General features: G+C 42.7%; 1 protein-coding gene across 1 annotated transcript; it reads left to right on the top strand.

Moving 5' to 3' along the window:
* The first annotated feature begins 203023 nt into the window (after positions 1–203023).
* On the top strand, positions 203024–1135459 carry CPNE4 (copine 4). Its single transcript, XM_030206477.1, has 17 exons — positions 203024–203263; positions 301256–301322; positions 333819–334010; positions 645371–645550; positions 704784–704855; positions 708505–708579; positions 740986–741069; positions 750743–750832; positions 909999–910097; positions 960441–960527; positions 964967–965026; positions 1000048–1000181; positions 1072900–1072954; positions 1076381–1076432; positions 1097774–1097907; positions 1105752–1105988; positions 1134946–1135459. Exons 3-17 carry the CDS (start codon positions 333831–333833, stop codon positions 1135075–1135077), a joined length of 1671 nt encoding a protein of 556 aa, XP_030062337.1. The 5' UTR covers positions 203024–203263; positions 301256–301322; positions 333819–333830; the 3' UTR covers positions 1135078–1135459.
* The last annotated feature ends 17974 nt before the right edge of the window (positions 1135460–1153433 follow it).

The following is a 1153433-nucleotide window of genomic DNA, read 5'->3' as shown; positions in this document are numbered from 1 at the left end:
AAACCTCTGTGAATGCTTTTTCCTTAGGCAATTTAAAAAGTGAAAGTGTATGGTTTCACTTTGTAATTCGATGCAAAATATTTTATCCTAGTTGTTTTAAAAGTATTAACATGTAATTTCATGCAATGTCCCCTAGTCTTTGTACTTCTTGAAAGAAAAAACAATCGATTCATGATAACCTGTTCCACTTCCTTCAGAATTTTGTAGACCTCTATCATATCCCGTCTGAGCTGCTGCCTCTTTTCCAACATAAAGAGACCTAGTTTCTTTAGCCTTTCCTCATATGAGAGGAGTTCCATCCCCTTAACCATTTTGGTAGCTCTTTGAACCTTTTCTAATTCCACTTTTTTGAGAAGTGGAGGGGCATTTTCGAAAGGGATGTCCAAGTTGCGATTTGGACGTCCTTTCAAAACGGCGAAATCTAGGGGCAGGGAAACCCATATTTTCAAAACAAGATGGACGTCCATCTTTCATTTCGAAAATACCATCAGGGACGTCCAAATCCTTAAATTTTGCCATCCCCAGATTTGGACGTCCCTAGACATGGTCGTTTCTGATTTTCGGCGATTTTCGAAAACAAAGACGTCCATGTCAGAAACAACCAAATGCAAGCCATTTGGTCATGGGAGGAGTCAGTACTTGTAGTGCACTGGTCCCCCTGACATGCCAGGACACCAGCTGGGCACCCTAGGGGGCATTGTAGTGGACTTCTTAAATTGCTCCCAGGTACATAGCTCCGTTACCTTGTGTGCTGAGCTCCCCAAAGCCCACTACCCACAACTGTACACCAGTACCATAGCCCTTACGGGTGAAGGGGGACACCTATATACGGGTACAGTGGGTTTGTGGTGGGTTTTGGAGAGCTTGCTACTTCCTCCACAAATGTAACAGGTGGTGGGGGGGGGGGGGGGGGTTGTGCATGGGTCCGCCTGTCTGAAGTGCACTGCAGTACCCACTAAAACTGCTCCAGGGACCTGCATGTGCTGTCATGGACTTATGACATCTGAGGCTGGCATAGAGACTGGCACGACATATTTTTAAAGATGTTTTTTGAGGGTGGGAGGGGGTTAGTGACACTGGGGAAGTAACGGGAGGTCATCCCCGATTCTCTGTGGTGGTCATCTGGTCATTTCAGGCACCTTTTTGTGCCTTAGTCGTAAGAAAAACAGGTCCGGGTAAAACGTCCATGTGCTTGTCAGGGACATCCTTGTTTTTTTCGATTATGGGTCAAGCACATCCAAGTGTTAGGCATGCCCAAGTCCTGCCTTCGCTATGCCTCCTACACACCCCCTTGAACTTTGGTCGTCCTTGCGATGGAGTGCAGTTGGGGACATCCTAAATTGGGTTTCGATTATACCAATTTGGACGTCCCTGGGAGAAGGATGTCCATCTTCCGATTTATGTCGAAGGATGGATGTCCTTCTCTTTCGAAAGTGAGCCCAATGGTGACCAGAATTGCACACAATACACAAGGTAAGTTTGCTCCATGGAGTGATGCAGAGGCATCATAATATTCTTTATCTTATTGTTTATCCCTTTCCTAATAATTCCTAGTATTCTATTGCTTTTTGGCTGCTGCCACACATTCAGCAAAATGCATGCATTTGTGCAGCAACTTGTGACCCTGGAGTGAAATCGACAAGTTAGAAAGTGATAAATCACCTGGACTGGATGGCATACACCCCAGGATACTGAAAGAACTCAAACATGAAATTGCTGATCAGTTGTTAATGATTTGTAACCTGTAGTTAAAATTATTCGTAGTACCTGAAGATTGGAGGGTGGTCAATATAATGCCAAGTTTTAAAAAGGGTTCTAGGGATGATCTGGGAAATTAAAGACAGTGCCAGGGAAAATAGTGGAAACTAAAGAGTAAAATTATAGAACAAATAGACAAACATGGTTTAATGGGACAGAGTCAGCATTGGTTCAGCCAAAGGAAGTCTTGCCTCACCAATTTTGCTCATTTCTTTGAAGGTGTAAATAAACATGTGGTAAAGGTGAGCTGGCTGATGTAGTGTATCTGGATTTTCAGAAAGCTGTTGACAAAGTTCCTCATAAGAGACTCCTGAGAAAATTTAAAAGTCATGGGATAGAAAGCAGTGCTTTTCTATGGATTAAGAATTGGTTATTGGATAGAGGGTAGCATTAAATGGCCATTTTTCTCAATGGGGGAGGATGAATAGTGGAGTGCCAAATGAATCTGTACTGGGACTGGTGCTATTTAGCATATTTATAAATGATCTGGAAAATGGAATGACGAGTGAGGTGATTACATTTTTCAGATGATACAAAACTATTCAAAGTTGTCAAAACACATGTGGATTGTGAAAAATTGCAGGAAGATCTTAGGAAACTGGAAGGCTGAGTATCCAAATGGCAGATGAAATTTAATGTGGACAAATGCAAAATGATGCATATTGTGAAGAATAATCTGAATCATAGTTACCTCATGCTAGTGTCCACCTTAGGACTCAGCACCCAAGAAAAGGATCTAGGTGTCATTGCAGACTATACGCTGAAATCTAATGCCTAGTATGCGGAGGTGGCCAAAAAAAGCAAATAGAATGCTAGGAATTATTAGAAAGGGATGCAAAATTAGACCAAGAATATTATAATGCTTCTGTATCGCTCCATGATGTGACCCCCATCTTGAATATTATGCTCAGTTCTGATCGCCGTATCTCAAAAAAGATATAGCGGAATTAGAAAAGGTTCAAAGAAGAGTGACCAAAATGATAAAGGGGATGGAACTCCTCTTATATGAGGAAAGGCTATAGAGGTTAGGTCTCTTTAGTTTGTAAAAGAGATGGCTGAGGGGGATATGATTGAGGTCTACGAAATCCTCAGTAGTGTAGAACGGGTAGAAGTGAATCGAGTTTTCACTCTTTCAAAAAGTACAAAGACCAGGGGACACTCAATGAAATTACATGGAAATACTTCCAAAACAAATCAGAAGCAATTTTTATTCACTCAAAGACTAGTTAAGCTCTGGAGGAACTCGCTGCCAGAGGATGTGGTAACAGCAGTTAGTGTACCTGGGTTTAAAAAAGGTTGGACAATTCCTGGAGGAAAAGTCCACAGTCTGTTATTGAGATGGCTTTCCCCAGGATTGGTAGCATGGAACGTTACTACTAATTGGGTTTCTGCCAGGTACTTGTGACTTGTATTGGCCATTGTTAGAAACAGGATACTGGGCTAGATGGACCATTGGTCTGACCCAGTATGGTTATTCTTATGTTCTTATGGTGTGTGTTGCAGGTGCAATGCTGTTTGAGTCCCTACCAGAGACCGACCAGTGGGGTTTCCCAGCTTGGAGATTTCACTTAACCTGAATCCCTGAGTTCCTTCCACACACCCACAAGTATTTTCTCCAAGTTTTGTCACTGCTGGCCAAACACAGACCAGAGATATTTGTGTGCAGATCTAAGCAAGCTTTTCTTAAAGCTTTGAATGTTACAACTTGGTGTACTGTTTTTTTTCTTAAATTTCCATGTAAATGTGTGATCCAATATTAATAAGTTAAATATGTTTTTTTAAAAAAAATCCTTCACACCTTACTGCCTTTGTATTGGTGAGAACTGTACTAGTTCTTCCTTCAGCAGACTCTTGGTCTGTTACCAGAATTTAAGAATAATTTAGACCTGATGTTATTTTCACTTATTTTCTAGAATTCTTTTTTTTTTTTCGTGTGTGTGTGTGTGTGTGTTATTTGATTTTTCCATTTTCCTTGGATCAGATTTTTTGTTATCACTGATATGCTTTCCTGTATAAGTGGTATTGCATGGTTAATACTGTAAATGTAATAAAAATAATAAAAAAAGAACAAAGGTTGTGAAGGAGAGGGAACCAGTTCTATCAAAGCCAGTAGGATGTTTTGAGAATCCTTGCTCAATGGTTTTACTGGAAATTGTGCAGTACTTTTTGTGTGGGTGGATTTGGAGGGTAAGTGTAAAGAACTGACCTAGTCCATACAATTTTCAGGGAATCTATAGTGAGACATAGGGGAAAAGGAAGAATGGAGCAATAAATAGGAAAGCACATTCTCTTCACTGGCAAAAAGATCAATTTGAGGCTTTCTTCGATTTCGAAAGGTGGAGATCAGAATATCCATAGTGAGGGACCAATTGTGGGTTGAAATATCCTACTGAGCTTGTTGGCTAACTGATTCTGTTTTACAGGTATGTAAGTGGCTTGTATCTGGATGGAGCTGGCTATTGTAAAGTTCAGAATTCAGGCTGCTTCTTGGCAGACATGAAGGGAGCCCAAGTTCCATTGTTTGCTGTTGGAAAGAGAATTCTGCTTTTACAATTCGACATGTCAAGTGTTTTTGACATGGTGAACCATAACAACCTTCTTCAGCTCCTTGATTACTTCAGTGCCAGTGGAAATGTATTAGCATGGTTGAAAGGTTTTTTAACCACAAGAACCTACCAAGTTTGCTCTAACTCAAGCCTATCGCCTCACTGGAAAGAAGCCTGTGGAGTGCCTCAGGGCTCACCGCTTTCCCCGACTCTCTTTAACATAATGCTGATTCCTCTGGCCACAGCCCTTTCCAAACTTGGTCTCCACCCATTTATCTATGCGGATGACATCACGATTTCTATTCCTTTTAAAAAAGACTTAAGTGAAATAGCCACTGAAATACACCTTGGATTGCACACCATGCTGGATTGCGCCAACACTTTTAAATTCAAATTCAATGCTGAGAAAACACATTGCCTTATCCGCTCCTCTCCCTACAACAAGTTCACGACCTCTACATTAATCACACCTGAGCTTGTCTTACCGATCTCTGAGATTCTAAAAATATTAGGCGTCATTGTTGATAGACATTTAACTCTGGAGCAACAAATGAACTCTACCACCAGACAAATGTTCTTCTCACTTTGGAAGATAAAATGCATTAAACCTTATTTCCATAGGGGTGTATTTTGTAGTCTCATTCAGTCACTAGTCCTTAGCCGCCTTGACTCCTGTAATGGGATATATGCAGGGTGCAAAGACATGCTTCTGAAGAAACTACAAACTGCCCAGAACACAGCAGCCAGGCTTATCTATGGCAAATCGAGGTTTGAAAGTTCGAGACCACTACGTGAGAAACTGCAATGGCTCCCGGTCAAGGACCAAATCACATTTTAAATTTGCGCTCTGGTGCATAAGATCCTCTATGGTGAAGCCCCTGCGTATATGGACACTTGTCAGCTTACCACCTCGAAACTCACACAGATCTGCTCGCTTGTACTTAAATCTGCATTACCCAGTCTATAGAAACTACACTGGCTCCCACTTAAAGAACGCATCATGTTTAAGGTATGCACCCTGGTTCATAAAATCATCCATGGTGATGCCCCAGCCCACATGTCAGACCTAATAGACCTACCATCCAGGAATGCAAAAATATCTTCTCGCACATTCCTTAATCTTCATTTTCCTAACCGTAAAGGTCTAAAATACAAATTAATGCATGCATCTACCTTCTCCTATATGAGCACGCAACTCTGGGATGCTTTGCCACTCAACCTGAAAGTGACCTATGAAAGGACCAGCTTCCGCAAATTACTGAAGACTTATCTCTTTGACAAGATATACCACAAAGATCAATACATGTAAAAATCCCCAAATATATCCAGCAATGTCTTATAACTTCTTCTGCTATACCAATATCATGTATTTCCTTCTGTAAACCAAATGTATATTCTCTTCCTATTTCCATTATCCATGACGTATTGTAAGCCACATTGAGCCTGCAAAGAGGTGGGAAAACGTGGAATACAAATGCAATAAATACATTAATAAATAAAATAGTGGCCTCAAGTATAAAACCACCTACGCCTCCACCTTTTCTGATATTAGCGCACAAATGTGGAATGGTCTACCTAAATTTGTAAAAATTGCCCCTGATCATCCGACCTTCAAAAAATATCTTAAGACCTTCTTATTTGGAAAAGCTTACGCTCCAGACCCGCCCCGCATCTCTACCTATTGAATTAACTTACTGTTTCCACATTTCCCCACCTTTGCTATTACTCCCTTGTCTCTTTCACTTCCAAGTTGTTGATTGTTTGTTGTAGAACTGTTGTATGATTTCTGTAGATCACTGTTAGCCACATTGGGCCTACCCATGGGTGGGAAAATGTGGGATATAAATGTTTTTAAATAAATAAATAAATAAATAAACAATGCTACTTGAGTACTCATTCAAATCAGTACAAAGGAGATGGGAAGACAGTGAAAAAATATTCGTAGGGCATAGAAGATTGCCTTGTGTTTCAAGTGGTTGATGTGGAGAGTTGATTCATACTGTATTTTGACCACATTTCTTTTGAATGCTGGTTATTTGGGTAATCTCCCCATCCTCATGTCAAGGTATCTATAGTGAGGACTAACTGATGTTGCCATGTGCAAAAGGTACACCCACCGCTAGTCTTGGTCTGTGCATTCCCCAAATTAGGAGAAGGTAAAGCTCAGAAGGTGGGTACAGTATGGTAAATTTCACCAAATGGTTGTGCTATTTTGCTTGTGTACTTAGTTACTAGGTCCACAGTTTAAGGCTCTAGAAACCCAATTCAACATTTTGGTGATTATTACTAACAGAGCTAGACCCAGATGGCATGGTTACAGGATTTATCAAGATTCTATACCTGACCAGTCTAGGTACCTGCAACAAGTTGGTTCCCCAGAACTTATCCACTCATTCCCATCTAAATCCAGTTTTTCTCTTGGTAAGAGTGTCCGCCACTCACTACTATCTTGTCAAATTAATTCACCTAACAGCACTTACTTATCATATCTGCCTACTCCAGTAGGATCTATTAATGCCAGATCAGCAGTAAACAAAACAGGAATTATTAAAGGATGGATAGAGGAAGAACACCTTGGACTAGCTTTAATATCAGAAACTTGGTTATATTCTAAGGACAATCCAATATTGCTTGATATCTGTCCACCAGGCTATAAGATTCTCCATCCAACTAGACCTAAGAAAAAAAGGTTGTGGAATTGCTATCATTTATAAATCCTTTTTCAAAGTTGAACTAATTTCGCACCTTAACTCCCCAGGTCTTGAAATTATTGCTTGCAAAATAAGTGATGCTTCTTTGTGTGAATCTATTTGCCTCACTCTTTTCTATCGTCCACCTGGAAACTGGCAGTCCACTGAATTTGATTTCTCAGAGTTTATTTCCAACATTTGTGTTAAATCTGCTAATGTGTTACTAGTGGGTGACATCAATGTACGTTTAGATAATACATATGACTCTATTATAAAAAGTCTTCATGACTTCCTAACTTCCTGACAAATTTACTCAATCTCATACTACATCTTCTCATAACAATGGACACCTATTAGACTTACTGGCACACAGGTTCACTGATCCTGACAGTTTCTTTATAAATAGCACTTCTTGGGTTCCAGTGCCCTGGTCAGACCATAAAAAGTTAGTGTTCACCCTATATTGGAAGGAAGCAGTAAACGTCTTAGTAGCTCCGGATAACTCTAAGCCGTATAAAACCAGAGGCAAGATTGATACCATTCAGTTCTGGTCTAATGTTTACAATAGTCAGCATCGCCCCCAAGCAGATATGAAAGACTTCATATCAAAATGGGATGAAATAAGCAAATGCATTCTTTTTTTTTTACATTTGTACCCTGTGCTTTCCTACTCATAGCAGGTTCAATGTGGCTTACATATTATATACAGGTACTTATTTGTACCTGGGGCAATGGAGGGTTAAGTGACTTGCCCAGAGTCACAAGGAGCTGCCTGTGCCTGAAGTGGGAATCGAACCCAGTTCCACAGGACCAAAGTTCACCACTCTAACTACTAGGCCACTCCTTGATGATTTGGCTCCTCTAAAGACTAAAACTAAACCAATTCAAAGAGTTTTGCCCCAGTGGCGTAGCCACAGGTGTGGGCCAGGGTCCACCCACTTAGGGTTCAGGCCCACCCAACACTAGCACACATTTAGTGGTAGCTGGTGGAGATCCCAAGCTATATCAGCTGAAGACTTCTCCCTGATGGTAAGCCAAGATGGAAAGAAGTGTTTTCTCACCAGCTGAGATATTTATTTGGTGCTGGTGGGGGAGAATACTTGGTGCCCACCCACTTCTTGCCTAGGCCCACCCAAAATCTGTTGTCTGGCTATGCCCCTGTTTTGCCCTGGTTCAATTACCCTTCTCATGAAAAGACAGTGCTGAAAACTAGGGAGGAAATGGTCAAAAACAAATTGGATGATGATAAATTACTTTGGAAGTAGGCTATCAGTTTATAAATCTGAAATAAAAGAAGCTAAAATTCTTTATTATAATGAACAAGTAGGAGGCATCTCTTTGAATACCAAAAAGCTATACAACCTAATAAATAGTCTCCTAAACACCAAGACTATCACTAAAGCCAACGAGGCTGCTCCCACTGCTGAACAGCTTGCCACTTACTACGAACAAGAAACACTAAAGATTACGAACGGTGTCCTGCATCTTAATGTTAGTCCTCCTTCATATTACCTTCTCAGGAAAAGTTCATTCTTATTAAAATATTCCTCCTCACATTGTACCTTAGATGCCTGCCCAAGTTATCTCTTAAAAGCTGCCCCTAATTCATTCATCGAACTGGGCCTTTAAAGCCCACTCCAGCCTATCCAAATCCATCTTGTCATTTGCAGGACATAGACTGTAAAAGTCTGCCCGGCACTGTCCTCATGTGCCAAATTACTAGAGTTTCCGACAAGGCTCTCTTCAGCCCATCTGCTCTGACCTGGTTTTACAGCCTGCTTTACTGACACAGACTACTCAGTAATTACTGTGGATTCTTTTGGATTCGTATTAGGTAAATGAGACTTTTATTAGAGGTTCTAAAATACACAATGTTTAAGATATATACAATGATTAAGCTATATACACAATGATTATAACTGAAAAGAAACAATACCTATAAACAATCATTACATCACTGGTCTCTACATCCAAGCAATGCTAGGAGTTTCTAGACCAGGAAAAGAAGCAATAAACAATCATTATACACATATCCATCACTGGTCCTTACATCATTCAGGCTTTTTACATCAGCTGAGAGAAGCCCCTTTTTCAGCGAAGCCAGAGTCTGACCAGGAGTCTGGTTCTATGCGATGCATCCATCCATAGATGAGCTTCCAGCTTCACTATAAAAGGCCCCCCCTTTTTTTAATAGGCTTAGAACTCATGTTCAGAGCTAAGGAAAATTACAGAATGCTTGAGAATTTCTCTGTTTTGGTAAACAAGCCATACTGTGGGAATGTGGTCACATGTTTCTCAGTCCAGGTGGCCAGTCTGAACTCGAAACAGGCTCCACCTCTCCCTTCACATACCAAATTAATTAGAGCTGTGTCTTATCTTCTTCTACATTGCAAATCATTTTCATACAAATAGAATTACTTCTAATCAAAAATACAGACCCCGAGTGCACTTGTCGGTCAAGGCAAAATTGAAAAACAATCTTTAAAATGCACTTCCACTACACCATCCTACACTGAATTGCTATATGTGGGACTCAGACCGTACAAGCTAGCCCAGCACCGGCCTTAGTTGATATAGCCAGAGTTGCCATCTAAGCACTACTTGACATGCAAACATATATTGTAAAGAATATGTGGAGAATAGTAGAGAGCAGGAAGAAAAGGGGGGAGAACGACCCTGCAAATCCCAAAAAGCCCCAGAGGAGTCTCGCCCCTACAGGCAGATTTTCCCCAGGAGAAGACTTCAAATTAGAAACTACAACTCCCAGCATCCACCTTGGGTACAAGGGAGACAAACCAGGGCGTACTCCCATGAGGCGCCAGAAGGGGGCTGCCAGGGAAGGAGAAATACTAATTCTACAAACTGGGGGAGGGGAGGGGGGAACAGGTGGGAAAAGGTTAATGAGGAAAAGGAGGAGCAGCTGGGAGAAAAAGGGTGGGGCGAAGAGAGCATGGACTGGGCTCCTGAGAAGGAGGAGAGGGAAGGGGGGCCTTGGGAGATGGAGGTAACCGCCCAGGAGCAGGCCCTGGAGGAGCCCATGGACATTTCTGCCCTGGCCCAGAGGAGCGCATAGAAGTAAGAAGGGCCCTGGAAAAGAGAGGATCCGGGCCAAAGAAAGAGGGGTCAAAGCGGGAGGAGGTCAGGTGAGAAAGAGAGACTGACCAAGAGGGAGGGACCCCAGGCTTTGAGTCCACACTTGGCTACATGAACTGTGGATTTAAAAGCCAAGTTATATTGAACTGTTTTGAGAGCTTGGCTACATGAACTGTGGATTTAAAAGCCAAGTTATATTGAACTGTTTTGGGAGCTTGGCTACATGAACTGTGGATTTAAAAGCCAAGTTATATTGAATTGTTTTGAGAGCTTGGCTACATGAACTGTGGATTTAAAAGCCAAGTTATATTGAACTGTTTTGGGAGCTTGGCTACATGAACTGTGGATTTAAAAGCCAAGTTATATTGAACTGTTTTGAGAGCTTGGCTACATGAACTGTGGATTTAAAGCCAAGTTATATTGAGCTGTTTTGGGCCAGCCGTACTTGCCGGAACTAGGCTTAGGGGAACCCGGCTGTAGGGGGGGCAGTGTTCTGATAAACCTGACCGGCCCGAAAAGGGTTTCTTGTCGGGTCCGCTGCTTCTCCCAAGACTAAGGGGGAAGAGGGGAATCAGCGGCGGAAGCCCGGGCTGTGTTCTACCAAGCTGAAGGATAAAAATAAAAGGAAAAAGTTATTGTTTGATCCTGTGGTTTTCCTGTTTTTTTTGGTTGGAGAAGAAGTGTATGATAGAGGAGGCTGAGAAAGGCGAATAGTCCCAGAGGCGGAGAGACGCTCAGCACCTTTACAAGTGGTGTCAGAAGTGGGATCAAATCTAAAAAAATTTCTTTTTCTGCTTCGGACCTGTCGCTCGAGGAGGTTGGGACCAGCCCAGCTGAGAAGCCCGACGGAGGGGCCAACGCTGATAAAGGCGCAGACCCGTCTTGGGTTCCGGTAAGCGGGGCCTAGATTGGGGGGGGCGGACCAGAGAGATCTTAAAAAAACCCAAGAGAAGTGGGGGAATCGCACTTGGAGGGTCCTCTGTGTTTTTTTTGTCTTCCAGGAAACGGTTCCGTCGCCCGGGATGGATCCCAAGGAAATCTTCGCGTGGATGACCATGCAGTTCCAAAAACAGCAGGAGCTGACCGCGAAGATGGTAGAGGACTCCTTAACGGCTGCGAGAGATCAACAGCAGCCAGTGCTAAAAATGCTCCAGGAGTTCTTTCAGAGAGGGATCCCAGCTCCAAGGGACGTGGAAACCAGAGCAGTAGGACAAGGGCCCGGAGGCAGCGGTGCGGTAGGATCTTTATCCATGAACACACTTGCATGGGGGAAGTTAACAGAGCAGGACAATGTGGATGATTTCCTAACAGCATTTGAAAGGGTGGCCGTGGCGGCTAATTGGCCTCACGAGCAGTGGGCCGTGCGGTTAGTCCCTTCCCTATCAGGGGAGGCCCTGGCCGCATTTCGGGACTTGTCTCCTGACGATGCTGCCCACTATGGAAGATTAAAAGAAGCCATTAAGGACAGATATGGGCTTAGTACCCAGGCATATAGGAGGAAATTTCGGGCCACTAAATGGGAAATGGGGGAAACCCCTAAAGCCGTGGCCAATAAACTAATGGACTTATTAAAAAGATGGTTAGAGCCTGACCACCACACCATCGCGGAGATTCTCCAAGAATTGGTGGTGGAGCAATTCCTCCAGGGCCTGCCCGGAGAAATAAGAGCAGAATTGGTAAAAAGGGGCTGTAAGACAGTTGAGGGAGTGACTGCTGGGTTGGAGTGGTATCTGGAAGCCCAACATTGGGGAGGAACCGAGAGGTTCTGACAGATAGGGGGTACAACTTTATGTCCAGTACCCTAAAGCAAGTGTGGGAGGCTTTTGGAATACAACATGTCCGTACGGCGGCCTACCATCCGCAAACTAATGGGATGGTAGAACGTTTTAATAAAACCTTAAAGGGCATGTTAAAAAGAGCTTTAGGGGAAGATAGGACAGGTTGGGACCAACTGCTGCCTTTTGTGTTATATGCTTACCGAGAAAAGGTACACGACTCCTTAGGAGTGTCACCTTTTGAACTAATGTTTGGCAGGAGGCCCCGGGGCATTTTGGACATACTGCAAGAACAGTGGGTAACCCCGGAAGCCACTGATCAATCAGTCGTCGAATACTTGCAGGATCTGAGGGCCAGACTAGGTAGGATACAGGAATATTCCCAGGAGAGGCTAGAAGAGAGCCAAACGCTACAAAAAGAATATTATGATAAAGGTACGAGAGAAAGGGAGTTTCAATCCGGAGATAGGGTTCTCATCCTAATCTCAGAGGACCCGCATAAGTTTGCCTCCAGGTGGAAGGGACCCTGGGTGGTGAAGAAGCGACTAGGACCCCTCTCGTATGAGGTGGAGAACGAGAAAGGAAGGGTCCAAACCTTCCATGTAAACCTTATAAAACCCTGGATAGCGAGAGTAGGCTTTCAGGCTAGGGTGGAAGAGAAGGAGGAAGAGGAGTTGGGGCCCCAAATAAGGGATATCTTCAAACCCGGGGAGCCCGGGGTTAATCCCCGTTTGACACTGTTACAAAAAAAGGAGCTAGGAAGCCTACTGAGAAGATTTAAGGATGTCCTGACAGCTTGCCCAGGGAATACCCGGCTAGTGCAGCATGACATAATAACGGAGAGGGGAAAGATAGGCAAAAGCCCTACAGGCTTTCCCCCGTGAAAAGGCAAGAGGTGATAAAACAGGTGCAGGAAATGTTAAACTTTGGGGTGATTGAAGAATCAAATAGCCCCTGGTCCAGCCCCGTGGTGCTAGTACCCAAACCCGAGGGGGAGTAGAGGTTCTGTATAGATTTCCGCCAGCTGAATACCCTGTCGCAGGCAGATGCCTATCCTATGCCCTATATTGAAGAGCTGGTGGATAGGTTAGGGGCCGCCCAATATCTCACTACCCTGGACTTAACAAAAGGGTATTGGCAAATTCCACTTACTCCAGGGGCGCGGGCAAAGACAGCTTTTAGCACACCAATGGGCCTGTACCAGTTCAAAAGGTTGCCTTTCGGCCTTAATTCAGCAGCTGCGAGTTGCCAGAGATTACTAGACCGGGTGCTTAGACCCCATCAGGCATACGCAGCAGCCTATATGGATGATGTGGTCATACATAGCGGGGAATGGGATACTCATTTGACCCAGGTAGGGGCGGTTCTACAGGCTTTTAGGGCGGCAGGACTCACCCTGAACCCAAAAAAGTGTTATTTTGCACAATACAGGGTGAAGTATTTGGGCTACAATGTGGGCCGAGGGGAGGTACGACCATTGTTAAATAAGGTTAAAAGCATACAGGAGTTTCCCCAGCCGAGCACCAAAAAGCAATTGCGTAGATTCCTGGGGATGGTAGGGTATTACCGCCGTTTCATCCCTCAATTCTCCACTATTGCCACCCCCTTAACGGACATGCTAAGAGGGAAGAACCCTGATCCCTTAAGGTGGGGGGAAGAGGAGAGGACGGCTTTTGCACAGATGCAGAAGGCCCTGTGTCAAGAGCCGGTCTTGAAGGCAGTGGATTTCGGGAAACCCTTTATCCTGCAAACAGATGCTTCGGGAAGGGGGTTGGGGGCTGTACTATCCCAGGAGCATAACAGGGAAGAGCATCCAGTGCTGTATTTGAGCCGGAAGCTATTACCCCATGAAGAACATTACTCCACTATAGAGAAGGAGTGTCTAGCCATATGGTGGGCAGTACAGGAATGTAATGTCTATTTGGAGGGGAGAAAATTTAAACTAGTAACGGACCATGCTCCATTGAAATGGCTGAGCATGATGAAAAATAATAATGGTAGATTAATGAGATGGTATCTAGCTTTACAGCCATTCCAATATGAGGTGGAGCATCGTCCCGGGAGGTGTTTGGGTAATGTGGACGCCCTATCGCGTGTAGAGGAAGGAAAAGGGGACAATGAGAGAAAAGGGAGAGAGACAAGTTTAAGGGGGGGGTATGTAAAGAATATGTGGAGAATAGTAGAGAGCAGGAAGAAAAGGGGGGAGAACGACCCTGCAAATCCCAAAAAGCCCCAGAGGAGTCTCGCCCCTACAGGCAGATTTTCCCCAGGAGAAGACTTCAAATTAGAAACTACAACTCCCAGCATCCACCTTGGGTACAAGGGAGACAAACCAGGGCGTACTCCCATGAGGCGCCAGAAGGGGGCTGCCAGGGAAGGAGAAATACTAATTCTACAACCTGGGGGAGGGGGGGGGGAACAGGTGGGAAAAGGTTAATGAGGAAAAGGAGGAGCAGCTGGGAGAAAAAGGGTGGGGCGAAGAGAGCATGGACTGGGCTCCTGAGAAGGAGGAGAGGGAAGGGGGGCCTTGGGAGATGGAGGTAACCGCCCAGGAGCAGGCCCTGGAGGAGCCCATGGACATTTCTGCCCTGGCCCAGAGGAGCGCATAGAAGTAAGAAGGGCCCTGGAAAAGAGAGGATCCGGGCCAAAGAAAGAGGGGTCAAAGCGGGAGGAGGTCAGGTGAGAAAGAGAGACTGACCAAGAGGGAGGGACCCCAGGCTTTGAGTCCACACTTGGCTACATGAACTGTGGATTTAAAAGCCAAGTTATATTGAACTGTTTTGAGAGCTTGGCTACATGAACTGTGGATTTAAAAGCCAAGTTATATTGAATTGTTTTGAGAGCTTGGCTACATGAACTGTGGATTTAAAAGCCAAGTTATATTGAACTGTTTTGAGAGCTTGGCTACATGAACTGTGGATTTAAAAGCCAAAGTATATTGAACTGTTTTGAGAGCTTGGTTACAGGAACTGTGGATTTAAAGCCAAGTTATATTGAGCTGTTTTGGGCCAGCCGTACTTGCCGGAACTAGGCTTAGGGGAACCCGGCTGTAGGGGGGGCAGTGTTCTGATAAACCTGACCGGCCCGAAAAGGGTTTCTTGTCGGGTCCGCTGCTTCTCCCAAGACTAAGGGGGAAGAGGGGAATCAGCGGCGGAAGCCCGGGCTGTGTTCTACCAAGCTGAAGGATAAAAATAAAAGGAAAAAGTTATTGTTTGATCCTGTGGTTTTCCTGTTTTTTTTGGTTGGAGAAGTGTATGATAGAGGAGGCTGAGAAAGGCGAATAGTCCCAGAGGCGGAGAGACGCTCAGCACCTTTACAATATGCAACCCTTTAAGTTTTGTTTTTTTTGCACAGGAGTTACAGTCAGCTTCCAAAGAAAAGACTGCTGCTAGAGGTGAAGACTTCTTCGATCTTCTGTCCACTGCAAAAAACAACCTTCCAGCAGCCGAACCTGGAGCAAAGGAAGAGGTTGAGCGTTACCTGGAATGTTCAGACAGTTCCAGAAAGTTTGCTTGCCTTTCCAAAATTGGCAATAGCTTTTATCAAGTTCAATGCTGCACTTCCTAGCAGAGTTGCAGTAGAATGATTATTTAGTTACTCAGGACCATGTGACGATAACTCTGAGAATCTGGATTTTCTGCGGCATAAACTGAGCCACTTTCTATATTTGTTGATTTATTTCTAAGGCTGTTAATCCCCCTCCATTGCATCATACACACATGATTCCTCACATATCATTAATGTACTTGATGAGTTGACAATTGCAGGTGACATCACACTTGCGACCATGGATATTGAATTCTTGTATACCAATATACTCCAAACAGAGGCAATTGAAATAATTAGACATTGTTTACAAGATAGAAAGGTGCACACACAGAGTTTATAGCAGAATTTGCCACATTAGCTTTAAAAGAAAGGGCACAGCAATAGATGCAACATCATCTGATTTTGAAAACAAATTCTTGAGTGAACATATGTATAAAGATGAGATAGTACTCTGGCATAGGTACATAGACGATGTACTTATGATTTGTTAGGGAGAAAGTTTTGTCTCTTGAGTTTAACGATTCAAAGAAATTCAACAATTCTGGCTCAATTTCTTTGAATAGTTGAACTCAAGAGACAAAAATGTAAAATTTCTTTGGGTATTTGATAAGAAGGAAGTTATACTCTTAGATATCAGCAACAGATATGTCAATAATGTTTTTTCTACCACATTGTATCTAAAACCTACAGACATCAATTAGATGCTACATTATTCAAGTTACCATAGCAAAGCATTGAAGAGAACATAAGAACATAAAAATAGCCATACTGGGTTAGACCAATGGTTCATCTAGCCCAGTGTCCTGTTTCCAACAGTGGCCAATCCAGGTCACAAGTACCTCACAGAAACCCAAACAGTAGCAACATTCCATACTACCAATCCCAGGACAAGCAGTGGCTTCCCCCATGTCTATCTTGACAACAGACTATGGATGTTTTCTCCAGGAACTTGTCCAAACCTTTTTTAAACCCAGATACATTAGCCACTGTTACCACATCCTCAGGCAATGAGTTTCAGAGCTTAACCATTGAGTGAAAACATATTTCCTCCTATTTGTTTTAAAAGTATTTCCATGTAACTTCATTGACTGTCCCTTAGTCTTTGTACTTTTTGAAAGAGTATAAAATCAATTCACTTCTACATCATTTAGACCTCAATCATATTTCCTCTCAGCCGTCTCTTTTCCAAGCTGAAGAGCTCTAACCTCTTTAGCCTTTACTCATATGGGAGAAGTTCCATTTCCTTTATTATTTTGATTGCTCTTCTTTGAACCTTTTCTAATTCCGCTATATCTTTTTTGAGATACGGCGACCAGAACTGAACTCAGTACTCAAGGTGAGGTTGCATCAAGGAGCTCTACAGAGGCATTTATAGTACTCTTGGTCTTATTTACCATCCCTTTCTTAATAATTCCTAGCATTCTGTTTACTGATTTTGGTTGCCAGCACACACTGGGCAGAAGATTTCAGTGTATTGTCTACAATGACCCCTAGTGTTGACTTCCAAGGTGGACCCTAGCATCAGGCAACTATGATTTGCATTATTCTTCCCAATGTGCATCACTTTGCATTCGTCCACATTGTTTCATCTGTCATTTGAATTCCTAGTCTTCCAATTTCCTAAGGTCTCCCTGCAATTTTTCACAGTCCACATGTGTTTTAATAAGTTTGAATAGTTTTATGTTATCTGCAAATTTAGGGGTCTTTTAGGAAAGTGCAGCAAGCCCACCATGGGCTGATCTGACAATACCACTGGGCTACCACAGGAGCCTGCAGTGCTTGCCTCCACTGCACACTATTTCCAGCATGTCATAATATTTTTAGGGGGCTTGGTGCCAGGGGCTTACTTGGTGTTAATCAGGCAGTACTGATGCTGCCCGGTTACCACTGAGTTAGCGTGGGAGCCCTTACGGCCTCCTAAATTGGTGGTGGTAAGGATCCCCTAGAAATGGACATGTGGCAAGTGGTTAACTTACTTCAGGGCCATTTCCTTTTTTTTTTTTTAAAGCCTTTTACCCGCTGCGATAAAAGGGGGCTAATGCCACTGCAGGCCCCCTTTTACCACAGCATGGTAACAGGAGCCCTTAATCACCTCACAAGTCACCAGGCGATCCTCACGTCCACCAGCCACCCAGCTATCTATATGCCTAATGATCGAATCACCAACTACAACAGCTGTCCTAACCTTTCCCTCCCGGGCAGCACTTGGAGACATATCCTCAGTGCGAGAGGATAGTACATCCCCAGGACCTGCCCTCCAGGGGATGTACAATCCTCTCGCACTGAGGATATGTCTCCAAGTGCTGCCCGGGAGGGGAAGGTTAGGACAGCTGTTGTAGTTGGTGATTCGATCATTAGGCATATAGATAGCTGGGTGGCTGGTGGACGTGAGGATCGCCTGGTGACTTGCCTGCCTGGTGCGAAGGTGGCGGACCTCACGCGTCACCTAGATAGGATTTTAGATAGTGCTGGGGAGGAGTCCGCTGTCTTGGTACATGTGGGTACCAATGACATAGGAAAATGTGGGAGAGAGGTTCTGGAAGCCAAATTTAGGTTCTTAGGTAGAAAGCTCAAATCCAGATCCTCTAGGGTAGCATTTTCTGAAATGCTACCTGTTCCACGTGCAGGGCCCAAGAGACAGGCAGAGCTCCAGAGTCTCAATGCGTGGATGAGACGATGGTGCAGGGAGGAGGGTTTTAGATTTGTTAGGAACTGGGCAACATTCTGGGGAAGGGGGAGCCTATTCCGAAAGGATGGGCTCCACCTTAACCAGGGTGGGACCAGGCTGCTGGCGTCGGCATTTAAAAAGGAGATAGAGCAGCTTTTGAACTAGAAATGGGGGGAAGGCCGACAGTCGCTCAAAAGCGCATGGTTCGGGAAAAGGTATCTTGCAAAGATACCTCACAAACAGGGAAGATAGGGTTTCTGGATAGTGAGGTTGCACAACAGACCGTGGTAGACCAGGTGCCCTTAAATACAACTAAAGATCAGACAAAAGATGTCAAATCAATAGTGTCAGGTACTAAGCATCATGCAAATAAGAACAACAAACATACTCTGAAATGCCTATATGCAAATGCTAGGAGTCTAAGAAATAAGATGGGAGAGTTGGAATATATTGTACTAAATGAAAAATTGGATATAATAGGCATTACTGAGACCTGGTGGAAGGAGGCTAACCAGTGGGACACTGTCATACCGGGGTACAAAGTATATCGTAATGATAGGGTAGACCAGACTGGTGGAGGGGTAGCATTGTATATTAAAGAGAGCCTTGACTCAGATAGATTACAAATTCAGCAGGTCACAAATCACACCTTTGAATCACTGTGGGTTGAAATTCCATGTATAAAAGGGAAAAAAATGGTGATAGGAGTGTACTACTGTCCGCCTCGCCAGGATGAGCAGGTAGACACAGAAATGATAAAAGAAATCAGAGACGAGAACAAAATGGGCAATGTGATAATAATGGGTGACTTCAATTATCCAAATATAGACTGGGTAAATGTAACATCGGGACACGCTACAGAGATACAATTCCTTGATGAAATCAAGGACAGCTTTATGGAGCAACTGGTGCAGGAGCCGCTGAGAGAAGGAAAAATTCTAGACTTGGTCCTTAGTGGAGCGCATGATCTGGTGAGGGACGTTATGGTACTGGGGCCGCTTGATAACAGTGACCATAATATGATCAGTTTTGACATCAACCTTGAAGTAACTGTACACAGAAAGTCAAATACGTTAGCGTTTAACTTTAAAAAAGGAGACTATGATAAAATGAGAAGAACGGTAAAAAAAAAACTTAGGGGGGCAACTGAGAGAGTAAAAACTGTACAACAGGCGTGGACGCTGTTCAAAAATACCATCCTGGAGGCCCAGGCCATACATATTCCGCGAATTAGAAAAGAAAGACGGAAGTCCAAAAGACACTCGGCCTGGTTGAAAAGTGAGGTGAAGGAAGCTATTAGGGCTAAAAGAAACGCCTTCAGAAAATGGAAGAAGGAACCGTCTGAAAATAACAAGAAACAGCATAAGGAGTGTCGAAGCAAATGCAAGGCGCAGATTAAGAAGGCCAAGAGGGAGTATGAAAAAAAGATAGCATTAGAGGCAAAAAAACATAGTAAAATTTTTTTTTCGGTATATTAAAAGCAGGAAGCCGGCAAAAGAATCGGTTGGGCTGCTGGATGACCGAGGGGTAAAAGGGGCGATCAAGGAAGACAAAGACGTAGCGGAGAGACTGAATAAATTCTTTGCTTCGGTCTTCACCGAGGAAGATTTGGGTGGGATACCGGTGTCAGAAATGGTATTTCAAGCGGACGAGTCGGAGAAACTTACTGACTTCACGGTAAACCTGGAGGACGTAATGGGGCAGTTCGGCAAACTGAAGAGTAGCAAATCTCCTGGACCGGATGGTATTCATCCTAGAGTACTGATAGAACTGAAAAACGAGCTTGCGGAGCTACTGCTAGTGATATGCAACTTATCCTTAAAATCGAGCGTGGTACCGGAAGATTGGAGGGTGGCCAATGTAACGCCCATTTTTAAAAAAGGCTCCAGGGGAGATCCGGGAAATTATAGACCGGTGAGTCTGACGTCGGTGCCAGGGAAAATGGTAGAGGCTATTATCAAAAACAAAATTACAGAGCACATCCGAGGACATGGATTACTGAGACCAAGTCAGCATGGCTTTTGTGTGGGGAAATCTTGCCTGACCAATTTACTTCAATTCTTTGAAGGAGTGAACAAACATGTGCACAAAGGGGAGTCAGTTGATATTGTGTATCTGGATTTTCAAAAGGCGTTTGACAAGGTACCTCATGAAAGGCTACAGAGGAAATTGGAGGGTCATGGGATAGGAGGAAATGTCCTATTGTGGATTAAAAACTGGTTGAAGGATAGGAAACAGAGAGTGGGGTTAAATGGGCAGTATTCACAATGGAGAAGGGTAGTTAGTGGGGTTCCTCAGGGGTCCGTGCTAGGACCGCTGCTTTTTAATATATTTATAAATGATTTAGAGATGGGAGTAACTAGCGAGGTAATTAAATTTGCTGATGACACAAAGTTATTCAAAGTCGTTAAATCGCGACAGGATTGTGAAAAATTACAAGAGGACCTTACGAGACTGGGAGACTGGGCGGCTAAATGGCAGATGATGTTTAATGTGAGCAAGTGCAAGGTGATGCATGTGGGAAAAAAGAACCCGAATTATAGCTATGTCATGCAAGGTTCCACGTTAGGAGTTACGGACCAAGAAAGGGATCTGGGTGTCGTCGTCGATAACACACTGAAACCTTCTGCTCAGTGTGCTGCTGCGGCTAAGAAAGCGAATAGAATGTTGGGTATTATCAGGAAAGGTATGGAAAACAGGTGTGAGGATGTTATAATGCCGTTGTATCGCTCCATGGTGCGACCGCACCTTGAGTATTGTGTTCAATTCTGGTCGCCGCATCTCAAGAAAGATATAGTAGAATTGGAAAAGGTGCAGCGAAGGGCGACTAAAATGATAGCGGGGATGGGACGACTTCCCTATGAAGAAAGACTAAGGAGGCTAGGGCTATACAGCTTGGAGAAGAGACGGTTGAGGGGAGACATGATAGAGGTATATAAAATAATGAGTGGAGTGGAACAGGTGGATGTGAAGCGTCTGTTCACGCTTTCCAAAAATACTAGGACTAGGGGGCATGCGATGAAACTACAGTGTAGTAAATTTAAAACAAATCGGAGAAAATGTTTCTTCACCCAACGTGTAATTAAACTCTGGAATTCGTTGCCGGAGAAAGTGCTGAAGGCGGTTAGCTTAGCAGAGTTTAAAAAGGGGTTGGACGGTTTCCTAAAGGACAAGTCCATAAACCGCTACTAAACGGAAAACTCCAAAATTCCAGGAATAACATGTATAGAATGTTTGTACGTTTGGGAAGCTTGCCAGGTGCCCTTGGCCTGGATTGGCCGCTGTCGTGGACAGGATGCTGGGCTCGATGGGCCCTTGGTCTTTTCCCAGTATGGCATTACTTATGTACTTATGTACTTATGTACCTCACTCATCATTCTGATTTCCAGATCATTTATAAATATGTTAAATAGCACCAGTCCCAGTACAGATCTCTGCGGCATGCCACTGTTCATCCTCCTCCATTGAGAGAAATGGCCATTCAACTCTACCCTTTGTTTTCTGTCCAATAACAAATTCCTAATCCACAACAGAACATTGCCTCCTATCCAATGACTCTAATTTTTTCAGGAGTCTCTCATGAGGGACTTTGTCAAAAGCTTTCTGAAAATCTAGATACACTACATCAACTGGCTCACAATCAAAAATGTTTACTCACACCTTCAAAAAAATGAAGCAAATTGGTGAGGCAAGACTTCCCTTTGCTAAATCCATGCTGACTCTTCCATTAAACCATGTTTATCTACGTGTTCTGTAATTTTATTCTTTAAAATAGTTTCTACCATTTTGTTTGGCACTGACATCAGGCTTACTAGTCTGTGGCTAGGGTCATCCCCTAGAACCGTTTAAAAAAAATCAGCGTTACATTGGCCACCCTCCAATTTTCAGGTACTATGGACTTTTTAATCACAGGTTACAGATCACTAACAGCAGATCAACAATTTCATGTTTGAGTTTTTTCAGTGCCATAGGGTGCATGCCATCTAGTCCAGGTGATTAAAGAGCTGCTGTTTCTTTTGATACCAGCCATCCACATTTAAGAAGGCATAAGTCCCAGAACCCTGATTCGAGGTGTAGGAGAGCTTATTTCCACAAAATCTCAATCCAAAAACCTGAAGGTGTCCTGGTGCCTGCCTCCTGTAGTGCATAATCAGCTGCGGGGCCTAACGGGGGTCCCAGAGGTTGTAGATATTTTAAAGTGTGGCAGATTTTGATGGATAGTCTGACATTTCAGATTAAGGTTAAGGATTTACTTTTTTTGACTAGTTCTCTGGCTCAAGCTTTAGCACTGGTCACTATAGCATAAGAATTTGGATGTGGTTATTGTTTTCTGTTAGTACTGGTGAGGCATTGTCATATGATTAAGGCAGTCCACTTGGATCTGGGGCAGGAAGGAAGATGGTTAATCTTGATGTCCAAAGAGTGATACTGAAAGTCTACCTCAGAAAATGTACCCCCCACTCCCAGTCCTACAGAGCCAACCAGATGTGCATTTTGTGAAGAGCGTTACAAAATGGAATGCAAAAACAGGGGAGGACTGTTCTATGCATTATGCTGATAATCACGTTTTTTGCTTTTAAATGGGTCTCACTGGCTCCTTTTATCTTCATTTAGGGTGGGTGGCATTGAACTGTTCTTATTGTATTGTTTGTTCTTTTGTTACATCATTATGAGCCTGATTTATTAATGTCTCTGATAAAGAAAAGCATTGTAAATTAGGGCCATAAGCTTGGTCTTTGTTTGCAAATGTATTGATGCAGAAATTAACTTAAGGCCTTTGTTCTGATTGGTTGCTCATGTCTGAATATGCAAATACAGTATATTGTACCCATGTGTTGCTAGTAATATAAAAGATAATAAAAGCATAGTTTGATAGAACTGCACCCCAAGTCGCTATATTTCGGCCGTCCCTTCTTTAAGTAACAGGAATGGAAATCTAACCTATTTAAAACATAGTACCATAGTTGGTAGGATACACTGCCAACCTACAAGTATACCAGGTGTCAAAATACTCCTTAACTAACCTTCTTAACTTGTTCCATTCATTCAACATTCTGAACATTTGATTGGCAAGATAATTGCATTTTTTGAGAAGTGTAACTGAATTCATTAGTTCAAATATAATCATAGCTTCAGTATCTGCCGTTTTAGCAATTAGATAGCATTTTGATTTAGGACTGATGAATTTCTTAACTTTTCTTGATGGGAATATGAGTCAGATTTTCCTAGTCTCATCAAAGTATTTTGCCTATGTTTATCTATTCAAAAATGTTTTTTTTTAGTTTATATTTCTACTTTAGCATATTTTTGCATCTAAAGTCACATATCTTGTGAAGTACATGGTTTAATCAGAGTCTTTAGAAATGCACCTTTTTTAAAACTTTTTTTGATTTTTCTTAAATTATTCAGCTTTGATCTTGAAGTACATTCTTGCTCTGGGGTGCTGTGATGCTGTGAACTTCAGTCTGATGGTCCAGTGAGCACACTTTAGCTTCTGCTTTAGGTTTATGGCCGACTGTTAAAAAAAATTATTCTAGCCATGTGAAATTAAGGAAGTATCCTGTGTCCTTCAGACTTCTCTTCCAGAGCAGCCAGCAGTACTCCCTGTGGTTTGTATTATATTATTAATAAGCAGCTTAAGACCTTTTTTTGCTCACTGGGGGGTTCCTACTGCTAACAGAGGGAAATGAAAAGCTATATTTCCCAGATATTGTACTGGGGCTTAAGCACAATGAGAAGGCAGTATTGCTGTGCTCTCAGTGGCTCAGGCTAAAAATAAACCAGTGCAGCAGTATTTGCAGGAATTAGGGCTGATTTATCACAGTCCTGCTTCAGTCCAAAACTCGCTCCATATTTATCAGTGGTAATAACCTACAGACTAATCGTCATCCACGACGGTGCTGAATATACATAGAGAATGTTCACCACTGGAAGCCAGGAGGTTGATATTCAAAGCAATTTAACTGGCTAGAAATGGCTCCTGACTGATTATTTATTTATTTATGAAATTTATATCCTGCCTAAACCTAAGTGAGTAACAATGTAACATTCACAAAGTCACATATAACACAATGACGATACCCACTGTTTCCCAACCAACCAGAAACTTTAAAAAGTCTTATCAGAAGATATTAAAAGGTCTGTAGAAATAAGTGGGTATTCAAAAACTTCTTAAAATGTCTGCATTAGTACAGTAGCGTAGATAACTAGGCAGTACATTCCACAATCCAGGATCTGCAACCAAGAAGGCTGCTACCCGTGTCCAAGCATAGTGCTTGCTTATCAATGAAACAGTTGCCAGTTTTTTTTTTTTTTGTGAAGTCAGATCTCAACCCCCTTGCAGATACAAACCACTTGATCATAGACCAAAAATAAGTTTCGGGCTAACTAATTCAGTGGCACGTAACTGGTTAGTGCCTAATTCAGAACTGGCTAGTTTGGGGGTGTTCTGAGGTGGGGTTGGCATTTGGCTGGTTAAGTGCTGGTATTCACCACTTGACTGGTCAAGGTAGCCGCATAAATAGGACCATATAAATGTCAGTCCTGCCTTTATGCAGTGCCTCATAGCTGGTTAAGTGGTGAATATTGCACTTAGGGGTCTTTTTACTAAGGTGCGCTAATGGATTTAGCGCACACTAACAAATTAGGATGCACAAAATGATGACACCCATTATATTCCTATGGGCACCTTATCATTTAGTGTGCCCTAATTGTGAGTGCATGCTAAGGGCCCTGTTTACTAAGGCACTTTAGCATTTTTAATGCGCCTACAATTAGCACATGCGCTAACCGTGTAGGCGCCTATAGGGATATTGTAGGTGCATACTTGGTTAACGCACATACATGGTTAACGCATGTTAAAAATGCTAACGCACCTATAACACGGCTTAGCAAACAGGGCCCTAAATCTGTTAGCGCACTTAGTAAAAGGACCCCTTAACCAGCTTTGGTTTAGCCAGCTCCAGAAACCCAGAAATTCAGGGGGGTCTTTTACAAAGGCACACTAGCGTTTTTAGCACACGCTAATGATTAGCACATGCTAAGTGCTAGAGACACCCATAGGAATATATGGGCATTTCTAGCATTTAGCGCATGCTTACTTTTAGCGTGCGCTAAAATTGCTAGCGCACCTTTGTAAAAGGGGCCTTCAATGCTAAAGCCCGGATATGGCCTGTCATTGAATTGCCGAGGCATAACACCAGTGGTGGTCAGCAAAACACTAAGCACTACTGGCTGAATATTAACCCCTATCCCCCAGATTCTATATAGCGAGCCTAGAGATCTGTGTCGAAATCCAGACGGATTCCATAACAACATGCATAACTTAACAAGCTTAACAAGCTAATTAGAGCAATAATGAGCACTAATTGGCAATAACTAGAATGTACATGCACAACTAGCCATAGCGCATTCTGTAACGCACTGTGCCTAACTTCTAACAAGTGCAGACAAAAAGGGGCATGGTTATGGGCGGGGAAATGGGCATTTCATGGGCATTCTGAAATTTACATGTATAGGTATAGAATATGGCCCTCTGCACCTAAATCTGCGTGCCGGTTTTCATTGGTGTAAATGGATGCGCATAGTTTTGGGCACTGGGATATCAACTAAGCGTATTCTATATACTGCACTAAATAAAGGCACCGCTTATAGAATATGCTTAGGTGAAAATGTTTTCCGTGTGGATTTTTTAGGTGCCATATATAGAATCCCCCCATAATAAAAAGCACCTACAATGTTCTGAAGCTGATTCCGTAAAAGTGAAGCCTTGAAGCATTCGTGCTCTCTGTAAGGCTGTATCCATCTCCTGAATTGACATCACATACTTCCGGGTTCATCACAAAAAGCAGCGATCAATCACTGGAAGTGAACGCTGCAAAGTTGCCAGGCAACGGAAAGCGATGTCACACACGTGAGGGTGTCATCGTTCCTCCCTTCCTCCCTTCCAATTCCAGGCCCCCTCCCTCCAAATTTTAAAAGTCATCTTCACTTACCAAGTCGGGTTTATGGCGGCCGGCAGCAGCGGTAAAAGGCGTGCAGGCTCGGCCCTTCTCTCTCTCTCAGCTCTGGTCCCGCCCACCCCTCCACCAATTCAATCCACCCTATCACTACGATATAATTTGTACACTGGTATGACAGTGTCCCACTGGTTATCCTCCTTCTACCAGGTCTCAGAGATGCCTATTATATCTAATTTTTTTTTTAGTTCAATATATTCTAACTCTCCCATCTTATTTCTTAGGCTCCTGGCATTCGCATATAGACATTTCAAAGTATGTTTGTTGTTCCTATTTACATCATGCTTAGTACTTGAACTATTAATTTGCAATCTTTTGTCTGATTTTTATTTTTATTTAAGGACACCTACATAAGTACATAAGTACATAAGTAGTGCCATACTGGGAAAGACCAAAGGTCCATCTAGCCCAGCATCCTGTCACCGACAGTGGCCAATCCAGGTCAAGGGCACCTGGCACGCTCCCCAAACGTAAAAACATTCCAGACAAGTTATACCTAAAAATGCGGAATTTTTCCAAGTCCATTTAATAGCGGTCTATGGACTTGTCCTTTAGGAATCTATCTAACCCCTTTTTAAACTCCGTCAAGCTAACCGCCCGTACCACGTTCTCCGGCAACGAATTCCAGAGTCTAATTACACGTTGGGTGAAGAAAAATTTTCTCCGATTCGTTTTAAATTTACCACACTGTAGCTTCAACTCATGCCCTCTAGTCCTAGTATTTTTGGATAGCGTGAACAGTCGCTTCACATCCACCCGATCCATTCCACTCATTATTTTATACACTTCTATCATATCTCCCCTCAGCCGTCTCTTCTCCAAGCTGAAAAGCCCTAGCCTTCTCAGCCTCTCTTCATAGGAAAGTCGTCCCATCCCCACTATCATTTTCGTCACCCTTCGCTGTACCTTTTCCAATTCTACTGTATCTTTTTTGAGATACGGAGACCAGTACTGAACACAATACTCCAGGTGCGGTCGCACCATGGAGCGATACAACGGCATTATAACATCCGCACACCTGGACTCCATACCCTTCCTAATAACACCCAACATTCTATTCGCTTTCCTAGCCGCAGCAGCACACTGAGCAGAAGGTTTCAGCGTATCATCGACGACGACACCCAGATCCCTTTCTTGATCCGTAACTCCTAACGCGGAACCTTGCAAGACGTAGCTATAATTCGGGTTCCTCTTACCCACATGCATCACTTTGCACTTGTCAACATTGAACTTCATCTGCCACTTGCACGCCCATTCTCCCAGTCTCGCAAGGTCCTCCTGTAATCGTTCACATTCCTCCTGCGACTTGACGACCCTGAATAATTTTGTGTCATCGGCGAATTTAATTACCTCACTAGTTATTCCCATCTCTAGGTCATTTATAAATACATTAAAAAGCAACGGACCCAGCACAGACCCCATGCGGGACCCCACTAACTACCCTCCTCCACTGAGAATACTGGCCACGCAATCCTACTCTCTGCTTCCTATCTTTCAACCAGTTCTTAATCCATAATAATACCCTACCTCCGATTCCATGACTCTGCAATTTCTTCAGGAGTCTTTCGTGCGGCACTTTGTCAAACGCCTTCTGAAAATCCAGATATACAATATCAACCGGCTCCCCATTGTCCACATGTTTGCTTACCCCCTCAAAAAAATGCATTAGATTGGTGAGGCAAGACTTCCCTTCACTAAATCCGTGCTGACTTTGTCTCATCAGTCCATGTTTTTGTATATGCTCTGCAATTTTATTCTTAATAATAGCCTCCACCATCTTGCCCGGCACCGACGTCAGACTCACCGGTCTATAATTTCCCGGATCTCCTCTGGAACCCTTCTTAAAAATCGGAGTAACATTGGCTACCCTCCAGTCTTCCGGTACTACACTCGATTTTAGGGACAGATTGCATATTTCTAACAGTAGCTCCGCAAGTTCATTTTTTTTTTAGTTCTATTAATACACCTGCCAGCTTATAATCGAACAAGAATAACGCCCAAGTTCCGACCTAAATCGGGAGATGGGCGTTCTTCTCACAAAAACAAATAAAGCGGCATAATCGAAAGCCGAACTTTGGACGCTTTCAACTGCACTCCGTCGCGGATGCGGACAAAGTTGACGGGGGAGTGTCGGAGGCGTGGTGAAGGCGGAACTGGGGCGTGGTTATCACCCGAACAGAGATGGGCGCCCTTCGCCGATAATGGATGCGTTTGTAGCTAGAATTTAGGGCACTTTTCCTGGACCCTGTTTTTTGACGAATAAGGCCCCAAAAAGTGCCCTAAATGACCAGATGACCCCCAGAGGGAGTCGGGGATGACCTCCCCTGACTCCCCCAGTGGTCACTAACCCCCTCCCACCACAACAAATGATGTTTCACAACTTTTTACTTTCACCCTCAAATGTCATATCCTCCTCCCAAGCAGCAGTATGCAGGTCCCTGGAGCAGTTGTTAGGGGGTGCAGTGGACGTCAGGCAGGTGGACCCAGGCCCATCCCCCCCCCCCCGTACCTGTTACAATTGTGCTGCTTAATGCTACTAGTCGTCCAACCCCCCCAAACCCACTGTACCCACATATAGGTGCCCCCCTTCACCTCTTAGGGCTATAGTAATGGTGTAGACTTGTGGGCAGTGGGTTTTGAGGGGGATTTGGGGGGCTCAACACCCAAGGGAAGGGTGATATGCACCTGGGAGCTCTTTTACCTTTTTTTTTGTTTTTGTAAAAGTGCCCCCTAGGGTGCCCGGTTGGTGTCCTGGCATGTGAGGGGGACCAGTGCACTATGAATCCTGGCCCCTCCCACGAACAAATGCCTTGCATTTATTCGTTTTTGAGCTGGGCGATTTCATTTTCCATTATCGGTGAAAAGCAAAAACGCCCAGCTCACACCTTGGCGAATAAAACATGGGCGTCTATTTTTTTTTAAAAATACGGTACACTCCGCCCCTTCACGGACCCGTTCTCGGAGATTAACGCCCATGGAGATAGGCGTTTCTGGTCGATTATGCCCCTCCTGATCTACTACGGTCTATTTTGCAACCTCACTATCAGGATACCCTATCTTCCCTGTTTTGGTGATATCTTTGAAAGATACCTTATCCCGAACCATGCGCTTTTGAGCGACTGTCGGCCTTCCCCCCGTTTCTAGTTTAAAAGCTGCTCTATCTCCTTTTTAAATGCCGATGCCAGCAGCCTGGTCCCACCCTGGTTAAAGTGGAACCCATCCTTTCGGAATAGGCTCCCCCTTCCCTAGAATGTTGCCCAATTCCTAACAAATCTAAAACCCTCCTCCCTGCACCATCGTCTCATCCACGCATTGAGAATCCGGAGCTCTGCCTGTCTCTTGGGCCCTGCGTGTGCTTGCTAGATTCTATCTGTTAATGCTGTGGTACAAAGTTTTTAAAACTAAGTGAAAAAGACTATGAAGATTAGTTGATAAAATTTGCTTTTTATATTTTTATTTTGCCTATCACTAACTACAATTCCTCCTTTAAACCCCAATCTTTAAGTTCCCAAAGCACAAAGCAAAATAGTGTTCACTTACCAGAGAAATGTCCTCTTCTCTCAGAACTTCTCAGAAAGAAAGTTCAGTGGGACCTTTCCTCTTTATATAGATTTGAATCTAAGGGGCCCTTTTAAAGCAGGCTCTTTGAAGCTGACTCAGCAACCTATGCAAGTATTCTACTTCCCCACATCTTAATTAACACTTAATTGAGGTCGCTGGATGTGCTACCTCTCCAGCAGCCAAGGAACAGAAAATACCTGCCAGAGAAATGTCCTCTTCTCTCTGAACTTCTGGTCATTTCCATGCATTCTTTACACCAAATGTTGGCATTCTTCTTACAGAATTGCCCTTTAAACATGTAAGTCCCTTTGAATATTGGCACACTAGGATTTTCAATGTGAAAATAATTTGAGGAAAACTATAATGAATCTGTTCAATATTACTTATTTTAGCAATAAATTACAGATTAAGGTGTTTTCTTGCACTGACACATGCTGGCATTGGTTTATGCCTGTGAGTCACTGCAGAATATCCTGATAATGATAATATTTATTATCCTGCTGTCTGAAGGAAAAAAGGTTTACAAGATCATTCTGTCCACACATGTGTTGTTTATCGTTAATTTGGATTTAGTATACTGCCTTGTTTATAATATATGTCAAAGCAGTTTACAATTAAAATGATAAATCCAAGATAAAAAGAAAAGAACTCCAATAAACCATAGAAAATACACAATCGTAAAGGAGGAGAGTCCATTCAAGTGCTGACATTAAGAACACAGTATCCTATCTAAATTATGGATAATTCAGATTTACTAAGAGGAACAGTCATATTTGTCATGCTTATCTCCTGTCTAGGGCCCCGCTGATCTTCTGAAGGCAGCATTGAAAAAGTGTGGTTTCAAAGGTATTCTAAAATTTTCATAGGAAAATTCAGAGCATAAGGACGAGGGGAAAATCATTCCAGAGAGAAGGAGCCAAAATGAGAATGGTGCTATTCCTTGTAGGTTCTTAGCCCGCTCGAGGACTGGGAAGAATCAATCTGTGGTCTTTCATAGATTGAAGAAATCGATAGGAATGTAAAGAGTGATAAGAGAAGCCAGATAGTTGGGGATATCAGTAAGAAGTGCTTTAAAAGCCAGGGCTAATATTTTAAACTTGATCCTGAATGCAGTAGGTAACCAATGCCATGAACATGTCAGAAGGGACATGAGTATAATAGTGTGTGCAAGCTTACCGGGGTGTGTGTGTGTGTGTGTGTGTGAGTGTGTGTGTGTGTGTGTGTGTGTGTGTGTGGGGGGGGGGGGGTTCTTGCCTTTCATTCAGCCACTGCACCTCTCAGTAAGGGGACCAGAATTTGGCTCTGAGTCCTTCGCCATACTCTTAACACCAATGCAAGGGGACAGATTCTAATTATTAAACTCCTGGCTGCAGCATCTACTTATCCAATAAAAGAAAGGTCTCTGACTAGCACAGTCTCTGACCTAAAGTACTGGAAGTGGTAATCGGCCACAGAATCTAGAAAGATGCTGGACTGCTTTAAGTGAACACCAGAATGAGGAACCGGTCACCGCCACCTCCAACAGAGAGGAGCAAAGGATAACAGAGAAGAGGCGCTACACAACCCAGGAGAAAGCAGGGATTAGGGAGAGTCCCAGAAGATCAGCCAAAGTAAAGCCTCCAATGCCAGAGAACTAGGGAGAACCAGCTGGGTGACCAGAGAACCAACTGGTGGAACCAGCAGTACCCTAAGATGGTATCTTAAGAACAGAGGATTAGAGAGGAGAATATACAAGACTGTATCTATTATTATTTAACTTGCCTATACCTGTCTGATGATGTAAATAGTTGGTCTGAAGCATTGTCCCAGTTATTTGATCTATTCCAAGTTTGAGTAAACACTTCATGGTTTGGAACAGATATGGACTGCTTTATTGACTGATAGTAAATGATGGCAGATAAATACCGAACAGAAGGGGAGAAGAACAAAATGTTCTACAGAAAGAATAACAAGCGGAGATGGCCAAGGGGATAAGTATGTCACTGAGGGGTCCTAAGCTGCAGGAAAAATGGCCCTGCGGTAGCAGCGGGGGCCGTTTTTCCCATGTGCCAGGGCCATTTTTATCGCAGTGGGTGAAAAGCCCCTAAAGAAATGACCATGTGTAAGAGTACTCTTACCGCGTGGCCATGTGGGGGGATCACTTACCACCACCCATTGAAGTGGCGGTAAGGGCTCCCATGGTAACTTGGCAATAACTGGGCAGCATGCGGCGATGCCCGATTACTGCCTGGTTAGTGCCGTGCTATAAAATAAAAAGATTTTTCTGGCACACCAGAAATGGCACACACTCAAGGTGGAACTACCACTGGTGGCCTTGTTAGGCCGGCAGTAGTTCCGGGTTAGTGTGCAGTAAGCCCACATTGGGCTTACCGCTGTTTTGTAAAAGGGCCCTTCAGTGCAGCACCATTGACATCCTTATCCCCTTGGTTGTCTCGGCAGATAAATACCACCATGGCCTATCCAGTCTGCCCAGTAAGGTGGTACAGGTTGGACCCATGACTCCATGCAGGCCACCCCCTTTATCTTTAGGGTTCTAATTGATGCCCGGTATAGTCTACCCCTTCTATGCTTTAAAAAAATTTTTTTTAAGTGTGAAAATTGTTTAAGTTTTTCTGAGGAGTGGCCTAGTGGTTAGGGTGGTAGACTTTGGTCCTGGGGAACTGAGGAACTGAGTCCAATTCCCACTTCAGGCACAGGCAGCTCCTTGTGACTCTGGGCAAGTCACTTAACCCTCCATTGCCCCAGGTACAAATAAGTACCTGTATACAATATGTAAGCCGCATTGAGCCTGCCATGAGTGGGAAAGCGCGGGGTACAGGGGCGTAGCCAGACAACAGATTTTGGGTGGGCCTAGGCAAGAATTGGGTGGGCACCAAGTGTTCTCCCCCCCCCCCCCAAAAAAAATGATCTCAGCTAGTGGGAAAACGCTGCTTTCCACCTTGACAGCAGGAATGCACTGAAAACTAAGCATGTGCAGGTGCCGGTGTCATGGAGAGTAGCGTTTTCGTTACCATCGGGGGAAAATCTTCAGCTGGCGGAGCTTGGGATTACCACCAGTTACCACTAAACATGTGCTACTGTTGGGTGGGCCTGAGCCATAAATGGGTGGGCCCTGGCCCACCCAAGCCCACCTCTGGCGGGGTACAAATGTAACAAAAAACAAATCTACTATGCTCTCCATGAAAAAGTATCTCCTGATGTTGCTTCCAAGATTCCCTCCCTGCAACCTTATTTTACGTTCACTAGTTCCATACCTCTCTGTTTTTGGAAATGTTGTTTTGTTCCTTACTATATTTCAAGAATTTAAATATCTGTATCACACCTCCCCTGCGTGTACTGAGTGTATGGATTAAAGTGCCAACTGGCCTCCTAACTTTTGCTAGTCCCAGGCCTGACCTTCAAAAACCAATTAGAATATAGTAACTTGCCCTGATGCTCAGTGGGCAACCTAGGGTTACACTTGCTAAATAATGCAACTGTAGTAAACCTGTTAGCAAACGGTTTACTACTATAATTTGCAGTACCTAAATTCTGTACGGTAGTATAACCTGTGCTAATTTCTGCCATATTACTGCAGCCCAGAATGTTGTGCCTTCCTAGCCACATTAAATTGGCATCATGAGTCTAACAAAGTAGCTCAAGGTAGGACCATACCAAGCCAGAATCATGCCCTGTGTGATATGCTCACTAGTACCCTCATCTTGCCCACTGGGTGTCTTTCTAGAATATGCTCCTATCACACATTATTGAGGTACCTAAATAGAATTGCCCCCTATATGGGAAGTCATTGTGGATTTTGGTAAACCTCAAATCCCACATTAATTTTTTGGTTCAAAACTTTCAACAGTTTGAAGCCAGGGTGGAAAAAATGCCTCAGATATTGCACATTTTATAACAATCTCAATGTTCAGGTTCCAGTCATTAATCCTCTATCATCAGGAGTATCTTTGCCCATTGAAGATAGTTCAAAGATCTTGGGCATTATTGTAGATTATTTTCTCATCTTTGACCTTCAAGTTAACATATAGGGGGATAATCGAATGGGGCGCCCATCTCTAAGGGCGGCCCTGTAAAGGGGCGGGGCAACCCGTATTATCAAAACAAGATGGACGTCCATCTTTTGTTTCGATAATACGGTTGGGGATGTCCAAATCATGAAATTTAGGTCGACCTTAGAGATGGTCGTCCCTGTTTTTCGGCGATAATGGAAAGCGAGGACACCCATCTCAGAAACGACCAAATCCAAGCATTTGGTCATGGGAGGAGCCAGCATTCGTAGTGTTGGAGTTCTTAAAATGGAGGACTATATTAGATCCAGGGTTAATTTGTACCATTTTTTCCTGGGTTTTGAATACTTTGTGCATGAATCTGGTCCTACTTTTCTGTACAAGTACTTGGTTGTTAGTTATATGTGAAAAATTACTATAAATAAAACATTTATTTAAATCTATGACTTTAAAATACCTCTCTATTTCCTAAACATTCATTAATATTGACTACTCTAGTCTTGCTATAGGGGAAACGGTTCTTTGCTCAGATTAAAGTCTGCCTTCTTAGTCTGAACCCATGTCCTCTCTAAGTTTTGTCAGTCAGTTGTACAAAAATATGTAGAAAAGATTCTCAGAGGGAAAAAAATTAGCAATTTCAAAGGATAAGGATGTATTAAGTATTTATGGGTGACATTTATGCTCTTTTAATTGAGTGCTTTGCTTGCCTTTATCAGCACACATTGTAAAACCCAGTCTGGTGAAGTGCATTGTGACATATTAGGATAAAAAAAGGGAGCTTAGATTCATTAACTGATTGATGATTTGCTCTGGTGAGTACCTTCGTTGTTGATCCACTGTGTAAAACACTAGATGAGATCACTAATGCTATATCACGGTTCCTGCTGCTATGAAAGCTGTCCACTCTCTTCATCTCACATATGTACCTGGTTCTTTTTCACATTCCACAATTTGCAAAGGTTTTCAACTGACAGAAGAACTTCCATCTATTGGTTTAGAATACACCTATAGAATCAATCCTATTCAGTGATGCAGTATGTCAGAATAGTCATGAATACTCTATGTTAGTGGTTCCCAAACCTGTCCTGGGGGAACTCCAGTCAGTCAAAATTTCAGGATATCTGCAATGAACATTCTTGAGATTGATTTGCATGCACTGCTTCCACTGCATGCAGCTTTCTCTCATGCATATTCGGTGTGGATATCCAGAAAACCTGAATGGCTGGGGTTCCTTCGGACAAGATTGGGAACCACTGCTCTTTGTTCTTATAATATTTATCCTGTTTTCTCTAAACTGATCTGAAAGAGAAAAAAAAAAAGCAAATAAACAAATATGCATGTGCTAAAGTTAGTTTGGGGGGGGGGGGTTGGAGGGGGGGCTCAGCACACAAGATAAGGGAGCTATGTACCTGGGAGCAATTTATGAAGTCCACTGCAGTGCCCCCTAGGATGCCCGATTGGTGTCCTGGCATGTCAGGGGGATCAGTGCACTACGAATGCTGGCTCCTCCCACGACCAAAGGGGCTTGCATTTGGTTGTTTCCGAGATGGGTGTCCTTGGTTTCCATTATCTCTGAAAATCAGAAATGACCAAGTCTAAGGATGACCTAAATTTCAAGATTTGGGCGTCCCCGTCCGTATTATCAAAACGAAAGATGGACGTCCATCTTTTTCGATAATACGGGTTTCCCCTCCATCGGGATGTTTTGCGAGGACATCCTCAGCAAAACTTGGGCGTCCCTTTCGATTATGCCCCTCCATGTGAGCACATGCTTATAGAGGCAACACATTTGGAAGGAAGGGGGTTTTGTCTGTGATTATAATAGTCACGAAAAGGGTTTCACCCACATCGTGGGTGCAAATTGCAAAATATCCCTGTAACAGTATGAGGCTTTCCCCTTAACACACTAGTTGCATATGTGAGTGGGATCTGTCTACTATTTTTTGCAAAGGAATATAATGGGCATCTCAGCGTTTATTTATTTATTTGTTACATTTGTATCCCACATTTTCACACCTATTTGTAGGCTCAATGTGGCTTACATAGTGCCGGAGAGACGTTTGCAGACTCCGGTGTAAACTAGTACAAAATGATGTTGTGGTAAGATAAATTTCAAACAACTACAGAGTGATGTTGTGGCAAGATAAAGTTCATGTGGTAAAGATAAAGTTTACCGCCAGCTGATTCTTACTGCGAGCTAAAAATGCTAGTCTGCCTTTATAAAAGACCCCCTAGATTATTTGCTTATTTCTTTGTTGTATTTTGATGCACCATTCTTGGATTAACGCTGAGGAGGGGAAGGAATTGAGGTTGGAGTGGTTTGAGGGGATATGGGGATATTTTAGTTTATCTAAATGTATATACTAAACTGTTTAGATGTTTTACTTCTTTCATCCAATAAAAATGTTGAAAATTAAAAAAAAAAATAGAAAATGGAAATAAGGTGTTATCTTTTTATTGGACTAATTTTATTACCTTTTTGACTAACTTTCAAAGGCCCAAACCTCCTCCTTCAGTTCAGCATAGGATACCATAACAGCAGTATATTATACTGACTTGAGAAAGGAGGTTTCAGCCTCTGAAAGTTAATTGAAATATATATTTAGTGCAATAAAAAGTTATCATATTTTCCATTTTTTAAAATTTGTATTTGTTCATTTGTAATGTAGTGATTGGAATACGTCAGTTTTTGAAATTTACATCTGCTATCTTTTTGTTTTGCACAGTACAGGGGCACATGTATTACTGTTTCTCTTTCTCAGGAGTTGTACTTTATGCAGACTCTGGCTTCTTGGGGGTTCAGTTTAATTTGCATTTCTGTTTTTACTTCCTGGTTATTTATTCTATACTGGGCGAAGGTCTGTGTTCCGTGTGAGTGAAAGATGTAGTTTTCTGTTAGCATTGACTGCAGGATCATAAGAACATAAGAATAGCCATACTGGGTGAGACCAATAGTCCAATAGTGGCCAATCCAGGTCACAAATACCTGGCAGAAACCCAAATAGTAGCAACATTCCATGCTACCAATCCCAGGGCAAGCAGTGGCTTCCCATTGTCTGTCTCAATAGCAGACTATGGACTTTTCCTCCAGGAACTTGTCCAAACCTTTTTTAAACCCAGATATGCTAACTGCTGTTACCACATCCTCCAGCAAATAGTTGCACACTATTTGAGTGAAAACATATTTCCTCCTATTTGTTTTTGAAAGTATTTCCATTTAACTTCATTGAGTGTCCCCTAGTCTTTGTACATTTTGAAAGAGTAAAAAAATCGATTCACTTCTCCTCATTCTATTATCTGTATTAGCTGTACCTAAAGTTTGGCAACTCAACAGCAAATTAAAAGGCTAGCAGAGCTAAAGCCTGGTGGCCAGTTGGCAACCTACTACAAACATTGATAGGTAAATTATTTTATGGTTTCCAGTAACCTCAGATTTTCTGTTACAGTACTGCTGAACATAACTGTTCACATGGCCAACATGAAGACTGAGAGTGAAGTGTTAAAGTATCTGCATATATTTCCAGAATACTGTAAACACTATTCTGTTTAATATGTTTTATCATTTTGTCATGAATTATTTTGATTTTTAGGAACATAATTCCCTGGCATGCATACAGTGTGTATATTACCATCAGTAACAGAGGTACTAGGGGAGGCAGCTGGTAAACAGTAAAGGGGTTCTGTCCTGCAGTGTTCAAAAGTGCCCCAACTGTCACCCTCCTTTTTTTTTAAAGACTGGTGCTCATACAGGGGGAGCAGTGTTCTCTTTTAAGCTCTGCTAAATATCTAGTATCCGAGTAAAATTCAGAGTAGCTGTAAACTACAGGTGAACAAGTAGGGAAAATATGCAGAGTATGGCTCATGGCAATTTCCAACCTCCCTGCGAGTGTTTATGTGTGTGTGTGTGTATGTATCTAAGAAGTTCTCACAAGATAATGTAATGGAACATTTTTGCTCATGCCAACTACGCCACTGATAAGCACTACATCTAGTTAAAAATTATCTGTAGCCAGAGAGAGAGCCCGGTTTACTAAGCAGCGTTATAGGCGTGTTAACATTTTTAACGTGCGTTAACCATGTATGTGCCTACAATATCCCTATATGCGCCTACATGGTTAGCGCACGCGCCAAATATAGGGATGCTAAAAACACAAACAGGCTCATTTTCGAAAGAAAAGGACGCCCATCTTTCGACATAAATCGGAAGATAGACGTCCTTTTCACAGGGTCATCCAAATTGGTATAATCGAAAGCCGATTTTGGGCGTCCTCAACTGCTTTCCGTCGCAGGGATGACCAAAGTTCAAGGTGGCGTATCGGAAGCGTAGCAAAGGCGGGACTTGGGCATGCCTAACACTTGGACGTCCTCGACCCATAATGGAAAAAAAAAGGGTGTCCCTGATGAGCACTTGGATGACTTTACCTGGTCCTGTTTTTCTTATGACCAAGCCACAAAAAGGTGCCCAAACTGACCAGATGACCACCAGAGAGAATCGGTGATGACCTCCCCTTACTCCCCCAGTGGTCACTAACCCCCTCCCACCCTCAAAAAATATCTTTCAAAATATTTTTTGCCAGCCTTTATGCCAGCCTCAGATGTCATACTCAGGTCCGTGACAGCAGGATGCAGGTCCCTGGAGCAGTTTTAGTGGGTGCAGTGCACCTCAGGCAGGCGGACCCAGGTCCATCCCCCCACCTGTTACGTTTGTGGAGGAAACAGCGAGCCCTCCAAAACCCACCAGAAACCCATTGTACCCACATCCAGGTGCCCCCCTTCACCCGTAAGGGCTATGGTAGTGGTGTACAGTTGTGGGTAGTGGGTTTCGGGGGGCTCAGCACACAAGGTAAGGGAGCTATGTACCTGGGAGCAATTTATGAAGTCCACTGCAGTGCCCCCTAGGGTGCCCGGTTGGTGTCCTGGCATGTCAGGGGGACCAGTGCACTACGAATGCTGGTTCCTCCCATGACCAAAGGGCTTGCATTTGGTCATTTCTGAGATGGGCGTCCTTGGTTTCCATTATCGACGAAAATCTGAAACGACCAAGTCTAGGGACGACCTAAATTTCATTTGGGTGTCCCCGACCGTATTATCGAAACAAAAGATGGACGTCCATCTTTTTTGATAATACGGGTTTCCCCACCCCTCCATTGGGACATTTTGTGAGGACATCCGCAGCAAAACTTGGGCGTTCCTTTTGATTATGCCCCTCCACCTCACCTTAGTAAACAGGGCCCTTACAGAGATATACAGTTAAGTGAAGCTAACTGGATGTGTTTTTCAAGTTAAAATAATAGCAGTCTGACTTGGGATGTGTACAGGAACAAATATTTTGGTTCTTTTTTTTGAATTCTATATTTTTCAGTTTGTTTTACATATTAGTTCTAATAAAATCTTTTTAACACGTTAGAAAATTTTAACACATGCATATTGAATTAACATGTTAATTTGTGGGTTAATGGACATTACAGTATACTGATTTTGCACGTACTAATTTTTTAAAGGTACACTATCAAATTGATGCACATCTCTAATGGATAGCTGTAATTGAATAACAGTGTTATCTTGGTAGCATTCCTCTTTCCTTACCTACATTTAACCAGTTAAATTTTAACTGGACATAATTGTTTGGTTAAAATTTGCTAGTCACAAGCCCCCAAATTAGGCAATGTGGCACATAACCAGTTAATTTCCAAAGTTTGTCAGATACATCCATTTGCATATTGGCCCCAAAGATGATTTTGGAAGATAAAGACCATTTGGCCTATTCATTACTCCATCTCTGGTCTCCTCGCTTCCTTATCCTGCCTTCTGTATCTCTGTATCTGTCTCTAGCATGTTAAAATTCTGCCACTCTTTTGGTTCCCACCACCTCTGTTTGGACGGTTTTCTAGGTAGCCATAAACAGTAAACTAATATTTATTTCCTAGCGCTGCTTCTCTGGCCCTATTCCTCCCTCTCAGGATAGTCATAATCCTTCACAGATCTTCTTTTACCATTCACTATATAACACACTGTGAGTGGGTTACCAGAAGAATGTGTGACTCCCAAAACTGAAATGCCATTATATAACGACATATTGATATTTCATGACAGTCTTTACTGGCATACACTCAACTTTTTTTCATCCAAGCTCAAGGACTTGTGATGGATTGTTATATATTTGTTAAAATGATAATTGAACTATGAACAGAAAAACATAGAACCAGAGAAAAATATAGGGTCCCTTTTACTAAGCACACCCAAGAGTCTAAGCACACCCAACGTGCACCAAAATGGAGTTACCATCCGATTACTGCGTGGCTCTTGTGGTAATTTTATTTTTGGTGTGCGTCCGATATGTGCATCTGCAAAATATTTTTTCTTTTCGGGACGCGTGCCAAGTGGCATTTGGCGCATGTAGGCCATTATCACCCGATTACCGTGTGAGTCTTGACCACTAATTCAATGGCTGGCAGTAAGGTCTCAGACCTAAAATGGATGCGCGGCAATTTTCATTTTGCTGCACGTCCATTTTCAACAAAAAAAGAGGCCTTTTTTACAGGCGAGCTAAAAAATGGATCGGCGCACGCCTAAAACCTGCGCCTACATAACCGCAAGCCATTTTTCAGAGTGCCTTAGTAAAAGGACCCCATGGAGGGGCATAATCGAACGAAAACGGCTATCTCCATGGGCGTTTATCTCCGAGAACGGGTCCGTGAAGGGGCGGACCGAACTGTATTTTCGAAAAAAATACACGTCCATGTTTTATTCGACAATGTGTGAGCTGGGCGTTTTTGTTTTTCAGTGATAATGGAAAATGAAAGCGCCCAGCTCAAAAACGAATAAATCCAAGGCATTTGTTCGTGGGAGGGGCCAGGAGTCGTAGTGCACTGGTCCCCCTCACATGCCAGGACACCAACCGGGCACCCTAGGGGGCACTTTTACAAAAACAAAACAAAAGGTAAAAGAGCTCCCAGGTGCATAGCACCCTTCCCTTGTGTGTTGAGCCCCCCAAATCCCCCTCAAAACTCACCGCCCACAAGTCTACACCATTACTATAGCCCTAAGGGGTGAAGGGGGGCACCTATATGTGGGTACAGTGGGTTTGGGGGGGTTGGACGACTAATAAGCATTAAGCAGCACAATTGTAACAGGTAGGGGGGATGGGCCTGGGTCCACCTGCCTGAAGTCCACTGCACCCCCTAACAACTGCTCCAGGGACCTGCATACTGCTGCCAGGGAGGTGGGTATGACATATGAGGGTGAAAATAAAAAGTTGTGAAACTTCATTTTTTGTGGTGGGAGGGGGTTAGTGACCACTGGGGGAGTCAGGGGAGGTCATCCCCGATTCCCTCCAGTGGTCATCTGGTCATTTAGGGCACTTTTTGGGGCCTTATTCGTGAAAAAACAGGGTCCAGGAAAAGTGTCCTAAATTCTAGCTAAAAACGCATACTTTTTTCCCATTATCGGTGAAATGCGCCCATCTCTGTTCGGCAGATAACCACGCCCCAGTTCCGCCTTCGCCACACCTCTGACACGCCCCCATCAACTTTGTCCGCATCCGCGACGGAGTGCAGTTGAAAACGTCCAAAATCAGCTTTCGATTATACCGCTTTATTCGTTTTTGTGAGATAAACGTCCATCTCCCGATTTAGGTCGGAACTTGGGCGTTTTTCTCGTTCGATTATAAGCAGGATAGTCAGATAAAGACCATATGGCCTATCCAGTCTGCCCAACCATGCCATCTACTCTCCCTATCACCCCCTTAGAGATCCTATATACTAGTCCCAAACTTTCTCTCTTTTTTTTTTTTGAAAGATATGCAAATAAACAATAATGAGGATTGGCACCTTAACTATTGGTACTAATGCTCACAGGATGAAAACTTATGCTAATATGACTCCTTGATACATTTATTTCCCTAAAACTCTGATTAATTAGAAGAGCATTGCATTGTCCACGCAGAAATTGATGTATAGCTTCTCTGGTATTTTTTGTTTTAATTTTGCTTGTGTAATCATTAACTTGGATAGAGAGAAACACATTTATCAGCTCGTGCTTACTAATTTGCATCTTGCAGTAATGCAGGTTATAAGTGAATAGGTCCCATTGCTAATAATGGGAGCCATGGTAAATAACACACATTAATGTGCATTAACACACATCACTAACCATTGCAGGTTAGTAAATATACCCCATTGTTTGTAGGGAGTCTCAGGGATTAAAGTACAGAAGCTAAAGCCTACCATGCAAATGTATATCAGCAAGGCTGAACAAGAGTACACATTTTGCTGTATCTATTTTGATAGAACTTATATGTAATAACCATAACATATAGTTGTAATATTAGCTTTTGTAAACATCCTTATTTCTAATGAGCAATTAGATGAAGCTGTAAGTGGTGCAGCATTCTGCTAAGCTTCCCAGTGTGTTATGCCATTTCAGTGGCGTAGCCAGACCTGAGATTTTGGGTGGGCCCAGAGCTAATATGGGTGGGCATGCACTGTCTATATAAGTTTGAGCAGTGTCTCTTGGGATCCTACAAAATAATGCCTTAGAATTCACTTGATGCCCAACAGTTGCCCTGCATCAGTATAACCACATACATACTTAATGGAAAAATTGATATTTTTAAATATAATTACATTATCCCACAATCTCTCCACTGCAAAATGCTATACACAAACTTGTGCAAAAACACACTCATATCTTTAAAACCATAACAGCACTAATTCCAAGGACAGGATGAGCTACAACCTTATGCTTGAAAGGGCAGAACTATAATTACACTAGGCTCTAAAACACCAATACACTACCTCGTGAAAAAAAGCAAAACAAAAAGGGCTGCGAATACTACATGCTAGCAGAATACTGCACCTTGATCACACTTGAAAAACACATGACACAACAGACATGACACAAGGAACTAGAAATCAAAAAATATGAAGGCAAAATACTGAACTGGAAAGTTAACTCAAGAAGTCAGACTCAGCATGCAGCAATACCAGAAAAATTTAAATTTACATGCAAAATATCACAGATGCACATTTCCAAAAGATGACATATTCAAATTAATAAATTCTGAATAAAATACTTTTTTCTACCTTTGTTGTCTGATCTATTCGCTTTGGTCCCAGTGTCTTCTGTTTTACGCAGTGTCTTCTTTCTATTTGATATTTTTTCATTCACCATGTCCACCATCCTCCTGTGTCATTATGCGTCCTGTCTACCATCTGTAGCCCTGTCCCTATCCTTCCTCGAGTTTCAGTATCTGCACTCAACGTGTTCCAAACCAGCCCTTAAACTCAGCAGTTTTCCCTCCATCCATATCCAGCATTTCTCCTCACTCCCCTCCATCCATGTGCATCTACTTCCACTGTCTTCCCTTCCCTCCATCCATGTCCAGCATTTCTCCTCTCTCCCTTCCCTTCAGTGTTGCCAGCAGGGGCGTATCTGCGTGGGGCCACAGGGGCCTGGGCCCCCGCAGATTTCGCCCTGGCCCCCCTCCCCGCCGTCAACCCTCCCCCGCTGCTTACTTTTGCTGGCGCCGAGGTCCGACCCGCAATCTCCGTTTTTCGTCTTCCTCCGTGGCCATGCTTCCAGGAAGTAACGCTGCAGTGCTGATTCGTTGAATCCAGTTCGGCGTCTGACGTCAGACGTTGAACTGGATTCAACGAATCAGCACTGCAGCGTTACTTCCTGGAAGCATGGCCACGGAGGAAGACGAAAAACGGAGATTGCGGGTCGGACCTCGGCGCCAGCAAAAGTAAGCAGCGGGGGAGGGTTGACGGCGGGGAGGGGGTGGAGAGAGGCGGCGGCGGCGGCGGCGGGGGTGGGGGGGGGGGAGGGAGGCAAAAATGTGCCCCCCCTCTCTGGCTGTGGCCCCCCCTACCGCCGGATTCCAGATACGCCCCTGGTTGCCAGGTGGGCAGTTTTCCGCGACCCGCCGCAGGAAATATTTGCCCGCGGCGGGTTGCGTTTTTTTGGGCTTCTTTTTTGTTTTTTGGGCGGTTTTTTTGGCGGTTTTTTCGGCCGCGGGGGGCGGGGTTAGTGACGTTTTGGGCAGGGCCGATGACGTTCTGGGCGGGGCCGATGATGGGGGAGGTGGGGCCTATGACATGGGAGGCGGGGTTGATGACGGCGGGGACGAGAGGTGATGACGCGGGGGTGGGGGTGTTGGGGACGGGGTTTGAGTTTGGGTGGGTTTTGGGCTGGATTTAGGCTGGTTTGGGTGGGAAAAAAATTTTCCACCTGGCAACATTGCTTCCCTTCCATGTGCATCTCCTTCCTTTGTCTTTCCTTACCTCCATCCTTGTCCAACATTTCTCCTCTCTTCCCTGCCCTCCACTCCATCCATGTCCAGCATTTCTCCTCTCTTCCATCCCCTCTATCCATGTGCACCTCCTTCCTGACTTCTCTCCCCTCCCTCCATCCATTCGTCCAGCAACTCTCCATTCTCCCCTGCCCTCTCCTCCAGCCATCCATCTCCAGCAAATTTCCACTCTCCCCTTTCCGCTCCATCCATTCATGTCCAGCAATTTTCTTCTTTCCCCTGCCCTTCGCTCCATGTCCAGCAACTCTCCATTCTCCCCTGCCCTCTCCTCCAGCCATCCATCTCCAGCAAATTTCCTCTCCCCTTTTTCCTCCATCCATCCCTGTTGTCCAGCAATTCTCCTCTCTCCCCTGCCCATCCTGTTTCTGTCCATCCCCTTCCCCCTTCTATTCAGCGTGTCCCCCCTCCCCCTTCACAGCATCTCCAAGGCAAGCCAACTTCCGTTCCAGTCTACTTCCGAAGTCGCAGCGACGAACGGGCAGGCAGCGCTGCGGTAGTAAAAGCAGCAAGGAGACTGGTTCGACTCTCCGTCCTTCACTTCCCTCCCTCTGCGTCCCGCCTTCCTCTGACGTCATTTCCTTTCGGGCGGGACGCAGAGGGAGGGAAGTGAAGGACGGGGAGTCGAACCAGTCTCCTTGCTGCTGCAATACTCTATTAAGCTGCTTTTTCCAGCTGTATGGCAGAACAGGGGCACAACTTCAGGGATATAATAATGGCTTACAGGTATAATTCTCTGGGAAGTTGTTCTGGGTTCCAGGTCAGGAGGACCAGTAAAACTGGTAAATCATTGGCGCCAAAATTCACTTTCTTTACACCTTCCCCTTCCCAATTAATTAGTTCTAAACCAATGATTTACTGAGAGTCTTAAGAGGTTGCTGACAAAAATCAAATAGAGGTGGAGGAGAACAGTATTAAACAGTTGCAGTCACATAGGTCATGCTTGTACTATTTCAGATGGAGAACCCTTTCTCTTTAACTCCTTCACCAGAATACCTCTTAGACCTTGCGTGAACACAGATGTGGTCACCAGTGCAGTACCATTGCAACTCCTAATCAGAGATCCATGGGACATCCTCTTCTTCTTTTCTAGGATCAGGGGCTTCCTGCTGTTCCACAGATCTTACCTTGTCTCACTTCTTCACTGTTTTATTAGTATTGCACTGGCTTATCCAGCCACAGACTCCCTTTTTTTCTAAGGTGCTAGTTTGGACAAATCCAGATGTACACCTTAGTGGTACAATGGCTTTAGCCAGCCAAAGAATCAGAAAAACGTTATGTCTGGTGTTTTATACCAGTCCCAGTTTCCCTTCCAAGAATGGTCTTCTCCTGCCATTATGTCACTGGTCAGGAGAGCCCTTCCCACGTTCTAGAAACTGCAAAGGTATGAACAGGTCACAGTACAATGTTCTAGTAAAGCCACTAGAGGTCTCTGCCATCTAAACAGGGCACAATCAGGGGCCCATTTACAGGTTGGCGGTGAGCCCAACGTGGGCTTACCAAATGCTTATCTGGCACCAGCGTTCCAGCCCCGGCGTGTGCTATTTACCAAGCTATGGAAAATAGATATTTTCCAGCGCGGTGCTAACCCGGCGGTAATCGGGCAGCGCCACGCATTACCTGGTTACCGCCAGGTTAGCGTAGGAGCCCTTAATGCCACCTCAATAGGTGGCGTTAAGTACTCCCCCCCGCATGGCCTGGTAAGTGAAATCGTACTTTTTGGGCCTTTTTACCTGCTGTGGTAGAAGGGCCGCAGCGTGCAGCAAAAAGGCGCCCACCGCTAGTGCAGGGTTCTTTTTACCACAGCTTGGTAAAAGGACACCTTGGAGTCTTTACATTCTCCCCCTTCATTTTAAAAAGCACAGTGAAGCAATTTTTCCCCTGAGCCGAAGGTGAGGGAGTCCAGGCCCCTGAGGCTACGCCACTGTTATATACACAATAGATTGAAATTATTTCAATCTATTCTTTTCCTGCACTTTGTTCGTTTCTGTTTAGTAAGACTTCAAAAATGGCTATTCAATTCCTGCAACCTTAAGATTATAAAATCAAAGGACAGAGTAGGATGTCTAGTATACAATTTGCTAAAACATTTCTCTGCCTTTTGTAGCCCTACCTATAGACAGCTATTGTAATAATCTGAAACTGTCCATATAAGGAACTTGTATAATTATTCTGTTTAAATTTGAAAAGGAATTATATGAACAGCCTAGTAGATGTGGGGGCTCGTTTTCAAAGCATATAGACTTACAAAGTTCAATAGGTTACTATAAGGCTCATTTTCAAAAGAGAAATATGTCCAAAAACTGGCATAAATCTGTATTTGTACATTTTTCTCACAAACCGGCCAAATTTGTATTTTTGAAAACAATTTTTAGACGTTTTTCAATGAAGTTCGTTAGAAGTGCATTGACATCACAAGGGAGTGTGTCAAGGGTGTATTAAGGGTGGGATCTGGGAATTCCTAACACTTGGACTTTTTATGCCAAAATGGAACAAAACAAAAACATCCAGGGCTATACGTTGAACATTTTAGTCTGGACCTGTTTTATTAACAAGCCACAAAAAATGTCCTAAATGACCAGATGACCACTGCAGGAATAAAGGCATGATACCCCCTTACTCCTTCAGTAGTCATTTACTCCCTCCCACCCCACAAAGATGTAAATGAAACAGTACATACCAGCCTCTATGACAGCTTCAGATGTTATGGCCAATCCTATAAGAGCAGCAAGCGAGTACTTTTTTTTTTTTTTAATTATTCTTTATTAATTTCAAATTATACACCAAGTATTACACTGGTAAAGAAAAGGTACATTTGTCCATAATTTTAAAAAGCAATATTCAAAAAAATAGAAAATCCTGACTAAGTACACACTAGTCCTCAAAATTAGATCCAAGATTTAACAATAACCGGAGAATATAGTAACAATTTTAAAGAAAACAAAAACCGGTCAGGGGTTTTTTCTTTTTCTATTCAAGCATGTTCTTTTCACTTCAAAGATCTTTTAGCAGTTATAAATTCACTAAGTTGTACAGATTCAGAAAAAACATATTTGACCGATTGATAACAGACAATGCACTTACAAGGGTAACGTAAGAAAAATGTTGCACCTAGCTGAAGAACTCCTGGTTTCAATAATAAAAACTGTCTGCATCTTTTTTGACTCTCCTTAGAGACATCAGGAAATATACATATCTTAAGGCCCATAAATTCTTTTTCTCTATTTTTAACGTATTTCTTCATAACCATAATTTTGTCAATAGGAATAGCTAGGGTTACTAACAATGTAGCCGCGGCTACTAAGTCCTCTGTTGGTGTCTCCAAAATCCCTGATACGTCAAGTGGTTCCTCTTGTTGTTGTATAGAGGGCCCAGATTTTGATTGTGGTAAATAATAAACTTGACTCATAGGTGGAAAATTTTCATCTGTAAATCCTAAGATTTCTTTCATATATCTGGCTAACATCTCTCTTGGAGCAATAGTTACAGCTCTCGGAAAATTCAAAAGTCTTAAATTGTTTGCTCTTTGAGAGTTTTCCAGATTTTCAATTTTTTTCCTCATATTAGTAAAGTCTCTTATCATATTAATTTGTACCTCCTGCGTTTTTTCCACTTGTTGTACCGAGGTCTTAGATTTTCCCATTAACTCTTTATTCTCTCTTTCTATTGATTCAACATTTTTATCTAAGTTTTTAACTCGTGACTCCAAGTCCAATATTTGTGGGCACAGTACTTTCCCTAAATTTTCCCCCATAAACTTTCCCCCATAAACTTTCCAGGGTAATCTCCGCTGGTTTATCTTGAAGGAAAATCAAAGTACCTTGTCTTTGTGTCTCCTCGGCCAATGTCTTCTCTGCTTCTGTATTAGCAATAACCGCCAATCTTCCTCCTGCAAGCTGAACATTATCTTCCAGGCTTAAACGAGGGCTCTCAAATCCTTCCTCCCCTCGACTCTCCGTCGAAAGGTCTTTTCCCCCCAGAGGCTCCGCCGTTAACCCAATTCCTGGGGCAAGCGAGTACTTTGAATAGCCTAGTGGTTGGTGTACTGCACTATAGAGAAGGTGACCAAGGCTCACAATCCTCTCTAAATATTAAACTTGTGGTTTCCCCCCGCCCAAAAAAACTCCCTAAACCTACCATACCCACATATAGGTGACACCTGCAGCCATAAGGGCTAATGTGGTGTATAGTTGGGTACAGTAGGTTTTTTGGAGGTTTGAAGGGCTCACCATACAATATAAGGGGGTAATGGTGAGGTGTGTACCTAGGACCTTTTATTTGAAGTCCACTGCAGTTCCCCCTACATAAGTACATAAGTATTGCCATGCTGGGACAGACTGAAGGTCCATTAAGTCCAGCATCCTGCTTCCAGCTGTGGCCAATCCAGGTCACAAGTACCTGGCAAGATCCCAAAACAGTACAATACATTTCATGCTGTTTACCTTAGAAATAAACAGTGGATTTTCCCCATGTCCATTTTAATAATGGTCAATTGACTTTTTCTTTAGGTAGCCATCCAAACCTTTTTAAAACCCTGCTAAGCTAACTGCTTTTAATACATTCTCATTTTCACTGCTTGATTTTTGAACATTTTGAGTAAAATATCCAAAGTTGGGCCTCCATGTAACTTTATAAGCCTAAGTGCTTTGAAAATACGCCTACATGTAACTTTGTAAGTTTATGTACTTTGAAAATGAGCACCCTAGATGTTTTTGGTTCTAAGTTGTCTGTTTAGATACACAAACATAATATCTCTCTCTGTATCTGGATCCATTTCTCTCTCTTCCTTTTTGCTACTTAGATGCACAAGATTATTTTTCCCCTTGGGAAATTTCAAATTCAAGGAATTTCCTTCAGCTTGGAAAAGAGACGGCTGAGAGGGAGATATGAATGAGGTCTACCAAATCCTGAGTAGAAGCAGGGCTTTTTTTGAGAGGGTACTTGGGGGTACTGAGTACCGGCACCTTTTCCACTGTCTGCTAAACTTGACCCATGGTTCTTGTATTTTAACGAAAGAGCTCAGGTTCTACATACAAATTCTGCCTTGTCATCGATTCTATGACTGGTTGCAGGGGTCCTGGCTATTGTAGGGTGGGTCCCTCAATGATCACTCCACCCCTGAAGGGTGGCCTGGCATTTGAGTACCAGCACCTTTTTTGCTAGACAAAATGCACTGAGTAGACGAGAATTGATTTTTACTCTTTCAAAAAGTACAAAGACTAGGGGAAACTCAATGAAGTTACATAGAAATACTTTAAAAACAAATAGGAGGAAATATGTTTCACTCAATGAATAGTTAAGCTCTGGAACTCTTTGCTGGAGGATATGGTAACAATGCTTAGTGTATCTGGGTTTAAAAAAAGGTTTGGACAGGTTCCTGGAAGAAACGTCCATAGTCTGCTATTGAGAAAGACATGGGGAATCCATGACTTGCCTTGGGATTGGTTGCATGGAATGTTGCTACTATTTAGGTTTTCTTCTAGGTACTTGTGACCTGGTTTGGCCACTGTTGGAAACAGGATACTGGGCTAGATGGACCATTGGTCTGACCTAGTATGGCTATTCTAATGTTCTTATGTTCATGTGGACCTTACATATTCACCAGTGTGCATAGGTTAAACATATAGGGAATCTTTTGGCTTGAAGGGCATCAAGTTGAAGACACAGTAGTTCTGTTATCAGGTGGAAACTATTTGTCCGAAGTTCAGCTTTGGTGGTCAGCATATTTTAAAAACACTGGCTGCCATGGTTAAAATATTTCCAGATATCCAGCACCTCTATCTGGATAGTGATTGGTACCGAATATCCTGATTCAGAGGTGACCAGTGCCGCTATCCAGAATGCAGTGATATTGAAAACACTATCTAGATAGCAAATAAGGACAGCATTTTTGTTGTCTTAATTTTATCCAAATAGTGTACCACAAATATGGCAAAAGAGAGGTGTGGATTAGGGAAATAAGGCCAATGTCAGACAGACTTCTACAGTCTGTGTCCCACAAATGGCAAAAGATAGATGAAGATCTAGTCTGCATATTGTATATCACTTTATTATCATATACTACGAGTGAGGGTGCTGTGTATCTCAAGTGGGAGGGGAAAAATCTTAATGTTGAGATTAGCAAGTTAGATACTATTAGCAATACTTTTGGATATAAAAGATTGTCCCAAGACTGCATCATATTTAACTACCTACATGTGTTTATGTTTATGTTTATTTACAATACACAATATTTATTGCCAAAATTTGGGCTGGCCAAGACTAGGTGATGTACAATTTAAAAATTCATAAAAGTGAAAAGAACTCCAATTAAAACAGGAAAGGCTCAGCAATCATACCAACAGCAAGGGCCAGGGAAGAGGAAAAGACTGGGGGGACGGAGAGGAAAAGATACAATGATTGCCACTCTCAATAACTGCTGAAGAACTGAGGCTTGAAAGCTGTTGAAAATCGATAGGTTTTTAGGCCAACTTTAAACTGGGGCAATCTATTCTACAAGGCAGAGGCAAAAAAAACTGGTTCAGGTGGATTCCCAGTGGGCTTTAGAGAGGGAAGGGAGAACCAGATGATGGTTGTTGAGTGAACATAACAGTCAATGTAGGGTACAGTAAAATTAGAGAGATACTCTGGAATCTCCTTTCTAAGTGCCCTGATTTAAGAGCAGTACTTTGAACTGTATCCTAGAAGATACTGGAAGCCCATGTAAGCCCCAAAACAGAGGTGTGATGTGATCTTGATGCTTAGCATTACATAGAAATCATGCTGCTATGTTTTGAATCGACTGTACTTGTTTTATAGCTGACTGGGGAAGTCCTGCATAAGTTATGTTACAGTAGTCCAAGCGTGAAGTAACAAAAACATGATAGAGTGTGAAGTATTTCTGAAGTAAGAAAAGCCTGACAGTATAGAGTTGACGCAACACCAGAAAGCCAGATCTTAACATGGCAGAGATTTGTTCCCTAAAGTTGAGACGTGAGTCAATAATGACTCCTAGATATTCAAAGAAGCTTACAGGCGGCTGAAGTTACACCAAAGAGAATGGGCATAATGGATGGAGGAGGCAGATGTTTATAAATCCAACAAGTAAGTTCTCTGTATTAAGAACCAGCCAGTTGGCCTTAAGCAACTCCACGACAGCTTGAAGACAGGATTGTAGAGGCTGAAGGTTAGGAATTATACTATCTGTATCATATACCAACAAGTTATCATCTGCATAGATATACATAGAAATATTGAATGTATGAATAAGGACAACCAAGGGACTCAACAAAATGTTGAACAACAAAGAAGATAAAATAGAACCCTGAAGTACCCTACACTCTAGAGGAAAAGAAGAGGAAGTTGCACCCGCGAGTGTTACCACAAAAGAACAGTCCTGAAGAAAAGAGGCAAACCAAGCTACTACTGTACCTGATAACCCTAAAGAAAAGAGTCATTGAAGCAGCTGAGAATGATTAAATCAGGTCAAACACCTCACCACCATTAAGTCCAAAGAGACCAACTGTGTCATTGAACCTTTGTTCAAATTATCATGTAGCTCACTTAGGTGAGAATGATCTCTGTACTATGAGCTGCGCGGAACCCTGATTGCCTTGGATGTAAGGCATGGGTGACCTTGACATGGCCAAGGAACTGTTGAAAAACTAGTTTTTCTGTAAGTTTAGAAAGAAAGGGAATAGTGGAAACCAGGCGATAGTTAGCCAGCAATGAAGTATCCAAAGTGGTTGGCATGATGGCAAATTGCCAACCAGTGTTTAAGCATGAATGACAATAACCTGTACAGAGTGGTGGGTGCAGATTCACCTTTGTTGGGCAGACTGGATGGACCATGTGGGTCTATAGCTGCCGTCACTTACTGTGTTACTATTTTAGCAGATCAAATATTGGTGTTAACAGGAGAAATCCTAACTCAGATCCTAACTCTACCTAAGCTCTGCCCCTAGATTGCTCCAGTACTGCCTGGATAGTGCTAAGGCAGTCTGCATGGCTATTCAACCTGGATAGTGTAATTGAATATCCATGGATAATCCCAGCCAATGCAAATATTCAGATAACTTTATCCTGATATTTGCATTTGAATATTAGGCCCTGTATGGCTGGGGCTAGCTTAGTGGCTCAGGTGGCAAATTTTGTATAATAACATAAGAACGTAAGAATAGCCACGCTGAGTCAGACCAATGGTCTATCTAGCCCAGGATCCTGCTTCCAACAGTGGCCAATCCAGGTCACAAATACCAGGCAGAAACCCAATTAGTAGCAACATTCCATGCTACAAATCCTGGGGCAAGCAGTGGCTTTCCCAATGTCCATCTCAATAACAGACTATGGACTTTTCCTCCAGGAACTTGTCCAAACCTTTTTTAAACTCAGATATGCTAACCGCTGTTACCACATTCTTTGGCAGCAAGTTTCAGAGCTTAACTATTCTTTGAATATAATACAGTGTGGAAAGTCTCTGGCTCATATCCTGAGTTAAGTTTTCCAACCACTAGGTTAATTGGGGCCAGAGATGCCACAAGACAATATTCACACACCCCCAAGCCTGGCAATTGCTTCAGGGTAACACCAGGTGGCAGGATTAGAGCCCATAATTGCAATCTCAGTCCAATTCATCTTAGGTACGTTAGGGGCAGGGGTAGCTATAAAAGAGGGAAAAGTCCATGGGTATTTGCACAAGAAGGTTTTTGGTGCCAGCTCCAGGTCCTGGTTCTGATTGAGCTGGAAGTAGAAAAGAGAAGAAAGAAACTGACAGGTTAACCCCCCCCCCAAAATAAAACATGATTACTATAGAATCTAGATGCCACACAATCTGAGTCTATTATTAGTATCCTGGTGCTGTCAGAAGTCCAAAGTGGACGTCCCATTGTCCAATTACCATATGAATGTTTATGGAATAAGAAAGACCCTTGGCACTAGATGCTAAGTTCAAATAACAGTGCATCTGGCACTAGAGCGTTCACTTCAAAAGCCTTTTGTAAGAACCAGGAATAACATCTAATTTTGAAAATAAAAAAGGTCTTTTCCTTGAACTAAAGCTCATCTTTTACCTGTGGCAGTTTCTAATCAAGATACTGAAATAGTTATCTTTAATTATGTTAAATCTTTTCCTTAGTTCTTCTATGTCATACCAGTAGCCGAGCCAAGTTTACATCCATTTCTTACAGTATGTTTGTTAAAACAGGGCTTCTTCTGACAAAGAAATAGCAGGTTGAAGGGTGTTTCTCTTTGTTCTGTTCCTATAACTATTCTTCATTTTGACATTAGAACACTGAGGCTAGATGTAATTTGAATATCTATGGTCTAAATTACCACTTTTCTTCTTTACTATTAGCTTGACAAATTAATTACCATAGAATTATCTCGCAATAAGATCTTCTGTTTTGCTTGGCAAAGCGATGTGTCAGGTGGTACTAATTAAATTTTTTTTTTTTTTGGTTTTGGTGCCCATGTGTACAAGTTCTTGTTGCACATAAGAGCTACTGATAACGCTATTGTTATTATGGATAACCAGCTGCGCCCTACTGTTTAACTGGTACAAAAGTCACAAAGAGCCAAATTTAAGACTTGGAGAAAAGAAGGGTAAAACACCTGCAAGTCTTTGCTTGAACAATTGCTTGCATTAAAATTTCCTATAATATTAGGAAGAAGATATTCCAGAATTTCACGGAACCAAAATGTGTGCGAACAGGAACAGTGAACCTTTTGCCTGGACTCCTATCACTTCTGGGTGAAGTCCCACAGAATTTTTGCAGAAGATTTTGCTTGCATAGCTTATATCAAGCATGTTTTTATTTCTTTTTAGAGGGTGAAGGAATGTAAATCCTTGGGTAAAGGGTGTATTGCTTCCAAACAGCTTGCTGTAGTTTCTTGCTCCTCCTTTTTCCCAGTCTTTAAATTTGACTTGAAGGGGCTCTGGAATGCAGCTCTGGTACTAACAATGCATTAAGCACTTACTCCTGGATTCTATATAGGTCGCCCAGTGTTGGGTACCCAAATCTGAGCATGGATCCCACATGTGCAAATAAATTAATTAGTCAGATGCTAACAATCAATTATGGGGTGTGAGACCCCGAGCGAGGGTTGGAAGTGAGCCGGAGACAAAAGGGATGAACACAGAATGAGTATTTATTTACAGAACTTCCTGGGCCTGTTCCTTCACAGGGCCCAAGACATAGTGTGGGTAAACATCTGTGGGTTAGGAAACACAGACATTATGCAGGCCTTTAGTGGCGGGCCTAATACAAGTTGTGACTGATGGGTTTGTCAAGCCCCAAGCACAGCCTATAGATCTTGCTTTCCCTCAGAGGTCCAGGTCTGGCTTCAGCCAGACCTCAGCAAAGCTTGCGAGTCTCAACCCAAAGCACAAGGTTGGCTTACCTCAGTCAAGTCACAGCAGCTAGACGTATTCCATAAGAGCATAGACTGGGGCTTCTGTTCTTCCTTCCCTGGGCTTCCTTAACCTCAGCCTGGCTCTGTCTTCTATACTCCCAGGTATGGGCTCCGCACCTCCCAGCTCACCTCCACCTGGGCCGGGTTTTGTGCTCTTAAGGTGGTCCAGGCTATTGGAGGGATTGTTTTTATGGTGGTCCAGGCTGTAGGAGAGACTTTTCTTAAGGGAGTGGGGCAGTGCTCTGTAGAATCCCATCACAGGGATAATAGGAGTTAAATGGCACTGATTTGGATTTGCACTCACATCTGCCTTGGTTGCTATTCTATAACAGCTGTGGCTAAATTTCATTGCGCGCAACTCAAAAGAGGCGTGGCTATGGGAGGGGTATGGGAGGGTGAGGGGCACTCCCAGAACTTAGGCATGATATTACAGACTACTTGGTTTGCATGCCCAACTGCCCAACTACTGAATCTGGCCTTTAGAGTGGCATTTTAGAAAGGATGCACAAATCAGAATTGAGACATCCAGATCAGGACATTTCAAGTTCTGCTAGTATTAGAAATGAACATTCACCTGCCATGTGATGTGGGCATGAACAGGCATTTTTTCTAACTTTAATTTTTATTTAATTGCAACCAATAGTACAGCACAAGTATTCTTAAAACATATACAATGTCTAGAATATTGATGGGTCAAAACTGGTAAATATTGTGGAATAGGAACATAAAGGTTTATGTGACTGAACATGAAAGGGAAAGGGGGTGGGACTTGATATACCCGCCTTTCTGTGGTTTCAAAACAGTTTACATATTATATACAGGTATTTATTTTGTACCTGGGGCAATGGAGGGTTAAGTAACTTTCCCAGAGTCACAAGGAGCTGCAGTGGGAATTGAACCTGTCACAAAGCCCAGTATCCCTTTTTTGCTTTTGGGGGGGGGGGGGGGGGGTAGGAGGATATCAACCATTGGGGAATTAGGAGGACAATCTCCCCCCCCCCCTGATCTCTCTAGTGCATGGGCTCTTAACCCAGTCCTTGGGACACTCCTAGCCAGTCAGGGTTTCAGGATACTCACAATGACTATGCATGAGATACATTTAAGTGCCCTATCTCCATTGTATACAAATCTATGTCATGCATAGTCATTGTGAGTATCCTGAAACCCTGACTGGCTCGGTGTGTCTTGAGGACTGGGTTGAGAACCCCTCCTGTAGTGGAATATTGCTGATTAGAAGCGTTTATCTGAAACCTAAACTTCCCAGGTAACAGGTGTAAATCCTTATATTACTTTATTAGGACATAGACATTCATTCCCTTTCTGAAATGGGAAATGTTAATTTTTTTAGGCCTACTCTAGTCCTGTCCAAAACATGCCCGGTCCACTTCTTATTGCTATTTGCATGTTCTTCAGTATTAGACACGTATATCCCGGCTTGGTAAAATCAGGACTTAGACACTTACGGATTATGAACGTCTAAGTGCTGATTTATGCACATGTAAAACATGAATGGTACTTCTAAAAAAATGCCTTAATGTGAGAATTAGCATATGCTGTTAGTCAATGACCTTGCTATCAGCTAATGTGGTGGCTTGACACTTTGTACAGTGGTGGAAATAAGTATTTGATCCCTTGCTGATTTTGTAAGTTTGCCCACTGACAAAGACATGAGCAGCCCATAATTGAAGGGTAGGTTATTGGTAACAGTGAGAGATAGCACATCACAAATTAAATCCGGAAAATCACATTGTGGAAAGTATATGAATTTATTTGCATTCTGCAGAGGGAAATAAGTATTTAATCCCTCTGGCAAACAAGACCTAATACTTGGTGGCAAAACCCTTGTTGGCAAGCACAGCGGTCAGACGTCTTCTGTAGTTGATGATGAGGTTTGCACACATGTCAGGAGGAATTTTGGTCCACTCCTCTTTGCAGATCATCTCTAAATCATTAAGAGTTCTGGGCTGTCGCTTGGCAACTCGCAGCTTCAGCTCCCTCCATAAGTTTTCAATGGGATTAAGGTCTGGTGACTGGCTAGGCCACTCCATGACCCTAATGTGCTTCTTCCTGAGCCACTCCTTTGTTGCCTTGGCTGTATGTTTTGGGTCATTGTCGTGCTGGAAGACCCAGCCACGACCCATTTTTAAGGCCCTGGCGGAGGGAAGGAGGTTGTCACTCAGAATTGTACGGTACATGGCCCCATCCATTCTCCCATTGATGCGGTGAAGTAGTCCTGTGCCCTTAGCAGAGAAACACCCCCAAAACATAACATTTCCACCTCCATGCTTGACAGTGGGGACGGTGTTCTTTGGGTCATAGGCAGCATTTCTCTTCCTCCAAACACGGCGAGTTGAGTTCATGCCAAAGAGCTCAATTTTTGTCTCATCTGACCACAGCACCTTCTCCCAATCACTCTCGGCATCATCCAGGTGTTCACTGGCAAACTTCAGACGGGCCGTCACATGTGCCTTCCGGAGCGGGGGGACCTTGCGGGCACTGCAGGATTGCAATCCGTTATGTCGTAATGTGTTACCAATGGTTTTCGTGGTGACAGTGGTCCCAGCTGCCTTGAGATCATTGACAAGTTCCCCCCTTGTAGTTGTAGGCTGATTTCTAACCTTCCTCATGATCAAGGATACCCCACGAGGTGAGATTTTGCGTGGAGCCCCAGATCTTTGTCGATTGACAGTCATTTTGTACTTCTTCCATTTTCTTACTATGGCACCAACAGTTGTCTCCTTCTCGCCCAGCGTCTTACTGATGGTTTTGTAGCCCATTCCAGCCTTGTGCAGGTGTATGATCTTGTCCCTGACATCCTTAGACAGCTCCTTGCTCTTGGCCATTTTGTAGAGGTTAGAGTCTGACTGATTCACTGAGTCTGTGGACAGGTGTCTTTCATACAGGTGACCATTGCCGACAGCTGTCTGTCATGCAGGTAACGAGTTGATTTGGAGCATCTACCTGGTCTGTAGGGGCCAGATCTCTTACTGGTTGGTGGGGGATCAAATACTTATTTCCCTCTGCAGAATGCAAATAAATTCATATACTTTCCACAATGTGATTTTCCGGATTTAATTTGTGATGTGCTATCTCTCACTGTTACCAATAACCTACCCTTCAATTATGGGCTGCTCATGTCTTTGTCAGTGGGCAAACTTACAAAATCAGCAAGGGATCAAATACTTATTTCCACCACTGTATGTGCTAATTCCCTAATGCAGAGAAAATACATTTCTCTGCGGTAACTGCATAGGCATATGATGAACAATTAATAAAGAAGCTTTGTAGTTATCATGCCATAATCTGGATAATTTCCATGTGGTAATTGCAAACCTTTACTGTAGTTCAGTAAAAGTTTTGATATAGCTCAAGCCACTTCAGTAGTAGTTCAAGGTGACTTACATTCCGGTACTGTAGGTATTTCCCTTTCAGGCAACAGAGGGTTAGTTGACTGTCCAAGATTAAAAGGCATTTCCATGGGATTTGAAACCTGGCTCCCAGGATGCTCATCCCACTGATCTAACCTCTAGGCAATTCTTCCATACCATATCAGGATTAGAACAGAAAAATATATTCTTTGAGAACAAGCAGGCCTATGATTCTCACATGTGGGTAACGTGATCTGCGTTGCCGGTCTGGAACCTGTGACAAGCTTTTACAGAACTCTTTGGAGCACAAGTCGTACTCCATCGCACATGCATGAGTGTCTTTCTGCCTGCCGCGAGAGCACGGGACCATCAGTTCTGTTTTTTTCTGTGATGATGAGTTTTTTTTCCGTCCTCACTGCTGCTGGTTCGGTTTTCTAACTGTCTTCTGTGTCTTTCTGTGAAGAAAATAACATAGTTAGCCAGAGATGCTCAAAGAGAGAAACTTTTTGAAGCCAGGCCCGAAACCTCAAAGTCAGTGTTGGCATTGGCATCGGGTGTGTAGGCCCTTATGGCTGTGAGACCTTTAGACACTAGGAGTGATCGTGCATTGAGTGGGTCTCCACCTGCCTTGACGCCAGCTGCTATGCAGGCCCCCCTGGGACCGACTGAACATCATCCTTGTTGACACCGAGGAGAGTCGATGCCAGCCGCTATGCAGGCCCCCCTGGGACCGACTGAACATCGTCCTTGTTGACACCGAGGAGAGTCGATGCCAAGCATCAGGAGAAGCATGAGCATTGATCATCCTCAGCACCGAGGGATTCCCCAGCACCCAAGAAGCATTGACGCTGAGAGGACATGCAAGTGTCTAAGGGCAGTTAGGTGTGGGTGGAGGTGTAGGGGAGTCACGGTTCATGGAGGAGGAGGGGAGGGAAATGGGGTGGGTCACATGGAGTGGTGGGGGTGAGGATGGAGCAGGGAGTTCACTGTTTTCTTATCTGCCCTTTTGTTTTATCCCCTGTGTTTTTTGTTACTTCCCCACACACTTTTTTTCACCTAAAACACTTCTCTTATCAATCTCTGCCTGGTTGCATCAGCTGCAGCATTGGCTGCTGGTCTCCCGATGGGCGCAGGTGGATCCTGGTAGAAGGTGGCACCTCTGTCATGGTCTTCAGTGACCTCTTATTCTGGCAAAGCTATTCCCTGTTGGTGGCTATGTTGTGTAATATGTACAGACCTTTTCAGGGCTGTACAGGAGGTCACCACTTGTCCTATCCAGGCAATGAAATCTGCTTTTGAGTAGGCCAAAGGTGCACTCTACTATGTAGTGCTCCTCCTGGGGTGTCTGAGGATGTCACACAGATGTTAACAGTCACCTTTTCAGGGGTACCTCCTATCACCTAGCGTGGAGAATTTAGATAAGGAACATTGCAAAGATTCAGAGCAGGGTAAAGTTCTGTGGGGCACAACCAGGGCATTTTTTCAGTCCGTATGCACTAGTACATTGGCACCTTTTTTCCTGCTTTTAAAAAAATTCCTCTCCATGCCATTTGATTTCAGAGGCAAAGTATTTCACTCCCCCCACCCCGACCCACTGAGCTGACCAGCCAGCCAACCTTGAACAGGTGACTCTTGAATTCAGTGGCACCCAGAGGTGTAGCTAGGTGGGGCCATGGGGGCATGGGTCCCCACAGATTTAGCCCTGCCCCCTCTACTTTTGACCCCCTCCACCGCCGCCACCAGGTACCTTTGTTGGCGGGGGCCCCTAACCCCCGCCAGCAGAAGTCTTCTTCAGTGCCGGTCTCTGGCGCTTCGCTGATCTGTTTCTGTGAGTCCTGACTCCTGACGTCCTGTGTGCACACGTCCTGTGGTAACCTTCACAGCCACTGGCAACGCATGGCTCCTCAGGGTGGAGGCCTCACGATCGTTTCTCAACAACTCACAGAGATCAGTAATGGTAGCCTTATTGAATCTGGTCCCTGACATGCTCTTTTCTCTGTGAGCTGGAGATAATTCACACTGAGCCTGTACATCATATGGGCCTTGTACCTATGCCTCTGATGCTGGGGCTGTGCTGGGGCTTGTCCTTGGACCTGTGCTGGGGCTTGTCCTTGGGGCTGTGCCTGGAGAGATGCCATGAACAGCTGCTGTCTCCTCTTCCACTTCCGCTCCGCCACCCTTGCAATTTAGTCTAGCTGGTTGTAATGCCACCAGAGAAAAGGCATGGCTGATAGTGCAAACTGGGTATCTCAGATATAGCAGGCTAAAAATGAAAACTGGGAATGGTACATACGGCAGGTTATCAGAGAAACTGGTTATTGTAAAATGGTGGATTTTTTTTCCTCATATCACTTTGTCTTGGTATTATAATCTTTTGCCTAACAGAATCAATAGTTACACACTAATGGAATACAACACAACAGTAACAAACCAGTGAGCCACAGTCTCAACATTCCTCATATATCCAACCCCTCCACCCCCTCCTGATGCCTACCATAGCCCACCAAATGAATAGCTCTCTGAAAAGTTACTGACAGAGAAGCATAATGGCAGAAAGTATAACATGAAATTAAAGTAAGTGAGAGAGCATTGGAACATGAATTATAGCAGCTTCAAATACCTATTGCCGGGTTTAACCACTAAGAATGAGATTGGATATTCAAAACCAGAAAAGGGTTATTTGCTGGAAAAGCATTTCCTCAATATAAGTGGCCATATGACAGATGCTGAATGGACACACCATGCTGAATATTAGCTTTAACCGTCAAACTCGTAAACATGCCCCCGGCATGCCCCATCACACCTCCAATTTTAGCTGGCTTGCAGATGCCGGTCTCCACAAATATCCAGTTGTTCATTGCCTTCTGAATATTGGCTTTGTCTGGCCATGGCAGTTATAACCATTTTTGGCCGCTGACCTGCCAGCTAACCTTTTTGAATATTGGGCCTATTGGGCCTAATATTCCAAAAATGCAGACCCATAAGTTAGGCTTCTAAATTTGTGCTCTGTTTTCAGCTTAAAATTAAAATTCAGGCTAATTTAAGAGCTCAAAATTTATGCTTATAAATTCAAGCTTGCTATTCATTTTCATAGATTTATGAGCCTAGTACTGAAAATCACTGCTAAGCTCATAGCTTTTTTTCCCCCTGTCCTACATCAGTCCTCTTTCCACCCACTTTTTATGCTCCTAAATTTAGGAGTTTTGTGAAATTATGAATATAAATTTAAGTGATCAGCTCAAGTAAATTTTCAAAGATGCAAATGTAGGAACATAACTTTCAAAGTCAGGAGTATAAATCCTTTGAATATTGAGCCCATTAATATCTACAGGAGGATATCTTTAGAGCTCTTGCCCTCTTATCTTCCCATTGTACTTCTTAATCCACATATGACATCTTTACAGCAATGAGGACCCCTTTTACAAAGGTGCACTACTGTTTTTTTAATTTCCATTTTGCTCACACCTTTTTCAGTAGTAGCTCAAGGTGAGTTACATTCAGGTACTCTGGATATATCTCTGTCCCAGGAGGGCTCACAATCTAAGGTTGTACCTGAGGCAATGGAGGGTTAAGTGACTTGCCCAAGACCACAAGGAGCAGCAGTGGGATTTGAACCAGTCACCTCTGGATTGCAAGACCGGTGCTCTAACTACTAGGCCACTCCTCCACTCCACATGCTAAAAATAAGCGAGTTCTAAATGTTAGAGACACCATATATTCCAATGGGTGCCTCTAGCATTTAGCGCACGCTAATCATTAGCACTCACTAAAAACTCTAGCGCGCCTTTGTAAAGGACCCCCTGAATTTCACTTGTCTGTTAGATTGTAAGCTCTTTGAGCAGGGACTGTCTCTCTTTGTTAAATTGTACAGCGCTGCGTAATCCTAGTAGCGCTCTAGAAATGTTAAGTAGTAGTAGTAGTAATTTCCTGTGATCCCTGTCTCGTTCTGCTACTTTAGTCATTGGATCCACTCCCAATACTCTGCATGCAGAGTTGCTACAAAAACAATACTGAAGAAAAAAAGTAACACAGTATCATAGTAAATGACGGCAGATAAAGGCCTGTACGGTCCATCCAGTCTGCCCAACAAGATAAACTCATTTTACATGGTATGTGATACTTTATATGTATACCCGAGTTTGATTTGTCCTTGCCTTTCTCAGGGCACAGACCATAGAAGTCTGCCCAGTACTGTTCTTGTACTAAAAGTTCTGAAGCTAACATTGAAGCCCCTTAAAATTTACACTTCAGCCCATCCATATCTATTCAGTCATGATCGGGGCTGGTTTTGCTTCCCAATTACTGGTGTTTCCACCCAATCTCTGCTAAAATTCCATGGATCCATTCCTTCTGAACAGGATTCCTTTGTGTTTGATCGTCTTGTAGATGTTCTGGCCTATAAGTAATGGGGCTGATATTCAAAGCCATTTAACCAGACAGAAACGGCTCCTGGCTGGTTAAATTGCTTAATCAGGGCTATCTGATGGAGGAGTGGCCTAGTGGTTAGGGTGGTGGACTTTGGTCCTGGGAAACAGAGGAACTGAGTTCAATTCCCACTTCAGGCACTGGCAGCTCCTTGTGACTCTGGGCAAGTCACTTAACCCTCCATTGCCCCATTTAAGCCACATTGAGCCTGCCATGAGTGGGAAAGCACGGGGTACAAATATAAAAAAAATAATCAGTGGCACTTAACTGGTTAGTGCTGCTGAATATCACCACAGACTGCTAAACTCAAAGCCAGCTATTTTGTGGGCGGTCTGGGGGAAGTGTCAGCACTCATGTGTTTAAGTGCCGATATTCAGAACTTAACTGCCTAAGTTTAGTGGTTAAATCGGACTACACAAAAGTCAGTCCTGCCTTTGGGGTCCTTTTACTAAGGCATGCTAACAGATTTAGCATACACTAACAATTAGCATGCGCTAGATGATAAGATGCCCATAGGAATATAATGAGCATCTTACCATTTAGCGAGCGCTAATCATTAGCATGTACTAAATTTGTTAGCGTGCCTTAGTAAAAGGACCCCTTACTATGATGTTCCTTAGGTAGTTAAGTGCTGAATATCATACTTAATTGAATAAGAGATAGCCGGCCACATAAACCCAGGTATTCAATGCTGGTGCCTGGACATGGCATTGAATATTTGTCAATAGCACTGACGGTGGCTAAAAAAATGCTCGCCGCCGGCGTCTGAATATTGACTCCAGTATGTTACTATTGAATATTTTGTGTTTACTCATAGTAAGATGAATGTTGAAATTCTTTCTTTGTGGGTTTGCTTTCAGTGAGTCAGTGGATACTTGGATTAGACTTTGGGAATCAACAGGCACCACAGAAGTTGTAGTGAAACCTGGTAAAGAAACTTTAATCTTATTCTCTTTTGTCTGAGTCAAATGCTTGTTGGCCTACCTTTGAGAATCATTTCCATAATCTGTCTTATAGCATATTCAGGAAAAAAGAAAATATGTAAAAAAAAAAATACAGAAATGCTCACAAGCTAACAGAAGAGGAGGTGTGGGTTGGTTATGCAGAACTTAATGAAAGTCATAGATATAGAGCTGCACACTTGATTAAAGGCAGCTCCTTGTGACTCTGGGCAAGTCACTTAACCCTCCATTACCCCAGGTACAAATAAGTACCTGTATACAATATGTAAGCCGCATTGAGCCTGCCATGAGTGGGAAAGCGCGGGGTACAAATATAACAAAAAAAATTAACTGTGTAACATTATTGCATAGGCATTGCAATAGGTAGATATGTATAGCATCTATCTCTTTTCTTAAAACGTGTTCTGCATTTTCACTACTTAAGATAGAACCAGCTCTTTAATGATGTAAGCTATTGTTTTCTCCAATATTCCCAAACATCTATGAGCTAAGTATTACAATGACATAAAGGCTACTACCAGACTTAAATTTACTGGACATTTTGAATAAGAATATCTGGGGCCAGATGTAAGGGAATGCAACATGTGCTTTTTTTTTTGCTGGCTCAGGGCTACTGTCTCGGTGGTAGCCACAGTAGTAGTACTAGAGAACATGATGCTGCTTCTTCAGGGCTTCAGCTACAGCTGTAGCTATAAAGGGGTGCCATTGACCACATCGGGCCAAGAGGACTGCACTTACCCCAGCCATGGAAGGTGCTGCTCTTCCTATTTGCACAGTTCAAACTCCTCTTATTGACTTACAAGTGCATTCACTCTGCAGCTCCTCAGTACCTCTCCACTCTCATCCCTCCCCACACTCCTCCCCGGGAACTCCGTTCAGTGGGTAAATCTCTCTTACCTGCACCCTTCTCCTCCACTGCTAACGCCAGACTCTGTTCCTTTTATCTTGCTGCACCATATGCCTGGAATAGACTTCCCGAGCCGGTACATCAAGCTCCATCTCTGGCCGTCTTCAAATCTAAGCTAAAAGCCCACCTTTTTGATGCTGCTTTTAACTCCTAACCCTTATTCACTTGTTCAGAACCCTTATTTTATCATCCTCACTTTAATATTCCCTTATCTCCTGTTTGTCCTGTTTGTCTGTCCTAATTAGATTGTAAGCTCTGTCGAGCAGGGACTGTCTCTTCATGTTCAAGTGTACAGCGCTGCGTACATCTACTAGCGCTTTAGAAATCAGTCTTGAGATGCTAAACTTAGTCTTGAGAATACCACAGCACAGTAGGGGTTTCAAGTAGCAAAGGAACAGCAAACCTGAAGTACATCACAATTCACTCTGAAAGAATGATGATGACCTACAGTGTGTCCATGGTAAAAAATAAACGATAAGTTATAGTGATAGGATTGATCTGAAGTTCCTATGCAGAGAAGGGCTTCAGTTGTCAGGAATGGATTCTCCTCTCTCTAGGGGCTATTAGGGGCCCTGCACAAATCATCAGCTTGAATAATCAAATAGACAAATTCTTGAGTTTATCTTGGATAGCATTAGAGGCTCATTGTAGCAGAAAATAACTCATAACAAGCACTAATTATGTTAGAAGCGGCTGTCAGTCTATAGAACTGTGTTTTCTACATGAAACTCTTTAACAGTCTTAGAATACCATTAGATTACATTCGTCACAACTTGCACATGACTGATAATTTGGATTGCATGGCTAACCCACTATAAAGAATGAAATAACTCAGGGGTTCCTTGGTCACTTAGGGGTCCTTTTAGTAAGTTGTAGTAAATGTTAGTGCACTTACCGCAGCTTAAAAGGGTTTACTGCTCTTGCACACTGAGCCATCCTGCGGTAAGCTCCCATTTGGTGCATTTCACCCATGCACTAAAAAGATTTTTACATTTTATCTTGGGGGTGGGGGGCATTTCTGTACTAATCAGTTAGCACATCTACAGGACCGTACACTCACTGATTAGCACAGGATTAACACATGAACCCTTACCACCTACAAAATAGGCAGGGGCGGACTGACCATTTGGGCAACTTGGCAGTGCCTGAGGGCCTAGAGGTTTTAGAGGGCCCAGAGGCTCTGCCAAAATGTCCGGATGTCCGACATGCCACTGGTGATTTATTGGCCTCGGTGGGGGGGAGCATGTTCTTTCCTGCCCGGCCCGCTGGGCTGCCGCTATTCCCCCCCTATCCAGCACCACCATATTTTTAAAATGGTTGCCAAGAGTCCCTGCAGAACCCTTGCGAGACTGTCGACCCGTGAGACTACCATGGGAAGTCTCAGCCACCATTTTGAAAACACGGCAGTGCCGGCAGGCAGGGGAATAGCGGCAGCGCAGCAGGCAGGAAAGAATTTTCCTCCCGCAGAGGCCACCAGACTACTAGGACCCTTCAGGTAGGACCAGGGCAATGGAGGTGTTGGCTGTAGCAGCAGGGGCAGCAGGGGGGGTTGTTGGGCAGTGGCAGGGCGGGGGGCCCAGACCAATCTCAGTATGCTCCTAAGAACAGGTGTCAGTAAATTCTCATGTGCTAATAATTTTAATGGCCGGCACTAATGGCAACATTACTGCATGAATCAAAATATAACAGAGAAAGCAGGTTTAAATCACCAAAACCAAAATAAGACCTTCCTGTAACAACCCAAAACCAAAGGAGGAAATGGCTACAAAATATGACCACTATGAAGGTGCTTCAGTTCTAAACACCCCCACAAGAAACTCAAAAGTTCCTAATCAGGGGCTACAGACAAAATAATCATAAACAACCTTCAAATAGCCCTGCTGTGGAGAAAAAAGCTGTGAGGCATAAAAAAAAACTTCACTTAGCTTAACAATAATTTGCTACCTTCACTCTTGGTTTCAAATAAATAGTCCAAAAAGCAAAAGGTCAACAGTCATACTAGGATAAAGACACACTTGAAAGAGAAAGGGGAAGGTAGAGGAAAGGAGGGACAGTAGATACAGGATAAGAGGACCAGGGCAGGAGAACAGGATAGGAAAGGGGAAGGGGCACAAATAGAGAAACAGTGTCCAGCCTCAATAGCTATGCTCCAGGATGAATGGAAGGCCTGGGTGAAAAGCCAGGCTTTTAGTCTGTCTTTAAAGGTCTTAACTTAATAGTTAAGCTCTGGAACTTGTTGCTGGAGGATGTAGTGGTAACAGTGGTTAGTATCTGGGTTTAAAAGGGTAGGACAAGTTCCTGGAGGAAAGGTCCATAGTCTGCTATTGAGATAGACATAGGGAAGCTACTGTTTGCACTTGGATTGGTAGCATAGAATGTTGCTACTAATTGGGTTTCTGCCAGGTACTTGTGACCTGGACTGACCACTGTTGAAAACAGGATACTGGGCTAGATGGACTATTGTTCTTACCCAGTATGGTTATTCTTATGTTCTTATGGATGTTCTTAAGACTGGTGTTTAATAGTTATAGGTAAAATATTCCAAATTTGTACAGCCTGATATAAGAAGGAGCGTTCAAAGACCTTTTCATAACACACACCCTTACAGGAAGGAAAAGATAAAAGAAAACAACTATATATGAGAGGAAACAGTTAGTGAAGTAAGCATTAAATTTGTTACATACATTGGTACTATACTGGAATAAATCTATAAACAAAGCAAGAGATCTTAAATATGACTCTTGCTCAAGCAGGGAGCCAATGAAGGGATTTAAAGAATTGGGAGACATGTTCAGAACCAGCTGATCTGTAAATCATAAGATTAGTCGTATTTTAAAGAAGCTGTACCACCTTCTGCAGTCTAACTGAAATCCCAGTATAAATGTGATTGCAATAATCCAATTGTAGCAAAAGAAAGGGTCCAAAAGCACACAAGCAGAAGCAGCACAAACAGGAAGCACAAATGGCCCTTCAAGAATGGAACAATCAAGAGTCCTTTAATAAACAGACCTATTTATCAAAGGACTCTCGATTGTTCCATTCTTGAAGGCCCATTTCTGCTGCAATATCACAATCAGACTATTAACCAATGCATCATGTTGATCTCTTACAAAAAATGATCAAATAGACCTAAGTCGACAAAGTCTTAAGAAATTTGTTTTATACAGATTATTCACCTGAGCTTTGAATGTAAGAAAGGAATCTAAAATGATGCCCAAAACTTCAAAGTTTGATCTATATTCAAAGAACCATCCATTCCCAGAGGTATTTTGTCCAGTAGTAATTCAGAGTTCAAGTCAAACCAGAAAACGCTGGTCTTATTTGTATTTAATCTCAACAAACAAGAATCTGCCCAGTTTTTTATTTTGTTAATATAATTTGAATCCCAATCCTGAAGGACAGGCCTTAGCATTTGGGAAAAACAAGCATAAAGGAGTGCTAAGTCTACTTTCTACCACAGGTTTGTAAAAGAACCTCTTATGTATATCTCTGAGTTATTGTCTCTTTCTAGATGGGCAGTTGGACTCGCCATTTCAAGGCCTTGCTTCTTTAAAAGGAAGCCAATAAAGCATCTTGTGGTTTACACAGCTCACAGTGAACCAATGGCAGAATGCTAGAAAGTGGCTTAACTTCTTTCAGTGACGGCATAGAAGACAGGATATGCATCAAGAACTTATTAACAGCAAAAAGCAAAAAAGCAAAGGAAAGAGAGAGAGAGAGAGAGAGAGCGAGAGAGAGAGAGAGACCATTTTTTTTCTTACACCTAATTTTAAAACATTCTACTTCTTATCAGTTCCTTTGTGGGAAATGTCACTTGGGGTGAATATTCAAAGCAATTTAACTGGGCAGGAGCCTCTTGTTCGTTAAATCGCCTGTGTGGGGCTATCTGGGGATATTCAGTGCGGCAACACCTCGTTGTTGAAACTAGAGAGCTGCACGGGAACGGGGTTCGTGGGTTCCGCGGGATTCCCGCAGGGATGGAAGCAGGTCCTGCGGGGTTCCCGTGGGGACGGAAGCAGTTCTGCAGGGTTCCTGCGGGGATGGAAGCAGGTCCTGCGGAGTTCCCACGGGGATGGAAGCAGTTCTGCAGGGTTCCCGTGGAAGTGTAAGCTGCACTGCATCAGCCTCTCATCTACCGAGTACCTTGAGTGCTGTCTCCTTCTCCTCCTCTTCCTCCTTGCTTTAACAGCACAAATGTGGAAAGTCTTCCATTAAGGAGGTGGTAGAGACACAAATGATGATGGAATTCAAAAAGGCTTGGGATGAACACAGACTATCTCTAATTAGAAAATGGAAGTTATAAAAATCCTAACCTTAAATGGCTGCATGTGTGTGGATGTGTCAAGTGACGCTTAGATGGCGACTCTGGCTGTGATTAACTAGGGCCGATACCGGGCAGACTTGTATGGTCTGTGTCTAATATATGGCAGTCTGGTTTAGGATGGGCTAGAAAGGGCTTAGACAGCAACTTCAGTGGCTGGAACATAAGGACAGTGCTGGACAGATTTTTATGGTCTGTATCCCACAAATGAGAAGACGAATAGACTGGAGTGAGCTTCAGCAAGAACTCCAGCAGCTGGAACATAAGCATAGGGCCAGATAGACTTTTATGGTCTATGTTCCAGAAACATGAAAGAAAGTATATATCACACTTGTTGATTTAATCATGAATTGATAATGAGTGTGACTATTGGGCAGACTGGATGGACTGTTCAGGTCTTTATTTGCTGTCACTTACTATGTTACAATTAATCCTCTTTGCTCCCAGCCTGATGTGCAGACCTCAGCTCTGACACAGGCTACAGTCACAAGGAGCTGTGCTGGGAATTGAACTCAGTTCCACAGAATCAAGGTCCACTGCACTAACCACTAGGCTACTCCTCCGCTCCAAAACTAGAAGAAGGCAACCAAAATTATTAAGGAGATGGAACTCCTCTCATATGAGAAAAAGCTTAAGTGGTTAGGACTCTTCACTTGGAAAAGAGACAGCTGAGGGTGGATATGATAGAGGTCTATAAAATGCTGAGTGGTGTAGAACGGGTAAATGTAAATCGATTTTTTACCCTTTCAAAAAGTACAAAGACTAGGAGACACTCAAGGAAGTTACTTTTAAAACCCCCTCACTGCATGTCAGCCATGAAGTTTGGAGTTGTGCATAAAATTAATGCAATTCATGTGCCCTGAAGCAGCTTAAATTGAAATGCTGGTCATAGTCGGCCATAGAGTTGCAAGAGATGCACCTTATGAAGATGGCATTCACTTCATTTGAAAGATAAAGTTAAAAATAATGTGGCTTTTGTTGCTGTAAAGGAGGTTATTTTGAGCCGGTGATGAAGAGATTTCAGCTTTAAAATACATATTGTGTCTGGAGCTCATTGAGGCTTTTTTCCTTCTTTTTTGGAAACATTTGCTCTTTATGTATTGAGTTTTTGAGAATTGTGCGTTTGTGTTTGTATGATAGACTACTTTTCAAATGAACAGGAGGAAATATTTTTTCACTCAGCAAATGGTTAAGGTCTGGTACTCATTGCCAAAGGATGTGGTATCAGCGGTTAATGTGTCTGGGTTTAAAAAAGGTTTGGACAAGTTCCTGGAGGAAAAGTCCATAGTCTGCTATTGAGATAGCCGCTGCTTGTCCCTGGGATCAGTAACATGTAATGTTGCTACTATTTGGTTTTTGCCTGGTACTTGTGACCTGAATTAGCCACTGCTGGAAGCAGTACACTAGGCTAGATGGACAATTGGTCTCACCCAGTAATGCTATTCTTATGTTCTTATGAAGACAGGGTACTTGTATTTGTGGCTTGGGAGCAGTTCAGCAGCTTTGTAGGCTCTAAAGCTATTTCTCACTCCTGGCTCCTCAGGTCAGCAGCTGTTAGTCCCAGACCTGTTTCTCCCTTGGAAAAGAGGATGCTGCAGTTTGGAGGTTAAAAGTAATTTTAGTTCCCTTACATATGTATTGAGGAAATGGCCAGGGGTCTGCCAAACCCTGATCCCCTTGCATCAAAGTGTTCTGGACAGGGATTTGGAAACAAAGACAAAAACTCTTTCCCTGTGCTGGGTATTTATGCAAGCCCAATTTTAACTCCCATCAGTCAGAAACAAAGACACAGCCCCTGTTTTAGAATCTGTTGGAGTAAGAAGAAGAGCACTGAAGTTTAAGAACTACTGAAGGGCTGAACCTGAGTGGCTTCTACAGGTAAATTGCAGGTATAACTTTAACTGTATAAGTATCCCTTTAAAACTACAAAACTACAGAGGTGTTTTTCCTATGCAGAAAATATGTGTAACTTTAAACATATATCTTGCATGTTTAAAGTTGTATGGTGGTTACACGGGTGACTTGATCTCAGGAAGAACAGCAGCAGCACCACCACAGATAACTGGAAATTAAGGAAAGGGAGGCCTTGTATATTTACCTCAGTTATTCCACACTACTTCTCCAGGGTGACTGCATATGCAAGTTCAGGGGCTGGAAAGTTGTTTCATTTGAGGCTGAGTGTTGCAGTGCTCTTTGTGCATTAGTTAAAGTCACTCCTGTAGTGATGATTCCCTAACTTCATTACACCCTACTGTTCTCAACAAAGATCACACCTCGAGACGTATTATGTCTGAGCCATAGATCTGATCATAAAAGCTTTTTTTCCTTGGATGGAGGGGGAGTGTGCACTTAAAGAACCTTTAGGACATTGTGTTTCATAAATAGTTTGTGCATCATGAAGGAAGATTCCAGGCTCCCCCTAGTGAATTAAGCTGTAGAAACAGCTTTTACACTTAACAAAATATCTTTCTACCTGATATTCAGCTGACGTAGAGAGCATTTTGTTTAAATGCCAGCTGTAGTAGCCAAAATAAATCCAGATATTCTTCACTGGTATTTAGATTGAGGCCAGCACTGACTATCTGGACATGATGAGCACTGGTGCCATCTGGATAGTAGTGATATTCAGGGATGTGGCTATCAACATGGGCTACTGTTAAGACGGGCTATTTTACCACTAACTCATGCTATTTTAGTATGGGTCCCATTTTATGCAGTGAGACTAGTTACTAATAACAGTAAAATAACTAGAGGCCAACCAAATTTTGGCTGTGCTTTCGGCTCTGGCACAGAAACTGGCCTGAAATTGGTATTCAGCCTTGTTTCACTTTTAGCTGAATAATTTAGTGAACGTTTGGGTGAAAGCAAAACTGTGCTATGTAGCCCCCACTCCCTCCCTCCAAACAGAAGGAGCTGTCCCAGTGGCGTAGCCAGACCTGATACTTTGGCTGGGCCCAGAGCTAATATGGGTGGGCACTATATATATATATATATATATATATATATATAGTGCCCACCCATATTACCCAAGGCAATGAGGAGCCCATCCCCACCCAGAAATTCCCCAGCAATAAATTTTAATAGTGACCACCAGCCCCAGGCAGGCAGCAGGCCCCAGCTAGCTCAATTTTTAAAAAATTACACAGCACATGTCACACAATGTTAAAAATTATGATTAAAAAAAAGTACTTAATTTTTATTACCGGCTCCTATTGCTGCTGGGCTCGCCTCAAAATAATGTCGAATCATGAAGAAGAACCTTCCAGGGCCAGGCTTGTGCTCCTCACCTCCGCTCCGCAACCCTCCTGTAAAACGTGCACTGCATGGCGTGCACATGATGGTGGTGGGCTGGACTGGAGTCCTGGACTGGCAGCTGAGCGGGTGCCCTTCCCTCTTTCTCTCCTACCCTTCCATCCAGTGTCATCCCTCTTTCTCTCTCCATCCTTCCACCTATTACCCTCTCCCAATCCTTCCATCCGTCTCCCTCTATCTCCCCTTCCTTCTAGACAGTTATCTCTCTACCCTTTTCCATTCAGCATGCCCTCTCTCTTCCCCCCCCATCCTACCAGTGGCTTTTCTCTTTCTCTTCCTACCCTTCCATCCAGCGTCTTCCCTCTTTCTGCTCCCTCCTTCCAGCATTTTCCCTCTTTCTCCCTCCTTTCATCCAGCATTTCTCCATTTGACCAGCTAAGGTCTCCCCCAGTTTCTCTCTAGCAGCTTCTCTCTCTGTCTCCTGCCATTTTCCATGTCCCCTCCTTCTCTCCCCCATCTTGCTACTCATCTGTCTCTCTCTCTCTGTACCCCTCTTCCATCTAGCATCTTCCCTCTTTCTGCCCCTTCTTCTAGCATTTTTCCTCTTTCACCCTCCTTTTATTCAGCATTTCTCCTCTTTGTCTCTCCATCTGACCAGTCAGGGTATCCCCTTTGTTCCCTTTCCTTCTCCCCAGCAGCCTGTCTCTCCCCTGCTCTTTTCCATGTCCCCTCTTTCTCTCCTCATCTCTCTTTGGCTCTCCCCTGCTCTTTTCCATGTTCCCTCTTTCTCTCCCCATCTCTCTTTGGCTCTCCCCTGCTCTTTTCCATGTTCCCTCTTTCTCTCCCCATCTCTCTCTGGCTCTCCCCTCTTTCTCTCCCCTGCTCTTTTCCATGTCCCCTCTCTCCCCATCTTTCTCTGTACTCTCCAGCGTCATCTTCTTTTTTTCTTTCCCCTCTGCTCTCTCGGACACCCTTCCCCTACCAACCACGTTTCCTCTCTCACTCTCTGGCCCTCTGAAACAGGAGCAGCAGCAGCGTCATCAACACAAGAAGAAAAACAAGCGTGGGGCCGCCCGCAGCAGCCTTCAGTCATGCGCTGTCGGCTCTCCCATCCTTTGCCCCCGCTGACGTCAATTTCCCGTTCCGGGGGCAGAGGACAGGCAGAGCCGATAGCGCATGCTTGCAGCGGCGTGGCCCCACGCTTATTTTTCTTCTTATGCCGGCTGAAGCTGAACTGAAGTGGCGGCTCTATGACCGGCGTCGTCGAGCGAGGCAGACTGAGCTCAGCGCTGCTTCAAATTTCAGCGCTCCGGAACGAAGATGGAGATGTGGTATCACGGATGGGTGGGCCTGGAGAAAAAGTGGCTGGGCCCAGGCCCGCCCAGGCCCACCCGTGGCTACGCCCCTGAGCTGTCCCTTGAGCAGAAGGGGTGCCCCCTCCCTGAGGTTTGCTATTTTGTTGGTGATGTAGTGACCAGCTGGACAGGAGCAATCTTCAGTTGTTCCTGCCCATGCCAATTCCAGTCTCAAAATGACTGCTGCGATCTCTAGCAGTTATCTCACGAGACTGGCATTGGAGCTCTTGGCAGCCATTTTCACAGAGGAACCGGTGTGGGCAGGATCAACTGGGGATCGTTCTTCTTACCTTGGCTAGCCACTACACCACCAATGATACGGTAAGCCTGGGGGATGTGGGGGAGAGGCCTATGTGTGAGAGGGGGGCTCTTTCCTTTGTGGGAGAGTGAGGGAGGCTTCTGTTTGGGGAGGCATATGGGTGGATTTGGGAGGGGAGAAGGGAGTGTAGGAGCTGTTCCCATTTCAGGGCTGGGGTGGGTTCAATTTTGGTTTCTGTTTCAGTTTCAGCTGACAATATGGGAGTGGAGGAGTGGCCTAGTGGTTAGGGTGGTGGACTTTGGTCCTGGGGAACTGAGTTCAATTCCCAGCACAGGCAGCTCCTTGTGACTGTGGGCAAGTCGCTTAACCCTCCATTGCCCGCCGCATTGAGCCTGCCATAAGTGGGAAAGCGTGGGGTACAAATGTAACAAAAAAAATATCAGCTGCAGTTTTGGTTTTGGCCAAAACCAAAAGACCTGGTTTCAGCTGGCCTCTAAAAATAATGTGTCTTAATAGTAGTAGATGCAGGAGAGGGAAACCAAGGTACACTCACATCAGAGCAGGGAATAAAAGCACAAGGAGCCTTCAAGATATGGTGTTCTGCTCTGTCTCCTGACAGGAAATTAGCATGCAGTTAACCAGAGTATAGAACATCACTGTAACGACTCAGAACACTTGAATCAAATCTTCTTTAATGCAAATCAAACAAAGGAAATATGACTTACAGTTAGATATGCTGAACAAGAGTCTCTGCCTTGCAGACTGAGAGTCTGTTCTCACCAGTTCATCCTGTGTACCAAGGACGCCAGGAAATCTCAGCACTGACTGATGAGTAGATGCTGTCAATACTTTTAAATGGTAAAAACCTGGTCATTTACAGTAGCTTGAAGGAGGAGTATGCAACATGTACAGCAGAATTAGCTTACAGTCCTTAGAAAACCATGCTGCAGACACACTTTAAACCCCCAAATGAGAGAAGGGCGGGTTCTAGCCCACATACACAGGGACAAGGCCAGCCAATAAGAAAAGTCCCACAAGGCATAAGGAACTGGGACATGTGCTCAGGAAAAACCTATCACAGAGCACTGCAGGAAGACTAATATTTGTAGTCCAAAGGCACTTCCTGCCTTTCTTAAAGGCACAAGCAATGTAAACTGTTACAGGCAATGCAATCTGATATAACAATGTCCAACATATACATATAAAAAATAAACAACCTGCCTCCATGAATATGGGGGCAGAACATAAGGGGAGTCAACTCAAGTTTATTGGACAGTCCCAACACAGTCCGTGTATTGGCAAAAAACTGCCTACATTGGGGGTCTGAATGCCAAAAGATGCTACAAATATAGCTGAATTCCAAATATCAAACCAAACTGCTTTGCTACAAGACTGAGAACAGGCAGAGTAATGCCTTGTTGCAAAGTAGTGTTGTTTGATATTTAGAATTCAGCTGTATTTGTGGCATCTTTTGGTGTTTTCAGACCCTCGACGTAGACAGATTTTGCCAAAACACAGAACATGTTGGGTCTGTCCAGTAAACTTGAGTTGATGCCCCCTATCTTGAAGGCTCCTTGTGCTTTTGTTCCCTGCTATTTCTTAATGGTAGCTGTGACAGAACAGTGTGCTTTAAGTCTATAAGCTGCCTAAATTAATTTGGAAGTGTATTTCTCTAGTTTGACCAGCAGGTGGTGCATGTTTATGCTTACAGCTGTTACAGAAGACTGACCTCTCTTTCTTTTAGTTAGCACAGAGATAAAAGAAATGCCTTTAGTGATGTAACCAGTTTTTTTGAAACTTGACTGTTCTGGGCTCTGATTGGCCCAGGAGTTCATTGTTTTTCATCTTTACTGGCTTTTTTCCCCAGTTTCAACCTGGGAGAAGAGAGAGAGAGAAAGCTCTTTGCTGAAGCCCTGTAAAAACAGTAAAATTTGATAACTGATCTCCCCAGGTACTTTTTAGAAAGTAAACCAATATTTAGTTAATGATATAATTGATCCATATTTCAGTTACCTGTTATTGTTTGTTGATTGCACATTTTGAGGAGGTGCGCAAAGCTTTGTTGAATCGTTATGCCATTACCCTTGAGACCTACAGACTAAAGTTCTGGACTTTGCAAAAGGGGGTGGATGATATTCACAGCGAGTTTGTGGTTCAGCTACCAGCATCAGCGGTGGCTCGGTGGAGCTGACGTTAAAATACTGGAGGACTGCCAAAACCTGATGGTCCTGGAGCAGTTTCTTCAGCGTTGTTGTTCAGAGGTGAGGGAACATGTTCAAGGTCACCAGCTCTGTATTCCAGAGAAGGCAGCATCTTTATGGCTAACCGTCCCTGGTTGGCAAAGGGCCCAGGGTAGGGAAATCTATGAGGTCTGGCATTTTGAACAGACATCTACACAACTCTTTGCAGAATACATAAACATCATCTACGATAAAAGCAGGAAGCATCGGGATTTCCTCAGTGGTGTACTGATGCTGAACAACAAAACTGGTACGTAGATAATTTTTATCAGAAAGAAGGTGTGCTTTTATGTGCTGATCAAATAACTGTGAACCCTAGAAAACAACAAATTGCAAAACTGTTCGTAAATTCTTTGTGGGGAAAGTTTGGTCAAAGAAGAAATCTACTTGTCACTAGCATCATAAAAGACCCCGATGAGCTGTTTATGTACTTGTTTACCCCCAAATACACCATGTCGTTTTGCGATCTTATAGATGATGATGCGGGATGCATGATCTGGAAGCACATGAAGGAACTTTGTGTACCACTGGGTAGCACTAACATCTTCATAGCCTCTTTTACAACAGCACATGCCTGGCTAGAGCTGTACAGGATTCTTGACACTTTATAAAAGTGCTGCCTTTGTCATGATACAGACTCTGTGATTTTTGTAAGTAAGGAGGGTGAGTGGGATCCTCCTTTGGGTGACTATTTAGGTGAATTAATGAGCGACATCCCTAAGGGTGAGCATATCACAGAGTTTGTATTGGCTGGTATTAAAACATACGGATACAAGCCATCAAGCAGTGAGACCCGCCTGAAGGTAAAAGTGATCACATTCAACAGCAAAAACAATGAGAAAATACATTTTTGCAAGCTAAAGGAGCTAGTTCTGGATTACAATCTGAGGATGTCACAGAATGAACAAAATAAGATATTCAAGGCCTGGTGGCAGGTTGAATCTTGTGTACTTAAAAAATTCAAAGGGTTGTTTATGATAAATGGGTTTTGATTCAGAATTTTAACACTTTGCCCTATGTTTATTGATTATATTTTTACTTGTCCAGAAATGTCTAGCTTTGCCACATGTTATTACATTTTTATACATATGATAAAGAGGTTTGTTAACAGAAAAAAAGGTTGTGGGGTCTGGGAGGGGGATGCAGAGAGTGAGAGGTTTGTTTATCTGTAACTTGAATATTTCTGAGGTGATCACACTGCTAAAAGCAAAATAAAGCATTCAGGTTGTATTCTTTTGAAAGAAAACAAATGCCTATTTTCTTTCTGTGGTGGATGGATAGAGAGAAGGAGGGGGGGCTGTGAGTATATGACTGGAGAGAAGGAGGAGGGCGCTGCAGGTAGATGACTAGAGAGAAGGAGGGGGCCTGTGGGTGGCTGGCTAGAGAGAAGGAGGGGGCCTGTGGGTGGATGGCTAGCTGGAAGGAGGAGGGAGCTGCGGTTAGATGACTAGAGAGAAGGAGGGGGACCTGTGGGTGGATGGCTAGGGAGAAGGAGGGGGCTGTCCTTTTCGAAACAGAACTGGGATTTCCTGTGTTTAGCTCTGGGCAGAGCTGAGATTATGCTGTAAGTTTTGTTGCTATCAAGTTGGCTTGTCTGTAACTATTTAAGTTCATCTGTCTTAAGCCGGAGTTGTGATTCTCCCTGTAAGTTATGTTGCTAGCTAGGATGGAGGGGGTAGGCACAAAAGCAGCGGTGCTCTGCCTTTCAAAGTGGCTGCAGAGAAAAAAAACAGCTTGGCTCTTATAAAAGCAAACCCCCTGGCATTTTTTTCTGTCTCACTTCAGTCATTTAGGGCATGATCTCTCTTGAAAACAGCAGATGGGCCAGTTCTTGTATCCTTTTGAAAGAAAACAAATACCTATTTTCTTTCCTGTGAGAAAAAAGTGAAGAAACAGCTTTAAAAAGTAAGCACAAGGTATCCTTTTGAAAGAAAAAAAAATTATAAGAAAAAGAAAACAAAAAAGTCTTTTTTTCCTGTCCTGTGAGAAAAAAAGGTTAAGGTGTGTATGGGTCACTAAATTCTGATGAAACTGTAAGGAGCAGTGCCGGGGTTTTTTGACATCACTTCCTGTCACATGACCCATCCAAGATGGCGGCTAGTAGTGGAAACAGGAAGTGAATGATGCACACAGTGGTGTCTGCCATCTTGAAAAAGGGGCGTGGCTATAACAGTGCTTCCTGTGACATCGAAAGGAGTGGGGTTTGGGTCAGGTTATGCAAAAGGGGGCAGGGTTTGGGGCAGGGTTATGTAAATAAGTTGGGGCAAGGGGCATGGCTACACAAAAGGGCAGATCTTGGGGTGGGTCAAAACATCATATCCAGTGACATCATCCAAGGGGCAGGGAGTGGGCTTGGCTTGGACATGTTCTCGATTCTGATTTGCTAAAAACCTGGAAGTGGGCATGGCCACCTGTCAAAAATATGCACATTATCTTTGACGAATGCTGTTGAGTTACACTACTAATGCTTTTGAAAATTGACCCGTGTATCTTTAAGACATCCCTGTTCCTACAAATCATGAGAGTGCTGGAATCTTTTAGATTCAAGTATTCATGCTTTTCGTTTTCACTGATTAACTGAAGGATGATGTAGTACTGATTGTTAGCTAGGCTATCTCTTTGACGAAAACATAGTTTTCAGCTGGAGGTTGTAATTAACATGTTTGCTACAGGAAGAGAATGTATAGCACAATGGAAGGAAATTATGATTAGAAGTCATATATATAGGAAGTGATCAGAGGGTGTTGGACATTAACACCAATGTTTAAAAGGGGTTCCAGGGTTGATCCAGGAAACGACAATTCCAGTGAGCTTGACAGCAGGGCCAGGTAAAAATATTATAAATAACAAAATTACTGAACATATAGTCATGGTTTAATGAGACAAAGCTAATATGATTTCTAGCCAAGAGAAATTTCACCTCACCAATCTGCTACATTTTTTTGAAGGCAGGTGGATAAAGGTGAGCCAGCTGATGTGGAAAGGCATTTTTGATATGACACTCAAATGGCGAAATAAACGTTTTTAGTGTTTGTTAGAAATACAATGTTTATGCAAGCTGCTACCTAGTTCCAAATCATGGCTGTAGGGCATCTGGGAGTGGGGCCATTCCCAAGCTGACTCATTAGGCCAGATATTACCCTGCCAGGCCTAGGGCCAGTCTGGTCCCTCAGTTGGCAAGGAGATGGCCAAGACAAATGTCTGAGCGACATATGCAGGGAATGAGACCGGTGCATGCACATGTCTCTCTGACACATTCCTGTGCCAGCTTCTCAACAACTAAGAGACCAACCTGCTCCCAGGACCTGCTAGGACAATATGTGGCCTCTGGACTGAGCTCGGGAACAACCCTGCTTCCAGATGCCCTACAGCTATGAGCTCAGCCAGTGTCCCTCCGGGGATTAGGGGAAGGTTTTGAAGGTGAAATGATCAAAGGAGGTTATCCCCTAATGTAGCTACAGTTACCTAGACATGAGAATACAAAGCAGGTCAAAGAAACAGCATTGTGGTCACAGTATGGGGCAGACTGCCCACCTACATCACCATTTCACTCTGTAGCCATCTGTCCTCTGGGGGTTCACAGTCTGACCATTACCCTATACTAATGCTGCCAACAGATATTTGGTCTGAGGGAAAGCTGGGGTTGATGGGGCTGCATGGTCTGTGACATTAACATTGGTACAAACATAGTAACATAGTAGATGACGGCAGAAAAAGACCTGCACAGTTCATCCAGTCTGCCCAACAAGATAACTCATATGTGCTACTTTTTGTGTATACCTTACCTTGATCACAACATTCCATCTAAAATAAAAAAAAAAAATGCAGCAACACAGGCCAACATAGAGAATTAACCAATAGGAACCCCAGAAAAAACAGGGTGGGCCTCTGGATTAATCTGCTGCAACTAAAGGAAAGAAAATGATCAGGTAAGGCCATTTTTTGTTCCTTAGTGTCAGTAGCATATGGATCCAAACCTAGCATGTTGGTCTCCCAGTCCAGCTCCATTCTGGAGGCTGGAACCTCTGCTTTTTGTGTGTTTATTTTTTTTGCAGACATTACTTTGTATCTGTGGACTTTGCACTAAATTGCAAAGGGAAAAGTATTATGTGCATGTTCCATTTAAATCCTGCCAAGAGTAAGGTGCCTTCCTACTTTTGTACTTGCTTTTTTGTGGGGGTATATTTTTCATGGAAAATAATATATTTTAATTCCACTCATGCCCCTGGCAATACTACCTCCAAATACTACTAATAGTACATAGATTGTGGAGTATGGTGCATACTTTTAGGTGGATTGGTAATTTTCAAACACACAATATTCTATAAACCTGGAGGATGTAATGGCACAATTTGACAAATTGAAGAGTAGCAAATCTCCAGGACCGGATGGTATTTATCCCAGAGTACTGATAGAATTGAAAAATGAACTTGCGGAACTATTGTTAATAATTTAAATCTAACTTTAAAATCAAGCATGGTTCCAGAAGATTTTTAAAAAAGGTTCTAGAGGATATCCAGGAAATTATAGACCGGTGAGCCTGATGTAGGTGCCGGGCAAAATTGTAGAGACTATTATAAAGAACAAAATTACAGAGCATGTTCAAAAGCATGGATTAATGAGACAAAGCCAACATGGATTTAGTGAAGGGAAATCTTGCCTCACCAATCTATTACATTTCTTTGAAGGGGTGAACAAACATGTGGATAAAGGTGAGCCAGTCGATATTGTGTATCTGGATTTTCAAAAGGTGTTTGGCAATTACCTCATGAAAGACTCTAGAGTAAATTAGAGAGTCATGAGATAGGAGGTAGTGTCCTATTGTGGATTAAAAACTGGTTAAAAGATAGAAAACAGAGAGTAGAGTTAAATGGTCAGTATTCTCAATGGAGAAAGGTAGATAGTGGGGCTCCCCAGGGGTCTGTGCTGGGACCGCTGCTTTTTAACATATTTATAAATGATCTAGAGATGGGAGTAACTAGTGAGGTAATTAAATTTGCTGATGACACGTTATCCAAAGCTGTTAAATCGCAAGAGGACTGTGAAAAATTACAAGAAGACCTTATGGGACTGGGAGACTGGGCATCTAAATGGCAGATGACGTTTAATGTGAGCAAGTGCAAACTGATGCATGTGGGAAAGAGGAACCTGAATTATAGTTACATAATGCAAGGTTCCACATTAGGAGTCACCGACCAAGAAAGGGATCTAGTATTATCGATGATGATACGTTGAAATCCTCTGCTCAGTGTTCGGCAGCGGCAGTGGCTAAGAAAGCAAATAGAAGGTATTATTAGGAAAGGAATGGAAAAGAAAAATGTTATATAATGCCTTTGTGTCGCTCCGTGGTGTAACCACACCTTGAATATTGTGTTCAATTCTGGACACCGCATCTCAAAAAAGATATAGTGGAATTAGAAAAGGTACAGAGAAGGGAGAGGAAAATGTTTAAGGAGATGGGACAACTTCCCTATTAGGAAGGCTACAGCGGCTAGGGCTCTTCAGCTTGGAGAAAAATCAGCTGAGGGGAGATATGATAGAGGTCTATAAAATAATGAGTGGAGTGGTAGATGTGAATCGCTTGTTTACTTTTCCCAAAAATACTAGGACTGGGGGGCACACAATGAAGCTAGAAAGTAGTAAATTTAATATGAGTTGGAGAAAATATTTCTTCACTCAATGTGTAATTTAGCTCTGGAATTCGTTGCCAGAGAATATAGTAAAAGCAGTTAGCTTAGTGGGGTTTAAAAAAGGTTTGGATGGCTTCCTAAAGGAAAAGTCCATAGACCATTATTAAAATGGACTTATTTCTAGAATAAGCAGTATAAAATGCATTGTATTGTTTTGGGATCTTGCCAAGTACTTGTGACCTGGATTGGCGACTGTTGGAAACAGAATGCTGAGCTTGATGGACCTTCGGTCTGTCCCAGTATGGCAATACTTATGTACTTATGTCACTATCCTGCTTATTTTCGAAGGAGAAAGGCGGCCATCTTCTGACACAAATCAGGAGATGGCCGGCCTTCTCCTACGGTCGGCCAAATCGGTATAATCAAAAGCCAATTTTGGCTGGCTTCAACTGCTTTCCGTTGCAGGGCTGGCCAAAGTTCAAGGGGGCGTGTCGGCAGTGTACCAAAGGCGGGACAGGGGCGTGGCTAAGAGATGGCCGGCCTCGGCCGATAATGAAAAAAAGAAGGCCGGCTCTGACGAGCATTTGGCCGACTTTACTTGGTCCTTTTTTGTTCATGACCAAGCCTTGAAAAGGTGCCTGGACTGACCAGATGACCACCGGAGGGAATCGGGGATCACCTTCCCTTACTCCCCTAGTGGTCACCAACCCCCTCCCACACACAAAAAAAAATAATTTAAATACATTTTTTTGCCAGCCTCTATGCCAGCCTCAGATGTCATACCCAGCTCCATCACAGCACTAAGCAGGTCCCTGGAGCAGTTTTTAGTGGGTACTGCAGTGCACTTCAGGCAGGCGAACCCAGGCCCATTCCCCCCCCTACCTGTTACACTTATGGTGGTAAATGGGAGCCCTCCAAAACCCACCACAAACCCACTGTACCCACATCTAGGTGCCCCCCATTACCCTTTAAGGGCCATGGTAGTGATGTACAGTTGTGGGTAGTGGGATTTGGGTTTTTTTTGGGGGGGTGTAGCACACAAGGTAAGGGAGCTATGCACCTGGGATCAATTTGTGAAGTCCACTGCAGTGCCCCATAGGGTGCTCGGTTGGTGTCCTGGCATGTGAGAGGGGACCAGTGCACTACAAATGCTGGCTCCTCCCATGACCAAATGGCTTGGATATGGCCGGGTTTGAGATGGCCACCATTAGTTTCCATTATCGGCGAAAACCAATGGTGGCGATCTCTAAGGCTGGCCCAAATGTGGAGATTTGGCCGGCCCTGACCGTATTATCGAAATGAAAGATGGCTGGCCATCTTGTTTCGATAATACGGTTGGGTACGCCGCTTAACAGGGCAGTCGTTACAGATGGCCGCCCCTATAGATGGCCGGCCCTGTTCGATTATGCCCCTCCACGTCCCCAGGTAAATGACTTTGAAAATTACCCTCTGTTTCTGCTTTTGCTGCCTTGCTAAGGATTTATAAGTGCCAGTACTGGAATGTTTAGTTACTGCACCTTGATTATATGGAAAACTGTAGTGCATACGCTTTATTTTGCTATTTTCATTCCTCAATATGGTCAATTCGAGTGCTATCATTTAACTGTGAAAAGTGGTCTAAAAATATTTAGAGTGTGATTTTCTCATGAAATGTGAGATACTGAGCAGTGTGGCTGCGTGCAGATGCAGAGCTTAAATGCTTGTGAATATTAAAACTTCAGGGATTAGAGGAATTCCATAGGGAGTGAAGATCAGGTTATTTAATAAGACAGTTCACGCATGTTTTAAGACCTTTTTTTTTTTTTTAAAGATCAATGCACAGAATTATTCACAGTAACAGAAGACAAGTAGACCAGCAGACTGTGTCAGGGGTAAGAACTACAGGGGAATAAAACCCACTTTCCCTTAAATATTGGCTGCTTCAAATTCCACTGTTGCTCCTTATGGTCATGGGCAAATCACTTAACCTTCCATTACCTCAGATACAAACTTAGGGGTATGTTTACTAAGGTGTATTAGCGTTTTTAACGTGCTTGTAAATTTAAGGCATGTTAAACGCTAACATGCCTAGCATTTAACATGTGTAAACCATTTAAATGTGTTAAAAATGCTAACGCGCCCATAGCGCCGCTTACTAAACATAGGTCTTAGATTGTGAGCCTGACAGGGAAATACCCAGTCTGCCTGAATGTAACTCACCTCAAGCTACCAGTGAAAAAGGTGCAAGCAAAATCTAAATAAATATAAAATAAATTTAAAAGCAAATCCAAACAACAGTACAGCACTTCTTTCTTGAGAGCAGCAGCAATCCCATGTTTACATGGTGAGATTTTCTGATCATCCGGTCAAAGAATTGAAACAGTAAGGGCTCATGCACTAATCCTGCAAGGACACTTAGGTCCTCCCAAGGACTTTCACTAACTAAACCCTCTCCAAAAGACATTACACGATGTGATACCCGCAAGCGAGCCTTCTCCGGAGTAGCCCCCACACTCTGGAATGCATTGCCTGAAAGGCTCCGCTTAACACAAGACTATCTCTACTTCAGGAAGCAGGTGAAAGCTTGGCTCTTCAACCAAGCCTTTAATGGAAGAAGTAACTAACTTGTTAGACTCACTCACTCACACACACAAGGAGTGACTCGGGCTGCACATACTGCAGCGGGACATATTTATCCACTCCTCCATGTGCAACTTTCTTCAAATCAGTCACCTTACTTTCTAATTCTTCCTACTTTTTTACCCATCTATATGTTACAACTTTGCCTTACCCTTCACTACCAATTATAATGTTCTATTACGTCTTGTGTTGACATTGCTAGTATACCATGCCATACTTTGTATTGTTTTCGAATATTTTTACTGCTGTAATTGCCTATTGCTCATGTTTGATCTATTCTTACTGTACACCGCTTTGAGTGAACTCCTTCAAAAAGGCGGAAAATAAATCCTAATAAATAAAAAATAAATCATTTAGCTCATGGTAATGTGACTTCATTAACAGATTTGCTCTGTCACACCCACTCTCCACCTCCCCGACATGCTTCTCCGAGAAAAATAAAGAAAAAACTTTTAGTGCGTAGTTTGCGCATGCACATTGAGCATTTACCATTGGATGCCTCAGTGCGTCCTGCAGTAATCCCTTTTAAAGTATGGTAAGCGCACACTAGTGCTTACCACAGCTTAGTAAAAGGAGTCCTAGATAATTAGATTTGTGTGTATTGAGCTAATGTCAATTTTAAGACTCACTTGACATATTATCAACATCCATCTTCATTTCTCCTTTCATGCCAATTTGTTGAGTTCTGAATGAAATAGGGAGAGAACAGGGATATGATGTTTGACAGAGACTGGAGACTCATGATTCCATTAGCTGGTAGGGGCAAACAAAGGGCTTGATTTGGGAGGGAGAGGGGAGCTTTTTTATCATTCTGTGTCTATAGGGAAACATATCTTAGTAAATCAGGTCCTATATTTTAAAATGATATTTTACATACTCAAGTCATGAACAGAGCTACTATACAGTAGAAGATGCTAACTATGGAGGATTCAAATTTTAAACAATTATTATTATTTTTTTTTTAATCTCCCTATCATGGATCATACAAGTTGAGCTATAGGCTATAACTAAAACTGGTTTGAGTAAATGTTTCAATTTTAAGACATCAGGGAAGTATATAGTACTTAAGAACATAAAGTTGAGAGGCTATTGAGGCTTTCCTTTGGTAGAGAATAGGTAGATTATGTGTTTATTTGTTAAAAATATCATTAACCATAGGGATGGATGGGCACTTGAACCTACTTAACATTTTCATGCAAGTTGTGATAAGTATGAGGCTGTCCTACCCTGGTTAGGCCCCTAGAGGGCGCTGTTCCCCTAAAATGTCCATGGAGAAGGGCTGGGTGAGTCACTAAAGGGATTCAGTAAGGGGATGTATAGCAGGAGGTCACTAGGACCAAGGAGAGTCCTGGAGGAGGAAACAGGTACAGCAGGTTATGGGCTGGGTCCTGTTTAGCCATTAACCACTTAAGACCCCACCAGAGTGTGAGGGAGAGAGGAGAGCTAGCAGCTGAAGCAGAGAGCTGGGAGCTGATGCAGAAAGATCCCCGTGGAAAGTACTGGTGGAGCCCTATGGACTGGTGGTGAACTGTGTGTATAAAGAAAGGAAGCTGGCTGGGGTAAGAAGGCCCTTGAGCTTTAAGTATAAGAACTGTGTGTCCAAGTACAGAGAGAGGCAGGCTGCAAAGCCTGGGGTTGGAAGTCCCCAAAGTATTGCTGTACTGAGAGAAGCAGGCTGCAAAGCCTGGGGATAGAAGTCCCCAAAGTATTGTGGAGCTAAAGGAAGTGTGCCCTAGGGGCTGAAATAAAGTTTTGTATGAGTAATATTCTGTTGGTGAGACCTGACTGTGTTTGCCTTTTGGAGAAGCAGGTCACCCCGAGCAGAAAGGGGTATGAGACTAATTTGCATATAATCTGCATACTAAAATCCAGCTCACCCTGAGTGAAAGAGGGACCTGGGATCTAAAGGTTGGAGCCTCCTCTCATAAGAGAGAGAGGTGGGGATGTCACAAAGTACAGAGAGTGTACCTAGTAGACACATAAGTGATGTTGGTTCCCCATTCCAAAAAGGCAGGAAAACTCTTCAGAGCATGCATTGGCTGTGATATCAACATGAAGAAAGAGTAAAAGGTCTCCTCACACATCAGTCTCCACAGGCATCATTAACCTTAGAGCTTTCAGAGTCAATGGGGGACACCAGAGCATCGTAATAAAACAAACTTTCCATTACACATGCCATCTCATTCTTAGGTGTGGCAGAGGTTTGATTCGGGTGAAAAATTGCTTTGCTAAGTGTTACTATATATGCATCTCGAATACTAAAGGTTGACGTTAGTTGCTAGTCATTGAAAAATGTTTATGAAGGATTGTACTGTCCAAGAAAAGAAAAAAAGCTATAAAAAATAGATAACATACGATCAATGAAGATATGTGCAGCACCATGAGTACATTGGGGTACTGTTCCCAGATGGTGTATGCTGTGAAATGATTCTGATGATCCCCGTTGGAAAAATAATTTTTTTTTGAAACATTTACTGATGTATTCTGACTGTGGAAGATATATTAGTCTACAAAAATTAAGATATCTCATTCTTAGGAGCAGAAGTGTTACATAAATAATACATCTACAAAACGACTTCTTCAGAAAGTCCATTTCTTCTAGGTATAAGCAATGGACTGGGGTGAACCACTGGGACCATGGCCTGACCAATTTTTAACCAACACAGCATCAGAAACGTGAAGGCTTAGGGGCAGGACCAGAGGTTGGTTTGTTTGCCCCTCCAACCACAAAGGTGTTCCGATGCCCTTGTTCCATATGATTGTATATGTGAAAAGTGGAATATGGTGGTGGGTAAACTTTAGGGGTATATGTGTGTGTATGGAGGGGGTTTGTGGAAATATAAGGTTGTGTGTTGGGGGGAGGGGAGTGGAATGGAAGGAGTCTGGAGTATGTAGGATACTTAGGAGTAAGGTGTGTGTGTACAGGGGGGTTGTGATAGAGGGCTGTGTATGGGGGGAGAAGCATAGAAAGTCTGGAGTATGTAGGATACTTGAGAGTCAGCTATGTATGTGTGAGGTTGTGTGGTAGAGATGCACATTCATTAGCTCACATTAATATTATGTTGATATCAGCAATGTCTCCAATGATTTGATAACATTGTGATAGGTGATTGGACTGAGCCACAGGAATGCCCTTTAATGCTATTTTGGAGGTTTCCCCCCAAATTCTGGGCTCCAGGTAGACTGGGTCAATATGACCAAGGGCTCTCATCACAGCTGCCCACATTCCTTTTTTTATTGCATTAATCAGGTTGCCATCTATTCAGTTCCTACAGGGTTATAGGCTCTGTTCTTCAGAAAGGCATACCTGGACAAGTTTGTCCAAAGTCTATCAGCATAGAGCACTGTACATTCTGTGATCTGTATAAGCTATACCACAGGCCAGGTATAATTAAGCTCTGTAATACAGTAGTTCTGTTGTGGCACAGGTTTATACCCATAAAAAAGGATAAACATATTTTTATAACACACTGTTAGTATAATTTTCCATCTGCTTATTTTGTAAGAAGAATTTTACTGAAAAATAACGTGTAGATTTGAAACTTCAGCCTATGCTCTTTATTTTCAGAACCCAAGTAAAACTCTTCTCATGAATGCTTCCCTCAGCTCTAGCATTGTGGCATCCTGCTTATATTTTCAACCAGATTGATGAAGGACTGTTTTCAGATAGTCACTTTGCCTGGATAAATGGCTTTGAAAATGGCCAATTAGGAGGTAATCCTGTAGGCAATAATGATTCCTAAGTTAAGGGGTCAAACCAAACAAATTTTTTTTGCCCCTCAGCCTGTGTGTGTGGGAAAAGATCGTGATGAAGCAGACTTGTAACTCTCACTTTTCCTGAGTTATGCAGAATGCTCAGTTTACTGTTTAGAGCAGAAATATCACTTACCTGCCAATATATACTGTGCTATAAAATGCTACAAATGTACCAGCTTGCTTCATTCAGGGTTGTTTCTGGGAAACTGTTAGCTTATATTAGCTGACTGCTTTGATTTTCATCCATTTCACCAGTTTTCTTTTTGTTTATCCCAACCAATAGAGAGAGAGTTCAATGCCCTGCTACTAAGATTCAGATAAGTTTATTGACATGACAATTTTACATGTGCAGCCTAAGCAGTGTGTTTTGTCTAGTGAAAAAGGTGCCTGTACTCAAATGCCAGGCCACCCTTCAGGAGTGAGGCGATCATTGAGGGACCCACCCCACAGTAGTCATACCCCCTGCAACCAGTCACAGAATCAATGACAAGGCAGAATTGGTATGTAGGGCCTGAGCTCTTTCATTAAAACTTGGAGACCATGGGTCAATTTTAGCAGACAATGGAAAAGGTGCCGGTACTCAGTACCCCCAAGTACCCCCGAGCTTAAGTAACGCATAGAGATTAGAAATTGCTCTTGGTCTGCTCTGTTTCTCCTATTGATGGAAGTTACACGATTAAGATTTAAGACAAGACAGACAATATATTTTTCAGACACTGCACAGCATCATGCTTATGTTTATTTTAAAAGTTTATATACCGCCTGGCCATGTTCAGGTTCTTAGCAGTTTACAATATACTAAAAACTTCTAATGAAAAGAACATAAAAAACAGAAAAGGCCTCCAAGAACATATATACAATCCTTATTGTGAAAAAACTTAATAAATCTTGACAACGAATGCTGACAACATCCTCTGACTGAATATCAAATGCTGATTGAAAATAAAAAGTTTTCAAAGGTACCTTCAATTTTTAAAAAATTTCATCTAATGTACTTAGGCAGTCTATTCTATAAGGAAGGGGCAAGCCAAAAAAGGCCCTCTCCTGTGTAAATTCCCAGTGTGCTTTAGATAAAGGAGGGCCTGCCATTCCATAATCGTATAATGACCTCAAAACTCTACTAGGAGTATAAAGGACTGTCAAAGAATTTAAATAGGATGGTTGAGTTGAATAAAAAGCTGTGTGCCATACACAGAATCTTTCTATACTCTATAGGGAGTCAATGATACAACAAAAACAATGGAGTTATATGATCAAGTTTACTCACATTACCTAAAAGCCTCAAAGTTGAATTTTGCAATGTTTATAGTAATTTCAAATTATAACTTGAAATTCCGGCATAGAGGCTATTACCATAATCTAATCTAGAAACAAAAAGTGCATGAATAACTGTATGCAAAGCTTTTTCATCCAAAAAATATTTCACAGCCCTAATTTGCGTAAAGTACCCAAACCCCTTTTAATCAAAGAAGAAATGTGTATATCAAAAGATCATCTGTAATCAATTATAACTCACAAATATTTAAAACTATCTACTATTGGGATAGTCCCCCCCCCCCCCCAAAAAAGAAAGGGAATCAATATAGGTCATTCTAAAGGACCTGTAATCCAGCAAGTAATAGTTTTATCTTTATTTAATGCCAAATGATTTTCTACTAAGCAACAATGACAAGGGTTACCAGATGACTTTATGCCACTAGAAAGAAAATGAGTCAGTCCTGATTTTGTTCAATACTGTGTGACTCAAGGGTCACTAAGGGCCTTATTCTATCAAATGGGTACATTAATTTTAGAAACACCCCCTTTATATCCATGACGCTTATGCTGTTCACTGCCGGTGTTAAACCCAGATATTTAATGCTGGGCTGTTTCTAGCAACCAGCATTCAATATCCAGGTTTTTAAACTGCTATAAAGTTAACCAGCTATGCCAATATTCAGCGTTAACCAGTTAACGTTTTAGTGGTTAAAGATAGGACAGCTAGTTATGCGGTCCTATTTAACTGTTACACTTATACAGTTAGGTGCTGAATATCGGCGCCTAGCTGGATAAGTTGAGCAATATAGCCAGTTATGCGCTAGGGTGCTAATCAGCAGTACTGAATGGAAATAAGCACTTATCTCCAGCTGAATATCCGCAGTTAGGCACCGATATGCTATTTAACCAGTCAGCGGCCATGTCTGGCCATTTAAATAGCTTCTAATATCGGGGGAGAACTATGTCTAATCCCCCCGAATACTGAGATTCAGACTAGATGTAAGATCTGCGAAGCAGGGACTGTCTCTCTGATATGTTATGAACATTGCTGCATATGCCTGTTAAGTGCTTTAGAAATAATAAAATTATGGGACATGCTTTGAATTCTTTTGATTTCTCAAGCACAAGGGTAGCTCAACACACTATAGAAGGACTTTCCAAACTCATAAGCTTTTTTTTTTTCAGCCTTCTATCTATAGTTTTCACTGCTTGGCTATGACTAGCTATAAATCTTTCTGTTTCTAGTTTTTTATGTTGCTCTGGCATATATACTATTTTAAAATAAAAAGTGAACTGCTAACTTTTTTCTCTAGCCATCTGGTCCTTTCCAGCCTAGTCTTTGTATACTGCTGATAATTTGTGGCTATTAGCTTCAGAAATTCTAACTTAGCAATTTTGATCTGTTTGTCTTTAGAAAAAAAGTGTAGAGACTAGATCAGTACATACAGTCTGTAGGCTCCGAGGCACTTACAATCCCTCCTACCCTACCTTACCCACACCCACCTACTCCTTAGCATGCTGTACCTATATAGGTAACCCGATATATATTAACAATATTCTTCATTAATGTCACATTCAGATAATCTTCTTGATTGGTACCCCTTATCTTTGTACAGCTGTTCATACGCATTCCATCCAATCAACATGAATTTCATTCAGTATAATAGTGTCATGTATTAGTCCTAAGGCAAACCATCTGGAGGTTTAGGGATTGTCCCATCTGTCTTCAACTCTCTGCTATGAAAGAGGAACTCAATAAACTCAAACAGGAATTGGTTGCAATTAAAAAATGCTTCTAGGACTACACAGCTTCCAACCAATTTACTTCCACCACTACCACAGAAAATAAATCGACCCAAGAACAGATAGGTCACAGTGGGCTCAGGTAGATTATGAACTGTGACACAGAGGCATCCACGTTCCCAATCACTGCCCCTACAAAATTCTTTTGCTGCACTCAAATGTTATGGCACTCAGAAAATAAGAACTGAGGTGGAGCCAGAGGCAAAGAAGGTAACTCAATATAAAAATCACTCCATAATAGAGAGTTGCACGGGGACAAAAATCCAACCCATCCCCACCCATCCCCACTGGAATCCAACCCGTCCCCACCCGTCCCCGTAGGAAATCTAACCCATCCCCGCCCATCCCCGTGGGGAATCTAACCCGTCCCCGCCTGTCCCCACAGGGAATCTTACCCGTCCCCGCCAGAATTTAACCTGTCTTCACCCACAAGAATTTAATGGTACATTAAAAGAAAATTCCTGTCAGCTCTCTCAGTCTCTGGGTTTGAGCCGCAGCACAGCAGGCAAGGAAGGAACGGAAGCTGGAACACTCTGGTGCGCACATATAAGACTTCTCTGATTCACTGGCACTGTGTCCTAAGAGATCACCACATGCACGCGCCAGTAGGTCAGGTAACATCTGATGCTCATGCTTATGTCAGAGCTGAGGTCTGCGCATCAGCCTGGAAGCAGAGAGGATTAATAGTAATAGTAAATGACAGCAGATAAAAACCGGATCGGTCCATCCAGTCTGCCCAATGTTCACAATCATTATCAATTCATGATTAAATCAACAATGAATGTGATATTATATACTTGATTACGGTCTTTCTGTGGTGTTTCTGGGACATAGACCATAGAAGTCCGCCTGGCCCTATCCTTATGTTCCAACTGCTGGAGTTGCCCTCAAAGCCCACTCCAGCCTATTCATCTTCTCATTTGCGGGACACAGACCGTAAAAGTCTGTCCAGAACTGTCCTCATGTTCTAGCCACTAAAGTTGCTGTCTAAACCCTTTCCAGCCCATCCAAAACCAGATTGCCATTTATGAGACACAGACCGTACAGGTCTCCCAGTATCAGCCCTAGTTCATCACAGCCAGAGTCACCATGTAAGTGTTATGCAACACATCCACACACATGCAGCCATTTAAGTTTAGGTTTTTTATAACTTCCATTTTCTAAATAGAGATCCTCTGTGTTCACCCCATGCCTTTTTGAATTTCATCACCATTTGTATCTCTACCACCTCCTTAATGGAGACGTTCCACATCTGTGCTGTTAAAGCAAGGAGGAGGAGGAGACAGCACTCAAAGAACCTGGTACTTGGTAGGTGAGAGGCTGGTGCAAGTGCAGCATACACTTCCACAGGAACCCCACAGGAACTGCTTCAGTCCCCACGGGAACCCCACAGGAACCGCTTCCGTCCCTGCGGGAATCCCGCAGGTTCCGCGGGATTCCCGCAAACCCCGTTCCCGTGCAGCTCTCTACTCCATAAGTACTGGCAAAACAGCACAACACAGAAAATTCTTGCTGCAAGGGGACTCCATTATCAGAGGCATTAACTTGGGAACACAGTTTAGGGGATTCCACAAAATGAAATGCCTTCCCAGAACCTCTGCTAGGAGGAATACCAACCAAATATTGAGTGTGATCAGAGAAGAGAGTCAAGATTCTAACACCGATATTGCAATCCATCTGGGGACAAATGATCTGGCCAACAACAGCACACTTAGAGCACAGAGAGCTTTTCAGAGGCTTGGGGGAAGGAGGGTATAAAGTCTTCAGTATGGACTGTAGCTTTTTCTGAAGTACTACCTACCTATGGAATGTAAAGATTACATAATACAGAGAAGTTCAATAAGAGGCTCAAAGCCTGATAAGAAGTTTTTTGATACATAGGAGGATGGGGTAATACGTAGAATAATGATGGGCTATATCTTTCTGTGGAAAGAAAGAGGATCTTTAGTGACAAATTCAGACAATATGGCATAACTATGCAGCCGGCAGCAGTAAGCATTTTTTTGCAGCAGGCTTTATGGCCCAGTATTCAATGCAGGTATGTGCAGACGGACAACACTTATCCAATTAAGGCCAATATTTTTCCATGCGTGAGGCAGAACAGTTGAACACCACACTCCAAATCCTCATCGGTCCTTATTTTTGCATATGTTATTTCTACATATATATAAGTTCTAAAATTCAAAATTTTCATGTGTAGTAAAGCACTTATCTCAAAACGGAAGCATAATTTCAAGCTGCCTCTCACAGTAGGAGCATAAAAAGCTGCGTTCTGTCCACAAACTGTGCTTCAATCCAACATAGTGCTGTGTTTCGCTACCATAGCTGCTTCAGGGAAAGAATTACTCATAAAGATTCAGCACTCTTCCCACATCATACATTTTATTTTTGTTACATTTGTACCCCGTGCTTTCCCACTCATGGCAGGCTCAATATGGCTTACATGGGGCAATGGAGGGTTAAGTGACTTGCCCAGAGTCACAAGGAGCTGCCTGTGCCTGAAGTGGGAATCAAACTCAGTTCCTCAGTTCCCCAAGACCAAAGTCCACCACCCTAACCACTAGGCCACTCCACTGCTTATCTTGATATGTATGGTGACAAATTGCTGACTACCCTGGTTATGATGCCAGTGTTCTATCATGCAGGAGTGTAATCTACACAGAGTAGCAGGTGGGGCTCTGGCCACCTTGCTGGGCAAACTGGATGGACCATGCAGGTCTTTATCTTGTAACCAGGTCCCTCTCTTATGCAGCCAAGGATAGAACAATCTCCTCTAGCCCGACACAATGAAGAAATAGATGTCCACCAGTAACTTCAACTCAAGGACTTTATTCCATGCAGGTTTCTAGTACACAGTCCAACAGCAGCATAGCACATACCAGGATTCAATACAGGCTTATAGGCTCCAGTCTGGGCTCTTTATCCAGTGCACAATAAACAGTAATTCAATTCCCAAGACAAACAGTTCTTTCAGTTCATCATCACAGTTCAGTCACCAAGCAGCAGTTTCTACCTTCTATCCTCTTTACCTTCAGGAGAGTTTAATATTTTAGGGACTCCTTCTACCCAACGGTTTTCCCCTGCATCAGCTTCACAGTGAATTCAATACTTTTGGGACTTCCTCTCACCCAAGGAATCTCAGCCTGCTTCAGTACTTTAGGGACCTCCCTGCTCAAGGGTTTTCAGCCTGCAACTGCTTCTCTCCTTCAGCTCCTCTCTCCTGAACTGAACTCCTCTGCTGGGACTCCTTCCCACCTGCCTAATCAATCCCTGGCTTCCGCTACCACAACCAATCATTCTCCTTCCATTAGCTTCCCCACACCCATACCAGCTGAGTTGAGCTTTAGACTAATGAGACCAATGATGAGCTCCTGCACACAGGGTTTCCTAACTCTCTTTCCACCTAGTGGCAGCCACTCTACCCAACCTGCCAGCTTACACCCATGTCTTCCCTGATTGCAGCTAGGAGTCCAGTCCAGGATCTTCATCCCCCCCTCTGGCTCCTTGCCTGCAATACCTTCTGGGACTTGTATTTCAGACTGAAACTGCCTTAACCCAACTATCCTGGAGGTGACTTTATCACAATCTGTCATCATTTACTGTATCACTGTGTGTTACTGTGTTATGTTCATTTGAGCTTAATATACCACCTTTCGTGCAAAGCAGATCAAAGCAGTTTACAATCAAAAATTAAAATTACAGAAAGGAAATTCAGCAAATTGATAGGACAGAAGAGTGTGAAAAGCAGATAACTAGCAGAAAGACAAAGGGACAGATGGAACAACAAAGTAGGATGAATCCGAGACCACTGCTGCTCACAGGGTCTAAGAAACATGAAATGTTAAGCAGAAGAGATGAGGTTTTAAGGCAGTTTTAAATTTGGTGTAAGATGTTTCCAGAGAAATGAGTTCCAGAGCATTGGTGTCAGTAAAAAGAAGACACCATGTCTGGTCGACTCCAGATGGGCACAGGACCCTGATGGAATCACCAGCTGGAGGTTGGAAAAGAGCGAAGCACCCAGGGAGGATCGTAGGGAATAGTGAGGGAGCCCACGTTAAGCAGACAAAATTGGCAGGTAAAAGCAGGAAGCCAATCTTCCTGCCTGCATTCTTTCTTTCCTACATGAATGTGCACTAACGGGCTGCCTGGACTCACAAAGCCTAAGAGAGTTTTAAAACACAGTTTTGTATGATACTGATGGAATATCAGGTTGCCCTGTGTCATTGCTCTGCCCGGAATGGAGTCTGTTTCCTCTTATCCTTACTGATTATTATGGGGTCCTTTTACTAAGGTGCTCTGAAAAATGGCCTGTGCTGGTATAGACACATGTATTGGATGTGCGCAGGTCCATTTTTCAGCGCACCTGCAAAAAAGAACTTTTTTTTTCCTGAAATGGGCGTGCGGCAAAATTAAAATTAGCGTGCATCCATTTTGGGCTTGAGACCTTACCGCCACCCATTGACTTAGCGGTAAGGGCTCACACGTTAACTGGACAGTAATCGTCAGCACACATACACTGCCGATTACCTCCCAGTTAGTGCCATGCGATAGAAAATAGAAATTATTTTCTGCCACGTGTATTTGATGCGCATAGAAATTAGAATGAGTGCCAGGGGCACATGGTAGCTGGGTGGTAGTTCTAATTTGACTTGAATTGTATGCACGTAGGCGCCTATGCGTCTTAATAAAAGTGCCCCTATGTTTGGCTGATATCTAGATTGACAGTCTTAGAGATTTTTCAAGTTTCACTTTGCTGATAGAGGAAAGTTGCTTAAGAGGCCCTTAGAGAGTTAAAAAAGGCCTTATTTTGCTGTGAGACTGAGAGAACAATAGAATTATTAGCCTGTCTTGCTGTTAGGGCTCTGTTTATACTGACATAAGGCTTTAAAAGTATTTTTGAATTCCAGCAAACCTTTTTCATCTTTTTTTTTTAACATATTTTATTTCAATTGTTACAATACAATGAAAAAGGAAATAAACCAGCCCACATCAACAGGGAAGTTAAGAGAGACAATCATATCAGAGAAAAAAAATCAAGGAAATCAGATTAACATCCATAAATTGATCCTAACATTCAGGCCTAATTTTCCACCTTTTCTATCTAAAAGAAAGGATTCCAACTGAGGGGGATCATAAAAAACATATTTTGTAGTAGCAAAGGGCTTCTTTTACAAAGCAGTGCTAGCGATTCCTGTGTGACAAATGAGAGGAAGCCCATAGGAATTGAATGGTCTTCTCTTCATTTTCCACGCCGGGAATTGCTAGCGCAGTTTAGTAAAAGAGGCCCTGATGCAGTTAAACATCTATAGGGAAACTGGAGAAAGAAGGAGATGCCTAAGGCTAGAACTCGAGATTTATAATTCAGAAATTGTTTCCTCATAAGTTGGGTGGCCCCAGTCACATCTGGGAAAACCTGGATATTATGACTTCAACAAGAAACATCTTCTTTTTTTTTTTTTTTTTTTTAGCAAAATACAGTTGTAATGTCCTGATTTTCACTTGCTCTGAACTTAAGGTTACAAGGAGAGTAGCCTTCAAGTGTATAATATCCTGAGAAGTTTCTTAAAACTCAGTTAAATTCAAAGAGGCAGACTCTACCTGCCCTTCTCCCTGAGAAATTGTACTATACACATAATAACTATTCAATAAATGCAAAATATCTGCTTCCTCAATAAGCAAAACTTCCTTGAGGAATTTCCTCAGGAGTATCTCAGGATCAAGAAGTCTGTGATAAGAAAAATTAAAAAAAAAAAAACACAAAATTTTTGCTCAAAACATTCTCAAGATTCTCCAAATGTCTATGTAAATAAAGACTGTCCTTTTTTTTTATTTTTTTTTTTATTTTATTATTTTCAAATTAAATTGACAAGCAGTTTATTACATTGTCTTGAAACTCAGCATCATAATGTTATATAAAGTAAATGGATACAAATCAAGTAAAAAAAAACAAAACCAAAAGAAAATATTCCCACCTATTTACCGTCAGTATCCACTAAACTATTAGTCCATAGCATTCAAGTAATTTGCTTCCTTAGACCACATGTGATAAGGGGGGGACAGGCAAAAATAATAGAGAAGTTAATTATATTCAATTTTTTAACAGATGCAAATCCCAATCTCATATTTTATCAAGCTTTTTAGAATCTAAGAAGACTCTCAACTGGTCAGCCGTGAAAAAAACATACTTTGTTGAACCTAACCGAACTATACATTTACATGGATAGGCCAGTAGAAAAGATCCTCCCAAGTCCAAAGTTTTTTGTTTCAATTCCAAAAAAGACTTTCTTCTCTGTTGAGTGGATTTAGTTACATCTTGAAACATCCAAACCTTGGCACCCGCAAATAAAGTAGCAGAGTTCCGAAAGTAGAGACGTAAAATTGCATTAAGATCTTGCTCAAAGGTAAATGAAATTAATAAAGTCCTTCGCTCCGTATTAATATCCAAAGTTTGTTCTAATATTTCAGATATATTCGCCAAATCCAAACTTTTCTCTCCTAGACCACCTGGTTCACTCAAATCCTTTCCTTTCTTTTGGGGTAAATAAAAAATTTTGTTTATAGGGGGAAAACCTTCCTGGGGTAACTTCAATATCTCAAAAGAGTATCTTTTAAACATGTCCAAAGGTAATATCCCTGGTAGTCTTGGGAAATTCAAAACCCTTAAATTTAGGCGCCTGTTGTAATTCTCAAGTTGTTCTAATTTGTTATGGACAAACAATTTGTCTTTTACAACAGTTGCCTTAAACTCAATAAGTTGTTCTGATTTTTGCTGCAGATCTTTAACTTTATCTGAGAGTTCAACTTGGATCTTCTCTACTGAATCTTGAAATTCCCCAACTTTAGTGGTTAAAATTGTAACCTCACCTCGGGACTCCTGTAAAGAAGCCTCCATTTTCTTCAATACCTGCCAGATAGTCTCCAGATTCACCTCCGCTGCTCTTCCTACGTTCCCCCCCAATACTGGGGAGGCTTGTTCCAGGAGCTTCTGTTGCTGCTCGAGGTCACGCTCAGGGTTCTTGCTTCTCACACTTCCGGTGGAGCTCGAATCTCCCTCTCTTGCTGCAAATGCTGCTGGATGCGGAGGTATTTTTGAAGCTGGGGGAGGGGATAATGATGTTTCATTGGCCCGTAGAGAGTCCTCTTCTCCCGGACTCTCTAGCGCGGGTCCCGTCCCTCTCATTCCGAGTTGGGATCCAGCGGTTAGGTAACGCTCGAGGGTCGACTGGAGCGGGGTCGAAGATGAGGCAGGCGGGATTCCCATCCTCGTCGCGCCTTTCCTCTTTGTGTGCGGCATTTGTTTAGCGATAGCAGAGGAAAAGGAGAAAAAAGAAGCAAAATGTCCACAAAGAGGCTCCGGAGATCTAAGAGCGTTTCCCCAAACCGCGGGTTGCATTCGCCATCTTGACATGCCCCCAAAGACTGTCCTTAATAGCAGACACACTAGCACCCTGAATAATTTTAATTTGAAGATATTTGAACCTGATTTTTATTCATAGAACAAATTTTTGAGCCCACGTCCTCCAATTTGGTTACTGTTTGCTGTGACAATTCACACAATTGTGGTATGCTGTTACCCTTTATAAAAGTAATTCAGAGGTGAGCTTTTCCAACATCATTACCATCTGTAGTTTGAGTTAAAATTTATATTAGTGCTCACTCCAGGGGATGGTAAACAATCTTTGTCTCTTTCTTGCTCTGCTTTAGGAACTGATATATTAACTGGTATTCTGTCAGCAGTATCCTATTCCAACTTGTCAATTCCTCTGAGCTCATAGACAGAAGTGATCAATTCAGTGCCTGAAGACACATTTGTTCTGAGTGCTTTCTTCTGGCAAAGAAACAACAGGGTTGAGTGATCTCTTCAGTTTAGGTGAGCATACAAACCTGGCTGCAGGTACGGCCAATTCATCAAATGTATCTGCCAGCCTGCTGGCATACACAAGGCAAGAGTCCATCTGGCCTACTTGTAGCCTTTGGAAAATCTTCTGTTGGATAACCCCATGCTTCATCCTTGAGTTTCCTCATACTATTCCACCAGCAAAGTATAACAGAGCAAGTTGCCTAAAGGAAAATAAAATATGCTTGCAAAGGTAGGAGAACTTTCAAAATGTATCTCACATAGCTGCTTCCATTGTGATAGCAACTGGTCATACTCTCTTAACATTACTACTTTTTTTTTTTTAATTTCTTGACCAATTTCCCATAATTTCTGGAAATGAGCTTAATTTTAAATGAACAGAATGCCAAATTCTTTTCTTTCTAGCAGAAACAGGAGAAATCTCAGTTATATACAGTATATTTTTGTTAATTGGCCATGTATTCAACTATTAATTTTAGATCAAATGCAAAAAAAACCGCAAAACAAAACCCCAAACCAAACCAAAAATCTAAAAAGGCCTCCAAACATATCTACAAGATGGAGTTTTTACTTTTATGAACACCAAACTTTGGATATCCTCATTTTTCTTTTCCTCGCTTCTTTGTTTCTTGGCTACACATCCATGAGGTTTGGGCTTTCTCCTTTGTTTTGTTATACTTTTATTTAGAACAACCAATGTTTCATTTTAAATGCTTTTAAATAAACTGTAGCAAAAAGGTTTTGAGAAACTAAGCTTCACAAAATTGTGCAAATATAGGGAACCTCTGTAAATATAAATATCATGAAATAAAAATTGAATATCACTATAACAGCTTCAAAAATTATTGTAGCTGGTAGAAACAGCAGTTACAAACTCTGTATTTTGTGTGTTCATTTTTCTACACTGTTCTTACTTCAATACAAATACAGATGCCCAATATCAGTGAGGATATCCTGTTTCCTGATGGGTTCTTCCTCTTAACTGTTAAATCTGCACTGGGAAGCCTTACAATATACCACTGCATTCCACAAAACATGCTGTCCCCTGGCCTGTTCTCAATCTAACCTCCTTAGTCAGTCCCATGGGGTTCTGGCTCCTGTGGTCCATCTTCCCCCACCACCTCGTTTCAAATTGGCTCCTTATTGCAGTGCTTCTGAGCTCTAAACAGAAAAGGATAAAGCTGTCTGCCTGCCGATACAGAGCCGTGTGCTGCAATAGTGACAGTGAGGCTCTTCTGGAACCTCCTCCACTGCAGCAGGAAGTGTGTCACAGGGTGAGGTTCCGGCAAACCTCGCTGTCAGTGTTGTAAGCACGGGGCTCTGTATCGGCACTGCAGCTTTATCTTTTCAAAGCGTGTGGCAGTGGCGGCCACTAGACCACTAGAGCGGCTGATGGCTGTAGTTTGCGGCAGTGGCGGGCAAGGGCAACCAGGCAGAGCCTCTGGGCCCTCAGGCACTGCCTGGTTGCTCGAATGGTCAGTCCGCCCTTGCCCGAACTATAGATAAGTGATGCAAGGAGTCACTGTCCAGGAAAAGGATCTAGGTGCTATCGTTGACGATACGGTAAAACCCTTCACGTTGGCGAAGAAAGCAAACAGTATGTTAGGTATTATTAGGAAAGGAATAGAAAACAAAAATGAGGACATTATAATGCCTTTGTATTGCTCCATGGTGTGACCGCACTTTGATACTGTGTGCAGTTCTGGTCACAGCATCTTAGAAAAAATATAGTGGAATTAGAAAAGGTACAGAGAAGAGCAATGAAAATGATAAAGGGGATGGGACGACTTCCCTTTGAGGAAAGGCTGAAGCGGCTAGGTCTCTTAAGCTTGGAAAAAAGAAGGCCAAGGGGAGATATGGTAGAGGTATATAAAATAATGAGTGGAGTGGAATGGGTAGATGTGAATCGCTTGTTTACTCTTTCCAAAAATACTAGTATTAGGGGGCAACCAATGAAGCTGCAAAGTAGTAAATTTAAAACAAATTGGAGAAAATATTTCTTCACTCAACATGTATTTAAACTCTAGAATTTGTTGCCAGAGAATGTGGTAAAAGCAGTCAGCTTAGCAGGGTTTAGAAAAGGTTTGGATAGCTTCCTAAAAGAAAAGTCCATAAGCCATTATTAAGATGGGCTTGGGAAAATCCACTGCTTATTTCTAGGATAACTCAAAAAATCAACAAAAGTAGAAAACAATAAACTGATCCCTCAATATATGTGTTTCAGGGGAAGTCTCATATTATTGCTGTAAGTAGCCAGCTCTGCTGCCGGTTTCCTGCGACTGTTCTAATCACAGACAACCCCTTACCATCCACATAAAATTTTTTCTTGTTTTCTTTTTCTTTCTAATGTGTTCAAAATAATCACAAAAACTTGTGCAATTGAGTGACCACTCAATTGTGGATGGTAGGGGGTTGTCTGTGATTAGAACAGTCGCAGGAAACCGGCAGCAGAGCCGGCTACTTAAAGCGATAATATGACACTTTCCCTGAAACACATATATTGAGTGATCAGTTTATTGTTTTCTACTTTTGTTGATTTTTTGAGTTGTTTACACAGAGCAAGTAGAGTGCCATATAGAAGTTTTACAGTATTTCTAGGATAAGCAGCATAAAATGTATTGTACTGTTTTGGGATCTTGCTAGGTACTTGTAACCTGGATTGACCACTGTTGGAAACAGGATGCTGGGCTTGATGGACCTTCGTTCTGTCCCAGTATGGCAATGCGTATGTTTTTATGATCTTACCATACAGCGTATTCCATAGGTCGTCTTGATTTGAGCAGTCTTGTTTTATGGTAATTCCTATTTGGTTACCCTGGAATAGTGTACACAGCACCAGTAGTAATGAGTAGGAAACCAGAAGGAGATAGATATATGTGGGTTTATGCCTGTGGCTATGCAAATCGTGATATGTCATTCATGTGTGCATAGGTGTCTATAACTGATGCATAAGTATTACTGCATGTATATATGTAAAGCTACTTACAAGCCTATGTCTTTGCCATCCTTACCATATTAATGACACTGTTCTTGTGTTGTTCACGTTGCTTTTATATATTTTGCATACATTTGGTATAACAATTGCTATCTACTTTCCTGCCATGCGGTTATCATATTTTCCTGCCCTGCTATGCCCTTCTGATAGCATACCACTCTTTGCCTTTTATCTGTGGTTAGTTCATTTAGAGTGGGCATAGTAACTCGTGATATTCATATGTTGGCAGTATTCTTTCTTCACCATTGTACTTTGCTTTATATAAGATGTTTCCTTGTACTCAAAGTTGACATTTAGGTCTCACTGTTTGTGTTCTCCCCCTGCCTGCAATCAGTGCACTTGCTGACCCTCATCTATTTTTATCTGTGTTATTTGTTGTTTAACACAGACTGTTTGGATTATATGAGTGTCATTAAGTTTTCATTATCCTCTTTATTATTTGACATGCCCTTAGTCTTACAATGTGTTCCATGCAAGTATTATGGCTCTTAACTGCTTGTCATTAAATGTTCAGGGTATTGACAACCCAATTAAAATAACCAAGCTAATTTCACATTTAACAATATTATCTCCTGATCTTGTTCTACAAGAAACACATCTTTTTGCATTGGAATCCTCCAAATTTAATTGCTGTTGGGTTCATCGTCCTTTCTACACTCCATCCACGGGGGAAAAAATTATGTTCAGTGGATCAAACTATCTATATTGATCAGTCACACCAAACTGCTAATACTTAATCTCTATGCACCCAATTTAGAGTCTTCTGCTTTTGTTTTGACGAGATTGAACATATTATTGTAACTGAAGGTGACTCTGTTTGTATTATGGGGGGAGATTTTAACCTGCTTCTCAATCCAGATATAGACAGAAAATCCACTGTGCCATACAAGAAGAGCAAAGCTTGGCATTCACTGCAGGATATAATAAAACATTTAAACTTAATTGATCCTTGGAGATCTCTCAACCCAATGGAGAAGCAGGTTAGGATTGTGTAATCAATCAGTGTCTTTAGTGAGTCTTGGTGATAAGATGAAAAAAACACTGTAACAAACTGAACTATAGCGCTCAAAAGGAATTCTGTAACATATTGCAGGAGTGGCACATGAAGTGTCTCTGGTCCATAAAGAGAAAAGTCTCTAACAAATTGCAGGATTGGTGCATGAAGCATCTGTTGTCCACAAAGAGACACTGTGATTTATTTCTTTTGATCACTATAGTTCAGTTTGTTACGGCGGTTTTTTCATCTTCCCACCAAGACTCGCTACAGACGCCAATTGTTTTCATAATTCTAGCCTGAGTTGAAGTATATGCCACATTTCACAGCATTTAGAGACTCCTGAGGCAGGCCCATTGGCCAAAACATGGCTGTGTCGAGTCTGTAGATTGATCAATAAACTCTGCATTTAAGAGCATTGTCCAGTCCTCCTTCTTGAGCCACCTTTGCTGTTTCATTTTCTTTTCAGTGCAATGAAATGGTTTGGCTTCACTCAGTCTGCATCAAAATACTGTATTATTCTCCATCTATGGCAAACAAATTAGCAATAAACTATCCAGCACCTTCCATCCCTTGCGAAGTAAGTGACAAGGTTGCCCTCTTTCACCACTCGTTTTTAATATTGTATTGGAGCCTCTTTTGCTGGCAATTTGTACCAACTCCTCAATCCAGGGTATCAACTTCATAACATTTTCAGCTTATAACATTCTTGTTTACACCACTCCCAATTCCATTTCTTATCTGTTGGACACCATCACTACCTATGTTAACTTCTCTGGTTACAAAATGAATCAAAATAAGACTGAAATTATGCCTCTGAATTGCCCAGAAATACAATCTGAAATTGCTAAATTAAACTTCATATGAGCACTCCTCAAACGAAAATATCTTGGAGTACTTTTTGGCTCTGCTTTAGAAGAAACCAAACTCATCAACCAAGACCTTCTCCTTAAAATAGTTAAGGACTGCACCAATAGTTGGTCGCCTTTACATCTTCGTTGGTGAGGCAGATTGGATGCAATTAAAATGATGATAGCTCCTAAGATTAACTATATATTAAGTATGTTGCCTTTCTACCTCGACCATTCTACTTACTCAAAGATTGAAAAATTACTAGTATCCTTCCTTTGGAATAACAAACTGCCAAGAATCACTTTAAAGAAATTAAAAGCTCATAAAGAACACTTATCTTACTGCTTTTTTTATTGAAGCAATGTATGGCTTGGATACTTGATTCTGATCCTTCTACTTATCCAATGAGACTTCTTTTTGAACAAGAATTATTGTCTGGTTACCCTCTCTGTCTTCTTTCATTCTGCACATTTTCCAACTCTGAAAAAAAAAAGATGTGATTACCACCAGTGCTGCAGTGGCTCTTGAAGAAATAGAACCTGCTATTCAATGGCTCAACACTGTACATGCAGCTCTTTGGAACAATATAAATTTCAAGATTCATGGCCAACCAGTTATTTGGAGACTATGGCAAAAAGCCAGCATTTGGACTGTTCAACAATTAAGAACTAATGCTTCTTGGATACCTTTTAATGATTGACAAAAACATTACAATCTTCAACTAGCCACCATTTCCAATGGCTCCATCTGATCCATTGTCTCACTGGGACCGGTGTTATTTAAAATATTTATAAATGATATGGAAATCAAAACAACGAGTGAGGTAATCAAATTTGCAGTTGATACAAAATTATTCAAGGTTGTTAAAGCACGTGCGGACTGTGAAATATTGCAGGAAGACCTTAGGAAATTGGAAGACTGGGCATCCAAATAGCAGATGAAATTTAATGTGAACAAATGCAATGTGATGCACATTGGAAAGAATAATCCGAATCCTAGATACCTGTTGCTAGGGTCCACCTTGGGGATTAGCACTCAAGGAAAAGATCTGGATGTCATTATAGACCCAGGCTGAAATCTTCTGCTCAGTATGCAGCGGTGGCCAAAAAAGCAAACAGGATACTAGGAATTATTAAGAAAGGGATGGTGAATAAGACCGAAAATAATATAATGCCTTTGTATTGCTCCATGGTATGTCCACACCTTGAGTATTGCATTCAGTTCTGGTCGCCGTATCTCAAAAAATATATAACGGGATTAGAAAAGGATCAAAGAAGAGTGACCAAAATGATAAAGGGGATGGAACTCCTCTTGTATGAGGAAAGGCTAAAGAGGTTAGGGCTCTTCAGCTTGGAAAAGAGACGGATGAGGGGAGACATGATTGAGGTCTACAAAATCCTGCAACGAGTAGAAGTTAAATCATTTTTTTTACTTGTTCCAAAAGTAAAAGACTAGGGGACAATTGAGGAAGTTACATGGAAATAATTTTAAAACAAATAGGAGGAAATATTTTTTCACTCAACGAATAGTTAAACTCTGGAATTCTTTTCCGGAGAATGTGGTGACAGTGGTTAGTGTTTCTGGGTTTAAAAAAGATTTAGACAAATTTCTGGAGTCCATAGAGGGGCATAATCGTGTCACGTTTGTGACCGTTTCCTTTTCTGTGCTCACCTTGCCCTCTGGTGGCCAGACCTGGTGGCTGCAATGGACTGTCTGTTTACTGTCACCCATTCCAGACTTCTGTCCAGTTCAGTCCAGATCTTCCGGGCTGCCAGAATTGCTTTCCTTGTTTGTACCTGAACAGCACCCGTAGTTGCCTTGTGATTGCTGCAGCTGATGGGCTTTATTAATCACCTAGAAACTTCTGTGTTTGACTTTGCATCGTCTAAGGTCCATGGTATGTGGGTGTGCTCTGTGCACTTCTGCCTATTCCAGTTTTATTCTGAGTTCTTGCCTGGTTCTTGTTTGTTTGTGTGTAGTTAGCTTTGGTTTTATTGTTTAGTTCCTAGTCTTGTTTCTGGTCTGCATTTCCTTGTCTTGTGTCTGTGTTCTTTATTAGTGGCTGCTTGGCAGCTTTTAGTCCTGACTCCCTCCTGTCTGTGTTTCTGTCTTAGTGGCTGCCTGGCAGCTTGTAGTCTTGAATCTGTTGTGTGTTTTCTGCTGGTATCCAGTTCCTGCCCAGTCCGGTAAGTCCTGCCGGCCGCCTGCACACAGGGGCTCAACTCCTGGGGAAGGGTGGTCAAGTGCAGGTGAAGCCTTGCTCCAGTCCTGTGTTCCAGTCCAAGTGTTCTTGTCCAGTGTGTTCCTGCTTTGCTTATCCCTGTCTGCAGTTCCTGCTTTGTGTGTGTGTTAGCCCAGTGCTGGTTGGGGTGGTTTTGCCTGCCACTGCCGCTCCTTGGCAGCAGCCCAAGGGCTCACAAACCTAGTTGCTGCTTTGAGACCTGACAAATCGAACGTGAACGCCCATCTTCATGGGCGCCTATGTCCGAGAACGGGCATGTGAAGGGGCGGGACAGACCGTATTTTTGAAAAAAAAATGGCCGCCCATCTTTTTTTTCGATAATAGTTTGTGCCCGACAAATGCATCGGAGTTGTGCGGATTTGAGCTGGGCGGGTTTGTTTTTCAGCGATAATGGAAACCGAAGGCGCCCAGCTCAAAAAACGAACAAATCCAAGGCATTTGGTCGTGGGAGGGGCCAGGATTCGTAGTGCACTGGTCCCCCTTACATGCTAGGACACCAACCGGGCACCCTAGGGGGCACTTGTAACAATTAAAAAAAGTCAAATACCTCCCAAGTCCATAGCTCCCTTCCTTTGGGTGCTGAGCCCCTCAAATCCCCCCCAAAACCCACTGCCCACAACTCTACACCATTACCATAGCCCTAATGGCTGAAGGGGGCACCCACATGTGGGTACAGTGGGTTTTGGGGGCGGTTTGGAGGGCTCCCATTTACCACCACAAGTGTAATAGGTAGGGGGGATGGGCCTGGGTCCACCTGCCTGACGTCCACTGCACCCACTAACAACTGCTCCAGGGACCTGCATACTGCTGTGATGGAGCTGGGTATGGCATTTGAGGCTGGCATACAGGTTGGGAAAACAAAGTTGTTAAAGTTGTTTTTTTTGTGGGAGGGGGTTAGTGACCACTGGGGGAGTCAGGGGTGGTCTTACCCGATTCCCTCTGGTGGTCATCTGGTCATTTAGGGCACTTTTTTGGGACTTGTTCATGAAAAAAAGGGTCCAAAAAAGTGACCTAAATTTGTGCTAAAAATGCCTTTCTTTTTTCAATTATCGGCCAAAGGCGCCCATCTCTCCTTGGCCGATAAACACACCCCAGTCCCGCCTTCACCACGCCTTCAACATGCCCCCATCAACTTTGTTCGTTCCTGCGATGGAGTGCAGTTGAAGACGCCCAAAATCGGCTTTTGATTATACCGATTTGGGCGCCTTTGCGAGATGGGCGCCTATCTCCCGATTTGGGTTGAAATCTGGGTGCCCATCACTTTCGAAAATAAGGCTGATAGTCAGCTATTGAGACAGACATGGGAAGCAACTGCTTGACCTGGGATTTGTAGTATGGAGTGTTGCTACAATTTGGGTTTCTGCCAGGTACTTGTGACCTGGCTTGGCCATTGTTTAGAAAACAGAATACTGGGCTAGATGGACCATTGGTCTGACCCAGTATGGCTACTCTTATGTTCTTATGTAATGTCCACCTCAACTTTATGTCTATCTGAGGAAGAACCAAGCATCCTAAAAGTCTTCTCTTTTTTTTTTTAATTTCTTTATTAAATATTTATATTATACACTTCAAAAGAGACAATATTGAAATTTGCAATAAACATTAGTAAAGAAATAAATTTATCCTTATTTCCATAAGTTGAAATAAATATTCTTCTATCGACCTTAATATGGAGTTAGAAATAAAGATCCAAGAAAAAGGAAATCAAATTATACATAATAATTAAATTAAGGGATACGCTCTTAACCCAATCGCTTTTCCCAAGTTATTTTAAACAGTGTGCATTTGATACTCATACTACTACATTTACATTCACTGATTCCTTTGCAATCAGAAATTCCTCCAATTGTTTGGGTTCAAAGAATTGAAAAGTCTTAGATTGGTATAATATTCTACATAGGCAAGGAAATCTAAGTACAAAATTAACACCTAGAGCCAAAGTTCTTTGACGCAAAGTCAAAAAAGCCTTGCGTCGTTTCTGTGTCTCTCTCGACAGATCCTCCAGTTTGCATTCTAACTTTTGAACCCAAAAATTCTGAATCTAATTTTCTAAAGAAAAGTTTCAAAACAACATCTCTGTCCATTTCCAGAGCAAATGTTACCACCGCAGTTGTTCGCTGAGTAATTACATCCAGAGACGATTCAAAGAAAGATGTTAAATTCATATTATCTCCCTTTTGTGCATTGGACATATCATTGGTAACTCTAGTATTAATCTGAAAATATTGTACTCTCACCAAAGGGGGCAATGAATCTCGCGACATTTCCAAAACTTCAATTAAATATTTTTTAAACATCTCTATTGGTGAAATTAAAGGAGACCTTGGGAAATTAGTCAATCTCAGGTTACCCCTCCTTGACTGGTTTTCCAGGTACTCCATCTTGCGAATAGTAAAATTCTTTTCTTTAATTGGGGCTTGGGTTACAGTCTCCAGATTATTTACTCTTCCTTCAATTCGCTTTACCTCTGAGGATTGGCAGGTGTTTATTTGTTCCTGGATTAGGACAGCCTCCGATAGGGTTTTAATTTTCACAGAATTTTCCAAAATAAGTGATTTTAAAGAAGCATGCAAACTGTAGTTTAAGTCCCAAAGTGACTCCATTGTCACTACGGCTGGTTTGCTTATTTGACCCATTTCCTCCGGAAGAGAAGCTTGGAGTGCTTGGCTTAAAGTCTTTGTTATTTTAAGTGGGTAATTAGAAAACACATTTCCTACCATTGCACTCGCCAGCAGTTCTTCTGACAAAGGTGTGCTCCCTCTCTGCAAACTCCTCTCTTCCTCTTCGGGTGGACAAGCTGCAGGCACTGTTCTTTGTTTTCACTTCCCGGCTGTGGGGGAGCCGCACGCACGACGGGGCTTAGAGAAACCCCGTCTGCACTGTCGGCCGATCCAGACAGATTGGCTCCGATCTTCGGGGAAGAAGCTGCAGAGGGTCCCGTCGTCACTCCGAACCTTTCAAGCGCCGTTTGCTGCTGGGAGTGGGCTCCAGCTGGGATAGAGGGTAAGTCCCGAACTTTCCCACGCCTTTTCCCCATCTTTCGGTGGGTATAGGATTTCCCAGTAGCTAGGAAGCTAAGAGGCTTTGAGGGCGTCTGGCAGAGCGTTTCACTAAGCCGCCATCTTGGATCCCGAAAATTCTTCTCTTTAATCACATCAGCAAAAGGTGCTGTTACAAATTGGTATAACATCCTTCAAAAAGATGCATTTTAATGTCCTACTGGTATAGAAGTACTCTGGGAGAAAGACTTATCTGTTAATTTGTCCACTGTTCAATGGAAACAATTTTGGTTATCCATCTTTAAATCACTTCAACCAGCAGCTTCTATTCAATCTATGTTTTTTCTACTACATAGGGCTATTTGGATACCCTATAAACTCTCTAAGTTCACTAATGAGAAGAATGATAAATGCTGGTCTTGTCAACAAGAAGTTGGCACTCTATCACATGTGCGATTCCAATGCCCTCTACTGGATAACTTTTAGTCTTTGGACTGGGTCACCATTTGCTTTCTCTTACACATCAAGGAGCAACTAACCTTTTCCATTGTGATCCTTGGCAATCTGGGCTTAACTACCCGCTTACCTGACAACGAATCCACATTATGGAAAGTTCTGTTAATCATTGCAATCAGATCCATTCTTCATAATTGGAAAGACATTTCTTCTCTGGATCACAATGTATGGTGGAATACAGTCTGCCTTACTGTTAAATTGAGTGTGTATCTCCTGGAATTCGTTGCCAGAAAATGTGGTAAAAGCAATTAGCTTAGGAGGTTTTAAAAAAGGTTTGGATAATTTCCTAAAAGAAATGTCCATAAGCCATTATTAAGATGGACTTGGGAAAATCCACTGCATATTCTAGGATAAGCAGCATACAACTGTTTTACTGTTCTGGGACCTTGCCATGTATTTGTGACCTGGATTGACCACTGCTGGAAACAGTATACTGGGCTTGATGGACCTTTGGTCTGTCCCAGTATGGCAATGATAAAGTGACAGTGGGAAGTTCAGGTGGCAACTAAGCAAGCTTTATTGATAAACAATTCTTTTATGTATTTTAATACTGGAATTGGAAGATCAAATATCTGTGCATATAACATTGGTAATAACATCCTATCAGTCTTTCATCTACCCCTTCCCGAGGCCATATTTCATCAAATTTGGACACTGTCAAAGTCTGTTTATGTTGTTGTGTAAACCCTTGGCCATAATGGGATATTTCCCTATAAATCCCCCTCCCAGCCCATACTGAGTTTTTAAGATCCCTAAGAAGATCACTGACTGCATATCATCCTCCAGTAACTGTTGAATCCTCTGTAGTTTTTTTGCCCCACCACTGATGAAATCCCTGCTCTCCATCCCTGGGACAAAGGTTCTGCTACTGACTGCTGAAAGATAGGGAGAACAATTTGGTACCAATCCATACTATTTATGTCCCTGTTTCCTTTCCTGATGAGATCAAGGCAGGGGTATCCAACTTCAGTCCTCAAGGGCTGGAATTCAGTCAGTTTCTATACGTATGAGATCTGTTTGCATACAAAAGAGACAATATAGAAATAGATCTTATGGATATTCACTGTGGAAATCCTGAAAACCTGACTGAATCACATATATTTTTGTAGTTTTAAGTTGTTGTTGTTATATTTATTGTTTGACCCAGCGTTAAGTATATTTTATGCATATTCATTGAGGAAAACCGAACAGGGTTGCAGCCCTCGAGGAACGAGGTTGGACACCCCTACATTAAGGGGTTGGTTTTTTTAATCTTAGATGGTAACTGTACCCCTTTGGTGTGTAGTATGTATGCTAAATGATGGAACAATAGTTTAATAATATAATTTGACATAAAGAGTTTTTCACCAAGACAATGTCATTTTGAAACCTGTTCATGGACCCCTTGGAACCCATTCATGTACTCCCTAGAGGTCCATGGACCCCAGTATGAGCCCCTTTTCTTGGTGGAGAAGAAGTCTCTACATGATCTCCAGAGGCATTATGGAAGACCCAGATAGTAGTGAAGGAAGGATTTCACTAATACAATCAGGTTCATCAAGTTTGTTTGTTTATTTATTTATTTATTTTTATTGAGATTTTCAAAAATACAATCCATAACTGATAGCAAAAGAAAAGGAAAAGAAATTTCACCAGAAACAAAAAGATATTCATCAAGTTTAACCATATGGATTTTGACGAGATTTAGTATGAATTATAAAACTACTATGAATCTAATAATATGTGTTTTGGGGAGTCCTCAGTTTCTCTTCCTTCACCTTCTAAATAAGAGGGGATAGGGTGAATGTCACAATAATAGTCTAGACCTGCCACTAGATGCCAACCATAAATGTTACCTCTCTCAAAAGGCAGGTAAGCCACTGTGTACCTTCACGCCATCATCGGTACTCCCAATGTGTATATCAACATGCTCAAATCAAAAGTGAAACATCCACAATTATCAACATAAACATTATAAATCTCATCAAAATTCATATACGTTAGGATGCTTTAATGATGAAGCAATGTCTCTTAAGGACTCCTAGGCAAAACTCTCCATACTGTTCAAAGTCCATATGCACTTATCTGCAAGTGATTGACATTACAGTTTACAATCCATATGCCACATCTCTGTCAGAGTTCTACAAAGACTTGTATTGGAAATCCTTCCTCAGGAACTCCCATCCGGCACTGTGTGATAGCCAAACTGACAATGATTTCCCTTTTTGTGGTCAGAAAATTCAATGTTTCCTGATGTAGCTCGTTCTACTCAGCTAAGAAGAAAATGATTTTTGAGTTTAAAACCAAAGATTTTTACAGATAGGGAGGAACCTTTTTTTCTTTTAGGTCCCCCTGTAAAGGTTAGATTTCTTGGCAAGGGAGGCAATATTTTTTTAAAAAATCCTTCTCAACTAGAGAGCTTTTTGAAAGACAAAGTTTTAGTTATTTATATGGAAGATTTGGGGTATTCTATATGTTAACAGCTACTTAAAAGCAAGGTTTGATTGAATCTTTTGGTCACTTTATAAGAATTTCCTAATAATTTGTCTGTAATGCCTCACGATGGAGCTACATTCACTTAAATTGCCGTGTGAAGTGTGCTTTGTTACTATATTTTTACCTTTGAGTAAACGTATTTTCTTGATTCTTTGTAAGTAGAATGAATGATGAAAATTGCAATAAAAAAAGGAATATGATAAAAATGTTAGGTTGCCATGGAATCTTTCATACCACATTTAGGGGGTCATCAGCCACCCGATATTTAGTCTGTGGTGGCAAGTGACATCTAAGCTGCTCACAGGCTTGGGCTAAACTGACCTTGGGTATTCAATGCCATGGCATGAGTGACTCTCGGCAATGAATGTCCTGGTTTCAGCGGTCAACCAGAAGTTAACTGGGCACTGTCCAATATTCAGAACAGCACCTTGTTAACTTCACTGCATAACGTTTTACAACCTTTTTGCTGTCTTTACTTTATAATGTCTCTATAGCAAATTATATGTATCTACACAGTCTTTTAGGTAAGAGGTAAAAAGACTTCAGATCCCCGGTGCCATTCCCTTTCTTTTGAATAGCACCACTCCGCTTTGCCGCTGGTTTTTACAAATACCAGTGTGGTCACTTGCGGGAATCCTCATCAGTCAAAACTTCCTCTATAATTGCTGTTATACAGTCTATATAAATGTTTTGCAATTTTAGTACTTATCTTTTTTATGGGCGTTTTTCTGGTAGGTTTGCTCTACAGCAAGCTCCTGCTTCGCTTCCGCTTCGTTAGGAGCCAAACCTTTATCAACGTTGCCTTTATGCAATTACTTACCCAGTTAATGGACTGAAAATCACCACTAACTGGCTAAGTTTGTGCTCTGCCTATGCCCTACCCCTAGCCGGTTAGGGGATGGCTGGTAAGCAGGGATTTTCAGCAGCACTAACCAGTTCAGGGCCACTGAATATCCCCAGATAGTCCTCTCCTGGCTGTTTAATTGGCTTTGAATATCAGGCAGTTATTTACTAGCTCTTACATGACTGCTGTTAATATGCATATTTTATGGCAGGACCCATTTTATACATTTAACTACTGTATAAGGCCCCTAGTTCCCTTCTCCACCATTATTTTGATCATTAAACTTATAAATCATGATCAGCCCAACATCACCCCTCCCAATCCTGTAAAATTTAAAACAGGACATCACACTTGCAAATATGAAACTTTGTTTCATATACAATGTATACATAATGAGAACAACCTCTGAAAACCTTTATCTGAGTAAATGATCTATTTAAAAACTTCACCCTTCCTGCAGATCAAATTATTTGCTGATGGCTCTTTGAGTTTGGGTGACTCTCAGGATCTATTGTCTTGCTTTGATGACAGTTGCTCTTTGCTGCCAGCAGAAGCTGCTGGCCATATGCTACTGCCTAGCCTAATGATTAAGTTGGCCCTGGATTCCTTGCAACTGTAATGCAACTTTGAGTTCCCAATATCACAGTTAATGGAAAACCCTCCCCTGGCTACATTGTAATTAATGTGTTTCCCCTCCACCCTCCTCCAGATTTTGCAACCAGAGTAAAGTACAGCCTCTACTGTGCGCCCGTCAACATTTTATTTGAGCCATGATTTTCACCTTGTTGTGATTCAAGATTTTATATATTAAATAGAAAGGAAAAAAAGTATCTCCTATGGGGCAAATATTCAGATGGTGGCAATCAGCCTTTTTTTTGGCACTGGTGTTGAAAATATAGGTTTGTGCAGCTAGTTATTGCTTACCTAGTTAAGTGCAATATTCAATATTTAACTGCAATAGTGTAGGCAGAAATTTTTAACAGGGGGTGCACCCCCTGGGCTCCCCGCGGCATCTTAAATCATATTGCTCTCTGCCTCAGTCTTCACCCAGGTAGCGGTAGCGGCACTCATAGGCTGCCTGTGGCCTGCACCTGGGGGCTTTCTGTGTCAACCGTCCCGCCCTTCACAAAACAGGAAGTTGCATCAGAAGGGACGGGACGGTTCACATGAAAGCTCCGGTGCAGACCGCAGGCAGCCTATGTGTGCCACTGCTGCTATCTGGGCAAAAACTGGAGGAAGATGATTTTAAGGCACAGGTGGGGTGGGGGAGGGGCCGGTCTGACAGGGGATGCGTATGCTACACATGCATCCGGAATAAATATTCCACTGCAGGCAGATGATCAAAAGCCCCGCGCTGTTCCAAGCAGCGCTCTAAAATAGCGCTGGAACAGCACGGGGCGCTATTAGACCTATGATCAGAGATAATGCATGCAAATTTAAGCAGTGCAATTATCTCTGATCATGGGGTAGAAGTGCGGGCGAATTGTGCCTGAGCATGTGCTCAGCACAATCCTCCCGCACTTTTTTGACAGGTCTGGGCTGTCAAAAGTCCAAACCTGTCAAACACAGGGGCTGGAGGTCCATAGGACCACCAGGCCCTGACTACCCCTGCCCCGAGCTTCCGGTCCCCCCGACGATCCCCCCCCCAGGTTCAGGGAGGGCTGGAGATCCGGTGGGTCTCCAGGCCCCCCAAACCCCTGGAAAATGGTCCCTGATGGTCCAGTGGCCGCCGGCCAAACTTCCCCTCCCAGCGAGCAACGGGGGGGCCTGGAGGTCCAGCGGACCTCCAGCCCACTCCAACTCCCCCCCCCCCCCAGCGTTGTCGGTTGAATCCCTGGTGCTCCAGCGTGAAAAGGAACCCCCCTCATGGCCCCCCTACCTTTGTTGGAGGAGGGAGGTAGCCTGCCTCCCTCCTCTTCCTTAAGTTGACGCTGCCGCAAAATGGCAGTGCCCAGCCCCTCCCAGAGCATCCTGGGATGCGCAGGGTGGGGCTACAGACCATATAAGGGATTTGATCCCTTATATTTATGACCTTATGTTGAGTGAATTGACCCCAAATGTTCAAAAAAAAAGTACAGTGACTTAGAGAAGAAAGTCATATACCTATTAAGTACCAGATTTAAGGATCAAATGACAGCATAGTACAAAATAATAAATATAATTTTGCTTTCATAACTTTGAAATAGTGTATGCTTTATCCAAGGCTTATTTTCCGGTAACTTCTAGAAAGGAAAAGTTCTTGCAAATGCAACCCCACTCCCATACTACAAATACCTTTATTGTTATAGGGACCCTATTTCTACTCATAGTATTATTTCTATATTGTCATCATTAGAGCTATGGAAATCTCATAATGCGCTTCAGCAAGCTATTAATGAATACAGTGAGAGTGAATCAAAACTGCACACCACATTCCTGAATAAAGTAATGTTTTGTGGTGGCCCTGACCTTTGGAGAGCATGCCAATATTCACAATTCTTTATTCTAGAGCCAATGACTGCCTCGCTTGTAATTGACAAAAGATCCTAACAGCGGAGGTGCTTGTAACAAAGGTGAGATTCTATTTATAACATCACATAGCAGAAAGCATTCTAGCTAAGCTAAACATATCTTCAGTTGTTTTGTAATAAAATGTAGCAAATTTTTAAAAATTGAACAATAAAGAGAAATTTGGTTTCTTTTGGCTAGAAGAAGATATAAGCTGTTTACTTTTGGCCCAGAAGTTTCCTTTTCTTCATTTGGGCTTCCGATTCAGTCAGACGCAACCTCTATATGACCATGATCCTTTATTAACACCTGCCTGGAGCTTTCCCTTATTTTCAAATCCTCTCTTCTCCTCTACCCAGTCTATCACAGTGACAATCCTTGGCCTTGGGGGACTGACTAGGAATTTTTGGTGTCTTTTCTTTGCCACCTTAGAAAGGATCAAGAAATATTCACACAGAAGAGCGGGGAAGGGGGAGGATAGGCTAAGTGAGAAGGGAATACCGGCCATTGGCTGCCAATCCACCTACACCACCACCAAGCCATGGAAGGCTGTAGCAAAGAGATGAGTTTTCAAAGTGGAAAGAAAGTAGAAATGAATTCCAGAGAGAGGGAGCAATGTAAAAGAAAGCTGAGTGACTTGTAGACTCTACCCCCCCCCCCCCCCCCCCCCCCGTTAATAAGCATGACTTGGATGGAAGCCATACTTTCCGGATATGCTTCTCAGTTATGCACTTTCTCTGCCGAGACAGTGCATAAGTCGGTCTTCCATGAAAAGCAATGAAGGAAGTTGAAATTCAGAAGAAATTAATTCAACATCAATAAAAAATAATTCTTTATTATCTATGAAATTTGATAATTTAGAGAATAGTTTTCATCATAATTTACATTTTATCAATTTTCCTGTTAATCATTTGATAGCAGCAAGGGAAATTCTGAAGTCATATTTTCAATCAAAAGCGCACTGCATAAATTCATATATCTTTGTATTTCAATTTTTATTAACCCAACATCCCTTTGCCACACTGAACTGCAATCCCCCCACCTTTACTTTCTCCCCAGACTCTGGCTGAGTACTTTCATGATAAAGTTCACAAGATTATCCTTGCATTCTCAACCAAGTCACCTCCCCTCCCCTTCCCCCAGTCCATTCTCTCAATCCTTCAATCCCTGCCTCATTTTCTGAAATCACTGACAAGGAAACTGCACATTTTCTTTCATCCTCCAAACTGACTACCTGTTCCTTTGATCCTATTTCCACCCATCCACTTAGCACTATCTCTTCTACTATCATCCCTTCTATCTGTCATAGCCTCAATCTTTCACTTTCCACTGCAACTGTTCCTGATGCCTTCAAACATGCCGTAATTACCCCACTCCTCAAAAAACCTTCATTAGACCTTACCTGTCCTTCCAACTATTGTCCCATCTCCCTCTTCCCTTTCCAATCAAAGCTACTTGAATGTGCAGTTCGCTGCCATTGCCTTGACTTTCTTTCATCTCAAGCTATTCTTGACTCACTTTCATAGTAACGTGGAGGGGCATAATCGAAAGGGACGCCCAAGGTTTTCTGAGGACATCCTCGCAGGATGTCCTGTGAAGGGGCAGGGAAACCCGTATTATCCAAATAAGATGGACGTCCATCTTTCGTTTCGATAATATGGTCGGGGACACCCAAATCTGGAAATTTAGGTCGACCTTAGAGATGGTCATCCTTAGACTTGTTCGTTTCTGATTTTCGGCGATAATGGAAACTGAGGACGCCCATCTCAGAAATGACCAAATCCAAGCCCTTTGGTCATGGGAGGAGCCAGCATTCATAGTGCACTGGTCCCCCTCACATGCCAGGACATCAACTCGGCACCCTAGGGGGAACAGCAGTGGACTTCAGAAATTGCTCCCAGATGCATAGCTCCCTTACTGTGTGTGCTGAGCCCCCCCAAATCCCCCAAAACCCACTATCCACAACTCTACACCACTACCATAGTCCTTATGGGTGAAGGGGGGGCACCTAGATGTGGGTACAGTGGGTTTCTGGTGGGTTTTGGAGGGCTCACATTTACCACCACAAGTTTAACAGGTGGGGGGATGGGCCTTGGTCCGCCTGTCTGAAGTGCACTGCACCCACTAAAACTGCTGCGATGGACCTGAGTATGACATTTGAGGCTGGCAAAAATATTTTAAAAAACTTTTTGAGGGTGGGAGGGGGTTGGTGACCACTGGGGGAGTAAGGGGAGGTCATCCACGATTCCCTCCGGTGGTCATCTGGTCAGTTCGGGCACCTTTTTGTGGCTTGATCCTAAGAAAAAAGGACCAAGTAAAGTCGTCCAAGTGCTCTTCAGGGACACCCTTTTTTTTCAATTATGGGTCGAGGATGCCCATGTGTTAGGCACACCCAAGTCCTGCCTTCGCTACACCTCTGACATGTCCCGTTGAACTTTGGCCGTCCTTGCGATGGAGTGCAGTTGAAGACATCCTAAATCGAGCTTCGATTATACCGATTTGGACGTCCCTGGGAGAAGGACGTCCATCTTCGATTTGTGTCTTGATAAAAGAAAATGCCTATAAAGTGGTTACCCGCTGGTATTATACTTCCGAAAAATTGTTGGGTATGTATCTACAGCTGAATACTGATGTTTGCTGGATGTGCGTGGAAGTTAAAGGCACATTTTTTTCATATTTGGTGGGAATGTGGGAAGATACAGACTTTTTGGAGGGGAGTGGTAACGGGTTTGAACATGGGTTTGGGGAAGCCATTTGCACTGGACCCTAGAGCTTGTTTGTTGGGCTAGCACAATCAAAATGGTCTCTGTTGGCAAGTTCGCCTCAAGCAACTGAGTCTGGCAGAGGCTAAATGTGAGATAGCTGCACATTGGACTGGATAGGAAGGGTCACACGGCTGTGAGAACTGGAGAATCTTACTGATCTTCTCCATGAGTGATGGTGTTCCCTCTTTATACTTCAGTTTGATGGTTGTTCCTCTTGGGGAGGTTGGGGGGATTTCCCTTTTGTTTGAGATGTGCCGTGGGGGGGGGGGGGGGGGTGTTTCCTGGAGTTTTTTTGTGTTGCAACCAGTTTTGCTTTGTATGCAACTTTATTAATAAACATTTATTGAAACAAAAAAAAAGATGGACGTTGTTATTTAAATCTGGTACTTGTCACATCCAGGTTACAGAAATGTGCTCTCATTGAGCAACTGTCCACTGGAGGGATTAAGGCATGACACTTCCTTAATCCCCTCAGTGGTTGTTGTTCCCCTCCCTGTCCCCTGAATGTGTAACTGGCAAGGGATACCAGGCTCTATGACAGCTTCAGATATTATGGACATTCTTAAGAAAGCAGTATGTAGGTTTGATCAATAGCCTAATGGTTAGAGTAGTAGGCTGGGTACCAATGGACCCAGGTTCAAACTTCACTTTATTTTTTTTTAATGTGAGCCCTCCAAGAACAGAAAAATATCTACTGTAACTGATAATATAGGACATGTGGAATGCCCTCCCGTGGGAGGTGGTGGAGACCACGGTAATGGAATTCAAACATGCGTGGGATAAACACAAAGGAATCCTGTATAGAAGGAATGGTTCCATGGAATCTTAGCGGAGATTGGGTGGTGACGCTGGTAATTGGGAAACAAAATGGGAGCTGGGCAGACTTCTACGGTCTACGCCCTGATCGTGACTGAATAGATAGGGATGGGCTGGAGTGTAAATTTTAAGGGGCTTCAACGTTAGCTTCAGAACTTAGTACAAGAAAAGTACTGGGCAGACTTCTATGGTCTGTGCCCTGAGAAAGGCAAGGACAAATCAAACTCGGGTATACATATCACATACCATGTAAAATGAGTTTATCTTGTTGGGCAGACTGGATGGACAGTACAGGTCTTTATCTGCCGTCATTTACTATGTTACACGTTTACTATGTTACTATGTTACATCTGCAAGCCTGAAGGCTATTGTACATTCAGGTACAATAGGTATTTTTCTGTTCCTGGAGAGCTCACAATGAAAAAAAAAATCACAATTAGCTAAAGTGGGATTTGAACCTTGGTCCCCTGCTTCTCAACCCACTGCTTTTTTTTTAAATTTTTTTATTTATAACCATTTAAATTTTTACAAGCGATAAAACAAATTGCCGGAAATACAGAGAAAGTAATATATAGGAATTATTTCAGTCAGGTATTCTCTTCCTTAGACCACTAAATAGGGAGAGTGAAACAAGACAAGGAGATCAAATAAACAGTAAACAGAAAAAAAAAAGTGGTATTAACCTGATTATCCCCAGATATTACTTGTCTAATTCATTATTCCACATTGATCATCTGGTTGGCTTCTTCAAGGCCAATACGGTGTATAGTCAAATCATTTAATTGAAAACATACTTATTGTCCAATATTAGTTAGAAATAATACATCTAATTACATTCTTTCTCTTTTAAAAACCAGGTTATTTAACAATACATATACTTAAGTCTCTAATTCAAATCCCACTGATTAAAGTAATCCCAGTTTTCACAGGCTTCACTCCTTTTAAAGTAATAATTGAGGAAATAGTTCTGAGGAAAACTTTAGGAGTCATACCCGGAACTCTGGGAAAAACAATAATCTCGATATTAATCATCTATAATAATATTCATTTTATTATTCAAAATTTCTGGTCTATTATCATTTTCAAAATCATAACCACTTCTTGCTCAGGTAGAATCATTTGTTATATCAATTTTTCACTCTCAAAGGGTTCAGTTAAATTGTCCATTTAACTCTCTAATAAAATTATATCTGAAACAAAATTATTTACTGCCATTGTTAGGTCCCGAAGCGCCTTCCAGATGCTATTCAATGTAATCTCCACGGGAGCCAAAAACTCCAAGTTGATTTCTCTTAGGTGTTTAGGAGTCGTTCTGCCGATTTGGGTTCTGCTGTAAACGTCCTCCATTTCAGCATATGCCTCTAACTCACTCTTCCACTCCTTTGGACATGGTAGGTTGAATAATTCGGGAGCGATGGAGTTGTTTTTTCCAAGTCCAAGAGCGTCGACGCTCCTTCACCGGCGCTAATCAAAGGACTCGCCAACCTTTTCATCTATGGGCAGTTCGTCGCGCAGTGGTTCTGCACTTGCTGCTCAGGGGACAAAACACTGGCCATCGGTGGCTGACCGCCGGTTCTCCCCTTCCTCTCAGTTAAGGTAACTGCAATTGCAGAGAGGAAATTTATGTAAAGAATACGAAACTTCAGAGGACAGCTGGGCCGTTGGGCATACAAACTTCAGGTCACCGTCTTACTACTCTCCCAGTTTGGGACACTCTTTGTCTGGTTTCTCCTCAGAGGCCTGTCTGATATGGGTAACCCTCTGAGTCATTGAAACACAGAAGCCCCTCCACCCCTACAAGGTGGTGTCCCTTTGGAGGGGTCAACCCACTGCTTTTTAATCATTAGGCTACCCCTCTGCTCTTCATGGATGTCTGTATGGCCATTTTATAAGATAGACATTTCTATGCTGTCACATAGACGTCTATGTCCCTTATTTTCTCCATTCATAATTTGGATGCTTCAGTTTGTAAAATGAGTATTCATGCTGAATGTTTCCAGTACATGGATGTCCACAGTGCATGTATTTTAGAATAGGCTGTATCCTGTTCTATATTACATGCGAGATAGACATCCATTTGTGACGTTCTGACATGGACATCTATATTCTGAGTTTGATGTCCTTTCTAAAATGCCCCTCAAAATTAATAAAGTGTTTGAACTAAACAAATTTTTAAAAGAAAATATAAATCCTTTTTTTTGTTCATTAGGCATTAGTTAAGCGCATACTTCATTTCTAAGTTTTTATATTATGCTGTACTTAGCATTCATGTTTGGTAATGTATTTCAGAAAACTGTGAGCAATTTTCTATCACCCTTAAGTACAATAATGAAATGCAAACAATTCATGCCGTATGAGCATAATTTCTTCTCAGATGCATTATATATTCTTGAAATAAATTCAATAGAAAAGAAATAGTAAGGAAGAATAATGGTTTACTAGGGTGACACTAAAATTCACCGGGGCTCTCGTGCATTAAATATCACTGTGATTTTAATTTTAACTCTAAACTTTGACAAATATTTTGCAACTTACTGGATGGGGGGAAGGGGGGCCATTTGAGATAATCAGGCTTCCAGCTTTCTATGGTATCAGTATCCATGATGAATCTTATTTTAAAAAATGCAGGATAAACAGAGAAAAACTCTTCACAATATCACAAAGATTGGGTAGGAAGGAAAAAGCCTCAAAGAGCTCCAGGAACAGAGTCCTGTAGAGCTAAATCGCATGGCATGCTCAGCAGCAGCATGGAAGAAGGTGGGAAAGGGAAGTTAGAGGAACACGCTGGGCATGAGGAGGGTAGAAGGGGATAAAGGAGGACATGCTGGATATGGAGGAAGGTAAGGGCGGCAATAGAGTGTGGAGGCGGCGGAAGCATGTGGGGGGCAGTGGTAGTGTGTGTGGGGTGGGGCATGGGTGGGGGGTGGCGGTAGCGTGTGAGGTGGCGGTGGGAGGGGGAGGCCCCAGTGTATTCTCAGTGCCCGGGGGCCCAGAGTACCTTCTCCCCTGCCTTGCACTGGCTGTGTTAATCACAAACTCCTCCTTACTTAATGGTCTAGTGGCCAGGAGAGCAGAGCTAAACACTAGGCCACTCCCATGGGATAAGTTTTATGGTCCTTCAGTTTCCCTCCACAAGGTTGGATCTTCCTACTGCTATTACTAAGCAGAAGGATCAGCCCTGGTACTAGAAACTGCAGATATGTGAGCTAACATTTCAACATGATTGGGTGTGCGAAACCCAATGGAAATGACCCCTTCTCAGACACAGTCAAAGAGTTTGCTCAAGCACCCCTAGCACCCACAGAGCTAGCTCCTATGAACTAGTAGATGCAACAGAGATCACTGCCAAGCTGTGTCATCTAAGTTTGGATGATAATAGGTCATAAATTTAGGAGCATATATATTTAAGAGCTCAGGGGTAGGTATTCAGCCAGCAGCGGTGTTATTCCCAGATATTCAAACTCTGGACATGTCCGGGCACTGGTATTGAATATCTGGGTTTATGAGGCCAGCTATCTCTAAGTGACACCGCATACAGATAGGACTGACTTTTATGTGGTCTGATTTGGCCACTTCAGGGCTGCTGAGAAACTCAGTTGGACCCAGGGCAGGACCAGACCGCTGCGTGCACGTGCCCCCCACCTGGGCAGCCGCTGCTGCCGTGCCACGCCTATGCACCCCCCCACTTGCTTTCTGTCTCTGACTACTGCTCCCTTGGTCTGTCCTCTCCTGCTCCTGTCCATGCAGGGAGTCAGGACCTGGATAACTGCATTAACGTGATATCATGTTAATGATTGCAGGAAGATGCTTGCCCCTTGAAGGCCAGGCCCCTCCACCTCTCGGCAGCCCTGGGCCACTTAACTTATACAGTTAAGTACTGAATATCAGCACTTACCTGCATAAGCGCTAACTCCACCCCCAGCCCATCCACAAAATAGTGGTCTGTGGTGATTTTCAGTGGATAGCCTTGAACAAGCCATTTAACTGGCCAGGCACTGTTTCTAGCTGCTTAAATTGCTTTGAATATAAACTCCTCAGGTTCTTTTTTTTTTTTTTTTTTTTTAATATTGGGCCCAAAGTGATGAGGTATGAAGACGTGCAAAGGTGTCACAAGGCGATTGTTGTATAGTAGGTTATCTCTGTGATCAGAACCTCAGCACCAAACTCATTTTTTCATGGAAGAACCGTTGCACTATTTGCTTGCTTTATTTTACTATGGACCGCTTGCTAGCAATTCCACAGCTAAGGTATAGCCACTTGTCCAGCTTCATCCACAATGCTTATCTAGACTCTTTCTCTAATCCACACTGCCTCAAACTTACTGCTTGCTTCTACAGCTATAAACTTACAATTACCTTTTACACCATCTTTCCCTGACAGGCTATGACATTTCCATATGATTCTTCCATTTAGCTCTTTTCAGCTTATGTGCATTTTCCAGCTCCAAGCAATGTTGTTCTAATTAGGATACTGGGCTTGATGGAGCTTTGGTCTGTCCCAGGTATGGCAACACTTATGCTCTTATGCTTTTATATCTCCCTGTTCAGCAATGTCCAGCCTTTTCACAGATCTCTGGCAGCACTCTAAACCAGGATATGTTTACAGGGACACTACAGTGTCTTATCCCAAACTGGCTGTCCATGCTCCAGAACAGGTTAACTGCTAAATACCAAGTCAATGCTTCTCTATAAAGCTTTTGTTTAGAACATCAACACATACTACTGCACTGACCACTAGGCTGCCCCTCTGCTCTCAGGGATGTCTGTGTGGTCATTTTTGTACATATGATACCACACAGGCATTTTTGGCGTTCATATTTTGGACATTTCCTTTTGGATATTTTCATTGCAAGAATGTCCTTCTCACTTATTTTCAAACAGGAAATCCTGTTGATTTTCCTGTTCAAAAATGGTTGAGATGAGCAGTCTTTTTTGGACATTAGAGCAGGACGTTCCAATTCTGACTTGGATGTCCTTTTGAAAATGCTCCTCTATGTGTACATAGAGGGGCATAATTGAACGAAAACGCCTATCTCCATGGGCGTTTATCTCCAAGAACGGGTCCGTGAAGGGGTGGACCGAACCGTATTTTGGGAAAAAATAGACGCCCATGTTTTATTCAACAATGTGTGAGCTGGGCGTTTTTGTTTTTCAGCGATAATGGAAAATGAAAGCGCCCAGCTCAAAAACGAATAAATCCAAGGCATTTGTTCGTGGGAGGAGCCAGGATTCGTAGTGCACTTTTCCCCCTCACATGCCAGGACATCAACCGGGCACCCTAGGGGGCACTTTTACAAAACCAAAAAAAAAAAGGTAAAAGAGCTCCCAGGTGCATAGCACCCTTCCCTTGTGTGTTGAGCCCCCCAAATCCCCCTCAAAACCCACTGCCCACAAGTCTACACCATTACTATAGCCCTAAGGGGTGAAGGGGGCACCTACATGTGGGTACAGTGGGTTTGGGGGGGTTGGACGACTAATAAGCATTAAGCAGCACAATTGTAACAGGTAGGGGGGATGGGCCTGGGTCCACCTGCCTGAAGTCCACTGCACCCCCTAACAACTCCTCCAGTGACCTGCATACTGCTGTCAGGGAGCTGGGTTTGATATTTGAGGGTGAAAATAAAAAGTTGTGAAACTTCATTTTTTGAGGTGGGAGGGGGTTAGTGACCACTGGGGGAGTCAGGGGAGGTCATCCCCGATTCCCTCCAGTGGTCATCTGGTCATTTAGGGCACTTTTTGGGGCCTTATTCGTGAAAAAACAGGGTCCAGGAAAAGTGTCCTAAATTCTAGCTAAAAACGCATACTTTTTTCCCATTATCAGTGAAATGCGCCCATCTTTGTTCGGCAGATAACCACGCCCCAGTTCCACCTTCGCCACACCTCTGACACGCCCCCATCAACTTTGTCCGCATCCGCGACGGAGTGCAGTTGAAAACGTCCAAAAATCGGCTTTCGATTATACCGCTTTATTCGTTTTTGTGAGATAAATGTCCATCTCCCGATTTAGGTCGGAACTTGGGCGTTTTTCTCGTTCGATTATAAGCAGGATAGTCTAACAGTCTGGATAATAAAATTACAGAGCTGAGGATTTTAATGGCACAGAATTTGGATATTGTTGCTATCACAGAGATGTGGTGTAATGAGTCCCTTGGCTTGGAAATATCAAGATATAATATCTTCAAGAAAGCAAAAAAGGAACAGTAGTCCATTACATACATAAGAGGACCCATCTTCAGAAAAGGAAACCTTACTTACCAATTTGAAATCTCAAGATGTCATGGTGTCCTTTTACCTCAGGCAAAAGATAGGTCTTTTCATTAAAAAAAAAAACAACCCTATTCTTTCTCTCTCAAAGAAAGAAGGAGGAATAAAATTATTTAAATTAAAATTAATAGATGTCAACAGAGAAAAGATGTTATACTGTAGATTAAATATGTTTTTATTTATTAAACATCAAATGTTATTCAAATTGTAAAGTTTCAATTGAGTTTTGTAATTAAAATATGAAAGAAAAAGCATTTAAGTATTGAATGTGTTAACAAATCACTTTTGTCATAAATATAGGAAGTAATGAACTTTCACTTAATGTTCCCATACTGTTTCAATTCTTTTACAAACTTCTGAACTTGAGTTTCCAACTTTTACTGGTAAGTATTTTAAATAATCTCATTTCAGGTAAGTATTTTATTTATTTGATCTTATAGTCTTTTTCTCACTTAGGGGTCCTTTTACTAAGGTGTGTTGAAAAATGGCCTGTGGTACTGTAGACCCGTGCTTTGGGTGCACGCAGAATTATTTTTCAGCACACCTACAAAAAATGCCTTTTAAAAACTTTTGATGAAAATGGACGTGCAGCAAAATGAAAATTGCCACATGTCCATTTTGGGTCTGAGACCTTACCGCCAGCCATTGATCTAGCGGTAATCTCACATGGGAACTGGGCAGTAATGACCTATGTGCGTCAAATGCCACGGCTTGCGTCCGATATGCGTGTCTGAAAATTTATGCGGTCCTTTTACTAAGGTGCACTGAAAAATGGCCTGCAGTAGTGTAGATGCATGTTTTGGGTATGCACAGAATTATTTTTCAGCGCACCTACAAAAAATGCCTTTTTAAAATTTTTGCCAAAAACGGACATGTGGCAAAATGAAAAATGCCGCATGTCCATTTTGGGTCTGAGACCTTACTGCCACCCATTGACCTAGTGGTAAAGTCTCACGCAGTAACTGGGCAGTAATGACCTATGCGCGTCAAATGCCACTTGGCGTGTGTCCGATATGCACGTCTGAAAATAATTTTTCAGATGCATGCCAAAAATAAAATTACCACAAGAGCTACACGGTAGCCGGGCTTTAACTCCATTTTGGTGCGCATTGGGCGCATGTAGACGCTTACATGGCTTAGTAAAAGGGCCCATATTTTTTAGACACTCATATGAGACGCGTGCCAAAAATGAAATTTCTGCAAGAGCCATGTGGTAGCCGGGCAGTAACTCTGTTTTGGCGCTCATTGGGTATGTGTAGATGCTTACGCTGCTTAGTAAAAGGGCCCCTTAAGTAACTTTTATCTTTCAGCCCAATGTGTGATGCTTGAGTGTGCACACTAGAGATTTTAACTTATCTGTTTTCAAACTTATTTAAGTCAAATTCAGCATTGGGCTGGCCCTCTTCCAGATGATGTTCTTCAGAGGATTTCTTCTTTACCTAAACTTATTCTTAAATAAATAAAAAGGAAGAAAACTATCTCCCTGACTATGTGTTTGAATTAACTTTGTATTTCTTGACAGTCTGGATTCCTAAAGTGTATCAAATCTTACTTTCAGAAATAAAATAAGTGTTAGTCCCTTAATTATTTTTTCTTCTATACTGTCTTTTACTTTAATCTATTCATCTTATAAATCTATTCATCTTCTGTTGGACTTGGATTCTTCTGAAGATTTCTTCTTTTCAGTCAGCTCTCACTCACACTTCATTCACTTCTCACTAAACTTAGCCAGAAAATGTTAAAATCCAAAAATAATATCTTTCCTAAAATATATTTTAGAATTTTATAAGAGAGACTATATTAAAATGTAAATTACAATTCTCTCTAACACTAACAATTTCCCCAGAAGTTCTTTACACTTTCTCAGAACTAACGAGTTTTCACTTTTCAATCTCTGAGAAAATTATTCACACTAATTTTTCAATAGTTGCTTCAAAAGTCTCCTCTCACCATCTAAGAGAGTAACCTTAACATTTCCAGAAATGTATTAAAATGATTTACTATTCACTTTCTTTAAACACATCCCAAGTATCCTTAACTCTTTTACTCTCTATATATTTTCAAATTCACTTTTACTAAGGGGCCCTTTTACTAAGCCGCGTAAACATCTACGTGTGCCAAAATGGAGTTACCGCCTGACTACCGCATAGTTTTGCAGTAATTTCATTTTTAGAACACGTCCGATAAGCATGTCTGAAAAATAGTTTTTATTTTCGGGTGCGCGTACTGGATGCACGTCAAGTGGCATTTGGTGTGCGTAGGTCATTATCGCACAGTTACCGTGTGAATCATTACCGCTTGGTCAATGGCTGGTGGTAAGGTCTCAGACCCAAATGGACGTGCGGCAATTTTCATTTTGCTGTACGTGCATTTTCGGCAAAAATAAAAACAAGTCCTTTTTTACAGGCGTGCTAAAAAATGGATTGGCACGTGCCCAAAACCTGCACCTACACTACCACAAGCCATTTTTCAGCGCACCTTTGTAAAAGGACCCCTAAATTTCCTTACATCAACCTCACAGACCACAATCTCTCAACACCTTTCTTCTTCTCAGTCCAACTTTCATCTTTCCAAAGTTCCAAAGCTTCTCCTCAGAAACGAGTTCTGGCTGTCAGCAGGGCAGCCAATCAGATTCATGCCATAAGATTCTATGGAAGCAGCTTGCCTACACAGATTCCTGCACAGCCCCTGTCCTTACAAAAACAATATAATTTTACTATTTAAAATCCTCATTTTTAAATGTTAACTACACAGAATACAGCCATGCTTTTATTAGTATTATGTAAAAATCTGCATCTTTTTACACCCCAGAAACTGCCCGCAAGAACTCTCTACAATTAACTTCCTTAATATTAAAACAGAACTTAAATGATATAATAGCACACATTTATAAGCTCCCCACACTTTAACTCTTTATTTAAAATTTTTTAACCACTTTAGAAATTCTTTAAATTTTAAGTTTAGGATGAAGGTGTCCTTGCAGGTCTCCTTTGAGCCTACAGCACATGCGCCCAAAATCACGCCATTTTTGTGCCATTTATGGGCTTAACTGACCCCCCCCTCACACCCCAGCAGCCTCAGGGACACAAACCACTAAAATGCATCATTCACACATGTGCAATTGTGCAATATTGCCGATCGCATCACGTTTCAATTTTATAATAAACAGGCCTTTTTATGGGTTGGAATAGAGGTTTCCCACTCATTTTTAAAGAAAAAATTGGTGGTTTAGTGTTTCCCTGGCTCTAAAATTCCTCCAAAGCTATCGGGACAATTAAATCAAGTGCGCATGAAGGTGTGACATCACCAATGACATCACTACCCATTACAGCGTTGCGCCTGCCCCCCAATGGTTCTAGGGGCACACCTAAGCCCAGCACCGCTAGAGGCTCTCTGAAATGCCAATGTTGGCTCTCCTCCACTCCAGAGCGGCCCGAAACGAGTGTACCTGCGGCGGGATCGTGACCACCACCACGACTCCCACCCTCAGGCACTCACAATGCCTGCCCCAACTTCCTGGAACCTCCCCAGTTACAAAACTTATAATGGTTTACACATAAAACAATTAAAAATAATACAACTACAATACAGGAGTTATGGGAAAGGAGTGTTGGAATGTAATTGTATTTTACATGCATTGCCTGTCACCTATTATTTCTCTGTGATTACTCTGTGACCTCTGATGTGAATTACTTAGAGAGGTCACATAGCTATGCAACTTCCTGTGGGGGTTTAGATGCAGCACATGCAGCACATGGAGCACATGGAGCTCATGATCTCTCCTAACCTGAGAGGATCTATGGTGGTGTGAGCATCCATTACCATCTAAGCACATGGAAGGAGCTGATAATACAAATGTATAGTAATATGTATATATAAGCCTGTCTGATTATAATCTAACTACAAACTGTGAGTAAACAGATGTTTTGTTACTTCAACTTTAAAGTGACTCAGCAGTGAATTATTCAGGGGTGAATGAGAGAGAGATGAAGAAAGAAATTAACATTTCTAAAGCTGAAGCTGTGTGTACTAAAATCTGCTAATTATTTACTACAAATAATCCAACAAAAGGGTTATGGGCCCAGGGTCCAGGAATTGAAAAAGAAGAGAAATATTACCAGGCAGAAAAAAAGGCCACATTTTTCTCTTAAGTTTTAAAGGAAAGATTCAGTCTGTCTCTCTCTCCCCCCACACAGCAGACAGAAGGCTAAGAAAATGGCTGAGGGAAGAAATTCACCATTGTTCTATTCTCTCAAGGTGCCTAGATTAACTGAGTTTAATTATCAGCAGTGGGAACTAAGATTCATATGTCTCCTTCGAGCAAAAAGATTAAATATATGCTTAGACCAAGACAGAACAGCTGAAAATATGGCTGAATGGGACAATGCAAACTATTATGTGAAGTGCATGCTTTTGGAAGCTCTCTCAGAGAAACAAGCCATATTAGTGGAGGGAAAAGATACACCAAAGGACATTTTATATAAACTGAGAACTATGTATGCAACTACATATGCAAAGCAGCAACCAATTTGGCTGGCAGAGTTGAATGAAACCAAATTAAGGGATAAAAGTAAATGTAATGATCACATTATGCATCTTATGTCTTCATTTCAAAAGTTAGAACTTTCAGGAATTCCCATGTGTGATGCATTGAAAAGAGCATTTCTTTTTACCTCACTATCAAAGAAGTTTGATGTTTTTAGGTCTGTAAATGAGGCCATTGAAGGGCAATCTTTTGAACAGACAACATCAAAACTAAGGCAGGAATGCATAATAAATGATTCTGAGGAGATGTGTTCTCAAAGCAAGTCAGAGAGAAATGAAACAAATTTCTTGGCAAAGAACAGAGGAAGGCGGAGCTATGGGAAAACTCCACCCAAGGGCAAGCTGATTTGCTACTCATGTGGAAAGGAGGGACATGTAACTAAATGGTGTAAGGAAACACAAAACACTCCCTCTAGCTCACCTAAGCCAATGGAACTAAAGAATTTTCAAACCAGGAAATGTATGAAGGACAAAGATAAACACAAGGGCTTTCTAATGGCAGAAAAATCTTTGACTATGGTAAATAATAATTCAAATGAAAGTACTTGGATTTTGGATTCAGGGAGCACATGCCATTTAACCAATTCTAAGGATTTCTTTCAGGAAATGTGTCCAGAAGAAGGTATTCTTAAAACTGCAAACGCAGGGACTGCTAAGATCCAAGCAAAAGGTATTGGATTCTTAAAATGCAAAGTGTCTAATGAAGTTAAAGAAATTCCTGTAAGTGATGTCTTGTATATTCCCCAAGCAGTTTGCAATATGCTTAGTGTATCTACATTAGATAAGAAGGGATTTGCGATTCATTTTGAAAATAGTAAGTGCACAATCTCTAAAATGATGAAGTGTATGCTGAAGCTTTTATGCATAATGATGTTTATAAGCTGAACATTTCAGGTGAAGCCTCACATATGGTGCAAGTAAGGAAGAATGATGGTAAATGTAGTCTGGAAATCTGGCATCGCCGCCTGGGACATCGTGATTTTAAGGTGATCCAGGATCTTTACAGTAAGCAACTAGCCACCGGCATTCAGATAAGTGCAGATGCTGGTAAAATGGAGAAATGCATAGACTGTGTTACTCAAAAAGGTGTAAGACCCTCATTTCCTGCATACACAGGAAATAGGAGTAATAAAGTGCTGGACTTAATACACAGTGACTTATGTGGACCGTTTAATATCCCATCATTGGGAAATAACAGATTTGTGCTAATATTCTTGGATGATTTCTCTAGATATTGTGTGGCCTATTTGCTGAAAGAGAAAAGTCAAGTCACAGACATGCTGAAGAAATACGTAGCCATGGTGAGCAATAAATTTGAAAGAAAACCAAAGGTTCTTCAGACCGACAATGGTGGTGAGTTCACTTCACAAAGCATGCGCACATTTCTAGAACAAGAAGGCATTCAGCATATCACAACAGTAGCTTATACACCAGAGCAAAATTCTGTTGCAGAGAGAAAATTTAGGTCACTTGTGGAAATGACCAGATGTATGCTGTCAGATAGCAATCTCCCTAAAAGACTATGGGGGGAAGCCATTCTCACAGCAGTGTACCTACAAAATAGAATGCCAACTAAAGGCGCTGAGCGCACACCACATGAGACATGGCATGGTAGGAAGCCAAACCTGTCACACATAAGAACATTTGGAAGTACAGCATATGCTCATGTACCAAAGCAAAGAAGGCATAAGCTGGATTCCACAACAGAAAGGGGCATTTTAGTTGGCTATACTCCAGGACACAAAGGATATAGAATTTTGAATCTGAAAACTGGCATTGTTGGCATAAGACATGTTACATATTTTGATGAAAACAAAAGGGTTGATAAAGGCTGGATTATCCCAGATGAGCCTTATCATCCAGAATATGAAACTAGAACCATAATAGACATGCCAGTGTATATAAATGCCATACCAAGGCAGATGTCTGAAAGCAACTCATCTGTATCTAACGAGGAACAGGCAGAGGAAGCAGACACAGAAAGGATCATTGAAGAAGACAGTACAGTTGGAGAAGGGGAATCAATTGGAGAAGAACTCTCAGATTTTGAGGATGCGGAAAGGTCAGACCAACCTGTTGTCAGACGCTCATCCAGGGAAAACAAAGGTGTTCCACCCCCAAGACTGTCTTACCTAACAAAGTCAGCAGAAGCTCAAGAGCCCTTAACATGGGATGAGATTGAGAAAATGCCAGCAGAAGAAGCTGCTGAATGGCATAAAGCTGCACAAGAAGAAATTGATGCATTGGATAAAAATAATACTTGGATTCTTACAAAATTACCTCCTGGCAAGAAAGCTATAGGATGCAAATGGGTATTCAAGTTAAAAAGGAATGCACAAGGAAAAGTGGAAAGGTATAAAGCCAGATTAGTGGCAAAGGGATATCTTCAAAATTATGGAGAAGATTTTGATGAAGTGTTTGCACCTGTAGTGAAACACACGACAATAAGAACACTTCTGAGCATTGCAGTCTCAAAAGGCATGCAAGTCAACCACATTGATGTGAAAACAGCGTTTCTTCACGGAGATATAACTGAAGACTTGTACATGGAACAACCAACAGGTTTCATAAATACAAAACAAAGACAGCTAGTGTGTAGATTAAACAAAGGTCTTTATGGATTAAAGCAAAGTGCAAAATGTTGGAATGAAAAATTGCATGAAATATTGACAAATTTAGGATTTAAGCAAGGTGAAGCAGATAAATGCTTGTACACTAGGTGCACAAATGGACAATATGCATACATTTTAGCTTTTGTTGATGATCTGCTCATTGCAAGCAAAAGTGAGCAAGAGTACAAGGACATTGTAAAGTGTTTAAACCACAATGTTGAGATAAAAGAACTTGGTAATGTGTCATACTATCTTGGTATAGAAATTGAGAAACAAAATGATGGTTCTTATCTTCTAAGCCAGAAGCAGAAAATAAATGAGCTTATTGAAAGTTTAGGTATGCAAGATGCCCAAGTTGTAAGCACTCCCATGATCACTGATTTTCTGAAGGATGAAACAGTAAGAGAACCTTTACCAGATAACATCCAATATAGATCAGCCATAGGTAAGCTTTTATATCTAGCTACCACGTACAGGGCTGATATAGCAAATGCAGTAGGAATTTTGAGCAGAAGGGTCAGCTCACCTACCAAATCAGATTGGACTGCAGTTAAAAGGATGGTAAGGTATTTAAAGGGTACCATTGATTGTAAATTAAAGATTTCAGCCAATAGTAATCCAAAACTAATATGTTACTGTGATTCAGATTGGGCAGGGGATCATTCTGATTATAAATCCACAAGTGGATATGTGTTTATGTATGGAAATGTACAAATTTCATGGGCCAGTCATAAACAAAGTATTGTGAGTTTGTCTTCTACAGAAGCTGAATACGTGGCCGTATCGGAAGCGTGCAGAGAACTGATATGGATTGAAAAACTTATGCTGGATTTTGGAATAGCTGAAAAGAGACCAATCCAGATAATGGAAGATAATCAGAGCTGCATCCGACTGTCACAGAATGACAAGGTTCAGTCACGCACCAAGCACATCGCAACGAAATACCACAACGTGCGAGAGTTGGCGAAAGAAGGGGTCATCAGTCTACACTATTGTCACACCAGTGAGATGACAGCTGACATCATGACCAAACCGTTACCCAGAGAACATTTTGTGAATCTGCGTATAAAGCTTGGACTTTGTATGAATAAATAATTGCATGACAGTTATGCATGAGAAGGGGTTTGTTGGAATGTAATTGTATTTTACATGCATTGCCTGTCACCTATTATTTCTCTGTGATTACTCTGTGACCTCTGATGTGAATTACTTAGAGAGGTCACATAGCTATGCAACTTCCTGTGGGGGTTTAGATGCAGCACATGCAGCACATGGAGCACATGGAGCTCATGATCTCTCCTAACCTGAGAGGATCTATGGTGGTGTGAGCATCCATTACCATCTAAGCACATGGAAGGAGCTGATAATACAAATGTATAGTAATATGTATATATAAGCCTGTCTGATTATAATCTAACTACAAACTGTGAGTAAACAGATGTTTTGTTACTTCAACTTTAAAGTGACTCAGCAGTGAATTATTCAGGGGTGAATGAGAGAGAGATGAAGAAAGAAATTAACATTTCTAAAGCTGAAGCTGTGTGTACTAAAATCTGCTAATTATTTACTACAAATAATCCAACAAGGAGAAGCTGCTATGAAGTATCTAAGAAAACTGAAATGTCACCAGAAATTCAAAGTAGGCAGAAGTGTTGCCTAGAGATTTAGTCAAAGACATCTAGGAGATTAATATACCAGATGATGACTGTTACATCCTTGCTGCAGTAACACAAGGGTTGTCAAAAAACTGATAATGAAACCCACAAAACAGAGTACAAATGGAAATGGGGAACCCACTGGGGGTGGGGGGGGGGACCTTAGGAATGGGAAAAAGTGTATCTGTTGTTCAAGAATGTGGTTATCTGATGTTTAATAAAAGAGTAAAGTCAGATATGAGTAACATAAAAGAAAGTATCCTGAACTGTACCAATAGTAACATTGTTAAGATTGGACCAGATCTGGTGCAAGGGTGGTAGGTGCCCTAGGTGAATCTTCAGGGTTATACTGTTACCCCTCCCCCTCCCCTGAGTTAGTTGTATGGTGATCACTAGGTTCTGGTTCGCTTGATGTCGTTAGTCATGGCAGCGCTTCCAGAAACCCAGTGCTCAGGAGTGGAGAAGGGACAAAAGAACACTAACCCCATCTCTTGCCCTCAAGAAAGCAAGAGAGAAAAATAAGCTAAATTTAGGAATTTTTCCAGTTTTTGGTAATAAGCACCCTCTCACTTCTCAGTCAAGTAAAGAACTCTTAATAATGAAATACTTTATTGAATGTATTCCATGCCAAAACAGCAACACTTTAACATTTCTGGCTAAACAGTGAATAAATAACAATGTTTCCAATCATTAACTTGCACTCCTTAGAATATAACAATGTGAAATTTGGAACGTAACAATTCTCATCTAATCTTCAGTCCCCCTTCACTTCTTAAAGAGAACCATCTTCACTTCAGGTAAGTATTTTATTAACTTTCTCCTTTTCTTGATGCGGATCTGAAAAGAAGGCATAACTGGGGGGGCGTGTCAAGATGGCGGATTACTAGATGGACGCTCTGTCACGTCGCTGAGATCTTCCCTGGTGGATAAGATTTTTCTTACTGAGAAGTATTCTCTCTTTTCCTCTTATGTTTTAAACATGCCTCACACCAAGAGGAAGGGGGTACTTAAGGGTTTACCGACGATAAACCCCAAAAATGCCCTTACCCAGACGACAATGGACAGATTCGCCACTAGCACTCCTCGTCAAACCGGCTCGAGTTTGATTCCCGCGGGGGGAGAAAATGGTGGAGTTTCTCCCTCACAGGAAATAACAACTTTGTCTTGCCGGATGTTAACCCGCCGCCATGCCCTGCAGGACTCAGAAGTGGGCTAGAATCCCTCGAGACGTCCGAAAGTGGCGTAACGGGGTCTCCTATCGTCGGAGCTCGGTCTGAAACCCTCGGAGATACCAGCAAAGTTGAGCTTGAAGCTCCCATGGCAGCAACATTAGACTCTATTCGGGACGCTTTGCAATCATTGACTACTTCAGTTGCTCAAATGGTGAGTAAACTGGACTTTTTGACAAATGCATTTGAAACTTTCAAAAAAGAATCAGTTGAAAACAATAATGCTGTACAACAAGATCTTTCCACTCTAAAGCAGAAGACAGAAGTTCTTATTAAAGACAAATTAATGATCCATCGTAAGATTGAGCAGTTTGAAAATTACAATAGACGTTTAAACCTGCGTTTGTTGAATTTTCCAAGATCCATAGAAATGGATGCTATGACATTATTTAAGAAGTACCTGCTTGAAATTCTTCAATACTCTCCAGAGTCTCTTCCTCCAGTTAATAAAATGTATTATTTGCCTGTTACAAAAAATTCTGGGAGACTGAAGGAAACACAGGCAATACAGAATTTAACTGCTTTTCTAGAACGATCTGAAATTGAAATACTTGAAAGAAGAACATTACTTGTATCGTTCGTTTTTGAACAGGATTTAAATTCAATAATGAAACTTTACTTTAATAACTTAACAAAAGTCTTCCTGGGTGATAGAATATGGATATACCCCGATGTGGTAAAAACCACACAGGATAGAAGAAAAGCTTTTCTTTCATTTAGAGAAGATACTCGAAATATGGGGGCACGATTTACCTTGTCTTACCCGTGTAAATGCATGATAACCTATTTGGATAAAAAATATGTGTTTTTTGAACCTGAACAGCTGAAAGTTTTTTTAGAAATGAAGAAAATTACCAGATAGATTCTGATGTCAAGAGAACTTGATTTAACGAATGTATAATGAGGAGTAAATCATGCCTTTCGTTTGTTTATTATAAGTTACCTTAGATTGAAATCCACCAGAATTTTCCTAACGCCCCCACAACTTTCATATTGGTGGTCTAAGAAAGAGTATTGAATTTTCCTTTTTTCTCTTAAAGGAGATGATATTGTATATTCTTGGAATTTATATGATCTGTTTTTCTTTAGCAAGAATTTATCTTGTATTATATTCAAATTATAAATAAATAAATTAAAAAAAAAACTTTCTCCTTTTCTTTATGCAAATTCAAATTAATAAAGTTTTCCTTTAGAATTGGCACTTATCTGTAACTGATCAGTTTATAGCCAATTAGAGCAGATTCTTTCTTGCGTGGGGGACCTTGGATGAACTGGATTCTCCACCGGTGTTCCTTTGCAGATCTTTTCTTCCTCTTAACCTCTCTAATAACAAACCAATTGGGAGGCAAAACCCTGACTTCCTTACTTTTCCAGGAACTCCTTTAGAAGGAATTTAAATTAATTTCATTATACTGTGGCCAGCTCACTAATTCAAACAAAATTAATTAAAATATTACTTTCTGTTTAATCTATACTTCACTGTGTAACCCCTATTCTAAGGCGCTGGGAAAAGCTTCTGCACAGCTTCTAAGCTTCACTTACCATATAACATTCCATTCTCAGCCTGCCACCTAACATTCCATCACTCACTCTACATATAGGACTATGAATAAGTCTCTCATACCCTTAGAAGATTCAGCCTTATCCCACTATCCAGATGCTGAATATTCCAGACTTGGTACAGTAACAGTTTTCTCCTTTCCAGTTTAACACACCCACTCTCACTCTTTTCCCTGTCTCATTCAGGAACCTTTACTCTTTTTCTCACCACCCAGTCAATCTCAACTGTTTCCTCATTCAGGATACTTACAGTCTTGAGACACAGTCAAACTCCCTTCCCAGTCACTCTCAATTTAAGTCCCAATTATTCCCTTACTCACTAAAACTTTTCCAAATAACTTTGCCACCTTTCCCTATTTCTCTCACAGACCCTTCAGAAACACATCCTCTCACTCTCAGTGCTCAGCTTCCTTCTGCCCAACTCTCAACTGACCAGCAAGCTGTTGCCAAGGCAACCAGGTCTCAGCTTGCTCAGCTGTTGTCCCATAGTGATGTCACTATAGAACCCTTATTTTTTTCTCTGGAGGAGCCCAGTTAAGATTATTTTAACCCCTTAGGGTTACAATATTCCCTATTAGCTTCTGGGTCTGCAGCCCCAAGATTTTGATAATTAACTCAACAATCATGATCATCACACAAACATTCAATAAAATGCAGGCTAAAGTACTAGATGTGCTGATGGATTTTTGTGTTTGTGTGGCTGTCAGGATCTATTGTTTTGCTTTGACTGGAGCTGCTCTTTGCTGCCCCCAACAAACTCTGTCCTAGGTAACCACCTGGTCTTGCTTTGTTTGGCCTGCCCCAAGGGCGTAGCCAGACACCCGATTTTGGGTGGGCCTGGGCCCAAGATGGGTGGGCAGAAGTACTCCGCAAGTGATTTGGTCTCTCCCTCTCTCACCTGCATGCCATATGGTCTCTCACCCTGCCCTCCCCCCAGATTTTCACTGGTAGCGAGCAGCAACTAATACACACTGCTCATGTTGGCCCCACACCCTTCCCTCTGATGCAACTTCCTGTTTCCGCATAGGCGAGAATACATCAGAGAAAAGGCTATGTGAACAGTATGTATCAGTCGCTGCTCACTGCAGGTGATGATCTGCTATTTACAAGGTATACAGGAGAGACAGTTGTTGGGAGTGCTCGGCTTCTAGGGCTTGGGGAATCCCTGCCAGCCACATCATAGATGTGCTATTACTGGGTTGGCCTGAGCCGAAAATGGGTGGGCCTGGGCCCACCCAAGCCCACCCTTGGCTACGCCGCCCTGCCCTAGATTGGACAGAAACTTAAGCAGGCAGTAGAAGGCTGGGTAAATATAGAGGATATAGAAGAACAGTGGACTAAACTACAATCTAGCATCATAAGGGCAAAAATAATTTATATCTAGTAGGTGCATGAAAAGGATAATAATATGGTTTTCAGAAACAGTGACTTACAAAGTACCAGCAAAATGATTAGTATTTAAAAGGTACAAATGTTGTCAGCAAATGGAGGGCAGGAAAAGGTATTTTGAGGGCATGGAGAAACAGAAGGTACTCAAGACTACAAAAGTGCAAATGGACAAAAAAAATTGCTAAGTCAGTATAGCAAGATGCTGACTTTATTTAAAGGCATGTTTATGAAAGAAGAAGTACAGAAGTGGGATAATGAAACAGAAGTAAGAGCAAGGAACAACACGGATAGAATAGAAAGGACTAGGAAGGGACCAAAGACAGCTGACAAAAAGTATGTATGATGAAGAGAAGAATTACATGGCAAAGGCTTTCCTCTTGTGCACAGTTTAGTCCTTAGATGTGTTTGAATGTCTCTGAAATCCCCTGTCCCTTTCTAGAGTGTTTATCTCTCTCTCTCTCTCTTTCTCTCTCTCTCTCTCTCTCTCTCTCTCTCTCTCTCTCTCTCTCTCTCTCTATATATATATATATATATATATATATATATATATATATTTTAATTCCTAAGTCTCATCCCATATGCCTTATGGTACAGAGCCAATGCTAACAGAAGAACCAGACACTCCCACAGAAGGATAAAGACAAGTAAAAAGCAGTGTTGAATAACCATGCAAATGGACCAGGATGGCAATAGCAAATCCTTTACTGAACATGGAACAAAAGTCAAAGCTTGCTAGACAGCAGACTCAAAGTCAAAACCTTTCAGACAGACCCAACATGGGCCAGGATTCAGCTAAAGCCTTCCTCAGGAGTCCACAACACTATTACAAAACTGACAAGACCTGTGTACAGTTTTGTTTTAGTGCCCATGGTAGATTTGTTTTTGGACTCTCACCAGTGTCATTCAATCTTACGGGAGGGATGGCTAATATGCTCCCTTTGTTGGTATTCCCTACATTATTTGTAAGCATAAGTCTTGTCAGTTTTGTAATAGTGTTGTGGACTCCTGAGGAAGGCTTTAGCCAAAACATAGCCCGTGTTGGGTCTGCTGTCTGGCAAGCTTTGACTTTTGTTCCACGTTCACACTTCAATAAAGGATATGCTATTGCTGTTCTGCCCTCTCACGGGGTGTGATTGGCATGCAGTTTAAACCAGAGTATAGAAAATCACTATGAGAAGACAGAAATCTTGAACCAAAATCTTCTTTAACACAGTAATGAAATGATGAAAAATAGCATACAGTTCAGATGTGCTGGACAAGAGTTTTGCCTTGCAAACTGGGACTCTGTTCTCAGCCAGCTCTCTCTTATGCAAAAGATGGTGGAAGAATTTCAGCAACACGATGAACAGTAATGCTGTTTATACTTTATATTGGTGAAATCTTGATAGAGTCACAGTAGCTTAAAATGATCATACAACAGAATACAGCATAGGCAGTTTCAGTTCACAGAGAGGATATGCTGCAGACTAACTTTTAAAGACTTAATGAAGAGAGAAAAGAGGGCGGGGGGAGAACTTGCCCAGCAAGCTTAGAGAACAAATGTCCCATAAGACATTTGCACGGTCATGCCCACTACTTTTTGCCTGACGGAGACAATGTTGCCAGAGACTTTGAATTATTTTGGTGGCCCTGTTCTGCACTGCCTACAGGTACAGATACCATCCCCTGGATTTTATAAATGGCATGCAAATTTAAATGTGCAAAATTGCATGCTATCCTGAGTTGCACATGCAACTAAATTGGCTAAAGAGTCATTTAGCACCAATAATTGGGGTAACAATCAATTATTGGCATTAATTGGCAACAATTTAGATTTGCATGCAGATTTTGCTAAATGCTATTCTATAGAGATCCATGCACAATTCTTATAGCGCACAACTGTAAATGGGGCATGGCCATGGGAGGGATAGGGGCACTCACTAAAGATACACACAGTATTACTCAATATCAGGGATGTCTGGGTGCCAGTAGTCCTACTAGGTTGGCCACACCAACACCTCAGTAGAGCAGTGGGCAGCCTAGAGGGCATTGCAGTGAACTTTACATAAAAGGTCCCAGGTACACATCACATCATAACCCCCTTATATTGTATGGTGAGCCTTCCAGGAATAGCAAAAAATGTACTGTTCCCAACTATATACCACTACAATAGCCCTTAGGCTGCAGATGTCACCTATGTGTGGGTTCAGTAGGTATTTTGTGGTTTTTGGGATGCTCACACTTTCCACCACAAGTGTACTAGTTAGAGTGAGCTATGGGCCTGGGTCCCCTTCTATATAGTCCACTGTACTGACCACTAGGCTACTATAGGGACCTACTGCTGCTCTAAGAGGAATGACCATTGTATCTGCAGCTATCATAGAGCCTGGTATGTACTATCACTTTCACCTCTTAGCGGGGGGGGGGGGGGGGGGGGGGGGTGTTAAGGGAGGTCACGCCTTTATTTTTGTGGTCTTATCTCTAGTTTATATACCACTTTATCCAAACAAATGGTTCTAGGCGGATATCTGGTCCATCTGGTCAGTTTGGGCACCTTTTTGTCTCTTGTCATTATTGAAACAGGTCTAGCCAAAAAGTCCTATTTTTTTCCCCTGGACATTTTTACAATGTTCCATTATTGAAGAAAAGCATCCAAATTGTAAGCCCACTCTAGTCCTGCCCAAAACATGCTTCCTTGAGATTCAGATGACCGGCTTAGAAAAATGGCTTAAAAATGAATTTCAAAAATAACAATTTCGACATTTGTATGGAAAAAAACATCCATCTGCCACTTTGTGTCATTTTTTTGACATCTTTCTGTTTAAAAAATGAGCCCCTAAATTAACTGGCTTCCCTTTATCCACATCCATGCCTTCAAAAAATTGTAGCAAATTGGGAAGGCAAGATTTTTTTGGGCTAAAGCCACATTGCCTCTTTACCATTAAACTATGCTTGTCTATGTGTGCAGTAATTTTGTTCTTTATAATAGTTTCTACCATTTTGCTCATGGCTAATATCTCCTGGAAACCTTTTTAAAGATTGGTATTACGTTGACCACCTTACAATTGTCAGGTGCATTGGGCTTACCGCTGCTCTTTAAAAGGGCTCCTCAGTGAAGTTTAACCAGGCAGCATAAAAACCTTTTGAATATCAACCCCTTGGAATACAACAGGTTTGGGCTTCCAAGATGGCAAAGATCCATGTCTGATTTAAACTGTTAACCTTTAAAGTTGCTCTATTAGCTTTGTTAACCATTTTTCTTATTTTATCATAGTTGGCCTTTCAAAACAGAATACTTCAATGTAATTTCTGAGGCGCTGTTAGATCATTCTTTTGATTCCAGAAGATTACTACTGACATTTAGGGGTCCTTTTACTAAGGTGCACTGAAAAATGGCCTGCGATAGTGTAGGCATGTGTTTTGGGTGTGCGCAGAATCATTTTTCAGCACACCTGCAAAAAAATGCCTTTTTAACATTTTTACCGAAAATGGATGTGTCACGTTTTCAAAGCTGGAACAGGGTTTGTGAGCCCTTGGGCCACTGCCAAGGAGCGGCAATGGCAGGCAAAACCACCCCACACCGGAGACTAGGCAGAACAGGACTGGAACTCTGGACTGGAGTTGCAGCAGAGGCAAACAGGCAGGACTAAAGCAGAGCAGGTACCCTTAAACTTCACCTGCACTTGGCCACTTTTTACCAGAAGTTGAGCTTCTGACTGCAGGTGGCCGGCAGGACTTACTGGACAAGGTAGGACTGGATACCCACTAGGCTGAACCAGGACTGAGGGTCAGAAGGGAAAGGAATAAACAGGGACTGCAGGGCAAGGAAGGGAAGCTAGGCAGAAAACTAGACGAGGACTCTCAGACAGACAAGGGACAGATCTGAAAGCTGCAAGCAGCCACTGAAACAGGGGAAAAAACACAGACAACCTAGCACTAGACACAGCCATACAACCAAGACATAAGACTGGGAAACAAGCAATACAGTACACAAGCAATACCCTAAACTAAACATAGACTAACTAGAACAGGCAAGACTTCAGGCAAGAACTAGAGCAAGGAAGCAAACTCAGGCTGAAGTGCAAAAACACCAACATACCAGGGCCTTAGACGCAATGCAAAGGCAAAGCAGAAAGGTTTCAAAATGGCTAATAAGCCCAGCAGCAGCTGAGACTCACTGCAACAATCACCAGGCAACTAAGGGTGCTGTGCAGGTTCAAACAAAACAAGCAGGTCTGGCAGTCTGGAAGATCCGGACCGGACTGCGCTGAAATCTGGAACGGGTGACAGCACACAGACAATCTAATGCAGCCAGCACACAGAGACAGAGACAGAACTAACTCACAAAGAACAGACAGAAGCCAGCTCAGAAGCTGACCACAGGAAATAAGGTGAGTCTGAGAGGGGGCACGGCCACAGACGTGACAATCTGTGACAAAGTGAAAATTGCAGCGTGTCCATTTTGGGTCTGAGATCTTACCGCCAGCCATTGACCTAGCGGTAAAGTCTCACGCAGTAACCGGGCAGTAATGACCTATGCGCGTCAAATGCCACTTGGCGTGTGTCTGATATGCGCGTCTGAAAATAAAAATTATTTTTCAGACACGCATAGCGGACGCATGCCAAAAATGAAATTACCACAAGAGCCATGCGGTAACTCCATTTTGGCGTGCATTGGGTGCGCTTAGACGCTTAAGCAGCTTAGTAAAAGGGCCCCTTAGAATCAGATGGGAAATGTGCTAGGGATCCCATAGCTTGGTGAGTCTTTGCAATAAACAGTTTTAACCTACAACTTGGTAGGTAAGTTCCACAACTATTACAGCAGAAGCAGAAAACAAAACATGCTGATCTGGTTAACCCCTTAACTGTTTCTTTTTTATCTCACACCTACCACAAACCCTTTGGAAGTGCTCGTTCTCCTCTTTCCAACTAGAAGACTCCAGCAGGGTTCTCCTTACTCCTTCCAAACTTAGAGATGAATTCTTGTTTCCCTAGTGGTCCTTCTTCCCATTGGCTGGCCTATACAGTACCACTAACAGACACATACATAGGGCAGAGGCTTAGCCAGGTTTTGATCTCAGGGGGAGCAGACTTTTATAAAATAGGCGCCAGTTGGTGTCAGCTACACAGCAGTGTCTGTTTTGTTGCTCAGGGGCTGTAGCGGGCACTGATTAATACAGGCTGTCTCTGTTGCGTCCTGCCTACAAGGAAACAGTAAGTTACATCAAGAGGCAGGACGCAGAAGAGATCCCTAGATTGGCCAGAGTAAAAATATTCAAATTGTGACCATCACCTCAGGAATAGCACACACATTCCTTCCACTGCTAGACACCTTGTTTAAATCAGATGGGCTTTTGTCTGTGGGGTGACTCTACAGGATGTGAAGAACACTAGTCTGGAGCATTTTTATTTTGGGTTACAAGGGCCACCAAAGACGGCCCTTGCCCCAGAGCCTACTTTCAAATAGGGCTAGACATTTTGTGAAATATCACAAACCATTGCAAAAAGACACCCAAAACCTATACTGAAAACTTACCACACCATAACAGCCCTAATCCACCTACGACAAGACAGTGCTATCAATATTACAGTGGGACCTAGAGAAATGTTTCCCTAGGTGGTCCTGGAGTACCCCCTTGCCATTCAGGTTTTCAGGCTATCCACAATGAATCTGCATGAAAAAGATTTGCATGTAATGGAGGCAGTATATACAAATCAATGTCATGCATATTTATTGTGGATATCCTGAAAACCTGACTGGCAAGGAGGTACTCCAGCACTGCCCTAGAACACAAAACTTACCACACCATAACAGCCCTAACCCACCTATCAGAAGCACCAATATACCTACTATTGGGAAACTGGAACAAGCTGCACTGTTACACATTCCTACACAGATGCTACGTGCTAGCAGAATCGTTCACCTCAGTCACACATGCAGAACATGGACAGACCCTCATCTATATAACATAGGAGTAGTCATACTGGGTCAGATCTGTTACAGCAAATATATGGACCTTAATAATTTTTCTTTTATATTTAATTATCTTGTTTTAGATGCTACGTTTACGATCACAATTTTTACTACGACATTGTTTATTATGATATTGTTTATTGATATTGTAGCATACCCTTTTTATTGTGTAAGCCACATTGAGCCTGCAACTAGTGGGAAAATGTGGGGTATAAATGTGTTAAATCAATCAATCAATCAATCAATCAATAGTCCATCTAGCCCAGTATCCTGTTTCCAACAGTGGCCAACCCAGGTCACAAGCACCTGGCAGAAACCCAAATTGTGACAATATTCCAATCTAATACAGAATAGGGAGCCACAAAAAAAACCCAAAAACAAACAAACAAAAGAAACCACCACCACCACCACCAACAAAAATTGAAATAGAGACCCCCCCCTCCTCTCTGCCCAAGAAAGCCAGACTCTATAAATAGTGCAATACTGGTAAAAAAAAAAGAAAGAAACAGAAATGCACTTTCCCCTGTACTTTGCAAAATAAAAATACAAAAAATGTACATTTTACAAAGCAGGTACATCTCAGTCCTTACAAAGTATTAAATAAAAATGTCTTTTTCTACCTTTGTTGTCTGGGAATTTGGCTGGTCCCAGTCTTTTTTTTTCCATGTTCCATGAGTCAAGCTTACAAATTCTTTTCCAGGTTGGCCTTTCCATTTCTTCTCTCGCCTCTTGTCTTTTTCTTTTCCTTCTCTACATCTGTTTGGCACTGATCTTTTGTTTTATGTCCCCACTATCAAATAGCTGTGTATAGAGTTGCCAAGTGATCCAGTTACAGAAGGGAGATTTTTCAACCAGTCCTAGTGTGAACTCACATCCTAAATTCATGTGAGATTTGCAGTCCCTGATTCTACCCATCAAAATCTTTGCTGCAGTACATCCAAATGACTTAAGAAAATGCACTCAGATCCCTGCAGGGTTGCTAATTTGAAGGTATCGGAGATGTGCATTTTCAAATACTGCCATATTCCTAATATCAAATTGAAAATAAAATACCTTTTTCTACTGTTTACTACTCTGTGACCCTACCTCCTCCCCCTTTCCAGTAGTGCCTTCTCTGTGTCCTTAACTCCTCCCCTTTCTAGTAATGCCCTGTGGCCCTATCCCCCTCCTTTTCAGTAGAGCACCTATCTCCCCCCCCTTTTCAGTAGTGCCCCTGTGTCCCCATTTCTTCTTTCTCCAGCACTGCCTCTTTGTGTTTCAATGTCCCTATCCTCTCCCTGTCCAGTATTGACTCTGTGTCCTTCTCCATCCCTGTCCAGCATTTACTATATTCTTCTCTCTCCTCATGTTAACCTTTTTCCCTGTCTCTTTCAGCGCTCCCCAGTGTTTAATTTGGAGGAGCTGGTTATAGGGACACTCTAGCACGTGTTATATTTGTGCAGAGATTTTTTTTCTCCTGGTCAAGGCCACTAAAACAGACATCATGTTATAGATGAAACAGATGAAAATGTGATTTCATGTGCCCCAATGAAAGGAGAGTTTAATTCTACTTTCATTTAATTTCAATATATTCTATCTTCCCATGGCAGATTACAACAACAACAAATCTTTTATCCTCCACCTTTTAAGACACTGTCTAGCTTATAATTGAAAAAGAAAAACGCCTAGATTTCGACCCAAATCGGGAGATAGACGTTTATCTCACAAAAACGAATAAATCGGTATAATGGAAAGCCGATTTTGGACGTTTTCAACTGCACTCCATTGCGGAAGCGTACAAAGTTGACGGGGGCGTGTCGGAGGCGTGGCGAAGGTGGAACTGGGGCGTGGTTATCGGCCGAGGAGAGATGAGCGCCTTTCGCCGATAATGGAAAAAAAGTATGCGTTTGTAGCTAGAATCTAGGGCACTTTTCCTGGACCCTGTTTTTTCATGAATAAGGCCCCAAAAAGTGCCCTAAATGACCAGATTACCCCCAGAGGGAATCGGAGATGACCTCCCCTGACTTCCCCAGTGGTCACTAACCCCCTCCCACCACAAAAAAATGATGTTTCACAACTTTTTATTTTCACCCTCAAATGTCATACCCACCTCCCTGGCAGCAGTATGCAAGTCCCTGGAGCAGTTGTTAGGGGGTGCAGTGGACTTCAGGCAGGTGGACCCAGGCCCATCCCCCCTACCTGTTACAATTGTGCTGCTTAATGCTTAGTCGTCCAACCCCCCCAAACCCACTGTACCCACATGTAGGTGCCCCCCTTCACCCCTTAGGGCTATAGTAATGGTGTAGACTTGTGGGCAGTGGGTTTTGAGGGGGATTTGGGGGGCTCAACACACAAGGGAAGGGTGCTATGCATCTGGGAGCTCTTTTACCTTTTTTTTTGTTTTTGTAAAAGTGCCCCCTAGGGTGCCCGGTTGGTGTCCTGGCATGTGAGGGGGACCAGTGCACTACGACTCCTGGCCCCTCCCACGAACAAATGCCTTGGATTTATTCGTTTTTGAGCTGGGCGCTTTCATTTTCCATTATCACTGAAAAACAAAAATGCCCAGCTCACAAATTGTCGAATAAAACACGGACGTTTATTTTTTTCGAAAATACGGTTCGGTCCGCCCCTTCACGGACCTGTTCTCGGAGATAAACGCCCATGGAGATAGACGTTTTCGTTCAATTATGCCCCTCTACGTATCCTGCTAGATAGTGATAGCACAAGGGAAGCAAGTTTGGTCCAGTGAAAACTAACTCAAAATAACCTGTTCCTTAGCTGGGCCCTAGTATTACCATATTAAAAATGCCACCATACCATGCCTCTGTGGCTATGTTCCACTAATGTTAAACTTTGGGCAAGTCACTTAACCCTTCATTGCCCCATGTAAGCCGCATTGAGCCTGCCATGAGTGGGAAAGCGCGGGGTACCAATGTAACAAAAAATAAAATAAAATAAAATAAAATTTCTTGACTAGGGACACAAACATACACTTATTTATTCAATGCCACAATTCCTCATGTACAGCAACAAAACAACTTTTTAGGGTGGATAGTATTCCTTTTATTATCGACCAAATAAAGAGTTTTTAGTTTTGACACAGTATAAGTCATCACAAGAACAAAATATAAGAAAACCAATGGACTGCATTAGGGGTTTATAACCCATTTATGTTTAAGCAAAAGAGATCTGCATGAAACAAAATATTTATTTTTATTTTGACTTATAAAACCACTTACCCCTGAAATATGTTCAAAACAGAACAATCCGTTTGTGTACCTAAAAGGTAAACTATAAAACAGATGAAAATGTGATTTCATGTGCCCCAATGAAAGGAGAGTTTAATTCTACTTCCATTTAATTTCAATATATTCTATCTTCGCATGGCAGATTACAACAACAGTTAAGATGAACCCATCAGAAAACAGGATATCCTCACTGAAATCTGGATATCTGTAGTGCATAGAAGCACAGTGAAGAAAAATCAAACTATAGAGTTTATAATTGCGGTATATACCAGCTACAATAATTTTTGAAGCTGTTTTACTGATATTCAATTGTTACTACATTTCTCCTCCAACTTTTAAGGCACTGCCTATCCAACTGAAACAACTTTAGATGGACCAACAATAAAGAACAACAACATGGATACAGCTGCTCATACGTTTGGCTTGCTTTCTTTCGAGTGGACGGCTGCGCGGGGGAGTAGAAACAAATCAACCAAACTGGCTTCCATGCTTAAAGTGGACTAGATGGCTCACTTCCACTCCTGTCTGTTAAACTTCATTGACCAGCTTTTTCTCCCTTCTCCTCCCCCCCCCCCCCCCCCCCCCCCGGGTCTTACATCTTTCTCACTCTCTTCAGCCTGCTCTCTCCCATCTGCATGGTTATTTTTACTTCCCTGAAGCCTTCTCCCTCCTGCACCTGTGATTCACAGTGAGCCTTCTGCCAGCCTCGGGGCCTCTCCTCAGGTGCATCCCGCCTACTCTAACGCAACTTCCTGTTTTCCGCAGAGGTAGGATGCGCCTGAGGAGAGGCCTCGACATTAGCAAACAGCTGACTGTGTCAATCGCCAGTGCCGGAGGGAGAAGACTTCAGGGCAGTAAAAACGACCATGTGCTGCGTAAGGGAGAGAGAGCGGGCAGAAGAAGAGACAGCAGAACAAATGCAAGACTCGCACGGGAGGGATGGGGGAGAGAAAGATTTTGCATGTGGCACATAGGCGCCATTTTTTCAAAATATCTGTTTAGGTGAGCGACCGCTCCTCCTGCGCCCCTCCTAGCTATGCCACTGACATAGGGAGGTATGGAACTGGGCAAAACTATTTCTCATTAGAGAATGGATTTAGTAAGAGATCATTTCTATTAAATATTCCTTGTTAATTAATCAAAATGTTAAATTATGGATATATTTCCAATGAGCCAACAGTTTCTTTGGATGAGGGACTGAACGGCTAAAATTTAAGGGGTAGATATTCAGCTGGTGGTGGTGAGGTTTTTTTTTTTTTTAAATCTGCCACCAGAGTTATTCCCAGATATTCAATGCTGGGTCATGTCCAGGTACCAGCATTGAATATCGGGGTTTATGAGGCCAGCTTTCTTTTATTCGATTAAGGGCCCTGTTTACAAAGGCATGCTAGTGTTTTTAGTGTGCGGCATGCGCTGATCATGTAGACACCCATAAGAACATAATTTATTTATTTTTATTTAATTGCATTTGTATCCCACATTTTCCCACCTATTTGTGGGCTCAGTGTGGCTTACAATACATTGTAAATAATGGAGATACAGTTTGTTACATTACGATTATGGGTTACATTGTGAAAAGTTAAGAAGATAGGGTCAGATTAATCACCTTTGGGGCGTAGAAACTATAGGATATGACGTTGGGGAATTGCTACGGTGATCAAATAATAGCAAGAGAGCGATGGGGTAAACAGTTTTTATCTATGGGTAGATTGTTGGAAGGGAGAGAGTACGGGGAAGTGAAGTACGTGAAGTAACGTGAAGGCATTGTTGTGATGTATGTGGGATTTATATGTTTTGATCCTTGCGGTATGTTTTTTTTCGAAGAGATAGGTCTTCAATCGTTTGCGGAAGTCTGTCAACTCATAGACCGCTCTCAGGCCGCGTGGTAGTGCGTTCCAGAGTTGCGTGCTTTTGTAGGAGAAGGTTGATGCATGTAATACTTTATGCCTTTGCACTTAGGGAAGTGGAGGTTGAGGAACGTTCTGGATGATTTTCTGGCGTTTCTGGGTGGCAGGTCTACCAAGTCAGACATGTATGCAGGAGCTTCGCCGTGAATGATTTTGTGCACTAACGTGCATATTTTAAAGGTGACACGTTCCCTGAGTGGGAGCCAGTGTAGTTTCTCACGTAATGGTGCTGCGCTTTCGTATTTTGGTTTTCCGAAGATGAGTCTGGCTGCTGTATTCTGGGCTGTCTGAAGTTTTCTCATGATTTGTTCTTTGCAGCCTGCGTACAGTGAGTTGCAATAATCCAGATGGCTTAATACGAGTGATTGTACCAGGTTGCGGAAGACAGATCTTGGAAAGAATGGGCATCTACATGGTTAGCGCACACTAAAAACGCTAGCGTGCCTTTTTTAAACAGGGCCTTAAGTGCGATATTCAGCACTTAATTGCCTGACACCACATAAAGATAGGACTGAGTTTTATGTGGTCCGATTTAACTGCTAAATGTATGTGGTTAAGTGCTGAATATTGGCACTGAACTGCATAAGTACCAATTCTACCCCCAGACCACCCACAAAATAGCCAGCTTTGAGTTTAATGGTCTGTGATGATATTCAGGTGCATTAATTGGTTACATGCTATTGAATATCAATGGATAGCATCGAACAAGGATTTAACTGGCCCCAACATGTTTGGATTTAAATGGTATCTAACAATTAAACATACAGATAATTAAAAAATGTATATTCATATGAATATTAACACAATAAAAAATACCATAATGGAGTCTATAGCCAGGATCATAATTCTTTCATGCCATCTGTGATACTTGCTTTGAACTATTTATAGATTTGCAAAGTAAACAACAATAGTTATTAAAAAAAGAGATTACATTGCTTTATGAATATCATTAGGTCTAGATGTGTCAGGCTTTTCAGAATGTTATAGCTTATAAAAAAGATATTACCTTGTGTTACAGATTTTTATTAAGGCAATTATCTTGCCCTATTGGCAAATAAATGATGCCTTCTTTAATGTATAACTGGGTGTGTTTTGGATTGGGTTGTTGCTCATTTTAAATTATAGCCTTTGCAATATAGGACTCCATGCGTTGTTTTGCTACCCAAATTTTAAAACTTGTGTAGCACTCCAGAATTAGAGTATGAAAACTATCAAACCTAGTTGGGGGAAAGAGCTGCCTATACAGTTGTCTTAGGTGACCCTAAATAACCATTTTCGATTCACTCAAATTATTTATGCCCTTTTGAGGGCAAACAGTGGGAAGAACCCAAAAACTGCAGAAAAAATGGAGATATTCAAGCAAAAATTAGAAACTGTTTGCACGATACGAAACCACGAAAAGCAGATATTTAGAGCATGCATAAGAAACTTCTTTATGTAACATTGAATACTTCTCTTCTTTTGCCATATGTCAATTTAAAATTAAACCCCCATGATCCCTTCTACTCATTGTTCTTTTTAAAGCATCTGTAAAGAGCAGAACAAGAACAAATGAGCCACAGGGGCTCTGAAGGGGGGGGGGGGGGCATTTTTGTGACTCAAACCATCTTGTGCCAGTCCTTGTTCTGTAAACCATTATATTTGCATTAACATTAGGTATTTTCAAGAATCTTCATGGTGTGCTTTCCTTTTCTAGTACCATCAGGCTCATGATGTGTATCAAAGTACAGGCTTCCTCCTGCTGGTATTGAACACTTTGTTAAATGCAGATATCTACTTAAAGAACAACGTCCCAAAGAACAGCTTTCCAACAATGCAGTACAGCAGTCAGTGTTACTGGTGTTCTGTGGTAATGTGAACATTTTTGCAGTAGCCTGGACTTCTACTTTTATGAAAGTGTGGAAGTAACAGTCCAATAAACCTAGGACCTGATATTCAGCCTGCGGTGATAAGCAGCTGGTAAGCTGCGATGGAAATAACAAGAGCAGATTAATAAACCTTTATTCGTTGAATAGCAAACGTGGAGGGGCATAATCGAAAGGGGCGCCCAAGTTTTCCTGAGGACATCCTCGCAGGACGTCCCGGCGAAGGCACAGGGAAACCCGTATTATTGAAACAAGATGGACGTCCATCTTTCATTTCGATAATACGGCCGGGGACGCCCGACTCTTGACATTTAGGTTGTCCTTAGACTTGGTTGTTTCTGATTTTTGGCAATAATGGAAACTAAGGATGTCCATCTCAGAAACGACCAAACGCAAGCCCTTTTGTCATGGAAGGAGCCAGCATTCGTAGCATTTCCGGAGATACGAAGGCGGTAGAACGAGAGAACATGAAATGAGATTGAAGGGGGGCAGACTCAAGAAAAATGTCAGGAAGTATTTCTTCACGGAGAGAGTAGTGGATGCTTGGAATGCCCTCCCGCGGGAGGTGGTGGAGATGAAAACGGTAACAGAATTCAAACATGCGTGGGATAAACATAAAGGAATCCTGTTCAGAAGGAATGGATCCTCAGGAGCTTAACCGAGATTGGATAGCAGAGCCGGTAGTGGGAGGCGGAGCTGGAGGTTGGGAGGCGGGGATAGTGCGGGGCAGACTTATACGGTCTGTGCCAGAGCCAGTGGTGGGAGGCAGGACTGGAGGTTGGGAGGCGGGGATAGTGCGGGGCAGACTTATATGGTCTGTGCCAGAGCCAGTGGTGGGAGGCGGGGCTGGTGGTTGGGAGGCGGGGATAGTGCTGGGCAGACTTATATGGTCTGTGCCCTGAAGAGCATAGGTACAAATCAAAGTAGGGTACACACAAAAAGTAGCACACATGAGTTGTTTTGTTGGGCAGACTGGATGGACCGTGCAGGTCTTTTTCTGCCGTCATCTACTATGTTACTATGTTACTATGTAACAGCACACAACTAATTTAGGCGCAGAAGGGCATATTCTACAACACTGCGCATACATTTAGGAATGCCCACAACCTGCCTATGCCCCTCCCATAGCCACACCCCCTTTTGAGATCCATGCAGTCTGATTTAAACGCATCACTTTATAGAATATGTTTAGCAAGCCATGGGGTCCTTTTACTAAGGTGCGCCGAAAAATGGCCTGCACTGGTGTAGACGCATGTATTGGACGTGCGCAGGTCCATTTTTCAGTGCTCCTGCAAAAAAATGCCTTCTTTTGGCTGAAAATGGACGTGCAGCAAAATAAAAATTAGCGTGCGTCCATTTTGGGCCTGAGACCTTACCGCTGTCCATTCATATGTTAACTAGGCGGTAATGGTCTACGCACATACAATGCCGATTACCGCCTGGTTAGCACTGCACGCTGGAAAATTTCTGGCGCGCTTAGTGGATGTGCGTAAAAATGAAAGTAATGCCCGGGTCACGCAGTAGACAGGCGGTAGTTCAAAAGTGACACATATAGGACACGTGAACACACCTATTCAACTTAGTAAAAGGGCCCCTTTGTGACTTGGTACATCAGTGAAACAATTGGCCAGGTTGAATAGCCCCTGCAAAGGGTGAAAATGTGGGATCTAAATGGTTACTGCAGTGGTTAGCCCCAAATTATAAGGTGTCCTCAAAACAACTTTTTGCAAGTGCATGATCCCCTATACACCCTGTGTAGTCAGTGTCATGTCCAGATCTAGACACAGCTGGCCAAGACAGAGTAGAGTAGCATACATTTTATAAATGACATCTGGCAGGCAAATAAGAGAGCCCAGTAGGAGAGAACTTTGTGCAGTAGGATCTAGTCTGCAGTGATACTGGATGTTCAATGCCGGACTGGCTCCGGTGACCAGCATTGAATATCTGGTTTATTGAACTTAACCAGCCAAACCGATATTCAGCGTTGGCCAGTCAAGTTCAAACCAGCCAAAGATATACCACACAACCAAATATGGCTGCCAAACTTAGCCGGCTTTGTGCTAAAAATGGGTAGATAAAGGGTTTCAAGCAGGAGCAGTGAATTGCACTAGCAGTGTTGGTATTAGTGGAGTGTTTGCAGCTACAACTATAAAATCAGCTGGATCTTTACGTGCTTCTATCCTGTGTGACTGGAAGGTGAAAGGGAGTATTTTATAGGATACAGGACTATGAGCACGAGAGGCAGTGGGGAGTAGGGATGCAGTGGTAGAAAGAGTGCAGCTTTTCTCCTTCATCTGCTACCTCTTCGTAGTCAGCACAAGACAGGCTCTCCTGACAGAAGTCAAAGCTTTAGCAGTTGGCAGGAGTGGTCTGTATCTGCCCTACCCCCAAAGGAGACCCCTGCATAACATTCAGTCACTTGGTACATTGCAGAGTCTATTTGAGGTCACAACCACAGACTCCTTGACATTCTGAGTACACAATGATATGATCTAACCAGACCTCATCAAGGCCATCAAACATTTTCTTCCCTGCCCACAAACCAGTGAGCCTAATGAATGAATGCTCTTAATGGCAAGGGACATCATGAGTACACATTTGTTTATGGTTGGCACCAGGTTGATTAAAGTAATCCTCCATGGTGCGAATGGAAAAAAGACAATATCACTTGTTCACTCAGTGCTCGTGTACTGTTGCCACCATTTTGTGTTCAGTTTCTTTATTGATAATATCGTAAGTACAAAAAAAAACAGAATAAAATTTAAACTATCAACCCAAGAGAGAGCACACAACAGCATACCATCAAATAAAAATAAATTATCATCTCGCACCAATCATAAACCATTAGTTACAATAGCTCTAATTACGACTGATAAAAGTGAGTGGCTTCACATTTTAAGAACTTGCATTTTCCTACTTGGCTTTTTAGCAGCTACCAATTCAAATCGATAAATCATATTTAATGAATTCCCCCAGAAGTAATAATTTAATTCTACAGTGCCCTCCTAGGCACTAAGAATCAATTCAATTGCCAAGGACATTAATAGATCAAAAAGCCTCCTTTGAGAACTGGCAAAGGGGCTTTTATAACCAGGATTTATAGTTTACTGTAGTGCAAGATATATCCTCAGTAATTTGAAAAGGTTCCCAAACTATTTCCTAAATTTGTTTCCAAAAGGATGAAAGATATGAACAGTAATATATCATTGTGATAGTATCCTACCTCGGCCTTATAATGCCAGCAGAAGTTAGAATTTAACAAACACATCTTACCAGGTGTCCAGATCACGCTTTGAGCTACAAAAAATAATGACCAGGACAACCTTGCAGACACTAAAAGCCTTTTTCTCCAAAATTCCATTCTACACCATTTCCTACAAAGCTCCCACACCTTCTGAAGCCCAGCATTAGACAGAAATATATAGTCGTGCAATTTTTATACAGCAATATGAAGCAAGGTGTCCTGAGTTTCACAGTCAAGCAGAATCCACACAATTCCGGAATATCATAAAGCTGCCCTGACAGAATACCACTGTTCTGTATATTATGATGCAACTACAACCAGCCGTATGCTAAATATGTATTGAAGGCTGGGAAAGTTAGTAACTTTTGGTTTTCCAATATCTGTTCTGACTCTCATATATCTCTTTCATGCCCAAGCTGACCAACCGTCCACTGTTTACTAATCATAATTAGCAGATTTAATCAGATAGATGTTCTAATGTCTCCTTCCAAGACTTTGATACATGCTTCTCCATCATTAACAAAACTCTATAAGAAATATGAATTGTGGCTATGTACCTAAGTAAAAGAGGGAACTGAATCCCTGGTACAACTATTGGAGGAATCGGAGAGAGCAATTGCTTCTCGATCAAGAGCAAAGAGGGGACATCAGCAAACTGTACCAAATCAAAGAAGGAAAGCCTTATGGTAAGTACAGAAATCAGGAAATTCTAACCCCTTCACTCCTTAAACAATTTTAGTTTCCAAGGTATGTCCTTTTTTTTTTAGAATGATTAGGGCATAAAGTAGGTAGCATATTTATCTGCAATTACCTTCTTTACAGACTCCTCTCCCCCCCCATCATGTTAATGTAAGAGGGGACCATTGTTGTAACATCTGATCCAGAAAGGCCAGTATCGTCTCCATATTAAATTGCAGCATCTGCTCCTAATCCCTGTAAAGCACTTTAGCTGAGGCCCATTGAAATCCATAATTACCAACATCAGCCTCCACAGTTTCTCTATTCACTAGCATGACCTCCAATTTTGACCCAATTCTCTTTATACTCTGAAAATTGAGAGGTGCCTGCACCACATCCAATAACGATGAAAGAGATTCTCTAGAATGCAAGGGGAAGAACATGAGATCATGTGGATATACTACCAGCTTGCAGCAAACTTCGGAAAACACCAGCCCCTTAACGTGCTTGAATGGCTCCAATGCTAAGTTAAACAGGAGGGGCAATAAAGGACATCCTTGTTATATCTTACTGACCATTACAAATTCCTCAGTCAATATGGAAGCTATTTTAGAAGCTCTGTTCTTATTTTGGACGTCTGGCTATTAACGTCTAACACTGCAGTACATCAGTACGTCTATATGTCAAGGGGGCATGGTGTGGGTGTGGTATGGGACTAGAGAGGGCCCAAAATATGGATTTCCAACTGTGATCATGGAAGGAGAAGGCACATCCAAGTCTAAAAAGAAGGAAGTCCATATTTAGACCTGGTACTTGTCATATCCAAGTTACAGAAAGGTCCTTTGATTGAGCAGCTGTGCACTGGAGAGATTAAGGAATGACACCTCCTTAATCCCCCAGTGGTTGCTGTCCCCCTCCCTTTCCCCTGAATGTGAAACCAGCAAGGAATACCAGGCTCTATGACAGCTTCAGGAGTTATAGACATTCTTAAGAAAGCAGCATGTTGATTTGAGGAGTAGCCTTAAGGTTACTGCAGTGGACTGTGAACCAGGGGATCCAAGTTAATTGTAAGCCGTCCAAAGCCAGAAAAATACCTACTGTACTTGAATATATAAGACACCTCCAAGCCTAAAGGCTATTGAAGTGGTGTACATTCAGGTACAGTAGGTATTTTCCTGTTCCTGGAGGGCTCACAATTAAAAAAGAAATCACAATCAGCTTAAGTGTGATTTGAACCTGGGACCACTGAGTCACAGCCCACTGCTCTAACCATTAGGCCACCTCTCTATTCTGCACAGACTCTTGTGTGGCCATTTTATAAGATGGATGTTCCAATGCTGCCATAAAGGTATCCATGTCCCTTGTCTCTCCTCCCCCCGTGTTCATAATTTGGACATTCAGGAGTATGTTTACTAAGGTGCGCTATATGCCTGTTAGCGTTTTAAACGCGCACTGATAAGTACATAAGTATTGCCATACTGGGAAAGACCAAAGGTCCATCAAGCCCAGCATCCTGTTTCCAACAGTGGCCAATCCAGGTCACAGATACCCGGCAAGATCCCAAAAATATACAAAACATTTTATACTGCTTATCCCAGAAGTAGTGGATCTTCCCCATGTTAAATGCTAATGTGCCCATAGGAATATATAGGAGCATTTAGCGTTTAATGCGCCTTAACGAGATAGCCAGCTTCACCCGATAATGGAAAAAAGAAGGCCGGCTCGAATGAGCATTTCGCCAGCTGCACTCGGTCCATTTATTTTTAGGAGCAAGTGGCAAAAAAGTGCCCCAATTGACCAGATGGCCACCAGAGGGAATCGGGGATGACCTCCCCTTACTCTCTCAGTGGTCACCAACCCCCTCCCACCCAAAAAAAAACCCCAATTTGTTGCCAGCCTCTATGCCAGCCTGAAATATCATACCCAGCTCCCTGACAGCAGTATGCAGGTCCCTGGAGCACTTTTAGTGGGTGCAGTGCACTTCAGGCAGGTGGACCCAGGCCCATCCCCCCCTACCTGTTACACTTGTGGTGGTTTTATTTGTTGAGCCCTTCAACCCCCCCCCCAAAACACACTGTACCCACATGTAGGTGCCCCCCTTCACCCCTTAGGGCTATGGTAGTGGGGTAGAGTTGTGGGGAGGGGGTTTTGGGGGGGATTTGGGGGGGGCTCAGCACACAAGGAAAGGGAGGTATGCAACTGAGAGCAATTTTTGAAGTCCACTGCAGTGCCCTCTAGGGTGCCCGGTTGGTGTCCTGGCATGTCAGGGGGGCCAGTGCACTACAAATGCTGGCTCCTCCCATGACCAAAAGGCTTGCATTTCGCCGGGTTTGAGATGGCCGGGCCCGGTTTCCATTATGGCCCAAAACCGAACCTGGCCATCTCTAAACCCAGCGATTTCAACATTCGACCTAAATGTTGAGATTTAGCCGGCGCCAACTGTATTATTGAAGGGAAAGATGGCCGGCCATCTTTTTTGATAATACGGTTGGCTCCGCCCCTTTACGGTGCCAGCCGCACAGATGGCTGGCCATCTATTTGGCCGGCGCCATTCGATTATGCCCCTCATGGAGACATTATAGTATTCTTGGTCTTATCTTGCATCCCTTTCCTAATTATTCCTAGCATTCTGTTTGCTTTTTTTGGCTGCCGCCACACACTGGGCAGAAGATTTCAGCATGTTGACTACAATGATACCTATATCTTATTCTTGAGTGCTGACTCCTAAGGTGGACCCTAGCATCAGGTAACCAGTATTTGGATTATTCTTCCCAATATGCATCACTTTGCATTTGTCCAAATTACATTTCATCTGCTATTTGGATGCCCAGTCTTCCAGTTTCATAAGGTCGTCCTGCAATTTTTCACAATCCTAGAATTACAACAATGTGATCAAATGAACCTACACAAAAACATCCAAATATCCCTCTGCAATATCATCCAAGTTAGATTATTAAAACATGCACCACCACATACTACTATCAAGGCAAAACCATTGTTTGGAACAGCCAGGTTTTCAAAGCCATCTGAAACATCACATAATTAAACTGATGACTAATACATTTCAGTAATTTATTCTGCCACTTGGCTGCTTGGTAGGTGAAAGATGCTTCTAATTCAGTTTTATATACAACCCCGAGGGACAAAGGAATTTGTAAACTCAAATAATGTCTTGAAAAAGTTGCATAATTCTTGCCTAGTAACACAATCAAAGATAGCATGTATAAAGGGGCTAGATCATGAAGAATTAAAAAAAAACATGCAACATGTTTTTTTTTTTAACAGAATGGGCATGAATAGACAGACAGTGGAGCTTATAAGCAGAGGTTTGACATTCTCAAATCTAGAAGTTTTATAGATCAAATGGGCTGTTGTATTTGAATTTGCCCGTGAATGGCAATAGTTCATCCTAAATAAATGATATTACAGTAGTCTAGATGACCCAACAGAAGTGTCTGTACAATCAAATGAAATGCATCAGCTGTAAAATATGATATAATGCGTCTCAACTTCCAAAGTAATCTAAACACTTTAATAGATAACATTTGAACATGAGGTTCAAAGGTGAGTGTGTTGTCTAAAGTCACCCCAAGTATTTTCAACTGTGACTCTAACATATAGATAGTCCCTTCAATTACAACATTATTAATGAGGTTCAGATTACGATGGTGGCTAATAAGCAGAAACTTCGTCTTTTCTGTACTTGTTTTCAGGTTTACAGAACTTGCCAATGATTGCAAACATTCCAGCACTGGGGTTGCATCTGTTTAATCTTAGTTATTGAAGTTGAAATATCTCCATCTACAGGAATAAAGGTAGTTATGTTGTTTGCATAGATAAACAGATGCAACCCCAGTGTCTCCAGCCTATGTCCCAAAGGAGTCATTAGAATATTAAATAGAGTTGGAGACAACGAGAAGCCCTGCGAAACACCACATGCTGGTGACCATTCCTGAGAAAGCTCTCCCCTCATTTTTACCTGATACTTCCTATTGGTGAAAAAGCCTCTAAACCATTCTAGTACTGCTCCATCTATGCCAAACTCACTCATTATATTTAACATAACTAGTAAAATAAGGCCTGTTTCTTTATGAAATGAAATGGGCGCTAGCAAGGCAATCCCCCACCTTCCCTCGCTGTCTAGTTCTGTCCCCTCCGAGTTCCAGACTCCCCTCCCACCCAGTTCAAGGCCTCCCTCCCAGTTCAAGGCCTCCCAGCCTCCCACCCACTCAGTTCAATGCCCCCTCACGCCCCTCCCACCGAGTTCCAGACTCTGCCCTCCCTCTGATTTCAACACCCCCCCGCATTACGGACCCCTGGACCCCCCTCCGTGACCCTGTCGACCCCCCCTTCCCGGCGAAAACCGTCCCCCGCCACCGTCGCGTACTTGTGCTGACAGGGAACCCCAACTCCCGACAGCCAAAGTTCTGTTGTCGTCTGCGCCGGCATTGCTTGTTGAATGATCATCTGTTCAAGTTTCTGTGCGTGCGTCTGATGTCAGCCCTGCTCACTTTATGAGCGTTTAGAGAATAAGGCAAAACACACATGGATGTTGTCACGGTTGTGGCCGTGCCTTTATGTCCTGACCTTCTGATTCTCTGTATCTGGCTCTTTGACCCTTCCAGACTTTTGCCCTGCTGTTGATGTTCCTACTAGCCAAACTTTGCTTTGGTGTCTCTGAAGCCAAGCCTCACTTTGGTCTCTCTGCTTCCATTGCCCAGTGTGACATCATCAGTGAGGGCCTTTATATGGAAGTTGAGGACATTCTTTCAGGGCCTTTGCAACAGGTCTATTTTTCCATTTTCTTGTTGTACTGTTGTTTGATTCTGAGGGAACAGGTCTTCTTGTTAAGCTGTGACTTTGGGCACAGTCCTGAGCCCTGTGTGAGTGGTTGTGGTTTAAATCTGTATGGATTACTTTCCTGTTAGGTTTGCTCTCAAGCAAAGCCCTCTTCTATTTCCCTGTGTGTGTGTGGTACTGGTTTAAACCTGTATGGATTATTTGCCTGCTAACTTTGCTCCCAAGCAAAGCCCTGTTCTGTTTTTCTCTGTGTGTGGTTCTGGTTTGAACCTGAATGTATTACTTCTTTGTTAACTAGGCTGTCCAGCATAGCCTGTTCTGTTTCCCTGTGTGGTTTCCCTTGATTACTTTGTTTCCAGGCAGCTGTGTGTGCTCTGTCTGCTCTGTCTCTGCCTGCCTTCCCTTTCCCTACCTGGCTGTGGGTGCTGGCTGAGTTCTGATAAGAACATTGTTTGTTTTTCCCCTTTGTTTGCTTTAAACCTTTGACTGCAGTGTAAGCCTTGCTTCTGTCTGACTTGTGTTTCTCTTTAGCCTGCTTTAACTCTTTGTTTGCTGTGTTTGGTTCCTGGCTCTGGTGAGATTTGCTCCTTGTCTGACTTGTGTTTATAAAAGCAGCCTTTCTCTTTAGCCTTTCTGCTTTTCCCCCTTTGTTTCTAGTATCTGTATTTGACTCTGTGGCCTTGCCTTGAGTTGCTTTTGTGTGTTTTCCCTTTACCTTAGAATGACCATGTGGCCCTGTCTTGCGTTATGTCTCTGTGAGCCCTCTCTGTGAGGCTTCTTTTTGAGTTTGAGTGATTTGCTCTTCTGTTTAGCTGTGACTACTAGCTCAGCCCTGAACAGCCTTTCTATGTGGCTCAAGTGGGTTGTTCTTCCGTTTAGTTGTGGCTACTAGCACAGCCCTGAGTGTCCTCTCTGTGAGGCTTCTGTTTGAGTGAGTTGCTCTTCTGTTTAGCTGTGACTACTAGCGCAGCCCTGAGTGGCCTTTCTGCACCCTCTGTGGTAGAAAATAGAAAATTATTTTCTACCTGGGATTCGGCGTGTGCCAAACTCAGAATTACCGCAGGGCATACATGCTACCCCAGCGGTAGTGCCAATTGGGCACGTACTACCTGCGCGTTAGCCCTCCCGCATCTTTGTAAAAGGGTGCCTGAATGCTTAAAATGTCTATGTATTTTTTATAAACCATTTAGAATCTTATGATAATGGAATATACCAGTGGTTCCCAAACATGTTCTGGGGCCTTCCCAGTCAGTCAGGTTTTCAGGATATCCATAATGAATATTCATAGAATAGATTTGCATGTAGTGGAGATAGTGCATGCAAATTTCTCTCATGAATATTGTGGTGATTAAGGCATTGTCCTGGCATCCCTCTTGCCCTCTTCCCACTGGATCAACATAAGGAGCTTCAGGAGGGGTTTAGAACTTAGGGTGGGAAGAGAAACATGAAGCAGGATCCCCTGAATTGGAAGGGAATTTTCCTTGGCCTGCAGCAGTACATGAGGGTTGCAGAACATGCTGAGAAGGAAATAGCCCTTAAGAGCAGTTTTAATGGAAAGAGTATGGACATGTCCCTTTAAAGACTGGGGGAGGGAATCATAGTGAAGGTTTAGGATTTCAGCAAGTTGGACTCCCCTGGCTTCACCCAGGTTAAAGCTGCAAGCAGGGTATGGGAAAGGGAAACTGGCACCTTGGAGAAACCCAATAACCTCCTACCAAGGAAGCAGATGGGGATGTGGGAAAAAGAGAAGGGAAAAGGTTTTTCTCCTAAGAAAAGGGCACTTAGGATTAAGAAGAAAAGTCCTGGGGTTTTAAAAGTTAAGCAGGACTCAGTAACCTCTAGGGGAGGAGGATTCCAAGTAGAAGAGGAGTCAGGTACTCCACAAGGCCCAGCCAGTGCTCACTTGAGCCTCCCAGAGGAAAGGAAGGAGCCCTAACATACAGACAGAGAAATCTGAAAGGAAACAATTTTCCCAGACCTTGACATTGCCACTGGGCAGCACGGAAATGATGAAAGGAACAAACAGAGAGAGAGAGAAAGAGAGAGAGAGAGAGAGAGAGAGAGAGAGAGAGAGAGAGAGAGGGAGGTATGGACAATGCACTTTTAAGACTCTTCAGTTTGTTAAGGAAGAATGCAGATACATGCAGCTGTGGAAGTCCCACAATTGCTACAAGCAAGAGGGAAAGAGGGAAGTGGGTCAGACTCCATTCATTTGGGTGCTGTGTCAGAAGAAAGACAGTGAATAATAATCTGTATTTTCCAATAAGGAACTGTGATATGTGAACTGGTGCATTAAACTGTGTTTAAGGAAGTGAGAGGAAATCCCCTGTGCCCATAGTAGGAGGGGTCTAGAAACAAGCTTCACCTAGAACCCACTAAAAGCAGCCCAGTAGTGGTCCCAGGTTGAAAGAAATAAGAGAGCCTTTCCAGCTTATTTTCGAAAGAGAAAGACACCCATATTTCGACCCAAATCGGGAGATGGGCGTCTTTCTCCCGTGGGCGAACAAATCGGTATAATCAAAAGCCGATTTTGGTCGTCTTCAACTGCACTCCGTCGCAGGAACGAACAAAGTGGATGGGGGCGTGTCGGAGGCGTGGTGACGGCGGGACTGGGGCGTGGTTATCGGCCAAGGAGAGATGGGCGTCTTTAGCTGATAATCGAAACAAGAAGGGCGTTTTTGACGAGAATTTGGTCCGCTTTATTTGGACCTTTTTTTTTAGGTCCAAGTCCCCAAAAAGTGCCCCAACTGACCAGATGACCACCGGAGGGAATCGGGGATCACCTCCCCTGACTCCCCCAGTGGTCACTAACCCCCTCCCACCAAAAAAAACCCCACTTTACAAACTTTTTTTGCCGGCCTGTATGCCAGCCTCAAATCCCGTACCCACCTCCGTGACAGCAGAATGTGTTCTGTCCTCTGACAGCCTTTCCCTGGTTCTGATGTGGCTCTCGGGTGAGTGTGACACCTTTTCTGTTATGCGCACTGCAGAGTCACATCAGCAATGCATTGTGGTGGGTGTAGGGTATTGGGCTCCGTGATTCCACTAGCTTGTGTTAAATGCTCACGATGTTAGTAGTTGGTAGGCTCTACTCCCATGGTTCTTTTTCCTCTGCTTACTGGGTCAGAGTGTGCCCTGTTTTGTTTCCCGTAGTCCATGAGGTAGTGGCCATTTTTGTAAGCCAGTTTTACCTCCCCAGTCGGCACCTGAGGGGTTTTGGCCGCCCGCCCACCCATTTGCCCGAATTTCTGGGCGGGCGAGCGGCGCCGTGAGTCTCCCCTTCCTTCCCCTTCCTATCTGCCCCGTGCCGCCCTTTAAATCTTTAATTTACCTCCTCCCAGCGGCAGCCGCGTCATTTCAGCCTGCCCTGCCCGTCTCTAGTCTTCTCTCCCTTCGTGACGTGTTCGTTCCGCAAAGTCCCGCCTTCTGACATCATTTCCTCGAGGGCGGGACTCTGAGGGAACGAACTCACAAAGGGAGTGAGTTTGTTCCCTCAGAGTCCCGCCCTCGAGGAAATGATGTCAGAAGGCGGGACTCTGCAGAACGGACTCACGTCACGACGAAGGGAGAGAAGACTAGAAACGGGCAGGGCGGGCTGAAATGACGTGGCCGCCGCTGGGAGAAGGTAAATTAAAGCTTTAAAGGGCGGCACGGGGCAGATAGGAAGTAAGGGGAGGGAAGGGGAGACCCACGGCGCCGCTGGCCCAGATGGACGGAGGCAGGGGAGAGGAGAATCGCGCTGGGTATGGATGGAGGGGGAAAGGGGACAGAATGGAGGGCAGGGGAGAGGAGGTTTGCTGGACATAGGTGGATAGAGGGGATGGCAGGGGAGAGAGGAGGGTTGCTGGACATGGATGGAGGGGAGGTCAGGGGCGAGGAGATTTGCTGGACATAGGAGGATGGAGGGGAGAGTAGAGTTGCTGGACATGGGTGGGTGGCTAGAGGGGAGAGGAGGGTTGCTGGACAAGGGTGGGTGGCTAGAGGGGAGAGGAGGGTTGCTGGACATGGGTGGATGGAGGGGAGGGCAGGGGAGAGAGGAGGGTTGCTGGACATGGATGGCTAGAGGGGAGAGGAGGGTTGCTGGACATGGGTGGATGGAGGGCAGAGGAGAGAAGAGGGTTGCTGGACATGGATGGATGGAGGGCAGGGGAGAGAAGAGGGTTGCTGGACATGGATGGATGGAGGGAAGGGGAGAGAGGAGGGTTGCTGGACATGGATGGAGGGAAGGAGAATTGTTGGACATGGATGGAGGGAAGGGGAGGAAAGGGAAGACAGAGGAAGGAGATGCACATGGCTGGAGGGGAAGGGAGAGAGAAGAAATGCTGGACATGGATGGCGGGGAGGGAAGAGAGAGGAAGGAGATGAGATGAGGGAAAAGGGAGAAAGCCTGCATATCAATGGAGAAAATAGGCAGAAGCTGGATCCACTGGACAGTCAAGTCTGCAGAGGACCCAGCTTTTACTTACGGATGTAAGGCAAGAAATGAAGAAGAAAGGTGGAAAGTAAAGAAATAAATGGAAAGGAAGCCCTGGAAATGGAGTTAAGAGGACAGATAGCAGCAGAATCGGATACTGGGCCAGCATGATCAGAAAAACAAAGTCACCAGACTACAAAGGTAGAAAAGATCATTTTATTTTCATTATAGTGTTTGGAATATGTCCATTTTGAGAATCAGGTGCTCAACATTAAAAGTTTATATTTATTTACTTATTTAAGGCATTTTATCCCACATTAAACATGAAATAGGGTGTTTTGTGGCTCTACATGAGAATTGTTTCATATTGTTGACGGTCTGCATTTTCCGTATGGGTGGTATATTGGTGTATTAGGTTCTGCCCAGTGTAATATTTATGGTACAGTAAGGTTCTGAGTGTGTTTTTGCACAAAGTTGTGCATAGTGTTTTGCAGTTGAGCGATTGTGGTTAGTATATGCTTTGAGCAACCACTTTATTCTTTGACATATGATACATATCTAATATCTAAATTTAATAAAATGTATTAATTGTGACTTTTATTTTTATTTATTTATTTTTTCTGTGTGTTATCAGACAATTATGGATTTAAGCTCCACCCCTGGCCCACCCCTAACCCCACCCCCTTTAGCCTCCCCAAACAGTTGGGCCACCGACTGCCTATGCTGAAAGTGGGCATTCTACAGCATTCTGCCAGCTCTGACCTACTGCTAATCTCAGTACCAGGGAGACTCTTTGCCAGTGGGGCACAACCTCTGATCTGTAGTTAACTGTGAGTAAACGTGCTTATTCCAATAAAGGACATTTTCGGAGACATTAGTCTTCAGGTATCAACTGCTGTGTCAAGGTTCTACAGCAGCAACAAGTCCTAGAGGCCTGGAGCACTTTTAGCGGGTACCGCAGTGCACTTCAGGCAGGCAGACCCAGGCCCATCCGCCCTACCTGTAACACTTGTGCTGGTAAATGGGAGGCCTCCAAAACCCACTGTACCCACATGTAGGTGCCCCCTTCATCTCTAAGAGCTATGGTAGTGTTGTACATTTGTGGGTAGTGGGTTTTGGGGGAGGGGTTGGAGGCTCAGCACCCGTGGTAAGGGAGCTATGCATGTGGGAGCTGTTTCTGAAGTCCACCGCACTGACCTCTAGGGTGCCCAGTTGGTGTCCTGGCATGTCAGGGGGGGCCAGTGTACTACGAATCCTGGCCCCTCCCACGACCAAATGGCTTGGATTAGGACATTTTTGAGCTGGCCGGTTTTAGTTTCCATTATCTCAAAAAAAAAAAAAAATGCCCAGGTCAGAAACGAACAAATCCATGGCATTTGGTCTGTACAAACCGTATTTTCGAAACAAAACAAAGACGTCCATTTTTTTCGAAAATACGGTCTATCCCTACTCTACACATACCTGTTTTCGGACATAGACAGCCATGGAGATAGACGTTTGGGTTCGATTATGCCCCTCCACGTCATACTAGTGGGCTATTTTCAGGACTCATAAAGTGACCAGTGTTTGCAACATGGTGCAGGTTTTCTATTGAAGATAATAAATTGGTCTGAACTCTGGACTAGTTTTGGTGTTTTGTGAGGTGAATGAAACTGGAAGCCTGGGGTGGATTTGTTTCTGGCCATGGGTTGAACTTCCAAAAATTAAAGTGTTTTTCCTGACCTAAAAGAGGGCAGTGCCTGAAGCTGAAGTGGTTCTTAACCATGACAAGGGTGACCAGGATCATCACAATAATCATTGTGGATATCCTGGAAACCTTACTCTGGGGAGCCCACAGGACAGGCTTGGGAACCACTGGTATGTACATTGGTAGGAAGGAAGGAAGGGAATTTCTCAAAGGATACCCAGTGCTTGGAAGAGAACTGAAAGAGTTAAGGATGCTGCCACCCAGGTGCCCACCAACAGAAGAAAGTTGCTGAAGCAGAGGAGACACCACAGAAGTCCATTAAGGAAATCTGAAGATGGGAAGAGAAGGTTTCCACAGATTCTTCTGAGATAAGATGAGAAACATTCTGAAAAGTAAGCTTAATAGTGAGAGATTTTACTGTGGGATTTTCCCCACTCTTACAAAAGCCCCAGGTTGCCCAGGATAATACAGAGGAGAGCATCTGAAGAACTACTGGAGCAAAGGATCACAAAGATCTTGCTTTGTTCAGAGAACTGGCGGTTGAAAAGATTTTCAAAGCCAGAGAATACAACCTCATGATTCATTATTTAAGATGAAGCCTTATCAATAAAGTGTTGGAACTCAAAGACTTAGATTGGAGTTTATGTACACCTTTGACCTTGAAGTTAAATTCATTGTCCCTGTCGAAGGATCCATCCTTGGAAGTGAAAGTGCTTGCTTCTGAGTGTACAGGAGACAGGTCAGAGGAAAAGAAATTATTTTTATGCCTACTCCTTGAACATATGGAAGCTTCCCTGAACAGGCGATTACAGAAGTATTTTCAAAGAAAGTAATGTTTTTAACGAAATATGTCAACTACTAAGTCAGTCACTCATATAGCAAAATAAAAAATATATGTATGGAATACAATTCAACTGAAGCTGTGTTGTTCTGTGCTATTTTTGTTTTCTGCAAAAGCATATCATCCTTGGATTTGGTGCTTCATCAGTAGGAGTTTAGGCAGTGTGACACAACCATGTACTGACAAGATGCCATGCGATGCTTCCCTGTGACACATGCAGCTATGAATTCTAAATATATTTAATTACAGAAAACAAAGTGTCAAGAAATCAAGAAGTAGTGAAAAAAAAGAAACACCATTCACAGGGTGGCAGATATGTTGATTCCCATTCCATATTCCTGTCTTTCAAGCACTACAAGAAGTGAAGGGCAGTGCACAAGAACTATACTGATATGTCATCAATCAGTTCTTTAAAAAAAAGAGAGAAAAGAGCAGGTGCAGCAATGTAGAAATAATCATAGCTGTAATAGAGTGTATTAATTCATATGTTCCTGCATCTTTATTTTAATCTAAATAGAAAGTCATTTAAAAAGTGCAATGGGCAGCACCCACTTCCCTCCTTCCAGCTTGTCTCCTACCTGAATTTTGCTTTATTTAATGTACGCTGTTAATAGTAATAGAACCTGACTTGCAGCAGTTTGCAAAGAGCCCAATATTCAGTCAGCGGCAATCAGCATTTTTCTGACTGCCACCGGCATTAAACCCAGAAATTCATTGCCAGGCAAATGTCCAGGTACCGACAATGAATTTCTGTCTAATACATAGCCAGTTAAGTGCGATATTCAGCACTTAACCGGCTATGGGTTACCACATAAATGTAACATGATGTCAGTTCAATTGTCAGAATTAAATATGCAGCAGAATTATTGAAATATATAGAGTTGTGCTGAATCAGATACAAATTGTGAGAGTGCAGGTGAAAGGGGATCCGGGAAGGCACGAAGACAGGGGGTACAGGGAGCCGGGGAATCCCAACGGGGCAGATTTCATGTGCACAACACCCACATTCAGAAAGCTGGGCTACCGGAGGCAGAGAGGTTGGCTGGGTTAAGGAAGAAGGGGAGGAACTACCAGTCCCAGAATCCTTCTCTTCCCCACCAGGCTGTGCAAGAGTTAGGGGAGGAGATAGAAGATTGGGAAATGGTCTCTGAGGAAGGTGATGAGGGCCAGCTGGAGAGATTGGGGGCAGGGGAAGTTGAAGAGGAGGATAAAATGGAGATTACTGAAGGACTAGGGGAGGAACAGATGGAGATTGGAGCCCTGGCTCAAACCCAAAAAGCTGCTGTAAGAGGGTGGCTAGCTGTACCCTGGAGAGACTGGTGGAAGACCGGAGGAGAGAGGCTGAAGCACTGGGGGAAATCTCTACTAAAGAGGAAACAGGTGCAGCCTGTGGGAGAGAAAGAGAGCTGGGCACAATTGAAACCCCAGCCTGAACCAGGTGGGAATAAAGCTGTGTAACCGTGCTGTAAGAAGGTGCAAGAAAGACTGTGTAAACTGTTTCATACTAAAAAGGTCTGGGCTGCAACCTACCAAGCTATTTGGTTTTTCCCTCTGATAATGTACTGTTCCCTAAGTGAAGTAATCTGAGCTAAAGTGAAGTGAAGTTATATGGACTGTTTTTGAACCTGAGTTTGAAGTTATATGGACTGTTTTTGAACCTGAATTTGACTGTGTTGAACCTGAATTGTGCTCTGGGCTGCTAGCCTAAACAACCTGGAGTGAAGGGTGTTTTGTTGATTTGAAGCAAGAAAATAAAAGCTCTTACTTATAAACATTGGGCTTTGAATGTGCCTCTGTGAAAGGAACAGAGGGAGGAGGAAGTCCTGGGAGTTCACAGGGCCTGGAGCCAAGGCTCAGAGAAGCCAGATTACTGTGGAGTGAAGGCAACAGTTGTGTGGAGGAAGAGGCAGCTAAGCAGGGTTGAGCCTGGCTGGGTCCTGGATGGGTAACCCAGCTACAACTAGTATTGCATCTTAATTTTCTGTTAAAGTTTTGAGTGTTTAAACTTTGAGAAAAATTGTCATATTTCAAAAAGACATTTTTACTTTCCAACTACAGGTGCAAATAAAAACATTATTTATTGACAACTTATCTTTTTTGTTGCTCGTTTTCCTGCTTAACGGAGAATCTTAAATTTTTAGCTTCTTTTTTTTACTTGCAGCTTTGAGCCATAAGGAAGTGGTTATGTTGCTTACCCTTTACCTGAAACTCAGCTTGAGGTATCTGCCATGACTACCAACATCAGGTACAATAGAGCTGTATTGCTTTAAGGTCTTCTTCCCTCCTTGGTACTGAAAGGAAATGATTACTGCACTTTCTAGCCCCTATTACGAAATGCCATCTCAGGTAATATGACATTTATGCATAGTATTTATTACATAATTTGATATATTGCCATTAACAGGAGTGCACAACAGTGTTGTACTATAAAATCAAGAGGTAAAGGACTGAGAAGGAAGGAGGGGGAGAGAATAAGGCTGCAGAAGAGAAAGGGAGAGGGGGAGATTGTGGCTGCTTAAGGGAGGGGGAGGAGGGAAGTTAGAAAAAAGGGTGGTTAAAGAAGGAAAGCAGGGGAGGGAAAGGGTGAAATACTGAAGAGATAAGGTTGGGGGGGAGCAGCCAAAGAAGCATAGGAAATGGATCGAGTTACTGTTGCCCAAAGGCCAAGTGAAACGATCAAGCTTTCACTGCTATCTTCAATTTTGGAAAATAAGATTGAGTGAATATAAGAATGGAGAGAATTTCATAACTGAGGGCCAAGAAAACAAAGGGTGGAGACCCTAGAAATATCAAGTAAAGATGAGTAGGGGGAGAAATAGAAAAAGATCCACTTTGGATAACCGAAGGTGGCAGTTGGGTATGTATGGAATCTGGAGATCTGGTAGGTAGGCTGGGGAATGAGTATAATATACTTCTTAGGTGTACAGATTTTAATGCCCCTAATTACATCAAAAGACCTTGATTATCAATGCCATTTCTAATGCTGATGTACCCACTGAACCCCCAGTGGCCACCCCTTTTGGGGATAACCCTCCACCCATGGAATTCCAATGTCCAAACTTTTTATTCTAATTACCTGTGGGTCTCTCAGTCAGTGTTAGCACTGCTCCTTTCTTGAAGCCTCATGGTCTTGATGCCACTGTTTATCTATTGATTTCACATATTATAAACCTATTGCTCCAGAAGAAAGAGACTGGTCAATAGTAGCTGCTTTATAGCAGCTTGGAGAAGAGTACAGATGAAGTGCATTCCAATCTTCCTTTCACAGAAGGGCTTTTCATGTGATCTTTCTGGCAATGTGACAGAAAGTATGTGTTTGCCATCAAATTCTCCAAAAAAGATTCCATTTTGGAATAACCCTCGGTTAAAACTGCCCTGATTAACTGGAAAATGTAGCAAACGGTATATGTTCTATTGGTTAAATCAGCGATTTTCAACCAGTGTGCCATGGCACATTGGTGTGCCATGGATGGTCCGTAGGTGTGCCGCAGGACTCATACTGGCTGTGGTGGCTGGAAGGGATCTCCAAGCCCTGCCAGCTGAAGATGTCTCCGAATGTGCCCAAAAGCACCTATGCACAGCTTGGTAGTCAGCAGCTGCTTCCTGAGCCACCGATGCTGGTACTCTGTGCATACTCAGTTTTTGCTCATGCACAGAGTACTGACATCAGGCACATCCGCTGTTAGTATAGTAATACAGCGAGTACAAGAACTCTCCTTCATTCTTTTGAGCTTTGTCTAAAAATTGCTTTTCTTCTCTGGCTCAGGGTAAGTGAAGTGCAAATCAAAGCTGTTGTTGAAGCCTCTTTCTCCTGCAATTGACTGCTGGAATTTTCTTCCTGTTTTTTTTTCTCATTTCTTAGGATCTCTTAAATTTTTATCTTGCCTTTATCAAACAATATTATAGACTAGTGTTTTTTTTTTAGTTAAGTGTGTGTGTGTGTGTGTGTCGAAGAGAGCAACTCAAGAGGACGAGACAGGGTGGGGAAGGGATGGAGAAGACACCCCCTCTTAAAAAACTGATGGTGTGACTTGACAATTTTAGCACCTTGTCAGTGTGCCATGAGATGAAAAAGGTTGAAAATCTCTGGGTTAAATAGTGTAAAATAATCCTCTGAGAACATTTAATGATCTTGAAATAGAATTTGGCCTTCGTAGTACACATTCTTATCAAAGGCTACAATTTAAGAGCTTAATGGCAATTTTATAAATTGATGCCTATGGCTGGGCACCAAATACCTGCATATATTACAGAATACTAGGAAACACACAGGTAAGAGGCACTTACTGACACATGTACTAGCTGTTATTTGATAACATATGTGCATATTCACTTTAGCACATATGTGAATGGGGGGCATTCACATGGATGTAGCATGGGCAGGCAATGGACAGCTTGACCAGATACATTTGTAACATATAGAATACTGTCAGTTACTTGCAAATGTGATGCCTCATAGCCATGAACATTTACACCAGCTATTGACTTGGCATAAGTGATCATGGCTACATGTTCATGCATAAGAGGTGCTTTATTCCTACATTCTATAATGACACCTATAGAGTATTGCTTGGTGCCATGAGTTATGGTGCTAATTTCATGGTGTTCTGTTGGGGACCCTTTACTTAATCACCCCCATAGTATTCAAAAGACTAGCCTAACTCTAAACTGATTTTCTACTGAATTGGAGTTAGAGTATACCTGTAATAGTGTCTCTACTTCCTTAAAAACTGATTGTAGGTTCTACTAGATTTTCAAGATGTTAGTAGTAAGCAATGTACTGGAACAGAAAAAGTCTGAGAGACACATTTGTAGGATACACATTTCTCCACACAGTGGAAGACAGTTGATCATAGTGGTGTCAGTCCCAAATGATTACTCTGTAAATTGTGTGGAGAGAGAGAAGATCCTCAGATATCAAGAAATGCAGTCGGAGACAAAAAAAAAACTATAAGAAAAATATAGAAATATCTCCCATCATTTTGAGTGCCACAGGCTTGATTAAAAGGAATTTCCATTTGGATAGGTTACCTATACATGCTATATCTCAGCAATTTTCAACCAGTGTGCCATGGATGGCCCGCATGTGTGCTGCAGGACTCATACTGGCTGTGGTGGCTGCAGTGGCGTACCAAGGGGGGGCGGTCCGCCCCGGGTGCACGCCGCTGGGGGGTGCCGCAGTGCGCGCCTGCTCCGAGTTCGCTAAACTTCATCGCTTGTTCGCTGCAGCTCCCTCTGCCCCGGAACAGGTTACTTCCTGTTCCGGGGCAGAGGGAGCTGCAGCGAACGAGTGACGAAGTTTAGCGAACTCGAAGCAGGCATGCGCCGCGGCACCCCCCCCAGCGGCATGCACCGGGGGGGGGTTTCACTTCGCCGGGGGGGGGGGGGGAGGTGTCATTTAGCGGGGGGGGGGGGGGGTGCGCATTGGCGCTCCGCCCCAGGTGCCATCCAGGCCAGGAACACCACTGGGTGGCTGGAAGGGATCTCCAAGCCCTGCCAGCTGAAGATGTCTCCGAATGTGCCCAAAAGCACCTATGCACAGCTTGGTAGTCAGCAGCTGCTTCCTGAGCCACCGATGCTGGTACTCTGTGCATACTCAGTTTTTGCTCATGCACAGAGTACTGACATCAGGCACATCCGCTGTTAATATAGTAATACAGCGAGTACAAGAGCTCTCCTTCATTCTTTTGAGCTTTGTCTAAAAATTGCTTTTCTTCTCTGGCTCAGGGTAAGTGAAGTGCAAATCAAAGCTGTTGTTGAAGCCTCTTTCTCCTGCAATTGACTGTTGGAATTTTCTTCCTGTTTTTTTTCCTCATTTCTTAGGAGCTCTTAAATTTTTATCTTGCCTTTATCAAACAATATTATAGACTAGTGTTTCTTTTTTAAGTTAAGGGTGTGTGTGTGTGTGTCTGAGGGGAGGGAGGGTGGAAGAGAGCAACTCAAGAGGACAGGACAGGGCAGGAAGGGGTGGAGGGGACATATATCCTTAAAACACTGATGGTGTGACTTGATAATTTTAGCACCTTATCAGTGTGCCCTGAGATGAAAAAGGTTGAAAACCTCTGTTATACATAATCAGAATTATCCCTTACTATTATAAGATCCAATAGACTCTAATTACATCTTATCTTTCATATTTACTACTGATTAATTGTTATTTATATCCTATGTCAATACCCATCATTGTTTAACTGTTATTTTTCTTATTCTGCTAAATTTGAAAAATTGTACTTCTTGCATTGTATCTTACTACAATATTTTTGTAAGCCACTTTGAGCCTGCTATCAGTGGGAAAAGGTGGGATACAAATGTGATAAATAAATGTCAGAGAACCCCAGGTCTTCAGCATGTCAGTGAACAGCTTAAGGCCTTGCTTACCTTGGGGCTGGTCACTGGCTCTTTAGAGCTGAGAATAGAGCCTTGCTTCTAATATAAAAAATCAGAGACAATCTACCCCATTACCCTTCTTGTTAGCAACAATAGGCTTTATGTCCAGCAACTAATACACTCAGGGTGAATTTTCCAAATTACTTTGAACTTCAATTACCTCAAGTTGAGCACAGCTTCTTCTATGTCAATAACTTTTCTCATTTCTTAGGAAGAACAAGAAACTGATAACTTGTTAGAGTTATTTTGGCTATGCAAATTAGGTTTAGTCTCTCTCACAGACTTGTGCAAATTAAATTTCAGTCTCTCTCACAGATTTCCATATTTTCACTCTAAGAAGTTCTGGGCGGGGGTTCTTTTCTTAGCATTCTTCAAAAATCTTACAAAAAGACTGGCTCCTATTCCGTAAGAACTGGAAGCACCTTTCTAACAGCCTCCTCACTCTGGATAGAACCAGACTCAATATGATCCTCCGCCCCCGGCTGCTCTTAGTTCACGGGAAAAATGAAAGAAAACATTGTCCTACTTTCTAAGGTAAGTACCTTGTTCCTGTTTCCCATGGGCATTCCAAGATGAAGCTTAATAGGCCATCTACTCTCGCCCATCACCCCTCCTCCACCTTCGTAGGATTCTCTGCCTCTTGGAAGATATTTTAAGGGACCTTCTAGCCCCCAGTCTATTTGTGGGCTTGTGTCATTACATTGCCAATTAGGATAACTGGCATTCTCCTCCCAGCCTCTCCTAATATGGGCACAGTTTCCTTCTAGGTTGAAGGCTTTCCTGCCCCCACAGTTCTGGGTTACACCTCCCATTTATCCTTAGCTTGGGCTAGAATCTTCCTAGCTGATCCTCCCCTTTCTGGGCTCAGGAAGTTTTATGTTCTAGCTCAGACGTCCTTGGAGTTGTAGTTTAAACCACCATTTCTTCTACAGCTTTTAACTTTAATAAGTAATAAAGGACCCATAACTCTCCCTTGCTGTACCCTCATGACAGGGCACAATCTATACCTGTGACACTTATCAACTGCAGAAGGAATTTGTCTTTGGCACTATACAAGAACTATGGCGAGTGTTAGCAGTAACTTTCAGAGACTGAGATCATACTTCACATACCCTAGCTCTGGAGTGGGGTTATTACTGTCATGATATGTGCAAAACTAACCAATTTGGAGACACTGTCCTCCTGGAAAAGGCTTTGGACCTGTGGTATCTGTATATCACTATTCACTTCCATCACTCAATCATGATTTTTAACCCACAGGACATATTGGACACCAATTAAAGTTTCAGATGTTGTCAAGGATAGCTCAATACTTGTCAATCTTTTCATTCTAATGTAGGAACACTGCTATAGATGCTTTACCATTCTCCAAATTTGAAAACATTCAGGGATAAGGTTTGGGATTTTATTGTTAAAACATTAAAAGTATATGAGGCCTTTTCCTATCAGTTAGTTATCTGCAAACTCCTGATGATAAAAGCAAGGTTATCAAAAGAGGAATCCCTTTTATTAGGGTTCTTGCTGTGGGTATCTATTAAGCTTATTTTGAACAATTGGCAGGACAATACAATATTAGACTTTCATGTGTGCTGGAATATGGTTCGTCTCATACTTATGACTTGGTAATAGCTGGAGAAAAAGAAACAGGCTATTTAAAAATGTCAACAGCTGTGAAAACAGCTGGATGTCTTTGTTACATCTTTCTTTTTAGTTGAAGCACTGTATTGCAAACGTCCCGTGCAATTCACGTGGCTTGTGGGTAACTATTTTATTGTCCATTGTAATTCTACAAACAAAAAGATTTGAACTTGAGAAAGTGCACAGTAAGGCTTCCTGCAAGTATGCTGTGTAGTCAGTGGGTGGAGCTGCTGAAGTCTTGTTTGGTGCACATGGAATCAAAGATATTTCAAGAACCCCCATTCCCCCCCCCCCCCCCACAGTATCCTGCAGTGTAAATTTTTGTAAGGAAAAGAAATTTAATGTTAACAACATTTCTAAAATGCAAGAGATAAATAATGAAAAGGCAAGATGATTCCCTGATTATAATGACAGATTATAACAAGATGATATTCAAGCAAATCTCACTATGTAACTGTGAAGAATAACTTCACTATCTAAGAGCTGCATCATGAATATAGAAATACACCACTGATTAATCTTTTTTATAGAGCAGGTCAGATGGTTCTGGGGGTATCTTTCCTAGATTCATATAAAGAAGACAGAGGGGATGTGAGATGCAAAAGATAGAGCTAAGCATTTAGCAAACAGAGCATAGATCCTGACAACAAATAAGCATGGTGAGACACATTTACACTGCCCAGTTTGTTTCCTTTCACAATGCCATGGTTAAACCTTAGGCTGAAAACTTTCTTCCAATTGGTATACACAGTGCATATTTTCTAGCGAAAAAGGTGCCGGTACTCAAATGCCAGGCCACCCTTCAGGGGTGGGAGTGATCACTGAGGGACCCACCCCACAATAGCCAGGCCCCCTGCAACCAGTAACAAAATCTATGATAAGGCAGAATTGTTGTGTAGAGCCTGAGATCTTTCATTAAAACCTGGAGACCATGGGTCAATTTTAGCAGACAATGGAAAAGGTGCCGGTACTCAGTACTCCCAAGTACCCTCTCAAAAAAAGCCCTGGGTATACACACATACTATTTAACCAGCAGGCTAACCACTAATATTTATCAGGAGATAGCAGGTTATCTCCGCTGAATATTTGCAGTTAATGCAAACCTCCGGATTCTATATAGTGTGCCTAGAGATCCACGTTGAAATCCAAACATATTCTATAACAGCGTGTGTTACTTAATTGGCATAACAAACTAATCAGTATTGATAACAGAACTGAAAAAGCAATAATAAGCGCTAATTGGTAATAATTAGAATTTACACACACAACTCACTAAGCATATTTTGTAATAAACTTCATCTAAATTCTAATGCACATAGTTCAAAAGGGATGTGGTTATGAACAGGGAAATGGGTGTTTCATGGGTGTTCCAAAATTTACTCACGTAGTTATAGAATATGACCCAGTGTGCGTAAATCTACACACAGGGTTTTATGTCACATTTATGTTGGTGTAAATGGAGGTGCCTAGTTTTAGGGATATCAACTAAGCATATTCTATATACAGCACCTAAATCTAGGTGCCACTTATAGAATATGCTTAGCCATAAATATTTACTGCACAGATTTTTTAGGAGCCTTATATAGAATATGGCTCATAGCAGCTAACTGGCTATATCATGTGATATAGCCGGTTAGTGCCGATATATTCTATGCTGGGTTTAGCAGTTAAATAGGACTGTATGACTGTATAAATAGCAGTCCTATCTTTGTCCGCTAGGAACTTAATGGTTAGCGCTGAATTTTGGCTTAACCGGTTACGTTCCGGTGGCCAAAAATGAAAGTGGAAATTCAATGCTGATCACTGAATATGATGCTGTATTGAATTTCTGGGTTCAGCGCAGGTAGCAGGCTTTAACCAAGCTGCCGGCTGAATATCAGCATCATAGTGTTTTACTCAATTTTCTTCCCCTAATGCAGCTTACAAGGCAAAACCTGGACATGCTTTAAATCACAGTTTACGTCTTAAGAACTTTGGACTTTTATAGCTATGATAGAGGTCTTTAAAATAATGAGTGGAGTTGAACGGGTAGACATGAAGCGTCTGTTTACGCTTTCCAAAAATACTAGGACTAGGGGGCATGCGATGAAGCTACAATGTAGTAAATTTAAAACGAATCGGAGAAAATGTTTCTTCACTCAACGTGTAATTAAACTGTGGAATTCATTGCCAGAGAATGTGGTAAAGGCAGTTAGCTTAGCGGAATTTAAAAGAGGTTTGGACGGCTTCCTAAAGGAAAAGTTCATAGACCATTATTAAATGGACTTGGGGAAAATCCACTATTTCTGGGATAAGCAGTATAAAATGTTTTGTACTTTTTTGGGATCTTGCCAGGTATTTGTGACCTGGATTGGCCACTGTGGGAAACAGGATTCTGGGCTTGATGGACCTTTGGTCTTTCCCAGTATGGCAATACTTACGTACTTATATGTGGATTCTGTTCTTTGTTTTGTTTATTCTGAATATTGTCTCTTGTCTGGCAGTGATTGTGGTTAACTCAGTAGTGAAACATATTTTTTGGAACATTGGAGAGTTGGAGCTTTTCCATAGAGTGAGAGAAGATTTTGTAGATCATAAAAAGACAGCATCAAAGCAGGAAACACATTTAAAAGATGTGAGGCAGGAGAGTTTAAAGAGGGAGTCACTTGCTTCTGTGAGGTCTAGGAAAGCGGGGATAGTCATTTTCATAAGTAAATCTTGCTTCTTCCTGGACCAAGCCATTCATAGGATTGAGAGGGGAAGCTTTGTCAAAGAGGAGGGCCAACTCTTTGAGCTTAAGGTTTTTTTTCTGTAACATATACACTCCTAATGTTTTGACATGTTAATTTGGAGGCTGTCAGGGTATGGTGCAAATCCATTATTGATCATAGAGGACATGAATACCTTGAGTGACCCCAAGCTTGATAAGTCAATCTGTAATAAACATAAATAAATAAGAGAACTTAGATGTTGAATCCTGTGGAGAAAGACTTTACACATGTCTCCTAAACCCATGACATGAAGTCACACTGATTACATTTTTGTGTCATAATCTCTTTATGATTTTAGTGGTGGGATCATATATCTATCTATCTATCTATCTATCTATCTATCTATACATGTTGATAATCTATATTTTTCTAGTGCACAGATTTATATATTTGTAACTTGCTTTGCATTTGCCAAGAGTGTGTAATCTACTTAGTATCTCTCTCTCTCTCTCTCTCTCTCTCTCTCTCTCTCTCTCTCTCTCTCTATATTGTAAACAATGCTCCTACTGGCTAAGTCCGTGAAGCCCCCTCACCACCAGCACCGAGCTCTCTGTTTTCCTCTTTATGTGTTTCTTCTTCTTTCTTGGGCCTGTTTTTGGGATTTGCAACCCAGCCCTCTTTTCTTCAACAGCTCCTCGGCTGTTTTAAACCCAGTCCAATTACAGCCAGGGTTCTCTCAGCACAGCTCAATAAAGTCAGGCTGTTTCTAACACAGTCCAATTACAGCCAGGCTTCTCTCAGCACAGCTCAATAAAGTCAGGCTGTTTTTAACACAGTCCCATTTACAGCCAGGCTTCTCTCAGCACAGTTCAATGGAGCTAGGCTGTTTCAAACACAGTCCAATTACAGCCAGGCTTCTCTCAGCACAGTTCAATAGAGCTAGGCTTTGCGCGGGCTCAAAGCCTTGGGTCCCACCCTCTGGGTCAGTCTCTATTCTCCTGACCTCCTCCCGCTTTGACCCAGGCCTCTCCCCTATACCTCCAGTGCTGGCTGAGCCCTAGCCAAGAGCTCCATGGGTTCCTCTAAGACCAGCTCAGCCTCCTCTTGCTCCATCGCCTCTGGTTCATTCTCTCCCTCTCCTTCAGTAGCCCAGTCCATTTTCTCCTCCCCCCACCCCTTTTCCAGCTGATTACACTTTTCTTCATTAACTCTGCTAGGCTGCTTTTCCTTCTCCTGCCACCGGTTCCACCACCTCCTCCACCAGGTGGGAGAATCAGCTTTTCCTTTTCCCTGGCGGCCCTCTTCTGGAGCTCCTTGGTTCTGCACCCTACTTCCCCTCCCCCGGAGCTCTCCTGTGGCCTTCTGGGAGTTGTAGTTTCCCATCTTTATGTCCCTTTTGGGCAAAACCTGAGCATCCCTAGGGTCTTCCCTCCTACCCTCCGGCTCTCTTTTCTCCGGTGGGTAGCTGGGGTCCCTCTTCCTTTCGGCATATTCCTTACATACCCCCTCCCTTAAGCTTTTACTCCCCAATTCTTCCCCCTTTTCTTCCTTATCCTCGCCTACCCTGGATAGGGCATCCACATTTCCCAAACATCGCCCCGGACGATGCTCCACTGTGTATTGGAAGGGTTGTAGTGCTAAATACCACCGCATTAGCCTCCCATTGTTATTTTTCATTAAATTTAGCCACTTCAGTGGGGCATGGTCCGTTACTAGCTTAAATTGCCTCCCTTCGAGATACACCGTACACTCTTGTATTGCCCACCTAATAGCTAAACACTCCTTCTCTATGGTGGAGTAATGGTTCTCATGAGGTAGGAGTTTACGGCTTAGATATAGCACGGGATGTTCTGCCCCTTCATGTTCCTGAGACAGCACTGCCCCTAGCCCCCTCCCCGACGCATCCGTTTGTAGGATAAAGGGTTTTTCGAAATCTACGGCCTTCAACACCGGTTCATGGCACAGGGCCTGCTGCATCTGCTCTAACGCTCGCAACTCCGCCTCCCCCCACCTCAGCTGGTCCGGGCTCTTACCCCTCAACATGTCCGTTAAGGGAGTAGCCATTACAGAAAAGTGCGGGATGAATCTCCTGTAATACCCCACCATACCCAGGAACCTACGCAATTGTTTTTTTCGATTGGGTCGGGGAAAGTCTTGGATGCTTTTAACTTTATTCAGTAAGGGTCGCACCTCCCCCCGGCCTACATTATACCCCAAATACTTCACCCTATACTGGGCAAAGTAACATTTCTTCGGGTTAAGGGTAAGTCCAGCCTCCCTAAACGATTGCAACACTGCCCCTACCTGTTTCAAATGATTGTTCCAGTCCTCACTGTGTACTACCACATCATCCATATAGGCCGCGGCATATGTCTGATGTGGTCTGAGGACTTGGTCCAGCAATCGTTGGCAGCTCGCCGCCGCCGAATTTAGGCCAAAGGGCAGCCTTTTGAATTGGTACAAGCCTATAGGGGTACTAAAAGCTGTCTTTGCTTGGGCTCCGGGGGAAAGGGGAATCTGCCAGTACCCTTTTGTTAAATCTAAAGTGGTAAGATACTGGGCTGACCCCAACCTGTCTACCAACTCTTCAATATAAGGCATAGGATAGGCATCAGCTTGAGAGATAGTATTAAGCTGCCGGAAATCAATACAAAATCTCCACTCCCCTTCAGGTTTTGGTACTAACACCACCGGGCTGGACCAGGGACTATGGGATTCCTCAATTACCCCAAAGTCCAACATTTCCTGCACTTGTTTAATGACTTCCCTCCTTTTCATTGGTGAGAGTCTATAGGGCCTTTGCCTTACTATCTTACCCCGTTCAGTTACAATGTCATGCTCTACTAGGTGGGTACTCCCCGGGCATGCTGTCAAAACATCTTTAAAGCGCTCTAAGAGCCTTCCTATCTCTTTTTGCTGCCCCTGGGGTAACCGGGGGTTAACTCCGGGCTCGCAGGGTTTGAAAATCTCTCTTATTTGAGGCCCTAACTCCTCTCCTTCCTTTTCGTCCCCCCGCGTTTGAAACCCTACCCTCGCTACCCAAGGTTTCATAAGATTAACGTGAAACGTCTGGACCCGACCCCTCTCATTCGCCACCTCATACGTGAGGGGACCGAGTCTCCTCTTCACCACCCAGGGTCCTTTCCATCTAGAGGCGAACCTATGGGGATCTTCCGAGATTAAGATGAGGACCCTATCCCCGGCGGCAAACTCCCTGTTCCGAGTCCCTCTATCGTAATATCCCTTTTGTTGTTCTTGGCTCTGTTCTAGCCGGTCCTGGGCATACTCCTGCATCCTACCCAATCGGCCCCTTAGATCCTGCAAATATTCGCCCACGGACTGCTCGCTGGTTTCCGGAGGTACCCAGTGTTCCTGTACGATATCTAATATACCCCTGGGTCTTCTGCCAAACATTAACTCATACGGTGAAACTCCTAAGGAGTCTTGCACCTTCTCCCGGTATGCATAGAGCACAAAGGGTAAAAGTTGGTCCCACCCGGTCCTATCCTCCCCCAAGGCTTTTTTTAGCATCCCCTTTAAGGTCCTGTTAAAGCGTTCCACCATCCCATTGGTTTGGGGATGGTAAGCCGCCGTACGTACATGTTTTATCCCAAAGGCCTCCCATACTTGTCTTAAGGTATGGGACATAAAGTTGGAACCCCGATCTGTCAAAACTTCTTGGGGAAAACCTACCTCACAAAAAATTTTTATGAGTTCCCAGGCAATCCCCTTGGCCGAAATGTTCCTTAAGGGTAGGGCCCATGGATACCTGGTGGCCATGTCCATAACTACTAACACATAGAGATACCCTCTCTGTGACCTTGTTACTGGCCCCACAATATCCATGGCTATTCTCCTCACCGGTTGCTCTACCCGTGGCAGCGGCTTTAATGGGGCTTTAGGAGGGAATCTGTCTGATACCTTCTGACATCTGGGGCAGGACTTGCAGTATTTTTCCACCTCCCCATATATGCCCGGCCAATAAAACCTCGCCAATATTTGGGTCAGGGTGGCCTGGGAGCCCTTATGTCCGCTCAGAGGATGGTCGTGGGCCAGCCTTACCACCAGCAGACGAAAAGCTCGGGGTACCACCAGCTGTTTCCCTCCGCCCGAGTGCTCCCAATTTGGCACCCTTCTCTATATGATGTTCCCTTCTATCAGGAACCCCGGAGCTACCTGGCCTTCTCCCTGGCGCGCCCTTTCCCAGGCATACTCTAAGGTAGGGTCCGTGGCCTGCTCCCTATGAAATTGGGGAAACTGCTCCCTCAATTCTTCCGGGGCCACTGGCAGGTAACTCTCCCTCTGTGCCCGCTGAAGAGCCTCCCTTCTACCCTTCTGCTCCTTTTTTTTCACGGCTTTCCTTTTTTTTTTCCCGGCCCGGTTCGCCCAATACCTCCCCCTGAAAAGGAAACCCCCCCCCTATTCCCTCTGTTTCTTCGTCTACCTCGCGGTGAGCCTGGGCCCTGGTAGTGACTAACACTTTTCTCTCCCCCATACACTCTATAAATGGAGGCCAATCCCTCCCTAAAATCATCTCATGCGGCAATCTGGGTAGAACGGCCATGGCCAGCTCTAGCTCTCCGGTGGGCCCCTGTAAGTTGACCCGCTGGAGTGCATAACGGGTCCTGGCCCCATGAATACATTGGATAGACACCCCTCCATCATAGGTCTCCCTGCCCGGGGCCCTCCTTTTTCTTACCTGTTGCCACAGCCTCCGGGAGATCATGGATTGGTCGGCCCCAGAGTCTAACATGGCGGTGATGGGTACTCCCTCCACCTTAACTTGAGTTAGGTACCTGGGCCTAACTCCTTTTTCTACCTGAGAGATCCACCCCTCCCGCCACTGGCAATCCTTTTTGAAATGGCCTACCTTACCACACTTAAAACACCCCTTGCTCCCAAAAGGAATAGCCTTTCTACTCGGGCCGGCGTCTAACTCGGTCCTTTTACTCCCTGCGGGGGTCTCCGGCTTAATTAGGGAAACTTTTGGGCCCCCTTTTTCTAACGCCCGAGTCCTGCCTCCCTCCCGCTCTGGTCCCCCCCACTGCTGGGCTTCCAGGTAACATTCCAAACCCGATGTCACCCCCTCTACCGTCTTACATCCCCTCTTTATTAATTCGGCCCTAATTTCGTCGGGCAGACCCTGGAGGAATTGCTCCACTACTAATTCTTGCAGTACCTCGTGCAGGTTGTGTCGCTCGGGCTCCAACCATTTTTTCACTAAATCCATTAGCTTATTTGCTACCGCTTTAGGGGGGGTCCCCTTTTCCCATTTGGTGGCTCTAAACTTACGTCTGTAAGCTTGTGTACTGAGTCCATATCTGTCCTTGATAGCTTCTTTCAACCTTCCATAGTTGGCAGCCTCTTCCGGAGACAAATCCCTAAAGGCTGCCAAAGCCTCCCCGGATAGAGAAGGCACCAATCTCATGGCCCACTGCTCTTGTGGCCACCCAGCCGCCCCAGCCACCCTCTCAAATGCTGTCAAAAAATCGTCCACATTATCCTGCTCGGACAACTTCCCCCAGTTAAGTGCATTCATGGAGACATGTCCTACCGCACCGCTTCCTCCGGGCCCGTGTCCATTTGCTCCAGTTTCCCCCTCACGGGGAACATTAGCCCCTCTCTGGAAAAAGTCTTGTAGCATGTTGAGTACTGGTTGCTGCTGATCCCGGGCCGCCATCAGAGAGTCCTCGACTATCTTGGCCGTCAGCTCCTGCTGTTTTTGGAACTGGAGAGTCATCCACCCGAAGATCTCCTTGGGGTCCATCACGGCACTGGCACTGCCACCTGGGGGAGGGACAAAACAACAGAGAACCACCTCCAAGTGCGATTACCTCACTTAAGTTGGACTCTTTCTCTGATCCCTCTAACACCTCCCCCCCCTCCCCCAGTTAGGCCCGCTTACCGGAACCCAAGATGGGTCTGCGCCTTTCTCAGCATTGGCCCTCTCGTGGGGCTTCTCGTCCAGTCGGGTCACGGCCTCCTCTAGCAACAGGTCCCGTAGCAAGATCCCACTTCTGACACCACTTGTAAACAATGCTCCTACTGGCTAAGTCCGTGAAGCCCCCTCACCACCAGCACCGAGCACTCTGTTTTCCTCTTTATGTGTTTCTTCTTCTTTCTTGGGCCTGTTTTTGGGATTTGCAACCCAGCCCTCTTTTCTTCAACAGCTCCTCGACTGTTTTAAACCCAGTCCAATTACAGCCAGGGTTCTCTCAGCACAGCTCAATAAAGTCAGGCTGTTTCTAACACAGTCCAATTACAGCCAGGCTTCTCTCAGCACAGCTCAATAAAGTCAGGCTGTTTCTAACACAGTCCAATTACAGCCGGCTTCTCTCAGCACAGTTCAATGGAGCTAGGATGTTTCAAACACAGTCCAAGTACAGCCAGGCTTCTCTCAGCACAGCCCAATAAAGTCAGGCTGTTTCTAACACAGTCCAATTACAGCCAGGCTTCTCTCAGCACAGCTCAATAAAGTCAGGCTGTTTTTAACACAGTCCCATTTACAGCCAGGCTTCTCTCAGCACAGTTCAATGGAGCTAGGCTGTTTCAAACACAGTCCAATTACAGCCAGGCTTCTCTCAGCACAGTTCAATAAAGTCAGGCTGTTTCTAACACAGTCCAATTACAGCCTGGCTTCTCTCAGCACAGTTCAATAGAGCTAGGCTTTGCGCGGGCTCAAAGCCTTGGGTCCCACCCTCTGGGTCAGTCTCTATTCTCCTGACCTCCTCCCGCTTTGACCCAGGCCTCTCCCCTATACCTCCAGTGCTGGCTGAGCCCTAGCCAAGAGCTCCATGGGTTCCTCTAAGACCAGCTCAGCCTCCTCTTGCTCCATCGCCTCTGGTTCATTCTCTCCCTCTCCTTCAGTAGCCCAGTCCATTTTCCCCTCCCCCCACCCCTTTTCCAGCTGATTACACTTTTCTTCATTAACTCTGCTAGGCTGCTTTTCCTTCTCCTGCCACCGGTTCCACCACCTCCTCCACCAGGTGGGAGAATCAGCTTTTCCTTTTCCCTGGCGGCCCTCTTCTGGAGCTCCTTGGTTCTGCACCCTACTTCCCCTCCCCCGGAGGTCTCCTGTGGCCTTCTGGGAGTTGTAGTTTCCCATCTTTATGTCCCTTTTGGGCAAAACCTGAGCATCCCTAGGGTCTTCCCTCCTACCCTCCGGCTCTCTTTTCTCCGGTGGGTAGCTGGGGTCCCTCTTCCTTTCAGCATATTCCTTACAATATATATATATTTAACAATCTATCTATAAACATAAAGATATGTGATCACACCACTAATATCCTAAATAGATTATGAGAAATATATATATATATATATATATATATATATATATATATATATTTCTCATAATCTATTTAGGATATTAGTGGTGTGATCACATATCTTTATGTTTATAGATAGATAGATTGTTAAATATTTTAGGTCTTTTTACCACCTCTCCAAATTTTCATATACTAGTTACCCACAATTTGCAGAGATAAAAGACCGAGGCTGCTGCTTATGAGAAAAGTAATTTATTTACTTACCAAGTATTGATACAAATAATATTTTCTCATGGGAGGATAGAACTGCTGCATACATATGTTCTCTATATCTATCACTCCAACATACTGAACTGAAACAGCTATTTTTATATACTTGTGTTTAACAATGATTTACAAGGCTTCAGCCAGTTATCTTACTCAGGATCATCTGGTCTTCTTTCAAAACTATCTGGCTTCCCTCACCTGCTAGACCACATTTTCATGTTTGTTTATGCTTTCTCCTTTCCCAGGCCTGTTTGCCCGTAGGGATATCATATCAGATCATAAGTTCCTGGGCCTCACGATTTATGGCCTTTGCCCTTTGACTCTACTCCAGGGTGCATAACTGTGTTTATTATCTACAAGATATAGATATCTTAGTGATAATCTATATTTTTGTAGTGCATAGATATATACTTGCAACTTGTTTTGCATTTGTCAAATTGTTATTTTTTATATCTATAATAAATAATATATTTCATCTTGGCATGGTTCTTTCATTGGTAGTCAGTCTTGCAGAAACCTAAGGGCCAAATAAGAGGTACACTTATTTCCTAGAAATGTGTCCAAAATAATTGCTATTTAGTAATTTTCTGCCAGCTCAAGTACCTTAGCCTATAGAACATTATTGTCTATGTAAAATGGAAACATATCATTTTTTTTACTAGAAGTTTATTCAGATTGGCACAGCAGGTATAAGACAACAGATGAGCACTGATTCAATGCTGGTACCCATCTAAAAAGGCTAAGCCGATCTCCTTTCAATGTGCATTGAATACCCCTGCTTCATAAGCATGCTAAGAAATAAATGTGGTAGTATAAATTTAAACTGTTTATGGGAATCTCAGTAAACTGTTGATCTAGAACAGCAGTGACTCCTGCTGGTACTTTGTGAATTCTTTCGTATTTTCAGATGACAAATGTGCATAGACTACAGACTCACACATTCACCCCAGAAATAAGATACGATAGATACCTTTAATATGATGCCAGCAGAATAATCAGCTCACACAGCTTCTGGTTACAAATGGATTGTTTTCATGGCAGGCTCTAACCTACCGTGCACAGGAAGGAGGCGATGAGGGGTCTGGCCTGCAGAGATTTGTGGCTATATCTCCACAGTGCACAGAGATGGAATATCAGAGGAAAAAGCCAAAAGAAAAAAGCTCCACAGAAGTTCCCCCTTAAAAAAATATCAATGCATAGTGCTGTTAAACAATAAACACTATTAGTTTGTTACCTCTGCCTGTCTGGACTAAAGAATCTTAGAGGTTTGTGTGTTGGGTCTGTAAGTGCTTTCTGGGAATTGTGGACCATTGGGAATGTGGTCTCTAGTAACCTAGAATCACTGGGGATAATTTGAGAGTGGGAGACTTGCACAGAGACGGTTGTGACCCAGTTGATGAGAGGAGGGTGCTAGTGTAGAGCACAAGCTGCAGGTACAGGTGAACCTGAGCTGTTCTGGGGATAGATCCTCTAAGTGACTGCGGGGTAGCCCCAGGAGGGTGGCTAGGTGTTTCATGACACCTATTAATACCTAACATTCTATTTGCTTTCTTCGCTGCCGCTGCACACTGAACAGAGGGTTTCAACATATTGTCAACAATGAGAGCTAAATCCTTTTCCTGGTTGGTGACTCTTAATGTGGAACCTTGTATCACATAGCTATAGTTCGGGGGGGGGGGGGGGGGGAGGGTTCCCCACATGCATCACTTTGCACTCGCTCACATTAAACGTCATCTGCCATTTGGATGCATAGTCTCCCAGTCTTGTAAGGTCCTCTTGCAATTTTTCACAATTCTTTTTCAACTTAACAACTTTGAATAACTTTGGGGCTCATTTTCAAAGCACTTAGACTTACAAAGTTCCATAGCTTAGTATGAGGGGCATTTTCAATATGGCATCGAAGTCCAACTTTGGACGTTTTACACAAAATGTCCAAAATCTGAATAGGAAAGGAGGTCATTTTCAAAAAAGAAAAATGTCTATCTTTCAAACAAGGTTTTGTGCTTTGGATGTTTTGTTTTTTGGTCCATTTTCAAAAACAAAAACAAACAAAAAACCCTGAATAAGTGCAAAACGTAGAGATTCAAGCCATTGGGATGTAGGAGGAACCAGCATTTTTAATAGACTGGTCTCCCAGATATCCCAGGAGAGCAATGGGGCATCCTAGAGAGCACTTCTGTGCACTTCGTGAAAATGCTCCCATGTGCACTTCTCACCTTTGCTCCCTTATCTTGTTCCCTGAGCCTTCCAAAACCCACTGTCCCCCACTATGCACCACTACAATAGCTCTTATGGGTGAAGTGGGCACCCATATGTGGGTACAGTATGGTTTTGGTGTCTTTGCGAGGGTCACAGTTTCCACCACAAGTGAGACAAGTAGAGGGAGATAGGGTCCTGGGTCCCCCACTCCATAGTGCACTACACTGACCACTACACTATTCTAGGGACCTGCATGCTGCTCTAATAGACCTGACTTTAACATTTGAGGCTGTCATAGAGGCTGGTCTTATTTTTATTCACATTTTGGGGGTGAGGGTGGGAGGGGGTCAGTGACCACTGGGGGGTATTGGGGGATCATCTGGTCATTTAGGGCACCTTTTTTGTGCCTTATTTGTTCTGAAAACAAGTCTAGACCAAAACGTCTTAGCTAATCCCGCCTTCAAAATGCCCAGACATGCTCCCTTGTGATTTGGATGCATTGCAGATGAACTGCATAGATAAATGTCTGAAAAATAGGTTTTGAAAATACCAATTTGCAGGATTTTAGAAGGAAAACGTACAAATGGTGCTTTATGACACTTTTGGGCATTTTTTTCTTTTGAAAATAAGCTCCTATGTGACTTTGTAAGTCTAAGTTCTATGAAAATTACTACTACTACTACTATTTAGCATTTCTATAGCGCTACAAGGCGTATGCAGCGCTGCACAAACATAGAAGAAAGACAGTCCCTGCTCAAAGAGCTTACAATCTAATAGACAAAAAATAAATAAAGTAAGCAAATCAAATCAATTAATGTGAATGGGAAGGAAGAGTGGAGGCGAGTGGTTACAAGTGGTTACGAGTCAAAAGCAATGTTAAAGAGGTGGGCTTTCAGTCTAGATTTAAAGGTGGCCAAGGATGGGGCAAGACGTAGGGGCTCAGGAAGTTTATTCCAGGTGTAGGGTGCAGCGAGACAGAAGGCGCGAAGTCTGGAGTTGGCAGTAGTGGAGAAGGGAACAGATAAGAAGGATTTATCCATGGAGCGGAGTGCACGGGAAGGGGTGTAGGGAAGGACGAGTGTGGAGAGATACTGGGGAGCAGCAGAGTGAGTACATTTATAGGTTAGTAGAAGAAGTTTGAACAGGATGCGAAAACGGATAGGGAGCCAGTGAAGGGTCTTAAGGAGAGGGGTAGTATGAGTAAAGCGACCCTGGCGGAAGATGAGACGGGCAGCAGAGTTTTGAACCGACTGGAGAGGGGAGAGGTGACTAAGTGGGAGGCCAGCAAGAAGCAGATTGCAGTAGTCTAAACGAGAGGTGACAAGGGTCTGGATGAGGGTTTTGGTAGAGTGCTCGGAAAGAAAGGGGCGGATTTTACGGATGTTGTAAAGAAAGAAACGACAGGTCTTGGCAGTCTGCTGGATATGAGCAGAGAAGGAGAGAGAAGAGTCAAAGATGACCCCAAGGTTTCGAGCTGAGGAGACAGGGAGAATGAGAGAGCCATCAACAGAATTAGAAAACGGGGGGAGCGGGGAGGTGGGTTTGGGGGGGAAAATGAGAAGCTCGGTTTTGGTCATATTTAATTTCAGGTGGCGTTGAGACATCCAGACAGCAATGTCAGACAAGCACGCTGAAACTTTGGATTGGATGCAAGGTGAGATATCAGGGGTAGAAAGGTAGATTTGGGAGTCATCAGCATAGAGATGGTAGGAAAAGCCATGGGATGAGATTAATGAACCAAGGGAAGAAGTGTAGATAGAAAAGAGGAGGGGACCAAGAACAGAACCCTGAGGTACGCCGACAGGCAGAGGGATAGAAGTAGAAGAGGATCCACCAGAGTGAACACTAAAGGTGCGGAGGGAGAGGTAGGAAGAGAACCAGGAAAGGACAGAGCCCTGGAATCCAAGTGAGGACAGGGTATCGAGAAGTATGCTGTGATCGACAGTGTCAAAAGCAGCGGAAAGATCAAGAAGAATGAGGATGGAATATTGACCTCTGGATTTAGCCAGTAATAGGTCATTGGAGACTTTAGTAAGCGTAGTTTCGGTTGAGTGGAGAGGGCGAAAACCAGATTGTAGTGGGTCAAGAATAGCATATGAGGAGAGAAAATCAAGGCAGCGGCGATGAACAGCACGCTCAAGTAATTTGGAGAGAAAAGTAAGGAGGGAGATGGGTCGGTAATTAGAGGGACAAGTAGGGTCGAGTGAAGGCTTCTTAAGGAGAGGTGTGACCACAGCATGTTTAAAGGCAGCAGGGACAGTCGCAGTGGAAAGTGAGAGGTTGAGAATGTGACAGATAAAAGGAATAAGAGCAGGAGAGATGGCATTAAGAAGGTGGGTGGGAATGGGATCAGAGGAACAGGTGGTACATTTTGAGGAAGAAAGGAGAAGTGTAGTTTCCTCAATAGTAACTTCAGGAAAGGAGGAAAGGGGATGAGGGGAAGGAGAGAGAGGGGAACGGACTAGTGGAGGGAGAGGTGGTGAGGTAGAGAAAGCAAGGTTTATCTTTTCAACCTTGTTGTGAAAAAATTCAGCAAGGGTCTGAGGAGATAATGAAGGGGGAGTTGGGGGAGGGGGCACCTTGAGGAGAGAGTTCAATGTGGTGAAGAGAAGTCGAGGATTAGAGCCAAGAGAGTTGGTCAGTTGGATATAATAATCCTGTTTGGCACGTAAAAGAGCAGATTGGAAGGAGGTCAGCATGAACTTAAAGTGTAAGAAATCAGCAAGGGCCTGAGATTTCTGCCAGAGGCGTTCGGCTGAGCGGGTACAGGAACGTAGGTAGCGGATATTAGAAGTGAGCCAAGGTTGGGGTTTTGTACGCCGCTTTGTGTCATCAGCAAATTTAATTACCTCACTAGTTATTCCCATAACTAAATCATTTATAAATATGTTAAAAAGCAGCATTCCAGCTCAGACCCTGTGGAACACCACTATCTACTCTTCTCCATTGAGAATACTGATCATTTAACCCTACTCTCTGTTTTCTTTCTATGACAGCCTCAGATGTTATAGCCAGGTCCATTAGAGCAGCATGCTGGAACAGTGTAGTGGTGAGTGCAGGTGGATCTAGGCCCATAGCTCCCCTTACCTTTTACACTTGTGGTGGAAACTGTGAGCCCTCCAAAACTCACCAGAAACCCACTGTACCCCCATATAGGAGCCCCCTTCACCCATAAGAGCTATTGTAGTGGCGTACAGTTGGGGGATAGTGGATTATGAAGGGCTCAGCAGACAAGATAGGAGAGCAATGGTGAGATGTGTACCTGAAAGCATGTATATGAAGTCCATAGCATGCCCCCCCATTGCTCTCATGGGATGTCTAGGGGACCAGTCTACTAAAAATGCTAGTCCCTCTTACATCCACTTGTATGTTTCCCCACCCCCCAAATAAACACAGAGCACAAAACCTTGTTACAAACGGGTCATCCTTTTGCTGTTTACAATAAAGACTCCTTGATATCCTCTCTGGACTTAACTCACTTTTTTGTTTGTTTCTATTTGGATTTGGGACATGTAGCGCAAAACATCCAAAGTTCAACTTAGACGTCACATCAAAAATGTCTTTCTGAGGCTATTTGTTTCTTGAATGAGACTCCTGAGCCAAACACTACACCCAGAATTTTGAAAGACTCTTGAAAGGCTATAGGTTCACCTGAGATGGAAGGAAGAGAGAGTGTGACACTTCTGAAGTTGGGGATGTAGACAGCCTGACACGTGTAGATGATCAAGAATAGATTGTCTTTCAACCAGATAGACACTAATCAGGGACAGGAATCAAGAGCATCAGTGCCTGGGAATCTGAAGATTGGCGGCATGACAGAAATGACTTCAACCCTGAGATTGTATAATATGATGTGATATACTGCCTAATCACAGAAAGTACTGCTAAGCGGCTTACAATAAAATACAAGTTCAAAGGAAGAAAAAAGAAATTACATTACTCTTCAAAGAAGGAAAGCACAGAGGAAGTTATAGCGGTTGGGTACCGGCACACTGTTATGCCTACTGAGGGAATGCTGTTTGATGTCACTGCTTGGCTATTCATAAGGACAAATGTAATAAATTGTTCATCTGGAAAGCCTTTCTGGATGCTAAGAAGAAATACCTATGAGATGGAGAGATGCCTCTGTTTCATTGTTCTGGTATTGGAGGAATAAGCTGCACTACCTAATGCAGATGGAAAAGTTGATGGTGTGGAAGAGTGGGTCGGGGGAGGGAAATAAGAACATGAGAACATGAGAGTAGCCATACTGGGTCAGACCAATGGTCCATCTAGCCTAGTATCCTGTTTACAAACAGTGGTCAAAACCCAAATTGTGGCAACATCCCATGCTACAAATCCCAGGGCAAGCAGTTCCTTCCTTATGTCTGTCTCAATAGCAGACTATGGACTTTTCCCCCAAGGAATTTGTCCAAACCTTTTTAAAACACAGATACGCTAATTGTCATTACCACATCCTCCGGCAAAGAGTTCCAGAGCTTAACTATTTGTTGAGTGAAAAAATATTTCCTCCTATTTGTTTTAAAAGTATTTCCATGTAACTTCCTTGAGTGTCCCCTAGTCTTTGTACTTTTGGAATGAGTAAAAAATCAATTTACTTCTCATTCTACACAGGACTTTGTAGACTTAAATCATATCTCCCCTCATCCATCTGTTTTCCAAGCTGGAGCCCTAACCTCAGCCTTTCCTCAAACTTAGAGGAGTTCCATCCCCTTTATCATTTTGGTCACTCTTCTTTGAACCTTTGCTAATTCTGCTATATCTTTTTTGAGATACAGCAACCGAAACTGAATGCAATACTCAAGGTGTGGTCGCACCATGGAGCAATACACAGGCATTATAGTATTTTAAGTCTTATTCACACCCATTTTTTCCAATTGTATGGAATGCATATGTCCTGAGTCTTCTTCACAGAGTGAGGAATGACATGCTCAATCATGTAGGCCTAACAGAGCAGACGTAGGAGATAGTAGTGCTGATGGCTTTCTTGTTGCCCCGGAGGAGGGAAGGTGTTAGAAATTGGGGGTACTGAACATAGTACATAGCTGGGGCTGTATCAGGATGTAGTGCAACCAAGCATGTTTAGACCTTTGCTTCAGTTTACTTCATACAACAAAAATAGCTTGACTGTTCATCCAGAAGTACTTGAATCAGCTACAGTGATAGGACACTGGTGAGCTCTACTTAACTTATTATGGGTCTTCTTATGACAATTTTCAGAACCAGAGCTAATCCAGGTTTACAATGACAAATGGGGTAAAGTTATGCAATCAATAATTTTGTAATTACCTTTGAATATTTCTATAATTATTTCATACTGAAACTAGAGAGTATGTTGCATAGACCAGGGAAACAATCTCCTGCTTTAATGTATTCTAAATTTTATTTTTTAGACAGTAGAATGTTAACAATGTATAATAGTGTGAAGACTTTATAAGGCACTGTTTAGATAAGATGGGAATCCCAGTACTGGTAGCTGCAATCAGGAACAGAATTAGAACATGGAGACCAAGGCATTGCCCCACAGGCTGACTTCAGTCTCTGGAGAGGGAGCGCTCCTCTTTTGTGCCAGGGGCATAATCGAAAGGGGCGCCCAAGTTTTCCTGAGGACATCCTCGCAGGATGTCCTGGCAAAGGGGCAGGGAAACCTGTATTATCGAAACAAGATGGGTGTCTATCTTTTGTTTCAATAATACGGTTGGGGACGCCCAAATCTTGAAATTTAGGTCGTCCCTAGAGATGGTTGTCCTTATACTTGGTCGTTTCTGATTTTTGGCGATAATGGAAACTAAGGACACCCATCTCAGAAACTACCAAATGCAAGACCTTTGGTCGTGGGAGGAGCCAGCATTCGTAGTACACTGGTCCCCCTGACATGCCAGGACACCAACCGGGCACCATAGGGGGCACTGCAGTGGACTTAAGAAAAAGCTCCCAGTTACATAGCTCCCTTACCTTGAGGCCCCCAAACCCCCAAAACCCACTCCTCACAACTGTACACCGCTACCATAGCCCTTATGGATGAGGGGGGGGGGGCACCTAGATATGGGTACAGTGGGTTTGTGGTGGGTTTTGAAGGGCTCACATTTACCACCACAAGTGTAACAGGTAGGGGGGTTGGGCCTGGGTCCGCCTGCCTGAAGTGCACTGCACCCACTAAAACTGCTCCAGGGACCTGCATACTGCTGTCATGGAGCTGGGTATGATATTTGAGGCTGGCAAAAAATATTTTAAACATTTTTTTTTAGGGTGGGAAGGGGTTAGTGACCACTGGGGGAGTAAGGGGAGGTCATAACCAATTCCCTCCGGTGGTCATCTGGTCAGTTCGGACACCTTGTTGTGGCTTGGTCGTAAGAAAAAAAGGACCAGGTAAAGTCGTCCAAGTGTTCATCAGGGACGCCCTTTTATTTTCCATTATGGGTAGAAGACGCCCATGTGTTAGGCACGCCCAAGTCCCACCTTCGCTACGCCTCCGACATGCCCCTGGGAACTTTGGTCGTCTCTGCGACGGAAAGCAGTTGGGGATGCCCAAAATCGGCTTTCCATTAAACCAATTTGGGCGACCCTGTGAGAAGGACGCCCATCTTGCGATTTGTGTTGAAAGATGGGCGTCCTTCTCTTTCGAAAATAAGCCTGTGCTCCAGGCACCCTAATACCTAACATTTTGCTTGATGTAAGGTGTATTTTTGTCTATGTTTTGGGGATTTAAATTACATTAAGTTTTTTCACAAAAAAGTGTCTGTTTCTGATTGAGGAGAGGCTGTCGGGCTTATCCCGGCAGCCAAAATTAACAGGGCCACAGGGACTGATGATGAGGCGCCCTACCTTTTCTTCTGCCTAAATGTACGCAGTGATGGTAAGGGAAGTTAAAGGGCAAGGTTGTGTGGGGGTGAGGATTTGTCATGGTGGGCGAATCAATGTGAGCGCTGGGACTTTTCAAATGCCACACATGCTGATTGGTTGGCCGGTTGCAAGTGATTGAAAGGCTAGAGAAGTCATTGTTGGTAGGGGAAAGCGGGAGCAGGGTGATCTGAGTTGCTACTTGATGGAGGACAGTGCCAGTTTGCCTCATGAACCAGTTTTTCAAGGACAGCAGCTTGAGTCTCCATCCACTGCCAGCTGAGGTGATGTGTTACAGTTGTGTGATAGGGCAGGGGTTGAGGGTGACTCTGCAGCTGTGCATATTGCCCAATCAGCTCCCGATAAGGGTGTGGGTGAGTTATGGGAGGAAAGGAGTGGGTGTAACACAGGCCCCAAAGGCAGAAAGGAAATTATTGGGTATCTGGGAGATCCAAGAAGCCACCAGCAAAGTCTGCCTGCAGTTTGGGCAAAACTGTAGGCAAGTCTGCCGGGCAGACTTCTTCTTCAGTTTTTTCTAATAAGCAGAACAGTAGGGCAGGATGATTAGCAATGTGGATATTCCTATTGCTCAGGCTTACACTTACAATACCACCACGTATTGCTGGTTCCAAGTATGCGGTTGGACTGGATAAAGTGTCTCAGCAGCATAATGGTGCTTTTGGGGGGGTGCGGGCTATCTGGTGTGGTACCTTTTTACGTAGGGGCTGTTCCTGCTTATACCTGCACAGTGGATAATGGGCAACCATTGCCCTTGTTTCAGGAGTTGGCCAGCCAAGTAGGTGCACCAGCGGGCAACCTTTTGGTTCTGCTTGACCCGTCTCCGGGGATTTAGGTATGGGTTTGATTCACTCTTTGAGGGTGCAGGACCTGGTAGTTCTGTTTCAGGGGTTCCTCCTCAAAATTGGCTGAATTATGGACCTCAGCAGTGGCCTGATGGCATGTGTCCTCTTGGTATGCCCAGTACGGGGCATTTGGTATCCCACCTGGGGGAACGGAATGGTAATCCCCCTTCTGAATGTTCGGGTTCAGGGGTGGGGGCCTTTCATTTTTCTCCAGTTTTTTCTTCTGAAGCAGGGTCACAAGCTGAAGACCAACCAAGAAAGGGAAGCCTGGAGGAATGTTCTTTATCAATGAGTGAGTGAGCGAGCCTGGAGTGAGTGGCGATGGTGGGTGCAGCAGCAGGATTGCAGCACAAAGTGGTAGTGGCATGGGTGGCCCACATCTAGAAGTTACGGGAGAGCATAAAGGAGTGGCACCTTCCACAGCTACTTCTGGAATGAGACACTAAGCCTAAGCCATGGAGAACCCAGGAGTGCTGTGAATAGTGCAAAGGCTAGTGCGTTGAGGAATGCTAGGAAGCAAAATAAGAAGAGGAGGGATAGTGGGGAGGGTCACTCCTCTGATTCTAGTTTTTCTTTGGGATCTTCCTCTTCTTCACTGTCTACATCTGAGAGACCCCATGGGAGGGAGGTGCAAGAAGCAGGTAAGCCTATGTTTTGGCTATGACAGTTATGGGAGGGTGTGCCTCGAGCTTTGTGGAAGCATATTGTTATGAAAAAGTATATTGACATTTTCTAGTTGATGAAGGGACACAGGGGAAAGTCAAAAATTAAGAAAAATTAAAAAAAAAAAAAAAGAAAGGGAAATTTGGAAAAAAGGTACCCCAAACTATATACAATTGGATCAGAGCATTTTTGAGATTAGCTAGTGTGGTGGGACATTATGACCTGTCTCAGTACAGGTCAATGTTGGTTTATGTGGATACTATCTTTGGCATGCATAGGGATTATGAAGGTTGGGCCTGGCTCAACTATGATGAGCACTTTTGAGATAAAATGTCAGGTAATAAGTTCATGAATTGGGGAATGCAGGATGTCAACTTATGGTTGGCTCAAATGACGAATAAGGTTCATGTTGGATTGGGGTCGAGGCCTTCCTTTCGATTTGAAGAGCTTGGGGTGCTGGGCCTGGTGCTGCCCAGACTGGGCCGGTCAGTGGTGGATTATCCTCTAGCACCAAGCAGGGGGAAAAGGGATGTCCCAGTAGTTCAGGGAATGATGTTTGTTGGTGATTCAATAAAGCAGCCTGCCATTTCCTCGATTGCAAATTCTGGCATGTTTGATTGGGCTGGGAAGTGAGTCATCCAGCCACAAAGTGCCTAGTGGTAGTGGCCAACATTGATCTTGTTTTCAAGATTGCACCATCCTGGTTTGCTTGGTCCGGTTAAATTGTTAGGAGATTACCCTAAGGGGAAAGAGGCAGGAAGGGTTCTTGGTGGGTTTTCGAATTCCATTCAAGGGTCCTGTTGCAGCCCCGTGGATGCAAAATTCAAAGTCAGTTCAGTTGTTAGATGGTGTGTCTCTGACTTCAAACTTGGTGAGGAGCTTTGGCTGGGATGGGCCCCTTTGTTGACCCTCTTTTTCATGAGATGTGTATTTTGTCGCTGGCAGTGATTCCAAAAAGGAGGCAGGAAATATAGATTGAGATTAAATCTTTCTATGCCTGGTGTGTGTGTGTGTGTGTGAGAGAGTCTGTAGTTTTGTGCCATGGGAGTTGTGTATGGTCAAATACACATCTTTTGATTTGGAGGTGGGCTTAGTGAAGTGTACGGGTTCAGGGGCGTTAATGATGAAGGCAGATATTGAATTTGCTTTTCAACTTCTCCCTGTCCACCCTGACAATTTTCCTCTGCTGGGTTTTAGGTCTCAGGATCGACAAGTGCATGCTGATGTGTTGCTGCATCTCATGCGTATGTTTTGAAGTACTTAGCATAATATAAGAACATAAGTTATTTTCTGCATTGGGCAACAATAAAGATTTTGGGTAGGGTTGATGATTTTTTGTTTGCAGGTTGAGCGGGATCTGGGGATTGCAGTCATTGCCTACAGGTCTTTTTGGAGCTGATGGAGTCTTTTGGGGTGTCCATTTTGAAGACAAAAACTGAGGGCCCGACAACCGTTTTGTGTTTTTTGGACTTAGAGTTGGACTCGGTTTGTCAAATATCGTAGTTGCAAGCGGAGAAAGTTCATTCTTTGATGACCTTGATCAAGGGATTGCATGATAGCATAAGATCACGTTACAAGCAATGCAATTGTTGATCAGTAGTTTAAATTTTGCAACCAGAGTCATTCTTAATGGTTGGGCCTTTGTGTGGCACTTATCATTTTCAACTAGGGGGGGTACGTAAACTGATTCATTTTATCCATGTTACAAAGCCTATGTGATAGAATCTGAATTTGTAGGCCACCTTTTTGGAAACAATTTAATGAGATTGTGTACTGGCAGCAGGATAACGTTTCTACCAAGGAACTAGAGTTATTTGCAGATGTCACAGGCGGCGAGAGTTTTGGGATGTATTTTGGTGGTGAGTGGGTGGCAGCGGCTTGTCTGGCGGAGTGGAGGGCTGGGGGTGTGATCAAAAGTATCACTTTTCTTGAGTTGTTCCCATTAGTGGTCGCATTGGAAGTATAGGGTGAGTGGTTAAGGGCTAGGTGCATAGTGTTTCATTGTGATAATTTGGCTGTGGTGGAGGTGATTAACCGCCAATCAGCCTTGTGTCTCAAATTTATTGTGAATATTTGTATTGCACTGCCTACGGTTGAACATTGTGGCACATACGAAACATGTCCTGGGTATCGATAATTTAATTGTCGATGTTATATCTCATTCAAAGTGGTCAACGTTCAGAACTTTGGCACCAGGAGCAGCAGCACAGGGCATTCCAGTCCCCGAGCACGTGTGGTAGTTGGGAACTTTGAAGCACGGCAGTTGTTGCATCAATCTGGGTGTCTTACAGGAGAGGCCGAATACAGTGTGGGATTGTTCTTAAGGCAGAGGGGTTGGGAAGGAGGTAAAGTGCGAGATGCCATATTGTTGCAATTTATTACTGCAGCTAGGAAAAGTGGAAGATCTCACTCGGTGGTGACAGCAGATACAGTAAAGTCTTGAATATCCAACCTTCGCTAATTTGACTATCCAGCATATCCGACAGACCCACCGACCCGTGACATCATCACGTTGCTGTTAAGAAGTTCACAGCTTCTCTTCTTGTTTTTTGGCTTCACATGCTGCAAGGATGCCATCTTTGAGCCATGTTTGAACTGAGACCATGTTTCTCTGCAAGGGATCCACACTTTGCAGCTGATACGCCTTCATGCACCCCTCATCTGAGTTAAGAAGCGTGTGGCTTCTCTTCCTGTTTGTGATTTGAACCCATGCTTCTATGCATGAATGTTTGAATCTTGGACCCCAATTTTGCAGTAAGGGAACTGTTTTTTGATTTGAGAACATGCTTTCATGCATTAATCTTTTTTTGAGCCCATGGTTCTATGCAAAGGAACCATACTTTTTGGGCCTGGGACCCTGCTTGTGCAGCAAGGGAACCATGTAAGTGTCTCATTTTTCTGTTTCACTGACAGTTGCAATAAAATACATTAAAAAAAAAAAAAAGAAAAGACAAAGTTTTAAGCTGAGACTGCTTTTATAACAATACAGCATGGCAGTAACTTTTGGACCTAGGCAGTGGCGTACCAAGGGGGGGTGGGGCGGTGGGGGCGGTCTGCCCCGGGTGCACGCCGCTGGGGGGGGGTGCTGCGCGCTCAGCTCTGCATTTGGAAGGGCCAGGGGTGGGTGGGGGGAGCAACACTTGCCTCTCCTCCCTCCCTTCGTGCCGGCACGCTAGGCATACCTTTGCTGGCAACCAATAAATGGACTGCCACCACTCCCAACGTCTTGCTCTGAGCAGCACGCTGTAACTTCTCACACATGCTGGAGAAGTCCCAGCCTGCTGCTCAGAGCTAGAAACAAGGAGCTGGGAGCAGCAACAGTCTATTTACTTGGCTGGCAGGGCTCAGCATCCCCACCAGCAAAGTAAAAGAGAATTCAGCAGGGGTCCCAAGCCCACATTTTGGGAGCCAGTTGTTAAAGTAGCATGGAGTGCCCTACTTTAACAACCAGCTCCAAAAATTCTTAAAAACTTAACAACCGGCTCTTGCGAGCCTGTGAGAGCCTGCTCCAGCACAGCACTGCGCGCGCCTGTCGGCTCTTCGTTTTCATGCTCCCTCTGCCCCGGAACAGGTTACAGCGGGGGGGGGGGGGGGGGTTCGCCGGGGGATCGGGGTTTTTTCGCCGGGGGGGCGTCGCGCTGTTCCGGGGGGGGGGGAGCGCTGCACTCGGGGGGCGGGGTGCATCGGCGATCTGCCCCGGGTGTCAGCCCCCGTAGGAACGCCACTGAACCTAGGACCCTGCTTTTGCAGCGAGGGAACCGTTGAAGAAGTGTTAAACTGAGACCTTGCTTTTATAGCATGGCAGCAATTTTTGTCCAGTCAAGAGAGGAAAAAAATTGTTTTGTCTATAGAGCAGAAACTTTTGAGGAAAGGAAGTGCTAAAGAAAGTGAACATTAAAGATGTTTCAAGCTGAGGCCTTGCTTTACTGCTAGGGAGCCATTTTTGATCTGAGACCATGCTTTTGCAGTGAGTTTTTGGACCTATGCTATGTGACCCGAGAGCCTGCTTTTCCTGCCAGGGATCCATTTTTGATCCAAGTCCCTGCTTTTGTAGAAATGGAACTATGGTAAGATAGTTCTTGTGCACAGTGAGTTTTTGCAGTACCCTATGCACACCTACTACTACTACTACTACTAATAGCATTTATATAGCGCTACCAGACGCATGCAGTGCTGAACACTTGACATAGAGAGACAGTCCCTGCTCAAAGAGCTTACAATCTAGGTAAAACGGACAGACAAGATATTACGGGCAAGGGAAATTACAGGGTAAAGAGGAACAGAGAGGAGGAGGGCAAATGAGTAGTGGTTAGGAGCCAAAGGCAGTAGTGAAAAGGTGAGCTTTCAGCATAGATTTAAAAACAGGTAGAGATGGAGCTAGACGTATGGGTTCGGGAAGACGGTTCCAGGCATAAGGTGCCGCAAGACAAAAGGAATGAAGTCTGGAGTTAGCGGTGGATACTGTATTCCAGTTTGTTCATTTACATTTATAGCACTTTCTTTATTCTTACTCTCATTCTTAGATCCGGAGGGTTTCCAGTTGCAGTTCTGCTGTCTTAAGACACGGGGCTCTGCTTGGTTCTGCTGTCTTGATTTCTGCTTCATACAGTGCTGTTATTGACTGGAGAAGACAACTTGAGTTTGGCCGAACATGCAGTAATCTTGAGAAATGGGGCTCTGTTTGGTTCTGTATTTCTGTATATGCTGTTGATAAATATTGTTTCCCTTGCTCGGTTCTGTACCTGTACAGTATTTCTGCTCACATTGACTGCTGTACAATTGCTGTACTGTGTATACTGCTCTGTATTTGTGCTCAAATTGCCTGCTGTATAATACTTTTCATTTTTTTCATTGCTGATTAATGTTAATAAAAATATTTTAATTAAAGATACCCTATGCCAGTTCATCGTACATAAAGTTTGTTTTCCATGCATTGTTTAAGGGGTTCCCATTGTTTTCCGTATTATCTGATTTTTCATTTATCCAGCAGCGGTCCCGTTTCCGTCAGATAATCAAAACTCTATCGGGGGGGGGGGGGGGGGGGGGTCATTTTTTCAAAAAGGTCAGGGCTGGGGTAATCCATCTGGCAGTTTCATCATGTAACGGGTGTTAGCAGGTCGGATGCAGGAGTTGGATTCATCTATGGATACACATAAGCCAGTTTACCCATGAATTGTTTGTAGTGTTATGGTATGTTTTGGAGGAATGTTGTTTTTCTGCCTTTGAAGTTTGCCTCTTCTGCGCAGCTTTTGTTATGGTCTTCTATGGGGCTTTGCAGATTAGCGAACTTGTTGCTTGGTCGGGGGCAGCAGTGGGGGGGGGGGGGGGGAGTTTGGTCTGTTTTGAGAACACGTTTGTATTAAAGGTGACGTCTTGCTTATATGGGTGGAGTAGTCTGAGAGAGACCAAAAGGGGAAGGACATGATGTTGCAGTTGAGGAGAGTTGAGGAAAGTTCAATCTGCTGTAACATGCCCCATACGGAATGTACAGTTCTTTTTGGAGCTACGACCAGAGGGAGGGAAATACATACTGATTTGTCCCCTCTGACGTGTTTCCAATTTGTGACTGCATTGAGACAGGCGTTGGAGGCATTAGGTCTTAACTCCCGAGACTTTGGATCTAATTCCATTAGGATTGGGGCCATGACTAGGATTGGAGCCATGACGAATGCTGCTGATGTGGGGCTGACCCCAGGGGTGATTCACTTAATTGGAAGATGGAAATTGAAGGCATATGCTAAATATATTAAACTGGAGTGCTGAGAGGGGAATAATTAATTATATATTTTTTCTCCTTATAGATCCATATGCAAGGGGAGTTGGATGAAGAATGGTCTGAGTTGTGGGCCATCCCTTTGTTTTGTAGTGGAGGAGTAGCCTAGTGGTTAGTGCAGTGGACTTTGATCCTGGGGAACTGAGTTCAATTCCCACTCCAGCTCCTTGTGACTCTGGGCAAGTCACTTAACCCTCCATTGTCCCTGGTACAAAATAAGTAACTGAATATATGTGAACCACTTCAAATGTAGTTGCAAAAACTTCAGAAAGGCAGTATATCAATTCCCTTTTCTGGGCCTTCCAATGAGCTTTTGTTTGACCTTACAGACCTAATCTGGCTTTATGTCTGCAGGAGTGAGGATTATCTGGATGGGAATTCATGACATGTATTGGAATCAGTTTTTAACAAAATTGAAATTTCACATGAGGGACAAGCAGTCTCTGTACATCATTATCGTTCATCTGGGCAGGAATGATCTTAGCAAGATCATGGGAAGGCAATTTTTGTACAATGGGTAAGAAAAGGTTTTTCCACTTTGTGAGGATGGTTTCCTCATGCGGTTGTAGGCTGCTCAGATATTATCCCTAGACCAAAGTTCTCAGGTGAGCTATTGTGGTCTAAGGGTTTTAAGAAAATTAATAGGCAGATTGGCAAATGGGAAGTTGACCAGGGCTTCTTTTCAGGTTTGTCATGAATGGCTGCAAGAGGAGTTGTGAGGGCCTCCTTAGAGGAGGCGGTGTTCACTAGTCGGATATCGGTTTTGACTTGTATAATAATGATTTGCAGGAGGCCCTGGAGGGAATTTTCAGTATGTGAAGTTTATTGTGGCTACTTTTTATTTATTGTTGAGGGGGGGGGGGGGGGGAGGCACATGTAGTAAACTGCACGCCAGTTATCTCTGGATTCTTCTAGGATGGTGAAGGATTTTGCCAAGGGGTGGTGAGGAACTGGTTTTCAGCAGACACTGGGCACTGCCCAGAGGTGCGATCAGCTGTGCTGAGATAATAGCTGACTGGTTGCCTTCATATGGGTGGCAGTGCCATTGCCTTTGGGGAGGGGGTGTAGCTGCACATATCTCCAGTATCAAAATTTTCTCAGTACTTGATTTTGGCTCAGGGGTTAAGAATTGTGTTTTCAGTTACAAATAAAGCTGCGGCCTAATTTCACCCAAATGGCTCAGTCTCTAGAGTGTAGCTATTTTTAGATAGTTTGGGGGGGGGGGGGGAAGAAATGGGGAACTGTTATGTTCTAAAGAAGTGGGTGCAGATCTGGAGCCCCCCTTAATGTCTTAATCTGGTATCAGACTTGTGTAACCATTTTAGTGCAAGTGCCTTTCAAATATCTGCATTTGTAGTCCCTTTATCTGCTATGTTCTTGTTGAGATAATCAGAGATACTGTGAACTGGCATATTCTCTTCCTGCTGTGAAATCTGACACTCTCTCTCCCTCTCTCTTTGAAGGTATGCTGTAATTTCTTCCCAGACAGCATTAGTAAGCTGACAGACTAGATGATTATGTCCCACCAAATTCAGTTTATTTGTTAATTAAGTGTGGGGGGGGGGGGGGGGTGAGGATCGTTTTTTTTTTGTAACACAAAAATATTTTTGTGAACATATTGCACTTAATTAGCATGATCTAGATTCAGTCTGCCAGAACCTACTATGCACTTTCCTTCTATTAAATTGTATGCCAGTGCAGATTTCCCTGGATGACCACCAGCAGGAGTTTATGGGCAAATAAATAAATAAATAAATAAATATTAACCGCCTACACTGCCTGAGTTGGCCGCAGTTCCTAATGATCTACAGTCCCTGACGTTTTGTTGATTACTGAAGGGATTGCCTGCGCTCCATACCCTAGATTATTTAACAGGGCTGGCTGTGCCCGAATTCATCACTGCATGCTTCTCTGTGCAGCAGGGAGTCCCAGCTAGGGGATTTTTACTGGGACCAGAAGGAGCCTCATTAGTGGGCTGGCAAGAGAGGGCCTCAGTTCAAACTGAAAACCCCAGGGGGCGCTGGCAACAAGCAGCGCACAGAGCAGGCACAGAGAGGGAGGTCGGGCTCAGGAGGAGGATCTGTCCACGGGAGCAGGAGCTGTGTGCTCTCTCCTTGCTACCCAGTCCTCCCACATTCCTTCCCTCACTCCGCAGCTTCTTTTCCTCCCAGTCCCGGCTGCTCTGCTCTCGCCTGTCACAGCTAAGAGAACCCGGGCAGCATCTTCGCTGGGGCTGAGGATGGAGCCAGGGCTTCCGGAGGCATCTCACTCCAGTCATCCCAGCAGCATCTTCACTGGCGCCGATTGCTGAATTAAACAAACAAAAAAAGGTGGGGGAAGTGACAAAAAAAGACACAGTTTTTTTTCCTTTCTTTTCTTTTTATGCTTCGTTAAAGAGGAAGAATCGTGGATCGACACTTAACTTCTGCTGAGCATTTTTTGCAGACAGGTAGGTGCATCCTCACTCTTCAGGGTTGTTGGGAAGTCTGTGCTGACACTCCCATCACTATCAACTTAGTGTGTTTTATTGACCGACTGATTGATCTAATTATTTTGGAACGTTGGGGGTGTTAATAAAACCTCAAACTTTTGACTGTTTATAATGATGTCACTGCTCTCTTATCCCCTACTCCTAAAAGTGATTTCTTAGTGCTTCCCCTCCCCCGGGTGACACAAGACTATTGTAACTGCGATCCTTAAATACGTTTGTGAATAAAAATGGGGGAGGCGGACTGCCAGTTTCTATCCGTTTAGTGCTGGCAATGATCTGAACAGTCAGAAACATTTTCTCTGAAGTTTTAAGCAGAACAGAAGGACAAGGAAAACAAGAGGAACAGCAAAGCGATGGTTTTAACACTGCAGAGAGTTCTTTTTAACGAATATACTGTTTAGGTAGCTTATTTGACAGTTCAGCAGAGATTCGTATTTCAGTGAATATGATGATCTGGTGCTTAAACAAATCAATATTTTATTTTTTTGCAACTCAGTATAGGGAGCGTCATAGATCGCACTTCTAGAACAGGGTGGATTATCTTTTGGGGGGGGGGGGGGGTAATAGCTTAGTCCTGTTTTGCTTTATTGGATCACTGCAACTCCCACCTCCAAAATTATATTCAATCAAGAACAAAATGCCACAGAAGCTGCGCTCTGCATCCGGTTTCTTTGCAAACCCGTTTAGTACCTCTCCTCCTGCTTGCTGAGGATACTACTGTGGTATCTATTACTCTGCAATACCCTTCGGAGCAAATGTGATCTTTTCTCCCGGGGTATGAAGTGACTTAGGACAGGCAATAGCGTCCGTGACATTCTGTACTCCAGATCTGTACAGGACAAGAACTCTAATAATAGAAAAACCGTGACGAGGTGCTGGGACAGGCAGCAATGCAGAGGCAGGTACAGAGACACCGTCTCTCTAGCCCTTCTCATCTGCCCATAATTTGTGTGTGTGTGTGACAGAGAGAAACACTGCATGCCCTGGGTAAACAGAAATGTTTACTTGCCAGGCAACAGTAGAGGAAAAAGGAGCCAGTAATATATATATATTTTTTAATGTTTATTGTTCAGTTTAACAGGTCAGAAGTAATTTCTTTTTCAATCTGATTTCTCTCCCTCTTCTTCTTTAAGGGCAAAAAAGAAAATCAGTGCTACAGGTGGTGTGAAATTTCTTTCCCATGCTGTAAATTTGTACATAGTGTGCTACAATCCCCCATCTAATCCTCTCCTTTGGGTCTTGCTGAAATGCGTTTTAATGAAGGGGGTAAATACGTTTAAGGGAAAGTCTTTTTATCTCACTTGTGGAGAACTTTAGAGTTATTAACTCAGCTTGTCTGAACGTGTCCGACAGTAGGTGACTTCTGATTTACATATCCAGACCTATATTTACACATGCATAATACCAAATGCAAATTTGTTGTTAGATAAGGTTTCAATGACCAGAACTGGGGTGGCACAGGTGTCCTGAGCCAGTCATTCACAATGAAAGACAGAAAAACCCGGAAAGGTATTCAATTCCGATTTTCTAAGTAAAGTTGATTTTTGTGGTTCAGGTTATTTTTTGTAGGAAGCATATGCATAACATGGACGATGTAGAATACCGATGTTACCTTCAGAATAAAAATGTGCTCTGTGCCTTGAGAGAGAGAGAGAGAGAGAGAGAGAGTAATGAACAAAGGGGTCCTTTTACAAAGACGTGTTGAAAAATGGCCAGCGGTAGTGTAGGTGCGGGTTTTGGGCGCACGCAGAATCATTTTTTGGTGCACCTGTAAAAAAGGCCTTTTTTGCTGAAAATGGATGGGCGGCAAAATCAGAATTGCCGCGCATCCATTTTGGGTTTGAGACCTTACCACCAGCCATAGACCTAGCGGTAAAGAATTTGGGCAGTAATGAACTATGCGCATCAGATGCCACTTGGCGCAGGTCAGAAAATAAAAAATATTTTTCAGACACTCGTAGCGGACGTGTGCCAAAAATGAAATTACCGCAAGATCCACATGGTAGTCGGGTGGTAACTCCATCTTGGCGCATGTTGGGCATAAGTGGCTTAGTAAAAGGACCCCAAAATGACTTTCTGAATTCCAGGTTCTGTAGTTGCTCCTAAAATTCTGGGTGTCTCTGATAACTGTGTGAAGGGAAACGTGTTGTTGGGTTTATGGATAGCAGTCATCTTAACTTACTCCTGAAAGCTAAGGCCTGGCGCATCACTTTAGTACTGTCACTCTGTTTTCGGTTTGTTTGTCTTTCGTCTTTTTCGTTTTATGCTGCGATCACCAGATCCACATCAGACCCTGGTCTTAGCAGAATCCCATCTAATAGACACAGCAACCAAAATGTTCCTTTGTCAATTCTGCGTTTTCAAGTGTGCGAAAAGAAAATGCATGGCAAAAATGGAATTAATTACGGTACATGTTTAATGCAAAAAATACTAGGGTTATTATTCCTGTAGAGTAATGACTGGTGTGTAGTCAGAGATTTTGTTCTAAATGCATAATTTTTGAATGCTAAACAAACAAATTTAAAAAATCCACAAACCCACATTTAAATGTATTCTAGGAATATTGGGGCATTTAGGTTATTATAACTTGCTACATGCTTCTTCATTATATCAGGTGTTTGCTGCTGGGCTGTTATTGTACAAAACCTTCTACCCTTCACTTCCTCTTGCTTTGCAGGAGATCACAGGAAATATTGTTTCTGAAGCTGAGGCAGCCTCGTTATAATTAGATAACGCTGCATCTGTTGTCACTTTTTTTTCTTTCTCCTGTGCCTATTAGTGGCAAAATTAACTTTGAGTGCCGGGATGATTTAAAGAACATGATCCGGAATTCAAGTCAGTGGGAGGGAAGAAAACAAAAATTCATCAAGGAGGCAGCAAAATAATATAGTTTCCCAATTTCAAAACGTAATAATGTAAATCTTTTTGTGTCACACACAGGGACTTGTACAGCATCACCCTGTACTATTGCACATTCAACAATATTAATTACACTGTAAGAACAGCTATGCAGATAAATGATGCATAAAAAGAGGAAGAAGCTATAGCAAAAAAAGAAAAAACAAACAAAAAATCAGGAGAGCTAGATGGCCACTGATAGTTTTTTGGTTGAGACTCTTCCAGTTTTAGGGAGATGGATGGAGACTTACCCTTACCCTTACAGACTGAGTCAGGAGAAGACCGTACTTAGGGTTGACACTAGAGGGCGCTCGGGTATCGGCAGAAAGCCCTGAGCAGAGGGGACACTGTATGTGCCCACTGACGTCTGAAAAGGCACAGGGAAGCCCCGCTCCGCATGGAGCATCCAGGAAAGAGATTTCCTGTATTTATTCTGCCTGTGTTGAAAATTGCACTATTCCGAGAGAGGGACTTTATCTCGTGTTTCTGACGTTTGAGGTAAAAAAAAGGAATGGCTGATTATTTCTGGGTCCATTTCTGTGAAAACTGGATATGGGCTTTTATTTTTTGTTAAACACTTACGGGTCCCTTTTACTAAAGGGTTGGCGCAGGGCAATAGGCTTGCCGTGCACCAATCTGCAAACTACCGCCGGGCTACCGCAGCAGCCCGGCAGTGATTCCATCCCCAGCGCAAGACCATTTCCAGTGCTACGGAAATTAATTTCTGTATTTTTACTGTCGGATTAGTGCAGGAGCTCTTATTGCCACTTCAGTGGGTGGCAGTAAGGGACTTTTTTTTTTTTTTTTACCAAACTATGGTTAAAGGGGCTCTGTGCTAGCGGCAGTATGTGTTTTTGCTGCTCGACGAGGCCCCTTTTACCGCAGAGGGTAAAAGGACTGAAAAATCAATGGCTATGCAGTAAGTTCACACTTGCCACATGGCCATTTTTTTGGGGGGGGGGGGAGGAGGAGGAAGCACTTATTGCCACCCACTGAGGTGGCAGTAAGGGCTGCCGCCCTAACCCGGTGGTAACATTCTGGTGCACACTGGGGGGCAGAATTAATGCCGGTGGTAGTTCTGGATTGGAGCGATTGCCATGCGCCAACCCTTTAGTAAAACGGTCCCTAAGTGCTCTCCCCCCCAAAAAACAAAAATGGCTGCATGGCAAGTTTGAACTTACCAAACGGCCATTTCTTTTTTCATCCTTTTTACCCTCTGTGGTAAAAGGAGCCTGTGGGTGCGGCAAAAACACGCACTGCCACTAGTGCAGGGCCCCTTTAACTGCTGCTTGGTAAAAGGGCCCCTTAGTGACACTTCATTGTGTGTACCTACAAGAATAGCGATGTTTTCTTTTTAAAAGTGTAAAATAAATTGACAAATACAGTACAGGCAGTAGATACAACCAAGATGACACACATTCGTTGCCATTTTGTTTCATCCCGTGCTGGAATCTGTTACACCTGTAAAACGGGTTCAAGCTTTAAGTAAAGAAAGTGTCATATTTTAAAAGAACACGTGCAGATGCTTTTAAACTGCTTCCTTTATTAAAACAAGATGCAAGCATAGGGGTCCTTTTACTAAGCATGCTTCTTGCGCGCCAAAATACACGACTGTGGAGTGGAATCAGGTGCCCTGTGGTAGTTCAGGCATCTGCGCATGCTTTGCGGCATAAGGAGCCCTGAGGGAGTGTTTGCGGCGGAGAGTAGGCGTGCCCAGCACTAATAGGTTAGCGCAGGTACATTGTTGTGTGACAACCGATTACCACATCAGCCCTTTCTGCCTACTAAATAGTTGTAAGTAAAGGCTCAATTGCTAATAGCCATGCGCTAATATGGAAAGTATTGGCAGACCATTAATAGAAAAAATAGAAATTTTACAGCCACGCTAAAATTGTTCTCAGTGCATGGGGAAACCCATATGCTAGTCATAGTGCATGGCCCCTTTTAGCAGGCCCCAATATATATATATATATATAGATAGATATAGATATAGATAGATATAGATAGATAGATAGACAGAAAAAAAATATATAAAGACAGATAGAAAAAAAATATATATATACCTAAAATAAGTTAAAATATAAATGTTTTGTCTTTATTTTTTTTTTTTGAAAGTGAAAACACAAATTCCTAGACATCTAACATCATTAGCATATGTGGCTGCTCCTCTAGTCTTCCCCGGAGTCTGTTAGGATAGTACTATGGGACCACTGTGACAAACTTTGAAGGAGAGAGTTAACAAGTCTGAGATGCTTGATCATTTTGATTTCCCAGATCGTTAGTATACTCTGTTGCTTTGTTTACTGACCTAAAATTTTTGACTTTCTGACATTAACATTTTTAAAGCTTTTTATTTACTGTTTTCGGGATACAGTTATATTAAAGTACCTCCCAGGAGCATAAACATATCCTTAATCATGGCACATCCTCGGCTCTGAACAGCATCTGTTTATATATGCCAAAGCAGTTTATATTTCTAGCAACACTGGCTTACATCCCGACCCATTGCCTAAGCCATAAAACTCCCTGAATTATCCCCATATCCGATCATAATGTTTTCTGTCCCTCTTTGAGTTTGCTGAGAGACTGAAGAGTGGGGAGCTCCTGGTCAGAAGACATACAAGCGCCATAAGGAGGCAGAATGCCAGTTGCGTTGCTGTTTTGACACGCTGTGAATTTCTTCTTTCAAGGCTGTGATTGATTTTATCATGACTTAATATCTATCTAGACCTTGGTTGTTGTAATTTGTACAGACTCCTAATGCAGGCCCTGATGCTCAATCATGGTAAGTGTGGAGTCATTTTGAAGAATTGTAATAAAAATCTCCAATCTTCTTTGTCCATTCTGCTGTGATTTTTGTTTGCGCTTGCTCCCTGCAGAGTGTTTTGCCTCGTTGAGCAAAAACATTGTCTGTCTGTATTTACCACCTCCTGCATCTGCCTTCACCAAGGGCCCCTTTTACAAAGGCGCTAGTGTTTTTAGTGTGCATTAAAATATGTGATGCTAAAAATATTATGGGCATCTGCACAGCTAGCGCAAGCTAATTTTTAGCGTGCGCTAAAAACACTAGCACACCTTTCTAAAAGACCCCCCCCAAGTTTCCATGTTAGGGGTAAATTTCAACTGGGGCATTGGCCATGGTGCTTGTGCTTTGTAATGGTTATGAGCTGTCTGATGATTCCTCCCCCCTGTCTCCTCAGAAAAAGTGAGGTTACACAAAAAGGCTGTGTTATTACACCAGCCTGTCCCAGCCACATCTAATCACTCTCACTCCCACCTGCCTAAGTTATAGCAAAGTACTGTTTCAGTCCTATACGTTCTGTACAATAAAGGTGTCGTTAACATGATCTGTTGTGCTACACACCATCCCCCAATTCTATAAAAGTCGCCCAAAACTGCGCATGCAAATTTGGGCACACACCCACTTTGTGCATGCAATTTAATTGAATAACAAGTCAATTAGTGCCAATAATTGGCTTGTTAACAAGCAATTACTGGGACTAATTGGAATCAAGTAAGAAGTATGTGTGTAAATTTAGTTGTGCGATCCATGCCTAACTTTTATGCATATCCTATAAAAAGGAGTGCAGAAATAGGAGGGTCATGGGTGATTCGGGGAGGATCATAGGTTTTGGGCTATGCATGCAATTATAGAATAAGGGGGTTCCGTGCATAAAATTTAGGCGGGCACATTTGCACCCCATTTTTGTCGGTGCAAATGATCACACCTAAATTTACGTGTGACCCCCGGGACTAAGTGCTATTCTATAAACTGTGCCTAACTTTAGACGTGGCTTATAGAATAGTGCTTAAGTGTTTTTTTTCCACGCCAGTTTTTTTTAGACAGGATTTATAGAATTCACCCCATGTAATTTTTCCATACTCTGCTTTTAAGATAATGCCCATCTCCTCATTCTAGTGATAGGAATCTTTTCCAGAAGAGCAGGAGTGTTAAACGCAACACAACATAGAGGGTGACTTACTATACACTCATTCCGTACCTGGACTGGCTTGCTACACACACTGTAACTTAGACCAGTTCCTTATATCTTGATTAATTGTACAAAGATTTGCCTTGAGTTTAGCCAGCCGTCTATTTATCCCACCTGACTCTGTACCACCCATTTTGTCTCCATCTATATATCTGCACTTGGCCCCTCGACTACATGGTAAGCTGTATTGTAGAAAAGCATTAGCATCATAGTAAACGTTATTTGAATGTTCTAATGTGTGCTTGTTAGATGTTTCATTAGTATTATGCTGACTTTGTATTATAGCTCAGCTATTTGAATTTCAGTGCTGTCAAATGTCTATATTTTTGATCCTGTTTCATGGTAGTTCTATTATTAGGTTTCAGTTTGCTTTTTCAAGTTTACCTCATTCATTGTATTTATGTTTATATTGATCATTTTACTATTGTTATGCTGTTAAAATTGTAAATTTTATATTAAACTGTACCTACTGTACACTGCTTTGGATGACTCTCTTCATAAAGGTAGTTAATTAATCCCAATATATAAATTAAAAAAAAAACCTCTCCAGACACAGTGAAGGAGTTTGCTCAGTATTGGGGTGTTCAAGCACCCACTGAAACCCATACAGCTGGCAGCTAGGTTTTCATTTCACTTGTCTCCCTGAGAGGCTGCTCCTGAGCCCTCCCTAGGTGCAGGTATGTGCAACTAGCACTCAAGTACAACTGGTATTCTTGACGTAGTTCACAAAAACTTTGAGTGTGGTTCTACTTCCTTTGTGCTGGAAAAAATTCCCCACATTGATGCTTGATAGAAACCCTGTGCATGTGAATGTGAATGCTAGGTTGTTCTTGAGAAGACAAAGAGGGAAGTAGTTACTAACATGTTAAGGGAATAACACATTAAGGGGTCCTTTTACTAAGTTGTGCTGAAAAATGGCCTGCGGTAGTGGAGGCGTGTGTTTTGGGCATGCGCAGAATCATTTTTCAGTTCAACTGCAAAAAATGCCTTTTTAAAATGTTTGCCGAAAATGGACGTGCGGCAAAATGAAAATTGCTGCACAACCATTTTGGGTCTGAGACCTTACCGCCAGCCATTGATCTAGCATTAAAGTCTCACGTGGTAATTGTTGGAATGTAATTGTATTTTACATGCATTGCCTGTCACCTATTATTTCTCTGTGATTACTCTGTGACCTCTGATGTGAATTACTTAGAGAGGTCACACTGCTATGCAACTTCCTGTGGGGGTTAGACACAGCAGATGCAGCACATGGAGCTCATGATCTCTCCTAACCTGAGAGGATCTATGGTGGTGTGAGCATCCATTACCATCTAAGCACATGGAAGGAGCTGATAATACAAATGTATAGTAATATGTATATATAAGCCTGTCTGATTATAATCTAACTGCAAACTGTGAGTAAACAGATGTTTTGTTACTTCAACTTTAAAGTGACTCAGCAGTGAATTATTCAGGGGTGAATGAGAGAGAGATGAAGAAAGAAATTAACATTTCTAAAGCTGAAGCTGTGTGTACTAAAATCTGCTAATTATTTACTACAAATAATCCAACAAAAGGGTTATGGGCCCAGGGTCCAGGAATTGAAAAAGAAGAGAAATATTACCAGGCAGAAAAAAAGGCCACATTTTTCTCTTAAGTTTTAAAGGAAAGATTCAGTCTGTCTCTCTCTCCCCCCACACAGCAGACAGAAGGCTAAGAAAATGGCTGAGGGAAGAAATTCACCATTGTTCTATTCTCTCAAGGTGCCTAAATTAACTGAGTTTAATTATCAGCAATGGGAACTAAGATTCATATGTCTCCTTCGAGCAAAAAGATTAAATATATGCTTAGATCAAGACAGAACAGATGAAAATATGGCTGAATGGGACAATGCAAACTATTATGTGAAGTGCATGCTTTTGGAAGCTCTCTCAGAGAAACAAGCCATATTAGTGGAGGGAAAAGATACACCAAAGGACATTTTATATAACTGAGAACTATGTATGCAACTACATATGCAAAGCAGCAACCAATTTGGTTGGCAGAGTTGAATGAAACCAAATTAAGGGATAAAAGTAAATGTAATGATCACATTATGCATCTTATGTCTTCATTTCAAAAGCTAGAACTTTCTGGAATTCCCATGTGTGATGCATTGAAAAGAGCATTTCTTTTTACCTCACTATCAAAGAAGTTTGATGTTTTTAGGTCTGTAAATGAGGCCATTGAAGGGCAATCTTTTGAACAGGCAACATCAAAACTAAGGCAGGAATGCATAATAAATGATTCTGAGGAGATGTGTTCTCAAAGCAAGTCAGAGAGAAATGAAACAAATTTCTTGGCAAAGAACAGAGGAAGGCGGAGCTATGGGAAAACTCCACCCAAGGGCAAGCTGATTTGCTACTCATGTGGAAAGGAGGGACATGTATCTAAATGGTGTAAGGAAACACAAAACACTCCCTCTAGCTCACCTAAGCCAATGGAACTAAAGAATTTTCAAACCAGGAAATGTATGAAGGACAAAGATAAACACAAGGGCTTTCTAATGGCAGAAAAATCTTTGACTATGGTAAATAATAATTCAAATGAAAGTACTTGGATTTTGGATTCGGGGAGCACATGCCATTTAACCAATTGTAAGGATTTCTTTCAGGAAATGTGTCCAGAGGAAGGTATTCTTAAAACTGCAAACGCAGGGACTGCTAAGATCCAAGCAAAAGGTATTGGATTCTTAAAATGCAAAGTGTCTAATGAAGTTAAAGAAATTCCTGTAAGTGATGTCTTGTATATTCCCCAAGCAGTTTGTAATATGCTTAGTGTATCTACATTAGATAAGAAGGGATTTGTGATTCATTTTGAAAACAGTAAGTGCACAATCTCTAAAAATGATGAAGTGTATGCTGAAGCTTTTATGCATAATGATGTTTATAAGCTGAACATTTCAGGTGAAGCCTCACATATGGCGCAAGTAAGGAAGAATGATGGTAAATGTAGTCTGGAAATCTGGCATCGCCGCCTGGGACATCGTGATTCTAAGGTGATCCAGGATCTTTACAGTAAGCAACTGGCCACTGGCATTCAGATAAGTGCAGATGCTGGTAAAAATGGAGAAATGCATAGACTGTGTTACTCAAAAAGGTGTGAGACCCTCATTTCCTGCATACACAGGAAATAGGAGTAATAAAGTGCTGGACTTAATACACAGTGACTTATGTGGACCGTTTAATATCCCATCATTGGGAAATAACAGATTTGTGCTAATATTCTCTAGATTTCTCTAGATACTGTGTGGCCTATTTGCTGAAAGAAAAAAGTCAAGTCACAGACATGCTGAAGAAATACGTAGCCATGGTGAGCAATAAATTTGAAAGAAAACCAAAGGTTCTTCAGACCGACAATGGTGGTGAGTTCACTTCACAAAGCATGCGCACATTTCTAGAACAAGAAGGCATTCAACATATCACAACAGTAGCTTATACACCAGAGCAAAATTCTGTTGCAGAGAGAAAATTTAGGTCACTTGTGGAAATGACCAGGTGTATGCTGTCAGATAGCAATCTCCCTAAAAGACTATGGGGGGAAGCCATTCTCACAGCAGTGTACCTACAAAACAGAATGCCAACTAAAGGCGCTGAGCGCACACCACATGAGACATGGCATGGTAGGAAGCCAAACCTGTCACACATAAGAACATTTGGAAGTGCAGCATATGCTCATATACCAAAGCAAAGAAGGCATAAGCTGGATTCCACAACAGAAAGGGGCATTTTAGTTGGCTATGCTCCAGGACACAAAGGATATAGAATTTTGAATCTGAAAACTGGCATTGTTGGCATAAGACATGTTACATATTTTGATGAAAACAAAAGGGTTGATAAAGGCTGGATTATCCCAGATGAGCCTTATCATCCAGAATATGAAACTAGAACCATAATAGACATGCCAGTGTATATAAATGCCATACCAAGGCAGATGTCTGAAAGCAACTCACCTGTATCTAACGAGGAACAGGCAGAGGAAGCAGACACAGAAAGGATCATTGAAGAAGACAGTACAGTTGGAGAAGGGGAATCAATTGGAGAAGAACTCTCAGATTTAGAGGATGCGGAAAGGTCAGACCAACCTGTAGTCAGACGCTCATCCAGGGAAAACAAAGGTGTTCCACCCCCAAGACTGTCTTACCTAACAAAGTCAGCAGAAGCTCAAGAGCCCTTAACATGGGATGAGATTGAGAAAATGCCAGCAGAAGAAGCTGCTGAATGGCGTAAAGCTGCACAAGAAGAAATTGATGCATTGGATAAAAATAATACTTGGATTCTTACAAAATTACCTCCTGGCAAGAAAGCTATAGGATGCAAATGGGTATTCAAGTTAAAAAGGAATGCACAAGGAAAAGTGGAAAGGTATAAAGCCAGATTAGTCGCAAAGGGATATCTTCAAAAATATGGAGAAGATTTTGATGAAGTGTTTGCACCTGTAGTGAAACACAGGTGAAACCTGTAGTGAAACACAGACAATAAGAACACTTCTGAGCATTGCAGTCTCAAAAGGCATGCAAGTCAACCACATAGATGTGAAAACAGCGTTTCTTCACGGAGATATAACTGAAGACTTGTACATGGAACAGCCAACAGGTTTCATAAATACAAAACAAAGACAGCTAGTGTGTAAATTAAACAAAGGTCTTTATGGATTAAAGCAAAGTGCAGAATGTTGGAATGATAAATTGCATGAAATATTGACAAATTTGGGATTTAAGCAAGGTGAAGCAGATAAATGCTTGTACACTAGGTGCACAAATGGACAATATGCATACATTTTAGCTTTTGTTGATGATCTGCTCATTGCAAGCAAAAGTGAGCAAGAGTACAAGGACATTGTAAGGTGTTTAAACCACAATGTTGAGATAAAAGAACTGGGTAATGTGTCATACTATCTTGGTATAGAAATTGAGAAACAAAATGATGGTTCTTATCTTCTAAGCCAGAAGCAGAAAATAAACGAGCTTATTGAAAGTTTAGGTATGCAAGATGCCCAAGTTGTAAGCACTCCCATGATCACTGATTTTCTGAAGGATGAAACAGTAAGAGAACCTTTACCAGATAACATCCAATATAGATCAGCCATAGGTAAGCTTTTATATCTAGCTACCACATACAGGGCTGATATAGCAAATGCAGTAGGAATTTTGAGCAGAAGGGTCAGCTCACCTACCAAATCAGATTGGACTGCAGTTAAAAGGATGGTAAGGTATTTAAAGGGTACCATTGATTGTAAATTAAAGGTTTCAGCCAATAGTAATCCAAAACTAATATGTTACTGTGATTCAGATTGGGCAGGGGATCATTCTGATTATAAATCCACAAGTGGATATGTGTTTATGTATGGAAATGTACACATTTCATGGGCCAGTCATAAACAAAGTATTGTGAGTTTGTCTTCTACAGAAGCTGAATATGTGGCCGTATCGGAAGCGTGCAGAGAACTGATGTGGATTGAAAAACTTTTGCTGGATTTCGGAATAGCTGAAAAGAGACCAATCCAGTTAATGGAAGATAATCAGAGCTGCATCCGACTGTCACAGAATGACAAGGTTCAGTCACGCACCAAGCACATCGCAACGAAATACCACAACGTGCGAGAGTTGGTGAAAGAAGGGGTCATCAGTCTACACTATTGTCACACCAGTGAGATGACAGCTGACATCATGACCAAACCGTTACCCAGAGAACATTTTGTGAATCTGCGTATAAAGCTTGGACTTTGTATGAATAAATAATTGCATGACAGTTATGCATGAGAAGGGGTTTGTTGGAATGTAATTGTATTTTACATGCATTGCCTGTCACCTATTATTTCTCTGTGATTACTCTGTGACCTCTGATGTGAATTACTTAGAGAGGTCACACTGCTATGCAACTTCCTGTGGGGGTTAGACACAGCAGATGCAGCACATGGAGCTCATGATCTCTCCTAACCTGAGAGGATCTATGGTGGTGTGAGCATCCATTACCATCTAAGCACATGGAAGGAGCTGATAATACAAATGTATAGTAATATGTATATATAAGCCTGTCTGATTATAATCTAACTGCAAACTGTGAGTAAACAGATGTTTTGTTACTTCAACTTTAAAGTGACTCAGCAGTGAATTATTCAGGGGTGAATGAGAGAGAGATGAAGAAAGAAATTAACATTTCTAAAGCTGAAGCTGTGTGTACTAAAATCTGCTAATTATTTACTACAAATAATCCAACAGTAATGACTTATGCATGTCAAATGCCACTTGGTGTGTGTTCGATACACGCGTCTGAAAATAAAATTATTTTTTGGGCTCGCACATCGGATGCACAACAAAAATGAAAGTACTGCAAGAGCCATGTGGTAGCCAGGCAGTAACTCCATTTTGGTACACATTGGGCGTGCATAGATGCTTACGCTGCTTAGTAAAAGGGTCCCTAAATCACAAAATTGTGCGTGATTTGCCCTTAATGCAAATTCTTTTGTAGCACAATGTAAGTTAAATGAAATGCACGCAAAGCACTTCATTATTATGCGTATTGAATAATGCAAATTCTATTTAACCTTGTAAGCTGTGTTATTTGTGTTAAGGCTGATGACAGTCTTCTACCCCTCAACACCTCAGATTGGCCAGGTCCCCCAACATCCCAAACAGACCAAACTCCCAATCCCGCACCATCTTGCACCTTTTTGGGGATTTCTCTGGTTTCTTGTGGCTGGGGAGGAAGAATTCACAGTCATTCTTGCCTCTTCAGCTCCTGGCTTCAAAGTGGTACCTTATTTGGCAGTCTGACTCCTTTGTGGTAGTATCATGAGACTATCGCTAATCTAATCTAATCTAATCTAATGTAAATTGACATTTCTAACCTGCTTATTCTCTGTTGTAGTCCAAAGAGTCTTATAAGTTAAATTATCATGACAAATTACAATTAGACATTACAGGTAAATTCACAAGCTTAAATAATTGAGTTTACAATTTTCTCAAATAAAAAGGTTCTTGCACCCTTCCAAAATGATATATGAAGATTACTTCTTAAGCAGTAAATTATTCCAAACCCGAACAACTTCATAGGAAAATGAATTCTCCAAGACCTTTTTAAATTTTATTCCCTTAAAAGATAGACTAACTAGGTCAAATCGATGTAAACTCTGACCTGAACTCAGTCTCGGTGAAAAAGAAACCAAATTGATAACCTGCAACAAGGTTAGACCATATAAAATCTTAAAAATCATAAAGCAGGACTTAAATATGATACATGCTTGCAACGGGAGCCAGTGTAGCTCCTTTAAAAGTGGTAACACACAATCAAATTTATGTAAGCTAAAAATCATGTGGGCTTCCGTATTTTGTAGCAATTGTAAATGATTTAGGGCTCCTTTTACTAAGCTGCGGTAGTGATTCCTGTGCGTCAAATGCAACAAAGCTGGTAGAAACTGAATTGGTTTTGTCGCATTTGCCACGCCAGGAATCATTACTGTGGCTTAGTAAAAGGAGCCCTTAGTAATTTCACTGAAATGCCCAGATATAATACACTACGATAATTTAGTTGAGATAAAATAAGACTTTGAACCAATAGTCTAAAGTGATATTCATAAAAATATGATTTTATAATTTGCAATCATCTTAGCTTGAAGACTTTGCTAAAGGGGCTATTAATCTGTATTCCAAATGTAAAAAGTCAAATCTAAAATTACTCCTAGTACTCTGGAAGATCTCTCAACTGTCAGTTGTTCATTTTGACCAATTTGAATTGCCTCTGGTAAAAGTTCCACATGGTTGATAAATCGAGGGACCTTTGTTTTACTTGCATTTAGCTTTAACTCAGAAGATATTACCCAAAGTTTGAGCTTCTCTATGCACTTAGATATTTTAGATGAAACATAACTCAAGTAGCTGGATACTGGTGCCAAGATAAAAATGTCGTCTGCATACGATAGAATAGTTTCATCTACTGATACAGAAAGTCTGCACTATATATGATACTGATATAGAAAGACTGCTCAATATTTAGTGCTAACTAACCGATCAGAATGGATGCTGACCGGTTAAATAGACCTTAACCACCTATCTGCAGATATTCAAAGGGTATAACTGGCTATACTCCGCTGAATGTCCATATTTAGCGGCTGGTGGATAACCGGTTATATCACGTGAGATAACCAGCTGTCCGCTGATTTTTAAACCGGGTATGATGGTCATATTTGGCTTCGTCAAACCCTGGTATATCTTTGGCCAGTTTAAATATAACCGCTATGTCTGAATATTGACATAGCCGATTATCTTCAAATGACCCGAAAAAACCCCTGGATATTCAATGCCTGGCACCAGAAATCGTCCATCATTGAATATCTGGGTTCAGCGTGGACCATGGGAGACAGCTTGGCTATCTCCCCTGGTCTGAAGATGGGGGCCAAAGTCTTTAGAGTACTCATAAAAACTTTAAAAAGAATAGGTGACAACCATGATCCCTGTGGAATCCCACAGGGTGGTTGGCAAGCATTTGATATATTCCCTTTCTTCTTAACTACATATCTCTGATTGTTCATAAATTTCATGAACCAGTTCAAAACTGGCCCTGCAATGCCTCTTTCTTAGTTTAGCAAGCAATAATATGTGATCCATCATATCAAATGCTGCAGATAAGTCAAACATGACTTGGAAGCCTGTTGAAAGTATTGCCCTTACTTACATCACTAATGTTAAAGGTTTCAGTGCTATGCATTGGTCTGAAACTGAATTGAGATGGATGTAATATTTGGTATTTGTCTAAGTAATTTGAAAGTTGCTCTGCAACCACCGATTCTGCTCGTTTGGTGAACAATGGAATGCACTATCAGCCGATAACTAGCTGGCAAAGTTAAGTCCAAATTTGTAGATTTTGGTATAGATATGAGAACAATCTCACCAATAGAATGCTAAAAATAACCAGTATTTAAAACATTTTTTAACAAAAGTGGTAATCCAACTTTTAACCTCTAAAGGTGGACCATTGAGCAAATAATTTGGACAAGAATCTAAGGAGTCATTTAATGCCTTTTGAAGCTTGAAGCTGATGGGGTTAAATGCAATCTGCATTATTCAATTTGCATAACAACGAGGGATGGGGGATTGCACCTATCAAGACACCAAGAAAACACTTGGTAGGTGCCAGGAGGCATGTGGGAGGGGAAGGGAGTTGGGAGGTAGGGGGCTGGGAAGCTTGATATGTCTGGGAGGTTGGGAGGGTAGGCAACTGGGCTTGGCCTGACTGGGATATTGGGAGAGTGGTGGGGAAATGTGATCGTGGGTGTTGGTGGCTGGGCTCAGCTCATACTAGGCCCTCTAAAAGATAGTGGACCCGATATTCAGACTATAGAAGTTAACCGGGTTGCCTCACATGGTTGGCACTGAGCTTGAATATTCAATGCTGGCCCCTTTTTGCCTGCACGTGCTAGAATTTAGGCGCAGTACATTACAGAATATGCTTAGCAATGTACATGCGTAAATTCTAATTTTTGCCAATTAGTGCTCGTTATTGCTTGTTCAGAGCTGTTAACGCTTAACAGCTTCTTAAAACAATCTATGTATGTAGTTATAGAATGTATCTAGATTTATACGCAGAATCTAGCATAACTCTAGGCGCACTATATAGAATCTGGGAATAAGTGCTAACCGGCAATATTCACGGGAGGTAATTGGTGATCTCCCACTGAATATTGTCGGATAGCCGGTTAAGTGCCATATAACCGGTCAGGAGCCGTTCCTGTCCAGTTAAATGGTTTTAAATAGATAGTGGACACAACTTGGGGCCTACTATCTTTGCATTGTTGTGGCTAGGAACTAGCGGCATAGCCAGACTTCGGTGGGAGGGGGGTCCAGAGCCCGAGGTGAGGGGGCACATTTTAGCCCCCCCTGGCACCGCTGACCCCCTGCCACTTTTGACCCCCCCCCCCCCGGCGCTGCCACCCCTCCCCTGTCCCTTTTGACCCCCTCTCCCGCCGTCGCCAACCTTCCCCTGCCACCTCCAGGTTCCTTTGTTGGCGGGGGTCCCCAACCCCCACTCCCCAACCCCCACCAGCCGAAGTCCCCTTCAACGCTGGTTTCCGAGTCTGGCGCGTTCGCTGATCTGGATTCTGTTTCTGTGAGTCCTGACGTCCTTCACATTCCTACGTGCAGGACGTCAGGACTCAGAGAAACAGAATCCAGATCAGCAATGCGCCAAAGACTGGCGCTGAAGAGGACTTCAGCTGGCGGGGTTTGGGGACCCCCGCCAGCAAAGGTACCTGATGGCAGCAGTGGAGGAGGGTTGGCGGCGGTAGGAGGGGGGTCGAATGGGGCAAGGGAGAGTCGTCGGTGGGGGAGAGATGAAAGCAGGGGGCCAAGGCCAAATCTGTGGGGGCCCATGCCCCCGTGGCCCCACCTAGCTACGCCCCTTCTAGGAACTCCTAATGTTCCTGGCCCAGCAACAAAAATGTATATTTAACATACCAGTAACCTACTTGTGGTACTAAGGTACCACAGATTGGTGAACTGAGCAGGGGTAAAATGCACAATTATACCTTAGCTTAGCAGCTACCCCTCAAAATAAACCTTTTCAATCAATGGACAGCCCAGGAAGTGTTTATTAATTATAATGATTATCCCCACCTTAATTCCTCTCCTTGCTCAATTTTTCAGCTATTAGCTACATAAAGATGAGCAGTCTTCCAATTTCTTTTTTAAATGTGTGGTTTTGATATAATAGATTGTAAAATGAATAATCTGTCTGAATTGCATATAATTAATAAGGAACAAGAGTGGATTATGAGCTGCTCATACTACTCTTTTCTTCAGACCATTTTCCAAAAGAAAGACTCAGAAATCACTTGACCCTTTGCTGTTGACTGCAAAGATACAGAAAAAAAAGAAAGCATGAAAAGGTAGGGCTGTGGGACAGCATAGAATGATAGCTACAAGATGGAATTGGTGGAGTTGACTGTGCAGTGTGCTGATCCTATATAATAATTCTCACCTCCAACGTTCTAATGTGCCTGGTACCGTGGCTCCCTTGGAGATGGTCTGCTAGGCAGTTTAGAATGCACTGACGTCAGTGATGTCACTGACAGCTGATTCCAAGGCAAGGGGAGGAGTAGGGAAACACGCGGAGCCATGTGCCTGCCTAGGAAACAGCTGTCAGTGCCCCCCCTCGGTGCAACACCCAAGCCCCTGCCTACCAATCAGCTCTCAGTGCCCCCCCCTCGGCACAACACCCAAGCCCCTCCGCCCCGGTGCAGCATCCAAGCCCCTACCCCCCCCTCGACACATCACCCAAGACCCTCCCCCCGGCGCATCACCAAAGCCCCTACCCTCCCTCTCGGGCACATCAACTCCCTCGCCATCCGCAGCCGCCAAAACTAACGCTGTCCCGCCGCCGCTGCTTCTCCTGTGGAGCAGCAGCGGCCGGTACAAAAAGAAAAAAGCCAAAAAAAGATTTTTAACCTGAAATGCGGCTCCGTAGACAGCCATCTGGCATTGGCTGTCGTCACTGCAGCCACTCCTCCTCTTTCCTCCATGTCACTGCCCCTGCAGGAAGACCCCGGAGGAGTGCAGCGATGTCAGAGGGGAGAGGAGGAGCGGCTGCAGAGATGACAGCCAATGCCAGATGGCTGTCTACGGAGCCGTGTTTCAGGTTTAAAATCTTTTTTGGGCTTTTTTCTTTTTGTACCGGCCGCTGCTGCTCAACAGGAGACGCAGCAGCGGCCAGACAGCGTTAGTATTGGTGGCTGCGGGTGGCGAGGGGGTTGATGTGCCCGAGGGGGGGTAGGGGCTTGGGTGATGCACTGGGGGGGTAGGGGTTTGGGTTATGCACCGAGGGGGGAGGGGAGGGTCGCTGGACATGCGTGGCTGGAGGGGGAGGGGAGGGTCGCTGGACATGGGTGGCTGCAGGGGGAGAGGAGGGTCACTGAACATGGATGGCTGCAGGGGGGGCAGGGAAGAGGGAGGTGGGGAGGGGGTCCTGAGACCAGATGGGTGGCTGCAGGGGAGGGCAGGGGTGACAGAAGGGACACTGCAGGGGGGCAGGGGAGAGGAGGGTCGCTGGACATGGGTGGCTACAGGGGGGGCAAGGGGAAAGGAGAGGAGGGTCATTGGATATGGGTGGCTGCAGGGGGGCAGGGGAGAGGAGGGTTGCTGGACATGGGTAGCTGCAGGGGGAGAGGAGGGTTGCTGGACATGGGTGGCTGCAGGGGGGGCAGGGGGAGAGGAGAGTCGCTGGACATGGGTGGCTGCAGGGGGGGCAGTGGGAGAGGAGAGTCGCTGGACATGGGTGGCTGCAGGGGAGAGAGGAGGGCCGCTGCACATGCGTGGCTGCAGGGGCAGAGGAGGGTTGGTGGGGAGGGGGTCCTGAGACCAGATGGGTGGCTGCAGGGGGGGGCAGGGAAGACAGGAAGGACGCTGCAGGGGGGGAATTACCTTGCTAGCGCCTGTTTCATTGCCTACCGAAACGGGCCTTTTATACTAGTTAGAACAGAAAGCTGATGCTGATTCTATTCTGAGTCTATGGTGAGCAAGAAACTTACCCCCAAATTTATGAGTGCAAAATTGCGTGCTATCCTGAGATGCACATGGAACAAAAGTGTAAACGATCCAATTAACACCAATAATTAGAGTGCTAAAAATCAATTATTGGTGTTAATTGGCAACATTTTGGATTTGCGCATGCATCTTGCTAACTACAATTCTATAAAGATCCATACGCAAATCTTATAGTGTGCAACTCAAAAGGGGCGTGGCCATGGGAAAGGCATTGGTGGGTCAGGGGTGTTCATTAAAGATGTGCACAGTATTACTGAATACTGGGGATCTGCGCCTAACTTATGTGCCAGGATTTACACCAGTCCTTGTGCCCACAGTTTGTCAAGAAAATCAGCTCTAAGCACTATTCTATAAATGGCACGCAACTCAGAGCAGAGAACAAAAGCACAAGGAGTCTTCAAGATAGGGGGCGTCAAATGACATTTATTGGACAGACCCGACACGGTCCGTGTTTAGCAAAACTGCCTGCATCAGGGGTCTAAAGATTAAAAACATACATAAATATACATTAAAAAATGCAAATAAATGTAATCCATACACTGAATATAAAATCAAAAAAAATAATGAACACACACAATTAAATAAAATCAAATGTAAGTACATAAATATTAAAAATAAAATAATAAAAATTAAGATGTAAACTGAAATTTGTTGTAAAAACACAAAAAGCAAAAGCAAATGGGATCTACATTTAGGTATATACCTTAAAACAGTGCACAATGTCCAAAAAGTGCATGAAATAGCAATAAGACACTGCTCAATCTAACAGGAAAACACGAAAAAGGGATAAATAAACATATAGGACTGGATTCTATATAGCACGCCTAGAGATACGCGCAGAAATCCACGCATATTCTGTAACTACGCATGTAACATTGGCAATAATGAGAATTTTCACACAACTCGCTAAGCGTATACTATAAGCCTAAATTCTAAAGCATGCAGTTCAAAAGGGGTACATTTATGGGTAGGGAAATGGGTGTGTCTTGGGCGTTCTAAAATTTACATGCATAGTTACAGAATATGGCCTAGTGCATGTAAATCTAAACGCTGAGATTTATGCCATGTTTTTGTTGGTGTAAATGGACGTGCATAGATTTAGGTACTGAGGGCCCTGTTTACTAAGCAGCGTTATAGACATGTCAAAGTTTTTAACACGCGTTAACCATGTACGTGCCAACAATATCCCTATAGGTGCCTACATGGTTAGTGCGCGTGCTAAGTGTAGGCACGCTAAAAACACTAATGCACCTTAGTAAACAGGGCCCTAAAATATCAACTAAGCGTATTCTATATACCACATGTAACTCTAGGCTCCGCTTATAGAATATGCTTAGGCAGAAATCATTTCTTTGTGGATTTGTTAGGCGCCATATATAGAATCTGGCCCAGTGGCATACCAAGGGGGGGCGGTCCGCCCCGGGTGCACGCTGCTGGGGGGTGCCGCGGTGCGCGCCTGTCAGCTGAGTTTGCTAACTTCGCTACAGCTCCCTCTGTCCCAGAACAGGTTACTTCCTGTTCCGGCCGGGGCAGAGGGAGCTGCAGCGAAGTTAGCGAACTCAGCTGACAGGTGCGCACCGCGGCACCCCCCCCCCAGCGGCATGCACCCAGGGGGGGTGTCATTTCACCGGGGGGGGGGGGGCGCATCGGCGATCCGCCCCGGGTGTCATGCTGGCTAGGATCGCCACTGATCTGGCCCATAAATACTTGGGGGTTGTTTACTAAAGCTTAGCTCAAGTTATCTGCAGCAGGGCCCATAGGAATAAAATGGGTCCTGCTGCAGATAACTCGAGCTAAGCTTTAGTAAACACGGGGGTAAGGGCCCTCTTTACTAAGCTGTGCTAAGGGCGCACTAGCATTTTTAGTGCGCACTAATGATTAGCGTGCGCTAAATGCAAAGTCGCCCATAGGAACATATGGGCGACTCTAGCATTTGGCGTGCACTAATAATGCTAGCACACCTTAATAAACTGGGCCCTAAACATATCGCAACTCAGAGCACCATTTATAAGACAGCGTTCTGCACAGATATTTTTTGATATTGTTATTTCAGTGCTGTTTAATGAATCCAGTCCTCACCATATGTTTTCTTACTCAAAACTTATGAAGATCTACTATTAGGTCTTTGAGGGCAGTGACACTGAGATCATGTGAATGATCCTGTAGACTGCTGTTTGCAGGTAAAGTGTCTTGAATGTATTATTGGTAGTTGTCGCTCCTCCCCATGAAGCCAGCTAGAATCTTAATATGTTGTGCTATGTTTCACTGGAATGGCAGATAGCTAATGAAAAGATACTTTAGTACGTGTCTTTTCCAGAGCACCTAGGATTCCTTCACAGATGTGACTTAACGAAAAACTGGATCTGCAACCTGCCTCCACATACAACACTATAACCAGCAATTATGACCATAAAATACGGCAGACACATAGACAGTCAATGAAAAACACCAATTAAAATACATCTACATTCTAATTTATGCTTTTCTGCAGCTCCTAAAATACCACCTAGAGAAAACATTGTGCATTACTTTGTGTGTGTGTGTGTGGTATCTGTGTTTGTGTGTTCATCTGTGTATACAGACGTACACACACACATGCATGAAGCCCCGTTTTGAAAATGGGCCCCGTGTGGAAATGAGAAGTCCAGGTTGAGGTGTTTATATATCCCCACTATGTCCAAAAAAGAGGCTCTGCTGAATGCAAAGCCATTTATAAAATATATATATATAAGGATGCCAGCAAAAGACTTGATCATGCTATACCTGCTTATGAAACTCCATTGGTTGCCCATTAAAGCACATATTTTGTTCAAATGATCATGCTGGGTACATAAAATGTTCAGAGGTACTTGTCCAGAATATTTATATTCTTTGTTCACTTTCCCATTATTTCCTTCTTTGTCATGAGCTGTGGAATCGTGTTCGGTCTATTTTCCATCTTTTCTTAAAGTAAAAAATAAAACATCCCTATTTCCTTCATTTCCCAATCAGGCAGTTTCGGCATGGTGTTCTTTGCCTGTTGGGCTAAGGACAGTTTCTTTTTATTTATTATTTCAGAAACAATTGAAAACTTATTTTTTAAATAAATTTCTTTGTTAGCCTTTATTTTTTCTTTCAGTTTCTATTTTTTTTCTCTCTTATTCTCATTTGTAATTTGCATTTTATTTCATCTGCTTTGAACCTGTTGATGGGAGTTGGCAGGTTACAAGTACCATTACCAAATAGACATGTTTACTGGCATGTACAGTGGGACCAGCAAATACACATGGAAAAAATGAACAGCAAAATTCTATAGCTTCCAGGCATATTGGAAGAGGGGAATTTCCCAAATTCAGCATGTAAGTGCCAGCATTTAGACCGCACAAATAGGGATCTAGCAACACTTGAAGAATGGTCCAAAATTTGGCAGCTATGATTGCACACCAAAAAGTGCAGGATTATGCATTTGGGCTACAAGAAGCTGAGGGAGCCGTACAGTTTAGGGGGTGAAGTACTTCTGTGCATAAAAGAGGAATGGGATTTAGGGGTGATCGTATGTGATGCTCTTGTGGTGGCCAAACAGGTAGAAAAGGCAATGGCCAGCAGGAAAAAGGAGGTGATAGTGCATCTTCTGGTGAGACCTCATTTAGAGTACTGTGTATGTTCAAAAAGATATATACAGGATGGAGTAGATCCAGAGGGTAGCTACTAAAATGGTCAGTGGTCTCTATCATAAAGCGTATGGGGAAAGACTTCAGTATCTCAATAGGTATACAGTACTTTGGAAGAAAGGCGGGAGAGGGATGTCCAATACTATTATCAAATAGGCTGTAACCCATGGCATCAGGGCATCTAAATGGAGGCACCTATTGTATCCATAGGAGCAATTCTATAATGGGGCAACTCCATTGCAGAAGCTTATTCTATAAAAGAACCTAGGTACTAAAGTTAGAACATAGGAATATATGTGTTGCCATACTGGGACAGACCGAAGGTCCATGAAGCCCAATATCCTGTTTCCAAAAGAGTAAAACAGATTTTATGCTACTTATCCTAGAAATAAGCAGTGGATTTTCCCAAGTCCATCTTAATAATGGTTTACGGACTTTTCTTTTAGGAAATGATCCTAACCTTTTTTAAACCCTGCTAAGCTAATTACTTTTACCATATTATTTGGTAATGATTTCCAGAATTTAATTAAGTTCCATTATAGAATACTAGCATTACCCAGTATCAGCTTGCCTGATGTGTAAGTGCCTGTAGTAATACTAGTCATACCGCTGGTGTAAGTGTGGACACCTAAATGCAGCAGGGATGTGCATAATTTCCAGTATTCTGTAAAATTGTAGATGTAAGTGGGAGCCCCACTTATGTCTCATCCATGTGTATCCTCCCTTTTAAATTACATGCTATGCATGATAGGCACTTATTTACAAAATTCTGCTTAAGGGGCATATATGCTTATGTTCTAAACACTTATGGGTGCTTAGCACCCAGTTTATAGAATTGTCATTATAGAGAGTAAGGAGCCATCTAGATTGAAGAAGGAAGAATGCACATAAATCTCAGTACTTTAGTCATGGACCTGTACATGTGAAAATAGTGCATACAAGGAAACAAAACAACATTAAACCTGCATCTCTTGCACAGTGACAGTGGCCATTTTCTCATTTTGCTTCACCTCCTCTACCTGTCTTGTGACTCTGTTTTATTTTTTGCTGTAGCTCTGTGATTGCCTTTATATACATTGTCCCTTCCATCTTTCCCTCTTTTCTTGTTTTCTGGATCTTAGTTACCCTTTTTTCTTTTTCTTATTTATATTACCTATGTTTAATTCTCCTAAGTAATTTCCTTTTTCTTGGATCTCTCATAATTTCTTAAAATTAAGTGGTCTAGAACATCATTTAGGGGTCCTTTTACTAAGCTATGGTAAAAAAAATAATGGGCTTTGCACATTGTAAGATGGGTCTTCCCTGCTTGCTAAGCCTGTTTTTTTTACTGTGGTGGGAAAATAGCACATTTACCATTTTTTGATCTGCAGTTCATGTGCTAAATGTCATTAGCAGTCATGCAACTGCAAATAATTAATGACAGACCACTTACTGGGCGTCTAAATGGCAGATGATGTTTAATGTGAGCAAGTGCAAAGTGATGCATGTGGGAAAGAGGAACCCGAATTATAGCTACATCATACAAGGTTCCAGGTTAGGAGTCACAGACCAAGAAAGGGATCTAGGTGTCATCATTGATGATACATTGAAACCTTCTGCTCAGTGTGCTGCTGCGGCTAAGAAAGCAAATAGAATGTTAGTATTATTAGGAAAGGAATGGAAAACAAAAATGAGGATGTTATAGTGCCTTTGTATCGATTCATGGTGCGACCGCACCTCGAATATTGTGTTCAATTCTGGTCGCCGCATCTCAAAAAAGATATAGTGGAATTAGAAAAGGTGCAGAGAAGGGCGACGAAAATGATAAAGGGGATGGGACGACTTCCCTATGAGGAAAGGCTAAAGCAGCTAGGGCTCTTCAGCTTGGAGAAAAGGCGGCTGAGGGGAGATATGATAGAGGTCTATAAAATAATGAGTGGAGTTGAACGGGTAGATGTGAAGCGTCTGTTTACGCTTTCCAAAAATACTAGGACTAGGGGGCATGCGATGAAGCTACAATGTAGTAAATTTAAAACAAATCAAAGAAAATTTTTCTTCACTCAATGTGTAATTAAACTCTGGAATTCGTTGCCAGAAAATGTGGTAAAGGTGGTTAGCTTAGCGGAGTTTTAAAAAGGTTTGGACGGCTTCCTAAAGGAAAAGTCCATAGACCATTATTAAATGGACTTAGGGAAAATCCACTATTTCTGGGGTAAGCAGTATAAAATGTTTTGTACTTTTTTGGGATCTTGCCAGCTATCTGTGACCTGGATTGGCCACTGTTTGAAACAGGATGCTGGGCTTGATGGACCTTTGGTCTTTCCCAGTATGGCAATACTTATGTACTAACCAGTTAGCATGTGCTCATGTGAATGTGCTAGCTGCTTAGTGCCTCCACACTCATTCTCTGTCCATATCCCAAACCTGAAATGCCCCCTCCCAAAACATAATTCAAAAAAATAAATAATGCACAATTAGCGCATGCAAACAGGGAAATTACCGCAGGAGGCTTCAGTGCATCATGCAGTTTGGTGTCAGTTAAGTACTGGGGTTGCTGATTTCTCTTTTAGTGTTTCAGAGATTCTTTATATTAAAAATAAAAAAGATATTACAGCTTGAGAAGCAGATGATTAGTATATACATAGTGCTGCAGATCTGAAATAGCGTTGGGCTATAGGAGATCACATAGCTGATACACTTGTCTTATGATGGATTTACTTTAAAAAAATCTTTTTGTAAAATGAGTAGCTTTATATGACTTCTACCACTTTTGTTCGATTACGACACTCCTCTTCACTGTCTTAATTTCTTATTTTGGAGTGACAATTTTTCTCCCTTAATTTTTGTAGAAACCCAAATAGTAGCAACATTCCATGCTACCAATCCCGGGGCAGGCAGTGACTTCCCCCATCTCTGTCTCAATAGCAGACTATGGACTTTTCCACCAGGAACTTGTACGAATCTTTTAAAAACTTAGATACACTAAACACTGTTACCACATCCTTTGGCAGCGAGTTTCAGAGCTTACGTGCAGGACGTCAGACTCACAGAAACAGAAGCCTTGCAGATCAGCAACACGGCTGCGCCGGAGAAGAGGACTTTGGCTGGCGGGGGTTGGGGGGGGGGGGTCAAAAATGGCAGGGGGAGGGGTTGGCGGTGCCAGGGGGGCTCAAATGTGCCCCCTCACCTTGGGCTCAGGACCCCCTTCCCGCCGAGGTCTGGCTATGCCCCTGGTGCTAGTTTTAATTTTTCCACATGCTCATTTCCCGGCCCATTAAAAAAATGGTCTTTTTCCCAGTCATGGTACAAAGTGGCCCAGTGCACACCAAAAAGATGCACCCACACTACCGCAGGCCGCTTTTTACTACGGCTTTGTAAAAGGACCCCTATGTAAGATATATGGATATTTATAGAATAGCGCACATGCTACCTGAAAAAATATGCACAGTGTAAGATATACGGATATTTTAAAGATAGTGCATAGGTAGAGTTTTGACATTTACATAATTATGTGCACACATACTTGCGTATATACCATTATTCTAAACACCTACTTTCCTTTCTAGAATAGGTGCCACATAGGCATCCTTTAGGTTCCTAAATATAGGCACACTGTTATAGAGTTGTCCTGCACATGGGACATTTTCTTGGTTCCCTCATACCTCTTTATTTAGTGCTATTATGATTAATCTGGTTCCGTCTTTTTTTTTTTTTTTAAATATCTTTATTAAGTCAACGGCAATACATTTATCAAATGCTTCGCATAACGAAAGCAGGCATACATTGACAACAGGGGTTCCTTCTATAACTGTATCAGGGGCAATGTCTCTAAATAAGTTAGTTTTGCACATACAATGACAGTAACAAACCTCAGTCCCAAACTGAGGAATATGAAGTATGATCTCAGTCTCTCAAATTTCCTGTGAATGCTCACATCATGCCAAAGACAGCTTCCCTCTGGAGCTCATAAGATGTAACACGTATAGGCAACCTGTCCAGGTATGCTTGAAAATTCCTGTAAATCCAGTATGTGTCTCTTAATTGATGGGAAATATTTCTCTATCATTCTGCCCATTTTCTTGGTCTTGGACTGCATTTCTTGGTACTTGAGAATCTTCACGTGATTTACAGAGTAATCACTTGGGACTGACACCTCTGATCGATGCTGATTTGGTATTTTTCCCTTGTACCACTATGTCCAGTTTTCTTGCATCCAACTTTTTACTGGTTGGAATGTGGATGTCCCAGGTGGTTAGAACCTCCTCACTTCTTCAAAATTCCCTTCAGGTCATGATCCTACTGCTTTTCCAAAATTTACAAAGTTTCCGGTGGATGAGAAGTTCCACTGTATTGTGTAGTGATGTGGGTGGCTGTTTTGTCTATTAGATTGTAAGCTCTTTGAGCAGGGACTGTCTTTCTTCTATGTTTGTGCAGCGCTGTGTATGCCTTGTAGCGCTATAGAAATGCTAAATAGTAGTAGTAGTAGTAGTTCAGACCTTTACTATATTGTGCTAAACAGTTTTGCATTTTCTATTGTATGATTGTTATATAGTATAGTTAAACTGTTCTATGTGACAGAGTTTGTAGTTGACTGGTGTGGTACATGGTTGATCGTGTCAAGTGTTTTTTTTTGTTTCGTTATTTTCAAGTAAATTGGTGAACCCATTTTGATATTCTAAGAGAACATATTGATAAAAGCCTAGGGGTCTTTTTACTAAGGTGCGCTGAAAAATGGCCTGCTCTGGTGTAGATGTGTGTATTGGACACACGCAGGTCCATTTTTTAGCTCACCTGCAAAAACGGCCTTTTTTTGGGCCAAAAATGGACGTGCGGCAAAATAAAAATTGGCACATGTCCATTTTTGGCCTGAGACCTTATCGCACCACCCATTGTCTTAGTGGTAAAGGTCTCATGCGTTAACCAGGCGGTAATCATCAATGTGCGTATACTGCTGATTACCGCCCAGTTAGCGCTGCACACTGGAAATTTTCAAGCACGCATAGTGGATGTGCATAAAAAATGAAATCACTGCCCCGGGCCACGCGGTAGCCAGGCGGTAGTTCTGAATTGGTGCACGTTGGGCGTGCATAGGCACCTACGCGGCATAGTAAAAGGGCCCCTATGGTATGCCACTATGGTAATTTCAAAGGGTGAAATGGTGTCACTATAGAATATTTTGTTCTAAGGATATCACTGTAGCAGTGACAAACACATAAAAGGTTGTGCTTGCAACCCAGTGCTGTGTCATGTCTGTTTCTCTATGGTTATTGTGCAGTCAAGGAATTTCTATGTATTTCACAGTAAGGGAAAACAAAATGCAATAACAAGATGGAAAGATATTCCTGACAGGCTAGATGAATCACTTTAGCCATTTGGCTAGTATATCTAGGGCTGGATATATATGTATATTTGGCCCCTGAGCTGTAACTTTTAAGAGACACTCCTCAATTATGTAGGAAGTAAATTTTAGGCTTAATAGTTTTTCCATTTTTGTGAAAGAGTATACATCAAATGCTACTTTACATGCAAACATTTTTATTAATTTTTGTTAAAGTGGTACATAATAATAGTAAGAAGCCCTTTGTAATGTGACACCCTGAGCTGCAGTTTGTCTCATTTATACGTAAATCTGGCCCTGAGTAACCACAGGATTTGCTGTCTGTGGACTTCATCATTATAAAGCGTATGGGGACAGATATAAAGATCTGAATATATATATATATGCTTTGGAAGAAAGGCAGGTGAGGGGAAATATAATAGAGACATTTAAATATTTCTTTAGCATAAATGTACAGGAGATGAGTCTCTTTCAATTGAAAGAAAGCTCTGGAATGAGGGGGGCATAGGATGAAGGTGAAAGGGGATAGACTCAGAAGTAACCACAGGAAATATTCTTTCACTGAAAGGGTGGTGAATGCCTGGAATGACCTCCCAGTGGAGCGGTGGAGAGAGAACTGTATCTGAATTCAAGAAAGCATGGGGCATGTACATAGGATCTCTAAGGGAGTGAAAGGAAGTGTAGATGGCATGGATGGCACACTGGACAAGGCAGGAAAACAGAAGAACAGTAACCCTTGTAGACACACAGTTGAAACAGTCACAATAAGGGTGACAAAGGAAAGGGCAGCAGATGCTGTCCAAAATAACACCTTTATTGGAACATCCAAAGACTTGACACAAGCCGTGTTTCGGCCTACAAAGGCCTTCCTCAGGAGTCTTTAGTTGGATGTATGTTGATATAAAACTACGTCTAAAATGATACTGGTGATATTCGATATCTTGCTGCTTTCTTCCAATAAACACTTTGTAGAACGCTTGGACTCCAATAAACACTTTTCAGATTTGAACTCCTGAGAATCCAAAGAAAAGGGAAGCAGGAGTCTTTAGTTGAATGTATCAACATACATTCAACTAAAGACTCCTGCTTCCCTTTTCTTTGTCACCCTTGTTGTGACTGTTTTGGCAAACTGGACAAGCCATGTGGTCTTTGTCTGCCTTCATTTTTCTCTGTTACTCCACTTCTGTCCAAGCAGCCTGCCTTAGACAATGTGTCAAGGAGTTCTCAGATGTTGTTCTTTTGACACGTTCTGCTTTTTTTCTTGAGAAGATCCAGAAAAAGTGAGGGATCAACCTCTATAGTAATATCAGCTTCTCTGCCATCATCTTCAAACAAATGGCAATAGTCTCAGATCTACAAAACATGAACTTTACTGGAATTACATTTTAATTCAACACCTGCCAACTCTTCCCACCATCTGTGCATTCCTGCCTTTCCCCAGAAAATGCTGGAAATGCCTGTGAAGGCATAAGAGATGTGTTGTAGGCAGTGTTTATCTCTCACAGAAGGAGAACTAAAATTATTTGGTATATTTTTATGTATACGGTGTGTTATAACTGATTGGCCTTTGTAACCTTGCCTATTATAAGTGGGATGGATCGCATCAGTGTTTATTTTCAGTGCATACTGTAAAATTCACACCTGCTTTAAAGACACCCCCACAGAATTCTATTCATGGACCACTGCGTAAATTTTTTTCTCATTTGTGAATCGCATGCAGCATTTAAGAGCAAAATGATTGTTAACTGAATAGAAAAAGTGATACATATACAGAAAATAATGTAATTGTAACCCTTTTTAATATTACTAATAATCCATTATGAGTTCATATAAAAATGTGTCATAGCTTGACATGAAGCTGTCACACACAGTCACACTATTATATGCACTGCGCACTATTCTGTTTGATTTCCAGTGATTCGAACAATTGAATCAGCAGGTTCTAATTCCCCAGAAATAGTTGGTTTAAAACTGCCCTGGGCTAATTGCTTAGAGCATGTTTGTTTCTTTTGTAAAAATATCACAGACATCACAAAAAAAGCTTAAATCACACAATTTAAAGGACGAGAAATCATAGTCCATAGAGTACCGGTGCTGTTACAGGGAACAGAACAGTTCAGAGGAGATTCACCACAATAGTGCACTTTGCACCATAAGCTCTATAAGAACTTTAAAATATTTACCTTAAGAGTAGGGCTTCCCATACATGTCCTAGTGATCCACAGTTAGATTTGGGCTTTCAGGATATCCACAGTGAATAAGTATGAGATATATTTACATATGACTAACCTTCTCACCCTTTTACAAAGCCACATCGCTAGTGCGATTTTGTAGAAGTGGAAGGGGATAAGTCTCCAATGCATAGACCTGCATGTTAAGCAGGAGAGATGAAAATAGTGCTCATAGAGACAACGTACTAAAGTGTGAATTGCAAGAGGTATATCCCTGGATTTTATACATACTACTACAATACTAGGTTGTCCTTACATAAATTAGTCATGGAATTACTCTTCATATCATTAGACTAATCCACACATCTAAATATCAAACCAACTAACATTTATTAACTGACAAGGATGTTACTTTCATACACAATAAATACACAACTCATACTATTCAACAAGTGTAATGCTTATACACCATATTATGCAACCTGAATGCAATAAACATTCCCCACTCAAAGTGACTTAAACCATGTCCAACAAATAACTGTTTGCTATTATAACTACAAACATCACTATAGCCACATTTTGGATAAATGACTATGATTCTAGTCCACTTACAGGCTTATTTTCGAAAGAGAAGAACGCCCATCTTTCGACACAAATTGGAAGATGGGCGTCTGAAAGATGGGCGTCCTTCTCCCACGGTCGCCCAAATCGGCATAATCGAAAGCCGATTTTAGGCTTCCCCAACTGCTTTCCATCGTGGGGACGACCAAAGTTCCCGAGGGTGTGTCAGAAGCGCAGCGAAGGCGGGACTGGGGCATGCTTAACACATGGGCGTCCTGGGCCAATATTGAAAAAAAGAAGGGCGTCCCTGACGAACACTTGGCCGACTTTACTTGGTCCATTTTTTCTTGCGACCAAGCCTCAAAAAGGTGCCTGAACTGACCAGATGACCACCGGAGGGAATCAGGGATGACCTCCCCTTACTCCCCCAGTGGTCACTAACCCCCTCCCACCCTAAAAAACTTTAAAAATATTTTTTACCAGCCTCAAATGTCATTCCCAGCTCCATCACAGCAGTATGCAGGTCCCTGGAGCAGTTTTAATGGGTACTGCAGTGCACTTCAGGCAGGCGGACCCAGGCCCATTCCCCCCTACCTGTTACACTTGTGGTGGTAAAAGTGAGCCCTTCAAAACCCACCACAAACCCACTGTACCCACATCTAGGTGCCCCCCTTCACCCCTTAGGACTATGGTAGTGTTGTACAGTTGTGTGGAGTGGGTTTTTTGGGGAGGGGTTGGGGGGGCTCTGCACACAAGGTAAGGGAGCTATGCACCTGGGAGCAATTTATGAAGTCCACTGCAGTGCCCCCTAGGGTGCCCAGTTGGTGTCCTGGCATGTGAGGGGGACCAGTGCACTACGAATGCTGTCTCCTCCCATGACCAAATGGCTTGGATTTGGTCGTTTCTGAGATGGGCATCTTCGGTTTCCATTATCGCTGAAAACTGGGGACAACCATCTCTAAGGACGACCATCTCTAAGGTTGACCTAAATGTTAAGATTTGGGCGTCACCGACCGTATTATCGAAATGAAAGATGGATGTCCTTCTTGTTTCGATAATATGGGTTTCCCCGCCCCTTCCCGAGGAAACCCTCAGGAAAACTTGGGCGCCCTGTTCGATTATGCCCCTCTTAGTGTCCAATTTATACAATGCTGTCTTCAAGCAGCCGAATCATATTCCTCCTTCAAGGCAATCACAAGTTGAACTTCTTCTGATGATTCACATATATTCCAACAGTGAGTCAAAATCTTTCATGTCCAGAATTCAGTAATTTTGTTTTTTATAATAGTCTGTATCATTTTACCTGGCATCGATGTTGGGCTCAGCGGTCTATAATTTCCTGGATCACCTCTGGAACCCTTTTTTAAAAAAATTGGCATTATGTTGGCCACCTTTAAATCTTCCAGTACCATTCTAGATTATAAAGATAAATTGTATATTGCTAACAATAGCTCTGTAAGTTCATTTTTCAGTTCTGTCATTATTCTGGGATGTATACCATCCAGTCCAGTGATTTGCTCCATTACATCTTCCAGGTTTACAGAGATCTGTTTCATTTTCTCTGACTCATCAGCATTGAATACCATTTCTGGCACTGGTATCTCTCCCACATCTTTCTTGGTGATGACTGAAACAAAGAATTCATTTAGTCTCTTGGCTATGACCTTGTTTTCCCTGAGTACCCCTTTTACCCCCTGGTCATCTAGCAGTCCATCTGATTCTTTTACCTGATTCTTGCATCTTATATACCTAAAAAAGTTTTTATTATGTCTTTTTGCGTCCAACACAATTTTCTTTTCAATGGCTCTCTTTGCCTTCCTTATCAGCGCTTTGCATTTGACTTGCCATTCCTTATGCTGTTTCCTATTATCTTCAGTTGGATCCTTCTTCCATTTTCTGAAGGATTTTCTTTTAGCTCCAATAGCTTCCTTCACCTCACTTTTTAACCATGCCGGCTGTTGTTTGGCTTTCCTTCCACCTTTTTTAATATATGGAATATATCTGGTCTGGGCTTCCAGGAAGGTATTTTTGAACAACAACCACACTTGATGTACACTAGCCCTATGGATAGTGTAAATGCAAAAACATGTAAAAGTTATAGAATACTATAATTTATGCACATTTTAATGTTTATTTCTAAGGGCCCCTTTTACTAAAGGGTTGGTGTACGGCAGTGGGCTTGCTGTGTGCCAATTCAGAACTACCATTGGGCTACCGCAAGAGAGCAGTGGTAGTTCCCACTCCCAGTATGCGCCATTGCCAGTGCTACAAAAATATTACAATTTTAATCAGGCAGCACTACACACTGCCTAGTTACTGCCGGGTTAGCACAGGAGCCCTTACTCTCATCTCAATGGGTGGCGGTAAGTGCTTCCCCCTGAAATGGCTGCGCAGTAAGTGTTTCACTTACTGCACGGCCATTTATTGTCGAGAGAAAAAAAGACAGTCTTTTACCCACTATGGTAAAAGGGGGCCTCAGCATGTGTCATAAACATGTGCTGATGCTAGCTCAGGCCTTCTTTTACCACAGCTTAATAAAATGTCCCCTAAGTTTAGTATATAGCACCCAAATTTGGGTTCCAAAAAATGCATGCTGAACTCTATTCTATAAATGGTGCTCCACTCTCTCAAGAACCAAGATGGCACCGTGAACGGACGCCTGAGCAGGAGCTCCCACAAGTGCCACATTTAGTCTTTCTGAGGATGCACCTTACCTGTCTTGCGATAAAGAAAAGGAGAGGGAAAACAAGGAAGTTACCTCCACTGTCGAGTGGACCCCAGCCTTTGAGACAGACAGTGTTGGATACATTTGGCATTCCTGCCCATTCAGGGATACAACCAGTGCTTTTTTTGTGCTGGTAGGCGCCGGTACTGTGTACCGGAACCTTTTTTCTGAGGGTCGGCTCACCTGCCGGCTCTCAGCTCACCAACTTTCCATTCTGCCCCCTGAAAATCTAATATTTACCAAAGTTGCAGAGCGAACCGGCGGCAGTGAAAACAGCAAGCAAGCGGGCAGGCTCACCTCCTCGTCGCTTCCCTGCCCTCTCTCAGCACAGCGTCCCGCCTTCGTCGCTTCCCTGCCCTCTCGGCTTCCCGCCTTCCACTGATGTAATTCCTTTCCGCGAGGGTGGGACGCTGAGAGGGCAGGGAAGCGATGAAGGCAGGACGCTTTGCAGAGAGGGCAGGCAAGCGACGAGGAGGCGAGCCTTCCTGCTTGCTGTTTGCTGGTTCATGCTGCAACTTTGGTAAATATTAGATTTGCAGGGAGCAGAACAGAAAGTTGGTGAGGTGAGGGCGGGCAGATGGGGATGGGGTTGGAATGATCTTGGGGGCAGGTGGAGGCTGGGGCAAGTCACAGGACATGAATGGAAGGGATGGATAGGGGTAAAGGAAAAAATCGCTGAACATGGAAGGGGGGGAGGGCAGAGGAGAATCCTGGACATGGATGGGAGGGCAGGGGAGAGAGGAGAGTTGCTGGATATGGATGGATGGAGTAGAGGGCAGGAGAAATGTTGGACATGGATAGAGGAGAGGGAAGACAGGAAGGGGATGCACATGGATGGAGGGGAGGGGAGAGAGGAGAATGGACATGGATGAGATGGGAGGGCAGGGGAGAGAGGAGAATCGCTGGACATGGATGTGAGGGGAGGGCAGGAGAAATGCTGGACATGGATGGAGGAGAGGGAAGACAGGAAGGAGATGCACATGGATGGAGGGGAGGGGAGAGAGGAGAAATACTGGACATGGATGGAGTGGAGGGCAGGGAAGAGAAATGTTGAGGGAAGGAAAAACAGAGGAAGGAGATGCACATGGATGGAGGGGAAGGAAGAGAGGAGAAATGTTGGACTTGGACGGAAAGCTGGAAAGAGAGAGGAAGTGAGATGAACATGGATGGAGGGGAGGGGAGAGGAGAAATGCTGTACATGGATGGAGGGGAGGGAAGACAGAGGAGGAGATGCACATGGATTTAGGGGAGATGAGAAATTCTGGACACAGATGGAGGGGAGAGAGTTGAAATGCTGGACATGGATGGAGGGGAGGGAAGAGAGAGGAAGTGAGGTGAACATGGATGGAGGCGAGGGAAAGAGAGGAAGTGAGATGAACATGGATGGAGGGGAGGAGAGAGGAGAAATGCTGGACATGGATGGATGAGAGGGAAGAGAGAAGAAGGACAGGAATGCATATGGATGGAGGGGAGGGAAGAATAGGAAGGAGATGCATATTGATGGAGATGGGGGAATGGAAAAAGAGAAAAACTGCACATTGGATGGAGAAAATAGGCAAAAACTGGATCCACTCTATACCTCCTGCAGTCAAGTCCATGGAGGACCCAGCTTTTACCTGTTGATGTAGAGCAAGAAATGAAGAAGAAAGGAGGAAAGTAAAGAAATAAATGGAAAGGAAACCCTGGAAATGGAGTTAAGGGAACAGATAGAGAGCAGCAGAATCAGAGACTGGTACCGACATGATCAGAAAAACAAAGTCACCAGACAACAAAGGTAGAAAAAATAATTTTATTTTCATTTTAGTGTTTGGAATATGTCCAATTTAAGAATTTACATCTGCTATCTTATTTTGCACTGGGTATACTGGAGTTGTAACATCTTACAGAAATTATTTATAATGAAAAAATTTAATTAATTTTTTTTTTCTATACTGGTATAATATTTTAAGTGATGCCTGTTTATATGCGCCATGGTTGGTGTAAGGGGTGTGGGTAACATGGTTGTGGCTATCACAGGGGCGGAGCCATAGGTGGTGGCCCCGCCCATAATGAGTACCGGTACCTTTTTTCCTACAAAAAAAGCACTGGATACAACCCTCTTTAGTTGTGCCAGTGGATTCCGGTAGTAAGCGGGGTTTCCTTGAGCCCTGCTCCTAGGATGGCTTCTCCACAACCCAGAAGCTCTTGGTTTGCTGGTCAGAAAGTGGTCCTGAAGGAAGGTATATCCCCATCTGGTATCAACTTGGAGGACTTTTCAGCTCTCACTTCCTCCCCTGGGGGATTCTTGGACCTGACCCACAGCAGCAGCATCTGGATCAACAAGATGTGAGTACAGAACCTATTTTGGAGTAAGGAACCTCCGGATTAGTGGTGGACACACTGGTTAGACTAGCCATAGTCATTTTGGACACAATGTGGGATGCAGTGAATACTCTCAACTCTTCTTTATTGCAAGTGGTTACTAAATTTTCCTCTGAGGTTGGATTGTTTTCAGGAACAGTAACTTCCCACTCTCATGCTTTAAATTAACAGTCAGATAGAGTGGTTGTGTTGGAAAATAAAGTATCTGAACTACAAGGACTTTGTGGGACTCTTATTAAGGGTAAGAATTTTACTAGCAGGAAGATGGAATTCATGGAAAACCAGCTAAGAAGGAATACCCTAAGGTTCTTGAATTTTCCATGCTCTCCTTTGATAGCTCCTGTTGAAATGGCCAGAAAATATTTTAGGGAAGTTCTTAAACTTCCCTCTGAGTCATTGCCACCATTAGCGAGAACTAATTATCTGGTGTTACCAGGCGCTAGGCAAAGAGCAGATACTCAAGATACCAATGTAACAGACGTTTTGGAATCATCATCTTTGGAGTATATAACTCAACACACCACTCTGTTAGTGATTGTTGCCTTAGAACCAGACAGAAATACTGTTCTTACATTATATTTTTGTTATATGGACTATAATTTCTTAGGATCTAAGATTAGAGTTTTTCCTGATTTATCGAGGAATACCCAGAGGAGATGCCAGGAATTCTTGGCTCTTTGTTCTCGTGTGGAAGCCCTGGGTATGAACTTTTTGCTTCAGTTTCCTGTTGCCTTAGGGTCCCTTTTACTAAGCTGTGGGAAAAGGGTCCTGCGCTGGCAGCAGGGGCCACTTTTTCCGCGTGCCAGGGTGCTTTTTACCGCAGTGGGTAAAAATGCCCCCCGCTCACATGGCCATGCGGTAAGAGAACTCTTACTGCATGGCCATACGACGGGGAGCCCTTACTGCCACCCATTGAGGTGGCGATAAGGGCTCCTGCGCTAACTCAGAGGTAACTGGGCAGCGCGTGGCGATGCCCGATTATCACCAGGTTACCACCTTGCAAGCCATTTCCAGGGGGTTTCTTTTTCCCCCAGAAATGGTGTGCGGTCAGGGTGGGATTACTGCTGTCGGCCGCAATGGGCCGGCAGCAGTCCTGAAAGAGCAAGCAATAAGCCCGCATTGGGCTTACCGCCGCTCTATAAAAGGATCCCTTAGTTTCCAAAATAATTCCTATGTCTTTAGTGATCCTAAGCAGTTATTGGAGTTGAAAGTTTAGACATGAATCTTGCAGTGTATGGGAATATCGTATAGCTGGCTGAGGACTGTCTCTGATCTTTGGCACTTATTTTGTTTCCTGTTTTCCTTGATTCTGTTTTTCGTAATATCTTGGTTCTATTTCTAAAATTGTGGATTAAGCTATTTGTCATTTTCCTTATAATTAATGGTTTATTCATTTTCTGATTTCTTTATTTGCATTGTAATAATGTGATTGTATATTTTGAAACTGAAAAAAAGAAATAAAATGGTTCTCCAAGTTGGGTGGTATTTATAGAATATCGCTTAGTGCCAGGATCTGTGCCCAACTTTTAGGAGCAAAGATTTATACCAGCTGAATCCTTGCATAAATCCCCATGTCTAAATTAGGCTCAGGTCCCCCAAATTCTATAATAGTTCACACATCTTAAGTGAATGTCCCTGACCTGCCCATGTCCCTCCCATGGCACGCAAAAGGATTTACTCATTCATTGTACATTATATTAAACATTATATTACATTAAAATACTTGTATTCTGCAATAACCTATTCAGTTCACTGTAGATTACATAATTAACTCTAGGCCATCCCTAGGAATTTCAAAATAATATATTAATTAAAATTTATCAAAAACAAACTTTGAAATAAGTTTTCAGTTCTCTCCAGAATACCATGTAACCACTAATCATCCTAATATCAGATGCCGAAGCATTCCATAACAAAGGAGATGGTAATGGAAAGAGGAAGTTAATTGCTTATATAAAAGCACTTAGCAAGATGTGTGCGTAAATCCAAATTTATTTATTTATTTATTTATTGGGATTTATTTACTGCCTTTATGAAGAGATTCACCCAAAGTGGTGTACAGTAGGAACAGTTTAACATAAAACTTAGAATTTTGTTAACAACATAACAATAGTAAAATGACCAATATAAACATAAATACAATGAATGAGGTAAAGTTGAAAAAGCAAATCTGAAACCTAATAATAGAACTAACATCAAACAGGATCAAAAATATACACATTTGACAGCACTGAAATTCACATAAATTTTTGTTGCCAGTTACTGCAAACAATTGATTGTTAGTGCCCAAATATCGGTGATAACAGGCTCATTATTTAATTAAATTACATGTGCAAATTGGGCACAAGCCCAAATCTGCGTTCACCGTTTTAAGCACTATTTATAGAATTCGCCTACATGTGTCCACTTGCACACATAAATTGCAAGAATACCACCATTTAGATGTGTCCCAGCTGCCTAAAATTACCCTGTAGATTTCTGGAATGGACCACTATACATATAAGTGCCAACACTTATACATGGGAGTTCCACAATTGCCAGTTCCACCTGTAAAAGGTGGTGTTTATTTATGGAGGCTACTGAAGGTTGCCACTCTTTTTTCAAAAGTCAGTTTTTAAATTTGCTGCCCCGGTATTCATTCAGGCAAATACACATGTATTCATCAGAAGTAATTACTGAACGGAGTGATTTTTTGTTAGGTTTCATGCACTACTACAGAATCTTTATACGTATTTTACAAAAGGCTTTGGGGGCAATTCTATAAAATGGCACCTAAACGTAGGCATGACAAAGAAACCTGCTTAGCGCCAATTCTGTCATAGAAAAGTAGTGCAAATCTGCTTTGGCAAACCAGAATTTAGGCACAATATCTTTAGGTGCAATATCTTATGTTGGGTCAATGGCAGGCATATGTTGGTGCACTCAAGTGCTCTTTGCAATGTGTACATCTGGTACTATTCTATAGGGTGTGCACATTGCTAGGTGGAATGCCCATGAAATGCTCGTGCTCTTCCTACCAGTACAGCCCATTTGCTGTCATGCACTATGGTCTAGATTCTATATATGGCACCAAAAAAAGCACTATTCTATAAGCCATGCTTAAAGTTAGGCACAGTTTATAGAACAGCACTTATGCCCAGGAATCGCACCTAACTTTAAGTGCAGCCATTTGCACCAGCTGAAATATGGTGCAAATGTGCGTGCCTATATTAGGTGCCTATCCCAGTTATTCTATAACAACATGCGTTAATTTTAGGAATGACCCCATTCCACCCATGACCCTCCCATTTCTACACCCTCTTCATCAAACCGAACATAAAGTTCGATTACATTTAAATTGCATGCACAAATTGAGCATGTGCCCTAATTTGCACATGCAAGTTTTAGCAACTTGTACAGAATTAGGAGGCATGTGACTAGCATGTAATACACGTGCATGCAAATGCCTATTTGTGACATTCATATACTAAATGCCCCTATTCTATAAATTAGTGCATCCTATTGGCACCTATATGTGGGTGCCCTTTGCTCTTTTTCTTGTTTGACAGTGTCTTTTGTAAAATACTCAGGAAATGTGAACTTCTCAACCTGGCTGTCTCATTTCCCACATGGAGCTCCTTTGCAAAATGGGGATTTACATGTTCCTTGTGCCTTTCGCCATCATATTTTGTTTCTATCTTGCACAGAAAGAACATTAACTACCAGTAAATGCCACGTCCAGGTGAAACTATGGTTTAATCAGTCCTTTCTGAAGGCAAAATGGCATGCATACCCACTACAGTGCCCAAGCACCACAGGGTTAATTTATAAAACCATGCATTAATATATTTATGTACCCCAAGGAGACATTCTCCTGCTCCCAGGGCTCAGTTAGGAGTTTGTGTGTCAGCTTTCAAAGCAAATGCTGTCTCTGAACAGAAGGAATTAAACTGTACAAAGAGCAATGTGCATTGCGTGGTAACTGTCTTCTGAAGGTCAGTCACACAAAGCTTGCCTTATAAACCTTATGAAACCTTAATTACGGATGCCTTTTCATGTGTGGCTTAGGCTGATAAGGATATATATTCTCTGCATATAGTTATGAAAAAAAGAGTCAAGCATGGAACTTCATAAATATTCAGATATTAAATAAAAAACAGACCAATATTTTGGTTCTAGAACTGAAATTTGTTTGGATGAAGGTTCATGCTACAGCCAAGATCTTGACTTTTTGTTATTATTTTGACTATAGGTCTTTTCTTTAGTAATACTTAGGATACCATGAGCTTTCTCAATATTTACGATTGGCTACGTTTTTTGCTTATATTTGATATGCTGCAGGACATCTCTGCTACTGCATAGTTTGCCTACAACTACTGCTCTTCAGCTTTGATTACCATCCTCTGTTGATTTCTGCATTTAAATTCAACTGTGTGCCCAGAGATGCACCTTTATTTTAAAAAGGTGCCTGTGAAATCATTTATACAGTATAAAATAGGCATCTCCATGAACTCATAGCCTTGTATAAATGCTCCATGCTTGAGCTTCCAGCAGAAAACCCTGTTATGTCACCTTTGAAGCATTTGAAAAGTGCAATTGCCTTAGAGCCAACCATCTCTGTGTCATAGGAGCTGTCCAGACCGTGGTGCTGAGCCCTGTGACGCCTGTGCTCATAGATCTCTGTTGGGTGGCAGGGTAAATTCATTTGATTTATTAGTTTATTGTAACTTTTGATTTAAGAAATGCACATTTTCCAGGTACATTTTTCATCATACATTTATTATTTTCATGATTTGTATAGTGCATACCAAATGTATACAGCGTTAAACACAAATATGGGGTAATTAGGCATTTTTCCATATTAAAACATTTTCTGCACGTGGAAAGTAGCCCTTATACACCCATATAAAAGTATTCTTGGTCATAATATTGCAGGCACTTTTATGTGGACCATGTGTACGCATTACAGAGGAAGTCATTTATGCAGAGCTGCAAGGCATGCAGGCACTTTATAAAATACATGGAAATCCACATGGAAGACACGCAGAAAAAAACAGAAGTGTCCCCCTAACTACAAACCACACAATTTACGAAAAAGAAGTAGGGGGTAGACCAAATGTATATCCAAACAACGGATTTATTGAAAAAACAATGACACACAAAATCTAAAGACTTGACGCAGTCCTGCATTTTGGCACTAACCACACCTGCTTCAGGAGTCAAACAAGATGCCTCAGTCACTGATGATAACAACAAACAAATGGGCTTAAGAATCCAATGGTACAGCATTCAATTGTAACACAACAAGGTATCGCCAAGAAAACATGTTCTGAGTAGAATGCGTGTCAGCATTATGCTCAGAACATATTTTTGTTGTGTTACAACTGAGTGCTGTACCACTGAATTCTCTAATCCACATGGAGTACATGCTAAAAGTTACACTTGCCTGGAATTAAGTATGTTTAAACTTAGTCAAGACATACAGAGAACACAGAGAGTGAAAATAAAAAAAAGAATTAATGGAATAGAGGCATGAATGAGAAGAATGCATGCAATATCCTCCAGATTCTATATACCATGACTTACATTGTATGTGCAGCTTAATTAGCCAATCAGTGCCAATAATTGCCACTTAAGCAATTATTGCCACTAATTGGTATTAATTAGAATTTACATACACAACTGTCTAAGTGCATTCTGTAAGGTGGTGCATGTAAATTCTAAATCGCACAGCTGAAAAGGAATGGCCATGGGTATAGAATGGACGGGTCATGGGCATTTCTAAAATCTATGCGCATTGCTATAGAATACACCCGATCCATACCTAATTTACTTGACGTAACTTCCCACAACTAAATTTAGTTTTGTGACAGGCATTAGTTGTATTTTAGAAACTGCACCAAAATTTAGGTGCATTCTATAAAGTATGCCTAAATTTAGGCATAATTTATAGAATAAAAGCCGCAAAGCCCGTTAAAACGGGCGACATTTTTGTTGTGAAAAATGTAATGAAATAGCCAAAGCAAGAAATGAGAGTCACATATATACTGGATCTGAAGCCAAAACTACCTGAATGTGTCTGCAGTGACCAATACTGATGGACCCCCCCCCCAAAAAAAAAAAAAGAGAAAGGGGGGAAGGAAGAGAAAGGGAGGAGTGCATCCTCCAAGAGTAACAGAAAACCTATAGCACTCATAATCCAATATGTTGCCACTCTAGAGATGTCCAGAAAATTAAAATTTGTGTTTTTCCCTCTGCTATAAAGTGTTTCCCCAATGTGGTGAGATGGCAAGATATCACCCACATACTGTGTAGGTTTTGAAAACCCAGCCAAAGGCCAAGAATTGTCATCACCTCATGGCACAGAGATTACCCGGAAAAGCCAATAAGTCGGTGCTAAGAAGTTCCAAAATCAACCTGTTAACTCCAGCTACTTAACCACTGTATGTTAGCTGCATTCTGCCAGGATGTTCCACCCTGGAGCCAACAGCACCTGAAAAGAAGCAGCACCGTGTGCAGATCACATCGGGAAGAGTGAGAGTGTGTGTGTGTGTGTGAGAGAGAGAGAGAGAGCTGCTAGCAGTCCCTATGACAGTGGATGATCGGGACTCTCCGAACCTCCTCCAGCCACACCAAACCCGAATCAGAAGCTGCTCATGACAGGGCCGGGCCTGGCCAGGCCTGCGCTCTGGTTGCTTATGGGGAAGCGAAGCCGTGGCGCGTGCACACGTCACAAAGGCGCTGAGACTGACACCCCGAATGTACTCATGACATCATTAACAGAGGCCACGCACACACGTTCCCGCCTCTTGTGCGCGTTGGGGGAGTGGTTCCAAGGAGGTTGGATGAACAGGAGACGAAGTGAACCTACCTAGTCCATTATGTGAGCTAAAGCCAGTAGGCGGAGCTTGATGCCGATAGTTCACTGAAAACAATAGCAAACACTATTGGAAAGATCATCGACCTTGTGGGGTTGGAGGAGTGGTAGCAGCAGTGTAGTGGGTGTAGGGACGCATGCGCAGAACAGCCTACTGTTCCCAATCTCCCCTTTTGATCGAAAACCTTGGAGAAGATTGTCTTCCACCAGTTGACTACATTCTCTAAGTTTTAGCGCTCCATCCCTGTCAATCTGGTTTCCGATGACATTTTAGCACTGAGTTATAACAGCACCCCTGAGCGACGTTCATTCCTATCTCAACCAACACAAGATAGTACTGGCTGGCTGTTTTGACCTCTCTGCAGCATTCAGTCTAGTAGACCAAACTTTACTCCTTTCCCATCTTTCTAAACTTGGTATTTCTGGTTCAGTTCTGTCCTGGTTTTTTTCATTCCTGACAAACCGTTCCTATAAAGTTGTAACTAGAACCACCACCTCAAGTATTAAATCCTTTCACTGTGGGGTCCCCCAGGGATCTATACTCTCACCTCTATTATTCAACTTATTCTTCAGCCCCTTGGTCACCCACATTCAATCCCTTGGCATATCAGTGTATTTCTACGCAGACAATATTCTTTTGGTTTTCCCTGTTTACCCTACACCCTGTCCATCTATTGCTCCATTGCAAGCATGTCTTTACGAAGTTGCCAAAAGGCTATAAGAACATTGATTGGTGCTTAACACTGAAAAAACAGTTGCTTACTGGCTCACAGGCACTCCCCCCCCCCTACTCCTATTACACTTTTCAGCTCAACTTGTTACTCCTGTATACAGTTTTCGCTATTTATGAATTATCTGGGATTCGGCACTCTCATTTCTTCCCCAAATCTCACAGTTGTCCAAGAGCTACCTGTTCAACACTAACCACTTTCATGCCCTCATCCTCTCACTGTTTACTTATCTCGATTAATGCAATGTTATATATGCAGATCTACCTCATTCTTCTATGAAAAAACTACAATCCTTCCAGCACATTGTGATCAAATTACTTTGCCACGCTCGGCATTCGGACCATTTAACTCCACTACTTAAACAATATCACTGGCTACTGTCAAAAAATGTATAACATACAAGATAGTTCTTCTAGCTTTCACAGCACTAAGAAACAGCCTCTCGGATTACCTGTCACACTTCACCATTCCCTATTCCCCACCAAGACTTCTCCATTCAATCAATGACCATCGACTCATTCTCCCTAGCCCCAAAAGTGCACATTATGAATCCACCAGGAACACTGCATTCTTTTTCCTTTCTCCTTTTATCTGGAATTTGCTTCCTATTTATCTTCACAACAATCTCTCTTTAAAATCATTTAAAGTTAATTTAAAAACTTTATTTTTAAACAGACTTTCAAGGATGTGGGTTGATGGACCAGCCAGCATGGAATTTTTGTCTTCAATGCTCCTCTAACCCTGCTTTTCCTCTTTTAAGCATGAATGAATAATTTTTCTATTATTTGTATGGCATTCGTTTCCTTTGTTTTATTAATATATTTTGAAATTTTATGTAAACAGCTCTGCTTACCTTGGCAGTTAGAGCAGTATAACAAGTTTTAATAAAGATAAACATCAAATCATTACAAAAGATACAATGTTCTTCAAACACAATACAAAATTAAAACATAATCCAACGAAAAATACAGAAGTAACATCAGATTTTAATTGTTGACAAAAGCTAGTGTAAACATCTGAGCCTTCAAACATAGAATGATATACATCTAGTTTAACCTGTTGAAAAGAAGGAACTTCTAAATATAGTTTATCACCAGATCTCAAAGGTCTTGTCAGCATGTGAATCTTCAAGGAGTTGGACAACACTAGAGGCCCATTATCATTCAATGATTTATCAAAACCTTAAACTTGATCCTCTAAATAATAAGCAACCAGTGTAAATCTGAAAGAGCAGGAGTAATATGGTCAAATTGAGACAGATTAGTCAAGAGTAGTAGCATTTTGACAAATCTGTAATGCATGTAATTTATAAGCAGACAGCCCTTAATAAATGGCATTACGGTAATTCCATAAAGGGATAATAGATGCCTGAACAACAGTTCGAAAATTTGATTGTGCCAAAAAATCTTTCATCCTACGTAATTACCTGAGCTTGAAAAAAACTTTCTGAACAACAAAAATGTCAATTGTTCATTCCTTGGCTGGCTCTGTTCTTTGTACCATGATCTTAACTGTCTAACATAATAACATCACTTCAACCAAACTAAGAGGTATCTGGGGAACAATGCCTGTAGTTATTTTCAAATCAAGAAAAGTATCTTAAATTTACCATGACTTGGGAAAGGGACCCCTCAATCACATCACTTGTCATTCACATTTCCAGATCATTTATAAACATGTTAAATAGCACCAGTCCCAGTACAGATTCCTGTGGCACTCTACTATTCACCCTCCTCCATCAAGAAAAATGGCCATTTAATCCTACCCTTTGTTTTCTGTACAATAACCAATTCATAATCCACAGAAGGACATTGCCTCCTATCCCATGACTTTTTAATTTTCTCAAGAAATTAAGCAAATTAGTGAGGCAAAGTTCATATCTGTCTTTTGGATAGTTGTGAAAGCAATAACAAAAAATATTTTAAAATTAAAAAATCAAGGGATTGATGATTAGAATTGCAGAAGGCTGGTAGTAAAACTTGTGAATTTTGTGAATAGGTTTTGTGGAAGGAGATAATCGAACGAGGGCAACCATCTCTAAGGGCGCCCACCTCTAAGGATGGCACTTTAAAGGGGCGGGGCAACCCGTATTATCAAAACAAGATGGACATCCATCTTTTGTTTTGATAATACAGTCGGGGACGGCCAAATCATGAAATTTAGGTCGACCTTAGAGATGGTCATCCCCGGTTTTCAGTGATAATGGAAAGCGAGGACGCCCATCTCAGAAACGACCAAATCCAAACCATTTGGTCGTGGGGGGAGCCAGCATTCGTAGTGCACTGGTCCCACTAACTGAATGGAAAAAGGCCTTCCCTTACTGATCTGGAAAGGAACGGGCATGCATGAAGGAAACTGCATGCAAATGAGCTGCTCACTGTTAGCTCATTTACACACAATTTCCTTCCTAAGGAGGGGAAGTGACGTCCAAAATGTGGATGTTTCTGGGAGAAGGACATCCATGCCTTTCCTATGCCTCTGACACCCTCTTCATTTATTTATTTGGATTACAAGTAGCAGCAGTAGGATTTGAACCAGCCACCTCCAGATTGCAAGACCAATGCTCAAACCAGTAGGCCACTCTGGAAGTCGAGGCTAGGTTTTTTAAAGACTGGATGAACAATGACTGATTTCCAGAGATCCAGAAACTGGCCGGATGAAAGTCTTAAGTTAATTATTGACAACTAGTAAAAAAGGCCTGTTTCTGACACAAATGAAATGGGCGCTAGCAAGGTTTTCCTCAGAGTGTGTATGTTTGAGAGAATGTGTGTGAGAGTGACTGTGTGAGACAGAGAGAGTGAATGTGCAAGTGTGTGTCTGTGAGAGAGAGAGTGAGACTGGGTGCAAGGGTGTCTGTGAAAGAGAGAGTGCATGTGTGTGTGTGAGAATGAGAGTGTGTGCCAGGGGCCCCCTCCCTTCCCCCCTCCCCTCTCCTCCCCTCCCTTCCTTCCTTCCCCTCCCCCCTCCCTCCCAGTTCCAGGGTCGTCCCCTCCCTCCCTCCCTCTTACTTTCAGGGTCATCCCCTCCCTCCCTTTCTCCCTCCCTGCCTCCGACTTTCAGGGTTCCCCCTCCCTCTGACTTTCAGGGTGCCCCCCTCCCTCCCTCCCTTTGAGTGTCAGGGTCCCCTCCCTCTGAGTGTCAGGGTTCCCTCCCTCAGGGTCCCCCTTCCCCCCAAGTTTCAGGGTCCCTCCCCCTGAGTTTCAGGGTCCCCTCCTTCCCTCCGACTTTCTGGCTCCCTCCCACTGAGTTTCAAGCTCCCTCCCTCCGAGTTTCAAGCTCCCTCTCTCCCAAGGAGTCGTTGCGGCTGCCCACACACTCTCCCATGGGGCCCAGAGGGACAGCCACGGCCGTTGCCTGCTTTCCTCTTGTTTTGCATCACTCTGAATCCTGAGGTCCCCCGCATCCAGCACAGGAATGTGCGAGCGCACCTGCATGCCGGCTCGGCACAGCAGCATGCTCTCCGTGGCTCTGCCCCCTCCGCTGACACCCAAGGAGGACTCCGACCTTTCTTTCCCTGCCATTGGTCGTGACGCTGTCGGCTACTCCGCCCCTCAATGCTTCTGTTTCTTTCAAGCTCCGCCTCTGTGCCCTGCCCCTTTCGCCCCTCCTCCGGCTCTGGCGTTCTACGTGACGTCAACCTGATCTACAGAGCCTAGCAGACCAACTGCGAAGAAAGCCACGGACACAGGCAGCAAGATAGAACGTTGGAAGTGAGAATTATTATATAGGATAAGGAAGGGAGCAAGTTTAATTCTGGTACCTTGAGCCAACTGGGAGGAACAGAGTCAAGTGAACAACAGGTAGAATTCATAGTAGATAAAACTCTAATTAGGGAAGACATTATTTGTAACTGGAAAGTAGACCATGTGACAGTGCAGGTGAGTGAAGGAGAGATTTCAGAAACAAAGTCAATGACTGGTAAAGATGAAAAAGAGTGATTTAGGGTATTAATTTTGTCAATGAAAAAATTTGCAAGGGATTCTGCGGGAGGCAACCAATTATCTGTACAAGCAGCAATAGGATTTAAGGCTTTGTGGTATAAGGTGTAGAGTTCCTTACTAGGATTTGGTGACTTAAGAAGCCTGTTAGTGACATATGTCTTTCTAGTATTTTTTTAGATGAGTATTGTAAATGTGGTGAAGCTCCCTACATTTTGATTGAGATAATGGTGATTTGGATTTTTTCCAAAGCTATTCAGCCTGATGCAGGTTGCGCCTAAGTAAATGAAGAGAAGGATTATACCAGGGTTTAGATTTTGATGGAGAATAGAGACAGAAGGTTCTAGAAGGCTGGCCTCTAGTGTGTTATGCCAAGTGGCAGTTTGTTCACTGAGTGATTGTGTGAACAATTCAGGAGGAAACGAGAATGAGGAAGAGGAAATGGAATCGATATCAGTCTTGTGGAGTGGTCTAGGCCAGAATCCCACAGGAGACAGATGAGGTATTTCAGGGGTAGATATCACAAGTTTGAAACAAAGGAATGAGTGATCGGACCAGGACAGTGAAACAGGATAGAGAAAGGCCAGATGATAGAATCATATGGTGTGAGGATAACTACTACTACTACTACTACTACTTAGCATTTCTATAGCGCTGCCAGGGTTACGCAGCGCTGTACAAGTTTAAACATGGGGAAGGACGGTCCCTGCTCAAGAGAGCTTACAATCTAAAGGTAACAAACTATGTAGTCAGTGTAGGTATCATGAATGGGGAAGGTTGTTAGGCACCAAAAGCAAGGGAGAAGAGATGGGCTTTGAGTAAGGACTAGATTAAAGATAAGATTAAGTATGTGACTAGCACGGTGGATTGAAAAGTCAACCCATTGATGTAGAGATAAATCTGATAGCGCATCCAGAAAGCGTCTGGCCCTATTACTATCTGGGTTGTTGACATGTATGTTGAAATCACCGAGCACTAAAAGATTTGAGTAGCGTACAGCCGCCTTTGCAAGTGTCTGCATGAAGGAATCCCAACTGTTAGCTGAGAGCAAGGGAGGGCAGAAAACAGAAGGGTATGGAAAGGTCGGGTGTGTTTGTCTTAGCAATCAAAAATTCAGGATAGGAGAATGGAGAAGGAACTTCGGTAAGCTGTAGATCTGATTTGAAGATAATACTGAGACCGCCTCCAGACTTGGAAGAACATGAGCAGCAAAAAGCATCATAGGCAGGGGGGAGAACAGGAATAGAGGAGACAGTCTTCACCTGTTTTTCAACCAAATCTCCATACGACATAGAAAAGAGCAGTTGCAAACCTCTATTAGATCATGGATGAGGAAAGACTTTGAACGTAAGAACATAAATATTGCCATACTGGGAAAGACCAAAGGTCCATCAAGCCCAGCATCCTGTTCCAACAGTAGCCAATCCAGGTCACAAATACCTGTCAAGATCCCAAAAAAGTACAAAACATTTTATACTGCTTATCTCAGAAATAGTGGATTTTCCCCAAGTCCATTTAATAATGGTCTATGGACTTTTCCTTTAGGAAGCCGTCCAAACCTTTTTAAAACTCCGCTAAGCTAACCACCTTTACCACATTCTCTGGCAACAAATTCCAGAGTTTAATTACACATTGAGTGAAGAAGCATTTTCTCTGATTCGTTTTAAATTTACTACATTGTAGCTTCATCGCATGCTCCCTAGTCCTAGTAATTTTGGAAAGCGTAAACAGACGCTTTACATCTACCCGTTCAACTCCACTCATTATTTTATAGACTGCTATCATATCTCTCCTCAGGCACCTTTTCTCCAAGCTGAAGAACCCTAGCCGCTTTAGCTTTTCCTCATAGGGAAGGCGTCCCATCCCCTTTATCATTTTCATCGCCCTTCTCTGCACCTTTTCTAATTCCACTATAACCTTTTTGAGTTGCGGCGACCAGAATTGAACACAATATTTGAGGTGCAGTCGCACCATGGAGCGATACAAAAGCATTATAACACCCTCATTTTTCTTTTCCATTCCTTTCCTAATAATATCTAACATTCTATTTGCTTTCTTAGCCGCAGCAGCACACTGAGCAGAAGGTTTCAACATATCATTATTATTATTAGCATTTGTATAGCGCTACTAGACGCACGCAGCGCTGAACACCTGATACAAAGAGACAGTCCCTGCTCAAAAGAGCTTACAATCTAAATAATACAGACAGACAAGACAGTTATGGGTGAGGGAGTAATGGGAGCTAAAAAACAGCAGTGAAAAGGTGGGTCATAGGCGCCCGGTATAAGAGGCTTGGACAGGCTAAGCCTCCCCTGCTGTGCTCTGAGAGGTTTAAATTGTTGATTTACCTCCATCCTCACAGCAGGAGCTGCAGTGAAAGCCCTCTATCCTTGTGTAACCAATTGTAGAAATTGGTTTATGGTTTGTTTACCTTACTGCTGGGAGAGCAGGGGGAGGGGGGGGGGGGTTGGCTGGGTTGTCAGGGAGATATTTAAGGAGGATGACTTCCTGACCTGCACTGAGAACAGATAGCAGCAGAATGGGACAACCAGACAACAAAGGTAGAAAAGATCATTTTATTTTCATTATAGTGTTTGGAATATGTCCACTTTGAGAATCAGGTGCTCAACATTAAAAGTTTATATTTATTTATTTACTTATTTATGGCATTTTATCCCACATTAAACATGAATTAGGGTGTTTTGTGGCTCTACATGAGAATTGTGATGATATGATCCCTTGTTTCATATTGTTGACGGTCTGCATTTTCCGTATGGGTGGTATATTGGTGTAATAGGTTCTGCCCAGTGTAATATTTATGGTACAGTAAGGGTCTGAGTGTGTTTTTGCACAAAGTTGTGCATAGTGTTTTGCAGTTGAGCGATTGTGCTTAGAATATGCTTTGAGCAACCACTTTATTCTTTGACATATGATACATATCTAATATCTAAATTTAATAAAAGGTATTAATTGTGACTTTTATTTTTATTTATTTTTTTTTCTGTGTGTTATCAGACAATTATAGATTTAAGCTCCACCCCTGGCCCCACCCCTAACCCCGCCCCCTTTAGCCTCCCCAAACAGTTGGGCCACCGACTGCCTATGAGGTGGATTTTCAGCATAGATTTGAAAACAGATAGAGATGGAGCTAGACGTATAAGTCCAGGAAGTCTATTCCAGGCATAAGGTGCTGCAAGAGAAAAGGAGCGAAGCCTGGAGTTAGCAATGGAGGAGAAGGGGGACTACAAGAGAGATTTGTCCAGTGAGCGAAGTTCATGGGGAGGAATGTAGGGAGAGATGAGAGTGGAGAGGTAATGGGGGGCTGCAGAGTGGATGCATTTAAAGGTCAGTACGAGAAGTTTAAATTGAATGTGGAAGCGGACAGGGAGCCAGAGAAGTGACTTGAGGAGTGGGCTAGTGTGGGTATAATGATTCTGGCGGAAAATAAGTCATGCCGCAGAATTTTGGACAGATTGGAGAGGAGAAAGATGGCTGAGCGGAAGACCAGTGAGAAGTAAATTGCAATAGTCCAAGCGAGAGGTGACAAGGGTGTGGATAAGGGTTCTGGCAGCATATTCAGAAAGGAAGGGGCAAATTTTGCTAATATTGTAGATAAAGAAACGACAGGTTTTGTCGATCTGTTGAATATGTGCAGAGAAGGAGAGAGAGGAATCAAAGATGACTCCAAGGTTACGAGCCGAGGAGACAGGGACAACACCTAGATCCCTTTCTTGGTCCATGACTCCTAACATGGAACCTTGCATGACGTAGCTATAATTTGGATTCCTCTTTCCCACATGCATCACTTTGCACTTGCTCACATTAAACATCATCTGCCATTTAGACGTCCAGTCTCCCAGTCTGGTAAGGTCCTCTTGTAATTTTTCACAATCCTCCTGCGATTTAACGACTTTGAATAACTTTGTGTTGTCAGCAAATTTAATTCCCTCACTAGCTACTCCCATCTCTAGGTTATTTATACTGTAAATATGTTAAAAAGCAGTGGTCCCAGCACATACCCCTGGGGAACCCCACTAACTACCCTTCTCCATTGAGAATACTGACCATTTAACCCTACTCTCTGTTTTCTATCTTTTAACCAGTTTTTAATCCACAATAGAACACTACCTCCTATTCCATGACTCTCCAATTTCCTCTGGAGTCTTTCATGAGGTACTTTGTCAAACACCTTCTGAAAATCCAGATACACAATATCAACCGGCTCACCTTTATCCACATGTTTGTTCACCCCTTCAAAGAAATGTAGTAGATTGGTGGCAAGATTTCCCTTCAGTAAATCCATGTTGACTTTGTCTCATTAATCCATGCTTTTGAATATGCTCTGTAATTTTGTTCTTAATAATAGTCTCTACCATTTTGCCCGGCACCGACGTCAGACTCACAGGTCTATAATTTCCCAGATCTCCTCTGGAACCTTTTTAAAAAATTGGTGTTACATTGCCCACCCTCCAGTCTTCTGGTACCACGCTCGATTTTAAGGATAAATTACATATTACTAACAATAGCTCCACAAGCTCATTTTTCAGTTCTATCAGTACTCTGGGATGAATACCATCCGGTCCAGGAGATTTGCAACTCTTCAGTTTGTAAAACTGCCCCATTACATCCTCCTCCAGGTTTACAGAGAATTCATTAAGTTTCTCCGACTCGTCGGCTTCGAATACCATTTCCGGCACCGGTATCCCACCCAAATCTTCCTCGGTGAAGACCGAAGCAAAGAATTCATTTAATCACTCCGCTACAGCTTTGTCTTCCCTGATCGCCCCTTTTACTCCTCGGTCATCTAGCAGTCCAACCGATTCTTTTTCCGGCTTCCTGCTTTTAATATACCTAAAAAAAATTTCCTCATGTGTTTTTGCCTCCAACGCAATCTTTTTTTCAAAGTTCCTCTTAGCCTTCCTTATCAGCGCTTTGCAATTGACTTGACATTCCTTATGCTGTTTCTTATTATTTTCAGTCGGTTCCTTCTTCCATTTTCTGAAGGATTTTTTTTAGCTCTAATAGCTTCCTTCGCCTCACTTTCACTCAGCTTCCATCTACCACTTCTGGTCTGTCATCGCAGGATCAACCTATACCTAAACAGAAAAAGCCTGTTGAAAGAGGTGTGTTTTTAATAGAACGCGAATGGATGTATAAGATGTATGAAGACGGAGCTGCTGCAGTAGGGAATTCCAAACTGCAGGTGACAAAAAGGAAAATGCACTGGATCTAGTAGACTGCCATCTAGCTTTAGAGGGGTGGGGAAGAACTAATTTATTATCATTCAAAAACACAAAGTATGAGAAGGTGTATAAGGAATCACAAGATAAGCCAGAGATCCACTAAAATCAATAGGTAGGCAATGAAGCTGATTTTGGATGTTTTACAAAAAAGTCCAAAAATCCAGTAGTGAACATGGTCATTTTCAAACCAGAAAAACATCCAACTTTTTGTTTCAAAAATGGCCATTTCCTAGATGTTTTCATATTCAATGCACCTATCTTTTTGGACTATTTTCAGGAAATAAAAACATCCAAGGGAAAAATGCACAAAAACAAGCCATTGGAACATAATGGGGGGGGGGGGGGGGGGGGGGGGGGGGGGGGACGCCAGCATTCTTAGTAGACTGGTCACACAGACATCCCAGCAGAGCAGTGGGGCACCCTAGGGGGCAGTGGAATTTACATAAAAGATACCAGGTTCATATCTCACTGTTACCCTCTTGTATTGTATTTGGAGCCCTCCAAAACCCAGCAAAAACTTACTGTACACAACTGTATACCAGTACCTGTCATGTCCCCTACCTCAATGCAAGCGGCATCCTCGGGCTGCGAGGGGTCCTGTCAACACGCACACTTGACTGGCACTGCCTGAGCCATGTGAGTGTAGTCCTTTCTGGGTTTGTTCAGAGAGCAGTGGTTGCAGGCTCCTTAATTGCTTTGTTTCCATGCACCTGTTTCTGCTCTCTCTCTGCCTGGCTTCTGGGCTCCTTGATTGCTTTGCTTCCACCCACCTGGGTCTGCTCTTCCTCTGCCCGGCTTCCCTTGCTTCTCTCCTATTGGTCTTCTGGTTCCTCCTTCCCCTGCTCTTGTCCTATGGCTGTGCCCCTTCTCCCTGCTGATGTCAGACGCCAGCACTTTATCAGCTGAGCTCTCCCTGGGCTCCATGCTTTGGCTTCTACTTTGGTAGGTGTTTCTAACTCTTTAATCTGCTTCTTATCTACTTGTCCCTCATTCTGACTTTGCCTGTGCCTGGATACTCTCTTGCCTGCCGCCTGCCTACTGACTTTCACCTGTACCTGGATTACTCTTCTGCCTGCTGCCTGCCTACTGACCTTGCCTGTGCCTGGATTACTCTCTTGCCTGCCGCCTGCCTACTGACTTCCACCTGTACCTGGATTACTCTCTTGACCTGCTGCCTGCCTGGCCAATACGTCCACCACCCCACTTCCAGCTCTGTCCCGTAAGTCCTGCAGGCCGCCCGCACCTAGGGGCTCAACCTCTGGGGAACGGCGGTCAGTGCAGGTGAAATCCGGGGTTGTCCAGCCGCCAAGCAGAACCTGGTCTGAGTACCGGGCTCAGCAGCGCTCTACTTGGTACAAGATCTCACAAGTCTGACAGTACCATAGCCCTTATGGCTGCAGGTGTCACCTATACATGTGTACAGTAGGGTTTTGTGGGTTTTAGGGGGCTCACACTTTCCACCACAAGTGTACCAGATAGAGAGGGATATGGGCCTGGGTCCCCTTCTCTAAAGTGCACTGCACCGATTACTAGGCTACTCCTGGAACCAGCTTACTGCTCTAATGGATTGGCTATAACATCTGAGGCTGTCATAGAGGCTGGTATGTATGGTTTCTTTTATACCTTTGGGGAATGGGAGGGGATCAGTGACTACTGGGGGAGTACGAGGGATAATGCCTAATCCCTCTAGTGGTCATCTGGTCATTTAGGGAACCTTTTTGTGACTTAGTTGTGATTGAAACAGGTCAAGATCAAACCATCTAACTTTTAGCCCTGGACGTTTTTGCTTTGGCAGAAAAATGTGCAAGTTTTGAGAATGCCCAAATCTCTCCTCCAACATGCCCCCTTGTGATTTAGATGCTCTACGTATGAACTGCATAGAAAACCATCTTAAAACTATGTTTCAAAAATAGCAATTTGGATGTTTTGGCAAAACAAAACCCCATCCATCTAGTGCTCTGTGTTCCGAAAATGAAAGGTCATGGGGGAAAAATAAAAACATCTGAATTTGAACACCGGATGGGGCCACAATTGCACTCATAGGCTTCATCAGGAGTTTTGTTATTGCCGCTCAATCATTTATTTGCATACAAGTGAAACAGCATCACAGATATCATCAATTTCAAGTGGCTACAAAAAGCCTACAGGTAAAATGGTGAAATATCAAGTTTCAATAAAATGAGGGGATTTTTTTTTTTTAGACCAATGAAAGCCATAGCTGTAAGAAAATGCTGTGGTTAAAGCAGGGCATCTGTGGGGTTTTTCCTCCCTTTTACAATGTTTTGCAATTTGTAGTAAGCATAAGCATATTTAATACCAAGCCACTTTGTGGGTTTGAATGAACCAACCTCATTATTATTTTAGCAGCCAGATTGATGAACGCTGGTTTCTGTATCTGTGTATTTAGCTTCTCAAACCTGCATTGTAAGAAGGTTGAGGCTCACAAAAGCTAGGGCAGCAAATGAAACTGTAGCAAGGAAATCAGATAACCCCACTGGCTGGTGACCATCAGAATCAGGTGAGTCAATCCTGGGTTCTTTATGTCCATTTCCAAATCTTCTTGGTGTTTCTCAATGTGAACTGCAGAATTGAAACAACCAACACAGAGTCTCTTGCTCTTTACAACCTAGTGCCAGACAAAGCCTGAGGGAAAGAAAGAATGAGTTTTTCCCCATTTGAGAACAAATAGAGCAGCTGTGCTACTGCTAACTGCAAATTAATGATTCACTGGGCACAGCTGCTTACAGTCAAAACACTGCAACCAGATGGGTCATTGTCAATCAGGGCACTCGTTTTCCCGCCTGATGTGTTTAAAAAACAAAACCACAACAAGCTAGGATGAAAAGGTATTAAAGTATTCAATGACCACTTGAATGATAAATGCCAACGCTAGAGATTGCTCAACTAAGTCATGTGATAACAATGGTATGTTGCATCAGGAGAGCTCTACTTTAGACCTAGGTTTCTGAATGTCATTTTCCAACAAAATCATTATGCTTGCATATTACCAGATCTTGCATGTAGCTGATTTTCACACGCTCAGCTCTGTGATCTACTGATATAGCAACAAGCGGAGCTGTGCGGTTCCTTGGGATTCACCATGCAATGCTGTGATCCAGGAAAGGCCCAATTATAGTGGAAGAAAAAGGGGAAGAAGGGCAGAAGATGCTGTAAAAATCCTTGCATGAGCTATAACTGCAATCAACCAGTTAGATTTTCATGTTTCCCCCCACAGACAGCTATAATCATGCCTCAACTAATCCTAGTACTACTACTACTACTACTTAACATTTCTAAAGCACTACTAGGGTTATGCAGCGCTGTACAGTTTAACAAAAAGGACAGTCCCTGCTCAAAGGAGCTTACAATCTAATGGACAAAATGTGCAGACAAACAAATTGGGGCAGTCTAGATTTCCTGAATAGAGGTATAGTGGTTAGGTGCCGAAGGCGACATTGAAGAGGTGGGCTTTGAGCAAGAATTTGAAGATGGACAGGGAGGGGGCTTGGCGTATGGGCTCAGGAAGTTTATTCCACGCATAGGGAGAGGTGAGGTAGAAAGGGTGGAGCCTGGAGTTGGCGGTGGTGGAGAAGGGTACAGAGAGGAGGGATTTGTCCTGTGAGCAGAGGTTTCGGGTAGGAGTGTAAGGGGAGATAAGGGTAGGCCCTGCCCCTACTGCTGTTTCTTGCCTCTCCAAATCCCCTACCACAACCATTAACTGTTTACAACTATTGTTGTGTCAGTGTCCTCCTTTTTTAATACGCCTGTGATTTTTGTCTCTTGTATGTATGCCTCTGTTTTCTTGTATAAGTGGTAAGTAGCTAGTTCTTTCCAATCATAAATTGGCATTCTTTTTTGGTTTTCTTCTTTAAACTGTATTTTATTGTTTTAATGAAAAACAATTTAACTTGCTTTGCTGTCAAAGTAATGCTTTGATGTTTCTCTCATATATACTATCTGCTACCACATTTGCTTATTTCCGATCTGAGGAAGAAGGGCAACCTTCGAAAGCTAATCAAGAAATGTATTAAGTTATGTCCAATAAAAAAGGTATCATCTTATTTTCTTTTCCATGTTTTATTTTGTTTGATTTCTATTGATAACTTGCTTGCAATGAAAGCGGTATAGCAAATTTAATAATAAACGATTGTACAAATATATATGTTGAAAAAAATAAAAAACACGAGCCCAGCAGTTTCTATGTGGAAGTGTCACCACTTAAATGTGGGTGTGTGCAATTTCACAATTTCTACATGTAAGTGGTACTTCCATGTGTGGCTGCCCCATTGTATAACCTGTCACCCCCTAGGGGTGGACATTTGTACTGGACCTGCCGGCTTAGCAGGAATGGAGGAGTTTACTGGGTCACGCTGCCTGTCCCTCTGTATGATTCCTTTACCGCAGACAAGTAAGGCTCAAAGTAAGGCTTTGAAACAAAAAGTCTTTTATTGACACAATTCAGGATCCATATTTCTGGCACATTACTGGCTCAATTCCAATATAGCAGCTTCACTTAGTTCTCATGAGCAAACACATAGAACTGAAATAATTTATCTTTATCAGGTTTCACTAACTGGCAGCACAATGTCACAAGGTTCTCTTTGGTAGCAAGAGGAATTTAAAACTGGGAGCACACAGTACTTCAGAATGTCTCACTCCATTGCTCTTCTCCTGCTTCCAAATTCAAAAGGACTTCCTGTGCAGTTCAAATTCCTCTCTCTTCCTCCCTTGCTCCTCCCCTTCTTTCCTGCCCCCTCCCTTGCTACCCCTTGTTTCCCTCCCACTACTACCTCTGCTCTCTAGCTAGGCCCTCCCTGTACCCTCCCCCACACTTCTGTCTTCGCTGGCCTTCAGCCCGGTTGTGGTCGGCCCCCCCTTTAATGGGTGTGCCTGGTTCTTTCCTTTCTATCACTCTGTGGCACTCCAGTCCTGCTAGCTTCTGAAGCTCAGTTGCATCCGCTGCATTTAGGGAGTCTTTCACTAAGCCGCCCGTAGTGTTTTTAGCTCACGGTAGAAATCAGCTGGCAGTAAACACCAAGACGCCCATAGGAATGTAATGGGAATCTCGGAGTTTACCACTAACTGATTTCTACCGCAAGTTAAAACACTACCGCAGCTTGGTAAACAACCTCCTTAATTGTTTCCTTCCCAGCAGCTCCAGTATGTGAGCTTAGTTACAGCTCAGAGGTAAGAAAACAAAACAAAACAAAAAAAAAAGCCAGGCAGGAAACATTTACCTCTAGGCTATTGCCTTCTCTCCAGTGGGCTCCTCCCAATGTAATAGCAGTCTTTTCACTTATTAGACTTTACACCAACAAACATTCACAAGCTTTAACTTCCAGGCTTTTTGCCTTATCTACAGTAGGCTCCTCACTCTGCAATCCCCCAGAGAAACATTTCTCTGGTTAAACATCTCGGGCTTAATTGCTTACATAGGACCGCATAAAAACCAGTCCTATCTTTGGGGTCCTTTTTACTAAGCTATGGGGAAAAGGGTCTTGTGGCAGTGGTAGGGGCTGTTTTTCCCAGGTGCCAGGCCCTTTTTTTTACCACAGCGAGTAAAAAGCCCCGAAAAATGGCCAGGCGGTAAAATAACCTTTACCGCGTGGCAATATGCTGGGGAGCACTTACCACCACCCATTGAGGTGGCGGTAAGGGCTCCCGCGGTAAGTAACCCAGCAGTAACTGGGCAGCATGCAGCAATGCCCAATTACCGCTGGGATAGCGCCACTCTAGAAAAAAAGTTTTATTTGGCATGCACTCCAGCCGGAACTACCATTGGCGGCGGTGTTGGGCCAGTGATAGTTCTGATTTAGCGTGCAGTAAGTCCGAATTGGGCTTACTGCTGCTTTGTAAAAGACCCCCTTTATGCGGTAACCCATAGCCAGTTAATTGCTGAATATCGCACTTAAATGGCCATGCATTAGCCGACTCCAGATAACCACTGCTGTAAAGCTTCTCACCCTGTTAGCCTTTTCTTATCCTACGAGCACTGGTTCCCTGTCTCCTATCCCAAGCCTTTTAAAGTGCTCATTATAGTCCATCGAGTGTATTATTTCAGCCAGCCTCTGGTTCTTTTTAATTGCTTAATTCCCTATTCTCCATCAAGAGCTCTTTGTTCATCTGGCCAGAACGTATAGATCATTCCATCATACTGACAAATCTTCTTAGATACAACTAGGCAATCTTGTTTTGGCATTCTCACTCCCACACTTTGGAATAATCTGCCACTGGATATCCATCTGGAATTATCTTTCCAGAAATTTAAGATGGCACTCAAAACTCACTACTTCAACTAAGTATTTTTTCCAACCATAACTTGGCATTCTTTTGTGTGAAGGTAGTTTGTTCCACTAGCAGCATTCAGCCTACCAACTGTGTCTTAGATGCAGGGCTTTTTTTGAGGGGGTACTCGGGGGTACTGAGTACCGGCACCTTTTCCATTGTCTGCTAAAATTGACCCATGGTCCCCAAGTTTTAATGAAAGACCTCAGGCTCTACACACCAATTCTGCCATGTCATGGATTCTGTGACTGCTTGCAGGGGGCCTGGCTATTGTGGGTTGGGTCCCTCAGTGATCACCCCACCCCTGAAGAATGGCCTGGCATTTGAGTACCGACACCTTTTTTGCTAGAAAAATGCACTGCTTAGATGTAAGTTTTAGTTGTTTGATGTTATAATTTTAGAGGTATTGAATCAACATTATAAAGTAGGCTCTCTATTGTAGTACCTTGTCTTATTGTGTGTAACTCTCTTTGTTTTGTTATTGTTATATATTGTATATTGTAACCTGCTTAGATATCTTTGCTATATTAAATAAAGATGATACTTGATACTTCAAGGAAATTATAACAGAATCACATAGCTCCATCTAATGCCAGTGAAACCCTCAAAACCTCCAAAAGCTTTCTTGGTGTCATTTGTATGACACCTTAGTTATGAGAATTGGGATAGTGGATCCAGTTGTCATCCACATTGCCCAATCCTTTCCCTCCAACCAATATGAAATGCATTTAATTGGAGGCTAGACTCGATCATATGGAATGCTAAATGATAGCTGTAATACACCTGCACATCCTCAGGGTGGAGATATTGCAGTGGCACCAAATCCCACTGAGCCCCTTTATTTAGTTATTTTTAAAGCACAACTGCAGTTATATTTGATCTAATTCACATATGTGCCCTATCTGAGCGATTTGATTTTCAGTGTTGAATGACTGGGCATAAGTGTGATAACTAGGCTAACAGGTACTGATTAAACTGCCAGTCTGCATTAGGCCACTGCACTGTTTGACAGGTATCATTTTATGGATGAACCTCCTATCAGTCTTCTCCATTGAAATCTTCAGTGTTTTCCATATTGGTATGTTTTGTCTTTTATACGGAGATAATTAATACCTTAAAAGAAAAAAGAAGATGAAAGATTGCATGCGACTTTCCCATCTCCATCTGCACCTAAAAATAATTTGAGACCTGCAACCTTTTGCTATCAGGAAGAGGTGAATAATTAAACTCCCAAAGATAGACACGTGGATGAAATTAGACACTTAATTTCTTTAAAATATGGAAAGCATTTCATGGGGTCTTGCACAAATTGATTATGATCAGTCACGGCAAATTATTTCAAGCAAGGAGAAGGCTCAGGTTTATCTTGCCGGATGATGAAAGCTCCTATAATCCATCAGCATTTTAAAAACAGAATGGCAGGCTAGGATGATCCTGTTTCTGTCGGTTGAGCAGAAGAAAATACGGCGGCAAGCAATTAGTGTTCAGGTGGCCTTTTTACTCTAGCTGTAATCACGCAGGTTAAGGCAAGAGCACAGTTACAGGCTGGTGCATCAAACTGACTTATTTTGTATTTTACAGCAGAAACGTGATTTTATTAGGAAAGCCAACTAACAATCTATCAAGTCATTTTAAAGGAAATTTTAAACAGGCTGCCTAACTTGGGCAGGACGCATGCACAAAAATGATACCATTTTGCAAAGGGAAAGTGCATGCATATTTCTCCTTTGAAAACTACCCCATGGAAAGTAAACACACACATTTACTCCTTCTGTTTAGAGTGCACGAATGTCTTGGATTATTTTATGTACATATATTTGAATTTTATATACTGTCCGGCCAATATTCAGCACTATTGAACCGACCGGGAATGGCTCCTGGCTGGTTAAGTAGCACTTAACTGGCTAAGCCAGCCATTCCCAACCCCGTCCTCAGGGCACACCTAATCCCATCAGGTTTTCAGGATATCCACAATGAATATGTATGAGTTAGAGTTGCATTCAATTAAGGCAGCGCATGCAAATCTATCTCATGCATATTCATTGTGGATATCCTGAAAACCTGATGGGATTAGGTGTGCCCTGTGGATGGGGTTGGGAATGGCTGGGCTAAGCGCTATTAGTCAGCGTGAGATAGCTGGTTATGTTCGCTGAATATTACCGCTTAGCACATAGGGATAGATTCTATATATGGCGGCTAAAAAATCTGTGCGAAAAAAATACGTTAGGCGTAATCTGTAAAGGAGGCTTGAATTTTATGGAAAAGGCTTAAATTTCCAAACGGTATATAGACTACACAGAGCGCCTCTCCAGATGACCAAATTTAGTCGTGGCCATCTACGCCATGTTTTACTTGGCATAAATCCTGATGCCTAAATTAGGTGCAAGGGGGAGATTCTATATATGGCACCTAAAAAATCCACAAGGAAAACAATGTTGACTAAGCATATTCTATAAGCAGCGCCTAGATTTAAGCACAGTATATAGAATATGCTTAGTTGATCATCCAGCACCTAAAACTATGTGCCTCCATTTACACAAATGAAAATGTGGCGTACATCCTGGCACATAGATTTATGAGCATTGGGCCATGTTCTATAACTACAAGCATAAATTTCAGAACACACACAAAATGCCCATTTACTCACCCATAACCACGCCCCTTTTTGCCTGCATGCATTAGAAGCTAGGTGCACTGCATTACAGAACACGCTTAGCAAGTTGTATGTGTAAATTCTAATTATTTGCAATTAGTGCTTATTGCTTGTTAATTGCTGTTAACGCTAATTAGCTTGTTAAGCCAATTAAGTTAAGCACGTTGTTATAGAATATGCCTGGATTTTGGCACGGATCTCTAGGCATGCTATATAGAATCCAGGGGAGAGTGGGTGTATTCTATAACAACGCACATAGCTTTTAGAAACGCCCACACCATGCCCATGGCCCCACTCTATTTTCAACTATGTGACTTAGAATTTACGTGCACCATATTACAGAATACGCTTAGCGAGTTGTGCACGTAAATCTTAATGCCAGTTAGTGCTGATAATTGCTTGTTAACATCTAATTGACAGTGCTGGTTAGCTAGTTTAATTTATGCACATTTTTCTAGAATACGCTTTGATTTCCATGCAGAAATTAAGGTGCAATATATATAGAATCTGTCAGATAGCAGCTAACTGACTGGATCATATGATAGAGCTGGCTAGCTGCGAATATTCAGCGCATTGCCAGCTAAGTTCAGCGGCCAAATTGAGCAACCCAAATAGCAGGCCTATTTTTGGCCGCTATAAACTTAATCGGCCAGCACTGAATATTAACTGAACTGGAACCGGTTAATTTTAAACCGGCCAAATACCTGTCACTGGAAATGGCCCAGTATTGAATATCCAGGCTTGGCACCGATTTTGGGACTTAGTTGGCCTGCCTCCTGTGGGCTGAATATCAGCCAGTGTGTGATAAATGCTAACCTCGTCCCCAACTCTTCTTGGTTTTCGCATGTTTGCATACTCCTTTTGGATTGTTTTTGCTTTCTAGAACATGCTGCATCTTTTTAAAAACAGCATGCTTTTTCAGCATACTTAGGTTATACCCTTGTTGATACCTTCAGTATAGAAGAATGCAATTATGGCAATTCCAATATGACAACACATTGCTGATTTCAAAGATACCCCTGACGAAGACTGTGTTTGTCGAAACAGGGCCCATGTTGGGTTATTCTACCAGCATTTATTTTCAAGAATAAACTTTGGTCATCCCGAACACTTTGGTTGGCTTTCTCCACTTCTTTGGTTTGACCAAAATTTGGGTGCCAGAAAAAAACAGCACCCAGCATAGCACCGATTCTCATACCCAAATTTGGGTGATAGCAGGCATAACTCTTGGTGCCCAATGTGGGTGTGCATCCATGGTATTCTATAACACTTCATGCAGATTTTCGGAATGCCCATGGCCATGGGTGTAGACTGGGGGGGGGGGGGCGAGGGGGGGCAATGCCCCCCAAATGACGAAGATGACGAAAACAACTTAATCTTCTTTCCTGCAGCGGCGAACGGGCAAGCGTAAAAACAGCAAGCAAGCGCAGCCAGGCTCAAGTACTCCGTCCTTTGCTTTCTGAATCCTGACCTCTCAGCGTCCCGCCTTCCTCTAATGTCATTTCCTTTCGGGCGGGACGCTGAGAGGTCAGGATTCAGAAAGCGAAGGACGGAGTACTTGAGCCTGGCTGCGCTTGCTTGCTGTTTTTACGCTTGTCCGTTCACCGCTGCTAGAGAAGAGAAGCATTTATTTAAAAGTAGATGGGGTGGGGGGTGGAGAGGAGAGCTGCCGTATTGGTGCGGGTGAGAGAGAAGGAAGCTTGTCGATGGATGGAGTATTTGAGAGAGAGGGAGCTGCTGGATTGCAAGTGTTGGTGGGGAGGCTTGAGAGAGAGGAGAGTTATTGGAATGGGGGGGGGGGTTGTTTGAGAGAGGGAGCTACTGAATCACAGGGGCAGGAGGGGTTAAGAGAGGGGGAACTGCTGGATCACACAGGCTGGGAGTGATTGAGATAGGGGGAGCTGCTGGATTACAGGCACCTGGGGGGTTGAGAGAGAGGAGAACTGTCGAATTGGAGGGGGTCAGAGAGAGGGAAGCTGCCAGATCAGTGTGGGGGGGGGGGGTGTAAGGGGAGAAGCTGTTGGACTAGGGAGGTTGAATGAGCTGGATCACAAGGCTGGGGGGGGGGGGGTTGAGAGAGAGAGAAGGCCTGCAGAATCAGGAGGTGAGAGGGAGAAGGGTGAGCTACTGGACAATAGGAGGACAGTTTAGAGAGAGGCCAGCTGCCAAACTGCAGAGGAGGGGATGCTTGAAAGAGAGGGAACTGCAAATTAAGCATACATATCATTTGCGAATAGAGAAACTAAATGATCAGACAACAAAGGTAGAAAAAAGTATTTTATTCAGAATTTATTAACTGAAATATGTCAGCTTTTTGAAATGTGCATCTGTGATATTTTGTCTGTAAATTTCAATTCGTTCCTCCATATTAGCATATTCATTTGCATATGTATATACGCCTATGCCCCTGGCCCACCTATGCCCCTCCAGGGCCATGTCACCTTTTAGGTTGTACGCCATGGGATTTGGGCACCAGGTTTATAAAATAGCTTGTAATAAGATGTTCACACAAATCCAAATCAATGTCAATTAACATCAATGATTGCTAGTACCCAATTATTGATGTTAATTGGCTCATTACCCAAGTTAGTTGCGTGCTCATCTCAGGATTGCACCCAAATTTGGGTACCCTATATAGACCAGCAATTCTTGGATACAGCAGAGCAGAGATTGGATTAGAATCATTGATACAACAAGAGATAGAAGCAAAACCCCTGACGCAGCATTAGTGAAATGGGGGCTCCCTGTGGGGTTGAGGAGCGGAGAGCACCGAAATGAGCGGAACATTACAGCGTTTGGGTGAAGCTAAGTGATTTATAGCGGTGTCCCCTGTTTGATCTCATACAACAGAACTTTAAAATTGTATCAGGATTGCATATGAAATTGATCTACAAAATTGTGGAGACACACATATTTGTTAGTTAATAAGAATAGTTGAAGTAAATCATCTGAGTAGGATTAGTTAACAATAATTGATGGAGTTTTTTTAAGCTATATGATGGCACGCCGAGCCTACGCTTTATAGCCTGCTGTGTTGGGCTGGCTGGGTAGCGACACTGAAGCTTTTTTCTCCATCTAATAAGATTGATTAGATTTCACATAGGTGGGTGTGTCCTACATTGCATTTACACAGCCGGTGTGAGGTTGTGTTGTGATTTTCAAGTACTCTATATAGAACCCAGAAGATGATACTTAAACTGAGTGCTGTCCTAAGTTTTCTTGATAGTGGAGGAGTGGCCTAGTGGTTAGGGTGGTGGACTTTGGTCCTGAGGAACTGAGTTTGATTCCCACTTCAGGCACAGGCAGCTCCTTGTGACTCTGGGCAAATCACTTAACCCTCCATTGCCCCATGTAAGCCACATTGAGCCTGCCATGAGTGGGAAAATGCGGGGTACAAATGTAACAAAAAAAAAAAAATATTGGGCCCGCTATGTTTTATGAAAGATCATTTAGATGCTGTTCACTTGCTAATATTTGAATTCTTTTTAACTTCCCAATCCATTCGTCTTCTTTAATGCTATGTATGGTGTTTGTGAACTGACTTTCTGCTGGCTAAAATAAATCATTAACAAATTGATTGTTAGGGTTAATAGTAGTACATTGTGCATGAGTTTGTTTATACATGTAAAACGAATTTACGCTCCATTTCATTTATCCTCAGACATGATTATAGCCTGAGAGATTTCAGAACTCCTTTAAAGAGTTTAATGCACAGGCTGGAAATGTGCAGTAAATGGAAACCAAATTTCAAGGGCTCGCTTTCTCAGAGAATAAAACAACATCTTTGTATTGCTTCTTTTCTTGACAGTATTATGCATCACTAGGCTGTAGCCACCCACATAGTAATGAAAATAAATAACTATTTAGTATTTACAGTACCTATGGAGTGAAAGCTGGAATTATTTTTCCACATTGATTGACTTCATCATTGCCTTTCCACTGAGACATTTATGATAATAAGCCACTGAGAATAAAGAGATTGCCAGCTGAATCATTTTCCTCCTTTACCCATTTAAACGTGCCCCTGGAAAATTATACGCTAAACGATCAACACGAAGCAGAGAGAAGAGAGAGGGTCAGTGCTGCAGAGCTGAGGCTGACAGATTTTCAAACGGCCGCTTCTCAAATGCCAAATGAAAGGACGTCAAATTTATTAAAAAAATAACCAGGCAAAAACTGAATCGTATGATGATTCAGTTTTTTGATGTGGACATATTAACGTGGCTAAGCAATGAAACATACGTAAACCGGTATCCAAGGATATTGTCAAGGATATTTTGACTGTCTAGGGGTAATTCTATAAATAGGGAGCTAACGTTTACGTAACAAGTACATGTGTAAATGATTACAGTTCCAGCATATATGTGTGCATATGTACAAGTATTTGTGTAAAAGCCAGAAATCCAAGAAAGAGCTATTTACAGAGCACATATTTGACAGGTGGACATACACATGGGCAGAGTCTGGGTGCAGCGTGGGCAAGACTTTCACACACTTATCTTTGGTATTTAAGTGTGAGTATTTACATCAGCTCCATGGCTGGCCTAAATGCTTGCACCTAACTGCATATGTGGGAAATACCTGGCTTGGAGAACAGACGGCTGAGGGGAGATATGATAGAGGAGTGGAACAGTTAGGCATGAATCACTTGTTTACTTTTTCCAAAATTACTAGGACTAGGGGATATGCAATGAAGGTACTAAGTAATAAATTTAAAACAAATCAGAAAAAAATATTTCTTCACACAACGTGTAATTAAACTCTTGAATTCATTGCCAGAGAATGAAGCAGTTAGCTTGGCAAGGTTTGAAAAAAGTTTGGATAATTTCTTAAAAGAAAAGTCCATAAGCCATTACATTATTAAAATGGACTTAGGAAAATCCACTGCTTATTTTTAGGATAAGCCGCATAAAGTCTGTTTTACTGTTTTGGGATCTTGTCAGGTACTTGTGACCTGGATTGACCACTGTTGAAAACAGGATACTGGACTTGATGGACCTTTGGTCTGTCCCACTATGGTAGCGCTTATCAGTGCTTTTTTTGTAGAAAAAAAGGTGCCGGTACTCATTGTGGGCGGGGTCACTACACATGGCACCGCCCCTATTATAGCCACACCCACATTAGTCACACCCCTTATACCAGCCATGGCGCATATAAACAGACATCATTGAAAATATTATACTAGTATAGGAGAAAAAATAATGTGATTTTTTTTTCATTATAAATAATTTCTGTAAGCTGTTACAGCTCCAGTATACCCAGTGCAAAATAAGACAAATTCCAAACACTAAAATGAAAATAAAATGATTTTTTTCTACCTTTGTTGTCTGGTGACTTTGTTTTTCTATCCATATTGGTCCCAGTCTCTGATTCTGCTGCTATCTGTTCTCTTAACTCCATTTCCAGGGCTTCCTTTCCATTTATTTCTTTACTTTCTTCCTTTCTTCTTCTTTTGTTGCCCTGCATCCATAAGTAAAAGCTGGGTCCTCCTCCATGGAATTGACTGGAGGAGGTATAACATAGATCCAGCTTTTGCCTATTTTCTCCATCCATGTGCAGTTTTTTTCCTCTTCCCTTTCCCTCATCTCCATCCATGTGCATCTTCTTTTTTCTTTCCTCCCCTCCATTCATGTCCAGCACTTCTCCTCTCTTCTCCCCTCCAACCATGTCCAGGATTTCTCATCTCTCTTCCCTCCTCTGTATCCATATAAAGCAATAATTCTCTCTCCCCTCTCCTCCATCCAAGTCAGCATTTCTCCTCTCTCCTAGCCAACTCCTCCATCCATCCATGTCCAGCAATTCTCCTCTATCTCCTGCTCTCCTCTCCATCCATTTCTAGCATTTCTCCTCTCTCCCCTCTCATCCATGTCCAGCAATTCTCTCTTCCCTGTCCTCCCCTCCCTGTCCAGCGATTCTCCTCTCTCCCCTCCATGTCCAGCAATTCTCTCTTCCCTGTCCTCCCCTCCCCATCCAACGATTCTCCTCTCTCCCCTCCATGTCCAGCAATTCTCTCTTCCCTGCTCTCCCCTCTATGTCCAGCAATTCTCTCTTCCCTGTCCTCCCCTCCCTGTCCAGCGATTCTCTCCTCCATGTCCAGCAATTCTCTCTTCCCTGCCCTTCCCATGTCCAGCAATTCTCTCCCCCCTGCCCTTCCCTCCCATCCCATGTCCAGCAATTCTCTCTCCCCTGCCCATCCCATGTCCAGCAATTCTCTCTCCCTTGCCCTTCCCTCCCATCCCATGTCCAGCAATTCTCTCTCCCCTGCCCTTCCCATGTCCAGCAATCCGCTCTCCCCTGCCCTTCCCATGTCCAGCAATTCTCTCTCCCCTGCCCTTCCCATGTCCAGCAATTCTCTGTCCCCTGCCCTTCCCTCCCATCCCATGTCCAGCAATTCTCTCTCCCCTGCCCTTCCCTCCCATCCCAAGTCCAGCAATTCTCTCTCTCTATTGCCCTTCCCTCCCATCCCATGTCCAGCAATTCTCTCTCCCCTGCCCTTCCCTCCCATCCCATGTCCAGCAATTCTCTCTCCCCTGCCCTTCCCATGTCCAGCAATTCTCTCTCCCTTGCCCTTCCTTCCCATCCCATCCTATGTCCAGCAATTCTCTCTCCCCTGCCCTTCCCTCCCATCCCATGTCCAGCAGTTCTCTCTCCCTTGCCCTTCCCTCCCATCCCATGTCCAGCAATTCTCTCTCCCCTGCCCTTCCCTCCCATCCCAAGTCCAGCAATTCTCTCTCTCTCTTGCCCTTCCCTCCCATCCCATGTCCAGCAATTCTCTCTCCCCTGCCCTTCCCTCCCATCCCATGTCCAGCAATTCTCTCTCCCCTGCCCTTCCCATGTCCAGCAATTCTCTCTCCCTTGCCCTTCCTTCCCATCCCATCCTATGTCCAGCAATTCTCTCTCCCCTGCCCTTCCCTCCCATCCCATGTCCAGCAGTTCTCTCTCCCTTGCCCTTCCCTCCCATCCCATGTCCAGCAATTCTCTCTCCCCTGCCCTTCCCTCCCATCCCATGTCCAGCAATTCTCTCTCCCCTGCCCTTCCCATGTCCAGCATTCTCTCTCCCTTGCCCTTCCCTCCCATCCCATGTCCAGCAATTCTCTCTCCCCTGCCCTTCCCTCCCATTATTTCCAGCGATTCTCTGCCTCTCCCCTGCCCTCCCATCGACGTGCAGCGATTTTTCTGTCCCTCCCCTGCCCTCACCTCTCCCATATCCAGCGATTCTTCGTCCCCCAGCGTCCTCCTTCACTGCCTGCCAGCCAGCGTCGGACTCAGAAGCGAGCGGTGCAGGCAGTGATTGGCTGGCAGCATCGTAGCTTCCCTTTGGAAGTCCCGCCTACAACTTCCTGTTTACGCATAGGCGGGACTTGCAGAGGGAAGCTACGACGCTGCCAGCCAATCGCTGCCTGCACCGTTCGCTTCTGACTCCGACGCTGGCTGGCAGGCAGTGAAGGAGGACGCTGGGGGACGAAGAATCGCTGGATATGGGAGAGGTGAGGGCAGGGGAGGGACGGTAAAATCGCTGCACGTCGATGGGAGGGCAGGAGAGAGGCGGAGAATCGCTGGAAATAATGGGAGGGGAGGGGAAGAGGAGAAAAAGGTGCCGGTACGCCGTACCGTTGCGTACCGGCACAAAAAAAGCACTGGCGCTTATGCTTATGTTTATGTAGGCACCTGCTTTCCTTTATAGAATAGGTTAGACTGCTGCACGGGAATGGGGTTAACAGGAATCCTGCAGGGATCCCCTCCAGGTCTCAGGTCTGCAGGGACCCCTTAGGGGTAGATGCAGGTCCTGTGGGGTTCCCACAGAAGTGTAGTGCCAAGCCAGCCTACCTATCCTTTCCTTGTGCCATGGCTGCTGTCTCCTCACCAATCAGGGGAGGTACTGGGAGGTCGCACTCACCAATTGCCAGGCACATGCGCATTTCATTCTCCATTTGATATATTAAATGCCTTTTATTTATTTATTTTACTGCTTACATTCTTGCTCTTGGTAACTGCATGTGTTTGCAAATTGTGTCATTTATATATTTCTTATTTTTGCTTTGCATATTTCTAAAAGGTATTTTAATTTTACTGTGTGGGTAATGACTAGTAGTTTGTATTATTTTGTAAGCTGGCTTAGCAACTATAATAGCTCTAAAAGTATTAATGGATATGGTTGATAGCATTGAAATCCCATAAACACTGATGGGCTACTGTTAAGTTGGGTTATTTTAGTACAGGGTATGGTGGGTGGAGGAGATTCCAATGAGAATGGGTTAGATTCCAGTGAGGATGGGCAGGGACCAGGCAAGGGAGATTCCAGAGGGGATGGGTGGGGATGGGTGAAATTTCTGTCTTCCTGTAATTCTCTAGAATAGGTTTCTCTCAGGTGCTCTCTAGACATCTATATATAGACACTGTTACAGAATCGTGCCTATAGGAAACCCCTTCATATGTTAGAACCTGAAAGTGTTTGAAACAAGTAAGGATGTACTTAAGCAAAACATTTTGTTTTGTTTTTAGAAAATTTACATTTTTCCCTGAATTTTGTTAATTTGTTTTCAATTCATTTCACACATTTGTGCTAATATTTTTTTAACCCACATTAGAACTTTCTAATGAACAAAATTGATTGTACTTGCATTAATTGGTAGGTTAGTACACATTAAATCAATTTTGTGTGCATAAAAGATTTTAAGGTGCCGTTAATAAACTGAATGCATGCTAACAAGTTCACATCTCTAGACATACAATAAGGCACTGTTCTAACTAGTTTTCCCTTGTAAACTTAGTGCCGGATTCACTAAGCTTTGTTCTTACAGGCATAGAATGGGAGAAAGGTCTTACTGAATCAGGGGTCTAATATCAGAGTAACACTTTGTAAGTCTATATACTGAGTATTTTAAAAATAAAAGAATCCTTGTCTTGTGATTGTTTGTCCATGGTGGCAAACTATTGTAATTTCCTAGCAAAATGACACCAGAAGAAAGTGTTCTTCCCCCACCCTCCACACCTTTTTCAAACTTCCCTCCAGAGTTAAAATAAAATAAAGAAATATAGGGGGCCTTTTACTAAAGCTTAGCTCAAATTATCTGCAGCTGGGCCCATAGGGATAAAGTAGGCATTGCTGCAGTTAACTCGAGCCCAGCTTTAGTAAAAGACCCCCATAACTGGGCACTTGCAAAATCCATACATGTATTTTCCTGACTCAATCTTTAGTTACCCTAAATTTGAAAGGGAAAGTGCCTAGGAATTTCCTTTTGAAAATTAGCTTACAGATCTGTGAGGACACTTGTAAGCTCCCTGGGGAATTTCAAAAGTGTCCCCTTAAGTGTGTATAAGTAAATGAATGAAAGACTGATCTCATCACCTTCACTTCATGAAATTGTAGCATTTTCTTGCAATCAATACAGCTTGATCTGATGAGCAGTTAGCTCTGTGAAGTGCTGCACATTTTGCAGGGCTGCAATCTTTGATTCCTTTCTACTGCTCTTGTGGTCGACATGGTCATCATGCAGTTTCCCTGTAGTTTGATTGACCATACTGCAGGCTATTAGCGTATGCATCGCAAGCTCTTCTCCACTTTTTCCCACTCATCTGTGTGGGGCAATATTAGAGCATGAGATGTGCTCTTTTGTGACTCTTCCACCCCCTCCCCAGTAAGTAGAACTTTCCTTCTACCTTTATGCACACAGATCATATTTCATAATATTGACTGGGCAGATCAACTTGGAAAGGGGATGATGAATATGTGCATGCCTCTCACGACCAGGGCAATATATTAGGGATGGAGAGCCAGAAAATGTTATTTTATTTATTTTCATTTTTCAAAGTAATACCATTAGTCTTGCACTATTTCCATATAATGCACTCTTGGCTTCAAGGGTGCTTGCTATATGCACATAGGGCGTGACTCAGTAAGTGGTGTCAAAAGATCGATGCCAGAAAGATCCATGCTAAACTAATAGTCTATGAAGGGCGCTCCGTGCATCCTAAGTGGATTCCTGTGCTCATCTTAAGGCACCAGCAATTACACCTGCTGAAACCTGACATAAAGGCTGGCACTTCTTTTTTAGGAGTTCAGCATGCAAATGATAGTATTCTATAGCAGTGTTTCCCGAGTCCGGTCCTGGAGTACCCCGTGCCAGTCAGGTTTTCAGGATATCCACAATGAATATGTATGAACTTGCTTTGCATACACTGCCTCCATTATATGTACATCTCTTTCATTCATATTCATTGTGGATATCCTGAAAACCTGACTGGCACGGGGTACTCCAGGACCGGACTTGGGAAACACTGTTCTACAACATCGCACCTAACTTCTAGGAACACTCCCTGATCCGCCCTTATCCTCTCAAGGCCATGCCCCTTTTGAGTTGCATGCTTGAAAATTTAGGCACTGATGTTATTGAATAGAGACTAGGGCAGATGTGTGTGCAAATGCAAATTATTATCAATTACCTCCAATTATTGACTGTTCATGACTTGTTAATTAAGTTGCCCTTTGCGCTTAAATTTGCGCTTCTGAGCAACGCTATGGAGCTGTTAAAAAAGCACACTGGAGTGAGTGCCGGTTTAAAAGGACTGTAAAAAGGCGCCAAAAAAGAAAAACACAGACATATGTGCCTTTTTTCAGTCCTTTTAAACTGGCACTCACTCCAGTGTGCTTTTTTTACAGCTCCATAGCGGTGCTCAGAAGCAGCAAAACTTACCATTACCACCTAAAGGTCTTTTTAAAGACCACTTCCTTTTAGAATTCACAAATTGTGGATCTGGATTTTTAGACAGAAAGAACAAGACTCCTGAAGAAGGCACCCTCTGTGCCGAAACATGGTACCTTGTTGAGTCATTCCTTATTAAAATTTTTACCTACATCCAGTGCCTCTGGTCTTTTGGGAAAAGCCTGGCCTCATTCCCACTTGTTTTTTCCTGTGATTTTTCGTGGGATATCAGTGTTCTTTCCACTTCTGTGGTGTTTGGTGTTATTCTATAACATATGTGGGCATTGCTGTTCCTGCATATGCGCAAGGGGGGTATACATGAGTGTGGAGCATGGGCAGGCAGTGGGCGGGATTTCCAGATTCACAAATAACTTACAGAATACTGTCAGTTAGGCGTGACAATGCTACAAGATAGCCGCAAACACCTTCCATTGACATGATGTAAATAATCGTGTCTATATATTGGTGCATATCTCCCTTCGTGTTCCCAAATTCTATGATGGCACATATCTGTGTACTTGCCGTCATAGAATATTGTTTGGCACTATTGTTTCTAGTGCTCATTTCTTAACACCGAGTTCAGCATCCTTTGCAAATTCCCTCCATAGCTTATCCAGGTAGAAGATGAGTATCACTGCTATGCAGATAATTTTGTGGCCCATCCTCCTTGTACCCTCCCCTTCACCCCTTTACTGTATGGATAGTATTCAAACATTTAGACAGATTTTTCAGGCAGCTACTATCCATATAACAGCTGAAAATCTCCGGGTAGCAGAGTTGTATGCTCACTGGCTGCCAGTGAATATATAACTCTGAATATTGGCCCCATAGATTTTAGCAATAGCATTAACCTGTTTGGTTGTAAACAAATTTCCCTCTGGTCCACCAAATCTGTGCACTCTTCTGAGAGGTCTTGCATCGGAGAGAATGGTGTTCCTGAAGAAGAAACAAATATACAAAATTATTCAATAATTGATGTAACACCTTTGTTCCAGTCACAGTTAGAAAAATTTACTGTCACAGCACTTCAGACACATCTGTGGATTCCGCTTCTGGAATGGACAGCCTAGACCTTGAAACATATTTCTGGTAGCTGGCTGCATGACAGCTCTCAAAGGCAGAAGGAATTTTGCTATTATCGCTCAATTACATCTGGCCAAATCACGGTGATAAAATAATCTTGAGAAGGCATTCTGTGCCTGTACCCCTTCTCTCAGTGGCAAATGTCCAGACTCTCACAACATTCAGTGGGTTACACTGATACTGTAGAGTAATCTGAGGTTTCCTGGCACTAATCCTAACTGAATGCACCCATGAATTACTTTTAGAGAATAATGCTGGAGGTTTCCTGATGCTATCTGGCATTGTAATGATTAAAGCGGAGCTTGTTGGAATGATAGCTATTTACCTTGTTTGAAAAGAAATATATGAAAAGCAGGTGCTGCAACAGAAAGTCAATTGGAAGCTTGACTTTGAGAACTGCCTTTGGTAAGGAATCTTTCCTCTTAGAAACAGCAAATGCTTGGAATGTCCTTTAAAGAAGAATAGTGGCAGATGAGGGATGAAGTGTGATTGACCACAGAATATCTATATGGCTTTTTTTCTCTATAAATACTTTGGTTTTATGTTCTGTTTTTGATAATATTTGGAGTCCCTGTACATACAATATGGGGCCTGTTTACTAAAGAGTGTTAAGCTGTTAGTGTGGGTTTTACTGTGCAGTACCCCTTGTGTAGACCTGTGAAAACAGCTACCACATTCTAAAACCAGCCAGCTTGGTAAAAATCCCACACCAGGTGCTTATTGCAGGTAGGGGTGGGATCCAGGTGAGAAATGGGTGGAAATGAGGCATGGCTGGCACTGACAGGTAGTGCGTGGGATAGCACTGCATGCTAGCTGTCAATACTACCAATACTTTGACTGCACCAGGGGTGTAGCCGCAGGTGGGCCCAGGCCCACCCACTTTTGCCCAAGGCCCACCCTAAGTACCCCCAATCTAAAATTCCAGAAGGATGTAGAAACCAGAGCCTGGGACCATCCAATATGTTGGCCCATCCAAAAATTGTCTCCAGTCCCCTTCCTCCCACAAGTCTGGCAACACTGTCCCTTCCTTCCAGCCCTCCTCCTCCCCTCACAAGTCCATCACTTCTGCCTTCTCCCAATCCAACATCCCTCGCTGCCTTTTCTCATTCGGGTCCAAGTCCGTCCATCCAGGAGCGTTGCCTGTCTCTTCTGCTCCTCCCCGCCGCTGCAGCTTTCTTTCACGGGCCTCTGCGTCCGTTTGCCCTCTCTCATTTGCCTCTGCGTCCGGCCCTCTCTCATACAACTTCCTGTTTATGCGAGGGCCGGATGGAGCAGCAGGGGGAAATGCCTGTGTGAATCGTTGCTGGTGATGACTCGTGAAAGAAAGCTGCAGGCACCGCTGCAGCGGTGGGGAGGAGCAGGAAGAAGCAGACAATGATCCTGGATGGCTGGACCCAGACCTGCAGGAGGAAAGGCAGCGAGGGATGTTAGATTGGGGGTAGTTTTGGTGGGTCTTGGGCAAAAGTGGGTGAGCCTGAGCCCATCCAGGCCCACCCCTAGCTACACGCCTGGCACCACCCATTTTTGCCATGACTAAAAGTCTATAAGCCGCTATACAGTATATGTCCTTTTAGCCACAGGGAAGGGGTAATTTCCAAAGGTGATTTTGGCCATGTAAAACCTTTTGAAAACTGCCCTCTATAATGTATATAGAACATTGGCAAAATGGTAATGAAACAGGCAGACCTTCACTGAACAGATACCATGTTGTGGTTAGAGCAGAGGATTAAGTATCAGGGATGCCTGTTGACTACTCACTCTGCTTGCCATTCAGAATAGTTTTGGGCAAGTCACTTTCCTTCCACAAGCTTCATTGCCCTAATTTGTAACTGGATAATTACAGTAGCATTGTTCCACCCTTCAGAATCTGTCACAGGGTGTCTAATTACTGAAAACTGTGCTGTGATATCCACTTTAGAGCTGACTCTTGGCAGCTTTCTCTGATAATCTGAGTGCAAACTATACTGGTTTTCAGATGAAAAGCACTTGATCAGTCCCAATTGTATTACTACATTATACTCACGATGGAAACAACATAAATAAATTAGCTGTAGATCTCCAAGCCTCCACACCCCCGGTTGTGCCTAATAGCATGAGAGAAGTAGTGGTTCTCATAACTAGTCTATTTTAAAATGAGTTTATAATGGGTGTTCATATGATTTAATTGCAGACCCCAAAGCATGTACATACCCTTCTTCTTCCTATCAGGAGGGCAAACTGAATGTCTACCTTTGGTATCAGAACCCAAGCCTAGTTTATGTATTTACTAGCCGTTAAGCCCGTTAAAACGGGTGAGATTTGTGTTTTGCAAAATGTAATAATTCTCACCTCCATCCATCCATGTCCAGCAAACCTCCTCTCTCCCCTGCCCTACCCTCCCCCGATCCATGTTCAGCAACCCTCCACTCTCCAATCTGCCCTCCAACAATATCCAGCTACCCTCCTTGCCACCGCTCCGCCCCCCCCCCTCCGTGCCGGGCCCCCTGCACTGACATGAGAGCGCCTCTCACCTCCGTGTGAAAGTGCTGCAGGCAGCAGCAGATCGCTCTGCTGCTGCCTGCAGCGCTTCCACACGGAGGTGAGAGGCGCACTCATGTCAGTGCAGGGGGCATGAAACGGAGGGGGGCAGGAGCGGGTGGCGGCGACAACGTCGGGGATGGGGGGGTGGAGGTTGGTTCGCCGGCGATGTTGTTTCGTCTCCAGGCTCCAGTGGCAGCGTCCGTTTCCCTCTCTGTTCCGCCCTCTGACGTCATCATATCTTGACGTGAGGGCGGGACAGAGAGGGAAGTCTCTACTGCGCATTTGCGGGTGAGTCGGTCACTTGTCATTTATATGTTTGATTTGTAACTAGCTCATGTCTTTCCATAGTAGTAGGTTCTGTGGAGTGCTTAGGGTTCCCAATTCTGGTTGCGTATTTAAAACCAGAGGAAAACGGCACAATGTCAAACTATAACTAAATCATCAATTTTCACCACAAACAATCACTGCTAAATTGTTCAATAACAGGACAGTATGAAACATTATTCACTGGCACATATTAACCAGGAAGGAAAAAGCCTGCTGTGAGCATAATTACTGCTGCTGTATTCAAAGCTTGGTCCTGTTTACCCTGATGCAGATTTTCAGCGAAACGCTGGCCAACATCTGTGGGACTTTGCTGTTCATTTTTTTCTGGGAACACAGATACATTTTTGAAATTTATTATAAAAATTTCTTTTGCACAAGTTTTGATATAGTTCCTATCATATACAAAACAATGGGAAGGATTTTTTTTTTTCAGCCGATGAGGTTATCACCTGTTGAAATCTGATTATTTTAAGTAATCTTAGACTGGGTTCTGAGGCTTTTTCCTTCCCAATTAATGTGTGTCAGTGAATAATATTGCACACTGTCCTTTGTTATTGAACAACATAGCAGTGATTGTTTGAGGTGGAAATTGGTAAATTAGTTATAGTTCCCAACTCTGGTCTCAGGCATTGTAAAAAGGTCTTGTGTTTGGAGCAATCAAAATATGAAAAGTTACCCAATCCCTGGACCAAATGTATCTGATGAATATTTATGGCAAGCATCTTGAGGCGCACTGAAAAATGGCTTGCGGTAGTGTAGGCGTGGGTTTTGGGTATACACCGATCCATTTTTTAGCTCGCCTGTAAAAAAGGCATTTAAAATTTTTTTACTGAAAATGGACGCGCGGCAAAATGAAAATTGCCGCGCGTCCATTTTGGGTCTGAGACCTTACCACCAGCCATTGACCTAGCAGTAAAGACTCACGCGGTAACCTGGTGGTAATGACCTACGCACACCAAATGCCATATGACGCGTGTCTGTTATGCGCACCTGAAAATAACAAATATTTTTCAGATGCGCATATCGGACGTGTGCCAAAAAATGAAATTACCGCTTGAGTCACTTGGTAGGCAGTAACTCCATTTTGGCACGCGTTGGGCGTGCATAGATGCTTATGCGGCTTAGTAAAAGATCCCCTGAAAGACTACCTTAGAACCATATCAAAGAATCCAGTCAAACCCTCAGCCTCCAGAGGTATTAGGGATTCCTGATGCTGCTATGATAGTGCTCTGTTCCCTTACAGCATCACCACTGAGATACTACTGCTTTTTATCATCAGGGCTGGCTCTACTTCTAAATGGACTATGCGTCCTCCAAGGGCAGCATAATCCTGAGGGCAGCGCTGGCACCAATGCAGCAGAATAACAGCAACACCACATGTGGACGTTGAAGTGTGGTGCTTTTCAGCTTGTGCATGCTACGTCTCACTCCCTCCTCTTAAACCAGAAATTTGTAAGGAACAGGAGACAGCAATCCTTGAGCATGTGCATATCCTCAAAGGTCTGTGCCATGATGATTCAATTAGTGCAGCCCAGTTTGAGATAGTTTGGAGGCAGTGACAACAACAGTGATGAGGGCAGGGGCAGAGACCCAGCAAGAGGAAGGCAAGAAGGTGGAGATGCTGGACGTGGTGGTGGGGAGATATTGGATGGAGAGTTGTATGGAAGGGAACCGAAAGGGAGATGATAGACATTTGGGAAGAGCTGGAAAGGGAGTGTGAAATGCTGGACATGAGGGAGGGACAGGGTTGCCAGGTGAAAATTTTTTTCCCACCCAAAGGAGCCCAAATCCAGCCCAAAACCCGCCCAAACTCAAACCCCGCCCCCGACACCCCCACCCCTGCGTCATCACCCCCGCCCCCACCGTCATCAACCCTGCCCCCGCCGTCATCACCCCCGCCCCGCCGTCATCGGCCCCGCCTCCACCGTCATCGGTCCCGCCCAGAATGTCACTAACCCCGCCCACAACATCACTAACCCCGCCCCCGTGGCCGAAAAAAACACCTTAAAAACCGCCCAAAAGACACAAAAGAAGCCCAAAAAACCGCAACCTGCCGCGGGCAAAAATTTCCCGCGGCGGGTCGCGGAAAACCGCCCAATTGGGCGGTAAAACCGGCCACCTGGCAACACTGGGGAGGGAGAAGAGCCTTTAGCCTCTTCTATGGGAGGGCACATGGCTAAAGGCTCATCTAGAGTATTAGATGCCCTCTTATCACTTCTAAAGCACTACTAGAGAGCTGACCTTTACTATTACATTTTTTAGAACCCATTGTTGAATGAATTGGTGACAGTTAAAACAAATGATGCCCCAAATGAATGGAGACACACAAAATTGTTTTCCAGTTCTTCTTAAACATTTTTAAAGCTGATCTTGCATTGCTATCTATTGTAGTTTTAGAAAGCTGTCTTCATGTGTGTAGCTGTGTGCAGTAGGCATGCATACGGTATGAGTATGCAATCACTGTTGGTGCCCATCATAGTTATTAAGTCTGCGATTCAGTCCTTTTTCAAGTGCTGTCACAGTTTGAGCTTTGGTATCTGGCATTCACCCTACTTCACTTTGATTGCACTTTGTTTAGTAAGAGGACATGCTTGGAATGACAAATCTGTCTGGTCCTCTATGGTATATAGTGAACAAATCATTGCGAAAAGGTGTGTCTGTGTGCTACTTGCATATAGCATTATCAAAATGTAGTTATGAAATCACATAGAGCCACCTGACACATTATCCATAAATGAATCCCAGCTATTTACATTATACAGTATATCCATGCTTTGTGTCGATAGTCTTGAACATCAATTCTTAATGTGAAATTCCTACCGCTCTGATGCCGGTAAACAACTTTCATTTGTCTAATAGACACGGTTGAGGTCAATGGTATTACTTCTAAGCTAAAACAGCAGCAACATAAGAAAAGTAAATCATATAAGACAGCATGTTCAGATCTTTAATGTTTCAATGTGTTTTTGTTTCAAGAAATGGAAAAGCAGATGACTGTGCTGTGTGTCAGAAAGCATAACAGAAGAGAAATAATAGTACCCTTGTGTTCTTGCAGACACAAAGTTAAAACAGCATCCAATTGAGGGGCATAATTGAACGAAAACGTCTATCTCCATGGGCGTTTATCTCCGAGAACGGGTCCGTGAAGGGGCGGACCGAACCGTATTTTCGAAAAAAAATAGACGTCCATGTTTTATTCGACAATTTGTGAGCTGGGCGTTTTTGTTTTTCAGTGATAATGGAAAATGAAAGCGTCCAGCTCAAAAACGAATAAATCCAAGGCATTTGTTCATGGGAGGGGCCAGGAGTCGTAGTGCACTGGTCCCCCTCACATGCCAGGACACCAACCGGGCACCCTAGGGGGCACTTTTACAAAAAAAAAAAAAAAGGTAAAAGAGCTCCCAGGTGCATAGCACCCTTCCCTTGTGTGTTGAGCCCCCCAAATCCCCCTCAAAACCCACTGCCCACAAGTCTACACCATTACTATAGCCCTAAGGGGTGAAGGGGGGCACCTACATGTGGGTACAGTGGGTTTGGGGGGTTGGACGACTAAGCATTAAGCAGCACAATTGTAACAGGTAGGGGGGGGGATGGGCCTGGGTCCACCTGCCTGAAGTCCACTGCACCCCCTAACAACTGCTCCAGGGACCTGCATACTGCTGCCAGGGAGGTGGGTATGACATTTGAGGGTGAAAATAAAAAGTTGTGAAACATCATTTTTTGTGGTGGGAGGGGGTTAGTGACCACTGGGCGAGTCAGGGGAGGTCATCCCCGATTTCCTCTGGTGGTAATCTGGTCATTTAGGGCACTTTTTGGGGCCTTATTCGTGAAAAAACAGGGTCCAGGAAAAGTGCCCTAAATTCTAGCTACAAACGCATACTTTTTTTCCATTATCGGCGAAAGGCGCCCGTCTCTGTTCGGGTGATAACCACGCCCCAGTCCCGCCTTCACCACGCCTCCGACACACCCCCATCAACTTTGTACGCTTCCGCGATGGAGTGCAGTTGAAAACGTCCAAGTTCGGCTTTCGATTATACTGCGTTATTCATTTTTGGGACATAAACGCCTATCTCCTGATTTAGGTCGCAATATAGGCGTTTTTGTCTTTCGATTATAAGCTGGATTGCTTTCTGTTCTGGTGACAGATTGCTGAGCAGCCATTTTTTAAAACTTATTTTCCCATAGGTTTATTATAACATATATGTTTTTGGATTTAGCTTACATCTTTTTTTACATTCAGGTACATTGGGTATTTGCCTGTCCCCAGAGGGTTTACAATCGAAGGGCCTGTAATGCTGAGATGTGCTATGAAATAAGCTTAGCACATCCTAATGCGGGACTTTTCCACGCTAAGCTAATTTCTACAGTGTCTCCCTAAAAAAGGGCTTTTTTCTAAATTAGGTGCAGATCACCCAGATTCGATAATATTGGGTGCATCGTTAGTGAAAGTCCCTGACCCGCCTATGTCCCTCCTATGGCTAGGCCCCCTTTCAGTTATGCACACAAAAAATGTACGCGAGCATCTTTATAGAATAGCGCCTAGAAAGATGTGTGTGTAAATTCACATTGCTGCTGATTAGCACCAATAATTGATTACATTGCATGCACAATTTTCATTACCATTTATAGGATTTGCTTCCACATTAACTCCACATTAACCAGTTAGGGCTTTATTCTGTAAAGTTTATGCTCCTAATCTATGCTCCAAAATTTAAAATTTAAGAGCGTAAATATAGGAACATAACCTGTATAGAATAAGGTCCTATGGGGGTATTTTACTAAGGCTCACTGGCATTTTTAGCATATGCTAAAAATAGGCATGTGCTAAATGCTAAAGACGCCAATGTGTTTCTATGAGCGTCTTTAGCATTTAGCGCATGCCTGTTTTTAACATGTGCTAGAACGCCAGCGTGCCTAAGTAAAAGATATTAGTGTGCAGCAATGAGAGCTTGCTCATCCTGTCCACTCTCTACCCATGGCATGCCCCTTCCCCCCCCCCCCCCCAAAAAAAATAGCACACAATTAACAAATGCAAACAGGAAAACTACCACAAGACACTTCAGCACGTCTTGCAGTAAGTCTCCTTTGATGCCTTTTATCCACATTAGGGATTATCACACCTTAGTAAAAAGGTCCCTAAGTTTGTACCTCAGGCAATAGAAGGTTAAGCGGGTCTTTCACAAAGCGTCGCTACACCCAATGCAGGTTTATTGAACACTAAATTGGGACTACCACCGGTCCAATGCAGCCGCTGGTGGTAGTTCCACCCCAAGTGCGCTCTATTTCCAGGGGAAAAAGAAATACCCCGGAAACGGCTTGCACGGTGGTAACCCAGTGGTTATTGGGCATCGCTGTGCGTTGCTCGGTTACCTCCAGGTTACTGCCAGAATCCTTATCAGCTTCTCAGTGGGTGGCGGTAAGGGCTCTCTCAGGCATAGCCATGTTAGGGGGCTTTTTAACCACTGCAGTAAAAAGGGCCCAGGTGAGCGGGAAAAATGGCCCCTGCCGCTAGCGCAGGGCCCTTTTTCCTGCAGTTTGGTAAAAGAACCCCTAAGTGAGTTGCCCAAGGCCATAGGGAGCTATAGGTAGATTTTGTTCCTTTTGGTCTTATACACGCGCACCTAGACCTAAGGTTGCTGAACACAATCTACATCACATTTGAACCCAATTTTTCTTTGTTCCCAGCCCACTGCTCTAACCACTGCTCTTCTCTTTATATAATCAATAATTTTACTGAACAGCAAACAGAAACAAGGGATCTGACAATGTAAATAAGGACTTATGAACCAGATACTTTGGGATATAGGGGGGAAAAACCTGCAAAAACTCTGTATTTACCCAATCTTTACCCAAGAATTTAATTTCCAAACACTTTTAGAGGAGTGAAAAAGATCCTCACGGGAAAAAAAATGTGCATGCAGTACCATGCATTAGGGGTGTACATTTGTTAAGGTGCCTTAGAAAAATTTGCACAAAATCAATTGTGTATATAGAACTATGAATTAAGCCTCATGCAATTTCTGCACATTAATACAGTTCTAATAAGAGTTAAAATTTTTTTTATTAGCATGAATATATGACACAAACAAAACAACAAATCATCAAAATAATCAAGGAAGCAATTTTTTTTCCCAAAAACAAACTGAAATTGTTTCCCCTGTTTACATCTCTATTATGCATTCAAAATTAATTTTCAAATTTATTCTTGATTCTTTCAAGTATAAGACAGGAAATCTTACTCTACCACTCATCTTTAAGCAAAAATGCCCTACATAAACTATTTTGAAAATGTGTTTCCTTTTCCTCCACATTTCCTAAAGTCTTCCATACAAAAGACATTATTTAAAGAGCTACTGCTGCTTATATCACCTGTGACAGTGGTGTTCACATTTTAGAAAGCACCCTTTTCTTTGTCTATTAGGATATATTAGACAACATTCACACCTTCTGTAGTCTCCTATTGCAAATAAATATTTCCTTTCATTCACAACTTCACACTCCCTTTTGCTGTTACACTTATTCAGTCATGCTTCACACTTCCATACCTGAATGCACTACAGACTTGTGATGTCGGCTCTTAGAAAGTTGCACAGGGACATATATGTGTAAAAAGTTCAACACAGTTAAAAATTTAGCATCTTGACCCCTAGAAGCAGAACCCTGAGACTACGGCTAGGTATCAACTGCATCAGTTTGATTTTAGCAAAGGCGTGACTGGAAATCTCTCCTTTCATTTAAACCTAAGAGATAGCCCAGTAAGTGCTGGGGGGATCTTGTGCTGGGGAGGGTCAAGTATATGTATGTAAACTGCTTTGGATTGTAGCACAGAAAGGCAGTTTATCAAATCCATGAATATCAGGTCTTGTGTGTGGAGTCTTGTGTGTGTGTGGGGGGGGGGGGGGGGGGTAGGAGGAGGTGGAAGATGTGCAGAGGGGTGTTGTGCCGGGGGTCATAAGTACATAAGTATTGCCACACTGGGACAGACCAAAGGTACTTCAAGCCCAGAATCCTGTTTCCAACATTGGCTTATCCAGGTCACAAATTCCTGGCAAGATCTCAAAAAAGTTCAATACATTCTATGCTGCTTATCTCAGAAATAAGCAGTGGATTTTCCCCAAGTCAATTTAATAATGGTCTATGGACTTTTCCTCTAGGAAGCCGTCCAGACCTTTTTTAAAACCCCGCTAAGCTAATCGCCCTTCCTTGATTGTATATTTGACTCTTGTGTGATTAAATTTGCTAAATCTATCTTGTCAATTATTATAGTCCCTTTCTATTCTTTTCTCTGTTGTTTTTAGAACTGTACACCACTGTGATCTGCAAGTTAGTTAATGGCGGTATAACAAATTTAAATAAACTATAACTATAAATTATCTGTTTGGGGGAAGGATCAGGGTGTGGGGGTATCTATGCTAAAGGGAACTGGGGGGATGAGGGGATCTCCTAGGAAAGAGATTGGGGGTGTGATTATTTTATACACCAGCCCCTTTAAAAGGTTGCCCGGGAGTATTGGGCTATATAGCAGCTGGCATTACTTTTCCAGGAATAATGCAACTTACAAAATGAAATGCAAGCTCCATTCAGTTTTCATAATGACCTGCTTTCCATGCATTTCTAGAATAATGGGTTTGATATATCACCTTTCTGTGGTACAGCCAATGCAGTTTACATTTATTATATGCAGGTATTTTTTGTTACATTTGTACCCTGTGTTTTCCCACTCATGGCAGGCTCAATGTGGCTTACATGGAACAATGGAGGATTAGGTGACTTGCCCAGGGTCATGGGGAGCTGCCTGTGCCTGAGGTGGGAATTGAACTCAGTTCCTTGGTTCCCCAGGACCAAGGTCCACCACCCTAACCACTAGGCCACTCCTCCACCTCCTCACCTGTCATAAGTAAGTTGGCAATCTAAGTTTTTGTACTTGGGGCAATGGAGGGTTAAGTGACTTGCTCGAAGTCACAAGGAACCACAGTGGAAATCAAGCCCTGTTCCCCCAGTTCTCAGCCCACTGTACTAACCATTAGGCTACTCCTTCACTTTGAGTCTCATTATTATGTAGTTTGTGTTATGGTAAAGTAACATAAATTAATGTGTAAACTAACACACACGTTTGCCATTTAACAAATGTTTTTTGGCAAAAATCATACATAACTACACCCCTGTGACCTGCACAAAGGCATTACTGGCCTCCTGTTTTGGGTAGAACAGGGGCAGAGTTGGAATGTACACTCATATTTGATATAAAATAGATAAGTACGTGCATAGCAAATATTCCCACATCTACACCTTCTTTGAACAGGTGTAAATTTGTGCCAAAGAATTTGTGTGCTACTGGGGGTCATTTTAGGAGCCTGTTTATAAAGACACACAGGTGTAACAAAAGCACCTATGTGTGGGGCCCTTTTACAAAGTGGCGATAGGGATACCGTGCATGTAGTTGCACCAAATTGACAGTACTGCCTGGTTGGCACACGTTGTTTCCCGCGGTAGAAAATATTTTTCTATTTTCTACTGTGGGGGGCGTTCTCAGCAGCACAGACATATTGGCACATGCTGCATAAGTACTGTGTGTGTATAGTGCTTGAGCCCTTACCGTTAGGTCAGTGGGTGGTGGTAAGGGCTCAGGCAGTAAATAGCCACATGCTACTTTTAATTCTAGTACACGGCCATTTACTACCCCATTTAAAAAAGCCTTTTTCCCTAGCCGTGGTACAAAATGGCCCAGCGCATGCCAAACAACGATCAATAATTGTAAATGTAACACATCACCACTTTACTTTATATTCTGAACTAATTTCTGTCTATATCTGTTTGCTTAATTCTATTATGTCATCCATGTTCTCTATGCAACACCAATTGTTATCTTCTACTCTGGAATGGCGAATGCCATAACGGAACATTGTAAGCCACATTGAGCCTGCAAATAGGTGGGAAAAAGTGGGATACAAATGCAACAAATAAATAAATAAAAATATGCGCCCACACTACCGCTTTTTACCACGGCTTAGTAAAAGGACCCCTAAGTTTATAAAGCTGGCTTCTACAATGACCCCCAGTAGAAGATGACTGGAATTGTATTTCAGGTCATAATAAGGCCTCAGCCCCCAAAAGACTTGCAAAACTCAAATGAAGCTCAAGCAGGTTTCAACTATTATGTTATTTAAGGACTTCAGCGACGGCTCGTTTCAGAAGAGCCATTATATCCTTGACTCACCTGCCTCCTCATTGGTCCATAACTTTTACTCTTACTGAAATATCAATTTAGTGCAGATATAGAAAAATGTTTTTCAAAACCTTTTTTTCAAAACTTTTCAACTTTAAATTAAAGTATAGAGCAACCTAGCTTTTAATTTTCCAGTTGCGGGACATTAGCTCTTGTGAAATGAGTCATAAAAACATAACATAAGAGTAGCCATACTGGGTCAGACCAATGGTCCATCTAGCCCAGTATCCTGTTTCCAACAGTGGCCAAGCCAGGTCACAAGTACGTGGCAGAAACCCAAATCATGGCAACACTCCATGCTACCAATCCCAGGGCAAGCAGTTGCTTCCCCATGTCTGTCTCAATAGCAAACTATGGACTTTTCCTCCAGGAACTTGACCAAATCTTTTTTAAACCTAGATACACTGTTACTACACCCTCCAGTAAAGAGTTCCAGAGCCCAGCTATTCATTAAAAAAATATTCCTTCCTATTTGTTTTAAAAGTATTTCCATGTAACTTTCTCAAGTGTCCCCTAGTCTTTGTACTAACATAAGTACTGCCATACTTGGAAAGACCAAAGGTCCATCAAGCCCGGTGTCCTGTTTCCAACAGTGGCCAATCTAGGTCACAAATACCTGGCAAGATCCCAAAAAAGTACAAAACATTCTATACTGCTTATCCCAGAAATAGTGGATTTTCCCCCAAGTCCATTTAATAATGGTGTATGGACTTTTCCTTTAGGAAGCCGTTCAACCCTTTTTAAAACTCCACTAAGCTAACCACCTTTACCACATTCTCTGGCAACGAATTCCAAAGTTTAATTACACATTGAGTGAAGAAAACATTTCTCCGATTCGTTTTAAATTTACTACATTGTAGCTTCATCGCATGCCCCCTAGTCCTGGTATTTTTGGAAAGCGTAAACAGACGCTTCACATCTACCCATTCAACTCCACTCATTATTATATAGACCTCTATCATATCTCCCCTCCACCGCCTTTTCTCCAAGCTAAAGAGCCCTAGCCGCTTTAGCCTTTCCTCATAGGGAAGTCGTCCCATCCCCTTTATCATTTTCGTCACCCTTCTCTGCACCTTTTCTAATTCCACTATATCTTTTTTGAGATACAGCGACCAGAACTGAACACAATATTCGAGGTGCGGTTGCACCATGGTGCATAACAAAGGCATTATAACATCCTCATTTTTGTTTTCCATTCCTTTCCTAATAATACCTAACATTCTATTTGCTTTCTTAGCCGCAGCAGCACACTGAGCAGAAGTCAACGTTTCATCAACGACGACACCTAGATTCCTTTCTTGGTCTGTGACTCCTAACGTGGAACCTTGCATGACGTAGCTATAATTTGGGTTCCTCTTTCACAAATGCATCACTTTGCACTTGCTCACATTAAACGTCATCTGCCATTTAGATGCCCAGTCTCCCAGTCTCTTAAGGTCCTCTTGTAATTTTTTCACAATCCTCCCGCGATTTAACGACTGAATAACTTTGTGGTGTCAGCAAATTTAATTCCCTCACTAGTTACTCCCATCTCTAGATCATTTATAAATATGTTAAAAAGCAGCGGTCCCAGCACATACCCCTGGGGAACCCCACTAACTACCCTTCTCCATTGAGAATACTGACCATTTAACCCTACTCTCTGTTTTCTATCTTTTAACCAGTTTTTAATCCACAATAGAACACTACTTCCTATCCCATGACTCTCCATGAGGTACTTTGTCAAACGCCTTCTGAAAATCCAGATACACATTATCAACCGGCTCACCTTTATCCACATGTTTGTTCAACCCTTCAAAGACATGTAGTAGATTGGTGAGGCAAGATTTCCCTTCACTAAATCCATGTTGACTTTCCAGCTTATTTACGAAAGAGATCGCCGGCCATCTTACGACACACATCAGGAGATGGCCGGCGATCTCCTGAATCCGGCCAAATCAGCATAATCGAAAGCCGATTTTGGCCAGCTTCAACAGCGTTCTGTCGCGGGGCCGGCAAAAGTTCAAAGGGGCGTGTTGGCAAGGTAGCAAAGGCAGGACGGAGGCAGGATGGGGGCGGGACGGGGGCGTGTGTTGAGATGACCGGCTTCACCCTGATAATGGAAAAAAGAAAGCCGGCCTTGACGAGAATTCGGTCCGCTTTATTTGGTCCCTTTTTTTTCAGGTCCAAGTCCCAAAAAAGTGCCCGAACTGACCAGATGACCACCGGAGGGAATCAGGGATCACCTCCCCTGACTACCCCCAGTGGTCACTAACCCCCTCCCACCCTCAAAAAAACAACTTTAAAAACTTTTTTGCCAGCCTCTATGCCAGCCTCAAATGTCATACTCAGGTCCATCGCAGCAATATACAGGTCCCTGGAGCAGTTTTAGTGGGTGTAGTGGACTTTAGGCAGGCAGACCCAGGCCCATCCCCCCCTACCAGTTACACTTGTGGTGGAAAATGGGAGCCCTTCAAAACCCACCTGAAACCCACTGTACCCACATGTAGGTGACCCCTTCACCCCTTAGGGCTATGGTAGTGGTGTACAGTTGTGGGGAGTGGGGTTTGTGGGGGGGGGGGGGGGTTTGGGAGCTCAGCACCGAAGGTAAGGGAGCTATTTTAATGTTTTTTTTACTTTTTAGAAGTGCCCCCTAGGGTGCCCGGTTGGTGTCCTGGCATGTGAGGGGGACCAGTGCACTACAAATCCTGGCCCCTCCCATGACCAAATGCTGTAATTTGGCCGGGTTTGAGAACGTCGGCTTTGGTTTCCATTATGGGCAAAATCCGATGTCAGCCATCTCAAACCCGGCCATCTCTGACATTTGGCTGGCCCCAACCGTATTATCGAAAAAAAAGATGGCCAGCCATATTTTTTGAAAATATGGTTGGCTCCGCCCACTTGCGGAGCCGACCGGCCTTGGAGATGGCTGGCACCGTTCGATTATGCCCCTCCACGTCGCATTAATCCATGCATTTGAATATGCTCTGTAATTTTGTTCTTAATAATAGTCTCTACCATTTTGCCCGGCACCGACGTCAGACTCACCGGTCTATAATTTCCCGGATCTCCTCTGGAACCTTTTTTAAAAATCGGCGTTACATTGGCCACCCTCCAGTCTTCTGGTACCACACTCGATTTTAAGGATAAATTACATATTATTAACAATAGCACCGCAAGCTCATTTTTCAGTTCTATCAGTACTCTGGGATGAATACCATCCGGTCCAGGAGATTTGCTACTCTTCAGTTTGTAAAACTGCTCCATTACATCCTCCTCCAGGTTTACAGAGAATTCATTAAGTTTCTCCGACTCGTCAGTTTCGAATACCATTTCTGGCACCAGTATCCCACCCAAATCTTCCTCAGTGAAGACAGAAGCAGAGAATTAATTTAATCTGTCCACTATGGCTTTGTCTTCCCTGATCGCCCCTTTTACTCCTCGGTCATCTAGCGGTCCAACCGATTCATTTGCCAATTTCCTGCTTTTAATATACCTAAAAAAAAAATTTTTACTATGTGTTTTTGCCTCCAACGCAATCTTTTTTTTCAAAGTCCCTCTTAACCTTCCTTACCAGCGCTTTCCATTTGACTTGACATTCCTTATGCTGTTTCTTATTATTTTCAGTCGGTTCCTTCTTCCATTTTCTGAAGGATTTTCCTTTAGCTCTAATAGCTTCCTTCACCTCACTTTTTAACCACGCCGGCTGCCGTTTGGTCTTCCGTCCTCCTTTTTTAATACGTGGAATATATTTGGCCTGGGCTTCCAGGATGGTGGTTTTGAACAGCATCCACGCCTGATGTAAATTTTTGACCCTCGCAGTCGCTCCTCTAAGATTTTTTTTCACCGTTCTTCTCATTTTATCTTGGTCTCCTTTTTTAAAGTTAAACGCTAACCTATTTGATTTCCTATGTATACTTACTTCAAAGCTAATATCAAATCCGATCATATTATGATCACTGTTATCAAGCGGCCCCAGCACCATTACCTCCCGCACCAGATCATGCGCTCCACTAAGGACTAGGTCTAGAACTTTTTCTTCTCTCGTCGGCTCCTGTACCAGCTGCTCCATAAAGCTGTCCTTGATTTCATCAAGGAATTTTACCTCCCTAGCGTGCCCTGATGTTACATTTACCCAGTCAATATCAGGGTAATTGAAATCACCCATTATTATTGTGTCACCCAGTTTGTTAGCCTCCCTAATTTTTTATAACATTTCTGCATCTGTCTGTTCATCCTGGCCAGGCAGATGGTAGTACACTCTTATCACTATCATTTATGCACCTCTTCCGACCCCTTCATCTCTACCTATCCCTCCCAGCCCTCTGACTCTCCCTTTTTACTCCTTCACAGTCTGTGCTGGAGGCTTGCAATTGGAAAGTTTATTCCTCATACAAGTCCTTCACCTCTCTTTCTTTCCACCTGTCTTCTGCCTTTTCTTTACCTGTTCTCCCTCTCTTAATCATTTCTTCCAGTGTTCTCTTTGGGGCCCGTTTACTAAGCTGTGTTAAGCAGCCAATGCAACATTATCAGTGTAGTAGACAATAACACAGGCCCACTCTACTGCTCACTGCACTAAAACAGGGGCCTCTGAGTTAAAAATGCAGTAGGAGTGGGCTGGGTCTGGATGTGACAGGGGTGGGAGGAAGTGTGGCTGGCTGTGACAGCTAGTGCCCAGGGCCATGATCGGTGGTTGAGAATATTATTTGAAAGGATCAAAGCCATGATTTGGGAGTCAGGCATGCTATTGGAGCTAGTGATGTACTGAGGAACAGGGTGGTGGGGGCAGTCTGCCCCGGGTGCACGCTGCAGGAGGGGTGCAGGGAGCAGCTGCGTGGCAGTTGGCTCTGCCGGTTCCCTGCTCCCTTTGCTGTTACTTCCTGTTCTGGGGCAGAGGGAGCAGAGAACCAGCGGAGCCGACAGCCATGCGGCTGCTCCCAGCACCCCAGCAGGAAAGAAGAATGCATCCGGGGGGGGGGGGGGCGTGGAGGTGATGTGCCGTGGGAAGATGGTAATGCGCCAGGGGGGGGGGGAAGCTGCCCCCCAGGGGGGGGGGGATGTCGTGCTGCACCCGGGGGGGATGGATGACACTGCACCCAGGGTGGGGGGGGGGTGTACAGTGGCGATCCGCCCTGGGTGGCAGTCGACCAAGGAATGCCACTGATTGGAGGGGATCTAGGCCATGATCAGGGGGTTGTTGGGGAAGGGAGGGAAAGGGTAACACTGCCAATATGGGTAGCTGTCATGCAGTGTGTTAATGTATGACTCCTGTGTTAGATGCCCAGGTTCTTCTTCCACCCCCATCCCGCTCTCTGTTGGGGTTCCTCAAGGATCTGTCCTTGAACCGCTTCTTTTCTCGATCTACACCTCTTCCCTGGGCTCGCTGATCTCATCACATGGTTTCCAGTACCATCTCTATGCTGATGACACCCAGCTTTATCTCTCCACTCCCGACATCACAGTCGAAACCCAGGCCAAAGTTTCGGCCTGCCTCTCAGACATCGCTGCCTGGATGTCCAACCGGCAGCTGAAACTGAACATGGCAAAGACCGAGCTCCTTGTCTTTCCACCCAAACCCTCTTCTCCTCTTCCCCCACTTTCCGTCTCTGTTGGCAACGCCCTCATCCTCCCCGTCTCTTCAGCCCGCAATCTCGGAGTCATCTTCGACTCCTCCCTCTCCTTCTCTGCCCATATCCAGCAGGCAGCTAAGACCTGTCGCTTCTTCCTCTTTAATATTAGCAAAATTCGCCCATTCCTCTCTGAACAGACCACCCGAACCCTCGTCCACTCGCTCGTTACCTCTCGTCTGGACTATTGCAACATTCTTCTCACTGGCCTCCCGCTTAGCCATCTATCCCCCCTTCAATCTGTCCAAAATTCCGCCGCACGTCTTATCTACCGCGTGAATCGATACTCTCATATCACCCCTCTCCTCAAGTCGCTTCACTGGCTCCCGATCCGCTACCATATACAGTTCAAGCTTCTCCTATTGACCTTCAAGTGCACTCAATCTGCAGCCCCCTTTACCTCTCTACCCTCCTCTCCCCGTACATTCCTACCCATAACCTCCGCTCTCAGGACAAATCACTACTATCTGTACCCTTCTCTACCACCGCTAACTCCAGACTCCGCCCCTTCTGCCTCGCATCACCTTATGCCTGGAACAGACTTCCCGAGCCCATACGCCATGTGCCCTCCCTGCCCATCTTCAAGTCCTTACTCAAAGCCCATCTCTTCTCCCTTGCTTTTGGCGCCTAACCACCTTCCCTACATACCTTATAACCTTTAGATTGTAAGCTACCTACATTGACTACATAAGTTGTAAGTCACCTACACTGACTACATAGTTTGTAACCTTTAGATTGTAAGCTCTCTTGAGCAGGGACTGTCCTTCCCCCATGCTAAAATTGTACAGCGCTGCGTAACCCTGGCAGCGCTATAGAAATGCTAAGTAGTAGTAGTAGTAAGGGAGGGAAAGGGTAACACTGCCAATATGGGTAGCTGTCATGCAGTGTGTTAATGTATGACTCCTGTGTTAGATGCCCAGCAAGGAGGACCTGCACTATTAGCCCAGGCATGTAATGAGGTGGCCGTGTGCTAACTGAATGCCCTGTGTGGTAAATGCAGGGCAGATGCATGCCAGGCCACTCTGCATTTACTGAACAAGCTTTGTACTTCCTGCCTGATAATTTTCAAGGTAAATGTGCAGTATTTGCAAAACGTACCACTTTTTAGTGAAAAAACCGCTTTATTTCTCCCCATTCACTATCTGGGGTATCAGCAGGCCTAAATGTTAGCATGTGAAGTATGTGCGTGTTTTATAAAATACACATGTAAATCACAACTCTGCCAGTGCTCCACCCAAACTGCTCCCCTGGACAAGCCTACTCTAAAGTCACATACATGCACATGCCTAATGTACCATGCTTTTATGCATGAGGTAATTTTATAACAGGCCTTTTATGAGCATAAATCAGCATTTTTATGTGTGAAAATGGTTCATAAAATTATTTTCCTTGTCATCTGATGGGGGACCCATGTCAGTCAGTGTCATTTTCTGAAAGACTTCCCTCTCACTCCCATGCTGGCTCTGCTTCCAGAGTGTCTGGGACACTGACCAGCTTATTTTCGAAAGAGAAGGCCGGCCATCTTCCAATACAAATCAGGAGATGGCCGGCCATCTCTCAAGGCTGGCGAAATTGGCATAATCAAAAGCCGATTTTGGCCTGCCTCAACTGCAGTCCATCACAGAGCCAGCCAAACTTCAAGGGGGCATTTTGGTATGATAGCGAAGGCGAGACGGGGGCGTGGTTTGAGATGGCCGGCTTCGCCCGATAATCGAAAAAAGTAGGGCGTCCTTGACAAGAATTTGGTCCGCTTTATTTGGTCCCTTTTTTTTAGATCCAAGTCCCCAAAAAGTGTCCAAACTGCCCAGATGACCACCGGAGGGAATCGGGGATCATCTCCCCTGACTCCCCCAGTGGTCACTAACCCCCTCCCACCCTCAAAAAACCCTCAAAGAACAACTTTAAAAACTTTTTTTGCCTGCCTCAAATGTTATACTCAGGTTCATCGTAGCAGTATACAGGTCCCTGGAGCAGTTTTAGTGGGTGCAGTGGACTTCAGGCAGGCGGACCCAGGCCCATCCCCCCCTACCTGTTACACTTGTGGTGGTAAATGGGAGCCCTCCAACCCCCCCCCAAAACCCACTGTACCCACATGTAGGTGCCCCCCTTCACCCATAAGGGCTATGGTAATGGAGTAGAGTTGTGGGAGTGGGTTTTTGGGGGGGATTTGGGGGGGCTCAGCACCCAAGGTAAGTGAGCTATGCAGCTGGGAGCTATTTTTATTATTTTTTTTAATTTTTAGAAGTGCCCCCTAGGGTGCCCGGTTGGTGTCCTGGCATGTGAAGGGGATCAGTGCACTTCAAATGCTGGCCCCTCCCACAACCAAATGCCTTGGATTTGGCCAGGTTTGAGATTGCCGGCCTCGGTTTCCATTATCGCTGAAAACCGAGGCCGCCCATCTCAAACCCGGCCATCTCTGACATTTGGGCGGCCCCAACTGTATTATCAAAATGAAAGATGGCCGGCCATCTTTTTCGAAAATACGGTTGGCTCCGCCCATTTGCGGAGCCGGCCTCGGAGATGGCCGGCGCCGTTCGAAAATGCCCCTCTGAGTTTGCCTGCTACTGTTTTTTTCATATTTGATCATAGTGGATTGGGTCCTAGTTTTCTGGTTATAAAAAGTAGCTTTCCAGTAGATACAGATGAGAGAATCCCTGGCCGAAAGTTTTGTTTTTGTGTCTGAAGGAAGGGGGGATATCTAATGCTCATGAATCTTCCTCTTTAGCAAAGAGAATTCAAAGGGAAGTAGGCTGCATTTCCTGTCAGCTTGAAGCAGTAACATTGGGAGGGCTTTCATTGTGCAATAATTCATGTTGGTGTTGCTTGTTGTCAGCAGCACAGCAGGCTGTGAATAACTCGTTGCACTATGCATTGGATTTTATAATGTCGCATTTAGCTCTGGCAAAAAAAAGAGAGGTGCGGAAGTCTCTTGTTCCTTCCTTTGCTTGTCCCTATTAAGAAAGATTGATACTGGCATTCAGATTTCTCTTGAGAAATAAAAATAATAAATCATGATTTAAAGAGTCACAAAGAATCAAAGGGAAAAGTTCCACTGGGTTTCAGTAAAGCAGTAAACAGTTCCTTGAACTGTAACAGTAACATCTGGGGAGGCTTAATCTGATTTAGATTGCTATAGTTTGTGCAAGTTTGATTTAACATAGAAAAACTAGACTCACATGATTCAGGTCTGGATCCATCCAAAAACCCACTTGGATATTTCTGTGCTGACAGAGAGTATTCTGAGAAATTTTCTGGGTGAGCTGGTAGTTTACCATCTTCCTGGCTTGGTGTTCAGTGTAATGTTATTGGCACAACAGCCCTGGATACCAAGATGAAAACAGACCTGTGTCCTCCGACATTCTCAGCTTGGGGAACCTTTGTGGTATTTCTGAGGCCTTCTGGAGTAGGAAAGAGGATTCAGGGGTGAAATGAGGGAACTAATTTTGTAAGTCAAGAGGTCCGCAGCTGATTTTCTTTTTGGACAGGAGGAAGGGATTAGAAATACGGAAAAGGGTTTGTAAAGTGGCCGGCCAGATTTAGACCTGCTAGCTGCCTAATTTTCTTTCCCCCATCTAACCCTCTTTGTGGACCAACTCAGAATTTGGCCAGCTAAAGTGGAGTACAAATTAGGGGGTCAATATTCAGCAGGTTTTAAGCAGGTGGGAGAGGCTTCTTCCACTTAAACCCTACTCAGTGGGCGTCCCTAGATTTTCAGTGGCACTGAACTGCATAATGCCCCCTCTGATCGCCATGCACTTTGTGGCTAGTGCTGGAATGGTTCATGGGCAGAGTCAGGAAAGAGCCAGCAGAATACAGAAATTACCATACTGGGTTAGCCCAAAGGTTCAAGAAATGAATACATAAGTTATATGGACAGTGGCTGAATATCGCCATTTCCATATAACCTTGAATCTTTTTTGCCATATAGAGAAGGCACCTGATAGCAGCCTTCTCTATAAGGAAAAGTAGACATCTATTTTCCTTTATAGAATACTAGTGTAACTAAATATATACATGTGTTTAGGCACAATTACATACACAAGCCATACGGCTGATGTAAATGGTTGTGTATAATTGCTGGAGATATGCTTATATCATATAGTATGAGCTGCCATGTAATCACTGAGTGCTACCTTTAGCACCCCTCCTGGGGTTAACCCTGTGGCCACCTGGAGGGCCCTACCCAGCACTGTCCAGGCCTACCTACACCTGCGCACATGCACCTACACTGGCATACCGTCCACTGAGTCCCGCTTGCCTCTGGGCAAGTCTCTCACCTGCAAGTTATTCCCTGGTGGTTTCTAGGGACACTGGGAGCCGCAATCCTGGAGCCCCACAGTTCCTAGAAAAACACAGACCGAGAACACAAACTGCCAGGATTCTTAGTCAGTACAGGACAACAGAGCTAACAAACTATAGGTTGTTTATTATTATTATTAATTTAAAAAGTAGAACAGTGAACAGTAAAAGTTTTACTGTTCGCCAGGTCAGGTTTTCATTATTTTCCCAATGAATATGCATGAGATCTATTTGCATACAATGGAGGCAGTGCATGCAAATAGATCTCATGCATATTCATGGAGGAAATCCTGAAAACCTGACTGTATTGCAGCCCTTGAGGACCGAGGTTGGACAACCCTGCTATAGAGGGTGATTATATAAATGATTTTTTGCACATAAAGGCCTTTTTATATATATGGAAGGGTTTTTATAACATTACCCCAGTGGTTCATGTATAAAAGTACATGCAGAACTAAAAAAAAAGTGTGTACGCCTACCTAACCCGCATTTAAGTATGTTCAGGGGCGGGGTTTAGATGGAGCACAGGTGAAGTCATGATCTATGTGTGTTCTTTTCAAAATATGTGTGGATGCTTAAATGTTACATGCGAATATTTCTGCCAACTATTTCTGCTACTTTTCCCGTACTATTTTATAAAGACACAGGGGCACCAGTGTGTCTTTCTAAAATAGACTCATCAAACCTGCACAATTTGAACTAAAATGCACCTAGTCAGGGGCAGATATTAATATATGGGAGCGCATGTTTTGTAAATTATGTGTGCAATTCAAGACTCTACCCAAACTCCATCCCCGAACATGCCTATCTGTGGGTCATGTAAAATTATGTCATCTCGTCACTGCATGTGTAACCTGTAGGGCAAAGACATTTCATGTGCAAAAACAGGAAGACTCCTTTATATAATGATCCCCAGGGTGAGTTAGATGGCCAGAACTTATGTGTTGTCCATGTCGAGAAGTTTATACAAGACTACATTTCCGGTCAGTACTCCAAGCTGCTGCATTAGTGGTTTTGAATATTGACCTAAAGTATATATTTTTTTCAGTTCAATATATGTAAAGTATATGTGAGGCATAAAAGCAATTAACAAGTGAGCAGATGTAACTTGATAAAACAAATGCACATGGGAATGTGAGGTGTAAACAATATAAAAATTACAATGTGCAGGCAACATAAATAAGCATCAAGAAACTAACATAGTCTAGAAAATATGAAGTAGAAAAAAGTCAAGTAATGTTAAGGGTAATGTGAAAGTTCAGCTAAAGAAGCCCAGACTCTTTCATATGATTGTAATGCTCCTGAGCGGTCTGACGCCATTCTTTCATATTTAGCTGTTAAGCATAAGGAGTTCTACCACATAATACAATCAATCTTGGACAAGTCTCTCTAACAATGGCACACTGACTTTTTGATTTTGGTAAATAAAATCACTACCCTGTACACAATAAAAGGATATGTGTAGGCCAGTTCTTAAGTGAATTTTGACGTCACAGCCTCTGGGATTGAGTGTAGGGGAGGGGGTAGTGAAGGGTTTTCTTCCATTGCACAGTTAAGGGTCTAGATACTAAGGGCCCTGTTTACTTTGGTGCGTTAGCGTTTGTAACGTGCCTACAATTAGAGTGCGTGCAAACCGTGTAGGCGCCTATAGGGATATTGTAGGCGTGTACACAGTTAACATGCATACTTGGTTAACGCGCATTAAAAACGCTAACTATAACGTGGCTTAGTAAACAGGGCCCAAAATATTACTGTGCAAGGCTTAGCATCATATTAAACCAGTCTCTACCCCCACATTAGTGGATATTTGATAAAATTAATATATACCTGCATGCAAATTAGGCTTTAATGGGCATTCCATAAATAGTACATTGGCCTTCACGTGTATTTCATGTGTGCCTACTAAGGCTCACAACTGTCTCGTGATCTTTTACAAGCAGAACTGGCGAGTATGGGATACTTCTCTCTGGAAATTTGAAAATGAAATTTTAAGCTTGCGAGATCTGTGGGGATTTTGAAAACTGTCTCTTGATCAGCATGTACTTTGCTAAGATAGGTTAAGGGTGAATGAAATATAGAAACATTCAGGCTAAATCCAATTTCCGTTCCAGTCATTCCTGCAAAGAGATCATAAGAGGGACTGATAGTTAAGGAAGATGGTAGATGAGATTCTTTGTAGTTTTATTAGAGCTGAGTGGGAATGTCTCCTATCAATGTATATATATATTTTTTTGTTGTTGTTGCTGCAGGTTGGTTCATTGAAGGAGGCTGCCAATTCACAGAGTGGTCCTCTGATTTCCAGACACTGAAGGAGAGGTGAGTTTAGTCCTCAAATTTCTATTTCCAGTATCAATATTTTTGTCTGGCATATTGAGTTTTCTCAGTAGGAAAAGCAAAACGTTCAATGAAAATACAATTGTACAACTAGCCTGTTCCCTGTGAATCTGAACTGGGTAGGAAATTATAGGCCACATAGACTGAATCCAGTTTCAGATAAGTTGCAGCTTATTTGCAAAGGTATGTTGGAGGTCCATTTTTAAAAGACGCTTTTATAAAAGGCGCTGAATATATAAGTGCTTTTTTGAAAAAGTTGTCAGTGTGATATGTAGAAGAAAAGGGGTGTTCTGGACATTGTACTGTCCTCATGAGTTCCTTTAATATTTTATAGGATTGTTTGTGAGGTTAGGGTTGGGTCCATCAACCAGGGAGGCTGAAAGACACTGTAAATCCACTCACTCAGCACTCTCCTTTTACCCTATAAGTCAGCTCAGGCCAGAAGGTGCAATTTTAACTATAATGTCTAGCCTCTTTATCATTTATGTTACCCTTCTTTGAACCTTTTCTTGTTCTGCTATTTTTTTAACTGAGGTGAGACAATCAGAACTGGACACAATAATAAAAGTTAGGTTGGATATACAAATTACCCATCCAGAATCATAATGATATTCTCAGTGTTGATCTCCATTCCTTTCTGAATAATTATTAGCATTCTTATTGCTTTCATAACAGAACAGACACACTGGCTGAAAATTTCAGTGCATTGCACACAATGATTCCAAGGTCTTTTCCTTAGGTGGTGACTACTAACTCAGAATTCAGCATTTTGTACTTGTTACTGAGATGATTTTTCCCTATGTGCATCATGTTGTAACTAACCACATTAAATTTAATCTGCCATTTAGATAACCAGTCTCCTAGGCCAGTGATGTTCAACCCAGTCCTTGTGGCATTCCTAACCACATGAGACCCTGGATGGGTGTACCCCAAGGATTGGGTTGAGAACCACTGCCCTAGATTCACAAGATCTTTCTGCAAATCCTCACAATGTTCTGTCATTTTAATGACTTTGAACGATGTTGTAACATACACAGATCTGAATACCTTACTCATCACTCCTATCTCCAAATCATTTCTAAATACGTTAACCAGCATACGTCCCAGTCTGTTGCTTAGCCATCTTGCAATCCACAAAAGGGCATGGCCTCCTACCCATGACTCTTTAACCTTCTAAGGAGTTGTTCATGATAGACTTTATCAACACTTTCTGAAAATCCAAATACTCTTATCAACTGGAAGGATGTCCCCTGTGAGATTACCGCTAGGTATCATTGGTGCCATTTTGTATCACAGTACAGTCCCAGGTAGCAGCAGAGGGGGAGCCACTCCTGTCCAGCCCCCTGGAACCACAAATGGTGACCCCAGGGTAAATTCCAGGGGTGTCAGAGGCTGGGGGGAGAGTGGGAAGTGCTTACTTGCATCACTTTTATGAGGTTTTGCTGTGACAGACAGATCGATTATTTAACGGTCTTTTTAAAGACCATTTGTTAGTGTCTGTTTGCAGTTCCTTGAATCTGGGAAGTCTTAGCAATATTTTTTTGCAGATTCAACTATTACACTAGTTGATACTTTTACTCCAGTATCTACTTACAAGACTCCTGATGTAGGCCTTTCCGGCCGAAACACAACGTTGTGTCAAGTCAATTTTTATGTGCAATCGTTTTATTATCATTTGTCTGTAAATTAATAAACGCTGGTTGTTTTAATTTCGGTTTGGTTCCAATTTTTGGATAGCCTGGCTTTTATATTCCCACCTCTTTTTGTTTTTGTTTTTACGCCTCGTGGGATCTACTGAGTTCTCCACGTTTTGTGGATTCTCTCTAGACTCTGCGCTAATTCCTACCATGTGATAAACCCCTTGTTAGCTGCTTAACACAGCTTTAGTAAAAGGGCCCCTTTATGTGCTTATGTGTATATTTTATAAAATGCATGTATTAGTGCAAATCCCACCCTCAGATATTCCTCCAGCCAGGAAGGGTAGTTATAAAGCTGCGGTAAAAATGCATTCTACTGCAGTGATATTAATGTGGAAGTCAACAACCTGCAACTCTTCCTGCCCCCACCCAAACACACATCTCCAAACACTTTCAAACCTCCCACCCATCCCCAACAGCACAAGCATACACCTCCTCTTTATCTTCTGATTCCTCTGGTTTTCTGCCCTGTTACCTATCTTTCCCTCTGGTTTAGTGGGCAGGCAGAAGTGATCCCCATCGAGCGCCTTGGTCAAAATGATAATTGTATGCTTTATTATATGATTTTATGTTTTATAGAATTTTTGTTTTCTATGCAATTGTATGTTGCCTAGAACATTATAGGATATAGGCATTTAATACATGGAAATAAATAAATAAGCAGCAGTGAGAGGTTTGTAAATTGTCTCATCTGATGTCTCATGTGGTGTTCCAGAGTGGAGGAGTAGACTAGTGGTTAGTGCAGTGCACTTTGATCCTGGGGAACTGGGTTCAATTCCCACTACAGCTCCTTGTGACTGTGAGCAAATCACTTAACCCTCCATTGCCCCTGGTACAAAATAAGTACCTGAATATATGTAAACCACTTTGAACATAGTTGCAAAAACCTCAGAAAGGCAGTATATCAAGTCCCATTTTCCCTTTAAAGAAATATTTCTAAATCAGGCATTATGAATTTGAGCCCTAAAAATCATATTCCCACAGGACTCTTTTCCTTTGTGCTCTTATGGAAAAAAAAAATCAGAATTAAATCCCCAAAAGCCTGTTTACTAATGCCTGGTTTTAATATGGATATGTTTTAATTATTTGCTTTTACAAATCTGCTATTAAAGGGGTCCTTTTACTATGTGGCGGGAAGTACTAATGTTTGCTTCCCACGTGCCAAAATGCACTCATGTGCTCAGGTGCCTCGCAGTAGTTCAGGCATCTGTGTACGCATTCCTGGCGCTAAAAAATACTTTGTAATTTTTAACAACAGGTGCGTATTTGAGGGGCGGAGAGTAGGTGTGCCCAGCTACATTGCTGCATACCAACTGATTAGCACACGGTTAGCACATGAACCCTTTCTTCCTACTAAATAGGTATTGGTAAGGGCTCACCCGCTAATGTTCACGCGCTAATTTGGAAATTAGCACCTTGCATTAATGGAAAAAAATAGAAATGTAGCCATTTTACAGTCCTGCTAAAAATGGCCTTAGCATGCGGGGACATCCATGTGTTAATCATAGTGCATTGCTCCTTTTAGCACAGCTTAGTAAAAGGGCCCCAAATTGAGTTATAATACAGGTACAGTAAGCCGGTACCTGCTCAAGAGGACTTATAGGATAAGGAGGTAATTTTATAAAGCAGTTTCCCCTTGCAAAACATGTGGCAGGGCCGCAGAGAGAGGGGGGACATGGGGGGCAAAATTCCCCAGGCCCAGCCTCCAAAGGGGGGCCCATCTCCGGGCCCCGGGGTTTGTCTCTCTCCTGCTCCTATCAGGAATCAGTCCCAGCACACTGGAGCAGGTGAGACTGAGAAACAGACAGACAGAGGCACCGGGCCCCCTTTGGAGGCCAGGGAAAAGCAGACACACTGACGTAGGGGGCGGGGGCCCCCAATGTCAGTGAATCTACTCCTCCCTGGCATTAAAGAGGTGTTGGTAGACTGAGAGTGAGTGAGGGGCAGCAGTGGCAGCTGCACTCCAGGTTGGATCCAATGGCTGTGTCCCAAGTGTGGGTGAGTGGGTCCGGCAGCTGCATCCCAAATAGAGGGGGGCGGGGCTGACGGTGGCGGCAGCCCTCCCTGGGCCCAGCTCTGTCTCTCGGCTGTCCTGGCATGTGGTTATTATACAATTGCAAGTATTAGTATGTACGTATGTAACTGTTCCAGGGGCACAGTTTGGAGGGTGGGGGACACAGGAATGATATTTTACAAAGACACACAAAGAGGAATTTTTGAAAGAATGTCTAAAGTTAGAATTGGGAAGTTCCGCTCATAACGTCCAAAAAAAACCTGTCCATCGCATAGCCATTTTTCAACTGAAAAAAATGTAGAGATTTCCTGTTCAAAAATACATGAGAACTTCCAAAATGAACAGCCATTTTCCAAAATAAAATTTCCAAATTATGAACACTAAAAAACTAGCGACAAGGTTGTCTGGCAGTATCTGTATAAAAATGGCCACACAGATGTCCTTGCAGAACAGAGGGGCAGCCTACTGGTCAATGCAGTGGACTTTAATCCAGGGCACTCAGGTTCATTTTCCACTGCACCTCTGTTATTATAAATGGTGAACCCTCCAGAGATAGGGAAATACCTACTGTACCTGAATGTGCACCACCTCAATAGTCCTCAGACTTATTATTATTATTAGCATTTGTACAGCGCTACCAGATGCAAGCATGCGCTGAACACCTGATACAAACAAACAGTCCCTGCTCAAAAGAGCTTACAATCTAAATAACACAGACAGACAAGACAGTTACGGGTGAGGGAAGTAATGGGAGCTAAAAAGCAGCAGTGAAAGGTGGGTTTTCAGCATAGATTTGAAAACAGGTAGAGATAGAGATAGACGTATAGGTCCAGGAAGTCTATTCCAGGCATAAGGTGCTGCGAGAGAAAAGGAGCGAAGCCTGGAGTTAGCAGTGGAGGAGAAGGGGGATGACAAGAGAGAGACTTGTGAGTGTCTTTAAAAGTTAGGCACAGTAGGTATATCTCTGATTCTGGAGGGCTCACAATTTAAAGGTTAAAAAAAAAAGAAGGGAATTGAAATGGGATTTGAGATTGGGTCCCCTGGTTTAGAGTCTACTTCACTGATCACTAGGCTACTCTTCACACCTACTTGCTACTGCTTGCAGAATGCCCATAATACCTGATGTTGTCAGGGAGCCTAGTTTCCCTTAACAGTGTGACTTTCAGGGGTGAGGAAGGGGGACAGTAACTACTGGGGGATTCATGAGGGGTCATGCCCTAATCCGTCCAGAGGCCAGCTGCTCAATCAGAGCACCTTTTTGCAACCTGGACATGATTGAAGCAGGTCTAAATACAAACGTCCTTCTTTTTAGACTTGGACGAATCTTCCGGTACATTTATCACTGTTGGACGTTCTACTTTTGGGCCCTCCTTAGTTTCACACAAAACATGACCACAAAGCACCCCCCTTGCTATTTGGACACACTGCAGTGTAGGACGTCCAAATTCTGCTGTTCCAAAATTGCAATCTGGACGTTTTGGGCAGGTAGACCTTTTTTGGGGCATTTTTAGATGTCCATCTCCTTTGAAGGTGAGCACCATAGCCACTTGTGTCTTTAAAAAATAGCTCCAAAAAGCCATCAGAAATCACTACTAAAAGGCAGGGCTTTTTTTGAGGGGGTACTTGGGGGTACTGAGTACCGGCACCTTTTCCATTGTCTGCTAAAATTGAGCCATGGTCTCCAAGTTTTAATGAAAGAGCTCAGGCTCTACACACCAATTCTGCCTTGTCATAGATTCTGTGACTGGTTGCAGGGGTCCTGGCTATTGTGGGGTGAGTCCCTCAGTGATCACCTCATCCCTGAAGGGTGGCCTGACATTTGAGTACCGGCACCTTTTTTGCTAGAAGAAACACACTGCTAAAAGGCAGTAGCATTTGACAATGCCTTACTGAGCAACTGTTGGCTTTACCTCAAGTTCTAATTTAAAAGCTGCGGCATCTCCTTTATATGATCAGTGCCAAAAGCCTGGTTCCACACTAGTTATGGGCACAGCCCATGTTTTCAGAATAGGCTCTTCTTTTCCTAACAATTCTAAACCCCTTCTCCCTGCACCATCATGTCATCCATGCATTGAAACAGCCGACATTAGGGAGGAAGCAGTTGTCTTGGTGTAAATGGTGGAGTTGGATTCTAAACCCTGAACAGATTCTGCAGCACCGACTGCCCAAACTGACTGTTGTGTCAGGTATCCTGCTGAAGGCAGTAGTGAGATGTGAATGTGTGGACTAATGACCACGTTGCAGCCTTGCAAATCTCCTCATTGGAGGCTGACTTTAAGTGAGTCACTGACGCCACCATGGCTCTAACATTGTGAGCCATGACATGGCCCTCCAGAGTCAGCCAAGCTTGGGCGTAAGTGAAGGAAATGCAATCTGCTAGTTAATTGGAGATTGTGCATTTTCCGATGGCGACTCCCTGGATGTTGGGATCAAAAGAAACAAACAACTGGGCGGACTGTCTAAAGGGCTTTGTCCACTCCACGTAAAAGGCCAATGCTCTCTTGCAGTCCAAGGTATGCAAATGTTCAGTAACCACTCGTGAGCTTGCATTATCCTGCTCAATCTGTCGGCCAGACTATTGTTTACGCCTGCCAGATAAGTGGCTTGGAGAAACATGCCGTGACGGTGAGCCCAAAGCCACATCTTGACGGCTTCCTGACACAGAGGGCGAGATCCAGTTCCCCCCTGCTTTGTTGGTGTAAAGCATGGCAACCTGATTGTCTATCTGAATTAAGATTACTTGGTTGGACAGCCGATCTCTGAAAGCCTTTAGAGCGTTCCAGATCGCTCTTAATTCCAGGAGGTAGATCTGCAGACCTCTTTCCTGAATGGACCAGGCTCCCTGAGTGTGGAGCCCATCTACATGAGCTCCCCACCCCAAGAGAGATGCATCCGTCGTCAGCACTTTTTGTGGCTGAGGAACTTGGAATGGTCGTCCCATGGTCAAATTGTATCTAATCGTCCACCACTGAAGAGAATTCCGAAAGCCAGTTGGCAGTTGGATTACATCCTCTAGATCCCCCACAGCTTGAAACCACTGGGAAGCTAGGGCCCATTGAGCTGATCTCGTATGTAGATGTGCCATGGGTGTGACATGAACTGTGGAGGCCATGTGCCCTAGAAGTCTCAACATCTGCCGAGCCATGACCTGCTGAGACGCTCGAACCATGGACACCAGGGACAGAAGGTTGTCCGCCCTTGGGAAGATAAGCTCAAGCTGTCTGAGTGTTCAACAGAGCTCCAATGAATTCCAATTTTTGGACTGGGCTGAGATGGGACTTGGGATAATTTATGACAAACCCCAGTAGCCCTAGCACCCGAATAGTCATTTGCATGGACTCCAGAGCACCTTCCTTTGAGGTGCTCTTCACCAGCCAATCATCGAGATAAGGAAACACATGCACTCCCAGTCTGTGTAGCGACGCTGTGACTACAGCTAGGCATTTGGTAAAAACTCTGGGCGCAGACGCCAGGCCAAAAGGCAGTACACAGTACTGAAAGTGCTGTGTTCCCAGCTGAAATCAAAGATATTTCCTGTGAGCTGGAAGTATCAAGATGTGTGTGTAAGCATCCTTTAAGTCCAGCGAGCATAGCCAATTGTTTTCCTGAATCATGGGAAGAAGGGTGCCCAGGGAAACCATCCTGAACTTTTCTCGGACAAGAAATTTGTTCAGGGCCCTTAGATCTAGTATATGACGCATCCCCCTTGTTTTCTTTTGCACAAGGAAGTACCTGTTATAGAATCCCAGCCCTTCTTCCCCTGGTGGAATGGGTTCAACCGCTTTGGCCTGTAGAAGGGCGGAGAGTTCCTCTGCAAGTACCTGCTTGTGCTGGGAGCTGTAGGACTGAGCCATGAAACGAATGAAGAGGAGTGCAGAAAAAACTCTACTACACCTCAACGCATAAAAAAGAAAACTGAGGAACGCGTTCGCATGATGAGTGGGAAATCGGTCCGCGCACGCGCGCCAGAAGACTCTGGCAAAACTTTTTAAATATTTTGCTTGAAAAATGCCGATTCCTGGGCCGACGCGGACATCGACCCACATGTGAGAACAAGCAGCCTGCTTGTCCTCAGAGAAAGTATTTTATAATCCATGCATGCACTTCACAAGTATGATTGGACTCAGCCCAATCTTGTCTCTTGAACATGCCTACACCTGGGTTGGAAAAAAGTACACACCTTCTTGTCAACACAGCTACTTTTATGCCATGGAATAATTTTAGATGAAGCCTTTTGCGTATATATAAAAAGATATATGCACAACAAAACCCTTTATAAAATAACCCCTGTAGAGTACATGCACGCAATGTCATATGCCTTGGAGCAGGGATAAATTTACTAAAACGTATTCCTCCCTCCCCCCTCCTGATATTCCACTGGCCAGGCACCTGGCTGGTTAAATGCTAGCCACCAACATTCAATGGTACATGGCTGGCCATATACTGCTGAACAGGGAATGCAAGGGATTCTGGCACTCCCCTGCAATTTATAAATCGGCGCTCTCTTCCCAAGTTTCAAATTTATTAGTCAGATTAATATACTGCCCTAGGGAAAAGACATCAGAGCGGTTTACATTATAAATCTATAAGGAATAAATAAAAGCAGAAAACAACTCCATATACAATAGGAGAGAGATAGATACAAAGCAGGAAAAAAAGAGAAGAGGACATCTAAGGGGTAGCAGAAAAAAAGTCATCATCTGGTGGTAACCACAGAATCAGGGGTCAGCGAAGTGTGGCTAAGGCCGAAGGCAGCAACGAAAAAATAGGTCTTAGGTTTAGCCTTAAAAGTAGGCAAAGAAGTTTCCAACTGGAGTGCTATGGGAGCAGCGTTCTAGAGCTGTTGACCCATAACACTAAATATTCGCTTACGCATAGAGGAAAGATGAACATATTAATATTAATAGCAGGTCATACACCCCCCTTTTCCCAAAACTCTTATACCAACTCTGTTTGTTCACTTGATGCTACTGTTGAGTTAAAGGTTTTACAAAAGGTTAAAGTCACTTAGCTTTGTGTGCTTTCCTGTTTACGAAATTAGTGATTAATTCACTGATGTCTCACTGGGCACATATATTGTTCTCAAGTAACAGTAATAGTCATGAGGCTAGGTTTATTAAGCGGCGCTATGGGCGTGTTAGTGTTTTTATCGCACATAACTGGTTTACACGCATTAAACGCTAACACACCCATAGAAATGTATAGGTGTGTTAGCGTTTAATGCACCTTAAATTTACAGGCGCGTTAAAAACGCTAACGCACCTTAGTAAACATACCTCTTAGAATGACTCATCACATCATGCACCTCACACAAAAACATCTCCGTCTACATGCTTTCTGTTCCCACACTGCACACACTCCGCCCCCACATACATCCACATATTGTCAGGTTTGTGAGTTCTTTGTACCAAATGGAGCACTGCTGAATGCGAGGATACGCACCCTGTCTCTGCTTGGCAGCTGTGCAACCCCGAGATTCACGTGCGATGACCGCTGTTCCCTGGGGGTTGAGCCCCCAGCTGCGGGCGGCCGACAGGACTTACATATAGAGAAGATGAGAGGGGCGCTGAGGAAACCAGCCAGAGGAGAGTACAAGGGAGTGGCCTGGGTACAGGCAACAGTCCAACAGGCAGGCAGCTGGCAAAGGAGAGATCCAGGTACAAGCAAGGTCTTACAGGCAAGCAGCAGACGAGAGAGTAATCCAGGTACAAGCAAGGCCAAGAACCAGGAACACAGGCAGAACACAGTGAAGATAAATGCTTACCAACTAGAAGCCAAAGCAATAAGGCAGAAGGAAAGCTCTCCAGAAATAGTACAGGCATCGGACGTCAGCAGGAACTAGCTGGAGAAGAGAGCCTGTCATAGGTCAGGAAGGCAGCGAGGGGGGAGAGCAGGAGTCTGCCCGCGGGGAAGGCCAATCCCCACGGAGCAGGGAGGCGGGCCGATGGCACAAAGCAGCCCTGGGAGCTCCCCGGAAGCGCGCAGAGCTAGCAGGGACGCAGGGCGACATGGGCGACCTTGGGCATGCGCACCGTACTAGAGAAGGCCGCGGGGGAGCGCAGCACCGTCCCGGGGTGCCGGACCCATAGAGATTGCGGGGGAGCATCCCCTGCGCTGCCGGAGAGCCCCGCCGATGAGGACCCATAGAGATTGCGGGGAAGCATCCCCCGCGCTACCGGAGAGCCCCGCCGATGAGGAGGTAAGGTGCGTGACACATATATACCCACACGTATATACACACATACCACTTTCTCCCCACTAATACCATTCTTGCTTCCATACATCCCGAATCTCATACATTCCCATCCCTCACCACGTCCCTGCAGATGTGGTCCCTCTCCACAAAAGATGAAGTAAGAAAGAGGTTGGGAACAACAACTTGGTAAGTCTGACTTCTGTGGTAAGTAAATTAATGGAAATGCTTTTAAAATATGGAATACGTTTTTGGAATCCAATGGATTGCAGGACCCGAGGCAACATGGTTTCACCAGAGGCAGGTCTTGTCAGACAAACCTGATTAATTTCTTTGATTAGGTGACCAGAGAGTTGGATAGAGGGAGAGTGCTAGATATGATGTATTTAGATTTTAGCAGTCTTTAACTTGGTTCTGCATAGACAACTAATAAATAAACTGAGTGCCCTTGGTATGGGCCCTAAAGTAACTGACTGGATTAGGAACTGGTCGAATGGAAGGTGACAGAATGTAGTGGTAAATGGAGCTCATTCTGAGAAAAGGATGTTACCAGTGGTGTGCCACAAGGTTTGGTTCTTGGGATGGTTCTTTTTAATATTTTTGTAAGCAATATTGCTGAAGGGCTGTCTAGTAAGGTTTACCTCTTTGTGAATGATACCAAAATCTGCAATAGGGTAGACACTCTAATGGTATGGATAACATGAGGAAAAACTCAGCAAAGCTAGAGGAAAGGTCTGGAATTTGGCAGCTAAGATTTAATGCTACAAAATTCAGGGTCCAGCATTTGGGCTCCAAACCCAAGGGAACGGTACAGTTGAGGGGGTGAAGAACTTTTGTACACCAAAGAGGAGCGGCACTTGGGTGTGATCATATGTGATGATCTTAAATTGGTCAAACAGGAAGAAAAGGCGATGGCGAAAGCTAGAAGGATGCTTGGTGCATAGGGAGAGGAATGGCTAATAGGCAAAAGGAGGTGATGATGTCTCTGTATAAGACTGTGGTGAGACTTCATTTAGAATATTCTGTGTAAATCTGGAGCCTGCACCTATGAAAAGATATAAACAGGATAGAGTTGGTCCAGAGGGTGGCTACTAAAATGGCCATTGGTCTTCATCAGAAAGCATATGGGGAGAGACTTAAAGATCTCAGTATGTATACCTTGGAAGAAAGGCGGGAGAGGGGACATATTATAGAAACAGTTAAGTATCTACATGGCATAAATGTGCAGGAGGTGAGTCTCTTTCAATTATAAGGAAGCTTTGGAACGAGGAGGCATAGGATGAAGGTGAAAGGCGGCAGACTCAGAAGTAACCTAAGGAAATACTTCTTCACGGAAAGGTTGGTGAATTCATGCAATGGCCTCCCAGTGGAAGTTTTGGAGATGAAAACAGGATCTGAATTCAAGAGAGCTTGGGATAAGTACATAGGATCTCTAAGGGAGTGATAGGGAGAGGAGATGGCATGGATGGACAGTCTGGATAGGCCATATGGTCTTTATCTGTTTACATTTTTCTCTGTTTCTATGTACTTGCATTGTGCCTAAAATTAGTTGTACATTTCCTGCCATTTTGCAATATTAAATTCTTATTTTGACAGTTAAAGTATGCTCTTATTTTTTATTCTGTCATGTCAAACTTACAATTTCCTCTCAATGGTTCTCTCTTATGCTCTTGTAATTGAACCAGTTGCTTAAATGGTAATGAGGCCTTTTGGATTGTCAGCATCTGTATATTTCCAATTACACACTTGACACTTGATTCTGAGACCTCCTGGCCTTCTGTCTGAGTAAATTCCTTGCACTGTGAGATCTTACTGATGTTTGGCACTATCCAATCAGGGATCCTCTGGCCCTGTGCCTTCTTTATTGGGTTATTGCCCAGTTTTTGAAGAGTTCCATCAGGTTTAATTTCCATAGCTGTCGCCTTAATCCCCTCCTCTGGCTGCTACAGTCATAAAGAATCAAAAGACAACAGAAGCGTTATTTTGTGCCAGCAGTAATGCTATTGCCCTTCTATTTAAGAATGTAGTTAGAATGATTGACTTTGCTAGTCTGCTGCAGTGTCATTTTTGTTAATGTTAACTCAGGTCATTTACCAGTTGAACATTTCTAATAACTTTTATAATCACAAATGCCAGTAGCATTAAAGGAAGAATAACTGAAATGCCCTTTTTAATACCCTTTCCCAGTCTATGATGCAATTTCCTCCCATTATATGGAACAGCTCTAGAGAAAATAACTTACATAGGGCCCCTTTTACTAAGCAGCGGTAGGTTCTACACATGCCCAACGTGCACCAAAACGGACTTACTGTCTGACTACCGCATGCCTTTTGCAGTAATTTCATTTTTGGCATGCGTCCGATACGCGCATCTGAAAAATAATTTTTTCATTTTCGGACGCGCATAGCCGATGCGAGTCAAGAGGCACCTGACGCATGTAGGTCGTTACTGCACAGATTCTTTACTGCTAGATCTATGGCTGGCGGTAAGGTCAGACACCCAAAATGGACGTGTGGCAATTTTGATTTTGCCACACCTCCATTTTCGGCAATACATTTTAAAAAGGCATTTTTTGTACGTGCGCTGAGAAATATTTTTGCGTGCACTCAAAACCCACGGCTACACTATCACAAGCCACTTTTTACCGCGGCTTAGTAAAAGGACCCCTAAAGTACCTATCCCACAGTAACATAGCACCAGTGTCTAACTTTATTGGCTCAACTGATCTATTGCCTGCAGCACTTAACAAGCAATAATGAGCACTAATTGGCACTGACTTGCTAAGCGTATTCTGTAACATAGAGGGGCATAATTGAAAGGGATGTCCTCGTTTTGATTTGGACGTCCTCGCAAAACGTCCCCATCCAGGGGCGGGGAAACCCATATTTTCGAAACAAGATGGATGTCCCATGAAAGATTACAGTTCCCAACTAGGAAGTCAAACTTGTGTGGATGTCTGAGATCTGAGAAATACCTTAGGACAGGGTGAAAGTCTGGGTCAAAAATTTTCCTTTTGCAATAGGGTGCAATATTTACAATGAAGGAAAAAACAAACAAAGTAAAAAATTCCCTGAATGACACAGGAAAATAAACATAGCATTTTTTGATCCACTCAGTGACAATTAAAAAAAACATCATGAAATGAGTGGCATTTCCCATGTTGTTTCAAATGAATGTGCATCCCTAGAGCAGACTCTTCTCTTCCCTCTCACAAGTTCTCTGAACACGTAGGAATTTGTATAGACTGCTTCTCAAAGACAGACACTCTCTAACCTCTTCACGTCAGACTCAGGATACCTTCAGGCAGCTGGAGCCACTAGGAAATACTCCATGTAGACATGCCTCAAAAAATCTATAATTTTCTTAGTAGGCTTCCTGTGCCACAAGGGGATGGGGAATCAAAACTCCTAACACTCAAGAATTCTCCCTCTGACTTCAAACAGCATCACATGATGAGGCAGGGCTGTGCTTCAGTATTAGTTTTCTTTTCTTTTCTTTGATTTTGCTCTATTCTTCATTCTATTATTCCTTTCCTTTCTGACATGTCTCACAGCTATCAGCTATAGGAACGAGAAACATAAAGAATGTAAACGAATGCACTGAGTAATGAGCCCCACCTCCCAACGAGAGTGGGGGTGGGGGTGTTGGGTTATGTTTTGGGTTTATTATGATTGTATTTTTTAATGTTACTAGTTTGGTATATTTTCTTTAAACTTTTCCTGGTTGATATTCAATGAGACTTAATCAGGTAGGAGCCGCTGACAGGTCCTTTACTGGATAGTGCTCCTGAACATCAGATCAGACCAGTCTAGCACTCTCTGGGCAGTGCTGGACTAGTCAAGGTGTGAAACATAGGTGGAACTGGAAGTTTTTCGGGCACCACTGATTTTCAGTGCCAGTGCGAGTTGGACCACAGAAAAGACTTTATCTGGATAACTTTCAGTGGCCACTAATCCATTGGATTTTCAGCTTTGGTACCCACGTTTGGCTGGCTCTGAATATCCAGTTGTAAATCTGTCCACAGTGGCCTTTATAAAAATGCAGACCGCTGTGGGCTGAATATTGACCTGTTGGAATACATATCAAGATAATGCATCTTCAGAGAATAAGCATAACAACATCTCAACAGAATACTGTACAGAAGAATAATAAAGATTAAAAAAAAGAAAAAAAGGAATATACAACCCTCCCCCAATATTCAGCTGGTTGTGGTCAGCGTTTCTTTAAATGCTGACTGTCGCCAGCTAAATTTAGCTCCCAATATTCAGTGCTGGGCCATGTTCTGGCATCAGCACTGAATGATGGAGGCTAACTTTGGGTGGCTGGCTGCCCGGAGCTTTAGAAAGTCATGCGGGCCCTGGCTGAATATCAGGCTGGCACCAGGATAACTTAAAAAAAACAACCTCTAGTCTCCTGAACCCCCTCCCACCTCGAACAAAGTCCTTTCCTTCCTTGCCCCCACCCCCAGCCCATGACAACTACTACTACTACTACTATTTAGCATTTCTATAGCGCTACAAGGCATATGCAGCGCTGCACAAACATAGAAGAAAGACAGTCCCTGCTCAAAGAGCTTACAATCTAATAGACAAAAAATAAATAAAGTAAGCAAATCAAATCAATTAATGTGAACGGGAAGGAAGAGAGGAGGGTAGGTGGAGGCGAGTGGTTACAAGTGGTTACGAGTCAAAAGCAATGTTAAAGAGGTGGGCTTCCAGTCTAGATTTAAAGGTGGCCAAGGATGGGGCAAGACGTAGGGGCTCAGGAAGTTTATTCCAGGCGTAGGGTGCAGCGAGACAGAAGGCGCGAAGTCTGGAGTTGGCAGTAGTGGAGAAGGGAACAGATAAGAAGGATTTATCCATGGAGCGGAGTGCACGGGAAGGGGTGTAGGGAAGTACGATTGTGGAGAGATATTGGGGAGCAGCAGAGTGAATACATTTATAGGTTAGTAGAAGAAGTTTGAACAGGATGCGAAAACGGATAGGGAGCCAGTGAAGGGTCTTGAGGAGAGGGGTAGTATGAGTAAAGCGACCCTGGCGGAAGATGAGACGGGCAGCAGAGTTTTGAACCGACTGGAGAGGGGAGAGGTGACTAAGTGGGAGGCCAGCAAGAAGCAGATTGCAGTAGTCTAAACGAGAGGTGACAAGGGTGTGGATGAGGGACAAGAAACTAGTCCTCCCCAGAATGCTCCCCCAGGGCCTACCTGTATCCCTGGTGGTCCAGCAGTGGTTGTTGGGGGCAGGAGCACAGCCCTCTTGTTCCTGCCTCTTGCGGCGTCCTTCTAAAATGGTTGCCATGACCTCTTGTGGCAGCTCACGATACTACACAAAGTACTGCGAACTGCCTTGAAAGGTCACGGCAGCCCATTTTTGAAGGGCACCACAGTGGCAGGAGCAAGGGGGGCTATTCTAGTGCCTCCAACAACAACTGCTGGTCCACCAGTGATACAGATAGGCCCAGGGTTAGCCTTTATACTTATAATTATACTTTAGTAGATTTGCTAGACCGCTGTAGCTACCTGGGCAGAGCAGAATAGTGTACATAACTAAAACATAAATAAAATGGAAAGGAACTCCAATTATTGACAGAAAAGATATATTATCACACAGAAGAAAACAAACAGAGGAGAAATACATTCACACAAAGAAAAGTATAATACATTCATGCAAAAGAAAGTATAAAGTACATAGCCGAGAGCAACGGTTGATTCACCTAATCAACTGATAGCAATTTCTGGCTAATCCTGACCTCCAAAAGCTTGTCTGAAAATCCAGGCTTTCAGGTTTACCTCAAAGTTTTAAGAGATGGTTCACCACGATGAGAAAGAGACGAAGAGTTCCAAATATTAGGAGAGAGAAAAAAGAAGGCACGGTGTCTGGTTGTTTCTAGCTGGGTATGTTTTGGACTTGGGAGGATGAGACAATGGTTGTTTAAGGAACAGAGACTCTTGCTGGTGAGTAGGGAACAGTAAGATGTGAAGTAAAGCCTTGAAAGTCAACAGAGTGACTTTGTAGGTAATTCAAAATTCTACAGGATGCTAGTGATGTTGTTTAAGTAAGGGGGACATGTGATCAAAATGCCATCATGACAGAGTAATCTGATAGCTGTGTTCTGTAATATTTGAAGTTTCTTGACAGCAGAATGAACTAGATGAGAATAGATAATGTTGAAATAGTCAAGACGTGAAATAAAGAACGCAAGAATAGGTGCATGGAAATTGTTGTGATTAAAAAGGTGACAGATAGTCCACAGCTGTCAAAAAGTGAAAAAGCAGAGCTTGGACAAGTGAGAGATGTGTTATGAAAAAGAGAGAGAAGAGTCGAGAATTACCCTTACATAGTGAAAGTAGGAGACTGGACCGATTGCTGTCCCCAAACCAGAAATGGACGCAGAGGGAGGATTCACTGAACTAGAGAACCAACAAGCCACAGTCTTGTCTGCATTTAGGACTAGTTGGTGATCAAAAAGTCAATTAGCAACGGAGTCTAGTCAGGATTGAAGAGGTGAAATGGAAACAGAAGATGCATTGGTTGGATAAAATAGTAAAATATCATCCACATAGAAGTAAGTAGATACCCCAAACATTTGAAAATGAGTAGCCAGTGGATTTAAACAGAGGTTGAAGAAGAGTGGTGAGAGGATTGACCCTTGAGGAACCACACAGCAGACATCCCTCTTGATAGAGGTTGAGGTGGAGGTAACAATTTGGAAGAAGTGGTTAGACAGAAAAGAAATAAACCAAGATAGGACCTCACCTGAGATACCCTGTGAAGATAGACAAGAAATCAGGAGGGAGTCGTTAACCAGGTCTAAGGCAGAAAATAGATCCAGCGAGACTGCCAAAACAAGTTTATGTTTATTGAAATGAGAATGAATTTCACTTAATAGAGCTGTCATAACAATTTCAGAGTTGTAATTAGTCCTAAAGCCAGACTGACGAGGATGTAAAGCGAGTGTCTTTTCAGAAAAATCAGAAAGCTGTAGGAAGATGACTTTTTTGAGAACTTTGGACATAAAGGTGAGATCGGACACTGGGCAGTAATGACTAGTAATTGCAGGATCAAGCATAGCTTACTTTAAGATGGGACACACTATGGCCAGTTTCCAAGGATCTGGGAACTGGCCGGTGGGGCTTAGATTGATCAACGATAGGAAGGTAGGAAGCAAACCTAATATAGGGTTCTTCAAGTGGGATGCAGGAATGGGATCAGTTGAGCAGAAGGTAGTCTTCATTGTGGACATTATGACTTTCAGAGGCTGCAAATATTGCAGTTGAAAAGTAGACTAAACAGTAAAGCCAGACTGGGAGGGAGGGGGAATGTTTCAGAGGAAGAACAACCCAGCAAAGGAGGAATAGGAGAGGGAGAGAAGGACTTAAGTAAAGAGTTGATCTTGCTAACAAAGAATAAAGAAAGAATCTCTGCTTTATTTATTTATTTTTCGCATTTGTATCCCACATTTTCTCACCTTTTGGTAGGTTCAATGGGGCTGTGCAAGATAAAGTAGGAATTGGCAGAGATAGCACTCATTGGTAGATTGAGAAAAGACCTTTTGAGGGATTAAGTGACTTCAAAAGTCTATTGGTGATATAGGATATTTCAGTCCTCCTAAGGTGAACAGAAAGAAGAAAGCAGACGACAATATCTGGAAAAGCTAAAAGAAGCTGGTAGTCAGGAAAGCAAAGATGCAAATGGGAGGAAACAATAGCCAATATGGTAAAATGGGGGACAAGACATTTTTTAGATATGTTAGTGATAGAAGGAAGTGCAAACGTGGCATTATGAGACTCAAAGGTGGAGGAATATGTAGATGCTGATAAAGATAAGGCGGAATTGCTTAACAAATATTTCTGTTCTGTGTTCACAATTGAGAGCTGGGAGCAGGACCGCAGAAGACAAACACAAATAAGAATGGAGGAGTGGTAGTCCCTGAACAATTTTCAGAGGACTGTGTTTGTGAGGAGCTGGCTAAACGAAAGGTGAATAAAGCGCTGGGGCCAGATGGCATGCATCTGAGGGTACTGAAAGAACTTAGGAAGTTCTAGCGGCTCCACTGGCTGACCTTTTCAATGATTCTTTAGTGTCAGGAGTGGTCCTGGAGGACTGAAGAAGAGCACAAACCTCTTCCTTACTTCCACAAAAGCAGAAGAAAGGAAGAGGTTGAGAACTACAGACTGGCAAGTCTGACTTCTGTGGTAAGTAAATTAATGGAAACAGTTTTAAAACAGAGAATAGTAAAGCTTTTGGAATCCAATGGATTATAGGACCTGAAGCAACATGGTTTCACTAGAGGCAGGTCTTGCCAGACAAATCTGATTAATTCTTTGACTGGTTGACCAGAGAGTTGGATCGAGGAAGAGTGCTAGATGTGATGTATATAGATTTTAATAAAGGCTTTAACATGGTTCTTCGTAGACTACTAATAAATAAACTGAGTTCCCTTGGTATGGGCCCTAACGTGACTGACTGGATTAGGTGCTGATTGAGTAGAAGGCAACAGAAGGTAATGGTAAATGGAGCTCATTCTTTGGAAAAGGATGTTACTAATGGTATGCCACAAGGTTCAGTTCTTGGGCTGGCTCTTTTTAACATTTTTGTAAGTGATACTGCTGAAGGTAAGGTTTGCCTCTTAGTGGATGATACCAAGATCTGCAATAGGGTAGACACCCCTGATGGTGTCGATAACCTGAGGAAGGACTTAGTGAAGCTAGAGGAATGGCCTGGAATTTGGCAGCAAAGACGTAATGCCAAAAAATGCAGGGTCATGCATTTGGACTGCAAAAATGGTACAGTTTCAGGGGAATTTTCGAAAGAGAAGGGCGCCCATCTTTCTACACAAATCGGGACATGGGCGTCCTTCTCTCAGGGGCGCCCAAATCGGCATAATTGAAAGCTGATTTTGGCGTCCTCAACTGCTTTCCGTCGGGGGGACAACCAAAGTTCACGGGGGCGTGTTGGCAGCGTACCAAAGGGGGGATGGGGCGTGGTTAAGAGATGGGCGTCCTCGGCCGATAATGGAAAAAACAAGGGCGTCCCTGACGAGCACTTGGCCGACTTTACTTGGTCCCTTTTTTTCACGACCAAGCCTCGAAAAGGTGCCCAAACTGACCAGATGACCACCGAAGGGAATCAGGATTGACCTCCCCTTACTTCCCCAGTGGTCACCAACTCCCTCCCACCCAAAAAAAAATTTTTTAACATTTTTGTCCAGCCTGTATGCCAGCCTCAAATGTCATACCCAGCTCCATCACAGCAGTATGCAGGTCCCTGGAGCAGTTTTTAATGGGTGCAGTGCACTTCAGGCAGGTGAACCCAGGCCCATCCCCACCCCACCTGTTACACTTGTGGTGGTAAATATGAGCCTTCCAAACCCACCCGAAACCCACTGTACCCACATCTAGGTGCCCTCCTTCATCCCTAAGGGCTATGGTAGTGGTGTACAGTTGTGGGGAGTGAGTTTTTTTTTGGGGGGGGGTTGGGGGGCTCAGCACACAAGGTAAGGGAGTTATGCACCATGGGAGCAATTTGTGAAGTCCATTGCAGTGCCCCCTAGGGTGCCCAGTGCACTACGAATGCTGGCTCCTCCCATGACCAAATGCCTTGGATTTGGTCGTTTTTGAGATGGGCGTCCTCGGTTTCCATTATCGGCGAAAACCGAGGTCGCCCATTTCTAAGGTCGACCTAAATGTGGAGATTTGGGTGTCCCCGACCGTATTATCGAAACAAAAGATGGACACCCATCTTGTTTTGATAATACGGGATGCCCCGACCATTCGCAGAGACGTCCTCAGAGATGGGCGCCCTTACAGATGGTCGTCCCCGTTCGATTATGCCCCTCTTTGGGGGTGAAGAACTTTTGTGCATGAAAGAGGAGTGGGGCTTGGGTGTGATTATATGTGATGATCTTAGGGCGGCCAAACAGGTAGAAAAGGCAGCAGTGAACACAAGAAGGATGCTTGGGTACATAGGGAGAGGAATGGCCAGTAGGAAAAAGGAGGGAAATGGAATTGATATACCACCTTTCTGTGGTTTTTGTAACTACATTCAAAGTGGTTTACATAGTATATACAGGTACTTATTTATATGTGGGGCAATGGAGGGTTAAGTGACTTGCCCAGTCACAAGGAGCTACAGTGGGAATTGAACTCAGTTCCCTAAGATTAATGTCTACTGCACTAACCACTAGGCTACTCTTCCACTTGGAGGTGAAGATGCCCCTGTATAAGACTCTGAGACCTCATTTAGAATATTGTGTACATTCCTGGAGACTTTACCTTCAAAAATATATAAACAGGGTGGATTTGGTCCAGAGGGTGGCTACTAAAATGGTCTTCGTCATATAACATATGGGGACAGACTTAAAGATTCCAATTTGTATACTTTTGAAGAAAGGCGGGAAAGGGGAGATGTGATAGAGACATTTAAATACCTATGCGGCATAAATGCATAGGAGGCAAGCCTGTTTCAAATGTAAGAAAGCTCCGGAATGAGGGAGAATAGGATGAAGGTGAAAGGGATAGACTCAGAAGTAACCTGAGGAAATACTTCTTAGTGGAAAGGGTGGTGAATTAATTGAACAGCCTACCAGTGGAAGTTTTGAATATGAAAACAGTATCTGAATTTAAGAGAGCTTGGGATAAGTACATAGGATTTCTAAGGGAGTGATAGGGAGAGTAGATGGCATGGATAGGCAGACTGGATAGGCCATATGATCTTTATCTGTCTACATTTTTCTCTGTTTCTTTTTATAGATTAGTTTATATATGGATATTGTAAACCATTATGCCAGAACTTACAATGGTGGTATATCAAATTCTTGAATAAAGTATAAACAATGACAGAGAAGTTATTTACAGAATTTGGCAGAAAGAAAAGATCAACTGTAGCACTTTAATGAGAAGAAATTGGAGAGATAATAGTTTAGGCAGGGGCTCTCTCTCTTATTTTAAACCCCCAATATACTTCTAACTAGAATGAAGTTGATTCAGAGCAAGGTGGTGAGAGTGATTATAAGAGCTAGGTGTGAGAAGATTATACCTTTATTATTCACCTTGAATTGGTTTCAGATTTCTAGTGCCTTGTTTTCTAGTTGGAAAAGGAATTTAAGTATTCCATCAGCCCATCATATTCAATTGAGGGCTATAGACTAAATTGCTGGCTGGGGCTGCCCAGGTCTTTGGAATAAATTGCCATGGAAGCTTAAAATGCTGACTGATTATACAATTTTAACATGCAAGCCAAAGACCTCCTTTATAAAGGGACACAGGAGTACTGCTGTTGTTTGAGATAGGAAGGGATTATGTGATAAAATGAGTTAGATATAGATTAATTAGGTTTTGTTTTTATTTTAATGTGGAGAAGGTGGATTATTATATTATTGTTATCTTTTCCTCATCAAATTGGTTCTTAAAATGGCAGGTTATAAATTGATTAATCCAATTAAATTAAATTAAATGGGCCTTATTGTTTTTATCTTCCTACATATTTTATATCTCTATACTTTTAAGGAAATAAACATGTTAGACCTGCTGCTAATTACCACCATTGTCTGCTCTACTGAAAGTGGCAGACTCAGGCACAGAGCCTCTGAGAAGATGACAATGGAATTTTCTGGAACAGGAGCTCTGCATTCTGGTTTGCTATAAGGGTGTGCCTCAGTGTTGCCAGGTGGGCGGTTTTACCGCCCAATTGGGCGGTTTTCCGCGACCCGCCGCGGGAAATTTTTGCCCGCGGCGGGTTGCGGTTTTTTGGGCGGTTTTTTGGGCTTCCGGGCGGCTTTTTGGGCGGCTTTTTGATTTTTTTCGGCCGCGGGGGGCGGGGTTAGTGACGTTTTTGGGCGGGGTTAGTGACGTTTTGGGCGGGGCCGATGACGTGGGAGGCGGGGCCGATGACGTGGGAGGCGGGGCCGATGACGGGGAGGCGGGGCTGATGACGGGGAGGCGGGCCCGATGACGTGGGAGGCGGGGCTGATGACGGGGAGGCGGGCCCGATGACGTGGGAGGCGGGGCCGGTGACGGCGGGGGTGGGGCCGGTGACGCGGGGGTGGGGGTGTCAGGGGCGGGGTTTGTGTTTGGGCGGGTTTTGGGCTGGTTTCTGGCCTGGATTGGGCTGGAAAAAAAATTTCTACCTGGCAACCCTGGTGTGCCTGGCAAATGTTTCTGAGGTCCAGTTCATAAATTCAGAATAAAAATACCTTACTAGATCTGCTTTCCTATTCTGTTTCCATAGGAAAAGACAGCTTAGTAAATTAGACTGCACCTCTGCATAGCTCTGTCAGAAACCAGCAGACCCCATTCCCTAACCATGCTTTCAGCAGCAAGACAGTGCTTTCCTAATAGCTGAGTCAGGGATGATTTCTTTGGTTTAGTTACCAGCTATGGCATGCAGTCTCCACTGGTCTTCGTTTCTCTTTTATCACTCTTACCATCCTGGTCTTCCTCATCCCACCTCTCTTTCACCCCCCATTTTTCCACATTGTCTTTTTCCTTCACATTCTAACCTCTCAATATCTTTCTCTTCCTCATCCACCACCCTTCTCACTCAGTATCCTCCTGTTTCAAGTTACTCCCTCTGTCCTCAGTAATCTCCCTTTCTAAACATTGCAGTCTCAGTCTTCCTAGTTACGCACTCTCTCTTCAGTGGACAGGTTCCAGGAGGAGCATGGCTAACTTCCCTTGTTTCTTGTATCTGCCTTATGTAATTTTGTCCCCATTTTTCAGTTTATTTTCTTCTTTTCCTCAGATTCCCTCATTTTTTGCTTCAGAGTTGTTCAATTTCTCCATCTATTCTTTTCTTTTTCTGTTTATTTTCTACCTTTCTCCAACAACCTTTTTTCTGTCCTTCTCTCCGTTTATCTCCCATTTTGTTTTGAAGAATGCCCCTCCTTTTTTTTTTTTTTTTTTGCTATCCTCATTAGGTGCCAATTGACCTAAAGTACTGGAGCAGATTTTTTTCATACAAGCCCATCATAGTAATATAGTAAATGACAGCAGATAAAGACCTGTACGGTCCATCCAGTCTGCCCAACAAGATAAACTCGTTTTATATGGTATGTGATACTTTATATGTATACCCGAGTTTGATTTGTCCTTGCCTTTCTCAGGGCACAGACCGTAGAAGTCTGCCCAGTACTGTTCTTGTACTAAGTTCTGAAGCTAACATCGAAGCCCCTTAAAATTTACACTGCAGCCCATCCCTATCTATTCAGTCACAATCAGGGTGTAGACTGTAGAAGTCTGCCCAGCTCCTGTTTTGTTTCCAATTACTGGTGTTGCCACCCAATCTCCGCTAAGATTCCATGGAACCATTCCTTCTAAACAGGATTCCTTTGTGTTTATCCCACACGTTTGAATTCCATTACCGTTTTCATCTCCACTGCCTCCCATGGGAGGGCATTCCACATATCCACCACCCTCTCTGTGAAAAAATACTTCCTGACATTAGTCCTGAGTCTGCCCCCCTTCAACCTCAATTCATGCCCTCTAGTTCTACTGCCTTCCTGTCTCCGGGAAAGGTTTGTTTGTGGATTAATACCTTTCAAATATTTGAATGTCTGTATCATATCACCCCTGTTTCTCCTTTCCTCCAAGGTATACAAGTTCAGGTCAGCAAGTCTCTCCTCGTACTGTTTGCAACGCAAATCCCATACCATTTTCATACCTTTTCTTTGCACCGCTTCCAGTCATAGGCGCCCAGTATAAGAGGCTTGGAGAGGCTAAGCCTCCCCTGCTGTGCTCTGAGGGGTTTAAATTGTTGATTTACCTCCATCCTCACAGCAGGAGCTGCAGTGAAAGCCCTCTAGCCTTGTGAATCAGTTGTAGAAAATGTTTTATGGTTTGTTTACCTTACTGCTGGGAGAGCAAGGGGAGGGGGGGGGGGGGGGGGTTGGCTGGGTTGCCAGAGAGATATTTAACGAGGATGACTTCCTGACCTGCACTGAGAACAGATAGCAGTAGAATCGGACAACCAGACAACAAAGTTAGAAAAGATCATTTTATTTTCATTAAAGTGTTTGGAATATGTCCACTTTGAGGATCAGGTGCTCAACATTAAAAGTTTATATTTATTTACATATTTATGGCATTTTATCCCACATGAATTAGGGTGTTTTGTGGCTCTACATGAGAATTGTGATGATATGATCCTTTGTTTCATATTGTTGATGGTCTGCATTTTCCGTATGGGTGGTATATTGGTGTATTAGGTTCTGCCCATTGTAATATTTATGGTACAGTAAGGTTCTGAGTGTGTTTTTGCACAAAGTTGTGCAGTGTTTTGCAGTTGAGCGATTGTGCTTAGAATATGCTTTGAGCAACCACTTTATTCTTTGACATATGATACATATCTAATATCTAAATTTAATAAAATGTATTAATTGTGACTTTTATTTTTATTTATTTATTTTTTCTGTGTGTTATCAGACAATTATGGATTTAAGCTCCACCCCTGGCCCCACCCCAACCCCGCCCCTTTAGCCTCCCCAAACAGTTGGGCCACCAACCGCCTATGCTTCCAGTCTTTTTACATCTTTAGCAAGATGCGGCTTCCAAAACTGAACACAGTACTCCAAGTGGGGCCTCACCAACGACTTGTAAAGGGGCATCAACGCTTCCTTTCTTCTGCTGGTTATGTCCCTCTCTATGTAGCCTAGCATCCTTCTGGCCACGGCCATCACCTTGTCGCATTGTTTCTTCACCTTCAGATCCTCCGACACCAACACCCCAAGGTCTCTGTTCTGAGTCGAGCTTACTAATCTCTCCCCTCTTATCCGGTATCTTTCTTTTGGGTTTCTGCACCCCAAGTGCATCACTCTACACTTCTTGGCATTAAATTTTAACTAGTACTCACTACTGGAGTATAAATAATCTTTTGGGTTGTCTGTTCAGCTTAATGTACACAAACAAAACCCTTAACGTAATACTTATGTGTGTGTTTCACACAGTGCAATGTGTAAACAAACAAAATTTTTCAAAAAACACTTTTTTTTAATATTTTTCTCTTTGCATTCAAGTAGTGCTCAGTGACTGGACAACCACCTCTAGACTGACTAGCAGCCATTAAATGTGTTGTTCCCGATAGTACATCATTGCACTATACCACCTGCCTACCATAGATGTTATATTGTAACTAATGTGGATAATATGAATGTTTCTTATCCAGATAAATCACGGATGATCACTGGGAACTGGTTTAGAAGCTCCACCACATTTTTGCTTCACTGCACGTTTTTAAAGTGACCTCCACTAGCCACAGCTGAATCTACTGGTTAAACACTAAGATAAGTGGTTTGCCGCATGGTTATTTATCTGGATAAGAAACATTCATATTATCCACATTAGTTACAATATAACATCTATGGTAGGCAGGTGGTATAGTGCAATGATGTACTATCGGGAACAACACATTTAATGGCTGCTAGTCAGTCTAGAGGTGGTTGTCCAGTCACTGAGCACTACTTGAATGCAAAGAGTGGTTTTTGAAGTGGTTTTTGAAGGTTTTGTTTGTGTACATTAAATTTTAACTGCCAGAACCTCAACCATTCTTCTAACGTTCGGAGATCCCTTCTCATCGTTTCTACTCCCTCCAGGGTATCCACTCTATTGGCTATTTTCGTGTCATCTACAAAAAGGCACACATTTCCTTCCAATCCTTCACCAATATCTCTCACAAATATATTAAACAGAATAGGCCCCAGCACCGACCCCTGAGGAACTCCACTGCTCACTTTCCTTTCCTCCGAGCGGATTCCATTTACCACCACCCTCTGCCACCTGTCAGTCAACCAGTTTCTTATCCAGTTCACCACTTTCAGTCCTAAGTTCAACCCTTTCAGCTTATTCACGAGTCTTCTGTGGCGGACCATATCAAAGGCTTTGCTGAAGTCCAAGTAGATTACATCTAGCGCACGTCCCTCATTCAGTTCTTTGATCACCCAGTCAATAAAGTCAATAAGATTCGTTTGGCAGGATTTTCCTTTGGTAAAGCCATGTTGCCTCAGGTCCTGTAACCCGTCGGCCTCTAGAAAGTTAACTATCCTTTCTTTCAGCAGCGACTCCATTATTTTTCCTACGACCGACGTGAGACTTACTGGTCTGTAGTTTCCCACTTCTTCCCTGTCTCCACTTTTGTGAAGAGGGACCACATCCGCTCATCTCCAATCTTGCGAAACCTCTCCCATCTCTAAAGATCTATTAAATACATCTTTAAGAGGTCCCACCAGGACCTCTCTGAGCTCCTTCAGTATCCTGGGATGTATCCCATTTGGCCCCATAGCTTTGTTCACCTTCAGATTCTCCAGCTGTTTATAAACTCTTCCGTAAACAGCGCAGTATCCACTCCATTCCCAGACGTTCCCTTGGCAGCCAACCGCGGTCCTTCTCCAGGATTTTCCTCTGTGAACACCGAAAAGAAATATTTGTTTAACACGTTCGCTTTATCTTCATCACTCTCCACATAGCCATTCTCATTATCTTTCAGTCTCGCAATTCCATTCCTATCTCTTCTCCTTTCTCCAGTATATCTGGAAAAAGTCTTGTCACCTCTCTTTACATCTTTAGTCATTTTTTCTTCCGCTCACGCTTTCGCTAGCCGTACTTCCCTTTTCGCTTCTGTCAGTTTAATCCGATAATCTTTTCCGTGATCCTCTCGTTGCACTCTTTTGTATTTCTTGAACAAAGCCTCTTTTGCTCTTATTTTTTCAGCTACTTGTTTGGAGAACCATATAAGCTTCCTGCTTCTCTTGTTTTTGTTTACTTTCCTCCCAAAAAGATCAGTCACCATATTTATAGCAGCCTTTAGCTTGGACCACTGTTTTTCCACTTCTCCTATGCCTTCCTATGCCAACAGTTCCTTCTTCAGGTATTCCCCCATTTTATCAAAATCAGTATGTCTGAAATCCAGCACTTTGAGTTTTGTGCGTCCGCACTCTGCCTTCGCCCTTATATCAAACCATACGGTATGATCACTATTACATAGGTGGGCACCCATCCGAATATCGGAAACAGTACCTCCATTAGTGAGCACTAGACCCAGCATCGACCCTTCCCTCGTGGGTTCCGTCACCATTTGTCTGAGCAAGGCACTTTGACAGGCATCCACAATCTCCCTACTTCTTTCCGATTCCGCAGACGGGATGTTCCAATCCAGGTCAGACAAATTGAAATCTCCCAACAGTAGTACCTCCCCTTTCATACCAATCTTTTGAATATCTTCTATCAGATCCTTGTCTAACTTCTCCGTTTGCGCAGGAGGTCTGTAGATAACTCCCGTGTGGATACAGGTTCCGTCTTCTCTTTCCAGGATGATCCATAAAGCTTCTTCTTTTCCCCAGGTACCCTGCATTTCAGCCGCTCTGATATTCTCTCTCACATACAGAGCCACTCCTCCACCTCTTTGGCCCTCTCTATCCTTCCTAAAAAGATTACAGCCCAGTGCGGTCACATCCCATTCATGAGAATCGTTGAACCACGTCTCCGTAATAGCAACAATATCCAAGTTTTCTTCAAACATCAGGGCTTGCAAGTCTTGAACCTTTTTACTTAGACTACCAGCATTTGTAGTCTAAGTAAAATGTCTAACTTAACTTGATGGGAACTTAACTTCCCTTGCCTCACCAGTTGGGTATAAAGATTCCCATGGCACAGTGTGGCCCAGCCTGTAATAATAATAATAATAATAATAATAATAATAATTTAAACACAACACCTCTGAGCCACTGAAAGACTCAAAACCGTGCTATGTTCCTGCCCCCTTCTTTGGTATGGACTCCTGCATTAATAACAGGAAGTCTGTGCTGAAGAAGAGGCCAGGAACATGGCAGGGTCTTGAGCTTTGTTTTTTTATTGTACTTCTTAATCAGTTGCACAGCAGGTATTGCCCAGTCCTGGGACTCTTAAGAGCACTTGGCCCACTGAGGCATGCCCAAATGCCTGTTCTTGTCTTGCTTTACTGCCACCATTGTGCAATTCAGGTCACGATTGAGCTGATCATAAGGTCCCAAATCTCACAAGACTCAGAAAATAACAGCAAGTTCTCCACCATATGGCTAAAATTTGAAGCCGAGATGGCTGTGCAAACTTAGGCCTGTTTTGGTGGCAGCGATGGAAGAACATACACACACACAAAAAAAAATAAAAACTGCATTAGGACACAAAATCCCAGGTACCAGGGTACAGTTTCCAGGTACTATGGTGACCTGGCACCCGAGATTTGTTGAGCTCTGCCCTAATGGATATACATGAGAGGTATTTACATACAATGGAGCTAATAGGTATGCAGATTTTTCTCATGCATATTTATTACAAATATTCTGAACATATGACCTGTTTGGGACCTTCATGGATTGAACTTGGACAAGCCCAACCTGTAGCATATTAAGGCCCCTGTTTATTAAGGTGCGCTAGCGTTTTTAGCACTTGCTATGAATTAGTGCATGCTAACCATGTAGATGCCCACTGGAATATTATAGGCATCTACACGGTTAGCACGTGTTAATGCTTAGCACATACTAAAAACACTAGCAAGCCTTTAGCGCAGCATAGTAAACAAGGCCCTCAATTTGTCCTTTGGAACTTCCTTCTTACACCCTGTTTTTTAAATCCATATAACTCTCTAAAATCCTAAGGAACTGATGAAGTCAGCTACCTAATGATCAAATTGCCTATAACACTGGACCGACCTGTCCCTACCCTAATTCCATCAGATGTAAGTTAACTAGCATTTTATTACATAACTTTATTTTCTCTTATTCGGGGCTATAAAATTATTTTTGTCCATACCCATTTAAGATCTGAAACAATTTTAACAGCCTCCTACTTCCTATTAGTTGACATCAGAAGAAAACCATCCAGTCACTGTAGTGACAATAGAATATAATGGAACAAAAGTGCAGGGTTGAGACATAAACCTTATCTTTGATTAATAACTACAAGGCTTTTGAAACCTGAAGAAGGAAATGCATTGTTAAAAGACAGAGTATATTTATCCAGAATACTGAAAATAATGCAAGAGTGGGAAGAAGACAGAGAGGAAAAAAAATGCTAGATCCATATTCTTTAGCTTTGTCAATACCAGTACCTATTTTAGTCTGACTTAATGTACGGCATCTATTGTCTTCGAAGTTTAATTCTAGCTACCTCCTACATTCACTCTTTGTACCTATTTACAAAGACTGGACTTTGAAGACTAAACGTAAAACTAAGATGATGCCATTAGGCAATAATTCTAATTAATGCACTATTGAACAGACATTGAGATAATTCAGTACAATTAGGGGTAGATATTCATGTTGTTTAAGGAGGCAGGAGTGGCTCCTGATTACTTAAACCATCCTGAGCTGGCTGGCCACCGATATTAGGCACTTAACTGGAAATTGCCACTGAACATTGGCTCTGACTTTTGTGGCACATTCCGGGCAGTGCCGGGTTTTCCAAGGGTGGAGTTGGGGAAGTCCTGGAAGTTATGCAAGCAGTGGTGATATTGAGTGCCAGTGGGGCATAGCTAACCAGGCAAGTAGGAATGTGTAAATAGCAGTTCTGATTTTGTCTGGTTAGCTGTGCAGATAACAGCACAGAATATTGTCCTTATCCCCATAACTTTGGGAGGTCGTTGCTTACCCTGCTATTTAATGCCAGTGCCTGGATGTGGCCTTTAAACCACAATAAACTTCTCTGAGTCTTTATATCACAATAAACTTCTCTTGTATTATACGTCTTCTCAGTCTTTGGGATCCTTGGTCGTCCTCCCACTTTTTGTATTATTCTCCCTTCCATCAGCATCTGCTCCCTCTCTGCCCTATTCCATCCAATGTCTTCCCCCTGCCCCTTTCTATCCAGCATCTGCCCTTTCTCTCTTTTCTGTCAGTGTCTGCTCCCTCTCTCTCTCCCCTTTCCAGCAGCGTCTACCCCCCCTCTCTATGCCCCTTTCCAACCAGCTTCTGCCCCCCTCTATCAAGCATCTGCCCTTTCCCTCTCTGCCATCAGCATCTGCTCCCCCTCTTTCTTTCCCCTTTCCATCCATCGTCTTGTCTTTCCATGATCCAGCGTCTGCCCTTTCCCTCCCTTCCATAAGCGTCTGCTCCCTTTCTTTGTCCCCTCTATCCAGCGTCTGCCCTCTCCCAGTCCCCTCATCCAGTGCTATTTCTTGGGCCTGGACCTGGCACTTTCTCTCCTTTTCATGTCCCCCCCCCCCCCCCCATGCTGCTCCTGTTTGAAACTAGCAACAGTGCAGCAGCAATAAAAAATGTTTTTAAAAAAAGCCAAGGAGGAAGGCAGAATAATAAAATTAAAATGTTAAAATTACTCCCTGCGGGGCCTAATTACCTTTGGCTGCTGGCTTTGCTCCACAATGGGAAGTGATGAGAACTCAAAGGGGTGGAGTCAGCAGCCACAAATAGGGCAGAGGAACCAATCTCCTTGGGGCAGAGAGACATCGGAGACCCCGATCGGCACAATCCCCCAGTGCACCTATCAATGTATACTGCCACCGCCACTACACAGCTTTTGTTCCAGCACCATTGCATGGCAGTCTAGCAGCAGCGGTGGAGCTGGAGCAAACTTGTAGAATGCAGGAAGGTGCAGGCTGCACAGGAATGCGGTGAAGGACTGAGAGAGAGAAGCCACCTGGGAGGAGATGCAGGGGCGGAGGTTGCACTGCAGGAAGGCACATAGTGTCGAAGTTGGGAAGGCAGGGACTGACAAAGCAGTAGGAGTGGAATGCCCCCCTTTGATCTGCACCTGGGGTGGTCCGCCCCCACCGCCCCGTCCTCAGTACGCCACTGGCCAAGCTAACTCCGTGGTCTGTGGTGATGCCAGATATTCAATGTTGGGCATTGAATATCTGGTTTATTTTTAGCTGTTTTCAGCGTAACTGGCTAAGTAGATATTTAGACTTCGCCAGTTATCTTGAAGACTGGGCAAAGATATCCCATGTTTTCAAGCAGCTATATTTGGCTGCTAAACTTGGGCTGAAAATCAGTGGATAGCTGGTTATATCGCCCAATATAATCGGTTATCTGAGAGCCGCTAACTGGCAATATTCAGCGCGGGATAGCCGACTATCCCCCCTCTGAATATTGCCGGGTGGCTGGTTATGAGGCATTTAACCAGTCAGGTGCAAATCTTGGCCAGTTAAATGCTTTTGAATATTGGGGGGGGGGGGGGGGGGGGGGCTTCTCTTTGGTCTCAGTCAATCATCACCTCTCAGCATCCCCCCTTACCTCAATTAGCTTGCCTCTGACTTCCCCATTAAACCTCCCCTTTCAGGCCTCAATCACCGTTCCACCCCAAGCAAGCCTCTCCCTCTGGCGTCAGTCATCATCCTTAAGCAAAGCTGCCCCTCCAGTCTTACTTATTCTTCTTGAATAGATTTACCCACTCTCTCCTCAAGCAGACTATTGTAATTATTGTATTATTGTATTGTATTGTATTATTAGACTATTGTAATTCCATTTACTTAGGCCTATGGATCAAAGATCGCCAACGCTTACAATTGGTCCGAAACATAGCCATTAGAGTCCATTTTCATCTCAAGAAATAGGATCACATTACTCCTTATCTTATTGGCTTTCAATTTCTCACCATGTCACTTTTGTTAATTTTTAAAACTCTTGCTGCCTCTGAACCTCTGTATCTTTTGTGATACTTCACCCCTTACTCTAAAACTCAAGTTCTTAGATACATCAATTCCGAGATCTTTTCCATGAATATAGTAGACACACCATGTTCTTTTTTTAAGGGCCAAAGCTATAGAATTCCTTACCATCTCACTTCAGACAGATCACCCCACTACGCCTCATTAAATCTAAGCTCAAGACGTTTCTTTTTCAAGAATCCCCTCAGATGAAGCACTCTCACCTGGCAGACAGTGCCCCCTACCATATTGTTTTTTCTTCTCCCCCTCTTTCCTGTTTATATTGTAGTTCTACCCCAGCTCCTCCTGTTTTCATGTTTCATGTCCTCTCTTCTCTTTTTCTTTTATTTTAGATTGTACGCCGCCCAGATGGATTGTTCTGTAATGGGCGGGATAGAAAGTCTACAATAAACTTGAAACTTGATACACACTCAGCACACCTCTCTGTTCTGGCCCAATCATTTTTCCTTCCTTCATAGCCACTACTCTTCCCCACAACCTCAGTTTCTCTACCAGACTCCTGGATTCCTTTTTATTTCTTGGCATAAAGGCTTGGGAGAATCCCACTGCTTGCTCAGTGTAGCTACTCCCAAGTTCCTCCTCCTTCTTTATCCATGGGGCATGGGTAATCCCATCAGCCAGCTAGCAGTGTTGTTCTGGTTTGCTAGAACACATGCGAACAGAAGTTGTCAGCAAGGGAGCATGAGATCACCTCCAATTGCACGTGTTACACGCACAATATTTGTGACTTGGTATTTCTGCAGTCTACAATGTTAGGGCTTTGCACGACAGCTTTCTATGCTTCTGGTTGACTTGTGGAAAACTTGGCCTAGATAAAAGGACTGTAATCCAGTATAACAGGCCTGTACCTGGTTACAGGTACTATTATGCCATTAGTCAGAGAGTCCACTATTTATAAATTCTTATTTTCTTCTTTTACTTTCACAGGATCAGCATAACATGCAGAAAATGAGTAACATCTATGAATCCGCAGCCAACACTCTTGGAATCTTTAGCAGCCCTTGCCTGACTAAGGTTGAGCTGCGAGTGTCATGCAAGGCCATATCAGACCGAGATGCACTTTCCAAGCCAGATCCCTGTGTCATCCTGAAAATGCAGTCACATGGGCAGTGGTTTGAGGTACGTGTATTCAAGAATCAGCATGAGAAGCTTGTAGAATAGTTTAGGCCGAATTGTAATGCTGAGATTTCTCATTTGTGACACTGAGATGCCTTATTTGTCTTGTTCAAGTAGTCACTACGAAGAACTTTGTTGGACTCTTGGTGGTAGTACTGGAATCTAATTACAGTGTATGTTTTTTTTTTTTTTTTAAATTGAAGCCTAGAAACAAATATCAACTGTTTGTTCATATTTATTTTACTGGCTAGACATGTCTGGGACAATATTCAAAAGCACGTATACATTTAGGGCTAGATTCTATAAATCACGCCTAAAAAAAGGGTGCCAAAAAAATCCGCTTAGGTGTATTCTATCAACCGCACCTAAATTTAGGTGCGGTTGATAGAATACGCCTAGTGCCCATTCACGCGACTAAATTTAGTCACGGGCAGTTACGCCAAGTAAAACTTGGTGGAAATGCCAAGGCTAAATTAGGCTTGGACTGGGTATATTATATAACAACGTGCATAATTTTATTAAACACCCACAACCCGCCCATTCCACACCCATGGAAGAGTTTGCATGCATTACTTTACAGAAAACACTTAGACAGTTATACGTGTAAATTCTAATTAATGCCAATAATGTCAATAATTGCTTGTTAATTGGCAATTATTGGTATTGATTGGCTCATTATTTGAATAAGTTGCATGCGCAAATCCAGAATAAGATTGGATTTACATGCACAATTCTAGTTACGCTATATAGAATCTAGGGCTTAGTGGTGACCACTAAATATATGTGCTATATCAGTGAATTTTCAGTGGCGTTATGCATATACAGGGTGATTCTAGAACTGAGCCCCAGTAGGAGCCTATTCTGTAAAGGAAAGTAGGTGCCTACTTTCCTTTATAGAATACTAGCATAACAGGTGAGATACTCACATATAACAGGCACACACACTTATGCCAGCCATAGGAGTGGCAGAAAAGTTTGCAACTATGGTCTGGATATTTTATACAATTTATTTTTGTTAGGTTTTTATTTTTTAAGTGTTTTTATTTTGTATGTAATATTGTACCCCATCTAGAATTGTAAATAATGAAGGTTATAAATTTGGTAAATAAAATAAAAAAAATTTAAAAAATCTAAGTGCATAATTTATATGTGTAACTTTGTACCCTGCCCATATCCCACGCTTGTATATGCCCACCCTCAAATTACACGCTATTGCAAATACCTGTGTGTTTATAGAATAACCCTTAGGCACAAATTTGACATTTATGCATGTATGCACCCACATATGCATATATATGCTTGTATTCTAATGGTTTATACGTGAATCTGGCCTCTGAAGATAGCCACATTCTTTTTGAATATCCCAATAGGGGGTAATTCTATAAGAAAACTTTAAGATTTAGGTAGCAAAAACATGCGTGAATGCCAGTATTCTAGTTATTTACATGTATATGTGTAAACATGTGCATGTTCTGGTTATGTACTATTCTATAGGTACAGGACAGAATGCAATGGCACATACATGGGCAGAGTTTGGGCGGAATATAGATGGGCCCCATAATTACACATGCAAATTCTAGAATACTATAATTTACTCACAGTCTTTAACAGTCCGGGTGTGAACATTTGTTCAGCTCTATGGTTGGTGTAAGGGCTTGTGTCTTAACTACAGATGTGCATTTGACCTGTTACACTAGTATTCTATAAGGAAAAGTAGGCACCTGCTTTCTTCAGGGAATTGGGTCCAAGTAGGCACATTCTTGGTGCCCCTGTGTAGAATTAGGATAAGGGTAAGGATAATGCATTTGATATACAGTGCAATCTGCTTAAGTGCAAGGGTCTGGGACCAAAGAAATACATGCAGTTAACCGGAGCGTGCACTTAACCGATGTGACCCAAAGAAGCTTGACATCTGATAAACATATGTACAGTACTGTTTATTATACGTACAGTATACAGTCTCCGTTAACTGACGTTATACAGTCTCCGTTAACTGACGTTAGGCTTACTTGAAGTAATCACTCATAGTCCTCTGTACACTCTTGTGTCTGTGAGTTCCATAGACTACGTCTGCCAGACGGTAAAAACTGTCATAGCACTGACATCCAGTGGCCTCCAGATAGGCCTGCATGGTGTTGAGACTCTCCAGCGCTCTTGCAAAAGTGGCAGAAGGTTGTTGAATTTCGTCAGCATGTGCCTCGCTGCTCATTTCATCATCTGTTTCATCGTCAGCCGTTGCCTGCGTGTAGGCGCATAACTCAACATCAGTGCTGTTGTCAGCTGTTTGTAGATTGTAATCAACAGCTACGTAGTGATGAAACTCCTCTTCAGTAACACCGGCTGGGATGTCAATAGCCTGTTCATCTGACATGTTTGCAACAGCTGCATCTGTTTCGTCCCTCTCCACATCCCTATCAAAGCTTGCCCACTTGTAGCAGTTCACAATGGTTGCCTGTGTAACATGATTCCAGGCTTCTTTCTGCATATGTAGGGAATCCAACAGTGATAGATTACGAGCCAGTTCAACAGCATGTTTATCCTTGCCAGTCTGGTCATCCATAATGCTCATCAGATGACATAGCACAAGAGCCCCATAATGTTGTTTGAAATTGGCTATTATGCCCTGATCCATAGGTTGATTCAGAGAGGTAGTGTTTGGTGGCAGGAAGACCACCTTGACGTTAGACAGCCTGACATCATCACTGTGTGCAGCACAATTATCACAACGCAACAAAATCTGACGCTTTTGTGCCCAGATTCTAGTGTCTAACTTCTTTAGCCACTGCTTTCAAATTTCCCCAGTCATCCATGAATTTGTGTTAGCCTCGTATGACACAGAAAGTCACTTAACATTCTTGAAGCAACAGGGTTGTTTGCTCTTTCCAATGACGAGTGGTTCCAACTTCTTACTCCCATCCATATTGCAGCAAAGGAGGATCGTCAGTCGGTCCTTCGATGTTTTACTTCCTGTAGTTTCAGCTTGTTTGAATACAAGTGTTCCATCAGGAATTGCTCGCTAGTAGAGACCATTTTCGTCAGCATTGAAAATGTCACGAGGTGCAAACTCGTTCAAGATGGTAGGAAGAACTGAAACAACCCAATTTTCAGCAGCAAAGTCATCAGCATCTTGTTTTTCACCATGCTGTTTCTTTTATGTTGTTCCTCTCCTTCCATCTTTCCAACCATCCAACAGTGGCTTTGAATTCAGTTAGTCCAAGACTTTCAGCTAGCTGATTAGCTTTCCCCATAAGCAGTGGACCACTGACAGGAAACTGTCTGCTCCTGACTTGAGAAAACCACCAAAGAAGAGCATCTTCTACATCCTTAGCTTTTCCTGCCCGTTTACGTTTCCAGTGTGGATTTGTATTATTTTGCCAGTCTTCCAGAAGCTGGTCTTTCTGCTTCAAGATACAAATTTGACTGGGATTGACACCATATTCTTTAGCAATAGATGCTTGACTTTGTTTGTTTTCTAATTTTTTAAAGAACTTCTATTCGTTCAGCCAGTGTTAAATTCTTACAGTTGTGCAATGACGACGACGACTCCAGTGTACACTCTAAAAACTTTCTTTCGCTTATTCTGCCTGTGGCAGTTAACCAATGAGCTTTCAAATTTATCGTCCCTTTGTCACGTGTCAATCGGCATCCATATTCCATGCGTGCGCTTATGCGGAGTCTTTCCTGCAGTGGAGCGGTCTTAAACCATGCATATAAGCGAATCTTGCTCTTATCAGTGGTGCACTAAACCAAAGTTTGTCCCCATAGAAATTGATGGCGCCAAAAATGGGACCGAAGTACAGCATGCAGTTAAACAGAGCATGCGCTTATCCAACGTGCACTTAAATGGAATGCACTGTACTGTCTTTCAGTGGTATAACCAAAGCAGTTTACATATTAAGGAATCCTTTTACTAAGGTGTGCTAACAGATTTAGCGTGCGCTAAATGATAAGACACCCATGGGAATATAATGGGCTTCTTATCGTTTGGTATACATTAATCATTAGCACACGCTAAATCCATTAGTGCACCTTAGTAAAAGGACCCTATATTTATTTATTTGGATTTTGTTCACACCCTTTTCAGTAGTAGCTCAAGGTGAGTTACATTCAGGTACACTGGGTATTGCCCTGTCCCCGGAGGGCTCACAATCCAAGTTTGTACCTGAGACAATGAAGGCTTAAGTGCCTTGCCCAAGATCACAAGGAGCAGCAGTGGGATTTGAACAGGGCACCTCTGGATGCCAACAGAGCTCTCTCTCTCTCTACATATCTACCTGTATATCTATCTATATACATACATATGCACAGATATATATATATATATATATATATATATAGAGAGAGAGAGAGAGAGAGAGAGAGCTGGTCTTGACATCCAGAGGTGCTTTAAGGCAAGAGTACTGGCAAATATTTGCTTGACAATTTAGTGGTCACTGAAAACACTGTATTCATTAAACCTATCCCCTTTATTCCCCTCCTGATTTATGTCTCATTTTTGAGGAGATACTAGATTGTTCAAAAAGATTTTGAAAGATCCTTCAGCTTGTCCACTCACATCATTAGATAGCCAATTTAATAAGCAGTCTAATGCACATTAAAGCAGTGTTATCACGTTTCCATTAATGCAGAATTCTCTGTTACATTTGAAATGTCAAACTGAATAAATAGTTAAACTGTGATAATCAGGTCATGTACCGTCAATAAAGCAAAACTTTAACTACATTGCAAGATAAGTATTTAAAGATCTGTGTAGCAAAAGTGTGCAGACATGCATTATTCACTAAGCTAGGTTAGGTATTTAATGCAGGGATTAAGATGCATTAAGCACTTACCACATGCTAAAATGTCCTTAACATGTGGCAAAAGTTGTTATTGTGTAAAAAAAACCCTGTATTAAACTGTTAATATGGGGAAGGGGTAGGAAAGGGACTGGGGGGGGGGGGGGGACCAATACTGGAGGAGTGGCCTAGTGGTTAGGGTGGTGGACTTTGGTCCTGAGGAACTGAGTTCAATTCCCACTTCAGGCACAGGCAGCTCCTTGCGACTCTGGGCAAGTCACTTAACCCTCCATTGCCTGCCACATTGAGCCTGCTATGAGTGGGGAAAGGGTGGGGTACAAATGTAAAAAAAATACTGATGTTAATGGACATTATTATGATGCAGGTTAATATCAAGGCAGACAGTTGTTATGGAACAGTTAATGACACCTCCAAACTGCTTCTGTATTGGGTTTAAGGTTCTTTATTTCTTGCTATACCGCCTAAAGATGCGTACAGAGCTGAATAAGGCATAAGCAAACCAGGCAAGCGCCTCAGACCCAAAAGTTTAAGGGGTCCCTGTCCGATGTGCTCAGGATTCAGGAGGCTAGGATTTTCAACTGCCTGAAGTTTTTCTGGATTCTAAAAATTTGTACATCACGTGTCTCAAAGCCAGAAGGATGGCTGTGTGGATATTTTTCAGAGTTTAGCCCACTACAGCTCTCCATTCTCCCCCTTCCAGTGCACAGGCTGTGGTAGGATCCAGCCAAAATGGAAGGTTTCTAGTCACAGGAAGGAGGGATTGAGCTGTAGGGGCTGGGGGCAGGGAGCTGAACTTTGCATGGTGCCTGGAGAGAACCACTGGAATAAGTGATTTTCTGGGGTCTGGAGGGAAATATTCTTGAAATAGAGTAGGATTGAAGAATGGAGGAAAGTGTGAAGGGTCTGCTGTCAGTTGAGGAAAAGAACTCCAGCAAATGCCAGAATTTTTCACTGATGGAGGGCAGACCCGGTGAGGTGGTGGGGGCACTGCATGGATGAGCACATGAGCAGTAGAACACCACTGGAAAAGAGAGCTGGCTAGAGAGTGCATTCATGTATTTGTGTATGTTTCTGTGTCTATGGTGAAGATAGTCACATAAATAAAGCTTCCCTTTGAAAATCTGGGCTGGAATGAAGAAGTTCACTGGTACAAAGATACCTGTGCACAGGTTAAGTGAAGGGAAGTTTTCAGCCCAGGGAATTTACTTAGGCAAATTCCTGTGAACACTGGCCCAATACTACCTCCATTTTGCCTATATCCTTTCAGAAGCATCAAAAAAAGCTAACCCCTCTGTTTACTAAGCCGCTTTAGTGACTACTGCGTGGCAGTACCAACACAGCCCATTCATAGTGAATGGGCTATATCGGCATTAGCACACCGCAGCCACTAGCGTGGCTTAGTAAACAGGGGGATAAATATTTTATTTTGCCTTTTCCATTTGTGAACCTTTTTTCATACGTAAAACTTTGTAAATTTATATCTTGGACACATGGTCCTTAAATCTCACTCTTTCAGGCAGTTTGCCCTTGGAATCTCTGATTTGTATCTGAGGCAATGGAGAGTGAAAATAACTTGCCCACCTTCCCTGTTCTTAGCCCACTGCTGCTGAGCTGCCAAGTTACCCAGCTCCAGGAGGGAGACTTCTTGATCAGTCCTGTTTTTTTAAACATATATCCCAATTCAATATTCTGTTTATAGTCCCTGCTACACCAGTCGAAATCAGTACTTCAGGTTCCATAATGTACCAGGATAGGGTTGCAAAAATCCAGGACAGGCTCAGAATTTCCCTTCTGGAACTGGGTAACTTAGCATCTCTCCAGCTCTAATCATGAAGCCTCTCCATTCAAAGCATGGGCTTGCATAGTCCCCATGCTCACACACAAACTATTATGCTGTTATACCCACAGCTAGGCTGTGCGCTTTTTCCTGCTACTTCTGGAGAGGTAAAATGATGGTGGGGTGGGGGTGGGCACCCACAAATATATGTTTGCCTAGGGCCCAATACATTGTTAATCCGGCCCTGGGTGCGTACCATCATAGCAAATTACAATAATACAGTAAAATAGAAGAGGTAATAGTAGAAAGTGAACAATATATGTCTAGGAAAGATGATAGGATACAAAAAACTTAATGAAGGTAAAGGAAAAGAAGGGAAAGGTACAGGAGGAGTTCACAGACAAAATTATATCAGAAGATAGAGGTCAACAGGCCTAATGTCCCAACTGTTATACTTCACACCAAGAGGCCCCAGGCAAGGCCCAAGTTCATGCGATAGGCCCATATAGTTGTCAAAAAAATTAAGCTTTAAGAACTGCTTTGAATTCTAAATGAGAGCGTACTTGCCATACTTCTGGAGGGAGACTGTTCCCAAAAATAGGACCAGAAACAGAAAACATAGGGGCCCTTTTTCAAAGGTGTGGGAGGGCTAACGTGCGGGTAGCGCACACCCAGTTGATACTACTGCTTGGGAAGCGTGTGCACCCTGCAGTAATTCTGAGTTTGGCGCCCGCCGAATCCCGCGGTAGAAAATAATTTTCTATTTTCTACCTTGGGAGGCATTCCTGGCAGTAACTGGCAGTGTGCCCACGTTGGTGCACGCTGCATGGTTACCATGTGGGTAGCGTGTGAGCCCTTACCGCTAGGTCATTGGGTGGCTTAATATTAGCGCAGGCCCATTTCCTAGCCCATTAAAAAATAGCCTTTTCTCCAGCCGCTGTAAAAAATGGCCCAGCGAGCGCCTAAAAGACAAGCCCATACTACCACATGCCACTCATGGGAGGGAGTGCCGTGCTGAAGCTGCCATTCTTGAAGAGGGAGGGCAGGCACCAGTTTATTTTTGCCCAGGGTGCCAGCTAGGCTTTTTCCAGACTTGTACCCAGCTCTACACCCCACCCCTCACAGCCAGATAGCTATTATGATATCCACCCATCTTGCAAATCCTTGCCCTCGAAGATTTGTCTTAATTTGAGTGAACCTTTGGAAGAATATCTATATATGCCAATCCATAGACCCCTGAAGAAGGCCTCTTTGGCCGAAACACGGACCGTGTAGGGTCTTAATAAAGGAATTTGGCTTTTTTACACCTGTGATTTTAGTTTGGTCTTTCTGTACATCTTCCGTTCTTGTTACTTTTTACTACCATAGGTGTGATAACATATATCTACCCATATGCTGGGCATGCTCCTTTTACCCTAAAAATGTTTACTTTGAAATTTTGTTGCTAACGTGTTAAAAATTGTCATTAATATTTGTCAATGGCCAAACCTTACCACAGGTTAGCGGGGCCTCTCCTCCTAGATGTTTGCTGGTCCTTTGATTGGGTCCAGAATTGTCAGGACTGGATATGATAAGACATGTGTTGATTTGGTTTATCTTATATTGTCTGTTTGTTTTTGTGTTTAGCTGTGTTAGCATATTTTTTTCCTATTTTTGATGTGGTGTTCCTTTCATTTTTGTTTATATGATTTTGAATTGTAAATCACCCAGGTGGTTATTCCCATGGGTGGTATATCAAATTTTAAATAAAACTTAATAAATAGAAATAAATCAAAACAGAGAAAAGAAAATAAGTTGATACCTTATTTTTATTGAACTAACTAAATACATTTTTTGATTAGCTTTCAAAGTTAACCCTTTTTCTTCAGATGAGAAATGAGCAAATGTTGACAAATATCAGAATATATATTTGTCAACATTTGCTTAATTCGATCTGCAGAAGAAGGGTTAACTTTGAAAGCTAATCAAAAAATGTATCGACTTAGTCCAATAAAAATGGCATCATCTTATTTTCTTTTCTATGTTTTGATTTATTTCTATTTATTCCCTTTAAAAGTGGACTAATGCGGGTACCACATCACTTTAAATAAAACTTGAAACTTATGCTAAGTGTTGTGGGTTATATTATGCTGCCATATTAGTAGAACATGCTAATTCTAGGTTTTTCTAATTAGGGTAATGATAGATGTCTGCCATTTATTAGGGTTCTGTGAACAGTGGTGTAACTGGTCTATTTCAGCTTATTTTATACCATGTAAAAGCCTGGTAGATAGGACGTTTTCCTTTATACAGGGGGTTTATAATACAGGGGGAATATACTGGTTCTGGTTACTTTAATGCTATTGCTTATAAACAAAACATTACATTTATTTGATTATATAAACATGCTAAGAACACACTGACCTTGAGAAAATGTTTGATATGTTATTTCTATTGAGGTACGGAGGGGGGGGGAGCGGAAGAATTCTTTCTAAGTTATATTTATGTACTGAAATTTAAGAACTATATATAAGAAAAATTATTGTTGGAAGTGGCATTCAGTCAAACAGGGTAACAAACAATAACTCGTGTGCTCATGAGTATGACGAGATTTGAGCATGTTTCTTCTATGTTGACATGTTTACATTGGTTGCCCGTAAAATTTCATATACAGTATAAAGTTTTGACTTTGATCCATCAACATATGTATGGTAAAATTCCTCAATATATCATTGATGCTATGAATATGTATGAACTACAAAGGGATTTATGTTCTATATTGATGAAACAGTTAAAGGTGTCTATATGACGTTTAATAGAAAAACGGAATTGTACTTTTTCAGTAGTTGGGGGGGGGGGGGGGGATTGTGGAACCATCTTCAGATTTATTTAAGACTCTGTACTGATTATCAACAATTTGTTGAAAACTTTTTATTTTGTAAAAGCATTTATGCCCAGATGATCAAAAGCAAACACAGGTGCTAGAGGCCAGGAGTGCCGTACTAGTGCTTCTATTTGCTTGCGCCCGATGATCAGAGCTGGCAAGCATGTGTAACAACATGTTCGCTGGCTCTGACCGCTAATTACATGCAAATGCATCCAAACAAGGTCTCTCACATTCCTACTTCATGATCAGTGGGCAGTGCACCAAACAAGGGCTCTGCTCCAGCTGCAAACCCTACACCCATCTCAGAGCTGTAGTTAGGATTTGGAGGAATGAGGAATGGGGGAGACCAGTGTTTGACAGCTCCAGAAATTTCTCCTGGACCTATCAAACCTAAAGCCCACATCCTCAAACACAAGGCCTGAAGGTCCAGTGGAACTTCAGGCCCCCCACCCTAAGAGAGCAGACCCGCATGGCCTGGTCAGACCCGACTCGACGACTCCCCATGATGGAAAACGAACTGATGACATCCCCACCTCCCCTGACAGAAAAGATCTCCCTGGTGGTCTAGTGCCCCCCTTACCCTGACCCGCCCCCCCCCTACCCCTGATAGAAGAAAAGGCTCCTTGTCCCAGCTTGCCAAGTGCATCCTGGGATGCACTGGGTGGGGCTTCCTTACCATATATGAAAGAGTAAACAAGCGATTCATGTCTACTCATTCCACATAGTGTTTTACATACCTCTATCACATCTCCCCTCGGTCATCTCTTGTCCAAGCTGAAGAGCCCTTGCCACTTTAGCCTTTCCTCATAGGGAAGTCATCCCATCCCCTTTATCATTTTTGTCACTCTTCTCTGTACCTTTTCTAATTCCACTATATCATTTTTGAAATGCGGTAACCAGAATTGCACACAGTATTCGAGGTTCGGTCTAATCATGAAGCGATACAAAAGAATTATAATATTCTTATTTCTGTTTTCCATTCCTTTCCTAATAATTCCTAACATTCTATTTGCTTTCTTAGACGTATATGTGTGCCAGTTTGGTACAAAGCCCACAGTCATTCTCACTACTTTTTCTCCTTCACAATGCATGTTTGAAGTACAGCAATATGGCTTCTATCTGTTTTCTGTAATATTAGGATGATTCACCTCAGTGCAGAGGGCAAAGACTTAAATTCCCTTATACCTTACCTGGTGATAAATGTTTAAGGTAAAGTTTTGAAATAAATGTTTAGCAAACCAAGCCCAAACTGTGCATATTTGATAGTGCTTTAGTCATTAATAATAATAATAATAATAATAATACCCCTAGGCTGAGTAACGAAAATGCTAGTGTAGATCACACTTCATCATTACAGTAGGTGAAGCCATGCCCTATTTTTATATCAGTAGTATGTCATTTCTAGAACACACTTCAGGAAACATGAAAAATTTGACTACCTAAGCAGCATGCTAGGCAGAACCATTAGTGGCCTATCTACTAGGTCGCATTATTCCCCAAATTCTATAAAAGTTGGCAAAAATTATGTGCACAAATTTTGGTGTATGCCCAATTTGCACATGCAATTTAATTGAAGAACGAGCTAATTAGTGCTAATAATTGGCGTTTTAACAAGCAATTATTGGTACTAATTAGATTTAATTGACACTTGTGTATTTAAATTATGGCACGGAATTTGCATCTAAAATTTACATGAGATTTGAATAAGAAGGTGCAGAAATGGGAGGATCATGGGCATTGAATATCTGACTTATTTTCAGCCGGTTTTAAAACTTAACCAGACAAGTCAAAATTCAGTGCTAACTGGTTATGTTGAAAACAGCCAAAGATAGACCTGCTATTTTGCCACTTTGGTGGCAAAATTTGGCTGCCAAACTTAAGCTGGCAATGCACTGAATATTAGTGGATAGTCCGCTATCCTGCTTATAATCGAACGAGAAAAACGCCCAAGTTCCGACCTAAATCGGGAGATGGACGTTTATCTCACAAAAACGAATAACGTGGTATAATCGAAAGCCGAACTTGGACATTTTCAACTGCACTCCATCGTGGAAGCGTACAAAGTTGACGGGGGCGTGTCAGAGGCATGGTGAAGGCGGGACTGGGGCATGGTTATCACCCGAACAGAGATGGGCGCCTTTCGCCGATAATGGAAAAAAAGTATGCGTTTGTAGCTAGAATTTAGGGCACTTTTCCTGGACCCTGTTTTTTCACGAATAAGGCCCCAAAAAGTGCCCTAAATGAGCAGATTACCCCCAGAGGGAATCGGGGATGACCTCCCCTGACTCCCCCAGTGGTCACTAACCCCCTCCCACCACAAAAAAATGATGTTTCACAACTTTTTATTTTCACCATCAAATGTCATACCCACCTCCCTGGCAGCAGTATGCAGGTCCCTGGAGCAGTTGTTAGGGGGTGCAGTGGACTTCAGGCAGGTGGACCCAGGCCCATCCCCCCCTACCTGTTACAATTGTGCTGCTTAATGCTTATTAGTCGTCCAACCCCCCCAAACCCACTGTACCCACATGTAGGTGCCCCCCTTCACCCCTTAGGGCTATAGTAATGGTGTAGACTTGTGGGCAGTGGGTTTTGAGGGGGATTTGGGGGGCTCAACACACAAGGGAAGGGTGCTATGCACCTGGGAGCTCTTTTACCTTTTTTTTTGTTTTTGAAAAAGTGCCCCCTAGGGTACCCTGTTGGTGTCCTGGCATGTGAGGGGGACCAGTGCACTACGAATCCTGGCCCCTCCCATGAACAAATGCCTTGGATTCGTTTTTGAGCTGGGCGCTTTCATTTTCCATTATCGCTGAAAAACAAAAACGCCCAGCTCACAAATTGTCGAATAAAACATGGATGTCTATTTTTTGCGAAAATACGGTTTGGTCCGCCCCTTCACGGACCCGTTCTCGGAGATAAACGCCCATGGAGATAGATGTTTTCGTTCGATTATGCCCCTCCACATCATGTGATATAGCCCATTATCTGCTAACGGCTAGATTCTATATATGGCGCCTGAAAATTCCGCATGGAAAAAAATGCGCCTAGGTGTATTCTGTAAAGTACACCTAAATTTTATAGAATAGGCTTAAATGTCTGTGCAGTATATAGAATAACTCTGAGCGCTTCTCCACGTGACCAAATGTTCGCAGCCAATGTTACATAAATCCTGACGCCTAAATTAGGCACAGAGCGGTGTATTCTATAACAATGCACATAGATTTTAGAAACAACCATGCCTTGCCCATGGCCATGCCCCCTTTTCAACTATGTGACTTATGTGCACCACTTTACAGAATACACATAGATAATTGCTTGTTAACATTCAATTAACAACATTGATTAGCTAGTTAACTAAGTTACACGCATTGTTAAAGAATATACCTCGATTTCCGTGCTCAAATTAAGGTGCCATTTATAGAATCCCAGGTTAAGCAATGACTACATATATTCAGTGTGAGACAGGGGCGTAGCCAGCCTTCCGTGGGAGAGGGGTCCAGAGCCCGGGGGGAGGGGGCACATTTTAGCCCTCCCCCCGGCGCCGCCCCCCACCGCCGACATTGCCGCCCCCCCTCCTGCCGCGAACCCGCCGCCGCCGCCTACCTTTACTTTTGCTGGCGGGGGATCCCACTCCCCGCCAGCCGACGTCTTCTTCTTAGTCGCTTCCTGTTCTTCAATTTGTTTGCTGACGTCCTGCACGTTGTACAATTACGTGCAGGACGTCAGCAAACAAATTGAAGAGCAGGAAGGACTGAGAAGACGACGGCTGGCGGGAAGTGGGATCCCCCGCCAGCAAAAGTAAAGGTAGGCGGCGGCGGGGGCGGGTTCGCCGGGAGGGGGGTCCTGGGGTGAATCTGCGGGGGCCCCGGCCCCCTCAGGCCCCACGTAGCTACGCCACTGGTGTGAGATGGACAGTTAAGCATTATTTAACTAGCCAGGAGCCATTCCTGGCCGGTTAAATAGCACTGAATATCAGGCAGTAAAAGTCTAAATGCACAAATGGTCCTTAAATTTAGGTGACCTGTTATAGCTTGCTTTAGATAAGAACATAAGAGTAGCCATACTGGGTCAGACCAATGGTACGTCTAGCCCAGTATCCTGTTTCCAACAGTGGCCAAGTCAGGTCACAAGTATCTGGCAGAAACCCAAATCATGACAAAATTCCATGCTACCAATTCAAAGGCAAGCAGTGGTTTCCCCATATCTGTCTCAATAGAAGACTATGCAGCTTATTTTCGAAAGGAGAAGGGCGCCCCTCTTCGGGAGATGGGCATCCTTCTCCCACGGGCGCCCAAATCGGTATAATCGAAAGCTGATTTTGGGTGCCCCCAAATGCAGTCCGTCTCAGGGATGAACAAAGTTCACGGGGGCGTGTCGGAGGCGTAGCAAAGGCGGGACTGGGGCGTGTTTATCGGCCGAGGAGAGATAGGTGTCCTCGGCCGATAATGGAAAAAAGAAGGGCATTCCTGGCGAGAATTTGGTCCGCTTTATTTGATCCCTTTTTTTTTAGATCCAAGTCACAAAAAAGTGCCCGAACTGCCCAGATGACCACCGGAGGGAATTGGGGATGACCTCTCCTGACTCCCCTAGTGGTCACTAACCCCCTCCCACCCTAAAAAAACAACTTTAAAAACTTTTTTCCAGCCTCTATGCCACCCTCAAATGCCATAATTTGGTCCGTCACAGCAGTATGCAGGGCCCTGGAGCAGTTTTAGTGGGTGCAGTACACCTCAGGCAGGCGGACCCAGGCCCATCCCCCCCCCCTACCTGGTACACTTGTGGTGGAAAATGGGAGCCCTTCAAAACCCACCAGAAACCCACTGTACCCACATGTGGGTGCCCACTTCACCCCTTAGGGGTATGGTAGAGGTGTATAGTTGTGGGGAGTGGGTTTTGGGGGGGGGGGGGTTGGGGTTGGTATCCTGGCATGTCAGGGGGACCAGTGCAGTACGAATCCTGGCCCCTCCCACGACCAAATGCCTTGGAGTTGTTCGTTTTTGAGATGAGCGCCCTCGGTTTCCATTATGGCCAAAAACCGAGGGCGCCCATCTCTACAGCTGGCGATCTCAGCATTTAGGTCGAGATTTGGGTGCCCCCGACCGTATTATCGAACGAAAGATGGACGCACATCTCATTTTGAAAATACGGTCAGCCCCGCCCCTTCACGGCGCCGTCCTCTGAGATGGGCGCCCTTAGAGATGGCTGGCCCCATTCTAAAATGCCCCTCCACGGAACTTGTTTAAACCTTTTGCAAACGCAGACATGCTAACTTCTGTTACTACATCCTCTGCAACGAGTTACAGAGCTTATCTATTATTTGAGTGAAAAAATGTTTCTTCCAATTTGTTTTAAAGGTATTTCTATGTAACTTCATTGAGTGTCCCCTGTTTTTTTACTTTTTGAAAGAGTAAGAAATCGATTCACTTCTACATGTTCTACACTATTCAGGATTTTGTAGATCTCAATCATATCTCCCCCCCCGCCATCTCTTTTCCAAGCTGAAGAGCCCTAACCTCTTTAGCCGTTCCTCACATGAGAGGAGTTCCATCCTCATTAACATTTTGGTCACTCTTCTTTGAACCTCTTCCGCTATGTCTTTTTTCAGATACAGTGACCAGAACTGAACGCAATACTCAAGTTGAGATCACACCAGAGGCACTATAGTATTTTTGGTTTTATTCACCATCCTTTTCCTAATAATTCCTAGCATCCTTTTTGGTCACAAGCCGCACAATGGGGAGAAGATTTCAGCATATTGTCTACAAGGACACCTAGATCTTTTTCTTGGGTGCTGACCCCCAAGGTGGACCCTAGCATCAGGTAAATATGATTTGGGTTATTCTGTGGAATGGCAGAGACTGTATTAGCTTTTATTTAATGCAATTTAGTTAATGGAGGGGTCGTCACTGTATATAATCTGCGAACACAGTTGATAACACAGAAAACATTCAGTGAAGAGTTGTAACTAACCACATTCTGAGTTATCAGCCACGCCATTAAGGCATTATAGTGAAATATGCACCATGTTAGTGACATGGTTTCTCTCCAAAAGGTGTTGGATATGCCAACGCATGCTACAGAGGTTTTGTATCTAACACACTTCAACTTGTGCAATGAATGTGAGTTTGATATGAAATCTTTGCACACTTTAGTAAATAGGGGTCTTAGTTTTACAGAAAAATGGAAGCAGAAAAATATTTTAATAGGACCTATGGATTCAGCAAAGGCAAACATATTTCTCTTTCTGTTTTGGCTGTGGTTGTGCTTCCTTGTGAGAAAGAAAACCCACCTGCCTTGGTTGTGTCGGGATGGAGTATTAAACTCACACTAATGCAAAGTATATACCCATGGCTAAGTTACAGCTAGAGACAATACTAAGTGGAAATATAGAACAAGCAGAAATCTGTCTGCCATTTATTTATTTATTTATTTGCTTCTGTGTCTTTGATCACCATTTCACCTTAGCGTAGTACAGTAATTACTGTGTTGAGAATTGTATGCTGTTAACTTTCTGAAGTTCTTCCATTTGTAGGGTAGCTCAGTACCATCTCCACCAGACAGGCATGCAGATGGCCTGCAGCTGTGCCATTAGCTGAGCGACTCTTGCTTGACACTTCATTAGGTTCTGCCAGATTTTATCTGTGCCATTCAAATTAACCTTTTGTGAAAGCCTGTGATATTTTTAAAAACTATGTTTTCAATGTGAATTCAGTCTTAATTAGAAGCATTCCTGGGTTCATTTGACAACGTAGATCAATAGGATGCTAATTAAATCAGAATGATATTGTTCAACTAGTGAGCCAGCACCACTGGTTTTTATTCAAGGATTTTTCTTTCTTAGCTTTAAACTGAAAGACATAGACTAGAATAGCAGATATCTGAAGGTATGAACACCTTCAAGAATGTGCCTTCCTGAGTACTGAGCTGCTGCTGTCCACAGGCTGGAAGTGGACTGGGAGCAGTTTGACAGGGGCCAGTATCCTGCATCTGTGTTATAACAGTGGTGTGTGTTCATAGACACAGCTGTGTATGCATTGGCACCATGTAGGACCCCTGATGAAGGCCATTGTGCCGAAACACGGCCCATGTTGGGTTTTGCCTATATGTACCATATTTGGAACATTAAAATTGAATATCCATGGAATTTTGTATCTTTGGACTTGTGGTTGTGGTGACTTCCATTTCTCGTTTGGTTTGTGCTTGCAGTTATTGTGGAAGATTTTTGATTCTTCGTTTTTTTTCAGATATCTGAAGGCCCATCTAGTGTGCTATTACCATACCCACTATTTGCAAAGAGTGCACACTCTTTTGCATGCTGGTTTGTGCATGCATGCACCATCAGAAAAAAGCACATACTCTTTATGAAAGAGTAAACACTCTTTGCAAATAGTGTGTCCTCATTGCAAATAATGGACACTATTTGCACAGTGTGCAATATTACTAGTGAATGAAAAACAAAAACATTTAGACAATTCTATAAATTGGCACCCCAATGCCATATCATTAGTGCCAATTCTATAACAACATCGTGATGCCAAGATTCCATTGTAGAACACTGGTGTAAGTCAACATTGGCATGCCCAAGGTTAGGCGTGCCTTCTTACACTACATCAATGGCAGATGTAAGTTGGTGAACCAAGGTGTGCCAAATGAGGTGCATAGTTAATAGTATTCTATAAAATAAGCATGTAAGTGGGAGACACACCCATGGTCTGCCCATGCACATGTCCCCTTGCAGTTAGGTGACATGGCTCTTAAGTGCTACCTTATAGAATAGTGCCTAATTTGCATAGGTACCTAACTCAATTAATGGTGCCTTTGACATGTGCGTTGTGTCACTTATCTGTAGACACTAGTGATATAAAATTACCCTGTATGTTTTCTTCTGCTTGTTTTAATTTTTTGATGACATCCAGTGACATGGGATATGTCCTTGCAAAGGACATTCCATCCCTACTGTACAATATAAGTTCGGAAGATACATGAATGATTTAAATGCCAGGACTGATGTTAAAAGAGAACGCAGACTATGGGATTAAAATATTCACCCCTTAGGCTTTTCTTTTGTTGTCTCTCCAGGGAAGTTTTGTTGCAGGTGTGCTATGGAATTCAGAAAGTTTGAGAGGACAGATTCTAACTTGGCTGGATGCTCAGGGTGTAGGATTCAAAACATTTGTCCAGTTAACTTTTAAAGTTAGCTGGACGAACCCTGAGGTTTGAATTTCTCAACTCAGCAGATAAATTTCATAGGTGCCCTTTTACAGAGTGCTCTTCCAGGACTGCAGTGGCTGCCGGCGGAGTCCCGCCATGAGCATGCACCATTTCCGGGGAAAAAAGAAACCCCCCAGAAATGGCTTGCATGGTGATAACCCGGCAAGAGTTCTCTCACCTCATGGCCATGTGTGCTGGGGGCTTTTTTTCCCACTGCGGTAAAAAGGGCCCTGGTGCATGGGAAAAACAGCCCCTGCCACTAGCGCACGGACCTTTTTCCCGCAGCTTGGTGAAAGGACCCCACAGTCCCAACTCAATTTCTGACTTTCTCTTCTTTGTAACAGATGATGTTCTTTGTTTATCCCATAGTTTCTTCAGTTTCATTTCCTCCCTTGCTGCTACAAGGAAGACATATTTTCTTTTACAAATCTCACCTCAATGAACTTCATATTACTATTTATTAATTTCCATTACACTGATTAATACTTTATGCAGTATTTCTACTGTCGACATATATGAATGTTTCTATTGTGCTTCTCCTCTTCTCTAAGATGAATATACTTGCATAGCTGCCAAACTATTGAGTTCCTGGAGGGAGATTTCAGGTCAGTCCTGGATTTCTGACCACCCGACCCAGATGCATTATGGAACACTGGGCACTGACTTCAATGGGTAGAATCAGGGACTTGAAGTGCCCCATCACTTTGGGATTCAAGTTCAAAACTAGGACTAACCAAAAAGTCTCCCTCTTGGAACTGGGAAACTTGGCAGCTCTGTATTCAGTCAAGTCTCATTTCATAGGGCTTTTGGTGCAGACTCAGCTCTACTTTGGTAGACCTTTACACATCTCAGCTCCTAAGGAAAACTAATGTTGGTTTTAAGGTTCTGAATAGTTTGGGGGGGGGGGGGGAATTAAAAAGGACAGAAGGCTATGGGAATGGGTAAGAGACAAAGAAAGGGGACAAATCTTTGAAGGAAAAGAGAGGATGGCTAATGGGATAGTGAGAAAAATTGAAAAAAGGCACTGGAGGTGGAGAGGGAATGAGTGATACAGAAGGACCTGTGGCTGGTACAAGATTGAGAGGCAGAAAAAAGTGGATGAGGAAGGGATGAGTACAGAAGGAGGAAATGAGGAAGTAGAAAGTGGGTTACAGGGTTACAGTTAGAACAGGAGACTGGGGAAAGAATGAGTCTGAGATGGGGAATGGGAAGACTAGGGAAGTAAGAATAGGAAGTGGAAAGCTGGTGAGGAGCAGTAAGAGGAATGGAATCTAGCTATAGATAGATAAAAATGTTTTATTTATTTTATTTGTTACATTTGTATCCCACATTTTCCCACCTTTTTGCAGGCTCAATGTGGCTTACATATTACCGTTACCAGCGTTAGCCGATTTCGGTCTGAACAAATACATGGTTTGAATGAATACAAAGTGATATTGTGGTAGATTGAGGTACATGTATGGTATGTACAATTGGGGGAACTTAGAGAGGGAGAGGGGAGGAAGAGTCAGGTAATGTCCATTACGGTCTTTGGTTACATTGTGTTGCAAGTGTCCACTGATATCGAACACTTCATCAATGTCCTGGACCCAACCCCAGGAGAATATCCAGCGGACCGAACATGGCCCAACTTCGCCCCCCTTTCAGTTGAAACAATTACCCATGCGATCCGCAGGTTCTCCAAGATTCACTGCAAACTGGACACCTGTCCCAGCCACCTATTAAAATCCACCCCTAACCGCTTCATAACAGACCTCACATCCCATCTAAACTTCATGCTACAACAAGGTCTCTTCCCTAAAGAAAATGGTAACATCCTACTCACCCCTATACCAAAGGTTACCAAGAAAAATATAAAAGAACTCACCAACTACTGGCCAGTAGCATCCATCCCACTAGCTGTCAAACTGATGGGAAGTATGGTAACCATTCAACTCACGGACTACATAAACCAATTCTCAATATTACATGAATCACAATCTGGATTTCGCCCCCTCCATAGCACCGAAACAGTACTTACCACCCTCCTAGCCAAAATCAAAGCAGGAAATAGCAACAGGTAAAAACATACTTCTCCTCCAATTCAACATGCCTAGCGCATTCGACATGCTAAGCCATAATATACTATTAAGACTCCTAGACTACTTTGGGATCGCTGGAAACATATGCAGCTGGATTGAAGGTTTCCTAACCACCAGAACATACCAAGTGAAATCAAACTCAAACATATCACCTCCTTGGAAAGCAGACTGCGGAGTACTGTAAGGATCACCACTATCGCCGATCCTCTTCAACCTTATGATGACCCCACTAGCAAAATCCTTAGCCACCCACGGCCTCAACCCATTTATCTATGCAGACGATGTCACTAAATACATCCATTTCAAACATGACCTGACAGAAATCACCAAAGAAATCAATCTTAGCTTGAATACTATGAACTCATGGGCAAATGCATTCCAACTAAAACTCAACACAGAAAAAACACACTGTCTCATCCTCTCATCCCAACACAACACGTACAAACCCACAAACTTAAACACCCCAGACTACACCCTCCCTATCGCTGACAGCCTAAAAATTCTCAGGGTCATAATCGACCGTAACCTGACACTCGAGAGCCAAGTGAACTCTACAACCAAGAAAATGTTCCACTCGATGTGGAAACTTAAACGCCTGAAACCATTTTTCCCAAGGGAAACTTTCCGCAACCTGACACAATCAGTGGTACCAAGCCATGTAGACTATTGTAATGGAATCTGTGCGGGATGCAAAGAGCAACTCTTAAAGAAACTTGAGACCACTCAAAACACAGCAGCTAGACATATATATATTTGGTAAAATGCGATTTGAAAGTGCCAAACCCCTCCAGGAAAAGCTGCACTGGCTTCCAATGGACGTGCGGCAAAATCAAAATTGCCGTGTGTCCATTTTGGATCTGAGAGCTTATCACCAGTCATTGACTTAGCGGTAAAGAATCCAGGCGGTAATGACCAACGCGCTTCAAAAGACACTTGGATTGCGTCCGTTCCACGTGTCCAAAAATAAAAAATGTTTTTCAGACGCGCGTATCGGACAAGCACCAAAAATGAAATTACCACAAGAGCCACGCAGCAGTCGGGCAGTAACTCCATTTTGGCGTGCATTAGGCGCATGTAGATTATTACGCGGCTTAGCAAAAGGACCCCTCGGTTTGTAAAATACATGTACATGCTGGTCGTGGCCAGCATGACCAGCATGTACTGTACATCTAACAAACTGCATGTAAGCAACTCCTGTTCTAAAATACATGAGAAATAGATGTTCACATCTGATGTACAGACTGCGACATTCATGTTCTGAGTTGGACGTCCTTTCTACTTCTATTACTACTACTTATCATTTCTATAGCACTACTAGATGTATGCAGTGCTGCACACTTGAACATAAAGAGATAGTCCCTGCTCAACAGAACTTACATTCTAATCAGGACATGCAAACAGGACAAATAAGGGAAATACTTAAGGTGGGAATGATAAAACAGACATGGGTACTGAATAAGTGAATAGGGGTTAGGAGTTAAAGGCAGCATCAAAAAGGCTAGTCCTATATCAGGAATACACTGAGAATCACTGCACAGGATTACACTCCCTCCTGCCAGTAGAGAATGCCCTTACTTTTACAACAAAAATGAAACTTCTATGAAATACACTGTAGTTTCTGCATTTTAGTACATTGAAGTATTAAAACCTGAAATTGAATCGGTATACATTGGAATACCATTAGACAAAATGGATTGGTGATTATGCGTAATGTATGCAAGCACCGAAGCAACTATCATTATTAATGCAGGGAATGATGCATCTGTAGCCTAATGTGCATTTAATTATTTATACATACAGCATGTTCATGACATGGTCCCAAATTATATTCATAAATAGACAATGTATAGAATTACTAGTATTCTATCAGTAGTCTACTGAGAATAATTAATTAAATTATGCAGCAATTCAACTGCTGGGTTACATGAAGCAGTATAGAAACTGAGAAAACAGAGATAGGAGTAGTAGATACGGAGTCAGATGAATGGTTTGTTTTCCTTTGAACGGAAAGTGGATGGTAGCCTTCACACTTCTGTCTCCAGAGGAATCTCTGTTTTTGTGGATGGCATGGTTAAATATATTCAGCAATATCTGAAAACGTTTTGCTATTTTTTTAGGTATTGATTATGGCATTGATTATTGGTTAATGCACAGCTTAGTGAATGATTAGTGAATGATTACTGTATTATATATATTTTCTCTTTTTTTCTACACGTGATATTTAGAGTATACTTAGGTGTAGTTCAAGCGACTAAATCTGTGCGTATCTATTTACGCCAACGAAAAGCTGTTGTAAATCCCTGCCTGTAGTTTTACGTGCACTGGCCCATATTTTATAACAATGCACATAGAGTTTGGAATGCCCATGAAATGCCTATTTCCACACCCCCTAGGCATCCCCCCTTTTGCCTGTGTACATTAGAATTTAGGCACAGTACATTACAGAATACGCTTAGCAATGAACGTGCATAAATTCTAATGTATTTATGCCGATTAGTGCTCGTTAATGCTTGTTAAGAGCTGCTAACTTGTTAAAACAATTAATCTATGTGCGTATTTATAGACTATGCCTAGATTTACACGCAGAACAGCGCTTAACTCTAGGTGTGCTATATAGAATCCGGGGGTTAGTGGCTAGCTGCTAAGCGCTAATATTCAGCGGAGATAACCAGCTATCTCGCACTGAATATTAGCTGTTAATCAGCTAAGCGCTATTTAACCGGCCAGGAGTCATTCCTGGATGGTTAAATAGTGCTGAATATTGGGCCCAAAGTATTTATTAGCGTCAGGGAAGCATGCACAGATGTCTGAATTACCATAGGGCACGCCCCACGGTAGTGAATTTTGGCGCACGGGAAGCACACATTAGTGTTTACCGCTGCTTAGCAAAAGGACTCCAAAGTGTCTTTGGAAAAGTGTGCTTTGCTTGAAAAATAGTGCAAAAGTGCCTGAAAGTGGCAAACACCCCACATTTTTGTTGTTTTTGTGCTATTTTTCAAAGCACATTTTTGTGAAGACACTTTATAAAAGCAGACCTTGCAGCAGTAGACTTTTGTGTGAAGTTCAATTTGCACACCATTTAATTAAATTTGTGATTAATTCCCTGTTGTGATGCAGAATCATGCAAAGGGCTCACTGATGCCAAATATTCAGAAAACAAGCATACAGAAATGGGTTTACAGGCCAGTTCTCATAAAACAATAACCACATCTCTGGAACTGTAGTGACCCTTTTAATAACTGAATCACTCCTGTTAGGGACTGTTCCTTGAAATCATGAAAACTAAGTTCCAGCCCTGCCTCTGCTCCCTCCACCCCACCCCACCCCACCCAGGACCCCTGCTTCAGCAGCCTCCTTGTAGCTGCCCCTTATAACATGTGGAGGGGCATAATCGAACGAAAACGTCTATCTCCATGGGCGTTTATCTCCAAGAACGGGTCCGTGAAGGGGCGGACCGAACCGTATTTTCACAAAAAATAGATGTCCATGTTTTATTCGACAATTTGTGAGCTGGGCGTTTTTGTTTTTCAGCGATAATGGAAAATGAAAGCGCCCAGCTCAAAAACGAATAAATCCAAGGCATTTGTTCGTGGGAGGGGCCAGGATTCGTAGTGCACTGGTCCCCCTCACATGCCAGAACACCAACCGGGCACCCTAGGGGGCACTTTTACAAAAACAAAAAAAAAGGTAAAAGAGCTCCCAGGTGCATAGCACCCTTCCCTTGTGTGTTGAGCCCCCCAAATCCCCCTCAAAACCCACTGCCCACAAGTCTACACCATTATTATAGCCCTAAGGGGTGAAGGGGGGCACCTACATGTGGGTACAGTGGGTTTGGGGGGCGGTTTGGAGGGCTCCAATTTACCAGCAGGTGGGGGGGGGGGGGATGTGCCTGGGTCCACCTGCCTGAAGTCCTCTGCACCCCCTAATAACTGCTCCAGTGACCTGCATACTGCTGCCAGGGAGGTGGGTATGACATTTGAGGGTGAAAATAAAAAGTTGTGAAACGGCATATTTTGTGGTGGGAGGGGGTTTGTGACCACTGGGGGAGTCAGGGGAGGTCATCCCCGATTCCCTCCAGTGGTCATCTGGTCATTTAGGGCACTTTTTGGGGCCTTATTCGTGGAAAAACAGGGTCCAGGAAAAGTGCCCTAAATTCTCGCTAAAAACGCATATTTTTCTTCCATTATCGGCGAAAGGCGCCCATCTCTGATTGCCCGATAACCACGCCCCAGTTCCGCCTTCATCACGCCTTCGACACGCCCCCATCAACTTTGTACGCATCCGCGACGGAGTGCAGTTGAAAACGTCCAAATTCGGCTTTCGATTATACCGCTTTATTCATTTTTGTGAGATAAACATCTATCTCCCGATTTGGGTCGCAATATAGGCGTTTTTCTTTTTTAATTATAAACTGGCTAGTGAACAACACCCCCCCCCAAAAAAAAAAAAATAAAGGAGAAAATGGATGTAAATCAGAAAAAAACCCTTCTTTATAAAATGAAAGGACCATCAGAGTTAGAAGGGTGAAAATACAGCCAATATAAATAAGCTGAAATGACCTGCCTGAACTATTTAGTCCTAAAATTATTTAAATGTAATAATGGCCAATGTACCACTCATCAAATGCATAGAAATAAACTCTGTACACTATGAGGTCCTTTTATTAAGGTGTACTAATAAATGGACTGTGCTAGTGTAGGTGCATGTTTTGGCTGCGCGCAGATCCATTTTTCAGCACGCCTGTAAAAAAAGGCCTTTTTAAAATTTTTTGCTGAAAATGGACATGCGGCAAAATCAAAATTGGTGGGCACCCATTTTGGGTCTGAGACCTTACTGCCACCCATTGACTTAGCGGTAAGGTCTCACGCGTTAACCAGACAGTAATCGGCTACGTGCCTATGATGACGATTACCGCCCAGTTTCTGTCATGCACCAGAAAATAAAAATTATTTTCTGGTGTTTATAGCGGCCACACGTAAAAAAATGAAATTACCACCTGGGCCAAGCGGTAGCCGGGCAGTAACTATGAATTGACATTCGTTGGGTACACGTAGGCGCCTACATGGCTTAGTAAAGGGCCCCCATATCAGGACCACATATTGGGGTAAATATTTAGCAGGTGGCATTAGGCCCAGATATTTAATGCCAGGCTATGTCCGAGCAGTGGCCCACAAAATAGCTGGCTACAGCATTAGTAGTTAGTGTTGATTTTCAAAGGCACTACCCGGTTACGTGCTGCTGAATATTGGCGTTTAGCCCAACACAAGCAATTTAACTGGCCTGGAGACTCTCTTGCTCTGTGAAACTGCTTTCAATATCAACCACATTGTCTCAAAAGTGTTGTTTTATCAAGCACAGCCAATGTAACAGCAGTTTTTAAAAGGGGTTCCAGGGGTGATCCGGGAAATTACCAACCGGTAAGCCTGATGTCAGTACCGGGCAAAATAGTGGAAACCAGGGGCGTATCTGCGTGGGGCCACAGGGGCCTGGGCCCCCGCAGATTTCGCCCTGGACCCCCCTACCACAGACCCTCTCCACCTCCCCCTCCCTCCCGCCTGCCCGCCACCAACCCGTCGCCGATCTTTGCTGGCGGGGGACCCCAAGCCCCCGCCAGCCGAAGTCCTTTCTTCCGTGCAGGATGCAAGTTGCAACGCTTCCTTTTCTTCTGAGTCTGACGTCCTGCACGTACAACGCGCAGGACGTCAGACTCAGAAGAACAGGAAGCGTTGCAACTTGCAGCGGCGCAGCCTGCATGGAAGAGAGGACCTCGGTTGGCGGGGGGTTGGGGTCCCTCGCCAGCAAAGGTAAGTGACAGCAGCGGGAGAGGGTGTCATTTGTGGCGAGGGGGGGGTCCGGAAATGGCGGAGGGGGGGGGATCTGTGGCGCCGGGGGGGGGGGGGGGGCTAAAATGTGCCCCCTCCCTCTGGCTCTGGCCCCCCCTACCGCCCGAGTCCAGATACGCCCCTGGTGGAAACTATTATAAAGAATACAGTTACGGGGCACATAGATAAACATGGTTTAATGGGACAGAGTCAGCATGGTTTCAGCCAAGGGAAGTCTTGTTTCATCAATTTGCTTCATTTCTTTGAAGGCATGGACGACCATATGGATAAAGATGAGCCGGTTGATGGAGTATATCTAGATTTTCAGAAAGCTTTTGACAGAATTCCTCTTGAGATACTCCTGAGAAAATGAAAAAGTCATAGGATAAGAGGCAATGGATGTTCTGTTGTGGATTAGGAATTGGTTATTGGACTGAAAACAGAGGGCAGGGTTAAATGGCCATTTTTCTCACTGGAGGGTGAATAATAGAGTGCCGCAGGGATCTATATTGGGACCGGTGTTTTTTTTTTTAATTTTATTTACTTTTTAAGACTTACATCTCAAATGATAACACTTGTAAAGAAATACAGATAGGCATAAGTATGCGGATAAATACAATAAAAAAAATTTGTATATAATCTTCTTTAGACCACAATATGGAAAGGGGGCAGTTTAAACAATATTCCGGGAGAAAGAAAACCACATAGAACAATTTAAACATGTATATAGCTCAACACGCCTATCCAGATAACAACTTAAATCAGCCCAATATCAGATACTAAGTTACTGACAATTTCTTTAAATCTATAAATGCTTTCAAATGTTCAGGATTGAAGAAGATATATTTAAGCCCTAAATATTTTATCACACATTTGCAAGGATAATTCAAATAAAAGGAGGCTCCTATTTCTAGGGCCTCCTTTCGGGACCGTTGTTTTTTTAAAACATATTTATAAATGATCTAGAAATCAGAACGATGAGTGAGGTGATTAAATTTGGAGATGACACAAAACTATTCAAAGCTGTCAATACACATGTGGATTGTGAAAAGTTTCAGGAAGACCTTAGAAACCTGGAAGATTGGGTATCCAAATGGCAGACAAAATTTAATGTGGACAAATGCAAAGTGATGCATATTGAGAAGAATAATCTGAATTATAGTTATCTGATGCTAGGGTTCACTTTAGGAGTCAGCACTCAAGAAAAAGATCTAGGTGTCATTGTAGACAATATGCTGAAATCTTCTGCCCAGTGTGTGGCAGTGGCCAAAAAGCAAACAGGATGCTAGGAATTATTAGGAAAGGGATGCAAATAAGTCCAAGAATATTTTAATGCTTTTGTATCACTCCATGATGTGACCACACCTTGAGTATTGTCTGCAATTTTGGTTGCCATATCTCAAAAAAGATATAGCGGAATTAGAAAAGGTTCAAAGATCAGCCAAAATGATAAAGGGGATGGAACTCATCCCATTTGAAGAAAGGCTAAAGAGGTTAGGGCTCTTCAGCTTGGAGAAGAGACAGCTGATAGTGGATATGATTGAGGTCTACAAAATTCTTAGTGGTGTAGAATGGTTAAAAGTGAATCGATTTTTCACTTTCAAAAAGTACAAAGACCAGGGAACACTCAATGAAACTACATGGAAATACTTTTAAAACAAGAAGGAGGAAATATTTCTTTACTCAAAAATTAGTTAAGCTGTGGAATTCGTCCCTGGAGAATGTGATAATAGCAGTTAGAGTATGTGGGTTTAAAAAAGGTTTAAACAAGTTCCAGGAGGAAAACTCTATAGTCTGTTATTGAGGTGGACATGGGGGAAGGGAATATTGCTACTAATTTGGTTTCTGCCAAGTACTTGTGACCTGGATTGGCCACTGCTGGAAGCAATGGACCATTGGTCTGATCCAGTATGGCTATTCTTACATACTTAGTAGCACATCAACTTTTATTTATTTATTTTTATTGATTAAAAAGTATTACCATGTAACTTCATTGAGTGTCTCCTAGTCTTTGTACCCTTTGAGATAATAAACAATCGATTCATGGTTATCTATTCTACTCCACTCAGGATTTTGTAGAACTGTTTCATATCCCCCCTCAGCCGTCTTCTCTAAGCTAAAGAGCCCTAACCTCTTTAGCTGTTCCTCATATGAGAGGAATTCCTTCCCCCTAATCATTCTGGTTGCCCTTCTTTGAACCTTTTCTAATTCTGCGATATCATTTTTATATCATTCTTAGAGGAGGGGCTACGGGGGTTTCTGTGGATTCAAAATATATGTTAGTTCACAGCATGATGGGTCAGTGTGCAATGTTAGGGGTAGGTATTTTTTTATATTAGATTCCTAGGCTACATAATTAAATTGCTACTTCAAGGTATTTACCTATTTTATTAATACAGCTTTATATGAAATTTGTATTTATTATAAAAGCAAAGTTGAAGGATATGTGCCATTATGGTAATTATTTTGCAGGATACTGTGATGTGTGTTGAGATGTTGACCAGACACAAGTCTACTATAATGGCAAAGTTTAAGTTATAAGATAATGCTGCTATATTTAAAAATGTCAGTGTTTCCAAAATTTCCATAAGTATTTATAGGTTTTATGTTAATGCAGGACAGACTGTTTACTTAGAAATCTATCATCACTCTATGGCATTATTTAGGAGTATATCAAGAACTACTCACACTTATATGCTTAGTGCCCTCCCCCATGTTAACTCTAAGCCTCCCAAAATGTCAGATCTGGCTACGCCACTGATATCAAGTGCTGTCAGATAGACTGCTGATGTAAACCAATTCAGTTATACCACAGAAAGATGGTATGTCATGAACCTAAAACATAAAACATATCATTAATTCACAATGCTAGGCCGCTGACAAAGGACTTAAAGAACTGATGCTGGAACTTGGTATCTGGCAAAGGATGACCTCTTTGATTTTATTTCAAATATCTGTGTCAACCACCCTAATATTTTTCTATTAGGAGATATTAACCTGCACTTAGGTATCCTAGCAAATCCCAATACAAAGGACTTTGTGAATTTCTTATCCTTCTGGAATTTCTTACACCCGCACACCCCTGTCTCTCATTCGAAAGGTCACCTTCTTGATATAGATTTACCAACTCATTAGCTTTATCCATATCTGATACTTCATGGGAACCAACCCTATGGTCAGATCAGTACAAATTAGTATTCACCTTAAATTGGCTAGAATCATTGAAAGACACTCACCCCCAAGTCCACCCTCCCTCTTCTAAGTTTAGAGGAAGGACTGAAATTGATGACTTCTGGTCGAACATACAAGATACTGAACTCATGTCCATGTCTAATTCATTAACATTCATAAAAGATTGGGATGTATTAAATAAATCAATACTAGACTCCGTGGCACCAGTTAAAATTAAATCTAAATAAAAAAAAGAGCCAATCCATCTGGTTCAATAAAGACATCCTATGCATCAAATGAAAATGAAGACAACTTTGAAGAAAATGGCAAAAATCCAAAACGGAAGAAAATAAATGACATTGGAAATCAGCTCTAAGACTCTAAAAATATACAATTAAAAAGAAGAGACTAAAATAAACTACTATGGAAATCTAATATCAACTGATCCTTTCAATATCAAACATATTTTCAATATAGTTAACACCCTCTTAGATACCCAGGCTATTACTACCTCCAGCGAATCTGCTCCATCTGCTACCCAATTAGCTACACATTTTGCAGAAAAGCATAAAAATTAGAGATAATGTTTATTTATTTTTTTGGATTTTGCTCACACCTTTTCAGTAGTAGCTCAAGGTGAGTTACATTCAGGTATGCTGGGTATTTCCCTGTCCCTGGAGGGCTCACAATCTAAATTTGTAGGCAGGAAGGAAAGATTTTTTTACTCAATGAATAGTTAAGCTCTGGAACTCATTGCTGGAGAATGTGGTAGCAGCAGTTATTATATCTGGGTTTTAAAAACGTTTGAACAAGTTCCTGGAGAAAATGTCCATACACTGCTATTAAGGTGGATATGGGAAAGGCACCACTTATCCCTGGGGTTGGCAGCATGGAATCTTGTTACTCATTGGGATTCTGCCAGGTACTTGTGACCTGGATCGGCCACTGCTGGAAGCAGGATACTGGGCTAGATGGACAATTGGTCGGCTTCAGTATGGCTATGCTTATGTTCTTATGTAAAGCAGAAAAAGGACATTCCCCCATGAACTCACCATATAAAAAAAAACATTCTGATTTTGGTGTCATCTCAATAAAAACATAAACCCTCTCCAGTTCCAAGCTTATTGTAAAGTACCTTAATACAAAACCTACAAAAATTACTCAGGACCTATAGTCCTAATCAGTGCTTTTTTTGTAGAAAAAAAGGTGCCGGTACTCATTATGGGCGGGGTCACCACATATGGCTCCACCCCTATGATAGCCACACCCACATTAACCACACCCCCTATACCAGCCATGGCGCAGATAAAGACATCATTGAAAATATTACAGTACTATAGGAGAAAAAAATAACGTGATTTTTTTTCATTATAAATAATCTCTGTAAGCTCTTACAGCTCCAGTATACCCAGTGCAAAATAAGACAGCCAATGTAAATTCTCAAATTGGACATATTACAAACATTAAAATGAAAATAAAATGATTTTTTTCTACCTTTGTTGTCTGGTGACTGTTTTTCTTTCCATATTGGTCCCAGTCTGTGATTCTCCTTTCCTTTATTTTCGCTTAACTCTTCTGTGCCATTTGTCATTTTTGTCTCCTTTTTCTTTGCTTTCTTCAATATTTTTCAGGCTCTCTCTCTGTCCAGATTTAATTCATTCTTACTATCCATTCTTTAATTTCCTTCATCTACCTGTGGCTTTTCATCTTTTCCTCACCCTTGTTCTCCCCATGCCCCTTCCTCTTATTCTCCAGTCTTTCTCTATTCCCCTTTTCCATCCAGCAGCTCTGCTTTCTCTCCCCATCCTTCCAGTGTCTCCCCTATTTCTTTCTGCATTCTTCCATCCAGCGTCTTCCCTCTTTCTCTCCCTATCCTTCCGTTTTCCCTCTCTCTCTCCCCATCCTTCCATCTGTTTTTCCCTCTCTCTCCCCATCCTTCCATCTGTTTTCCCTCTCTCTTTCCCCATCCTTCCATCTGTTTTTCCCTCTCCCCAATCCTTCCATCTGTGTTTTTCCCTCTCTCTCCCCATCCTTCCATCTGTTTTTCCCCTCTCTCCCCAATCCTTCCATCTGTTTTCCCCTCTCTCTCCCCAATCCTTCCCTCTGTTGTTTTCCCTCTTTCTCTCTCTCCCCAATCCTTCCCTGTTGTTTTCCCTCTTTCTCTCTCTCTCCCCATCCTTCCATCTGTTTTTCCACTCGCTCCCCAATCCTTCCATCTGTTTTTCCCTCTCTCTCCCCATCCTTCCATCTGTTTTCCCCTCTCTCCCCATCCTTCCATCTGTTTTCCCCTCTCTGTCCCCAATCCTTCCCTCTGTTGTTTTTCCTCTCTCTCCCCAATCCTTCCCTCTGTTGTTTTCCCTCTTTCTCTCTCTCCCCAATCCTTCCCTCTGTTGTTTTCCCTCTTTCTCTCTCTCCCCAATCCTTCCCTCTGTTGTTTTCCCTCTTTCTCTCTCTCCCCAATCCTTCCCTCTGTTGTTTTCCCTCTCTCTCTCCCCAATCCTTTCCTTTGTTGTTTTCCCTCTCTCTCCCCAATCCTTCCCTCTGTTGTTTTCCCTCTTTCTCTCTCTCTCCCCAATCCGTCCCTCTGTTGTTTTCCCTCTTTCTCTCTCCCCAATCCTTTCCTCTGTTGTTTTCCCTCTTTCTCTCTCTCTCCCCAATCCTTCCCTCTGTTGTTTTCCCTCTTTCTCTCTCTCCCCAATCCTTTCCTTTGTTGTTTTCCCTCTCTCTCTCTCTCCCCAATCCTTCCCTCTGTTGTTTTCCCTCTTTCTCTCTCTCCCCAATCCTTCCCTCTGTTGTTTTCCCTCTTTCTCTCTCCCCAATCCTTTCCTCTGTTGTTTTCCCTCTTTCTCTCTCTCCCCAATCCTTCCCTCTGTTGTTTTCCCTCTTTCTCTCTCCCCAATCCTTCCCTGTTTTCCCTCTTTCTCTCTCTCCCCAATCCTTCCCTCTGTTGTTTTCCCTCTTTCTCTCTCCCCAATCCTTTCCTTTGTTGTTTTCCCTCTCTCTCTCTCTCCCCCCAATCCTTCCCTCTGTTGTTTTCCCTCTTTCTCTCTCTCCCCAATCCTTCCCTCTGTTGTTTTCCCTCTTTCTCTCTCTCCCCAATCCTTTCCTCTGTTGTTTTCCCTCTTTCTCTCTCCCCAATCATTCCCTCTGTTGGTTTCCCTCTCCCTGCCAAGTTTCCCGCGAAGGCGCGAAGTCGCGATGCACGCGGCACCAGCCCCTATTTCTGGCCGCTGCTGCTTCTCCTGTTGAGCAGCAGCGGCCGCTACACAAAGAAAAACAAGATTTAAAAAAAAAAATTGAAACCTGGCTGAACGCGGCACCCCCGGCACTGTAGACAGCTATTAGGCATTGACTGTTGCCCTGCAGCCGCTCCTCCTCTTGCCTCTACGTCACTGCCCCTGGAGGAAGACCCCGGAGGAGCGCAGTGACGTAGAGGCAAGAGGAGGAGCGGCTGCGGGGCAACAGCCAATGCCTAATGGCTGTCTACAGTGCCGGAGTGCCGCGTTTCAGCCAGGTTTGAAGTTTTTTACAAATCTTTTTCTTTGTGTAGTGGCCGCTGCTGCTCAACAGGAGAAGCAGCAGCGGCCGGAAATGGGGGCTGGCACTGCGTGCGGGACATGGACTCACGGGGCGGGGGGAGCAAAAAAAAAAGGTGCCGGTACGCCGTACCGTTGCGTACCGGCACAAAAAAAGCACTGGTCCTAATCCACTTACTATGCCACCTCAGTAATGCCAACACACAGTCGTTCCACTGCAAACACTGTACATAAGCTTGTGCAAAAATACACTTAAACCTTACCATAATAGCACTAATTCCCAGGACTCGAAAGCAGCAACCTTACTTGTGAAAAAGTAGCACTGTAAATATTACTCCAGGCTCTAAAACACCAATACACTACCTAGTGAAAAAAAGAAAAGGACTGCAGCCAGATCTCTACAGACTCTGCATACTAGCAGAATACCACACCTTGGTCACACATGAAAAACACATGACATACCAAATATGACACAAGGGACCAGAGATCAATAAGAGATATAAAGAGAAAAACTCAGTGCTTTTTTTGTGCCGGTACGCAACGGTACGGCGTACCGGCACCTTTTTTTTTTGCTCCCCCCGCCCCGTGAGTCCATGTCCCGCACGCAGTGCCAGCCCCCATTTCCGGCCGCTGCTGCTTCTCCTGTTGAGCAGCAGCGGCCGCTACACAAAGAAAAAGATTTGTAAAAAACTTCAAACCTGGCTGAAACGCGGCACTCCGGCACTGTAGACAGCCATTAGGCATTGGCTGTTGCCCCGCAGCCGCTCCTCCTCTTGCCTCTACGTCACTGCGCTCCTCCGGGGTCTTCCTCCAGGGGCAGTGACGTAGAGGCAAGAGGAGGAGCGGCTGCAGGGCAACAGTCAATGCCTAATAGCTGTCTACAGTGCCGGGGTGCCGCGTTCAGCCAGGTTTCAATTTTTTTTTTTAATCTTGTTTTTCTTTGTGTAGCGGCCGCTGCTGCTCAACAGGAGAAGCAGCAGCGGCCAGAAATAGGGGCTGGTGCCGCGTGCATCGCGACTTCGCGCCTTCGCGGGAAACTTGGCAGGGAGAGGGAAACCAACAGAGGGAATGATTGGGGAGAGAGAAAGAGGGAAAACAACAGAGGAAAGGATTGGGGAGAGAGAGAAAGAGGGAAAACAACAGAGGGAAGGATTGGGGAGAGAGAGAAAGAGGGAAAACAACAGAGGGAAGGATTGGGGGGAGAGAGAGAGAGAGGGAAAACAACAAAGGAAAGGATTGGGGAGAGAGAAAGAGGGAAAACAACAGAGGGAAGGATTGGGGAGAGAGAGAAAGAGGGAAAACAGGGAAGGATTGGGGAGAGAGAAAGAGGGAAAACAACAGAGGGAAGGATTGGGGAGAGAGAGAAAGAGGGAAAACAACAGAGGGAAGGATTGGGGAGAGAGAGAGAGAGGGAAAACAACAAAGGAAAGGATTGGGGAGAGAGAGAAAGAGGGAAAACAACAGAGGGAAGGATTGGGGAGAGAGAGAGAAAGAGGGAAAACAACAGAGGAAAGGATTGGGGAGAGAGAAAGAGGGAAAACAACAGAGGGACGGATTGGGGAGAGAGAGAGAAAGAGGGAAAACAACAGAGGGAAGGATTGGGGAGAGAGAGGGAAAACAACAAAGGAAAGGATTGGGGAGAGAGAGGAAAAACAACAGAGGGAAGGATTGGGGAGAGAGAGAAAGAGGGAAAACAACAGAGGGAAGGATTGGGGAGAGAGAGAAAGAGGGAAAACAACAGAGGGAAGGATTGGGGAGAGAGAGGAAAAACAACAGAGGGAAGGATTGGGGACAGAGAGGGGAAAACAGATGGAAGGATGGGGAGAGAGGGGAAAACAGATGGAAGGATGGGGAGAGAGAGGGAAAAACAGATGGAAGGATTGGGGAGCGAGTGGAAAAACAGATGGAAGGATGGGGAGAGAGAGAAAGAGGGAAAACAACAGGGAAGGATTGGGGAGAGAGAGAAAGAGGGAAAACAACAGAGGGAAGGATTGGGGAGAGAGAGGGGAAAACAGATGGAAGGATTGGGGAGAGAGGGGAAAAACAGATGGAAGGATGGGGAGAGAGAGGGAAAAACACAGATGGAAGGATTGGGGAGAGGGAAAAACAGATGGAAGGATGGGGAAAGAGAGAGGGAAAACAGATGGAAGGATGGGGAGAGAGAGGGGGAAAAACAGATGGAAGGATGGGGAGAGAGAGGGAAAAACAGATGGAAGGATGGGGAGAGAGAGAGGGAAAACGGAAGGATAGGGAGAGAAAGAGGGAAGACGCTGGATGGAAGAATGCAGAAAGAAATAGGGGAGACACTGGAAGGATGGGGAGAGAAAGCAGAGCTGCTGGATGGAAAAGGGGAATAGAGAAAGACTGGAGAATAAGAGGAAGGGGCATGGGGAGAACAAGGGTGAGGAAAAGATGAAAAGCCACAGGTAGATGAAGGAAATTAAAGAATGGATAGTAAGAATGAATTAAATCTGGACAGAGAGAGAGCCTGAAAAATATTGAAGAAAGCAAAGAAAAAGGAGACAAAAATGACAAATGGCACAGAAGAGTTAAGCGAAAATAAAGGAAAGGAGAATCACAGACTGGGACCAATATGGAAAGAAAAACAGTCACCAGACAACAAAGGTAGAAAAAAATCATTTTATTTTCATTTTAATGTTTGTAATATGTCCAATTTGAGAATTTACATTGGCTGTCTTATTTTGCACTGGGTATACTGGAGCTGTAAGAGCTTACAGAGATTATTTATAATGAAAAAAAATCACGTTATTTTTTTCTCCTATAGTACTGTAATATTTTCAATGATGTCTTTATCTGCGCCATGGCTGGTATAGGGGGTGTGGTTAATGTGGGTGTGGCTATCATAGGGGTGGAGCCATATGTGGTGACCCCGCCCATAATGAGTACCGGCACCTTTTTTTCTACAAAAAAAGCACTGGAAAAACTGAACTGGAAACCTCAAGAAATCAGATTCGGCATACAGCAATACAAGAGAAATTGAAATTGAAACTGAAAATATCAGAGATGCACATTTCCAAAAGCTGATATATTCTAATTAATAAATTCAGAATAAAATACACACCTTTGTTGTCGTATTTTATTTTTCTATTCACTTTGGTCCCAGTGTCTCTTTTCTGCATTTCTATGTTTTTTCTTGTCTCCTGTCCATTTGAAATATCTTCTCTATGTCAACCATCCTCCTGCATCCTTGTCTGTCCTGTCAAACATCTCCCCTGTGTGTCCCTGTGCCTATCCTTCTTTTCTAGCTTCAGTAGCTGCCTTCTGAGTGTCCTGATCCAGCCCTTATATTCAGCATGACCCCTCTGTGTCTCTGTCTTGCCCTGTCCTGCATTTCCCTTTCTGTGTCCCTCTCCCTTTCCCCATGTACAACACTGCCCCTCTGTGTCCCTCTCCCTCCCGCTGTGTCCTATCCCCCCAGTGTCCAGCATAGTCCTGTTCCCCTGTCCCCACATGTTCAGCATAGCCTTTCTATGTCCCTATCCCCCCTATGTCCAGCATAGCCCTTCTGCCCCCGCCCCATATCCAGCATTGCCCCTCTGTGTCTCTATCCTTTCTCCCTCCATGCCCAGGACCTCTTCTCTGTCTCCCTGTCCCTTCCCTCTCTCTTCCCTTGTTCCCACACCCCCCCCCCACCCTTGGGCCAACATCCCTCTTTCTTCTCCCCTCCTCACAATTCAGTATGTCTCCCTCCTGGTCTCCAATGTCTCTCTCTCTCTCTCTGTCTCTCTTCCATCCATCATCTTTGCATCTTTCCCTCTTTCTTCCTCTCCTCCATTCTCTGTCTCTCTTTGTCTTCCTCCCCCCCCCCCCCCCAAGCAGATCCCTCCTAAGCATATCCAGCATCTATCTATCTCCCCTCCCCCTTCTGGATCAGCACCTCTTCCTATCCATCTATCTCTTCCTCCCCTAACCCAATGGAGCAGAGCAGCTCTTAGTTCTCCTTCTCCAAATCAAACACCTCTGTGTCCCTCCCTCTTACCAGCAGGTCCAGCATTTCTCCACTTCTTCCCCCCTCCGCGCACCTGCGGTTCCAGCTTCTCTCCCTCCTGCTGCTGCTAACCTGCATTGTTCACTGCCAGTAGAGCCACCCCAGCAATTGAAAGGAGCAGCCTCAGTTCTTACTTGTGACGCATTCCATCTCATCTGATGTAACTTCCTGTTCTGTGTGGGCAGGACATGTCACAGGGAAGAACTGAGGCTGCTCCTTTCAATTGCTGCAGTGTCTCTACCGGCAGCGACTAATGCAGGTTAGCAGTATTAGTGGTTTGCGGGAAGTAAAAGAGACACCAGACCAGGGGCAGGAAGGACAGGAGAGAGAAACCGGACCGTGCAGGTTGTGGGGTGGGGAGTGGAAGAGAGCAGAAAAGATGTTTGGAGGACACAGGGGATGCTGCACTAGGATTAATGTTTTAAACTGAGATTAACTTGCAGCCCTAATTTGAATGTCATCAAATACATGAGTCTTTTGTAACAGATGACCTAGGCCTAAAAATACAATCTAAAACAAGCTGCTAATATTCCTCTAACAATGTTTTCAGTGTACTCACCATATGTTTTATCAGGGTTAGCAATTTTAAAGGCATTTAGCTGGGTATATCAGCATGTCAGATGGGTTTCTACTGTCTGCATACTGTTAGCACAGATAAAAAGAGACAAGGTGGAGGAGGTAGATCTCACACGTACATTGAGGTTTTCAAAAGTACTTGCAATATTTTAACAGCCCTTTGCAAAAATACCAGGTGCAAAATACACAGGTGCTTTCGTGTATGTACTTTCAACCAGATTCCATATATGCTCCTCAGATTTATGTGCCTAAATTGGTGTGCGTGCCTGAGATGCGTGTGTAAAATAGTTGAATAACAAGTCCTTAACTATCAATAATCGGGTGCTAACAATCATTGATGTTAATTGGCTGCACACTATTTTATAAGGCATGATGCTTAACTCTACTAACATTTAACTCAAAGGGGGGCGTGTCAGGGTGTTCTGGAAAGTTGCATACATGTAATTACAGAACACTGTCTCAGCACACTGAACTTGGGCGCCAGAATTTCCACCAGCTTTCAGCAGGGGTAAGCCCAGCTCCTAGTTAGGCGTGGAAATTGGTGCTATACACTATTTTACAAAGGGGCACCTGACCTTTTTAGAATAGTGCTTAGCGCCTATTTTTTTTTTGGCCCCCATTTTTAAGCGTCATTTTTAGAATTCTCCCTTTATGATCATTTTCTAAAGTTATACATACACATACGTACTTTACAGCTGCACAGGCTATTTGAAATTTGTCCCCAAAGATGTTAATTTTCTAAACCAGTGGTTCCGAAACCTGGTCGTGGAGGCACCCCAGCCAGTTAGGTTTTCAGGATATCCACAATGATTATTCATGAGAGCTATTTGCATGCAGTGAAGGTAGTGCATGCAAATCTCTCTCATGAATATTCATTGTGGATATCCTGAAAACCTGACTGGTTGGGGTGCCTTCAGGACCAGGTTTGGGAACCACTGTTCTAAACCCTTTTTGCATGTAAAACAAATGTTTGTTTATTGAACATTTGATCAGATCATAGTGGTTTACATTTAAAAAATATATAACATTAAATTGGTGAAAAGAACTCCATAATCATACAGAAAAGTGTTAGCATCCATACCAGAGGTAGTCACTACATAAATACATCTAAACATAAATAGCAAAGACATAAGAACATAAGAATAGCTGTAGCATAGTGGTTCAGACCAATGGTGCATGTAGCCTAGTATCCTGTTTCCAAACAGTGGCCAAGCCAGGTCACAAGTACCTGGCAGAAACCCAAATAGTGGCAACATTCCATAATACAAATTCCAGGGCAAGCAATGGCTTCCCCAATGTTTGTCTCAATAGTAGACTATGGACTTTTCCTCCAGGAACTTGTCCAAACCTTTTTTAAACCCAGATAGCTAACCGCTGTTACTATATCCTTGGGCGAAGAGTTCCAGAGCTTAACTATTCTTTGAATGAAAAATATTTCCTTCTACTTGTTTTGAAAGTATTTCCATGTAACTTCATTGAGTGTCCTCTGGTCTTTGTACTTTTTGAAAGAGTGAAAAATCAATTCACTTCTACTCATTTTACACCACTCAAGATTTTGTAGACCTCAATCATATCTCCCCTCAGTTGACTTTTTTTTCCAAGCTGAAGAGCCCTAACCCCTTTAGCCTGTCCTCATATGGGAGCAGTTCCATCCCCTCTATCATTTTGGTCACTTTTCTTTGAACCATTTCTAATTCTGCTATATCTTTTTCGAGGTACGGTGACCAGAACTGAACACAATACTCAAGGTGAGGTCAAACCATGGAGCAATACAGAGGCATTGTATTATTTTTGACCTTATTTTGCATCCCTTTCCTAATAATTCCTAGCAACCTGTTTGCTTTTTTGGTCACCACCGCACACTGGGCAGAAGATTTCAGCGTATTGTCTGCAATGACAATCACATAAAACATAATATGTTGCGTCTCACTCAGAGCCTGTGCCACCCTAACCAACAGTAGGGAGAGCAAATCCAAAAGCCTGTTGGAAATAGAAGGTTTTGAATTGGGACTTAAATTTTGCAAATGAAAGTTCTGATCTATTCCGTGGTGGTAGGTCATTCCAGAGCATCGGGACTAGAAAGAAAAAAGCAGACTACCTTGTTGACTCATAGTGCACCCATTTAGGTGACGGTAGGACTATACGTTAAGCATCAATGGAACGTAACACCCTGTTTGGTGTATAAGGTACGGTCAAAGATGAAAGATAGAGAAGTTGTCCTATGTGTAAGGGACGTGGGCTAAGCAAAGGACCTTAAAATAGATACAGTATTTTACTTGTAACCAGTGCAATTGGCCATGATAATTTCTATAAAATTAGGTCATGCCTAAAAGTATGCAGGGTGTAAGCTACAGTGTACATGTACAGTAGGAGTGTTAAGGGGAAGATTTTGATCAGGGTGTGGGTGATTTAAGTGTGTATTTTCTAAAATAAAGGGCCCTTTTAGTAAGTCGCGTAAGTGTCTATCCTGCTTATAATAGAACGAGAAAACCGCCCAAGTTCCGACCTAAATCGGGAGATGTACGTTTATCTCACAAAAACGAATAACGCGGTATAATCGAAAGCCGAACTTGGACGTTTTCAACTGTACTCCATCGCGGAAGCGTACAAAGTTGACGGGGGCGTGTCGGAGGCGTGGCGAAGGTGGGACTGGGGCATGGTTATCACCTGAACAGAGATGGGCGCCTTTCGCCGATAATGGAAAAAAAGTATGCGTTTGTAGCTAGAATTTAGGGCACTTTTCCTGGACCCTGTTTTTTCACGAATAAGGCCCCAAAAAGTGCCCTAAATGAGCAGATTACCCCCAGAGGGAATCGGGGATGACCTCCCCTGACTCCCCCAGTGGTCACTAACCTTCTCCCACCACAAAAAATGATGTTTCACAACTTGTTATTTTCACCCTCAAATGTCATACCCACCTACCTGGCAGCAGTATGCAGGTTCCTGGAGCAGTTGTTAGGGGGTGCAGTGGACTTCAGGCAGGTGGACCCAGGCCCATCCCCCCCCACCTGTTACAATTGTGCTGCTTAATGCTTAGTCGTCCAACCCCCCCCAAACCCACTGTACCCACATGTAGGTTCCCCCCTTCATCCCTTAGGGCTATAGTAATGGTGTAGACTTGTGGGCAGTGGGTTTTGAGGGGGATTTGGGGGGCTCAACACACAAGGGAAGGGTGCTATGCACCTGGGAGCTCTTTTACCTTTTTTTTTGTTTTTGTAAAAGTGCCCCCTAGGGTGCCCGGTTGGTGTTCTGGCATGTGAGGGGGACCAGTGCACTACGAATCCTGGCCCCTCCCATGAACAAATGCTTTGGATTTATTCATTTTTGAGCTGGGCGCTTTCATTTTCCATTATCGCTGAAAAACAAAAATGCCCAGCTCACAAATTGTCGAATAAAACATGGACGTCTATTTTTTCCGAAAATACGGTTCGGTCCGCCCCTTCACGGACCCGTTCTCGGAGATAAACGCCCATGGAGATAGACGTTTTCGTTCGATTATGCCCCTCCACGCATGCCCAATGTGTCCCAAAATGGAGTTACTGCACGGCTTTTACGGTAATTTTATTTTTGCCGTGCATATCGGACACGTGGCTGAAAAATAATTTTTATTATATTGGATGTGCGCCAAGTGGCATTTGGCGCTTATAGGTCATTACTGCCCGGTTACTGCGTGAGACTTTACTGATAGGTCAATAGCTGGCGGTAAGGTCACAGACCCAAAATGGACGCACGGCAATTTTGATTTTGCCACACATCCATTTTCAGCAAAAATTTTTAAAAAGGCCGTTATTTTACAGGCGCGCTAAAAAATGGATTGGTGCGCACCTAAAACCTGCACCTACACTACCGCAAACCATTTTCAGCACACCTTAGTAAAAGGACCCCTTAGTGCATACAACTGTAAAATTCAGGCATACACTTATACAGATGTAATATCCACACCTTCAATATTGGCTCAGTTTCTGCAGTATTAGTGCTAGTATTTTATAAAGACACATAGGCTTGAAATAGGCGCCTTCCTGCCCTATTAATATATATAGATATATATATATTACTACCCTTATAAAGACCATTTCAAGTTCATGCTGAAAGTATGCAAATCATCCTTCATATATTTGGGAGTTTTCATATTTCACTGCCTGTCCTCTTTCTCTTAGAAGAGTGCTGTCCTGGATTTCCTTCTCAGCTCAGAGACACAGTAAATATGAGCTTGTGCTTCTGCTTTAATTTCATTGCTTAGCAGTGTGTCTAGATAATAAAACCATTTAATGATTACAGCCCTGCCATTACCACGGCCACCCCAGGGAAATGAACAGAACCAAGTTTTTGAGATGTGATTTCTGGCTTTTCCTGTTGGTCTTTTTTTTTTCTTTATGTGACTTAAGCAGGAAAGCCTCTTTTCTTTCCTCCAAATGTCTTTTTCATGTGCCACCAACTTCCCACGCCTGGCCTTTAAAGGTCCTGCAGACAGCTTGTGCACTAACTATTTGCTTTATCTATATTTAAGAGAAAACTTTGCTATTTGTTTTAATTTCCTGTGGGATTTTAGTATCCATTTACTATTGTATGTAACTTTATTTATTTATTTTTTTACCCTTTTGAAATGTCACCTTTGCATTGTGCCTCTTACTTCCTATCTTGATATTAAGTTTATATTAGCTCCTTATTCTATTTGCTTCCTTCAGAAATTGGCTTATTAATCTGACCACATAATTCTTTTTGTGCTGCATCTGCAGCACCCATAAATTTCTGGCCTTCATTTTATCCACACACCGTAAGCACCAGATTGGAAGTTACTGTGAATGCTTATTTATTTATTTATTGCACTTGTATCCCACATTTTCCCACCTATTTGCAGGCTCAATGTGGCTTACAGAGTCCTGTTATGGCATCGCCATTTCAGGGTATAATATACAGTTGGTGTTACAAAGAGATCAAGGATGACAAAAAAGAACTAAGCAGACAATTATTGAACGAAGATATTCAGAATAAGGGTAAGGTGGTGTATTATAGTTAAGCTATGGGTTCTGATGGTAGGCCTTGTTGAAGAGATAGGTTTTCAAAGATTTGCGAAAGTTAATTATTTCGTTAATTGTTTTCAAGTTAGTTGGTAGTGCATTCCACAGCTGCGTGCTCATGTAGGCAAAGCTGGTCGGATGTGTTAGTTTGTATTTTAATCCTTTACAGCTGGGGAAGTGTAGATTAAGATATGTGCGGGCAGATCTTTTAGCGTTTCTGGGTGGGAGGTCCACGAGATCTAGCATGTAGGTTGGGGCATCTCCATAAATGATTTTATGAACAATCGTACAGATCTTGAACGCAATACGTTCTTTGAGTGGGAGCCAGTGTAATTTCTCTCTTAGGGATTTTGCACTTTCATATTTTGTTTTTCCAAATATGAGTCTGGCTGCGGTGTTCTAGGCTGTTTGAAGTTTCTTGATGGTCTGTTCTTTACATCCTTCGTAGAGGGCATTACAGTAATCCAGGTGGCTTAGTACCATTGACTGTTACGAAAAATGGCTCTGGGGAAGAAAGGTTTTACTCTTTTGAATTTCACATGGAGTGGAACATCTTCTTAGCTGTATTCTTCACTTGGTTTTCGAGTGTGAGATTTCGATCAATGGTGACTTCAAGAATTTTCTGAGTATTTGAAACAGGAAGGGAAAAGTTTGATGTGTTTATGGTGGTGAATTTACTTGTGCTATGTTGTGAGGTGAGTATAAGACATTGTGTTTTTTCTGCGTTGTTTTAGCTGGAATGCATCTGCCCAGGAATGCATGATTTGGAAGCTTTGGTTGATGTCATTGGCGATTTCCTTTAGCTCATGCTTGAACGGGATGTAGATCGTGACATCATCTGCATATATATATGGATTGAGGTTTTGATTGGCTTGTAGCTTGGCTAGGGGTACTCTCCCCCACCCCCCAATTTTACATTGGCCTCCTACCTCACCTATCCAACTTACTGTAGCAGCTTAGGGGCCAATGCTCAAAACCTAATGCCGGTGTTAAAGGCAATTAGCGCTGGAGTAGCATGCACATTAATGTGCACAGAGGGGTCCTTTTACTAAAGTGCTCTGAAAAATGGCCTGCGGTAGTGTAGACATGGGTTTTGGGTGCGCGCAGAATCATTTTTCAGCGCACCTGTCAAAAAAGGCCTTTAAAAAATTTTACCACCAGCCATTGATCTAGTGGTAAAGTCCCAGGCGGTAGCCAGGCGGTAATGACCTACATGTGCCAAATGCTACTTGGTTTGCATCCGATACGCACGGCAGAAAATAAAAAATATTTTTCGGCCATGTATATCGGATGCTTGCCAAAAATGAAATTACCACAAAGCCATGTGGTAACTCCATTTTGGCACACATTGGGAGTGCGTAGACCCTTATGCGGCTTAGTAAAAGGGCCCCAGAATATTCAGAGGGCTGTAGCACAAGTATCAATGTGCATGACAAAGATGGCCACACATTGTATTTAAATATATTGAACTGGATGTTAATGAGGTTGCTTGGTATTCCCTCCCAATGCTCAGACAACAGCACAGAAAAAAAAATGCTGGCCTTAATACTGAAAACTTACCGCCAGCTCGGGGGTGGCATTCAAGGTTTTGAGGAGAGGATTTCTTCTGAATTTCTGACATTAAACTGCCAGTTTTATGTTGTTTTATAGGCAGAAGGAAGCTGGTGCAGCCTCTAAGCACTGATAGTGAGAAAGAAACGTGTGCAAATCCGAGCAAAAGTGAAAGCACATATTGGCACCCGTTTTTCTGCACTTAAATATGAACCTTTTGAAAATTTAGGTGCAAATAATATTTGAAAAGCTTATGTTTAAAGGTGCAAAAAACAGTGTCGATGTGAACTTTCACTTCCGTTTTGCCTGGGCATTCACACAAGAGCTGCGCTTAGCTCAAAACTTTTTGGCGCATACACCAGGCACGCTCCTCCCCCTTGCATTTGGCTTACTAGCATGCATAAAATTTGAATGCCATTTGCTTTGAGCATTGGAGGGCTAGGTTTCTGCGCTGTTCTTCTGCTATGGGGTTTGCGCTGTTGGCTTTAGCACCAGACGTTTGAGCATCGGGGACTTAGAAAGGTGGCTGAAGAGGTGACACAGCAAGGTTGTCCAATGTTGAAGTGCTGAAGCTGCTATGGAGCTGATTGCTCTGTTCTTCATTATCTGATATCACACATCTGCTCTAGTTTAATTATTCAACAGTTCAGACATTTTGGCCTTATTTGCTCCCCTTTTTCTTTCTTTCTTTCTTTCTTTCTTTCTTTTATTAAACAAGCAAAAATATACTTGTACAGAAAAGTTCAGTTAAATAGAATTATGAATACAAAAAGTAATATTAACCTCACTCAAGTCCCCAATTCGAGTCCAAGATCCCTAAACCATGGAGATCAAAGAAATAATAATAAAATTTTATCGGCTATGCAAATGCTGGTTAATTCATCATCCAGCATTGTGTTTAGATGTTATAAAAGCTGCGAGTTGAGAAGGTTCGTAATAAGCAAATTTCTCTGAATGGTATCTGATCACACATTTACATGGGTATTTGAGGAAAAAAGTATCTCCTAACTGAAGCACTTCTGGTTTCATTTCAAGAAATTGCTGACGTTTTTTTTGTGTGTCCCTTGATACATCCGGATAAATTCGAATTTTTAAACCCTTAAAGGTTTTTTCTTTATTTTTAAAAAACAACCTCAAAATCCAAATTTTATCTGGTGTCAAAGCTACTGTAGCCACTAAGGTAGCTGCTGTTACTTGTTCTGTGTCTGATGTTTCCAACAACGCGGAGACATCTAGCACCTGATTATTCTGAACTTGTTGATTTTCATCAGTCTTGGTGTGAAGATAATAAACTTGTGAGAAGGGGGGGGGGGGGGGGGGGGGGGGATCTTGTCTTCTCCAACCCCCAAGATTTTCTTAATATAGTTTTTTTTAACATTTATCGGGGCGAAAGTCTTTTTCTTGATTTTGAACATGCTGATTCACAGATTTTAAACCATCTTCTGTTTCTTTTATCTTCCCTTCTAGTACTAAAATATCTTTATTTATTTTTTGTACCTGAGGGCATAATACTTTCCCTAAGTTAGCAATTAAAGACCTCAAATTGTCCAAAGTCACCAATGAAGGTTTAATGAATAAAGTTGTAAATTGAGTGGTTGGTACCTCAGCATGTTGTACTGTAGTTTCTCCTTCTCAATTCGTGGCTCCAAACTCTCCCGCCGTTGTAAATGCCATCTCCGCAGCTGACAGGAGTTTGTAAACTCCTCAAATCCCCCTTGATCGTAATCCATCTCCTGTCGTTCTGTACCAGGGGCTCGATCCGCTCCCAGGACTGAGGACGCCGGGGAGCTGCTTCCATGTGGGGGAGGGGCTCTACCGTGTTTCCCCGAAAATAAGACACTGTCTTATATTTATTTTTCCTCCCCAAAACGCGCTAGGTCTTATTTTCGGGGGGGATGTCTTATTTTCTGGGAAACATCGGTCGCCCCCCCCCCACCCGAGGTCGCCTGTCCCCCACCTCCGTTGCTCCCGGTACTAACCTGAAGCTCCTTTCACCTTCGCAAGTTCGGATTCGGAGCAGCAAGCAACAGCAGGGCAGACCTCTCCTTCCTTCCGTGCCCCGCCCTCGCCTGACGTTATGTTACGTCAGGCGAGGGCGGGACACGGAAGGAAGGAGAGGTCTGCCATGCTGCTGCTCCAATCCGAACTTGCGAAGGTGAAAGGAGCTTCAGGTTAGTTACGGGAGCGACGGAGGGGGGGCCCGGCGACCTCGGGTGGGGGGGGGGCGCGACCTCGGGTGGCTCTCGGCGGCCCTGCCTAAAAAAAAAGTTTGGTAGGTCTTACTTTTGGGGGGATGTCATATTTTAAATTTGCAGGAAAACCCCGGTAGGTCTTATTTTCGGGGTAGGTCCTATTTTCGGGGAAACACGGTAACTTCAGGGCTAAGTGTAACTTCCAGCTCATAGTTCTGCCCAGGACTTCCATCTGCCCCGGACTGAGCAAGCGGGCCGCTCACCGACGATTCAGGATCCGGAGTTCGCTGCAGAAATGTTTCAATTGGCCCAGAACCACCACCACCACCATGACGAATCAAAGACATACACTTAGAGCCATACTCACCAGAGGGCCACCAGGCCAGGCATCTCATACAAATCCCTACATTCATTTCATAGACATAAACACACACCATACTGTATAATTCACACACCCACAAGTTTGCCCAAACTTAGGGGCCCTTTTACTAAGCTGCATTAGGCTACTTGCTACTGCGCTAAAACAGGGCCTTTGCAGTAAAAACACCACATTAGCTGCCTAATGCGGGTGTGGGCTGAGTCACTCTTGGCGTGACGGGCAGGGGGAGATGTGGCCAGCTGTAACAGCTAGCGCACTGCTCTTTACCGTGACTAGCTGTCATGATTGTCAACAGAGGCGGACTGACCTTTCGGGCAACTGGGTAGTGCCCGAGGGCCCAGAGGCTCTGCCCAGATGCCCGCCGTTCTCCCGCTGTTCTCCCCATTCCCACACACTGGGGTTTAAATCTTTTATTTACCTCCGTCGAAGCGGCTGCGTCATTGAAAGCCCTGCCCATCTCTAGCCTTCCCTTCGTGAGGGTGAAGTGACTTGCCCTAGGTTACAAGGAGTGGCTGTTGGGAAATAAAAGCTGAATTTGAACCCTGGCTTCCCTTGTCCTGCACTGTACTGTCCTTCCATTCTGTGATTATGGATTATTCCCGGGATTCTATATATCACACCGAGATTTCCGCGCAGAAATCAAAGCGTATTCCACAACAATGCGCATAACTTAATCGGTTAACAAGCTAATCAGCACTTATAATTAATACTAACAACCAATTATCAGCACTAATTGGCATTCAATTAGAATTTACATTCACTACTTGCTAAGCGTATTCTATAACGTGGTATGAGTAAATATAAGTCGTATATTTGAAAAGTGGGCATGGTTATAGGCATGGCATGGGCAGGTCATAGGCATATCTAAAATATATGCACATTGTTACAGAATGCACCCGCTCTGTGCCTAATTTAGGCGTCATGATTTACACCAGATTTTCCTTGGTGTAATTGACCATGACTATATATAGTCACGTGGACCATCACGCGGCATATTCTATAAACCATGCAGAAATGTAGGCTTATTCTATAAAGTTCGCCTAAATTAAAGCATACTTTATAGATTTCATTTTGGTGCAGATCTTTAGGCGTGATATATAGAATCTAGTCCTATATGTATTACTAGCCGTTGAGCCCGTAAAAACAGGCTAGTAAAAGAAGGGGGGGTTTGAAAGCTCCCCCCCGGATAGGTTGCTGCTGCCCCTCCCCCCAGAGTCGCCGCCCCCGCCCCCCCCCCCCCTGGAGTCTCCTTCGCCACCCCTCCACCCGGGCCGGGTATCTGGGTTCACTATTCAAAGCACCAGAACGCAGCACACAGCTTATCTGAGCTGCCGTCAGCCTTCCTTCTTCTCTGCGTGTGTTCCGCCCTTGTGTGACGTAATGTCGGCGAGGGTGGGACACAGGCAGGTAAGGAAGGCCAATGGGAGCTCAGATGAGCTGTGTGCTGCGTTCCGGTGGTTTGAATAGTGAAGCCAGGTACCCTGGCCGGGTGGAGGGTGGGTGGCAGCGGCGGTGACTCCGGGTGGGTAGGGGGAGCGGTAGTGGCAACCCTGGGGGGGTGGGTGGAGTGGTGGCGACGGCGGTTCCCTCACTCACAGGTGCGCAGGTTCCCTCTCTGTCACGCCCCGTCATCACGTATTGACGCGGGGGCAGGACAGAGAGGGTCTCTACTGCGCATTTGCGAGTGAATACGCCTCTTGCCATTTATATATTTGATGGATAGGTATGTGTTGACCAGGGCACAGTATTTGTAGGGGGAAACTGAAATGATATACTAAAAGCGGCAAAATTCAGCTCCTGCCCACATAACTTCAAGCATAAGTTAGACCTGCGAAACAAAATAGCAGTCCTAACTTATGCATGGAAATGCTGACACAGTAATCATCTACATGTATATTCAGAGATGCCATTTAAACAGCTGGTGCTCCTGAAAGTACAAAGAAAGTTAACTGCTACTGTCGGGCCCCAAATGTTCAATCATGCGGAGAAAGAGCATCCACAGATACAATATTAATGCTTTTTGCTCCACCTGCATATGATAGCAAATATATTTGCATCTGAAAAAAATACACAAGGTCTATTTGCATGCTAGAGCTCTCAAATCTGTGCTTTCATCTTGTAGGTGATCTTTCACATAGTTTGCTCTTTGTAGCACCTTCTCAGGGTCATATTCTGGAGCAGGCCTTGAAATCTACTGAAGCATTTGTGGGCCTTGTGTATAATAAGCTGACAGCTGCTCAATTCTCTGTGGCCAAAACCTCTTGAACCATCCCCAGTAAGTTATTCTGCTGTGCTTAGAATATATCAGCTTTTATTTCAGTGTGATGGTCAGAGGAGAGCCAGCACAGTGTGCTAGAGATAAGACACAGGCATCCTCATTCAGTTAGAATTACTTTGCAGTCTGCTTTGGGCATAGTCCCTACTATTTTTTTTTCTGCTTCTAAGTTCTTATCAGAATTTCTCCGTCTCTTCTTCCATTATTCCCACATGCTCAAGTCCCTCATTTTACTGTCATTTCCCAAGATGGCAACTAAATGCAAAATCTGCATTTTAGCTCACTTTGCTATTCTCCAAGTTTCTTATCAACCAGAATAACTTCTGTTTGTAACTGTGAGCTGCTTTTTGTATACCTATAAGGGGCTTCTGGATTCTTACTGAGTTTCTGTGTTCCTTCCATTGGAGCCGGTGCCGGTGCTAGACAAGATGGGGCCCCAGGGCAGACGCTAGAGAGTGGCTATAAAGCTAGCTTACAGATTGTCCCTCTTTCAATTTTAGGTAGGTTTGGGGCCCCCAGTGACATGGGGCCCAAGGCAATTGCCCTGTTTGCACATCCCTAACATCGCCCTGATTGGAGCACGTATAGCTGGGTGGCTAGTGGACACCAGGATCATTTGGCAACTTGCCTGCCTGGTGTGAGGGTGGCACACCTCTCACATTACCTAGATAAGATTGAAGGCAGCACTGGGGAGGAGCTAACTGTCTTGTACATGAGTACCATTGATATTCAGAAGTGTGTATGCAATATACATGTATAAATGTAGCTATTTACACATATAAAGGGTAAATAGGACTTCTAAAATCCAGAACCTCCAGAGTCGCTTTCTCAGAAATGCACGTGGTCCATGTTCAGGGCTAATTCGCAGGCAGAGCTCTGGAGTTTCAATGTGTGGATGAGATGGTGGTGCAGGGAGGAGGGATTTAGATTTGTTAGGAACTGGGCAACATTCTGGGAAAGGAGAGGCCTATTATGGAAAGATGGGTTTTACCTTAACTAGGGTGGAACCAGGCTTCTGGTGCTAATTTTAAACTAGAACCTGAGGGAAATCCATCATTTGCTCAAAAGCACATGGTTCAGAGTGAGGTATCTTTGAAGGATATTGCCAGAACAGGGAAGTTAGGCATCCTGATAATGAGGTTGCAGATCAGGTGACTTTAAATAAAGAGCAGAAAGACTTGAAAAATTGTAAATTATCACTGTCAACTGCTGAGCAAGTTGTTAATAGGAACAAAAAACATTGTTTGAAGTGTCTTTATACAAATTCTAGATGCCTAAAAAAATAAGATGGCAGAATTAGAATATATAGCACTAAATGAAAAGTTAGATATAATAAATGAGGGTAAGTGGAGGAAATTATCCATATATCACGCCTAAAAAATTGGCACAAAAAATCCCGCCTAAATCTAGATGTGTATAGAATACGCTCAACACCTGTTTTCTGTGACTATATTTAGTCGTGGCCATTTTCAACAGTGAAATCCTGGTATAAATGCTGACGCCTAAATTACACGCAGAATGGGCATATTCTATGACAGTGCATATGCCCATGACCCACCTACAACCCGCCCTTGGCCATGCCCCCTTTTCAGATCCATGATTTAGAATGTATGCCCATCACTTTATAGAATACGCTTAGTCATTTGTGTGTGTAAATTCAAATCAATGCCAATTAATTGCTTGTTAAGTTGGCGCTGATCGGCTTGTTAAGCTAATTAAAGTCATGCACACAAATCCAGAATGCGGCCGGATTTGGGAGCACAACTCAAGTTGCACTATATAGAATAAATTTTAGGCACAAGAACGGCGTGTGAGCATATTCTATAAACTACGCCTAACTCTAGGCGTAATTTATAGAATCATGCTAACTGCATGGTTTTACGGTGCCAATTTTTAAGGTGCCATTTATAGAATTTACCTAATAGTGTGTATTTGTATGGTGGGCATATACAAGGGCGGAGCTCAGGTCAGGGTCACACTTATGCACATGCCTTATAGAATACTATATGACTACATTTAGGCATGTACTCATTCAATGGCTTATTCAAAAGTATTTCACATAGATTCCAATCATGTAAAGTAAAAAATATACCTCCTAAGGGATTCAATAAGTGTTCATAAAAAAATCTCTCTTCTGAACATCAAATCCTTATACCAAAGATTTTTCACTTATAGTTTTCCTTAAATATATTTCAACCAATTTTGGTGACCTCAGCGGTGTTCACTGCCAAAGATGTAACAATGGCAATGCAAGTAACACCAACTTCTTCATCGGCACACCCGATTTTTTACAAATTTTATATATATTTTTCCATATATATATATATATATATTTTTTTTAATTATCTTTTAATATCAGACCCAGGGGCTCTATTGCCCGACATGCATGTTTTACTCGAACACGAGCTGTAGCAAGGACCTCCCCTTAAGTCTCCCTTAGTGCCAGCTCTGCTATTAATTATCAGGCTCAAACCCTCAAACCCGGCGGGACACAGGGAGGGAAGGCCCGAAGGGAGGCGATCTGCAGACTGCCACTGCTGCACTTCTTTCACACGGAGCAAGGTCGAGGTGAGGTGTTATGATTTGAATTCAGGGGGCCCTGCCCTGGGGTGGGTGGAGGGGACTGTGGCGCCGGGCTCCCCTTGGAGGCCCGGGGCTGGAGAATTTTGTCCCCCCTGCCCCTCCCTCTCTGCGGCCCTGAACCTATGTTTCAAACCTGCCATACTAAAACAACCCAAACTCCAAGAATTTAGAAGGCTGCCTTGTCATGAAGGTGATGATCAAGAAGTGTAAACTGCTGAGTGAGGTAAAAGTGTGTTTGGAAGAAATCTATGTGGTTGGATATATACCCTTTAAAACTGAATCTGAAAAAAAAGAAAAGAAAAAAAGAAGAGGCTCTCTGATTGAGTAGGAAAGAAAAGCCCAGTGATGGGTTGGTATAGAAAGAGAGCCTGCTGAAATACTGAAACGTTTAACAAGTGAAATTGGGCAGTGGGTGGATATTAACAGCAGTAGTCGGTTCAGCCGTTTGTAGTTTGAGGCAAATTGACATGTTACATCATTATTTAGAAAAGAAAGATTTGTTGGCTCTGGTGCACACACTGGTAATGAGTAATATCAGTTGCTGTAAAAGCATCTATCACAGGATACTTGATATTGAATTGAGGAGGTTACAGCTATTACCGAGTGTAGCAGTTGTTGGAATGTATTGTATTTTACATGCATTGCCTGTCAGAAATTGTTTTTCTCTGTGATTACTCTGTGACCTCTGATGTAAATTGCTTAGAGAGGTCACACCCATGCAACTTCCTGTGGGGGTTAGGCACAGCACATGGAGCTCATGATCTCTCCTACCTGAGAGAATCCATGGTGTGAGCATCCATTACCATCTAAGCACATGGAAAGAGCTGATAATCCAAATGTATAGTAATATGTATATATAAGCCTGTCTGAATATAATCTAACTACAAACTGTGAGTAAACAGATGTTTTGTTACTTCAACTTTAAAGTGACTCAGCAGTGAATTATTCTGGGGTGTATGAGAGAGATGAAGAAAAGAAATTAACATTTCTAAAGCTGAAGCTGTGTGTATAAAAATCTGCTAATTATTTACTACAAATAATCCAACAAAAGGGTTATGGGCCCAGGGCCAGGAATTGAAAAAAGGAGAAATATTACCAGGCAGTGAAAAAAAAAAAAAAAGCCACATTTTTTCTCTTAAGTTTTAAAAGAAAGATTCAGTCTGTCTCTCTCTCCCCCCACACAGCAGACAGAATGCTAAGAAATGGCTGAGGGAGGAAATTCACCATTTTTCCACTCTCTCAAGGTGCCTAAATTAACTGAATTTAATTATCAGCAGTGGGAACTAAGATTCAGATGTCTCCTTCAAGCAAAGAAATTAAATATATGCTTAGACCAAAACAGAACAGCTGAAAATATGGCTGAATGGGACAATGCAAACTATTATGTGAAGTGCATGTTTTTGGAAGCTCTCTCAGAGAAACAAGCCATATTAGTGGAGGCAAAAGATACAGCAAATGAAATGTTATATAAACTGAGAACTATGTATGCAACTACATATGCAAAACAGCAACCAATTTGGTTGGCAGAGTTGAATGAAACCAAATTAAGGGATAAAAGTAAATGTAATGATCACATTATGCATCTTATGTCTTCATTTCAAAAGCTAGAACTTTCTGGAATTCCCATGTGTGATGCATTGAAAAGAGCATTTCTTTTTACCTCACTATCAAAGAAGTTTGATGTTTTTAGGTCTGTAAATGAAGCCATTGAAGGGCAATCTTTTGAACAGGCAGCATCAAAACTGAGGCAGGAATGCATAATTAATGATTCTGAGGAGAAGTGTTCTCAAAGTCAGTCAGAGAGAAATGAAACAAATTTCTTGGCAAAGAACAGAGGAAGGCGGAGCTATGGGAAAACTCCACCCAAGGGCAAGCTGATTTGCTACTCATGTGGAAAGGAGGGACATGTATCTAAATGGTGTAAGGAAACACAAAACACTCCCTCTAGCTCACCTAAGCCAATGGAACAAAAGAATTCTCCAACCAGGAAATGTATGAAAGACAATGATAAACATAAGGGCTTTCTAATGGCAGAAAAATCTTTGACTATGGTAAATAATAATTCAAATGAAAGTACTTGGATTTTGGATTCGGGGAGCGCATGCCATTTAACCAATTCTAAGGATTTCTTTCAGGAAATGAGTCCAGAAGAAGGTATTCTTAAAACTGCAAACGCAGGGACTACTCAGATCCAAGCAAAAGGCATTGGATTCTTAAAATGCAAAGTGTCAAATGAAGTTAAAGAAATTCCTGTAAGTGATGTCTTGTATATTCCCCAAGCAGTTTGCAATATGCTTAGTGTATCTACATTAGATAAGAAGGGATTTGTGATTCATTTTGAAAACAGTAAGTGCACAATCTCTAAAAATGATGAAGTGTATGCTGAAGCTTTTATGCATAATGATATTTATAAACTGAGCATTTCAGGTGAAGCCTCACATCTGGCGCAAGTAAGGAAGAATGATGGTAAATGTAGTCTGGAAATCTGGCACCGCCGCCTGGGACATCGTGATTTTAAGGTGATCCAGGATCTTCACAATGGGCAACTAGCCACAGGCATTCAGATCAGTGCAGATACTGGTAAAATGGAGAAATGCATAGACTGTGTTACTCAAAAAGGTGTGAGACCCTCATTTCCTGCATACACAGGAAATAGGAGTAATAAAGTACTGGACTTAATACACAGTGACTTATGTGGACCGTTTAATATCCCATCATTGGGAAATAACAGATTTGTGCTAATATTCTTGGATGATTTCTCTAGATATTGTGTGGCCTATTTGCTGAAAGAAAAAAGTCAAGTCACAGACATGCTGAAGAAATACGTAGCCATGGTGAGCAATAAATTTGAAAGAAAACCAAAGGTTCTTCAGACCGACAATGGTGGTGAGTTCACTTCACAAAGCATGCGCACATTTCTAGAACAAGAAGGCATTCAGCATATCACAACAGTAGCTTATACACCAGAGCAAAATTCTGTTGCAGAGAGAAAATTTAGGTCACTTGTGGAAATGACCAGATGTATGCTGTCAGATAGCAATCTCCCTAAAAGACTATGGGGGGAAGCCATTCTCACAGCAGTGTACCTACAAAACAGAATGCCAACTAAAGGCGCTGAGCGCACACCACATGAGACATGGCATGGTAGGAAGCCAAACCTGTCACACATAAGAACATTTGGAAGTACAGCATATGCTCATGTACCAAAGCAAAGAAGGCATAAGCTGGATTCCACAACAGAAAGGGGCATTTTAGTTGGCTATGCTCCAGGACACAAAGGATATAGAATTTTGAATCTGAAAACTGGCATTGTTGGCATAAGACATGTTACATATTTGATGAAAACAAAAGGGTTGATAAAGGCTGGATTATCCCAGATGAGCCTTATCATCCAGAATATGAAACTAGAACCATAATAGACATGCCAGTGTATATAAATGCCATACCAAGGCAGATGTCTGAAAGCAACTCATCTGTATCTAACGAGGAACAGGCAGAGGAAGCAGACACAGAAAGGATCATCGCAGGAGACAGTACAGTTGGAGAAGGGGAATCAATTGGAGAAGGACTCTCAGATTTAGAGGATGCGGAAAGGTCAGACCAACCTGTTGTCAGACGCTCATCCAGGGAAAACAAAGGTGTTCCACCCCCAAGACTGTCTTACCTAACAAAGTCAGCAGAAGCTCAAGAGCCCTTAACATGGGATGAGATTGAGAAAATGCCAGCAGAAGAAGCTGCTGAATGGCATAAAGCAGCACAAGAAGAAATTGATGCATTGCATAAAAATAATACTTGGATTCTTACAAAATTACCTCCTGGCAAGAAAGCTATAGGATGCAAATGGGTATTCAAGTTAAAAAGGAATGCACAAGGAAAAGTGGAAAGGTATAAAGCCAGATTAGTCGCAAAGGGATATCTTCAAAAATATGGAGAAGATTTTGATGAAGTGTTTGCACCTGTAGTGAAACACACGACAATTAGAACACTTCTGAGCATTGCAGTCTCAAAAGGCATGCAAGTCAACCACATTGATGTGAAAACAGCATTTCTTCATGGAGATATAACTGAAGACTTGTACATGGAACAGCCAACAGGTTTCATAAATACAAAACAAAGACAGCTAGTGTGTAAATTAAACAAAGGTCTTTATGGATTAAAGCAAAGTGCAAAATGTTGGAATGACAAATTGCATGAAATATTGACAAATTTTGGATTTAAGCAAGGTGAAGCAGATAAATGCTTGTACACTAGGTGCAGAAATGGACAATATGCATACATTTTAGCTTTTGTTGATGATCTGCTCATTGCAAGCGAAAGTGAGCAAGAGTACAAGGACATTGTAAAATATTTAAACCTGAATGTTGAGATAAAAGAACTTGGTAATGTGTCATACTATCTTGGTATAGAAATTGAGAAACAAAATGATGGTTCTTATCTTCTAAGCCAGAAGCAGAAAATAAATGAGCTTATTGAAAGTTTAGGTATGCAAGATGCCCAAGTTGTAAGCACTCCCATGATCACTGATTTTCTGAAGGATGAAACAGTAAGAGAACCTTTACCAGATAACATCCAATATAGATCAGCCATAGGTAAGCTTTTATATCTGACTACCACATACAGGGCTGATATAGCAAATGCAGTAGGAATTTTGAGCAGAAGGGTCAGCTCACCTACCAAATCAGATTGGACTGCAGTTAAAAGGATGGTAAGGTATTTAAAAGGTACCATTGATTGTAAATTAAAGATTTCAGCCAATAGTAATCCAAAACTAATATGTTACTGTGATTCAGATTGGGCAGGGGATCATTCTGACTATAAATCCACAAGTGGATATGTGTTTATGTATGGAAATGTACAAATTTCATGGGCCAGTCATAAACAAAGTATTGTGAGTCTGTCTTCTACAGAAGCTGAATATGTGGCCGTATCAGAAGCATGCAGAGAACTGATGTGGATTGAAAAACTTTTGCTGGATTTTGGAATAGCTGAACAGAGACCAATCCAGATAATGGAAGATAATCAGAGCTGCATCCGACTGTCACAGAATGACAAGGTTCAGTCACGCACCAAGCACATCGCAACGAAATACCACAACGTGCGAGAGTTGGCGAAAGAAGGGGTCATCAGTCTACACTATTGTCACACCAGTGAGATGACAGCTGACATCATGACCAAACCGTTACCCAGAGAACGTTTTGAGAATCTGCGTATAAAGCTTGGACTTTGTGTGAATTAATAATTGCATGACAGTTATGCATGAGAAGGGGTTTGTTGGAATGTATTGTATTTTACATGCATTGCCTGTCAGAAATTGTTTTTCTCTGTGATTACTCTGTGACCTCTGATGTAAATTGCTTAGAGAGGTCACACCCATGCAACTTCCTGTGGGGGTTAGGCACAGCACATGGAGCTCATGATCTCTCCTACCTGAGAGAATCCATGGTGTGAGCATCCATTACCATCTAAGCACATGGAAAGAGCTGATAATCCAAATGTATAGTAATATGTATATATAAGCCTGTCTGAATATAATCTAACTACAAACTGTGAGTAAACAGATGTTTTGTTACTTCAACTTTAAAGTGACTCAGCAGTGAATTATTCTGGGGTGTATGAGAGAGATGAAGAAAAGAAATTAACATTTCTAAAGCTGAAGCTGTGTGTATAAAAATCTGCTAATTATTTACTACAAATAATCCAACAGCAGTTAAATTGATCTGTGGTGGTAGAAGTGTGATGATGTCACACCATTGTTGATTACATTACATTGGTAGCCAGTGGACAACAGGATTGATTTTAGGGTGTTAATTTCTAAATGTTTCCAGAATAGTCAACTACATGCCTATGAGGGGCATAATGGAACAGAAACGCCTATCTCCATGGGCGTTAATCTCCGAGAACGGGTCCGTGAAGGGGCGGGGCGGATCGTATTTTTTAAAAGAAAAAGACGCCCATGTTTTATTCGTCAAGGTGTGAGCTGGGCGATTTTGCTTTTCAGCGATAATGGAAAATGAAATCGCCCAGCTCAAAAACGAATAAATCCAAGGCATTTGTTCGTGGGAGGGGCCAGGATTCATAGTGCACTGGTCCCCCTCACATGGCAGGACACCAACCGGGCACCCTAGGGGGCACTTTTACAAAAAACAAATAAAAGGTAAAAGAGCTCCCAGGTGCATAGCACCCTTCCCTTGGGTGTTGAGCCCCCCAAATCCCCCTCAAAACCCACTGCCCACAAGTCTACATCATTACTATAGCCCTAAGAGGTGAAGGGGGGCACCTACATGTGGGTACAGTGGGTTTGGGGGGGTTGGACGACTAATAGCATTAAGCAGCACAATTGTAACAGGTAGGGGGGGGGATGGGCCTGGGTCCACCTGCCTGACGTCCACTGCACCCCCTAACAACTGCTCCAGGGACCTGCATACTGCTGCTTGGGAGGAGGGTATGACATTTGAGGGTGAAAGTAAAAAGTTGTGAAACATCATTTGTTGTGGTGGGAGGGGGTTAGTGACCACTGGGGGAGTCAGGGGAGGTCATCCCCGACTCCCTCTGGGGGTCATCTGGTAATTTAGGGCACTTTTGGGGGCCTTATTCGTAAAAAAACAGGGTCCAGGAAAAGTGTCCTAAATTCTAGCTCAAAACTGTTCCATTATCGGCGAAGGGCGCCCATCTCTGTTCGCCCGATAACCACGCCCCAGTTCCTCCTTCGACACGCCTTCGACACGCCCCCGTCCACTTTGTCCGCATCCGCGACGGAGTGCAGTTGAAAGCGACCCAAATTCGGCTTTTGATTATACCGCGTTATTCGTTTTTGTGAGATAAACGCCCATCTCCCGATTTAGGTCGGAACTTGGGCGTTATTCTCGTTCGATTATAAGCAGGTATGTGTATTGCTGAAATCATATGTAAAAACCGGGCCAAATTCCGATTTTACTTTATTTTTTTATTTATTAGGATTTATTTACTGCCTTTTTGAAGGAATTCACTCGTGGTTCATTTGCCGCAAGGCCATTTCTTTTTTAAAAAAGAGACCGCCTTTTACCCGCTGCGGTAAAAGGGGGCTTCAGCGCACATTAAAAACACGCGCTGACGCCAACACAGGAGCTCTTTTACCGGAGCTTGGTAAAAGGACCCCTAAATTTGTCTTCAAGAGATGAAAATCTTTGTCAGAGTTTCAGTTTAACCTCCATCCTCAGGCAGAGAAGAAGGAGTTTATAAATAAGTGGTAGAGAATCTGGGAAGGTAATGAAAAGAACCAGTAGCTAGAACATAATATAACTTAGGGTAATATTAAATTTTTAACAAGTTAATTTGAACTTCTTCTATTATGAGATAATTTGTTTATGTTTAGATTTCTATTAATTTATTGTTATGTTGAGATGTGTAGAGTTGTTCTTTATTGGTATTTTTATTGTTTTTATTTTGGGTTTTTGTTTTATAATGTAGGAAGCCGGCAAAAGAATCGGTTGGGCCGCTGGATGACCGAGGGGTAAAAGGGGCGATCAAGGAAGACAAAGACGTAGCGGAGAGACTGAATGAATTCTTTGCTTCGGTCTTCACCGAGGAAGATTTGGGTGGGTTACCGGTGTCTGAAATGGTATTTCAAGCGGACGAGTCGGAGAAACGTACTGACTTCACGGTAAACCTGGAGGACATAATGGGGCAGTTCGGCAAACTGAAGAGTAGCAAATCTCCTGGACCGGATGGTATTCATCCTAGAGTACTGATAGAACTGAAAAACGAGCTTGCGGAGCTACTGCTAGTGATATGCAACTTATCCTTAAAATCGAGCGTGGTACCGGAAGATTGGAGGGTGGCCAATGTAACGCCCATTTTTAAAAAAGGCTCCAGGGGAGATCCGGGAAATTATAGACCGGTGAGTCTGACGTCGGTGCCTGGGAAAATGGTAGAGGCTATTATTAAAAACAAAATTACAGAGCACATCCAAGGACATGGATTACTGAGACCAAGTCAGCATGGCTTTTGTGTGGGGAAATCTTGCCTGACCAATTTACTTCAATTCTTTGAAGGAGTGAACAAACATGTGGACAAAGGGGAGTCGGTTGATATTGTGTATCTGGATTTTCAAAAGGCGTTTGACAAGGTACCTCATGAAAGGCTACAGAGGAAATTGGAGGGTCATTGGATAGGAGGAAATGTCCTATTGTGGATTAAAAACTGGTTGAAGGATAGGAAACAGAGAGTGGGGTTAAATGGGCAGTATTCACAATGGAGAAGGGTAGTTAGTGGGGTTCCTCAGGGGTCCGTGCTAGGACCGCTGCTTTTTAATATATTTATAAATGATTTAGAGATGGGAGTAACTAGCGAGGTAATTAAATTTGCTGATGACACAAAGTTATTCAAAGTCGTTAAATCACGACAGGATTGTGAAAAATTACAAGAGGACCTTACGAGACTGGGAGACTGGGCGGCTAAATGGCAGATGATGTTTAATGTGAGCAAGTGCAAGGTGATGCATGTGGGAAAAAAGAACCCGAATTATAGCTACGTCATGCAAGGTTCCACGTTAGGAGTTACGGACCAAGAAAGGGATCTGGGTGTCGTCGTCGATAACACACTGAAACCTTCTGCTCAGTGTGCTGCTGCGGCTAAGAAAGCGAATAGAATGTTGGGTATTATTAGGAAAGGTATGGAAAACAGGTGTGAGGATGTTATAATGCCGTTGTATCGCTCCATGGTGCGACCGCACCTTGAGTATTGTGTTCAATTCTGGTCGCCACATCTCAAGAAAGATATAGTAGAATTGGAAAAGGTGCAGCGAAGGGCGACTAAAATGATAGCGGGGATGGGACGACTTCCCTATGAAGAAAGACTAAGGAGGCTAGGGCTATACAGCTTGGAGAAGAGACGGCTGAGGGGAGACGATAGAGGTATATAAAATAATGAGTGGAGTGGAACAGGTGGATGTGAAGCTTCTGTTCACGCTTTCCAAAAATACTAGGACTAGGGGGCATGCGATGAAACTACAGTGTAGTAAATTTAAAACAAATCGGAGAAACTTTTTCTTCACCCAACGTGTAATTAAACTCTGGAATTCGTTGCCGGAGAAAGTGGTGAAGGCGGTTAGCTTAGCAGAGTTTAAAAAGGGGTTGGACGGTTTCCTAAAGGACAAGTCCATAAACCGCTACTAAACGGACTTGGAAAGATCCAAGATTCCAGGAATAACATGTGTGGAATGTTTGTACGTTTGGGAAGCTTGCCAGGTGCCCTTGGCCTGGATTGGCCGCTGTCGTGGACAGGATGCTGGGCTCGATGGACCCTTGGTCTTTTCCCAGTGTGGCATTACTTATGTACTTATGTATTATGTACTTATGTTGTTTCTCTCCTTGTAGAGTTTGTTCCTCACTTAGGGGCCCTTTTACCAAGGTGCTGAAAAATGGCCTATGGTAGTGTAGGCGTGGGTTTTGGGCGCACGCAGATCCATTTTTCAGCGAGCCTGCAAAACATGCCTTTTTAAAATTTTTGACGAAAATTGACGTGAGGCAAAATAAAAATTGGCGTGTGTCCATTTTGGGTCTGAGACCTTTCCGCCAGCCATTGACTTAGCATTAAGGTCTTTCACGTTAACTGTGTCGTAATCACCTACGCATGTCAAGTTGGAGTTATAGCCCAATTTTCACTGCACGCCAGAAAATAAAATATATTTTCTGGCACGTGTAGCGGACACGCATAAAAAATGAAATTACTGTGTGGGCCACGTGGTAGCCAGGCAGTAACTCCAAATTGGCACATGTTGGGCACGCATAGGCGCCTATATGGCTTAGTAAAAGGGCCCCTTTGAGGTTTTTAAAAAAATAAATAAATGAAAATCTAATATATATATGACCTAGTAAATCTGGCCTTTGTCACTGAGATAAGGCTGTCGGAAGCTGCTCCTCAGACTTCTCCTTTATAAATCAATCTAGAGAAGGTAATCTAGGGATAAGAGTTGCTATTATTTCACACTCTTCACTTTTTAACCAAGTGCAGTTGCTCTTTAGGAGTAAATCCAGGGCAATTGGGTAAGATTAGTTTTTTATTGATTTGCCAGGCCCCTCAAGAAATTGGTCTGTGTCTGAAGTGAATTAGTACCTGAAATAATAGTTTCTTTTAAGAAACTTATCATGTTAGGTGCTTTTAATGCACATTTTGATAATGTCTTGGTGAGCATACCTTTTTAATTTTTCAGCTTCAATAAAGGATTTAGGTTTTGTACAAATAACAGATGATTCGATTCATATAGTTGGACACACTCTAGATTTAATAGGATCAACATTCAGCAGGATGGCTGCCAAATAAAGATGTCTGGAATTTTCAGTCAATTGATTAGTATTACCAATTCCCCTATATCCTGCCTATTTTGCATATGCTAAGCAGTTACATAACTATCCAGCTTATTTTCGAAGGAGATCGCCAGCCATCTTCCGACACAAATCGGGAGATGGCCGGCGATCTCCTGAACCCGGCCAAATCGGTATAATCGAAAGCCAATTGTGGCCGGCGCCAACTGCTTTCCGTCGCAGAGCCGGCCAAACTTCAAGAGGGCGTGTCGGTAGGGTAGCGAAGGCAGGACAGGGGCGTGGTCACGAGATGGCCGGCTTCGCCTGATAATGGAAAAAAGAAAGCCGGCCCTGACGAGCACAATCTAATAAAGACCAGCTGATGAGCGGTAGGTAGTAAAAGCAGACCACAGGACTTCTATATCCTTTCTCCAATTATATGAATGTTCCTTGTTCAACGTGTTTTATCAGGCAAAGTGATGGCTACCGGGGGAACCAAAAACTCCACTCAGTGAACGTTCTGTAACACATCCCGGTTCTCTATGCGAGACCGCATTTCATTAAATTCTTCCTCAGGAAAACCACATCACACAATCTGTAAATGAAACAAATGCCACACACTAACCTTGGCACTACTTATGATAAACATAATAAATCCATTATAATACATATTAAAATATATCATTAGCTGTTTACCATTGAGACTGCTCTCCAAGCCTAAGCTACCGGAAGTGAATCCAAAGCATGATGGGCTATACTGCGTGATTTAAATACACCTACTGCTCATCAACTGTTCTTTATTAGATCGTGGATCAGCTGCTTAGCTCTTTGAACTGAGTGATCTAGAGGACTTGAAAAACTGTGGAGATTTTTCAACATAGCCAGAAGTGGCAATTATGACTGCAATTGTGTGTAAGGGAGTATTCCCTGATTGAGCAATGTATATTACTAATGTCCTAAATTACAAGGGGCAAGTTTGGATGAGTGTCTAATGTTGTGGATGTGTATGAATGTCACGGGCAAGGTGAAAGGAGTTCTGGGGGTACTTGTAGTGATATATTTGGTGTACTTATGAAGGCACAAAAGTTTCTAATAAAAAATTGATCTATAAAGATAAAATATTATTTAGGAGTACTTTAACTACTAGCATTTTATATTTGTACTCCAGTTATAGGAGAGTTCCCCTAAATTGTTGACATTCTATAATAACCCACAGCATATTAACTAATTCCTCACCCCCTCTATACAGGCAGAGACTGCTGTTGTTGCAAACTAAGTTAACATCATTTGCATATGCATAAAGGAAAACCCATAACCCAGAGGGCTCATATACACATTATACAACAGAGCAAAAAGTGTGGCAACCCTCCCCCCCAAGTCAGTCTATGCATCTCTGACTAGCCCCCCCCCCCCCCCCCCCATTAAATCCGATCTTAAATTTCCTATCCTCCATAAAAGATCTTATCCATTGCAATACAGTGCTGCCTCTACCCAACAAGGCACATATACTCAGTAATTCACACACATCTATCATATCAAAAACTGCTGTAAGATCCAATGAAATCAATAGCAATTTATATCCCCTATCCAACCAGTAATAGGTCTAATTAAACACTGGCAGTAACAAGGACTCAGTTCCACAGCCCTTCTGAAAACCTGTCTGTCCCATATCTAGTGAATCATAATTTTCCAAATTTGCACCACCACCTCTTTCTCTTAATAATTTGGAGAGTATAAGCAATTTAGAGATTGGTCTATAATTTTCACATATGTTCCTATCCCCCAGCCCTGCTTAACCAATGTCACAGTTGCCTCCAAAACTGAGGAACACCAAATCCGCCAACCATCCCATCATTAAATCAGTCCCCTCTTTAAACAAAAGAGTAGGATCTAGTTCCAATGGAGATTAAGTAATGTTCCAGGAAGAGACCAATCTGCACATTCTCTCATAAGTAATGAGGTAAAAGGTATCGAAATGAACATTGAGCTACCAGCCAAAGCTTATCATTCATCCCCTCCTGCTGTAATCTATCTCAGTCTTAGGAACAAAAGACATTGTCAACGTCTTTGCCAAAATTAAACCAGGCGCTTTCAACCCTCATCTTCCATCCCCCAAAACATTTTCATGATAGAACAGAATGTCTGTTCCAGGATATATCATTAATACCTGAAAAAAATCTTTGCCTCCTATAGTTTCGGTAAATATCCATCATCCTCCATTGCCAATTCTTCCTATCAACCTCCTACCTAGATTTCTTCCACTATCTCTTCAAACACCTAACCTTCTTCCTACTATCATAAAACTCCTGAATTAACCAGTCTTTATACTCTAATTCCAGGAATCACAACTTTTTAACCAATGAAAGCTTCACTCTATCATGCCAGTCCTGTACATAATCCTCCACCATTCCCCCTTGCAGGTGCCCACAGTGTTTCTCCCTCTCATTTATTTAAATCTATGTACTTTTACATATCCTCTCACCTATTTACAAACACCCTGTTGCCTTTTCCTTCTCAACTCCCCTCCCCCATTCACTTATCAAAGGAAAAAATGCCATAAAGCGGCCCAATCAAGGAACTATATCAACTTTCCTGATGACACACTTATCCTGCACTACTAGCAATTTGTCACAAAACTAGGATCTAACAAATGGTCCCCTTAGTGAGCTCTCATTGTGACAATCAGCACCAACTCCCCCCCACTATCTCATCCTGAGCTCCAAAAATGAGTCTTTACATCCCACAAATGTTCAAAACGAGCATTCAAATCCTCTAAAGTCACCATATCTTCATATTTCAATTTCACCTGTAAAATCAACCCCACTAATTGTTCCTAAATCTATTGAGGAAGGGTGAGTGGGCAGTATATAACCAAAATGGCTATTGCATTAATCTATCCTGTTTTCATTAAAAGGCCCTTCACTTCCACGGGAAGATTTAAATCTAATTGCACCAAAGGGATTGATTCCCTCACAATTATTGCTACTCCCGTACTTTTCCACCCTGGGATTATTCTAATGTCTAAAACCTTCAGGAAACAAAAAAACTCCTTAGTAGGTTACCCTTCAACTTTCAACCATGTTTCCATTCAAAACAACCCATCCAACTAATTATCCACCTTATAATTGAAAGAGAAAAACGCCTAGATTTCGACCCAAATCGGGAGATAGACGTTTATCTCACAAAAACGAATAAATCGGTATAATGGAAAGCCAATTTTGGACGTTTTCAACTGCACTCCATCGCGGAAGCGTACAAAGTTGACGGGGGCATGACGGGGGCATGTCGGAGGCGTGGCGAAGGTGGAACTGGGGCGTGGTTATCGGCCAAGGAGAGATGGGCGCCTTTCGCCGATAATGGAAAAAAAGTATGCGTTTGTAGCTAGAATTTAGGGCACTTTTCCTGGACCCTGTTTTTTCACGAATAAGGCCCCAAAAAGTGCCCTAAATGACCAGATTACCACCAGAGGGAATCGAGGATGACCTCCCCTGACTCCCCCAGTGGTCACTAACCCCCTCCCACCATAAAAAATGATGTTTCACAACTTTTTATTTTCACCCTCAAATGTCATACCCACCTCCCTGGCAGCAGTATGCAGGTCCCTGGAGCAGTTGTTAGGGGGTGCAGTGGACTTCAGGCAGGTGGACCCAGGCCCATCCCCCCTACCTGTTACAATTTTGCTGCTTAATGCTTATTAGTCGTCCAACCCCCCCAAACCCACTGTACCCACATGTAGGTGCCCCCCTTCACCCCTTAGGGCTATAGTAATGGTGTAGACTTGTGGGCAGTGGGTTTTGAGGGGGATTTGAGGGGCTCAACACACAAGGGAAGGGTGTTATGCACCTGGGAGCTCTTTTACCTTTTTTTTTGTTTTTGTAAAAGTGCCCCCTAGGGTGCCCGGTTGGTGTCCTGGCATGTGAGGGGGACCAGTGCACTACGAATCCTGGCCCCTCCCATGAACAAATGCCTTGGATTTATTCATTTTTGAGCTGGGCGCTTTCATTTTCCATTATCACTGAAAAACAAAAACGCCCAGCTCACAAATTGTCGAATAAAACATGGACGTCCATTTTTTTCGAAAATACGGTTCGGTCCGCCCCTTCACGGACCCGTTCTCGGAGATAAACGCCCATGGAGATAGGCGTTTTGTTCGATTATGCCCCTCAACGTGTCATTAAATCCCAGTGACATGCCACTTCCCCTAGTTCTTTATCACATGCTCCTTTCCTCTAGTCATGGAAGACTTGCAATCATTGTCGAACAATATACCCTTCCCATCTCTCTCCCTGACAAAAACCAAATTAAAGCCCACCTTAAAAATGAAAATCGTTCCTGGTTGCTTATGGAAAAAATTGGAGCGGAACAAGTAGATCCATCTGTAAGCTCAATATTATGCTCGTACTGTAAAATTATTAGAGGTTATGTGCACTTAAACTGTTTGTCTTTTTCTTGTAGATTAGAATGATGTTTCTTTTTTTCCTTTTTTTCTTCTTTATAATGAGCCTTTCCCCATTATTGTGGACTTTAGTGGTTTTTGTGGTAATTGTTGTCTTTCCTTTTGTACTGAGGATTTTTCTCTTTTTTTTTTCTTTGTAATTTATATTTGTACGTTCTACTTTTCTGTATAAGTAGGTTGCTTGGTTTGTTATGTTAGTATTTACAGTTGCATAATGAAAGAAAAAGAAGAAAAAAGAAAAATCAACAGAAAGTGGAGTTATCTGTTCACTAAAGTAAGTTACTGGTAACATCATTAATATGCATTATTATTAATTAGGTCCTATTGGATAAAATGGAACGTTTGGTAAATAATGCATATTAATATGTACTAGCACAAGGTAATGCCATTTTAAGATTTCTAGTCCCTAGCAAGCTAGTGCTGAAAATTCCTGCTACCTTACAGCGTTCTCTTCCTTCCTCACCCTACTCAGGCATGCCTCTGTGAGCACCTACAGTTTGAATGACCTTGGAAGGGGTGGCCTCCTTTCGAAACCCCCCCTCTAAGAAGACAGTGTGCTGGAACACTGGTTGCTTAGAACCACCTCATCAGGTGGAACCAAATTTTTTACAGCTGTTCAGCCATGCAGTGTTTTGTGCTTTTATTTTTTCATAGCATTATGCGAGGTTTAAATGGGCATAATGTATATTCATGGTTGCCTATACCCTTGCCATCAGTGATTACTGTGGTTGTTAGCATGCATGGTAATTACTGCAATAATTAGTGAATCAGATCCTTCCGGTATCTTACTTTTAACATTCATAATAAAAAGGTGAAAGGTGAACCCATAAGCAATAATATCTGTAAAACAGTTGTTAGCTAAGAATTCTTTTTAAAGATCATACTTTTTATGTGGAGGAGTAGCCTCCTGGTTAGTGCAGTGGACTTTGATCCTGGGGAACTGAGTTCGATTCCCACTGCAGCTCCTTGTGACTCTGGGCAAGTCACTTAACCCTCCATTGCCCCTGGTACAAAATAAGTACCTGAATATATGTAAACCACTTTGAATATAGTTGCAAAAACCTCAGAAAGGCAGTATATCATTTCCCTTTCCCTTATTGCCAGCTATACATTCTCAATCAAGGGGTAATTTTATCAGACATTTCTGTATGAAAATCAGCATTTATTGTACAGAAATGGTAGTTTCTAAAATTGGTCTGGGTTTTATCCTCCTCGTTCTATAAACTTGTGCAAAGAATTTTGCAACTAGTGCTCAAAATTGCACGTGCAGGTTATTCTATAGTGACAGTTACACACCTAACTTTAGGGTCTCTTTTATCAAGTTACGCTAGTTGCTCCTTGTGCAGTAATGTCAACAAAGCCCATTAACTTTCAGTGAGCTCCATTGGCATTGCCATATGAGAACCACTAGTGCGGCTTGATAAAAGAAGCCCTTAGGGGCCTTGTTTACTAAGCTGCGCTGTAGGCGCGCTAACTTTTTAGCATGTGCTAAAAATTGGTGTGTGCTAAAGCTAGAGACACCCATAGGAATATAGACTGTTTCTAGCATTAGCACACACTAAAAAATTGGCGCGCCTACAGCGTGGCTTAGTAAAAAGGGCCCTTTATTGTTGAATTAGGTGCTAATTGGCTTCAAGTACCAATAATGGCCCTTCATTAGCATTAATTTTCATTAATTAATTTGCACTGATTTGCAATTATAAGTATATAAGTGTTGTCATACTGGGACACACTGATGGTTCATGAAGCCCAGTATTCTGTTTCCACAAGTACCTGGCAAGATCCCAAAATAGGACAATACATTTTATGCTGCTTAATCTAAAAATAAGCAGTGGATTTTCCCCAAGTCCAGTTTAATAATGGTCTGTGGACTTTTCCTTTAGGAAGCCATCCAAACCTTTTTTAAACCCAGCTAAGCTAACTACTTTTACTACATTCTCTGGCAACAAATTCCAGAGTTTAATTACATGTTGAGTGAAGGAATATTTTCTCTGATTTGTTTTAAATATACTACTTTGTAGCCTCATTGCATGCCCCCCCCCCCCCATCCTAGTATTTTTGGAAGTACAAACAAGTACTTATTCACTATTCTATAAACAAAAGGGGCATGCACATGGGGGGGGGGGGGGGGGGGTCAGGGGCATGTCTTGCAATTGTGTGTAAGTTATAGAATACTATCACACACAAAGTTTGCCATCATTTAGACAAAAGCATATGCACCAGCCTTTGACATTGCCATTAAAGAATCGGTACCTAACTTTAGGCAACCTTTTTTGAATTGACCTTATAAGTATTGCCATACTGGGAAAGACCAAAGGTCCATCAAGCCCAGCATCCTGTTTCCAACAGTGGCCAATCCAGGTCACAAATACCTGGCAAGATCTCAAAAAAAGAACAAAACATTTTATACTGTTTATCCCAGAAATAGTGGCTTTTCCTCAAGTCCATTTAATAATGGTCTATGAAGAGATTTCAATAAATGGTGCTGATAAACTTGAGCATTAACCCCCCTAATTCTATGAAAGGTGCTAAAAATTGTGTGCCCAAATTTGGACACATGCCCAAATTGCGCACCCAATTTATTTAAATAATAAGCTAATTAGTACCAATAATTGGCTTTTTAACAAGCAATTATTAGCACTAATTACATTAAATTGAACTTTACCTGCATACATGTAGGTGCAGGACCTGCGCCTAAATTTTACGTGCAATCTGAAAAATAGGGCATGGAAAAGGGAGGTCCATGGGTGGAATAGGGGTATTCCTAAAATTAACATGTATTGTTATAGAATAACGGGGATAAGCACCTATTGTAAGCAAGTACATTCACAGTACATTTCAGTTGGTGCAAATAGCCAAGCCCAAAGTTAGGGCCGATTACTGGACATAAGAGATATTCTATAAACCATACCTAACTTTAAGTGTGGCTTATAGAATAGCGCTTTTTTCAGCACTGATTTGTTTTTTGGCATCATATATAGAATAAAATCTAGCCTAAGCGCTATTCTATAATGGGAGCACGCCCTTTATAGAATAGCATTCAGCGCGGATCACATGCCTAACTTTTCGGTGCAGTGTTTATGCCTGCTAAAAGGAGGTGTACATGCTGGTGCCCGATTTAGGCATGCTTCGGTCAAATTCTGTAAATCCATGTGCAGCTTTTTGGAATGCTCCCCAAACCGCCCCTGGCCATGCCCCCTTTTCAGATATGATTGATTGAAGTTAAATGGCGTGTATTGTTTATTTGTTACATTTGTATCCCACATTTTCCCACCTATTTTCAGGTTCAGTGTGGCTTACGTAGTACAGTAGAGGCGATCGCCAATACCGGTATGAACAAATACAAAGTGAGGTTATGGTAGAGTAATGATCAAGTGTGATAGACACATTGGGGGTCATAAGGAGGAAGAGTTAGGTTATGTCCAGTACAAACTTTTATATTGTTGTGTTGCGGGGTTAAGGCATTTAGGTTGTATCATTAGGGTATGCCTTTTCGAACAGGTTAGTCTTTAGGAGTTTCTGGAAGTTTAGGTGGTTGTATGTTGTTTTCATGGCGATTGGTAGTGCGTTCCATATTTGCGTGCTTATGTAGGAGAAGCTGGATGCATAGGTTGATTTGTATTTGAGTCCTTTGCAGCTTGGGTGGTGGAGATTTAGATATGTTCGTGTTGATCTTGTGTTTCTGGTTGGTAGGTCTATGAGGTCTGTCATGTATCCCGGGGCATTGCCGTAGATGATTTTATGAACCAGGGTGCAGTTTTTGAATGCAATACGTTCTTTGATTGGGGGCCAGTGCAGTTTTTCTCGTAGAGGTTTGGCTCTTTCGAATCTTGTTTTTCCGAATATAAGCTTGGCTGCTGTGTTTTGAGCGGTTTGGAGTTTCTTTAAGATTTGTTCTTTACATCCCACATAGATTCCATTACAGTAACCTAGATGGCTTAGTACCATGGATTGTACCAAGCTGCGAAGTATTTCCCTCAGGAAAAAAGGTTTCACTCGTTTGAGCTTCCACATTGAGTGGAACATTTTCTTTGTAGTGGCTTTCACTTGGTTCTCTATTGTGAGATTTCGGTTGATTGTAACTCCGAGAGTTTTCAGGCTGTCTGAGATAGGGAGGGTGTAATCAGGGGTGGTTATGTTGGTGGGTTTGGTTGTGTTATATTGGGATGAGAGAATGAGACAGTGTGTTTTTTCTGCGTTAAGTGATAGAGAATCCAGGGGATAAATGTCTCCATGACAAGGTTTAAGTGAGTTTGCATTTATGTTATAAAATTACTTTCTTGGGAGGAAGTTATTTACATGGGCTATCGATAAGATGTGTTATTTTACTGTTCACGCCAGTTATTAGTAACTGGGTCTCATTGCATAAAATGGGACCTGGGCTATAGCAGCATGAGTTAGTGGTAAAATAACACATCTGAATGGTAGCCCATGTGGATAGCTCCACTTCTTAGTGCTAAGCATGTATGATTTCTCATTATAATAAATATAGTTGGAATTGATATGCATTATTTCAATTTGTGAGACAATAACGCTATTGTTCCTTTTGTAATTGAATTGAATAATACAGTTTTTATGATACACTATAATTCAGTTATATAGAGGGAAATGACTTCTGCCTTGCTGTACTACACATTGTCTGTGCAATAAGTTGCAGACAACCCAATTTACGAATAAGCATTCTCCACGGGGACTGTCGATTTCTGCTTAGCGAGTTGCACATTTGATTACATTGAAATCCTGCTGAACCATCTTCAGTCATCTGTCATCAAATCAGAGAAGCAGCCTGCAGTAAATCCTCTTCCACTTTTTAAAACAATTGATGTCTTCAACAGCCTTCTATTTATGTATAAATACTCACAAGGGAACAATGATGGCATTGATTTTGACAGAAAAATGGAATCTAAGAAAGATACTTCAGAGAGGCTCAATATAGTTCAGAAGTCTGCCCTGTCTCCTAGAGCAGTTAAGTACAAAATAACTATAATAATAAAAATAAATGAATAAGACACATTCCTCAGCAATTTATACAGGCTAAGAGCTGGATTTTATAAATGGTGCTCAAAAATGGGCGCCGAAAAAGATCGGCTCTAAGCTTCATTCTATAAAGCGTGTGCGCAAATGTAGGTTTCTGTGTGTGGATGTTTGTTGGGAGATGTGTATGTCTGTGCATTTGTGTTTGTGTGTTGATGTGTGCGCATGTATGTGTTTGCATGTGGATGTTGGGAAGTGGGGGGGGGGGTTGGTGTGTATGTCTGTGCATCTGTGTTTGTATGTTGATATGTGTGTGTGCATGTTTGTGTGTGTGGATGTTTGTTTGTTGGGAAGTGGGGGGTTGGTGTGTATGTTTGTATGTATGTGTGAGTTTCTTTTCTGTTGATGTGTGGGTGGGGAGCGTTGGTGTATATGTCTGTGTATGTTTGTGTGTTAATGTGTGCGTGTGTGTGGATGTTTGTTGGGAGGTGGGGAGTGTTGGTGTGTATGTCTGTGTTTGTTTATAGAACTTGCCATTTATTTACCATCCCAATGAGTGTCTGTCAATGCCCTGCCCCTTTGGACTTCCTGATCACTTCTGCTCTGACAGGGGCATAGCCAGATCTCGCAGTGGGAGGGGGCACATTTTGGTGTGCCGCTGTCTCACTGCCCCCCTCTGGCACCGCTTCACCACTCCCTGCCACTGCAAATACCTTGGCTGACAGGTGTCCCCAACCCCTGCCAGCTGAAGCCTTTGTCCAGCGATGGTCTCCAGCGCCACCACATTGCCTGCCCTGCTCTCTCTTCCCCTCACTGCATGCTCCTTTTAGTGAAATTGAGCATGCTCAGTTTCACTAAAAGGAGCGTGCTGGACGTGAGGGGAAGCTAGAGCAGGGAAGGCAATATGCCGGCACCGGAGACTGCCACTGGATGAAGGCTTCAGCTGATGGGGGTTGGGGACTCCCCCCCCCCACAGCAAAACCAGGGGCCCAGAAGAAATTTGCGGGGCCCAGGCCCCGTGGCCCCACCTAGCTATCCACTGTGTTCTGGCTTTTTCCCTACCAAGCTGCTCACTGTTTTTGTGAGCAGCTCATTTGCATGTGATTTATTTTAGCATGGCTCTCTATTTCCACGTTTTGTGCATCAGTCCCTGATTTACTAAACTTTCAGTCACAGAATGGGAAAATAGGCCTAGTAAATCAGTCTCTGAAGGAGCTGCTGCTGATCACAGAAGAGACTTCTTCACCCCAACACACACATTTGAATTTCACTGTGAACAACATTGGACGTGGGGAGGAGAGGAAACAATAGAGGTTTCAGTCGCTGGCTCCAAGGTTTTGGGGCTGGCTCCTAGATTCGGTGGAAATTTTGTCAAGTCTTGTCTTATATACAGTACAAAACAAATACTATTTCTAGTCTGCAGCACTGCAATAGGAAAGGAAAATTAGACCAGGGGTGTGGACACTGGCCAATTTTTGTTTCATTTCAGATTTTTTTTACTGAATTGTGTTTTGTTCGTTTTTTCCCAATTTTTGTCATTGTTTGTGTAAGCTATTTACACAGTATACTTAATTTTGGACTTCTCCACCACCGCCAACTCCAGACTCCGCCCTTTCTGCCTCGCCTCACTCTATGCTTGGAATAAACTCCCTGAGCCCATACGCCAAGCCCCTCCCTACCCATCTTCAAATCCTTGCTCAAAGCCCAACTCTTCAATGTCGCTTTCTGCACCCAACCATTGTACCTCTATCCAGGAAATCTAGAGTGCCTCAATCTTGATTGAATGCACTTTTTGTCCTTTAGATTGTAAGCTCCTTTGAGCAGGGACTGTCCTTCTTTGTTAATTGTACAGCGCTGCGCAACCCTGGTAGCGCTTTAGAAATGTTAAATAGTAGTAGTAGTAATTTTGTGTTGCAGCAGCTGGGATCATTGTGTCTGGACAAGCGATGCAAAGATAGTGATCCCCATGTTGGGGGGGCGGGGGTATTTTTTAAAAATTTATGCTTGACTCAAAGGAAAAGAAATAATATTTTTATTCATCCTTTTGATTTTTGTCTTTCAATACCCATACCATCTAAGCAGCACCCTTGTGGCTGATAAAGATATACTGTGCATGCATCTCTTATATTTTACATATGGAGATGCCTTAATTAAAACTAGTTTTTAAAATAAATCAGTATTCATTGGCATGCAGAGTGAAGAGCAATCTAAATTTGACAGGGTGCTCTGTGCTTACTTGTAAGAACACCTGCATCTTATTTTAGAAACCCCTGAGCTGCTGGGTCTGCACAGAACTTGGCAATTTGGAAAGATTGGAGCACTTTGAGCAGAGGAGAGCTTGGACTAGGCAAAGAACTGCATCAAGCAATACAGCAAGTACAACTCTTCACATCTCAGCACTTGAAATTGTTAATCATGGAAGAAAGCGACCGAGAGGGAAAATTTATGTACATCACGGTTACTCCGAGCTTTGAACAAAATGTCTGTCTAATGAAGGATGTATGGGAAAAAGGTTAAAAAATGTATATTCAGATTTGTACTATGTACATTTTCTCCTTCTGCAACAACAAAGTATCTTACCATCAGGTAAGTACAGAAGCAGATGCACTGCAGTGTACAGTAAGGTACCATGTGCTCCCTGCAGTATGCAGTCCCAGCCCATTCCCCACTCTGTAAACAGACTTGTTCTATTAGTGGTCACTTGAATAGCTACCTCACACTAATTTATGATGAACACATCCCCAGATTCTGTCTAGATGGGCATGCAATTTTGGTGCGGATCACAGATCCATACATAAATTAATTGGCTAAATAGGTGACAATCAATTATTGGTATTAATAAGTGTTAAGACCTCCAGCGGCCCCACCAGCGTCAGGATCCTCTTCCAGGATTGTTTTTTTTTTAATTTTAAAACTTCATGGGGGGAAAAAAAACCTCAAAGTGCCTGGATTAAAACCAATGCACTGGTAATAGAAGATCCTGTTGACCAATCTCTCGGTCTTAAGAGGATCTACTCTTTATCATAGGCAAAAAAAAAAAAAACAACCCAAATCTCCTGCCACAGTGTAGGTTGACACTCAATGTGTATCTATCCTTCATATCTATATTTCAGCAACAGATGAATATTAAAGCACAATATATAGTATGTGGCCACTTCCACCACCACTCTACAAGACGTTTAGAGGATTATATAAACCTGTGTCACACCTGTGTAACCTAATTCATTAATGAGCTTGATAATTGGTGTTAACGAGCAATAGTAGATTATACTTGGGCCTTAATTGGTGATAATGGGTACTAATTGGCAGCTATAGGTGTAACTGTTATTGGTAATCTATTATTTGCACACTTAAATTCCAGAGCACTCAACTTCAAGAGGGGTGTGGAACTGGGAGGGGCATGTCAGGCAGTTACTTGTTACTAGTATTTATGCACCTACCATTGCTCTAGCACAGGGATGGGCAACCTCTGTCCTCGAGGGTCGCAACCCAGTTGGGCTTTTAGGATCTGTACAATGAATATGCATGAGATTGATTTGCATCTACTGCATCCATTGTATGCAAATAGATCTCATGCATATTTATTGGGGAAATCCTGAAAACCTGACCAGGTTGTGGCCCTTGAGGACTGAGGTTGCCCACCCCTAATCTAGCATAAGTGCCTAAAGTTCTCTTCTCCGTCGTCTTCAAATTCTTCAAAACTCTGCAGCTCGTTTACTTCTCAGAGTCCATCAATTTGATCATGTTACGCCACTTTCATCCCTTCACTGGCTTCCAATCTTATATCATTCACAGTTTAAAATTCTTTGCTTGGCCCATAAAGCTTATCATACAGGTTTCCCTTCCTATTTATCATCCCTAACTTCACCCTATACTCCCAATTGTGTTCTTACATCCCTTGATCCAAATCATCTTGTTTTACCTTCACCTTGATCGGTTCATTATGAGTCTACTGGGTCTTCTGTGTTCTTTTTTCTGGCTCCATGTCTCTGGAATGGTCTTCTAATATTAGAGGTGACCCTTTATTTGCTACATTTAAGACTGTTCTTAAAATTCATTTCTATCCTATGGCCTTTGGCCATGACCCTGTTGTTGTTAAGTCTTGAACTTGGTGTCCTATGAGTGTGGTTCCCGGTACTTCTGTGATCTCCCCCTTTGGTATGATTGGTCCTATCCTATTGAATTATGGCATTCTTTTCTTTTATGCTTGTTCTTATCTTTATTTTGTATACTACTGCGATCAATGCTGTTGCAACAGTGGTATATCAAAATTTTAATAAACTATAAAGTTAGGTGTGTAAATGCTAGTCTTCCATAAAAGCAGTTGCGCACACAACTGATGTTATAGAATTTACGCTTAGTGCTCATCTACCTGGCACCTAATTTTAGGCAATCTATAGAAAATTATACCCAATAAGAGCACCACTTTACTGCACTTTAGTAAAAAGGCCTCATGTTTCTTTCAAATTTGTTTTCCTATTTTCTCTGCACAATCTATCCTTTCCACCTCACCTCACCTTGCACTACCTCCAGAAAGTATATCAACATTTTTACCATATAATGAGTTATGCAGATCTTGGACATCAAAAAATGAATCGGAAGTGCTGCAGGGCAAAATAAATATATATCAGAATACTAATTTAAATGTGTTCATGTTTTCCTTCAGGTAAAATATGAGAGGAGCTGGGAAGGGTGATAAAGCATGAAAAGAAATTTGGAGTCTACCTTCAAATGATATGTGAATGCAGAAGTTTCAGCTAGATATCTAATATGATGGGCGGGATAGTAAATCCCAAATGAAGCTTGGAAAACTCCTGAAGATATTAGCACGTAGCGGCTGCAGAGCCACAAGAGTACCGTATGCAGTGGCGTACCAAGGGGGGGGGTGGTCCGCCCCGGGTGCACGCCGCTGGGGGGTGCCGTGGCGCGCACCTGTCGGCTGCGAGTTCGAATTGCTATGCTAAATTCTCTCATTCGCTGCAGCTCCCTCCCTCTGCCCCGGAACAGGAAGTAGGGGAGCTGCAGCGAACAAGAGAATTTAGCATAGCGATTCGAACTAGCAGCCGACAGGCGCGTGCCGCGGCACCCCCCAGCGGTGTGCACCCGGGGAGGGTGTCATTTCGCCGGTAGGGGGGGGGTGCGCTGCACCCGGGGGGGGGGGGGGCGCATCGGCGATCCGCCCTGGGTGTCGTCGACGCTAGGAACGCAACTGACCGTATGTACTTAGGAAGGAAATAGAAGACCCAGCTTTATTTATTTGGATTTAACTCACACAATTTCAGCAGTAGCTCAAGGTGAGTTTTATTCAGATGCAGTAGGGATTTCCTTGTATTTGTAACACTCACACTTTAAGTTTATACCTGAACCTATGGAGGGTTAAGTGACTTACCAAAGGTCTTAAGGGAAGGGAAGGGAAATGGGAACTGATATACCGCTTTTCTGAGGTTATTTTGCAACTACATTCAAAGCGGTTTACATATATTCAGGTACTTATTTTGTATCAGGGGCAATGGAGGGTTAAGTGACTTGCCCAGAGTCACAGGGAGCTGCAGTGGGAATGGAACTCAGTTCCCCAGGATCAAAGTCCACTGCACTAACCACTAGGCTACTAGGAACCAGTGTGTGATTTGAACCCTGGTTTTCTCGATTTATAACCCATTAGGCTACTTCTCCACTCCAGACGTCACCTGTCAATTTTGGGCCTGATATTCAGCCCAGATGGTAAATAGTTTGTAAGCCGCTTCAGCTGCAGGCTGAATTAACCCCGGATATTCAATGCTGGGGCATGTCTGGCCTTTGACATTGAGTATCTGGGTTAGTGCAGCAACCTGGAAGTTAACTAGGCACTGGCTAAGATTCAGACTAGTGCCTGGTTAACTCGGTGGATAAAGTTAGGACAGGCACTTATCTAGCAATGTTTTTATTAAATGCTTTATATCAAAAATTCAAGAGCCACTTGGCTTAGAAAATAAATGGAGCCCCTGCCAACATGGCCAAATTTTGGAATCTTCTTCAGGGTACAGCTCCAAAATAGCATCTATAGGGCTCCTTTACAAGCGGCGGTAATCCCAATGCTGGCTTACCGCTTGCTAAAAAGGAAGTACTGCTGGGCATGCCGTCATATCTAGCGCTACAAAAATATATTTATATATATATATATATATTTTTTTTTTAATTTATATTTATTTTTGTAGCACCCATATGTATTTGGTGATAATCAGGCAGTGCTGCGCGCTGCTCTGTTACTGCCGGGTTAGCGCGGGAGCCCTTACCGCCACCTCAAGTGTTAACAGAAAAAAAATACATAAGTGTTAACAAATGAATACAGTTAAGTTTGATGACATTGGAAATTTCTACTTTAAGACTGCTTGATGAGTTGATTGCCAGCATTTATATTAGGTTTCAGCTGGTGTAAATACTAGCACCCAGATTTGGGGGTGGGGGATCAGCACTGGAGCGCCTTTTATAGAACAGTGGTTAGCGCTGATTTTTTGGGTGACAAGTTTTGAGCGCCATTTACTTAATCTGGCCGTTAGGGCACTAACACACATTATTTTCCCCTTAACACATGTTAAAGACCTCGATCCCTGGGTGCGGCACCCTTTTACAGTGTTAAATATGTCCCCCTGTGTTACATACTAATGAGATGCAAAACATGCAAATGCATGTAAAGCAGTTCATTACTATGTAATTACTATATCATGGCTTGTGGTGTGTACCAGGTGAATGCCCCATGCTGTGGTACAGACTGTAATCTAAGGAAATAATTCATTATGGAAAGGGTGGTAAATGTTTCTTCACTCAACTTGTAATTAAACTCTGGAATTCGTTGCCAGAGAATGTGGTAAAGGCGGTTAGCTTAGCTGGGTTTAAAAAAGGTTTGGACAGCTTCCTAAAGGAAACGTCCATAGACCATTATTAAATGACTTGGGGAAAATCCACTTCTTATTTCTGGGATAAGCAGCATAAAATGTATTGAACTTTTTTGAGATTTTGCCAGGTATTTGTGAATTTGATTGGCCACTGTTGGAAACAGGATGCTGGGCTTCATGGACCTTTGGTCTGTCCCAGTATGGCAATACTTATGTACTGTTCCATTCATAATTTTAGAACAGAAAGAGGGGCATAATCGAAAGGGATGCCCAAGTTTTGCTGAGGACATCCTTGCAAAACGTCCCGGTGGAGGGGCGGGGAAACCCGTATTATCGAAACAAGATGGACATCCATCTTTCATTTCGATAATATGGTCAGGGACGCCCAAATCTTGACATTTAGGTTGTCCTTAGAGATGGTCGTCCCTAGACTTGGTCGTTTCTGATTTTCGGTGATAATGGAAACCAAGGACGCCCATCTCAGAAACGACCAAATGCAAGCCCTTTGGTCGTGGGAGGAGCCAGCATTCGTATTGCACTAGTCCCCCTGACATGCCAGTACACCAACTGGGCACCCTAGGGGGCACTGCAGTGGACTTCAGAAATTGCTCCCAGGTACATAGCTCCCTTACTTTGTGTGCTGAGCCCCCCAAAACCCACTACCCACAACTCTATACCACTACCATAGTCCTTATGGGTGAAAGGGGGGCACCTAGATGTGGGTACAGTGGGTTTCTGGTGAGTTTGGAGGGCTCACATTTACCACCACAAGTGTAACAGGTGAGGGGATGGGCCTGGGTCCACCTGCCTGAAGTGCACTGCACCCACTAAAACTGCTCCAGGGACCTACATACTGTTGTGATGGACCTGAGTATGACATTTGAGGCTGGCACAAAATATTTTGAAAGATGTTTTTTGAGGGTAGGAGGGGGTTAGTGACCACTGGGGGACTAAGGGGAAGTGATTCTCTCTGGTGGTCATCTGGTCAGTTCGGGCACATTTTTGTGGCTTGGTCGTAAGAAAAACAGGACCAGGTAAAGTCATCCAAGTGCCTGTCAGGGACGCCTTTTTTTTCCATTATGGGTTGAGGATGCCCATGTGTTAGGCACGCCCAAGCTCCGCCTTAGCTACGCCTCCGACACACCCCGTGAACTTTGGTCATCCCCGTGACAGAAAGCAGTTGGGGACACCCAAAATCAGCTTTCGATTATGCCAATTTGGGCGATCCTGTGAGAAGGACGCCGATCTTCCAATTTGTGTCGAAAGATGGGCGTCCTTCTCTTTCGAAAATGAGCCTGAAAGGGTTAGGAGTCACTAACTTTATTGATCTTTGTGCTCTGTAATTATTTTGTGTATTCTCAGTGTTTTGGAAGACACATCACATGGTAAAATACTGCATCTAGTTTAAACCACATCAAATAGGAGAAATCCTGAAAAATTAAAATACCTTTGACAATAATCAAAGCCATGTTTATAACAAGGACTATAAAACACATATTTTTATGAATAGTACCAGAGTCAATTTGCAAAGCAGTTAGGCTGCCAGCATCCAATGATAGTCATATATATGGTTATTTGTCAACATTCCAGCACCTAAAGGACTAGATTCAGTAAATATCACCCAAATTTGGGTGCCAAAAAAAATCCGACAGAGCGCTAATCTATAAACAATACTCTGAGTTACTCACCATTTTTAGAATAGTGCTCAGAGCCAATTTCCATACAAAACTTTGTGTACAAGGATTTATACCAACTGAAACCTGATGTAACTCCTGGCACGAGTTAGTGACAGATCCCCGGTATCCAGTAATACTGCTCGTATCTTTAGCGAATGCCCCAACCCACCCATGCCCCATCATGGCCAAACCCCCTTTTCAGTTGCACACTATAAGATATTCAGCGCATCGCCGACTATGTTTGGAGGCCAAATTCAGCCACCAAAATAGCAGGCCTATATTTCATCAGTTTCAATTTAACTGGCCAGCGCTGAATATTGACTTGGCCAATTTTAGTTGAAATCAGCCAAAAAAAACACCCGAATATTCAATGCTGCTCATTGGATACAGCCTGGCCCATCTGAAAACCCAAAGAATTGATTTGATTTGCTTACTTTATTTTATTTTTTTTTGTCTATTAGATTGTAAGCTCTTTGAGCAGGGACTGTCTTTCTTCTATGTTTGTGCAGCGCTGCGTACGCCTTGTAGCGCTATAGAAATGCTAAATAGTAATAGTAGTAGTAGTAATATCCAGGCTCAGTGCAGACCTCGGGATTCAGCCCGGCTTCCTTCCACAATCTGAATATCGGGCCCTTCAATCTATAGAATAATTAACAAAAGCTAATAATGTAGTGGCTCTTTTACTAAGAAATGGCCTTAGCATGTCCTTCCGTTGAATGTTCCCATGCACTGAGGCCATTTTTACTGCAGCCGTTAAAAAGGGCTTTTTTCCATTTCTTGAATATTTGGCCATGTGCTAATTGTAGAATTAGCAAGCGGCCATTTTAAAAAATTGCCGTGGGAGCACTTACCATATCCTTTTTAGGACGCGCTAAGGGTTCCCACATTAACCTTACAGTAACCAGTGAGCGTGCGGTAATGCGGACATGGTAGTTGGTTAGTGCAGAAATGCTCATTCTCCGCCCCAACCTGCATGTCTCTAAAAACAAATAAGTAAATCCCACGTACGTAGTGCACACAGAAAATTAATGCAAGAATGCTTTAGCACTCCCGGCTGCTAGGCATGTGGTAATGCCTAATACAGCTTAGTAAAAGGGCTTTTAGCTATCGCATCATATCTAAATCGGCTGATCAGAGTTTCTAATGAAACCCAATGACTTGACATACTCAAAAGTGTGGCTAAGGATCTTAAACCATTGATGTATGAATATTGATTTGACCATAATATAGCCAAGATGACAGCACTAATTTTGATTCCAAGCAAGTGCGTCTCAATACAAATTATTACTGTTAGCTTATTAAACTCACTAACATAATTTATTAAGGAAAAAAGGAATCATAAATCCATTAAAAGTCCCAGCTTTTAAAACAGCATCTACAGGTGGGGGGAGGGGGGAGGGTGGAGCAACTTCTCTTTAGATGGGAGGAGGAGAGTGGGAGACAAACAGGACAAAGCACACATTTTTGGCTTCCCCTGAAAAACACGGTCCATTTCAGCTGAAACTGAAACTGGGCAGAAAAAGGATTTTGGGCAAGTTTTGATACTGTAACTGAAATTTGGTCGGCTTCTAAAATGAAGTCTCACCAGAGTCTTATATAAGGGCATCATCACCTCCTATTTCCTACTGGCCATTCCTTGTAGCCTTTGTCCTTATGAGTTGTGGGGGCATAGGCCCCTGCTAAGTAACCTTGTTTGTGGTTGAGAATCCTGTCTCCTTGTGGTTCATGTGTGATATGTTCTTTCCTATCAAATATTGGCATTCTTTTCCAAATATTTTCTTTCTTGTTTTTTGATTGTACACTGCCATGACCTGTTTGCCAGAAAAGACGGTATAGAAAATCCTCAATAAATATAAGCATACATTGTGGCAAAGCTTATGTGAACAGCTGTCATTTTCAGCCAGTTCTGTTTACTGATAAAACTGCTAAGAAGCTCTTATAAAAATGATAGACTCATATGAAAATAACCTTGAAAGGAACATAAGCTGAATAAAAGCATGGAAGCAGATTCCATTAGAGCTTCTGTGATCAGATCTCAGTATCAGCCAAGTTGTATATCCAATATAAACACTGCACAATCTCATACTCTGTAGTCAAAATTTTCCTGTGCTTAAAAAACTTGTTGTAGTGCTAGGGTAGTTGTGTGGGGTAGATTTTGATGGTGGGGCAGGCAGGGGAATTTTTTTTGGATGTGGGGCACTGCACAAGGTGGTAGGGCAGTTGCGGGGATTAGTTTTTAGAGTGGGGCAATTTGGAAGGGTAGTTTTTTGGAAGAGTTGGGCAATTGCAGGGTTCTGGGCCCATTACAGAGGATTATTTTTTAGGATGGTGCAGTTTATGGGGTGGTGAGGCAATTGGCAGCAGATATTTTTGGTTGCTGGAGAGGTTGAGGGGTGGTGAGGTAGATGTACGGGAGTGGTTTTTTTTTTTTTTGGTGTGGGGCAGTCAGTGGGGTGCTGGGGCAATTGCTATTGGTAGATTTTGGAGATGTGGCGGTTTGCAGGGTGATGTAGTATTTATGGGGGCATTTTGCAGAATAGTGGTAAAGTTGCAGGGAACAGTCTGTGGGGTTTTGGGCAAGTTTCAGGAGATAGTTTTTGTGGGTGGGAAGTTAGCAGGGTGTTGGGGCACTTATAGAGAGTTATTTTGGGGGTGGAGCAGCTGTGTAGTAGTTTTTTTGGGGGGTGGGGCAGTTTGTTTAGAGGAATATTTTTTGAGGTAGAAGTAGTTTGGGGGTTTTGGATAGAGAATGAAGAAATGCAGTTTGAAAGGAGTAATTTCTTAACTGCTATGTCTCATTGTATATAAGCTTCTATGCTATAGAAGCTAGAACTCCTACAGAAATGCACTGAGCCATTTTTTTTTTTGGTGGGGGGGGGGGGGGGGCTATTTCCCTGGAACCCCCAGTCCAATTTGACCAATTTTCAAAATTGTTTTCTCTTTTTAACAGGTTTTTTTGTCTTTCCAGGTTTCATCCTATTATGTTAACTTTTCAGAGTTATTTTGTCTTCAGACAGATAGACAGACAGACATACTCAACCCGTTTTCTATAATTCTTTCCAGCTTCCCCTGGGTTGGAAAGAATAACAAAAACCTATTAACAGAGGGAGGAGTAGATGAAGAAAAAAAAAATGTTATCGAACATTTATGTCACAGCTTGTAACATCTAGCAGTTTTCTTAAAGATGCTGTAGGTTAAAAGCATTCTGCTTGTGGTCCCTGGAAAAGTTAAATAATTCAAGATACCTCTTTATGTTCACTCCTTGGGGATAGGTGGTGTTAAAGCAGACAAAGAAGGCTGCTGTAGCACTCATGCAGCAATTTGTCATTTCCTGAGTTCAAGTTACCCTGTCAGTATCAGGAGGCTAGGAAGGGTCTTATCAGTTTGTTAAGTACTGTCTAGGCCATCTGCTCAATAAATTAACAAACAGTGCAAGTTCTTGAGCAGGCAGCAGATAAATACAACATTTCCATGTTTTATTTTGTTTGATTTCTATTGATAACATTTCACTGGAAAGGATTATCTTCTCTAATAAAATAAAGAATTTATTTTCATTCTTACTCTTAAAGCCATTTCTCTCATGGCCACTGAGGACATTGAGAAGAGAATACACAGCTCTGTTTGAAATGCTCTAACTCTCTGGCAAGTGAGAGGAACTTTTTGAAAAGTTGTGAGCAGAGTTATACCAAACAATTTCTGAAGTGAATGGATACTGTATATTAGCTGATTTTGTTTTGTGTGCATAGGGCACAACAATTTTTTTTTCATGTTTCTCTGAATTTAGCATTTGGTGGCAGTAGAGACAGTCAGGAGAAACTCCATGAGTGGGGATTTACATAGATAAGAAATTCACCAAATTGCACCAAATTGCACCAAAAGATGAGTAAAATGTTTAAAGAGCTACCACACAGGGTGGGTTCTTGGAAAGTATATATTTATCAAAAATGCATTTATAGAAACAAGAGAAAATGACATCAGATAGAGAATAGGGAACGGCAGCCCAAAATGTTTCATTTTGTTTCATTTTCTATGTTGTTCATTTAGTTTTGGTTAGTCTTCTTTTTCGTTTCGGGGGCAATGTCATCAAGAATGTGCCCATTTGAAAACAGTGTGGTCTCTTTTGCAAATAATGCACTCACTTTTCAAAACAGTGCATGCATGCACGCACTATCACTAAAATCTATGCACTAGTCGCAAATAGTGCGCACTAGTATCAGTGAATGAAAAAACATAAAATGTCATGTTTTTTCTGCTTATTTCTGATTGTTGATGACATGCAACAACATTGAATATATTATTTTGACATTTCCTATGTCATTGAAAATGACAGCCCATTCCTAATAGAGACCATGAACTATATATGGCACCTGAAAAATTGGTGCTGAAAATAATTCTGCCTAGGCATATTCTGTAAACCGAGCCTAGATTTAGTTGTGGTTTATAGAATACACCTAGTCGGTTTATAGAATATGCCTAGCGGCCAAGCCTTCACCTAAATCTAGGCGCATCCATTTACCGGTGCCTAAGTTAGGCGCAGAGCAGGTGTACTTAACTGCTCATAGATGTTTGGAATGCCCATGGTCCACGATTCCATGCCCATGGCCACACCCCCTTTTGGCAGCACACATTAGAATTTACATGCACCATGTGACACAATGCACCTAGCAAGTTGTGCACATAAGTTTTAATGCCAATTAGTGTCGATAATTGCTTAAGTGGCAATTATTGGCACTGATTGGCTTGTTAAATAATTTAATTGCATGTGCAAATCCAGAATATGGCGGATTTGTGCATGTAATTTGGTCATGCTATATAGAATCGGGGGGGGGGATTTCATGTTTTTTTCTGCTCATTTTTGATTGTTGATGTCGTGTAACAACATGGAATATGTCATTGACATTTCATATGTCATTGCAAATGACAGCCAGTTCCTAAAAGAGACCATAAAGGTTACCCAGTTTGCCCATTTATATCATCTACTAACCTCTACTATCCCTTCATCTCCCTTCCAAGTCCTCTGTGTTTATTCCATGCTTTCTTGAATTCAGATACAGCCCTCATCTCCATCACCTCCTCTAGGAGGCAATTCCACACATCTACTACCATTCTATAAAGAAGTATTTCCATAGGCGGTCGGTGGCCCAACTGTTTGGGGAGGCTAAAGGGGGCGGAGTTAGGGGTGGTGCCAGGGGTGGGGCTTATATCCATAATTGTCTGACAACACACAGAAAAAAAAAATAAGTAAAAGTAAAATAGTCACAAAATTAATACCTTTTATTAAATTTAGATATTAGATATGTATCATATGTCAAAGAATAAAGTGGTTGTTCAAAGCACATATTAACCAATGTATACTATTCAAAAATGTTATTAATTATTAAACACTGCTATTTCCATCCATTGAAAATCCCAAAATGAAATGGCCACATTAGTAAAGTAACATTATGCATGAAAAGGCAGCACTGTAAATATTACACTGGGCAGACTCTAATACACCAATATACTACCCATACGGTAAACATAGACCATCAACTCCATTCACTGGGTAAATCTTTCTTATCTGCACCCTTCTCCTCCACTGCTAACTCCAGACTCTGTTCCTTTTATCTTGCTGCACCATATGCCTGGAATAGACTTCCTGAGCCGGTACGTCAAGCTCCATCTCTGGCCATCTTCAAATCTAGGCTAAAAGCCCACATTTTTGATGCTGCTTTTAACTCCTAACCCTTGTTCACTTGTTCAGAACCCTTATTTTATCATCCCCACTTTAATATTCCCTTATCTCTTGTTTGTCCTGTTTATCTGTCCTAATTAGATTGTAAGCTCTGTCGAGCAGGGATTGTCTCTTCATGTTCAAGTGTACAGCGCTGCGTACGTCTAGTAGCGCTTTAGAAATGATAAGTAGTAGTAGTAATAATTATTTATTTACTTATTACATTTGTATCCCACATTTTCCCGCATAGCAGTAGGCTCAATGTGGCTTACAATATGAAACAATATTTCAATATGAAATAAGGGATCATAATATCACAATTCCTCATGTACAGCCACAAAACAACCTATTAGGGTGGATAGTGTTCACAATGAACTCCTTCTACTAACGACTAGATGGAGATAAGAGTTTTCAACTTTGGTACAGTATATGTCATCACAAGAACAAAATATAAGAAAACCAATGGACTGCATTAGGGGCTTATAGCCCTTTTAGTTATATTTAAACAAAAGAGATCTGCATGAAACAAAATATTTATTTTTATTTTAACTTATAAAACCTCTCTCTCTCTCTCTGCCCCAATCCAATATTGCCCCACTGTCTTGCCCCTCACCACCATCCAACATTGCCCCTATGCCTCCCGATCTCTCTCTCCTCCCTTCAACATCTAGCATCATCACCCCGTCCCCTCACCATTTGTTCAACAAAGCAATAAGAGACTGCATTACTATGATGTTCCCTATGTAGTATTATGTGGGCCCAGAATTAACTTGGATGGGCCCTTCCAACCCCACTCTGTAGATACAATATATTTTTTACCTTCCCCTCCCCCAACATTTCTCCTTCCCTGAGGAGAATCTCTTGTACGTAGATACATAAAATATTTTTTTAACCTTCCACTCAGCTTCTGCTTCTCTCACCCCACCAACATTTCGCCCTCTCTCCCCAATCCCCCGCCCATCAAACATATAAACGGCGAGTGACCGAACTCACTCGCAAATGCGCAGTAGAGACTTCCCTCTCTGTCCCGCCCCCGCGTCAATACGTGATGACGGGGGCGGGACAGAGAGGGAAACTGCGCTCCCCCCCGAGGTCACCGCCACCAGTAACCCCCCCCCCCGAGTCGCCGCCGCCACCCCTCCACCCGGCCCGGGCCCTCTGATCGCAATTAATTCAACTTACATCTCGGCAGCACGCAGATCAGCTGAGCTCCAGTCGGCCTTCCTTCACTGCCTGTGTCCCGCCCTCGCTGATGGTACGTCACACGAGGGCGGGACACAGGCAGAGAAGGAAGGCCAGGCCGACGGCAGCTCAGCTGATCTGCGTGCTGCCGAGATGTAAGTTGAATTAATTGCGATCAGAGGGCCCGGGCCGGGTGGAGGGGTGGCGGCGGCGACTCCGGGGGGGGGGTACTGGTAGTAGCGACCTCGGGGGGGGGGGGCTTGGAAACCCCCCATTCCAATAGTAGCCCATTTTAATGGGCTCAACGGCTAGTAGATATATAAAATACATTTTATACCTTCCCTCCCAATCCCCATTTTTCCCAATACCCCCTCCCCGGCCCAGCAACTCCCTCACTCTCTCTGAAGTTGACCCCCCCATCCCAGCAAATCTCTCACTCTCTGAAGTTGACCCCCCCCCCTTCCCGAAGTATTGGTCTGCACCATAGTTCCCTTTCTTTTTCTTCTCCTCCGCCGGCGGCCTGGTATCTGTCCCCCCCGTCTTGATGTACCGCACAGGCGCTGCCTGCAGCGATTCATTTTCACTGTTTGCACCGGCCCAGCCAGAAGGCTTCACTCTGCTCCATTGTGCAAGACTGGCTGCGGCCGCCACTGGGTGGGATGTTATTTCCGGCAGAGCTGGAACCGCTGGGGAAGGAGCCTATCGAGTCAGGCAGGCAGCTGCAGCCGGTAAGAAAAGAAATGAGCCGGGGTGGGGTGGGGGGGGGGGGGGGGCGCACCCGCATCAGCAGGGAGAGGAAAGTACAATTTTGTTGTTCCTGGCTGCCCTGCTGAATTCGAGGAGAAGGCAGGGGAAGCAGGTCACAGCTGGCCAAAAATGGATGTGCAGCAAAATAAAAATTGACACACGTCTCCCATTGACTTAGTGGTAAGGTCTCATGTGTTAACTGGGCGGTAATGGTATATGTGCGTGGAATGATGATTGCCGCACAGTTTCCGCCATGCACCGGAAAATAAAAATTATTTTCTGGCGCATGTAGTGCCTGTGCACCTTGTGTATTGCATTCAGTTCTGGTTGCGTATCTCAAAAAAGATATAGCGGAATTAGAAAAGGTTCAAAGAAGAGTGTCCAAAATGATGAGGAAAGGCTAAAGAGGTTAGGGCTCTTCAGCTTGGATATGATTGAGGTCTACAAAATCCTGAGTAGTGTAGAATGAGTAGAAGTAAATTGATCTTTTACTCATTCCAAAAGTATAAATCTAACATCTAATTGTATCTGTTCCCTACCAGACATGGCGAATGCCTTTACGGTATTATGTAAGCCACATTGAGCCTGCAAATAGGTGGGAAAATGTGGGATACAAATGTAAGAAATAAATAAATAAATAAATAAATAAAGGCTAAGGAACACTTGATGAAGTTACATGGAAATACTTTTAAAACAAATAGGAGGAAATATTTTTTCACTCAACAAATAGTTAAGCTCTGGAACTTTTTGCTGGAGGATGTGCTAATGGTGGTTAGTGTATCTGGGTTTAAAAAAGGTTTAGACAAATTCCTGGAGGAAAAGTCCATAGTCTGCTATTGAGTCAGACATGGGAAGCAACTGCTTGTCCTGGGACTTTTAGTATGGAGTGTTGCCACGATTTGGGTTTCTGCCAGGTACTTGTGACCTGGCTTGGCCACTGCTTGGAAAACAGGATACTGGGCTAGATGGATCACTGGTCTAACCCAATATGGCTACTCTTATGTTCTCCTATTGCCACACCACCTTTTGGGATGTGCGCTACGAGGTATGGGCACACATTGTTATAGAATAGCGTGCAGCAAGATGTGGGCAAAAATCCAAATTGGTACCAATTAGTGTCAATTAGCACCCAATTACTGGTATGTTAGGCAATTTAGTTGGGTATATATCTTGAATCAGTACCTAAATTATTGAATCTGGAGGTTAGTATTAAAGAGTCAAATCTTATCCATATAACTTCTTGTACATCTATGGATAAGCAAGTTATGCTTTTGCTATTTCCTGGTAAATGCATAATTTGCTTTAAATATTAGCCTGTCTGTTTTTCTAGCTTCAGACTTCTAGCAAATCCTGAAAAAAGAACAGCAGCATTTGATTCTTTATATGGAAACAATTAGTCCAAATGTTGACTAAATTGTAGGTAAATTGCTACACGTTCTTACAATGGCTCTTATTTACTGCAGGGTGCCATTATTAAGCTTCCATTTTGTTGTTATGTAATCCCACTGGCCTATTTTCAGGCAAAATTTGAAAAATTACTGCAAGCTGTGTTCTTTGTAGTTAAGTACTTAAGTTCTGAAACACAGGTTTTGTAGGCTGCTATCGGGTTTTGAAAGAACACCTGACTGTCCTTACTAGAAAAACAGTGCAGTTACCATAAGCATATGCTTGACAAGAGAAAAATGATAACAAAGGAAAGAGAACACACACAAAAAATGACCCCCCCCCCCCCCCCAGGAATTAAGGAAAGAATAATACAAATGAACCTCAAAACAAGGCAGAAAACACACAAGAAAAAAAATCCTGCGTATTAAACATAATTTCTTCTCTCTTATATCACACAAATGACTACTGAAAATATGCTTTGACACTCCAGCGCCTTAGACTCTAACAGAAATTGCAGCTGTGAGGGCTTAGGAATACGCTTTCTACCTAATAAATTCAGTAAGCATTTGCAAGGAAAATGTAATAGGGATATACTTTTATCAGTGTGCATTCAGTTCATTAGTGCACAATAAAAAATATAGGGCCCTGTTTACTAAGGTGTGCTAGCGTTTTTAGCATGTATTAAAAACTAGCGTGCACTAACGCTAGAGACACCCATATGTTCCTATGCTTGTCTCTTGTGCTAGCACATGCTAAAAATGCTAGCATGCCTATTGCGTGGCTTAGTAAATAGGGCCCATAGTATGTGTACAATCAATTTAACACATTATGCCCCGGATTCTATATAGTGCAACTTAAGTTGTACATGTAAATCTGGTCATATTTAATTAGTTAACAAGCCAATCAGTGCCGATAATTGCCAATGAACAAGCAATTATTGAGACTAATTGGCATTAAGTTGAATTTACGCGCACAACTGTCTAAGCGTATTCTGTAATGTGATGCACATAAATTCTAAGTCACATAGTTGAAAAGGGGGCATGGCCATGAGTGTAGAATGGGCGGTTTGTGGGCAATTCTCAAATCTATGCATGTTGATATAGAATACACTTGGACCTTGCCGAATTTAGGCGTAACTGTTGCAACTACATTTAGTTGTGCAGATGGGCACTCAGTGTATTCTATAATCTGCGTGAAAATTTAGGCATACTTTATGGGATACACCTAGGCGTATTTTGTTCTGGCGCCAATTTTTTATGTGTCATATATAGAATCTAGTCCTGTGGGTTTTTACTGCACCTTAATTTACCTCAAGAGTGAATAACCTGCAATAGCTTTTAAGAAGGACCAGGTTGATATAGCCCTATTGCAGAAAACACATTTATATAAAGCTGAACATCTCAAATTAAAGAAGGACTGGGTAGGTGAGATTTTTTACACAGCTTTGAATAACCGTCAGTGGGGTACTGCCATTTTATTTCAAAATGCTTAGCATTCATATTGCACACTTTATACCAAGACCCAGAAGGGAGGTTTGTTTTAGTGGCTGGGACTTTCAAGGAATCAAACTGGCTATTTGTAGCGTCTATGCCCTGAACATTTATTCCCACAAGTTGTTTTGTTCAAGTCTCTGCACGACTTTCCCCCTTGGATGAGTATGCGCTGATTGTGGGAGGTGATTTTAAATTCTACTAGTGACCCTATTTTAGACTGTCTCCCTGCCATTAAGTCAGCTAAGGATCAGGAAAGTATAGGGACCAATTCATTATCTGCCACATTAGAGCTACTAGATGTTTGGCGCATTTTACATGGGGAGGAGCACGATTACATATAGTAACATAGTAACATAGTAACATAGTAGATGACGGCAGAAAAAGACCTGCACGGTCCATTCAGTCTGCCCAACAAGACAACTCATGTGTGCTACTTTTGTGTATACCCTACTTTGATTTGTACCTGTGCTCTTCAGGCCACAGACCGTATAAGTCTGCCCAGCACTAGCCCCGCCTCCCAACCACCGGCTCTGGCACAGACCGTATAAGTCTGCCCCGCACTATCCCCGCTTCCCAACCTCCAGCCCCGCCTCCCACTACCGGCTCTGCTATCCAATCTCGGTTAAGCTCGGTTATGCTTCTCATACCCACATGGGGTCCATGCCCGCTTAGATTACATCTTCCCCAATCGATGTTACGACAGGTAATAAAGTCTTTCATTGAACCAGCCCTTCATTCAGATCACTCAGTGGTGGGAGTCTCTTTGGAACTGGGGCAGTAGTCTAGAGCCCCGCGCTGACATATGAACCCCACTCTTTATACACAGCACGACTTTTGAACTTATCTTTGCCAGGCTTGGCTGGACTATGTAGTGCATAATGATATGGATGCAGTGGGGCCCAGGGTTTATTGGAAAGCTGTTACGGCGTTGTTCCTCGAAAAAATTATTGCCTACACCTCTAGGGTTAATAAGATACGGGAACGTAATCTTATTGATTTGACCACACAACTGGGGCTAACTCACAGAGCATGAATAGCCACACCCACTGACCAAACCAGGGTGGTGTATTTCACTGTTAAACAGTAATTGCAGGGACTGCTGGATCAGCGCACTAGCCAGTATTAAATTATATACATATAAACTGCATAGATGGGGTAAATTGTTGGCCAATTTGGTGAAACAGAGAGCTGGTAAGAATTATATTAACAAAATTAAAGCCTCCAAGGTGCCTTGCATACCCATAAAGTGGAAATTCAGCAGGATTTTGTCCATTTTTATGAGTCCCTTTACAACTGGGGTTCCTTTGATGTGCTGGCTTGTGAGAAATTTTTTCATTCCCTTGAGATTGTCTCATCTAACCACTTCGCAGTTGTATACTCTCAGTGCCCCCCTCAGAGGCCCAGAGGTTCAGGCAGTAATCAAAAGATTTTAATTGGCTAAAGTCCTGGGGCCTGATGGCCTGGGATCAGAATTTTATAACATTTTGCAAGACTTGATTATTCCCCCCTTAATACTACTACTACTACTTATCATTTCTGTAGCGTTACTAGACATACGCAGCGCTATACACTTGAACATGAAGAAACAGTCCCTGCTCGACAGAGCTTACAATCTAATTAGGACAGACAAACAGGACAAATAAGAGATAAGGGAATATTAAAGTGAGGATGATAAAATAAGGGTTCTGAACAAGTGAATAAGGGTTAGGAGTTAAAAGCAGCATCAAAAAGGTGGGCTTTTAGCTTAGATTTGAAGATGGCCAGAGATGGAGCTTGACGTACCGGCTCAGGAAGTCTATTCCAGGCATATGGTGCAGCAAGATAAAAGGAACAGAGTCTGGAGTTAGCAGTGGAGGAGAAGGGTGCAGATAAGAGAGATTTACCCAGTGAACGGAGTTCCCGGGGAGGAATGTAGGGAGCAGGGGCGTAGCCAGACAGCAGAATTTGGGTGCGTCTAGGCAAGAAGCGGGTGGGCACCAAATGTTCTCCCCCCCTCACCCCAAAAATATCTCAGCTGGTGGGAAAATGCTTCTCTCTACCTTGGTAGTCTGCAGCAGGCATGTGCTAAAAACTGAGCATGCGCAGGTGCCAGTATCGTGGAGAGCAGCATTTTCATTACCACCAGGGGGAAGTCTTCAGCTGGCAAAGCTTGGGATCCCAACAGCTACTGCTAAACATGTGCTACTGTTGGGTGGGCCTGAACCCTAAGTGGGTGGGCCCACCTGTGGCTAAGCCACTGGTAGGGAGAGATGAGAGTGGAGAGGTGCTGAGGAGCTGCAGAGTGAATGCACTTATAGGTCAATAAGAGGAGTTTGAACTGTATGCAGAAACGGATAGGAAGCCAGTGAAGTGACTTGAGGAGAGGGCTAATATGAGCATAACGACACTGGAAAAATATTAGTCGTGCAGCAGAATTTTGAACAGATTGAAGAGGAGAGAGATGGAATACAGCTTTGGGGATATTGAGGAGTACTTTGCAGTTGGAGGTTGAGTGGATTTATAGTATTCTGTTACTGGGGGCTGCCAATAAACTGAGAGACCAGGGCTTGGTTGATGTCCAGTATAAAGTTGTGCAGCTGTCCCTTCTTTTGGTTCGGAAATGCATCCTCCAGTTCTGGATTGCATCAGCATCGCCTTCACCCGCTGCCTGGCTTGCCCTTATGCGTGAGATGGCTGCCTGGGTGGTGCTGCAGCTTTCCCATGGGCTGTCCTTATCTGAGAGACGCAGTCAGTACCGTGCTCTCTGGCAGTGCTTCCAGGAGCATAGCCCAACATAAGCGATGAGAGTTTATCCCATATGTATGTTTTTACTTTCTATCTCAGATTAGCTGGGAGAGCAGAGATGGGTGGGTGGCTAGGAGGGGGGCAAGGGAAGGGTTTCTCTCTTTACCAAATAACATACCAGGGACGGTATGCATCTTTTATGGTCATTAAGCCTTGTTGTGTATCACTATGAACTGACTGCTTTGTGTTTTTCTATGATTGTTGCTATGCCTTTGTCATGCTACTTTTGCAGTTTGTTGGTTTTAATAAAGATATTTTCAAAAAAAAAAGAAAAAGAAAGATCAAGTCTTTGAAATTAAAAAATTAACAGATGATGTCAAAACCATTGAAAAACAAGTTGGTAAGATCCATTAATGAGATTTACAATAAGAATAAACAGAAATCTAGGGTCAAGATCTGCCCCTGTTTCATGGCCATCAGAGAGAGAAAGAAAGAGAGACTGTTCAGAATATGAGAGTGAGAAGTTGCCGATCCAGATGCTTTTATAAGAATGTTACTGACCACAGGTTTTCCATTCAAATATGAAACAGAACATCCACACAGAGAGACTCAGCCTAAAAGAGGAGCCAGAGAAAAGGCAAGAACATGAATCATCAAATTATTTTATTATTAAAACAGAGAAAATACAATAAAGCAAGCAAAGAAAACTGGTTACCATCTCTAGCAGTGATTCTCAAACCTGCTCTGAGAGAGCACCAGCCAGTCAGGTTTTCAAGATATCCACAAGGAATATGTATGAGATAGTTTTCCATTCACTGCCTTAATTGCATGCAAATTTATCTCATGCATATTCCTTGTGGATGGCTCAAAAATCTTTCTGACTGGTGCTCTCGGTTGACAGGTATGAGAACCATTGTTCTGTGCAAAGCAGGAAGATCGCCCTGTTAGCTGATCTTAGTTCAGAAACCATGCACAGGTGGAAAGAAAAGTTTAAATTGAAAAGCAAGCTAGGACAAGTAGGGAAAGCTTTCGGAGCATGGTTCATGTGTCTTTGTGTTCTTGGTGTGTGTCTCTAACTCGGAGGGGAAAGAGGAGGGGGCAACTTGAATGGAGTAGTACAGTGTGTTTGTGCATTGTATGCATATGGTGATGTGTTTGTGGGGGGGGGGGGGGAGGGTGTTTACTCTGGGGTAAATTCTATAAATCGTGCCTCAGAAATCAGTGCTGTTCTATAAGCTTGCCTAAATTTAAGCACATCCATTTGCACCAACAAAAATGTGTGGTGCAAATGCCCCCACCTAAATTTAGACACAGAACCCCCTTAATGTATAATTGCATGCGGAACTCAAATCCACACCCAGGCTCCACCCTGAAATGCCCATGACCCTCCCATTGCTGCACCTTTTTTTCCAACACATGCGTAAAACTTAGGTGCAGATCACACGCCTAAATTTACACCTGTACAGATTAATCAATTTCAATTAGTGCCAATAATTGCTTGTTAAAACGCCAGTTATTGGCACTAATTGGCTCATTCAATTAAATTGCACGTATAAATTGGGTGCGTACCCAAATTTGTGCATGCAAATTTTGGTGACTTTTATAGAATTAGGGGAGGGGAAGGAGGAGGGGCACTCAGAAGCCACCAGTAGGTGCATATTCTGCAATGGAATGTAGGTGTCTATTTTCATTTATAAAATACATGTATAACACTGGCACTTGTTATTACGACTATTATTATGTCACCAGTGCTTGGGTTTATCTACTGGGCAGAGACACAGGCTTCTTTCTATATTAAGGGTTTTTTTAACTAAAGCGCATTAACAGATTTACGCACACTAATGATTAGCGTGCACTAAATCTGTTAGCACACCTTTGTAAAAGGACCCCTAAGTTAATTAGGACCTCTACTTTTGTTAAAGAAACTATATTTGGCACAGAGGCTTTTTGCTTCCCAAGGACATGTGATTTATTTTTGAGATAGAATTGTTGGCAGCAGTTTCAGCAGATAAAGCCAGACAGTCGATATATTTAATCGTGCTGAAAAGGGATCTTCACCTCTCTCCTTGCTCCTTGTGTTGGAGGTTCCGAATTCCCAACAGATTTAATTAACGTTTTGGGCAGTGGATCTCAGAACACAGGGAATATCATTTTGCCAGGCACTGGTGGCAATTTTAGCAGTGGTACCTAGTTTAAGAGGGCAAGTAGGCACCTAATTAGGCACTATTTTATAAAGATACATTGGTGCCTGTGTTTACAAAATACTAGCATACGTGGCAGAAATTGTACCTACATTACAGGCACAGACATTAAGCCTACTGTCAAGCAGGTGTAATCGTCTGCACACATAAACTAATGCATTTTACAATCTGCTCACATACTTGCAAACTCCACCCACACGCTATCAAAACTCTGCCCCTGTTCATGCCTAGCAGCAAAGGACATGCCATCATGTTAATGTGTGTACTTTTAAGCAGGATTGAATTTTATAACAGACCATTTATGTGCATATAAGGCTATGTCTGCCTGAAAATTACTTTATAGAATTCTCCCCCAAATGTGGTTATATTAAATAGTGTGCTGCTGTTCGTTCACCATGTTAACACACAGAACTTGATATTAAAACAACAACAACAAAAAACAAACCCTAAACTCTTAAATTTAGGTTCCTAAGTTAGGCTCTTAAATTTGTGCTCTTTATTCAGCTGAAAAATTCATCTTAATTTAGGAGTTTAAAAGTTATCCTGTTGGGGAGAGTAGAAGAAAATATGCACTAGTGCTTATGTGAAAGGGCTGAAGATGCTGCAAGGCTTTCTGGGAGGAGTTATTGGTGGTTGCTGCTGCTCTTCAGTACCTCTCCACTCTCATCTCTCCCTACACTCCTCTTCGGGAACTCCGTTCACTGGGTAACTCTCTCTTATCTGCACCCTTCTCCTCCACCGCTAACTCCAGACTCCGTTCCTTTTATCTTGCTGCACCATATGCCTGGAATAGACTTCCTGAGCTGGTACGTCAAGCTCCATCTCTGGCTGTCTTCAAATCTAAGCTAAAAGCCCACCTTTTTGATGCTGCTTTTAACCCCTAACCCTTATTCACTTGTTCAGAACCCTTATTTTATCATTCCCACCTTAGTAATTCCCTTATCTCATATTTGTCCTGTTTGTCTGTCCTAATTAGATTGTAAGATCTGTCGAGCAGGGACTGTTTCTTCATGTTCAAATGTACAGCGCTGCATATGTCTAGTAGCACTAAAGAAATGATAAGTAGTAGTAGTAGTAGTGGTGAGACCCTAGAAGAACTGTGTGCCTATCCCCTATGCTGGTATCATCAACCCCGCAGCCTTAATACCATCACGGGCTGGTCACGTGTAACCACAGGGTATGCCTGAAGAGGCATTACCAAAGGGGCATGTCTTGCCTCTTTGGTGACCTTTCAGATCCTGAAGGTGCTTGGGTGCCTGGAATTATGGATCAAACAAAAGAAAAGTTGTGAACTGTTGTACTGTTGTTCCTACTCTCACTGTGGACTTCATGGATCATCGTATTCAAGAAGTAACTTCTGCCCAAACTTTATATTCTCCTGTACTACCCAGGGGCATAGCCAGACTTCGACGGGAGGGGGGTCCAGAGCCCGAGGTGAGGGGACACATTTTAGCCCCCCCCCTGGTGCCACCGCCCCCCCCCCGCCTGCCTGCCACCGCTGCCAACTTTCACCCCCCCCCCCGCCACCGCTACAACCCTCTCGACCCCCCGTCCCACCGCCAACCCTCTCCCGCTGTGTACCTTTGATGGTGGGGGACCCCAACCCCCGTCAGCCGAAGTTCTCTCCTCGGCCGCGCGGCGTTGCTTGCTGAATTATCTGATGAAGTTTCTGTGCGTGCGTCTGACGTCCTGCACCACAGAAACTTGATCAGATCATTCAGCAAGCAACGCCGCACGGCCGAGGAGAGAACTTCAGCTGGCACGGGTTGGGGTCCCCTGCCAGCAAAGGTACACGACGGCAGCGGGGGAGGGGTTTGTGGCAGGAAGGGGGGTCGAGAGGGTTGCGGCGGGGGGGGGGGGGGGGGTCCAGGGCCAAATCTACTGGGGCCCAGGCCCCCGTGGCCCCATAGTAGCTACACCCCTGGTACTACCAGATCAGGACTTTGGAACTTCTGTCTCCAGTTTTGCAAACATTCTCATTTCCATCAATTCTGGGAGTCTTCATGCCTGAGTTCAGTATAACTGCTACTAATTTGAATACTTCTGCTGTGTCTTCAGGGGATAACTCTATTGTGGTTCCTCTTCTTTGGATTAAAGCTTCCCCTCGGATGGCAGTGCTTTTTGCCATATGGGGTCACCTGAAGAGGGGGTTAGATAAGAGCATATAGATGGCTCTGTTACCTTGGTTGAAATTTGGCTTTTAGAGAGCAACCTTCTCTTTTGAAACCATTGCAAAGTTAGAGCACCAAGATAAGAATATATCTTCAGTAGAATCTTGCCTGCTGAAGTTATAAGTTTTACTGGTGATTCTGCAAAGTGCTAGTTGTTTCAAACATTAAGACAGGCTATAAATATGCATCAGCACCTGGAAATGTCTGAAAACAGAGTTAGGAACCTTCATTTTATACATTTTCATAAACAGTCTACTTTATTGTTTTGCACTGATTTTTTTCTAGTTCTGAATTTTGGATGCCATTTATAAAATTCACCCCTTAGCACCTCCTGTGCTATCAGGCACTGTTTGTAACACAGTCCCTGTGCATTAACTCTGCACTTTGCCATAAATACAGGGCAGATGTTAAACATGCCTTCTGCATTTACTGCACAGGCTTCGCAGATACCGCACATTGATTTTTCCATTAAACGTGCAGTAACTGCAAAACCTACCACACCTTAATGAAAGGGCCCCACATTTTGAAGCAATAATCCTTTGAAAATTAGCCTCACAGATTTTTCACTCCAACATCATTGAAGCATAATTAAAGACTAATTGGGAATGATAAATCTTTGAAACTGTGGTGGTTCAAGGCACTGGCAATGCTGATGAAAAGTCGGTTTTGTTTTCCGGATATCTGCTTTTATGAACGTTGCAGTGTCAGATTTGATTCTTTTTTTTCCCTCTGAAGACCCAAAATGAGTTACCTGAACCTGAGTATATCATGGTTTCTTAAGCCACTGAGCTAATTGTCTCATTTCCCCTACTATAGGCCCATTCTAGGAAGAAGGTAAATAAAAACTTGCACTAAGGGGTCCTTTTACTAAGTTGTGGTGGGCTACCATATGGAAAAAAGTACTGCCATGGGACGTGCTGAGGATTCTCGCAGTAGTGTACCCATCAGCCTATGCTAATCCTGTACTGAATAATAGTTTTTATTTTTCAGCACGGGAAGCGTGACTATGGGTGGAGAGTAGACGTTCCCTGCTCTAACTGTGTGCTGCCCGATTACTGCGTGGTTAGCGCTGGAGCCCTTAGCACCAATAAAATAGGGGTCAGTAAAAGCTCACATGATATTGGCCACTTGTAAATTGGGAAATTAGTGTGTGGCTATTAAATAAATATATAGAAATACAGACATTTTACAATAAAAGTGGCAACAGTGAACAGAAAATCTATGTGTTGACAACAGCGCCAGACACTTTTTAGCTTGGTATAAGGGCCCCTAAATTTTTAACCCTGTTTTGCCATGGTAAATTTTTCCTTTGCTTCAAATATAATAGGAAAATGAGATGCATAGTTAAGAAAAATAACAACAACACACAGGTAGAAAAGGTGATGGCAAAAGCCAGGATGTTTGGGGATAGCCAGAAGGAAAAAGGAGGTGATGACTCTGTACAAGACTCAAGTGAGAATTCATTTAGGGGCCCTTTTATCAAGCTGCAGTAGGGCTACAGCGCTAGTGGTGTGCAGCAAATCAGCCCTACTGCCGGGCTCACTCAGGAGCCTGGCAGAAGTTCTGACTTCCACCGTGCACCATTTCCAGTGCTAGGAACCTTTTTTTTTCTAGCTCTGGGGGCTTACCCAGTGGTAATCAGGCAGTGTCATGCGTTGCCCGGTTGCCACCAGGTTAGCGTGGAAGCCCTTACCACCTCTTAAATAGAAGGCAGTAAAGGCTCCAGGAGTAAATGGCCACACGTTGATGGGCTGACTTAGCGCATGGCAATTTACTTCCCCTTTGAAAAAACACCCCTTTTCCCCACTCCACTAAAAGAGGGCCTCAGCATGCATCAAACCCATGAGCCAACATCACTGCGGGCCTCCTTTTATCACATCTTGGTAAAAGGACCCCTTAGAGTACTGGGTACGATTCTGGAGTCTGCACCTTCAAAGATGTAAACAGGATGGAGTAGGTCCAGAGAGTGAGACAGCGGCCTACATCATAAAGCATATGGGGACAGATTTAAAGATCTCAGTTAGTATACTTTTTCAAAAGTCTGGTCTAACATCTTCCCCCTCAATACAGTTATATTGCAATGATTATGTTTAGTTCTTTTTTAATTGATTTACAACATTGTAATTCCCAGGTTGTTTTTTTTTTAATCTGGCTCGCTTTCTAATTGCAATCCATCCTGAACTGTTCAGGTAGAGGGTGACTAGAAGACCCTAAATAACATAACATAACATAATGTACTATGATAGAGACATTTAAACACTTATGCGGCATAAATGCACTAGAGGCAAATCTGCTACTACTACTATTTAGCATTTCTATAGCGCTACAAGGCGTACGCAGCGCTGCACAAACATAGAAGAAAGACAGTCCCTGCTCAAAGAGCTTACAATCTAATAGACAAAAAATAAAGCAAGCAAATCAATTGATGTGTAGAGGAAAGAGGAGAGGAGGGTAGGTGGAAGCGAGAGGTTACAAGTGGTTACAAGTCAAAAGCAATGTTAAAGAGGTGGGCTTTCAATCTAGATTTAAAGATTGTCAAGGATGGGGCAAGACGTAGGGGCTCAGGAAGTTTATTTCAGGCGTAGGGTGCAGCGAGACTGAAGGAGCGAAGTCTGGAGTTGGCAGTAATGGAGAAGGGAACAGATAAGAAGGATCTCTTTCAGTTGAAAGAAAGCTCTGGAATGAGGGGGCATAGGATGAAGATGAAAGGGGATAGACTCAAAAGTAACCTGAGGAAATACTTCTTTACAGAAAGGGTGGTGAATTCATGGAATGCTCTCTCAGTGGAGGTGGTGGAGACAAAGACTGTATCTGAGTTGGAGAACACTTTTAAGTAAGAGAGAGAGAGAGAGAGAGAGAGAGAGAGAGAGAGAGAAAGGGACAGTTGATGACATGGATGAGCAGACTGGATGGGCCATATAGTCTTTATCTGCCTTCATTTTTCTCTGTTTCTATATAAAATAGTTAAAATTGTGCTGTAAATTGGAAATAAAAAAGTGAAGTAAGATGGAAATTAACTTTGAAGTAAAGTTAATTCTTAAGTTAGTTAACCTTATATCAATTTTAAATTCAGTAGCTGGAGCTGGAAGGCTAGTTTAACTCATACCCAGTCACTCACTAATCTCTTAGAGGCAGTAGGGGAATTTGGTTTTCATTCAGGATTCATACTGAACAAACAAAAATCAATAGCACTCCCAAGCCATCCGAGGATAAAGACCCGATGGAAGGCACCTTTCCCTTGCAGTGGGGTACAGAGAGAATAACATATTTGGGAATATACTTGATGATGCAACTAAACGAAATTCATAAAATAAACTTGGAACCTCTATGGGAGATGTCAAAGACAACCCTATCGATGTGGAAAAAGTTGGCACTGTCACTATGGGGGAGGGTGGCGATTTATAACATGTTGATAGTACCGAAATGGACATATGTAACGCAGGTGCTCTCACTCAACCTAACCCACAGGGACGAAATAGATCTCCATAGGATACTAAAGCAATTTTTATGGGATGGGAAAAGAGCCAGAGTGTCGCAACAATAAACATATCTGCCTCAGGACAAAGGAGGACTGGGAGCTCTTAGTGTGAAATGGTTCTCAGTAGCAGGCTGCCTAAGACATCTAGCCGACTGGTTTAGGGGGACAACGTACTTTACCTATCCGGAAGCTGAGTGCACAATGTTGGGCGACGTACACTGTAGTTACTGGATGCATGCGGGGCCGGGAAAGGTAAAAACACCGAAACATATAGAGTTTATGTTCGAACCACTACGGAGGGCTTGGAGATGGCTTTGTAAGCTATATAGATACAATGCCGGGGCCTCACCATTATTACCGCTGGGCGGCAACCTAGATTTCCCAATAGGGAGTTCCTCTATCACATTCACTAAATGGAGGTCGGCAGGCATATACTTTTTGTTTCAAGTCCTGCACAAAGATGGGACGTTACAGCCCAAGGAGGTGCTGCATGCAGGCCAGGGGACAGAGATACGGGACTTTCTGGCCTATAGTCAGTTACAACACTATGCACGATCCCTTCCAAGAGCCTCCTTAGAAGCTAAAGTACAAAGTCAACTGTCGGAGATCCTAGACCTGGAGGCAAAACGAATAGTCCCTTTAAAGTACCACCACGCCCAGATAAAGCAAGCCATGCCGACTGCGCAATTTCAGAAATTAGCACGAGAGTGGTCAAACGAACTGAGATGTCAGATAACAGAAGCTGAACTGCAGGCATGCCTGTGGATGACCTATAAACAGTTTGGGAGTGCGGAGATACGTGAAACACAATATAAATTCCTTATGCGATTATACATATCCCCACACAGAGCCTTTAGGGCCACATTGAGGCCAAAAGATGACTGTCCAAAGTGTACGGAGTCAGGCGCTCATCTGGGCCATATGTTCTGGCAGTGTCCACCGGTCTTGGCTTTCTGGTCCCTGGTATGCAGACAGGTCTCTACTATGTGGGCGATTCAGTGGAAAAGGTAGCCAGGATTATTGTTTGATATATTTAACACCCAAGGACGAAGAAGAGCAGGACTGAGAGACTTTCAGCGGCGATCGGTGATGATGGGGAAAAAGACAATACTTAAGTTGTGGCTGCAGGAGGAGAAACCATCAATCCAACTTTGGCGAGCAAACTTGATCTCGCTAAGCACGCTTGAGCAAAAATAAACACCAGACCTGGCCTCCCAGAGGGGAGAACAGTTTCTACAATGTTGGATGCCATTCCTGGATACCCTGAAACCATTGGCTCGAAGCCGGATTCTGAATGGTTAACACACACATGTTACAATGCAAAATGCCTGGTGAAGAGGGAGAGGGGGAGGGAGAGAGGGGGAGGGGGGGGAGAGAGGGGGTGGGAGGGTAGAGAAGGGGAGTGGAGGAGGGGGGAGGGAGGAGGGGAAAATTGGGAAAAACAATGATGACAAGTGTGAATTGATGAGTCGACAATAGAAATGTTGGAAATTCTGTTGATTAATGTTGCAAAGACCATGGTTGTATATAAGTTCAAAGTTGTCATTAATAAAAATCATTAAAAAAAAAGTTTAACTCATACCTCCAAAAATTGGGTAGGTGGGTGGGGTGGGTTTGTGAGTTGGGGTTAGGTGACGGGGGGGAGAGAGTTGGTGGTTTGGGAAGAGAGATGTTTAGGAGAGGGATGGGATAGTGACTGGCGGTAGATTAGTAGATGGGAGAAGTTGGGTAGCTGGATGGGGTTAGTTATTGCTTAGTGGGCATAGGTAGAATGGGGAGTTTGTGGGTGGTTGAGGTAAGTTTAAGGGTAGAGGTGCGTTTAAGGTGAAGTGGGGTTATGTAAGTGGTTGATATAGTGAGTGAAAGGAGTGAGGGTCATAAAAGAGGAATTAGTAGTATATGGACAGGAAGTGGGGGGGGGGGCATAATAGTGGAGGATTAAAGTATGTGTGACTCCCACTCTCAAGGGTTCTAGTTTCTTGGGTGCTTTAGGGCTCTGTTTACTAAGTCGCGCTAGCATTTTTACTGTTTGCTAAATGCTAGAGTTGCCCATATGTTCCTATGGGCGACAGCATTTAGCGCGTGCTAATCATTAGTGAGAGCTAAAAATGCTAGTGCACCCTTAGCGAGGCTTAGTAAACAAGGCCCTTAGACTCAGGCTGCCTGGGTGCCAGGGTCCTAAAACTGAGGATTCCTTATCTATGAGTTTCCAATTTAGGATTTTAGGTCTGATAGTGGATTATTATTATTACTATTATGATTATTATTTTACTGCCATTTACTCCCTGAGAAGGAGAAGTAAAGTTTCAGAAGCAATAGGGAGATGAAAAATAGGAATGTGCATTCATTTTGAAAAGAGATGAAGAGCACAATGAAACAGTCTTGGTTCATTTCATTTCCAAAACACATTTAAAAAAATGTAATGTAATGCATTTCATTCATTTTTATTTCATTTTAGCACATTATTTGTAAATAATTAAAGCTTTCAGAAAAGCTAAGAAAATAAGAAAATAATGAAACACTCCAAAATGAAAGTAAATGAAGCGAAACTTGTTCCCTTATTACACACCTAGTGAAAATTCACACTAACATCATTTCATATACAGCTCATATGCATTCATTATCATGGCAAGTCTGCTGAAATTAGATGACCCTTTCACTTTTTGCTTTATTCAGATTTTATGTTCTGTATCTGGCTACATTAGAAGTAATTTTAGTGCACAGAAAATCCGTGTCAATGCCAAAGTAAAATATTTGCCTAAGCTTACCACAGTTTTTTATTACATCGGCCAACATCAGTTTAAGCTTTGATTTTGTGTTTTAACAAAGTATTTGCTGGAAATGGAAAGGCTGAACAAATTTGCTGAGGGAAATGACACAGGATGCTAATACGAAGCTATATTCTGATCTACTGTAGAAGATTAGAATGTTTTAAACCTCCAAAAACATCTCACGTAACACATATATGTGCAAGAAATCTCCACAATCCAACATTTTCATGAAAGGAACAACATTTTCTTCCCACAGCTAAACTAATTATACAAACTAAGGTGTCCTTTTACTAAGCTGCAGTAAAAATAGGCCTTAGCATGCCCTTACGCTGGTCTTTCCCACGCGCTAAGGCCATTTTTATCATGGCCATAAAACCCTTGATCTTCTATTTTTCCATTAATGGCCATGCACTAATACTGTGAAAGCACTTCTTAATCCACAGGTAAAAAAAATATGCTGGAGAGAATCCAACAACAGTATACAGTGTTAACCCCTACAGCAATGAAAGTTGTACTGTGTATGCCTCAGTGGTACAACTTATGGCTAGAAACTTCAAGTGTTACAAGAATTATAGTACCAACATCCTCATTGGCTCTACAGAAATTTGTATTGTGGTTCAAAAGTTCCCCCCAGACGGATTTTATAAATAAGTTATTTTATTTAAATACTCATCTAAACATTGCACCACTGGTGGGCTGGGGACAGAATCCGACATGATTCATGTTTCGCTCACAGAGCTATTTCAAGGAAGTCCTATAGAAGCCTATGGCCATTTAAAAAATTTACTATATTTTTTATTTTTTTGTTACATTTGTACCCCGCGCTTTCCCACTCATGGCAGGCTCAATGCGGCTTACATGGGGCAATGGAGGGTTAAGTGGCTATAGTGCACTCACTAACACTTAGAGTCCTGTTTACTAGGACACACTAAAGATTTTAGCGCATGTTAATGCTACAGACACCCATATATGCCTATGGGTGTCTCTAGTGTTAGCGCATGCTAATTTTGTAGCACATGCTAAAAACGTTAGAGTGCCTACAGCGCGGTTTAGTAAACAGGACCCTAATTTTATAGGCCATAAGGAGGGGCATAATCGAACGGCGCCGGCTAAATAGATGGCCGGCCATCTATTTTGGCGGTGCCGAAAAGAGCTGTCCAGAACCATATTATCGAAAAAGATGGCCAGCCATCTTTTGTTTCGATAATACGGTTGGGGCCAGCCAAATGCCATAGATCGCCGGGTTTAAGATGGTCGACTTTGTTTTTCAGCGATAATGGAACCTGCAACTGGCCATCTCAAACCCGGCCAAATCCAAGGCATTTGGCCGTGGGAGGGGCCAGCATTCATAGTGCACTAGTACTTCTGGATGTTTAGATCTTGCTGATCAGTTATCCTATGACTTACTTGTTCTGGAGGGCTGTATTTTGTGATACTGTTTTGAGAAATGTTCAATAAAGACTTCATACAAATTAAAGAAGTCCCTGACGTGCACTTTCCCTTAATGGCCGTCTTTCTCCCTGAACGGGGAAATCAAAACTGTTTTTGCTCACAGCTTCTTTAGTAGTAATAGTTGGATTTGAACCAGACACCTCTGCATTACCAGACCAGTGCTGTAACCACTTGGCCACAGCTCCACTTACTTGGATGTCCCTCCCTTTTGATTATGCCCCTCTAGGTTTCTCTCAGCCACTCACAGACAGCTAAACGCGCTGTGATTGGCTGAGAGAGACCTGAAGGGGTATAATCAAAAGGGAGGGACCGTCAGCTAAGTGGAGCTGTGGCCAAGTAGTAACAGCACTGGTCTTGTAATGCAGCGGTAGCATGTTCAAATCCCACTGTTACTACTAAGCAAGCTGTGAGCAAAAGCAGTGAAAGATGGCCATTAAGGGAAAGTGCATGTCAGGGGCTTTTTTAATTTCTACAAAGTCTTTATTGAACATTTCTCAAAACAGTATCACAAAATACAGCACTCCAGAACAAGTAAGTAATAACATAACTGATCAGCAAGATCCTTTTTTTTTTTTTTTTTACGAGCCGGCTAACTGGCTTCCCCTCCTAGGGAAGGAAATTTGCATGCAAATGAGCAGCTCATTTGCATGCAATTTCCTTCATGCATGCCCTTCCCTTACCGATTCGCTAAGGGATTGGTAAAGGAAAGACTCTTCCATGCAGTTTAGTGCACCTGGCTTTAAATCTGCTCCAGGGACCTGCATACTGCTGTCATGCAGCTGGCTGGCATAGAGGCTGGCAAAAAAATGTTTTAAAGTTTTTTTGGGGGGTGGGAGGGGATTGGTGACCACTGGGGGAGTATGGGGAGGTCATCCCTGAATCCTTCCGGTGGTCATCTGGTCAGTTTGGGCACCTTTTTGAGACTTGGTCATGAAAATAAATAGTCCAAGTAAAACCGGCCAAATGCTTGTCATCGCCGGTTTTCTTTTTTCCATTATCAGCTGAAGCCGGCCATCTCGTAAGCACGCCCACGTTCCGCCTTCTCTAGCCTGCCAACACGCCCCCTTGATTTTGGCCGCCTCCGCGACGGAATGCCTGCGAGTGTGTCCAAAAATCGGCTTTCGATTATACCAATTTGGCTGGTTTTAGGAGATGGCCGGCCATCTCCCGATTTGTGTCGGAAGATCGCCGGCGATCTCTTTCGAAAATAAGCCTGAAGGGCTCCTGTGTTATTCATTCCTAACCAGTTAGCACGCAGTAATGTAGATGCGTTAACTGGTTAGCCCAGGAATGCCCACTCTCCACCTCTGATGCTCCTCCTCCTAAAAATACTAACAATGATTTAGCATGTGGTTAGCATATGCACATGTAAAAACTACCATATGATGCTATAGCACATCCCGCGATAGTCCAATTTTTGCTGTATTAGGTGCATGTTTGCACATAAAGGGTACCTAACTGGGATATTGAGTGTTAACATGCAAACAAAATTGCTTCACGAGAGTGCATCTGGCCATTGAGAGGACATAGGATGAAGTTAAGAGGAAATAGACTTAGGAGGAATCTAAGAAAATACTCTTTCAAGGAAAGGGTGGTGGATGCTTGGAATGGCCTTCTGGTGGGAGGTCGTGGAGACAAGGACTGTGTCTGAATTTAAGAAAGTGTGGGACAGGCACCTGGGATCTCTGAGGAAAAAGAGGAGGAATTAGTGGTTACTGAGGATGGGCAGACTGGATGGGCCATTTGGCCCTTATCTGCTGTCATGTTTCTTCTATGGCACAGAGCGCCTAGATTAGCAGCTATGCCTCATAGGCAATGGTTAATGCAGGGCCAGTGTAAGGATATTAGATGCCTGAGTTCAGTAGTTATCGGGGCACACACAGCCAGTCAGGTTTTCAGGATATCCACAATGAATATGCCAGGGGCGTATCTGGACTCCGGCGGTAGGGGGGGCCAGAGCCAGAGGGAGGGGGCACATTTTAGCGCCCCCCCCGCCCCCCCCGCCGCCGCCGCCGCCGCCGCCGCCGAGCCCCCACCGCCACCAATAACTTAGTCTCTCCACCCCCCTCCCGCCGCCAACCCTCCCCCGCTACCGTTCTTACTTTTGCTGGCGGGGGACCCCAACCCCCGCCAGCCGAGGTCTGCTTCCACCTGCCGCTGCCTTCAAAACTTCTTCTTCAGCCGGCGGGGGACCCCAAACCCCCGCCAGCCGCCCCGCGCTGTTTAAAATTCATCTTCGGCCTCCGTGGCCGTGCTGCTGGGATAGGCGGCGCTGTTGAAATCCACTTCGGAGTCTGACGTCGTTGTACGTTGTACGTGCTGCGACGTCAGACTCCGAAGTGGATTTCAACAGCGCCGCCTATCCCAGCAGCACGGCCACGGAGGCCGAAGATGAATTTAAACAGCGCGGGGCGGCTGGCGGGGGTTTGGGGTCCCCCGCCGGCTGAAGAAGAAGTTTTGAAGGCAGCGGCAGGTGGAAGCAGACCTCGGCTGGCGGGGGTTGGGGTCCCCCGCCAGCAAAAGTAAGAACGGCAGTGGGGGAGGGTTGATGGCGGTAGGGGGGGCCAGGGCAAAATCTGCGGGGGCCCAGGCCCCTGAGGCCCCACGCAGATACGCCCCTGGAATATGCATGAGATACATCTGCATACGCTGTCTCCTTCGTATGCAAATCTATCGCAAGCATATTCAATGTGGATATCCTGAAAGCCTGACTGGCTAGGTGTGCCCTGAGAATTGGGTTGAGAATCACTGCCCTAGGTAAATCTTCAGCTTTGTGCTGCCCTCAGTTAACATCAGAGCTCCTAGGCACCCCTGAAATTTTGATAAACTCAACAATTACGATCACCTCAGTGCCTCGCCTCCCAGAACAGTCCTCCAAAAATGCATGAGATTTATTTGTATATATGTATATGTTTATGTGTATTAGGGTCACGTGATACACTGCATTATGGGGCTTTTTACTAAGCTGTGGTAAAATAGGCCCTGCGCTAGTGGCCATTTTTGATGCGTGCCAGGGCCCCTTTTACAACAGTGAGTAAAAAATCTGAGAAAAGAAATGGCCATGTGGCCAATTCACAGCAATTTTGGGGGGGGGGGGGGAGCACTTACCGCCACCCATTGAGGTGGCGGTAAGGGTTCCCATGCTAATGCAGCAGTAACCGGGCAGCATGCGACACTGCCCAGTTATCACCGGGTAACCCCCTGTGGAAATATTTTTTAAATATTTCTGCTATCGCCAGAAATGGCGTGCACTGGGGTGGAACCACCACTGGCACCCGCATTGGGCTCATGGTAGTTCTGGGTCACTGCGTGGTGACCCTTTAGTAGAATTGTCCCTATCTGACCAGCTGGGCAATGCAGTTTACTGAAATCATAAAAGATAAGGGATAAGGAAAAGAATGCCATATCTATGAAAGGAAAGATTGAACAATCATACTAACTAAAAGATACAAAGGACCAGTAATGGGGTAGGGGGAGGGAAATGTTCAAGAAGAGCAGTATGAAGACAGGGCTGCGTCAGAACATATGCCTAAAAATTTCCTCAAAGAAATACGTTTTCAGTGAAGTTTTGAAATTAGAATAGGATTGTTCTACATATAATGTTGGTGGGAGGTCATTCCATTATCATGGTGCTAGGGAAAAAATAAGACTGAGTATCTGGTGGATTCCAATTGAGCCAATTGGGAAGAACGGAGAACAAAATGGTGACTGTCTAAAGAATGTAAAGTTAATGATCAACATCACAATATCAAATCAGTACAGTTTACAGAAGATGACACAAAGAGAGATTATCTGCATACTGATACTCTCCCTGTTTCTGTTGGTTACTTTAATGTAAGGTCTATAAGAAATAAATATGATACCATTAGGGAATGTATTCTGGAGAAATAAATTTGATTTGGAATGTGTGATAGGAACATGGTTAGGTAAGGAAGATATTGTAATTCAACATTTGGTTTGTCCACTTGATTATTTGATCCACTCTATTTGTAGAAGTGATAGAAAGGGTGAAGGAGTTTCTGTAATTTATCGCTCATAGTTGCATGTTGAAATTGTAGATACCCTAATGCATAAGGGTTTGGAAGGAATCTTTTTGAAAGTGCAATCATATCCAGCTATGCAGGGGTTATGGTTTTTCAATTTTATACTGACCACCAGGAGCACAGCATGCAATTGCTGATGGATTTAATGAATTTATTGTACAAGCCTTAACACAGTACCCCTCTACCATTATAGTGGGTGATTTTAATTTACATCTGGAGGATGTTGAATGTTATGAAGCTCAATCTCTGTTACTTTTTCTGAGTGAATTCAATTTAAAATTAATAAACAAGGAAGTTTCTCATGGTGGGGGCTATTTGATAGATTTAATTTTTGTTCCAGCAAAAATGTATGATCTGATTAAGGTAACTTGGAAATCATCTATACTTATCTGGTCAGATCATAAATTGCAAGAATTTACCCTTCTCTTTAATTCCATTCAGCAGGGGAAAACCCAATGATGTAAAAATAATAACTGGAGGTAAAATAGATTCATGTAGATTCTGGGAGTAGGTTGCAGTGTAGCTGGACAAAGACTTGGCTATTTCACCTGAAGAGATGGTAACAAAATAGAACAGCATTGTTTGATCCACCCTTGACAATACTATTATTTAGTTGGATTTTGCTCACACCTTTTTCAGTAGTAGCTCAAGGTGAGTTACATTCAGGTACACTGGATATTTCTCTGTCCCATGAGGACTCACAATCTAAATTTGTACCTAAGGCAATGGAGGGTTAAGTGACTTGCCCAAGATCACAAGGAGCAACAGTGGGATTTGAACTAGCCACCTGTGGATTTCCAGACTGGTACTACAACCACTAGGCCACTCCTCCACTCCAATAGTGTACCCTACAAGAGAGGAAGGTTCCTAGATTATGTATTAATTCATGGTATAGCCAGGAATTACTGTCTCTAAAGAGATTATATAGACATCTCGAAAGAATGTGCTTAAAAACCCTAAAAGCCTCAAGAAAGAGAAAATTGGAGGTCCAAAATTAGGAATTATAAAGATATGATAAAAAAAAAAAGAGAAGCAAAAATTTTATTCACAAAAGGTTATTGAGAGTAGTAATTCTTCAGGTACACTCTCATCAGTTAGTTAAATCACTGACTTAACCTCAATTGGTAATTGAAGTAATGGTAACTTCAGATGCATTTGAAAATGGAACCAGATATGCCTATTTGGTCGAGCCACTTGAGTAGCAAAGCATGGTCGACAGCATTCAAGGCTGTGGATATATAAAACTGGAGTAGGTCTACCTGATTTCCCCTACAGAGATGTTATTTGATGTACATGGTCATGGTGAGCAGTAGGGTTTCCGTGCTGTGGTCAGCTCTGAAGCTGAATTGTGACTGGTGGAGGATTGAAAATCTTTCTGTGTAGGTGGTAAATTGCCTGCTAATGTAGGATTCCAGGATTTTTGTGAATATAGGTATGTTGGCAACAGACTGGTAGTTCATGGTCAGGGATGTGTCTAGGCCTGAACCTTTAAACAAGGGTGTGAGGACAATTTTACCCATGTCAATGGGGAGGGAGCATGTCTCTAAAAGCTCATTTAGTATGGTATTCAATCATTGAATAACCAAAGTAGGAATGGATGAGAATAGAGAGTTAAGGCAATAATCGAGGATGTAGTGCACAGGGGAACATTTTAGTAGAAGGGACTTCACTTCACCCTGCAATATTGGTTAAAAGAAAGACCAAGATTGATCTGAATTTGCCCCCCAGCTTGGAGAATGTGTGTATTCTGAGTGTGGATCTGAAGTTATCCAAGGTAAACCCAGCTGACTATTCTGAAATATGTCTGCTCTGATTTGATCAATGTTGCTGACAAAGTGATCCGCTAAATCTTGGGCGATGGGAATAGGTTGCTGGTGGTTGGATGTGGATTTGTTTTCTGTTAATCTTCTTACTAGGGAAAACAACTTATTGTTGTCAAGGTTCTCGTGGTCTACAAGACTGCTGTAGTAGTCTTGTTTGGTAGATATTACCTTCAATTTGTATAGACGGAACACGTGCTTCCATTTTGTTCTGTCATTGGGAGATCAACTTTTTCTCCATTGTTTTTCTGAGCAATGGCATTCTCATTTTAGTTTGGCTAGATCAACTGAATACCAAGGAGCGTTCCTGACTGCTTTAACCTTTTTGGTGGTTAAGGGTGCTATTTTGTCCAGAACTGTGTTTACCTTTGTATCTCAGAATGATTTGATTAAGTCGTGGGTTGGGTACTTGGGAGTGATCACGTCTTTTAGCTCAGACCAGAATGAGGAAGGAGTGATTCTCCCTCTGGTGGTTATCAGTTTTCTGGGTTTGTGCTTAGGTAGATATGACAGGCAGGTATTAACGGTGAAATCTAGTTGGAAATGATCTGACCAGGGGATGGCATGACATTTATATGAGTCTATCAGGCCAGAGGGGTAGGATGTTATAAAGTCTAGGGTATGGCTGAGTGCCATTGGGGAGTGGTTTGAAGTTGCTTGTTTCTAGAAATGATTTAAAGTTACTGACAGTGGTAGCCTAGGTCAGAAGATTCTAGGAGGTCCCTGATTAAAAGGGTCTTGTTGCCCACTGATCTGGTATTGACATAAGAGGTGTGTACTGTAGTGAATTTGTTCATGTGTTGAAAAGTAGAGTCATGAGTGAGCAGTATTGAGAGCAGTCATGTCTTGGAAAGTGTTGAGTAGTTGTTTAGATATCACTGGGTAGTAAGCTTGGCTGTGTGGTCTTGTTTGGAAGGCCTAATGGTATTCTGGTGGATTGAGTCTAAATTCTGAAGCAGGGGTTGGATCTGGTGGGTGGTTATTTTCTGATCCTGTGTTTCCTGAGTAGGTTGTAGACCACGGGCATGTGTTAGCGGTCAGAGTGTTCTGACATGTCATTATAACTGAAGTGACCCAGGAGAGCAAGATTAGTAAGAGCCAATGCATATTGACTGGTTGTGTACAGGAGGTAGGAAGATGTAGGATGTGATATGAAGGACCTAGGAAATCGGGAGGGGCTAAGGGTTTGCTAAGAGCATATGAGGAGTGGCTTGCATTCAGTAGTCTGGATCATAGTTTGGGCCTGGGGAAGTGGAGAAGCTATTTTGTGCAGGATTTGAAAGTCAGAGATATAGGTTGAGGGACCCACAGTCTTACAGCAGTCATCCTCGGGTTCTTTACGAAGTGAAAACTGTTGAATCTGACTTACATGTGTTTGCTATGGCAGGGTTGGGGAGGATGCTTTTGAAGGAGTTTTGCTATGGTTGTCCCAGATGGTGAATGATCATGGATTGCCCTGAGTTATTCCTCTCCACCAGATGCTGCACTTTGGCTTGCACCTTAGGTGACTTGCTGAACGGCGCACATCCACAGCATGTGATGTCATCATAGGGGACAGGGCTTCCTCCTGAAGTGCTCTCCTACTTACAGGGAGCTTCCTGATAGTGTTGGGTCAGGGAAATGGCCTCTCTCATTGAGGACCTACTGCTCCTGAAGATCTAGCTGCCGGAGAGAACTCGCAGCATCTGAAGTTGTTGTAAAGGACAGGGCTTTCTCCCGCAGTGCTGCCTATGTACAGGGAGCTTCCTGATGGTGTTGGGCCAGGGAAATGGGCGCTTTCCTGGAGGAGCTACTGCTCCTGAAGATCTGGCGGCTGAAGAGAACTTGCGGCATCTGAAGTTGTCATAGGAGGCGGGGCTTCCTTCCACAGTGCTCTCCTATGTGTGGGGAGTTTCCTGATGGGCCGAGGAAATGGCCTCCTTCATAGAGGAGCTACCACTTCTGAAGATCCCATGGCTGGAGAGAACTTGCGGCATCTGAAGTTGTAGGGGGCGGGGCTTCCTCCTATAGTGCTCTGCTATGTGCAGGGAACTTCTCGATGGTGTTGGGCCGTGATTTAATAAAAGGGCCCTTAAGTTAGCAGGAGCTGAGATATCACTTAAAGAAGAAATTAAGGGAATCTTTTATTAAGAGCTAAGCAAAGAGGGCTCTTAGATCCTTATGTCGCCTGAAAAAGACATTTCACATGACTATAACTGGAATAAGAGCAGAAGTTTGGAAATTGACTTCAGAAATTAGGGTGACAACTGAGGTTTTGATGTTTAGTGAAAACCTGGCTTTATAAAAAACTTGTTAGATTCTGAATTCTGTCCATGGGAATTGAAGTTTGTTTGATTCTTATATTGTAATATGTTGAATTGATTGTACTTGGATTTTGGACAGGTTTCAGACCTTTTTATTTGAATGAATCTTTCTAGATTGAATGTTTTCTGCCAAGAACTTGGTGGTAAAGTGGATTATAAATGCCTAAATTAAATTAAATCGTATGTAAAGACAGATAAGAAGGAATTCCCAAATGATAAGCCTTATGATTCAGGCAAAAGACTTTAAATTGTACCTGAGCATGTACAGGTAACCAGTACAGATGGAACAATAGTGGAGATATGTGATCAGACCTTTTAGTACCACAAAGCGAGCTGCAGTAATCATATATTTAAATCTAAAACTTTGTTTAGCATATACCTAATGAGGCAATTTCCAAAAGCCATTTAATAAGGTAAAGGGATTATTTGGAAATGTCTGTTCTCCTGAGTGTGCAAGTGTAGGATGATAGTTCTTTGAGCATGTGAGGCTGTCAGGACTATTGCTTTCCTTTGGCTGCAGCTGTTCTTTGCTGTCCCCTCAAAGCTGCTGCCCCAGGTGACTGCTTAGTTGTGTGCAGTGGGTCAGTCCGCCCTGAGTTCGTTGGCATCTTCAATAAAGCTCCAGCATAGACATTCTTGTCTGCTAGCAAAATGATTGGCAGCAGCTGCCAGGAAACACATCTCACAAGCAAGGCTTCTAAATATATGAATAAAAAATGAGCAATTTTTATGCTGATCAGAAAGCAACCACAGATGTTCTGTCAATCAGGTTACTTGACTGTTGAATCTGGCAATGTCTTGTTTCAGAGTAGAAGTATCAGAGGGGATGGGACAGCAACAGAGAATTCTGAGTCTCTGTGGGAAGAAATGAAGGGTTAGGGTAATGCAGGCTTTAATTTTTTTTTTTAATTACACAATGCTTCCACACTCAAGGACCGATTCACTAATAGGCAGATGCTCAAAATTCTGGCGCTGTATGGAATAGCGCCGGAAAATATACCGCCACAACAGTGCCCCAAAATAATTTCCTAATGCTCGATGCTAATGGTATGCAAATTATATGTGAGCTGTTGAGCATTAGGAAGTTAATGGGGAGGAATCCGGGCTAAAAGTCCACCTCTTTAATGCTGCTTTTGACTCCTAACCACTACTCACTTGCCCTGTACACTTTTATCCCCACCTCTTTAATTCCCTTACCTCTTAGTTGTTCTGTCTGTTTGCCTGTCCTATTTAGATTGTGAGCTCTTTGAGCAGAGACTGTCTTTTCATGTATGGTGTACAGCACTGCGCATGCCTTGTAGCGCTATAGAAGTGATAAGTAGTAGTAGTAGGATTGCGGCATACGCAAAAGAGCTGTGCTCATGCCCAGTCAAATGGGGAGAGAGGCAGTGCGGCCGCAGAGCTTCCGAAAACATGCGGTTGGAGTTTCGCTGTTGGATGCATGTGTTCTTCTGCCACAGATCTGTGGGAAGGGGGGCAGGAGCCAGTTTGCTGTTTGTGCTGAGCAGTCTGTTTTTATCTTCCACATGCAGCTAGCTAGTTGAGTGGCTTTTCATTTAAAAGAGCAGCTGCCTCCATGCTTCCCCCCTTTCAACAGCCAGAGGCTCAAAAACCATATGGGGCAACCCCTGCCTTCGCACGCCCAAACCAAAGCACAAATCCTCTCTTCAAAATCCCTAACGCCAACTCGGAGCTGGCATTGGGTATTCTGCAGTAAAGGCGCTCTTCTTCAGGGTGCAGTTCTCTGAGCATCACAGGGAATAGAAAATGACCTCATTTTAATCTTTTTGACTGCATTAGCGTGCTATTTGCGCTGATCTGGGGGGGGGAGCTCATTAGGGGCCACTGAGCATTGTATGCTGGCAAATGTGGGTGCTAGTCCTGCGCAAATGGTCTTTAACACCCTTTCCTCTCTGAACACACCACCCGAACTCTCGTCCACGCTCTCATTACCTCTCGCCTGGACTACTGCAACTTACTCCTCACCGGCCTCCCACTTAGCCATCTATCCCCCCTTCAGTCTGTTCAGAACTCTGCTGCACGTCTCATATTCCGCCAGAACCGATATACTCGTATCACCCCTCTCCTCAGGTCACTTCACTGGCTTCCGATCAGATACCGCATTCAATTCAAGCTTCTCCTTCTTACCTACAAATGCACTCAGTCTGCTGCCCCTCACTACCTCTCTACCCTCATCTCCCCTTACGTTCCCGCCCGTAACCTCCGTTCACAGGATAAATCCCTCCTCTCAGTACCCTTCTCCACCAGCGCCAACTCCAGGCTCCGCTCATTCTGCCTCGCCTCACCCTATGCTTGGAACAACCTTCCTGAGCCCTTACGCCAAGCCCCCTCCCTGCCCGTCTTCAAGTCTTTGCTTAAAGCCCACCTCTTCAATGCTGCGTTCGGCACCTAACCCTTACCGTTCAGTGAATCCAGACTGCCCCAATTTGACTGCCCCTATTGGACCGACCGTTCACTTGTCTATTAGATTGTAAGCTCTTTGAGCAGGGACTGTCTCTCTTTGTTAAATTGTACAGCGCTGCGTAACCCTAGTAGCGCTCTAGAAATGTTAAGTAGTAGTAGTAGTATGTTTGCTTCTTAGCATTGGGGCACAAATCACAGTCACCTGCACTACTATTTTATTTATTTAATAGGATTTATTTATTGCTTTTTTGAAGGAATTCACTGAAGGTGCTGTACAGTAAGAACAGATCAAACATGAGCAATAGACAATTACAGCAGTAAAAATATTCAAATAACAATACAAAGTATGGCATAATATAACACTTACAATGTCAATACAATATGTAATAGAACATTTGAATTGATAGTAAAGAGTAAAGCAAAGATGGAACATATAGATAGGTAAGAAAGTAAGAAGAGTTAGAAAGTAAGGCGACTAACTTGTATTACCATGTATGTGGATTGCCATTAAGTCCACTATTTTCAAAGCATCAATTATTCTGGAGACACCTACAGAAAGATATAAACAGGATGGAGTCGGTACAGAGGGCAGCTACAAAATTAGTGAGCCGTCTTGAACACAAAAAAATATAGGGACAGGCTTATGAACCTCAAAATGTATACGCTGGAAGAGAGGAGGGAGAGAGGAGACATGATAGAGATGTTTAATTATCTCAAGGACATTTATGTACAGGAAGAAAAGCCTTTTTCAAATGAAGGAGAGCTCTGGAATGAGGGGGCATATGATGAAGTTAAGAGGGACTAGGCATAGGAGTAATCTAAGGAAGTACTATTTCACAGAAAGGGTGGTGGAGACATGGAATGGCCTCCCGGTGGAGGTTTTAGAGTTGAGGCATGGGATAAGCATGTGGGATTACTTAGGAAAAGGAAGAGTTAGGGTTTACTGAGGCAGACTGGATGGGTCATATGGCCTTTATCTGCTGTCATGTTTCTGTTTCTATGTAATTTCATTGAGTGTCTCCTGGCATTTGTAGAGTGAAAAATCGATTCATTTCTACCCATTCTACACCACTCAGGATTTTATAGACTTCAATCATATCCCCCCTCAGTTGTCTCTTTTCCAAGCTGAAGAGCCCTAACCTCATTAGCCTTTCCTCATATTGGAGAAGTTCCATCCCCTTTATCATTTTGGTTGCTCTTCTTTAACTCCGTTATATCTTTTTTGAGATATGTCTACCAGAACTGAATGCAATACTCAAGTTGAGGTTGCACCATGGAGCGATACAGAGGCATTATATTATTCTTGGTCTTATTTTGCATCCCTTTTCTAAAAATTCCTAGCATCCTGTTTGCTTTTCTGGCTGCCGCCACACACTAGGCAGAAGATTTCAGCGTATTGTCTACAGTGACACCTAGATATTTTTCTTGATTGCTGACTCCTAAGCTGGACCCTAACACCACATAACTATGATTTGGATTATTCTTCCCAATGTGCATCACTTTGTATTTGTCCACATTAAATTTTATCTGCCATTTGGATTCCCTGTCTTCCAGTTTCCTAAGGCCTTCCTGCAATTTTTCACAATTTGCACATGTTATGACAACTCTGAATAGTTTAGTGTCATCTGCAAATTTAATCACCTCACTCATTGCTCCATTTTCCAGATCATTTATAAATATGTTACATAGCACTGGTCTTAGTACAGATCCCTGCAGCACTCCACTATTCACCCTCCTCCATTGAGAAAATGGCCATTTAACCCTACCCTCTGTTTTCTGTCCAATAACCAATTCCTATTCCACAGAAGGACATTGCCTCCTATCCCATGACTTTTTAATTTTCTCAGGAGTCTCTTGCTGGGTATTGGTGATGTTCAAACTGATACTTGTGTAGTGAACCTGTTGTGTATTGGGGTCTGAGGATAACTCCAGGGGCAGATATATAATAATTATAGTAAAGTGTATGGACAAAATTGTGCTTCCACACTCTTAGCTTTCTCTCTCAAAGCACACAGAGTCCCCTGCCAGTGAGTTTAGGATATTAGTGGAATAGTAATTAGGCACAGTAAACTTAAAGACGCAGAAAATAACTGAAGAATGGTATGACTTTAAGATAAAAACTCCCTTTCAATATACAAGTGAAGGATTATGAAAACCAAAAGATAAATAAAATAAGGTAACGATAGTTACAAAAAGAATCAAATAGTTTCATCAGAGAACTAGCTCTTGGTCTCCTCTGAACAGTGTCATTCATCTCAAACTCCATCATCATTTATACCTTTTTACACTGCTTACTCCTTTTTCTGGGGCCTTTATCTTCTTCTGTACTACTCTGCCTCCTGCTTGCCTCTAGGTCTTCCCTCTACCGTGTCCAACCTCCTGTGATGTAATTTCCTGTCGGTGGGATGTGGCAGAGGGAAGATTCAGGGGGCAGGCAGAAGGCAGCCTGTCTTTATCGCTGCTCTTATTGGCAACTCACAGCAAGTTTGTAGGACCATGGGCAGGGAGGAGCAGGGGCGTAGCTAGACCTGACATTTTGAGGGGGCCCAGAGTTAACAGGGGGGCACTAAGCATACAGGTTGAGTAGTGCTTGGTATACTCCTAAGTAATGCCTTACAGTGTTCTTGATGATGGATTACTAAGTACACAGTCTGTCTTGCATCAACATAAACCAATACACATTTATAGAAACCTTAGAAACACTGACATTTTTAAATAAAGTTGCATTATCTCATTATATAAGACTTGAGTATGGTCATCCTCTAAACACACATCAGAGTGTCCTGCAAAATAATTACTACAGTGGCACATCCTTCAACTTTGTTTAACAAATACAAATGCCTTATAAAGCTGATTTAATAAAATGAAGAAATACCTTTGAAGGCTTCTTTTCCATTCCTCTGGCTGGCTCTACTGATTTCTCTCCTTTCTGAGGCTGACAATCAGTTCAATCCCTGTAGTTCCTGACAGTGTTCCTTCCACCCCCTTCTCCTCATGAAGGAGCAGGCAAAGGATTGTCATAGGGAAAAATCCATCAGCACTTTGCACCTAGTTCAGTGCTTCAAAATCTGCATTTGTCTGTTGAATGTTATTTTTATTGTCATTGATGCTGACTGTGAACCATCTTTGTCTGTAGCCCAATGTCCTGTCCAGCAATTATGAATGTCTAAGCTTTAAATCAAAATTCTTTTCTCTTTAACCATTCCAGTGTCAGGTTTTAATGTACCCTTTTCTGAAGTAATTCTCTATATGAAACACAACTATAATGAAACAGCTAGTTTTCCTTTCTGGTCAAATTCTTTGAAGAGCTTTTTCTCTTGTTTTACAAATTCTGAGGTATCTTGCTGGTCAACTTTTTATTTTTCCTGTCATTTGTCAGTTGTGTTCTCCGTAAACCAAACAAAAGTTTCTTTTAGACACTCTATCAGACTAATGCAAACTGTAACAGACACAGTGGCGCTCTGTAGACCTTTAGTGGCAAAATCACTACTTTCAAACAATTTCCCAAATGTAACTGCCAGAAATAAGAATTTCTTTGTCTTTATTTGTTGTAGCAGAAAATGGGATTCTAGTTTTGTCTGTCCAGCAGAGTTTAAAATTCAGCAAGCACTTTAAGGATAACATCATAAAGCAACAGTACTTTTTTCACAGAGCCAGATTTTGAGCTCCACCTTGTGTCTGCTGATTGTTCAAGTCCTTGTGTATCAGGATGCAGTTGTTTCTGTACTTCCAAAAAACGAGCAGCCTATGTGTTCCTGTCGTAAAACCATGCAAGGAAAGGGACATGCTTTAGATGCTGTGCAAAGGACCAGGTTGAGGCAATGAGAATTACAGTGCACATAAACAGCCCGCTGAAATGTGTGTTTCAGAGTCACATGAACACCTCCTTTGTTTCCAGACATCACAGATGCCCCATCAAAGCTGAAGTCAACACATAACTCAGGATCTAACTCAAGAACCTCAAGCACTTTTATGATTTTATCTGAAATTCCATTTGCTGTCATGTCTGCAGTGTCAACAAATCCAACTGCTCTTTCCTTTATTACCCCCTTGTGTAGGTACCTGATACATACTGGAGGCGGGGCTGGTGGTTGGGAGGCAGGGATAGTGCTGGACAGACTTGTACGGTCTGTGCCAGAGCCGGTGGTGGGCAGCGGGACTGGTGGTTGGGAGGCGGGGATAGTGCTGGACAGACTTGTACGGTCTGTGCCAGAGCCGGTGGTTGGGAGGCAGGGCTGATGGTTGGGAGGTGAGGATAGTGCTGGGCAGACTTATACGGTCTGTGCCAGAGCCGGTGGTTGGGAGGAGGGGCAGGTGGTTGGGAGGCGGGGATAGTGCTGGGCAGACTTATACAGTCTGTGCCCTGAAGAGCACAGGTATAAATCAAAGTAGGGTATACACAAAAAGCAGCAAATATGAGTTATCTTGTTGGGCAGACTGGATGGACCGTGCAGGTCTTTTTCTGCCGTCATCTACTATGTTACTATGTTTACTGCAACAAGCTCACATTTGGAGAGATCTTTGCATTCATCACCCAGAATTGCATAGTATGTATTACTTGTTTTGTATTTCAGATTTGATTTTGCCAACCAGTAGTAAAGTGGATGATTCCAACAGCTCATTCTGAATATCTGGGCTCATCAGAGTTGCATTCTTAGGGAGTTTTTCAAGACGACTTTGTATTTCGTTGTTGTGCTTGCTGAGCAGTTTAAACAATTCCAAAAAGTTTCCTTTATTTAAAGCATCATCGGTCTCTCTGCACCCATGTAGTGGAACTTCTTGTTTTGCACAGAACATCACAATTTCAAGCACTACTTTGATATGTTCACGATTTCTTTCTATAACAGAAGGGTTCATGGCATCATGGTTTAGCTGATTTAAAATAGTTCCACGACCTCCTGGAAGGTGACTTTCAGGCTCATTTTCGAAAGAGAAGGACGCCCATCTTTCAACACAAATCATAAGATGGGCGGCCTTCTCACAGGGTCACCGAAATCGGTATAATCGAAAGCCCCAACCCCTTCATATAAAGCCCAGCAAGCCCAGCTTCTCCCCTGCCCTTCATACCCCCAACCCCTTCATATAAAGCCCAGCTTCTCCCCTGCCCTTCATATCCCCCAACCCCTTCATATAAAGCCCAGCTTCTCTCCTGACCTTCCATACCCCCCCCAGCCCCTTCATATAAATCCTGAAATATCCCCTGCCCTTCTAGTCCCCAGCCCCATAGACTTGCATCACCCCTGCTGTTCTCTATATACCTCACCCTCTCATAGTTCCCCCTGCCCATTTCTACTCCACCATCCCCACTGTCCAACATCAATTCTGCTTTTCTAACTCCACCTCACCCAGCATCGAGTTAACTCTTCCCACCACAGTCCAGCCCAACCCAGCATCACCTACTGTCCCCAAAAAGTTGTTTTGTGTTTTGTTTTTTACCTGGAGTCTCTGGAGTGGACAGCAGGCAGTTACAGTGGTGGAGGTGGAGCCTGGACAACTGGTCTGGAGCCGAGGCCCAAGTTCAATACAGCAGCAGTTAGGCAGGCCACAGAACTGGGCACAGACACTATCAATGCCTGGCTGCACCACAAGGGAGAGGTTTCAGCAGCAGCTGTGCTGCGGCACTGACTGTTATACAGACACTCAGGCGGAAGATGGTGGCTCCCTGGTGGGCTCTTCTTCGCAGCTCCGGCTCTCAGATCTGTGTAGGAGTTTGGCGCGAAGTGTGAGGCCGAGGTGGGAAGCGTGAGGCGGGAAGAGTGAGGCGTGAGGCGGATGGGCAGTCGACAGAGCAGCAGCGGAATTCTGTGTGGACAGGATGAGGCGGCTGACCCGGACTGTTGGAGTAGATCAGTGAGATCTGCAGGGTGACAGGGTCCCACTCCCTTCAGACAGCACAGCAGCACGCACTGGCAGTCAGTCCTGCTTCTTCTTCAGATGGTCTCTCTCTCGTTGCAGCACTTCTGAAAAGATGATGTGAATGCTTGCACCGCACGGGAGAGGCTTGCTTGGCTAGCAGCTGCGCAGCAGTATGCGCTGCTGTGGCTGTGGCGGCTGAACAAGTAAAGTTCAGATTCAGAAAGGAAGAATTGATGTTGGGCTCACTGCTCACTCAACCTCTGCAGCTCCAGCACCTGAGTCGTGAGCGGTACTCTGCTCTTCGTGCCGTGCACGTCCGTCTGATCATGCTGTGGGAGGGGCTCCTCGCGGCTCAATCAAGGAGGTTATGGTAGCTTGGAAATTTAGGGCTCATCACAGCAGTGCCTGTGACACTCTGAGTCACATGGGCAGGAGCCAGTGGGGGGGGGGGGGGGGGGGGGGGCACAAAGGTAGGTGCCAGTGTTGCTGGGAAGCTGAAACAGCAAAATTAATAACATCCTTTAAAACTGCAGCAAACTGCGTTTGCTTGAAGTGGTGCCTAAAATCAGGCACCTGACTGGCCACATGTGTAGAGGGGGCTGAGAGAGGAATGCAGGGGCCTTGGCCCCCAAGGTCCCACGTAGCTACGCCACTGGGGAGGAGAGGGAACAATGGCAGACCTGTGAGAAGAGGCAGACTGGACCTAGGGGATGTGGAGAAATGGGGAGAGATGCTGGACCTACAGAGGGAGGGTGAAGAGGGAGAGATGTCAGACCCATGGGGTGAAGGAGAGGGAAGGGATAGAGAGAGATACTTAACCTTTAGGGAGCTAACAAAAGGAGGCACCAATGTGGATGGAACAGGAGACACCATCAATGTGAGGGAGGCACAGCAGTGGGTTGGCTCAGGGCTCTGCAATCTCTTGAGCTGGCCATGTCTCTTTATCTCTCTCATGTGTGGCAACAGTACTTCTGTGTTTCAGCTCCTATTATGTTTACTCTGTCTCTCCTTTGTTGCTCTCTGTTTGCTAGGTACTGTAGTTTGCCTTGTTGAACAGGATATTGGACAAAATCTTGGGTTGGTATTTTATCAACTGTTACTTAAGGTGTTAGCACTCACCAGCTATACTTATTCCAGTACTCCAGACCCCTTTTTGTTGGTGCAGTTTCTTCTTCATTATATCTTCAGGGCACTCTGTGCCTCAGGGACAGCTGTGCAGCAGACTGGCCATCCCACCTTGATTAGTTCAGTCAGTCTGGGAACACACTTAAACTTTATGCACCAGGAGATGGCTGTTGACAAATGGTCAACCCCTGTGCTTTCCTTTTTCTTTCTCTCCCTTAGCATCTAACGTGGGAAGTCAAGGTTTTGTAGGACCCTGGGTGTGGTATCCTTTCTATTTCTGTTCTACATGCTCCTTGCTAGATTACTTCCATGGAAAAGGGTCAAAGCTCCTCCCTTAACTTAGGGGTTCTTTTACTAAGCTGTGGTAAAAGGGGGGCCTGCGCTAGCGTCAGCGTGTGTTTTTGACGTGCGCTGAGGCCCCCTTTTACCGCAGAGGGTAAAAGACTGTCCATTTTTGGGAAAAAGAAATGACCATGTGGTAAGTGAACCACTTACCATACAGCCATTTCAGTGGGGAGCCCTTACTGTCACCCATTGAGATGGCGGTAAGTGCTCCAACGCAAACCCAGCCTGATTACTGCCAGTTAAGTTCTGGTGCTACAAAAATAGGACATATTTTTGTAGCACTAGGGGTGGAAACTACCACTGAACTCCTGTAGTAGCCCGGTGGTAGTTCCAGATTGGTGCACAGTAAAAGGGCCCCTTAGGGTTTTATACCTTCCTCCAAATGCTTAAGCTTCAATGCTATTTGGCCACTTTCTCAGATTTGATTGGCACCTTTCTGGAGTAGGGACCCAGAATGTTCTTCCTACCAGGGTCATCTCAAGAGCTTTGCAGGCCGTGTGGTGCCATCTAGATGAATGCTTTTGACTGTGGCTTTGAGGTTGCTTTTAGAAATCGGGCCTTAATCCTTCTTGTATACGACCTTCTTACTTTTATCCAAACACAAAAAGTGGACTTTTTTCTGTAAGAAATATATACTACTACTACTACTACTTAACATTTCTAGAGCGCTACTAGGCTTACGCAGCGCTGTACAAATTAATAACTAAGGACGGTCCCTGCTCTAAAGAGCTTACAATCTAAAGGACGAAATTGTTGGATTATTTGTAGTAAATAATTAGCAGATTTTAGTACACACAGCTTCAGCTTTAGAAATGTTAATTTCTTTCTTCATCTCTCTCTCATTCACCCCTGAATAATTCACTGCTGAGTCACTTTAAAGTTGAAGTAACAAAACATCTGTTTACTCACAGTTTGTAGTTAGATTATAATCAGACAGGCTTATATATACATATTACTATACATTTGTATTATCAGCTTCTTCCATGTGCTTAGATGGTAATGGATGCTCACACCACCATAGATCCTCTCAGGTTAGGAGAGATCATGAGCTCCATGTGCTCCATGTGCTGCATCTGCTGCATCTACCCCCACAGGAAGTTGCATAGCTATGTGACCTCTCTAAGTAATTCACATCAGAGGTCACAGAGTAATCACAGAGAAATAATAGGTGACAGGCAATGCATGTAAAATACAATTACATTCCAACAAACCCCTTCTCATGCATAACTGTCATGCAATTATTTATTCATACAAAGTCCAAGCTTTATACGCAGATTCACAAAATGTTCTCTGGGTAACGGTTTGGTCATGATGTCAGCTGTCATCTCACTGGTGTGACAATAGTGTAGACTGATGACCCCTTCTTTTGCCAACTCTCGCACGTTGTGGTATTTCGTTGCGATGTGCTTGGTGCGTGACTGAACCTTGTCATTCTGTGACAGTCGGATGCAGCTCTGATTATCTTCCATTATCTGGATTGGTCTCTTTTCAGCTATTCCAAAATCCAGCATAAGTTTTTCAATCCACATCAGTTCTCTGCACGCTTCCGATACGGCCACATATTCAGCTTCTGTAGAAGACAAACTCACAATACTTTGTTTATGACTGGCCCATGAAATGTGTACATTTCCATACATAAACACATATCCACTTGTGGATTTATAATCAGAATGATCCCCTGCCCAATCTGAATCACAGTAACATATTAGTTTTGGATTACTATTGGCTGAAATCTTTAATTTACAATCAATGGTACCCTTTAAATACCTTACCATCCTTTTAACTGCAGTCCAATCTGATTTGGTAGGTGAGCTGACCCTTCTGCTCAAAATTCCTACTGCATTTGCTATATCAGCCCTGTATGTGGTAGCTAGATATAAAAGCTTACCTATGGCTGATCTATATTGGATGTTATCTGGTAAAGGTTCTCTTACTGTTTCATCCTTCAGAAAATCAGTGATCATGGGAGTGCTTACAACTTGGGCATCTTGCATACCTAAACTTTCAATAAGCTCATTTATTTTCTGCTTCTGGCTTAGAAGATAAGAACCATCATTTTGTTTCTCAATTTCTATACCAAGATAGTATGACACATTACCAAGTTCTTTTATCTCAACATTGAGGTTTAAATATTTTACAATGTCCTTGTACTCTTGCTCACTTTTGCTTGCAATGAGCAGATCATCAACAAAAGCTAAAATGTATGCATATTGTCCATTTGTGCACCTAGTGTACAAGCATTTATCTGCTTCACCTTGCTTAAATCCTAAATTTGTCAATATTTCATGCAATTTATCATTCCAACATTTTGCACTTTGCTTTAATCCATAAAGACCTTTGTTTAATTTACACACTAGCTGTCTTTGTTTTGTATTTATGAAACCTGTTGGTTGTTCCATGTACAAGTCTTCAGTTATATCTCCGTGAAGAAACGCTGTTTTCACATCAACGTGGTTGACTTGCATGCCTTTTGAGACTGCAATGCTCAGAAGTGTTCTGATTGTCGTGTGTTTCACTACAGGTGCAAACACTTCATCAAAATCTTCTCCATATTTTTGAAGATATCCCTTTGCCACTAATCTGGCTTTATACCTTTCCACTTTTCCTTGTGCATTCCTTTTAACTTGAATACCCATTTGCATCCTATAGCTTTCTTGCCAGGAGGTAATTTTGTAAGAATCCAAGTATTATTTTTATCCAATGCATCAATTTCTTCTTGTGCAGCTTTATGCCATTCAGCAGCTTCTTCTGCTGGCATTTTCTCAATCTCATCCCATGTTAAGGGCTCTTGAGCTTCTGCTGACTTTGTTAGGTAAGACAGTCTTGGGGGTGGAACACCTTTGTTTTCCCTGGATGAGCGTCTGACTACAGGTTGGTCTGACCTTTCCGCATCCTCTAAATCTGAGAGTTCTTCTCCAATTGATTCCCCTTCTCCAACTGTACTGTCTTCTTCAATGATCCTTTCTGTGTCTGCTTCCTCTGCCTGTTCCTCGTTAGATACAGGTGAGTTGCTTTCAGACATCTGCCTTGGTATGGCATTTATATACACTGGCATGTCTATTATGGTTCTAGTTTCATATTCTGGATGATAAGGCTCATCTGGGATAATCCAGCCTTTATCAACCCTTTTGTTTTCATCAAAATATGTAACATGTCTTATGCCAACAATGCCAGTTTTCAGATTCAAAATTCTATATCCTTTGTGTCCTGGAGCATAGCCAACTAAAATGCCCCTTTCTGTTGTGGAATCCAGCTTATGCCTTCTTTGCTTTGGTACATGAGCATATGCTGTACTTCCAAATGTTCTTATGTGTGACAGGTTTGGCTTCCTACCATGCCATGTCTCATGTGGTGTGCGCTCAGCGCCTTTAGTTGGCATTCTGTTTTGTAGGTACACTGCTGTGAGAATGGCTTCCCCCCATAGTTTTTTAGGGAGATTGCTATCTGACAGCATACATCTGGTCATTTCCACAATTGACCTAAATTTTCTCTCTGCAACAGAATTTTGCTCTGGTGTATAAGCTACTGTTGTGATATGTTGAATGCCTTCTTGTTCTAGAAATGTGTGCATGCTTTGTGAAGTGAACTCACCACCATTGTCGGTCTGAAGAACCTTTGGTTTTCTTTCAAATTTATTGCTCACCATGGCTACGTATTTCTTCAGCATGTCTGTGACTTGACTTTTCTCTTTCAGCAAATAGGCCACACAATATCTAGAGAAATCATCCAAGAATATTAGCACAAATCTGTTATTTCCCAATGATGGGATATTAAACGGTCCACATAAGTCACTGTGTATTAAGTCCAGCACTTTATTACTCCTATTTCCTGTGTATGCAGGAAATGAGGGTCTCACACCTTTTTGAGTAACACAGTCTATGCATTTCTCCATTTTACCAGCATCTGCACTTATCTGAATGCCGGTGGCCAGTTGCTTACTGTAAAGATCCTGGATCACCTTAGAATCACGATGTCCCAGGCGGCGGTGCCAGATTTCCAGACTACATTTACCATCATTCTTCCTTACTTGCGCCATATGTGAGGCTTCACCTGAAATGTTCAGCTTATAAACATCATTATGCATAAAAGCTTCAGCATACACTTCATCATTTTTAGAGATTGTGCACTTACTGTTTTCAAAATGAATCACAAATCCCTTCTTATCTAATGTAGATACACTAAGCATATTGCAAACTGCTTGGGGAATATACAAGACATCACTTACAGGAATTTCTTTAACTTCATTAGACACTTTGCATTTTAAGAATCCAATACCTTTTGCTTGGATCTTAGCAGTCCCTGCGTTTGCAGTATTAAGGATACCTTCCTCTGGACACATTTCCTGAAAGAAATCCTTACAATTGGTTAAATGGCATGTGCTCCCTGAATCCAAAATCCAAGTACTTTCATTTGAATTATTATTTACCATAGTCAAAGATTTTTCTGCCATTAGAAAGCCCTTGTGTTTATCTTTGTCCTTCATACATTTCCTGGTTTGAAAATTCTTTAGTTCCATTGGCTTAGGTGAGCTAGAGGGAGTGTTTTGTGTTTCCTTACACCATTTAGATACATGTCCCTCCTTTCCACATGAGTAGCAAATCAGCTTGCCCTTGGGTGGAGTTTTCCCATAGCTCCGCCTTCCTCTGTTCTTTGCCAAGAAATTTGTTTCATTTCTCTCTGACTTGCTTTGAGAACACATCTCCTCAGAATCATTTATTATGCATTCCTGCCTTAGTTTTGATGTTGCCTGTTCAAAAGATTGCCCTTCAATGGCCTCATTTACAGACCTAAAAACATCAAACTTCTTTGATAGTGAGGTAAAAAGAAATGCTCTTTTCAATGCATCACACATGGGAATTCCAGAAAGTTCTAGCTTTTGAAATGAAGACATAAGATGCATAATGTGATCATTACATTTACTTTTATCCCTTAATTTGGTTTCATTCAACTCTGCTAACCAAATTGGTTGCTGCTTTGCATATGTAGTTGCATACATAGTTCTCAGTTTATATAAAATGTCCTTTGGTGTATCTTTTCCCTCCACTAATATGGCTTGTTTCTCTGAGAGAGCTTCCAAAAGCATGCACTTCACATAATAGTTTGCATTGTCCCATTCAGCCATATTTTCAGCTGTTCTGTCTTGGTCTAAGCATATATTTAATCTTTTTGCTCGAAGGAGACATATGAATCTTAATTCCCACTGCCGATAATTAAACTCAGTTAATTTAGGCACCTTGAGAGAATAGAACAATGGTGAATTTCTTCCCTCAGCCATTTTCTTAGCCTTCTGTCTGCTGTGTGGGGAGAGAGAGAGACAGACTGAATCTTTCCTTTAAAACTTAAGAGAAAAATGTGGCCTTTTTTTCTGCCTGGTAATATTTCTCTTCTTTTTCAATTCCTGGCCCCTGGGCCCATAACCCTTTTGTTGGATTATTTGTAGTAAATAATTAGCAGATTTTAGTACACACAGCTTCAGCTTTAGAAATGTTAATTTCTTTCTTCATCTCTCTCTCATTCACCCCTGAATAATTCACTGCTGAGTCACTTTAAAGTTGAAGTAACAAAACATCTGTTTACTCACAGTTTGTAGTTAGATTATAATCAGACAGGCTTATATATACATATTACTATACATTTGTATTATCAGCTTCTTCCATGTGCTTAGATGGTAATGGATGCTCACACCACCATAGATCCTCTCAGGTTAGGAGAGATCATGAGCTCCATGTGCTCCATGTGCTGCATCTGCTGCATCTACCCCCACAGGAAGTTGCATAGCTATGTGACCTCTCTAAGTAATTCACATCAGAGGTCACAGAGTAATCACAGAGAAATAATAGGTGACAGGCAATGCATGTAAAATACAATTACATTCCAACAGAAATGTCAAGTTGGGTAGTCTAGATTTCCTGAGTAGAGATGTTGTGATTAGGTGCCGAAAGCGACATTGAAGAGGTGGGTTTTGAGCAATGATTTGAAGACGGGTAGGGAGGGGGCCTGGCGTATGGGCTCAGGGAGTTTGTTCCAAGCATGGGGTGAGGCGAGGCAGAAAGGGCGGAGCCTAGAGTTGGCGGTGGTGGAGAAGGGTACTGAAAAGAGGGATTTGTCTTGAGAGCAGAGGTTACGGGTAGGGACGTAAGGGGAGATGAGGGTAGAGAGGTAAGGAGGGGCTGCAGATCGAGTGCATTTGTAGGTTAGTAGGAGAAGCTTGAACTGTATGCGGTATCTGATTGGAAGCCATGGACTGAAGGGGGGATAGGTGGCTAAGTGGGAGTCCAGTGAGGAGTAGGTTGCAGTAGTCAAGGCGAGAGGTAATGAGAGAGTGGATGAGAGTTTGGGTGGTGTGCTCAGAGAGGAAGGGGCGAATTTTGCTAATGTTGTAGAGGAAGAAGCGACAGGTTTTGGCTATCTGCTAGATATGCGCAGAGAAGGAGAGGGAGGAGTCGAAGATGATGCCGAAGTTGCGGGCAGATGAGACGGGGATGATGAGGGTGTTATCAACTGAGATAGAGAGTGAAGGGAGAGGAGAAGTGGGTTTGGGTGGGAAAACAATAAGTTCAGTCTTGGCCATGTTCAGTTTCAGGTGGCGGTTGGACATCCAGGCAGCAATGTCGGATAAGCAGGTCGATACTTTGGCCTGGGTTTCCGCAGTGATGTCTGGTGTGGAGAGATACAGCTGGGTGTCGTCAGCATAAAGATGATAGTGGAAACCATGAGATGAGATCAGGGAGCCTAAGGAAGAGGTGTAGATTGAGAAAAGGAGGGGCCCAAGGACAGATCCCTGAGGAACCAACAGAGAGCGGGATAGGGGAGGAGGACGAACCATGAGAGTGTACTCTGAAGGTATGATGGGAGAGATAAGAGGAGAACCAGGAGAGGACAGAGCCCCTCCCTACCTGTTACACTTGTGGTGGTAAATGTGAGCCCTCCAAAACCCACCAGAAACCCCTTCACTCATAAGAGCTGTGGTAGTGGTGTACAGTTATGGGGAGTGGGTTTGGGGGGTTTTGAGGGACTCAGCACACAAAGGGAGCTATGCACCTGGTAGCAATTTCTGAAGTCCACTGCAGTGCCCCCTAGGGTGCCCAGCTGGTGTTCTGGCATGTCAGGGGGACCATTGCACAATGAATGCTGGCTCCTCACATGACCAAATGGCTTGCATTTGGCTGTTTCTGAGATGGATGTCCTTGGTTTCAATTATCGCCAAAAATCAGAAAGGACCAAGGCGACCTAAATGTCAAGATATGAGCGTCCCCGACCATATTATTGAAACGAAAGATGGGGGTCCATCTTGTTTTGATAATACGTGTTTCCCTGCCCCTTCACCAGGATGTTTTGTGAAGACGTCCTCAGCAAAACTTGGGCGTCCCTTTCGATTATGCCCCTCCACGTCTACCATATGACTCTTTTCATGGGTTGGAGATTTGATCACCTGAGTGAATCCTAGAGCTGCCATCATATCAAGGAAGGCAGCAGAGGTGGTGTCAGGATTTTAGATGTGTAGGTCAAAGTCGCCCATGATCACCAACTTAAGGTTGTTCAGGGTTACCTCATTCAGCAGATTCAGCAGTTTTTGCACAGATTATATACTGTTGTGAGGGGCTGTGCAGACTATTAATAGCCACATTGGTTCTTTATCTCCCAGCTGGGTTAGAAGATCACAATCAATGAGAAAGGGTACCTTCCTTTTGGGTAAAAGTGTGAACTGTGACTATATGTTAGCAAGGGAGTGTCCAAGGTGATCACAGCTTATTCATTCACAAGTCTGTTGGGGTCATGATCCCAATGTTTTTCTGGTACTGTGATATTGTAGTATTTACACAGTTTCCAGTGGATACGCTGTGCTGCCTTATTGTCCTTTAGTTAAAGCACCTTAGTTAAACTGGACCTGAACATTGTATAAATGTTAATGATGTTCTGTTAAATACATCCATCCCATGGAGTGATTAACATTCTATTTAACTGAGAGCATGAAAGCCTAATCTTACCATACCTCTTGAGAGCATCCTCAATGCTTGCTCAAATCATTTAATTTTTGCTGATTTTTAAAGTGGCTTCTTGCTCTGAGCAGTTTTGCTAAATCATTGAAAACTCATTAAACAGCAATGGGAACTGGAAATTAGCAAGACAAAAATGTTCCAGCTGAGTGGAACTGTAGGTTCACTAAGACTGTCAAAATAAAAGTTTTGGGATGCCATTACGAAGAGATACTAATTTTTTAAAACACACAAAGACATTTAGGCTTTTGCACAGTGTCTATTGATGTATAAACTGAAATCTTATTATACATCTGAACTTTTCTGTGCCAGGAACTCTAACTCTTCATTGTAAATAGATACAAATGTCCACACCTGCATACAATGGGACCCTGTGCTAAAATAGCACTACATGTGGTAAAATAAACCTTCTTAACGGTAGCCCATGTTGATAACTCACTCCCCTTTAATCTGATATATTTGATTTTAATTACATATGCTTGCCTTCTAGTTAATTAAGTCATAATATATAAAACACTGTCCAAAAGTAATGCTCTGAGCTAGGTTAGCTTTTCCTCTGAAGAAGAAGACCCTAGTCAGGATGGTCCTTGCTTAGGAGAACCTCTTGTACCTCCCTGGTAAAAGAGATGGGACAAGAAGAAAAAGACAGCTGCCTGGGCCTTTATTAAGTAACCATCCTATTCACTGTGGGATACCTACTGTCAGCTCTGGAGGGAGACTAGCATAGGTAAGTGGCAGTCCAAGATTTCAACAAACTGGGGGATGCTGACCCTCAGATAGGGTAGAGGTAGGGCAGTTTTTAAATGATTTTATTCTATAAATGACACTTTTACCCAGGTAGAATGGGGACTATAAAATAGGTTTCACTTTTTGGGTAAAAGTACTAGTGCTGTGAAACTGCATGGGTGCAGGCTGTGTCCAGGGATGGACTGGCTGAGAAGCACCATAAACAGTTTATCTCTCAAGAGTCCTTGGGGTTGTCCCTTCCTTTTCAAAGGGAAACTCAATAGATAGCTTTGCTTTGAAGAGGGAGGAGAAGACCCACGGATAGGTTTTGCCATCTGGCTCTGGGCTTGTCCAAAGAATTTGTTCCAGTCCTAGGTTTACCGCACTGCATGAAGGGACTTGTAGTCTTGCTTTGTTTTCGGGACGTCAGCACAATTTTATAACTGTTATTATTGTATGTTGTGATTATGCTTTGCTTTTTTATTTGTTAGGGCTGAACCATTGTAAACCACTTTGTTTGGGTTTTTTTATTTTTATTTAGAAGGGTCATATTTCAAGAACCAAATAAATAAATTGAGAAGGGGCCTTGAGTGGGGATATGATAACACTCAATTAATAGACAAAGGGATTTTAGGGGGGGAAATTGTCTTTTGCCTGTTTCTGCCTCCCAGAAGCAAAAGTCTTTGTCTTTGTCTTTGTAGAAGTTTTCATCCATAAGTACTAACTCAACCCGGGGCTAAAGGGAAAAGAAAGAGGGGTGTTTGTTTTTTCCTCCTTTCTGCTGAGACATTCAAGAGGGTCACTGCAGTTCCTGAGAGTGCCAGAGTCCCATTTGCTGACCACAGCGTAGAAAACAAAAGAGAGAACGGTATTGCTAGGTTTTTCATTCCTTTATGCCTTACATGAAAGTAGAGAGGTTTGTCTGAATAGAGCCTATGACCAGAGTGGAGCTACACTGGGGGATAGGACTTGCAGTTGGAATCTGGCTGACAGCCTGCATCCAGAAGTGGGGTGTCCTCAGAACCCTAAAATCAGAGGTGAATGGCCCAAAGGGAAGGAATTGCAACTCCTATTTGTTTGTTTTTTTTTTTTTTAAGGAGCTGGTCTTAATCTAAGTGAACAGAACAGTAAGTTATTCCAATATGGAATTACCCTTGTGAGAGAGGGAATTTGGTGAAAAGGTGTGTTGCAGAATGGGAAGCAGAAGGAGCTTCTGAAGTGGGTTTCAAGAAAAACAGGTGGCAGAGAGAAGAACAGTTCTAGTGTCTTAACTTTCTTAGGTTTATTCTACTTTAATTTTTTATTGTCTATCTGTGAATACTGAGTCAAAAATGTGATTGTCCCAGTAAACCTCTGGGGTGACAGTGACTATCTTGAGAGTGAGTGGCAGTCCAACTGGGTGAATGATCAGCCAGTGAATTAAGGCCTTGGAGAGAGTTCCTTCCCACCCCCACCCTCTCCTTAGAAGCCACAACCAGAGGCGAGGAGCCATCATTCTTATCCTGTGGACCCTTGAAGCTGCACATTCATTCCCAACTGCCCAAGGGACCAGTTGTGTGTATACCCTAAAAGAGAGAAAAATGAGAGGGTATAGGATAGAAACATTCAAATACCTCAAAAGTACAAATGCCAACTAATTCTGTAATCTTGCACACCCATTTCATGCTTAGTTTACAGCAGGGGTTCTCAACCCAGTCCTTAGGACACACCTAGCCATTCAGGTTTTCAGGATATCCATAATGAATATGCATGAGACAAAGATGCATGTTCTACCTTCATTGTGTGTAAATTTATCACATGCATATTTATTGTGAGTATTCTGAAAACCTGACTGGCTAGGTGTGTCCCAAAGACTGGGTTGCAAACCCCTGGTTTACAGAATACTGCCAGTTACAGGCATAACTTAATTGTTAAATTAGGCACCAGTTGGTATTAACAATCAGTAGTTGTCTATATTTGGTACTAATTTTCAGTTATGCTCGTAACTGCACTTAGTCTTAATTCTATAACTGAGCATATAATTGGTTTAGCGTGCAAATGCTAGGGGGTGGACATGGGAGAGGCATGGGTGAGTCAGGGGAGTGCCCGGCACTTTGCGCTAAGGTTGTAAAATACTGTCAGTTACATGCCATTGAGCTGGTATAAGTGCTCGGGTCTAAAGTTAAGTGCAGAAAGTAGCATTTGGTAATGGCAATTATGTGCACAATTGCTAATATCAAAGTTGTACTTAATGCACGGCTTCCCAGCTCCTAACTTGGGGCAATCTGTACAAAATGTGGTAACAGCGGTTAGCATATCTGGGTTTAAAAAAAATTTGTACAAGTTCCTGGAGGAAAAGTCAATAGTCTGTTATTGAGATGGACACGAGGGAATCCACTGCTTGCCCTGGGATTGGTAGCATGGAACGGTGCTACTATTTGGGTTTCTGCCAGGTACTTGTGACCTGGATTGGCCACTGTTGGAAACAGGATACTGGGCTAGATGGACCATTGGTCTGACCTTGTATGGCTATTCTTATGTTCTTACCCCCTATGCAAAAAAAAAAAAATGTAAATTGCAGTAGAAAGAAGGTCAAGAATAGGGTTTCTCAATCCTGGCCTTTGAGGAACTCAGTCAGGTCTAGTTTTCACTTCATTCATTCAAATTCAGTTTATTTTACAATAAGATCACATCTTCTGCTCCCTCTCCCCCTGTAATGACTCTCACAGCCATATTGTAAACTCACTGCAGAGGATGAACATAGGATGATGGCAGTCCTAGCTATAGCATGCTGCAAGACTTTATGGGCTAGAGTCTGTAAATGGTGCCCATAGGCGCTGAAATGATATGTATACTAAGCTAGTATTCTGTAAAGGGTGCACTGTACAGAACAACCATTACAGAGTACCAGCTTAGCGCGTATTTTACACCTGACTCTGAGTATGAGCACTTAAGCCTACCAAAGGCTGGTGTAAATGCTCGCGCCCAACTGATGGCAGGTGAACAAATGCAAGTATTCCATAGCATTGTGCCTAACCTCTGGGAAAGCCCCTGACCCGCCTTTGCCCCTCCCATAGCCACGTCCCCTTTGGAGTTGGGTGCTATGAAATTTAGGCACGTATGTTATAGAATAGGATGTAGGGCAGCTCTGCGTGTAACTCCTAATTACTGTCAAGTGCTTCTTAGCACCTAATTAGCTAATTAGTTTACATGCACCCAAATTTGCATGCGCAATTTTGGGTGACCTATACAGGATCTGGGGCTATGCATACAATAAATATTCACGGAAGAGAGCATGAAAACCAGGTTGAGGCTCTCATGGAGGATGTATTTCTTCACAAAAAGGATGTTAGACGAATGGAACGGTCTCCCACTGGAGTTAGTAGAGGCAATAACAGGATAGGAACAGGGGTGATGTTAGACATTCAGGAGCCCAGGGCAGAAACTAGGGTTGAGGGCTCCAATGTTTGCCTTCAACCTATGCCTCCTTAAGCATGAGGCAGACTTGCGAGCCCCTTGTAAAATGGGAGCTCAGTGCAACTGCCCTGTTTGCCACCCCCTATCGCCGGCACTGGATAGGAAGAAAGAAAGAAAGCACAGGATAAGAACAGAGGAGCCTAGACTGAGTGGAATCCTTGGAGTTTCATCAGGAAGGGGAAATGTACAGACTTCAAGGGTTTTGCAACCTATCTTTTAGGACAGGTTCTATGCTATTTTCTAAACAGCATGGGCCAGAAACGTATTTCTTGTTCTGCAGCATCCAGTACTCTCTAAGGTCGCCCTCTTATCACACCATGCTCGGTTAACTTGTTAACAGAATCATATGGCCTTTTAATGTAAAACGTATTCCAAATCCCTCATTGCCTGTATAATAAAACAGAGCCCTGCTGAAATTGCAGTTTAAATAAAAGGCTGCAAGCCAGTATTTCAGAGGGAGATGTATTTCCAATTACTCGCAATATGTGAGAATAGATTCACATTTTCTCTAAAAGGACCGTTCAGTGTGTCTTACCATAATCCGTTCCATTCCATTTATTTATTTTGTATACCACTCATCGTACAAGCTAAAAAGCAGAGTACAGAAATGCATCCTGCAACATTATTCAAGATAAGTAAGACTAAAACCATAAAACATAACACACGTGGAGGGGCATAATCGAATGAAAACGTCTATCTCCATGGGCGTTTATCTCCAAGAACGGGTCCGTGAAGGGGCGGACCGAACCGTATTTTCGAAAAAAATAGACGTCCATGTTTTATTCGACAATTTGTGAGCTGGGCGCTTTTGTTTTTCAGCGATAATGGAAAATGAAAGCGCCCAGCTCAAAAACGAATAAATCCAAGGCATTTGTTCGTGGGAGGGGCCAGGATTCGTAGTGCACTGGTCCCCCTCACATGCCAGAACACCAACCGGGCAACCTAGGGGGCACTTTTACAAAAACAAAAAAAAAGGTAAAAGAGCTCCCAGGTGCATAGCACCCTTCCCTTGTGTGTTGAGCCCCCCAAATCCCCCTCAAAACCCACTGCCCACAAGTCTACACCATTATTATAGCCCTAAGGGGTGAAGGGGGGCACCTACATGTGGGTACAGTGGGTTTGGGGGGGGTTGGATGACTAATAAGCATTAAGCAGCACAATTGTAACAGGTAGGGAGGGATGGGCCTGGGTCCACCTGCCTGAAGTCCACTGCACCCCCTAACAACTGCTCCAGGGACCTGCATACTGCTGCCAGGGAGGTGGGTATGACATTTGATGGTGAACATAAAAAGTTGTGAAACATCATTTTTTTGTGGTGGGAGGGGGGTTAGTGACCACTGGGGGAGTCAGGGGAGGTCATCCCCGATTCCCTCCGATGGTCATCTGGTCATTTAGAGCACTTTTTTGGGACCTGTTCGTGTGAAAAAAGGGTCCAACAAAAGTGTCCTAAATGTTCGCTATAAACGCCTTAATTTTTTCGATTATCGCCCTAACGCGTACATCTCTCCTCGGCCGATAACCACGCCCCAGTTCCACCTTCGCCACACCTCTGACACACCCCCATCAACTTTGTCCGCATCCGCGATGGAGTGCAGTTGAAAACGTCCAAAATCGGCTTTCGATTATACCGATTTATTCGTTTTTGTGAGATAAACGTCTATCTACCGATTTGGGTTGAAATCTAGGCGTTTTTCTCTTTCGATTATAAGGTGGATACTAAATTAACTTAAAAAGTATGTATTAGCAAATCCTAATATGCTACACAAAAACAAAAAGCAAGTCAAATAATAAAAACTGTAATGGGGGTGGGTGGGAATTCTATATATTGTGCCTAAAAAATCCACACTGAAAACATTTCCACCTAAGCGTATTCTATAAGCGGCATCTAGATTTAGGTTCGGTATATAGATTAATAAACCGAAACCAATAAAATGAACTTAACATAACAGCTTCACTATAATAGTAGTTTATTGAAAATGAAATGAAACAGTAGATGTGTGTATTTATAAAAGAGAAAAGTATGTATATAAAATTATATAGATGTATCAATTAACCATGTCTTATGAAAAGATAAAATCTGACCAGTCTTTATGGCAGCCATTTCCTCATAGCATCCATATGGACAAAGTAAATTCCACCATTCATGAAAGGAAATATGTAAACTGGTTTCCAAAGTAGAAAATAAAGGGCAAGTGAAACCATCAAGTTAAAATAGTTTACCATGCTTGAGTGGGATTGATAGATCAGGGGTGGATGTTTTTAAAATTAAAATTTTAAATGACAAAATATCTATAATATTGAATAATTTTTGAAGAGCATCCTTTATCGATTTCCAATATGGTTGTAAGTTGTGACAATTAAATTAGCATATGATCAAGAGATCCCACTGCAGATTGACATGACCAACACAAATCTGATATACAGATGGATTTGTTAAGGCATTTTAAGACATCCATCTGCTTTGAAAATGAGCATCGTAACTGCCTTAGGGGTATGTTTACTAAGGTACATTAGCGTTTTTAACGTGCCTGTAAATTTAAGGTGCATTAAACTCTAATGCACCTATACATTTCTATGGGCACATTAGCGTGTAACCTGCATAAACCATTTACACGTGTTAAAAATGCAAATTTTATTTATTTAGACTTTGCTCACACCTTTTTTAGTAGTAGCTCAAGGTGAGCTACATTCAGGTATACTGGATATTTCTCTGCTGCAGGAGGGCTCACAATCTAAGTTTGTACCTGAGGCAATGGAGGTTAAGTGACTTGCCCAAGGTCACAAGGAGCAGTAGGGGGATTTGAACTGGCCACCTTGGGATTTCAAGACTGGTGCTCTAACAACTAGGCCACTCCTCCACTCCATTTCTTACAAAGTGCTGCTTAGTAAACCTAGCCCTTAGTCAGCATTCTCATATTCCAGTGTGTGCAACTTCAAGAGATTGTGGACCTAGGAGAGGGGTATGGGTGTGTCGGGGTTTGTCAGGCAGTTATGTGTTTGGGTTATAAAATACTAGCATTTATGTGCCTAACTGTCTACAGCTAGATGCTATCAGTTACACCAGCCATTGAGCTAGTACAAGTGCTCCCAACTAAAGTTAGATGTGTAGCTGGGGACTTGCGCTAGTAATGACAGTGGCACACATAGCAGGTGTTAATCATCCTGGCACCGATTTTTAGGTAATCTATACCGAACTACCCCCATCCCCCGGATTGTATATAGCACACCTAGAGATCCATACCGTAATCCAGGCATATTCTATAAAAATGAGCATAACTTAATTGCCTTGACAAGCTAATTAGCATTGATAACAGCATTTAACAAGTACTAATGAGCACTGATTGGCAATAATTAGAATTTATGTATACAAATGACTAAGCTTATTCTGTAATGCAGTGCACCTAACTTCTAAAGTGTGCAGACAAAAAGGAACATGGTTACGGGCAGCAAAATGTGCATTACTTGGGCATTCTGAAATTTATGCATGTAGTTATAGAATATGGCCCTCTGCACCTAAATCTACGTGCCAGGATTTTCACCATGTTTTCATTGGGATATCGACTAAATGTATTCTACGTACTGCGCTTAAATCTAGGTGCTGCTGATAGAATATGCTTAGTCAGAAGCGTTTTCCATGGATATTTTTTAGGTGCTATATATATATATATGGAGGAGGAGTGTCCTAGTGGTTAGAGCACCAGTCTTGCAAATCTCACTGCTGCTCCTTGTGACCTTGGGCAAGTCACTTAACCCTCCATTGCCTCAGGTACAAACTTAGATTGTGAGCTCTCCTGGGACAGAGAAATATCCAGTGTACCTGAATGTAACTCACCTTGAGCTACTACTGAAAAAGGTGTGAGCAAAATAAAAAAATATAATCTCCCCTATATAACTATTGCTATGCACAGTACTAATGACACAGGAAATAAAATTTCAGATTTTTTTCCTGTTGTATTGGCTTACAAACAACATGAAATGGCATGTCTTTTCAAATAAATGCACATCCCTAGGAAACACAACCACATCTTTATTTACTACCAATACTGCATGTATGTTAATATTTCTTAATTCTTGAAGTAGAGAATTTCATAAGAAAGAGTAGCATAAGACAGCTCACTCTGCAGACAGGTTAATTAAGCAAGAACTTTAGAAATGATCACAGTGAGCAGCCTGGAACATGCTCCCGAGGCCAGTAGGCCGAGTCATGTGGCTGACCCTTAGACAAATTTCTGACCTTGAATTTAGACTTTGGTTTCCACTGAAGAATGAATTGGTGAAAAGACACACGTGTTTTAAAGTTCTCACTAAATATGGCATATGCTTCTTCTATCTTCATATATATTTAAGGGTGCTTTTGTTGGCTGACTTTCACACTCATATTTTGATTTTGTGATTGGATTTTCAGGGTTTGGTGAGTGAGAACTTTGCTTTGTTGGGTTAATTCCTATTTCACTGGCATTATTTCATGAGCCAGTCTGGATTTTACTTCCATTGAAAGCAATGGAAGTAAAACCTGGACCCACTCAAACTGTCCTCCTTTTTCTGGAGCCATATGGTAACCATGGTGATACCACAAAGGAAGGACGGAAGCTCTTCTACAGAATCTCTAGTAATTGAAATTAGTTTGTTCTGAGAAAAAGTTTGAATGTCATCAGCTGAGTTCTTGAACCAGTTTCTGCAACAAACCCTGTGGAGTCAGGCATTCTGAAGAGTGAAGGGGGACATTTGGCAGCCGAACAGTTCAGTGGCAGCCACAGAGCACAGTGAAAGTATATAAGTGATTCTTTCATATATATTATTCACATTTTAATCCAGCCACATTTTTGGAGTTATGGACATTTATGTTTATAGCTTGGTGAAGTATTACTGCACAATGTACATGAGTGGGCACTTTAAATTGTATGATGCTTAGACGTATCCCTGTGAAATATAATACCATTGCAAACCACCCATAATAAGTCTTGGGTGGACTGTAATTGGGCGACATTTTAATTTGAGGGCTCCTTCTACTTTCATTTATATTTAAGGGTGCCTTTGTTGCCTGGCTTACACACTGGTCTTTTTGTTTAGTGAGATAGGAAAGACAGTCATTGCAAGAGTGGCAGGTTCCTTTCATTTTATCAGATTGTTAAGGCAATAAGAAGAAACGGCCTGCGAGATAAGATAGACAGATGGAGGGAGGATTGTTATATAAGTGTCCAGTATCAAATATTGTAGTGTTAGATTCCATTAGAGCAAGAGAGTGGGGAAAGCATAATAACTATGGCAGTATGTGAAAGAGTACAATGGCAAGCCATCTCTGCTCCTTTCTACCACCTGTCTCCCCTGCAGTATCAGACTCCAGGTTTGCTGCATAGTGGAAAAATGTTCACTGCTGCCTTGTTCATAGAGTTTGATGGTGAGCAAAGTTTTACATTCTGAAGGGAGAAAGTAAGAAAGGGGGGTGTTTGCAAAATTAAGGTTCTGGTACATATAGCAGGTGTGAAAAAGAGGAAGCTTGCATTTGAGAACATATCATTAAAGTAAGCTCTTTTCCTCCCTTAAATACAGTTCATTTGCATTTTGCAAGCATACCTTTAACCATCTTCACCATCCCAGGAACAGCATTGTACATCCAGCAGAGAAAGGCTTGGCAAGTACCTGGATGGAAAATCACCAGAAAGAGCAGGTGATTTGGGCTGCAGAAGGCAATGCACACCAGAAGTTTGAGGCAAATGCACTATGCCATCCTGCCTTCCCTGCAGAAGGCAATGCAGACTGCTGCATTGTCTTGCCAGGAGGGCCACAGTTGGATAATGAGCCATGATCATCCAGTTCTGTGACAGAACAGACATAAGTACATAAGTGTTGCCATACAGGGACAGACCAAAGGTACATCAAGCCCAGCATCCTGTTTCCAATAGTGGCCAATCCAGGTTACAAGCACCTGACAAGATCCCAAAACAGTGCAATATATTTTATGCTGTTTATCCTAGAAATAAGCAGTGGATTTTCCCCAAGTCCATCTTAATAATGGCTTATGGACTTTTCTTTTAGGAACCTATCCAATCCTTTTTTTAAACCTCGCTAAGCTAACTGCTTTTATCACAGTCGCCAGCATTTAATTACGCACTGAGTGAAGAAATATTTTCTCCGAATTGTTTTAAATTTACTACTTTGTAGCTTCATTGCATGCCCCCTAGTCCTAGTATTTTTGGAAGGAGTAAACAAGTGATTCACATCTACCTGTTCCACTCCACTCATTATTTTATAGACCTGTATAATATCTCCCCTCAGCCGTCTTTTCTCCAAGCTGAAGAGCCCTGGCCACTTTAGCCTTTCTTCATAGGGAACTCATCCCATCCCCTTTATCATTTTCATTGCCCTTCTCTGTACCTTTTCTAATTCCACTATATCTTTTTTGGGATGTGGTGACCAGAATTGCACACAGTATTCGAGGTCTGGTTGCACCATGGATCAATACAAAGGCATTATAATGTCCTCATTTTGTTTTCCATTCCTTTCCTAATAATACCTAAACTTCTATTTGCTTTCTTAGCTGCCCCCACACACTGAGCAGAGGGTTTAAACATATCATCACCGATGACACCTAGATCTCTTTCTTGGTTGGTGACTCCTAATGTGGAACCTTGCATCACGTAACTATGGTTTGGGTTCCTCTTTTCCACATGCATCACTTTGCACTTGCTCACATTAAACGTCATCTGCCATTTGGATGCCCAGTCTCGTAAGGTCCTCTTGTAATTTTTCCTCATGTGATTTAACAACTTTGAATAACTTTGTGTCATCAGCAAATTTAATTACCTCACTAGTTACTCCCATCTCTAGATCATTTATAACTATGTTAAAAACAATGGTCCCAGCACAGACACTCTTGAAATAGTGAAATGTTAATATGGCTGGGGGAGTAGTAGTTCTTGCTGTCTAATGAGTATATGTTTTAAAATATAAATTGCATTCTTTGTCACTTGTTCATGCAACTAGACCCTCATTGGTTTTTTAGCTTTTAGTCTACTGAGTGTCTAGCATCGACAGTTGCAACATAGCATTTACCATTTAGAACTGATCACTGATGTCGGTATAAGGATGTTGGACTGAAGAAGATGGGTCAGTAGTATGCATATGGACGGCTTTAACCCATGTCCCTGAAAAAAGATTTTCTGAAACCCGCGGTGTCGGGCGTTCTCAGGGGAAGTCAGCTGATGGGCCGAATATAGAGACCTGTGAAGGGTGAAGTTATTTGCGGAGTGAAGCTTTTTAACAATATCACTTTAAGTTAAGTTCACGTTTTGATTGATTCATTTTATGCACTGTTAGTATTCACAACATGGGCGATAGCACTCTATATATATAAAAAATATTTCAAGAGTAGCCCAATGAAAGAAGTGCTATGCCACTTGGCACAAACCAGTACTGCCTGAAAAAGTGGATATTTGTCTGAGGGCACTCTTTAAAAATCTATTAAAATATCATTGAATAGAGCTTACATTGTATTTCAGAAGATAACTGGATTGTGCAATTAAAGCCTATGTCACAGCTGATTGTCTTGGTTCTAATAGTTGAATTTGGTATAAGGATGTTGACAGATAGGAGGTAATTCTATAAGGAGCTATGCACATTTAAGAAGCAGCTACATGTGCACTATATTTTTATGAATATTATATGCATTTTTACAATTTGTGTGACTTCCCTGCGCATTATGGACTAAATTTTACAAATGGTTAAGGCAGACATCACCTACTATCATCCATCCTAGGGCAAGTCGGTAGGCATACGTGGCATCAGGTGGACCTCCACATGACCCACGAACTCTTTCTTCCCACAAGAGTAAGATCTTGGCATTTGAGTCCAAAGGCTGCAGATACTCCATTATAGGTTGGAAATGACAATGGTGTTGCTAAACCTCTGGTGTGGGAATTTCTTCTTGGTTATCAGGTATCTGATTATATTCAGTAAGAGTCGAAAGGTCTTGTTGCTACAATCCATTGCTTCTAAAACGTATCCACTTGCTCTTGTTCCCATCCTCTTTCTCATCCCTGTACAGGTCTTGAGGTGGTAGGGATAGCAAGCTCCTTGGATGGCATACTTCTTTACTGCCTTTTCTGGTTGCTCTTTTGGATATACCTTAGCTACACATATCTTGGTGCATTACCGTCCACTGCAGCCTTCTCCGCAAACTTGTGTACAGCTTGGAGTAACATTCGATGGTGATGCTTGCTGTACCTTCTTCTCCCCACCATAGTTGGACTCTGATGCTGGGGTTCCTATAAAAATAGGCTTACTCTTGTCAGGGTATAAGGCACTGACATTCTGGTTACTATTGCACTCCGTACATATTAGCCATGTGCTTGGATGAAGAGCAACATTTGTAGCAGATTCTGTACTTTTTCAACAGATATTTATGTTCTCCCTTAAAGGTTTCTTCCTAAATCCTGCACATTTCTTGAGAGGATAAGGTTTTTTATGTATAGGACACTGTCTGACTAGATCTTCTATTTTCTCTGTATAGTAAGAGGACAATTAGGTGGTGGGGTTGCTGTGGGTGACACATCCATCCGTCATATGTACAGCTATAGGCTTCTTGGTGGTGTCTTACTTCTTGACTGGCCTTTCACTCAGGAAGTAACATGTCTTGACTGCTTCAGGTATATCAAACATGAAGCTAGGGTCATTTCTCTTCTTTGCCAAATCTTGGATGAACTTCAGAAAGACTGTGAAGGGAGGAAATCTCTCTGGTGGTTGTCTTTATAATTGGCGCCTGCTGTTGACCATTTTTCTCTTATGTCATATGACAGCTTTGATGTAATCTCATTTATGCCCCAAGCTGTATCCAAGTAGTACAAGCCAGGACGTTTTGGATCAGCTTTGAGTGTTTCCAGTTCCTGGAGGAGATTTCCTAATTCTTGTAACTTGTCATTATTTCCATTTGTCACCTTTGGATAACTCCTTATTATCAAGGCCTGTTGAATAGCTTCCGGGCTGCCACAGTGCTGGTCACGTCTCTCCCATATTTCTTTCAAACCTCTCAAGGGGTCATCCAAATATGCATCTGGCTATCCACGAATATTCAAGCACTGGCCGGCTAAGTTTAGCGGCCAAATCGGACTGCCTAAATAGCAGTTCTATCTTTGGCTGCTATAAACTTTACCAACCAGCACTGAATATTGACTTAGCCTGTGAAGTTTGAACTGGCCAAGAAAAAAAAAGATGGCTATTCAATGCCGGTCACTGGAAATGGCTCGGCATTGAATAGCTGGGGTCTGCACCAATCGCAGCACTTATGCATGCTGCCTCCAATGGTCTGAATATCGGGCCCAAAATGTTTTTCATGTGCACATGGGCCAGCAAAAATGAGAGAGAATACTTCTTCTGTCGGAGCAAGTTCTGTGGGTGCTGTGGGTTCTTGAGCACCTCCAATATTGAGCAAACTCCTTAACTGTGTCCATGAAGGGGTAATTTCTGCTGGGTTTAGCACCCCCAATAATTTTGAAAAGTTGGCTCCTATGAGCCTGCTTTCTTAAAGGCACAGAAGTTCATGAGCTGACAGCTGTTCCTATATTGCTGGCTTGCAAACCTCTTGATCTTTAAGAAGACATATTCAGAGAGAGTGCATTATTTGTTTACATCAGAGGCTCAGCCCAATCCTGTGATAGGGTAATCTGTCCCTGTTTATGGCTGTAGTGGCTATTTCTTATGATATTTTATGATCCTCTAATGATGATTCATAGACAAGCAGAATATAAGTGCTATAAAATCAATACAATATACATTATATAGTAAATAATCATGGAACTCATGCTATCAATAAGCACATTCATTAATCTGCACCAGTTTAGATCAGGTTATTCAACAATACATTCAGCTTTCATACAGTTATGCTACTGTGCTCTAATGATGAATACAAATCTCATCCCATATGCTGTGTAAACTAAAAATCCAGGTTTAGTAAAGCAAAGCTGAGTCAACATCCACCCTCTCTGTCAGTTTAATTAACAGAGATATATAAAAGATTAAAAGCTTGTCTAAAAAGCTAGGACTTAAGCAGTTTCTTACAGAAAAATACAGTAATGCCTTAAAGAATTTCAATAAGCAAAGACTTCTACCACTGAGATGGAAACAAGAGAGGGTCTTTTGATGCGTATGATACAATCTGGCAACTTTCAAGGGCAAGACTATCCAAAAAGCAGCTTAAAATAATCTAAGGTTCCAACCTAGGACACATTCTTCCAGCTCATTTTGAATATACATTGGGCCTTCTAGATGAAAGACTTGAAAAGTTAACTGTGAATTTTTATACCAGAAACACCACTGTACCAACAGCCAATGAAGGAACTATAGGATCGTTTTATTACTTTTTTCAACAGTGATACCCTGTTTCACCTAAGGAAAATGATTTTGTGAAATTACTCCACGATATATGTGTGTAAAAGTACATGTGGTGATAAGAAGGGCTATACTATACACCAGTGCATTTAGCTATGAACAGGGTACATTTTGTGTGGCTATTTCAGAAAGACATGTGAAGGGCAATTCTGTGAATGGGTGTGTTTCGCAATGGTAATCAATCCAGGTCTCAGAACACACCCAAGAACTCTGCTCACTGGACAAATATCTTTTGTCGTCCCCCTTCTCCTCCACTGCTAACTCCAGGCTTCGTTCCTTTTCCCTCGCGGCACCTTATGCCTGGAATAGACTTCCTGAGCATGTACGTCTAGCTCCATCTCTACCTGTTTTCAAATCTATGCTGAAAACCCACCTTTTCACCACTGCTTTTGGGTCCTAGCCACTACTCAATTGCCTCCCCTTGTTCCTTCTCACCCAGTACTTCCCTTGCCCTTAATTTGTCTTGTCTGTCTGTATTATATTTTTAGATTGTAAACTCTATTGAGCAGGGACTGTCTCTCTATGTCAGGTGTTCAGTGCTGCATGCGTCTGGTAGCGCTAAACAAATGTTAATAATAATAATAATAATCTTCTCTGAATGTAAGGAGTGATTATTGCTGCATGGTTATTCACTTATTGCCTTTTGAGAACCTGATGACTCTTGATGCAGGGCTGTAGCCAAAACCTGGCCAAGTAGGGTCCCTTTTTAATAAACTTGGGTGAGTGACTACTCTAGCTGTTCCTCCTTCCCTGGACCACCTCTGCTCTTGTTGGTTGTTCTCAGTGCTTTTTTTTTTGTAGGAAAAAAGGTACCAGTACTCATTATGGGTGGGAGTCACCATATATGGCTCTGCCCATATGGTAGCCATACCCACAGCAGCCACATCCCTTATACCAGCCATGACACATATAAACAGGTATCATTGAAAATACTATACCAGTATAGGAGAAAATATTAACTTGTGATTTTTTTCATTATAGATAATTTCTGTAAACTGTTACAGCTCCAGTATACCCAGTGCAAAATAGGACAGCAGATGTAAATTCTCAAATTGGACATATTCCAACCACCAAAATGAAAATAAAATGATTTTTCTTCCTTTGTTATCTGGTGACTTTGTTTTTCTGATCATATTGGTTCCAGTCTCTGATTCTCCTGCTCTCTATCTGTCCCCTTAACTCCATTTCCAGGGCTTCCTTTCCATTTATTTTTTTACTTTCCTCCTTTCTTCTTCATTTCTTGCCCTACATCCATTGGTAAAAGCTGGGTCCTCTGCAGACTTGACTGGAGGAGGTATAGAGTGGATCCAGCTTTTGCCTATTTTCTCCATCCATGTGCAGTTTTTCTCTTTTCCCTTTTCCTCATCTCCGTCAGTATGCATCTCCTTCCTATTCTTCCCTCCCCTCCATCCATATGCATCTCCTTCCTCTCTCCCTCTCATCCATCCATGTCCAGCATTTTTCCTCTCCCCCTCCATCTATGTCCAGGATTTCTCCTCTCTCCTCCCCTCCATCCATGTTCATCTCACTTCCTCTCTCTCTCTTTCCTCCCCTCCATCCATGTCCAGCATTTCTGCTCTCTCTCTTCCCCTCCATCCATGTGCATCTCCGTCCTCTGTCTTTACTTCCCTCCAACATTTCTCCTCTCTTCCCTGCCCTCCACTCCATCCATGTCCAGCATTTCTCCTTTCTCCCCTCCCGTCCCATCCATGGCCATCTCCTTCCTGTCTTCCCTCTCCATCCATGTCCATATAGCAGATCCACGAATATCTTCTATTTACATAAGTACATAAGTATTGCCATACTGTGACAGACCAAAGGTCCATCAACCCCATCATCCTGTTTCCAACAGTGGCCAATCCTGGCAAGTTCCTAAAAAAAAAGTACAAAACATTTTATGCTGCTTATCCCAGAAATATTTTCCCCAAGTCCAATTTAATAATGGTCTATTGACTTTTCCTTTAGGAAGCCGTCCAAACCTTTTTAAAACTCTGCTAAGCTAATCGCCTTTACTGCCAGTTAAGTGCTTGCTAATGCCAATAATTGATTGTTATCATATAATACTGGAACCAAGACTAAATATGCACCCTCATAAAACACAAAGATACTTTTCTTTATACTTTTTTCGTTTTCCTATGCTGTTTTTAACAGAGTGCCCTCAGTATACAACCACTATTCAAGGCAGTACATTCCTTTGCCAAGTGATATAGCAAGTGGAGGTCTGCGTAAATTTAGGCACATCCATTTGCACCAATGAAAATGTGATGCAAATGCCCCTGCCTAAATTTACACGCAGAATCCCATTTTCTAGATTTGTGGATGTAACCCCAAACCACACCCACAATCCGCCCTGAACCGCCTATGACCATCCCATTTCCATGCCCCCTTTTTCGGAAGACATGAAAAATTTAGCCGTGGATCATGCATCTAAATTTATACCCATACATCTTAATTGATTCCAATTAGTACCAATAATTGCTTGTTAAGCCAATTATTGGCACTAATTGGCTTGTTATTCAATCAAATTGCACACACAAATTGGGTGTGCACCCAAATTTGTGCATGCAATTTTTGGCGACTTTTATAGAATTAGAGGGTTGACACAAATTAGGGATGGGATGAGAAAAGAAGTCTGCCATAATATAGGGGTACTATGTTTGTAACCAGGAAACGTGGCGACCATTTTCATCATTAGCAAACAGTAGTCACAGCACATTTGGGTGTTTCTGATACTGATATTGCTTTCTAGTTCCAATAGAAAGTTTCCTGACCAGTGGCGTAGGAAGGGGGGGTGCGGCGGGGCGGTCCGCCCCGGGTGCATGCGCTGGGGGGGGGGGGTGTCAGCTCGCTGGTTCCCTGCTCTTTCTGCCCCGGAACAGGTTACTTCCTGTTCCGGGGCAAAGAAAGCAGGGAAGCAGCAGAGCCAATGCAGCTCCCAGTGACGTGCACTGGGGGCGGATCGGCCCTCCCGCCTGCCCCCCGCTGAAAGGTAGGTTGCGTTTCGGGGGGGGGGGGGTGAGAGCGCTCCGGAGGGGGGGGGGGGGCGCCGTGCCCTGCACTCGGGGGGGGGGGGTGCAGCTGCGACCCACCCCAGGTGTCAGGCACCCTCGCTACGGCACTGTTCTTGACCGCTAAGTTCAAAGCCTGCATGAGTGCAATTGGTAACCCACATCACACTGGTGAAATGAACTGTCTCATGGAAGCTCCTGTGCACCTCCTTCCTTTCTTACTCAATACAGGGATAATGGATGAAGTTAGGCAAACATGGCCTCCAAAAAAGAGTAGAATGATTGCTAGACAGAGATTGACTGATGCCAGTTTTGTGTTTTGCCATCCTTTGGAAAGACACAGTAGCCAGATAACAGAGAGCTATTATTAAAGATGAGCAACCAGGAAATTTTCATTTCATGTAATTTTCCTTGCCCTTTACAGGAATCTTCATTTTATTTTTTTTAATTTTATTTGGGTTTCCATTCCGTTGCTTGTGTACAGATTAAATCAACCAAGGGATCAAAGCAGTTCACAAAAAAATATACAGATTAATAGAGAGTTATCTTATTACCTATCAAACAAATAGGACTTCAAAGCTTTCCTGAACTTTTATATAATTTGGAACTCTATGAATAAAGACAGGAATAATATTCCAAATCTTACAAGATTGTTAAGCAAAAAAACTATCATATATACTTTTATATCGCACATTTTTAACTGATGGAAAACCCAATCTTAAGAAAGAGGTAGAGCGAACTATCACAATTGCCAGATAGCCGGTTATGGGGTATTTAACCGTCCAGGTGCCGATCCTCGTTGGTTAAATGTTTTTGAATATCAGGAGGAAACTGTGGAGCAAAATGTCTAAAACTGGAGTGTTGAAAATTGCAGATTGGACATTTTGGAAAGAAAAACGTCCTTCTGCCAACTTATGTTTTTTGGAGGTTTTTGAAAATGAGCCCCTTGACTTTTTTTCTCCAACATGGAATTATTTTTCCGTCACTCCCCTGCCAAGAGGCTTTTAGCTTAGACTTTGTAACAGTGCGAGTCACCTTTGCAAAACAACAGGCGGTAGGTAACCTCAGCAGCTTTCCTGTGGAGGAATGATTCAGGACTTGACGCCTTGCAGTTTTCTTTATACTTATCACACAGTTCTAAAAAGATATTTTGCTTTCAGAATGGAAGTTAACGCTTGTCACTTATCCTCTGTCTCTTCTCAGAGCCCGTGTAAGTGACATTCAGCCATCCCCTTGCCAAAGACATTCTTGCTGTTAAAAAAATTATAGGGTTTGAGGATGCTGAATCACTTGAATGATCTGACGGGCTAAACATCCCTAAGTGTTTTATCACAGCACAGGGACAAGGATTAGTAGTTTAAGATTGCGTAGTATGTTTTGCACATACCCATAACGGAACAGCAACATTTTCACTGACTATCAATTATTGTTTGCAATCTTCCAAATTGCACATTCACTCACTCAGAAAGCTTAATGAGGAAATTTGGGGGAGGAGAATTGTGTTCATTTCTGTCCCGCTCCTTCGGTTAAATAGAAGAAAGAAAGAAGATGTGTTAATGAAAATTACAATACTTAGCAGTTTGTTTACTGCTGTTTGTTTTTGATAAGTTGAATCTGACTACTAAGAAGCCATGTTGTGACAATATCCACCTTTTAAAAATCTAGGGCTGGGTGAATGGGATTACTGTGGGCCCATCGAGCAGGAAGAGATCTTAACTCTGCTCAGATTGAATTAGCCCCATCGGCTTCTGTTCTAATATCACTCAGGTTACATCAAAACCCACTGAGAAAAGTGCGGAGTCCTGAAACATCAAGTAGATGAAGAGTAGACAGAATATTGATTGTACATTTCAGTACAGTCTGCACTGAGCGCTCCCTTAAATGAGTTTGAAATTAGCTTTGAATATATTAAAGTGTTTGAATCTAAGTGGATTGGGTTTCAAATTCATTTGAGGGAAAGTTAAAGTGGAATTGAACTGTCAAAAGAGGGAGATGGCCAGCCTTTGCTAATAGTTGCGGACAGTGCAGAAAATCCAGGCATCAGTGATTTTTTTGAACAACTTATACTACACTGCCACCTCGGACTGCTTTGGCAATCAGTGGCCGTGATGTGGGTTTACTGAGGCAACCTGCTGCAACTCATTTGATTTCGGTGGAGTTGGTGACAGGTCCCCAAGGCGATCCCCAGCCAATCTGCAGACTATGGAACCTCTGACAGAATTTGAAAAGAATGACAGCCTAGTTGTCTTAAACAAAAGTTTTATTGTTATGTAAAAGTTGTAATATTGGGAGGAAATTACACCAAACTGCTGAGGCTGTCTAATGGGGGGGGGGGGGGGGGGGGGGGGGGGATGGTGAGTGATGGTGCTTTTTGATTGAAACGTGTTATCATATAATCTGTTTCACAGTTCCATATATTTAATATTCCTCAAACATTCATAACATTTTCAACTATTAATTTACATTTTATTACATTATCAGGATAATTTTTGAAAGAGAAGGACACCTATCTTTCGACACAAATGGGAAGATGGAAGTCCTTCTCACAGGGTTGCCCAAATCGGTATAATCGAAAGCCGATTTTGGGCATCCCCAACTACCTTCCATCGCGGGGACGACCAAAGTTCACGGGGGCATGTCGGAGGCCTAACACATGGGCGTCCTTGACCCATAATGGAAAAAAAGGTCGTCCCTGATGAGCACTTGGACGACTTTACCTGGTCCTGTTTTTCTTACGACCAAGTCACAAAAAGGTTCCCAAACTGACCAGATGACCACCTGAGAGAATCGGGGATGACCTCCCCTTACTCCCCCAGTGGTCACTAACCCCTTCCCATCTTAAAAAACATCTTTAAAAATATTTTGTGCCAGCCTCAGATGTCATACTCAGGTCTATCACAGCAGTATGCAGTTCCCTAGAGCAGTTTTAGTGGGTACAGTGCACTTCAGGCAGGCGGTCCCAGGCCCATCCCCCCTACCTGTTACACTTGTGGTGGTAAATGTGAGCCCTCCAAAACCCACCACAAACCCACTGTACCCACATCTAGGTGCCCCCCTTCACCCATAAGGGCTATGGTAGTGTTGTACAGTTGTGGGTAGTGGGCTTTGGGGGGGGGGGAGGTTTGGGGGGCTCAACACACAAGGTAAGGGAGTTATGTACCTGGAAGCAATTTCTGAAGTCCACTGAAGTGCCCCCTAGAGTGCCCAGTTGGTGTCTTGGCATGTCAGGGGGACCAGTGTACTATGAATGCTGGCTCCTCCCATGACGAAAGGCTTGCATTTGGTCGTTTCTGAGATGGGCGTCCTTGATTTCCATTATCGCTGAAAATCAGAAACGACCAAGTCTAGGGACGACCATCTCTAAGTATGACCTAAATGTCAAGATTTGGGCATTCCCGACCGTATTATCGAAATGAAAGATGGATGTCCATCTTGTTTCGATAATACGGGTTTCCCCGCCCCTCCACCGGGACGTTTTGCAAGGACGTCCTCAGCAAAACTTGGGCATCCCTTTCGATTATGCCCCTCTATATGTCACACCATGCATTTTTCTACTATTTTACGATGTATATGTTCCATTTTATTTTATTCATTCATTTTTAAACATAAGACAATATTTGATCATGTCTGTTCTTTATGTAGATTCATCAAGACCCCTCAGGCAGGCCTTCAGGCCGAAACATGGCTGTGTCGGGTCATTTTTTAGCATCTTCAATAAAGAATAAAGAATTCTTTGTTATCCTCCTTGGTTTACCTCACTGTTTTCTTTTTGTTGCTCACGGCTTCGTGAGGTTTGTTCCTCCTTTTTGGTTGTTTTGCACTGCACAGTTTCTCCAGCATGCTGATCAATTGCTACCTTTGTCACTGATTTAGAGTCCAATGTACTACGTTCTGTGCCAGAGCTGGTGGTGGGAGGCGGGGATAGTGCTGGGCAGACTTATACAGTCTGTGCCAGAGCTGGTGGTGGGAGGCGGGGCTGGTGATTGGGAGGCGGGGATAGTGCTGGGCAGACTTGTACGGTCTGTGCCCTGAAAATGACAGTTACAAATCAAGGTAAGATATACACAAAAACTAGCATTTATGAGTTTGTCTTGTTGGGCAGACTGGATGGACCGTGCAGGTCTTTTTCTGCCGTCATCTACTATGTTACTATGTTCACACATAGAGGGGCATTTTCGAAAGGGACGTCCAAGTTGCGATTTGAATGTCTGCAAAACGGCAAAATCTAGGAGCGGGGAAACTCGTATTTTTGAAACAAGATGGACGTCCATCTTTCATTTCGAAAATACTGTCAGGGACGTCAAAATCCTTAAATTTTGCCATTCCCTAGATTTGGACGTCCCTAGACATGGGCGTTTTTGATTTTCGGCGATTTTCAAAACCAAAGACTTCCATGTCAAAAACGACCAAATGCAAGCTATTTGTTCATGGGAGGAGCCAGCATTTGTAATGCACTGGTCCCTCTGACATGCCAGGACACCAACTGGGCACCCTAGGGGGCACTGCAGTGGACTTTATAAATTGCTCCCAGGAACATAGCTCCCTTACCTTGTGTGCTGAGTTTCCCAAAACCTACTACCCACAACTATACACCACTACCATAGCCCTTACGGGTGAAGGGGGACACCTAGATGTGGGTACAGTGAGTATGACATCTGAAGATGGCATAGAGGCTGGCACAAAATATTTTGAAAGATGTTTTTTGAGGGTGGGAGGGGGTTAGTGACCAGTGGGGGAGTAAGGGGAGGTCATCCCCGATTCCCTCCGGTGGTCATCTGGTCATTTCAGGCACCTTTATGTACTTTAGTGGTAAGAAAAACATGTCCAGGTGAAAACGTCCAAGTGCTCATCAGGGACGCCCTTGTTTTTTTTGATAATGGGTCAAGGACGTCCTAGTGTTAGGCACACCCAAGTCCCACCTTCACTACACCTCTGACACGCCCCCTTGAGCTTTGGCCATCCTTGCGACGGAGTGCAGTTGAAGACGTCCTAAATCGAGCTTCAATTTTACCAATATGGACGTCCTTCTCTTTCGAAAATGAGCCCAGTAGTGTGTTATTTACAAACAAACATGTTAAAAACAAAGCTTAACAAAACACAATCAAAAATAAATCAAACTAAATGTAAATGAAAACCCCTGGAAACATGACTAGTGGCAGATGTGGACACAGCTAGTTTCCATCACCATCTCCCTCTTATATACTATATTCTGCGGTGATCTTTTGGGTAGATCTTGCAGTCTCCACTCATACTATGAAACTCCCTCTCATCAAATCATCTCTGTACTAGCTTTGTGCATACAGTGCTCTTGCCACATTCCTCACTCCTGTCACAGCCCTTAGTCTTGTTATCTACTTTACTTCCTGCAGTTCCACTAGTCCTCTCTCTCTCTCTCTCTCATCCTCTCCACCACTTTCTGATGCTGGGCTCATGCCTCTGAAATACCTTTCTCTTTATTAAGGATGTGCCTGATTCGAGACCAGACTTCAATACTACTGATGTCTTCTGACTGAGTCTGCAGGTATCTGCTATTACAACTACTAATCATTTCTATAGCGCTACTAGACATACGCAGCGCTGTACACTTGAACATGAAGAGACAGTCCCTGCTCGACAGAGCTTACAATCTAATTAGGACAGACAAACAGGACAAATAAGGGATAAGGGAATATTAAAGTGAGGATCATAAAATAAGGGCTCTGAACAAGTGAATAAGGATTAGGAGATAAAAGCAGCATCAAAAAGGTGGGTTTTTAGCTTAGATTTGAAGATGGCCAGAGATGGAGCTTGATGTACCAGCTCAGGAAGTCTATTCCAGGCATATGGTGCAGCAAGATAAAAGGAACGGAGTCTGGCGTTAGCGGTGGAGGAGTGCAGATAAGAGAGATTTACCTAGTGAACGAAGTTCCCGGGGAGGAGTGTAGGAAGAGATGACAGAGGAGAGGTTCTGAGGAGCTGCAGAGTGAATGCACTTATAGGTCAATAAGAGGAGTTTGAACTGTATGCAGAAACGGATAGGGAACCAGTGAAGTGACTTGAGGAAAGGGCTAATATGAGCATAGCGACATTGGCGGAATATTAGTTGTGCAGCAGAATTTTGAACAGATTGAAGAGGAGAGAGATTGCTATGTGAGAAACCTGTGAGAAGCAAGTTGCAATTGAGTGAGAGGTGATAAGGGTGTGGATGAGGGTTCTGGTAGTGTGCTCAGAAAGGAATGGCCGAAGTTTGGTGATATTATAGAGAAATAAACGACAGGTTTTAGCAGTCTGCTAAATATGTGCAGAGAAGGAGAGGGAGGAGTCGAAGATGACCCCAAGGTTACGAGCTCAAGGTTACGAGCTAATGAGACAGGAAGGATGAGAGTGTTATCCACAGAAATAGAGAATGGGGGAAGAGGAGAGGTTGGTTTAGGTGGAAAGATAAGAAGCTCAGTCTTGGTCATGTTTAGTTCCAGATGGCGGTGAGACATCCAGGCAGCAATGTCAGACAGGCAGGCTGATACTTTGGCCTGGATTCCTGCTGAGATTTCTGGTGTGGAGAGGTAGATCTAGGATTCATCAGCGTAAAGATGATACTGAAAACCATGGGATGAGATCAGAGTACCAAGGGAAGAAGTATAGATGGAGAAAAGAAGAGGTCCCAGGACAGATCCCTGAGGTACACCAGGATAGAAGTAGAGGAGGATTCACCAGAGTATACACTAAAAAGTACACTGGGAGAGATAAGAAGAAAACCGGGAAAGAACAGAGCCCTGAAATCCAAGTAAGGACAGAGTATCAAGGAGTAGGCTGTGATCAACAATGTCAAAAGCAGCAGATAGATCGAGAAGGATGAGGATAGAATACAGCCCTTTGGATCTGTCCAGGAACAGGTCATTGGAGACTTTAGCAAGCGCTATTTTGGTTGAATGAAGGGGGCGAAAGCCAGATTGAAGTGGATCAAGAATAGCTTGAGATGAAAGAAAGTCAAGGCAACGACAGTGAACAGCACATTCAAGTATCTTGGATAGGAAAGGGAGGAGGGGATGGGGCAGTAGTTGGAAGGACAAGTAGAGTCCAATGAAGGTTTTTTTTAAGGAGTGGTGTGACTACGGCATGTTTGAAGGCTTCAGGAACAGTTGCAGTGGAAAGTGAAAGATTGAGGATATGACAGATAAAAGGGATGACAGTAGGAGAGAGAGTGTTAAGTAGATGGGTGGGAATAAGATCAGAGAAACAGGTAGTTCGTTTCTAGGAGGAAAGAAGATGTGTAGTTTCCTCTTCAGTGATTTCAGAAAAGGAGGCAGGGGTTGGAGAGTTGAGAGAATGGACTAAGGGAAGGAGAGGTGGAGGTGACCTGGTTGAGAATTCAAGTTTACTCTTGTGAACCTTATCATGAAAGTACTCAGCCAGAGTCTGGGGAGAAAGTGAAGGGGGAGTTGGAGGTGAAAGGCACTTTGAGGAGAGAGTTCAGTGTGGCAAAGAGACGTCGAGGGTTTGAGCAAAGAGAATTTGTCAACTGGATGTAATAGTCCTGTTTGGCAAGTAAAAGAGCAGACTGGAAGGAGGTCAGCAAGCATTTGAAATGCATGAAGTCAGCATGGGCACGGGATTTCAGCCAAAGGCATTAGGCAGATCGGGCACAGGAACGTAGGTAGCGGATTCTAGAGGTCAGCCAAGGCTGGGGTTTGGTACGTTTTACAGAACGGGGAATGGGAGGAGTGAGAGTATCCAGAGCAGAGGAGAGAATAGTATTATAGGAAGAGACAGCCTCATTGACAGACTTGGATAACATAGTGGTAGAGAAGAGATTTGAAACACTGGAGGACAGAGTAGAAGGGTCAATAGCCTGAAGATTCCTAAATGTGTTGGTTAAGATTGGACGGGACTGGGGAGGAGGGTGTTTAAATGTGAAAGTTATCAGATGATGGTTAGAGAGGGAAAGAGTTGAGGCACAGAAACTGGAGAGTGAGCAGTTTGAGAAGAGGATAAGATCAAGACAGTGGCCATTCTGGTGAGTGGGGGCAGTGGAGCACAGTTGAAGATTGAAAGAGGATGTTAAAGCAAGAAACTGAGAAGCATAAGAGTCAGAGGGATCATTAGCATGAATGTTAAAATCCCCAAGAATGAGGGAAGGAGATAAAGGTTCAAGAAAGAAGGAAAGCCAGGCATCAAAGTCAGGGAGAAAGGAAAAAAAGGGACTTATCAGGGGGTTGATAAATGACTGCTACTCAGAGAGGCAGAGGAGCGAATAGATGGATGGAGTGGACTTCGAAGGAAGAAAAGCAGTGAGACTGAGGTGGAAGAAGAGGTTGAAATCTACAAGAGGGTGAAAGTAGTAGCCCGACACCACCTCCTGCCAACTGGGCAAGGAGTATGGGAAAAAAGATAACCACCATGGCATAGGGCTACGACTGAAGCAGAGTCTTCAGGGTAAAGCCAAGTTTCAGTTAGGGCAAGCAGATGGAGAGTACGAGAGATAAAGAGGTCATGGATGTAGGAAAGTTTGTTACTGACAGAGCGGGCATTCCACAGAGCACAAGAGAAAGGCAGAGAGAAGGGGGGAGGAGAGGAACAGAAATTAGATTGGAGATATCACGGTGTGACCTGCACAAATAGGATGAGAGCTGATGTGGAGGACCAGGATTGGGATTAATGTCCCCAGAAGTGAGCAGGAGAAGGAGCAAGAGAGTACGGGGAAGATTAAGAGAGGTATGATGACAGCGACGAAGGCGAGATGTACTCAGATAGAAAGGAGAGGGATGAATGGAAGGAAGGAAATATTGAAGGTTGAGAGCTGAGAAGAAGGAAGAGGAAAAAAGAGCTGGTAAGATGATGAATATAGAGGGTGGACAATGTGTTCCTGTAGTGTACAGTGGTTTCAGATGGAGAAACAGATTAGGAAGGGACAGTACCAAGAAGAGAAAGTGTACTGGAGCCATAAGTAGTGACTGGGAGAAAAATAAATGTAAAAAAATAAAATGCGGCACCTAGAGCAGAGGCCCTGAGTGGATCGGAGTGGACCTGGGAGTCACCTCAGAGAAGGCTGTAAGGATATGCAGATGAGCTGCAAGTCCTCCACAGCACCTGAAAGGTCCGGTGGTAGAGCTGGGCACCTCTCAGCCAAGGAAAGGCTTACCAGGGGTTAGGCCGAAGCCAGCATTCCTCCCCCTGAGGGTTGCCTGATCTTAGCCAAAAAGCACCTGGAAACCCTGGGCACCTGGAGTGAGGGCCCTGGGAAGATTCGGGTGGACCTGGGAGTCACCCCAGATACAGCTGTGAGGATATGCAGAAGGGCTGCAAGTCCTCCACAGCACCTGGTGGGAGCACTAGGCACTTAGAGCGGAGGCCCTGAGTGGATCGGAGTGGACCTGGGAGTCACCTCAGAGAAGGCTGTAAGGATATGCAGATGAGCTGCAAGTCCTCCACAGCACCTGAAAGGTCCGGTGGTAGAGCTGGGCACCTCTCAGCCAAGGAAAGGCTTACCAGGGGTTAGGCCGAAGCCAGCATTCCTCCCCCTGAGGGTTGCCTGATCTTAGCCAAAAAGCACCTGGAAACCCTGGGCACCTGGAGTGAGGGCCCTGGGAAGATTGGGGTGGACCTGGGAGTCACCTCAGATACAGCTGTGAGGATATGCAGAAGGGCTGCAAGTCCTCCACAGCACCTGGTGGGAGCACTAGGCACCTAGAGCGGAGGCCCTGAGTGGATCGGAGTGGACCTGGGAGTCACCCCGGAGAAGGCTGTAAGGATATGCAGATGAGCTGCAAGTCCTCCACAGCACCTGAAAGGCAGCCGGTGGTAGAGCTGGGCACCTCTCAGCCAAGGAAAGGCTTACCAGGGGTTAGGCTGAAGCCAGCATTCCTCCCCCTGAGGGTCGCCTGAAATCTCTGCCTGAAACACTTGACTTCCTTATAGCAAAAAATGTTTTTTCATCATAATTGTCATTATCATCTGCATTAGAAGTAGTGCTGTTTAGTTCATCATTTGCATTTTCGTCTTCATAATCATTACCATGATGTACAATTACAGAGAAGGGTTTCACAAAGTTGGAATCATTATCTGTTGTTGTTCTAACAATTTTTCATCTGATGGTAAACTCTCACATGAATGTCCAAAGATTGGGGGCGAGAAACAAGAATGCAGAGGATCTGGTGGATTCATACTGGGCCTGTTTGGGGGATGGGAGGGCTAAATAGTGGGCATCAAGGGAGTGAAAGAGGTATAAGTGATAATAGCTGAGGAAAGATAGGGAGGATAGCCAGCATGGAGGACCTTAAGGTCAAGCACAGGTATTGTAAACCTAGATCGGTAGAACAGAGGGAGCCAGTGCAAATGCAAGAAGTGTGGGGTAACATGATCAAATTACTTGACTTTCATTAGAAGGCAAGCAGTGGAATTTTGCAAGGTTTAGAGCCGCCGAAGATGGATTTGAGTAATACCTGCATGAACACAGTGTTACAGTAATCTAAATGCGAAATGATGAAAGCGTGAATGAGTGTGCGCAAAGAAAGAAACAAAATCTAAATACTTACTAATAAACTGGAGCTGGCGTAACCAAAAGAAGCCTCTTTTTACAACCTGGAAAAGCAGAAATTGGAGACACAGGAAGATCAAAAAGTATGAGGTATTGAAGGTTGAGGGTGAAACCCTGTCACCCAACAGGCAGTATTTTTAGATGGCTTGAATGAAGACAGCCAGTTTGAAAGCTCTAGGAGGGCACAGTACAGTGGACCTAGGTTAGGAGAAGAAGCGGAGGTAGGGTAAATTATCAATATATCATCTGCATAGAAAAGAAAATAAATATTGTGGTCCTGAAGAAGGGTTGCCAAAGGGATAAGAAAAATGTTAAAAACCAAAGGAGAGAGGGCAGAACCATGAGGGAGTGAAAATTCCTTAGAGAGGGATGAACAGACCAATTCATAAAAAGATCTTTCTGACAGATCTTTATGCCGCGTAGGAATTTAAATGTCTCTATCATATCTCCCCTCTCCCACCTAGTATTCTGTAAAAGAAGGCCTTGGTGCCTTCTGGGCACCTAATTATAACATTCAAACTATGTTTTTAAAATTCTATATGGCTTAATCCCTGATTAAATGCAACCTTTATTTGATCTCCCCCTTCGCAATGCTCTCCCTGGTTCAAGAGATTATCTAACCCTCCACTATCCAAGTTGCAAAAATGTAATCTACAAGTCAACCTACATGTCAGGATTCCCTTTTCTCTGTAGTAAACGGTGGAATTCCTTCCCAAAATTCATCAGAGGGGAACCTAATTATACGATATTCCAGAAATACTTTAAAGCTTATGCCCCCCCCCCCCCCCCAATATTCAGCTGGCAGCAGTCAGTATTTTTTTAAATGCTGATTGTCACCAGCTAAATTATCCCCTGATATTCAGTGTCGGGTCATGTCCAGACACCGGTACTAAATATCGGAGATAAGTTTGGGCGGCCAGGCCACCCGGAACTTATGCAGGTCTAGTCGATATTCAGCTGGGGCCACATAAGAGTTATGACTGAATATCGGGCCAGGACACGCATAATCTTTCTTTTTTTAAACCAAGGCCTCTGTCTGACCCCCCCCCCCCCCATGCCAATGTCCCCTCTTTCGCTCCTTCCCTCCTCCAGCCTGCATCAAGAAGACCTTCCGCAACCCCCCCCCCCCCCCAAAATGTGACAGTAAGTCCCTGGGCTTACCTACATCCCTGGTGGTCCAGCGGGGTTGTTGGGGGCAGGAGTGCAGCCCCTTGCTCCTGTCCCTTGTGGTGCCTCTGTAAAATGGCTGCCATAACCTCTCAAGGCAGCTCATAGTACTTTGGGCAGTGGGTCTTCTTGATGTAGGTTGGGGGGAGGGAAAAGGGAAAGAGGGGACATTGGTATGTGGGGGGGGGGGGGGAAGATGGGGCTTGGGGGCTGATTGTTTTTAAGAAAACAAAAAGTTATGAGGGTGCCGGCCTGATATTCAGAGCCAGCACTCGCATTATCATAGCTGAGCTGTCCTAAATGAAGCCACTTAGCTATGCGGGTGCCGGCACTGACTATTAATGGCATAACCTGGAGCTTCTCCTCAGAACTTCCCCCAGTGCCACCCCTGACCTGCCCTCTTTTTGTGTGTGTGGTCTGAGGGGATAGGCAGTGGCACAGTCCAGTTAAGTGCCGCTGAATATCCCCGGTTAGGCGGTGGGAAGCTATTTAAGCGAGCAGGAGAGGCTCAGTTTTTCAGTTACACTCTAATTGTTATTATACATGGATGACTATAAATTGTTACCTTTTAGCATCTAGCATCCATTTCCATATTTATTGTAATACTTAATCCTCATTTACTTTGTTATTACTACTTAATATATACTATCCTGTTTCACTTTTTGTACTGTTAATTACAATAAGTTTTTAGTCACATTGAACCTGATCTATTGGGATAAACTAAACAGAGAGAAAACACAATTCTTAATCCTCACATCCACCTATTGCAAGAACACCTTCCCAAGCATTACTCTAAGGGCCAGATGCACTAAGCCTAACGAGCCCACCTTGTGTTTTAAACTGGTTCCAGCCAGTTTAAAACGCAAGTAGTTTACCGGGGGCATGCACTAAGGGCATTTTCCCTGCCACGGTAGCAGGCAACGAAAACGGAATGCAAATTATTCAAAAGCTATTATAATGAGCTGCACTACCGTTGCAGCCCATCATAATGAGATGCACTACCGTTTTTCCGATTCCCTTACCGTAGGAACCCTAACGGGAGGTCTGCACCTCTCGTTAGGGCTCCTGTGAGGGAATCGGAAAGGAAAAGGGCCCCCCAAAAAAGGTAAAAAAGAAAAAAAAAGCAGGGAGCGCATGTGAGAGGCGTCCTTTATGGACGTACTCTCCCTGCGCTTGTGAGAGACGTCTTTTTTTTCACCGTTTTTCGCTCTGCAGGCGCTCGTGTTTCCCCCCCCCCCCTTCTATTTTGTCTTTGCCGCGCTACTTACCCCTCCACAGCAAAATTTTTCTATTTTCCTGGTTGCCGGAGAATCAGGACGTCCTTTTCGATTATGCACCTCTTCCTGGTCTCTTCAGCCAATCAGAGCGCGTTTCACTGACAGCAGCCAGCTAAACCCGCTTTGATTGGCTGAAGAGACCAGGAAGAGGAGCCTAATCAAAAGGGACGTCGCGATTCTCCGACTCAGGTACCGAAGGAATAGAGAATGCAAGTGAGCTACAACGAGTAGCTCATTTGCATTTCCTATCATTGATGCATTCCCGTTCCCTACCGATTCGCTATGGAATCGGTAGGGAACGAAAATTACCGACGACTTTAGTGCATCTGGCTCTAAATGGGCTCACTTACCCGATAGCAGACAGCCTGAAAATCCTAGGGATGACATTACACAGAAACAACAAATGTCGCAACAAAAATATTCTGAACAATGTGGAAACTAAGACGCATAAGAAACTACTTTTCTAGAAATGTCTTCCGCATGTTAGTACAAACACTAACCTTATCACACCTAGACTACTTCAACGACCAGGTCTTAAGAAAATTACAAATGGCACAAAACCCTGCCGCATGACTGATTCATGGAAAATCTCGATACGAAAAAGCTACACCACTACTTCAAGCATTGCACTGGCTTCAAACTATGTACACTAGCTTACAAAATCATATTTGGCTTAGCTCCAAGATACATGGTGGACCTAATAAAACTACCAATATGCAGCATAAGCACGAAATCAAGAAACTACCTCACACTCCATAAGTACATAAGTATTGCCATACTGGGAAAGACCAAAGGTCCATCGAGCCCAGCATCCTGTTTCCAATAGTGGCCAATCCAGGTCACAAATACCCAGCAAGATCCCAAAAATGTACAAAACTTTTTATACTACTTATCCCAGAAATAGTGGATTTTTCCCCAAGTCCATTTAATAACGGTCTATGGACTTTTCCTTTAGAAAGCCGTCCAAAACTTTTTAAAACTCCGCTAAGCTAACCGCCTTTACCACATTCTCTGGCAACGAATTCCAGAGTTTAATTACACGTTGAGTGAAGAAAAAGTTTCTGCGATTCGTTTTAAATTTACTACATTGTAGCTTCATCACATGCCCCCTAGTCCTAGTATTTTTGGAAAGCGTGAACAGACGGTTCACATCTACCCGTTCAACTCCACTCATTATTTTATAGACCTCTATCATATCTCCCCTCAGCCGCCCTTTCTCCAAGCTGAAGAGCCCTAGCCGCTTTAGCCTTTCCTCATAGGGAAGTCATCCCATCCCCTTTATCATTTTTGTCGCCCTTCTCTGCACCTTTTCTAATTCCACTATATCTTTTTTGAGATGTGGCAACCAGAATTGTACACAATATTTGAGGTGCCCTCGCACCATGGAGCGATACAAAGACATTATAACATCCTCATTTTTGTTTTCCATTCCTTTTGTAATAATACCTAACATTCTATATGCTTTCTTAGCTGCAGCAGCACACTGAGCAGAAGGTTTCAACGTATCATCAACGACTACACCTAGATCCCTTTCTTGGTCCATGACTCCTAATGTGGAACCTTGCATACCCCAGTTGCAAGGGATTGCAATACATATCAACATCACATACTTATTGCAAGGGATTGCAATACATCATCGAGCTTCACATTCTTATGCACACAGAAATGGAACGCACTCCCAAAAGCCTTAAACAACAACTACTTGATCTTCCGAAAACAACTTAAAGCATTCTTCTTCTTCAAAAAAAATTCTTCTACGAAGACTCAGGGGTAATCCACAAATAAGATGTCAAATAGATAGTTTCCTGTTAACCCGAGTTCGCCACTAATCTGTGCTGCTATCTTTCTTTCCTGCTTTTTGCCTCTAATCTGTAACTTCATTTTCAGATCACAAAACAGATCATTCCATCAATCAAATGTAATTATTCTTTTTTTTTAAATTTGCAAAATACATTACAAGACAAACTCTTGTACAAGAAATAGAGGACCCTGTTTACTAAGCAGCGTTATAGGCTCGTTAATGTTTTTAATGTGCGTTAGCCATGTACGGTCATTAACTATGTATGTACTTACAATATCCCTATAGGTGCTTACATGGTTAGTGCACGTGCTAAGTGTAGATGCACTAAAAACACTAATGCACCTTAGGGGCCTAAAGTGTGAAAAAGAACATATAAGAAAAAGAAAAAATTACAAAAATAAGGCATTATTACCAGGGGCGTATCTGCGTGGGGCCACAGGGGCCTGGGCCCCCGCAGATTTCGCCCTGGACCCACCTACCGCCATTAACCCTCCCCCGCCTACCGCCAACCCTTTCCCCGCCTACCGCCGTCACCTACCCCGAGGTCCGCTCCTGCCATTTTTTTAAACTATTACTTCAGCTGGTGGGGGACCCCAACCCCCGCCAGCCTAGCTGAGGTCTTCTTTAACTTCATCTTCATCCTCGTGCTGTTAAAGCTGCATGATGCATCCTTCCAGTTGGACGGAGTTTGACATCGCAGCAAGTTGTACGGACGTCAACGTGCTGCGACGTCAAACTCCGTCCAACTGGAAGGATGCATCATGCAGCTTTAACAGCACGAGGATGAAGATGAAGTTAAAGAAGACCTCGGCTGGGCTTCAGCTGAAGTAATAGTTTAAAAAAACGGCAGGAGCAGACCTCGGGGTAGGTGACGGCGGTAGGCGGGGAAAGGGTTGGCGGTAGGCGGGGGAGGGTTAACGGCGGTAGGGGGGAGGGTTGACGACGACGATGACAGCGGCGATGGTAGGGGGGTTATAATGTGCCCCCTCACTCTAGCCACTGCCCCCCCTATCGCCGAATCTCAGATACGCCCCTGATTATTACAATCCAAAAAGCATTAATACACAATGCTTTTTAACACAATTTAGCCCACAAAATGGGTGGGTGGGGGGGGGGGGGCAGAGACCGTACGAAGCAGGGAGCTATACTACTGAAGCCGAGGGTACAGAAACTATTTCCTCAGAGGTAGATTTTTTACTATTCAGAAAAGATCTAAGCTGTTGAGGGACAAAGAAAACATACTGTACAGTTTTATATTTTACTAAACACTTACACGGAAATCTTAACTGAAAGATCGCGCCAAGAGCTAATGTCTCTTGGCGCATTGCCAAAAACAATTTCCGCCTCTCTTGAGTAACCCTAGAGTTTGTGCAGCGCTGCGTACGCTTTGTAGCACTATATAAATGCTAAATAGTAGTAGTAGTAGAGATCAGGAAAAATCCATACTTTCTGTCCCTCAAACAAAATGTAATTATTCTAATTGGTGTGTAGGCCACATTGAAACAATGTAATTTGGAAAACGTGGGATATAAATGCTGAAATAAATACATAAATATACATCCACTTACATAATTACTCTGTAAGTGGACAATTTTATAAGGGACCTGATCATATAGAACACCATTTTACATGCTCAAATTCATTTTCTGTAATATCCCACAGATTCTATAAAGTACACGCCCAAATTTCCAATTAGTGTAAAACTTTGTGTTCAAAAGTTATAGAATAGAGCTAGTTTGGCACAAAGCTTAATTATTAAATTAGGCAACAATTGGCCTTAAGAACCAATAATAGCCTTTAAGGGGTGGTAATTAGAGGTAATTGGCACTAATTTGTAGTTACTTGCATAACTGCACTTAGGTGCTATTCTGTAAACTTAGGGGATCTTTTATTAAAGTGCACTAGCGTTTTTAGTGCGCGCTAAATTCTAGAGATGCCAATGTATTCCTATGGGCGTCTCTAGTGTTTAGCGTGCACCTAGTTTTAGTGAGTGCTAAAAACGTTAGCACACCTTAGTAAAAGACCCCTTTAGCGCCTAATGTCATACCCCCAGAAATATAGCACTATTTAACCGGCCAGGAATGGCTAGTATTCAGGGTGAGATAGCCCGTTATCTAGGCTGAATATTCATGGTTAGTGTATAGAGGCTAATCGGCTATATCACACGATATAGCCGGCTATCTGTGAATATTCAAGTGCTGGCCGGCTAAGCTTTGCGGGCAAATTGGACTGCCTAAATAGCAGTCTTATATTTACCCACTATTAACTTAAATGGACAGCACTGAATATTCACATAGCAGGTTAAGTTAGAACAGACCAAAAAACCCCTGGATATTCAATGCTAGGTACAGAGAAAATCCACGCTAAACTACTGTTCTGCAAAGGACGCTCTGTGATAATTGGTTAATTGCTGCAGAAAATTAGAGGATAGCCCTGCACAAACTATTTAACTGGTCAGCAGCTGTTTATTCAGCACTAATTAGCAAATAATGTATATGATTGCCATGACAGCTTTGTAAAAATACAGACCTTAGTCTACAAACCCTCTGAGGCAGGGAAATTCCTTCCATATTTGAAATATAACAGTTGTAGCTGAGTTTTAAAAAAGATTTGGCAAGTTTCTTGAGGACAGATCCATAACTTTTATTAGTCCAGTGTCTCCACCTCATACATCCAGGAGTGGGTGATGGGCTCTTCCTGTCAGGGTCGCCGACAGACTGAGCCGGGCCTGGGGCAAGAGCACCACCGCTGGGCCCGGAGCAGGGCCATGCCCCCCCCATGATCGTCACTGCTGCCACCACCCCCCCAGTAGGATTGCCGCTGCTGCTGCCCCCCGCCGCAACTGCAAGGCAAATACCTTAGCTAGCGGGGATCCCGAGGCCCCGATAGCAGAAGAGGTCTTCCTTCAGCACTGCTGTTCACTCTGCCGCATTGCCTGCCCCTGCAGCTGCTTTTTCTCTCCTGTTGCTTATGCTCTCGCAGCCCGAGGGAAAAGCAGCCACTTGGCAGGCAATGCAGCGGAGTGAAGAGCAGTGCTGGAGGAAGACCTTTTCTGTTGGCAGGGCCTTGGGGGACGTCCGCCAGCCAAACCAGAGGTCCTGGCCCAAAGTCTGTGTCTGCTCCTCCGGGTCCTCCCCAGCCTCCAACGGGGGACCCGGCGCCGGTGTTTTCTCTCTCCTGCTCCTGTCGGGACACAATCACCCGGGTCCCATCAGGAGCAGGAGAGAGAGACCCCGGTGCCAGGCCCCTGTTGGAGGCCTGGGCCCAGGGAATTTTGCCCCCTGCCCCCCTCTCTCGGCGGTCCTACTTCCTGTCAGGCAGGATAGACCTCTGCTTGTCCTAACATGGCACCTCTTATATTCTTCTGACCTGGCTAGAAGCTTGATTGTGTTTACTGATTGAATGTCCCATATTTTCCATGCTTTGTAAAAGCCTTTGCAGCAGGTGAGAATTATGCAGGAGTGCTCTGACAATGGAACTGTATTACTTCTTCTGAAGAACTGCTCTCAGCTCATAAGCCTGTAGGGGTTGATAAACATTTTTGTTTTCTGAGGTTTTCTCCGATTGCCACAGCAAATACAGTCTAGGCTTACTATTAGATTCCGGTAAGCTTTTCAGATTGGTCCTTTGCAGCAAGATCTTTAGTTCATAGGAACAATACTGCAAAGAACAGCAAAGAGAGTTTTAGAAACGGTTCTTATCCTATAATAATTCTCACCTCCAACGTTCTGTGCTTGGGACCGTGGCTCCCTGGAGGTGGTGGTCTGCTAGGCAGACACGCACTGACGTCACTGACGTCAGGACAGCTGATTCCAAGGCAAGGGGAGGAGTAGGGAAACTCCCCCTGCCTTGGAATCATCTGTCACCCCCGCGCTACGGCCCCCTCGACCCCGCCCCCCGGCCCTCCGAAAACCGCACCCCACCGCTGTTGTGGACTACCTGTGCTGACAGGGGACCCAAACCCCTGACAGCCAAAGTGATGATGTGCCCTTCGCATTGTTCATCTTCTCTGGAAGTTCCTCTGCGTGCGTCTGACGTCAGACGCACGCAGAGGAACTTCCAGAGAAGATGGATGCACGCAGAGAAGATGAACAACGCAAAGGGCACAACATCACTTTGGCTGTCGGGGGTTTGGGTCCCCCGTCAGCACAGGTAGTCCACAACGGCGGTGGGGGGCGGTTTTCGGCGGGCCGGGGGGGGGGTCGAGGGGGCCGTAGCGCAGGGGGGGGGTATTAATTGCCTGACTAGGGCCCGTTTCCTTGCCTTCAGAAACGGGCCTTTTTTACTAGTTGTAAATAAAAATAGAAAGTCAAGACACTTAGGGGGTCATTTTCTAAGCACCTTTACTTACACAGTTCCATAGGTTACTGTGAACTTTGTAAGTCTAAGTGCTTTGAAAATATGCCTTTTAGTGTGTGGAATGTTCTTGTTCTATCCCTTGTCCTGAATCCTTTGTTGATTTTTGTATACACAGAATTTTTGTGATAAGCAAAGCACAGAGGTGGATAAAAAAATAACTATCCCCATCACACTCAGACATAAAGGGAAAACAGAGAACATGTCTCTGATGCTCCATTTTTGAAGAGGCGCTTTGAATATTATTTAAAGAAACATTCAAGTTGCCTGCCATCAGCTGGTGCTTCAGATGAAAAGTGTACAGTAGCTTCCATGCTCCTTGTTTAGTTCAACCCTTCATTCTTACAGAATTTAACTGCTGTCTTCTGGAAAAAGAAAGAAAGAAAACCCTGCTTTGCCTACTTTTTTCTTCAAAATTTCAGTGTAGAGATTTAAAAATAGAGTTAGAAAAATTCATTTTCTCTATTTTGCAACGTTGGTTGCCATGGAGTTCAAGCAATATGCGGAAATTTTCAACACTGAATTAATTATTACTTCTCACCCCATCAAGAACATCTAATTATACAGATTCAGGAAGGGCTGTGTTTGGTTTCCTTGAGGAAAAGAAATCCTTTTTTTATGTGATATGTGTGTTATTTGTGACTTCTTCTGGGCTTATGCACGCTGTGCTTTTGTGTTCCAGCTTTCTCCATGAGTAAAGTTCGCTCTGGCTTCATGTATACGATTCAGGTTAGACTACTAATTAAATTAGTGCTTCTGAGGAGAGTTTGCTTCGAAATATACCATTCCTCCATAGGAGGTCATGTATAGAAAAGCTAACAGAATTATTTAGTTCCCTACTAGTTTCCCAACCCCTTATTGTTTTTATTCCATCAGCTATTAAACTATTTAACATTATGCTTCTAGTAGAAAAAAAATAAAAACAGTTTCTAAACACTGATTATCAACAGCAGGACACCATCTGTCACTGACATACAACTGTTAACAGAATATTTAACCAGCAATTTTGAAACAAAAACTGGTGTGGGTTTCAGTGAATGGGAACAAGGGGAGTTGTCAAAATAAATCATTCTTCAAACGTGACTACTCATGTAAACTGCGCTTGGAACCTCTAAATGGCACCTGCAGAAAGGCTGGATCTATGTGCTTTGATTTTTTCCAGAGAATATAAGCCGATCAATACCACTGGCATGCTTATGAGATGACCTGAATCTGACATTTCTGGTAGGATTTCGATAATAATGTTTCGCTATTCAAATGGAGGGATGCAAGAAACAATGCCCAGGAAGAAATACTTTGGATTCTGCCTCACTTTCCTGTCTAATTAATTGTAAACCACTTTGGTGTGTATTGTTGAAAGGCATCGTGGTAAGGTTAAGAACTCAGTAAACAGTCTTTTTTGATGTGGGAGAAAAAACCCCACTGCTATCTTAGCTATTTGACCAGTTAGGAATTGTGTAGATATGAAGCCATAGCAAGCAGAAAAGTAAAAGCTGGGTAAGAGTGTTTCCTCATGTCAGTCCTGGAGAACCCTTCGCCAGTCAGGTTTTCATGGTATCCACAATGAATATGCATGAAAATGATTTGCTAATAATATGCCAGGATCCAAGATCATTCCTGCCCAAGTGGACTAACAAGACCGTCAGCTATTGTTGCCTCTTCAGATGGGTGAAAGGGAGAACCTGAAGCCACTGCATTCCTTACTCCCTCAGCCATATAATGGAAGCCTCCATTGAAGACAGGCCCAACAGTGATCCATAAGGATAAGAGGCTGCCCTGCACTTAAGCCCATAAATGAATGAGTGGCTCATGATCCAGGTGAATGTCCTGGGCACCCCCAAACTTTCAAGAGTAGAAAGAAAGAACAGGCAGTCTACAGTTCTTCATCCGTCTAAATATGCTTTTTTGCAAACCACCTTGAGTCCAGGAGGATTGTGCACTGAATAAAAACCATACATAACAATACATTCATCATTTTCAGAAAAGGCAGTCAAAAAGATTATGGACAAAAAGATTAACATTCAACTGGTACAAAATATCTCAGAAAGAGAACAATGGTGAAGTGTTTGGAAAAATGAATGGAAGCAGGGAAGATAACGAGGATAGGAAAGATACACATAAAGGCAAAGAAAAGAAGGTGATAAAGAAAAGTGACACAACATTTTATGAAGATATACTACTGAAATGAGATTGTGCAAAGATGAGATTGTGAGAGGTGAAAAGAAGAAATGTGTGGCGAGCCTAAGGTAAAAAACAGACGTAATGAACGAGTCTGACCACAGTGATCCCTGTCATGATAATGTCATGAATAGATTACTGTAATGCCCTGTGCATTGGTCAGACCAAAAGGAGTTTGCATTTGCTCCAACTAACTCAGAATGCTGTAGTACCACAGGCAGAAGGCTGCAAGCAGTGTGACTGCATTATGCCCTTCCTGCAAAAATACCCTAGTGTTACTTTACAGGGCTAAATTTAAAAACTCCATGGGCCCGATATTCAGCTGGCAGCAGTTAGCATTTTGCTGACCGCTGCTGGCATTAAACCTGGAAATTCAATATCCGGCCTCTGGCATTGAATTTCTGGCTATAGGAAGCCGACTTAAACATAGTCGATTAAGTGCAATATTTGGCACTTAATGAGCTATAAATAATTTCATAAAGATAGAGCTGCCTTTTATGTGGTCCTAATTATGCAGTCAGCTTAACCAGTTAAGAGCCAAATATTGGCTATGTGCTGACTCTGCCCCCCAAATAGCTGGTTTCATCTTCAGAACTAACCAGGCATTTTCAGGGCATGCTAGGGAGGTAAAATTCCTTGATGAAATCAAGGACTGCTTTATGGAGCAGCTGGTACAGGAACCACCAAGAGGAGGAAACATTCTAGACCTTGTCCTTAGTGGAGCACATGATCTGGTGCAGGAGGTAATGAGGGACTTTGAAAAAAAGATTGCGTTGGAGGCAAAAACACATAGTAAAAACTTTTTTAGGTATATTAGAAGCAAGAAGCCGGAAAAAGAAACAGTTGGACTGAATGCCCAAAGGGTAAAAGGGGCACTCAGGGAAGACAAGGCCATAGCAGAGAGATTAAATGAATTCTTTGCTTCTGTCTTCACCGAGGAATTAGAATTGAAAGCTGATGAGTCAGAGAAACTGAATGAAATCTCTATAAACCTGGAAGATTTAATGGCACAAGTTGACAAATTGTTAGTAATATGTATTTTGTCTTTAAAAATCAAGCATGGTACTGGAAGATTGGAGGGTGGCCAATATAACATCAGTTTTTAAAAAAAGGTTCCAGAGGTGATCCAGGAAATTATAGACCGGTAAGCCTGATGTTGGTGATGGGCAAAATGGTAGACACTATAATAAAGAACGAAATTACAGATCATATTCAAAAGCATGGATTAATGAGACAAAGCCAACATGGATTTAGTGGAGGGATAGGGGTAATGTTCTATTGTGGATTAAAAAGTGGTTAAAAGAAAACCAGAGCCATAGCGAGGGGAGCTGACACCCGGGGCGGGTCGCCGGTGCGCATCCCCCCCCCCCCCGGGTGCAGCACGGCGCACCCTCCTCCCGCTGGAGTGCACCCCCCCCCCGGAGCGCATACCTGCCCCCCCCCCCGGAGCACATACCTGCGGCGAGGGACGGGCGGGAGGGCCGATCCGCCCCAACTGCACGTTGCTGGGGGGTGTCGGCTCCGCGCTGGTTCACTGCTCTCTCTGTCCCGGATCAGGAAGTAACCTGTTCCGGGGCAGAGAGGACAGTGTACCAGCGCGGAGCCGACACCCCCCAGCAACGTGCAGTCGGGGCGGACCGCCCCCCGTCCCCCCTTCCTACGCCACTGAAGAAAACAGAGAGCAAGGTTAAATGGTCAGTATTCTCAATGGAGAAGTGTAGATACTGGGATTCCCCAGGGGTCTGTGCTAGGACCGCTACTTTTTAACATATTTATAAATGATCTGGAGATGGGAATAACTAGTAAGGTAATTAAATTTGCCGTCAACACAAAGTTATTCAAAGACGTTAAATTGCGAGAGGATTGTGAAAAATTACAAGAGGACCTTTTATGAGACTGGGCGTCTAAATGGCAGATGTTGTTTAATGTGAGCGAGTGCAAAATGATGCATGTGGGAAAGAGGAACCCGAACTATAGTTACGTGATGCAAGGTTCCACATTAGGAGTCATCGACCAGGAAAGGAATCTAGGTGTCATCATTGATGATACGTTGAAACCCTCTGCTCAGAGTGTGGCGGCTGCAAAGAAAGCAAACAGAATGTTAGGTATTATTAGGAAAGGAAAACAAAAACAAACAGTTGATTTTCCCAAGTCCATCTTAATATTGGCTTATGGACTTTTCTTTTAGGAAGCTATACAAACCTTTTTTAAACCCCACTAAGCTAACTGCTTTTACCACATGAATTTCACACTAACACTATTTGCTTTTTGTCTCATCTAGAATGTAAACCGCACTGAGTCCTAGAAAGGGGATATTAGCGGTATGCAAGAATTGATTTTGAATTGAATTAAGTGCAGCTATTCTACCAGCTTGGTGCCTTACAACAGGTACACCTGATAGGATCTCCTTCTTGTACCCAAGGCAATAGAAGGTTAAGGGGCCCTTTTACTAAGCTGTGGTAAAAGGGGCCCTGCGCTAGCAGCGGTGGCCATTTTTGCTGTGCACTAGGGCCCCTTTTACTGCAGCAGTTTAAAATGGCCAAAAATAAAATGGCCATGCGGCCATTTCGGGGAGGGGGGAGCACTTACCACCACCCATCGAGGTGGAGGTAAGGGCTCCTGTGCTAGCCTGGTGGTAATCCCCTGAAGAAATATTTTCCAAATATTCACACAGGAAATGTGTTCTGGGAGTGGATTTACCACCAGCACCCGCGCTGGGCTAGCGGTAGTCTTGGATTGCCACTTGGCAAGCCTGCGGTGGGCTTACCATTGCTTAGTAAAAGGGCCACTAAGTGACTTGCACAAGAACACACAATAAATAGCAGTGGGATTTGAACTGGGATTTGCTGGACCACTAGACTACTGCTCTACTCCAAAAGAAAATGGGACCCTAGCAGGGAAAAACATGGCATAAATCTCACTGATCCTCTGAGCATATTGCCAGTTCCATAAAATACACCTTATGGCTCTGCATGAAGATTCTTTAGCAGCTTTTCTTCTCCTGTAACTGGGGTAAGCTGTAAAGCTCAGCCTCCTCCTTCTTTGATTTCATTTAACCAGCCAGATGCAGATGAAGCCTAAAATTACTACGTCCCATTTAATATTTTAAGCAGATAACACATTTCAAATTAAATAACTACATTTTGCTGCATTGAAGAGCACGATGCAGAACTCTTCTTGAGGGCTGTCGTTATTTCGCAATATGCTTTTCAAAGCACAAGTGTGAAAATGAATTAAAATGTATAATTATGATGCAGGCCTAAGTGAGAACAGTTTTGTTTAATCTCAAAATCATTAGGTGGTAGGCTATTACACTGTGAACACAACATATTTCATTTTATGTTAATGAAGTTAAAATTGCAGTATATTTTGCATTGACCATTTTCTTTATACCGCATTTCCTCCTGCTTATTTGAAACCAGGAATATCAGTCAGCTATTGCTTGGGTTGTATATTCAGGTTCTATAGCAGCTTTGTATAGCTTTCTTTTTTTTTTTCTTTTCTCTCTTTCTTTCTTCCATTCTTCACAATTTCTTGTAAGCCTTGCTTCTTATCGGCCTTCTATGTAAAATAGAGATGGCTGTAGCAAGCTATGTCCTAGAGGAACAAAGAACTTCACAGATGGATTTTCAGGCCGCTAATCCTCTATAATGCTGTTCATCTCCTCTTTGAAGCACACAGCAGTGTAAGGGATTTACTTGGAAATGCTGAATATAGAACAGTAGTCTTCCCCAGGAGCCAGGAACACATCCATTTTAGAACCAGATCATTTGGCTGGGTCGTCAGATATGTAGAAATATTTATTTATTAAAACATTTTTAGACCACCTTGATTCATACAGTTTGCCTGAAGGGTAAACATAGGAATATGATGACAGATAGTGGCATCTAGGTCTCTCTAGTCAGCCCATTTTCCACACCTACAACAGATTCCACTTGCTCGCTGTCTTTTACCTTCACTTCTATACCATCTCTGTTCATCCCATTCTTTCCAATTATCATTCTTTCTCGTTTTGCTTCTAGATTTGCCAAGTTATCCTGTTCTATGCTGGTGACTTTTTGGCCAGTCCTGGTTTTGACCACACGTCCCAAACTGTGTGGGATTTATAGTGCCTGATCCTGTCCACTGAAACCAAGGAGGTTAGATTGAGAACAGGAGACGGTATGAGGCTATCTGGCACATTATACGGGTTGAAGCCAGTAGGCGTAACTTGATGGCAGTAGGTGGAGTCACAAGTACACCCAAAACAATAGCAAACGCTATTGAAAGCAATAGTAAAAGATTATTAGAAATAGTGGACTACCTATGCGTGGTCCATCTATAAAAAGTCAAAAGCTGTTCCAGTTGGATAGGCAGTATCTTAAAGGTGGAGGACAAAAGATTTTCTTTTTAATTTATTTGACAGCTTTTTATTTTATTTGAAAGCATCCCATATGTAGATATAAATATCATGAAATTAAAACTGAATATCACTAAAACAGCTTCAAAAATGATTGTAGCTGGTGGAAACAGCACTAATAAAGGCTGTATTTTGTGCTCATTTTTCTACATTATTCTACACAATACAGTAATACATGGCCAAATTTCAGTAAAGATATCCTGTTTACAGCACCCAGTCATAATAGCCCTGACAAAACAACCTTGTAACAAAATAACCATTGACATTTCACACCCTAACAAAATAGCCCTTGACAAAATTGGCCCTCCCACAAAACAACCGTTGACAAAATAGCCCCTACACAAAATAGCCTCCTTAACAAAACAGCCCCCTAAGAAAAAATAACACATCACAAAAAATATAATAAACTACAACTGAAATTTTCATTGATAAAGACTTCTACCAGCATTCAATTGCATAAAGCATTTATAAATAAACACAATTCTATAGCTACAAACTGGTATTCATGATCTGTTCTGCTATTTAAAGAAACTATTCTTCCATCAACATGCTAATTAAAAAAACAATATTGTCATCAGTTTCATAGTCTTACCAACCTTATCCTGTTTGGCAATGTAATATTATTATTAGGGAAAAAATGCAGTCCCATATTCAGGGCAGCCTGATTGGGCCCTTTTGTCATGCGGCTAGCTTGTCAAGGGTTATATTGTGGGCAGGCCATTTTGACAGTGGCTGTTATGTCAGGAACTATTATGTCAGGAGCTTTTTTTGTTTGGAGCTTTTTTGTCGAGGCTATTTTATCGGGGCCATTTTGTTGGGGCTATTTTGACTAGGTACTCCTGTTTACTGATGGGTTAATCTTAACTGTTGTTGTAATCTGCCATGGGAAGCCTGATTTTATAAAGATTGGAAGTAAAATTAAACTCTCCTTTCATTGAGGCACATGGAATCACATCTTCACCATCTCTTTTGTACAAATGGATTATTCTGTTTTGAGCATATTTCAGGGACAAATGGTTTTCATAACTCAAAATAATAAAAATAAATATTTTCTTTCATGCAGATCTCTCATTTGTTTAAACATAACTAAATGGGCTATAAGCCCCTAATGCAGTCCATTGGTTTTCTTATATTTTGTCCTTGTGTTGACTTATACTGTGCCAAAACTGGAAATACAGTAAGAATTCTGTAACATTTAAAAGTTAATATTGTAAGAAAATGCTGTTCAAAACTGACTTGAAGAAGAAATAAATAGATATCACAGAACTGGAAAATATTGAGACATTTAGACTGACTCTGGATTTCTGCATGAAGGTAGCTCTGCCCTCATTATTTAATATCTTTCTTTTAAATAGAAGTAATAAACAATATTAAGTGCATTTTTATAATATACCACTGCGTTCCACAAAAGAAAAGGAGCAAGTTCCCACAAGCCATCTTTCTCTTTTGATCTAGGCACAGGAAAAAAAAGATTTTAAACGTTCCCAGGTTTCAACCTAATTTATGTTTAATGTGGGATATAACTGCCATAAATAAGTAGATAGATAGATAGATAGATAGATAGATAGATAGATAAATAGAAACGCTGAATGTTGAGCACCAGATTCTCATAATATGTTGTCTGTTTTAGTAGCCCTTTACTAGGAGAAAAAAAACATCTCTGCATGAATTTAGCATGTGCTAGGGTGTCCCTACATCCAGCCCCTTCAAATGACACATTGATTACGATTTATAACAAATTACTACTCTACCTATGGAAAGTTATTCTATTATTATACTTCCTCTGTGTACATCTGTATGCTGCATGAGCTGGCATGTTTGAAAATACAGTGAGATTAAATAAAAATGCTACCAAAACAATAAAGAACGACAACATGGATGCAGCAGCTCATAGGTTTGTTTGCTTTGTTTTGAGTGTATGCGGAATGACGGCTGCATAAACCTCCTTGATTGAAACCAGTGCTGTAAGTCCCATAATGCACTGGGATGCAGTGATTAGAAATCAGGACTGTCCCAAAATGTCTAGCCTGGAACTGGATAACTTGACATATCTGCACTTCTAGTGGACTCCTCCATGTCTCTTAGCCAGATTCCTTCAGCACCTGAGAGGCCGGGGTGCTCCCAGGATCTGGCAGAAGAATATCTGGTCCAAGGTCTCATCTCAGGAAAGGGTCCACTCACAGATGCCCTACAGTCATAAGCTGGGAATGGAAAGGGAGACTATAGTCATGTGTGCTTCGCTCCCCAGTGTGGAACTTACTTTCCTCCCGGTGTGGAACTTTCTTCCATATACCTTACACCTGTGTCAGGTGCTGGAGTGGGCAGCCTAGGTTCAAAGGGTATTGCTGGCTAGGGCAGCCCATTATGCATTCCCTGTCACCGCTTATCTAACTACTAGAGGCATAGCATAATGGTTTGGGGTGTGGCAGGCTAAAGTCCCACTGGGCCTTCTTTTGATACGGGGCATGTTGGATTCCTCTCCATTGGGCAGCCCTCTGGTTGATCACTTGAAATTAAAAAGAAGGTGCTCTGAATGTGTCCACTAAGGGCCCTTTGGACACATCTCTCCCCCCCCCCCCCCTCCTTCTTTTTCTACAGTCTCTTTTTCCAAGGGTTTGCCTAGCAGTGTTTAAACCACTGTCAGCATTGCAGATAAGAAAATATACACATATTGTAGAGAGTAGAAATAGAGATCTTTGTATGCAAATAATTGAACAATGTATTTGTGACAAAAATAAAATAGTAAACTATGTAACAAAAATAAGGTCCTTGGCCTTCATTCAGGCTGACACTGCTCTTCACAGAGCATCCTCAGCTCTGTGAGGATGTGTACCTGTATGTTGCGTAGGCCTCCCAGCTCCTGCTGCATGTCTCTGTGTAGGCCTGTGACATGCAGCAGGAGCTGGCCTAGGGTGGCTATAACAGTGGGGTCACTGACAGGTGTGGCAGCCGTTTCCAGGGGGCTCAGCTGCAGTCATAGGCTGCGTTGAAGCCTGGGAGGTCTCTTCCTCCATCCCTTCTTCCTCCTTCAATAAGGGCATGTCCCTCCAGGGGTCCACCTATTCCTCCTCCTGGACATCCCTCTGCAGGATGTGGTCCTGTTGTGGGGTGAGGGGCACCACCCAGGGGCCAGGTTCCATTACCACCTCCTCACAGGCCCTCTCACCTGCAGGCTGGTTTGGAGTTGGCTGCTCTGGAGCTGGCTGGTCCGGGGCTGGCTGCTCTGGGGCAGGCTGTGTATCAGCTGGAAGGTGACCTGTGTGTTTAAAAGGTTTGAAATTGAGTTTGACACATCCTACATGGCTTGCATAGTGGTGCAGCTGGCATGGACAGGGACAGCTGGGGGCTGCTGGTTGTTACCCGGGGGGCATCTCTGATCTCTGCCACCAATGATATTGCATAACAGGGAACCCCATAGCCACTGATGTGACGTCTGTTTGCCCACTGAGAGGGTTGTCTCCCTAGGGGCATGAAAGATTGGTCATGGCCCTGCTGAAGAGTCTTGGGTGACCAGCCACTGGCTGAGAGATAGTATGCCTGTGCACTGTTGCATTGTTCCAGGTCTTGTCAGGGTTATATGTTTATGTGTGTGTGTGTGTGTTCATCACCATGCCTATGTGGTCTACAGCTGACTGGGAGATGGCAGGGGACCCTGTTTGATCCTCCCATCCTTCTAGCCATCTTTGCTGGGACCCTCCTGAGAAAGGCACTTTACATACTGTAAGGTGGGAAACCGAGGTTTGGGGGCATTTATCAGTGATGTAATCAGGCTAGCTGGCTTGGGGCCCTCACAGATATCAGGGGCTACACACCCAATGACTCATGGGCATGCTCTTGGAGAGATCAGGAGTAGGGGTACACATAGGTGGTGGTTTCCCTAAGGAAGGGTTTGTGTGCCACTATCATGTAGAAGTTTGAAGGGCCCCCAGCTTGGGCCTTGAGGGATGTTTCACAGGGTAGCATACCTAATGGTTTGGGGCGGGGGGGGGGGGGGGGGGGTTGCCATTTAAAAATCCTATTGAAAATGCCCCTCACAGCATTCTATAGCTGAGGGCTTATGAAGGAAAAGGCACATTTCTATGTTCAAAGAACAGAACTGGAGAGAACGTGAAAAAATTGTTGTAGAATGCAATGATGTACTAGAAGATGTAGGCAGGTAAGTCATCTTACAAAAAAAGAAAGACCATTTTGACAAGGAATTCTAAATATGAATGCCAGGATTTTAAATTGAATTCAGAATGTTATTGGAAGCCAATGAATGCTATAGAAAATTGGATAAATATAGTCAAAAGCTGCTGTTAGAGAGGCATCACTATTCTGTGATATTTGTAAGCAATTGATAGATTTTACTGGACAACTACTGTAATAGAAGACCCTAGAAAAGACCAAGGCCTGGGTCACTGAAATCAAAGTGTCAAATTAAAGAAAAGACTATAGTTACCATATAAACAAAATAAAAAAGAGAAAAGTTCCTACTGCCTTGGAGATCTCTTTGTCAAAAGTCAAATGAATATAAAAAAAATAAACAGAGCCCTCCCCCCCCCCCCCCCCCCCCCCCCCCCCCGATATTCAAAATAATTTAACTGGACAGGATCAACACTTGGCCGGTTAAATGAACCAAAACCTGCTATCTGCAAATTTTCTGTGGGACATGGCTGGCCGTGACCCGCTGAAAATTTGTGGCTAGCGGCTAGCTGGTTGCATCATGTGATATAACTGGCTATTTGCCAATTTTCAGCACAAGTTTGGCAGCCACATTTGGTCACATGAATACCAGGCCTATCTTTGGCCGGTTCAAACTTAACTGGCCAACGCTGAATATCGGCTTGGCCGGTTAAGTTTGAACCTGTCAAAAATAAACTGGATATTCAATGCCATTCACTGGAAATGGCCCGACATTGAAAATCCGGGCTCAGCGCCAACCACAGGAGTTAGCCAGGCTAGCTCCCGAGTTCTGAATATTGGGCCCAAAGATTTTAGGATAGTCAAACAGGGGTTGCATTTCTTCATCCAGGCTTCTTCCTGGGGTATGCTGGAGAAGGATTCCTAAACCAAATACCCTCTATTTTTGGAAGGGTTCAGTTTAATTCAGGGTTCTCAATCCAGTCCTCAGGACACATCTAGCCAGTCAGGTTTTCAGGTGCATGAGATAGATTTGTGTACATAAGTACATAAGTACATAAGTACATAAGTAGTGCCATACTGGGAAAGACCAAAGGTCCATCTAGCCCAGCATCCTGTCACCGACAGTGGCCAATCCAGGTCAAGGGCACCTGGCACGCTCCCCAAACGTAAAAACATTCCAGACAAGTTATACCTAAAAATGCGGAATTTTTCCAAGTCCATTTAATAGCGGTCTATGGACTTGTCCTTTAGGAATCTATCTAACCCCTTTTTAAACTCCGTCAAGCTAACCGCCCGTACCACGTTCTCCGGCAACGAATTCCAGAGTCTAATTACACGTTGGGTGAAGAAAAATTTTCTCCGATTCGTTTTAAATTTACCACACTGTAGCTTCAACTCATGCCCTCTAGTCCTAGTATTTTTGGATAGCGTGAACAGTCGCTTCACATCCACCCGATCCATTCCACTCATTATTTTATACACTTCTATCATATCTCCCCTCAGCCGTCTCTTCTCCAAGCTGAAAAGCCCTAGCCTTCTCAGCCTCTCTTCGTAGGAAAGTCGTCCCATCCCCACTATCATTTTCGTCGCCCTTCGCTGTACCTTTTCCAATTCTACTATATCTTTTTTGAGATACGGAGACCAGTACTGAACACAATACTCCAGTGCATGCAGATTATTATTATTATTATTATTATTTTTACAGTTATAACCCACAAAGTTCGCTGCATGTAACAACAGACAAAAACTGAACAAACATCAGGAATTACAATGTTTAAACCAGATTATACAATAATTTCCCAAAAAACTCAGGGGACCTTTTACAAAGGTGCGGGAGGCCTAATGCGTGGGTAGCGTATGCCCAATCAACACTACTGCTGGGGTAGCGTGTGCACTTGACAGTAATTCTGATTTTGACGCACGACAAATCCCACGGTAGATATTAATTTTCTATTTTCTACTATGGGCTCGTTCCCAGCAGTAACTGGTAACATGCTCATGTTCACGCGTGCTGCATGGTTACCATGTGGGTAGCAAATGAGCCATTACCGCTAGGTCAGTGGGTAGTGGTAAGGGCTCAGGCCGTAAATAGGTGCACACTAGTTTTAATATTAGCCCAGGTCTATTTCCCGGCCCTTTAAAAAAAATAGCCTTTTTCCCAGCTGCAGAAAAAAAAATGGCCCAGTTCGCGCCTAAAAGATGCACCTATACTACTGTGAGCCACTTTTTACTGTGGCTTTGTAAAAGGACCCCTCAGTTACCACAAATTAATACAATTTCTTAAAAAGAAATGTTTTAAGGGCTTTCTTAAACTGAAGATAACCACAAATTCTTAAGAGAAAAGAAGGAAGAGAATTCCAAAACTGTGCAGCCTGATATGGAAGAGAGGATTGAAAAATCCTCTTTGCCTTTACATTGTGAAATGAAGGAAACTAATAAAAATTGATTTCTGGTAGATCTAGAAATAAAATCATATAAAAAAGCAAGATGAACACCAAAATAAGCAGGGGGTAGCTCCATACAGTGCTTGATAGGTCAAAGCTGACACCTTAAATTGAAATCTTGCTTCTAATGGCAGCCAGTGCAGATGAAATAACAAGGAGTAATGTGATCATATTTGTCCACTGCAAAATCACAGTATGTTTGAACCAGAGAGTTACACTGAAGATGCCACCTTACCCTGGTGTTTACCAAGAGATGTATACAGTGCATTTTTTCTAGCGAAAAAGGTGCCGGTACTCAAATGCCAGGCCGTCCTTCAAGGGTGGGGTCATCACTGAGGGATCTACCCCACATAGCCAGGCCCCCTGCAACCAATCACAGAATCTATGACAAGGCAGAATTGGTGTGTAGAACCTGAGCTCTTTCATTAAAACTTGGGGACCATGGGTCAATTTTATCAGACAATGAAAAAGGTGCCGGTACTCCGTACCCCCAAGTACCCCCTCAAAAAAAAACCTCGATGTATATGAATATCAACCACATACATCAGTGAACTCACTCCAGAGGCCTGAATAACCCATCCAAAATTAAGGGCATAAAGGGGGAAGTAATCAAACTGCATTAGGCCTTTAATTTGCATTATTTGCCCCTTAATACAACTGAAAGGACCCTAGCACAACTTGGCCCATTTTATATTTAAGTTGCTGTGGATTACATAATAAATATGTAAAACATGTAAATGCATGTCAAGCAGCTCATTCGTATGTAAAAATCCTAATGCGACTTGCAGTGTGCACTAAAAATCATGGTAAAATAACCTAAACTTTTGGCTGGGGTTATTTTACTGCCCAGGAGAATCAGCTGCAAAGCCATGACCCCCCTCCCACCCCCCCAGCATTTAAACATTCATATTGCATACACATCTGAATCCTGATTTCACAAAGCCAGGGAATACACATCTAAAACTGCATCTGGCAAGGGAAAATTGTCTGGGTGTGTTTTGGGTGGGATTAGTGCAGACCAAAGCACACTGTCCAATTGTGCTTTGGTCTGAGCAGCGGGCTTACCACTCACTAAAAAGGAAGTACCACCAGGTTATTGCAGCAGTCTGGCAGTAGTTCCACTGGTGTGTACCCGCAGTATGGGGATCATCCCCTTACCCCCCCCCCCCCCCCCAGTGGTTGATGTTCCCCAAAGCAAAACTGGCCAGAGACACTGGGCTTTGGGGAAAATAAATGTATATGTTTCTAAAATGGCAGACATAAACATATAAACGTTTATGTACTTGCTTTGATATTGTAAATGTTTATATTTTCTAAATGGATGTTCCTGCCACACATAGGTGGCACATAAACATCTAGTTCTCCATGAATTTTAGAACCGGCTCTACGTTGGCAGATACCGTTCTAAAATACTAGCGGAACTTGTGACTTCTTAACTTGGGCTCTCAATTCTGATTTGTACATCCTGTCTAAAATGCTGCTGCACATTGCATTAATGCAGATTAATGTGCAACAATGTATGTTAATACACAGTAGTAAATAGAGTCCTTAGATAATAAGGACTAGGAACAGCAAATGACTTACTCTACTGAAATGTAACTCATCTTAAGCTCCAAACTGGAAGGGTAATTAAAAAGTCTTATCCAAACATCTACAAAATAAACTTTAACATGCCCACTTAAATGCCACTTAACATGCAATGCATTAAGGGGGTCATTATTAACTTCAGGGGTACTCAGGTTTTGAAACTCTGTCCACCCCCCCCATCACCATTTAACTATTATCCAGAGGTTAGGCAGAAGTTAGAGGTATGCCAGGGACACAGTTAATATTCATCCACTGATATTGCTATCCAGTTAAAGTTCTTCAGTTAAGTAGGGCCACCGAAACACTTGTTAATTGGATAAATTGTTTGGTTAACTTTATTTGAATGTATTCAGTGACATGACTTAAAACCAGAGTGTTATGATTGTACTGAGAGAGGCAGGGAAATGACTGGGATTCGCTTCTGATTGGCCTGTCAGGGATTGAGCTGACGTCTGAAGCAGCAGACGTCAGAAGTCAGATCTATTTAAACTTACCTCTCCCTACAGTGGATGCTCTAGCGTTAATTCCTGTCAGTTGAGCTCTGGTTCTCTTATTCTGTCTGTGCTTGTGGCACAGTGTGTATTTTGAGGAGTTTTGCTTGCTCTCCTTTTTGTGTGTGTGTGTGTGTGTGTGTGCGTGCTGGTTGTAACCAGCGTGTCCTTGATTGCTTCTCTGTAGTGCAGCTGGGTCTTTCCTCTGCCTCCTTTCTCCCTGCCTCTGTTAGGCAGCCTTTCTGTTGTGGTAAGCTCATTCCTGTTTTGTTTGTTTAGTTTCCCTTTATTCAGTGTTAACCCTTTATGTGCAGTGCTTGGTATTTGCCTTCTGTGAGCCCTGCCTCTTTTAGGCAGCCTTTCTCTGGTGTCTGCCTTATCCCTTTCTATACTCTTGTGTGCCTGCTTCTTTCCTGTCCTTGTATTTGAAAGCAGCCTTTTCCTTCAGTCTGTTTTTCCCTGTTCAGCCATTCCTGTGGAGCTTCGCTCTTGTAGGTTCCGTGTCTATACTGTCCCATTCTGACCCTGGCTTTCCCTTTTTTTTCCTGTGGGCTTTGCCCTCCGCTATCTGAGTTGCTGTGTAGCCTTTGTTTGTATTCTCTACCTCTGGTTGTAGTCTGTATCCGCCAGTTTTGTCTGTCGCCCTTCCATTTGTATCACTGGCTGGTGCTGTGTGCGCTGCTTGAGCTCCTGTCCCTTTGGAAACCCCTCATTCTTTTCCCTTGTCTAGTGTACGATTCAGTTCCTGTTCGGCCTTGCGGCCCGTACTTTTGGACTCTGTACGAGTGGGTTCCGGATTGGCCTTGCGGCCCGCTTGAGTGGCCTATCTCCCTTTTCTGGTGGTGCTTGTTGATTGTCCTGAGTGTGCGGGGCTTTGTGGCCCATGGTATTGCTTAGCGCCTGATTAGTCTACCCTAGGTCTTGGCCAGCTCCTTCTGAAGCCTCGGCCTAGGCACAAGGGCTCATGATCCAGTTAACACAGAGAAGTTCTCTGATCATTTAATTAAAGTTAACTGAATGATTTATCTGATTAACTTAACTAATATTTACAGCTATTAACACAACCGATTCATAGGAAATTGCATCTCTCAATGTGAAACTTCCGAAAATAGCTAACTGGCTAGAAAAGTACAAAATGATAAAGGGGATGGAACTCCTGTCATATGATTAAAAAACTAAAGAGGTTAGAGCTCTTCAGCTTGGAAAAGAGAAAGATGAGGGGAGATATGATTGAGGTCTGCAAAATCCTGAGTGGTGTAGAACGAGTAGAAGTAAATTGATTTTTTACTCTTTCCAAACGTACAACGACTAGGGAATACTCAATGAAGTTACATGGAAATACTTTTAAAACAAATAGGAGGAAATAATTTTTCACTCAACGAATAAGCTCTGGAACTCTTTGCCGGATAATGTTGTAACAGCGATTAGCATATCTGGGTTTAAAAAAGGTTTAGACAAGTTCCTGGAGGAAAAGTCCATAGTCTGCTATTGGGACCGGGATGGGGAAGCACCTGCTTGCTCCAGGATTGGTAGCATGGAATGCTACTAATAATTGGGTTTCTGCCAGGTACTTGTGACTTGCCTTGACCACTGTTTGGAAACAGGATACTGGGCTAGATAGACCATTGGTCTGACCCAGTATGGCTACTCTTATGATCTTATGACGCTTAACCCAGAAAAAAACAAGGGGTTGATTTTCAATAGAAATCAATCATCTGGACTGACGTCTAACATGAAAATGACTGGCTGCATCATATATTGAGTCTCCTCTTTAAAAACACTGGGAATGTTTTTGGATGAAGACCTTTCTCAAGCCATATATCTTTTATCTCACTAAGAAATGTTATTATAAGTACATTTGATACGCTCAGTGAAATTTCTCTTTACTGCTGAAGTTCTGAAATTTCTTGTTATGTCAACAATACTGTCATGAAATGCCTAGCTACCTGCCTGGGGTTACCCCACTGCCACTTATAGGGTCTAACCCTAGTACAGCTCAGGTCCACCTGCACCTGCTGCTTGTGCTCTACACTAGCACCATCCTCCCAACGACTGGGTCACAACCGCCTCTGGGCAAGTCCCCCGCTCTCAAATTATGCCTAGTGATTTCTAGGTTACTGGGGCCACACTCCCAGTGGTCCCACAGTTCCCAGAAAGCACTCAGAGACCCAACACACAAACCACCAGAATCTTTATCAGTCCAGACAGACAGAGGTAATAAACAATTGTTTATTGTCTTAAAATATATTGAACAATGAACAAAAAATGTGCAATCTGCAAACAATAACAGGTAACTGAAATATGGATCAATCATAACACTAACTAAACCTTTGTTTACTTTCTAAAAAATACCTGGGGAGATCAGGACATATAGCTGCTCACCAGTTATCAAATATAACTGTTTTTTTTACAGGGATTCAGCAATAAGCTTTCTTTTTCTCTTCTCTTCTCTTGGAATGAAACTGAAGCAACAGCTAGCAACTGCTGGGTAATTTCAAACTCCAGACCAATCAGTGCTCAGAACAACAACATTTATAAAAAGCTGGTTACATCCCTGCAAGGCACTTCCCATTATCTGTGTTAACTAAATAAGGAATCATTCACTTATCTGTAACAGCTTTAAGCATAAACATGCACTACCTGCTGGCCAAACTAGAGAAATACACTTTAGAATTAATTTAGGCAGTTTTACAGGTTTAAAACACACAGTTTTGTCACAAATACTAACTAACCTTGACTACTACAATTCTTTATTAAAAGGAATTCGAATTCATGATACACATAGATTACAATTAACTGAAAACACTGTTATCAGATGTTGAGAATTTAAGGGGTCCCAAGCCCCCCCAAGAAGGCTAGAGTGACCTTAATCTGACTCCATCTCTAAATAGCACTAGTACTGGGGTAATCAGGGGGTTGTGAAGTTCTAAGAGAAATTGCCACTGAGAGAGACGCTAGGTCCAAGGAAAAGGTACCAGCCTTATGACAAACTGGTATCAGATTACAAGCTATACAATGCAGTGAAAGATAGCTGCTGGATGCGACAAAAGCATTTATACTTACAGCCTTTCATTATTAAGTGAAACCCACAAATCACCATTTGGGATGAGGAGTTTATTTACAAATCAGACTTTTAATCAGATACATTCATCAGACAAATTCTGGATTCAGCTGACCGGAGCTCTGCTGCTTCCGAGGCGTTGGAGAAAAGTTCTCCCGAGGGCTTGCATGCACCCTGCTTTTATACAATTTAGTCACCATACAAGTCTATGGAGAGAGATTTTTTTCTCTAATATTGCTTAATCTATGAGTCATGCCCTCCGGCCAGGTGCTCTTCCGTTTTAGTATTGCAACTTGTTGTGCAACTTCCCTTTTTGTAATCACTTCCTTAGATACGGACATCCAAGCATCAAAACATGAACAAAACAACTTTTTTATGAAGATATCTAAATTTGGATATATTAGGTTCAAATCATTTTGTGATCTGGGTTAGGATTTTAGCCATCAATTCCTTGATCTTGGCTTTTGCACTGCTTTTGAATGTCACACCAAATTCTAATGAGGCCTAGTCAGTGCTCTTCAGCTGTTTAAAGCTATGTAGCTTGGCCCACCACTATTCCAGTGGATAGGTCTCAAGCAAGAACACATATTAACTTGCAGGAAAAGCAAGTCCTTGCTCAGCCAGTCATAGATTTTTAAACCTAGCTGGTATTTTTACAGCCTGAGTCTAAAATCTGGCCTTCCACCCTTCCGGTGGGCATCCAGTGAGGGCCTCTTGCTGTACTATAATTATACACAGATTAGTTAAGGGAGCTAAGAAGTGGGATCACATCAACCCACTTTAAAAAGAGAAACAATGGCTCCCAATATCTCATTGGATAATTTTCAAAATTCTCTCTTTAGTACATAGAATCTATTGTTTAGGAGTGCCAATAGTGCTGGCTCGTTATATCATCCCATACTTACTGAATAGATCAATCCATTGGTTGTACCTTCTTCTCACCAACTTGGATTCCACAAGAGACTCCATTTATAGTATAGTAGGTCCCTCTTTATAGAACCAATTACCTCAGTATCTACTTTTATAATCATCTTATAGTCCGTTCAAAATACAGTTGAAAACATTTCTATTTCAGGATGCAACTGAACAATAGCAGCGGTGGAATCTTAGGCAGTAGCTGGTGCGAGATCCTCAAACTAGAACAACTCTTCTGTTTTTTATTCTTCTTTTTGAAACATGTAACTTTTGATGAAACTAAATAAACCAAACTAAACCAATATCCCATCACTGAATATTAGTACTTAAGTATTTGCTCATACATTTAAAATAGTCACAACTAGCATAGGGTTATTAATAGCATGCTGCAAGGTTACAGGCCTTTAAGGGGTATGTTTACTAAAGGGTGCTGACAGGGTTACCACCATTGTACCCTCTTAGCTGCGTAGGAATCCTCCAACTACATTGCTGTCAGTGGGGAGCGGTGCTTCAATATTGTGTCTTCCATCACTTGCGACAAGCATGTTCCCTGGAGTCCTGTAGAGTTTGCCTGTCCCTCACTATTGAAAAAGTGATAGTGAAACAGCGCTCTCTACTGGCACGACTGTAGGTGGAGGACTCTGACTCAGCTTAGAGAGAACAGTGGTTACCACATAATCACATTAATGTGTTCTGTGGTAATATACCTTTAGCATGCACATTAGGGAATTTTTCTGGTGTGGCATGAGCATGGAAACATTAGCTGAGTTACTGCTGGATCACTTAGTGTAAGTCAGGGGTGTATCTACATTGGGCCCCCATAGATTTGGCCCTGCCCCCCTGCCACCACCCCTGTCACCATCGGGTACCTTTGCTGGCGGGGGTCCCCAACCCCCACCAGCCAAAGTCCTCTTCTCCAGCGCGGTCGCTTTGCTGATCTGCAAGGCTTCTGTTTCTGTGAGTCTGACGTCCTGGTGGTGGGGGAGGGTTGGCGGCTCCAGGAAGGGGGGGTAAAAAAGTGTTGGCACCAGGGGGGTTAAAGGTGGTGGTGGTGGTGGTGGCGGCGGTGGGGGGGGGGTTAAAATGGGGGAGGGGTGGAGGCACCGGGGGGGGGGGGGGCTAAAATGTGCCCCTCACCTCAGGCTCTGGACCCCCCTCCCGCCGAAGTCTGGCTATGCCCCTGGCGTAAGTGCTCCAGTATTAGTTCCTAGCAGGTTACTGCATGCTAATTACATTAGATTTGCAGTTAAAGCATGCTAAAATCCATGTTAACTCCAAATCCTAATGCCCTTTAGTAAACATGCCCCTAAATTGCTTACAGAGCTCAGAGCTGGTTTATAAAACTGGAGAGTGTCTGGATCAGGGGTCCCAAGCCAGTGTGTGTTTGCTTGAAGTCCCATGCTGGGCCAATTTTTAAAAGTTAAAAACAGTAGCAAACTTAGAGGTATGTTTACTAAGATGCGTTAGCGTTTTTAACGTGCCTGTAAATTTAAGATGCATTAAACGCTAACGCGCCTATACATTTCTATGGACATGTTAGCGTTTAACATGCGTACACCATTTATGTGTAACGCACCCATAGTGCTGCTTAGTAAACCTAGCCCTTAGTGCATTTTTAAATTTTACCCAACTAGACAGTGCATGTTCGTAGTCTGGTTTAATTGCACATTTAATAGCATCATAGGAATCAATATTCAACATGAGTTGACCAGGTAAGAGTGGTTTCTACCCTATTAAACTCTCACTGACCAGGTTCTGCCCAAATATTCAGGGCCATTTACCTGACTAGTGCTTCGGCACGATCTGGTTAGTGGTGAAGCAGAACCTGGGCAGAGCTGGGAGTTACCTGGTTAGGGGTAATTTTTAGTCCACTGAGTAAATACCTGGATAAAGTTAGGACAGCAAAAAGGTAGTTCTCCAGTTACCAGTATGAATATTATTGGTATGTAGATAAGTGCTGGTGGCTGCCCAGTCCACAGATACTTAGTATTGGGGTCCAGGATCAGTCTGTCTCTGAATATTTGGGTATATAAGGCTCGCAGCAGCCAAGGTTAAAAAAATACTGACCACTGATGGCTGAACATGGCCTAGATATTTTTTAATGCCTAATGCATTTGCATCATAAACAGCACATATGTAAATTTAAGTAACACATGCTATAACATATAATTTGAACCTTCAACTCGTTATAAAAAAAAAATTTTTAGAACCATTGGAAGTGTCATATTTCTCATCAGCTGTAAACTTTGACTGCTCATGAGGCACCAAAATTTGTCATGGGTCCATTCGTTTTTTAAATGTTTGTCTTGCGTTTAAAGCCATTGTATCCAAAATATATTGCATCATACTTCCAAAGATGAAACATTCATTCACAGGTCCATATATTTATAATAGTATGAAACACTTAGCTTAGATATCCAGGGACCAGCTACTGATATAGTCTATGTTTCATCAGCTGCATCAGGGAAGTTGGCCTGCTGAAAAGAAAAAGCACCAGTTATTTAGTTTCAAAGGTGCAAACTTGTGGAGGGGCATTTTCCAAAGAATGTCCAAGTCAGAATTGGGGCATCCTGCTCATAAAGTAAAAAAAAACCAAAAACAATCCATCTCACAGCAATTTTTGTCAGGATTTCCTGTTCAAAAATACGTGAGAAGGAAGTTCTTGCACTGAAAATGTCTAAAATGAACAGCCATTTTTCAAAATGAAATGTCCAAAACATGAATGCCAAAACAGCAGGCACAAAAACATCTGTCTGGCATCATTTGTACAAAAATGACCAAACAGATATCCCTGCAGAGCAGAGGGGCAACCTAGTTGTCAGTGCAGTGGACTATGAGACCCAGGTACATATCCCATCTTAATTCCTTTATGTTTTATTGTGAGCCCTTCAGGAACAGATGAAAACCTACTGTACCTAAGGTACACCACTACATTAACCATCACACTTACAGAATGTTATGTATGTACTGCTCAAACCAAACTAAAGAGGAGTGAAGTATATGTAATCAGCAAAGAAAATCCTTCACTAATCCTGTGTTCACCACTCAGTCAATTACCACAGTAACTTCACCATCACAAAAATTAGGAAGGAAAAGCCTCAGATCTTGTCGCAGATGACAAACCTTCCACCTTCCTCTATTGTATTTAATTTTTCAATTTTTCCACTTTTGTTAAAAAGCTACTTAGCCGGTTAAATAGTGCCTAGCAGAGATAGCTGGTTATCTCCTCTATATCATGTGACTTAGCTGGGTAAGTGCAAATATTCAGCACTAAACCAGTTGAGTGGATAAGATAGGCCACTTAAATACCAGGCCTGTCTTTAACCGCTATTAACTTAACCAGCTCAGGCTGAATATTTGTTTAGTCGGTTGTTGCCATGGCCAAAACTGAAATGGCTATTCTATCTACTTATCATTTCTATAGCGCTACAAGGCATACACAGCGCTGTACACCATACACAAAAGACAGTCCCTGCTCAAAGAGTTTACAATCTAGATAAGACAGGTAAACAGACAAAACAATTAAGGGTAAGGGAATACAAACAGAACAGTTAAGGGTAAGGGAATAAAGAGGTGAGGATAAAGGACAGGGCAAGTGAGCTAGGAGTCAAAAGCAGTGGTAAAGAGGTGGGTTTTGAGTTTGGACTTGAAAACGGCTAAAGACGGGGCAAGACGTACAGGCTCAGGAAGTCTATTCCAGGCGTGAGTCACCAGATATTGCCCAGCATTGAATATCCAGGGTCAGCGTCAGTGGTAGCAGCTAACCGCACTGCCTGCCTCTGTCTGAATATCAGGGGGGGGTTGTGTATAACCGATTATGCTAGTATTCTATAAAGGAAAATAGGCATCTCCTTTTCTCTATAGAATAGGCTCCAATTTGGTGCCCTTTTATAGAACTGCCTTCATGTTGTTTATTAACAAAATAGTCTCTAGATGTTGTCTTCGTCCTTAGGAAAGACAAAAGAGAACATAAGACTGACGCTTTTATTTACTTCCCCTCCAGATTCTAGGGATGTGCATTGGTTTGAAACAGCATGGAAAAGGTCAAGCACATTTCCAATGCCATTCTGTGTCATTTAAAACCTGAAATAACAGAAGGAAAGAGTACATTTCACAAATTTCACTTTTTCTGTTATCAGTAGTGTGCACTATTGCATAATAGTGTGCTGTTTCGCTCTGTAAGGCACACTATTCATTAATAGGCTCACTAAGGAAGAACAGGGTGCACTATTGATGGCATTGCCCAAAAACAACAACAACAACAAAAGTTTAAGACTACAAAATAAAATGAAAACTCCATAAACAGCACAGGAAAATAAGCAGAACATTTTTAGCCTGCACACCCAGTGGCGTTCCTGGGGGGGCTGACACCCAGGGAGGATTGCTGATGTGCCCCTCCCTCTGGGTGCAGCGCCCCTCCCGGTGAAAGGACACCCCCGCGAAGGACCCCCCCCCCCCCCGGGTGCACGCCGCTGGGGGGGGGGGGGGTGCTGCGCGCGCCTGTCCTCCATTGTTCCATGCTTCTTCTCTGCCCCGGAACAGGAAGTAACCTGTTCCGGGGCGGAGAAGAAGCATGGAACAACTGAGGACAGGCGCACGTGGCACCCCCCCAGCGGTGTGCACCCGGGGCGGACCGCACCCACCCCCCTAGGAATGCTACTGTGCACACCCCAACCAGATTCCTTCACATGTTTGGTGAGTTCTAAACAATCTGCCAGCACATTCACAGACATAAACAGGGCAAGTCTAGCAATTGGCACTTCATTATAGGCGCCCCAATGTCATGCGCTTGGCGCCAAAGGTTCTATTATAGAATTCTGTCAATGGCAGCATAAGTTGGCGTACCTAGGTATACCAAGCGATGCACAGAATTTATAGTATTCTATAAATTATGGTTGTAATTGGGAGACACACCTATGGCCCATACATGCTTAAACCACATGTGTGCCCCCCTCCCCTGCAGTTAGGATCTATGGCACTTAGGCGCTACCTAAAAACTTTGTATGAGCCCACTAGGGACAGAAAAATTATCTCATGCAATATGTAAACCGCTTTGGTTCTACAACAGAAAGGCAGTATATGAAGAATCTAATAAACATAAGCAAACATAAATATACCCTTATAGAATAGTATCTGGTTCACAAAGGGGCCTGTCAATTAATGGCACCTTTGATATATATAGTGGCATGCACCTCTAGGTAGGAAAAGACCTTATCAATAGATGGCAATCTCCTCCTTCTGAATTCCTAACACCTCCTATGGGATTCGGAGGTTGAGGGCCTGATGCCAGTTTCCTGTGAGTTGGCACTTTATTTTGAATTGAACCTGCCTGAAATGATACTGAACTACTTCAATGGTCTAAGGCTATGGTCCTTACATTTTCCCATGGCAGAAATTTGAGACTGTAGACCAAATTGTGTTTCAAGGCAAACAGTCACTAAAGAGGCAATAGACGTCTCCAATAAGATCAAAAGGGTCCCGATAGTGTCCAGATTTATATGGGGTTCTACAGGAGGTCTCATAGAGATGGACTTGAATATGATGCCAATGTTAAGAATAGAATTTGGACCTGCCCAAGCTCCAGAACAGTCGCATACCCTGCAGCAGCCAGAGTCCCATTGGCAACTTGTAGAACAGTTTGCAATGACCCGTTCCTCTGCAAAAACACTTCCGCAGCTCCTATGGTATCCTCCTGTGACCCCCCCCCCCCTTCCTCTTGCACTGCTTAGATCATATTCAATTCCAGGTCAGATTATGCATCAAGTGTCCTAACTTCTACTGTATAACCAGGGCAGCTGGGGACAGAATTTGTCATCAGGCCTTCCAAACCCAGCGAGGACAAAGCCTTTTTTGCACCTGAATCCACAGACTTCCCAGATACTTCACCACAGATGGGGTGTAAGATGTTCTAAAATGCTTAATTGTCAAGCTAAACTTTGCAAGACGTGATTATGAAAAACTTCCCGATGCTCGCTCTTATGATTCATCATCTGACAGTTGACTAGCCAGAGCTTAAAACAGAAAAAAAAAGCTAAAATCATACATCGCACAGAGTGACTCAAATGCTATCCTTTCATATTGCCACTTTGAATTCTTATTTTCTGGAGTGTTTTCAGTCTATTCAAAGTTTTCACACTATTCAAAGTTCTTAGAACACATGTGGACTATGAAAAATTGCAGGAAGACCTTAAGAAACTGGAACACTGGGCATCCAAATGGCAGATGGAATTTAATATGGACAAATGCAAAGTGATGCACATTGGGAAGTATAATCTAAATCATAGTTACCTAATGACACCTTGGGAGTCAGCACCCAAGAAAATGTTCTAGGTGTCATTGTAGATAATAAGCTGAAATCTGCCAATTGTGTGGCATTGGCCAAAAAAGCAAGCATGATGCTAAGAATTATTAGGAAAGGGATGGTAAATAAAACCGAAAATGCTATATTGCCTCTATATCACTCCATGGTGTGACCTCATTTTGAACACTGTGTTCAATTCTGGTTGCTGCATCTCAAAAAACATATAGTGGAATTAGAAAAGGTTCAAAGAACAGCAACCAAAATGATAAAGGGAATGGAACTCTCCTCATATGAGGAAAGGCTAAAGAGGTTAGGGCTCGGAAACGAGATAGGTGAGGGGATATATGATTGAGGTCTACAAAATCCAGAGTGGTGTAGAACGAGTAGAAGTAAATCAAAGACTAGGGGACACTCAAGAAGTTACATGGAAATACTTTTAAAACAAATAGGAGGAAATATTTTTTCACTCAAGAAATAGTTGAGCCCTGGAACTCGTTGCCAGAGAATGTGGTAACAATGGTTAGTATATCTGGGTTTAAAAAAAGGTCTGGAGAAGTCCATTGAGACAGACATGGGGAAGCCGCTGCTTGCCCTGGGATTGGTAGCATGACGTTGCTATTTGGGTTTCTGCCAAGTACTTGTGGACTGGATTGGCCACTGCCAGAAGCAGCATACTGGGCTAAATGGACCATTGGTCTGACCCAGTATGAGTATTCTTATGTGCTTAATGTAATGAAGCCATTATTTAAAGTTGATATATAACTTTGTCATGATAGTTCATGAAATGTTTGCTACAAATAAAACAAGTCAATGCACCAACAAGTCTCTGTTTAATTTAGGGTCTCTTTTATTGAGCCACACTAGTGGTTTCTGCATGCAATGTCGACTGAGCCCACTCAAAGTGAATGGGCTTTGTTGGCATTTACCGCACAGGGAGCAACTAGCGTGGCCTGACAAAAGAGACATTAAATTATTAGCTTATATTGCACCTTTCCAAAGGACTTCCAAGTTCAGTGCATGTGGCATACATATAAAATAATTAAATAGACTAATGAAATTCTGTGTCTATCCTGTGAAATGCAGAGGTGTGAAAAATAGTACACAAAGAAGGCAACACTTTGAAAAGGGAGCTAAATATTTTCCCCAGCCATCAGAATGATCTTTATTTGCAGGATATGAAAAAAATATGCCACGTATCTTATATTTTCAGATATTTGGGTCTTTAAATTGACTTAGGAATTTTGCAGAATTGAGGCCACTGTGACCTCAGGTTAATACAGCTCCCCACAAAACAGTGGAGCATGTGAATACATTTCTAATTCACGTTTCACTGCTGTGTGGACTAATGTGATGACAGCAGCTGCTTTTGGTTGTACATGGAACATACTGTAGCATTAGCCACATCTGCTGACTAGCTGGGAAACAGCATGTAATTTAACATTCTCAATCTGTGATTACATTGGGAGAGTTTCATATTATACAACAGACATTCAAGGCTGTTAGAAATCATTCCAAAGGTGGTTTAGATTTAATAGATAGTAACTGCCTGGTTTAGGAGACAAAAAAAAAGTCTTAGAAACACTGCTATGCCTTAGTAATTCATTAAGAAAAGCACAGAGCTGTCAAACCTAAACATCTGTTTTCTACATCTGGCCTGAGCTAAAAATCTAATAGTGAAAGCATTTCAGAGTTTTCATTCATTTCTCCTCTTCTGCTTTCTTACTGCATCATTCCTTTAACAGTATTGTATGACAGCAGCCAGCAACATGCAGAGGTCTGTAAACCCATTTTGTGGCTAGGGGTTTTCATTTATCAGTTGCTTAAAGCTTGAAGGCTTTGTTGAGGCAGTTTCACTCAATCTCGTAGCAGTTAATCAGGAGGATACAAACTTGTCCTCTCATCATTCAGACATATGGGACTTTTTTTAACTCAATAGTAGAAGAGAGGCTTCCAACCAACCACCTGCTCATTCAACCCCTGCCCATCAAAGATAGTGCAGCAGGCAAGCAGGGGCCTTGCAGAAGAAGCCACAAAAATTGTGAAATGCTCAGTTTCTAATGGGCAATAGCATTACAAAAGGGAAATGGCGAGTTCTCTGCTAAAGGACAACCTTGACCAGGAAAAGCTTGAACGTTACTGGCCAGTATCTAACACCCATTTGTAGGAAAACTTATAGAACAGTCTGCATTAATCTCAACAATTGGTTAGAAGAGAGTAACTGACTAGATCCATGCCAGTCTATTATTCAAAGATGGTTATGGAATGGAGACAGTCCTCATATCCCTTCTAGATGATCTTCTGAGAAACCGAGATAGGATTTGCCTTGATGTTAGTATTGCTGGATTTCTCAGCTGCTTTTGACATTGTGGACCACAATATCATGCTTGCACAATTGGCAGAAACAGATATCAGTGGCACAGTGCTTGCTTGGTTCAGATCTTATCAGATAGGCAACATTCCATACTGTTTGGCAGCACCTCATTGCCACCCTAAGCACTGACCAGTGGGGTACTATAAGGATCGATACAATCAGGTACCACAAGAATCAATACAATCACCTATTTTATTAAAACTCAGCTAGTAGCTTGAGGTAGCTATTAAATGAAATAGGTATTTTTTCACGGAGAGAGTAGTGGATGCTTGGAATGCCCTCCCGCGGGAGGTGGTGGAAATGAAAATGGTAACGGAATTCAAACATGCGTGGGATAAGCATAAAGGAATCCTGTGCCGAAGGAATGGATCCTCAGGAGCTTAGTCAAGATCGGGAGGTGGGGATAGTGCTGGGCAGACTTATACGGTCTGTGCCAGAGCCGGTGGTTGGGAGGCAGGGCTCGTGGTTGGGAGGTGAGGTTAGTGCTGGGCAGACTTATACGGTCTGTGCCCTGAAGAGCACAGGTACAAATCAAAGTAGGGTATACACAAAAAGCAGCAAATATGAGTTATCTTGTTGGGCAGACTGGATGGACCGTGCAGGTCTTTTTCTGCCATCATCTACTATGTTACTATGTTAGGTGACAGTATCAATCCTTTTAGTACCCCACAGTCAGTGCCCATGCTGGTGATGAGGTACTGCCGAACAGTATGGACTGTTGCCTATCTGGATCAGAAACAGGCAAGTAGTGTGCCACTGATACATGTTTTCTGCCAGAACTAGACTTACCTACGTCCCTGAATAAACTGATTGCCTATCAGCAATTGGGGTGGGGGATGGAAGATTATAATGGGGGCAAATTCTGGGGATTAGATTGAAGGGATTGAAGGGGCAGGGGGAGAACCCAGATGTTATGCAGGTACTCTTTGAAATTCCTTACAAAATTTAGGACTGCTTTTTACGTGGTCCATAGGCGTAGTTTGACTGTTTCATTTGGGGGGGCAAAGGAAGGGGCGGGGCATATTAGCATATTCATTTGCATATATGTATATGCAAATTATGCTAATATGGAGGAAGGAAGGGAGCAAGAGCTGGCTTTTTTGGGAATAACCAGTGTTCGTTTGACGATGGATAGCCACTGAATCGGAGAGGCAGCGGGTTTGGCAGCAGGCAGTGGTGTGCTGGTAAATGTTTAACAACAGACTCTCCCCCCCGGTCCCCCTCTGCGTCCCCCCCCCCAAATTGCAGAGCTGGCTTTAGCCGGGGAGAGAGCCTGGGGGGGGGATATAAATAAGTAAATATAAACTTTTAATGTTGAGCACCTGATTCTCAAAGTGAACATATTCCAAACACTATAATGAAAATAAAATAATTTTTTTCTACCTTTGTTGTCTGGTGACTGTTTTTCTGATCATGCTGGTCCAGTATCTGATTCTGCTGCTATCTGTCCTCTTAACTCAGTTTCCAGTGCTTCCTTTCCATTTATTTCTTTCCTTTCCTCCTTTCTTCTTCATTTCTGGTCCTCAGCTTCTGCCTATTTTCTTCATCCATGTGCAGTTTTTCTCCTCTCTTCCTTTTCCCTCATCTCATCTCCTTCCTCACTCTTTCCTCCCCTCCATCCATGTCCAGCATTTCTTTTCTGTCCCCTGCCCTCCATCCACACATGTCCAGCGACCCTTCTCTCCCTTTGCCCTGCAAGCACCCATACCCAGCGACCCTCCTTTCCCCTTCCCCCATGCCCAGTAGCCCTCCTTTCCCCTGCCCTCCATCCACCCATGTCCAGCAGTGACCCTCCTCTCCCCTGCCCTCCATCCACTCAGTCCAGCAGTGACCCTCCCCTCCCCTGTCCCCATACCCAGTGGCCCTCCTTTCCCCTGCCCTCCATCCACTCAGTCCAGCAGTGACCCTCCTCTCCCCTGTCCCCATGCCCAGTGGCCCTCCTTTCCCCTTCCCTCCATCCACTCAGTCCAGCAGTGACCCTCCTCTCCCCTGTCCCCATACCCAGTGGCCCTCCTTTTCCCTTCCCTCTATCCACCCAGTCCAGCAGTGACCCTCCTCTCCCCTGCCCTCTCTTCATCCCACCCTCTCCCTGTTCCTTCTCCCCCCCCCCCCCCCCCGCAGCGAGCCAGTTCTCCTCCCTCCCTCCGGATCCATTCCTCACCAACTTGATCTTCGAATTCTTCGCCTGCCCGCTAGCGCTGACTCTCCCCTGTCGGTTCGCGCTTCAAAATGGCTGCCGAGTCTAAGTCTCGCGAGGCCGCCTCTGGAAGTCTCGGTGGCCATTTTTAAAGCGCGAACCAGCAGGGGAGAGAGCGCTAGCGTGCCGGGCAGACAAAGGATTCGAAGATCAGGTCGGTGAGGGACGGATCCGGAGGGAGGGAGGAGAAGGAACGGGGAGAGGGCGGGGCGAAGGAAGAGCTGCCTGGTGCCGGCCCTGTGTTTGGGGGGGCATTGCCCCCCCCTTGCCCCCCCCCAGTCTACGCCCATGACGTGGTCCTATCTTGTTATGCCTGCATAACTGCCAGCTCCTCCCCAACTCTTTCCCAGGACCACCCAGGATCTGCCCAGACTTGACATCATTGGTCCCTGGGAATATTGAGCGGTGCTGCCCACTTAATTACTGCTGCATATTTGCAGGTATCTCACAGAATACAATTTAAACAGGGAGGAGCCTCTCTTGTCCACTTAAATCAATTTGAATATGAACCTTTATGTCTGATCTTCCAGGCCCTCAAAGGAATTGGGCCAGAGTACTTGAAGAACAAGATCTGCCTATATAAGGTTTCTAAGATCCTCCTAATGAGTACCCCTAACTACACCCTCTCCAAATAAAATCGCATGATGTGAAAGCCAGCAATAAGGCTTCTACTGAGTAGAGGAGGAAAGTATAGCCTAATGGTTACTGGAATAAGCCAAGATCCTAGAGAGCTGGGTTCAACTCCCACTGTAGCCTCTTGTGACCCTGGGCAAGTCACTTAACCCTCCATTGCTCCAGGTAGAAAAATCACCTTCATTTGTGAGCCTACTAGGAACAAGGGGCCCATTATTTAGACTGCAGGATTTTGCCTGGCTAACCCCAGCAGTCAGCACTGAGCCCTGATATTCAATATCAGGCTGTTTCCAGTGACCAGCATTGAATATCCAGTTTATTTTTGGCCAGTTCAAAATTAAGCGGCCAAGCTGAAATTCAGCACTGGCCGGTTAATTTTGAACCGGCCAAATATATTCCAGGTACTGACATGGGCAAATATGGCTGCCAAACGTATGCTGAAAACCGGCGGACAGTCGGTTATAATGGGCAATTATAACAGGGTAGCTGCTAACCATGAATTTTCAGCGGGTCAGTGCACCATTAATTTATTATGATTTTTTACCGCCTTTTTGAAGGAATTCACTGAAGGTGGTATATAGCAAGAATAAGTCAAGCATAAACATTAGATAATTACAGCAGTAAAAATGTTCAAACAACAGTACAAGGTATGGCATAATATGCTACATTACAATGTCAGCACAATATACAATAAAACATTTTAATAGACAGCATGGGTGTAAGAAAAGATGGAATGTGTGGAGGGCAATTTTCAATAAGACATCTAAATCCAACTTTGGACATTTTGCTAAAAACGTCCAAAATTCAAGTGGGGAATATAGCCATTTTCAAAACAGAAAAACGTCTATCTTTTTTTTGTTTTTTGAAAATAGCTATTTGCTAGATGTTTTTGTGCTCTGTGAGATGATTTTTCTATGAGGAAATGCTAAAATGGCTAGGGCTCTTCAGCTTGGAGAAAAGACAGCTGAGGGGAGATATGATAGAGGTCTATAAAATAATGAGTGGCATGGAATGGGTAAACATGAATTGCTTGTTTACTCTTTCCAAAAATACTAGGACTAGGGGGCACTCAATGAAGATATAAAGTAGTACATTTAAAACGAATCAGAGAAAATATTTCTTCACTCAACATGTAATTAAACTCTGGAATTCATTGCCATAGAGTGTAGTAAAAGCAGTTAGCTTAGTGGGGTTTAAAAAAGGTTTGGATAGCTTCCTAAAAGAAAAGTCCATAAGCCATTATTACAGTGGACTTGGGAGAAATTCACTGCTTATTTCTAGGATAAGCAGCATAAAATTGTACTGTTTGGGGATCTTGCCAGGTACTTGTAACCTGGATTGGCCACTGTTGGAAAAAGGATGCTGGGCTTGATGGATCTTCGGTCTGTCCCATTATGACAATACTTATGTACTTACGTACTTATGATATGAGGGGGTTGGTGACCACTAGAGGAGTAAGGGGAGGTCATCCCTGATTCCCTCCAGTGGTCATCTGGTCATTTAGAGCATTTTTATGTGGCTTATTCGTTAATAAAAAAAGATCTAGACCAAAACGTCCAACTTATAGCCCTAAATGTTTTTGTTTTGTTCCATTATGGCAGAAAAATGTCCAAGTATTAGGAACGCTCAGATCCTGCCCTTAACATGCCCCCTTGTGATTTTAATGCACTTCTGATGGACTTCATAGAAAAACATCTAAAAATTGGTTTTGAAAATAGCAATTTGGACGTTTTTGTGAGAAAACATCTAAATACACTTTTTGGATGTTTTTCTCTCTTGAAAATTAGCCCTATAGATTGATAAAATAGAGTAACAAGAGTAAGAAAATATAGTACTAATTTTTAAAAAGTTGCAATTGAGGTCAGAAAGGTGCTTGAATATCTTAGCTAGGGTAGGAATGGATAAACGTGTAGCTGGGTCATATCAAATTTCTTAATAGACTTGAAACTTGAATACAAATTTTCCAGCTGGATTCCAATTGATTTGATTTGCTTACTTTATTTTTGGCAAACAAACAGTTACAAAGCTTCTTTGAAGTAATACCTCTAGTACTCGGGAAGCCAAATAATACACACACAATATTTGCGGAAATTTGCGGAACATATAAGTAACTCGCTGATGAATAATGCACAAGAGTAGTCATATATAATGGAACTTGTCCAAATGCAATTTTCCACAACAAATAGCTCAACTTAAAAATATCCTTGCCTCAACTGTTAACCAATGAGTCTTGACAAAGTAGACAGTAATTCTATCTGTTTTTTTGTAGGGAGAATATTAGGTGTAAAACCACATTCTGAACTGTTTTTCTCAGTAGATATTTTGGTAAACCCAAATAGATACAATAATCGAGCTTACTACGGATCAAAGCCTGCACCAATAATTGAAATAGATCTACTGTTAAATATTTAAGAATTACTCTTAATTTTCTCAGAATTGCAGAACACAATTAATATGTCAAAGTGAAAGAAGACTGCACAATAATCAGTTTGCAGTCCAGTGGGGGAAAGGAAATAAAAGAAGCAAGGCACAGCAGAAAATGTAATGGGGTCAAGCTGCAATTCAGTGTGTCAGCCTTTTATATGCCAAAGGAGTATAGCCTGTGAAAGAAATCTCCCAAAACTACCATCAGATTTAAAATATTTAAAAGCTTCTAGGATTCACATGGGTCAACTATTCAAAAATGAACCTGGTTGTTCCTGGTTAAAATGCATTGTCATTTGAGCACCAGTTAATCGGCCATTTAAAATAGCGATATTGCTAAAATCATCATCAGTGATTTCGTTAGTGGAGAACCTGTCTACAGATTTCTGATACACAAGATTATAGCATGATGGGGTGTTTGTGTGCTTGATTACTTCGCTATCATACAATGAAGTTTGTTTCTTCTCTGTCTACCTCCTTTTTTAATAGACTTTATTATGTAAACCATTCTATAATGCTTACAGGAAGAGCGGTATATCAAATTTAATAAACTATTAACAAATGCGGACAATGTTTTGTTTGTCAGAGCTAAATGTAATACAATCTACCAGCACTGTTTCCCATATACAGGAATGTGTTACTAGTTATTGGGGTAGGGCTTAGCAGATGTTAATGCAGGACTTTCCCAGGCGCTAAGGAGGAGATTCTATATACGGCGCCTAAAAAAATCAGTGTTGAAATCAGTGCCGACTAAGCGTATTCTATAATCGGTGTCTAGATGTAGGCGCCATTATAGAATTTGCTTAGTTCATATTTCAGCGCCTAAATCTACGCGCATCCATTTACACCAACAAAAATTTGGTATAAATCCCTGCACATAGATTTAGGCGCACTAAACTATATCATATAACTAGGCATGTAAATATGCTTAATGTGTTGTGCACCTAATTTCTAACCAGTGGCAATTAGTGCTCATTATTGCTTGTTAAGTGCTGTTATCAGCGTTCATGATCTTGTTAAGCTTGTTAAATTGCGCACATTTTTGTAGAATCTGTGCTAGTTTCAGCACCAATCTTTAAGCGCACTGTGTAGAATCTGGGATTAAGCCCATTTCTAGGGTGCCCAGGAAATAGGCAATTTCCAGTATTTCTCTTTCCAGTCATGCTCTAATATTGGCAGTACAAGTAACCTTTAAAAAAATTGACAGGGGAGCACTTACTGCCTCCTATTTATGAGGTGCTAAGAGTGCCTGCATTATGGACGTGCTAACCAGTTAGGGATTGGTAATTAGAGTACATTAGCCGGATATTGTATCCATAACCATTCTCTGCCCCTGTCATGCTGCCTCCAGAAAATAAATACAAAAACATAAATACCATATACCTAGTGCAAACACATTATTTCCCATAAAATGCTTTAATGCACTGTGCGGTAAGCATTTTCACATATGCTAAGCATGCGTTAGGGTTTAACTGCCTTTAGTAGACATACCCCATTGTGTCTGTATAAGCTAAATAGTTACACTGCCATTATAATGCCATCTTTAATTTTTTACCAGGCAATGTCCTAAGATGAAGGTACCAGAAGTTGGTTTCATGCACTCTCCGAGCACAAGAACCTTGCTTACTGGGCACATGCTGTAGTTAACTCTTTGGGGCCCTTTTACTAAGCTGCATTAAGCAGCTAATGCAGATTTTACCATGTGGTAGACATTAGTATAGTCCCGCTCCAATGTCTCCTGTGTTTAAAGGGAGACATCATGGTACAAAACCTGTGCTAACTGCCTAATGCAGTACTGGACGAGAGATGGGCGTGACTTGGATGGATAGATGTGTGACCATTTATACAGCAGGCAGTAAGTGTGGAGGATTGCAGCTCCCTCCATCCCTCTTTGCCTTCACTCCAACATCCTAGAGGGCCTGGATCACAGTCCCAATCACATCTCTGCGCCTCCACGACAACCCCAGTCACATACCACAGACAGCCCTGGATCCAATCATTTTGATGAGCCCCTCCCTCAACTCAAGCCCCTCCCATATGTTACACTAGAAACCCACTTCCCACCCCTGGCCCTCCCAACACCCCCCAAATCTTTCCTGGAGGTGATCGGTGGTAGTGTAGGACATTTAAAATTTCTGAACCAAAATGATTTTGCCTGTGCACAGTCCAATTGATTACCCACTACTTCACAGATACAGAAACATAATAAGCAATCATGCCATATAACATATAAAACACATTATTCAATAATTTTAGCAAACTGCATCATAAAATACTCCAGCACAATCATTATCATCTGGGTAAGGGGATGGGGTAATCTGTGTTGGGTTTTACAATGTTTGTCTCCTATGTTCTTGACTGAAGATGACCCAATGTCTCTTTAAAACTGGAGCAGTGTCATTTTGAAGTGCAGAGAGGCTGCTAGATTTTCAGTGCAATGTTGCTCTTTTTAACGTTAAACCTTGCTTAATTTCATTAATATACAGCAAATATATTATTTATAAGGTGATGATTGTAGATGAAAAAACCATGAGGCATACTGCTGTAAGGGGTGACTGGGCTGCAATTCTTTCATTCCTGTGTAGGAGAATTCTGTTCACTTGCAAATGCGATGACATTTTCGCTTTCCTACAGCAGACGGAAACTCCCCAGGATGCTGTAGGGCTGAGCAATTTCTTCCCATGAAGCTACAAATGGAAATCTATACATTAAAAAAAAATTACTTGCCTAAATTTAGGCTTGCGCCCAAATTTGCACAGGCAATTTTTGGCAACTTTTAGACAATTAGGGGTACAGTACAAAATAAATAAACCTTATTCAAAATGTATGTTTTGAATAAGGTTTATTGTCTTTATAAAGACAATAAACCTTATTCAAAACATACATTTTCCTGTTATGTGCCTTGATGCCTACGTCAGAAGCTCCAAGAGGGATCTATATTAAGTGCAGTTTATAAAGCCCCTGTCATGGACTCAAGGAAGGTGAGCCCTTGGGCAGCTGCCAGGAACCAGAAAATGGCAGTCGAGTCACTCGGGCAAGGCAGACTGAGCTGGCTGGAGGTAAGGCACGCTTGGCTGGCTGGAGTCAAGCCTGGCTTGACTTGCTGATTGGAGACAAGGTAGGGCTTGGAACTGGAGACCAGGCAGAGCTTGGAGGTGGAGACAAGGCAGGGCTTGGAGGTGGAGACAAGTCAGGGCTTAGAGCTGGAGACCAGATCTGGAGACCAGGCAGGGCTTGGAGCTGGAGATGGGACATGGACAGGGCTGGACTAAAGACAGGCACAGCAGGACTGTAAGCAAGCAGGACGAGGCCAGAGTCAAGCAGGGAAAAATGAAGTCAGCAAGGCAAGCCTTCATAGGGATCTATTGCAAAGGCACTTGGACGCATTTGGGAGTTCCCTTAAAATCCTGCTAGACAGGAAGTGATGCTTCCCACGGGATCTCCTGGTGTCACTGCCACAGGAGCGTAAAAGTTTTCTTTGGCGCATGCACCCTCCCTTGGTGGCCTTCATGGGCCGGCATGTGGAAGTGCTGCGGGGAAGCAGACCACTGCTTGAGGAGTACCACAGAACAGTAGGTTCGTCGAGGGGTTGGGGGAGAAGACACAGCAGAGCTATGACAGCCCCAGTGCTCAAATGTACTTTTAAGCCAAAAAGGATGCAAATTTGTGTGTATACTCTATGTGTGTATTTGTATATTTCCACTCATACGGCTCACCTATGTGCAGATTGCATCCATATAGGCTCACATTTGCCTTGCATAATACACTTTTTACTAGCTTATGGAGTGCCACAATTTTATAAAAACCCTCTACTGTGTGTAAAATTGCCCCTCATGTTCCTACAAGAAATATCTTTATTGAACAAGCCTAAATGAATTTCCTTTAGTTGACTTGCTTGTGTTCTTAATTTTACTTTACCATTTTAACAAGTAGATCACCTCATTTTCAAATATATCCACGTGAAGGCATGTAACTGTATTGTGAAACTCAAAAGCTGCATTATGATGTACCCTTGATAAATGGTTAATGCTGGTCCTTTTGTACCCATATACCATTCCCCTAGCCATTGACTCCAAAGAGCTGTTCTGCATCCTTAGGATATTTTGCACTGTCCCCCTAGTTGTATAAAAGTTGCCAAAAATTGCCTGTGCAAATTTGGGCGCACGCCTAATTTGTGTGTGTCAATTTAATTGAATAATGAGCTAATTAGAGCCAATAATTGGCTTTTTAACAAGCAATTATTGGCACTAATCAGGTTTATATATATGGAATTTATATGTGAGTAAATAACTGGGGTGTGGAAATGGGAGGGCCATGGCAGAACAGGGTTGTTCATAGCATTTAAGTATGTAGTTATAGAATAAGAGGGTAAATGCACCTATTGCAGATGCGTACATTTGCAACACATTTCAGTTGGTTCAAATGGCTGCACCTAAAGTTAGGCATGATTCTAGCATAGCTTATAGAATAGCGCTTTTTCGGCGCCATATATAGAATTCACCCATGTATGTTTTGGCATATTGCGAAGGACATATAAAGGCAATTCTATAACCTAGGCACCCCCATTTACATATGCATTACTCCCCAGATTCTATGTATGTTGTCCAAAGCTAGACAGGAATCTCAAATGTGTGCGCAAACTAATTAGCTAATGAGCATTTAACAATCATAATTGGTGTTCATTGGCACTCATTTAGAGTTACACACACACCTACCTTGCACTCTATTCTATAACACAAGTGCCTAAATGTTATGGCCTGCAATTCCAAAGGGGTTTGGCCGTGGGAGAGGTGTGGGCGGGTCAGGGGCATTTCCGGAATTTAGGTGTGATGTCATAGAATAGTGTCAGTTATGCGCCCAACTGCCAGTTGGTGAGAAGACATCTGATATTCAATCTGGAGCTTTGATTTTTCTAAGCACCTTACATCCCTGAAAAAGGAGTTTCTGAAACAGGGATCTCTGTTGCACATTACTGTGCAGCGCCAAACTCAGATAAGTGGTTCTTGCTGCTATTGTTATTAATTGTGGTGCTTTGTAGAGACTGTGCATATTCCTTCACATAAGTACATAAGTACATAAGTAATGCCATACTGGGAAAAGACCAAGGGTCCATCGAGCCCAGCATCCTGTCCACGACAGCGGCCAATCCAGGCCAAGGGCACCTGGCAAGCTTCCCAAACGTACAAACATTCTATACAATTTATTCCTGGAATTTTGGATTTTTCCAAGTCCGTTTAGTAGCGGTTTATGGACTTGTCCTTTAGGAATCCGTCCAACCCCTTTTTAAACTCTGCTAAGCTAACCGCCTTCACCACTTTCTCCGGCAACGAATTCCAGAGTTTAATTACACGTTGGGTGAAGAAAAATTGTCTCCGATTTGTTTTAAATTTACTACACTGTAGTTTCATCGCATGCCCCCTAGTCCTAGTATTTTTGGAAAGCGTGAACAGACGCTTCACATCCACCTGTTCCACTCCACTCATTATTTTATATACCTCTATCATGTCTCCCCTCAGCCGTCTCTTCTCCAAGCTGTATAGCCCTAGCCTCCTTAGTCTTTCTTCATAGGGAAGTCGTCCCATCCCCGCTATCATTTTAGTTGCCCTTCGCTGCACCTTTTCCAATTCTACTATATCTTTCTTGAGATGCGGCGACCAGAATTGAACACAATACTCAAGGTGCGGTTGCACCATGGAGCGATACAATGGCATTATAACATCCTCACACCTGTTTTCCATACCTTTCCTAATAATACCCAACATTCTATTTGCTTTCTTAGCCGCAGCAGCACACTGAGCAGAAGGTTTCAGTGTGTTATCGACGACGACACCCAGATCCCTTTCTTGGTCCGTAACTCCTAACGTGGAACCTTGCATGACGTAGCTATAATTCGGGTTCTTTTTTCCCACATGCATCACCTTGCACTTGCTCACATTAAACATCATCTGCCATTTAGCCGCCCAGTCTCCCAGTCTTGTAAGGTCCTCTTGTAATTTTTCACAATCCTGTCGCGATTTAACGACTTTGAATAACTTTGTGTCATCAGCAAATTTAATTACCTCGCTAGTTACTCCCATCTCTAAATCATTTATAAATATATTAAAAAGCAGCGGTCCTAGCACGGACCCCTGAGGAACCCCACTAACTACCCTTCTCCATTGTGAATACTGCCCATTTAACCCCACTCTCTGTTTCCTATCCTTCAACCAGTTTTTAATCCACAATAGGACATTTCCTCCTATCCCATGACCCTCCAATTTCCTCTGTAGCCTTTCATGAGGTACCTTGTCAAACGCCTTTTGAAAATCCAGATACACATTATCAACCGACTCCCCTTTGTCCACATGTTTGTTCACTCCTTCAAAGAATTGAAGTAAATTGGTCAAGCAAGATTTCCCCACACAAAAGCCATGCTGACTTGGTCTCAGTAATCCATGTCCTCGGATGTGCTCTGTAATTTTGTTTTTAATAATAGCCTCTACCATTTTCCCCGGCACCGACATCAGACTCACCGGTCTATAATTTCCCGGATCTCCCCTGGAGCCTTTTTTAAAAATGGGCGTTACATTGGCCACCTTCCAATCTTCCGGTACCACGCTCGATTTTAAGGATAAGTTGCATATCACTAGCAGTAGCTCCGCAAGCTCGTTTTTCAGTTCTATCAGTACTCTAGGATGAATACCATCCGGTCCAGGAGATTTGCTACTCTTCAGTTTGCCGAACTGCCCCATTACGTCCTCCAGGTTTACCGTGAAGTCAGTAAGTTTCTCCGACTCGTCCGCTTGAAATACCATTTCCGACACCGGTATCCCACCCAAATCTTCCTCAGTGAAGACCGAAGCAAAGAATTCATTCAGTCTCTCCGCTACGTCTTTGTCTTCCTTGATCGCCCCTTTTACCCCTCGGTCATCCAGCGGCCCAACCGATTCTTTTGCCGGCTTCCTGCTTTTAATATACCGAAAAAATTTTTACTATGTTTTTTTGCCTCTAATGCTATCTTTTTTTCATACTCCCTCTTGGCCTTCTTAATCTGCGCCTTGCATTTGCTTTGACACTCCTTATGCTGTTTCTTGTTATTTTCAGACGGTTCCTTCTTCCATTTTCTGAAGGCGTTTCTTTTAGCCCTAATAGCTTCCTTCACCTCACTTTTCAACCAGGCCGGGTGTCTTTTGGACTTCCGTCTTTCTTTTCTAATTCGCGGAATATGTATGGCCTGGGCCTCCAGGATGGTATTTTTGAACAGCGTCCACGCCTGTTGTACAGTTTTTACTCTCTCAGTTGCCCCCCTAAGTTTTTTTTTTACCGTTCTTCTCATTTATCATAGTCTCCTTTTTTAAAGTTAAACGCTAACATATTTGACTTTCTGTGTACAGTTACTTCAAGGTCGATGTCAAAACTGATCATATTATGGTCACTGTTATCAAGCGGCCCCAGTACCATAACGTCCCTCACCAGATCATGCGCTCCACTAAGGACCAAGTCTAGAATTTTTCCTTCTCTCGTCGGCTCTTGCACCAGTTGCTCCATAAAGCTGTCCTTGATTTCATCAAGGAATTGTATCTCTGTAGCGTGTCCCAATGTTACATTTACCCAGTCTATATTTGGATAATTGAAGTCACCCATTATTATCACATTGCCCATTTTGTTCGCGTCTCTGATTTCTTTTATCATTTCTGTGTCTACCTGCTCATCCTGGCGAGGCGGACGGTAGTACACTCCTATCACCATTTTTTTCCCTTTTATACATGGAATTTCAACCCACAGTGATTCAAAGGTGTGATTTGTGTCCTGCTGAATTTGTAATCTATCTGAGTCAAGGCTCTCGTTAATATACAATGCTACCCCTCCACCAGTCCGGTCCACCCTATCATTACGATATACTTTGTACCCCGGTATGACAGTGTCCCACTGGTTATCCTCCTTCCACCAGGTCTCAGTAATGCCTATTATATCCAATTTTTCATTTAGTGCAATATATTCCAACTCTCCCATCTTATTTCTTAGACTCCTAGCATTTGCATATAGACATTTCAGAGTATGTTTGTTGTTCTTATTTGCATGATGCTTAGTACCTGACACTATTGATTTGACATCTTTTGTCTGATCTTTAGTTGTATTTAAGGGCACCTGGCCTACCACGGTCTGTTGTGCAACCTCACTATCCAGAAACCCTATCTTCCCTGTTTGTGAGGTATCTTTGCAAGATACCTTTTCCCGAACCATGCGCTTTTGAGCGACTGTCGGCCTTCCCCCCATTTCTAGTTTAAAAGCTGCTCTATCTCCTTTTTAAATGCCAACGCCAGCAGCCTGGTCCTTTCGGAATAGGCTCCCCCTTCCCCAGAATGTTGCCCAGTTCCTAACAAATCTAAAACCCTCCTCCCTGCACCATTGTCTCATCCACGCATTGAGACTCTGGAGCTCTGTCTGTCTCTTGGGCCCTGCACGTGGAACAGGTAGCATTTCAGAAAATGCTACCCTAGAGGATCTGGATTTGAGCTTTCTACCTAAGAGCCTAAATTTGGCTTCCAGAACCTCTCTCCCACATTTTCCTATGTCATTGGTACCCACATGTACCAAGACAGCGGACTCCTCCCCAGCACTATCACTGCATTAGTCAATTATTTATTTATTTATTGCATTTGTATCCCACATATTGCCACATATTTGCAGGCTCTATGTGGCTTACATTGCTCCGTCATGGTATCACCATGCCTGAATAAACATATACAATTAGTAATTATATAAGAAACATGGGAAATATAGTGTATAAAAGTAACATGTATAGAGAGAACATTAATGGAATAACAGATGAAAATGGTACTGTACTAAAGTTCAGATGATGGATCATTATGGTATGTTTTGTTACAGAGGTGGGTCTTCAAGGATTTCCGAAAGTTGATTAGATCGTGCATTTTTTCATAGCAGTTGGTAGTGCATTCCATAGCTACGTGCCTATATAAGAAAAACTAGATGCATGTGTCAGTTTATATTTTAGTCCTTTACAGCTTGGGAAGTGGAGATTTAGGAATGTGCGAGATGATATTTTGGAGTTCCTGAGTGGTAGGTCTATGAGGTCTGACATATAGACCAGAGCATCTCCATGAATGATTTTGTGAATCAAGGTACAGATCTTGAACATAATGAATTCCTTGATTTGGAGCCAGTGCAGTTTCTTTCTAAGGGGTGTGGCACTTTCGTATTTTGCTTTACCAAATATGAGTCTGGCTGCAGTATTCTGGGCTGTCTGAAGTCTCTTGATGATTTGGTCTTTACAGCCAGTGTATAGAGCATTGCAATAGTCTAAGTGACTTAACACCATTGACTGCACTAGGCTGCGAAATATATCTCTTGGGAATAAAGGTTTTACTCTCTTAAGTTTCCACATTGAATGGAACATTTTCTTAGTGGTATTCTTCACATGACTTTCCAATGTAAGGTTTCGGTCAATGGTGACTCCAAGAATTTTCAAGCTTTCCAATACGGGAAGGGTGAGGTTTGATGTGGTTATGGAAGTGTATTTATTAGGGTTGAATTGTGATGGGAGGATGAGAGATTGTGTTTTTTCAGCATTAAGCTTTAATTGGAATGCATCCGCCCATGAGTTCATTATTTAGAAACTGTGGTTGATGTCATTAGTAATTTCATTTAGGTCATTTTTGAATGGGATGTAGATTGTGACATCATCTGCGTATATATGAGGGTTGAATCCTTGGTTGGCTAATGATTTGGCCAGGGGTGTCATCATTAGAATAAAAAGGGTAGGCGAAAGTGGTGATCTAGTCTGATGAGAATATCTTCAAGTAAAAACTATTTTAGAGACTCTAGTACTATTTGTTAAAATTCACATTTTTTTGCATCAGAAAAAGAGCAAAAATTGGCACAAAAATTGATGTATTTATAGCAAGAATCGTGATGTATAAAGCAGTGGCGTAGCTACGTGGGGCCTGAGGGGGCCGGGGTCCCCGCAGATTCACCCCAGGACCCCCCTCCCGGCGAACCCGCCCCCGCCGCCGCCTACCTTTACTTTTGCTGGCGGGGGATCCCACTCCCCGCCAGCCGACATCTTCTCAGTCCTTCCTGCTCTTCAATTTGTTTGCTGACGTCCTGCACGTAATTGTACGTGCAGGACGTCAGACTCAGAGAACAGTTCTGTTCTCTGAGTCTGACGTCCTGCACGTACAACGTGCAGGACGTCAGCAAACAAATTGAAGAACAGGAAGCGACTAAGAAGAAGACGTCGGCTGGCGGGGAGTGGGATCCCCCGCCAGCAAAAGTAAAGGTAGGCGGTGGGTTCGCGGCGGGAGGGGGGGGCGGCAATGTCGGCGGTGGGGGGGGGCGGCGCCGGGGGGAGGGCTAAAATGTGCCCCCTCCCCCCGGGCTCTGGACCCCTCTCCCACGGAAGGCTGGCTACGCCCCTGGTATAAAGCGGTCATGTGAGCCTGTTTATGACGTGGTTCATCAATAATAAAGCTCTGCTGCAGGTGCAGCCTATACTGAATTCTCCCTTATCATCTTTCAACTAATCTATCTGGCATTGGAAGCTCAAATGAAAGAGTTTAGGGATTTCTTTATCAAGTTTACCTCTCCCAAGTGAGGTTCCTTCTCGTTTTGAAGTAGTTGTACGCCAGTGCCAGCATTTACACCAGGATTCAGCAGCATAACTGCTCACACCCAAAGTTAGGTGCGAGATCCATGCTAAGCCAGTATTCTGCAAAGAGCGCTCTGAGCAGAGTGCACTTTGCAGAATACTAGCTTCGTGCAGATCTCATGCCTAACTTTGGGTGCCATTTACTGAATTCCCCCCTACATGTGTAAATGTTTAGAATACTAGCACTTATGTGTGTATGTACACCTATACTCATATATGTGCTAGGAGGGTGCCTGGGTACTATTCTGCTCCACCTAACTTAGGAGCCCTTAGGTCGCCGTGTAGCAACCCAGAACTACCACTGGCGCAACATGGCCACCCTCGCCCCCTCCCCTCGCATGACCATGTGGTAAGAATAATCTTACCTCATGGCCATGTCTTTCTTAGGGGCTTTTTACCAACTGCGGTTGGTTAAAAAATGGCCCATTCCTCTACTGCAGGGCCCTTTTACTGCGGCTTGGTAAAAGGCCCCCTTACATAGCACATATTTGCAAGGGGGGGGGGGGGGGAACACAGAGGCAGAGCATGGGCGGGTCACTGTCATGTTTCCCACATTTCTTCTCTTTCTTTTTCTTGCTCTCTTTTCCTCTCTCTGTTTATCTTTTTAGTATCATGTTGATGGAGTTCTTTTCTATTTCTTGATTTTATGTATTGTAATCCACCTTGATGGCTTTGTTTAGGCGGACAATCAAATAATAAAGACAACCTTTTATTGAAAAGTTTTTCATACAAAAAATAAAAGAAAAAAAATGAATAGGTAATCAAAACAAAGAAACAGCCATCCTCAAGGAAAAAGAAAACCAATTTTAGCCCACATAAGTGAGGAAAAGAGGCACACACACAAAAAATAATGGAACACATTTATAGGAAATTACAGCTGTAACAATATATCTCCACCTATAATGCCTTAACAATTTTTTACTTTGCTAATCCATGCCTATCTCAGCACAAACAAGCAACACAACCTGCTGCTGCACTCCCATATTAGCAATAAATCTCTCAGCTTATGAAGGAGAAAACATAACAATTCTCAGAGTAAGAAATTAAGGGGTCCTTTTACAAAGGCACGCTGAAAAATGGATTGTGGAAGTGTAGGCACGGGTTTTGGGTGCACGACGATCCATTTTTTAGCGTGCCTGTAAAAAAGGCTTCTTTTTTGCCGAAAATGGACGTGCGGCAAAATCAAAATTGCCGCGTGTCCATTTTGGATCTGAGACCTTACCGCCAGCCATTGACCTAGCGGTAAAGAATCTGGGTGGTAATGACCTACGTGTGTCAAATGCCATTTGGCGCGTGTCCATTATGCGTGCCAGAAAATAAAATAAATTTTCAGAGTTGCATAGGACGCGCACCAAAATTGAAATTACCTCAAGGGCTATGCAGTAACTGGGTGGTAACTCCAATTTGGTGCACGTTCAGCGTGCGTAGGCGCCTACACGGCTTAGTAAAAGGGCCCCTAAGCATTTACATAGAAACCTAAAGTAAAAGGAGGATCCCACTGAAACCACAAGGTTTTAGTGCCAAAAAGGCCCGACATGTCAACTGGGTCAACCGGGCAACATCTGGGAAAGGCTGAATTCTCTGCCTACCACAGAACATATCTTTATTCTGAAAGTAAGCTTTCATAATTATACTCTTATCTGATTCAGAAACAGTGAAAGCAGAAGAGTTGTTTTATGAGGAAAAGAATCTTGGGAGACTTCTAAGAAAGCTGAGAGATCACAACTCTCAGATTTCTCTATAATATCTACAGCACCTTCTGTTTCACTTACAGGCAGCGGTAATATTGCTTGATAGTAATATAATTCTGAGATACCAGTCTCCAAAATTGGAGATGATAAAGTATTATTAAAACACCAGCACATATTCTTAGTGGAGAAGTTGGAGCATTTGAATGAGAGACTTTCCGTGGCTGTACTATTTGATGCTTTCCTGGATTCTGAGCACAGTCTTATTTCATTATTTAATATATTTATGACTGTAGTAGATGTACTCATTCTCCTCTTCCCTTCCCTTTCCTTCTCCTTATGTTTCTTATCTTAATTTAATCAGGTCAAACCCCCAAAGTCCTTGTGAGGCCAAATGATCATGCTGTGTAGTAACTTTGAAAAGCTATGCGTTGACTGTGATTTTTCTTGCACATCGCACCGGCTGGTAGGTACAGTTCAAGAATCCAATCTTGAATGCTGCTTGATGCCCAGGTTCCTTCTCTAGCTAAGAATGTTTGCTCTTCTGTTTCTTCACATGACCCCTTGGATTACTCTCAAGCAAGGAAAATGTCTATGTATCTGCACTTCAATGTTTTTTTCTGAAGTGATCTACGCATTCCGTAGAGGTGATTTTTCCTCTGAAAAAGTAGCCATTTCTAAGCCAATGAATATTGTTCAAGTGTTGCTATTGGTACTTTTGAAAAAAATCAGAACTACTATTGCCTGATTCCCACACCTCTGCCTACTTAATCACAATACACTAGGAGCTGAATGTTGATAAACACAAGAAACAAAAATACATACAGATTTACTTATAATTACATACTCATTAAGAGGCAGGAAAAACTGGAGAAAAAGACCTCAGTTAACCTTATAAGTAAGACTGAATATACTGTACAATGTCAGCCAATAGCTTACCCAAGGGACACATCATCGGTCAAAAAACTCCAAAACACTAATGTTCAAACAATCCTCCCAAAAACTTTTTCAAAACATTTTTTAAAGAAATTGTTTAGTTATATATGAAAAAGTACTTAGTTTCTTGATTTCTTTTTACTGTTTGACAGCCAATTATGCAATGAGTTCCATAGTTGAAATTTCCTTCACCCTCTGGAGCAATGCAGATTTAAAGTCTTCAAAACTATTGGCAAAATGTTGGCAACACTAGCGCCTCTGGCCTGTCAAAGCACAGGTGACAGCAATTCTTGACAGAGGCTCTGTTTCACGGGAGATGCATCACAATGAAACAACCAAATGTTGCTCTCCACTGCAAAGAACAACCTTCCAGCAACCAAATCTGGAACAAAGGAAGAGGCTGAGTGTTACCTGGAATGTTCAGATGGGAAACAAATACAGCAAAGATGATAATGAAAGAACACAGAGCCAATAATGGTGCTGTTAATACTTTAATTAAAACAAGGCATGACATGGGCCTGTGCTTCTGCAAACTGGCATGCGTCAGGAGTCCGATGCCACTGACATTACTGTACTCAGGTTCATATACACCATAAACCTCGCTGATAAAAAAAACCATTGGTAAGTGTACTCCAGTCACTTCTGCTTCCACAATCGCTCGTCAAGCTATCATAGGTACACTCCAATCCCAAAGGGACAGTGTTCAGACATTTTCAAAAACAGCTTGTTTGCATTTCCAAATGTGACAAAAGCTTTTATTAAGTTCAATGCTGCACTTTCCAGCAGTGCAGCAGTAGAGCAGTTATTTAGCTGCTCAGGACAAATTTTAGTGCCATGATAATGCTTACTTTGGACGATAACTTTGAGAAACTGTTTTTTCTATGATATAAACTGAAGTGATATATTGAGAATTCTGAGACATTAAACATAAAGCAGAGTAATCATAAAGAGCTCATTTTTGAAACAGAAAAATGTCCAAAAAAGGGCACAAAGTGGCAGATGGATATTTTTTGCAAAAACATTCAGATTGCTATTTTCGAAAGTCATTTTAAGATGTTTTTTCTATGCAGTTCATCTAAATCTCAAGAGAGTATGTTGGAGGTATTTTTTGGGTGGAACTAGGGCAGGCTTACAATTTGGACATTACAAAATAGCTTCATAAATTTCTCAATGTAATTTACAACCTTTTACAACATGTTTTCATCATTTTAATATCACTTTGTATGGATCATCAGAGTTCACAGCATCAACGTCGCTATAAAGACTCTCCAAAGTGACGATGTGCAAATCTTCATCGATTCCTCATATTTACTTTTTAATTCAAACTTCAACTTTGTAGTTAACTTTTTGTTAAATTTTATCTGTTTATTGATTTTTCTTAAAAACAGTCCAAAATGTTCAAAATGTATTTAATATGGTAGCACCACTTAACTTGCAGCTGTTTTCAAAGCCGTGAGAACCTCCCACCGACATGGCCAAGTTTTGTTACTTCCTCAGGGAAGAGGTTCGATTCTCTACAACTTGCATGTTAACTCACATAGAGAGAAAATGTTGGAGGTTCTCATGGGTTTGAAAACGTCTTCCAGGATCATTGAGATTTCTTTCTGTTCCTCCACAGCTTCACCCTTGAAAATCAATTCTTGTACAGATAGATCTCTTCTTCCGTAAAGACCAAAGCAAAAAATTCATTCAATCTCTCCTCTATGGCCTTGACCTCCCTGAGTGTCCCTTTTGCTCCTCCATGAGCTAACGGCCCCAAAGAGTCCCTCACAGGCTTTCTGCTTTGGATGTACCTGATAAAGGTGTTACTATGAGTTTTTGTCTTCGTGGCAAGTTTTTCTTCATGTTCTCTTTTATCCTTCTTTATCAATGCTTTGCATCTAACTTGACTGTGCTTATGTTGCTTCTTATTTTCTTCATTTAAGTTCATTTTTCCATTCTTTGAAGGACATTGTTTTGGCTCTAGTAGCCTCTTTCACTTTACCTTTTAACCATGCTGGCTATCATTTTCTCTTCTTTCTACCTTTCTACCTGTCGTTTCTTTCTCTATAATATCACCAAAATTTGCCCTCTCCTTTCTGAGCACACTACCAGAACCCTCATCCACACTCTTATCACCTCTCGCTAAGACTATTGCAACTTGCTTCTCACAGGTCTCCCACTTAGCCATCTCTCTCCTCTTCAATCTGTTCAAAATTCTGCTGCATGACTAATATTCCGCCACTGTCGTTATGCTCATATTAGCCCTCTCCTCAAGTCACTTCACTGGCTTCCTATCCGTTTCCGCATACAGTTCAAACTCCTCTTATTGACCTATAAGTGCATTCACTCTGCAGCTCCTCAGTACCTCTCCACTCTCATCTCTCCCTACATTCCTCCCTGGGAACTAAATCTCTCTTATCTGCACACTTCTCCTCCACTGCTAACTCCAGGCTCCGTTCCTTTTATCTTGCTGCACCATATGCCTGGAATAGACTTTCTGAGCCGGTACGTCAAGCTCCATCTCTGGCCGTCTTCAAATCTAATCTAAAAGCCCACCTTTTTGATGCTGCTTTTAACTCCTAACCCTTATTCACTTGTTCAGGACCCTTATTTTATCATCCTCACTTTAATATTCCCTTATCTCTTGTTTGTCCTGTTTGTCTGTCCTAATTAGATTGTAAGCTCTGTCGAGCAGGGACTGTCTCTTCATGTTCAAGTGTACAGCGCTGTGTACGTCTAGTAGCGCTATAGAAATGATAAGTAGTAGTAGTAGTACCTTTTGTAAATAAGTGGAATACCTCTGGTCTGGGCTTCCATGATGGTATTTTTAAACAACGTCCATGCGTGATGTGGAGGGGCATAATCAAATGGGGCGCCCAAGTTTTCCTGAGGGCATCCTCGCAGGACGTCCTCGGGAATGGGCGGGGAAACCCGTATTATTGAAACAAGATGGGTGTCCATCTTTCATTTCGATAATATGGTTGGGGATGCCCAAATCTTAACATTTAGGTTGACCCAGTGGTGTGCTGGAGCCAGCTCTGTCCGGCTCACAAGAGCTGCTTGTTAATTTTTGAGTGCTCTTGCGAGCCGGTTGTTGTTTGAGGCGAGCCGGCTCCATTACAGAGGTAAGCATGGCAGGAGGGTGCCATGCTTACCTCCCCTCCGCTCCCAAACATGTCCAGTGATTTTCCTTCGCCCCCCACCGCCCTCCCCCCGCTCCCATCCATCTTATTTAGTACCTCTCCGTTGACGCGCCGCCTTATTTAAGCCCTACTGCGTCTCCAGCCTTCCCTCCCTGCTTGCTTCGATGAGTTCGTTCGTCATGCCCTTAGTCCCGCCTTCTGACATCATCAGAAGGCAGAACTAAGGGCACGACGAACGAACTCATCGAAGCAAGCAAGGAGGGAAGGCTAGAGACGCAGCAGGGCTTAAATAAGGCGGCGCTTCAACGGAGAGGTACTAAATAAGATGGATGGGAGCGGGGGGCGGTGGGGGCGAAGGAAAATTGCTGGACATGTTTGGGAGCGGGAAGGGAGGGTAGGGGAGGGAGGAGAATCGCTGGACATGTTTGGGAGCGGCAGGGGAGGGAGGAGAATTGCTGGGCAGGGATGGGTAGAGGGGGCAGGGGAGAGAAAGCCAATTGCTGGGCATGGAGGGCAGGGGAGAGAAGCCAATTGCTGGGCAAGGATGGGTAGAGGGGAGCAGGGGAGAGAAGCCAATTGCTGGGCAGGGAGGGCAGGGGAAGAAGACAATTGCTGGGCATAGATGGATAAAGGGGGGGCAGGGGAGAGAAGAGGATTGCTGGGCATGGATGGGTAGGGGGGCAGGGGAGAGAAGACAGTTGCTGGGTATGGATGGATAGAGGGGGGCAGGGGAGAGAGGAGAGTTTCAGGACATGGATGGAGGGGAGGGCAAGAGAAATTCTGGACATGGATGGAGGGGAGGGAAGGGACAAGGGAGAGAGAAGAAATGCTGGACACGGAGGGAAGATAGAGAAAGGAGATTAGATGAGGGAAAAGGAAGTGAGGAGAGAAACTGCACATGGATGGAGAAAATAGGCAGAAGCTGGATCCACTGTACAGTCAAGTCTGCGGAGGACCAGAAATGAAGAAGAAAGGAGGAAAGAAAAGAAATAAATGGAAAGGAAGCCCTGGAAACGGAGTCAAGGGAACAGATAGAGAGCAGCAGAATCAGATACTGGGCCAGCATGATCAGAGAAACAAAGTCACCAGACAACAAAGGTAGAAAATTTTTTTTCATTTTCATTATAGTGTTTGGAATATGTCCACTTTGAGAATCAGGTGCTGAACGTTAAAAGTTTATATTTATTTACTTATTTATGGCATTTTATCCCATATTAAACATGAATTAGATTGGAACCTGGGATCATTTAATTTTTTTTTTCCTGGAGAGAGTAATGTATTGCCTCCCCCCAGCTATAGCCAGCTCTTCAATTTGGGGGGGTGGGCGCAGAGGTGGACGGGGGGGGGGGGCGCAGAGATGGATGGGGGCGCAGAGGTGGATGGGGGGGACGCAGTGGTGGACGGGGGAGAGAGCCTGTTGTTAAAAATTTACCAGCACACCACTGGGTTGACCTTAAAGATGGTTGTCCTTAGAGATGGTTGTCCCCGGTTTTCAGCGATAATGGAAACCGAGGACGCCCATCTCAGAAACGACCAAATCCAAGCCCTTTGGTCATGGGAGGAGCCAGCATTCGTAGTGCACTGGTCCCCCTCACATGCCAGGACACCAACCGGGCACCCTAGGGGGCACTGCAGTGGACTTCACAAATTGCTCCCAGATGCATAGCTCCCTTACCCTGTGTGCTGAGCCCCCCAAAACCCACTCCCCACTACTGTAGAACACTTCCATAGCTCTAAGGGGTGAAGGGGGGCACCTAGATGTAGGTACAGTGGGTTTCTGGTGGGTTTTGAAGGGCTCACATTTACCACCACAAGTGTAACAGGTGGGGGGGATGGGTCTGGGTCCACTTGCCTGAAGTGCACTGCAGTACCCACTAAAACTGCTACAGGGATCTGCATACTGCTATCAGGGAGCTGGGTATGACATTTGAGGCTGGCATAGAGGCTGGCAAAAAATATTTTTTAAGTTTTTTTTTTGAGGGGTGAGAGGGGGTTAGTGACCACTGGGGGAGTAAGGGGAGGTCATCCCTGATTCTCTCCAGTGGTCATCTGGTCAGTTCGGGCACCTTTTTGAGGCTTGGTTGCAAGAAAAAATGGACCAAGTAAAGTTGGCCAAGTGCTCGTCAAGGATGCCCTTCTTTTTTCCATTATCGGCTGAGGACACCCATGTGTTAAGCTTGCCACACTCCCGCCTTTGCTATGCTTCCGACACGCTCCCAGGAACTTTGGTCATCCCCGTGATGGAAGGCAGTTGAGGACGCCCAAAATCGGCTTTCGATTATGCCGATTTGGGCGACCCTGTGAGAAGGACGCCCATCTCCCGATTTGTGTCGAAAGATGGGCACCCTTCTCTTTTGAAAATAAGCCTATTAATGTCCTAACCTTTGCAGTTGATCCCTTTAGCTTCTTTTTAACCATTTTCCTCATTTTATTATAGTCAAAAATTAATGCTGCTACAGTACATTTCCTTTGTGGCTTCATTCCAGATAGTAGCTCAAACTTGATCATGTTAAAATCACTGTTTCCCAGAGTACCCAACACTGTTACCTCTCATACTAAGTCCTGCATTCCACTAAGGACTAGATCTAAAATAGCTTCCCTTCTTGTCGGTTCTTAGACCAGTTGCTCCATGAAGTAGTCATCTATTACATCTAGGAATTTTACCTCCCTAGCACTCCCTGATGTAACATTTATCCAGTCAATATTGGGGTAATTGAAATCACCATTATTATAATGTTGCCCAATTTGTCGGCTTTCCTTATTTCTGTAAACATTTCTTCATCTGACTGTCCATTCTGTCCTGGTGGATGGTAGTACAGTCCTACCAGTATACTCCTCTTTACACATGGAATTTCTATCCACAGGGATTTCATGCTGCTATATGTTTCATGTAAAATGTTTATTTTGTTTGACTCAATGCTCTCTTTAACATATAGTACAACCCCCCCCCTTCCAATTTGATCCACTCTTATCATTGCAATATAATTTCTACCCTGATAACACAGTATCTGTCGCGTCTCTCGCGCTTGCCGCGCTCTCGAGGACCTTGGCATACCTTCAGGCTTCTTCCCCGGAAGCGCGGGGTTTGTGAGTCCTTTAGGCAAAATCACCTTCCAGGTAGAGAGGAGATAAGACTGGACCGGAACTCCGGACTGGAGTTCTACACCGGAACACTCGGAACTGGAACGCACCGGACGGGTGTGCACTGGAGTGGGGCCCACTGGACTGGACACACTGGAGTGGCCCCACTGGACTGAAACATACAGGGGTGAAACCCGCTGGACTGGAACACACTGGAGCGGAACCCGCGGAACTGGAACACCCTGGACCTAGGCTTCACCTACACTTGACTGCCTTCCCCCTCGGGTTGAGCCCTCAGGTTCTGGCAGCCGGTAGGACTTACAGGAACAGCAGGAATGAAGGTCCAGGGGTGCCCCCTGGCCCCTAGGCGAAGGCAAGGCAGACAAGCAGGGTCTGTCCGGGTTCTGGCAGTCGGCAGGATTCAACACTGTCTCTGGAGGTGGCTAGCAGGACGGCTAGCTGAAGTCACTGTCTCCGCAGGAGGGCTAGCAGGACGGCTAGGAGGAGATGCAACACTGTCTCTGGAGGTGGCTAGCAGGACGGCTAACTGAAGTCACTGTCTCCGCAGGAGGGCTAGCAGGACGGCTAGGAGGAGATGCAACACTGTCTCTGGAGGTGGCTAGCAGGACGGCTAACTGAAGTCACTGTCTCCGCAGGAGGGCTAGCAGGACGGCTAGCAGGAGATGCAACACTGTCTCTGGAGGTGGCTAGCAGGACGGCTAGCTGAAGTCACTGTCTCCGCAGGAGGGCTAGCAGGACGGCTAGCAGGAGATGCAACACTGTCTCTGGAGATGGCTAGCAGGACGGCTAGCTGAAGTCACTGTCTCCGCAGGAGGGCTAGCAGGACAGCTAGCAGGAGATGCAACACTGTCTCTGGAGGTGGCTAGCAGGGGCGGCTAGTCTAACACTAGGAACAAACACAGTCTTGGGATAGTGACTAGCAAGGGCGGCTAGTCTAACACTGGGAACAAACACAGTCTTGGGATAGTGACTAGCAAGGGCGGCCAGTCTAACACTAGGAACAAACACAGTCTTGGGATAGTGACTAGCAAGGGCGGCCAGTCTAACACTAGGAACAAACACAGTCTTGGGATAGTGACTAGCAAGGGCGGCTAGTCTAACACTAGGAACAAACACAGTCTTGGGATAGTGACTAGCAAGGGCGGCCAGTCTAACACTAGGAACAAACACAGTCTTGGGATAGTGACTAGCAAGGGCGGCTAGTCTAACACTAAACAACCACAGTGAACTAGTAGAGCTATGCACAGGCTACAAGCCACACGGTGCCTAAGCTGGCTAGTCTATCACTGGAAACAAACACAGAGAACTAGCAGAGCTATGCACAGGCCACAAGCCAGACGGTGCCTAAGCTACTAGTCATGCACTGGAAACAAACACAGAGAACTAGTAGAGCTATGCACAGGCAACAAGCCAGACGGTGCCTAAGCTAACTAGTCATACACTGGAAACAAACACAGAGAACTAGTAGAGCTATGCACAGGCAACAAGCCAGACGGTGCCTAAGCTAACTAGCCATACACTGGAAACAAACACAGAGAACTAGCAGAGCTATGCACAGGCTTACAAGCCAGACGGTGCCTAAGCTAGCTAGTCTGAACAAACATAGAACACTAGCAAAGCTATACACAGGCTACAAGCCACACGGTGCCTAAGCTAGCTAGTATACACAAACATAGAAACTCACTCAGAGCAAACACTGCAACTGTGTACAGAGCACTCTATACAGCAGGACCTTTAGATGAGATGAGATGAGATGCAAAGGCCAGGACTGTAGTCTCCAAGTGACTAATAAAGCCCTCAACACCAGAGCTACAGCTGCAGCAATCACCTTGCAACCAAACAGAGGCTTGACACTCAGAGCAGTCATCCCATAGGAAGGAACAGCGGGAGCCATCTTGGATACTGGCAGAGAGGAAGAGGCGGCAGCCATCTTGGAAGAGGCATAGCCCACACAGGTGAGGTTCAGTAAGGCAATCAGCACACAGAGCCAGAAAGAACCTGAGACAGACACAGACACAGAGACAAGCAGAAGCCAGCACAGACACTGACTCCCAGAAACAGGGTAAGTCTGAGGGTTGTCACGGCCACGGACGGGACAGTATCCCCTCCTCAAGACCCCCCTCTCGGTCTCCCGGAGGCGATCCGGTATCCAGGGGTAACTATGGTGAAACTTCCTGATGGGTCTCAAAAGCCAGACATAGATCACTGGGCTGGAAGTCACAATGAAGTTCAAAACTGGCAGACAAAAGTAGAACTTGTGACCAGGAAGCTCCTTCGAGTCACCACGGGGCAACCTCAGGAACATGGATGCATCAAGAGGAACACAATTCAAAAGTAACCCTCCCCTAAGGGAACCCACAATGTCCTGAACCTCTTGGCAAATCCATGAAATGACAGGAACAGAGCTGGAGTCACTACCCCAGCTGACATCAGAAGCTGGGCTGAGGCTCGAAGTGGCATTCCCATCTTGACAGGAGCTAGAAGTCTGAACAGAAATGGATCTGGAACTAGCCCCCGGGTTGGCATCCAACACGGAGCCGGGATAGGGACCCGGACTGGCCTCAACCCCTTGACTGGAACGGGAACTCAGCATACGGTCCGCCTCCTGACGGACACTGGAACTTAGGGCGACCTCAACCTCTTGGTCAGACCTGGAACTGGACACGGACTCAGCCTCCTGGCTGGAACTCGGAACAGGCTCAGCATCTTGGTTAGAACTGGAACTTGGAAGAGATTCAGCTGCAGGGCTGGACGCACCCCTCTGGCCGGACTGGGACGTCTCTCTAACATTAGCTTCAGGCAGCGTCTGCCGAGCAGGGTTCAAGAGGAGACGGCCCTGGGATCCCCAGAGCATGCTAGCAGGCTGAAATACAGAAAATGGGTTTCTCCGGGCCCCAAGCCGTTGAACACATCTTCTCTCAGCTATTGCTTCGGAGGTCTTCTCCCAGGCTGAATCAAAACAAGGTCTATCACAGTCCTCTTGGAATGTCATCTCATCCTCAAGAGCAGACTCAATATCTTGGCTGACCTCTGCACTCGGTGCAGACTCAGCATCTTGACTGGACTTGCAACTCGATCCAGACTCAGCATCTTGACTGGACTTGCAACTCAATCCAGACTCAGCCTCTTGACTGGACTTGCAACTCGATCCAGACTCAGCCTCTTGACTGGAATTGCAACTCGGTCCAGACTCAGCATCTTGACTGGACTTGCAACTCGCGACGCCCTCTGCCTCCTGGCAGGGACGGAACTTTAACTGAGGCTTGGCAGAATACACCCTTTGGACAGGGATCGGCGGCTCGATCTGAAGTGCCCCCCGAACTAGTCTTCGGAGCTTGATTGGAGGTGCCCTCAGGACTGGAAGCGGAGGGGCCACCTGAACCACCCTGTGGACTGGCACCGGAGACTTGGTGAGAAGCCCCCCTCGAACTGGACTCAGTGGCTTGACTGGACGGGTCACTTGAACAAGAACCGGAGACTTGACCCGAAGCGCCACTTGCACAGGAATCTGAGGCTCCATCGAAGGCTTCCCTCGGGCTAGACTCGGAGACTTCAGAGGGCGTGCCATTTGAAGGAGGACTGGAGGCCCGACCCGAAGCGCCACTTGCACAGGAATCTGAGGCTCCATCGAAGGCTTCCCTCGGACTGGACTCGGAGACTTCAAAGGGCGCGCCACTTGGAGGAGGACTGGAGGCTCGACCCGAAGCGTCGCTTGCACAGGAATCTGAGGCTCCATCGAAGGCTTCCCTCGGACTGGACTCGGAGACTTCAAAGGGCGCGCCACTTGGACGAGGACTGGAGGCTCGACCTGGAGCGCCACTTGCATAGGAATCCAAGGCTCCATCAAGCGCCTTCCTCGGACTGGCCTCGGAGACTTAAGCTTCCTCGTTACTTGGACTGGAATTGGAGGTTCAGTATGAAGCATCCCCTGGACTGGACTCAGGCGCTTAGGAGGCAGCGCTACTTGACCTGAGGTCAGGGGCATGGTCCGACGCCTCCCTCGGCCCGACCTCAGCGGCTTGGCTGGAGGTTTCACTCGGAAAGGCTTCCAAGGCTCCACCGGAAACCCTCCTCGACCTGGACTCAGCATCGGTGGACTAGGATCCCGACGAAGAGCTACCCCACCATGGTACGGCCGGCTACTCGGCTGAGGTGGTTGAAAAGATCCGGGCGGAGAACGTTCCCGGCGTCTTCTTTCGATCTCAGCCTCCGGAGTATCCCACAGAGCTGGGTCTTCCCGAAGTCTGAGGCGGTACTCACGGAGCGTGATGGCCGAATTCATGTCAGAAACTGGGTTATAGTGGTCAGAAACTGGGTTATAGTGGCCCAGACTCCGGTAGACACGCTTTCTCTCCGCTGCTGCTTCAGGAGTAGCCGTAAAGGCTGGATTCGACAGAAGTTCCTCTCGGTATTCCCACAGGCTTAAATAGGGATCCAAAATAGAAACTAGACTGTCCTTGGAATAAAAAAAAAAATAATCAGACTTTCCCCTCGGATTGTCCATAGGGCACGGACTTATGGGCATGAAGCCCACCTGGACTGATGATCTCGCCGAACTCATGGCCTTTGCATCCTGTCGCGTCTCTCGCGCTTGCCGCACTCTCGAGGACCTTGGCATACCTTCAGGCTTCTTCCCCGGAAGCGCGGGGTTTGTGAGTCCTTTAGGCAAAATCACCTTCCAGGTAGAGAGGAGATAAGACTGGACCGGAACTCCGGACTGGAGTTCTACACCGGAACACTCGGAACTGGAACGCACCGGACGGGTGCGCACTGGAGTGGGGCCCACTGGACTGGACACACTGGAGTGGCCCCACTGGACTGAAACATACAGGGGTGAAACCCGCTGGACTGGAACACACTGGAGCGGAACCCGCGGAACTGGAACACTCTGGACCTAGGCTTCACCTACACTTGACTGCCTTCCCCCTCGGGTTGAGCCCTCAGGTTCTGGCAGCCGGTAGGACTTACAGGAACAGCAGGAATGAAGGTCCAGGGGTGCCCCCTGGCCCCTAGGCGAAGGCAAGGCAGACAAGCAGGGTCTGTCCGGGTTCTGGCAGTCGGCAGGATTCAACACTGTCTCTGGAGGTGGCTAGCAGGACGGCTAGCTGAAGTCACTGTCTCCGCAGGAGGGCTAGCAGGACGGCTAGGAGGAGATGCAACACTGTCTCTGGAGGTGGCTAGCAGGACGGCTAGCTGAAGTCACTGTCTCCGCAGGAGGGCTAGCAGGACGGCTAGCAGGAGATGCAACACTGTCTCTGGAGGTGGCTAGCAGGACGGCTAGCTGAAGTCACTGTCTCCGCAGGAGGGCTAGCAGGACGGCTAGCAGGAGATGCAACACTGTCTCTGGAGGTGGCTAGCAGGGGCGGCTTGTCTAACACTAGGAACAAACACAGTCTTGGGATAGTGACTAGCAAGGGCGGCTAGTCTAACACTGGGAACAAACACAGTCTTGGGATAGTGACTAGCAAGGGCGGCCAGTCTAACACTGGGAACAAACACAGTCTTGGGATAGTGACTAGCAAGGGCGGCCAGTCTAACACTAGGAACAAACAGAGTCTTGGGATAGTGACTAGCAAGGGCGGCCAGTCTAACACTAGGAACAAACAGAGTCTTGGGATAGTGACTAGCAAGGGTGGCTAGTCTAACACTAGGAACAAACACAGTCTTGGGATAGTGACTAGCAAGGGCGGCCAGTCTAACACTAGGAACAAACACAGTCTTGGGATAGTGACTAGCAAGGGCGGCTAGTCTAACACTAAACAACCACAGTGAACTAGTAGAGCTATGCACAGGCTACAAGCCACATGGTGCCTAAGCTGGCTAGTCTATCACTGGAAACAAACACAGAGAACTAGCAGAGCTATGCACAGGCCACAAGCCAGACGGTGCCTAAGCTACTAGTCATGCACTGGAAACAAACACAGAGAACTAGTAGAGCTATGCACAGGCAACAAGCCAGACGGTGCCTAAGCTAACTAGTCATACACTGGAAACAAACACAGAGAACTAGTAGAGCTATGCACAGGCAACAAGCCAGACGGTGCCTAAGCTAACTAGCCATACACTGGAAACAAACACAGAGAACTAGCAGAGCTATGCACAGGCTTACAAGCCAGACGGTGCCTAAGCTAGCTAGTCTGAACAAACATAGAACACTAGCAAAGCTATACACAGACTACAAGCCACACGGTGCCTAAGCTAGCTAGTATACACAAACATAGAAACTCACTCAGAGCAAACACTGCAACTGTGTACAGAGCACTCTATACAGCAGGACCTTTAGATGAGATGAGATGAGATGCAAAGGCCAGGACTGTAGTCTCCAAGTGACTAATAAAGCCCTCAACACCAGAGCTACAGCTGCAGCAATCACCTTGCAACCAAACAGAGGCTTGACACTCAGAGCAGTCATCCCATAGGAAGGAACAGCGGGAGCCATCTTGGATACTGGCAGAGAGGAAGAGGCGGCAGCCATCTTGGAAGAGGCATAGCCCACACAGGTGAGGTTCAGTAAGGCAATCAGCACACAGAGCCAGAAAGAACCTAAGACAGACACAGACACAGAGACAAGCAGAAGCCAGCACAGACACTGACTCCCAGAAACAGGGTAAGTCTGAGGGTTGTCACGGCCACGGACGGGACAGTATCTAATTGATTGTCCTCCTTCCACCATGTCTCTGAGATGCCTATAATATCTACTTCATTTAGTGCTAAATACTCCAACTCGCCCATCATATTTTTTAGGCTTCTAGCACTTGAATATAGACATTTCAATTTTGTTTTTTTCCTTGCATCTACAAGCTACTTTTTAGTTGATGGGGATCATTTTCATCCTTTACTCTGTTCTCCCATTAAACACTTCTGGCTTTCTTTTACTATTATTGAAACCTTTCTATCGGGATTCCCTAAAACTTCTGTTTCAATAGTATCCTTCAAGGATACTCCACACCAAACCATGCACTCCTGGGCAACTGTCTCTTTCTCAGGTTACACGAATGCTGCTCTGCCTCCAGCATCAAGAACAGGATTCTTCCAATAATTCAAAGTATGGTTTTGGCCTACCTGAGCCAAGTTATGGTATCTATACATAGGTAGTGAAGGCATATGCTGTGCACATACTTCTCCCTTACCCGGACCTCCTTAACAGAACTCTGGCTCCACCTTTTATACTTCCTGGTAGCTGTCTTCCTGGCTCCACCCCTCCTGTGTCACTTCCTCCTTGGGTGGGATTATGGGGCTTAAAGTGGTCCTGACTATGACAGTGTATCTTAAGCAGTGCTTTTTTTGTAGAAAAAAAGGTGCCGTACTCATTATGGGCGGAGTCACCACATATGGTTCCACCCCTATGATAGCCACACCCACATTAGCCACACCCCTTATACCAACCATGGCGCATATAAACAGACATCATTGAAAATATACTGGTATAGTAGAAAAACAATAACTTGTGATTTTTTTTTCATTATAAATCATTTCTGTAAGATGTTACAGCTCCAGGATACCCAGTGCAAAATAAGACAGCAGATGTAAATTCTCAAATTGGACAAATTCCAAACACTAAAATGAAAATAAAATTATTTTTTCTACCTTTGTTGTCTGGTGACTGTTTTCTATCCATACTGGTCCAAGTGTCTGATTCTGCTGCTCTCTATCTGTTCTCTTAACTCCGTTTCCAGGGCTTCCTTTCCATTTATTTCTTTACTTTCCTCCTTTATTCTTCCATGTACAGCATTTTGCCTCTCTCCCCGCCAACCCCTCCATCCATCCATGTCCAGCAATTCTCCTCTATCTCCTGCTCTCCTCTCTATCCATTTCCAGCATTTCTCCTTCCTCCCCTGCCATCTCATCCATGTGCATCTCCTTCCTATCTTACCTCCCCTCCATCCATGTCCAGCATGTCTCCTCTCTCCCCTGCCCTCCCATGTCCAGCGATTCTCCTCTGTCCCATCCTCCCCTGCCATCCATGTCCAGTGATTCTTCTCTTCCCCCTGCCATCCATGTCCAACGATTCTCTCTTCCCTGCCCTCCCCTCCCAGCAATGTCCAGCAATTCTCTGTTCCCTCCCCTCCCAGCCATGTCCAGCAATTCTCTGTTCCCTCCCCTCCCCTTCCAGCAATGTCCAGTAATTCTCCGTTCCTTCCCCTCCCAGCAATGTCCAGCAATTCTCCGTTCCCTGCCCTCTCCTCCCTGCAATGTCCAGCAATTCTCTGTTCCCTCCCCTCCCAGCCATGTCCAGCAATTCTCCATTCCCTGCCCTCCCCTCCCCTCCCAGCAATGTCCACCACCAATTCTCCGTTCCCTGCCCTCCCCTCCCCTCCCAGCAATGTCCACCACCAATTCTCCGTTCCCTCCCCTCCCAGCAATGTCCAGCAATTCTCTGTTCCCTGCCCTCCCCTCCCAGCAATGTCCACCACCAATTCTCTGTTCCCTCCCCTCCCCTCCCAGCAATGTCCACCACCAATTCTCCATTCCCTCCCCTCCCAGCAATGTCCAGCAATTCTCTGTTCCCTCCCCTCTCAGCCATGTCCAGCAATTCTCCATTCCCTGCCCTCCCCTCCCCTCCCAGCAATGTCCACCACCAATTCTCCGTTCCCTGCCCTCCCAGCAATGTCCACCACCAATTCTCCATTCCCTCCCCTCCCCTCTCAGCAATGTCCACCACCAATTCTCCGTTCCCTCCCCTCCCCTCCCAGCAATGTCCACCACCAATTCTCCGTTCCCTGTCCTCTCCTCTCCCATGTCCAGCAATTCTTGGACCTTTTTTTTGCCCCCTCCCCCTCCCCCGGCGAGTCCTGACCTTACTTTTTTTTTAAGACTCAGAACGCACGAACGATGCAGCCGGCAGCGATTGAAAGAGGCTGTCTGGCGTCTGCGTCGGAGCTTTCTTCACCCTCTGCGAGTCCCGCCTATGCAGAAACAGGAAGTTGTAACAACGAAGGCGGGACTCGCACAGGGTGAGGGAAGCTCCGACGCAGACGCCAGACAGCCTCTTTCAATCGCTGCCGGCTGCATCGTTCACGCGTTCTGAGTCTTAAAAAAAAAAGTAAGTGCAGGACTCGCCCGGAGTGTCGCGGGGGAGGGGGAGGGGGGCAAAAAAAAGGTGCCAGTACGCCGTACCATTGCGTACCGGCACAAAAAAAGCACTGATCTTAAGGGACGGGGCAGAATCCTATAGACACCCTCACAGTTCCCCTTCACCTTTGAGCCTCATAATGCCACTTTTGCCCTTCCTGCTATCACTTACATATCTAAAGAATGTCTTGTCTCTGAATTTTACCTTATTGGTTATTTGCTCTTCCATTTGCATTTTTGCATGCCTGACTGCATTCCCAGCTGCTTTTAGCTTTTCCAGGTATTGTTACCTTTTATCTTCTTTCTGTGATGCCTTGTAATTTATGAAGGCTAACTTCTTTTCTATTACCTTTTCAGCTACTACTTTCAAGAATCAAAGCGGCTTTCTTTTCCTCTTAATTTTATTATAGTCTATAGTATTGAAGGCAGCAGAAATATCAAGCATAACAAGAATAAAAGAAATATCTTTATCAAAACCGCAATGTATCTCATCAAAATCTGATTATAATAGTATCTCAGTATAATGATGTGATCAAAAAGCACACTGAAACTTGTCTAACAGATCTTCAGTCATAACAGCTTCTTGAACTTGGTTTAAAACAACTTTTTCAATGCCTTAATCAGTCTATAGTTATTAAAATCATCCTATTCAAAATAATCTATTTTAATATAGCACTTAAACTTGCATTTTTCAAATGATCCAGGACCTTACCAGAAATCAATGATGTATTAACAACTGAAGTAACTAATTCAACAAAACTAGAACACATCACAGGCAACACAGAAGTATGATATACATTACTCTCTCAATCTATAATCTTGCCTGGGAGTGAGGAGTAGCCTAGTGGTTAGTGCAGTGAACTTTGATCCTGGGGAACTGAGTTCAATTCCCACTGCAGCTCCCTGTGACTCTGGGCAAGTCACTTAACCTTCCATTGTCCCTGGTGCAAAATAAGTACCTGAATATGTGTAAACCACTTTGAAAGTAGTTGCAAAAACCTCAGAAAGGCGGTATGTCAAGTCCCATTTCCCTTTCCTTTATACTTAGCACACATTACTGCACATGCAGTTTAGAGAATATCTACAGTTACCAACAAAGAGTAATTGACAAATTAGCTGATAATTGACACTAACAACCAATTATTGTGTAACTGCACTTTGTTGGTACTCTATAATCCTAGTACGCAAATTCTATAACGCATAACTGCAAGGGAGGTGTGCATGTGGAAGGGACTTAGGCAGGTCAGGAGCTATGACTGTTACACACACAACTTTAATAGACTTCCTGAGCTGGTACGTCAAGCTCCATCTGTAGCTGTCTTCAAATCTAAGCTAAAACCCCACCTTTTTGATGCTGCTTTTAACTCCTAACCCTTAGTTACTTGTTCAGAACCAGTGGCGTACCTAGGGTAGTTGACACCCGGGGCCGGTCATTTTTTAACCCCCCCCCCCCCCCCCCCCAAATCCAGTACTAGGCATACCGAGAATACAAAACATCAGGACCTATAGAGCGATTCTACCATACCATAAGCAGTCATTTCTACGAGTCACACAAGGAAAAGGAAAGCATCTTAAACACTACAGTGAGCACTAGAACATCAATTCACCTATTGTAAAACGAAACCAGACAGAATAATACAGATCGTAGATCCTGCACAGTCAATGCCAACTGAAAGCCATGTCTTTTTCACAAACACAGATACACCCTAATCCACTATAGAATAAGTAATCATAAACTTTCTATTTAGACAAAAATTAAACTGAACCCCCAATGCCAGACTCTGCATACAATGCAACACCACAGAAACAGAAACTGTCCCCTAGTACTGTGCAAAATATAAAGACAGCAGATGTAAATTTGAAAAAAAAACCTAACAAGTACCAATCACCACTTTACAAATTAACAAATAGAAATAAAACAAATATAGAAAGTAAAATAATACCATTTTATTGGACTAATACATTTAGCTTTCAGAGGCCAAAACCTCCGTCCTCAGGTCAATACAGTATAGTGCTGTTACATTATCCTATCCTGACCTGAGGAAGGGGGTTTTGTTCTCTGAAAGTTAAGTCAAAATGTATTAAAATTAGTCCAATAAAAAGATGACCTTATTTACATGTTCTACTTATAAACATTTATTAACACAGCTACAATACTATATCCTAAAGCAAAATAATTAAAATATTTATTTACAGTTTGTAGTCTCTGGTTTCTGCTTTCCTCATCTTCTTTTCACTGTCTTCCTTCCATCCAGCATGTCTTCGCTCACTCTCTGCCATCCAGTGTCTGCCCTCTCTAATGTCCCTTCCATCCAGTGTCTGCCCTCTCTCTCTGCCCCTTCCATCCACTGTCTGCCCTCTCTCTCCCTTCCATCCACATCTGCCCTCTATTTCTGCCCCTTCCATCCACCATCTGCCCCAGTCTGCCATCTCTCTCACTTCCTTCCATCCACATCTGCCCTCTATCTCTGCCCCTTCCATCCACCATTTACCCGTCTGCCCTCTTTCTCTCTCCCCCTTCCACCCACCATCTGCCCTTTCTCTCTGCCCCTTCAATCCGTCTGCCCTCCCTCTCCCATCCATCCAAGGTCTGCCCTCCCTCACGCTCCCCACTTCCATCCAGGGTCTGTCCCCTCTCTCTCTGCCCCCTCTTTTCAGCCCCCTTATTCCACCTGCCCCTAGTTCCAGCCCCAGCCCACATCTCCCACCTGCCCCCCTTTTCAGCCCCACTATCCCACCAGTCCCCAGCCCTTTTCTCCCATCAGTCCCGAGCTTCAGCCCCAGCCAGTTCTCCCTGTCCCCTTTAAAGCCCCCAGTTTCAGCCCCTGCCCCGTTTCAGCCCCCAGTTCCAGTACTAGCCCCCTTATCCCAAATACCCTCCTTTTCAGCCCCCAGTTCCAGCCCAATTCATCCACCACATGCCTTGCATCCCCCCCCCTTTTCAGCCCCAGACCCATTCTCCCACCTGCCCTAGGCATGGACCCATTTTCCCTCCTGCCCCCTTGTCAGACCCCCAGACCCCTTCTCCCATCTGAGCACTCCCCTCCCCAATCCTCTTCTACTACTACTACTACTACTACTACTATTTAGCATTTCTATAGCGCTACAAAGCATATGCAGCGCTGCACAAACATAGAAGAAAGACAGTCCCTGCTCAAAGAGCTTACAATCTAATAGACAATCCCCATATCCCCTTCTCCCCTCTGAGCTCCCCAATCCCCTTCTCCCCTCTAGGGACCCTCCCCAATCCCCTTCTCCCCTTTGAGCACCCTCCCCAATCTCCTTCTCCCCTATGAGCACTCCCACCCTCCCCTTCTCCCCTATGAGCACTCCCACCCTCCCCAATCCCCTTCTCCCCTCTGAGCACCCCCACCATCCCCAATCCCCTTCTCCCCTATGAGCACTCCCACCCTCCCCAATCTCCTTCTCCCCTCTGAGCACCCCCACCATCCCCAATCCCCTTCTCCCCTATGAGCACTCCCACCCTCCCCAATCCCCTTCTCCCCCTCTGAGCACCCCCACCATCCCCAATCCCCTTCTCCCCTATGAGCACTCCGACCCTCCCCAATCCCCTTTGAGCACCCCCACAATCCCCAATCCCCTTCTCCCCTCTGAGCACCCCCACCATCCCCAATCCCCTTCTCCCCTCTGAGCACCCCCACCATCCCCAATCCCCTTCTCCCCTATGAGCACTCCCACCCTCCCCAATCCCCTTTGAGCACTCCCACCCTCCCCAATCCCCTTCTCCCCTCTGAGCACCCCCACCATCCCCAATCCCCTTCTCCCCTATGAGCACTCCCACCCTCCCCAATCCCCTTCTCCCCTCTGAGCACCCCCACCATCCCCAATCCCCTTCTCCCCTATGAGCACTCCCACCCTCCCCAATCCCCTTCTCCCTCTGAGCACCCCCACCCTCCCCAATCCCCTTCTCCCCTATGAGCACTCCCACCCTCCCCAATCCCCTTCTCCCCTCTGAGCACCCCCACCATCCCCAATCCCCTTCTCCCCTATGAGCACTCCCACCCTCCCCAATCCCCTTCTCCCCTCTGAGCACCCCCACCATCCCCAATCCCCTTCTCCCCTCTGAGCACTCCCACCCTCCCCAATCCCCTTCTCCCCTCTGAGCACCCCCACCCTCCCCAATCCCCTTCTTCCCTCTGAGCACCCCCACCATCCCCAATCCCCTTCTCCCCTATGAGCACTCCCACCCTCCCCAATCCCCTTTGAGCACCCCCCACCATCCCCAATCCCCTTCTCCCCTCTGAGCACCCCCACCATCCTCAATCCCCTTCTCCCCTATGAGCACTCCCACCCTCCCCAATCCCCTTCTCCCCTCTGAGCACCCCCACCATCCCCAATCCCCTTCTCCCCTCTGAGCACCCCCACCCTCCCCAATCCCCTTCTCCCCTATGAGCACTCCCACCCTCCCCAATCCCCTTTGAGCACCCCACCATCCCCAATCCCCTTCTCCCCTCTGAGCACCCCCACCATCCCCAATCCCCTTCTCCCCTATGAGCACTCCCACCCTCTCCAATCCCCTTCTCCCCTCTGAGCACTCCCACCATCCCCAATCCCCTTCTCCCCTCTGAGCACCCCCACCCTCCCCAATCCCCTTCTTCCCTCTGAGCACCCCCACCATCCCCAATCCCCTTCTCCCCTATGAGCACTCCCACCCTCCCCAATCCCCTTTGAGCACCCCACCATCCCCAATCCCCTTCTCCCCTCTGAGCACCCCCACCATCCCCAATCCCCTTCTCCCCTATGAGCACTCCCACCCTCTCCAATCCCCTTCTCCCCTCTGAGCACCCCCACCATCCCCAATCCCCTTCTCCCCTCTGAGCACTCCCACCATCCCCAATCCCCTTCTCCCCTATGAGCACTCCCACCCTCTCCAATCCCCTTCTCCCCTCTGAGCACCCCCACCATCCCCAATCCCCTTCTCCCCTCTGAGCACTCCCACCCTCCCCAATCCCCTTCTCCCCTCTGAGCACCCCCACCCTCCCCAATCCCCTTCTTCCCTCTGAGCACCCCCACCATCCCCAATCCCCTTCTTCCCTCTGAGCACCCCCACCATCCCCAATCCCCTTCTCCCCAATGAGCACCCCCACCCTCCCCAATCCCCTTCTTCCCTCTGAGCACCCTCACCAATCCCCTTCTCCCCTCTGAGCCCCCCCTCCATCGAGAGGCCTGAGCCCTCTTCACCCTAAAGCCACCACACTGCTTTTTTTTTTTTTTTAATCCGTGCAGCGATGCAGGCAGCGCCTCGCGTCTGCCCTGCATGAACTGAAACGAGGAAATCGTTTTGCTGACGTCGGGCCTTCCCTCGCTTGTTGTCCCGCCCTCTTTTGAGGTAACTTCCTATTTCCTCGAGGGCGAGACAACAAGCGAGGGAAGGCCCGACGTCAGCAAAACGATTTCCTCATTTCAGTTCATGCAGGGCAGACGCGAGGCGCTGCCTGCATCGGCGATCGCTGCATGGATTTAAAAAAAAAGCTGTTGGCTCTCGCGGAGCACCCCCCACCCGCTGACACCCGGGGCGGACCGCCCCCACCGCCCCCCCCTTGGTACGCCACTGTTCAGAACCCTTATTTAATCATCCTCACTTAATATTCCCTTATCTCTTGTTTGTCCTGTTTGTCTGTCCTAATTAGATTGTAAGTTCTGTCAAGCAGGGACTGTCTCTTCATTTTCAAGTGTACAGTGCTGCGTACGCCTAGTAGCGCTTTAGAAATGATAAGTAGTAGTAGTAGTTTAACATTTAGTTGCAGACATTTACACCAGCCATTGACATGGTGTAAGCAGCTCTGCTTAAATGTTGGTGTGTAAATGTCGATTTATGCTTGTATTCTGTAATTGTAATTATGTGTATAATTCCTGATATAGAATTTGCACTTAGGGCCAGATTCTATATATGGTGCTAAGAGTTATGTGTGTTAAACTGGGCACCTGCCTAATTTAACACATGTAACTCGAGTAATGAGCCAATCTGCGCTGATAATTGGGCAATAACAACCAATTATCAGCACTAATTGGCAATAATTAGGATTTACAGGCATATCGTATTCTATAGCAAAGTGCACATAAATCCTAATGCGTGTACATATTTGGGGGCATGGATAGGGGCATTTCCAAACTGCAGCTAACTGTAGGTGTCTGCATTTAGGTTTGCTCACTGCAGGCCTAATTACAGGCACCTAAAATTAGGCACAGTTTATAACTAAGTGAGATTTTATAAAAGACGCATACTCTTTATAGAATTGAGCTAACCACCTTAAATTTTCAGTGCCGATTTTTAGGCGCTGCTTATAGAATATACCCCTTAGTATACAGCATCTGGCACCTAACTCTAGGCAACCTGTAGAGAATTTCCCCCTTAATGGGCTAGAGGGATTAGTCAGATGTTTATTAATCTTTTCAACTTTACTTGAATGGATCTGATCAAACTGTTCCCATTTTGGTTCACGAGTGACATCATCAGTGTTTAAAATCACATCAGAAGTAGAAATATGTTATTTTATTACAAAGTGCATCTGCATGCTACTGACTTTTTAAAGAGAAGGGAGAGAGCACCAAAATTTTTACAACTTCAAACACACTGTAGGATGAATCATGAAAATAATTACTTTCTATTGTTTTTTTTATATGTAGACCTTCTTTGCAGCAACAACATTTTTTAATATAGATATTTGAAGGTATATTTTAATCTGACTGGGTGAAAGAATCTATAGTTTTGTGCCACCCTCTTTCCTTCTTTCTCAGTTCTTGTCTAGCCAAGGAGCATTCTGTCATGGTGTAAAAGATACTAATTTCAAAGGTGCAATTACATTCCATGGCTTTTTTAATGAACGTAACCATAAATCTGGTGCTTCATCAACATCCAAATCAGGAATAGCAGTCAACTGTGGCAGCCATTCAGATTTTAACTCTTTCAAAGAAAAGTTCCCCCTACTTAAGTGCTTTCTTAGATAATGGAGAATTACTAGCATCGGGCAATTTTTGATAAAAAGAAAGAATAACATAATCTGACCATAGAACTGATGTAAAATAACAGAAGTAAGTAATAAATCATACAATGGTGTACCCATAAAAATCTATCTAATATATGCCAGAGTACATGCGTTGCTCAAGAAATGATCATATGAAATCCTACAGGTAGCATCATCTGTAAGAACTCATTATCTACACTATTTTGAACACTACCAGCTAGAGTTAAATTGAAATATCCTAATAGTATCATTATTCACACATCTGCGCGTAGATCAGCTAAGCATTCAGTCAAGGGAGACTAATCCCTCTACAACAATATTGGAGGACAATAATCTATCCGTAACTGGAAAATTCCAGGTGACATAAGCAGAAACTCATAATCAGGAGTAATATCAGCCTCCAGCTTTTTCAATAAAATATGATTTGTTAATATGACCGATACCCCACCCCCTGAACACGTCAAATGAGGTTTAGAGATAATTCTGTCTACAGAGGGACATTACAACATGATCTATAGAAGTCATCCAAAATTCCATCACACAAAGAGGGGGGAATTCTGTATAGGGTGCCCAAAATTAGGTGATGAGATGATGCACACTAAGCACAAAGGAGGGGGGGGGGGGGGATTCTATATATTGTTCATTAAAATCTGTGCAGAAAACAATTCTGCCTAAGCATATTCCATAATTGGCGCCTAGATTTAGGTGTGGTATATAGAATACGCTTAGTTGATATCCCAGCGCCTAAAACTACGCACACCTATTTACACGAATGAAAACATGGCATAATTCCCGGCACATAGATTTAGGCACACTAGGCCATAAATTATAACTACATGCTTAACCATGCCCCTTTTTGCCTACACACGTTAGAAGTTAGGCACACTACTTTACAGAATATGCTTAGCAAGTTGTGCATGTAAATTCTATTCATTGCCCAATTAGTTCTCATTATTACTTGTTAAATGCTGTTAACAATGCTGATTGACTTAGTTATGCACATTGTTACAGAATATGCTTGGATTTTGGCGTGGATCTCTAGGCGCGCTTTATAGAATCTTGGTGAAATATGATAGAGGTCAATAAAATAATGAGTGGAATGGAAAGAACCAGGCACACCCATTAAAGGGGGGCCGACCACAACCGGGCTGAAGGCCAGCAAAGACAGAAGTGTGGGGGAGGGTACAGGGAGGGCCTAGCTAGAGAGCAGAGGTAGTAGTGGGAGGGAAACAAGGGGTAGCAAGGGGAGGGGGCAGGAAAAAAGGGGAGGAGCAAGGGAGGAGGAGAGAGGAATTTGAACTGCACAGGAAGTCCTTTTGAATTTGGAAGCAGGAGAAGAGCAACGCCCACCCGCCCACCCACTTGAGAGGCAAGATTTGTCGCAGCGAGGCATTAGACTACAATGTTTACGCACAGCCAGCAATGGGTACACAGCAGCTTGACACATAACAGTTACAAGTTGGGGTAACTACTGCTGCAGAAGAGTTGTGTGGAAATTATCAAGTTGATGCAAATGGTAGGCTTGCATGTGAGCAGCCTTGTTATAAGGAAACACGTGTATACAGCTTGTCTCCTGGCTTGGGCGGCCGGGAGGCCTAGAACGTCATTTTGTAAATGTGGTAGGTGCCTCCTTCAACGGGAGACAACGTGTATACAGCTTGTCTCCTGGCTTGGGCGGCCGGGAGCCTAGAACGTCATTTTGTAAATGTGGTAGGTGCCTCGTCAACGGGAGACACCAAGTGACATCGGGTGCTTGGAAAACAGCACAGGGGGGCCACAGGGGCTTGGTACGGCTTGGCCTGTGGCCCAGAATATGCAACCTACGTGTAGAAGCTGTGTACCGGGTTAGAAATGCATGCTGGCATAATGATAGTAGAAGATGTAATGTAATTTGTTTAAGTTGTAACAATTTGATGTTCCTGGCTGCGGCCAAAATAAATCCAATTCTATCGAAGATACGGCTTGTAGTGTGGTATTGAAGGGGGCGGGGGTTGATACGTCTGAGTGTGTGCCGAATGCCCGAGTTGTGGGTAGATGTGAATTGCTTGTTTACTCTTTCCAAAAATATTAGGACTAGGGGGCACACAATGAAGCTACAAAGTAGTACATTTAAAACAAATAGGAGAAAATATTTGTGCATTCAACGTGTAGTTAAACTGTGGAATTTGTTGCCAGACAACGTGGTAAAAGCAGTTAGCTTAGTGGGGTTTAAAAAAGGCTGAATAATTTCCTAAAAGAAAAGTCTATAAGCCATTATTAAGATGGACTTGGGAAAATCCATTGCTTATTCCTGGAATAAGCTGCATAAAATCTGTTTTACTGTTCTGGGACCTTGCCAGGTATTTGTGACCCAGATTGGCCACTGTTGGAAACAGGATATAGGACTTGATGGACCTTCAGTCTGTCTCAATATGGCAACATTTATGTTCTTAGGTTCTTAAATTACTTTACACCAAAAACTGTGCACCTAACTTTGAGCAACTTAAACATAATTTAGGGGAGAATATCTAAATTCCTGTCCCTAGCAAGATCTTATGTGGGAACGGTGAAGACTTTTGGTGAGATTGGTAAAAAGAAAGAAGATGGGCTACGCAGCTCACTACTTATATACTACTTATCATTTCTATAACGCTACTAGACATACACAGCACTGTACACTGGACATAAAGAGACAGTCCCTGCTTGAAAGAGCTTACAATCTAATTAGGACAGACAAACAGGACAAATAAGGGATAAGGGAATTACAAAAGTGGGAGTGATAAAAATGGGTGCTACTCAAGTGAGTAAGGGTTAGAAGTTAAAAGTGACATCAGAAAGGTGGGCTTTTAGCCTAGATTTGAAGACGGCCAGAGATGGAGCATGATGTACCAGCTCAGGAAGTCTATTCCAGGCATATGGTGCAGCAAGATAAAAGGAATGGAGTCTGGAGTTAGCGGTGGAGGAGAAGGGGGCAGATAAGAGAGATTTGCCCAGTGAATGGAGTTCCCGGGGAGGAGTGTAGGGAGAGATAAGAGTGGTACTGAGGAGCTGCAGAGTGAATGCACTTGTAAGTCAATGAGTGGAGTTTGAACTGTGTGCGGAAATGGATAGGGAGCCAATGAAGTGACTCCCTTTAAAGCCTAGCCAACTACCATCACTTCTAGTACCCATCACCATCTAGACTTTTTGCTGCAGCCTGGATATTTGGGAGGACCATAGGAGAAAGGCAAGCAGAAAATACATTGCCACCTAGTATCCTACAGTATTTTCACCTACAATGTAGGATATACAGGGAATGTTAAGTAGTAGTAGTAGTAGTAGGCTCAAGATTATTTGTTTCAAGGACAATCAGATTTGGCTTTCAATAAAATAGGCTTTTTCTGTGCACAATAATGGAGAATATATCTATGAGCTGCTGAAGAAAATTGAGGACCATGAGTATTGCATATAAAGTATATCTGACAGGGAATTATATTAATATTTTATCACTCCAGACAAATGAATGGAAACAGCAGGAACATTTCAGGTTCAATAGCTCTAGACTGAAAGTGACCTTAAAATAAAGGTGGGCTTTTTTTCCCCTGTATAACACTTTTTCATTGAAAGAAGACCACATGCCTGAAACTATTTTGAGCAGTAAGTTCAATAGATTTTCAATCTGTGATTGAAATGCAAATTAACATGGTCATAGTGTAAATTAAAATTTAAAGCACTGGAAATTCACACTGTGCAATGGTTTACAGATTAAATTTACATCTTTTATGGCTGCCAAGAAGACTATGATTTGGGATTGCAGATATTAATTTAGTGAGAGAATATTTGGCAAACAATATATTCTACATTTTGTAAAAATATAACGTGATGTTTTAACTATAGTCTATGAAAGATAGAACAAGTTTACAGGACACTCTAATGTGCCTCTTGCAGTAGGTATGCTTTTTGGAGGGAAAAAACCCAAACATGAAATTGCTGATCTGCTGTTAGGGGCCCTTTTACAAAGCGGCGGTAAGCCCAATACTGCTTGCTCTTATGGGCCTACTGCCGGCCCAATACGGCCACCGGCGGTAGTCCCACCCCAATTGTATGCCATTTCTGGGGGACAAGAAAACTCATGGAAATGGTTTGCATGGTGGTAACCTGGCGGTAACTGGGCATAACCTCACACTGCCTGGTTACCGCTGGGTTAGCATGGGAGCCCTTATTGCCACCTCAGTGGGTGGTGGTAAGGACTCCCCATTGCATACCCACTTGGTGCGAGTTCTCTTACTGCATGGCCATGTGAGTCTGGGGTCTTTTTACCCGATGTTGTAAAAAGGGCCCTGGCACGTGGGGAAAACGGCCTCAGCTATAAAGAATACATAGATAAATGTAGTTTTATAGTACAGAGTCAGCTTGGATTCAGCCAAGGGAAGTTTTCCCTCACCAATGTGCTTAATTTCTTTAAAGGTGTGAATAAACATGTCGATAAAGGTGAGCCAGTTTATGTAGTGTATCTAGATTTTCAGAAAGCTTTTGACAAAGTTCTTCATGAAAGACTCCTGAGAAAAGTCAAAGGACAGGAGGCAATATCCTTTTGTGTATTAGTTAGGCATTGGTTATTGGACAGAAAATAGAGGGTAGGTTTAAATGGACATTTTTCTCAGTGGAGGAGGGTGAATAGTAGAGTGCCACAGGGATCTGTACTGGGACCGGTGTAATTTAACATATTTATAAATGATCTGGAAATCGGAATGACAAGTGAGGTGATTACATTTGTAGATGATGCAAAACTGTTCAAAGTTGTTAAAACACATGCGGACTGTGAAAAATTGCAGGCAGACCGTATGAAATTGGAAGACCGAGTATCCAAATGGCAGATGAAACTTAATGTGGACAAATGCAAAGTGATGCACATTGGGAAGAATAATCCAAATTACAGTTATTTGATGCTAGGGTCTACCTTAGGAGTTAGCACTCAAGAAAAAGATCTAAAAAAGATCTAAGTGTCATTGTAGACAATATGCTGAAATCTTCTGCCCAGTGTGCAGCAGTGGTGGCGGCCAAAAAAGCAAAAAGAATGCTAGAAGTTATTAGGAAAGGAATGGAAAATAAGATGAAAAATATTATAGTGCCTTGGTACGATCTCACCATGAGTATTGAATGAGTATCTAAAAAAAGATAGCTTAATTAGAAAAGGTTCAAAGAAGGGTGACCAAAATGATAAAGGGGATGGAACTCGTCTCATATTAGGAAAGGCTAAAGAGGATAGGTCTTTCAGCTTGGAAAAGAGATGGCTGAGGAGGGGATATGATAGAGGTCTACAAAATCTTGTGTGGTGTAGAATGGGTAAAGTGATTTTTTACTCTTTCAAAAAGTACAAAGACTAAGGGACACTCAATGAAGTTGCATGGAAATACTTTTAAAACGAATAGGAGGAAATATTTTTCGACTCAATGGGTAGTTAAGCTCTGGAACTCGTATCTAGAGGATTTGGTTATAGCAGTTAGCGTATCTGGGTTTAAAAAAAGTTTGTACAAGTTCCTGGAGGAAAAGTCCATAGTCTGCCATTGATATAGAAATGGGGATTCCATTGGTTGTGTAGCATGAAATTTTGCTATTTTGGGGGATTCTGCCAGGTACTTGTGAGCTTGATTGGCCACTGTTGGAAGCTGGATACTGTGCTATATGGACCATCGGTTTGACCCAGTATGACTATTCTTATGTGTAAGAACTGGTGCTGGGAGTTGCCTAGGGTCATCCTTCCTCCCTTCCCATGGGGAAGTCCAGCAACCATGTAGTGGGAAGGGTGATGGGGTCTCTCAATTAGGGGCCCACCAAGGACCTTGGCCCTCTAACTGAAAGAGCAGTGAGAGAGGTGGAAGCCTCTTCCCTAGAAACAGAGGTATGGAGGAGAAAAGAGATTAGATCTGAGCTACAGCTAAATACTGAGGTACAAGATGCCCTTAAGAAGGAGAGTAGAGGGATCATCTGAGATATCCTACCTCCAAGAGAAGAGTGGACTGAGAAGTTACTTCGAGCTCTACAATTGTAACAACATAAGAATAGCCATACTGGGTCAGACCAATAGTCTGTCTAGCCCAGTATTCTGTTTCCAACAGTGGCTAATCCAGTACCTGGCAGAAACTCAAATAGTGGCAACATTCCATGCTACAGTACCAATCCCAGGGCAAGCAGTAGCTTCCCCATTTCTGTCTCAACTAGCCGTTGAGCCCGTAAAAACGGGCTAGTATAGGACGGGGGGGTTTGAAAGGCCCCTTCTCCTCGCCGCTGCAAGGCCCCCCCCCACCGCTGAGATCGCTGCTGCCCCCCCTGGAGTCACCGCCACCCCTCCGCCCGGGCCGGGCCCTCACTTCGCTATTGAAATAGCGCAGGAACGCAGCACACAGCTCAGATGAGCTGCTGTCGGCCCTCTTTCTTCTCTGCCTGTGTCGAGGGCGGGACATAGGCAGGGAAGGAAGGCCGACGGCAGCTCAGCTGAGCTGTGTGCTGCGTTGGCGCTGTTTCTATAGCGGAGCGAGGGCCTGGGTGGAGGGTGGGTGGTGGCGGCGACTCCGAGTGGGGGAAGTGGTGGCAGCGACCTTGGGGGGGTGGGGGAGCAGTAGCAACGGCGGTTTCATCCCTCCCCTTGCGCAGTAGAGACCCTCTCTGTCCCGCCCCGTCATCATGTATTGACATGGGGGCGGGACAGAGAGGGTCTTTACTGCGCATTTGCGAGTGAGTTTGGTCACTCACCGTTTATATGTTTGATAGCAGACTATGGACCTTTCCTCTAGGAACTTGTCCAAACCTTTTTTTAACTCAGATACACTAACCGCTGTTACTACATCCTCTGGCAAAGAGTTCCAGAGCTGAAAAAATATTTTCTCCTATTTGTTTTAAAGGTATTTCCATGTAACTTCCTTGAGTATACCCTAGTCTTTGTACTTTCAGAATGAGTAAAAAATCAATCCACTTCTACTTGTTCTACACCACTCAGGATTTTGTAGACCTCAATCATATCTCCCCTTATCCATCTGTTTTCCAAGCTTAAGAGTCTTAACCTCTTTAGCCTTTTCTCATATGAGAGGCATTCCATCCCCTTTATCATTCTGGTCTGGGAAAAGATTATAGCACAGGAGTAGTGGAGCTGCAAGTGCAAGAGACTTGTAATAGGAGGTAGGACCCAAGCCTTGGATATAACCCTTCCTGCCTAATCCAGAGAGGTTAAGCATGAAGTGAATGTTAGGAGAAGCAGATTTCCATTAAAAGTTACTCTCAGGCCCAACTATTGGGAGACTGGCCAAGAATCCCCAAACATTTTCATCGATCTCCTTAAAACATATTTCTTTCATGTTAAATCACAGTTTCTTCCCTAAGAATATAGGCTCAAATATTCTTACTCCTATTAAAAAAAAAATCTATCTGCCTTGATCAAAGATGTTACCAAGTATAGGGCACTAGCATCTATACCGCTACTAACTAAAATCAAGTAAGGTATTGTTGCTGCCCAGCTTATGGAATACCTCTCATCTTTTTCACTGTTGCATAAATCCCAATCACGTTTCAGACCTTCCTATAGCACTGAAATAGTTCTGACCATTCTAATCTCCAACTTCAAGAAAGAAATTAGCTCCATCAAAAAGATAATCCTGATGCAATATGACATGTCAAGTAGGTTTGATATGTTAGACCATAACATATTATTAAACATACTAGTAAAACAGGCCCATTTCTGACACAAATGAAACGGGCGCTAGCAAGGTTTTCCTCGGAGTGTGTATGTTTGAGAGAGAGAGAGAGAGTGTGTGTGTGTGAGAGAAAGTATGTGTGAGAGATGGAGTGTGTGTGTGTGTGAGTGAGAGAGAGATGGAGTGTGTGTGTGTGAGTGAGAGAGAGAATGAGTGAGAGAGAGACAGAGTGTGTGTATGTTTGTGTCAGAGAGAGAGAGAGTGTGTGAGAGACAGAGTGTATGTATGTGTGTATGAGAGTGAGTGAGTGTGAGAGAGTGTGCAGGGGCCGTGCCTAGGGTCTCCGGCGCCCCCTGCAGTTGGCGCCTCCGGCGCCCCCCCCCCCGTTGGCACCGCGCCGCCGCCGCCCCCCCATTGGCACCGCGCCACTCCCCCTGAAAACAATCGCTACACTGCCCGCCCTCTTCTCCCCAGATCCTTTTCCTTTTTTTTTGTTTAAATTTACCTCTGTCCGGCGGCAACGTAGCATCAGTGAGAAGGAGGCAGCGCTCCCCCGCCCCGATGTGTCTACTAGTCTTCTTCCCTTCGCTAAGTGTCCCGCCTTCTTCTGACATCAGAAGAAGGTGGAACACAGCGAAGGGAAGACTAGTAGACACGTCGGGGCGGGGGAGCGCTGCCTCCTTCTCACTGACGCTACGCTGCCGCCGGACAGAGGTAAATTTAAACAAAAAAAAGGAAAGGATCTGGGGAGAAGAGGGCGAGGTAAGCATGGTGCGGCGGGGCGCCCCCCAGAGGATGGCGCCCTCCTGCCATGCTTACCTCGCTTACTGTGTTGGCACGGCCCTGAGAGTGTGTGTGAGAGAGAGATAGAGTGTGTGCGAGAGAGTGTATGTGAGAGACAGAGAGTGAGTGTGTGTGTGTGGGGGGGGCTCCAAGTTCCATGACCCCCTCCTTCCCTCCCTCCCTCTCCTACTGTCTGAGTTCCAGGCCCCCCTTCCATCCAAGGTGCAGACCCCCTCCCTCCCTCTCCTCTCCCTCTCTCTTCTCTCCTCCCTCCCTCTCTCTCCTCCCCTCCGAGTTCTTGGCCCCCCTTCTTTTCGAGTTCCATGCCCCCCTCCCTCTCCTCCCCAGTGTGTTCCATGCCCCCCCTTTCCTCGGAGTGTGTATGTTTGAGAGACAGAGTATGTGGGTGAGAGATGGAGTGTGTATGTGAGAGAGAATGAGTGAGAGAGAGACAGAGAGTGTGTGTGTGTTTGTGTCAGAGAGAGAGAGAGTTTGTGTGAGAGACAGAGTGTGTGTGTGAGTCTGTGTGTGAGAAAGAGTGTATGTGAGAGACAGAGAATGAGTGTGTGTGTGTGTGTGTGAGAAAGTGAAGCCTTCAAACCTTGAAGCATTCATGCGCTCTGTAAGACTCCATCTCCTCAATTGACGACGTGTAGTTCCGGAACGTTGCAGGAATGCTTCAAAGCTTGAAGGCTTCACTTTCTCAGCTTTAGAATGTTGGAGGTGTGTTTTATTATATAGGATTAGATCATTTTGGCCTGAGTGATAATGTTCTCCAGTGGTTTCAAGGCTTTCTTAAGCTAAGATCATATTAAGTGAAGATGTCAGGTTCTCTATCTCCTTCTTGGTCTCTGGATTGTGGAGTGCCCCAGGGTTCTCTCCTTTTCCCCATCTTATTCAATGTAATAATATCCCCCCCCCCTAGGCAGTAGATTTGGATCTGTAGGTTTCAAATCCTTTACATACTCAGACGATGTCACTAGCCACTTCCCTTTCATTAAATACATTTCTGAAATTTTGCACCAAATTAAATTAGGCCTTAACCTCATGGCGTCCTGGGCATTTTAATTCAGATTAAATTTCTGGTCATTACTAATCCATATGATCCCACTTCCTTTAATTCATTCACCATTGACCAGATTTCCTATCCTCTGGAATCCACTCTGATCATTCCAGGTATTTTCATTGATAATCATCTCACATTTGAACACCATATTTCCAAAGACATTTCTAAATCATTCACAACCCTCTGGAAATTAAAACACATCAGACCCTACTTTGCCGCTGGAACTATAAGACTACTAATTCAATTCCTAGTTCTTGTCCAGCTGAATTATTGCATCGCCATTTATTTGTGGAGTAAGGAATGGGTCTTAACAGGATTCCAAACCGTATAAAACACAGCTACTTATTTTATCTTCAAACTTCCTTGTTTTGAGAGAGCCACTCCTTTATTAATGAAATTACATTGGCTCCCCATTAAAGCCAGGATCTTATTTAAACTGTGCATCTTCATTTAACAAATCCTTCATGGACTGACTCCAAATTATATGAACCATTTAATAGAGATAACTTCACGTAAAGCCTACCTTGAAATCAGAGACTCCCTTCAACTTCATCCACCAAACTTTAAAAACATAGTATACAAATCAGTTCTTTCCTTGCCATCTATACCAGACCAGTCCAGACTAATGGGTTGTGTCCATCTACCAGCGGAAGGAGACAGAGAAAATAGTTCCAAGTAAACCGCCCCTTAAGGGTATTGTGCAGCCTAGAATGTTCAGTATTTTCTCTGTCTCCTAGCGGATGGTCAACGGATCGTGCAGCTGCTCTGGATTGTTGGCTGGTTGCTCCTGTCCCAGATTCTTCTGGTGACAGTGGAGCCGGGGGTGTGCTGGTAGCCGTGTTGGGGCTAGTTTTAGATGATACTCAGTGGTCCTGAGTTCCTCATCTGCCAGCTAGGGTGATATCCAGTGACCCTGGTTCCCTCCCCTCCCCTACCTCCCCTAGCTGTCTTTCTAGCAGGGTGATGGTTGATTGTGGCATGGAGTACCTTGTCTCCCCTGTGGGGTTCTTCTCTTCTGTGTTGGTAGGTATATCTGAATTTCTGCCTCTGAGGTAAGCCTTTATTTATTCCTGTCACTAGTGAAGAAGGTTGTTTATAAAAAAAGGAAACTTTGTTTTTTCTCTCCTTTTCTGCCTCTGAGGTAAACCTTTATTAATTTCTATCACTAGTGAAGAAGGTTGTTTAAAAAAAAGAAGAAACTTTGTTTTTCCTTCTTTCTCTTGGCTGTTACCTGATTTATTTTCCCACCTTTGGCAATGTATTCTAGGGGGCTGCTTGCAAAGTTTCTTTGAATTTCGCTGGCTGGCATTTGATTCTGATTTTGGACCCTTCTGAGCTGGTACCAGTTGCTTTGATTTTTTTTGTGGGGGCACGGCTCATGTCTGGATCACGAAACTCAGTTGTTTTTCTTCTCTTCACAGTCCTAGACGGCGGCTGGTACAGAGGGCGGCCCTGTTGCTGGAACTTGTACCTTTGCGGTTCGGGAGTCTTAGTCTACCATTTCCAAAGTGGGGGAAGTCTCTCGCTGGCTCCGTTTGGCTGCAGGCTCGGTCTTTTTAGTCCAAGGCTATTTTTTCATTCCTGTCAGCCTTACGTAGCTGTTGGTCAGTTCTTTTTCAGACCGTCCAGTCTCTGCTTCTTCTGGCATCTTGCTTGAGACGCCCCTGCTATTTGATTCTTGTTTTGGCAGCAGTTTTTCCTCCTTTCCTTAGGGAGGTTCTGGTTCTCTCATCCCCGTGGATCCCTCCTGTCTGCTGTAGTTTGTCTGCAGGGTACTTTCCTTCCGATGGGGGTCCGAGTTGCCCTTGGTGTGCAACTGCTAGCTCAAATCCCTCTTCTGAGTACCCTCAGGAGCGCCATTCTTGCCAGTCTTTTGCTTGGACTCGGTTCAGTGTCTCTTTACGGGAATGTGCCTTTTTAGGACTAGTTTGCCACAGCTCTTCCTTGCTTCCCTTGCTTTCAGGCAGGAGTTTTAGCCTGTCACAGGCGGAGTTTGCCTTTTCTAGTTTCAGATGCCTCTCTCCTGGCACATTTGACACTCCTTCCATTTTCTGTAAGGGACGCAGTTCTTTCCTGCAGATCTATTGCTGTGCATCTGGATTATTTCCTCTTAGCTCTGCACTTTTCTCTACTTTTCTGCAGGGAAGTGGCTCTGTTGTAGGGCTGGAGTTTGACTCTCCCTTAGCTGGTTTTTCCTCAGTTTGGTGTTAGTGGCCAGCTTCCTCTTTGTTTCTGGCCTAGCGAGAGTTGTTGCTTCCTCACTGCCTTATGGCTGCATTTTGCTCCTTATGTTCTGAGGATTCCAGCTCCGTGATGCTTACCTCCCTCCTGGCGGGAGTGCTTTCTCTACGTTGACTGCTGCTCCGAATTGGTTGCCTAGGAGGGTGGTCATTGTGGCTCAGAGATCACTTGAGGGCCGAGAGTGTCTCTTGGGGCACAGGGCTTTCTCTTCTTGCAGTTTTAGTCCCTCTGGGCCAGGGGAGTGCAGCGCCAGATCTGCATTTCCACAAGTTGTGCTCATTTCCTGTTGGCCTCCTGGCAGTACCTTCTTCTCTGACTGTTCCCCAGGACTCAATCTATGCATTTTGCTTGTTGAGCACAGCTCCATCGCTACATGTTGAGCACAGTTCTATCACTGCATGTTGAGCACAGCTCCATCGCTGTATGGTCAGCACGGCTCCATCGCTGTATGGTCAGCATGGCTCCATCGCTGTTTGTTGAGCTCCGTTCCATCACTGCATTTGAGCACAGCTCTATCACTGTATGTTGAGCACAGCTCCATCGTTGTATGTTGAGCACAGCTCCATCGTTGTATGTTGAGCGCAGCTCCATTGTTACATGTTGAGTGCAGCTCCATCGTTGCATGTTGAGCACAGCTTCATTATTCCATGCAGTTCCACCGTTCCATGTTGGGCACGGCTCCATCGCTGCATGCTGGGCACAGTTCTACAGTTCCAGGTTGGCTTTAGCTCCATCGCTGTATGTTGAGGACAGCTCTATCATGCCATGTAGAGTGAAGTTTCTTCGCTGCTTATTCTTTAACCTTTCATCTCTGCATGTTGAACGCATCTCCATTGTCACATGTTGAGTGTAGTTTTTTTTCTCTGCAGGTCTCAGTGTGGGGTACAGTCCCGTGTCTATGTGCAGAACACAACTGTATGTCTGCCTATCTGTGTGTGGCATGCAGCTCTCTCTTTGAATATGGAACACAGCTCCATTTCTGCGTGCAGAGCGCAGCTCCACCGCCTGTTGAGTGTAGCTCCATCTCTGTATGTTTAGCACAACTCTTCTCTGCAAATTGGGTGAAGTGGAGCACAGCTCTGTGACTGCAGGTGCTACACAGCTTCATGTCTGCGTAGGAAGCATAGCTCCTTGTCGGTGTCTGGAGCGCAGCTCCTTGCTGGTATCCGAAGCCCAGCTTCTTGTTTGCGTGTGGAAAGCAGCTCCTTGTCTGCATTTTATACACAGTTCCATCGCTACAGCAGCTTCAGTTCTGCAGATACCTCTAACATCCAGCTCTTTCAGTGGGGCACTGCTCATCCTCTGTCTGTTACTCTCAGCTTCTTCTCTGCTTGTTCAGTGCATTTCTATCTTTGCCAGAGGTGTGCAACTTTTTCTCTGCCCATGGTACATGGCTCAGTTTGTGTGCTTTGAGTGCAAATCCGTTTGTTCTCATTGAGCACGGATCCTACTCTGCCTGATGAGCGCAGCTTTTTTTATGTCCCTTGAGCACAGTTCAGTCTCTGACTGTATTTTCACCTTTGCCTGTTGGGCACTGTTTCACCTTGTCGGTCAACCTCCAGCTCATTTCTGCGGGTTGGATACAGTAACTTCTCAGCAGCTGTGGCATACCGCAGTTTAGACTGCTAGACAAGGCTGTTTTGTCTCCTGTTAGCTACCGTTCCTGTGGCACCTTTTCTTGACATAGCCTCTTGGTGGCTGGCGAGAAGCTTCTCCATTGCTGGAGTTTGAATTAGTCTCTGCTCTTTTTGTGGCTACTTGGCACCTTGGGGGTCTTTTCTCCACAGTGTGGCTCTCGGCTCTCTTTTTCTTTTTGTCTCCTTTTGTTCTCTTGGCTCTGTTCTTTCATCCCTAAGTCCAGAGCGAGCTGGTTGAGGAGTACTCTCTTTCTACGGTTGTACCCTGGTATGCTGCTGCCCTTTTCTTTATGGTTCTCTTGGAGAGACTAGCACCCCAGTTAGTTGGTTCTCTCGACTCTGGAGTCTCTTCTTGTTCTGTGGAGTTTGATTCTCTCACTAGGCGTGGGTTTGGGTGGTTCCTGGGCTTTGCTTCCTTTCTTCTATAAAGTGTGGTGCACTGTTTGGGGTTGCATACTCCTAGTACTTGTTAGGGTCGCTTCATCCGACCATCTTGGACTCAAGGCAGACCGGCAGGTTTGGGAGTTAGTCTTTGTCCTGTCAGGGTTCAGAGAAGTAGATCCTGGTCTAGGAGAGACAGTTCTTCTCCTTGTTGCTCAGATACGACTGTTGCCTTCCGTCCAAGGGGGGATCCTTTGGCATGAGTATCTTTTGCTGCTTCTTTTACTACTCTCAGGACAGGGGTACGTAAATTTTCTTTTGTTCAGGATATTTGTTTTACATCCTATGGCTTCAGTTCCTTTTCTAGCGTCTAACTCTGTTCCATTTTGATAGCCTAGTGGTTTGGATATTCAAATCCTTTTCTGCTGATCAGTTTTTTGCTATGTGTATAGCTTTGTTGATTTTTCAACCTTCTGCATTCTTTTTTTCTCCCCTCCTCTTTGGGAAACTGCTTTGCTACATCCCATTAGTCTGGACTGGTCTGGAATAGATGACAAGGAAGAAAAATTATTTTCTTACCTGATAATTTTCTTTCCTTTAATCATACCAGACCAGTCCAGATGCCCTCCCTGGCTAAAGTCTGTCAGAGTGTTGTTTCCTTTAGGTATCCCTGGCTGTTCCACAACGCTTCAATATGCTGGGATGTCCTACAGCACTGCTTACTTCATCTTCTCTATTCAATCTCCTGCCACTTATTGTGCCAGCTCTGTATGACTCCTGTTACTTGGCATCATGGAGTTCTTTCCCCGGATTCAGGGGTAGATCTCTATGTGCTTGGCAAGCTCAGTATGGACCATTCCCTCACGCTTACTGTACTGTGAGGGGAGGTTGCAGTTGCCTTTGGCCAAGCAGGAACAGTGAGGTTCTGCATATTGGCTCCAAGAGTTTGCCTGTTTGGTATTAACTGTGTTTTCTTCTTGACTTCAGAGCATCATTGCTTGGCTATTCGAAATACTGAACATTCCAGGCTGCATGATACCCTTAAGGGGCGGTTTACTTGGCACTATTTTCTCTGTCTCCTTCTGCTGGTAGATGGACACAACCCATTAGTCTGGACTGGTCTGGTATGGTATGGTTAAAGGAAAGAAAATTATCAGGTAAGAACATAATTTTTCCATCTGCTGATTTCTCTTATATTGGAAACAAATTTTGGAACTCTCTTCCTAAACCTGCTAGATCTCATCCAGACTACTTAGAATTCCGTAAACTGCTGACATCCTATTTCTTCTCAAATTCATTTCAAAATCCATCTCATAGTCTCTACTGTAACAAATAGCTGACAACTCCTCCAGTTTTTTGTTCTTATTGCAACTCTATCAGAATGTATAATATTGTTAGTTCATTGATATATGCATCAATATATACAATTATTCTATATTCTTCAGGATAATGTGGGATATAAATGTCATAATAATAAAGTATAGAGATATTGCAGATATAATTGTTTGGGTAATCTAATATTCAAGGACTGTAGGGGAGTGCAAGGGAATTCATTTCTATTTTGTTTGGTCCAAATCTTTTTTGCTGTTTTGGATAGCAACTGATACCTCAGCGATAGGTGAAGGGGCCTCTCCCTCTGCCTCCTTCAAGCCCAATTTTGGATAAACGCTGAGCAAACCATAAGGTGTGAATTTTCTGTATGTGGAGCCTGCTTTACATGCAGAAAAGGGATTTTAAAAAAATCATTGTTATGCCACATAAACATGTTTTGTGTGTTGGTACTCCCAGGGGTGCAGTTTAGGTGGAAAGAAGGTGGAGTTGTAATGTATGTACATATTTTATAAAACACTTAGGTCCCTGAGGGGTCCTTTTACTAAGCCGTGGTAAAAAGTGTCCTGAGGTAGCATAGGCACATGTATTAGGCGCTCACCCGGCCAGTTTTTACCAAGTCTGCAAAAAAGGGCTTTTTTGAATGGGACGGGAAAAGGCAATGCAGTAAAACTGAAACCGGCATACGTCCAAAAGTGACCTGAGCCCTTAATGCCACCCATTGATCTAGCAATTAGGGCTCACGCGCTACACGCGTGGTGACCGATCAGCGCATGCCAACTGCTGATTACTGCCGGAAATGACACATGTGGTAGGAAATAAATAAATTATCCAGGCGTTATAAGCACATGCCAAATCTAAAATTACTTACAGGGGGCATGGTAGCCTGGTGGTAGTTTCGTGTAGGGGCGTGCTGCATGTGAGTAGCGCCTAACGTGTCTTTTAATACTTATAATACTTACATTTGCTTCATAAAACATAACCATAAAATGAAGTAAATATTAAGAATTTAAAGGAAAAGAAGAAAATGGTCTCTGAGGAGGCAGGCAAGTCACAGATTGAGTGGTCCGTGTGAAATGAGTTGCCGCCAAGGTCAACAATTAGTGAGTGAGCTGTTGTTCCCTAAAAGATACTAGTGCAAGGTAGTCAGTTTGCATATTTTATAAAATGCATGGTTATGTGTGTAGAGTATACACCCACATTAATACCTTTGTCAAAGCTGGTGCAAATTTGGACATGGGCATTTTCATGCTATTGGTCTGGTTCAGGGAGCCTAGTTTATAAAGGGATTAGGGACCCATGTCTTCTTTATAAAATAAGCTTAAAATAGGAGTCTTTTTGACCCTTTCCCATAGGCATCCTGTTAGAAAATTACCCCCTGGAAAGGGCAGTTGAAATGCCCCTTTTGCTACCCCTATTCATTAAAGCCATAAAGGAAAATTATAAGAAAATATACTACCTTTGCCAAACTCACACCAATATGGCTTCTAGACAGTCTCCTTGTTGAATCTCCTATATGTGTGTATTTTATAAAATATCCATGAATCTCCACAGAGAATATACATAGCTTGACACCTACTTCATTCAGAGCAGATGTACATTTGTGCATGAGAATTTGCACACCATTATAAAAGAGGTGTAACATGAGTCTCTTTTGGACATTTCACAAAGGCATCCTGAAAAATGTAAGAAGGGTGAAATGGCTGAGGGTGATCCAGTGATAGATTCACACCCTAGGACCCCCATAGTACATTTGTTTACTTCCAGTCCTCTTCCTCCTTCACTCAGGCCCAGATAATCAGAAGCAAACACGGGCACTAGAGGCCATTAGCACCGGATTAGTGCCCGCTTTTTCTGGCACACAATAACCAGAGCAAGCGAGCGCATAAAGCAACAAGCTTGCTGGCTCTGAACACAAATTGCTTGCAAATTAATGCAAAAGAAGGTCTCCTGCATTACGCCCTAATGTTCAGTGGGCAGTGTGCCAAACAAGGGCGCTCCTGCCATGGCAAACCCTACACTTGCTCAGAGTTGGTGTTAGGGTTTGCTGAGGAAAGGAGGAATAGGGGCGACCAGCCGTCAAAGCCCTCTTGGTCCAGTGGACCCCAGGCCCCCCCACCCCTCCAAGCACCTAAGGGCCTGGTGGTCCAGTGAACCCTCAGATTCCCCCCAATGCATGTAAGGGCTTGGAGGTCTGGTAGACCCCCAGACCTCCCCCCCCCAAACCCCCTTATATGGAAGTTAAACCTCACCAGGATTCAATGGGCAGGGCAGGGTAGGGTGTCACCATTTTGAGGAGGCACCCCAGCCCAGAAGAGGGAGGGAGTGCTAGTCTCTTCTCCTTCTTGAAGGTAGGATTCAGATTGGGGTTACACTTAGCCTTCACGGATGGGGGGAGGTTGCCTTACATGCTTGGGGGGGGGGGGGGGGGTCTGGGGATCCACCAGACCACAAGGGTTTTAGGTTTGGCAGGACCTGTCAGAACTCTTCTGCATGAGGATTGTGCCTAGGCTCTTGAGCGCATGCCCAGGCACAATCCTCCTGCAGAAGTCCCTAATGATCAATGCTAACATTGAAGGAATTTCCCTTCAAGGTCCAAATGTGGAGGTCCCTTCAAACAACCACTCAGAGACAGATGCAGGTGCACCACCTCACTTTACTGAAGAGAAGTGCAAACCAAACACTGCTGTGAGGTAGGTTTCTTCCGCCCTGGGGTTGTACAGCATTAATCAAACACTGTGGTACTCCACACGCTTCAAGATCACCACTTCTTCAGGGTCAATGGTTTCCTGGGTACAGGGCAAAGCTATCCACTTCTGACTCAGTCTCATTGTCTCTCCTCTGGAATTCCTTTCCACATAGAACTCTGCAAACAGAAGTACCTCCTCCAATAGTCCAACTCCTACGTGGGGCTTCTATCTTTCCTTGTCTCTTTGGTTTTGAGGGATCAGGCTGCTGCTCCACTCCTCAGATCAATAGCAGGCAGCGGGATGGGTGAAATCTCTATTACACTCACTCCACACTGGACACAAACTCAGAACCCAAGGGATCTTCACACTGGACATAAACTAAACAGGCCCAAAGCCTAAGCCTTAAATGCAGACTCTTATCAAGAAGTCCACACAGCAATCATCCACCACACTCTAGGGGGTCTCTGGCTTATATAAGGGCAAGTAGAACCATTATAGCCATCTGAGAAGGGGGATGCTGCTACCGAATGGTATACACTTCCTCTCAATGCTGAATTGTTATTGTCCTTAATGTACTGGGCTAGTGAGGGACCTGAAAGAATACTTACATAAAATTACCACCTATGAGGGTCATTTTATAACAGGGTGCTTAGGCAGGGAAGGCACATAGGTACATACAATTATACCTAGTTTTTATTTTATTTATTTATGTATTTATTTATTTATTTATTGGGATTTATTAACTACCGTATTTTTCAGACTATAAGACGCACCGGACCATAAGACGCACCTAGGTTTTAGAGGAGGAAAATAGGAAAAAAAAATTTTGAAGCAAAAAGTGTGGTGGAGATCTGCTGGAGGACCACAGGTTGTGGAACACTCTTGTATGGGGACAGCAGTTTTGCACAACCTGTGTGGCTCTGTAGTGGAATTTGTTCTCCCCTGCCATCCATGTCCAACGATTCTCCTCTCTCCCCTGCCTTCTCCTCCCCTCCATGTTCAGCAATTCTCCTCCCCTCCCCATGTCCAGCGATTCGTTCAAACCCCTGCCCACCTGCCCGCCCGCCTACCTGTCTGCCCTCAGCTCCCCAACTTTCCGTTCATGCAACTGTGCTCCCTGCCTTGAAATCTTTAATTTACATACCCAAAGTCGCGGCAAACCAGCAGTAAGTAAAAGGAGCAGGCAGGCAGGCTCGCCTCCTCATCGCTTCCCTTCCCTCTCAGTGTGTCCTGCCCTTGCGGAAAGGAAGTTACATCAGAGGAAGGCGGGATGCGCTGAGAGGGAAGGGAAGCGATGGGAAGGCGAACCTGGCTGCTGCTTTTACTGCTGGTTCACCGCAATTTCAGATAAATTAAAGATTTCAAAACAGGGAGCACGGGTGCATGAACGGAAGGGAGTGGGCAGGTGAGCCGGACATCATAAAAAAAGCACTGGGTGGAGTTGAGGCGCGCCACGCGGGGCCCCTTTAAGCATGAGGCTCTATGCGGTAGCAACGCTCGCCTTGGCCTAAGACTGGCCCTGGCCGCCCCCCCCCCCCCCCCCACAGCGAGCAGGTACGCTACATTTGGACTATAAGATGCACCCACATTTTTTTCTCAAATTTTGGGGGAAAAAAGTACGTCTTATAGTCTGAAAAATACGGTACCTTTATGAAAAGATTCAACCAAGGTGGTGTACAGCAGGTACAGTCTAACATAAAACTTACAATTTTGTTAACAGCATAACAATAGTAAAATAAACATGATTAAATATAGATACAATAAGTATCTGGGCAAGTCACTTAACCCTCCATTGCCCCAGGTACAAATAAGTACCTGTATATAATATGTAAGCCGCATTGAGCCTGCCATGAGTGGGAAAGCGTGGGGTACAAATGTAATAAAATGTAATAAAAAAAATAAACTTGAAAACAGGAAATTGAAACCTAATAATAGAACTATACACAAAAATATACAACATAAAATGTTGTACTTTCTCCTGACATTGTACGCCACATAGAGCCTGCCTTGGTGGGAATATGTGGGATATAAATGTTCACAATAAATAAATAAATACACAAAAATATACACATTTAACAGCGCTGGAATTCAAATATCAGAGATATAATACAGTATTAGCATAAAACTAATGATACACCTCATAAGCATTAGAACATTCAACTAATGTAGATATGATGCTAAAGATTTTCTACAATACAGCTTACCATGTAGCTGAGGGACCAAGAGCAGATGTATGATGAGAACAAGATGCAAGGTAGAGAGTCAGTTGGGATAATTTGATGGTTAGCTAAACTCAAGGCAAGTTTTAAAATAGCATAATCAAAATCTGCCACTCAAAGTTATACCTGCTCAGATGGTGTACCTTTGTGTGTGTATGTGTTGATAAGAATTAGTCATATGAGTGTATGTTTTACAATACACACATAATGCCACTCAGCCTCACCTTCACCCTACTTCCTCACTCTGTTTGTTCTCTGCTCCTGGAACACCCACCCAAATATCACATAAACAGTAGCACTATCAGGCTCATTTTCAAAAGAGAAGGACGCCCATCTTTCAACACAAATCGCAAGATGGACGTCCTTCTCACATCGACACAAATCACAAGATGGGCGTCCTTCTCACAGGGTCGCCCAAATCGGTATAATCGAAAGCTGATTTTGGACGTCCCCAACTGCTTTCCGTCGCAGGGATGACCAAAGTTCACGGGCGCGTGTCGGAAGCGTAGCGAAGGCGGGACTTGGGCGTGCCTAACACATGGACGTCCTCGATCCATAATGGAAAAAAAGGGCGTCACTGATGAGCACTTGGACGACTTTACCTGGTCCTGTTTTTCTTATGACCAAGGCAACAAAAGGTGCCCGAACTGACCAGATAACCACCAGAGAGAATTGGGGATGACCTCCCCTTACTCCCCCAGTGGTCACTAACCCCCTCCCACCCTCAAAAAAATCTTTAAAAATATGGATTGCCAGCCTCTATGCCAGCGTCAGATGTCATACTCAGGTCCATCACAGCAGTATGCAGGTCCCTGGAGCAGTTTTAGTGGGTGCAGTGCACTTCAGGCAGGTGGACCCAGGCCCATACCCCCTCCTACCTTTTACCCTTGTGGTGGTAAATGTGAGCCCTCCAAAACCCACCAGAAACCCACTGTACCCACATCTAGTTGCCCCCTTCACCCGTAAGGACTCTGCTAGTGGTGTATAGTTGTGGGTAGTGGGTTTTGGGGGCTCAGCAATTTCTGAAGTCCACTGCAGTGCCCCTTAGGGTGCCCGGTTGGTGTCCTGGTATGTCAGGGGGACCAGTGCACTACGAATGCTGGCTCCTCCCATGACCAAAGGGCTTGCATTTGGTCGTTTCTGAGATGGGCGTCCAAGTCTAGGGACGACCATCTCTAAGGACGACCTAAATTTCAAGATTTTGCCGTCCCCGACCGTATTATCGAAATGAAAGATGGACGTCCATCTTGTTTCGATAATTCGGGTTTCCATGCCCCACCCCACCCCCATCGGGACGTTTTGCAAGGACGTCCTCAGCAAAACTTGGACATCCCTTTCGATTATGCCCCTCCACGTTTACTGAGCTCCTACATTTATGTCTGTATACAATGGGGTAATTTTCCAAGTTCCTACCTGACTGTGCAAAACATTCAAATCACTTTGAAAATTAACTCCATTATAAAGAGATTTTATTGCACATGGAACTTTTGTGGCATCATAGGTAAAATATTATCTAAGGTAAATATATTTTGGTTGGCTGACTAATATAACCTCAAAGTATCCTACAGTCTTTCATGGGACCTATGCCACAACGAACAGCAATGATAAAGTGGGTAATGTAGTACAGTGTTTCCAAGTTCAGTCCTGGTGTACCCTGTGTGGAGGAGTAGCCTAGTGGTTAGTGCAGTGGGTGTTGATCCTGGGGAACTGGGTTTGATTCCCACTGCAGCTTCTTGTGACGCTGGGCAAGTCACTTAACCCTCCATTGCCCCCAGGTGCAAATGAATACCTGTACATACTATGTAAACTGCTTTGAATGTAGTTGCAAAAACCACACAAAGGAAGTATATCAAACCCTGTTCTCTTTCTCCATTCCAGTCAGGTTTTCAGGATATCCACAATGAATATGCATGAAACAGATTTGCATATAATGGAGGCAGTGTATGCAAATCAAGTTCATGCATATTCATTGTGGAGATCCTGAAAACCTGACTTGCAAGGAGTACTCCAGGACTGGGCTTGGGAAATAGTGCTATAGTATGTGAAATCCACATTCATTTTAATATGTTGACATGCATCTCTGCGTCTCTACCTGCAAACTTCAGTCCATCTTAGAGGTGAGGCAGTGCAGGGCAGCAGTCACCAAAAACAATAATTAAAAAACCCAAATTACAAAATGATATAGATTGGAAATTTAAGAGCTGATTTACTAAGGGACCCTTTTACTAAGCTGTGGTAAGCACTAATGCGTGCTTACCACAGGTTACAAATGCCTACCACAGGGTGTGCTGAGGCATCCCGAGGTAGTTTTGGCATGTACACATGCTTCCCATGTGATAAAAAATATTTTTTTTTATTTTTAGCGCTGGGGGTGCATTTGGAGGTGGAGAATAGGCATGTTCAGCGCCAATGGGTTAGCATGTGGGCATTGCTGTGCACTAACCCATTAGCATGCGATCAGCGTGTGAGCCCTTACCACCTAGATAATAGGTGTAGTTAAGGACTCACATGTTAGTGAAAAAATTAGCTTGTGGCCATCACTGCTGATATAGAAAAATCAGCCATTTTACCCCCGCGTTACAAGATGGCCTCAGTGGGTGGGAAGCCCATACACTAGTAATAGTGCAGCTTAGTAAAAGGGCCCCTAAGGGAAAAATCTATAAAATGGTGCCTAGAGGTACACAGCATGTACACATGTCAAAGGCACCTTGAAGTTGATAGGTGCCCCTGTGCACAAGGTGCGGTTCCTTAAGCCGACGCCTAATCTAACTGCAAAGGGGATGTAACCTGCTTTGAATGTAGTTGCAAAAACCACACAAAGGCAGTATATCACATCCCATTCCCTTTCCCCGTATCAGCCAGGTTTTCAGGATTTCAAAAATGAATATGCATGAAAGATATTTGCATATAATGGAGGCCATGTATGCAAATGAAGTTCATGCATATTCATTGTGGATATCCTGAAAACGTGACAGAGCAGAGCGGACCATGGGTGGCACAGAGCATGAGCAGGCCATGGGCGTATCTTCTAGTTATGTTCATAGTTTATAGAATACAGGTAAGAGTGGTGTGCCAATGCCAACTTTACCCTGTTATTCTATGATGGAATCTTGGCCACAAGATGCCTTTATAGAATTGGTACTAAGTGTACGGCATTGTGGTGCCTAGACTGTGGCACCTATTTATAGAATTGTCCTTCATGGTTTTTCTCCCATTCCTAAGTTCGCTGAGCCAAGCCCTAAATGAGATGCAGAGTAGAAACTGGTTGTGTGAAAATTGAAACTGCAGCTTTAGTTTCAGCTGGGGCTTGTAGCAGTTTTTATGAGTTATATTTTGGATCAGCTATGCATTACAGGGATGCTGTCCTACTTTTCTATGTTTAAAATCTACCTCAACCACCATCTGCTGCACAAAAGGTATCTGAAAATTATGGATTGTGTTGCGCAAAAATTTACATAGCAATGGCTGTAACTTTTGCCATCTCTGTCCTATGCTCCTAAACCATATTGCAAAATCTATTATTTATACTACTCAAAGCAAGCACACTTTGATTTAGGACAGAGATAAGCCTTGTAGCTAAACATGAATATTTAACCCTGGATCCACTGCTGGTATCCATATGGTGACTTTGTTCCCTTGAGAAGCTGAGAAGATTTAAGTCTGTCACTAGCATCTTAACATCTCCTTGGCATCCTCATCTTGCTGCAGCTGTTCTCAGTTTGGGGGTGGGCAGGGGCAGCTTAACCATTAGGTAGACTAGGGACTGGTCTAGGATAGCAACATCTGGTGGTTGTTGTTGGAAGGGGGAAGGGGGGGGTCAAACAGCAGCTGCAGTCTTAGCAAAACAATAGGTCCTGATAGACTGTCAAGGCATTCTTAGCTAGGATTAGGGCAACTACTAAGAATGGATTCTGTCTAGGGCAGGGGTAGGCAACCACGGTCCTTGAGGACCACAACCCAGTCAGGTTTTCAAGAATTCCATAATGAATATGCATGAGATTGATTTGCAAGTACTGATTCCATTATATGCAAATAGATCTCATACATATTCGTTGTGGAAATCTTGAAAACCTGACTGGGTTGTGGCCCTTGAGGACTATGATCATCCACCCCTGATCTAGGGGGTTTTGCTAGTGGAGAAGCTCACCACCATTACCAGTAACAAAGAACCAGAGACCATAGAGCTGTGCACAGGAAAACAGAAATGCAAGTCTAACTGTAAACACAGACACAGGCAGGACAAGATATGCAAGGACTGGTCAAGATGCATGAAAATTCAGTAAGACAAAATGAGCAATAGAGAAACTTGACAAGGCAAGACATAAAATGCAATGATATGCAACAATCCAGGAAGGAGTAAACCTGGAGGCAGGGAAGAAATACACTAACTCATGTGAGATGGACCTTCCCTGGTGAGCCAATCAAAGCACATGATATATGAGCATCAAAGACAGCTCGCAGAGATCTGGCTGAGTTGCAGTCCTACAGAGACACATAGCTTTTCCTAGAAGAGCGAGGGCCCAAATCTCACACAGTATAGATCAAAATCCATGCAATGCATCATGTTACCTCCTGCCACATGGGTAGTCCCTGAAAGTCCAAGAAATGGCTCAGGGTCACAGCCAAATCACAGGGGAGCACAATCCAGAGTAGGCACAGAACCAGGGACTATAGCTGGCTATTAAACAGAAACTGGTCTCAAAGCAAGAACTAGGCTCAAAGCAGGAACTAGAGTGATACAACTGGAGTCATTCTTTGAAGCAGGGACTGCACTCAAAACAGGAGCTGGAATCTTTAAAGCAAGAACTGGACTTGAAGCCTGAACCAGAATGGCTGGAGTTGGGCTTTCTGATTCTACTGAAGCCAGGCAAGGAGCTAGGGTTTTCAGCACCCCTTGCAACTTTTATTTCAGGACCCCCTCCTCCCCCCCTATGCCCAGCATCTAATCACTCCCTTCTGCCTCTGTCAAGCCTGCTGTCATTGCTGCCACTCTACCTCCACCAAGGCCCAGAAGAAATCAGTGTGGCACTGGGCCTTCCACAACAGGTCTACACTCCAGCACTGCCATATCTTGCCCCATCACCACATCCAGTTAGAGGGAGCAAGATGTGGCAGAGTTTGGCCAGGGCACCACTATGGTAAGCAAGGTAAGCATGGTCGGGAGACTCTGTTCCTACTTGGCGCCCTCCACAAATTTTGGCACCCCACTGACGCACCTTGTTTACTATGTTCTGCTGGCCCTGGCTGAAGCTGAGAGTGGAACTTGAGTTTGAACACTGGAGGAGACTCTGAAGCAGAAACTGCTGAGGCTGAACTCTCATTACATTTGTCTAAGTTGGTGCTGTGCCTCATACAGACACAGTAACTCAAAGAACTACCAGCATATAATTTGAAGGGAAATCTTGCCTCACCAATCTACCACATTTCTTTGAAAAGGTGAACAAACATGTGGATAAAGGTGAGCCAGTTGATATTGTGTATCTGGATTTTTAGAAGGCGTTTGACAAAGTACCTCATGAAAGACTCCAGAGAAAATTGGAGAGTCATGGGATAGGAGGTAGTGTTCTATTGTGGATTAAAAACTGGTTAAAAGATAGAAAACAGAGAGTAGGGTTAAATGGTCAGTATTCTCAATGGAGAAGGGTAGTTAGTGGGGTTCCCCAGGGGTCTGTGCTGGGACTGCTGCTTTTTAACATATTTATAAATGACCTAGAGATGGGAGTAACTAGTGAGGTAATTACATTTGCTGACGACACAAAGTTATTCAAAGTTGTTAAATCACGGGAGGATTGTGAAAAATTACAAGAGGACCTTATGAGACTGGGAGACTGGGCGTCTAAATGGCAGATGACGTTTAATGTGAGCAAGTGCAAAGTGATGCATGTGGGAAAGAGGAACCCGAATTATAGCTACATCATGCAAGGTTCCACGTTAGGAGTCACAGACCAAGAAAGGGATCTAGGTGTCGTCGTTGATGATACGTTAAAACCTTCTGCTCAGTGTGCTGCTGTGGCTAAGAAAGCAAATAGAATGTTAGATATTATTACGAAAGGAATGGAAAACAAAAATGAGGATGTTATAATGCCTTTGTATTGCACCATAGTGCGACCGCACCTCGAATATTGTGTTCAGTTCTGGCCGCCGTATCTCAAAAAAGATATAGTGGAATTAGAAAAGGTGCAGAGAAGGTCGATGAAAATGATAAAGGGGATGAGACGACCTCCCTATGAGAAAAGGCTAAAGCGGCTAGGGCTCTTCAGCTTGGAGAAAAGGCGGCTGAGGGGAGATATGATAGAGGTCTATAAAATAATGAGTGGAGTGGAACAGGTAGATGTGAAGCTTCTGTTTACGCTTTCCAAAAATGCTAGGACTAGGGGGCATGCGATGAAGCTACAATGTAGTAAATTTAAAACGAATCAGAGAAAATTTTTCTTCACTCAATGTGTAATTAAACTCTGGAATCCGTTGCCAGAGAATGTGGTAAAGGTGGTTAACTTAGCGAAGTTATAAAAAGGTTTGGGCTGCTTTCTAAAGAAAAAGTACATAGACCATTATTACGTGGACTTGGGGAAAATCCACTATTTCTGGGATAAGCAATATAGAATGTTTTGTACTTTTTGGGATCTTGCCAGGTATTTATGACCTGGATTAGCCACTGTTGGAAACAGGATGCTGGGCTTGATGGACCCTTGGTCTTTCCCAGTATGGCAATACTTATGTACTTATGACCTGCAGACAGGATGAATAATGTTCAAATAGTTCATTTATCTGGGTAAACAGCATTTAGAAATGATTCTCATTATGAGTGTCTCTGTTCAGAAGTGATGGAGTGGTCATTATTGCTGATTATAGTTATCAAAATATTGAGGGTGGGGCATAGGGACCTGAAACTTAATTTAGGAGGCAATTAAATTACCCCATAAAGCCTGGAATTGCACTCTTGAACCTTCTCAGGAGTTGCCACCAAAACAACTTACATAACCAGAGTCCTCATTTCCACACCCTGAATATTAAGAAAATAAACATTGCCATTCTGGGACAGTCCAAAGATCCATTAAGTCCAGTATCCTGTTTCCAACAGTGGCCAATCCAGGTCACAAGTACCTAGCAAGATCCCAAAAGAATAAAACAGATTTTATGCTGCTTATCCTAGAAATAAGCAGTGGATTTTCCCAAGTTCATCTTAAATATGGCTTATGGACTTTTAGCAAATTATCCAAACCTTTTTAAACCCTGCTAAACTAACTGCTTTTACCATATTCTCTGGCAACAAATTCCAGAGTTTAATTACATGTTGAGTGATGAACTATCCTTTCACATTTGGTTTAAATTTACTACTTAATAGCTTTATTGCATGCCCCCTAGCCCTTGCATTTTTGAAAAGAGTAAACAAGCGATTCACATCTACCCATTCCACTCCACGCAGTATTATGTTATCTGCTCATATATATTATTTATTTATTAATACCTCTTACTTAGTACTTTTTGGTCATGGTTTTGCTATCTTGACTCAGATCCTCTAATGTGTTTTTCTTTGGGTGTCCTATTTCTCATAACAAACTAGACTGTCAGCTTCATGGAGCAGGAACTGTTGAGTGTGTGTCTCTGTGTGGTGCAGCTTGTATAAAATTAAAGCAGAATTAAAGATGAAACATGGCATCTGCTACTCTTCATGACAGATTTGGGGCTTTATAAAGTGTAGCAGTGGTGGCACGCACCTTACAGTTTTGCTTTCTAGTTTTCCTTCCTTGGCAGAGCTAATGTTATGTTGGCCCTGGTGAAAGCATGCCTTTGCTCCTGCTGGTGTTTGTGATTTTTGGAGAAAGCCCATCCAGCCTTGCCAGTTTTGACTAATTAACTAAATATTGAGAGGTGACTGTACTGTTAAAAGCAGCCAGTGATTTTATGATTCTCAAATGATTTTTGTTGTTCATTAAGATGACTGGGCACCATTATACAATATGGATGGGCAGCCAGAAAATTTTCATTTTATTTCTTTCCTGTGTTCTTTATGGGAATTTTCATTTTGTGTGTGTGTTTGGGGGGGAGGGGGAGGTTTCTGGTCATTTTGTCAGTTTCTGATAATAGTGTGTACTCTTTGCAATCAGTGTGCACTCTTCCAGAAAGAGGGTACACTCTTTTCCTGATAGGTTGCACATGCACACACAGGTTTTTCACATGCCCACTACTTTACACGTGTACGGTGATTCCACTATCGGGAAGGGGTACACACATAGGTGTCCTTTTACTAAGGTACGCTGAAAAATGGCTTGCGGTAGTGTAGGCCAGGGTTTGGGGTGCGCACCGATCCATTTTTTAGTGCGAATGTAAAAAAGTCCTTTTTTTGCCGAAAATGGACATGCGGCAATATCAAAATTTACGTGCGTCCATTTTGGGTCTGAGACCTTACCGCCAGCCATTGACCTAGCGGTAAAGAATCCAGGTGGTAATGACCTACATGCAACAAATGCCACTTGGCGCGTGTCCGTTACATGTGCCTTAAAATAAATATTTTTCAGATGTGCATATCGGATACGCGCCAAAAATGAAAATACCGCAACAGCTTTTGGTAGTTGAGCGGTAACTCCATTTTGGCGCACGTTGGGGGCACGTAGATGCTTATGTGGCTTAGTAAAAGGGCCCCATAATGTGAAATATTGTGTCCTCTTTCCACACAGTGTGCACTATTATTGATGAATGACAAAACTCAAAGGGCCAAATTCTCTATAAGGCATGGCGAGCAGCACGTGTTAAATTGTGTGCACGGCCAATTTATGCATGCTACTCAATTAAGTAATGAGCCAATCAGTTATGATAATTGGCTGATAACCAATTATCACTAATTGGCAATAATTAGTAAATAGATAATATTTGCGTGCACTTCTTTTTAGTGTATTCTAAAACGAGGGGGTAAGTAAATTCCAACATGCATAGCTGAAAAGGGGGCACTGCCATGGCAGGAGTGTGGGTGTGTCAGGGGCGTTACTAGAATTTACGTGCAAATTCTGGAAAACATGCCTCAATTTAGGCGTGGGTATTTACACCAGGTTTTCAGTTGTGTAGTTGGCCGTACCTAAATGCAGGCATGTTCCCCTGCCCTATTTGTTAATCTTTTCATAGCATCTAACTTTAGGTGCATTATATAGAATAGAATTAGGCACATTAATCAGATGCATCTAGACTTTAGACTCCATTTATAGAATCTGACCCAAAATGTATTTTTCTGCCCGTTTTCATATTGCAATGACATGCAGTGGCATAGGATATGTTTTGACATTTCCATGTTATTGCAAGTAGCAGCCCATCCCTATTATACAAGCAGTCTCCGTTCCTTTTATCTTGCTGCACCATATGCCTGGAATAGACTTCCTGAGCCAGTACGTCAAGCTCCATCTCTGGCCGTCTTCAAATCTAAGCTAAAAGCCCACCTTTTTGATGCTGCTTTTAACTCCTAACCCTTATTCACTTGTTCAGAACCCTTATTTTATCATCCTCACTTTAATATTCCCTTATCTCTTGTTTGTCCTGTTTGTCTGTCCTAATTAGATTGTAAGCTCTGTCAAGCAGGGACTGTCTCTTCATGTTCAAGTGTACAGCGCTGCGTACGTCTAGTAGCGCTTTAGAAATGATAAGTAGTAGCAGTAGTAAGTAGTAGTCACTAATTCCTGTACCACAAAGGCACTTTACAAACAGGAGTGAGAAGAAAGACAAAATGAGGATGATAAAATAAATCATACAGCTGAGAACATCCTCTGATATCATATTTTTATTTTTAGCTAAGTTTTGGGGGAATCCAAATTATGTTAAATAACCATCAATGCACATCAACCCACTTAATGAGGCAGTAAGTTTCTAGGATTGATTTGCTCCTCAGAGGTCTGTAGTACGCTTGACCACTAAGCTCATGCTCTATTTATATCCCACAGCAGACCTCTGCATAATTCAGTACCTATTTGGGAATGCCTGATTTTAGATGCCTTGTCAATCAGATACGTAAATCTGTTCAAGTGATGTGAAGAAATAAGCTGTTCACAGTACATGCAGGTCCTCTATTTCTCCTTGACAAGTTTCCAAGTTTCTTAAGCATTTGCTATCCCGCACCTCAAACAATTATCTGATCGGCTTACAATTCTACTAACAGTAATGGTAGAAAGAGAAGGAGAGAAAGGGCAAGAGAACAGTATGGGAGGGTGAAATGGAACTATAATAAATGACAGGAAAAATAGGGCAGTAGCAGATGACAGCAAGGGGATAAAGGGGAAGGAAAATGGGGCTTGATATACTGCCTTTTTTTGCAACTACATTCAAAGTGGTTTACATATTATATTCAGGTACTATTTGTACCTGGGGCAATGGAGGGTTAGGTGACTTGCCCACAGTCACAAGGAGCTGCAGTGGGATTTGAATTCAGTTCCCCAGGATCAAAGTCTTCTGCACTAACCACTAGGCCACTCCTCTATCTAAGTTGGCTGGGAGGCCCAGCTCAAGGAAAGCCTCAGGAGAGTATAAAAAAAGCACCTTACATAGTAACATAGTAGATGACGGCAGAAAAAGACCTGCACGGTCCATCCAGTCTGTCCAACAAGATAACTCATATGTGCTACTTTTGTGTATACCTTACCTTGATTTGTACCTGTCCTTTTCAGGGCACAGACCGTGTAAGTCTGCCCAGCACTATCCCCGCCTCCCAACCACCAGCCCCGCCTCCCACCACTGGTTCTGGCACAGACAGTATAAATCTGCCCAGCACTATCCCCGCCTCCCACCACCGGCTCTGCCACCCAATCTTCAAAGAGAAATGTTTTAAGATCACATTTAAATTTTGCTAAGGAGGTCTGAAGTCTGAGATGAAGAGGTAGGGCATCCATAAAGCGGGACCAATGACTGTGAAAATGATATCCCTACTGTATAGAAACTGTTACCTAGTTGTTTTTTCTTGGTTAAACAGGCATATAACTAGTAAAACCTGTGTGTGTGTGTGTGTGGGGGGGGGGGGGGGGGGGGCGGTATATAAAATGTTTAATAAACCATAAAATAAAATGCTGTATATCTGAAAATAAATCATTTTCTATTACAGCAACCAGGGATATAAATGTGATCTTCTCAATAATAGTAATCAGTGAAATAAAAGTGATCTCTGTCTCTCTCTTTGTACATCACAGGCACAAACAAGATGTATGTATATATTATGTATGGAGAGGGGGAGAGAGAGAGGGAGGGAGGAAGAGATTCCATTTATTTCCCTGATTGCTGTAAGACAAAATGATTTATTTTTTGAGATACTGTATTCTACATTCCAAAGAATTTCATCTTGTTTGTGCTTGTGATAAACATGATTGCTTCCAGGCAGACCCACAGTGCTTTATGTTTTTTCTGACTTTAAACATCCATTTATTTCAGACAGTATCTCTGTTTGCATTCTTTTCTATTTGAAGCAGGATAGAGTTATTTTTGTTTGTGGTAATGAGACTGTCATAGTGAGATCTTTTTTTTTTTTCCCTATGGGTAGATGTCAGAACATGAGTGAGCCTTGATCTCCTGTAGATCTTATCAAACTAAGTTTTTCCTCAGCCTTGCCCTTTGCTTTACTGATTCACTTACTGTATATATTTTAGCACTGTTATCTTTTCCTCATTCTATTCTGACCCAAGGTAAGGGTTTTAATTCCTAACAGGTAATCCAAAATATACCAAGCTAATTCAATAAAATGTTTTCCTATTATATTCTTTTGTTAATAATGATTAAGCTGATAATAACACAATTATGTTGGCATTTTGATTGTCTGTTACATTTTAAACTGGCAGCTGGTAATTCGTTCAATATCTAATTTTTCAAAGACATGTACTGAACACTTTCTAGATTTCCTTTCTGGATGTTGGAGATTTTGCAGAGTTTTTGGAACTGTAACACTTCCACAATATAGGTTACCTCAAATATTTATTCCAGTTTAGCTAATTGAATTAGTTTACTGTCTTTTGCAGAGTACACCAAAGCATTTTGCAATAAAATGCAAAAATGAAAGTTGCAGAGAGAGAGAGAGAGAGGCATAGAAATGGTTATATTTATCTGAAGAACTGGGAATAAAGTTAGGTAGAGATTAAGTGAAGGTGTATTGAGTCAGTCCCAGCCCAGTTCACTTCCATTCCCTCTAACTGGAGAAGTTGGTTTCATCGGCCAGGGCTAGATACCCTGAAACTGACTGCAGCCCCCACTTGTTTGAAGAACCAAGTAAAATACTATGACCTGGCCTCTGGTAGCTGTTCTGTCACAGGAGCCCTCTGAAGAGATGCTCTCTGTATATAGACCCTCTTAACATAACTCATACTGCTGCTCAAAGTACCATGTTTATAAGCCTGATATGAATGAGGAAAAAATTAGGTTAGATCTCAGCAAAGGAGACACTGAGTTCCAAAAGAAATGGGCAACATAGCTGCAAATAGAATGTTAGGAATTATTAGGAAACAAATGGAAAACAAAAATGAGAATGTTATAATGCCTTTGTATCACTCCACTGTGTGACTACATCTCGAATACTGTGTGCAGTTCTGGTTACTACGTCTCAAAAAGGATGTAGTGGAATTAGAAAAGATAGAAAAGGGTGAAAAAATGATAAAAGGAATGAGACAACTTTCTTATGAGGAAAGGCTAAAATGGCTAGGGCTCTTCAGCATGCAGAAGGGAGATATGACAGAGATCTATAAAATACTATGTGGAGTGGAACAGTACATAAGTAATGCCACACTGGGAAAAGACCAAGGGTCCATCGAGCCCAGCATCCTATCCACGACAGCGGCCAATCCAGGCCAAGGGCACCTGGCAACCTTCCCAAATGTACAAATATTCTATACATGTTATCCCTGGAATTGTGGATTTCAGGTAGACATGAATTGCTTGTTTACTCTTTCCAAAAATACTAGGACTAGGATACTAAGTTACGGGCTCATTTTCAAAGCACTTAGCCTCCCAAAGTTCCATAGAAACCTATGGAACTTAGCCTCCCAAAGTGCTTTGAAAATATGCCTCCCTGAAGCCTTTAAGTAGTAAATTTAAAACAAACCAGAGAAATTGTTTCTTCACTCAATGTTTAACTCAAATCTGGAATTTGTTGTCAGAGAATGTGGTAAAAGCAGTTTAGCTTAGCAGGGTTTAAAAAAGGTTTGGATAATTTCTTAGAAGGAAAGTCCATAAGCCAGTGGAGTGGAGGAGTGGCCTAGTGGTTAGAACACCAGTCTTGCAATCCAGAGGTGGCTGACTCAAATCCAGAGGTGGCTGCGCCTTGTGATCTTGGGTAAGTCACTTAACCCTCCATTGCCTCAGGTATAAACTTAGATTGTGAGCCCCTCTGGGACAGAGAAATATCCAGTGTACCCAGTGGTGTGCTAGTAAATGTTTAACAGGTTCTCTCCCTTGTCCACCTCTGCGCCCCCCCCCCCCCGTCCACCCCTGCACCCCCCCCCAAATTGCAGAGCTGGCTATAGCCGGGGAGAGAGCCGGTGGGGAGGGGGGGGCAATGCATTACTCCAGGAAAAAATATTTTATGATCCCAGGTTCCAATCAAATTCATGTTTAATGTGGGATAAAATGCCATAAATAAGTAAATAAACATAAACTTTCAATGTTGAGCACCTGATTCTCAAAGTGGACATATTCCAAACACTATAATGAAAATAAAATGATTTTTTCTACCTTTGTTGTCTGGTGAAATGGGAAAAAGTACTCTGATGAAAACCAGGCATGCCTATGTTGAAAGAATTAAGCAGGGGATGAAGGGGGAAAGCATTAATCTCATGGATTGATTGATCCTGTAATGAAGGAACCCTGTCCATCAAAAATTTGGCAAATTGTCTGGGCCAGTCTCTGAAATGAACAGCGGCCATTACTCCACAGGAGAGAGTTCTTGTACAATACACAGTTGTCTAGGATAATTCTTGATAGAATGAACACGATTCAATATATGGTTTGATTTAACATGTTTAAACCCTGCCTTATATTGAGATTGCAGATTCTTAAACACTGAAGAATCTTTCCTCCATTTGTGTTCAGCTTATCGCAGTTTTTTCTGTAAAGTTCAGCACAGAAGCAAGACTGATTAACATGTGCAGAGGAATTTTTGAAAAACATACAAATCAAAATTGAGATGTCCAAGTTGGGACATAAGTTCCTGTAGTCTTTTAGAAAAGGATCTGCCAACATAGAACCTGTGCTAAAATGCAAGAATGCACAACCTTGTGATGGTTGTGTGTGGCAGGTGCATTTATTTTACAAGTATCAACATCTAAACTATCAAATGCATGTACTTGAGTTTTGAATATATATATCTCAGCTTTCTAAAATGTGAATATAGCATCTAAAATGAGCACCAGTGAAAAATCAATTCACCTCCACTCGCTCCACACCACTCAGGATTTTGTAGACCGCAATTATATCCCTCACCCCCACCCCTCCGCCGACTCTTTCCCAAGCTGAAAAGTATGCTACATTGAAAGTTATTATTATTTTTATTATTACTACATGACATTTATATCCCACATGTACCATCAAAACTTCAGTGTGGCTTACATATTTAAAAAGAGCTGAGCAAGACCCAGGAAAGATGCAAACCAATAGAAAACATACATCAACTGACATACAGATTAATGATTTACACCCAAAGTTAAGCCTTCATAGTTATTCATCTCTGACTTTCAAACCTTCCCCTTAAAAACTTAAAAAAAGGAGCTTTTCAAAAAGTACAAAGACCAGGGGGCACTAAATGAAATTGCATGGAAATACTTTTAAAACAAATAGAATAGTTAAGCTCTGGAACGCGTTACTGGAGGATGTGGTCACTGTGGTTAGCCTACCTGGGTTTAAAAAAAGATTTGGACAAATTCCTGGAAGAAAAGTCCACATGGGGGAAGCCACTGCTTGCCCTTGGATTGGTAGCATTGAATGGTGCTATTAATTGGGTTTCTGCCAGGTGCTGGAAGCAGGATACTGAGCTAGATGGACAATTGGTCTGACCCAGTATGGCTATTCTTATGTTCTTGTGGTGATCTTCAGCTTTGAATTTACAAATATGTAACTCCAAAGAACTCTAGCTCAAAGGGGATAATTTCATATAAAGATGCCTATGTCAAAGTAATAAAAAGGTTCCAGTTTTTTAAAGGAGGTTTTCAAATACTCAGAAGCAGGTTTACCACCCTTACAGAAACTTTATTTTTTGCCTGTTTCCTCTGCTCTGGAGAGAAAAGCTGAAGGCCCAGTAGCAGCAGAATTATCTTCTCACAGCTTGAATGTAACAGCGCGTTTGGAGAGTTCTCAGGAGGAGGTAGCCTTTTGGGCCACTCTCCCATTCTCATTTGTATTTCTATAGCAAAAGAAAAGCTCTTCTTAGACTGTATTTGTGTCAAATCACCTGTTACTTTTTTGGGAGAAAGATTCTGAATATTTCCTGATGTTTCCAGATGGACACAGCAGAGAAGGAAGAAGTTTCTCTCTATGAGGCAGGAAACGTTGACTTTGGACGCCAAATTTCAGTTAAGATTTCCATGTAAATGTGTACTACAGATTGATGATACTATATTTCAGTTTTTTGAACCTTCACAGCTTCGTTCTTTTATGGATGCTAGAACCAAGTGAGGCTCATGATGGATATTGGAGTTTAAAGATTTAGGTGCGGTTTCTTTGTTTTCCTATCTTTTATTTTCTTTAGCGGGCGATATAACCAGCTATCCACCAATTTTCAGCCCTACTTTTGTGGCTATACTGGGCCGCGTGAATACATGGGATATCTTGGGCCGGATGTTCAATGCTGGTCGCTGGAAACGGCCCAGCATGTATTTAATTTATTTATTTATTTAGATTTTGCTCACACCTTTTTAGTAGTAGCTCAAGGTGAGTTACATTCAGGTACACTGGATATTTCTCTGTCCCAGGAGGGTTCACAATCTAAGTTTGTACCTGAGGCAATGGAGGGTTAAGTGACTTGCCCAAGATCACAAGGAGCAGCCACCTCTGGATTGCAAGACCGGTGCTCTAACCACCAGGCTAATTCTCATGGTCTGAATATTGGCCCCTGAGTCTTTTGAAACTTCTTAAATTGAATTACACTGGCACATTACTATTCTGCAGTACACAAGCCAAATCTAACCCTGATATTCAATCCTGGGCCACGTCTGGGCACTGGCACTGATTATCCAGGTCTGCCACTAACTCAGAAGTTATGCGGGTGCCAGATGGTATTCAGTGCCAACATCTGCATAGCTAAGCAGGCAAAGATAAGACAGCTTTCTCTGTGGCCCTGTCTGCCTATTAAGGGGCCCTTTTACTAAGCTGCTATAGGCTCTACGTGCGTGCAGCATGCGCCCAAATGAGTCTACCACCAGGCCAGTGCGTCCTCCTGGCAGTAATTTCAGATATGGCGCATGCCCATTACTTGTGGACAAATTATTTATTTATTTATTTTCTCCTATGCACACCGGTTCTGGCGGTAATCGTCACTTGGCGCGCGCTGACCGGTCACCGCACGTGTAGCGCGTGAGCCTTTACTGCTAGATTGATGGGTGGCGTTAAGGGCTCAGGCCGGTTTTGGCTGCGCACTGGTTTCATTTCTACCGCAGGCCCTTTTGTCATCCCATTAACGAAAAGCCTTTTTTTTTTTGTAGATGCGGTAAAAACTGGCCAGGCGCATGCCCAATACACGCGTCTACACTACCGCAGGCCACTTTTTACTGCGGCTTTGTAAAAGGGCCCTTTATACTGACACCAGCGGTGAATGAGGTAAGTGCCTGTTTAATTGCCAGCTCCTCCTCCTCCGACTCTGCCCTTGGACCATCCTGTCACTGACCATAGTACCTTGAGGGTCAGAGCCAATATTCAGCAGTACTGCCCTGTTATGTGCTACAGACTTTCAGTGGGTGGCCTGATCAGCATGGTTTAAGCAGGCAGGAGCCTCTCCTCACTTAAACCACGTTGAATATTGGCTCCTTAGAGTTTTAGTCCAATTAAGTAGAGGAGTGTGGTAGCCGTGTTAGTCCACTCTTAAGGTTATCAATAGAAATCAAACAAAATAAAACATGGAAAAGAAAATTAAGAAATCTGGACGATCACCCACTAGCTGCAATGATGCTTCATGCAGAATATGCAGAGGTATCTACCCCCCCTGGAGCACCGGTCCCTAATTTTTATGACATTTTTGGCAGCAGCATCCAACAGTAAGCGTTAGCCAAGGCCAGCAGCGAACAGTTGGGTACCAGTTATCAATGGCTAATTCAAAAGCTGACGATATAATTAAGCCTAGACTGCAAACACCAAAAAACACCTCTCACACGACCTTACCTAACACCTTTCCATCTAAATCCTCTTACACCTCAGCTTATGATCGACTGTATTTAATCATGTAACGACTTTATTATAACAATACTCTGTAAGTCACATTGAGCCTGCGAAAAGGTGGAAAAATGTGAGGTACAAATGCAATAAATAATAATAATAATAAATGATTAAATAAAGGTTTTATTATTTATAAGGCAGTACCACAAATCATTACAGGCAATCATTTACAAAATAAAAGAGCCAAACAAAAAGTCCTGTTAATTTTATTTATTTATTTGTTACATTTGTATCCCACATTTTCCCAGCTTTTTGCAGGCTCAATGTAGCTTACATAATACCATTAGGCGATCGCCAGTTCTGGTATGAACAAAATACAGAGTGAAGTTGTAGTAGGGTAAAGTTCATGTGTGACAAAAACATTTGGGGATCGTAAAGAGAAGGAAGGGTTTAGTTATTTCCAGTATGGTTTTTACTTTGTTGTGTTGCAGGGTTCAAGCATTTAGGTTGGATCATTAGGGTATGCCTTTATGAACAAGTTAGTTTTTAGTGCTTTCCGGAAGTTTAAGTGGTCATAAGTTGTTTTCACGGTGCTTGGTAATGCATTCCATAGTTGCGTGCTTATATAGGAGAAGCTGGATGCATAGGTTGTTTTATATTTTAGACCTTTGCAACTTGGGTAGTGGAGATTTAGGTAAGTTCGTGATGATTTTGTAGTGTTTCTATATTCTAATATTCTAATATAAAATTAGAAAGACATACTTTACCAGTAGTCCTTGTGCAGAAGTGCAGGAAAATAATTCAAGCAGGGTTTGGATTTGAGGGATCTCTGCAGAATATGCACTTTTATAATGAATTTAGGGGATGGGCAGCTATAAAATGTTTGTTTTGCGTCCTTTCCTGTCTTGTTTCTAGGAATGTTCATTTTCTTTGTGGTTTTTTTCTGCGCATTTGTTCAGTATGGGAGCTGTGTTGTCGAGAGTGTGCACACTTTTCTGCAGAGAGTTTATATATGCATAATGGTTCGCACACGCATGCACTATCCAGAAGAGGGTGCACACCATTATCATCAAATAAAAAACCCCCACAAGATCAGTTCTTTCTGCTCGTTTTCATTCATTAATGACATGCAACAATACATGACAGCCTATCCCTAGTGAATTGTAGACTGATGTTATTTAAATATGATCAGAGATGACCATGTACCCTGAATGAAAATGTATCTTTTGTTTTTTTGTCTGACACAATGTTATTTGAAACTCTGTGCAGCCCAAAAATATTTGTTTAGTTTAGTTTTCCATGTTATTTTAAAGATGTATTTATATACATTTGTTTTCTTTTTTTAAATTATTATTATTATCATTTCAGAGGGCAATGTTGTGAATAGTGTGCACTGTTTGCACTATTTACAACAAAGAGGTCTGGAGTGGAACAGGTAGATGTGAATCGCTTGTTTACTCTTTCCAAAAATAGTAGGACTAGGGGGCACACAATGAAGCTACAAAATAGTACATTTAAAACAAATAGGAGAAAATATTTCTTCACTCAACATGTAATTAAACTCTGGAATTCGTTGCCAGAGAATGTGATATAAGCGGTTAGCTTAGCAGTGTTTAAAAATGTTTGGATAATTTCCTTAAAGAAAAGTCCATATGTCATTATTAAGATGGACTTGGGGGAAAGCCACTTATTTCTAGGACAAGTAACATAAAATCTGTTTTGCTGTTCTGGGATCTTGCCAGGTACTTGCAACCTGGAGTGGCCACTGTTGGAAACTGGATACCGGGCTTGATGGACCTTCGGTCTGTCCCAGTTTGGCAACACTTATGTACTTATGTAAGCTAACCGTGGGTATTCAACGGCACTTAACCAGATAATTCAGCTGAATATACCCAGTTAGCACCCAAGTCGTAACCGGCTATTTTGTGGGTGCTCTGTGGGGTGGAGTCAGCACTTATACGGTTCAGTACCAATATTCAGCACTTAACCTGACAAGGTAACCACATAAATAGGGCCACATGCAACACAGTCCTGTCATTAAGGATTGTTAGGTGCTGAATATCTCACTTAACTACATGAGTTTTATCTAGCTATGTATGTCCGGATATAATGCCAGTGCCTGAACATGGACCACATTTGAATATCTGGAGAGAAAGTTGGCCACGGTTCACCTCTGGTTGAATATTGGGCCCAGTGTTAACAGTTCATTTAAACTTTTGACCCTGGCAACTGCTCCCTTTAGATTTATTCTCATTTTATCACAATCTTCCTTTCTAGATTAAATTATACAGCAGTAGTTTTCATTAATGTCCTCCTTTCACTGATTATGAGAAATTTGATTTTAATCTGATTACTATTGCTAAGTGACTCCCACCACTGTTACCCTTCACACCAGGTCTTGCACTCCAGATATTGTAGAAAATGTGCTTTTCTAAAAAAGCTAGCATAATTCAGCATGTCCTGACCTGAATAACTCAATTCTGATTTATAGGTTCTATGTAAACTGGGTCTTAGCATTTGTGATTGTCTTTAAAGGGCTCTAGCCTGTTCATCAAATCAGAGTAGTGTTTTTGGACTACCTGATGAAGGGTGTATGGCTCTTGAAAACTAGTCAGAAATATATTTAGTCCAATAAAATGGCATCACCTACAACTAGTTTGATATTAATTTCTATGTGGTAGATATTCAGTCCACCGTGGGTTGATTTACCTCTGGATATTGAATGCCAGGCCACATCTGGGCTTCGGCATTCAATATCTGAGTATATGCGGTAATCCAGAAGTTAACCGAGCACTGGCTAATAGGACAACCCTTTTGCTATCCTAATTTTATCTGCTTACTTTGCCAGTTAGTGATCTAAATATGACCACTAACCAATTAAGTTTGGCTCAGTGGCGTAGCCAGACCTGAGATTTTGGGTGGGCCCAGAGCGAATATGGGTTGGCATTATATATATGTAGCTGTAAGTAGTGTTTCTTGGGATACTACAAAATAATGCCCGTAGTCTGACATCAGCCCTTCCCTATCCCCCCATCCATCCCCGTAGCCTGACATCAGCCCTTCCCTTCCAATCCCATAGCCTGGCATCAGACCTTTCGTTCCCCACCAAATATCCCATAGCTAGGCATCAGCCCTACCCTACCCCCTCCTCCCTGTGACACGCCTAGTGTCAGCCCTTTCCTACCACTACCTATTCTCCCACAGCCTGGCATCTCACCTGCCCTTCACAAACTCTCTCCCCCTCCCCTCACTCTGAAGCACACCAGCATTAAATATAAAACTTTTTGTTTTTTAATGTCCTGGTCACTGCAGAGCCTACCTCTACCAAGAACCCCACCTACATTAAATATAACTTTTTTTTTTTTAACCTGGGCACTGCAGAGACCATCCCCACCCAAAAGCCCACCAACATGAAATATACAACCTTTTTTTTCTTCTTATTTTAACCTGGGCATTGAGTCCATCCCCACCCAGAAACTCGCCAATATTAAATACAAAACTTTTTTTTTCCATTTTAACCTGGGCACCGAGCCCATCCCTGCCCTGAAGCCCACTCAGCATTAAATACAATTTTTTTTACATTTTAACCTGGGCACTGAGCTCACCTCACCCTCAATCAGAAACCCACCAACATTACATTAAATATACCTCGGTGTTTTCCCCTAGGCAGTGAAGAGCCCACCCCCACCCAGAAGCCCACCAACAATACATAATTAAAATTAAAACATTTGTTTTGCCTGGGCTTGAGTTTCCCAAAAGACTGCAGTTATGCTCACTAGGGGAGATTCTATATATGGTGCCTAAAAAATCGGTGCCAACTAAGCGTATTCTGTAATCGGATATAATATGCTTAGTTGATATTGTAGCACCTAAGTCTATGAGCATCCATTTACACCAACAAAAATGTAGCGTAAATCCCAGCGTGTAGATTTAGGCGCACTGGACCATAATCTATAACTAAGCACATTGATTTTGGAATGCCCATGAAATGGCCATTTTCTCGCCTATAACCACACCCCTTTTTGCCTGCGCGCATTAGAAGTTCAGCACACCTCATTACAGAATATGCTTAATGAGTTGTGCACCTAAATTCTAATCAGTGCCAATTAGTGCTCATTAGCTTGCTAAGCTTCTCAGGAATAGCCCCATGCTCTGGAATTTACTCCCAGAGGGTCTATGTATAACTCGAGACTACCAAGTCTGGCTCTTCTCCCAAGCCTTTACTACATAGGGTGACTGACAATACGCTTGTTCCTCACTTGGACTAGCTTGCTACACACACTATAACTTAGATCAGTTCCTTTTCTCTTGCTTAACTATACAAAGAACTTGAGTTTAGCTAGCCATCAAATTATCCCAGCTGACTCTGTACCACGCATCTTGTTCCCATTATATATCTGCTCTTGGTCCATCAGCCTCTTTAGCATCATATCTATGTTAGTTGAATGTTCTAATGCATGCTTATTAGGTGCATTAGTATTATGCTAACATCGTATTATACCTCTGGTATTTGAATTCCAGTGCTGTTAATTATGTATATTTTTGATACTGCTTCATGGTAGTTCTATTATTAGGTTTCAATTTACTGTTTTCAAGTTTACTCTTTTATTGTATTTATGTTTATTCTTGGTTATTTTACTATTGTTATTCTGTTAACAAATTTGTAAGTTTTATGTTAAATTGTACCTGCTGTGCACCGCCTTGGCAGTTAACAAATCCCAATATATAACTAAATAAAAAAATAAAGCTTGTTAAGTTATGTGCATTGTTACATAATCTGCACCAATTTTGGCGCGGATCTCTAGGCACGCTCTGTAGAATCCAGGGGACTATGCGTGCAGAGCACTGCAGACTGTGCTGGCTCCTATGCCTATTTGTGGTCGCTGAGGAGTATTGAGGCCTGGGGCTGAACTGAAAGCTGATCACCGAGGGCACAACTACCTGAATCCAGACTCCAGCAGAGACTGGGTCCTAGAGGGAGCTCAAACTCAATGCTGGCCCACAGGCACAGTGGAGGAGAACAGGCCCGGCCAATCCGCAAGGGCGGCAGATTTTTCTGTTGTTTGGTGGCATGCATGCTGCAGGGGCACTGGGGGGCAGGGCAGCAGGTGCCGATGAGAGCAGAGCACTACGGCAGCAGTGGCACTAGAAAGCAGCCACGATGCGGGGATGAGTTGGTAAACTTGGAGCAGGCCCTGCTCCTCCTGTCCTGTTTCTCGCACTCCCGTCTTCCCGGTCCCGGACCCGAGCACTGCATGAACAAAAATTAGGCAAGCAGCAGATGGGTAAAACTTCAGAAAGCTGCCAACAGTACAGAGAACATGGCTACATGCATGTGGATAACTGTGGCTTAACTGAAAGACCTTAACTGTACAACCTAACCACCATTCTGTGGTATATACACAGGTACTTATTTCATACATGGGGCAGCAGAGGGTTAAGTGACTTGCCCAGATTAGTGGCGTTCCGTGGTTCACTTCTACCCGGGGTGGATCGCTGCTGCGTGCACCTCACCCCCCCCCCCCCCCCCGGCTGCAGGGCAACACGGCACCCCCACCCCCCCCGGCATGACCCCCCCCTGACCCAGGCAACAAGGCACCCCCCCAGTCTCAGTCCCCACCTATCTTATGAGCTCTGTCCACCTGACACCTCTGCGCTGCTGTAAACGAAGAAAATCGCCTCATTGGCCCTTCCCTTACTCTCTCTGTCCCGCCCTCTGATGTAACGTCCTATTTCCTCGAGGGTGGGACAGAGAGAGTAAGGGAAGGGCCAATGAGGAGATTTTCTTTGTTTACAGCAGCGCAGACGTGAGGCACTGCACCACATAGCTGCCGGGTGGATGGAGCTGGACTCGCCAGCAGAGCACCCCCCCCCCACCCGTTGACATCTGGGGTGAACCGCCCCCACCCCCCTTGGTACACCACTGGCACAGAGTCACAAGGAGCTGCAGTGGGAATTGAACCTAGTTCCCCAGGATCAAAGTCCACTGCATTAACCACTAGGCCACTCCTAAACTTTGCTTTTGGATTTGGACCAGAGCTTTTTCTATAGAGATGCTGCTGACTGCATTCTTTTACTTTTGACATTGGGCCTCATTTTTCTTTTAAACACAACAAGGTATTACAGTACATGCTTGGAATCTGTGAATGTATTGTGGAAACTTATTTGACCCCTTATTGACTGTCCAACAGCAGATTTTGTTTATGGTGACACTTCTGCTACATTATTCATTGGCTTGAGTAATGACTTCATCTATGAGACATTCTTTTTCCCTGTTTGTTTGGGCTCTGAATAGATTCTCCTCATGGGCCAGTGCTGAAGATGCTCCACACATGTATAGTTACTATCCAAGCTGCATTGGACTCAGATACAAATCAACCTATGGATCCAATTTTTCTTACTTAGGTATACAGATGTGGAATGCATTACCAATGAGTGTGAAAGCGACACACGGCCATCAAACCTTCAAGCGAACTTTAAAGACCTATCTGTTTTGCAGGGCCTACCCTATTGATTCTACTGAAATGCCTCACCTCTACATTGCATCTATACATACATTGAAATGAATATTTTATTTCTTAGTTCCTTGTCCCTTATTGTACCCATTTACCCCTGCCTTATCTGATCCTTTTTTCTAATTATATTTGTTTTTTAACCTACCATACTTGGCGTCCACCATTACGGTATTTTGTAAGCCACATTAAGCCTGCTAATGTTTGGGAAAATGCGGGATACAAATGTTATAAATAAATAAATACTTAATATTAGCAACTTATTAGTATAAATCACATTACCAATAAAAGTTTTATATGAGCCTCTGAGCCCATATAATGTGTCCAATATATTGTCTTCCATCAAGCTTTTATTACAACAGCAATTTGCTATAAAGTGTTTTACATGATCAGCATCATGAAAAGTTGTGCATTTGGAAGCAAAGATGGGAAAGATTAAGGGTCATATACCCAGGATTCTATATATTGCACCGAGATTTCCGTGCAGAAATTGAAGTGTATCCATAACAATGCACATAATTTAATTGGTTAACAAGCCAATCAGCACTGATAATTGCCAATTAACAATTATTGACACTAATTAGCATTAATTCGATTTTACATGCAGAACTGTCTAGGCATATTCTATAACGTGCTGTGCATAAATTCTAAGTCGCATAGTTGAAAAGGGGTCTTGTCCATGGGCTTGGAATGGGCAGTTTGTGGGCATTTCTAAAATCTATGAGCGTTGTTATAGAATACACCCGGTCTTTGCCTAATTTCGGCATCAGCATTTACACCAAGTTTTACTTGGTGTAACTGCCCATGACTAAATTTATTTGCTCGTATGGGCGCTCGATGTAGTCTATAAACTGTGTGGAAATTTAGCAAATTAGGAGTTCATAGTTGCCATTACAGCTATGAGGCCAATATTCAAAGGAATAAGACTCCTAACTTTGAGAGTTAGGCACCTAAACTGGCCTCTTGAAAATTTACTAGGGCTGAGTTCCTAAATTTATGCTCCTAGATTTACCAGGCTACTAAATTTAGGAGCCTGAAAAGTCAGTAGCAATGGGGCATATATAGTTCAGGGTAAAAAAATTTAGGAGCTTAGCACTTATTTTCAGTACCAGCATCTAAATTAGGCTCCTCAATCTAGGCAAATAGTGATCCTAAATTTAGAAGCATACATTTTAGGCTTCTAAATATAGGTGAATTTTCAGTTGAAAATGTAGGCCACTAACATTGGCTGAAAATAGGGGACACATTTAGGTCATTTCAGAAGCCGCTATGTGTGTTTACACATGTAGATAGCTAGGGTGCAAAGATTTCAAGGGGTGTGGTTTGGGTGAGATGAAAAAGTATACATGTATTTTCCATTTTAAAATGTAATGAAAAAGTCAGTTAATAAGTATTTTAAGACATTTCCGTGTTGGATTTTTGCATGTTTCCAAGGCAGGGGCAGCTTTGAAAGCTTATATGCTTTAAGTGTAGTAGTTCTTAGTTTATAATACCATGTAGTTGTTGTTTTTAATAATAATCTTTTTTATACATTTTTTTGTTCACTTCTGATGTTTTGTAATCAGTTTTCTTTATTGTATCTCACCTTCAATCTCAACTTGATGGAGTTGGCAGGTGATGTGTCTGATATAGCATAACAGAACAGAATGCCTTTTTGTTTGGAGGGCCCAAGCTCCACCCCCAACCCCAGATTCTTCCCTTATATACCATCCCATAGTCCCCACCCCCAATCTGGTGTCCAGCATCTCTTCCCTTTCCTACTTCTCAAAGCTCCCCTTTTCCCATGGTTTTCACCATGTCTTTCCTTCAGTACCTCTCAAAGCTCCACCCCCCCCCCCCCCCCACACACACACACACATACACACTTCACTGGCTATGGGTTACCACATAAAGGTAGTACTGACTTTTATTTGGTCCTATTTATGCAATTAACCCGGCTGGTTAAGTGCTGAATATTGGCACTTAACAGGCCAAGTGCTGACTCCACCCCCAGAATGCCCCTAAAATAGCCCATTTTCAGTTTGGCGCTAACCAGTTATTTTCAGCAGCACTAACTGGTTAAGTGCCACTGAAAATTTGGAGATTGCCCTGAACAGATAATTTAACGGACCAGAAGTCATTTCTGGCTGATTATATCGCTTTGAATATCAACTTCAAAGAGTTTTAAAATCTGCCACTTCTTTATGTAAAAGTTGGCACGTACATGTGCATGTAACAAAATAAATGCCTACATGTGTAGATATCATCATTGATACATATAAATGCCATGTGGGAATGTGTGTGGGGTCCTGATAAACACAGTCACACAGCGAGTTAAAGGTACACACATAGTAACATAGTAGATGACAGCAGATAAAGACCTGTACAGTCCATTCAGTCTGCCCAACAAGATAAACTTATTGTATTTGCTACTTTATTTGTATACCCGACCTTGATTTGTCCTTGCCATTTTCAGGGCACAAACCATAGAAATCTGCCCAGCACTAGTTTTGCTTCCCAATTACCGGTGTTGCCACCCAATCTCCGCTAAGCTTCTGTGGCTCCATTCCTTCTGAACAGGGTTCCTTTGTGTTTACCCCATGAATTTTTGAATTCCGTTACCGTTTTCATCTCCACCATATCCCACGGGAGGGCATTCCAAGTATCCACCACCCTCTCTGTGAAAAAATACTAACTGACATTTTTTCCTGAGTCTTCCCCCCTTCAACCTCGATTCATGTCCTCTACTTCTACTGCCTTCCCATCTCCACAAAAGGTTTGTTTGTGGATTAATACCTTTCAAATATTTAAATGTCTGTATCATATCACCCCTGTTTCTCCTTTCCTCCAGGGTATACATGTTCAGGTTAGTAAGTCTCTCCTCGTACGTGTTCAGGTTAGTAAGTCTCTCCTCGTACGTCTTGTAACGCAGGTCCCATACCATTTTTGTAGCTTTTCTTTGCACTGCTTCAAGTCTTTTTACATCTTTAGCAATATACAGCCTCCAAAACTGAACACAATCCTCTAGGTGGAGCCTCACCAATGGCTTGTACAGGGGCATGAACACCTCTTTTCTTCTGCTGGTTACACCTCTCTCTATACACCTTAGCATCTTTCTGGCTATGGCCACTGCCTTGACACACTGTTTTGTTGCCTTCAGATCCTCAGATACTATCACCCCAAGATCCCTCTCCTTGTCTGTGCACATCAGACTCTCAACGCCTAACACATATGTCTCCTGTGGATTTCTACTCCCTAAGTGCATCACATAAAATAATTTATTAATGTACCAGGTGAGGGCCTCCCATGGCCTGCCTCTGCTTGGAAAAACAGTATACTGAGCTTGACTCTGGCTTGAGTCCAGAGGTACAGTTCGGTCTCACACAAGATAGCCTTGCTGGCTGACCTCCAGCTAGGTTTTCATAGAAAGTTCTGTAAGGTTCCAAGATGAACTTGGCCTACCTTAAGGTGGCATCTGTAGGTATCTGGGAGTCACACATATGTGGTGGAGGCATAGGCAGGAGGGATCTGCTTCTTCCCTCTGGGCCTCTTCTACCTAGCCATGTCCTGAGCTTGTATGCTTCCTGGGCTTTGCCCTCCTGGTTTAGCCTTTTTTGTGTCACTTCCCCCATGGGTGGGTTAAGATGGTTCTGCAACTGTGAGGAAGTATCATTAAAGGTAACAGCAGCTTTCTATAGACTCCCTTACACACCACCTGCTGCTGCTCTTTTTCTGCATATGTAGGTTTGTGAAATGGTTGATCTTGCTGTATCTGCTTATATGTAAAATACATATAGGATGCATGCACTCCTGCATGGTCTATGTATTTTACAAAAGGTACCTTGTTCAGCAGAATATGGCTCCACCATGGTAGAAGGTGGTCTGATTTTGTTAACAAGTCTTCAAGTATTTACACACACACATTTCCAATGCAATGCTCCATCTCAATATCTGTTTAATTCCTTCATATACTTTTTATTTTTCTATAAACATCTTCAACTGCTCTCTCCTCTTTAATTTTTAATGATCTGTCCAATATTTTACTGACAGGTTTATTTGGGGATATTATCTATTTAGGGGCTTATCTTTTTCACCTCACCTGTTTTTGCTTTCTGAGAGGTAATTTGTGTCTCCCCTCCAACCCCATTTCTTTAGTTTTAATTTGGGTATAAATAATACTTGATAAGATGTCTAAGAACCAGAGCACCCTCCTTGGATGAATATATATGTAGCCTAGTATGTATGTACATAAACAGATTTGTATTAATTGGGCCCCGGGACCAGTACTGGTGTTCACTAGGAGGCTGGAGCTAACACCACACACTCTTTATTTTATTTATTTATTTATTTTATTTGTATCCCACATTTTCCCACCTATTTGCAGGCTCAATGTGGCTTACATGGTACCGCAACGGCATTCGCCAGTTGCGGTATAAACAAATACAGGTGTTATTGTTGTAAAAGAAGGTTCGTGTTTGGTAGATAAGTCAGACCGCTCCAGTAAATCAGTTCTGAACCAGGGCTGGCTCAAGAGGTTGTGGCGCCCTAGGCCAACTTTTGTTTTTGTGCCCCCGCACAAAATATTTTCTCCTCTTTTGCCAGCTTTTGTCCCTCCAGCCCCCTTGAATAGATTTTCCTTTTCCCAAGCTTTTGCTTCCTGAAATTCATCTTTTCCCTGCTTTAATGCCCCCAGCCCCCAAATATATTTTCTATTTTTCCCAATGTTTTTCCTGCCTCAATGCCCTGGAATATTCTTTCCTTTAAACAACTCCACTCCAACCCAATGATCCAGCATATCTCCTTTCCCCTTCCTTTTCCTACCTTCCCTAATTATCCAACATATCTCCTTCTTCCTTCCCTTCCCAATGATTCAGCACGTCTCCTTCTCAACTTCTCCCTTTCCCAATGGTCCAGCATTTCTCCCTCCCCCCCATCCAACATCCCTTCCCCTGTTCCAACATTTCTGGCTCTCCCTGGCCAACGTTTCTGTTCTCTCCCTCTCCCAATAGGCCAGCATTTGTTCTCCCCTCCCCCCCCCCCCCCCCCCCCCATGTACCTTTCTAAAAGTTTTTTTAATTATTGGTGCTGTGGTCGGCAGTGCAGCAACAATGCATACACGCTGCTCGCATCCTCCCCACAGTCTTCCCTCTGAGAATTCACGCCTATGCGGAAACAGGAAGTTGTCAGAGTAAAGGTTGTGGGGAGGGTGCCGGTAACGCATATCTTTGAAAAAGGTACACTAGGAGCAGTGCGGGGCTTTGAGAGTCCAAGGGAGATAGCGGGTCGCCGGGTAGTGAGAGGCGCATCGGCATCGCTAGCCAGAGTCTTTTTTTAATCTGTGCAACACTAGGTAAGCTTCCTCTGCTTCGGAGGAATCTGGGCCAGCTTATCCTATGGGCTTGTGACATCACATACTCTGGCGTTTGGTGTCCTGGACCAGAGCCTCATCTGTTCAATAGGTTAAGCCTGCCCTGTCCTGGACCATCTTGTTTACTTAAATTCTCTTATAATGAAATACTGGAGCAGTAACAGCAGCAACAATTTCATAGGCAAGACAACGCCTAATATTCTAAACGATTTAACTGGGCAAGAAAGGCTCCTGCCCAGTTAAACTACACTGAGCGACCTGGCACGCGAAATTCAGTGCACTTAACTCGTTAGTGCTGCTGGAAATCACTGCTAACTGGCCATTTTTGAACTGGTTAGGTTAGGAGTGGGCCTAGGGTGGAGTGTAAGTGGAACTCCTACTTAGCCTTATTGCTAATTTTCATTCTGTTAAGTAACCACATAAAGTTAGGACAACAAGAAGGCTGTCCTGATGTGAAGTTAACCGGGTGATGGTCTGAATATCAGATGGCACCCAGTTAACTTGTGAGTGACTGTTCACCTGGATATTCAATACCAGGAGCCATGCATGCCCTGCTGTTAAATATATGGGGTCAGTTCAACTCACAGCTGTGAGTGACTCAGGGGCGTAGCCATGGGTGGGCCTGGATGGGCCCAGGCCCACCCACTTTCCCTCCAGGCCCGCCCACCTGCCCATGTCGCTCACTCGCTCGCTGCCTTTTCTCCGACAGAAATTCTTGTTCTTCCCGCCGGCGCTGCCTTGGTCCCTGCATTATTTTCTTCGATCGTCACCGGCAGCGCTGCCATTCACACAGGCAGCTCCTCTCCCCTCTGCCGCGTCCATCCGGCCCTCTCTGATGCACTTCCTGTTTATGTAGGGCCAGATGGACGCGGCAGAGGGGAGAGGAGCTGCCTGTGTGAATGGCAGCACTGCTGGCGACGATCGAAGAAAAGAATGCAGGGACCCCATCACCGAAGGTACTGGGTAGCATGCAAGTTTGCAATAGTATCTGACCCAAACTTTAGAAGATGATACTAAGGGGGTTAATCCAGCTATGTTGAGTGTAAATTTTGTTCCAGAACCAGATCATAACTGGGTATTGACACTTTCCTTTCATCGTCGAGTTGCCTTATTTATGGATTATAAGATTAGGATATACTCTGGAGTAGCCAGCACTTCTTGAAGCTGATACCACATGTTCAGCAATTTGGAGGACTTTTTTGGCTTTCTTGTAAATGTGTTGTTAAAATTAACTCGTGTACCTTTTTTTATTATTCCGGATCATTTGAATTTATTTTTGAATGCTAAAACTGTTGGATCACCCATTCTTCCAATGCGAATACCTTCTGCATTTACTTAATAATTTTAAGATTAGCGTGAGCTTCCTTCTCTCTGTTTTTCTTTCTAATTTGATGTTACAGGTTTACTTTGAATTGTACCTTTTTCCTTTTCACATTGTACTGATTTGTAGATGTTTCTTTTGGTTTATATGCATTTTCTTAGTTATAATTTTGTGTGTTTACTATTTTTTTTTATAAATGTCCATATATGTTAAAAATAATTATTCATTAACCTAGCAGCAACTCTTCAGAAACAAGGGATTTTTGCACAACTATACCTGGACAATATAATTTCAACATCCTTTTGTTGGTATTGGTTAAAGATGAGAGATTGGATTGTGACATCTTGCAGGGTCATAGCTGGATCATCTATTAGGAAAGTTACTTTACCAGCTGTTTCAAATCTGTGTCATATGGGGGCAAGGTTATCACTCAAAACAATATGGGCCATATTTTGCTAAGGATGTAAAAAGATTTGAAGCGGTGCAAAGAAAAGCTACGAGAATGGTATGGGATTTGCGTTACAAGACGTATGAGGAGAGACTTGCGGACCTGAACATGTATACTCTGGAGGAAAGGAGAAACAGGGGTGATATGATACAGACATTCAAATATTTGAAAGGTATTAGTCCGCAAACGAACCTTTTCCGGAGATGGGAAGGCGGTAGAACGAGAGGACATGAAATGAGATTGAAGGGGGGCAGACTCAAGAAAAATGTCAGGAAGTATTTTTTCACGGAGAGAGTGGTGGATGCTTGGAATGCCCTCCCGCGGGAGGTGGTGAAGATGAAAACGGTAACGGAATTCAAAAATGCGTGGGATAAACATAAAGGAATCCTGTTCGGAAGGAAGGGATCCTTAGAAGCTTAGCCGAGATTGGGTGGTGGAGCCGGTGGTGGGAGGTGGGGCTGGTGGTTGGGAGGCGGGGCTTGTGCTGGGCAGACTTCTATGGTCTGTGCCCTGAAAATGACAGGTACAAATCAAGGTAAGGTATACACAAAAAGTAGCACATATGAGTTTATCTGTTGGGCAGACTGGATGGACCGTGCAGGTCTTTTTCTGCCGTCATCTACTATGTTAAAGAGGAAGTGAAAGATGTGCTAGTGTAGTTGAATGCCCTTTTTTGAGTAATTTTGCATGTACTAAATGTTTCAGTGAAAGAGGAAATACTGCCAGGTAGCCTGAAGCCAGCATTAAAACAGATGAGAGCAAGTACTGCTGGCACTGCAAATTATTGCTCCATATCTAACTTGCCAACATTGGGAAAAGTGATAAAAGGTGTGTTTTTGCACTTGGTGGACTGTAGAAATGAGAACAACATTATTGACCCCAGTCAGTGTGAGTTCAGAAAGGGTCACAGCATGGAGATCTTGTAGATCCTGATGGTAGGCTTGCTGTATACCAGCATGGGAGGTAGACAAACAGACAGGGCTGTTGATCTTTGGACTTATCCGCAGCTTTTGACACGCTAGATCACAATATATTAATTGATCAGATGACTCCACTTAAAGCAGTCAAAAATTTTTAAGGGTGGGGGCCAAAATCATAACAAACCCAAAAGGTTGGGTTTGGGCTTTTGGGGTTTGAATTGATTAGATAACACCAGTTGGAAATGGGGGACTGTTTTTTCCTGGTTTGTTTCTTGTCTGGAAGATAGAAAGAAAAGCAGGTATTGGTGGCAAACCAGGGAGATAATGTGGGTGTGCAATAAGCTTTCCTGGGGGGTAGGGTAGGGTAGGGCTCATAACTAGCAACGGGAAAGTATGGTGGGGAAGGGAAAGGCTGATGCTGGGAAACAGATAAATTTCATTGCTCTGATTATATTGCAAGATCCTATCATGTGTTGAGATATTTGCCATTATAGTGGCCTTATGTCTGGTCAAGTTTAAGATATGGGATAATGTACTTATATATTAAAATATTGTTTTTTCCATTAAGTATGTATGTGGTTTATGTTGATGCAGGCCAGCAGTTGGGCAGGCTTAGAAACCCATCAAGTGCATTCTAAGGCATTAGTTTGTAGTATTCCAAGAAACACTATTCAAACCTATATACATAGTGCCCACCCATATTAGCTCTGGGCCCACCCAAAATGTCAGGTCTGGCTACGCCACTGGAGTGGCTCAAATGCTACTTGCTGCCACAGGCTGAATATTGGGTGGAAAGTTCTTAGTTTTCATCTACCAACTATCCCTCATGGTGAGAATTTGTGAGTGGAGGAGTGGCCTAGTGGTTAGAGTGGTAGACTTTGGTCCTGGGGAACTGGCTTCGATTCCCACTGCAGGTACAGGCAGTTCCTTGTGACTCTGGGCAAGTCTCTTAACCCTCCATTGCCCCAGGTACAAATAAGTACCTGTATATAATATGTAAGCCGCATTGAGCCTGCCATGAGTGGGAAAGCGCGGGGTACAAATGTAAATAAATAAATAAATACTCTCTGTGTAACTCTCCTCATGCTCAAAACCAAGATGAATTTCATCAGTCATTGTAAGAAGGAAAGTTTCCATATTGTGCTTAGATCAAAAGCCAAACTGGCATGGATCCAACAATGACTGTTGCTCTACAAAATCATTGAGCTGAAATAACACAATCTTCTCAAGCACCTTTGGGAAAAAAAACCCTCAGATTAGAAATAGGGCTTGTTTCATGATTCTACTATGTTTTTGAGAACTGCTATTCAGCGTTATATCCCATAGAGACAGTTGTGATCAATAACTGCTGGGAATTTAGCTGTGCCTGCTATGTATCAGTTTCATTTGAATGTGACTAGAAAAGGCTCTTTTTCGATTGTTGGGCCTTCTGAATGGAATCATCTACCTGTTGGATTGAAACATGAGACTTATCGATGGACTTTCAAGCATCAACTTAAAGTGCACTTGATGTGTTTGGCTTTTTCTGCAACTGTTGGATAAGTATAAGGCTGTACTTTGAAGATTTTTGGCTGTTTATTTAGATTGACGATGACTGTTAGAATTTACTTTTTTGTGTGTTTTGGTTTTTGGTTTTGTTTTTGTACTTTTATGTGTGTATATTGTACCTTGACCTGGATAAGGGCGTGTTATAAATAATACATTTAAATCTAATCTAAATCTGGAAACACACACACACCCATTTATAGAATAGTGTGGTTTTTGCAAAGGGGGTGTGACCATGGGAGGCACATAGGTGGGTCAGGGGCGTTTGCTTAAAATGTGCATAGTGTTATAGAATAGTGCAAATCTACCCCCACATTACATGCTGCGATTTAGATTTAATTAAAATCTACATGTGTAAATTTTGGCATGGGATCCATGCATAAATTTTACACACAGGTCCAAAATGGGAGCGTGGCCATGAAGGTTTTGTTGTGTAAATGGTCATGCCTAAATGTAGTTATGTTTCCCAGAGCTAAGCACTATTCTATAAATGGTGCCTAACATTAAGTGCCATTTATAGAATAGCGTTAAACTGTAATTTTTTTTGGCAACAATATTTTAGGTGGTATTTATAAAATTTAGTCCATAAAGTGCAGAGACACATAAGGATACCACAATTGCCACAGGTCATAAACAAGTGTTCTAAAATACTTGTCTCCCCCCTATCCCGCCCCGCCCCGCAGCTCTTTGGTAGTTAACCTCTCTATACAATCAAGCTCAATACAAGGATCTCAGAAGTATTCTTGTGGCACTGGAATGCTCATGAGATCCACTCCTCCTTCCATTATTTCAGAGGACCAATGGGAAATCCCCAGGTCACTACTGTCATACACAGAGATTTCTGTGCTCTTAGCCAACATCTTGCCCACTTTAGGACTGGAGACACTCCCATCCACCGATACTCCTGATGATGAGCCCAAGTAATGGCTGTTAATATTAGTGGGTGATAATATGTTCTGAGGGTCCACTCATCATATCATATCATATCATATCTATCTATCTATCTATCTATCTATCTATCTATCTATCTATCTATCTATCTATCTATCTATCTATCTATTTTTTTTGTCATACAGCAGTTACTTCAACAGAAGAGTTAGTTAAGAAACAAATTATAAAGAAAAGGATGCTTTGAATGTTGCATGGGGACACTATTGTCTTTTATGTTTGTACTTCTGAACCATTTTTTAAAAAATTCTTCTAGTTTTTTGTTTTCCTTTCCACTAGAGGCATTAGGAATGTGCATTTAGCAGTTTGCATGTGGTTTAACACACCTTAAAATAATTGTGCATGCAAAACTGCATTAATGCATGTTCACTTACTAGCTAATACATGCATAATGAATTGGCATGTGTTAAAAAGTTCCATTGTACATTTTTTTTTAAGTTAGTAAAATAAATGCATACAACAAACTGAAAAAAAGATGCTTGAAAACTGAGAAAAAAAAGCCAAACTGAAAATTGACTGTGCACATTGCTACAAACATAGAGAATTCAAGCAATGATATCACTGCACATGGTAGAAGACAGTCATATGCTACTCATACACAGCAGCAATAATAATACACAAATATTTGGGAACAGCTTCTAGCTGCCATGTTCAATTCATTAATTTCTTGATGGGTTTTTCAGAGCACCACTTACTGTTTGTTGCTAGAATCCCCGGCTTATGAATGTTCCTCTATGTTTAAACATCAATTAGCATGAAAGCAAAGAGTAAGATGCACTGAGACCTGTCAAACAACTTTTCATCTGAGAAATACTGTACAGATGAGCTGTGAAAGTGCTGTTAAAAATATTTCACTCTTGAAGCAGCAACAACAGTGTAAATTGCTCGATGTGTGCCTTGAATTCTCAGCACTGAAATGTGAAGTTCTGTATAATGAAAAAAAAGTCTATCATTCTCTTGCATGCAGAGATTGCATGAAATATTTACATTTATTTTGCAAATTGAGTTCTGATGAAATTGCTCTGCTTTATTTCTGTAGAACAGAATTACCATAGCTGGCATATTACGTAGTTACAAAATTCTTATATGACCCAAAGAACACTAATCTAGCTTGCTTTGCGGCTAGTAGTTTGAACATGGAAATATTTTACTGTTTTCTTGGTGATATACTGTGAAGCTCAGCAGTACTTTCATTTAAGTTTAAGATGATATCATGCCGTTTGTTCCCATTAGCTGACTTTTTCATTATATGGTGCTGCTGCTTTAGGGTTTAATTAATAGGAAAGATATGCCTGGAGGTATGACTGCCTTCCAGCTAAATACTTAACTAACTTGTATCAAATGCATTTCAAGGAGGTCCAGAGAGAGCCTGAAAAACCTTTTTCTGAAGTGCTTTCAGGATACACAGTACCTTGATGAGGGATAGTCCTTCAACTATTTCTTGTGCTCTGTGAAGGATCCGTTTCCTGTATATGATGTGAGCCAGGAACTATCAAATTATATTCTGAGGTGCATGTGATCTGGCTAACTTGTGATTTTAATGCATTTTCAGGATGGCTCACTAGACTGTCCCTCTGGTGACAAAAGCCATCATGAAAAGATTATAATATTTCTTGATTACCTCTGTGTGGTTCCTCTGGGAATTCAAGTTTCTATCTTATCAGCTTTTCAGTTTAAATAAGTTTACCTCACCTTGAGTTGCTGCACTGTGAATATGAATTACTGGAGAGGCTTTTATGTCCATGATATAATTTAATAATTAGTACGGTAATTAGACAATAAGCATGTTATATTCTGATGACATAAAAGAAGAGCATATTCTGAGTTCTATATTAAATTTTCATTGCTTTGTGACTAAGTATGTAAAAGTATAATTTAACTGGCATGCTGAAAATATATGCTTTGGAAGTCTCAGACTGGTTGCATAAATGGAACCTGAAAGCTACATTTGCGTTTTCACTTGTGTCACTGGAAGGGCATAGGGTCCCTTTTACAAAGCTGCGGCAGAAGGAGGCTGGTGCTGGCATCAGCGCAAGTTTTACACATGCACCGAGGCCCCCTTTTACTGCAGCTGGTAAAAGAAAAGGTCTCGCTTTCCTGCAGAAAATGGCCAGGCAGCAAGTAAAGCACTTGCCGCGCGGCCATTTCGGGGAGGGGGAGCCCTTACTGCCACCCATGCTAACCCGGCTAATTTTTGTAGCGCCAGAAATGATGGTGCAGTAGGGGTGGGAAGTACTTCCGTAGCCTGGTGGAACTTCCATTATAACGAGCGGTAAGCCTGCATTGGGCTTACCGCCGCTTAGTAAAAAGATCCCATAGTAAGGGCCAGATTCTATAAATAGCGCTGAAAAATTAGCATGGAAAAAACAGCCGCTAGGCATAATTTTATAAAAGCTGTGTGTTTTTTACTTGATGGCAGAGGGAAAGGTCACCTAAATATAGAAAATCACCTAAACTCACTATGCACATGGAAAGCAATGAGCACAAATGCTCGTAGTCTAGGTAAAAAGTTTCAAGACTTGCAAGCCCTGATGTTTGAAGAAAACTTGGATATTGTTGCTATTACAGAGACGTGGTACAATAATTCCCATGAATGGGATGTGACTATACCAGGCTATAATCTTTTTAGGAAGGACAGAGAGGGCCGAAGAGGTCGAGGACTGGCGCTGTATGTGAGAGACAATATCAGAGTGGCTGAAATGCGGGGAACCTGAGGAAAGGAAGAAGCTTTATGGATCATCCTAAAAAGAGAAGAGGGAACCTGTATCCATGTGGGGATTATCTACAAACCTCTGGCACAAACGGAGAAGTTAGACAAGGATCTGATAGAAGATATTCAAAAGATTGGTATGAAAAGGGAGATGCCACTGTTGGGAGATTTCAGCTTGTCTGATATGGATTGGAATGTCCCATCTGCAAAAATGGAAAGAAGTAGGGAGATTGTAGACGCCTGTCAAAGTGTCTTGCTCAGACAAATGGTGACGGAACCCATGAGGGAAGAGTATATCCTGGATCTAGTGCTCACGAATGGAGGAAGTGTTTCCAGTATCCAGGTGGGTGTCCACCTGTGTAATAGTGATCATCACAGGGAGAGAAAATCCACCAAAAAGGCGGAGAACTCAAATGCCCCACGGTAAAAACAGTAGTGTAAAAAAAGTGGGAGAGCAACCAAGGATACCAAGGATAGCAATTCGGTAAAGAGATTTTTTGGCTTCCGATATCACCTTCATCTTAGACATCTAAATTTGCCATTTTTTTCCACGTAATCTCATTTGTTAGTTTTGCATCTTTCTAATTTATACTGGTGACATCATATCACATATGCCAATACACATTGGATCATTGACCAATAGTTTTAATATGCATGTCATTTCAACGCTGTATACATTACGGCACCCAAGTTTTCACGTCACGACATCAAGGCCCCTAATTATTTCATCTGTCCCTTTACAATTTGTTCCCCTGATCAATACATATGTGCGTTTTACATTTCCTTGTTTTTTATTGTTCAAATCTATGTGTGCACATATGTTTTTATTCATATAATATTTGTATGGTGTTTTTGTTTTGAAACACATTATTGCATCGCCATTTTACATATAGTATATTTTGGTATTAGCTTATTTTTTTTGTGTGTATTTTTTTAAAAATCTCTTTACCGAATTGCTACACACATATTTTCAAAGTTTATAAGGTTATATATTTTATATTTTGTTTTAATTTATTTGTGTGTATTACACTTTGTCTTCCCTATTTTTACATATAAATGTATGTTTTTATAGACTCCTGATGCAGGCCTGACGGCCGAAACATGACGTTTTGTCGAGTCTTCAAATTATTAATAAAATTGTTTACTAACTAACATCCTCCAGTTTATGGTATCCTTGGTCGCTCTCCCACTTTTTTTTACACTATAGTGATCATCACACAATATGGTTTGATATAAGGGCAAAGGTGGAGAGCAGACGCACAAAACTCAAAGTACTGGATTTCAGATGTACTGATTTTAATAAAATGGGGGAAGACCTGAAGAAGGAGCTGTTGGCATGGGAAGGCGTAGGAGAAGTGGAAAATCAGTGGTCAAAGCTAAAGGCTGCTATGAATATGGCAACTGATCTTTACGTGAGGAAAGTAAACAAAAACAAGAAAAACAGGAAGCCTATATGGTTCTCCAAACAAGTAGCTGAAAAAAATAAGAGCAAAAGAGGCTTTGTTCAAGAAATACAAAAGAACACAATGAGAGGATCACGGAAAAGATTATTGGATTAAACTCAGAAGCAAAGAAGGAAATAAGGCTAGTGAAAGCACAAGCAGAAGAAAAAATGGCTATAGCTGTAAAGAGAGGTGACAAGACCTTTTTCAGCTATATTGAAGAAAGGAGAAAAGATAGGAATGGAATTGCGAGACTGAAAGATAATGAGAATGGCTATGTGGAGAGTGATGAAGATAAAGCGAATGTGCTAAACAATTACTTCTCTTCGGAGGAAAATCCTGGTGAAGGACCATGGTTGACTGCTGAGGGAATATCTGGGAATGGAGTGGATACTGCGCTGTGTATGGAAGAAAGAGTTACAGCTGGAGAATCTGAAGGTGAAGAAAGCTATGGGGCCAGATGGGATACATCCCAGGATACTGAGGGAGCTCAGAGAGGTCCTGGCGGGACCTCTTAAAGATTTATTTAATAGATCTTTAGAGATGGGAGAGGTTCCATGGGTTTGGAGACAAAAGTGGAGACAGGAAAAAAGTGGGAAACTACAGACCGGTAAGTCTCATGTCGGTGGTAGGAAAAATAATGGAGTCACTGCTGAAAGAAAGGATAGTTAACTTTCTAGAAGCCAACGGGTTATAGGACCTACGGCAACATGGCTTTACCAAAGGATAATCATGCCATACCAATCTTATTGACTTCTTTGACTGGGTGACCAAAGAACTGGATGAAGGACATGCGCTAGATGTAATCTACTATCATTTCAGCAAAACCTTTGATACTGTCCCCCATAGAAGACTTGTGATTAAAATGAAAGGGCTGAACTTAGGACCGAAAGTGGTGAACTGGATAGGAAACTGGTTGACCGACAGGTGGCAGAGGGTGTCGGTAAATGGAATCCGCTCAGAGGAAAGGAAGGTGAGCAGTGGAGTTCCTCAGTGGTCGGTGCTGGGGCTTATTCTGTTTAATATATTTGTGAAAGATATTGCTGAAGGGTTGGAAAGAAAGGTTTGCCTTTTTGCGGATTACATGAAGATAGCCAATAGAGTAGATACCCTGGAGGGAGTAGAAACAACAAGAAGGGATCTCCAAAAGTTAGAAGAATGGTCGAGGGTCTGGCAGTTAAAATTTAAACAAATCATACAAAGAAACCAATTCACTAAAACAATAAACTGTGTATGAAATAAATATTTTTTCTTTTTTCATTTGCTAAGTGTGCTGCTGCGACTAGGAAAGCGAATAGAATGTTGGGTATTATTAGGAAAGGTATGGAAAACAGGTGTGAGGATGTTATAATGCCGTTGTATCGCTCCATGGTGCGACCGCACCTTGAGTATTGTGTTCAATTCTGGTCGCCGCAACTCAAGAAAGATATAGTAGAATTGGAAAAGGTGCAGCGAAGGGCGACTAAAATGAAAGCAGGGATGAGACAACTTCCCTATGAAGAAAGATTAAGGAGGCTAGGGCTATTCAACTTGGAGAAGAGACGGCTGAGGGGAGACATGATAGAGGTATATAAAATAATGAGTGGAGTGGAACAGGTGGATGTGAAGAGTCTGTTCACGCTTTCCAAAAATACTAGGACTAGGGGGCATGCGATGAAACTACAGTGTAGTAAATTTAAAACAAATCAGAGAAAATATTTCTTCACCCAACGTATAATTAAACTCTGGAATTTGTTGCCGGAGAAAGTGGTGAAGGCGGTTAGCTTAGCAGAGTTTAAAAAGGGGTTGAACGGTTTCCTAAAGGACAAGTCCATAAACCGCTACTAAATGAACTTGGGAAAAATCCACAATTCCAGGAATAACACGTATAGAATGTTTGTACGTTTGGGAAGCTTGCCAGGTGCCCTTGGCCTGGATTGGCTGCTGTCGTGGACAGGATGCTGGGCTCGATGGACCCTTGGTCTTTTCCCAGTATGGCATTACTTATGTACTTATGGTGCTCAGTAGGAGGAGTTGTGTTCCCAAAACTCTCTTGCAGTATATTACTGCTGGTACCCCTTAACACATCATTGCACTCGTGTTTTCCTACCATATCCCAATATTCATATCATTTAATTGTTCTGTTGGTAATAATGAATTTGTACTTAGCTGATCATGGAGTGCAGGGGGCCACCATTAGATCGAAAGTCCTGTGGGGAACCGATAACAAATAGCATTGTGCAAGCTGGACTTTAATCCATTTTGGGAGGGAGGTGCAAAATGCAAGAAGGTGAGCCTAACAGCTCAGGGGGATAGGTGCTAGTGATGTGATTTGAACTGGCCATCCCATATATGTAATGCCCTGGAAATAAGATAGTGTGGAATAGGAGACAGGAGGAGTTAAGTTATCCAGTAATGTCATGCCCCACTGTGAAGAACCAGGTAGTACCATGAGACATCTGTTACGTGCCTATGACTCCATACAGACAGAAGTCTTCAATATGGCAAACGCTACTAAAGGAAAAGGGAATGAGATGAGATTTGATATACTGCATTTCTGTAGTTACAATCAAAATGGTTTACATATTATATACAGGCACTCATTTTGTACCTGGGGCAATGGAGGGTTGAGTGACTTGGCCAGAGTCATGAAGAGCTACAGTGGAATTAAATCCACTTTCCCAGGTTATCAGGCCACTGCACTAACCATTAGTCTACTCTTCTACTCTTAGAGGTCTCTCACAGAACAGCTTCCACAAAGCATCGATGTATGCTCAGTATACATTTGTTCCCCATCCACCACACCCATGAGACACATTAAACCAGTGGTTCCCAAACCTGGTCCTGGAGGCACCCCAGCCAGTCAAGTGCCTGTCCCTTGCTTTCTGAATTTCAGACAGTCCTTGTCTTTACAACCTCTACCGGGAGGCCATTCCACACATCCACCATCCCTTCCATGAAAGAGTAGTTTCTTAGATTACTTCAGAGCCTATTTATTCTTAATTTCATCCTATGCCCTCTCATTCCAGAGTTTTCCTTCATTTGAAAAAAGGCTCACCTCCTATATATTAATGCCACAGAGGTATTTAAACTTATATATCATATCTCCTCTCTCCCACCTTTCTTCTAAAATATACATGTTGAGATCTACAGGCCTGTCCCTATATGCTTTATGACAGAGACCACTGACCAATTTTGTAGCCATTCTCTGGACCAGCTCCATCCTGTTTATATCTTTTTGTAGGTGTAGTCTTCAGAATAGCACACAGTATTCTAAATAGGGCCTCATCAGAGACCTATACAAGGGCACTATCACCTCTTTTTTCCTGCTGGTCATCCCTTTCCCTATGCACCCAAGCATCCTCCTGGCTTTGACTGTCACCTTTTCTACCTGTTTGGCCACCTTAAGATCAGATACAATCACCTCCAAGTCATGCTCTTTTGTACACAGAAGTAATTCATATTTCATACACAGTTTATTGTTTTAGTGAATTGGTTTCTTTGTATGATTATTTCAAAACTACTCCCTATGGGCTGGGCTTCCTCTCATTCAGGGACATCCTACCACTCCAGCCCTCTGGCAAAGACCTCCCTCCCCCACTGGGCTCTGGAAAAATCTAGTAATACCCATTCCCAGGAAGATCCTTGAAAGTTGCAATTCTATAACAGAACATCTTTTGCCTGCCATGATTTGTCAGAATTTGTTTTCATTTACATATTGATACTTCAAGTTCACACTTTTTAAAAATTATGCATTGCTCTGTATAGGAATTATCAAGATATTCATAATTACATTCACTGCTCCCTTCTTATAAGCACCTAGCCACCCATCTGGGGTTACCCTGTGACCACTTAGAGGGTCTATCCCCTGCACAGCTCAGGTCTACCTGCTCTACACAAGCACCCTCCTCCCACTGATTGGGTCATAACCTCCTCTGGGCAAGTCTCCTGCTCTCCAATTATCCTCAGTGATTTCTAGGCTACTGGAGCCACACACTCAGTGGTCCCACAATTCTCAGAAAGCACTCATAGACCCAACATACAAACCACCAAGATTCATAATCAGTCTAGACAGGCTGAGTTAACAAACTAAACAGGTTTATTGTCACACTGAAACAATGAATTAAAAAAATGTGAAATCAGCAAACAATAACAGGTAACTGAATTATGGATCAATTATAATGCTAACTAAACATTTGCATACTGTCTAAACAGTACCTGGAAAGATAAGGACATATAATTCACCAAGCCTTAGCAAAGAGATCTTTCTTTTCTCCCGGGCTAAGACTGAAGCAACAGCCAGCAACCACTGCTGGGTAATTTCAAGCTCCAGGCCAATCAAATTCCAGTAAACAAGATTTAAAAGTATACTGCTGCTTGTTTCCTGCTTGTGTTAAAGGAAAAGAACATTTGGGGTGTCTTTTACTAAGGCGCGCTCACGTTTTTTAGCGTGCACTAAAATTGTGGGTGCGATAAATGTTAGAGACGCCCATAGGAATGCATTAGTGTCTCTAACGTTTAGCACGCGCCAAAAACATGAGTGCGCCTTAGTAAAAGACCCTCTCAGTTCCCTGTAACAGTTTTACAACAAAGAAATACCACCTGCTGGCCAAATAGGAGAAATACACTTTAGAGTATAATTAAAACAGAATAATATCTCATATAATGTACAGACTTAAAACATACTGTTTCTTCACATGGTTATAAAGAAATTGTTATTTACTTCCAGCATATAATATCTGCTTTCTACAGCCTTCTGATTTAACTCTTTAGAAGTTCTTCTTATCTTTGGGAGTTGAATTTTTCTCCATCACACTTTTTGCAACCTCTGGAAAACCTAACCTGGAGTCTAAGGAACTAAATAGCAGCATTTTTCCCCAAAACTAGCTAGTACTACACTTCTTGTGGTAGTGGCTTATTTAAATAGTATTCTAGTTGCTTAGTGAAGTTAAACTTGAAGTTAAACATAATGAAAAAGTCCACATGAAATTGCAGGGTGTTTTTCACACCACCACCAACATAAGAAAACAGAACAAAAATCACCTTATATATATGCCTTCCTCAGCTATGGTTGTTTTGCAGACATTTTGGCTTTTGTAATGTAATGCTAATGCAAAATTGCTAATGAGATGATTTGCATGATTCTTCAGTTCATTAGCAATTTATGAAGAATTTTTGCAACTGACTTTGCAAAAGCAAAATGGCCTGTAGAAAACTGCAAAACCAATTTGCACATGTGATTATGCCTGCTATTTGCCTTTTTCCAGAGAGATGAACACTTTTAATCAAACGTTTATTGGTAAAAAAGATATTTGAACCGTCCAGCAGGAAGAACTAGTATAGTACTGTATTCTGGGCCAATGCAAATGTATTAGGGACTCTAAGGACCCTGTTTACTAAGCCGTGTTATAGGCATGTTAACATTTTTAATGCGCGTACTTTTTAATGTATGCGCATTAACTGTGTACACTCCTACAATATCCCTATAGGTGCCTACATAGTTAGCACGCGCTAGTTGTAGGCGCACTAAAAATGCTAACACGCCATAGTAAACAGGGCCCTAGGTGACTCTTCAGCTCTGTGCCCAATGCAAAAAGTTGATCCAATTACAAAATTCATCTAGTTCTTCCTTAGATGCATTCTGCATACAAAATAATGGTATCTAAGAATATTTTCCATAGCATTACATTCTGAAATCTCCTGAAGGGCAGAGAAACTGCTCTTCAAATTTGGTCATATATAAGGGACAATTCTATAACTTACTGTTCAGGGCTATTTAACCAGCCAAAAACGACCGCTGACCAGTTAAATAGCATTTTGGCAGCTAACTGCTAATATTCAGTGCAACATAACTGGTTATCTCTGCTGAATATTTGCAGTCAGCACCGAAAAGATAATCGGCTGTATCGCGCAATAACCATCAATATTTAGCGCTGGCCAGCTAAGTTTAGCAGCCAAATCGGACTGCTTAAATAGCAGTCCTATCATTGGCCACTATAAACTTAACCAGCCAGTGCTGAATATTTACTTAGCTGGTTTATTTATTTCAGCATTGCTACCCCATATTTCCAACTAGTATTGTTTAAATATGTCTTACATGGAACAAGGGAGTAACATGGAATGGAAGTAACTAGAAGTAGGTCAGGGTATTAAGTTGAGCAGGCCAGAAAAAACCCAAGATACTCAATGTCAGTCACCAGAAACAGCCTGGCATTGAATGTCAGGGGTCAGCGCTAATCACGGCACTTGTGCAAGCTACCTCTCACCAGCTTAGTATGAGCCCCAAGGTGCCTATATTTAGGCACCTATTCTATAAAAGAAATAGGTGCCTACTTTCCTTTATAGAATACTAGCATATATGTCAGGTGCAAGCATGGTGCTGGCATGGAGTGGAGGAGTAGCCTAGTGGTTAGAGTACAGGGCTGAGCACCAGGGGAGCTCAGTTCAAAGCCCACTGCAGCTTCTTGTGATTTTGGCCAAGTCACTTAACTCTCCATTGCCTCAGATACATACTCAGATCGTGAGTCCTCCAGGAAAAATACCTACTGTATATAAGAACATAAGAATAACCATTCTGGGTCAGATTAATTGTCCATCTAGCCCAGTATCCTGTTTCCACCAATGACCAATCCAGGTCACAAGTACCTAGCAGAAATGCAAATAGTAGCAACATTCCATACTACTGATCCCAGGGACAAGCAGTGGCTTCTCCCATGTCTGTCTCAATGCACATGACTTCAATAGCTGTCAGGCTTGCAAGTGGTATATAAGAAATTAAAAGATAGAGCTGGTGTAAATGCTTGCACCTATTTCAGGAGATATGTGTGTAACTTATGCACACAAATGTGCACCCTGCTCAGACTCCACATATGTGTACAACCACCTGAAAACTAGATGTTATTAAAGATATGAGTGCAGTTACAGAATAGCATGTACTCTGAATAGTGACATTTATGCATATGGGCACCTATATGCTGGTATTCCAGTGATTTACACACATATCTGGCATGCACCTTATAGAATTACCCCATTAATGTGGCTACTGGAGGCTACGATAGATAAACACCATGGTTAGCCCATGATGCTGCTTACAATTTTTTTCCATAAAACCAAAAATATTTTTCTTTAACATATCTAGTTGTATCAGGAATGCAACAGAAATCCTATGAGGTTTATTTGTCTGATGAAAACTCTCCTCTATCATAATTAATGCTTTATCCTGAGGAATTTAGGTGTATAATGATATGGCATCTAACATCAGATCCACCACCATCTAAAAAATTCTTAATCTAGCTATTACGATACATCAGGGAATGCCTGCTGGAATATCCAAGTTTTAAGGGCAACTTTGAATTTATTGAGAGATCTTTCAGACCAAGTGTCTACAGGCAGTTGATTCCAGAGTATGGGCACAGGGCAGCTGCAAGCTGCATCACGAGAAGATGCTATCAATATTCTCCTAAGAAAGGGCATCACTCGCATGCCAATGATCAGAGAGCAGAGTATTTATGAGGGTCTGTGAGGGATCAACAGGGAAGAAAGATAGAGGAGTTGATCTGTATGAAAGACCTTATGTATGAGGAACAAAATCTTGGACTGGATTCTATATTAGATAGGCAGCCAGTGCTGTTCAGAAAGGAGAGGCATGACCTGATCGTATTGTAAATGAACCTAATTGCTGTATTTTGAATAAGTTGTAAACATTTTAGCAAGTAAAGTGGCAGGTCTGTGAAGAGAGTGTTACAGTAATCGAGATCATTCAGACTTTAGGCATGTATCATGGTTTTTCAATGTGTGATAAGCAAGAAAAGATTTAAGTGACCTGATTTTATATAAAGCTGCAACAGACTTGTGAACGGGCTAGGAAATATGGAGTCTGAAAGACAAGGCACTAGCCAACATCTCTCCAAGTGATAATAATTGATCTCTAACTGGAATAGGCGATTGCTCATTGTGGTCATACCTTTTGACTACAGTTGAGATGACTGTATCTGACCCCCTGTTTCAGGCAGAGGCTGAAATACGGTCCATGTCAGGTTCCTTGATTTTCAACACGTTTCCTGTGGTTCATCCATTTGTTCTGGGCCAACTCCTTGCGTCTTCTTGCAATATTATTTGTTCTTAGTGTTCTTCCTCTCTATTGTGATTGACTTTAATATTGCTAACTACTATAAAAATAAATGTCTTTACTTTTGTAATGATGGAGGCAGACTCAGAAACAGAACAAAGCCTTTCGCCGGAAGAAGAGGACCTCGGCTGGCGTGGATTGGGGTCCCCCGCCAGCAAAGATAGGCGATAATGGCAGCGGGGGAGGGTTGGCAGCGGGAGGGGGGTCGAGAGGGTCGTCAGCAGGGGGGGGGGGTCAAAGTTGGTGGTGGTGGTAGCGGCAGCAGCAGGGGGGGTCGGCAATGGTCGGGGGGTCGGCAGCACCGGGGGGGGCTAAAATGTGCCCCTCACCTTGGGCTCTGGACCCCCCTCCCGCCGAAGTCTTGCTATGCCCCTGCTCAGTGCACATCGAAAATACGTGCTGATGCCAGCGCAGGCCTCCTTTTTGCCGCAGCTTAGTAAAATGACCCCTAGATTAGTACAGATCTTGTGCCTAACTTTGGACATCAATAATTACAATCAAAAATTGTGGTCTTAAATACTCTAACCTAGAGGGCTCTAAATATAATTTTTTTAAATAAAAAATGGACCCATGAAGACAATAGGTGTGAATGTGAGAGTCTAGATGCAATTGAGAGTTGGAATCTATCCACCTTCTGATGATCCTTTTAAAAACTATATTGTTTAATGATGATAAGAAGTACTCTTCATTTTTTGAGATATTTGTAACTTTGGGCATGACATTTTTGCCTGCTGAAACCTTGTGTAAATGCTGCCGAGCATAAATGACCCTATTCTATAACATTGCACCTCATTTCTGGGAATGCTGCTAACCCACCCATGCCCCCTTTTGAGTTGTGGGCTATAACGTTTAGGTGTGCATTTTAACAGAATAGGGCACAAGGCAGATCTGTAAACCCAAATGAGTGTCAACTAACGCCAATTACTGATTGTTAACAGCTCATTAACTCATTAGTTTGCACACAGATCTGGGCTTCATGCTCAAATTTGGCCGACCTATATAGAATCTGTGGGATAATGCCAATAAAAATTATCACTGACTGCCCTGGTGCTATCCGGATAGTACAGGACAGTTTGGGGGTGGAGCTAACTTTATCCAGGTAGTTACCCATGTACTGGTCTAAATATCACTAGTGCCAGATAAGTGTCAGTGGCTGCTCCATATCTGGATATTCAGTGCCAGTATCCCGATATAGTATAGCACTGAATATCTACGCATAATTCAAAAACTACTGAATGCAGCAGGCTGAATAATTAGGGGTTCAGACTCCACACCACTATCTACCTTGTACTGGTGCAGAGCAAAGTCATTCCGCCCAATTACCACAATACCTGAACACTACAACACTGATCAAGGCTCGCACCAACCCTAACCCGATCTGTAACATGTTACATGTCATAATCTAAGTTATCTGTTATCCACATTGAACTAACAACTAGTTTGGAAAATGTGGGGTACAAATTCAGAAATAAATAAATAAAATATTCAGCCATTGTCCAGGTAGCAACGTGGAATAATTGAGGTCAGCAAAAAGGTCGTCCTAAGTCAATCCACTTAGCTATACAGATAGCATCACTGAATATACATAAACGTTTGTAATGCTGTGGCTAGTGTTGAAAAATGCCAATTGTGAGGCTTAAATATTGACCCAAATATGAATATGTGACCGGGGAAGAGGACAATCACTTGTCTTTCCTTCTTGGTAGGGTGCTTCAATACACGATGTATATCTATCAATGGAAGGGGCAAAACAACTGATGTACTATTTTAATAAAAGGTATGATTTATATATCTGAGGTAAGAAAATACAGTGTGAGAGAAGCTTCTGTGCTATGTCCTAGGTTTTTTTTTTGCAAGAGCAGGAGTCACGCTTTTAATCCATAGTCAGCAAGAACTATGACAACGAAGGCAACTAAGCTGTGGTTGGCCATGCTATTACTTTGAATTAATAACTCTGACATGTTCATAAATAATAAAACCCACAGAGCGGAGCATTTCTGAGTAAACAAGCACACGTTATTTAATCTTAAATGCTTTTTTGTACTTTGCAGAGGCTATGTCTGGATATCATGGCTAATATACTAATTGATAGATTTGTTTTCCATTTTCAATTTCCACCTTATCCTTATTGTGTGAGAGAAAAGAAATATGTAAAAGGCACAAGTGTATGTCTGAAACAGCATATGTGTATGTGAGTCACTGTGTTTCTACATGGGAGAAGTAACAGAATCTATTTAGGAAAATATAAGAGGGGAGCCCCCTGCCCGACAGAAATAACTAGAAAACAAGAGAGATGGATCCCAGGTAGAACACACAGGAAGAAACAAGAAGTGTAGAAGCTGCAGAGGTAACTTTATCAAAACAAACAATTTAGAACAGATTTGTACTGGTAGCAAAGGCAGAAGACATCGCATCATTCTGGCAGCTCTTTTCTGAACTGCCACAGCTACGTCTATATCTTTTCAGAGATTATGACCTCCAAAACTGCACAGAATCCTAGGTCAGGATTGGGCAACCATGGTCCTAGAGGGCCACAACCCACATGGCTTATTTCCACAATGAATACGTATGAGATTGATTTGCATACTATGGAAGCAATACATGCAGATCAATCTCATGCATATTTCATTGTGGAAATCTTGAAAACCTGACTGAGTTGTGGCCCTCGAGGACCATGGTTTCCCACACCTGACCTAAGTGAAGTCTCACAGTAAGGTATTGGCCTGTACAGAGGCATTATTATCTGCTTTGTTTTACTGGTTATGCTTCTGTACCATAGTACTCGTGGTTCTTGTTCTTATGCCACTGTTTGCTATCTTGAAATTATGTGATATGATCACTCCAAGGTCTCTCTCTCTTGGTGTACCGACTGCACTGCTTTGAATTGAATCTTAACTGCTATGCATTCAACTGCTCTCCAACTTCCTAGATTTATCCACATTTTTACTACTCCATCAGGATAGTCTACCCTATGGCAGTGGCGTAGCTAGGTGGGGCGCCAGGGGATCGTCAGCTCCCCCAAACGGAGTTCTGCTGGCGCAGAGTTCTGCCTATTTTTTTCTCGTCGTGTTGCATTGAAAATGTGTGCCTGCGCTGGCAGAAGTCCGCTCTTGCACCGCTTTCGCTCCCCCTGTGCAGTCAACCAGGCTCCGCTTCTGCTCTCACTGTCATATTCAAAAAGGCAAACCTTCCCGAAAAACATCTCTACAATATCACTCACAGAAATAATGAATAGTCTCAGTTCAAGACTTAACCCTCAGGCAATACGCTGAGTGCAGGTCTTCAGAACTCAAGTGCAAGAGGATCTATGAACAGTTCATAAGCCTGTCTACTAATAGTTGAGATGTGCAAGCCCAAAATATTTTTGGTTCGTTTTCTGATCGTTCTGAACATTTTCCTGAGTTTTGGTAAGTTTTTTTGTTCATTTCACACATTTGTTTTAATAACTTTTTGTATGCATGTTAAAACTTTTGTAATGTAATGTTAATTTGTAGGCTTATGTGTGTATTTTTTGAGTTTGCATACACTAAGTGATCCTCTTGCTAAGCTGTGATAATAAATGGCCTTAGCGGAGTCCTTACGCAGGTCATTTCTGTGTGCTAAGGCCATTTCTACCATTGCTGTAAAAACGGATTTTCCATTTGCTTCATTAATGGCTGTGCGCTAATGTTGTCATTAGCATGTGACCTTTTTAAAAAGTTACCATGGCAACTTAATGCCAAGGCAGTAAGGGCTCCCGTGTTTTCTGCGTGCCAACCAGTTACCAATACGGTAATGTAAATGTGGTATCTAGTTAGTGCAGGAACTCCCACTCTCCACCCCTGATACCCCCCCTAGGAATTATTTACTGTGTAGCTAGCATGCACACATGCAAAAACTAACATGTGACACTTTAGTGTCCTGCATTAGGCCTGCTTTAGTGCCTAATGCAGCTTAGGAAAGGACTCCTAATATTTCTAAGGTGCTTAAACGAACCGAGCCTGATGCTTCCAAGCTGGAGCCTAAAGGGGCCGTGGTGCTGACCACCCACTCCCAATCACATTACCCCCCCCCCCCCAATCACACTGTCTACTTCTCATCACAACACTCCACTCCCAAATAATCCCTCTCCATCATCGAGGGCCTATTGGCTCTACCTAGTAATCTAGTATGTCCTAGGGCAGGAGCAATCCCCATTCACTCCTGCCCTGCCAGTGCCATCTCCTAAAATGGCACACCTAGTGGTAGTCTCAAAGTCCTACCACTAGAGGTCATGTTTCATATCAGAAGGGTGGGGGGTTATGACTGGGAGATGGAGAATATGATTTGAGGTGGGGGGGGGTTGTTATCGAGGTGAGTAGATGGCACTGCAGCCCCTTTGAGCTCTGGTCTAGGAGTAATGGGACAAAAGCTGGTAATATTTTACCATCATTTTATGGCCAAAACAAAACTAAGTCATGTTATGGTTTTTATATAGTAATGAGCTGCTTTACGTGCATTTGCATGTTTTGCATGTCATTACCTAAGGTGTCCTACATATTGCTGCGTTAGGGCAAGATAACCTGTTATAGCCTTTTAAGTCTCATTAAGGTTACTGCCCTAATACAGCTTGATAAATTTCCCCCTTAATTTCTTCACTTCCCAAGTTTAATTCAGCCCTTAAAACCTGGCTCTGTACTTAGGCTTTCTCCCCTGTTCTGTCCTAACACTTTTAGCGTTTCAATTGAGGTGCTGTGAGAGGACTTTCAGAGAGAAAGAGAACTTCACAGGTAAGTATTTGCTGGGAAATAGCTTTTTAAAATGGGGAAAGGTAGGCTTAGAGATAAATAGGTAATCTCACTGTCTTTATTTTAAATTACTCTTCTTATTTAGCAAAGGCAGTTTAGGAGATAGTTTCTTAGCACTTAAAGGGCCCTGTTTACTAAGGTGTTCTTAGCGTTTTTAGCATTCACTAACGCTAGAGACACCCATAGGAATATATGGGTGTCTCTAGCATTAGCGCATGCTAAAAATGTTAGCGTGCCTACAGCGTGGCTTGGTAAACAGGGCCCAAAGCCTCAGTTACAGTTTCATAGGTTAGCCTTTAAAAGGACTATTTTAGGGGATCTTTTACAAAGCTGTTGTAAGCGCTAGCATGCGCTTACCACAGCTTAAGAGGGCTTACTGCAGGATGTGCTCAAGCCCCCTGTGGTAAGGTCCCAATCTGCATGCACAAACTGCGCACTAAAAAATATATATACTTTTTTTTTCATGGAGGGAATGTGGTGGGGTAGGAAAGTGGGCATTTCTATAACAATCAGCACATTTACATTACTGTGCGCTGATTAGTGCAGAATTAGCGTGTGATCCCTTACTACCTACAAAATAGGCGGTGGTGAGTACTCATGCGCCATTGGTAATATTAGCGCATGAAATACAAAAAACAATTGCACACAAGCATTGCCAGACAAATACCGGTACCTATAATGAAAAAAGTGATCACTCTGTATTTTTTTAATTATTTATTGCAAAAGGAGAAAAGACCTCAGACTCCCAAAATGGATCATGGCTGCAAGAAAATAAATTTTCTATTCTGTCGGCATATCATCAATCACTGGCCTAAAAACTCCTTGAATTTTTTTGAAACTTTTTTGCTGATTTCTCATTTAAGATTGTAACCCAAGTAATACAAGACTTGATAGTTAAAAAACATAGCACATTGGCACTCATAGGAGCCAACTTTTCATAATTATTGGGGGTGCTAAGTCCAGTAGAAATAACCCCTCCCTGAACACATACAAAGAATTTTCTCAATATTGGGGGTGCTCAAGCACCCACAGCACCCACAGAGTCAGCTCTTATGTTGGCACTTATCTTAACCAGTTAGCCCAACAGGGCTACCGTTTCACTTGTAAAAGCTTCTTCAGGGGTCCATGCTGCTTAGAGACTTCCAGCTTAACAGACTTCTATTCTTGCTTGAATATGGAAGTCTGTTAAGCTTGAAGCCTCTAAGTGGCACGGACCCCTGAAGAAGCCTTTATAAGTGAAATGGTGGACCTGTCAGGCTAACCAAATTTAGGTTCTTAGGTGCAAAGTTAAAATACAGAACCTCCAGGGTAGCATTTTCAGAAGTGCTCCCCTTCCATGTGCAGGACCCAAAAGACAGACAGAGCTCCGGAGTCTCAATATATGGACAAGATGATGGCACAGGGAGGAAGGGTTTAGATTTGTAAGAAAATGAGTAACATTCTATGGAAAGGAAGAGCCTGTCCTGGAAAGATGGGTTCCACCTTAACTAGGCTGCTGGCATGAACATTTAAAAAGAAGATAGCACAGCTTTTAAATTGGAAACTGGGGAAGGCTGATAGTCACTCAAAAGCGCATGGTTTGGACAATGTATCTTTGAAGGATTTCACCAAAACAGGGAAGATAGGGCATCCCAATAGTGAGGTTGCAATAAAGACCATGGTAGACCACGTGTCTTCATATAAAGAAGAGACAGATTTTAAAGATTGCAAATTATCACTGTCAACTTCTGAGCAAGTTATAAATAGGAATACAAAAACCATTGTCTGAAGTGTTTTTATGCAAATACCAGAACTCCCCCCCCCCCCCCCCCAAAAAAAAATACAATGGAGGAGTTAGAGTATATTGCAATAAATGAAATAATAGATGTAATCGGCAAAATGGTAAGACTATTTTAAAGAAAACAATTACAAAGCATATGCATTGGCATGGATTAATGAGACAAAGCCAACATAGATTTAGTCAAGGGAAATCTTGCCTCAGCCATCTGCTACATTTCTTTGAAGGGGTGAATAAACATGTGGATAAAGGTGAGTTTGTTGATATTCTGTATCTGGATTTTCAAAAGGCATTTGACAAAGTACCTCATGAACGACTCCTGAAGAAATTAGAAAGTCATAGGATAGCAGGCAGTGTCCTATTGTTGATTAAGAACTGGTTTAAAGATAGAAAACAGAGAGTAGGGTTACATGGTCAATATTCTCAATGGAGAAGGTTAGGTAGTGGGGTTCCCCAGGGGTCTGAGCTGGGACCACTTCTTATTAACATATTTATAAATGATCTAGAGATGGGAATAACTAGTGAGGCAATTCAATTTCCTGATGACACAAAATTTTCAAAGTTGTTAAATCATAAAAGGATTGTGAAAAATTGCAATAATACTTCATGAGACTGGGCATCCAAATGGCAGATGACATTTAATGTGAGCAAGTGCAAAGTGATGCATATAGGAAAGAGGACCCCAAACTATAGCTACATGATGCAAGGTTCCATATTAGGAGTCACTGCCCAGGGAAAGGATCCAGATGCTATTGCCAATGACACGTTGAAACCCTCTGCTCATTGTGCAGTAGCAGCTAAGAAAGCAAATAGAATGTTAGGAATAATAAGGAAAGGAATAGAGAACAAAACTGAGAATATTAAAATGCTTTTATATTGCTCCATGGTGCGACCGCACCTTCAATATTGTATGTAATTCTGGTCACCTCATCTCAAAAAAGATGTAGTGGAATTAGAAAAGGTACATAGAAGGGTGACGAAAATGATAAAGAGGTTGGGACAACTTCCCTATGAGGAAGGGCTAAAGGGACCAGGGTTGTTCTGCTTGGAGAAGGTGGCTGAAGAGAGATATGATAGAGATGTATGATAGAGATGCTCCCCTTCCATGTGCAGGACCCAAAAGACAGACAGAGCTCCGGAGTCTCAATGTATGGACAAGATGATGGCACAGGGAGGAAGGGTTTAGATTTGTAAGAAAATGAGTAACATTCTATGGAAAGGAAGAGCCTGTCCTGGAAAGATGGGTTCCACCTTAACTAGGCTGCTGGCATGAACATTTAAAAAGAAGATAGCACAGCTTTTTAATTCATATCCGTACTGAGTGAGTGAAACAAGTAGGTATTAATCACTTGTTTATTATTTTCAAAAATACAAGGACTCAGGAGCATGAAATGAAGTAGTAAATTTAAAACGAATTGGAGAAAATATTTCTTCATGCGATGTGTAAACTCTGGAACTGTTGCCAGAGAATGTGGTAAAAGCAATTAGCTTAGCAGGGTTTAAAAAAAGGTTTGGACAATAGGCCATTAAGATGGATTTGGGAAACTCTGCTGCTTATTGCTAGGATAAGCAGCATAAAATCAGTTTTACTCTTTTGGGATCTTGCCAGGTACTTGGATCTGGATTGGCTACTGTTAAAAACAGAATACTGGGCTTGGTGGACTTCACTCTCCCCCAGTACAGTAATGTTTATGTTCTTATGTATCTGTAATTCCTTCATCTTCTTTACTGGATTTATTGTTAATGGCATTATTGTATCAGGTTACTTTATTGTTGTGTTATAATTAAAATTCACCCTCCCCCCAATCCTGTAAATTTGTCATATGTTTATGTCCTAGTTTTTTTTTTTTTTGTATTGTTTTTGTTCTTGCATTTGTTTTTCTTCATTTATAATTTAATTTGATTGTAAACCACCATGATGTCTCCTATGATGTGGCAGTATATCAAATGCTCCAGTAAATACATTCTCTGTTCTCATTCCATAGTGTACCCCTGCAATGATTCTGAATGTTTTATGAAAATACAAATTATTTCTTATGATATTGAATTTTGTGGGGATGGCCACATGCAAAGCATTGCGGTCCATTTTAAAAAATTTTGGACATTTTCTCAAGTTTTGCATATTTTTCACAAAAGCATTTCCACACATAAAACAGGGCTTTAAGGGGCCCTTTTACTAAGTCATGGTAAAAAGTGACCTGCGCTAGTTTTGATGCGTGAAATTGGTACATGATGGGCCATTTTTTCATCAGTCAGAATGAAAAACATAAAATTAATCTACCAGTTTTCAGAAGTCACATTGCTACATATAGAATGTTGTGTTATGTACAGGAGTGGGTTTGTAAACTGCCCTCCTCATATCCGTACATACAAGATATATCACTATTTCCCACCACTAATGTCATCAAAGTTCATTGAAATTCTAAAATGAATGTTTGCCATTGTGTTGTTTTGAAATTTAGCCCACAGCTGAAGTGGCAAAGATTGATGTAGCTGTTGTTTCTCTCCATCAGGTTGACAGAACGGAAGTGATTCGAACCTGCATAAACCCAATCTTCTCTAAAATATTTACAGTGGACTTTTACTTTGAAGAGGTTCAACGCCTAAGGTTTGAAGTCCATGACATCAGCAGTAATCACAATGGCCTAAAAGATGCAGACTTTCTTGGGGGCATGGAGTGCACTCTTGGACAAGTAGGTATCACATTGTCTTTTCCTTTGCTAGATGGAGCATATGGTCCTTATTTGCCTTCATATTGTATGTTTCTGTTTGCTTCTACATATCAGTGCTCATAGCAGACAGACAAATTGAGCTGGGTTTTCTGAATTGCCACGTAGAATTGAAAATCCTAACAAAGACATTCTTCATTATTAAACAATTATTTGAAAGAACATTACTGCTATTCTAATAGCTGCAAAGGATCTAAAAACAAAACAAAACATAAACTAGATACTGGAAGTCTCCAGGTCTCAGCTTAACTTGTAGAACATTTCCCTGGGAAGCAGAAGAATCAGAATCTAGTTCAATCACAGACTCCAGCTTGTAAATGAATTCAGCAGACTTACTGTTTATTAAGTGAGGGGCACAGATCCTTTTCAGTAGTGTGGGTTTACATAAACAAAAAGCCTCATTTTAGACAGGTCGTATGTATAAGCAGGAATTGAGATGTGCAGTTCAGTACATATCAAGTTTCACCAGTATTTTAGAACAGAATCTGCCAAAATAGAGCCTGTTCCAAAATACAGGAGAAATGGATATTTATGCACCCAGTATATGCAGCATAAACAGCCATTTTGGAAAAATAAATGTATATAATATTGACATGTTTAAGCCAGCGTTAGTGTTGTACAATGTGTCGGCACATAACTGGTTATCTTTTTGACCTTAGAAATATAACCAGTTATTATACTGTTGCAGTCAGAGTGGCCATTTTCCGCTGCCAGTTTGGCATGAGGGAGAAGGACAAAAACCACTGGGGGGATTAAGGGTGTAACAACCCCCCCCCCCCAAATCCCTCCAGTGGAGTGCTATTTACCAACTTCTAAAATTGCTTGGTAACAGGTGTAATTCCTAATGTCAATCTTTTAGTCCCCTTCTGATATAGGGAATAAATGTCTATTAACCTGCCACGCCCTTATCTCACCCAAAACATGCCAAGAATATACCCCCCTTGCCATTTGCACACACTTGGGTTTGTTACATGCATAACCTGGCTGTGTAAAATGGGGACTTAGCCATTTATGCAAGATAAACAGTTAAGTGAGGGTTTATGCATGTATCAAAAGTGAACAGAGCTTGTAAAACAAGGGCCCATAATATCTCAGCCTTACCTTTCTCTACTATATATCCTTTTAGTTCCTATGTTTGAAACAACATAGAATATATCAACAACGTTTCCTATGCTGTCTCATATTATTTTCTAATAGAAATGATAGTAAAACACCCAAAATTTCATTGCATTTTGTCTGTCATTAATAGTGCACACTATTTGTGAAGAGTACACACTATTAGGTAGGAGCACACACAACAATATCTATAAAGCACATTAACATAGAAGCACAGTCATCTGAAACCAGAAGGAGGGCACTTTGATTGTTTCTGCATCCCTATTGGTTACCCACAGCGCTGGGTTTATGCTGTTGCTGTGGTGATATGGCTTTCTCTGTTATTTTATCTCTAAAACACGCAAAAGGAGGGTTGGGAAGAGAAGAGAATGTCAAAGTTTGAATTTGGCACAGCAAACAGGAAACACCTCCATGTAGGCAGTACAAACAAACAGAAGTAGAGGCTGGCCAGCAAATGCTCAACCACAGGAAATGGTGCTAAAAAGATGCTTTATTCGCTAATGAAATATCCCGAAAACCTCTGTTCGGAAGAAAATCCAGACACATTTAAGCTGCTGCCTTCGGGTAATGATGTGTGTCTGGATTTTTTCCCAAACCAAGGCTTTTGGGTTATTTCATGAGTTCAGGACTTGATTGAACAGAGGTTTTTGGGCATTTTCATTAGTTCAGGACTTGTTCGAATATTAATGTGACTCCTGAGGCAGGCGTTTGATTGCACTGAAACACGGGCCGTGTCGGGTCCTCTGCCCAAGCAGCGAATAAAGTATCTTTTTAGCACCATTTCCTGTGTTGGAGCATCTGTTGGCCAGCCTCTACTTCTATAGTTTAAATTTGCCAATCCTCTGATTGTGATGGGCTTTGTTTCTAAGGGTCTTTTACTAAGGTGCGCTAGTGTTTTTAGTTTGTGCTGAAATCAGTTGGCGCTAAATACTGAGACGTCGATGGCTTCTAGCACAAGCTAAAAATGCTAGCGCACCTTAATAAAAGAGAGGAGTTTGGTCATGCTTGCCAGAGTCTCTCCAGTATTGGAAACACTTGTATTAGTGCTTTTATGTGTTTATGAAGAACTGCTTTGGACCCCTTACGAAGGTATGTGTGTGTCAAAACTTGGCCGAGTCGGGTCATTTCACAACAAACTCATCTGTGGCTGAACTTGTGGTTTTCTTCTTCTCTGAACTATCTCTGCTTTGTTTTGCTATTTGAACACAAATCTACCAGTCTTGTTCTGTGAAGGGGTTTTGTTTCTAAGGGAATGCATGATTTGGAGCTGTACCTGTCAATCTATGTCTACACTTTTGTTTTGAGATTCAAATGATATATAAAGAGGCTCTGGCTGGCACTAGGAGTGGAGACAGATATAGTGAGGGAAAGTAGAATTTTTCATTTCGAACATAGAACTCTGAGTGGATTGATTGTGTTTTGTGGCAGAAGTGCAGTCAGTATGACTTCAATGCACAGGCTTTCACTGCGAGACCCTGTCTTTGTGTGTAACAAGTAGGGATGTACCAAATATTCGTATTTGATTCAGTTTGTTCCCAAATAGTGCCTCAAATACATTATTCATATTCAGTCGAATAGTGATTTAAATTCAAAAATGAATAATCCGGGGCTCTAGTGTGCTAAATCCTACTGAAATGAACACTTGATCTTTGATTTCACGTTGCTTCTTCCATTATTTATTATGTTAAGGCTCAATGCCCATTATTCATATTCGGTATTCATATTCAGCTGAATAATATTTTTCATTATTCATATTCGGACAAATTGTAAAATATGCTATTTGGCTGAAAATATGCATTATGACTGAAAAACGTTCTTAGGAATGCCCAAATCCCGCCCTTAGCTCACCCAAGATACACCCCCTTGAAATTTGGATGCACTACAGACGAACAGCATAGAAAAATATCTGAAGAATAGATTTTGAACGATTTGGACGTTTTTGTGAGAAAAACATCCAAATGCTGCTTTATGCCACTTTTTAGATGTTTTTCTCTTTCGAAAATGAGCCCTGTGGAGGGGCATTTTTGAAAGGGACATCCAAGTTGAGATTTGGACGTCCTTGCAAAGCAGTGAAATCCAGGGGCGGGGAAAACCGTATTTTCTAAACATAATGCACGTCCATCTTTCATTTCGAAAATACTGTCAGAGACGTTGGTCGTCTCTAGACATGGACATTTCCGACTTTCGGCAATTTTCGAAACCAAAGATGTCCATGCCAAAAATGGCCAAATGCAAGCCATTTGGTCATGGGAGGAGCCAGCATTTGTAGTACACTGGTCCACCTGACATGCCAGGACACCAACCGGGCACCCTAGGGGCACTGCAGTGGACTTCATAAATTGCTCCCAGGAACGTAGCTCCCTTACCATGTGTGCTGAGCCCCCCAAAACCCACTACCCACAACTGTACGCCACTACCATAGCCTTTACGGGTGAAGGGGAACACCTATATATGGGTACAGTGGGTTTGTGGTGGATTTTGGAGAGCTCACTGTTCCCTCCACAAATGTAACAGGTGTGGGGGGGGGGGGGGTATGGACCTGATCCACCTGTCTGAAGTGCACTGCAGTACCAACAAAACTGCTCTAGGGACCTGCATACGCTGTCATGGACCCGAGTATGACATCTGAGGCTGGCATACAGGCTGGCACATCATATTTTGAAAGATGTTTTTTTGAGGGTAGGAGGGGGTTAGTGACCACTGGGGGAGAAACGGAAGGTCATCCCCGATTCTCTCTGGTGGTCATCTGGTGATTTCGGGCACCTTTTTGTGCCTGTCATAAGAAAAACAGATCCGAGTGAAAATGTCCAAGTGTTCGTCAGGGACATCCTTGTTTTTTTCGATTATGGGTCAAAGATGTCCAAATGTTAGGCACGCCCAAGTCCCGCCTTCGCTACACCTCCAACACGTCCCCTTGAACTTTGGCTGTCCTTGTGATGGAGTGCAGTTGAAGATGTCCTAAATCGGATTTCGATTATACCGATTTGGACATCCCTGGGAGAAGGACGTCCATCTTCCGATTTATGTCGAAAGATGGACGTCCTTCTGTTTCAAAAATGAGCCCGATAGTAACCTATGGAACTTTCTAAGTCTAACCACTTTGAAAATGAGCCCTATAGTATATTAACCATTAGTGTATGTTGTCTTACACTCAAGGGTGGCCCGACCATTAGGCCACCTGAGCCAGGGGCCTCAGGTGGCATTCTTCAGGAGCGGCATCTCAGGGGCGGCTTCATGGCATTTTACCTCGTCATGGTGGCGTTCCAAACCCAGCAGCAGCATCGATTCCCATACGCTTCCCTGTCACTGCTGGCACCTGCCTCTTCCCTTTACTGCAGCCGCCTCTCTGAAATAACTTCCTGTTTCATCAGAGGCTCAGGCAACCGCTGTAAATGGAAGAGGTGGGTGCCGACAATGGCAGGACAGTTTATGGGAATTGCTGCCAGGTTTGAAACGAGGTAAAATGTTCGGGGGGGCATCTCGTTCCGGAGGGGGGCGGCGGCATGTTAGCTTCACCTCAGGCGGTATCTTGCTTTGGGCTGGCCCTGCTTACACTTTTCAAGAAGGAAACAAAATGCAGGTGGTGACAGAGGGAAGGAAAAGTATGGCTAGATTAACAGCTGTACTAGATGGCACCCCCACTTCCAGTGGTGTGCTGGTAAATGTTTAACAACAGGCTCTCTCCCCGGTCCCGCTCTGCACCCCCCCGTCCCCCTCTGCGCCCCCGCCCCCCTCTGTGCCCCCCCAAATTGCAGAGCTGACTATAGCCGGGGAGAGAGCCTGGGGGGGGGGGGGGGTGGCGGCAATGCATTATCCAGGAAAAAAAATTAAATGATCCCAGGTTCCAATCTAATTCATGTTTAATGTGGGATAAAATGCCATAAATAAGTAAATAAATATAAACTTTTAATGTTGAGCACCTGATTCTCAAAGTGAACATACTCCAAACACTATAATGAAAATAAAATGATTTTTTTCTACCTTTGTTGTCTGGTGACTGTTTTTCTGATCATGCTGGTCCAGTATCCGATTCTGCTGCTATCTGTCCTCTTAACTCCGTTTCCAGGGCTTCCTTTCCATTTATTTCTTTCCATTTCTCCTTTCTTCTTCATTTCGGGTCCTTAGCTTCTGCCTATTTTCTTCATCCATGTGCAGTTTTTCTCCTCTCTTCCTTTTCCCTCATCTCATCTCCTTCCTCACTCTTCTCTCCCCTCCATCCATGTCCAGCATTTCTTCTCTCTCCCCTCTGCTCCCCTGCCCTGCATGCACCCATGCCCAGCAGTGACCCTTCTTTCCCCTGCCCTCCATCCACCCATGCCCAGTAGTGACTCTTCTTTCCCCTGTCCTCCATCCACCCATGCCCAGCAGTGACCCTCCTCTCCCCTGCCCTCCATCCACCCATGCCCAGCAGTGACCCTAATCTCCCCTGCCCTCCATCCACCCATGTCCAGCAGTGACCCTAATGTCCCCTGCCCTCCATCCACCCATGCCCAGCAGTGACCCTTCTTTCCCCTGTCCTCCATCCACCCATGCCCAGCAGTGACCCTCCTCTCCCCTGCTCTCCATCCACCCATGCCCAGCAGTGACCCTAATCTCCCCTGCCCTCCATCCACCCATGCCTAGCAGTGACCTTAATCTCCCCTGCCCTCCATCCACCCATGCCCACCAGTGACCCTAATCTCCCCTGCCCTCCATCCACCCATGTTCAGCAGTGACTCCAATGTCCCCTGCCCTCCATCCACCCATGCCCAGCAGTGACCCTTCTTTCCCCTGTCCTTCATCCACCCATGCCCAGCAGTGACCCTCCTCTCCCCTGCCCTCCATCCACCCATGCCCAGCAGTGACCCTTCTTTCCCCTGTCCTCCATCCACCCATGCCCAGCAGTGACCCTCCTCTCCCCTGCCCTTCATCCACCCATGCCCACCAGTGACCCTCCTCTCCCCTGCCCTCCATCCACCCATGCCCAGGGACTCCCTTCTCTCCCCTGCCACCCCTCCCGTGTTGCTCACCGGCGACTTCTCCTCCCTCCCTCCCTCCCTCCGGATCCGCCCCTCACCGACCTGACTCTTCTAATTCTTCGGCGCTACCAGCGCTGACTCTCCCCTGCCGGTTCGTGCTTCAAAATGGCCGCCGAGACTTCAGTAGAAGTCTCGCGAGGCCGCCTCTGGAAGTCTCGTCAGCCATTTTTAAAGCGCAAACCGGCAGGGGAGAGTCAGCGCTGGTAGGGGGCAGGCAAGACTGCCTGCCCCGCCGAAGAATTAGAAGAGTCAGGTGAGGGACCGGATCGGGCGGGCGGGAGGGAGGAGAGCCGGCTCGCAGTGGGAAACAACCGGCTCGCAAGTCGGTACAAAATGTAACAACCAGCTCTTGCGAGCCGGTGCGAGCCGGCTCCAGCACACCACGGCCCACTTCCCAATCAAAGTTAAGCATGAATTCTCCAGGAGGAAAAAAACAAAGAAATCAGATAAAGAAGTTGAAAGAGGATGGGGGCTCCTCTGCCTGACAGCAATAGTAGAATTGTAGTAGTAGGAAAATAGCAGCCACCAAAGCTGATACAGCTCTAGTGTAAAGCCTCAGTGTGTTCAGGTGCCTGTGTCAGTGGTATGCATACAGAGTGACCAGTAGGCACATTGCTACTGTAGGCGAGGGAGAAAAATAGAATTTTTCATTTCAAAACCAAAGCTCTGTGACTAATTGATTGTATCTTGTGGTAGTCCTGTTCTCACTTTAGATTGATACAGAAAATATATGTTGACACCAGGATTCTATACATGGCACCAAAATTTCATCACGAATCCAAGATACATGCAACTAAGGGGGTCTTTTACTAAGCCATGGTAGCGTTTTTAGCTTGTGGTAGAAATCAATTTACGGTAAACGCTGAGACAACCATTATATTCCTGTGGGCGTCTCGGCATTTACAGCCAGCTGACTTCTACCACGAGCTAAAAACGCTACTTCAGCTTAGTAAAAGACCTCCTAAATTGGTTAATGAGCCATTAACTATCAATTAATTGGCCTTAATTTGGATTTGCATGCATATCTGCCCATGTGCTATTCTATAACACCAGGCAACTAAATCCCACAGTGCACAACTCCAAAGGGAGCCTGGTCATGGGAGGGGCACCAATGCAGGTTTACACTGGTATTCTATAACAAAACTGGGGTGACCTGATGCAGTTACAGAACTCCCATGAAGCAGTGGGGCACATAAAGGGGGATGCCCTGTTACAGAATGGTCATCGTAATTCCTGACATGTGCCTGTTTGATGCGGGAGAGAACCATTTAGTAAGTGAAGTAGCATTAAAAGCGTTAAAAAATTTTAATCTAAGGTTACTTATTTCTTGGCAGTCTTCAAAAAAGACAACTACTTGCTATAGCACTAAATTTAAATTACAAAAATTACTTATAAACTGTCATAAATTACTTATAAACTGTCTGGGATAGCAAGAGAAAGGTATTTGGACAATCAGTCAATAACTAGTAGGAAATAAATTACAGACAATTTGATTGATTGTATGCACAGGTATTGTATTTTGACTAGTGGCACAGAGCTGGGGTTTTTGTTCAATGAGTTGGATTTAGTACAACCATATGCCAAATCAATGTCTTCCTTGAAGCAGGCTTCCAATTTTGACAGAATGTTAAAAGAGCATGGGCATGTATTGCTTTAAAGGTGTTGGAGAAAGATTAGAATGTTGTATTAGATACTAAATTATAGTTAAGGATTAAGTATAATTCACTGAGGCTTTTATAATCTACTTCTGTTAAGCTGTTGCTATTTTCTGTGACCCCATTATAGTTGCCGAATGGTAATGACAGATTTTGGTCACGTGAATCCAAAATAGGTTTATTTTCTTATACGCTCATGATAACTCAGAATTCTTTTGGTTACTGATTCTTTAAATATATGAGCATTGCCATATAAAATTATAACTTGGAAATCCTTAGTGTTGATTTCAGAACTATCAGCTAATGATCCTAAGTTATTGGATTTCTCACACTGTGTGGCAGTAAAATATTAGCCTTACTAACTGGAAGGCTAATACAAGTTTGGATGTGAGTAAGAGGTAGAGCACCATTTGTGTTGTGTATAAATACACAGCTGACACACATACCAGAGAAAAGTAGTCATCTGCATAATTGCTTTTGTGGATAGTTCGATTTCAAGATAATATCTCTGCAAAGTATGATTAATACGAGTGCTTTGTTATCATGGATTTTTCTGAACATGCACAAATCTATTTTGGTTTATCTTGCAGTTGTGTTGTGCTATGTTTCAGTGATAAAACAATAAAAGATTTATGAAATCAAAAAATAAGTCACAGTGGAAACACAAGCAGTCAAATAGCCAGGCTATACAGTCTTCATGTCAACTGGGTCGTTGCAGCAGTTTGTGGGTTGTGGGGAACCATCTGGAAAGGCCCAGGGGGGCCTTAGAGGCTGGATGTTTAGGCAAAAGCTGTTTGGAATATTTGGGATGTTGTAGTTGGAAATGAAGGGAGAGGTGCTCTGTGCAAATTTTAAAAAGTAGAAAACTGCAAGCTGCGGTACGTTTGTCTGAGTAAATGTGTATTGTCTGTGTAGTGAGTAAATGTGGATTGCCCATGAATGGACAGATATATTGTCTATCGCTTATATTTGACTTATTTGTGCTGTACACCGCCTTGAGTGAATTCCTTCAAAAAGGTGGTAAATAAACCCTAATAAATATGTGACTGACTGGGTGACACACCTAATTTATAAGGTGTGAATGGATGGGTGAAGTTGTGAGAAGCAAGGAGTTCTGAATATATAGGGTGGTATGAATACTGGAATTAAATGTGGCAGGGGGTGTCGGTCCCCTCCCTTCCCCTTTTTTCTTTTCCATGTTTCCCCTCTCTCAACCCTTACCTTACATCTCCTCTCAATCTCCCTTACCCTCTCACCTGATAGTGCTCCACTGTAGTCTTCTGCCCAGAGAGATTTTGAGTCTCACTGACACCTGGACCCATAATGCACTGTTTCAGGTTCCTTGCACTCTGATAAGGGTTTCGGTCACTGCAGCACTACTCTGAGCAAAGTCATTGAGAGACTGGAAACCCTTAAACAGCAGAAGAGTGCAAAGAACTTGAAGCAGTTTTGTTTCAACATAAGTCCTGCTGTAGACAATAAGGCTTCTAACCAAAAAGATAAAGATGTTGAATTCAAGCAGTCCAGTCTGGCTGTGGAGTTTGTGCATCAGGTGCTTGCAGGCCAGAATCCTAATGAGTCTGGAGCCCAATAATTATCTCCTGCTGCATGGGGGTTTATAACCCGCTGGCGCTAGATGTTTTGCCACTTTGTGAACACTGCTGTGCCTGCTGAAGCAATGTGTATGGATGGATAAACAGAGAAATGGAGGGCTGCACCCTTGCCAATAATCACTACTGCTAGAGTGAATTGAGCCAATAAAGGTATTTAACCTAACCAACTACTTAGGAGGGTGAAATAAATTGGAATAGCAGACTAGGGGTTAGAGCAGCACGCTGTGAACCGGAGAGATCAGGGTTCAGAACCCATTTACACTCCCTCTGACCTTGGGCAAACCACTTAGCCCTCCGTTGCTTTAGGTACAAACTTAGGTATCCTCATACTAAGGTGTGCGAATGGTTTTAGCGTGCACTAAATGATAAGACATCCATTATATTCCTATGGGCATCTTATTTAACACACACTAATCGTTAGAGCATGCTAAATGTATTAGCACACCTTAGTAAAAGGGCCCATTATATTTGTAAGTCCTCTGGGGACAGGAATATACTTATTGTACCTGAATGTAACTCATCTTGAGCTACCACTGGAACTAAATAAAATGAAATGGAGAAAGACAACAAAATCTGCCATGGCTAAGAAGAGAGATCCTACAGGTAGTCACACTCTGCAGCTCACAGCTGGAATATATCCATGGCAGAATGGACAGAAATAACTAGGCAGATTTGATAGACCAATCGGTCTTTTTATGTTTTTTTTCCTAATATATGAACTCTTCCTAATGGTCTTGGACAGTTAATTAAAATCAGATAATAAATACACATGTAATCTGATGAAATGATTTATACAATGTGACTTTTCTCACAAGAGAAGCATGTTAAAACACATTCCATGCTAGCAAAACTTATCTTTGGATGAGATTTTCTTGCTCACCTTAGGCATGCTGCCATAGTTAACTGTCACGTGATGCTCCCTGTAGCCTAGCATCTGGTTAGAAACTCAGCTATATGAGGAAGGACATTTGTGCACTGTTTACACGCTTTATTTAAAACTTTTACCGGGTTGCTTCACTATGGGCTTCAAATTAGCAATTAGTACATCTAGCATATAATCATTTTGCAAAACTTAATCCAAAGTGCAATTACGAACATAAGCATCCCCTATGGTCTTTAAACACCATACTCACAGTCAACTTCAAACTTCCAATTAACTTGTACGCTTAACTTCTAGATGCCTTGCCCTTTTACATAGCATCAATATTAACCTGGATCTTATTTTAATTAGGAGGATATTTTCCCCTAGCCCTCTGGTCAGTAATAATCTGTCAGACTTGTGAGTTCTTGTACCAAGTAGAGCGCTGCTGAGCCCAGTACTCGGGCCAGGTTCTGCTTGGCAGCTGGACAACCTCGGGTTTCACCTGCGCTGACCACTGTTCCCCAGAGGTTGAGCCCCTAGGTGCGGGTGGCCAGCAGGACTTACGGGACAGAGCTGGAAGTGGGGTGATGAATGTATTGGCCAGGCAGTCAGCAGGTCAAGAGAGTAATCCAGGTATAAGTGGCAGTCGGCAGGCAAGAGAGTAATCCAGGTACAGGCGAAAGTCAGTGGGTAGGCAGCAGGCAAGAGATTAATCCAGATACAGGCAAAAGTCAGTAGGCAGGCGGCAAGCAAGAGAATAATCCAGATGCAGGCGAAAGTCAGTAGGCAGGTGGCAGGCAAGAGAGTAATCCAGGTACAGGCGAAAGTCAGTAGGCAGGTGGCAGGCAAGAGAGTAATCCAGATGCAGGCAAAAGTCAGTAGGCAGGTAGCAGGCAGAAGGGTAATCTAGGTATAGGCAAAGTCAGCAACGAAGGACCAGTAGATAAGAAGCAGACTACAGAGTTAGAAACACCTACCAAAGTAGAAGCCGAAGCATGGAGTCCAGGGATAGTTCAGCTGATAAAGTGCTGGCATCTGACATCAGCAGGGAGAAGGGGAACAGCAATACGACAAGAGCAGGGGAAAGAGGAACCGGAAGACCAATAGGAGAGAAGTAAGGGAAGCCAGGCAGAGGAAGAGCAGACCCAGGTGGGTGGAAGCAAAGCAATCAAGGAGCCTGCAACCACCGCTTTCTGAACAAACCCAGAGAGGACTACACACACATGTCTCAGGCAGTGCCAGTCAAGTGTGCATGTCGACGGGACCCCGCGCAGCCCGAGGATGCCACTTGCGTTGAGGTAGGGGACATGACATAATCCCAGCCCATGTGCAGCCCTCTATCAATATTCTAATCTGGCCAGGCACTTTAAAATTCCAGGTGAATGCTTCCTTTTGGCTTCTAATCAGATCTGTTCAGAATAAGTACAGTAGTTTTCTGTCACTGCCCAATACCATGACATCTCCTTCATTTCTTGTAGCAGCATTCAGAACACTACCTCATTTCAGGATATGACAACTAAACCAGCATATCATACCTCTGTGCTCCCCCTTCCTGAAACCAGCCTGTGGCTTTTTAGCTGTGCCTCTCCATAGCTCTTTCTGCGATCTTGTACCTAACTGCAAACAGTCTGGGTTTTTCTTCTTTTCATCAGTAGAATCCTAACTGGATCCCAGATACTTAATTATGTTTACTTGTGTTTTGTGTCTCGGCTGCTTTCTTAATACCTCTTCCAGACTACCTCTCTGTCTCTAATGTGAACTCACTTCCTGTAAGTTCAGGATTCTGAGGAATTACATCTGCCAGCATTCCAATGAGCTCATTTTCTTTCAGGGCTTTCCTATTTTCTCTGGAGCTCCCGCTACTGCCAAACTGATATATAATCAATTACACGCTGCCCATTGTGTCACATTAACCAAACCAAAAAGGAACTTCTAGTGCCACATAAATGCAAAACAGAGTTTAAGAAATCACTTCCCCCCAAAAGTTCTACCTAGCACAGAAAGACGGCAATTTGAAAATGCCACAAAGACATTTCTTTTCCAGCAGATGCAGAAAGTGTCAGAAACCGTATACCATACCTTATCCAAAGGTCTCCTTTCATACAGTGCAAAGGAAAGGATAAATATAATTTGGTAGCCATTTTACATTACATTACCTTAGTATTATATTTCCCTCAACACCTTTAAATAAATATATAAGTACACAAGTGTTGCCATACTGGGACAGACCGAAGGTCCATCAAGCCCATATCCTGTTTCCAACAGTGGCCAATCCAGGTCACAAGTACCTGGCAAGATCCCAAAACAATACAATACATTTTATGCTGCTTTTCCTAGAAATAAGCAATGGATATTCCCAAGTCCATTTTAATAATGGCTTATGCACTTTTCTTTTAGGAAGCTACCCAAAAATATTTTTAACCACGCTATGCTAACTGCTTTTACCATATTCTCTGGCAACGAATTCCAGAATTTGATTACACGTTGAGTGATGAAATATTTTCTCTGATTCATTTAAAATTTACTACTTTGTAGTTTCATTGCGTGCCCCCTAGTCCTAGTATTTTTGGAAAGAGTAAACAAGCGATTCACGTCTACTCGTTTCACTCCACGCATTATTTTATATCATATCTCTCCTCGGCCATCTTTTCTCCAAGCTGAAGAGCCATAACCATTTCAGCCTTTCATTATCATCATCCCATCCCCTTTATCATTTTCATCGGCCTTCTCTGTGCCTTCTCTAATTCTTTTTTGAGATGCATTGACCAGAATTGCACACAGTATTCAAGGTGTGGTCACACCATGGAGCGATTCAAAGGCATTATAACATCCTCATTTTTATTTTCCATTCCTTTCCTAATAATACCAAACATTCTATTTGCTTTCTTTGCCGTCGCAGCACACTGAGCAGAGGGTTTCTATGTATTGTCAACCATGACTCCTAGATCCTCTTCTTGGTCAGTGACTCCTAATGTACAACCTTGCATCACATAGCTATAGTTCAGGTTCCTCTTTCCCACATGTATCACTTTGCACTTGCTAACATTGAACATCATCTGCCATTTGGATGCCTAGTCTCCCAGTCTCGTATGGTCATCTTGCAATTTTTCACAATCCTCTTGCTATTTAACAACTTTGAATAACGTTGTGTCATCGACAAATTTAATTACCTCACTAGTTATTCCCATATCTAGATCATTTATAAATATGTTAAAAAGCTGCGGTCCAAACATAGAACTTTGGGGAACCCTACTATCTACTCTTCTCCATTGAGAATACTGACCACTTAACCCTAATCTCTGTTTTCTATCCTTTAACCGGTTTTTAATCCACAGTAGGACACTACCTCCTATCCCATGACTTTCCAATTACCTCTGGAGTCTTTCATGAGTACTTTGTCAAATGCCTTTTGAAAATCCAGATACACAATATTGACTTGCTCACCTGTATCCACATTTGTTCATCCCTTCAAAGAAATGTAATAGATTGGTGAGGCAAGATTTCTCTTCACTAAATCCATGTTGGCTTTCAGCCTTATTTTTGAAAGTGATGAGCGCCCATATTTCGACCCAAATAGGGAGATGGACGCCCATCTCGCAAAGGCGCCCAAATCGGTATAATCGAAAGCCGATTTTGGGCGTCTTCAACTGCACTCCGTCGCGGGAACAAAGTTGATGGGGGCGTCGGAGGCGTGGTGAAGGCGGGATTGGGCGGGAGAGATGGGCTCGTTTGGTCAATAATCGAAAAAAAGGGCGGCAGAAGCAAGAATTTGGGTCGCTTTTGCTGGACCCTTTTTTTTTTTACGACCCAAGTCCCATAAAAGTGCCCCAACTGGCCAGATGACCACTGGAGGGAATCGGGGATGACCTCCCCTGACTCCCCCAGTGGTCACTAACCTCCTCCCACCACAAAAAAAGAACTTTAAAAACTTTTTTGACAGCCTGTATGCGAGCCTCAAATGTCATACCCAGCTCTCTGACAGCAATATGCAGGTCCCTTGGAGCAGTTGTTAGTAGGTGCAGTCAACGTCAGGCAGGCAGACCCAGGCCCATCCCTCCCTACCTGTTCCACTTGTGCTGGTTAATGTTGAGCCCTCCAAAACCCCCCAAAACCCACTGTACCCACATGTAGGTGCCCCCCTGCACCCCTTAGAGCTATGGTAATGGTGTAGACTTGTGGGCAGTGGGTTTTGGGGGGGATTTGGGGGGCTCAGCACACAAGAGAAGGGTGCTATGCACCTGGGAGCTATTTAAAATTTTTTTTTAATTTGTAAAAGTGCCCCCTAGGGTGCCCAGTTGGTGTCCTGGCATGTGAGGTGGACCAGTGCACTACGAATCCTGGCCCCTCCTACGACCCAATGCCTTGGATTTGTTTGTTTTTTAGCTGGGCGCCTTCGGTTTCCATTATCGCTGAAAACCGATAGCGCCCAGCTCAAAAACAAACAAATCCTAAGCATTTGCCCCGCAGAACCCGTATTATCGAAAAAAAGATGGGCACTCATCTTTTTTCGATAATACGGTTTGTCCCGCCTCTTCGCATGGCCACCCACGGAGATGGGCGCCCATGGAGATGGGCACCCACTTTCGATTATGCCCCTCTTTGTCTCCTTAATTGATAGGTTCTGAGTGGATTACATTTACCACTTTTTTTTTTAGCTCCTTTCATAGTTAAACGATGCAAATAAAGCAGAAAACACTGGTCAAAGAAATAGTCTCATTTTATTTTGTTGGTTATATTACATTTATAGGTCATTTTTGCATCATATTGATTAATCAAAATGCTCTGATATATAGGCTTTTGAAATTCCGTCTGCGGTTGCTTTTGTTATTGTTTGTCACCCATAAGGCAAAAGTCCACTAAAACTTTCAGGAAAAACATCATGCTAGTGTACTGATTTTATATTATGGTATTTGTTCATACCGGAATTGGCGAACACCTTTACGGTACTATTTAAGCCACATTGAGCCTGCAAATAGGTGGGAAAATGTGGGATACAAATGTAACAAATAAATAAATAAATAAGATGTGATACCAGGATCAGTACTGTTAGAAATGCAATTTGATTCTTGCAGACTTTGCATCTGATCATTGTATTTCAAACTTATGCATCATCCGGAGCAAATTATATTGTTCATTTGGCAAATATCTGCAATGTGAAGTTTAAATGGATAGATACAGATCCAGATCACATATGCCTAAAATGACATCCTGAAATCTGACTTTTAATACTGTACTATAAAACTCTGATACAGCTAATAAAAATATATACAATATATACAATGCCTTGCCTGATATTAATACATCAATTTCTAGTTATTCTCGACCAAGTTATACATTTCTTATAACCATGTTGTATTATAGAAAAGTTTGACTCAAAAGGAAAAAAGACTGATGCTTATAGATTTGTTTCTATGTGCGTAATTGGTCCAAAAAGCACTGGAAGAATAATAAACTCTGTGTTGCATCAGTTTAAGCATGCTAATTCACCTTATCAATAAGCTGGGTGATTATATAATTAAAAACAAACAAACTATATATTCCTTTGTGGGCTCATCACTCCTCATTAATATCTTGTGTATGAGTGGTGACCATGCATATCCCAGCTAAATTCTCTAGATAACAGTAGACCCAATTCTCAGAACCTTATCAGACTAGGGAAGAAATCTGTTTCTCCATGGAACTGATTAAACTCTAATTCAGTTTCGACATTTTGGAGGAGCAATAGTTTAAATATTTACCACTCATTCCAGAATCACCCAAAGAGCTTGTAAGATTTCTTCTTCTTAACAGGAAACACATGAGAACTGTGAGTATTAGAAATATAAAAGAGGTATTCTAAGGAAGTTTAAGCAGTATATCAAATTTTTTTTAATACACATAAACATAAACATATTTCAGTCAAATAAAAATAATTAAAATTAAGGGGCCCTTTTACTAAGCCATGTAAGCGTCTACGCGCGCCCAACATGCGCCAAAATGGAGTTACTGCCTGGCTACCGAGTGGCTTTTCTGGTAATTTCATTTTTGGTGTGCGTCCAATACACACGTCCGAAAAATAATTTTTATTTTCGGATTTGCATACTGGATGTACGCCAAGTGGCATTTGATGCGTGTAGCTCATGAGATTTTACCACTAGGTTAATGGCTGGTGGTAAGGTCTCAGACCCAAAATGGAAGTGTGGCAATTTTCATTTTGCCACACGTCCATATTTGGCAAAAATTTTAAAAAGGCATTTTTTACAGGTGCGCTGAAAAATGATTCTGCACGTGCCCAAAACGCGTCTACACTACCGCAGGCCATTTTTCAGCACGCCTTTGTAAAAGGGCCCCTTAGTGAAAACCAAAAGAAATTATAAATTGTTAAAGGACTGATACTACTACTGAACTAATTTTACATAGACATTTTTGATGATTATTCAGTGTGTGGATTAAATAAAGTTAAATTTTTACCTAAATATAAATATGTTATATATGTGTGTACTATTTTTATTCAACAAATTATTCTTTATGCAGTAGAAGGTAAGTCATGGAACTATAAGACTGCCATTCTGGTCTGTTTTTATTTTAATTTTCTGGCGATGCAGAAATAAAGGACATGAAACAAAAACAACAATAACAACAACAAAAACCCTTGACTAACCAAATACATATCTTGATTGAATTCAGGAACTATATTCTTTAAGTGAAAACAAAATGAGCAAGTCAGAGCAAAAGATGACATTGAACATTCAAGTGAATCATTGATCATATTGCAATAGTGATGTGGAAAGGGAGCTGCATGGGATGGGGGAGATGATGTGCTATTCGACTGATAAGAAGGTAACAGAGGGACACACAACATTATTTTCTAATTTGTGTTTTTACACAGTTCAACTAACTCTTTTGAATAGTGTGGTGCTACCATTTACACCAATAAAAATAAATATGCCCCAATTTATTAAAAGTACACTATGATTTTGCACCTAATATGCACTTACTTCAACCCCCCCCCCCCCATAGAAACAGAGAAAATGAAGCAGATAAAGATCATACAGCTTAGTCAGTCTGCCCATCTATACCATCTTCCTCTCCCTTTGAGATCCTGTATGTTTTGACACAAGCTTTCTTGAATTCAAATGCTGTCTTCATCTCCACCACCTCCACTGGGAGGCCATTCTACAAATTCACCAACCTTTTTGCGAAGAAGTATTTCCTTAAATTACTCCTAAGTCTGTCCTCTTTCACCGTAATCCTATGCCCACTTGTCTCCTGTGCATTTAAGCCATGGAGGTATTTAAATGGCTGTATCATATCTCCCTTCTCCCACCTCTGTTCCAAAGTATACAGAGATTTTAAATCTGTCCCCAAACACTTTATGATGAAAACCACTAATCATTTTAGTAGCCACCCTCTGGACTAACTGCTCCTTATAGTTTCATATAGCTGTGGTCTCCAGAAATGTACATAGTACTCTAAATGAGGTTTCAGCTTTAAATCTTGGCTGCCAAATTCTGGACCATTCTTCAAGCTTTGTTAGGTCTTTCTCATGTTATCCACAACATCAGGGGTGTCCACCCTCTTGCAGACTTTGGTATCCTCTGTAAAGAGGCAAACTTTACCAGACATCCCTTCTGCAATATCATGTGCAAAAATGTTAAAAAGAACTGAGTCAAGAACTAAACCTTGTGGCACATCACTTGTAACATCCCTTTCCTCAGAGTGAGCTCAATTTACCACTATCCTCTGTTGCCTTCCACTCAACCAGTTCCTAATCCAGTCAGTCACTTTAAGTCCCATATCTAGGGCACTCTATTTATGTCATCTATGTAGAACTCTGTCAAAGGCTTTACTAAACTCTAAGTAGACCACATCTAGTGCTCTCCCTTGATCAAGTCCTCTGGTCTTCCAGTCAAAGAAATTAATATCAGATTTCTGTGACAAGACCTACCTCTACTAAAACCATGCTGCCTCAGGTCCTGCAATCCATTGGATTCCAGAAACCTCACTATTCTCCGTTTTAAAGCGTTTTCAATAATTTAGTTACCACAGAGGTCAGTCTAAGTGGCCTGTAGTTCCCAAACTCTGGAATACGGATACATTAGTTGAAAACATTCTGCAACATTTCTTGGAGGTGTTCCCAGCACTTTTGGGAGGGCAGTTTGATCTCTATAAAATCCTGAGGGTATGGAACGAGTAGAAGTAAATCAATTTTTTACTCGTTCCAAAAGTACAAAGACTATGGGACACTCAAGGAAATTACATGGTAATACTTTTAAAACAAATAGGAGGAAATATTTTACTCAACGAATAGTTAAGCTCTGGAACTCTTTGCTGGAGAAGGTGGCAACAGCGGTTAGCGTAACTGGGTTAAAAAAATGGTTTGGACAAATTCCTGGAGGAAAAGTCCATAGTATGCTATTGAGACAGACTTGAGGAAGCAACTGCTTGCCCTGGGATTTGTAGTATGGAGTGTTGCCACGAATTGGTTTTCTGCCCGGTACTTGTGATCTGGCTTGGCCACTGTTTGGAAAACAGGATACTGGGCTAGATGAACCATTGGTCTGACCTAGTATGACTATTCTTATATTCTTATGTAGGACAAAGATTATTACTATATGTTAATGGCACTGCTGCTGGTGCACAATGCAGCTAGCTACACCTCTTAAGGTGACATTAACTGCTCTGCATTATCTGCCACACTACCATTTAATACTTGATAATGACCCTTGTGTCAACTGCAAGGTTCATTCCTGCCCATTTCCCATAATGGTGATCTCTGCATCAGACGTTTATTGTGGCATTTGGCACATATTTATTAATGCTCCACATTAACAGTTAGCGCAGCACCGTGCTGTTAACACATGTGAAAACCCATATTAAACATCAAACATGGTTTACTACATAGGCCTTATTGTAGTAATGTCTATACCACACCATAGACAACTTGATAGAAGTGCTGATATCATTTAGCTTTGCTTCATGTGATAGGACCAATCAGTTATAAGTATGCCATAGTTTTGAAATTTAAACAGGTCAAATTAAGTGTATTTTCTATCATCGAGAGGCGTTCAGTATTTGAATATTTAAATTGTCATTTACTTACTTGGTAACAAATGCTTAGAATGGGCTTCCTAAGGATCTTAGAGGTTTATCTGGCTTTTAGGAAATGATTGATAAAGTGGCTTTTAATCAATATTTAAGTCTCAATGCCTAAGAACTCTATGCAGTGAGTTTATTTTGTAATTCTCTGGGCTATTTCCAGTTCTCTTCTCTGTAATTCACATTGAACTGACCAGGTATATGCAAAATATAAGCAAATAGTAATGTAATGTAACAGTGCACAAATTTCCAGGTGCAAAATTGCATGCTATCCTGAGATGCATGCATTACGAAATTGGCTAATCAGCCAATCTGCGCCAATAATTGGGTGCTAACAATCAATTATTGTCATTAATTGGCGACACTTTGGATTTGCGCATGCATCTTGCTAAGTGCTATGCTATAAAGATCTGTGTGCAAATTTTATAGCGTGCAACTCAAAAGAGGGTGTGGCCATGGAAGGGACATTGGGGGAGGGGCAGCGGTGTTCACCAAAGATGCGGGCAGTATTACTGAATACCAGGGATCTATGCCTAACTTACATGCCAGCATCTGGTGTAAGTCCTCAGAGCGTGAAATTTGGCGTCCACTGCTATTCTAGAAAGAGCGCTCATATCAGAGCACCCTTTAGCGCTGGAGGCCGATTTTTTTCACCACCTATATTTGGGTGCCATTTACATAATCTAGCCCTAGGACACCCGCTTCTTGGAGAAGGGTTGGGGGCACCAAAGAGCAGCTACAGTCAAAGCAAAAGACTAGATCCTGATAGTCACACAAATTCAAAGTAAAAATAAGCTATTTGTACTAGTAGGGATGATGAGCAACTTTCAAATAGCCCATTTACCCTGATTATTCTGGGATGGTAGTGTTGAGGTGATCATGATTGTTGGTGTGGACTGTTAACTTGTGTATGTGTGTGTGTGTGTGGGGGGGGGAACCACAAGCTGAAGGTTGCCTGGGGTGCATAATATCATTGTATCAGCCCTAGGTGAGATCACCAAACTACATATATATTCAGCACTATTCAGACAGCTTCACTGAATATACACCAGTGTTTAACTGTCACGTTCGTGAGCCCTTGTGCCCTAACGGAGCAGAGTGACCTGGTGTTGAGCCTGCGCTCAGTCGGGCAGCTGAGCAACCCCGAGGCTTCACCTGAGAAGACCACCGCTCCCCGAGGGTTGAGCCCTCAGGTGCAGGTGGCCAACAGGACTTAAGGATACGGACAGGGGTCAGACGGCCGCAGGCAGCAGGCAATGGAAGATTAGATCCGGACAATAGCTAGGGCTAGACCAGGTTGCAAGCAAGGGTTAGTTCAGGCCACAAGCAGAGAGTAATCAGGTTCCAAGCAGAGGTCAGGTCAGGCAGCAAGCAGAGAGTAGTCATGATACCAGCAGGGGTCAGGTCAGGCGGCAAGCAGAGAGTAGTCAGGATTCCAGCCGAGGTCAGGTCAGGCGGCAAGCAGAGAGTAGTCAGGGTTCCAGCCGAGGTCAGGTCAGGTGGCAAGCAGAGAGTAGTCATGATACCAGCAGGGGTCAGGTCAGATGGCAAGCAGAGAGTAGTCCGGATACCAGCAGGGGTCAGGTCAGATGGCAAGAAGAGAGCAGTCAGTGTTTCAGCCGAGGTCAGGTCAGGCGGCAAGCAGAGAGTAGTCAGGATACCAGCAGAGGTCAGGTCAGGCGGCAAGGAAAGAGTAGTCAGGGTTCCAGCAGAGGTCAGGTCAGGTGGCAAGCAGAGAGTAGTCAGGATACCTGCCGAGGTCAGGTCAGGCAGCAAGCAGAGAGTAGTCAGGCTACCAGCAGGGGTCAGGTCAGGCGGCAAGCAGAGAGTAGTCAGGATACCAGCAGGGGTCAGGTCAGGTGGCAAGCAGAGAGTAGTCCGGATACCAGCAGAGGTCAGGTTAGGTGGCAAGCAGAGAGTAATCAGGGTTCCAGCTGAGGTCAGGTCAGGCGGCAAGCAGAGAGTAGTCAGGATACCAGCAGAGGTCAGGTCAGGCAATAAGCAGTAGTAGACAAAGTCACGAAGAAGCATAAGCCACTCTACCAAAGTAGAAGCCGAAGCAAGACCAGTGGGGAGACACTGCTCCTTAAATATCCCCGACCATCAAGGAGATAGGGAACAGCTGGCAGGAGGCAGGGAGATCAGGAGGCGGGATGACCACAACAGCCAGCAGGGAAACTTGGATTGGCCAGGAGTGATGGGGGGAGTCGAAGCGTCGGCCCAGCCATCCTGGCCGACGCCTCCCCCTACAGAGGCGGAGCCAGAGAGCGGTTCGGCCATAAGGAGTGCGCTGCAGGTGAGGGGAGCGACATTAACTTATTTTGCTGACCATACTGGCTGAATATTGACTCTTTTAATTATCATATACTAAATAGACTTGCTTTCAAATATTCTTATGTTGAGTTGTGGATCGTAGTTATCTTGTTTTAAGTTACCATGGGAATTGTTACTGTGTTTGTGTATTGTTCACTCCTTTGCTCTTGCCACTTTTTCTAAAGAATAAGTACCAGGAAGTGACATATCTGCACTGTGTTTATTCACGCTTGGATGTGTTTAGATACAGTTAGTGGTTGAGGTGACCTTGTTTTCAACATTTCATTAGCAGGCTGTGGGAGAACTGCATAAAATTAATAACTGTAACACAGAAAACCATCATGTGTATTAGTTTTTTGCAGGGAAAGTATTGTCATTCAGTACTATATTCATTTTGTCAGGTTTTGAAACATTGGGGGCCAATATCCAAAGGAAGTTATCTGGATAACTTTGGAAGTTACTCAGATAAGTTTTCAAAATTTCCCGCTGCTTAATAGATCAGTTTAAGCCGGCAATTGAAAACCTATCTGTATAAGATGAAGATGATCACATACAAAATACCAAAACAAGTGAGTAAAAAGAACTGGTTTATTGAACAGTTACCCGATGTGGCCACGTTTTGCCCTCAGGCTGCGTCAAGGGTAAAAGAACTACAAAATAACAAATAAAATCAGAACAAATATATAAAAAGCTTAATATATAATATGCAATATCTCTTAAAACTTAAAAACATTAATAAATAATGGGTAACATTGAAACTAATACATTTGGTTCCTAAAACCATAAAATTATAATCAATCATCACTTTAATAAAGAGAATAATCATAAATTAATAAAAACAGAAATGAGAAACCATGTACATACAAACTGTTAGCAGGAGGTGTCATCTCACCTTGCATTCTAGTTTTCAGGTGGTTTGATTTTTACTATTAGGGGTACACTGTGTTTTTACCCCTCTTAGGTATGTAGAAGTCTATCTCTCAATATGAGCACAATAACATCTGCGTCATATGAAATAATTTCAATACACCAGCAAACTGAATTGTCTGCTTTTGCTTTCACATATTGTGAGGGCTTGCTGACAGGACGGCTGCAGGGAAAGCGAGAGCAGCCCAGGAAGGAGTAAGACAGGCAAGCTCACATCCCATGTGGGCAGGAAGCTCGCCCCCTGGTGGATAAAAGATTGGTGAGAGTGAGGAATAAGGTTAGGAACTACCATCCCCATAATGCACCTGGCCCATTACAGCACTCGCAGGAAGTGGAAGAGGAGGGACAGGAGTGGGAGATGATTTCCAATCAGGAAGATGAGGAGCAGCTGGGAGAGCCTTGGGTGGAGGAGGAAGTGATGGAATGGGATAAATTGGGGGAGGCAGGTGAGAGTGAAGCGGAGAGAATGGAGGTGTCTGCATTGGCTCAGGCTGCTGGAGCTAAGGTGAGGGATTTACTGGCTGCTGTATTTCCTCAACTGATTGTAATTGGAAGGAGAGAATTGAGGTGAGAGGGGAAGAAGTTGTGGCAGAAAGTAACCTAGAGTGTTAGGAGAAGAGGAGAGTAAAACTGCATGTTGAATGAGCTTTTGGAATCAGTTTGACATGTGCAGCTACCTGGGAGCAGTGGCGTAGCCAGACTGCCAATTTTGGATGGGCCTGAACCCAAAGTGGGTGGGCACAAAATTTTCTCTCTACCCCCCTCCCCCAGCAAAATTTAGTCATGCTAATCCGATGCATTTGTCACACAGGGTAAAGTGCTGCTTTTCAGTGCATCAGATTTCAGAACATTTATTTAATAGCCTAACACCCTTTTCAGTGAGCTTTCAGAAGCCAAAACCTCCTGCCTCAGGTCAGTATAATGCTGTTACTCTATCCTCGCCTGACCTAAGGAAGGAAGTATTGGTCTCTGAAACTTCATTAACACAGGTACCATATTACTTTATCCTAAATTAAAAATAAAATTATTTTCTTTACCTTTCTTGTATGGCCATTTACTTTTTCTCATTGTGTCGCTCCCAGTCTCTAGATTCTGCTTTCCTTCGTTTTCGCTTAACTCTTCTGCCACGGTTTCCTGGCCATTTCTCATTTTTCTCTCCTTTTTCTTTGCTTTCTTCAATATTTTTCTGCCTCTGTCTCTCTCTCTCTGTCCTGATTTAATTCATTCTTACTATCCATTCTTTAATTTCCTTCATCTACTTATGGCTTTTCATCTTTTTCTCACCCTTGTTCTCCCCATGCCCCTTCCTCTTATTCTCCAGCCTTTCACTACTCTCCTTTTCCATCCAGCAGCTCTCTTCTTTCTCTCCCCATCCTTCCATGTTTTCCCTCATTCTCTGCCATCCTTCCATCTGTTTTCCCTCTTTCTCTCCCCATCCTTTCATCTGTTTTCTATCTTTTCTCCCCATCCTTCCATGTTTTCCCTCTTTCTCCCCATCCTTCCATGTTTTCCCTAATTCTCTGCCATCCTTCCATCTGTTTTCCCTCTTTCTCTCCCCCATCCTTCCATCTGTTTCCCTCTTTTTCTCCCCATCCTTCCATGTTTTCCCTCATTCTCTGCCATCCTTCCATCTGTTTTCCCTCTTTCTCTGCCCCATCCTTCCATCTGTTTTCTATCTTTTTCTCCCCATCCTTCCATCTGTTTTCTATCTTTTTCTCCCCATCCTTCCATGTTTTCCCTCATTCTCTGCCATCCTTCCATCTGTTTTCCCTCTTTCTCTCCCCATCCTTACATCTGTTTTCTATCTTTTCTCCCCATCCTTCCATGTTTTCCCTCTTTCTCCCCATCCTTCCATGTTTTCCCTCTTTCTCCCCCATCCTTCCATCTGTTTTCCCTCATTCTCCCCCATCCTTCCATCTGTTTTCCCTCTTTTTCTCCCCCATCCTTCCATCTGTTTTCCCTCTTTTTCTCCCCCATCCTTCCATCTGTTTCCCTCTTTTTCTCCCCATCCTTCCATGTTTTCCCTCATTCTCTGCCATCCTTCCATCTGTTTTCCCTCTTTCTCTGCCCCATCCTTCCATCTGTTTTCTATCTTTTTCTCCCCATCCTTCCATGTTTTCCCTCTTTCTCCCCATCCTTCCATGTTTCCCCTCATTCTCTGCCATCCTTCCATGTTTCCCCTCTTTCTCTCCCCATCCTTCCATCTGTTTTCTATCTTTCTCCCCATCCTTCCATGTTTTCCCTCATTCTCTGCCATCCTTCCATCTGTTTTCCCTCTTTCTCTCCCCATCCTTCCATCTGTTTTCTATCTTTTCTCCCCATCCTTCCATGTTTTCCCTCTTTTTCTCCCATCCTTCCATCTGTTTTCCCTCTTTTTCTCCCCATCCTTCCACGTTTTCCCTCTTTTCTTCAATGAGGCCCGCCCTGCATGCCAGCGCCAGCCCCAGCTCCCATTGCCGGCGGCCACTGCTGCTTTTCCTATTGATCAGCAGGGCCGGCGCTACAAAAAGAAGAAGCGCTAAGGACGAGAAATGTTTAAAAAAAAAAAAAGTGCGGCACCGGCAGGCACTGTCTAGGCAGCCTTGAGGCATTGGCTGCTGGCTCGCAGGCTCCTCCCACCGACGGGAGGAGCCTGCGAGCCAGCAGCCAATGCCTCAGCAGCCAATGCCTCAAGGCTGCCTAGACAGTGCCTGCCGGTGCCTCGCTTTTTTTTTTTTTTTAACATTTCTCGTCCTTAGCGCCATTAGCGCTTCTTCTTTTTGTAGCGCCGCCGCCGGCCCTGCTGCTCAACAGGAAAAGCAGCAGTGGCCGGCAATAGGTGCTGGTGCTGGTGCTGGGCGGGCCTGGGCTGAAATTGGGTGGGCCTGGGCCCAGCCAGGCCCACCCGTAGCTACGCCCCTGCCTGGGAGGATAGAAGGTGGCATTGAAGTGCAGGAAACTGTAGCCAGCAGGGTGAAGGATGAACCCTCATTGAACACTGTGAATATAAACAAATGTCAATGACTGAGGGTGGAACGGTATAAAATGCTGTAAGAATGATGAACTTTGGACTGTAAGAAATAAAAGAAGAAAATCCTTTTATGATATGACTGGAGTTGTTGGTCATTTTGGGGAAATACTACTCATATGCAACCGGTGGGAGCCTTTCAACTGAAGGGAGACACGAAGGTGGGAGTCAGAACTGAGAAACAACTGGTGCCAGAGGGAGCAGGAGCCGGTGTTGAAGTGTTCTGGCTAAACAGGGTTGACCCTGGTCAAAGAGTGGAAGGGAGACCTGCTGACAATATCCTTTCACTTTGTGCCCTCCTGTTACCAGTTTGTATGTACATGGTTTCTCATTTCTGTTATTATTCTCCTTATTAAAGTGATGATTTTGATTATAATTTTATGTTTTTAGGAGCCAAATGTATTAGTTTCAATGTTACCCATTATTTATTCACTAGTAAAAAAGGCCCGTTTCTTAACGCAATGAAACGGGTGCTAGCAATGGAGTTCCTGCCATTAATGTTTCCACGGTTGTATTCTGAATATAATTGTTGTTTACATGTGTAAGATTTCTTTATATACAATATTTTTTGTGTAAACTGTGTTACAATGTGGTAAAAGTTTTCCTTCTTCAGGCCCTTCAATCAGTTTAACAATCACATCAGAAGAGCTCCTTACTTGTGAGAATGCAACATACAGTTGCCCATGTGAGAGACTGAGAGTGACAGTGTGTTTTACAGGCAGTGTAAGAGAGAGATACACAGAGTGATTATGTGTGTGTGTGTGTGTGTGTGTGTGTGTGTGTGATGTCTGTGTGTGTGTATGTGTATGTGTTTGAGCGACAGTGATTAAATGTTTGTCTTCCCTTCCATTCTGTGCACTTGCCTCCACTGATGTTCATACCTCCCTGTATATGATTGTTTGTTAGAGATTCAATCCACTCTACTTCCCTCCTCCAAGTTCAGTTCTGTCTGATTGGTGAGGGCAGGGACAGTGAGAGCCAATGAAATGCTGAACTACAGAGTTACGAACCCTACACTGCCACAGTGCCACAGAGTCAACTTCAGAATGTTGGAGGTGCTTTTTATTATATAGGATTTTTTTTAAGTTTTAAGAGATATTGCATATTTTATATTAAGCTTTTTATATATATGTTCTGATTTTATTTTTTATTTTATAGTTCTTTTACCCCTGACGCAGCCTGAGGGCGAAACGTGACCACATCGGGTAACTGTTCAATAAACCACTTCTTTTTACTCACTTGTTTTGGTATTTTGTATGTGATCTGCTTTTACTTTATTTGTATCTCAGTAGGCAGATCAGTGCCTCTTGTTTTTCTTTTTTAAGATGAGGAAGAGCCATGGACAGTCTATCTATCTATCTATCTTTTATTTATTTATTTTGGATTCAGCTCACCACTATTCAGTAGTAGCTCAAGGCAAGTTACATTCAGGCACAGTAGCTATTTTGGTGCAAGGTTTACAGTTAGTGATGAGTGGTGATATTCGCCTCTGACTAAATTTATCCAGATAAGCTGGTCACAATAATAGCAGGCCTAAGATATCCAGATAAGATATCTATGTAACTTAGTTGAATGTCTCAGAGATATGCAGATATTAAAAATTCACATAAAGATATCCAAATAACATCCAGATTTATGTGGATTTGCCATGGCTGATTATTGGTTTCATTATATGTAGTTGGAGCAGTGATCCAAACTGAACTTGAAACAAAAAGCTATATCAAACCTATATTTTATTATTTAAAAAACCCCCAGATTGCTAAATACTATTTATTTATGTAGATTTTGATCAAACCTTTTCAGTAGTAGCTCAAGGTGAATTACATTCAGGTACACTGGTTATTTCTCTGGAGGGCTCACAATCTAAATTTGTACCTGAGGCAATGGAGGGTTAAGTGGCTTGCCCAAGATCTCAAGGAACAGCAGTGGGATTTGAACCGGCCATCTCTAGATATCAAGACAGGTGCTCAAACCACTAGGCCACTCCTCCACTCCACTTTTATATTTGAAAGTCTTTTAACTGAAACAGACATTCAAAAGAAAAAAAAACACCTATGAGAGAAAAGGTTTGATTAAAGCAGGTGTAAATGTGTACCTGTACGCTAAACATGTGCTCAAATATGTAAATAGGTGGATACATTCTAGCTTATTTTTGAAAGGGAAGGACGCCCATCTTCCGACATAAATCGGGAGATGGGCGTCCTTCTCTCAGGGTCGCCCAAATCGGCATAATCAAAAGCCGATTTTGGGCATCCCCAACTGCTTCCCGTTGTGGGGACGACCAAAGTTCCTGGGGGCATGTCGGAGGTGTAGTGAAGGCGGGACTGGGGCGTGCCTAACAGAGGGGCATCCTCAAGCGATAATGGAAAAAGGAAGGGCATCCCTGACGAACACTTGACCAACTTTACTTGGCCCTTTTTTTTACAACCAAGCCACAACAATGTGCCCTAAATGACCAGATGACCACCAGAGGGAATCGGGGATGACCTGCCCTGACTCCCCAATGGTCACTAACCATCTCCCACCCTGAAAAAACAACTTTAAAAACTGTTGAGGACGTCCTTTGCTATTTATTTATTTAGATTTTGCTCACACCTTTTTCAGTAGTAGCTCAAGGTGAGTTACATTCAAGTACACTGGATATTTCTATGCCGCCGTCCCTGCAACGGCAGTTGAGGACGTCCAAAATGTGGATGTTTGTGAGAAGGACATCCATGCCTGGATGTTTCTGTGAGAGGGATGTCCATGCCTGCTATGCCTCTAACACCCCCTTTATTTATTTGGATTTTGGATCACAAGTCTGTTGTTTCTGTGTTCTGATCGGTGCATCATTGTACCCTTCTCCTCCACTGCTAACAACAGATTCCGTTCCTTTTATCTCACTGCACCTTGTACCTGGAATAGACTTCGAGGCTGCTTTTAGCTCCTAACCCCTATTCACTTGTTCAGTACCCATATCTGTTTTATCATTCCCACCGTAAGTAATTCCCTTATCAGTCCTGATTAGATTGTAACAGGGGCATAGCCAGACACCCAAGTTTGGGTGGGCCTGGACCCAAGGTGGGTGGGCAGAACTCCGCCTTGTCCTACAAGTGATTTGGTTTCTCCCTCTCTCACCTGCATGCCATATGGTCTTTCAAACATCCCCTCTCCTCCATATACCTTTTAAATAGCAGATTTTCACCGGCAGCAAACAGTTGTTGGGAGTTTTTGGCTGGTGGGGCTTGGGGTCCCTGCCAGTCACATTATAGGTGTGCTGCTACTTGGTGGGCCTAAACCTAAACCCCAGCCCACCCTTGGCTACGCCACTGGATTGTAAGCTCTGTTAAGCAGGGACTGTCTCTTCATGTTCAAGCGCTATAGAAATGATAAGTAGTAGTAGTAGAAGTAGCAGCAGTGGGATTTGAACCAGCCACCTTTGGATTACAAGACCAGTGTGTAACCCTAAGGGGTTAAAATAATCTTAACTGGGCTCCTTAAGAGGAGAAAATAAGGGTTCTATAGTGACATCACTATGGGACAACAGCTGAGCAAGCTGAGACCTGGTTGCCTTGGCAACAGCTTGCTGGTCAGTTGAGAGTTGGGCAGAAGGAGCTGAAGACAAGAGAGTGAGAGGTTGTGTGCTGAGGTGTGTCAGTACTGTTTGCTTGATTAGTTACACTAATAGGAGTTGGGAAGTGATTGAAGTGAAGGGGAGTGGACGCTTGTGGGTAACTGTAGGTGAAGTGCTATTTCTTACAGGGTTTGAAAAATAAATATAATATGTTGGTTGAGTGGCTAAAGCCAGAATAGGATCTAGGAATGGATGTGTGAACCTTAAGGGCACTTTGGTATTGTAAAGCTAAGGTTCTGTAACTGGGGTATTGAGGAGGAGTGTCTAATAGGGTGAGAAGGGGGTAAGATGTTGAAAAATAGAATGTACTGAGAAAGAGAATGTTAAAAGAGGCACTGCATGGAAGATAGTGTGAATGAGTTCCTTAGCTGCTCCCTTTAGTGCAGGGCATCAAAATTGAGCATAGGCTTGGAAGGAAAGGACATTTTATTTACATTCTGTTTAAGCTAGTACATGGCCACAGTTTTGATCCCATTAATTAAATGTCACCTAGGACTGTGAGTATTCTAAAGATAAGGAAATAGGGTTTTGCCTCCACTTTTAGTTTTTTAAGTCAGGTTTAGGAAGAAGAGAGGAAGAATCCTGAGAAACCAGCATCTGACAAGTCACCTGGGCCCCCAGGCAAGCAATACTTAAATTCGTCATACCAGCAGGACTGAATAAACAAACAAACAGTTACAGCTAAGTGGTATTTACTTCAAAAATAAAAAAGAGAAAGAAATACTTACCTGGTGTTCAGACCAGGACCTAACTTCCTGGGAAGTGAAGGTGAAGATCCTGCAGAGACAAAATTGATTCACAAAGCATCAAATTCTCTTAACATACAGGGAGACAAAAGAATCTAAGAGAAGCAAAAAGTTACAATTTTGAGAGAGTATTTAACTATGTATATATGGGGAAAGATGCATATCTGATATATATATATATATATATATTTTGCATAGTTCTGCTGTTAGAGTAACCCTGTGAGCAAACAATGAAAACAAATGTTAATGGTTATAAGTTGAAAAATAGAAACAAACTGAATTGAGAGAACGAAATGTAGTTATTTATGTGTAGTTAAATTACCAGTGCCTTAGTGTTACAGTTTTGTGCAAAGGGGAAAAAAACAGTAAATGAAAAGGGTAGTACTACCATTAAATGTTTATTTTTATTGGCTATTAAATTGTTGGGTATTTTTATTGCCTTAAATAAGAAAAAAAAAACGTAAAATTAGTTTGCTCTAGTTTTTTTGTATCTCCTCTCCACTTCTGGGTAATGTGTCCACGGCATCCGGTCTCCACTACTTCTATCAACTGAACCGGAACACACTGGAATGTCAGCCTAACCCAGGAGTGGGGGAGGAGCTTACAAGTGCTTTAACCACTAGGCCTTCACTCCACTCCCTTGAAATTTGGCCATTCCTTTGGGGAGGGGGGCAGTATGCAGGTCCCTGGGAGGGGGGGAGGTATGTGTGTGTCAGCGGAGGCATAACAAGGGCATGGATGTCCTTCTTTCAAACTTTTTGGACGTCCTCAACTCCCCCCCCCCCCCACAAAGATGGCCAAATTTCAAGGGAGTGGAGGAGTGGCCTAGTGGCTAGAGCTCTGGTCTTGCAATCCAGAGGTGGCTGGTTCAAATCCCATTGTTGCTATTTGTGATCCAAAATCCAAATAAATAAAGGGGGTGTCTGAGGTATAGCAGGCATGGACATCCTTCTCACAAACATCCACATTTTGGTTGTCTTCAACTGTCGTCACAGGGACAGAGGCAAATCAAAGGACATCCTCAACTGCTGTTGCAGGGACAGAGGGCATAGAAATATCCAGTGTACCTAAATGTAACTCACCTTGAGCTACCACTGAAAAAGGTGTGAGCAAAATCTAAATAAATAAATAAATAGTGAAAGACGTCTTCAACTGCTGTCGCGGAGGCATAGCAAAGGACTTCCTTCACCCATACTCTAAAAAAAAAAGATAAAAGTTTTTAAAGTTGTTTTTTTTTCAGGGTGGGAGGTGGTTACTGACCACTGCATGCCTTTTTCCATTCAGTTAGTGCATCAGTTAGTCCACTGTAGTGCCCCCTAGGGTGCCCGGTTGGTGTGCTGGCATGTCAGGGGGACCAGTGCACTATGAATGCTGGCTCCTCCCATGACCAAATGACTTGGATTTGGTTGTTTTTGAGATAGGCATCCTCGGTTTCCATTATTGCCGAAAACCGGGGTTGACCATCTCTAAGGTCGACCTAAATGTTGAGATTTGGGCATCCCCGACCGTATTATCGAAACGAAAGATGGACGCCCATCTTGTTTCGATAATACGGGTTTCCCTGCCCCTTCACTGGGACATCCTTAGAGATGGGCACCCATAGAGATGGTCGTCCCCGTTCGATTATGCCCCTCATTATAACTTTGCCTTTGCTCCAGCCACCTACACATATGACATACAAGCCATCTTCCCAGCACACAAACTTAAAATGGACATATATCACTGGACTATGTTATAAAAGGCCTTTTCTATGTATAAGAAAGCCTTCAAACATGAAAAACCTTAATCCATACCTTTTATTAGGCCAGGTAGTCAGAGGAGTCACGATTAGCTTCTAATACCTTTTATCCTATCTTTAGATGTCAATAAACATTTTTTATATTGATCCAATAAGAGGTGTCATGATTTGAAAAATATCCAGGTTTTTCCAGGATTATGCCCCTCATTATAACTTTGCCCTTGCTCCAGCCACCTACACATATGACATACAAGCCATCTTCCCAGCACACAAACTTAAAATGGACATATATCACTGGACTATGTTATAAAAGGCCTTTTCTATGTATAAGAAAGCCTTCAAACATGAAAAACCTTAATCCATACCTTTTATTAGGCCAGGTAGTCAGAGGAGTCACGATTAGCTTCTAATACCTTTTATCCTATCTTTAGATGTCAATAAACATTTTTTATATTGATCCAATAAGAGGTGTCATGATTTGAAAAATATCCAGGTTTTTCCAGGATCAATATAGATGCAAACACAAAAAAAATCATAGCTATTTTTAATGAAAGTTAGGCTTATAGCATAGGCTTTTAGCATGACTTCCCTTTTTATTTCTCTCTCTTTCTCTGTATATTTTTGGCTTTAGGGAGAGATTTCCCTGACTGCTGCAGAAAAGCATGTTTTCAGGCTTCTAGAGCGTCACACCAATAGCATTCTAGAGCACTGCTTCTGCTAAATAAAAAAGTTGACTTTACGTGCCTGATTGATAGCTTTGAGGTATTAGAATGTCTGTTCCATATCCCCCATCTCTCCTTTCAACTATGGCAAGGATTCTCAACCCAGTGCATGGGACATACCCAGCTAGTCTGGTTTTCAGAGGATATCCACAATGAATATGAATGAGACATTTGCATATAACAGAGACAGCACAGGCAAATTTATCTCATGTATATTCATTGTGGGAATCCTGAAAACCTGTCTGGCGAGATGTGTCCCTTGGACTTGGTTGAGAACCCCTGATTTATGGCCATCTTTGTCTTATTTTATATATGATTTTTATGTTCATTCTGCACCATTTCTGTATTCTTTCTTTGGTTCCCTTCCACCCTGTCTGTGTTCTTTCAGAGATACAACCTCCAGAACTGGACATGATGCTCTAAATTATGTCTCACCAATGGCCTGTACCAAGTTTTTATCATCTCATTATTCTGCTGATACTTATTATACCTCTGCTGATGTACCCTAACATCCATCTGGCCTGGCAACCATCTTATTGCACTGTTATAAGTACCTTAAGATCATCAGACTATATGATCGACCCAACATCTTCTCCTGATTGGTGCACAACACTATCTCATCCCTTCTCACGTCCTGTTCCCTTGGATTCTGTATCCCTAAAAACACGATTCAGTACCTTGTTGCACTGATTCTTCACTCCTCAAGAATTCTTAAATCATTTTTCATTCTGTCTGCTCCCTCAGGTATATTTATTTTTTAAATTATTCATTTATCATTATCATTTCAAATTACACAAGTAAATCACTTGTAAAGGAAACATTCAGCTATTACATTTAAATTGTCTAGGAAAATTATCAATACACAAATTAACACTTTCCCATAGCTTCATACAAGTCCATAAGTGGAGTCCAATATTCCTATATACTGGAGAGAAGAAAAAGGCAATAAACTGTTTCAAACAAAATAGAGATAAAGACATGTTCCAATTTGATTATCTTTAAATGGGTACTCTTTTAGCTGTTATAAAAGAAGACAGTTGAACAGGGTCAAAATACACATATTTCACTGATTGGTAGGAAATCAAACATTTACACGGATATTTTAAATAGAATGATGCCCCTAACTGAAGGACCTCCTGCTTTATTTGCAAAACTTTCTGTCTCCGTTTTTGCGTTTCCTTCGCAAGGTCTGGAAAAACCCGAGTTTGTAAACCTCAGAAGGTTTTTTCTTTTTTCTGGAAGAACTTCTTTAAAATCCAGACCTTGTCTGAAGGTAACGCGACTGTAGCCAGTAAAGTGGTTGCCGTTATTTGCTCTGTGTCCGACATTTCAAGCAGTGCTGAGACATCCAGTGTTTGATTATCTTGAATATTTTGTTTCTGTTGGTTTTCCTCTCCTCTCACAGGGATATAAAAAATCTGTGAAAAAGGGGGTATATCACTGTCTCCTATCTCTAACACTTCTTTAAAGTAATTCTTCAACATTTCTCTCGGGGAAATTAAATGTTGTCAAGCAAAATTAATAAAACGCAGATTATTACTTCTTGAATTATTTTCCAACATTTCTGATTTTCTCCTAAGAGTAGTCAAATCTTTCAGCATCGTCATTTGTAATGTCTGCATCTGTGAAAATTCTTTCTCCTGTTTACCAAGTTCTATTCTCACTAATTTCACCTCATTCTCAATTTATTTTACTTTCCCATCTAGTATCACAACTTCTTCACTCAATTTTTTCATCTGGGGGCATAAAGGCTTCCCCAGTTCAGCAATCAGCAGCCACAAATTATCTAATGTCACTTCTGCTGGTTTCTGGAAAAGTTTTGCCAATGAAGTATCTTCTATTTCCCCTTGTTGTATGTGTTTATCACCTTCAGCTGTCCCTTGTTTTTTCTGCCATGTGTGCAGGCAGACTGGGGGTTAACGAGCCTCCTAGTTCCTCCTATATAGCCAAAACTGCTTCCCGTCCAGCTCCACCCTTTAACACTTCGGTTTCGGGGGTTGCAGACGCTGCCAACGGAGATCTGCTTCACACAGGCTGAGGAGGAGGAGTCCTTCCACCTGGGCTTAGTGAGACTTCCAGTCCAGGGTTCTGCTCATGGTCTCCAGGCCTAGGCTGAGCCAACGGACCGCTCACCGATGTTAATATCGAATTCTGAGCTCTTTGCAGATATAAATCCATCGAGCCAGAAGAGGTCTTTGCTGCTGGGAAGCAGTAGCAGCAGCTCTGCCCCTTCTCTTCAACATGTTCAGGTAATATTTTAAGTTGTAGAAAATCCGGAGGAGCTCTAAAACACGTCTATCTCATTCGGCGGCCATCTTGGACTCCCCTGCTGCTCCCTCAGGTATATTTACTCAGTTCCAGATTTCAGTGGTATCTGCAAATAGGTAAACTCTTCCTTTTACCATCTCCATGATATCACTCATAAAAATATTGGCCACAAGCAGCCCCAGGACAGAAGCACAGTACTAATTAGCCTGCTTGCTTAGGGACAATCCCCTATAGAAATTAGTTGATTTCTGATACAGTCTACCTCTTTGGGGCCATGCCCAGGTTGCTTAGTTTATTTATGAATATCCAGTGCAGGATAGTATTGAAAAAAATTTGCTGATATCCAAGAGCCCCATTCACTACTTCTCTCGCTAAGCTCTCTGGGAGAGGTAGTCTTTCCAGGTTCTTTTCTTAATTTTTCTTTTGGGGCACTGCGTCATTCTAACACTAACCTTTCCAGTTCATCAGTTGCCCTACTCTGTCACAGATAGTTAGCCAGGGCCCTTACAAGGTCAAATTAAGGGTAAAGGCAAAGTGGATTGAAAGTAAGGGGGCCCAAGTCAGGTACCCTTACTCAGTCCCTGAAAGTTGGATGTGTCTATCCATCCCCAAACTTTGTCTATTTGCAGTTCTGCTAGTTTCCCGTAACCCCTTCTTTACTTATCTAAATCTGACAGCTCCAAATGTCCTTGTCAAATAACTTATGTGTTCTCAGGCTGGAACTTTAGTGGGTTATCTATTACTAAGTAAATTTACAGACTTGGCAGATGGGAGCTGTAGATTTCAATATACTGCTTATAGTAGAAACAGGATTGGTAGCACAGAAGGGAACTGTTATATTACCTATAAAGTCGTCTGTGCAAGCCAAGGACATTCATCCTAAATACAATCTACTGCAGTCCTTTGATCCCAGTGTAATACCAAAGGCAGTGCAATATAGAATGTTTATGATGACTCAATGGAACTCTACCTTGATTACACAAACAAGTTGATGAGAAATGTGATCATGGAGTTCTCCCCCCCCTAAGGTTGTAGATGCATGTCATCGTAAAGCCGGGCATGAGTGATGTGCCAATCAAGTGTCACAATGACTGATTAATCTATATTCCTGTCTTTCTGCTGTTCTTCAGAAATGAATAGTTCAGCAGGTTAGCTCTTTAAGAGCTGCAGACTCCAGGACTGATTTATCAAGCCACGCTAAAAACTCAGCTGCTGTAATGCACTTTATTAGTGCGCATTAATGGTTGATTTTAACGCGGCATACATTACAGTGATTGAGGCTTATTACTAAAGTTGATTAATAATAATGCATTGTAACATTGTAGCACTTAGCCAGCAGGACCCTGTTCCCAAGCCCTTCTTCAACACAGTCTCAGCAGTGGCGTAGCCAGAAAACCAATTTTGGGTGGGCCTGAGCCCAAAGTGGGTGGCACAAAAGTTTTTCTTCCTCGCCCTACCTTCACCTCAAAATATAAATACTTTAGCTGATGAGGATCCTCAAACTCTGTCAGCTGAAGACTTCCTCTGAAAGTGGCCAGAACTTCCTTTTACCAAGCTTGGCAGGCAGTAGCAACATCCCTAAGCGACCGAAGCTTGCACCCCTTGCATCCTTAGTTGTCAGTAACTCAAAGATGCTGTTGCCAACTGCAGAGTTTGGTAGAAGCAAGTTCTGACTGCCTTTGGAGGAGGTCCTCAGCTGGGATGCTTGGGGAGCCCCACCAGCTATAAAGCAAGGGTAAGGGCCAGTGTTAGACATGCTCTGGCCCAGGTCAGAAAATAAAGGAGGGCACTTTCTCCAATCCCCTCTCTTCCCTGCCTCCCTTCCGATTTCTGTACCTGCCATTACTATCACACTGACAGACCCTCACCAAAAACAGAACAAGGGATCACAAGTTAGAAATAAAAATATTTACACAAAAATTGAAGTGAGAACCCCAAGAAGTTAAACTTAACATGTACTACAACCCTGGAGAAATAAAAACCAAAAGTGCATTTCCTTTCTACTGAACAAAATGCAAAGACATTTGCTATGCACTTTTCACAAAGCTAACATATTCCATTTAAACATTCAAAATAAAATGCTTTTTTCTACCTTTGATGTCTGGACATTTTATTTTTCCATTATGTTGCTTCTAATTTCCTGTCTGTCGTCTACTAATTCTCCTTCAAGTGACTCCTGTCCATTTGTCTTTTCTCCTCTCTACTGTCTATTCCCTCACTACATCTACCTCTGACATATTGATCATTCCTTTTTAGCTCTTTCCTCTTTTTTTTATTTTTTGCCTGTCAACTCAAATTTTACTCTCTTTCTCCTTCTTTTTACTTTACAGCTGCCTATCAGATCGTCATCTTCTTCTCTCACCCACTACCTCTCCCATTACCCAACTTACTCCTTCTCCAGCCATTCCCTTTCATCTTTAATCTACTCCCCATTACTATATTTCTATCTTCTGTAATCACTATCCTCTCATCCATTTTCTTGCCACCCTCTTCCACATGGTTCCACCATTCCCAGCATCTTCCTCCATCCACCCTTCTAGCTCAGTATCTATTCCCTCTTTCTTCCCTCCCTGCTCTCGTAGCCCAACATCTCCCTGTCCTTTCTCTTCTCTCCTCCCCTGTCCCCCATGGTCCAGCATTTCTCCCTCTCTCTTCCTTCACTCCCATTGTCTGGCATCTCTCCATCATTCTCATTTGCTCCTGGATCCAATATCTCCCTCTCTCCCCTCTCCTATGAATCTCCCCTGCCTCTCATCCAACCCCATGTCCTACGTCTCCCCCATTGTCCACATCCTTCTTTCCCCCTCCCTTGTACCCCAGATCCAATATCTGTCTTCCCCCTCCATCCCATGCAGCATTCTCTTCCTTCCTCCACCATGTCCAACATTTCTGCCTCTCTCCCACTGTCCACCATCTCTGTCTCCCCCCTCCCTTGTGCCCCAGAGGTCAATATCTCTTTCTCCTCCTCCCATACAGCATCTTTCCCTTCCTCCCATCCACTGTCATGCCCATCATTTCTCCCTCTCTTCTCTGGGCACCATCTCTCCCTCCCCTCTACCCCCATATACAAGATTTCTCCCTTTATTGCCCCCCTCTACCCCTTTGTCTCTCTCTCCCTTCCTCCCCTCCACCCTCATGCACCATCTATCCCTCCCCTTCACCTCTGTGTCCAACATTTCTCCCTGTGTTCTCCCTCCCCCTCCGTGCAACATTTCTCCTTCTCCATCCACCCCATTATCTCTTGTCCCTATCCCCCTCTCCCTCCAGGCAGCATTTCTCCCTCTCCTCCGCTATATATAACTGATTTCTCCCTCTGCTCCGCTGCCTGCCCGGTACCTTGGCTGAGCCCAAACTTTTAGCTATGCGCACTTCTTCCCGGGCTCCGCTTCGCTGCACGATCGTCGCTCCCTGCATTCTTCTTCTCGCAAGTCACGCTGCACGCAGCACTGCCATTCACACAGGCAGCTGCGCTCTCCTTTGCCGCGTCTATCCGGTCCTCTGATGCACTTCCTGTTAGGACCGGATAGACGCGGTAGGGGGGAGCGCAGCTGCCTGTGTGAATGGCAGTGCTGCGTGCAGCGTGACAGGCGAGGAGAAGAATGCAGAGCGATGCAGCGAAGCGGAGCTGGGGAGAAAAGGCAGCCAGCGAAGAAGAAGGTGGATGGGTGGGCCTGGAGGCAAAGTGGGTGGGCCTGGGCCCATCCAGGCCCACCCGTGGCTACGCCCCTGAGTCTCAGTATCCTATTAGTGAAGTGCTATTGCATTTCTTTTCCTGGCATCCAGAGCACACACTTTGTGTTCTTCTCATGCTAAGAATTCCTGGTTTTCCAGTCTCTGGGATCAGTTTCTCTTGGCAGTTTCATACAACAGCCTTGTCTTGACTTTGAGAACTTGTGCAATCACTTCCGCATTTTCCCTCCAGCTCCAAAGCTTCTGCTATTGTAGCCTGTCTAATATGGAACACCTCTGAGTAGAGGTGGTTTTGGAGCTCCAACCTATGTGGTCATTTAGGTGACACATCCATAGCCATATCTGGCATCAAAGGGGTGGGGGGTCTCCGAAGACAAGGATACAAAATTCCAACCTGCCCAGCTACCAGACCTCTACCCAGGGAGGTTTATTTGAACAGCAAATGAATAAGCAACAAAAATATACCCCTCCCCCCCAATGTTCAGCAGGTGGCAGTCAGCTTTTTAAAGGTAATGATAGCTACTGGCTGAATGTGACCTGTCACCTGCATATTCAATGCCTAATCTGGGTATTGTCCAGCTCCCAGAAGCTATCCAGGTTCTGGTTGATATTCAGGCCAATTATTCAGATAAATGCCCAGATAGAACTAGTAAGATAAAAGCACAAGGCAGACATAATAAGGAGAGAAAGTCTTTATTTAAAGTCCAAAGGCTCCCAGAGATTTACACATCTGTGCCCGACATGGCCATGTTTCGCCTTGAAACGGCCGCATCAGGGGCTAGGTTACTAGCTGATGGAAAATGACAACCTTCGCCATGTCTGGTCCAACAGATCACAAGTTTAAAGGCAATGCTCCTTTCTCCATGACAACTGCAGCTGGCAAAAAAAAAAAAGCTACACATGGCTTTAATACCTTCACATATAAACAATAACCCCCCCCCCCCCCCCCCCCCCCGGGCATGAAAGTTGTCATGGAACCCTACAAAAGAAACTGTAAAAAATGTTGTCATGGAACTTATAAAAAAAAGGCTGAAGCACATTATGGAGGCGCATCCACGGCACACAAATTGTAGCTTCTTTTTTTCTTGGGCATGCATATAGCATCGACGCTTACAGAGAGACAGGTCTACGCATGTGTTAAGCACTTTCCCTATCAAGCTGCTTGCTGAAATTGCATACAACTCATTCGCATGCGATTTCCTTTGAGCATACCTCGCTATTTTGAAATTGGTAACTTCAACTGCGGATCTAAACATATGTAGTTTTTAATGGTGAATTTTGAGCATTGGCCCCTGAACATCTACTCCCTAGTCTTTAAATCTAGCAGGTCCAAAGGCAAGTGCAGGCTTCTCCTGAGCTTACATAGTAAGAACAGAAACAAAATGCAAGCTCACAGTGAAATACAGCTCCACTGTAATGCAGGTCAGTTTGATGTATTTTGGGGTCTATTCATTGCACACATCTAGTTGAACCTATGGAGCCCTGTCTTACATAGAACAGAGATCAGAACTGAAGACATCCAGGATGGGATATGCTCAGTTCTGATGGTATTTTAGAAAAGATGCTGCACTCCTATGCAGTGGCGTAGCAAGGGCAGGGCGGTGGGGGCGGTCCGCCCCGGGTGTCCACGGGTGGGGGGTGCTCCGTCGCGTCTCTTCTCCTGCCACCGCCTGCCTTTTTCTTTTTTTTTTAAATCCGTGCAGCCACGCAGGCAGCGCTTCGCGTCTGCCCTGCGTGTGCTGTGAAAGAAGTAAATCGCCAGAGCTGGCTTCGGGCCTTCCCTCGATGTCCCGCCCTCTTGTGAGGTAACTTCCTATTTCCTCGAGGGCGGGACATCGAGGGAAGGCCCGACGCCAGCACTGGCGATTTACTTCTTTCACAGCACATGCAGGGCAGACGCGAAGCGCTGCCTGCGTGGCTGCACGGATTTAAAAGAAAAAGAAAAAGGTAGGCAGTGGCAGGAGAAGAGGGCTCTGTGGCTCTCAATGGAGGGGGGACGGGACTGGGTCAGGGGGGAGCTCAGAGGGGAGAAGGGCATTGGAGAGGTGGTGGGGGAGTTCAGAGGAGGGGTGCTCAGAGGGGAGAAGGGGATTGGAGAGGGTGGGGGTGCTCAGAGGGGAGAATGGGGATTGGGGAGGGGTGGGTGTGCTCAGAGGGGACTGGGGAGGGTGGGGGAGCTCAGAAGGGTACTCAGAGGGGAGAAGGGGATTGGGGAGGGTGGGGGTGCTCAGAGGGGAGAATGGGGATTGGGGAGGTGGAGAATAGTGGATTAGGGTGTATCTGTATTTGTGAAAAAGACATGGCTTTCAGTTGGCATTGACTGTGCAGGATCGACTATCTGTACTAATCTGTCTGTTTTCGTTTTACAATAGGTGAATTGATGTTCTAGTGCTCACTGTAGCGTTTAAGATGCTTGTGTGACTTGTAGAAATGACTGCTTATGGTATGGTAGAATTGCGCTATAGGTCCTGAGTGTTTTGTATTCTCGGTATGCCTAGTACTGGATTTGGAGGGGGAGGGTGGTGTTAAAAAATGACCAGCCCTGGGTGTCAACTACCCTAGCTATGCCACTGCTCCTATGCATGATGTATAATTGACCTCTAAATATATATATATATATATATATATATATATATATATATATATATAAATCGTTAGATGGCCAGTTTACATATAGTGAGTTTTTTTTTATAATGTATGTAAATGCTGGTATTTTAATCATTTACACACATACTTTCACTGTCGGTGTGCTCCCTAAATAGTCAAATTTTCAGGACCTATACTATTTTTTTACAGTATTTATTCTTACAAAAAGACACATTTATATGAAGCTCTTAAGTTTGTTTGTTTTTTTTTGCATATGATGATTAGTTTTCAGTGTTCCTCATGAGTGGCGAAATCATTTATGCAAACATTTTTTCCTAAAATATTCTAACTCTGATAATCATTTTGGTGTAGGGATTTAAATGCTATAAACACAATACAATAAAAATGTGTTTTTCAGATTATAGGTATAAAAAGAGATGACTAATATTATGCCAAACTGGTTGATGTTTTCTAACCTAATGGGAAATGGAGTAATGTTTTATACTATTAGAATATCATGGCTGCAGTATTGAATAAGAACGATGATTAGCGATCTTCTCTCTTTTGTAAATGATTAAGGAGGTGGGAACTGTGCTCGTAAAAGAGTTTAATCCATGGTAGTTTAAACTGTGTTTCTTGTCTATCCATCAATGTAATAAAGCTTACCTAATAAAAGAGATATTAAATAGGAGGGAAGGAAGGATTTGGGGGAAGAAGATGGAAAGTTATAACAGGAAGGATCATGGAGTGAGTGGTAGGAAGAAAATCTGTGAAGAATGATGAGATGGCAGACTATAGACTAGTTTTGCATCTTATATTGGAGGAGCCAAAGTTATGGGATCAATTTCAATCAGGCTTCAGAGGGATCATGCTATGGATATCATATTGATTTCAATTATAGATATTCTGAATTTCAGATAGGAGTCAAGCAGAGGTTTTAACCATTTCAGATCTACCAGCAGTGTCCAATACACACCATCATTATATTTTATTGATGGGATTATGAGACATTGGGGCAGGTTTACTAAAGTGCGCTAGTAAATGGGGATTAGTGTGTGCTAATATGGGAATTTACTGTGGGTTAAGTCCATTTCTAGCACACCTAGGCAATAGAGCAATTTCCAGTATTTCTTTTTCAAGTCGCATTCATGCACATAATCTGTAAAATATTGATGGGGGGGGGGGTACTTACCACATACTATTTAGGAGGTACTAAGGGCTCCCGTATTATGGATACGTTAACCACTTCGTACATGGTAATCAGAATGCACTAGCTGGGTAGTGTGTCCATGTCCATTGTCCGCCCCGACACACCCCCTCCAGAAAATAAATACAAAGAAATAAATATGTGCACTTAGCACATGCAAACAGGTTACTTACCACAAAATGCTTTAATGCACTTTGTGGTAAGCATTTTCACACATGTTAAGCACATGTTAGGGCTTAACACCCTTTAGTAGACATGCCCCGTTGGGTTTGAGGGAATGGTGCCAGCATGGTTTCAGTTTTTATTAAAAATAGAATTCAGCAGGTAATGATAGATGAGAAATGAAGAACTTTAATATTTAAAATTATGGGGTTCCATAGTGTTCAGTAATATCCTCCATCTTCAATATTTACCTGTTTCCATTAGGTAGATTATTGACATTCTGAAATTCTAATAGCAGGGAACACCTTTGTTATCATTACTGACTTCAAAGTAACGCTGAAGGATCACATATTTGTGGTAACTTAGATGACATTTATTAAGTTATCAGCTGTTCTCTTCTTGCCTTTCAATCTTAAAACAATACAGATTCTGTCATACATAAAGGCCCATTTTACATATAGCACATTGCGAGGGGAATTGCAGAATTTTGCAAAAGGCTCTGTGAATTGTGGAACCTTTTGCAAAATAATATACTGACATGCAGGAGTGCATGCATCTGCCATCATATCAGTGGGAGTATCAATTTAAAAAAGCTGCACATGGTGAGAAAAAGCCTCCTGCTCTCCCCAAATGTTTGTGGGTGTAGCTTTTTAAAATTGTTGCTCCCAACATTTATGCATCCTCAATCCTCATGCCCTGACACTCCACCCTATAGCAACAGAACCCCCATTATACCCAGTCACCTGATAACAAGACCCCCATCACACCCACTCCTCTGACAGCAAGAACTTCATGATCACCCCCACCCTGACAGCAAGATCCCCTCAATCATTCCTCCTCTCCCAGCAGACAAGCCCCTATCCCTCCCAATCTCACCCCTGTCTCTTACTGGGGGGTCCCTGCTGGTCTAATAGGAGTAGGAGTGATCTCTAGTTGCTCCTGCTCTGTTTAGGCCTAGATTCAAAATGGCTCCAATTGTCCCTTAGTGGTAGTCTTGCCTCTGTCTTTGTAACATGAGCAACTCACTTCACCTACTGTTGCCTCAGTTACCACCTAGATTGTGAGCCTACTTGGGCATGGGAATAACTTGTGTAGCTGAATGTAACCTGCCATAAGCTTCAATGTGGAAAAAGTGAATAAAAAAATCCAAAGCTGTTTGAAGCTTGATGTCTTATAGTTCAGTCACTTTTTTCATAGAGATCCAAGAGATGAGTCCCAGGATGTGTAAGGTAAACTGGTAATCATCTCTCCTTTTCTCTATGAAAATATACTAACTAATTATATTTTCTGAAATGACACTAACAGGCTTATTTTCAAAAGAGAAGGACGCCCATCTTTCGACACAAATTGCAAGATGGGCATCCTTCTCATAGGGTCGCACAAATAGGCATAATCGAAAGCCGATTTTGGGCATCCTCAACTGCTTTCCGTCGTGGGGACAACCAAAGTTCATGGGGGTGTGTCGGAGGCGTAGCGAAGGCAGGACTGGGGTGTGCCTAACAAATGGGCATCCTCGAGCAATAATGGAAAAAAGAAGGGCGTCCCTGACGAACACTTGGACGACATAACCTGGTCCTTTTTTTCTTACGACCAAGCCTCAAAAAGGTGCCCTAAATGACCAGATGACCACCGGAGGGAATCGGAGATGACCTCCCCTTACTCCCGTAGTGGTCACTAACCCCCTCCCACCCTCAAAAATTTTTTTCCAGCCTCTATGCCAGGCTCAAATATCATACCTAGCTCCATGACAGCAGTATGCAGTTCCCTGGAGCAGTTTTAGTGGGTGCAGTGCACTTCAGGCAGGCCCATCCTCCCTACCTGTTACACTTGTAGTGGTAAATGTGAGCCCTTCAAAACACACCAGAAACCCACTGTAACCAAATGTAGGTGCCCCCCTTCACCCCTTAGGGCTATGGTAGTGGTGTACAGTTGTGGGGAGTGGGTTTTTGGGGGTTTGGGGGCTTAGCACCCAAGGTAAGGGTATGCACCTGGGAGCAATTTCTGAAGTCCACTGCAGTGCCCCCTAGGGTGCCCGGCTGGTGTCTGGCATGTCAGGGGGGCCAGTGCACTACGAATGCTGGCTCCTCCCATGACCAAATGGTTTGCATTTGGTTGTTTCTGAGATGGGTGTCCTCGGTTTCCATTATCGCCGAAAATCGGGGACGACCATCTCTAAGGACGACCATCTCTAAGGTCGACCTAAATTTCGTGATTTGGCCATCCCCATCCGTATTATCGAAATGAAAGATGGACACCCATCTTGTTTCGATAATATGGGTTTCCTCGCCCTTTTGCCGGGATGTCCTGCGAGGACATCCTCAGGAAAACTTGGGCGCCCCTTTCGATTATGCCCCTCCACATCTACAAAAGTCATGTGGTATCATTTTCTAGCAGAAAGTATTAGAACTTATGAACTCTTTCGATAAACAAATGAAGGTGATTATTTTAGAAGCATCTCCACATCTAAATAGTGGCTTTTACATAGGCAGAGTGCATACAAATGTAAATGGTTATTTCAGTAAACCACTATTTACGCATGGAGAATGACAGCATACAGAAATGTCAAGGGGGCATGATGGAAGTGTGGTTTGGGTGGGACAAAAGTCTACATATGTAGTTTCCATTGTACTAAGGGAACATATGTCTATAGGAAAAAGCAAATAGGAGAAAAGGGAACATTTTGACTTATCTGTTAATTTTCTTTCCTTGAGTCCTGCCAGACCAGTCAACGAGTGAGCTATGTCCCCTTGCCCACAGATGGAGCCAGAGAAAAACATCTCAGAGCTGACTTCACTCCCCTTATAAGATGCCTGTGCTGCCTTGAACTTTTTAGCATGCTATGTCAAAGCTAAGACTACAGAAGGAAATTTTATATTTTGGGTTTCCAATTCACCCTCAAAATTAAACTTGGTGAAATCAAAATCATCAGTTCCTGGTGACTATCCCAGGAATGAGAATTCCATACTCTATGGAAACAGCTACCTTCAGAGTGGGTACAACATACTCACTCTTAGTGTTCTGAACTTGTCAGACCGAGAACCCTTGACTGCCATGGACTGGTCTGGCAGGACTCAAGGAAAAGAAATTAACAGGTAAGACCAAATTTCCTGTTCCTTATTGTCCATGCCAGACCAGTCCAGAAGAGTGGTATATTCCTAAGATCTACCCAGACCAGTCGGTAGGAAGCCACAATAATACTTAGAACTTCTACTCCTAAAGTTTTGAACCTCCAGACCTGCATACCTACGTTGATGCACTGAGAGAAGGGATGCAATGGAGGCAGGGGCACTATCCTGCCAATGTCCTTTGATAGACAGAGTCTGTGTGCTTACAAGGACTCTTGTACTTTGATTTAGTGGTCTAGTTGGTAATCTGGGACTGTTGTTGCTGTGATCTGAGGTGATAATCTTCTTGACTACCCCTGAAATCAATGACTTAAAGACCACTGCACCTTATTAGGAAACATCAATAGGGAGAAAAAAGACCTATTCCAAAATTTAGAAGGATCTGGGTACTTACAGACATCTCAAAGGTGACAGACTACTGACTTTTTGACCAAAAGACAGAAAACCTGATTCCATCAGAATAAAATACCACCCTCGGGGCGTTGAGCAGAGAGATAAGGTTTCCTTTAAAATTACCCAAGGAGATTAACCTCTGCCCCAAGACTTAAGAGATGCTACCCTGTGAAGCATGAGAGGAAGAGAGGACTGAGCCCTCAAGACTAAATCCAGGTTCCAGTCTTGCATGCTCAACATCCTGGAAGAGATTATCCCATCTGCCTTTTGCTCACTCCCTGCCTGCTGTCTCCACCCATCTGGCTACCCCCTTGCTCTCCCCTTCTTATCAGATCCAGTAGCATCAAGGAGTATCACCTTAGACTAAGTCAGCTGTGTTGGGTGGCGTCTGAAGGCTATGCTCATTCTTGAGTGTCTGCTGGCTGTGAGGTGGCAGGCTTCATTCTCTTCTACCACCATTCCTCTATATCCTGCTGCTCTGATAACCACCATGCCTCATAATGCTTGAGTTCCCGGGCTTGGCCTCCCCTTTACCACACTGATCTTCCCCCCCCACCCCTCCCCCTCTTCTGAGCCCCTACACCAATATTTGCACATGTACAAATAATATGTATATATATATATATATATATATATTACCCCTGTTTCCCCAAAAGTAAGACATCCCCCGAAAATAAGACCTAGTAGAGGTTTTCCTGAATTGGTAGATATAAAGCCTCCCCCGAAAGTATGACCTAGCAAATTTTTGTTTGAAAGCAGGGCCGCTGAGAGCCGGACAAGGCCGCCCCCGGGCTGCCCCCCCCACCCGAGGTTGCCGGGCCCCCCCTCCACCCACCCTCCGTCGCTCCCGGAACTAACCTTAAACGCCTCCTTTCACCTTCGCAGCAAGCAGCAGCAGTGCAGATCTCTCCTTCCTTCCGTGCCCTGCCCTCGCGGACGTTACATCAGGTGAGGGCGGGACATGGAAGGAAGGAATGGCCTGCCCTGCTGCTGCTTGCTGCGAAGGTGAAAGGAAGCGTTTAAGGTTAGTTCCGGGAGGGCGGGCGGGCCAACCCCGATCCAACCCCGATGTTTCCTCGAAAAATAAGACAGCCCCTGAAAATAAGACCTAGCGCATTTTTGGGGGCAAAAATTAATATAAGACAGTGTCTTATTTTCGGGGAAACACGGTATATATGTATGGACTGGGTCTGATACATAGACAGATGGATGGACTTGCCATGAAACACACAATAAATGCTTCCATGCTGTCAGTGCTTTCTCGGTGAATAACTTACTCAGCACTATTTCTGCTTCTTTGATGTCATGTGAGGTATGAAACAAAAAGAAATGGCCTGTTTGAGTTCTAGAAAGAGACAGAAGTACTGAACCTGTATTTGTTAACTTCTTTTGTCTCCTGGAATTTCCTGAGCCTTTTCTAGGCTTATCAATCACCCAGAACATCAGATATTTATATATACAGCTCACAGAAGAGGATATATTTTAAAAGCATGCTTTTACTTTCATTTTGTAGTTCAATGAACAAAGTGTGATTTCCTTGTTTAGCATGCATGCTGTCTTTTTGAGATCATAGTTGTTCATTTCTTGTACTCATCGCTATTTTTATAGCATATCAGGAGGGGTTTTTTTTTAATACAAGATTTGGTTGCTGCTTTCCCCATGAAACTGGACTGTGTAAGTGTTTCAGAGCACATTTACATGCATTGAGCAGTGAAGAGCGGGCGGGAGGGCCGATCCGCCCCCGAGTGCACGTCGCTGGGAGCTGCGTCGGCTCCGCTGGTTCCCTGCTCTCTCTGCCCCAGAACAGGAAGTAACCTGTTCCAGGGCAGAGAGAGCAGGGAACCAGCAGAGCGACACCCCCCCCCCCCCCAGCGGACCGCCCCCCCCCCCTCCTACGCCACTCAATTCATCTGTGAAACAATTCAGTTTATTCTAGATATTCTTGTCTTCAGTTCATCTACAGTAAGATCAACATTTTCAGTTTTGTTCTTTTCAATAAATATTTTGTAACTTAAGAATCAGCCTATTTTTGAGGGTAAAATTAAACATGAGCTTAGTTAAATCTATGTATGGACAGCATTATGTCCCCGATGATCAAAAGCAAATGCAGGCGCTAGAAGCCATTAGCGCCGTACTAGTGCTTGCATATATCTGCACAGAATGCTCAGAGGATTCCAGCGCAGCAAACAATGAATGCACGAGGTCTTAGCGTGGATAGCATGCAAATATAGTCAAGTTCTTTTAAATGAGGTCATTTTGTATTCCTCCCCAATGATCAGAAAAGAGCGCCCGAAACAAAGGTGCCTTACCGCTGTAAAAAATAATACCAGGTCCAGGAAGGCATTAAGGTGTTGGATTTCCCATGATTGTAAAGCTTCTCTCATGATTCTTTCTGCAAATTCTACATGTTTTGATTGCTTTTGGAAGCAGAAGGAAGCCCGTGTAAGCCCTTGAGCTCTGGTTGTGAGAAACAGCAGACTGAAACATGAAGCATACATTGGCGTTCTTGTCCTGCATCTAAATTTAAAGCAGCCATGCTTAAAAAAAAAAAAAGCAAGCACTTGCATCTAAATATAAGCATCCAGAAAAAAAATGCTTATATTTAGGCTGCAGAAAACAGATAAACTCAAACCAGAACTTAATCACCAATAATAAATAGGTACTGCCTAAATAAAGTTGGAGAAGTACAACAGAGAAAACAGATGCCAATGTGTGCTTCAAGTTCAGGTTTTACCAGGCACATGTGTACAGGAGCTGAGCTTACTGCTGAACTCTTCTGCGCATGCGCCAAGCGCAGTCCTCAAAGCTATGAGCACACCTATATTTGCATAAAAAAGAAGACAAATGTCTATCATGAAACGCTTAGCATCCACCTTGGGTTAAGCCTGCGGCTACCTAGAGGATCTGTCCCCAGCACTTCTCAGGGCCTCCTGTGTGCAGCGGTGGCTAAAAAAGCAAATAGAATGTTAGGTATTATTAGTAAAAGAATGGAAAACAAAAATGAGGGCGTTATAATGCCTTTGTGTCTCTCTATGGTGTGACTGCACCTCGAATACTGTGTGCAATTCTGGTCACCACATCTGAAAAAATATATAGTGGAATTAGAAAAGGTACTGAGAAGGGCAAAGAAAATGATAAAGGGGATGGGACATCTTCCCTATGAGGAAAGGCTAAAGTGACTAAGGCTGTTCAGCTTGGAGAAAAGATAGCTGAGGGGAGATATGATAGAGGTATATAAAATAATTAATGGAATGGAACAGGTAGACATGAATTGCTTGTTTACTCTTTCCAAAAATACTAGGACTAGGGGCACGCAATGAAGTTACAAAGTAGTAAATTTAAAACAAATCGTAGAAAATATTTTGCCACTCATCGTGTAATTAAACTCTGGAATTCTTTGCCAGAGACTGTAGTAAAAGCAGGTAGCTCAGTGGTGTTTAAAAAATGTTTGGATAGCTTCCTAACAGAAAAGTCCATACGCCATTATTAAGCTGGACTTGGGAAAATCCACTGCTTATTTCTAGGATAAGCAGCATAAAATGTAATGTACTGTTGTGGGATCTTTCCAGTGGCTTGGCCACTGTTGGAAACAGGATGCTGGGCTTGATGGACCTTTGGTTTGTCCCAATGTGGCAACATTTATGTTCTTATGCATCTCATTAGCTTTGAGCATTAGGGCATTGACTTCTGCGCTGTTCTGGCTATATTTTTATGGCTCTATTCAGAAGAGCGCTGGAGTTTTGATCACCTGCCCCTTTTGCAGCAAGAACAGAATAGATATGCTCTATGCACTTCTTTAATCCATTTTCAGAGGTTACTGATGTCAGCAGAGTAACATAGTAAATGTCAGCAGATAAAGACCTGCATGGTCCATCCAGTCTGCCCATCAAGATAGCCAGAGTTGAATCTGGCACTCTGAACAGCTTCCACTTCTTCATAATTAAATGCTGGTACATGTGAAGGGGCATTTTCAATAACAAATCAAATTTTGGACATTTTGCTGAAAATGTCCAAAAATCAAGTGGAAAACATAGCAATTTTCGAACCTGAAAAATGTCTCTGTTTTTGTTTCAAAAATAGCCATTTCCTAGATGTTTTGTAGACATTTTGTGCTTTACTTTTGTGGCCATTTTCGGAAAAAAAAAAAAAGTCCAAAGGAAAAATGCACAAAAACAAGCTATTGGGACATCTAGGGGGCCAGCATTCTTAGTAGACTGGCCACACAGATATCCCAGCAGAGCAGTGGGGCACCTTAGGGGGTGCTGCAGTGGACTTCACATAAAATGTCCCAGGTATACATCTCACTGTTACCCCCCTTATATTGGATGGGGAGTCCTCCAAGACCCACCAAAATCCTTCTGTACCCAACTGTACACCACTACAATAGCCTTTATGTCTGCAGATGTCACCTATATGCGGGTATAGTAGGTCTTTTGGAGCGCTCACACTTTCCCTCACAAGTGTAACAGAGTGAGATATGAGCCTGCGTCCCCTTCTCTAAGGTCCACTGCACTGACCACTAGGCTACTCCAGGATTAGCAATAACATCTGAAACTACTGGGCGCATCTTCAATCTGACCAGGGGGCTGTCACTGCCATCAACCACAAATATTTTGACAAATGCATTGCTTGAGCTGTGAGTCGACCACAAGCTCTTTTCTGCATCTTTAATTGTTTGTTGTCCTACGATTCTTCCATCCTATGACCCTGCTATTCTTCCTTTGTCCACCCTGGCTGACGCTTGTTCATTTTGTTGCGTACTTCCTTCCCTCTTCCCCCTCCCCCCTCTGACTAACTCTCCCCCTTCCCCTGGTCCTTTTCCTTGTCCCACTTCCTCTTGGTCCTCTTCCTGCCCCCCTCTTGCTATTCTTGCCTCAAAGCTTTCAAAATCCGTAACCCGTCTTCTTCCCTAGACCCCTGGCCAGCATGGCTAGTCAAACATCTGGCCCAGCTTCTTCTCCCACTGATTTTTCCATTGCTACAAGCTTGTCTGGATTGGTCACTGTTGGAAACAGGATTCTGGGCTTCATGGACCTTCGGTCTGCCCCAGTATGGCAACACTTATGTACTTATGAACTTAGGCACTGTTCTCTCCTCCTAGAAACATGCCTTAGTAATCCCTCTTCTCAAAAAGCCACATCTTGATCCCTCCCTGCCCTTTAATTTTTGCCTGATTTCAAACCTGCCATTCCTTGCTAAACTCTTGGATAAACTGTTCCTGCACCTTCATTGAACATTCCAATGTAATCCACTCCTGTCAATCTGGTTTCCAAGTAGGTCACAGCACTGAGACTCTCCTTCTATCTTTACACAACACTATTAGAGTTTCCCTTGATCAATGTCATCCTGTCATTATCATTTCCTTAGATCTCTCCTTGGCATTTAATCTAATTGATCACTCTCTTCTTCCCCTCTGTCTTCACACCATTGGCATCTCTGGGATTGTCCTCTCATGGTTCACTAGTTACCTTTCTGGTCACTCTTTCTAATTTCTTTTTTTGGTAAGTCTTCCTCTACTTTTCCTGTTATCTCTGGTGTCCCTTAGGTCTTCATCCTCTCTCTCATCCTGTTCAATATTTTTCTCGCCCCTCTGCTCACTTTCATCAAAGAACAGGGCTGTGTGCCTTTCTGCTATGCAGATGATCTACAAGTCTTATACAGGGTCCCTGACAATACTTCATCTCCCTTATCCTTACTCAACTCCTGTCTTGATTCAGTCTCTGCCTAGCTGAAGAACAATGGTCTTTTTCGCAATCATTCAAAATGCGAAGCTATTTTCTTTTCCACCCCCGATAGCCTGACATTTTCACTCCAACTATTGGTGGCCACTCTCTCTCTTTCTGTGAATTGGTCAGAATTCTTGGAGTTGTTTTTGACTTTAAACATACATTCAAAGCCCAGATTGATTCAGTGATACGCTCTGCCTTTTTTGCTCTTCATCGCTCATTTCTGTCCTCTCAGTCCATTCATACTCTTCTTCTTTCTCTGGTAATTTCTAAAATTGACTACTGTAATTTCCCTCTATGCCAGTTTGCCCTTCCACTCCTTAAAATGTCTTCAACTCAACCAATCGACTGTAGTTAAAATCATTCATCATGCACACTACTTTGATCATGTCACTTCACTCCTCTGCCTTGAACACTGGTTGCCTATCTCTTTCCATATCCGATTCAAGCTCATTATGCTTCTGATTGCCTGTTGTGTGTCTCATTTCTGTACCGCTCTTCACCTCACTATTTTTTGCAACACCACTTTCAGCTATCTGGACCCAAAGCTTTGGAATCCCCCCCCCCCCCCCCCACCCTTGATCTCCCCTTCTCTTCTTAAAAACTTATCTTTTCTCACTGGCCTATGAATCCCTGCCCCTCCTCCCCCAGGGCCTTTGTTGGCCAGCCCTCTTGACCTGGCTAGCATCTTCATCTACTTTGAACTAAGAACTTTTTGTATTCTGTAAACCGCTTAGTTGCATGTATGGATCTATTTGCGGTATATCAAGCCCGAATAAGTAAGTAAATAAATAAATCTGGTCATTTAGGGCACTTTTATGACTTAGTCATGATTGAAAAAGATCTAGATCAAAATGTCTAACTTTTAACCCTGGACGTTTTCACTTTGTTCCATTATGGCAGAAAAACGTCCAAGTTTTGGAAACGCCCAAATACCACCCCAACATGCTGATACACCCCTTGTGATTTGTATGTACTGCAGATGAACTGCATGGAAATACATCTTAAAAATCAATTTCGAAAATAGCGATTTGGACGTTTTAGATTAAAAAATGTCCATCTGCCACTTTGTACTGCCTTTTTGACATTTTTCTGCTTCAAAAATGAGCTCCTTAATCTCTTTTTCTCCTTGCCAATTTTGGGGCACAGACCATAGAAGTCTGCCCGGCACCTTCTCAACTACTGGAGTTGCCATTGAAGCCTACCCCAGCCTCAATCTTGATGGTTTTTTTTTGCCATTTATGGAACCTAGACTTAGAAATCTGCCCGGCATTGGTCTTAATTCCCAACCTTTGAAGCTGTTGTCAAAGCTCACTCCAGTTATAAGGTCATTTAAGCTTTGTTTTATTGGAGTAAAAAAGAAACAATGAACTTGGAGCTGATGGTGCATTACATGCTGGAGAATGGGGCAAGCCTAAAACCTCTTGTCAGAGTTTTACCCAGGGATTCCAATTTGAAACATGATTCCATTAGTTTTATTCATACAGTGGATGAGTGGCCTAGTGGTTAGGGTGGTGGACTTTGGTCCTGGGGAACTGAGTTTCAGAAGCGTAGCTAGGTGGGGTGCAGGGGGAGCGGTCGCTCCCCCAAACAGAGTTTTAAAAAAATGGCACCTATGCAGGTCTCAACCGGTGGGGCCGGTATACTGCAGCCAGGATTTCTTTAAAACATTTGCCATTACTTTCTGCCCTCCGTTTCCCACCCCACCATGTTCCCACCACGGAACCACCACTTTCTGTTCTCCCTCATCCACCCCGTCCCATCATCAAGCAAGCCATGTTTAACAGCCCCTACCTGCACTCCTGCAGCAATAACATGCTGCCTGTTTGAGCCAGTGTCCAATCCTTCCCTCTGCTTGCTGCATGTCCCGCCCTCATGCAACAGGAAGTACTCGAGTGTGAAGCGACTGCGAGCCAGAGACACACTACTGCGGATCCAATGCCTCGCCAGCTCAGGAAGCATATTATGGCTGCAGGGACCGCTCAACAGAACAGGCAAGCTTGACAGTCCGGGGATGGCGGCAGCGGGCGGGCGGGGAGAGAGAGAGAGGGGAAACTGAGGGTTCTGGACCTGGGGAGGGGGATTGATGGCGACGGAGAGAGGGAAACATATATAAGTGTTAAGTAGTAGTGCTGGACTTGGGGAGGGTGATTGATGGCGGTAGAGAGAGAGGGAAAACAAGGTGCTGGACTGGCAGGGGGATTGAAGGCAAGGAGGTTATATAAAACAGGAGTTAGGGTGAGGCAGGCTATCTAGCCTTTTGACCCAAAGCAATAACAAAAACTGATTATTAGAAATAAGGAACTGCGTATGCATGGTCCATCTATAAAACGTTTAAGCTGTTCTAGTTGGATAAGCAGTGCCTTAAAAGGTGGAGGACAAAACATATTTTTTTAAATTTCTTTTACATATTTGACAGCCTTTTAATTTATTTGAAAGCTTCCCATATGTAGACAAATATCATGAAATAACAACCGAATATCACTAAAACAGCTTAAAAAATTATTGTAGATGGTAAAAACAGCACTAGTAAACTCTGTATTTTGTGATAATTTTTTTACACTGTTCTACATAATACAGATGGCCAAATTTCAATGAGGATATCCTGTTTCCTGATGGATTCAATTTTATGTTGACTATTGTAATCTGCTTTGGGAAGCCTGGTGTTATAAAGATGGAAAGCGGGACGAGAAGAGGAAGATGGCAGACCATAGGAGGAGAAGGAGGGAGAGAGAGAGTAAGAGAAGGGGAGAGATATGATGCTGAACCTACAGGAGACACAGCTACACAAACCCTGATGCCTTGGTTCCTTCCTGGATTGTGTACACTTAGCAGGCTTTCACTTCTTGTGTGCAGTTTGCTGTCTATACAACCTGGAAGGCACATGGCATTGGGGATTTGTGTAGCCATGTCTCCTGGCACAATAAGGAGGAAAGGGGGAGAGAGGGGACAAGGAATTGCAGGTCTGTAGGGGTGGAGGGGAGAGGGAATAGGGAAATACTGGACCATAGTGGTGGAGAAGGGTTGGGGGGGACAAGGAGATGCTGGGCTACAAGGGAATAAGAAGGGAGAGGGAGGGGAGATGTTGGTATGGTGGAACAATGGAGGTTCTCAAGGAGAGATGAGTGAGAGGAGGATGGTAAGTACAGAGGGTAGAATTGTATAATGTGGAGTGGGTGAAAAAGAAGGGAATATGAGGCTAGGGAAGGAGTGAGACAGGAGAGGTAGGGGTGAGAGAAGATGGAAAGTTGATAGGAACTGACTGGTATGTGAAATATAGGTGAAGGACTGAAGAGTGAGAAGATAAAATCTGAGGGGAGAGACAGAAAACAGTGAAAGGAAATGTCAAAGACAGATAAAATGAGGAAATAGAAGAAGATAAGAGGGAAATAAGGACAAATGGACTGCACCCACTGGAAAGAGAGCAGAAGACAGGAAAACAGAAAAGAAGAAACTGGGACCAACATACTTGAAAAAATAAAATACCCAGGCAACAAAGGTAGAAAAAAGTGTTTTATTTTGAATTTATTTGGTGGAATATTTTAGCTTTGGGAAATGTGCATCACGGATGTCTTTTGTAATTTTTTTTTTTTTCTGTACAAGAGAAAATACATTTGTGTTTTCATTTCGCCTATGTTGTGGAACATGCCTAGTTTGAATTCTTGGGGTTGCCAGTTCAATTTTTATCTTTATATTTCTAATTTGTGATCCCTTGTTCTGTATTTGGTTTGTGACCAGGATGTGGTATTCTGTGGGCAAGTAGTTTCTGCGTAGAACTGTTTAGCAGTCTCACTTGTTCTGTTTTACCAGTAGTAGATGCATTGGTGTTCTAGGGCTCTGAGTAATATTTATAGTACTAGCTTTTCATAGGTGAATTAGGATTGGTATGGTGTGGTAAGTTTTCGGCAGGGCCGGTCTTAGGCTGAGGTGACCGAGGTGGCCGCATAGGGCCTTGCGCTTAAGGGGGCCCCACGCGGCCGCCTTGACTCCGCCTCCTCCATCCTGCTCCGGCCTCCGGGTGCTGCCTGCAAAGGTTCTGCGGCGCTCCAAGTCCCGCCACTGGCCGCCGCCAGACCCAGCTAGATGAGGCTGCTCTCTCTTTGCCTCCTGGTTCCTGACTTCTGTGCTCCCAGCGCCATGAGTCCCACGACGCACTGTCATCCCGTGCCCTCCTGACCGCAGTGCTGATGCGGCGCGTGTCCCGCCCACCCCCGTGACGCGTGGCCCATCCACCCCTGTGACGCGCAGCCCGCCGGACACAACTTCCTTCCTCAAGCAGCATCTGTTTCCAACTTTCAGTAGTTGGGCACACCCATAGCCTGGTTCTGCTGGTCTGGTGGACTAAAGGGAAAATAGCAGCAGCAGCTGGTAAGTCCTAATTTCTCTGTGATTTTGACCATGTATAGAAGAAAGAGAGAGATAGGGGAAACAGAGGGAAGGAAACAAGAGAGACCTGCTGGAGCAAAGGGGAGGTGGAAGATGTGGAGAAATGCTGGTCTGGGTGGATTGGTGGAGAGAAGAGACAGACTGGATCAGGAGGAGAGATGCTGGACTATGAGTGAGGGAGGGAGAGAGGCTGGACCAAGGGTGGGGGTACAGAGGGTAGAGAAGAGAGAAAAGCTGGATATGGAAAGGAACAGGAACATAGACAGGAAATGCAGACCATGGAAGGGAGCATAGGGCAAGCGGAGAGATGCTGACTATAGAGGGAGGGTAAAGACTTGGACACTGAGACACTGGTGGACAGGGTGAATAAGGAGAGAGAGAGAGACAGGGGAGACACCGAAGGATAAAGAGAGAGAGAAAATGCTGAATGGAAGGGGGAGTGGGAGAGGTTGGATGGAAGGAAGAAAGAGAGAAACACTGGATGAAAGATCATTTGACAGAGGGGAGAGAGGGGACACGCTGGTTGAAAGGGGGAGACAAAGAGGACATGCTAGATGGAAGAGGGAGAGAGGGGGGCATGCTGAATGGAAGATGGGAGAGTTGGGAAAAGCTGGATGTAAGTAGAGATAGAGAAGGGGAAAAGCTGAATGGAGGAGAGAGAGGGGACATGCTGGATGGAGGGGGAGGAGTGGGGACATGCTAGATGGAAGGGGGAGGGTGAGACAGAGAAAGGGAGACACGGAAGGGGGAGACAGGAGACATATTGGTTGGAATAGGAGAGTGGGGGGGGCACTGGATGAATGGGGAGAGGGGGATATGCTAGATGAAAGGGGGAAAGAAGAAATGCCTTATTTCCATTTTTTTGCTTTATTTTGCTTTATTTTTATTTGTTAATTTGCAATGTAATTGGAATATGTCATATTTTAAAATTTACATCTGCTATCTTTACATTTTGGCATATTCTTAAAATCATATTAGTGTATTTTTAAGAATATGGGTTCAAGAAAATTTAAATAATTTACATATGACTGTACATCTGAGGTATGCCTAGTTATATTGCTGTAAATTAATCCATAAGCATTTTTGTCTACATATTTCCATTTTTAGTTCATGGTTACTTATGCTATACCTGGTAAGGGTCTATCCGTGTTCTATATGTGTGAAAGACCAGGTATTCTGTTAACACTGAATGTCTATGTAGGGCTGATCTGTTCTAATCCGGCTTGTTTAGTTTTCCAATATTTATATTGCATTGTTTACGCTGATGCCCTTGCTGTGTGATTCCTGGAAGTTAGTGCTATTATGGTATTGTAGAATTGTTCTTTAGGTCCTAAGGACATTTTTTGTGTTTTATATCACTTTATTATGTCTTTGGGATGTGATGTTAGATCACGCCTTTCTCAGCAGTAGCTCAAGGCGAGTTACATTCAGATACAAAAGTCAATTTTTCCTTCATGGAAGCTTCGCGGCAGCAGGGGGAGCTGATTTCAAAGCAGCACACCCAGGAGCAGGAGGACTAGATTTAGGACAGTCAGTCTATCTTCAATATAGCTGATTTATGGAAAAATTTGCTACTGTAAATGTGTTGTGGTTTTGTCTTTAATGGGAACCTATGCACTTACTTACATCTTTTTTGGCTACTTGGGGATCTCAGTGTTGCCTCTCTGGTTTGATGGGTTACAGAGTAATAGGGGAATTTGAAAGTACTGGATCTTTTCTTAATATTTTTCCTTTATTCTCCTTTGTTATGAGAATTGGAACTACTAATTGTAGTGGACTTGAACTGAATAATTTCAGGGGGGGGGGGGTCGTGATAGCATTGTGCTTATTTCAAATTGAATAATCTTATCAATGGGGTGGAGCTAGGGTGGGGTGGGGTCAGGGCAGGGGCGGGACTAGGATGGGGCCCCACCAAATTGGTCTGCACAGGGCCCCGCACTTGATAAGACCGGCCCTGGTTTTCGGTATAGGTTTCAGTGCCTTTTGCAGGGTTTTGTGTTATTTGTGTTATTTCATAAACTGTCTGGCTCTATTTGAAAGTAGGCTCTGGAGCAAGGGCTGCCTTTGGCAGCCCTTGTCAGCAAAAATAAAAATGCTCAGGACTAATGGGCTCCACATCCTGTAGAGGCACCACACAAACAAAAGCCCATCTGATTTAAACAGTTTCTACTAGTGGAAGGAGTGTTCCTGAGGTGATGGCCACAATTTGAATAATTTTACTTGCAATTAAGAAGACAGGTTGCCTGCTCTGGCCTGTCCCGGGATCTCTGCTACCTCCCCCCTCCTAATGTAACTTCCAGTTTCCTTGTAGGTGGGATGCAGCAGGCAGCCTGTGTTAATCATTGCTGGCCACAGTCACTGCACCTGAGCAACAATACCGGCACTGCCGCCTGTCCGACACTGACTAGTGCCTAATTGACAAAAGTTTGCTCCCCCTGATGTCAAAACCTGGCTACGCCTCTGCTGAGTTTGATTCCCACTTCAGGCACAGGCAGCTCCTTGTGACTCTGGGCAAATCACTTAACCCTCCATTGCACCATGTAAGCCACATTGAGCCTGCCATGATTGGGAAAGCACCAGGTACAAATGTAACAAAAAAAAAAAAATTTTATGAAAAAATGTTTTGCATTTCCAAACAGTAGTGAATCAGCCACAGTGTTTTTAGGATAGTTCCATAGGTTTTAAGAATAAAATGCATATCCTTTTGTCTTTACCTCCATTTAAAAAATGTGAAATATGTGATTATATTTGTAGTGACTTGCAAGTTTAGGTATTTGCTATCGATGTCCTCCTATGCTAAGGATTGTTGATATCAGCCTAGATCCTATACTCCTCCTGTCAGGGTATTAACTGCCTGGAAATGCCCTCTTTTATATCACATAATTGTATTATTATTGTTATGTCAGTGAACAGCATTTCACTTAACTGTATGAAAAGGTCTTTTTGTAAATCTACTGGTTGTGATCTAATATATTATGCTATCAACTCCCAAACATTTTACTATGGCAGAATTCCTAAAGTATTTTTTCATACACCGAGGAACCCTTAATTTATGTAAACCTATATATGTTCATACAAATAGATTATACAATCTCATTTGTTGAGGAACCCTTGAAAAGAGTTTGAGTCAGTGGTTTGGGAATCACTATATTGCAACTTTCACAAGTCCTTATCTTGTCTGTTGTTTGGACCAGAAAGGAAAAGTTTGCCAAACTTTATTTTTTCTATATTTATTCTTTTATACAGATTGTATCACAGAGAAAACTTTCAAAATCCTTACTGAAACATGGGAACACAGCAGGGAAATCTTCTATAACGGTAAGTTGCTTACAAATAGAAGAAAGCAGAGATCATAAGTGAGGCAGAAGATAACCAAGACCATTTGAAAATAATCTTGTTTTCAGCTTTGGGAATTACTTGTTGAGTTTGTTCACATAGGAGTTCAGTGGCTTATTTCTTTGGGAATGATAAAGTGAGGCAAGGCTAGGATAGGGCTAAAGTGGAATGAGTTCAGATCCCTGGGGTGGTAAGGATTTGTTTCTTGGCCTGACCCCAGAAACGTCTTGACATCATGCAGAAAGAAAGGGTAGCAACATAGTTGAAGGTAATAACTGTTATTAAGTTTAGATGTTTAGATATTTGATTTGCACCAGATTCCAAAGAATAGAGTAGCAAAAAAGTAAACAGATTAAATTTCAGTATATATATATATATTTTCTCTTTCAAAAAGTTGAAAAAATCCTACCTATATATATATATATATATATATATATATATATATATATATATATATATATAGGTAGGATTTTTCAACTTTTTGAAAGAGAAAATAAATCACTAGCTGCTCCCCATATGCTGTATTGCCCTAACAAATAATTGCAGTGAAAGCAGCTGTGCAGTCTTCAGCAGGGCTGGCGGCATCCACTAGGGCAGAAGAATTTTTGGGGTGGCACCTAGGTTAGGCAGTATTCTGTAATTCCATGCGCAACATTTCAGAACATCCCTGATATGCCCATGGCCATGACTCCATTGAGATACACACCATGGAAGTTAGGCGCCATGCCTTATAGGATAACACACATCCAAATGCATGCGCACATTTGAATGCATGCCAATTAACATCACTAAAACCAAGCATGCACGTGACATGAGGGGAAGCAGGGCAGGCAATGCGCAGAGAACAGTGGGGAGTGCAAGCAGGACAATGGCCCTGGGCCTTGGTCCTGCCCAAAGCTGAAGAAGGTAAAGCTTGCTAGTGGGCTTTGGAGCCCCCTTCCAATTTTTTTCCCTGGGCCTCCTCCCAAATATTTGACTTGGGTTGGGCCTCAGCTGTGTCTAACACTGGTCCTGGCAGATGTACATTCCAAAAAACTGACATATCCAAATCATTAAATGGAAAATAAAGTTCTTTTTTCTACCTTTGCTTTCTGGCCATTTTTTAAATAATTGTGTTAGTCTCAGGCCCTGGTTTCTGCTTTCTTCTCTTTTAAACTCTGTTTTCAGGTCTTCTGTCTATTTGGCTTTTCTTCTCTCCTCCTCCTATCTTTACTTTCTCCCATGCATCCATCACTATCATTTATCTCTTCATTTTTGTTCCATTTATTTTTCTGCTTCTCTATCCAGATTTCATTTCTCCTTCGTATGATTCAGTTCTTAACGTCCCTCTTTTTACCGCATCTACCATCTCTTTCCTTCACCTCAGTCCTCCAGTAACCCATCTCGGTCTCTTCCCCAAGCATCTAGTTACCTAGTCTTTCAGTAATTCTCCACTTTTTTTCCCAGTCCAGCACACTCTTTCCTTTCCTCATCCAGTATATCTTTATCCCCCATATCCAGCATCCATTCTGCCTCCATAGTCCCACCATTTTCAGCATCTCCTCTGTCATCCTTCCCCATGTTCAGTATCACTTCTGTTTGTTTCTCTAGTTATCCCCATGTACATCATCTCCTTTTTCTATCTCCCTATTCGCCCCACATCCAGTATCTCATCTGTCTGTCTCCCTAGTACCTCCCTCTATATTCATCACCTCTTTTCTGTCTTTCTAGCATCCCCATGCCCTGCATCTACCTTTAATCATCCTTTTCCCTCTCCTATCTTATATTTCTCTGTCTCCCTATTCTTCCTCCTCTGGTGGTCCAGCATGTGTCTATCCTGTAGTCTGCCCCCCCCCCCCCCCCCCCCCCCGTCCAATGTCTTCCTCCAGTCTGGCATCAACCTATCCCCCTCTGGGCCAGCAACTTCCCCCAGTCTAGCATTAACCTCTCCTCATGTGCGAAGTCATGATTATTTTGTAAAACATACATGCAATATGCATATTCTGTGTTAACATTTATGCATGCTCCTAAAGTGCATAATTTCAAGGGGTTGTGGCAGGGACATTTCAGGGGGCATTCCCAGCATTTATGCGCATTGTTACGGAGTAGACATGATCGGCACCTAACTTAGATGCCAGCACGTACACCTGCTTTCAGCAGGCATAATTGCCAGTGCCTAAAGTTAGGCATCGTTTATGCACTTAGTACTATTCTATAAAGGACGTGGATCCTTTATAGAATAGCACTCAGCACATACATTTTTCAGTGCCATTTATAGAATCTAGTCTTCTGTGTCTACTGTCAAAACCCTTTTAAAATGGAATCTATTAGACCCAATTTAAAATACTTATAAAGTTTACTTCATTTTGTGGGCTGACAACATTCGTACCCCACTGTTTACTAAGCCACACAGCAACTCCGACACAACCCATTCAAAGTGAATGGGCTGTGTTGGATTAGCACTCCACCAGCCACTAGTGTGGCTTAGTAAACAGGGGGGGTTAGTATGGCCCATTTTTGCTTGGAACAACACAGGGAACATCCCCCTCTGCTCATATAAAACCCAAGAAATATTTCTCCTTAGTATTAACAAATATGGTGCCTCCAGGTCTTTATAAAATCATTATCTATCTAGCCAACAACATAGATGCCGGCCTCTGTGGCTCAGGAATGCAAAGCAGGCCTCCAGGCTCTCTCAAACCCATCAGCCAGCCAAATTACAATTCAAAAAAAGGACCTCTTCAAAATTCAAATGATCATCCAGGTTAATGAACCTTCTTCTTCCCTCCACATACACTTTTAAAAATCTTGAAAGAGTCTGGTGGCAAGAGGGAGCTGGTTTGCCTCCTGTTGGTAGCACTGGGAAAACCAAAATAATGGTCTGCTGAGACTCTGACCTGACATGCAAATCACAGTGTTAATGTAACCATTTTGGATTTGTTGTTGCTCCCAGCAAAAGGGAAACGTCCTTCCTCCTACCAGTGAAGATTCAACATACTTTTTTTCTAGAAGTGAGGGGGCTCTGAGCATGGGTGGAGGCCCATATGGAAATTAGGGAAGAAAACCCCAAGGTCTACATTTCTCATGCAAGGAGGGTGGGCTCAGGAGAACCCAGAGGTTTGATTTGCATTGGTGGAAGCCCATATCTGTGGCTGGGGAGAGGTTTCCTGTGCCAGTTTCTCCTATCACTGTGGCTAAATAGCATGGAGAATGCTTATTTGCAAATCCAGCAGCCTTACAATGGCTATGTTCCACATATCAATTCGTCACATCAAGCAATAAAGCCTGGTGTACCACCAGCATGAAAAAAACCATGAACCTCCTAATACCTGTTTAACTCCAGTTAATACATAGACCCCATAGTAACTTCTTTTAGACGTGAGGCAATTATAGAGAAAAATACAGGTGCCAGTAATTCTGTGAAGAAGAAATCATTGACAAGTACTGAAGACCATGTAATTGGGGGCAAAGGACACATCAGAAGCAGGCAACTGCCCTGCCTCATTATGATAATTCTGCTCTCTGGAAAGGGTCCTGTTTCCCGGAAGGTGGACACCTGCTTTCCATTTACATTAGACACTTCACAGAAGTGATATCTTTGAGTAATACTTTTCCCCTTTCATGCGCAACTTAAATATGTATTTTCATTTAGGTGATTGCAGAAGAATTATCTGGCAACGATGACTATGTTGAACTTTCATTCAGTGCACGGAAATTAGATGACAAGGTAAAAACGTTTGTCAATAGCCATCTTGAAAAATGTAATAAAGCCACTGGATATGGTTTAATAAGCTTTCCCCTCCCCCTTTCCCGGCTTTTTTGTTTGATGTTGCTAAATAATCAGAGATTCCAGATCAATGCTTACAAAGGGTCCTTTCTCCAGATGTGAAGTAATTAAAAAGAAAACACAGCAATGTAGTTAAATTCCAGAAAATTTAATTACACTGGGAACCTTGTTTGTTTAAAAATGTCATGGATCAGAAATACTTGATTAGTGAGCATTTGCACATAAGGTTATGATGAAATATTCGCAGGTAGAGTCTTAACATTAAGCTTAATATTTCCATTATGAGGACAGTTATCTGACAAATAATATATGAGAGAGATGTGCAGTCTCCTCTCCTCCCTTCTCCCCCTTCTTTTGTTGTCTATTCCCTTCCTCTTCTTTCCTGTTTTGCCATTGCAGAGAATTGTCTGTGTTTGTTAAGAACTGTGATTAGACATGTTGGCCATTAGTAATGTGTATTCATTAGCATGCATTTAGTGCATATTAACCTATTAATTATCATGCATTAAGTCAATTAAAGGTAGAGGTAGTCCTCTGCATATAAGTACCAAATAGCTAATGGTTTATGTGGCCATCACTTGTGTGATGGTTTCTTGGCAGACTGTTAGCAGAGTGGTTTGCCATTGCCTTCCCTAATCATCTTAAATCAATTACTATGCACTATTTTTTGGATTAAAACAAATTCTCATGGTCCTACTATGACTCGAGGCTCCAGCACCATGCAACCAGAGGATATTGGTGGAAGACTAGCAGGAAACACCACGGGGTCATCCTTTTCAGCTGCCAGCATGCCCCATGGTGACATCAGATGCCGAGGCTGCAGCGGAGCATTTAACCATGGCGAGCCATGGCTCAGACGCTCTCGCATCGAAGCCGCCTGTTCCAGTTTCACTGTTTGTTTGGGTCCTGAGATGCCTTGTCTGACTTTTCTTCTGTTCGTGCCCTCCTGTCTTGTCTGTGAGTGGGTTCCAGCAACACAGTCTGCATCTGTGAGTGTGTGGGTTCCTGTAGTCCCGTGTTCTTTGTGTGAGAGTGGGTTCCAGCCTTGTTTACTGTACTTATATGTTTGGGTTCCTGTACAGCTGTCTGCTGCTTATGTGAGTGGGTTCCAGCTTTGAATCACCTTGCTATTGTGTGTGTGGGTTCCAGTATTTGCCTTGCTATTTCTGTGTGTGGGTGATAGTATTATGCCCCACTGCCTGTGTGTAAGGGTTCCAGTATATACTTCTCCACCTGTGTGCATGGGTTCCGGTTTGGCTTTGTGGCTCGTGTGTATAGTTCTAGTTCTGCCTTGCTCATTGTGTCCTCATGTTCCAGTTCCAGTATTGCTACTTGTGGAGTTGGATCCTATTGCCCTTTGTGCTTTGTCTTTGCCTGGCTGCCTGCAACTGGTTCCCTTGTATGCCTGTGGGGATTCAGTCTTTCTTAGTTTCCTACTACATACCAAGGGCTTACAACCCGAAGACGTAACACAAACACAGGAAACAAACTGAAAAATTATGTTCAAAAATCATGGAAAAGGTCTGAAGAAGACCAAAAACCCAGAATATTTCCATGCACATCCCTATCAGCTAGTTGAAAACAAGGTAATGCTATATTAAGGGGCCCTTTTACCAAAATGCGGTAAAAAATGGCCTTAGCATATGCTTACATGGATCATTCTTACCGCAAGGGTAAAATGTTCACATTTTCTATTTTTTGAATTAATAGCCACACACTAAGGGGCCCTTTTACTAATCTGTGGTAAAAAGTGTCCTGCGGTAGTTTGGACACATAAAATTGGTGTGCACTGGACATTTTTTACTGCGGTTGGGAAAAAAAAGGCTTTTTTATTGGGGCAATAAATGGCCGTGCACTAAAATGAAAAGTATTGTGTGCCTATTTACTGCTTGATGGGCCCTTTTATTAAGGTGCACAAAAAATGGCTTGCAGTAGTGTAGGCGTGCACCGATCCATTTTCCAGCGTGCCTGTAAAAAAGGCCCTTTTTAATTTTTGCTGAAAATGGATGTGCGGCAAAATCAGAATTTCCGTGCGTCCATTTTGGGTCTGCGACCTTACCGCCAGCCATTGACCTAGTGGTAAAGTCTCATGCGGTAACCGGGCAGTAATGACCTACGCACGCCAAATGCTACTTGGCGCTCGAACGATATGCGCGTCTAAAAATAAAAATTATTTTTCGTCCGCGTATATCGGACACATGCCAAAAATGAAATTACCACAAAAGCCACGTGGGAGCCGGGTGGTAACTCCATTTTGGCGCTTGTTGGGCATGCATAGATGCTTACACGGCTTAGTAAAAAGGCCTTTGAGCCCTTACTGCCACCCATTGACTTCGCAGTAAGGGCTCATGCGCTACTCAAGTGGTAATCATATAGCGCAAGCTAATATGGCCGTGCTGCTGATTACCGCCAGGAACGCCCCCGAGGTACAAATTGGAAAAATATTTTTTACTGCGGGAAACAGTGTGCACCAACTTTGACATTACCACCGGGTGCTTGGGCTACTCAAGCTGTAGTGTCAATTTGACACATGCAACCTGTGTGTTAGCCCTACCGCTGGGAAAATGAGGAAAGGTCTCCTCATTTTCCCAGTGCATGGCCATTAGTGCATGAGCCCCTACCACCACCTGTTTTGTAGGCAGTAAGGGCTCACACACTAACCACACGCTAATCAGTTAGTGTGCAGTGATATAGCTACGTTAACTAATTAGCACAGTAGATGTTTGCTCTCTGCCTTCGATCCGTCTCAGCGCTAAACAATAAAATCTATTTTCTGTGCATGGTAAACAGGTGCAGATGCCACAGTTTCCATGGGACACCTAAACGCACCTTGTGGTCAGGCATTTTAAGCTGCGGTAAGCATGCATTAATGCTTACTGCAGCTTAGTAAAAGGACCCCTAAATGAGATGAAACAATTGCAGAAGTTGTTTATATAATTTCATTTTAAAATGTTTCTATTGTTTTAATGTTATAAAAATATTTTTATAATTTTTGTCTATGTTGATTATGAGTTGTTTTTGTTGTAATCTGCACAGATGTTTCAATATGCAGACTACAAATATTTTAAATAAATAGTATTTCAACATTTTAGTTGTGAAATATATATGGTCTCTTTTGTATATTTTTTTCCACTTTTCATAGCTGTTATTCTGGATTTTCTGTAGTTTTTGATGCACTAGAACTGTAACTGTTATGCTTCCAGGAACAATTTTTTTTTAAGACAATCGCCTATGTTTACTAAGGTGCGCTACATGCGCATTAGCATGGTTAATGCGCATCAATGGTTAATGTGCATTAAACGCTAACATGCCCATAGAAATATATAAGCTCATTAGCGTTTAATGTGCCTTAACTTTAAAGGTGCGTTAAAAACGCTAACGCACCTTAGTAAACATATCCAAATGTTTATTGGTAGCTCAGAAACAGAAATCAATAAACAGTGTGGTTGTAGGCCCAGTCACTAATAGAAGAGGTATGATTTTCATCTAGCCATTAAAGAGCATAGCAAGTATCTGCCCTGATGATATTAAGGGGGCCAAGATATCAATGTGCCCTGAAAAGAAATGCAGAACGTGAACTAATACAGCAGCTGCATTACGTTATCCCTGATGACAAAAGAAAGGATGATGTACTTTTAAAATGCCTGTCATTAGGGAAACATGCAATCCCAGCCATCAAATAAGTAATGAATATATGTAAGGCAGGTGCACTTATAATACGTAAGGGATGAAATTAGATGTCAGTTTCTCTTGATATGTGGTGGATAAGTGGGAAAGTATCTGTCTCCATTAGGTGAGTTAAAAAACCATACAGTTCCTTGCTGAATGTGGAGTTTCATACTTCCGTCAGCAGAAAAACAGCAAGGCTTAGAGAGTGTTGCAGTAACCAGAACTGGGTTTTCGTGGCCTCTGAAAATTTACAGCAAGTAGAGCAAAACAAGCTCCATAAAACTTTTGCGATATATACCTGAAAATTGCCTTCCTCTTCCTTGATAATTCTTTAGTAGGTGTACTGACAGGCAAGTTAAAAGAGTGTTCTTGAAGATGTGTTTAAGTCATGGGAGTTAAACAGTATGAATATATTCAGTTTTCAAATGTGTTTGTGTTATTTTGCCCCCTCTTTGCTGTCTGCCTCTTTTAGGGACCAATTTACTAAGACATGATAAAACAGTGCATATCCTATGCAAATTATTAAACTGGTATCTAAATGCCACAGTTTAGTAAATCCTGCATTGTCCTGGGCTCTGATTGCACATTACTTTAGATTCCCTTCTCATTATATTCTTCCTGTTTTACACGTACTTTCAAAAACTGGGTTCCTCTCTTTTAATAATATACATTTTAAATCTGTTTACAAAGGCTCTGTTGCATTCCGAGGGGCGCGAGTTTGGAATAGATTGCCCTGGGCTATAAAAAGATTACCTACATATTATCATTTCAAGAAAGGTTTGAATGCATTTCTGTTTGATTTTAAATGAAGTTTAACTGGGCAGAGATGCTATTTTTATGAACTCTGTTTAAATTATGTACAGTAAGAGTAGAGAAAAAATGAAAGAACATATCTGGTTTTAAATTGGTATGACCTATGAGCTTACAGATTTGAAATCAGTTTTAACTGACGTTTTAGTGAAAGAGGATATTGTGGTTTCTGAAAATGCAGAAGGCTTTTTAATGTACTGGAATAAGTCAGCGATGGAAGCATTAAATATTGCTGCTCCTTATAAAGAAAAAAAGAAAGATGAGGAATCATAGAGTTCCGTGGTTTACAGAAGAACTTTGATTAGCTAAGCAAGATCTTCACAGATCAGAAAGAGAATGGAGAATGAAATGGAGAATGGTGCCTAGTAGAGTTACACATGAAATGTATTGTATGAAACTAAATGATTACTGGAATAAGGTACAGCATGTTAAATGTGAATGTTTGGTAAACAGATTGAGGATATTCCCTCTAGTTCAAAGGGACTATTTAATATTGTTTCTAAGTTCAGCCAAAGAAAGGATCTGGTGAAATATTAATATCTAGCAATGATTTTGCTATTGGGTTTTTAAAAAAGATTTCTGATATAACTGATTATTTTGATCATATAAGCCTACCGCTAGAGCTATCTTTTGTGTTGAATGAGACAGAACGATGGCCTACATTTCAATTTCTGATGACAGCGCATGTTGTGAAAATATTCGCAAGAATTAATAATAGCTATTGTAGTTTAGATCTGTGTACCCCTAATGTGGTTAAATTTTGAAAGATCTGGCAGCTCCTGTTTTTGCGCGAATTATGAAGTTGTTTCACAGATGGTAGTATTCCAGAAGATATGAAAAAAAGCAGTAATTAAGCCATTATTGAACAGTGTAATTTCTGATCCTAGTGTGATTAGTAGTTGTAGACCAATATCAACCTTACCGTTTGTGACAAAAATGATAGAAAAGATTGTGCATGATGATTTAATTGATTTTTTGGAGAGATTTGAAATCTTGTATCCAAATCAAGTTGGCTTTAGAAAACAACATGATAATGGAACTTTGTTACTTTCATTGTTTGATATAGTGAGATCCGGATTTGATAAAGGAAAATGTTATCTATTGATTACTTTAGATTAGGGCTGTACAGTGACTAAAAGTTTTAAGTGCGTGATCAATTACAATTAAAATTTGTAATTGCAGGATTGATCATATGATCCAAATGGGCATCATCTCCTCCCATCTCCCTTCCTCTCCATGGACACCATCTCCCTTCCTCTCCATGGGCATCATCTCCTTCTCCTCCCCTCCTTGGGCACCATTTCCATGGGCACCATCTCCTCCTTTCCCTTCCCATCCCCTTCCTTCCTTCCCTTCCTTCTCTTCTACTCCATAGGCATCATCTCCTCCCCTCCATTCCCCTCCATGGGCACCATCTCCTCCCTTCCCTCCATCCATGATCACCCTTGTTTCCCTTCTCTTTCCTATCTCCCTTCTTTGATCCTTCCATTCCCTATTTCCAGCAACTGGCCCTCTAACACCCCCCTCCCCACATCTCTCTCTGTTTCCTCTTTCTCCCGCCCCCCCCCCCCCATTCCACATCTTTCTCTCTGCCTTCTTTTCTCTGCTTCCTCTTTCTCCTGTGGCCCCTGCCCCTGCCATGGTCCACATCTTTCACTTTGTCTTCTTTTTTCTGCTTTCTCTTTCTCCCATGCCCCCACCCCCCGCCATGGTCCACATCTTTCTCTCTCTGTCTTCCTATTTTTCTGAGAGCACCGTCCAGCTGGCACCTTTTTACGTCTCCTGGCATGACACTCCAGCAGCTCCCCTCTCCTCTGCAGCTCCTTCTCCATGATATTCACCGTTGCAGTGAAAACAGTGCTGCTTCTCACCCAGTCAGAAGCCAAGTCTCTCTCTCTGTAACAGGAAGTTCTGAAGTGGAACTTCCTGTTATAGAGAGATGCTTCGGTCTGGGTAAGAAGCAGCACTGTTTCACTGCAACAGTGAGGAGCAAGGAGAAGAAGCCACAGAGGAGAGGGGGGGCCACTGGAGTGCCTTTCCAGGAGAGGTAAGAAGAGGGGCAGGCTGGTGGAGGAGAGACGATGATGGAGTTAACATATTAAAAAATTTAAATACAAGTTAAGCATTTAACACGTTAATCATGTTATTAACGTGTTAAATGTACAACCTTACTTTAGATATATCAGCAGTGTTTGATACAGTTGATCATTATATTTTGTTGAATAGGTTGAAATCAATTGGAATTGATGGCACTGTGTTAGGATGGTTTGCTTCATTCCTTGAGGAGAGGCAAATTTGTGTAAGCCAAATGAATGATAAATCGAGTTTTGTTCATCTAAAAACAGGGGTTCCACAAGGATCATGTTTGTTAGTGGTGCTGTTCAGTATTTTTATGTTGCCTTTATGTAGGCTGTTGAACTGTTTAAACATTAATTTCAAGATATATGCGAATGATAGCCAATTTTTGGTACTTCTTAAAACTACAATGCATGCTACATTTAATAAATTGATATTATACTTACAACCTATTCAGACTTGGTTGAAAGCAAACCATCTTAAATTAAATGTATTCAAAACTCAGATTCTTTGTATCTAGCTTTGAGAGTAATTATGTGCCTTCCAAATTTGTTTTCAGTTCTACTACAATTATGATCTTAAATAAGATTCGAAACTTAGGGGGTGATAATGGATTCTGCTTTGAATTTAAAATGACATGTGCAAACAGTGATTAAAGATGTCTTTCTGAAATTGCATGTATTGAGAAGAGTAAAAACCTTGCTAGGACATTGCAATTTCAGAAAAGTGATCCATGGTATCAGTACACTTTGTTTTGACTACTGTAATGGATTAATGCTTGGTTTAAAAAAGACTCAATTACAAACTTTACAAGTAGTTCAAAATGTGGCAAGGATGTTGACAGGAAAATCTAAATATGATCACATTATTCCAGTGTTGCGAGGACTACATTAGTTGCCGATTGAACAAAGAATTAAATTTAAAGTGTTAAGTTTGATGTTTAAGGTACAAAATAGACTAATATCATCCAGCCTAGATGGTCATTGAGATCTGGAGATCAACACTTGTTTGATGTGGCTTCATACCAAGTCTTTAGATTGGCGGAATATAGAAATAAGATTGTCTTTACAGTTGGTCCAATGTTTTGGAATATAATCCCAAAATAGTTGAGAGAGCTTCAGACTTTGACTGAATTTAAGAAAGAAATTAAAACTTTACTATTCCTTGAGGCCTTTGGTGGACCCTAACTTGTTCAATATTGGAAGCACAACACATTGATATACCTTGGTACTGGAGCATTGAGAATAATGTTTATTAAAGAGTAAATTATGTCTGTTAGTAATGTAAAATGTGTATGAGTTGTATTATTATGTATATATTTTTGTAATCCACCTAGAACTCTGACAATAGTGAGGAAAATACATTTTAAATAAATAAAAACTTCAACTGTGCAGCACTGTATTATTTGTATAGGCCTCTATTGATGAGATTCTTAGATTGTTAACCACAGCAAACCTTTTGGAGGATGTGAGCGGTATACAAAACCTTTATAGTATAGTATAGTATTGCCTTGGATGGCAAAGAATGTGTGATGGTGAGCCAGGGAAATGCTACTTCTTAGACTGGGCCATGATCCTAAAGGGAACACATGCCCCTGTTGAACTATCTGCACTCCCACTCTCCACCAGGTCTGAAAAACCTGTGGTGTCCTATGGTGTCATGTCATCCCTGACTCCTCCCCATAGTGGGCTGGATTCAGTAAATAGCACTCAAAATGTGCGCCCCAAAACAATTGGTGCTGAGCATGATTCTATAAAGGACGTAAACACTTTATAGAATCGCATCTAGAACCAATTCTACGCTGAACTTTTAGCACGAGACTTACTCCTGTTGAAACCAGGTATAAATGCTGGCACCCAACTTAGGCACACATAGGCCAAATTCTATAATTCCATGTGCAGCTTTTGGGAATGCCTCCAACATGCTCCTGGCAATGCCCCATTTTCAGTTACACATTTTAAAAGCTGGGGGTGGACCTTTATAGAATAGTGCACAGCAAGATGTGCACACAACTTCCAATCAAAGCCAATTAACTACAATAATTGGTTGTTAGTACCCAATTAAAGCTAGTTAAGAGCTCGTTAACCAATTAAGTTGCAAGCACAACTTGAATCCACACCCAAATTGCGGCACCCAACTTTAGGCGCTATATAGAGAATCCAGGGAAATGTGACTGGCACATAAATATTCAATAGTCAGAGCCCCAGTCATTAATCTTGCCTCAAGCTACCCTAACTCTTTTCAGTCACACTGGGTAATAGTTTATCCCTTGACTCTCCAAGTGTCCTTGGGTCCATAAGGGTCAGGAGCTTCTCCCCTGTCAGTACTGTTCTCCAGAATGGTAGCAGATGGTAGAAGGTGGGTTTATTTTTTTGTTTTGCCCTGCACATATGGGCAAAGGGGAGCCTCAGGTCAGCTGGTGCTACTTTGAAAATCAGTGCTGGTGGAGAGTTGAAAATGGATGTGAGAAATTTTGTAGACCGGGATAATAGGTTTAGCTAGGGCTATTGAATATTTATATGCTGGACAGGTTGGGGAGAAGGTTGGTGGGAGAAGGATGGAGGGATTTGGTACTATGCACCACCAAGGCTTCATTGGATGTGAGCGATAGGGGTGGAGGAGGGTCAGTAGAATCTTTTGGTCCGTTCACCTTGGTGACTCTGGGTGTAGTGCCAGGCACCTTAGCCTGACAGTGCTCCCAGGGGAAGGTTGACTAATGTTGAGGTGTTCCTGTCTTCACTGAAGTAGCATGGCAGCACAGTTTCACAGGCTGTGCTAGCTAGTTGGCATAGTAATGAGCTGCTTTGTATGCATTTGCATGATACACAACATTTTTTTAAAAAAGAATGTTCCAGATTTCATTTTGCACTACACTGTGAAACCCTCAAAAGTATGTAGTAATTGGGAAATATCACTTGTCATTGGTCAATAAAAGGAGTTATTATGGTTTCACAGCTTAGAAAAAGCAAAGTTACTTACCTGTAGCTGGTATTCTCCGAGGACAGCAGGTCATTCATTCTCACATGTGGGTGATGTCATCCACGTCGCCCAGTGCAGAGTTTGAATAAAGATAATACAGCTTTAAAAGCACGTGCTGCATTCCCACTGCTCATGCACTAGTGCCTTCCTGCCCGCCACAAGAATTTGGGCCTAGCAGAACAATAACATAGCATGGAAACTACAAGGAGAGGTGCAAAGGTATGTGAGAATGAATGGCCTGCTGTCCTCAGAGAATACCTGCTACAGGTAAGTAATTTCACTTTCTCTGATGACAAGCAGGCCATATTCTCACATGTGGGAATCCCTAGCTATCAAACTCACCGAAAACAACCACCATGGGAAATAGGACTTCACAATGGTGAAGGCAGAATAGTAATTAACCTGAAACTATATACAACTGTGTGAAAGTGCAGCCTGGAACAGAACAAAATGGATCTAGGAGGATGGAGTTGGATTCTAGACCTCAAACAAATTCTGCAGAACTCTCTGTTTAAACCGACTATCATGTCGGGTATCCTGCTCAAGGCAGTCGTGAAATGTGAATGTGTGGACTAAAGACCATATTACAGCCTTGATAATTTCTTCTATAGAGGATGACCACAAGTGGGCTACTAGCTCCACCATGGCTCTGACATTATGAGCCTTGATATGACCTTCAAGAGTCAGCCCAGCCTGGGCATAAGTGAATGAAATGTAATCTGCCAGACAATTGGAGATTGTGCGCTTCCTGATGGTGACCCTCATCCTGTTGGGAACAAAAGAAACAAATAGCTGGGTGTATTGTCTATAGGGCCTAGTCCACTCAAAGTAAAAGGCCAATGTTCGCTTGCAATCCAAGGTGTGCCGTGCAGTTTTGCCCTGTGGTTTGGGAAAGAATGGTTCAGATGGAACTCCAACACAACCTTAGGCAGGAACTTAGGGTGCATGCGGAGAACTGATCTGTTATGATAAAATTTTGTATAAGATGGATCCCCGCCCCTAGGGCCTGAAGCTCACTGACCCTGCGAGATGAAGTAACAGCCACCAAAAACAGGACCTTCCAGGTCATGTACTTCAGGTGACAGGAATCCATGGGTGCAAAAGGAGCTTTGCTCAGCTGGGTGAGGACAACATTGAGGTTCCATGACACAGGTGGAGGTTTGACAGAGGCTTTGTCAAAAGCAAACTTCTCATGAAGAGAAAAACTAGAGGCTGTCCAGAGATAGGACTACCTTCTACACGGTGAAAGTAAGCACTAATCACACTAAGATGAACCCTTACAGAGTTGATCTTTATCCCAGACTCAGAAAGCTGTAGAAGATATTCAAGCAGGGTCTGTGTAGGGCAAGAAAGGGGATCTAGGGCCTTCACTCACACCAGATGGCAAACCTCCTCCATTTGAAAGAGTAACATCCCTTAGCAGAATCTTTCATAGAAGCCAGCAAGACCCGGGAGACACCCTCAGGAAGATGCAAGGGAGCAAATTCTAAGCTCTCAATATCCAGCCTGTGAGGGTCAGAGACTGGAGGTTTGGATGCAGAAGAGATCCCTCATTTTGTGTGATGAGGGTCAGAAAACACTCTGTTTGTTTGGAGGAGAACTCCCGAAGAAGAGGGAACCAGATCTGCCTGGGCCAGTATGGAGTGATTAGGATCATGGTCCCTCAGTCTTGCTTGAGTTTCAGGAAAGTCTTCCCACAAGAGGGATGGGAGGATATTCATACAGACATGTCCCTCAAAGTAGGAAGGCAACTGAACAGAACTGAGGGATTTTGTGATTGAGTTGAGTGGCAAAGAGATTCTCTGAGGGATGCTCCACACTTGGAAGATCTCACGGGCAATACCCTTGTTGAGTGACCACTCGTGTGGTTGCATGAACTAGCTTAGGCTGTCGGCCAGGCTGCTGGATTTGCCCACCAGGTAAGGGGCCTTGAGAAGCATCCCATGCTGGAGTGCCGACTGCCACATTGGACGGCCTCCTGACACAGTGGGCGTGATCCAGTACCTCCCCCCCCCCCCCTTTGTTGGTATAGTACATTGCAACCTGATTGTTTGAATGAGTATAATTTGGTTGAACAGCTGATCTGTGAAATCCTTTAGAGCATTCCAGATTGCCTGTCACTCCAAGAGGTTGATCTGAAGATCTGATTTTTGAGCAGACCAAGCATCTGGGGTGTGAAGCCTATCCTTATGAGCTCCCTTCCCCAGGTGGGATGCATCCGTTGTCAGCAACCTCTGGGGCAGAGGAACTTGGAATGGAAGTCCCACAGTCAAATTGGATCGAATTGTCTACCAAAGTAGAGAGTGAACCAACTCTGGTGATACTTGGATAACATCTGCTAGATTCCCCAAGGCTTGATACCACTGGGAAGCTAAGGTCCACTGGGCCATTCTCACATGAAGACATACCATGGTGTGACATAGACAGTGGAGGCCATGTGGCCTAACAACCTTAATATCTTCCAATATCTTCCAAGCTGTGACCTACTGGCTGGCTCAGACCTGAATGGCATGAGTGACAAGAGTGTCTGCCCTCCGCACAGGGAGAAAAGCCTGCACTCTATGTGTATCTAGTAGGGCTCCTATGAACTCCAGTTGTTGGACAGGATGGAGGATAGGACTTGGGGTAGTTTAAAACGAACCCTAGCAGCTCTAACATCCTAATAGTTTTGTGCATGGATACCTGAGCACCATCATTTGATGTGCTCTTCACCAGCCAATCATGCAGAAAGGGGAACACATGGACTCCCAGTCTGCATAACGACACTGCGATTACTGCAAGACATTTGGTGAAAACTCTGGAAACCAATGTGAGGCCAAAAGGCAACATGTAGTAATGGAAGTGAAGTGTCCCCAGCCAAAATTGAAGATACTTCCTATGACCTGGAAGTATCGGGATGTGAGTGTAAGCATCCTTCAAATCCAGAGAGCATAGCCAATCATTCTCTAGAATCATGGGGAGAAGGGTGCCCAGAGAAACCGTCCTAAATTTCTCTTTAACCAGAAATTTGTTTTGGGACCTTAGGTGTAGGAAGGGATGCATCCCCCCTGTTTTCTTGGGCATGAGGAAGTACCTGGAATAGAACCCTTCTTCCCTGGTGGAATAGGTTTGATTGCATGGACCTTTAGAAAAGCGAACAGTTCCTCTGCAAGTACCTGCTTGTGCTGAGAGCTGAAGTGAGACACTCTCAGTGGACAGTTTGGTAGTCATTGATGCCAATATAGGGTGTAACCAAGGTGGACTATTTGAAGAACCCATCAGTAGGAGATTACAAGGGGCCACCTTTCCTGGAAAAAATTCAGCCTCATGCCAACTGATAGGCTGTACAGGATGGTCACTTTTACTGCAGCTATGCTCTGCTGGAGCCAGTCAAAAGCTTGTCCCTTGCTTTGACTGGGGAGCTGTCTGGGCCTTGGGTGCACTCTGTTGATGAAAATGAGTGAGCTGGGACTGAGCCTGCTGAGGCTGGAAAGATGAAGGAGTGTACCTACATCTCTGAGAGTAGTAGGGACCCCTCTTCGATGCCCCAAAACCTTTTAGATGAGGAGGAAGGTGCAGAAGACGTCCGGAAGGAGAGATTGTCTCCATAAAGGTTATCTGCTCAGCACGTGGAATCCGCCAATCTCTGATGGCCCGCCGGGTCCAAGTCAGAGACACGCAGTCATAAGAGTCTGCTTATTACTATACTCTGGCAGAGATTTTGGATGCCACATCAAAAGTGTCATAGGCACCCTGGCCAAAAACTTTCTACCCGCCTTCTGCTGCTTGACCAACTGGGGAAGAGATTCAGCCTGCTCCTGTGGGAGAGAATCCACCAAATCAGACATACTGTGCAACATGTTCCGCAAGTCGAGGTTTGCGTAGAACTGGTAAGATTGAATATTGGAGATGAGCATAAAGGCCTGATACATCTTCCATCCAAAAGAATCCAGGGTTCTAGCTTCTTTGCCTGGGTGTGCCGAAGCATAGTCTCTAGAACTCCTAGCTCTCTTGAGCGTGGATTCCACCACCAAGGAACTGAGGCTTATCAAACCCTGAGGAACTCTAGCTCCAATACATGGTGTCTATCTTCTTGGGCAGGACAGAGACCAACAGAGAGGACTCCCAGTTCTTCATCTGAACATCTTCATTTAAGAGGGACCAACACATCCTCTGTAGGAGGAGATTCGTAGTCCAGGACCTCAAACATTTCAACCCTGGGTTCATACTTCATCTCCAAATGAATGGGAATAGCAGCCACCATTTCCCTAACAAAACCTGGGAAGGAAAGGCACTCAGGTGGAGACTTCCTCCTTTCCTCTGGGGGGAGGGGTCAGATGGGATACCATAGGACTCCTCCGACGAGAAGTACCATGGATCCTCATCAGACTCCCATGAGCGCTCCTCATTGGTGTTGGTAAAGAACTCCTTATGGGAGGTCCAAGACCAAGCCTGCCTCAATACAGAGGAACCATGTCCCCGATAGGGTCGTCAAGGTGTCAGCTCCATATTCAATTCCGTTGAAGCTTCCTCCACCAACATCAAGGGGGTTCCATCACCAGTGCTGCACTCAAAAATGGTGTCAGAGATCTCACCAAAGGCTGAATGCCTTGCAGGACAGCAACAAGAGGCACAGCTGGTGCAAACATACTAGAAGCAGATGCACACTGTTGTAAAATCCCCACCAACTGCTCATGGAGCATGGCCTGGATGTACTCATCGAGAGAGGCCATCAGGAAAGGCTGGGGTGTTGGTTCAGAAACAGACTACTGAACTGTATGGGTTGAGACGGGTGCCTGGTCCTGGGTATGTGGAGACACATGCATTAGCACCTCTTGTATGGAGGAGGCACCGACCTCCCAGCAAATAAAATGGCTGCCTGGAATGCATCGTTTTTTACTCTATTTTCAATTATTTTGAGCATTGTACAAGGTTTATTTTAAAAATTCATAGTGTTTCCAGGTTGGGGAATTAGTATTGTTCAATTTTATAATCTTTTTTTAATTATAAATTTTCATTGTTGAGACCTCATTAAGTATGCACATTTTCAAGTATATTTATTTTTTGATGATTTTTATGATCATTTGACATTTTTAAGTTAGTCTAGCTGATTTATTAAGCTTTGGAGCATTTTTAACCCTTCTTTTGAGCCTTTTTTAAGGAGAGTTTGAGAGTGAAGTCTGACCTTTAACAGGAAGTTAAATTCAGCCTTTTGGCACAGCTGCATTCTGTATACTACTGAGAAAGGAGTCATTCTCTGTGTGTGAACTCTGCTGCTAGCTGTGAATATTTGATGCTTCCACATTGGTTTTTTGAAATGGCACTCTTTTTTATTGGGTTCATTTTATTGATGCCCTGTTGTTGTTGTTTTAATACCGACCTTAGGCTGAGCTGTTTTCCTTGCTGCTTATGTTTGGGACCAATTCATTGGGTGTACGTGTCCTCTGGGACCCTAATAGGTATGGTCCCCTTTTAATATTTCTGTATTTATTATATATGACAAACTTAGTTTTGATTTTTGTTAGATATTATTTAGATTTTAAATGTTTAGATGTTTTTATGGTTTGATCCATATGACTCTTTGCCTTTGTTACTTATCCTTTGTCTAAGGACTCACAAGTGTTGAGAGTTTTTGCTGTTACGTGTAGTAACAATTTTTTGCTGATACTAATTATTAGTGTGTCTTCTTTGAATATTAACAGTGCTGTTTTAAGTATGTATGTTAAATTTAATTTTAAGAAAGTATTTTATGTTATTTTATGGTTTATTTAGTTTTACTTGAATGTATGTTTTATATGTTTCGCTATACAGTTGTAAACCCCTGATGCAGCATCTAGAGAGGTGAAACATGGCCACATCAGGTTGTGTTTTAAATTGGCAAGAATAAAAGTCTTTTTAACTGTTGAAGACATGTGTTCTGCATTGTGGACTGCATTGTTTTATCTGCAGAATTTGGTTTCCTCTTCTGGATTTCCTTACGCAACTCAGAGCACCATTTAAAGAATAGTGTTCCGTTAGAGGTTTTTCCGCTCCCAAATTTAAGCACCACTTATTGAATCTAGTTCATATTGTATTGCAATCTACTATGGTGGTCGTTTTACAAGCACTATTTGCCCTTTAAACATCTCAATTGTGGCACTTTGAGATGTATTTTCAAAGCACTTAGACTTATAAAGTTCCATAGTAATCTATGGAAGTTTGTAAGTCTAAATGCTTTGAAAATGAGCCTTTTTGTGACCAAAACATACAAGCCAGTATTTTACAAAAGGGCAGAATAAAATGTGTAAGCCACTAAAATGTATAGGGTTGAAGGAGGTGTTTTGGGAAAGTACGGGGGAGTATCAAGGATGGTATTGTGTCAGTGATATCTATCCCCAATTCAGGTAGGCCGGCGAGGGGCATGCCGAGCAGCTGCACATAACATGGCAGCTCCTGCCCGGCAGCTCCTGCATCAGAGCGACCCTTCCTTTCCGGCTTCCCCATCGGCAATTGAGATGACGCGGCAGGAGACCCCCTTGCCGTTGGTTGGGAAGCCGGAAGGGGCAGGGCTACAGGGGAAAGCATAAAAGCTGCCAACGAGGGCTAGGGAGCCTCTTGTTCGCAGCGAGCGGCGTGGGAGTTTCAATCGCATATTAGCCGGCTACCAGCTGATTTCCCTCCCTTTTTTTTTAATTTTCTGTTTCTCACAAAAGCCGGCCATTTCCCTTTCCTTGTTCACGATCGCCACGCCATCATACATCCAATGCCAGATGAATGTCAGGGCTTAGACCACCTTTATATCATAAATAAGTGCTGCTGCAGCATTTCTCTGTGGCCATTTGCTGACTATGAGAGAGCTGAAAGAGAGTCTGTGAGTCCGATTGTTGTTTCTGTCCACCCAGCTTGTCATCTGAAACTCCTGTCTTCACACAGCTCCCTCCCTCACCTTCCAGTGCTATGCCAAATACCTCTTGCCCCTCACTTGTCTCCTTTCCTTCCTCCTCTGGGGTTCAGCGGGTCTCGTCAATGATCCTGTCTAGATCTTAGCATGTTTCATCATTCTGCCCCTTGTACCATCTGAGGTGAGGTTTCCCTTGCAGAACAAGAATTGCTGCTTTTGAGCCAGTGCAAACCTTCCCACGTGACCTTTGCCGGAGATTGTAAAATGGCAAGCATGACATTTACATATGCCTTTAAAAAATATCTAGGTGGAGGACTGTTAAATATGTCCCCGTTTCTGAAATTTCCAGCTCTAAATGTTTAGGGCTGCAAAATCTCTATGCCTGCCATTTTACAAAGCCAGCAGCTTTTCTGACTTAGTATTGAAAAGTGAGCCAGAGTTGTTTATAGAAGATTTGAGTGGTGCACCATTCTTTTTATTTCAATTGTTTTTGTGATTTGATGCCCTTTATCTTGTATTTGCTAATTGTGTATGTACCTTGTTCCATTTCAGTGCAGTGCTAAGTAAATAAAGGTTAAAAACACACAAAAAAAGTCACCTGCTAAAAGTTTTGTTCTGTTTTGAGAGATTTGAACCAGGCACCCAAGGCTATCAAGCATGGAGGGGCATAATCGAACGGAAATGCCTATCTTCATGGGCGTTTATCTCCGAGAACGGGTCCGTGAAGGGGCAGGCCGAACCGTATTTTTGAAAAAATGGACTTTTTTGAGCTGGGCGTTTGGTTTTTTTAGCGATAATGGAAACTAAAAACGCCCAGCTCAAAAACGTCCTAATCCGAGCCATTTGGTCGTGGGAGGGGCCATGATTCGTAGTACACTCGCCCCCCTGATATGCCAGGACACCAACTGGGCACCCTAGGTCAGTGCGGTGGACTTCAGAAAAAGCTCCCACATGCATAGCTCCCTTACCACGGGTGCTGAGCTCCCAACCCCCCTCCCCCTAAACCCACTACCCACAAATGTACAACACTACCATAGCTCTTAGGGGTGAAGGGGGCACCTACATGTGGGTACAGTGGGTTTTGGAGGCCTCCCATTTACCAGCACAAGTGTTACAGGTGGGGGGGGGGATGGGCCTGGGGCCACCTGGCTGAAGTGCACTGCGGTACCCACTAAAAGTGCTCCAGGGACCTGCATACACGCAGACCTCTAGGACTCGTTGCTGCTGTATAACATTGGCACACCAGTTAACACCTGAAGACTAATCTCTCCGAAAACGTCCTTTATTGGAATAACCACGTTTACTCACAGTTAACTGCAGATCAGAGGTTGTGCCCCACTGGCAGCGAGTCTCCCTGGTACTGAGATGAGCAGTAGGTCAGAGCTGGCAGAATGCTGTATAATGCCCTCTTTCAGCCACATTCAAGGGAAGAACTAAGTTCTGTAACGTGGCTAACACAGGAAAGGGAACTAAAACTGGCTTACAAAAATGGCCACTACCGCATGGACTACAACAGGAAACACAACAGGGCACACTCTGACCCAGTAGGCAGGGGGAAAAGCACCATGGGAGAAGAGCCTACCAACTACCAACATCGTGAGACTGTAACACAAGCTAATGAAATCATGGAGCCCAATACCCTACACCCACCACAATGCAATGCTGATGTGACCCTGTACTGCACCCGAGAGCCACATCTGACCCAGGGAAAGGCTGTGACAGTATCAAACACATTCTGCTGTCATGGAGGTGGGTACAGCATTTGAGGCTGGCATACAGGCTGGAAAAAAAGTTTGTAAAGTGGGGTTTTTTTTGGTGGGAAGGGGTTAGTGACCACTGGGGGAGTCCGGGGAGGTCATCCCCGATTTCCTCCAGTGGGCATCTGGGCAGTTGGAGCACTTTTTTGGGACTTGTTCGTGAAAAAAAAGGGTCCAAAAAAGTGACCCAAAATCGCGGTAAAAACGCCTTTTTTTTCGATTATCAGCTAAAGATGCCCATCTCTTCGCGGCTGATAACCACGCCCCAGTTCCGCCTCCACCATGCCTCCGACACGTCCCCGTCAACTTTATTCATTTCCGCGACGGAGTGCAGTTGGAAACGCCCAAAATCAGCTTTCGATTATACCGATTTGGGCGCCTTTGCGAGATAAACGTCTATCTCTCGATTTAGGTCGCACTATAGGCGTTTTTCTCTTTCGAAAATAAGCAGGATAGTGTGCTAACCATTAAGCTACATCTCCAGTCAACTTTTAGGTGTGATATGTTTTTCCCTACTCCCAGGTGCAAAATGTATTGCACCCCAGAGCAGGGGAAAACATTTTGCCTCCCAGAACAGTGTGGAGGAATAGCTTACTGGTTAGAGCAGCAGGCACGATAGCCAGGTAGTGACTGCTTCAAATCCCACTGCTGCTTCTTGTGATCTTGGGCATGTCACCTAACCCTCCATTGCTGCAGATATAAAATTATATCATGAGCCTGACAGGGGTGGAGCTACTGTTGAAAGGGGTGTGATTAAAATAAACAGCTTGCTTCCCAGATGCTATGTACTTGTCCTATGGGGACAGGGCATGATGATGTGGGCCATTTTCAGCTTCATGGGTACCCTTGGGTACACTTTTTTTTGACATTCTACACTATCAGATTTTGAGACACCACCGTTGATGTGGTATATGTTTTTGAATGCCTGTAGGATGCATTGGACGGGGGGTGGAGACATGTCAATTTTACATTAGGCTTCTGTGTTTAGCACTGCATTTGTAAAATACATCAGAGGCTCTAAACGTTTTGCCTAAAATGTCTATGGGGTCCTTTTACTAAAGGGTTGCTATGCGGCAATTTCTGGCACTAGCGGAAATATTTTAAAAATTTTCCACAGGGGTTTACCCAGCAGTAATTGGGCAACATCACATGTTACCTGGTTACTGCTGGGTTAGCGCGGGAGCCCTTACCACCACCTCAGTGGGTGGCGGTAAGTGTTCCCCCCCCCCCTCCGAAATGGCCATGTGGCAAGTGAAACTTACTGCACAGCCACTTTATTTCTGGCTATTTTCACCTGCTGCAATAAAAGGGACCCTGGTGCACAGCAAAAATGGCCACCGCCACTAACGCAGGACCACTTTTACCGCAGCTAAGTAAAAGGGTCCCTATATGCCAACATCCACAAATTTTCTAAAATGGTGCTGCAATTGTATTTTAGAAAAGGTCCTGCATTCACAGGACCCTTCTAAAAGCCTAGAAGTTATTTTTAAACGTGCACTTAACCCTAGATGCCCTATATAAAGTTTTGCCCCCCCCCCCCCCCCATAAAATATCAAATGTTTGTAAAGATATTTTTCAGTGAAATTTCCTTAGGTAAATCAGTGATTTACACAGAAAAATAACGTATTACAAACTTAACCACTCGGCATACAATTAAATGTAGAGTCTGTGTACACTTAACTTCACTCATCTATTTCATGAGCAATTTTATGACAGGCCATTTCCATTCAGGGTAGGAGAATTTGGCACTGTGCATGTAAGCGCAGAAATGTCTTCACCCCTAAATAGCAGGTGTAAATGTAACACACAGCTTTAAAGGAGTCATTTTCAAAGTGGAAGTGTGTGTTTACTTTTGTTGTGAATTCTCAAATGGTTTATCTGTTCCCGTAGTTATAAAAGTGTCCTCAAAATTCTCAAATCTTTATTACATTAAGGATAAAGTAATAATGTAAAGTTCTTCTGAACAATCTGTGCATTCCATAACCTAGTTTTCATGTTGTACTGATTGCCACAGACCCCATTAATATATAGAATCTGCATATCAAGAGTTCCAGGAAGAGCTGTTCGATGCCAAGATGTGACATCCTAAGGGGTAGACAGCATTCATAATTAGCTCATTTACCATAACCAAATGAAGCTGTTGCACCTACTGAATCAGCAATTGCTTTTCAGCATTCCTGAGGGATAAGGTTGATATGCTATAGAAGAAAAAAAAAAAAACAACCCTTAACATGAAGATAGAGGATTTTTTTTTTAAGTTTATATTATTTTTTTAAACTGTTTTAAAATAAGCTAATACAGTTCACTACCTATAGAACCTGGAAAGTGTCTACCGTAGGGGTACGCATCACCCCAGAAAAGTTCAGTTGGTCTTCATTTTAAACTAAGCTTTTCTGATTGTCATGTATATTTTGCACCCATTATGGCGGTAATTCTATAACATTGGCACTACCGTTTACATGCATAAATGTTTAGAAAAATGTCATTTATACATATTTTATTCATTTATATTCTGCATAAAACTATGCGGATTACAAAGATACATACATAATCATAAAATTCAAAACTACATTAAACGAAACAAAATGCAGCACATTCTCTTATCTCCATTGTACAAAGATTATTTTCTCTCACCAGCTACAGATAACTTCACTGCTTCAGATCATAGATGCAAATAAATAAGCTTTCAACACTTTCTTAAATTAACTTATATTCCTCATTGTTCTGATCTGTTCTGGCATCAAATTCCACAACCTATTGAAAATGGTTTTTGCCTAATTTCTTCAAAATGGATCCTACGCAAAGCTGGAATAGATAATAAACCAGACCCTGCTGATCTCAGAGGCGTGACACACCAGAGACAAGGCATGCTGCTGTGTTCTGAACAACCTGCAATACCCTAATAATAGACACTGCCAAGCCCAAATACAGGACATTGCAGTAGTCCAGACTTGTTACCAAACTTTGAACCAACAGTTTAAAATCCTCCCCAGGTATACAACCCTTTAACCCAGTGGAGTAGCAAGGGCGGGGCAATGGGGGTGGTCCTCCCCGGGTGTCAACGGGTGGGGGGGTGCTCCGTCCACCCCCACCCCCCGGCGCAGCGCCTCTCACTCCCCCCGACAGTCCCCACCTGCCTACTAGCTGAGCTCCGGCCAGCACCTCCAATCTGCAGCGCTGCTGACTTTAAATGAAGAAAACCATCTCGTCGTTGGCCCTTCACTACTGAGTCCCGCCCTCTGATATAACTTCCTATTTCCTCGAGGACGGGACTCAGTGAGTGAAGGGCCAACGACGAGCCGGTTTTCTTCATTTAAAGTCAGCAGCGCTGCAGATTGGAGGTGCCGGCTGGAGCTCAGGTGGTAGGCAGGTGGGGACTGTCGGGGGGAGTGAGAGGCGCTGCGCCGGGGGGGGTTAGGGTGCACACCAGGGGGGGTGCCAACGCCAGGGGGGTGCCGTTCCATGCTGGGGGGGGCGCCGTGTTGCACTGCACCCGCCCCGGGTGTCAGCCAAGCACGGAATGCCACTGCTTCAACCTACTTATATTCATTAAAAAAAAAACAAATAAACCCTGCACTACCTTTAGTTATTGATTGGTACTTATAACCCATATTATCTGAATTTAAATATTCAGTTCAATGTGTCTAACATTCAATAATAATTCAATATAATTGAAAGTTTAAGAAATACAGAAGCAATGGGATGAGTAAACAAGGCAGATAGATAATGAAGAGGATTAGCATTACTAATATAACAGTTACATTAACAGCTTAATATAAGAACTTATTGAAAAGGAAGACTTTAAAGAATTTACAGAAGGTCAAGTAATTATAGACAAGTCTTACTTCCCTTGGAATAGAATTCCACCATTTAGTACCCAGATGAGAAAAATCTCTAGTTAGTGTGGACTTATACTTGATATAGTTGAAAAAGAAAGACAAAGAGGACAAACGGATTGGGGATTTTCTTTTATTATGAGAATTGATTAAAGCAACTTGGCATCACTTTTGTAAAGAGCCTGATTGCCCTATATGGTACAGATGCTACAATACATTCGTTGTTGCAAGGGAATAGATTGTACAATCTTCTAGGAATGGGTGGGTGGGTGGAGAAGCACAGGTGTACATCTGGGTAAGCACAGGCTTATTCATCTGTATGTATTTAATATTTATATTTCTAGAAATCAGCCCTCATCAACAATTGATGGTTTTAAACATAGAGAGGCTGATATTCAAAGGGTTTAGGTTTCTGCATTTGAGAGTTAGGTCTAATATGAGGTTTAAAATTCAAATGAACATCCAGAATAATCCCCAAATTACACACCCCTTGTGTGTACATACATGTGTGACTGCCAGTATTCCACCCAAGCTATATTCTGGAAATACCAGCTTAACCTAAATGGTATGTATATCCAAGGGGGTATACTCAAGGAAGAGCTTTGGCAGAGCATGGTGAGGGCTCACACTGTAGAATGTAGCATAGAATATGGCAAGTTACACAGATATGTATCTGCAGCTCTATGGTTGGCAAAAGTGCTCACACCTAAGCACATGCACACATATATACCAGGTTAGCTTGGTTTCCTATGAAAGAAAGATGGAACGTGCCCTCTGGGGGGCCTAATTGTAAATGCCTTGTTATAAAATTGCCCTTGACATGCATGCAAGAACTTTTTGCACATACAAATTGTTTTGTCTGTGCATTTTAGATTTGTAGGTGCCCATGCAAAACACATACTCACAAATGCACATCCCTAGTTTACAGTCAGTGGGAATGATCAAGAAGACCTGTAGTTTGTATTTACTGAATGTCTGTAAACACCCCATCCTTCATGTCACTGAACCTGGGTTTAATTACTTGTCTTTCTAACCTGTGATTAAAGCAAATTGAAGTTCAGGTACAGTAAAGGTTATTTTAAAACATTTATGCTCTGAGTGACGCTTTTACGAAGCGGTGGTAAGCCCGATGGTAGTTCCCCCCCCCCCCCCCCCCCAGCGTGCACCATGTCCGGTACTGCAAAACTATTTACATTTTTGTAGCACTAGTGTGTATCCAGTGGTAATTGGGTTAGCACAGGAGCCCTTACCGCCACCTCAATGGGTGGCGATAAGTGCTTCCCCTTGAAATTACCGCGCTGCAAGTGGTCCACTTGCCACATGGCCATTTCTTTAAGAAAAGGGAAACCTGTCTTTTACCCGCTGTAGTAAAAGGGGGCCTTGGTGTGCATCAAAAACATGTGCCGACACCAGCGCAGGCCCCCTTTTGTCGCCGCTTCGTAAAAGGACCCCCAAGGTTTTTTTTTGCACCTTTACTTCTATTTTTGAATTATTAAACATTTCTTTTATACTGCTAAAATTGACATTGTCGAACCTGAGTGTTATAAAAAAAACCCCAATATTTCAATTCTTAAAAACAGCTAAATTCAACAATATAAAACACATTAAATCAACAATAATAATCTACTGTGATTCAAGGCCAGTCTATGATCCAAGAGCAACCACATGTGACAGAGGATGGTGGTAAATGGAATTCGCTTGGAGGAAGGAAAATGACTACTACTGCTACTACTCATCATTTCTATAGCGCTACTAGATGTATGCAGCGCTGTACACCTGAGTAGTGGAGTAGTGGAGTGCCTCAGGGGTCGGTACTGGGACCGATTCTGTTTAATATAGTTGTGAGAGACATTGCTGAAGGGTTAGAAGGAAAAGTTTCTCGTCTGTGAATGACAGAAGATGGCCAATAGAGTGGATACCCCAAAGGGAATAGAAACCACGAGGAGATCTCCAAAAATTAGAAGAATGGTCAAAGGTCTTGCAGTTAAAATTTAATGTGAAGAAGTGCAGAGTGATGCACTTGGAGTGTAGAACTCCAAAGGAGATGCACAAGATAGGAGGAGAGAGATTGATAAGCATAGCTCAGGAGAAGGACGTTGGGAAAGATGGTATCTGAGGATCTCAAGGTGACGAAACAATGTGACAAGGGGGTGGCCACGACCAAAAAAATGCTAGACTGCATAGAGAGGGGTATAACCAGCAGAAGAAAGGAGATGTTGATTCCCCTGAACAAGTCATTGGTGAGGCCCCACTTGGAATATTGTGTTCAGTTTTGGAGGCTGCATCTTGCTATGAAGCTTGAAGTGGTTCAGAGAAAAGTAATGAAAATGGTATGGGTTTTGCACCGCAAGATGTATGGGGAAAAACTTGATGACCTGAGAATGTATACCCTAGAGGAAAGGAAAGATAGGCGATATGATGCTGACATTTAAATATTTGAAAGGTATTAATACACAAACAAACATTTTCCAGAGGAGGGAAGGTGGTAGAAGTAGAGAACATGAATTTATACTGCGGGGGGGGGGGGGGGGGGGGGGGGGGGGGGGGGCAACTCGGAATAACGCCAGGAAGTACATTTTCACAGAGAGGGTGATAAATGCCTGGCATGAGCTCTTGCAGGAGGTGATGGAGATGAAAACAGTAACAGAATTCAAAAATGTGTGGAATAAACACAAAGGAATCCTGTATAGAAGGCACGGAACCAAACAAACTTAGAGGTGATTAGATCATGGCTGGGCAGATTTGGCTTCAGTAGTTGGAGAACAAGGCCAGTGCCATGCAGATTTCTATGGTCTGTGTCCCGATTGTGACTGGAGAGATTTGGAAGGGCTGGAATGGGCTTCGATGATAGTTTCAATAGTTGGAGAATAAGGCTAGTGCTGGGCAGACTTCTACTGTCTGTGCCCTGAAAATGGCGAGTACAAATCAAGATCAAGTATACATATGTAGTATCACATCATACCTTATGCTATGAATTTATCTTGTTGGGCATACTGGATGGACCATACTGGTCATTATTTGCCATCATCTATTATGCTACTGTGTTACTATTCATGGTACCACATGCACCCACCCACTTCAGTAAGCAGACCTTCAGAAACCTTCAACTTTTAGAAAACAACCAGGTTTTTATCTTAGAGTGCCAGTCACACACCCCACTGTTTTTTCTATTTGCTTGGCAGTCATGAGGAAAATGACTCTCAGATTGCTCTCTTTATTGGTGGTTATCCATCAGACATTGCAGGAAGGTTCACTATGGAAGCAAACTAGGTACTGTAGATTTCTGTGTGATTCATTATTCATGTAAATCCCATGAGTTTAGAGTAAAACCTTGGAGGGCAAGCACACAGTGAAATGTTTGCAAGGCATCATAATATTGTGCATGAAAAGTCTGTTTAGCGTGCACCTGGAAGAGTACACCATGCAAGGCCTTAACATGCATGCTAAACCCACCCCCAGCCCGCCATCATATCTGGCGCTACAAATAGCCAAAGTAGCCCGAAATAACCACGCGGCAAGTGCTTCACTTGGAATAGAGAACGTACCTGAATTTAATAATTGTAAACTGCTTTGTTTGTAATCACCCAATGCTCCATTTAGTGCATGTGTGCCAAGGCTAAACATTTAAGGGTAGATATTAGGATTTAACCAGACTGGAAAGGCTCCTGCCCAGTTAAATCATGGTGAGTGGGCCATCCCCTGATTATCAGCAGAACTTAATTATACAGTACTTTTGGAAATCCGGTGTGGCCTCTGTGGCATTATCTGGTTAGTATTGGGCAGAGTCAGAGCAGTGTCAGGATTTACTCAGCAGAAATATTCAGTCCACCAATCGCTAAGTGCCTAGATAAGTACATAAGTACATAAGCATAAGTACATAAGCACCGCCATACTGGGAAAAGACCAAGGGTCCATCAAGCCCAGTATCCTGTCTCCGACAGCGGCCAATCCAGGCTTCAAGAGCCCGGCAACCACCCCCCCCCCCCCTCCAAAAATTTTTTTTTAAAAATAATGTTCAATGGACTTTTCCCTCAGGAATCTGTCCAAACCCCCTTTAAATTCCGTAAGGCCAGCTGCTGTCACTACATTCTCCGGCAACTAGTTCCAGAGTCTAACTACACGCTGAGTAAAGAAAAACTTTCTCTTATTTTTTTTAAATCTACCATATTCTAGCTTCATCTTGTGTCCCATGGTTTTGTTGTTGTTTGAAAGTGTAAACAAATGCTTCACATCTGTCCGCTCTAATCCGCTCATTATCTTGTAGACTTCTATCATATCACCCTCCAGCCGCCTTTTCTCCAAGCTGAAGAGCCCTAACCTTCTCAGCCTTTCCTCATAGGGAAGTCGTTCCATTCCCTTTATCATTTTCGTCGCCCTTCTCTGCAAAAAGATAGCAAAAAGACTGGTGTATCTTTATGGAACTTAACACCACTTGAATTGTTATTTGTCATTTCTGAAAGCTTTAAAAAAAATTAGTGCCCTGTTTACAAAGATGAACTAGAGTTTTTAGACGCGTTAAAATTTAGCGCACGCTAATGCTAGAGACACCCATATATTCCTAAAAACGCTAGCTCGCTTACAGCACAGCTTAGTAAACAGAGCCCTTAGCTGTTTAAAAAGAGTGTATGATTTATATTTGTATTGATTGTTTTAGTCATACATTTTTATTGACATTGCTGTGGTGTTATGTTTTCTATTATCTAATTTTGTTTGGAAATCTTTTATTTTATTTTTTTAATGTATGTAATTTTCTTATTATTATTGCTTCTTTTTACTTTAAATTGTAAACTGCTTTAGAATAAGTTTTGTGTAAGTGGTATATTGAGTCAATAAATCAAATCAAATCCAGGCACTTATCACAGGTACCGGTCTGAATATTACCAGTAGCCATATAAGTTCTGGCAGCTGCCTGTGACCCAGCTACTCAGTTCCAGTGCCTATTGAATATCCAGGTCAAATTCATCTGGTGATGGCCAGCTGAATATTGGGGGATTAGTACCTGCTTCATAACAGGTGTAAACTTTTAGCAGGCATTGTATTTCTTTTAGTCATTTTATATGCTTCTGCCATTTTTCACCCCATGAATCATGACATCATGTTACAGTCCTTAAAGGTGATCAGGGTAGATGGAATTGTATTGCAATGGTTTTCACCTTTCTTAGCATTTAGACTAGACTGCGTTGCAATACATCAACAGTGTTCATTATTTATCGATATTCCTGCTGAGGTATCATAGGGCTTAGCCACGTCACCAACTTTATTTAACATTTTTTGGAGACTGTAAACCCCAGATTCTATATATCACACTGAGATTTCTACATGGAAATCAAAGCAAATTCCATAACAATGTGCATAACCTAATTGTTTAACAAGCCAATCAGCGCTGATAATTGCCACTTAACAAGTTATTATTGACACTAATTGGCATTAGTTAGAATTTACGCATAGAACTGTCTAAGCGTATTGTATAATGTGCTGCGCGTAAATTCTGAGTCACATAGTAGAAAAGGAATGTGGCTGTGGAATGTGCGGGTCATGGGCATTTCTAAAATATAAACACATTACTATAGAATAAAACCAGTTTGTGCCTAATTTAGGCATCAGCACTTATGTAAGGTTTTACTTGGCGTAACTGCCTGCGGCTAAATTTAGTTGCACGGACCACTGCTCGGCATAGTCTATAAACCAGATGGAAATTTAGTCTTCTTCTATAAAGTATGGCTAAATTAATGTGTACTTTATAGAATGCACTTAGGCGAATTTCATTTTGGCACTGAATTTTTAGGCGTGATATCTAGAATCTAGCCCTTATTGATATTCCCGCTGGGGTACCACAGGTCTTAGCTTTGTTGTCAACTTTATTTAAAAATTTTCTGAGACCGTAAACCCACAGATTTTATATATCACACCGAGATCTCCTTACAGAAATTGAAGCAAATTCCATAACAATGTGCATAACCTAATTGGTTAGCAAGCCAATCAGCACTGCAGCTCCTCAGTACCTCTCCACTCTCATCTCTCCCTACACTCCTCCCCGGGAACTCCGTTCACTGGGTAAATCTCTCTTATTTGCACCCTTCTCCTCCACCGCTAACTCCAGACTCCGTTCCTTTTATCTTGCTGCACCATATGCCTAGAATAGACTTCCTGAGCCGGTACATCAAGCTCCATCTCTGGTCGTCTTCAAATCTAAGCTAAAAGCCCACCTTTTTGATGCTGCTTTTAACTCCTAACCCTTATTCACTTGTTCAGAACCCTTATTTTATCATCCTCACTTTAATATTCCCTTATCTTTTGTTTGTCCTGTTTGTCTGTCCTAATTAGATTGTTAGCTCTGTCGAGCAGGGACTGTCTCTTTATGTTCAAGTGTACAGCGCTGCATACGTCTAGTAGCGCTTTAGAAATGATAAGTAGTAGTAGTATAATTGCCATTTAACACACAATTATTGACACTAATTGAGATTAATTATAATTTATGCGCAGAACTGTCTATGTGTATTCTATAATGTGCTGTGCGCAATTTCTAAGTCACACAGTTGAAAAGGGGTGTGGCTGTGGGCATGGAATGGGCGGGTCATGAGCATTTCTAAAATCTATGCGCACTGTTATAGAATACACCCAGTCCACTCCTAATTTAGGCATTGGCATTTACACAAGGTTATATGTAGGGTAACTGCCCAAAACTAAATTTAGTCATGTGGACCAGCTCTCGGTGTATTCTATACACTATAAGCTTATTGCATACAGTGTCAAAAATTCAGAGGAACAATGTAAAAAACAAAAATGGCCAAGAGTCACTTAGCTGAAACTCACCGCTCCTCTAATATTCAAACGTCCCTCTGTGTAGCCCAAACTGAGCCTCCAAATCTGACATTTGATTCAGTAAAGTAAAGTAGGTAGGATTTTGATGTATTTTTGAAATATTTTTGAAATTTTTGTGTGTTCATTCATGTTCTATTTAATGGACAGAGGGTTTTTTAATTGAATCAGTACATTTTCTCCATTATTTCTAAGTTTTTAATGCTGATTCTTTTTTCCTCTTCTTTATTTGAGTATTGACCAATGATAATATCTTACTCCCATTTAAGATAGTGGTTTGTTGCAATACCTTGGGTATTTGTCTCTATTGGGAGATTTGAGGTCTAGGTTATTAAAAACTTGATTCGATAAGAACAGGTGAATGTGATACAAAATTCAAACCATTTTTGTTTAAGTTTTACTACTAATCCTGCCATTATCTTCAATAAAATTGGAATAGAGGCCATTGGTCTATGATTAGAGATTTTATCCAAATAAGCCAATTGGAAAAGCCATTTCTTCAAGGATCCTCTTAGGGTGATACACCATGCTGTGAAATTGATGTTCCTGTCATTACAGCAGCAGTTGCTAGAAGAGTGGCCTAGTGTTTAGTGAGTAGAGAAGTAGCCTAACGGTTAGTGCAGTAGGCTGAGAACCTAGGGAACTGGGTTTGATTCCATCTGCAGCAACTTGTGACCCTGGACATGTCACTTAACCCTCCATTGCCCCAGGTATAAATTTTCCCCCCCCTGTTTACTAAGCCATGCTAGTGGCTGAGGTGCACTAATGCCAGCGTGGCTTAATAAACCGGGGGGTTAGATTGTGAGCCCAGTAGGGACATAGAAAGTACCTGCATATAATATATGCAAACCACTTTGGTTGTACCCACAGAAAGATGGTATAGGGTCATTCCATGCCAAGTGGTCTAAACCTTCCCACCATCATGTCTCCAATTTTGTTCAAATTTTATCTGTTGTGCGAGTTTCCCCAAAATTTGAGGTCTCTAACTGCAATAGTTGCAGATCTAGACCCCCTTTTCTGAAAGGTTGTCAGTCCATGAGCGCGCGACATTTACCAAAATGCCATTTTTGGGGTCTAATAAAATCCAAACACATTTATAAAAATGGCTAAAAATTCAAATCCTGTACAGTTTTTGATGCTAATTCCGATGAAATACATTTTAACATTATGGATGGAAAATCCAGTCAAACAAGTTGACTCAAAGTGTGCATCAAAATTGGTCGCGACTCATCGGAACATACTTGGACCAACAACTTCAGACCGCAACAACTTCCATGCAAACAAAGGTACGGACTTGAAATTTTGAACAAGCATTATGCTTGTGCTGGACATAATACTGCCAGATTTGCAACTAACCAGCATCTATAACCGCCCTGCAGGATCTCTTCAAAGTTGTCACTGTCAGTGCAAATGGTAAAATGTACCAAAGTTCAAAGCCAGTTATTCAAAGAGTCTGCCTGAATCAGCTTGTGAACAGTATCATCTGAAAGAGAAAATTGTGCTCTACAACACTGATATGTTTTTGTTTTGCAATGCCACCATTAAGTAGCCATTTACTCAGGTCAAAGTATGTTATATTTAGTACGCTTGATGCGCTAATTTTTCTTCATTTCTAGGAAATTGAGTCTTAATAGTCGCTTAAAAGTATTGATATTATAATTTATTCATTTGTATTTTATTTGTTGATTGTCCAATCGTTTATTGTGCGCTGTTATCAGTTTGGTCGTGCCATCTCAGGTGAATATTCCAGCTTAATAAATTAGTGATGCTGAACAAATAGATAAAGTCACAAATCTTCAGCCTGGGCAGTATGTTGCTTGCATTTATGGTGGATTGGAAACGTTTGTGAAACATCAGTTGAACAAAAAGATGCTTTCATAAGCTTTATGCATCCTCATGGTCCCGCTACTTCATTTTATTGGCCGGTAAGACACAATACTTGCTGGATCCCAGAACAACTTATCATTGCTGTTATTCCAGCTCCATCAGTGACATCATCTGGTCGGCAATATAGTTTTCCTGAAACCGTTCTCTTGCAGATCAATGATGCATTCAGTATGATGAAGTAACTGAAGAAGGCAGGCTTGGGAACTTGCAGTGAAGTAACCCACAATCAGGCTTGGGATCCTGCAGTAAAGATACCCACCCGTGGCTGTTACTGCATGGCTATCGGGCATGGCCACTATGGCGATGGGGATGCTGGTTTCAATGTGATAACCAGTAATGGCTCAGCCATCATGGACCAACGCAATACATCGTGCATACAAAATATAACATACTTTGACCTGAGTAAATGGCTACTTAATGGTGGCATTGCAAAACAAAAACATATCAGTGTTGTAGAGCACAATTTTCTCTTTCAGATGATACTGTTCACAAGCTGATTCAGGCAGGCTCTTTTAATAACTGGCTTTGAACTTTGATACATTTTACCATTTGCGCTGACAGTGACAACTTTGAAGAGATCCTGCAGGGCGGTTATAGATGCTGGTTAGTTGCAAATCTGGCAGTATTATGTCCAGCACAAGCATAAAGCTTGTTCAAAATTTCAAGTCCATATCTTTGTTTGCATGGAAGTTGTTGCGGTCTGAATATTGGTCCAAATATGTTCCGATGAGTCGCAACCAATTTTGATGCACACTTTGAGTCAACTTGTTTGACTGGATTTTGCATCTATAATGTTAAAATGTATTTCATCGGAATTAGCATCAAAAACTGTACAGGATTTGAATTTTTTAGCCATTCTTATAAATGTGTTTGGATTTTATTAGACCCCAAAAATGGCATTTTGGTAAATGTTGCGCGCTCATGGACTGACAACCTTTCAGAAAAGGGGGTCTAGATCTGCAACTACTGCAGTTAGAGACCTCAAATTTTGGGAAACTTCGTTTAACACCTGACTCGTGCAACAGATAAAATTTGAACAAAATTGGAGAACATGATGGTGGGAACTTTTTTTTAATTTTAGACCACTTGGCATGGAATGACCCTATAGCAAATCCATAACCCTTTACCTTTAGTGTAGCAGCATGAGAACCAGGGGAACCGAGTTTGATTCCCATTGCAGCTCTTGTGATTCTGGGCAAGTCACTCAACCCTCCATTGCCCCAGGTATAAAATAAGTACCTGCAACCACAGAAAGGTGGTGTATCAAATCTCCCCCCCCCCCCTAATTATTATTGGGGTGCTTAATAATCATGGGCTTTTCTCTGTACTTCTTTCTACTGGGACACTTCAATGAACTGAGATATCTCTAGTTGTCATACAGTACTGTAAACCCGTTATATAGTCTAAGGGACCTTTTAGCAGTTACCAAGCTTTGCCCCAAGTGAAGTAACCCATCAATGAAACTAATACATCACTAGTGTTTCTGTTCCTATAAAAGAAAAATGCTTTATAAAAATATTCCCCCCGGTGTCTAGAGGTAGCCATCTGCCACCATAACCTTATGCAGTTCATGTTCTCTTTAACTAGGATGAGAACAGAGGGATTTAGCTCGTAAATAGATCATGAGTGAATCACTTGTTACATTTTGTTGCAGGACTTTTTCAGCAAATCTGATCCTTTTCTGGAAACTTTTCGAATGAATGATGATGGCACCCAGCAGCTTGTGCACAGAACAGAGGTAAAAACTCTTCAATAATAGTCTGTATACTGGTTTCCTTCAGAGACATACTGTAATACAACCATTTCCAACCCAGTCCTCAGGGTGCACTTAGTCCCATTGGGTTTTCAGGATATCCACAATGAATATGCATGAGATAGATTTACATGTACTGCCTCAGTTGCTTGCAAATCTAACTCATGAATATTCATTGTGTATATCCTGAAATCCCGATGAGACTAGGTGTGCCCCAGGACTGGGCTGGGAATGGCTGCTGTAATATATCACTGCCTAGGTTCTTGGTACCTTAGGGAATAGGAAAATGAGACACTAACATTGCCATGTGATTCTAATGCAGGCTTGCCCAAGTTCAGTCCTCAAGGGCTGCAGGCAGACCATGTTTTCAGGATATCCCTAATGAATATGCATGAGAATGATTTGCATGCTCACACATTCGTTGTATCTCACTCATGCATATTCATGATATCCTAAACATCTGGCCTGTTTGCATCCCTGGAGAAATGATCTTGGAAAAGCCTGCTCCAGGGTAATTGGGTTTGCTGCCTTTTAGATGATTAAATGAAAAATACTCCATTATCAGAGAGACTCCATTATCAGAGACATTAACTTAGGAACACAGTTCAGGGGTTCCAATGTAGTGAAATGTCTTCCAGGATCTTCAGCTACAAGATGTACAGACCAAATACTGAAAGTGATCCGAGAAGAGAGCAAAGGCTTCAAACACTGATGTTGTAATTCACCTGGGGACAAATGACCTGGCCAACAATAGCAAGTTCACAGCACAGAGAGCGTTCCAGAAGCTTGGGGAGGGACTGAAATCTTTGGTTCAGACTGTGGCTTTTTCTGAAGTAATTCCTATGTTGGGGAGGGGAGAGGAAAGACTACGCAAAACAGAGGAATTCAATAAGTGGTTTGAGTCTCGGTGTAAAGAAGAAGGTTTTAGATACATAGGAGAATGGGGTAATACGTGGAAAAATAACAGGCTGCACTGTAATGATGGGCTACATCTTTCTGTGATGGGAAAAATGATCCTTGGGGAGAAATTCAGACAGTATGTTTCTAGACACTTAAACTAGAGGGTGGGGGTGACAAAAGGAAACAGCGGATTTCGGAAAGTCACCCCCAGAATAAACATGATGGCAGAGGGAAAGGTCATGTAAATATAAAAAAACACCCAAACTCACTAAGCACATGGAAAGCTATGTGCACAAATGCTCATAGTCTAAGTAAAAAGGTTAAAGACTTGCAAGCCCTGATGTTTGAAGAAAACTTGGATATTGTTGCTATTACTGAGACGTGGTTCAGTGATTCCCGTGAATGGGATGTGACCGTATCAGGCTATAATCTTTTTAGGAAGGATAGAGAGGGCCGAAGAGGTGGAGGAGTGGCTCTGTATGTGAGAGAGAATATCAGAGCGGCTGAATTGCGGGGAACCTGGGGAAAAGAAGAAGCTTTAAGGATCATCCTAGAAAGAGAAGATGGAACCTGTATCCACACAGGGGTTATCTACAGACCTCCTGCGCAAACGGAGAAGTTAGATAAGGATCTGATAGAAGATATTCAAAAGATTGGTATGAAAGGGGAGGTGCTACTGTTGGGAGATTTCAATTTATCTGACGTGGATTGGAAACTCCAATCTATGGAATCGGAAAGAAGTAGGGAGATTGTGGATGCCTGTCAAAGTGCCTTGCTCAGACAAATGGTGACAGAACCCACGAGGGAAGGGTTGATACTGGATCTAGTGCTCACTAATGGAGGTAGTGTTTCCGATATCCCGGTGGGTGCCCACCTATGTAATAGTGATCATCACACCGTATGGTTTGATATAAGGGCAAAGGCGGAGTGCGGACGCACAAAACTCAAAGTACTGGATTTCAGACGTACTGATTTTGATAAAATGGAGGAATGCCTGAAGAAGGAGCTGTTGGCGTGGGAAGGCATAGGAGAAGTGGAAAAACAGTGGTCCAAGCTAAAGGCTGCTATAAATATGGCGACTGATCTTTTTGTGAGGAAAGTAAACAAAAACAAGAGAAGCAGGAAGCCTATATGGTTCTCCAAACAAGTGGCAGAAAAAATAAGAGCAAAAGAGGCTTTGTTCAAGAAATACAAAAGAACGCAATGAGAGGATCACAAAAAAGATTATTGGATTAAACTCAAAGAAGCGAAGAGGGCAATACGGCTAGCGAAAGCGCGAGCAGAAGAAAAAATGGCTACAGATGTAAAAAGAGGTGACAAGATCTTTTTCAGATATATTGGAGAAAGGAGAAGAGATAGGAATGGAATGGCGAGACTGAAATATAATGAGAATGGCTATGTGGAGAGTGATGAAGATAAAGCAAACGTGCTAAATAATTATTTCTCTTCGGTGTTCACGGAGGAAAATCCTGGAGAAGGACCATGGTTGGCTGCCGAGGGAACATCTGGGAATGGAGTGGATACTGTGCCATTTACGGAAGAAAGAGTTTATAAACAGCTGGAGAATCTGAAGGTGAACAAAGCTATGGGGCCAAATGGGATACATCCCAGGATACTGAAGGAGCTCAGAGAGGTCCTGGCAGGACCTCTTAAAATGTATTTAATAGATCTTTAGAGACAGGAGATGTTCCGCGAGATTGGAGACGAGCGGATGTGGTCCCTCTTCACAAAAGTGGAGACAGGGAAGAAGTGGGTAAGTCTCACATTGGTGGTAGGAAAAATAATGGAGTTGCTGCTGAAAGAAATGATAGTTAACTTTCTAGAAGCCGACAGGTTACAGGACCCGAAGCAACATGGCTTTACCAAAGGAAAATCCTGCCAAACGAATCTTATTGACTTTTTTGACTGGGTGACAAAAGAACTGGATGAGGGACGTGCGCTAGATGTAATCTACTTGGACTTCAGCAAATCCTTTGATACGGTCCCCCACAGAAGACTCGTGAATAAGCTGAAAGGGTTGAACTTAGGATCGAAAGTGGTGAACTGGATAAGAAACTGGTTGACCGACAGGTGGCAGAGGGTGGTGGTAAATGGAATCTGCTTGGAGGAAATGAAGGTGAGCAGTGGAGTTCCTCAGGGGTCGGTGTTGGTGCCTATTCTGTTTAATATATTTGTGGGAAATATTGCTGAAGGGTTGGAAGGAAAGGTGTGTCTTTTTGTAGATGACACCAAAATAGCTAATAGAGTGGATGCCCTGGAGGGAGTAGAAACGATGAGATCTCCGAACGTTAGAAGAATGGTTGAGGGTCTGGCAGTAAAATTTAATGCCAAGAAGTGTAGAGTGATGTATTTGGGGTGCGGAAACCCAAAAGAGAGATACCGGATAGGAGGGAAGAGATTAGTAAGCTCGACTCAGGAGAGAGACCTTGGGGTGTTGGTGTCGGAGGATCTGAAGGTGAATCAACAATGCGACAAGGCGACAGCCGTGGCCAGAAGAATGCTAGGCTGTGTAGAGAGGGACATAACCAGCAGAAGAAAGGAGGTGTTGATGCCCCTCTACAATTCATTGGTGAGGCCCCACTTAGAGTATTGTGTTCAGTTTTAGAGGCCGTATCTTGCTAAAGATGTAAAAAGACTGGAAGCGGTGCAAAGAAAAGCTACAAAAATGGTATGGGATTTGCATTGCAAACCGTACAAGGAGAGACTTGCTGACCTGAACATGTATGCCTTGGAGGAAAGGAGAAACAGGGGATATGATAGAGACGTTCAAATATTTGAAAGGTATTAATCCGTAAATGAAACTTTTCCGAAGATGGGAAGGCGGTAGAATTAGAGGACATGAATTGAGATTGAAGGGGGACAGACTCAGGACTAATGTCAGGAAGTATTTTTTCACGGAGAGGGTGGTGGATATGTAGAATGCCCCCCCCCCCCCCCCCCCCCCCCCCCCCCCGCGGGAGGTGGTGGAGATGAAAATGGTAATGGAATTCAAACATGCGTGGGGTAAACACAAAGGAATCCTGTTTAGTAGGAATGGTTCCGTGGAAGCGGAGATTGGGTGGCAACGCCAGTAATTGGGAAACAAAACGGAGCTGGGCAGACTTATACGGTCTATGCCCTGATCGTGACTGAATAGAAAGGGAGGGGCTGGAGTGTAAATTTTAAGGGGCTTTGATGTTAGATTCAGAACTTAGTACAAGAACAGTACTGGGCAGACTTCTACGGTCTGTGCCCTGAGAAAGGCAAGGACAAATCAAACTTGGGTATACACATGCATCCAACTTTTCCTACACAGGCACGCAGCTTTGGAATGCATTACCACTTGATGTGAACAAAAATGCCTGGCCTAATCAACTTTTGGAAATCACTGAAGACCAACAGAGCATATCACAACGATCCATCATTTGATCTTTAGTGCATTACTGCTTTAACTGTTATTTCGATTGTGATCTCTTTATACCTGATGCTTTATTCCATTATGTTACCCATGTTCTTTTTTTTAAATATCTTTATTTATAATTTTGAATTAGAAAACGTGAACATAATAAAACAAAAGAAAAAACAAATGACAGTGGGTTAACATTGAATATAACAGACAGCATATTTAAACAAGTAATTTATAATGTAAACAAATAAAATAAGCAGTTATTAGCCCGTTAAGCTTGCATATTTGTCTAGCAATGACCAAGTTTTACGAAAGGACAAAATATGACCTGTTCTCAAAGCAGCTATTTCTTCATATTGCCTATATGAACAAAGCCAATTCCAGTACTCATGATAGGAGACATGTTGATTATTGTTCCAGTGTAGAACTATCAGATGGAGTGCAATCGAGATCATTAAATTAAACAATTTAGCATGTTTCAATGGAATTAATAGGCCAGGAGTAGATGCTTTAAGAGTTAGTACCTTAAGGTTGACACATCTGAATTATCAAATATTGTCTGAAGGGATCTCCAGATCAATTTCCAATACAGCTGCAGATTAATGCAGGAATATAGCATGTGTTCTAGGGACCCTACTGCAGATTGACCAGACCAGCATAAGTTAGATACAGAAGATCTTACTTTAGAAAGTTTTTCAGGTGTCCAATAGGATTTGTGTGCAATATAATATACTGATTGCAGCACGCAGCAGATAATGAGGAATGCATGGTCTTTCTCAAAAAAACCTTCCATTCTTTGAATGTAAGTGAAACTCTCAAATCTTTTTCCCAGGCAGAAGTAATATTTGAACATATATTCGGCTTTGACATTTGCAAGAGTTTATACAGAGTTGATGCAGACTTGGGAGCCATAAGGAGGCGACAATGTTACCCATATTCTTATGTAATTACTAATTGTATCTTTTACTCAGGTATGGCGTTAGCCATGGCGGAGCAATGTAAGCCACATTGAGCCTGCAAATAGATGGGAAAATGTGGGATACAAATGCAATAAATAAATAATAAATATAAAGTATCACATACAATGTAAAATGAGTTTATCTTGTTGGGCAGACTAGATGGACCGTACAGGTCTTTATCTGCCATCATTTACTATGTTACTATGTAACTAAAGGTGTGTACAGTATCTCACAGTACTGTCTGCGGCATGAGAGCCAACTTTCCAAAATGTTTGGGGGTGCTAAACCCAATGGAAATTAGCCCTCCCTGGACATAGTCAAGGAGTTTGGTCAATATTAGGGGTGCTCAAGCACACACAGCACCAACAGAGTTGGCTCCTATCTGTGCTACAACACTCATAGGTTCTTCTCTATTCAGCATTTTTCCAGTAGGTAGAAAGGTTTTTCCTTCTGGACACTAACTCCCTCATTCTATAATCTTGTGTGTATATTTTTGCATTTAGCATGATAACTTGCACATGCAGATTATAGAATAGTTGTCAGTTAGTAACACAATTTAATTGATAAATTAGTTGCTAATTGGCATTAACTACCAGTAATCGGTTATCATTGGCGTTCCTTGGTGCTAGTTGGTAGTAATTTGCAGTTATACACATAATTACACATAGTCGTAATGCTAAACCTTAGCATGTAAGTCCTTTCACATGTAATTAGGGGTGTGTGAGCATGACAAGGACATGGGCAAGTCAGGGATGTCCCCAGCACTTACACAGTAAAGTTCGCCAAAAGATAGATGCCAGGATGATGCGCGCTAAGTGCAAATTCTATAACGACAATTCCGTACGGAATTGTCTTGATAGAATACTAGCTTAAGTCTGCATTTTCACACCTAACTGTAAGTGCAAGGATGTACTGCAGCTTAAGGCTGGTGTAAATACTCGCACCTAATTGACAGCAGTCGGGCACATGAATGCAAGTATTCTACAATGCTGGGCAAACCTCTGACCCGCCCATGCACTCCCTTGGTCATGTCCCTTTACAAGTCCTGCACTGGTTATACAATAGGGACACAAGTCAAATACGCACATAACTACTAATGACTGCTAATTTGCACTTGTTTAGAACAATTATTGATGGTTAGCATGAGTTCAGCCAATTAATATATGTTTGTATCTGATAACCGCACGCAAGCTTGAGCGTCAAACTTTGGGTGACCTTTACAGAATTCTGGGGTAAGGTTATAGAATATTGACAGTTATGAGCATAACTGGCATTATTTAGGTGCAAGCATTTACACCAGTACATGAGTACATAATCAGTATTGCCACACTGAGACAGACCAAAGGTCCATCAAGCCCAGCATCCTATTTCCAATCCAGGTCACAAATATCTGGCAAGATCCCCCCCCAAAATACAAACATTTTATGCTGCTTATCCCAGAAATAAGCAGTGGATTTTCCCCAAGTCCATTTTAATAATGGTCTGTGGACTTGTCCTTTAGGAAGTCGTCCAAACCTTTTTTAAGCCCGCTAAGCTAACCGCCTTTACCACATTCTCTGGCAACAAATTCCAGAGTTTAATTACACGTTGAGTGAAGAAACATTTTCTCTGATTTGTTTTAAATTTACTACTTTGTAGCTTCATTGCATGCCCCCGAGTCCTAGTATTTTTGGAAAGAGTAAACAGATGCTTCACGTCTTCCCATTCCACTCCACTCATTATTTTATAGACCTCTATCATATCTCCCCTCAGCTGTCTTTTCTCCAAGCTGAAGAGCCCTAGACGCTTCAGCCTTTCCTCACAGGAAAGTCGTCTCATCCCCTTTATCATTTTCGTCGCCCTGCTCTGCACCTTTTCTAATTCCACTATTTTTTTTGAGATGCGGTGACCAGAATTGAACACAATATTCGAGGTGCAGTCATACCATGGAGCGATACAAAGGCATTATAACGTCCTCATTTTTACATAAAGTGCATAAAAGTGAGCTTATGCCAGTACGCTATAATGGAAATTACGCGTGTAATTTGCATTCTTAGAATTTGTGCTTAGCACACTTACTTTAGGTATTGTACCAGAGGCGTAGTCTGACCTCGATTTGTATTTTATTTTTGGGGGGGGGGGGCTGAGCCCAAAGTGGGGGGGGGGCATATTTTGCTCTGCCTCACCACCACTCTCTGCCCCGCCAGAACCCCACATACCTGAGCTGATGTGTGTTCCCAAGCCCTGCCAGCAAAAGCCTTCCTGTGGTGATAGTCAGTGTTGTGCTGTCTGCCCTGCTTTAATGTCCTGAGCATACGCACGATGAAGAGAGAAGTAGGGCAGGCAGGCAGCATGGCGACAAATATTGCCGCAGGAAAGCTTCTGCCCAGTCAGCAGACTTTGGGGGACCTGAACCAAATTTGGGGGGCCCAGGCCCACATGACCCCCCCTCCCCCCCATGGCTACATCACTGCACTGTACAGGATTGCCCCCAGAATGGGAGAGAAGACTTGGTGAACCAGGCCCAAAATGGAAGAAAGCTTTAATTGAATAACTACACATGGGTAAAATATATGGCATGTTTGCTGAATGCACTCACATTAACCCCTTCTCTTTAGAACTCACACATTTACATGTATACACTTGAATTTTTGAATGAACATTTGTAGCTGAAAATCCTTGCACCTGCAAAATGCCTCTGCTTACTTCTGGTAAAAGTATATAGATACAGTTTATAGGCACAGACTTCTACCTGCACAGCAGAAGAGTAATCTTAGGGCAAGGAAAACACTGTTTTACCCATGAGAAGAATTTTATTTAGAATATTATTCTCTATTTAGAAGTTCTGCCTAATATCTTCCTCAGAAAAACAGCAAACCATATATTTATATTGAAGTACTGAATTTTTATAGTTGACTGGAGACATTAATTACTATGTAAAGGAGATAACAGAATTTGTTTTGTTTATTGTTGAGGTGTATTATGATTATGTATGTACTTTTTGTAATCCCCATAGTTTTGTGCGGAATATAACTAAACTGAACTATTTATATACCTTCTGTTGAACAAATTTATACAAATCACTATTGTCCAGATTCTCTAAAGCTTTGGTTGTTACTCCTAGTCCTCGAGGGCCACCATTGGGTCAGGTTTTCAGGATATTCTTAATACCTCTCATTGGGGCTGCGCGGGATTGGGAAAATTATTAAAATGTAAAAAAAAATTGGGAGGCTAAAACGGCCAAGTGCTCGTCATGGACGGCCATTATGGCCGTTCTACACCCGAAAAACCGCCCAAGTGCTCGACACTTTATTGATAAATGTTCAATAAAGACTTCATACAACTTAAAAAAGTGGAAAAAAAAATCCAAGTGCTCGTCCCGCCACCTCTGGATTACAAGACCGCTCCACTCGGCCACAACTGTACTTTTTTGGATGTCCTCTCACATCCCGATTTTCTGGGCTGGAAGGCTCCTCCATATTGTCAGGTTCGTTTTTATTCTCTTGCCTCTGAACTGTACATTAGCTTGTAGCCTGTAAAAAGAACATCTTTTTAGAGGGAGTTTTTTTTATAGTGAAGGACGTCCATAAAGGACATCCTTGGCATGCGCAGAGCAGCCAGCATAACACTTGGCTGCTCTGCGCATGCTCGACCGGCTGACTATCCGACTGTTTAACGACGGAATAGAGAATGCAAGTAAGCTACAACGAGCAGCTAATTTGCATTCCTATTCCTTGATGCATGCCTGTTCCTTACTGATTCGCTAAGGGAATCAGTAAGGGAATGGCTCTAACGTTGATTAGTGCATCTAGCCATCTATTCTGTATGTATAGATAAAGTCAATAATTCTATAAATTGGTACATCATATTAGGCACCACAATGGAGCAAATTTAGGGGTGAATTCTATATATGAGGCCAAAAAAAGCGCTGTTCTATAAGCCAAGCTTAAAGTTAGGTACAGTTTATAGAATAGCACTTACACCCGGGAATCGTGTCTAACGTTAGGTGCAGCGTTATCTCCCCTTATTCTATTGCAATGCAGGTAAATGCTAGGAATGCCCATGATCCTCCTGTTTCCAAGCCCCTTTTTTTTACTCGCACATACAATTTAGGTTCGGATCCTGCATCTAAATTTATGAATGTATATTCCAATTAAATCTAATTAGTGCCAATGATTTCTTGTTAAAAAGCCAATTATTGGTGCAAATTAGCTCTTTATTCAATTAAATTGCGTACACAAGTTTTGGTGACTTTTTATAAAATTAGGAGGTTAGCGCCAATTTTTACATCTACCAGTCAAGATAAAACTTTATTCTGTTGGCTAACATCACTTTTCTGTTGGTCCAGTCAGTATTGCAGTAGATAACAGAATTTGTGTTAAGCCATAACAAAATCAAGTACTGTATTCTCTCTCTTTCTCTCTCTCTCTCTCAGGTTGTGATGAATAACTTAAATCCTTTGTGGAAAACATTCAAAGTATCTTTAAATTCTCTGTGCAGTGGGGATCACGAACGCAGACTAAAGGTAAGAAAGTCTGCTTTTAATAAAGCATGTCTTAACACCCAGAGTTCCATCCTGTGTGTCTGAAAACGATTTTCATGCAGAGAGATACAGGCCATTTTCTCTTCTTGCTTCCAATCATCAGTTCTGTTTCTCTGCATTGGCTGTTTGGTTCTACTAAGAGTGATGATGGTAGCAGTTTGGGCTTTTTATCACAGTGGAAACTAGGCCATTTTGCATGCAATTAAAACTAATTAAAGCATGCTTGGTGTTTATAGCAGAACTACTATAGTTTTAAATTTTATGTAAGCAAATTATTTGCATCATATACTTTCCAATACAGAAGCTTTTTATAACAGTTTTTATTATTTATTTATTACATTTGCACCCCATGCTTTCCCACACATGGCAGGCTCAATGCGGCTTACATAGTAACGATATAAAGAATTACAAAGTCGTAAGAAGAATATACAATTTGTAGTAAACGTAATATTAATGGGGTTAACGGATAAGTAAATTGAACATAGGAGGAATTGGGTGCAGGTCCTTAAACTGGCTCCCTGAAATACTACCAACGGAATTCGTTGTTTTGCCTTTGTAAAATAAGCATTCCTCATTGGCTTCCTGTTATATAATCACTCCCCATAAATGCTGTCAGGTACTTACTATAATCTCATTCTTGGCAGAAATAATGTCAGCTGTTCTCCTTCCTCAGTATTGCAGCCCTTTTAAAATCTTTTTATGGGGGAGAGTACTCTGTACTGTTCTTTGAAAGGAAGTAATTTGAAGGAGATCTTTTATTTTTCAAATGAATTGGGAGTCATTGATAATCCAGAGATACATTGTTAGAAAATTGTCAACCTATTACTTACTAGAATCTTCATTATTTCTATTTATTTCTATTAATGTCGTAATATGTGACGTAAGCTACATTTAAGTAGTGATGGTTTTAATCCTTATCACAATCAGTATCTTAGACGTAATTGTTTACCAGTTCGTAAATGCATTTCCAGTTATTAATGCAATATGCTCTTTGTGCCACATTGTTCAAGATAGAATGCACCCCGTAAAATGCTTGCATTGGGATGTTCATCATCTTAATGGTTTCAGTGTGCCTGTCAATTTGTATCCACTTCAGCTCAATTGAAAAGGTATAAGAAGTTCATATCTGATGGCACTTCACCAAGCTGGAGTTCTAGAGTGACTCTACAAAAAGAGCAGTAAAGTCTAAATTTTATATTCTCTTTTCCTCTTCTTTATTATGTGGTGGATTATATCTCAACATTGCTAAGACAAAGGACCGTGCAATCTTTTTTTGTTTTTTTCATTTTAGCTCACATCCTTTCTAGTGGTAGTTCAAGGCAAGTTACATTCGGGTACAGTAGGTATTCCCATGTTCCCAGAGGGCTTACAAACTTAGGAGTCCTTTTACTAAGCTGCGGTAGAAAGTGGCCTTCTTGTGCCCTTATATAGGTTTTTCCTGCATATTAAGGTCATTTTCACTGCAGCAGTAAAATGACTGATTTTTCCTTTTTTGTATTAATGGCTATGCGCTAAAGTCATCATTAGCACACAGCCATTACCACGTTAGCACTTACTGATACCTGTTTTCTAGGATGTAAAGGCTCATGCGGTAATCTGGTGTTAATCAATTAGCATGCGGTAATGCAGCTGTACCAACTGATTAGAGCCTAAATGCCCATTTTCTGCCCCCAGACATGATCCCTCAATGCATTATATTCCTATGGGCCTCTTATCATTTAGTGTACACCAAACCTGTTAGCGCAGCTTAGTAAAAGGACCTCTAAGTTTGCACTCAAGGCAGTGGACAGTAAATTGACTTAACCAAGATCATAAGGAGTATCAATGGGATTCAAACCCTGGTTTCTCTGGGTCTGAGAAAACAAGTAGGCAGGCGACTCAGAAGATCTAGCACAGAATGAAAAAAAAGAAGCAAGTTGCCAAAGGACTATGATAAAAAGATGAATTTATTCACCACAAAGTATAAAACAATCATGTGCCCGACTCGTTTTGGCCTCCTAAAGGTCTGTGTAAGAGGCTTGATTTACCAACTGTAAGAAACACTTAAAACAGCTGAAACCAAAAATACATAATTACTAAGCATGTAAAACTTAAACATTTCATATAAAACATACACAAACCTAATATAAAAACTATATAAACTATTCTGTGTCAACAGTATATGGAAAGGAACAAGCAGTCATAACTAGTCCTGCTTTTGAAAAAATACAAACAGCAATAATCCTTCTTCACTTTAACTGCAGTGCAATCAGAGGTGCAAACAGTAAAAGCAATCATTCCTTAAAATGTAAAAACTGCAATAGCCCTCATTCCATGGAAGTCATTCTTCACTATAACGGCAGTGTGGTTTTAGAAATAGAAACGGCCAAAACCAATCATTCTTATGAAAAGCATCAACAGTTTATGGCCAAAAGCTAATTATTCCTTAGGAAGCAGCAGCAACAAAAAACTTTTAATGCAGTCATGTGAACCTTCCCTTACTAGAGGAATGCTTATGAGTACAATACCAACAAAAATATCTTCTTTTTATTATTTTTAGAGGAATATCTGTTAGCAGAGATGGTCTAAAGAGAGGAACTGTGATTTTTGTATAAAAAATTGGTTTTAAAATTATTATAATCCATATCTTCGTTCACCTGTGACCTCTGGAGCCTCTATATCATGTGAACTTTTCCATCCACTATGGGAGATTCACCATGAATTGCTATTGCTGTTGCTGTTTCTCAGGAGAAGAGATATGTATTGTGCTGTACTTTCTACTACAACTACTGCTATTGTAAGGCAAGATTTTTGTGAGATTTTATGCTGGATTTCTCCTTTCTTATTAAAAAGAAGATATTTTTGTTGGTGTTGTATTCATTAGCATTCCTCTAGTAAGGAAAGGTTCACATGGCAGCATTAAGGGGTCCTTTTACTAAGGTGCACCAAAAAATGGCATGCACTGGTGTAGATGCGTATGTTGGACATGTGCAAGTCCATTTTCAGCTCAACTGCAAAAAAGGCCTTTTGGGGGGGGGGGGGCAAAAATGGGCTTGCGGCAAAATAAAAATTGGCTTGCGTCCATTTTGGGCCTGAGACCTTACCACACCCATTGACCTAGCGGTAAGGTCTCACACATTAACAGGGCGGTAATGGTCTACGTGCGTACAATGCCGATTACCACCCGGTTAGCAACGTGTGCTGGAAACTTTCAAGCATGCTTAGTAGACATGCGTAAAAAAATGAAATTACTGTCTGGGCCGGGCGGTAGCTGGACAGTAGTTCAAAACTGACATGTGTAGGATGCGCGTAGGTGCCTATGCAGCTTACTAAATTTTTTGTTGCTGCATCTTCTTAAGGAATAATTAGCCTTTGGCCATAAGCAGTTGATGCTTTTCATAAGAATGATTGGTTTTGGCCATTTCTGTTTCTAAAACCACACTGCTGCTATAGTGAAGAATGACTTCCATGGAATGAGGGCTATTGCAGTTTTTACATTTTAAGGAATGATTGCTTTTACTGTTTGCACCTCTGATTGCACTGCAGTTAAAGTGAAGAAGGACTATTGCTGTTTCTATTTTTACAAAGGCAGGACTAGTTATGACTGCTTGTTTCTTCCACATACTGTTGACACAGGATAGTTTATATAGTTTTCATATTAGGCTTGTGTGAGTATTTTTTATATGAAATGTTCAGGTCTTACATGCTTAGTAATTATGTATTTTTGGTTTCAGCTGTTTTAAGTCCAGTAGGTGAAATTGTTACCATTGCTCCACTGGGGTAGGTATTTATTATTTTATTATTCTCATTTATATTGCGTATAATTTGAATGTATAAATATTGTTTCCTATTAGTGTTTTATTTGGATGTGTTTTATTAGATATTTACATATTTTTTATCTTATGGTTTGTGTGTGTATGTGTGTGTATATGTATATATATATATATATGTGTGTGTGTGTGTGTGTTTCTTACAGTAGATATATCAAGCCCCTGATACAGGGAGGGAAAAATGTGCAGGGCACATGATTGTTTTATACTGTGTGGTGAATAAATTAATATTTTATCATAGTCCTTTGACAACTTGCTTCTTTTTTTCATTCCTTCTCTGGGTCTGAGCCTGCTGCTCTAACCACTAGACTATTCCTCCACTCCATCTTTGGATTATGAGAGCTGCAGGAGTTAAAGAAATACCTTTGTCTTCTTTGAGTTCTAACAAGGAGCTTTTTGTCTTGTTTACTTTATAATATTAATTCAATTGACATTTATTAGATTAAGAGTTTAGCGAATGATTGATATATAGCATTTTAACTCATGTCCCAGTGAAATACTATTTTTAAACATGCCCTGTTATATCTGCTATTTTACTGGAAGAATCTTTTGTTTACAATTTAATTATGTTACAGTGCACCTGTGCATGTATTGTAAATCCGTTCTGGTAATTTATCTTAGGATAGGCTGTGATGGAGATTTGTCTCATTTCAGGCTATATTTAGGGAAAATCTTAAACTGGTATATGACTGAGGAAAGTCTTTCCTTAATGCAGGCTTACTGTGCTAGTGAGAGCTCAGTTGTTCTGATGGAAGTAGAGCCACTGAATTAGGCTGCCTTTTGTGGATTCTTCTTGATGGTGTCACAATCTGCCATTGTGGATTGAATAGTGGTGTGAGTGATGGTAGATGACAACTGAGGAGAGCCTTGCCCTAATGCAGGTGCTTCAGAAGAAGTCTGTCTTTTATGGATTCTTCTTGCTGGCATCACAATCTGCCGTCGAAGTTTTAATAGTTTATGGTAGTGTTCATTTTCTTAGCCTTTAGGGCATCAAAGTTAGGTATTGTCAATTTTATAATGTGGGACAGAAACATGAAGAGTGCTGTGCCTCCTGTCTGTTGGAAAGCAACTCTGCCAGCTCCTACCTATCTTGCAAGTATCCCAACACAGTCAGCAATCACATAGGCACCCTTTTACAGTGACTCTTATTTTATTTCTCATTTTTTATAAAGTCTTCATTTGTTTAACAATGCCTCCTACAAACCACAGCCATTTTATTTATCTTTTATTTATTTTGCATTATTTATTATATTGCCTTTCAATATCCATATCAAGGCGGTGTAAAATAGATTCAAAAAAATGTGGAACAAATTAAGGGGCCCTTTTAATAAACCTTAGTACACACTAACAGAATTAGTGCACGCTAAGGGGCCCTTTTACTAAGCTGTGGTTGGAAGTGGTCTGTGGTCGCATGGACGTGTGGAATTGCCCCATGCCGAAGCCACTTCCTACCGTGGCAACAAAAAACCTATTTTTAATATGGAGGTCGTAAATGGTCATGCGCCAATAAAAAAATTGGCGCGTAGCTATTTACTGGCTGAGGTGGTAAGGGCTCATGTCCTAACCCAGTGGTAATTGGGCAGCACATAGTGCTGCCTGACTATCGCTGGGCACACCTACTCCTTGCCCCCCACACTAGAAATTACAAAATTATTTTGTAGCATGAGAAACGGCATGCAGCAAAAACAAAACTACTGCTGCGTGCCTGGGTGTGCTTGGCAGCAGTGTTGTGTTGCCATGCGCTACTCACGTGGTAGTCCTACCGCTGCTTAGTAAAAGGGCCTGTAAGTGCTGCATGTCCCATTATATACCTATGGGTGCTGTAGCACTTAGCACATGCTAATGTCCATTAGGGTACACTAAGCTTTAGTGAAAGGGCTCCTAAAAGCACCAACCGCACAACAAAATAAAAAGTAAGATTTCTACAGGAGACAGAAGTGGGAGGGAAGACGCACTGCACAACCGTGTAATCCAACTGCACAACCATGTAATCCAAAAAGAGTAAATAAACCTGAACACATGAGGAAACCATGCATTCTACATGACAAAGACTTAGGTGCAATCCGGTTGTCTGCCTCATTACCCAATATTGTAAGTTTGCTTAAAAAGCCTGATCTTAAGATCTATCTTAAATTTCTGATGAGAAAGCTCCTAAGTTCTCCTGGGAGAGTTCCAACATATAGGGGCCACACAGCTACAAGCTGTTTGACATGAGGTATCAAGCAACAATTTGTTATGCGATGGAACCATTAAATAATTGGCCTTCAACTTTCATAAACCCAAACTAACAGGACCCATATTGCATCCAACACTCTCAGTCCTCAAACACATTAATCATGTTCCCATGCCTTCAAGTCCATTGAAAAGAGGCACAGGAGACTAAAGTTAGACAACATTAGTGTAGCCCCAGGGTACCTCTTGAGAAGGATCCAAAGTACGGGGTTCTTTTACTAAGGTTCGCCAAACGTGGCCTGTGCTGGTGTAAATGTGTGTATTGGACGTGCACAGGTCCATTTTTCAGCACACCTGCAAAAAAGGCCTTTTTATTTTTTTGACTGAAAATGGAAGAGCAGCAAAATAAAAATTGGTGCGCGCCCATTTTGGGCCTGAGACCTTACCGCCACCCATTGACCTAGCGGTAAGGTCTCACGCATTAACTGGGCGGTAATGAAATTACCACCCGGTCCACGTGCTAGCTGGGCGGTAGTTCAAAACTGACGCACGCAGGATACACATAGGCGCCTACGTGGCTTATTAAAAGGGCCCCTATGTGAGTAGATTGGGATTGGCATTCCTCAACTCTAAGGCTATGTTGGGCATGGGTAAAGATAATTTTCAAGGCATACCTCTATTAAAGTTTTTCTCAATTGTGTCCCCATGTAAAGTCAGTAGTCACCCTTGAGTAAAACCAATGTCTAATGACTATGCAAAATAAGAGTTTACTAAGAGGAGTCTTCAGATATGAAAAAAAAAATCTTCCTTTGACAAAACTGTAGAACACAAGCAAAATAAGGAAAGGAGAGGAGAAGAACTTTCTCTTGCTTAAGTTGTTCACTGCAGGCTCTTATCTTCTTACTCTGGATTCAGCTTCTCCCATCATAAATCAGTCTCCTTGACTCTTGTGGCTTCTGGCAGAATCCCACATAAATCTCATTTTTCAGATCTCTCTTTTCTCCTTGGTTTACTGAACTTCTTTTCAGCACTTGGCTTTTCAAGCCGTCCTCCAGAAATCTATGAACAACAGACTCCATGCACGATACACAATGGACCTCCTTTCTCTAACCCGAGGCCTCCTGGAGCCCAGGTGTTCCCCTGGCCTGAACCCTTCCATCTCACAAGAGGTTCACCTCAATTTAAGCATGCCATCAACTTGTAACTCCTACTACCAATCACTGCTAACCAGGAATGTGAAACCTCTATAGTCACTGTTTCTATATAGGGAAATCCATGACCTTGTCATATTCATTTTAATATGACAAGGTCATATTAAAATGAATATGACAAGGTGTTTCAATAGCCAGCAATTAAAGCAGATATTTGTTTTTTAGGAGTGGCACTTTCAAGGATGAAAGAGAGATCCCTGGTAGTGAGTTTTCTGAGGGGACAGTGGGGTTGATTGCCTCCCTCCTCCTAGTGTCTTCAACTGTGGATTCTGATTGAAAGCACTAAAAATTATTGAAAATGATAAAGATTCTTCCTCCCCCTGTCCAAATACAACAAAGGGTCACTGATTATTTCCTCGGCAATCTGAGCATGATGCCCAGTGTATAGGACTGCAAAATCCTAACCTGTCACATATCAGACCATCACTCCATAGTGATAGCCCTTGTACTATTTAATAATGGAAGAGTGCACATTATTTATCCGAGGGCACATTCTTCCAAAATGGTATCTCCTATTAGCAAAGAGTGCACACACTTTTCCTGATAGTGTGTGCAAGATTCCTGACCTGTGATTGTAGGGGGAGGTCATACTTCCCAAATGGTATTTTGAAGTCAGGTATTTATCTACTTGTGTTAGGAACCCTCAGAAGCTCTGCTTTGCTTGGGCTTAGGCAGTTTGTTGTTTTTTGCCTATGCCTGAGTCGCTATTAGGCAGTCAAATTACTCAAAAGTTGTGGCTAGATCTGGTTCAGTGGGTATGAGTAACTGCACATCAGCAGCATAAATATGCAGGGCCCATGATTTAAAATGATTTAAATGATGGGGGGGGGGGGGGGGGGGTTCCCGGCCATTTAAACTGCCTGTTCAGGGCTAACTGGGAATATTCAGTTGCACTTAACTGGACAGTGCCGCTAAAAATGTCCAGGTAGTGCCCAACATGAAATTGGCTATTTTGAGGTCATTCCAGGGTGAAGTTCACATTTAGCAGAGTCAGTACTTTGTCAGTTAAGAGCTGATATTCATCACTTAACTGGCCAAGGTACCTGCATAAATAGGAGCAAATAAAAATCAGCCTTATTTGTATGCAGTTCACCATAGCCAGTTGAGGGGCCCTTTTAATAAGGCGTGTAGGTGCCTACGCACATCCAACGTGCGTCAAATTGGAACTATCACCCGGCTACTGCATGCCCCAGGCGGTAATTCATTTTTGATGTGGATCCAAAATATGCGGTAGAAAATAGTTTCTATTTTCTACCATGTGGCACTTACCTGGCAGCAATTGACAGTTTACACGTGCTGACGCTTACCGCCCAGTTAGCATGTGAGACCTTACCGCCAAGTCAGTGGGTGGTGGTAAGGTCTGAGGCTGAAAATGGATGCCTGCTGGTTTTAATTTTGCCACACATCCATTTTCGGCCACAAAAGGCCTTCTTTTTCTAGGCACACTGAAAAATGGACATGTGCGGGTCCAAAACACACGCCTACACCAGCTCATCTAGAGGCTTGAGGTAAAAAAAAAGAGACAGTATGGATCCCTGTGATACCCACAGTTCAGTGCCCAAAGAGATGTGGGCTGTGTTGTTGAATAGAACTGCTTGCCATTTATGTAACAAATAGGATTTCTGTAACAAATAGGATTTCAACCATGCAAATATTGTGCCACCAATACCTGTTTCTGTCAGCCTTGTAACCATGACATTATGGTCCACAATGTTGAAGTCTGCTGAGAAATCTAGGGGTTCTTTTTACTAAGGTGCGCTGAAAAATGGCCTGTGGTAGTGTAGATGCGTGTTTTGGGCGCGCAGAATTATTTTTCAGCACATCTACAAAAAATGCCTTTTTTTGCCGAAAATGGACATGCAGCAAAATGAAAATTGCTGTGTGTCCATTTGGGTCTGAAACTTTACCCCAAGCCATTGACCTAGCAGTAAGGTCTCACGTGGTAACCGGCCAGTAATGGTCTATGCACATCAAATGCCACTTGACACGCGTAGCTGCCGCATGTCAGAGAATAAAAAATATTTTTCAAATGTGCATAGCAGCCGCACGCCAAAATTGAAATTACCGCAAGGGCAACGCTGTAACTGGGCGGTAACTCCAATTTTGCGCCCGTTGGGTGCGCGTAGGCACCTTTGCAGCTTAGTAAAAGGGCCCCCTAGTGACACTAAAATCAAGACAGATCCGCTGTCACAGTTTATCTGGAGATTGTCAAATAGGGATACAAGAACTGTCTTTGCTCCATACCCAGATCTGAAACCTGATTGACATGAGTCTAGCCAGCTTCTTTCATTTAGCTAGTTGTTTAGTTGAATACAGACTGGTCTATATGTTTTCCCTGGAAAGGAATGTTAGATACTAGCTGGTAGTTTTCAAGCTTGGTCATGGGAGCTCATTTTCATAGGGGGTGCACTGTGGCCCTTTTAAGTACCATTGGCAGTTGCTCATTCACAAGAGAGGAGTTTAGTGACCCCTTTAATGAGTCATTCTGCTGCTATGCTGTTATACCTCTTATTATCTTTTACTTCTGTTTAATCCTTATTGTACTTTGCTTTAAAGTTTGATGTAAGCCAAGTTGAACCCGAACTTGTTTGGGATAATGTGGGGTATGAATGCTATAAATAAATAAATGAGGTTTCTGATTGCTAGCTGTACTCTCTTTGCTGGCAGGTATCAAGAGAGCAGGATGTTGGCCATAGGCTTTTCAAGATTTTTTTCAAGAGCCTTCTCTGTTACCCAGCTGAATCAGTCCCAGATAGCTGTTCATGGTGAGGGTGGGGGTGGGGGGAGGATGCGGGAGTATTCTCATTAGGTGGTAGGAGACTTGATGGAACTGCCTGTAGGTCCTGATGGAGACCTTTCATTTTGCTGGCAAAGGCTGGTTCTGTTGTAGGAGTTGCAGTAGACCATTTTCTATTTTGAATAGCTTCTTTATTCAATTTTCAGCCTGTTCAGTGCATTGAGGAAAATATTGATTTTTGTCTATTTTAGGGTCTTGTGGTACATTGCCATCTGTTTCCTACAGTTGAGCCTGTCTTTATCTAGGCAACATTTATACCATTTTCTTTGCATTTTATGTCCTCAACACTTCAGGCTCTACAATTTCGGGGAGAACTATGGGGAGCATTTGTGCATAGAGCATAAGGCCTTCTTTTGTGGGGTTGTTTTTTTTATGGTCATTGCTAAGCTTACATTCCAGATATAAACCTGTTTTGACACTATAGTCACCTTTTCATCCACATAGAGGTGGGATAAGGCCTCAGAAAACTCTCAGCAGTCAAAATTCTCATGTCTCAGATATCCTTATGAACTCTGAATGGGCCCGTCTGTTTTAGGCTGTCCCTTATTGGAAAATGATCTGGCAATGACAGAGGTGTTAACTCAATGCCACCAGCTTGTGCTCATGATGACATCCCCTTTGCAGACCACCAAATCTAGCTTATGATCCTTGTCATAGGTTGGAGATTTGACCACCTGTGTGAATCCTACATCTGCCATTGTATCAAGCAAAGAAGCGGTGGTGGTGTCTAGAGTTTCAGTATGTAAGTTAGTCTCCCATGATCAAGGTTACCTCTGCTACCAAATCTAGAAGTTCTTGCACAGATGATGTGGTGTTGTGGGGTGCTTGGTAGAACACAAGCAGTCACACATTGGTTCCTTATTTCCTTGCTTAATCAAGAGGCATTCTGACTCAGGGCCAGATGCACTAAGCCTAACGAACCAGCAACGTGGTTTTTAAACTAGTTCTAGTCGGTTTAGCGAGCAAGTAGTAAAACGAGACATGCACAAAAGGGTTCGCTGAGCCATTTTCCTGTCATGGTAGCAGATAACAAAAACAGAATACAAAGCTATTATAATGAGATAATTACTATTATAATGTGCATGCAAGGTGATGCACAGCCGTTTCAGACCCCATGCAGAAAAGCAGTCCCTACCTTTACCGTGGAAATTTTAACAGGAGGTCTGAAGCTGTCGTTTTTCATTGTCACAAGTAGGAGAAGGGGAGAAACAAGGCAAGGAAGATGGAGCACACAAAAAAAAAAAGTACACCGGCTTACATGCAGCTTCTTTTCGTGTATGAAAGTCATGCCATGCTTCTTTTTCAAATAACATTTTACTGGCAAGAAATTGGGGGGGGGGGGGGGGGAGGGCAGTACCAAAATGTAAAGCATAAAAGTAATGGTGACTTACCAAAAATGCAAGGAAGACAAAGGTCCATCAAACAGCGTCTGTGGGAAACAGCATCTCCCATACTAGAAGCACAACAGTGAGGGGCTAAACCAATTAGACAGTGTCAGCCTGGGATGTCCCGCCCACTCACTACTGGAGGGGGACACCAGGAAGTTCGGATCCAATGAGTTCACGGCTCTAGAGTGATGTCATCAGGGAAGCCCTGCAGGGAGGAGGAGTTGGGTCAGCAGCCAGCCAATGTGAGTCCATCTTCAGGGAGATGGGCGTTCTAGAATGTCAGCCATCCAATAGAAGGAAGCAGCAGGAACAGCTGGGGGTGGAACCAAGCCCTGATGCTGAGTCCTCACAGAAAATGAGAGCCGAGAGCAACAGAGAGGCTTTTCCCACGTTTTCCCAGCAGTGAGGAGGCAGGGAGCCCCAACACAGTTCTGCCCATCCAAATAAAAAGCGCCTTTGTGCTTGCAAAAAAAAAAAAAAAGTACATCTACTGCTTTCATACATGCAGCTAGTCTGCATGCATGAGCGCCATCTGTAGCATGCATAGAGCAGCCACACATAGCGATTGACTTGCATGCTCAGCTCACCGACTGGCTTCCCCTATATCGCATGCAAATGAGCTGGGTTGCAAAAACAACGAGCAGCTCATTTGCATGCGATTCTCTTTGTGAATCCCTTTGAGGCATATTTTCAAAGCACTTAGCCTCCCAAAGTTCCATAGAAACCTATGGAATTTAGCCTCCCAAAGTGCTTTGAAAATATGCCTCAATTTGTGTTTCCGATTCGTTAAATATTTACCGATTTGGATTATATAGATGGATTCTTAACGGGGCCTTTGTGCATCTAGGCCTCAGACAGGTGGGTGTGGCAACTCTTCACACTTTGATTGCATATACTAGATCTTCAGTGTATGTACATACTCTATATCTTGTGAATATTCTTTGTGTTATCCTAGAAACACTATTGGGTGTAGAGTAGCTTGTGAAATCCTGCTCAAGAACATATGTAGTATCTTGTACTGTTCTTTCTGCCACATGCAGAGTTTTGATTTCTTCGGGAAGGCACAAGTTCTACACAGTGTACTATAAAAGAATTAAAATGCCATGCCTGAATGTTTCTTTTCACTGCAGCCTGCTGGCTCTGTATGATAGTATTTCTTTTTAAACCATTTTGAAACTCAGTTACTTAAGCCCCAGCTGTATATTGTATTTCTGACTGTATGCTGAGTCCTATTCTGTTTTTGAACCTTGAGACACGTTTCATCAAGACCAAAACACAAGTTATGATTATCTGTTTGGTATGCCTAATGCATTGGGTACCCATTGTAATATAAACACATGTTTATACTTCCATAAATAAGGAGTCTTGTGTGAAAAATGGTTGGTAAGAAGTGCTGTTCATTGACTCATCCTGCCTATAGGACAATGCACAGAGATTAGGAGGAATAGACAGACAGGTAGCAAATGAAAATGAGCAGAAAACATGACATTTCAGGTTTTAAAAAATTATTATTATTTTTAGTATTTATTAAGATTTATATGTCACCTTTTGAAAAAATTCACCCAAGGCGGAGTATCAATAGTATGCACTCTTGCAAAAGAATATGCACTCTTTCTAAAGGAGCTCATACTCAACAATATTGGTCCCAGGATGACACAATGGAAAAAAAAAAAAAAAACATTCTCAGAAATGACATGGGAAACTATACAAAAAAATCTCTAAGGCCTCCTTTTGCAAAGCTGCACTGGTGGCCACAGCATGGCAATTGAAAGTGAATGGACTGTGAATGCATTACCGCACCGACAGCTGCTAGTGCGGCTTTGTAAAAGGGGGCCTAAGGGGGTTGTTTACTAAAGCTTAGCTCGAGTTATCTGCAGCAGGACCCATAGGAATAAAATGGGCCTTCTACAGATAACTTGAGCTAAGCTTTAGTAAACAACCCCCTAAGGTTTAGATGGTCATGTTATGTTCTTTGCAAAGAATTTTTTTTACGTGTGCATAATTTTACTAACATCTCAAGTACTTAAACTTGAACACAGAAAATGCTATGCATTCCAAGGTAATAAGCAAATACATACAAAAAATGAGGAAAGTTTCTCATAACAAACTCCAAGGATAAGGAAATCAAAGGGACAGAGTGGAGGACTGGCCAGGTGGTTAGTGTAATGGGTTGTGGATCTGGGGAACTGGGTTTGATACCTCCCTCTGTCTGATGGTCAACAGTGGGTTGAGATCCTGAAGAACCAGAGTTAATTCCCTCTGCAGCTCCATGTGACCATGGGCAAGTCACTTAACCCTCTGTTGCCCCAGGTACAACAGTAGTAAAATTCACTTCTTAGACTGTGAGCTCACTAGGGACAGACCCAGTACCTGTAAAATGAAACTGTAAACTGCTTAGGTCTAAACGGTATATAAATGTGTATATGGAAGTGGAGGAGGAGGAGAACCCACCCCACAATGTGTTGTTAAAACACACGTGGACTGTAAAAATTGCAGGAAGATCTTAGGAAATTGGAAAACTGGGCATCCAAATGGCAGATAAAATTTAATGTGGACAAATGCAAAGTGATGCACATTGAGAAGAACAATCCAAATCAGTTATATGATGCTAGGGGTCCACCTTGGGGGTCAGCACCCAAGAAAAAGATCTAGGTGTTGTTGTAGATAATATACTGACATCTTCTGTCTTGTGTGCAGCAGTAGCCAAAGAAGCAAACAGGATGCTGGGAATTATTAGGAAAGGGATGGTAAATAAGACTGAGAATACTATAATGCCTCTGTATCGCTCTATGGTGTGACCTCACCTAGAGTATTGTGTTCAGTTCTGGTTGCCATATTAAAAAAAAAGATATAGAAGAATTAGAAAAGGTTCAAAGAAGAGCAAACAAACTGGTAAAGGGGATAGAACTCCTCTTTTATGAGGAAAGGCTAAAGAGGTTAGGGCTCTTCAGCTTGGAAAAGAGATGGCTGAGGGGAGATATGACTGAGGTCTACAAAAACCAGCTACATCTGCCTCTGACATGAATTAACCCATCCTTTAACATCTGTTTTTGATCCATTTCTCTCTTCTCTTCTCTGCCTCTTTCTCTCTAGCTCTCTATAGACTCACAGCCATGCTGATTGTCTCCATTCATCCCTTTTCACTCTCTCTCCTTCTGGTCCTCCTTTTCCATCTCTCCTCACCCTCTCTTCACCTCTCCCTCCTTGCTATCTCTCTACATCTTTTATCATCTTGAACATTTGCTCACCTGTTCCCATCTTTCTTTTTACTCCTCCATCTCCACCATCCCATCTCTTCATATCTTAGTCCCATTCCTTTCATCACAGTCCTTTAATTCCCTCCTTTTACCTAATGTTTGTTTATGGCTTTTCATCATCACTGTATCCCCCTTTCTAGCTCATCTTCCCCCTTTGTGTCCCCACATTCGTCTCTTGTCAATAGCAAGGCTCGACTTTTTCCCTCAATATTTACTGCCTCCATTCTCCAATCCCAACCCCAACCAAATCACTGAGCCCCTGCTGTATGCCCATCCAACAGGTGAGTTCCTTATTTTCCTTTCCCCCTAGTTGAGGAATCTATGCTGTCCTCCATATAGTCAATTTACAATTTGTTCCCTCCTCTCGGTCTCTGAGTTCTCATTATTTTCCTTCTTTTCCTTCATCAAATATTCAAATTTATGATAGCATGGAGCTTCATAATATCACTTTTGTAGCCTATCTCACTCATCTCCTTGTGCTCTATCCACATGGCCTCACACATGGTTCCAGAATTCCAGGCATCTGCACCCTCTTTATCCATGTCTCTTCCATCCTTTGTCTTCATTCTTTTTGCCCCCTCCCCCATTCAGTTTCCCTATCTCTCTCTTCGCACTTATTAACAAGGAAAATATACAGAGGGTTTCAGAGATGATGCATGCCACCAAGAGCCTGCCATTTCCCTGCCCTTTCCTTTACACAGACTTGGGGGTCCTTTTACAAAGGCACACTGAAAAATGGCTTGCGGGTTTTGGGTGTGTGCCGATCCAATTTTTAGCGTGCCTGTAAAAATGGCCCTTTTTTGCCAAAAATGGACATACGGCAAAATCAAAATTGCCACGCATCCATTTTGGGTCTGAGACCTTACCACCAGCCATTGACCTAGCAGTGAAGAATCCGGGCAGTAATGCCTACTTGCGTCAAATGTCACTTGGTGCACGTCTGTTATGTGCACCCGAAAATAAAAAATATTTTCCAGACACGAATATCAGACGCTCGCCAAAAATGAAATTACCGCAAGAGCCACGTGGTAGTTGGACTTAGTAAAAGGGCCCCTTGGTGTTGCTAAGGGACAGAAAGTAGGGATCGGCAGCCATAAAATGTTTATTTCATGCTATTTCCCATGTAATTTCAGGGAATGTTCATTTATTTATTTATGTTTGGTCATTTTGTCATCACAGGAGCGACATCGTTGATAGTGCACAATATGCAAAGATGGTGCACTCTTTCAGAAAGGGTGAGCACGCTATTCATCCATGCAAAGTAGTTTGCGCGTATGTGATGGTTCATGAATATGCGATGATTTGAATGGCTGCACTATCATAGTGCTGGACTCTTTCAAAAAAAGTATAGCTCACACTCCTTTGAAAGAATGCACACTATTATTGGTAAATGGAAAAATGAAAAACACGATGTGTTTTTATCTGCTCATTTTTGTTCATTAATGACATGGGATATGATGTGTTAGTATTTCCCAGCAAGTAACAGCCCTAGCAGAGACATGGCAGGGCCTTGAACACATGCATTTGCTCAGACGCGCCACACTTATTTGCTATTTTTGTTGCATTTTTTTCTCCCACAGCATGGCCCAATGCAAGCACTGAATTTGCTCTGGCTGCTCCTTCAGCATGCTCCTCACCTCAGGCTGGTGCTTAGGAGCCATGGCCCCCTCCTATCCTCCTTAAAGTATGTTACTTGAAGTGAGAAGTGAGAAGAACTCCTTAAAATGACAGTGGCAGATGATTATATCTGTTGCTGCTTGTAACATGACTATATTCCTTGCACTAGAAAAAAGACCTGTAGCCTTTTAGTTTATGATTACAAAGGCAATTGACTTGGAATGATGATACAGCTCACAAGTAGACATCACGTGTGCAAATCTGGATGCATGCCCAATTTGTGCACGCAATTTGATTGAATGAGCCAACTAGCACCAATGATTGGGCGCTAACAATCAATTATTGAAACTAATTGGCATTAATTAAAAATTATGCATGTATATTTATGTTGGATTATTTGTAGTAAATAATTAGCAGATTTTAGTACACACAGCTTCAGCTTTAGAAATGTTAATTTCTTTCTTCATCTCTCTCTCATTCACCCCTGAATAATTCACTGCTGAGTCACTTTAAAGTTGAAGTAACAAAACATCTGTTTACTCACAGTTTGTAGTTAGATTATAATCAGACAGGCTTATATATACATATTACTATACATTTGTATTATCAGCTCCTTCCATGTGCTTAGATGGTAATGGATGCTCACACCACCATGGATCCTCTCAGGTTAGGAGAGATCATGAGCTCCATGTGCTCCATGTGCTGCATCTGCTGCATCTACTCCCCACAGGAAGTTGCATAGCTGTGTGACCTCTCTAAGTAATTCACATCAGAGGTCACAGAGTAATCACAGAGAAATAATAGGTGACAGGCAATGCATGTAAAATACAATTACATTCCAACAAACCCCTTCTCATGCATAACTGTCATGCAATTATTTATTCATACAAAGTCCAAGCTTTATACGCAGATTCACAAAATGTTCTCTGGGTAACGGTTTGGTCATGATGTCAGCTGTCATCTCACTGGTGTGACAATAGTGTAGACTGATGACCCCTTCTTTTGCCAACTCTCGCACGTTGTGGTATTTCGTTGCAATGTGCTTGGTGCGTGACTGAACCTTGTCATTCTGTGACAGTCGGATGCAGCTCTGATTATCTTCCATTATCTGGATTGGTCTCTTTTCAGCTATTCCAAAATCCAGCAAAAGTTTTTCAATCCACATCAGTTCTCTGCACGCTTCCGATACGGCCACGTATTCAGCTTCTGTAGAAGACAAACTCACAATACTTTGTTTATGACTGGCCCATGAAATTTGTACATTTCCATACATAAACACATATCCACTTGTGGATTTATAATCAGAATGATCCCCTGCCCAATCTGAATCACAGTAACATATTAGTTTTGGATTACTATTGGCTGAAATCTTTAATTTACAATCAATGGTACCCTTTAAATACCTTACCATCCTTTTAACTGCAGTCCAATCTGATTTGGTAGGTGAGCTGACCCTTCTGCTCAAAATTCCTACTGCATTTGCTATATCAGCCCTGTATGTGGTAGCTAGATATAAAAGCTTACCTATGGCTGATCTATATTGGATGTTATCTGGTAAAGGTTCTCTTACTGTTTCATCCTTCAGAAAATCAGTGATCATGGGAGTGCTTACAACTTGGGCATCTTGCATACCTAAACTTTCAATAAGCTCATTTATTTTCTGCTTCTGGCTTAGAAGATAAGAACCATCATTTTGTTTCTCAATTTCTATACCAAGATAGTATGACACATTACCAAGTTCTTTTATCTCAACATTGAGGTTTAAACACTTTACAATGTCCTTGTACTCTTGCTCACTTTTGCTTGCAATGAGCAGATCATCAACAAAAGCTAAAATGTATGCATATTGTCCATTTCTGCACCTAGTGTACAAGCATTTATCTGCTTCACCTTGCTTAAATCCTAAATTTGTCAATATTTCATGCAATTTATCATTCCAACATTTTGCACTTTGCTTTAATCCATAAAGACCTTTGTTTAATTTACACACTAGCTGTCTTTGTTTTGTATTTATGAAACCTGTTGGCTGTTCCATGTACAAGTCTTCAGTTATATCTCCGTGAAGAAATGCTGTTTTCACATCAATGTGTTTGACTTGCATGCCTTTTGAGACTGCAATGCTCAGAAGTGTTCTTATTGTCGTGTGTTTCACTACAGGTGCAAACACTTCATCAAAATCTTCTCCATATTTTTGAAGATATCCCTTTGCCACTAATCTGGCTTTATACCTTTCCACTTTTCCTTGTGCATTCCTTTTTAACTTGAATACCCATTTGCATCCTATAGCTTTCTTGCCAGGAGGTAATTTTGTAAGAATCCAAGTATTATTTTTATCCAATGCATCAATTTCTTCTTGTGCAGCTTTATGCCATTCAGCAGCTTCTTCTGCTGACATTTTCTCAATCTCATCCCATGTTAAGGGCTCTTGAGCTTCTGCTGACTTTGTTAGGTAAGACAGTCTTGGGGGTGGAACACCTTTGTTTTCCCTGGATGAGCGTCTGACAACAGGTTGGTCTGACCTTTCCGCATCCTCTAAATCTGAGAGTCCTTCTCCAATTGATTCCCCTTCTCCAACTGTACTGTCTTCTTCAATGATCCTTTCTGTGTCTGTTTCCTCTGCCTGTTCCTCGTTAGATACAGATGAGTTGCTTTCAGACATCTGCCTTGGTATGGCATTTATATACACTGGCATGTCTATTATGGTTCTAGTTTCATATTCTGGATGATAAGGCTCATCTGGGATAATCCAGCCTTTATCAACCCTTTTGTTTTCATCAAAATATGTAACATGTCTTATGCCAACAATGCCAGTTTTCAGATTTAAAATTCTATATCCTTTGTGTCCTGGAGCATAGCCAACTAAAATGCCCCTTTCTGTTGTGGAATCCAGCTTATGCCTTCTTTGCTTTGGTACATGAGCATATGCTGTACTTCCAAATGTTCTTATGTGTGACAGGTTTGGCTTCCTACCATGCCATGTCTCATGTGGTGTGCGCTCAGCGCCTTTAGTTGGCATTCTGTTTTGTAGGTACACTGCTGTGAGAATGGCTTCCCCCCATAGTCTTTTAGGGAGATTGCTATCTGACAGCATACATCTGGTCATTTCCACAAGTGACCTAAATTTTCTCTCTGCAACAGAATTTTGCTCTGGTGTATAAGCTACTGTTGTGATATGCTGAATGCCTTCTTGTTCTAGAAATGTGCGCATGCTTTGTGAAATGAACTCACCACCATTGTCGGTCTGAAGAACCTTTGGTTTTCTTTCAAATTTATTGCTCACCATGGTTACGTATTTCTTCAGCATGTCTGTGACTTGACTTTTCTCTTTCAGCAAATAGGCCACACAATATCTAGAGAAATCATCCAAGAATATTAGCATAAATCTGTTATTTCCCAATGATGGGATATTAAACGGTCCACATAAGTCACTGTGTATTAAGTCCAGCACTTTATTACTCCTATTTCCTGTGTATGCAGGAAATGAGGGTCTCACACCTTTTTGAGTAACACAGTCTATGCATTTCTCCATTTTACCAGCATCTGCACTTATCTGAATGCCGGTGGCCAGTTGCTTACTGTAAAGATCCTGGATCACCTTAGAATCACGATGTCCCAGGCGGCGGTGCCAGATTTCCAGACTACATTTACCATCATTCTTCCTTACTTGCGCCATATGTGAGGCTTCACCTGAAATGCTCAGTTTATAAACATCATTATGCATAAAAGCTTCAGCATACACTTCATCATTTTTAGAGATTGTGCACTTACTGTTTTCAAAATGAATCGCAAATCCCTTCTTATCTAATGTAGATACACTAAGCATATTGCAAACTGCTTGGGGAATATACAAGACATCACTTACAGGAATTTCTTTAACTTCATTAGACACTTTGCATTTTAAGAATCCAATACCTTTTGCTTGGATCTTAGCAGTCCCTGCGTTTGCAGTTTTAAGAATACCTTCCTCTGGACACATTTCCTGAAAGAAATTCTTACAATTGGTTAAATGGCATGTGCTCCCTGAATCCAAAATCCAAGTACTTTCATTTGAATTATTATTTACCATAGTCAAAGATTTTTCTGCCATTAGAAAGCCCTTGTGTTTATCTTTGTCCTTCATACATTTCCTGGTTTGAAAATTCTTTAGTTCCATTGGCTTAGGTGAGCTAGAGGGAGTGTTTTGTGTTTCCTTACACCATTTAGATACATGTCCCTCCTTTCCACATGAGTAGCAAATCAGCTTGCCTTTGGGTGGAGTTTTCCCATAGCTCCGCCTTCCTCTGTTCTTTGCCAAGAAATTTGTTTCATTTCTCTCTGACTTGCTTTGAGAACACATCTCCTCAGAATCATTTATTATGCATTCCTGCCTTAGTTTTGATGTTGTCTGTTCAAAAGATTGCCCTTCAATGGCCTCATTTACAGACCTAAAAACATCAAACTTCTTTGATAGTGAGGTAAAAAGAAATGCTCTTTTCAATGCATCACACATGGGAATTCCTGAAAGTTCTAGCTTTTGAAATGAAGACATAAGATGCATAATGTGATCATTACATTTACTTTTATCCCTTAATTTGGTTTCATTCAACTCTGCCAACCAAATTGGTTGCTGCTTTGCATATGTAGTTGCATACATAGTTCTCAGTTTATATAAAATGTCCTTTGGTGTATCTTTTCCCTCCACTAATATGGCTTGTTTCTCTGAGAGAGCTTCCAAAAGCATGCACTTCACATAATAGTTTGCATTGTCCCATTCAGCCATATTTTCAGCTGTTCTGTCTTGATCTAAGCATATATATAATCCTTTTGCTCGAAGGAGACATATGAATCTTAGTTCCCACTGCTGATAATTAAACTCAGTTAATTTTGGCACCTTGAGAGAATAGAAAAATGGTGAATTTCTTCCCTCAGCCATTTTCTTAGCCTTCTGTCTGCTGTGTGGGGGGAGAGAGAGACAGACTGAATCTTTCCTTTAAAACTTAAGAGAAAAAATGTGGCCTTTTTTTCTGCCTGGTAATATTTCTCTTCTTTTTCAATTCCTGGCCCTGGGCCCATAACCCTTTTGTTGGATTATTTGTAGTAAATAATTAGCAGATTTTAGTACACACAGCTTCAGCTTTAGAAATGTTAATTTCTTTCTTCATCTCTCTCTCATTCACCCCTGAATAATTCACTGCTGAGTCACTTTAAAGTTGAAGTAACAAAACATCTGTTTACTCACAGTTTGTAGTTAGATTATAATCAGACAGGCTTATATATACATATTACTATACATTTGTATTATCAGCTCCTTCCATGTGCTTAGATGGTAATGGATGCTCACACCACCATGGATCCTCTCAGGTTAGGAGAGATCATGAGCTCCATGTGCTCCATGTGCTGCATCTGCTGCATCTACTCCCCACAGGAAGTTGCATAGCTGTGTGACCTCTCTAAGTAATTCACATCAGAGGTCACAGAGTAATCACAGAGAAATAATAGGTGACAGGCAATGCATGTAAAATACAATTACATTCCAACAATTTATGCATCCAGATCCACATATAGCTTGAAAAAGGGAGCACATCTATGGGAGGAACATGGCGGATCTGGGGCCTTCCCACAATTTATACATATTATAGAATGAGGGGGATTTGCACCTAATTTTAATAGCATAAATGGTCGCACCTAAATGTAGTTGTGGCTCCTGGTGCTAAGCACTATTCTATAAATGATGCCTAATTTTGAGCGCCATTTAGAGAATAGCACTTAGCACATGTTTTTAGTCAATGCCGATTTTTCGGCATCTTTTATAGAACTCAGTCCACTGTCAGGCTTATTTTCAAAAGGGAAGGGCGCCCATCTTTTGACACAAATCGAGAGATGGGCGTCCTTCTCTCAGGGTCACCCAAATCGACATAATCGAAAGCAGATTTTGGGTGTCCTCAACTGCTTTCCGTTGCGGGGACGAACAAAGTTCCCGGGGGTGTGTCAGAAGCGCAGCGAAGGCGGGACTGGGGTGTGCCTAACACATGGGCATCCCCTTGGGAGATGCCCAAACTGACCAGATGACCACCGGAGGCAATCGGGGATGACCTCCCCTTACTCCCCCAGTGGTCACTAACCCCCATCCCACCCTCAAAAAAACCTTTAAAAAATATTTTTCCAACCTCTATGCCAGCCTCAAATGTCATACCCAGCTCCATGACAGCAGTATCCAGGTCCCTGGAGCAGTTTTTTTTTTTAATTTGTACTTATTTGTACCTGGGGCAATGGAGGGTTAAGTGACTTGCCCAGAGTCACAAGGAGCTGCCTGTGCCTGCAGTGGGAATCAAACCCAGTTCCCCAAGACCAAGGTCCACCACTCTAACCACTAGGCCACTCCTTCACTCCAGGCAGGCAGACCCAGGCCCATCCCCCCCACTTGGGGTGGTAAATGTGAGCCCATCAAAACCCACCAGAAACCCACTGTACCCACATGTAGGTGTCCCCCTTCACTCATAAGGGCTATGGTAATAGTGTACAGTTGTGGGTAGTAGGTTTGGGGGAGGTTTGGGGGGGCTCAGCACACAAGGTAAGGGAGCTATGCACCTGGGAGCAGTTTCTAAAGTCCACTGCAGTGCCCCCTAGGGTGCCCGGTTGGAGTCTTGGCATGTCAGGAGGACCAGTGCACTACGACTGCTGGCTCCTCCCACGACCAAATGGCTTGCATTTGGTCATTTCTGAGATGGTCATCCTCGGTTTCCATTATCGGGGACGACCATCTCTAAGGACGACCATTTCTAAGGTCAACCTAAATTTCGCGATTTGGGCGTCCCTGACCGTATTATCGAAACGAAAGATGGATGCCCATCTTGTTTTGATAATATGGGTTCCCCTGCCTCTTCACCAGGACGTCCTGCGAGGACATCCTCAGGAAAACTTGGGCACCCCTTTCGATTATGCCCCTCTGTGTCTTTTAAAGGAATGAAGGCCACTGTGTCTAAATCCCATGAACTGGGCATTGATCTTTTTGTTTTGTGTTCTTGCTTCTTGTTCTTTTATGGAGGGTGAGGCAAGGAGCAAGGAGGCTTTATATTAAATTTTCAGATGAATATTTCTCATTGATTTTTAAAGTAGAAAGCCAAGTTCTTTAATATCATTGCAGAAGCAATAGAGCTAACATGAAAACCAGCAATATCATACGCAGTCACACCTCTGGCAAAAATAAATTCAAAGAATGAAAAATCAATTTTATTTTTAATTTGGTTTTGGCTTGTTTCTCACTAGATTCGATTAGGAAAGGTGCTCTGGTTGCACACCATTTCTCTTGCTGGATTTCCCCAGGTAAACTGGAGAACTTTCTGTTTTAGAAAGAAGTGAGTGATAGCCATGATATAACATGACTGAATCCAAGAGCATTTTCTGTGTTGCCTTATGATTTTATATTTACTCCATTGAGTGGGGTTCTTTCCCAATGTCATCCTCTGAATGAAATATTTACCAGTATTTAGAAACATTAAGATACTGGATATGTAGTAGAAAAGGCACATATAGGTAAACATATCTATTGTAAAGCGTTTAACTTTAAAAAAAGAGACTATGATAAAATGAGAAGAACGGTGAAAAAAAACTTAGAGGAGCGACTACGAGGGTCAAAAATTTACATCAGGCGTGGATGCTGTTCAAAAACACCATCCTGGAAGCCCAGGCTAAATATATTCCACGTATTAAAAAAGGAGGACGGAAGACGAAACGACAGCCAGCGTGGTTAAAAAGTGAGGTGAAGGAAGCTATTAGAGCTAAAAGAAAATCCTTCAGAAAATGGAAGAAGGAACTGACTGAAAATAATAAGAAACAGCAAAAGGAATGTCAAGTCAAATGCAAAGCGCTGTTAAGGAAGGCTAAGAGGGACTTCGAAAAAAAGATTGTATCGGAGGCAAAAACACATAGAGGGGCATAATGGAACAGAAACGCCTATCTCCATGGGCGTTTATCTCCGAGAACGGGTCCGTGAAGGGGCGGGGCGGATCGTATTTTTTAAAAGAAAAAGACGCCCATGTTTTATTCGTCAAGGTGTGAGCTGGGCGTTTTTGCTTTTCAGCGATAATGGAAAATGAAATCGCCCAGCTCAATAACGAATAAATCCAAGGCATTTGTTCGTGGGAGGGGCCAGGATTCATAGTGCACTGGTCCCCCTCACATGGCAGGACACCAACCGGGCACCCTAGGGGGCACTTTTACAAAAACCAAATAAAAGGTAAAAGAGCTCCCAGGTGCATAGCACCCTTCCCTTGGGTGTTGAGCCCCCCAAATCCCCCTCAAAACCCACTGCCCACAAGTCTACATCATTACTATAGCCCTAAGAGGTGAAGGGGGGCACCTACATGTGGGTACAGTGGGTTTGGGGGGGTTGGACGACTAGTAGCATTAAGCAGCACAATTGTAACAGGTAGGGGGGGGGATGGGCCTGGGTCCACCTGCCTGACGTCCACTGCACCCCCTAACAACTGCTCCAGGGACCTGCATACTGCTGCTTGGGAGGAGGGTATGACATTTGAGGGTGAAAGTAAAAAGTTGTGAAACATCATTTGTTGTGGTGGGAGGGGGTTAGTGACCACTGGGGGAGTCAGGGGAGGTCATCCCCGACTCCCTCTGGGGGTCATCTGGTCATTTAGGGCACTTTTGGGGGCCTTATTCGTCAAAAAACAGGGTCCAGGAAAAGTGTCCTAAATTCTAGCTCAAAACTGTTCCATTATCGGCGAAGGGCGCCCATCTCTGTTCGCCCGATAACCACGCCCCAGTTCCGCCTTCGACACGCCTTCGATACGCCCCCGTCAACTTTGTCCGCATCCGCGACGGAGTGCAGTTGAAAGCGTCCAACGTTCGGCTTTCGATTATACCGCTTTATTTGTTTTTGTGAGAAGAACGCCCATCTCCCGATTTAGGTCGGAACTTGGGCGTTATTCTCGTTCGATTATAAGCAGGATGGTAAATTTTTTTTAGGTATATTAAAAGCAGGAAGCCGGCAAAAGAATCGGTTGGACTGCTAGATGACCGAGGAGTAAAAGGGGCGATCAGGGAAGACAAAGCCGTAGCAGAGAGATTAAATGAATTCTTTGCTTCGGTCTTCACCGAGGAAGATTTGGGTGGGATACCGGTGCCAGAAATGGTATTCGAAGCTGACGAGTCGGAGAAACTTAATGAATTCTCTGTAAACCTGGAGGATGTAATGGGGCAGTTTTACAAACCGGACCGGTATACATCCCAGAGTACTGATAGAACTGAAAAATGAGCTTGCGGAGCTATTGTTATTAATATGCAATTTATCCTTAAAATCGAGCGTGGTACCGGAAGATTGGAGGGTGGCCAATGTAACGCTAATTTTTTAAAAAGGTTCCAGAGGAGATCCGGGAAATTATAGACCGGTGAGTCTGATGTCAGTGCCGGGCAAAATGGTAGAGACTATTATTAAGAACAAAATTACAGACCATATTCAAAAGCATGGATTAATGAGACAAAGTCAACATGGATTTAGTAAAGGGAAATCTTGCCTCACCAATCTACTACATTTCTTTGAAAGGGTGAACAAACATGTGGATAAAGGGGAGCCAGTTGACATTGTGTATTTGGATTTTCAGAAAGCATTTGACAAAGTACCTCATGAAAGACTCCAGAGGAAATTGGAGAGTCATGGGATAGGAGGTAGAGTTCTATTGTGGATTTAAAACTGGTTAAAGATAGCAAACAGAGAGTAAGGTTAAATGGTCAGTATTCTCAATGAAGAAGGGTAGCTAGTGGGGTTCCCCAGAGGTTCGTGCTGGAACCGCTGCTTTTTAACATATTTATAAATGACCTAGAGATGGGAGTAACTAGTGAGGTAATTAAATTTGCTGATGACACAAAGTTATTCAAAGTCGTTAAATCGCGGGAGGATTGTGAAAAATTACAAGAGGACCTTATGAGACTGGGAGTCTAAATGGCAGATTACATTTAATGTGGTCAAGTGAAAAGTGATGCATGTGGGAAAGTGGAACCTGAATTATAGCTACGTCATGCAAGGTTCCACGTTAGGAGTCGCGGACAAAGAAAGGCGCACGATCTAGGTGTCGTCATGGATGATACGTTAAAACCTTCTGCTCAATGTGCTGCTGCGGCTAAGACAGCAAATAGGTATTATTAGGAAAGGAATGGAAAACAAAAATGAGGATGTCATAATGCCTTTGTATCGCTCCATGGTGTGACCACACCTTGAATATTGTGTTCAATTCTGGTCGCCACATCTCAAAAAAGATATAGTGGAATTAGAAAAGGTGCAGAGAAGGGTGATGAAAATGATAAAAGGGATGGGATGACTTCCCTATGAGGAAAGGCTAAAGCGGCTAGGGCTCTTCAGCTTGGAGAAAAGGCGGCTGAGGGGAGATATGATAGAGGTCTATAAAATAATGAGTGGAGTTGAACAGGTAGATGTGAAGCGTCTATTTACGCTTTCCAAAAATACTAGGACTAGGGGGCATGCGATGAAGCTACAATGTAGTAAATTTAAAATGAATCGGAGAAAAATTTTCTTCACTCAACGTGTAATTAAACTCTGGAATTTGTTGCCAAAGAATGTGGTAAAGTTGGTTAGCTTAGCAGAGTTTTAAAAAGGTTTGGATGGTTTCCTAAAGGAAAAGTCCATAGACCATTATTAAATGGACTTGGGGAAAATCCACTATTTCTGGGATAAGCAGTATAAAATGTTTTTTTACATTTTTTTGGGATCTTGCCAGGTATTTGTGACCTGGATTAGCCACTTTTGGAAACAGGATGCCTGGCTTGATGGACCTTTGGTCTTTCCCAGTATGGCAATACTTATGTACTAAATTTTCTGCTATATATGTGCTTTACACTTATATTTATTTTATGAGTATCTTTATTTAGATATCTAAAGATCTGCAAGTCTGAATAAAAAGCCAGGTTGAGTTTCATTCAGGACGAGTAGGGGAAGGGAAGGGAAATAGGACTCGATATACTACTACTACTACTACTACTACTACTACTACTACTACTACTACTACTACTACTACTATTTAGCATTTCTATAGCGCTACAAGGCGTACGCAGCGCTGCACAAACATAGAAGAAAGACAGTCCCTGCTCAAAGAGCTTACAATCTAATAGACAAAAAATAAATAAAGTAAGCAAATCAAATCAATTAATGTGAACGGGAAGGAAGAGAGGAGGGTAGGTGGAGGCGAGTGGTTACAAGTGGTTACGAGTCAAAGCAATGTTAAAGAGGTGGGCTTTCAGTCTAGATTTAAAGGTGGCCAAGGATGGGGCAAGACGTAGGGGCTCAGGAAGTTTATTCCAGGTGTAGGGTGCAGCGAGACAGAAGGCGATAGTGGAGAAGGGAACAGATATACTGCCTTTCTGAGGTTTTTGCAACTACATTCAAAGCGGTTTACATATATTCAGGTACTTATTTTGTACCAGGGGCAATGGAGGGTTAAGTGACTTGCCCAGAGTCACAAGGAGCTGCAATGGGAATCAAAGTCAGTTCCTCAGGATCAAAGTCCACTACATTAACCAGTAGGCTATTTCCTTGTACCCAGAAAGCTTACTATTTAAAGGCAGCAGGGTTTAAAGTGACTAAGGAAGGTCACAAGGATTTCCTGGATTTCAGCCCCCTGCTCTACTCATTAGGCCGTAAGTGCATAAGTATTGTCATACTGGGACAGACCGAAGATCCATCAAGCCCAGCATCCTGTTTCAAACAGTGGCCAATCCAAATCACAAGTACCTGGCAAGGTCCCAGAACAGTACAAATCATTTTATGCTGCTTATCCTAGAAATAAGCAGTGGATTTTCCCCAAGTCTATTTTAATAATGGTCTATGGACTTTTCCTTTAGGAAGCCAGCCAAAACTTTTTAAAACCACGCTAAGCTAACTGCTTTTACTACATTCTCTGGCAGCGAATTCCAGAGTTTAATTACAGGTTGAGTGAAGAGAAATTTTCTCTGATTCATTTTAAATGCACTACTTTGTAGCTTCATTGATGCCCCCTAGTTCTAGTATTTTTGGAAAGAGTAAACAAGTGATTCATGTCTACCCATTCCACTCCACTCATTTTATAGACCAGTATTTCAAACTTGGATGATTTATATCTGATTATAGGGGGAAATGTTAGCAGAAAGACTTCCTGAAAGTACTAATGTACAATGTATGTGGGCTGAGGAGATCAGATGAAGGAAATAACATGTGTAGCTATAATTTTATAATAGTGACTTTATGCCATATACTAGTGTTCTTCAGTGCAAGGCCCCAGGGGCTAATGGTGACCTTGGAGACCTCTGGAGCGGCCCTCATCATTCTGGCTTTCTTTCTGCAACTCTCTGCCTCTCTTATCAAGTTCATGACAGAAAGAGGGAAGTGGGTGGGAGAAAAAGCCACATGCTTGAAAGACAAGGCATTTCTCAATATGTGAAGAGAATGCATTTGGAAATGCCCACCTCCTTGAGAATGTGCCCAATGAACAGTATGAAGTATGAAGGTGGGCTGGTGGGGTGGATGTCATTGACACCACCACTCCACCTTCAGAGTTAATCCTCTGTCTCTGTATCTTCCTCCATGAAAACCACCACCATGGAGAAAGATACAGAGATAGCGTTAAAGATTAACCCTGATGCAGCCTGATTGGCAAAACATGACCCATGTTGGTTGGGGGTCTCTCTGTGCAAGTTAAGTAAAGACATGTTAATATAAATTGCTCAAAATGATTAAAATAGTTTCTTAAGTAAATAAAATTGTCTAAGACCGATGAGGAAGTGGGTAAGTCATAGGACTGTGATCCTAAGTGAAATGAGTTACCACCGAGGTCTTGAAGAAATTGGTAGATGTTATACTGCATTTCCTGATTAAAACTGTGATACAAGTTCTTGCTAGCGTTGAGCGTATTATAGCATTGCTTGTGAGGCTCTCGGTTTAAAGATGTTGGAACCACACATGAGGTTTTTAGATTGTTCAGCTGAGTTAAAACCCTTTAGTGTCCAATGTTCCCGTACTAAGCCGTATAGGAACGGATTGATGGGAACATCGGACACTAAAGGGTTAAAAACATTTCCAAAAACACTCATCACAAAGTGATGGACTTTACCCTTAAGAGAATCCATTTTCAGGTTTCAATCTTGTGCTTATTCAGTCTTTTTTCCTCTGTATGCTACCAAATGTCCTAAAATTGAGCATATATTATTCAGTCTTGTATGCACCGACACAGAGAACATCTTAGAAGTTCAGTCCAGAAAGTGCTGTATAAAAGTAACCTGAGGATTAACTGTTTACTGCAGAACATATTTTAGGAAAATATTTTGTTTCTTCAACAAATTTGGGTTAATCTAATAGAATTTAAAACCCTGAATCAGAATATAACCTTGCAGGGTTTGGCTGAAATGTCTACTTCACTTTTCATATAACCATGTCATGTGGCATTGGTCTTAAAGCCGATGGCAGAATAAGATATGAAATGGACTTTTTTAATTTTTGGAAGAAAAGCTGAAAACATTTTTCAGACAGAAATAACAATCAATAAAATGATCTTTCTGCCAGTGCCGGGCAATATTCTACGGTCTGTGCCCTGATTGAGACTTGACAGGTTTGAATGGGGCTTCGATGACAATTTCAGTAGTTGGAGAACAAGGCCAGTGCCAGGCAGACTTCTATGGTCTGTGCCCTGAAAATAGTAAAGACAAATGAAGATCAAGTATACATATGTAGTATCACATCATACCTTATGCCATGAGTTATCTTGTTGGGCAGACTGGATGTACTGTACAGGTATTTAGCTGCTGTCATCTACTATGTTACTATGCTATGATTCTCCTGTCTTTGGACAGCAAATGGCATGGTTGTCCGTGAACCTTTGATCCAAGCTCTCAGACTAACTACACATGATGCCCAGCAAACATGGAGAGACCAGTTTTCGTGTTGATCAGCAACTTTACATTCAAAATACACTTCACAGGCCTTCTTCACAGTGGAGTCTTGGTTCTTCTTTGCGTCTTTAGACAAAACTCACTGCAAATGTAGCAGAAAGTGTCAGCATGATTAATACATTTCTGTGACATTTCAGGCTAATTAACCATCAGGTCACGCAACAATTAGCTATTCATCAACTTCTCCTAGAAGCGATGCATAAAAAATAGGACTAAATTACATCTTTACTAAACAGCATTCATTTACCAGTTGTGTTGACACAATGTGTCGTAACAAATTTCTGTAAATTTCTGGAAAACCATATGTTAGAGAAAAATTGTCCTGTCATTTCTGTGATCAGCATCCAAAACTCTATTAGAAACACTGAATCTCATTATGGAAATAAAATCAAGTTGTCCAGATTTGTTTATTAAGCCGTAGCTTATTCACACACACAATGTGAAGAGTTAGCATGATGTTAATCCAGTGCAGCATTTGGTCAGTGATACTCTGTTTTTGCATCAGAAAAAAAAATAATTATATCGATAGATGCTTAAAAGGAACAAAAATGAGAGATAAAAAGGTTCTAGAAACTACCAAAAACCTATGGGCCCTGTTCACAAAGGCGTACTAGTGTATTTAGTGCACGCTAAAAATTAGCACATGCTAACTGTGTAGATGCCCATAGAAATATTATGGGCATCTACACAGCATGTGCTAATGCTTAGCACAAGCTAAAAAATGCTAGCGAGCCTCTAGCACAGCTTAGTGAACGGGGCCCTATATTTGCTGAAACAGTATTCATTAGGCAAAATCTGTGGTAAGAACAATCTGACAACATCAGGCAGCACACATTTAGAGTCAGCACTCAGGACAGAAGAACACTCAAAATACAGCCAAAAGAACTGTAAGGTGTATAAATGAGACGTTCAATCGAAAAGGACGCCCAAGTTTTGCTGAGGACGTCCTCACAAAACGTCCCAGTGGAGGGGCAGGGAAACCCGTATTATCGAAACAAGATGGGCGTCCATCATTCGTTTCGATAATACAGTCAGGGCCGCCCAAATCATGACATTTAGGTTGTCCTTAGAGATGGTCGTCCCTAGACTTGGTCGTTTCTGATTTTTGGCGATAATGGAAACCAAGGACACCCATCTCAGAAACGACCAAATGCAAGCCCTTTGGTCATGGGAGGAGCCAGCATTCGTAGTGCACTGGTCCCCCTTGTGTGCTGAGCCCCCCAAAACCCACTACCCACAACTGTACACCACTACCATAGCCCTTACAGGTGAAGGGGGCACCTAGATGTGGGTACAGTGGGTTTCTGGTGGGTTTTGGAGGGCTCACCACTACAAGTGTAACAGGTAGGGGGGAATGGGCCTGGGTCTGCCTGCCTGAAGTGCACTGCACCCACTAAAACTGTTCCAGGGACCTGCATACTGCTGTGATGGTCCTGAGTATGACATTTGAGGCTGGCAAAAAATATTTTTAAAGACCACTGGGGGAGTAAGTGGAGGTGATCCCCGATTCTCTCCGGTGGTCATCTGGTCAGTTCGGGCACCTTTTTGTGGCTTGGTCATAAGAAAAACAGGACCAGGTAAAGTCGTCCAAGTGCTCGTCAGGGATGCCCTTTTTTTTCCATTATGGGTCGAGGACGCCCATGTGTTAGGCATGCCCAAGTCCCATCTTTGCTATGCCTCCGACATGCCCCCATGAACTTTGGTCGTCCCTGCGACGGAAAGCAGTTGGGAATGCCCAAAATCGGCTTTTGATCAAGCCGATTTGGGTGACTCTGTGAGAAGGACACCCATCTTCCGATTTGTGTCGAAAGATGGGCGTCCTTCTCTTTTGAAAATGAGCCTGATAGTAACATAACATAGTAACATAGTAAAAGATGGCAGATAAAGACCTGTACCGTCCATCCAGTCTGCCCAACACGATAAACTCATTTTACATGGAAGACTATTTTCTAAGTTCCAGAATGATACAAAATAAGAATTTCCTAAAAGCTGTTTTATAAATCTTTTGCCAAAGTTCAATGTATGCATATGGGGGTAATTTTATAACTAATTGCCTGTGTGTGTAGTCCAAGTAACTGACTAGTTTATGGCTCGTTTATAGAGACAACATAGCTTCCTACGTGTCTTCATAAAATAGCCCCATAAATCCAGCAGGAATAGCAGGTAAAATGAATCATGTAAATTTACACTTGTTCCTAAGCTGGTGGAAATTTGCATGCATCAAATTATTTTTTAGCGCACAGTTTGCACACGCAGATGACAAAATTACTGTGGGACTTCTCATCATGGCCCAAAGTAAATCTTTTTATTCTGTGGTAAGCATACGCTAGTGCTTACTGCAGCTTAGTAAAAGGAGCCCTAAATGTGCTACAACTGCAGACAACTGGTCTTCCTACTGCTAAGCGATTTCTGGCATTGGTTTTCCATATTTCAACTCTCTCGCTGTGGCTTTGCTTTTGAATTTCTGCTCTCTATAGTTACCTGTACTCCTTTGTCTCTTTAGCGTTTGCTAGACATCTAATATAAGAAAAAAGAAGGAAAAAATATCCCCCAATATTCAGCTAGCAGTCAGGGTTTTTTTTAAGCATTGACTGTCACTGGCTAATTTATCCCCAGATATTCAATATCAGGTCATGTTCAGGCACCAGCATTGAATATCCAGGGCTGTCTGAGCATTTGATGACCACCAGCTGTTATGTGGGTCCTGGTCGATGTTCAACCAAGACCCACATAAGACATCGACTTTGGTGAAATAAGACACTTATATGCAGTGGTGTGCTGGAGCCGGCTCGCTCCGGCTCGCAAGATCCGGTTGTTAAATTTTGGCCGGACTTGCGAGCCGGTTGTTGGAAAGGGCGAGCCGACTCTCCCTCCCTCCGCCCTCCGGATCCGGTCCCTCACAGATCCTACCTTGACTATCGAATTCTTCGTGGCAGGCAGTGTTGCCTGCCCGCTGCTATCGCTGACTTTCATCCGCCGCCTGTTTGCGCTTTAAAAATGGCCACCGAGACTTCCAAAGGCAGCCTCGCAAGACTTCTGTAAGTCTCAGCGGCCATTTTGAAGCGCGAACGGGCGGCGGAGGAAAGTCAGCGATGCCTGCCCCGAAGAATTTGATGGCCAAGGTAGAGTCGGTGAGGGACTGGATCCGGAGGGAGGGAGGAAGCAGGAGAATTTGTGAAACAAGTCGGGAGGGGGTGGCAGAGGAGAGAAGGGAGCTGCTGGACATGGGTGGATGGAGGACAGGGGAAAGGAGGGTCACTGCTGGGCATGGGTGGATGGAGGGCAGGGGAAGGAGGGTCGCTGGGCATGGGTGCATGCAGGGCAGGGGGAGAGAAGGGTCACTGCTGGACATGGGTGGATGGAGGGCAGGGGATAGGAGGGGAGAGAGAAGAAATGCTGGACCTGGATGGAGGGAAAGGAAAAGCGAGGAAGGAGATGAGATGAGGGAAAAGGACGAGAGGAGAAAAACTGCACATGGATGAAGAAAATAGGCAGAAGCTGAGGACCAGAAATGAAGAAGAAAGATGGAAAGTAAAAGAAATAAATGGAAAGGAAGCCCTGGAAACGGAGTTAAGAGGACAGATAGCAGCAGAATCGGATACTGGGCCAGCATGATCAGAAAAACAGTCACCAGACAACAAAGGTAGAAAAAAATCATTTTATTTTCATTATAGTGTTTGGAATATGTTCCCTTTGAGAATCAGGTGCTCAACATTAAAAGTTTATATTTATTTATTTACTTATTTATGGCATTTTATCCCACATTAAACATGAATTAGATTGGAACCTGGGATCATTTAATTTTTTTTCCTGGAGAGAGTAATGCATTGCCCCCCCCCCCCCCACCCACCCACTGGCTATAGCCAGCTCTGCAATTTTGGGGGGCGCAGAGGTGGATGGGGGGGGGGGGGGCGCAGAGGTGGATGGGGGGAGCGCAGAGGTGGATGGGGGGGTGCAGAGGTGGATGGGGGGGCGCCAAGGTGGACCGGGGAGAGAGCCTGTTATTAAAAATTTACCAGCACACCACTGCTTATATGGGTCCAAATGTTGGGAGAGAGATTTCAAACCATAGTCAGTTCTATAGCATTTTCAGAAGTTCGATCTGCTTATGCTAAGAGGGAAAGGAGACTGCAGATTATTTTACTTCAGTTTGACATTTCTGCTGCCTTTGATGTGGTGGATGACAAGCTGTTGCTGGAAAGATTAAGTGGGATTGGTTTTGCTGGTTCAGTTTTTAATTGGTTCTGATATTTTATGGTCAGCCAAATTTATTGTGGGCCCATTTATAGAGCTGCAGTAAGCCCAGTGCAAGCTTACAGCTCACTCTTCCGGTGCTACTACATAAGTACATAAGTATTGTCATACTGGGAAAGACCAAAGGTCCATCAAGCCCAGCATCCTGTTTCCAACAGTGGCCAATCCAGGTCACAAATACCTGGCAAGGACTTCTGGGACCCGTAGTTCTGGGCTCAACTGCTTCACTGGGGAATCTCTGGGGCTTGCCTTGTCACAGCATATAGACATTTCAAAGTATGTTTGTTGTTCCTATTTACATCATGCTTAGTACTTAACAGTATTAATTTGCAATCTTTTGTCTGATTTTTATTTTTATTTAAGGACACCTGATCTACTACGGTCTCTTTTGCAACCTCACTATCAGGATACCCTATCTTCCTTGTTTTGGTGATATCTTTGAAAGATACCTTATCCCGAACTGTGCGCTTTTGAGCGACTGTCAGCCTTACCCCCATTTCTAGTTTAAAAGTTGCTCTATCTCCTTTTTAAATGCCGATGCAAGCAGCCTGGTCCCACCCTGGTTAAGGTGGAGCCCATCCATCCGGAATAGGCTCCCCCTTCCCCAGAATGTTGCCCAGTTCCTAACAAATCTAAAACCATCCTCCCTGCACCATCATCTCATCCACGCATTGAGACTCCGGAGCTCTGCCTGTCTCTTGGGCCCTGCGCATGGAACAGGGAGCACTTAGGAAAATGCTAACTTAGAGGTTCTGGATTTGAGCTTTCTACCTAAGAGCCTATATTTGGCTTCCAGAACCTCTCTCCCACATTTTCCTATGTCATTGGTACCCACATGCCCAATGCAGCCACCAGCGGTAGTCCTGCCCTGAGCGTGTGCCATTTGCAGGGGAAAAAGAAAACCCAATTAAAAGGCTTGTGTGGCGGTAACCCAGCGGTAATCAGGCATCATCATACGCTACTCAGTTACTGCCAGTTTAGCATGGGAGCCCTTATCGCCACCTCAGTGGGTGGTATTAAGGGCTCCCTGCTGCATGGCCACGCAATAATTCTCTTACCACATGGCCATGTGTGTCTAGGGACTTTTTACCTGCTGCAGTAAAAAGGGTCCTGGTGCATGGGAAAAATGGCCCCCACCATTAGTTCAGGGCCCTTTTTCCTGCAGTTTGGTAAAAGGACCCCTGTGTTAGGAAGAATAATTTGATTTCTCAGTTTTGGTCTCCTGGTTGGGCTCAGGGATCATCTTTGTCTCCACAACTTTTTAATTTGTTTATGTCTTCTCTAGGCTGTATCCAGATGAATGATGAGCTTTTGCTTTTGTATGCCGATGATATTTATTTATTTATTTATTTATTTATTTACATCAATTTATATACCGTATCTTATTGCTACTGCAAGACAGAACGGTTTACAATTTATAAAAGGAAGCAATACAATAAGTACAAATTAGACAGACATTAGAACTCCAATCATTACAGGAAAGCACAGCAAACCCACAAACTAGCTACATAAGATGAAAACAATATAACTCATGATTAATACACAGGAGAACACCGCAGATACTAAATTAAATACATAATATAATATACACAGACAGATATTCTGATGTTGATACCTGCGTTTGATGATGTAACGTGGAGGGGCATAATCGAACGCGAATGCCCATCTCCATGGGCGACTATTTCTGAAAACGGGTACATGAAGGGGCGGACCAGACCATATTTTCGAAAAAAAATGGGCGCCCATCTTTCGGTTCGAAAATACGGTTTGTACGGACCAAATGTGCCATGGATTTAGTCGTTTGTGAGCTGGGCGTTTGTTTTTTTAGCAATAATGGAAACTAAAAACGCCCAGCTCACAAACGTCCTAATCCAAGTCATTTGGTCGTGGGAGGGGCCACGATTCGTAGTACACTGGCCCCCCTGACATGCCAGGACACCAACTGGGCACCCTAGAGGTCAGTGCGGTGGATTTCAGAAACTGCTCCCACATGCATAGCTCCCTTACCACGGGTGCAGAGCCCCCAACCCCCTCCCCCAAAACCCACTACCCACAAATGTACAACACTACCATAGCTCTTAGCGGTGAAGGGGGCACCTACATGTGGGTACAGTGGGTTTTGGAGGGCTCCCATTTACCAGCACAAGTGTTACAGGTGGGAGGGGGATGGGCCTGGGTCCGCCTGCCTGCAGTGCACTGCGGTACCCACTAAAAGTGCTCCAGGGACCTGCATACATGCAGGCCTCTAGGACTTGTTGCTGCTGTATAACCTTGGCACACCAGTTGACACCTGAAGACTAATTGCTCCGAAAACGTCCTTTATTGGAATAAGCACGTTTACTCACAGTTAACTGCAGATCAGAGGTTGTGCCCCACTGGCAACGAATCTCCCTGGTACTGAGATTAGCAGTAGGCCATAGCTGGCAGAATGCTGTACAATGCCCTCTTTCAGTAACATTCAAGGTAAGAACTAGGTTCTGTAACGTGGCTAACACATGAAAGGGAGCTAAAACTGGCTTACAAAAATGGCCACTACCTCATGGACTACCGGAAACAAAGCAGGGCACACTCTGACCCAGTAGGCAGGGGGAAAAGCAGCATGGGAGTAGAGCCCAGCACCTACCAACATTGTGAGCATTTAACACAAGCTAGTGGAATCAAGGAGCCCAATACCCTACACCCACCACAGTGCATTGCTGATGTGACTCTGCAGTGCACATAACAGGAAAGGTGTCACATTCACCCGAGAGCCACATCACAACCAGGGAAAGGCTGTCACAGGATACAACACATTCTGCTGTCATGGAGGTGGGTACGGCATTTGAGGCTGGCATAGAGGCTGGCAAAAAAGGTTTTTCAAATGGGTTCTTTTTGGTGGGAGGGGGTTAGTGACCACTGCCAAAGACTCGAGAGATGAATACTTGAAATCAAATGTTTACTTGGTAAAAAGACTCGACACAAACGTGTTTCGGCCTCTAGGCCTGCATCAAGAGTCTGTATAAACAGAAACCATCTGATGCGCTGATGTTATAAAGTGCAGGATTATCCATTTATGTGTAGTAATTTTCCAATTTATTATTTTTATAACGAGTGAAGATGGTCTTTAAAAAGACCCTTAGTCGAGAAGACGTGCATGTCAATGAAATAGGTTTCTCTTCCCTATATCAAGAACAACATTAAAGTGGTTGAAATGCATGGGGTGTGGGGAAACAAGGAAGCCCTGTGGATTGTACTGGAGAGAGGAGATGGTGCATTCATCCATACTGGTGTAGTTTACAGACCTCTGATTCAAAATAAAGTACTGGAAAGAGAAGTGATCAATGATATTGCAAAGGTGGGAATGAAAAAAGAAGTGATGATACTGGATGACTCTAATCTACCAGATGTGGCTTGGCATATACCATCTGCAAATCCAGAAAAGATAAGTGAGCGCCTTACAAGGGGCTTTGCTCAGACAGATAGAGATGGAACCCACCAGGGGAGAACTGGCACTAAATTTAGTACCCACAAATAAAGAAAGTGTGTCTAATGTCTGGGCAACCACCCAAATGGGCAGTAGTGATCACTACATGATATAGTTTGATATAAAAGCTAAAGGGGAGTGTAGTCACACCAAATTCAAAGTTCTGGATATCAAACATACTGACTTTGGTAAAACGGAGACGTTCCTGAAGAAGGAGCTGACAGAGTGTGAGGAAAAGAGGAAAGTGAAAAAAACTGTGAGCTACACTGAAAGAGGTTATAAAAAGAGCTACTGATTTTTATGTAAGGAAAGTAAAAGCAAGAGGAAAAGGAAACCAATATGGTTCACCAATGAGGTGACTGAAGAAAATCAAGACAAAAAAGTGTTCATGAAATACAGATGATCACAAAAAGAGGAACACAAATGAGAATACCGCATAAAGCTGAAAGAGTCAAAGAAATTAATTAGGATTGCAAAAGCATGTGTAACCTATGGTTGTTTAAGAACATGATAGAGTGAGTCCCAGGTGGCAGGTCACTGGAGGTGGGGATAGCTGGAGGACCCATTAGAAGCTCAGAGAATATATAAGAAAAGCCTTGAGGAAAGCATCCTATCTCTGGTTCTGTCGCTTGATAAGTAACCAGCTCTGCATGTGGGAGTTTGGTGTTACTGTCAGTTCCCCTGCCAGATGACCCATTGCAAGAGAAGAGGGAATCCTGTAGCATTGTAACCAGTGGATAGATTACCTAAACAGTGAGCTGTTATATTGCATCAACCAATTGAGGAGTCAAGTCTGTGGATTGGGGAGTCCAGCCGTAACTGGGGCTTGGGTGGGATTGCAGTCTACCTTGGTCAATAGCGAGACCTTTGGGGTGGCAGCCCAAAGGGAGTATGCAGTTACTGGAAGCCTGGTCCAGATGGTATTGAAGTACATCGGGAGTGTGAAATCCGCTGTGGGTTCTGACAGAGCTGCAGGACAGGCATGAGGGTTAAGTATGAGTATTAGCCCGGAATATGCATTACTGCTTATGACCATCTTGACTCTGGGCAAGTCACTTAACCCTCCATTGCCCCATGTAAGCCGCATTGAGCCTGCCATGAGTGGGAAAAAGTGCGGGGTACAAATGTAATAAAAAAGAAATATGAATTACAATTGACTGTAAGAAGATGAATACAGTGGAAATCAGTTAAATGTTCCAGTTCTTTTAATTCTCTGAGTGTCATGTGGTTCCTTAGTGGATGAGCTAATGGGACCAGAGTGAGTTAAGTGATAATAACATGCAGTGCCTCTCGAGCCCCTTTTAAACCAGGATAGCAGGATTGGGTTACACATGGACAGAAGTAAAAATGGCTAAAGATATGAAGAGAGGGCCAATCCAGCTCATTTTCGAAAGAGAAGGGCGCCCATCTTTCGACACAAATCGGGAGATGGGCATCCTTCTTCTCTCAAGGGCGCCCAAATCGGCATAATCGAAAGTCGATTTTGGGCGTCCCCAACTGCTTTCCGTCGCCAGGACAGCCAAAGTTCCCGGGGGCATGTCGGAAGGGTAGCTAAGGCGGGACAGGGGCGTGCCAGGCCATGCTTAAGAGATGGGCGCCCTCGGCCAATAATGGAAAAAAGAAGGGCGTCCCTGACGAGAATTTGGTCCACTTTATTTAGTCCCTTTTTTTTTCAAGTCCAAGTCCCAAAAAAGTGCCCGAACTGACCAGATGACCACCGGAGGGAATTGGGGATCACCTCCCCTGACTCCCCCAGTGGTCACTAACCCCCTCCCACCCTCAAAAAAACTTTAAAAACTTTTTTTGCCAGCCTCTATGCCAGCCTCAAATGTCATACTCAGTTCCATCGCAGCAGTATACAGGTCCATGGAGCAGTTTTAGTGGGTGCAGTGGACTTCAGGCGGGCAGACCCAGGCCCATCTCCCCCCCCCCCACCTGTTACACTTGTGGTGGAAAATGGGAGCCCTTCAAAACCCACCCGAAACCCACTGTACCCACATGTAGGTGCTCCCCTTCACCCCTTAGGGCTATGGTAGTGGTGTATAGTTGTGGGGTGTGGGTTTTGTTTTGTTTTTTGGGGGGGGGATCAGCACCCAAGGTAAGGGAAGTATGCACCTGGGACCAATTTATGAAGTCCACTGTAGTGCCCCCTAGGGTGCCCGGTTGGTGCCCTGGCATGTGAGGGAGACAGTGCACTACGAATCCTGGCCCCTCCCACGACCAAATGCCTTGGATTTGTTCATTTTTGAGATGGGCGCCAACGGTTTCCATTATCGGCGAAAACTGAGGGCGCCCATCTCTAAATCCGGTGATCTTAGCATTTAGGTCAACCATCTTTATTGTTGACCTAAATGTTGAGATTTGGGCACCCCCAACCGTATTATCGAAATGAAAGATGGATGCCCATCTCGTTCGATAGTACAGTTGGCCCCGCCCCTTTGCAGCGCCATCCTCTGAGATGGGCACCCTTAGAGATGAGTGTCCCCAGTCAAAATGCCCTTCAAAGTGTTGAAAGTGATGAGGAAAAGTAGAAATGCTGGATTAATAATCCTTCTCAGTGTTCATAGAAGAAAGATCTGGACAGATTCTGCAGATAGTTGACAAAGATACATAGGGGAATGGTGTAGTGCCAATTAAAGTCAATAATTAGTTGTTAGTAACCAATTAATGATCCTTAACAACTCACTAGCCAATTAAGTTGCATGTGCATCTCGGGATCGCATCCTCATGTGGGCACCGTGCAGTGGTGTGCTGGAGCCAGCTCGCACCGGCTCGCAAGAGCCGGTTGTTAAATTTTCTTCCGGCTTGCGAACCGGTTGTTGAAAATTGCGAGCCGGCTCTGGCTCTCCTCCCTCCCTCCCTCCTCCCTCCCTCCGGATCCGCCTCACCGCCCACTTGTTTTTTTGAATTCTTCGGGGCAGGCAGTCTTGCCTGCCCGCTTTCAGCGCTGACTGTCCTCCCCTGCCGGTTCGCGCTTTAAAAATGGCCACCGAGACTTCCAGAGGCGGCCTCGGCGGCCATTTTGAAGTGCGAATCGACAGCGGGGGACAGTCAGCGCTGGAAGCGTGCCCCGAAGAATTCAAAGAACAAGCGGGCGGTGAGGGACCAGATCGGGAGGGAGGGAGGAGAAGAATTCGCCAAACAACTCGGGAGGGGGTGGTTGGAGGGAAAAGGGAGTCGCTGCTGGGCATGGGTGGATGGAGGGGTTCGCTGGGTATAGGTGCATGCAGGGCAGGGGAGAGGAGGGTCACTGCTGGACATGGGTGCAGGACAGGGCAGAGGAGGGTCGCTGGGTACGGGTGCATGCAGGGAAGGGGAGAGGAGGGTCACTGCTGGACATGGGTGCATGCAAGGCAGGGGAGAGGAGGGTCACTGCTGGACTTGGGTGCATGCAGGGCAGGGGAGAGGAGGGCCACTGCTGGACATGGGTGCATGCAGGGCAGGGGAGAGGAGGGTCACTGCTGGACATGGGTGCATGCAGGGCAGGGGAAAGGAGGGTCACTGCTGTACATGGGTGCATGCAGGGCAGGGGAGAGGAGGGTCACTGCTGGACATGGGTGCATGCAGGGCAGGGGAAAGGAGGGTCACTGCTGTACATGGATGCAGGGCAGAGCAGAGGAGGGTCGCTGGGTATGGGTGCATGCAGGGCAGGGGAGAGGAGGGGAGAGAGAAGAAATGCTGGACATGGATGGAGGGGAGAGAAGAGTGAGGAAGGAGATGAGGGAAAAGGAAGAGTGGAGAAAAACTGCACATGGATGAAGAAAATAGGCAGAAGCTGAGGACCAGAAATGAAGAAGAAAGGAGGAAAGGAAAGAAATAAATGGAAAGGAAGCCCTGGAAATGGAGTTAAGAGGACAGATAGCAGCAGAATCGGATACTGGGCCAGCATGATCAGAAAAACAGTCACCAGACAACAAAGGTAGAAAAAAATCATTTTATTTTCATTATAGTGTTTGGAATATGTTCCCTTTGAGAATCAGGTGCTCAACATTTAAAGTTTATATTTATTTATTTACTTATTTATGGCATTTTATCCCACATTAAACATGAATTAGATTGGAACCTGGGATCATTTAAATTTTTTTCCTGGACTAGAGTAATGCATTGCCCCTCCCCCCCGGCTATAGCCAGCTCTGCTACTTGGGGGGGGGGGGCACAGAGGTGGATGGGGGGGGGGAGAGGTGGACAGGGGGGTGCAGTGGTGGTGGTGGGGGGCGTCAAGGTGAACCGGGGAGAGAGCCTGTTGTTAAAAATGTACCAGCACACCACTGGCACCGTGTATAGAATCTGGAGGATTGTGCCTGAGGATCTCAGGCTGGTGAAACAATGTGATAAGGTGATGGCCAAGGCCAGATGGATGTTTAGCTGTATATAAAGGTGCATAACTAGCAGATAAAAGGAGGTAATAATGCCTCTGTACAAGGTATTGGTCAGACCACACTTGGAGTACTGTGTTCAGTTTTGGAGGCCCTATCTTGCCAATAACATAAAAAAGTCTTGAAACAGCTTAGAGGAAAGAGACCAAAATGGTATGAGGTCTTTGCAGAAGATTTGTGAGAAGAAACTTGAAGACTTAAATATGTTTACCCTGGAGAACAGGAGGGAAAGGGAAACTATGATACATATGTTTAAATATTTGAAAGCTAAATAAATGAACAAATAAACCTTTCCCAAAAATAGAGAAACTAAAGAGCATGAAATTGAAAAGCAAGATCAGGAAATACTTTTTCATACAGATTTTATTTTTGTTACATTTGTACCCCGCACTTTCCCACTCATGGCAGGCTCAATGTGGCTTACATGGGGCAATGGAGGGTTAAGTGACTTGCCTAGAGTCACAAGGAGCTGCCTTTGCCTGAAGTGGGAATTAACTCAGTTCCCCAGGACCAAAGTCCACCACCCTAACCACTAGGCCACTCCTCCACTCAGATGTTAGAGGATGGACTCTTTTTTTGTCAAGATTTTTTCTTGATTGTATATGTTTAAAACTGCAGAAAAGTTTTTTAAGAATTAGATAACAAACAGCACCACTATGTCTAGTAGCGCTATAGAAATAATAGTAGTAGTAGTAGCACTTGCCCCATAGCCTCAGTCACATGGAATAGGAAGCCATCCATAGCCTCAAACAATTCTGACATCTTAATCAAAGAAGCTGGCAAAGGAGGAACTGTGTTCATCTTGAACAGGTAAGATTACACACAAAAAGCAAAGAGACAATTCCCCAATGCATTCAGACCCCACTGGAGAATACCAAAAGGAACTATGCAATCTCCTGAAGGGATTCCCCATTGCAGTGTGCAACAGATTTGCCTGAACACATCCCAGGAGCCTTGACCATGTATTTATTATCCATAATACACAATTAAGTATGAATAATTTATTACAAAAATGGTATAATGTCTTTTTCTGGTTTAAACCTACTGGGATGATAGTTTGTAAGTAAAAAATGTAACATTGTTCCTCTCTTGAGTAAAACGTTATCCAACTTGTCACCTCTCCAGTTGAGGGAAAAAAGTCTTAATCACAAAGAGTGTTCGGAATACAATGTTCAATTAAGGGTGCCATTCTTATCTTCCTATTTATGCAGCTCATGTTCTATCATTCTGGTCCTTTTTGTTTTGCCAACATAATAGTTTGCATGGACACTGTACTATGTAAATGGCATGACTAGTGTTACAGTCTGAGTGATGCTTATTGCAAAATTTATATTTAGTAACAGGGTGAATGAATTTTGAAATATTCAAAGAATTGGACATATTGGGCCAGATTCAATATATGGCGCTTAAAAAATCCACATGGAAAACATTTCCACCAAAGTGTATTCTATAGGCGGCGCCTAGATTTAGGTGCGGTATATAGAATACGCTTAGTTGATATCCCAGCGCTTAAAATTATGTGCCTCCATTTACACCAACAAAAAACATGGCATAAATCCCGGCGCATAGATGTAGGCGCAAAGGGCCATATTTGATAACTATGCATGTAAATTTTGGTATGCCCATTTCCCCACCCATAACCATGCCCCTTTTTGCCTGTGCACATTAGAAGTTAAGCATACTACATTACAGAATACACTGAGTTATGCACATAAATTCTAATTTTTGCCAATTAGTGCTCATTATTGCTTGTTAAGTGCTATTATCAATGCTAATTAGCTTGTTATGCCAAGTTACATGCTTTATTGTAGAATACACCTGGATTTCATTATGGATCTGTAGCCGTGCTGCATAGAATCTGGGGGATTATGCATTTGCCACATGGCCATATGGCTTAGTTCTTTGGACTCTTATTTCAGGCAACACAGAAGGCACTAACCTTTCCCTTAAATTCTTACTTCAAGAATAGGCTATTGTCAAGCATTTAATTGGCACTTAACTGGCTATCTGGCAATATTCTGTGCGGGATAACTAGTTATCCCCTGCTAAATATTCCTGGTTAGTGCCTAGGAGATAACCAGCTATATATTGCATGATATAGTTGGCTATCCCCAAATATTCAATTCATATCTGGCTATTGTAAGGGGCCACATCAGGCCGCTTAAATAGCTGGTATATCTTAGTTGGTTTAAAGTTAAGGTAACCAGCTATCATTCAATATTAACTTAGCTGGTTACCTTTAAACTGGCTAAAAATAAACTGGATATTTAATGCCAGTCACTGGAAATGGCCTGGCATTGAATATCTGGACTGACCAGTGACCATGATATTTTTCAGGGCTCCCTCTCATGGTCTGAATATCAGCCCCTTAATGTTTAAAACACTCATATTTTAATAATTCTCTGTATTTGTTAGATAATTCTTCTCATACCAAGCAATGTATGTTTGCTATGTCAGGGGCCATGGAGGCCCCTTTAGCTATGTCCTTTGTTTGCTGGTAACAGTTTCCCTGAAAATAAAAATAATGGTTAGGAATGGCTATGGATACCAACCAGCTTATTTTCAAAAGAGAAAGACGCCCATATTTCGACCCAAATCAGGAGGTGGGCGTCTTTCTCCCGTGGGCGAACAAATCGGTATAATTGAAAGCCGATTTTGGTCGTCTTCAACTGCACTCCATCACAGGAACGAATAAAGTTGATGGGGGCATGTCGGAGGCGTGGCGAAGGCGGAACTGGGGCGTGGTTATCGGCAGAGGCGAGATGGGCGTCTTTAACTGATAATCGAAACAAGAAGGGCGTTTTGAACGAGAATTTGGTCCGCTTTATTTGGACCCTTTTTTTCACGTCCAAGTCCCAAAAAAGTGCCCCAACTGAACAGATGACCACCGGAGGGAATCGGGGATCACCTCCCCTGACTCCCCCAGTGGTCACTAACCCCCTCCCACCAAAACAAACCCACTTTAAAAACTTTTTTTCCCACCCGGTATGCCAGCCTCAAATGCTGTACCCACCTCCATGACAGCAGAATGTGTTCTATCCTCTGACAGCCTTTCCCTGGTTCTAATGCGGGTCTCGGGTTAGTGTGACACCTTTTCCGTTAAGGGCACTGCAGAGTCACATCAGCAATGCATTGTGGTGGGTGTAGGGTATTGGGCTCCGTGATTCCACTAGCTTGTGTTACATGCTCATGATGTTGGTAGTTGGTAGGCTCTACTCCCATGGTGCTTTTCCCTCTGCTTACTGGGTCAGAGTGTGCCCTGTTTTGTTTCCGGTAGTCCATGAGGTAGTGGCCATTTTTGTAAGACAGTTTTAGATCCCTTTCATGTGTTAGCCACGTTACAGTGTATGCAGGTCCCTGGAGCACTTTTAGTGGGTACCGCAGTGCACTTCAGGCAGGCGGACCCAGGCCCATCCCCCCTACCTGTAACACTTGTGCTGGTAAATGGGAGGCCTCCAAAACCCACTGTACCCACATGTAGGTGCCCCCTTCACCCCTAAGAGCTATGGTAGTGTTGTACATTTGTGGGTAGTGGGTTTTGGGGGAGGGGGTTAGGGGCTCATCACCCGTGGTAAGGGACCTATGCATGTGGAAGTGTTGTCTGAAATCCACCGCACTGACCTCTAGGGTGTCCAGTTGGTGTCCTAGCATGTCAGGGGGGCGAGTGTACTACGAATCCTGGCCCCTCCCACGACCAAATGACTTGGATTGGGACATTTTTGAGTTGGGCATTTTTAGTTTCCATTATCTCTAAAAAAAACAAACGCCCAGCTCGAAAACGACTAAATCCATGGCATTTTGGTCCGTACAAACCGTATTTTCGAAGCGGAAGATGGACACCCATTTTTTTTTCGAAAATACAGTCTGTCCCACCCCTTCACGTACCCGTTCTCGGACATAGAGGCCCATGGAGATGGGCGTTCGCATTCGATTATGCCCCTCTATATCTACAATAAAATCCCTAGATGTGCTACAATTGGCAGTTCTATTCAAAAGAGTTTCTGCAACAATTTTGAGAGCTTCTTTCAGCGATATATTGGTGTGAGTCAGTATCAAATGTAACTAAAATGTGGTCAGAAATCTCTGCATCATAGTCTTCAAAAAAATTAATATGAGTAAAATCATGTGCATATGAATCAATTTTTGGTACAAATGGTCTTCAAATTTGATCTACAAAAGTGGGCAGGGGTTCTAGGACTCACCTATTGCCTGAAATAATTGGCCTATCTAAAGGGTCATCCACTGATTTATGTATCTTGGGCAAGGTGTATATTGTCAGATCGACTGGGGTCTTTTCAATTTAAAAAAAAATCTCTTTTTCATTCATATATCCTGCTAAAAAGCCCAAATTTACCACTCCTAAAATCGATTTACTCAAATCCTGTGTGGAGTCTTTTGAAAAGGAGGAGGTAATATTTCTTGTCCTTTATTTGTACCTCAGTTTCCTTAATTTAGTTTTCTCTTTTGATGATAACTATGCCACTGCCTTTATCAGCTAGCTTGAATATATATTTAGATTTTGAGCTAATGTTTGGATAGCCCTAATCTCAACTTTACATTCTCTCTCTCTCAAATTCAGTAATCTCTTTCATTACACATTTGCTAAAAGTATATATTAATGGATCAGTATGTCCCAGAGGGAACCATGTAGAACTTCTCTTTACAACTGACAAATCTGATTGATTTGCAGTATTTTTGGAAAAATGAAGGATGATACGAAGTTTACGTTCAAATCTGAAAAGATCAATTCCAGTTTGAAAGGCATTATATTAGTGCGATGGAACAAAAGAGTCCCTTTTGTATGACAATAAACTCAGCTGTAGAAAGTGGCTAGCCTGATAAATTAATGACTGGAATCTCTATTTCCATTGGGTTCTTATGTATCCACCTCTCCTCGACCTAGAAACACTAGCCAATTTTGCCTGATGTAAATATTCTGTCTCTCTTCAAAATTTTAATGGACCTTTAATCCAAATGAAAACTAGTATGTTAGGTGATATAAAAAGGACACTAGAATCACTTCTAATATGTTTCTTGCTTCTTGCTTTTACCCTTTTTTCCTGGTAATTGATACAATGGGTTTTAATATGATGTGTGTCACTTTTTTTTTCCAGTAGTTGACCACCTTTCTGGTTTATAATTAGGTCTAGCTTTAGACCAAGGGTAAATACTCCCTTTACAATAACCTGCATTGTCCCTTTTAAGCCTTTCTTTCTTAATACATATAGGGCTAGATTCTATATATGGTATATGGTGTCTGAAAAATCCGTGTGGAATAAATTTCCGCCTAATCGTATTCTATAAGTGGTGCCTAGATTTAGGCGTGGTATATAGAATACACTTAGTTGACACCTCAGTACTTAGAACTATATGCATCCATTTACACCAAGGGAAATGTGGCGTAAATGCTGGCATGTAGATTTAGGTGCAGAGGTGCATATTCTATAACAGTGCACATAAAGTTTGGAACACCCATTCCCCGTCTCATAACCATGCCCCTTTTCGGCTCCACGCTTTAGAATTTATGTGTTGTGAATTACAGAATATGCATAGGAAGTTATGCGTATAAATTGTAATGATTGCCAATTAGTATTCGTTATTTCTTATTAAGTACTGTTAAAAACACTGATTGGCTTGTTAAGCCAATTAAGTTACATGTGTTATAGAATACACTAGGATTTCAGCACGGAATGCTAGGCATGATATATAGAATCCCAGGGATAGTATCTTTTATAAAAATATTGTTTTTCTCAGGGCGTCCAGTTTCTCACCTAAGATAGTTTTCATGGAGTCTATTTTCTCTTTTGAAGTTAAATCATAAGATCCAATGAACATTTATTGAGTATGGCATTACTATTTATGTAAATACTGTTGGTCATCACAAAACATATGAGATTCCTACCATAGACATGCCATGAATCAACAACAGAGGCCACAATCTCTACATATAGTTTGGAGGGGGAAATATACAACAAGGGAATAAAGGAGTAAACTCCCTTAATCCTTCCAATAAAGGTTTTACCCAGATGAGCACTTTTCAAAACATAGATGTGGAAAGAAGTAGCTGTAAATCCTGGTATTCAAATGTCAGGACATACATGTGCATTCCCTTTCTAAAATCGGGAATAAAACTATAGATTTTGGTTCTGCCCAAGCCCTGCTCCACCCAAACCATGTCCCTTGTACTCTATATCTTTTGCAGCTATGCACATAAAAATACTGGCTTTCTGAAATCATGTTTTACATGTGTATGCAATATATGTGAGTATCTGTATGCATACAACATGAATAAGGCTTCTTAAATAAGGGCCATTATGGTAGACAATGTTCTAAAGTATGTATCTTCCAACTCCTTTATCTGCAGATATGTTTTCTGGCCAGATCAACTTGCATAGTTTTGAAAATACACAACTACTACTATTTAGCATTTCTATAGCGCTACAAGGCGTACGCAGCGCTGCACAAACATAGAAGAAAGACGGTCCCTGCTCAAAGAGCTTACAATCTAATAGACAAAAAATAAAGTAAGCAAATCAAAATCAATTAATGTGTACAGGAAGGAGGAGAGGAGGGTAGGTGGCGGCAAGTGGTTACGTGTCAAAAGCAATTTATTTTTGTTACATTTGTACCCTGTGCTTTCCCACTCATGGCAGGCTCAATGCGGCTTACATATTGTATACAGATACTTTATTTGTACCTGGGCCAATGGAGGGTTAAGTGACTTGCCCAGAATCACAAGGAGCTGCCTGTGCCTGAAGCGGGAATCGAACTCAGTTCCTCAGGACAAAAGTCCACCACCCTAACCACTAGACCACTTCTCCACAATGTTAAAGAGGTGGGCTTTCAGTCTAGATTTAAAGGTGGCCAAGGATGGGGCAAGACGTAGGGGCTCAGGAAGTTTATTCCAGGCGTAGGGTGCAGCAAGACAGAAGTCTGGAGTTGGCAGTAGTGGAGAAGGGAACAGATAAGAAAGATTTATCCATGGAGCGGAGTGCATGGGAAGGGGTGTAGGGAAGAACAGCATTTTGCTTCTTGTGGCCTAAACCCATCCCAAGAATGCCATCATGAAAATATGGGTGAAAATATAGACATTGTGAAACAATACGCATGCTTTTAATTGTCTACACTTGGGCAATTTTGAAAAAGTCATTTTACCCTAATAAGTACATTGCTTTACCAATTTTTCTCTTCTCTTCTTTCCCTCTCTATCTTTCTATATATATACAAATGTATATATGTGTGTGAATGTGTGGTAATAGATTAGTCCAATTAATTTTATGTATCTACTAGCACTTCTGTGTATTATCACATAAAGATGTATTTATTTATTTAATTTATATCTCACATTTTTCCAATCAGATCAGATTCAGTGTGGCTAACAGATTATTATATTTAACAGTACAGATAGCATAATATTCTGAATCCTAACAGAGCAGATGAACAATAAATGTCACAATATATAATGTTGAAAAAGACTATCCTGCTTATTTTCGAAGGAGAAGGGCGGCCATCTTCCGACACAAATCGGGAGATGCCCGGCCTTCTCCTAAAGCCGGCCAAATTAGTATAATCAAAAGCCGATTTTGGCTGGCTTCAACTGCTTTCCGTTGCAGGGCCAGCCAAAGTTCAAAGGGGCGTGTCAGCAGTGTACTGAAGGTGGGACGGGAGTGTGGTTCAGAAATGGCCTGCCTCGGCCAATAATGGAAAAAAGAAGGCCGACCCTGATGAGCATTTGGCCGGCTTTACGTGGTCCCTTTTTATTCACGACCAAGCCTTGAAAAGGTGCCCAAACTGACCAGATGACCACCGGAGGGAATCGGGGATCACCTCCCCTTACTCCCCCAGTGGTCACCAACCCCCTCCTACCCAAAAAAAAATATTAAAACACATTTTTTTGCCAGCCTCTATGCCAGCCTCGGCCGATAATGGAAAAAAGAAGGGCAGCAGAAGCGAGAATTTGGGCCATGTTTTTTGGACCCTTTTTTTTTCACGAACAAGTCCCCAAAAAGTGCCCCAACTGCCCAGATGACCACCGGAGGGAATCGGGGATGACCTCCCCTGACTCCCCCAGTGGTCACTAACCTCCTCCCACCAAAAAAAAAAGAACTTTAAAAACTTTTTTTTCCAGCCTGTATGCCAGCATCAAATGTCATACTCAGCTCCATCACAGCACTATGCAGGTCCCTGGAGCAGTTTTTAGTGGGTACTGCAGTACACTTCAGGCAGGCAGACCCAGGCCCACCCCCCCCCCCCCCTACCTGTTACACTTGTGTTGGTAAATGGGAGCCCTTCAAAACCCATCTGAAACCCACAGTACCCACATGTAGGTGCCCTCCTTCATCCCTAAGGGCTATGGTAGTGGTGTATATGGTTGGGTACGCCGGTTAACGGGGCCGTCATTAGAGATAGCCACCCTTATAGATGGCCAGCCCCGTTCGATTATGCCCCTCTATATGAAACATACGTAGATATCAGGTGAAAGTTATCCAAGCAGAATGACATTAAAAATAAAACAGAAAATTGATGGTTGCTATATGTTAGGATTCTTCATTAATATTGTCCAACCACTAGACATTTCTTAAACAGAAAGGCTTTTAGGTACTTCTGGAATTTCAAGTAATTGAGTTCCCATCTGATAATCTTCATAAGGGAGTTCCACCGTTTGTTTTAACTGATTTTAATCAGAAAATTAACACACAATTATTCTCATATGGATTGCTTCTCCTTGAGCAGAAAAAGGCCAAATATAACTTTGTTGATTAGATTGCATTTATAACTACAGAATGCCCAGTTCATTCCTTAAAGAATTCATTTGTTATCCTTGGTTATATGCTTTGAGGAAACTAAACACAATTTGAGGTACACAGTCTAGATGGGATTCTTTTTTTTAATAAAAATTTTACCAGCTTTGCACTTTTCAATATATACAAGAGGATTTAGAATTGAACTGGATCCTTTGTGAAACAAAGAAAATTAAATCCATTAATAACAAAAACTAACTAGTCCCCTCCCTGACCGCCAACCCTATTAATCATAACAGAAGACATACCATATATATAAAATACATTAAGTGCATACAATAGTTTCTAGGAAATACAAAATATTATACTATTATCACTTCTTAATGTGTTCAGCCCTGTGCAGATACACATAATAACAAGTAACAAAGAGTGTACACACAATAAAGGGACAAAATCCACAATTACCAAAAATCTAAACTTTATTTTAAAAAAGTGTATCATATCATAAAGCCATGATCATGTAAAACCTGACATGGACATATTTCAACGTACACCTGCATTATGGGTTTAAAACAAAATATGTATTTAGTTAGTTAGTTAGTTATTTTGTATACTTGATATGTTGCTAAATGGCCTACACATAGAGGGGCATAATCGAACGCAAACGCCCATCTCCATGGGCGTCTATGTCCAAGAACGGGTAAGTGAAGGGGCGGGACAGACCTATTTTCGAAAAAAAATGGGTGCCCATCTTTTTTTTCGATAATACAGTTTGTGCAGGGCAAATGCATCGGATTTGTGCGGATTTGAGCTGGGAGTAATCGTTTTTCAGTGATAATGGAAACCGAAGGTGCCCAGTTCAAAAACGAACAAATCAAAGGCATTTGGTCATGGGAGGGGCCAGGATTCGTACTGCACTGGTCCCCCTCACATGCCAGGACACCAACCGTGCACCCTAGGGGGCACTTGTAACAATAAAAAAAAAGTAAAATACATCCCAAGTTCATAGTTCCCTTCCTTTGGGTGCTGAGCCCCTCAAATCCCCTCCCCCAAAACCCACTGCCCACAACTCTACACCATTACCATAGCCCTTATGGCTGAAGGTGGGCACGTACATGTGGGAACAGTGGGTTTTGGGGGCGGTTTGGAGGGCTCCCATTTACCAGCACAAGTGTAATAGGTAGGGAGGGGATGGGCCTGGGTCCACCTGGGTGAAGTCCACTGCACCCACTAACAACTGCTCCAGGGACCTGCATACTGCTGTGATGGAGCTGGGTATGGCATTTGAGGGTGGCATACAGGCTGGAAAAAAAAGTTGTTAAAGGTTTTTTTGGTGGGAGGGGGTTAGTGACCACTGGGGGAGTCAGGGGTAGTGATCCCCGATTCCCTCCGCTGGTCATCTGGTCATTTTGGGAGCATTTTATTGGGACTTGTTTGTGGAAAAAAAAGGGTCCAAAAAAAGTGACCAAAATTCGCGGTAAAAATGCCTTTCTTTTTTCGATTATTGGCCGAGGGCACCCATCTCTCCTCGGCTGATAAACACGCCCCAGTCCTGCCTTCACCACACCTCTGACATGCCCCTGTCAACTTTGTTCGTTCCAGCAACGGAGTGCAGTTGAAGACGCCCAAAATCGGCTTTTGATTATACCGATTTGGGCGCCTTTGCGAGATGGGGGCCCATCCCCCAATTTGGGTCAAAATCTGGGCGCCCATCACTTTTAAAAATAAGGCCGATAGGCAACTAAGTGGAGAAAGAACGAGAAGAAAAAGAAGATAAAGGAGCAGCGATAAAGAATCTACAGTCAATCAGTAGTGGAGAAATAAACAGGAAAAAGGTCTCAAGGCTTGTTTAAAGGCGGAAGGGAGGGTATGTATAGTGGTAAGTCATTCCAAAGTTTGGGACCAGCAAATCGAAAAGCTGAGTGACAGGAAATGAAGTATCAAATATAAAATATCCATCAGAATCTTCTAATATAAATAAATATTTTGTAGTGTCAAGTTAGCAGTTACTGCAGAATACCTGAGTGCATCCTACAGTGTGCCATTTTAAGTTCTGTTAGGCACGTATTAGCACCTAATGCAGCTTAGCACTAAGTGTTCATCAGACCTCTAAAACCCTTATTTCGCAGCTAGACCCCTAATGGTAACACCATGAGACTACCACTTGGGGTCACAAGCACTATTTTGAACTGGGGTGGAGTCTAGGGAAGTAAAGGTCATATTGAGTGCTTTCATATTGCATTCTGTAGGGGAGCTTTGTGGTGTGAAAGTGGTATTGCGTGCTGTAGTGGGGGGCGGGAGGGTCTGTGGGTCTGGAGCTCATATTGAGAATTGTTAGCTAGGGAATCTAGAGGCAAGAGGGTGATGTGTTGTTGTGAGGGATAGGTGGCAGGGGGAAGGGTGAAAGAGGGCTCTAGTAATGTCAGAGGGGATATCTGCCATGGGGTGGGCATTCCATCAGCCCTTGTACCTACCCCTAGAAGCTGGCAGTTGCACATGCCTCAGGGTAGGTGTAAAGACCAATGTGGCAATTTTGGGGTATACATGAGTAATCCCCTTGTAAAATGGGGGATACCTATTATTTGGGCCTGCCCAAATCATGCCCTTTCCATGCTCATGCCACATGATTTAACTTGGCAGGAGAGGTTCCTGTGCAGTTACATCGCACAAGCCAGATCTCCCACTGATACTGAGTGGCAAGTAACCAGATAGTGCTGTTGTGTATCAGCACAGACCACTGCAGGTCTGTCCAGTTAGTGCAGGTACAGTCTGGGGATGGAGCTGGGGTCACTGTTTCTTCTAAGCTTGGTTGAATTTAGGATAAATTATAAGGTTCTTTTGTTAACGTTTACGGCTTTCCAGATTGGGCTGCTTGTGTATCTGCACTACCTAACTGTTCCTGATATCCCTTGTCATGTGTTGCAGCTATAAATGATCATAGATTGATTTTGCCAAGTTCGTATGAGGCTCACTATGTTTCTATACGTTGCTCATTTTTCTTTACAATTCCAGTGTTTTTGAATTTGTTGCCCTTACAAATCTGTAGTGAGCTTTCTCTTAAGTGCTTTAAATCTACCATTAAGATCTGGCTTTTTTGGCAGGCTTATCCAGATTAATTGGGGGGGTGGCAGGGATTTCAGAAAAATTGTCCACCGGGCCTTGCATTTTGTGTCAGTACATTTTACTCTTAGGTGTTGTTGTTGTGCTTGAGGTTTTTTTTTTAACCTATTGATGCATTGTAGTTCTTTTCTCATCTGTGCTTTTACATTGTATGCAGTCTTGCCCTGCATTGTCAATTAAAGGTGGTATAATAAGTTGTTAATAAATAAATCAATAAGGGGTCCTTTTACAAAGCTGTGGGAACAAGAGCCCTGTGGTAGTGGAGGGAGCTGTTTTTCCCATGCACCAGGGCTCTTTTTACCATAGTGGGTTAAAAGGCCCCCCTCCCCCCCAAAAAAATGGCTATGCGAAGGGCTCTCACAGTAACCTGGCAATAACTGGACAGCGCACGGCGATGCCTGATTACCGCCAGGTTAGCGCTGATCTATTTTTTAAAACATTTCTGACGGCCATGTTCGGCCGGCTGTAGTCCCGAATTAGCGTGCGGTAAGCTCGCGTTTGACTTACCAACGCTTTGTAAAAGGGTCCCTAAATAAGCTGCTCAGGAGTCCTCCAACTGCAGTGCTGCCAGTGGATGGTGGTGCTTCAATATTGTGTTTTTAATTAGTAGGGACAGGCAGGTTTCCTGGAATCCTGCAGAGTTTGTCTGTCCCTCACTATTGATAATGTGGTAGTCAAACAGCACCCCTGCCCATCTTATAGAGAACAGTGGTTTGGGTGGTTCTCCAAGTTATACAGGCATTGGCAATATTCAGTGCTGGTACCTAGACAATTATTTGATCAAGGACCCCCAAATAGCAGTCCTAACTTGACCAAATAGCTATCCGGGTGTCAACACTGGATATCACCGGTGGCCAGATAGCTTCCAGGAATCACCAAGTGCCTAGATATTCAGTGCTGGTTCCCAGATAGTGGCTGGCAGGAATATCCAGGCACAAATTTGTCCAATGTAGTCAGCGCCTTTAAAATCACTGACAGGTGAATTTGGAAGTTGTTTTTAATCAATCCTGTGGTACCTAAAATAATAGGAAATATTTTTGTATTTTTCAGCCACATTTTCTTAGTCTCTGACTACATTTTTTGGTACTTGATCTTCCCTCTCTCTATGCGATTTACTGAGCATTCGCTTGGGACCGACACCTCTATAATCAGTGCCATTAAGATGTTTTTTTTTTTCTTTTATCACTATATCTGGTTTTCTGGCATCCAGCTTTTAAACACTCAGGATGGGGATGTCTCAAGTGATCATAATCTCTTCATTTTCCACAATTCTTTTAAGGTCAGGATCCCAATGCTTTTCTGGTACACTGATGTTGTAATGTTTATAGAGTTTCCAATCAATAAGATATGCCACCTTGTTTTACCTTTCTGTATAAAAACTTTCCACCATCAGCACTTCGCAGCCAGCCCGGAGATGAGTATCTGTTTTTAGCTATTTCTTACAGAATCTACAGATATGTCTGTTGCACCAGTTTTCTCAGTGTTTGCTGTAAACCAGCTTGTTCGTAATCCACTGTCCTGGGCTGCAACTATCAATCACTCATGCTTAGATTTCAGTTCACTTCTCCTTAACTATTCATGTGTCCAATGTTGATCCACAAATGGTTCCTGGAGTAACAATTAGTATTTCCTGCTGTACTTATGCATTTGTCACTTGATGTTTCTCCCCTGCTGATCCAGTTCCTTAAAGAGTTATTTTCTCTTCCTTTGCAAATTCTTTTGCTTACTTCCCTTTTGGTACCAATGGACTTTTCACCCATTCCCTCTACTCATTAGAAAGCTTGTCCAAGTTTAATGATGGAACTGGATTCTGGAAGTTTTCTTTCATATTTCAACACCTTTTGTGCATTGAGATCAGATAACATAGTAACATAGTAGATGACAGCAGAAAAAGACCTGCACGGTCCACCCAGTCTGCCCAACAAGATAAACTCACGTATCATTTTTTGTGTATACCTTACCTTGATTTGTACCTGTCCTTTTCAGGGCACAGACCGTATAAGTCTGCCCAGCACTATCCTCGCCTCCCAACCACCAGCCCCGCCTCCCACCACTGGTTCTGGCACAGACCGTATAAGTCTGCCCAGCACTATCCCCACCTCCCAACCACCAGCCCTGCCTCCCACTGCCGGCTAAGCTTCTGGGGAGCCCTTCCTTCTAAGGAGGATTCCTTTATGTTTATCCCATGCATGTTTGAATTCCGTTACCGTATTCCTCTCCACCACCTCCCGCGGGAGGGCATTCCAAGCATCCACCACTCTCTCTGTGAAAAAATACTTCCTGACATTTTTCTTGAGTCTGCCCCCCTTCAATCTCATTTCATGTCCTCTCGTTCTACCACCTTCCTCTCTCTGGAAAAGGTTCGTTTGCAGATTAATACCTTTCAAATATTTGAACGTCTGTATCATATCACCCCTGTTTCTCCTTTCCTCCAGAGTATACATGTTCAGGTCTGCAAGTCTCTCCTCATACGTCTTGTAACGCAAATCCCATACCATTCTCGTAGCTTTTCTTTGCACCCCTTCCATTTTTTTCACATCCTTCACAAGATACGGCCTCCAAAACTGAACACAATACCCCAGGTGGGGCCTCACCAATGTCTTATACAGGGGTATTAAAACCTCTTTTCTTCTGCTGGTCACACCTCTCTCTATACAGCCTAGCAATCTTCTAGCTACGGCCACCGCCTTGTCACACTGTTTCATCGCCTTCAGGTCCTTAGATACTGTCACCCCAAGATCCCTCTCCCCGTCTGATGATGCCATTAAGTAAGCATGGAGGCCTATGATAGTAGCTTGAAAGATGTAATCTATTTCTATGAGACCCATCCCTCCTTCAGATCTAGGAATGTATAGTCTAGGCATACACTGATTCTTAGGGATGACCTCATGTTCACATATCTAGTTTTTCAAGTCTGTAAGAAACAGTCTACAATGCCAAAGCTATATGAGAGTGCAGGAAGTGTAATTTGGTTAATAGCCTATGTCTTATTCTGTGATGTTAATACACTCTTCAATATCGGTTTTAGTATCCTTTAATATTTTTTGTAACTTCTGTTTATTAATTTTTAACAATCATATACATTTATGAGTGATAATACACTAAAACAGAATCTTTCAACAAAGTAATGATACATTCAAAAGCACAATAATGTGTTACCTATCGTCCACAAAAATAGGAAACTGATCCAAGGAAAAGGGAAAATCTTTATACTTAAATTAAGCAAATTTCACAAATAATAAATCAAACAAGCTGCTTAATTCCTGATTGGTTAACTCCAATCTGCCATACAGTGTTACATATGTGACTAAACTTGTACATTGACTTCTTCTCTGCTCTTTAAGAAATCCTCCAACTGTTTTGGGTCAAAAAATTGATATTGTTTGGATTGAAATTTTATTCTACATATACAGGGGAATCTCAGAAGGAAATCTGCACCAATTGCTATCACCCTTGGACGTAATAATAAAAACATCCTATGTCTCTTCTGAGTTTCCTTGGACAAGTCAGGAAAAACTTTTGAACCCATAAACAGAGAATCCAAATGTCTCAGGGAAAGTTTGAGCACTGCGTCTCTATCAATTTCCAAAGCAAATGTGAAAAATAAAGTGGTCCTCTGTGTTATAACCTCAAGAGAAGATTCTAGGAATGTAGTGAGATTCATTGCACCTTGTACAGGTAATTCTTCTGCTTGTACAGGTTTTCACATCTGCTTGAATATAATAAGCTCGTGTTATAGGTGGCAGTGAACTCTCTGACATTCCCAGAATTTCCATTAAGTATTTTCTAGCCATTTGAATTGGCACAACCAAAGGAGATCTAGGAAAATTTATAAACCGCAAGGTAAGTCTCTTAGATTGATTTTCTAAGTACTCCAGGCGTCTTAAGGTAAAGTTCTTGTCTTTGATTAAAGTTTGTTCCACCAAGTCCACTTTCTCCATTTTCTCAGACAATTTCTTAACCTCTGAAGCTTGGAGTTCAGAAGTCTGTATTTGGTTTAACACAGTCTCTGAAAGAACTTTAATTGTTTCCATGTTTTTCACAATTAAAGATTGTAGAGCAGATTGGGTCGCAGAAGTTAGGTCCCACAGTGACTCTAAGGTCACTATGGCAGATTTCACTGCTGTTCCCACTGAAAAATCCGGAAGAGGAGCCTTTGAGACCTGCTCCAGGGTACTCATATTTTTAGACAAAACATAAGCTGCTGACAATCCCGATCCTCGCTGCTCATCGGATCCAGTTGTCCTCTCAGGCTGGCTCCCTCCCCATTCTCCATGCATTCCTCCTGGGATCATGGCGTCAGGGCTAGCACTCAGAGCTTCTATTCCGGGTTGTGGGGGTGCCGCACATTCGGCGGGGCTCAGGGAGACCCCGTCTGCACTGTCGTCTGGTGTCAACGCGCCAGCTCCGGCAGAGGGAGTAGACGCCATAACAGGACCGAAGGAGACTCCAAAATGCTGCAGCGTCGGCTGGTGAAGCTGGGGCGTTCCGCCCGGGTCCTGGGGAGCTTCCTGAACTCTACCTCTCCTCTTCCCCATCAAAGACGGGTAAGGCGCTCTCACCAAAGTAGGCTGGAACAAGTTCAGAGCGCGTCCGGTTAAGCAGCTCTAACCGTCGCCAGTATCCTTTAATATTCTTTAACAAATTACACACACAGGGTAAATATATTCCACCATAGCTGTATTACCTGTTATACATACTCTACTACTAACAACTATACATGTATCAAAATTTCTTTATTAATTATTTCAATAACCAAATATAGTACTACTACTACTACTTATCACTTCTATAGCGCTACAAGGCATACGCAGCGCTGTACACCATACATGAAAAGACAGTCCCTGCTCAAAGAGCTCACAATCTAAATAGGACAGGCAAACAGACAGAACAGAGGTAAGGGAATTAAAGAGGTGGGGATAAAAGGGTACAGGGCAAGTGAGTAGTGGTTAGGAGTCAAAAGCAGCGTTAAAGAGGTGTCCTCAACTGTCCCACATAAGGACGGCCAAATGTCAAGGGAGTGGGGAAGAGTGGCCTAGTGGCTAAAGCACTGGTCTTGCAATCTAGAGGTGGCCGGTTCAAATCCCACTGCTGCTGCTATTTGTGATCCAAAATCCAAATAAATAAATAAAGAGGGTGTTGGAGGCATAGCAAAAGCATGGATGTTCTTCTTACAGAAACATCCACATTTTGGAGGTCCTGAACTGCTGTCGCTTCCCCTCCTTAGGAAGGAAATCGTGTGCAAATGAACTAACAGCAAGCAGCTCATTTGCATGCAGTTTCCTTCATGCATGCCCGCTCCTTTCCTGATCGGTAAGGGAAGGGCTTTTTTCATTCAGTTAGTGGGAGCAGTGCACTACGAATGCTGGCTCCTCCCACAACCAAATGGCTTGGATTTGGTCGTTTCTGAGATGGGCGTCCTCGGTTTCCATTATCGCTTCCTCGACCATATTATCAAAATGAAAGATGGACGTCCATCTTGTTTTGATAATACGGGTTGCCCTGCCCCTTTACGGGGCCATCCTTAGAGATGGGCGCCCTTAGAGATGGGTTCCCCCATTCAATTATCCCCCTCCACGTGGCATAATATGCACCATGGGGCCAGTCATTCAGTGATAATGTTTCAAACCCAAATCCAACAGTTTGACACTGCTTTTGAATCTTAAATTGAACACTTACGGATAGAACAGCTACTCAGAACCACCCACCCAAGTTCTTGATTGGAAGGGTGTACATCAGGTGAGAATCCTCCTGAAGATCAACGAACTTGTAAAGTCACCACAAAAAGCACAAATTCACGATATTCCAAACTGTTATATGTAGAGAAAATCTCCACTGGCATGAAAATACTAGCACCCAATCCGTCGCAATACAGATATGCCAGTAAAATCCTTGACCAGCAATAATACTTCATCCATTAAACTGGACCATTCTTCTTACAGAGAGGATGCTTATATTGTATAATGACCCTACACGGTCCATGTTTCGCTCACACGAGCATCATCAGGGGTCAGCCACAAACAAGTCGCTGGGAGCTCACTCACGCACCCATGCTGTGCAGCGGAAATGTCAACCAAGACTCCTTTGCATGAGTGTGAGTGGAGTAGGCATATATATAAGCAGTTTAGTAGGACTTTTAATGTATTTGGATATTGAAATAATAAAGAAATTTTGATACATGTATAGTTGTTAGTAGTAGAGTGTGTTAATATTCTTTATGGATTTTTTTCCTCAGAGCGATTTCTGCTTGATAGTTGTTCCTTCTTTCACCCCTAGATATTTATATACATCTTCCTGTTCAAGTTTCTTTATCTCACAGTCATCAGCCAGAAAGATTTTTCAGTTTTGCTCAACTTTCCTCTACCTTTGTACCTTTGTCCAGCCCACAAGTCATCTTGATGTCATCTGAAATGTTTTTCATCACTCAAAATTGTTCTAGTAATTGCTGGTCACTGGGACTGTAGTTTCAGGTCTTCTACAAATGCAATGAAACCTCTGGATTGTTCCAAATGTAAAGTGGAGACACACTTGTGTTCAAAAAATATTACAAAATGTGAACCACCCATGAACCAAGTGTGAATCAAAGTATACTGTGTACTCTTCAGACACACAAGAAAAAAACCTCAAACATCCATTCGCTGAAAAAACACTGTGTCTTTACTGGGGCTCTCAATTTTATCACTGGTCAAAAATACCTTGTGGTCATATTTATCTTTTAAAAACATTTTAAATAATTTCAGTCAATCTTCTGTGTGATTATTTCTATAATCTCATTTTCGCAAATACATCAAAAACTGCAACAAACCTCTGCAGCAAAAGATAAAACACTTAAATTGCACCTGACAGTGGCCCAGCCATTTCACTGTTGTGACTTCATCAGGAGTTATGCTTCACAGTGTATGTGCTCTTCCAGCTATTGTCAGAAGCGGTTATAGCATCCTTTTTCAAATGAAAAATATATAACACAGTAGCATAATAGATAATTTTAATGCAAAATTGCTTTCTCAAAACACTTCCTCATGTATTTTCAGATTTAATAACCGCGGTTCATGGACTGCTTCCCTCATATATATAGGGGTGTTAACCTTTTTTAAATGCCAAGCTATATTCATTGCGATAAACAATCACTTATGTTAAAAACAATAGATTCCGATTGGCGTGAGAAACTTGAATGAAGTAATATCCAAGATATCATTCATGACTTGCAAACTTGACACACCTCATCCTGCTTCTTCATTTGACAACACACCTTAAAAAATGGTGCCTGCTATTTAACAAAAACACCAACCATATGGCAACCAATCAAAAGAACCACTGTGTAGGAAATTGTCTCTCATAGGATGTTCAGCACTGACAACCTGAATATAATAAAGCTCAATCATAAAAAAACAGTTAAATAAAAGCTTTCCTCTCATTATAACTATTTAACCCATCGGGTTGTAAAGATTGCAGTCTGTGCATCCACTGTTCTCTCTCTCTGCAGCAGGTTCCTTGCATGGTCACCCCTCTGATACTTTCCGAGATGATATGATAAAATATCGCAATTTATTTTGGATTTAGCAAGGGTAGTTATGTGTCACAGTTTCAAAATATCGCAACCTGTTGAAACTGTGACATAATGCTGTACGAGAGGTGCCTCTAGTCTGCTTCTCATCAAATAGGACCTGTGCTCATTCAAACTAATTTTAAAACTCCTAATAGTCTTCTGACATAAATCTTATTGCAGGGACATATAACAAACTGCAAACTTCCTGTTACAATTGCTAAACTGCTGAAGATGGTAAACTCTGCCATCTGATGGATTCGTAAAGAACTTCAGTTGTATTGTCACATCACAATTCTTGCAATTTCCACACTTTATAATGACCAATTAGGCACCTGCCAGATATATTTTTCACCTGAGGTAAACTTGAAGGACTCAAAATTTCTTTTAAGTTGCATCCTTGAGAGTTTGCAGTTCATAAAGTTGTATCCTTAAATAAAACATGTGTCTGAATCATCAAAAACTGTGAATAAGGCAAATTTTTGTGGCAATGTATGGGATGAGAACTCTTGAAATGCAAAAATGTTGCTTTTTAATGAACTTTTGTTTTGAAATCATCCGCATTTCACTTCAACATCTACAAATGATTGATTAGCTTGAGTTATCTGCAGCAGGGCCAATTTTATTCCTATGGAGCCTACTGCAGATAACTCAAGCTAATCTTTAGTAAAAGACACCCATAGTTTGATAAGAATATTGACAGGTAAACTGGATCTTTTATTTGCAAGAATTAAAAAACAAGGTGCAGTATTCTGCTAGCATGTAGTATTTGCAGCCCTTTTTGTTTTGCTTTTTTTCACGAGGTAGTGTATTGGTGTTTTAGAGCCTGGTGTAATTACAGTTCTGCCTTTTCATGCATAAGGTTGTAGCTCATCCTGTCCTTGGAATTAATGCTGTTATGGTTTGGTAAAGTTATGAGTGTGTTTTTGCACAAGTTTGTGTATAGTGTTTTGCAGTGGAGAGATTGTGTGTTGGCCTTACTGAGGTGGCACCAAAACATCAGAAAGGGTGTAGAGCCTAAATCATGACACACTACCTCTTGAAGGATCTACATATAGAGCCTATGCATTTCTAAGGTCAACACTGGCATGGTATGGGAAAGGGGGTGGGGAAATACTACTGGAGAGGAAGAGGGAGTGCTGGGTAAGAAGGAAGGAAGGAAGGAAGGAAGGAAGGAAGGAAGGAAGGAAGGAAGGAAGGAAGGAAGGAAGGAAGAGCTGTCTTGATATCTCATACATATTCATTATGATTATTCCCAAAAAAAGCCAGCTCTTTCTCCCTTCCTTCCTTCCTCCATATTAGCATATCATTTGCATATATATACTGTATATATATACAAATGAATATGCTAATATGCTCCACCTCATCTTTTGCCCCCCCCCAAATGAAACAGTCAAACTACGCCCATGATCAAGGCATAGACCGTAGAAGTCTGCCCAGCTCCCATTTTGTTTCCCCAATTACCGGCGTTGCCACCCAATGTCTGCTCAGATTCCATGGAACCATTCTTTCTAAAAATAAGATCTTCATTATTCCATTGACTAATTTGTTTAGTTTTTACAATATTTGATGGTGCATCTCCAGAATATCTTTTTAATTTGATTTCTTTTCTTTTGGCTCGTGATAGCTCAAGTCATCACCAGATCCATTTAATCAGTTACTCCTTCCTTTTTTTGGTATCAAATATAAAAAGATTCTAGAGTCCTCAGTCTGTTATTAGGCTTGTCATTTTTGGCTTTCACTGCTATATGTATTGTGAAGTTCTTTTAGTTATATAACAAAAGAGAGGGAACAAAGTCCAAACTAAAGTCCAAACAAAAAAAACAGCACCACAGGCCTTTAAAAATGGAACACAGTTCTTTAATGAATGAGCCTTGACAAAAAGACCCGACACGGGCCGTGTTTCGGTGACTAGCACCTGCATCAGGGGTCACAGTGATGACGTGGAAAACTTGGGGAATAACTCAAATATATTCCTCTACAATATATTATTCCTTACCCCAAGTCTCATATAGTAAAAGTTACAAAGCACCAAGGCACTTTCACTTTTTAAAGGCCTGTGGTGCTGTTTTTTTTGTTCTTTTAGTTATATTCAGTTTCGTAAAGATTTGAAAACTTATCTGTTTAAACGTTGCTTAACTTAGGGCTCTGTTTACTAAGGTGCACTAGCGTTTTTAGTGCGTGCGCTAACTGTGCAGGTGCCCATAGGAATATTATGGGCGCCTACACAGTTAGCACACGCTAATGGTTAACGTGCGCTAAAAGCACTAATGCGGCTTAGTATACAGGGCTCTTATTATTTTTTGAATTCTATTTTTTTTTTACATTTCTCTCTGTTAACTGCTTTGAGCCACTGGATAGTGAGAGATAAGTCACATCACATCACAAATTGCTTTATACTTTGCAATGTAAGAAGCTCTATTGACAAAGCGTTCCAAAGTTTAGGGCCTATAATATAAAAAAATAAAAGATCTATATTTCTCCAGCCACACCGTACGATAAGATGGTACATCAAGTAGCAATTTTTGAGAAGATCTCAAGGAGCGAACGAGATTGTTGTAATGTCTTTTCCTTTCTTTTCTCTTCTATTTTAGTTTTATTGTGCATTGTAAACCACCTAGTTTTTTTTGTCGTGGGCAATATATCAAATATATAATACACCTGGCAATGACATGACTATTAGCTTTCTCAGATCTGACTCTTGCTGTATGGAACACACTGCCTGCTCTTCTCGGGGCAGAGATACGTAGGAGTACCTTTTTCTTTTCTACAGATTTTTTTCTAGGGCTTGAATTTTGTGCTTGAGGCTGGAGCCCGGTTCAGAGCTACGTTGTGCTTAATTAATAATTTTTTGTGATTTGATCTTGTTTGTACTTTTATTGCTGGTCTGTTTTTGTTTTGTGATGCTTTTGATTAAGGAGATTTTGTAAACTGCCTTGCTGTTTTTATTTTTGAAAGGTGGTATATCACATATTCAAATAAACTAAATTAACTGCCTTTGAAAACTGAAACAATAGATTTTAAAAGTAGGAAGAAAAATCTCTTTTGTACCAAGTAGGTCAGAGCTCAGAAAGATTTTTTCCCCATTATTTAAGAAGGGAATATTTAAGTACAACATACAATACACCTAATACAGAAGAATAAAAACACAGATAAAACAAAACAGCTTTGGGTCTAACATGCTGGACAAGCACTAAAGGACTCTTATTAATGTATGGTAAGTTTTTGTGATAAATGCAGATAGTGTTCCCAGCATCTGCCCTGCATTTACTGCACAGGGTAGAAATGTAGAGCTGGATTCTATATATGGTGCCACAAGATCAGCACTGTAAAGATCTGCGCTAAATACCGTTCTGTAAAGGTTGCATGACCTTTATAGAATATTAGCATAACACGCAAGTTGTGCCTAACCTTGGATGCCGGACTTATGCCTCATAAAAGCAGGTGTAACTCCCGCACCCAAAGTTAGGCATGGATAGGCCTAATTCTGGAAATCTACAGCTAACTTTTAGAAATGCCCCTGAGCCATTAATACACCTCCCATGGCTATGCCCCTTTTTGAGAGCCATGTCAGACCAGTTAGGCACAGCTGGTGGAGAAGCACGCAGATCTCCAATTATTATTAGTGTTAACAGGCACTTGACATAATTGTAACCGCTAATTGGTGTCAAGTGCCTGTTAGCACTAATTGCACCAATTAACCAGTAATTGACTCTAAGCAATTAAGTTGTGCATGGATCAGAGATCCATATGCAAATTCCAGCACCAATCTTTTGATGCCATATATAGAATTTGGGGGATACTGTATGGGAAACCATGGTGCATATACCTGCAGGTAGCACAATTCCACCCAGGTTACATGCTGTGCATGTAATTCCATTGTCCCAGCACTGCCTCAACTGTTAAAGAAAACCATGATGCCATTGCAGGTCACACCCTCCTGATCCTCACAAACATAACATACACCTTCTTTCTGTCCCCCGAAACAGATCCAAGCCTCCTTCCAATGCCCATGAACACAAGTACTGCTTTTCTGATCCTCCCCAACACATTGTACCTTACCCTAAGAAGACCCAGATTCTTCCTCCACGATCCCTAGCCCCCAAGGATTCACCTGGAAGTAGCAGAAGAGGACTGCTTACATCCCATCCCACTAGAATACCAGGGAACACCTGGGTGAGTCTGAGGGGGAGGGGTTAGGGTCTGCTTAAGGGTGTAGGTGGAACAGAAGAAGGGGTAGGGTCTATTTGGGGTACAGAAAGGGGGTGAATTTATGGTTGGAGGGAATTAGAAAGGGGTAGAGTCTATTGTAGTGGATCAGAAGGGGGGTACTTGTGTTCAGAGGGATCCAAAGGGGGTGAGCCACTGCCTCTGTGGCTTGATGTGTTCTTGTTTTATTTTTACAGTGGGGCCAGTGAAAATGTCACCAGACTGCCAGTAGTGAGTCTACATTTAACACCACTTTAAATTGGTTTTATGTGCAGTCATACTCATCAGTTGTGACAGCTAGCAGGTGGCATCTACTGGACCATGCCTCTTCTCCACCTCTGTTATGCCTGTGATCTATGATAGACAGTTAACATGTTTGTTTGTTTGTTTTGTTTTACAAAAGGTACATTGATGACATTTTTATTTTATGGAAAGGGGATGAGAACAGACTTTTAGAATTTTTTTAATGGCTCAATAAATTAGATCCCAAGATACAATATGATAAGCATCAAATTTCATATTTAGATATACTTATAATTAAAACACCGTACAGATTTATAACTAACATATACAAAAAGCCTACCGATAAAAACACCTATTTACATTTCCAAAGTTATAATATCCGCAGTCTGAAGACTAATCTCCCATGCTCTCAATTTCTGAGACTTCTGCGACTTTGTATGAATTTCGAAGAGTCTGGGTCTCAAGCGAAAGAGATGTCAGAACGTTTTATAAGAAGAGGTTATCCTAAAAAGTGCATTGAGAAAAGCCTAAATAACGCACGTGCACAAGATAATGAACAGTTGCTGACTATAAAGAAACATAGAGCAAAACCTAACCTTATCTGCACTTTGAAATTCTCCAGATTTTCAAATCAACTTCGCAACATTATATTAAAAAACATATTTTAGAAACCCACCAATGTTTTCAAAATATTTGTCCTGTAATAGCATATTCTTGGAATAGAAATCTTAAAGAATGTCTTGTCCCATCAACATTACCTGAAGAATATAGCACACGAGGGATAATTTACTCTGGACATACTGTATGTGGTAGATGCACAGTCTGCAAACACGGTCTGACCCTTACAGAATTCAAACATCCAAGCACACGTAAAACTTACCATTTAAGACATTCTACAAGTTGTTAATCCACTCAAGTGATTTATGTGATTATTTGCCCCTGCCAACTTTTATATATAGGAAAGACAAAGAGGAAAGTAAAAACTAGGATCATAGAACATAGATCATGCATTAGCAGAAATATACAGTCTGCACCATTAGTGACGCATTGGTATGAGGCACATCATACCATTGATGATCTGAAGTTTTTTATGATCAAACAAGTAAAAACAAGGTGAAGAGGAGGAGATATAGAAAATATTTTATTAAAAGAAGAACAGCGTTTCATTTTCAATTTTAACACTGTCATCCCAATTGGTTTAAATGCAGAACTCAATCTTATACCTTTTTTAATAGAATTTGATCTTAAATTTTGCTTAAGATATTTGTTTTAATGTTTATATGATTCTGGCAAAAGCAATATTATATCAGACATTTTTTATATGTCATTAATATACATATATCATGAAAAATTTTAGCACACCAGATCCTGATTATTTCATTCACTTTTTATAATTTGTCTTAATCAGTCATCATTTTTATTCATGATTAATTCACAACCTTATTTAATAACACCATTGTTCATAAAGATATCCAGAAGAACCGTTGTTTAAAAAGGATTTTACTCTATAGATCATGAGATATTTAAAACATCTGAATTTTTAATTCTCTAATAATTTATTTTCTTTGCATCCTGACTTTTATTTTTTTTATTTTTATTGATTATTTTATAATGTTTTTAAACACATGTTCTGTATGGCTTCAATAATTGATCCACAGTGTATAAGGATAATATCTTATCAGTTTAAAAGACTAGATTTCTTAGAAGAAGTACATTTTCTGTCAAGAAAAGAAACAGTTTATAATCATTGATTTATCTAATTTCATTTTTTTAAATTTATAATCTTTAATTAAAAATATAATTTAGATAACCACATACATCATACAACAACAAAAGCCTTTAAACGTTCTTCAATATGTGACTAGGTATTTCTCTGTTCAGTACTGTCTAATCAGCTTGCATCCTCTTCTGCAAAAAAATGTTTTAATATACATGGTTTTCAATAAAATTTCCTAATACAAATGTTTCTTCATCACCCTTTCACTCGCAAATGATTACACATATCACACCCTATACAAAGAAACAATGACCCTATTATGTTTTATTGGACACAGATCACTCCATTATTGTTTACTATTCACCCGAATATAGTCACGTAATTGCCCTTTCCGTGCAAGACACGGTGATCCCATTATGTTCTATTTATCACGTGATTGTTCTTTCACATACTCAAGTCACTTCTGGTGTTTTCAAAAATAAACACAATTCACCCCAAACTTTTTTGTATTTCCTTTATATTTTTATTTTTTAAAAAAAACTATTGTTGGATATCAGATTTAGTACACTGAATTCTAAGAATATTTATTTCTCAAACAGTTATGATGTCACTAATTACCGTTAGTATTGGCGCCTTTAAATAGGAAAGACAAATGACTGCTCTGTTTACATTTTTTTGATTCTTTCTTTGCCATGGATTATTGTTACTTTTGTTTTTTTAATTTTTGTTTTGTGTTATGCTTGAAAACCTTAATAAAAATATGAAGGAAAGAAAAAAAAATCCTTCGAGAGGTGAGTTTTCTGATTGTTCTTTCTATGTCGTTTAAGACAACTTGTTCAGAGCTTGATACTTTCACTGCAGCATTAACACCGACAAATAGCTGAGGAACACTTTTGTTACAGCGCTAACAGATTTCCAAAAATTAGAGCGAACAAACACAGTTTATACGATGTAGCCATTCTATGTAGGTAATTTTTCTGTTCACTTAGGTGCTATTCAGAACACTTCTTCACTCTGCTGCTAGAGACGCTGCAGCTCCAGTACAAGAACAACAATTGAATAACGAGTAAGTTCATCTTTCTTCACCTCACGCATCACATTAATAACCATTCATATTTGGAGTTTGGTACTTTAAAATCAGAGATTAGTCATTAAGGAAAATTTCCCCCTACTCTTTTCTCAAAAAGAGATCCAGAATCATTTATTTGCTCAGATACAAATTTTTTTCTTTGTCAACTAATACAGGCACATATATATACCGTATATATTTTTGCTAGATACAAGGACTAACATATGATCGTGGAAGGTAACAATGTTTTCACTTATATTTACTTATTTATATTCCCTATCCCAGCTGAGCTCCAGATTATAGTATTACATTTATACACATTTCTATCTAGTAGATAACTCTTTAATATATATAATTTTACCTAGTCCACACATTAACCCACTTCTAGATGTTTAGACAATTAAAATGATATACAACAGAAGCAGTTAATAAAAATTTAAAAGCAGCTTGTATAGATATGTTACATATTATAATATTTACATTTTTTCAGTAACACTAGTTTAGTAAATGCATTTCCTCTTTTAAATACGTAATGTGACTATTTTAATATATTGTAATAGACGTCTTTCCTATGCAAGTGTGTTGACTCAATCAAATATCTTAATCTCAATGTAAGATTTCATGATCATTGATTTACGTTTTTTTACTAGTTTAAATTCTAGATTTTATATTTTACATATTATGTTTTTTACTCCTTAAAGATCAACACTGATGTTCTATATTACGAATAATAATTAGCAGTTTTCCTTTACAGAGGTCATTTTAAAAGTAGCATCAGCTATTGCAGGAATGAGTGTATTGCTCCTGCCCCCATTGCTTCTAAATCCCTTGGGTGAGCTGGGTCCTGGGGAGAGGTGTGACAGCAGGGGCAAGCTCTACTCTCAGATCTTTTCATTTAAGGGGCGAGCTTCAGTGGGGAACAGAGTTGATTTTAGCCATTTATACCCCACATTGGGGCTGGGTGGCAGATTGCAGTATAAGAGACCACCAGTGCCTTGCAGTCTCCCAAGGAAAGGGGACCTGATGGGACCCTTTCTGTATTAATTTATTCCCCACATTAAGGCTAAAGAGGTGTGTGGGCTAGTGGCCCACCAAGGAGTGGAGGCCCCCTAGAGAGGAGCCCTGTGTTAGTAGTAGCATGAGTTTTTGCCGCACTGAGTCCTCTTTTACTGCAGTGGGTAAAAAGGTGGAAAAAAGAAATGGCCATGCAGTAAATTCACATTTGCTGCGTGGCCATTTTGGAAGGAGCACTTACTGCCACCTATTGAGGTGGCGGTTAGGTCTCGTGTGCTAACCCAGCAGCAACCCCCTGTGGTGATAATTTTTGAAAGACTCCTGCAGTGCCAGAAATACCACACGCTGAGGGCAGAACTACTGCCGGCGGCCGGTGTGGGCTGTCGGTTGTTCCAGATTGTCGTGTGGCAAGCCTGTTGCTGCACTGCAACCCTCTAGTAAAAGGGCCCCATAGTGAGGTTAACAATGAATTGGTATTTAAAACAAACTCAGAGATGTAGAAAGAATTTACATAGTTTTTGTATGCAGAAGAGCAGTTTCACTATAGCACAGCAATGCCAAAGCAAGCACACCTTATTTCATCTGCATTTTCAGAAAGCAAAGTTCAAATGTATAGTGAGCTGCTGCCTGTCACTATTTGCACCAGCAGTTCTGTAGGGTGTGCAGTACAGATATGGCTTAACTGAAAACATTTCTTCAATGGGTTTGATATAGTAAAGTGCTAAACAGAGATTTGCTTCAGATTGGCATTACCAATCTCAAGACATTATGCAAATGCATGGAACCAACATTTTGTACACAGAGGGCCAGATTCTATAAATGGCACATAACAAACTCTGTGTGGTAAAATTTTCTACCTAAGCGTATTCTATAAGTGGTGCCTAGATTTAGGCACGGTATATAGAATATGGTTAGTTGATATCCCAGCACCTAAAACTATGTGCCTCCATTTACACCAATGAAAACATGATGTAAATCCCTGCATGTAGATTTACACACACTGGGCCATATTCTACAACTATGTGTATACATTTTAGAATGCCCATGAAATGCCTATAGCCACGGCCCTTTTGAACTGTGCACATCAGAATTTAGGTGCAGTTCATTACAGAATACTCAGTGAGTTGAGCGTGTAAATTCTAATTATTGCCAATAGTGCTCATTATTGTTAAGTGCTGTTTTCAATGCCAATTAGCTTATTAAGGGCTCTGTTTACTAAGGTGCACTAGTGTATTTAGCGCACCTACACTTAGCATGCATGCTAACCATGTAGGCGCCTATAGGGACAGAAGGCACCTATAGGGACATTGTAGGCATGTACATAGTTAACACGCATACATGGTTAGTGTGCATTAAAATGTTAACGTGTGTATAATGCTGCTTAGTAAACAGGGCCCTAAGCCAATTAAGTTACACAAGTTGTTATAGAATACACCTGGATTTTGGCATGGATCTTGCAGAGATTGGCTAACCAATAGGAAATCATATTGTCAAAAGAGCTGTGCTATAAGTCAAATGAAGTTTTCACTAACTGATGCTTGAACAGCACAGTTCTGCTGAAGAAAATTCATTAGAAATCAGTTTGTTTTTTCATGGCAGGATATGGTTTCAAAATTAGAGGTCAATTTTTTTAACAACAACAACAAAGAGATACTAGATTGTGGCCAGTAACAGCATCCATCCTCTACTTCACCCACAGTTCAACACAGTTCCTGTGTGGTGCCCTGACATGACCTCTCAGAAACTAAGCACTGTTCAAATTATTTTAATATACTACTACCCATCTGACTAAATCTGATTGAAATAGTCCCTACCAATTGTCATTATTTATATTAACAGCTACATACAGTGCATCATCAGTAGATACTGATAATTTATTAATTCCCATTTTCCCAATGCATCTTTTATCCTATGGAAATATTGAGAAATCCTCAGAAGAAGAGTTCATCTGACATGCATAGTCAATTTGCATATCCTAAAAGGATATTCCAGAAGGTTAAACTGAATGCACAGCAATTAAAAATATGAATAAATGATTTTTAATGTTGCTGTACATATCTTAAATATTTATAACACATCTTTAAAGGTCTTCCAATGCACACTGAGCAGTGTCACTTCTTTATCTTCTCGCACACATTTTCAAGCAGAAATGTGTTTATGACAGACAAAACCTCCATATCATATAATTGCCCTCTATTTTACTTTAAGGTAAGCCTTCTCAATTTGGAGGGCAACTTTTTTGGGTAGGGAGGCGTAAGCTTAGTACAAGGAGCCCTATGATTGATACTTATCAACCACAAGATGAAAACTCTACCTACATTAGATTATGTGGCTTTTAGGATGGGTATGGGTTTTGTTTTATTTAGATGGAGATGAGCTTAATGGCTTCCTATCCTTCTGTGACAGAGGATTTAGTTATTTGGAAAGGTAGGAAATAAATTCTATGCAGTGTATTATGATTAGGTATGCATTATTGGATTATTATATTGTACTATAATACTTTTTCACTTTTTCTATGATTTGTGATTTCTATCATGCACTGATTTTAGCATTTTGTGGAGAGAGTGCTAGTTTCTTGGATATGTAAATATCGCTTTCCATACTCCTAGTGTGATTAGTCCTAAGAGGGATTCTGATATATTCTATCATTTTTATTAGTGTACTGTGTTCACGTTTATTGCTTCATATGTAAACTGCTTTGGATCCCCTTCGGAGAAGGAAGGCAGTATGTAAATCTAACTAGAAATAGAAGTACCAGTGTTTTGTAGTGTGTCAAAAGGGCGGGGAAGTAATTCTTTGAGTCATTCAAGACCTTCTCATTTCCATAGAGTATAAAGAGCACTATGTTACAATATAATTTTATTTAACATGGCAGAAAGAAAATATATCTAAATTCTAAAATGTAGACATAAAAAATGATTTTCTGCCCATGCTACACAGTCAGTCTTCCAAGTGACAAAGGTCAACAAAGATTACATGTTTTTCTAGAACTAGAGGAATTCTGTAGCTTATACAAAATAGAACAAACAACTGAGAACTCCAAAACATATTTATTAATTTTTATTCTGGCCAACCCTCCCCCCCCCCCCCAATACTATGAAGAAAGATCCTGCTTGGAACTGAAATATTTACTTGTTTTATAAATACTGTACAGAATTTGTTTATTGTTCTAAAATGGATGGCTATGAAAAAGGAATTAATGACCTCACCCGAGTGCTTATTTGATTTGATTTATTCATTTGATATACCACATTACACCGCAAGGCATCAAAGTGATTTACAATATAACAATTCATACAATAAAAACATAAAGAAATCATAACTATTTGGAAACTAGTACAAAATTAAAATATCTAAAAATATAGAATTTATACTTTGAGGACGCGCATAGGCGATTACTGCACGGTTAACATGAGATACCTTACCACTAAGTGAATGGCTGGTGGTAAGGTCTCAGACCCAAAATGGACATGCGCCAATTTTTATTTTGTCGCACGTCCATTTTTGGCAAAAAATTTTAAAATACATTTTTTACAGGTGCGTTGAAAAATGGATCTGTGTGTGCACAAAACCCGCACCTACACTACCGTAGGCCATTTTTCAGCGCACCTTAGTAAAAGGACCCCTTAGTGTTTTTGAATCCAAAATCCAAATCCAGTTTTATTTTTTGCTCAAGAATCCTCCAAGGTAATATATGTTACATACATAATATAAACAAACTATGCAAATATACTTAAATGTTTATGTTTATTCCACACTTTGATATACCTTCTTTCCGGAGATACAATCAAAGCGGTTTATATATAAAAACAAATATAAAAAATCAATTTAAACTAATAAAATTAATTTAAAATTCCTTTCCCTTGTTTAATAAACAAAAACAAACTCATTTGCAGCATAAGTAGTTACGACATGAACAAAAAACCTGGTTTTAATGACAAGTCTGGTCAAATAACCTGGCCTTTAGGTTTCTCCCTACAAACCTGGTAATCTCCAAAAAAAATGGATAGTTCTGGGCAGGCTAGATGCCATACGAATGAAAGCTGTCCAACAGAGAACATTGCTAATAGCTTTATTTCTGCTGAGCAAAAACTAATAAAACATTATATTGGATTCTAAATTGGATATATGGGTTTGGGACTTTTTCCACTTTTGACCTTTATTGTCATTGCTTACCACAAATCTACTGCTCTGTACAGGATTCCACATATCATATAATATGAAGGCAGACAAATATCTGTTTCTGTTGAAAAAGACTGGAAATGCCTTTCCCAAGTCTCTTTTTGTTGGTTTGTAAACTGCTGGGGCAGACATGCTATTAAATCATCATTTTGTTTTCTAAGATCAATTTCCAGCCCAAAAATTACACTGAGTTTTAGAAAAAAAAAATCTTGATCATGTTTGTAATTTACAAGGTGAAAATATTAATTAACACTAGTGAAATTGGTCAATGACCATAAAAATGCTGAACTTGAAAACACAAAAGAGTTTATTCTATTGAAATTAATGGAGCTTGGCCTTTTTAATTGCTATTTTGATAACAGGCCTGCCTCACTACCGTGGTCATCTTGATTTTCCAAAGCGATCAAGTACTGCCTGAAGCAAATCTATTAGTCATGTAGCAACACCATCTTATGATTCTGCTTCTGTGCCATTTCCTCTTTTCATTAAACAGCAAGGTAACAATAATAGATCCAGGCAAACACATTGATTTACAGCGAAGTGCTTTCTTTCATTCTGATCTGCATGCTTACTGATTTTTTGAAAAATGGCCTTTAGGATCCAGCTGTTCTCTAAAGTTTCTAGCTATCCATAGTTTTTGAGGAGAGGTGGGGTAGAACAAGGGGTTGCAATGATTGAAGATAACACTCCCCCCCACCCCTTAGTTATGTGGCAGTGCTCTGGCAGATAACAAAAGGTAGATCCGACTGCCTTCTTAGGCTCATGTTAGTTATGCTTCCTGAGGCTAAGAGAGCTGCAGAAAAGAAGTAAGGCTAACTGCAAAGTGAAGTACTGCTAATGTGAAGTCAGGGACTGGTTGGTCAAAAAAAATAGAACAATAAGTAGCTCCTTTGGAAGCTCTTTATTTCACAAAGTCTTGTCCTTACAAGAGGAAATATACTGGCCAATAAATAAATAAGAAACTATTCATAGCTGATTCGTGACTCAGCAGTAAGTGGGGTGAGGCTAGGGTGGTGGGGTGGGGCAATAATTAAAATCTTTAGGGTGGGGGACAACATCTATGTCAGCAATAAAGGGGCAGTGGGGCACTTATATGCAGAAGGACCCCCATAACTAGGGTTACCATATGTCTGGATTTACCCGGACATGTCCTCTTTTTGAGGACATGTCCGGGCAACCGGGCGGGTTTTGCCAATCTGCCTGTTTGTCCGGATTTCTGGACAAACGGGCAGGCTGGCGGGCCATCCTATGCTAGCCTCCCGGCCCTCCCCTCCCCTTACTTACTACTCTACTGCCCTGGTGGTCTAGTGACCTCTTCCGCCTTCGGGGCAGGAAAGAGCCCCCTCTTTGCTGCCCGAAGCGCTGCCCTGCATTCTGTTGCTGATCTTGGCGCTAATTCAAAATGGCCGCCGAGAGTTGAAGCGACCTTGTGAGACTTCAACTCTCGGCGGCCATTTTGAATCAGCGCTAAGATCAGCAACAGGATGCAGGGCAGCGCTCCGGGCAGCAAAGAGGGGGCTCTTTCCTGCCCCGAAGAGATCACTAGACCACCAGGGCAGTAGAGTAAGGTAAGGGAACAGGGGTGATGAGGAGGGGAGTGGAGGGGGGTGATGGGGTGTGTGACAGGGGGAGGGGAATTTGTGACAGGGGGTGGTGCGAGGGTGTGAAAGGGGGCAGAGCGAGGGTATAAAAGGGGTGGGGCAGGGTGTGGTGGGGCAGGGTATGTGTCCTCTTTTTGGGGGGACCAAATATGGTAACCCTACCCATAACTAAGTAACATACATATAACATAGTAAATGACGGCAGATAAAGACCTGTACGGTCCATCCAGTCTGCCCAACGAGATACTTTATATGTATATTCTGCTGCAGCTATACCAGCTGTCCCCTCTCTAGTACCTCAGTAGCATAAATTTTAAAAACTGATAGATTTTCTTGTTTACTTTTGTTTCAGGGATTTTTTTTCTTTTTGGATCTCTCCTTTGTTGTGGACTGATATAGCACTTATATTTTTCTTCTTTTTAACTTTGCATTATTATTGTGTAATATTGCCTTATGCTGTTATTACCAAGTTGATACTTGTAATGTTTCATTAAATGCAATAAATAAAACATTTCAAAAAATAATTTTCAAAAACTGGCATATTCAGTGATTACATTACAAATTAACAAATATAAATAAAACAAAAAGTGGAAAATAAGATGATACCATTTTATTGGAATAACAATATATTTTTTCAATTAGCATTCAGAGGCCAAAACCTCCTTCTTTAGGCCAGGACAGTAAGCTGCTGTTATGGTGTCCTGCCCTGACCCGAGGAAGGAGGTTTTGGTCTCAGACAGTTAGTCAAAAGTGTATTACAATTAGTCCATTAAAAATATCACTTCCATTTTCTATTTATTAACCTTTATTAGCACAGCTATCACGCTACCTTATCCTAAAGTAAAATCTATAAAAAATGCCCCACTGCAAAAGAAAATATATCTTTAGGATAAGTGAAAATAACTGATATTAATCCAAAAAATAGGAAGGAAAAGCCTCAAAGAACTGACTTGCAGAGCTGTAATGATAAAAAAAAATGATCTGTTCTTCATCATAGGCAAAAACCTTCTATATATCAAAATGTCTAAAACAAAACCAGAAAAGTGTTAAATTTCAATATAATCTAACTATCCAACATCCATAGTATCCAATATCAATAGTGCAGTACTGTGTTTATAACAAGCCTACTATTTTGAACAGACACACTTATCTTAGAAAACGTTTCATAAGCTAGCTTCTCAATTCCCCCAGTAAAAAAAAAAAGAAGACCATTTACTTTTTCTAATGGTATTGGTTGTCCATTTGTCATTTTTCTCTCCTTATTTTCCTTTCACTTTTCTTCAATTTATTTTTCTACTTCACTCATTCTTACTATCCAGTCTTCAATTTCCTTCTTTGTTACTGCCTACCTACAGCTTTCACCTCTTTCCCTCACCCCAGCTCTCATAGTCCACTTCCCCTTATTTCCCAATCTTTCACTAACTATACACTATTTTTCTCTCACCTCTTTCATCCAGCACCTGTCCCATTCCTCTCCCTCTTCCATCCAGCATCTGCCCTCCTCTTTCTGTCTCTCCCCTGCGTCCATCTAGCATCTTCTCCCTTTCTCTACCCCTTCAATATAGCATGTACCCCTTCTTTCCCTCTCTTCTTTCCAATTAGCATCTCCCCTTTCTTTCCACCCATAGGTATCTCCCTCCTCTTTCTGTGTCTCCCTCCCCTCCTCCCCTAACCCGGACACCCCAGCCACTGTTTCTGCTTCTCCAAACTAGCAGCAGCAGCAGCAGCAATAGAGCATAATTCACTCACGGGGCTGCAGCCTCTATAGATACAGCTGCTGGCTCTGCCTTGGAAGGGGAAAGTGATGTCAGAGGAGGTGGGACCAGCAGCTGTGTGTATAGAGTCTGCGGCTCCACAAGTGAATTATGCTGCCTTGCTGCTGCTCCTCCTTGTTTGAAGAAGCAATAGTGATAGCAGGAGGGAGGTTGGGAAGGTCCTGCTGCATGGCAGTTTGAAAAGAGGTACACTGTTTAGCCACACAGCTTAGAGGGAACAGTGGTTGAAAGACAGAAAACAGATATCCGACCTAGTGGTTGGTTTCTCAGTGGAGTGGCATGCCCAATGGATTTGTACTAGGTCCAGTGCATTTTATGATATTTATAAATGATCTGGAAAAGAAAAAAATGAATTGATAAATTTACAGACAACACAAAATTATTCAAAGTTGTTAAATCACAAGCAGATTGTGAAAAATTGCAGAAGGACCTTGCAAGACTAGAAGACCGGGCATCCAGATGGCAAATGAAATTTAATAGGAACAAATGCAAAGTGATGCACATAAGGAAGAATAATCCAAGCTATAGCTGCATTATGCTAGGTCCTACATTAAGATTTACTATCTAGAAAAAAGTGGCTAATACATTGAAATTCTCTGCTCAGTGTGTTGCAGTGGCCAAAAAAAGCTAACAGAATAGGAAAGGAATGGTCCTCTCACTCCTGACCCAGCAGCTCTGGCTTAGAAATGGTGGCTACGACCTCTAGTGGTAGTACCTCAAAACTACCATTAGATGTCACAGCTGCCATTTTTAAGCCTCAGCTACCAAGAGCAGGAGCCAGTGGTCTCTGCTCCTGCTCCAGTGAATCATTGGACCACTGTAGAAGTCAAAGTAGGCGGGGGGGGGGGGGTTCCAAGAGGGGGCAGGGTTATGTTGCAGTTGCTGCTATGCTGGGGGGGGGGGGGAAACCTTGTCATGGTTGGATCCACAAGAGATTCATTTACTTTTATTTATTTATTGCACTTGTATCCCACATTTTCCCACCTATTTGCAGGCTCAATGTGGCTTACAAAGACCTGTTATGGCATCACCATTTCAGGGTACAAAAAATACAATTGGTGTTACAGAGATATTAAGGATAACAAGAATAACAAGTCGATCTAATCAAGCAATTATAGAAAGAAGACAATCATAATAAGGGAGGAGTGGTGATGTGTTGTAGTTAGCTATGGGTTCTCGTGGTAGGCTTTGGTGAAGAGAGAGGTTTTCAACGATTTGCGAAAGTTAGTTATTTCGTTGATTGTTTTCAAGTGATTTGGTAGTGCATTCCACAACTGCGTGCTCATGTAGGAAAAGCTGGACGCATGTGTTAGTCTGTATTTTAATCCTTTGCAGCTGGGGATCCTAATTATAAGAAATTGGTAGACCTATTATCCCCTTACGTGGGTCATGGCTGATATTTAGCCAGGACCTGCATTAAGTGTCATATGCAAGTCCTGGCTGAATATTGGCCAAGGACTCAAATAGCACCTGGCAGCTAGCACGTTCCTGGATGGTCCTAGATATTCAATGCCGGTGCCCGGATATGACCCACCATGGAATATCCATGGCTATTTTAGCTGTTGACAGTCAGTGCTTTAAAAAAATGCTGACTACCACTGGCTGAATATTGATAGTTAAATGATTAATGTTTATCTTTATTAGAATTTTCTATACTGCATATACTGGCAGGCAGGTCTAAGCAGTGTACAGACTAAATAACACAAATTAAAGAAAGGAACTCCATCATAACAAGAAAAGTGAACTACAGTCATACAAGAACAACCACTCACAGCATCAATAATCTTCTTTGCTTAATCCAGGTTAGCCAGTCACCCAGCCAAACCCAGCTCATTAGAAAATACAAATCAGAGGTTGTCAGTAGTTTGGAAAAGTGTGTTGTAAGAAGTGACTTGCACCTAGGGAAAGAGAGTTCATTACGAATGAGGGTCAGGAGGTCATTCCATAATTTTGGTGACAGGAAAAAGAAAGCGGAATGGCAAGTAGATTCAAGATGTGGAATCTTAGGACTAAGTAATATAAGATGATGTGAGTCCGAGAATGCAAAGGGTGAAATGAGGTAGTAAAAGAAGTATTATTGGAGACTACCTTGAAGCAGCTCACAAGTGAAACATGTATCTATGTCGGTGACAACTGGTCTCCACCATGTATCGTTGATTGTAGCTGAAAAGCTAAGTACTAATTTGAAGATTGAGGATAAGAATGTCTGTGAAAAAGCAAAAAATAATATAAATGACTTTCTTGATGAAAAAATAAGTAAAAATCTCAAAATTGGATTGATGAGGATTGTGGTACTGCCTCTAGAAGTATGCTTGGTTCACAAAAATCATTTAGCCAATATGGAGGCGGGTACGCTGATCTGACGGATCCTATTATGATTCTCTGATCACCTGGACCTTTGTGATATAAGGGATGAATGTGTTGTGAAGTTGAGTATATTGAGAACAGATTGATTGTGAACTCCCTTCACCACTTAAAGTTGTATATGTGCCTAGTTACTGTTGAGAAGAATGGCAGCGGCATCTTTTTAACAACCCACCTTTCTAAAAACAATGGGTGTTAACAAATGTCAGCTGTTCAATAATTTGATTCATCAGCTACTTCATGATGTTTCATTCATAAAAAAAACAGTGAAGTCTACAAAATAACAAGCCAAACTTACTTAATGTATTCTTAACACAGTTAAGTTCAATATTGATTAGAAAAAACAACTACAATTGACGTTCAAATTTAAATCAATAGATTCCAGAGTCTTCAAACAAAAGATCCGTTGTTTACATTGCAACAATACTTTATCAGTATTGCCCCTGATCAATAGCAAAGCATTTGAAATCCTCAAAAGTGTGTGAGACAGAATGATAGTGTTGGGTAAGAGGAGCTCCCATCTTCAAATGTGAAACACTAGAATGATGCTCGTTCATTCTGACATTAAGCAATCTAGTAGTTTTACCCACATAAAATTTGGCGCAGCTGTAGCTCAGAACATACACAATGTGATCTGAGCTGAAAGATGTGGATTTCAAAAAAATAAAATTTGCCATCAGCTGGATTTACAAACTCAGTTATCTCCTCTGTTAGCTGGCAAGTCCTGCAAGTTGGAAGCCCACACGTACTGTGACCTGCAGAAACTTTCGTCCTTTTAGTGGATAATGGTAACTGTGCAGGACTGAGCAGTTCTTTCAAATTTGTGGCATGAGAGAAAGCTAATCTGAATTGTTGTGCAAAAAGCAAATGTGATTTCAGAATGTCCCAGTTTTTAGCACTCACTAATGACCGAAACAAAAAATTCAAGGAATCTTTTACTAAGGCACGTTCACGTTTTTAGAGCGCACTAAAATTGGTCGTGTGCTAAACATTAGAGACACCAATGCATTCTTATTGGCGTCTCTAACATTTGGCACGCGCCCAATTTTAGCACGCTCTAAAAACGTGAGCATGCCATAGTAAAAGACCCCCATATTTAGTCTCTCCACTGTGGCCTTGTCTTCCCTGAGTGCCCCTTTATCTCCTTGACAATCTAACAGTCCAATTAACTCCCACACGGGCTTTCTGCTTCTAATGTACCCCAAAAGGTTTTTGCTATGAGTTTTTGCCTTTACAGTATTCTAGGTTTAGAAAGAAAGGTTGGACAAGTTTCACCTCAGTCATGTTACAACATTTGTAAGAGACTTACCTGTTAGACACTTTTATATTCAAAACTGTCTGCAGCATTTCACACTGTGGGCATGTGTCAAAGGAGAGCACCCAAGGAGCAGGTCATGCTCCTTAGGGTGTTTTTTTTTTCTCTTTTATGTTTTTCTCTTTAGTTTGGGCTGTTTTGTTGTTTTTTTTGAGACATCATTGTGATCCTCTTTTACTATGGATTCTTCTGTTACTGTTTGGCTTACCTCTCTAGATTTTCACTTGATTCCAGTACACTGGGGACATCGCCTTCTCTGTCAGTCCAACCTGCAGTCGGTTTATCAACATTGTCGAGTACGAACTCTTATTCCTTGTTCTTCTTATGTGAATAGTACATCTGTCTCTGTAGTTTCACTGCTGTTAGTGGGTTTGTTCAGTTGCAGATCAATTTGTTCTAAAATAGTTCCTCTCTTAGATTTGTTAGACTCTTCCAGATATGGTTGAGGGAAGGAGAGGAGGGAATTTTGACATACTGTCCCTCTGGGTTACTTGATGTTTTCTATCTCTCATCCCTGTAAGCATGGTGGAAGTCTGTCTGATGTTGTTTCTCATGAAATTTCAGCTATTGAGGTGCTCTCTCACTTCTTTCCTTATCCCGAACTCTTGATGCTTCATCTTGTATTTCTTCTTTTACTTTTTTATCACCCCCCTTCTCGCATGGTGGCTGTTGGGACACCTTACTACAAACATTTGCTGATGTTTCAGTTCATTGTCCTCATTTTCTGATTCTTGGTGACTTCAATATACACATTGATAAAAAGGTGTATCCCAGAACTTCTTATCTTTTCTTAAGGATCTTGTTTTTCAGCAGTTCATTGAGTTGCCTACTCATGTAGATGTGTAGACTTGCTCTTTGCCTTTTGGATGTATTTCTTATTTGTTCTCTCTGGAATGAATGATTATTCTTTCCTATCATAAATTATTTGGCATTTTTGTGTGGGTTCACTGAACTTAGACTGTGAACCGCTCTGACCTACTTGTTTAGTATGGCATGTTGTTATTAAACAAAAAACAAGTTTCCACAGGAAAAGTCCATAAACCATTGTTAACATGGTAGACATGGTGAAAGTCACTACTTATCCTTCGGGAAAAGCAGCATTTTTTCTACAGTGGTGGAAATAAGTATTTGATCCCTTGCTGATTTTGTAAGTTTGCCCACTGACAAAGACATGAGCAGCCCATAATTGAAGGGTAGGTTATTGGTAACAGTGAGAGATAGCACATCACAAATTAAATCCGGAAAATCACATTGTGGAAAGTATATGAATTTATTTGCATTCTGCAGAGGGAAATAAGTATTTGATCCCCCACCAACCAGTAAGAGATCTGGCCCCTACAGACCAGGTAGATGCTCCAAATCAACTCGTTACCTGCATGACAGACAGCTGTCGGCAATGGTCACCTGTATGAAAGACACCTGTCCACAGACTCAGTGAATCAGTCAGACTCTAACCTCTACAAAATGGCCAAGAGCAAGGAGCTGTCTAAGGATGTCAGGGACAAGATCATACACCTGCACAAGGCTGGAATGGGCTTCAAAACCATCAGTAAGACGCTGGGCGAGAAGGAGACAACTGTTGGTGCCATAGTAAGAAAATGGAAGAAGTACAAAATGACTGTCAATCGACAAAGATCTGGGGCTCCACGCAAAATCTCACCTCGTGGGGTATCCTTGATCATGAGGAAGGTTAGAAATCAGCCTACAACTACAAGGGGGGAACTTGTCAATGATCTCAAGGCAGCTGGGACCACTGTCACCACGAAAACCATTGGTAACACATTACGACATAACGGATTGCAATCCTGCAGTGCCCGCAAGATCCCCCTGCTCCGGAAGGCACATGTGACGGCCCGTCTGAAGTTTGCCAGTGAACACCTGGATGATGCCGAGAGTGATTGGGAGAAGGTGCTGTGGTCAGATGAGACAAAAATTGAGCTCTTTGGCATGAACTCAACTCGCCGTGTTTGGAGGAAGAGAAATGCTGCCTATGACCCAAAGAACACCGTCCCCACTGTCAAGCATGGAGGTGGAAATGTTATGTTTTGGGGGTGTTTCTCTGCTAAGGGCACAGGACTACTTCACCGCATCAATGGGAGAATGGATGGGGCCATGTACCGTACAATTCTGAGTGACAACCTCCTTCCCTCCGCCAGGGCCTTAAAAATGGGTCGTGGCTGGGTCTTCCAGCACGACAATGACCCAAAACATACAGCCAAGGCAACAAAGGAGTGGCTCAGGAAGAAGCACATTAGGGTCATGGAGTGGCCTAGCCAGTCACCAGACCTTAATCCCATTGAAAACTTATGGAGGGAGCTGAAGCTGCGAGTTGCCAAGCGACAGCCCAGAACTCTTAATGATTTAGAGATGATCTGCAAAGAGGAGTGGACCAAAATTCCTCCTGACATGTGTGCAAACCTCATCATCAACTACAGAAGACGTCTGACCGCTGTGCTTGCCAACAAGGGTTTTGCCACCAAGTATTAGGTCTTGTTTGCCAGAGGGATTAAATACTTATTTCCCTCTGCAGAATGCAAATAAATTCATATACTTTCCACAATGTGATTTTCCGGATTTAATTTGTGATGTGCTATCTCTCACTGTTACCAATAACCTACCCTTCAATTATGGGCTGCTCATGTCTTTGTCAGTGGGCAAACTTACAAAATCAGCAAGGGATCAAATACTTATTTCCACCACTGTATTTACTCTTTTACATCCTGCCAGGAAACTATGACCTGAATTGGCCACTGATGGAAACATGATACTGAACTTGAGGGAACTTTGGTATAAGCCAGTATGGCAGTTCTAGTAATCTACTTCTTATGACCTTCCTTTTGTTTTCAGCTAGCAACTCTTCAGTAAAATTTGGTTTCATTGCCAAAATATGTCCGTAGAGTGGTGATTGCGGGTATTGCAGAAGGGCCCAGGAAAACAAGTGATTCACATTACATTAATCCGAGGGATGTATCATAAGGACATTTGGGCAATTAAACACCTTAGGGGCCTTTTACAAAGCTGTGTGAGAGGGCAATCACGCAGGTAGCATGCACCAAATTGGCACTACCGCTGGGGTAGTGCATGTGCCCAGTGATATTTATGAGTTTGGTGCTTGCTGAATCCCACGGTAGAAATTATTTTTCTATTTTTTACCACGTGGGGCATTCCCAGCAGTAATCGTCAGCGTAGCCACGTTTGTGTGCACTGCATGGTTACCACATGGGTAGAGGGTGAACCCTTACCACTAGGTCATTAAAAAATGACTTTTTTTCCAGCCATGGTATAAAGTGGCCCAGCACACACCAAAAATACGCGCCCACACTACTGCAGGCCACTTTTTAATGCGGCTTTGTAAAAGGACACCTTGGTCAGTAGTCTCTCTGCTTTGACAGCTCCTATTCCCAGAACCCTAATCTCAAGACCCAAAGCTGTGACTGGCTTTGAAAATGAGCACATCTGAGTGTTCACTGAGTGCTGTTAATATCAGGTCTTTTTAAAATCAGTCACCTCTCTTTTAATCATATGCTGTTTGCTTGTTTGAATTTAAAACAATTTTGGAATTCAGTTTGGGAAAGGATTATAACTGTGCTGGGTATTTAGGTTGAATAAAATTATAAAATAGTAATTTTGCGATCTGCAGTCTTTCTCCTCTTTTGAGCAAGGATAAAGCTAAGTTGTTTGATATGCTTATGGGGTTATCTATGCAACTGCTTTTATCAGAATGGAAAGATAATACTGCTTTGTCAATGAATATCTGGTGGAATGCTGTCTGTTTCATTTATAAATATGAAGCAGTGGCTGCTATTAAGAGCAGTAACATTGAACATTTCAAAAGGTCGCAGGCACCATTGGATGCTCTTTGTCAATCTGTTAATGTTTAATTGTGCTGGGGAACTCAATTATTTGAGAACGATGCCCATTTGGGAGGGGAATGTATGTATTTGCATTTTTCAATAAACTATTGAACTTAAAAGACCCAAAGCTTTCAATCAAACAGACCTCCAGAGCCCTAAAGGTGAAGGGATCTTTGTCTATTTTGGTGGGGTTGTCCCTGCTCATGGGATGGAGCCCAGCTACAATAATAAGCGTGATTATTGGGACGAAGGGTATGAGAGTCGATCAATTCTTCCTCCCTCCCTCTACTGATCTAAGATCCCCGCATTTTTTTCTTACCACTTCAAAGAGCCTCCTTTTCTTCTGCTTCCTTTTGCTTGATTCCTTCCCCTCTTCCCATCTATCTCACTTGAGATTGTTGGATTATTTGTAGTAAATAATTAGCAGATTTTAGTACACACAGCTTCAGCTTTAGAAATGTTAATTTCTTTCTTCATCTCTCTCTCATTCACCCCTGAATAATTCACTGCTGAGTCACTTTAAAGTTGAAGTAACAAAACATCTGTTTACTCACAGTTTGTAGTTAGATTATAATCAGACAGGCTTTTATATACATATTACTATACATTTGTATTATCAGCTCCTTCCATGTGCTTAGATGGTAATGGATGCTCACACCACCATAGATCCTCTCAGGTTAGGAGAGATCATGAGCTCCATGTGCTCCATGTGCTGTGTCTGCTGCATCTGCTGTGTCTAAACCCCCACAGGAAGTTGCATAGCTGTGTGACCTCTCTAAGTAATTCACATCAGAGGTCACAGAGTAATCACAGAGAAATAATAGGTGACAGGCAATGCATGCAAAATACAATTACATTCCAACAAACCCCTTCTCATGCATAACTGTCATGCAATTATTTATTCATACAAAGTCCAAGCTTTATACGCAGATTCACAAAATGTTCTCTGGGTAACGGTTTGGTCATGATGTCAGCTGTCATCTCACTGGTGTGACAATAGTGTAGACTGATGACCCCTTCTTTCGCCAACTCTCGCACGTTGTGGTATTTCGTTGCGATGTGCTTGGTGCGTGACTGAACCTTGTCATTCTGTGACAGTCGGATGCAGCTCTGATTATCTTCCATTAACTGGATTGGTCTCTGTTCAGCTATTCCGAAATCCAGCAAAAGTTTTTCAATCCACATCAGTTCTCTGCACGCTTCCGATACGGCCACATATTCAGCTTCTGTAGAAGACAAACTCACAATACTTTGTTTATGACTGGCCCATGAAATTTGTACATTTCCATACATAAACACATATCCACTTGTGGATTTATAATTAGAATGATCCCCTGCCCAATCTGAATCACAGTAACATATTAGTTTTGGATTACTATTGGCTGAAATCTTTAATTTACAATCAATGGTACCCTTTAAATACCTTACCATCCTTTTAACTGCAGTCCAATCTGATTTGGTAGGTGAGCTGACCCTTCTGCTCAAAATTCCTACTGCATTTGCTATATCAGCCCTGTATGTGGTAGCTAGATATAAAAGCTTACCTATGGCTGATCTATATTGGATGTTATCTGGTAAAGGTTCTCTTACTGTTTCATCCTTCAGAAAATCAGTGATCATGGGAGTGCTTACAACTTGGGCATCTTGCATACCTAAACTTTCAATAAGCTCATTTATTTTCTGCTTCTGGCTTAGAAGATAAGAACCATCATTTTGTTTCTCAATTTCTATACCAAGATAGTATGACACATTACCAAGTTCTTTTATCTCAACATTCTGGTTTAAACACTTTACAATGTCCTTGTACTCTTGCTCACTTTTGCTTGCAATGAGCAGATCATCAACAAAAGCTAAAATGTATGCATATTGTCCATTTGTGCACCTAGTGTACAAGCATTTATCTGCTTCACCTTGCTTAAATCCTAAATTTGTCAATATTTCATGCAATTTATCATCCCAACATTCTGCACTTTGCTTTAATCCACAAAGACCTTTGTTTAATTTACACACTAGCTGTCTTTGTTTTGTATTTATGAAACCTGTTGGTTGTTCCATGTACAAGTCTTCAGTTATATCTCCGTGAAGAAACGCTGTTTTCACATCAATGTGGTTGACTTGCATGCCTTTTGAGACTGCAATGCTCAGAAGTGTTCTTATTGTCGTGTGTTTCACTACAGGTGCAAACACTTCATCAAAATCTTCTCCATATTTTTGAAGATATCCCTTTGCCACTAATCTGGCTTTATACCTTTCCACTTTTCCTTGTGCATTCCTTTTTAACTTGAATACCCATTTGCATCCTATAGCTTTCTTGCCAGGAGGTAATTCTGTAAGAATCCAAGTATTATTTTTATCCAATGCATCAATTTCTTCTTGTGCAGCTTTACGCCATTCAGCAGCTTCTTCTGCTGGCATTTTCTCAATCTCATCCCATGTTAAGGGCTCTTGAGCTTCTGCTGACTTTGTTAAGTAAGACAGTCTTGGGGGTGGAACACCTTTGTTTTCCCTGGATGAGCGTCTGACAACAGGTTGGTCTGACCTTTCCGCATCCTCTAAATCTGAGAGTTCTTCTCCAATTGATTCCCCTTCTCCAACTGTACTGTCTTCTTCAATGATCCTTTCTGTGTCTGTTTCCTCTGCCTGTTCCTCGTTAGATACAGGTGAGTTGCTTTCAGACATCTGCCTTGGTATGGCATTTATATACACTGGCATGTCTATTATGGTTCTAGTTTCATATTCTGGATGATAAGGCTCATCTGGGATAATCCAGCCTTTATCAACCCTTTTGTTTTCATCAAAATATGTAACATGTCTTATGCCAACAATGCCAGTTTTCAGATTCAAAATTCTATATCCTTTGTGTCCTGGAGTATAGCCAACTAAAATGCCCCTTTCTGTTGTGGAATCCAGCTTATGCCTTCTTTGCTTTGGTACATGAGCATATGCTGTACTTCCAAATGTTCTTATGTGTGACAGGTTTGGCTTCCTACCATGCCATGTCTCATGTGGTGTGCGCTCAGCGCCTTTAGTTGGCATTCTGTTTTGTAGGTACACTGCTGTGAGAATGGCTTCCCCCCATAGTCTTTTAGGGAGATTGCTATCTGACAGCATACATCTGGTCATTTCCACAAGTGACCTAAATTTTCTCTCTGCAACAGAATTTTGCTCTGGTGTATAAGCTACTGTTGTGATATGCTGAATGCCTTCTTGTTCTAGAAATGTGCGCATGCTTTGTGAAGTGAACTCACCACCATTGTCGGTCTGAAGAACCTTTGGTTTTCTTTCAAATTTATTGCTTACCATGGCTACGTATTTCTTCAGCATGTCTGTGACTTGACTTTTCTCTTTCAGCAAATAGGCCACACAATATCTAGAGAAATCATCCAAGAATATTAGCACAAATCTGTTATTTCCCAATGATGGGATATTAAACGGTCCACATAAGTCACTGTGTATTAAGTCCAGTACTTTATTACTCCTATTTCCTGTATATGCAGGAAATGAGGGTCTCACACCTTTTTGAGTAACACAGTCTATGCATTTCTCCATTTTACCAGCATCTGCACTTATCTGAATGCCAGTGGCCAGTTGCTTACTGTAAAGATCCTGGATCACCTTAGAATCACGATGTCCCAGGCGGCGGCGCCAGATTTCCAGACTACATTTACCATCATTCTTCCTTACTTGCGCCAGATGTGAGGCTTCACCTGAAATGCTCAGTTTATAAACATCATTATGCATAAAAGCTTCAGCATACACTTCATCATTTTTAGAGATTGTGCACTTACTGTTTTCAAAATGAATCACAAATCCCTTCTTATCTAATGTAGATACACTAAGCATATTGCAAACTGCTTGGGGAATATACAAGACATCACTTACAGGAATTTCTTTAACTTCATTAGACACTTTGCATTTTAAGAATCCAATACCTTTTGCTTGGATCTTAGCAGTCCCTGCGTTTGCAGTTTTAAGAATACCTTCCTCTGGACACATTTCCTGAAAGAAATTCTTACAATTGGTTAAATGGCATGTGCTCCCTGAATCCAAAATCCAAGTACTTTCATTTGAATTATTATTTACCATAGTCAAAGATTTTTCTGCCATTAGAAAGCCCTTGTGTTTATCTTTGTCCTTCATACATTTCCTGGTTTGAAAATTCTTTAGTTCCATTGGCTTAGGTGAGCTAGAGGGAGTGTTTTGTGTTTCCTTACACCATTTAGATACATGTCCCTCCTTTCCACATGAGTAGCAAATCAGCTTGCCCTTGGGTGGAGTTTTCCCATAGCTCCGCCTTCCTCTGTTCTTTGCCAAGAAATTTGTTTCATTTCTCTCTGACTTGCTTTGAGAACACATCTCCTCAGAATCATTTATTATGCATTCCTGCCTTAGTTTTGATGTTGCCTGTTCAAAAGATTGCCCTTCAATGGCCTCATTTACAGACCTAAAAACATCAAACTTCTTTGATAGTGAGGTAAAAAGAAATGCTCTTTTCAATGCATCACACATGGGAATTCCAGAAAGTTCTAATTTTTGAAATGAAGACATAAGATGCATAATGTGATCATTACATTTACTTTTATCCCTTAATTTGGTTTCATTCAACTCTGCCAACCAAATTGGTTGCTGCTTTGCATATGTAGTTGCATACATAGTTCTTAGTTTATATAAAATGTCCTTTGGTGTATCTTTTCCCTCCACTAATATGGCTTGTTTCTCTGAGAGAGCTTCCAAAAGCATGCACTTCACATAATAGTTTGCATTGTCCCATTCAGCCATATTTTCAGCTGTTCTGTCTTGATCTAAGCATATATTTAATCTTTTTGCTCGAAGGAGACATATGAATCTTAATTCCCACTGCCGATAATTAAACTCAGTTAATTTAGGCACCTTGAGAGAATAGAACAATGGTGAATTTCTTCCCTCAGCCATTTTCTTAGCCTTCTGTCTGCTGTGTGGGGGGAGAGAGAGACAGACTGAATCTTTCCTTTAAAACTTAAGAGAAAAATGTGGCCTTTTTTTCTGCCTGGTAATATTTCTCTTCTTTTTCAATTCCTGGCCCCTGGGCCCATAACCCTTTTGTTGGATTATTTGTAGTAAATAATTAGCAGATTTTAGTACACACAGCTTCAGCTTTAGAAATGTTAATTTCTTTCTTCATCTCTCTCTCATTCACCCCTGAATAATTCACTGCTGAGTCACTTTAAAGTTGAAGTAACAAAACATCTGTTTACTCACAGTTTGTAGTTAGATTATAATCAGACAGGCTTTTATATACATATTACTATACATTTGTATTATCAGCTCCTTCCATGTGCTTAGATGGTAATGGATGCTCACACCACCATAGATCCTCTCAGGTTAGGAGAGATCATGAGCTCCATGTGCTCCATGTGCTGTGTCTGCTGCATCTGCTGTGTCTAAACCCCCACAGGAAGTTGCATAGCTGTGTGACCTCTCTAAGTAATTCACATCAGAGGTCACAGAGTAATCACAGAGAAATAATAGGTGACAGGCAATGCATGCAAAATACAATTACATTCCAACAGAGATCTCCTCCCCATTTCCTGTATTCCTTCTTCTATACCTATTCTCTAGCCCCAGCTTCTATTCTCTAACCTCCTCCTCAGAGCCCTTAGGCATGTGGAGTCCAGTTCTATAACAGTACACCTATTTTTAGGCATCTATGTGGTACTTATGCTATAAAGGAAAATAGTTGTCTAGTTCCCATTATAAAATACTAGTGTAACAGCTCAACTACATGCTAGGGGTCATCGGCACCATTTTGGTACCTGGTGCCAGATGGATTGGGAGCAGAGGGAGACCGTTCTGCATCAGTGTACTAAACCACCAAGGGGTGCCTAGAGTGTATGTACGGTAAGAGGACCTTGGGTTTTGGTATATGGGAGGGGCTTCGGGATGGGAAGGTCTTGAAAGAGGATCTGGGGAGGGTGCTCAGATTGTGGGGTGGGATCCATGCAATGATCCGATTGTGGGGCACTTTGCAGGGAGGGTGGTCTGACCAGGTGGTGGGGGATCAGGGGCTCAGATTGGGTGGATGAGAATTCAGGGTATGATTTGATTGGGGGAATTGGGGGGGTGCTGCAGTTGATGGGAGAGATTTGATTGGTTATGAACCAATCAGGGATAGAAGTGATCTGATCAGAGAGGAGGATTAAGTAGCACCGCCAAGGGTATATGAAAAAATGTGCATGCTGTATCTCTGTTGTATTCAAAACTATCTTGTGCATATTTGTTTGGGGTATCCTGAAAACGTAACTGGCTAGGAGTGTTCTCAGGATGGGGCTGAGAACCCCTGTACTAAGGAATCCTTTCACAACTATGACAGTCTCCTCTATTATCAGACATCTTGGATGATCTCATCCAATAGTGCATACAAACATTTATCAATCACATACCGAATCTTAACATCTTGTTAGAGCAAGGTAAATTGCCTCTGGTAATGTAGAAGATATCCCCTTACCAATAAATGAATCCCTATAAAATCCTATCTGTTTTTGGGTTAGGAGGACAAATTTCAGAGTGATATAGCTGGATAAATAGGTATTTTGCTAGATAGATTTCCCTAGATCAAAATTGTTCCTTTTAGAGTAACTAAACATACACCAGTTATCACAGCATATATATTTCTAAGGAGTAGGTTAAGGCTGTAAATGGCATGCATATGTTTGAATTTTCAAATTATATTCAATTTTATTTCTGATTGGCCATCTGCAATAGGCGTATATTTGCAAGGGTGCTATCTACACATGTACTTTGTATATTCTGATTTATAATATTTATAAAACTTACTACTAATTACCCTATTTGTTGTTCATAATGACAATGGACAGAGAGCTCCAAAAATTCTTAGAATATTTCAGTCAACACAATGGCCAACCTTCAATACTGGTGCACAACATTTCTCATAGTAATGTAAAGTTGTCTAAGATATTTTTGATTCACATTCAGATAAGAACCGAATCATTAAATACTACAATAGCCAGTTTTTCTTCAACTCGATTTGGGTGTCTTTAACAAGTGGAAGAGTTAAAAAATGTTGTGGATGAACCAGGGCAAATGATTCATATATACCAGCATCTGAAAGCTCACAAGGGAAAAGTTTGGGAGTAAAAACAGAAAGATATGCAAAACTTCTGCTGAACTGCAGATCAGAGTGACAAATCATTTAGGAGGATAACAAGAGAAAAATTACATTTTTGAGGCAATAAGAATGTGAAATCCCACAATAAGGATGCACAGTGGCTTCTTCATTGACGGATTAGGTCCCCTGTGGACATAGCCTGGGAAGAACTTGGAGTCCTGTGATTGGCTTTAAATGAACTGTTGAGCAGAGCTAGTCAAGTCTGACAGATAGTTAACACAGTGTCATTGCATACAGTGTTTCTAAACTTCTGTGAAATGAAGGCAGTTCTATAAGCAATCAGGAGCCTGATAAAAATAACTTCATCATCATTAAGGATGATTAAGTGGATTAGCTCTGATTTTCTTTAATGGGCATAGTTTTCTTTGCTTATATGATAAGTTAACAGGCCTGACAGGATGGTGACAGCTCATTATATATCAGGGCAACGTCCAGGCTGACATCATTAATTATAGCTGCTAAAGGACCTAAGTTTCAGTACCCGTTACTTTATGGCCACAAAAGGACAATTCCACCAGGTGCACTGAAGGCGATAGTTTTTGAACCTGCTATGTGATAAATTACCAGAGACATTACAAGAACAGGGGTGTTCTCTGGCTGTTTTCCCAGAAAGCCTCTTGCTTCTCTGATGTGCATTAGAGGAACCCACTTTAGAACAGTAATGTGTGTCTCCCTCTCAAACTGTTTCCTTTGCCCTTTATCAACCGTTTTCTAATTTTGTTTCATGGTACTGTAGCTCTAATTCACAATCACTGTTACTGTCACACTAATTGTGTTAAGTACACTGAGAGGCTCATTTTCAAAGCACATTGACTTGCAAAGTTACATAGGTTACTATGGGGGTCTTTTACTAAGGTGCACTAGCGTTTTTAACTCGTGCTAAAAATCAGCTGGCGATAAACACTGAGATGCCCATTATATTCCTATGGGCGTCTCAGCGTTTAGCGCCAGCTGAATTTTAGCGCAAGCTAAAAATGCTAGCTCATGTTAGTAAAAGACTCCCTATGTAACTTTGTAAGTCTGTGTGCTTTGAAAACAAGTATCTCTGAGTGTACACTGAGTGCTGTTATTAAGATCAGATCTTTTAAAACCAGTCACCTCTTCTCTTACCTATCAGGTTGCTAGGGTTTTGGAATTCTCTATCCCTTTCTGCAAGATGGCAAACTAATTATTTACTTTTTAGGAAAGAGTTGAAGACAATATTGTTTGGTGAATCACTTTCAGACTGTTATAGTAATTTTCCTTTTGTTAATCACAATTGAATCTATGCTATTTACACTTTAATGTTTAATTCACTGTGGTTTAATGTATATTCCTGGATTGTCCCAGTCTTCTTAATTTATCTGCAATGAACTGAATAAGTAGTTTGCAGACTATAAGAGCTGAGATATAAAGCGCCGGGCTGAAAAAAATATGCAAAAAAATATAGATGAAAGTCTATTAAAAATCTATAGATAAATGTGCTTCATTAACAGGTCGATTTGCTGTTGGTTAATTCTTGCATTCAGTTTTTGCACTCCTGTGTTATTCTCTGGAGATGAAAGTGTTCACTTGCTAAACAGTATTGAAAGAGCCACAAACATACACTGCAAGTAGAAGGTACAGCACATGGGACAACTTGAAAAGTATTCAAGTTAGGTATCAAACCCATCTACGTAAATACATTTGAAACTCAAATAGACTTCAATTCAAACTTCATTAGGGAAGAGCTGACATGGAGATTCCACTGTGCTGCACACATTAGAGGTTATTCTTTAAGTTGCATGCCAAATTTGGCACACCATTGGCGCATGCTGAGTACCAATTCTATATTGGGGCCTTGGTGCTAAGATTCCATTGTGAAATATTAGTGCAAGCAACCATTGGCGTGCCAAAAATGTAACACACCATCAGTTATGCCTGCCGTAGATGTGGAAGGGCATTTTTGAAAGGACATCTGAGTCAGATTAGAGACGTCCAGCTCATAACATCCAAAACTGACATCCATCTCACATGTATTTTCCAACAGGAAATGCATCAGGATTTCCTGTTCGAAAATTCGTGAGATAGACATCCGTGTATTGAGGACATTCAGCATAAACAGCCATTTTACAAACTAGAACGTCCAACCTATGAACAGCAAAATAGCAGAGAAAAGGGCATCTATCTGGCAGCATTCTTAGAAGAATGGCCACACAGATGTTACTGCAAATTAGAGGGGAAGCCTAGTGGTTAGTGCAGTGGACTTTAAACCAAGGGACCCAGGTTCAAATCCCACTTTAATGCTTTTATTTTGTAATTATGAGCCCTCCAGGAACAGAAAAATATCTACTGTACCTGAATGCACAATACCTCAATAGCCTTCAGGCTTGCAGGTGGCGTATCTATTTAGGTACAGTAAGTATTTTTCTATTCCTGGAGGCCTAACGATTAAAAAAAAAAAGAGAGAGAGAGAGAGTTAAAGTGGGATTTGAACCTGGTTCCCTTAGCTTACAGTCCACTGTACTTGCCACTGGGCTACTACTAAGATCTGCATGCTGTTTTGTTCAGAATGCTGGCACGGAGCATAGCATTTCTTTCAAGTTTCAATTTCAGAGGACAGGGAAAGGGACAGCAACTACTAGGAGATTAAGGAGGTGTCATGCCTTAATCCCTCCGGTGGCCAGCTGCTCAATCAGAGAACCTTTTTGTACCATAGACATGATTGAAACGGGTCTAAGTAAGGATGTCCTTGTTTTCAGACTTGGACGTTACTTCTTATTTATCACTGTTTGACATCCTGATTTTGGGCCTTCCCTAGTCCCACCCAAAATACGTTCACAATACACCCCCTTGCTACTTGAATGTATGGCAGTGTTAGACGTCCCTTTTCTGCCTTAGCAAAATTGGGCTTTGAATATTTCAAGTACATTTACATCCAACTGAATATTTTAAGATGTTCATACGATTTGAAAATAAGCACCATGGTGTAATTGTTGGGGTGTTAGGCGGCAAGGGTGTCCATAACTTACAGGATTCTGTAAGGTATTCATGTTTATTGGCACCCCACCCATGCTCTGCCCATTGGCATGCTCCCTACCACTTGTGCATCAAACCTGAATGGTGCATAGTGCACTTACCTGCCTAAATGCCAGTTTTCTCTATAGTGAAGCACATTAGTGGTGCTTAACTGTAGGAGCCAAGTTATAAAATAGCATCCATTATTTTCTGCACATGGGAGCTCTGACTTATAATGGTTCTAAGACTCACCAGAGCCACTGAAGAGTGCAATCCTGGTTGATGTTGTATTTAGATTTGCATCTCTTACTGTCTGCTATTGCTACCTAGAAATGGCTCCCATTTGGATATGTTTCTGTGGAAAAGTTCAGATTGGATATTTAACTAGGTGAGGATAACTGACTGCTGTATAAATTACAATTATGAGTGCAGAGGAAATCCTTTACAGTGTCCATGTGACAGGCAAGACCTGGAGAAGACACTGGAGAGGATGAAACAAATGCCACAGAGGTAATCACATTCTTCTAATCTGGCTGCTTTAATAGACCTTTCATACCAGTGTGTGGTTTTTTGTTCCTCTGTGACTCACTGGTCTAATGAAGAATCTAATCAAGTGTTTGATATTAATATCTGGAAAGGTTGAGGTTTTGCTCACCCTGAGATTAGTGAATTTTAGGATTTGAGGAGGGAGGTTGTGAGTGGGTGGAGGATGACTCAAAACAGAAAGGAGCTACCAACAAGGGGAATGAAAGAGAAGAGAAAGACACTGATTACTGCCATCTATCCATCTATCCACTTTGAAAAGATGTATCAGCACCCACATAGCAATGTTTGGCATTATGATGTGGACCAGGAAATGCAAAAAATGCTGTGCTTTCTCCTTCAGAATTTTCTTCCTCTCCTATTTCCTTTCACCTCTCCTCATCACAGCCTACCCCTCCTCATTTCTCTCCTTTGTTCTCTTTTTTTATTTCCGCTTCCTCATTTTTCTTACTTTTTTTTTTCGGCCTACTTGTGCTCATCTTCCTCTCTCCTGTACAGTACCATCATTTTCAAAGAGGTAACAAACTGGATAAACAATGCCACTTCCATTGAGATGGAAGAAAAATCCAGTCTGAAGCAAGGCAACACCTGACCACCAGATACTATAGTCTGCCCAAAATCTACAAACCAGACATCCCACTATGACCCATCATAATGCAATTAACTCCCTGACTCACCATCTATAACTTCCATACACAACTTTGCATCCAGATTCTATATATGGTGACTAAAGTTGTACATTAGTGATTTGTGCACGTAACTTAATTGATTAATGAGTCAATCAGTGCCAGACATTGGCTGCTAACAACCAGCTGTTTGCATTAATTAAACATTTTGGACGTTCTGAACTGCCCCCCCCCCCCCCCCCCCCACAGGGACGGCCAAATTTCAAGGGCGTGGAGTGGAGGAGTGTCATAGTGGTTAGAGCACTGGTCTTGCAATCCTGAGGTGGCTGGTTCAAATCCCACTGCTGCTACTTGTGATCCAAAATCCAAATAAATAAAGGGGGTGTCAAAGGCATAGCAAAGGCATGGATATCCTTCTCACAGAAACATCCAGGTATGGACATCCTTCTCACAGAAACATCCACATCTTGGACATCCTCAACTGCCATCACAGGGACAGAGGCATAGCAAAGGACATCCTTCACCCATACTCTAAAAAAAAAAAAAGACATCCCTGACAAGCACTTGGACATCTTCACCTGGACTTGTATTTTTCTAAGGTTGTAGTTGGCAATTTATTTAAAGTTGTAGACGGCTATTATACACGCAGCTTGTCTGCATGTATGAAGCCGTCTTTGGCATGCGCAGAGCAGCCACGCATAATGGTTGGCTGCTCTGCATTGGCTTCCCCTCCTTAGGAATGAAATCATGTGCAAATGAGCTAACAGTGAGCAGCTCATTTGCATGCGATTTCCTTCATGCATGCCTGTTCCATTCCGAAGTGCTAAGGGATCGGTAAGGGAAGGACTTTTTCCGTTCATTTAGTGCATCAGTTAGTCCACTGCAGTGCCCCCTAGGGTGCCCGGTTGGTGTCCTGGCATGTCAGGGGGACCAGTGCACTATGAATGCTGGCTCCTCCCATGACCAAATGAGTTGGATTTGGTCATTTTTGAGATGGGCGTCCTCGGTTTCCATTATTGGCGAAAACCGGGGATGACCATCTCTAAGGTCAACCATCTCAATGTTTATTTTGACCATCTCTAAAGTCGACCTAAATGTTGAGATTTGGGCGTCCCTGACCATATTATCGAAACAAAAGATGGCCGCCCATCTTGTTTCGATTATACGGATTTCCCCGCCCCCTGCAGGAACGTCCTGCAAGGACACCCTCAGGAAAACTTGGGTGCCCCGTTCGATTATGTTCCTCTAGGTATTTCTCTGTCTAGGGGTGCTCTTGAGCAACTGTTGGCATTCTCCTAGGTTCTAGTTTAAAAGTTGTGCTACTTCTTGTTTAAATGTCAGTACCAGTAGCCTAGTTCCACTCTAAGGTGGAGTCCATGCTTTCAGATAGGCTCCTCCTTCCTCGGAATGTTGCCCAGTTCCTAACAAATCTAAATCCCTTCTTTCAGTACCATTGTCTTATCCACACATTGAGACTCAAAAGCTCCAACTGCTTCTTGTGTCTTTCTAACTAAAATCCTACATTTGGCTTTCAGAATTCCCGTCCTGCACATTCCTATGTTAGGGTACCCACATGTACCAAGCAATGTTATATAGTAACTAAGTAAAAATATCAATTAAAAGTAAAATGTGAAAGCAAGATGTAAAGGACAGTTCTTTGGTAAACCAAATGAAGCAGCAAACTGTTGACAGGATTTTGTTAATGCAAACCTCGTAAGCAAACAACAGTGGATCAACTCATCTTAAATTTTGCTGTTCAGGGAATACAGTCCATATGAACAGTGCAGTTGCCTGTGTTTATTGAGCTGGTTACTGGTCTCCAGGAAAACAGAACAGTGATGAGTTGAGCCACTATGAAACAGAAATGAAGTTGAGCAGATTGCGATTTTGGCGAATAGACAGTATATCTCTACCACAATAGACTGCTGGTCATTACATTGCATTGGGGTGACTATCCACTGGATTGTATCCTGGTCTGGCCTTAAGAAGATTGAAGGGTTTGTACACATTTGATGATCTTGCATCAATTTTCGAAGACATTCCTATGGAGTTTGTCATCAGACAAACAATTGGTAGATTGACAACAGACAATGACTCCAACTTGTGAAAGCCTTCTTTGTAACTGGACAGCATGATGATGATAGTGAAGATAGAGATGAAGATGCAAGAGATGAATTAGAAAGCACTACTTCTAATGCAGATCATAATGACAATGATGTTGATAAAGCATTCTTTGCTATAAGGAAAACAGGTGTTTCAGACAGAGATTCCATTGATCAATACCTAGATACCTAGTCAGAAGACATCGGTAGTACTGCAGCATGGCCTGATTTGAAGGAACCTTTCAGACTGAACATTTCACTTCCTGGTAGTGCAGTTTTTGAAAACCATGTTCGCTGTGCTGGTTTACTAAAGACTCACAAGCGCACCTGTATCAGTGACAATTGTTTTCAAAATTTAGTTTTACTAAAAGAAAAGTGGATTGAATTATGGAGTAATTAAATTGGGATAAAAACTAAGGCTGTACCAAATATTCGTATTTGATTCGACTTTGCCTCGAATAGTCCCCTGAATACATTATTTGTATTTGGTCTAATACTTTAAATCTACTACTACTACTACTATTTAGCATTTCTATAGCGCTACAAGGCGTGCGCAGCGCTGCACAAACATAGAAGAAAGACAGTCCCTGCTCAAAGAGCTTACAATCTAATAGACAAAAAAATAAATAAAGTAAGCAAATCAAATCAATTAATGTGAACGGGAAGGAAGAGAGGAGGGTAGGTGGAGGCGAGTGGTTACAAGTGGTTACGAGTCAAAAGCAATGTTAAAGTATCTGAATATGAATAATCTGGGGCTCTACTGTCCTAAATCCTACTGAAATAAATGATCTCTGATTTCACATTGCTTCTTTCATTATTTATGTTAAAGCTCAAAGGTCATTATTCATATTCAGGTGAATAGTAAAATATGATATTTGGTATAGTTGTAATAAAAATATTAACAGTAGTTGTATTCATTATAGTCATGACACTTTTACTTTTACTCAAAAAGTATTATATTAGGCAATAACTTTTTTTTACTTTCACTTAAGTATATTTTAATGTGTTCTTCACTGTACTTAAGTATCAAAACATGCATTTATTTTGACTTTTACTTAAGTACTTTGGCCTAGTGCTTTGAACTACAGTGGTACCAAGACAGCTGGCTCCTCCTGAGCACCATCTAAAATTCTATCTAGATGACCATGTGAGGTCTGCCACCTTTACAGCAGGCAGGCAAATTGCCAAGTAATCCTCACACCCACTAACCATCCAGCTATCTACATTCCTAATGATCTAATCACCAACTGCAATGACTGGCTTAATCTTCTCCTAGTCATAGGCTCCTGGAGACACATCCTTAGCTTTGTTCTGTCAGATGCAAACAAGACTGAAATCTACCTGGCTCAAGTTTTATCTTGTGTGTTTGCCTTTCCCTACTTGCAACAGTTACTGTGGTCTTTTCACATAGTTTCTCCAACTAGGGAGCAGTTAAGGAAAAGACAAAATAAAATTTCCATTCCATTTAATTGGCCCTATTGGGGAGGAATATCTCACTGCTAAGCAGACACTTTTTGTAAGACAAATGAAGCAGGAGCTAGGGAATAATCGATGACAGAAGATAAGTAAATTTTCTTCCATCTTTGCCTCAGGCCATAAAAAATTAGGTACATATTAATTGGTTGAGAATAGCTTATGGTTTTATGTGTAGTTTTCCTTCCCAAGTCTGAATTTAAATTAGTCATTAGCACGAATGAAAGCACTGGTTCGAATACAGAGAAATTTGTTTAGTTGAAGCAGCTGATTTGCAGTAATTGGTCTAATGATGCTGAAGATGAACATACTGAATAATTTGACATACAGGTGTTCAAGCTTCCAGATTTAACCCTCCCCCCCCCCCCCCCCCCCCCCCACCAAGTGTCCAGATGAGTAGATGCTGGCTTAAGGTAGAATAAAGATTTGACCCAAAGTCGCATTCTGCAAATTATAGCACTATAGGATGCTTTGACAGCCTTAGAAACAGAAAATACTCCTACAGGGTCATTTGGAGTTTCATTTTTTAACTGGATGCCTAGGTTAATTGGGCAGGAGGGTGCCTATTTCAAGCTTGCTGTATAAAAATTATGTGTCTGTAATATTTGCAGAAACTGTGCCTAAACTGAAGGTGAAGGAATTAAGCCTGATCAGAAGCAGATGTAAATGTTGGCATAAGCTTTACACGCATATGTGCGCATCGTATAAAATGTGGACATACATCGAAACTCCATTCCATGCTCTATCTAACTCCTTCCCTGAAAATACCTACTGTACAAATATGCACCAGTTTGCACTGCATGTACTTTTTAAGAGTGACCTGACTTTATAAGAGGCCTTTTCCATGCATAAATCATTATTGTACACACAGGAAAGGTTGGCAAAATTACCCTGCCTCCTAAAATAGAGTTATAAGCAAATACAGTGACAAAATTAAAGAAAGCATCAAACAAGCACAGAGAGTTCCTGGTTATGAACAAGTGAAAGGTAAGGCAGTGATCAACTAGGGTATTTGGCACTGCAGCAGGAATAAGGTTGGTTGGGCAGGCTAGATGGGTATTAATGTCATTATCTGCCATCATCTGTTTCTGTTTCTTTGTTACTCACTATTCATGCAAGAGACTGCTCATCAAATGCATCACTCCCCCCCCCCCCCCCCCCCCATTACTCTTCTGTGTATAGCATTCATTAGATTCATGTTGGAAAGGCTTTACTATTTCCCCTTGTTTTCTGATGTATTCATTTTCATTTTGCTAAACAAAATTATGGGGCAATTTGGGAACAACTCTGTTAAGGCAATGGAGTTGTTGTAGATGCCGGTAGACTAGCCAATAGATTTCTAAAGGATCTGGCCTATAGGCTAAAAGGGCAATTCTGCAAACTGGCTCTCAAAGTTAGGTGCCAAATATGTGATTATCCTGCTTATTGTCGAAGGAGATCGCCAGCCATCTTCCGACACGAATCGGGAGATGGCCGACCATCTTCTGAACCCGGCCAAATCAGTATAATCGAAAGTTGATTTTGGCCAGCTCCAACTGCTTTCCGACGCAGAGCTAGCCAAACTTAAAGGGGGCGTTTCCGCAGGGTATGGAAGGCGGGACGGGGGTATCGTTAAGACATGGCCGGCTTCAGCCGATAATGGAAAAAAGAAGGCCGGCTCTGAGGAGCATTTCGCCGGCTTCACTTGGTGCATTTATTTTTAGGACCAAGTCTCAAAAAAGTGCCCCAATTGACCAGATGACCACCGGAGGGAATCGGGGATCACCTCCCCTTACTCCCCCAGTGGTCACCAACCCTCTCCCACACACAAAAAAAATAAAAAACATTTTTTTGCCAGCCTCTATGCCAGCCTCAAATGTCATACCCAGCTCCATCACAGCACTATGCAGGTCCCTGGAGCAGTTTTTAGTGGGTACTGCAGTGCACTTCAGGCAGGCGGACCCAGGCCCACCCCCCCCCCCCCCCGTTAGACTTGTGGTGGTAAATGTGAGCCCTCCAAAACCTACCACAAACCCACTGTACCCACATCTAGGTGCCCCCCTTCACCCATAAGGGCTATGGTAGTGGTGTTGTGGGGTGTGGGTTTTGGGGGGCTCAGCACACAAGGTAAGGGAGCTATGTACCTGGGATCAATTTCTGAAGTCCACTGCAGTGCCCCCTAGGGTGTCCGGTTGGTGTCCTGGCATGTGAGGGAGACCAGTGCACTACAAATGCTGGCTCCTCCCATGACCAAATGCCTTAGATTTGGCCGGGTTTGAGATGGCCGCCATTAGTTTCCATTATTGGCGAAAACCAATAGCGGCCATCTCGAACACCGGCGATCTCTAAGAGCAGGCCAAATGTTGAGATTTGGCCGGCCCCGACCATATTATCAAAACGAAAGATGGCCGGCCATCTTGTTTCGATAATACTGTCGGGTACGCTGCTTGACGTGGCCAACGTTAGAGATGGCCGCCCTTATAGATGGCCGGCCCCATTCGATTATGCTCCTCCATGTTACTAACGTTACTATGTCCACCACCCATCTTCCCTCTGTTACTCTTATTTGTCCTATTCAGCATTTTTCCTCCTCACATGTTCCTCATCTGCCTTCTCAGTGTTCCTACCCCCCCCCCCCCCCATGTCAACATTGCCCTTCTGTGCCCCTGTCTCTATGCTCTCTCCATGCCCAGCATCGTTTCTCTGTGTCCCTGTCCCATCCCTTGTCGAGCGTATCCCCTTTCTCCTCCCCTCCTACACATGTTCCACCCTGGGCCAGCATTTCTCCCTTTCTTTCCCCTGGCTCTGCCCCCCTCCCTTGCAGTCCAGCATTTTACTCTTTTTCCCTCCCTCCATAGTTCCAGCATCTCACCGTCTCTTCCCCCACATCCCCTGGTCTGCTCTCTCTTTCCCCTCCACTTTGCACTTCCCCCAAATATGGGTCTAGTATTTCTTACTCTTTCTGGTCTGCTTTTTCACTTTCTTCCATCGATCAGCAGTGAGCCACGGGCAGCACTGAAGGCACACTGCTTCTAGCTGACCCAGTCCATCTCACTGCTTCGTCCCGCCTTTCTGATTCAACTTCCTGCAAGTGGGACTAAGCAGCAAAATGGACCGGGGCAGCCGGAAGCAGCATGCCACTGCTGATTGAGTACCGTGGGAAGAGGGAAAAGAGATGTCGCTGGCCGGAACCGAAGAAGGAAAAAAGCAATGGAGGGAGAGCTGCCTGAACATGGGGACAGGGAGCAGGGAGCCTGAGGTGGCAAAAAAACAACAGCTTTTGTGGTGCCAGTTTTAAGGGTCTGCCAGCAGCTGGTCTGCCCATTGCAAAACCGGACAGTTGGCAACCCTCCCCCCTACTCCCTATGGTTTGGAATCTCTTTCCTTCACTTCCCCTCCCCCTATGGTCTGGAAGCTCTTTCCTTCATTTCCCCTCCCCCCATGATCTGGCATATCTCTCCTTCACTCCCCCCCCCCCCCCCCCCATGGTCTGGCATCTCTACCCTTCCCCTTCCACCAGTGGTTTGTCAGCTCTACTTCCCTTCCCTCCGCCCCCCATGGTCTGTCATCTCTCTCTTCCCTTTCCCATTCCCCCCACCCACCCACCCACAGTCTGGCATCTTTCTCCTTCCTTTCCTTTCTCTTCCCTGTGATCTGTCATCTCTCTCCATCCCCTTCCTCTCCTTCCTCAATATCTGTCCTCTCTTTTCTTCCCCTCTTGACCTGTCATCTCTCTCCTTCCCTCCCCTCCCCCAAAATCTGGCATCAATCTCCTTCCCTGTCCCTTCCTCTTCCTTCCCCTCTTCTGAAGTCCACTGCAGTGCCCCCTAGGGTGCCCGGTTGGTGTCCTGGCATGTCAGGGGGACCAGTGCACTACAAATGCTGGCCCCTCCCACGACCAAATGCCTTTGATTTGGCCAGGTTTGAGATGGCCGGCATCGGTTTCCATTATCGGTGAAAAACGATGCCGGCCATCTCTGACATTTGGCCGGCCCCAACCGTATTATCGAAACCAAATATGGCTGTCCATCTTGTTCGATAATAGATTTCAGGACCGCTCTTTGCCACGCCGGCCATATAGATGGCCGGCGCCGTTTGATTATGCCCCTCTATGTTACATAATACTAGAAATTCCATTATTCAAATGGTGTCAATAATTGGCATTGAGTGAAAGTGCTAGATGCTATTCTATACAGTATGTGCCAGAATTGCTTAGGGTTAGATTCTATATATGGTGCCTAAAAAAATCGGTGCAGAAAAGGGTTACTCTGTAAGCCAAGCTTAAAGTTAGGCATGGTTTCCAGAATAGCAGTTACACCCAGAAGTTGCACCTAACTTTAGGCATGGTCATTTGCACCAACAGAAACGTGCAAATGTACGTGTCTAAATTAAGTGCATATTCCCCGTATTCTATAACAACGCATGTAAATGCTAGGAATGCCTTCGTTCTTCCCATGACCCTCCATTTCCTTTTTTTACTTGCGTGTAAAATTTAGGTGTGGATCCCACACCTACATTTATGCACATAAGTTCCAATTAAATCTAATTAGTGTCAATATTTGCTTGTTAAAATGCCAATTGGCACTAATTAGCTCATTATTCAATTAAATTGGGTGCATACCCAAATTTGCCCACACAATTTTGGTGACGTTTATAAAATTAGTGGGTTAGTGTGTAACTGTAAGGGGGGGTATACACATTTGGAGCATGGGCTGGCTATGGGCATGTCATCAAGTGGCTCACTGCTGATCGAGGGAAGAAAGTGAAAAAGCAGACCAGAAAGAGTAAGAATACTAGACCCATATTTGGGGGACGTGCAAAGTGGAGGGAAAAGAGAGAGCTGACCAGGGGAAGTGGGGGAAGAGATGGTGAGATGCTGGAACTATGGAGGGAGGGAAAGAGAGTAAAATGCTGGACTGCAGGGGGGGCAGAGCCAGGGGAGAGATAGGGAGAAATGCTGGCCCACGGTGAAACATGTGTAGGAGGGGAGGAGAAAGGGGATACACTCGACAAGGGATGGGACAGGGACAAAGAGAAAAGATGCTGGGCATGGAGAGAGCATAGAGACAGGGGCACAGAAGGGCAATGTTGACATGGGGAACATATGAGGAGGGAAAATGCTGAATAGGATAAATAAGGGACACAGAGGGAAGATAGATGGTGGACATAGTAACGTTAGTAACATGGAGGGGCATAATCGAATGGGGCCGGCCATCTATAAGGGCGGCCATCTCTAACGTTGGCCCCATCAAGCAGCGTACCCGACCGTATTATCAAAACAAGATGGCCGGCCATCTTTCGTTTTGATAATATGGTCGGGGCCGGCCAAATCTCAACATTTGGCCTGCTCTTAGAGATCGCCGGTGTTAGAGATGGCCGCTATTGGTTTTCGCCAATAATGGAAACTAATGGCAGCCATCTCAAACCCGGCCAAATCCAAGGCATTTGGTCATGGGAGGAGCCAGCATTTGTAGTGCACTGGTCCCCCTCACATGCCAGGACACCAACCGGACACCCTAGGGGGCACTGCAGTGGACTTCAGAAATTGATCCCAGGTACATAGCTCCCTTACCTTGTGTGCTGAGCCCCCCAAAACCCACACCCCACAGCACTACTACCATAGCCCTTACGGGTGAAGGGGGGCACCTAGATGTGGGTACAGTGGGTTTGTGGTAGGTTTTGGAGGGCTCACATTTACCACCACAAGTGTAACGGGGGGGGGGGGAGGTGGGTCTGGGTCCGCCTGCCTGAAGTGCACTGCAGTACCCACTAAAAACTGCTCCAGGGACCTGCATAGTGCTGTGATGGAGCTGGGTATGACATTTGAGGCTGGCATAGAGGCTGGCAAAAAAATGTTTTCTATTTATTTTTTTTGGGTGGAAGGGGTTTGGTGACCACTGGGAGAGTAAGGGGAGGTGATCCCCGATTCCCTCCCGTGGTCATCTGGTCATTTAGGGCACATTTTTGAGGCTTGGTCGTGAACAAAAAAGGACCAAGTAAAGTTGGCCAAATGCTCGTCAGAGCCGGCCTTCTTTTTTCCATTATCGGCCGAAGCCGACCATTTCTTAACCACGCCCCGTCCCGCCTTCAGTACACGTCCGACATGCCCCCTTTAACTTTGGCCGGCGCTGCGACGGAAAGCAGTTGAAGCCAGCCAAAATCGGCTTTCGATTATACCAATTTGTCCGGCCTTAGGAGAAGGCCGGCCATCTCCTGATTTGTGTAGGAAGATGGCCGGCCTTCTCCTTCGAAAATAAGCAGGATAGTTACATAGTAGATGACGGCAGAAAAGACCTGCCCAACAAGATAAACTTATAACGGCTACATTTTGTTTATACCTTACCTTGATTTGTATCTGCCATTTTCAGGGCACTGACCATAGAAGTCTGCCAAGCACTAGCCCCGCCTCCCAACCACCAGCCCTGCCTCGTACCACCGGCTCTGCCACCCAATCTCGGTTAAGCTTCTGAGGATCCATTCCTTCTCAACAGGATTCCTTTATGTTTATCCCATGCATGTTTGAATTCCGTTACTGTTTTCATCTCCATCACCTCCCGCGGGAGGGCATTCCAAGTATCCACCACTCTCTCCATGAAAAAATACTTCCTGACATTTTTCTTGAGTCTGCCCCCCTTCAATCTCATTTCATGTCCTCTAGTTCTACCGCCTTCCCATCTCCGGAAAAGTTTCGTTTGCGGATTAATACCTTTCAAATATTTGAACATCTGTTTCATATCACCCCTGTTTCTCCTTTCCTCCAGGGTATACATGTTCAGGTCAGCAAGTCTCTCCTCATACGTCTTAGAACGCAAATCCCATACCATTCTCGTAGCTTTTCTTTGCACCACTTCAATTCTTTTTACATCCTTTGCAAGATACGGCCTCCAAAACTGAACACAATACTCCAGGTGGGGCCTCACCAATGTCTTAAACAGGGGCATTAAAATCTCTTTTCATCTGCTGGTCACACCTCTCTCTATACAGCCTAGCAACCTTCTAGCTATGGCCACCACCTTGTCACACTGTTTCGTCACCTTCAGATCCTCAGATACTATCACCCCAAGATCCCTCTCCCCATCCGTACATATCAGACTCTCACCGCCTAACACGTCTCCCATGGATTTCTACTCCCTAAGTGCATCACTTTGCATTTCTTCACATTGAATTTTAATTGCCAAACCTTAGACCATTCTTCTAGCTTCCGCAGATCCTTTTTCATGTTTTCCACTCCCTCCTGGGTGTCCACTCTGTTACAAATCTTAGTATCATCCGCAAAAATGGAGTGAGAAGACATGTCAAGTGGACAGGAAATTCTGGCAAGAGAATTAAAAGTAAAAAGCAAAAAAGAGACACAGGGACCAAAGCAAATGACGAAAAAAAAAAAAGCTCAGACAACAAAGGTAGAAAAAAATATTTTATTCTTTTATTAATTGGAATGTCAGCTTTGGCAACTGTGTATGCAAAACGATGCTCTCTACTACTCACAATAAATACATTTTTTAAGGACTGTCAGAATTTTAGTCGATGTTTTCAATCTTCACCATTCTGGTGTGTTCATTTGCCATCAAAAGTTCCTTATTGGTCCCAATATTTAATTTGAATAAGTAGTTTGTGGGTGTCTCTCAAATATAGAATATTTAAACAAAACGGAACCTCAAATCTCCCAATAGAGGAAAAATACAAATGTATCAAGAACCTTCTATCCATTCAGGAGTCCGTTTATATCATTGGTTCCAGCAAGGAAAACAAGGGGGAACCAATCAGTCGCAAAAACTCACTATAAGTGAGAAAATCGAGTGATTTAAAAAACCCCGTCCTCCTTGCTAATCGATATAGGGTTCTTGATACATTTGTATTTTTCCTCTATTGGGAGGTTTGAGGTTCCGTTTTGTTTAAATATTTAATATTTGAGAGACACCCACAAACTACTTATTCAAATTTTCTTAGTTTTTGGAATCATTATTCAATTAAAGTTTGAATTCCCCTTCTGTATTATAGAGATTCCCAATATTTAATCAAATTTTTCTCATAAATATTTAAGCATTATCTTCATTTAAATATTATATCTCTTTTTCTTTATTTAAAATGTATCTGGAATTTATAATAAATCTCAGTTTTTGCCTTCATATCCCTGTTACTGATGTGTGGTCCTTTGTTTCATATTTGTTCAGAGTCTTTCAGTGTTTTGCACATGTGATGAAGGTGCATTTTTCTGCTAGCATGAGGTATTCTGTTTAGTAGGGAGTAGTAGCAGTCTGACTTGGGCTAAAAAGTACATTAGTATTCTAGTTCTCAGCACGGTTTTAGATCATATCATAGTACAGAGACCTTACTTTAACATCAGAAGTTAAGTAAACTATATTATAGTGAAGAAATGGTTTTATTACAATTTGACATTTCTGCCGCCTTTGATACAGTGAACCACAATATTTTACTATCTATATTTTTGGAATTTGGTTTCTGTGGTTCAGTTTTCAATTGGTTTGAATCTTTTTTTGAAAAATAGAGAATATTTGGTTTTAATGGATGGCACTTTTTCTTCTTCTGGGGTATCTCCTTGTAGAGTTCCCCAAGGTTTTCCAATATCTCCACTTCTGTATAACCTGTATATGAGTTCTCTTGGTCAACTCTCACTGGCACCTGGCTCCTGTAAGTCAGGCTATAGATTCTTCTTCTTTCAAAATTAACAACTGTATAACTAGAATAAAACATTGGTCTGATAGATTCAAACTGAAACTTAATGCTGATAAGACCAAGATTTTGTGGTTTGCTATGGATTCAACAAAAATTCCTCAGACTATTGTTTTTAATTACCTCTTTATAGACCTCTTTCTGACTCCGTCACACGGGGGACTAAAGGTACTTATTTCATATATCAGGTTCTGTATAGTTTCTCTGACCTCCATTGTCACCCAATCATAAGGGGGTGGCATTAGGAGCCGTAATTGCAAACTAATTCCCATAACTACTGCTTTCTGTCCAAAACTGAGTGTCACTTGTATGTGATCTACCTTAGGCTAAATGTTAGGTAAAGAGAAGATAGAATCAATAAAAATAGAGACAGAGATAGGTTTAGATAGATAGGTACATTTTATTTCTTACCCAAACACAAGTCTTCAAGTTGATACAAATACAGACATCAGATTCTGGTTTCATCCGCACAGGGCTTCGCCGTCTGACAGAAGCTTCGGAGAAGACTCTCAAACTGAGCCAAAATCTCCCCTCTTTTATACACAAACCTCTCCATAGAAGTGAATGGTGAGAAACCTTGCTCCTAATCTTTCTCACTTTCTGAGATCATACTTTCCCATGCGATCTGCTGTCGGATGTGCCCACCTCCTTCCGTTCTCAGCTACTGCTAATTATCAACATGTTTTGGGAAGCGTTGAGATAACAGTTTCACATCTTCCGGCTGCAATACTTTTTCATACTTTTCTCATGAACTCTGTATTACCTCTGTATCATTGTATACCAAAACTAATAAGCTCCATTTTATTCATCTGATCTTTCATTACAGGTGCTATATTTGATTTAAAAATTGTACCAATTTGTGTCAGAAGTCATTATTCAGACCTGCTCTTTGCAGATTCTCAAATATTAATTCACTTGCTTGTTCTTTGGCCTAGTCAGTATTTTTTCCAGTTGTTCTTGGCTGCATAGCTTTGGCCATCACTATTCCAGTGGTAGCCTTAAAGCTAGGCCATATATTAACATTCCCCTCTTCACCCTATCCCATAGGGTGACACCAGGGTTAACGTACCTTGGTACCATCCATTCCAGAAGGTATTCTATGAGGCCATAAAATTATCTGAGTCTTAAGATCAACTGGTACAATTTGTTTCGTTTTCGGTTGAGACTTACTCAAACCTGTAGCGAGAAATGTTTTTATGAATGGGACTAATCCATGAGCTCATTTACAAAATCCCATGAAATATAGGTATGCGGGTAATAGCAATTTCAGGTGGATCATACTAATAGGCTGTTTAAGGTTGTAGGTATTCAGAATCCTTAAACAGGTCGGGATTCCTGGATCTTACTAGTACTCATCATTGGCATCCAATCATGAGCACTAATAAGTGGATAGCAAGTATGAGGTTGCCTCATACAGCAAAAATGGTCAATCCTAGGAAAATTTATATTAACCAAGGTTATGCATGGATCTTGACATATGCATAATGACCTGGAAGTATGGGAAGCATTGTATATATCCCCCTCTTGGAGCTTAGTCAAACCTACAGAAAGACATGCAGCTCAAGTAAGCCTGCACCAAAGTCAAACAATTGCATAACAGGTTGATACTAACAGAGTTTACATCTACATTATGATATCTTAGCCAGTATAATGTTACCCTTGTATCTGAACAATATCGACTTCAATTTAAATTACATAAACAGAAATAACGGGGAAACTCGTGGAAAAATAATTAGAACAATTAAAGGAAATAATAGGAAAATAAAAATAAAACCTTTTCAATATCTAGACAGGATTATTGCTAAACTGAAAATAAAACAAAATATGAATCTATAATGTCCATAAACAGCAACAGTAATTCTCAAGTTAAGTATCAGTTCTAAATTCTCTTTCATCGATCATGGTTGAGGCGGTGGAAGCGTTGAAGAATCTGGACGGAGTTCTGGAAGATCCAACAGGGCTGGGTTTTCAGGCTGGCTTGCTGAAGGAAGTGGCCGGTCTTGAGATGGTTAGACTGGTAACATCTGGTTCTATGGCTGGGTAAACACGTATATCTTTCACATGGACCCAAGACTTGTGGTCCAGTAGTTTGCAAGGTGTAAAGGTCATTGCCACAACCTTGGGGGATCTAACATCATTTGGGCCAGGATAGATTTTGAAGACGTACTTGTGGTGTACAAAGTGGGATCTTTTCATGTCTTTATTCTAGGCATACACCATCATAATCAGTCCATCAAGAGTCAGAGGTTGGTAAAGGAATAAGCAAAGTAACTGTATGCCTGAATGATACATTGCTATATCTTAGTGGGCATAATCAGTGTGAATTGAATAGACATGAAAGACAATGTCAACATGGAGAAAACAGTGCTAATTAAGTGCAAAAGCAAAAGGGAAACCAGAAGGGTTCAATAATGAAAAGCCAATTTACATAAATGTAAGACAGATTGGTAATTATTACAAAGGCATGATCAAATAACAATGGTAAAGTATATGGAACAAAAGAGAAGATTAAAAAAACAATTAGAATTTAGAGATGATGGTAAATGTTCAACTATTGATGTATGGAGGGCAATGCATCGCAATCTATCGCCAATAGATATGGAATCTTCACCTACGATGACTACCATTCACCAAGGGTTGAGCCCTCAGCTGCAGGAGGCCAGCAGGACTTACGAGCTAGATGATTCAGAAGGAAGGGTAGAGGCCAAAGCTTTGTGTAACTCCAGCAAGTGGAGAGCCTATCTCTTTTGCTCATGGACCAATTGATGCATCTGTCGAAACTCACGCTGAATAATGTCTCGTTTCTCACACCAGGTAATGTTGGGGTCTGTGCATCTGTCTTTTAATTTAGCGATTCTTTGCTGCAACATAGCCTTCAGATCAGATACATTATCGGGTAGCTCTTCTTTGCTAGCAGTCGTCTCCTCCATCTGGGGAAAGGCAAAACTTAAACAGACCAGTAGTGCAATTTATGTGGTTAAGTTATTGAAAGAAGTCAGAATGCTAGGAGGCGGGTCGTGGGTATAAATGGGGTCCAGGAAGGAGGCATGGTAAAAAACAAAGCATCGAGAATGGAAAAAATTAAAAAAATTAAAAAAGCACCCTGAAGGGTGTAAGATAAAAATAGGCTTAATAATAAAAAACAAAATATGATACATCTGAATTGCAGTAAGGCATATTCAGAAGGCAATGCCAGAAAAAGGTTCCTTGAAAAAGACAAATGAAAAAAAACATTCAAAAGTGCAGACACCAGTGATTGACCTTCACATAGAGTTTAAGTAACCCTTTTCAATCAGACAAAGAAGTAGGAAGAAGCATATCGCTTCAAGACAAATCCACCACGCGGCAAGAGTTAGTTGAAGCAAGGTGTTAGTTAAATACACAAAGCATGAATTCCAGGACCGTTGCACCCAAATAATCTACACCAGTTTGTCTCACAATCACTCGCAGTGAAAGACAGACAGATAAAAAAAGCAATAGTTGGGGTTATTGTGATTACCTGTTGTAAATAGAAAGGAATTAAAAAGTGGAGTGCATAATTTTCCTTATTCATGTCCGAAAGCTTCACCAATTCTCTGTTCAAGAATACTACAAATTGTATGATCAGCGCAAAATGCTCCCCCAAATGGCCAGTTCAAGGGAGTATTTCTCGCGTTTTTTCCATATAACGGATAATGGTTAGTAAATATGTCTTCTTTCTTAGACAAGGAAATAATGAAAAGCTTTCAGATGTCACACATATCATAGAGAGATTTCAAAAATGAAGGCTTTATATTCATAAAAAACTAAAGAAGTAAATGTCACATCAATTTAAACAGCTTAATAGTTAAAGCAGAAAACATTTTAACAATGAGCAATATACAGCTTTTATTTAAAAGGGATCTCGTATAAAGTAAAATGGCATAAATAAGTCAGTTCAGGTATGTATATAAAAAACATAAAATGAATATCCTCTGGGGATCGCTCATCCCTGCAGTTGATAAGAACTCCCCAGGGAAGGTATGCATAAAAGCAAATAATTAACTTGCTGACTTAGTTAGGTCATTTGTATGGTATAATTATACAAATGCAATGAAACCAAGAGAAATATAAAATAAAAACATGTCACCTGCAATAGAAATAGAAACATCACACCAATACATATACAGAGAAATGGTTTCAGGCTACTAAATGAGGAGCTGAGTAGTATAAGTAACTGAGAGCAACAAAATCAAATCGGGTTCGGGGTAACGCCTAGTCATTATGGGGTGGGTAATATTGATCCCTAGATCAGTGGTCACTGCGGACGGCGTTGATCCGGGTTCCACAAAGGGAATGACTGGCATTCTGGGGGATTTTGACGGACCTGCGGTTTTCTAAATCTATATGGCTGTGTCTGAAGACATTCAGCAGCATAATGACCGTATTGTTGGCAGCGATAACAGAGCACATCAGGATAGCGATCAGGGCTAGGCCGGGAACGATAGTCTCGTTGTCGCCTAGTATCCCCAAGAGGGCCCCTTGGGGGACCTCGCTGGGGTAGAGAGCGTCTGGGTGGTAGGGCCGTGGGCCTTGATTTCGGCCGTTATTGTCATAGCGTTGATCAGCATACATAACAATAACAGGGGGAGAGGTCTCAGGAGTATTGCTATTTGTATCACAATATCCTGGGGGTATTGGTGTATATCCCACTGCACATGGTAGAAGCTTGGTAGTACCTGCAGCATCATAAGGTGGTGGGGCAGTAGGTGTTATTGCCTCTTGGTAAGGGGCTTGATCGCAATCAGACTTCGTTAGGGCTCTGTCATGCTGGTGTTGTGCAATAAGTATAAATTTATTAATAGCAGCTAAATGCTTCTCCCTAGATTTTCCTGTTTTGTTGGATTCATTATAGCAGACCAGGGCTTGGAGCTTGCCCTGATCAAATGAGCCCTTTGTTGGCCATTCCAGTCCCGGGTCTTTGGCGGACCAAACGGTATGCCAGGTCTGACATAAACGGGAAAGTTCTTTTTTATCAGCGGGAAAAAAGTTGAGAACTCTTTCCAGGGGGCTAGTGGAGGACTGAGTGGACATAATGGAATTAGGAACAAGGGGAATATAATGCACATAGAAACTTAAAGAAAAGTGTGTGAGGTCTTTAAGTCAGATGATTCAAGTCAAAATTTAGAGATCAGTAACTGGGGCAACTAAACAACATCATGCCAGAGAAAATTATATAAACAACAAAGAACCATGCATCATGCGTATAGAAAACACCTTAATACTCACGTGTCTTCAAGAGCGTCCCAGTAGCGAAACCTAGAATATAAATTACTAATTGGCGGAAAGCCCTATGCTTTTGCCGCAGGTTAAATAAATAGACAATTGAAAGTCACAAAAGTGAAAAGAGAGTGTAAGAAAATAGAGCAGAAGGCGATTAGTGTCAGCTATTATATATTTATACTACTCTTATTCCAAATTAATAAAAACTACTCCCCAGAGTGTGCTTCTAAAAACAAGAGTAATCCCAAACTATCTTGTCTGCTAACGGCTATCAGCCATGAGTATAAACCCATGATAGAGCCCCCAAGAAGGGACATTGCAAACACTCCCAAAAAGAACTCAAAAGACCAGCGAACAAGGTCTCGCAAGTAGAAGAGCAGCGGTCCAACGGGGTTCCGCTGGTTTAGGGAATCACACGCGACTAACCATCCCAATGGACCTTTAAAACTTTGGCGGCATCCCACACAATAGCGGCATCCACTCAGCACCCAAGCATGCAAAAATTTCATGGCTAGGCAGCATCCACATTACCTAACTGTCCTAAAAATAATTTAGATGCCCTAGTCAACCTGTATACAATCTCAACTAGTGTCTTAGGCGTCCCTGTATTGCCACAGCGATCATCTATACAGGTAACCCATAGGTGGGCAATAATGCCGAAACCGCAGGCCATTCCGAAAATGGAATGGAAGTCTGCTCCTACAAATTGAGATACCGTCATCCATTGAAGGGTCACCTTCGATGGATGTAAGCCCCCAGGCATCGGTATCAAACCCAATAGTTATAACGTGACACTGGTATATAAGAAAACAATAAAAGTATAGTATGTCCCAGGAAAAAGCCCCTGAAAATTACTATAGAAGTGGTAGAAAAATAGAGAGAAAAACGAAATATTCCAAGGCAAAACAAAACAAATGTAAGCTCTTCGAGGAAGGCACAGTCATAAAAAAGTCATTAGTTGGAACACATTACCAGAACTAAAAATGCCAAAGACATCACTTGTCATGCAGCAATGGAAAATAGAATTTTCTAGCCAACAAGCCAGTGTATATTAACAAAGACATTATAACATGTGTAGTTGGGAGTTATAGCCCTAGAATAAATGAAATAAAGTTAAATACATATTAAATACTTTTGGGGCGGGTACCGGATAGGTTGGAAGTAGCATCTAAACGGGAAAACATAAGAGAAGCATGTAATTCAATAAATTGTCAAACAGGACGCCAAAATCGTGGTGCAAAGATGACAAGTTAATACCTATAAATATGACAAATTACACTCAGAAAAGGAACATAATAAATAAAATAAACCCAAATGCAATGGCAGGAGGCTGTTGTGCTTAAACAGGTGAAAGGGAAAAAAACAAATTAAAACATGTGATTCTTACACCAAGAACTTCTAATGATTCGGCATAAAACATACATACTAGTCAGTGACTGAAATGGTATGTCTAAATGATGACAAACAGAACAGCTGCAGCATTAGAAGGAAAGAGAAGGTGGGTTGGGTTATAAAGAAACAACAGGAAATAACTTGAGATGTGAAGCAACGCTGTATTATCATGGCACGCAGCCATTATCTTCTCAATCGGAAAGATAAAACATATTTTATATGCATATCTATTAAGGTAAAAGTAAAGGAATGCTTCTTTATAGTACATAATACTTCTACTATCATATAAGTTATACAAGGGATTATCTAGCTCTTAATGTAACAATAAACCACTGTAATTTTATGTGACTTTCTGTGTTGGATCCCGGTTTACAATGCTGTCGAGTAAAAACAGAAAACTTTTTATAAAGACTTACACAATTTAATACATTATAGAACCATATTATTTAAAAGTGATTGTCATTCTTAGAACGTGGAAATATTCATCAAGAAATATTATAACCTAGCTCATTATTACAAGTGTTTAAAATAAGCCAGGACGAAAATCACAATGCAAGCGAGGAAGTGTAGTATTTCTTGTAGATAACGTTATAATATAGTCCTTAAAATGGGACTTAAATATGAGGACAATTTATAATTCTGACAATCTATAATACTGTTCAAAAATCAATGTTTCCTGAAGATAAGCAGGCTTGTATTAAACTAACACGATAGTACGGTGCTGGGGCTGTAACTTATATTTCTTTTAAACGAGTACACCATTAAAATAGAGTACAAGAAACTAGAACCAGAGTATCGGAGATCCAAAGCATACGAGAATCTTATCTAGAGGGTAACATTGTGGTTAAAAGACTGCTTCTGGGAAGTAAAACTTTTAATATGATTTAGCAGTAATCCTGTAGAGAGTTTAAGGAGAACCAGAACATCAAAGAGGTTTACAGAAAATTGTTATAAGGATTTAATGTTGACGTGGATGTTATAGGAAAAGGAGAATAAAAACCAGAAGGGAAGTGTGCTTCCTGTGCTTAATTTGAGTTTACTGCTCACTGCAAGCATTGGACATTACGGCTACTGAAAATAGAACTATACAGCACATAAAAACTGTAAGTTTAATTTTTCATATTAAAACTTTCTGCTGTTATAATTAATCAGGATAGGATTTTATCAGATCAAACGTATTGCAGTTCTTAGGAACTATTGTGTAAGGAACCAGGGAGTTAATGTTTGAGAAAGTATGACAATTCTAACTGCGTTATTACTTTACTTACTCAGATAGACAGCCGTAATCATTATGTGTTCATATGAAAGCTGAAACTGTCAATTCTACACTTAATACGACAGCTCCTTTAAGGCAAAAAATTTCTAATGTCTTCTACTGTGTTTTTTAAAATAACGGCAATCTAAATTTCATTACTACCAGCATATCGCTTGATTCTGTTAAGTAAGGGTTAATTTTTAGTTTCCGGACTAAGGCTTCCTAGAAGCATTGTAATGTGATCACAGGAAACCACACTAGGACAAAGAAGGAGAAAGCTGGGTTTTTTAAAGGGGAAAGTCAAGTAATGTATGTTTGAAGGAAAAATATCCTTTTAAAACTTTGTAACCACATGGTGTAGCACAATAAGGTCTATCAAGCTGTCACTTGCAGCACAAAAATATATTAACACTATCATGGATAATAATGGATTCCAAGTTAAGGTAGAAAGAACTTCTAAAGTTTTGGGAATGATATTGGATTCTTCTTTCTCAATGGAGCCACAAATTAATAGCTTGATTAGAAAAGCCTGTTTTAAGTTAAAACAATTATGTCTGTTAAGATCTTATTTTTTAGAAGATCATTTTAAGGTTATTGTGCAGTTAACAATTTTACAAGTATTGGATTATGGTAATTCACTTTATTCAAGTCTTTCTTCTAAACACCTTTCTAGGATTCAGTTAGTTCAGAACTCAGTTGCTAGGTTAATATTTGAAAAAAAAACTAGGTTAGATTATGAGTCCTCTGTTGGGTGAAATACACTGGTTACCTGTGAAATCCCAAGTTATTTTTAAAACACTTTGTTTAGTATTCACGTTTTTGAAAGATTTGTTCCCTGAAGATGGTGCTCAGTTGGTGACTGTACTAAGATCTAAGATGACTTCTAGGAGGTGTAATTATCTATTTCTAGCTTTTCCTTCAGTTGAAAATATATTTTTTAAGGTCGTTTTCTCTTGATCATTTTTCTTCTTGGCAGTTCGTTATTGGACTGATCTTCTACTCGGATTATGCTTGATGAAGAATTATTTTCTCTTTCGTAAAGCCTTGAAAACTTATTTGTTTACTAGATTAGGTGGGTCTTAATTTAAATTTCTGTTAGTGGTTATTGGTTACTGTAACTTCCTGATGTTTGTTGTCAGTTTCTTCATTATATGTAACTCACCGTGAATCTAAAATTAGAAAGTTGGTGAGAGATAAATCCCTGATAACATAAAATAACATAACAAAAGGCTTTTCTTGCTGCCCATCCCTAATCCTGATGGTTATGGGAAGGAGCATTCAGTGTCAGCATGTATGCCATGTTTTTTCCTAAGCTGGTAAAGATGCCTTACATTTGCCACCAGCACTTTTGATTTTATTGATAGACAGCCCCTGAAGAAGGAAAATGAAATGGTGCTCTCTCAGGCAGCTTCTTTACAATTCAGATAAGTGCTATTCTGATCTGTTTAACACAGTATTGTATTTATAGAGCTGGATGGCTACTTTGAAGTAGACAACTTATATATTGTTGAACATTGACATTTATATTTTATAAAAATGAATGGGATAAAATCACACATTAACAATGAATTGTCACTATCAGCACATTGAGGGAGGATGTGTGATGGAAATGTGAGCCCAGAGTTTTAGTCATATTCTGGCATATTTAAAAGCTCTGTGGATTGTGATATGGTTCATATGACTGATACCTTCCCTCTTTTCAATTAAAAATTTACACAAGGTATTATTTTTGTTGGTCAATGTTCTAAACTAATTTTTTGTGGGGAAGAGGTTTTCCTTTTTTTAATTTTGAAATTTAAGTCAGTGAGTGATCTTAGTTAGCAGGCCTGGGTATGGAGCATTGCAGTAATCGAGTTGCATATTGGCACAAATGTGCATTCCAGTTCTCAATGTTTTGGGTTCCAAAAAAGGCCAGAACTGCATTACTAGTCTATGGCTTTCTGTACTATATCCAGGTGCAATTCAAGACTTAAAAGAGGATCCAATCACAAATGTAAGGTTTTAATCTAAAAAGTGGTTGTCTCTTATAAAGCAAGGGTATCACTGATGACAGTAATACTAAAGTCCCTCACATATCTTTAAAAGCATAAATGATGCAGCCTTTCTAAGAGTCCACATCTGTGGGAGTACCATTCTTCTAGGTACCTTGCTTGGAAAATAGCTCACAGACAGATAGACGGAAGGACATAAGGCAGACTTTCTACACTGTATAAAGAGTACTTAAACATGGACAGTAAAGGGTAATTTATTAATAGTGCAAACTATTGAGCAATAGTGAGGGTCCTATCTATTTTGCTAGGAAACTGAATCGATATGTTCCTTTAAGAATATTAAACAAACATGTTCAAAAGGTCTCATAAACTTATCCCCTGGGTTATACACATAAAACTATATACAATGAGCACATACTTTTGTATGACCCACATGTAGGTGTGTTAGGGGCATAGTTTAGGCAAAGTGCAGGCAGAGTTATGAAGTACATCTATAGTTTATAAGATATGCATTTAGCCCTGCTCCAAAGCAGGTATAAATGTACATTGCTGCATTTTCGCTACAAGTTCTGCTGGTTTTGTGAGGCTATTTATAAGAATATAAGAATTCACATACTGGTAAAAAAAAAAAAAAGATACATCAAGCCCAGTATCCCGCTTCCAACAGTGGTCCATCTGAGTCACAAGTACCTGGTAGGATCCCAAATGGTAGCAAGATTCCAGGCTACTAATCCCCATAGATAAGCTATGGTCTTTCCTCAAGTCTACTTAATATTTTTATGGACTTTTCCTCCAGGAACATATCCAAATCTTTTTAAAAGCCTAGATATAGATAAAAGCCAACATGATCTACCTAATCTGCTGAGTGTAGGATTAGGGTTGTCTCTGCTACTTCTCCTTGCAGGTTGCCCCACCCATGCCTCCATAAGGAGTGCAAGAAAGTCATATTATGCTGACATACAAAGATCAGAAGACCCGCTTAGTCTGCCCAATTTTATACTGGTGCAATACCACAGATTCCATTTGATTCCTTAGGTTTCTTCTTAACAACAAAGGATCCTTTGAGCCTCTCTCATACATTCTTGGCCTTCATTACTATTTTTGCGTCCGCTAGAAGGCCACTCAATATATACACTACCTTTTTTCATGTTTCCAAAAGAATAATTTTATCCATCCTTTCCCCACCCCCCCCATCCCCAGAAAACTATAAATCCAGCAAGTCATTTTCACGTTTCTTTCATAAATAGTACCATGAAAAGTTTTACCCTAAAGATTTGGTAAACGCTAAGGGTTGGATTCAGTAAATGGTGCCAAAAAATAGGTGCCAGGAAAAATCAGCGCTCAGCATTATAAAGGGCACTCCAGGATGAACATCCTTTACAGAATAGCACCTAGTGGGGATTCCCATGCCGAACTTTGGGCATGAGGACCTATGCCAACTGAAACCTGGTAGAAATCCTGGCGCACAAGTTCAACGTGCATCCCCAGAATTCTATAACACTGCGTGTGCATCTTTTGGGAATGCCCCTGACCCACCCATGCTCCTCCCATGACCACACTCCCTTTTGGTTTGCGCAATACGGATTTGGACACCCAGGATTATAGAATTGAATGCAGCCAAATGTACATGCAACCCCTAATTTGTGCCAATTAATGTCAATAATTGTTAGCATCCAATTATTGATGTTAATTGGCTTGTTAATCAATTAGGTTGTATGTGCACTGAGATCACGTCCAAATTTGGGCATGGATTCTTGGACACCCTTTATGGAATCTGGGGGTAAACACCCTTACCCTAAGCACTACACCGGCTAGCTCCAATGTAAAAATTTCAACAGATTTCAGCCGGTAGCCCTCTAATGCTCCTATGTTGTCTTTATAAAATAGACACCTAGTTGGCCTTCGCTCATAGGTGACTTGTTATAAAGGTACAATCCTCTCTAAATTAAATAACTCTGGCAAATACCTTCCTATGTATAAACAGCAATGAACTGTGTCTGTTAGTGTGGATAGTTATGGTCAACGCTTTTTGCCACCACTGCTGGTTTCAGCTTTTAAAGGGTTGTAAATGTAGTGGATAGTATGTTATTAAAAATGTACTTGACATTGGTTGATTAATTATATAATCATGAATAATGCCCCAGCAAAACTATGACTAGCATAATGCATTACAGTTAAGTTGTATAAATTGCTTGTAGCCAAGGTGGTCTGCCTTCATCAATACTGATACAGCTGTGTCATTGACTTAATAGCTGAAAGGTAAGCACCATTAAACTTAGTGCTGTGCACAATACCATTACTTAAAACAGTGCCCTAGAATAAAATGCAATTAATTTCTTGACTGATTGATTGCACTGTAATTTATTTTATCAATCATATTATCTAGCCACTTGTCATGCGTAGAGTCAGGGTGAGAGAGATTACATAAAGTGTGTTCACGTGCCTCCTGTTTCAAATATCTAACATTGTTCAAATGCCAAACGAGCAGAGCTGCCATTTATATGTGTGCATCGAATAAAATCAAACCCTGACATCTGTTATGTTGTGCTGAATCACCAGGGTAGACATATTTCTTTTGTGAATGCTGTTATCAATTATAATTCATAGAGATATGGGCAGCAATTCCTTATAGCACCCTAATCTTTTATCTTCATAACCTGTCACAGAGAATCACACTACTGCAGATTTAAGCTAACTTGTTTTATAACTCTGCCTCAGTGATTCCCAAACCTGGTCCCGGAGGCACCCCAGTCAATCAGGTTTTCAAGATATCCACAATGAATATTCATGAGAGAGATTTAATTTCTGTCTCTCCCTGCCAATTTTGGGGCACAGACCATAGAAGTCTGCCTGGCGTTGTTTTTACTTCCCAACCTCTGAAGCTGCCGTCAAAGCTCACTCCAGTTATGAGGTCATTTAAGTTTTGCTTTAATTGGATTCCATCCTTTTTCTATATAGTGTTGCTTTGTGTTTATCCCATGTATTCTTGAATTCTGTCACCATTTTTGTCATCATAACCTCCGGCGGGAGGGCATTCCAGGTATCCACCACTCTTTCTATGAAAAGTATTTCTTGACATTGTTCCTAAGTCTCCCACCCTGCAACTTCAACTCATGACTTCTAGTTCTATTGCTTCCCAATCTCTGAAAAAGTTTAGTTACTTATTAATGCCTTTTAAGTATTTAAAAATATGTATCATATCCCCCCATCCCTCCTTTCCTGTAGGGTATGTATATATATATATATAAAGGTCTTGAAATCGTTTTTCATATGTCTTTTGGCAGAAGCCCCATACCATTTTTGTTGCCTTCCTCTGAAGTGCCTCTAGACTTTTGATGTTCTTACTGAGATATGACCTCCAAAATTGAACACAGTACTCCAAATGGGGCCTCACCAACAACTTGCACAAAGGCATTAACATCTCCTTTCTTCTACTGTATATGCCTCTCTCTATATAACCTAGCATCCTTTTGGCTACAGCCACCGCCTTGCCACATTGTTTCTCTGCCTTAAGATCCTCCAACACTATCACCATAAGGTCCCTCTCCTGGTCTGTTCTTATCAGCTACTCACCCCCTAGCAAATACAACTCTTTTGAGACCATTGTAATATTTTTAGATCACTTCTCAAGTTATCCACTCCCTCTGGGGTATACACACTGTTGCAAATCTTTTTGTTGTCCATTCTAACCCTTCAGCAATGTCATTCACAAGTATGTTTATTTATTTATTTATTTATTGCATTTGTATCCCACATTTTCCCACCTATTTGCAGTCTCAATGTGGCTTACAATATTACAACATGACAGGCGTCAATCAGCTTAAGTAAGCAAATGAATTACATATAAAGAAATAGATGTAACATGGAAGGGTAAAATCTATTCAGAAGTCAGAAAAGTAATGTTTTACAGTTCTTATAATTGATTAGTTATGATAAGCCTTATTAAAGAGATAAGTTTTTAGTGTTTTTCGAAAGTTGAATGTCATAAATAGTTTTCAGATCAAGTGGTAATGCATTCCACATCTGAGTGCCAATGTAGGAAAAGCAGGATGCATGTACTAATTTATATTTTAGACCTTTACAACTAGGGAAATGAAGTCCCAGGAATGTGCGAGCTGATCTTTTAGCGTTGAATAAAATGTTGAATAGAATCAGTCCCAATACCTATCCTTGTGGTACTCCACTACTCACCTCTGAGTGAATTCCTTTCACTACCATCCTCTGATGTATGTCAGTCAACCAGTTTCTAATCCAGTTCACCACTCTGGGTCCTAATGTCAGCCCATTCAATTTGTTCACAAGCTTCCTATGAGGAATCATATCAAAAGCTTTGCTGAAGTCCAAATAGACCACATCTAGCGCATGCCCAGTTCTCTGATCACCCAGTCAAAAACATTAATCAGATTTGTTTGAAACAATTTTCCTTTGGACAGGTCTTGACAATTGGCATACTTAAATCTATTCAGAAGTTTCAATCTGAATTTAATCTCCATAGTACTCTATTTTCTGCTGGTTACAATTGCACCACTATCATGTATTTCTCCTGCTAAGTTAGGTTTGACTACTTACTCTTGAACCAGGTTGTTTTGTTTGTATACTGAATTCTAAATCCAAAGCCAAAACTTAAAAATACAGAATTGGAGAAAATCTGACTATCTGAAATTGGCATGGAATTGTCAAAAGATTGGATGTAGTACTGGAACAAGTCATTAAAAGTATCCCTTTTGACAACACTTATTAAATTTTTTACTTTCCGGCCCATAGAGTGATTTGGACCCCTTATAAAGTTGCCAAATTTACTTGGTCCAAGGACATATGCTGGTCTTGTAACTAGCAAACTGGAACACTAATTTTTGTTACATTTGTACCCTGTGCTTTCCCACTCATGGCAGGCTCAGTACGGCTTACATGGGGCAATGGAGGGTTAAGTGACTTGCCCAGAGTCACAAGGAGCTGCCTGTACCTGAAGTGGGAATCGACCTCAGTTCCCCAGGACCAAAGTCCACCACCCTAACCACTAGGCCACTCCTCCACTGGAAAAACAAAAACATTATTCTGCATAACTGGAATCTTTTCAATTAAAACATAGTAACATGTTTTAATTGAAAAACATGCAAAAACAGAGAAGTGAGAAATAGACCAGGCAATCCAGAGACAAACAAGGAGACTTCAGTCAATTATGAACAATTTATTCATGAAGATGTGACACAGTACCGTGTTTCAGCTGGTAGCCTGCAGCAGGAGTCTTTAAATAAAATGCAACACCATCAAATGGTCAATAACCATAAATTCAAGAAAAAGGGACAATGTGGTCTTTAAAAGGACCTTTAAGTGAAAAATGCGTGGGTGCATAATCAAGCTGACGCAGCTACAAAAAGAAATCAAGAACACTGGAAAACAGACTTCCTAAACCAAATGCTAGACTGATTTTAATAGCTATTAAATTAATTTGTACTCACTGGAAAGACAATTGATAACCAATGTTCCCTCTAAGTGGAGCATGTAAGTGATTGCTCATACATTTTAGGAGTGCTGCTCACAGATTTTACATGGTTGCTCACAATTTTGTTTTTGGGTGCTATATACAGAAATGTATTGCTAATACTGTCACTCAGAAATTGTTGGTTTCTAAAATCTGTTGCTCACATGAAAAAAAATGTGCACATACCAGGCCACACGTTAGAGGAAACATTGCTCATAACTTGATATGCTGATGTAGTGGAATTTGGTATGCATTACCTACAAATATGAAAAAGCTGCTAAGGAATATAGACAGGGTGGCAAGGTTGCAAGAAGGGTGGAAAGCAATGGATGCATTTATTGCTGAATAATTATTGATGTTGTGATGGATTCCCTGCATTGACCAATTTAGCCAGTTCAGTTCTTGTTACAATGCAATATTATACTGTAAATTAAAAATATTGCTTTATTGTTACTTTATTAATAATAATATGGTTGTGGCAAAACAGGGGATTTCAAGCCTGTAAATTGTATTGAAGTTTTCATATAGTGTATTTCTCTCGTTTGGCCAGCAGGTAGTGTTTTCTGTTTTAAAACTGTTGTAGAGAAGACTGCTTTCTTTTCAGTTTAAGCCCTTTGGGAAGAAGTCTGCAGTTCCATTGGCCAGATATCTTCAAAGTTGGTGCTCTGGGCTCTGATTAGCCCTGGAGTTCAAAATCCAGCCAGGAGGTACTGGACTTTCCCCAGTCTCTGATAGAAAGTGCAGAGGGTAAACGTCTCTGCCCTGAGGGCCTGTTCAAGAACTGTGAGCAGTTATTTTCCTGAAGCTCCCCAGGTGCTATCCAGGTAGTGACAAAGTGTTTAGATAATTTTAATATTGATCCTTATTCAGTTACCTGTTATTGCTTGTTGTTTTTCCATCTGTTTTATATTGTTCACGGTTCTATTCCTGTGATAATAGACCCATTAGTTTATTAGCTTTGATGACTTCAACTAACTAAGATCCTGTTGGTTTGTACTTTGGGTCTGTGAGTGCTTTCTAGGAACTGTGGGACCTTTGGGGATATGGCTCCAGTGTCCTAGAAATCACCGGAGAATAACTTGTGGGTGGTAGACTTGCCCAGAGGCAAGTGGAACCCAGTGCAGTAGGGTGGAGGGTTGGCTAGTGTAGAGCATGAGCACAGGTACAGGCGGGCCTAAGCAGTGTTGGGTTAACCCTGGGTCAACCCCAGGTTGGTGCTAGGTGTTTTGTGACAGACCTTTGTCTTTTTTTTGTGGCAGCGTGGTGGGATTGTCAGGCTTAGTGTGTGGTTCAGAGTTTTTATCTGTAACCTTCAGACACAGAGCACCGTAAACAAGTGCAGGAGTAACAGAGTTCCTTCCCTGCTCAGTTTTTTTTTTGTAGTGTTAGGAGATTAGCAGCATGCTGATGAGAACTGGCAGCAGCCCTCAGACACCGGATATGCCTGACCTAACACAAGAGTGACTGGATGACCTCAGTGAGGAGGAGCAGCAGGACCTGCCTGTGCAAATTTGTGGGCAGAGGCCCGTGAGTTGGCAAGGCCAGATGCCACCCCAACAGAGATCCGGCAGATCTACATGGTAGAGCAACAATGACTAAACCAACAGCAGCAGCGGCAAGAAGAATGGGAACAGCGACGAGAAGAGCAGGAATTCCAGCAGCAGAAAATGAAGTTGGAGATGGAAATGGCTCATATCCAGCGTTCCAACCCAACCTCTGTGCCAAGGCCAGAGGCAAGATCCACAGCCTGGATTGGACCTAACTTGTTTGCGCAGTTTGATGATATTCAAAGTGACATAAATGGACATCTAACTGCCTTTGAGAAAAATTGCCGCCTCAGTGAGACTCCTGAGAAAGACTGGGTGTGTTATTTGGGAGGAAAGCTTTGAAGCATTCCAAGGACTGTCCATGGAGACATTCTCCCAGTTTGAGGAGGTTCGCAAAGCTTTGTTGAACCATTATGTCATTACCCCTGAGACCTACAGACTAAAGTTCCGGACTTTGCAAAAGGGGATGAATGATACTCACAGTTAGTTTTTGATCCAGTTAAGCCACCAGCAGTGGCTCAATGGTGCTGAGGTGAAGTCTGAGATTCAAGATGGCGTTTTGGAGCGGAAGCATGCTCTGAGAGCTCCGCAAACCCAAGTGTTGTTCTGGCAGAATAGAGCATCCCCTTGGCGAGCTTTTGTGAGCTATGGGGAAAAGAAAGGGAAAGGTCGTAGCCCCAGCCTCCTCGGGACCGACTGGGATCCCCACTACATGCCAGCTCACCTTAGAGGCGTGCGGATTCCGAGCGCCGGTAGCTGCAATGTCTACCTCAGAGAACGCACAGACATCAGCGAACAGCAGTAGTGAGGGAGTGACTCTCAGCCCTCCCTCACGGGGCACGACCCCGCTGCAACCCGAAAACAATGACGAGATGGTTAGTGAATGACTGGAGAAGTCCGAAGTGGGCTTAGATCTGCAGCCATTCCGAGGAGGCCCCCTCACTGATTCCTTCACTGGAGCAATATCAATTGGGCAAACGACGACCACCTCGACGCCCATTCGACCCGGTGAAGTGTCTTCCAGAGGTACTTGCAGTATGGTAAGGCCCAAAACTGTTACAATGGAGAATCTCTGGGATGCCATACAGGGGATTAACTCCTCCCTGGGAAAAATTTCTGAATCTCTCCGCGGAGAGATTGTAGAGCTTAAACATGATTTGCAACATTTATCTAGCGAGACGGAGAGACATAAAAACGACATAAAAGTTTGTGAAACTGAGATAAAATCTACTAAGGACCTGACTACTTTACTAATTAAGGAAAAAACTATGACTGCAAGGAAAATGGAGTTTTTTGAAAACCAGCTTAGGAAAAATAACTTGCATTTTTTGAACTTTCCATTATCACCTTATATTTCCGCTACTGAGTTATTAAAGAAATATTTTACCGAAATTCTGGGACTTAAGAGTGAAAATCATCCACCAGTGATGAAGACCTTTTATATAAAAGGGAAAAAGTGGACATCTAAATATCCACCTAGAGACACTAATCTCACTGATTTCCTTGAGACATCTGTTGAAAAAGAACGAGCTACTTTGCTTGTCTCTTTTGCTTTCGAACTGGATAAAATAAATGTTCTACGTCTATACTTTAGACATATAAACAAAGTGTTCTTGGGAGAAAAGATTAACATTTTTCCAGATTTATCCAGGGAGACCCAATTAAGAAGGAAGGAACTCCTGGCTTTTAAGCCAAGAGTCCTGGCCCTTGCGGCTTCCTTGTTTATAAAGTTTCCCTGTAGATGCATTATTTCCCAAGAGTCCAATAATTATTTCTTTACAGATCCCAAGAAACTTCAAGAATTTTTAGTTCATAGGGAGAATATGAGAAGATCCCCAGTATCAGCAGACCAGAATAATACTGCTGACTGATTGTAGCATTGCTAATACCTCTGCTCTAACAATAATGTTAATTTTCTGTTTTTGATTAGAATTATCCTGATTCTTGGATCAAAATTGTGGACTGAGAAATAGTTGAAATTGCAATTGTCTTTTGTTTTTCTTTTTTCTTATGTTTAAGTTTCAAATATTTCTGATAATGTTTGCATATGAATGTTAAAAAAATTAAATACTAATAAAGATAATTAAATATCAATGGTGCTGAGGTTAAAACCCCGGAAGACTGACAAAACCTGATGGTCCTGGAGCAGTTTCTTCAGTGTTGTCATCCAGAAGTGAGGGAACATGTTGAAGATCGCCAGCCCCGTACTCCAGAGAAGGCAGCTGAGTTGGCTGATGTGGCTAACAGATCCCAGTTGGCAAAGAGAAGCCGTCTGTATCCGCAGCAGCTGGGATCCAAGGGCTGCCAGGGCCGTAAGCAAAATAGCCCTGCAACCTCAAAGACAGTCAGCAAACCTTCTAGTACTCCCCAAAAACCTAAAACCTTTGGGCATGAATGTCCTTGTTACCAGTGTGGGCATACAGGACATTTCAAAGCAGATTGCCCAAATAATCCTAAACCTGCACTGAAGTTGGTGGCTTTTGTGGGTAGTCCCAGTCCCATGGGGAAGTCCTACACAGTAGCTGCAGCACAGAAAGTTACTGGTCATTCATCAAGCAAGGAAGCAGATGAGTTTCCATAAGACTATAGCATCCCAGTAACTGTGAATCATACTCAGGTAGCTGGGCTCATGGACACTGGCTCTAGTATGATTTTGTTATGGCCAGAGCTGGCGCCAGAAGGTGTTATTCTACCAGGCATACTGCAGATGTAGTGTTAGCTAATGGATCCAGAGAGACTATACCCGTTGCTCGAGTATACCTGTACCAGTGCTGTGTGGAACAGACATGGGTCCAATGAACTTTACCCTTGACAGCAGAGTCAGCTTTTCCGCTGTGGCAACCCATAGTCAGGCATGAGTAGCCCTACAAACAGAAGCAGCAGAGGCCACCTCTCCAGTTCCAGATCCTGAGCCAATCCAGGTGGAACCAGCTGACCGTCAGGAGGAGGCACCCCAGTGTTTCCAACAGAACTAGTTCCTGAGGTGACCAGGTCCATGAGTATGGAACAGCCTGACTTATCTGGCACACCTATTGATCATACTGCTGACCCTCATTTGTCAGAGTCACCAGCAGAGACCCTTCCAGATATACATACTGACATAAGACAGAGACATGCTTTCCAGGAAGCACTACACTTGAACCCTGACCTGGAAGCCCTGCAGCAGAGGGTGGTCAGCCAATTGATGAGACTCATAAAGACCGTAACCTGTGGAAAGAGGGTTTGCTGTACAGAGAGACTGATCCTGTTGATCCTAACAGGCCCTGGGCAGCAGGCAAACAGCTTATAGTGTCCAAAACAAGATTGACACAGAACTTCTATTGGCTGGGAGTATCTCAAGCAGTAGCTGACTATTGTCGAACCTGTGATGCATGCTAGAGAGTGGGTAAGCCCCAAGATCACCCCCGAGCACCCCTGAAACCTTTACCCATTATCAGTGAGCCATTTGAGAGGATAGCTGTGGATATAGTGGAGCCTCTAGCTGTCCCTAGCCGGACTGGAAAAATGTATATATTGACAGTGGTGGACTTTGCTATCAGATATCCTGAAACGGTAGCTTTGTCTTCAATTGAAGCAGAGAAAGTTGCCACTGCCCTGCTAGAAATATTTTCCTGGGTAGGATATCCATGAGAAATACTGTCAGACCAAGGGACACATTTTATGTCTGAGGTGATCCAAAACCTGTGGATATATTGTGGAGTGAAATCTGTCCGTACCACCCCATATCATCCTGAAACTAATGGGTTGATGGAGAGATTTAATGGGACATTAAAGCACATGTTAAAGACTCCTGTGGAGTTTGGAGACTAAGACTGGTAAAAGTGCTTGCCCTATCTTCTGTTTGCATACAGAGAAGTACCCCAGAAGTCTACCAGGAGAATCTACCAGGTTCTCCCTGTTCGAGCTGCTTTATGGCTGGAGGCTGAGCGGGCCCCTTGGCCTAATAAGAAAACATTGGGAGGGGGAAAGTTGACACCTCTGACACCCTTGAAATTGAATATGTAGTTAATATGCACCAGAAATTAAAAAAACTTGTGGGTTTTGTCAGAGATAACATACAGGCAGCCCAGATTAAGCAAAAGACCTGGTATGACTGTAAAGCCTAAAACAGAGAGTTTCATGAGGGCCAGCAAGTACTTGTTTTAGTCCCAGTACATCAGAATAAGCTTCAGGATACCTGGGTGGGACCTTACAATGTCATATGTCACCTAAATAATACAAACTATGTTATATCTATGGACTCTCAAGACAGAAAGCCGCATACCTTTCATGTAAATATGCTAAAGGCCTATGCAGATCACACAGCTATGGTGTTAGCTATGTGTAGCCCACCAGACGAGTGTCAGGATAGTGAATCCATACCTGAACTCATTTAGAGTTGCAGTAGGAAAGCAAATAACCCCCACCCAGAAACAGCAGCTAGAAGCTGTATTGCAAATATATGCTGATGTGTTTTCTACTAAATCAGGAATTACTTATTTGGCCAATCACAATGTTGACACTGGTGATCATAAACTACTGAAGTAGGGTGCCTATTGAATATCTACTAGGTGTCATAAAGAAATCGCATAGTCCCTAGGCTTCTCCTGTAGTTCTTGTTCCTAAGAAAAATAGCACAACTCGCTTTTGTGTGGATTACCAGGGCTTAATGAATGTACTGTGTCTGATGCCTATCTGATGCCCCGGATGGACAAGTTGCTAGATCACTTAGCTGGAGCCCAGTACATGACTACAATGGACCTTAGGGAAATCTGCCAGTATCCTTGACTAACAGCTGCTGCTCAGCAGTGATCAGCATTCATTACCCCCTTTGGTCTTTATGAAGTTACTATGATGCCTTTTGGAATGAAAAATGTCCCTGGTACATTTCAGTGCTTGGTGAATTGCCTGTTAGATGGACTCCAGGAGCATGCTAGGGCTTATCTTGAAGACATTGGGATGATCACTTGATCCATTTAAGTAGAGTATTAGACCAGATCCAAAGGGCCTGTCTGACCATCAAGCTCAGCAAATGTCAGTTGGGGATGACAGGTGCAGTACTTAGGGCACAGAGTGGGAGAGGGACAGTTGAAGGAGTGAGCGGTGGACAGCTAAAGCCTGAGCCAGTTAAGGTGGAAGCTATGCAGAACTGGCCTACTCCCCAAACCAAAAAGCAAGTATTGGCCTTCCTTGGGACAGCAGCGTATTACAGAAAGTTTGTGCCTCACTATAGCACTAAAGCCAAGCCCCTGACTGACTTGACAAAAAAGATACTGCCCTGAATTATTACCTGGTCGTCAGAGTGTGAAACGGCCTTCCAAGCATTAAAGACTGCATTGCCTACAACTCCAGTACTCGTTGCACCTGATTACTAAAAAAGATTTGTAGTACAGACTGATGCCTCAATATGGGAAAAACATTCAGTATAAAGGAATCATTTACATGGTCATCCTCAAATATGGCATATACCATTCAATGTAAAAAGTATGAAGAAGGATGCTACATTGGAGAAACAAGCCAAATGCTAAAGACGAGGCTCAATTTAAATAGCTACAATATTAAACATTCCAATGCCCACCAGGATGCCACCTGTAAGGGACAGCACTTCACAAAACCAGAACACTGCATCAATGGTAAGAATACTAAAAGGAAATTATAAGACAATCCAAGAATGTATTGATGAAATATTTTGACACCCACCAGACAGGACTCAACAAAGATCTGGGTTTCCTAGCCCATCATAAACCATAAAATTCTACTTCTTTGTCACCCTCTTATCTATAATCCATCTCTCCCTGACTCTCATCCACCCAGCTCTCCCTGTTTCTCATCTAACCCACCCCTCCCTCTTCATGTGAGATTGTCATTGGAATGCTTTTGTGCTTCATTTATATATTCTGGTATTTGTCAACATTTGCTTATTTCTAATCTGAAGCAGAAGGGTTACCTTCAAAAGCTAATCAAAAGATGTATTAAGTTAGTCCAATAAAAAAGATATCATCTTATTTTATTTTCTATGTTTTGATTTATTTCTATTTATTACCTTTAAAAGTGGACTAAATCGGCTACCACACCACTTTACTCAAAGAAATGAAGCAAATCGGTGAGGCAAGGGTTTCCCTGGCTGAATCCATGCTGACTCTGCCCCATTAAACCACATTTGTTTATGTGTTCTATGTTTTTATTCTTCATAATAATTTCCACTATTTTGCATGGCACTGACATCAGACTGACTGGTCTGTAATTTCCTGGATCACCCCTGGATCCCTTTTTTAAAAATAGGCATTACATTAGCTACCCTCCAATCTTCAGGAACTACAGACAATTTTAACGACAAGTTACAGATCACTAACAGCAGATCTGCAATTTCATATTTGAGTTCTTTCAGTACCCTGGAGTGTATACCATCCTGTCCAGGTGGTTTAATACTCTTTAATGTGTCGATTTGGCTCAGTACATCTTCCAGGTTCATCAAGATTTCTTTGATGTCCTCTGCATTGTCACCCTTGAAAATCCTCTCTGGTACAAGTAGATCTCTCACATCTGCTTCAGTAAAGACCGAGGCAACAAATTCATTCAGCCTCTCTACTATGGCCCTGTCCTCTCTGAGTTCCTCTTTTACTCTTTGATGGTCTAACAGTCCCACAGATTCCCTCACAGGCTTTCTGCTTCTGATATACCTGAAAAAGTTATTATTGTCAGTTTTTGCCTGTAAGGTAAGTTTCTCTTCATATTCTCTTTTGGCCTTCTTTATCAATGCTTTGCATCCAACTTGCCAGTGCTTATGTTTCTTCTTTTCTTCATTCTTATCTTTTTTTTCCATATTCTGAAAGATGTTTTTTTGTCTCTAATATCCTCTTTCACTTCTCCCTTTAAGCATGATTGTTGTCATTTGTTCTTCTTTCCACCTTTTATTAACATGTGGAATAATCTGGTCTAGGCTTCCAAAATGGTATTTTTAAACAACATCCAATCATGTTTTAAAGTCCTAACCTTTGTAGCTTAGCCTTTCAGCTTTTTTAACCATTTTCCTCATTTTATCATAGTTACCCTTTGGAAAATTAAATGTTGCTACGGTAGATTTCTTCAGTGACTGTACTCCTTTTATTATGCCAAATTTGATCATGTTATGATCACTGTTTCCCAGCAGACCCAACACCATTACCTCTCGCCCTAGGTCCTGCATTCCACTAAGGACTAGATCTAAAATAACTCCCCCTCTTGTCAGTTCCTGGACCAGTTGCTGCAAAAAGCAGTCTTTTATTGCATCTAGGAACTTTACCTCCCTAGCACTCCCTGATGTGGCATTTATCCAATCAATATTGAGGTAATTGAAATCTCCCATTATTATTCTGTTGCCAAATTTCCTAGCTTTTCTAATTTCTGTTATCATATCTTCATCTTTGTCCCTCTTTTGTAATACCTCAGGAAGCCCATTTATCTAGAAGTGAGGCTCTTAAATTTAAGGATCGAGTGGGATCATGATTTTTATTCCCAAAGGCCTGGATGATCAGGTCTTAGAATCACAATGAGATTGCGACGTGAGCCTTGGTCCAGCCACAAATCAACAATAAAAGTTGATTTGGTTTAATCTTTATGCACCAACAGTTTGATTTTTGTCACTTGTACAAAGAATTCCAGGCAAAGCTTATGGAATATAGTTCAGTCCCTTATATGTTGGATGAGACTTTAAAATGTGTTTAGACCTGTACTTAGATAAGCAGTCCCTTCCTAGGAAGGTACACTTTAAAACTGCAAAGAAGTTAGAACCTGAAATGATGCAGTGTGATCTGACCCACCCTTGGAGACTTTTGAATCCAGCAGGGAGGGAATAAACACTTGTTCTTTCCCATATCAAACGTATTCCTGAATAGACTATTTTAATGTCTAGCTTGCTGTCTGAAGCTCTTTACCAGGTGAAGACCCATACCATACCTCAGACCATGCTGCTGGTTCTAGAACCATATAGTAGGGTCAAAACTTTCCTATGGAGATTCAGTTCTCAACTTTTGAATGATGAGTTGGCAGAGAAACTTCAAGTCAGTTTAGAAATGCTTTGTCAACTAAACTGGATGGATAAGGTTACTATTTGGGAGTCCTTTATGGCTTTTATCAGGGGGAAATTTATGAGTCTAAGAAGTCATAAAAATAAAGTAGGACAGGCTCAGCTCTGGGCTTTCAAAGCTAACATTGCCTCATTAAAGGCAGATTATATTGAGAATAAAGAGGGCAAGCTGTTAATGCAGCTGTGGAAAATTACATATGAATATAATAAACCTAGTCACTGATAAACAAGGAAAGGAGATTTTGTCAAATAGAGGGAGGTATTATGCTGAGCGAAATAAAGGAGAAATGTCCCCATCACCAAGACTGAAGGATGTCTTGGTACTTATGGCCATGCAAAAATGCATGATGAAGCTTGATTCCACCATGGAGGTTCCTTGGAGACAGTCAAGGAATATTAATATTCCCACCTTCAGATTAATAATCATGTGATTAAATGGCAGGCTTAGTAATATAATAACATATGGGTGGTATGTCAGATAATAGGAAGGACAAATATTGGACTTTTAATGGATCAATGGGGGCTCCCACCTTCGCAGTTTTTCAAATTGGTGTAATTATAGCACTGTGTGATCCAGAATTGAATCATCCCTATAAGACTAGCTGAATCTCTAACAATACAACCTGGAGAAGCAAGATAAAATTGAAGGGCATTTTGCTTCAAACATTTACAGAGTACTACAGGGATATGATCTCTGCCAACAAATAAGAGACTGAAGGGACTCTGGACTGTGGATTTAAGGGACAGCATGATTGCAAAATTAAAACCTTTTCTGGTATCGGATGACATTGGCAATTATTATGCAGTTGCTGTATTTTATTAGCCACCAAGGACTTTGGACCCCTGTGAAAATATGCAATGCAAAGCTGTCCTCACCCTTTGTCTGCTCCTTCCTTTGATGGTCATGTAAAAGTTTTTTAAAAACACTGTCTCATGTACTTTTGTAAGACTGCAGCTAAGGATCATGATGGCCATTTTATGGCCAGCCCCATAATGAGCAGGAACCAGTGGGCATCACTCCTTCCTGTAGGACCCTCACTGGACCACCATAGACTTTGAGGTAGCCCTAGGGGGGCCTATGGGGGTAGGAAAAGGTTGGATGACTTGGGATAGCACTTTTTATTTCTTTAGGGGAGAGGGAGGGGGCTCAGCACCAGGGAGGGATCGGGAAGTTCCAGTGCCACTACCACTAGTTAATTAGAAAGGATGTCCAGTTCAGAATAAGGAAATCCAGGTCAGTACATAGCTGGTACATTTCAAAATGAAGAAACTCTATCTAAAGCTCTGAGCCTGTCCACCTTGATGCAGCATAATGCAAAACATGATTGCATTGGAGGGAGGTTGCCTATGATTTTTTATGCTAAGTTATTTTTATTAAATTTATATATATATATATATATATATATATATATATATATATATATATATATATATATATATATATATATATATATATATAGAAAAAAAGAATGGAAAATGTAGCCTTCTAAGGAATTGGAAGGCAATTAAGTACCTGGTTAAATCCTTTGGTACTGGCCAGATGGGCTTTGGTACTAGATCAGATGGTCCAGCTTCCATGAATGAGCATTATATAGAGAATTGTCTTTGAATTATTTTATATAAAATAGGCACTTAGATGTATATTTTATTCGCTAAGATTTAGGTCTGCTCTTGAGGAGGCATAAATGTCAGCACCCACAATCTTGTGATTATTTCTGCAGGATTTGTACTAGTATTTTAGACACTTATATCTTTATAAAATAGACTAAAATAGGCTTCATGCCCTATCATCTTAGATGCCCTGTTATAAAATTACCATTCTAACCCCCTCTCCCCTTTTACAAAGCCATGCTAGTGGCTGCCGGTGCAGTAATGCTGACACAGTCCATTCAAAGTAAATGGGCTGTGTCAAATTTAATAAAATAGATGGCCAAGCATGCCACACAAATAGCAGGTATAAGTTGAAATGTGAAATTTGGATGGTTCATGAATATTTTGCAGTACCACCCAAAACAATAGCACCCCCAAATGTGGGTATAATTTTTTCAAATTATTTGTTGTTTGCATGGCTGATTATTGATCTCTGTTTGTTCCTGAATTTGGCAGATCAGCACTGCATGAAACATGTATGAAACATTCAATTTTTTAAATAATTAATTAAAGTTCTGGAGAAAATGTAATTGAGGGAAGATTATTCAAGTACTGCCGCATAATGATGATATCTAAACAGGAATAGGACTGCACTATATACAATGCATCTGCAAACAGAATCTGTTTTCATATATGTAGTATTAAATGTGGAGGGGCATTTTCAATATGCTGTCTAAATCTGATTTTGGACATTTTAGGAGAAATGTCCAAAAATCCAGTAGCAAACATGGCCATTTTCAAACCAGGATAAAAAGACCAACTTTGTGTTACAAAAAATGGCCATTTGCTAGATGATTTTGAGCTCAGTGTATCTATCTTTTAGGACCATTAAAAAAAAACAGTCCAAGGGAAAACTGCACAAAAACAAGCCATTGGAATGTATGGAGGGCCAGCGTTCTTAGTAGACTGTCCACACAGACATCCCAGTAGAGCAGTGGGGCACCTTAGGGGGCACTGCAGTGGACTTCACCTAAGTGCTCCCAGGTACACATCTCACCGTTACCCTCCTCCCCCCCCTTATGTAGATTTTGGAAGTGTCACACGTTCCACCTCAAGTTAGAGTGAGATGTGGGCCTGGGTCCCTTTCTCTACAGTCCACTGCACCGACCACTAGGCTACTCCAGGGACCTGCTTGCTGCTCAAATAGTACTGACCATAACATCTGAAGCTGTCATAGAAGCTGGTATGTACTGTTTCTTTCACATCTTTGGGAAGTGGGGGGGGGGGGGGGGGGTCAGTGAGTAAGGGGGAGGTCATGCCTAAAACCTTCTAGTGGTTACCTGGTCATTTAGAGCAGTGGTTCCCAAGTCCGGTCCTAGAGTATCCCTCGCCAATCAGGTTATCAGGATATCCACAATGATTATGCATGAAAGAGATTAAAATATAATGGAGGCAGTGTATGCAAATCAAGTTCATGTATATTCATTGTGGATATCCTGAAAACTTGTCTTGCAAGGGATACTCCAGGACTGGCCTTGGGAAACACTAATTTAGAGACCATTTGTGACTTAGGCATGATTGAAACAGGTCTACACCAAAATTTCTCTCTTTTAGCCCTGGGCATTTTTGCTTTGTTCCATTGTGGTAGAATAACATTCAAATTTTGGGAATGCCCAAATCCTGCCCTCACCATTCCCCCTTGTGATTTACATTCACTACAGAGAAAAATGTCTTAAATGCCACTTTATACTGTTTTCTTCATTTAACTTTTTCTTTTTTTTTTAAATGAGCCCCTAAGAAAAGTGTGAAATCAATTTCGAGTCAGTTTTAAGCAAGGCTTGGTAATTTTCAGCATGGTCATCCACTATTTAATCCATCAGATAAAATGAATGAAGATCGATTTGTTTTCCTTTCTGCAATAGTCCATATGTTTCCCCCTCCCAGGCAGAAGGCACAACAGAAGGGATGATAATGCCCTGCAAGTTGTACAAACAGTGGGTTGGATTTTTGAAAACAGCTGGCTTTCAGGAACTTTAGGAAGACATCTGCAGTTATGGATTGTAATTGATTTCAACTGAAGGCACAAAATGCCGCAGTTTATCGATACACAAATAAAGAGTAATATGACTGAGCTGGTTGTCAGGTACAGCTGAGAGCCCCAGGCAAGTGCAGAACAAAACTCCCTGTTGCTCCCTCTCATAGACATCAAATTACTTATGCTTACTAGTTAGCTGGGTGATACCTGTGGTGATATCTCGTGAAATTTGTCAGACTCTTGGTGGATGATGATTGGGATGAGGAACTTCTCAGCTAAAGGTGTACAGCAGTGCTGTGATAATGGCATCAGACCTATGCAAATTGTAGATCTTGTCAAGAAAGAATATTCTGCCTTTCTCCAACACTTCTTAAGTACTGTACACAAATCTAAATTGAATGAAAGAGAGCTAAAAGTCAAAGACAAATTCTGTTTCCTACCAGTTTGAAGACATCACACTGTTCTCATTACAATATATACTGATTATATTAACCAGTACTGTACTTACCAGTATTATAAATCATACACAAGAAATCTGCTGTTGAATTAGTATAGAAGGGAGGGCAACAAAACATTAAGGAATCTTGCATTATGGTTGAGTGCTCAGGAGTGAAGATTCATGCATTTGGGGTATAGTGCATTGCAGAATCGTGTGTTTGGGGTGCAAAAGTCTAAGGGAGCAGTACATGATTGGTGGTGACATATTGGTAGTGGGGTCTCTTATGGGCACAATTTAGCACGTGCTAAATCTGAATTGGCATGAGGAATATGTAGTCTGAGCACCACTGTCATACTGATTATAGGAGCAGTAAACTTTGAATACGAAATCCCCTACACGTTTACTGCTCCTATAATCAGTATGACAGTGGTGCTCAGACTACATATTCCTCATGCCAATTCAGATTTAGCACGTGCTAAATTGTTTTAACATGTGCTAAATAATAACAAGCAAAATGAGGATAAACAAAACAAAATCAAATATAATGAAATAAAATAAGAATTGAAACAACATTTTTCCTACCCCTAACAGAATGGTGCAGGGCCATAGCAAAAGCCATATCAGACGAGACGTGGGGACCCAAATATGTGCACCCTAGAGAAGTAGAGACACAAAGCAGGTATAATAGAGACATTCAAATACCTTAAAATTATAGGTAAGACACAATAAGCAATCTTTAAGTCAGAAGAATCCTTGAAATAAGAGGTCACAGTGTGTGGTTCTATGGGAATAGACTCTGGAGCACATCAGAAAATGGTTCTTTATAGAAAAGGTGGGGTATACAGTGTGACGCCTCAGTGGAAGTGGTAGACTGGAGACCAAAAACAGCAATAGAATTCAACAAAGTCTGGGATAGGCTCCAAAGTAGTGACAATGGGAGGAGAAAGGAGAGAGTAATCCACCTAAGTGGATGAACACTAACTCCCACGTAAATATAACAGCACAGAGAGAGTGGGAAGTGGACCAATGACTCCAGGAGAACAGGAGATAAGATTTCAAAGAACCACTTTATTCAATGACTCGACACAGAAACTGTGTTTCGGCCACAGGCCTGCCTCAGGAGTCTAAAAACAATAAATATTTAAATTTGACTAGTCTATCACATAGACTATGCTCTAGAAATGGAATTGGGCAAACTAGACCTAATGATCCTTATTTGCAGACATATTCCATGATTTTAGGAATTATTACACTACTATTACTAATCATTTCTATAGCGCTACTAGATGTACACAGCACTGTACACACTATATGCAAGTACTTTCTCTGTCTCTAGAGGGCTCACAATCTAAGTTGTTGTACCTGGCGCAATGGAGGGTTAAGTGACTTGCCCCAAGGTCACAAGGAGCTATAGTGGGAATCGAATCCAGGTTGCCAGGATCAAAGCCTGTTGCACTAACCACAAGGCTTTCATGTTGTTTACATATGTAAATAGCAGTATTTATGTTTGTAAAGGTCCCCTCTCTGTAAAAGGTAACTTACAACTGGTACTACTTGCACAGGGAAGCATCAGAGATGCACTCTTTTGACTTCATTGGAGCCATGTTAGGAATAGTGTATTGCCAAGCCTTTGGATGATCAAGGCAACAAAATATGAGTCACTGCTGTTTCTGAGGAAGACAGTATAGTCATTGATGTGGGTGAGAAAAGCCTTCAGGAACTGAATGACGCAGAGTGAGGTGGCCAAATGACTAATGCTAGTATGGCAGAATGGACTGGACGATACCAGTACCCAAACATGCAAGGGCAGTATTATGGTAGCTATATATTTTTATAAAACTAGATTATAAACTCAATACAAATTGAGTTAAAAAACAAAAATTACACCTCATGGTCTACTGGGGCAGTGCTACGTGCCCTCAGCTTTATGACAGCTTGCGTGAAGGTACGTAGATATGCCCTCTACATGGGCAACTATGATGCTCAGGCAGTCCTGGAAGCTCTGCCTCACATCCTGCCTTATGTCCAGCAGTGACTGGAGGACCTCCAGCACTGGCTGGCCACCCAAGACCACAATTATCTGGCAATTATTTAGCAAATAACATCCATTATTCCTGTAATGTTTATTAGTAACTTTCCCTCTTAATGTATGAAAATTTGATTTGTAATTCCTGTAAAACACCAAGAACCTCTCAGTTTTATTTCACAGTCTTCTGACCTGTGCATCATGGATTGAAATTTTTTATTTAATGAGATATTGAGCCTGCTTGCTGTCATGAACAGATAAACCAGTTAAAGAACACCAAGTCAGCAAATTGACTCATTAATTCCAAGATCCAGGTATCTGTCAGCAGAGTTATGGATAGACTGATTAGCACACAGTGCCATGAAAAAAATTTACCATTCATAGGCAGCTATTACCTATTTTTTGTTCATCCCCATCCCTCCCCAGACCCATTGATCAATATAAAAAAATCAAGCAAATATTATGGACACTGTTCCCTCTAAGCTGAGTGAGATTCCTCCACCTATGGTCCTACCAATGGGGAGTACTGTTTTACTATTTTTTATTACATTTGTATCCCACCTTTTCCCACTTATTAGTAGGCTCAAAGTGGCTTACATAGTTCCAGAGAGGTGGTTATAGACTCCGGTGTGAACAAATACAGTATAGGGGTACTTTTACAGTGACAAGAACAGAAAAGAAATATCGGTAAATAGGTTGGGGTGATTCACATTTTCAATAGTGAAGGACATGCATGTCCTGCAGTATTGCCAACTTCACTTATTTCTTATTTGGGCTTGGGTTTTTTTTTTTTAACTCATGGGGGGGGGGGGGGTTTCTAACCTCACATGTAACTTGTTTTTGGGCTTTTTTTTTTCGCTGCTCGCTTATTTCTGGGCTTGTTGCAAACTTCTAACTTGTAACACGTGGGGACATAAGAACATAAGCACTGCCATACTGGGACAGATAGAAGGTCCATCAAGCCCAGCATCCTGTTTCCAACAGCGATCAATCCAGGTCATAAGTACCTGGCAAGATCCCAAAACAGTACAATATATTTAATGCTGCTTATCCTAGAAATAAGTAGTAGATTTTCCCATCTTAATAATGGCTTATGTCCTTTTTTTTAGGAAGATATTCAAACCTTTTTTAACCCCGCTAAGCTAACTGCTTGTACACCAAGATGAGCAGAATGACTCATATACTGTACATTGCCAGCAACCAGCCTTCATGTTTACTCTTTGCTGCTGTGACCTTCCCATGCAGAAAAAGGAAGTCACATCAGAAATGGCAGGTCACAGCAGCAGGGGGAAGGTGTGAAGACTGGCAGCGTATGTGAGTCACTATTGCTGCTAGCCACCTGTGGAAGAACAAAATGCAAGCACAGAGCCACTTTTCAGTCACATAATCCTCATTTACCGATCATGGCACGGCGAGGTGTGGGGCTGCTGCTCATCTCCCTCATCGCCAGGGCTTCCACCAGTGAAAGGAGAGGAGCAACACTGCCACAAACCAGCCCAGAAGAAACAGCCCAGAGACATGTACCTGCTTTAACCCCTTAGCTCCTGGAAATTGACCATCAGACACATTCTCAGTGCTAGAGAACGAAATGAGTGGAAGACGAGGAAGGAAACTGTGGGTATGGGAAGGCAGGATACTCTTTGAGAGAGGGGGTGATGATGTTCCGGATGCTAAGGCCACACACTAGGACATCCCCGTAGAGCTGAAGAGCAGAGATCGTAAGAGAGGAAGCGATTTCCTTGTAGAGAAACAGAAACTCTGCCCGAGTGAGAAGAGTCTGAGGAGACAGGCAAGTCAGTAAGTCACCAATTGCGTGATTTTTGGCTTTCTTCTTTTGGAAGACAAACAGTTTAGACCCCATGTAGTTTTCTGATTGTGACCTGTGGCTGGTAACAACACGTGCTTCCTTCTCGTGTCATCAGGTGCCATATTAATCAGTGTCACTATATTTCCCATGTGAGCCTGGCACATCATGGCTCAATCTGACCTGCAAGAGAACTTTCTCCTTGGTCATGCTAGCTCTATGGGTGCACTGTCTGCTTGAGCACCCCTAATGTTTGGAACAAATGCCCTTACTCATAATTTGTATTGAGCTTAGCAAGAGCATTTAGTAGAAACAAGAGCATTGAGCAGAAATGTCAGATTGAGCTCAGTCAGTGATGAATGTTCTGGGGTGTAAACCAAAGGACCTGAGTGAATTAAGCAGGGGAAATTGTGAATTTAGCTGGTGTTTGTGTGCTAATGTCATAGGCCCTTCTACTAGGCTGCTGTTTAGGGTTGTGTAATATAGCCTGCTCCGACACGATGCTCACCCCATGCTTGGAATAAACTCCCTAAGCCCATATGCCAGGCCCCCTCCCTGCCCATCTTCAAATCCTTGCTCAAAGCCCACCTCTTCAATGTTGCCTTCGGCACCTAACCACTATACCTCTATTCAGGAAATCTTGACTGCTCCAACTTGACATTTCGTCCTTTAGATTGTAAGCTCCTTCGAACAGGGACTGTCCTTCTTTGTTAAACTGTACAGCGCTGCGTAACCCTAGTAGCGCTCTAGAAATGTTAAGTAGTAGTAGTAGTATATACTTGAAGCCTCTCTGTAAGAGAGAGCATGGCAGGCAATGCGGCAGCGCCAGAGACAAGCACTGGATGACGTCTTCAGCTGGCGGGAGTTAGGGACCCCTGCCAGCCAACGTATTTGTGGTGGCAGTGCTTTAGCTGGTGGGGGTTGGGGACCCCAGCTAGTCAAGATGTACAGTGAGGGCGAGGCGGCAAGGGGGCAGTGGCGGAGGAGGGGGCAGCAGCGGGACAGAGACCAAAATGTGCCCCCCCACCTTGTGCTCTGGCCCCCTCCCACCTTGAGGTCTGACCACACCCCTGCGCTGCATGTGCATGGAGCCTATATTACCTGTTTTCATATACCCCAGAAGTACCTCTCATTCCAATTGCCCATACTCTGCTATACTTCAGCTGTGCCCACTATAGATCCAACTGGTCCATCTCCCTTCAGTCTATTGACTGGACCTCTGCCATGTTTTCTAGGTAGGCTGCCCCCTTCTTGTTTGACTGCACCCTACCCAGGCTATATAGCCTCAAGGAACTGCTGGCCTTATTACAACTTCCAGAAGCCAATTGAAAAACTTGCCTGCACTGTTGGACTTAGTCATTCTTCTATGAGAGGGTAATGCTTAGCATGCGCTAAAAATGCTAAAGCATCTGTAGCGTGGCTTAATAAACAAGGCCCTTAGCCTGCTGGATAGATTAGGTGGTATGTCAAAGATGTATAATAAACATAAACAAAGTTCATACTTCAGGACATCAGCCTACAAGTACTAACAGGTTGTTTGAATATTTATATATTTGCACAAGCCTTTGTTTTGAAAAACAGGGCTATACATTATGTACCTGCACATACACTAAGAGCATCTCAAGCTAATCTTTTAGAAGTGATATATTTTGTAAGGAAGTATGGAGATGTAGAACATTTAGGCGTATAATTATCAATGTGGGCTGACATTAACACATGTTATTTTACCACTGTTTTAGCACTGGTTCCATTTTATGCAATGAGACCTAATTACTGGTGTTAACAGTACAAAAACACATCTTAACAGTAGCTCATAGCCCATAAGTCCCTTTAACTGAAAAAAGCTACCTTTGGATTTCAGGGTGTCTTCTTCTCTCCTGAAATTTCAGAAGGGGTTGAAAATTTTCCTGTTCTCCAATATTTAATCATGTGTTTTTACCTTTTATTTCTTGCTTTATTATTCTAAGATTTCTCACAGTTGTTTTGTTACTTTTGTACACCATTTTGTATGACTTGATGATAAAAAAAATTGGTATAAACCTTATAAATAAATAAATAAATAAGTTATATTTAGCTCATGCCTTTTCATCAGTAACTCAAGACGAGTTACATCTCAGAGGGCTTTTTTAATATGCTGTGTTATTTACCAATTAGCAGTAGCATGCAATTAGTTAATTATCAATAGCATGCAATATTTGCCAAGCCCATAGTTTAACATGGGATTTTTAAGTGCAGCACATGTTAAATAATGATGAAATGTGAAGCATGCAAATTCATTAAAAGTAGATTATTATTATGCAACATAAATAACATTGCTTGCATTAAACCTTGCAAGCTGCATTATTCATAGAAAGATATCTTCCTTCCCAAGGAATAACTTAAAGAAACTGCTGCTTCCATTAATTATCTCCCCCACAACTGCATGATCCTCTTTCAAAAATAACCCCAATCCCTTCACTCTCAATCCTCTGTCAATAAGAACATAAGAACATACTGGGACAGACCGAAGGTCCATCAGGCCCAGCATCCTGTTTCCAACAGTGGTCAATTTAGGTTGCAAGTACCTGGCAAGATCCCAGAATAGTACAATACATTTTATGCTGCTTATCCTAGAATTAAGAAATGGATTTTACTCAAGGTCATCTTAATAATGGCTTATGGACTTTTCTTTTAGGAATGTAACAAACCCTTTTTTAAAACCCCAAGCCATCTGCTTTTATCACATTCTTTGGCAACGAATTCCAGAGTTTAGTTACACATTGAATGAAGAAATATTTTCTCTGATTTGCTTTAAATTTTCTACTTGGTAGCTTCCTTGCATGCCCCCTAGTCCTAGTATGTTTGAAAAGCGTGAAAAAGCAATTCACATCTACCTGTTCCACTCCACTCATTATTTTATAGACCTCTATAATATCTCCCCTCAGCTATATTTTCTCCAAGCTGAAGAGCCCTAGTCACTTCAGCAAAGGCTTTCCTCATAGGGAAGTCATCCCATCGCCTTTACCCTTTTTGTTGCCTTTCTCTGTACCTTTTCTAATTCCACTATATCTTTTTTGAGATGTGGTGACCAGAATTGCACACAGTATTCAAGGTGCGGTCGCACCATGGAGCATTTTTGTTTTCCATTCCTTTCTTAGTAATACCTAAACATTCTATTTGCTTCTTAGCTGTCGCTGCACACTGAGCCAAGGGCTTCAATGTATCATCAATGATGACACCTAGATCCTTTTCCTGGTTGGTGACTCCTAACGTGGAACCTTGCATCACGTACCTATAGTTTGGGTTCCTCTTTCCCACATGCATCAATTTGCACTTACTCACATTAAACATCATCTGCCATTTGGATGCCCAGTCTCCTAATCATGTAAGGTCCTCTTCTAATTTTTCATAATCCTCTAGTGATTTAACAACTTTGAATAACTTTTTGTGTCAACAGCAAATTTAATTACCTCACTAGATATTCCTATCTCTAGATCCTTTATAAATATATTAAAAAGCAGTGGTCCCAGTACAGACCCCTGCAGAACCCCACATTTTACCCTTCTCCACTGAGAATACTGACCATTAAACCCTACTCTCTGTTTTCTACCTTTTAACCAATTTTACACTACTTCCTATCCCATGACTTTCCAATTTCCTCTGGAGTCTTTCATGAGGTATATTGCCAAATGCCTTTTGAAAATCCAGATAACACAATATCGACCAGCTCACCTTTATCCACTTGTTTGTTCACCCCTTCAAAAAAATGCAGTAGATTGGTGAGGCAAGATTTCCTTCACTAAATCCATGTTAGCTTTGTCTCATTAGTCCATGCTTATGTATATGTTCTGTAATTTTGGTCTTTCTAGTAGTATCTACCATTTTGTCCTGCACTAACATCAGGCTCACCGATCTATAATTTCCTGGATCACCTCTGGAACACTTTTTAAAAATTGGCATTACATTGACCACCCTCCAAACTTCCGGTAACATGTATGTAGTACTAAGAATAGCTCTGCACGTTCATTTTTCAGTTCTATGCCAGCCTCAAATATCATACCCAGCTCCCTGACAACAGTATGCAGGTCCCTGGAGCAGTATTTAGTGGGTGCACTGCACTTCAGGCAGGTGTACCCAGGCCCATCCCCCCCTACTTGTTACACTTGTGTGGTGGTAAATGTTAAGCCCTCCAAAACCCCCCAAAACCCACGGTACCCACATGTAGGTGCTCCCATTCATCCCTAAGGGCTATGGTACATAAGTACATAAGTAATGCCATACTGGGAAAAGACCAAGGGTCCATCGAGCCCAGCATCCTGTCCACGACAGCGGCCAATCCAGGCCAAGGGCACCTGGCAAGCTTCCCAAACGTACAAACATTCTATACATGTTATTCCTGGAATTTTGGATTTTTCCAAGTCCGTTTAGTAGCGGTTTATGGACTTGTCCTTTAGGAAACCGTCCAACCCCTTTTTAAACTCTGCTAAGCTAACCGCCTTCACCACTTTCTCCGGCAACGAATTCCAGAGTTTAATTACACGTTGGGTGAAGAAATATTTTATCCGATTTGTTTTAAATTTACTACACTGTAGTTTCATCGCATGCCCCCTAGTCCTAGTATTTTTGGAAAGCGTGAACAGAAGCTTCACATCCACCTGTTCCACTCCACTCATTATTTTATATACCTCTATCATGTCTCCCCTCAGCCGTCTCTTCTCCAAGCTGTATAGCCCTAGCCTCCTTAGTCTTTCTTCATAGGGAAGTCGTCCCATCCCCGCTATCATTTTAGTCGCCCTTCGCTGCACCTTTTCCAATTCTACTATATCTTTCTTGAGATGCGGCGACCACAATTGAACACAATACTCAAGGTGCGGTCGCACCATGGAACGATACAACGGCATTATAACATCCTCACACCTGTTTTCCATACCTTTCCTAATAATACCCAGCATTCTATTCGCTTTCTTAGCCGCAGCAGCACACTGAGCAGAAGGTTTCAGTGTGTTATCGACGACGACACCCAGATCCCTTTCTTGGTCCATAACTCCTAACGTGGAACCTTGCATGACGTAGCTATAATTCGGGTTCTTTTTTCCCACATGCATCACCTTGCACTTGCTCACATTAAACATCATCTGCCATTTAGCCGCCCAGTCTCCCAGTCTCGTAAGGTCCTCTTGTAATTTTTCACAATCCTGTTGTGATTTAACGACTTTGAATAACTTTGTGTCATCAGCAAATTTAATTACCTCGCTAGTTACTCCCATCTCTAAATCATTTATAAATATATTAAAAAGCAGCGGTCCTAGCACGGACCCCTGAGGAACCCCACTAACTACCCTTCTCCATTGTGAATACTGCCCATTTAACCCCACTCTCTGTTTCCTATCCTTCAACCAGTTTTTAATCCACAATAGGACATTTCCTCCTATCCCATGACCCTCCAATTTCCTCTGTAGCCTTTCATGAGGTACCTTGTCAAACGCCTTTTGAAAATCCAGATACACAATATCAACCGACTCCCCTTTGTCCACATGTTTGTTCACTCCTTCAAAGAATTGAAGTAAATTGGTCAGACAAGATTTCCCCACACAAAAGCCATGCTGACTTGGTCTCAGTAATCCATGTCCTCGGATGTGCTCTGTAATTTTGTTTTTAATAATAGCCTCTACCATTTTCCCAGGCACCGACGTCAGACTCACCGGTCTATAATTTCCCGGATCTCCCCTGGAGCCTTTTTTAAAAATGGGCGTTACATTGGCCACCCTCCAATCTTCCGGTACCACGCTCGATTTTAAGGATAAGTTGCATATCACTAGCAGTAGCTCCGCAAGCTCGTTTTTCAGTTCTATCAGTACTCTAGGATGAATACCATCCGGTCCAGGAGATTTGCTACTCTTCAGTTTGCCGAACTGCCCCATTACATCCTCCAGGTTTACCGTGAAGTCAGTAAGTTTCTCCGACTCGTCCGCTTGAAATACCATTTCCGACACCGGTATCCCACCCAAATCTTCCTCGGTGAAGACTGAAGCAAAGAATTCATTCAGTCTCTCCGCTACGTGGTGTACAGTTGTGGGGAGTGGGGAGAGGGGAGTGGGATTTGGGGGTGATTTGGGGTCTCAGCACCCAAGGTAAGAGAGCTATGCACCTGGGAGCTATTTTTGAAGTACACTGCTTTGCCCCCTAAGGTGCCCGGTTGGTGTCCTGGCATGTGAGGGGTACCAGTGCACTACAAATGCTGGCCCCTCCCATGACCAAATGCCTTGAATTTGGCCAGGTTTGAGATCACCGGCATTAGTTTCCATTATCGGCAAAAACAGATGCCGGCCATCTCAAACCCGACCATCTCTGACATTTGGCCATCCCGAACCGTATTATCGAAACAAAAGATGGCCGGCCATCCTTTTCGATAATACGGTTCGGGACTGCTCTTTGCGGCGCCGGCCAAATGGATGGCCGGCCATCTATTTGGCTGGCACCGTTCAACTATGCCATTCCACGTATACCAGGGATGGATAACTCCACAAAGAGGACCACAAGATGTTTAGTTATTTGGCGTAACCAATATTTGAAAAGTAAGCTGTTTTATAGACCAATATATGAATATTTATTGTAGGTGGCATTACAATCAGACCCGTTTCCAGTTTTCACTGAATGGAAGGAATGCAGCAGTCGAGGGATACTTTCCATCATCTACAAATTATTTTTGGATAGAATTTTAGAAAACTAATTCAATACATTTTTTTATCTAACACTAAAGGGATAAGGCAGTTTTTGCACCCAAAATACCATTTCATGTACAGGCCTATTATAAAACGTCCCTGCATATAATTACCTAATCATATGTCCATAACTACATATGTATTTCCATTTTGGGACAGACCAAAGGTATGTCAAGCATCCTGTTTCCAACAGTGGCCAATCCAGGTCACACGAAAGAGTAAAATAGATTTCATGCTGCTTATCCCAGGAATAAGCAGTGGATTTTCCGAAGTCCACTTCAATAATGGTTAATGGACTTTTCTCTTAGGTATTTATGCAAACCTTTTTAAAATCCTTTTACCACATTTTCTGGCAATGAATTCCAGAGTTTACTTACGCATCGAGTGAAGAAATGTTTTCTCTAATGTGTTCTAAATGTTCTTCTTAGTTATTTCATTCCATGTCCCCTAGTCCTTGGACTTTTGGAAAGAGTAACAAGTAATTCATGTCTACTAGGGTCCATTCCATTCATGATTTTATAGACCCTCAGCTGTCTCTTCTCTAAGTGGAAAAGCCCTAGCTTCTTTATTTTTCCTCATAGAGGAGTTGTATCATTTCCTTTATCATTTTGGTCACCCCTCTTTGTACCTTTTCTAATTGCACATCTTGTAGGAGATGTCATGACCAGAATTATACACAAGATCTGAGGTGTGATCGCACCTTGGAGCATTATAATATTCTTTGTTTTATTCTTCATTCTTCTCCTATCAGTTTGTAACATTATATTTGCATTCTTGGCTGCTGTTGAACACTGAGCAGAGGATTTCAATGTATTATCAATGATAAAACCTAGATCTTCATCCTAGGTGATGACTCCTAAAGTGGAACTTTGTATCATGTACCTATAGTTTGGGTTGCTTTTCCTACATGCATCACTTTGAATTTGCTCACATTAAATTTCATTTTCCATTTGGATGCCCAGTCATGTAAGGTCCTCCTGAAATTTCTCACAATCCTCTTGCATAGCAACCAATTTTCAAGATGGTTGGGGTGCTAAACTCAAAACAAATTGCCCTCCTTGGATACAGTAAAAGAGTTTGCTCAATATTGGGGGTGCTTAGCACCCATAGCATCAACAGAGCTGGCTCATCTGTGATTTAACAACTTTGAATAACTTCATGTCATCAGCAAATTTGATCACCTCACCCATTATTGTTGTTTCCAGGTAATTTATAAATATATTAAAAAGCAGTGATCCCAGCACAGATCCCTGTGGAACTCTGCTACCATATTCTTCTCTATATACCCCGCACCAGAATGTAACCTGCAGGTATCCGTGGTGTCTGTTTTTAAGTAGTTGTATAGCTCACAACCATGCATACCCCACACCATGCCGAAATATAAGTCACATACTGAGGACTTCACGCTTTCGGCAATAGAATATTCCAAGGTTAATGGAAATCGTGAGGCTGAGCATCATTTCTGTGTGGATGAAAACTCAATCCATGAGGGGAGGAAGGAAGAAGAAATGTTGGCTAAAGTCCACCCATGAACATGCGCATGGCGAGGGAAACTTCCAAAATGGCCAAACATAGAGCTGAACCTCAAAGAATGGGTAACAACAGAAAGACAAAGTTGCAGCGTTGTCTCCACCAGAAACATTAAACAGAAGGCCAGAGAGTTAGCTTTGCAGATTAATGCTACTAATTTCAACAGAGGAGAAAACTAGATCCATAATTTTAGGAGGAGAAATTAACTATCCATTAGATCAAAAACTACCAGATGACTGGGAAGAGAATGTTGCAAGTTTCCTTGACTTTGTCATGGAGGAGCGAAAGAAAGGAAATATTCAGCCAGAAAATATAATAAATATAGATGAATTGCCCATGGCATTTGACATACCTGCTACACAAACAGTCACAGAACATGGTCACCAAAACAGTGGTTATAAGAACAACAGGCCATGAAAGGACCAGCTTCACAGTAGTATTGAGCGGGCAAAAACTGAAGCCTTTGGTAATATTGAAGTGCATAATGATGCCTGGTGAAATCTTTCCAAGAGGTGTGATCATTATCTGCAACAAAAAAGGATGGATGAATAAAGAGGTTATGAAACATTGGACTGATAAATGCTTTTGAGTGAGACCAGGAGGATTTTTTTGTACTAAAATCTTTAGTGATATTTGATGCAATGGCCTCACATAGAAAAGAGTCTGTGCAGAAGCTGTTAAATAGTGCAGGAGTGCATATCTCTATTATACCCAACGTACATTTCAATTAATCATTCATTCAAATGCCTCATTTATTAACAGTGTTTATTGTTTAAAACCCACAATTTGCATATAAAAAGTTGTATAACCCGAACCTGTGTATACCCCATGAACAGCACTTGTACAATGTAAAATCTTGTATTACTCGCAGGATATATATGGGAGACTATCCAGCTTATTTTCGAAAGAGAAAGACGCCCATATTTCGAACCAAATCGGGAGATGGGTGCCTTTCTCTCATGGGCACCCAAATCAGTATAATCGAAAGCCGATTTTGGGCGCCTCCAACTGCACTCTGTCGCAGGAATGAACAAAGTTGACAGGGGCGTGTCGGAGACGTGGTGAAGGTGGGACTGGGGCGTGTTTATTGGCTGAGGAGAGATGGGCGCGCTCAGCCGATAATGGAAAAAAAGGGTGCCAGAAGCGAGAATTTGGGTCACTTTTTTTGGATCCTTTTTTGTCACGAACAAGTCCCCAAAAAGTGCCCCAACTGCCCAGATGACCACTGGAGGGAATCGGGGATGACCTCCCTTGACTCCCCCAGTGGTCACTAACCCCCTCCCACCAAAAAAAAGAACTTTAAGAACTTTTTTCCCAGCCTGTATGCCAGCCTCAAATGTCATACCCAGCTCCATCACAGCAGTATGCAGTTCCCTGGAGCAGTTGTTAGTGGGTGCAGTGGACTTCAGGCAGTTGGACCCAGGCCCACCCCCCCCCCCCACCTGTTACACTTGTGCTGGTAAATGGGAGCGCTCCGAACCGCCCCCAAAACCCACTATACCACATGTAGGTGCCCGCCTTCAGCCATAAGTGCTATGGTAATGGTGCAGAGTTGTGGGCAGTGGGTTTTGGGGGGATTTGGGGGGCTCAGCACCCAAGGGAAGGGAGCTATATACCTGGGAGCTATTTTAATTTTTTTTTTACTTTTTACAAGTGCCCCCTAGGGTGCCCGGTTGGTGTCCTGGCATGTCAGGGGGACCAGTGCACTATGAATTCTGGCCCCTCCCACAACCAAATGACTTGGATTTGTTCGTTTTTGAGCTGGGCGTCTTCAGTTTCCATTATCACTGAAAACCAATACTGCCCAGCTCAAATCTGCCCAAATGCAATGCATTTGCCTGGCACAAACCGTATTATCGAAACAAAAGATGGACACCCATCTTTTTCAGTTATACGGTCTGTCCCGCCCCTTCGCGTACCCGTCCTCGGAGATAGGCGCCCATGGAGATGGGCGTTCACGTTCGATTATGCCCCTCCAAGGTATTTGCCTTCTTCATTGAGAATATTGACCATTTTACCTACCCTCTGTTTTCCATTTTTTAACCAGTTCTTAATTCATGGTATGACACACACTGAGGACTTTATGCTTGCTTTCTAATTTCCTCAGTTGTTGTTCATGAGGTACTTTATCAAATGCTTCCTGAAAATCCAAATATATTATACCAACTGGCTCATCTTTATCCACATGTAATTTAGCAGATTTGTCAGGCATTCCCCTTGGTTAAATCCATGTTGACTTTGCCCGTTAATCTGTACTTATGTATATGCTCAGTAATTTTGTTCATTATAATCGTGGAATGCACTGCCAAAGTCTGTGAAAACAATCTATGACCATCTAAACTTCAGGAGATCATTAAAGATCTACTTATTCAGAAAAGCATTCCCCACCGACATAAATTAGATGCATCAACTCTGCAACACAGCAAAACCTTAGACTGTACTGGACACTATATATTCCTTCCTACCTGAATATACCAACCTACCCGACCTAACATCAAATTGTATTTGTTTCCATACTGGACTTGGCGATCGCCTGTATGGTACTATGTAAGCCACATTGAGCCTGCAAATAGGTGGGAAAATGTGGGATACAAATGTAAGAAATAAATAAATGTCTCATTTTTTAGTTCTATCAGTACTAAAAAAAAGTGTAATATCATCCAGTTGAGGAAATTTGCTCTCAACTAAAGGGAATAGGTTTGCCCTATTCCCCGGGATTCTATATAGCATGACTTAAGTTGCGCGCACATATCCAGTTGTATTCTGGATTTGCACATGCAATTTAATTAGTTAACAAGCCGGTCGGTACTTCAGCAGAAGTCTCGCAAGGCCACCTCTGGAAGTCTCGGCGGCCATTTTTAAAGCGCAAACCGGCAGCGCCAGCGGGGTAGAGTCAGCGCTGGCAGCGGGCAGGCAAGACTGCCTGCCCCGAAGAATTCAAAGAGTCAGGTCGGTGACATGAGGGACCGGATCCGGAGGGAGGAGAGCCGGCTCGCGCGTTTCAACAACCGGCTCGCAAAAGCCAAGCAAAGTTAACAACCGGCTCTTGCGAGCCAGTGTGAGCCGGCTCCAGCACACCACTGCATCTAGTACAGGTGATTAACTACTCCATAATTTGTCAATTTGGTTCAGTACAGCTTCCAGGTTCAATGAGATTTCTTTCTCAGTGCTGTCACGTGCTGCCTGTAGGGCCAGGGGATAGGATAAAGTGCTGGCAAAGAATGGCCTCCGGAAAAAAGTGCTGCCTTATGGGAATGGCAGTGTGGGGGGGGGGGGGGGGTTTAATCCATCCAAAGAAGCTTATGTTATGTGGCATGGTATGGTAGTAACAGTATCTGGCTGTTTTTAAATTAGAAGAATTAAACAAGAAGCAATGTTTTATTTATGATGGTTATTGTTTTATACGTTTTTATGAAAATGTGTATGTTTGTACCACATAGAATGGCATATATTGTAGTATAAAAGTTTTGTAAATAAATAAAATGGGAAAGTGCTAGTAAGGAGGGAGAGAGATCGGGGAAAGGAAGGGAGAAGGAGTTGGGCTTGGAAAAGGAGAAAAGAGGAGGGTGTTTGTGTCTGGCCTAGGGAAATGAGGAAGGGAAAGTGTGCTCTTTCTGTGCCAATTCAAGTGAATGCAAGAGGAGGCTTTATGAGAGAAATGTTCCATGGTGCTGGCTCATTTCAGTTAAAAAATATATTTTCACTATTTTGGTATGCTGCTTCATATTCAGTCATAGCTTGTTTGTTTTTATCTTTGGAATAATCATGAATATGTATGAGATGTCTGTATGCAAATAAATGTTAATGCGCCAAGCACCACCCTTTTGCCCCCCAAATGAAACAAACTACGCCCTTGACCACATCAGGTTATTTTAGGACAGGGGATAGAGGAGATTACTTGAGGGGACGGGCAGGGATTTAGGAAATTCCAGTGGGGACGGGCAGGGATGGGTTAGATTCCAGTGAGGTTACGTAAGTACATAAGTACTGACATACTGGGAAAGACCAAAGGTCCATCAAGCCCAGCATCCTGTTTCCAACAGTAGCTAATCCAGGTCACAAATACCTGGCAAGATCCCAAAAAAGTATAAAACATTATATACTGCTTATCCCAGAAATAGTGGATTTTTCCCCAAGTCCATTTAATAATGGTCTATGGACTTTTTCTTTAGGAAGCCGTCCAAACCTTTTTAAAACTCCGCTAAACTAACCGCCTTTACCACATTCTCTGACAATGAATTCCAGAGTTTAATTACACATTGGGCGGGGAAGGGTGAAATTTCTGTCCCCATGAAACTCTCTAGCACTCTGTTATGCTATTGTTCTATATCAGAACCTAGGCGCCTAAGTTCCTTTATAGAATAGGTTGGTAGAAGTGCTGGCATATAGATATGGAAGCTACCAAATGAGTCTGCTCTTGTTTTCGACATACAGTTTTGCATAATTGTTACACCCACTGTATATACTGGTAAATACTCATATATTTTCAAGCATCCTCATGCATATTTTACAAAAGGCTCTGTGTTCACAGAGCCTTTTGCAAAAAAAACTGGAGAAAGATGAATGTCCTGGCCTGGATGTCCCTTTTCCTACACAAAGCCACTGCTCACACACTATGAGCAGCTTTATCAGGAAAATCTGGGCTCACAATGCCAGAAGAGCTAAAAATGAGGACAGAAAACAGGTGTGATGGAGAATATTCTCAGGTGTCTACAGAAACAACTCAGTCCACTAGTGCATAAGGCTGATTTCTAAACAGGTCACGTGCCTGCTCTGTGGGTTGTGAATCTAAGCAAAAATATAAAGAAAACAAAGTGGATGGAAAACATTTGTGTCCCCGGAGGCTTCCCAATTGGATGTATGTAAGAATGTGGCTGAGATGTACAGACAGGCTGATTAAAAATAACACCTCTACCTAGAAATCCATTGCACTGGAAGGGAATGCAAATTATGTACAGTAAGAAGATAAATGTAGGTTATCTTTATTGCAGAACCAAACGGTATTAAATGAGCTCAGTCTCCAGTTTCCCCATACACTCTTTAGTCACCAGCTCTTCTTCTATTCACCTGCAAGCAAATTGGAAGATGAAACTGAAGTGATGCATACATATGATTTGTAACTTCTCGAAAAAAAAGAAGAATGAATATTAGTGGGTGTAACAAAGTACCATATTGACAGTACTAAAAAGCAAAAATCCTCTGTTTATCAACAGAAAAGGTGCAGCATAGGAAGTGCCCATGTAAGCTTCCTCTCATTGCTTCACTGAAGTTCAGCACAGAAAGTTAGCTCTGAAGATGAGAGAGGGGAATTCATTCTCCAGCCTCTGAGGCCTTTGGCTGCAATTCTATAATTGGTGCATCATTTTAGGTGGTATGAAAGGAGTAGATCACAGAAAAGATCCTTTGAGAAATATTTTAATCATGTGAAGTCTAAAAAAAGGCCCAACACTGGCCATGTTTCGCCCATGCAAGGGCTGCTTCAGGGGCTAAAGTAACCAGACAGTGTTTACAAGCCATTTCATCTCCTTTGTAAATAGCTGTCTGTGCCAAAAAATGGCAGCCCCACACAGTGTTTCAGTAATGCAACTAGCAGCTTGGTTACTTTAGCCCTTAATACAGCCCTTGCGTGGGCAAAATACAGCCAATGTTGGGCTTTTTTACAGACATCACATGATTAAAGCATTTCTGAAAGGACCTTTTCCTGTGTGATGTGCTCCTTTCATACGCATGTACATTTGGGCATGTTCCCAATTTGTGTGCACAATTTAATTGAATAATGAACAAATTAGTGCCGATAATTGGCTTTTTAACAATTATTGGCACTAATTTAAATCAACATGTACGCATGTAAATAGAAGCGCTTGAGCCACACCTAAATTTTATGCGTGTCCCAGAAAAGTAGGCGTGAAAATGGGTGGGTCATGGGTGTTTCAGGGTAGAGTGTGGGCATGGATTCCATTTGCACGTGCAATTACAGAATAGGGGATTCTTGCACGTAAATTTAGGCAGGGGAATTTGCACCACATTTTCATTGGGGCATATGTTCCTGCAGAAATTTACACCTATTGTATAAACCATGCCTAACTTTAGGCGCTGCTTATAGAATAGCATTTAAGCAGGCTTTTTTCCACGCTGATTTTTTAGGCACAATTTATAGAATTCACTTCTAAGCGATTTAGGTACACTGTTTATAGAAAGTGCCTAGCATGTATGCATGCAACTGCCAATTATTGGTGCCAATGACACACATAAGTGCTACCATTTTATAAACTAGATGCACTTTCATGGTTTCTCTGCCAGGATTGCACCAATAGGATGTGTGGAACAGTGGCAAGCCTATTTTATTCAGGGTCATGCTTGTGGCTGTTGCCTGCATCTACACCAGTAGCTGGAGCACAGGGAGCAGGGAAAAGGAGCTTCCCTTACTCAGAACATCAGCCAGGCTGTTCTTCCAAGAAAAAACTATTCTTCCAAGCTATATACTTTAAAAAAACACAAACACAGTTTGGGATATTTGTTATCTTCAGCAGAATTGTGGCAGTTTTATTATGTAGCCTGGAAGCAGCACAGTGCTCCCTCCAGTGAGACCCCAGTGGCCCCCTCCCAGACCCCAACATTTCCCCCAAAGAGACCTAACAGCCCCCCTTCCAAGATCTCTTCATTCCACCTCCCAGACTTCAGCATTCTCCTTCCCTGACCTGAGTTCTCTTCCTAGCCAGACCATAGCATTCCAACCCCTGGGACCTCCTCCCCTTTGAGTCCAGTCAGCTACTTCAGGCTATGCAGTGGGATGCTTGGACCAGTTTGCACTGAAAGTCAGTGGATGGCTGTTCCTCCTCCTTCTGTTGTGGGACTGTGTTTTATCTTTCCCTTCTTCTGCCTCGCAGTGGGGTTGGCTCATTGCCTCTGCCTCCTTCTGCCATGGGGCTGATGTTCTCTTTTCCTTCTTCAGCTATGTGGCAGTGGCCCTTCCTTGTGCCATGCAGGACAGCAGGGGCACCGTAGCATGTCATGTCCCTCCCGTGTCATTTTCACAGGCTGTGATGGTGACATTGACAGGAATAGACACAGAGGTATGGGACAGTGGACCAATTACCTCAATTAAATTTTTTTCAAGGATTAGCAGGTAGATTTAAAGGGTCCAGTAGGCTGGGTTTAACTTGTGGGCTGTAGTTTGCCCATCCTCAGTCTAGTGTAGTTCTCATCTCTGTCTTCGACATACCTAGCCCATCAGGTTTTCAGGATACCCACAATGAATATGCATGAGACAGATTTGCATACAAAGGAAGCAGTGCATGCAATTTATTTCACATATATTGATTATGGATTTTTTTTACAACTATTTAGTTATAGGCTCCTGCGACAGTCTCTGTCAGATGAAAACATGTTTCTACAGAGGGTAGACTGTGAATTCACTGTATTCACTATTAATTATGGAATAGGGGGAAAAGGTCTGATTGACCACCAGGTCACACTCTATCCCCGGCATGAGGAGATTTGTTGAAAGACCTTTACGGTGATAGATCTAATCATCGACAAAAACTTGAAATTAAGTGATTCAAAATAGGTGCATCTGTGCATAGAATTTTAACATTATCATAAATTAAATTGCTAGATAACTGATGAGACATATATTCAGCAGGGCTGCACTTATCTTTGCCTCTGTGTGTCCCGATGGACATCTGTTTCGCCGTTTGCTTTTTCAAGGGAAACGAGCCTAAACACTTGCAGACAAACAAAAAAGAATCAACAAGTGTCAGTCCCCAAAACAGTGACTATACGTTCAAAAAAAACAAAAACAGGCAAATTCTGACTCAAAGCAGCTTCACTCCTGTCTTGTAGTGTCTCCTGCCAGCTGTCAAAAAATGGTGGCAGCATCTATTTAAAGGAGACAGCCAGATGCTCCTGTGGAATTAAACCGGAACCTGTATGTCAACTTAATTTCAAGTCACCTTAATATGGACGGAGGGTTTTTTTTGTCAATGATTAGATCTATCACCATAAAAGTCTTTCACCAAATCTCCTAATGCCGGGGATAGAGTGTGACCTGATGGTCAATGAGACTTTTCCCCCCATCTTAGTGAATACAGTGAATTTACAGTCTACCCTCTGTTGATATATTTTCTTTTTAACAAACCAGACTGGCTTGTTGGGTTGGGTTGAGAACCTCTGGTCTAGTGTACATAGAGCATACTATCCCCTGGATTGTATATATGGTGCCTAAAATTATGCACTCACCTTTGGGTGGGCTTCCAAGATGTGCAAACAAATAAATTGGACAATGAGCTCTAAACCATCAATAATTGGGTGCTAACAGACAGTTATTGATGTGAATTGGCATTCATTCAAATTTGCGCATGCATCTGGATGTGTGCTTCTTCTATAAGGCATGATGCCCAAATACCACAGTGCATATCTCAAAAGGGAGCGTGGCCATGGGTGTGTCAGCAGAATTACAGAATGCTGTCTAACTGCGCCTAACTTGGGTGCCGGCATTTACACCAGGTTTCAGCAGGTGTAAGTCCAGTGGACAAAAGTTAGGTGCAAGATCCATGCTAACCACTATTCTAAATAAGGTTTTCACCCTATATAGAATATCGCCTAGTGCTGAATTTTTCAGTTCCCAAGTTTCAGCACAATTTATTGAATTCTCTCCTATACAACTGTATGTATGTATCGTAGCTGAACTTAGAAGAGTTTCTGTGCTCTGTATTCCTTTATAATTAAAGTTCTAGAGATGTATGTTTTTACTATTGAGATTCTTGCTGATTTTCAAGGGGTCAGTTTTCAAATACATCATGTAGTTCCAAAGTACATGAGTGCTTTTAATGCACATACCTTATTTGGATTTTCAAAAGGATACAGCTTGAGCTGTCTTCCTTTGAAAATTAGCAGCTGTAAATTACGTGCCCTGAAAAAGTCCATGTACTTTGTGCCAACTATTTCTGCAGGCAGTGAGGGTTGGGGGGGATGGGGGGAATAGCATATGTGTAGTTGAAAATTACTTGTATATACGCTACAGTATTTTACTCTCTCAACCCAAACAGACCTATGGGAATATCTCTTTCTAATGTGGCTGAAAGTATACATGATATGAAATGAATGAATACTTTCGGACGCAGTGGTGGAGGGTATTTTTTCAGTCTGGATCTTTGATTTGGGTAACGGCTTTTGAAAATTACCTTCCAACTTGTCCTCCTTTCATTCTGATAAAGTGCAATGGTAGCCGAGCACAGGACACTATTTTTCTCCTAAGATAAGTTCAATTTATTTCTCTAATAAAGGCTGACATTTATTTTCTTTCTCTGCACATATTCTGCTCTGTGGTCCCTATAGACAATCTGGGTTCATATTTTACAATATTATTGCAGTTCTGAGTTATCAGCCAGGCCCTGTCCTCTATGAAAATTTCCAGGGTAACATTTTGGTAAACACTGGAAGTGTCTGTGTTTTGTTTGAATCTTAATGGCGCGTGTGTTCTTGTTTGTGTTTTCCCCAGTGCATAGTGTGGGACTGGGACTCTAACGGCAAACATGACTTCATTGGAGAATTCAGCTCAAACTTCAAGGAAATGCAAGGAGCAATGGATGGAAGACAGGTACCAACAATTATACACCAGAGGAAGAATGTTCTTTTTTGGAAAGCGGCTGTCACTCACAAATGAGAGCAGAATGGGGAATACTGGTATCCAGCTATTCACAGGCACTGTTTTGTAGAAATTGCTTATTTGGATAGCTATCATTTAATTCCACCTTCAGTCAATCAACTAGTATTACAGCTGGCCTGAGAGACATATTCCAATCCTTTCAGGCTCAAATCTTTTTTCTTTAGACTTTAACATCCGCTTCATTCTTTTGTCTGGCATGTTTCCATCCTGACCTTTTTTGAATGCTTATGGACATGTTTTATAAATTACTCTAAAATGAAGTAGCAAAAATATGCATAGCAAGAAATATGTATCTCTCTGCCTATATATAATGATATAATCTATCTGTACATGCGTGATTGTGCAGAGACAGCAAGATCAATAGAGTGAATACAGCAAGATGCTTTTTATTTATATTTGATGCTGTACATCACCTGGAATTCTAGGGGAAGTACGCAACTTTTAAATATCATAAAATAAATTAAGGGGTAATACTGCTTTTCCTCAGAGGAATGCACCACTCATATTTCAAACTTGGCTTAGCCCTGACCGTAACATCCACAATACTCTTGACACCGTTCAGGGCATCTATATAATCCTCAATTAATTATATATTGGGGCTGGCCTAACATTCAAGCAGCAGCACCATATGTATATGATGGGGAAATATACTGAATTCAATTCTAGCTCCTGTTTCTCAGCCAGATGGGACTGGCAGTCCAGGAAGGAAGGGAGGAGTCCTGGCCATCACACAGTGATTGTAAATGAAATATATTCTTAATAATATTGAACCTCATATTCAAATAAAGCTGAGTCCTATATTTAGACTCTCATGTTAAGTGTCCCCTATTTTCAGCCAAACAAAGGAGCCTAAGAGGCATATTTTCAAAGCACTTAGACTTACAAAGTTACAAGTCTTCATCTGAAAATTCATATAAATGTAGGGGACCCAGTATCCTGCCCAGTGAAACCCTGACTGGTCATTTATGTTCAACAGCTCTTAACTGGATAATGCCACTGAATATCTCTGCTAGCCAGCCAGGATAGGGGTGGTCTGAGCTACAGTATGCATAGAGTCACAACTTAGCCTGCTAGTGGTGATATTCAGTCTAGTAACTAGCCAAGTAAGTGGATACATTTAAGAGAGTACATAAGAGTAGCCATACTGGGTCAGACCAATGGTCCATCTAGTATAATATCCTGTTTCCAAACAGTGGCCAAGCCAGGTCACAAGTACCTGGCAGAAACCCAATTAGTAGCACCATTCCATACTACAAATCCCAGGGCAAGAAGTGGCTTCCCCATGTCCATCTCAATAACAGAATATGAACTTCTCCTTCAGGAACTTGTCCAAACCTTTTTTAAGCCCAGATACGCTAACCCTGTTACCATATCCTCCGACAAAGAGTTCCAGAGTGAAAATAATATTTCCTCCTGTTTGTTTCAAAAGTATTTCCATGTAACTTCCTTGAGTGTCCCCTAGTCTTTGTACTTTTGGAACGAGTAAAAAATCTATTTACTTCTACTCATCTACACCATTCTGGATTTTTTTTGTTACATTTGTACCCTGTGCTTTCCTACTCATGGCAGGCTCAATATGGCTTATGTGGGGCAATGGAGGGTTAAGTGACTTGTCCAGAGTCACAAGGAGCTGCCTGTGCCTGAAGTGGGAATTAAACTCAGTTCTCCAGGACCAAAGTCCACCACCCTAACCACTAGGCCACTCCTCCACTCCTTTTTGTAGACCTCAGTCATATCTCTCTTCATTCGTCTTTTTCCCAAGCTGAAGAGCCCTAATATCTTTAGCCTTTCCTCATACAAGAGGAGTTCCATCCGCTTTACCATTTTGGTCGCTCTTCTTTGAACCTTTTCTAATTCTGCTATATCTTTTTGAGATACGACGACCAGAACTGAACGCAATACTCAAGGTAAAAATGCTGAGTTAACTGGGCACTAGTTTGAATATTAGCCGGTGCCCAGTTATCTTCTGGGTCCGCACACATACCTAGATATCCAATGCCAGGAGCCGCACATATCCTGGCATTGAATATCTGGCGCTAGTTCAGTCCACAGCTGTGAGCAATTTACAAGCCGCTTAGTGACAAGGGCTGAATATTCTCCTGAGGAGCATAAGTTAGGTGCCTAGTGCTGAAAATCAGTTCTAAGCTCTTAGTTTTTCTCCTACCCTAAATCCACACCTGTTGCTACCCACTTTTTAGGCTCCTAAATTTAGAAGTTTAGTGAAAGTTTGAGTATAAATTTAGGCATTCAGCCCTAGTACATTTTCAAAGAGGACAATTAAAGAGCATGCTCCCTTTGAATATTGGCCTCATTAAAAATATGCAGAGAGAATTGATGTAGTAAATGTATTGTAAATGAAAAAACAACAACTTTTTCTATATATGTGAGGTTAGATATGATATTAGAGGTTGAAGCATCACACAGTTATACTAATTGCTAGCCAGTATAAAGTGTATCTATGGGGTAAATCTCTAACTGGACCCCTGCTTTTAGACACCCCGATAGCCAATTCTAGTGTAACCCAGCATCGGTGCACCTAAACTTTACAAGCCACAGTTACAGAGCTGCTAAGGGGGCCCGATCTTTGAGGAGGAGCTTTAAGCCACACCCCCAGTTCCACCCCACTCTAACTAGCCACACCTCCAGTTCTATCCAGTCACATCTCCCAGACCTGCCCACTCCACCTCCTGACTCCACCCTGGCAGTCCTGAGCCGCGGCACCAACAAGCCACCTCCCCCTCAGAAAGCAGGAGATGCCTTAATAAAACATCATCTCCTGCTGCCACAGGACCAGTCTTTCAGTAAGAACTGTGAGATTTTGCAGCTCTTATTTTGAGACTGGTTCTGGGGCAGTAGAACATGATATTTTAACCCATTTCCTGCTGCCCATGGTAGAGGAGACTGCTCAGTGCAGTGGTATAGCTAGGACAGAGTAGGTCCTGGAAGGAAAAAATAAGGTGATATTTATGTGTACAAGATGGAAATACATACTTCCACAAGGCAAAAGACACTGTCTAAATGGAGGAAGGTGTGGGGTGGCTTAGTTGAGACTCATATGTTTTAATAGTTGTTTGAATTGAGACCTACTTTGAGTGAGACAGGAGAGGAGGGTCCAGAGGGAGTAGGTTGGGGAAAGTATTGGAAACTTTTGGGGTTTTGCTTACAGTGTTTATCTTAAGATGTTGAATAAAGAAATCCTTTCAAATTCAACAAAATTTAAGATGGGCCCCCTATAACATCATTGCTCCCAAAGCTAACACATTACAATCAATAAATTTAGAACAAAAAAAAATGTTTCTACCTGTGTTGTCTCATCATCACTTTAGTCCAAGTGTCTCTTTTCTGCTTTTTCTTAACTCTCTTTCCAGGGTCTCTGTCTTTGACATTTCTTCTCTCTCTGTCTCTCTCTATATGTACACCATTCATCTTTCCTCTGAATCTCTTGTCCATCCTATTCAGCATCTCCCCTCTGTATCCCTCCCCTTATTCTCCTCCTGTGTCCAGTGAAAGATCATGAGAAATTCAGCAGCTTTTTAAGGCTGTTCCCTAATTCATCCTGTGTCAGTGTTTCCACTGCTGGCCCCTTTGAAGTGAACCAGCCAATAGCAAGAAGCTGTCTGCTTTTTTCAGAAGCAGATTATCAGCTCTGAGGCCCATCCCATCTGTGGCTACTCACTAAACTTTTGAGCTTCCTGTACCTATCAGGAAAGGCACCAGCATGGCACCAGAAGCTTCCAGAGAGGAGAAGAACTATATAGAACAGTTGAGGGATTTCTGGTAGCTGGTTGAAGAATAGGGGTGCCTTATGATAATCAAGGAGAAGGGTCTGGTGGCAGCAGTAGCCCCACTCTGAGTATTTAAGCCCATTTCATGCTCCCTAAAATTGTCTTGGGTCCCATCTCCTATCTTTGACCTGTAAATCTAAGGGAGATCCCTCCCTGTCCAGCCTGATGCAGACTACCTGAATGAGAAGAATCAGCTGGCTGTACTCTGTGAGTTAGCAATACAAAGGCACTTGCTACAGAGCAAGGATTCAGAGAACTAGGGACAAGACCCAGAACTAAAATGGTTGCTGACATGTGGAGGTATGGAGAACCTCTGCATCACTAGAAGGTCCAAAGGAAGGAGAAGGAGCTTCTACTTTTTGTGCTAAGTGGTATATCAAGTAAATAAATTGAATCAATTCTTATGCACCTGCAATGTCATCCAGCCATCCAGTTTCTAGCCATCTAACAAGAACTGATGACAGCATCTAATAGCCTGCAAAATTCTTTAAGTGTCTGACATCTGTAAACAGCACTGATAACATTTAACAGTTGTTTATTGAAAATAGGAGGAGTAGTAACTGGTATGAACAAGACCCTCATCTATCCAGTGAGCAGGTCTGTATAATTGTGGAGGGTGAAGATTTACAATAAATGCTATGTAGGCTCCAGGAGAAGAGGAAAGTATGTAAATAGTTGGCCACCTGTTTTGCAATGACTGTTAGCTGTTACCTTACTAAGTAAAGGAACAGTAAAAGCTTTGACTCAGAACAAGAGACTTTGTGTGGTCTGGATTATTGGTATAAAGTGTGGTGTTAAAGTCCGATGCTGCATGCTCAGCCTGCTAGGAAAATCCTAGTCCTGGATCTGGTAGATAACCAATAAATAAGAGTGTGTGCCCCCCCCCCCCCTTCTCAGCTGTTGCAGGTTTACACCAAGCATCCTAGCTGTACAAACAAGGGTAAGGTGTTTGCACCAGCACTGCCCCTCTGTGCCACTCAGGTATCCTGTGATAAGTCCCAAATGTGCATGCGTAACCCATATGCTAAAAAATAAAACATTTTTTTGGCTTAGTGGGCATGTCTGCGGGGGAAGACAGTGAGTGTTTCTGTGCTAATCAGTTAGGGGCCCTTTTACAAAGGTGCGTAAGGGCCTATGCACGTCTAGCACACGTCAAATGAGCATTATCGCCCGGTTACCGCATGCCCCAGGCGGTAATTCCGAATTTGGCATGCGCTGAAAACACATGGTAGAAAATCATTTTCTATTTTCTACCACGGAGGCGTTTCTGGTGGTAATAGGTAGCTAGCGCGTGCTGGACGATTATCATGCGGGTAACGTGTGAGCCCTTCCCGCTAAGTCAATGGGTGGCGTTAAGGGCTCAGACCATAAACAGATGCGTTCTGATTTTTATTTTACCGCATGTCCATTTCCTGGACCAAGCCCCCCCTCTTTTCCAAACGCAGTGGAGAAATGGTCCGGTACGCATCCAATACTTTGGCGCACCTTTGTAAAAGGGCCCCTTAGCGCAGTTACATGATGCACATTAACTGATTAGCAAGGGGTTAGTGTGTGAGCCCTTTCCACCTACAAAACAGGTGTGGGTAAGGGCTCATGTGCTAATTTTTAATAATGGCTACATGCTAATGGCAACCTTAACACATGTCACTATAAGAAACTTAGCAAGTAACCATTAATTTGCTATGAAAGTACAAGTAGGGAAAAAAACTTCAGTGACTCAGGTCATGTCTTTGATATAACTTGGACTAATGACCCGCCTACTTCTTCATTAGATCTCAAAAAACCTCTAATTTTTAATTACTTTATTTTTTATAGTTTTTTTTTAAAGTTATTTTTCTTTTTTCTAAAGTCCACTATTGTTCAAGTTTTCTTAGGTACTTACAGTGGGGGAAATAAGTATTTGATCCCTTGCTGATTTTGTAAGTTTGCCCACTGACAAAGACATGAGCAGCCCATAATTGAAGGGTAGGTTATTGGTAACAGTGAGAGATAGCACATCACAAATTAAATCCGGAAAATCACATTGTGGAAAGTATATGAATTTATTTGCATTCTGCAGAGGGAAATAAGTATTTAATCCCTCTGGCAAACAAGACCTAATACTTGGTGGCAAAACCCTTGTTGGCAAGCACAGCGGTCAGACGTCTTCTGTAGTTGATGATGAGGTTTGCACACATGTCAGGAGGAATTTTGGTCCACTCCTCTTTGCAGATCATCTCTAAATCATTAAGAGTTCTGGGCTGTTGCTTGGCAACTCGCAGCTTCAGCTCCCTCCATAAGTTTTCAATGGGATTAAGGTCTGGTGACTGGCTAGGCCACTCCATGACCCTAATGTGCTTCTTCCTGAGCCACTCCTTTGTTGCCTTGGCTGTATGTTTTGGGTCATTGTCATGCTGGAAGACCCAGCCACGACCCATTTTTAAGGCCCTGGCGGAGGGAAGGAGGTTGTCACTCAGAATTGTACGGTACATGGCCCCATCCATTCTCCCATTGATGCGGTGAAGTAGTCCTGTGCCCTTAGCAGAGAAACACCCCCAAAACATAACATTTCCACCTCCATGCTTGACAGTGGGGACGGTGTTCTTTGGGTCATAGGCAGCATTTCTCTTCCTCCAAACACGGCGAGTTGAGTTCATGCCAAAGAGCTCAATTTTTGTCTCATCTGACCACAGCACCTTCTCCCAATCACTCTCGGCATCATCCAGGTGTTCACTGGCAAACTTCAGACGGGCCGTCACATGTGCCTTCCGGAGCCGGGGGACCTTGCGGGCACTGCAGGATTGCAATCCGTTATGTCGTAATGTGTTACCAATGGTTTTCGTGGTGACAGTGGTCCCAGCTGCCTTGAGATCATTGACAAGTTCCCCCCTTGTAGTTGTAGGCTGATTTCTAACCTTCCTCATGATCAAGGATACCCCACGAGGTGAGATTTTGCGTGGAGCCCCAGATCTTTGTCGATTGACAGTCATTTTGTACTTCTTCCATTTTCTTACTATGGCACCAACAGTTGTCTCCTTCTCGCCCAGCGTCTTACTGATGGTTTTGTAGCCCATTCCAGCCTTGTGCAGGTGTATGATCTTGTCCCTGACATCCTTAGACAGCTCCTTGCTCTTGGCCATTTTGTAGAGGTTAGAGTCTGACTGATTCACTGAGTCTGTGGACAGGTGTCTTTCATACAGGTGACCATTGCCGACAGCTGTCTGTCATGCAGGTAACGAGTTGATTTGGAGCATCTACCTGGTCTGTAGGGGCCAGATCTCTTACTGGTTGGTGGGGGATCAAATACTTATTTCCCTCTGCAGAATGCAAATAAATTCATATACTTTCCACAATGTGATTTTCCGGATTTAATTTGTGATGTGCTATCTCTCACTGTTACCAATAACCTACCCTTCAATTATGGGCTGCTCATGTCTTTGTCAGTGGGCAAACTTACAAAATCAGCAAGGGATCAAATACTTATTTCCCCCACTGTATCTGAAAGAACACTACTCTGCTGCTACACCCTACAGCACAGCAGTTTCACCCCAGCTTCATCAGGAGCATTTTTATTATGCAGCTCTCTTAGTACTTGTAGCAGCGAAGCAGTGTTCTTTCAGATAAGTACCAAAGAAAACTTGAATATTAGTGGACTTTAGAAAAAAGAAAAAACTTTAAAAAAAAACATTAAAAAATGAAGTAATTAAAAATTGGAGGTTTTTTAAGAACTAATGAAGAAGTAGGTGGGTCATTAGTCCAAGTTATATCAAAGATGTGACCCGAGCTACTGAAGTTCTTTTTCCTCCTTGTATTTTTCATAGCAAGTTAATGGTTATTTGTTAAGTTTCTTACAGTGACATTTTCAGAGGTACAAGTAAAGCTAGTGAAGATAGATGTGCAACCTTAACATGTGGCCATTAATTCAGAAAATGGAAATTTGGCCATTTTTTAGCTGCACTAGAAATGGCCTTCACGTGTGGGAAAGACCCATGTCAGGGTGTACTAAGCCCACTTTCTACTGCAGCTTTGTAGACGGGCCCATAAGAGAGAGCTCCAAGCAAGAGGAAGAGAGAGAAAAGAGATAAGAGAGGCTGCCTATCTAGAAGCTACTGATTCAGGGCAGAAAGGAAGTCCTGGAATACTTGAAGCTCACTTCATGGGTGAAATAAGGGAGAGGTGACAAGCAGTCAGTCTCCTAGGAGGCATGGTGTCTGCATGGGACTAAGGGTAGCTGGAATAGAAGTAAGCCCTTTAGCAATGCAAGAGACACAGCTGTTTGCACAGGAAAGGAATACAGGTTTGATAGAAAAAAAATTTCCAAGCGCACCCCGTTAAATTGCCTATATATAGGTTACACCTTATGAACTCCAGAAATGAAAGTACTATGGTGAACAGTAGCAGTAAATTTGAAAGACTGAGATCATACTCCACATACCTTGGCTTAGGAATGAGGTTCATTCCTGTCATGGTATGTGCAGAACTAACCCATTTGGGTAAATTGTCCTGAAGGAAACCTTAAAGAAGTAAAGGGAAGAGGTGTCGAGAACTCAGTCTCCTAAATCAGCACTATTTGCAAGGGAGAAGGGAATTTAGATTGGATATAGACCAGGCCTTTGGGTACTGCAAGAGGGTAAAAGAAGAAAAAAATAGCCTTTAAGAGGATAACCCTGTACAGCATTAGGAAAAGAGAAAGAAAGGACACCCTTTTAAAACCCTTGGCATTTGAGGAGTTCTTTGATCTAGAAACCCATAAAGAAAATTACTGAGGTTGGGGGGGGAGGGGGAGGGAGTGCATCCTGTAAAACTACTGGCCTATTTAGTGGAAAGCCCTAAAAACGTGGGGCATGGGAGAAGGGCAAAGGCCACAGTTGTTTTATATTGAAAAAAAAAGATAGTTCAATGGTGGAAAAAAAGGGACAGAATGCTATGTTAGGGTTTTCACAGAACAGTAATACTTTCCTTGGCCATGACTGATTGGAGTCTGTGTTTGAAAAAAAAAAAAGAAAACATAGAATCTTGTTAAATAAAATTAATATTATAGAATACTTTAGAGCCTGGCTGTCTATTGGGACTGAGGAATAACTTCCAAGGGGAACAGGGACAAGCTGTAACCATAGAAGAGTGCCTATAACTAGGTAGCAGGCTTTAGGGTGTAGACAGATCCCTCATCAGCTGTCCTTTCAAAACTAAACTCTATTCAGCCTGAGTGCTCCCCCCCCCCCCCCCCCAGGGGGCGCCATGTTATAAAGTGTATGCTTACCCATGAAAGTATTAGTATTCTGTAAATTTACATGCACAGGGGAGCATGTAAACGTGGTTGCCCAGGCTTCAAAGGAATCCATGTCTTTCCTTTCAGTTGAGAGCCATTGCAGGCCCAGATTTTGAGCATAGACAACATAGGCAACGGTCCAGGGCACCAAAACATAAAGCACCTTATATCTGGCCTAACCCAATTTCACTCACAATAGAGCCATGTAATCTGATCTCTGGGAGAAAAACCTCCCCTTCCCACTGCTGTCTGGTCTTGCTTATCCTCCCAAACATCTTAAATCCAGCTTCAGCAATAGCCAGGCTGGGAGGGGAGACATATACCTGGAAATCATAACACCCTGACAGCTTACAATGAAGGTTTATGCTATCCAAAGGGACCACTAGAGCTGGATAGCTTTAATAATGAGCAGCACTGAATCTGTCAGGCAGTAAATGCACTAATTATAATTAAAGAAAAAAATAAGCATACTTTCCATTCCCTTCGATCTTGAATCTCTCTCCTTCTTTTCTCTCTCATAGTCTTATTCAAAGCTCTTATGGTAAGGGTACTAAGCAGGCTTTCTATATGCAGGCAAGTCTATCAACTCATATTTCTGAGATGCCAAGGGTGAACCATCCCAAAAAGTGAGATTTACAATGCCAAGGAGTGAGATTGAAGACCAAAGAGTGAGATTTTTCAGACTGTACATCCAGGATATAAATCTAGAATGATTTAAGTGTAGCATTGCTTTGCAAATGAATCAAAGCAGCATTAAATTATATTGGCTTTTCTTTGAAGCCTCTGAAAGAATACAGACAAAGTGGGAGCAATTTGGGTAAATTTTTTGAGCTGAAAATTGTCTTCCACCCAGTAGTTAAAAGCAATTACATCAGTTTCAGAGCACACGTATTTGCAGTAAAGAGTAATCAATAGAAATAAAACAAAATAAAACATGGAAAAGAAAATAAGATGATACCTTTTTTATTGGACATAACTTAATACATTTCTTGATTAGCTTTCGAAGGTTGCCCTTCTTCGTCAGATCGGAAATAAGCAAATGTTGGTAGATGACAGTATATATAAGTGAAACATCAAAGCATTTCAGTGACAGTCTAACAAGATGGTGGTGGATAGGTGAGAGACAGGAAGAGTCGGGTGGATGAGGGACAGGGAGATATGCATGGAGACAGGAGGGTGACAAAGCAGTGCAATTTTATAGTTTATAATGGGCTAGAAAACCCAGATCTTTGTTAAATCCTGTCTGGTGGGTGTCAAAATATTTAATCATTCTGACTTCAAAGGTCTGTTCCTGTATTGTTTTAAAGTTTCCTTTTAGGATTCTTACCATGCAGTAAAGAGAAAAGGGACAGGACAAAGGGAAGCAGTAGGCAGAAAGGTGTGCTCAGATTTCTTCCAACTGATTTGACCACTTGGTTGACTTCTCTAAGACTTCTATCTCTTGAAAGCAGTGATCAAGATCAGTGCATTGGTACTGAAGCTCTGATGAGTGAGAAATAGGGCTCAAAGATTGTGAGAGAGAGCTTTCAAATGAATGTGACACACTCCTAATGAGTGAGACTTGGCATCTCTGATATTTACTAAAGTCACAGGTTGCATATTTTAACAGGACTGTTATCTGAGAGGTCAAGACTCGGTCATCCTCAATATTCAATGCTACTACATACCAGCAGAGCAATATTGCAGGTGTGCACTTATACCTGGAGTTGTGGCATTGCCCACAAAATTCAGCCCTTGCTCCAGAATTCCCAATTGCTTGAAACAGTGAGAGTCGGATCAAAGTGGAAGTGGCAGATGCCTGTAGATTCTTCTCCCTCCATAGCCTGCAACAATTCAGACTTGATATTAGGAGGGGCACAATGGCTGTAGATCACCCTGGGCCACATTCTCCTCCTCTGTGTGCCTGCTGCTACACTTCTATGGTATGCCCAACAGTTCAAAGAGCAATACTCCAGAGAGCAGAGGAGAGAGATACAGCCCAATGAACTGTCAGTGCATTTCTATAACTGGGCATGTGCAATTATGTGCACTCTTCAAGCATAAGTGCTCTACGCAGTGTACTATGCACTATTCTATAACAGAGCACAAAAGTGCCTTAGTACATTACTGCAAGGGTGCATAAATGTGGGCGGAGCATGGGAGGGCATGGGTATGTCTCAACTTACGCATGTAACTTGCTGATTTTAGGCCTGCTTATTTACAGCTGGCTTAAATGGGTGTGCCAAAATGTAGGCGTGCTGCTGCTGATGTACTCTAACGTTCTATAATGGAATTATGGTGCCCAGATTCCGTTATAGATTTAGCACTCAGCACATGGCATCAATGCATTCAAGTGGGGGAGTAGCCCAATAGTTAGTGCAGTGGTCTCAGAACTTGGGAAACTGGGTTCAGTTCCCACAGCTCCTTGTGACTCTCGGCATGTCACCTATCCCTCCATTGCCCCAGATACAAAATAAGTATCTATATATAGTATGTAAACTGCTTTGATTGTAACCACAGAAAGGCAATATATCAAATCTCATCATCCCCTTTCCCTTATTTTTGTGCCCAGTTATAGAATTGTACCTTGTGCTACCTCTGTCCTCCTCTTAATGCCAAGCCTGGATTGGTAGCTTTAGGTGTGAGGGAATTAGAGGAGGTGTTGGGCTATGAGTGTGGGATGTAGGTGAGCAAGTGAGAGAAGGGATTAGCATCCTAGATTTGTGAGATTAATCCATCTTCCCTCCCTTTTCTGATTCTGGATATTTTCCTTTCCATTCAGGATCTGTCCTACCTCCCTACACCCGTCTTTCCTCTGATTCCCCTCAGCCTCCTCTATTTTATTCATGATCCTTCCTCCTTCTTCCTAATTCCCTTTGCCTACCTCCCATCACCCTTTTCCTGGCCCTCCCTGATTCCTCTCCCTCTTCTCCCTGAGATTTCTACAGGGGTAATTTAAGAAAATACTTTATTACAGAGAGAGTGGTGGATGTGTGGAAATGATGGAGATGAGGATAGTATCTGAATTCATGAAAGCATGGGCCAAGCACAAAGGATCTCTAGGAAGAATAGATGGTAGAACTGGGCAGATGATGTGAACAGGCAGACTGGATAGGCCATGTGATATTTATCTGAGGTCATTTTCTCTTTTGGTATAAACTACATCTCACAGAGAACTTTGAATTTTACTATCTTCCAAAGTGACACTGTGACAAGCCTGTCCTTCATGGACCCAGATGCACTTGTAGTGTGGGGGATGTGCTTGTGTTTATTCATCTATCAAATTTTCTTTACCAGGGCTTGGACGAAAAGCTTTCTGTCTTATATGAGCTTGGGGATTGTTTTGTTGTCCCATAGGGATGGTAACTAACTACAGGATATCTTTACTAAAGGACTCTAGGATTTGGCACTAACACAGATTTTAGCTAATGCTTTTATTTTTAGGGTATTTTTTTGCACGTTGTGCACTGATGTAGTCATTAGCACATGGTAATTGCTATGATTTATTTATTTATTTATTTATTTATATTTTGCTCACACCCTTTTCAATAGTAGCTCAAGGTGCATTACATTCAGGTACACTGGATATTTCTCTGTCCCAGGAGGGCTCACAATCTAAGTTTGTACCTGAGACAATGGAGGGTTAAGTGACTTGCCCAAGATCACGAGGACCAGCAGCGGGATTTGAACCGGCCACCTCTAGGCCACTCCTCCACTCATGATGTAATATGGGAGCACTTAGGGGCCCTTTTACTAAGCCGCAGCAAAAAGTGGCCTGTGGCAGTGCAAAGCAGCAGTCACAAGGCCAGTTTTTACCGTGTCCTGGAAAATGGGCTCTTTTCTTAAGGGGCCAGAAATGGATATGTGGCAAAATAAAAACCAGCGCACGTCCATTTTCGGCCTGAGACCTTACTGCCACCCATTGACTTAGTGGTAAGGTCTCACACGCTACTCAGGCGGCAGGCATGCAGCGCATGCCCACTGCCATTTACCGCTGGGTAAACGCCACATGGTAGAAAATAGAAAACATTTTCTACCGTGTGTTTTCATTGCACGCAAAATTCAGAATTACCACCCGGAGCACGCGGTAGCCAGGCGGTAATGCCAATTTGGGGCATGCTGGATGTGCGTAGGCCCTTACATGCCTTTGGAAAAGGGCCCCTTAGTGACTCCTATGTAGGAAGCACTAAGTGATCCAGCATTAACTGAGCTGGTATCCAGTTAATGCACATTAGCTAGAATGCACTAACAGGATAATGTTTCCACGCCCATGCCATACGTTCTCCAGAAAAATTCCCTAATACATATGCTAACAGATATATTACGCCTTAATGCCGTCATGCAGTACCCCCATTAGCACGCAATAAGGGCTTATTGCTCCTTAGTGTACATACCACTATATTCGCATTCCTTTTACCCTTGAAACAGTGGGAGTCGGATCAAAGTGGAAGTGGCAGATTCTTCTCCCTCCATAGCCTGCAACATTTCAGACTTGCCATTAGGAGGGGCACAATGGTGGTAGAGCACCTTTTGCCACATTCTAAGCCTCTGCTGCCTGCAGTTACACTACTATGGTATGCCCAACAGTTCAAAGAGCAATACTCCAACTGAACAAACAAACCTTGCTTATCCTTGTTCATGTGATAACATATTTCATCCTGGAAGGCAAAAAGCACCGTGCTGTGTTTCTCTCCAAAGCTTCATTGGATCTCTGCCAGCCTACCCACTTCTTTCACAAAATCTTGTAGCTCTGCTCGCCAAAGAAGACAAATTTTGGAACGACTGAGAGCATCCCTTATGTTTATTCCTTCCCTGTCTTTTACTTAATGTATGGATTTCTTCCCCTCTTACCTCACTGTTTGTTTGTCTATTTGAGTGCACACACCATTTCTTTCTCTTATATATTTGCATACACTGTAAGCCGCCTAGATGGCACTCCTGGCTGGCAGCCTAGTAAATTGTAATAAACTTGAAAAACTTGGAAACTCTTAATTGTAACCTCTACTGCTTTTGGAATAGTGTCATGTGAATTATGCGAGGGGTTGTGCATATATAAAAATTTGGAGGGTTTTTTTTGTTTCATTTTTCTCTTTATTTTGTTTAGTTATTGTTTGTCGTCTATTTCATTGTATTTAATTGTTCATTATATTGTTAGCATGCATTAGTTTTTTTATTTTTGTAAAGAATATATATTACGAGGACTGTGCATTAAGGGGCTCATTTTCAAAAGAGAAACACATTTCAAAAATGGCATAAAGTGGCATTTGGACATTTTTCTCTGAACCTGAACCTATCTGAATGCAGAAGAGAATATAACCACCACATCATTCTAAACTGTCCGTGTATAGAATGATTAGTACATATCATTTGGCCCTCCCCTGTTATCCTCTGGTCCATATACCATCCCAGATTGCTCACTTCCTTGATCATGGCAAACCTCTTCTATTGTAGATTAATTAGATCTCTCCCTCCTCCCTCCTCCCTGGTATTTTCTCTCCCAACCAACAGAATTTTGGTTTTCTGTATATTGAGAATCAGTTATTGTCAACCACTGCATCTAAGTAAAAGACTGATATAAAATTGACACACCTTGAGACAGCCAAAAAGGCTAGACTTTGGATTATTGGCACATGTTAAGTTTTTTGCACATACTTTTTTGAGTGAAGTCATTTGCACAGGTTTACCGGATAAATGCAGAATGTTGCAGAGTTTTTATGCCAATGATGTAAAACCCTAAAAAAATCTACCACATAATAACTTTGTTGCAGAGATGGAGGAAGGATCTGAGGCTTTTTCCTCCAGGTTATATACTCTGCATTGGGATTATATTAAATATTGCTGGACTTTGACTTAGGTAAGAGATTTTTGTGAATATTGATATTATCGCTTTCAGTCTCTTTACATTTGATTAACTACTCTTCAATAGCCATCAACTCTGCATTTAATTTAACCAATGCTGCCTTTTCATCATTGCCTAAGGGAATAAAGAACTGGACATTATCGGCATATAAATACTCTTCAAACCCAAACTCATAAATAATTTACTACTACTACTACTAATCATTTCTAAAGCACTACTAGACGTACGCAGCTCTGTACACTGGACATGAAGAGACAGTCCTTGCTCGAAAGAGCTTACAATCTAACTAGGACAGACTAAGAGGACAAATAAGGGATAAGGAAATTACTAAGGTGGGAATGATAAAAATGGGTACTGAACAAGTGAGTAAGGGTTAGGAGTTAACAGCAGCATCAAAAAGGAGGGCTTTTAGCCTAGATTTGAAGATGGCCAGAGATGGAGCTTGACATACTGGCTCAGGAAGTTTATTCTAGGCATATGGTGCAGCAAGATAAAAGGAATGGAGTCTGGAGATAGCAGTGGAGGAGAAGGGTGCAGATAAGAGAGATTTACTGTGTAGAGAGATAAGAGTGGAGAGGTACTGAGGAGCTGCAGAGTGAATGCATTTGTAAGTCAATAAGAGGAGTTTGAACTGTATGCGGAAACAGATAGGGAGCCAATGAAGTGACTTGAGGAGAGAGCTAATATAAGCATAGCAAATATAAGTCATGCAGCATAATTTTGAACGGATTGAAGGGGAGAGAGATGGCTTAGTGGGAGACCTGTGAGAAGGAAGTTGCAATAGTCTAAGCGAGAGGTAATAGGAGTGTGAATAAGGGTTCTGGTAGTGTGCTCAGAAAGGAAAGGATGAATTTTGGTGATATTAAAGAGAAAGAAACAACAGGTTTTAGCAGTCAGTTGAATATGTGCAGAGAAGGAGAGAGAGAGAGGAGTCGAAGATGACCCCAAGGTTACGAGCTGATGAGACAGGGAAGATGAAAGTGTTATCCATGGAGATAGAGAATGGGGGAAGAGGAGAGGTTGGTTTAGGGGGAAAGATAAGAAGCTCAGTCTTGGTCATGTTTAGTTTCAGATGGCGGTGAGACATTCAGGTAGCAATGTCAGACAGGCAGGCTGATACTTGGGCCTGGATTCCTGCTGAAATTTCTGGTGTGGAGAGGTAGATCTGAGAGTCATCAGTGTAAAGGTGATACTGAAAACCATGGGATTAGATCAGAGTACCAAGGGAAGAAGTATAGATGGAGGTCCCAGGACAGATCCCTGAGGTACAGCAACTGATAGTGGGATAGAAGTGTAGGAAGATCCACCAGAGTATACACTAAAAGTTCAATGGAAGAGATAAGAAGAAAACCAGGAAAGAACAGAGCCCTGAAATCCAAGTGAGGACAGCGTATCAAGGAGTAGGTGGTGATCAACAGTGTCAAAAGCAGCAGATAGATTGAGAAGGATGAGGATAGAAAAGAGACCTTTGGATCTGGCCAGGAACAGGTCATTGGAGACTTTAGCAAGAGCTGTTTCTGTTAAATGAAGAGGGCAAAAGCCAGATTGAAGTGGATCAAGAATAGCTTGAGATAAAAGAAAGACAATGGCAGTGAACAGCACGTCCAAGGATAGGAAAAGGAGGAGGGAAATGGGGTGATAGTTGGAAGGACAGGTTGAGTCCAATGAAGGTTTTTTGAGGAGTGGTGTGACTACGGCATGTTTGAAGGCATCAGGAATTTAACAAAAGGCTGAAGAAAGTTATCGAAAACCAAGGGGAACAGGTAGGATACCTGTGGCACTTCACAGGGGAATGTAACAAAATTACTCCAATGATTATTGACCACCACTACCTGAGCCTGTCACTCCTGCAGAAAAGATTTAATCCAATTCAGCACCTCCCCACTGTTCTAATCTCCTTGCAGCAGCAGAATAACAACAACACTATTTCCGCAAGATCACTGGCCGATGCCCAGAAGCATAGCCAAGTTGAGGGCATGGGGGGAGCTGACAGCGGACTGCCAACGGCACCGGCGCTTATTTTAAACATGACAGATCGCATCAAAATATAGGCGCAGGCGCTGTCGGAAGTCCATTTGGAGGAGTAGCCGCTCTCCTAGCGACCCACCTAACTACACCTCTGTGGATTTCAGCCCAACTGAAAAGCAAACTTTGCTCATTCTTGTTAATGTGATAACATATTTCATCCTGCAAGGCAAAAAGCATCATTTCTGTGCTGTGTTTCTCCCTAAAGCTTGATTGGATCTCTGCCAGCCTACCCACTACTTTCACAAAATCTTGTAGCTCTGCTTGCCAAAAAAAAAAAAAAGACAGATTTTGTATTGCAATCACACAGGTCTAAGCCAGGCTAGTAGTAAGGTTCACTAGCTTATGTCAAACCTAATTTGCATAACTGATTTTGACAGGTGCCACGCCCCCTTACAGGTTGTCAGCCAATCAGAATCAATCTGCCTTAGCCCAGTCCACCCTCCGTTCAAGCCACACACACTCACTGCCCAAGCCACACCACTCCTGCCCTTTTAATGATGTCGCTGGAAGTGATATAATTCCTCCCCTAATCCACACCCATTTTGGTGATGTCACAGGAAGTGATGTCGTAACTCCGCCTAGGCCACTCCATGGAGCATACTTAGTTTGGTTCCATTTTTTTCCCAGCCCTTATGTGTTTTGATGGTCAGCCAAGAGCAAAAGACTCAGCCTCACATTTGAGAACTTCATGGCTTGTTTCTCAATAGGTGGGAGTTTTGAGGAAGGAAAGGCATTTCAGCCTGAAGACTAGCTGTCTCTTTTGTCAAGCACACAGAGCATGGAATTTCTGCTTTATACAATTCTGTCTGTTTTTAAGAACAGCATGCTTAATCCTCCTGTGCAAAACAACAAAACCATCCATTCATTCCTCCATCCCCTCTCTACCTACATTTTACACTGTTTCTCAAGGTTTGCAAACTGAACTTGTTGATTTTTTTAAAAGAATGCAAACCTCTCAATGTGTGACTGTTTTTTGTTGTTGCTGTTGTTGTTGTTGAACAGACATTAAGCCCTCTGTTTTTTAACTTCATTATCTCTGCACACACACATACACACACAGAACAAAATGCATTTCAGCCTTCAGACTGGGGGGGGGGGGGGGGGAGAGGGTCAATATTTAAAGCAATTTAACTGGCGAGAAATGGCTCCTGGCCAATTAAATCACCTGTTCGGAGATAACTGCTAATTGTCAACAGCATTTAACTAGTTAATGTCATTGAAATTAACTGGTAAGCGCTGAACTGAAAATCGGCTATTTTTGGGGCATTCCAGGGGCAGAGTTGTCACTTGGCCAGTTAAGTGCCAGTTTAACCACATAAATAGGACTGCAAAAATGTCAGTCCAATTTTTATGTGGTAACCCATAGCCAGTTAAGGGCCCCTTTTACTAAGCGGGGCCGGGCTACTGCATCAGCCCGGCGGTATTTCCTACCCCTAGCGCGCTGTCATATATTTATTTTTGTAGCGCTGGGGTGTACTCGGTGGTAATCGAGCAGTGCTGCGTGCATTGGGTGGTGGTAAGGGATCTTCCCGAAATGGCTGCGCAGCAAGTGCTTTATTTGCCACACGGCCATTTCCTACAAGAAAGAAAGACTTCCCTTTTACCCGCTGCAATAAAAGGGGGTAAAAGGGGGCCTCAGCCCGTGTGAAAAACACACGCCGATGTCAGCGCAGGCCCCCTTTTGCTGCAGCTTGGTAAAATGGGCCCTAAGTGCTGAATATCACCCTTAACTGGCTATGCTTTAGCCAGGACCAGACACCTGGAAATTCAGTGCTGGCACTGAATTTTCAGTTTTATAGCTGGCGGTAGTCAGAAAAACGCTGACCATCACCAGCTGAATATTGAGCTCTTTGTGTTTTGTAGAACTCGACACTGCCTCTTAATCAGCGTGGGCAGATGGGAAAAATTTTCCCCACCCCAAATCGGCCCTAAACCAGCCCAAAACCCACCCAAAGTCAAACCCCGCCTCCAACGTCACCGACCCCGCCTCCAACGTCACGACCCTGCCCCCAACGTCATCGACCCCCCCACCCCTGACGGCACCTCTGACGTCATTAACCCCGCCCCTGATGTCAACCCTACCCCGGAAAAGCTTCTATTGCACCAAATTGGACCAATAGAAGCCCCTGAAAAAAGCGCAAACCCCACACAGCTGCAACGAAAAAGAAGCCCAATTTCCCGCAGCCCGCAGCCTTCGAAAATTTCCAGCATCCTGGCTTAAAAACCAGCCCAATTGGGTGGGAAACCCACCCATCTGGCAACACTGCTCTTAATGTGTAACCATCTTAAAAGGCTTTTTTTCACAAATGCTGAAATACCCTTAGGGCAAACAATCAGTTTAGAATAGGAGAGTTTGTGACTGTAGCATAAGAGGTTTGTATGTTTTTACAGAGAAAAAAGGGATTTCAGCCTTCAGACTGCGTGTGCACGCATGCACACACATACACAATACATTTTACAATTTCTTTGGTTTTTACTTGCATGAAAAAAATATTTAAATGATTTTAAATGAATGCAAGACACACTTGACAACTCCTGCTGTCAGTAACTTGAATTGAAATGCTGTCTGTCTCCAGCCTTTGGAAACACAAAATTGAAACACCACCCCCCACTGGCAACAATGCAGTTGGAGGATTCCAGCTCAGTTTAGAAGGAACAGTGCAGGGCTCCCTGCAAAGCCTTCCTCATTAATTCATTACAGCTAAAAAACCCCTGGCCTCCCTCCTCTTTCTTGACTTCCTCATTAAAAAGATAATTGGCTTCCATAATGACTCCAAGTTCTCTTAGGCCCCTTCCCCTCTCCTTTCTCAGCTTTCTTATGAAAAAGTAAATAAATAAAACCCCCAAAGTCCTAATTCATTCATAAGGGCACCTTTGAGGAATGAGTTTAAAAATATCTTTTTTGGAGAGACTGATTTTAAATGTGTAATAGAGAACGGGGGAAAGCAATGGAAGTAAAACCCGGCTGGCTCAATCCGTCCTCCTTTTTCTGGAGCCATATGGTAACCCTAGTCATAAGACAAGTCTAGGCATGTCCTCTCTCCCTACTGGGACTAGATAGTTTAAAAGACAAAATAAAATCTCTATGTGCCCTGTCATTTTAAAAGCTAAAACTGGGCACTGCCACTTTATGGTCATCTCTATACACACAACAAAATAAAATACCCTCTTTTCATGTCTGTGTGCTATGAAGTCATGTACAAAATAACCTAAGCAGAATTTACTCCGATTTGAAAGTGCTAGGAAATTTAGGAAGTGTCGCACCTGTTTAATGCCTCTAGAAAACATAAGTGGTCATGCCTTCAGTTTGGTGCGTATCTGCAGACATAACAGATTTGGGGCCCTGTTTACTAAGGGGGTCTTTTACTAAAGATTAGCTCGAGTTATCTGCAGCAGGGTCAATAGGAATAAAATGGGCCCTGCTGCAGATAATTCAAGCTAATCTTTAGTAAAAGACCCCCCTAAGGTGTGCTACCATTTTTAGCGTGCACTAATGCTAGAGACACCCATATATTCCTATGGGTGTCTTTAGCAGCGCGCTCTAAAAATGCTAGCACACCTGTATTGTGGCTTAGTAAACAGGTTCCTTGGCGTGCAACTCTGCTGTAATAGAATACTAGCTTAATGTCCAGTTTTTGGAGCCATTTCTAGAATCCCCCTACCCCTGTGAATTGTGTATTTTATTAATAACTTTGCCCTCTGAAGCAATAATTTAGAAAACCCAAAAATCAAACAAAAACTCCTACAAATGGCGCAGGAAATTAAACAGAATGAAAATCATTGCCCTTTAAATCCCTAAAATTGAATCACCTCTATGTTTTGTTTATTTGAAACAAAATAGCAGAATGAATTGAAAATACAAAAAAAAAAAAAATTTTAAATGAAAAAAGGGTCACCTTATCATCTCTTAGTCTCCAGAAGCCCATGGGTGGCAAGAGCAATCCCCAGTCACTCCTGCTCTGCTGTTGCTATTTTGACACTTTTTGTAGTGATGCCTGTGAGCCGCGATCCTGCGGCACTGTGGAAGCTCTGCTGTTCAGCAGACACTGCAGTCTCTATATTGGATAGCCTTCTTACAGCAGTGGTATATATACATCAGACCCCTGACGCAGGCAGGAATGCCAAAACGTGGCCCAAGTCAGGTCTGTGAATAAAGAATTGCTGTCCTAGCTCTGGAGGCCATTCCTGTTTTTTTGTTCTTCAGCTTGTTGCTATTTTTGAAGCAGACGTACAGGAAAATAATTGCTGCCTTGGGTCATCCAGTGTCATTTTGAAAAATAGCAGTGGCAGGATCAAAAGGAGAACATCCTACCCTGTATTAACATCTGAAGACCCGATAGAGTAAGTTACATTTAGAGTTGAGGAAAGGAGGATTGGGGGAGGGGGATAATGGAAGGCCCAGGAGGCCTTTACTTTTCAAATTTTTCTGTTGTTGGTTTTTCCTTGGTGGGGAGAGGGTGAATGTGGGTCTGGCTAGGAATGATGGTTGGGTGGATGCTTTTTTTTTTTTTTTTGGGGGGGGGGGGGGGGTAAATGAAATCAAACCGAATGGTTCCAGATCCCAACCCTGGCTCCAACTGAGCTGGAAGTATAAAAGAGAAAAGGGAAAATGCTGGGTCAAAATGATCTACTTCAGCCTATTGCATCATCTCTAAATGAAAAATGAAAGAGCATTGGCTCATAAAACCCAATGGATGTTTTAAACAATCAGCACCTGCACTCTCTAAGGGAAAAATGGCTTATTAATGTACAAGTACGTCTACTGTTAATGTTAATATGATCCTGCCAAGCTGAGACTTCAAGTAATTAATAAAGATGATACGTGATGTGACACACTTAATTAATGAAACTGCCCTTTCCAATAATCTTCTATTATGATTCTGTCAGGTTTGTTAACTTTTTAAAGGAAAGGCCAGCATATGGTGGCTTTTAAATGATCTAAGCAAATAATGTACAACACTAGTATATATTTTAAATAATTTTGTTACATTTTATTTAATTTAACAATCTACACAAATAAAAACCCAATAAGGACAAGTATGAAGAAACTGTCCTCACCTAAATCACATGTATATTATTAATTAATATAAAGATGGCTGTCCACAAGCTATCGAATGAATGTCCACAAAACATTGATATACACCTTGGCATGTTATGGTTGTAATTACAGCTGGCTTCATCCTCTTCCATGTAACGCAACCATATTATAACACATTAATCCTAACATTATTATTTGAAGATGAACAACCAATGACAAAGTTAGGGGTCCTTTTACTAAGGTGCGCTGAAAATGGCCTGCGCTGGTGTAGACGCGTGTACTGGATGCACGCAGGTCCATTTTTCAGCACACCTGCAAAAAAGGCCTTTCTTTTGGCCGAAAATGGATGTGCGGCAAAATGAAAATTGGCGTGTGTTCGTTTTGGGCCTGAGACCTTACCGCCACCCATTCACTTAGCAGTAGGGTCTCACACGTTAGCAGGGCCGTAATCGTCAGCATGCATACAATGACAATTACCGCCTGGTTAGTGCCACGCACCAGAAAATAAAATATATTTTTCGGCACACATACTGGATGTATGTAAAAAATGAAATAACCGTCCGGGCCACATGGTAGCCAAAGCTATAGTTCCGAATTGGCACACGCTGGGCGCTTGTAGGCACCTACGTGGCTGAGTAAAATGGCCCCTTAATTCTTATATTCTAAATCATGCCAATATTTTAATATCAATCTCTATATTAGGGATTATATTAGGGATTCAGAATTAATTAGTCACGTCATAAATAAGCATGGTGCCACTTGTTTCACAGTAAGCTCTGTTGAGCAGGGACTGTCTCTTCATGTTCAAGTGTACAGCGCTGCGTACGTCTAGTAGCACTTTAGAAATGATAAGTAGTAGTAGGTTCTGGGCACGTGAGTGTGCAGGCACACTGTGGGGCCCTTTTACTAAGCTGGGGCAAAAAGTGGCCTGCGGCAGTACGAGCATATCTTTTGGGCGCGTGCCAGGTCAGTTTTTGTCGCATCCTGGAAAAAGAGTCTTTTTTAAAAGTGGCCATAAAATGAACATGCGACAAAATAAAACTAGCACGCGCCCATTTTTAGCCTGAGACCTTACAGCCACTCATTGACTTAAAGGTAAGGTCTCATGCACAACCTGTGCAGTAGGCATGCAGCACACACACACTGCCATCAGGGGCGTATCTGGACTCCGGCGGTAGGGGGGGCCAGAGCCAGAGGGAGGGGCACATTTTAGCCCCCCCCCCCGCCGCTGCCGAGCCCCCACCGCCACCAATGACTCTCTCCACCCCCCTCCCGCCGCCAACCCTCTCCCGCTGCCGTTCTTACTTTTGCTGGCGGGGGACCCCAACCCCCGCCAGCCGAGGTCTGCTTCCACCTGCCGCTGCCGTAAAAACTTCTTCTTCAGCCGGCGGGGGACCCCAAACCCCCGCCAGCCGCCCCGCGGTGTTTAAAATTCATCTTCGGCCTCCGTGGCCGTGCTGCTGTGATAGGCGCTGTTGAAATCCACGCAGATACGCCCCTGACTGCCATTTGCTGCCGGGTAAGCACAAATTCAGAATTACTGCCCGGGCACATGATAGCCGGGTGGTAATGCCAATTTGGCGCATGCTGGACACGTGTAGGGCTGTATGCATCTTTGTAAAAAGGCCCCTGTGTGTGCAGTTCACTGCGGTTTGTGACGCACTTTGATAATGGCGGTAGCCCTTGACTGAGATTGTTTTTCGCCTTCAATAGTTATATGTTAATGTTTTAGCTCTTTTAAAAGTCATATTGTTTATAAGGGGTGATTGGTAGTTTTAAAAAAAGTTCACAGTGAATATTCACTAGGGACATTTGTTAGGTTTTGTCTGTTCGTTTGTAGGGTGAGTGAAATGTTCTCCTGAAGAAGCGAGAGGTGAAATACCTGCTTTTATCCCTCACGTGTTTTGCACGTGAAGGATCTGCCTCTCCCTTTGGGTGATAAAATTTGAATGAATATTTTTTCAACTGACTTGGCGCTTTTTGCAAGCAGAATATCAGAATTAACTTCGTCATTGGTTGTTCATCTTCAAATAATAACGGGAGGATTATTGTATTGATAATAAAGAGGGGCATAATTGAACGGGGCCGGCCATCTTTAAGGCTGGCCCTGTAAAGTGGCGTCCCAACCGTATTATCGAAACAAGATAGCCGGCCATCTTTCGTTTCGATAATACGGTTGGAGCCGGCCAAATCTCAACATTTGGGCCGGCTTTAGAGATTGCCGGCATGGGTTTTCAGCGATAATGGAAACTCATGGCGGCCATCTCAAGCCCGGCCAAATCCAAGGCATTTGGTCATGGGAGGAGCCAGCATTTGTAGTGCACTGGTCCCCCTGACATGCCAGGACACCAACCGGGCACCCGAGGGGGCACTGCAGTGGACTTCAGAAATTGCTCCCAGGTGCATAGCTCCCTTACATTGTGTGCTGAGCCCCCCTAAATCCCTCCCAAAACCCACTGCCCACAACTGTACACCACTACCATAGCCCTTATGGATGAAGGGGGGCACCTACATGTGGGTACGGTGGGTTTTTGGGGGGGGAGGGTTTGGAGGGCTCCCATTTACCACCACAAGTGTAACAGGTAGGGGGGGGGGGGGGCCTGGGTCCACCTGTCTGAAGTGCACTGCACCCACTAAAACTGCTCCAGGGACCTGCATACTGCTGTGATGGAGCTGGGTATAACATTTGAGGCTGGCATAGAGGCTGGCAAAAAAATGTTTTTTAATTTATTTTTGGGGTGGGAGGGGGTTGGTGACCACTGGGGGGAGTAAGGGGAGGTCATCCCCCATTCCCTCCGGTGGTCATCTGGTCAGTTGGGGCACTTTTTTGAGGCTTGGTCGTGAATAAAAAGGGACCAAGTAAAGTGGGCCAAATGCTTGTCAGGGCCAGCTTTCTTTTTTCAATTATTGGGCAAAGCCGGCCATCTCGTAACCACACCTCCGTCCCACCTTCGGTACACTGCCGACACGCCCACTTGAAGTTTGGCCGGCTCCGTGTCGGAAAGCAGTTGAAACCAGCCAAAATCGGCTTTCAATTATACTGATTTGGCCGGGTTTAGGAGTGGCCGGCCATCTCCCGATTTGTGTTGGAAGATGGCCAGCCTTCTCCTTCGAAAATAAGAAGGATAGTTGTGTTACAGGGAAGAGGACAAAGCCAGCTATAATTACCAGAATATAACGCCAAGATGTACATCAATGTTTTGTGGACATGGCTTATGGACCATCATCTTTAATTAATAATTTACATGTGATTTGGGTGAGGACAGTTTCTTCATACTTGTACTTCTTGGGTTGTTTAAGGAAATTTGTGTAGATTGTTAAATTACATAAAATGTAACAAAATTATTTAAAATATATAGGGGCCCTTTTACTAAGCCGTGTAGGCAGCTACGTGCACCCAACATGCGCCAATTCGGAACTACCACCTGGCTACCGTGTGACCCAGGCGGTAGTTTCATTTTTTACGTGCGCCCACTACACGTACCAGAAAATATATTTTATTTTCTGGCATGTAGCGCTAACCAGGCAGTAATTGGCACTGTATGCGCAGTGACGATTACACCCGGTTAACGCATGAGACCTTACCACTAAGTGAATAAGGTTTCAGGCCCAAAATAGACACGGGCCAATTTTCATTTTGCCACATGTCCATTTCCGGGCAAAAAAAAAAGCCTTTTTTTGCAGGTGTGCTGAAAAATGGACCTTCGCGTGTCCAATACACGTGTCTACACCAGCGCAGGCCACTTTTCAGCACACCTTAGTAAAATGACCCCATACTGTTGTATATTACTTCCTTAGGTTATTGCATCTGGTATATTGAGTTTGAGCTATTGCAGTATATTTATGGCTTTTAAATGATAACAGTCTATTTACCTTGTGCTGTTAATTACTGGTGGGCTAGAGGATTCACACCAAAACTGTGCTACTTCTGATTCTCTGGCCTCATGTGCAGCTTATCTGTGCATTTAGAAGGCCTTGTGCTCACATTTGTTATTCTAAAGACAACAACATGAATTTGGTTTGTAAAGCATCCATCTTACAGATGTATCTTTAAAATGATTTACAGTCATTGAGAGACATACAATGAACACAACTAAGGTCCAGGAGAAGGTTGGATGAATGCAAGGTAAAGTTGAGATGAGCAATGGGGTCGATTACCACAACAGGCAAAGATTACTTTCAGAGTAATTGATAAGAATTAAAGGTCAGGGGGAAATAAATGAGATTTTAACTCCTCTTACAAGTGAACTGACTTTTTAAAAAATATATAAGTACATCATAAAAGTGCCTTTTCAAAGCCAATTTCTGAAGTACCAACCTGTATGATACATGGAGGTGTATTTTTAAAGCACTGAGGGTCTCTTTTATAAAGCCGTGCTACTGATTCTCAGTGCAGCAAATAAGAGGAAGCCAATTCAATTCCTATGGGCTTCCTCTCATTTGCCGCATGGGAATCACTAGCACTGCTTTGTAAAAGAAGACCTGAGGGCCCTGTTTACAAAACCACACTGAAGGCACGCTAGTGTTTTTTAGCATGTACTAACAATTAGCATGCGCTAACGCTAGAGACACCCATATATTCCTATGGGTGTCTCTAGCATTAGTACGCACTAATTTTTAGTGTTCGCTAAAAAGATTAGCATGCCTTAGTAAACAGAGCCCTTAGTCTTATAAAATTACATAGTACCCTATGGAACTTTGTAAGTCTAAGGGGCCCTTTTACTAAGCTGCGTAAGCATCTACACACACCCAACATGCGCCAAAATAGAGCTACCACTCGGCTCTTGCCATAATTTCATTTTTAGCGCGTATCCAATACGTGCATCCAAAAAATTATTTTTGGACATGCATATTGGGCACGTGCCAAGTGACATTTGACGTGTGTAGGTCATTGCCGCCCGGTTACCGTATGAGACTTTACCGCTAGGTCAATGGCTGGCGGTAAGGTCTCAGACCCAAAATGGAGGGGCGGCAATTTTCATTTTGCCGCACATCCACTTTCAGGAAAAAATTTTTAAAAGGCTTTTTTTTACAGGTGCGCTGAAAAATGATTCTGTGCACGCCCAAACCACACATATACACTACTGCAGGTCATTTTTCAATGCACCTTTGTAAAAGGGCCCATAACTGCTTTGAAAATGAGCCCCATAGTAACATAGCAAATGACGACAGTTAAAGACCAAAATGGTCCATGCAGTCTGCCTAGCATACTGTTCAGCTGCAGGTTTATTCCTCCCCCACCCCCACCCCAATGCCTTCTGGAAGCATAGTATAATTCTTTTTTTACATATAACACACAATGTCAGCCAGCTTCAGCATATCTGTCACACTGCTATGGATTCTCTGAGGCTTTAGGAGGCCTGTACTGTTGGTGAACAGGATTATGTAACCAACATACCAACGAAAGACACAGACAGCTAGTGATGTCTGAGAGATTTTGTTTCAAAAGCATAGATTGCATCTTTTCACCCCTTCACCTTAATTATCCATCCCAGGTCACAGAAGCAAATGATACTTATTCCTTTTCTTTCATAGTACTTTTGTCTAAAATTCACTGCACTTCTCTTTCTTCCGTGCATTATATCAATGGGTTCTTGGCCTTTTGGGAAAATCTCCAAAGGATTTTGATAAATGATTTTTCCATCCTCTTATTCAGTAGGGAACATGGGCAGATTTAATAGTTCTGTAAGTCATTCATTACCATCAATTTCAATGACATTCTGTTTTATTAAATACTGTAGGGATGCAAGAAATTCACTTTTGTGTATCCTTGCAGAAAGTATTGATCATTTTTCTCCTCGGCCTTCCCCAAAATATTTATATTACTGATTTATTTTTTTTCATTCACTGCGCAAATATTTTTGCTGTTTGAGTGATCTTTTCTCAGTGAAGATTTCCTAGTACATGAGTTGAATTAAAATAGAGTTGGGATCAGAAAGTGAAAATTAACTCATTGCCACATCACTGGTGCATATGTTAGAATGAATTATTTTGACCCCATTATTTATTTTAAATCGAATTGAGAAAACTCAGTCAGTGTGATTTGTGACTATGCAGTGAAATCCTTTAATAAGCATTGTATACATCATGAAAATATGAAATAATCAAAAGGTCTGATGACTTTTTAATGTGTTCTTGAAGCTGGATTTTATTGATTTTAAAAGCAGAATGCAAATTTTAGTCCCAGTTATAGGACTCTACACCTGAATGCCATCAGTGTCAAGAGAACCACGGGAATCCTTTCATATGCACCCTGTCATTATTTTACTTATGTCCAAAGGACATTGGACGTAATATCAGAACACACTGCATGTATAAGTTTTTATTAAAAATTACATTTTTATGCTTATTTTATAAAGGCACAATCAAACAGATAAAAGCACTCAATAGAATCAAATATAGATAACGTTACTAGGTTTCTCAAGTACAGATTTGTACTTGAGAAACTGGCTTTGAAAAGGCACTCTTAAGATGTACTTATATTTAAAGAAAAATCAGTACACTTGTAAGAACAGTTGAAATCTCATATTTTTTTCCTTTTTTTTTTAATAAAAGAGGAATTAACATAAACATAAGTTTGGCCCACTTTTCAGGCTCTGTCTCTTATAAGGCATATGATGACAGTGCTATGATTTACATTTTTAACTAAAGAAACTATGGACATATTTCCTATTCAGAACATTCTTATCTGAACAGGTCTTTAGTGATGTTGTTTCTTAGACCCAAGATTGATACTTTAGTTCTCAGAATGATGACATTGATATTCTGGCCCTCATAAATATCTCTAGTAATGCACAAATTTTGAAGCTTAAACTGAACAAGGAAAAAACACACTGCCTAATACTCACATCATTGCACTACACTGAACGCTTCCTGAACATCAATACCTTGGAAACATCCCTCCCAATATCCAATAATCTAAAAATCCTAGGAGTCACCATTGAACGCAATCTGTCCTTCGACAAACAAATCTCAGACACTACAAAGGAAATGTTCCATACCACGTGGAAACTGAAACGCAGAAAAAACTACTTCCCAAGGGACGTTTTCCACATACTAGTTCAGTCCATGGCCCTCACCCATGCAGACTACTGCAATGGAGTTTATTCCGAATGCAAAGAACACCTACTCAAGAAACTGCAAACAGCATAAAGCACAGCAGCAAGACTAATATTTGGAGCAAATCGATTCAAAAGTGCAAGTCTAGTGTTCCAAAAACTACACTGACTACCCATTAAAGCACGCGTATCATTCAAAATTTTCTCCGTGGCCTACAGAATAATTGTTGGTCTCGAACCGGAATACATGACAAACCTAATGGAACTACCTATGCGCAACACAATCAAAGATGCAAGAACATACCTCACCTACACATGCACTTTCCTTGATGTCAAGGCCTTAAATACAAATCTTGCATACTCAACCAACTTCACATACAAATGTCCCATGATATGGAACACATTATCCAAAGTCCTCAAATGCACAAATGACTACATAACCTTTAGGAAACACCTGAAGGCCCACTCCTTCAGAAAATCTTTCCCTGGTGATCCTGCACGGTCAAAATGAAAACAAACTGCAACACCTTGAAGCTCAATCTGTAACATCAATGAAACAAGGCACGCACCAAACCCAAACGACAATGTAATATGTATGCCTGAAACAAACTGTAAACCACATTGAACTGACAAATTGATTGGAAAATGGGGGGTATAAATGCAGAAATAAATAAATAACAAATTCTCTTGAACAAGTTTATACCTGCCCCAAAGAAGGTGTAAATGATGTATGTAAATGCTGCATTTGCATGCGTATTTTATATAAAATACATGTATACATCGTAATTCTGCTCCAACTCTGCCTAAGCTAAATCCCCAGGCATGCCTATGAGAATATAAGTACACACAATTTTGTTGATGGGTACAGTTGTGCTTGTATATTCAGCCAAACAATTTTACAAGAGCCAGTTTTGAATGTCAAATATGCTTGCATGTGAAATATGCTTTATAAGATAACCCCATTTTAAAGGTTATTTTAGGAGACTTATGCGACTTAAGTATCAGTTTTACAATGCCGCATTTTGCATGTGTAAAAGGCACAGGCTGTGCAGAGTTGAAGGGGGCACCTGCTCAGCATGACTTGTGTGGCCAAAAATATGCGTATTTCTTCAATAGAAATAGAGGTATATTTTAAAAAATTACCCCAGTGACATGTACACTTTCCTACACTGAGGCAGTAATGTCAGCTACTTACTCATTTAGACCTGAGATCTTCACCAGTGATTAAGAGAGCAATTATGCTTACCCCTATCTAAAACCAATTAAAAAAATTATTTCACTCAGTTCTTTAATTGGCTGTTCTTGTTACATATAGTTTGATGAGGCTTCTCTTAGCAGGAGACTACATAGGTAGAAATAAACTCTCCACCAGGGGCGTAGTCAGACAGCAGATTTTGGGTGGGCCTAGACAAGAAGCAGGTGGGCACAAGTGTTCTCCCTCCCTCCCCCACCAACTTAAAAAAATATCTCAGCTAGCAGGAAAACATTGCTTTCTACCTTGGCAGCCTGCTGCAGGCATGCGCTGAAAATTGAGCATGCGCAGTTGCCAGTATTGGTAGCTTAGGAAGCTCAGACTTCTGAAGTGGAGAGCAATGTTTTCAGCACCAACAGGAGGAGGTCTTCAGCTCTCCACTTCAGAAGTCTGAGCTTCCTGCAAATGAGCTCCTCTATAGCAGATCATTGTACTGCTTTTCAAAAGCAAGGTTCCCTTTTTTCAAACAATTTACTTTCTCTTCCTTTTCCTGAAACAGAGTTTACCAGGAAACAGTCTATGGCTCAGTCTTTAGGCATTAAAGTTCCCAAATTCCCTGCTTCCCAAAAAGTCCCATTTCATAAAAATGCTGGTGCAAACAAAAACTACTCAGCACCCAAAATATCTATTTCATATCCTCTGTTTGGCCCCTCTTATAGGCCCAGGGCTCAAACAGCTAGCAGATCCCTTTGCACAATCACTCATAATAGAGAAAGCCTGACCTCTATTATGCCCTCCCCTCATCTGCTAGCAGCAATTAAAAAAAAACACTTTACTTACAAAGCAAAAAGCTAGATTAACTACCAACTTCTCAATTGTCCAGGAGCAATACAGAGACCCAATTGTGGGATACTATGCACAAGTCCTTCAGGGGTCAGTTTTCTATTTCCATTTCATCACATTCTTCAGATGTTATAGTGACTGAGCTCTCAAACTACATGGGCTCCTCCTTACTTCATCTGGAGTATTAGTGGCTTCCACTTCCACTTCCATGGGTTGGGGAAAATGTTCCTTTTCTTGCCCCTCCCAGTCCCAAGTTCTAGGAGTTTTAAAGCCCTTCCCCTTTTCAGGTGGCTACTTCCCAACCAGTCTGGGTAACCAGGATCTATCCTGAACCTTTTTCATCTTTCCTTGGGTGTCTAGCAACCTTTCACTAGAAGACCCCGGGCGCCCTCTGTTGGCTGCAAGTTTACTTGCAGCTGGTTTTCCTATGCTGTCTTTATTCCATAAAGGGTAGGAGAGCATTGTTGAGCTTAAGGTGGCACTGCCCTTACAGTCCCTCTTCCTTCTCCCTCACAGTAGTCTGGTGAAATCTGGTACTTATTTTGCAAATCGGCACTTACATGTTTATTTGACAGCACTTATACGCATGAAGCCCTGCATGATGCCAGTCTTTTTATAGTGTGCTTCTATTTTAAATGGCTGTTGCTGTTGGGTGTACCAACAAATACAGGTGTATTTCCCAGCATCCTTGTACATATTTTACAAAAGAATTCATACTTGGCAAAAGCCTTTTGTAAAATGTTTGGGGAACTGTGAATATCGCGACTTGGACATCCGAATTCCTACATAGATACCTTATCCATAAGTACATAAGTATTACTATACTGGGAAAGACCAAAGGTCCATCAAGCCCAGCATCCTGTTTCCAACAGTGGCCAATCCAGGTCCCAAATACCTGGCAAGATCCCAAAAAAGTACAAAACATTTTATACTGCTTATCCCAGAAATAGTGGATTTTCCCCAAGTCCATTTAATAATGGTCTATGGACTTTTCCTTTAGGAAGCCGTCCAAACCTTTTTAAAACTCCGCTAAGCTAATTGCCTTTACCACATCTCTGGCAACGAATTCCAGAGTTTAATTACACATTGAGTGAAGAACAATTTTCTCTGATTCATTTTATGTTCATAATTTTTATTAGTTTTATATACTTATTACAGAAATTATCATACTGCAAAAGTGTAATACAGCCATTAAATAATAATACAGGAAAATTATAATTGTCCAGAACGTCCTAATATAGACAAAGTTTGGCTTCCTTAGACCTCAATAATAGGGGGATAGGAATTAGTGAAGATAACACAATCATAATATGTAAATAAAAATTAGTATGGTTCCGTCAGTCCCATATATATCTCAACTCTATCATTGTTTATTGTCTAGGAAGGTCTGAAGCTGATCAGGCAAATAATATATATATTTAACTTGATTTAACCTGATGACACATTTACAGGGATAGGCCAGGAGGAAAGAACCCCCCAATTCCAAAACTTTTGACCTCATAGAGAGAAACGTTTTACGTTTTTCTTGAGTAAACTTAGTCACATCCGGATAAAGCCAGATCTTCTGGCCAACAAACACACGGTTAGTTGATTTAAAGTAAAGACGCATTACTGCAATTAAATCCTGTTGAAATACAAAAGAAATTATCAACGTCCCTCTTTCAGATGGTTCTTCAATTGTTTGCTCCAAAATGGCTGTGACATTTTGTAGATCTATTGAATTCTCTGTCCCAACCTTTTTCATCGTGCTTGGTATGTAATAAATCTTGTTCAAAGGAGGAAATACTTCTTGGGGAAATTTTAAGTTTTCTTTTAAGTATCGTTTGGGGGTACTCCCAATATTCTAGGAAAATTCAATATTCGGAGATTTAATCTCCTATTAAAGTTCTCTACTTGTTCCAATTTTCTTCTAATTTCCATATTATCTTTTATCACAGCCATTTTAAAATCATCAGTTTGCTTTGTCTCTCTCTGTAAGGCATCAATCTTAGAAGAAAAATCTTGTTTTGCCATATCTAAAGAGTTTTTCACTTCCTGCACATTCAAACTCAGAGTCTTTACCTCGTCCGAAGATTGTCTCAGGGTTTTTTCTATTTCCAGTAACTTCAGCCAGATCTTACCCAGGCTCACCTCCGTCTCTCCTGCAGCTACTGATATCCGTACAGAGTTGGACTCCCCTCTGAGCTCCTCGGGATCACCCTTTCCGGGTTCCGAGAGAAACCCCGTCCCGCTCAAGGCAGTTGCAGGGCAAGGAGGCGTCGTAGAGAAAGGCGGGGAGAGAGATATTTCTGTTTCCTGCCGGGGGATCGCTTCACCGGTCCCTCCCGCTAAGGACTCCACTCCGCTTCTTCGGGACAGTGCGGGGAAGAAGCGCTCCAAACCTCCACTTGCCGGCGTGGATGTCACGGGGTGTAAGGGAACCCCCCCGAATTGTCCCTTTGCGTTTGGTATGCGGCATATCTCAAAGCAGGTAATTAAATCGAATTTCAGCAGTTAGTAGGCAGGAGCTCGCTTCTAACGCCACCGCTCACGGCGCCATCTTCCTCTGATTCATTTTAAATTTACTATATTGTAGCTTCATCGCATGCCCCATAATCCTAGTATTTTTGGAAAGCGTAAACAAATGCTTCACATCTACCTGTTCGACTCCACTCATTATTTTATAGACCTCTATCATATCTCCCCTCAGCCACCTTTTCTCCGAGCTGAAGAGCCCTAGCCGCTTTAGCCTTTCCTCATAGGGAAGTCATCCCATCCCCTTTATCATTTTTGACGCCCTTCTCTGCACCTTTTCTAATTCCACTATAACTTTTTTGAGATGCAGCGACCAGAAGTGAACACAATATTCGAGGTGCAGTCGTACCATGGAGAGATACAAAGGCATTATAACATCCTCATTTTTGTTTTCCATTCCTTTCCTAATAATACCTAACATTCTATTTGCTTTCTTAGCTGCAGCAGCACACTGAGCAGACGGTATCAACGTATCATCAACGACAACACCTAGATCCCTTTCTTGGTCTGTGACTCCTAACGTAGAACTTTGCATGACGTAGCTATAATTCGGGTTCCTCTTTCCCACATGCATCACTTTGCACTTGCTCACATTAAACGTCATCTGCCATTTAGATGCCCAGTCTCATAAGGTTCTCTTGTAATTTTTCACAATCCTCCTGCGACTTAACGACTTAAGTGATGACATTAAGTGATGACACAAAGTTATTCAAACGACTTTGAATAACTTTGTGTCATTAGCATATTTTATTACCTCACTAGTTACTCCCATTTCTAGGTCATTTATAAATATGTTAAAAAGCAGCGGTTCCAGCACAGACCCCTGGGGAACCCCACTAACTACCTTTCTCCATTGAGAATACTGACCATTTAACCCTACTCTCTGTTTTCTTTTAACCAGTTTTTAAACCACAATAGAACACTACCTCCTATCCCATGACTCTCAAATTCCCTCTGGAGTCTTTCATGAGGTACTTTGTCAAACGCCTTCTGAAAATCCAGATACACTAGCCAGCTTATTTTCGAAAGAGAAAAACGCCTATAGTGCGACCTAAATCGGGAGATAGACGTTTGTCTCGCAAAGGTGCCCAAATTGGTATAATCGAAAGCCGATTTTGGGCGTTTCCAACTGCACTCCGTCGCGGAAACGAATAAAGTAGACGGGGGCGTGTCGGAGGCGTGGTGGAGGCGAAACTGGGGCGTGGTTATCAGCCGAGGAGAGATGGGCGTCTTTAGCTGATAATCGAAAAAAAAGGCGTTTTTACCGCGATTTTGGGTCACTTTTTTGGACTCTTTTTTTTCACGAACAAGTCCCAAAAAAGTGCTCCAACTGCCCAGATGACCACTGGAGGGAATCGGGGATGACCTCCCCGGATTCCCCCAGTGGTCACTAACCCCCTCCCACCAAAAAAAACCCCACTTTAAAAACTTTTTTCCCAGCCTGTATGCCAGCCTCAAATGCCGTACCCACCTCCATAACAGCAGAATGTGTACAATCCTCTAACAGCCTTTCCCTGGGTCAGATGTGGCTCTCGGGTGCAGTACAGGGTCACAACAGCATTGCATTGTGGTGGGTGTAGGGTATTGGGCTCCATGATTTCATTAGCTTGTGTTACAGTCTCACGATGTTGGTAGTTGGTAGGCTCTTCTCCCATGGTGCTTTTCCCCCTGCCTACTGGGTCAGAGTGTGCCCTGTTGTGTTTCCTGTTGTAGTCCATGCGGTAGTGGCCATTTTTGTAAGCCAGTTTTAGTTCCCTTTCCTGTGTTAGCCACGTTACAGAACTTAGTTCTTACCTTGAATGTGACTGAAAGAGGGCATTGTACAGCATTCTGCCAGCTCTGACCTACTGAATTTCAAATAGCTGATTCGTTTCTTCCAGTCAAATGTTTGCACCGGTCATGAAATTAAATCAAATCCAATTTTTTCAAAGTGGGTAGTAATAAGTAGTCTTCCACACTGACAGCAAGGGACCCCACTGTTTCGCAACCTTCATCAGGAGAAATATCAAAAAACAAAAAATGTTTTTTTCTTTTCAATCCATCGGTGCAAACATTTGACTGGAAGAAACGAATCAGCTATTTGAAATTCTTCACTGCCGAAGTCTGGGAATCAGGATGCTCTGACTTCAGAGGCAAAAATCAGCGTTTCAAAGCTAAGTGATTGATTTTTTGAATGTTGTGGCTGATTCTTGTTGAATAGTTAACACTGCAATTGTGCTCTATTTTTGAATTTTTTCCAGTTTACTTTATTAAGAGGTCTATGAAAGGAATTTATAAGTTCTTTACATCCATTAAGTACTCTCTGTAGAGGGGAGCACAGATTTGGACTGTTCTTTAATAATTGAAAACACTCCGCTTTTCGTTTTTTGTTCACAGAATCTTTTTCTCCCTGAGTTAGGGAGTGTTTTTGTTGTCTGTGAGTTTTTTCGGAAGGTAGGAGGAGCCCATGATGTTGGCCAATTCAGTGGAGTCCTAATTATAGGTTCCCTGGGCTATTGAGGCTATTTTATTTACATAAATTTTTCTATCATAGTTCAAGGTCTTGCGCTCATCTACAGACTGTATAAAAGGAATGCCCAATTACCACCAGGTTAGCACCTCACTATTAAAAAACAAGTTTCTGGCATGCCAGAAATTGTGCTCACTAGAGGCAGAACTGCGTTGTGCCGGCGAGGGTCTTTTACTAAGCTGCATTAAAAAGTGGCCTCAGCTCACCCTTACTTGGGTTTTTCAGATGTGCTAAGGCCATTTTTACTGCAGCTGGAAAATGGCTGAATTTCTATTTTTTTTCCATTAGTGGTCATGTGTTAGCAGGGGCGTAGCCAGACTTTGGCGGGAGGGGGGTCCAGAGCTCGAGGTGAGGGGGAACATTTTAGCCCCCCCCCCGGTGCCCCCATGCCACTTTTGACCCCCCCCCCCCCCCCCAATGCTGCCACCCCTCCCCTGCCCCTTTCAACCTCCCCTCTCGCCACTACCAGGTACCTTTGCTGACAGAGGTCCCCAACCCCCGCCAGCCGAAGTCCTCTTCAGCGCCAGTCTCCGAGTCCGGCACGTTCACTGATCTGGATTCTGTTTCTGTGAGTCCTGACGTCCTGTACGTTCTACGTGCAGGACGTCAGGACTCACAGAAACAGAATCCAGATCAGCAACACGCCGGAGACCGGAGCTGAAGAGGACTTCGTCTGGCGGGGGTTGGGGACCCCCGCCAGCAAAGGTACATGACGGCAGCAGGGGAGGGTTGGCGGCAGCGGGAGGGAGGGGGATCGAATGTGGCGGGGGAGGGTCATCGGCGGCATGGGGGTGAAAGCAGGAGGGCCGAAATCAGGTGGGGCAGGGCTAAATCTGCGAGTGTCCATGCTAGTGTTGCATTTTCACATGGCCATTAAAATAAATTACTACGTGAGCATTTTATTTTGTAGGTGTTAAGGGCTCATGCGATAATCCTGCACTAAGTAGTTAGTGTGAGGTAATGTAGCTGTGCTAATTGATTCATACAGGGACACCCACTCTCTGCCCCCCTGACTTGCTCCCTCCAACAAAAAAATTATTAGCACCCCAACTGGCTCACACAGATTTGGAATTTACCACAGGACACCTGAGCGCATCCCATGTTAGCAATTTTAAGCTTAGTAAAAGGGCTCCAATGTATGTTATATCAGCTGAATTTAACATGGCTGAGTACACTGACCTCTAAGTTAGTTCATTAGAAAGGTATGATTTACAGTTTTATTGAGCTTCATTTCTACGCATCCAAGTGAATGAACATAGTAATAACAGAACTGTCAATAAAACTTCAGCAATTGCATGATTATGCAAATTGCTTTGCCTCTATGTATAAATAGCTACCAAGAAATTAAAAGATTAATTGCAGCTTCATGTAATTTGCAGGTTTTTTTCATTTCATGACACTAATCTTCATTCCAAATAGATGTGGCCAATTACTATACCTAGTCCTACACACTCAGCTGGTCTCACACCGAAACTTATATTGGCACCAGTCAGATGGGAAATCAATTAATGGTAGACATTTGTTTTCTGTTGGCCAATGGTATAGTCAGACCACTACCATATTGAATTTCTGATTCATAAGAATGTGCAATCACATATTAAGACTCCATCAATTAAAAGAGGAAGACAAGGTAAAATAGACTCCCAGCAATTTCTGAATACAGTTGTTTTTGAAATTGATGATCTCCAACCGGCCAATTTTCAAAGCGATTTAAGCCTCTCCTGCCCACTTAAATTGCTTCCCACCACCTAAGCGGGGATACCCAGCAGCACTGACTTAACTGGAGAGTGATGCTGAGTATTCCCACAGATGGCCCAACAAAAAAATGGGAAGGTCAAGGGCAATGCGGGGGGAGGCATTGGGGAGGATCTGTGGTTTATGAGGGTGCTGGCACTGAATATCGGACCAGCATAACAACCTGGTGCCTCTAAAGTCCCCCTAATCCCTTTCCAAGACCCACAAACAGACCCCTGTCCCTTCTACCCTCTCCCCCAACCCACCATGACCTCTTGTGTGGCAGCCATTATGCAGATGCCTGCTGCAAGGGCCAGGAATGAGGGAGACTCGCTCCTGCCCCCAATAACCCCCATAGATCACCAGGGACATAAGGTAGGCAAAGGGGTCCTACCTTGACCTCGGGGGGGGGGGGTGGGGTTGGGGTGAGGAGGGGCTTGTTCCGGGGGGATAGGAGCACTTTCAGTCTGGTAGGCTGGGGGAGGGAAGAGGAGGGATAGGGGTCTATTTGGGGGGCTGTGAAGGGGATCGGGGGGACTTTAGAGGCACCAGATTGTTATGTGAGTCCTGGCTGATATTCAGCTGAAGCTGCATAGGCTCTGGTAGCCAGCCCACCCACATATAGCCCCAATATTCAGTGCCGGAGCCTGGAAATTGTCCAGCACTGAATATTGGCGATGGTAAGTGTTTAAAAAAAATGCTGACCACCGCTTGCTGAATATCGGGAGGCATAATACTAAACTATACTATATTTGTTTATTTATAAAATTTCTAGCCGCACTATTTAAAAATATAAGTGGGTTACAATCAACAGACAAAAATAGCATAAACATATACACTAAAACAGAACTGAGGACATAAAATAGTCATAAAGGTTAACAGCAATATATCCTCCTTATTTCTTTTTGCTTGTGTTTGATTTTATACTTGATGTGGGTTGCATTATTAGTGGTATTTCTCACTGTACTTTAGCTTATTGTTATGTATTATTTCTTGATTTTTTCTTCTCTCAGTTTGGGGTGCAATTAAAAAAAATTAACAGCAATATAAAACAACAAATAAAAGAATACAAAGTCAAAAATAAAAATAAGGTGATCAGAGTGTTTTAAAAACCAGTCTTTGCAGGTTGTTTTATTCTGAGATATTTAGCACCGGACCATATCCAGATAACAGTGCTGACTATCTGGATATAATCAGAGTGGCAGCATTTATTCAGCCCAGTACAAAACTAACCAGATAAAGTTAGGACAGTTATCCAGTTAGTGGACTGAAAACCGCCCCTAACCTGGGTAACTTCCGGCTGCCCTCAGTCCTTGCTCCCAGACTGTCCAGGCACTGTCCAGGTGGTACAAAGACACTATCCAGTTAAGTACCTCAGTCAGTGTGATTTAACCAGATAGAAGCCTTTCCTGCCTGATTAAATCTTTTTAAATAGTGGACCTTGTGGGGCCCTTTTGGTAAAGTATGCTAAGCACATAGGGCTAGATTCAAAAATCAGCACCAAAAAAAAAATCAGCAATCAATGCTAGTCTATAACAGGCACTCAAAGATGAGCATCCATTATAGAACAGAACTGGAAGCTGATTTGGGCGCCAGGGCTTATGCCTGCTGAAATCAGTGTGCCTTTATTTAGGCACCTCTTCTGGAAAGTGTTTGTTAATAGAATATTAGCATAACAGCTTAGATAGACGTGTATTGTTTAAATGTCAGCACCATAAGTACATAAGTATTGCCATACTGGGAAAGACCAAAGGTCCATCAAGCCCAGCATCCTGTTTCCAACAGTGGCCAATCCAGGTCACAAATACCTGGCAAGATCCCAAAAAAGTACAAAACATTTTATACTGCTTATCCCAGAAATAGTGGATTTTCCCCAAGTCCATTTAATAATGGTCTATCGACTTTTCCTTTAGGAAGCCGTCCAAACCTTTTTTTTAACTCCACTAAGCTAACCACCTTTACCACATTCTCTGGCAACGAATTCCAGAGTTTAATTACACGTTGAGTGAAGAAAAAGTTTCTCCAATTCGTTTTAAATTTAATACATTGTTGCTTCATCACATGCCCCCTAGTCCTAGTATTTTTGGAAAGCGTAAACAGATGCTTCACATCTACCTGTTCCACTCCACTCATTATTTTATAGACCTCTATCATATCTCCCCTCAGCCCTAGATGCTTCAGCCTTTCCTCATAGGGAAGTTGTCCCATCTCCTTTATCATTTTTGTCGCCCTTCTCTGTACCTTTTCTAATTCCACTATATCTTTTTTGAGATGCGGCGACCAGAATTGAACACAATATTCTGGAGCGATACAAAGGCATTATAATGTCCTCATTTTTGTTTTCCATTCCTTTCCTAATAATACCTAACATTCTATTTGCTTTCTTAGCCGCCGCAGCACACTGAGCAGAAGGTTTGAACGTATCATCAATGACAACACCTAGATCCCTTTCTTAGTCTGTGACTCCTAACGTGAAACCTTGCATGACGGAGCTATAATTTGGGTTCCTCTTTCCCACATGCATCACTTTGCACTTGCTGACATTAAATGTGGAGTGGCCTAGTGGTTAGGGTGGTGGACTTTGGTACTGAGGAACTGAGTTTGATTCCCACTTCAGGCACAGGCAGCTCCTTGTGACTCTGGGCAAGTCACTTAACTCTCCATTGCCCCAGGTACAAAAAAATACCTGTATACAATATGTAAGCCACATTGAGCCTGCCATGAGTGGGAAAGTACAGGAAACAAAAAAAAACATTTAGACACCCAGTCTTGTAAGGTCCTCTTGTAATTTTTCACAATCCTCCTGCGACTTAACGACTTTGAATAACTTTGTGTCATCAGCAAATTTAATTACCTCACTAGTTGCTCCCATCTCTAGGTCATTTATAAATATGTTAAAAAGCAGCAGTCCCAGCACACACCCCTGGGGAACCCCACTAACTACCCTTCTCCATTGAGAATACTGACCATTTAACCCTACTCTCTGTTTTCTATCTTTTAACCAGTTTTTAATCCACAATAGAACACTACCTCCTATCCCATGACTCTCCAACTTCCTCTGGAGTCTTTCATGAGGTACTTTGTCAAACGCCTTCTGAAAATCCAGATACACAATATCAACCGTCTCATAGAGCCAGTGCAAAAGCTGGCACCTAAATGGTGGAGATAAGTACATAAATATAATACAGTGGTGTGCTGGTAAATGTTTAACAGGCTGTCTCTAAAAAAAAAATAATAATAAATAAAAACATAAAAACCACCCGTAGATATGTACATAACTGTATTGAACATTGTATTGGTACAAATGATATGCTTAGGCGGCAAGCAATTTACAAATAACATTAAAACATACAGTATCCTTTACTGTAAATTCCCAAATGGCCAAATGATTTTCGCAAAATGCTTTGGTTGACTTTTGCCGCACTCATATCTGTAGCCAACCTATGTTTGCTATTCATCCAAGAGTTATTTTCACAATAAATTTATTGACATTAAATTTCACCCTCTACACTCGACAGAAACGGCATTCACTAAAGTCTGCAATGACCTGTTCCTTGCCAAATCCAAAGGTCACTACTCCATCCTCATCCTCTTCGACCTATCCGCCGCTTTTGACACTGTCGATCGTAATTTACTTCTTCCCGCACTGTCCTCATTTGGGTTCCAGGGCTCTGTCCTCTCCTGGTTCTCCCACCGTACCTTCAGAGTACATTCTCATGGATCTTCCTCCACCTCCATCCCTCTCTCTGTTGGTGTTCCTCAAGGATCTGTCCTTGGACCCCTTCTTTTTTCAATCTACACCTCTTCCCTGGGCTCGCTGATCTCATCTCATGGTTTCCAATATCATCTTTATGCTGATGATACCCAGCTCTATCTCTCCACACCAGTCATCACTGCGGAAACCCAGGCCAAAGTATCGGCCTGCCTATCCGACATTGCTGCCTGGATGTCCAACCGCCACCTGAAACTGAACATGGCCAAGACTGAGCTCATTGTCTTTCCACCCAAACCCACTTCTCCTCTCCCTCCACTCTCTATTTCCGTTGATAACACCCTCATCCTCCCCGTCTCATCAGCCCCCAACCTCGGAGTCATCTTCGACTCCTCCCTCTCCTTTTCTGCACATATCCAGCAGACAGCCAAGACCTGTCGCTTCTTTCTCTACAGCATCAGCAAAATTCGCCCTTTCCTCTCTGAGCACACCACCCTAACTCTCATCCACTCTTTTATTACCTCTCGCCTTGACTACTGCAACCTACTCCTCACTGGCCTCCCACTTAACCATTTATCCCCCCTTCAATCCGTTCAGAACACTGCTGCGAGTCTTATCTTCCGCCTGGACCGATATACTCACATCACCCCTCTCCTCAAGTCACTTCACTGGCTGCCGATCAGATACCGCATACAGTTCAAACTTCTCCTACTAACCTACAAATGCACTCAATCTGCAGCCCCTCATTACCTCTCTACCCTCATCTCCCCTTACACTCCTACCCGTAACCTCCACTCACAGGACAAATCCCTCCTATCAGTACCCTTCTCCACCGCCGCCAACTCCAGGCTCCGTCCTTTCTGCCTCGCCTCACCCTATGCTTGGAATAAACTTCCTGAGCCCATACGCCAAGCCCCCTCCCTGCCCATCTTCAAATCCTTGCTCAAAGCACACCTCTTCAACGTAGCTTTCGGCACATAACCATTTATCTCTATTCAGGAAACCTAGACTGCCCCAATTTGATTGACTGCATACTTTGTCCTTAAGATTGTAAGCTCCTTTGAGCAGGGACTGTCCTTCCTTGTTAAATTGTACAGCGCTGCATGACCCTGGTAGCGCTTTAGAAATGTTAAGTAGTAGTAGTAAATCTGACATATGATTTACTGTCAGACTATATCTCATCCTATATACCAATACACCCTCTTCTGAGAAAATGGAACAAACTGAACTTTTACAGATTCCTACACAGACACTACATGCCAGCAGAATCCTTCACCTCAGTCTCACATGCAGAACATGAGCAGACGCTCAACTGATACAAAATAAGGGGCCATAAAAACATGCAGACCCCCCAAGAAAGCCAAATTCTATATGTTTTTCTGCCATAATGGAACAAAACAAAAACATCCCAGGCTATAAGTTGGATGTTTTGGTCTAGACATGTTTTAATGATGAATAACCCACAAAAAATGTCCTAAATGACCAGATGGCCACTGGAAGGAATCAGGGATGACCTCCCCTTACTCCCCTAGTGGTTATTAATCCCCTCCCACCCACCCCCCAAAATGTGATTAAAAACATTACTTACCAGGTTTTATGCCAGCCTCAGATGTTGTACTCAGGTCCATTAGAACAGCATGCATGTCCCTGGAGTACTCTAGTAGTAGGTGCAGTGCACTGCAGACAGGTGGACCCAAGCCCATACCTCCCTCTACCTGTTACACTTGTGGAGGAAACTGTGAGCCCTCCAAAACTCACCAGAAACCCACTGTACCCACATATAGGTGCCCCCTTCACCCATAAGGGCTATTGTAGTGGTGTACAGTTGGGGGTAGTGGGTTTTGGGTGAGTTTTGGGGAAGCTCACCAGACAAGATAAGGGAGCCAACGGTGAGATGTGTAACTAGGAGCATTTATTTGAAGTCCACTGCAGTGCCCCCTAGGGTGCCCCATTGCTCTCTTGGGATGTCTGTTTGGCCAATTTACTAAGAATGCTGGCTCCTCCTACATCTCAATGGCTTGATTCTGTGCATTTTTCACCTGGACTTATTTTTCAAAAATGTACCAAAAACATAAACTTACAGAGCACAAAAACATCTAGCAAATAGCCATTTTCGAAAAAAAAAAAAAAAAAAGGTGTTTTTCTGTTTTGAAAATAGCTATCCTGCTTATTTTCAAAGGAGAAGGGCGGCCATCTTCCGACACAAATCGGGAGATGGCCGGCCTTCCCCTAAAGCCGGCCAAATCAGTATAATCGAAAGCCGATTTTGGCTAGCTTCAACTGCTTTCTGTCGCAAGGCCAGCCAAAGTTCAAGGGGGCGTGTCAGCAGTGTACCGAAGGCAGCCTCAAATGTCATACCCAGCTCCATCACAGCACTATGCAGGTCCCTGGAGTAGTGTTTAGTGGGTACTGCAGTGCACGTCAGGCAGGCAGACCCAGGCCGTTCCCCTGCTACCTGTTACACTTGTAGTGGTAAATGGGAGCCCTCCAAAACCCACCTGAAACCTACTGTACTCACATCTAGGTGCCCCCCTTCATCCCTAAGCTCTATGGTAGTGTTGTACAGTTGTGGGGAGTGGGTTTTGGGGGGCTCAGCACCAGGTAAGGGCACTATGCACCAAGGATCATTTTGTGAAGTCCACTGCAGTGCCCCCTAGGGTGCCTGGTTGGTGTCCTGGCATGTGAAGGGGACCAGTGCACTACAAATGCTGGCTCCTCCCATGACCAAATGACTTGGTTTGGGCCAGGTTTGAGATGGCCGCCATTAGTTTCCATTATCTGCAAAAACCAATGGCGGCCATCTCTAATGCCATGTTGAGATTTGGCCAGCCCCGACCGTATTATTGAAATGAAAGATGGCCGGCCATCTTGTTTTGATAATACAGTCGGGTACTGCCAACTCCAGACTTCGCTCCTTCTGTCTCGCTGCACCCTACGCCTGGAATAAACTTCCTGAGCCCCTACGTCTTGCCCCATCCTTGACCATCTTTAAATCTAGATCGAAAGCCCACCTCTTCAACATTGCTTTTGACTTCTAACCACTTGTACCTCTCGCTTCTACCTACCCTCCTCTCCTCTTTCCTCTACACATTAATTGATTTTCTTACTTTATTATTTTTGTCTATTAGATTTAAGCTCTTTGAGCAGGGACTGTCTTTCTTCTATGTTTGTGCAGTGCTGCGTACGCTTTGTAGCGCTATATAAATGCTAAATAGTAGTAGTAGTAGTACGCCGCTTAACAGGGCCGTCAGATGGCCGCCCTTATAGATGACTGGCCCCGTTCGATTATGCCCCTCCACGTTCCCCACTTGAATTTTAAATAATGTTAGCAAAACATCCAAAGTTGGATTTAGACATCATATCAAAAATGCCCCTCCACGTTACTACATGCTTGTTTACAGAGTAGCACTTAAGGGGATTTTCAGCATTTACATGCATATGTGCACACATATGTATGCAAATGCCAGTATGCTAATTAATTAATTGGTATGTAAATATTAACACCTTGTTTATAAAATTGCCCCAGTGATGTCTGCAGTATTTATTGTGGCTTTTAGAAAGAGTAATGAAATCTGCTGCCTATCCAGGGTCAAATAACTTTTCACAAATAAGCCTACAAACAAACGGAGTCCTATCAAGGATAAAATGAAAGATCAACAGGTTGAATCTATTAAGGAAACAATAACCCTAATGTGACAATGCATACCTGACCCCCTTCCCCCTCCCCCACTAGAGGTGCAAAGAGGTACCTTTATCTCCACTCTGCCCCAATGCCAAGCTCTGAATTTATGTTCTACCAGTGGCATGCTGAACTTGGTGCTAGAGAAGAAGGAGATAAGGATACCTCTTCCAGCCTCTGGCAGTGGAGGGGGGATGGGGTGTTATTTATATCCAACTTGATATTCATTATTTAAAAATAACTCAAGGTAAATAGTACAAGACCTATAATGCAATAAATTAAATGCATAATAATATATTTGCATCCTCAATAAGACACTTCAACTTACCCCATCCCATCTGCTGCTCCCCGCCCCAAACTTCCTTCATAACAATAACACTGCCAACCTTACTGTCAGAGCTAGGAGAGAGAAATCAGGGTTGACTTTACCTCTGTGGGTCTGGGTATGTGCATCCTTGACAGAAGAGGTGGCAGGGGTGGAAGGATTGCCACAGGGGCTTTACCTTGAGAGATCCAGATTTGGAGTGGAGCTTTGCCATGGGGTTATTTCCTTGACAGATTGGGATGCAGCATGCGAATAATGCATATATGTGTATGTAAACTATGAGCATACATGAAAATCAAATGGATGCACATTGACAACTGAAGTTAGAAGTATGTTATGTAAAGGTGTAGATATGGTACTACTACAGTTTGATATATCTGTAGCCTTTGACACAGTTAATCATAATAAATTACTACTCAAGTTAGCAGAATTAGGTTTTACTGCTTCTGTATTTCAATGGTTTAGTTCATTTCTGAAAAACAAGCATTTCTTTATCATTAAGGATGGTGTAGCCTCTTTTTCATGGAAATCTCCTTGCGGGGTCCTACAGGGTTATCCTATTTCCACGCTCCTATATAACATCTATATGAGCTCTCTTAGAAATATTGTACTGGAGGCTGGTGTGAAACTTCTGTCATACACTGATGATATATTTATATTGATTTCTGTGGATTCCTCTCAAGATGTTACCTCTTCGAAGATTAATAATTGCATAGAGAAAATTAGCTGTTGGGCTTTTTCTTTCAATCTTAAATTGAACACGGATAAGACAAAAGTTTTCTGGTTTAGAATACATTTAGATAATATTCCTGTGATTATTCTTTGTTCCGATGGTACTCAACTGACAATAAACAAAATCTCAAGAGTCTTTGGGGTTATTTTGGACTCCACCTTACATAAATAATGCCACACTGGGAAAGACCAAGGGTCCATCGAGCCCAGCATCCTGTCCACGACAGCGGCCAATCCAGGCCAAGGGCACCTGGCAAGCTTCCCAAACGTACAAACATTCTATACATGTTATTCCCGGAATTGTGGATTTTTCCCAAGTCCATTTAGTAGCAGTTTATGGACTTGTCCTTTAGGAAACTGTCTAACCCCTTTTTAAACTCTTAATCTATGAGTGCTTCAGATTAAAATTTATCTCATCTGAGGAAGAAGGGCAACCTTCGAAAGCTAATCAAGAAATGTATTAAGTTATGTCCAATAAAAAAGGTATCATCTTATTTTCTTTTCCATGTTTTATTTTGTTTGATTTCTATTGATGACCTTAAGAGTGGACTAACACGGCTACCACACTCCTCTGCTTAAAATTTATCTCAGAAAGCATTTTTTTAAACTGAGACAACCTCAATTAGTCCATTCTTATTTTATTTCTAATTATTTCAAAGTATTGGTGCAATTGTTAGATTACTGTAATTCTTTGTATATCTGTATTACTCAAAAGCAAAGGCAAAGATTACAGTTGATCCTAAATACAGCAGCCAGACTTATTTTTCATAGAACTAAATATGATCATGTGTCTCTATTGTTGATTGACTTGCACTGGCTTCCGGTGAAAGCACAGATAATTTTTAAGATGTGCTGCTTTGTTTTTACAATTTTAGAGAGTTATAGTCCAACTGATTTGACGTTATTGAAATCCCTTCTGGGTGTTCCTGGATGCTGGCGAACATGTACGTCTTTTGTGTTGCAGTTTCCCTCCTTCAGAGATGTTAAATTGAAAAGTTTTTATGAGAAATCATTCACATTTCAAATAGCAAAATTTTGAAATATTATTCCAGTTGAAATAAGATTATGCTCATCATACGTGCTTTTTTGTAAACTGTTAAAAACATTTTTGGTTTCAAAATTCTTACAGTGATATTATAGTTAATCTCATCGTTGGACAGAGTTAATATTATTGTTCTTTTTGGTGTAATGTATAAGTTTCTTGTTGTTAACCCACTCTGAACCTAATTTTAGGAATAGGGCAGACTACAAATATCCATCATCGTCATCATCATCTCTGTCCACTTTCCCTCATCTCCCAAATGCCCACTTTTTAACACCGCTACATACAGACACATTGTGAAAGTCCTTGTTTATATTTAGCCATACAGAGCTAGATTCTGTAAATGGCACTCAAAAATAGGCACAGAAAAAGATCGGCACTAATCTTGAGCATAACTTTGGGTGCTAGACTTATGCCTGCTGAAACCATTTAGGCACACTCAGACAGTATTCTGTAATTGCACACTTAGCTTTTTGGAATGTCTTTGACACGCCCCTGGTCACACCCCCTGATACACACCGTGGCCCTGATATTCAGACCACGGGAGATAGCCTGGCTGTTTCCTACTGTCTGCGCTGAACCTGGATATTCAATGCTGGGCTGTTTCCAGTGTCCGACGTCGAATATCTGTGGGGTTTACGGGCAGTTTGAAGATATCTGGCTATGTCAATATTCAGATAGCCGGTTATCTTTAAACCAGCCAAAGCTATACTAGGGTTTGACACAGCCAAATATGACCACCAAACCCAGTTTAAAAATCGGCAGATAGCCAGTTATATCGCATGATATAACCAGTTATCTGCCAGCTACTAACAGTGGATATTCAGAGGAGGATAGCCGGTTAAGGGCTATTTAACTGGTCAGCATCCATTCTGACAGGTTAAATAGCGCTAAATATCAGACAGCATGGGATTTAGGCAGCACCCCGAAATAATAGACCATACAAAAAAAAACGACAAAAACCCCCCACAACAAAACAACCCAAGACAAAATAGACTCAATCAAGCTGGATTATGTTTTCAAGCAGATTTATGGTTCTCACTAGATACCAAGTGTGGATAGTGAAGTCAAGCGGTAGGCAGGTGCCAGGACCTTTTTTTTTTTAATTTTTTTTATTTATAACCATTTAAATGTTTACAAGCGATAAAACAACTTGCTGGAAATACAGAGAAAGTAATATGTAGAAATTATTTCAGTCAGGTAATTCTATTCTCTTCCTTAGACCACTAAAAAGGGAGATTGAAACAAGATAAGGAGATCAATTAAACAGTAAACAGAAAAAACCCCGTGGTATTAACCTGATTATCCCCAGATATTACTCGTCTAATTCATTATTCCACATTGATCATCTGGTTGGCTTCTTCAAGGCCAATACGGTGTATAGTCAAATCATTTCATTGAAAAACATACTTATTGTCCAATATTAGTTAGAAATAATACATCTGATTACATTCTTTCTCTTTTAAAAACCAGAAGTTATTTAACAATACATATACTAGGTGCCAGGACTTTCAAGTGACAAGCCTGGACTTTCTCAGTAATTTATGGCTCCTCCACTTCTTTGTACCCTTAAAATTTGTACCATTCAAAAATAAATCTATTTCATCAGGCCCTTTTGTCGGGAGTCTATTTTGTCAGGGACTTTTATATCGGGAACTTTTTTTTTTTTTTTGCTTTTTTGTCTGGTTTCTTTTGACTGGTTTCTTTTGACCAGGTACCAATTTAGGCACCGTGCCTTACAGAAAAGAATGCAGCTAGATGTGCATGCAAATCCTAATTGATTCCAATTAAGTGCAATAATTGGTTAGCACCTAATTATTCCTAGTTAAAGGCTCGTTAATCAATCTGGGCACACCTTGGGCGCACACCCAAATTTAGGTGTGCAAATTAGTGCTCCATATATAGAATGTGGGAGGAAAGTGGCAATGCAAGTTTCAAACCAGTGATTAGGCAGATAGATTCTTTTAAAAATCACCCTCTTTATATCTTTGCCAAAATTGCTTAGTCCATCAGGCCCAATAAATACAACAAGATGTTATGGAGCACTTTTAAATAACCTGTGTTGTTTGCAGTGCACCAGGGCACTTTTAGCCTCTGTATGCTGCAGCTAATTTTCAATAAGGAAACTATGAGAAAAATCATGCAGGCTGATTCTTTTTGAAAATTAGCCACATGCTCTCTAAAAGTTGCCCATATACTTTACATCTGCTCTTCGTGGGAGCAGCCAAGAGCTGAGAAAACAGCACCCATAGGTTTGAAAACCTAGGGTCCCTTTTACTATGCTGCGTAAGTGTCTACGAACGTTCAATGTGTGCCAAACTGGAGTTACCGAATGGCTCTTGCGGTAATTTCATTTTTGGCACCGTCCATTACGCGTGTTTGAAATTTTTGTTTTCAGATGCGCAGAATGGATGTGTGCCAAGTGGCATTTGGTACACTTAAGTCATTCCCGCTCAGTTACCACGCAAGTCTTTACCGCTAGGTCAATGGTAGGCGGTAAGGTCTCAGACCCAAAATGGAAATGTGTCGCATGTCCATTTTCATCAAAATTTTTAAAAGGCCTTTTTTTACAGGCGCGCTGAAAAATGGATCGGTGCACACCCAAAACCCCCGCCTACACTACCGCAAGCCATTTTTCAGTGTGCCTTTGTTAAATGACCCCCTAATGAATGCATGCTGCTGCACTCCCCCAGTGTAAACACGCCCCAGAAACACCTCTTTGGAATCCAGCTAAACATTTTCAACCTGTGGAAAGCTTCTTACTTTCAGGTGAGCAGAAAAGAGAAATTTTCAGGCAGAGCAGTTGTCCAAGGTAAATGATTATTTTCCTGAAAAAAATAAAAGGCTCTAAAATGATGCAGTAAAGTACTAATGTTGTTTCCCTGCACTGATTGGTCTTGATGCTCTGGTGGGTGTGCGGGGGGGGGGGGGGGGGGGTTCTCAGTCTTAACATTTTTCTTGTTTTTTAACAGAATGGTTTGTGGGGTTTTTTGCAGATTCAGTGGGAATGTATAAACCCAAAATACAAAACAAAGAAAAAGAATTACAAGAACTCAGGCATAGTTATCCTCAACCACTGCAAGGTATTCTTTTTAACAACATTATTGCTTCTCGCTCTGATTTCTAAACTCATTTCCTCAACAGGTTTCTGTGCTACAACCAAAGTGATATTTTCTACAGGTACTTTCTTTGTCCCTAGTGGGCTCCCAACATTGTTCCCTCTAAGCTGAACGGAAGTCCTCCAACTGCATTGCAGACAGTAGGGGGTGGTTCTTCAATATTGTGTTTTCAATTGCTAGGGATGGGCAGATTCCCTGGAGTCCTGCAGACTGTGCTTGTCCTTCACTATTGAGAATGTGATAGTGAACCAGCATCCGCCACTAGCATGACTATAGGTGGAGGACCCCCGCTCAGCTTAGAGGAAACAGTGGCTCACATTCTAAGGGGTCCTTTTACAAAGGCGCTCTAGTATTTTTAGCATACACTAATGATTAGCGCACGCTAAATGCAGTGGCGTACCAAGGGGGCGGTGGGGGCGGTCCGCATGCCGCTGGGGGGGTGCCGCGCGCCTGTCGGTTCCTCTCGTTCCCTGCTCCCTCTGCCCCGGAACAGGTTACTTCCTGTTCCGGGGCAGAGGGAGCAGGGAACGAGCGAAGTCCCCCAGCAGGTAAAAATGCACCCGGGGGGGGTGTACTTTCGCGGGGGGGGGGGGGGGGAAGTGTCTGTCCTTTCGCCGGGGGTGAGAGGGTCACTGCACCCGGGGGGGGGGCGCATCGGCGATCCGCCCTGGGTGTCAACCACCCTAGGAACGCCACTGGCTAAATGCAAGAGATGCCCATAGAAATATATGGGCATCTCTAACTTTTAGCATGTGCTTATTTTTAGTGCATGTTAAAGATGTTATCGTGCGTTTTTAAAAGGACCCCTAAGTTTTGTACCTTGGGCAGTGGAGGATTAAGTGATTTGCCCAGGGTCACATGGAGTCACAATGGGAGCGTGGCCATGTCATCGCCTACTACCTGCCTCCCCCTGCCCCCTCTCCCCCAGTCAACATATCTGTTGTTAAGGCTTTAATGGTACTGCAAAACAGAAAAAGGAAATTAAAAAAAACAGCTATTGTCTAAATCATTTATGGGGGAAGTTATCAACCTGGGCTACCATTATGCCGTGTTATTTTACTGTTAACCTCAGTTATTAGTAACTGGTAAAATAAGGTATCTTGGTACATAGCTATCAATGTGTTATTTTACCACAGGTCTCGCAATGATAACTTCCCCCCTCTCCCCTCCCCCCCACATCTTAGTTCTATCAACTTTGTCTATTAAGTTACTATTTATTCATTTATTTATGCATTTTTAAAACTTAGATACCACTTAATTGACTATGCAGTTTACAAAAGAACATACATAATTGTATTATATAGAACCTACACTGGGCCTTCAGGATTGAGATAATTGATGTCCTTTTCATTCTGAAAATGCCCCGACATGGGCCGTGTTTCGGTGTACAAACGCCTGCCGCAGGGGTCAGAAAGTTCTTATTGGTATATTCATGGATTTAACCAATACAATCAGGGTGTAATGCCCATAAAATGCCCAAAATCCGCATAGTCAGAAAAACGCTGTTTCAATGAATATACCAATAAGAACTTTCTGACCCCTGAGGCAGGCGTTTGTACACCGAAACATGGCCCGTGTCGGGTCATTTTCAGGATAAAAAGGACATCAATTATCTCAATCCTGAAGGCCCAGTGTTGCTTCTTTTCTGTTTCTGGTTATATTTGTATACTGTTTTACCCTCTCTTCTGTGACACTGATTATATAGAACCTAACATACAAACAGACACATTTTTACACAAAATCACAGTTCGATTCATGTTGTATCAGAGGGCATTACATTCCAAAAACTCAATAAAATGCAGCCAGAAAGCTGATTTTTTTTTAGGTGTGATATATAGAATCTAGCCCTTAATTTCTTTGGAGCAACTTTGTCTTGAGAAGTTTCTTACATTTCATCACATTACTACAAAGCCACAAGTGTCCTGTGAGAGCATTCCACAGTTGCGTACCAGCAACAGTAAAGAAAGAAATTCTAGTTTCCAGATAGTGTGTCTGCACCACTGGATGTAAGGATAGCTGCATCGCAGCAGTATTGGCTTTAAATTAGCCCTTGAAGTTGGTAATTGTATAATAGGAGGGCAATGTCAAGAGTCCTTAGAGACATCTATTTTATAAAGCCAACATAGATGCCTATGTGCCTCTTTAAAACAGGCTCTTAGAACCAGCCCCAATAGCGGGCAAAATTGAAATTCATAAATCTACACCTGCTCCAAAGTTGGTGTGAATGTGCAGGTATATTTTTATAAAGCACACAAGCACATCACTTAAACTGTGAGCCCTCCTGGGACAGAGAAATATCTAGAGTACCTGAATGTAACTCACCTTGAGCTACTACTGAAAAAGGTGTGAGCAAAATCTAAATAAATCATAACTCTGTCTCCACTTTGCCAAAACTACACCCCTTAAAATGCTAACTTACAATGTACACGTGATTATAGCGTGTCTTTATATGCACATGAACAGCAGTGCAGTATTTTAAAATGTCTTTTTTTGTGCCTAAAACCAGAAGATAAACATCCCCGCCCCACACACACACACTTTTACAAAGCCGCACTAGCAACGCTGGTGAGGTAATGCTGACACAGGCCATTAAGTATGAATGGGCGCGGCAGTCGCTAGTGCGGCTTTGTAAAAGGGGAGGTTACAAATTTAGGGCCTTGTTTACTAAGGTGCACTAGCATTTTTTGCATGTGCTAAAATTAGCACGTATTAACACTAGAGACACCCTTATATTCCTATGGGTGTTTCTAGCGTTAGTAAGCATTAATTTTTAGAATGTGCTAAAAACACTAGCGCGCCTATAGCACGGCTTAGTAAACAGGGCCCTTATCCACTAAGACGAATAAAAAATGATGGTCTGAAGGACAAGTATACAGTAGCGTGGAGAAGCACAGAACAGTGTTTATGCTATCACTCCTTCTACTCTCTTTTCTCTGGTTTAAGTGGCTAGGAGGGGTATGTTTGCTAAAAGAAATTAAGGGCTAGATTCTATATATCACACCTAAAAAATCAGCTTAAAAAACACCTAGGTGTAGTCTATAAAGTACACATAAAATGTAGGCGTACTTTATAGAATATGACTAAATTTCCTTGTGGTTTGTAGAATATGCCGAGCACCTGTCCATGCGACTAAATTCAGTTGCAATCAGTTACGCCAAGTGAAACTTGGTGTAAATGCAGACACCTAAATTATGCACTAACTGGGTGTGTTCTATTAAAATGCAGTTCGATTTTAGAAATGCCCGTGACCCGCCTATTCCACGCCCATGGCCATACCCTCTTTTCAACTATGCGACTTAGAATTTACGCGCATCACATTACAGAATATGCTGACAGTTGTGCATGTAAATTCTAATTAATGCCAATTAGTGTCAATAATTGCTTATTAATTGGCAATGATCAGTGCTGATTGGCTTGTTAACTAATTAAGTTGTGAGTGCAAATCCACAATACGACCAGATTTGCACGTACAACTTTAGTTGCGTTATATAGAATCCAGGGGTAAGTCCTTAATGCATGTTAACAGGCGTACCGCATCACTGCGTTAAGGCATTCTGCAGTAATATACCTGTTAGTGCACAGTAACCTCTGCATTAGAGAATGTGTGAGAGAAGGTAAGGCATAGGCATGGAAGCATTATCCAGCTACTGTGTCTTAGGTAACGTGCGTTAACTGGATAATGCTGACTTAATGCATGATCACTTAGCATAGGAATATATGAGCAACTCTAACATTTAGCACATGCTTAATTAACGCGTGCTAAAAATGCTAACACGTCTTTGTAAAAGTACCTCTTAGTGCATCCTACGTAGGAGACGCTAATTGATACTGTGTTAATCCGTAGCAGGTACCATGTACTAATGACGTCAAACAAAAAAAGCAGACTGAGGAACGGATAGCTGTATAGGTTTATTTTCAGTTACCCGACGTGGCCACGTTTTGCCTCAAAAGGCTGCGTCAGGGGTTTATAGTACACTTATAAAGGGCTAAAAGGTGTTTCCCCTTTAAATTAGTAAATCTGCATCCAAGACAGCAATTTGCTGCTCTTGAGCACAGGAATGCTAAACAGTAGCTCTCCTTCTCTCACTGTGGTTAAACCACAGTGAAAGAAGAAGAACTATCCATTCCTTTGTCTGCTTTTTTGTTTGACCTTATATTTGCAAGCAGATTACTGCCTCTCCTGTTTGTTTGTTTTTTCCATGTACTAATAACTACATTAGTACATGGTCCTGCATAAAAACACCTTTAACTGCAAATCAAATGCTATTATTTTTTAAATGCACTAAAATCCGCATTAACTCCAAATATAAACACCCTTTAGAAACATACCCCTAGGTGTGGTATTGACAAATATGCGTAAGATAAAGTAATCACTATTTCTATGATTATCTTTTTATTTGAAGATCCACAAGATGCATTCCTTCTTAGACTACATCATGGGTGGATGCCAAATCCAGTTTACAGTAAGTAATATTTGCAACTAATTTCCTTCTGTGAGGAGATTGGTAGGAGGGGGCCTTGAAGACAATAAGGGTTGGAAATACGAGATTTCGTTACTAAGGGGCCCTTTTACTAAGCTGTGGTAAGTGTTAATGTGTGCATGCTGCGGGGTGCGCCGAGGCATCCCGCAGTAATTTTTGCATGTCTGTGCGCTTCCTACACGCTAAAAACTAAAGGCATTATAAAATTTTTAGTGTTGGGTGCAGGTCAAGGGTGGGAAGTTCTGTGCTAATCAGATACCGTAGTTCCATTGCTGCATGCTAAATGATTAACACGTGTTTAACACATGGGCCATATCACCTGCAAAAGAGGTGTAGTTAAGTGCTCACACGCTAATGGACATTCACTAGCGGGAAAATTGGTGCATGGCCATTAATGCTGAAAATGGAAATATGGTCTTAGCACGCAGGAATGATACGTAAACATGTTCTGAGGCCACTTTTTACCGCAGCTTAGCAAAAGGACCCCGAAGTGACTATGGAAAAAGTATTTGTTGGCCGATATTAAACAAAGTTACGTGCTCACAGGCAACCAGTGAATGTAGAACTTCACTATTTTTATATTTTAAAAAATTATACTGCGGTGGTTCCTGCGCGAAGGCTGCAGTATGGGGTCAAACAGATTACTATATCTCAGCAAGTATTGCATCGGCGAACGTAAAACTTTACCAATGTTCATTGGGGACATGTATGCATGTTCACAGAAAATTTCATCGAAATCCATGATGGTCACGCAGGGACCACCAGACCACTTGACATGGAATGACCTTATACTATCAATATAATATAGGGCTGAGTTTGGCGCAGTGCAAAAGCAGGTTATAAAATTAGCTGGATAGCAGTGATATCCGGCCATTCTCCAGATAACTTAGCCATTTAGTTTAGGCTTAATGACCACATAAATGGTGGCAGTTTGATAAGTGGGCACCTCCTTTTAGGAGTACTGATGCTGTGTGTGGTGAGAGCCTATTCTCACCCAGATTCACTTATTGAATACTAGCATAATCTGGAATCAGTGTGCCTTATCAGTGGTATTCCTAGGTCGGCTGCCACCCGAGATGGATTGCCACTATGTTCCCCAGCACATCACCCCCCCCGGCCAGTGAATCACCCCCTCCCATGAATCATGCCAACCCCCCCCCCCCCCCCCCCGGAGCATCACATCCACCCCCCAAGTGCATTGCTCTTACCTCCTGGGGTGCAGTGAGCAGTTGTGCAGCTGTCGGCTCCACTGGTTCTTTGCCCCAGAAAAGGAATTAATGTCAGAGGGAGCAGGGAACCAGTGGAGCCAACAGCCATGCGGCTGCTCCCTGCACCCCCTTGCAGCGTGCACCCAGGGCAGACCGCCCCCACCGCCCCGCCCTTGCTACGCCACTGTGCCTTACATTTACACACCTGCAGTTGCATCGGCTGTACACCTGGTATAACTGTGGATACCTAAATGTGGCAAGAGTATGTGTAACTTATTGTATTCTGTACTTTACATAAGAACATAAGCATTGCCATAGTGGGACAGATCGAAGGTCCATCAAGCCCAGCATCCTGTCTCCAACAGGGGCCAATCCAGGTCACAAGTACCTGGCAAGATCCGAAAATAGTACAATACTAGTAAGAAATGCCCATTTCGGAAAAAAATGAAACGGGCGCTAGCAAGGTAATCCCCCCCACCCACCCACCCCACCATCCTCCCTCCCGAGTTCCAGACCCCCCCTCCATCCCTCCCTTCCGAGTTCCACACCCCCCCCCCTCCCTCCCTTGGTTGCGAGTTTGTGATGAAAGTTCGCAGCGCTCTCCCCGCTACTGAATCTCTGGAACTCGTGCGTTGTGCCTTCGCCAACCCGCCCTCGATGTCATCGCATTTTGACGCGAGGGCGGAGCTACAGTAACTGCAGGCCAAACCGGATATCTCTGGCGCCTCATCCGGCTTGAGGCTTCATTGGAATGTTGGAGGTGCCTTTTATATATATAGATGTTTTATGGTGCTTATTTGAGAAATAAACAATGGATTTTCCCAAGTCCATCTTAATAACAGCTAATGGACTTTTCTTTTAGGAAATTATCTAAACCATTTTTAAACACTGCTAAGCAGACTGTTTTTACCACATTTTCTGGCAACAAATATTTTGCAGTTTATGAAACTGTTAAAGACACAGCTTTTTGTCCAGGCATTTTTCAATGTTTAATGATGATATGTAGAACAATGATAAGAGGATGATTGTAGCAGCACATTTGCATTGTTATTTATATTTTGTTTATAATTTTTTTATTATACATGTTTTTCTGGTAGCCACTTAGATTCTAAAAAAAAATAAACAATTTCCAGAGTTTAATTATTAGAAAAGGAATGGAAAACAAAAGTGACAACGTTATAATGTTTTTGTATCGATCCATAGTGTGACCACACTTTGAATATTGTGTTCAGTTTTGGTCACTGCATCTCAAAAAAGATGTGGAGGGGCATAATCGAAAGGGGTACCCAAGTTTTCCTGAGGACATCCTTGTAGGACGTCCTGGCGAAGGGGTGGGGAAACCCGTATTACCGAAACAAGATGGGCGTCCATCTTTTGTTTCGATAATACGGTTGGGGATGCCCAAATCTTGACATTTAGGTTGTCCCTAGAGATGGTCATCCTTATACTTGGTCGTTTCTGATTTTCAGCGATAATGGAAACTAAGGATGCCCATCTCAGAAATGACCAAATGCAAGCCCTTTAGTCGTGGGAGGAGCCAGCATTCGTAGTGCACTGGTCCTCCTGACATGCCAGAACACCAACCGGGCATCCCAGGGGGCACTGCAGTGGACTTCAGAAAAAGCTCCCAGGTACATAGCTTCCTTACCTTGTGTGCTGAGCCCCCCAAAACCCACTACCTACAACTGTACACCACTACCATAGCCCTTATGGGTGAAGGGGGACACCTAAATGTGGGTACAGTGGGTTTTGAAGGGCTCACATTTACCACCACAAATGTAACAGGTAGGGGGGATGGGCCTGGGTCCGCCTGCCTGAAGTGCACTGCACCCACTAAAACTGCTCCAGGGACTTGCATACTGCTGCGATGGAGCTGGGTATGATATTTGAGGCTGGCACAAAATATGTTTTTAAATTTTTTTTGAGGGTGGAAGGGGGTTAGTGACCACTGGGGGAGTAAGGGGAGGTCATCCCCGATTCCCTCCGGTGAACATCTGGTTAGTTTGGGCACCTTTTTGTGGCTTGGTCGTAAGAAAAAAAGGACCAGGTAAAGTCTTTCAAGTGTTCATCAGGGACACCCTTTTTTTTCCATTATGGGTCGAGGATGCCCATGTGTTAGGCACGCCCAAGTCCCACCTTCGCTACGCCTACGACATGCTCCCAGGAACTTTGGTCGTCCCTGCGACGGAAAGCAGTTGGGGACGCCCAAAATCAGCTTTCGATTATGCCCATTTGGGCGACCCTGTGAGAAGAACACCCATCTTGCGATTTGTGTCAAAAGATGGGCGTCCTTCTCTTTTGAAAATAAGCCTGTAAATGGAATTAGAAAAGGTACAGAGAAGGGCGATAAAGGGGATGGGATGACTTCCCTTTGAGGAAAGGCTGAAGCGTCTAGGGCTCTTCAGCTTGGAGAAAAGATGGCTGAGGGAGATATGATACAGGTCTATAAAATAATGAGTGGAGTGGAACGGGTAGACGTGAATCTTTTGTTTACTCTTTCCAAAAATACTAGGACTAGGGGGCATGCGATGAAGCTACAAAGTAGTAATTTAATACGATTCAGAGAAAATGTTTCTTCACTCAACATGTAATTAAACTCTGGAATTCATTGCCAGAGAATGTGGTAAAGGCAGTTAGCTTAGTGGGGTTTAAAAAAAGATCTGGACAGCTTCCTAAAGTAAAAGTCCATAGACCATTATTAAAATGACTTGGGGAAAATCCACTGCTTATTTCTAAGATAAGCAGCATAAAATTTATTGAACTTTTTTGAGATCTTGCCAGGTATTTGCAACCTGAATTGGCCACTGTTGGAAACAGGATGCTGGGCTTGATGGACTTTTGGTCTGTCCCAGTATGGCAATACTTATATACTTTGTAATCACAGATTGAATGTTGAAATATTTTCTCAAGTTTGTTAAATTTACTACTAAGTAGCTTCATTGTATGCCTCATAGTCCTAGTATTTTTGGAAATAGTAAACAAGCAATTCATGTCTACCCGTTCCACTCCACTCAATATTTTATAGACCTCTATCATATCTCCCCTCAGCCATCTCTTCTCCAAGTTGAAGAGCCCTAGTCATTTTCCCCTGGATTGTATATAGTGTGCCTAAATATCTGCGTTGAAATTGACGCAGATTCAATAAAAATGTGAGTAACTTAAGCTTAACAAGCTAATAAGCGCTGATAACAGCACTTAAGAAATAATGAGCAATAATTGGCAGTGATTAGATATTGGACGCACAAGTCGCTAAGCGTATTCTGTAATGATGTGCACTTAACTTCTAACTCTCACAGGCAAAAAGGGGTGTGGTTATGGATGGGAAAATGGGTGTTTTGTGGGCATTTCAAAATTTACGTGCCTAGTTATAGAATATGGCCCAGTGTGCCTAAATGTATGCACTGGGATTTGCGCCACGTTTTCATCAGCATTAATGCATGCATGTAGATTCAGGCGCTAAATATTAACTTTGTATTCTATAATCGGTGCCTAAAGCTAAGCACCGATAGAATATGCCTAATCGGCACTGATTTCAGTGCCAATTTTTTTAGGCACCAGATATAGAATCCCCCCCTTTAGCCTTTCCTCATGGGGAAGTCGTCCCATCCCCTTTATCATTTTTGTCTCCCTTCTCTGTACCTTTTCTAATTCCACTATATAGTTTTTGAGATGCGGTGACCAGAATTGCACACAGTATTGAAGGTGTGGTCGCACCATGGAGTGATACAAATGCAATATAACATTCACATTTTTGTTTTCCATTCCCTTCCTAATAATTCCTAACATTCTATTTGCTTTCTTAGGCGCCACTGCACACTAACAGAGGGTTTCTAAATATCATCAACGATGACACCCAGATTTATTTATTTATGCATTCTTGTATCCCACTATTATCCAAAAACAAATTTCGGTTCAAAGTGGCTTACAATTTATATTTTGGTGGAGTTATAATAGTGTTGTTATTGTTAAGGGAGTGAATCTTTTTCCTGGGTGGTGATTCCTAATGTGGAGCCTTGCACCACATAGCTATATTTTGGGCTCTACTTTCCCAGATGATCACTTTGCACTTGCTCACAATAATAGTTTAATAGTTTAAAACATTTTGATATACCACTCTTTTTGCAAACAAGTCAGAGTGGTTTACAACAATTAAAATCAGAGCTTGAAAGGAACGCCATAAAAAAAGTAAAGCAACTTATCTCAAAGACAGACATCCATTGTTCAATCACTCCAAGTACAACCTTCTGCAAGTCATTTAACCGGGAAGCAAAGAAATCTCAGCCTCCTAAAAATTTTCCAAAAAAAATAGGATTTCAACCAGGATTTGAATAATTGGTAAGACCGTTCTTCTTGAGTATAAAATGGCAACTGGTTCCGCAAATATGGAGAATACCAGAAAAAGCCAACTTTCCTGGTAGAAGTTAAACGAGCTGAGGAGTGAGGAGGAAGCCTTTTCCTGGGACCTCAATGCTCTAGAAGGACTATAATAGCATAATAACTCTGCCAAATATCCCAGCTTTCCAGTAGCTAACACCCAATGTACCATCGTCATTACCTTGAACATAAAACAAAACTATACCGGAAGCCAATGATATTTATCATAAAGAGGAGTAACATGATCTCTCGTAGATGATCCACCCAACAGTCAAATCCCAGCATTCTGCACTATTCGCAGACGCTTAACCAAACTACAGGAAATTCCCATATAAATCATATTACCATAGTCCAATCAGGGCATTAACAAAGAATGCAAAAATGAATGAAGCACTGACTCATCAAAAAATGGATGTAGCACACACTATATGAGAGATCTGGTTCTGAAACTACAAACTAGGGTCTATCCATACCCCCAGATATTTAAAACAGTCTGAGAGATGCACCTCATCCTGCAGTACTAATGGGCATGGAAGGTGATTAAATGTTTTCTGCCATTTGGATGCCCAGTCTCCCAGTCTCTTAAGGGCCCCTTGCAATTTTCACAATCCTCTTGCGATTTAACAAGTTTGAATAACTTTGAGTCATCAGCAAATTTAATTACCTCACTAGTTATTCCCATCTCTAGATCATTTATAAATATGTTAAAAAGCAGCAGTCCAAGCAGAGACCCCTGGGAAATCACACTATCTACCCTTCTCCATTGAGAATACTGACCATTTAACCCTACTCTCTGTTTTCTATCTTTTAACCAGTTCTTAGTCCTCAAAATAACATTCCAGCTCATTTTCGAAAGAGAAGGGCGCCCATCTTCCGACACAAATCAGGAGATTACTATTACTACTACTACTTATCATTTCTATAGCGCTACTAGACGTACACAGCGCTTTACACTTGAATGGGCGGCCTTCTCTCAGGGCCGGCCAAATCGGCATAATCGAAAGCTGATTTTGGCCAGCCTCAACTGCTTTCCGTCGCAGGGACGGCCAAAGTTCAATGGGGCATGTCGGCAGTGTACCGAAGGTGGGATGGGGGCGTGGTTAATCCGGCACCGCTCCGATAGGCTCCCCACAGTCAATCAATACCCACCACCATCAAGCCACTACTGCCAAGTAAAACACAAATTGTAACAGGAGGGGGCTGTTCCTGCCCATATTATTCTGCCCCAGCTAAGTTTGATGCTCTATTCTTATATTTATTCACCCCTTCAAAAAATGTAGTAGATTGGTGAGGCAAGATTTCCCTTGACTAATTCCATGTTGGCTTTGTCTCATTAATCCATGCTTATGTATACACTCTGCAGTTTTGTTCTTCATAATAGTCTCTACCATTTTGCCCAGCACTGATGTCAAGCTAACCTGTCTACAATTTCCTGGATCACCTCTGGAGCCCTTTATAAAAATTGGTGTTACATTGTCCACTCTCCAATCTTCCTGTACCACACTGGATTTTTATAGATAAATTACAAATTACAAACAAAGCTCTGCAAGTTTATTTTTTAATTATATCCATACTCTGGGATGTATACTATCTGGTCCAGGTGATTTGCTACTCTTCAATTTGTCAAATTGTCACATTACATCTTTCAGGTTTACAGAGATTTGTTTGTTTCTCTGATTTATTTTATTTATTTATTTTACAGCACTTATACCCCACAATTTCCCACTGCTGGCAGGCTCAATGTGGCTTACAATTTTTAAGTTACAAACAAGCGAGTACAATAAATGGAAAGGGATAAGTGGGGCGGAAAGTTAAAGGGATAGGAAAGAAGTAGATTAGTCCACAAGATCACTAGAGGGTTCGAAGTCCAGGAGTCATTGAGCAAAGACTGGTTCTTTAGGGTAAGCTTGCCCAAATAAGTGGGTCTTGAGAGACTTCCTGAAAGTTAGATGATCTTGAACCGTTTTTACCGTTTTAGGTAATGCATTCCACAAACGAGTACTGACATAGGAAAAGGTGGACGCATATGTGGTTTTATATTTGAGTCCAGGACACGCAGGGTAGTGGAGGTTTAAGTAGGAACGAGCAGCTCTGAGTGAATTTCTTGGTGGTAGATTGACAAGGGCATCCATATAAGCTGGGCCTGCTCCATAGAGGATCTTATGGACTAGGGCACAAATTTTTAAAGTTATACGCTCCTGTACCGGTAGCCAGTGCAGCTTCTCACGAAGTGGTCTGGAACAGGTGAACCTTGATGCTCCATAGATAAGTCGAGCCGCTGTGTTTTGGGCAGTTAGTAGCTTTTTAAGAAGCATGCCTGTGCACCCTGCGTATATGCCATTGCAGTAATCCAGGTGGCTTAAGACTAACGATCTGACAAAGTTGCAAAATACTCCTCTTGGGAAATAAGGCTTCAATCGTTTTAGCTTCCAGAGAGAGAAGAGTGCTTTCTTGGTAGTTGAGGCGGTATGATCCAGCAGCGTTAAGTTCCGGTCCACAATAACTCCTAGTATACGTAGATTCTAAGAGATTGGCAAGGTAAGGCCAGGTACGCTTAAGCTAGTGGGTCTGAATTTGTTAAAGGGAGAGGTAAGAATAAGGCAATTTATCAGCATTGAATACCATTTCTGGCACTGGTATATCTCCCACATCTTCCTCGGTAAAGACCAAAGCAAAGAATTCATTTAACCTTTCCGCTATGTCCTTATCTTTCCTGAGTGCCCCTTTTACCCCTCAGTCATCTAGTGGTCCAACATATTTGCTTCTAATGTACTTATGGGGCTCATTTTCAAAGCTTAAAGCGCTACTAATGTTTGCTTTAGAATGTAGCTAGTAGTGTGGCTCTAACATGTGCCATTAGCAGTCACCGAGAACCTCATGCAAATGTATTATAACGATCTCATTAGTATTCTAATCAGCACCCTTTATTGAATTGCCCCCTATATATATATATATTCAATGTCACTGCTTATATTTGTAAGGGCACTAAATATATATATGTTAATGTAAGGATTTGTGCAGATAATAAGATTAATATGATTGTTTTGTGCCAGCTGAATATCAATCATTTAGTGTGTCTGGCCCTATGTTAGGTGGCAGCACTGTTCCTTCTAAGCTGACGTGGAGGTGCATAATCAAATGCAAACGCCTATCTCCATGGGCATTTATCTCCGAGAACGGGTCCGTGAAGGGGCGGGGCGGGGCGGGCCGAGCCATATTTTCGAAAAAAATGGATGTTTTTGAGCTGGGCGTTTGGTTTTTTTTTAGCGATAATGGAAACTAGAAACGCCCAGCTCAAAAACGTCCTAATCCGAGCCATTTGGTCGTGGGAGGGGCCAGGATTCGTAGTACACTGGCCCCCCTGATATGCCAGGACACCAACTGGGCACCCTAGGTCAGTGCGGTGGACTTCAGAAAAAGCTCCCACACGCATAGCTCCCTTACCACGGGTGCTGAGCTCCCAACCCCCCTCCCCCAAAACCCACTACTCACAAATGTACAACACTACCATAGCTCTTAGGGGTGAAGGAGGCACCTACATGTGGGTACAGTGGGTTTTGGAGTCCTCCCATTTACCAGCACAAGTGTTGCAGGTGGGGGGGGGGGATGGGCCTGGGTCCACCTGCCTGAAGTGCTCTACGGTACCCACTAAAAGTGCTCCAGGGACCTGCATACACGCAGGCCTCTAGGACTGGTTGCTGCTGTATAACATTGGCACACCAGTTGACACCTGAAGACTAGTCTCTCTGAAAACGTCCTTTATTGGAATAAGCACGTTTACTCACAGTTAACTGCAGAGGTTGTGCCCCACTGGCAACGAGTCTCCCTGGTACTGAGATTAGCAGTAGGTCAGAGCTGGCAGAATGCTGTACAATGCCCTCTTTCAGCCACATTCAAGGTAAGAGCTAAGTTGTCTTACGTGGCTAACACAGGAAAGGGAACTAAAACTGGCTTACAAAAATGGCCACTACCGCATGGACTACAACAGGAAACACAACATGGCACACTCTGACCCAGTAGGCAGGGGGAAAAGCACCATGGGAGAAGAGCCTACCAACTACCAACATCGTGAGACTGTAACACAAGCTAATGAAATCACGGAGCCCAATACCCTACACCCACCACAATGCAATGCTGATGTGACCCTGCAGTGCACCCGAGAGCCACATCTGACCCAGGGAAAGCCTGTGAGAGGATCGAACATATTCTGCTGTCATGGAGGTGGGTACGGCATTTGAGGCTGGCATACAGGCTGGGAAAAAAGTTTTTAAAGTGAGGGGTTTTTGGTGGGAAGGGGTTAGTGACCAATGGGGGAGTCCAGGGATGTCATCCCCAAAAAAGTGACCCAAAATCGCGGTAAAAACGCCTTTTTTTTCGATTATCAGCTACAGACGCCCATCTCTCCTCAGCTGATAACCACGCCCCAGTCCCTCCTCCGACACACCTCCGTCAACTTTATTCGTTTCCGCGATGGAGTGCAGTTGGAAACGCCCAAAATCGGCTTTCGATTATACCGATTTGGGCGCCTTTGCGAGAAAAATGCTCATCTCCTGATTTGGGTTGAAATATAGGCTATAGTCCTCCACCTACAGTACATTTTTTTTGTTACATTTGTACCCTGCGCTTTCCCACTCATGGCAGGCTCAATGCGGCTTACGCATTGTATACAGGTTCTTATTTGTACCTGGGGCAATGGAGGGTTAAGTGACTTGCCCAGAGTCACAAGGAGCTGCCTGTGCCTGAAGTGGGAATTAAACTCAGTTCCTCAGGACCAAAGTCCACCACCCTAACCACTAGGCCACTCCTAGTGGGTAGTGCTGTTTCACTATCACATTTTCAATAGTGAGGGGAACAGGTAACCTCTGCAGGGCTCCAGGCAACCTGCCTGTCCCTGGTGACTGAAAGCAGAATATTGAATCACCATCTCCCACTAGCAGCAATGCAGTTGGAGGACTCTCACTCAGCTTAGATGGAACAGTGAGTGGCACTCAGGAAAAATATGTTTATTTTCTTTTCACTTTTTTCTTTTGACAATACTGTTCAATAAAATGTGTTCTAGACTCAACTGAAAACAGGACCTTGAAAATGTTTGATTTAATAGAATGGCATCTCAATTAGTGTCGATGTATTGACGAGAGTTATTATTTCACACTCTGAAGCAATTCTCAACCCCTGCTTTGGTAATTCTGTGTGACCCACATGAGCCTTGTATTCTAGCTAGGGGACCTTAATTATTATGCTATTCCTTCCCCATTTTCCTGTTTAGAAGCTTTCTTTGTTTATTCATTGTATTTGTCTATATGCTTGGCAGGATAAATGGTCACAGAACTGTACACATCTGAACCTGGTGAATACATTCTATAGCTCCTCGTAATCCTTTCTACCGTGTAGCTCCATAAGCAGCTTGTGAAATGAAAATACTGTCACTAAGAGTTGCAATCCGGGCAGTGATAAGCAGCCCTGAGATAGTAAATAAAATAGATCCTAAATGCTTAAAAGCCTGTGGAAGGCTTAAGGTGTCCTATTTTCAAAAGGGTTTTTGTTATACCACTTCAATCAATCAGACAACTCCCAGCCATCGATTACAGGAAAGCAACATTGGCAACAGCAAAGATTTGCTAATGAACCACCCGAAGACCATCATAGCCAGCTATTACTGTAAAAACACAATTTTATTTAAAACATGGAGCACCGTAACCCAGCAGTACAAACTCAGACAGCTTTTGCCTAAATTTGAAACGTGACTTGTCAGCCGCTAGGAACATCTGAGTTTTGTACTCTTGGTAGTTTTCAGAGAAAAGATCCAAGTCTGGGTGATATGAAATAACCCCTACAGTGTTTCCTGGGCTATAAAAAAAAAAAAGAAGCTGCATCTGTTACATGATTTTAGAATTCATTAATGTAGACCAAGAAATGTAAATGGGGAACAGTAATATCATGTTATTTATTCTGGATTAACTGGTTAAGCTGTTAAGAAATACGAAATCTGCGTTTGAGTGACAATCAGATGCTGATTATTATCTGTCACTGAAATCAAAATAAGGAGTTTTTCGGGAGGCTAATTTTCAAAAGCAGTGTCTGCAAGTAAAGCAGCCGGTGGCAACACCGGTAATTGGGAAGCAAAGCCAGTGCTGGGCAGACTTCTGTGGTCTGTACCCTGATCGTGGCTGAATAGATTTGGATGGGCTGGAGTGTAGGTTTTCAGGGACTTCGACGTTAACTTCAGAAATTTTAGAACAAGGACAGTGCTAGGCAGACTTCTGCGATCTATGCCCTGAAAATGGCAAGGACAAACCAAGATCAGGTATACATATCAAGTATCACATACCATATGTAATGAGTTTATCTTGTTGGGCAGACTGGATGGACCATACAGGTTTTTATCTGCTGTCATCTACTATGTTACTATCCTGCTTATTTTCGAAGGAGAAGGGTGCCCATCTTCTAACACAAATCGGGAGATGGGCGCCCTTCTCCTAAGGGCGGCCAAATCGGTATAATCGAAAGCCGATTTTGGCCATCCTCAACTGCTTTCCGTCGCAGGGACAGCTAAAGTTCAAGGGGGCGTGTCGGCAGTGTACCGAAGGCGGGAAGAGGGTGTGGTTAAGAGATGGCCGTCCTCGACCAATAATGGAAAAAAGAAGGGCGGCCCTGACGAGCATTTGGCCAACTTTACTTGGTCCCTTTTTCTTAACGACCAAGCCTTGAAAAGGTGCCCGAACTGACCAGATAACCACCGGCGGGAATTCGGGATCATCTCCCCTTACTCCCCCAGTGGTCACCAACCCCCTCCCACCCAAAAACAAAATGTAAAAACATTTTTGCCAGCCTCTAATGTCATACCCAGCTCCATCACAGCACTATGCAGGTCCCTGGAGCAGTTTTTAGTGGGTACTGCAGTGCACTTCAGGCAGGCGGACCCAGGCCCATCCCCCTCTACCTGTTACACTTGTGGTGGTAAATGGGAGTCCTCCAAAACCCACCAGAAACCCACTGTACCCACATCTAGGTGCCCCCCTTTTCCCTTTAAGGGCTATGGTAGTGTTGTACAGTTGTGGATAGTGGGGTTTGGGGGGCTCAGCACCCAAGGTAAGGGAGTTATGCACCTGGGAGCAATTTCTGAAGTCCACTGCAGTGCCCCCTAGGGTGCCCAGTTGGTGTCCTGGCATGTGAGGGGGACCAGTGCACTACAAATGCTGGCTCCTCCCACAACCAAATGGCTTGGATTTGGCTGGTTTTGAGATGGCCGGCCTCTGTTTCCATTATCGGTGAAAACTGAGGCCGACCATCTTTAAGTCCGGCGATCTCAACATTTAGGTTGACCATCTCTAAGGTTCACCTAAATGTTGAGACTTGGCTGGCCCTGACCATATTATCAAAATGAAAGATGGACGCCTATCTTGTTCGATAATACAGTTGCCTTTGCCCCTTCCCGGGGCCGTCCCCAGAGATGGGCGCCCCCGATCGATTATGCCCCTCTATGATACTTTACCCAGGGTTTTATAAAATAGATGGCCATTAATTTCTTTTTTTGTGCACTTCCACAGTCTACACACAGTTCTTGGATGCTCTTTAATGACCTTCTCAGGAAACTAAAAGTAAGGGGCCCCTTTTCAAAAGTGCATTAGGCATTTAACCAGTGCAATTTTTTTTTTAGCAAAAAAAAAGGTGTCAGTACTGAAATGCTAGGCCACCCTTCAGGGGTGGGATGATCACTGAGGGACCCACCCCACAATAGCAAGGCCCCCTGCAACCAGTCACAGAACCTAAGACAAGGCAGAATTAGTGTGTAGAGCCTGAGCTCTTACATTAAAACTTGGGGACCATGGGTCAATTTTAGCAGATAATGGAAAAGATGCCAGTACCCCCACGTACCCCCTCAAAAAACCCCTTCATTTAACACACAGTAAATGCATGAAATAGGTTCATGTGCAGTAAACCGCACATTCATGAATTTCTCATAATTTCTCTCTCAGGGGCTGTGGAATGGGCATGGGAAACGTTATTTAGTTAGCGTGTTATACTTACCACATGCTAATTGACTTAATGCACAGTTAACACAGGAACTCCTGTGAGCAGGTACCATGCGCTAATGGGACCATTAATACACAACCTGAATAAAAAAGTACTTCAAATGCCTACACTAATTAGATTACATTAGATTTGCAGCTAACACGCAGTAAAATCCCACATTAAGCTGCATTAGTTGCAAATCTTAATGCACTTTAGTAAGTGAGCTATTAAATCTATGTTCTGTTTCATAACTGGCTTTCACGTTGTCTTGAGGAGAGGACGGCAATGATCTATAGGACCAGGATGTCCTTGCTCCTCATGCTTCCTCGTGGCCTTTTTCACTGCAGAAGGGTGGAGAGAGTAGCATCTCTCCTTTTCTCTAAAGCACAGAAGACAGGATACAACATACATATGTAGAGTATTAGCTTTCTCAGACATCCTCTGTATCAACAGCTCAGGAGAAAAAGACCAAGTAATGAGTTACGGAGAACGAGAGGTCCATGAGCAAGTCAGGGGCTTTTCGGCTCCCACCTGCTCAGAAAAGGATGTTCGTAATTCAGAGGCTAGCACTAAATAAATAAATGAATACCAGTGAGGGAGGTAAAAGAATACTATAAAATTATATCCATTAAATAAAAAACTACAGGGGCCACTGTTTAGAAGTCTTCAACAACTGTAGAAGATACAGATACACTAATAATATGTAGCATATTTATAGTGCTACTAGCCATATGAAGTGCTGTACAGCGGTGATAATATTCAGCTATAATATGCCCCTGCCCTAGAAAATTTACAATATAAATGGGTACCTGAGACAAAAGGAGATAGTGACTTAAGGTTACAAGGAATGTCAGTGGCAGCAACCAAATTTGAGCCCTGACTTCCCTGATTCTCAGTCCACTGTGATAACCACGAGGCCACTTCCTTTCCTCTATATACAGTAATATATCTATACATCTTTATGTGGATATTCAGCAGTGATATCTATCCTAGTCAGGCTTTCATCTAAGCCAGCATACCATTTATATAGATAATTTTTCTATCTAAAGTTATTCTTCTAGTTTCTGTGGTCTGAAGTGGGGTGGGTGGGGGGGGGGGGGGCTGCTGTTAACACCAGTTATTAGTAACTATGCCTCATTGCATAAAATGGGGCTGTGCTACACTAGCATGAGTTAGTGGTAAAATAATGTATCTTAATGGTAACCCACATTGATAACTACACCCTAGGATAGATAAGTTTTATTAAGAAAGTAGCTGAATATTGCTTCGATCTGTATAATTTTTGGTCCCACCCCTGGAACACTCTGGCACCTTTTCCACTTAAATAGATAAATTTGGGTAATACCTTGGCTTATTTGGCCAAAATATTTTTCATGGAGTGCTCCAGGAATTTGAAAAAAAAAGTGAAAGTTCTTTTAATATCAATCTCATAACACATGCTCTGTTGCTTTCAAGTGATAGGACAGTATCTACTTATTTTAGACCTACAATCAGGTAGGTTTTTTTAAATCATTGTACTTACATTCCTTTAGAAAGCAATAAATATGGTTGGTTTAGGAAAGTTAGAACTTCCCTTTTTTTGTCTTCCAACATCAAGACTAGCACAAAAGAAGAAGGCAGAAAATTCCTACTTTCACCTAGCCCTTCAAGGAAATCTTTTGAAGTTGAAGATTAAAGGACTCTTTCCTGCTGGGGAGCAGTGGGGTTTAGGCTGGAAGTAGAGCTGATGAGTTCAGGACACAGCTGTGCTTCCTCTAAGTAATGCTGATTGACAGGAGAGAGAGCAGTGAAAGACATCTTGGAGAAGGTTTTATTTACAGTCCTGGACCAACAGGTACATTGTGTGCACACCCATCGAAAAGAGGACAAGAAAGAAAAAGAAAAAAGAGGTCATTAGTTAGTTTTAGGGTTTTTTATTATTATTTTTACAATTTTTTGGGACCTTTCACATTTTTATGTATTTGTTTATTTTAAAAGTGCATATGCTGCTTGATCTACCATCCTTGGCAGCTTACATCAAAACAAATAATAACAATAAAAAATAATGCAAAATATAGAACCAATAATGTAATAAATACAAAAGATAACAACATTGACGGAAGAAAGCCAAAATAAAATAACATCAGTTGTGACACAATAAAATAGGGGCCCTTCCTCTAAAATGTGTTAAGTTTTGGGCATAACACGTTGCAAGCCCAAATCTAATGCTGCATCGAGAAGGGATGTTCCTACTATTTTTTATTACAGGTCGTTTGTTAATATTTGAATTAATGTGCAGTACCTACTCCCCATTAAAGCAGGAGCACGTACTGCACTAAGAGGCCCTTTTATCAACTGGCGGTAAGGCTACCGTTGGGGTACCACACAGTGAGTCAGCCCTACCACAGTGCTTGCCAAGGAGCCTGGCAGTAGTTCCATTTCCACCACACACCATTTCCAGCGCTAGAATATAGTTTTTATTTTCTAGCGCCGATGGGCAGGAAGTAGATGTGCCTGGTGCTGCCCTTTTACTGCCAGGTTACCATCGGAGCCCTCACTGCCTCCTAAACATAGTAACATAGTAAATAACGTCAGATAAAGACCTGTACGATCCATCCAGTCTGCCCAACAAGATAAACTCATTTTACACGGTATGTGATACTTTATATGTATACCCGAGTTTGATTTGTCCTTGCCTTTCTCGGGGCACAGACCGTAGAAGTCTGCCCAGTACTGTTCTTGTACTAAGTTCTGAAGCTAACATCAAAGTCCCTTAAAATTTACACTCCAGACAATCCCTATCTATTCAGTCATGATCAGGGTGTAGACCGTAGAAGTCTGCCCAGCTCCCGTTTTGTTTCTCAATTACCGGCGTTGCCACCCAATCTCCACTAAGATTCCATGGAACCATTCCTTCTAAACAGGGGTCCTTTGTGTTTATCCCAGACATGTTTGAATTCCATTACCGTTTTCATCTCCACCACCTCCCGCAGGAGGGCATTCCACATATCCACCACCCTCTCTGTGAAAAAATACTTCCTGACATTAGTCCTGAGTCTGCCTCCCTTCAAACTCAATTCATGTCTTCTAGTTCTACCGCCTTCCCGTCTCTGGAAAAGGTTTGTTTGCGGATTAATACCTTTCAAATATTTGAACATCTGTATCATATCAACCCTGTTTCCTCCAAGGTATACATGTTCAGGTCAGCAAGTCTCTCGTCTTACGGTTTGCAATGCAAATCCTATACAATTTTCATAGCTTTTCTTTGCACCGCTTCCAGTCTTTTTCCATCTTTAGCAAGATACGGCCTCCAAAACTGAACACAATACTCCAAGTGGGCATCACCAATGACTTGTAGAGGGGCATCAACACCTCCTTTCTTCTGCTGGTTATGCCCCTCTCTACGCAGCCTAGCATCCTTCAGGCCACAGCCATCGCCTTGTTGTATTGTTTCTTCACTTTCAGATCCTCCGACACCAACACCCCAAGGTCTCTCTCCTGAGTCAAGCTTACTAATTTCTCCCCTCCTATCCGGTATCTCTCTTTTGGGTTTCCGCACCCCAAGTGCATTACTCTACACTTCTTGGCATTAAATTTTAACTAATCTATCAATTAGGGATCAAGACTAAGTAACCTGGTGTTGGATATTAAACTAAGTATATCAGTTACACCAGAAATTCACTATTAAGTCCAATATTTATGTTATTTCTTAATTTTTATAATTTTTAACTTGCAGTGCTCAGTAATGCTGTAGTGCCTTTTGAATCATATGTTATGGAGTAGGTACTCAGCTGCCAAACATTACAGCACTCGCCCTTCCTTCCTTCCTTTCCTTGCTCAACAAGACATGTTGTATCTTGAGCTAACAATCATAAATGATATCGTGAACTAGACATTCTTCACTTATCTTGGCTGGATTGATGTGCGGTCTGAATTAACTCCATATCACCCGTGATTAGTGAGTTGTGATTAAAACCAAGAACTCCTTCGCTATTCCCGACGTGGAGCCACGTTTCACTCTCAGAGCTTTTTCAAGGGAATATATTTCCAATCTATTGAATAAGCTACAAACATACATCTGTGAGTGCATATAATCTTAGTTGTTCTTATTCATGCTTGTAATTCTATAATAAACAATTGTCTATTGAAAGCTATTTCTCAGCTTACCAGGAGAGATATCTGTGCTCGTTCCTCCCTGCTATAGTGAACTGGAAACTGTGTGAAATCCTCTTATTTATACGTCATCGCTATGGCTCTCTGATCTCAACAGAAATTCCGTAATCAAAAAACCCCCACCCCTATCTTAAAGGGTCAACCATTCTATTTCTTTATTTAAACCTCTGGGGTGTACTGTCTCCCAAGTGTATATGAATCTTTGTTCTTGTTGTGTTAAAACAGCGGTAATATCTCCACCCCAGCGTAACTGCACCCGAGTTAGCAACACATATTTTAATTCAGATTCTAAATGACCCATATTGTGCCAGTGTTTTACTAATGGAGCCTCTGCTTTGTTGGTCCGTATATTACTGAGGTGCTCCCCTATTCGTAATTTCACATTTCTGCGTGTTTGACCGACGTACCACTTGACACATGGACAGCAGATAGCATAAATTGTTTGAGACGTGTTGCAGTCAGTTTTAGATCGTAGATCAAATCTTCTACCCATGGCTGAATTTATAACACTGTCAACATTCAACGCATATCTACAGTATATGCAGTTCTGACAGCTGCTATGTCCTCTCACTGATAGTGCTGACTGAGTATCTATCTGTCTGAATATCGATAAAAACTCCCCCATGTTTCTGTCTCTTCTATAGGCTGTCCGAGGTCTGTTATTAAACTGTGGATGCAATTGTAAAACCGGCCAATGTTTTTGTATAATTTTACATATTGCTATATCTGTTGGTGAAAACGGTAAAACACATTGAAGGGTCTTTGTGGATCCTGTATTGTGTGTGTGCGGGCCAATTAGCCAGTCTGTATGAGCGTTTTGTGCTCTCTTTCATGCTTGGTTTATCACTTTATTGGGATATCCTCTTTGTTTAAATCTAGAGTCTGGCTAATTGGCTAATGCTCAGCAGTAATTGGTCTTGGCAAGAAAGCCGGATTCTGATAGTTACAGATGTATTCAAGGCACAGCCTGTAGAATCCATATTGTTATAAGAATGGTTCAGGCATGTATAGGCTCAGACCAGCAAAGGTGAGATCTCAGGTAAATACCCCTAAAGTTCCAATCTAATTCATGTTTAATGTGGGATAAACTGCCATAAATAAGTAAATAAATATAAACTTTTAACGTTGAGCACCTGATTCTCAAAGTGGACATATTCCAAACACTATAATGAAAATAAAATGATTTTTTTCCACCTTTGTTGTCTTGTGACTTTGTTTTTCTGATCATGTTGGTCCCAGTATCTGATTCTGCTGCTCTCTATCTGCTCCCTTAACTCCACTTCCAGGGCTTCCTTTCCATTTATTTCTTTACTTTCCTCCTTTCTTCTTCATTTCTTGCCCTACATCCATAGGTAAAAGCTGGGTCCTCCACGGACTTGACTGGAGGAGGTATAGAGTGGATCCAGCTTTTACCTATTTTCTCCAGCCATGTGCAGTTTTTCTCCTCTTTCCCCTTCCCTCCCCTCCATCCATATGCATCTCCTTCCTCTCTCTTCCCTCTCCTCCATCCATGTTCAGCATTTCTCCTCTCTCTCTCTCTTTCCCTCCATCCATGTTCATCTCATGTCCTCTCTCTTCCCTCCCCTCCATCCATGTCCAGCATTTCAACTCTCCCCTCTCCTCCATCTGTGTCCAGAATTTCTCCTCTCCCCTAAATCCATGTGCATCTCCTCCTCTGTCTTCCCTCCCCTCCATTAATGTCCTGCATTTCTCCTCTCCCCCTCCCCTCTATCCATGTGCATCTACTTCCTCTGTCTTCCCTCCCCTCCATCCATGTCTAGAATTTCTCCTCTCTCCTTTCCCTTCCATTCGTATGCATTTCCTTCCTCTGTTTTCCTTCCCTCCAACATTTCTCCTCTCTTCCCTGCCCTTCACTCCATCCATGTCCAGCATTTCTCCTCTCCCATCCCCTCCATCCATGTGCATCTTCGTCCTGTCTTCCCTCACCTCCATCCATGTCCAGCATTTCTCCTGCCCTCCCCACCCATCCATGTCCAGCAATTCTCCTCTGCCCTCCCCTTGCTCCTTTGCCCCTGTCCTCCCCTCTCATCCACATCCAGTGATTCTCCTCTGTCCCCTGCCCTCCCTCCCATCCTATCTATGTCCAGCGATTCTCCTCTGCCCTCCCCTCCATGTCCAGTGACTCACCCCAGCCCCCACCTTATACCCCTTTTCAGCCCCTGAATTTCAGTTCCCAACCCGAGCCCCACCTGTGCCCTCAGTCTTCTACAGCTGTCCTTTCCTTCCAGCCACCCTGCGTTTAAAAAGTCATAGCGGCAGCAGCGGCAGCGAAAAAGCAGGTTCACCTCTAGCTTGCCTTCCCTTCTCTCTCAGTGTGCACTGTGCCGCCTTTCTCTGATGCAATTTCTTGTTTCCAGTTTCCACGAAGGCGGTACAGTGCACACTGAGAGAGAATATTTTACACATTACATACAGGTACTTATGTTGTACCTGGGGCAACTGAGAGTTAACTGACTTGCCCAGAGTCACAAGGAGTTGCAGTGAGAATCAAGCCCAGTTCCCCAGGATCAAAGTCCACAGCACTAATCACTAGGCTACTCCACTCAATTAGTGTCAATAATTGCTTGTTAATTGGCAGTTATCGGCGCTGATTGGCCTGGTATCTAATTGAGTTGCATGTACAAATCAAGAATACAACTGGATGTGTATGCACAACTTAAGTCGCCCCATATAGAATCCAGGGATAAGTGTTTAACGCCATTTAGAAAATGGCCCATAAATACCTTCTTTTTAAAGAATACTTCTGACCAAGAAATCAGGTAGAAATCATTCTGCAATATTTAGACCTCATCAAGATCACATGACAGCATCTCTAAAAATTATTTTCCATAAAATGACTGTTTGAATATGAGTTCTTAAAGTATTTTATAACAAATCAAAGTTCCTTGCCACTTGCGAATCAGTACTGTAGGTAATGAATTCCAAAGCTTTGGCCCTGCAACATAAAAAATTGAAGATCTATATTCATCAATTATCAGCACCGATTGGCCTATTAATCAATTAAGTTGTGCATGCAATTTGGCCATGTGACCAAATTAGCACGGAGAACTTAAGACACCATTTATGGAATTTGGGGGAAGACGGAACAGTGCTGGATATCCAGGTGATGTTATAGAATAAGCTCCCATGGTGCATCCTCGGGGTGCCTGGCATTGCCCCCACAGGCAGCTCTGTGTACCATAAGGAAGATCTTCAATAGATCTCTGACAATATGTTTCAGTGAACAGTATTCTGCCACATGATTTCTGTCTGGCCATGTCAGGCAAGTGACTCTTGTACCAGTAAATGAGCTATATGTTGTTAAAGATTTTTTACATTACTGCTTTGTTTTCTTAATTTTTTTCCAACTTTGCTTTCTCTCTGTCGACTGTTGGTTTTTTCGCCTTTTTTGACACTTGGTATATCTGACCTCCTGTTCACGCTGATATCCTGCTATCACATTCAGAAAAAGCTCACTAAGTGATGATGGCATTCAGCCATTTTCAGAAGAGCACCACTCTTCAATTCATGGTACTTCACCTCAGACTTATAATCAGGCTTTCTGTGCTCGAGATAACAGTGAAGAAACCTACATTTTCTTTATATTGTGTCTCACTATTTGGCATGTACAATGGTGCAATTTCAAACTAAGCAGAGCATGTAAGTAGTATTTCCTAAAATTATTTTCATGTCCGACGCACAAACACATAGAGATTTATGTGAATCAGTATGTTGTAGACACATATTTATTTGGATTTTGCTCACACCTTTTTCAGTAGTAGCTCAAGGTGAGTTACATTCAGGTACACTGGGTATTGCCCTGTCCCGGAGGGCTCACAATCTAAGTTTGTACCTGAGACAATGGAGGCTTAAGTGCCTTGGCCAAGATCACAAGGAACAGCAGTGAGACTTGAACCCACCACCTCTGAATGTCAAGACTGGTACTCTAACCACTAGCTACTCTTGCAAGTTATCCAAAGGCATTTTGTATGCATTTACCAGTTAGTTTCAAACTGAAATCATTATGCACAGAGACAACAGAAGAGAATTTTGTGATTTATTAGCTGTTTAGTGACAACAGTTAAGAGCTGGGACAAATGCAGCCCATAGATGGGCTGGAAGGTGAGAGTAAGGCCAGCCTCATCTGGACTAAGTCTCATGTTTGAAGATAATGGGGAAAGGTCAGGTACTGGTCATAGATCTTCCATAGCTTGCCAAGTTACAGTAAAGTTGTGGTTCTCATCTGGTCCTGAGGGACCACTAGCCAATCTGTTTTTCAGGATATTCACAATGAATATATATATATATATATATATATATATATATATATATATATATATATATATATATATTATACACACCATATATACTTGACTATAAGCTGAGATGTTTTGTCCCCAAAAAAGGCCAAAAATTGGTATTTTGGCTTATTCCCCCCTCATCCCCCCTCCCCCACAGTAACCAGCACTACTCTTTCTCTTCTCTTCCTCCCCCTGCCTCCAGTAACTAGCATTTCTCTCCCTCTCCTACCCCCTCCCATGGTGACTGGCGCTTCTCTCTCACTTCCCTCTCACCATAGTGACCAGCACTTCTCTCTTGCTCCCTCCCCCACTGTGGCGACCAGCTTTTCAAGCTTCTTACTGGTACTTCCTTATTACTGCCAGTCACAAGGAAGTTGCAGCAAGCTGAGCCAATGCGGGCCCTTAAGCATCTTCACATGCTTGAGGCCTGTCGGTTCCTGCTCTCTGAGATTCTGATAGGGAGGGAGCCGGCAGGCCTTGAGTGTGTGCAGATGCTCAAGGTATTGCATTGGCTCAGCTTGCTATAACTTCTGTGTCAGTGGCAGCAACAGCAAGGAGGTCCTGGTAAGAAGCTTAAAATGCTGGTCACCGCAGGGGCAGGGGAAAGGGAAGCGGAGAGAGAAGCAGCAGTTACCATGAGAGTGTAACCAGTATGAATAAAAATATATTTTTTTATGGTTTACCTGCCTCTGGGAGCAGTGGGGAGGCTCTGGGATGCATTTGGTGTTAGGGGGCAGGTTCGCCATGAAATCGCGTTTTTGCCTTGATCCGCGGGGTTCTGGGCCACCAGTAAATAGAAAGCAGCTGGCTTTGGTTGCAGGAGGGTGTCCTGGGCTTCTGGAAACATGCTGGATGCTGGGGAACGCAGCAGATGGGTCCGTGATGTTGTGCGTGCTGACATAATCAGTAACATCAGACGCGCATGCGCAGTGCCCTAAGTTTATCCGATGACTCTGGTATTGAAACAGAGCATCAGGAATCACCGTGCCACCAATGAATAATTAAAAATATTAAAAGGGGGTTAGTTTTGACCCATAGAAGGGTCAGATTATAAAAATATGTATATTGGTGAAATTGGGCATTAAACGCAATTGATAGTAGCTAAGGTAAAGAATAGTTAGAATACTATTTTTAAAAATATTTTATTCTGAAAAGTGCTGGAAAGCATTGAATTTCAGTAGCCCTTCAGTGGGTTGTGGTAACTGAAATAGGAAGTGATATGATATGGTTTCTGAAAGTTACCTTCTGAGATGTAAAGAATATTTTTAAAGAATTTATTGAAAACCAATAGATTAATATCTGAAGTCTGAGCTAGACAGATAATTAAATTATCTAACCTTAGAAAAGTAAAGATTTAATTTAAACAAGACCTCATAGGGCTGTGTGAATCCAGTGTGACTGTCAGGCTTATTTTCGAAAGAGAAGGACGCCCATCTTTCAACACAAATTGGAAGATGGGGGTCCTTCTCCCACGGTCGCCCAAATCGGCATAATCAAAAGCCGGTTTTGGGTGTCCCCAACTGCTTTCTGTCGCGGGGACGACCAAAGTTCACGGGGGCGTGTCTGAGGCATAGCGAAGGCAGGACTTGGCCATGCCTAACACATGGGCGTCCTCAACCCATAATGGAAAAAAAGGGCATCCCTGACGAGCACTTGGACGACTTTACCTGGTCCTGTTTTTCTTACGACCAAGCCACAAAATGTTGCCCAAACTGACCAGATGACCACCGGAGGGAATCGGGAATGACCTCCCCTTACTCCCCCAATGGTCACTAACCCCCTCCCACCCTCAAAAATATCTTTAAAAATCTTTTGTGCCAGCCTCTATGCCAGCCTCAAATGTCATACTCAGATCTATCGCAGCAGTATGCAGGTCCCTGGAGTTTTAGTGGGTGCAGTCAGTGGCATGCTGGAGCAGGCTCTCACAGGCTCGCAAGAGCCAGTTGTTAAGTTTTTAAGAATTTTGGGAGCCGGTTGTTAAAGTAGGGCCCTCCATGGCTACTTTAACAACTGGCTCCCAAAATGTGGGCTTGGGCCCCCTGCTGAATTCTCTTTTACTTTGCTGGTGGGGATGCTGAGCCCTGCCAGCCAAGTAAATAGACTGCTGCTGCTCCCCGCTCCTTGTTTCCAGCTCTGAGTAGCAGGCTAGGACTTCTCCAGAATGTGTGAGAAGTTTCAGCATGCTGCTCAGAGCAAGACGTTGAGAGTGGTGGCAGTCCATTTATTGGTTGCCAGCAAAGGTATGCCTAGCGTGCCCGCATGAAGGGAGGGAGGAGAGAGAGGCAAGTGCTGCTCCCCACCCCCATCTGGCCACCCCTGGCCCTTCCAACTGCAGAGCTGGCTACATCCGGAGAAAGAGCCTGTTGTTAAAAATTTACCAGCACACCCCTGGGTGCAGTGCACTTCAGGCAGGCGGACCCAGGCCCATCCCCCCACCTGTTACACTTGTGGTGGTAAATGTGAGCCCTCCAAAACCCACCAGAAACCCACCGTACCCACATCTAGGTGCCCCCCTTCACCCCTAAGGGCTATAGTAGTTGTGTACAGTAGTGGGTAGTGGGTTTTGGGGGGCTCAGCACACAAGGTAAGGGAGCTATGTACCTGGGAGCAATTTCTGAAGTCCACTGCAATGCCCCTTAAGGTGCCCAGTTGGTGTCCTGGCATGTGAGGGGGACCAGTGCACTACAAATGCTGGCTCCTCCCACGACCAAAAGGCTTGCATTTGGTCGTTTCTGAGATGGGCGTCCTTGGTTTCCATTATTGCCGAAAATCAGAAACGACCAAGTCAAGGGATGACCATCTCTAAGGATGACCTAAATTTCAGGATTTGTGTGTCCCCGACCGTATTATCGAAACAAAAGTTGGACGTCCATTTTGTTTTGATAATACGGGTTTCCCCGCCCCTTAGCCAGGACGTTTTGCGAGGACATTCTCAGCAAAACTTGGGCATCCCTTTCGATTATGCCCCTCTGTGTATGTTAGTGACATGATTAGTTGGGATCTTCAAGAATTCAGCAAATTCCTGGAAGAGGAACTGCGCTCTCCATTGCTAGGGTTAGGACCTAAAAATTTATTAGAAGAAGTCAGGAAAATAGACTCAGAGGAAAATTAAATTTGTTTTATTTTATTTATATTAGAATCCAGTCTAGGCTCCTGTGACGGGCAGGCCAATCTATAGATACACACACTACAGGAAGGCAGATTATTTCCTTTTATTTTCTTTTTAAGAATAAGTTTAGGGAGAAGAGCAAGATAAAGACAACCAAGACAGTTGAAATTTTCCTAAAGTCAAGATAGCTTGAATTCAAGCTAAGTACTGAAGAAAAATTAATTCAACTGAAAGAGAAACATTGTACATTTACATTATTACTCATACTTACCTTAAGGAACTGAGGACCTGACCAAAAGAAAAAGAGAAGTTAACGTAGTTTTAATTATTTCTCGACAATACAATTTATCTGTGATATTATTACTTATTACTTACCTTAAAAGTAATTCCTATAGAAGGAAAGAAAATTGTAATAGGAATATTTATGCAAGATTTATTAACAGTTTATGTGCAATACTTACTTGTAGTGTTTAGTAATCCTATTGATTTCTATAAGAAAAGAAAAATATTTTAGAATGCAAAACTGGAACCAGGAGGGATTTTAACTATTTATTACATTTAATATATTTAGAGTTTTAAAGGTTTTTAACTAGTTCTATAAAATTCTTAGTGCAATATAATCATTTATTTACACTTTAATAAATAACTTATTTATATTTACAAGTGGTTGTGCCTTGAATTTATGTAAACTAAATTGATTCTCTTTACAGAAATCAAAACTTATCTTGACTATTCTCAAACAGAGCTTTCTGCGCATGTCTCTGCCTTCCCGCCACTAATAGCCATTATATATACTGTACGTTCAGCCGTCCCACCTCAGTTAATGAAAAAGCTGGCAGCAACTCTGGGTAGGGGGGTGCTTCTGTGTGGCTAGATGATCTACTGTCCATGGAGAACCATTGTTACAGGTAAATAGCTATTCTTTCTCCATGGACAGTAATCATCTAGCCACACAGCTGAAGACTCCCAAACTATAAGAGGAAACAGTCCGTAGAAGAATACCAAATGTATGCAAATGTACTGATAGTAAGACTGTGTCCTTGAAGTGGAGGAGGTGGTAAGTTGATGCCTCCAATTAATATTTGTTACAGAGTCTGCTGGATAGGTATCCACAATAGAGTAGTGTTTTATGAGATGAGCACAAATTCTGATATGTTTGCTTTACAATTGTCTAGTGAAGCAGTGCTGTGGAAGAATTCTTGATCTCCATATAGTTCCTCATCCATGTGTCATGATATGCGGCATTTGAATAGAGTGATAGTGGCCACTGCAGCCCTAGCTGAAAAGCTGCAAGGCTCAATCTACTGAGAGAAAGGACACTTTGTGATACAGGGGGGTCAAAGGGTTTAGTATGAGCCAATTATAGACCAAAAGGATGAGTATAAAGTGAGGTATGAAATTGTCTGGTGTCCAAACTAGTATGTGGGAAATGGATAGCATACTAGGAATATACAATATTGGGTGATATGGAATGATTCAACAGCTAGAAGTAGAAACTGCAGGTGTGTGCGAATAAGCATCATAAGTTGTCAAATTTATATATTTGGAGTAATGCGCATAAGTGATTGAAGTATGCAGTATGACAATGTGACAGAATAGCTACTGGAGAACAGTTTCCCAGTCATATCTGTGAAACAGATAACTGTAGGAAGCAAAATGAAATGCGAAGCCGTGACTGAAGGTCATAGTGTGACTAGAAAAGGAAGAGGTGTCCCGAAAAACATTGAGTAAACTGTTGACAAATTATAGGAGTATCAGCCCTGGAATCATGGAATAGTGTAAACTGTAACTAAATATCCACTCAGACAGGAAATAGAAAGCTACTATTGGAGAGACAAGTAAAGTACTCAATAGCTGAAAAAAGATACGTATGGTGCTGATGTACCACATGCAAAAAGATCATCAGTGGCATTTGAAGTAGGTATTCAAGTGGTAAAGTACTGATGTGCTGCCAAAAGAGTATGTTGAATCTGTGGAGTCAAGGTGAATGGGTAATGATCATTATTGCTAGGGTGAGGCTGGAAAAACCTAAGTAGAGAAGGATGTGTTGGATCTGTGATATGAAAGTCAGTACCATTTTAAAGAAAAGAGCTGATACTGAGCTATGAAAATCAACACCTAACAGTCTGATGTTGAGATTTCCTTACGTTTATTTATATAATGAGAGGAAATTGTATGGTAGGTGTAAAGTTCCAAATGTAGGTGATCAGAAATGCAACAGGGTGTTTTTTTTAATTGAGGCTCTTTGAAATAAATCTGTGACATTTCATGTTAAGGAAAAAATGATCTATGAAGGGTTAACTGTACTTTCTGAAGATGGGTAGAAGAATTAAATCTGAATGACTATTCATGAGACCTTGAGTTTCTGCTCAAATAATCTAGCAGAATGTTAAGTATTGAAAAGTTGAATAGCTTGTAAACAAGAGTGTGTGTCATCATCCGCTGATTGACATAATACTTGGCAAACAAGTTGTATAATGTTGTGAAAATCACATACAGCTAAAGAAAAAGCCCTGAGTTTCAAGAGACTGATGCTTTGAATGTACAATTAGCCTGGGTACATGTAATGTACAAAGCGGCCTCCAATCTTGTTTAGAAGTATCTGCCATTAGTAAGATGTAGAGGTACAAAAGGTGAAAAATGAATAATTCTATTAAGAGATGCTGAAATGTGTCAATGATACATGACGTGCTATTGTAACTGAGAATTGAAGCCATGCTAATGGAGAATAAGAAGCAGTGTGCAAAGTTGGTGGGAGAAGGGCTGTGGTCTTTAGAACAGAAACTATTTGAATATATATGTTAATAGGATAATGATAGATTGTAACATTAAAAACAGTAATTGTACTTGAAGTAACATGAGTGATGTTATGATCACTTGTATACTGGCCATAAGTGGGATCTGTCTATATGTATGAGAAAACGTAGGATGCAAGACAGGCACAATTAAGTGGAAGTAAAGGCATCCGTCAAGATTTGGCCTAAAATCCAACCACAGTTGAAATCTGGATATACGAATAGTCTACTCTGAAGAAGATGGTTCTCTGATGTGACTTCAGCCAGTGTGCACACTAGTGGTTGTGCAATGTAAATAGACTGAAGTACGAAATCGCAATATTTGTGTGAAACTAGAAAAAAGTGATATTTTGTTCTACTATTTGATGTTCAAAATCTACACTGGAGTTGTGTAAACAGATAGGATTCAAGTTAGGATCCAGTATTAATTGTTCTCTTAAATTTAAAGACATATTGAAGACATGCTCCCACTAGAAGGTGTCCAAAGGTCCAGCTCTCTTGTATGCCATTAATTAATAAGATGGGCCCCAGACTAGACTTTTGGTTAATAACGCCACTATAGGTCCTTTAATTGCAGTGTAATGCTAGCAGTAGCTGACCGAATTAGATGGTTAAGCAATTATGAAAGCTGTCTAGAACTGACACAAAGAAGGTGGGAACAGCTGTGGTATCTGTTATTTTTTTATACTTGATACAGGTTATAAATGATGATAGAGGAATGATACTGAATCGGAACTGTGAAAATGTAATACAAGCAGTAAAATATGAAAAAGTGATACATGCATAGTTTTAGCACTGTATTCTTCCTCAGTCAGTGCTGAATTCAAAACAGAGGGATATGGGAAGATTGTTGGTTAACATGGGTAAGATAGCTAGAACACCACATAAAGTAGTTCTTTGTAGTATGCCATCAACTGGCAGTAAGATTGAATACTTATAGAAGTTGAGAATACTCTGTGATTGATCAAGAGGCTGTAGTAAGAAAAATAGAGAAATCATAAGAGAAGAAACCCGTTGATGTGCTGGATGCTTCTGTTAGCATGGAAAGCCTACCAGAGAAGTTTTGATTTTTAATTGTAGCAAGAGAGAGCCTTGTACTGTGTAAAGAAAAAGAGGCTGTGGTTGAAGGAATGTTTCCAGTTTCCAGTGTAGTATGCAAATTTATATCATATGTATTAATTCTGGATATCCTGAAAACCTGACAAACTGTGAGGTCCCTAGGACAAGTTTGGGAAGCCCTGCTGTAGTCCATAGAGTAGGGAGGTGGGTTCCTGTGTGCTATCGTTCCCAAAAACCAACTGCCAGCTGTCACTGCTAGCAGGTTGACAGTGGCTGGGTACTATCCATTAAGTCCACAGGAACATAGAACATTGGCTATTAGGGCTACAGCTCTTTAAATTATACAAAGCTTAGTGGTAAGATGTGGAGGCAGTGGCACCCGGGGTTAGTTGCCACTGCGCCCCCCCCCCCCCTCCCCAGCACACCACCCCCTCCCAATGTATCATCTCCCCAAGATGCGCCACACTCCCTGAAGCGCATCACCCCACCACCTTTCCTCCTAGCAAGGGGGTGTGCGGAGCAGGTGCATGGTTGTCGGCTCTGCCGGTCCCTGCCCAGAACAGGAAGTAATGTCAGCAGACCGCCCCCACCGCCCCACCCTTGTTACACTATTGTGTGGAGGGGCTGATTCTGGAATGAAGCATGCTTAGCAGGACATCCAAATCTTCCCCTCAGTCCTATTTTAACTAGAAGAGCCATCTTGGAATATTCTGAGCGGGACCTGAAGAGAGAAGCATGATGAAAAGAGAACCACAGAAGGACATCCCCTGATGAAGCAAGGAATTTTCAGATTCACAACATTTATTGCATATAATAAAAATATACATAAAAGTTCAGAAAATTCAAAAGAAGATGATTGATTTATGGTGACTTCAGGAGGTTTTTTGAACCAATAATAGAAAAATGCTGGATATACTTGGGGTATGAATGAATCTCCCAATCTACTATGGAGTATTGCCAGCGGTAACTGAGGCTCTTTTTCCTCCAATAAGACATAATTTTGGTTGTGAATTAATTTTTGATTGCTCCTAGTGAAGAATGTCTGTCATTCCACTGTTTTGTGGATTAAGCGAGCATTAGCACAAGGCCATAAATTCAAAAAATGTAAAAGCAGCCCTTATCTAGCGCAAGGGGAAAACCCACATAAGGGTGAGCTAAGGTCACTTTTCACTGCAGCTTGGTAAAAGGACACAGTAAATTACTGGTATTCTGAATACCTCACTGCGCAAGGTTCCCAGCTGGAAGTTTTGAAAATATCAGTGATTACTTTGGTACTGAAAAAAGGGGTGAGGGATGGTGGGGATTATACACAGTATTTTCTAGTATCGAATTATGGCCGTTTTATAAAAAAATATAATCGAAAAGGAAGATGTTTCTCAAGTGGGATCCTTTTTGGAAGATAAGAAATTTTAAATGGGATAAGCTGGTTTTAGGGTAGGATCAGGTTCTAAATATTGGCTGGAGTTAGCAACATCTGTTCTGTTGGTATCCCTGGACCTTATATTAGTGTTCAGTTTAGTAGACTCAGGTATTTTAATCTTACATGGTGAGATGGGCATCACAGGAAAAGTACTGTACTGGATATTATTCTCCCTTAAGAAGAAATCCTTTTACATGACATTTAATAATGAAGGGGTTAATATTCAAAGCAATTTAACTGGGAAGGAGAGATTCCTGCCTGGTTTAATCGCCTGTATGGGGCAGTATTTAACAGGATAGTGCTGCTCATATCAATACTAACTGCCTAAGCCAAAACCGGCTATTCAGTGGGCAGTCAGACTAGAGTCCTCACTTAACCAGGTAAGTGCCAGTATTCAGTCCTTAACTTGTTAAGTTAGATGGCCAAATAGGACTACATAAATAGCAGTCCTATCTTTGGCTGGGTTAACTTAACTGTTTAAGGCTGAATATCAGTACTTAACCAGTGAAATGTCGGCTGGCCACACATACCTGGATATACAATACCAGTGTGCAGATATGGCCCAGCTTTGAATATCTACTTCTACTACTAGTAATCATTTCTATAGCACTAGACATATGCAGCGCTGTATACATTATATGCAGGTACTTTCTCTGTCCTTAGAGGGCTCACAATCTAAATTTTTGTACCTTGGGCAATGGAGGGTTAAGTGACTTGCCCAAGGTCACAAGGAGCTGCAGTGGGAATCAAACCTAGGGCGTCTTTTACTAAGGCGCGCTCAAGTTTTTAGCGTGCACTAAAATTGTGGGCACACTAAATGTTAGAGACGCCCATAGGAATGCATTGACGTCTCTAATGTTTAGTTCGCCTACAATTTTAGCGTGTGCCAAAAACGTGAGCGCGCCTTAGTAAAAGACTCCCCTAGGTTGCCAAGGTCAAATCCCACTGTGCTAACCATTAGGCTACTCCTCCATATCCAGAGATAAAGCCAGCGGCAATGAAAAAAATCGCTGACCACTGCCGACTGAATATTTACTTTGTAACATCTGAGGAAAGGTAACAACTATGGTGAGTTTCACAGGATTCTTTTCTTTCACCACTTTTATTTAACATCTATTCACGACCATTAGGATAACTTGTTTACTCATTTAGCTGTACGTTTTGTACCACCAGTCTATGAATGGATGAATCATATGAATGCATGCTTGGTGGTGGTTAAGTCCTGGGTCCAAGATAGTGAATTGTCCATGGCAATCTGCCACCAGAGGCAGGGATAAGATGCCGATCCCACCCCTGTCCCCACCCATGCGTGGTCTGGCATCTCCCCCCTTCCCTCCTCAACTTTCTTCCCCACGCTGATTACCTTATTTTTTTCTTTTCCAAAAGGCGGCAGGCAGCGGCAGCGATTCCCATAGGCTGCTGTGCCACAGAACCACCAACACTGGCCTCTTCACTCTACTGTGCATCCTGCCTCTGAGGAAACAGAAGTCAAGAGGCAGGCCACAGTAGGGAGACGAGTCCATTGCCAGTGTCAGGGCAGCCTATGGGAATCGCTGCCACTGCCACCTTTTCGAAAAGAAAGAAATAAGGTGAATGTGGGGAAGAGAGTTGAGGAGAGAAGGGGAGAGTGCCGCCTGAGGCCCCTACCTCAGATGGCCTAATGGTAGGGCTGCCCCTGGTGAATTGATATCAAATGCACAAAATGGAGTTGTTAAGTTTTGGAGGATATAATCTATCCCCTGTGGAAGACTTACCTATGACCAATAAGGAGTTAATCCTAAATGGTGAAATATTGGGAGGTGGGAGGTTGGAGGCACATGCTACATTTGAAGATTAAGTGAAAAGAGTGGCCCAGATTACTTACTATATATTAGTGAATCAATTGAAACCTTATTTGGAAGAAAATGCTTTTTTTTTTGCAATGCATGCAGTGGTCATAACAGTGGCGTAGCCAGAAGTCAATTTTTGGGTGGGCCAACAGGTTGGATGGGTCGGCACTAGACAGTGGTGTGCTGGTAAATGTTTAACAACAGGCTCTCTCCCCGGTCCACCTCTGCGCCCCCCCCCCCCCCCCCCCCGTCCACCTGTGCACCTCCCCTCAAAATTGCAGAGCTGGCTATAGCCGGGGAGAGAGCCTGGGGGGTGGGGGAGGCAATGCGAGCTGGCTATAGCCGGGGAGAGAGCCTGGGGGTGGGGGAGGCAATGCATTACTCTCTCCAGGAAAAAAAAACATTAAATGATCCCAGGTTCCAATCTAATTCATGTTTAATGTGGGATAAAATGCCATAAATAAGTAAATAAATATAAACTTTTAATGTTGAGCACCTGATTCTCAAAGTGGACATGTTCCAATCATTATAATGAAAATAAAATGATTTTTTTCTACCTTTGCTGTCTGGTGACTTTGTTTTTCTGATCATACTGGCTCAGTATCTGATTCTGCTGCTATCTGTCCTCTTTACTCAGTTTCCAGGGCTTCCTTTCCATTTATTTCTTTACTTTCCGCCTTTCTTCTTCATTTTTTGCTCTGGGTCCTCCGCAGACTTGCCTGTCCAGTGGATCCAGCTTCTGCCTATTTTCTTCATCCATGTGCAATTTTCTCCTCTCTTCCTTTTCCCTCATCTCATCTCCTTCCTCACTCTTCCCTTCCCTCCATCCATGTCCAGCATTTCTTCTCTCTCCCTTCCCTCTCCTCCATCCATATCCAGTAGCCTCCTCTCTCCTGCCCTTCCGTCCATCCATCCATGTCCAGCAACCCTCCTCTGCCCCCTGCCCTCCCCTCCATCCACCCATGTCCAGCAACCTAGCTCTCTCCTCTTCCCTCCCCTCCATCCACCCATGTCCAGCAACTCTCCTCTCCCCTCCATCCATCCCCAGCAATTCTCTTCTCTCCCCTGCCCCTATCCATCCATCCCCAGCAATTCTGTTCTTGCCCCTGTCCCCTCCATCCATCCATTCCCAGCAATTCTCCTCTCTCCCCTGCCCCCCACCTCCATCCATCCCCAGCAATTCTCCTCTCTCCCCTACCCCCCACCCCCATCCATCCATCATCCCCAGCAATTCTCCTCTCTCCCCTGCCCCCACCTCCATCCATCCATCCCCAGCAATTCTCCTCTCTCCCCTGCCCCCCACCTCCATCCATCCATCCATCCCCAGCAATCCTACTCTCTCCCCTGACCCCCACCTCTATCCATCCATCCCCAGAAATTCTCCTCTCTCCCTTGCCCCCACCTCCATCCATCCATCCATCATCCCCAGAAATTCTCCTCTCTCCCCTGCCCCCCACCTCCATCCATCCATCCCCAGCAATTCTCTCTCCCCTGACCCCCACCTCCATCCATCCATAACGTGACTCTCCACTCTCCCCTCCCCTCCTGCTCCCATCCATGTGTCCAGCGATTCTCCTTCACCCCCATGCATCCTTCCCTCCCATTCCACCTGCCCGCCCTCTCTCTGACGGCAGTGCTTCCCAGACGCTGCCTACCGCCGCTACGATCTACCTCCTCCCTCTGTCTCACTCTCAACAGCAGCGGTAGCAATTCAAACATGCTACCTCCTGCTTTCGGGTTAGAAGCAGGAGAGAGCGTGTTTGAATCGCGACGCTACCGCTGCTGTTGAGTGAAACAGAGGGAGGAGGTAGATCGTGGTGGCGGAGGCAGCGTCTGGGAAGTGCTGCCGTCAGAGAGAAGGAGGCAGATGCAGGATCAGTGCTGCCTGCTCCCTCCGCTCCGCTGCTGGGTGGGCCTGAACCCAAACTGGGTGGGCCTAGGCCCATCCAGGCCCACCCGTGGCTACGCCCCTGGGTCATAAGTGTTTTAGACTACTGCAATATGTTGGGCTCCCAGTTAAAATACTGAGGTGATTGCAATAGTCCAAAACACTGCAGCCAAATTGTTAACTTGTGTTAGTAGATGGGAAAGTGCTTGAAGACTTTGTACTGGCTCCTCTGTAAAGGAATGAGCACAGGTTAAAATGATGATCTTCATACATAGGTGTCATGAACTCAGAAAATGGCCTATTTAGGGCCGTGAATACATTGATATATGCCAGCTAGACCTCTGCATCAAAGTCAAGGATGTTTGTGAATGTACCCTCTACTGGGGTGATTAGGAAGACTTGTTGGTGGAATTGTGCCTGAGAGGCTCCAACTCTTGGGAATAGTTTACCCATGGAGGCACTTTGTGAGTTGAATTATCTTTCCTTTAGGAAGAATCTGAAAGCTTTTTGAGGATTGCAGTTGGTGATATTTAATTTCTAACATTGGGGGTATGAGAATTGGAAGAATTGATTTTATACTTATTGATATTGTTGGTGGCTGGTTGATTGGATTTTATTATAAATGTTCTTACGTTTTAATGCGTTTATTATGTATATACATTGTAAACCACCTTGGATGATTGCCAGAAAGGTGATATAGAAATTTTTTTTTAAATAAATGTAATGCTCAGAATGATTTTCAACCAATCTAGTCAATTATAATCAAATAAGCAGTAAGTACAGCAAAATATTATAGCTAACCTTTTGTGATCAAAAGTAACTGGTCAATATGAACTTTTTCATGTTCTTTTCTAGGTAGCTATAGATTTTACAGCATCAAATGGAGATCCCCGAAACAGCTGTTCACTTCATTACATCCATCCATACCAGCCCAATGAGTACCTGAAAGCACTAGTAGCTGTTGGTGAGATATGCCAAGACTATGACAGGTAAAATGCTTTTGTCTGTTACCTAGCTGGCTCTGAGGAACCTTCTAGTACTATAGTTCCCTGTAGAATGATTGACTGTCCTAAACATTCAGGTGGCATTCTCCTCATCAAGACTTAGAATAATCCTCTTGAAACTATTTGTAGATGCATTGTGGTACTACATTTGTTCACCTTATAGACTTGACACATGCAATGTATGCTATGGATTTCTCCAATGAGTAGAACAACAAGGAGATCATTTTAGAAGAATCCCCATGTGGATATAGCAGCATTTACACATGTAGCTTGACACACATGCAAATGGTGGTTTTTAGACTGCTGCTATTTACACAGGATACTGACTTAGAGATAAAGGGGTAATTTAATTAGAGGGCTCCATGGGTAAGTGCCTTCAGGTGCACCTATCTTGGTGCTATTTTATAAAGAAAAGTAGGCATCTACTTTTCTTTATAAAAAGCTAGCGTAAATTGTCTTACATGTACCTACTGTATATGCATGGACATTTACACCAGCCTGACCCCTAGTGGTGGTACCACAAGACTACCACTAGGGGTTGCTAGTGCCATTTTGCATTCAGAATGGGCAGGAGTGAATGTGGATTGCTACTGCCCTGACCCCATTTTATCCCCCAGAATTAGCCTGGCAGGGGGAGGTAGGAAATAGGGGAGGAGTATTAATAAGCTCAGAGTTGGGGGGGGGACCACTGGGGCTTCTGGAAAAAGGGGGCCATCTGGAGTTTCTGAACAAAAGAGGGCCCATCAGGAGGGAAGGGGGATACTACCATCAGCCCCTACATGAAGTAGCTCAGGAGTACTGGGCCACAACTTTACAACCCAGTGCTTCTGGGATGAAAAAATATCACCAGCCTTTTTGCTGTTATTGTTGATCACCACAAGCCACTTTATTGCATTTACAAAATAATGAGTCCTTTTACATGCATTTTCATGCCTTGCATCTCATTACTGTGTATCCCATTAACATGTTATGATAATATAATACACATTGCCCTTTAACATGCCCTAAGGGGCAATTATCATGAATTAGAGCTGTAATGCACCTTAATTACTACCCCTTTCAATGTGAGGGTTTATTCTTATCTGTAATAGTAAAACCGTTTTTTGTTTTTTTGTTTTTTTTTAATCTCTGGATTAAGATATTAAAAAAAGGTACTTTCTTATCAGTAAAGTACATCTTAAATTTCAAGTTCTTATCTCTGGTGTTTAGCCACTGATACAATGCATTTACCGTAATTTGGTTTTGTCTCCCTTCCATAACATATTGTCAATGTACCTTTTCTATAGCTGTTTTTCAATCAAAAATTTTAATTGGAATTAATCACTGATTACAAATTTTGATCACAGTTAATTATGTTTTTAATCACTGACCTTACGTTGCCACTGAATATCCCCTCTGACTGCTGCGGCACTATAATGCCAGTTAACCAGATAGTGGTGATATACAGCCCACTACCTAGTTAATGAACTGGGTAGTGGACTGAATATCAGAGGAGTTAGTTTTGCCAATCCCCCCCCCCCCCCCCACCAGCTGCCGCAAGAAATTCTCCTTCCCAAAGCCTCTTCCTAAGAACATCCACTTGCTTCCGAAGCCTCCCACCAGATCATTCTCCCCCTCCTGAAGCCAATCACCTCTCCCAAAAAGCCTCCCTAAAAAAAAAAAACCCTTAAAAATATCTTCCCTTCAGAGCATCCCACCTCCCGAAAAGCTCACCACCCCATTGTAGGCTCCCCTAGGCCTACCTTAAGGATGCTCTAGTAATCTAGGGTAGGATGGGCAAAAGTAATGCCCAGTCACTCCTGGCGATTGTGGCCTGCAGCAGTAGTCTTATGGTACTTCCACTAGGGGGAATTTGGGAGGGAGGTTGGATGCTCAAATCAGATAGTGGTGGTCAGCGTTAATGGCATTAATCATTTTAATCACTGCTACCATTTGTGCATTAATCATTTTAATCAAATTCATGATCATTAAGTAACATCTATTCAGACTTTCCTATGTACAAATTTGCAATATCCAGGGCCATGGTAGCCCCCATAACAGTACCTTCATATGTTAGTAAAGCGTATTGTCAACGTAAAAACAATTTTGAGTTATAACTAATTCTATATGTTCACATATGAACTGAAACCTGTAGGTTTGTGGTTCTAGAGTGCAAAACCTCTCACAATAGAAATGGCCTTCTTTGAGGGATATTGGTATAAATTCAGTCTACATCAATAGTTACTAATGGTTAGTCATCAGTATTTGCAATTTTTTTTAACTGAGAAGATTAATAACATGGGTAGAATCCCTAGTAGAAAACTGAATGTTAGGAATGAAGGGTCTGAGAAATAAATCTTCAAATTTACAAAGGGGTTCAAATATAGATCCAGTACCCAAATCTATAGGTCTACCAGGTGGTACAGTAAAAACGTTATGAATTTTTGGTAATATGTAGATTATTGGGAACCACGGAGTATTTCACCTGCAGAAATTCCTTTCCCTGCTAGGTAATGCAACTTCCTCTGAAACCAATATCAACAAATTGTGTTTTTTATTTTTTAATCTATAGTTGGCTCTTTTTCCAACAAGTATCATTTAATTGCCATGTTATTTCACCACTATAAATGGCTTTATTCAAAATCACAATGCCTCCACCATTGTCTGCTGGTTTGATAATTATTTCTTCTCTTTCTTGTAAAGTCCTTATAGCTTCGTTATCTTCATTGGTCATATTATAAAACATATTCTCTCTCTTTCCAATGTCATTGACAACATATTTTTAATATGTATAAATAAGAGAATCAGAAGGTCCCAAAAGGGTTCATTTTGAATTATTTCTAATACGTTCTAATTTTTCATTCACATTCAGAAGCTAGAAGGATGGCTAACATGTTTAGACATTTTTTTCAAAGTTTAAAAACTCTAACAGCACATCTTCAATCTTTCCTCATGAGCCTCCCCTGCCTTCTTCTAGGGTAACTAACAGAAGAGACTGTAGATTGGATCCAGCCAATAGGAAATAAGGAGGGTTGGAGCACTAGAAAGCTGCTCTAGTCATGATAGGATTGAGCCAATGGGAAGGTTGTAGGATCAGAGCACTAGAATGCAGCTGTAATCAGAAACTGTGGATAGGATTCAGCCAATGGGAAGGCTGTTAAATTAGAGAACTAGAAGACAGCTGTAGTTACAGAGTCTGTGAATAGCAACCAGCCAATGGGGAAGGCTGTTGGGTTGGTGCACTAGAAGGGTGATCTAGTCATGATAGGATCCAGCCAATGAGAAGGTTGTGGGATCATAGCACTAGAAGGCAGCTCTAGTCAGAGACTGTGGATAGGATCCAGCCAATGGTAAGGCTGTGGAGTCAGAGCACTGGAAGGCAGCTCTAGTCAGAGACTGTGAATAGGATTCAGCTAATAGGAAGGTTGTTGGGTTTGAGCACTAGAAAGCAGCTGTAGTCACAGAAACTGTGGATAAGATTCAACCAGTGGGAAGGCTGTGGGGTCAGAGCACTAGCAGGTAGCTGTAGTCACAGAGACTATGGAAAAGATCCAGCCAATGGGAAGGTTGTGGGAAGTGAGCACTGGAAGGCTAATGTAGTCACAGAAAGAAAGGGCAATTTCCTGTACTGTAGAAATAAGTTTCTGCATGTGATGGAAGATGGAAGAGAAATGAAGCCACCCCCAAAATGGGAAAAGCAGTTCCAACAGCTGCAGCTTATAAACACTGATTCATGGAAACATAGCAATTACAGAATTACAGCTTTCAAACAGCCCTCCCCTCATCTCCTCTCCCAACACACAGCCAAGCAAACACTTGAAGTGAACTAGTGGTTAGAGCACCAGTCATAACATCTAGAGGTGCCTGGTTCATTTCCCAAGGGTGCTGCTTATGATCTTCGGCAAGTCACTTAAGCCTCAGGTACAAACTTAGACTGTGAGCCCTCCAGGGACAGGGAAATACCCAGTGTACCTGAATGTAACTCACCTTGAGCTACAACTTAAAAATGTGTGAGCAAAATCCAAATAAATAAATAAATAAAACATACAGACAGAGAAAATATAGACATAAGACACACATGCACATGCAAACAGAGGGTGGAAAGAACTCCATAAAGAATGCTTTCCCCACTTGTATAATATTAAAATAGCTTTTGTACTTTAAGGAAGTATCATAAGAATTAAACAGGACTAACACTGTAACATCACTGCCATCTTTAAACACATTGCATCCAGACATGGTGCCCTTCTTAAGAGAAATCCGTCTGTAATAAAACTTAGTCATATCAAATTGAAATTTTTTTCTCAAACTGATTGGATGAAATGAGGAAAGGGAAATGGGACTTGATATATCGCCTTTCTGTGGTATTTTGCAACTACATTCAAAGCGGTTTACATATATACAGGTAATTATTTTGTACCTGGGGCAATGGAGGGTTAAGTGACTTGCCCACAGTCACAAGGAGCTGCAGTGAGAATCGAACCCAGTTCCCCAGGAAGGAAAGGGATTTGATATATAACATTCCTCTCATCAAACCCCATTGTACCTGATACACATGTACCTTTATTCAACCACAATATCACCTTGTATTTGTCTCTTTACCGGAGTAGGCAAAAGTCTTTACGGTACTATGTAAGCCACATTGAGCCTGCAAATAGGTGGGAAAATGTGGGATACAAATGCGACAAATAATAATATACTGCCTTTCTGTGGTTTTTGCAACTACACTCAAAGTGGTTTACATAGTATGTACAGGTGCTTATTTGTACCTGGGGCAATGGAGAGTTAACTGACTTGCCCAGAGTCACAAGGAGCTGCAGTGGGAATCATACCCTGTTCCCCAGGATCAAAGTCCACTGCACTAACCACTAGGCTACTCCACTCTGTTTGCCTGCATGCCATCATTATTTCTCACCTAGACTTCACAAAATTGTTTGGTACTGCTTTTCAATCCTGCACATCAATTCTTGATACATGACTTTCTAAACTTTCTACACAATGCTCTTGCCAGTCCTCTCCTTCACTGCTCCCAGTAGCTCCTGATTCATCTGACAAGCTTCCTTTCTCCATCTCTTCAGTCATCTTTTCATAATTGTTCTTCTAACAGTCCATCCAGGCCCACCTACTCTCTTTTACTGCTCCCCATGATTTGTTCCCCCTGTCCTCTGAATTTCTTGTGTTGACCTTGGTCTGCTTTGGGTATTACGTCATTATCCCAGTTATCAGCTCTAGATGCACTTTAGATAAAAGTGTTATACCAAATCTAGAATGACCTTGTAGCGCTATAGAAATGCTAAATAGTAGTAGTAGTAGTAGTAGTAGTAAATAGTACGTGAAACTCTGATTTAACATAGTATACTGACTTTACAGCAAACACATTTATAAACTCACATTCTGTTGTAGATGATTGTATTTCTGCCAGACAGCTGCTACATACATTGCAGTTAAGGTAACCAGCTACCTCCGTGTCATAAGGGGCAGCTCCAGTTTGACTCCATTGCTTCCATTGACTTCCTGTTTCACTTCTTCTGTAAGGAAAGCAGGACAACCAGCCCATAGATGCAGTGGGTTACAACCATGTTTGGCTCTGCCTATGCCTTCTGACATAGAGCTAGCTGGTCACCATGGCAATCTAGAAAGTCTAGAACTTCCTAGTTCTCCATTTCCCAAATTGTAACAAGATACGATACAAAAAAACTCCACAATGCTTGTTTCTCCTACCAGTGTACTAAAAGATGGAATTCCCTTCCCAAACGATTAAGTCATATAAATGACTACCTTACATTTCATAAACTATTAAAAACTTACTCGGTAGGTTTATCTCTCAATGCTGAAGATAATGCACTGGATAAGCTTTAAAATTTTTCATTCTTGTTAATTCTACTATGTTATTCTCATTAATTGCATTGTACTATCACGAGTTTTGAATATATATTTAATGCAATGTAATCTGAACTTGTCAATTAGTTTAATGTTTTATGTGAGCCACATTGAACCTGAACTTGCTCGGGATAATGTGGAATACAAATGTCATAAATAAATTAGTGCTACAGTACTTTATTGGATTAATCTATTCTGAATCAGTTCTCCATGCAATAAAAATCCCATCTTTAACCTAAATTTTTCAGTTGTCATCCCACTTTCACTTTCTCACTGTATGGCTTAACTAAAATAAATAATGAATGCAAATTAGTCAGAGGGGATCATTTACTAAAGGCTTTGTCAAACTTCTATGCCAGTATATGTGTGTAAAATGGTTTTATCTAATTATTTCATGTCAACAAGTACATTCGATGACAGGAATTCATGTACTTGTATCTAATTCTGATGTAAACATGTTCAGTGGCAGATTTTGGGCAGAGCACAGACGGATCATGATTAATATATGTTCCTTTTAAAATATGTGCTTTTACCTGTATTGTACATATATATATATATAATTACAGCAGCTGCTGAGCTGGTATAAATGTACGCAGGTTCATTCTAGCTGGATTTGTGCTAGTAATTTATAAAGACATGTAGGTGCCTATCAGGCTTATTTTCGAAAGTGATCGCCGGCCATCTTCCGACATAAATCAGGAGATGGCCGGCGATCTCTCAAAAGCGGCCAAATCGGTATAATCGAAATCCCCTTTTTTGACACCATGGCCGCTTTCCCGTCGTCGAGCCGGCGAAAGTTCAAGGGGGTGTATCGGCGGCATAGCGAAGGCGGGGCATGGGTGTGGCTACCAGATGGCCAGCTTTTGCGGATAATGAAAAAAAAAGTGGCGTTAAGCAGTATTTCGCTGGGTTTACTTGGTCCTTTTACTTTCACGACCAAGCCTCAAAAAGGTGCCCCAACTGACCAGATGATCACCGAAAGGAATTGGGGATGACCTCCCCATACTCCCCCAGTGGTCACCAACCCCCTCCCACACTAAAAAACACAATTATAAACATATTTTGCTAGCCTCTATGCCAGCTTCAAATGCCGTACCCACCTCCATGACAGCAGAATGTGTTCTATCCTCTGGCAGCCTTTCCCTGGTTGTGATGTGGCTCTCGGGTGAGTGTCACACCTTTTCTGTTAGGTGCACTGCAGAGTCACATCAGCAATGCATTGTGGTGGGTGTAGGGTAGTGGACTCTACTCCCATGGTGCTTTTCCCCCTGCTAACTGGGTCAGAGTGTGCCCTGTTTTGTTTCCGTTAGTCCATGAGGTAGTGGCCATTTTTGTAAGCCAGTTGTAGATCCCTTTCATATGTTACCCACGTTAGAGAACTTAGTTATTACCTTGAATGTTGCTGAAAGAGGGCATTGTACACCATTCTGCCAGCTCTGACCTACTGCTAATCTCAGTACCAGGGAGACTCTTTGCCAGTGGGGCAAAACCTCTGATTTATAACCTCTGTGCTTATTCAAATAAAGGACTTTTTCAAAGAGATTAGTCTTCAGGTGTCAACTGGTGTGCCAAGGTTATACAGCAGCAACAAGTCCTAGAGGCCTGCGTGTATGCAGGTCCCTGGAGCACTTTTAGTGGGTACCGCAGTGCACTTAAGGCAGGCGGACCCAGGCCCATCCCCCCCTACCTGTAACACTTGTGCTGGTAAATGGGAGCCCTCCAAAATCCACTGTACCCACATGTAGTTGCCCCCTTCACCCCTAAGAGCTACGGTAGTGTTGTACATTTGTGGGTAGTGGGTTTTTGGGGGGGTTGGGGGGCTCAGCACCCAAAGTAAGGGAGCTATGCATGTGGGAGCTTTTTCTGAAGTCCACCGCACTGACCCCTAGGGTGCCCAGTTGGTGTCCTGGCATGTCAGGGGGACCAGTGCACTACAAATGCTGGCTTCTCCCACGACCAAATGCCTTGGATTTTGCCGGGTTCGGGATGGCCGGCATTTTTTTCCATTATTGCTGAAAAACAAAACCTGCAATCTCAAACTCGGTGAACTCTGGCATTTGGCCGGCCTAAATCGTATTATCGGAAAAAAAGATGGCCGGCCATTTTTTTTCCATAATACGGTTCCGGCCAGCTGTTGCACCGCCGCCAAAATGGATTGCCGGAGATCTATTTCGCTGGCAACGTTCGATTATGCCCCTCTATGGGTCTTTAGCAAACAGCCCCAAACTGGGGGCCAAGATACCAGATTAAATGGACATGCTACAAGGAATCTCTAGAGAGCTGCGTTGTGATAAGTCTGTGGGAACAGCATGGTCAAGTACAAGGATAAATTTTTTTCTTACCTGCCTGCGGAAGCATTCCCCTCAAACCTGGTCCAGCTGACTCTGAATTTGTGGCACTGAGGGTCATACAAGAAGCCAGAGAATCAGAGTTTGGTTTGGGAGGACCATTGCTGGCAGCATTAGAGATCTGGCTGAGTCCTGGCACAAATGAGATTGTCCCCAGACCCGAAAGACTAGGCGGTTTGGTGTCATGGGGAACTGTGGTGGAAGCTGAAGTGCTTGCTTCTCCAGTTCTCAATGGCAGAGTAAAACAGGGTGGCATGTTAGTTCCCTCTTGCTCTTGCTTGGAGACTTGAGATTTGTCCCAGAGCAGAGGAGCCAGGTGAAGCTGCAGTTTTGCAGTAAGAGCCTGCCCAAGCAGGAGGTGATATTGGAAATCTGCAATGCTTGCGAGTTGGAACTCTGGTTGAGGATATTACCCTGAAGGCAATAGGAGCATTGGAGCAGTCAAAGTTAAACAGATTCGATAAGCTGATGGATGGTCCCAGATCTCTCCAGGCACAGGTGCGTGCTCAGACTGAAAACTTAAAAAATCAAGCTGAGAGACTGAATAAATTAGAAAAAATAGTTTCTACCATACAAGCTGTGCAGAATGCTGTACTTAAAGGAAATGTTGAGGCGGAAGTGGGTGGGAGAGGAGGAGGAGGAAATGAGTTGCCCCTCCAGTCCACCCCTAGGTACCCCCCCCCCCCCCCCTCAAATCCAATGCTGACTATGCCCCTGGCCATATTGGCCAATCCCTGATCGGAAGCCTAGCCTGAGGGAAGGGTACTCTCACAGATGCCCCACAGTCACAGCACTGCCAAGTTCCCTCTCTGGATGGGGGAGCTTGTCCCTATATGAATACCACTGTAACAAACCCATGTTGTGTGTACCCATATCTGGACATAAGCAGTCCAAGCAGATAAAATTAATGCATTGTGGGACACACTACAGGGCTGACTGGTCACCTACATCATGTGTTGTTACCACTGTAGCCATCTGTAGCCTGGTGGTTCACTAACTTTGCCCATAGTAGACCTATACTGGATACACATATTTGCTCTGTAGCACAGGTAGAGTAACAGTTGATTGACTGAATCTAACACAACCCTATAGGGACAAGAAGCATGCTGCCCACCCAGTCCACCTCCCTAGAGGAGCCTGAGACCAACTTCTCTCCATAGGAGTTCCCTGACAAAGTACACAGTATTATAGGAAACATCCTTATAAATCAAGGAGAAAAAAGGGGGTGGGGGCTTCATTTCTCATCTGAAAGTCCACCACTACTATAGAGGAGGAGGAGTGTATCATAAGCCAAAAAGTATTCAGAAAAAAAGAAAAGAAAACTAACCACCAATCCTTCCGTCAGTCACTTTATTCAGGCATAATAACGGAACCCAGGACACAAAGCAAAACACCGCTAGCCCACCCTAAATATCCCAACAGGAAACTTATCAGCAAGAAAAAAAGCCAATTGTGAAGACTCAAGAATACATATTTCATATCTTTAAACTTAACCACACATCCGCAAAGGTACTTCAACAGGAAGGTAGCTCCTATCTGAAGTACTTTAGGATGCAATATGAGAAACTGTTGTCTTTTCTTTTACATGGATCTAGCCACGTCAGGAAACATTTGGATTTTCATACCACAAAAGAGAAAATCTCTTTAAGGAAAACACAGTCTCATAATTTTATCTCTATCTAAATCAGAAGACAATACCATTATCAGCGTGGTTGGAACAGCCTGTTTTGCAATAGATGTTTCCAGAAAAGTTAATAGCCTAGTCTGTAGATTTGGTTCCAAAGAATCCTCCAGAGTTTCTGGCTAAGCTGATTTTTTAACCTGGTAAATAATAGATTTTGGAAACAAATGGAACAGCTGACTCTAGAACTTTTTAAACCCTCACCACACACTTCCAGAACATTTTCTTAGCTGAGATATTTTTAACTTTGAGAAAACTAATAAAACAAAGATTTTTGTTCTTAGAAATATTCTCCGATACTTCAGTCTTATTATGAAGCAAATTCACATCTTTTACCAATGCTCCTGTACACCAGGAAGCAGATTCCAAGTGCAGCCTTCCAAAGAATCAACATGAGTCTTTAACTTGACCATCTCAGCCTAGTGAGAGTCCAACTATGCTGATAGTAAAGTAGACAGTTGATGAACCGTAGAAGTATGAGAAGATAAAGTCTTACTCAGCTCCTCTGTTGCCTGCCAGATCAAGTCCAAGGAAACCACATCAGGCCGTTGTAAGTACTACTACTACTACTATTACTACTACTACTACTTATCATTTCTCTAGTGCTATTAGACATATGCAGCGCTGTACACTTGAACATGTAAGAGACAGTCCCTGCTCGACTTTGCTTACAATCTAATCAGGACAAACAGGACAAATAAGGGATAAGGGAATTACTTAAGGTGGGAATGATACAACAGACATGGGTACTAAACAAATGAACAGGGGCTAGGAGTTAAAAGCAGGATAAAGAAAACTTTGGAGTCTCTACACCAGGGCTTGCACAGTCACCTTGCACACTGAGCTCCTTCACGGGAGCTGACTCTCACCTTTGCCTCTCCTTAGTCACCGCCATCCAAAGTGCAAGCAAACTTCCTGCTGCCAGCACCCAGTCCCAATCAGGACAGGACACCAAAGGAGATGCCTCTACTGTGGATATTGCAGACGCTCCTAGTGGTGTGCTCTCAGGCGGCTGAATGGAGAGCCCCATGTGCTGAATATGACCATCCATCGGACCCAACTTTGGAGTAGAAGTTGTGACCACTACACTGGTCCGGCTACTGCCCTTCCATTTCTTTCCCATTCAGAAAAGAAAGCAATAGACAACAAAAGGTATGAGACCTGTCCAGATGCTCTGGAAATTGTGGCAACCATCTTGCCTTAACTCTTCTATCTCTTTTTTTTAATTGTCCCAAGTCTCCACTGATGTTACCTTTGTAAATTTTGAAAAAATATCTTAATGACGTCTTAAAGTTTTCAACGTATTCTATGCTTTTGATAACTTGAGTGTAATGTAGTTGGTCAAGGTCCTGGCATGATGGATAGTGGTGATTTGGCTTCTGGAAGTCTTAATTTGAAAGATTTTCTGGAAAATTCACAGGCTGTGTCATCCAGAGCCACCCTTACAGCCACCCCTTTGTCTTAGAACCAGAATATATGTGAGTTCTACGTTTACATTTCTGCTACAAAAATCTGATGGTTTTGGGACACAATATTTCTTTATTTCCTGACCTCTCTAGAGAAACACAGCAGAGAAGAAAGGCCTTTTTGACATATAAACTTCAACTGATCACCCTGGGAGGGACTTTTTTCCCTACAGTTTCCATGTAAATGTATTGTGAAGCTTGGGAGTAATACTTTTATGTTTGTGAAACTGTTCCATCGTAAGAATTTTGTTGAGACTAAAGTTCCTCCGGTTCCTATTGCTGTATCCTCTCCTATCCCAAGAAGTACATCTGCATGAACATCGGAGTCTCTTAAAAGATAATTTAACTACAAAATGTGTTTAATAAATTTCTGGAATCATTTCTTTGTTAATGGAGAGTAGCTCCCATCTCTCTGTTTTCTGCCCCCCCCCCCCCTTAGTAATAGGGTGTATATATATATATATATATATATATATATATATATATATATATATATATATATATATATAGTCTCATTATTAAATTTCCTGAATTATATGTTTTTCTTTTCCTTTGAGAGAATGTATTTTCATTGGTCAAGTAGATACTTGATGTAATATATTTTGCAAAATAAAAAATAAAATAGTCCCAAAACAGGTGCCTACTTGGTTTCTTTGCCTAAACAACCTGTTAAAAAATTTCTCTCAATTTCTTAAGTGACCTGAGTGTATAGAACTGCATTTTTCACACTCAAATTGGCACATATAAGACTATTTGAACATGTGGTATGCACACACACACAAAACTAGGTGGTCAAGGAATGACATTGCTGACTTTTATGCAGTATCCCCCTAATTGTATATATGGTGCTCAAACTTGCATGTCAAATTTGCACGCACACCCAAATTACACGTGCAATTTAATTGAATAATGAGTCTTGTAGCAACAATAATTGGGCACTAACAATCAATTTGTTGACGTTAGTTGGCAACAATTTGAATTTATGCACACATCAGGCTAGGTGCTATTCACCTACGTCAAGTTGGTTTCTGCCCTGTTCACAGAACCTGAACAACCTAGACCATTTTACTCAGTAAAATCCATAGCTTCCTTGATGAAGGCAGGGCTGCTCTGGTTGTTTCCCTGGACTTTGTTGTGCACCATCATCAGCTCTTATTAACCCAGCTAGGTAAACTCGGCCTTGGAAGTTGTGTTTTGAGCTGGTTACTTTCTCCGTAATCACTTTTTCTCAGGTCTTGTTTGGTTCCTTTATGTCTTCTACATACTCCCTGCCCTCAGGGATTCATTCTTTCCTTACTGTTGTTCTATATTTTTCTTTCCCCATTGACAAGTTTGCTGCAGGATCTTGGCATCAATGGTTTCTACTACATTGACAATGGATTGCCTAGTTATATATGCTTACTTCCGATTGTTTGAATCCAGTCTAATGAATGACTGTTTTAAGTCAGTTGTCTTCTGACTCACAAATCACTGTTTGAAACTTAATCCCAGTAAAACATTAGCATCTTGGATCATCCCTTTATCTCTCCTATCTTTCTTTGTTGATTCATAAGTATCGGGTGTGATCATCAGTTCTCAATTGACCATAGAAGAACAGGTGTCAGTTACAATCCACTCTCGGTTTTAATCCTAATAGTAAATTCATGCCATCTGGTGCTGCCTCAAACCCTCAGCTCTGCACGCACTGATCCAAGCACTAGTAATATCTTGCCTGGACTATTATAACACTGTTTATGCCGACATTTGAGTTACAGAATCATCTTAATGGTAGAATCATCCAAAATTCTCCCGTTAAGCTTCTGTGTAAGGCACACAGATTTAATAATGTAACACCCTTGTTCACAGACAACTACTGAATTCTGATTTTTTTTTCGTATTCAGTTTAAGATCTTTATGTTTGTCAACAGGGCCCCCTACACCATTATCTGTCAGCTGTTCTTATCCCTTATATCTCTGCTCGCTCATTGTGCTCTCAAGCAGAGAACCTACTTGTCGTTCCCCAGTCTCCTATGCTAGCTTTGATTCCATTAGGCGTACAGCTTTCTTTTTTCTCACCCTTTCCCTCTAGGATGTTTTTAAAGCTTACATTAGAAGTAATTTAATAAAATGGGCATTGAGGCTTAAATGTAAACATACTCAACAAGATTCTCAATTAAGGTAGTCTATCATTCAATGGAAGCAAAGACTTTTCACACACCCAAATCCTGAAACTCGCATGTGGCTCTTTAAATATCAAGAGCAATTAAAGACCTTATGGGCTGATAAAATTAGCTATGAGCTGCTGTTAACTAATAGCTTAAACTTTGAGGAAGGGAATAAGGATGGCAGACTGTTGGCCACCAGCTTAAGGCTTACAGTCTCTAGTCACTGCTATAAAGGATGACATTGGAATCCTTGATAGATAGCCTGATCAGTTTCAGCAATGTTTTCTTCATTTTTACCAGACCTTATACACATCTGAAGCTCATCCAACAGATTTTGAAATACTTATTATTTAGACAATGCCTGTTTGCCTCTGCTGAATGTGGAATCTGTCCAGCTGTTAGAACAGGAGATACAAATTCAGGAGGTCAAAAATGCCATCTCCACCTCTAATTTGGGGGAATCCCCAGGATTGGGTGAACTCACTTCAAAGTTTCACAAGATGTTTTCAGGGTATTTAGTACCAATCTTGAAAGAGACCTTTAATTCAGATTTACAGGGGGAAGAGCTTCTTGAATCCATGATGGAAGTGGGCATAATGGTATTACCAAAACCTGGCAAGGATCCCACTGTTTAGAGACCCTATAGACCCATTTTTCCTCTTAATTTAGATATCAAATTGTTAGCTAAGGTGCTTGCCAACTGTCTTAGCAAGGTTATTGGGTCTCTGGTCTGTGAAGATCAATCAGGCTTCATTCCAGGAAGATCAACTGGGGATAACACTAGACATACCCTCAATTTGATTTGGCTAGCTAAGACTAAAGGAATACCATTTACTCATCTCACAACTGACACTGAAACAGCATTTGATAGGGTAGAGTGGGAATTCAGCAAACATATTCTGGCTCAGTTTGGATTTGGTCTTAACTTCAGGAGGTGGATATCAGCACCTTCTGCTAGGGTTAGAGTAAATGGAGGATACTCAGCCAGTTTCAGATTTGGCAGAGGGGCCCATCAGGGTTTTCCACTCTCCTCTGTTCTTTTTCTTTGGTGGTGGAGTCCCCCGTCCCTGGCAATGAGAATATGGCTTCATCAACAAATTAGAGGGGTACTTTAAAATATTATTCTTCGCAGAAGATATACAACTCACTGTGGGGGATCCCTGTGTTTCTTTACCTCATATACATGCAGAACTACAGGGCTCTTGCAGACTGTCAGGATTTAAAATGAATACCTCAAAGTCTGAGTTACTTAGATACGGTTGGGGAGCTTCAGAATAAATTGCCATTTGGCTGGGCCAAAGGCCATATTCAATACCTAGGGTTGAAGATATCTACTGATACACATTCTGAGGCCAATAGCCTGCAGGAGGCAGCCTGCCTAAGTGCTGTGATTGGCGCTGGCCCTGAATATTCAGTGCTAGACTATTTCCAGTGACCGGCATTGAATATCTGGGGGTTTTTGGCCGGCTCAAACTTAACCAACTATCAGGCTCATTTTCAAAAGAGATAGACGACCAAAAAGTGACATAAGTCAGCATTTGGACGTTTATCTCACAGAAATGTCCAAATTAGTATTATCGAAATCTCTTTTTGGACATTGTTCTCTGAAGTCTGTCAGAAGGACGTCCAAATCTCAAGGGGGCGTGCCAGGGGCATGCTCAAGGCGGGACTTGGGTGTTCCTAAGACTTGGACGTCTTTCATCCATAATGGAACAAAACAAAAACGTCCAAGACTAAAACTTAGATGTTTTGAGCTAGACCTGTTTTTATTAAAAAAATAGCTGCATTTGACTTGCCCAAAATCACAAGGAGCAGCAGTGGGAATTGAACCTATGTTGCCAAGATCAAAGCCCACTGTACTAACCATTAAGCCACTCCTTCTCTGCTTTGGACGCCTTGCATTTGCATGTCTTTTGTTCGAAAATGGACCAAATCACAAGACGTCCATAGCATTTTCAAACACAAAAGGTAGACATCCATCTTTTTCAAAAATGACCTTCTTTCCTGTTCAGAATTTGGACGTCTTTGTAAAACGTCCAAATTCTGATTTAGACGTTTCTTTCAAAAATGCCCCTCCATGTCAATATTCAGCCCTGGCCAGTTAAGATTATAGCAGCCAAGGATAGGATTGCTCTTTAGGTGGTCCGATTTGGCCGCTAAACTTAGCCGGACAGTGCTGAATATTGCCAATTATCACACGATATAACCGGTTATCTTTTCAGTGCTAACCAGTGGTGATAACCAGTTAGCTTGCGCTGAGTGTTAGCAGTTAAGCACCAAAACGCTATTTAACTGGTCATCGGCTATTTCTGGCCAGTTAAATAGCGCTGAATATTGTCCGGTCTTCATATAAACTAATACCCTGGACTATTGGGGCTAGATTGCAAAACCTTGGCTAGGACACATAGCTATTTGCAAGATTATATTGCCCTGTTTTATGTACTTATATCAAACTCTTCCTATTACCATACCTAAAGTGATCTTACATCAGCTCCAGAGGAAAGTTTTATTCCCTACATTTGGAACAAGAGGCCACCCAGATCACCAAATCTACCATACAGTGTAGACATGCTCAAGGAGATTTGGGAGTCCCTGACTTTGTGAAGTACTATAGGGCAGAATGTGTCAGGGCGGGCTGGTAGGGTTTCCCTCCTAAGGTATGGGTCCAGATAGAGCACTCTATGCTACTTCTGTATTCATGGGTGAGCTTGATATGGGACTCCTGGGATATTAAAGCTCATTCCTTGCAGATCCCTCCATTTTTGAAGCATCTCATTACCCTTTGGACCATTGATACTGGATACTAAGCGTCTCTCTCTAGTGTCCCCACTGAAAGCCCTTCAATCTTTTCTGCCTCATTGGGATGTAAAGTTATTAGATGCATGGAAGAAAAGAGGCATTCAGAAGATTGAAGACCTAAATTCTGAGGGTGCCTTATTGTCGTTTCAATAATTGAGAATTTAGTATTCACTCCCAACTTCAGACTTTTATGTGTACTTTCAGGATAAACATCTTTTGTGCTCCTCACCTTTATAGGAATGGCTTAATGGTCAATTATTACCCTTTGAGGAGGTGTTTCTTTTGGGCTTGGCTCAGAAGAAGTTGACTTCTAAATTTTATGAGATGCTTTCTATGAAAGGTCATGGACAACTTTTGTATATGACTAAATGAGAACAAGACCTGAGAGGGTCTATGTCAGAGAAGGACTGGTATGATATCCATGAGAATATGCATAGATTATCTGTTTCCTCTAATTTATTGGAACTTGAAGTTAAAATACTTTACCGCTTGTATACTTATCCAACTCTCATTTCCATCTTCCATCCCAGGGCATCCCCATTCTGCTGGAGACGCTGTGGAGAGTTAGGTACTTACTATCACATTTGGGGGGGGGGGGGGCTCAAAACTTCAGTCTTTCTGGATTATCGAGATACGTATTTTCAGAGATGCTTAATACATCTATTTCAACAGATCCAAAATTCTGGTTACTTCACTGGCAACCTCCAAACTTATCTACTCAGCATTTTTGGTTGGTTTTGCCTTGCATATCTATACTTTCTCCAAGAGACGGCCAGATGTTGAGCAACTTGTCAGGCCCAATTTCTGGCATGCTTATTATCTGAACAAGTTGACAGCTATAAGACAGGGGAGTTTGACCTCCTTTGACAAGTTGTAGGAGCCATATGTGGACTGGTATAACTTGTCTACTATGGCTAAATGAATGCTGTTTCATTTAGCAGTAGTACCCTTGGCAAGACTTTTGAGGTGTGGTTTTATGCTGTATATGATTTTATTTTATGAGTATGTAATCATTACATGGGCACATACTGTTCTGAAGACTTTATATTTGTTGCTAGTTTCATGTTTGTATAATTGGAAAATCCTAATAAAAATAACAATTTTATTTTTTTTTTACATTTGTACCATGAATGTCCATAGTTCCTGAAGCTGTCGCAGACCCCAGTATACCTTGCTAGTTTCACATTTTTGGGGGGAAGGGGAGGAACAGCATCCATTGGGAGAATAAGGGAGTTGCTTCTCATAGGAGCTGCTCAATCGGAGCACCTTACTGTAGCCTGGACATGCCAGGTGCCAGGTCTAAATAACAATGTCCATCTTGACATAGATGTCTCTTCTTCTTCAGAAATTGGAGTTGGACATCCATATTTGGCCTCTCCCTAGTCCCGCTCAGAACATGCCCAGACCTCACCCCCTTGCCATAAGGATGTACTACAGTTTTAGTATTCCATATCCCAGCTTTATAAAATGGGATTTGGAGGCCCATGCAATATGGATATCTAAATGCCAGTTTTCAGACATCCACAATATAAATAGAGCTTCTAAAATAAGGGCTATAGTATAATTGGATGTCCAGTGTCTGTTCTGTAAGAGATCTGCTGAATCAGCAGGAAAACCTGGCCAACGACATACCATAGCTTAATCAGTATGGAAGATAAACATAACTTTACATAGTAACATAGTAGATGACGGCAGAAAAAGACCTGCATGGTCCATCCAGTCTGCCCAACTTCATATGTGCTACTTTTTGTGTATACCCTACTTTGATTTGTACCTGTGCTCTTCAGGGCACAGACCGTATAAATCTGCCCAGCACTATCCCCTCCTCCCAACCACCAGCCCCACCTCCCGCCACCAGCTCTGGCACAGACCGTATAAGTCTGCCCAGCACTATCCCCGCCTCCCAACCACCAGTCCCGTCTCCCACCACCGGCTCTGGCACAGACCGTATAAGTCTGCCCAGCACTATCCCCGCCTCCCAACCACCAGCCCTGCCTCCCACCACCGGCTCTGCCACCCGATCTCGACTAAGCTTCCATCATATGTTCCCAGAAATTCATGTTACATACCAACAAAGTATCTTGGATAGGCTTTTTAAAAAAGCTTTCTGTATTCAGACTTTTGTGACTACTAAAATCTGTTCCTGTCTTAAAAGTTTGCACCTTAAAGCATTTATTAGTGTAATTAGGTTATTATTTCTAGCCAGTAATAGCTGTTGTTTTTTAGTGAATTTTAGTAAATGTTATTTTTGGAAGTATTCATTGTCCATTTTCAGATATTTATGTTTAGCATTCTCAGGTAATACCATAAGCTGAATCATTTGAGTTAGAAATTCAACTTCCCAAATGGCCCTAATAGATGCTTATTTGCCATGTAATAACATCTTGCCAAACCTGAAGTAATCAGTAGTGGGTGCATTTATGTGTAGTTCTGAAAACCTCATTTTGCAGCAAAACAAATTATTTTTGGAGAGTTTGAAATGGAACAAAGAAATCACTCAGGAGCAAAATAAAAGGCTCAGGCTCATTGGCAAAAAGGCCATTCTTGGAGGGAGAGCTAAGTTGGAGTGATTGTCTTGAGGCCTTCCCCCTGGGAGGTCATGTGTATTTGGGTTATAGACTCATCAGAAGTGCGTCATCAGAATGGCCTATATGAAGGGACCAGCATATGGAAACGTGTTCATAGGAAGAGCAGATTGTACTGTAGATTTAGTACCCATTAGCCCTCAGATGACAGAAAACAGGAAGTAAACAGGTGTATGAGAGAATTAGAGGGTGGGAAAGGGTGAGAGTTCTTGTTAGGGTCTTAGAAGAGCTTACTAGGGATCTTGGGAGAAATGGATGAGTTTTGCTGGGGTCCTGTTGGGGAGATAGCTGGCCTGAGTCTGTAAGAAGGGGGCAGAATTCTGTAATGTAACCTGTGGTTAAATATTATTTTGTTTACCTGAAGGGGGAAGATCATTTCAGGCATTGGGGGGCTCAGGGCAGCCCAGAAACAGCCCACAATGGCACTGAGACCAGTATATAAGATAAATTGTTAAAAAATGTTTTGATGGTTGTGTATGGTTATAACCTTAACATGATAACATACTAAATGATGGCAGATAAAGATCTGTACTGTCCATCCAGTCTGCCCAATATTTAAGGATTTAGATGTTCCAAGGTCCCAAAGTGATGCTGTGACCTTCTTTGAAGAAATGTTATATGTAAAATGCTTTAAAGTGTGAGCTTCTCTTTAGGGTTTTAAGACAGGGTTAAAAGTGCAAGTTTTCACATAATTCTACTTAAAGCTTGTATATAAGGTGTTGTATGATGTTAAAAGTGAAATGAGATGTTTCTTTAGGATAATTTTGATTGTTTTAACTGTGTTTGAGCAGGGCTCAGTGTGGCAAGCAGTCTCCAAAGAAATTTGCATAGGTTGCATCTGATTGGCTGCACAGCTCACTACAGGACCCTGTTTGGGGGGGGGGGGGGATTTTCTCTGCTGACAGAAACAGGGTGGACTCTGAAGAGACAGGATTGTGTGTGAGAGAGTCTGTTAAACTTTGGCTCTGAAGTTAATAAGGAGCAAGTTTTGACTGGGATCTCTGGTGAGAAATCCTGTTTAATAAGTGTTGGGAAAGAGAGAGAGCAGTGCTTAAGAGCATTTAAAATTTACTTGTGTGATATTTTGCAGGACCTTTATGTGGATTTGTGAAACTGAGGAAGTGTCAGATTTTGGTGTAAGGATTTAGATTCTTGTCTGATTCTGAATTTAAGGCAAAGATTATGATATATTACAGGTTGTCTGGGAGCGTGAAGCAGACTATCCAATAAGTTTAATTCCTTTTCTTAAAGTGATGAAAGGGATTCCCCAGATGGTCTGTAGTACTGACTAAGGGAGACCCAATTTAAAATTTTACATAGCGTTTACTTTTCCCAAGTGAGAGTGCATAGAGCTAAGCTGGTTAATACCTCCAAATGTAGGAAATGCGATCAGGCTGTGAGGGCACCTTATTTCATGCCTTTTGGAGCTGTCCGAAGATCCAGCTCTTTTGGACGGACATCATTTCTTATGTAAATGCCTTGTTGGGTTCACATCTCCGACACACCTTTAAACATGTAATTTTGGACTACGGGGATGATTTGGGGGTCACTGGTAGGGGTGCAAGGTTATTGGTCCACAAAGCGTTGCTTGTGAGAAAAAATGTATTCTTCAAAAGTGGGTGCATTGGACTCAAGGATGCATCTGTACAAGCAGTCTGTACCTCCTCTCCGTCTATATATTTAAAATTAGAATTACATGAAAATAGGTAGAGGGCTAGGAATGGTGGAGTGAAGGAGTAGCCTAATGGTCAGTGCAGCAGGCTTTGATCCTGGTGACCTGGGTTCAACTCCTAGTGCAGCTCCTTGTGATCCTAGAAAAGTCACTTAACCCTCCATTGCCCCAGGTACAAAAAAAGTTAAGATTGTGAGTCTTCTAGGGACAAGAAAAGTGCCTTTATATAATGTGTACAGTGCTGTGTATGTCTAGTAGCACTATATAAATAGTTAGTAGTAATTTGCTTCCATTTAATTTTTCTTGTACTAGATTGTTGTCAGCAAAAATTCTCCTTAGGAAGTATTTTACAGAAATATTCTCCTTTGAAAATGCTGGAGATTTTCTAGTATTGTATGTTATTATATTTCTAATAAGAAGTGGGTCCCAGAAGGGGTTGGGGGGAAACTGATATGTTGACGCCTCAGGACAGTTTAGATCTAATAGGCTTTTTGGAAGATTCTCAAGATAATATTTCTACTAGGGTACATTGTGTGTGAATTTTTATCTGAGAAAGATAAAATATTGGCTTTGAAATCTTATTTTAAAAATATGGATGCTGTGTTCTGCGGGGCTAAAGTTCAAATTATTCTGGATGTTGCAAGAGCCATTCGTCTGCACAGGAAAAAGCTTTTTTATTTTTAGGACCCCAAGTAGTTTCTCTTGGAGCAACATTTTTCCTGAAGTTTCCCTGCATATACTTAGTTTTATTTTCTGGTAAAGAATATATATTTTCTGACCCCCACATAGCTTGAAAGGCTTTTGTTGGATCATAAGAGAAATGTTTCTATTGAAGCTCCTTGAACTGGCAAATAGGAATTGGTGGAGAATTTTTTTTTTCTTTTCTCCATTTTCTTTTCTTTGTTTAGGGACCCTTTTACCAAAGGGCAGTAGAGATTGCACTGTCTTGGCACAGTGATTTTGCTCTACTGCTGGGCTCGCCCAGCAGCCTAGCTATAAAGTGAAGATACTTACTTGTAGCAGGTATTTTCCGAGGACAGCAAGCCTTATACTCTCACAAGTAAGTAACACGGTGCCGCATTGCCTAGTCCAGAGCTTATAACAAGCTTTACAGAGCTTCGTGGAGCACGAGACATGCTCCACAGTGTATGCACAAGTGCCTTCCTGCCTGCCATGAGGGTGCAGTTACCGCAGTTAAATACTAGCATAAAAATAAATAAATCAAAAATAGGAGACAATTCCTAGGGGAGGTGGGAGGGTTTGTGAGAATATAAGACCTGCTGTCCTTGGAAACTACCTGCTACAGGTAAGTATCTTCACATACTCCAAGGAAAAGCAGGCCATTAATTCTCACAAGTGGGGTATCCCTAGCATCCAAGCTCACCAAAAACAACAAACATTGGTCAATTGGGCCTCGCAATGGCAAGGACATAACTCAGATCAACCTGAAACTATATACAAACTAAGTGAGAGTGCAGCCTGGAACAGAATAAAACAGGCCTAGACACCAAACAGATTCTGCAACACTGTCCGAACCGACTGTTGCTTGGGTATGCTGCTCAAGGCAGTAATGAGATGTGAATGTGTGGACTGAAGACCACATTGCAGCCTTGCAAATTTCTTCAAAGAAGGCTGACCACAAGTGGGCTACTGACGCAGCCATGGCTCTGACATTGTGAGTCTTGCCATTTATTTATTTATTTATTTATTTATTTATTAGGATTTATTTACCGCCTTTTTGAAGGAATTCACTCAAGGCAGTATACAGTAAGAATAGATCAAACATGAGCAGGAGGCAATTAGAGCAGTAAAAATATTCGAACAACAATACAAAGTATGGCATGGTATACTGCTTGCAATGACAACACAATATGTACTAGAACATTATAATTGGTAGTGAAGGGTAAGGCAAAGTTGTAACATATAGATGACTCTCCAGGGTCAGCCCAGCCTGGGCAGAAGTGACAGAAATGCAATCTGCCAGCCAGAGATTGTGCGCTTCCAAATGGCGACCCCCATCCTGTTGGTATCAAAAGAAACAGAAAGTTGGGCAGACTGTCTGTAGGGTCTTGTACGCTCCATGTAATAGGCCAATGCTTGCTTGCAGTCCAAGGTGTGCAAAGTGCTTTTGCCAGGATGGGCATGAGGTCGGGGAAAGAATGTTGGTAAGACAATCGACTGGTTCAGATGGAACACAGACACAACATTTGGTAGGAACTTAGGGTGCATGCAGAGGAAACTTAGTATAAGGTGCATTCACTACTGGAGCCTGAAGCTCACTGACCCTACGAACTGAAGTAACCGAAGTGACTGCCACCAAGAAAATAACCTTCCAGGTCATATTTCAGGTGGGAGGAATTCAGTGACTTGAAAGGAGCTTTTCTCAGCTGGGTGAGAACGACATTGAGGTCCTATGACACAGGTGGAGGTTTGACAGGGGCTTTGAGAAAAGCAAACCTCTCATGAAGCAAACAACTAGAAGTTGTCCAGAGATGGGCTTACCCTCTACACGGTGATGATGAGCACTAATTGCACTGAGGCAAATCTTTACGGAGATGGACACCAAACGAAGCAGATACGTATGTGGAAAACAATATTTAATTGATATGGATCAATAAAAAATTAACAAGCCTGACTCAGGCTTTGTTTCGCCCCACTGGGCTGCATCAGGGGCTACAAAACAAACAATCATATAACAATTAGAACAAATATAAAAGCAAGTAAACATAAAAATAGATATAAAATAATAATTACATTTCATTACCATAATGTCAACAAATTTTTGAATTATAATAGCTGTCATAGTACATCACTTAAATCTAACTTACCTTATAGCCAATTTCTACGACTAAAGCGTCTTTGTTCAGACCGTAGGACATATGTACTAAGATCGATGGATATGGCTAATCGATTTATAGATAAAGGTTATCCAAAGAAATATATAGATATGGGCTTTCAAAAAGCCTCTAACGTATCAAGAGAATCACTGTTAAACCCCATAGCAAGATCAGTTGATAAGAAAATAATGTGTACATTACCATTCACCAATACGTCTAAACACATTGCAAAAATCTTCAGGAAACATTGGCACCTTGTACAAGGACTAGATGCTTTCAATGATAAGAGATCCATATCTGCTTCGTTTGGTGTCCATCTTGGAGTTTGCAGATCGATTACCCTGCTGTTTTCTTAAATCTTTATGGAGACCAGACTCAGAGAGGTATAGAAGGTATTTGTAACAAAACAGTGGGTTTTTAAGCCTGTAAAATTGTATTATTTCTTTAAGTGTATTTCTCTAGCTTGGCCAGCAGGTGGTGCAAGTTTATTTTTACAGCTGTTACAGAGAACTGACTGTTCCTTCTTTAGTTAACACAGATAAGAGGTAACCTGCAGTGATGTGGCCAGCTATTTTTAAAACTTGTTCTGGGCTCTGATTTCTCCAGTCTTAACCAGGGAGAAAAGAGAGAAGGATCTCTTTGATGAGGCCTTGTGAACAGTTATGTTTGATAACTTGTGAGTAGCTATATATCCTGATCTCCCCAGGCACTATTTAGATAGTAAACAAATGTTTAGATAGTGTTGCAATTGATCCATATTTCAGTTACCTGTTATTGTTTTGCTGATTACACCTTTTCTGTTCATTGTTCCAATTTTTCATGACAATAAACATTTTTAGTTTATTGCCTCTGCTTGACTGGATTGACTAAGAATCCTGGTGGTTTGTGTGTTGGGTCTATGAGTGCTTCCTATGAACAGTGAGACCACTGGGAGTGTGGCCCCAGTACCCTAGAAATCACTGGAGGATAATTTGAGAGTAGGAGACTCACCCAGAAGTCCATTGGACAGTCGGTGGGAGGAGAATGCTAGTGTAGAGCACAAGCGGCAGGTGCAGGCGGACCTGAGCTGTGCTGGGGATAGATCCTCTAAGTGGACGTGGGGTAGCCCCAGGTGGTGGCTAGGTTTTTTTGTGACAGTATTCAAGCAGGGTCTGTGTAAGGCAGGAAACAGCATCTAGGTTATTGCCCTTACACCGGATGGCAAACCTCTTCCATATGAAAGAATAACACCTCTTAGTGGAATCTTTCCTGGAAGCTAGCAAGACCTGGAAGCCTCTGACAGACCTAAAGAAGCAAATTCTAGGCTCTCAATATCCAAGCTGTGAGGGCCAGAGACTGAATGTTGGGATGCAGAAGAGATCCCTTGTTCTGCATGATGAGAGTTGGAAAACATTCCAATCTCCATAGTTATTCAGTGAATAACTCAAGGAGAACCAGATCTACCATGGCCAGTCAGGTGCGATCAAGATCATGGTCCCGTGGTCTTGCCTGAGTTTCAGCAAAGTCTTCCTCACAAGAGGAATGAGAGGATATGCATACAGAAAGGGGGAAAGGGAATGGGACTTTTGATATACCACATTTCTGTGGTTTTTGCAACTACATTCAAAGTGGTTTACATAGTTTATACAGCTGCTTATTTGTACCTGGGGCAATGGAGGGTTAAGTGACTTGCCCAGAGTCACAAGGAGCTGCAGTGGGAATTGAACTCAGTTCCCCAGGATCAACATCTGCTGCACTAATCACTAGGCTACACCTCTACCTGTCTCTCAATGCAGGAGGATGGCATCTGACGCTGATGCAGGAGGTTGGCATCTGACGCTAGTCTGTCATTAGCCTGAAGTCTGGAATAAAACTAAGGAACTTTGTAATTCAGTTGAGTGGCAAAGAGATCCACCAAGGGGGTGTCCCACAGTGAAGATCTTGCAAACAACTTCCATGTTGAGGGACCACTCGTGCAGTTGCATAACGCTGCTCAGCCTGTCGACCAGACTGTTGTTTTTGTCTGCCAGATAAATGGCCTGAAGGAACATGTTATGTTGGCGAGCACAGCACCACATCCGGCTGGCCTCCTGACACAGAGGGTGTGATCTTGTGCCCCCCTCCTTGTTGGTGTAATACATTGCAACCTGGTTGTCTGTTTGAATGAGCACAATTTGGTTGGACAGCCAATCTCTGAAAACCTATAGAGCATTTCAGATTGCCCGGAGCTCAAGAAGATTGATCTGAAGAACTGTTTCCTGGAGGTGCCTGGCTCCCTGAGTGTGAAGCCCATCTACATAAGCTCCCCAACCGAGGAGAGATTCATGCATCAGTACCTTTTGAGGCTGAGGAATTTGGAATGGTAGTACCAGAATCAAATTGGATCGAATGGTCCACCAGAGCAGAGATTGAACAAGCTCTGGAGACACTTGGATGACATCTGCTAGATCTCCCGTAGCCTAATACCAGTGGGAGGCTAGGGTCCATTGGACAGATGTCATGTGAAGACGTGTCATGGGTGTCACATAAACTGTGGAAACCATGTGGCCAACAACCTCAACATCTGTCGAGCTGTGAACTGCTGCAAGGCTCAAACCTGAGAATCCAGAGCAGCTAGAGTGTCTGCTCTTGGTCCTGGGAGAAAAGCTCGAACCTGCTGTATATCTAGCAGGGCTCCAATGAATCCCAATTGTTGATAAGGGTGAAGATGGGACGGGGTAGTTTATAATGAACCCTAGTAGCTCTAGCACCTGAATAGTCCAGTGCATGGACTCCTGAACACCTTCCTCCAACACGCTCTTCATCAGCCAATTGTCAAGGTAAGGGAACACATGGTCTTCCAGTCTGCGTAGCAATGCTGCAACTACTGCTAGTTAAATACTGGTAAATACTCTGGGAGCTGACACAAGGCCAAAAGGCAACACACGATACTGGTTGTGATATGTTCCCAGCCGAAATTGGAGATACTTCCAGTGGGCTGGAAGTATCAGGATGTAAATATATGCATCCTTTAAGTCCAGAGAGCATAGCCAATTGTTTTCCTGAATCATGGGTAGAAGGGTGCCCAGGGAAACCATTCTGAACTTTTCTTTGACCAGGAATTTGTTCAGGGCCCTTAGATCTAGGATGGGACACATCTCCCCTGTGGTCTTTTCTACGAGGAAGTACCTGGAATAGAATCCCTGCCTTTCTTTCCCTGGTGGAACGGGTTTGAACACATGGGCCTTTAGGCCGGAAAGTTCCTCTGCAAATACCTGCTTGTGCTGAGAGCTGAAGTAATGAGCTCTTGGTGGGCAATTTGGAGGTTTTTGAAGCCAATTGAGGACGTATCCGAGGCGGACTATTTGAAGAACCCACTAGTTGGAGATTGCAAGGGGCCACCTTTCATAGAAAAACTTCAACTTCCCCCCAACCATCAAGTTGTCTGGGTCAGACACTTTTACAGCGCCTATGCTCTACTGGAGCTAGTCAAAAGTCCGTCCTTTGCTGTGATTGGGGAGCAACAGGGTTCTTAGGCGCATGCTGTTGACAAGAACAAGCATGCTGGGGTTGAGTCTGAACAGGCTGGTGAGAAGAGGTGGTGTACCTATGTCTCTGTGAGTAGTAGGCACCCCTCATCGACTTGTCAAAAGACCTAGATGAGGAGGCTGATGCAGAAGGCGCCCAGCAGGAGAGAGAAGAGATGGTATCAGTGTGTTTTTTCATTTGGTCAATGACCTCCTCAACCTTCTCTCCAAAAAAGGTAATCCCCCCGGCATGGGGCATCTGACAACCTCTGCTGAACAGACTGTTCCAAGCTAGAAACACGCAGTCATGAGAGTCGGCGCATTGCTATAATTTGAGCAGAGATCCTGGATGCCACGTCAAAGGTGTCGTAGGTGCCCCTGGCCAAGAACTTATGACATGCCTTCTGCTGCTTGGACAACTGGCATACTGACTCGGCCTGCTCCAGTGGGAGAGAGTCCGCCAAGTCCAACAGCTTGCGCACTGAGTCCCGCAAGTACACACTCGTGAAGAGCTGGTACGATTGTATACAAGACATGAGCAATGAGGCCTGGAAAATCTTCCTCCCAAAAGAGTCCAAGGTCCTAACTTCTCTGCCTGTGGGCATTGAGGCATGGTCTCTAGAACTCCTGGCTCTCTTGAGAGCGGATTCCAACACCGTGGAATTGTGAGGCAACTGGGGCCTATCAAAAGCAGCTGTGCTATGGATCTGATATATCGTGCTGATTTTCTTGGGCAGGACAGGGACTTACAGAGGCGACTCCCAGTTCTTATTGACAACTTCCTTGAGTACCTCATTGAGTGGGACAGTCACAGTCTCTCTAGGAGGGGACTCATAGTCCAGGACCTTGAGTATCTTAGCCCTGGGCTCGTCCTCCACTTCCAAATGAAATGGAATAGCCTCAGCCATTTTCTTCATAAAAGAGTGGGAATGAAAGGCTCTCCAGAGGAGGGTTCAGAGGGGATGCCATAGGACTCGTCTTCCGAAAAGTACCTTGGATCCTCCTCTGACTCCCATGAGCATTCCTCATTGGTTTCAGACAGAAACTCCTCATGGGATGGCTGAGACCAAGCCTGCCTCGACTTTGAGAAGCCATGTCCCCGAAAAAGGCATTGAGGAGTCAGATCCCACCTTGATTCTGGCGAAGCTTCCTCCATTTATGTCAAGGGGGTATTGGCTTAGGTGGCAGTCAATGCTGGGGCCACACAAGGGGCCGGTGTCGGAGGACGCACCTCAGACTGATGGCCAAGTAGGGCTGCAACAGGTGGTAGGGCAGGCACAAGCACCCCCGATACGACACACCTTTGCATAAGGTCATCCAGAAGCTCAGGGAGCAAGGCCCTGATATGCTCTTCGAGATCCGACACCGGGAAAGACTGGGGTGCTGGCTCCGAGATAGGCTGCAGAACTGATGGGGCTAAGATGGGAGTCGGGCCCTGGCTACCTGGAGACAGATGCATCAGTACCTCCTGGTTGCAATTTTTTAATTACTGCACGGTCATTTACTGGCCCTTTAAAGATAAGGCCTTTTTATCGGCGGTGATAAATGTGGCATCGGCGCACAGCACCATGGACCACCTTTTACCGCCATTTAATAAAAGGGCCCCTTAGTTAGCTTATGCCTAGTGTCCATGTCTTTCCTTGACATTGGCCATTTTCTTCTTTGTTCCAGAATGCAATATGTTAAAATTGCGTTAAATAAAAAGATGATAAATGCTCTTAGTGAACTTAGAAGTGAATTATGATCAAATTCACATCAGTATTAAAAAATGAATACATTCTTAACAGATACACTATAGTACAGAAGAATACATTTTAAAAATACAGAGAAACTAGGTGTCAGAAAAGTGCCAGATAGCATAACTCAAAATCTCAAATAGGCCACAACCTTTTAGAGGCTCTCAATTGTCACCATCTACCAACAGCCTACAGACCTCATCGGTGCCCTCACTGGATCATTACTTCATACCAGCAAGACTTACGCACACACCTCCTCATCAGTCACTTAGTATAAGTTTTTAACAATTTTTTAAACAATGTTTCTCTTATTTCTTATTTGCACCTTATACTTTTATATTAAATCCTTTTGATATAGTTTAAAATGCTAATGCTCATCTTTAAGACGTTCTCTCAGTCAGCTGGGGGTTTAACTCTGACATAGACTATGTTTTATTTTGCAAATGTATTAAGGAACACTCTCTAAAATAACTAAGGCATTTGTTAATAATTGCAACCCATGCCATAATCCTTGAAAAAAAGTCAGATCTCTTTAGATTTCAAACTAAATATATCTAAGGAATACCTGCTTCACATGATGCCAGCATTTCTCAGCCAACAAAATCACCCAACTTCAGAATGGCAGCAGCATTCTATCCCTGATCTTTATCTCCCTCAAACATATCACCTGATCTGGGCATTAGACCAGTCACAGAGCTCCTAGTCATATTAACATCATCCACTCTATCTCCAAATTCAAATCTGTAGGGGATACTGTATTTAATTTAAAGATCCTATTCTGCTTACGATAATTTAATATCCTTTCAACATTGCCACCCTCCCACCCTGCATTCACTTGATCAATGATCCGCTATCTAAGATTTTGTAAGGAGCGCTTTTCTTGCTATCCAGTGTTGGACTAGTGGAGCCTGAAGTGACTCCATAGGGATCCGAGATTTATGCTCATTTAGTCTGATTTTAATTGTACAGCTACTCCAACCCATGTAGCTTAAATCACATGGACATGTTATTATTTATACATTTCTACTAGCACATGTGGTACAAAACCTAGCTCTAATCTCATAAATTGACCCCGGAGGTACCCAAACTGACCCTGCTAATGTGTATTGACACCATTGACATCTTTCACAAGAAGTATGTATACCCTCATCCTGATCACCCCTCTGTTTCCTGTACAGCTGAGGGACTAGAATCTCACTCAGTGTTTTTACCCTATGTATAAGCCACTACTGGGAACTCCTCAAAGAAAGAGTATAATTGCATAATATGCCAATGGACTCTCATCTTTTGAACAAACTTCATAGATAAATGATAAAAGAAAGGGTAATACACAGGCAAATCTCTCTTCTGGTTCTTTAGAATGCTGTTGTAAAAATAGTTCTCACTGTGCATACTGAGCTCTCAAATAGGCTTTCCTCACTGCTGACCTCAGGTATCCCTTTTCCAAAAGTCTCTGTTCTAGCTGTACCACATATAATTTAAATTCAGTCAGAGTAGTACAAATCCGACGCACCCAAAGAAAGTGACTTATTGGTAAATTATACTTGAGTGAGTATGGGTGGCAGCTTCCAAAATAAAGTAAGGTGTTCCTTTCCGCTGGTTTGTGGTATAGAGTGGTAACCAATTTATCATTATCTTTAATAATCCATGAGTCCAGAAATTCAATTTTGTTTTTATTGAATATTATTTATTATTTATTATTATTTATTGCATTTGTATCCCACATTCCCCCACCTATTTGCAGGTTCAATGTGGCTTACATAGATTTAATAACATTGTCATAGTTGGATCTCAAATACAGTTAGTTATGTGTAGCGATTAAGGAAGGGGAGAGGGAAGAAGGAAGAGAGTTGTTAAGAATAGCATCTCAAACCAAATATTAGAATTCAAACCATTCAATGTGATGACAAATGTTCTTGATTCTTACTCAGTGGCTGATAAAAAAAACAAAACCCATCATCCAGGAACCTCTTCCATACCATAACTGAATTAAAGTTTTCCAACAGATAAAGCTTCTGGGATTAAAACCAATCCATATATAAATTCACCACTGACGGGGCCAATATGTTCCCCATGACCACTCCATTTATCTGTTGATAATATCTGTCCTTGTAACAAGAGTAGTTTTGTTTTATACCTAATTCAGATAAAGTCGCCAAAACCTCAGTAGAAATCCTCTGGGGCTGAGTTCTCCTTTGAAGTACTGTTGTAATAACCTCTAGGGCCCCGTCCTGAAGAATACTCGTATACAACGAGACCAAATCTAGCATCACCAAATAAGCTGTTTCAGGAATCATTGGCAAAGTCTCTAAAATTCTCAACAAATGACACGAGTCCTTCAAAAATAACATGATCTTCATTGTTTTAGCCTGCAGGAATTTGTCAATGAATTTGCACAACGACTCTAGAAAAGAGTTCTTAGTAGATACAGTTGGACACCCCTGGGGTTTCATTGAAGGCTTATGTATATTTGGCACAGAGTAAGCATCGCACTCTTCTGAACCTCTTCCACCATTATTAAAGGTAATAGTAAAGTGAGGGGCACTGCTGAGGTCCACAGTTGAAATATCATATATTGGAGGCTGATGGTAGATGATGAATGTTTAGAATAATGACATTTGCACATGTATATATGCACATTCACATGTAAATGCAAAAATTCTGTCTAAGCACTGTTCTACAAAGACCAGCTTAACTTACATATTGCATATTTGCAAGGGATATATATACAGGGAAGGAGCATGGGCAAGGACATAGGCGGGGCTCCCACTAATGCGTTAAAGAATACTGTAAATTACACACATCTCTGCTACAGTTAGGCACATGCATTTATGCCAGCTCTGTGGCTGGCATATATGTGGGCACCGAGATGTTAGGTACATCAGTACATTGTTACACTAGTTTTCTATAATGGAACCCAAGTGCCTCAGTTTCTTTATTTCATGGGCTCCTACCATGCATCCTCAGCATGTAAATGAAGGCACCCAGTTATGGAATTGCCCCCTTTATGACTTGCTATTATGGCTTTGTTTTTGTTTTGTTTTTTTATCATGGATGTATTTTGTTAAAGTTGGCCCTCATAATGTACAATCATGTCTATAATGTCCATTAAAAAATCATTAAGTTAAATTAAATAAAATTATGCCTTTCTAACATGGTAAATAAACACTGTTCCTACTGTGAGTCTAAATAGAAATGCCTAAATGATTTATTTTCCTGAGCTGAAAAGACCGTTTTTCATTCTAGTTGCTTTGCTTTACACTGCTGACTGTGTACTGGATGCCAGAACAATAAATTAAGAATAACAGCTCCTCACAGTGAGAGATTCTCTTTCTATTCTCATTTTTTTCATTTTCATACTCATTCATTACCTCTGCTACTGACTGCATGATCCTAGTAAAATAAGCCTGCTCCTACACTGGAAAGAGGAGAGGAATGTGGGGGATTTCTCCCACTAAGAGCTTTGTTCTTCAGTGAGAGAAAGGGGAAGAGCATAATGGATCATGTTGCCATCAAAAGCCTTATCTTATGGCAGTAGGAAGTGAGGAAGTACATGATCAGTTGCTGCTGCTGGCACAAAGAGCTTTGTTCAGGTAAGAAGAAACGAAGGAGAGCATGGCCTATTGCCACCAAGAGAACCCTGGTCTTGCACTGAAAAAAGGAGGAGGACGACAGTGTGGCAGATTGTCACCATCACTAACCGGTCCATTGCTGCTCTACATGCTCTGGCTTCTGCTGGCCTGAAAGAGTGAGTGGTATAGACATGGGATGGGGAAAAGTAGAGGAGGAGGAAAAGGGGATAAGTACAGCAAGAGGGAGCCTCCAAGAAGGAGCCATGGGGGTAAGCACTTGAGAAAAGGTTATGAGGAAGGGCAGCAGGATCAGGAAAGAGGCAGCAGTGCATCAGAGGGAAGAAGGGAAGGTAATCAGGAAAGGGGGAATTAGGGCATGGAGGAAGGGATTCTGGTAGATGGGATGGTAAAAGGGAAAGGATGGAGCAAAGGTTCGTGTGGGGAGGGGTGAAATCATAAGAGAAGGCACTTGAGAAGGTTCCATAGAGGGAGGACAGAAGGAGGTAGACAAGGGCTATGGGGGGGAGGGGGGGTAAGTGTAAGGCATTCAAGAATGGGTCATAAGGGGAGGGCAGGATGGAGAAGACCAGGATGAATGCCATAGGTGGGAAAGTGCAGGAGGAAAAGCACTCAGGAAGAGGTTGCCGGGGGGGGGGGGGGGCAAAAGGGAAGAAGGAACCACAGAGGAAGAAAGGTAAGGAGGAAAAGCACTCAGAAAGGGGCCCTGGAAGGAGGACAGAAAGAAGAGATGATCACAAAGGGATCTTCAGCAAGCAGGCAAATGATGGCAGCTAGATCGAGTCAGAGGATGAGAGAACAGATTAATCAGCAAAGATCATTTTGAATCCCCACATGGATATTGTGCCGTTATTAAAGTACTCACAACACTTCCAGTTCCAGAAATGATAAAAGGAATTTGTGCAGGGAGTTTCAATTTGAATATCTGCTTATAGGCCTGTGGGTACAAAGGTGACTTCAGGAGGAGGCTGAAAGCAAGAAGGATTGGTGGGGAAGGACTAGGCAGAATAAAGAAAGAGACTGGTGGAGAAGGTCTGGAGAGAGATACTGTAGGGAGTGATTGAAGAGAGTCTAGAGAGAGCATAAGAGAAAGTGGAGGGGAGAGGCCAGAAAGAGAAGGAGATTGGTCAGGAGAGGATGCAGAGAGAGAATAGTGGGGAAAGGCTCAAGGGACAATTTAGTTGAATTTATTGGGCTTGATATATTGCCTTTAGATCAATTAAAAAATGGTTTATATAATAAACCTAAAAATATATATTTAGAAAAGGCAAGTATGTGAAGAACTGCACAGCCTAGGAACCAGAGAAATGGTCCTATGGAGAGCAAAACAATAGTTAAAAAGTTACAGAAACAAAAGAACTAAAAAAATAGCTCAATGGACAGAGAGGGCTACAGTAAATCCATAAGGGAACTAAGCAAGAGACCCAAGCTGCTGTACACCACTGTCCCAAACCCCATTTCCTTACAAATCATTCTATTGAGCTAGCTTAGATCAATTAATGCCCCCTGGCTTCATGTTCAAAGCCTGCGAATTTACAAGGTAAAGCTGAGAAAGTGGATGTAGGTCAAAGGTACATGAGCATAGAGTTCCAAAGATAGAAAGCAACAAAGCTAAATCCTGAACAATATATGGATTCCAGACTAGTTTTAGTTGGAGGGGGAATGGCCATGAGATGGAACTAGGAGGACTGTAAAGAGGGGGCTGGAGAAGGGTAGAGCAGATCTGCTAGATATCTCAATGGTTCAGTAAGAAGAGCCTAAAGGGTAAAGGGAGAGAGAGACTGGTAGGTTAGCAAATGGGGGCATAGAGACAAGTAAGGACAGGCTTCTGAGCAAGTAATGGGGGGGGGGGCCTAGAAGAAGAGAGACAGAGACTGAGGGGAAGGGACATAGAGGAGAGGCTGGAGAGAGAATGAGACTGGTGGAATGGGAGATGAGGGAGAGAGGGACTAGTGAGGATGCACTGGGATGTGTGGGAGAATGACTGGTGAGGAAGACCTGAAGACTCTGGTGAGATGGAGCTAGAAAGACTAGAGAAGATAAATAGTGGATAGGCTGATGGTGGGAGACTTGGGAGAGGCTAATGGGGTGGGACTGATGGGAAGAGAGAGTGCTAAAATAAATTCCCAGAAGCTTTGTTTTCTCAGTGTCTGTAGAACAGATTGTAAATTCCAGAATACAGACTTTGGTGCTCATTCAAAGCACACAGACATCTTAAAATGCCTTTAAAAAACGCTCATCTGCTAAAAATGTCCAAATCCTGATTTTGGAAAGTCAGACTATCGACGTTTCACACTACAGTTTGTCCAAATAGCAAGGAGGCGTGTTATGGGCCTATTTTAGGTGGGATTAGGGAGAACCCACAAGTAGGATGTCCAACAGGGATTTTCGAATGGGAAGAAATGTCCACATCTAAAAAAGAAGGGTGTTTTTATCTAGACCTGTTTCAGTCACCTCCAAGTTACAAAAAGTTGTTCTAATTGAGCAGCTGACCACTGGAGGGATTGAGGCATGACCCCTCTTTAATACCCCAGTAGTTGCTGTCCCCTTCACTCTCCCCTGAAAGAGAAAGTGAAAAGGAAAACCAGGGTCTATGTCAGCTGCAGTTATTTTGACCAATCTGAACAACACAGCAGGTCAGAGGAGTAGCCCAGTGGTTAGTGCAGCAGAAGCTGAACAACACAGTGAGGGCCATTGCACTAACTACTAGGTTGCTCCAGGCACATCTGTGTAACCATATTTTTGAAAAAGATGCCAGACAGGCATTCATGTCCCTGTTTTTTTGTCGTTCAAAAGTTGGACTTTTCACTTTGGGAAGTGGCTATTCATTTTGGACATTTTCCTGTTTGATTATAGCTGTGAAATGACCTTTTTTTGTTGTTTGTTTGGACGCTATGAGCAGGATGGATGGGGTTTTTTTTTGGACTTATACTTTATTTGAAAATGCCCCTCCACCTCTTTTACATGTCCCTGCAGTGCTATGTATATCTTTTAGGACTAAATAAATACTTTAAATAGTAGTAGTGCTTAGAACTCATTTCTTATTCTGTTCCCACTTTTGTGAGGTGGATGAGATCAACACTTTTTAAGTTAACCAAAGGCACTTTGATAATTTTCAAAAAATAATAACTCCAGATCAGGGCCAACAGGGTGGTTTCCCCCTTCAACTCTATCTGCAGTGGGGGAAAGAAGGCAGATTCCAAAGGTTTCCTGGTCAGTGATCTGGTATAACTGGGCAAGAAATCCCCACTGTGAAAATATGAGGCTCTGTCTTCTCATCCATGAAGAAACCATATTCATTTGGAAAGATTGCCTCACTCTGTATATTGCACTCTCCTGCACAAACTAGGGCCACTGAGAGGGGGGCAGGGGGACAAAATTCCCAGGTCCTGGCCTCCATGGAGAACCCGAAATTTGCCCTAAAAACCTAGACGTGCCCTCTATGGTCTGATATCACTGCTGTCCTTCCCTCCTCCCCTTCAGCAGTCCTCCATCGTTTCTGCGGGCTGCCAGCAGTATCAGTAAGGAAAGCATTTCTGCCTCTGGTTGGCCTGGAAAGCATTCCCTCTGCTGTGTCCTGCCTCTTCTGACACAACTTCCTGTGTCTGCGTAGGTGAGTAGAAATAATGGAGGACCGCTGAAGAGGAGGAGGGAAGGACGACAGAGATACCGGACTGTGGGCGGGGGGGGGGGGGGGGGGAGAAGGGTAAAGGATGCCAGACTGTGTGCAGGGAGGGAGAGAGATGCCAATGGGCAAACAGGTGAGGGACAGAGATGGCAGACCACAGGGGCGGGGGCAGAGCCCTTAAGATTGTTTGCCCCAGGCCCAACTTTGTCTCTCAGTGGCCCTGGCACGAACCAATCACTCAGCTCAATGTGATGCAACACAGGAATTTATTTTCACCTCATCTGCTCATTGCAGTACAGCTGAGAGACCGTTTTCACCAGAAGCAGCCACATCCTGTTGCTAGTGACTGTATCAGTGTGAACAGCCTGCAAAACCATTTCCACAATAACCAGCAATGCTTGCAAAATTCTTATCACAATTTGCCAGTCACAATTTACGGTTTTCAAGTTTACCTCATTTATTGTATGTAGTATATACTTGGTTCTTTTACTATTGTTATGCTCTTAACAAAATTGTAAGTTTTATGTTAAACTATACCACCACCAATTTAGGTCTCCCATGCTAATCAGGTAGTGCGTGATAATGTGCCCGCGCTACCTGATTAGCGCAGTCACACCTACTGTCCACCCCCAGACATGCCTCCCACATCAAAAAATAAAAAATATCTTTTACTGTGGATGTATCATTTGCTGATGGCCAAACTACCACGGGATGCCTCAGTACATCCCATGGTAGTGCCGTTTTACAACATAGTAGGTCCACGTTAGGCCTACCACGCTTTTGTAAAAGGACCCCTATAACAGGGTGTCAGGACACTTGATATTAGTGTAGCATTAAATTAAGCCATCCGAAGATCTATGATAGATTCTGCTCTTACTACACTTTGGTGCTGGATGTGATTGATTTTCAGGCCTTATGTAATGAATCTGGAGCCTTATCTTCCTAGTATTCCAAGTGAAATATTTTTTGATCTCCTGCCACTTTTAAATGGCATTGTTTAGAACAATCCTTGTAAAGTAAGACAAAACACTTTTTTGTTCAATGGTATGCTAAGGGGTATGTTTACTAAGGTGCATTACCATTTTTAACACACCTGTAAATTTAAGGCGCATTAAACGCTAACACGCCTATACATTTCTATATGCATGTTAAAATCGCTAACACGCCCATAGCGCCGCTTAGTAAACCTAGCCCTAAATGTTTTAATATTCAGTTACAAATGGAAAGTCTCAATAGTAAATGAAAGTTATTATTTTCTTTATCTTAAATGTATTAGGCTTTTTCAATTCTGCCAAACACTAGGAGCATATCATATAGAAACACAGGAAAAAGAATAAAGAAAAAAAATCAATATTTTATAGCACAAGCCACAAAGAGAAGCACAATACGTGTGTTAGTAACATGGAGGGGCATTTTCGAACGGGGACGCCCATCTCTGAAGACGTCCCCTCGAAGGGGCGCGGCATCCCGAATTATCGAAACAAGATGGGCGCCCATCTTTTGTTTCGATAATACGGTTGGGGATGCCCAAATCTCAACACATAGGTCAACCTTAGAGATGGTCGACCTAAATGTTGAGATGGTCGACCTTAGAGATGGGCGACCTCAGTTTTCACCGATAATGAAAACCGAGGACGCCCATCTCAAAAACGACCAAATGCAAGCCATTTGGTCGTGGGAGAAGCCAGCATTCGTAGTGCACTGGTCCCCCTCACATGCCAGGACACCAACCGGGCACCCTAGGGGGTACTACAGTGGACATCACAAATTGCTCCCAGGTGCATAGCTTCCTTACCTTGGGTGCTGAGCACCCAACCCACCCCCTCAAAACCCACTCCCCACAACTGTACACCACTACCATATCCCTAAGGGGTGAAGGGGGGCACCTACATGTGGTTACAGTGGGTTTCGGGTGGGTTTTGGAGGGCTCACATTTACCACCACAAGTGTAACAGGTAGGGGGTGATGAGCTTGGGTCCGCCTGCCTGAAGTGCCCACTAAAAACTGTTCCAGGGACCTGCATACTGCTGTGGTGGAGCTGGGTATGACATTTGACTGAGGAGACTTATAGTACTGACTAATGTTATTACTAATTTTCCTTAGACAGAGCTGAGTAGCAATAATGGAATTTAATTGTCCAAAAGTTTTTAAGTTGTATTGTTCTAATATTTATTGATATTTTGATTATGTATATCTCATTTGTTATCCTCCAAATACATACAGTATGTGGACATACCTGCATATATGCTAGCAGGGCACCTAGGTGCTATTATGCAAATACCTGCTCAATTTGCATAGCATGTATTCATGTACTCACTACAGAGGTCAGACTAATCGGCCTGTAGTTCCCAACCTTCCTCTCCGCAAAAGCAGAAGCAAAGAGGAGTCTGACTTCTGTGGTGAGTAAATTAATGGAAACGTTTCAAAAACAGGGAATAGTGAGGTTTCTGGAATCAAATGGATTACAGGATCTGAGGCAGCAGGGTTTTACTAGATGTAGGAATAGTCAGATAAATATGCTTTATTCTGTTCACTGGATGACCAGACAGTTGGATCAAGGAGGAGTGCTAAATAGGTTTTAAGAAAGTCTTTGGCACTGTTCTGTGTAGGTGGTTTATAAATAAACTGAGTGCCCTTGGTATAGACCATAAAACGACTGACTCGGTTAGGAACTGGTTGGGTGGACAGCAACAAAGAGTAATGGTAAATGGAATTCACTCTGAGGAAAGAGACATTACCAGTGGTGAGCCACAAAGATTGGTTCTTGGTCTGGTTCTTTTTAACAGTTTTATTTATTTATTTGTTGAGATTTATTAACCGCCTTTATGAAGAGATTCACCCAATACGGTATACAGCATGTACAGTTTAACATACAACTTACAATTTTGTTAATTTTGAAAGCTACATTGCATAAGAGCTGTCTTTTTTGTTTGTTTGTTTGTTTGTTTGTTTGTTTGTTTGTTTTGGATATGACCTGATGGTGTGGTTAACAAAAGGAATCTAGTGAAGCTTGAGGAATGGTCATGTAGCAAAGGAGTGATACAGTATAGAGGGTGAAGTACTTCTGTACATGAAAGAGGATTGGGACTTGGCTTTGGTCATATATGATGATCACAAGGTGGCCAAACAGGTAGAAAAGGCAGCAGCAAAAGCTGGACAGATGCTTTAGTCCATAGGGAAAAGAATGTCCAGCAGTAAAAAGAAGGTAATAACACCTCTGTATGTGACACCTCATTTAGAATATTATGTACAATTCTGGGGATTAATGATCAAACACTCTTTAATTTAAAACAACACATTAAAACTCAAAAGGTCCAATGACTGTATAAACGTCCACCAAGAGAGATTGTGATTGTTCACCAAAGGATAGTACAGTTGTGTTCAAGTACCCGACACAGATCTGTGTTTCAGCATAAATGCCTGTTTTAGGGATAACAGTATCTAAACACAGAAACAGAGCAAATGGTCCATATAGACAGAAATGTGCAATCATTGCATAAAACAGCCAAACTCGATAAGAGAATATATAAAAAGAAATAATAAATGAAAACTTTAAAAAAAAACAATAAATAAAAACTGAATAATAAATATCCTTTGGTGCACGATCACAATCTTTCTTGGTGTCTGGTGAGCTACCAGGTACTTCTTAGCCAGGATCAGGTGACCCTCAGGGGGAGGAATGCTGGCTTCGGCCTAACCCCTGGTAAGCCTTTTCTTGGTTGAGAGGTGCCCAGCTCTCCCACCGGTTGCCTTCTCAGGTGCCGTGGAGGACTTGCAGCTCATCTGCATATCCTCGGAGCCTTCGCCAGAGTGACTCCCAGGTCCGTTCCGATCCACTCGGGGCCTCTGCTCAAGGTGCACAGTGCTCCTACCAGGTGCTGTGGAGGACTTGCAGCGTTCTGCATATCCTCACAGCTGCATCCGGGGTGACTCCCAAATCCACCCCGACCTTCCCAGGGCCTTCGCCACAGTTACCCAGGGCTTTCGCTCCACCTACCCAGAGCTACCAGGTACTTCTTAGCCAGGATCAGGTGACCCTCAGGGGGAGGAATGCTGGCTTCGGCCTAACCCCTGGTAAGCCTTTTCTTGGTTGAGAGGTGCCCAGCTCTCCCACCGGTTGCCTTCTCAGGTGCCGTGGAGGACTTGCAGCTCATCTGCATATCCTCGGAGCCTTCGCCAGAGTGACTCCCAGGTCCGTTCCGATCCACTCGGGGCCTCTGCTCAAGGTGCCGCGCACCTAACGGCGCGCGAAAGCTTTCCTTCTAATAAGTTCTGGGAGAAGAGGATATTTCTCTGGTAAGTGAACAAATTTTGCTTGTGCTTTCGGAACTTGAAGATTGGGGTTTAAAGGAGGAACTGTAAGTTAGTGATAGGCTGATATCCTTAATACTTTAGCAAGTTTTAAATTACGGAAAAACTCAAAAAACACTAAGATGGAGTCAGCAGTCCAGCAGCGAGAGGGGTGCTATCCAGTCTTTTGCATTGAGTGTCACATGTATGATTATCTCCCAATTGGTGAGGTGTCATATGTGTGTGCCCGAAGCAAAGAGCTCCTAGCTCTCAGAGAACGTGTCCGTTCCCTTGAGGCTAGAGTAGCAGACTTGATGGAGCTGAGGGAGACAGAGAGGTACATAGAGGAGACCTACAGGGATGTTGTAGAGAAGTCCCACCTCCAGTCAGGTAGCCCCTGTGCTACCTTGGAGGAGGGAGGTCTCCTAGAAGGAGAGCATCACCCTGGTGAAGTAGGAAGTACTCCTGTAGCCAGGACCTGCCCACCAGGGGATGTATTATCCTTTCGCACCGAGGATATATCTCCAAATGTTGCCCGGGAGGGAAAGGTTAGGACAGCTGTTGTACTTGGTGATTCGATCATTAGGCATATAGATAGCTGGGTGGCTGGTGGACGTGAGGATCGCCTGGTGACTTGCCTGCCTGGTGCGAAGGTGGCGGACCTCACGTGTCACCTAGATAGGATTCTAGATAGTGCTGGGGAGGAGTCCGCTGTCTTGGTACATGTGGGTACCAATGACATAGGAAAATGTGGGAGAGAGGTTCTGGAAGCAAAATTTAGGCTCTTAGGTAGAAAGCTGAAATCCAGATCCTCCAGGGTAGCATTTTCTGAAATGCTACCTGTGCCACGCGCAGGGCCCAAGAGACAGGCAGAGCTCCAGAGTCTCAATGCGTGGATGAGACGATGGTGCCGGGAGGAGGGCTTTAGATTTGTTAGGAACTGGGCAACATTCTGGGGAAGGGGGAGCCTATTCCGAAAGGATGGGCTCCATCTTAACCAGAGTGGGACCAGGCTGCTGGCATCGGCGTTTAAGAAGGAGATAGAGCAGCTTTTAAACTAGAAATGGGGGGAAGGCCGACAGTCGCTCAAAAGAGCATGGTTCGGGATAAGGTATCTTTCAAAGATATCACCATAACAGGGAAGATAGAGTATCCTGATAGTGAGGTTGCAAAAGAGATTGTAGTAGATCGGGTATCTTTAAATAACAATAAAAATCAGACAAAAGATTGCCAGTTAATACTGTCAAGTACTAAGCATGATGTACTTAGGAACAACAAACATAGTTTGAAATGTCTATATGCGAATGCCAGGAGCCTAAGAAATAAGATGGGGGAGTTAGAATATATTGCACTAAATGAAAAATTAGATATAATAGGCATCTCTGAGACCTGGTGGAAGGAGGATAACCAGTGGGACACTGTCATACCGGGGTACAAATTATATCGTAGTGATAGGGTGAATCGGATTGGTGGAGGGGTAGCATTGTATATTAACGAGAGCCTTGAATCAAATAGATTGAAAATTCTGCAGGAAGCAAAACACTCCTTGGAATCACTGTGGATTGAAATTCCATGTGCAAAGGGGAAAAGGATAGTGATAGGAGTGTACTACCGTCCGCCTGGCCAGGACGAACAGACGGATGCGGAAATGTTAAAGGAAATCAGGGACGCAAACAAACTGGGCAACACAATAATAATGGGGGATTTCAATTACCCGCATATAGACTGGGTTAATGTAACATCTGTACACGTAAGGGACATAAGATTTCTTGATGAAATCAAGGACAGCTTCATGGAACAGCTAGTTCAGGAGCCGACAAGAGAAGGAAAAATACTAGACTTAGTCCTTAGTGGTGCTCATGATCTAGTGCAGGGGGTAACGATACGAGGGCCGCTTGATAACAGTGATCATAATATGATCGGTTTTGATATTGGCATTGAAGGAAGTGAAACTAGGAAATCAAGTACGCTAGCGTTTAACTATAGAAAAGGTGATTACGACAAAATGAGAAAAATGGTGAAAAAAAGACTGAAAGGAGCAGCTCGCAGAGTAAAAAACTTGCATCAGGCGTGGATGCTGTTTAAAAACACCATCCTGGAGGTTCAGGACAAATATATTCCACGTATTAGAAAAAAGGGAAAAAAGACTAAACGTCAGCCGGCGTGGCTAAACAGTAAGATAAAGGAAATCATTAGAGCCAAAAAACAATCCTTCAGAAAGTGGAGAAGAGAACCAACTGAAAGTAACAGGATAGATCATAAGGAATGCCAAGCCAAATGCAAAGCGGAGATAAGGAGGGCAAAAAAGGACTTTGAGAAGAAATTAGCGTTGGAAGCAAAAATACATAGTAAAAACTTTTTTAGATACATTAAAAGCAGGAAACCGGCCAAAGAGTCGGTTGGGCCGCTGGACGAAAATGGTGTTAAAGGGGCGATCAAGGAGGACAAAGCCGTAGCGGAGAAATTAAATGAATTCTTTGCTTCGGTCTTCACCGTGGAGGATTTGGGGGGGACACCGGTGCCGGAAAGAATATTTGAAGCGGGGGAGTCGGAGAAACTAAACAAATTCTCTGTAACCTTGGAGGATGTAATGGGTCAGTTCAGCAAGCTGAAGAGTAGTAAATCACCGGGACCTGATGGTATTCATCCCAGAGTATTAATAGAACTAAAAAATGAACTTGCGGAGCTACTGTTAGAAATATGCAATCTGTCCCTAAAATCGAGTGTAATACCGGAAGACTGGAGGGTAGCCAATGTTACTCCGATTTTTAAGAAAGGTTCCAGAGGAGATCCGGGAAATTATAGACCGGTGAGTCTGACGTCGGTGCCGGGCAAGATGGTGGAGGCTATTATTAAGAATAAAATTGCAGAGCATATACAAAAACATGGACTGATGAGACAAAGTCAGCACGGATTTAGTGAAGGGAAGTCTTGCCTCACCAATCTAATGCATTTTTTTGAGGGGGTAAGCAAACATGTGGACAATGGGGAGCCGGTTGATATTGTATATCTGGATTTTCAGAAGGCGTTTGACAAAGTGCCGCACGAAAGACTCCTGAAGAAATTGCAGAGTCATGGAATCGGAGGTAGGGTATTATTATGGATTAAGAACTGGTTGAAAGATAGGAAGCAGAGAGTAGGATTGCGTGGCCAGTATTCTCAGTGGAGGAGGGTAGTTAGTGGGGTCCCGCAGGGGTCTGTGCTGGGTCCGTTGCTTTTTAATGTATTTATAAATGACCTAGAGATGGGAATAACTAGTGAGGTAATTAAATTCGCCGATGACACAAAATTATTCAGGGTCGTCAAGTCGCAGGAGGAATGTGAACGATTACAGGAGGACCTTGCGAGACTGGGAGAATGGGCGTGCAAGTGGCAGATGAAGTTCAATGTTGACAAGTGCAAAGTGATGCATGTGGGTAAGAGGAACCCGAATTATAGCTACGTCTTGCAAGGTTCCGCGTTAGGAGTTACGGATCAAGAAAGGGATCTGGGTGTCGTCGTCGATGATACGCTGAAACCTTCTGCTCAGTGTGCTGCTGCGGCTAGGAAAGCGAATAGAATGTTGGGTGTTATTAGGAAGGGTATGGAGTCCAGGTGTGCGGATGTTATAATGCCGTTGTATCGCTCCATGGTGCGACCGCACCTGGAGTATTGTGTTCAGTACTGGTCTCCGTATCTCAAAAAAGATATAGTAGAATTGGAAAAGGTACAGCGAAGGGCGACGAAAATGATAGTGGGGATGGGACGACTTTCCTATGAAGAGAGGCTGAGAAGGCTAGGGCTTTTCAGCTTGGAGAAGAGACGGCTGAGGGGAGATATGATAGAAGTGTATAAAATAATGAGTGGAATGGATCGGGTGGATGTGAAGCGACTGTTCACGCTATCCAAAAATACTAGGACTAGAGGGCATGAGTTGAAGCTACAGTGTGGTAAATTTAAAACGAATCGGAGAAAATTTTTCTTCACCCAACGTGTAATTAGACTCTGGAATTCATTGCCGGAGAACGTGGTACGGGCGGTTAGCTTGACGGAGTTTAAAAAGGGGTTAGATAGATTCCTAAAGGACAAGTCCATAGACCGCTATTAAATGGACTTGGAAAAATTCCGCATTTTTAGGTATAACTTGTCTGGAATGTTTTTACGTTTGGGGAGCGTGCCAGGTGCCCTTGACCTGGATTGGCCACTGTCGGTGACAGGATGCTGGGCTAGATGGACCTTTGGTCTTTCCCAGTATGGCACTACTTATGTACTTATGTACTTATGTACTTATGCTTTGTAGAAGTTGTCGTGGTCCACCCCTACTTTGTGTGTTTGGTGTTTTACCCTAACACACATCCATAGTTTTACCTACACATAGACAGTTCTGTATGTAAAAGCTGCTTTCCACAAGTAGAACACTTTTAGCCATAGAAATCACCATGAAAATCACCTCCCTCAATCTTTGAATCAATAGCAAAATGCTGAGATGTCCTCTTTTGGCTCTGTCCAATAGCTACATTGATAGCCTTCAGTATTCAAACAGGAATCATCTCAAGTAAGCAAAATATACATCTTGATATCAATTTTACAGTACAAGTTTAAGGTGCATATTCTGGTAACCTTGAGACTCACTTTGTTGGAGCGCATGTGACACCACTGCCACAGTTAGTCATGCCTCTAAGCAATCTTATTCACTTTGTAGCTGGAAAATGCCTCAGAAAAAAAAAGGAATTTGCATATTCCTGACAGATATATGAGGAAAAAACATTTTAATGAAAACATTTCAATCACCATTTAAGCGTGATGAATTTATGAATTTTCAGAGTTTCTGACATGTATATTCTTCATTAGAAATGAATTTCATTATGCATTTATCATACTTGTGTGTAATGAGTCTGATATTCTGTATTTGTAATATTGTTCCGCTCTTCCTTGTATTGAGAAATTACGGCTCTCCTTGTACCTTGGCAAGATTTATGTTTACACTGTTCCCTCACCGTTGGTAGCTCTCTAATGAAAATTTGGCTGTTTTATTTTAAAACATTTCATTAGTTTTGCATTATATATGCAACACTAGGCCAGAATTACAAATATCTTGCAAGTAGACTGATATTGCATAGGTTGTCCAGGTAGGAAAAGAGATATCCAATTCTGGATTTTCACATTTTATAATAGGATCACTGAACACAGAGCCTTTTATAAAATACAACTAAGGATGTGGAAAATGCATGTATAGTTTACATAAAGGAACAAAGGTGGATCACTTGGTGCCATGAGCTGGTGAAGGGTCCCTGCTCTAGATGAAGTACCCGCATTTTGGAATTTAAATTTTGCCTACCTCCTTCCCTCTTGAGTGTATGGGAACACATGGACAAATATAGTACCCAAGTTGGAGGGACAATAGCAGGCAAATCTATACATAAAGACAAAGACTGTTTGAAAACTGCAGAGGCGAGAATGGCGGATCTCACAAATTTTAGAGCCAAAATTGGAGTGCATCTACTCCCAAATGACTCTTATGGAGACTTTTTTGTCTGAGGTTGCCAGTCATACCTCAGACCTAGAAGCCCAGGTTTCTGCTGTAGAGAATGACACGTTTACCCTGAAAGTGGAGGCAGAGGCCTTGTGGATGCAGACCCTTAAACACCATGATTGTCTCAAAGAATTAGAGAACCGGTCACGCCTTGACAATTTGAGGTTCCTTGGCTTTCCGGAGGCTATCCCTGACTCATTTCTTACTTGTTCTGAGGATTGGATTGCTGACCAGTTTCCAAAGCACGATGGAATGGGCCCATTACACCTAGATAGAGCATACTGCATGGGCTACACATAGTTATGGCAAAATGTCATAGTCATCAACATTCTTTGGAGGTGCTGAGCCAATATCAAGAAAAGCGGGACTCAACCTACGAAACTCTCCTAATACGCATCTTCCAAGACTACTCAGCAGACCTGTTTGACAAACGCTGCAAATTTGGTCCTGTTTGTTCTGCACTAGCAGATAAAAATATTATATTTATGCTTATTTACCAGGCACTTCTAAAAGTTTACCATGAGGGCAAATATAATATGCTGGACACTATGGATCAGGCGCAGGAGTTTCTACACTGGATACATGTATTGCCTTCACAGGACTCCTCAGTGAGTGGAGGAGTAGCCTAGTGGTTAGTGTAGTGGACTTTGAACCTGGGGAACTGGGTTTGATTCCCACTGAAGCGACTGTGGGCAAGTCACTTAACCCTCCATTGCCCCAGGTACGAAATAAGTACCTGTATACATGTAAACTGCCTGGAATATACTGTTATGTGTCAGTTATTGTTACCATGTGAGTTGCAGGGGAGAGGAAAACCATTAATAGTATGCTTTCCCAGGTTGGGGATGGGGAGAGGGGTAGATGAGTGAACAGAGTGGGAGCTCTCATTGCATATATGTGATCTTAGTGGGCTGGTCTATGAAGGTGAGAGTACTTAGGGGCCCTTTTACTAAACCACTTGGAGGGGCATAATCGAAAGGGGCGCCCATGTTTTCCTGAGGACGTCCTGGCGAAGGGGCGGGGAAACCCTTATTATCGAAACAAGATGGGCGTCCATCTTTCATTTCGATAATACGGTCGGGGACGGCCCAAATCGCAAAATGTAGGTCAACCTTAGAGATGGTCATCCCCGATTTTTGGCAATAATGGAAACCGAGGACACCCATCTCAGAAATGACCAAATGCAAGCCCTTTAATCGTGGGAGGATCCAGCATTCGTAGTGCACTGGTCCCCCTGACATGCCAAGACACCAGCTGGGCACCCTAGGGGGCACTGCAGTGGACTTCAGAAATTGCTCCCAGGTGCATAGCTCCCTTACCTTGTGTGCTGAGCCCCCCAACCCCCCCCCAAAAAAAAAAACCCACTCCCCACAACTGTACACAACTACCATAGCTCTTATGGGTGAAGGGGGGGGGGGCATCTATTTATTTATTATATTTGTATCCCACACTTTCCCACTAAAAGCAGGCTCAATGCGGCTTACATAGTAATAAGTAACACAGAATTGTGTTATGTAAAGTAGGAAATTAAGTATAACATAATAGAAGGATGGATGGGTAGTAAATGGATGGGTAGGTAGGTAGAGACAGGTGATAGAGAGAGAAGGGTAAGGTGGGAGATAGATTCTGGGTCAATGTCGTTTTCTCTTCAGTATATGTAAGGTAGATGGGTTCATGAGATTAATCTGGGTCTTTTGGGTAGGCTTGTTTGAATAGATGGGTTTTTAGTGCTTTTCTGAATGGTAGGTGGTCATGGATTGCTCGGATAGGTCTAGGGAGAGCATTCCATAGACGACTGCCCAGGAAGGAGAAATTGGATCCATAATAAGTTTTGTACTTGAGACCTTTACAGCTGGGGTAGTGCAGGTTGAGGTACTTTCGTGAGGATACAGACATGTTTCTTGCTGGAAGGTCGACCAGATTTATCATATAGTTCGGAGATTCTCCATGTATTATCTTGTGGATTAAAGTCTGGGCTTTGAATTTGATACGTTCTTTGATTGGGAGCCAGTGCAGTCTTGCACGGAGAGGAGTTGCACTCTCAAACCGTGATCTGCCAAAGATGAGTCTTGCTACCTACATGTACCTACGTGTGGGTACAGTGGGTTTCTGGTGGGTTTTGAAGGGCTCACATTTACCACCACAAGTGTAACAGGTAGGGGGTGGATGGGCCTGGGTCCGCCTGCCTGAAGTGCACTGCACCCACTAAAACTGCTCCAGGGACCTGCATACTGCTGTCAGGGAGCTGGGTATGATATTTGAGGCTTGCATAAAGGCCGGAAAAAATATTTTTTAAAAATTGGGGGTGGGGGTGGGAGGGGGTTAGTGACCACTGGGGGAGCAAGGGGAGGTCATTCCTGATTCCCTCCGGTGGTCATCTGGTCATTTAGGACAGATTTTTGTGGCTTGGTTGTAAGAAAAAAAGGACCAGGTAAAGTCGTCCAAGTGTTCGTCAGGGACGCCCTTCTTTTTTCCATTATCGATCGAGGACGCCCATGTGTTAGGCACGCCCCAGTCCCGCCTTCACTACGCCTCCAACACGCCCCTGTGAACTTTGGTCATCCCCACGACGGAAAGCAGTTGAGGACGCCCAAAATCGACTTTCGATTATGCCGATTTGGGCAACCCTGTGAGAAGGACGCCCATCTTGCGATTTGTGTTGAAAGATGGGCGCCCTTCTCTTTCGAAAATAAGCCTGTTAGGCACCTATGCACACCCAACACATGTCAGTTTAGAGTTACTGCCTGGCTACCGTGTGGCCCCTGCAGTAATTTCATTATTGATGCGTGTCCGCTACGCGCACCGCGTGGCAGAAACTGGGCTGTAATCGTTAATGCGTAAGACCTTACCACTCGGTTAATGCGTGAGACCTTACCGCTAAGTCAATGGCTGGTGGTAAGGTCTCAGACCCAAAATGGACGTGCACCAATTTTGATTTCACTGCACGTCCATTTTCGGCAAAAATTTAAAAAGGCATTTTTTGCAGGTGCACTGAAAAATGGATCTGTGCATGCCCAAAACACACCCCTACACTACCGCAGGTCATTTTTCAATGCACCTTAATAAAAGGACCCCTAATTTTCTTTTGTGTTGGGGATGTGGATGGGATGGGAGGGGGTGTGGGGTTTTTGTTGGAAAGGAGATATAGGAGTTGGGGTTTTTTTTTTCTCATTCTGAGCACCTTTTGTTGATGTCACTTCTTTTAGTAGAATCAAATGTTAATTTTCCCAAATCACTTTATCATGCTGGGGTATTTTCAACCATATACATATATTCAATCCAGCGCAAAAAGATTTTAAATAATGGTACATGAAATAAACAAATGTGAGACGAGCCTCGGCAATGACTCGTTTCATGCCAGAACCACTGTCCAACAACTCACTTATCTCATCATCGCCTTGAATAGTTCTCACATTATTATAACTTTAATTGTCTCAAAACACTTTAAAAATCTCATAGAAAAAAAATGTTGTTACTTATCTTAAAAGTTTCAATAAATTCAAAGCAATATCATCAATAGACTAGGACCTTGGCCAATGTGTCATGTTTCGCTATGCTGCGTCAGCACAACAGTCCTTATAAAAATGTCCATATGTCTCTGGCGTCAGTGAATACCTGATTTGTCTCACATTTGTTTATTTCATGTACCATTATTTAACTTCTTTTAGTAGGACACTTTTCATTCTATCCTTTTTCTGTAGGAGACTTGGGATGATGGCTGGGCATCCTAGGTGCCACTTTGCTTGCTGGCTGGAGTGTTGGGCTTGGGTTTCCTGAAGGGTGTCATGACTGCCCCACATTGTTGTATAGCAACTTGGAATGTGGGGGCCATTACATCCTGCATTAAGCGTGCAAACGTTTTAGCTGTGCTTAAATGCAGGAAGGAGGGCATTGCATGTCATCAAGAGACCCACTTGACCAACCATGAACATCAAAAGCTTAAACGCAGTGGGTAGGTAATGTCTATTTTACTTCATTGGGTGGCCAAAAGGGGGGAGTTGCAGTACTTTTCAATAAAAAGCTGAGCTATAGGGTGACTGAAATTTTTAAGGATGCAGAAGGTAGATATTTGCTGTTAAAGGTTTGGGTACAGAGCAGATAGATCCTACTATTGGTAGGTCTGTGGTCCCATACTGTTAAATAAAGGATTTTATCCATTATTGCTCATATGGTTACTTCTTTATTCTGAGTCTCCACTTCTTATTCTTGAGTCTTACCATAGACCCCTTACTGGATTGTTCCTCTGCCCTTACTGTGCAGCAGGCCTTCTGGGGAAGGTGGTGTTGAACATTTGTATTATCCCACTAAATTTGGTTGACTCTTGGAAGTTGCTTCACAATATGGAGAGAGACTATACACACAAGTCCAGGGCTCATGATATGCTGTTATGTCTAGATTTGAATTTTGTCTACTGAAGGATTGTTGGATACCTATGAGAATGTTGCGTTCTCAAGGGCCTTGGCAATCTGTCAGGTCCTCGAGACAGGACTGGAGTTCGCGAGCCCTTGGGCCACTGCCGAGGAGCGGCAGCGACAGGCAGGACTAACACAAACACAGACAGAAGCCAGCAGAGCTGCTGACCCCCAGAAAGAAGGTAAGGCTGAGGGTGGTCACGGCCACAGACGTGACAGTACCTCCTCCTCAAGACCCCCCTACCGGTCTCCATGGGGGGTTCAGGTGTCCAGGGGTAACTGTGGTGAAACCTCCTGATGGGTTTCAAAACCCAGACATGGATCACTGGACTGGAAGCAACAAAGAAGTCCAGCACTGGCAGGCAGGAACGGAGCTTATAAACAGGAGGCTCCTTCGACTCACTGCTGGACCAACTCAGGAACTTGGATGCAGCAAGAGGAACAAAGTTCAAGAGGAACCCTTCTCTGAGGGAACCCAGACGGAACTCAGGAAGCAAACCGGGACTGGGACCCGGACTGGAGTCAAAAAGCAAACCGGGACTGGGACCCGGACGGGCGTCAGGAATCAAACCGGGGCTGGGACCCGGGCTGGCGTCAGGCGCTTGACTGGAACTGGAACCCAGCGCGGCCTCAGCAACTTGGCTGGAACTGGAACTTGGAACGGACTCCGCATCTTGGCTGGAACTGGAACTCGGAGCAGACTCGGCATCTTGGCTGGAACTGGAACTCGGAGCAGACTCAGCATCTTGGCTGGAACTGGAACTCGGAACAGGAGCTGAACCGGGACTGGGACCTGGACTGGAATCAAAGTCGTGACTGGAACTGGAACTCTGAACAGGAGTTGAACCGGGACTGGGACCCGGACTGGAATCAGAGTCTTGACTGGAACAGGAACTCGAGGCACCCTCTGCCTCCTGGCAGGGACAGAACTTTAACTGAGGCTTGGCAGCAAACACCCTTTGGACAGGAATCTGAGGCTCGATCTGAAGCGCCACACGAACTGGCCTTAGGAGCTTGATTGGAGGTGCCCTCTGGACTGGAAGCGGAGGCTCCACCCGAACCACCCTTCGGACTGGCACCGGAGGCTTGGTTAGAAGCCCCCCTCAAACTGGACTCAGTGGCTTGACTGGACGGGACACTTGGACAAGAACCGGAGGCTCGACCCGGAGTGCCACTTGCACAGGCCTCGGAGACTCCGTCAGAAGCACCCCTCGGACTGGACTCAGAGGTTTCAAAGGGCTTGCCACTTGAAGGAGGACTGGAGGCTCAGCCCGGAGCGCCACTCGAGCAGGAATCAGAGGCTCAATCGAAAGCTTCCCTCGGACTGGACTCGGAGGCTTAAGTGGAAGCGTTACTTGAACTGGAAGCGGGGACTCAGTATGAAGCACTCCCTGGACTGGACTCAGGCGCCTAGGTGGTGGCACTACTTGGACTGGAATCAGAGGCTTGGTTCGACATCTCACTCGGCCTGACCTCAGAGACCTGGTCAGGACCATCCCTCGGAACAAACTCATAGGCTTAACTGGCAGCTTCACTCGAACAGGATTCAAAGGCTCCGCTTGAAACTCTCCTCGGACTGGACTCAGCGCTGGTGGACTGGAATCCCGAATAGGAACTAACCCGCTATGGTACCGCAGGCTGCTCTGCTGAGGAGACCTGAGGAATTCCCCGGCGTCTTCTTTCGGCCTCAGCTTCAGGAGTATCCTGCAGAGCTGGCTCCTCCAGAAGTCTGAGGCGGTACTCACAGAGCGAGATAGCAGGATTCATGTCAGAAACTGGGCTATGGCGGACCAGACGCCACCAGAGACGCTTTCTTTCAGCTGCTGCTTCAGGAGTATCCTTCAGGGCTGGATCAGACAAAAGTTTATCTCGGTACTCCCGAAGCGTCATAAAAGGACCCAAAAAAGAAACTGGGCTGACATAAGGATCAGAGTCAAAATCAGAAACTGCACCCGGATTGTCCACAGGAAACGAACTCATGGGCAGGCAGCCGACCGGGAGTGATGATCTTGCCGGGTCAAAGTCAAAATCAGAAACTACACCCGGATTGTCCATAGGGAACGAAGCTATGGGCAGGAAGCCCACCTGGACGGCTGATCTTGCCGGACTCATGGCCTTTGCATTCTGTTGCGTTCTCGAGGGCCTTGGCATTCTGTCAGGTCCTCAAGACAGGACTGGAGTTCGTGAGCCCTTGGGCCTCTGCCGAGGAGCGGCAGCGGCAGGCAAGATCAACACAAACACAGACAGAAGCCAGCAGAGCTGCTGACCCCCAGAAAGAAGGTAAGGCTGAGGGTGGTCACGGCCACAGACGTGACAGAGAATAAAGTGTTTTGGTAGATTATATTTTGGTCATATGGCCATTATTTCCTTCATTAGTGACAGTGGTCCTGGGCCCAGAGGACGTTTCAGATCACTACCTCTCATTATCCATCTGCACCGGGATGGTGTTTCTCTGCTTATCTGGCCCATAATGCAGATTTTAGAAACTATTTGCATGAGAGATGGGAGCATTTTCTATCCACTCATTCCCAACATATAGAGCAACCACAACTGTTTTGGAATACCGCTAAAACGATGTTATGAGGGGATGTCATCATTTACATTAGTTTGCGCAAAAAGAAGTTGGCGATGAGTATATGTCACCTGGAAGCCCAGTTACAAAGGGTCAGATGGGCATAAGTTGGGTCACCATACCAAGAGATCAAATATATCTATTTGTCCACTCAAGTGGCGTTAAACACCCTCATTCATGAATGCAGTACCCATGGCTTGATTTATAGGAAATATACTTTTGAAATGTTTGACAATAAACCTGGTAGATTTTTGGCCTATGTTGTTAAAAGCTGAGGTGGCTCTAGGGCGGTATCCTCTCTGTGTGATTCCTCTGAACATATCACCACTAGGCATGATGGTATCAAATTGTTTTGCAACACTTTCAGGCCTTAAATTGTTTTACAGCACTTTCAAGGAAGAGCAGAACAATACCGCAGGTCAGTTTTCAAAGCACCTTACTAAAAGGACCCCTAACTTTTTGCCTCTATTACATAGTAACATAGTAGATGATGGCAGAAAAAGACCTGCACGGTCCATCCAGTCTGCCCAACAAGACAACTCATATGTGCTACTTTTTGTGTATACCGTACTTTGATTTGTACCTGTGCTCTTCAGGGCACAGACCGTATAAGTCTGCCCAGCACTATCCCCGCCTCTCAACTACCAGCCCCGCCTCCCAACCACCGGCTCTGGCACAGACCGTATAAGTCTGCCCAGCACTATCCCTGCCTCCCACCACCGGCTCTGGCACAGACCGTATAAGTCTGCCCAGCACTATCCCTGCCTCCCACCACCGGCTCTGACACAGACTGTATAAGTCTGCCCAGCACTATCCCTGCCTCCCAACCACCAGTCCCGCCTCCCACCAGATCTCATTTTGGATATCCTGAAATCCTGACTGGTAAGGGATACCAGCAGGGCCGTGCCTAGGGTCTCTGGCGCCCCCCTGCAGACTATCAGTTGGCGCCCCCCCCCCCCCGTGAAAATGATCACGCCCCCCCCCCATGAAAATGATCGCTCACCACTTGCCACACTGAAAGGAATTGTCAGCAATATTCTTAGAAACAAATTGCTATACATTGCAAAATAAGATAGCAGATGTAAATTCTCAAAGTGGACATATTCCAAACGCTAAAATGAAAATAAAATAATTTTTTTCTACCTTTGTTGTCTGGTGACTTTCTTTTTTCAATCATGCTGGTCCAGTATCTGATTCTGCTGCTATATGTCCTCTTAACTCCATTTCCAGGGCTTCCTTTCCATTTATTTCTTTACTTTTCTCCTTTCTTCTTCATTTCTTGCTCTATATCCATTTCCAGCAATTTCTCCTCTCTCCCTGGGTCCTGCCCTCCCATCCATGTCCATTCTTGTCCCTCTCTGCCCTTCCCTCCTCCATCCATAGCCAGCAAGCCTCCTCTCTCCCCTCCCCTCCATTTCCAGCAATTTGTCCTCTCCCTGGGCCCCCATGTCCATCCTTGTCCCTCTCTGCCCTTCCCTCCTCCATCCATAGCCAGCAAGCCTCCTCTATCCCCTCCCCTCCATTTCCAGCAATTTGTCCTCTCCCTGGGCCCCCATGTCCATCCTTGTCCCTCTCTGCCCTTCCCTCCTCCATCCATAGCCAGCAAGCCTCCTCTATCCCCTCCCCTCCATTTCCAGCAATTTGTCCTCTCCCTGGGCCCCCATGTCCATCCTTGTCCCTCTCTGCCCTTCCCTCCTCCATCCATAGCCAGCAATCCTCTCTCCCCTCCCCTTCCAGCAATTTGTCCTCTCCCTGGGCCCTGCCCTCCCATCCATGCCTCTCTGCCCTTCCCTCCGCACCCTGGGGCCTTTAAATCTTTTACTTCCGGTCGCAGCAGCGTCAGTGAAAGCGGAGCGCTGCCGACGTCTCCCTTCCCTTTGCGCTCTTGGTTCCCTCAGTGTCCGCCTTCTTCTGATGTCAGAAGAAGGCGGGACACTGAGGGAACCAACGAGTGCAAGGGAAGGGAGACGTCGGCAGCAGTGGCGTAGCTAGGGTAGTTGACACCCGGGGCCGGTCATTGTTTAACACCCCCCCCCCCCCCAAATCCAGTACTAGGCATACCGAGAATACAAAACACTCACGACCTATAGAGCAATTTTACCATACCATAAGCAGTCGTTTCTACGAGTCACACAAGAAAAAGGAAAGCATCTTAAACACTACAGTGAGCACTAGAACATCAATTCACCTATTGTAAAACGAAACCAGACAGAATAGTACAGATCGTAGATCCTGCACAGTCAATGCCAACTGAAAGCCATGTCTTTTTCAAACACAGATACACCCTAATCCACTATAGGATAAGTAATCATAAACTTTCTATTTAGACAAAAATTAAACTGAACCGATGCCAGACTCTGCATACAATGCAACACCACAGAAACAGAAAATGTCCCCTAGTACTGTGCAAAATATAAAGACAGCAGATGTAAATTTGAAAAAACTAACAAATACCAATCACCACTTTACAAATTAACAAATAGAAATAAAACATATACAGAAAATAAATAATACCATTTTATTGGACTAATACATTTAGCTTCCAGAGGCCAAAATCTCCTTCCTCAGGTCAATACAGTATAGTGCTGTTACAGTATCCTATCCTGATCTGAGGAAGGGGGTTTTGTTCTCTGAAAGTTAAGTCAAAATGTATTAAAATTAGTCCAATAAAAAGATTACCTTATTTACATGTTCTATTTATAAACATTTATTAACACAGCTAAAATACTATATCCTAAAGCAAAATAATAAAAATATATATTTACAGTTTGTTGTCTTTGGTTTCTGCTTTCCTTATCTTCTTTTCACCGTCTTCCTTCCATCCAGCATCTGTCTTCGCTCTCTCTCTGCTCTCCAGTGTCTACCCTCTCTAATGTTCCTTCCATCCATATCTGCCCTCTATTTCTGCTCCTTCCATCCACCATCTGCCCCAGTCTGCCATCTCTCTCGCCCCCTTCCATCCACCATCTGCCCTCTCTCTCTCCTTTCCCTCTAGCATTTGCCCTCTATCTCTGCCCCCTTCCATCCACTGTCTGCTCTTTCACTCCCTTCTATCCACTGTCTGCCCTTTCTCTCTGCTCCTTCGATTCACCATTTGCCCTCTCTCTTTCCCCCTCCCATCCATTCAGGGTCTGCCCTCCCTCTCACTCCCCATTCCATCCAGGATCTATCCCCCCTCTCTCACTGCCCCCTCTTTTCGGCTCCCAGTTCCCATCCACCCCTGCCCCTAGTTCCAGATCCATTGATTCTCCCATCCACCCCTGCCCCAGGCATGACCCCATTCTCCCTCCTGCTCACTTTTCAGACCCCAGTTCCAGCTCCATGCCCCTTCTCCCATCTGTCTCCCACCCAGTCCCTTCTGCCCATCCGAGTCCCCCTCACCCCATCTGTCTCCCACCCAGTCCCTTCTGCTATCCAAGTGCCCCCCACCCTCACCCCATCTGTCTCCCACCCAGTCCCTTCTGCCCATCCGAGTCCCCCTCACCCCATCTGCCTCCCACCCAGTCCCTTCTGCTATCCAAGTGCCCCCCACCCTCACCCCATCTGTCTCCCACCCAGTCCCTTCTGCCCATCCGAGTCCCCCTCACCCCATCTGCCTCCCACCCAGTCCCTTCTGCTATCCAAGTGCCCCCCACCCTCACCCCATCTGTCTCCCACCCAGTCCCTTCTGCCCATCCGAGTCCCCCTCACCCCATCTGGCTCCCACCCAGTCCCTTCTGCTATCCAAGTGCCCCCCACCCTCACCCCATCTGTCTCCCACCCAGTCCCTTCTGCCCATCCGAGTCCCCCTCACCCCATCTGTCTCCCACCCAGTCCCTTCTGCTATCCAAGTGCCCCCCACCCTCACCCCATCTGTCTCCCACCCAGTCCCTTCTGCCCATCCGAGTCCCCCTCACCCCATCTGTCTCCCACCCAGTCCCTTCTGCTATCCGAGTCCTCCCCCACCTTCACGGTCACCCCATCTGTCCCCCACCCTCACCCTGCCTCGTCTTCTCCCTGCCATCCGTCTTTAAAAAGAAATTGTTTGCCGACGCGATAGCGAGCGCAGCACCTCGTGTGGAAGTAAAAGAAGCGAATCCGATCATCTCATTGGGCCTTCCTTCACTGTCCCGCCCTAGAGGAAATAGGAAGTTGCGTCAGAGGAGGGCGGGACAGTGAGGGAAGGCCCAATGAGATGATCGGATCCGCTTCCTTTACTTCCACACGAGGTGCTGCGCTCACTATCGCGTCGGCAAATAAATTTAAAGGGCTGGTGCGGTGGGGGGGGGGTGCCAGGATGAAGAGCAGTGGGAGCGGCGGCACCCCCCTTTCTGGTGACACCCGGGCCGACCAAAAAATTTAAAGGCCTCGGCGGGGCGAGGGTAAGCACCGCGGCGGCGCCCTCCAGAGGTGGGCGCCCCCCTGCGGCGCTTACCTCGCTTACCGCATCGGCACGGCCCTGGATACCAGCGACATAACGTAATCAAAGACCGTAACTGCACATATCTTAATCCTTCCTCTCCCTCTCTAAGTGTCTGTAACATATTCATCTCATTGACAATAACATCACTCTGTATTTGTTTCTTCACCGGAGGTGGCTATCGCCTCACAGTACTATGTAAGCCACATTGAGCCTGCAAATAGGTGGGAAAATGTGGGGTACAAATGTAACAAATAAATACGTTCCCCCCAATGGTCTTTACCATACATGTACCTCAATATCACCTTGTTCATACCGGAATCGGCTAACGCCGTTTACGGTACTATGTAAGCCACATTGAGCCTGCAAAAGGTGGGAAAATGTGGGATACAAATGTAACAAATAAATAAATAAATTACAATATATGCGCCAGGTACCCCAGGAGTTTACTCAGATATGCAGGCTTTTTTTTTTTAGATCAGGTCCAACTCCCTAAGCTATCCAAGGATGCTTTACATGCTCTAAATGCTCTTTTACAAGCTAAAGAACTACAGGGGGCCATTAAGGCGCTAAAGCCCTACTCAGCTTCTGGGGTGGATGGCTTTTCTGGGGAATCTTTAAAAATCTTGCAACTCCACATATTAGGGCCTTTCCTGGCATATCATTTGGCAGTGGAAGAAGATGGGATCTTTCTGTTCCATGACAACACTGTGTTGATTACTCTTATTCTCAAGCCTAACAAGCCATGGAAGAAGGCAGATTCTTATAGGCTGAGAATATTTCTTTTAAATGTGGATATTAAGTTGCTGGCCAAGATGATGGCTAACTGCTTGGTGGATCATCTCCCAACCTTGGTGGGAGATGCCCAGGTTGGTTTTGTTAAATCTTGCCAATCTGTACTTAATGTCTGTAAGGTTTTCTTGGGTATGTCTCATTGTCAGGCTATGAATCTGCCAGCTCTGGTGGTGAGCTTAGATGCCGAAAAGGCTTTTGATAAGGTTAGTTAGCCCCATTTGTTTGCAGTCCTTGACCAGGTGGGAATACGATGCAGGTTTTTGCGGGCCATCTAAACTTTGTATAACTCCCCACAGGCTCAGCTTTTGGTAAATGGTGATTGTACAGCCCTCTTCCCAGTTCTGAAAGGCACTGGACAGGGATGCCCATTATCCCCTTTATTATTTGTGCTCTACTTGGAACCCTTACTTTGCATCATTATTTGGGGGCCTCAAATTACTGGGTTAGCTAGTTTAGACCATTCAGTGAAGGCCTTACATATTCTGTTGATCTCCAGGTATTTCTCACATATCCCCAGGCAACTCTACCTTTTAGAGCTGGGGCATGATTTGGGGGCTTTTTCTGGCTTTTCACTCAATTTGACTAAATCAAGAGCTCTCCCGGTACTCCAGTCAGTGCATACCTCCTGGAAAGGAGTTTTTCTGTTAACATTGAGATATTTAGGAATAGACATACTAATGGATCTGTCTACTTTGTATAGTAGAAATGTGTCCCCTTTGCTGGATGATGCTAGATTAAAGTTGCACCTCTGGAGGTTGTACCTCCTATCCCTATGGAGCAGAATACTTCTTTTTAGCACGATAAAGCACCTTGCTGGCTTTATGTTTTTCAACTATTACCCCTATATCTTTACCATAGAGTAGGCCTTGCATAAGATTATCCAGAACTATTTGTGGCTGGGGGAAAAAAATCTCAACTTCCCTTAGAAGTGATACAAACTCCAAAGGAACATGAGAGCATGGGATTATTAAATATTAAGTACCTTACAGTAGCTAGTGGAACGTGCCATATAAATAATTGATTCTGTGGTACTCAACATTTTTCTACGACCTCTTTAGAGATGCGGCTACTTCCAGAGGTGCACTTCATGCATGCATTGCACACATCTGGCAAGTTGTCTCCAGGTGCTTTTAAATCTTACCCTTTCTTGAAAATAAGTCGAGCAGTCCGGAGGTGGCTTTGCAGGAGACATCATTTCTCAGCATGGGTGACCCCTTACTTATCCTTACTTATCTTTATCTGACTACCTTGTTTTTCCACCAGGTAAGGGGCGTAGCGTCTTTTCCCACTGGGCTTCTAAGGGAATTAAGTATTTATTTCAAGGGCTGACTGAGGAGAGAAAGCTAAAGCTTTTCAATGGTTTACAGAGAGAATTTTCATTACTGCTCTCCCATTTCTTTGCGTATGCGTAATTGCGGCACTCTGTGTCTTCTGTGCTATGGACTGATCTAACAGAGGATATCCAAGAAACACTAGCTGAGGCCTTTACTTTGGGTTCCCAGCTGCCAGTACCACTCAATTTTTATTACATATTCTTTAAGGATACTACACCAGATCTTGACTATGCTACCCGAGCACAAAAGTGGTCTTGGGACATGAATTGCACCCTCATTGTGGACTGCTTACAGGCCTTTATCGAGGGACTCCATAAGCACATGGCCAATGTTTTGCATAGAGATCTTGTATAAATTTGCACACATTTGCATATTTCTCCTCATCAAGTACATCGAGCGGATTTGATCCCTCAGCTTCTACATACGGTCTGGATTATATGGAATGTTACAGTATACAATGGTGCTTTACTTGTGTTTGGTACAGATTCTTCCAGTATGCAGTAATGTTTGGAATTAAAGCAAATCTGCTACATTGGCTGTATTCTGCAGGGCCTTCTCTACAACAACAGTGAGCCTTCTTAATAATGCAGATGCACCCAGAGCAGCAGGGGGGTCCACAGTTCTTCAGATTGTGTGGGGCGTGAGTTTTAGCCCATGTGGGAGCCCCTCTGGTTGACCCTGCCTCCAGCTGCATGTAGTTGAATTTTAAACTTATAGCTCATTGGTATTAGTGTGGCACTTTCATGTTACTAGGACTGGGGGTTCCTGGTATGAGCGAGGGTGGGGGGAGGGGGTTAAGGGGGGTATACATTTGCTGTTTCTTCTTTCTTGCATTGGAATGTTATGTTACTGTTGATAGATTTAAACATAAAGGAACAAAGAAACATATATTTTTTTAAAAAGAGTGGCATTACTCAGGATTTTGAATGTTTAAGTGCTGGCACTTACATGTCTAAATGTTGGATTTTACAAAACTGGCCAAACAAGGGGAGCTAATTAAGGATCCAAGCTGGAAAATGCTAAATTTTGGATCTTAGAATTGGTTTTACATATTAGAGAGTAATATGACAATCATGAGTAAATTGACAAAAGGTACACTAAATGACCAAATGACCACTGAAGGGATTAAGACATAAATATTTTTGCTCCCCCAGTGGTCACTGATCCCCTCCCACCTACCAAAGATGTGAAGGAAACAGTGCATACCAGCCTCTTTGACAGCTTCAGATTCTATGGCCAATCCTATTAGAGTAGCAGGCAGGTCCCTGGAGTAGTCTAGTGGTCAGTATAGTGGACTGTAGCAGTGATGATCCTAGGTTGACTGCCACCCGGGGCGGATCACCAATGCGTACCCCCCTCCCCCCGGTTGGGGGCAGCCGTGCGGCTCTCGGCTCCGCTGGCTCCCTTCTCCCTCTGCCCCGGAACAGGAAGTAACTTGTTCCGGTGCAGAGGGAGCAGGGAACCAGCGGAGCCGACAGGCGCACAGCTGCTCTCTGCACCCCTCCTGCAGCATGCACCCGGGGCAGACCGCCCCCACCACCCCACCCTTGGTACGCTGCTAGACTGTAGAGAAAGGGACCCAGGCCCATATCCCGTTCTAACTGGTACACTTATGGTGGAAAGTGTGAGCCCTCCAAAACCCACCAAAAGCATACTATACCTAGATATAGGTGACACCTGCAGACATAAGGGCTATTGTAGTGGCGTACATTTGGATGCAGTAGCTTTTATTGTGGGTTTTGGAAGGCTCCCCATACAATATAAGGGGGTAATGGTGAGATGTGTAGCTGGGACCTTTCGTGTAAAGTCCACTGGAGGACCCCACTGATTTGCTGGGATGTCTGTGTGGCCAGTCTACTAAGAGTGCTGCTGAAGGGGTGGAACGCTGGATACTATAAATACTACTGACCACCAGAACAACCTCATGTTTTGTGCCTACTGATGGACTTATACTTATGGACTCTACCTCTGCTTTTGGCTTTTAGCCATACTTTATCACTGCACTGGACCATTGTGCCTTACTCAGTTTTATTGTTTACTAATGTAAGACAGAATGCAGGGCTATTAGACATATAGCTTGTAACTGTAACTGTAGTAGCAAGGCGTATACGAGATCAGCTTGCACGTAGATGCCCCATGAATAGGTGGCCTTGGAGGGTGCTAACACCCCGCCCTGCATCTCTGAGCCGACGAGCCTTATCTCCTGTGCTAGAAAGGAGCATTGTGTGTATGTAGAATAAGCTGCTAAGTTTCGTTTCTCTTGCCAGTATCTTTTCAGTATTATGACGTGTGTACGTACTGAGAACTACAATTATGCACTGTAAGAACTACAACTGTTTACTGCGCATGCTAAATGTGACGTGTAAGGGGCCTAGTGCGCAGGCCCAGTAGGGAAGTATAAATGTAAGTGTCAGGTGATTTGCGACACACAGTGTCCTGAGACTACTCGGTACTGTTCACTTGCTAGCAATAAAGTTGCCTTGTTTGGAACCAAATTTGGCCTTTTGTCTTCTGATTTACTAGCCTGTTTCACTGCCCCCCCCCCCCCCCCCCCCCCCACACACACACACACACACTCCAGTCATCCTAATGGCTTGTTGTTGTGCATTTTTCCCTTGGACTTTTTGTTTTTTAAGAATGGTCCTAAAAAGTAGACGTACTGAGCACAAAAATGTCTAGCAAATGGCCATTTTTGAAACTAAAAGTTGGACATTTTTCTGGTTTGAAAATGTCCATGTTCACTACTGGATTTTGGACGTTTTGGGCAGAACATCCAAAATCAGAATTAGATGTCATATCGAAAATGCCCGTCATATACTTTTAAAGTCTGTCCATAACATGCCCCCTTCAAAACTATGCATATTGTATATGTATGCATATAAGTTACAGCTTTCAATCACTATTTTCATTTGTGGAACATGTATGCATGTAAGTGCTGTTTTTTACACATATAAATGCCGTACATGTCTTCTTAAATGCTCTCCTTTTTTATATTGGGGTTTATAATAGACAAACATGGCAGCCATTTTGTTTCACCACACTGCCACTTTTCTAATAGTGTATTCAAACTGCACACAGGGATCGTTCCTTCAGGGCAAATAGCTGTATATATGGAAATGTTCAAATTAAATGAATATTTTAGACATTCATCACCATGAAATGTGTTACGCTTATGCTGATATCCAGTTGCATTACTTGAGACCTCTGTGAGGTACAGATGTTAGCTTTTGTGAGAGTGTAACATTGGATGGTTGCAACGTGCTGCTAAGTTTAGGAATGGGAAGGACAATTTCCAAAGCCATTTATGTGAGTAAATAGCAATTTACTCAGGTAAACAGACTGCCTGACAATTGCCTTCATTCTGGCTAAAACCCCATACATTTTATTTTACTTATTATTTCTTTATTTACTTATTTATTCACTGCCTTTATGAAGAGATTCACCCAAGACAGTGTAGAGCACGTACAGCTTGACATAATACTTACAATTTTGTTAACAGCATAATAGTAACATGACCAAATAGAAGCATAAATACAATCAATGAATTAAACTTAAAGATGATTAATTGAATCCTAGTAACAGAACATGTACCTTATGAGAAATACACACATTAAAACAGAACAGTAGAATAATAATATAACAAATATGGTAAACAACAGGGTACACATTAAACTTGAAGAAGCATTCATATAACACAGATATGATACTTACAAAGACAGCACAATGCAAATGAAACCCGTAATAGGCAACATAGAACATTCATATAGCATAGATATGACATACACAATTTGAGTGCCATACCTTAATAAGCATGTATTAGAGCATTCAGATAATATAGACATGATACTCATAATGTCAGTACAATACAATAAACATCTTAATAGACAGCTGAGGGGTGTACAGCTGAGACATGTAGATAAGATGGGTAGAGCAAAGTTGTTTAAATAAACAGATGAATGAAAGCAAATTATCCCCCTCATTCTGTATGCTGCACCAAAGGTTAGGTGCCAGCTCTGTTCGTGATTTCTCAGTGGCATATACATGCCACAATGAGGGTGAAATGGCAGGTGTGAATAAAAGTGCACTTGGGGGGGCACTAATTTGTAACTTGGCATCTAAGTGTTTTGCGTGTAACTGCAAGTAGGTTGTTTACAAGGGAACGGCTGGGCTGGGCTGGGCCATGGAAGTGTTGCCAAGTGTGGAACTTATAGAATACTGTCAGTTGTGCGTACAGGATTCCACGTTTAATCCTGATATTTATTTATTTGCTGCCCTTGTATCCCACATTTTCCCATCTATTTGCAGGCTCAATGTGGCTTACAAAATGTTATAGCAACATGTACACATTATAGGATAAGAATTTCAAAATATAGATACAGATGGGTACATAGAATATCAAAGCAATCATATTAACGGAATAATAACTTTACAATTATTACAAATAAGAGTGCATAAGTAAATCATATTGGATTGGAAGTGGATTGAAAGATCAACATAACATAACATAATGATATCAGGACAAGATATAATATTCAGTCGTGAGGATGTAATTAGGATGAACAGATAAGATGGTTCCTTAATAGTTGTGATTGGAATAATTAGGAAGTCAGATTGTTATGGGGAATCTTTATTGTACGCCTTTATGAATAAGTAGGTCTTTAATAACTTTCGGAAGGTTGTCAGGTCGTGTCTTGTTTTTATGGCAATCAGTAATTCATTCCATAGTTGCGTGCAAGTGTATGAGAAACTGGATGTATGTACAGACTTGTATTAAGTCCTCTACAATTGGGATAATGAAGGTTTAAGCAGGTGCATGATGAACTTTTATTGTTTCTCTCTGGTAAGTCAATTAGGTCTGACATGAATGATGGGGCATCTCCATAAATGATTTTATGGACCAAGGTACATATCTTGAATACAATACGGTCCTTCAGTGGGAGCCAATGCAGGCTTTCTCTAAGGGTCTGGCACTTTCATATTTCGCCTTGCCGAATATTAATCTGGCTGCAGTGTTCTGGGCTGTCTGGAGTTTCTTGATGGTTTGTGCCTTGCATCTCGCATATAAGGAATTACAGTAGTCCAAATGGCTCAGAACCAACGATTGCACCAATACGCGAAATGTCTCTCTTGGGAAGAAAGATCTTACTCTTCTGAGCCTCCACATTGCATAGAACATTTTCTTTATGACATTTTTTACATGGCAGTCTAGATTAAGATTGCGATCAATTGTTACGCCTAGGAGTTTCAGGATGTCTGCAATGGGGAGAGTATGGTTTGGCGTGTTTATGTTGGGATAGTTGATTTTGTTATATTGCGATGCTAATATTAGGCATTGTGTCTTTTCTGTATTCAGCTTTAGTTGGAAAGTGTCTGCTCATGAGTTCATAATTTGGACGCTGCAATTTATTTTGTCTGCAATTTCTGATAAGTCATTTTTGAACGGAATATATATCGTCACATCATCGGCATAAATATATGGCTTTAGGTCTTGGTTAGACAATATTTGGTTAGACAATGCTTTGGCCAAAGGTAACATCATTAGATTGAAGAGAATCGGTGAAAACAGAGATCCCTGAGGCACACATTTACAAGACAGAAGTTGGTGTGCTTAAATGTTGGGCACATAACTGATAAATTAGACTTGTATCCTGTAACAGATCTGGCATACAAATTTGCCAATACAGAGTACTAGTTTAGCACTCAGATTTCTGACGCCTAAGTTGTAGCGTCCTTTATAAAATTTCCCTTTATATATACAGTTGAATAAGGTTTGTTGAACTGGACGTAGATACTAGGTGAATGGCAAGCTAGTCGAGATGCTGAGTGAGTAGATAGTTGCTTGGGAGAAAAGTCAGGTTTCACCTGCTTCCTAAAATAGAGGTAGTCTTGACTTAGGCTCAGCCCCTCTGGGAGAGAGTTCCAAATTGTGGGGGCTGCTCCCGAGAAGGCTCGCTGGTGGGTAACAAATTATGCAATTTCTTTTTACAAGGAAACAGATAGTGATGCTCCTTGAAAGGACCTTAAAGGCTTCACAGGTGTGTAGAGAGGGCTGACTTATTCTTTAGGTATTCTGGCCCATTTTGTCTGAGGGCCTTGAAAGCACTGGTAGCCAGGACCATCCCAAGCTTGAAAAAAAACCTACATGGCACACCCCTTATCACTGCCGGCCTGCCCACTACATTGCAACTGAGCAGGGGAGGCACTGGATAGGATGCAATTTTGGTGTTCCTGCCTCCCTTTTGCCCTGTCTGGCCGCACCACCCACACATAGCTTGCTAGCTACAACCCTTCTGGTAGCCAGCGCATAAAGGGTTTCATGGCACACATATTTAGCTGCATTTGGGGGACACCTGAAGGCAAAATGTAACACCAGAGGAATGTTTTCAAATCTTTGCATCTTATTTTCAATTAAAATCCCACCTGCACAAAAAGCTGGTTTCAAAGTCTGTACCAAGTTTTAAAAATGAAAGTATGTATTTGTGGCCTCTTTTATCAAACCGTACTAGTGGTTCCCAGTGCAATAATGCCGACAAAGCCCATTCACTTTGAATGGGCTTCGTCGGCATTGCCACACGAGTACCACTAGCGTGTTTTGATAAAATCAGACCAGAATCTGAAAGTTAAAAGTACTAATTCAGAAGTCACTGATCTCATCTAGCATATGGGGAAGCTTACAAAAACTATACACCAGGAAAATAAAAATATTCATCCATCATTGTTGGCATCTCTAGAATTTTCATTGCCTCCACTGAAAAAATGTGTAACATTTATAAAGCAATTAAACAGGAGCAGAAAAGTGGCTATTTTGGAGTGGAAGAGTAACCTAGTGATTCATGCAGCAGACTTTGATCCTGGGAATCTAGGTTTGATTCCCACTGCACCTCCTTGTGACTCTGGGCAAGTCACTTAACCCTTGTCCCAGGTACAAAATAAGTACCTGTACATAATATGTAAACTGCTTTGAATGTAATTGCAAAAAAAAAAACCAAACACAGAAAGGTGATATATCAAGCCCCATCCCCCCCCCCCCCCCCTTTCTTGCAGGCATCAATATGCTGCAAAGGCTTGGAGGAGGCAATTTTTGACAGTAGGAACCGAAGGAGCAATTGTTAGCATCATTAAGGGGCCCTTTTACTAAGCTGTGCTAAAAAGTGGCCTGCGCTTTGACTAGTGCGTGGGTTTCCCTACACGCTGAGGCCACTTTTAGCTGTAAAATGGCTTTCACAGTTAGCATGTGGAAGACATAATTTTATGGTGGCATATGTTGACTCACGGCTTTTGAACGATTCTTTTTCACAAAGTGCCATCTGTCAAGGTGTGTGTTTCAATTGCGAGTTCAACAAATAGATATTTAAATGGAGATTAAATGATCATACAGATATTCATTAACCCCTGATGCAGCCCAGTTGGGCGAAACACGGCCTGTGTCGGGCTTGCTAATTTTTTATTGATCTATATTTATTATTGTTTTCCACGTACATATCTGCTTCGTCTGTCTTCCATCTTAGAGTCTGCAGATCGATTACCCTGTTGTTTTCTTGGACCATCCCAGTTAGCATGTGGCCATTAGCATGTGAGCCTTTATCAACACCTATTTAGTAGTTGCAAAGGGTTCACACGCTAACCATGCGCTAATCGGTTGTCTTGTGGCAATGTGGCTGTGCTGATTAATGCTGAGAACGCCTACTCTGTGCCCCCCAAACTTGCCCCAGCACTAATAAAAAGCATTTTAAGCACTTGAGAAGCACATGCAGACCCCAAAACTACAGCGGGACGCCTGAGCACACCCTGCGGCAATGCATTTTCCTGCATGGCAAACACAATTTAGTGCTTACCACTTAAAAGGGCACCTAAGTTTCTAGTGCATAAATGGATATAGAATGAATTGCAATCTCACAAATAGATTACTGTAATTTCCCACCAAGGAAGCATTCATCAACAGATATTATAAATAAATGGTACTTTCAGGCTGCTGCTGGTGAGAGGAATGTCAACTTCACCTTTCTGTAAAACAGCAAGAAAAATGTTAGGTATGTGCTTTCATTTATAATGAAATAGGAAACATTGACATTTCCTTCCGTCTTGTAAAGGAAACAAACAAAAGAAATTGTTTGTTTGTTTGTTTGTTTTTGCTTCATTTTCTTTACATTCATTTCCCCTGCCTATTGAATGTGCAAAAATCTTTCAAAAAGCACTTCCTCACCCTCCCTCTGCATCATACCCCATAGCCAGTCTCCAAATGTGATAGTTATGGGGTAAGATGTGGAGGAGGAGGAGGAGGAGGCTTGTGGGGGAAGGGGAAAACAATATAGATGTACGAGTTGGGTGGAAGAAAGTAGGCCAAGCCTAAAACTGTTTTTCTAAATGCCCAACTAGATGAAAAAACTTGGGAAAAATTTTGGTTTAAAATTACTCATACCACCAAATCAGCGTCCATTTCACAATCTATGTTCTACTTAGCACACAGAGCCCTATGGACTCCTGCTAAACTCGCCAAATTGAACACAATAAAACCAAAAAACAGTGCGAATAAATGCTGGACCTGTGAAAAAGATGTTGGAAATCTTAAACATATCATCTATTCTTGCCCATATATTCAAGAATATTGGAATTCTGTATGGGACACAATATCTTCCACCTTGAATATTCAAGATGTTTTATCATATAATATAGTTATATGTGGATCACTAATGTTACAATCATCAATAGACAAATGTCAAGCACAATTACTGGATTTAATGTTACATCAAGCCCTTAGAACACTTTTCTTTTGTTGGAAAGATCTTGACAAAGTAACTTATTTATCATGGTGGAATTCTATGTGTATTTTAGCTAAATATGAATATGCTGCAGCTGAAAAACATAACTCACTTGTTAAGTACAACAAAATATGGTCTCCTTTACTAAACTCACTACGTAATAACCTTTGTCAGAATTGAAATTATGTATTACTCCTGTGACTTATGATTATGATCTGTTATCGAAATAATCCCGGACTTGCCGTAACTTGAACATGTATGCTGATGCTTGTTACTGTTAACTTGTTAAGCTGGCTAATTGCTTTATTTTAGCCATTTGTTATCATTTATAAAACACAATAAAAATATTGGAACTAAAAAAAAAAAACTGTTTTTCTTCTCTTTTTTTTTTTCTTTCTTTTTTCTTTCAATTCAAAATACTGAAGTGAAATAATCCACAAATCAAACAGAAAAATGGATTTAAAAACACTACAAAGAAAAACTAAACGAAAAGATTTTTAGTGCAGACTACTAAAAAGGATGTAGGTGGGTGCACTCGGTGGAATTTTAGAACAGTGCCATAAGCTAAAATCAGAGATGAAAAACCCGAGTTCAGTGCATTCACACTGCAAAATGTATTATATGATAAGAAGCAATAAATGACATATTCCTCAGAAGCAGTCTTCAAAACAGGATTTAGCATCAAAGGCAGAATCCTTAAGCTGTAGTTTCATGCTGCATAATTTGGTCATTTTAACGAGTAGAGTATAGTTGTCTTTCATCTGTGGCACTGGGGTTTTCTTTGCCCTTTTGTTTTCTATATCCTGACTTATTTTACCATTACTAAAGACGAAAAAAGATTCCAAACCAAAGTGTATGTATGCTGAATGAAAAATTGCAATTCAAATAACCATGTACAATAACAAACAAATCCTGTTTCACATATATATGATAGATCTTTTAAGGGTATTTTACTCTGCATTAAACAGCTGGCTAGGATTTTACTGTGTGATAGACATTAGTGAAGACCCGTGCTAATGCCTTGTGGTATAGAACTGGACCTTCAGGGTTTATGTAGAGATTCTGACCAGTCCTGTAGAGAATACAGAACATTCCCATACAAAAGGATTTGTTGAATGACTCTTATCAATTATCATGCTAATTTAAAAGTCTGTGAGGGGGAGAGGATGAGTGAAAATGTTACTTTGACTTGCCCCCCCCCCCCCTCCATACCTAGCTTGCCCCCTCCCCCAGTGCCACCCCAAATATTTCTGTCTAGCGATGCCACTGATGCTATATATTCTGTAAAGGAGACATTTTCTTTCCCCACTGCTCTTCAGCCCTGCCTATGGGTGAGAGCATCATAAATACGGCCCTGTTATAACATCTGAAACAATTTAGGAATTAGCAAAATGCAAATAAATTACAAAAAATGTGAAATGCTTTCTATGTTAATTTTTGAACCTTTGTTTCAAACCCGCTAAAGCGTATTTTTGGAAGTTTGGTACGCTGGCAGGGATTCTGGAAGACAGAGGGGTGAATTCTTTATCTGTGCCAAAAAAGGTCTATTCTGTAAGCTGCGGTTTATAGAATAGTAGTTATGCGAGGGAATCACGCCTAACTTTTGGTGCAGTCATTTGTACCATCTGAAACATGGTGCAAATCTTTGTGCCTGCATTTTTTTTTGTTACATTTGTACCCCACACTTTCCCACTCATGACAGGCTCAATGCGGCTTACATGGGGCAATGGAGGGTTAAGTGACTTGCCCAGAGTCACAAGGAGCTGCCTGTGCCTGAAGTGGGAATTGAACTCAGTTCCTCAGGACCAAAGTCCACCACCCTAACCACTAGGCCACTCCTCCACTTATTCTATAACTACGCACGTTAATTTTAGGAATGCCCCCATCATACATCAGTGAGGACATGTGACGCATCCCTTATGTTCTTCCCTACCCTCTATCCTATGAAACATTGTAGTTCTTTCTCTGTGTCCTACTACGCATGTTACATCAATTCTGTCTGTCTCAAAATCTCCATTTTTTAAAAAAATCTGTATGTTGCTCTGAAGGCATTTCCGTAGAGCGAGGTAGCAAAATTTTAATAAACTTGGTTTTGCACATGACCCTCCCATTTCCGCACCCGTTTTTGAACTTGTGTATAAACTTTAGGCGTGGATCCTGCGCCTAAATTTACACATGTATATTCCAGTTTAATCTTATTAGTGCCAATAATTGCTTGTTAACAAGCCAATTATCAGTGCTAATTAGCTTGTTATTTGATTAAATTGGGCACATGCCAAATTTGCGCACACACAAGCAGATGATCAAAACCCCGCGCTGTTCCAAAGTGCTCCAAAAGTAGCACTGGAACAGTGCAGGGCATTATTAGACCTATGATCAGAGATAATTGCATGCAAATTTAAACACGCAATTATCTCTGATCATGGGGTAGAAGTGCAGATCTCCAGCCCTCCCTGAACCTGGGGGGGATCGTCGGGGGGACCGGAGGTCCAGCGGACCTCCAGCCCCCCTGTCACTCAGGGGGTCGGGGGGTTGGTCACCCACTGGGCCACAAGGGACTGTTTTGGAAATGTTGAATGGAGTTAGGGGGGGCTGGAGTTCCACCGGATCTCCAGCCCTCCCTGAACCTGGGGGGGGGGGATTGTCGGGAGGACCGAGGTTCGCTGGACCACCAACCCCCCTGTTGCTGGGGGGGGGTCTTCAGGTTTGCTTTGTTGGGAGGAATGGGGGCCTGCTAGCATGCAAATGCAAGCTGGACAGGGCTCACAATTCTTCCCCAATGATCTGCAAACCCTAACGCCAGCTCGGAGCTGGTGTAGGGTTTGCCGCGGCCAGCAACCCAATCTTTGGTACGTTGGTCGCTGATCATTGGGGATGAATATGTTTAGCCCTGTTTTGCATGCATTTGCATGCTAGTTGCGTTCAGAGCGTTGTTTCACACGCTCGGGGACTCTGATGATTGGGCGGTAGCAAACGCCGGCGCTAGTATGGCACTAACAGCCTCTAGTGCCGGCGTTTACTTTTGATCATCCCCGTGGCAGTTTTTAGTGACTTTTACAGAATTTGGGATAAAGTGTGCAGCAGGTTCCAGAAAATATGGGGTGGTATTGGTGAAGCAGTCAGCAAAATAAGAATCAGCACTGAAGCAGCATAAAACTGTATGTTGTGATTAAGAATCAGTGGTTGAAGTAAAAGGATTCAAATCTCCTCAAAACGTAATAAAAGACACTGTACAACCAGTTAATAACCTTTATCTCAGATGTACTTCTTCTTAGTGCTTATTAAAGCAAAATGTGTTATACAGCAAAGGAGCGCTACTTACATTACAAGCTATTACCAGACTTTCACAGCACCCTAAATAATGTTTATGTTTACTAAAAGATTTTCTGTGCCGCTTAGCTAAAAAAAATGACATGTGTATTTTAAGAAATGTGCATGCGTTTTCATGCTTGATTAGACAGTTTTGGCCCGATCTGTAAAGAAATTTAACCAGGCAGGACAGCCTCCTGAACTTAACCAGTCAGTGCTGCTGAATGTCAGCTCAAATCACCCCTGCACTGTCTGCTTAGTGCTAGCATAGAGCTTGGATGGAGTCTGGGCAGAGCTGGTAGACTGCTAACTAGTTAAGGAGCCCTTTTACTAAGCCGCGTAAGCATCTACGCACACCTAGCGTGTGTCAAAATGGAGTTACCACCCAGTTACCGCATGGCTATTGCGTTAATTTCATTTTTGACATGTGTCCGAAATGCGCGGCTGAAAAATAATTTTTATTTTTGGACGTATCAGCTGCGCGCACCAAGTGGCATTTGATGCACCTAGGTCATTACCACCCAGTTACCGCGTATGACTTTAACACTAGGTCAATGGCTGTCGGTGAGGTTGCAGACCCAAAATGGACATGCGGCAATTTTGATTTTGCCACACGTCCATTTTCGGCAAAAAATTAAAATGGCCTTTTTTACGGGCGCGCTGAAAAATGGATCGGCACGCGTCCAAAACCCGGGCCTACACTACCACAAGCCATTTTTCAGCACACCTTAGTAAAAGGACCCCTAAGTAAGCAGCTAAAGTTAAGACAGCAAAATGGCTGTCCTAACTAGCCACCAAGCTAACTGTACACCAGTATGAATGGTTAACATCTGGGTAGTGGCATCTGGCTTTGTGGTGCCCCCTTACTCCCCCACAATCCAGATCCCCTTCCTTCCCGCTCCTGATGACAGAAAGATCCAGATAATGCCCCCATCCCCGCCATCATAGGCCCCTCAGGCCTACCTTGTATATCCCTGGTGGTCTAGGGGGATCCTAGGAGCAGAAATGCTGCCCCACCCGCTCCTGCCTGTTGCTGCTCCTTTCATGAAATGGCCGCTGGGACCTCTAGTGGCAGCCTCATGGTACTAGTGGGATCTGGAGCTTTCTGTCATCGGGGATGGGATATAAGGGGATTGTAGGGAAAGCAGTGGGAATTGGAGGGAGCCCAGCTGACTATCAGCCAGGACCTGCATAAGTTCCGGCGGCCAGCACATGCACCTGGCCCAGCATTGAATATCTGGGGCTAATTCTGCCTTTGGCAGTCAGTATTTAAAACAATGACTGAACATTGACTGGTTTATTTTTACTAAAAGATGAGGCAAAACAGTTATTCAGATTATTAACACACCGCTGACTGACTGGTTTATTTTTACTAAAAGATGAGGCAAAACAGTTATTCAGATTGTTAACATGCTGCTGCAATATGGGCGTATGGCTTGATGAGTTCAACAAGTAGAAAATAACCACTTACTTTTTCCATTTTCATTTCAGTGACAAAATGTTTCCAGCCTTCGGATTTGGAGCCAGGATACCTCCAGAATATAAAGTAGGTAATCAGCTGACTCCTGCAAAATTTCCTGTAGCTAATCGTCACAGTGCAGCACTACAGGAGTGACTCAGTGGCATGTTCATGATTAAGAACATAGGATTCCCCAGCAGGTCTCAGTAATCACCTTCTTGTAATTGTTTTGGGACTTCCTGTCCTCCATGTGCAATATTACGCATCCAGCTTCTCCTACATAAGCGCACAACTATGGCACGGACTCCCAAAAGCTGTGAAAATAATCTATGACCATCTAAAAACCAACCTTCAAAAAGGCTTACCCCACCGATCCAACGTAAATCCCCACACCCAGCAACACAGCATAACCAATGATCGTACTGGACAATATACAATCTTCATTCCCTTCGACCCTCATGGTGCCTGACACACACCTACCTCACTCGACCACAATATAACCTTGTATTTGTTATCAACCGACTGGCGAACACCTATATGGTACTATGTAAGCCACATTGAGCCTGCAAATAGGTGAGAAAATGTGGGGTACAAATGTAACAAATAAATAAATAAATATTAAATATTTTAATGAGGATATAAATGTAAATAGTTATACAAAAAGGGATGAGAAATATCTCTTTATTTGTTTGTTTGTTTGTCTGTCTGTCTGTCTGAGGTCAAAATAACTCTCCAAAACTTTAATGGATGAGATGTAAGCTGGTGTGGGGGAAAATCTAGTGAAAAGACACATTTGGGTTGATATTCAAAGCAATTTAACTGCTCCAGCCCGGTTAAATCGCTTGTTCAGCGACACTAAAAATGTCCAGTTAGCACGTATCTCAGAACCGGCTATTTGGGGAGTGTTTCGGGAGTGGAGTCAGCACTTGGCTGGTTAAGTACAGACATTCAACATTTAACCAGCCAAGGTCATCGCATAAATAGGAGCGCATAAAAATCAGTCCTATGATTATGTGATGCCACATAACTGGTTAAATGCTGAATATCGCACCTCTCCTTCACTTACAAATATTTTGTTTTCTGAGGTCAATCCTCCCACATATCTCTCTACAAATTAGTACGCTGGTTCGTTTTTTGAGAATATTGCACTCAACCATGACCATCTATACATTAGCCAGCTCTTCAAACCCAATGCTGAAGCCTGGATATGGGCCAGCACAGTGCCGTAGCGAGGGTGCCTGACACCCGGGGCGGGTCGCCGCTGCGCCCCCCCCCCCCCGGGTGCAGGGCACAGTGCCCCCCCCCCCTCCGGAGTGCACTCCCCCCGAAACGCACCCTACCTTTCAGCGGGGGGCAGGCGGGAGGGCCGATCCGCCCCCAGTGCACATCACTGGGAGCTGCATCGGCTCTGCTGCTTCCCTGCTTTCTCTGCCCCGGAACAGGAAGTAACCTGTTCCGGGGCAGAAAGAGCAGGGAACCAGAGAGCCGACACCCCCCCAGTGCGTGCACCCGGGGCGGACCACCCCACCGCCCCCCCCCCCCTTCCTACGCCACTGGGCCAGCATTGGATTTCTGGGTATAATGCCAGTGGTGGGTCAACAAAACGCTAAGTGCCGCCAACTGAATATCAACTCCATTGAATTAAAAATGAGTCAGATTGGACCAGGGGTTCTAGAGAAAGAAGCCCTACAAAAAATGGTCCAATGTATTTCTGTGGGAAAAGGAGTACCAGCTTCCGCAGCATAGAAACTTGTACACGCATAAACAGTGAAAAATAGCAGTTAGGGAATTACTCTATTCAGACTATCTCTCCCTATTCTGTACTCTCCCAACTCAACAAACTGCCCCCACCTACCCCTGCAACTGTCTCCACAATTGCCCCAACTCCAAAAACTATTCCTGCAACTGCATCACTATCTGCAAACTGCCCTCATTCCCCAAATCTCCCCTCTTTGAAATTGCTACACCAACCTGCAAACTACAACAAACACCCAAAACTATTCCCCACCGTGAAAAATGCCCTCCCACAAAATCTAAACCCCTACAACTATCCCGATCCACACAGATACACATCCACCCACGCATGCACACACACGCAAAGGTGTTGGAAAGAATTCCATTCCCCACTTCTTATAAAGTTATTGTTGTGTTGAGGAATAATCAATTTCCTTATATACAAAGCATCAGAATCTAATTGTGGACACGTAAGAGTTTTTACTGTCTTTCTTTTATTGTGTTGGGATGTGCCCTCCTGAGATTAGGTCCCTCTAAGCCAGAGGCAGACTGACCCTTCAGGCAACCAGGCAGTGCTCGAGTGCCCAGAGGCTCTTCCCCCCACCCCCAAACACTACAGTCCCCCCCCCCCCACTGAACCTCAGTGGGCCCTTCCTGGTCCCACCTTGAAGGGCCATGGTGGTCTAGTGGCCTCTGCGGGGGTAGCAGTGGCGTTCCTAGAGGGGCTGACACCCGGGACGGATCGCCAATGCGCCCTGCCCCCCAGGTGCAGCGCCCCCCTGGTGCAGCGCGACCCCCCCCCCCCCCCCCCCCCGGTTTCCATGCTCCCTCTGCCCCGGAACAGGTTACTTCCTGTTCTGGGCAGAGGGAGCATGGAAACGAATGACGCTGACCGGCGCGGCACCCCCCACCAACAGCGTGCACCCAGGGCGGACCGCCGCCACCGCCCCCCCCCCTTGGTACACCACTGGGGGGTAGGAAAGAATCCCACTCTTTCCTGCCTTCTGCTGCGACTCTACCCGGTGCCGCAGTGTTTTAAAAATGGCTGCTGAGAGTTCCTCTACCGCAGGCAGAGTAGCAGCAGTAGGCCGGAAAGAGTGGGGTTCTATCCTGCCCCCAAAGAAGTCATTAAACCACCAGGGACCTTCAAGGTAGGACCGGGGAAGGCCCACTGAGGCTCAGGGGTCTGTAGTGTGTGAGAGGGAGGCAACAACTGTGGCAGTGGAAGGGGGCTGTAGTGTGCAGGAGGGGGAGCAGCCAGGGGGACCCAATGACCTTGAGGGCCCAGATCACTGTCAGTCTGCCCCTGCTCAAAGCTAAACTGAGTAGTTATTATACTCAGTCACATTTCATTCAGGAATAATTTTCTGTACAGTGAGAAAGTTGAGAGGTTTCATCCCACTTGGGGCAGCAGCCCTACACAGAAAACATTATTTCTGTCTGTTCAGCATTATGACGTGGAGTCCAGAGAATTGTAGGAAAAATTGTGTTTGGACGTCAGACGTAGTATTGTCAGTGGTGCTCAGCACATCTTACCTAGACAGCAGCACTGAATGGTACAACATCTCAGGATACCTGCCTGGGTCTTAAGCAGAAGAGGATCTGGCTTGCTAATGAGAGAAGATGGGGCAGAAGCAATGAAGTTAAGGTTTAAGCTCTATATTGTGTTTTTATCTAGGTTTCTCATGATTTTGCTGTCAGAATGGATTGCTATTAAAAGGGAGGAGGGACAGAAACAATGAATTTAAGGTTTATTCTCCATGTTGTGTTTTTATCTAGGTATCTCATGATTTTGCAGTCAACTTTAATGAAGATAACCCAGAATGTGCAGGTACTAATCAGACTACAGAAGATAATGTCCTCAAGTCTTTCTTTAATGTGCTGGAATACGACTGGCTTTGGGGAACAGCTACAATAGTTAATGCATAATACTTAGCGACAGCCATCAAAATGTGCAAAGTCTAATGGGATTAGTTCAGAACCGTGCTGAAAATTGTTCTGACTGCTAACGTAATCAAGGGTCAGATTAGAATAGTGCTTGTATACATACAGAGTAACATGCTGTAATGAGTGATTTGAGATTGTGGTGTGAAACTGTCGCTTTGATGGTATTTTAATGATAAGCACATAGAACCATCAAAGCCCTGTTGTTCAGTTTTGCAAAAGAAGAAACATTTACTGTAATATTGTGATAGCTAATGTGGGATAATATGCTAAGACCTTGCCATGTAACTCTCTGCACAGGAAGGTTAAGTTACTCGTTGAAGGTCATTTTCGTGTGCTGGAGAAAATAATTAAGCAGTTTAGTGGTTGAGAGGAAGCAAATAATAGTGATGTGGTTGTACAGCTATATACAAGCAGGTCAGATGCAAGGCAATTATTCATTTATTTCATTATCCCAATAGATCAGGTTCGATGTGGCTAACAACTGATTGTAATTAACAGTATAAACATCGATGCGGGATAGTATACATTAAGTAAATGAGTATTGAGTAGTACAATATGTAATATGGAAACGAATGCCAGATGCAAAAAGGTAACAATTTATAGTTATCCTTGTATCATAACTATTAGAATGGAACTGAAATTAGAATAATTGAACAATTTGGGGTTTAAATTAATTATGATCATCTGTGAGAAATTAGGCACCAGGGTTTTCCAAACCAGTCATATTTTCAGGATATCTACAATGACTATGCGTGAGATAAATTTGCATACAATGGAGGCAGTGCATGCAAGTTTATCTCATGCATATTCATTGTGGATATCTTGAAAACCCGACTCGTTTGGGGTTCCCGAAGGACTGGGTTGAGAATCCCTGCTCAAGGCAAACATTCAATCTTGTACTCTTCCTCTAGGCCCCTTCCCTTTTCTACTCTTCCCCCTCTCCACACCCACCCCCAGCAGGCCAGCTCTCCACCCCCCCCCCCCCCCCAATAGTCCAGCATCCCCTCTCTGTCTAGTCCAGCATCTTTCTGTTTACCCTTCCCCCATGGACCAGCAGTCTCCCTCTCTCTCTCTCTCTGTTTTCCTTCCCCTCCCTCCTGACAGCCCATTATCTCATGTTACCCCAATCTGATGGTCCAGCATCTCCCACTTTTCATTCCACCATATCCTGCTGCAGTGGCTGAGCACAACAGCCAGAATGCAGGTCTGCAGCTAAACAAGAAAGCATGGGCCCTTAGCATATATGCATATGCTGAAGGCTGCCACATTCCAATGGAAGCACCAGTCCTGCATGCAAGACAAAAGTGATAATCCAGCATTTCTTAGCTAGCTATGAAATTTGGGATTGGGAAGAAATGTTTTCATTGTTGGAGAGGTGGCTGCAGGCTTTTCACATTCCCCTGGATTAATGATGGAGAGGCAATCAGGCAATCAACGTGGGACCTCACAAACTTCTGGTTTTCTTTGCTAGTTATGTTCCCTTTATACATCACCTTCCTTGAACAAAGACCAAACCAAAGCAGTTCACAGCAAAGGTATTTCAAGGATAGAAAATAGGCAGGTAATACAATAGTAATAGGCAGGTAATACAATAGTAGTTACAATGAGCTGGCTGTCATCTATTTGGACGGCTTATTTCTTTACAATCTTTCTATTGCTGCATGCAACACTGATATGTGTCAGCCAAAGCAAGGAGGTGACTTTAAGAAGGTGCTTAGTCACTTTATTATGATTTCTTCCAATTGGTTCCTCCAGACCACACTTGGAAGCACAGTTAAGACAGGAGTGAAAGCAGCGCAGGCAGTTTTCCTCCAGGCAGTCACACAGGCTCATCCCAGTGAAAAACAGGAGGCCCTGGCTATCACAGACTTTATTTTTAGCAGGCAGGGTCAGTTGGGTTCTCTGGATTTGCAGATGCTCTTGATTTGCAATCTTTTCTTTCCCCTTTTATTTGTTTCTAGTGTGTCCTTTACTGGATTTAGGAGTGCCCCAGGTTTAACTGTTGTGTGCATACAGGACACCCCTTCTTATATATAAATAGATATAGATACATTGCCTGCACTAAATATGAAAAGACAATTTTGAAGATGAACATCTCCAGTTATGAAGAGGCAAGATGGAGTAATTCCAGCCCCACAGCAAAGACATTTCAGAGACATTCTGCAGGGAATAGGCATGAATAAATCTGAGCAATTTCCAATCATTTTTATTTATGTCTTCTGCCATTTCCCAATGGCCTGAGTCAATTGTTTCTTTTCAAAGGATCATTCAAATGGCCAGTGGCACACATTACCACTTCCACAGGTCTGAAACGTGTACATATATTATCAATAGCAAACAGCCGCAAATCCAGACAAATGACAAGGTTCTGGTGAAACGTAAATTGCCAGATACTCCAGTGGGTCAGAAAAGTTGAGAATATATTCCAATTGAACAAGCCAACATTAGATCAAATGTTCAACTTCTTCCGGCTGGTATGTTGAGTAATTTATTTTCAAGCTTTATGTCTGTTGCTCTTAGCATTCGTTCTCAGGGAGTGCAATATTATAAAAAGCCATCTAACTGGTATGGTAGATATACACTTAAGTTACATCAGTCTTCTAAAGGAAAATATCTGCATAGTTTCCCTTTGAAAATTATGCCACAGAAAGCAAACACACACTTTTACACCTCCTATTTAGTAAGTTAAGGGCCCGTTTGCTAAAGCTTAGAGCGTGCTAAATGCTGTGTATCCAATCTTATACCTATGGGCCACATGGTACACAGTGCATATAAGTGTGTGCTGAGCTTTAGTAAAAGGCTTCTTATTTATTTAAAACATTTATAGCCCGCCTATTAGCTAGGTGGGTTATAAAATAAACACAATAATTCAAACAAATCACATATAAACATAATTTCTGCTACTACTGCTAACCATTTCTATAGCACCTACTAGATGTATGCAGTGCTGCACATTTTGTATGCAGGTACTTTCTCTGTCCCTAGTGGACTTACAATTTCTTTGTTGTACTTGGGGCAATAGAGGGTTAAGTGGCTTGCCCAAAGTCACAAGGAACTGCTGTACTATTAGGCTACTCCTCCATGCTACTAATCATTTCTATAGCTCTACTAGACATACACAGTGCTGTATACATTATATGGAGGTACTTTCTCTGTCCCTAGAGGGCTCACAATCTAAGTTTTTGTACCTACGGCAATAGAGGGTTAAGTAACTTGCCCAAGGTCACAAGGAGCTGCAGTGGGAATTGAACCCAGGTTGCCAGGATCAAAGCCTGCTGCACTAAGCACTAACCATTAGGCTACTATTATTTATATGGTATGCACATATATGTGAACTACTCCCTACCTCCATTCCTGAAAATGTCATCACTCAGTTCAAGTAAATTTGTCCATCTATAGGCTCTATGTGAATAAGTGATACCCAAACCTGTCCTGGGGAAACCCCAGCCAGTCAGGTTTTTAGGATATCCACAATGAATATTCATATGAGATTGATGTGCATACACTTCTTCCTTGGTATGCAGAGCTATCTCATGCATATTCATTGTGGATATCTTGAAAACCTAACTGGCTACAGTTCCCTCAGGATAGGAATGGGAACTCCCGGTGTACCTGCATATACAGTGCTTTCAAAAGTCTTCTCATCCTAGTATATGTTTCATATTCTGCTGTCTAAAACAATACAGTTCAGATACATTAAAGTAGCAGTTGTGTTGAGTTATACAACCCACTCTACATATTTAATGTGAAACAATTCTAGAAATATTATACAAGTAATTAAGAAAAAAAAACTATTGGTTGCATAAGTTTTCACACTCCTTGACTCAATACATAGTGAAAGTCATTTAAGAAAGGTCTACCAGTTTTGCACAATGGGGTAGTGCAGTATTTGCCTACTTTTCTTAGCAGAATGTTTAAGCTGGGATCATTTGTGGAGTGCAATCTTCACGTCTTGCCACAGATTTTCTGTTGAATTGAGAACTGGGACACTCAAATATATTCATTTTCTTTTTGCTGAGCCATCCAGAGTTGCTTTTGCTTTTTGCTTAGGATCATTCTCCTGCACAAAAGGCGAATCTTCTCCCCATTCCCAGGTCCATGGCAAATTGAACAGATTTTCATCCAGGATGTGCTTACATTTTGCACCATCCATCTTTCCTTCAGTCTTCACAACCTCCCTATCCCTACCGCTGTAAAACATCTCCACAACATAAACGCTTTACTGTAGGGATGGTGCTAGCAGGGTGAAGTGCTATGTTTGTTTTACACCACACATACCACTTAGGATTGAGATCCATTTTGGTCTCTTCAGATCACAAAAACTTTCTCTCACATATGTGCAGTGTCCCCTGCCCATGCATACACTTTGTGGCATATTATATGGCTTTTCTTCAGCAGTGGTTCCCTGCTTGCCGTGGCTGCTGCCCTCCCATACAGGCCATGTTTGTGGAGTAATCTTGAAATCTCTGAACAGTCAACATTTTCCCCAAAAGATCTCTGTATTTCATTTAAAGTAATCTTAGGCCTCACAGTGACCATCCTCAGCACTTTCCTTAACCACTAGGCTACTCCTGGAGGAGGAGGAGTAGCCTAATGGTTAGTGCAACAGGCCTTAATCCTAGCAACATGGGTTCAATTCTCACTGCAGTTCCTTGTGACCTTGGGCATGTCACTTACCCCTCCATTGCCCCAGGTATAAAAACTTAGACTGTGAACCCTCTAGGGACAGAGAAAGTATCTACATAAAATGTGTACAGCACTGCATATATCTAGTAGTGCTATAGAAATGATTAGTAGTAGTATTAACTCTGTGATGGATCCCCTGGCCAGGGTGACTGGCTCACCACCAAAGGTTCCTTAGGCTTGCAAAAGACAGATACAGGACACAATAGAGTATCGTTTAAGGTAAGTTTGAAGTCACTGTACCTCTAGACTAGTATCCAACATCAAGGCAAAGGGAACAAGATTCAGGAACCAAGGCTGACAGTCACTGTAATCCAGAAGCAACCAGGAGCAAAGCAACACAAGTGGAGGAGTGGCCTAGTGGTTAGGGTGGTGGACTTTGGTCCTGAGGAACTGAGTTCGATTCCCACTTCAGGCACAGGCAGCTCCTTGTGACTCTGGGCAAGTCACTTAACTCTTCATTGCCACATTGAGCCTGCCATGAGTGGGAAAATGTGGGGTACAAATGTAACAAAAAAATAAGTATAGATGAGAACCTTGCCAAATACAGAATCTCAAGACAAAAGTCAGGAGCAATACGCAGAGACAGTGAACCAGCAGAGAACAAGCCCAGGGGCAGAGTATAAATATTCAAGCCCACCCTGGGCCAGTTCCCACTGGGCCCAGCCAATCAAACTAGATTCCCAGGAGGGGGAGTAGCTTTTTTTTAGATGGCCAATGTCTACCGGCCTAAGAAGCATCCTGCTACTGACTTTGGAGAGACAGCCCGATCAAGGCAGCTGTTTCGTACCAAGATGCTTCCATTTTAGACCTGACATTGCCCCAAGGGACAGTCACACATTGACATTTTCCTATAGCATTCCCCAAATCTGTGCCTTTGTGTAACTTTTTCCATGAGTTCTTATGGCAGCTTTTAATTCAGCATATTTAGAACTGTGCTTCAAATGTCCTTTATGCAACAGAGACATCATGATTCTTTATCCAGGAGTATTTGTGATTGGCAAGCTCTGTTCATCTTACTGTGGGCCTTATTAAGGCAGATTTTGGAAAATAATTAATTTGGGATTGCTAGGGCAAAGGGTATGAGGACTTATGTAATCAAAACGTTTTGGTTTCTTATTCTTAATTTCTTTTAGAAACTTTCAATAATTGGTATGTCAGGTTGAAAGCATATAATCTGTTTTGTACATCTGTGAAACAGATCTCTTACTTTAATGCAAAATGTGAAAGATGTACAAAGATGTGGAGACTTTAGAAACATTGAAAATGATGGCAGGAAAAGGCTATATGGTTTATCCAATTTGCCCATCTATGGGTCCCTTTTACAAAGCAGCAGTAAGCCCAATGTGGGCTTACCGTTCGCTCTTCCAGGACTACCACTGGCCCAAAGCAGCTGCTGGTGGTAGTCCTGCACTCAGCATGCGCCATTTCCAGGGGGAAAAGAAAGTCCCCGGAAATGGCTTGAGCGGCAGTAACCAGGCATCATGGTACACTGCCCGGTTACCGCCGGATTAGTGTGGGAACCTTTATCGCCACCTCAAAGGGTGGTGGTAAGGGCTCCCCTTCGCATGGCCACATGGTAAGAGTTCTCTTACCACATGGCCATGTGTGTCTGGGGTCTTTTTACCTGCTGCGGTAAAAAGGGCCCTGGCACGCAGGAAAAATAGCCTCCAACACTATCGCAAGGGCCTTTTTCCCGTAGCTTGATAAAATGACCCCATATCATTTAATATCCCTTCCTCTCCCTTAGAGATCTTGTGTGCTTGTCCCATGCTTTTGTGAATTCAGATGGTCAGATACAGTCATCATCTGTACCACCTCAACTGAGACATAAGAGTAGCCATACTGGGTCAGACCAATGGTCCATCTAGCTCAGCATTCTGTTGTCCAAACGGTGGCCAAGCCTGGTCACAAGTACCTGGCAGAAACCCAAATTGTGGCAACACTCCATACTACAAATTCCAGGGCTTCCCATGTCTGGATGAATAGCAGACTATGGACTTTTCCTCCAGGAATTTGTCCAAACCTTTTTTAAACCCAGATATGCTAACTGCTTTTACCACTTCCTCAGGCAAAGAGTTCCTGAGCTTAACTATTTGTTGAATGAAAAAATATTTCTTCCTATTTGTTTTAAAAGTATTTCCATGTAACTTTATCGAGTATTCCCTAGTTTTTGTACTTTCGGAACGAGTAAAAAATCGATTAACTTCTACTTGTTCTACACCACTCAAGATTTTGTAGACCTCAATTATATCTCCCCTCAGCCATCTCTCTTCCAAGCTGAAGAGCCCTAACCTCTTTAGCCTTTCCTCATACAAGAGGAGTCCATCCCCTTTATCATTTTGGTCGCTCTTCTTTGAACCTTTTCTAATTCCGCTATATCATTTTTGAGATACGGCGACCAGAAATGAACGCAATACTCAAGGTGCGGACACACCATGGAGTGATATAAAGGCATTATAGTATTTTTGGTCTTAGTCACCATCCCTTTCCTAATAATTCCTAGCATCCTGTTTGCTTTTTGGCCGCAACCAAATACCGAGCAAAAGGATATGAGCATATTATCTACAATAACACCCTGATCTTTTTCTTGAGCGCTGACCCCCAAGATGGACCCTAGCATCAGGTAAATGTGATTCGGATTATTCTTTCCAATGTGCATCACCTTGCATTTATCCATATTAAATTTCATCTGCCATTTGGACACCCAATCTTCTAATTCCTAAGGTTTTCCTGCAATATTTCACAATCCGCACGTGTTTTAACAACCTTGAATAATTTTGTGTCATCTGAAAATTTGATCACCTCAGTCATCTGTCACGGTTGTGGCCATGCCCTTATGTTCAGACCTACTGTTTCTCTGTGTCTAGCTCTGTGACCTCTCCAGTCTGCCTTTTTTCCTGTTGTTATTCTTCCTGTTAGCCAAGCCTCGCTTTGGTGTCCCTGAAGCCAAGCCTCGCTTTGGTCTCCCTGCTTCTGCTTCATTCCTACTTATGACATCATCAGCCTACTCCTTTATAAGGACCCAGGGACCTTTCCTGTGGGGCCTTTGCAACAGGTCTGTTTTCCCTTTTCTTGTTGTACTGTTGTTTGATTCTCAGGGAACTGGTCTTCTTGTTAAGCTGTGGCTCAGCCCTGAGCCCTGTGTGAGTGGTTTTGGTTTGTATGGATTACTTTCCTGTTAGGTTTGCTCTCAAGCAAAGCCCTCTTTTGTTTCTCTGTGTGTGTTGTTCTGCTTTAAACCTGTATGAATTACTAGCCTGTTAATTTTACTTCCAAGCAAAGCCCTGTTTTGTTTTTCTGTGTCTGGTTTCAACCTGAATAGATTCCTTCCTTGTTATCTAGGCTCTCCAGCATATGCCTGTTCTGTTTCCTTGTGTGGTTTCCCTTGTTACCTTTCACTGTTCAGAGAGTCATTTGTTGCCAGCCCTGCTGCTTTCCTTGATTACTTTGCTTCCACATTCTAGCTGCTTTCTTTGATTACCTTGCTCCCATGCAGCTGGGTGTACTCTGTCTGTGCCTGCCTTTCCTTTCCCTTCCTGGCTGAGTTCTGGTAAGAACATAGTTTGTTTATCCCTTTGTTTGCTTTAAACCTTTGACTGCAGTGTAATCCCTGCTTCTTTCTGATGTGTTTTAGAAGCAGCCCTTCCCTTCAGCCTGCTTTAACTCTTTGTCTGCTGTGTCTGTCTCCTGACTCTTGTAAGCATTGCTCCTTATCTGATTTGTGTATGTAAAGGTAGCTTTCTCTGTTTGCTTACTTTTACCTTTGTCTCTAGTGTCTGTTATTTGACTCTGTGGCACAGCCTTGTGCATTCCTATAAGCGGCTTCCCTTTACCCTTGTGTGTTGTGTGACCAGCCTTGTGCATTATTATGAGAGGTTTCCCTTTATTTTTGAGTCCTGTGTGGCCAGCCTTGTGTATTCCTATAAGCGGCTTCCTTTTACCCTTGTGTGCTGTGTGGCATAGCCTAGTGTATTCCTATGAGTGGCTTCCCTTTTCCCTGAGTGCTGTATGGTACAGCCTAGAGTGTTTTCCTATAGTTGGCTTCCCTTTTCTCTTGAGTTCTTGTTGCACAGCCTAGAATATTCCTATGAGTGGCTTCCCTTTACCTTTGAGTCCTATATGGCCAGCCTTGTGTATTCCTATGAGTGGATTCCCTTTTCCCTTGAGTGCTGTATGGTACAGCCTAGAGTATTCCTATGAGTGGCTTCCCTTTTCCATGAGTGCTGTATGGTACAGCCTAGAGTGTATTATTATAGTTGGCTCCCCTTTACCCTTGAGTGTTGCGTGGCCAGCCTTGTGTATTCCTTTCAGTGGCTTCCCTTTTCCATGAGTGCTGTATAGTACAGCCTAGAGTGTATTCCTATAGTTGGCTCCCCTTTACCCTTGAGTGCTGCGTGGCCAGCCTTCTGTATTCCTATGAGTGGCTTCCCTTATCCTTGAGTTCTGTATGGCATACCCATGAGTGTTCCTTTATGTGGCCTTATCTTGAGTTTTTCCTGTGTTCTTTCTATTTGAGTTCTCTCTGTGAGGTTTCTGGTTGTGTTTGAGTGGATTGCGTCTTCTGTTTAGTTATGTCTACTAGCACAGTCCTGTGCATCCTCTCTATTTGATTCTGTTTGAGTGGATGGTTCTTTTGTTTGCTGTGACTACTAGCTCAGCCCTGAGCTACCTCTCTGTGTGATGTCTGTTTGACTTGGTTAGGACTATTCATTTATAGCTAGGGTTCTAAGCCCAGTCCTGTGCTGCCTTCCTGTGTGGTTTTATCTTTTACTTATGAGTCTAAGTGGGGTTGTCCTTTCCCCTTCAGTTTCTTTGTGCCTGTGTGTAGGGTCTTTTGGCCCCTTGTTTGTGGCTCTGTTTAGTGCAGTATGTGTGCACTGCTTGAGTAGTTTTTGCTCAAGAGATTCCGTTCTGTTTCTCTTCCCTTCCCTCTGGTATGATTCGGTTCCAGTTCGGCCGTGAGGCCTGCATGCTTGGACTCTGTACGAGTGGGTTCCGGTTCGGCCATGAGGCCCACCTGAGTGGTCTATCTCCCTTTTCTGGTGGTGCTTGTTGCTTGTCTATTTGCCATGTCTAGTATCTTGTGTATAATCAGTGCCTGGTTCACCTCTGCTCTGCGCCTCCCCAGAGGACTTGTCTGCTGCAGCCTGGCTGCAGCCCAAGGGCTCACCATCCTGGGTTCCGTGACATCATCATTCCAATTTCCATATCATTTATAAATATATTAAATAGTAATGGTCCCAGTACAGATCCCAGTGGTGCTCCACTGTTCACTTTCCTCCATTGAGAGAAATGACCATTTAACCCTACCCTCTGTTTTCTGTCCAATAACCAATTCCTAATCCACACCAGAACCTTGCCTCCTATCCCATGACTCTTTAATTTTCTCAGGAGTCTCTCATGAAAAACTTTATCAAAAACTTTCTGAAAATCTAGATACACTAAAACAACTGGCTCACCTTTATCCACATGTTAATTTATGCCTTCAAAGAAATGAAGTAAATTGGTGAGGCAAGACTTCCCTCGGCTGAACCCATGCTGACTCTGTCCCATTAAACTATGTTTGTCTATGTGCTCTATAATTTTATTCTTTATCATGGTTTCCACTATTTTGCCCAGCACCTGCGACAGGCTTACCAGTCTATAATTTCCCGGATCACCTCTAGAGCCCTTTTTAAAAATCGGCGTCACATTGGCCACCTTCCAATTTTCAGGTACTATGGACAATTTTAACCAAAGGTTAATTATTACTAACAACAAATCAGCAATTTCATGCTTGAGTTCTTTGAGGGGTCCTTTACAAAGGCACGCTGAAAAATGGCTTGTGGTAGTGTAGGTGTGGGTTTTGGGCGTGTCAAAAATGGACAAGCGACAAAATGAAAATTGCTGCATGTCCATTTTGGGTCTGAGACCTTACCACCAGCCATTGACCTAGCGGTAAAGACTCACGCGATAATCGGGCGGTAATGACTTACTCGCGTATTGGACGCACACCAAAAATGAAATTACCGCAAGAGCCATTTTGTCCAAGTGATTTACTACTCTTTAATTTGTAAATTTGGCTCAGTACATCTTCCAGGTTCACCAAGATTTCTTTCAATTCCTCCACATCATCACCCTTGAAAACCATTTCCAGTACAGGCAGATCTCTTGCATCTTATTCCGTGAACAGAGAAGCAAAGAATTCATTCAGTTTCTCCGCTAAGGCCTTGTCCTTCGTGAGTACCCGTTTTTCTCCTTCATGATCTAACGGTCCCACGGATCCCCTCACAGGCTTTCTGCTTCTGATGTACCTGAAAAAGTTGTTACTGTGAGTTTTAGTCTCTGTGGCAAGTTTTTCTTCATATTCTTTTAGCCTTCTTTATTAATGCTTTGCATCTGACTTGCCAGTGCTTACGTTGCTTCTTATTTTCTTCGTTTGGGTCCTTTTTCCATTCTTTGAAGGACAATCTTTTGGCAGTAATGGCCTCTTTTACTTCACCTTTTAACCATTCAGGCTGACATTTTCACTTCTTTCCACCTTTGCAAATACGTGGAATGCATCTGGACTGGGCTTCCAAGATGGTATGTTTGAATAACATCCGTGCCTGATTTAGTGTCCTAACCTTTTAGTTTATTTTAACCATTTTTCTCATTTTATTATAGTCACCTATTCGACAATTAAATGCAGCTACAGTAGATTTCTTTTGCGGGTACATCCCAGATAGTAGCTCAAACTTGATCATGTTATGATCACTGTTTCCCAGGGGACCAAACACCGTCACCTCTCACACTATGCCCTGTAGGCCACCAAGGACCAGATACAAAATGGCCCCCCCTCTCGTTGTTTCCTAGACCAGGGGTAGGCAACTCCGGTCCTTGAGAGCCGCAGGCAGGTCAAGTTTTCAGGATATCCACAATGAATATGCATGGGATAGATTTGCATACCATGGAGGCAGTGCTTGCAAATCTATCTCCTGCATATTACTACTACTACTATTTAGCATTTCTATAGCGCTACAAGGCATACGCAGCGCTGCACAAACATAGAAGAAAGACAGTCCCTGCTCAAAGAGCTTACAATCTAATAGACAAAAATAAATAAAGTAAGCAAATCAAATCAATTAATGTGAACGGGAAGGAAGAGAGGAGGGTAGGTGGAGGCGAGTGGTTATGAGTCAAAAGCAATGTTAAAGAGGTGGGGTTTCAGTCTAGATTTAAAGGTGGCCAAGGATGGGGCAAGACGTAGGAGCTCAGGAAGTTTATTCCAGGCGTAGGGTGCAGCGAGACAGAAGGCGCGAAGTCTGGAGTTGGCAGTAGTGGAGACGGGAACAGATAAGAAGGATTTATCCATGGAGCGGAGTGCACGGGAAGGGGTGTAGGGAAGGACGAGTGTGGAGAGATACTGGGGAGCAGCAGAGTGAATACATTTATAGGTTAGTAGAAGAAGTTTGAACAGGATGCGAAAACGGATAGGGAGCCAGTGAAGGGTCTTGAGGAGAGGGGTAGTATGAGTAAAGCGACCCTGGCGGAAGATGAGACGGGCAGCAGAGTTTTGAACCGACTGGAGAGGGGAGAGGTGACTAAGTGGGAGGCCAGCAAGAAGCAGATTGCAGTAGTCTAAACGAGAGGTGACAAGGGTGTGGATGAGGGTTTTGGTAGAGTGCTCGGAAAGAAAGGGGTGGATTTTACGGATGTTGTAAAGAAAGAAACGACAGGCCTTGGCGGTCTGCTGGATATGAGCAGAGAAGGAGAGAGAAGAGTCAAAGATGACCCCAAGGTTTCGAGCTGAGGAGACAGGGAGAATGAGAGAGCCATCAACAGAAATAGAAAACGGGGGGAGCGGGGAGGTGGGTTTGGGGGGGGAAATGAGAAGCTCGGTTTTGGTCATATTTAATTTCAGGTGGCGTTGAGACATCCAGGCAGCAATGTCAGACAAGCACGCTGAAACTTTGGTTTGGATGTAAGGTGAGATATCAGGGGTAGAAAGGTAGATTTGGGAGTCATCAGCATAGAGATGGTAGGAAAAGCCATGGGATGAGATTAATGAACCAAGGATATCCTGAAAACGTGACCTGCCTGCGGCTCTCGAGGACCGGAGTTGCCTACCCCTGTCCTAGACCATTGGCTCCAAGAAGCAGTCGTTTATTACATCTAGAAATTTTACCTCCTTGACACTCCCTGATGTAACATTTATCCAGTCAATATCAGGGTAATTGAAATCACCCATTATTATAGCATTGCCCAATTTGCTAGCTTTCCTAATCTCTGTAAAAATATGTGGCTAGTTGGTTTGCCAAGAGAAGTCCCTCTTCCGTAATGTCTTCAGAGTTCGGAGGTGTAGTAAGTAAGTTGACGATTGAGAACAGTTGTTTTGTATTACATCCCCCTTTTTGAATCAGTTCCGAATAATCTTTTTTTCTAGCTAAAACTGTAGCATTTTTGTAGATATGGACAGCTTCTCGCCAATTGGTCCTAGATAGATTGGATTTGTCTTTAATCCATTTGCGTTCTAGTTTTCTGCATTCTCATTTTAGATTCAGTAAATCTAGGTTGAACCATTTATCACTCTTCCATATTGACTTAGTTTTGAAGCGGAGAGTTTTGGAGCAGAGAGGGGCTGTATCATCCAGAATCTGGAGGCCGACTTTAGGCCAGTTGATTTCGAAATCAAATGTTCCATCTTCAGGTAGTTTTAGCAATATGGCATCCCAGAGGTTATTAGGTTCTATCCTCCCTGTAGATGTAAAGTGTTGTTGTTGTAGGTTGGAAATTTTCTTGAAGTGTTTCCAGATAATTGTAAAAGAGCATCTATAGTGATCAGACCATAGTAATTCTTCCCAAGAAACATCTGAAGTCTAATAGTCAGATTCATGTTTCCATTATCACTGAAGGTGACCAGGTCTAGATGATGACATGTGGGTCAGTGTGTGGGAAGGTATCGCATAGTTCAGACGCAGTTCCATGCATCCACTACCCTTTCCATAAAGAAGTATTTCCTTAGATTACTCCCTTTTCCCTTCATCCTATGCTTCCTCATTCCAGAGCTCCCTTTCAATTAAAAGAGGTTTGCGTCTTGTGCATTTATGTATTAAGTTGTCTCTATCATATCTCTCCTTTCTGTCTTTCATCCAAAGTTTACATATTGAGATACACTTTATGATGAAGACCACTGACCACATTTCAGTAGCTGACCTATGGGCCAACTCCATCCTGTTTATATATCTTTTTTTGAAGGTGAGGTCTCCAAAATTGTACCCAGTACTTTAAACGGGGGTCTCACCAAAGACTTAATTTTTCCTGCTGGCTATTCATCCCCAGTGCATCCAAGCATCCTTCTGGCTTTTGCCATTGCCTTTTCTACCTGTTGGGTACCTGAAGATCCTTGTAACTCTGGGCAAGTCACTTAACCCTCCAGTGCCACAGGTAAAAAATAAGTACCTGTATATAATATGTAAACCACTTTGATGGAACCAAAGAATGTCAATATATCAAATCCCATCTCCAATTCCATCACCATCAGATATGATTACCCCCAAGTTCTATTCTTTCATGCACAGAAGTACTTCACTCCTTGTACTTTACTGCTTCCTTGGGTTTTTCAACCCAGATCATGATCCTGCATTTTTTTAGCATTAAATCTTAGCTGCCAAATTCTAGACAATTCTTAAAACTTCACTAGACCCCCTCTTCCCGTTATCTACATCATCAAGTGTGTCTACCATATTGCAGATGACTATTTGTTTATTTATTTGTCAAATTTATATCCCACCTATCCAAGACATCTAAGCAGGTTATAATCTATACTCATAAAAGTTAAAACAAACTCGAGACTAAAATATATAATACAATAAAAACAAAACATAAATATACAGCAAATCTAAAAGGAAATGAAAAATCAGCATAAAATTATCATTGGTATCATCCACAAAGAGATAAACCTTACCAGACTGCCTTTCTATAATATCACTCGCCAAAATGTTAAAAAGAACCGGCACAAGAACCGATCCTTGCAGCACACCACTGGTAACATCCCCTTCTTCGGAATGAACTCCATAAACTATTACTCTTTGTCGCCTTCCTCTCAACCAGTTTGTAACCTAGTCAGGACATTCAGTTGATAAGTCACCTATGCAGAATAATGTGAAAGGATTTGCTAAAACCTATGTTGTATACAACATCTAACACACTTCCTCGATCCAACTTTTTTGTTACCCAGTCAATGAAATTGATCTAATTTTTCTAGCAAGACCTGCTTTTAGTGCATTACCCTATGCTTTAGAAACATTACAATTAATTTACTCACCACAGAGGTCAGACTAACCAAACTGTAGCTCTTAACCTCCTTCTTACTTCCACTTTTGTGGAGAAGGACACATGTGCCCTTCTCTAGTCCTCTGGGACCACTCCTGACTCTAAAGAAGCATTGAAAACAGTCAGCAGAGCCACCAGAACTTCCCTCAATATCTTCACTACCCTCAACCCTGTAGTCAAGGCATTTTTATAAAAAATATCAGTGTGTATAAAACACTTTTTACCAATGGAAATGCCTTTAATATCCCCCCTCCCAAACAGAGGCTGATATCCTAAGACATGCTAATATCGACCATCAATGTGGGTTAATTAGCTAGCATTAGCAACCTATGCTAGTGACGTATAAATGAGTTTTACATTAATTTATTAACATTGGCACATTAATGTGGACATTAAGGCCAGAAATTAACTCCATTTGCTTGAGGTACAGTCAAGTGTTTAGCGTTAACAGGTCTGAGTTCACTTCTGCCCATTTTAAACTGCATTTTTCTACGCATTAAGAGGTAATGAGCTGTTTTGCAGTTTTGCATTTGATTGCTTCACAATACATCTTTGCATTAAAATTCTCGCAAGCTAATTAACACCTATTAAAAGTATAGTTAATAAGATTGTGCATGCAAAGTGTGCTTTTATTGTACATTAGAATGTTGGCCTGCATTGAATCTATTAATTTACTATTATCATATATGTGCCAGGTTATATCACATTCCCACACTCACTTTAACAGCATGATGCTGAACCCCTGGCTCTCTGGGTTCCTATCTTGTACTCTATGCCTAGAATATGACCTTTCTGAAGTAGACATATAGGAAGAAATTCTATAAATGGTGCTCAAAAATCGGCACTCAATGCTGTTCTGTAATGGGCATCCAAAGATGAGCGCCCATTATAGAATAGCGTTGAGTTCAGATTTTGGCACCCAAATTTTGGCACCAGAACTTATGCCTGCTAAAACCAGGTGTAATTCTTGGTTCCCAATTTAGGTGCACATCCTCGGTATTCTATAACACTGCACACAAATTTTAGGAATGCCCCTGACCTACCCATGTATCTCCCATTGCCACACCCCTTTTAGGTTGCACTCTATGTGATTTGAGTGTAGGTTGTTATTTAGTTGGGCCAGTGCCCAAATATTGGCGCCCAATTTTGAGTGCCATATATAGAATCTGGGGGATAGTAGTTCAGCTTTCTTAATTCCTTTAATTTTTAAATTCATAAGCTTCAGATACATTTTCTGAAGTTTTGCTTTTTCCATGAAAATTAGATTATAGTGATAACTCATCTTAACTCATTTCATGGACCAAGTTCTTGTGAACCACAGTATGACATGAAAACTGATATTCATATGAATGACAGAACCCCATGAAAACATTCCTTACAAGGCTGTGGCTATGAGTCCCTATATTTTTAGGGAAGAGCTTTGGACCATGTTTCAATAATCCACTGCAAATATGAATTCTTGGACAACAGGATTTAACCTGCTAGATGTAACTGAGTGTCCTTCTAGCCATTAGGATCTGGAGCTTTTTCCTGCATAAGTGGCAGTCAGATCTTTACATGGAGTATTACCACCCAAATGATCCAAGAACTTTTGATAGAATTTGCACCATGAGACTGCCTCTGAGGATATCATTATATAATTTTGCTTAGGACTTTATTTCACATTTGGTACTCTGACAGCCCTACGTTGTATGTAGTAGAGCACTGTTACTGAGCTACATTTGCCAGTACACACATGTGAGCTGGAGAGACTGCTGGCTTAAAAAAGAAGCTCCTCTGGTTAGAACCTCCACTTTGAGCTCAACATCAATGTCCTCATCAGGGGTCCTTTTGTCTTGAAGATATAAATCACCAGCTTCACTTATATGATGATTTGCTCCTCTAGAATATTTACTATTTGGCTTTGATGGCAACTCCAGTAGGTGGCATCAGCGGATCCTTTTCTGAACTACCAAAAGAACTGATCATATCTCAACATGAACCTCTCAATTCTGATATCTATGTCCACTGTTCCCTCTAAGCTGAGCAGGAGTCTTTTACCTAAAGTCCTGCCAGTAGATGGCACTGTTTCACTATCATCTTTTCAATAGTGAGAGTCAAGAAAGCTCTGTAGGACTCCAGGGAACCTGCCTGTCCCTAATGACGGAAGACACAATATTGAGCACTGCCCCCCACTGGTAGCAATGCAGTTGGAGGACTCCCACCCAGCTTAAAGAGAACAGTGTCTATGTCCTATGTAAACTTGAGCTCCACATCTGCTAACATATCATGTTAGGTGCATGTGAGCATTTTCAAACAAGTGTTTGTCTTAGGATTCATATCTCCCAAACTCTTCCTTGTTCTACATGGCCATGAAATAGTGTAGAATTTTCATATCTTTGTTATTACATATATATGCAATGTTGATAATCACTTGATATCATTAAATCATGGCTTTAAAAAAGTATTAGAAACCCCTAGGTTGGTTTATGCTAATGTATTTACTCTAATCTTCAGGAAGCTCAAATGTAAATGCAATAATTATCTACATTTTTTTATTGGAGGCAGGAAGGAAGATTTAGTTTGCATCTTTTCATTAGTAGCTCAAGGTAAATTATATTCACGCATGGCAAGCATTTCCCTGTCCCCAGAGGGCTTATAATCTAAAAGCTAGATTTACTGACCTGAGTTAATGCAGTAAAAAGGTCCCATGGATAACGGTGCTTGCATTAGAAAGCTAGTAAACGTAGCCTTAGGTCTGAACCTGAGACAACAGAGAGTGAAAGGATTTGCCTGAGGGTAATAATACATGTGTTCTCACTACTTGTGAGGGTATGGTTCCAAAAAATCTACGTAAACCGTGAAACATCAAAGGCGATGCACTGTTCCAATAAAGTATTCTGCGTTGCATCTCCCTGGTGGATTTGTCATTGTGTCATCCTCTACTCTTTTGTGGCTCCAGTTACAAAGAAATACCATCTACTGAACCAAATACTGTGTACTGAATACAGGTTATTGATTTGCAGTAACACTAAAGCAGCAATATCATTGCTAAAAAATAATAAAATATTGCTTTGTGTAGGATAAAAAGAGAACCCTTAACTTTCAACATGTTGCTAGATAAAATTTTTGGAATTTGAAAGAGGAGCCGAATAATCGCTAATATGTTAATTGTTACCATGACATAAGAGACAGATTCTGTGATTACTGATACGTAATCAAAAGTTCTATATAATATCCGTACTGTGGTTCTTTAAAAATAATTGTAACATGTAGAAAAATAATTGTAACATTTATACCTTCCCTAGGCTGCAATTGAATGGAATGTACAAAAAAAGGGCTGAACAAGTGTTATTAATGAACTGGATATAGATGTAAAAGCTGTACACAATTTGCTAAATGAAAGCACAGGGCAACCCTGAATTACAAAGAGGAAACACAAAACAAAACCGGAATAAACAGTAATCACGTTTTTAAAGGGTCAGATTGTATGTACAGTTTGAATTTTACTATGCATGAAAGTCATATAGTATAAATAAAGCTTTTTGTGCCTGGCACAGTAGCCAGTTTTATTATGAACCTTCCTTTGCAAATGCACATTGATCCTTAATTGCCAGGCAAATTACAATTAGTCCGTTTTGCTTTTATTCCCAGCAGGCCAGTGCTTATTGACTGCTGGTGCTAACATTGTGGTTGAATGTATATTACATCAAAGGATTAGAATGTCAGGTCTTTCAGACTGGCACAGTGAGATTTTCAGAACATCACTGGAATAGAGGGGGATAACAGCGCTCTTCAGTCAGCCAAAATCTCCAGCTCTAGGAGAAAGACTGACACCTTGACATCAGAAATGTTCAATTATTGATTCAGGCTTGCTGTCAGTGAGGTTCACTTTTTGACATCCAGTTAGTGAAGATATAAAGGTTTCCTAAGGTGGATTTTACCTGAGTTACTTTGAAGCTGCATCCCACAAAGCCATTGGTTAGCAGCAGGAAAAGTCTAGAAGGAATTATGTTATGTATTGCTTATTGAGCTTGGGTGAGTTCTTCTAGAAAAAAATAAACCTTTTTTCATAACTACATTTGGGGCCTTTTTTATCAAACCGTGCTAGAGGTCCCCGGTGCGGTAATGCCAACAAAGCCCTTTCACTTTGAATGGGCTTCGTCGGCATTGCCATGCGGGAACTGCTAGCGTGGCTTGATAAAAGAAGCTCTTAGTAAATTGTGAGGTAAAATTGAAAATCACTGTAGAGAAAAATGCCAGGGGAATAATCATGACACATACCTAAAATTCACATCTGTTTGATTACCTATGCTAAATACATCAGCTTTTTATATTTGGTCATTCCCATTATGTTTTTCTGCCACTTTTTGTGTTTTGTGGGAATTGTATGGTTTTCTCCTTTTTGTGCTAAATGCATCACATTTTGTGCATCTGTGAGATGTGACTTTTAAAGTCTTAGTGAAGCTATTTCAGAAATCACACTTTAGAAGAAAGGAGTGTAGATTGTGGGGACTGCTTTTAACTAATTTACTATATGATATAGGGGTCTGTTTACTGAAGCACAGTAAGCAGTTACTGTGTGAATTAGCTTGTGCTAACCACATGGCTGCAGTAACAGTTCGGACAGAGCCACAGCGCTGCCACTTACCAAGGGTTACCATATGGCTCCAGAAAAAGGAGAACACATTGATCCAGTCCAGGTTTTGCTTCCATTGAAAACAATGGAAATAAAACCCAGACTGGCTCAATCTGTCCTCCTTTTTATGGAGCTGTATGGTGATCCTACACTTACCTCACATTAATTCATGTGATAACTGCTTGCTACAGCAGGAGGTGGGAAAGGGGTGGAGAATGGGGAAGGTTTTGGGGGTCCATGCAGAAAACCTCACAGTAGAGCCCACATTCTATCACCAAATTACCACTAGAAAATACCATGGCATGCTGTAATCAATGAGCGTGCAAATTGCTGCCATGTTAAAATTGCAACAGCAATCCACAGGTTATTGCTAAATGCCACCTTTCCTGACAGTGGCAATGAAGAGAAAAAGAACACTACCATTGTTCTAACCCAGCTTTCTACATTGCATCTATCCCGAGTAGTTCAGCAGCCTCCCTCCCTCTCCCCAATCTGACTCAATGAGATCCTCCCCCATCTCTCAACAGTAAAACATAAAAATACTCGATCCTACCTCTGGTGCCATCATCTTCAAAGTGGTGGCAACCTATCCCAAGCAGTGTATCCTGGGAAATATTGGGTGAGGCCAGATTAAACCTGCAGTAATGTTTTCAGCATGGGCCCCACACTACATTATCATGTGTTGTCTGCTTACCACTATCTACATCCACTTTCCAGGGCCCACCACTTAAATAAAAGACCCCCCTGATCAGCATCTTGAGGAGCATCGGCCATCTTAATCAGCATCCTCACCCACTCCCATCCCCATTCCCCCTCAATCAGCATTCTAAAGAAGCACCCAACAGCATTCCAGTCCAACCTACACCCTTCCACTTCCCCCCTCCCTGGGCACTTACTGGAGAAAATGTGGTGGGTTGGGTGACAGGTGTGATCCCTGAACACTGCTACACTATCAACAGCTCAGGTTCAAAATGACAGCTCTGACCCCTAGCAGTAGTACCACAAATTTACCACTAGGGGTCAGAGCCAACATTTTGAACCCTGATCAGCAACAGAGTAAAAGAATGTGGGGATCACTCCTGCCCACTGTCCACTAAACCAGTAGGGACCTTCCTCCCTCCCCCTCCCCACTGGTAAGTGTTATGGGAGGGTAGGGGGTTGGATGGAAATGCTAATTGAGAGTGTGGAGTGCTCCTTCAGAATGGTAATTAGGGGTATCGGAGATGGGAGTGGGTGGGAATACTGATTGGGGGTGTGGGTGCTCCTTCAGGATGTTGATCAGGGGAATCATTTTTTTTTCTTTTAAGCAATGGCCTGTAGCAACTGCATGCAAACAGTGCCAACACACTTGCAGCATTATCTGCCAATGCATTACCTGTGTGGTAAAATGTCTGCTCTGCTAACTGAAGGGTGGATGCTGGCCAAACCCCCAACGGTTACAGCACAGACTTTGCAGTTACTGCAATGCACTGTAACTACACATTTTTACCATTTCAATAAACAGGCCCTTAATGTGGTGTGTGCATATGATGTAGCTTTAAGGAATTGTGTCAGATGTAGACCTTGTCATCGTGTTTCCTGACCCTCTACTTCTGCTTTCCTTTCTTTTCTTTTTTTTTTTTAATAAGGAATACAAGGAGTTGTTGAAGCATATCAGAGCTGTCTTCCTAAGATACAACTCTATGGACCAACAAACATTGCTCCCATAATTCAAAAGGTGGCCAAGTCCGCCTCAGAAGAGACTCACACTAAGGAGGCAACGGTAAAGACAGTGGCCAATCACAAAACATCCGTCATCCAATGCATTTTCCTTACTTTGGCATAACATTTAGAGGTCATCTTGGTAGTTGAATATTATTATACATGAATTCTTTTTTTTTTCTTTTAAATTTTTTATTTATGAAATTCAAACAATACAATCAAGTAACTTCTTGTGCATAAAGCTAAATAAAGATGTGTGTGTGTGTGTGTGTGTGTGTGTGTGTGTGTGTGTGTGTGTGTGTGTGTGTAAGGTTGTGAGGGATTTGGTCTGTATGCAGAGAACAGTTTTCTTTGTAGTATGTTTACTGAATGAAAGTGATTATGGTTCCTATTTAATACTGGCATTCTTTTCTGATTCGATTTTTAGTATATAAACCAACTTTGACTAATTACTGTAAAGGCGGTATAGTAAACATGTAATAAACATAAATGAGAGAAAAAAAAAGGGATGCATCCAAGTTAGTAAAATAAATAATATATATAGCAATAGCTATAGTCCTTTATATGGGGATAGAATATTAAATGGCGACCAACGAAAAAAGGAAATAAAGGGGGGAAAAAAAGCTTTGATCTAAGTGACACACAGAGGATCTATTACAGAGACTCATTTTGTAACAAAAAAAGAAATTAAATGTTTAGAGTCCCAAAAAACAAACTTATTACACTGATAGTTTACAATACATTTGCAAGGATTTCACATAAAAAGAAGCTCCCAATTACACATGAATTCTTAATCCTTATGTTGTTATATTTAGGCACCCCAGTTATTCAGGGTCTATGGCTGGCATAATTCCCTGCATGTAAATGTAAGGTACATTGATACCAGGCTACACTAGTATTCTATCCAGCTCATTTTCGAAAGTGATCGCCAGCCATCTTCCGACACAAATCGTGAGATGGCCGGCGATCTCGCAACGGCGGCCAAATCGGTATAATCGAAAGCCGCTATTTTGACACCATCGCCGCTTTCCCGTCGCAGAGCCGGCGAAAGTTCAAGTGGGCATGTTGGCAGCGACGTGAAGGCGGGGCATGGGCGGGGTTATGAAATGGCCGGCTTTAGCCCATAATGGAAAAAAAAAAGGCAGCAATGAAGAGCATTTGGCCGCTTTTACTTGGTCCCTTTTTTTTCAGGTCCAAGCTTCAAAAGGTGCCCGAACTGACCACATGACCACCGGAAGGAAGCGGAGATGACCTCCCCGTACTCCCCCAGTGGTCACTAACCCCCTCCCACCAAAAAAAACCCACTTTAAACACTTTTTTTCCACCCTGTATGCCAGCCTCAAATGCCATACCCACCTCCATGACAGCAGAATGTGTTCTCCGACAGCCTTTTCTTGCTTGTGATGTGGCTGTGGGGTGAGTGTGACACCTTTTCTGTTATTTGCACTGCAGAGTCACATCAGCAATGCATTGTGGTGGGTGTAGGTATTGGTAGTTGGCAGGCTCTACCTCCCTGGTGCTTTCCCCCTGCTTACTGGGTCAGAGTGTGCCCTGTTTTGTTTCCTGTTGTAATCCATGCGGTAGTGGCCATTTTTGTAAGCCAGTTTTAGTTCCCTTTCCTGTGTTACCCACGTTGGAGAACTTAGTTATTACCTTGAATGTTGCTGAAAGAGGGCATTGTACACCATTGTGCCAGCTCTGACCTACAGCTCATCTTAGTACCAGGGGACTCTTTGCCAGTGGGGCACAACCTCTGATCTGCAGTTAACTGTGAGTAAACGTGGTTATTTCAAGAAAGGACTTTTTCAGAGAGATTACTCTTCAGGTGTGAACTGGTGTGCCAAAGTTATACAGCAGCAATAAGTCCTAGAGGCTGTATGCAGGTATGCAGTTTTAATGGGTGCAGTTCATTTGTGGGTAGTGAGTTTGGGGGGGGGGGTTGGGGGGCTCAGCTCCCTAAGTAAGGGAGCTATGCACGTGGGAGCTTTTCTGAAATCCACCGCAGTGACCCTTAGGGAGCCTGGTTGGTGTCCTGGCATGTCAGGGGGGCCAGTGCACTAAAAATGCTGGCTCCTCCCACGGCCAAATGTCTTGAATTTGGCCGGGGTTTGAGATGGCCGACATAACTTTCCATTATCGCTAAAAACCAAAGCCGGCCATCTCAAACCCGGGCCAAATCCAATGCATTTGGCTGGCCAGAACCGTATTATTGAAACAAAAGATGGCCAGCCATCTTTTTTGAAAATACGAGTCTGGCCAGCTGTTGCGGCACCGCCAAAATACATCGCCGGCCATGTATTTCGCCGGCGCCGTTCGATTATTCTCCTCCACATATAACAGAACCTGGGTGCCCAGACATGTGCGCTTATAGATAGGTTCTCACTGTGCATACTAGGGGCACTTAAATGGAGGTGCCTAGTTATAGAATCACTTCATAGCAGGGGCGTAGCTACAGGGGGCCAAAGGGACCTGGGCCCCCACAAATTTCATCTGGGTCACCAACCCCCGCTAGCCGAAGCCTTCTTCAGCGCTGGTCTCCAACGCAGCCGCGTTCGCTGCCTGTCCCCTGCTGAGCGTCAGTGTGCACAGGAGCAAGAAGAACAGGGGGCAGGCTGCGAACGCGGCTGCGCCAGAGACCGGAGCTGAAGAAGGCTTCGGCTAGAAGGGTTTGGGGACCCCCGCCAGCAAAGGTATTTGTTTGTGAGGGGAAGCACATTAATTCAGTTACTATAAACAAACACCAACAGTCTTGATACTTAACCTTGGTACTTAGGCGCCCAGGAATTATCCTCAGGTCCATAGCCTTTCCAGGTAATAAGGTACTGCAAGCAGCCACATTCTCTGCTGGAGTCCAGGATGACCTAAACCTCATATTCCTTGTTAGGGTCCACCTCCATAGGCACGGGTGTCAGGGGGAGGTCTTGGCAGCCTGCTGCAAAACCAGCGATTTCAGTAGCAAAACATGAAAAGTATTGTGGATCCATAGGGTACATTGGAGTTGCAATTGGTAAGTGATAGGTCCCACCTGCCGGATAATTGGGTATGCTCCAACAAAATAGGGAGCAAATTGGACAGAGGGAGTCTTGAGGTGTAGATTACAGGTGGAAAGCCAGAACAGGTCTCCCATGTGGAACTGGGGGCTGGATGTCTATGTCTGTCAGCTTGCCTTTGGAACCTCTGGGCGCTTTGGACCAGGAGTCTCCAAATGGCATTCCAGATCTGAGAGAGGGGGGTAAGTGTCTGATAGACCACAGGAACCTCGGGGCCCATGGGTTTAGGCAGAGGCACCTGAAGATATTGGCTGTATACAATCGAGAAAGGTGAGGCGATGGACTCACTAACATGATTATTATGACAGAATTCCACCCATGGGAGTAGAGAAGCCCGGTACCATGTGATGAGGAGACATGGGTGCGTAGAAAGGCCTTCAGACTTCATTTAACCCATTCTGTTTGCCCGTTAGTCTGGGGGGTGGTATCCTGAAGAAAAGCGTAATTTGATCTGCAGAGAATGCATGAGGATCTGCCAGAATCCGGAGGTAAATTGGACCCCATGGTCTGATACAATAGAATCAGGTAGCCCATAGAGATGGAATATTTCCTTCAGGAAGTGCTAGGCCAAAATGGGAGCTCATGTAGTCCTGAGAGGGTAACATTTTTAAAAAGCAGTCCACCAGCACCCAAATGGTGGAATAGCCATTTGAGGAAGGATGATCGGTAATGAAGTTCATTGAGATGTGTCTCAATGGTCTGTGTGGAGGTGTGAGGGGCTGTAGGAGGCCCTAAGGGTGTGCTTGAAAGGGTTTCTGGTGGGCGCAGTCTAGGCAAATTGTGATATATTCCTTCACATGCTTCTTTAGTGTGGGTCACCAATACAGATGTGATATTAGTTCAGTGGTTCCCCTATTCACTGGATGTCCTGCAACCTTAGTATCGTGGTCCTACTTCAGGTCTGTCTCCCAAAGCCATTTAGACATGATGGTTTTGCCCATTGGGATCGGGAGAGTGATTGCAGTGAGGATCCTGGCTGGGTCAATGATATATTGAAGATCCGGTGCCTCTTCAGATGTCTCCATGAACCAAAAGCGAGCATCAACCCGGGCATTCTTCTTGACAGGATGAAACTGCAGCTTGAAGTCAATGTGGGAGAAAAACAGGGACCACCTGGCTTGCCAGGGGTTGAACCATTGGGTCTCCTGAAGATACATAAGATTCTCACGGTCTGTAAATACAATTGAAGGGGTACTGGACCCCTTCAAGTCGGTGGCGCCATTCCTCTAGCACCAGTTTCAAGGCTAGGAGTTCCTGATCCCCAATATCATAGTTTCTCTCAGTGGGGGTAAACTTCTTAGAGATGAAGGCACACGGGAGAAGTTTACCATTGGAATTGGCTTGAGAAATAACTGCGCCGGCCTCTATACAGTAGGCATCAACTTCGACATAGAAGCATCTTGTCTGGGTCTGAGTGGCGTAGAGCAGGGGCAGTGATGAAGTCCTGTTTTAGGTGGTTAAAAACAGCTATTGCTTCAGCAGGCCAGTCTTGAGTGTTTCCCTCCTTAGGGCAAGATCTATCAGGGGGGTGGCAATGGCTGAGTAGTTCAGGATGAACTGTCTGTGATAGCTGGCACATTCTAAGAATCTTTGCAGTGCCCAACATCCCCGGGGCTGGGGCCATTCAAGGACCAGGGCAAGCTTGGCAGGGTCCATGCATAACACCTGATCCAATATGATGTACCCAAGGAAGGGTGTCTGTTCGAAAGCACATTTCTCAGGTTTCGCTTATAGCTTATATGCAGTCGGTGGAGAACCGCTTTAACATGTTGTCGGTCTTGCTCCAGAGAGGGAGAGAAGACCAGGATGTCATCTAGGAAGGCCAGAATGTATTTGAATGGCATATCCAAAAATATATTATTGACAAAATTCTGAAACACAGCTGGAGCATTAGCCAATCCGAAGGGCATGACGAGTTATTTCTAGTGCCTGTCCCTGGTGTTGAATGCTGTCTTCCGCTCATCGCTTTCCCTGATATGGATCAGATTGTAGACCCCACAAAGATCTAGTTTAGTAAAGATTCAGGCTCCCTGCAGGCGATTGAATAACTCAGAAATGAGGAGAAGTGGATATTTATTCATGATGGTAATAGCGTTGAACCCCCAGTAATTGATACAGGGGCAGAGTCCCCCATATTTCTTGTCCACAAAGAAGAAGCCAGCTCCTGTGGGGGACCTAGAGGGATGGATGAACCCTCTTTCTAGGTTATCCTTGATATAAGCAGACATAGCGGAAGTCTCTAGATGAGAAAGGGGGTAGACCCTACCTCTAGAGAGCATTTTCCCCAGAATCAAGCCTATAGAGCAATCATAATCTTGGTGGGGTAGTAGCATCTCAGCTTGTCTAGAGAAGATGTCCTGGTAATCACAGTAGGCTCGGAGCAGGCCATGAGGAGAGTCTACATGGCTGGTGGCTAATGGGACAGTGGGCGTCGCCAGAATGATACAATTATAGTGGCAATGGAGGCTCCAGGCTGTGAGCTCTCCCATGGTCCAGTTGATGTGAGGACTGTGCTCCTACAGCCAGGGAAGACTCAGGATGATCAGATTTACCGCTGACTGAAGAACATACGGAGAACCTCTTTATGAAGGGCTCCAATCCTCAAAGTAAAGGGAACTGATGACCCCCTGAATGGTTCCATAGATGGAGGAGGCTGAGACGGGTCATGGAAGTTCTTGGATAGGGATATGGTGGTGCCAAACCAACACCTCATCGATGAATCACCCCCAGCCCTGGAGTCAATGAAAGCCATAGTGGAAACGCCTATGGAGATGGGCACCACATCTAGGTGTGGGGAGTTCATTGAGACAGACCTAGTCCTACTTTCCCAGTCAGGACTAGGCTGACCACTTTCCCAACTTCCTGGAGCATCTTTGGGCGTAATGGCCCCGCTCCCTGCAGTGCAGGCTGAGATCCAGGTTCCACCTTCACTGTGTCTCTTGCTCTGGGATGCTTAGAGGATCCATCTGCATGGACTTCCCATTTTCAGCCCCTATTGTTGCTGCAGGTGACAGGGGGGTTCTGTGCTGGAATATGGGAGTCAAGCAGGGAAACCGACAACGGTATATGCATACTTTCACTTTGAAAAATTAATCTCTGATAAAATACCCACACACATTTATACCTGTGCCTATATTTTTGCTGAGTTACATAATTTAGAAAATTAAAAAGCATGTATGCCATTCCATACCTCATTCTAACCCCATCCCCATAATATCTAACTACAATCTTTATAATGTTTTGCCACATGATCATCAAGATCATTACCCATATCTTCTGAATTTTTATGTTCAGTGAAGTCACTGCTACTTGTAAAATATTGTCAGTTTCGCTCTTCAAAATGGCCACAGAGACTTCAGCAGAAGTCTCACAAGGCCACTGCTGGAAGTCTCAGCGGCCATTTTGAAGAGCGATCCGGCAACGGGGGAGGGTCAGCACCGGCAGCGGACAGGCAAGACTGGGGTCTTTCCTGCCTTCCCCGAAGCATTCGCTGGACAACCTGGATGGCTGGAGGGAGGGCAGGGGAGAGAGGAGAGTCGCTGGACATGGGTGGGTGGAGGGGGGCAGGGGGAGAGGAGGGTCATTGGACATGGGTGGCTGGAGCGGGGGCAGGGGAGAGAGGAGAGTCACTGGACATGGGTGGCTGGAGGGGGGCAGGGGAGAGAGGAGGGTCACTGGACATGGGTGGCTGAAGGGGGACAGGGAGAGAGGAGGGTCACTGGACATGGGTGGCTGGAGGGGGGAAGGGGAGAGAGGAGGGTTGTTGGACATGGGTGGCTGGAGGGGGGCAGGGAAGAGAGGAGGGTCACTGGACATGGGTGGCTGGAGGGGGGCAGGGGAGAGAGGAGGGTCACTGGACATGGGTGGCTGGAGGGGGGGAAGGAGAGAGGAGAGTCGCTGGGCATGGGTGGCTGGAGGGGGGCAGGGGAGAGAGGAGGGTCGCTGAACATGGGTGGCTGCTCACAGAGAGTCTGTGTATCGCACACATACACTCTCTGTCTCACACACACACTGTATCTGTGTGAAACACACTTTCTCTCTCTCACACTCACTGTCTCAGATACGCAGTCACACACACTCTCATTCTCACACACACTCTCTCTCACAGACACACTCGCACCCAGTCTCACTCTCTCTGTCACACACACACACTCGCACATTCACTCTCTCTCACACACACAGTCACTCTCACACACACTCTCTCAAATATACACACTCCGAGAAAAACCTTGCTAGCGCCTGTTTCATTTGTGGCAGAAACGGGCCTTTTTTACTAGGCACATATGCATCAATGCTCTAAGTATTTGTGAGAAAATATGAAACATTCCTTATGAATATTGAGTTTTATCAGCTGTTGCGTCAGAAAAAATAGTACTATGTCTTCCTTGTTATTAAATAAAAGCCCCTACATTTTATAATCACTTCATGGTAATTCAGTTGAAATAAGAATTTGTTGACAAATGATTTAAGGTGCATTCTGACTCAACCATGATTTTAATTTTTAAAAGCAAGTACAGGTCACACACTTAAAGTTAATGAGTTTAATAACATCTCTCTACTTTAGGCTGCCAACTGAATCCAGATTTGCCCAACAGGGTTGATCCAGTCCTGGGTTTACCCCATTACATGCAGGGACTGCTAGTATTGTTTTCCATAGGGAATGCAATTGAGAAATCAGAACTACAAGTTCCTATATGCAATGAGGTAAAACCAGGTCTGAATCAACCCTTTTGGTTGAATCTGAATCAAGGCAACTCTATTCCACTAGAATTCAAAATTGGATGAGCTTAAGAGATACAAAGAGGTATTAAAACCAACCACTTTATTTTTGTCTTTTCTGTGTCTCTCCAAACAGCAATACTTCATCTTACTGATTTTGACAGATGGTGTGATCACAGATATGGCTGACACCAGAGAAGCCATTGTCCATGCGTCACATCTCCCCATGTCAGTCATTATCGTAGGGGTGGGCAATGCAGACTTCAGTGATATGCAGATGCTGGATGGAGATGATGGCATCTTGAGGTCCCCTAAGGGTGAACCTGTTCTCAGAGACATTGTTCAGTTTGTGCCATTTAGGAACTTCAAGCACGTAAGTTTCATTTTCCACTGGTCCTTTTCTTGTAAGCGATGTAATTAAATATTTTATTCAGCAAAGCAAATCTCTCATTAATTTGAATACTGTCTCCTTTAAAAAAAATGCTTCAACAACTGACCTATTAATACTCTAGCAGAAGAAAAATGTGACTTTCTTGCAGTGCTGGCTGCAGTACACCCAATTATTATGATGGGTCTTCCCCAATCTGCATAACTTCTTCGCTGGTCTACCCATCCTAATGTGATCCCCTTTCTCTCTTTCACTATCTCCTCTCCCCTGCATCCTGCATGATCCTTTCTGTCCCACAATGCCTAAGTTTCTCTGCTTTCTCCATGCTCAGTCCTCTCGCTTTGCCTCCCTTCAAGTCCCACCACAATTTTTGTCTCTTCCTCTAGTCAACAAGAACAGTTATAATAAATAAATAATAATAATAATAAAATAAAAAACACACTGATACGGAAGAATCTTGTTATGTAATGCATTTAGGGTTGTTAACAGGCTCCAGATTTTCAGGACAGGCTGATTCACTTTCTGCATGAACTTGTAGTTGGGGGGCGGGGGGGGCATATTCGGCGGGAAAAAATCCATTTTAGTAAATTCTGACCAAGCTATCCAGTTATCTGAGCACCAATGAATACTGCAAGTTAAAGATATTTGGATAACTTTAATTTTGTAAAGATATCTTTAGAGGCTCATTTTCAAAACAGAAAAACATCCAAAAAGCAGTACAAAGCAACAGATGAATGTTTTTTGTCCAAAACTTCCAAATCGCTATTTTCAAAACATATATTTAAGACATTTATCTATGCAGTTCAACTGCAGCACATCCAGATCACAAGGAAGTGTTGTCAGAGGCATATTGAAAGTGGAATTTGGGTGTTCTCAGAACTTGGATGTTTTTCTGCCATAATGGAACAAAGCAAAAATATCCAGGGAAATTAGATGTTTTGGTTTAGACCTGTTTCCACCAATGGTCACTGACTCCCTCTCACCACCCCCCAAATATGTGAAAGAAACAGTACATACCAGCCTCTATAACAGCTTCAGTTGTTATGGCCAGTCCTATTAGAGCAGCAAGCAGAGCCCTGGAGTAGCCTAGTGGTCATTGCAGTGCACTATAGAGAAGGGGACCCAGGCCCACATCCCATTAAACGTGGGGAGAAGTGTGGATCATTTTGAATATCCACCTCCTGGTGTTCTTTTTGATTTACTTTAGTTGGACTCTGGAACTCGTTGCCGGAGAATGTAGTGACAGCAGCTGGCCTTATGGAGTTTAAGGGGGGTTTGGACAGATTCCTGAAGGAAAAGTCCATTGAACATTATTAAATATATATATTTTTTTTTTTTTTGAGGGGGGGGTTGCCGGGTTCTTGAAGCCCGGATTGGCCGCTGTCAGAGACAGGATGCTGGGCTTGATGGGCCCTTGGTCTTTTCCCAGTATGGCGGTGCTTATGTGTCAGCCATCCAAAACCCACCAGAAACCTGCTGTGGAGTGGAGAGTGGCCTAGTGGTTAGAGCACCAGTCTTGCAATCCAGAGGTGGCCGGTTTAAATCCCAATGCTGCTCCTTGTGATCTTAGGCAAGTCACTTATCCCTCCATTGCCTCAGGTACAAACTTAGATTGTGAGCCCTCCTGGGACAGAGAAATATCCAGTGTACCTGAATGTAACACCTTGAGCTACTACTAAAAAGGTGTGAGTAAAATCTAAATAAATAAATAAATACTGTGCCCACATATAGGTGACATCTATTGTAATGGTGTACAGTTGGGTACAGTGGGCTTCAGAGGGCTCCCATACAATAATAAGGGGGTAACAGTGAGATGTGTACCTGGAACCATTTATGTGAAGTCCACTGCAGTGCCCCCTAGGGTGCCCCACTGCTCTGCTGGGATGTCTGTGTGGCTAGTCTACTAAGAATGCTGCCCCCCCATATGTACCACTGGCTTGTTTTTGTGCATTTTTCCCTTGGATTTTTTTTTTCTTTCAAAAGTGGTCAGAAAAGAAAAATGCACTGAGCACAAAATGTCTAGGAAATAACCATTTTCAAAAATCACCCACGTTTGCCACTTGATTTTTGGACATTTTCAGCAAAACATCCAAAATCGTATTTAGATGTCATGTCGAAAATGTTCCTTCACGTCTGCTATATCTGCGACCAAGATAACTTTTACTTTGCTCCCTGAATAGTTCTCAGCTATCCCTTTTATATCAGAATACAATAATCTTTGGCCAGATATCTCAATGCCCAGCCAAATGTTATACCAGCTGGCAGCCCTGGGTTTTACAAGCCAACAATTTATGTAGTGAATTCTAAGTTAACCTTATAAATCATTTTGAATATCCACCTCCTGGTGTTCATTTTAATTTACTTTAGGAAAGCAAAACTGTGAGACCATGCAGACAATGGAGTAAAATCAGGATTGAATCAGCCAATCCTGAAAATCTGGAGCCAGTTGACAACTCTATGCAATAGGTATAACCAGTGATGACTCTTTCTGGTCATTCCATGGAATCCTGTCAGGAAATAACTCCTGGATTGCAACTGCCATTGTCCAGTTAGTCTACCTATCACTAAATCACTAGATTCATGTCATAGACAGGAAAAATGAAGAATTATGGTTTGAATAAGGTCCAGATTCCTTTTTTTATGCTACATCATAAAAAAGGGCCTAGAATGTCTTAGAAGGTCATATATACAATCATCTTCATATTTGGTTCTGTAAAACATATCACAACCCATAAACAATCCAGTTGTATTCAAGATCAGTGCTTACCAAACATTTTCAGGCCAAGACCCCATGATTGCCATGCAGTGATGATGCCTGCGACTCCGCCAAGTCATGTCATAATGACTTGCCTATGTAGAGCCCACCCAAGTTGTGAACCCAAACGTGGCATGTGTGACCCCATGTGGGTTTGTGACCCACTGTTTGGGAAGTGCTGTGCTAGATCAATATGGTTAGTAAAACTCTGCGCTCAACAGAGTGGCTAGATTGACTGATATTTTTCCTATGGTTTGGATTTGTTTTACAGTTACAGGATCGATAAATAAACCAAATGACTTTGTGTGAGTAATGGTATTTTGTCCATACAAAATTTAGCCAATGAGACAGAGTAGAGGATTTTAAAAGTCAAGGTTTATCCACCTAATGCCATAACTAGCTGGATAAACATTTTGAATCTGGACCTTAAGTGAGCTGAATTGACACAAGTTTAAAACTTGTCAACAGTAGACCACACTAGTTTAATAGTTTCTTTGCTTTTATTTTTGTTTGTTTGTTTTGTTCTGTAAATTCCTTCTGCTTCTTTTGGCCTCCAGCTCAGTCAGAACAGGCCTTTGTTGGGCTATGGCATTGTGAGCCTTTATTCGCAACTATCCAGTGATTTCCCCCCTCCCCCCACAAGTTACTTAACGGTCTTAACCTACTCAAAGGCCATCCGGAAATCATGCAATCATGGGCCCGAAATCCAGCCAGGAGATGTCACTGCTGCACAGTGACTGAACAATCTAGAGAGAGGCTTATTCATACATTTGAGCCTAGGTCTCTCGCTATGTGCATAGCCATGAGTCATTCCAATTCCCTTACTCATTAGCAGTGGAATGGAGTGAGTCCAAAGGAGCCATAGCCCCACCAATATTTTGCCCAACAGAGCACTGTCAACTAGAATGGGCTGGTGATGGGTTTGTTTGACCCCTCCAACCAAGAAGAGGTCCAGGTGTTTCAGTGCTTCTGCCCTTACAACATTTTTAAAAATGTGCTTCTCACCAAGCCTCTATTTTCTACCCTATATAATCGTATGAGCTTGGAGTCTATATTTGCAGCTCTTTGTATGAATTCATGCCTGAGGGGAACAAGAGAAATATTTACTTATACTTTTCATATTTTTTAGGTAAGAATTATAAATGCTTATAAAAGATCTGCAAATTAATGGTAGCTAGGGTTCAAGCCTCAGACAGGCACCATTGCTCAAAGATTTCAAACTGCTGCTAATTTATTCCCTTTGAGTATATGCTACTATTGGGCTCATTTTCAAAAGAGAAGGATGCCTATCTTTCAACACAAATCAGAAGATGGACTTCTCACAGGGTCGTCCAAATCGGTATAATTGAAAACCAATTTTGGATGTCCCCAACTGCTTTCCGTCACAGGGACGGCCAAAGTTCAAGGGGGCGTATTGGAAGTGTAGCGAAGGCGGGACTTGGGCATGCCTAACACTAGGACGTCCTCGACCCATAATGGAAAAAAAAGGACGTCCCTGACAAGCACTTGGACGACTTTACCTGGTCGTGTTTTTCTCACGACCAAGGCACAAAAAGGTGCACGAAATGAGCAGATGACCACCGGAGGGAATCGGGGATGACCTCCCATTACTCCCCCAGTGGTTACTAACCCCCTCCCACCCTCAAAAAATATCTTTCAAAATATTTTTTGCCAGCCTCCAATGTCATACTCAGGTCCATGACAGCAGTATGCGTGTCCCTGGAGCAGTTTTAGTGGGTGCAGTGCACTTCAGGCAGGTGGACCAGGCCCACACCCCCCCCCCCTACCTATTATGTTTGTGGATGAAACAGCGAGCCCTCCAAAACCCACCAGAAACCCACTGTACCCACATCTAGGTGCCCCCCTTCACCCGTAAGGGCTATGGTAGTGGTGTATAGTTGTGGGTAGTGGGTTTTGGGGGGCTCAGCACACAAGGTAAGGGAGCTATGTTCCTGGGAGCAATTTATGGAGTCCACTGCAGAGCCCCCTAGGGTGCCCAGTTGGTGTCCTGGCATGTCAGGGGGACCAGTGCACTAGAAATGCTGGCTTCTTCCATGACCAAAGGGCTTGTATTTGATCGTTTCTGAGATGGATGTCCTTGGTTTCCATTATCACCAAAAATCAGAAACGACCAAATCTTGAGACGACCATCTCTAAGGATGACCAAAATTTCAAGATTTGGATGTCCCTGACCGTATTATCGAAACGAAAGATGGACGTCCATCTTGTTTCGATAATACGGGTTTCCCCACCCCTGCATTGGGACGTTTTGCGAGGACATCCTCATCAAAACTTGGACGTCCCTTTCGATTATGCCCCTCTATGTGTTCAACACATGCCCACCTTTTTATTGCTGAATATTTATAGCAATATAATCCAGGAATGGGCACAAATAGTTTCATGTTCTCTCTGGCTACCACATCCTTATGCACACAAAAATAGATTAATGAAGCTTATATAAATAGCCACGAGGGTGGAAGGAAATGAAGTTATCAAGAGACCACTGGTCAGAATGATCTATTTAATAAGATCTATTTAATAAAACAAGTCCCAGTCACATTAACTCTACATAGACTGTGTTTCAGCTCCAAAAGCCTTCATCAGGAATTTACTGCTGGATTCTCTCTCTCAATATATATTTGTCAAAATCGCATGAATGCTGTATACTGTCGGCAGGTACACCAGTGACCTCATTCACACACGTGCTTCCTTTAGAAGACTGCAAGTGTGACAAGCACTGTTTTATTTTGACACAGGCAGAAGGGGGACCTTAAAAAAATGTTGCTGGGTCTGCTGCATTGGCTCTTTTTGACAATCCCTGACTGTCTAGTGGCCTCACCGACCTCCCTGATTCCCCTAGAATATCCTTGATGTGGATTCGGGTCCAGGGCACCCTCACCCCCTCTCGACCTCCCCATCTCCCCACTGTATACCTTCATAGAGGCAAGAACAATGCCCACTTTCACCTGCCTCCAAGTCTCCATCTTGAAAAATGCACCATAAAGGGTCAGTTCCAAATAAGGGAATTTCTCCTTATTTAGTAGTCTCTGCTCAGACTACCAAAAAGGGAAAAATTCCCTTATTTGGCAGACTGACCCCAAGTGGTGCATCCCAGGGTGCACTATGCAGCGTCAGGCACTGCCATTTTTCAAAATGCTGGCATGAAGGCAGCTCCTGCCTGCTGGAAGGTATATGGTGGGGGGTGTGGGGGATGAGGGAGTCAGGAAGAGGTGGGGTGAACTAGAAACCAGAGATATTTGGGGGGGTTCAGGGCTCATTCGGGGAGGGGGGATGGATGAAGATGCTAGTATTTTTGTGGAAGATCAGGGAGGTTGGGGTTCATCTTGTGGGAGTTTTGAGTGGGTCTGGGGGGGATGTACTATTAGCTTTACTGCCCCAGTACAGAAGGATGAGCTTACTGTTCTATGCTGCCTCAGACCTGGCAGTAAAATTCTCGCATTGCGCTTGCTTTAAAATCAGCTGTGTACTTCTCTGCATCGGGACGGAGTAACTAACAGCCTGATTTCAATATGACATGTAAGTAGCTCCTATGCTGAATCCGTTTCTGCATTGTGCAGTCAGTAATCTGCACATATACCTGGAGTTAATCCTGTGCTGTTGCCCACGACAGCTCTCTATATCAGAGGCATAGCCAGCCCTCTGATTTTAGGGGGTCCAAAGGTGGACTGAGGAGTTAACGTATTCTCTCCCCCCACCTTTCCTGGTGGGGATGCCGAAGCCCCACAAGCCATAGAAATTTCCTGCCGAGCCACTCCCTTTCTCCTCATGTTGCACCAGTAACCTGGAAATCGATGGGTGCCTCCAGCTGCCGACTCTGGGACTCCTTGAGCATGCTCAGTTCTTACGTGAACTGAGCATGTGTGAGGAGTCCCGAAGTTGGCGGCTGGAGGCACCCTGCCGATTTCCAGGTTATTGCTGCAACATGAGGAGGAGGGGAGCGGCTCGGCAGGCAATTTCTTTGGTTGGCGGGGCTTTGGCATCCCTGCTAGCCATTTAACAGGTGCAGTACAGGTTTGGAGGGAGCCTGAGCCCAAAGACATACATATATACATTATAGTATTCTATATTTTATACAAAAGGCAAAAATGGCAATTGCACCTTTGCAAACACTGCCCATACTGCTTCCAGTGGCTACCTCTCCCCCCCCCCCCCCCCCCCCCCCCGTTGTACTTTCTCTCAGTTACCTATCTCCCTAGCCCTTATCTACCTATACTACCTCCCTTTTCTTATCCCTGACCTAGTTTGATTTGTCCCTACTAGCCCTTGCCCACTCCCCCTCCCCCCCCCCCCCCCGCCTCCATCCGTTTGTGTTTGTGACCGCCTAAATGGCTGGGTCACTGTTCTTGTTTTTCACATCTTTATATTTCGATTGGGTTAATTATGAATAAAATGAAAAAATGGGTCTATGAAAATGTAAGGTGTTGGTACTTTGAGAGATTCGAAGTTCAAAATCTACCCCCCCCCCCCTTCTGATGTTCAGATAAAAATATTAAATGAGTATATGATGATAGCTAGTTGGAGTAAGATGCCTTTATAAAACATCAGCCCGCCTGTTTACCAAGTTGCGGTAGCAGCTGCGGGCTGTGTCGGTATTAGCGCACAGCAGCCGCTAATGCAGCTTAGTAAAGAAGGGGGCAAGTTATAAAACAGGCATAAAATAGATATCTTTTTGGACATTTCACATAGACATCCTGTTATAAAATTACCCCCTTAATGTTCACAGAGCAGTCATGAAGGGTTAGATTTGTATTATAAAATCCTAAGGGGTCCTTTTACGAAGCTGCTGCAAAAGGGGGCCTGCGCTGGCATCAGCACGAATTTTTGACACGCAACAAGGCCCCCTTTAACTGCAGCGGATAAACAACAGGGTTTTATTTTAAAGAAATGGACATGTGGCAAGTGAAGCACTTGCTGTGCATCCATTTCGGGTGGGAGCACTTACCGCCACCCATTTAGGTGACGGTAAGGGCTCCTATGTGATGGGCTTACCACCACTTTGTAAAAGGGCCCCCTTAGGGATTCAGTGAACGATCACTACCATTAAGACATGTTTTTTTACCACTAACTCATGCTATTTTAGCAAAGGTCCCATTTTTTGCAGTGAGACCTAGGGGTCCTTTTACTAAGCTGTGATAAGCTATAGGGCCATTTTACCAAGCTGCGGTAAAAGGGCAGAAAAATAGACATGGCCATGCGGTGAAATTGCTCTTACCACGTGGCCATGCGAGGGGCATCACCTACCGTCACCCACTGAGGTGGCAGTAAAAGCTCCCGCGCTAACCTGGTGGTAACCAGGTAGCGTGCGGCGCTGCCTGATTACCACTAGGTTACCGCCAACGTAGAAAATTGTGGATGATTTTCTGTAGCACAGGCATTACTGGTGCTTAAAGTTGTGACTGATTCAGTATCACCAGTTATTTCAGATGGGTTGCAATTATTTTTTGTTACATTTGTACCCCGCACTTTCCCACTCATGGCAGGCTCAATGCGGCTTACATGGGGCAATGGAGGGTTAAGTGACTTGCCCAGAGTCACAAGGAGCTGCCTGTGCCTGAAGTGAACTCAGTTCCTCAGCTCTCCAGGACCAAAGTCCACCACCCTAACCACTAGGCCACTCCTCCCTTGTATCAGCCAGTCAGATCTTTGACATCTGCTAGGTTTAATTTGTTTGATATACCTTCTTTCGAGTAGTGCGCTCAGAGCAAAACAGAGCTTCAATTTTCTATATTATGGGGCCTATACTATGGTACAAGTTATCACCAGCAATTTTGAATGATTAGATCTTTGAGTCAATTTAAAAGAATGCTAAAAACACATTTTTTTCAATGTGCCTTTTCTGATTGTTGAGATGAAGAACACGTTACTTTGTTTAACTGCGATGTGTGATTGCGAAGCTGACAAAGCATAAAGGAGAGAAGATAATTGTGTTTTTTATGTTTTATATGTAATTACTATGTTTTTATATTTTAATGCTGGAATTTGTATGTTATGTTGTACACCCCTTAGAACGGTAGATTTTGCAGTATAGAAGTTTTACCAATAAATAAATAGATGTAGGTAATTCCTCATGTGCTACATTTTTGTAATGACCACGTACTAATGGTAACATTAGTAGATGGCCATTAATTGAAAAAATGGAAAAATCAGCCATTTTACTGCTACAGTGAAAATAGCCTTAACTTGAGGAAAACCCTGCGTAAGGGTGAGCTAAGGCATCTTTCTACTGCAGTTTAGTAAAAGGACCCCTAGTTATTAATAACTCGGGTTAACAGTAAAATAAATGACATGTTTTAATGGTAGCCCACGTCGATAACTCCCCCGTCCCCTTAATGTTATAAAATTTCAGATATACTGAGTCCTGTTAAAATCAGGAAATACAAACATAAAAGATCTAGATTTGAATGCTGATAAAACCATAGAAACAGCAAACATGAAAGCAGGTACAGACAAAGGCCATCTCTTCTGCTCATTCTTCCTTCTCACTACCATTTCACAAACCTCTCTGATCTCTGTCTTTACCCTCACTTCCCTAACCCTAAGCATTCTCTGTTCTTCTGCCATAATTTGAGTTCTGTTACTGTTTTTGCTGCCAATTACCCACCACTTTGCTGAGCATCTGCCACCCTTACTTTCCTGCTGAATCTATCCTCTTCCAGCTTCGTATCACTATAGAATGAAAACATTTCTCCTGCCTCTATAAAACCTGTGCAGCACTGGCTGAAGGAAAGTATTTTCCTTCTTATCTAATGTTTCCATCTGCTGCACTATCTAACTTTATATAAAAACATATATTTTAAGCTTTACTTGTATTTACTACAAGTAGTGATTTTGGAGCATTTTCTTGACTGGAAAATAGAATCAATGATTAGATAAATGGGCCTGGCCTGAAAAATACCAAGCGGTTCTTTTACTAAGCTGGTAAAAAGTGGCCTATGGTAGTGCAAGCACATCATTTGGGCGTGTGCTGGGCCATTTTTTACCGAGTCTAGGAAAAAAGGGCCTTTTTTAAGGGGCCGGAAAATGGATGTGCGCTGAAATTGAAACCAGTGCGCGTCCATTTTTGGCCTGAGACCTTACTGCCTAGCAGTAAAGTTTCATGCGCTACCCACATTGTAAGCATACAGTACGCGCCAACTGCTGTTTACCGCTGGGTAAGTGGCCCATGGTAGAAAATAGAAAATAACTTTCTATCGTGGGATTTGGCACATGCCAAATTCGAAATTGCCCCCCCGGCTCATGCGCTAGCCAGGCGGTAGTGCCGATTTGGCGCATGCTGTACGCACGTAGGCCCTTCCGCAGCTTCGTAAAAGGGTCCCCAAGTGCAGCTACTGAAAGGTAAAGCCCTGGAAAGAAGGTTTTAAAAAATAGGAAGCTTGCAATTTATTTGTTCTCTACTCTCCATCTATGATAACTGAGCAGGATAGTGACAAACAATATTTGCCTAAAATGAAGCATAAGCGAAGCTCTATTATCCATCATCTGAATGTTGGCTTTGGTGAGGAATGGAGTGGGATAGTCTCATCCAGACTGGTACATTTTTAAATCTACTTTCAATTTCCCTACCTGTATTATAGGGATGTGCATTCATTTGAAACATTTCCCGTGTCATTTTATGTCATTGGCAAAGGAAAATGAGTTCAAATAAATGACATTTTGTGGGTTTTTTGTTTGCTATCAATACTGCACACTCTTTTTGAAAGAGTGCATACTTTTGCAAAGAGAGGAAAGAGCACACCCTCTGCAAGTAGGTGTCAAGCCTGCACATTCTCAGCTAACCTCACACAAGATGCAAAAAAAATTGATAATTAACTTTACAAAATATAAGGAGACAGATACAAACCCAAACATTTTAGTCTTGTATTTATTTTGTTAGATTTAAGCCATGCTTTATCAGAAGCAGCTTAAGACAAGTCATATTCAGATATACTTTTTTTTAAGTTCAAATGTCTTTATTAAATTTTATGAGTGTAACAATAAAAGAACCAAGAAACAAGAAATCGTTAAACATCTTAATAGAAAAGCCAGGTATTATATATGGAACAAATATTCACTTCAATAGAGAAAGATAAGTAAGTGTCAAAGAAACTGAGGGAGTCTTTTACAAAGCCACTCTAGCATTTCTAGCTCATGGTACAAATCAGCTGGTGGTAAACGCTGAGACGCCCATTATGAGCATCTCAGCATGTACCACCAGCTGATTTTTACCGCAAGCTAAAAACGCTAGCACGGCTTCGTCAAAGACCCCCTAAAATAGGATTGTAGGAGACGTAAATTGTAGAAAGAGACAAAGAGTATTTTGTGGCCTTATTAGTACTGCAGTACTCCATTGGAGGATCCCAGATTTTCCAAAAGGAAGTATTGTTTCGTTCAGCAATGGTTCATTCGTACTTGAAAATAGTACAAATAGAAGCCCACCAAAATGAAAATAAGTTATGATTCTTCAGTTTTGAATAATATTAGAAATAACTATCGCTGTGAGAATGTCAAACAATTTTTTGTATGATCAGAGATCTAAAAATAATATATTAATTAATAATATGTTAATATTTAGATGTAAAATATCATATATCCTTGTCCATACATCAAACCGAAAATGCTGCAAATTGGTACATGAAAAGCACATATGTTCTAAGGTTCCTATGTCTGCATTGCAAGACCAGCACACATTAGAAAGTTCTTTATTAGGTGTATGCTGTTTAACAGGTGTCCATAAGGCTTTGTGTGCTAAAAGATAGAGGGACTGTAGAACTGGGGCAGAAGCTAATGGTTTTGTCATTTTAATTCAGTACCAATTCCATGTGTTTTCATTTAATTAATTTATGTATTTATTTATTAGGACTTATTCACCGCATTTTTGAAGGAATTCACTCAAGACGGTGTACAATAAGAATAAGTCAAATATAAGCAGTAAACACAGTAGTAAAAGCATTCGAATAGCAATGCAAAGTATGGCATAGAGGGGGATAATCGAACGGCGCCGGCCATCTCTGGGACCAGCTCCGCAAGTGGGCGGAGCCAACTGTATTTTCGAAAAAGATGGCCGGCCATCTTTTGTTTCGATAATACTGTTTTTGCCCATAATGGAAACCGAAGCTGGCGATCTCAAATCCGGCCAAATCCAAGGCATTTGGTCGTGGGAGGGGCTAGGATTCATAGTGCACTGGTCCCCCTCACATGCCAGGACACCAACCAGGCACCCTAGGGGGCACTTCTAAAAAGTAAAAAAAAAAGTTAAAATAGCTCCCAGGTGCATAGCTCCCTTACCTTGGGTGTTGAGCCCCCCAACTCCCCCCCCAACACCGACTACCCACAACTATACACCACTACCATAGCCCTAAGGGGTGAAGGGGGGCACCTACATGTGGGTACAGTGGGTTTTGGGTGGGTTTTGAAGGGCTCCCATTTTCCACCACAAGTGTAACAGGTAGGGGGATGGGCCTGGGTCCGCCTGGCTGAAGTCCACTGCACCCACCACAACTGCTCCAGGGACCTGTATACTGCTGCGATGGACCTGAGTATGACATTTGAGACTGGCATAGAGGCTGGCAAAAAAAGTTTTTAAAGTTGTATTTTTGAGGGTGGGAGGGGGTTAGTGACTACTGGGGGAGTTAGGGGAGGTGATCCCCAATTCCCTCCGGTGGTCATCTGGTCAGTTGGGGCACTTTTTGGGGACTTGGATCTGAAAAAAAAGGGACCAAATAAAGTGGACCAAATTCTCGTCAAGGCCGGCTTTCTTTTTTCCATTATTGGGCGAAGCTGGCCATCTCAATGCACACCCCCGTCCCATCCCCATCCTGCCTTCGCTACCATTCCGACACGCTCCCTTGAACTATCGCCGGCCCCGCGACGAAAAGCAGTTGGAGCCGGCCAAAATCGGCTTTCAATTATACCGATTTGGCCAGATTCAGGAGATCGCCGGCCATCTCCCGATTTGTGTCAGAAGATGGCCGGCGATCTCGTTCGAAAATAAGCTGGATAGTATACTACTTACAATGTCAACACAATACGTAATAGAACATTTCAATTGACAGTGTAGGGTATAAGCAAAGATGGAACATATAGATAGGTCAGAGAGCAAGAGAAGTTAGAAAATAAGGGGACTAATTTAAAGAAAGGTGCACATGAGGTTAGAGAGATGGTTAAATTATTAGTTGAGCTGGTAGTCCAACGATGCAGGAGAAAACTGCTAGGGCAAAAAAATGTATATTTCTGAATAAATATGCAAACAAATAGAGAAGAGTTTTCTCCCAGTACAGTGCTGACTTCCAACACAACCCTGCATGAATGAATGACACTGTAACAGTCAGCAAAGTGACTGCTGTTAGGTTGTGATTTGTGCTGATGTTGATTCTTAGAAAATTTTTGAAGTTCCAGTATTTAGATAACTATGAAAACCTCAGCTGTTAAAGACCATTATACTGTAAAATGCAGCAGCACATTCAGTCTTGGTTGGGCTCTACTAAATGCCTGTGCTAACATTAAGCTTCATAAATAGAGAATATGAGAGACGTTTTCTTCTGACTGATATTCTTCACTGCCCCTATCAGCATAGTAGAATTAGCAGCAGGCATTCTTGCTGCACTTACCTCCCCCCCCCCCCCTGAAAAAAACACATTCAATATGATCATGAAGATTTGAGCACCTTTCAATAGTAAATGCAGAGCTATTGTTCAATGTTCCAAAATGCTGAAATTTCAAATGACAAATAGAACACTCCAGTGGTCATTTTAAGCACTCAATTCATATTTCTTTTATCAGTATAAATGCATTGTTTGCTGATGTATGCTGCTGAATATTTCCTGCTGTTCAGTCTATTCAATCATGATGTTGCCTTACAACTGCAACTTAATGGCATATACTGAGAATAGCAGCAGGAAATAAAACCTCCGCTTTACAATTGTGGCTTATGAACATTCTCTTCAGGGCCCTACTCACTGAACCTTGTTAATACAGTGTGTTAATGTGCTATTTTAACACACATTATTTCCCAGAGGGTTTATTAAATCACATTAGTTAATGCAGCATTCCCGTGGCTGTGGCAAATAGATGGTACCAGAAGCAGAAACATCTGTACATTACTGGCTGTGCAAATGTGTTTCTGCCCCTGTAGAGTCCACCCTTATGGCAAAAAATGCCCCCTCAATAAAAGATCTCCTTCTGCTCTGCCACACCAGCCTCTCCTTATGCAATAGTAACCCTGGGATCACTGGGCAGGAACAAAATCTGATCACTCTTGCCCCACTGGCACTGAAACTCAAATGCACCAGCTGGCCCCTGACTTCCCTTTGTTGTCTATGTGCAGAACAAAATGGGAATTTCAGCACTGGTGGGGTTGGAGATATTGGGCAGGTGCATATGTCTCAAGGGGAAGGGGGTGTCTCTATTTTTTTTAAATCATGGTAGGGTTTCTACAGAGGAGGAAGGACTACCAGAACATTCTCTGTTGGGAGCTCAGTGAGGCATCTCTGGGGTGGCCCAGGAGGGAAGGGTTAGGACAGTTGTTGTAGTTGGAGATTCGATCATTAGGCAGGTAGATAGCTAGGTGGCTGGTGGATGTAAGGATGGTTTGGTCACTTGCCTGCCTGGTGCAAAGGTGGCAGACCTCATGTAGCAACTAGATGCGATTTTAGACAGTGCTGGGATGGAGCCTGCAGTCTTAGTACATGGGTACCAATGACATAGGGAAATGTGGGAGGGAGGTTCTTGAAGCCAAATGTAGACTGTTAGGTAAAAAGCTCAAATCCAGAACCTTCAATGTAGCATTTTCAGAAGTGTTCCCCATGTGCAGGGCCCAAGAGACAGGCAGAGTTCCAGAGTCTTGTGAATGAGACGATGGTGCAGGGAGAAGGGTTTTAGATTTGTAAGGAATTGGGCAACTTTCGGAGGAAGGGGGAGACTATTCACAAAGATGGGCTCCACCTTAACCAGGGTGGAACCAGGCTCCTGGTATCAACATTTAAAAAGGAGATAGAGCAGCTTTTAAACTAGAAACTGGGAGAAAGCCAGCAGTCACTCAAAAGCGCATGGTTCGGAACAAGGTCTCTTTAAAAGATATCACCAAAGCAGGGAAGATAGGGCTTCCCGATAGCAAGGTTGCAATAGACCAGTAGGCAAATTTTCAAATCACTTAGACTGTCTTTAAATAAAAAATAAACAGATTTTCAATATAGCAAATTATCACTGTCAACTGCTAAGCAAGTTGTAAATATGAACAACAAACATTGTTTGAAATGTCTCTATGCAAATACCAGGAGCCTAAGAAATAAGATGGGAGACTTAGAATATATTACAATAAATTATAAGATAGATATAATAGGCATCTCTGAGACCTGGTGGAAGGATAACCAGTGGGACACTGTCATACCAGGGTACAAATTATATCGTAGTAATAGGAGGATGGAATTGATGGAGGGGAACTATTATATGTTAAGGAGAGCCTTGAATCGAATAGACTAAAAGTTCTGCAGGCATGAAACACATCTTGGAATCCCTATGGATAAAAATTCTATGTGTAAAGGGGAAAAGAATAGTGATAGGAGTGTACTACTGGCCACCTGTCCAGGATGAACAAACAGATGCAGAAATATTATCAGAAATTAAGGAGGCTAACAAATTGGGGAGCAGAATAATAATGGGTGATTTCAATTACCCTGATATTGACAGGGTAGATGTAACATCAGGGCATGCAAGGGAGATAAAATTCCTTGATGAAATTAAGGACTGCTTTATGCAGCAGCTGGCTCAGGAACCAACAAAACGGGGAAAAATTCTAGACATAGTAGAGAGCATGATCTGGTGCAGGTGGTAATGGTGCTGGGGCTGCGTGATAATAGTGATCATAACATGATCAGATTTGATGTAAGCTCTGGAGTAGGTAAATACAGGAAATATAATATGTTAGCATTTAACATTAAAAAAGGAGATTATGATACAATGAGAAAATTGGTCAAAAAACAACTTAGAAGAGCAGCTACAAAGGCCAAAAATTTACATCAGGTGTGGATGCTGTTCAAAAATACCATCCTGGAAGCCCAGACCAGATATATTCCATATATTAAAAAAAGAGGAAGGAAGGTCAAACGACAGCCAGCCTGATTAAAAAGTGAGGTGAAGGAAGCTATTAGAGCTAAAAGAAAATCTTTTAAAAAATCGAAGAAGGATCCAACTGAAAATAATAGGAAATGGCATAAGGAATGGCAAATCAAATGCAAAGTGCTGATAAAGAAGGCAAAGAGAGACTTTGAAAAGAAGATTATGTTGGAGGCAAAAACACATTGTTGAAAACAGAATACTGGGCTTGATGGACTTTCAGTCTGTCCCAGTATGACAACACCTTTTCATATGTGGGTGGCAGGGGAGCAAGAGGAGGTCAAGAAGGGACAATGTTTTGAAGGAGGGAGGATTCATACCAGTAAGGGTTTTACTCTATGAGGAGATTCCAGAGCATTGGCTGTGCTGAGCTGGGCACGTGGCTATTATATGGCCCAGGGGAGGCTATAGGGGATGCAGAGGGATGAAGAGCCATGTGCAGATATTCATTGCAAGGTCTCATTTGCATGAATCAGTAAGGGCTGAAATGTAGCACAATGTGCAAAAAACACAGTCGCTCAATGGTAGGGCCTGTCCGTTGTCATTTTCTTGTTAAACTTACAGAGGTAGTTATACCCCTAATCCTATAAAAGTTGCCAAAAATGTGCGTGCACAAATTTGGGCACATGCCTAATTTTCATACACAATTTAATTGAATAATGAGCTAATTAGTGCATAAAAACAAGCCATTAGGATGTATATGGGGGCCAACATTCTTAGTGAATTGGCTATAGACACCCCAGTGGGGCACTGCAGTAAACTTCACATAAAAGGTCCCAGGAATACATCTCACTGTAACCCCCTTACAGTATATGGTGACCCCTCCAAAACCTCAAAAATCTACTGTACCCCACTATAATAGCCCTTATTCCTGCAGGTGTCATCTATATTTATGTACAATAGGTATTTAGGGGTTTGGGGTTTTTTTTTTTTGGATGGCTCACACATTCCACCACAAGTGTACCAGTTTGAGTGGGATATGTGCCTGGGTCCCCTCCTCTACAGTCTGCACTGACAACTAGGCTATTCTTGGGACCTGCTTGCTGCTCTAATAGGAATGGCCATCATATCTGAAGATGTCTTAGAGCCTGGTATGTACTGTCACTGTCACATCTTAGGGGGCTGGGAGGGGGTCAGAGACTACTGGGGGAGTTAGTGGGGGTTATGCCTTAATCCCTACAGTGGTTATTTGGTCATTTATGGCACCGTTTGGTCACTTTGTCATCATTGAAACAGGTCTAGCCAAAAAGTCTTAATTTTGGCCCTAAATGTTTTCATTTTGATCCATTATTGCAGAAAAATGCCTATCTTTTTTTAAAATAAGTTTTACATCTTTAAACCAAGAATTATACTTGTACAGAAAAGTGTTATTTTTCTCATAAAATTAAGGAAAACATAGCCTTATAAACAAAATACTAATGTATACAACTTAAACACTCAAGTCCACTTACAATGAGATCCAAGATTTCTAGAAATGAGGAAAATATGGAAGTTCTAAGGTAATATTGTACTTAAGAGGTAAGGCTGATAGTCAACTATTCGAGCTTATTTTTCCTCCTAATGATCTTTTAGTTGCTATAAAAGTTGTTAAATGAGTAGGCTCTGTAAATACATATTTTACTGCACTGTATCTGACAATACATTTACAGGGGTACCTTAGAAAAAAAGTACCCCCTAATTGCAAGACACCTAGCTTTAATACCAGGAATTGCTTACGTCTTCGTTGGGTTTCCCTTGAAAGATCTGGAAAAAATTGAATTTTGAAACCTAAAAAGGGCTTCTCTCTATTTCTGAAAAACATACGAAACAACCATTACTTATCCGGTAGTAATGCCACTGTTGCTACCAAAGTGGCTGAAGTGGCTAAGTCCGAGTCTGAGGTGTCCAATAAAGCTGAAACATCTAAGGTATTTTGCTGTTGTTGCTCTGATATTTTTTTGGGTAAGTAGTGAACTTGTGTAAAAGGAGGAAATTTATCTTCTGGAATTCCCAGTATTTCTTTTAGGTAACATTTCAACATGTCCAATGGCCTCACCAAAGTTACCATTGGGAAATTTATAAAATGGAGATTATTATTTCTGAGGTAATTTTCAAAAGTTTCAGATTTACTCCTTAGATTAGATAAATCCTTAATCATTGAGAACTGTGTATTATCCACCTTAATATTATTTTTTCCCGTTTGTTCCATTCGTACAGCTATGGATTTAACTTCAGTCTCTGACTTTTCTATTCTCTGCTCCATGTAGGAGACTTTCTGTGAGATAGTGTTTGCTTCTGTTATAAAAGTCTTACCTAATTGTGAAATTAGTGACCAGAGTCTAAAGTTACCTCTTCAGGTTTCCTGGTAAGAAATTCAGGTATGGTTTCCAACGTTGAAACTGCTGCCTTCTCTTGGTCAGAAGCATTTTGATTTCCCGCTTCAGTCCCAGCAGGCGTGATCATCTGGGAGAGTGTTGCTTGCCTTTCCTCTCCTCTCCCCACTGAACTACAGCCTCCCTCGATCCAGAGCCTTGCCCACTTTCCAGCGGCGGCCCCATCGATTCAGGTAGGGGAGAGCTTGAGCCTTGCGGTTGTGGGGGAGGAGCTCTTTGATCGGGGCTCAGTGTCGTCTCGAACCCTGAAGACGCCAAACGTTCCTCACTCAAGCCAGCGACTTCTATGGGACCGCTCCCAATCTCTCCTCCAGCCCCTGTAGTCCTCAAGTGATGATCCATCGGACCAACGATTGGGGAAGCTGGCAGCAGGGGGGCTCGAACCGCTGCTCTACCCCAGAAAAATGCCTTTCTTTTGATGCCACCCATGTGCCACCCAAAACATGCCCCCTTGAAAGTTGGATAAACTCTGGAGCAAAACGTCTAAAATCGGGGTGCTAAAAATCACAACTTGGACATTTTTGAGAGAAAAACATTTTTATGCCACCTTATAATATTTTTTTTGTTTTGAAAATGAGCCCCTATATGTTCAACGACTGTCGATGAACATATAATTTCTTCTGAATATTGGCTCCAGTGTTCTACCTTGCCAACTATGACACTGACTTATTTAATCTTAAAATAAGAATTAAAAAAGAGCAAATTTTTCAAAATGAAAGTTTAAAAAAACTGATAAATCTAATAGAAGTCATACAAAGAGGCAGTAATGGCCAATATGACACTTGAAAAAAAAATCTCCGTATCTCATGCGGGGTAATTCTTTACGATAGGCATTAACATTGATGCAGCAACTCAGCTGGATTCAGTAAATGGCACTGAAAAAGAGGTCACAGGCTAAGACCAATTTGGAGAAGGTTTCCTTCTGAAGTTGCTGTATCTTGAGTTCCCCTGAAGACACCATTTGACTGGCGAAAGGGAACTTGGGAAGTTGTGTTGTCTTTATTGGATGTTTTGAATGAAGAAGTTTTGCACTATATAAAAAAGGTTATACACTAACCAGGAATCTGCATGAAACGACTTATACACACCACTGACTGCATTAAACCCACTGATTAAGCTAAGTAACAGCGCTAAATAATCTGCATTAGCAAAAATTTTTTTGGTTTACTTTGAAGATTTGATTGAGCCATAACTTATCAGGAGGAGGCAGGGTGTGCTATGATGTATGGAAAGGTGCTATAACATCTCAGTTCCTGAGTTTAAGTGTATACACCTAAAACTGAGCACATATCATAAAAAATGTTTTAATTTTTTTTCATTGCTTGTACATTTAAATTTTGAGTTAAAATTGGAGTTTCTGATTTCCACTTATATTCATACTAGTAAAAGAGGCCCGTTTCTGAGCAAATGAAACGGGCGCTAGCAAGGTTTTCGTCGCCAACACCCCCCCCCCTCCCTGGTCAACCCCTTCGTTGTTCTGCCATTGCTCCGCCCCCAACGTCATGACGTTTGACGCGAGGGTGGGGCCCGGAGCGATTTCCCCCCCCCCCACCTCCCTGCGTCCCTCCCTGCCAACCCCTTCGTTGTTCTGCCATTGCTTCGCCCTCGAGGGCGGGGCCCGGAGCGATTTTGGTGGCTTCACCACCACGAACCTTCGAACCTTTTTGAAGGAAGTCAGGGCTTGGCTTCACTGACGTCAGTGTCCTCAGAACGTTTTGCTTTGGTTAATGTAAGTGCTGAGTGAACCACAGAGAAGATAACTGTTCAGAAGATTTTTTAACTACCAAAGGTACAATAGAATCTAAAATTTCAGAAGTAAAGAATTCCAATTATATAACATAGGGACCCTTTTACTAAAATGTGTTAAGCACTTAACACATGGTTAGACATAAGCATCACCACACTGGGACAGACCAAAGGTCCATCTAGCCCAGCATCCTGTCTCCGATAGTGGCCAATCCAGGTCACAATCACCCAACAAGATCCACGGAGCATTTTGTACTGCTTGCCCCAGGAATAGTGGAGTTTTCCCTTCGTCCATTTAATAACATTCTATGGCCTTTTCCTTCAGGAAGCCGTCCAAACCTTTCTTAAACTCTGCTAAGCTAACCGCCTTAACCACATTCTCCGGCAACGAATTCCAGAGTCGAATTACGCGCTGAATAAAGAAAAAATTTCTCTTGTTTTAAACTTACTGAACTCCAGCTTCATCGCATGCCCCCTTGTCCTAGTATTTTTGGAAAGTGTAAACAGACGCTCCATATCTATCTTTTCCACTCCACTCATTATTTTATATACCTCTATCATATCACCCCTCAGCCGCCTTTTCTCCAAGCTGAAGAGCCCCAGCCACTTTAGCCTTTCCTCATAGGAAAGTCGTCAGAGAAAGAGACTTTAATTAAACTACAGGAGAGTTATGTGTGACATAATTTTACACCCTGGCCAGAGGTTAATTTATTGAAGCTAGAGAATTTTTCCCCTTTAAAAATGTTTAAATACAAGAGTCAACTAGCTCAAACTGCAGACTTTAATATTAACCGAGCTTGATTATTGTAATTTGCTACACTTATGACTGCTGCAAGACACCCAGCAAGCTTTACAGCTGACTCAAAATGCAATAGCTCATGTAGCAACTGGAACTGCTCATTATGGTCATACTATTCCTATCTAACAGAGTTTACATTAGGTACCTATACTGCTCAGGTTAAAATTCAGAATACTTATGTTGATTCATAAAGCTTTGTATAATGATGCTCCATTCCATCTAAAATTCTGAAGGTGTACGGGCCTAAAAAAGCCTTGTGTTCTGAAGGCACTCAACTGTCAATTCTATCACTTCATAAATGTCATTTTGCAGAGATTCAGGCCTGTGCCTTTTAAATCACTGCTTCTGAGAAGTAGAATAGGTTGTCTGTTGCACTGAGGTATCAATATGACACTGCACGCTTTTATTAAATTATTTTAAAAAAAATTTTTAACATGTGTTAAAAGAAGCAGGATCAGGAAACATAAGTACTGCCATACTGGGACAGACTTATGGGCCATCAAGCCCAGCATCCTGTTTCCAGCAGTGGCCAATCCAGGTCACAAGTACCTGGCAAGATCCCAGAAAAGTACAATACATTTTATGCTGCTTATCCTAGAAATAAGCAGTGGATATTCTCCAAGTCCATCTTAATAATGGTCTATGGACTTTTCTTTTAGGAAGGGATCCAAACCTTTTTTAAATCCCGCTAAGCTAACTGCTTTTACTACATTCTCTGGCAACGAATTCCATTGCGTGCCCTCTAGTCCTAATATTTTTGGAAAGCGTAAACAATTGATTCATGTCTACCCGTTCCACTACACTCATTATTTTATAGACCTCTATCATATCTCCCCTCAGCTGTCTTTTCTATAAGCTGAAGAGCCCTAGCCGCTTTAGCTTTTCATCATAGGGAAGTCATCCCATCCCCTTTATCATTTTGGTCGTCCTTCTCTGTACCTTTTCTAATTCCACTATATCTTTTTTGAGATGCGGTGACCAGAACTGAACACAATATTCAAGGTGCGGTCACACCATGGAGCGATACAAAGGCATTATAATGTCCTCATTTTGGTTTTCCATTCCTTTCCTAATAATACCTAACATTCTATTTGCTTTCTTAGCTGCCGCCATACACTGAGCAGAGGGTTTCAATGTATCATCAGCGATAACGACTAGATCCATTTCCTGGTCGGTGAGTCCTAATGTGGAACCATGTATTATGTAGCTATAACTCGGTTCCTCTTTCCCACATGCATTTATTTATTTATTTGTAACATTTGTATCCCACATTTTCCCACCCATTAGCAGGCTCAATGTGGCTTACATCATACTGTAAAGGCAATCGCCAAGTCCGGTAGATGTTAAATAAATACAGTTTAAAATAAGGGTCAGGTAAGGTTAGAGTAAATAGGTACAAAAAGGGACAAGGAAATAAAGGAATACAAAATGTCCAATGTGTTGTATGGTATTGATGCATTGCACAGTTGAGGCATTTAAGTAGGTCCAGTAGGATAGGCCTTGCAAAACAGATAGGTCTTTAATGATCGCCTGAAGTTTTGATGGTCTTGAATCGTTTCCGCACTCTTTGGTAGTGCATTCCACATTTGTGTATTTAAGCAAGAAAAATTTGATGCATATGTTGATTTGTATCTGAGTCCAATGCAACTTGGATAGTGGAGGTTCAAATAGGTATCACTTTGAACTTGCTCACATTAAACGTCATCTGTCATTTAGATACCCAGTCTTCCAGTCTTGCAACGTCCTCTTGTAATTTTTCACAATCCTCTTGCAATTTAACAACTTTGAATAACTTTGTGTTGTCAGCAAATTTAATTACCTCACTAGTTACTCCCATCTCTAGATCATTTATAAATATGTTAAAAAGCAGCGGTCCCAGCACAGACCCCTGGGGAACCCCACTATCTATCCTTCTCCATTGAGAATACTGACCATTTATCCCTACTTTCTGTTTTCTATCTTTTAACCAGTTTTTAATCCACAATAGAACACTACCTCCTATCCCATGACTTTCTAGTTTCTTCTGGAGTCTTTCATGAGGTACTTTGTCAAACGCTTTTTGAAAATTCAGATATACAATATCGACCTGCTCACCTTTATCCACGTTTGTTCACCCCTTCAAAGAAAAGTAGTAGATTGGTGAGTCAAGATTTCCCTTCACTAAATCCATGTTGGCTTTGTTTCATTAATCGATGCTTTTGAATATGCCCTGTAATTTTGTTCTTTATATTAGTCTCTGCCATTTTGCCTGGCATCGACGTCAGGCTCACCAGTCTATAATTTGGAGGAGTGGCCTAGTGGTTAGAGTGGTGGACTTTGGTCCTGAGGAACTGGGTTCAATTCCCACTTCAGGCACAGGCAGCTCCTTGTGACTCTGGGCAAGTCACTTAACGCTCCATTGCCCCATGTAAGCCACATTGAGCCTGCCATAAGTGGGAAAGCATGGGGTACAAATGTAACAAAAAAAAAACCTTTTTTAAAAAATCGGTGGCCACCCTGCAATCTTCCGGTACCATGCTTGATTTTAAAGATAAATTACACATTACTAACAATAGTTCCACAAGATCATTTTTCAATTCTATCATTACTCTGAGATGAATACCATCCAGTCCAGGAGATTTACTACTCTTCAATTTGTCAAATTGAGCCATTACATCCTCCAGGTTTGAAGGCTTCAGCTATGTATCTTAGGTTCATGCTGCAATAGTATGATATGACAATCTGGCCCTCATTTTATAAGCCCTATTCACATTTGATATGTGCATAAACTGGGATTTAAATGTTTATCGTACATAAATCTCTAAGGGGGGAATTAATCAAGGTGCGGTAAAAGATAGCCCTTTACTGCACCTTGATGCTCTGCAGGAGCCCAGTACTCACAAGTTGTGATACACCACAAGTCATGTCACGGCCCAAAGCTCCCAAGCCGCCAATGCTGGGTCCCCCCAGGTATCCAGACCCCTTAGCCTTAATCCCCCATCCCCCCACCTCTACTACTAAGAGCACCATTTTGAATTCAGTGCAGGACTGGCTGGGAGTGAATGAGCATCGCTCCTGGCTGAGCACCACCAGATCCCCTGGCAACCCCAACTGCAGCCACTACTGCTAAGGGTGCCATTTTGAATGCGGCACAGGTCTGGCCAAGAGTGACTGGGCATTGCTCCTGGCTAAACATCGCTCTTGAACCTCCCCAACAACCCCCTTGACACTGAGGGACCCTCCCCAACAATCCTTGGACTCCGAGGACCTTCTGGACTACCATTGAGATGATAGCCCTATGGAATGCGGGGGAAGGGCTTGTTCTTGTGAGGGTAAGTGGCCCTTGTGGCTGGGGGAAGAGGGGTCCATATACTGGTGGGGGGGGGGCTGCACTGTGAGCCCAGAATCATCGGGCCATGGCTTTGCAGCCTGATGCACCTGTATGGTAAAATAACCCCAGCATAATGCTGGAGATACTTTACTTGTGGTTTTTGTATCACCATAAATCGTGTTAGGGTATTTGCACAGTAATGAGATGCAAAACATGCATTTGCATATTTTGAATCTCATTATTACCTAACCTGCAGCATCTTAAATATTGCCACAGTATTTTTAGTCAAGTGATTGCTTTAAGGGCCAAATAATGCATGTTAAGGCCCTAATGCCACTTGATGAATCCCCCATAAGTCCCCATTTTACAAAGTTAGGATATGCACATATCGAGATTTAAGTGTGAGCAAATGGCAAGAGGGCATGGTCTGGGTGTGTTTTGGGCGGGACAAAAGTGTGGTAAATTCATAGTTATGTATCCCTCATTTCAGAAGGGGACTAAGGTTTAAATTCTATAAATAGCACCCAAACATAGGAGCCAGGGAAAATCTGTGCTAAAGGCTGTTCTATGGTGGGTGCTCCAGGCTGAGCTCCCTTTGTAGAATACCACTTACAGCAAATTCCTGTGCCCAGCTTTGGATTCGAGGGCTTACACCTGTTGAAACCTGATATAAATCCTGGTGCACAAGCTGGGCACGTAAGCCCAGTATTCTATAACACTTCACTTAAATATTGGGAATTCCCCTGATCTGCCCTTGCCCCTCCCATGGTCACGACCCCTTTGGGGTTGCACATGAGACATCTTGGGTACACAGCGTTATAGAACAATGCATAAGCAGATACACTCATAAACCCAAATGAGTGCCAATTAACACCAATAATTGTTTGTTAGAACCCAACTGACTAATTAGTTATGTGTGTATCTGGGCTCAATGCCCAAATCTGGGCACCCAAGTTTGAATGACCTATATAGAATCAGGGGGTAAATGTCTGTGTCTTAAAAGATCAACCTCAGGAGTTACAACTGCTACCATGCACACAGAGAATTTGGTAAACAGCTACTATTGAGCACCACCTCACTGGAGGGATGGGGGGGGGGGGGGGGGTTGTCCTCTTAATCCTCCAGTGGTTGTTGTCCCTCCAACCCCACATGCCAAACTGTCAGGGAAGAACGGTCATGTTTTGGCTTTGAACCCATCGATATTAAAAATGTTTATGTTTCTAAAATGGATGCTGAGACTGCACACACCTGGTACATAAATGTCCATTTTTCCTGTATTTCAGAACAGACTCTATATCAGGATATTCTGTTGCTAAAATACTGGTGAAACTTGAGATACAGTAAACTGCAAGTCTCAGCTCCTACTTCTAAGAACTGTTTAAAATGCAGCTGTACACTGTTAGTCTTTTTTGTGGATGTATTATTTTGGCTTACTGTTTTTATGTGCTTTAGAATGTCATTTTATTTATGTTATTTTGTAAACCTGTTTTGTATAAAGTGGTACATAAATGTGCCAATAAATAAATAAATAATATTTTCATATAGCAGTTGAAAAGGAAATAGAAAGCAAATAGAATGTTAGGAATTAACTGAAGATCTTTTTGAAGCTTAGGGTTCCTTTTAGTAAGCGGCAGGAAGTACAGGAAGTAACGCCGGGCTATCGCAGCAGCCTGGTGGTACTTCCCACACCCAGCATACCATCATTTCCAGCACTACAAAAATGTATTTATTTTTGTAGCGCTGGAGCATACCCAGCGGTAATTGGGCGGTGCCGCGTGCTGCCCAGTTACCACCGGGTTAACGCAGGAGGTATTGTAGCTGTGGTAAAGAAGAAATTGTTCTCACCAGAAATGAGTGATATATGCTAGAACAGTGTAAAAGCTTATTACAAATGTTTGCAATAAGCTTTTCCATAGTCCTAGCATATTTTCTCCTGGTAGCTGGTAGAAAGGGAGGAAGGATTAACATGCAAACAAGGCATCTCTCCTCAATCACACACCAGCTCTCCTTCCCAATTCATCCCCTCTGATGCAGAATCCCCCCACCCAAAACTCCTCCTCCAGGCCTACCCCTTCAACAGAAGCCCCCACTAGGGTTACCATAAGTCCAGTTTTACCTGGACATGTCATCTTTTTGAGGGATCACAGCAGGAGGCCATACTACCACTTCAGTGGATGGCAGTAGATGCTCCCTGCTGCATAGCGATGCGGTAAGAATTTTCTTACTGCATGCTGCATGGCCATTTTTGGGGGGGGGGGGGCATTTTACTGGCTGCGGTACTGGCATGTGGGAAAACGGCCCCTGCCATTACCACAAGCCCCTATTTCCTGCAGCTTAGTAAAAGGACCCTTTAATTGGTTAACTAGCTAATTAGCACTAATTGGATGTTAACAAGCAATTATCAGCAGTAATTGACATTTATATGCATAACTCAATACGTGTATTCTATAACATGGAGCACCTAAATTCTAAGTCACATAGTTGAAAATGGGGTGTGGTCATGGGTGGGGCATGGGCATTTCTAAAATCTATATGCATTATTATAGAATACACCCGATCTGCATCTAATTTAGGCATTGGGATTTACACCAAGTAAAACATGGCCTAAAGGGACATGACCAAATTTGGTTGCGTGGCGAGCTGCTCAGTGTATTCTATACACCACATGGAAATTTAAGTCTGTTTTATAAAATTTAGGTGTAGGTGTACTTTAAAGAATATGCCTAGGCATAATTTTTTTCCACACGGATTTTTCAGGTGCATATATAGAACCTAGTCCTTACCCCTGGATTCAATATAGTGCCCTTTGATTTAGGTGCTGAAATTGGTGCGGATTCTATAACAACACATGTAACTTAATTGGCTTAACAATTTAATGAGCGCTGATAACAGGACTTAACAAAAAATAATGAGCACTAATTGATTAGAATTTGGGTGCACAACTCGCTAAGCGTATTCTGTAACGTTGTGTGCCACACTTCTAACATGCGGAGGCAAAAAGGGGCATGGTTATAGGCGGGGAAATAGGCATTTCATGAACATTCCAAAAATTAGGCACCTAATTATAAAGTATGTCCCAGTGCGCCTAAATCTATGCACTAAAATTTATACCAGGTTTTCGTTGGTGTACATTGATGCGCACAGATATCAGCACTGAAATATTAACTAAGCATATTCTATAACCGGGGCCTAAATTTAGGTGCTGATTATAGAATACGCTTAGTCAGCACTGATTTCAGCACCGATTTTTTTTTAGGCGCTATATATAGAATCTCTTCCTTAGCAGCTAGCCCAGTCACCGGCTATATCACACGACATGGCGGGGCATAATTGAACGGCGCCGGCCATCTATACGGGGCCGGCTCCGCAAAGGGGCGGTGCCAACCGTATTATCGAAAAAGATGGCCGGCCATCTTTTCTTTCGATAATACGGCGGTTGGGGCCGGCTAAATCTCAACATTTAGGTCAAATGTTGAGATCGCCTGGTTTACAGATGGCCGGCTTCAAAAAAGTGGAAAAAAAATCCAAGTGCTTGTCAGGGATGTCCTTTTTTTTTTTCTTTTTGAGTGAAAGGACATGTCTGATATGCACTTTTTAATTTTTTTGGACGGCCATCTCTGGATTACAAGACTGGTGCTCTAAGCACTTGGCCACAGCTCCACTTACTTGGATGTCCCTCCCTTTTGATTATGCCCCTTCAGGTCTCTCTCAGCCAATCACAGACAGCTAAATGCGCTGTGATTGGCTAAGAGAGACCCCTGTCTGTGATTGGCTGAGAGAGACCTGAAGGAGCATAATCAAAAGTTAGGGACATCCAAGTAAGTGGACCTGTGGCCAAGTGCTTAGAGTACCAGTCACTGGTCTTGTAATCCAGAGGTGGCCAGTTCAAATCCTGCTGGTACTACTGAAAAAGCCAAGCAAAAATAGTTTTGATTTAGGATGCCCCTGACGAGCACTTTGATTTTTTTGGGGGGTGGGAGGGGGTTAGTGACCACTAGGGGAGTAATGGGAGGTCATCCCTGATTCCCTCCGGTGGTCATTTGGTCAGTTGGGGCTCCTTTTTGAAGTTTGGTCGTGAAAAAAAAGGGGCCAAGTAAAACTGGCGAAATGCTCGTCAAGGCGGGCTTTCTTTTTTCCATTATCAGGCGAAGCCGGCCATCTCGTGAGCATGCCCCCGTCCCGCCCCATATCACCTTCACTACCCTACCGACACCCCCCCCATTAAAATTTCGCCTGCTCCACGACGGAAAGCAGTTGAAGCTGGCCAAAATCGGCTTTCGGTTATACCGGTTTGGCCAGTTTCAGGAGATTGCTGGCCATCTTCCGATTTGTGTCAGGAGATCGCTGGCGATCTCTTTTGAAAATGAGCTGGATAGCCAGTTAGCGCCAATATTCATTGACTGACCGGCTAAGTTTAGTGGCCAGATAGACCAGTATAAATAGCAGGTCTATCTTTGATGGCTATAATGTAGCCAGTCAGCTGATGAATATTGGCTTAACCAGCTATGTGTATAGCAGCCAAAAAAAAAAAAAAGCTCGGAAATTCAATGCTGGTCACCGAATATGGCCCAGCATTGAATTTCTGGGTTCATCTTACCACAGGAGGTAGCCCGGCTAAATTCTGCAGTCTGAACATCGGCCCCACTGTGTTTTAGTAAAATGGCCCCCAAGTGAGGGCTGGTAACTGTGACCCATATTTCTTTACTAATGATACCCAAGGTAATAAAGCACATTCAATTGTACATGCTCATGTATGTGTCATGAAGACAGCAAACATATATAGCAGGGCCTACTGTCAGAATCAGGTAATCTAATGTTTTGTTTTTAATTTCTCCCGTTGTTCCTTGCAGGCATCCCCAGCTGCACTAGCAAAAAGTGTTTTGGCAGAAGTTCCAAACCAAGTGGTGGATTATTACAATGGCAAAGGGATCAAACCAAAATGTCTGTCAGAATTTGAGTCTTCCAGGACACTAGCACCGTAAACTTCTAAGCACACTTCTACATGTTGTAGCACAAAAACACTGCTAATTCTTTAAAATAATTTGAAAACATAGCACGTTTCAGTGATTTTTAAATGACAGTTTTTTTGCATGTGGTAGCCAAGAGACTTGAAGATGTTTAAGCAGTTGTATTGTTGAAGAATTTTTATGAAACAATTTTAAAAAAATATCTTTACATTAAAGCATGTCGCCTTGAAATAAAATGTTATCTGTATCTGTTTTTATACTGGTTTGTTCCAATTTTGCAAAATTTCTTATTTTCTTTACACTGTAAAGCATTTTGAAATATTTATTGATAGCTGATAGCTCAAACCTACTTGCTTTATCTGCCACACACTGAAAAGATATTTAAAGATGGCAGATGCACGAGACTGTATTTTGCATGTTGAAAATAAACAGACACAGTTTTGCTGCTGTTATAGTTGTCTGTCTGCTGCCGTGAGTTGCCTGCTTTAAATATATGTTTACTAAGGTGCATTAGTGTTTCTAATGTACCTTTAAATTTAAGGCATGTTAAACGCTAATGCGCCTATACATTTCTATGGGCACATTCGTGTTTAACATGCGTAAACTGTTTACACACGTTAAAAACGCTAACGTGCCCATAGTGCACCTTAGTAAACATAGGCGCTGGGGCCCTGTTTACTAAGCCACGCACGCTAATGGTAGAGACATCCATTATATTCCTATGGGTGTCTCTAACATTAGCACGCACTAATTTTTAGTGCACGCTAAAAAGTTTGCGCGCTTATAGCATGGCTTAGTAAACAGGGCCCCTGGTCAACTTGTTTCAGAATCAGGCTGGTGAGAATGTTTAATGGGGAGAGAGTTTCCACAGGGTGAGCTGAAAAGTGAGATCATTGTTGAGATGTCTCTGCGATGGTCGGTGGCAAATTTTTGTAACCTTCTTTGTGTTTTCCTGTTTAGTCAAATTTTGCATGAGCTATTATTACCTTACGAATTTTGGCATGACCTATTTTTGTGGAAATACCAAGGGACTTTTTATTAGTATACTTTTTCTGTATATAAGTTAACGGGTTAAAAAAGTTACATAAATACCATAAACCATAGGAGTACTGTACATTAGGGGAGGGGGGGAATGGTCTCACGTATATGTAGACTTTTTAATTTTTCTATTTAAGAAAAAGAGGATAATAGGCTTCTTATTAGGTAAACTGTAGTGGTTAACTTTGCAGGGTATTGCACAAATGAGGTACAAGATATTGGAGTGATTAAAACTGTGGAAAAAATTTACAAGAATATTTAAAACTGTATGGTTTTATGAATAAAATGGGTGCTTCTAAAAACACTTTTTAGCATTCTGGATTTATTTACTATTTGACACCGTTGCATAAATATGTATGTACTCTGCATGTGTGGAATAAAAGTCACTTTTAAATAAATAAAATACGTATGTGAGTGATTTGTGCAGTCTTCACTTCAACTAACCCATACAATTCTGAAGTATGAAACTATCTAAAAATGAGGTCCTTATGTTTAGGAGATTTTAGGTGATTTGACCAGTCATCCCTGTCACTGGCAGCAATTCTATAATCGAGGCGCCCACATTTACGCACCCCTTCTGCATCTAAATGTATAGAATGCTAAAAGTGTACCTTACATAACCCCCTAATTCTATATCTGGAACTGAAAATTACACATGGAAATTTGGGTGCACATGCAATTTAATTGGAAAATGAGCCAATTAGCACCAATAATTTTATGTATTTATTGGGATTTATTAGCTGCCTTTATGGAGAGGTTCTCCCAAGATGTTATAAAGCAGGTACAGTTTAACATAAAACTTACAATTTTGTTAACAGCATAACAATAATAAAATAACCAAGCATAAAAATAAATACAATAAATAAGGTAAACTTGAAAACAGAAAATTGAAACCTGATAATAGGACTACCATGAAACACGATCAAAAATATACATATTTAACAACACTGAAATTCAAATAACAGAGATGTAATATGATGTCAGCATAATACTAATGAAACATCTAGGGCCCTGTTTACTAAGCCACGCTATAGGTGCGCTAGTGTTTTTAGTGTGCGCTAACGCTAGAGACGCCCATAGGAATATATGGGTGTCTCTAGTATTTAGCACGCACTAATTTAGTGCACCTTAGTAAACATGACCCCTAATAAGCACACATTAGAACATTCAAATAACATAGATATGATGCTAATGCTTTTCTACAATACAACTTACCATGTAGTCGAGGGGCCAAGTGCAGATATATAGATGGGGGTAGTACAGAGTCAATTGGGTTAAATAGATGAATGGCTAAACTCAAGGCAAGTTCTTTGTACAATTAAAAAAGATATAAGGAACAGTGTGTGTAGCAAGCTAGTCCAGGTACAGAATGAGTGTATATTCAGTCACTATAAGGTGAATTCTATATATGGGTGGAGGAGTAGCCTACCTAGAGCACCAGTCTTGACATCCAGAGGTGCCCGGTTCAAATTCCACTGCTGCTCCTTGTGATGTTGGGCAAGTCACTTTACCCTCCGTTGCCTCAGGTACAAAATTAGATTGTGAACCCTCTGGGGAAATACCCACTGTACCTGACTGTAATTCACCTTGAGCTACTACTGAAAAACACGTGAGCAAAATCCAAATAAACATATATGGTGCTGAAAAGATCAGTGCCAAAAAAAAGCACTATTCTATAAGCCACACTTAAAGTTAGGCACAGTTTACAGAATAGCACTTAAACCCAGGACTCACACCTAACTTTAGATGCAGCCATTTGCACCAACTGAAACATGGTGCAAATGTACACGCCTAAATTAGGCACATATCCCTATTATTCTATATCAAATACAAAAATGCTAGGAATATGCCCATGACCCTCCCATTTCCACACCCCTACTTTTACTCGCACCTATATTTACATGCATAATTTCCAATTAAATCTAGCTAGTGTCAATACTTGCTTGTTAAAATGCCAATTATTGGGCACTAAATGGCTCATTATTCAATTAAATTGCACAAGCAAATTGGGCACAGGCCCAAATTTGCACACTCAATTTTTGGCTACTTTTATAGAATCGGGAGACATATATATTAAAGACTTGGGAGAACAGCCAGGCTTTCATCTGCTTCCTGAAGTAGAGGTAGGTTCGAGTTAGACGTAGCCCCTCTGGGAGTAAATTCCAGAGTGTGGGAGCTACTCCTGAGAAGGCTCACTGGCAGGTATCACGTACAATTTCTTTTGATGAGAGTACAGATAGTGATGTTCCTTGAGAGAACCTCAGAGGTCGCAAAGGTGTGTAAAGTTAAGTACTCAGGCCCATTTTGTCTTAGAGCCTTGAAAATCAAATAGAGTTTTAAATTTAGCCCTGTTATGTACTAGTAGCCAGTGTAGTTTTTGCAGGAAGGGTGTGGTGTGGTCACGCCATTTACAGCCTTCTATCAGTTGTGTTGCTATTGTGATTAGACCAGCAGTCAGTTTACTCAGAGCTGTGGGTAGATATAGTTCAGTTAGTATAAGTAGTTATCAGCATAGATATAGAATTTTGTGTCCATCGACTGAAGCACCTCAGCCACAGGCTTCAGGTAGATATTCAATAAAATGGGTAACAGTATGGATCCCTGTGGCATCTCACAGTTCAGTAGCCAAGGTAATGATGTGCTGTTGGGAGCGGATCCCAGCACTATTCTATAAATGGTGGCCAACTCGGAGCATTGTTTGTAGAATAGCACGTAGCACTCATTTTTTTTCTGGCACCCTAATTTGGGTACCATTTATAGAATTCAGTCCATAGCAAATAAGCATAGCAAATAAGTACCTGTATATACTATGTAAACCACTTTGAATGTAGTTGCAAAATACAATAGAAAGGCAGTATATCAAGTTCATTCCCTTTCTTTCTTTCAAATCAACAATATTAGACCCAAGCGGCATTTAGTGCTGGTCAGAGATGGACCCTACACAGTTTTTGATGTATCCATTTTTAGGCATTTGCCACACATTATTTTTTAATGCAAACTATTTACCACAGGTATGGATGCGCTCACTTTTTCTTCTTGTTTTGCAAATCATTTGTTTGTGCATAATTTATGTATAAGTATGCTTTGGACATTTTATTATTATTCATTAATTCATTTTTTTAACACTTACATTGTATTTGTATTTATCTATACATTATTTATTATGGATTTGTATCTGTTTGTGTTTGTTTTTATTAAGGACCCATGATGAAGGCTTGCTAGCCGAAACACAGTCCGTGTAGGGTCCATCTCTGACCAGCACTACACGCCGCTTGGGTCTAGTACTGTTGATTTGAGCATTTGTTAATAAAAGTCTTCTCACCTGGATCGTCTGATTACAAAATTACCATATGACACCTCAGCGCGTCCCGTGGTAAGCCCTTTTAAGCTGCAGAAAGCACACGCTAGTGTTTACTGCGTCTTAGTAATAAAAAAAAACTTAGAATGCAACTCTAATTATCCACTGCCACATTTCCAAATTTCCTATATTTAGGGTTGTCTCAAAAGCTTATATAAAAAGACAGACATTTGCCTGGTTTGACATGCTTCAAGGATGTCACAATTTGGCAAGGAAATAAGATCAACCTCATTCTTAAAATTTCCAGCTATGTATAATTATTTGTTAATTATATATCTATTAAACAGTAAAGTTTTCAGATTCTTTTTAAGCAGGCCATAACTGGGTAAAAATCTCAAACTTGGTGGTAAGAATTCCCAGAATTTAGCTGCCTGATATGCAAAAAAAACCTAATAAAAGTTTCTTGGAAGTGATACCCTGGGCACCTGGAAAAGTAAATAAGAGCTGCTTGCATGTATTATGGCATCACCCTGTTAGAGAATAATGCACCAGAGAAATCATATATTGTGGTAGTATACCCTGGGTTATCTTCCACAAAATACATCCTAATTTGAAAATAATCCTTGCCTCAACATTATGCCAATGAAGCTTAATAAAATAATTCGTCATTTTATCTGATTTCTTAAGCGAGAAGATTAAGCGAACAACATTCTGGATTGTCTGGATTTTCTTCAGCAAGTATTTTGGCAACCCCAAATAGACAATGTTGCAATAATCCAACTAGCTAAGAATCAAAGACTGCACCACCGGTCAAAATAATTCTACTGACAGATATTTACGAATAGCCCATAACCTTCTCATATTATAGACAGAACTTTTAATTGCTGCCTTTATCTGAGGTTAAATGGAAAGCTTATTATCTGGGGTGATAACTAAAATTTTAATAGATTGGTCTAGAATGAAACATTCCCCATCTTTGATGTCAAATCCTGATTATGTTTAGTTCCCATAAAAAGACATTTAGGGGCTCTTTTACTAAGCTGCGTTGGCGCCTACGTGTGCCAAATGCACGCCAAATTGGAGTTACCACCCGGTTACTGCGTGGCCCTTGTGGTAATTTCAATTTTTGACACACATCCGCTACGTGCGTCTGAAAAATATTTTTTATTTTCTGGTGCGCGTAATGGATGCGCACCAAGTGGCATTTGATGTGTGTAGGTCATTACTGCCCAGATTCTTTACCGCTAGGTCAATGGCTGGCTGTAAGGTCTCAGACCCAAAATGAACACACGGCAATTTTGATTTTGCCGCACATCCATTTTTGGCAAAAAAAGAGGCCTTTGTTACAGGCATGCTAAAAAATGGATTGGCGCGCACCCAAAACTCGTGCCTACGCTACCGCAAGTCATTTTTCAGCGCGTCTTTGTAAAAGGACCCCTTAGTTTTATCTCTGTTCAGTTTCAAATAATGGGAATTCATCCAGTTTATAATTATAGACAAACAATAGAAAACATCATTATGCAAAGTCTGTAAACTAATAGTAAGCGGGAATGAACTTGTGATATCATCTGCATAAATAAAACTTTAAAACCCTGCCTCTTCCAAATGATGACCCAAAGAAGACATAAGAATATTAAATGACTGGAGAAAGTGGCGATCCCTGGGGAACACACCAGAGGAAGAGGACCAGCATTGAGAGATCTAATCCTTAAATTTGACACAGTAAATTCTTAAAGTCAAAAATCCTCTAAACCATGATAATACATTACCAGATATACCATTTATTCAAAATCTCCAGCAATACATTATGGTGGAGGAGGAGTGGCCTAGTGGTTAGGGTGGTGGACTTTGGTGCTGAGGAACTGAGTTCACTTCCCAGCACAGGCAGCTCCTTGTGACTCTAGGCAAGTCACTTAACCCTCCATTGCCTGCCGCATTGAGCCTGCCATGAGTGGGAAAGCACAGGGTACAAATGTAACTAAAATAAATAAATAAAATAAATGGTCCACCAAATCAAAGGCACTGGAAAGGTCCAGTTGCATAATAAGGGCACCATATCCTTTACTCATTAAATTTGTCTACCAATGTAATCAACAAAGTTTTGTGCTGTGATCAGCATGGAATCCTGACTGAGATATATGAGGTGGCGGCAAGGGCTCCTACAGTAACCGGGCAGTGTGTGGCACTGCCCAATTCCTGCTGGGTTAGTGCCACAGTAAAAATACCACATATATTTTCCAGCACATTGGAAATGGTGCATCCTCTAGCTGGAACTACCGCCTGCAGCTGCCTTGGGCCAGCAGTAGTTCCGAGTTGCCATATTTATTTATTAAGATTTATTTACCGCCTTTTTGAAGGAATTCACTCAAGGCGGTGTACAGTGAGAATAGATCAAACATGAGCAACCCTTTTGTAAAAAGGCCCCTCTGGTCATTACCTCAAAGCCAGCCCTACAGTGTGATCTAATAAATCATGTCACAGCCATCAATTCTTCCTTTGATAATATGAAATCCAATATTGTTTAGGATCAAACTGCATATAAGCTTTACTCTCAGATATTATAACACATGTACTAGAAAAATGCTCTTTTGTGTTCTTTTGTCAAATGAAGCATTTAAAAAAATATATATCAAAATACCTAGAGGCCTAAAATGAAAGGCAGGGAAATTGGTTGATTGATTGATTGATTTAGGGGGTCTTTTACTAAAGATTAGCTCATGTTAGCATCCTTTTAATAAGCTGTGGTAAGCACTAAAGCGTGCTTAGTGCAGCTTGAGAGAGCTTACAGTGAGACATACTGAGATATCCTGTGGTAATTTTGCACTCTGTGTGAACACAAAGGAGCCCTTTTACTAAGGCACGCCAAAAAATGGCCTGTGCTGGTGTAGGCATGTGCATTGGACGTGCATAGGTCCATTTTTCAGCATGCCTACAAAAAAGGCTTTTTTTTTTTTTTTTGCTGAAAATGGACGTGCAGCAAAATAAAAATCAGTGCATGTCCATTTTGGGCCTGAGACCTTACCGCCACCCACTGACTAAGCAGTAAGGTCTCACACGTTAACCGGGCTGTAATCGTCAGCATGCGTACACTGGCAATTACTGCCTGGTTAGTGCCATGCAGTAGAAAATAGAAATTATTTTCTGCCAAGCGTTTTGGACGCGTGTCAAAATTACCAGGTGGTAGTTCTAATTTGACACACATAAGCGAGTAGGCGCCTACGCATCTTAGTAAAAGGGCCCCGCTATTTGCTACAAACTTTTACATTTTTTTGCGGAGGGGGCATGTCGGGGTAGAGAGTGGGCATTTCTATGCTAATCAGTTAGCGCACTGACATTGCCGTGCACTAACCAATAAGTATGATTAGCAAGTGAGCCCTTGTCATCTACAAAATAGGCGGCGGTAAGGACTCATATGCTAGCCTTTTTTCATGGCCATGTGCTAATGACAATATTAGCATGTGGCCATTAATGCCAGAAATTGGAAACCAGTCATTTTACTGCTGCAGGAAGAAATGATCTTAGCATGCAGGAAAGACTCGCATAAGGGCACACAAAGGCCACTTTTTCCCACACCTTTGTAAAAGGACTCCGTTGTCTGCCACAGGACCCACTTTATTCCTATGGTCCCTGTGGCAGAAAGCATGCGCTAAGCTTTAATAAAAGACCCCTTCAGTTTTTTTGGGAGGGAAGGGGTTGTTGTTTCTCAATATTTATGCTGGCTACATTGTTTAATGAGCAAAGAAAAACGGTCAAAATGATAAAGGGGATAGAACGCCTCTCGTACGAGGAAAGGCTAAAGAGGTTAGGGCTCTTCGGTGTGGAAAAGAGATGGATGAGGGGAGATATGATTGAGGTCTACAAAATTCTGAGTGGTGTAGAACGAGTAGAAGTAAATCAATTTTTTACTCGTTCCAAAAGTAGAAAGACTAGGGGACACTCAAGGAAGTTACATGGTAGTAATACTTTTAAAACAAATAGGAGGAAACAAATAAAGCTCTAGAACTCTTTGCCGGAGGATGTGGTATCAGCGGTTAGTGTATTTGAGTTTAATAAAGGTTTGGAGAAGTTCCTGGAGGAAAAGTCAATAGCTTGCTATTGAGATAGAGAAGGGGAGGCAGCTGCTTGCCCCAGGATTGGTAGTATGGAATGTTGCTAATAATTGGGTTTCTGCCAGGTACTTGTGACCTGACTTGGCCACTGTTTGGAAATGGGATGCTGAGCTAGATGGACCATTGGTTTGACCCAGTATTGCCACCCTTAAGTTCCTATGTTCTACATTTGACTATTAAATTGTTGCATATTTAAAGGGCTGAGCACGCTTCAATATTTTTTTATATTTAGTCACTGAAGAAAGTAGCATACTGTATAAATATCTTTTCAACAATGGTCAGGCCATAAGGGGATGTGGAGCCAGAGGCAAGTTCCTCAAAGTCTGGAGGAAAACATGTCTGGTAAGGGGAAGGCAGCTGGCCTCTGGTAATAGCAAGAGAGTCAACAATCCTAGGCCCCATGTTATCACTGATCCCTAACCAAATATCATCTTCCTGATCCACCTTCCAACTCGATAAGTCCAGGTATTTGCTGGATGTCACAATCAGCTGATGTTTGTTGGCCAGCAACTTCTGGGAAGTGGGAATTTGAAACGCTATTAGGAAAACTCCATGGTTTTCAACTTTTGCCAGTACTCCCTCCTCCCAGAGAGCCCTGGTTCTATACCTGCCTGTGACCCCCACAGTGCTTTCTGTGTATGGCCACAGACCTACTTTATTCTTCATACAAAAATGCAAGCACGGGGCCCATCAGAACACTAGGCCATAGGTGATAATCCCATTCATTATTCCGTTTCATTTATTCACTTCATAAACCACTATTTGCTTTGATTATTAGATGTTTATATTATTCAATATTTCAATAATTGAGCAACAGTATAACCATATAACAAAATCCCACTGTTGCTCCTTGAGATACTCACTTAACCCACCATTGACTCATGCACAAAAATTAGATTGTAAGCCCTTCAAGGACAGGGAAATACCTAGAGTACCAGAATGTAACACACTTTGAGCTATTACTGAAATCCAAATACACAATACAATCTATCATAAAATAGTTAAAAAAAAAAAACCTCTACAGAGAACAATGAAATTAAAAAGATCAGAGAACGGAAATCTACTGCAAAAACTAGTCAAAAGAGCTCTTAAAAAATGGGCCTCTCCCTAGAATCAATAATGTTGAGTAAATAGTCCGGCTTTTAGTTCCTTTCAAATTGCCAATAATTATTAATTTCCTTCAATTCTTGGGGCAGAGCATTCCATAAAGCAGGTCCATGATAACCGAAAGCAGTTAATGAGCAGACAAATAATCAACCAAGAGCTTTGTTACATACTGTGAGATGCCTTTCTACAAAGCTTTAAAAATGATAAACCAAAAACTAGGGAAAATCAATCTCAAGCCCCATTCCAAAGCCCTCTAGGGTTTTTTTTTTGTCAAAATATTAGTGGGGCCACAGTCCCTGTAGCCTACCTTGTTCCTCTGCCTATGCAAAGGGCTTTGAATCTGGACTTGGCTTCAGCCAGGATCCAATGCAGATTGCAAAGAAGAGGGTTAATATTGTCCAACCTTTAAGCTTCCCCCATTTCCAAGGTGTACTATTGGTGTTGAGTGAAAATGCTTTAGCCACCCCGAGTTTCTGGATATACTTACAAATAGGACAGAAAGAAAAAAAAGAGAGTAGGTTTTTTTTGCAATATTCCATAAAGCTTAAGAAACAGAAAGATGAGGCAAAGCTTGCATTTGATTATGGAGCTGGAATCAGCTTTTCTAGCTTGGGTATCTTCAGGCTGTGAAAGAGAACACACTGAATTGGCTTAGATCAGTTTCATATCTTATTCTCAACACTAACCTTGTTGTCTACTACTTTTCGCTTCTCGTTTTGATATGAAGCCAGCATACTGATTGAACTCCAGGCTTTTCTCTTGATTTTCTAATGCAGAAGCCAGATAATCCCTTTTCGGATGGATGAGTAACTGTGTACAGCTGAAGGTGTAATCAGATTATGAATCGTCCATTACGTAAGCAGGTCAAATTTTTTATATGCACTGTGAACACAGAATCTGATAGCTAGGAAAAGCTGCCTGGTTGTGAAATGACTAAACTTGACCCACTATCCCCAAGAAAAAAAGAAGTCAGAAGAGATGAAATGTAACATAACCTGTGTCAATACATTCCCATTCAAATGCTGGTTTCTTATGGGGCTCAAATTCAAAACTGAAAAACATCCAAAAAGTGACACAAAGCAGCAGATGGATGTTTTGTTTGCAAAAATGGCCAAATTGCTATTTTCAAAACTCAGTTTGTATGCAGTGCGTCCAAATCACAAGGGGGTGTGTTGGGGGTGGGATTTGGGCATTCCCGAAACTTGGCCATTTTTCAGCCAAAATGGAACAAAACAAAAAAGTCCGGGGCTAAAAGAGTTTGGTCTAGATCTGCTTCAATCATGACTAAGTCACAAAAAGGTGGCCTAACGGGCTCATTTTTGAAAGAGAAGGACACCCATCTTTAGACATAAATCGGAAGATGGATGTCCTTCTCCCAGGGTCGTCCAAATCGAAAGAAACAAGCACGTCCCTAACGAACACTTACCAGCATCTAAGACAGCTTCAGATGTTATAGCCAGTTCTATCAGAACAGCAAGCAGGTCCCTGGAGTAGTCTTAGTGGTGGGTGCAGTGCACTGCAGAGTAGGAGACCAAGGCCCATATCTCACTCTGTCTGTCACACTTGTGGTGAGTCCTCCCACACTCACCAGAAACCTACTGTACCCACATATAGGTGACCCCCTTCACCCATAACAGCTATTGTTGTGGTGTACAGTTGAGGGCGGTGGGTTTTGGAGGGCTCAGCAGACAAGGGGGTAAAAGTGAGATGAATAACTGGGAGTTTTTATACGAAGTGTACAGCAGTATCCCCTAGGGTGCCCCACTGCTCTCCTGGGATGTCTATGTGGCCAGTCTACTAAGATTGCTGGCTCCTCCTACATCCCAATGGATTTTACTGCATTTTCTAATTGGATGGGGGGTTTTTTCCCCGAAAAGGGACCAAAAAGGTAAATGCACAGAGCACAAAACCACAAAAAAGATATATGTTTTGCTGTTTCAACAATGGCTATAATTCCCTATTAAGATTTGGGACATTTAGTACAAAATGTTCAAAGTCCAAGTTAGACGTCATATCGAAAATGCCTCTCATAGCAAACTAACAGTCTTATGGGCGCCCATATTTTGACCCAAATCGGGAGATGGGCGCCCATCTCGCAAAGGCGCCCAAATCGGTGTAATCGAAAACCGATTTTTGGCATCTTCAACTGCAATCTGTCGCGGAAATGGGCAAAGTTGATGGGGGCGTGTCAGAGGCATGGTGAAGGCGGGACTGGGGCGTGTTTATCGGCTGAAAGATGGGCGCCTTCGGCCAATAATCGAAAAAAGGCTTTTTTAGTGCGAATTTGGGGCATTTTTTTTACCCTTTATTTCACGAACAAGTCCCAAAAAAGTGCCCTAAATGACCAGATGACCACCGGAGGGAATCAGGGATGACCACTCCTGACTCCCCCAGTGGTCACTAACCCCCTCCCACCAAAGATAAAGAACTTGAAAATCTTTTTTTGCCAGCCTCAAATGTCATCCCAGCTCCATCACAGTAGTATGCAGGTCCCTGGAGCAGTTGTTAGTGAGTGCACTGGACTTCAGGCAGGTGGACCCAGGCCCATCCCCCCCTACCTGTTACACTTGTGCTGGTAAATGGGAGCCCTCCAAACCGCCCCCAAAACCCACTGTACCCATATGTGGGTGCCCCCCTTCAGCCATAAGGGCTATGGTAATGGTGTAGAGTTGTGGTCAGTGGGTTTTGGGGGAGGGATTTAAGGGGCTCAACACCCAAGGGATGGGAGCTATAGACTTGGGAGGTATTTTTTTTTAATTGTTACAAGTGCCCCCTAGGGTGCCCATTTGGTGTCCTGGCAAGTGAGGGGGACCAGTGCACTACGAATCCTGGCCCCTCCCATGACCCAATGCTCTGGATTTGTTCATTTTTGAGCTGGGCGCCTTCGGTTTCCATTATCGCTGAAAAACGAAACCGCCCAGCTCAAATCCGCTCAAATTCGATGCATTTGCCGGGCACAAACCGTATTATCGAAAAAAAGATGGGCGTTCATTTTTTTCAAAAATACAGTCTGTCCCACCCCTTCACGTACCCGTTCTTGGACATAGACGCCCATGGAGATGGGCGTTCGATTATGCCCATCCACGTAACTTTGTAAGTCCATGTGCTTTGAAAATGAGCCTCATAGTAACACAGTAATGACAGCAGATAAAGTCCTGCACAGTACATCCAGTCTTCCCAATAAGACGTACTGCTATCAACGGCTGGCCAACTCAACAGGGTTTTGAATATTAATCCACTGATTATTTTATTTCATTTATTACATTTGTATCCCACATTTTCCCACCTATTTGTAGGCTCAATGTGGCTTACATAGTACCGGAGAGGCGTTTGCAGACTCCGGTGTGAACAAATACAAAGTGATGTTGTGGTAAGATAAAGTTCATGTGGCACAGCCACATTATAACCAGCACAAAGCAGTGGTGCAGCCAGAAGGCAATTTTGGGGTCGGCCAAAGGGTAGGGTGGGTGGACACTAGGGCTGGTAACTTTTTGAAAGAGAAAAACCCAGCACCTGATGCACCTATGCTCTGCTCCTGCCTCACCCCACCCCAACAACAACTGCAGTGAGGATAGCTGTGCATGCTTTTGCACCTACAGGCCACATTGGGGGCTGGGGAAGTACAAGAGGTTATACTCTTTAGCCCCCAGCTTACACATGCTTCCCCCCATATGGTAGTAAAACCAAATATATTCTGCATCTTCAGAACCCTCTGGCCCTTCCCCAACAATGGGTGCAAAGCAGAGCTAGAACATTTCCCCATAAAACTCACCATATGAAGATATTTCTGATTGAGTATAATCTCCCTCTCAGTATCAGCATATTGTGAAGTGATACAAGACTCCACAAAAAAGATGCTCGGAACCTAGATCAAGTCTACCATGCCAGAACTAATTAAAAAAAAAAAGAAGTTGAAAAGACTCTACCTATGAAAAGGCAGTGCCTTAAATAATACAGTAGGCCCTAAAATATCAATACTTCTATCAGAAAAACTGAAGAAGCCAAATTACTACAGAATGCTACATAGAAAATCCAAACACAAAAACCCACCCTGAATATAAAAGAAATCAATACAGGACAATTGCCCTAAATCAGTAAACTCTGCAAAAAAAAAAAAAGTGATAACGGAAGGTATTCAGTAAGGACTAAACCATAGTCCAAGAGTCATGAATCTGAAATTGCCCCCCCCCCCCCCCCCCCCCCCACACACACACACACACACTCTCTCATTTTGGGGCTTTTTTGTGTGTTACACAGAAAATCCATGCAATGGAATACCTAGCTTCTGTCACACACACAGAAGATAAATGCCAAAAACAGAAAAAGTGATCACAATTTAGAAACAGAAATTAAACAGAAACCCCATGATGCAAGATCTTGCATGTAGTACAAAGCAGGAGATCAAACTAATACTGAAGGCAATCTCCCTCTAATACTTTCTATCTGAAAAACCATAAAACGTGAAGGAGATAGGTGGAGACTCAACTGGCTTATACTCTAATAATGAGTTCATTAAATAAAGAGGTGAAGCCTCAAGAAGCCCCCGGCTCAATGATTAAAGAGCTCTCGGGAGGCTGGACTGCTTCATCATCGGCAAACACCCCACTGGTCTACTGCAAATGTTCTTACAAATTACTATTTTGCTTCATTTTTCTTTTTTCTTTTACACTTTTTCTTAAAGGTCAAGTATATATATTACTTAGCTTTGTATCCAGGCTCTCAAGACGCTAGATATGACCATGACCAACGGTGGCCAGCGTTTCATCACCTGCCTCAGGGTCAAATGGTCTGCGTCAATCTCCTCAGCCCTCGGATTCTTGCGCCGGTACCCGAGCCGCCTTGGGGGACTTCATAAATTGCTCCCAGGTACACAGCTCCCTTACCTTGTGTACTGAGCCCCCCAACCCCCCCCCCCAAAACCCACTACCCCCAACTGTACACCACTACCATAGCCCTTACGGGTGAAGGGAGGCACCTAGATGTGGGCACAGTGGGTTTCTGGTGGGTTTTGGAGGACTCGCTGTTTCCTCCACAAACGTAACAGGTAGGGGGGATGGGCCTGGGTCCACCTGCCTGAAGTGCACTGCACCCACTAAAACTACTCCAGGAACCTGCATACTGCTGTCATGAACCTGAGTATGACATCTGAGGCTGGCAATCGATATTTTGAAAGATATTTTTTGAGGGTGGGATGGGACTAGTGACTACTGGGGGCGTAATGGGAGGTCATCCCCGATTCTCTCCGGTGGTCATCTGGTCATTTCGGGCACCTTTTTGAGCCTTGGTTGTAAGAAAAACACGACCAGGTAAAGTTGTCCAAGTGTTCATCAGGGACGTCCTCGTTTCTTTCGATTATGGGTCAAGGGCGTCCAAGTGTTAGGCACACCCAAGTCCCGCCTTCGCTACGCCTCCAACACGCCCCCTGGCCTTCCCTGCGATGGAAAGCAGTTGGGGACGTCCAAAATCGGGTTTCGATTGTACTAATTTGGACGACCCCGGGAGGACGCCCATCTTCCGATTTATGTTGAAAGATGGGCGTCCTTCTCTTTCGAAAATGAGCCCAATAGTCACTCCTACCCCACAAGTTGATGTCACACAATTTCTTCTGGTTGTGAGAAGTTATCTCCTGCATCTGCTGAAACATTATCTTAATCTAGCATATATTCTAAGTCATGAGCATAAGAATAAAGATCTGACCAATTAGTATCACTGCAAAGGGATGGAATAATCTATCTAGTACACTATTCTCAATGAGTACCTTTCCAAGGAAAGTATCCCACTATGAATATCTCCCTGTATTCTACATACTGCATTAGTGCACTGGAATAGCCAAATCACATCCAGTAAAAATATATTTCACCTTTTCTATCACAATACACAGATTGTCATTAGCAACATTGGATTGGATTGGTTTGGATTTATCAATTATATATATTGCATATATACCTATGTCAAAATTGTTTACAATTAACAATTTCTGTACAAAATATTACAAACAATTCTATTATAATAAAATATCCATGGCATCAATTAAAATGTTGTTGAAACTGCCATGTTTTTTTTTTAAAGGAGCAGGCCAAAGAGTAAAGCTCTGCAGAGGAGGAGGAGAAGGGAGAGGCAGCACAGGCACCAGAGGATATGCCCCACCCCAGGAGTGGGAGGAAGAAAAGACTGTGGGGTCACCAAGGGAGGAGGAGGAAGTGGTGGAGGAGCCGGTGTTCTGGAAGGTCCCAAAAGTCACCCACATTGGGGCCTATTCAGAAAGTGGTTACAATATGACATATGATGACAACAGCTATGGTTACAACAGTGATAGCACATCCCTGGGGAGAGGAGACTGCAGATGCTGGTTTAGGAGAGAAGGGGTATAGGATGTGTCCTACTAGCCCTCTGTGGTCATAATCAAAATGGTGGATTGGAGGAGTGGCCTAATGGTTAGTGTAGTAGGTTTCAGACCTGGAGAACTGGGTTCGATCCTCGCTGTTGCCTGATGGTCAGCAGTGGGTTGAGATCCTGAGGAACCAGGTTTAATTCCCTCTGCAGCTCTGTGTGACCCTGGGCAAGTCACTTAACCCTCCATTGGCCCCGGTACAACAATAGTACAATATACTACTTAGATTGTGAGCCCACTAGGGACAGTCTCAGTACCTGTAAAATGAAACTGTAAACCAGCAGTGTATAAATACTTGAATGATAATGATTACTGACAGGTGCTCATTCTGAACCAGGCCAATGGAGGGTGATGTTTTATTTGCCCAGACTCACAGGGAGCTGCAGCAGGAATCAAACTCACCTCCCCCAGGTTCTAGGGCCAGTGCCCCAGCCATTAGGCTATGCCTCCACTTTGAAAGGGAATGGATGCTTCAGAATAGCAGCCAGCTGTAGCAGTAGTGCATTGAGTCACCAATGCAGTACCTGACACAAGTGGGGTGTATGTGGAATCAGCTAGTAAGTACTACAGTGTGAGTGATTATGCATCACTGCAGTCTCCCTTCCCAGCCCCCTTTCCCAGGTAATGGGTGTAAGTTAGACAGCAGAATCAGCAGCCAAAAGTTATCTTTTTGTTTCAGCCGCAATTGAAAATGAAACTAAAAACAGTGCCTCCCACATCCACGCAGAGAACGAGCCCTTCTGCTGCTGTTTCCTCCTTCCCCCCGACCACAGCCCATCTGCCCTCCCACCACCTGAAGGCCATCCCCAGGCCTATCTTTAAATGCCCTGGTGGTTTAGTGGCAACTTCCAGGCAAGAGTGATTCCCAGTTGCTCTTGCCCCTGCCGGTTTCTCATTCAAAATGGCTGCCAGGACTTGGTGCCGTAGGAAGACCTGGCAGCCATTTTGAGACTGGAATCAGTATAATCAGGTGCAATTCTGTCAAACTGTTGTGGTCCGGTGTCAGTTCTCCTGGGGTGCAGGAGGCCATCATCCTCATCTGTGTCTATTGGTGGCTGCTGTTGGGGCACTGGTAGGGACTGCCTTCGTCATAGGGCAAAACTATGCAGCATGCAACAGGCCATGAATATCTTGTACACCTTTTCAGGGGTGTAGAGTACTTCTCCCACAGAGTGGTCGAGGCATCGGAATCTGTTCTTGCCAAAGGTGTGTTCTATTATGGAGTGTGTGGTTCGATGTGCTGCATTAGAACACTCTTTTGCTTCATTTTGTGGGTGCACTATGGGTGTAATAAGCCAAGTGCGTTGGGGGTACCCTCTGCCACCTGTGAGGGAGAGAGCAAAGGTTACAGACACGGGTGTGTGTTGCCAGGTAGTGGGAGAATCGGACAATCTGTAGAACCCTTTAGGGATTGGGAGAGGGGGGAAAATGAGAGTCATGTTTACCTAGGAGCCAACTACCTGTGATTTCACCTCTCTCAAAGCACTGGTAGAATTCTGGAGAATGTAGGAGTCATAGAAGGACCCTGGACATGTGCACAGACATCTCATATTTCCCCACGTGCATTGCACACAACCTACATGCTAATAGAGTGAAAGGATTTTCTATTTTTATAGATGGCCTCACTTGCTCTTGGGGGGGAGGGGGTCTGAGGGCCACATGGGTGCAGTCTGTTACCCCTTTGATTGAGGGGAAAAGGTGCATGTTGTAGAACTGAGTTATGGTGTGTTGGATCTCCTGTACTGGGAATGGCTATGTAGTAAGAACTGTGTGTGAGGAAGACATCTAGGAAACGGGATAAACAGTGTGAGACTGCAGACTGGCTGAGGCCTGCCAACACAGACCGAAAGGTTCCAGTAACGAGAAAGGCAAAGGAAAGCTGTGATCTTGAGGTGGACTGGCACAGGATTGCCCCTCATGCTCTGGCCTGAAGGGTTCTAGCTGCTCACAGAGGTGCTGGATGGCAGGCCTATCAAAACAGAACCTTGTATAATGCACTCCTTTTCAGTAAGGTCCATGAACTGGGTCATTGGCCTGAATATTGTTTGATAGGGGTGCCTCCTGCTAGTCCTCCCATCCCGACTAAGTTCATTCATGTCTAGTGTGCAACTGTTCCACCACCACAGATGCAAAACACTAACACCACTGTGTGCACTGCCACCTACTGCAGAATCAAACACCACTGACACACTCACCTAGCACCAGCACATAGCACACATTCACCCAGGACCAGCACACTCCATTCAACCAGTCAGCACCTGCCACTTCCACACTGACAAAGAGGAACTGCAGAAACATACAGACATTGCATACAGGGGGACATATGAAACACAATACAGGCAGGTCAGAAGCTACAACGGGAAGTGTGCTGGGTTGTGGACAGTGAGGGCTTGGCAGGGAAAGGACACACCAAAGGGGAATGGGGTCT

This window comes from Microcaecilia unicolor, chromosome 1, assembly GCF_901765095.1.
Source record: "Microcaecilia unicolor chromosome 1, aMicUni1.1, whole genome shotgun sequence".
In the NCBI taxonomy this organism is placed as follows: Eukaryota; Metazoa; Chordata; class Amphibia; order Gymnophiona; family Siphonopidae; genus Microcaecilia; species Microcaecilia unicolor.
This window is presented reverse-complemented; position numbering and strand designations above follow the sequence as displayed.

What these genes read in the sequence shown, in the direction of transcription:
- CPNE4 (XM_030206477.1), top strand. Translation starts at nt 333,831, where the DNA reads ATGCAGAAAATGAGTAACATCTATGAATCCGCAGCCAACACTCTTGGA. An exon ending in GATGCCAAATCCAGTTTACA is followed by an intron (nt 965,027 to 1,000,047) that starts GTAAGTAATATT and finishes GTTCTTTTCTAG; the next exon opens with GTAGCTATAGATTTTACAGC. An exon ending in ATATGCCAAGACTATGACAG is followed by an intron (nt 1,000,182 to 1,072,899) that starts GTAAAATGCTTT and finishes TTTTCATTTCAG; the next exon opens with TGACAAAATGTTTCCAGCCT.